The sequence below is a fragment of the Bos indicus genome, chromosome 4, assembly GCF_029378745.1.
Source record: "Bos indicus isolate NIAB-ARS_2022 breed Sahiwal x Tharparkar chromosome 4, NIAB-ARS_B.indTharparkar_mat_pri_1.0, whole genome shotgun sequence".
Classification (NCBI taxonomy): domain Eukaryota; kingdom Metazoa; phylum Chordata; class Mammalia; order Artiodactyla; family Bovidae; genus Bos; species Bos indicus.
In genome coordinates this window covers 36010563-37163995 of record NC_091763.1, presented here as the reverse complement: position 1 = coordinate 37163995, position 1153433 = coordinate 36010563, and the positions used below count along the sequence as shown (strand labels likewise).

The window sequence follows — 1153433 nt, the reverse complement described above, 5'->3', positions numbered from 1 at the left end:
GCCTATTCTTAAACATTTGCCAACTTTTATACACAAAAGCTGGGATTCCTGATTTAGCCAGAATATCTGACAATTTCAATACTGAATAGCTGTGGCTTCTTTAGGTAAACAGGGCGTGATCCAGTTTACTCAAGTACCCGCATAACTTTTGGTTAGATATCTATCCCCTGTAGAAAATCATGTTTGCTGCTCTGACTTAAGTAAAACTTTTCCTGCCAATCCAACCATGCTGCATATGATGTGATTTAAAATGGATGCATATATTGTTAAAGTAATCAAACAAGGAGGCCATGAGACTGAAGTTTCCCTAATATCTTGGTAGCCCATGCAAGCAAACTGAAACCTAAGCCAAAGTCAATTCCTGCAAATGCCTCAAGGTTAGGAAGAGCAAACACTGAATTAGGCCTTCCCAAATAATCCAATTGCTTAAGCTGCAGCCGATCAACTAAATTCTTTGCTTTCGTTTCATGTCTTCCCTATAAACACCTTGCTCCTAGCTCTTGTCACTGGAATATTCCTAACCACGTTCTCTTTGGCATTGCCTGACTGGAATTAATGTTTGTTCATATAAACTTTTAAAAATTGTAATATGCATTGATTTAACTTTTAACAATATATAAATCATATGTGTACATATACACCTACAGTCATCACAACATTATCGGAGAGTCTTAGAGTATTTCCATTAATTTCAGAAGTAAAACAGGTATATTATTACCAGCAATATATAACATCTTATCAGAAATATTAGCCAATTCACTAAGGGAAAAAAGTTATCTATACTGGAAAAGATGAGGCAAATGATTAAGGCTTACAGATGTACTACCAATTTACTCACTACCAATTTACCCCAATCAATGAAGTTAATTATTAAGACTAATATATTATTAATATACCTTATAAAAAGATATGCCAGAACCCATAGTTTTCTAATATATTCACAATACATAGTAATATATTATAAAGGAAAAAATTAATTTATAAGATTAAACACTATAGAGTTCCGTGGGGAAAAATTAAAAGAAAATATGTCTCTTTGGGAAATACTGCAAAATATAACTGAGGAAATTTAAATAAAACCTGAGATATGCTATACTCTTAAGTAGAAAAGTTTAATGTTATAAAAATGGAAATTACTATCAATTAATTTGCATATTTAATACAATTTAAATCAAAATACAAATATTAATATAAGGAACATGGTAAAATGATTCTTAAATTTTATTCAGACACTATAAGAACAGTATGAAAAATTATTGAGGGACAAAATGTTTAAGACATGTTGAAAGATAATGTGATCAAAATCAGTATGGTACTATTTTAAAAGATAAGTAAAGCAATGAAACAAAGATAGACCAGCAAAAATATGGGAATTCACTGTGTATTGCAGGTGAGAATTAAAATTTTAAAAATAGGTGAAATAAGTAGGTGTATTATGATTTTATAAACATGTAGTCAAGCCAGGAAGAAAGTAAAGGTTAAACTTAACTGAGTAAAAATGTAAGAAAGTAAGATCATTAAAACTCTGTTAAAAAGCACCATGCTGCTGCTAAGTCACTTCAGTCGTGTCCAACTCTGTGCAACCCCATAAAAGGCAGCCCAACAGGCTCCCCCATCCCTGGGATTCTCCAGGCAAGAACACTGGAGTGGGTTGCCATTTCCTTCTCCAATGCATGAAAGTGAAAAGTGAAAGGGAAGTCGCTCAGTCGTGTCCGACTCCTAGCGACCCCATGGACTGCAGCCCACCAGGCTCCTCCCTCCATGGGATTTTCCAGGCAAGAGTACTGGAATGGGGTGCCATCACCTTCTCCAAAAAAGCACCATAAACATGATTAAAAGTAAAGATAATTCTTACCAATTAATAAAAAATATACTCTAAAAGAAAAAGGGACAAATAACATGAATTTCTATCAGTCAAGAATCTTTCAGTATTGATATTAGAAGCCCAAAACAAATGGCTTGAAAAGAAAACAGTGTATATCTGTTCATTTAGCTGGAAAACGTTTGTAAAGCTAGATTCAACTGTTTAAGCCAAGGCATCTGAACTTTCCCCAACTGAGTTTTGTTCTATCTGTTGGCTTCAGCTTCACATAAGCCCTTTTTCTTCTGATGGCAAGGAGACCTTGAGCAGTTTCAGGGTTACATCCTACTTTTTCAGCTACCCCAAACAAGAAAGGCTTCCCTCCAGCAAAATTTAAGTTAAACTCAAATTTGCTCTTACTGGGACATGTCCTCATTCTGGACCAATCAGGAAGTCAGAGATAAGTTCTGCGATTGATCAGTTTTGGTCACACGACTCATTTTATATGGGATCAGCTCACCCAGCTAAGTAGAATATAGCAGGGAGATAATTTCTCATAGAAAATAAGTTTTGTTCCTGAAAAGTGATGGGTAGGCCAGCCTACAAAGAACTGATTCAAGTTCGAATATGGACAAGAGTGACAACTGAGTTGAAATTTTCTTCACTTTGATTTATAACAAAACTAGGGTAAAAATTCTCAAAGGATGAAAGAAACTCCCTAATGCCTCCTGAGTTCCTTGCTCAGGCATGACTGAAGGCATGCCTGTATATAATGCTACAAGTATGGCAACCTGCCAGAGTGACTGTGAGTTTCAAGTGCACTGCCAAAATTATCTCATTATCCTGGTGCAGGAGACACGTCAACACTCTTAGGTTTACCTACTACCGTGTAAGGGAATTACTGCTTCACTAGGTTGAACACTCTGTGTTCTAGGGCTTGTGTCCTTGGTTTACTCTAAAGGTGGACAGGATGTTGGGCCTTAGATGTATATCATTTAATATACATTCAAAGAGAGAAGTCACAAAAGAGAAAGAGAAAAATAACCATAAATAGATAAAAGACAGTAATATGCACTAGTAATGACATCATTGTAAACTAATGAAATATTGAAGGTGTCCTCTATCTACCAAATCAGCAATGTATTTTTTGGTTTGTTTGTTTTTACTTACTTATTTATTTGCTGCACCGCTCTGCTTGCAGGACCTCAGTTCCCGGCCAGGGATTGAACCCAGGCCATGGCAGTGAAAGCCCAAAATCCTAACCACTAGAATACCAGGGAACTACCAGCAATTATTTTAAAAATCTATACTGTTATTATTGGAAGAGAACATGAAGAAATAGGCACTTTAATACATTGCTCAATATATTTTAAGTTGGTGATATTTCTAATAGGCTATCTGGCATCAATTTTTCAACATCTGAAAGTCCTTTCTTAAAATATTAATACTTATTTCACTATTCTTTGCTTTCAGAAAGAGTTAAAGAAATATATACATATATGAACATACATATGCTTTAAATATAAATATATTCTGATGGCTCAGACAGTAAAGAATCTGCCTGCAATGTGGGAGACCTGGGTTTGATCTGTGGGTCAGGAAGATGCCTCAGGAAAGGGAATGGCAACCCACTCCAGTATTCTTGCCTGGAGAATTCCATGGACAGAGAAGCCCAGAGAGCTACAGTCCATGGGGTTGCAAAGAGTCAGACATGACTGAGCAACTAATACACACGCATGCATGTATTATATCAATAATGAATAAGAAAATTAAATATAAATATAATAAATACTTGATTGAGCTACATATTTCCTTGGCAGAGATGCTATTCTTTTTTTAATATTGAATCTGAGTATTTCAAATTTTGATCATGAATATGTAGAGTTCATTTTAGAGAATGAGTTTTATCAATAATCATATATGGATTTTCCCAAAAATGTATTCTAAAAGGGCCTTAATTTTGTTAAACTAAAAAATATGCACATTATTAATCAATTATCCTCAGTGTACTTTGAGGACCACTACATTGTCAAAATTTTAAATATATATATACTAAAAGAAGTGTATTGTTAGTGAATTTCTACATTCTGAAAAAGAGAGCATCTGGGTATATACTATGCTCTTGTTTATAAATTTATGAGGTGATATTGAAAATATAATTCATGTTCTGGCCCACAAAATACTGAAATCACATGTATTTTAATGAAACACATATATTATGTAATGTAGTCCAATATATATCATTTGGTCACTGCATAGTAAGCCCAAGTCACCAATATTTTTTTCAATATATTAAAAGGTAAATATAAATTACAGTAATAGCTATTATGGAAATACTAACTCATGAACCCATACAATTATGTAAATACTAACCTAACAGTTTGTGTCACATAAAAAAAATGATGATTAAATACAGATGACAGTTTAATCACAGGGTAATCAATTAACTGAGACAAAAGACTGAAAAATTAATAGTCATAAAGTACTCTTCTAGCAGATATTTAAAATGGAAAATTTGCAAGTTTGAGGTGAAAGATTTTATTTAAATTTCAGTTTAGGTCCACTAAAAATTTTGAGACATCTGTTTTACACAAAAAATTATCCACAATTATGAAGATTCAAAATAATTAAAAGTGTTCTTGACTTCCAGATACCTTACATCTAGAGCTGTGGTTCTCAACTACAGTTAGTCTAATAGTGAAGAATAACTCTGACTCCCAGGTTGGATCTGTTTCTTTTACTTTAACTTTTGTGCAGTGCTGCCTGTGCTTAGTCATGCTGGCTCTGTACTTATCGTAAAAGAATATTGCCTATAATCTGAAATAGATAGGACAACCCATTCTCAGAACTCTGACCTTTATAGATATAACACTCTTTAATACAAATAGAGTTAAAATGTTGCAGAATGAAGAATCACATTTGTCTTATTGGAGGTTTACTGAAACATCATGACCTAAGCTATGTGGGCAGATGCAAGAACAAAGAATTCTAACAATAAATTTGCAACAACCAACCACAGTCCGGTCCCTCAGCTTTTAGTGTAAAAGAAGCCTGAATTCTAAATCAGGTAAGATGGTTCTCTAGGACATTTGTCTGCATTTTTCTGGGTCTGCTGACTTTTGGAATAAAGTCATTATTCCTTGCCCTGACAAAGCATCTCCCAATTCACTGGACTGTCCTGTGGTGGGAATGAGTTTGGACCAGGTAACATTATCGCTTCAGTGTTCCCCCCATAGGTGATAGACATCCGTGCTTACCAAGGCAGCCATGCCCTGCTGACAAGGGCATTTCAGAATTGCCAGGATTACCGGAGGAATGAAACAGAGCGTATCTGCTTTCCTACCAATTTTCCCGTTTGAAAGAGGCACAAACCATCTAACAATTATAACATTTATCATTGTATCATTGAATACTTATCATTCTCTGGTATTTGTTAGGTACTTTGTAAAGATTGTGTCTTTTAAAAAGCACAACACACACAAAATAATTTCTGAATTTAGATATTAAAGTAAAATCAGCTTTTTAACTTATCAGATGTACAGATGATATCACTCTAATGGCAGAAAGTGAAGAGGAACTAAAGAACCTCTTGATAAGGGTGAAGGAGAAGAGTGAAAAAGCTGGCTTAAAACTCAATATTTAAAAAAAAAAAAACACTAAAATCATGGCATCTGGTCCCATCACTTCATGGTAAATAGAAGGGGAAAAGGTGGAAGCAGTGACAGATTTCCTCTTCTTGGGCTCTAAAATCACTGTGGATGGTGACTGCAGCCATGAAATTAGAAAATGATTGGTTCTTGGCAGGAAAGCATAAACATAGACAGTGCTAAAAAGCAAAAACATCATTTTGCCAACCAAGGTCAGCATAGTCAAGGCTATAATGTTTATAGTAGTCACGTACAGTTGTCAGAGCTGGACCGTAAAGAAGACAGAGTGCCAAAGAATTGATGCTTTCAAATTGTGGTGCTGAAGGAGACTTTTGAGAGCCCCTTGGACACCAAGGGGATCAAACCAGTCATTCCTAAATGAAATCAACCCTGAATATTCACTGTAGGGACTAAGACTGAAGTTGAAGCTCCAGTGTATTGGCCACCTGTTGTGAACAGCTGATTCACTGAAAAAGACCTTGATGCTAGGAAAGATTGAAGGCAGAAGGAGAAGAGGGCAACAGAGGATGAGATGCTTGGATGGCATCACTGACGAAATGGACATGGACCTGGGCAAACTCCAGGAAATGGTGGGGGACAGAAAAGCCTGGAGTGCTGCAGTCCATGGGGCTGCAAAGAGTTGGACATGACTTGGTGACTGAACAACAAATAAAATCAGGTTTTCTAGAAAACTGAGTCTTAACAAAGTTAATAGGTGTTGCCTGCTACATTTCCCAAGATTTTGCTCAGTCCTCACAAGATTTAGTCTCTTATAGATAATACTTCTATCATTTCAATATAGTCATAGGCCCTGGAGAATTTGAAAGTAGACTCGGGACCCCTAAGTAGATGGAAAGAAAAGCCTATTGCCAACTTCCCCACTCGAGTAATACTAGAGAATTCTGTTCAATATTTCTCCCTGAACCAAGAAAATGGAGAGGCACTCCTGTATTGAACTCAAACAGTAATGGATCTGTAAAAAGAGAAAGGCATATTTCTAATCTATGTTCCTATATTCTACCTTGTATAGATTCAATGACAACCAATTGATACAATACATATAAAAATACATACTTTACTGTAATAAGTGAAGTAGACCAGAAAGAGACAGACACATACCATATGGTATCATTTATATGTGATTGTTCAGTAAAACTTATTTCTGAAACTGAAACAGACTCACAGACATAGAAAAGAAATTATGAGCGGAGGGGGATAAATAAGGAGTTTTGAATTAGCAGATACAAACTACTATAAATAAACTAGATAAACAATAGATCCTCACTGTATAGCATAGGAAACTATGCTCAATAACCTGTAATAAACCATAATGGAAAATAATATGAAAAGTAATATGTATATATCTATGTATAACTGAATCCCTTTGCTGTATACCCAGAAACAAATGCAACACTGTCAATCAACTATAATTTAATTTTTAAAAAGATACTTTAAATAATTATAGAAACACATATTTTTGTTTTTATTATTCATTTATCACCTCGAATGCATTGGCTTATTTTGTTACTTTTGCTCTAACTAAACACAAAAGTCCCAGGACAGTAGTTGGTTTGTGAATTGTGTGCACTGTAGCTCTTTGCCTTCTGTGAGCTTTTAGCATAGTGCTTATATCATAGGTCCACAGCTTTCATTTGCTGACTTATCATAGGAAGCTGTAAATGTATTTGGTGGCAAAATATATTGGACCATAAATAAAAAGAGGGAATGTGAAAGAAAACTTTGACTTCAACTGTCACTGCTATGAATACTGGGTCATACACAAAAATGTTCAAGGTAAGTCTCTGACACTGACAAGGAAGTAAATATAGTGTTAAAAAACTTGAGTTCTAAGAAAGTGAGCTTTTTAAAATTTTTTTTCTTGATAATGTCTAACAGATATCACTTGCTGGCAAAGTAGTAGTTTATAAATGATTTAATCTCATCTCATTGCATAATGACAATGAGTTGGAAGTTAATTTTTATCAAATTAATTTTTATAGAATAATTATAAAGTGTAAATGCCTTAATTTTTATAGTGTAATTCAAGGCATTTAATAATGTACTCAGAAGTCAAATTTCAGTAAGAAAAAGGAAAAATAGACATAGGTTTATAATTCTAAGCCCGATGTCTTCTATAAAATTAATTATGTGATTTGATTGATGTCGAGTGCAGTTTAGACTACCAATTTAGCTTTGTATTAATAGTCTACATTAAAGACTCATTCTAGTTTTGTCTGAGAGAGAAGGATGAAATAACTGGTATTTTTCCCTTTCAGAGTGATAGCTTCTCAGACTGTTTTAAATACAATTAATAAAACTACCATGAAGAAAGTATAATAAAATAGAGTACAGAAGTTTTGTGCTGAATAGTTTTTAGGTGGGAAGTGCAACAATAATGAATAAGAAGTTAGGAAAATATAAGATAGGTAAATACATGATAGAAGAAATTCCCTAAGTATGTTCTTCAACTAAAATCTACCTTTGTTAGTGAACGGGCTGAATAAACTGGCCTGCACGAATAACCTTTCTATTGGTACTTCTACATGTATTATATTTATTATTTAAGTAAGACTTTAATATATGCTAGGAATTATACTGCAAAAGGGTAATATGAAGGTAAATTGACTTTTTTTCAGGAGATACCCACAATTAAAGACAGACATAGCAAATATTTATGATAAAAGTTATATGTAACATGCACTGAGGAATGGAGGCAGGGCAGAAAAAACAACCAACACCCCAACATGACTGGCAAATCTTCACTTATGAGAAGCCTTGAGAAATGAATAGAAAATTTCCACAGAAATGAAATTAGCAAGTGATTCAAAGACATTAGAAAAATATGAGTCAATAAAAGGCAGTTTGAATCCTTATATTCTATGTAACTAATTGGAAGATGATGTCACAGTCAGTGAAAATTTATAGAATATTTATAAACAAAGAAATCCAATTGTACCTATAATATTACTTTGTGATTTGTGTGGATAATGTTTTCGAATGAAGAGATTATGCAGACTGAATGGAATAGTAACGATGGAGGAAATTTGGATCAGTAGTATATTTCTTAGAATGCTAGGTACTATGACCCATATATTCAATGGTGATTGATTTCTCATGGCTTCCTCTTGCGGCTTCCCAACAAGAGGGGATATGGAGATGCTTCCATTTCTGCTACCTCTGTCTTAAATGTAATCAGACTGATTATATTCTTGTAGCCAAAGATGGAGAAGATCTATACAGTCAGCAAAAACAAGATCAGGAGCTGACTGTGGCTCAAATCATGAAATCCTTATTGCCAAATTCAGACTTACATTGAACAAAATAGGGAAAACCACCAGACTATTCAGATATGACCTAAATCAAACCCCTTATGTTTATACAGTAGAAGTAAGAAATAGATTTAAGGGCCTAGATCTGATAGAGTGCCTGATGAACTATGAACAGAGGTTTGTGACATTGTATAGGAAACAGGGATGAAGATCATCTCCAAAAAGAAATGAAAAAAAAAGTTAAATGATTGTCTGAGGAGGTCTTACAAATAGCTATGAAAAGAAGAGAACAAAAAGCAATCAAGAAAAGGAAATATATACCCATTTGAATGCAGAGTTCCAAAGAATAGCAAGGAGAGATAAGAAAGCTTTCCTCCATGATCAGTGCAAAGAAATAGATGAAACAATAGAATGGGAGAAACTAGAGATCTCTTCAACAAAATTAGAGATACCAAGGGAACATTTCATGCAAAGATGGGCTCAATAAAGGACAGAAATGGCGTGGACCTAACAGAAGCAGAAGATATTAAGAAGAGGTGGCAAGAATACACAAAATAGCTATACAAAAAAAGATCTTCATGACCCAGATAATCACAATGGTGTGACCACTCACCTAGAGCCAGACATCCTGGAATGTGAAGTCAAGTGGGACTTAGGAAGCATCACTATGAACAAAGCTAGGGGAGGTGATGGAATTCCAGTTGAGCTATTTCAAATCCTGGAAGATGATGCTGTGAAAGTGCTGCATTCAATATGCCAGCAAATTTGGAATACTCAGCAGTGGCCATAGGACTGGAAAAGATCAGTTTTCATTCCAATCCCAAAGAAAGGCAATGCCAAAGAATGCTCAAACTACCGCACAATTGCACTCATCTCACATGCTGGTAATGGCAACCCACTCCAGTGTTCTTGCCTGGAGAATCCCAGGGACAGCGGAGCCTGGTGGGCTTCCATCTATGGGATCACACAGAGTCGGACACGACTGAAGCAACTTAGCATTAACATTAGCACACGCTGGTAAAGTAATGCTCAAAATTCTCCAAGCCAGGCTTCAACAGTACATGAGCCATGAACCTCCAGATGTTCAAGCTGGTTTTAGAAAAGGCAGAGGAACCAGAGATCAAATTGCCAACATCTGTTGGATCATTGAAAAAGCAAGAGAGTTCTAGAAAAACATCTATTTCTCTTTATTGACTATGTCAAAGCCTTTGACTGTGGGGATCACAACAAACCTTGGACAATTCTGAAAGAGATGGGAATACCAGACTACCTGACCTGCCTCCTGAGAACTCTGTATGCAGGTCAGGAGACAACAGTTAGAACTGGACATGGAACAATAGACTGGTTCCAAATCGGGAAAGGAGTATATCAGGGCTGTACCTTGTCACCCTGCTTACTTAACTCATATACAGAGTACATCATGAGAAATGCCGGGCTGGATGAAGCACAAGCTGGAATTAAGATTGCTGGGAGAAATATCAATAACCTCAAATATGCAGATGACACCACCCTTATGGGAGAAAGTGAAGAAGAACTAAAGAGCCTCTTGATCAAAGTTAAAGAGGAGAGTGAAATGTTGGCTTAAAGCTCAACATTCAGAAAACCAAGATCATGGCATCTGATCCCATCACTTTATGGCAAATAGATGGAGAAACAGTGGAAACAGTGACAGATTTCATTTTGTGGGGCTTCAAAATCTCTGCAGATGGTGACGGCAGCCATGAAATTAAAGGAAGCTTGCTCCTTGGAAGAATAGCTATGACCTATTAAAAAACAGAGACATTACTTTGCCAACAAAGATCCGTCTAGTCAAGGCTATGGTTTTTCCAGTAGTCATGTATGGATGTGAGAGATGGACTACAAAGAAAGCTGAGCACCGAAGTATTGATGAGTTTGAACTGTGGTGCTGGAGAAGACTCTTGGGAGTTCCTTGGATGTCAAGGAGTTTCAACCAGTTCATCCTAAATGAAATCGGTCCTGAATATTCATTGGAAAGACTGATGTTGAAGCTGAAACTCCAATACTTTGGCCACCTGATGCGAAGAACTGACTCATCGGAAAAGACCCCAACACTGGGAAAGATTGAAGGCGGGAGGATGAGGGGATGACAGAGGATGAGATGGTTGGATGGCATCACCGACTTTATGGACATGAGTTTGAGTAAACTGTGGGAGTTGGTGATGGACAGCGAGACCTGGTGTTCTGCAGTCCATGGGGTCGCAAAGAGTCGGACATAACTGGGCAACCGAACTGAATTTTGAAAACATCACCACAGATCACAGCCAAAAGACAAAGGAGAACTACATGATACTCTCAGAAGAAATATTAACAGTCAAGTGTTCATCATTTTCTCATTTTATCCCACTTTCCATTTAAGAAAACTGTTCATGTGAAAGTTAATTGCAAAGGCTTGCAGATACAAGTGTCCTCTGTGCCAAGGAAGATGAAACAGGTTTGATGAATATCTATTTCTAACACAGCCTAGTCTTTTGATCATTGAATACCAAATATACTTGTCTCTTTTCATATGAAATCCTCCCCATAGGGGAAAAATCAAGTTTTTTCCAGTGACTGCATTAAACTTAAAGTGCTGTACATTTGAGTGAGATGTAGTCCTCTCCAGTAGTCCACAGATGGTTTGTTTTGTATCAGAACCTAGGAATCAAAGAAAAGTTCCTTAGCTACCTTTTTTCTCTCTCTTTCTGTCTGCCTGTCTCTCTTTCTCTCTCTCTCTCTCTCACACACTCCCTGTACCCAATGGTGGAACATAGAATGGAATTTCTTAGTTAGAAAGGGGAAGAACAGAAGACAGTGGGCTTGCCCATTGCCATTCTGAAATCCTGCTGGGAATATTTTGTGAAGGTCCCTACCTTTAGCATGAGGTTGAGGAAAGAATTATAAAAGTGAAAGTCGCTCAGTTATATCCGACTCTGTGAACCCATGGGCTATACAGTCCATGGAATTCTCCAGGCCAGAATACTGGAGTGGGTAGACTTTTCCTTCTCCAGGAGATCTTCCCAACCCAGGGATCAAACCCACGTCTCCCACATTGCAGGCAGATTCTTGACCAGCTGAGCCACAAGGGAAGCCCAAGAATACTGGAATGGGTAGCCTATCCCTTCTCCAGTGGATCATCCCAACCCAGGAATCAAACCAAGGTCTCCGGCACTGCAGGTGGATTCTTTACCAACTGAGATATCAGGGAAGCCACTGAAGTTGAGAGAGTACCTGGATTAATTTCTAATTCATTTCTCTAGAAGGAATTATTTCATCTATTTTCCCTAGGCCCCTTGGTCCTCCCATTTGGAAACTCCTCTCAATCCATTAACTCTCCATGACTGTGTTGGAAGTGAGTGATAGGATACCTTTGGGGCTATACAGCCTTCAAAGTTTGCCTGATTCTGGTGGAAAATTGGGAGTTCAAGGTTTTATTATTGTTACTTATTTGTTTAAATTGGAAACAGTCAAACACTTCCTTAGTTCAAATTTGTGATTTTTGGCGATGAAATTCTCTCAAACGAATAGACTGCTGATATGTTTTTTTAAATAATTTTACACATACCCAAAGTTTGTTTCCAGATGTAGTTCTCAAATATCTTTATTTTGTTGCTTTTTACTAACTTGTTTCTTTCTTAATTTGGACCACCTATTTAGGGTGGGAAGCCTGTACATACACTTTATTGATTTTAACCTTGGTTTATTTTATTCATTTGACACATTTGACTGGATATTTTGTTCAATCCTTTAAAAATACCATCATCAACTGCTCACAGTAGCTAGGCATAGAATTTCAGGACTCTGTATTCACTTTTATTTCTGCCTGCAAAACAGTCAATAAAATTCTGAGTTCCTCTCTTTATTGTTAATATCTTGTTGAAAGTAGTCAATTATGTTCAAAATATACTATTTTCTGTGATTTTTTCCCTTCTAATCACATCCTCTAGAGTTTCTGACTGAGTAGGCACACAGTCTAGTCTGCCTTTCAAGTTACTGCACACAACAGTTTTACCAAAGGTTTACCTCTACATAACAGGGATCATCATGTTTCTAAATTTCAATGTCATTTCCCCTGATCTCTAAATCTTTTAACAAATATTTTAGGTTTTTATTATGGCAGGAATCTGGTTCCAAATCAGGAACTACAGTCTGTGGGGTCTCAAAGAGTTGGACATGACTGAGTGACTGAACTGAACTTATGATACACAAAGTGCGCAGAATGTATCTCTCAGATAAACATGAAGAACATCTAAAGTGCCTTTGTTCTGAAATTGAACATTTTATGCTTTTTTGGACTAAAAGTGGAAGCATGGCTTTTAATTATAAGCTTAAAGTCATGGGGGAAATATAATATGCTCCCTCTCAGAGTCTTGAAAAATTTGCTCTGCCAATCGGAATCGTAAAATAACATTTTCCACATTTTTTTGTCTGCTTCACATTTGTGAGATTTGTATAGAACTTTTAACATAATGTGCTTCTAGAATCTAGTTTATAATGGAGTTCATCGATAATCCCATATGACTCATAAGAAATAGGAAACAAGAAATAGTGTCACCACGTGCTTTGTTTTGATCATGTTAACTAAACATTACAAGAGCAGATTAGAAAAGCATTCCCTTTATTTAGTTGAGTAATTGCCCACTTGAATCCCTAAAGATCAGTTATTGTAACATGAACTATAAGATTTCCACTAAGAGTCTTAAATGAGTCAATAAAAGGTCATGTTTATATACGTTAAAAACACTTGAAAGAATAATATTATCGTTGATTCTTAGGCCATGCCTACACTTGCCCAGTGAAAGGTATTTCTCTAAGAAATAAGCTGCTTTCAACATCAATATTCTTCTAAATGTACAGCCATGTGACCATTGAAAATAATTTTCAGTATCTTTTCATTTACTTTTCAATTTAAATAATTTCGATTTACTTTTCTCTGTAGTAATATAGAGAACTCAGTATTAAGTTCATTGGTATGGAAAGAAGTCTTGTTTAATGCCATGTCGTTGATTATGGCCATTCAATTCATAGATGCAGAAAGCCTCAGAATTGTATGACTAATGTGCTATTTCAGCACTGTTGGTTTTAATCTAGCAAAGTGGATATTAACAACAGGAGGTTTCTCACTATTTTTTTCACTCCAGTATTAACAGACACATTAATACATGTGGTGGAATTTAAAAAGTCACTATGCACTTTGCTATTAAAAAAGATTATGGATTCTTCTTTCCTATGTAAGATTTGAGATCTCTAAGAATATTGTGTTCTCTAATAAAACTTGGTTTAAACGTTTTCATAGTCTCAGAATACATTTGTCAGTTACCTATACTATAAAATGATGTAATGAAATATGTCACATGAGTTGAGTTGCAAAAGTCAGACGTGAAAACATAAAAGAAAATCAAAACCCTCTACTTTAAAATTAAAAAATAAAAACCTGATGACTTTTCATTTTTGATGAACACCTAATCATATACCCAAATATTCAATGTAGTCTCTTAGACCCAAGTAGTATGGCCTTTTATTTTATTTATTTAAAAACAGAAAAATTAGTAAAAAATTTTACTGTTTCAAATTACTTATTTGTTAGAATATTTCTTTGTCATATTGAAGAACTTGATCTCAGAGATCTTTGGTTTATAACTTATATTTTGGGAGTTTACCATTTAGAATTTAGGGCCTAGGATTAAAATCATAATCTTAGACTTAAACTGAGAGTATACTTTTACTACAGTTTCTAATCTTTTGGCGAGATAGGGAATCTGTTGGAAAAAAATATATCACTCATTAACAAATAATAATAAGTCATCACAACTCTTGGACTAGCACAAGAAAGCCAAAGAGACTCTGTGTGGATGACACCTAAATTGAAGTTTCCAATCTGGTGAAAATGGAATGTTTGAGAACAGTTTACATATCAACACACACACAGAGAGAAGTCGCTCAGTCATGTCCGACTCTTTGCGACCCCATGGATTGTAGCCCACCAGGCTCCTCGGTCCATGGGATTTTCCAGGCATAAATACTGGATTGGGTTGCCATTTCCTTCTCCATTGTATATCAAAGCACTTCAAAATTAAGGGTCCATTAGTTCAAAGTTTTCTAAAAACACTGTAAAACCAAACTTTGGATTTTTTTGTACACATCTCCAGAAATTCAGTTTCTTACAAAATCAAGTCCTTTGGGGTGGGGCTAAAGGGAAGACTTTAAGGGCAACTACATTTGGGCAGGTGCAAATCTCTGCACTGTGCCACCAGAAGAAATTAAATCCCTGGGTCTGGGACTGTGCCTGGGATCTTGCAAGTAAACAGGATTTGCAACTGCAGGTGCAGAATAAAATAAAATCTGCCACTCTTTCCCCATTTGCCATGAAGTGATGGGACCAGATGCCATGATCTTGGTTTTCTAAATGTTGAGTTTTAAGCCAACATTTTCACACTCCTCTTTCACTTTGATCAAGAGGCTCTTTAGTTCTTCTTCACTTTCTGCCATAAGGGTGGTATCATCTGCATATCTGAGGTTATTGATATTTCTCCCAGCAAACTTGATTCCAGCTTGTGTTTCATCCTGCCCAGCATTTCTCATGATGTACTCTGCATATAAGTTAAATAAGCAAGGTGACAATATATAGCCTTCACATACTCCTTTCCCGATTTGGATCCAGTCTGTTTCAAGTCCAGTTCTAACTGTTGCTTCCTGACCTGCATACAGAGTTCTCAGGAGGCGGGTCAGGTGATCTGGTCTTCCCATCTTTTGAAGAATTTTCCACAGTTTGTTGTGATCCACACCGTCAAAGGCTTTGGCATAGTCAATAAAGCAGAAATAGATGTTTTTCTGGAACTCTCTTGCTATTTCAATGATCCAACGAATTTTGGCAATTTGATCTGTGGTTCCTCTGCCTTTTCTAAAATCAGCTTGAACATCTGGAAGTTCACAGTTCATGTACTGTTGAAGCCTGACCTGGGGAATTTTGAGCATTACTTTGCTAGCATGTGAGATGAGTGCAATTGTGCAGTAGTTTGAACATTCTTGGCATAGCCTTTCCTTTGGATTGGGAATGAATGATCATGTATCATACTGAGTATGAATTGTTTTTGTAATGAATATTGTGAGAATATAACTATCACTGATTATCCAATATCAAAGTAGTGATATGAGTTTGGTGAGAGGCTGGGAGGTTTGGGTTGTGATTGAAGAGTAGAACACTATAAGAGTTTATGATCATTTTCTAACACTTGTTCAGAGGCACATACAAAAAAATAATTTCCTTTGGTAAACTCCAGACAGATGGTGACCAAAAGGTAACATCAAAGTAGCAAGGGCAAATGAATGAATGTAAGCAGCTTGAGACTGGGTATTCACTCAGGATTATTCCGCAAAGTGTGCAAAGTGATTAGTGTATTCTCTCTCAGTAATACAGAGCCAGGCACGTTCCCTGGGCTACAGCATCCTTCCCTTTTGTACGCACTCTGGTGAGAACTAAGATTCATTGTGGTTTTCACGACTGTTTGCAAACTGAAGACTTTTGATCCTTTCTTCCAAGATTGAGCATTTCTTGAACTTCAGGTGAGGCTTTTTCTTTGGTGTCTCATCATACTTCAACATTAATATGCCCCAAACTGAATTCTTTATGCCCACCTCTGCTTCTCACCAAACCTAATACTTCACACCATTCATGTTCCTGCTCCTCCTATAAGCTCCAGCCCTGAGGGCAGCAGAGCCATCTACACAGTCACTTAAGACCTAGAACTCGTTCAGTGGGGAAAATAGTCCAAGGTTATAGACATAAAAAAAAAGTGATTATTGGTATGGATAATAGAGATGCATTGTATTTATATGTAAAGTGTTTAAAACTTATGGACAGAGCAGATATTCTAAACATATAACAAAGTATTGCTGTTGTTGTTTTTTAGTTGCTAAGTTGTGTCTGCCTCTTTGCAACCCCATAGACTCTAGCCTGCCAGGTTCTTCTCACCATGACATTCTTCAGGCAAGAATACTGGAGTGGGTTGCCATTTCCTTCTCCAGGGGATCTTCCCAAACGAGGGATTGAAACTTTGTCTCATACTGGCAGGCAGATTCTTTACTAATATAGTAATTCTAACTGGCAAATGATTCTAAAGCTGACAAATATCAAGCAAATACATTTTAATTCCCACCCAAAATCTGTTTTTGCAAATCCTCACTCCAATAAATACTCTAATATTTGCCTTCACAGGGCAGGGTCTGATGGGCACTTGACCTTTTGGGCTCAACAAAAGGTCTTCAAGCAAGGCTTCTATCTTCTGAGAGAATTTTCTAAATCTTTCTTCTCTTTCAGCATTTCCAGAACTACGCCTGAAGGGCTCAGCTCAAAACAGTCTTTCACATTATGGAAAAGAAACAACTGAGTCTGAGGCGTTCTGTTCTATCCTGAAAAATAGTCACGGAAATTGGGGAGGAAAATAGGAGTGAGAGAGACAAAGGGAGTTCCCTACTCAGTGTTCAGAGTTCAGAATTCTCAGAGATATTCAGTGTCCAAATCCATGTAGCCAAATTTTATTCTCTGGACTTTCAGAAGAATGTGGCATAAAGCCTAAAATTTAGGTACAATATTATGTTTGCCTTGATATCTGGGGAAAACTGAGAGGGACTTCAATGGCCTAACCACAAGTTCCTCTCCCTACTCTGCTCCTGTGAATAAGAGCCACTAGCCAAACAACCTCCTTATCAGAGTGACCAGATCAAGTTTATACTTACCTCTGAGTAGTGGGCTTCAATTCCTTGTAAACTGCTGGAATTATTCAAACAAACCAACCATTCTTCTGTGGGGAATGGGGTATCATATCGTAATATTTAAAAATGAAGATCAGGGCATCTGGTCCCATCACTTCATGTCAAATAGATGGGGAAACAATGGAAACAGATAAAGACTTTTTTTGGTCACTGCAGATGGCAACTGCAGCCATGAAATTAAAAGCTGCTTGCTCCTTGGAAGTGTCAGGTAGTTAGAATAGGAAAAAGGAGTCCAAAATGGTGGTGGCTAAAAGACAAAGAAGGGAAAAGCCCATGAAAATAGAACAAAGGAAGGTCCAAGGACTGGAGTGAGGACCTCAGGTAAAACAAACAGCCCTCCTGGTTAGCCCAATTTACATAGGGCAGGCTCGGAGGGGAGGAGACAAATGTATGAAAGAGGAAGCCTAGAAGGATTGGGGCTTCTCTTCTCTTTGTGTCTTTTGGGTCAGCCTGCCCTCACACCTCGAGAATGTATTTTCCTTTGCTTGCCATTAAAACTGAGCTAAAACACTGCTGCGGTGATACAGAACTGAGGATATTACAAACTTCCCTGACAGAAGAAAAGCTGTGACCAACCTAGATAGTATATTAAAAAGCAGAGACATTACTTTGCCAACAAAAGTCCATCTAGTCAAAGCTATCATTTTTCCAGTAGTCATGTATGGATGTGAGGGTTGGACTACAAAGAAAGCTGAGCACTGAAGAATTGATGCTTTTGAACTGTGGTGTTGGAAAAGACTCTTGAGAGTCCCCTGGACTGAAAGGAGATCAAATCAGTCCATCCTAAAGGAAATCAGTCCTGAATATTCATTGGAAGGACTGATGCTGAAGCTGAAATTCCAATAATTTAGCCACCTCATGTGAAGAGCTGACTCCTTGGAAAAGACCCTGATGCTGGGAAAGATTGAAGGCAGGAGGAGAAGGGGACAAAAGGAGGAAGAGATGGTTAGATAGCATCACCAACTTGATGGACATGAGTCTGAGCAAGCTCAGGGAGTTGGTGAAGGACAGGGAAGCCTGGTTTGCTGCAGTCCATGCGGTCGCAAATAGTTGGACACAACTGAGTGACTGAACTGAACTGATCCTAATACTCTTAATATAAACCTACCTCCCATGGTACAAGGTACAAACCCACTTGGCCCTGAGTGGTGTGACACAATCTCTCCCAGGCTATGAGTACATGGGGCTAATCAACCGTTGCCCATTTCATCTGCCCAGTGGTGGGTGTCCTGTGTTCAGTCATCCCCATGGCCTGAGGAAGAGAATCCCTTCCTTACCAACTGGATGAAGAGGAGACAATTAAAATAGGGAAGTATTTTAAATATGCCTGGGGATTTACAGGAATACAAGTTTCTGCTCTTTTTTCATTCAGGGCTTTGGACAGTCATGCATGTGCAAAGAATGAACAAAAGTGTAAGCAGATAGGGTCCCCAGAGAATCAGGCCTGACTTTATTGACATATGAGAAGTCATTTTTGGCCTAAGCCATGCTTGTCTTTGAACAAGTCTCCGTAACTAACTAATGATCTTGGGGAATGAAAAAACACATGAATAAAGGACTTTTATCAGTCAAAAGAAGTAACAATAGCAAAGAAAAGTAGATCAGTTGTAAAGACTCCCAGTTTTGTTTCAAGGGTAAAGATTAGCCTGAAGCACTCAACCACTAATTCAACTGGAACCTAAGGGATAATGATGTTGATTTTTTCTGACCCTTGTGACTTCAATCAATCACAGCTTGGACTCTGTAGACCTTTGCCCCAATTCTATGATGATTTCTCCTCTACTCAAGCCCCTTCATGAATATGCATATACCACTCAAACCATCTTATGAATATGCATGTACCCTTAGTTTAAAACCTCCCTCCCTAATTGTGCTGTTGGGGGAGACATAGCTTTTGGGAGGATCCTTGGTGTTCTCCTTACTTGCTGCAAGTAATAAATCCTCCCTTCTCCCTTTCTTTGGCTTGGTTGTGTCTTTTTGCTCTACACTTACCAAGAGGCAAATCTAGTTTTTCAGGTAACAAAAGTACATCTGAGTGGGCTTGGTGGCAGAGTGGGTTAAAATTAGAGAAACTAATATTTCTTATTTAGGCTGAATTTCTGGGTGGCATGCAAGGAACAAAACCCTTCTGCTCCTCTCTCTCAAATCTCTTTGCTCCCAGTCCAGCTTCCTTGATCAAAGCGTGCCACACTGATCTTATCATTTGCAGTGTGTACCTTGACAAGAAAATTTGGGGTAGTCCTGATTAGAGTGGACAGCATTTTAAAATGTTAGTTATTGATTGTCAATATTATTATGTTTTTCTGTCATTTTTTTTTTTTCTCTAAACTGCCTCTTTCTTGGACATTCATGACACTACAACTGCAGCATTTGTCCTACTTTTAAAAATTCTCATTTCTCTACTGATCTTTATAAATCAAAATAACCACTTTGTCAAATACTCTTCTCATATTTGCAAAAACTGCAAAAGTTTTTGACCATTGCAAAATAAAATTCTCATTTTCTGGCATTTCCTCTTACATGTAATCCTTGTATAGAAGAGCTCATCATGAATCTTATTCTCTTTTCTATTCTTCCACATGCTTTCCTTTGACAATCTTATTCATTCTCATGGCTTCAACTGTCGCTGTATGTTTCTCTCAAAGGAATATCTCTCTGACCCATATCTCCTGAGCTTCAGCCCATCAATCCACTGCCCATTGAACATATTCAGTTAGACATTTCACAGGCATGTCAAATTGAATATTCCCATCTCTAAGTAACCCTGGACTTCCCTCTTCTGATCTCATCTAATCAGATCCTAAATATATCTCTTATCTCTTCTCTGGTTTGCAGCTATACTATCACAATCCTTGCTGAAAGCTCTAACGTCTTCATAAATGGCTATATTAGTCACCTAAATGGTTTCTCTGAATATACCTCCACTTGGTTCTCACATGGTTTCCAGAATTTTTTGTTAAATATGCATATCTGACTATATTGTTTCCCATGTTAAAACACCGGGATGATTGCTTGCTGATGCTTTTCAGCTGGATTCTTGGCAAAACTTACAAGGTCCTCCATTTCCTGTCTCCTTCTCTCCCCTTCCTTATTTCAAGCTGTCTACTTGCTTGTTCTCTTACTAACAGTTTTGTTTAATTTGTTGAACATACTGTTTTCTCCCCTTCTAAACCGTTGGATACAATCTCCTCTCTTCTTCCCCATCATGAATAACTCAATTAACAGGCACTTCTCATTTAGGACGCAGATTAACTATCAATACTTAGAGAAGTCTTATTTTGATGCATCAGAATAAGTCAGGCTGCTCTGTGAAGCATACCAGAACTACTATGCTACCTTTGTGAGGCCATCCATTATCTTTGATATTATTTATTTTAGGGCTGTGTTCTCCCCCTCACAAGTTGTAAAATCACAAATCACAGGGCAGAGACTATGTCTGTTTTATATGTTTTGATGCCTTGCCCACAGTAAGTTTTTGGTATTTATTAATTAGTGAGTTATAATTGAAAGGCTATGATGTGCTCTATATAGAAGCAGATTTAGGAGTTCAGGGAAAAGAGCAGAATGAAATACCTGATTACACCAGCAAAGAACCACTAGGAAGTGAGTGTCATAGAGGGTGATGGCAGAGTCACATCGGAATCCATTTCTCTTTCTGCTCAATCCAAATATTTTTAACTCATACTTATTCTGCAATCTCAATTTCTTTTCTCTTTCTGATATTTTCCTCAGGAACATAAATTTTGCAGGAGAAAAGGATGTAAAATATCCCTTTTACCATGTATCTCTGTTTTTCCTTATCTTTGGTAAGGTTTCCCTTTCACCTCTTCTCCCCTCCCTTCAGCCGTGTAAGGCCATTGAGTTAAGTTGTTCTCTGTTTTTGGTTTACATATTTACTTTACAGAATTTATTGGAAAAAAAGAAATGTTTTTGAGGTAAAGATGCCAGTTTTAGGTTATGATGTGTACACTATTATACATTATCCATATTAAATACAATTGGATGGAATATGTATTCACACTGAAAAGTGGAGATTTAAAAAAAATTCAGTTCTACCTTTGCTAACTTTTTTGATATACTGTTTTCTTAATTCTGGCTTCCCAGGTGGCGCAGCAGTAAAGAATCTGCCCGCTAAAGCAGGAGCTGCAAGAGACAAGTGTTCGACCCCTGAGTCGGGAAGATCCCCTGGAGTAGGAAATGACAACCCACTCCAGTATTCTTGCTTTCTTAATTCTAGAGGTGTTGCTATATAATGATACTTAATAAAATTTTTTAAATTGCTATTCATCAAATGTTTAAGCTTTATAATTTAAACTATATGTTTTTTTTTTCAATTTTCATATTCTTTCAAAAATTAGGTCTTCATAAAAATCAGATGGGGTAAATAAGGCAAGAACTTAATAGCTATAGCAATATTTGCACAATCCAGTCTATATAATTTTCTAGACCACACATGGATGTGAAAAGGATATTTGGATTTTCTAACTTAGACAGAGGGAAGAAAGTCTTTGAGCACAATAAACCCTCACTCATATAAAAACACACCATACCAAGGCTCTCCTGCTTATGAAGTAGATAATAATTCTTTATCTTGTAACAAATTCCCAACTGATTTTGTTTGGGAATTTCTTGCCTGAAGTGTACCTTGGACAAACGAGACTAGTGGTCTAGAGTCCATGGGGTCACAAAGAGTCAGACACAATTGAGAGAATAACATGTTCACTTTTCAAAGAATTTTGTGCTTTTTGGAAATCTGGGGTGATATATATATTTTTTTCACATATTGTAAAATAAATTTAACTAAAATTATCTGTTTTTTTCCATCAAGAATTGCTAAAATTATCTTTTCTCTTTGAGTAACTGAAAACAAATGATCAGGGATTCTATGCCACAGCCATCCAGGACTCTTCTTGAGCATATAGTGTTTATCCCTTGAGATCCATAAGTCTCTACAAACTGTGTTTCATGTGCATAAGTGCATTCTGAAAGAAAGGGGCATTTAAAAAATTCATGGAGTAGGTAAGTGCATTCCATGCTGAATAATCATGTTAGTATAGTGTGCACATTTTAAAGCACCTGGGCAAAAAGATTAGGCTTTAAGATTCTTGCTATATGTAGAGCCATTTCCACTTAGAAGCTGAGCATGTAGAACAATAAGCATTGTCTTTTTAATTTGTCAGTATCACATTATTAAGAAACTAAAGAACACAGTGTATTACACATACCACAATAATAGACCCAAGTTTTCAGTTTTCCTTATATTCCCTTTAAAGATCTTGCCCAAACTTTCATCAGTTGAAATGAAAACTGGATATTGCATTTAGTTTCTTTGATAAAAAGAGGATGATAACAGAATGGAAGAATAGAAGGAAAAGGAAAAAAATCTACTGAGTCAGATTAAAAATTGATGCAACTGTATTCATACTCAGAGCCCCTGACCTGGCTTTAGTAATGCTATTACAACTCTTGAATGGTTATTTTTTCTATTATAGTTAATTTAGTATCTGTCTGATTCTTCTTTAGAAGCTGGGGATCTGTTGTATTTATTCTTAGGCATTTGTGTTATATATCACTGAGAAGCAGACAGATGCTTCTCAATAAGTATTTTTACTGAACTTCGTTTATGACCATTACAAGCTTGAAATTGTGACATTCACAATTTTCTCTCATATGGTGAGAGAAATAGAATGGGACCCCCCCCCCCAATTCATCCTTTTAATCAAGGGATAATGCCTGCTGGTAAAAAAGAACCAACTCCACAGAGTGCTGGTTTAACTTAAAAATGGGAACCAAATATCTGGGGGGATTTTACCTTATAGTTAACAAAGGAACATAAGTAGAAGGCTACTTGGTTGTGTTCTTTCTAGATAATATAAAAAGTACAACACTGTTTTCTCTGAGTGATTAATATTAAAATACATTATGAATTATGTCATTTTTAAATTGAAGTGACAGTTTAGTCAGACTTGAAATTATGTTATATGATTTATTTTATATTAGTAGAAAAATAGAGCTTCGATAAAGACTACAGTTTATATTTAAAGGGATTTCATTATTTGCTAAATGCTTAATTTGTCAGTTTTATAAATATTTTAAATTTGTTATAGTAATATTTTTAACATGTCATAAAACTTGGATTTTTAAAAAATCTTAAAACTCACATTGTTATCACTAGAGGAAACTGAACTTTTGGTTTTAATTTTAAATCTAGTGCATTTTAAAACATACAATTATTTTTGCTACTCTTTTTAACTTCAATTTTTAGCAAATACGATATACTTAAATTATATTCAAATAAGGCCATGAAATACATCAAGGTATGGATGGATTAAACTGGAAGACTTTAGGATACTAAATTAGTTGCATATTTATAATATCAAATGTTTGTTAAAAATATTTGTACGTGTTATAAAATATGCAACAAATATTTATAATATCATTGCTAGGGCATAAAGAATATCATGAAAACCCTCTTCAAAGTAGACCAGAATGATTCATGACTCTCATAGGAAAGTGCTCCTGAAAATAGTGATTCCCTTCTGGAAAGAATGAAAATGAAGCAGGGTGGAGGGGGGAGAGACATTTTTCCCTGTCTTTTTCATAGCTTTTCATCCCTTTTTAAGACATAGCTATAAAAGAGTGAGTGAGTCAAGAAAATGAGTTAATTTTTAGAAGGAAAAAGGGGGACATAAGCTGAAGTAATTTTCAAGTTTCTAATTTACATTCTTTTTCCTTATTTGGTGACCTTCAAATTTAACTTTTAGGGCAAAATCTTGCACAGAAGGGAAAGTAGTAACTGTAAATTATTACTAAAACCCTTTAAAAAGCAATAGGATTATATCTTTCTGCAAGTAGCAATACTGATTTTTGTATAGCATTTTCTGTTGTGTCTGTATTTTCCTTCTTCTTCTTCCTTTCTTTCCTCTCTCCCTCCACCAGTCTTTTCTTTCATACTCATGAGCAATGCAGCATCTGACAGTTTCCACTCCACCTGTCTGGCTTCCTGTGGTGATACTGTCCTCAGAGGCTGCAGTTGTCCCCACCGATCGTGCTTGGACTGCAGGGACACACCTCAGACTGTAAATGCCACATTCCACCCGCAGTGAAACCATCAGAGATTTATACCACCACCTCATCCCAGGAGAGTCACTCAGAGAATAAAGTACAAAAATGCTGCCAGTTGTTTTTCTCTGTTCTGTTATCTTACCCATGTTTAGCTATCCTTCAGGAATATACCATGAAGATGAGACAAGAAGAAATTTTGAGCAACAGACATAATTCTCTCACCCACACCATCCCCATGTCCATGACTCTTTACTGAGGGTAGGAATCTTCCCTCCTCTGCTTCATAGGAAGTCCCACATTCCTTCATGCCAACTGAATTCTAGCAGACCTCAAGATAATCCTTTTGAGGCCCACGGTGATCTCTGGCACCTGTGATCATTTAGTTTTGTCTTTCAAGCCTGGACTCCTGCTGCTGCTGCTGCCACTAAGTCGCTTCTGTCGTGTCTGACTCTGTGCGACACCAGAAGACAGCAGCCCACCAGGCTCCCCCCGTCCCTGGGATTCCCCAGGCAAGAACACTGGAGTGCGTTGCCATTTCCTTCTCCAATGCATGAAAGTGAAGAGTGAAAGTGAAGTTGCTCAGTTGTGTCCGATTCGTAGCAATCCCATGGACTGCAGCCTACCAGGCTCCTCCATCCATGGGATTTTCCAGGCAAGAGTACTGGAGTGGGGTGCCATTGCCTTCTCCGGGACTCCTACTACAAATTAAATAATTAAACCTCTGTAGCTGAAGGACCAGGATGTTTGAATATGATATAAATAATCATAGAATTAATGAGAGTTTGTCTCAATTTTGCCAACTACCCTCTCCTTGTAAAATGATATCCTCTTCCTACCTCTGGTTCATGATATTTCAGTAAGTACACAGTAGTAGATGGAGAGGAAATGGCAACCCACTCCAGTATTCTTCCTGGAGAATCCCAGGGATGGGGGAGCCTGGTGGGCTGCCATCTATGAGGTCACACAGAGTCGGACACGACTGAAGCGACTTAGCAGCAGCAGTAGAACAAGCCTTCAGAAAAGAGAAAAATGCAAGACAGCTTCATATAGCTCTAGACAGTTTGGTTTTAGAAACTGGTTACTAGCATTGACATTTTTCAGACTATATTGGAAACAGAAAACCTCAGATCTGTGTAAGCAAATGCAAAGATTACTAGAATAATAAAAATCCAGGTGATGGAAACTTACAAATTAAATCTGAACTGATTGTGTTTGTGGCTGAGTGGGAGGGTGTTGGGGTATGGAGTGGTGTGTGTAGAGAATGACTGAGGGTTTTTTTTACAGCTGGTTTTAAATGTTTCAGTACTAAATAGCTTACCATTTCATTAAGACCAAAAAAAAAAAAAAGGCAAAATGAAAAAAGATAATTATTTTCTTTATATTCACCTAGTTAAGTATTCAGAATTTTCACTATTTCCTGAATTGGGAAGCATCGAAAACTTATGTGAGAATGACTTTATTATTTTTTTCTAGTTTATCTTATCTATGGGCTTCCTGGATGGCTCAGTGGGTAAGGAATCCACCTGCAATGCAGAAGACACAGGTTTAATTCCTGGGCTGGGAAGATCCCCTGAAGGAGGTATGGCTACCCACTGCAATGTTCTTGCCTAGAGGATCCCGTGGACAAAGGGCCCTGCAAAGCTACAGTTCATATAGTCACCAAGAGTCGGATGTAACTGAAGTGACTCAGCAGACAAACACATTATCTATATCTCTATCTACATGAAAACCCCACCAAATACAATTGTCCAAATGCTGCTGCTGCTGCTGCTGCTAAGTCGCTTCAGTCGTGTCCGACTCTGTGCGACCCCACAGACGGCAGCCCACCAGGCTCCCCCGTCCCTGGGATTCTCCAGGCAAGAAACACTGGAGTGGGTTATACCTGTAATCTTGTTTTCATTTTTGTAAAGTTTTCATTAAAGGAAACCTGTTCATGTATTTTTACCTATTATACCCAAATACTGAAGTTAACTGCAGATTATAGTCATGACTTTTATGCACTAAGTAGCCTGAACAGGCGTATAAGAGCACTTTCAGTGTTCTATGCTAAGTTGCTAGACCGTATATACTGAACACACACTTGCTAATGTATTCATATATTTAATGTCTTTTCAATGGTATCAAATTACTGGATGGTGAAATATATTTGTGAAAATAAATCATATATCACATTAATGGTAGTACACATTGCCTGAATTATCAAAAAAAATCTTATTTATAATTTCTAACTCACATTTCTGGAATACTGGATACCAATTTATAGAAGGTCTTTTATTTACAGAGAGGAAGCAAATTTGGTGTTTAGAGTAAACATACTTTCAGGTACAAAATTAAGTAAAAGTGAGAGGATCCAAGTTTGGAGAAGCTGAGACAAAGCTAAGGTCTGTGTGAGAAGCGGAGTGATGGAAAGAGGTCATTGGTGTGGGATGCAATTTTGGACAACGTAGGGTAAAGCAAGTGAGCCTAGTAAGGACCAAACAGGACGAAACAGTGGGGGTGAAACAGGAAGGAAGGGGGCAAGGAACAACTTATGAGAGAATAACATAGCCCAAGGATACAACATGAACTGATTGGGTCCAGGATGGCACTAGACCTTGATCCTCAATCAGCAAGCCATCATGACAGTTCCAATGCACAGTCAAAAGACCAAAAAGTGGGTGGTGGCTCCACCCTTTCTCCAATATAGTTGGAATAATCCTCCCACACCTTAGGTCTATGAAATTTCATAGACCCCAGCCCATAAAAACTAACCATGCCACATTTCGCGACTGCCGCACTCACCCTCTGCAATGGCCCATACTCTGTCTGTGGAGTGTGTTTCTATGTAAATAAATCCACTTCTTACCTATCACTTTATCTCTCACTGAATTCTTTCTGCAATGAAACATCAAGATTCTGAGGTTCATTAGGTCCTGAAACCAGGTCTGAGATCTCAGTTGGAAGACCATGTGTTTTGGCTAGGTTTGAGTCCCAGCCCCATGGGTTAAGTCCCCATCTGAGGTCAGCTGTTTTAGGGACACTCGAAGCTGCAAGAGAAGAGCCCAAAAAAAGAAGTAAGAGAGGTGTTTGAAGGAGATGTGTGTACGATGTGTGCACATGATGCAAAGATTGTGTGATGTGAGTTTTCCCTCATGTCAGACATAAGGGTAATAATCACTTCTACAGCACTAATTATGTGCCAAGCTCTGTCCAGAGACTTCACATCTATTTAGTTATTTGTTGCAATAAACCTATGAAATCAGTAAATTATTTCTGTTTTACAGGTGAAGAAGCTGAGGATCAAGAGTTTAAATGATTTGCCTGATGTCATTCAGCAAGTAAATTGCAAAGCTAGGATCCCAACCCAGGTTCTGGAATTAGTGGTTCTGACCTCGATGCTGTACTGCATTTTCCTTTGGGGAAAGAGGAATACCATGCTGCTACAAGGTTGGCACAAGATAGAATTAGAGGCCGGTCTCCAGTCCCAAGATTATCTTGGGTTAAGTACATAATAATATAAAGGAAAGATTTATAGGTGAGTTCTTTGTGTTTCACTTGTTTAAGAAGGTTAATTCTGTGCCAAAAGATTTGCTGTAACCTCAAAAACAATCAAAGCATTGTTTTTTCTAAACAGCTATAAACTTGCTTTTGGTTTCATTATGGTATGCCTTTGAAAAACTCATAGGGTATCTGAAATATGCATGCATCTGAGTAGACACAACTTTTAAGACTGCCAACTTAGAGTTGGAAACTGATCATTCTTATTGTATTCTATTGTATTATTAAACAAGCTTATAGTTGGTTATAAATGAATTGGGAACTAATTGTATTTGGTGCAGGCTCAGTTGCTACAATCTTTATTTATAAATTGTGGCTTTACTGATTTTAATCCTTACAATAGATGAACATCTGAGCTTATTTCTTTTCTTTTATGAAACCATAATTAGCTCATTGAGTCTGGCACACAAATTTGTTTTCGCTCACACTTACCTTTTTACTTTCTCTAGAGGTAATACAATGAAAGAAATTACATTCAGTTCCCTGAAATCTTCTCTTACAAATAAACATCATAACTTCAAGTTCATGCTCACAGATATTTTGCTGAAAGATTGCCCTCTTAAAAAAAAAAAAGAAAGAACACTATTGGATTTCACAAGTGGATATGAAATCCAAAGTGTTAAGATTCTGCAGTAGGGTTTGTGTGTGTGGTTTTTGTTTTTTTTTCTCTCTTTTATCACTCCTTTATCCCTATGTCACTCCCTTTTCTATTAGCTACCTGGCTAAATATGATTCAGCAAAGTGAATTTATTCATTATAATTATCTTGGGAGACAGACTCTTTCAGTACTTATCCGAGGAGCAGTGTCAGTTAATACTGACTTGCCCAAGAGAAGGAAATCCAGAGGACATCGTTTATGAGATGTTGGCTGCTGAATGGAGCCTATGTGAGCAGATGGCAGATGTTGTGAGTAAATCACTGAGAAGTCTACCATCAGCCACCTGAGTATTTCTCAGTTCCCACTGAATAGCCATAAATCAGGAGAAGTGCTGAAAAGTCTGTCGACAATGTCACATGCCTGGAATGACCAGGCTTTCATCTTTTCCTGGAAAAACAAAACAAGGATCAACCTTAAAATGATTAATAGGTTGAAGGGGCTACTTTATTTCTCAACTAGGAAAGTCAATTGAGGCTGCCCTTATTAAAGCTTTATGATTAAAAGATCCTATGTTCCATAAAACTTGTTACATATCTGTCTCTTATTCAAAATAATATTTAAATAACTAAGATTTACAGAATGAAATATCTTAAAACATCAGATTAGTTGCTCAAACTAAAGACATGTAATATAGAAGAAAACAACATATACCCATAAAACTTAAGCTCTACTTAGCAAATAAATAGCACAATCCAGTTTGTCAATTTTGCTGCCTCATTTCTATTCTAAGGGTTTCCAGGCCTTAGGCACATTTCCATTATTTGACAGGGAAAAAACAAACAAAAAAAACAAAAATGCATTCTTCCACCCCCTTATGCCTATTAGGAGGTTGTTTTCCTTTTTTATAGTTCAAGACACACCTGTGCTGCTACTCATGTAAGTAAATTTAATATATTACAGTCATAAAATACCTCTGATGGTTGGAATTTGGTCCCAAGACATTACCTAAATACCAAGTTTCAGAATTTGTTTATCAGAAATTGCTGCCGCTACTATACCCCCTCTCCATGTGTCTTCTGCTCATAGCTCCTGAACTTGTTCTAGTGGGATTAGCCTCAAAGGCCCAATAATGACTAAATGATAAGCCTGGGAGCAGAAAACTGTTTCATCCCTCAAATTCATTTAATATTGCCTTGCTTCTGTTTAATGTTAAGCTGCTCTTGAGGGCTGCCCTACAAATGAACAGTTCCCCCAGAGTCAGGAAGAAATGTCTGCTCTTTGGTTAACAAAATTTGCTATATTATTTTGTCAATCTAGTTTCTATTCTGGTGACTTATTTGGCATTGACCTTTCTTTCAACTCCCCACAGCACTTTACATATGCCTCTGTTACAGCACTTACCTTATTTTGCCTTCAGTTATAGCTATATTTTTACTTATTTTATCATTAAGTATTATGATCATAAAAGGAACACAGCATCTTTTCTTCTCTATAACTATCCCACAGTATGAACTAAATGTCTGTCACTTTCAATTAACTCTTGCTCTGGTGATGAGCCTAATTTGGGGAATTTCAGTTTTGGTAATTCACCCCTCTCCTCCTTTTTTTTTTTTTTTGTTGGTTCTAAATGGATAGTTTCTTTTCTTTTGCCATATAATTACCTAATTCTCTAATAATTTTAAACCTAATACATTGTTAAGCACCTTGATCCAAGTGCACCCCAAAGTTTACATACCAACTATAACTTTCTATTCCCAAACGTGGTAGTGATCTATCATTCTGTTCCTACTGTAGGTTGTTCTAATGTTCATCCCAATAGTTTGTTACTCAAACAGGTTTTTTTTTTTTTTTTTTTTTTGCTTGATAAACAGCAAGCCAAAACTCTGAGATGCCAAAATTTTAGATGAAAAGGAGATGGGAAGATAAGTCTCAGGTCAGCCATTCTAAAGACAAGGGGCTCAGGGAATTTATGGGATAAAGAATAAAGGATAAGGGTGATCTGAGGCATGAGGAATGTGGGGAAAACGACAAAGGTACAGTGATTGCAGGCATTATTAAGCTACAGGTCTCTGCACATTAAAACTTGGAGACATTTAGCAGCAGCAGAGCATGGAGTTCTTGGCCCTCTGATGTTAAAAGGTCACTGAGTAAACACCTGCACACCCCATTGGGTGTGCTGTTGCTGCTGCTGCTAAGTCGCTTCAGTCATGTCCGACTCTGTGTGACCCCATAGAAGGCAGGCCATCAGGTTCCCCCGTCCCTGGGATTCTCCAGGCAAGAACACTGGAGTGGGTTGTCATTTCCTTCTCCAATGGGTGCAGTGTACTGTCCTTTAAATTATAAATTTGGTCCTCTACTGTCCTACCTCAGCTTAAACTACATACAACTGACTCCAAGCTCCTGGAAAACAACTTGGGCAAACGTCTTGTCTTATTGTAACAACAAGCTGCTTGGAGGATATACAAGTCTTTTGCAGCAGCAAAGAAAACAATCTTGATTAGTAAAGGCAGGTGAAATGGATTTGGCTATTGATTACCCGCAGTTTTAAGGTTTTTGATAACCATGGCTATGTGTCATTGGACAAAGCAAGGAAAATACCACAGACTCAAGAAGGCAGCAGAATCTTGATGCTTCACAGATCAGTGACAAGTTGCTCCTCAGTTATAAGAGCGGAGGACAGCTGCAGAATTAGCCTGAGGGAGAGGCATCATGATTTTATAGAAAATTAAGAGAGCACTGGGATCTAGTTTGGCTGTCACTAACTACAGTATAATAAGATTAAATATTTGCTCCTTTTCATCTATAAAATGAAGATAATAAAACATACCTCAAAAATTGCTCTAAGTAGTAAATCAGATAGCAGTCATTCAACCCATTTACTGAGGTTCAGTTACATGGCAGACTCTGGTCAAACCGTTTCTGTACCGTCATAGTAAGTTTTGGGTTAAATCTGGATAGGTCCAGACGGGGCAGTTGAAGAGGGTAACCATAGCAGAAGACCTATAGATTAGAGAACTGGAAATGTTAATCTTGTTAAAATAAATTGAGTAAAAGGATATGGTAGCTGTCACTTGGCTAGTTTCCAATTTTGGAAGCTAGTTTGCAATACCTTTATGATAAAGAAGTCATTCATGCTGAGAAATACCTTTATAATAATTGAGAAATCTCCAAATAAAGCTCTGTGGTTGTGTGCTTAGTCACTCAGTCGTGTCCAATTCTTTGTGACCCCATGGACCATAGCCCACCAGGCTCCTCTGTCTATGGGATTCTCCAGGCAAGGATACTGGAGTGGGTTGCTATGCGCTCCTCCAGGGGATCTTCCCAACCCAGGGATCTCCCACATTGCAGGCAGATTCTTTACCATCTGACAGGGAAATTTATCTTTTGTTGATACTGTAGAAAATGTTAAAAAGAATAGAATGTTAAAAAATGATTCCTAAATATTTTTCAAGTACAATTTTATATGTGTGTATATATATGTATGTATATATGTATACACATATAGACACACACACACTCTGCAGTGCGTTTCATCATCAACAACCAATTCTCCAATTCTTCACACAAGAACTGAGTGTCCAACAATTTGATTCAGTTCTGACACTAACTACCCAGAGTTTGTACAGACCCCATAATTAAGGGCTCGGTCCCACAAGGCTGCTACTGACTTCGGCCACCATTCATAAGATCTGGAACTTCTGTACTTCTAATCAACTGGCTACAAATGGATAATTCCATGACCCCTTCTCCAGTGCAAAAATTTTCTAGAATGGCTCACAGAGCTTAGGAAGTCACTTTAGATTTTATTATTGGTTTATTATAAAGGATACAACTCAGGAACAGTGAATAAAGAGATTCATAGAGCAAGGTATGGGTAAGGGGTGTGGTTCTTCATGCTCTTCCTAGGATTCTACTCTCTCAGCATCTCTGCAAGTTCACCAATCCAGAGGGTCTCCAAACTCCATTGTTCAGGGTTTTGTTTTTTGCTTTACAGAGGTTTCATTATGCAGGCATGATTAATTATTAACTCAATCTTTTGCCGTCTTGGGAAGATGGGGCTGAAAATTCTAGACTTCTAATCAAGGTTTGGTCTTTCTAGTGACCAACCCTCATCTTGAAGCTGTCTGTTTAGAAGTCTGCAAAGAGTCTCCTCATTAGAACAAAAGATGCTCTTCTCACTCAGGAAATTCCACGGGACTAGAAGTTCTGTGTCAGGAACTAGAGATACAGACTATATATATATATGCCATACCTATACAAACATGGTCTTCCCTGATGGCTCAGCAGTGAAGACTCTGCCTGCAATGCAGGAGACATGGGTTTGATCCTTGGGCTGGAAAGATGCCTTGGAGGAGGACATGGCAATCCATTCCAGTATCCTTGCTGGGAAAATTTCCATGGATAGAGGAGCCTGGTGGGCTACAATCCACGTGTCACAAAGAGTTGGACATGACTATGTGACTGAGCTTACACACACATTGTTAAACAAGTATATATGTTGTAGTTGTTAGAACAGGTCTAACCACATGTCTAATATTATGCATGTCACCTTGAACTACAGAAAATAAGAACACCAGGCTGGATTCATCAGTATATAGGCAGAGAACAAGGAAAATCTTGATAATACCCACACAGGCAAATGTGTTGACTGTATTTTCTAACTGATACAACTGTGATTTTCATCTCATCTGCTTTTCTTACAATGTAACTTTGATAACTTCTTCCATGAAGAAATGGGTTTGCATTCCCTCCTTTTAAGTGTGGTAGGAGTTTTAAAACTGTTCAACCAAGATAGTTAGTGGAAGTGACATTGTGTGAGTTTTGAGGTTAGGTCTTAAAAAGGATATGGATTCTACCTTCCTTGCTCTTTTTGGCATACATCATCTGGGGTAGCCAGCCACTCCACTGTGAGGGAGCTCAACCTATCTTTTCTGGGAAAACCACAAGAAGAGAGCCATATATTGAGGACCTAAGTCTCCCCATTTGTTGATTAGCATCAATAAATTTGCAGATATTTCTAGTATATAACCTTCAGGACTTCCATTTGAAGCCTCAGACATTTTGGAGTACAGATAAGTTATCTTTGCTATACATTGTCTAAATTTTGAATCCATCGAGTCATTAGGTGTAATAAATGGTTATTTTACAATACTCTTGGGGATAATTTTTTTTTAATCTAGTTATATGTATTAGTCAGGATTCTCAAGAGAAACAGGGCCAAAAGGATATACATGAACCCTCTATGGAACAACTGATTAGTTCAAGATCGAGAAAGGAGAATGACAAGGTTGTCTGCTGTCACCTGTATGTTTAGCCTATATGCTGAGCACATCATGAGAAATGCAGGCCTGGATGAGTTACAGGCCGGACTCAAGATAGGCGGGAGAAACATCAACAACCTCAGATATGCAGATGATACCACTCTAATGACAGAAAGCAAAGAGGAACTTAAGAACCTCTTGATGAGGGTGAAGGAGGAGAGTGAAAAAGCCAGCTTAAGACCAAATATTTAAAAAACTAAGATCATGGCATCTGGCCCCATTGCTAAGTTAGCAATGGGGCTGCATGGCAAATAGAAGGGGGAAAGGTGGAAGTAGTGACAGATTTTCTCTTCTTGGGCTCCAAAATCACTGTGGATGGTGACAGCAGACATGAAATCAGAAGATGATTGCTTCTTGGCAGGAAAACAATGACAAGCCTAGGCAATGTGTTGAAAAGCAGCGACATTACTCTGCCGACAAAGGCCTATATAGTCTAGGCTATGGTCTTCCCAGTGGTCATGTATGGTTGTGAGAGCTGGACCGTAAAGAAGGCAGAGCACAAAAGAATTGATGCCTTTGAACTATGGTACTGGAGAAGACTCCTGCAAGTCCATTGGATGGCCAAGAGATCAAACCACTCAATGTTAAGGGAGACCAACCCTGAATATTTCACTGGAAGGACTGATGCTGAAGCTCCAATATTTAGGTCATCTGATATGAAGAGATGACTCATTGGAAAAGTCCGTGATGCTGGGAAAGATCGAGGGCAGAGAGAAGAGGGCATCAGAGGATGGATGCCATCACTGATGCAATGAATATGAACTTGAGCAAACTCTGGGAGATGGTGAGGGTCAGAGAGGCCTGGCATGCTGCAGTCCATAGGGCTGCAAAGAGTCAGACAGGACTGGGCAACTGAACAACAACAGCAATGTATATGCAACAACAACAATATAAACATAAAATATTTATATAAAATATAAAATATTTATATATAGTATAGTATATTTACAGTATAAATAATAAACCTTCCTTATCCATATACAGATTTATCTATCTGTCTATCTGAGAGAAGGAGAAAGAGATATGGACAGATAAAGATTTATTTTAGAATTGATTCACACAGTTACGGAAGCTAAGAAGTTCCAGACTCTGTCATCTGCAAGCTGGAGAACCGAGAAAGATGGTGATAAAACTTAGTTCAAGTTCAATATTCTAAGGAAAAAGTAAGGACAGCTGGTATAAGTTCTGGAGTCCAAAAGTATTTAATACAGGAACCAGGAGCTCTGATGTCCAAGGGCAGAAGGAAACAGACATCACAGCTCAAGAAGGATAATTTACCCTTCCTCCACTCTTTTGTTTTTATTTTAGGCCTTCAGTGGATTGAATAATGCCTGCTCACGTCAGTGAGTGGATCTCCTTTACTATATTCACTGATTCAAATGCTCTCTTTCAGAAATACAGACACGCAGATAAATAATATTTTATGGGCCGTCTGGTCATCCCTCGGTCAACACATACAATCACAAGTCCATCCCTGTCAGCATATTGCCTATATGCACCTCCTTAAACCATGCATGCTCCTGAAATAAAGACATTAACAAAGTCATAATTCCATCTAACATGATACAACTATCCTGCTTACAACTGAAAATGCACTAATCCCTTCCCTAGAAGGGGACATAAAGTCCTTGAATAAGGTTTACTCATATCTTGATATTGCATAGTTTGAAGTCTGATGTAAGATTAACAATAATCAATACACGTGATTTAGGAGTAAAAGAGGAAAAGAAACAAAGATATTTGCTTAATATTTGTATATATATTTACACACTAATACATTCATAAAAAAGGAAATACTCGTGAAAATTACAGTCCTTCATTTTGGGTCACATCCTTTGTGGATGGAAAGCATTAAGAGTATAGAAATGAAGAAAATTCATCCTGAAAGATGAAGATAAACTACCCACGGTAATCGAAGAAAGGCAAAATACAGGGATACACATGTAGTAAAGGGCTAGATTTGGGAGTAAAAAACAAAGAAATTTCCCTCTTGAATTTCAACATTCTTAGTAGAAAGCAAGATCATCATCAGAGGATCCTAAATGAAAAGGAAGTGTAAGTTGTAACAGAATAGATAATGTAACGAAATGGGAAAAAAAAAAAAAAAAGTGGAATTAACAGGCAGGAAAAAGGCCTTCTCCAGGATAATGGTCATCAATTTAAAATGAGATGATTTATCATTAGTTGTGTTTTTTTTTACAGGCATATTTAGCTCTGCTAGTACAAGCATAGAGAAAGAAGAAAGTTATCTTTAACCAGGCTTGTACTTTTCCTTGTTAATAGGGATGGTAGGACCTATTGATCTGAAAAAAACAGACTTCCAGTTATTTTTCCAGTGAAGATAATTTTTTTAGAATCAATAGGAAATTGCAATACAGGGTCTGCAGCCACAGGGAGGCACAGTAAGTCTGCCCACAGCAAGGGAAGGAGAATACTTTTATAAATAAGAAAGCAAACAAAGAGTTCATGGTTTTCCACAAAGTTCTTGCTAAGAAACTTTCCCCTTCCTGTTGGGCTCTGCTATCTCACAGGGCATGAGAGCTCCCCCTTCTGGTCTCCCAACTCTATTTTAATGAGGTTTTTGTTTGTCTTTTACAAACATGAGATGAGGAGTTAAAAATTTTCTGCCAGGAAAATATGACAATGATTGCTATGGAATATAAATTGGATTAGAAGGCCAGAGAAGGCATGGAGAGGGGTGAGGGAAAGTGAAACGGTAAGAGTATCAGTGAGATGGAGATCTCAGTATTTTTGCAGTCAGGATATCAGAAGAGAAATGGAAAGAGGAGATGGTCAGAAACTGAAAATACTTGGAATTAAAACTATAGAAAGGATACAGCTACTGGTAATTACAAGCCCAGTTTATGACTGTTGAAGTAAGTGACTGAAGTTGCTTGAGAAAGATTATCTGGAGAGGAAAAGATGACGGGACTCAAAATCTGAAGAAATAAAAGCATAACCTATATGGATATTGAAGTCACCTAGAAATGTTACAGAAGTCATTTTGGAACAAGTGATGATGTATTAGAGTCCTCAAAAGAAACAAACTGGTAGGATATACATATTAATGTGGTTTGCTGTCCACTAAACTCTGTGATCTTGTCTATTATGACCAGCTTTGGACTAAAATCTACCAGACTCACAAATGCTTGTGCATATTAAAAATATGTTCATACTATTTTGCAGAATCTTGTGAGGCAGCTCTATCCACATTTTGGTTGATATAGGAGTGAACAGTGACTAAGAGAAGCAACAACGAAGGAGGTAGAGGTAACCAAGAGAATATATGCCTTCTATAACTCTGAAAGATTCGGCAGTGTTTGGAGATATCAGGTTGGGAATTTGGTGAGCTGTGAGTTCAGGGTAGTCAAGTTTCCTTTTCAAAAGGCTGGGAGCTGACAGGTCCAGCCCTTTCAGTCTTTATCTTCATACATACATGGTACAATTTACTTAGAGCAACATTTCTTAACTGATTTTTTTTTAAACAATCACTTCTCTAAGGAACATTTGTAGCCTACTTTTTCCTAATTGCTCCCCCTACCACCATGAAATTGTAATACTACAGATAATACTGTATAAGTCTGTTCATTTACTATGGTCCTTTGGAGGGCCACGAACCACTACAGTTTCTAAATTTTTTTCACTTTCCCCAAGAATCAACTGCTCCCGCTCCTACACCAGGGGTGATATCACCCTTACGGAGCTTGCATGATTTAGAGATACAAGTTTTCACATGCTGAATTTCTCTGTCTAGTGTTCTTTTTACTATAATCATGTTTTCTTGCTCTAGGTAAACTTACTGCTTTCTAAAATATTTCTTCAGGAAAAATGATCTGTCGTGTGTCCTTGTTAAAAATGTCATTCTGCCATGTGGTTTTTTTCCTTATAACTATCCCCAGTGAGGATTTCCAAGTAGATTTTCCGAAGCAATTTAATTCCTTATTAGAGTGGTTGATTCATGATCATTTAAGCTAGTTTCCACTTTCCTTGAGGATCCAGTGACTTGTTAAATGGCTTTGTATCATCATGGTCTAATCCTAAATAATAAAACATGATCCAGGAACAGCTGGTTAAATGACTTGGCCTCCTGGTAGACCTCTCAGTTTTTCTAGGACCATAAATCTGTGATCATTTGTAGCAAACATTCTCTCCATTCACAACAGATGTGGCTGAAGAACATGATGTGGATGAAGGAAGATAAGGAAAATAATTGTATAATGTTGGCCTCTTTCACGGCATGAACATCCAAATTCTATGTACAATGTATCTTAACATTTTCTTGATGTTATGGGTTAGGGTACAAATTTCCACCTGAATATCACACTGTACCTTTTAACAAATATGGTTAGATGGTTTTATGTAACCTTACACACTTCTGAGTTTTTATATAAATATAAAACATATTAGCTTGATCTTATACTTTGCAGTCTCCAGAATGGTGACAAAATAAATTTCTTTAGGCCACCTTGGTATTTCATTAAGGCAATCCTAGCAGATGTATGGAGAAGGCAATGGCACCCCACTCCAGTACTCTTGCCTGGAAAATCCCATGGTCGGAGGATCCTGGTAGGCTGCAGTCCATGGGGTCGTGAAGAGTCGGACACGACTGAGTGACCTCACTTTCACTTTTCACTTTCCTGCATTGGAGAAGGAAATGGCAACCCACTCCAGTGTTCTTGCCTGGAGAATCCCAGGGGCAGGGGAGCCTTGTGGGCTGCCATCTATGGGGTCGCACAGAGTCAGACACGACTGAAGCGACTTAGCAGCAGCAGCAGCAGATGTATATGTGTGTGTGTGTGTGTGTGTAACAATTGTATATTGTATAATAACATATGTAACAGGTTTTATTATATAGTATATTATATATGTCTACATGTCTGTTAGGGCTGCCATAACAAAATCCCACAGAGTGGGTGGCTTAAATAACAGATATTAATTTTCTCACTGTTTTGAAGGCTAAAAGTCTAAGATCCAGGTGTTGGAAGGTTTAATTTCTCTGGAGGTCTCTCTCCTTGGCTTCTTCTTTTGTCCTCATATGGCCTTTGTTCTGTTTATGTACATCCCTGCTGTCTCTTTCTTTCTCTTCTTATAAAGTCATGAGTTATACTGGATTTCAGCCTAACCTTATGACCTCATTTAACCTTAATGACTTCCTTAAAGGCTCTGTCTCCATATACAGTCATATTAGGGGCTCAGGCCTTCAATACATGGATTTTGAGGGGAACAGTCAGTCCATTTCATTTATTTGAAAAATAGCATATATAGTTACCATGAATTTGCTTATGAATATATCCCATTTAATGACTCTAGAAATGATAAAAAGATAACTTCACAAACAGGAATCATACTATCAATTTGTCTCTGGACTGTACATCAAATTCTCTCTTATTTCACTGCTTCCTTTCTGATCAGAGATATTGGTGAATGGAAGTATATTAATTTTTCTGGATATTAGCAGGGGAGTTGAAATTTAGGAAGTACTTCTAGTCACCTATTACTTGTTTTAGAACTTGAACTTTCCTCTTTAAAATCAGTAAACTCAAAGTGAATAATGTACTCCTGTGTTTCTTCTGTCTGAAACATTAAATACTTAAACAAAATGTCTGTGTGACAGCAATAAAGAGTGTTAAACCAAGCCAGATGTTTAGGTATTTTTATATGTGATTTGACTTAAAACTTAGATAGCATAAATTTGTTCTTAAATTGTAGCTATACACACCATTACATATTGCCACTGCCTGCTGCAACCCCACCTTGTTCTTAGAAAAAGGCATCTAACAAGACACATGAAAACACAATTTGCACTTTTCTCCTCTAAACATCTTGTAATTACTTGCTTTTCAGGTCAGTATCTACAGATCTAACTCATGTTTTTAAAAGTGCAATAGATATTAAATAATTTACTCAGTTTGTATAATAATGATCAATACTGTTTCACTCTAAATACTGATGTAATAAATACTATTATAATATAGTCTTATTTACTGTTGCATTTGTTTCAGAAAGGGAATATCAAGTAGGATTGCTTTGTCAAATGGGTGCATATTTCACATTTTACCAGAGCTACCAAATATCTTTATAAAAGTATATATTAGCAAACTTTCGGAGAAGGCGATGGCCCCCCACTCCAGTACTCTTCCCTGGAAAATCCCATGGTCGGAGGAGCCTGGTAGGCTGCAGTCCATGGGGTCACGAAGAGTCAGACACGACTGAGCGACTTCACTTTCACTTTCCACTTTCATGCGTTGGAGAAAGAAATGGCAACCCACTCCAGTGTTCTTGCCTAGAGAATCCCAGGGACGGGGTGCCTGGTGGGCTGCCATCTATGCGGTTGCACAGAGTCGGACACAACTGAAGCGACTTAGCAGCAGCAGCAGCATAGTAGTCATGTAGCAAGGTTAAATGATTATGATTCAATGCTTATAACAAAACAGGTTTCCATTGCCAAAATTAAGTGAAATGAAGTAATTATCTTATCTGGATGATTTATGAAAAAAATGTTTATATCGTAGCCTTAATTCTCCAGGTAATGACTTTGCTGTCCTAGGTCTTCAAAATCTGGTGGTATACTCAAGATAAATGGGGAACACCTTTCCTTCAATATTTAATATGATGACACGGTATAAACTGTCACATTGCCACAATTGATTTTTCAAATACAGTTTTGTCAAATGCAATTTGAAGTAGGCTCATTTAGCTAAAAAAAAAAAAATCCTTTTATAACACAGAATACATTTCTGCTTTAAAATTTAACTAAAGTTGTGTGATACACAAATATGCATAACAAAATAAACTTGGAAAGCCAAAAGATCCATTTCAGCTTGACAGAGAAAGGAACTTGCTTCCTTTCCTGTATAGAGCAGCTGTCATGTCAGAGGCACCTTGTCCTGGTAGGGAATTTGATGATGGCTCTAAAAACCTTGAAGCTTCCGAAGCAATTTAAATATGATCTTTAATGACTTTGGAGTGGATTAGCCCTTGACCTTTCTGTTCCCATGGCATTTTTTCCATCCAGCTCTGACATATGTAACAGAAAATTGTGTTCTTCAGATCACTTTGAAACTTCCAATTATGTCAAGAGGCTTAAGTTGATTTTTGATTGACTTATAATGACAAGAGCTGATCTTTAAAGGGGGTAAAGATGCAAATCAGTGTTCATTGGGACTCTATTTTATTAGCTGTAATTCTGTTAATACTAAAAGGAGACATTTAGAATAATAAAGTTGTGATTTATATTTATGTGATTTGAAAAATTGTAATTGATTTTCAAAGGAGTCCACATTATATTATTTGATACAATATTTGTTTCTACATTGCTCTTCATCATTGCCTCTTTACTTTTAAAATTTATACCAGAAGTCTAAAAAATACAGTGTATCGTAACTTCAATAGATAAAAATTTTATGTACCATAATTTGGGAGAATGTAGTTAGATAACACACTATAAAATGAATAATAAGAAAGCCTATTGAAATAATGAAAAGGAGTAACTGACATATAAAGCTCTTGAAAAACGAAGTTTCAAATGCAAATAGAAGAGGAAGGAAGCAAATACGAAAAATAAGCTGAGACATGAAAAAGAAACAGCAAATTCTAGCATGGTAAATAGAAACAACCAAAATGATCACTAAAGTACTTTGTGCTTTAAAAGGATAATGTCAGTTTTATACAAACATTGTTGAAGAGGGGAAAGGAAACTTTATATATATACAAAATTGAACTTTAGAAAATAATTTTACAATTATTTGTGTAGATCTACACAGGATGAAAATATAAACTATGAAAACTGGATAATTCATATTATGAATGTGTAACTTAAAGGTACTGATAATAGTATATTTTCATTCAAGTTTATAACTCTGGAATATATTTCTGAATAAAACATCTTAAATGAAACAAACCAGAGGGAAGACTTGCAGTTTTTCCTGTAAATGAGGAATTTAGATTTTTAAAAAATCTTCCAAGTATAAATCTGTTAGGTCATGATGTTGTTTTGAATGTCATTCTTGTGTCCTAGCAATGTAAGCCCTAACCTCATTTATGGGATTTACAGTGAACGTGTTAGACAAATGTATGACAATTTCTCCTAGTTTAAATTATACATTTATTTAATTTCTCTACATAGTCTTGTAAGTGAAGATAATGAAAATATGGGTTGAGTTATGTACTGCAAAAATTTAGATACTGAAATCCTCAGAAGTACTGCCGAATGTGACCTTATTTGGAAATAGGTTTTTATAGATATAATCATTTAAACTAGAATGAAGTCATATTGGAGCAGGGTGTCCCCGAATCCAGTGTGACTGGTATCCTTATAAAAGAATGCCATGTAAAGAGACAGATATACACACAAGGAGATGAAGGTGGAGATTTGAGTGATGCTTCTACAAGCCAAGGGCCGTAACGATTTTCATCAAACCACCAGAAGCTGGATGAAGAAGCATGCGACTTACTCCTTTTCATAGCTCTCTGAAGGAACTAAGCCTGTCAACATCTTGATCTTAGCCTCCAGAACTGCTAGATAATATGGTTCTGATGTTTAAGCCATGCAATTTGTGGTACTTTGCTATAGAAGCCCCAGCAAACTAATATAAATAAGCATCCTTTAATCCCATTTTTTCTATAATGCAGTTAAAACCAATAGAAACACATAGTACAGAGTAAATCAGTAAGTTTAGAGCAGAGAAAGTATGAGTTATAGGGCCAAGAAGTAGAAGAGTACAATTTAAACAATTCAAGTGGATATAAACCAAAACATAAATTAATGACATGAATAAGGCCCAATGCTGAGGTAAGAATTCTTTTTTCCTGCATAATAGGAAGGACAGATCAGACTCCATATTATATCTGTTCTGCTGCCTGTGTTCAGTCGTGTTTTGTAAAAGAATGCCTGCAGTCTGACAGATACAGAATAGCTTTTCTCAGGACTCTGACTTTTAAGAGTCATGACCAACCTAGATAGCATATTGAAAAGCAGAGACATTACTTTGCCAACAAAGGTACGTCTAGTCAAGGCTATGGTTTTTCCTGTGGTCTTGTATGGATGTGAGAGTTGGACTGTAAAGAAGGCTGAACACTGAAGAATTGATGCTTTTGAACTATGGTGTTGGAGAAGACTCTTGAGAGTCCCTTGGACTGCAAGGAGATCCAACCAGTCCCTTCTGAAGGAGATCAGCCCTGGGATGATGCTAAAGCTGAAACTCAAGTACTTTGGCCACCTCATGAGAAGAGTTGACTCATTGGAAAAGACTCTGATGCTGGGAGGGACTGGGGGCAGGAGGAGAAGGGGACGACACAGGATGAGATGGCTGGATGGCATCACTGACTCGATAGACAAGAGTCTGAATAAACTCTGGGAGTTGGTGATGGACAGGGAGGCCTGGTGTGCTGCGATTCATGGGGTCGCAAAGAGTCGGACATGACTGAGCGACTGAACTGAACTGAATATAGAGATAAAAATTTGCAGAACAGAGAATAACATTTGTCTCACTGGAGTTACAGAAATATCACTGTATATCAACTATATCTCAATAAAACTAGCTGAAACAAAAGCCTCATGTCTAACTTTAGTGTACAATGAGCTTTGCAGGATGGAGTTTCTTCACATGGTCCCTTCTTTTTGTTCCAACAATTTACTGGAAGAAAGGGTCTTTAGGTAAGATGAGAATGGAGAAAGAGACTAGTGATATCATGATCCAGTTAAATTCCAAAAAATCTACTGTAATTTACCTCATCTTATTCAACTCATGAAATTGACTGACAGTCTGCAGGGTCTATTTTTTCACTGAGGTTTACAATATGCTGAATGGTCTAGGGTATTAGGCTGTTCATTAAAGAATCTGACCATTTCTTCTCACTTGCAGAGCTATATTCATACTGAAAGTCAGGTATTAACTTCTCAAGGTTGTTTGTGCTAATTTTACTTGTTAACATAATAACAGAATTCAACTAATATGCAGAGAAATGAAATATGAATGCAAATAGAACAGAAATAAAAGATATACTTTTCACTAATGGAACGCTTTGGAAAATCTTGATAAAGACAAGCCAATCAAAAAATTGCTGTCAAATTTAGTACTGTTGAAACGACTATTAAAAATTGGGAGAAAAAGTTTCAAAATCTAGAAATACTATTCACTCAAACAGCTATGTAAATATTTTTAAGTTCTTAGTCTCTTTAACAAATTTTGAAGTGAAAATCATAGATGATTATGAGTGTACTTTATATTAAATACTATGAAAAACTTCATTTAATGAACATATTTTCAAAAAATAGATCTGGTTATACATCATAAAATTTGTAAATGAATACATATAAATAAGATGCATATATTTTTTATACATTTGTTTTAAAATTCCATACTTGAAATATGTTAATTAACCAAGCAAACTACTAGTTCTATTCAGAGAGAAGGATGTCATAGATTTTGTTTTCAGTCTGAAATGATCTGCTATCCCCCTCTTTATGTTCACAGAAAACTGCATGGAACCAAATGATCAAGGATCTGCATATGGTTGGGAAGACTGAGAGATAAATTGATGGAAATAAACACAAGTGGAGAAAGAATAGGATAGGAATTGTACAAAAGAAAATCTCTGCCTGGACTGGACTGTAAAATTACTGAAAGGCAAAAGAAAAAACAAGCATTTTGCATTTCTTTTGGACTTTAGGTGTATTCATAGTGTTAGTCACTCAGTTCTGTCTGACTTTATGCGACCCCATGGACCATAGTCCACCAGGCTCCTCTGTCTGTGGAATTCTCCAGGCAAGAATACTGGAATGAGTTGCCATTCTATTTTCCAGAGGAATCTTCCTGACCCAGGTATTGAACCCATGTCTCCTGCGTTGTGGGCAGATTCTTTATCATCTAAGCCACCATAGTGAGATTTCTGAAATGTACATTTTTATTTCTTTTATCTCTGTTCACCTAAAGTTAAGTGTTAAGGGCATAATTAGTTGGCTATAAGGTAATATTTATCTTATTCAGTGGACAGACTAAAGTGGACTGACCTTGAAGTGGAGCACAGAGCAGTATGTGATGGTTCTGCATGAGGACAGGGATCAGAGCCCAAGTTCTCAACTACTGCTATGCTTCCTCAACAACAATTGCTTTTAGGAAAATGACACAATATTTAAATTGGCTAAACTGTTTCACACTTGATCATAAAGTATTTTTATATCCACAATGTAAATTTTTTCTTTCCATTTTGGAGGCTATGAAAGGACTTGAAGTTATAGTACTCCGTTCATAAGAAGGAGGAAGGAAGGAAAGAAGGAAGTGAATTGAGGCTCTTTGTAAAAGAACTGTAATTTGATGTGAAACATTTGGCGAGAGAAATAAAATGAAAAATCATATCCCTAATACATCCTACTTTTAAATAAAGCTGTATTTTGAATATTTTATGTGCTTTGGCCAGCTACATTCGGAAACCAAGAAACAGGTCTAAAGATTTTCTTCAATTTTCCCAGACCTGAGTGGAGGAGTCAAAAAAAAAAAGTCTGGAGAGATTAAGTGTTACATAATTAAAGAGTTTATTTATATTGCATTTGTATATTATTAATACTGCTAGAAAAATGGGGCCTCCCAATTTGTTCCATAGGTCACTAAATGCTACATGTATCTTTCACAGATTAATTTATATTCTGAAATATTAAACTTACATCTTGTTGCAACATGACCTATACCTTAAGGTTCTTAGATACACAGGAAGGTATGAACTATAAAGGACAAATAGTTTTCCTCAGATAAGCCTGTCTTATGGAAAATCACTATAAATGTATTGTTTAGAAATACATTTTTAATATTTCCCAAACTGAGGACAAAGAGATACACAAAAACAGCAAGAATACTGTGGTCTCATTCTATCTAAATTAGAATAGGCTAATACTATGTTGACCTTGAAACTCTTGAATACACTACAGAATCAAATTAAATGAGGCACATGAATTGAAAGCAAAGCTCCATTTTTGTGAAATTAAATTTTTTTTTCCTTGTAAAAAGAGAACTGAATCAACACAGGTTGACCAGTGAGAAAACTACCAAAAATGAGATTGTAGTAATCCTGGAAAGAAACAATGGTAATCCGGAACTCAGTTTCTTTAGAAGGAAGATCTATTTTGAAAGAGTTCCTAACTAATTATTTGTAGAATCTGAGAGAAAGCAGATAAAGAAAACCCTATAATTTTTAGTAACCAGAAGTATGAAACTTGGGGGAAGAGAATGTATTTAGTTTTGGACAGGATGTTTGAGATGTTGCAATTAGATATCTAAATAGAGACATCAAATAAGCATTTGAATATATGAATCTGGAGTTTGAGAGAGGGAGAAAAACACATATGGGTAGGGATACAAATTAGAAAATTCCTAGAGTAAATATGGTATTTAAACCAGGAGATCTGATAGTATCACTAAAGAAATATACCCAGAAAAGAAAGGAAGAGTATGCCTTAGACCGGTCCACACCAACATTAAGAGATCAGGATTGAGGAGAGGAGAATTGACAAGGCTGTTAAGGGAGACTGGAAAAAAAGAGAGGTGTTTTGTAAACCAAATGAAAAAGAGTTCAAAGGAAACATTGTGCAACAGTGTCAAATACTTCTCATATATTAAATGTGGCTCAGCTCAGTTCAGTCCCTCAGTAGTGTCCAACCAGTTGCAACTCCGTGGGCTGCAGCACACCAGGCTTCCCTGTTGATAACCAACTGCTGAGCTTACTCAAACTAGTGTCCATCAAAATGGTGAGGCCATCCATCCATCTCATCCCCTGTCATCCCCTTCTTCTGCCTTAGATCTTTCCCAACATCAGGGTCTTTTTCAGTGAGTCAGTTCTTCACATCATGTGGTCAAAGTATTGGAATTTCAGCTTCAGCATCAGTCCTTCTAACAAATATTCAGGACTGATTCCCTTTAGGATTGATGGGTTGGATCTCCTTGCAGTCCAAGGGACTCTCAAGAGTCTTCTTCAACACCACAGTTCAAAAGCATCAATTCTTCAGCATTCAGCTTTTTTTATAGTTCAACTCTCACATCCATACATGACTATTGGAAAAACCATAGCTTGACTAGCAGGACTTTGTTGCCAAAGTAATGCCTCTGTTTTTTAATATGCTGTCTAGGTTGGTCAGAATGTTTCTTCCAAGGAGCAAGCATCTTTTAATTTCATGGCTGCAGTCACCATCTGCAGTGATTTTGGAGCCCAAAAATATAAAGTCTCTCACTGTTTCCCCATCTATTTGCCATGAAGTGATGGGACCAGATGGCATGATCTTAGTTTTCTGAATGTTGAGTTTTAAGCCAACTTTTTCACTCTCCACTTTCACTTTCATCAAGAGGCTCTATAGTTCTTTGCTTTCTGCCATAATGTTGGTGTCATCTGTGTATCTGAGGTTATTGATATTTCTCCCAGCAATCTTGATTCCAGTTTGTGCTTCATCCAGCCCTGCATTTCACATGATGTAATATGCATATAAGTTGAATAAGTAGAGTGACAATATACTGCCTTGACATTCTCCTTTCATGATTTGGAACCAGTCTGTTCCATGTCCAGTTCTAACTGTTTCTTCTTGACCTTCATACAGATTTCTCAAGAGGCAGGTCAGGAGGTCTGGTATTCCCATCTCTTTAAGAATTTCCCATAGTTTATTGTGATCCACACAGTCAAAGACTTTGGTGTACTTAATAAAGCAGAAGTAGATGTTTTGGGGGAACTCTCTTCCTCTTTCAATGATCCAATGGATGTTGGCAATTTGATCTCTGGTTCCTCTGCTTTTTCTAAAACCAGTTTGAACATCTGGAAGTTCACAGTTCACATATGGTTGAAGCCTGGCTTGGAGAATTCTGAGCATTACTTTACTAGCGTGTGAGATGAGTTCAATTGTGTGGTAGTTTGAACTTCATTGCCTTTCTTTGATATTGAAATCAAATGGACCTTTTCTGGTCCTGTGGCCACTGATGAGTTTTCCAAATTTGCTGGCATATTGAGTGCAGCACTTTCACAGCATCATATCCTTGACTTCACATTCCAGGATGCCTGGTTCTAGGTGAGTGATCACACTCTCATGGTTATCTGGGTCATGAAGATCTTTTTTTATATAGTTCTTCTGTGTATATTGCAACCTCTTCTTAATATATTCTGTTTCTGTTAGGTCAATGCCATTTCTTTCCTTTATTGTCCCCATCTTTACATGAAATATTCCCTTGGTATCACTAATTTTTTTTGAAGAGATCTCTAGTTTTTCCCATTCTATTGTTTTCCTCTATTTCTTTGCATTGATCACTGAGGAAGGCTTTCTTATCTCTCCTTGCTATTCTTTGGAACTCTGCTTTCAAATGGGTGTGTCTTTTCTTTTCTCCTTTGCCTTTTGCTTCTCTTCTTTTGTCAGCTATTTGTAAGTCCTCCTCAGACAGCCATTCTTCCTTTTTGCATTTCTTTTTCTTGGGGATTGTCTTGATCCCTGCTTCCTGTGCAATGTCATGAACCTCTGTCCATAGTTCTTTAGGCCCTGTCTATCAGACCTAATCCCTTGAATCTATTTCTCACTTCCACTGTATAATCATAAGGGATTTGATTTAGGTCATACCTGAATGGTCTAGTGCTTTTCCCTATTTTCTTCAATTTAAGTCTAAATTTGGCAATAAGGAGCTCATAATCTGAGCCACAGTCAGCTCCCAGTCTTGTTTTTGCTGACTTAATAGAGCTTCTCCATCTTTGGCTGCAAAGAATATAATCAGTCTGATTTCGATATTGTCCATCTGGTGATGTCCATGTGTAGAGTCTTCTGTTGTGTTGTTGGAAGAGGGTGTTTGCTATGACCAGTGTGTTCTCTTGGCAAAACTCTGTTAGCCTCTGCCCTGCTTCATTCTGTACTCCAAGGCCAAGTTTGCCTGTTACTCCAGGTATCTCTTGACTTCTTATTTTTGCATTCTAGTCCCCTATAATGAAAAGGACATCTTTTTTTAGGTGTTGGTTCTAGAAGATCTTGTAGGTCTTCATAGAACTGTTCAACTTCAGCTTCTTCAGCATTACCAAGAATGCTGAAGAAGCTGAAGTTGGGACATAGACTTGGATTACTGTGATATTGAATGGTTTGCCTTGGAAACAAACAGAGATCATTTTTTTTTTTTTTGATGGGTGGGGGCCATGCTCAGTAAATCTTTAATCCTATTTTCTGTCAATGGGCTGAGCTGTATTCCCTCCCTGTTGTTTGTCCTGAGACCAAACTGTGGTCTGGTCGTGGAGGTCATGACGATAATGACGACCTCCTTCTAAAGGCCCTGTGCACACACTGTCGCATCCATTGCTGCTGACCCTGCAGCAGGCCACTGCCGACCCATGCCTCTGCTCTTGGAAACTCACAGGCAAGTCTGGGTCAGTCTCTTGTGGGGTCGCTGCTCCTTTCTCCAGGGTCCTGGTGTGCACAAGGTTTTGTGTTAAGTGTGGTATGTGCTGAGAATTGGCTACTGGACTTTGCAGAATGGAAGTCATTGGTGATTTTAACTAGTTTCTATGGACCAAGGAGAACAAAACTCTCACTGAAGTGAGTTTAAGAGAATGGGAAGATTGGACAACTCTTCTAAAAACAAAGAAATTGAATGATAGATGGTAATAAAGAATTGGAACAAGAAAAGATTTTAAATTTTGTTTTATTACATTTTCAGATAGTAGTGATCACAATATATTGGAATGTTGATGAAAAGGGTTCAGTAGATTAGAAGGCATTGATGATTTAGGAGAAAAATCCTGGATTGCTCTTCTTGAGCAGAATAGTGATAACACCCAATCCATGTGGGGAAGGATTAGCTTTAGACAGGAGCAAGAACAATTCATTCAAGGCTTTCAACTCCTGAAATTTCTAAAGTACAAATCAATATAAACTATTTGCTTCTTTGCAGACTTTTGTTCATATTTGAGTTCCTTCTTTAGTTGATTTTAAGGATTTTCACTCAATGATTTGTTTTAATATTACAGACTTCATTGGTATCTGTCATTATCTCTCTCTCCAATTACTCTTCTGGTTAATTTTTAATTTACTATCATTTTTTTCTGTAAGATTTACAGAGAGAGAGACAATACAAGTTTTTAAAAAGCATTCGTATCAAAGGATCTTTTAATTTGCTATTTCAGACTGTCATAAGACTGCTTATATTTTAAATGAGAGAGGGTAGATGGATTCCTATTTCATTTTTTCAGTGTCTATCATATTTTAGGTAGTGCATGGATAATATTTTCAATTTTCATATTTACTACCTTATTTTAATGGATTTTAATCTTTATCTACTATTTTGCAAATGACTGATTTTCATTTACCACTGTGATATATGTTTCCTATACTAAATAAATTTATTAAAGTCAAATAATGAGTTGGCTTAAAATTTAAAAGGTAACTAAATAATAGTACATGTGATTTGCTGATATGGGAAAACTCATGACTACAAATTATATTAGTTTTGAAAACATGATGGCATTTTATGTGTCAACTTGATTGGACCTAGGAGAGTTCAGATAACTGGTAAAACATTATTTCTGGGTGTATCTGTGAGGGTCTTTCTGGAAAAGATCAGCACTTGAATCAATAGAGTGAGTGAAGAAGATCTACCCTTACCAGTGTGGGCAGGCATCATACAATCTGTTGAAGGCCCAAATAGAGCAAAAGGATGGAGGAAGCATGCATTTAATATCTCTTCTTAAACTGGGTTGTCTATCATCTCCTGTCCTTTAACATTAGAGCTCCTAGCCTCTGAACCTGGACTTCAGGCGATCTTCCTGACCCAGGGATCAAACCTGTGTCTGTCTCTTGCATTGGCAGACAGGTTCTTTACCTCTAATGCCATTTAGGAAGCCCATATACACATTTTTGTATGTATGTATGTGTGTGTGTGTGTGTGTGTGTGTGTGTGTATAAAATTTTGGTTCTGATTCTCCAGAGGACCCTGACTAAAACAGTCTGCTTAGACTATAAAGATTTCCCATTCCCTGAGAACAGTAGCTTTTCCATGGACATCTCTCTGTTCCCTGGACACTAATAATAAGGTATACACAAAATGAAAGAAACAAATATTTGCTTCTTATGTTGTACAGCATCATCATTTTCAAGCTACAATATATAGTTGTTAATACTGATGGTAGCTATTAAGCTATAAGTATTCACCAAGCAACTAACATTTTGGTGTAAATAAGATTACCTATCCCTTTTCAATTTGATTACCAACTAAAAGGAGGACATGTGAAAAATCAAACAGACTATTAGACACTTTACATGAAGGAAGGTTCTACAGAGTTAGGGAAATATTAAGAACAGATGAACTGAAAGGAGTGTAGAAGGCAAAAGTGTTTTGCAGTAGCTATAAAGGTTGGTAGTAGGAAAAGGGTTGATAGGGAGTAAAGATGACAAGAGGAATAGCTAAAGAAGACATGAATAACTTGGTTTGTTTCAACATTTTTGTCAATGTCAGTCTGCAAGTAAATATTAACAACAATTCATAAATCTTTTGAACATGAATTCTGTATGTTATTCTATAGTCTAATTATTTTATATAGGTTAATGAGGGTAGCAATTATTGGAAGTTATTTGTGCTTGCTTACCAGCTTTGTGTAGCTCTCAGATAATTTTTTAAGCACACATATTTCTATAAAAATCTTCAATTGTAAAACATGAATTTATAAAATTATTTTTAAATCAAGTATATGATTTTTTTGGACTCTCTTATGATATTTCACTACTTACTTAGTAATAACTGAATTGTGCAGCAGCACCAACTCATGTGGTGATTGTTTAAAGACATAAGTAATTTAAATAAAAGTAACAAAAATAAAGAGCTAAAGAAAATACTAATCAGGGAAAATGCATACCTACAATTAATGGCTATCTTTCCATTCTTCATCATCTAAATTAACTACAGTGCCTGAAATTTATGGAACATATTTCTTTGGCCCTTGGAAATACCTTATTTAGTTATCATGTATCATTCAGATTTTACACTGTATCAAAATTAGTTTATATGTTTAAATATTTATAAGAAATAACCCAAACAACTAAAATGTCTTTTCAATTAAAATCTATTAAACTTGCAATGTTGTCATTGGAAATTTAACTTATTAAATATTCATACTAGTATTAAACATTTATTGTACAAAAGTTGAAACAATATTAGATGAACAGTATATGACACATTTGTTTCTTATTGAAGTATTTGATTGAACAACAATGTTTAAACAAATTGAAATACTCAAAAATACTCAAAAGGAATCTTAGATTTATAACACCATGGTTGTGAAATCATGTGTTTTTATTCCAAGAGGTTAAATTAATAATCACATTTCTCTTCAGATCATACAAAGCTTTTTGTCTTTTACAAAATGGCTTACTCATTACTCACTACTCACTGCTATTCTTTCCCAGTTCCCACTTTTTTCTCTAAATTTCTTCATAAAATGAACTTATTCCAAAACTGTAAATTAATGACCAAAATCTATATTTTTAAGTGACAAAATTAAGATAAATAATAATAAAACAAAATATCAAATATCTGTGTTTTATTTTAGACTAGAAAAGGATGGTTTATGTTTTTACATTTTTTACTCCCTAATGTCCGATTTTAGGTAGAGGATGCTGAGGATGTGAAAAACCACACAAAACTTATGGTTAATTTATGAGAAAATTTCTTATTACCTAGTTTTTACAGGATAGTTTCAACATCACCACTTCAACAAGGCAGGTAAAAAAGAATTAAAAAAAAAAAATACTTGAAGGGAATTATGAGGAGGGGGAGCTCCAGATCAGTAGTTGTGAATCTAAGAGAGTTAACTTTCTTGCATTAGGAAAGTATTCAGAGTGATGTAAGTTGCAATATTGCTATTAGAATCGCTCAAGTTTATCACCCTAGGTCAAGAGGGAACCTATGTATAACATCTTGCTTTCCTATTCTGTTTTAAACCTACTCTAATCAAGTTTTCATCATCATCATGACACTGAAACTTCTCTTTTAAAGGAAACCAGTGATCTTCATGTTATTAATCCAATTGTCAATTCTCAATCTTCATCTGTCAGCCACAATTAACATTCAGTCTCTCTGAAAGTTAAAATGTTAGTCGCTCAGTCATGTCTGGCTCTTTATGACCCCATAGACTGTACCCTGCCAGTGATTCTTCTACCTCATGCAGATAGTTGGTGTGCTCATTCGCTCAGTCATGTCTGACTCCTTTGCAATCTCATGGACTGCAGAACTCTGTCCATGGGATTCTCTGGGCAAGAATTCTGGAGTAGCTTATCATGACCTCTGTGGCCATGAATTCCTTAACACAGCGTTGGTACCTTCTTTTTACTATAATATCCTCACATTGCTTCCAAGACAGCAACATCTTCTTGGTCTTCCTACCACCTCACTGACAGTCTATTCTTTTTTTGTTGGTCATTCCTTGGCTAGTTCACTGATTCTCTAACATTCTTATACTTGGACTCAGTTTTTGGCTCTCTTCCCTTTGTATCTTATTCCACCTTTTAGATAATCTAACATAGTCTGATAATTTTAAATGTCATCCACATGCTAAGGAGTAGAAAGAACATGGGACAAGACTCTGCGTGGTAGAGCCTTGATTTAAGTTCGAATGGTCTGAATGTAAAGTGCCTGCTCTTAACAACTAGGCCATAATGTCTCTCTGAAAAATGATGATAAATGACAAAAAGAAATCAGAGAATGGTAATGCAGTGCTGGGCAAGTGAGAGGCCATTTTAAATAGAATGGGGGAGAAGGAAATGGCAACCCACTCCAGTATTCTTGTCTAGAGAATCCCAGGGATGGGGGAGCCTGGTAGGCTGCCATCTATGGGGTTGCACAGAGTCGGACACGACTGAAGCGACTTAGCAGCAGAATCACTGAGAAGATGACACTAAAAGACTGGAAAGAAGTCATTCTTAAACCCCATGCAGATAGTTGGTGTGCTCATTTGCTCAGTCATGTCTGACTGCTTTGCAACCTCATGGACTGCAGTCCACCAGGCTTCTCAGTCCATGGGGTTTCCTAGGCAAGAACACTGGAGTGGGTTGCCATTTCCTACTCCAGAGTATCTTCCTGATGCAGGGATCCAACCTATGTCTCTTGTGTCTCCTGCATTGGTAGGCAGATTCTTTACCATTGCACCACCCAGAAGAATAGTATTTAAGACTAAATGGAAAATCAAGTGCAAAGATTCAAGACTCTGTGTTTAAGGAGCAGTGAGAGGTTGTGCAAACTGGACAGGAGTGAGTGAGGAGTAGACCAGCAGGACTTTGGTCAGAGAGGTGACTGGTCTCACAACTTGGAGGGCCCCATAGGGCAGTGGAAGGAACTTAGATATTGTTCTAACTGGAAAGATACTGGGAGGTTTTGACAAAATTTTTTGACAGTTTGTCTTATGTTCCACCAGCGATGCTAATGACCTTAACTCTGAAGTTTTCTAGATTTGAGTGTAAAAATATCACTTAAAATTATGTTAAATATGAGGCAGTGTCATAGCACATGCTACAAAATTTCAAAATCATTTTTATTTATTTATTTATGAGTTATTTTTAAACAAAAATCCCTTGAAGTATGCAAATACTACCACAGAGTCAAAAAACAAGGAACTATTGAATTAGACTGAGAAGAAAGATGTGCAGCATTTTTCACAAGAATATGTTAAAAACCAGCTTTTCAATAGGTACAGTCTTCCAGGGATAAGATAAATAAAAACTGGGGATATGATGTACCACATGACTGTAATTTACACAGCTATATGAGAGTACATCCTAAGAGTTTTTATCACAAAGGAAAATAGAAAAGTTTTTATCTTTTTAGCTGTATGAGAGCTACATGGATGTAATCAAACTTACTGTAGTCATCATTTCACAATATACATAAGCCACAACATTATGCTCTAAGCCTTAAAATTATACAGTTCTATATATCAATTATATTATATCTCAATACAGCTAGCATAAAGAAAAGACTTGTATCTAATTGTCTACTCAAGCTTCTTTCCACATCTCCTGTAGACAAATCAAACTGAACAGTTTCAAAACTTAACTACTGACCTTTCCTCGAAATTCTGCTTCCTGCCAGTATTTCAGTGACCAGAGGAAAACCATATAACTTATCATTCAAACTAATTACTTTCAGAGTAAAAGCTGTACTATATTGGATTACAGGCACAAATTGAGATGGAAGAATCTGGAATGTGGAGCCACCCAAGAAATACTCAGGTTAAAATAAACAAGCACACAAACCAACAGAGAAACCGCCTTGGAGTCACCTCTGACTCCTTTCTTTCTCTTAAACAGCCACCATTCAATTCTTCTCCAATTCTCACTCTTCTGTGCCAATTGTCTCCCTATTTCATTCAAAGTCAAAGCCAAAATCTTTAACACGACTTATACAACATATATTCAGGCTTCCTTCACGTTTCTACTGTGTTTCTTACCTTTCTTTTGCCCACTCAGATTGCCCCAGCTGCCGTGATTTCCTTGCCTTAGCATCTTTGCTCCATTGTCTACCATATTGTCTAGATCTTTTTGGTTTGCTCTCTCAACAAGAGAAAGGTTTACTGAATGAGTTCTTGTTGCCCCATTGATATCCTCTCAAGGAGAACAACAACCCCTTAAAAAAAAAAAAAAAACTACAATATTGTAATTAGTCTCCAATTAAAATAAATTAATTAATTAAAAAATTGCATGTGATCCCTCAACATTCCTCCTGACATTCCTCAAAACTTTTTAATATGCCATATAATTTACTCATAGATGTTTTATTTTATTATCAGTTACCCCCTGATTGATAAATGCAAGTTCTATATGTTTGGCAATATATTTCAAGCATCCAATGTGACCTCTTATGTAGAGTAGATGTTGCTGCTGCTGCTGCTGCTGCTAAGTCGCTTCAGTCATGTCCGACTCTGTGCAACCCCACGGACGGCAGCCCACCAGGCTCCCCCGTTCCTGGGATTTTCCAGGCAAGAACACTGGAGTGGGTTGCCATTTCCTTCTCCAATGCATGAAAGTGAAAAGTGAAAGTGAAGTTGCTCAGTCAAAGAATTAACGAGTGGTATTTGTAGATTGTACATAGGCCATAAGAATTGCATTGATCAAATCTAGGTATACTGACTAAAAGATTTTTGAAATTATATAAAGATTCTTTAATTTTTGAGCAAATACTTGTTGGGTGTTTCACTCCTATAGTTAATGTTTCAATATGTGAATGCTATTTACATTTTATGCAACATTTGTATTTTCTTTACATTTTAAGCAACATATGTATTTTCTTTAAGAAAGCTTTCTGATGTTTGTTTTTGTCACATACTTGTTCTCTGTGCCTGAAATTATTAGCAATTCTTAGAGAAAAGTGAAAGATGCATGCAATCTGTTACATGCTGCTTCCAGCTTGACAATTCTGTCAGCCCTGTGATTTGCAGTCCTGTATATGTTTTGATTTCTTGAAATCACATGTCAAACCATTTTTGCCTTTACCACTTGGTATAAAATTAAAAATAATTGTCTCAAACATACATTAGTTTTAAAAACATAAAACTGCTATATCTTTAAATAGAACCTTATGACTTCTTTTGTGGTTGTAAATAAATATTGTCCTAACCTCTCTCAGTGTGATGAGGCTGTGATATGCCCTTATCATAGCAACTGCGGTTACTTTGTAACAGATTGACTACCATGGAAATTAATTTCTTAGTCATCATTTTAAATATAATCTTTTCTGAAAATATTTCTTGGCTCTGATTAAAATGTACTAGAGTCAGGTATTTACCCTGTGGAAGGAAAACTAATTACTCATTTTATAAAAAAGTGAAAATGATGTAGGATTTACAACTGCTTTTTTTTAATCCTTTAAAAATTTACCTAAAAATAACGATGTTCTTAAAATTTAGTTTTTGGTGAAGTGTGTCTTGAAAAGATTACTAAAGAAATTATTAAAACTAATGAAGAAACAAAGAATGTGTTTATATATTTTTATTATGTTACCCTTAATCAATGTTATTAAGAAATAGAACAATTCATTATTTACACTTTACAACAGAGGTAGTCAGCTATGATCCTTTAGGTTAATTATGTATTTTTGGCTCTGATAGCAGTTTGTGTTTAACTTTATCAAACTGAATGGGCATTCTGATTATCAGAGTTTTTTTCCAACTAAACGGCGAACTCCCAAACACATAACCATTGAATACATTTAGAAAGTAAGATCCTTATTTATCTACTGTAGATGCTCAAAATTACTAGGTAAGTCAATGCATGGTATTTTTATAATGTGTATATTGGGAATCATGAAAATATACTTATCAAATGCCAAAACCCAGCAGAAAATATGTACATCCACAAATACATGCACAAAAATTTCCCAAGAAATTTGAGTGATAGAGGCCTTAGACAAAAGAGCATTAACTGTTACGATGGTCACAAAATTTATTTTTTGGTGAAGCGTGGCTTGAAAATGTTACTAAAGATGATATTAAAACTAATGAAGAAACAAATAATGTGTATATATATTATTCTTATGTTACCCTTAACCAATGTTATTAAAAGATAAAAAAAATTATTATTTACAAGACTTGAGTTATTTAAACTTAAGTGATATAAAATATAAGCTTGCTTAAAACTCAACATTCAGAAAACTAAGATCATGTCACCTGGTTCAAAAACTTCATGGCAAATAGACGGGGAAAAATGGAAACAATGATAGGCTTTTTTTTCTTGGGCTCATAAATCACTGCAGACAGTGACTACAGCCATTAAATTAGACACTTGATTCTTGGAAGGTAGGCTATGACAATCAAAGACAGTGTATTAAAAAGCAGAGACATCACTTTGCTGACAAAGGTCCATATAGTCAAAGTTATGATTTCTCCAGTAATCATGTATAGATGTTAAAATTGAACCATAAAGAAGGCTGAGTGCCAAAGAATTGATGCTTTCAAACTGCAGTGTTGGAGAAGACTCTTGAGAGCCCCTTGGACAGTAAGAAGATCAAAGTAGTCAATCCTAAGGGAGATCAGCCCTGACAGTTCATTGGAAGGACTAATGCTGAAGCTCTAACACTTTGGCCATCTGATGCGAAGAGCTGATTCATTGGAAAAGATCCTGATGCTGGGAAAGATTGAAGGCAGAAGAAAGAAGGGGCTCACAGACGGTGAGATGTCTGGATGGCATCATCAACTCAATGGACATGAGTTTGAGCAAACCCCGGGAGACAGTGAAGGACAAGGACGTGGTGTGTTGCTGTCCATGGGGTTGCAAAGAGCCGGACATGACTGAGCAACTGAACAACAACAACTCTAACAATATTTTTTATTTATATAAATGCTTATAAATTTTCACAATAAACAAATAATCCTGGAAAAATGTGTATATTAATTTTTAAACTGTTTCTTCAAGGATTTTTAATGAAATTATACTTTCCTTGATTTAAATAAATGAAAAATAATTAGATATTAATGCTATCACAGATGTGACAGAATTCTATGAAGACTAGAATCTGATTATATAATTTCAGTGTTAGTTATGTTTTATAAGCATCTCAGTCTTTATTTGTTAATAAAATTGACTTGAGTTCTCAGATATAATAAAAGTAATCATATTTTCTTGCCCAAGAATTACTATGTAAGAAAAAAAAATATATTTCCTATTTTAAAAACACTGTTATTTTTAGGTTCTCTATCCCAGATAACTGCTATTTGTATACATTCATAAAATTATAATATCTTGACCGTGTTTTATATAATTCATGATTTTCATTTAAATATTTAGCTTAAAATTGAATTCTCTTGAATCTCAGCAAAACATTGGCATACCATCTATGCAAATAGAAAATACTAATTATGAATTTGTTCTAACAGTTTTGACTTGGTGCATTGGTCTCTGATCAGAAAGAATGCAGTGTACTAAGTTATTACCTTGGTAGCAGTTTGTTAAAAGGGCATATGAAGCAGAGCAATTGAACAACCAATCATTTGCTCTTAGAGTGAAAGGCAAACAAATGTCAGTAAACTAATGGCAGAGTTAAGAAAGATGATGTAATAGTTAATTTTATGTATCCACTTGATGAGGGCATGATGCCCGCTTGTTTAGTCATATATCAGTCTAGATGTTGCTGTGAGGGTATTTTTAGGTGTAATTAATACTTAAATCAGTATGCAAATGAACTTATAGAATGAGCTTATTGTTACTGGGTGGTGGAGGAAAGGTATGTAAAGGGAGAAGGGTATGTAAAGGGTGTTGGGCGTTTGGGATCCGTATGTACACTTTGCTATGTTTAAAATAGATAACTAACAAGGGCCTACTGTATAGCACAGGGAATCTTGCTCAATACACTGTGATAATCTAAATGGGAAAATAATTTGAAAAACAATAGATACACGTGTATATATAACCGAATCATTTTGCTGTATGCTGCTGCTAAGTCGCTTCAGTTGTGTCCGACTCTGTGCGACCCTATAGATGGCAGCCCACCAGGCTCCCCCGTCCCTGAGATTCTCCAGGCAAGAACACTGGAGTGGGTTGCCATTTCCTTCTCCAATGCATGAAAGGAAAAGTGAAAGTGAAGACGCTCAGTCGTGTCCGACTCTTAGTGACCCCATGGACTGTAGCCTACCAGGCTCCTCCATCCATGGGATTTTCCAGGCAATAGTACTGGAGTGGGTTGCCATTGCCTTCTCCGCTGTATACCTGAAACTAATACATTGTTAATCAACTCTACTTCAAAAAAAAAAAAATGTTTCACTCATTTTCAAAAAACAGTTTTTAAAAATCAGTAGACCTTGAGTAAAGCAGATTATACTCCCTAATGTGTGAGTATAACCCTCATCCAATCAGTTGAAGACTTTAAGATAAGAGATTGCCCTCCTGAGAAGGAAGTAATTCCGCCCTTAGTCTCAACTTCAACACTTCTTTGGAACTTTGATTTTGCCAGCTCAACTCTGAGGGCCAATTCCCCCAAATAAATCTTTCTTTCCCTCTCTATGTATACATCTTAGTGGTTATATTTCTCTGGAGATTTCTAATACAGATGATGAGGATCCAAAAACAGACAAAACAAAAATCCGTGACATAGGCAGCAATCTATGTAATTACTCAATGTCCATTTTTTGCACAAACCTTACTTAACTCTAACAGTGAATGTGTAAATATTCTACTATAAGGCAAAGTTATTAAAAAATTATATACAGTGCAAGAACAATACAGATTAGTCTGTAAATACACCTTTTGAACTGGAGATATGATAATTAAACTTAGAATGTTCAAAAGGAATACTTTTTACATTCACATTGACTTGTAATCCAGCAATATAAAGAGGATAGACCGTCACAGTCAGCTTGGGCTGCTATAACAGAGTACCATAGACTAGGTGGCTTAAACAATCAACACTTACTTCTCACAGTTTTGGGGGCTGGGAAGTCCAAAATCAAGCACCAGCCAGCATTGTCAAGTTCTGGTGACAAACCTTTCTGGGTTACAGACTGGCTACATCTATTTTTATTCTCACATGGTGGGAAGAGCAGAGAGAAAGCAAGCTCTCTGGTGAGTCTAATAAGGGCATTTATGAGGGCTCCCATTTATGAGGGCTCCACACTTATTATCTCATATAATCCTAATTACCTCACAAAGACCTCACCTCCTAATATATTACACTGAGGGGGGATAAATTTTAGCAGACACAAATGTTCAGTCCAAAACATAGACTAAACAATGAGATGAGAAGCTTTATTTAAGAAAACATTAATAGTTTTTGTAAGTCCATTAACTTTTGTTTGGGACTTACATGAAAATTCTATTTCAATTTGTGTATATGGATAAGGTAATTCATATTTAAGCAAAACACTCAGATATAATCAATAATAAATCATCCATTCAATAACTCAATTGGAATTACTGTCAACTATTGCCTCTTCTAATATTCAAATTTATGAACCAAAATGTTCCACCAATTTTATCCCATAAATATTTTTTGAATATTTTCCCTCATTCTTTTCTTTATTATTACAACTTATTTAGACTTCCATCAGCTTCCACCTAGGTTATTTTAGTGGTCATTCTTTCTCGGCCTTTATTCTGGGCTTACATCTGGGCAAGTTTCGTAATTTCTCTAGGTCTCAGTTTCCTCATCTCTAAAACACATAATAAAAGACCCTACTTCATGCTGTTGAGAAGACTGCAAAAGGTAATGAAGTAATGAGTGAAGGAGCTCACAAGTAAGCATTCAATAAATTCTAAGTGTTGTTATTTGAGAATATGAAAAATGATTTGTTTTCATAGATTATTTCAATTTTCAAAAATTATACTTTAACCAATTTAAATTTGCTCTTACCAGAAATAATGTCTTGAAGAATGGACCTATGAGAATGCAATTATTCATTCTTACAAACAATACTTCATTTCTATGTCATAGTCTAATGTTTGTTTTCCTCAGATTCTTTCCTTGCAGCATATTTATTTATTTATTTTTATCATTGGGAATTTTTAGTTGTATTCAGTTTTTTTTCTATGAAAGTGTTATTCACATTCAGAATTTACCTTGATACATTCTTTATGGATTCATCACTCTGCCTAAAGACATTGATATTTTAAAAAATATTTAAAGCTGAATGCACTTTACTTTTTCATTTTAACGTTTAATGTAGAAAATTTTAAACATTCAGAAAAATGCAGACAGTGGTGTAAAAACCCTCCTGTAGCTCTCATCCTGCTTTGACATCAACATTTTGCCAATGTTGTGCCAAATATCTAGCATTCCTTTTTTCCTGGAATAATTTAAAGAAAGTTTTAGACATTGTGTATGTATTGTGTTATATAAACTATGCAATCATTTATTTCAAATGTAAATATTTATTATACTCTCAAATTTATGAAGAAATTTTTTAAAATTTTATTTTATTTAACTTTACAATATTGTATTGGTTCTGCCACACATCAAAATGAATCTGCCACAGGTACACATGTGTTCCCCATCCTGAACCCTCCTCCCTCCTCCCTCCCCATACCATCCCTCTGGGTCGTCCCTGTGCACCAGCCCCAAGCATCCAGAATTGTGCATCGAACCTGGACTGGCAACTCGTTCCATATATGATATTATACGTATTTCAATGCCATTCTCCCAAATCATCCCACCCTCTCCCTCTCCCACAGAGTCCAAAAGACTGTTCTATACATCAGTGTCTCTTTTGCTGTCTCATATACAGGGTTATTGTTACCATCTTTCTAAATTCCATATATATGCGTTAGTATACTGTATTGGTGTTTTTCTTTCTGGCTTACTTCACTCTGTATAATAGGCTCCAGTTTCATCCACCTCATTAGAACTGATTCAAATGTATTCTTTTTAATGGCTGAGTAATACTCCATTGTGTATATGTACCACTGCTTTCTTATCCATTCATCTGCTGATGGACATCTAGGTTGCTTCCATGTCTTGGCTATTATAAACAGTGCTCAATGAACATTGGGGTACACGTGTCTCTTTCAATTCTGGTTTCCTCAGTGTGTATGCCCAGCAGTGGGATTGCTGGATCATAAGGCAGTTCTATTTCCAGTTTTTTAAGGAATCTGAACACTGTTCTCCATAGTGGCTGTACTAGTTTGCATTCCCACCAACAGTGTAAGAGGGTTCCCTTTTCTCCACACCCTCTCCAGCATTTATTGCTTGTAGACTTTTGGATCGCAGCTATTCTGACTGGTGTAAAATGGTACCTCATAGTGGTTTTGATTTGCATTTCTCTGATAATGAGTGATGTTGAGCATCTTTTTATGTGTTTGTTAGCCCTTTGTATGTCTTCTTTGGAGAAATGTCTATTTAGTTCTTTGGCCCATTTTTTGATTGGGTCATTTATTTTTCTGGAATTGAGCTCCTTGCAGCATATTTAGATAAACAAATCTCTGAAAACTTTTCCCTCAAAATTAATTTTAAAATGATTTTAACTCACTTCTATAATTCTTACTATCAACAATAAACCTTGAAATATGAAAATACATAGTAAATAGCTACATTCTACTTCTAGTAAAATCATCCAGCAAAATACTAGGTGATTTTACTTCACTATGATGGCTTAATAATCAGAAAATATGTTTTTGACTTCTGGTTATTGTTATACTTAATGAGTATGAAGTTTTATGTAGTTTTTTGAGGATAACCTATAAATTTCCAAAAGATAACATTGTACCTTCTCCTCAGGTGGAAAGTTCATTTGAGTATATGATATATACATAGTTACACAGTTACAAAAGAGTGCTAACGAACAATTTTGAAAGAAATGATGACAATAAAAAGGACAATATTTTCTTCAGCTGTATTTATTCAGTGATATCAAAATTAAACTTAATATTAGGCAATGTTTTTGGCTAAGAAAAATAATTACACTAAAAATGGGCAAAACTAAGTTATTAAGTTTGAAACACTTATTTAGCATCTAAAAATGCCTTTATGTTTTGAATTTTGTTACTTGGTACAAAACATTTTAAAAATTTGACAATGGTGCGACAACTTAATAATGTGAGAAATGGTGAATTTGATAAAGTAAAATATAACTTATTCTATAATTTAAACTTTGCGAAATAATACTTGTAAGTTTAAGAAAATTACACTATGTTTTTTAAAGTTTGGTTGTTAAAAGCAGTGTTTCATTAAATTATATAGTTTTTCAGTTAGTATTTAAAATAAATGAAGCTTAATTCGTGATCAAACTTTATTTCAATTTTAATTATTAATAAGAAATTAAAATACGTTTTAATGTTATATAATATAGTTATTTAACTTATGCTAATAAAAGTTGTTAAAAAATGGTGATATAAATCTTGTCTCTGAATTATCCCAGACTATTTTATCCAGTAACCAATTCTGATCTCATAAAAGTTTGCCAACTCTAAATTTCCTAGATGCATTATTCTATTACATGGCTATCATTTTGGTCTTTCATAAGAAATAGTTCCATGTTCTTTATAGCATCCAAATTTCAACAGGTTAACTATATGTACCACAGGAGAGTAGAGTCTACAATTTGATGAAGAATATGTCTCACTTGGGAACAAAAACAATGAGCAGTATACATAGTAATGTTAATCCAGAACCATTCAGTAAGAGAAATTTTTTGTTAAATTTCATATGTAGAATAGAGAAGTATCTCAGAATGATTTATCAAAGCTAACAGCATCCAAGCTACTTGTAATGTTTATTATATTTATACTATGCCAGATGTTTTACTAGAAGAAAGATCATTTGGTTGATCAATCATTTTTATTCCCTTGAAGAATAAAATCAGTTCAGTTCTGCATATAAATTTTTAGTATGGAAAATTGCCAAATTATGAGTTATGAATTCCTGTGCTATGAAAAATCTGTGAACTTTGAAAAAAAATCTTTCAGCTAGTTAAATACTACATTTTTCTATGGGAATATAAACATGATGAGTAAATATTATTATTTTTAAAAATATATAATTCTTTTGCAATGTTTTATAGAATATACTACAATGACACGCTTCAAATTCGTTTTCTTAATGATAATCAGACAGTGAGCTGGATTCAAGCAAAATACATTTTGATAATCAACGAATTTCAAATAGCCAGGAATATAGACATCTATATGAATTCAAAACATGGGGTTTGAAGTCAGAGTAAACTGGCTTCCTTCAATTACTATGTAATCTCAGACAAATTTCCTAATATCTTGGAGCCCAATCTTCCTTATTCATAAAGTAGTCATAGGCATAACTCATCATAATGTTTTTGCAATTAAATAAGGGATCAGTCCAAAGCCCAACATAGTCAACTAACTTAGTAAATTTCTTCTCCCTGTAATTTGACTAGCAAGTAAAAAAAAAAAAAAAAAAAGCAGTAGGAAAACAAGCCTCTGAGTATAAATAATTTTATTGTATCATTCAGCATTACTCAGAATCGGGCATTTTTCCCCTTGTGCCGTCAAATTTTAATTGGGTTCCCTACTGGGAGCAAGAAAATTCCACTCACTTTAAATAATGCACTTGTTCAAAACCAATTCAAATAAGCACTTAAGCTAATTATTTTGCTGGAGTGGAGAATGGTAAACCACTCCAGTAATCTTGCCGTGAGAATTGTATGAAAAGGCAAAAAGATATGATACTGGAAGATGAGCCTGCCAGATTGGAAGATGTCCCATAAGCTACTGGGGATGAACAGAAGGCAATTACTGATAGCTCCAGAAAGAATAAAGCAGCTGGACCAAAGCAGAAACCACGCTCAGCTGTGGATGTGTCTGGTGGTGAAAGTAAAGTCCAGTGCTGTAGAGAACAATACTGCATAGGAACTTGGAAGTTTAGGTCCATGAAACAGGGTAAATTGGATGTGGTCAAACAGGAGATGCCAAGAGTGAACATAGACATCCTAGGAATCAGTGACATAAAATGGACAGGAATGGGCAAATTTAATTCAGATGACCATTATATCTATTACTGTGGGAACAAATCCCTTAGAAGAAATGGAGTAGCCCTTATAGTCAACAAAAGAGCCTGAAATGCAGCACTTGGGTGCAATCTCAAAAATGACAGAATGATCTTGTTTCATTTTCAAGGCAAACCATTCACATCACAGTAATCCAAGTCTATGTCTCAATTACTGATGCCAAAGAAGCTGAAGTCAAATGGTTCCATGAAGACCTACAAAACCTTCTAGACCTAACACTAAAAAAGATGTCCTTTTCATTATAGCGGATTGGAATGCAAAAGTAGGAAGTCAAGAGATACCTTGAGTAGCAGGCAAGTTTGGCCTTGGAGTACAAAGTGAAGCAGGGAAAAGGCTAATGGAGTTTTGTCAAGAGAATGCACTGGTCATAGCAAACACCATTTTCCAACAACACAAAAGACAACTCTATACATGGACATCACCAGATGGTAAATATCAAAATCATTTTGATTATATTCTTTGCAGCCAAAAATGAAAAAGCTCTATAACATCAACAAGACCTGGTGCTGACTGTGGCTCAGATCATGCTAAGTTACTTCAGTCAGGCCTGACTCTGCAATCCTATGAACCATATCCTGACAGATTCCTCTGTCCATGGGATTATCCTCTGCTTATTGTGAAATTGAGACTTAAACTGAAGAAAGTAGGGGAAACAACTAGGCCATTCAGGTATGACCTGATCATATCCCTTATGATTATAGAGTGGAGGGGATGAATAGGTTTAAGGGATTAGGTCTGATAGAGAGAGTGCCTGAAGAAATATGGACAGAGGTTTGTACCATTGTACAGGAGGCAATGACCAAAGCAATCCCATGAAAAAGAAATGCAAGAAGGCAAAGTGATTGTCTGAGGAGGCCTTACAAATAACTGAGAAAAGAAGAGAAGCAAAAGGCAAGGAGAAATACTCAACTGAATGCAGAGTTCCAAGAAGACCAAATAGAGATAAGAAGGACTTCTTCAATGAACAATGCAAAAAAGTAGAGGAAAACAATAGAATGGGAAAGACTAGAGATCTTTTCAAGAAAATTGGAGCGATCAAGGGAACATTACATGCAAGGATGGGCACAATAAAGGACAGAAACAGTAAGGACATAACAGAAGCAGAAGAGATTAAGAAGAGGTTGCAAGAATACACAGAACTATACAAAAAAGTCTTAATGACCCAGATAGCCACAATGGTGTGGTCACTCACCTAGAGTCAAATATCTGGAGTGTGAAGTCAAGTAGGCCTTAGGAAGCATTACTGCAAACAAAGCTAGTAGCTAGTGAAGGTGATGGAATTCCAGCTGATCTATTTCAAATTCTAAAAGATGATGCTGTTAAAGTGCTGCCTCAATATGTCAGCAAATTTGGAAAACTCAGCAGTGGACACAGGACTGGAAAAGGTCAGTTTTCATTCCAATCCCAAAGAAAGGCAGTGACAAAGAATGTTCCAACTACCATACAATTACACTCATTTCACATGTTAGCAAGATTATCCTAAAAATCCTTCAAGCTAGTCTTCAGCATTATGTGAACTGAAAACTTACAGATGTACAAGCTGGGTTTAGAAAAGGCAGAGGAAAGATCAAATTGCCAATTTTCGCTGGATCATAGAGAATGCAAAGGAATTTCAGAAAAAACATCTATTACACTTCTGCTTCATTGACTAGGTGAAAACCTTTGACTGTGTGGATCACAAACAACTGTGGAAAATTCTTAAAGAGATGAGAATACCAGACTACCTTAACTGTTCCCTGAGAAACCTGTATCCAGGTCAAGAAACAGCAGTGAGAACATTATATGGAACAACTGACTGGTTCAAAATTCGGAAAGGAATGTGACAAGGCTGTATATTGTCAGCCTGCTTATTTAATTTATATGCAGGGTACATGATGCAAAATGCCGGGCTGAAATTTCAGCACAAGCTGAAATCAAGAAACATCAACAACCTCAGATAAGTAGATGATACCACTCTACTGGCAGAAAGTGAAGAGGAATTAAAAAGACTCTTTATGAGGTCAGTGAAAGAGGAGAGTGAAAAAACATGCTTAAAATGCAACATTCAAATAACTAAGATCATGGAATTAAGTTCCATCACTTAATGGCAAATAGAAGGGGGAAAAGTGGAAGCAGTGACAGATTTTATTTTCTTGGTCTCTAAAATCACAGAGGACTGTGACAGCAGCCATGAAATTAAAAGATACTTGCTTCTCAGAAGGAAAGCTATGACAAACCTAGAAAATATATTGAAAGCAAATATATCATTTTGCTGACAAAGGTCTGTATAGTCTAAGCTATGGTTTTTCTAGTAGTCATGTATGGATGTGAGAGTCAGACCATAAAGAAGGCTGAGCGCCGAAGAACTAATGCTTTCAAAATGTGGTGCTGGGAAAGACTCTTGAAGGTCCCTTGGACAGCAAGGAGATCTTCCTAAGGAAGATCCATCTTGAATATTCATTGGAAGGACTGATGCTGAAGCTGAAGTCCTAATACTTTGGCCAGAGTGGACTCATTGGAAAGGACCCTGATGCTGGGAAAGATTGAAAGCAAGGAGAAGATGGTGGCAGAGGACGAGATGGTTAGATAACATCATTGACTCTCACTCCGGGAGATTGTGAAGGATAGGGAAGCTTGGTGTGCTGCAGTTCATGGGGTCACAAAGAGTCAGACATGACTTAGCAACTGAACAGGGTATAGGTAGCAAGTCTCATTATAGAGTTTGTGTCTACAGTTCACTCTTTCTAGAAACCATACATCCTCACAACTTGGACATGGTCATGTAAGTCATGAATTACATAGGATGATCTATTCTTTAGAATTTCTACACTATATTACATGGGAGTAGAGCTCAGATCTAGCATTATTAATTAGCATTTATGTCCTTAGTGCTTCGGAGAGACTGAAAACTCTTGAGAGACTCTGAGGTAAGTATTAACACAGTTCTGTGCTTTTTACGAAAAAATAAAATGAAAAGGATATAATTCATATCCTTAAGGAACAAATTATCTTTTACTCGTCTTTTTTTTTTTTTTTTCCCTCAACTGAATTGGATAGCATTTCCTATGATTCAGGATATATTGCCAAATTTTCATTACAACTTTCCCTGTTATGCATTTTATTACCAAGATTTCAAGTATTTTATTAAGAAAGTTGAAATAGAAAATGCAAGATTTGGTTTAAAAAGAACAGAATATACACAGTCAACAGTAGGAGACTAGATGCCTAACTGGAAAAACTGATGTCAGATTTTTCAGTGATTGAACTCCCAGTTGCCTAAGATCAAGAAACATTTTGTACTTTTATCACAGTTTCATTATTTCATACAAATTTAGCTTCTGTCTTTCCTAAAAATTTTTAAATATGGGGAGAGGCTTGGGGAGTCTCTTCCCTCAGGTTGAAAAGTTGCAAAAATCTCCCTTCTCACATCCACATTATCACCTCACTTCCTTTTAGGAGGCAATATGTCTTCAGAAACATCACATGGTTGGAGTCAGTCAAATGTGGTTATACTCTCTGTATCTTAATTTCACTGTCTACAGAGTGTGGTGAGTAATGCAAGCATTAAGGATTGTATTGAATATTCACTGCGGATTAGACAAATAGTAGTATATAAAAAGACACTTCCCAGGTGGCTCAGTGGTAAAGAATCCACCTGCCAACGAAGGGGACGTGAGTTCAATCCTTGGGTCAGAAAGATCCCCAGGAGGAAGAATGGGCATCCCACTCCAGTATTCTCTGTTGGAAAAATCCCATGGACAGAGAAGCCTGGTGGGCTAGAGTCCATAGCATTGCAGAGTCAGAAACGACTGAGCAACTGAGTACACACACACACACAGTGTGCAATGATGGAAAATATCACAGGTTCACAATTTCAAAATCAAAAATACTTTGAACACTTTCAAAGTTTTTGTTGACTTTTGGAATTCATTTTACAACAATATTTAACCTGATTTGACATAAGGCTGCTTACAGAATGAATAATTTATTTTTCATTGTAGGCATTTTGATTAATTACATATTGTAGGCCCAGAGTCTCGGAGAAGGCAATGTCACCCCACTCCAGTACTCTTGCCTGGAAAATCCCATGGACGGAGGAGCCTGGTAGGCTGCAGTCCATGGGGTCGCTAAGAGTCGGACACAGTTGAATGACTTCACTTTCACTTTTCACGTTCATGCATTGGAGAAGGAAATGGCAACCCACTCCAGTGTTCTTGCCTGGAGAATCCCAGGGACAGGGGAGCCTGGTGGGCTGCCGTCTATGGGGTCGCACAGTGTCAGACATGACTGAAGTGACTTAGCAGCAGCAGCAGCAGCAGCCTGAGTCTAGAGGATACGTGGCACAAGATACAGTATATGTGCCACTTAACTTTTTAAAATTTTCAAACCCTGAATTCCAAAAAACTAAAGTTTTTAAAAAATTATATGGACATATAACTATTGTTATTAAATACAATTTAATTCTAGACTAAAATTTCTATATAAAATATGAAATATATAGAGGCAATAATACTATTAAGCTTTATATTGAACTTTCAAGATTTATATCAAAACACTTTTGACTTCATGTGACAAAATGATCCTTTTAAGTGGCAATTGGTAAAATTAGTATGACCTTTTCAAAGCTAAAGAAATTGAATTACAGAATGCTATATTTAATTTAAGCAAAATTATGATAAAAATTAAGATCGCAGTTGGGATCAGGAATACTTTATTTACTTCCTTTGTGTTGAGCTCCTTGATTAGACCTCTTCCATTTTCAGCTCAAATACTTCTGGAAAAGATGTTTTACAAAAGAATCTCATTGGCAACAAAAAAAATAGCAGACTATCTTTTCAACTTTTATATTTTTTCAGATTAAGGCACACAGCCTAAAATTTAAAATGTTTTAACTTATCTATCCTATTTGCAATTTTTCATACAAATATGCTGTAGCACATAGTTTGGAAAATATATGCATATGCATGTAAACAAACATACATATATAAATCTATACAACAATGCTTGTTAGCCATCTAGTGGCTTCAAAATAAAATTCATGGCAAAAGTAGAAATTACTATCTTAACTACCACTCCAGAATACTTATTGTTTATATTACATAGCATTTTAAAAACACTTATATAAAACCATTTAGATACATTTTAAAGTCAAGCCTCATTTAGCAAATTTTGCTTTCAATTTTTTATGAACTCTAGCTACTCATTTTACTCTTATTAACAAAATTTGAGCTACTTGCTATTTTAACTTAGTTTTACGCCTTACTGAAGTCTATGACAGTGGTAAAACAAAATTTTGCTCCATTTTCTTATGCTAAAAACCTTGCCTTTCTGCCACAGTACTGCTGTAGAATTGAAGAACCTTATAGGCTATGTTTTGTGTATGTATAAGAGGACAGTAAAATGGAGTCATAATTTGGAATTTATATACTTTCTCATAATCAAACTTCTTATCTTTGTGTATGTGTGATCAGTCGCTAAGTTGCATCTGACTCTTTGCAGCCCCAGACTTCCAGGTCCTTCATGGAGTATTATTTACTGTGAAGTTTTATTTATTTTATAACATCAAACCTCAAAAGACATATTGAAATATCAAATATGTTGATCTGATATCTTGAAATGTATTGGCATTATTTTCCATTTTGGAGCCTTTATCCTATTTAAGAGTTCTTGGATTTGCCTAAAGTTTTTTTAGTCTCATTTATCCCTTATTTTACATTTTGTTAGATTTTGTGAATGTGTATATGCGTACTTTAAAACTTGGCAGGCTTATGTATTCACACGGAAGAATTAAATTGCTGTACATTCTATTTTATTTTCCTTAAAGGTTCGCCATCCTTTACTCTTATATAATAGCTATCTTAATGCATAAAGGAAAATCTTATTATTAATAATGTCACACGTATCTGGATAATACATCCTTCATTAATTGATGACATCAACTTATTTTTTAAATTTAATGGAGCAGAAAAGAAATTCCATAGCAAAAATCTTCATATTTATTAATTTAAGCCAATCTAGTAAAAGCTATTTTTTATTCATTGCCAATTAGCTTTATAAAACATAACTGAAAAATGTTGATTTATAAGTTCACTTATTTCTTAGCCACTATTCTTGCAGATTCAAGGACTAGTAGGTCTATGTGCAAATCAAAAATAGTTGCCCCATCCCCTGGAGGCCTCTGGGTTCTATTCCTTTGGAGTTACACTGGTGTGACTAGCTCTATTTGCTCAGTCACTGAACTTCTTCATCTTAAAAAGGGAACACAGACTCAGCTCCACTGCAAACATTTAGATTCCAGATAAAAAATAACTAAGATCATACTTATATTTTCTCCCACCAAGTACCTATGTATAGAGTGATCATTTATCTTATTGGTCATTTTATACCTTATTATCTTTACCCATTGACATTTGACACCATCTCAGGATGGTAATCTTACTAAGAATCAGAACTGAACACTTTTTATACCAATTTAAAATTTTTCAGCTGAGTTGGAAAGTGCTTCATTCTTGTAAGTTTTCCAAATTTGTATTAATCTATGTGAAGGGCTTTTTTATTCTCTAGAAATTTTGAGTTACAATGCATCTATTCTCTTATGGTAACAACTTGTTATAGAAGGATGTTCATTGGTGACTTTTCCAGAATGTAAAGAAATGTGTCTGACATCTTGAGGTTGTTTTTCTATTATTTTCGGGGATGTCATTAGATTATCAATACTCACTGAAAAACAGAAGTTAAATGATACTTCCTTTAAGCAAGTCTTTCTTTAGTGTCCTTGTGGATATGATTCTTATCTTTCCTTAATGGGAATTTTCATCTTCATATCTCAGTTTAAAGTAAATTTAAACACATAATTAAAAAAAAAACTTTTAAAAGTTAAAAATCTTAATTACCTATATTGGGGATTTTTACATTTAAATTACTTAAATCTTTTTTATAAAGAACTTACATGTCATTTTTTGAAAGAATACTGCCAGTGAGCTAATTACATGAATCAGATATTTATACTTATGGTTTCCTGGCATCCAAATGAATAATTGGTGGAAATTATTTTGAGGATTCAGGAAATAGGAAATAAATTTAAAATTTAATGCCTCCTTCAGATAGAGCAGAATCTGGCAAGTGTTTACAGTCGCAGATGAACAAAAGGATTTAGGAAATCAGATCCCTATCTAGGAGAAATAAATACAAACTTAGAAAGTAATCTTTCCCTGCTTCTGCCAAAAAAGTGAGGCTCTTTAATCACAGAAACAGAAAGAATAAAAAAGAGAATTTGCAGTGTATTCAGAATACTGTGGCAAGAAAAAAATAAGCATTGAAAAAAGTTGGGACATAATTTACTCACTAATTATAGCTAGCTAATATTGGTGACATACTGATTGACAGAAGGCACAGATACAAGGTGTTCGATACAATGTATTCCCACTGAGCTAATTAATGCACCTCCAGGCTTTAGTTATGGGCTCCATTTTCAACAGAAGGAAAGATCCAGGCCTTCATACTCTTTGATTTGTCCGTGCTCAAACATGTGAGTGCAAAGATGAGCATTATGACTGGACAGAGTTGGCAGCACCTGTTACATATTCTCACATCCTCTAACATTAAATATAATAGTTTTAGAAACTCCCAAGTGTTAGAGTGACAGTTGGTAACAAACCATCAGTGCTGTCATTTGGGCATTAAAATAATCAACTGCTTTTTCTACTTTAATTAGTTTGCTTTCCCTATTCTAATATCAAGTGATATTTGGAATTTAAGAGAAATAATAACGAGCCATGTTAGCATCCGTCTGTTTTTCTCCTTGGTGAACTGAGCTGTTGGAAGCAGTTTCATTATTATTAATACAGCATAACTTTTTTTTTGCATGGAAAGTATGCATGTGTCATCTGAAATAATTATATTGGTGATGCCGGAAGATAGGAACTTTGATGTGGTAGGTGACATCCTGAGTGGATTCATGTGGAAGTCTAAATATAATCTTTTAACATTCGATTTATACAGTGTTTGCTATTTCTAAGAAGGATGTAATATTTGGGTAGATGAGATAGAGAGGTGTCCACTGAGATCATTTTAGCATTAGCAGACTTCAGTTTTAGATTCGTTTCTCCACTCCCCAGGCAAGCAAATTAATGTCTCATTTTCCTTCTTTGTAAAAGGGGAATGATAAATCAGAGGTTGTTTTGAGGATTCAATTAGCTGCTGTGCAGTGCTTAACCCTTTTACACAGTTCATGAGATTCTCATGGCAAGTACACTGGGGTGGTTTACCATTCTCTCCTCCAGTGGAATGTCAGAGTATTGGCAGAATGCCAAAGAACTGATGCCTTTGAACTGTGATGCTGGAGAAGACTCCTGCAAGTCCCTTGGATGGCAAGAAGATCAAACCAGTCAATCTTAAAGGAGATCAACCCTGATTATTCACTGGAAGGACTGAAGCTAAAGCTGAAGCTTCAGTATTTTTGTCCTCTCATGCGAATAGATGACTCATGGGAAAAGTCCCAGATGCTGGGAAAGATTGAGGACAGAAGGATAAGAGAGCATCAGAGGATGAGATGGCTGGATGGCTTCACTGAGGCAAAGAACATGAACTTGGCAAACTCTGGGAGTGGTGAGGGACAGGGAAGCCTGGCGTGCTGCAGTCCATGGGGTCACAAAGACTTGGACAGGACTGGGCAACTGAACAATAACAACAACGGTGCTTAACCCAAAGGTTAGCAAGTAACAAGTACTCAATAGGGTTTTTAATGCAATATATTAATGTGATGATATTAAAAGTATTTTAAATAAATAATGCACTCATGATTAGCTATAATTAGTACAATTACATAACAAAATAGAGTACATATTAATTAATATTTTTATTTTATATTGAATGTCACAATATTCCTTTAAAATGTATTAACTATAATGTGTATTTCATACTACAACATAATAAATATGTAAAAAGTAAGTTATCTGACTATTAAAAAGAAATGCTTCAATATTAGGATATTTTTTTTAACTCTAGAGATAAAAAAACTAAATAAAGTCTAAAACAGAGAAAAGATGCAAGAAGTTTAATACACGAAAAATAGATTTATAGTTTTATTTTCCAAAAATTAAATCATCCACTTATAATTTTAAAGAGATCACTTATTGATGACAATCTTTTAATAAGATGAATTTGTCATAAAATAAAACTAAGGCAAAATACACTGTAACTTAAAATTTAACATTCATTAAAATACAAAAAATGAGACCCTTATAGATTTTAGGTCACAGGCACAGGTTAGTTAGAATGTTTTCTTTCTTTTCTTGATTGTGATGTGACTGGGAAATGCCAACACTGATAAGTTATGATAAGTTAGGAAGATGCCTATGTGGAGAAGGGTGAATTGCATCATAACTTGAAAACATTATGCTTAAGACCCTTTTATTTTGACCTACTATCACAAGATAACATGTTACTCTCTCACATAAGCATTCCTATTGAGAGGAGATCAGCTAATCAAACAACATAAAGATTTTAGGCTGACTGACAATGTAAATAAATATCATCATAATAAAACCCTTTCAGGATTTGATTGCCACGAGCTCCAAATAATAAATAAAGTACACATACATGAGCACGCACACACACACACACACACACACACACACTATTAGGAAACTTTCAAATAAGAAGGCAAAATCTACATGACCAAAGGAAAACATTCTACTTTTAGAGCAAAATATCATTTTTATCATGGAATTCTAAAACAAAAAATAACTAATCAACATATGGGCTAAGTATATTTCAGGACATAGTCACAACAAAATGAATAGAACTAGAACATAATTGATAGATCTAAAAATTATAGCAAACAACCAGTCTTCTACTTATGAAAATCCATAATTAAATGTCTTATTTTCTAACATTGTGATGTTAATTTTAATATATTTATTATACCATACTGTATGATTCAGAGAAGGCAATGGCACCCCACTCCAGTACTCTTGCTTGGAAAATCCCATGGATGGAGGAGCCTGTTAGGCTGCAATCCATGGGGTCGCTAAGAGTCGGACACAACTGAGCGACTTCACTTTCACTTTTCACTTTCATGCATTGGAGAAGGAAATGGCAACCCACTCCAGTGTTCTTGCCTGGAGAATCCCAGGGACAGGGGAGCCTGGTGGGCTGCCGTCTATGGGGTCGCACAGAGTCGGACACGACTGAAGTGACTTAGCATAGCATAGCACAGCACTGTATGATTATATTATGCCTCTTATTTCATTTTTCTTGCTTCTTCAGTTAAAATTTTAATTGCTGGATCACAGGAATCATTTGTGTATTCGTTTGTATTATTCACATGAGCTAAACATCAGCTGTACATCTAGTATCAAATACATATTTATTGAATGAAATATGTACATAATATTTCATCAGGCTATATACTGCATAGGAAATAAAACAAGTATATTGTACAAATATGGTGCATCATTTGTTTTAGTAACCAGAAGAGTGTCATGTAAACAGGCAGCTTAAAAAACTAGTGATATTTATATAGCAACAGGTTAGAATTCTTACTTCTAAATAAATGTTATAGCAGGAAACATCTATTTAAACCATAGATAATAATCCTTGTTCTATATGTTGTGAATTATAATAAATACATTGTATCAATAAAGTTTTCCAAATATGTAGCAGCATCAAATTGTAATGGTAATAAAAATGTTTTTCAAAGCTCTTTTGAAAGTATGCATGGCTCATTATATTCATTGAGAATTGTTAACTGATATGAGTCATTATGAAAATTTGATAGATGGAAAAATAAAAGACTCAGAGATAGTCATTCCTGATGTCACTCTACAGACACTGAAAATATAGATCACTTATTAGTGCATTACAGACTGTTTACTATACATACAGACCTCATAGATTTTTGACCAACTTCTCCCAGACTACTCTAATTTTTAAAAAGTTATGTTTCCTGGTTTATAGTCTATGGGAACTTGAATAGAATTTGTATCCTGCTGTTGTGTGAAATAGTATAAATCTCAATTATGTTGAATTGGTTCACAGTGCTTTTCAGGTCTACTATATCCTTCTAACTTTCTGTCTATTCATTCCATTAATTTTTGAGAGTTTGATATTGAAACTCCAACTAAAAATCTTAATTTATCTACTTAAAAATAATTGCAATATATAGTAGAACTATATTTATCTTTGTCCTGTATTTTCTAAGTCCCCTGTAAATGTGTTAGCATACTTTCATAATTTAAAAAATAAAAAAGAAAGAACTCCCCCAAAATGAAGTGTATTTTTTAAAAAAGTTGGGTATTCATGATATTGTATAGTGGTAATCATGATATTTGTATTTATTTTCATAACTCTTCTTGAGGATCAAATATTTTGGTTTCCATAGAGGTTTGAGTATTTCAGGATCCATCACTTTTCTAAAGCTGTATGTTAGGACTTAGAAGCAGAGACAATGTCTGTTGTTCACTGTTGGATTCCCATCAGTTAGGATTGAAGCCAGGACACTGCAAACACTTGACCAGTAGTTATGAATGCATGCATGTTGTCCTCTGCCACTGACTTTAACTTTCAAGAATACTACTTTTTAATATTAGCACTTTTTTATAGCAGTAATACCTATCTACATCATTTTGTTTAGAGGACTGCCATGTTTTGTGGTTGGCATGGTTTTGCCAAGCCGTCTCCCCCTCTGATTAAATAAGCTTTAGCTATTAAATGCGTAATAAAAGATAGGAGTAAAACTAAATAAAATATTACCTTCAAAGTAATTAATATGTCTGCCTTTTTCTTAGCTTAAGTAACACTTTAGTAAAGGGGAGTTTGTCTTTTATAAACTTATTTTATTCTGTTGCTAGAGTTGTTTAAAGATTATCTATAATTAATTATTAATTCAACTATGTTTATAAGCAAAATGCTGTCTTCTAAATCTATTCTCACTGGTATTGAAAAGGATTTGGTAAAGTTAATGTAACGTCACCTCTTGTCTTGACAAAGAAATGTCACTCCTACCCTAGAGATATTTAAATGTACCCTGAATAAAAAGTCTCTTCAGTGTTTCCATGTTATCATCACAAATAACTAGTTCAGCATTTACAGTTATCAGCATTATGGAAATAGTCGAGGGCTAATTAGCTTATTTGGAAAATGTAAATTCAGAAAGATTGATAAGCTCCTTTGTAAACTAAATTTTAGTCATCATTACAAGTGATGAGGCTCAAAAATGTATTGAACATTTGCCAGGCCACATCTGTCAATTATCTATATATTTTATGTCCTTAAGTTTTATTGAGTTGTATCACAAGCCTTTTGAGTAGGATTTCTGTCTTAGTAATTAGCATGGACTACCTGGTTTAAAATCCACTACCTGCAATATTTAGAGAAAACTATAAGAGTAGCAACTTCAAATAAGAAGAGCAGTATAATTCACTGAGTGGACTCCGAAGCTGGACTCAATGTGCATAATGCACTTCAGGAAGATAATTTCTCCCACACTTTGGCCTTTCAGTTTGCTGAATTCTTTTTCTGCAGTAATCTTATCTTCCAACCTGTTTCAGCTGTACATTATCACAGTGATACTGCAGTGTTCAACATGGTAGACACATGGATATTCATTTTTAATTAAAATTGAATACAATGTACCATTAAAATTTCATTCCTCAGTTGCACTAAACACATTTCAAGGGTTCAATATCTATGTGTGCCTAATGGCCATCACATTGTACAGTTCACATATAGAACATTTCTATCATCACAGAAAATTCCACTGGCTAGTACTGCTATAGACATTGCATTCAAACTATAATCTTGCCCCATGCTCAACTGCATGCGTTGTACTTTTATCAACACTGCCTGTATTTTCAGCTCACTCTTTGTTTTATTATGACTTCAAAAATATTTGAACTCAAAATGGATTAAAGACCTAAACGTAAGACCAGAAACTATAAAACTCCTAGAGGAGAACATAGGCAAAACACTCTCTGACATACATCACAGCAGGATCCTCTATGACCCACCTCCCAGAATATTGGAAATAAAAGCAAAAATAAACAAATGGGACCTAATTAACCTTAAAAGCTTCTGCACATCAAAGGAAACTATTAGCAAGGTGAAAAGACAGCCTTCAGAATGGGAGAAAATAATAGCAAATGAAGCAACTGACAAACAACTAATCTCAAAAATATACAAGCAACTCCTACAGCTCAACTCCAGAAAAATAAACGACCCAATCAAAAAATGGGCCAAAGAACTAAATAGACATTCTCCAAAGAAGACATACAGATGGCTAACAAACACATGAAAAGATGCTCAACATCACTCATTATCAGAGAAATGCAAATCAAAACCACTATGAGGTAACATTTCACGCCAGTCAGAATGGCTGCGATCCAAAAGTCTACAAATAATAAATGCTGGAGAGGGTGTGGAGAAAAGGGAACCCTCTTACACTGTTGGTGGGAATGCAAACTAGTACAGCCACTATGGAGAACAGTGTGGAGATTCCTTAAAAAACTGGAAATAGAACTGCCTTATGATCCAGCAATCCCACTGCTGGGCATACACACTGAGGAAACCAGAAGGGAAAGAGACACGTGTATCCCAATGTTCATCGCAGCACTGTTTATAATAGCCAGGACATGGAAGCAACCTAGATGTCCATCAGCAGATGAATGGATAAGAAAGCAGTGGTACATATACACAATGGAGTATTACTCAGCCATTAAAAAGAATACATTTGAATCAGTTCTAATGAGGTGGATGAAACTGGAGCCTATTATACAGAGTGAAGTAAGCCAAAAGGAAAAACATAAATACAGCATATATATGGAATTTAGGAAGATGGTAACAATAACCCGGTGTACGAGACAGCAAAAGAGACACTGATGTATAGAACAGTCTTATGGACTCTGTGGGAGAGGGAGAGGGTGGGAAGATTTGGGAGAATGACATTGAAACATGTAAAATATCATGTAAGAAACGAGTTGCCAGTCCAGGTTCGATACACGATACTGGATGCTTGGGGCTAGTGCACTGGGATGACCAAGAGGGATGATATGGGGAGGGAGGAGGGAGGAGGGTTCAGGATGGGGAACACATGTATACCTGTGGCGGATTCATTTTGATATTTGGCAAAACTAATACAATTATATAAAGTTTAAAAATAAAATAAAATTTAAAAAATTAAAAAAGAATATTTTAATTCTATCAGTTACTCTAATTCATTAATTTCCAAACTTTTAAATCTCAGGAACATTTTATACTTTAAAAACATTTCTGAGGGTGCCAGAAAGCTTTTCTTTATGTTGCTGTCTACTGTTTTTTGTTGTAGCATAAGTAAAAAATTCCAAGAAGGCAATGGCACCCCACTCCAGTACTCTTGCCTGGAAAATCCCATGGACAGAGGATCCTGGTAGGCTCCAGTCCATGGGGTCGCTAAGAGTTGGGCACGACTGAGCGACTTCACTTTCACTTTTCACTTTCATGCATTGGAGAAGGAAATGGCAACCCACTCCAGTATTCTTGCCTGGAGAATCCCAGGGACAGAGGAGCCTAGTGGGCTGCCATCTACGGGGTCGCACAGAGTTGGACACAACTGAAGCAACTTAGCAGCAGCAAGTAAAAAATTAAAATAATTTAAATGTTTAACAATGTAAATATAACTTTTAACATCATGGGAAAATTGTTGTATTTCCCAAGCAAAAATAAACTATAAGAGAAAAGTAACACAGTTTTATATTTTGAAAATCTCTTTAAAAGAATGCAGATGGATTCTCCTATGTTTCTGTCGTTAGGTTTTGACGTATACATCAGGAACTTCTATAAAACTCTACTGTAGATTTATGAGAACATAAGAGTGAAAAGGCAAGTAGCATGTTAGTAGTATAATGAAAAGAGTTGGGATTCCTTGAAAAGATCTTGGTACCTCCAGGGGTGTCCAAACCACACACTGAGAACTACCATTCGAGATGCTACCATCTTTTCCTTGTTCCTTACTGCATGAGGTCCTCTATCCCTTTTTAGCCAGTTTAATACTCCTTTATATCATGCATCGAACCTGGACTGGCAACTCATTTCTTACATGACATTTTACATGGTATGGGGAGGGAGGAGGGAGGAGGGTTCATGATAGGGAACACATGTATACCTGTGGCAGATTCATTTTGATATTTGGCAAAACTAATACAATTATGTAAAGTTTAAAAATAAAATAAAATTAAAAAAAAATGAAAGGCTTGAAGTTGAACAAAATATTTTCTTAAAAAACAATTAGCAAGTGTATTTCTAAGGATAGACATAATTTTATCTGCATATACCTGGCTTTATATTACATAGTATATTTCATATTTCTAAATTTGCAAGTGGTTCTATTAGCTTTTCCTAGGAATATTCTGGAATAATAATTCCTAAGTACTAATAAATATTTGAAAAAGAAAAAAAAATACTCCTTTATATACAAAAATAATTTTATTACCTAGATTTCTTTATCACACTGGTTTTAGCCACAACCGTGGTTAAATACTTTTCTGCCCTATTCCACAGCTGCTTCTGTGGAGATTAAAGCTGGGGAGAATATACTTGATCATGTGGACTGATCTCATTCCATGCCCTTTAATCTCAAAAGGACTGTCAGTATTGCCAGATACTAATACTATGCAACATAAACTCTTAAATGTCTATTTGCTAGTTTCTCCTTTAACCCTTCAGTTCAGTTCAGTCACTCAGTTGTGTCCAACTCTTTGCGAACCCATGGAATGGAGCAGGCCAGGCTTCCCTGCCCATCACAAACTCCCCGAGCTTACTCAAACTCGTGTCCATTGAGTTGGTGATGCCCTTTAATCATCTCATCCTCTGTTGTCCCCTTATTCTCCTGCCTTCAATCTTTCCCAACATCAGGGTCTTTTCCAATGAGTCTGTTTTCCACATCGTGTGGCCAAAGCATTGGAGTTTCAGCTTCAGCATGAGTCCTTCCAATGAATATTCAGGACTGATTTCCTTTAGGATTGACTGGCTGGATCTCCTTGCAGTCCAAGAGACTCTCAAGAGTCTTCTCCAACACCACAGTTTAACCCTTAACTCTCCAAATTTCTTCCCTTATGTGCACTCCCAATCAACAACCTCCAACCTCATTGAGGAAGGCAAGCATTCAGGGAATGTCCACAGACTCACACCAGCTACTGTACCTCCCTCAGCATTTATCTATTCATATGTAATCTCTGCTGCTATCGAAGACTATGGAAGGGCACTCCACAAGCCTGTCTAAAGTCAATGGTTCTGTGGGAGCACAGATACTATCCTCTCTCCTCTACACCAATAATTCTTCCCTTTCCCTTTGACATCATCAATATTCTTCTTTATTGGCTCATTCTCATCACCATCAACACAAGCTGTTAAGTTCTTTCTGTTGATCCCATTTACATGTAGCTACTTATGTAGTAAAAATGTTCAAAAAGTCACATATAAGCCCTTTTTCCAAATTCACTTTTCAATTCATTCTTAAACATACTCTAATCAAGCTTTTCCCCCTATCATCTCAGAAACTGCTTCTGTCAGTTGCCAAAACCAATAGTTAGTTTCCAGTTCTCCCTGCTGTTGACTTATCAAAGTATTTGACACAATCGATTACCTTTTCCCTTTGGATGTGTCAAGGGACTGTGTAATTTCCTCAGTTCTGTCTCGTCACAACAAAAATTTGAAGTGATGGATCAGCGTTCCAGCTCATGGACAGACCAGTGTCACAGCTCTCAGATGGACCAGTGTTAGAGCTCCGTGTTACAGCTCAGTTTTATTTAGAAAATAAAGGAAAATACATCCTTGAGGCATGAGGGCATGACGACTCAAAAGACACAAAGAGAAGAAAGAGAGACCCCGGACCTTTGACTCCTCTTTTTATATGTTTTTTCTCCTCCCACTGGGCCTGCGCCATGTAAACTGGGCTAGTCAGGAGTGCTGTTTGTTCTACCTGAGGTCCTCACTCTGGTCCTCAGACCTTCCTTTGTTCTATTTTCGCAGGTTTTCCCTTCCTTGTCTTTTAGCCACCACCATTCTGGAATCCTTTTTCCTATTCTAACTACCTAACAGATGCATACCTTTCTTGGCTTCCAGGACACTGCTTTCCTACGCTGTTTCCTCAGCTTCTACCGGATCTCTTAATTTTAGAGTATATAAATCCCATGGTCCTTCATCTTCTCCTCTCTATTTATACTTGCTATTTTGGTGATCTTATGCAGATTTTAACATCACCTCTATGCTGTGACCTGAATGGTCTAGTGGTTTTCCCTACTTTCTTCAATTTCAGTCTGAATTTGCAATAAAGAGTTCATGATCTGAGCCACAGTCAGCTCCTGTTCTTGTTTTTGTTGACTGTATAGAGCTTCTCCATCTTTGGCTGGACATGGAACAACAGACTGGTTCCAAATAGGAAAAGGAGTACGTCAAGGCTGTATATTGTTACCTTGCTTATTTAACTTCTATGCAGAGGACATCATGAGAAACGCTGGGCTGGAAGAAGCACAAGCTGGAATCAAGATTGCCGGGAGAAAAATCAATTACCTCAGATATGCAAATGACATCACTCTTATGGCAGAAAGTGAAGAGGAACTCAAAAGCCTCTTGATGAAGGTGAAAGAGGAGAGTGAAAAAGTTGGCTTAAAACTCAACACTCAGAAAAAGAAGATCATGGCATCTGGTCCCATCACTTCATGGCAAATAGATGGGGAAACAGTGGAAACAGTGTCAGACTTTATTTTTTGGGGTTCTAAAATCACTGCAGATGGTGACTGCAGCCATGAAATTAAAAGATGCTTACTCCTTGGAAGGAAAGTTATGACCAACCTAGATAGCATATTGAAAACCAGAGACATTACTTTGCCAACAAAGGTCCATCTAGTTAAAGCTATGGTTTTTCCTGTGGTCATGTATGGATGTGAGAGTTGGACTCTGAAGAAGGCTGAGCACCGAAGAATTGATGCTTTTGAACTGTGGTGTTGGAGAAGACTCTTGAGAGTCCCTTGGACTGCAAGGAGATCCAACAAGTCCATTCTGAAGGAGATCAGCCCTGGGATTTTTTTGGAAGGAATGATGCTAAAGCTGAAACTCCAGTACTTTGGCCACCTCATGCGAAGAGTTGACTCATTGGAAAAGACTCTGATGCTGGAAGGGATTGGGGGCAGGAAGAGAAGGGGAAGACACAGAAGAGATGGCTGGATGGCATCACTGACTCGATGGATGTGAGTCTGAGTGAACTCCGGAGTTGGTGATGGACAGGGAGGCCTGGCATGCTGCGATTCATGGGGTCTCAAAGAGTCGGACATGACTGAGCAACTGAACTGAACTGAACTACGCTGTTAATTTCCAAATTAAAATCTTCAAGCCAAATCTCTCTGTTGAACACTAGATTTGTATAGCCAAACACACACTCTCTTAACATCTCCACTTTAGAGGTCAGATAGATAAGTTACATTAATTTTCAATTATGATCTCTATCTACAGAATTTCTCCTCTCAGTAGTTAGCAAGTTTTTCCCTAGCAGTGCTCAGGGAAAAGACAGGATCCTCATCGATGACTTCCTTTGTCTTCATCCCTTATTCAGTCCATCATCAAACCCTGCATGTTACCTCTGCTAAAATTGGCTAAGAAACTGAACATTAATGAGTGAGAAACTTAGTTAAGAAACTGAACTTTAAATGTTACTTAATTTTAATGGGCTGTAGCCTACCAGGCTCCTCTGTCCATGGGATTTTCCAGGCAGTTGTCCTGGAGAGGATTGCCATTTCCTTGTCCAGGGGATCTTCAACCCAGGGATCGAACCTGGGTTGCCTGCATTGTAGACAGACACTTTACTGTCTGAGCCACCAGGGAAGTAAATTAAATTAATAGTCACCTATGACTGATAACTGCCATATCACCACAGATCTAGACTAACTACTAAAATTATAAACTTTAAGTATTGGGGGAAAATAACTAATAATAATAGCAAATATATATAAAAGAAAGTAAGACAGGGAAGAAGAAAGAATATAAACCTGTCAAGATGAAGAGAATGCAAAAGGATCCTTGAGTTCTAGGCTTATGTATATGTTGCACATGCTTGGCACAGAATAAGTACTAAGTATATACTGAGTGAATATTGCCATTAATGGTTTTATATGTTATGCCTTCAATTAGTAGACCATTAGACACGTTAAGATTGTGTATGCTTTTTGTATTTGTGTGTGTGTGTGTGGTTTCTCTTTTGTTTCTACTATTTTCAAATCCAAAGAATTAATGTTTTATGTCACAACTTAGAAAAATACCATCATTCTTTATCATTGTTCACAAAAATGGTTTAGGTGGTTTTATGTTCCTTATTATTTTCTTAACATGCAACCCTTTGCTTACAAAGTAAGATGTGGTTTATGTGATAAAGTTATTTGCTGCTGACTTTTGGGATTGAAATTATCCACAATCAGACAGAGAATTTGTTCTCAATCACTGGAGAGGGACCAAGTTTATTTATATATTATTTAGATGATCGTAAGTCTCAGACATATTACAGATTAAATGCATTTTATCTAACAAAAATATTGCTGTCAATGGAACTTATTACTTCCTGTGGCTATGCCAATATATTAATTTCTAGTACTTAGAAGGATCTAAGTTTCCTAAAGTTTTCTGTTGGTTAAGTATGATACATTTTACTTTAAGGGATATCTGCCAGAATAAAAGCCATATATAAAAAAGTACTTGTATTGTCTTTAAAACTTTGCTTGTTGACTGCCTAAAAGAAAAGCAAATAGTAAATACGTAAGGAAGATTCTGTTATTTCATTCACTGATATAGTTAATTCATGGAAAAACTCTTTTCTCTGTGTGATAGCATTAAGAACTGTTTTAGGGATACACTTACAAATCTCAGAATTATTAGGTCACAAAATGTGTACCTTTTACCAAAATAAGAACTTTTCAATAATGGTCTGTAATGATCTATGCTATAGAATAATGCATATTAGTTTTTATAGTGTGTTTTTTCTTCTTTATTGATTTTTATCAAGTTCAGTTGCCTCCTATACTTCTCTGCTTAAATTTGGATGTTTAAAAATCAGAATTGTATGGTGAAAAAAGCTTAAAATAAATGTTTAAAATTCAAAAAATTTTGGAGAAAATAGTCTAAAATTTTTTATTTTACTTTTAGGCAAGCTTGTCCTTTTGGTTCTCTGGAAAAGTGAGGATTCTGCTTTTTACATTATTTATCTATTAATCACATCTACCTAATGTGTGTGTGTGTGTGTGTGTGTGTGTGTGTGTGTATTTATATCTCCTTATATATGGTACTTTCCAAAGCAAAAAAAAAAAAAAAAAAAATCAATCCAGACTGTACTCTTTAACTATATTCAATATCATATCAGAGGGAAGCAAAATGTGGATTATTCTCTCTTGGAAAATAAACAGAAACCACTTCTCTTAACATAAATAAAATAAAATAAAATAAAAACATCCTAAACATAAAATTTTAAGCTTCCTAAAAGTTTCTGCATGGACTATATCTTCTGGAATAAATTACCTTCTGGGGTAAATTATCTCTAATAAAATGGAGTTAACTTGTATTAAGACCAAACCATGTTTTACTTTATAACATGCTAAACTTATCCCTCCTATGAGCTAGCAGTATCCTCTTTATTCTTGCTCCTTTATGACTCTTTAAAAATTATTTTTAAAGTTCTAATATATACAGGCTAATAGAATATTTTCACCTTTTCAATCTCATCACATTAGTTAAAAACAAATTTGATGTCAGTCTGTAACCCACAGTAAATAACCTCATTACCTTTCTAGAAAAAACTGATCACAACCTAAGAGTATGATCACAGCGTGACTGTGATCAGTGGATGTATTCCTAGCATTGAAGTTGATGTGATCATGCTGCTAGGCTGACATAACCTTTACGAAACTAGGAGTCTTTCTTTGCTTTGGTGCATCATCTCTGCAGGTGTAACTCTGCTCACACCCACACATGCTTATCTACTCACTTGCAAGAAACGTAGTCACTCTGGCTTAGTTTAGATTTGTCTGCAGAAGTTTCAAAAATAAATTGCAGTGCTTCAATATAACTTAAATGTTTGTAGAAAAAATGCATAAGGTTTTTATTTAAAAACATTTGCTTGCAAATCTAAATAGGAATTTACCAGAACGAACCTTATAGATTATCTAAATTACCTAAACTATTAAAAATTTATAACCGTGAATTAAGGAAACTTAGACACAAAGTACATGCTATCTTTTAAACAAAGCTGATCAAGGCAGATGAAAATAAAACTAGGAGTGTTGGTTAGAGTACATCTAGAATTTCACATTCAGTGTTAGATGCTCCTTTTAAAGCCATGTTTATAAGCTAGAAAGCATTAGACAACAGTGACAGGGAAAATGAGGACTCCAAATCAAATTAATTTGTATATTAATTTCTTTATATACTTTCCCCTTGTTGTGGGCTTCCCCAGTGGCTGGGTAGATAAAGAATCTGCCTGCAATGCAGGAGACGCATGAGACTAACGTTCAATCCCTGGGTCAGGAAGATCCCCTGGAGAAGGATATGGCAACTACTCCAGTATTCTTGCTGGGATAATCCCCGGCAGGCTACAGCCCATGTGATCACAAAGAGTTGGACACGACGGAGTGGCTAAGCACACACACCCTTGTTTTATTCCACAATTGTTTTGAGGTAGATATATGTAGGTACAAATTAAAAAAGAATGAATTGTCAAGAGCAAGAGAAAAATTAAAACATGCAATGATTACATAGGAATGTAAGTTTTAATAACCATGTAGGATGTTGTGGACACATGGCCTCCTTTAGAGTTCTAGAGTTTCCTAAAATTCACTTAAGAAATATGGTTATTAATCTGACTCACATTGTTTCAAAAGGGGAAAAAACGCATGTGTATTACTCAGGTTCTTCCTGGCACTAGGCCTGAGAAAAATGACTCATGTGGTTCTTTATACTGGGAACACTGAGTAATGTCAAAGGCAATGTCCTCAACAACATTTCTCCAATAAGTAAAGTAACAGGTTCCATATGGCACTTACAGTATCCCATAGTGTAAGCCCAGGACGGAATACGGTGGAGAGCATTCCTTCAAGCAGCCAAGACCGTGTTACATACACAGAATTTTCTACACATTAATTTGATTCAGAGATAAAACATAACTATCAAAATATGGATGACTTCAGACCAAGACACTGGGCATGTTGAGGACATTTTGGTGGTGGGGAAGGAGAGTGGAGGAAGTTGTGTGAGCTGTACAACTGAGTATTTGTTATCTGTTTCCCCCAGTATTTGTGCCTGGGGCCAGGCTGCTTGCATTTAATTCTACCTGTGCTACTTATTACCTGTATAACTTGAACAAACAAAGCCCCCTGTACTCCTTGGGGGATCATGATATTTCTACTTCGTAAACCTGTTGTGAGACTAGAAGGAGTAAACACAAGTTAAGTCCTGTGAAAGGAGCCTGGCATCCATCAGAGAATGCATAACTGTTACTTTATCCTCAAAGCTGAGAAGGGCTAATACAAGAAATGAAAAGCTTGTTCTGTTTGAGAGGTGGAATTAGGATAAATTCTGTCAATCCTCAGTGTTTAAGAGCTTGGTATTTGCTAATTTGCCCACTCACTAAAATTTATTTGTAAACTCAAAATTAATACTAGGGTGAGCCTCTTAATACAGGCAGACATGCTCTGAGTGGCAAAATACGTGTCACCCATTGTGCATATTCCCCACTGAGGCTAAACAAGGCAAAGCTCTGCCTTGTTTCAGCTTTTATACTATCAAAAAATGTCCTTTTCACTGTCCAGTTACTACCTTCTCTCCCCCCACCACACCCACATTTTTGTGCTTTTTTTTTTTAGCTTTGCTGTTTAAAATTTGCAGCAACATGGATTGGCTTGGAGATTATCATACTAAGTGAAGTAAGTGAGACAAAGACAAATATCATATAAAACTGCACTACTGCACAATTGCACTCATCTCACATGCTAGTAAAGTAATGGTCAAAATTCTCCAAGCCAGGCTTCAGCAATATGTGAACCGTGAACTTCCAGATGTTCAAGCTGGTTTTAGAAAAGGCAGAGGAACGAGAGATCAAATTGCCAACATCCGCTGGATCATGGAAAAAACAAGAGAGTACCAGAAGAACATCTATTTCTGCTTTATTGACTATGCCAAAGCCTTTGACTGTGTGGATCACAATAAACTGTGGAACATTCTGAAAGAGATGGGAATACCAGACCACCTGACCTGCCTCTTGAGGAATCTGTATGCAGATCAGGAAGGAACAGTTAGAACTGAACACGGAACAACAGACTGGTTCCAAATACAAAAAGGAGTATGTCAAGACTGTATATTGTCACCCGCTTATTTAACTTTTATGCAGAGTACATCATGAGAAACGCTGGGCTGGAAGAAGCACAAGCTGGAATCAAGATTGCCTGGAGGAATATCAATAACCTCAGATATGCAGATGACACCACCCTTATGGCAGAAAGTGAAGAGGAACTCAAAAGCCTCTTGATGAAACTGAAAGAAGAGAGTAAAAAGTTGGCTTAAAGCTCAATGTTCAGAAAATGAAGATCATGGCATCTGGTCCCATCACTTCATGGAAAATAGATGGGAAAACAGTGGAAACAGTGTCAGACTTTATTTTTGGGGGCTCCAAAATCACTGCAGATGGTGACTGCAGCCATGAAATTAAAAGGCGCTTACTCCTTGGAAGGAAAGTTATGACCAACCTAGATAGCATATTCAAAAGCAGAGACATTACTTTGCCAAAAAAGGTCCATCTAGTCAAGGCTATGGTTTTTCCTGTGGTCATGTATGGATGTGAGCGTTGGACTGTGAAGAAAGCTGAGCACTGAAGAATTGAGGCTTTTGAACTGTGGTGTTGGAGAAGACTCTTGAGAGTCCCTTGGACTGCAAGGAGATCCAACAAGTCCATTCTAAAGGAGATCAGCCCTGGGATTTCTTTGGAAGGAATGATGCTAAAGCTGAAACTCCAGTACTTTGGCCACCTCATGCGAAGAGTTGACTCATTGGAAAAGACTCTGATGCTGGAAGGGGTTGGGGGCAGGAGGAGAAGGGGATGACAGAGGATGAAATGGCTGGATGGTATCACCGACTCGATGGACATGAGTTTGGGTGAACTCTGGGAGTTGATGATGGACAGGGAGACCTGGTGTGCTGCAGTTCATGGGGTTGCAAAGAGTCGGACATGACTGAGCGACTGAAATGAACTGAAGTGAAACTTGATAAACAATAGATAAACTGATGAACAACTGAATCACTTTGCTGTGCACCTGACACTAACACAACATTGTTAATCAACCATGCTGCAATGTAAAATAAAATTTTAATTAAATAAATTTATGTATTTATAAAATTGTCCCCAAGCATGGTTTGAATGTGCTATCCAGTGTTTCTAAGGCAAGACAGCTGTGTTTTTGGAATGAAATTTGGCAAGGACAAAAGAACAAAAGGGCAGTGACAAGAGTCTGGAGTCTGAGCTGCTTTAGGAGTCAGTGTGGTCTTAGTTGTAACGTTGAAATATTAAATGACCATTAACCTCAATCATAGAGAAAGCAAACAGGTTTCACATTTCTGTTAGATTCAGGCATGAATCTAATAGCTATGAGGAAAAATTAAGACACGTAGAAAACAAGTATTTTTTCTTTAAAAATATTTTGGAATGATAAAATATTTAAGAATTTTGCTTTTTATAAGAATTTATAGTTTGCACAAAACTACTGTTTTTTTTTGGTTGTTTTATTTTGCTTTTTTATAGCTGTTAGTGCTTAACTGACTTTTCAGATATTTGCATTTATAACTGCATCAGGGCAAGTTGAGTTTGCCTGATTTATATATAATGTCTATGATGTGGCATATTCTAAATTAATAAGATAAGCTCAATCAGTTCTTATTTTACTTAAGTAATCTATTGTACTTGCTGTACTAATACTACTTTATTATATATCTATCACTGGGCTCTGTTGAAAAGGAAGAATTATCTGAGCATGTAAACATTATAGCCCCACACTTGGTTACAGACCAATTTCCTTGTCTATAGCTTAAACATTGTGTGTTCACATGCCCACAGATGAGGAGGAGGGTGGTTCAACCTACTGCTGTGACATTCTCTACACTTCTGGTTAGGTGGCTTTTGTAGAAAACGCTTATTTTTATAACTGAGAATTCCTCCTATGGAGTTGCAAGATTGCCCATTCTAAATAGCAGGAACTTTCCCTGAAATGAAGTGTTATAAAAGGAGTAATTTAGGCTATAGTCATAGAGGTACTTTTTCTCTCTGTAAGTAAGGATTACATTTCCTATAATTCAAAGGAAATGTTGACATTATTTAAAGCTATCTCAAAATGGATTTATTTTTTATTTTTTCCTGCTGGCTTTGTAAAAACACATATTCCAAATGTGCGATGTGTATGTGCGTGCTTGGTTGTGTCTGATTCAAACGCAAGGACTGAAGTTTGTGAGGTTCCTCTGTCCATGGGATTATCCAGTCAAGAATACTGGAGTGGCCATTTCCATCTCCAGAGGATTTTCCTAACCCAAAGACTGAACCCACATCTCCTGTGTCTCCTGAATTAGCAGCTGTATTCTTTCACTGAGCCACTGGTGAAAACTAGCTCAGCTTTGAATCATTTACTTTATTTTTAATAAATGATAAAAAGTATTCCTGTGTCTTGGAAAAATGGTCTAGTATATAGATGTACATATAGAGTAGTTATATGTTAAACCCCCACCTCAGTTGACTTAGACCAAACTGTCTGAGCTTCAATTCCTAGCACAATGAGGGAGTTTCCAAAACAGCAATTTTATAATTGGCAGTATTCTCTGGGAAGACCTAGCCAGAGCAGGGCTGGCATGACAGTTATGACTGTCTTCCAAAGTCTATTTTTCTCATAAATCAGTAGAATGTAGTTGGATCTTCCAGCTTTTATCATAACTGGGCCAGAGAACCAGAAGACTCCAAGACTGCACAAGTCATCTACCCATGACAGAGTAGATACAAGTCTATGATAAAATCAACTAGAATCATATGCATTGACTCACATCATTGGAATGAAATGGATCAAAGTTTGCATTAAGGCCTAAAGGTGAGATCCCACTGCTCTGTTGTACGTTTGAACAGAGCTGCTGATAATTATTATGTATTTATCTAGAAAGGTTAAAGTTGAGAATCAATCCTGATTTTTATTTCTATATTTGGGTAGAATAAGCTTTAGAGTTGAATTTTGTTCACTGTGACTTAATCTTTTGAAAAATAAATTATTTGCTTGGCTACAATTGTCTTTGTCATCTTTAGAAGAGGTAAAACTGCAAGGTGACTAATGTGTTCTCTGAATCTGCCATTCCCTTAAATTTTATAAATACTTGCTATGTTTTACTGATAACCCCTGAAATAAATGGAAATTGTGAAAATGTATCCACACTAAGTGTAATCCCTCAAGAAAAAAAAATGTAGTATTCACAGAAGTTAGGAAACGGAATAACAAAGTACACATCTTTTACTGTCACTACCCAACTTTGGATCTAGGTTACTGACAGTACCTGAAGTCCACCTGTGTATGCTTCTCAACCCATCTCATTGTCTCACCTGCAAACTCCACCCTGATTTTGAATTTTGGGCTGGCCATTTATTTTCCTTTTGTTCTGTTTAAATTATCTTATCATTTTATGTATGTATGTGCATAAATGCTAAGTCACTTCAGTCATGTCTGACTCTTTGAGACCCTATGACTGTTGCCTTCCAGGCTTCTCAGTCCATGGGACTCTCCAGGCAAGAATACTGGACTGGGTAGCTATTCCCTTCTCCAAGGGATCTTCCTAACCCAGGGATCAAAACCATGCCTCTTCCTCTCTTGCATTGGCAGAGGGTTCTTTACTACTAGCACCACCCCAGAAGCCCTTATAGACAACTTACACATTGTTAGATTTTGTTTACTTTTAAGTTCAATAAAAATGTTATCTTACCACTGTAATTAATGTTTCCTCAAATATTTATCTCTAATGTTATTCTATTGCTGCATATATATTTCATTTTTTCATTAATCATTTCAATAATGGCTATATAATGCTTCATTTTTTTATATACTATCATCTGCTTCTATATTGTTTTCTCCAAGGACATGTGAGTTGTTTCCAGTTTTATCTATTGCAGTATCTAAGTACCTGTATCCTGGCACATCTTGCAAGAGTAGAACACAGGGTTGTGGAAAATGCATATGCTTATCTCCACAGGGCAACAGTAAACTATCCTTCAAAGTGGTTGTGCAACAAATATACCTCCAACTGTACAAAAGAGTCCCATTGGTTCCCATGCACAACAGCCCTCAGCATCATCAGATATCTTAATTTTTTCTAATTTGGAGAAATAAATGTACATAAATGAATATGAACATTCCTTATCATTATCAGTTTTCCTATAGTTAAGATCTTTAATGTTTCCTTCTCAGTGAAATGCTTGTTCGTGATTTTTTAAAACAGACTATTTTTTAGAGCATCTTCAGGTTCACAGCAAAACTCAGAAGGTACAAAGATTTTTTATATACTCTGTGCCCCCACAAATGGGCAGACTCTCCCACTATCAACACCTTGATTTTCATGAATTCAGTGTACTTGTCTCCTGATTGGTATGGGTTTTTTCTGAACAGTCATATTTCAGAGTGTCTGGCTTGTCTTTTCACTATTTTATGGTGTCTTTTGAAGAACCAAAGTTCTTAATTTAATTTTGTAGCTTATCAATCTTTCTTTTATGGTTATCATTTTTTCTGTTTGTTTGAAAAATCTTATTCTATCCCAAGGCCATGAAAGTATCTTTCTACATATGTTTACCAAAGTTTTTGTTTTTGCCTTTCACATTTAAAGCTTTAATCTACCTGGACTGGATTATTATATATATATATATATATATTATATTCAAGACTCCACTATAATGCTTTTGGATAGCAATAATATAATCCAAGTTTAATGAGTATTTTAAATCCTATCATTTGAAATAGAAGGGCTTTAGTAAACTTTAATGGAGGTAGAAAGAATAAATGCACTGTCCTAACTGGGTCAGTAGGGGAATCAAGCAATCAATATAAGTAAAATTTGGACACATAACCACAGTCACAGAGATATCAAAATAAGGGCCCTAAGTGTTAAATCATGTGAAAACCATGGAAAAATGAGAGTGTGTGCTTACAAGGACTCATGCAAACTTCTGCTTCACAGATAGGTAATGTGCTTTGGCTGTCTTTTATGTTTGTGGATTCTTTCATCTTTGGCCTTCAAAATTCTAAGACTTTATCTTAAGAGTGGTAAGTATCTTTTACATAATATACTCAGTAAATGTTTATGTAACTGAATTGAATCACATACTATAATATAATGAAATGAAGAATTTATGCTATAGATCAATAGATGATTGACAGGAAGGAAAGAAGGGAGAGATGGAAGAAAGGGGAGGGGAATGAATGAAAGAATAAAAGGCTTTCTAAGTCCAGTGTTACCATAGCATTCAAAAACTTTTTTTTTTTTTAATTTTTCTTAAATTTGTGAATAAGAAGCCTTTCGGTGGAAAAGGAAAGGAAAGAAACAAATGACAAGAATTATTTGCAACCTTCAACTAGGATAGATCTATATAACGAAGGGTGAGTGTGTAGCAGGAGCAGGGTAATGTAGGCACCAGAGAGGTAAAGGCATGTCTCATAAAATGCTGTCAGCTATTCTTCCTTCCCTTTTCTTTCCGTTGGTCTTTCTTTTTCTCTTTTGTCACAAGAAAGCTGCTTTAAACAATTTCTGATTATTTTGGTGCTCCTTTCCTCCCATGCTCTCAAGGGCTGTGAGACAACATCCTCTTGTTGCCAGTCTACCATTACCCATAATGTTTTTTTAATGGCCTTTTTCTATCTTCTGAAAATGGAAATGGCTTGACAGTGAATGTTCCATGACTTCTAATGGGTTCCTTCTTCCTTAGTACTAAAATAAAGTTACTTGGTAAAGGAAACGCACTTACCCTAAGCAATTTTGTTTTAAAATGATGCTCATTTGAATTTCTTACATAGCATGCACTCATGCACTAAGACGCATGTACCATTCGAGTGCAATAGGGCTAATGATGTCATTGACCTAAAGTAATAGTAGTTGTTAGTGGCATTACCCATTCTTTGTGACACAAACCATAATTAGATGTAGCTTTACACAAATTCACTTAAAATTTTTCAGACAAATATTTTCACCGATGTGTAAAGAAAATATATTTATTTCTGGTTATTTCATTGATTAATGCAAGCTTAAAGACTTACTTCAGAGAAGGCAATGTCAACCCACTCAAGTACTCTGGAAAATCCCATGGATGGAGAAGCCTGGTAGGCTGCAGTCCATGGGGTCGCTAAGAGTTGGACACAGCTGAGAGACTTCACTTTCACTTTTCCCTTTCATGCATTGGAGGAGGAAATGGCAACCCACTCCAGTGTTCTTGCCTGGAGAATCCCAGGGACAGGGGAATCTGGTGGGCTGCCATCTCTGGGGTCACACAGAGTCGGACACGACTGAAGCGACTTAGCAGCAGCAGCACTTACTTACTTAGAACTGTAGAGCCCAAACAGAATGAATACAATATTTTCCTAATGTATCTAACTGAAGTGGATGAGTGATATTTAAGGAGAAGGCAGTACTCTTGCTTGGAAAATCCTATGGATGGAGGAGCCTGGTAGGCTGCAGTCCATGGGGTCGCTAGGAGTCAGACACGACTGAACGACTTCATTTTCACTTTTCACTTTCATGCATTGGAGAAGGAAATGGCAACCCACTCCCGTGTCTTGCCTGGAGAATCCAGGACAGGGGAGCCTAGTCTGGCTGGACAGGGCTGCCGTCTTTGGGGTCGCACAGAGTTGGACATGACTGAAGCGACTTAACAGCAGCAGTGATATTTTTTTAAAAAATTGAGAAAGCCTATCATTCTTATTGGTTAAATGAAACAAAGCTTTGTCCTGTTAAGGTTCTCTGCCAATCATACTCACACTGCTGCTTTGTACATGGAAGTGAAAAACATTCCATGAAAACACACTCCTTAGATATATTTGAGGGTATTTCAGAATGTGTGAAGACATTGGTTAAATGCCCATGAATCCTGATAGTCACTTAAAATTGGATACATTTTCAAAAGTTCTATATGTTTATCTTTAAAATATAGACAACATTGAAAGAAAAGGCAATAAATCAAAATGTAATAACATATTGAATAATAATCTGTGTTCCTTAGTTTTGGTATGATCTTAAAAATGATAAAGTGTTTGGGATACAATTAAATAGGATAGAAAATATGACTATATAATAGCCTTCAAATAAAAGGGAGATAAGTGAAATATGACCAATTTATTCTTCATTATTATTAAGAATAGGACAAGAAAAACATGAGTTGGGTTATCCTGAGAAATGCTGGGCTGGATGAAGCACAAGCTGGAATCAAGATTTCTGGGAGAAATATCAATAACCTCAGATATGCAGATGACACCACCCTTATGGCAAAAAGTGAAGAAGAACTAAAGAGCCTCTTGATGAAAGTGAAAGAGAAGAGTGAAAAAGTTGGCTTAAAGCTCAACATTCAGAAAACTAAGATGATAGCATCCGGTCCCATCACTTCATGGCAAATAGATGGGGAAACGGTGGCTGACTTTATTTTTGGGGGGCTCCAAAATCACTGCAGATGGTGACTGCAGCCACAAAATTAAAAGATGCTTATTCCTTGGAAGAAAAGTTATGACCAACCTGGACAGCATATTGAAAAGCAGAGATGTTGCTTTGCCAACAAAGGTCCATCTAGTCAAGGCTATGGTTTTTCCAGTAGTCACGTATGGATGTGAGAGTTGGACCATAAAGAAACCTGAGTGCCCAAGAATTGATGCTTTTAAACTGTGGTGTTGGAGAAGACTCTTGAGAGTCCCTTGGACTTCAAGGAGATCCAACCAGTTCATCCTAAATGAAATCAGTCCTGATTATTCATCGGAAGGACTGATGTTGAAGCTGAAACTCCAAATCTTTGGCCACCTGATGTGAAGAGCTGACTCATTTGAAAAGACCTTGATGCTGGGAAAGATTGAAGGCAGGAGGAGAAGGGGAAAACAGAGGGTGAGATGGTTGGATGGCATCACTGACTCAATTGAGATGAGTTTGAGTATACTCTGGGAGTTGGTGATGGACAGGGAGGCCTGGAGTGCTGCAGTCCATGGGGTAGCAAAGAGTTGGAAATGACTGAGTGACTGAACTGAACTGAACTGAACTGAACAGTAAAGTGGGGGATACAAGTAAAACATGGGGAAAGTCTGAGAAAACTAAGTTTAACTATTTTCCTCCATTTGGCTTGTAAAACCAGCATTAGTTTATATGTGCAGAAAGTTGAACTGGTTGGGCAACTGGAATGAAATGATGATAAAGTTGTGCAATCTGGGGTTCTTGTTATAGCAGAAGAGACATTATGCTTATCATGAAACATGAACAAAGAGCTCAATAAAATGAGAATATTTGGGTTAAAGCTGGAAGCTTGTTTTGAATATGATTTTTAATACATTCCTTCTGGAGTTCTACAGCTTTGCACAAAATTCATTTTGTGAAGCTCATTCTGGGATGAACCACTGTGAGGGTCCAAGAAGATGAAACAAGATGAACCCAGAGAGAGTAAGAGAATAATGATCAGTCTGTAAGTTGTGAGACTAATAAAATTACTTTAAAAATATTGTATATCAAAGCATTCTTGAAAGGAAGCTGAAATAACTTAAAAAAGCATATAGGATGTGTATGAGTGCAAGCCTTAACTGTAAAAAAAGTTCTATATGAAACAAATAGGAAAATTATGTAATATATACACACATATGTATATGTGTGTATTTATATGTAGATATATATATATACACATATTATATATGTATATTTATGTTTATGTATTGTGCTGCATATAGTCGCTCAGTCATGTCTGAGTTTTTGGAACCCCATGAAGTATAGCCCACCAGGCTCCTCTGTCCATGGGGATTCTCCAAACGAGAATACTGGAGAGGTTGTCATGTGCTTCTCCAGGGGATCTTCCCAAACCAGGGATCAAACCCAGTTCTCCCCCACTGCAAGCAGATTCTTTACCGTCTGAGCCACCAGGGAGTCCCTTATATTTATACAGCTATCTATAGTTCTATCTGTGAATCACCGTTGTTGAGCAAAATTGTAGGCACACTGGATGGATGTAAGAAATACATTCTTAGACAAATGTTACACATTATATGCAGCAGAAGAATTGAGACTTTCCTCCACAACCCCAAAACCATTCAGTGCCTCAAGAGCCATGTTAGAGGAAAAACACTTTCTAAACTGGGCCATTTTTTGCTTGGTAGAATAGGATAACAGAAAAATAAGAAACTGAGGTGGGAGAGAAAGGGAATTTGCTGGGAGGAGCCTAAGAAGGAGAACAAGATAGGTAACATCTGCCTTAGGGACAAGAACTTGTAAGAAGCAGGGATGCTCAAGGTGGGTTTGGGAGAAGTTTCATTTGTGATATGCGATGCCAAACCTGCATACTCCCATGACTCATTCAGAGAAATCAACCATACCTTTTAAGGCTTTGGGTGCTGAATGTGTGATTTTCTTTTTCTCAGACATAACCATAAGTTGCTTAAAAGATTACAAGTGGCTTTTACTATGCCTCATTCTTCCTCTTCGCCTCACAGCATGTCTTACATCTTAAATTGCCTCCTTGAGACAATGAATAATTTGTTTCCCTAAGGTAGAGGAAATCAACTAAATTAGCTACATAATTTTATATACTTCTGTTTCTCCTAAAGATGCAATATGGATTTCACAGAGATTAAAGCATCTATGTATAAAAAGATATATATATATATATATATATCATTATAATCAACAGAGTGACATATTTTGAATGATCAATATAGAATTTAATATTTAACAAATAATATATTTTATTAAATTCTACTTTAAATATTTCATGTAATTTGGGAAAATGAGACCCTCAATATTTGTGAAATTTCAAAATTTTTTAGATGCCATTTCCATTGAGAATATAATAGTTTCAAATTTGACTTAGAATTTAGAAGGTTTTAGAAAAATTTCTCTCAAACTTTAGTTGTATGAAAATAAATTTATATGAGAAGTATGATTTCACCATATATGAAGTGGCAAAATGAAGGAATCAATATGTCCTTAGCACTCACAATTTTAATATGTGTATGCATATATATATATATATATATATATTTACACATATATATTTGGATATAGGTTGACAGAATTTTCCAGTTTCAGACTTAGATTACTGATTTCATTGCAAATGAATATTTTTAGTACAGAAAATTAGAGCTAGAGAAGTAATTCATAATCTAGCAAATTAATCATTTTAATCAGTTGTCTGTTGATTACAGTTGATTCAGGCATTCCTAAAACAGAAATCTTTACTTAAGTTTCTCTTTGTATTCTACAGTTAATTTGTATGCTACATACAAATACTTTAACAATGTGTCAGTTGGTAATATCACTTGATTTAGAGAAAAACAAAATTGTTGAAATTTTTTTTTCTATAGAATTGAAAGCCTAAAAAATTTGGTTAGAGTTTAAATCTATTGAGTCTATAAGGCAGCAGTAATTTTTCAAGTGTTTCATAGGATCATAGATGAACTTCCATAAGTTAATTGCTAGCTATTGAGTAGCTCGGGAGAGACCACCAAAGTTATTTTGACTTGACTAAATTTTGTAGGGGTCTAAATGATAAAAAGGTGCTGACATCTGAAATAGATAAAATCAGCAAAGATGTAAAATTCGGTGTTATCATTGTTCACTGAAAAGCTATTTTCTTGAATTCCACATTCATTTGGTAAATTATATTAGCATTTGTTATACTCACAAACTATATTTGATGGTGAGATTAAAACCATATGTTTTTAAATCACACAAGTAAGGAACGTTGGTGCTAAAGCAAAGCAATGCCTATTTGTAGAAAATTGCAATATTTGCTCCTTCTAATCCTCTCTCCCCCTCCCTTTCTTCTATATTTCCACTTTTGACTTGTGGAGAATAATTACAAATATAATTTAAAGTTGCTCTATTGATTAGCATTTGATCTGTTTGTTTTCTGAGAAACTTCAGGTATCAGAATGCTTACAGACATAAATAAGAAGACCCAATTTAAAGTGGCTAGAAGATAGAGATATCCTTTACTTCTAACACAAAATCTGAGAGCAAGGCATTTTTTGGCTTCTTCCCTGAGGTCCAAGATGGTTACCACAGTCAAAGGTGTCATTTGGAAAGGAGAATATTTACCATCTGTGAGCTTCATTCTTTTAGAAAGGAAAAACAAAACAAAACAAAGCAAAAACAAATCCCAAATATTCTCTCAGGTTCTCTTTGTCTCTACTAGCTTGTATGCTCATGCTTTAACTACACGTTGCTGGGAAAGCAAGTAGCCAATATTCAGCTATTACAGTGGAAGACAGGCTCGGCTGGGAAAAAAGAAGTAGGGGAGGATGATGCTATATCTTTGGCAGACAGCTCATACTTCTGCCAGCTATGCATAACAGTGTCTATTTCCAGAGAGCCTCATCAATACTATGAATTGCTTAAATTTTCCTTGACTGATAAATGAAAAATGGGATCATTTTAACTTGAAGCTTTTTTACAATAAAAGGTTGAACAAACATATTACTTCAATGCTCCTGCAATAATGGGAAAACTATTTAATTGGATTTCATTATATGTGAGTACTATTGTAATTTATCTGATATTTAAAACATAATTTTCTGAATAGGTGATGAATTAACATGGTTGCAAATTCAAAATGTATAAAAAGATATGTAGTAAATATTTTTCACTTAAAGAGATCTTTTCATATAATATTTTTACATTGTTCTACATAGTTTAATATAGAACAAATACATAAAATATTTTTTCATTGTTTATTTTACTAGCCCTTTGTTGATAGATTTTGAATTTTTTTCAATAATTTGTTATTATAAAAAATGAGGTACTATAATAACAAAACACATTCATTAAACATACATGTAAATAAATTTGAATGAAATGCAGAATCAAATTTATATACATTTGTATTTTTTAGAAGCATTGTTTAATTTTCCATGGAGTTTGTTAAAACAAAAAAACCTACACTTCCACCCATAATATATGATAGTCTGTAATTCTCCATAGACTCGTAAACATATCATGTAGTTAGATGACTTTGACATAAGAATAAAATTTATATAATAAGGCTGGTAAATTATCCAATGTTCTTTTCTATAACTAATCTTGAATCATATTTCTTTGAGTTGTATATCTTTATTCCTTCTGATTTTTCATGAGTTCTTTATATATTGAGAAGATTAATTTTTTTCTGTAAAACACATTGCAAAACCTTTTCTTTTTGCAAAAAAGTATTGTTTCTACTTTGTTAATGATATAATTACAGAAGTGATAATTATATATAGTCAAATTAAATAAGCATTTATAGCCTTTTGTCTTTATTATGTTCTTTGCTATGAAGAAGTTTATGCAAAAAAAAAGTGATAAAAACTGAACTTGTTCCCAAGTCTGTATTCTGCATCACAGAGAAAATTCAGTCGCTGTAGGCTAACTCAGTCAAGTCAGGATACCTCAGTTAACTCAGGCAATTTCTTCTCCCTCAAGTCCCTAGTTTTAGGTTTAAGTTCAAGGGCTAATTTATTCAAAAGCAGAGACATTACTTTGCCAACAAAGGTCTGTCTAGTCAAGGCTATGGTTTTTCCATTGGTCATGTATGGATGTGAGAATTGGACTGTGAAGAAAGCTGAGCGCCAAAGAATTGATGCTTTTGAACTGTGGTGTTGGAGAAGACTCTTGAGAGTCCCTTGGACCACAAGGAGATCCAACCAGTCCATTCTAAAGGAGATCAGTCCTGGGTGTTCTTTGGAAGGACTGATGCTAAAGCTGAAAATCCAGTACTTTGGCTACCTCATGCGAAGAGTTGACTCATTGGAAAAGACTCTGATGCTGGGAGGGATTGGGGGCAGGAGGAGAAGGGGACGACAAAGGATGAGATGGCTGGATGGCATCAGCAACTCGATGGATGTGAGTTTGAGTGAACTCCGGGAGTTGGTGATGGACAGGGAGGCCTGGTGTGCTGCAATTCATGGGGTCGCAAAGAGTCAGACACAACTGAGCGACTGAACTGAACTGAACTGAATATACTGCTACATCTTTGTGGGCCTATATTTGATTCGTATGTACACATTAGTTCAGTTCAGTTCAGTTACTCAGTCATGTCCAACTCTGCAAACCCAAGGACTGCAGCATGCCAAGCCTCCCTGTCCATCACCAACTCCCGGAGTATACTCAAACTCATGCCTATTGAGTTGGTAATGCCATGTAACCATCTCATCCTCTGTTGTCCACTTTTCCCCCTGCCTTCAATCTTTCCCAGCATCAGGGTCTTTTCAAATGAGTCTGTTCTTTGCATCAGGTGGCCAAAGTATTGGAGTTTCAGCTTCAACATTAGTCCTTCCAATGAATATTCAGGATTGATTTCAATTAGGATGAACTGGTTGAATCTCCTTGCTGTCCAAGGGACTCCCAAGAGTCTTCCCCAAGACCACAGTCCAAAAGCATCAATTCTTCGGCAATCAGCTTTATTTATAGTTCAACTCTCACATCCATATACGTCTACTGGAAAAACCATAGCTTTGACTAGATGGACCTTTGTTGGCAAAGTAATGTCTCTGCTTTTTAATATGCTGTCTAGATTGGTCATAACTTTCCTTCCAAGGAGTAAGCATCTTTTAATTTCATGGCTGCAGTCACCATCTGCTTGATTTTGGAGCCCCCTCAAAAATAAAGTCAGCCACTGTTTCCCCATCTATTTGCCATGAAGTGATGGGACTGGATGCCATGATCTTCGCTTTCTGAATGTTGAGCTTTAAGCCAACTTTTTCACTCTCTTCTTTCACTTTCATCAAGAGGCTCTTTAGTTCTTCACTTTCTGCCATAAGGGGGTGTCATCTGCATATCTGAGGTTATTGATATTTCTCCCGGCAATCTTGATCCCAGCTTGTGCTTCATTCAGCCCAGCATTTCTCATGATGTACTCTGCATAAAAGTTAAATAAGCAGGGTGACAGTATACATCCTTGACGTACTCCTTTTCCTATTTGAAACCAGTCTGTTCCATGTCCAGTTCTAACTGTTGCTTCCTGACCTGCATATAGGTTTCTCAAGAGGCAGGTCAGGTGGTCTGGTATTCCCATCTCTTGAAGAATTTTCCACAGTTTATTGTGATCCACACAGTCAAAGGCTTTGGCATAATCAATATAGCAGAAATAGATGTTTTTCTGGAGCTCTCTTCCTTTTTCCATGATCTAGCCGATGTTAGCAATTTGATCTCTGGTTCCTCTGCCTTTTCTAAAATCAGCTTGAATATCTCGAAGTTCATGGTTCACATATTGTTGAAGCCTGGCTTGGAGAATTTTGAGCATTACTTTGCTAGGGTGTAAGATGAGTGCAATTGTGTGGTAGTTTGAGCATTCTTTGGCATTGCCTTTCTTTGGAATTCAAATGAAAACTGACCTTTTCCAGTCCTGTGGCCACTGCTGAGTTTTCCAAATTTGCTGGCATATTGAGTGCAGCACTTTCACAGCATCATCTTTCAGAATTTGAGATAGCTCAACTGTAATTCCATCATTTCCACTAGCTTTGTTCATAGTGATGCTTCCTAAGGCCCACTTGACTTCACATTCCAGGATGTCTGGCTCTAGGTGAGTGATCACACCATTGTGATTATCTGGGTCGTGAAGATCTTTTTTGTATATCTCTTCTGTGTATTCTTGCCACCTCTTCTTAATATCTTCTGTTTCTGTTAGCTCCATGCCATTTCTGTCCGTTATTGAGCCCATCTTTGCATGAAATGATCCCTTGGTATCTCTAATTTTGTTGAAGAGATCTCTAGTCTTTCCCATTCTATTGTTATCCTCTATTTCTTTGCACTGATTACTGAGGAAGGCTTTCTTATCTCTCCTTTCTATTCTGTGGAACTCAGCATTCAAATGGGTATATCTTTCCTTTTTTCCTTTGCTTTTTGCTTCTCTTCTTTTCATTACATGCATATATACATAAAATCAATGGATTTCCCAATATTTGGAATTTTTTTACTACTTTACTTATTTTTATATATAACAGGCTTTTATTTGATATAGACATTTTTAAAACTTCTTAAAAGGACAAAGGACAAATAATACCTTGCTGAGTTGTAGCTGACACAGATTAAAGTCACAGAAATGAAAACTTCACATAGAATTTTTGTGCCACATAAAATAAGCCATGTATGTGTATGTATTTGATCTTATACAAACATTATTTCATGGATATTCTGTACCACATACCTTTTTTTAAATGTTACTCTAATTTATTTAGCTGCTCATTGCCCCAGATCTTTTTTGACTGAGTTAGTTTATTAATATTTTATGTTAAGAGATGTGTGTGCTAGCATGCTAAGTCACTTCAGTAATGTCTGACTCTGTGCGACCTTACGGATTGCATTCTGCCAGACTCCTCTGTCCATGGGGATTCTCCAGGCAAGCATCCTGGAGTGGTTTGCTCTGCCCTCCTTCAGGGGATCTTTCCCATGTTAAGGGATAGCTTTTTCTAAGAGAAATTATTGAAGGGATAATTGCTCACAGGTAATAAAATAAATGTTACATCGTCAATAAATAGTTTATTATAGCAGTACCTCTTTATTGAATGCAATTATATGTACCAGGCACTATAAAACTTTTGTATTTCTTAAATCTTACAAGAATCTTCATAGCTGAAGAAATTAGAGACAGAGAGAGTATATGTTTCAAATATTTATTGCAAGCAAATGGAGGAACTGAGACTTGAACTCAAGAGGACCTGTTCCAGATTCTATGTTCTTAACCACTATAAAATCCCATACTAACTCAAGAGTAACTTCCTCGATCCCTGTTGACTTTCCAGCAAACATTTCTTATCCTAAGACAGCCCAGCTGTGCTTATTTGTTTTGGGTTTCAGGAGATACCCCACATGACCTTGCAGAAAATCCTGTTGAGACCTGCTCCAGCAGGTTTCAGTTACTTGATATCAAACATACTTTGATAATGATGGCAAAAAAGAGTATGTACCAAGGTCTGCTTGTCTCATTTATTCTGCTTTCTTTAAAACTCAGTGCAATAAACAGGTACTCAAACTGAGTTGAAAGGCTTCCTTTGGGAAGAGAATATTTCACTCAGAACTTAGAGGTCATGAATACCTCTTTCACTTCCAAATACCAGCATCAGTCAACAATGAGTGATGCCTTCTGGGAAACAATATACATAGAATGAAGCTTCTTTTTTCAAAACTTCATGTTTTTTCATTGTTGAGAATCGTGAGACCCATAGGGCCTCAACTGACATGAGAATACTGCTATTTGTGGTTAAAATAGAGGCTTTGTGCTTGGGTCTAAATTGGATATGTCAATCCTTCCCAGTGAGATCAGAATCTGGGTCAAGTTTCAAGCCTTAGAAATCAGTTAGGTTTGGCCCTGGTAACAAGTTTATTTGATGTGTTTGAAGAAAGAAGTATCATTGTTTGCCTGTGCTTTTCTGAAAAAGAAGACAAAGTTGATGGTTGCGAATTGACTCTGAGTTCCTAAAAGACAGACCTGTTCCCCTGTCAGGGGAACCCATTTATCAAAAACTATGACTATAAACTCATTTTAGAACACTTAGTCTTGGGAAATGTATCTTATTTAGACAAATGTAGGAGAAATAGGAAACTGGTTGTACTGAAATTGAAATGTCAAAACCAAATATGCTTTCTCAATTTAATTGATTTATACTTAGTTATAATAAAAAGATATTTATGATGTCTGTAAAAACTGAGGTATTGAATTTTGAGTTGAGGTACCAAGGCTTCCCTGGTGGCTCAGATGGTAAGGAATCTGCCTATAATACAGGAGACCCAAGTTTGATCTCTGAGTTGGGAAGATCCCCTGTAGAAGGGATAGGCTACCCATTTCAGTATTCTTTCCTGGAGAATCCCATGGACAGAGGAGACTGGCGGGCTACAGTCCACAGGGTCACAAAGAGTCAGACACACCCGAGTAACTAAGCATGTACACGCATGCATCAAGAGCCAAGCAGTGCGTTCAAAAAAGAATTAAGGCAATGGTTATAAGAAATAGCTTGTGAATATGATTCCGGATGAGAGAAAAAGCAGAGTCCACAAAACAGTCCTGGAAACCTGTATCAATAACCTTCACCAATAACCCAGAAGAAAACCCTGGCTGGGAAGGAAGTGCAGATAAACATATATAATAATTTTGGCCACATGTCTATGGGGGCCTCATTTCTCTAAGTTTATCTGCGACATGGTTCCTGCTGCTTAGAAACTTCTTCACATTGTATTTTGTCTCCTATCTCAATTTGAAGACCGTAAAATGGCTCGGGTGCAAAAAAATACAACTGATTCTGTTTCTTTTCAAGATTCAGTGCTTCATTAGATGACTCTTAAAAAGAGAGTCCTCAGTCATTCCCTTTGTAGGGACTATTTGCTTGCAGCACCAGAAAATAGCCAGCATTCAATGAAGTGGACTGAATTGATTTGATTAGCACACCATGTACTTAGAATGTCCCTCCAAACTCTAGCTTTACAAGCCACTATCATGTCATCATTTAAAAATAAATCTCACAGATTTCTCTTTCAGATGTGACAGGACCTCTCTCTCATTACAGATTTTAACTTGGTGTGTCTAGGACTCTTCTCCAGTCATGTATGCAGTCTTGAGAAGAAAAAACACACTTTGTGGTACATTGTACAAGCTGTGAATACTATCAACATTCTTTATAATGTCTATGAGTTATTATCAACTCCCAGAAAGGAGAAACTGGATCTGGGTAGCATTTTATGGTACACTGTCATGTACCGTCAGTAACCAGCTTTTGTTACCCTGAGGATTTGTTTAAAGGTAAAGTTTTATTTTTTTAATTCTAATCTAGCAAATAAATGTTTTGCTGCTTCGGATATATTTAAACTAGTTATAGACACATTATGGCATTATTGACAACTCAAAATAGATTATGAAGAAATCTATAACTTATTTTTTTGTGTATGTTTTCCCTTAATTTATAAATTTATGTATAATTTAAAGGAAAGTAACCCACATGGTTTCATTTATTCATATTTAAATTGTGAAAATGTTCATTTAAGAGCTCTTTGAAGTTCAAGGAGATTTTTAATAGCCCAGTGAATTCTTTTTACTGCTAAACTAGGATTGCATTTTGCCATGAATAAACAAAGACAAACACCTAATGGTTAGGTTTCCAGTTAGAAATTTCAAATTCTCATATTTCCCCCCTTGTGTTCTTAAAAGTTTAAAACAAAATCTATTTTCTCCAGTTCCAACTGGAGAAATGAGCAATTGGACAAAGAGCAACTGGAATGGGGAAACTGTTCTTTTTCCTTGACTCTATTCATCCAGAGCTAAAGACCATATTAACTTATTTATCATCAGTATTTTATAGGCAATAATGCTTTATACTACTGGAATAAAAAGATTTATTTTGGATACTATCTTAATTGAAAAGAATATTTAATGCTATAATTTTGTTTATTTTAATACAGTTCAAAGCCATTATTTTTATCCTGTGTTCTATTCCCATAGAACTAAATGCCAAGTATAAAGAGGGAAATACAGTTTAGCAGGGAAACAGTCAACAAAAAGAAAGTCATAAAGATCCAACAGAGATGAAGTACGCTGTGCCATTAGATAAAGCAGGACATGTTACAATCATAGATACTTGACTAATTAATTACAAAACATAAATCAAGATGTACTGCAGGATACAATATATGCATTCACTTTTCCTTTGCTTGTATTTAATCCATTACTCATATTCCATCCCTGTAGCTCACCAAGTTATTCATTATTTTTCTCTATAAATTAGTCCAAGAAAGGGTAATTGCAGGAAGAGAGCTTGCATGGATATTGCTCTTGATTAATAGATATATGCAATATTGTAGGATGCACCGGTATATAGGCATACCTGCAACATGTCAAAATGTCAATAGTATGACAGCCACTTCAACTAAATGGGTATGGGGTTAGGATGTAAATAAAATTATCTAGTTAAATTGCATTGTTTTGTTTATGTCTATGGTCATTGCAAACAATTAAGTTATAAAATACACTCAAGGTAAGTGCATCTGATAAAAAAATAGAATGAAATATTAATAGGAAAACTAATCACTTTTTATTTAAGTAATGGTAGGTTTGCAACATTAAATAATAGGCATCTAATTATGTAATGGATAGAGAGTATCAATCAAACCCCCCTATGTATCATATCCAAAATTTATTCAGTAATAAGTTTTTATTCTTATTAATGCAGTATTCCTGAGGTTTAGAATGAAATTTGGCAACATTTAACTACGAATACGTGTGTCCTTAATCTCTCACTTGTGTCCAACTCTTTGGGAACCCATGGACTGACTGTAGCCAGCCCTCTAGGATCCTCTGTCCATGCGGATTCTCCAGGCTACAATACTGGAATGGGTTGCCATGCCCTCCTCTGGGGATCTTCCCAACCCAGGGATTGAACCCAGGTCTCTGGCATTGCAGGCAGATTCTTTACTATCTGAGCCACCAGTGAAGCCCAAGAATACTGGAGTGGGTAGCCTATCCCTTCTCCAGGGGAACTTCCCAACCCAGGAATCAAACCAGGGTCTCCTACTTTGCAGGAGGATTCTTTACCAGCTGAGCTAACCTGGAAGCCCAACTATGAATATAAGTGAGAAATATTTTAAGTGAATATTAAAGAACTCTTATGTGATATTTTATAATCTACATTTTTCTTAAGTGATTTTGACATAGTCCATTTCAAAAGATATGCAAACTTTCAAAGTCTGTAACCATTTGGAGTGCTACTAATAACAGTGCTGTTTCTAGTTATTCCCTCCTTTATAACTGTGCCAAAAATGACATCCTTTTTAAAATAAAGTTTATCTTCTAACATATAAAATAATTATGCTTTTCATGTAAAATATATATCTTACTATATAAATTCACATATATGTTTATTTCATCTATCAGAAAATGGTAAATCATATTGCAGTTTACATTGGGTTCTGCTATTAAGAAAAACAATTGAAAATCACTCAGTTGAGCCATCTTTCTTCCTTTCCCTTATTTATTTTCCTTCCAAATATTTTCAATTTGGATCAGTCACTCAGTCATGTCTGACTCTTTGCGACCCCATGTATCGCAGCACGCCAGGCCTCCCTGTCCATCACCAACTCCCAGAGTTCACTCAAACCCACGTCCATCAAGTCGGTGATGCCATCTAGCCATCTCTTCCTCTGTCATCCCCTTCTCCTCCTGCCTTCAATCTTTCCCAGCATCAGGGTCTTTTCAAATGAGTCAGTTCTTCGCATCAGGTCACCAAAGTATTAGAATTTCAGCTTCAGCATCAGTCTCAATATTTAAAATTTTTAAAATTTCCTCTGCAGGGTGTCTTTTTTTTTTTTCCCCCCAAGATGACACACCACAGCCTGACTCTGACAGAAAGCAGACTTGTCTGTACTTAGGAAGTTCAGTCCACTATGGGCTTAACCATGAGGCTGAAATGGTTCTCTCATGTGCATTAGAAGAACAGCCATATTTTCCCCTATTTTTTCATCATATGTTTCTACTCTATTTATACAAAGAGATTTGCAGTAGGGCAAGCATTCTGCTGTCTGTGAGCCTATTTTTGGAACTCACCTGTTAATAAGTGTCTAGGACATGTTGGCATTTTCTCAACTACTAACTACCCAGCAACTTTATGATTAGAGAAGAAAGAGTTTCTAAGGAGTTTTGAACTGAAGGTCCCAAAGTAGACTGATTCTTTGCTTTAAATAAAAATTTGTGATCCATCTCAAAAAAAAATGTCTAACAATTATTACAATGAAATCTTCTCATCTCAGCTTAAGTGAGGCATTCAGACTAGAGATTGTACATCCCAATGTAAGAAAATGATACAAAAGCATCAAATATCATGGGTGAAAACTTGCTTAACAACTCAAACTTATTTTTAGTGTATCAAACATTAGGAGTGGAAGATCAGGAAGAGTATTGAAAAAAATTTTTAATTAATTTTTATTGGAGTATAGTTCTCTACAATGCTGTGCTGCTTTCTACTGTTAAGTAAAGTGAATCAGCTATATGTATAAATATATCCCCTCTTTTTTGGATTTCTTTCCCATCTAAGTCAAAAGCATCGAGTAGAGTTCCCTGAGCTATACAGTATGTTCTCATTAGTTATCTGTTTTATACATAATACTGACGGTATACATATACCAATCCCAATGTTCCATTTCATCGCACCCGCTACAGAAAAGAATTTTTAAAGAAAGCTGTCGGTGTGCTATGAACCCCATCACTCTCTTCACCTCACAAAGACTAGTGACAATGGCTGAATGAAACTGCTTGCAGAGTCAGGTACGGACCCAATCAAGTTAGGAACACAGTGCTGGACCAAAGTCTGACATCCATCAGAAAGGTGTAAATGAGGCAGAGCTGCAGGCTGGTTAAGTGCTACTGGATTAGGAGGTATGTATATGATGAAGGTCACTGATTGCTTTTTCAAAGTGGTTTTAGTGTAGTATGGGGACAAAATCCAGATAAAATTATGCTGACGTGGTATGGATTGGTGAGAATATGTAGACAGATAGTATAGACCAATGTCCATAAGGGGTGCAGAGAAAATGGTGGTGGGGGATGAAATTTTTATTTTTTAATATGTGATCTCTCATGTTACATTCACATTTTTGTAGAAATGATCCAGTTGTTGTTTAGTTACTAAGTCGTGACCAACTCTTTCGTGACCCCATGGACTGAAGACCACCAGGCTCCTCTGTCCATGGGATTTCCCAGACAAGAATACTGGAGTGGGTTGCCATTTCCTTCTCCAAGGGATCTTCCTAAACCAGGGATTGAACCCACATTTCCTGCACTGGCAGGTGGATTCTTTACCACTCAGTCACCAGGGAAGCCCATGACTCAGTAGGGAAAACAAAAAAAATAATTCAGGAGAGAGAGTGTTGACTGCAAGAACAAAGTCTTTGAAATGCTAGATGCTAGGCTTTTGATAACTGCAGGGAGAATCCAGCCTTTGTAGGAGGAAAGAAGGTATAGCTCTTAGGATCAAGTCAAAATTCTGAAGTCAATTAGAAGACCTCAAATTATTTTGCCATTATCACTATCTTTATTATCCTATTTTTTCTTTGAGTGTCTCCTCTGCAAAAGTGCAGACTTGTTTAAATTTCTTCTATAGTCCCTCAGACAGATGTATAGGCTTCTAAAGTTTACAGACAGGCTGTTATTCCCTCTACCTCAACCACTCTGTCATCCAAAAATACCTCTCTCCAACATTATTACTCTTAAGCTAATTATAATTTGTGTTTTAAGACTATACTTATAGGAAAAGGAGTACGTCAAGGCTGTATATTGTCACCCTGCTTATTTAACTTATATGCAGAGTACATCATGAGAAACGCTGGACTGGAAGAAACACAAGCTGGAATCAAGATTGCCGGGATAAATATCAATAACCTCAGATATGCAGATGACACCACCCTTATGGCAGAAAGTGGAGAGGAACTAAAAGCCTCTTGATGAAAGTGAAAGTGGAGAGTGAAAAAGTTGGCTTAAAGCTCAACATTCAGAAAACGAAGATCATGGCATCCGGTCCCACCACTTCATGGCAAAGAGATGGGGAAACAGTGGAAACAGTGTCAGACTTTATTTTTGGGGGCTCCAAAATCACTGCAGATGGTGAATGCAGCCATGAAATTAAAAGATGCTTACTCCTTGGAAGGAAAGTTATGACCAACCTAGAGAGCATATTCAAAAGCAGAGACATTACTTTGCCAACAAAGGTCCGTCTAGTCAAGGCTATGGTTTTTCCTGTGGTCATGTATGGATGTGAGAGTTGGACTGTGAAGAAGGCTGAGCACTGAAGAATTGATGCCTTTGAACTGTGGTGTTGAAGACTCTTGAGAGTCCCTTGGACTGCAAGGAGATCCAACCAGTCCATTCTGAAGGAGATCAGCCCTGGGATTGCTTTGGAAGGAATGATGCTAAAGCTGAAACTCCAGTACTTTGGCCGCCTCATGTGAAGAGTTGACTCATTGGAAAAGACTCTGATGCTGGGAGGGATTGGAGGCAGGAGGAGAAGGGGATGACAGAGGATGAGATGGCTGGATGGCATCACTGACTCGATGGACATGAGTCTGGGTGAACTCCGGGAGTTGGTGATGGACAGGGAGGCCTGGCGTGCTGCGATTCATGGGGTCGCAAAGAGTCGGACACGACTGAGCGACTGAACTGAAACATCCCTTTTAAAACAATACTTCTATTCCTACAAATAGGCTGTAAACTCTATTGCAAACACAAAGCATTATTCTATAACTTGTATCTCATCTACACTCACATTTGCCTTCCTTACTTCATTGTGAATTACAGGTGGATAGTGATTAAGGCTTTACTTTGACAATGCTGTACCCTATGATGGCTGACATAGAGAAGACACTGAATTTGATGACTGACCATACAAGATGGTCAGTCTAAGAGAAACCCAACCCTTAGTTTATCTTGAATTGAGCATCTAAATCCAGAAAGCTGTATGCAACATGCATTTAATATAAGGGAAAATATTATACTAACATTTATCAACACAAAATTTGAGGTGAGTAAGCAACTACTTTGCAAAGAATAGAGCAAGACAGTAATGATGCCAGGGATAGATAAAACTGAATGGGGACAGAGGTACTGATAAAGATCTGAAACATCAGCTAAGTTTTGGCACAAAATTGGCTTAATGGAGGGAATAAAGGCAGCCGGTTCTCCAAGGGGAAAACACAAATTTCCCCACACTCTGTTTTCAATTCAGTCAAAATAACACTGGTCTTTTCTTTTTGGTTAACTTAATCATGCTTCAGACTTCTGCTCAAATTAAAGAGCTTGATTACTCTTCAATATGACTTGGCAATAGCATTTTCCATCTTGCTCCTATTAACTGAGTATCTGCTTCATATTATTTTTTTTTCCAGAATTGTTTTTAGAAGTTGAATGCCAACCAATTTTGCAATGTAAATATTAAGTTTTTGTTTCCCTTCTGTATTTCTGACACAGCTACCTTTTTCAAATTGTCCTTGAGGAGTCATTATGTGTTCAATTTATATTTTGTATATGTGATATTTATCGAGAACTTAACACACAAGGCATTGTTCTTGGTATAGAGGAGAGTACAAGGCCTTCACTTCCTACACAGTGACACAAATAGGTACATAACTAATTATCAAACACAGTGGAGGGTAATTAGAACTATTGGAAGATTGTAAGTGGTGTGCCTTTGAAACACAGATGAAGGAATAATAAATTGTCTCCAGATAACTCAATAGGCTTCACAGAGAAGTTTTAAATGGGGCCTAGGCCAAGAGTAGTTACTCAAGAGGGCATCCAAGCACCAAGAAAGGCATGATTACCAGCACAGAGGTATCAGAACGTCTTTGAATAAATAACTTCGCTGGTGTGACAGGACCAGTGTGTGTGTACATGAGAAAGAGTGGGGATGAGAGGCAGGAAAAGGAAGTGAGGGCCATAGTACACAGGACAGCAAATGCCTCCTTAACAAGAACAAATGTACTCTGTATATGATATAGTATAATTCAAATTTAGACTGAAATAGAACTAATCTGCAGTACTGATTAAAATACTAGGAAAAGCTTGCATCAAGTTACGAGGTTTGTAAATGGCAAAACCAGGATGTGAACTCAAAAAGCACAGCTCCTGGACTCTCCTTCCTTGAAAAACTGCAGCTTTACTGCGTGATAAAGAGAAGGTTAACATACTGGGCATCAGGATGCAGCATTATATGGGTTCAGCGTGTACATGCTGGAGACATTTTGAGTGACTATAGAACAAGTGGAGAGAGCAACAGTGAACCAGGTATGGTTTCTTTAAATTGATTTTTACTTTTGCTATAAATTTGAAAAATAAAATTTAAAAATATCTAACTTTATAATTTACCCTTCCACTAGCATGTGCAATGGTTAGGAGTATGGACTCCAGAGAGAGAATTCCTGAATTAAATTCTAGTCTTAGCAATTACTAGCTGTGTGACCTGCAGAAAATTATTTAACCGCTCTGTGCCTGTGTCCTTCTCTGTAATTTACGGGTATCACATAGTGCCTATTTTAGTGTGCTGTGCTGTGCTGAGTCACTCAGTCGTGTCTGACTCTCTGGGACCCCATGGACTGTGGCCCGCCAGGCTCCTCTGTCCATGGGGATTCTCCAGGCAAGAATAATGGAGTGGGTTGCCACGTTCTCCTCCAGGGCATCTTCCCAACCTGGGGATCAAACCCAGGTCTCCCACATTGCAAATGGATTCTTTACCATCTGAGCCACCAGAGAAGCCCAAGAACACTGGAGTGGGTAACCTATCCCTTATCCAAGGGATCTTCCCAATGCAGGATTTGAACCAGGGTCTCCTGCATTATAGGGGGATTCTTTACCAGCTGAGCTACCAGGGATGCCTCTATTTTAGTGTACTGAGGATTAAATTACATAATATTAATAAAGCACTTAGAACAGTACCTTGATTATATCATATTAGCACTGTATGTGTTTGTGAAAGAAAATGACAATATGTATCAACTAAAAATCTCAGTTATAGCAATGTTTCATTAAATAAAATCTTAATATAGAACAAAAGAAAAATATTTCTATGTATAGACTTCACTAATGTATGCTAGGGGAGAGGATGTAATTTATATCTTAGTAAAGAAAGGGGGCATTCAAACAGAATTTCTGTTTTTTATTCTGAATTGACTTTCCCTCTTCCTTAGAGGGCCTAGCACTAGTCTTCCTCCTTGTGTAAGAAGTTTAAAAAGTAAACATGATATAGAAATGCCTACGCTTGTAAATATTAACAGACTTCTGATGAATTTCCTTAAACACCTTTCTAAGACTCAGTCTGAACTGCTCATTGTTACTTATTGAATTTGAGATTATAGATAAGTAAATGTATCATTTTCTTCCTCCAACTATAGCTACATAGAGTCAGACTACTTTGCTTAAAATGGAAAATCTAGTAATTGTCATTTTATAAAATTCTTGAGCTTATCCCAATTTCAGCACCTTTGGAAAAATAATCATATACATGAAATACCTGACAGGATTTGAGTGGAAATTTTGTTCCAGAGTGTTTATCTTTAGACTTTGATTCAACCCAATATGCATCATAATCTCTAAGGTGTTTAGAGCTCATATCTAAATAATCAAGATTGTTGTAATGAATGCTTCCATTATTTTTAAGCGGTATATTTTCATAATCTATTGCTAGAATTAGTGCAAATGCAGTATATCAAGTATGGGGCAATACTTGTTTTGTGTGGAATGATGGTGCAATTCACTAGGGAAAGTTTGTACATAGGCTTAATTTTCAAATTATTTGGAATGGTCCTCCATACTATAGACATTTTACCCCTTTCTTCTCAATGTATTTCCATTAAGAAAGAGACCTGCCTTTGGATCAGTAAATAAATAATAAAAGAAAACCTTGGGTGAGTCCAGCAAGGTGCTAAAGCGGCTTACCAGAGAGCCTGGAAGGATGAGAAAAAGGACGCTGAAAACATCCCCAGGGGATTTCTGATAAGAAGCCTACACTTGGGCTTCCCAGGACACCTGGCTGATTTTCTCAAATTAGTGTCTGGTATCACAACCTTATTTAATGTAAGTGGTATATCTTTAGCAATGTTTAGCAATGTCTGATTTTCTCTCCTAGCATAAAAAATTCTATCCGAATTTACCTGCTAAGGGAGGAAAAGGAACACACTCCAAAGATCTAGAATCTAAGTAACATACAGACCAGAGAAAGATAAGAGAACATCTATGGCTACAGAATCAATGAGAGAGGCATAAAGTTGGATAATGTTCTGCAAGAATGTAACATTTGGTATTTTGACAGGGACCCCATGTAACAGTTCTAACAGACTATTAGGATAGCCTTGGACTTTTGGAGAAAGTGGTGATTTATACTACATGCTAGAGAAAGGGCTTAGTTTGCTAGGGCTGCTATTAGAAAACATCACAGGCTGAGTGAATCAACAAACTTTTCTCACCGTTTCAGAAGGTGGAAAATCCAGTATCAAGGTGAAGGCAGATTGATTTTTGCTGAAGCGCTCTTGCTGGTTTGCAGATGGCAGCCTTCCTGCCTGTATCCTCACAGGGCAGAGGGAGGAAGCTGTAACATCTCTTCCTCTTCTTGTAAGGACATTAATCCCATTTTGAGGACTCAACCCTCATACCCTCACCTAAACTTAATCACCTCCTAGAGGCCCCGCCTCCATATAACATCACATTGAGAATTAAAGTCTTGATCATATAAATTTCTAGAGGACACAAACATTTGTTCCATATCAGTCTCCAAACACTCACAGGTGTGTACAATGCCATGGCTAAAATAGGTAAGGCTGAAAAACACACCAGCAAGTATGTTGAATGCGAGTGCCAAAAAATAACTCTATCAAAGCAGATAGGAGTTTATTAGTGAGTCAGAAACATTGAGAAGCTCCCTGGTGTTTGTCCTTCATAGGCTAGGCTCCTGTAGAAAATGCTGATTCAGAACAGAGGTCCCTGAAAGTAATAAATATCCTGAAATAATAGAGTCCATCTGGTAGCACTTAACTATCAGCATTCAAGAATTCAGGTGGGAGCAATTACCATGATGAGTAGCAAGGTCTGAGTGGCAGCTATGATCTGGACCTAGAGAGCTATTGAAAAAATAGAACACAATGTTCTGAGGCACAGGATAACAGGTAAGCCAACAAGCACATTGCTTAAACTATACAATCAAAAAAAAAATTGAAGATGGATGATAAGGAATCTAAGGGCAGACCCCCACCCCTGAATAAAATGTCACATTCTCAGGTCCCATTTCTAGACATGAACCAGCTCTACAACTGGGATAGAGGGAGAGGCACCACATGCCCACCATAAAGAAGAATTCTACAGTTACCAAGTTTGTATGGCAATGGCATCTTCAGTGCTTTTCTAAAGAAACTCATGACCATCTACTTGGAAACTATGAACTGGGAGAGAGGAGTAGGGATTTTAGACCTAGGACACAGGGTCTGAATTGATAACCCAGGTCCCAAAATGTCATCATGGTGCCACTGTTAGACAGGTGTATCAGGACTTGGTATTAAATGAAGTCTGTGCCAAGATCTTGCTCACAGTGTGTCTACAAGGTCCCTAGAACCACCGTGTGAATTCTCCCACTGGTCCCTGCACTGCCGTGAGGCTCTGTATTCAGAAATAGAGTGAAGGGTGGTTTTCTTAAGGTTCAGCTGCAAGGCCAATTTAGAGACATTACGCTGTGCCACTCTCTATGAGGACACAGTATATACCTTAAATTAATGAATTTTATTTTCTACTAAAATGGTAGGGTGCATGGCTACTGGAACCAAGTTACAACCAAGTGTTGTCACTCCCAGTAAGGCAGCTGGGCAATTTGTATTCCTCATTCCCTCAGATTTAGGCTCTGAGGGCCTAGAACAATTGGAGATGATTTTGTTGTCTCTTCTGGGATGGGCCGGTGGTGCATTTGGCAATGTCTACAAATATTTTCGGTTTTCATAACTGGAAAATGCTACTGGTGACTAGAGGTTAGAGAATAGGGATGCTGCTTAATCTCCTGCATTGTACCAGAAAGTCCCCCAGAACACAGTATCTGGCCCAAATGTGAATAGTATCAAGGTTGAGGAATGCTGATCCACACGTCCTGGCTCCCAGAGAAGAAAATGCTCCCGACATGAGACAGAGGAAGAGTTCTCTTGAACATTAAGCTGTGGGTGCCACCCAACCTCCTCAGGATCCCTTGCTGAAAGTAAAGCATACAGAGAAAGAAGACTAGAATAGGTTACTGGGTCAAGAAGAGGCTGCTGCTCTATCACAGAACAGGGAGGCACTCAGTTGGCACTTTCGGTTTTCTGCTGACCAAGTATAGTGACAAACGAAAAAATATACAGTAGCCATGGCCCCATAAGGACATGGTAACTGGGGGGGTTAGGTCTGGGTCACTTTCCCAGGTATGCCTCTGAGAGCGGCACAGGTGCTGTCCATAAGAATGGGGAATCTAAAGGAAGGGGATGATGAGGTTTTAGGTCAGTTGCAGCAATAAAGATTGTTATCCATTTTACTAATCTTCAACTTTTAAGTTTCCCCAGAAAATGAGACAAACCAGAATCCTCAGAAAGTTGTCCCAGGAAGACTGAAATTACAAAAAGAAGCAACTGGATCCGAGTGGACAGTAGAGATATTCCGATGCACTATCCTTAAGGTGTAAGACGCTTAATCTCCCAGCTGATAGGTCTTCAGCTGCTGAGTTCTCAAAGCTCCATCCACTCCCTGAATAGCTCTTTCTTACTAGTGCAGGGGTGGGTATACAGGACCTGGCACCCTTGCCTCCACACCAGACTACTCTCAAGGTAAACTGTGGCACAGCTGAAGTCACTTTTGCAACTACACTGTAACATTTTTTACCCCTGCCCAATTCTGCTTTCTTCACATCTCAGAAGTGGTGTTCCTAAGAGTGCTCTTCAATGAAACTCAATGAAAAGTCCCATCTCAGACTCCATTTGCAGGAACCCAATCCAAGTCAGAATCAATGAAAAGGTTCTGCAAATTAAGATGAGAAAAGCATTGCCCTAAAAATGCACATTTAAGAGGAACATGTAAAAATAATGTAGTAGATAAAACAAAAATTTTTAAATCTCATTTTCACTGTCAGTAAAATTAAAAAAAAATACATAGTCTTGATACCAAATATCACAATAAGCTGAACAAAGGGATGACTGACATAAGAAAAAAATGCAGTCATGCATTAATGACTGCATGCGGTAACAGTAACACTATTACTAAACAGTAATAGCAGAATTAACAATACCATTAATACTGAAAGCAAAATTCAACTGCTTTATGCTTAATTGGTGATAGTAATAATATCAAAAAGTTTTGAAAGAAAACAGGGTAGAAGAAGGGAGATAAAAGTTATGTGAGAAGATTAAAAATGTGTCAACCAAATACAGTCACCAAGTTACAAAAAAAAAGTAATCAAAGGGAAACCATAAATTTTAAAAAATTATTAAAAAACTGGGATTAGAGTTTAAAGAAAGGTGTATCAGACAAAAACTAAAATGTGGCTTCAGAGCCAAAAAACATGTCATAGAATGTGCAAGTAAGTCAACTTAGAAAAAGGGAGACATGGTATAACACAAAGCTGAAGACCTGAACCAGGGCAAGAATCTACAGGGCATATGAGCTTAATTAACTTGTTTAAAGTTTGAGAGAAATGGAACTACAAAAGAATATGAGAAAGGAAAAAATATGACTGGATCTTCCTTCAGAAAGATTTCTCTGGCTGTATAGGTACAGTGTGAGCTAAGTTTTTTTTTTTACATTTTATTGAAGAAAAATTTAAACATGTACAAAGGTAGATAGAAAAATATAATGACACCTCACATGTCCTTTATATATCTTCAATAGTTCTTAATTCATGGCCAATCTTGTTTCATTTCTATTCCTACTGTTCAATTTCCCATATTTTTAGATAAGTTCCAGATATAATCCCATTTATATTTCAGTATGTATTTCTAAAATGAAAGGACTCTATTAAAAATATAACCATAATACTATTTATGCTTGCTCCTTGGAAGAAAAGTTATGACCAACCTAGACAGCATATTAAAAAGCAGAGACATTGCTTTGCCAACAAAGGTCTGTCTAGCCAAAGTTATGGTTTTTCCAGTAGTCATGTATGGATGAGAGTTGGACTATAAAGAAAGCTGAGCACCAAAGAATTGATGCTTTTGAACTGTGGTGTTGGAGAAGACTCTTGAGAGTCCCTTGGACTGCAAGGAGATCCAACCAGTCCATCCTAAAGTAGATCAGTCCTGGGTGTTCCTTGTTAGGACTGATGTTGAAGCTGAAACTCCAGTACTTTGGCCACCTGATGCGAAGAGCTGACTCATTTGAGAAGACCCTGATGGGAAAGATTGAAGGCAGGAGGAGAAGGGGACGACAGAGGATGAGATAGTTGGTTGGCATCACCAACTCTATGGACATGAGTTTGAGTGAACTCGGGGAGTTCGCAATGGACAGGAAGGCCTGGGATACAACTGAGTGACTGAACTGAACTAAATACTCTCGTCATATCTAAAATTTTAAACTAATTACTTAAGATACTATCAAAATTTTATTTTAAGATATATTTACATATTAAATAATAAAAGAATACCTAGAAAAGTATTTATTTGGGCCATAGGATTATGTCTTTATTTCTCTATTTACACTGTTTTTGAGTAAAATGATATGGCATAATATTGAAACTAAACTGTAAGATTTTTCGAATTCAAATAGTACTTTGAACATAGATTAATATCTTACATTAAGAAATATGGTACACGATAGAGTTAGTTGCCCTGGGAATTCAGCCTCAGACCCAAGGCTTCTCTGAACTGCTGTGAGAAGAAAAATGGATAGGGAGTCGGGAAGAGCATTTTCAGAGTCTTCTGGCATCACAGTATCCATGTGCTTCCAGAGCCTTGTTCTGAGCAGTTCTCTACCTCGGATCTGGGGTACAGTTTAGAAATTAAGGTGTTTCCTGACTGAGCACTGCATTCCCAAGCAGCCTTTGATTTTAAAAGCCTAATTCTCAGGAGTGCTTATTTTGATGAACTTCCACCAAGGTTTAAGAGGAAATTAGATATTAGAGAAATAAATTAGGAATTACATGCTGACTTTTCCCATTGAGTTCTTTACATTGGGTCTCATGGTTTGCAGTCTATAACATAGGGACTTGTCAGAATTAATAGAGGAATTAAGGAAGAATCAGATTTCTGTGGAAATTCTGATTTACAAAGTGAGGTACAGAGCCCAAAAATCTGGGTGTGAAGTCAGTTCCCTAGTTCCATTCTATTCAAAGTGTGGTTCTTCGACAAGCAACATGAGTATCACTGGAGAGCTTTGAAACATGCTCAGCATCTCAGTCCCACTCTAAACCTTCTGAATCAGAATCTGAATTTTAGTAATATTCCCAGGCATTTTATGGACACATTACAATTCAGATACACTGGTCTACATTGCCTAGTAAATACCCAACTTTGTTAACCTACTGATGGAAATTTCAGGGAAGGCTTGACATCATTTTTTGTTTTGATTTGGTTCATGTGCCTTAAACATATTTAGTTTATAAATTGTTTTATCAAGATAACCATGCATAGTTAAGTTTTGGGAACTGTTTACCAATAAAAAAGTCTTAGCCCTAGAATGAACCTATGTCATAACCTCAGAAGCAATAACTATTGTACACAATTCTTTACAGAATATTTACAACTGTGTAAATATGGAACACATCAAGAAGGCCACAGCACTGCTTGACTGAACTAATGTGGTGAAGCTAAGTTACAACATGAGCAAAAATTGCTAGGACATAACTCAGCAACATGTCAGCTCTGCTATATCTGGCAGTGGTAGCAGCAACAAAATCAAGCTGGCTGGAGGTTCTTTATAGGTTGGAGGTTCTTTGTAGGTTTTTACCCTACAAATGTAAAAATAAATAAAGAAAGAAAGAAGCAAAAAGCAACAGACTTTGTTCAGCAACAACCCATGTATGGTCTATTCATGCTTATACATACCACCCCATTTAAATACATGTTTGTCATGAATCCCAAAATAGTATCAACACAATTAACTGCATTTTCTAATACAATAAATAAAAAAAAATAGTAAGTTATAGAGACAGTATGATGAAACAAATTTCTAAAAATCCTTTTAATAGAAGTAAAATATTGTTTCTGCGTGATTAAATCCTGGTATCTTTTAGGGGAATAATTAGCACCATCAGTCCAGATCTGATAATAACACCATAAAATCTGACAAATCACAGCTGGAATCCTGGTGGAAGGATGAAGAGAAGGCTTAGGATCAAACTGCTTAAAGGTTTTGTTTGTATCATCAAAGAGTTTAAAGATGTTTGTCAGCTGATCTGGAAGTAAATCTTGGTCTTTTCATATAGCAGGCCATGTTCTTACACTTAAGCTTCCTAATTATTGGTGTCACATGGTTTATTTACACAGAGGTAATTTAGTTTTGATTTGCTTCTCTACTTTACACCAAGGAATCTACATTTTTCCAAGGGCAGAGGAAATAAGTGAGCTGTGTGGCCCATTCCCTTATTGTTTAATGAGACCTGATTTCTTTCAAGCTCCTGAAGAAGCTGCTTCCTGATGTTTGGCTGGGCTTGTAGCCATTACTGTGAGAGCTAGGAGAGACTAAAAGGGTCATCATGCCAGCACTTTGGCAGAAGACAGAGAAACATGGAAACTATTTTTTGAGACGTCTCTCTGAACTTTAAGGTTCTTAGTCGCTCAATCATGTCTGACTCTTTGTGATGCCATGGACTGTAGCCTGCCAGGCTTCTCTGTCCATGGGGATTCTTCAGGCAAGAATACTGAAGTGGGTTGCAATTTCCTTCTCCAGGGTGTCTTCCCAATCCAGGGATCAAACCCAGGTCTCCTGCATTGCAGGCGGATTCTTTACTATCTGAGCCACCAGGGAAGCCCTTATACTCTAGAAAAAGAGACAAATAGAGACATAGCAGTGTTGGTTAACGGATGGTGTTAGTAATACTTGTGTACACTGTTTTTACACATCTATTAATCACAGGCAAGAATGAGGCTTTCAATAGATAAGTACTATAGCAAATAATGTTTGCTTGATAAGAAATAGTAACATCAACATCTAATAATTGAATGGGAAACAGTTATAATAACAAAAACAATTTCATGTTATTTGAAGAGTAAGTCCGACTTTTGAGAAGTGATGCTATTTTTTTTAATAGGAAAATAAATCAACTGATCATGGATTTAATGCAGAGATAATAACTTCTAGTCAGAAACTAGGCCTTCCCAGGTGACACAGTAGTAATGAATCTGCCTCCCAATGCAGGGGATGCAATAGAGGAGGGCTCAATCCCTGGGTCAGGAAGATCTCCTACAGAAGGAAATGACAACCCACTCTGGTATATTTGCCTGGAAAATCCTATGAACAGAGGAGCCTGGTGGGCTACAGTCAATGGGGTCTCAAAGAGCTGGACACAACTGAATGACTGAGTGCACATGCAGTTATAAACTAACGCTGGCATTTTTTTTTTTTTTTATTACTGTAGAGTTTATGTAGCTTCAGGTAGATTCTTCTCTGAAGTAACATCAAATATGATGTTAATTATACCAAATTACCACATCTTGCAGAAGAGCTTGGATGTATTTAGTAAAGGAAAATCCTACAAAATATCCTACAGCATCATTTAGATACAGATACACATACATACACACCTCTGTGGTGCATACAGATATACATGGAGACACATGTTCTGGAGTATACACTTGCCCAGGAAAATACCCAGGACAACACAAGACAGATTTGAAGCTACTGCAGTGGTTTTCAGTCTTGGACGCACATTCAGATCACCTGGATTGCCCTTAAAATTATCGATGCTTGTGCCCCACCCATCCCAGGCATGCTGATTTCTCTAATTTGCAGTTCAGCACTGAGATTTTTTTCAGTTTCACAGGTGATTCAAACATACACCTAAAAATGAGCAACTACTGAGCTAATATGATTACCTAATGTTTTGATTTTGAACAAACACACCAGCTGGCCTCTGTTCCTCAGTTTGTATCCCTCCTTCCAAAACAAGAGCTACTAACCCCCTCATAAAGACGTATTTTCCTCTGAGACTGTCTTGATGGCAGTTTGAATGAGGAAAGTGGGGATGAAAAACACTATGGAATGTAGGAGCACGAGTAACGGTGCTCCGTCTTGGTGATCACTGCACCTACAATGTCTTCAGGTACCTAACGTATCAGCCACTTAATAAGCCTGCCGTGCTGCGGCTCATGGGACCGCAAAGACACGACTGAGCGACTGAACCCAACTGAACTGAAATATACTTTGAACTGAAATATATCTTGGATAGATAAATGAATGCACGTAGCTACTATGGTTACTTTGGCTCCAATCTTGTGTCCCGAGAATCTCTTATTTGTGGCCAGAGTTACAAGATTTTCATCTCTTTATTCTTATCATGTCTTTTGCTATGTGCCTCAGTCTTTTGTCATTGTAACTAAAGAAGAGATTTTTGCAGTGGCTGCCTTGATAAAAATTTTCTCCCACATCAGTTGGAAAAAACCAAAATGCACGGGACCAGAGCTCTGCCTCATGACTTCTGCTGGAGGAGGGAACAACTGGTCCAGTAGAGCCAAATGAATTCCTCTAATATTTTGTTCATATTATCTGGTAGTGCAAGTTTCATTTGGCAGTAATGTCTCTTAACTGCGGATAGCGCATGGTTTTCAGAGTTTTTGGTTGCATACAGGAGACAAAAGATTGCCTGTGGTCGTATAGCTGACTTATGCCAAGTAAATGATTCAAAATGAACTCTTAACTCACTTAGCATCACTTAGCAGTCACTCCTGGAGAAGGCAATGGCAACCCACTCCAGTACTCTTGCCTGGAGAATCCCATGGACAGAAGAGCCTGGTGGGCTGCAGTCCATGGGGTCGCTGAGGGTTGGACACGACTGAGCGACTTCACTTTCACTTTTCACTTTCATGCATTGGAGAAGGAAATGGCAACCCACTGCAGTGTTCTTGCCTGGAGAATCCCAGGGATGGCAGAGCCTGGTGGGCTGCCGTCTATGGAGTCCCACAGAGTCAGACACGACTGAAGCGACTTAGTAGCAATAGCAGCAGCAGCAGTCACTCCTAGCACCAATCTCTTGGTGACCTGGAGGTTGCCAAAGCCTTTTGAAATTCCACAGTCCTCAGCTCCAGTGTAACCATCACTTAAAGAAGACAGTGACAAAAAATAGCAAATCAACAATCTTTGCAGTTTTTAATTAATCCCTAACATTCATGGTCTTAGATGTGATAATACACATATGTTACTTTGGAAAAAAGCACATATATTTAATGTTTAAATACTTACTGAATTCACTTTCACAGTGTAAAAGATGTTTTATCAGTGCAGTAATTCTGAAAGGCTGCTTTAAACATTATACGCTTTTCATAAGTCAGATTATGTCTCAAATAGACTCTGTTGAGTCTGTTTATAATACCAAAGGCTTATCATCATACTCAGAATATAATCTAGTGTTAACTGTATCAGGTCACCTATGATTCCTTAATCATCCCAAGCAGGGTCTATGCTCAAGGTATTTATACTTGCTGTTTATAGTTCTTAGAACTTTGTTCTCTTGAATAGCAAATGCTTACTCCACTTCACTCTCTTCAATGTGACCTCATCATAGGGTCCTTTTCTGCCCACGTGTGTGAATTAGTGCCTGTATCTGATACTCTCTACCCCCTTCTTTTCTTACTTGTAACAATTTGATGTCTAACATATTCACTACTGACTTGTGCTCCAACACACAAGCACACACCCACAGGATTGTAAACTCTAAGGACCTTTTATTTTCACTGTGGTATCCCATGTACTTATAAAATTACTACAGTATATATTTAATAAATACTGATTAGAAGCACAAGCGGTATGGCAATAAAAAATCACTAGAAATGACTTTTTAAGGTGTAAAACTTGAGATCTTCTGGAATTCATTTTTCTGGGCATTCTGAATACATTCTTTTATTTAGTTGAAGAATTTGAATAATTGGATCAGTGATATTATGCACCTGGCAGACTGAATGCCAAGTAGGTTTCCAGGTAGGTTTTTCATCTGCTGCTGCTGCTAAGTCACTTCAGTCGTGTCCAACTCTGTGCAACCCCATAGACAGGAGCCCACCAGGCTCCCCCGTCCCTGGGATTCTCCAGGCAAGAACACTGGAGTGGGTTGACATTTCCTTCTCCAATGCATGAAAGTGAAAAGTGAAAGTGAAGTCGCTCAGTCGTGTCCAACCCTCAGCGACCCCATGGACTGCAGCCCACCAGGCTCCTCCGTCCATGGAATTTGCCAGGCAAGAGTACTGGAGTGGGGTGCCATCGCCTTCTCCAGGTTTTTCATCTAGATGATGAATAATATTTTATGTACATGTAGTGTCCTTATTTGGATAAATTACATATAAATATGCAAATAATTGACCTTCATCTCTAATGTTTGTGGTATTTGACTTGTAAGATCATGAAAGATGTGGGAAATTTTCAGTTGTATTGAGTATCGTATTTGCACTATCAGAATACGTCACAAGTTAAAATATAAAGCAAGATATTTACAGAGGAAAAAAAAATCATGTGATGTGCTGAGGAAATTTATGCTGCAGAACTTTACCAAGAGTTAATGAATGAAAGACTCTTGAAGAACTGGTGAATACAAAAAGATATGGGAGATAATACATGCAGAGGCTGAGAAAATTACAGTGCAAGGTAGAAAGTGACAAATTAATAGTAGAGAAAGCAAGTTAAACTCTGATCAGAGAAGACAGATTGCAGTCAGAAAAGGCTTCATTGAGGGGGGAGGATAGTGTCTATGTTGGAAATGAAATAGAAACATTCTCCTCAATTATCCAAAATTAAAGCCAACTTAAGAAATTAATAGCATTTTAACTATACAAGGCTGAAATAATTAGAAAAAAGAATGAATATTTATGAATAAACCTTTCTACCCTAGTCAGGTCTTATGTAAAACTCCAGGTGATTAATCGACTACCACAAAGGCATAATAAATTCCTACTTACTCTAGACATAAAAAGTTACTGCTTGCACAGCTTTTCTTTTGAAGAGGAACACATACCTTTAATGTTTTAAATGCCTGCTGAGTCGACTATAACTCACAGGTATAAACCATGTTTATCTTTCTAATGAACCCCCAAAAGTGATGACATATTGGAATAATGTGAACAAGAAGTCCTTTTAATGCTTACAATAGTGAATGGGTCTGAGCAATTTGCAACCCAGATCAAACTAGAAAGGAAACTAATCAAAAGCTGCAGGGATCAGTGACATCAATATAACTTTGAATTTGATCCTTATTATTCAAAGGATCTGAAAGTTCCTTAGTCTCAGGCTGTATTATGTTGCCATCTTTTTTATTAAATCTCATGGATTACATAAACAGGACAGTTCTCATTAGGAACTGCTTATTGTATGTTCCACCCAAATCTATTTGCTGGGTGATTTCTACACTACACCGTCTTTTTCACCTAATTTATGTCTTTTCTTTCTTCCTCTCTGTTCTGGCCTCCATTCAGTCTCAACTACATGTCCATACATATACACACGCCGTTGTACATCACAGCAACAGATGAACAAATAAAATACTATCATTTTCCTTTTAATAGGAATTAATATCAATTTCCTTTTAATAGCCTAAGGTAAGCCTCAGGTTCCCATCAACCAGTGAGAATCACTTCAGATATTGAACATAATGCTTCTCATGGAAGTATGAACAAAAAGACACTAAGTCATAAGGTGAAATGATCTCTGTTCAGTTCCCTTCAAGTTTCAAAAAGTATTTGCCCACAGCTGACTCCAAATGAATGATTTTTACACTAAATTCATATAACTTTTTTTCTCTTTTCCTTCTATGCCATGCATAGAATTTTTAACAAATCTGCCTGATATCCCAAACCACAGAGAATTAGAGACAAGTCTAACAAAAAAATATGAGATTAAATCAAATGAAAATTCTCTAGTGACAAGAGGCGGCTCTGGTTTAATTTCTCTAAAATAAAACCCAAAGGCTGGAAGCATGACAAGTTCAAACTGGGCAAACAAGAAACATTATGTTGAAGCATGTAGGAGAGGCTGGGACACAGTCTCCCCGAAATCCCCATTCCTGGGGTATGTAGCAACTCAAGACGGTACTCAAACAGGGAATTTCGTCCCTAAGGAGCAAAGGATTTGAACCCCACACTGGGCACCTTCGCTTTTAAGACCGGCACCTGAGAGGCAACCCCCGCCCCAAACCTCTAGCTTTGAAAATCCATGGGGTTTGTGTCCAAGACATCCCCCAGGCAGTAACAGGCTGAGAAGGGACTCGCAAACTGCCCACAGGCTCAGATTCACCCGCCTCATGTCCAGCACAGTTGTAGCGGCTCATGCAACCAGGCATCAGGAGAAAAGAGACTCATTTACTTATATATAAGCAGCCTGAGGGGCAGGTGTCAACTTAACACGTACTTCTAAGAGCTTCTGGATGCCCACCAGAGAGGACACCGGGGCGCCATCTTTGGTGTCTCCCTCTTCCTGCTCTAGCTCTGGAGTGCCATCGTTTTCTCTGTTTTTGTTTTGTTTTATTTTCTCTCCTCCCCACAGGTGTCTTAAATTTGTAAAATATTTGATTAATTTATTTAATAAATTCCAGGCCTGAGACTTCCCTGGTAGTCCAGTGGCCAAGACTCAGAGCTCCCAACGCAGGGAGCCCTGTCTGATCCCTGGTGGGGGAACTAGGTCCCACACATGGCAACTAAGAGTTCACAAGTCGCAAGTAAAGATCACGAAGTCGCAAGTAAAGATCCTGCGTGGGGCAAGGAAGATCCAGATCTCATGAGCCTCAAAGACCTCGTGTAACCAAATAAATAAATCCAGTCCCGTTTCTCTTTTTCTTTTTTCCTTCACCTCCACATCACCTGCAGGTACTTTTTTTTTTCCTTTTTTTCCCCAAGGACACATCTTCCTCTACTCCCACCCAGTCATGGGCATCGTAAAAGTTTTTGTTTGTTTTTAGGTCTGTCTTTTCTTCTTTTCCTGGTCACCTTCCTGTAAGCACCATCCTCCCACTCCCCCTGTGCCTTGCTCCAGAGGTCCTGTATTTCCTAGAAGGGAGCTTTTATACATGTCTGGTCCCTAGGTTCTGCAGCTGCTGCCCAGGGGACACTCCTCAACGGCCTGGCCCTGGTGACCAGCGAGTTTGTGCTCCTGGGTCCCAAGGAACTATAACAATGGGAAAATTTGCTCTTAGCAGGCTACCTACCACCTCCAGGACACTGTACAGGTGGCCAACTGAAACAGCCCAGTCTTTCTGTGCAAAAAGCCTATTTGCTTATCTAGGCTTTGGCCTGAGGGGCAGGGTTCTGGTTTGGCATACACATAGGGGCCTATAGAATGGCTCTCTAGAAACAAGGCTGATGGACACCATTTTTGTGCTCTCCTTCAATCTCATTCCAGCTTGCTAGTGTCTCCTAGAAAGTAGTTTATACCCTTGTCTGGTGCCCCAATTTTTGTGGCTGCTGCCAGGCGACACCTTACCATGGCCTGGCTTTGGTGGTAAAATTTCAGATTTGGGGGCGCACTAGCAAGGCTTTATATACGTACTCCAATTAGGACATTCAGATGTTACAAAATTATGGTATTTAATGTGTTAGGCCATTTTATTCCGGAGTTTCTAAACTGTCCTCCCACATCCTAAAACTTGTCTCAAAGATGTTTCAGGAGTTTCCACTGCAGGCAAAGAAGGGGTGAAAGTGACAGGGCTTAAGGAACTCTCTGGACCCCGACTTTTGCCTCAAAAGAAAAGACCCATTTTATGACTTCCGACATTGAGCTTTCCTGTTGAATTTCATCCAAAGAAATAATGTGTGTCAGTTTTGGATCTCTAGAAAGAATATACCAGTACGGAAATAAGAGTGTAAAATACTGATTAGGCAGAACACCTGTAAAAGATAAATGTGGGAGAAGCAGGAATAGATGGCATGAGGTCTCTGAATCCTCAGAGAAGCAGATGCCAAGGTTGAGTTTAAAATATCAGGATTTTACAGTGGAAATTGTGGCCTGAAAGAAAATGGGCAAGGATCTAGATAGGGCTGGAAGAGCCTTCAGACCATAATGAAAGTTCTATCTTAAGGGAAGGAGGGGCTTCCCAAATAGCACTAGTGGTAAAGAACCTGCCTGCCAATGCAAGAGATGCAGGAGGTGCAGGTTCGATCCCTGGGTTGGGAAGATCCCCTGGAGAAGGGAAAGGCTACTCACTCCAGTATTCTGGCCTGGAGAATCCCATGGGCAGAGGAGCCTGGTGGGCTATAGCCCATAGGGTAACAAAGAGTTGGACACAAATGAAGTGACTGAGCACAGCACATACAGCAAGGGAAAGTGAGAGGGAAAGTTGAGTGGAGGCATCTCAGACAGATGTGCAACCATTAAGAGAAGGTTGACAAGGTCTTCATGGAGTCTGCAAGCTAAAGCTGGCCTTCAGAGACATCCTGTGGCTTCCAGGAACGGGCGTGCCTTAACATCTGTCAGTCATTAGCAGGAAACATCCCACAGCCTTGCAAACTTGGCAATGGATGTCAGAGCACAGCAGATGGAGCCCTTGGTCCATTATTCTCCCTGCAGTTGGAAGTGTGTGAAGGTCATTCTCACAGCTGCCACACGGGAGAGCTCCAGACCACCAGACCACGATGTTGACTTGATACCTGTGAAGAAAGAGAAGGAAGGTGGTAGGATTGAGTGGTTAACAGCCTCAGACTACAGTACAGCTCTAAGAAACTCCCACCAGCCTGATGGAGAGACTCTGAGTAAAGACTTCATGATAGAAGAAATTACCTTCATAAAGGCACAAATGACAGTTCTTAAGTCATATCCTTCTCAGTCCCTAGGAGCCCAGGAAGAAAGTGGCCTTGGCATAAACAGTGCACCAGATTTTAAAGACACAGCAGTTGGGGCTTGTCAGCTAATTACATTGGAGAAAGTTCTTTTGAAGAAAGATCTGGGTGGTGCATCTTCATGGCTGCAGAGAATTTCATGTGAAAAAACTGTTTGCAAATAATATATCTAGTAACTACTTCATTTTATAGACTATGAAATTTAATAACTGAATGAAATAGCATTCCAAAGTCATTTAGTTAGCTGTTTTACAACCAAGACTAAAACCAAAATATCTATTTTCTACCTAGAATTGTTTGCATCATATCTTCATGTATTTCCAGAATTCAGTTCTACAATACAGCAAATTATGTTTCTTTTACTTTCACCACAAAAACCTTCAGATAATGACAGGATGAAGAGGAATCACAATTTGACTTGCACCCTTTCATTTCTTTACAAATTTTAAAATTGTTAATAAAATTCTCAGTCAGAAAGGACCTTGAGGTCAATAACAAAGAATGATTTATTTGGGTTTTGGCTTTTCTTTTTTAAATGAAATTCTGTTGATTTATAAATGAATAAATAAAGTCATTGTTGGAATTAAATTGTCTGACTTGGTCTGAATAGTGAATCAATGTCTAATTGAATGAATATCAAAGACACTGCTCACTTCTTTGGATGCGTTCATTTTCACATACTTGAAAATGCTTCTGTTGATGAGATTTCTTGTTATCTGTTAACAAAAAGAGAGTCATAAAAATCACTCATCAAGAGTCCATTAACCCATGTGACTCTTCAAGCCTGCTTCTGAAATACTGAAATCGAAATTTTATGAAAATACAGAATTTTATTTTTTCTATCACTTAAGATAAGTAAGTACACAGTACGCCAAACTTTCCACAAAGCATATCCAAGAGATAAAATTAAGTTAAAATGGTGAATTTTGGTGCTTTTATATCTGTGATATTGAATCTAAGAAGTTATAAAACTATGGTCTCTGTCCATATTTTCATCTTTCTACTAAATTTTTTAGTTGCTGAATATTATAAATGCTATATGTTTATTAAATTGGCTTTCTTTTTGTATTTCCTAGGGAAATGTTTATAATTTATTGCCAAAACATATAATATCTCTCCTCTCCTATGAGAGAGATGCTGATTTACTGATTGCACACTTGTTGATGTCTTCTTACTTTTTTCAGAAGAAAACAGAATGAAAGAAGTCAGTAACATAAGCTAAAACTAAGAATAGCTATATCAAAAGTCAATGTTATTAGAGGATAATATAACATTTTTTTTCTGGTGTCAATAGCCTCAGAGTTATGGCTTAATACTCAATATCATCAAATGTTAAATACTGGGTCCTGTGCTACATACTATGGTTTTCAGAAGAAATGTAAGACTTTTTTTTTTTTAAGCTCACTAAAGGTTTTGGAGAAGGAAATGGCAATCCACTCCAGTATTCTTACCTGGAGAATCCCATGGACTGAGGAGCCTGGCAGGCCAAAGTCCATGGGGTCACAAAGACTCGGACCCAACTGAGCGACTAACACTAACACTACTAAAGGCTTAATCACCAGTATCTCAGATCTAAAGTGAGCTTAGAGATCATCCAGTTTAATTTTTTTCCCGTGCATCCCTCTAGAAAACAGCTTGGGTCAGGAATAACTCTAATTGTTAGAGAACATCTTCATTGTATAGGCTATGTCCATCTCACCCACTGGTTTAATTTATACTCTGAGAAGTAGCTCCAAACTGTTTCAATCCTTTTTTCCATGTGGTAGCACTTTAATATTAAAGACAACTCTCATGCCTCTTGTCCTCATGTCTTAGCCACATAATTGTATTTAAATGTATACTAATATAACTTTCTTTTAAAATTAAATATCTCGCTACTGTGGCTTTCAATGCAGGCTGGGTTTCATTAAGTCTTGCCTAAAGGAAGAATGTTTGGAGAGCAGGCAGGAGTTTTTATTTCCTTGACTGTTTTAAAAAACAAGACTTTTTATGAGAATCAAAGAAGAAGGAGGGGTTTAGCTTCTTCAAATTCTTTTGGATTCCAGGGTGAAATCCCTGAGGAAATTGCAAGAAAAAAGGCGAGATGGATGAGCTTTAAAAATAATGGAATCAGATAATTAGATTTAATTAGGTCACCTCCTTACCATCATCATAACCTAATCTTTCATTTAGTGTTCTTATAGATACCAGGTGAAACAATGAACTCACTTTTGTAGTGAACAAACTGGAAGTCTGTAAAATAATAAAACAAACTTTAAAAGAAGAAAAGTTGTTATTGCAGTTACTTTAAAAATCAGTTTACATTTTTGCTTTCATGCATCCTGGTTTCCATTATGTAAAAGTTAGAATGTATTATGTAAAACCTAGGCTATGGTGAATGGGATTTTACAATTCTAAAACTAAAACTATGATTTATGCTTTTAAATCTGCTTTATTTTAGAGTCAGGTCTAAGTTCTATAGGAATTAAATTTGTATCGGCATATATCTAAAATATTCTAAAAGCCAAGATTCACTTTCAGTCATGTTGGAATAGTATCCCTTCGCAAAATGACTATTCAAAATTAGCTTGTAGGAAGTTGAATTTTCTTCCAGATACACAGGAACTTGTGATAAAATTGGATATCATTTGCAAGTGTCTTTATGTAGAAAGGAACAATATATTTTGCCATAGTGTATTTTATACAAACAGCTCTAGATTTTGACTTTTTATTGTGTGTTGCCTTGTGGCAATGTTATTTAAACCAGTTTTTGTGATAATATTATTATTTAGAACTTCAACCTAGTTAACTCAAAGTTTATTAAAGTGCACAACAAAAGTGAGATTTGCTTTGTTATTCTAGAGTTATTATGATTGTATATAAATTTGCCAAATCTCACTAGAATAGCAAAAAAAGAATAAATGCTCAAATGAAGCAAAATTATTTTCTACATTATTATTCTAGCTTTCTACTCCATAAAATGCAAAATTATTCTATTAAAATAGCAATGTTTGCACAAAATAAAAAAAAATATTAAGCTAGAGACTGAAAATTTTAAATACATTCACTCCTATAGCTGTGTATAACATCTCCTATTTTTATTTTGCTAGACTTCCCCTTCATCATTCCTCTGGAAATAACACCCAGACTCAAAATAAGAGAATTGGCCTCCTCCATCCATGTGGCTGTAATGGGATCCAAAGTGCTGAATTCTGTTTTAAAATTTAAAGTGAGAATTTAACTCAAGCTCAGCCAGTAAAATTACCTTATTCTTCAAGCCATAATTACTGGCACAAGAACTTGATAAAATCTTCAGTTTTTAACACAAACTATTTTGAAAGAGACAATCTTTCTTTCCTCCAGGATGACTACCTGAACTGATGCAAACCTGGATTTTTTGGAGGCCATGGACTCCCAGGGTATGAAGTAAGTCTTTCTGCAGAAGCGGGAGAAATGAAGGCAATTTACAGGGAGAAGTCCAGGAGAGAGACAGATGGCTGGGGACCTGAGAACACCATTAAAACTTGGGATTCTTTGATAAAAAGCACCAATAAATCTCTTTTTTCTTGCGTAGGTCAGGTTGATTTGATTTCTCTATTTTGCAACTGAAGAATCCTCAAAAATATCAGGTGAAGGAAAGAAATATCTTGCAGAGATACAGCAATGGCTGGTGACTCAGTCTGTTGGAAAGTATATAGTAAGACTTCAGTGAGTAAAACAGGAAATATGATGTTGGGGGGAGAGAACTAACAAGCCAAACCAATGAACAGATGATATCTTGTGAAAGGATGTGTGTGTGTGTGTGTGTATGTTTGCATGTATATCAGAGAGAGAAAGAGACAGTGAAGGCAAAAGTGGAAGTCACCATATATGAATAGAAAATCAGTTGAATATTTAGTTTCCTAAAACTTCTTGTTAAAAATTTATTATCCTAAGAAACCATACCACTATTGCTGCTATTAATGCTATGGCTATTACTACTATTGCTACTACTACTAGCTAATATTTATTGAATTTTTTATATTCTAAAACCTGTATGTGCTAGGTCACTGATTTCTTAGGACAATTCTATCAAGGAGGTACAATTGTTATCAAACCCATTTTCCAGATAAGAAAACAGGGATAAATAACTTACTTCACGTGACATACATAGACTAAATGTTGGAGTTATGATCTGGATGAAACTAGTCATGCTCTTAATGAATAAATATTACCCAAGAAGATACCAGAAGCACCTACACATTCTGGTGAATGCGAGGTAGAGGAACATTACATTTTGATGTTGTCAAACATACCTTATTCATAGTAGCCAACTCTCTCTTTTCCTAATACACCTGCATCAAGCAGCTATTCATCTGGTAAGCTGTCTACAGTTTCCTTATTATTGCTTCTTGACAAGGTTGAAAAGTATTTAATACAATAATTCCAATGCTAAATGTTTGATGGGCCTTATGCAATCAAAATGTATGCATAAATATATTTCAATTTGACATACACAAGCACACATATATTCTATTAAATAAATGTGTTTATGGCAAAAGAAAATGTTAAATTCACAGTAATTTCCCATGCAAATAATGTGATTTGAATGTGACAGATTAATAATGAATGCCATTTTCTTCACAAATATTAGTTCTGATGATTCAGGCTTCTGTAGCTAGAGCCGACCGACCATGCCATCTGGTGTACAGAGTGGGTGCTGCCATGAACAGTGAGACAACAGACTCATGAACCAGAAATCCAGTCTCAGAATTCAAATAATTTTACTTATTACATTCATTAGATGAGATTGAATGTTATGAAAGGATAAGTGTATTTCTTTTTCAGATAAGGAATGGAAGGTTTTAGCTGTTTTTAACAATAAAGGCATTGGCAATTACCTGTATTCATGATTTTATGTGTTAAGCCCTGATTTCCTTCATCCATTCTCCCCATCTTGCATCACACACATGCTTTTGTGGTATCACCTCAAAACCTTGTCCACTGATGAGGCATTATCTGTTCAAGTGATCATCCAGAAACATACCATATGAAAAGCAAAAACAGTAGGAAAAAAGTGAACCAAAAGAACATTTGATCTTCTTAGGAAGAAAACTATAGAGGCAACTAAACATTAAGGAAGCAGACACATTACTGAAAACTTCTTGTAAGCAGACTGAAAAAGCTCAAATAAATATACAAATATCTAATGACAATGTCATTAGTATGTGTAACAGATAAAATATTACAGAATATTAAAAACATATTAAATATAATTACATTAACACTCTCAGCGTAAATTCAAGTCTACTCATTACTTGTTATCCGCCTCAAAAATCCATAACAGTTCACTGTTAAAATGAAGTTTATTGTAGCACTCATCTCAAAGAATAATAGACTTAAACTGGATAAGAAACATAAAACAAAAGGACAGTTCTTAACACACAGTAAAGACTCACATATTTGTATTGAAAAAGTATCAGAAAGGGATATGCTGGACTAGAATGACAGCTCCAACCAATTCTCTTTGACTCAATCCTCCACCATTCATAGGGTCTAATTTGTTGGCTAGAATTAGTCCCATAGTCACACCAAGCTTCAAGGAAAGCTGTGAACTGAAATCAAGCTTTTTGTTACAAAAAGGAAGAGAAGAATATATATTGGAATATCAAACAATTGGTCACAGAGATAAAAGTACTGTTATTTGAGTCTAATTTTGAACTGTACCTAGTTTTTTAAAAAATATTTATTTTTAACTGACTGATGATTGGTTTACAATATTGGTTTGATTTCCATCATACATCAACATGAATTAACCATAGGTGTACACATGTCCCCTCTCTCTTGAATTTCCCTCCCACTTCCAGCCCATTCCCACCCCTCTAGGTTATTACAGGGCCCCTGTTTGAGTTCTGTGAGTTATACAGCAAATTCCCATTGGCTCTCTATTCACATATGTTAGTGTGTATGCATCCATGCTACTCTCTCCATTCATCTCACCCTGTCCCTCTTCTCCCACACCCTTGTCCATAAGTCTTGAACTGAACCTAGTTTTCATTCACAATCAGATCAGATCAGATCAGTAGCTCAGTTGTGTCCGACTCTTTGCGACCCCATGAATCACAGCACACCAGGCCTCCCTGTCCATCACCAACTCCCGAAGCTCACTCAGACTCACGTCCATCGAGTCAGTGATGCCATCCAGCCATTTCAACCTCTGTCGTCCCCTTCTCCTCTTGCCCCCAATCCCTCCCAGCATCAGAGTCTTTTCCAATGAGTCAACTCTTCGCATGAGATGGCCAAAGTACTGGACTTTCAGCTTTAGCATCATTCCCTCCAAACAAATCCCAGGGCTGATCTCCTTCAGAATGGACTGCTTAGATCTCCTTGCAGTCCAAGGGACTCTCAAGAGTCTTCTTCAACACCACAGTTCAAAACCATCAATTCTTTGGCACTCAGCCTTCTTCACAGTCCAATTCTCACATCCATACATGACCACTGGAAAAACCATAGCCTTGAAGAGACGAACCTTTGTTGGCAAAGTAATGTCTCTGCTTTTGAATATGCTATCTAGGTTGGTCATAACTTTCCTTCCAAGGAGTAAGCATCTTTTAATTTCATGACTGCAGTCACCATCTGCAGTGATTTTGGAGCCCAGAAAAATAAAGTCTGACACTGTTTCCACTGTTTCCCCATCTATTTCCCATGAAGTGGTGGAACCGGATGCCATGATCTTCGTTTTCTGAATGTTGAGCTTCAAGCCAACTTTTTCACTCTCCACTTTCACTTTCATCAAGAGGCTTTTGAGTTCCTCTTCACTTTCTGCCATAAGGGTGGTGTCATCTGCATATCTGAGGTTATTGATATTTCTCCCGGCAATCTTGATTCCAGCTTGTGTTTCTTCCAGTCCAGCGTTTCTCATGATGTACTCTGCATAGAAGTTAAATAAGCAGGGTGACAATATACAGCCTTGACGAACTGCTTTTCCTATTTGGAACCAATATGTTGTTCCATGTCCAGTTCTAACTGTTGCTTCCTGATCTGCATACAAATTTCTCAAGAGGCAGATCAGGTGGTCTGGTATTCCCATCTCTTTCAGAATTGTCCACAGTTTATTGTGATCCACACAGTCAAAGGCTTTGGCATAGTCAATAAAGCAGAAATAGATGCTTTTCTGGAACTCTCTTGCCTCTTCCATGATCCAGTGGATGTTGGCAATTTGATCTCTGGTTCCTCTGCCTTTTCTAAAACCAGCTTGAACATCAGAAAGTTCATGGTTCACATATTGCTGAAGCCTGGCTTGGAGAATTTTGAGCATTCCTTTACTAGCATGTGAGATGAGTACAATTGTGTGGTAGTTTGAGCATTCTTTGGCATTGCCTTTCTTTGAGATTGGAATGAAAACTGACCTTTTCCAGTCCTGTGGCCACTGCTGAGTTTTCCAAATTTGCTGGCATTTTGAGTGCAGCACTTTCACAGCATCATCTTTCACGATTTGGAATAGCTCCACTGGAATTCCATCACCTCCACTAGCTTTGTTCGTAGTGCTGCTTCCTAAGGCCCACTTGACTTAACATTCCAGGATGTCTGGCTCTAGGTCAGTGATCACACCATTGTGATTATCTGGGTTGTGATGATCTTTTTTGCACAGTTCTTCTGTGTATTCTTGCCATCTCTTCTTAATATCTTCTGCTTCTGTTAGGTCCATACCATTTCTGTCCTTTATCAAACCCACCTTTGCATGAAATGTTTCTTTGGTATATCTGATTTTCTTGAAGAGATCCCTAGTCTTTCTCATTCTGTTGTTTTCCTCTATTTCTTTGCAATGATTGCTGAAGAAGGCTCTCTTATCTTCTTGCTATTCTTTGGAACTCTGCATTCAGATGTTTATATCTTTCCTTTTCTCCTTTGCTTTTCACTTCTCTTCTTTTCATGGCTATTTGTAAGGCCTCCCCAGACAGCCATTTTGCTTTTTTGCATTTCTTTTCCATGGGAATGGTCTTGATCCCTGTCTCCTGTACAATGTCATGAACCTCATTCCATAGTTCATCAGGCACTCTATCTATCAGATCCAGGCCCTTAAATCTATTTCTCACTTCCACTGCATAATCATAAGGGATTTGATTTAAGTTGTACCTGAATGGTCTAGTGGTTTTCCCTACTTTCTTCAATTTAAGTCTGAATTTGGCAATAAGGAGTTCATGGTTTGAGCCACAGTCAGCTCCTGGTCTTTTTTTTTGCTGACTGTATTGAGCTTCTCCATCTTTGGCTGCAAAGAATATAATCAATCTGATTTCAGTGTTGACCATCTGATGTCCACGTATAGAGTCTTCTCTTGTGTTGTTGGAAGAGGGTGTTTGTTATGACCAGTGCATTTTCTTGGCAAAATTCTAGTAGTCTTTGCCCTGCTTCATTCCGTATTCCAAGACCAAATTTGCCTGTTACTCCAGGTGTTTCTTGACTTCCTACTTTTGCATTCCAGTCCCCTATAATGAAAAGGACATCTTTTTTGGGTGTTAGTTCTAAAAGGTCTTGTAGGTCTTCCTAGAACTGTTCAACTTCAGCTTCTTCAGTGTTACTGGTTGGGGCATAGACTTGGATTACTGTGATATTGAATGGTTTGCCTTGGAAATGAACAGAGATCATTCTGTCGTTTTTGAGATTGCATCCAAGTACTGCATTTCGGACTCTTTTGTTGACCATGATGGCCACTCCATTTCTTCTGAGGGATTCCTGCCTGCAGTAGTAGATATAATGGTCATCTGAGTTAAATTCACCCATTCCAGTCCATTTGAGTACGCTGATTCCTAGAATGTCGACATTCACTCTTGCCATCTCTTGTTTGACCACTTCCAATTTGCCTTGATTCATGGACCTGACATTCCAGGTTCCTATGCAATATTGCTCTTTACAGCATCGGACCTTGCTTCTATCACCAGTCACATCCACAGCTGGGTATTGTTTTTGCTTTGGCTCCATCCCTTCATTCTTTCTGGAGTTATTTCTCCACTGATCTCCAGTAGCATATTGGGCACCTACTGACCTGGGGAGTTTCTCTTTCAGTATCCTATCATTTTGCCTTTTCATCCTGTTCATGGGGTTCTCAAGGCAAGAATACTGAAGTGGTTTGCCATTCCCTTCTCCAGTGGACCACATTCTGTCAGATCTCTCCACCATGACCCACCTGTCTTGGGTTGCCCCACGGGCATGGCTTAGTTTCATTGAGTTAGACAAGGCTGTGGTCCTAGTGTGATTAGATTTGACTAGTTTTCTGTGAGTATGGTTTCAGTGTGTTTGCCCTCTGATGCCCTCTTGCAACACCTACCGTCTTACTTGGGTTTCTCTTACCTTGGGCATGGGCTATCTCTTCACGGCTGCTCCAGCAAAGCGCAGCCATTGTTCCTTACCTTGGATGAGGGGTATCTCCTCACCGCCGCTCTTCCTGACCTTCAACGTGGGATAGCTCCTCTAAGCCCTCCTGCGCCCACGCAGCCACGGCTCCTTGGACGTGGGGTTGGTCCTCCCGGCCACCGCCCTTGGCCTCGGGCTTGGGGGCATGGGGTAGCTCCTCCCGGCCGCTGCCCCTGACCTCGGACATGGGGTAACTCCTCTCGTCGTCGCTCCTCTCGGCTGCCCCACCTTACCTCAGACGCGGGGTAGTTCCTCTCTGCCGTTCCTGCACCGTCGCACTCTGGTACTCTCAGCCGCTGCCCCTGACCTCGGATGTGGGGTAACTCCTCTTGGCCGCCGCCCTTCGGGTATGGGGTCCTCCCGGCTTCTGCCCCTGACCTCGGACGTGGAGTGGCTCCTCTCGGCTGCGCCTAATGATATATTTTAATTTATTTATTTTAATTGAGGCTAATTACAATATTGTAGTGGGTTTTGCCATACACTGACATGAATCAGCCATGGGTGTACATGTGTTCCCATCCTGAACACCCCTCCCACCTCCCTCCCCATCCCACCCCTCAGTATCATGAAATATTCTCCTAAACGTTTTTCTCTCAAGTCTGGATCAATGCAGACACTTGTCTATTCCCTATCCTTCCCCCAATTTTCACCTCAGAATACATAGTCTGCCACAAACTGTGTAGTCACTTATTTTCCTGGAAAATAAAACAAGGTTTAACAGGAGTACTGGTACATTCACTTTCTAAATACAGAAAATCTCTGAGGTTTTTCTGTACTCTATACGTCTCATGTATCATTCTTTCAGAATAGCTGTTTCCTTTCAATTGCAGCTAGTGTGTCAGTCTCTAGAAAGTCCTCTATGAAAATACTGGGTTAGGGGAAATTTTAAAACTTAATGAAGTACCTAAGTTCTGCTGATAGGATGACAGCAACTGTTGGTAAGAAAGAACAGGGCACAAAATAAGAGTGGGGATAAAAGGTAGAGCATATAGAAAAGGAAGAAAGGAAGTAATGTTAAAATGCTGGAACAATTCTCCCATTTCTCAAGTTTGCCTCGGTATAGCTGACAATGTGGCACCCTAGTTTAAGGCAGCTGCCCCACACTCTGCCTTGGGTAATGAAGTTGAGCCACACTTAGAGTATTTGTTCTAAGAGTTTCTGAGGCTCTTGCTGTGTTTTTTCTTTTCCCATGTAAAAACACCTTTATCTATGTTCTCTATGTGGTAAATTCTTACCAATCCTTTGAGTCACAGCTCAGGTTTGGGAGTTGTGCCACTCCTATCTGATGCTGTAAAGCATATGCATGTAACTGGTCCTCATACCAGTTATAGCTGCATTACCTGTGAACTTGTTAGAATATAAATGATTCAGATATACTAAATTAAAGTCACATTGGACAAGATTTCCAGATTATATGTACATTATAGTTTAAGAAACATTTTGTATTATATTTAAAAAATTTATGTACACAGAATCCCTTCAATTTTATTGTGAACAGCTTTGAGTAAAATATTGTGATTAAATTTGAATCAACATCTCTCAGCATTATACTTGTTCAATAAATATTTTATAAATAAAACAATATGAATAGCATGTAGCATAGAAAAATTACTCCCAAGAATTGTAAATTTCAAATGCTGATCAAGAATTATTACCAACAGGTACTGAATGAGTGTATCTTTTACTTATATTTTTCAAAACAACTAGTAGTAACATCATTTTTCTAACATTGCTAAAATCAACTAAGAATTATATCAATCTTGATATATTTAACTGGGAAAATAAAACTATTCCTTTGAATTTTCCAGGATAGAAATTTTAACAAATGAAGACTCAGTTAAAACGACAGTTTAGTCATAATTAGGATGACTTTCTCAAAGTCTTTCTCTTTATACTCAGCGGACATCACTAAGAGAAGCTCGCTTCCACAACCATCTACTATCTTGTTTTCTTGAGTCTGAGAAAGCACAGTAAGCTCAGTTCTGAAAAATAAATAACTAACTTTACTGGTAAAGAAGCAGAGGGTAAATAATGAAAATGTTAGGAAATCTATTTTCTTCCTTCTCATGTATTAAAATTATATTATACCTAAAAAGTAGTATTTTTTTTTTGTCTTGGAAAAGATGTATATGCATTTGTGTATTGCATATGTGTGTTTGGTCCAAAAACTAGGCTCTGGATAGTCAGAATAATAAACAGATGTGCTTACACCTCCCAGTGAAAGGAAAATATTTAAATAAACCTCCTTCAATCAAGAGCTATAAGCCCTTACTGGGCTTCATGGGGAAACTAACAGCAGCCACATGCCCTACACTTAGACATTCCATGTTTCTAACAATATTATGCATGTTTTTCTGCAAACCAGCTCTGGTGTTACTTTTAAAGGAATGTCTCAGAAATGAGGAAATGCACTGCTGACAAAATGAAGTACAAAAGGACAGGCATAGGGTAAGACATTCCTTCAGACAGAAGGGTTTTAAACAACGTGTGGAGAGCAGAATGCTAGGGGTTAGGAAAATGAAGTTCACTTCTTTAAAAACTGAATGACTAGAAAATCTAGAAGTTGTAGTTTATATCATGTTTTGTAATCACACATCAATTTTTTGTGGCCCATAAAATAAAGATATGGGATATATTTGATCTATATATAAAATTTACTTCTGAAAGAGAATACAATTTTGTAAAAAAATTAATTCATAAAAGCAAGGTTAAGTTATCTCTAAATATTGATTCACATATCTCGTGATAATAAATATTAAAAGAATTCCCAGAAATAAGTGGGCCAAGGTCTGTAATTTACTGTGTTCATTGATACAGCATAACTGATGGATTTGATATAATATATTACATTTTATGGGCTTCTCTGGTGGCTCAGATGGTAAAGAATCTGCCTGCAATGCAGCAGACGTGGGTTTGATCCCTGGATTGGGAAGATCCCCTGAAGGAGGGCATGGCAACCCACTCCAGTATTCTTGCCTGGAGAATCCGCACTGTCAGAGGAGCCTGGTGGGCTACAGTCCATGGGGTTGCAAAGAGTCGGACACAACTGAAGTGACTAAGCACAGTGCACATAAAATTTTATATAATAAATAACATTTTAGCTTACTTGTGTGATCTCTGGTCTCCTGATATCTAGCATCCTCACCATCACCTTGTAGTTTAAAATTTTTCAGTCCTTCTTCACAGTAGTCAAATCTTCTGCTGAGTGAAACAACATCAATTAATTCCCTATATGCTCCATTAGTTTCTGCCATTTTCACTTTTAAATTTGAAGAAACAAGTGTGCAGGTGTAAAAGCAGACTCACAAAATTTCTAATAACCACTGCCATGTAATTAAATGGATCAAATGTTAATGCCTGAGATTGTTGCTAAGTAAATTCAAATACTATTTCTGTTAAAAACAAATGTTGGAAAAGTAGCATTTTGAGATAGAGCAAATAGAAAAATATTTCAAATACCTGAAATATGGCCTTATTAAGATAATATTTAGTCAGCATCACTAACTATTAGAGAAATACAAATCAAAACAACAATGTGGTATCACCTCACGCTGGTCAGAATGGCCATTTTATATACACACACACATATATATATATATATATAAAATATATAACTCTACAAACAATAAATGCTGGTGAGGATGTGGAGAAAAGGGAATCCTCCTACCCACTTGGTGATAATGTAAACTGCTATAGCCACCATGGACAACAGTACGAAAGTTCCTTAAAAAAATAAATGCAGAACTATCATATGATCCAGTAATCTCACTCCTGGGCATATATTCAGGGAAAATCACACTTTGAAAAGATACATGCACCTCAATATTCATTGCAGCACTATTTACAATAGCCAAGATATGGAACTTAAGTGTCCATCAGCAGATGAATGGATAAAGAAAATATACCACATCTTATCTATCCATTCATCTGTTGATGGACATTTAAGTTACTTCCATGTCTTGGTTATTGCAAATAGTGCTACAATAAATACAAGGGCTTCCCAGGTGGCTCAGTGGTTAAGAATCCACCTGCCAATGCAGGAGATGCAGGAGACATAGCTTTGATCCCTGGGTCAGGAAGACCCCATGGAGTAGGAAATTGCAACCCACTCCAATATTATTGCTCAGAAAATTCCATGGACAGAGGAGCCTGGTGGGCTACAGTTTATGGTGTCGCAAAGGGTCAAAGACGACTTAGCAACTGAGCATGCAGGCACACACACACACAAAGAAACATTACTCAGCCATAAAAAGAATGAAATATTGCCATTTGCAGCAACATGAATAGATCCACAAATTATCATATTAAAGAAATAAGTCAGATAAAAACCCTTCAGAAAGCAGGAATAGAAGGAACATACCTCAACATAATAAAAGCTATATATGACAAACCCACAGCAAACATTATCCTCAATGGTGAAACATTGAAAGCATTTCCCCTAAAGTCAGGAACAAGACAAGGGTGCCTACTCTCACCACTACTATTCAACATAGTTTTGGAAGTTTTAGCCACAGGAATTAGAGCAGAAAAAGAAATAAAAGAAATCCAGGTTGGAAAAGAAGAAGTAAAACCCTCACTGTTTGCAGATGACATGATCCTCTACATAGAAAACCCTAAAGACTCCATCAGAAAATTACTAGAGCTAATTAATGAATATAGTAAAGTTGCAGGATATAAAATTAACACACAGAAATCCCTTGCATTCCTATACACTAACAATGAGAAAACAGAAAGAGAAATTAAGGAAACAATTCCATTCACCATTGCAACAAAAAGAATAAAATACTTAGGAATATATCTACCTAAAGAAACAAAAGACCTACATATAGAAAACTATAAAACAATGATGAAAGAAATCAAAGAGGACACAAATAGATGGAGAAATATACCATGTTCATGGATTGGAAGAATCAATATAGTGAAAAAGAGTATACTACTCAAAGCAATCTATAGATTAATGCAATCCCTATCAAGCTACCAACGGTATTTTTCAGGGAACTAGAACAAATAATTTCACAATTTGTATGGAAATACAAAAAAACTCAAATAGCCGAAGCAATCTTGAGAAAGAAGAATGGAACTGGAGGAATCAACCTGCCTGACTTCAGGCTATACTACAAAGCTACAGTCATAAAGACAGTATGGTACTGGCACAAAGACAGAAATATAGATCAATGGTCAAAATAGAAAGCCCAGAGATAAATCATGCACCTATGGACACCTTATCTTTGACAAATGAGGCAAGAATATACAATGGAGAAAAGAAAATCTCTTTAACAAGTGGTGCTGGGAAAACTGGTCAACCTTGTAAAAGAATAAAACTAGAACACTTTCTAACACCATACACAAAAATAAACTCAAAATGGATTAAAGATCTAAACATAAGACCAGAAACTATCAAACTCCTAGAGGAAAACATAGGCAAAACACTTTCTGACATAAGTCACAGCAGGATCCTCTATGACCCACCTCCCAGAGTAATGGAAATAAATCAAAAATAAACAAATGGGACATAATTAAACTTAAAAGCTTTTGCACAATGAAGGAAACTATAAGCAAGGTGAAAAGACAGCCTTCAGGACGGGAGAATATAGTAGCAAACTAAGCAACTGACAAAGAATTAAGCTCAAAAATATACAAGCAACTCCTGCAGCTCAATTCCAGGAAATCAAACAACCCAATCAAAAAAATGGGCCAGTCAGAATGGCTGCAATCCAAAAGTCTACAAGCAATAAATGCTGGAGAGGGTGTGGAGAAAAGGGAACTCTCTTACACTGTTGGTGGGAATGTACACTAGTACAGCCACTATGGAGAACAGTGTGGAGATTCCTTAAAAAACTGGAAATAGAACTGCCTTATGATCCAGCAATCCCACTGCTGGGCATACACACTGAGGAAACCAGAAGGGAAAGAGACACGTGTACCCCAATGTTCATCGCAGCACTGTTTATAATAGCCAGGACATGGAAGCAACCTAGATGTCCATCAGCAGATGAATGGATAAGAAAGCAGTGGTACATATACACAATGGAGTATTACTCAGCCATTAAAAAGAATACATTTGAATCAGTTCTAATGAGGTGGATGAAACTGGAGCCTATTATACAGAGTGGAGTAAGCCAGAAAGAAAAACACCAATACAGTATACTAACGCATATATATGGAATTTAGAAAGATGGTAACAATAACCCTGTATATGAGACAGCAAAAGAGACACTGATGTATAGAACAGTCTTTTGGACTCTGTGGGAGAGGGAGAGGGTGGGATGATTTGGGGGAATGGCATTGAAATACGTATAATATCATATATGGAACGAGTCGCCAGTCCAGGTTCGATGCACGATACTGGATGCTTGGGCCTGGTGCACTGGGACGACCCAGAGGGATGGTATGGGGAGGGAGGAGGGAGGAGGGTTCAGGATGGGGAACACATGTGTACCTGTGGTGGATTCATTTTGATATTTGGCAAAACCAATACAATATTGTAAAGTTTCAAAATACAATAAAATTTTTTAAAAAATGGGCCAAAGAACTAAATAGACATTTCTCCAAAGAAGACATAAAATGGCTAACAAACACATGAAAAGATGCTCAACATCACTCATTATCAGAGAAATGTAAATCAAAACCACAATGAGATATCATCTCACGTCAGTCAGAATGGCTGCTATCCAAAAGTCTACAAGCAATAAATGCTGGAGAGGGTGTGGAGAAATGGGAACCCTCTTACACTGTTGGTGGGAATGCAAACTAGTACAGCCACTATGGAGAACAGTGTGGAGATTCCTTAAAAAACTGGAAATAGAACTGCCTTATGATCCAGCAACCCCACTGCTGGGCATACACACCGAGGAAACTAGAATTGAACGAGACACGTGTACCCCAATGTTCATTGCAGCACTGTTTGTAATAGCCTGGACATGGAAGCAACTTAGATGTCCATCACCAGACGAATGGATAAGAAAGCAGTGGTACATATACACAATGGAGTATTACTCAGCCATTAAAAAGAATACATTTGAATCAGTTCTCATGAGGTGGATGAAACTGGAGCCTATTTTACAGAGTGAAGTAAGCCAGAAAGAAAAACACCAATACAGTATACTAATGCATATATTTGGAATTTAGAAAGATGGTAACAATAACCCTGTATGCGAGACAGCGAAAGAGACACAGCTGTTAAGAACAGTCTTTTGGACATGTGGGAGAAGGTGAGGGTGGGATGATTTGAGAGAATAGCATTGAAACATGTATATTATCATATGTGTAACAGATTGCCAGTCCAGGTTTGATGCATGAGACAGGGTGTTCAGGGCTGGTGCCCTGGGATGACCCTGAAGGATGGGATGGGGAGGGAGGTGGGAGGGGGTTCAGGATGGGGAACATATATACACCCATGGCTGATTCATGTCAATGTATGGCAAAAACCACTACAATATTGTAAAGTAATTAGCCTCCAATTAAAATAAATAAATTAAAAAAAAATCCAGGCTGGGCTAGGACAGGACAGAATCCAACAACTATCCCTAGTTCTCACTGGCCCAACACCAAGGGAGATCGCCGACTGCATCTTCATGTCATCAAATCCTGCCTGTATCCCTGGGCTCACATCATATTCCTCCCCTCCCAGGTAGCTCTCCCCCTCTCACCAGTGAGCTGTGCTTCCCTGACCACCCTCCCCTTGTGTGCAGGGAAGGTAGTGTCCAACCCCAGGGAGACAGACAGTCACAAAGACCCCAGTGGCACTGTCTCCATCTCCCTAGACTTTAGGCAGGGTGGGACTACAATACTTGAGATTTCTCAGATATAGCAGTAGATTCATTTTTTTTTTTTATCTGGCCGGAAGAATTGTGAAGTTTACATCATCACAAAATAAACTGAACTGTGACTTCTGTTTCACGAAAAAAAAAAAAAAGAAGTCAGACAGATAAAAACAAAGATCATATGATATCACTTACATGGGGAACCTAAGAAATGATGTAAATGAACTTATTTACAAAACAGAAAGAGACTCACAGACTCAGAGAACAAATTTAAATTTACCAAAGGGGAAAGGTGGTGGAGAGGTAAATCAGGAGGTTGGAATTAACATATACACACTGCTATAAAACAGCAAAAATACTGGAGTGAGTAGCTTTTCCCTTCTCCAGGGGATCTTCCCAAATCTGGGATCGAACCCAGGTCTCCCACATTGCGGGCAGATTCTGTACCAGTTCAGCCACAGGGACTCCCAGATAAACAACTAGGGGAACTCTACTGAATACAATAACCTAAATGGAAAGGCTTTCCTGGTGGTTTGGTGGTAAAGAATCTGCTTGCCAATGCAGGAGACAGACTCAGTCCCTTATCTGGGAAGATCCCATATGCCGTGGAGCAATGAAGCCCATGGGTCAGAACTATCAAGCCTGCGCTCTAGAGCCCTGGGGCCACAATTACTGAAGCCTGTGCACCCTAGAGCCCATGCTCTGCAACAGGAGAAACCACAGCAATGACAAGACTGGGCACTGCAACTAGAGAGTAGCCCCACTTGCTGCAACCACAGAAAAAACCTGTACAGCAACAAAGACCCAGAACAGCCAATAAATATATATATATAATAAAGAAATTGATCAAATAACCTATATGGGAAAAGAATAGATATATGTATAGGAATAACTAAATCACTTTGATGTACACCTGAAACTAACATAATATTGTAAATCAACTATACTCCAATATAAAACAAATTTAAAAAATAAAATAATATTTGGATCAAATTTTGCCAGAAGCAATATTGGGGATCAAATCATCTGAGATTTAGGGTGAAAATGAATAAACTTTGAATTGAAACTTTTATATTATTTCATTCCATTTTTAACTCACCTCTTCTATATAAATCACATACATAGCATGATTCAAAAAATTTTTTTATCATATAGAATCAGTGTGAGTATGTGTGTGTGTGTGTACGTGGGCACCAAGGTTAGGCATACAAATGCAATCAGTGTTTATTGCAGGCTAACAGGATATTTAAGGGCTACCACTTCATACACGTTAAAGGCTGAGTGCCGAAAAATTGGTATTTTTGAACTATGGTGCTGGAGAAGACTTTTGTGAGTCCTGTGAACTTCAAGGAAATCAACCCTGAATATTCATTGGAACACTGATACTGAAGCTGAAGCTCTAATACTTTGGCCAGCTAAAGCGAAGAGCTGACTCACTAGAAAAGACCCTGACGCTGGGAAAAATTGAGGGCAAGAGGAGAAGGGGTCGCAGAGGATGAGATGTTAGATAGCATCATTGACTCAGTAGGAATGAATTTGAGGAAACTCCAGGAGATAGTGAAGGAAAGGAAAGCCTGGTGTGCTGCAGTCCATGTGGTCACAAAGAGTCAGATGCAACTTAGCAAGTGAACAAAAACCAAAACTCTGTACATTCTACATTCCCCATGTTCTCTATATTATGGTGTTAAACTGCATTTTTTAAAATGTGCAATTTTTATATTAACAGTGAAAGGTGAAATGTGTTCTTCTGAACTGTGATGTTTAAGATATCCAAATTTAAGAAAAAGACTCATTATTCCTGGTGAACAATTCAAATGTAGATACTTACAGCTGGACTGTAGAATAATTTGATATATAAGGACACTGAATATTGTTTTACTTGTTTCCTTGTTTTGCATGTTATTGGCTTCCCAAGTGTAGTTTTTGGTTGTGGCATCCTATATAAGAGATGTTCTCGGAGAAGGCAATGGCACCCCACTCCAATACTCTTGCCTGGCAAATCCCATAGACGGAGGAGCCTGGTGGGCTGCAATCCATGGGGTCGCTAAGAGTCGGACATGACTGAGTGACTTCACTTTGAGTTTTCACTTTCATGCATTGGAGAAGGAAATGGCAACCCACTCCAGTATCCTTGCCTGGAGAATCCCAGGGACGGGGGAGCCTGTTGGGCTGCTGTCTATGGGGTTGCACAGAGTCGGCCACGACTGAAGCGACTTAGCAGCAGCAGCATAAGATATGTTCTACCTACCACAAGGCCATGAAGATGTTTTCTTCAAGAAGATATATTCACTTTTTTTTCACATTCGAAACATGGCATGCAGAAAGTCAAGTTTTTTTCTTATTTTTTTAAATGGATAAGAAATGTTCTAGCATGATATTGAAAAGCTCACCTTTCCCCCTAAATTGAAGAGTGCTGATGTCATAAATCCAGAGCTTATCCTTGCATGAACATTCAACTGTCTTCATTACTGCAGCTTTCATGTAAGTGTGAAATCTGGTTGTATATATCCTCCAATTTTTTTTTAAAAGCTTGTATTGTGCCAATATAAACCCTTTGTATTTCCATATGGTTTTTAAAAGTTTCTCTATTACTGGAAAAAAATAAAGCATTCAGAGATTTGGATTGTTATTTCATTAAAACTGTAGATCAAACTGGGAGAACAATATTGAGTTTCCAGTCCATGAGCAGGAAAAGCACATTATTTATTTAGATTTTTAAAAAATCCTCTCAGCAAAGATCTGATACATTTTTTTTTTTTTTTGGAAAAGCCCTAACACATTTGGTTTTAATAATATTGTAAATAATATTCAAAAATTTTTCCAGTTGTTTGTTTCTAGTAGATAGAAACATATTGATCATGTATTGAATGCTTTCTAAATTTACTTATTAATATCTATATTATATAGATTCTTTTGAATTTTCTAAACATACTTCTGCCATCTGTGAAAAAATAATTTTATCTCTTTTCTCTAATATTTATAAGTTTAATTACCTTCTCTTCTCCTTGGCAAGTACTTTCAGTACAAAATTGAAAAGAAGTAGGGAGACTGAACATCCTTATCCTTTTTCCATTTAAATAAGAAAGCATTGTAACCTACCTTTTAGAATGATACCTATAAATTTCTTGGTAGGTATCCTTTATGAGATTAACAAAGGTCCCTTCAATTTCCAGTTCTAGGAGAATGTTTATCATTAATAAACATTGACTTTTTAAATGAATTGATTATTTTAAATGCTTATTTAAATGCATTATTGAATGGTTATTGAATACTTTAAATGCTTTTTCTGGATATGGTCATATATTATTAATATAATACATTTTATCAATTGCTTGGGACATAATTTCAAATTTACAAAGTAATTGCTACCTAAAATATGGTGCTGCCCATATATATAGGTATCTATCTATCTATCTATATGTATGTATATAGGATTGTAAAAATTTTGTATGTGGTTTTACACATGAGAAATGTTACAATTTTCCATTCTTGCAATGGTCACACCACACATTGGTATAGTGATTATGCTGGTTTCAAAAACTTATCTGGAAGTAGTTCCTCCTTTTCTATTCTCTAGAATAGTTGGTATAAATATTGTATCACTTATTCCTTTAATGTTCTTAAAAGTTTAGTAGTGAGGACATCTTGGCCTGAAGTTCTCTTTTTTGGAAGGTTTCAAGTTATGATTTCAATTGGTTTTAAATTATTTTCTAGATTGAAAGTTTTACATTTTATCCTCAAACCCAACGAAAGTTAAGAATGCAAAGGACATGTGAGAACTGTATCACTTCATATACAAGTTCAAGTTACTGATGTTAGAAAATATGGAAGTATGATATGGGGATATTTATGTTCTATTTGCAGTGAACATTAATTATATTTATGAGCTTCAAAACAGTACATTTTATTAAGACACATAAAATGTTATGAAATGGCAATGAACTTTACAAAATTTGAGGAAATTATCAGTAGACTTTGTCAGTTTAGTTTTATGTTTAAGTGTAATGAATTAAATTCACCTGTGTGAAATACTATCCATTATCTATATGCTTTCCTCTCTCTGCTGCTGCTGCTGCTGCTAAGTTACTTCAGTCGTGTCCGACTCTGTACGACCCCAATAGACAGCAGCCCACCAGGCTCCCCCGTCCCTGGGATTCTCCAGGCAAGAACACTGGAGTGGGTTGCCATTTCCTTCTCCAATGCATGAAAGTGAAAAGTGAAAGTGAAGTCACTCAGTCATGTCCAACTCTTAGCGACCCCATGGGCTGCAGCCTTCCAGGCTCCTCCGTATATGGGATTTTCCAGGCAAGAGTACTGGAGTGGGGTTCCTCTCTCTGCTCACACACATAAACAACCTACATATTTCAGAAAGTATAATGAATTTCTTTGCAGTTAGCTTTAATTACGTCCCCTGATTGTCTCCTCCATGTCTGAAAATTAAGGATTTCCCTTTTGAAATAACTTAAACTATTTGTTTGTTATTAAGTACATCTACATAAGTTTGCTTGATTTTCCTTTGCAAAATACTCATGTCTTTCTATTTTGAATTGGGTTGAGAGAGAGAGAAAGGCATATTTATTCTTTATTTACTGAGTCTAAAAGTTTTACCAGGGTCATCCATGAAACAGTTTCATATGCTACAACACCAAATTATATATTTATATTAAATTACCTAGCTTCCTTGTAGTTGGAGATATATTAACTATTACTTTCCTAAAGCAAAATAAGAAAGTAGAAAATTTAAAATAGAATATTTATGTTGCTATACCTTTTCCAAATATGTAATTAACCCCTAAGAAACTTTCTTTTTTTCAATTTGTGTATTATTTAGCATACAGTATAGATTAAAATGCTTCTTGTCTTATTCACTTATTCAACATTTTTTCTATTAAGCACCTATTATATGTAACATGGTGAGTTTAGGAATGCAGTGAGGATTGGTAAATGTCTAATTACTCTTCTGTGTTAAAATAATGCTAGGTGTTTATTTTTATGCAATATAGTTTGACATACAATTCATTAGTTTTAAGCAAAGAATCTTAAAGTTTGTATTTTACAAGTTAATCTATAAGAAGCCTTGGAGAATAATGTGCTAAACCTTATTTTTGTCAGAAAATTTTTATGACATAATTGAATTTCATTAAGTGCTTGATTAAATCATTAGGCAGGTTTGTTTTCAATTTAATGTTCTTTGGATAGTATATTTCACAAAGAAATTTTTAATAAAAATAGATTCATTTCAGTTGAGCAGATGACATTTTTCATTTTGTGTAAAACTCTTAATCTTAGGAAATATTGATAAGTTATTATCAAGTTTTAAAATATCATTTAAAAGTTTAATATCTTTTTCATACTTCAGAATCAGTGTTCTCCCCACTAAACTGTAAGCTACTTTTACACTGAGAATATAACTTATTTTGCTTTGAAATCCTGGCACCAAGCAAAAGTTAGACATTTAATAAATACTAATTGTATGAGTAAAAAAATGTAATATAATTTCTTTCTGGAAATTAATGACAAGAATATTATTGTTTGTAATATCAGTCAGTTGGCAAGTTCAGTCGCTCAGTCGTGTCTGACTCTTTGCAACCTCATGAACCACTGCACGCCAGGCCTCCTTGTCCATCACCAACTCCCAGAGTTCACCCACACCCATGTCCATTGAGTTGGTGATGCCATCCAACCATCTCACCCTCTATTGTCCCCTTCTCCTCCTGCCCTCAACCTTTCCTAGCATCCAGGTCTTTTCAAATGAGTCAGCTGTTTGCATCAAGTGGCCAAAGTACTGGAGTTTCAGCTTCAACATCAGTCCTTCCAATGAACACCCAGGACTGATTCCTTTAGGATGGACTGGTTGGATCTCCTTGCAGTCCAAGGGACTCTCAAGAGTCTTCTCCAACACCACAGTTCAAAAGCATCAATTCTTCGGCACTCAGCCTTCTTCACAGTTCAACTCTCACACCCAACATGACCACTGGAAAAACCATAGCCTTGACTAGACAAACTTTTGTTGGCAAAGTAATGTCTCTGCTTTTGAATATGCTATCTAGGTTGGTCATAATTTTCCTTCCAAGGAGTAAGCGTCTTTTAATTTCATGGCTGCAGTCACCATCTGCAGTGATTTTGGAGCCCAGAAAAATAAAGTCAGCCACTGTTTCTACTGTTTCCCCATCTATATGTCATGAAGTGATGGGACTGGATGCCATGATCTTCGTTTTCTGAATGTTGAGCTTTAAGTCAACTTTTTCAGTTTCCTCTTACATTTTCATCAAGAGGCTTTTGAGTTCCTCTTCACTTTCTGCCATAAGGGTGGTGTCATCTGCATATCTGAAGTTATTGATATTTCTCCCGGCAATCTTGATTCCAGCTTGTGCTTCTTCCAGTCCAGCATTTCTCATGATGTACTCTGCATATAAGTTAAATAAGCAGGGTGACAATATACAGCCTTGACGTACTCCTTTTCCTATTTGGAACCAGTCTGTTGTTCCATGTCCAGTTCTAACTGTTGCTTCCTAACCTGCATAAAAATTTCTCAAGAGGCAGGTCAGGTGGTCTGGTATTCCCATCTCTTTCAGAATTGTCCACAGTTTATTGTGATCCACACAGTCAAAGGCTTTAGTATAGTCAATAAAGCAGAAATAGGTGTTTTTCTGGAACTCTTTGCTTTTTCAATGACCCAGAAGATGTTGGAAATTTGATTTCTGGTTCCTCTGCCCTTTCTAAAACCAGCTTGAACATCAGGAAGTTCATGGTTCACATATTGCTGAAGCCTGGCTTGGAGAATTTTAAGCATTATTTTACTAGGGTGTGAGATGAGTGCAATTATGCGATAGTTTGAGCATTCTCTGGCATTGCCTTTCTTTGGGATTGGAATGAAACTGACCTTTTTCAGTCCTGTGGCCACTGCTGAGTTTTCCACATTTGCTGGCATATTGAGTGAAGCACTTTCACAGCATCATCTTTCAGAATTTGAAATATCTCAACTAGAATTCCATCACCTCCACTAGCTTTGTTCATAGTGATGCTTTCTAAGGCCCACTTGACTTCACATTCCAGGATGTCTGGCTCTAGGTGAGTGATCACACCATCATGATTATCTGGGTTGTGAAGATCTTTTTTGTACAGTTCTTCTGTGTATTCTTGCCACCTCTTCATAATATCTTCTGCTTCTGTTAGGTCCATACCATTTCTGTCTTTTATCGAGCCCATCTTTGCATGAAATGTTCCCTTAGTATTTCTAGTTTTCTTGAAGAGATCTCTAGTCTTTCCCATTCTATTGTTTTCCTCTATTTCTTGAAACTATTTCAGTGAAACTAAGCCATGCTGGGTGGGGCAACCCAAGATGGACAGGTCATGGTAGAGAGGTCTTACAGAATGTGGTCCACTGGGAAGGGAATGGCAAACCCTTCAGTATTCTTGCCTTGAAACCCCATGAACAGTATGAAAAGGCAAAAAGATAAGATATTGAAAGGTGGACTCTCCAGGTCAGTAGATGCCCAATATGCTAGTGGAGATCGGTGCAGAAATAACTCCAGAAAGAATGATGGAATGGCACCAAAGCAAAAATAGCACCCAGTTGTGGATGGGGCTGGTGATAGAAGCAAGGTCCAATGCTGTAAAGAGCAATATTGCATAGGAACCTGGAATGTCAGGTCCATGAATCAAGGCAAATTGGAAGTGGTCAAACAGGAGATGACAAGAATGAAAACTGACATTCTAAGAATCAGTGAACTAAAACACACTGGAATAGGTGAATTTAACTCAGATGACCATTATATCTACTACTGTGGGCAGGAATCCCTCAGAAGAAATGGAGTAGCCATTATAGTCAACAAAAGAGTCTGAAATTCAGTACTTGGATGCAATCTCAAAAATGACAGAATAATCTCTGTTCGTTTCCAAGGCAAACCATTCAATATCACAGTAATCCAAGTCTATGCCCCAACCAGTAATGCTGAAGAACCTGAAGTTGAACAGTTCTGTGAACACCTACAAGACCTTTTAGAACTAACACCCAAAAAAGATGTCCTTTTCATTATAAAGGACTGGAATACAGTTGTAGGAAGTCAAGAAACATCTGGAATATCAGGAAAATTTGACCTTGGAGTACAGAATGAAGCAGGGCAAAGGTTAATGGAGCTCTGCCAAGAGAACACACTGGTCATAGCAAACACCCTTTTCCAACAACACAAGAGAAGACTCTACACATGGACATCACCAGATGGTTGACATCGAAATCAGGTTGATTATATTCTTTGCAACCAAAGATGGAGAAGCTCTATACAGTCAGCGAAAACAAGACCAGGAGCTGATGGTGGCTCAGATCATGAACTCCTTATTGCCAAATTCAGACTGAAATGGAAGAAAGTGGAGAAAACCACTAGACCATTCAGGTTTGTAATATCACCAATCTAAAATTTTTTCAATGATGGAAATTAAAAACCTTGAATGGGGCATTATTTAAATAAACCAAATAACCTGGATGCATGTATTTAATTTCAGTGTAAGCTTTCCTTATTGTGAATACTGAAAATCTCTCCATTACCTCATCTTCCAACCCAGGTTTGATTCCTGGGACGCGAAGATCCACTGGAGAAGTGATAGGCTACCCACTCCAGTATTCTTGGGCTTCCCTGGTGGCTCATCTGGTCAAGAATCCGACTGCAATGTGGGAGACCTGGGTTCAATCCCTGGGTTGAGAAGATCCCCTGGAGAAGGGAAAGGCTATCCACTCCAGTACTCTGGCCTAGAGAATTCCATGGACTGTACAATCCATGGGGTTGCAAAGAGTCGGACACGATAAGTTACTTTCACCTCATCTTCTGTCCAGTTGTTCTTTTTATTATAAGCTGAGACTCCTTCTAGGTTTTTGCTACTGAGCAAGGGACCTGGTTTAGGGACTATCACATCAGAAAGTTAGCTCCATGGAGTCAAGTGAAGTGAAAGTTGTGCAGTCATGTCCCAATCTTTGTGACCCCCATGGACTGCAGCCCACCAGGCTCCTCTGACCATGGGGATTCCCTGGGCAAGGATACTGGAGTAGGTTACCATACCCTCCTCCAGGGGATCTTCCTAAATCAGATCTGAACCCAGGTCTCCCTCAGTGTAGGCAGATTCTTTACCAACTGAGCCACGAGGGAAGCCCATGAATACTGGAGTGGGTTGTTTTGCCTGTCCCTTCTTTAGGGTATCTTCCCAACCCATGAATTGAACCAGCATCTCCCGCATTGCAGGTGGATTCTTTACCAACTGAGCTCCTGGGAAAGCACTCTCCCCTAAATCTGTCCATTCATAACAGAATGATTTCCATAAAGCAAGATTTTTCCATTTCTTACATCTCTTTGCTGTTGCTGCTGCTGCTGCTGCTGCTGCTAAGTCGTTTCAGTCGTGTCTGACTCTGTGAGACCCCACAGACAGCAGCCCACCAGACTCCCCCGTCCCTGGGATTCTCCAGGCAAGAATACTGAGGTGGGTTGCCATTTCCTTCTCCAATGCATGAAAGTGAAAAGTCAAAGTGAAGTCGCTCAGTTGTGTCTGACTCTTAGCAACCTCATGGACTACAGCCTACTAGGCTCCTCCGTCCATGGGATTTTCCAGGCAAGAGTACTGGAGTGGGTTGCCATTGCCTTCCCCAAACACACACTGGTCAAATACCAACTATTACTACTACCATTAGTACTAGTACTCATTACTACTATAACTGTTAATACAACTACTACTATTTGTAGAAGTAAATTATCTTTCAAGTTTATTAGTTCCTTAGATTTTTCAAATTAAACAAACATATTCAATCACACTTTTGAGACTCTTCTACAAAGAAGAACATATAAAATTGTAACTAAACCTTGTCAATAGCTTTCTGTTAATTTTATCTTTACTGAATACTTGTACACTGGGAAAATTCTGTTAAACTGAAATATCCTCAAGAGTTTTTGCTCTGTGCATCACATGAAATTTATCATTTGGGGGGCTATATCATTGAATTTACCCTCTAAATATTCCCTTCTAATGCTTCATTATAATATTGATTGATATTTTAGAATACATCTAGACTTTTAAGGGAGGAGATTAAATTATCTGTATTTTTTTACAACTTTCATTTTTACTTAAATTATACTTTTTTCAACTATCTTACATAAGAAGACTATTAAGCAATTGAAGAGATAACATTCAACTTGAGTGAAAATTGTGTGCTTTTATTAATTAAATATTTTACTGTAGTCTAGGAAACGAAGCTTTTTGGGTGGGTAAACTTTCAACATGAATTCTGCTATCCTAGGTCCATGTGTATTACAGGTTCTACATTTCTGATCGCATTATTTGTATTCTAGTAGAAAGAAAGTACGAATGAAGGGGGGATACTGGACAATGTTTAAAAGAAAGCACACATCAATTTCTCTTAAAACCTGAGTGGTCTATTTCATTAGAACAGTAGACGTGAGAAAAACATGAATCAATCATACACATAAATCATAAATGTAATCTTTTCCACTGAGATAATTCATATTGTGGCAACCTTTGATTTGCCTAAATTCTTGGTTTTATGTAAATGTTTATATCACAAATGCAAATCAAGGGAAAGATCTTTTTTTAGATTAGAGTTAAATTTGAGGATACATAACAGTTCAATTGCTGCAAAAGAACACTTTTCTGGTGCCTCCAGTCTTACTTCCAAGAATGGCATTCTTTATGCCTATTCACTAGACTTTTTCGAGGAAGGGCTCTTTGAGCATGGCAGCTGGTGTAGAGCCTTCACAACATTTAAATTCTCTAGCTAGTCATCCTGGGAGGAGGATTATGAAACAGATGTACAGGAAATCCTATATTTATATGTGATGTTAGTAATTCATGTGGAGACGGTAGAGATTAGACCTTTGTTTCACCTTTATGAAAGCCTAAGTTATGTAACTGAGACAACTGTACATTGCTTGAAATCAATAAAATAAAATCCACCAATTAAAAATATTTGGATATTTCAAAATAATTGAAAATGAATAACTTTTTTCTTTTATTCCAGATAAATTATTTTTATCTCTTGTTTTACTTCTCTGGTCAATGAGGCTTATATCATGAATTAAGTGTCTTTGACCAAAAAAAAAAAAAGCCATCCCGAAATCCAACTGTGTTTTTGCTATTGTTTATGTTTTCACACTGGAAACAATTTCATTTTTTTGCAAGTGAGTGATTTCTAAAACTAAGCAATTGATTGTCTTGATACCTCATGTTCATTGTAAATTTGATACTTCTGACAGAGTGTACTCTTTGTAGTAATTTAAAGAAAAATGAGAGCTTAATAAAAGTAGAATTACATAGAATATAATGAATGCCACTTACATGGTACTCAACTTATTTACCAAAAAAGGAGAATATCATATTTGCATTTGTCTTGCCACACCTGACAGAAAGCATATTTCAGACACATTTTTCTGATGTGGGATTTTTCTGGGATGATAAGTCCCAGAGCCTGTAATATTGGTTAGGAGCTGGCTTTTAATCTGAGGCTCAGAGGACAAGAAATTATGGCTAAGAGAAAGGCTTATAAGGGGTATTTTCAGAAAATAGGAATCAAGTTATCAACTTACTGATTTATTCATTCAATGTCTTTGCAAAACACCATGTTTATGTCTTATCTGACATAGCGGGAGTGAAAATAGCAAGTAAAAGGTACACCTCCCTTTAAGTCATTTGAATTACAGAGGAGAGAACACTTATTTGCATGATTAGTATAAAGGACTAGACAGAGATGAGTTGTGAGAAACATTCTGAGCAATGAGCTATGCTGAAACAGGCAGCCTGGGAGTATCACATTGTTGCTATAGTATGAGCTTCCCTGAAGTCTTATGTCAAAAGCAAGGCAAGAAAGACTGCCAGATGGTGCAGTGACTTTTAAATTCTATCCCTGGGTCAAAGTAGATGACCAGAGGGAACAGATCCAAAAGAAGGTGGGTAAGTCAGATGTAAAGGGATTTTTAAACATATACACACAAACACACTTTTATTCTTTGTGTTTTAGAAAGGCTAGAATTCTGGTGTGTCTTTACTAAGCCATGATGGTTGTGTCTACTTTCCAAGTAGAATCTTTAAAAGTTAAAAGGGTTAGTTTCAAAGGGCTACTAGTTGTAGACTTTAATTTACCAAAGTTATAGAACTCCATTTATTTTAAAAAATTGTAACATACTAGCTTGATTATTCATCAAGTTATAGTGACAGTCTTGATGTGTCAGTATCAGTGACCTTGAATCAAATTCCTTATTATAGCATAAAAACATTCACAAGATTTTCCTCCCAATTCCCCACCTCCATTGAGGCACTTACTCCTTGTCTTGCTCTGTCTCCTGTGGGGACTTCCCCTTCTAGGTCTCATTTCAGGGCTATAAACAGTCTTCTCCCATTTCTCCTACCAGTCATCCAAATCAAAACATTCTGTGATATCCTTCCTCTGCAGCACATGGTATGAATATCTGAATAGGCCTCTGGAAACAAAACAATGAGACTTAAAATCAGGGAAAACACATACTTTTAATTCATTACTGGGCTAATAAGAAAACTCAAGAAATTTTTAGTGACAAATAAATCAAAACAGTCAACAGAAACAAAAACAATGAAAAGAAAAAGAAAACAGAAACCAAATTGAATAAATTTCAAATTAAAAAATTTACATTCACAGACCCGCAGAAAAGGAATTTCTATCAGATACACTTAAGGAAGAGGGAAAAGGAACTGAGCTGTAGGAATAATGGGTAAGGAAACAAGTAAATACATAAGTAAACTGAAATAGATATTGTCTAAATAACAATAGTGGAGTCTAATTATATGTTTAACAATAAATACAAATAATATTCTATTCAATGTGAAACAGTAACTTATAAATCAGGAAAGGAGATCTCAGAATTAAAGTGTTATATTATTTGGTAGGTGATTGAGATATTGAACAGAAAACTGTTAAACTAAATATATATGTGATAAAATTTCAAAGTATTTCCAGTTTTAAAAGGAAGAAACAATCAGTATGCCAAAAAAGTAAAATATAAGAAATATGGGAACAGACAAATGACACACTAAGAATAGTAAACAATGGTGATAGAAATAAAATTAAAATGGCATAAATGAGTCCATAATGTACAGTAATCACAGTAGATAGATATAACAGACTAAGCTTGAAAAATAGAAGCTATCAGACAGAAAAATGATAAAACCCATCTATGTGTATAACACCTGTATAAGAACAGTATTGGAGATACAGAAACATTTTCAATGGCAAAACTAAGAATTAAGTAGTCAATGTCAGAGTAGTGGAGATTCCAAGGACAACTGTCCACAAGTCAATGCTGTCAAAATAGTAGTGAAGTTGGAGTGGAAAAGATCAAAGTGTGAATAAAATCTATTTGTGTATATCCTCTGAGATGTATGACTAAACTCAATAACTGTATTTTGTTTCAATCATGACTTAGATGAATCAACTGTAAAGAGACACTATTTTAGGAAATAAGGGGAAATTTGAACAGGAGAATAAGAGTGAAGTTGGTTTGAATTTGACAAGTTAAAATTTGAAACTTGGGTTTTCAGAAGATTTGGGGGATGACTCAGAAATGGAGTTTATGCATTTAGGGTACAAGTTACAGTCTGCATCTTCAATGAGAGGCAAAGGGATAATAACCCAAGAGGTTAACTCTTTCATATAACTGGTATGTACAATTGAAACATTTTTATGCTTCTTTGACCCTATTTGATTTGTCATTTCTCAATGAGACAATAAGTAGATTATATATTTTTCTACATTATGAGCCCTCCCACAGAGGGAGCTCTAGAGCCACACCTAATAAATTTTATCAGATTCTGATGATCAATAATTCTTTTTAAAAATCAAGGTTTAATTGTATATGGGCTCTGAATCTATATAATATAGTAACTTCATTATTAAAATGAGAAAGTATAATCTAATTTGCATGCTGGCTTCCACTTGTGTGCATGCTAAGTCACTTCAGTCATGTCAGACTCCAATTTACTATTACCTAAAAATCAAAGCAGAGACATTAGTCAACAAAAGTCCGTCTAGTCAAGGCTATGGTTTTTCCAGTAGTCATGTATGGATGTGAGAGTTGGACTATAAAGAAAGCTGGGCACCGAAGAATTGATGGTTTTGAACTGTGGTGTTGGAGAAGATACTCTTGAGAGTCCCTTGGACTCCAAGGAGATCCACCCAGTCCATCCTAAAGGAGATCAGTCCTGGGTGTTCATTGGAAGGACGGATCTTGAAGCTGAAACTCCAATACTTTGGCCACCTGATGTGAAGTGCTGACTCACTTGAAAAGACCCTCATGTTGGGAAAGATTGAAGGTAGGAGGAGAAGGGGATGACAGAGGATGAGATGGTTGGATGGCATCATTGACTCAATGGACATGAGTTTGGGTATACTCTGGGAGTTGGTGATAGACAGGGAGGCCTGGCATGCTCTGATTCATGGGGTCGCAAAGAGTCAGACACGGCTGAGTGATTGAACTGAACTGAACTGAAAAATCAACTGGCCCAATATATTTCCTCCAGTATAGAGTTATTTTTTGATGTCATAAAATACAAACAAAAAGCCTTGATTTTATAGAACTCCACCATCAGCACACTGTGTCCTTACAGGCTCCCTCCTTACTTACACCAACATTCATTACAACTTTCCTCCCATCCCTTGTTCTGAGTGTATTTCTAGGCTGGATTCCAGGATCCAGCACACTCCTCCTATCTATCACTAAACCTTAAATTTACTTCCTGCCTTTTCCTTTGGGTTTAACATTTAACATTTTGAAAACTCATTTATGTCTCTGCATGAGACTCCATCTTTATTTTACTCTTTGCATTTGCCTCATGTAAAACTCAACCCCAGTTATAGCCACCATAAAGCTCTGGTCTAAGGTTTCTGGATCAGATGAAGACCCAGATGTTTATCAGTCCCGTGGAAGAGATTGTGCATCTATTTTGGAAGAATGAAAATCTAAGTCTATTCTTTACTATGCTAGGTCCTTCTGGCCAGATTATTACAGTGCTCATATATCGTGCCTAGATGGTCACATTCATGCAATGTGTGATTAAGCAAAGTTGATGTTGATCATGCAAGGGAACATACAGATGAATAATAGGTGTTTTCCACATCCGTGACATGAACCAAGTTTATCTTTCTGAGTCTCTCTCTTTCTTTTTTTTTAACTTATAAAGTTAATTTATTCTTGACTTTTCCTAAGATTTCTGCTTATTAAATTTTATCTAGACTCTGTATCTTTCTTCATGATGAATTCTATGTCTGGAAGCTTTTCCTGAGTGCTTTGGACTGTCACTGACAATCACATTTGTGTTCCTATAGCACCTGTTATGAATCTCTTACAATGTCTACTGTGTTGTCATTGTTTTGTCTCTTGCTGAACTGAAAGCCTCTGATTCATCTTTCTCTGTGCTCATCATGGCATCAGCTTCTAATGTGCATTCATCAAATACTTATTGCAAGTATGAATGAATAAGTAAATGCCTGAAAAAATTATAAATAATATTTTGAGTTTGCATCACTTTATATATGTGTGTGTATGTGTGTGTGTATAAGTAATTGTACTATCTTAACACAGTTTTGAAGTCCTGACTTGAGGTTGATCAGTTTTTTTCTTGAGTAGCTAATTAAGTTCATATCCAATAGATGACTTACCTTACTGGGCTCTCATTCTAAGCAACAATGTATCAACCTTAATGATCCCAAAGCCAGGGAAGAGACTAGAGACAGCCTCAGGCTAAAGATCTGCTAAACTGAATGATTGTGTAGGATCCTAGGCTTCAGGGAACCCATGCTGCTTGCCATACCTAAGCTGCCTCTTACTACTACAGTTTGCTTTAATTCTGCCCCTGGGTGCAACCTCTTTGCCCTTGCCTGACAGCCTTTTCTAGTTTGGAGCTGTAAATAACAAAAAATTCTGCCTTTCATCTATCCAAGTGTAGTGTGTTATGATACCCTACCATTAGAAGAATTTTTAAGTCTTATAAAGGACATGAAAACCCTTACCTAAAAATCAATGTGCATCAATATAAAAACAATTCAATACATCATAGCAGGATCCTCTATGACCCACCTCCCAGAATATTGGAAATAAAAGCAAAAATAAACAAATGGGACCTCATTAACCTTAAAAGCTTCTGCACATCAAAGGAAACTATAAGCAAGGTGAAAAGACAGCCTTCAGAATGGAAGAAAATAATAGCAAATGAAGCAACAGACAAACAACTAATCTCAAAAATATACAAGAAACTCCTATAGCTCAATTCCAGAAAAATAAATGACCCAATCAAAAAATGGGCCAAAGAACTAAATAGACATTTCTCCAAAGAAGACATACAGATGGCTAACAAACACATGAAAAGATGCTCAACATCACTCATTATCAGAGAAATGCAAATCAAAACCACTATGAGGTACCATTTCATGCCAGTCAGAATGGCTGCGATCCAGAAGTCTACAAGCAATAAATGCTGGAGAGGGTGTGGAGAAAAGGGAACCCTCTTACACTGTTGGTGGGAATGCAAACTAGTACAGCCACTATGGAGAACAGTGTGGAGATTCCTTAAAAAACTGGAAATAGAACTGCCTTATGATCCAGCAATCCCACTGCTGGGCATACACACTGAGGAAACCAGAATTGAAAGAGACACGTGTACCCCAATGTTCATTGAGCACTGTTTATAATAGCCAGGACATGGAAGCAACCTAGATGTCCATCAGCAGATGAATGGATAAGAAAGCTGTGGTGCATATACACAATGGAGTATTACTCAGCCATTAAAAAGAATACATTTGAATCAGTTCTAATGAGGTGGATGAAACTGGAGCCTATTATACAGAGTGGAGTAAGCCAGAAAGAAAAACACCAATACAGTATACTAACGCATATATATGGAATTTAGAAAGTGGTAACAATAACCCTGTATACGAGACAGCAAAAGAGACACTGATGTATAGAACAGTCTTTTGGACTCTGTGGAAGAGGGAGAGGGTGGGATGATTTGGGAGAATGACATTGAAACATGTATAATATCATATATGAAATGAGTCGCCAGTCCAGGTTCAATGCACGATACTGGATGCTTGGGGCTGGTGCACTGGGATGACCCAGAGGGATGGTATGGGGAGGGAGGAGGGAGGAGGGTTCAGGATAGGGAACACATGTATACCTGTGGCAGATTCATTTTGATATATGGCAAAACCAATACAATATTGTAAAGTTAAATAAAATAAAATTAAAAAAAATAAAAATAAAAATGAAATAAGCTACAAGATATATTGTACATCACAGGGAATATAGCCAATATTTTATAAGTGGAATACAATCTTTAAAATTGTGAAGCACTATGTTGTACACCTAGAACTTACAATATTGTACATCCATTATACCTCAATAAAAAATTGTCATTTTGAAGCAAAAAACAACAACAATTCAATTAACAGTTTTATTTAGGACTCCAGATGAGAAGTGTTCCTTAAAATTTGAGAACAAAAAAAATTATAATCAAAAACCTTGAAATAACTGCCCTAACATGGACAAAGAAAATGTTGACAACTATCATTTTTGCTAGCTTTTAAACCCATGAAAAGAAGCAGTTTTGCCTTATTCCCTGCATATACACCTTACATGTAAAGACGATTACCAACAGACTGAGTTCTTTTTTGGGTTGGCTTTTCTAAGGAAATAATTCTTCATCTTTTATTTTTTCTGTGTGAACAATAAAGGACAATCTAATTACATTAATTTAAGGTGGTCTTAATAGACAATAAAATAAATAAAATAGGTCAAGTAATATGGAATATAATTGCAATCAAATTCAGACATAAATAGCACATTATTTTAAACTAAGCTGGCTGCAACTAATGTTCTTTTCTTTTTTTGCAGTTTCCAGCATCTGCTGGATTTACTGTATAGGTTGTATTGTCCTTACATTTTGGCAGAAACATAAGAGAGAACATATTTTCCTCACTGCCCCTCACACCCTTGATTGGAAGGTTCCACTATTCTATTTGGACATTTTCCATTATACTTCTTATAGCATCCATATGCTAGCTTTTTATGCCTATTAATGCTTTCTTTATTCTGGGCACCCTTCCAAACACACTACTTTGAAATATGGAACTCCTTATTTAGTTATATAGCCAATATCTAAAAATCTCAACTAAGAAAAGATTTCCACCAGAATTTCTGCAGGTACTGTTAGGTTCAGTCAAAGCAGCCACTCAATGAGTGTGGAAAAGAATCTCATAACAGCTCAGGAAATCACCTCATAAAGCCTCTACCAAGGAGAACATATCAGAAGACAGAGACTACAAACCACCAGAAAGGAAAACTGTAGCCAAATTCAGCAGCAGCAGATGGAGAAGAAATGCACTTATTGACTAACTTCCTTGCAAGGCTGTATTTATGTTTCTACTTATTGGGTGCCGATTATATTTTCCTGCCAACAGTAAATGCTATTGATTTAATGCATGTGACAGCTCTACACTGCACTACAGCCCTCTGAAATAGAGAGATGGGATATAAACAGAGACTTCTTTCTCTAAATTATGGAAGATAACTCATATATTATTCAGGTACTTGTGTTCAAGGAAGGCTCATGGCTAAGAGGAACTTGTATTATAAGCTTTTGGGAAAAGTATAGACATGAAGTAAAAATACATTTTGGATGGTGATACGTGATGCTGCTTCTTTTCCAGATGTCTGCATATTTTCCTTGCCAGAGATTTCAAAGATTTGTATAAAATTTTCCCTAAAGTGCTTACCAATGCTCTGCAAAAGAAAAAGCAAGGCACATAATGACTTCATCATCTCAGAGTGAATCATAATGACCAAGGTACTGCATCATTATTGAGGAAATATGAGTCTAGAGAAAGCAGAAACCAGGGCTCAAATCCACTGGCAAAGCCATGATCAGAGGCTTTCGATCTGATTGTAAATTTGCTTCTTTGTAATGATGGCATTCCATCTCCAGCATGCAGGAGGTAAACATTTTAAAGTAACTGTTTATGTCACTTGAAAATCAGATCCCAGAGATGCTGGCTGGAAGCCAGAGAGTTACTTCCAAATGCATCACAAAGTGGCTGCAGCATAGAATTAGGTTAATGCTGGGCTAGACCCTGCTTTTGATGAGTTGGCAACTCCAGTGACTGCTGTGCTTTAAAGTGGGTTGTTACCTGGGAAGAAAATATACCAGTTTAGTTCAGTCGCTCAGTCATATCTGACTGTTTGCAACCACATGGACTGCAGCACGCTAGGCCTCCCTGTCCATCACCAACTCCCAGAGCTTATTCAAACTCTTGTCCAACCATCTCATCCTATGTCGTTCCCTTTTTTGTCCACCTTCAATTTTTCCCAGCATCAGTGTCTTTTCAAATGAGTCAGTTCTTCACATTAGGTGGCCAAAGTATTGGAGTTTCAGCTTCAGGATCAGTCCTTCTGATGAATATTCAGGACTGATTTCCTTTAGGATAGACTGGTTGGATCTCCTTGCTGTCCAAAGGACTCTCAAGTGTCTTCTCAACACCACAGTTCAAAAGCATCAATTCTTCGGCACCCAGCTTTCTTTATAGTCCAACTCTCACATCCATACATGACTACTGGAAAAACCAATGCTTTGACTTGATGGACCGTTGTTGGCAAAGTAATGCCTCTGCTTTGTAATAAGCTGCCTAGGTTGGTCATAGGTTTTCTTCCAATGAGCAAGTGTGTTTTAATTTCATGGCCGCAGTCACCATCTACAGTGATTTTGGAGCCCCTAAAGTCTGTCACTGTTTCCATTGTTTCCCCATCTATCTGCCATGAAGTGATGGTACCAAATGCCATAATCTTAGTTTTCTGAATGTTGAGTTTTGAGCCAACTTTTTCTCTTTCCTCTTTCACTTTCACCAAGAGGCTCTTTAGTTCTTCCTTGCTTTCTGCCATAAGGGTGGTATCATATTCATATCTGAGGTTATTGATATTTCTCCCAGAAATCTTAATTCCAGCTTGTGCTTCATCCAGTCCAGAATTTTTCATGATGTACTCTGCATATAAGTTAAATAAGCAGGGTGACAACAACAGCCTTGATGTACTCCTTTAACGATTTGGAAATAGTCTGTTGTTCCATGTCCAGTTCCAACTGTTGCTTCCTGACCTGCATACAGATTTCTCAGGAGGCAGGTCAGGTGGTCTGGTACTCCCATCTCTGTAAGAATTTTCCAGTTTGTTGTGATCCACACAGTCAAATGGTTTGGCATAGTCAATTAAACAGAAGTACATGTTTTTCTGAAACTGTGTCAGTTTTTCAATGATCCAGCAGATGTCGGCAATTTGATCTTTGATTCCTTTGTGGGATTCAATAGGAGACAAGTCCCAGAAAGCAACTGAAGGGCTGAGATTTCTCAAACCTTTCAAATAATGGAATCATAGGAAAAAAAAAAGTTTGTGTGTTTGGGTTCCTGACACTACATGGGTTTTAAGTCTGAAAGATAAAATCCAGTCAACCTTTTCATTTAGATCTCCAAAAAGGAGGTTCTACCTTTTTGGAATTGATGCTTTTGAACTGTGGTGTTGGAGAAGACTCTTGAGAGTCCCTTGGACTGCAAGGAGATCCAACCAGTCCATCCAAAAGGAGATCAGTCTTGGGTGTTCATTGGAAGGACTGATGGTGAAGCTGAAACTCCAATACTTTGGCCACCTGATGTGAAGAGCTGACTCATTGGAAAAGACCCTGATGCTGGGAAAGATTGAAGGTAGGAGGAGAAGGGGACAACAGAGGATAAGATGGTTGGATACCATCACCGACTCAATGGACATGGGTTTGGGTGGACTCCCTGATTTGGTGATAGACAGGGAGGCCTGGCATGCTGCGGTTCATGGGGTCACAAAGAGTTGGACACGACTGAGCGACTGAACTGAACCATCTTCTTTGGTGAAGGTTTTAAGGTATAATATTTCAAGACGTTTTTCCATATGACTACTCAAAGTCTCTTTGTTGTAGTTAAGCCCCAGTTAATTTTTTTTCATAATGTCCTTTAATATACACATGTGTGTGTGATTCCTACATATTAACTCAAAGTATCAGTATGCTTTTTATTAGAATAACTTTCCATGTCTGAAGCTGTTAATTACTTTTCAGTGGTTCAAAACTGGTCATAATTCCAATAAACTCCCAATTCTGATAACATGGAAAGTACTACACTCTTGTTCTTGGATTTCCTGTTTAAGTTCTGGCCACATGCAATAAACAGCATATTCTGGTTTATATGACACTTTTGTAAATTGAAAGATACTCTGAAGGGCACAAACACACACAGATTACTCAATGTTAAATGATTAAGTTACTTAAAATCACATTTGGCTGAAAGTGGGAATAAAAAAATTCAACTTACAAAATGAGTTTCTGCTATATAAAAAGAAATTCTGCTTTTTATGTAAAGGAATATAATACTTATTAAATTTTATTATTAAATATATAGAAACATATTTTATAAAGTTTTCCAGTATACTTCAGGAACATAAAGTTTTGCAAAAATTTTAACTCCTATAAAATGCCTGAGTCATGTGCTAATACAAAAATGTGAAACAGGCAATCACTTTCAAACAGTACATTTAATAATACCACTAAGATTTTTTTACACTGTAGAATGTAATTCAGGAAAATGTTTTTCAGAGCATATTTTCCAGAGGAATCTTAAACCAAGGAGTCAGACTTGAGAAAATCTCAAGAACACATACTTGAAATGCTGAAAATGGTTGGGCAGACTATAGTAATAATTTGACCAGTTTTTGTTTAATATGTTAGCCATCACAGACAGTAAAGTATAAGGAATTTTCCTCTTAAATATTTCTTGTAGTTGTTAATATATCATTCTGAAATTTTATGAGAAAAGAACAAAACATGCTTATGCATGCTTATCTCTTGCATTTCTTTGTTTCTTCACACATTATATTATTTATCATGTTGAGACTCAAGTTGATTTCTCAAAGATTTCATGGATATGACTCTGGATTTTTTTCCTTCCTACTGAATTTTTATGTCTATATTGGCAACTATATTGGTTTACAGTTTTTTTCTTGAAACGATCATGTGAAAGTGAAAGTGTTAGTCATTCAGTCGTGTCCGACTCTTTGCGACCATGCACAGTACCCTGCCAATTTCCTCTGTCTATGGAATTCTCCAGGCAAGAATACTGGGGTGGGTAGCCAGTCCCTTGTCCAGGGCATCTTCTCAACCCAAGAACTGAATCTAGGTCTCGTGCATTAGAGCAATATCTTTACCAACTGAACTACCAGGGAAGCCCTGAAATGACCATGGCCTAAATTAAATAAAGTAATAATGTTATAAATTTCAAAATATAATTCTATAATGATTAAAACAACTATATAATTAATTTCTATAATTTTGTCTTTATATTATTTATTTTGTCATGAAAATCTATTAAAGTATATAATATTTTTCCTAAAATGACCTAGTTACCACATTCAGTCTTTAAATATTTCTGTTATTTCTAATCTTTTTGAAACTTTTATTACTTTTATTTATGTGAATATCTTTCACAATCATCATTAACTGTTGTAGCCCCTTTTACTTAAAGATAATGCATGCTCATATGTGCGTGTGTATTCAGAAAAATACTGATATCTTGAAATGTGGTATTCTTAGATAAATTCCAGCCCCATTTTAATGGACCAACCATGGGCTACACATTTGGTTTGTACCAGATTTCACTCTTCTTCAGTAGTGGTCTAAGCACCCCAGCTATGTCTGCCTGGTTTGATTTTCTCCCTTTCCTTCCTTCCTCTCTCCCTCCCTCCATTCCTTCCTGTGTCCCCTTTCTTCCCTTGGTCCCTGTTCCAGGAGACAGGGAGGAAGAGTTATAGTCTGTCAAACACTTCTCAGATTTGATCCAGTTTACAGATTCAGAACCTCTGGAGTGAAAGGGAGGCCAGGTCACCTTGAGGAAGAATGAGGCTACACTGCCAACATTTAAACTCTCCATCTTTCACTCAATCTTCCAAAATGGGAACTGCAGAATTTTCCACCTTGAAAGCACTGGTGAAACAGAAATTAGCAGATTTAGGGGGATTTCTATACACTTTCTCTGAATTGACAATAACCCCAGGGAACCCCAAATGTCACTGTGTTCCACCAATAGAGGTAGAGGCTTCTGGAGGTCAGGCGATCAATGGAGTTGTTGCTCAGGTCTGTCTCTAAGTGGTTCCATTGGGTCTGCGAATCCACTGTCTTGTCATTTCTCCAGTTCTGGAATAGACATACATAAAAACTAACAGAATCCCCACACTGGTTCCCTGGTCTGTGGAATAAGGACTATTATGGTAGGGGAGGCTAGGTGGAAACCACTTGAATTGCATTATCTAAGAAGCCAAAAGTTACACCACATTCATAGAGGGACTGCAGAGAATACTGCCATCATCAGGGACTTGATGGAAGCACAGGTGGTGATTCCTACCACATCCTCATTCAACTCATCTATTTGGCTTTTGCAGAAAATGTATCTTGGAGAATGACCATGGAGTATTGTAAGTTTCATCAGGCGGTATGCAGTTGTTGACTGAGCACACACTGTTTTCTCTATGTCTACTAGTACAGATCACCAGAACCATTTGCTTTCAGCTGGCAAGGCCAGAAAAATACCCTCACAGTCCTATGTCAGGAGTATCCCAACTCTTCAGGTCTGTGTTACAATTTAGTTCACACTGGGGATCTTGATTGCCTTCCCTTCCCCAAGAGACTACAATAATTACACTGATGATACTATGCTGATTGGACATAGTGAACAAGAAATAGCAACTGCTTTAGGCTCATTGGTAAGACATTTATGTGTCAAAGGGTGAAAAACAAATTAAACAAAAATATCAGTGGCCTCTACCTCAGCAAAATTTCTGGGGGTTCAGGCATGTCATGATATCCCCTCTGAGTTAAAGGACAAATCGCGGCATTTGAATCATCCTGTAACCAACTAAGAGGCATAATGCCTAGTGGGCCTCTTTAGATTTGGAGGCAATATGCTCCTCATTTACATGTACTACTCTAACCCACCGAGTAACAGCAAAGGTGCTAGTTTTGAGTAGAGCCCAGTATAAGAGAGAAGCTCTGTAACAAGTCCAGGCTGTTATACAGCTGTTCTGCTCTTTGGACCAGATCCAGTGGTGCCTGAAGTGTCAGAGATAGACCAGGATGCTGTCTGGAATCTTTAACAGGGCTCTGTAGGTGATCACATCAAAGACTCTGATGATTCTGGAGCAATGCCCTGACAGTCTTGTAGACAACTATTCTCCTTTCAGAAACTCCTTCAGGCACACCATTAGGCCTTAGAAAAGATCAAGTTACTATGTGACCTGAGTTGCCCCTTATGAACAGGGCGTGGCTGACTCATCAAGCTATAAGGGTGGGTGTGCACAACAGCAACTTTCCATTATCAAATGGAAATGTATCAGATTTGGCTGTGAAGATACAACTTGGTTACAGAAGAAAGAGGCCCAGTTGCCTATTGTCCCCACTCCTGTCATACTTCTTTTTCTCTTCCAGTCTGTGTCAATGTCATAACAGGGAGTCCCCTACAATCCCTGGACTAAGGAAGAAAAACCTCAGTCTTGGTTTGCATCTTGTACTGAGAGATATGCAGACACCACCCCAGGCTGGACATCTTTAGCAGTACAGTCCCTCCTGGGTCATCCCTGAAGGGCAATGGTAAAAGGAAACTCACACAGTGAGCAGAACTTTAAGCAGTGCTCTTGCTTGCTTATTTTGTCTGGAAGGAGAAATGGCCAGATGTGTGACTGTATACCAGTTCTTAACTGTGGCCAGAGAGCTGGCTAAATGGTCAGGGACATGGGGGTAGTATGACTAGAAAAGTAGTGAAGAAGCCTGAGGAAAAGGTCTGGGGACAGATCTTTCTGAAAGGACAGACAAAATGAAGATATTTGAGTCCCATGTAAGGAAGAGTTTAATGATCAAAAGGATAGGATGACCTATTTTGTGAATATTAGTCAGTCTCCTGCCTAAGTCACTCTTGTCATGCTCCAATGGGCTCATGAACAAAGTGGTGATGGTGGCAGGACAGAGGTTATACATGGGTCAAAAGCATGGGCTTCTACTCACCAAGGCCAATCTGACTATAGCCACTGCAATCATGACGGACTGCTAAGATCCCAGAGCCTCCAGGAATAAATGTTTGGGTCATCACACTAGACCAAAAAAACAAAAACCAATCAGTTTAGGTATTTGCTTGGGATAAAAAGAACACAGAATAGAAGAAGACAGTTAAAACTACTAGCTATAATGTCTCCATAGTTTTGCTGTTTTTTCCATAATGTTTACCGTTGAAACCACACAGCATATAGTCTCTTTTCAAATTGGCTTCTCTCACTTAGTAATATGCATTTAACATTTTACCATGTCTTTTCATGGCTTGATAGCTCATTAGTTCATTTCTTTTTATCCTGAATAACATTCCTTTGTCTGGATGTACCACAGTTGATTTATCCATCACCTACTGAAAGACATCCTGATTGCTTCAAAGTTTTAGCAATTATGAATAAAGTGGCTAAAACAGTCATGAGTAGGCGTTTTGTGTGAATATAGTTCTCAGCACCTTTGGGTAAATATCAAGAAACAGGATTGCTTAGCTTTATGGTGAGATTTACCTAAAAGTAAATCTCAGTATTATGGGGGGTCCTTTACGGTTAGGTCTCCCCACATTTCTAACTCTCAGATGTGTCTACATGAGCCTTCACCAATTCATCAATTAGAGTTCAGGTTCTATACCCTGGCACTGGTTTCTGCTGCAGTTCCCATTTCGAGTCTCTGCTCTAGTGATGAGCTGTGACTTTGTATTTGCCTGTCTCTCCAGTCTTGGAGGCAACAGTTTATCCTGTGTGCCACTTCTCTTCCCAAATAAAGCTGGTGATTTTTCAGTCTGTTCAGCTTTTTACTTGTTAGGATAAAGTGGTGACTTTCAAGTTCCTTACATTCAGATAAGAAACCTTTGTGTGTGTGTTTTTTTTTTATAGGTGAAAAAAGAGTTTTGGTTACATATTTTTTAGGCAAAATGTATTTGCCTTCAGTAGTCAAGATGAAAAGTGATGTTTTACAAAAAATAAAACTTTATATGAATGAGTGAATTAAAAACTAATATTGAATTAGTGCTGAATATGATTTATCTTTGTATGAGTACTTGGAAAATATTTTAAAAACCAGAAATCACGAGAAAGATTATATATAATAATGGCTTAAATAAACAACCCCAAAACAATTATCACTCATAGCTGTAGAGTTTCCATCATGTAATAAATACTAATCATTACCAATTATTGAGTCCTACTGCCTCAAGAGAAAATCTTCTGCATGATTTTTTAAACCATTTTATCACCAGAAAACCAGCATGATTGTAACCTACTTTTGAATAATATTCATAGTCTGTTATTTGACAACGTTACTTTTAAAAGCTGTAAGCATTCCATAAAAACATCACTAAGTACATAGACAAAGTGCCATAAACAGCTCCTAACCTTGATGTCATTAAACAAAAAAGCTACGGCCATGGTACCAAAACTACTGCTTTGGGATTTTTCCACAATTAATTTCCACAAAGTTTTCTCTTTAGTTTGTCTTAAACACATTTGACAACTTAGATTTTTCTCTAAAGGGAAAGTCTGCTCCTTATTATAAAGTTATAAATGTATTTTTGAATATTTGAAAGTGAAACCCAAACACAAATGAATGCAGAAAAAAATGTATTTAAAAGTTGAAAAGCTTAAATGGTTTTAATTGCAATTTGAAAAATGGTTTGGAATGCTTGATTAAGTCAGAAAGAAATTATAGATTCTTGACTTGGACACATTTGAAGTGTACCTTCTTTTGTCACTTTAAAATATATTTATTAAAACCCAAGGGAAAATTTGAGGAGGACACGGCAACTCACTCAGCATTCTTGCCTAGAAAATCCCGTGGACAGAGGAACCTGGGAGGCTATGGTCCATAGGGTTTCAAAGAGTCAGACATGACTGAAACAACTTGACATGCACACACACAAGAGAAAATTCATATACAAATGAAATAGAAAATAAAATTTTAGAAATGTACAACATCAGCATAAGTCATTCTGCTATTTAGAAGTGAACTGTAGCAAAAATTTTTAGGTCAATAGTAAAATCAGTCATTTAAGACAAAGAGTGTAAATAATGAATAGGGTCTTTGATTATATGATAATCAAGTTGTTGAAAAGAAATGAATCGTATGAATACAGCTGAAAATACCTTTAATGAAACTAATATAAAACCTATAATATACTACTATGATAATAGACTCCTACAATACTATGGCTTATGTGGGAAGAGACTTGATACATTTTCCCCAATTTGACATCAATTCTAAAAACATACATGATATTAAGTGATAACAATTACGAGCCTGAAATATTTCCAACAAAAGTGTATTTTCTATTACCTTTATAATAAGTTATAGTAGATATTATTGGAGAAGGACCTGGCAACCCACTCCAGTATTCTTGCCTAGAGAATCCTGTGGACAGAGGAGCCTGGTAGGATGCTGTCTATAGGGTTGCACAGAGTCGGACACGACTGAAGCAACTTAGCATACATGCACGCATGTATTGGAGAAGGAAACGGCAACCCACTCCAGTATTCTTGCCTGGAGAATCCCAGGGACAGAGGAGCCTTGTGGGCTGCCATCTATGGGGTCGCACAGAGTTGTACACAACTGAAGTGACTTAGCAGCAGCAGCAGCAGTAGATATTATTGTAAATTTAAGAGGCAATCAAAATATATGCAACCAAAACTATAAGAAAAAGGTGTTATTAGATATATGTCAGACCATTAACACCTGTACAACAAAACTTTCTAGACTTTTTTGCTAAGGTGGATTTCAACAACATCATTGCTTTAGATAACTTATTGACTGACCAATAAGGAATGTCTCCATAGCATAAATCTTGCTGTACCTGGCTGAAAACCTCTGGTATTGTAGCAAATACAAGAAGTTAACAAACAAAAGGCACTTGGCTAAACAGTTTAATCCCCCTTGCTTTGAATTCTTTGATACTGACTGATTTGGTTTATGGGCGCTTACTTCAATCTCTTGGTGATATCCTCCTAATGGTCATCATTGCAGTCTCCTTGTTGTGCTGTGTTTGCTCGAAGGTCTCAAGTGCCTGTTCACAGCCACCGGTAGAAATAGAAATAGCCACCAACAGAAATCAACAGTACTTCAGATGGTCTCACTGTTCTTAGAGAAAAAGAAGTAAGATGAAATACAGACAGCAAATATAATGCCTCCAGTAATCTGACCTCATAATCTGAGAGTTCCACACTGAGACAAGAACAACTTAACTCTAATGGTGACTGAGAGTGGGGTTGATACCAAATTTGTTGGTTAATCTCTCATGTATGTTCAAAAGGTAAAGAATCTGCCTGCAATGCAGGTGATCCAGGTTCAGTTCCTGGGTTGGGAAGATCCCCTGGAGAAGGGAATGGATACTCACTCCAGTATGCTTGCCTGGAGAATTTCAGGGACAGAGGAACCAGGCAGGCTACAGTCCATAGGATTATAAAGAATCAGATAAGACTGAGAGAATAACTGTCACTTTCACACTTTCTCTCATGTATGAAAGGATGAACAAGAGGGGGAATTGTTAAATTAACTAAACAAGGAGACTGCCAGACTGAGGTGATGGCTTAATCACCTCAGTGATAGCCCTAATTCTGTGATGACTTATGTAATCAAACCAAAATCTAAGCCTGTAAATGACCATCATCTTTCTATCTCCAATGCCAAAAATGTTATTTATAAAATATAAATCTATATAACTGCACATATTTTACCAAAGAGCATATGCTTTCTTTACCTAGAATAATAGAAATTTTTTACTTCCAAATGTCTCACTACTACTCTTGTAAATATTTGTGGAATATTTATTTTTTATAAATAAAAATATGGGACTACTTATCTCCCATATTAGTTTCATATTGTCACTGTAGCAAATTACCAAAAGTTAGTGGCTTAAAATAAAACCCATATAATCTCTCTCAATTTCAGTGTGTTGGAAGCCCAGGCACCATATAGCTCAGCTGCTTCTTTATCCTGGGATTCACAAGGACAACATCAATGTGTCAGCAAGACTGTTTTCCTTCATGGAGGGTCAAGTAATGAGTCCACATGCAAACTTATTCAGGTTTGCAGATTTAATAATATTTGTGTTGTTTTAGATTTTATCAAATTTCTGAAATGTCTAACAGTAGAAAATGGCTAGATTCTCCTATCTGCCTCTAAAAAAGTCCACTATACACGTATGAACTACCTCGAATGAAAGGCAAATAACACATTATTATTTTCATCTTGTGGATCTCTTGAATGGGGCTCGGGTTCCCCGGGAGTTCACAGTTAAACACTTTGGGAACCACTGTTCTAGTAAACAACCAAAAAGATTATGTAACAGAGTGACAAGTATGGAAGAGAGTGATAGAAAATGTTCATTTGTAATTAAGTAGCCATATGGACGTGAGTCTGAGTAAACTCCAGAGTTGGTGATGGACAGGGAGGCCTGGCATGCTGCGATTCATGGGGTTGCAAAGAGTCGGACACGACTGAGTGACTGAACTGAACTGAACTGAACTGACTGAGCCAGATTATTACTTTATGGAGGCCATCATTCTCAATGTTAAGCTATCCTTCCCAGTTCTGGACATGAGAGGAAAGAATAATAAACTCAAGCATGTTAATTTACTGTAGAGTAAGTGTAATAGATTCTAATATTTTAACAAGTTGTTGTGTGAGCAGCAGCAGCAGCAGCAGCAGCAGCAGTTGTGTGAGGAAATGCATCAAGATTTCATTCCCTTGGTTTTTAGCAATTTATTGTTTAGGTTTCTAACCTGTAGTCTGGAGATATTGATGTTTTAGGTTCTCAAGCTTGTTTAAAAATTTGTTTCTCACAAAATTCATAATAACAGGTTTTCCCATTAATGACTGGTTCAAGCTGCCATCTACCTTCTACTTTTAAAGTTTTTCATCAATTTTGTCTTAAAAAATTAGGGTCATTTCCTTTTTTCTCTGCATAAACAAAGGACATATACTGGGTGACTAGACATGATATTTCAGTGAGTGTGTATGTTAATTTTCTTCATAATCACTGACAAAATGGTCTCTGCCCTAAGCTCTGTTAGTCAGAATCCAGTTGTTCAGTTTGAGTATTTAGTTCCTGCATATGATTACTCTAAATTCTAAGAGGAAAAATTTGATTTTAAAAACGTGCTTCCCTATACATTTGTACAAAAATATGTTTATTTTATTAAATAAATGAAATATCTGCTGTAAAAAAATGTGATTCCCATATGCGTTTTATTCCAATGCTTTTGTACTCATATTATTTTGCCATGTCTTGTACTTCACAATTTTATCTTCAGCTATAAAAAATTGTGTTGTGAGTTATTTATTTACCTGAGCTAACACCAGAATTCTGTGTTTAATTGAATGCTTTATATACTGGAAAATTTGAAGTTTCCTGGCATCTTTTTCTAAATCATTACAAAAAAAAAACACACACTGATGCTCTCACTGAGAGCAGATGGAAAAAGAGCAGCACTTATGAAGAAATGTGCACAGATACAGCACATGAGGTTGGACAAAATGTGTTCTAAAAATAAAGGATATTGATTACTCTTTCAGTGCTATAAGAAACTCCTTCCCCCATTCATTTTCACTGAGTCATCGTCCTTTACTTATTTATTAATCGCGTTCAGTTCTGCATCAGGCACTGAGCATAGCACTAGCACTGAGATTACATTTGTGAGAAGACATACAATTAGGTTGTGCTAACTGCAACCTGATGAAAGAAGGTTAGTATTCAACGTAAATCGAAAGACATTCTAAAACAGATTGCTTTGTTTTTATTAGTTTTTAAAAATATTTTACTTTTCCAGATTAGTTTTAACAGCAATATTGAGTATGTATATTGTATGTATACATGTATACATGTATACATCCCATATATCCCTGGCCCAAAACACGTGGAGCCCCCAGTGGTACACTTACTGTACTGATGTATGTATACTAATACATCATTATCACCTGAGGTCCAAAGTTTACACTAGAATTCACTCATGGGGCTATATCTATGTGCTATGCTTAACTGCTCAGTCATGTCTGACTCTTTGTGACCCTGTGGACTGTAGTCTGCCAGGCTCCTTTGTCCATGGGGATTCTCCAGGCAAGAATACCAGAGTGGGTTGCCATGCCCTCCTCCGGAGGATCTTCTGTAGCTTTGGGGGAAATGTGTAATTTCATATGTTCACAGGAATCACATAGCATAGTTTCAATGCCCTAAAAATACTGTGTGCTCCATTTTGCATCTCTCCTCTCCAACCCTCAACCCCTGGAAACTAATGTTCTTTTACCATCACAATAGTTTTGCCCTTTCTAGAATGTCATATATTTGGAATTACACAGTATGTAGCTTTTTCAGATTGGCTTCTTTCACAAATCTATGGCTTTTTTCACAGATCTGTTGGAAACTACAGATTAAATTGAAGAACTGACATCCTGTGAATACTGATTCTTGCCTCTCCAGTTTTTTCTTTTTTTTTTTAAGTACGTGTAGGTAGGCATGTTCTTTCTGGTACCTAAAGTGTGTTCTCTGGACCAGCAACGCTGGCATCAGCTAGGTACTTGTTAGTAATGCAGAAGCTAATAGCACACATCACAGTGGAAGTGTGGTTGGGGAGACTGAAACTGTCAGGGAGCAATTCATGAGCAGCGTGTTGGGTCTAATTCTAAACAAACTTTGAAAGAGACCAGGGAACATCAATAATTCTGAAGGCATTGGATCTTGTAGGATTTCAAGAAGTTCATTTTTCTTTTGCGCAATGCTCATATAACTGATATAATTATAATGATTTCCTTAAGTTATTTCTTTATATCAATGAGATTATATACTTGTAGTGAGAAGAAGGTGCTGAATTATCATATATTTGTGAAACCCTTCTACGGGAAATAAAATGGGTTTCCTCGTCATTGTTATTCTGCAAACCAGCTAAAATTGCTACATAACATTTTAGATGTTGTATATATGAATTAGTAGTTCAGGGTGTCTCTAGACAACCAATTTAGCTCTGGGTTCGCTTTCCAATTTGAGATTCTAGCTTCAAACACTCTTACACCTCAAATATATAAAACAAAGCAAAGACAACCATCCTTACTCCAAAATATAAATGAGAGGATTGTAGCTTCCTAGAAATGAAGGAGTAAGTAGTATTTGACAATAAAGCAAGTTTCCCCTTAACTGTTCTCTATCTCAAAATCCTATGTTCCCTTTATCATGTTCATTAAATATGCAGTTATTTTACTTTGTTGTAAAATTTGTCTTTCTTGCTAGAATGTACATTAGAAGAGGTTTTGTACTCTTTCTACTTTTTTCATAATTATATCCTGGGCTTTGCTCACAGTAGACCCTTAACTATGCGATAAACAAGGCACTGAGCTCAACGCTTTAAAGAGAAAGTTTATGAGTATTTTCCACTAGAGGGCATTTTCCTTCCATTTTAAAATACTTATTCTACTCCTTGATTTTTTTTTTAATCCAAGGTATTTAGCATGCTTTATTAATTTGTAAAGATAAAATATTTCAGGTCAATCTATCATCTCAAATTACGAAGTCTTTATGGCACGTATTATGTTAAGATACATTTGAAGCATCCACCATCTAGAGTTAAATTAGCTAGAATTTAAAACATTAATCCAATAAACTGTTCAGGAGCTTAAATTTAGGTCAATATTACCAATACACACATATACATACACAATACACATATAGGATTATGTAAAATATTTTAGTTATATAAAATAAATAAAATGGCCAAAACTCATGCATCTCAAGTATTTGATAAGATTTGATTAAAAAAAATTAAGGTAAATATAACATCTTTCTTCATGTGACTTGTGTATGTTTGAACTGAGTCATGTCCAACTCTTGGTGGCCCTATGGACTGTAGCCCGTCAGGCTCCTCGACCTGTGGGATTCTCCAAGCAAGAATACTGGAGTGGATTGCCATTTCCTCCTCCAGGGGATCTTCCCCACCCAGGGACCAAACCCACATCTCCTACATCTCCTGTATTGACAGGCATGTTCTTTAACACTGTACCATCTAGAGAGAATTCTCCTGGAAGCAGACACTGAGATGGAGTAAGCCTGCAAAGAAATTGCTCATTAGGGAATGCCACTGGGATGAGCACTTGTGAAAGGAAGGTTAAGGAAGCAGGGCTGGGAAGAGGCTGAATTCTGAATTCATACTGGAAGTTTGATAGATGTCAACATTACAAGTTGCTCTGGGGCCAAGGTGGTCCATTAGAATGATCCAAAGTTAGGCCAAAATGGCAGGCCTTGATATTCTTGTATTCACCTGTCATTGGATATTGGCCACCAGGGACCTGAAGCCATCAGAAGAGTAAGTAGGTGCAACTGAGGAAGCTCTAAAGAGGCTGGAAGCTAAAATCTGGGATAACAAGCCCTCTTTGAAATGCAATCTGGGAGGTGCTTGGTTATGTCTAGTGTGCGTGTGATCAATCATGTCTGACTCTTTATGACCCCATGGACTGCAGCCCAACAGGCTCCTCTGTCTATAGGATTTTCCAGGCAAGAATACTGAAGTGGGTTGCCATTTCTTCTCCAGGGGATTTTTATTGACCCCAGGACTGAACTGGAATCTCTTATGTCTTCTGATTTTGCAGGCTAGGTTTTTTGTTTGCTTTTGTTTTTAACCACTGGGACTACCTGGGAATGTCTATCACAGCTTAAATTTAAGGAAAATTCATGTAAACTGCTAGTTAAGTAAGGACTCTAGAACTGTTAAATGTAGTGAGTAACAAAGTACATTTTATGGGCCAAATATTGTTTCAGTGTAATGATTCAAACAAAGATTAATATATGGATGTTTATAGCACAGGGTTTAAAATAGGTCAGAAATTGAGAGAAAATCATTAATTTACCTCACATAAGTGAGGGAGGTTTTAATTGGAACATAAAAACTATTGTAATAATTTAACATTAATAAAGTTATTATGCTTTGTTGTTATTTGATACATGCTTGTTCTAATTCTAAATATTGATAGTAATGTCTTGAGCAGAGATAATTATGTTTTAACTCTCAGGAATTTCCAAATTATATAATAGCTAATTTACCTGAAGGTATTTATAAGAAAAAAATAACTTCTTAGGGGAAGGAGGATGACTCTCAACCCTAAACCTAGAACTTGTCTCTCAATGTCCTCTGACAAAAGATAGCTTTTTAATTTTTTCCTCCTCCTTCCCACTTTACTTTTTAGAGTATATTTTTACTTAGTTTTATGCAACTGAGCGTGGAATAAAATCTTGAGGAGGAAATGGTATGTTCAACACTTTGGTAATTCAGCTTCAAAGAAATGAAAATTCTTTGTTTAATAACTTTCTCTCAAACAAGTCGCAGAAAAACCTTTCCTGCGTTGTCTATGTCATGTACCAGAAGATGGCTCTCTTGCTCCTCAGTGGTGACCGAGAGGCTTCCGACTGCTTCAGGAGCCCCAGTCACAGATTTGCCCCAGAAAGCAGTGTAATAAAGCAGGCGCCTCCTGCCTGTTTATCTGAACTGACTGAGATTCTTTACGCGCAGGTGCAACTAATCCTTTCAAGATGTAATGAAGCTCAATAAATCCCCTTTTGCAATATCTTCCCTGGTCTTTAGGCCGATTTTGCTTTTTGTGAGGAGGAACGTGCAGAACGGCTCTGCACAATGCTGTATGTTTAAGCAATAAGGAGACTGCCCCGTTGTCTCACGTCAGGCTGCCTGGGATGCAATTTCCTTTTTCCTGTTCTCAAAATTAGCTGATGAGAGCAAGTTCCCCAGATTTTTTGCCCTTTTTTTTTTTTTTTTCTTTTGTGCTGAAGTAGGTGACCGAAGAACTATGCCATTGCTAGCTGTTATTCTAAACTTTATGTACTGGGAAATTCACTGGGGCACATCTTATTATCTGTCTGAATCTCTACCCTGCTTCTTATTAGTAGAACAAAGTATTACCTGCTATTCATCTCCCTTTTAGTGACTGTATAAATACCAAAACTATATGCTGGAAACTTCCAGAATTATTTATAAATATTAGAATCCCTAGCATATACATGTATTCTAAGGAGAGTTAATGAAAAGCAAATGCAGAAGAGGCCTGCTACTCCTGACAATTATTCAGTGTTGTGATCTTTCTCATTTAATCTTCAGCTTTCCTACTTCCATTTTGTTGATACTCAAACATCTACTAGTGACTGGATAACGAGCTAGATCTAGAAAAGATACATTGTCCATATCCCAAGGTATCCCTCACTAGGACCACATGCTTGCTGTTGAAGAGTTAACTGAACAAAACACATTCTCTCCAAAGCAATCAAAAGGATGTTTTAAAACCCTGCATCATATTGAGTCCATTTTCTGCTTATTTTAAGATTTTCCAACATTTTCATATTGCACTTAAAGTTAAAAATCTATATAAATCTTTATGCTGCATGCTTTTTGAATTCCTAGTCTCTAACCTGATCTCCCACTTTTCTGCCCTCAGCCCATTCAACTCTAGCTGCACTGGTCTGATTTTGGTTTCTGGAATGTAGCATGCTTTTTACAGCCTTAGAATATTGGTTGTAGCCATTTTTTCTACTTTGAGCACTATTACTGCCATTTGTTGGTGGCTTGTTCTTTATTCTCATTTAAATCACAGAATCAGTGTCATTCACTGACTTTCTATCACATGAGGAAGTGCTTTCAGTAATTATAGCTGAGACCCTCAGACATTTTAGACATATGACTAATTCCTTTTCTGAAACCATGCTAAATAAAAGTGTTCCTCTGTATGCTTTTCTATCTCATTCACAGCTATTAATATATTTCTTGTTGTAAATTAATAGATTGTCCATGTTCCTTCTGAGTTGTATTTTGTAGTCTGGAGTCAACAGCCCTGAACATACTGGGTCTTGAAACCTGGCAGATCAGGTTTCTGAACATGGAAGGAGCAGACATTGGACCTTATTGAATACAAGGAGGTAAATTCTACTTTATGTGGCCTTTGTTTGGTTAATCTCTAGGAAATCCCTTGGAGATGCCCTAAGTCAACACGGCATCTCTTTATTCAACTCTCCCTCTCCCCCAGTAGTAGTCAGTGGTAACAGAGGAAAACAAGCAGAGGTTAAAGATAATATCATAAATCCTAAAAGGATCTTTAAATATAATAGACATCATAAATTCAATTTCTCCTTTAACTCTATGAGGGTGATATGTGTTTTAAATTCCTGTATTTGATGCCCCATGACAAACGACCTCATCCTTAGCTGCACACTGATACCACTTGGGGGACTTTTAAAAAAACCTAACCCTTAGGTAACACTCTGGATCAAGCACACCACAATATCTGACCATCAGATATTTAGGTCTCAACACTTTTTAAAGAGATTCCAGTGCAGCAGTGGTAGAAAATCCCTGCTCTGATTCCTTTCCCTCTGGTTTAAGTTCTCCTAATTGTTGTTTCTCTTTCCTGGGGCTGGTTCTTCTAAGCTGTCTTGTGATCTCTGAAAATGTTCTTATCTGTAGCTCAGTTTCCCTTTCAGATGTGTGACTCTCTCACTTTATGAAGTCTATCTGAGGGTAGAGCACAAACTACAGCTGGCTCTTTCACTACTCAGTTTTCAGTGACTGTGGTACAAGGGTAAGATTAGCCTTAGAGATGTTTCTGTCCTTCTGTTTGGTGCCTTCCCCTCCAATTTTTCTCTAGCATTGCCAGATACCTAGAGCATTGTCCTTTGTACCCAACCTGCAAGTCTACTTTGAGATAAACATTAATGCCACAGGTTATCTTGGTGGAGAGGAGCATGCTGTGTGCAAAGGCAAAGGAAGGAAATGTGTTGGCAGACAACTATTACCTTGGAGTTACCCTAATTTCTCTGCTACAGTTGTTTCAGCTCCCTCCTGCTTCAGGCATCCACCATGGAATTTCTGTGGCTTTGCTACTATCAAGTTTGAAAAATCATACTCTTTCAAAAGTTTATTGAGCTCACATTCTTCTCTCTGTTCAAAATTTGTGTTCTTTCGATCTCTCAGGAATAACTCAGTTTTGATCTTCTGAAACTTCCTTATTTCTGAGTATAGCTCTACATTTGTGCAATTAAAAAATATATATATACACATATAAAAGCAGTTCTAAGGTGCACTGTGAGATAAAAAGACTATAATGTGTATTCAGTATGCCTTTCTATCCAATGCTATGGTATATTGTTACATACACTTGATGCTATATCTATACAAACACATACCACGTTTCTCATTCAGATTCAAAGATGGCACTGCTTTGTTTTTCAGCAGCTAACTCATGTCTGACTCTTTGCAACCCCATGGACTACAGCACACCAGACTCCTCCGTCCTCCACTATCTCCCCAAGTTTGCTCAAATCCACGTCCACTGAGTCAGTGATGCTATCTAACAACCTCATCTTCTACTTTCCTCTTCTCCTATTTCATTCCATCTTTCCCAGCATCAGGGTCTTTTCCCGTAAGTCGGATCTTTGCACTGGATGACCAAAGTGTTGGAGCTTCACCAACAGGCCTTCCAATAAACAATCAGGGTTGATTTCCTTTAGGATTAACTGGCTTGATCTCCTTCTAATAGTACATTGATTACAAATCAATTAAACATCTATTGAGTACTTAGCATTATATGTTTGGAACTAAGCTAGAAACTGCGGATATAAAGATACATAGGACACGATTTTTTCCTTTCAAAAAGCTCAACATCTGGCTAAGATGTCATTCAAATAAAAATATAGACTATCTCTCTCTCTATATATAATATAATGAGTGCTAGAATAAAAGCACATCAGAAAGTTTCTTGAGGATTAAAAATGATTAAAAATAGGTAATATGACCTATGCCTTTGAAGAATCAAGATTCAATAGCTGCCTCTGCTTTTTTTGCCTTTTGTTCACTGTCTGTTCTTTATCTGAGTTCAAGGACTCTTACTGGGAGGACAGTGTTGCTTTGGTTAAGGCTTCATGTCTGAGTCTCCTGGCTTCCTATGGTTATGGTTATCTGAGCATACAAGGCCTCTATGCTGTTTTTTCATTCTTTGTACAACTGCTATTGACTTCATCTCTTTGTCTTGTGATCTGTGTGAAGTCTTGCTTAAAAAATATCACTCTATCTTAGCTCAGTGTCAGACTACCCTGTCTGTTGCCTTTGTTTTGCTGGAGACAAATCTATGTGGCAGGTGCATTTCTGCAACAACTTTATCATATTCTTTTCTGCCTGGGTTCACTATATTTGATTTTAGAAACTGTCCTGCTACTGGTATTCTTCACAAACACTTGGCCCAAAATAACCTAAGCAAGAATTCTAATTAGATAGAGCTAAAATGGGTTTTATTCAGCCAGACCTTATTGAAGACAATTGTTTCTGTTTTCTCATATATGGCATAGATTTATCATGCTTCTGCTTTTTTTTAAGAGAAGAAAAATAAATTTTAAAAGATTCATACAATTTAATTATATAAAACAGTAAGTTGAAGTTTCCTTTTTTATCTATTGGATAATTTAGGGTATTCATTAGCTAGCAACTTTTAGAAAAATGGAAATCATTCTATATAACATCACTGTAGATTAATATGTTTCTTGACATTTTACATCTTTCTAAAAATTCTATTTGCTAATCTATAATACTTGAGATTATTTTCTGCATACTTTTGCACAAATATTTTAATATTCCTCCATTTTCCTGTTATTTCATATTTGCATTCAATATGCTACAAATGTGATCAAAGTAATAAAAAAATATTGAATTAAGTAGAAAGTACTGATAAAACTGAGAGATAGTTGAAGTACTGTGAATTGAAATTTATCCACATAGTTCAATTCCAGGTTCAGCTTTTGCTCAAGTGTTTCAGATAGTCAATATTTTTATTATGTAGCTGACTCCAGATATAAAGCTGGGTAGCTTTCAGAGCTGAATTACTTAGCAATGAATATGAAGTCAATGTTTTTTAAATAAAATAAGTCTGAAATACTTTGGAGAAAAATTTGTTGTATTTAAAACTTAATTTTGTTGCATTCAAAGGGGAAGGTCTTTTTTAAAAAGTTTAATTTTACTCTTTTGAAGTTACTCCCCAGTTTTAAAATCCTAGGTGCTACAATAATATGTACTTAAGATTAAGAGTCTTCTCATTTTAAAAATATAGGAATTAAAAGTTCTTTTATAAATGTACTTCTCATTTGAAACCACAGTCATTTGGAGAATTCATACAATATCAGCTTTCTCAATTAAAAAGAATTTGGAGAATCAATCCAAATAAGAAAATATAATATTTAAATCCATTGGGATTTCAGAGTTAAGAGATAGTGGCAGAAAAGAGCTGTTGTTAAGAAAATATTCCTGAATAAAAACACTGTCCACATTTCTCCATGTTAATCTATTCCATGTATTCATTGGATTTTACATTACTTCTTTCCCCTTTTCCAATCAGGTTTTATTCTCTATAGCTTATGAGAAAGTTTAGAAAGAAAAGCATACTATCTCATGGTATGGTTTCTAACAAGAAAGACTTGGAGGCTAAAGAAAGAATGCTGGCATGCAGGTTTAATTATTCACTGTTTGCAAATATCCACTTGTTTATTTTGGTTCTCCATCAGTGAAGGATTATAATTTTGTGATTTATGGCACCTTCTTACCTTTTAATAAAAATGGATGAATTTACTGCACCAACTAAGTTTGTGTTTGGAATCTACACGTGTCCAACACTTGGACTCCATTCATGCAATTGGAACTTCAAAATACTAACTGGTATTGATTGAAACTATCATAGATTTATAATGTGTCATCCCTCCTAACTCCAGAGTTTTTTAATTTGAAGGACAGATGTTGAGATTCAAACTGAGTGGTGCCAGTCCTCCTTTAAGTGATTCCCTCTGAATTTCATGTTCATGGCACAAAATGTGCAAGTGAAAGCTCTTACATGGTTGGACAACAGGAATGAATTTAAGTGGAAGGATTTTAAGGGTCAGTTAGCTGAGAATTTATATTATGATAATCATATGGAGAAGTTTGTTTAATATTAAAGGATTTCTGTGTGATACTCTAGTTTAAAATAAAAATATGGGATATTTATTGAATTAATAAACTGTGGTATATATTAATATTATAATAAATATTAATTATTAATAATGATAAAATTTAATTGTTAATACTGATAAAAGGGAAGGGACATCATGTAAATAGTACATTATTAAATATTATAATTATCACTTGTTAGTACTTGTAATACATTTTATTCTCCAAGTTGATACATCTGTCATTCTGAGTACTTTCGCCACTTCAGTTTATATATTAAAGCCACATAATAATCTATGTTAGTCATTCACTCATGTCTGACTCTTTGTGACCTCTTGGACTGTAGCCAACCAGGCTTCTCTGTCCATGGAATTCTTGAGGCAAGAATACTGCAAAGGGTTGCCATGCTCTTCTTCAGGAGATCTTCTCGACCTAGGGATTTAACCTGGGTCTCCTGCTTTGCAGGCAGATTCTTTACCAATTGAGCCACCAGGGAAGCCCCTAAGTAGATAATCTATCTGTAAAGTCACATGGAAAAGACTAATTTTCAGCCACAGCTGTGGAACTCCCTGGTTAACAATTACGGTCTTCACATAAATACCGACCGATTTCTCATTTAACAATGCTATTGCCATCACTAGTCAGGCTGATATAAATTATTAATTGAAATCTCTTTTATTCCTTTATATCTTTTTTTCAGTTATAAATTATCAGGTACCATTCTTGAAGGGGAAGAAGGAATAGCATGATAGCATGTCTTTATTTCCATTCTTTATGATATATTCACATCCAGCAAACCTCACTTATCTAACTACCTACCAGAATATCACTAACTCCTTATCTTCAACTTCCATAATGTTTCTAATATATTGTGCATAATTTTGTGAACTGATACTTTCCACCATTTGCTATATGCAAGGCACCATGACCCACATATTAAATAACTATATTATTTAATCTTTACAGAAACCCAGAAGATACCTGTTCTCATTTAGCAAGGATAAGTAGCTTGCCAGTAAGTAACAAAGCCAGGTTATATCTTTCACTTAGGAAATACTTACTAAATCCTTATTTTATACAAAATACTTTGCTTGGTGCTAAAAAAATTTGTTCGCTACTACGTACTAAAGTTCTACCTGATTAATGTTTTATTGTTTCACAGACTGAAATGTTAAGAGCCTTTAGGAATTTTGTCTTTTTTAACCACTAAATATTCAGTGCATAGGACCATGCCTTAAGTGAACAACAGAAAGTGAACACTGCAAAGAAATAGAGGAAAGCAATAGAGAGGGAAAGACTACAGATGTCTTCAAGAAAATTGGATATGTCAAGGGAACATTTCATGCAAGGATGGGCATGATAAAGGACAGAAATGGTAAGGACCTAAGAGAAGCAGAAGAGATCAAGAAAAGGTGGAAAGAATACACAGAAGAACTATACAACAAAAGGTCTTAATGACATAGATAACCACAATGGTGTGGTCACTCACCTAGAGCTAGACATCCTGGAGTATGAAGTCAAGTAGGCCTCAGGAAGCATTTCTATGAACAAAGCTGATGCAGGTGATGGAATTCCAGCTGAGCTATTTCAAATTCTGAAAGATGATGCTTCAAAGTGCTGTACTCAACTCAGCAGTGGCCACAGGACTGGAAAAGGTCAGTTTTTATTCCAATCCCAAAGAAGGCCAATACCAAAGAATGTTCAAAGTACCACACAATTGCTCTCATTTCACATGCTTGAAGGTCAAAATACTTAGAGTTAAACTTAGAAGTACATGAACTGAGAACTTCCAGATGTACAAGCTGGATTTATAAAAGGCAGAGGAACCAGAGATCAAATTGCCAACATCCAATGGATCATAGAGAAAGCAAGGGAATTCCAGAAAAACATCTACTTCTGCTTCAGCTACTACTACTCTACAGCCTTTGACTGTGTGGATCACAACAAACTGTGGAAAATTCTTAAAGAGATGGGAATACCAGACCATCTTACCTGTCTCCTAAGAAATCTGTGTGCGGATCAAGAAGCAACAGTTAGAATAGGATATGGGACAAAAGACTGGTTCATAATTGGGAAAGGAGTGCAACAAGGCTATATATTGTCATGCTGCTTATTTAATTTATATGCAGAGTACATCATGAGAAATGCCGGACTAGATGAAGCACAAACTGGAATCAAGACTGCCAGGAGAAATATCAATAACCTCAGATATGCAGATGATACCACTCCAGTGGCAGAAAGTGAAGAGGAACTAAAAAGCCTCTTGATGAGGATGAAAGAGGAGAGTGAAAAAGCAGGCTTAAAACTCAACATTCAAAAAATGAAGATCATGGCATCCAGTCCCATCACTTCATGGCAAATAGAAGGGGGAAAAGTAGAAGCTTGACAGATTTTATTTTCTTGGGCTCCAAAATCACTGTGGACAGTGACTACAGCCATATAATTAAAAGATGCTTGCTCCTTGGAAGCAAAGCTATCCCAAACCTAGACAGCATATTAAAAAGCAGAGACATCACTTTGCCAACAAAAATCCTGATATTCAAAGCTATGGTTTTCCCTGTAGTCCTGTGCAGATGTGAAATTTGAACCATAAAGAAGGCTGAGCGCCTTGATGCTTTTAAACTGTGGTGCTAAAGACTCTTGAGAGTCCCTTGGACAGCAAAGAGATCAAACCAGTCAATCCTAAAGGACTCTGAATCCTAATCAATCCTGTCAATCCAGTCAACCCTAATCAACCCTGAATAGTCATTGGAAGGACTGATGCTACAGCTGAAGCTCCAATACCTTACCACCTGATGTGAAGAGCCAACTCACTGGAAAAGACCCTGATGCTGGGGGACATTGAGGCAGGATTAGAAGGGGCAGCAGAGGATGAGATGGTTGGGTAGGATCACCAATTCAATGGACATGAATTTGAGAAAACTCCAGAAAGCAGTGATGGACAGAGAAGCCTTGTGTGCTGCAGTCCATGGGGTCTCAAAGAATTGGACACGATTAGTTACTGAACAACAACAAGAACAATGCCTGGCATTCATTAGCATTCATCAAATAGTTACAGAATGAATGAAAGAATGAATGAATGAATAAAAGCAGAAAAGTGTTCTCTTGGAATGGTTATAAATGAACCAGGGGTAAGAAAGAAACATCATGTGTTGAAACAATTCTTTACCCAGAACGCCAGCCCAATCCAAAAAGTAGAAATAATAATTACTTTATAATCTCCTCTCTATCTCATTATGTAATTTTATCACTTTGGCTTTCAGAAAGATTAGATTAACTTGAGATTCCTTCAAATTTTTCCAAAATGCTATAGATGGAAGGCAAAAATCACATAATGAGAGGGCTTTACAATTCCACAGCATTTGTGAATTACTGAAGTGTGATCTGTAAAGTGCTTTTACTTCATGTAAGGAAACCACACAGGACTGGGTCTCCAGGGAAGGTGGCAGGTGCAGGTTGGCTAAAATCATGGAACTTTTGTTAAGTTTCTATACTTATCTGGAAACAGCTCATATTACATTGTTAAAGATAATGACACATTGAAATGTCTTTGAAATGAAAAATAAAATATCAAAAACAAATGTTGCCAAGAAATTTAGACTGAGACACTTTATGATGTGAAAATAGGCTTTGCAAAATCCCTAGATACTCACTCATGTTCTGACTGGTCTTTGCTTGAAAAGCTGACAGCCTGATGGTTCTTTCCCTTAGCATAAACCCATTCTCAAGACTGAACTCTTTCACCACATTTTTAAAAGTGAGCACACACACACACACACACACACACATATATAAATTGTGCATAAATCAGAGTTATGTGAAATGAGTAATCTAAACTCCTAGGGTCTTTCTTCATTAAAAACAAAACAATTATCAAGGAGAGATTACTAGGTATGAAGTCATAGAGGCTACCAGTAGGCAAATTGATAAAGCAGAAAGTTACCACACTGAAATATTTATTCCTCAAATTTCAAACATATTTATACAAAACATTTTATCTGCATGAATTCAGATAAATATTTCAGTTACCACATAGAAATGTTTATGTCAACTTTGTATCTCACAGAAAACAGTGATAATCAGTATGAAAGCAATATATAGAGAGGCATAAACTTTAGCATCAAAGCCTTCCACTATTTGTCCATCTATCTGTTTAATGGGGTTAAGAATGTTGAATCTCCCTGAGAGAGGGAAGTTGTTCCAGAAATACATCTGAGATTCTTTTTTTTTAATATAATAATCTATGAATTGCAGTAGTAGGTAAATCTCTTATTTTCCTTAATATGTTTGTTGCTTTCTACTATATATATCAGTGTTAACGCTCAACTTATAGGTTGTAACCTCACAGAAGTCAGATTTATATATCTTATGTCTGTCACATAGTAAAGACCTGATAAATATTTATAAGAGAATAAGTAAGATATATCAATCTTTTCTTGTCTTCCTGAGCCCAGTGTTGACTCTTTTATAATGTAATTTTAGTATGAATTTTTATGTGTCCTAAGCTTGTGATAGATGTTTGTCATATGCATTTGTTTATAATTAATAGAACTCAAGGTTAACATAGTCAGAGTATGGTCATAGAATAATATATTATAGAAAATGGGATGATTTTTTTAAGTAGGCTCAGATTATACCCATAATACAAGAGCCTCAGTATCCACAATTATGAGCAAAACTGAAGAGGTCTCTCATGGACAGAGAAACTGGAAGTGAACTTAGCAGCCAGGCAGGCAGAAGAGGAATAATCTGGATGAGATTCAGGGCAGAGCCTTGTTGGCCCCCAAATGCTTCCCTTTCAATATTTAATATTGTCACTTAGATTGTTGAACTTCCCTCACTTATAGCAGTTTTATTATGTTACTAAGTACAATCTGGGAGGTTGATAGAGTCATATTTTCAAATCTTTCTGGAACGGGCTTACAATATTTGTAGCATATCCTAAGGGACTTAATTGGTTTACCTTCTTTCTACTGTAATCAATGGAGGAAGCTTGATGAAAGATTTTCAGGCCTCCTTTTACCTTCTCCTTTAAAAACTACACTTCTAGAAGTGAAGAATAGTTACATTTGAGTATTCTCATGTGAGGCAGAAGAAAGTCTTAGTCATAAGCCTGCATCTTGCCATCATCTTAACACTTTTAAAAGAGATTATGGAGGAAATTTAAAAAATCTGTGTAGATGTACTTCTTCTATTGCTCAATTCTATAGAAAATGATAGGAACCAGTTTATGTCAGGTGTAGCAAGACAGGGGTAGTAAAGGATTTGGGATGGCATCAGTAACTGGCACCAGGGGCTGCTGTGGTTTTTGAGAGTGTCTGGTGCTGGATGTGTGAGTATCCACAGAGATGTGCTCAAAGGAGATCAGATAATAGTGTCATGGTGGGATTGGGCTGAGTGTAGACATGAAGACTAGAAGGCAAAGAGTTGGGGTGGATGTAGAAGAGCAGTGGGCACTGAAGGTGGGTTGCAGCGGGGGCAACAGACAAGAGTTTGTAGGGAGAGTTTTATAGGAGGAACCCACAACTGTGATTTGCTGTATCTCATTTTATTTTCCAAATGAGTTGCCTATGGCTTTGGAGATAAGGTGGGGCCACTGAATTTCTCCTCACTGAAATGTACATCTCTAGAGAAAGAGAAGCTATAATCTATTCTACTAGCTAATGGTATTTAGAAAGCACAGATGGGGAAAGTAGTGGGTGCTTGAGATCTAAACACTGTAGATTCCCAACAAGCAATTTTAGCCGTGAGAATAAGGGTTCTACAAGTTACCAGCTTTAAAATTTGAATACAAAGAGGGTTATTAGTTTATATATGCCTGAACTGACACACACACAACCAATCACAAGAACATAAGCACATACACACAGCTCTTTAGAACTTAGATGAAACACCCAAGACTTGAGTATTTCCAGCTAAATAAGCAACTCCCAGAATCAATCTTTTTAATCATGTCCTTTTACAGATGAACCCAAATTCTAAAATTATCTTCCTTATTTTTCTTTCCTTTTGAAAAGTCATGTTTCCTAAGGGAAGGAAGGTTAAGTTGTAGTTTCCTGTTACCTTTTACTCACTTCATTTTCTTCCACTTTCTAGTATCTCCTGTGACCTCTCACCCACAGGTACTTCTTTTGCTTTGGCTTCAGAAGATATCCTTTTTCTCTGAAAGTGGTCAGAGTCCTGTCCCCTTGTCCTGTGTGGTCCTCTATTCAGCCTCAAGGTGTAAAGGATAACAGGGATCCTGTAAAGTGGAGTTCTTCTGATTTGCAAACATTCCTGATTGATTAAAACCTTGACCACTCTGTATAACATTTATATGTCATAAGCTAGTGGCCACTATCCTATGGTGATCAGCACAGGAACTGACCAGTAAAAAATATGGATTGTTCACTGTACTTGGCCATGGAAACAACTTCTAAATGCTCAAAGAAACTGTCACAATTTGCCAAAGTGATCTAAGACTAGAGTGGGTTATTTGTTATAAATGTAGATTTGGGGTTTTAAATTCTTTAGTATTGGGTTTTGACTAATGACATAGCTGTTGATGCTACATGAGATTTTATCCAAGGTTACCCTTTTATGCTAAAAATATAAAATACAATCCGCTTTAAGTCATATCTAAAAGCTGATACTCAGTGGTACAACATGAAATGTTTATGCTTCATGACTGTGGGACAGGAAACCAGAACCTCTTTGGTAGTGACTTTATTTTGTCCTTGAAGTGAATTGTTAGTTGCTCAGTCATATTCTACTCTTTGCAACTCCATGGACTGTAGCCTGCCAGGCTCTTCTGTCCATGGAATTCTCTAGGCAAGAATATTGGAGTGGGCTTCCCTTCCCGACCCAGGGATCGGATCCTGGTCTCCTGCATTGCAGGCAGATTCTTTACCATCTGAGCCACCAATGACACCTCATTTTGTCCTCACAACTATTCAAAAACTGCTTCGGAAATTTCCTGTAACTCAATTGCCCCCAGGCTCCCATTCCCATTGATCTCAATTTATCCTTTTTCTTCAACAAAAAATCTAGAGGTCTGTGTTACACATTAGCAAATCAGCAGTATTTTAAGATGATTTACAGAGAGATTAAAAGAAAACTGCACTTTTTAAACTCCATGACTGGAAACCCTCTTGAGCTTAAATTTAAAGTCCCCACTTCCTGAAATCTCATTGACATAAAACATCCAATACTTCAGTAGTAACTGGGTTTTTTTTGGAAGTGATTTTAATAGGCTCACATATTTCTGCTAATCAGAAAACCATTTTCATAGAAAAAAATAGCATAGAGACTTTCTCTTAAGGACAGATATTCTTTCCTCAAGAAGGTATAGATCTGTGACAATGGGGAGTCCAACAAGAAGTTCAAGGGCTGCTTTGAACAGACAGTATCTGTTGCTTTGACATGCAACAGTGACTGCAACATAAATAGTACCATTCCTTTACAGTTCTACTAGAATTTTCCAGGAAAGATTATCAGGGTAAATTCAATCTTACAAAAACATTTGTGATTGTACAACTAATGGCAGACATTGGTAATTTTTGCTGGTAGTGAACTGACAAAGTTGCTGAAACCTTTGTAAATATCATCTGGTACTTAAACAACACACACATGGATTTTATTTATGATGCTTTTCAATAACCCTGAACTTTGGGATCAGTTGGTTGTAGTGTAAAAGGCAGTAGTAGAGACCACCCAGGAAGAAGTGAAAAATAAATTTTAGAAATATATGCCATGTATACATGCATACACTGTTAAAGCTGCTCATGCTTTTAAGTATTAGCTTTACACATTATTGAGATTTAATGGCACCAAAATATTCTAAAGAAATAGACTTTGATTATTGTTTTGCTAAATTGCATATTTAATTTTTAAAAGACTTTCTGGTGGAAATTCAAGTAGTTCTATTTATAGGAAGTATTTAAATTACTATATTTTATTCACAGAATTTAAATGTTATAAAATTACTGGAAAAAAAATGGTTGAGAAATGCACTCATTCATACTGCTGCTAAATTTTAGGAAGCCTAATGCTGAGATCCTCCAGGAAAATCTGTAATTTCATTATCCCAGGAAATCTAAGGAAACGAGATGACAATATTGTTGATAAAATATATTCTCTTATTGTGCTATGCTCCCTCTCATAAGAATATTATTCAAAAACTAAATTAATCTACTTATACAGCTGAACTTTTCTGTATTTTTTTATACAGAAACACCCCAAAACTAAACACAGGAAACGAAACTTTAAAACACCTGAATAGTAGAATTATCTTCTTAGAGTCTCCCACCTTCAGTTTAGCCTATTATCATTGATGAGCAAACATTACTTGAAACACAACTTTCTGTCAATTTCCATCACAATCATTCTTGAAATATACAACAGTTTCTCTAAACAAATGGGATAAGTAATTTTTACCTGACATCCAAGCGCCCAGACATCTTAGTGACTGGTCTCAGGCCTCTAAGTGCCTGTAGATCCTGGAAGCAGATTAGCCTTCATAGGACAAACAGGCAAGAGCCTGTATGGAGCCATGGGGGGCCAGTGAAATCCTGAGAAAACCAGGAAGGGCTGGCTAAACGTGTGTGCCTGCAAGAGAACGAGATTCAAATCTATAGGAATGAGTCAGAGAACTGCTGCTCAAACATTATCAGGGGATTGAGCTAAAATGCTTTTTAGTTCTGATTTAGTAGATCTAGGGAGGGTCTTGGGTAGCTGTCATGTTCAGTTCAGTCTCTCAGTCGTGTCCAACTCTTTGCAACCCCATGAATTGCAGCATGCCAGGCCTCCCTGTCTATCACCAACTCCCGGAGTTCACTCAAGAGGCAGGTCAGGTGGTCTGGTATTCCCATCTCTTTCAGAATTTTCCACAGTTTACTGTGATCTACACAAAGTCTGTGGCCTCTGGTTCCTCTGCCTTTTCTAAATCCAGCTGAACATCTGGAAGTTCATGGTTCACATACTGCTGAAGCCTGGCTTGGAGAATTTTGAGCATTACTTTACTAGCGTATGAGATGAGTACAATTATGCAGTAGTTTGAACATTCTTTGGCATTGCCTTTCTTTGGGATTGGAATGAAAACTGACCTTTTCCAGTCCTGTGGCCACAGCTGAGTTTTCCAAATTGGCTGGCATATTGAGTGCAGCACTTTCACAGTATCATCTTTCAGGATTTGAAATAGCTCAACTAGAATTCCATCACCTCCACTAGCTTTGTTCGTAGTGATGCTTTCTAAGGCCCACTTGACTTCACATTCCAGGATGCCTGGCTCTAGGTGAGTGATTGCACCATCATGATTATCTGGGTCATGAAGCTCTTTTTTGTACAGTTATTCTGTGTATTCTTGCCATCTCTTCTTAATATCTTCTGCTTCTGTTAGGTCCATATCATTTCTGTCCTTTATCGAGCCCATCTTTGCACGAAATGTTCCGTTGGTATCTCTCATTTTCTTGAAGAGATCTCTAGTCTTTTCCATTCTGTTGTTTTCCTCTATTTCTTTGTATTGAACACTGAGGAAGGCTTTCTTATCTCTTCTTGATATTCTTTGGAACTCTGCATTCAGATGCTTATATCTTTCCTTTTCTCCTTTGCTTTTCGCTTCTCTTCTTTTCACAGCTATTTGTAAGGCCTCCCCGGACAGCCATTTTGGTTTTTTGCATTTCTTTTCCATGGGGATCGTCTTGATCTTTGTCTCCTGTACAATGTCACGGACCTCAGTCCATAGTTCATCAGGTACTCTATCTATCAGATCTAGTCCCTTAAATCTATTTCTCACTTCTACTGTATAATCATAAGGGATTTGATTTAGGTCATACTGAATGGCCTAGTGGTTTTTCCTACTTTCTTCAATTTAAGTCTGAATTTGGCAATAAGGAGTTCATGATCTGAGGCACAGTCAGCTCCTGGTCTTGTTTTTGCTGACTGTGTAGAGCTTCTCCATCTTTGGCTGCAAAGAATATAATCAATCTGATTCGGTGTTGACCATCTGGTGATGTCCATGGGTAGCTGTAATTCTCATAAACTCCCAGGTGATACCAATACTGATAGTCCACAGTTGACTACATGTTCTGAGTAATTGGACTTAGTAAATTAAATAGTTGACCAAAGTAGACAAGTTAAAGATAGATCAATAGTATGTAAGACAGGGATCTCCATAAGGATAAAGAGGAAGTACATAGGAACCCAAGCACTTAAACTGTTAATAAAAGAGATGATAGCTGTGTTCCTTTAGGATTTACTTCCTTTAAAGATCAATGCACTTTCTTCCCTTGCCTTCCCAGCTTCCATTCTTTCTTCATGCTCTTACAATGTCTGTTTTTTCCTGATTCTATTCTCTTAAAACAAGTTCTTTTTGAGCAGTATCTTCCCATCCCTTAATGTTGTGTTAAATATGTTATATCATCTGGTCAATAAAAGAAAGCTGAACATAAAAGGTGAGTTATGTTGTATTCAGTAAAAGACATTTAAACATAGCAAGACTGATCAGAAACACTGAGGAACACAGAGTCTGCAGATGTATCCAGAGAATAGACCTAGACTCAAGGTACGAAAGAAACTCTAGTTCAGTTTTCTCTGAAAATCATCTTCAGTACTACCATGAACATATATACTGCCCATGAGTTTTGAACTTAATGCTCTTTATACTTAGGGACAGTATAAAATACTTTTTGTACAGTCTTATTCTTTTTCCCCTTCTAGCTTGTCTATTATATACAGTAGTCTTTTCTAGACACCAGCTCAAATGGTATCGTGAAGTTCATATAAATAGAATAATTCTACTTCAAGCCTGCAATCATTATTTTATCTCTTATGCTTCATTTTATCAGTTACCAAGATACAGCTGAAAGATGGTAATACTTCAAACAAAAAGCAATTATTTAAAAAAGAATTACCAAGTAATTGAAGCCGATCATTATTCACACTTTTGAAAATTTTATCCCTTCCAACCAGACCTTGATGTCTGTCAGATTTTGCTGAGACCTTCATACTAGTGAACATCTGGATCATGTCATAGTTTGATCTTATGTTTGCCTAACAGTTTCTTTGTGATTTGCCTCCCACAACACATATGGTTTATTTCTTGTGTTTATCCTTATTTTGGCAGGGTTTTGAGGTGTCATGTCTCTTTTCATCTCTACTTTTTAAAGGGAGTGATTTTGCATAAATTATTATCTTTCTAGGTGTGAATTATGGTAGTGGTCTTTTTCATGTGTTCTTTAGAGACTATGAGTAAATGCATGTTCTTATATTTTATGCCTGTAAATTATATCTTACTACAAGAAATATAATTTTTTATTTTTTTCAACCCTGATTCTATTTTTGAAAGTTCTTTACCAGAATTTGCAATTGCTCAGACTGTCTCAAGATTTCATATGCAAAAGCACACAATGCAATGTGATTTATTTGAGACTGTATAAAAAAGGATTATTTTGTTTTCTGGAAGATAGAAATAATGTATAGAGAAATGTCTTCTTTCCAGGCTTGAAAATGTTAACTGTGGAAACTCTATACACATGCAAGTGATTACTTAGTACAGAACAACTGGGTGAGTCACTTTTAGAACACATCCTTTGGGATGATGATGGCAGACAGACAGTAGCCCTAAAAATTACAAACTGACCTAGATGGAAATTAAGAAAAATCTGCTGGTATCTTCATTTAATGAGGTTTTACAAGAGGATAAATGTCAAACACTTATTTATCTTTTATTGGGAATATTTATAATTTCTTTTGAGAATTCTTATGGGAAAAGACAAGTAGAAAAGTATTCAGATGAATAATATAAATGAAGGATATTATTTTTGTTATACTTATTGCTTTAGAATGGTAGAGAGAGGAATTGTAGATACATGAGACTGAGAAGACATGGAGGAGGGATGAATGACTAAAGAGGGTGGCAATAAACATAATTAAGAACCTTTTGTTTATTCATTTTTTAAAAAGGGAAAACATTTTTTCACCATTATCAGAAAAAATAGAGAAGAAAGCCCTTTGATTGTCTACCTTGCTTTATGAAAAAGGTGTTCTCTGCTTCCTTAGTTGATCCGGATCCTGTCCTCTCCTTCATTTTCTAAAATTTCTTGACATACTTTTTCTTTCTTTTCTGTACAGCATTTTTTAAAATAATATTTACAATAACTACTTATTTTTCGAGAAACATAATCAGGAATTTTATTTAATTAGTTATTTAACCACTGTGTGCCAGTTTTTTTATTGATTAAATAGGTACTAAATAACAAGGTTTGTGGAGCTGTTGTATTAATTAAATAAAGCAATTCAAATAAAGTACTTCGTTAAAACAAACAGCATGTTATAAGCAGTATCACTACTATCAGTGCTACTATAACTATGATGATTTAATACTAGTGTACCACATATATGCTATTTGACATGTTCTCTTCTGGTGTTTGGCATTTGATTGTGTGTGTTTCTCAAAATAAGAGACACATTTTTCCTCTTCCTTGACACCCACATGTAGCATGTTGTGCCTGTTACTTAGGGTGCACTCAGCACATGCAAAATAAATGGCCTGAGGCCTAGATCTTCCTTTTCTGGAAACTGTGCTCTACTTCCCTTGCTCTAACCACAGCTCACGTCCTTATTCTCATTTTTGTTTTACATGCCATTGAAGTCTTCCTGGTTTCTTGTTGATGACTGAAGGTGGACTGGAGAAATAGGTCAATTAACTGTGCAAAGATGTTAGATGGATCATCAGTGAGGGTACTGACTTTTTTTTTTTTTTAATTTTCAATTGGGGTATAGTTGCTTTACAGTGTTGTATTCGTTTCTGCTATAGAGCAAAGGGAAACAGCTGTATGTATATATACATCTCTTCTTTTTTTTTTTTTTAATTTCCTTCCCATTTAGGTCACCACAGAGCATCAAGTAGAGTTCCCTGTGGTATACAGCAGGTTCTCATTAGTTATTATTTCACACATATTAGTGTATGTATGTCAATCACAGTCTCACAATTCATACCCCCTTCCCCTGTTTGGTGTCCACATATTTGTTTTCTATATCTGTGTCTCTATTTCTGCCTTGTAAACAGGTTCATCTGTACCAGTTTTCCTGGTTCCAGTTATATGTGGTAGTATGTTTTTCTCTGACTTATTTTACTCTGTGTCACAGTGGTCCATCCATGTCTCTACAAATGACCCAGTTTTGTCTGTTTTATGGCTGAATAATATTCCATTTTTCATATATACCACATTCTTTAGAGGATACTGAATTTTTTAAGCTGGATTGCTAACTGGTAGGAAAGATGTGCCAGAAACTGCAGAAGATGGAAGAGAATCAGGGAAATTAGTATTTAATTTTTAAAGGGTTAAACAAACAATGAGAAGATGGCAAGATCTTCAAAACACAATGAGGTTTTGCTTTGTTTTGAAGTTTTGATTTCAGCATAAATTTTGGAAGTGTATGAGGCAATAAGAATGCTTTTATTCACTGAAGGATAATTTTTCCTGAGAACACAGGCTTATAATAATATAGAAATACTGTTTTAAAACATTACTATATTGACCCAGTTTTCAAAACACTCAACTGTGAGATACCATATGGTACAACAGAAGTAACACAATAATGCAAGTGGAGATGAAAGACATCCACCTGGAATTGACAAGTCTAATCTACATTTAATACTGAATCTTGGATTTTGAAATAATCTTCAAATGGTTCAGACAACCTAGTGAATACTAAGAACAAATCTGACATTCTGGGGTACCATATTTAATTGGAAGTTAACATATCTTGACGCATATTTCCTAAGGAAGTTGGTGTCTGCTAGAGTTCATTTCCATTGAGACACTCATTTAATGGGTGGGACTGGAGAATTTTAAAACCAAGTGACATATTGAAGAATTTAGGATTTCAACAAAATTTATCATTCATACAATTTAGGATTCTTGCAATTGTCTATCATACTTCTTTAATATTTTAAAGTTATATTATCTAGGCATATATATCAAGTAAAAACATAATTTATTTCAAAAATGATAGATATTTAAGTTGAATGTATGTACATAGAACGTTTATAATTACTACTGTTGAAGAATGGGAATATGTATAGAATTTCTTTTGGCATTTATTGACATAAGGCACTGATAATTATGACATATTTGAAAGTAGCAATTCAATAAGAAGTATAAAGTTTTCTCGCTATGTATTTTTATGAAAATACTGTATATTTTTAAAGTTTGCTTATGGAATGGTGTCCTTGATATGTTAAATTGTGTAAGGATATTATTCCACACAAAAGTATACACTTCAAATTGTTATTAAAAATTAAGGTATTTTCTAACAAAATAATTTTCATCTATAAACACAGACTTTAAGAATGCATTTATTATTCCAAAATATTTTTATTATTTCTGTCACATAGTTAAATATGTGAAAAAAGCTCACTTAATATAAAAGTTTTCTTTTTTTGCTTCAATTGCTTAAGAACAAGTCATGAAGTAACCAATATTTTTTCTTCAAATTTTTTTCTTTGAGAAAGTATAGACATTAAGTATTTTATAACTGAAGACTGATGAAATTTTCATTGGACCTTTCATCTTTCATATTAATATCTTATCAAGTACCCAAGTCAATAAGTTGTTTCCTGGAATGTACATTATTTTTAGATGACCGAAACAAAAATAACACCTTTGCAGTGGCAATTTATTAAAAGTTTAATAGAGTTTTTTTTTTTTTACTATATGATGAAATGTGATAAAAGTTTCTGTTCAAATTAGATAAAATAACAAGATTGTAATCTGGGGTTTAAAAGGTTAATGTTATTGATTAATAATGTAGGTTATTAATAATAAATTATTATTAATTATTATTAATCAACTATAATAATATAATTATATTATTATAAGTATATAATATATATATAAATATAAATATATATAATAAAATATATAATAATAATAATTATTAATTAATAATAATAAGATCTAAGACAAATCACTTATTACTGTTCTTTCCTACAAAGTTACGATAATAAGACTGCCCTACTTCATATAAAGAGGATCAAATGAGATCAGAAAAATACCTGGATTATTATAAAGTGATACAAAAAATGTAATATTGTTATTGTCAAGAAGTAGCTTTAGTAAGGCTTTATTATTGCTTTTATACTTTGCATATATTGATTTTATTTAATATTATAATATTAAATACAACATAATGCAATAAAATTTCTTCTTAGATTTAGTATGTACTGATATCAGTCAGATAATTTTATAAAAATATATAAATATTTCCTTTAAAGAAGTTCAAGCATATTACTTCTCAATAGTGAATAGAGAGCCACCTGATATTACAGAATTTTAATAAACACTGTCTAATATCTAAGAGGAGCTTAGAAAGAGACCAATATAGGAATAATTCCAAGTTATATTCCAATCTCCAAAGGGAATATAATATCTTATTTTTATGAATGATTATGGATTTTGTAATCTAGAGTATGTGATTCTGTTTTTTTTTTTAATTTTAAACTTATGAAGAAATTAAAGGAGAAGTCTTAATAATGGCATGTTTCTAAAGTTAGTGACTAGACGATAGATTCAGTCAAAATATAATAATCTTGGGATAAGAATTTACTTATGCTTTTCTGAGTGAACAGACTTAATAATGTTAAGAATTTAATATACTTTTTAACAGTACACTTTTTCATATGGATGCCAGATTTTATTTATCATGCTGTATACTATTCACTAGGTAATAAATTTAAACTGCTTCTTGAACCAAATATAGTAAAAGTTAATTTCAATAAATATATACTGAGAATCAAAAGTAATACAAAGAAGAAAAGCAACATTTTTTTCTGAAATTGGTACATGCCAATAATACAGTATAGATGAATCATTTTTAGTCAGTATCTAAATTCAAGTAGAATTTATTAAATGGTACATGGAGATATGTATTAATTTCTTGATATTTACCAGCAATTTAATTCAAATAAGAATATTTGAGGACTAACAAAATTCATTCTTTATTTTGAAATTCAAAGGTGCAAACCCACTAAAAACTGAAGTGCAGTAAATAAATTGTAAAGTGGAAAAGCTATTTGATTTTCAGACACAAAACTTTGCTGAAAAAGTTTAAGCCTCTCTGGACTTAGTTATCAACCAAACAATTGAAACTTTAAGAATTGGGCTACACAAATAACATGGATTTTTTTTTTAAATGTGTTTACTTGAGATCTAATGCTTCAATGAGGTTTACAGAGAAAATGGAAGTTAAAACTTCAAAATCACCCAAACTGTAATGATTTGAACACATTTATGAAAACTTTTGCTTAGGTACTGTATAAGTAAATACTGCAGATACAAGTATAATGTTTAGGTTAAGAGAAATAAAATATATATTTTTTTGTTATAGGAGAGAAAATTTGACATAATGGTGATATGGAGTTGACAGACTCAAGATATGGCTCTCACTTAAAAAAAAAAAAGTTTTTCAGTTAAGAACAGAAAATAGGAATCTTTGCCTGTCAACTGTGCTTGCTAACTTCACTTGTGTTATTGTTTAGCTGTGAAGGACTCCGTCTAGGGCATCCACTCAATAAACATGCTGCTTATTTCAATGCTATCTTCCGCGTGCTGCGGTTCATGGGGCCGCAAGGAGTCGGACACGACTGAGCGACTGATCTGATCTGATCTCTGATCTAATTTTTGGTGAAGTCTTGTTTGTGGGTCACCTTGCTAGGCAATGTTGGAACCCATGACATGGCTGCCTAGTACTAGATGGGTGAGATAATGCTGAAGGTACGTAAAATACAAGAGGAGTGGGGCTAACCTGAAGAAGCCATCTTCTCTCAGCTATTCTTCTGTGGAATTCCAAATTCCAGCTGACCTGTGGTCACTTGAACTAGCAAAGAGATTATGGCATTGAGATTATTTTGAAAGTGATCGTGGGAATACTGCCCAGTGCTGTGACTCCAGCTGAGTAAATATCAAAGATGTTAAGATTCAGAGGAAAGACAGGGAGAGCAAAGGGTGCAAAGGATATAAAGGAGCAGAATGAATGATGTTATGTACCAGTGATGAGAATATGGGCTGCAAATAGAGTGTAATAAATCAAAATACAGTAAAAACCAAACAAATGCACCATTTTGACTCATAAGATAGGGGACATTTAACTTTTCATTATGAAGTCCATGCTCTTCTCATTTGGGATGCTTGTTCTTAAAAGTATTTTCATACCTTTCTTTCTCCTTATTCTGTCTTCCCAGAATGCCTTCTTTTACTTCATTTGGACAAATCTGTCATATTTCATTACATAGTGTATGGGTCACTTCTTTTTTAAAGCTTTCTATGATATCTCCCACCACATTCTTGATTCCTCTTTGATTTCATAGCATTTTTTTTAAATTGAAGTATCGTTGATTTACAATATTGTCTTAGTTTTCAGATACACAGTAAAGTGATTCAGTTTTATATATTTCAGATTCTCTTCCATTGTACATTATTAAAATAGTTTTCAGTGCTATACAGTAAATCCTTGTTGCTTTTCTATTTTTGTATAGTGTGTATCTGTTAATCCCATACTCCAAATTTATCTTTCTGTCTCTCTCCCTTTACCCTTTAGCAACCGTAAGTTTGTTTTCTATGTCTGTGAATCTGTTTCTGGTTTGTAAATAAATTCATTTGTATTATGAGATTCCACATGTAAGTGATACAACATTTCTCTTTCTCTGATTTACTTTACTTAGTGTGATAATCTCTAGGTCCATCCCGGTTACTGTAAATGGTATTATTTTTTCTCTTTTTATGGCTGAGTAATATTGCATTATGTATATATATGCTGTATCTTCTTAAACCAATCCTCTGTTGATAGGCACTTGGGCTGGTTCCATGTCCTTGCTATTGCAGATAGTGCTGTTATGAACACTGAGGTGCATGGATCTTTTTGAATTAGAGTTTTCATCTTTTTTGGATATATGACAAGGAGTTGAATTGCTGCATCCTATGGTAATACTATTTTTAGTTTCCTTAAGGAATTTTCATACGTTCTCCACAGTGGCTGTAGCAATTTTCATTTGCATCAACAGTGTAGGAGGGTTCTCTTTCCCCCACACGGTCTCTAGTATTTATTATCTGTAGACTTTTTGATGATAGCCATTCAGACCAGTATGAGGTGGTACCTCATTGTGGTTTTGATTTGTATTTCTCTAATAATTAGTGATATTGAGCATCTTTTCATGTAACTGTTGGCTATCTGTATCCTTCTTTCAGGTAATGTCTATTTAGAACTTCTGCCTATTGACTGGGTTGTTTTGTTCTTTAAATATTGAGTTGTATGAGCTATATTCATATTTTCCCTTCTTAGTTATACTGCTCACAAACATTTTCTTCCATCCTATACAATTTTTTTTTCATTTTGCTGATAGTCTTCTTTGCTGTGCAAAAATATTAAATTTGATTAGGTCCCATTTGTTTATTTTTGCTTTTAATTCTTTTGAATTAATCTAAGCATATATTGCTATGATATATGTCACAAAATGTTCTGCCTATGTTCTCTGCTTCTGCAGTTTTTTGGTGTCATGTCTTATACTTAGGCCTTCACATTCTGAGTTTATTTTTGGATATGTTATGAGGGAGTGTTCTAGAAAAACAAATAAAAGGCATCCAAATTGGAAAGGAAGAGGTTCAAGTTTTCATTATATGCAGTTGAATGGCACACTATATAGTAAATCCTAAAGACTATGCAAAAACTTAGAAATAATAAATGAATTTAGCAAGGCAGTAGGATACAAGATTAATATACAGAAATCTGCTGCATTTTTTTACACTTACAATTAAATATCAGAAAGAAAAAGTAAAACAATCTCATTTAAAATTCAGGTCAAAAATAAATAAATAAAATACCTAGGAATAAACCTAAACCAAGTAGGTGAAAGACCCATATGTTGAGAACTCTAAAAACACTCATAAAAGAAACTGAAACAAACAAATGGTGATTCAAACAAGTGGAAAGATATCCCATGCTCTTGGAAGAATTCATATTGTTAAAATGAGCATACTACCCAAAGCAATCTACAGATTTAATGCAATCCCTATCAATTATCCATGATATATTTTAGAGAACTACAACAAATAATCGTTAAGACTTATATAGAACCATAAAAGACCTAGAATTGCAAAAGCATTCCTGAGGGGGATTAAAAAAAAAAAAGCTGGAGGCATAACTGTCCCAGACTTCAGACAATACTACAAAGCTACAGTAATCAAAACAGCATGATATTGGCACAACAACTGATATATATATATCAATGGAACAGAATAGAAAGTCCGGTAATAAACCTATACACCTATGGTCAAGTAATCTTTGACAAAGGAGGCAAGAATATACAAAGGAGAAAAAAAATCCTCTTCAGCAAGTGATGCTGGGAAAACTGGACAGCCTGGACATCCCCATAGCACTTTTATTTTCAGTTTGCTCTTGGCACTCATCACAGTGTAACCTGGTTCTTTCCTGCAACAATTTAAAGAGCTCCTTTCTTGTGCCAGTCATCAGGCTAGGACAGAAATAAAATAAATACAAACCTTGCCCTCAAGGAGCTCACTCACAGTCTAGAAAAGGAGACTGGGCTGTAAACAAAGCAATTACACTTTTGTGATAAGTGTGATAGTGAAATTACATACAAGGCACAGATTTAGGGCAGCGAAAATGGTTAGTACAATCTAGGGATGGGAGGATCAGGAAAAATTGGCCAGATAAGATGATGCCAAGTCATATTACAATCTTTTTTCTTTATTTCATTGTGAGCTCTTGAGTCTATACCTCATTTATGTTAGTATCCTCATTATCTACCAGTGCCTAGAACATTGCACATAGTAAGACTTACAAGCAGAATTTAATACAGTGGGTAGGAATCTGGTTCTAAAGAACAAAATGTCTAAAAGCCTGATTTGTTTATATTCAAAATTATTATTGTTATTGGTTTAATTTGATTTGGTACCTCTGCCTCTGTCTATGTATGCTTGCATGTTTGAAATGAAAACCAAGCTGTCTTCTTTGGTCAGGTTGACTGTGAAAATGACCATATTATATGAGGCAACATCTCCATGGGTTCATTCTCTCTTTCATCTATAGGTCCTCTTACTATTTTAATTTTAAAAAGTATGTTTCTTTAATTAATTAGTATATAAACTGTTAGAAGTAAAACTTAGAGGTTCTGCAGAGTTTTGAAAAATGCTTTCTTATTGATGGACATATGTATTTTGCAAACATTAACATTGACTTTATAGTTATTACAAAGTTAAAATACAAAGCATGGATGTCTTTGGCATTAGGCTCATTTATCTCTATACACTGTTACATTAATGTTGAATCCTATTTGTTAAGTGTGAATTTGAAGCCATGAAACTCAACAGATTTCCATTAAAGTGAAAGAAAGTTGTGTTTAAAAATGAATTCTTAGAACAAAGATTTCAAAATGTTGTACTAATCACTCCATATTAATAAATTAATAAAATGCTTGCTTATGACCTTCAGGATAGGCAATTTCAATAACAATTTTCAGGCATCTTTGTAGATCCTGAATGAAACTGACTATGATAATGACACACTATAGAATTTCCTCCCCATATTTGCTTTGTAAGTATGGCATAAAATAACAATATTTAATTTAAAGGTGTAGCATTCACATTTATCACCAGAAGTATAGAGCTCAGCTTACAGATGACTACAATGAATAAATATGCTAGCAACTTGACTCTGGTTCTCAACCTTTTCTACTCTTACATTCCTTGACACTATATGCTACATGGAATAGTAAAGACATCTGAATTCAAATATTTTGAAGAAATGTGTATTTAGCAACTGAATACATGCTAACAGGAGTAATTTACAGCAGCAGTTTCATTACATTTTTCTCTCCAGTTTTCTAGTTCCCATCTGAAATCCAATGATAAATACAGATATGGAACATATTTACTACCTGGCAAAAAACATGCTTATTGAATGGGCACACAGCTTCTTCCCTTAGATAGCACATGAGCCACTTTGTCACCTATGTGGGAAAATCTTGCATTTTAGGATGATGTTGAACACACTGTAATGGGGTACCTACAAAAAGTTGCATTTTACACTGTCCTTCCTCTTCTTTCCAAAATTATTTACATCTCTTTTCCCTAATGTGTAGGTAGCAAAAATATTAAACACATACCATTGAAACTCACTAAATAATACATAAAAAGTAGCATTAAGTGTGCATTTACATGCATTTACACTTTACATTTGACTTCAAGTGGGTCATAATTTCTCTTCTGTTACGTACTTTTTCCTATTTTAAGATTGTTGTCATAATCTGTTCAAGGTCACATGAGTCTGTTAAAAAACTTTCAACTCTGATGATACAAGCATGAGCCAAAGTCTATTAAAACTGAATAAATGGGATATTAATTATTTTTTGTGCAAATTGCCCCGTTCACACTGACAGAAGATTAAGACTGGAATAAGTTATTTATGTGTAAGTTACATCTATAATTTTCTTCAAAAATGTAGACCTGATGATTTATTAAGACATGCTGGTGGATTTGTTGGTTTTGTTTAACTGAAATCTAGACTTTCTTTCTATGGGTATTTCATAGTGCTGAACAAAATGCATTCAGATATTAGATGGCATCCCTAAAGTTACATAATCTCTATCCTTTCAAATCCTTTATTTTTGAGGACTAATAAGAAATAAGATACTTTTGCTATTTTCAATAAATGTGTTTCAGCTGCAAATTTAGAATAAAATGCAATACTGAATTGCAGTACAGTTAAGATACTCTATGAAAACATTTTAAAATGACCTATTTTTGAAGCACTTTTTGTTCTTTGATTTATATCTCAAACACTTCTTCTCTATAGGAGTCTGTTCTTCAAATAATTTAAAATTCAGCTGCCATTTGAGGATGTACTTCTAAGAGTAACACTGTATTAATCAATGGAGCCTAAAATTGAATATAGGGTACTTCTAGGCTCCCATTTGAAACAAACATCAAAAAATTATTTATTCAACGTAATCATTAAAGTTGAAACATGAGCTTTCATCTGTGAAATATTTCAGCTGATAAAGAGGATTTTTTGAAAATTCACTATAGTCTGAGGTGAGAAATTAATTCTGAGTTATTTAGAATCCCAATACAGCTATAGTCAGAATTTCAATGCTGCTTTCATTAATTAGCAATAATATGTTTCCTTTGCATTTTTGTGCATGATGAAGGACCCAGAGAGGAATTCTTGGAAAGATGAATGCAGCACAAAAGAAACTGCATCTCAATGCTGAAGGTTTTTTACATCTTGAAGTCAATTATTCTTAAGGAATCATCTTAGGACAATGAAGCAGACAAGCCCTTAATTAATAATTATCTTATTTTATAAGTTGTTGCAGAAGACAACGAGCTTTACATGTTTTAAGGCTGGGTTGTGTCCTGGAAAATAGTTTGTATAAAAGTCACTCCCACTGACTTGAAAGGAATCATGAGTTCTTTAGACAGATAATTGTCTTAAGGTGAGATAAGAAATAGCTGGTAAAAATGTGAACAGAGCTGGGAAATTTGCTTTTAGGATGCTGTTCTGAATATCCTCGATCTCCCTCTTCTCAAAAATATTAAGTGACACAGATAAAAATCCTAATGGAGTCAAGAGAGAGTTTTTATATCTCAAATATCAGACAGGGATTCAAGTGAAGAGTTAAGACATTTTCTATTAACATTAAATTAAACCAATGCTTACTATTTTTATGAAATATACAATCCTTTTTCTCTTTGTTGATTCATTAGGTACAACAAAATGCATTTGCAAATTGATTTCTATCTTTGTTTTTCTTTCCAGATAAATGCTCTGTTTTTATAAGAATATTTATGCAGTTTCTAATTAATTTAGGTAATATTTGAAGAAAGGGAGGTGTTATTTTCTTAATTCCTCAGAGAAATAAAGCATACTTTATATCCAGACTTTAGGAATTAGTTGTTAATGATGTATATATGCTTTAGGACAATATTGGTTATTCTTGCAAAACTGAAAATGTTTTAAAAAAGCAGCACACAACTGGAGTTTTTTAAAAACAAAAACTATATACCACAATAACTGTAAGACAAAAACTTACTCTAACTTAGAAAAGAGCTAGTTTTTTCTGCATATTTGTCATGGTACATTTAAATTATAGTTTTAATAAAATACATCTTTAGATCAAAGCTGGAAGAAAGACATCAGTAGTAGATCAGTGTATTCCATTTTTCTTCTGGATGATGAATGGTTTATGTTTGTTTGTTTGTTTTTTAATTTCCACAGACCATTTCATTCAGTATCATTTTACTCCTCCAGTACACATAAACATGAGTGTTGGTAGCCAAAAGATATCCTTGAATCAACAATGTTTTGGGATATTCATCAGCTTAGTAAATCCATGCAGTTTATCTTAAATTTCTAGTTCAAGAAAATGGCTTTGCTGATGCCATTTTTATTCTTTAGATGGCACTATGGCAAATGACATTTTTATTTCTCAGGCAAAGAAGAAAGTGAAACCTGTATAGTGAAATCTCATAGGAAACATTAAGTCACTAGTGTGAACATCTGTGTTCATCTGACCTCTATTAATAGGTGTTGGTATTCAGAAGAATGCCTGTTAGTAATATTACTCATGGACTTAATTTATAGTTGGTGGAACTCAGTTGCATTTCCCACCATTGTAAACATCCACATAATGCCATGAAAAAGTTCATGTATATTGCATTTTTTCCAGTTATTGTCTAGGCAAGTTTCTACTTGTTTGAGGTTTCTAGAGGTAATGCAGCTCAGACACTCCTGGGTGCCCTCTCAAATTCGTGGGTCCTCCTGTTTCTGCCTTTCTTATTTTCCTGTAAGTGCTTCCATTTGTTACTGTTCCCTTGGGTATGTCCTGGCCTTTGCCTACGCTGTTTTCGGTCCCTTTTCCAAACTTGTTCACAGAACTCATCCATTGTGTTCAGGTTGGGATGGTTGATGAGCTGCATGAAGTCTCTGTACCAGACCTTCTGGCTAGGCGTCATGCTGTTGGACGTTTCTTTGGTCTTAGACCCATCTCCATCATCATCTTTATGAAGAAGTTCTTCCAAATGCTCTGTGTCAATGACTTCTAGGGTCACTTTAAGAAGAGTTTGCATGAATCCGTGTTCCACTGCATGACAGAGGTAATTGCCTGAATCCTTCCGCTGCAGACTACGCAGTAGAAGGCCTTGTTCTGTTCTGATGATATGATCATCCACTCTGATCTAGCAAAAGAAAATAAGCAGTGAAATCATATATATTTACAAGAAATATAAGCTCCAAAACTCTGTCTCAGTAAAAATTTGTATTGTATACTGAGGTACATTTTAACAGTAAAATTTCTAGTTTAAGAGAAATGATATAATTTTCCCATCAGAAAAAAGAGTTATAAACTTCTCCTGTCTTTAAGACATATTGCAAAATACTGGTTGTCTATTGTTTTAATAAAATTTCTCATAATAATTTAAAATAATTAAGAGGATGAAAGGACAAAGATATATTCTATTTTAAAACTTTGAAATAAAGTGTATAAATATAGGCGAAAGTGAGTATTGGAATTGGAATACAGAAACATAATACTAGAAAACAGTGCAGCATTAGAATGAATTTATAATAAGGTTTGAAAAAATGAAATAAATTCAGTAGTTGAGCAAAAGCAGAAAAATTATGGGATTACATGCTTACTTATTTATTCAATTTCCTGTCTTAGATGCGACATGAACACATGTCATTTAATATATCTAACTGCACTTTTACTCTGAATGAAGTTTACAAAAGAGATCTCTGGAAGCCTAAGCTGGTAACATATAAAATCAACCTTAACATGTATATGACATGATTACATGTTTAAAGACTGCTTCAACTGTCAAAAGAGATAATGGGGTACTTTCACTTCTACATTCAGATTTTGTAAAATTGTCTGCAAAATGTGCATTCATAAATCACGTACATTGTATGGTTACCCTTATTTAAAGCTTTAAAAAATGTTTAAAAGTCAGAGTATTCACTGAGATTTTCTGTGTATAATTTTTTAATTTTACAGAGGAATTAATGGATTCATTGAGGAGGAATATTTGTATGAAACTACATGCATACTTCACATCAGAGTTCAGTACTGGGACCTAAGATCTTTCCTCCTGAATCTACTACTCCTTTCTCTTAACTGCCTCTTCCCATTTGAGGAAGAAGTTAATGAAGAAAGGGAAACTTGTTTGGATAGCAGAATCAATTGAACAAAAGTTAAAATTAGTTAGGAGGATTTTTCTTTTTCTTGTATACAAATGAATATAACATAATAGATAACTCCAGGCCAAAAAAAAAAAATAATCTCTAAAATGTACCGCTGGCCCTGGCCCCCCAAACCCTTGCCACAAACAGCTTCTAGGACAAAATTCTTACAGTTCAACTTTGTTTCTTTAATTCCTAGCACAAAGCCTGCCATAAAATCATCTTCAGTTAATACTTTTTTAATGAACAGGTACTGGTAGATTAAGAAAAGAATAAATATCCACAGTACTTCTTCCCCCTAAGTCAACCACGCTGGGGTCACTTAACAGCATATGTTAGGTAGAGTGAGTCCAGTTTCTTTCCTATACCTCTTCTTTTGGCTCTTCATTTCGCCTCTGGAACTGCCAATAGACCAGAGCTCGCTGTGATTTCGGACTGCATTCCAGGAACGTGCTACTATTTTCTACTCCATAGATGATTCTTTCTTCAAAGCTGTGGCCATGGTGATTATCTGGCCGGTGATGAGGAAATGAAATGAGAAAATGTTAGAGAAGTAAACTCAACTTTCCAGAGTATTTATTTGGAAATTCAGGAGATGGACTTGTTGCCGAGTTGGAAATCTTTTCCAATTTTATTGAGGATGGCAGAAATGTCAATGTTTCAGAACTCAAGTGTCTACCTAAACAGACTAGTTATTTTGTTATGGGTTATATAAGGCATATACAGAGATTTGTCTACCAGAAAATAGCATTACATTAACAAAATTAGTCATACATGCAGTGTAACTATACATCTTTATATGCCATGATAATACTTTCCAAGAAATTCTTTTCATTGTAAAACTGGTCTAATTGTGCCAGTTTATATTGCACTATTTTCCAGCAGAAAAAGTAATTCGATTGTGTTTTTGAAAACACAAGTTTTTCTTTGAGAACTTAATATTGCCTCTTTGTTTTTCATCTTTAAAATTAAATTCACCAACCAATAATATTTGTCTAGTATTTTACAGAAGTTATGAGTTCAGGAAGTTTATATTCCCTACCAATAACCCTTAAATAATCCACAAGTTTGTTCTGAAGATCAATTGATGTGAAATGTTTGGGATGGCTCAGAAGAAAGATGCACAAGTATAATGCAATGTGGTTTCAATTGTCTTTATTTTAAAATGACACATCTTTTATTATTTTCAAGAATTAGGCTAAAGAATATGGCAAGAGTATATAATAAAATACAGCAATAAGAAAGCCTGTTTCCTGATTAAGTTTCTATTATTTTACCCTTTATGTAACCTCCTTCAATGTGGTAAATGAAACACAGTTAAGATCAAAACTACGACACAGGGAGTCTAGGTAAAACTCATTTAGAGAAAAAAAACTCCTTATTATCTTGTATAATCCTATTTCCATTATGACATCCTGTACAATCTGGAACTTATTAAATTCATTTAGAAAATAATAAATATATTTTCACATGCACAGAGGGCTGACAGTGTAGACATGAACAATTTTTGCTTATTCTTTCAAACTCAGCTAGATTTTTAATTTAAAAAATGTTTGACCCTTTTTTGCATTACTTTGACAGTTTTACTCTCATTATAACTATCTGAGTACTTTTGTCTGTCGTAGACAGTGTGATCTGCTCTAAGTTTAAAGCTTTCAAAAATCCTGCTTCCGCCAATCCCTGTACACAGCCTATGGCCATCATCTCCTGTTCTCACCCTGCCTATGGTCAACCTTCTGTCTGCATTTGCTGTCTCCAGGGATGTCTATCCCAGTGTCCTTTCCTTTATTGTTTCAGGTATGAAACAAAACTCTTCTAATATTGGGAAGTATCTGTCCCTTCTTATTTAAAAGATCAAGTCCCTGGAAATAATAATTAAAAAAAAAAACATGAAATAACTGAAATGTAAAGAAATAATGTTTAACTGATTTCAAGTCACATTTCATTTCATGTTGGAGATAAGTGTATCTATCAATGTATACTTTGACTATGGCAGTGTTGTTTTTTTCCCCCTGAAATTATTAGTATATTTTTATTGAAAAAACATGATACATGTTGCTGTGCTAGTTTGCAAGACACCTACTTCTTTGGATAGAGATAAATTGAATCTCTTGTTCAACATGAGGTGGATGATCTGTGATTCAGGAGCTACCATGAATAATTAGAATGCTTTGTCACAGAGGTCATGAGAGTTTACCCAGAATGCATTTTTTCCTGCTAACTGTTGTACAGTTTAAATTTTTTTGATATTTAAATTATTTTCCTTATACTATGCTTATTTATAAATTACTTATAATATTATAAGAAAGGTAGATATCTGCAACATGCAACAACATGAATGAAACATGAGAACATGCTAAAAAAATGTCAGTCACAGAAAAACATAAACTGCATGATGTCATTTAGATGAGGTATGTAAAGTAGTAAAATATTCTAGAAGCAGATAGTAGAATGATGGTTGCCAGGGATTGGGGGAAAAGGAAATGAGGAATTGCTAGACAACGGGTATAAAATGTTATGCCAAATAAATGAGATCTGCTGTATAACAGTATGCCTATACTGAACAATACTGTATTGTACACTTTAAATTTGTGTATCTCATTTGATCTCATGTTTAGTGTTCTTACTCCAGTGAAACTAAAAAAAAAAAAAATCAAAAAGATTTTTTTTTAATTAAAAAAAGAAATCCTTTTACTTTTAGGAAGACACTTTTCATTCAATCTCTAAACATTAATGAATCATAAGATATACAAGAGCATGATAAAACAGAAAAAAAAATAAGTTGGATTTAAAAACAAACAACATGGTGATCCACCAGTATCTTCTCTCTTACCAGCCATGCTTACTAGGTCTTTTTCTTGAAGAAATTTATAATACTTGACTTGTCTCTCATCTAATCTGTCTAAATTAATGTAGATAACTATAGAAATCTAAGGTATAAATAAATTATTGCCCTCAAACATAGAAATCTGTTTAAATCCTTCAGTACATTAGTGGACATTCAGCTAAGAAAATCAATGTAACTTGTGCAATAAGAAATAATAGAGCTTAATATAAGTGAAACATCTATTAGGCACATTATCAAAAAGTCAGTTTGTCTTCTGAATTAATTTAATCATTCTTACTGATCCATGAAGTGAAGTGAAGTCGCTCAGTCGTGTCCAACTCTTTGCGACCCCATGGATTGTAGCTTACCAGGCTTCTCAGTCCATGAGATTTTCCAGGCAAGAGTACTGGAGTGGGTTGCCATTTCCTTCTACCAGGGCATCTTCCTGACCCAGGGATCGAACCCAGGTCTCCCACATTGTAGGCAGACGCTTTACCCACTGAACCACCGGGGAACCCCATGTTCTGTTAACTTTACTTAGTCCTAGAAAACCTACTTAGTCTTTATGTTCTCTCCAAAATCTCTTCTGGTGACAGCAAATATTTCCCAATGTACAGTAAAGAAAAGAATTCTCTTAAAAGTTTCCTGATTAAAAAAAAAAAATTCACCTGTTACTTGTCTACGAAAAGAAAGTGAAAGTGTAGTCACTCAGTCCTGTCCGACTCTGCAACCCCATGAACTACAGCCCTCCAGGCTCCTTTGTCGGTGGAAGTCTCTAGGCAAGAGGACTGGAGTGGATTGCGATTCCGTTCTCCAGGGGAATTTCCTGACTCAGGGATCAAACCCGGGTCTCCCTTATGGCAGGCAGATTCCTTACCATCTGAGCCACAAGGGAAGTCTGTTATTTGTCCATAGTAGAATCTAATATGTTATTTGATTTAGCCAAGGATTTATACCAAGTGATTTATGGTTTAATATAGGAATAGACCATGGGTTTCTTCAAAAAATATAATGACCTTCAGGCACTTTCCCACCTGAATAAGCTAAGAACCACAACTGGTGAAACCGGTTCATTGGCTTGAGGCCTTTAATAACTACTCTTGCCAATACCTTAAGGTTTCATTTCCCTCTAAGTTGGCTCTTTCTTTTTCTCCTCTGTCAAAATTAAAAGCAAAAGAAAATCTAGTTAGTAAGCAGTAAAGCTAAAAGTCCTGTCATATTAACTATCAGTCACAGTCATATTCAAAGGCGCTACTGAGTCTGTAGATGACAGTAGTACCTCCTATTCTCGGTTTTTTGAAGTTCTGTTGCCAATCGCCAAACACTAAACAGACAAAATTTCCACTGAATACATTTGTTTCTTTTAATTCCTCTGCAACAGAATGTTTCTGTCACCTGCAACTTTTAATTGTGGATCACAACTTTCATTTAAAGTGGCCTCAGATAAGTTCTTATATTTGGGTATTTACATGTCACAACCCATAAACATTCTTTTCTGTTAAATTCGCCACACCTGACACCTTACAAATAGATACTCAATAAATATGTTTTTTTAAGTTTTAACTTATTTTTTATATAATGTTACAAGTCACACTCCATTAACGATTATTACCAAACATTGGCTATGTTCCCCATGTTGTTCAATATATCCTTGTAGCTGAACTTACACCAAATAGACTACTGGAAGGCACTCAGTAAATAGCCACTCCCTTTTCTGACCCTTCTACCGCAACTACTTGAGTAAATTTTGTACAACACAGGAAACATCAGGGGTCTAATAACTATACGATTTTCTCTCTCTCATTTTTCCCTCCTTTCTTCCCTTTACCCTTATTGCTGTCTCTCTTTCCCTCTCCTTCTCTCCAAGAGTAATTACAAACAGGAACAACATTTTGATTCTTGACTTCTAAAATTGAACTAACTGTTCAATATTTTAGATGCCAGAACTCAAAATACTTTATTGAGAATCTATAATAAGACAAATTAAGAACTCCTTCCCAACATCAATCCTGCTCTCTCATCCCCATTAAAGAAGGTATTTCCTCATTTATGCTTTCAAAAATCCTCTTTTTACATGTACTTTTAGATCACATGTAGTCTTAATTGCTACAATTATTTATCAGTCTAGTTATATCCTTCCATTTTTTTGTTTTCCACAATTCTGGCACAAGGGTGTCATAAACCTTTAAATGATGTTTGCTAAAAGGGAAAACGAGGTAATGATTTACTCTGCATTTAAAAGCTGAAATCTCATGTAACTTTGACATCCTCAAGACACAGAGTTATCATAATTACATAGATCATTAAGAGTTCAATCAATTAAAATGGCATAGGGTGTATACCCTCAACATGACAGAACAAATGATTGAACTGAAAACATTTCAAGTCTTCTAAATTTGTTAAGTTTTATAATGTTACATGAGTTGATTTGAGATATGGTAGGAGAAGATGATGATTAGTCAAGTGTATTCCAAAATCAAAAATCAAAATATGGGATATTAACAGAGATTTCACAAATTATATGCATAAATCCTCACATCTCTAGGGTCACCTCTATCTCTAAAGGATGTCCATGCCAATGAGTAATCTTTCCAGAAAGAAAGCAATCTCATTTTAATCCATTAAAAAAAAACTTTTCACACTGAGCAACTGTTTTGAATACAAACTTTTGTCATGAATATTAGCAGTAGATAAGAAGGGTGTAGTTGTTAAATTGGCACAAAAATTCTTGTGGGTTGAAGCAACAAACATTAAATTTATTTTAGATGCATTGGTGTGTTTAAATAGCACATATTACAATATGCTGCAGCTGTTAATGACAAGAAATAATGTTTTTAAGGAAGCAATCTTCAATTAATCATTTCCTCTTTTAGCTGGATAATTTATGGAAATGAAATGAGGCTAATAAACCAAAAAGAATGGGAGGAAAGAAAGAAGTTAAATAAATTGCTTCCTGTTGTAACAACAAAAAGTCGTGATATCCATCATTTGTCCAGAAACATGATGTTGCTAAAGGCCTTATTTAGTATTTGATTGTCTTCCAATATTGCAGAAACAGAAGGCATCACATTTCAGCTTTCCATTTATTTCACTTTCCATTTTAACCCCATACATGTCTCCCATGATTGAAATGCTAATAATATAAGAATCTTAGGAAATTTGATTTCATGTATAAAAGACAGATATAGGTTAGGTAGTGAACTATATATGCTCTCTGCTGTCATTTTTTTATGTTCTCCCTTTTAGGTTATTAAAAAGTTGAATTTCATAAATAAGGAGTATAAAAATAAAATAATTTGCCAGAGGGAAATTGGTTGCAAGCTATTTAAAATATTTAGCAAATTCAGTTAGTTGCCAAACTATGCAAAGAGAAATATAATTCTACTTGTATTCATTACATTATAATTTTAATATTTTACACTGTCAATCTCTCCACAATATTATTCAATGTAGGGGCTTTCCTGGTGGCTCAGATGGTAAAGAATTCACCTGAAATGCAGGAGACCTGGGTTCAATCTCTGGTTTGGGAAGATCCCCTAGAGGAGGGCATGGCAACCCACTTTAGTATTCCTGCCTGGAGAAAACCCACTGACAGAGGAACCTGATGGCCTGCAGTCCACGGGGTTGCCAAGAGTCAGGCGCAAGTGAGCAACTCAACATATTCAATGTAAAGGTCAAGCAAGCAGAAAAGGAAATGTTGTCCCCCAATTCCCGGTGACACAGCTATGCACTTCTTATGTAAAAACAACATTACTTAGATTTTTCTTACTGGATTCTAGATTATTTTCTCCAGAAAATACAACCAGCACTTTATCAACAGAAAAGACTATTAATTCGACTCCAAGCAGATGAATAATATTTTCTAAAGTAGCAGTAGCAGAAAAGGCATTTCATGGATGAATCAGTAACTCTTGGAAAGGCATTAAATATTTTAAAATAAAAGACAAAAATGTATTCATCCTTAACATTTGTGTATATTTTGGACCTAACAATATTAAGATGGTTAACAACTGATTCAATAATTTCATATACTGCAGTGCTCTTAACACAAATTTATAGTATATACAAGCTATGTAACAAGGGTACTATTCATTTGTTTATAAAGATAACGCTTAGTATAATGTTTCTCCACTCCACTCTAATCTTGTATGATGAGAAACTAGTTTCTTAGTAAATGTTTGTAGCATGCAAACATGCACCTCGAAGTGTGTGCATATATATAAAGGTTCATGCACTTAATATATGTATTTCTTAAGTACAAAAAAGATTTAATTAATGGAACCCTAGAGAAAATTTAAACTTCTAATTTATCAAATGCTAAAATAAATTTAAACGGTAAATTGTTTTATGCCCTAATTACTATCTGTCGCTGATGCTGGAAAATAATTATCTACCAGAATACAACACTTAAAACTTTACAGTTCAACTTTTACAGTTTTCTTTTAATTTCACAGATACCTGTGGATTTGTGTTTGAACGCTCTTGTGAGTGTATCGATAGGTAGATAGATAAACAGAGACATGACTAGGGTATTTTAGTTTTATTATTCATGGAAAATTATTGTATTAAAGAGTTGCCAGTGTCTCATTTTTAAGATATTTATTACTTTAAAATATAAAAGTGAAATTGAAATGCTCTGAAGTTAACTATGAAGTCATTTTAATAATGTGCTTAATAATCTTGTGACATCAGAGGATTCAATGCTTCTTAGTGTAAGGAGGGGGCTGAAACTCAATTATTTATAAAGCATCACCAATATGAAGCTATCTACTGGAATATTTAGTCTATATCGAATTTCTGATATGTTTTATTTTTCATGATTATATAGTAAATTCTTTACCAAGAAAGCACATGTAATTTATATGCCATAAAATTATGACAGGAATTTATATATTTAGAAATCCAGAGACCTGAATTTTAAATTAATTTACAGTTTTCAAAGAGATATGATAGAAGATGATGAAAAATCCATCTGCTGAAGCAGATCAGATCAGTCACTCAGTCATGTCCAACTCTTTGCGACCCCATGTATCGCAGCACGCCAGGCCTCCCTGTCCATCACCAACTCCCGGAGTTCACTAAGACTCACATCCATCGAGTCAGTGATGCCATCCAGCCATCTCATCCTCTGTCATCCCCTACTCCTCCTGCCCCCAGTCCCTCCCAGCATCAGGGTCTTTTCCAATGAATCAACTATTCACATGAGGTGGCCACTACTGGAGTTTCAGCTTTAGCATCATTCCTTCCAAAGAAATCCCAGGGCTGATCTCCTTCAGAATGAACTGGTTGGATCTCCTTGCAGTCCAAGGGACTCTCAAGAGTCTTCTCCAACACCACAGTTCAAAAGCATCAGTTCTTCGGCACTCAACTTTCTTCACAGTCCAACTCTCACATCCATACATGACCACAGGAAAAACCATAGCCTTGACTAGACGAACCTTTGTTGGCAAAGTAATGTCTCTGCTTTTGAATATGCTATCTCGGTTGGTCATAACTTTCCTTCCAAGGAGTAAACGTCTTTTAATTTCATGGCTGCAGTCACCATCTGCAGTGATTTTGGAGCCCCCCAAAATAAAGTCTGACACTGTTTCCACTGTTTCCCCATCTATTTCCCATGAAGTGGTGGGACCGGATGCCGTGATCTTCATTTTCTGAATGTTGAGCTTTAAGCCAATTTTTTCACTCTCCATTTTCACTTTCTTTTTTTTTTTTTTAATTAATTTTATTTTATTTTTAAACTTTACAATATTGTATTAGTTTTGCCAAATATCGAAATGAATCCGCCACAGGTATACCCGCGTTCCCCATCCTGAACCCTCCTCCCTCCTCCCTCCCCTACCCTCCATCTGGGTCGTCCCAGTGCACCAGCCCCAAGCATCCAGTACCGTGCATCGAACCTGGACTGGCGACTCGTTTCATACATGATATTATACATGTTTCAATGCCATTCTCCCAAATCTCCCCACCCTCTCCCTCTCCCACAGAGTCCATAAGACTGATCTATACATCGGTGTCTCTTTTGCTGTCACGTACACAGGGTTATTGTTACCATCTTTCTAAATTCCATATACAAGCAACTCCTACAGCTCAACTCCAGAAAAATAAATGGCCCAATCAAAAAATGGGCCAAAGAACTAAATAGACATTTCTCCAAAGAAGACATACAGATGGCTAACAAACACATGAAAAGATGCTCAACATCACTCATTATCAGAGAAATGCAAATCAAAACCACTATGAGGTACCATTTCACGCCAGTCAGAATGGCTGCTATCCAAAAGTCTACAAGCAATAAATGCTGGAGAGGGTGTGGAGAAAAGGGAACTCTCTTACACTGTTGGTGGGAATGCAAACTAGTGCAGCCACTATGGAGAACAGTGTGGAGATTCCTTAAAAAGCTGGAAATAGAACTGCCTTATGATCCAGCAATCCCACTGCTGGGCATACACACTGAGGAAACCAGAAGGGAAAGAGACACGTGTACCCCAGTGTTCATCGCAGCACTTTTTATAATAGCCAGGACATGGAAGCAACCTAGATGTCCATCAGCAGATGAATGGATAAGAAAGCTGTGGTACATATACACAATGGAGTATTACTCAGCCATTAAAACGAATACATTTGAATCAGTTCTAATGAGAAGGATGAAACTGGAACCTATTATACAGAGTGAAGTAAGCCAGAAAGAAAAACTCCATTTTCACTTTCATCAAGAGGCTTTTGAGTTCCTCTTCACTTTCTGCCATAAGGGTGGTGTCATCTGCATATCTGAGGTTAATGATATTTCTCCCGGCAATCTTGATTCCAGCTTGTGTTTTTTCCAGTCCAGCGTTTCTCATGATGTACTCTGCATAGAAGTTAAATAAACAGGGTGACAATATACATCCTTGACGAACTCCTTTTCCTGTTTGGAACCAATATGTTGTTCCATGTCCAGTTCTAACTGTTGCTTCCTGACCTGCATACAAATTTCTCAAGAGGCAGATCAGGTGGTCTGGTATTCCCATCTCTTTCAGAATTTTCCACAGTTTATTGTGATCCACACAGTCAAAGGCTTTGGCATAGTCAATAAAGCAGAAATAGATATTTTTCTGGAATTCTCTTGCTTTTTCTATAATCCAGCGGATGTTGGCAATTTGATCTCTGGTTCCTCTGCCTTTTCTAAACAGCTTGAACATCAGGAAGTTCATGGTTCACATATTGCTGAAGCCTGGCTTGGAGAATTTTGAGCATTACTTTACTAGCGTGTGAGATGAGCGCAATTGTGTGGTAGTTTGAGCATTCTTTGGCATTGCCTTTCTTTGGGATTGGAATGAAAACTGACCTTTTCCAGTCCTGTGGCCACTGCTGAGTTTTCCTAATTTGTTGGCATATTGAGCGCAGCACTTTCACAGCATCATCTTACAGGATTTGGAATAGCTTAACTGGAATTCCATCACCTCCACTAGATTTGTTTGTAGTGATGCTTTCTAAGGCCCACTTGACTTCACATTCCAGGATGTCTGGCGCTAGGTCAGTGATCACACCATCGTGATTATCTGGGTCGTGAAGATCTTTTTTGTACAGTTCTTCTGTGTATTCTTGCCATCTCTTCTTAATATCTTCTGCTTCTGTTAGGTCCATACCATTTCTATCCTTTATCGAGCTCATCTTTGCATGAAATGTTCCTTTGGTATCTCTGATTTTCTTGAAGATATCCCTAGTCTTTCCCATTCTGTTGCTTTCCTCTATTCTTTGCATTGATCGCTGAAGAAGGCTTTCTTATCTCTTCTTGCTATTCTTTGGAACTCTGCATTCAGATGTTTATATCTTTCCTTTTCTCCTTTGCTTTTCACTTCTCTTCTTTTCACAGATATTTGTAAGGCCTCCCCAGACAGCCATTTTGCTTTTTTGCATTTCTTTTCTATGGGAATGGTCTTGATCCCTGTCTCCTGTACAATGTCACAAACCTCATTCCATAGTTCATCAGGCACTCTATCTATCAGATCTAGGCCCTTAAATCTATTTCTCACTTCCACTGTATAATCATAAGGGATTTGATTTAGGTCATACCTGAATGGCCTAGTGGTTTTCCCTACTTTCTTCAATTTAAGTCTGAATTTGGCAATAAGGAGTTCATGGTCTGAGCCACAGTCAGCTCCTGGTCTTGTTTTTGCTGACTGTATAGAGCTTCTCCATCTTTGACTGCAAAGAATATAATCAATCTGATTTCGGTGTGACAATCTGGTGATGTCCATGTATAGAGTCTTCTATTGTGTTGTTGGAAGAGGGTGTTTGTTATGACCAGTGCATTTTCTTGGCATGAACAGAACAGTATGAAAAGGCTGAAACAGAAACCTTCCACAAATAATCATTAGAATACTACTTTGTATTTTAATTAATATTTTTTGCTTATAACATTTGGAATTTAAAAAATACTGCGTGTTTAACAACTTTTTGTTTACAATCTAAATGCAGAGTTCCAAAGAGTAGCAAGGTGAGATAAGAAAGCCTTCTTAAGTGAACAATGCAAAAAAATAGAGGAAAACAATAGAATGGAAAGACTAGAGCTCTCCTCTAGAAAATTAGAGATACCAAGGGAATATTTCATGCAAAAATGGGCACAATAAAGTACAGAAGCAGTATGGATCTAACAGAAGCAGAAGATATTAAGAAGAGGTGGCAAGAATATAGAGAGCTGTACAGAAAAATGTCTTAATGATCTGGATAACCACAATGATGTGATCACTGACCTACAGCCAGACATCCTGGAAGGTGAAGTCAAGTGGGCCTTAGGAAGCATTACTATAAAAAAAGCTATTGGAGGTGATGGAATTCCAGCTGAGCTATTTCAAATCTTAAAGGACAATGCTGTTAAAGTGCTGCACTCAATATGCCAACAAATATGGAAAATTCAGCAGTGGCCACAGGACTGGAAAATGTCCTTTTTCGTTCCAATCCCAAAGAAGGGCAATGGCAAAGAATGTCCAAACTACAGCACAATTGCTCTCAATTCACATGCTAGCAAGGTAACGCTCAAAATCCTTAAAGTGAGGCTTCAACAGTTCATGAACCAAGAATTTCCAGATGTACAGCTAGATTTATTAAGGGCAGAGGAGCCAGAGATCAAACTGCTAACATCTGCTGGATCAGAGATAAAGCAAGGGAATTATAGCAAAACATCTACTTCTACCTCATTGACTAGGCTAAAGCTTTTGACTGTGGATCACAACAAACTGTGGAAAATTCTTCAAGAGATGGGAATACCAGGCCACCATACCTGCCTCCTAAGAAACATGTTTGCAGTTCAAGAAGCAACAGTTAGAACCAGACATGGAACAACAGACTGGCTCAAAATTTGGAAAGGAGTATGACAAGGTTGTATATACTGTCACCCTAATTAATTAACTAATATGCAGAATACATGATGCAAAATGCCAGGCTGGATGAAGCACAAGCTAAATTCAATTTTGCTGGTAGAAATATCAATAACCTCAGATATGCAGATGATACAACCCTAATGGGAGAAAGTGAAGAGGAACTACAGAGCCTCTTGATGAGGGTGAAAGAGGAGACTGAAAAAGATGGCTTAAAATTCAACATTCAAAAAACTAAGATCATGGCATACAGTTCCATCAGTTCATGGCAAATAGATGGGGAAACAATGTAAAGTGACAGACTATTTCTTGGGCCCCAAATCACTGACAGTGACTGCAGCCATGAATTAAAAGATGCTTGCTCCTTGGAAGAAAAGCTATGACAAACCTAGACAGTGTATTAAGAAGCAGAGATGTCACATTTCCAGAAAAGGTCTGTCTAGTCAAAGTTATGGTTTTTCCAGTAGTCATGTATGGATGTGAGAGTTGGACCATAAAGAAGGCCGAGGAATTGATGCTTTTGAACTGTGTTGCTGGAGAAGCTCTTGAGAGTTCCTTGGACAGCAAAGAGATCAAACCAGTCAATCCTATGGGAAATCAACCCTGAATATTCATTGAAAGGACTGATGCTGAAGCTTCAAAACTTTGGCCACCTGATGTGAAATGCCAACTCATTGGAAAAGACCCTGATGCTGGGAAAGATTGAGCACAGGGAGACAAGGATGAGATGGTTGGGTGGCATCATTAACTCAATGGACTTGAGTCTGAGCAAACTCCAGAAGATGGTGAAGGATAGGGAAGCCTGGCTTGCCACAGTTCATTCGGTCATGACTGAGAGACTGAACAACAACAACAAATTTAAATTATAGGTGTGTAAACAATCACTGCAGACCATGGGGTCATGAAGAGTCGGACACAACTGAGCGACTTCACTTTCACTTTTCCCTTTCATGCATTGGAGAAGGAAATGGCAACCCACTCCAGTGTTCTTGCCTGGAGAATCCCAGGGATGGGGGAGCCTGGTGGGCTGCCATCTATCGGGTCGCACAGAGTCAGACACGACTGAAGCGACTTAGCAGCAGCAGCAGCAAACAATCACTAGTAAAGTAGTACTCAACTTGGAGGCTTCAACAACACGTGAACCGTGAACTTCCAGATGTTCAAGCTAGATTTAAAAAGGGAAGAAGAACCAGAGATCAAATTGCCAATATCCACTGGATCACTGAAAAAGTGAGAAAGTTCCAGAAAAACATCTATTTCTGCTTTATTGACTATGCCAAAGCCTTTGACTGTGTGGATTACAATAAACTGTGGAAAATTCTGAGAGAGATGGGAATACCAGACCACCTGACCTGCCTCTTGAGAAATCTGTTTACAGATCAGGAAGCAACAGTTAGAACTGGACATGGAACAACACACTGGTTCCAAATAGGAAAAGGAGTATGTCAAGGCTGTATATTGTCACCTTGTTTATTTAACTTATATGCAGAGTACATCACAAGAAACACTGGGCTGGATGAAGCACAAGCTGGAATCAAGACTGCTGGGAGAACTATCAATAACCTCAGATATGCAGATGACACCACTCTTATGGCAGAAAGTGAGGAAGAACTGAAGAACCTCTTGATGAAAGTGAAAGAGGAGAGTGAAAAAGTTGGCTTAAAGCTCAACATTCAGAAAACTAAGATCATGGCATCTGGTCCCATCACTTCATGACAAATAGATGGGGAAACAGTGGAAACAGTGTCAGACTTTATTTTTTGGGGCTCCAAAATCACTGCAGATGGTGACTGCAGCCATAAAATTAAAAGACACTTACTCCTTGGAAGGAAAGTTATGACCAACCTAGATAGCATATTAAAAAGCAGAGACATTTCTTTGCCAACAAAGGTCCATCTAGTCAAAGCTATGGTTTTTCTAGTATTCATGCATGGATGTGAGAGTTGGACTGTGAAGAAGGCTGAGCGCCGAAGAATTGATGCTTTTGCACTGTGGTGTTGGAGAAGACTCTTGAGAGTCCCTTGGACTGCAAAGAGATTCAACCAGTCCATTCTGAAGGAGATCAGTCCTGAGTGTTCATTGGAAGGACTGAGGTTGAAAGTGAAACTCCAATACTTTTGCCACCTGATGCAAAGAGCTGACTCATTTGAAAAGACTCTGATGCTGGGAAAGATTGAAGGTGGGAGGAGAAGGGGACGACAGAGGAAGAGATGGTTGGATGGCCTCACCAACTCAATGACCATGAGTTTGAGTAAACTCCAGGAGTTGGTGATGGACAGGGAGGCCTTGCGTGCTGCGGTTCATGGGGTCGCAAAGAGTTGGACATGACTTAACTGAACTGAAACAATTGGGTGACCTCATGACATATTTAAAGACTTTAATAAGGAACATTGATAGCACAAAATATTTCAAATCTCTTCTTATTCAGGTTGTGTGTGTAGGCCTTGCATACATATACTATGAATAGTTGGATTATTTGCCTAATGTAATATCAGAAGATGGCTGTGTTAATGGTTTTTTCCAGTGAAAAGTTTCAAAAAGGGTTTACAAAGTTATAGAAGGTGACACTATAATAATTTTATTCTAGGATGCATACTTCTTTATATTTTAACGTCTTGACATCAGAATGTTTTACGATTGCTCTCTGAGTTGAAGTTGCTTTCTTTCGGAAAGAATTTGTTCTTAACCTCTGCCAGACACATGAGTCCCTGCTAAGCTGATACCTCCTCAAAGTTCTGTCTGAAGCTTTGGTCCACCTTGATGCTGTGAATTCAGAAAGTAAACCTTCAGGAGGATCAACTTTGTGACTCAAGGAGTAAAACAGGGACGTTTCTTTGCTATTTTCTGGTTTGGAATTTATTTGTCCTTTGTGCCCACACTGAAAAGTTCTGGTTTGATGCTGGGACCCTATATTATTGTTCATTTTGGGCAGTTTTTCTGAGCAGTACATAACAGAACGGTGCCTTCTATAGTCTGTGACATCTTAGGCTTGATACAATTTGATAATTTACCAAGGTTAGGGATATTTTTTTTTTTTTTTTAGGACTGACATCAGCTCATTTATCAAATCTTAAGGTTTCTTTTTGGGCCAAATGTTCAGATTCATAGTTGGATTTTCTATATGTTTAAAAGAAGCTAAAGCATAGACCAGATTAGCAGTGCTATAAAATACTAAATTTACAGCTTTACAGACCATAAAGATGACACTGCCAAAGATATTTTATGAAATTTTAGAACCATTTTGAATCCAACTAAGACGTAAATTGATATGAAGTAGCTGTAGAAATAATGAAGAAGATTGGACTCAAAGAACATTCTACTGTGGGTTATTGGAATGGAAATGCATGTACGTAGAACAGGCAAGAGAACTAATTCAATGATGGCATTATATAGAAGTTAGAACATAAAGTATTTCGAAGATTCAAAAATTTAAGATGATGTTAATTTTTAAAATTGTTACTGCTGGTATAACTTTTCCCTTTCTGGACATGTAGATCATAGTATAGCTTGTTTAATAAAGAAGGAAGAATGAGAGGTACCTTAAAAGTAAATTGACTCAACCACTCATGTTCTTGAATACAAAATCAAACTCCAATTTTGTGCACAATAGTTATTTTAGGGAAGGGAACATATTGGAGGTTTCTCGTTAGCATTGTGTATGAGGTGCGAGTGGGAAGACAAGAAGATCTGCCAGCACAGCTATATTTAGGGTTTTGTACTGAAATTTCCCTAGGCGAAAGGTCACCGCTGATGGGGGAAGAGTGTGCTAGACCAAAGGGAAGTGGAGCTGGATTATTCTTTCATCCAGGCCAGCTCATTGTTAGTGCTTCTTTACAAGAGAGGAAACAGAGCACTGAGTGTCAAAGGTTTCATCAAGAGTGAAATTTCTTCCACCTTAATTCTGAGCTGTTTTATATAGTCTCTCTATGAAAATCTCCAGGATATGTAAAATATAGAGTGTTACAGAATATGTTTACCATTACAGCTGGAACTAATCGTCCTGAAGTGTATAATTTGGCTTCAGGTCACTTAGCAGTTTTCTTGAAAAGATATATCATATCTTTATATGTTTCCACATGACCACATATATTTTACTCAATGTGAGATGTGACATTAGCAAGACAACATACATGATTTAACAGGGCTGAGCTCTGGATTTCTGCCCATTTTACTTTCAAAGATTGACATCACCTATTCTAAGATAATTAACTGATTCCTAACCATAAGACCCAATCTGACCATATGGGAATGTCTGACTTAAGTTTCCAAACATTTGAAATTCACTGTAATCTGTGGTGTATATTTTTTATGTTTGGTCAATTAGTAAGAGAAGCAGACAAGGAATAAAGAGGCCTTCAAAAAAGGAATGTTTTTACTGCTGTAGAGCTTCTTAAACTATTTTGCCATTTCCTCCCATATATCACAAGCATCTACTTGGGGTTGTTCTTATACACACACACACACACACACACATCCCAGGTAACACTGAAACTCAGCAATTATGTTTCTTTCCCTATAGTATGCATTTCAACTGAAGAATCAGGAGAAAAAATTATTCACATTCATTTTAACTTTCTATAGCTAAGCAATTTCATATTGCCAAAGTTTATAGGCTGCCACTCCAATTTCATGAAAACGTAATCTTAAAATCTGAAGCACTTTCCAAAGTCCATACACTCAACAACAACAATATTTATTTTGCATTGCCTCACTTAAATAAATATGACTTTGGTCAGCTTTTCCTTGTATATATGTACATTCGTAATTCCAGAATACATAACATTTTGAAAAAAAACACTTAACTGAGTCTATGAAGGGATTGAATTGCTAAACAAATGAATATATTGGTAAGATATATGTGTGCGTGTATTTATATATATATACGCATATATATATTTTTTTTCTCTAACAATCTTCAAACATAGCCTGGTATCCTATGTAAAGTGGTTTGTAATTATAATTTATTAGTTAATTGTTTGGTTTACAATATTTCTTAAGAAAGATTCTACTTCTGAATACAATGCTGTTACTAACAATGTATTACAAATCATTTTCACAATAAATAACAAATGCTGTTTAGATCAAATCTCTACTGATTAACAAAATAATACTATTCTATAGCTTGAAATGTTTAGATCATTCACTCAACAAATATTTGTTCAATGAATATCTACAACAGTCACAATATTGCATCTGTTATAGCTAGAGATAAAAAACTGAGCAAAATAGCAAGTTCATATTGCCATGGAGACTAAAACTGATAGGAAATGAGCTCTAGTTATATCATCTTGTTTTGTTCACTTCTAGTTAGTATCATTAGTCTTTCCATATTTAAGAAAAGTGAAAAAGTGAAAGCGTTAGTCCCTTAGTCATTCGGTAGTGTCCAACTCTTTGCAACCCCCAGGACTGTGAAACACAAGGCTCCTTTGTCCGTGGAATTCTTCAGGCAAGAACACTGGAGTGGGTTGCCATTCCCTTTCTCCAGGGGATCTTCCCAACCCAGGGATCGAACCTGGGTCTCCTACATTGCTGGTAGGTTCTTTACTGTGTGAATAACGAGGGAAGCCCATATCTAAGCAAATAAACTCTTTAATATAAGGAATTAATATTTCATAATACTGCATTGCAGAAAAGCTGATTATCATGATTCAGTATTTCTATGTGAAATAGATAAATGGTAGATGAGGGAATATTTTGTTGTCCAACTGAAATATGCCATCTGAAAAATTTAATGAGGGTGTGCCAACAATGTACTAAATCCATATAAAGACAAAAACTTGTTAGGTAGGATGAGCAACAAGGGGAGGCCTGGCTGAAAACTGACCTCTAAACTCCATCCCAGACTCACCCAGGAGAGCTCACAGCCTACAAGATAATTACAGAGACTTTTCAACTCCTGAACAGGTGCCTTAGGCACACAGTGGATACAAAATAATCAAAGGAGCTTAAGTAACCTTAAAGAAGGCAGTTTGGAGCCCATAATGGGCTTATGAATATTTTACATCTAATTATAACAGACTGAACTATGTGAAGACATATGGGAAGACATAAACAACACAGCCTGCTGTGTTGTAACTTGGAATTGTCAATTGGCCCTGAGCATATGCCCTCTGCATTCCCTTTCATTGACTGGTGGTGAGTATAAGCCCTACTTTGCACTGGGCATAACCAAAAGGAGCAGACTGGATGTACAAAAGGGGGAAGCCGAGAGGAATGGACAGGAAGGATGAAGAGAGCTCCTTTTGGGGTAAGCCTGCTCACATGCCTTAGGAGTGTCTGTCTAATAAAGTGTCTGTCTGCTTGAGCTGACTGAGCTCTAACTGGTCAGTTGTTTTTAACCCTTTAGTCCAATGCTCAAAATTTTTGTTGTGATGAAACACAGCAAAGAACTGAGAAGAGAAGAACCAAGGAAGAGAAATGAACTGACCTGACATTCTGAACAATTAGAATGTGCATCAACAATGTACAAAATCTGTATAAACACAAAAGTTCTTGCTCTTATCTAGTGGCATTTTTTATTCCTAATGAGAACAGTAACAGACAGAAAAGCAAATGAATAGAGAAGAAAATTTTATAAGCAAAATGGATGCAAAATATAGGTTCAATATGAGGCTACCTATCTCCTAGTATTGGCATCGCCAAATGACCTTGTAGGCATTTGCAAATCACACAGCAACACACGTAGGATACACAACAAGGACCTTCAGAAAGGCAACCAGGCTTTTGAATGTTGCTGGGTGCTCTTTGTACAACGTGTTTTCTTTCTTAACAATTATGACCCATGAATGGACCCAGAGACCCCATAGAGACTGTGACAGAACTGTGAGTGTTTCCTGTGGAGGAAGGGTCAGCAGAGGACTGCTGCAGGGGCAGGGAAATGGAGCAGCAGACTTGGGTATGGCATGGGCCCTCTTGGAGAAGGTCACCATTAACCCCACCATAGAGCTGCCAGAACTTAAACAGGACTGGGAATTAGACTCTTAGAGGGCACAAACAGAACCTTGCATGCACCAGGACCCAGGAAAAAGGAGCAGTGACCCCATAAGAGACTGAACCAGACTTTCCCAGGAGTGTCCAGAAGTCTCCAGCAGAAGCATGCGTTGGTGGTGGCCTACCACAGGGTTGGGGGCACTGAGTGTAGCAGTGCATGCATGGGACCTTTGAAGGAGGTCGCCATTATCTTCATTACCTCCACCAAAGTTTGGCCCCAGGTAAATAACAGGGAGGGAACACAGCTCCACCCATCAACAGAAAATTGGATTAAAGATTTACTGAGCATGGCCCTGCCCATCAGAACAAGACCCAGTTTGCCCCTTAGTCTCCCCCATCAGGAAGCTTCCCCGATGGCCCAGAGGTTAAAGCGTCTGCCTCCAATGTGGGAGACCCAGGTTTGATCCCTGGGTCAGGAAGATCCCCTGGAGAAGGCAACAGTAACCCACTCCAGTATTCTTTCCTGGAGAATCCCATGGACGGAGAAGCCTGGTACTGAGCTTGGCCCTGCGCATCAAAACAAGACCCAGTTTTCCCCTCAGTCTCTCCCATCAGGAAGCTTCTATAAGCGTCTTATTCTTCTCCATCAGAGGGCGGACAGACTGAAAACCACAATCACAGAAAACTAACCAATCTGATCACACAGACCACAGCGTTGTCTACCTCGATGAAACTAAGAGCCACGCAGCGTAGGGCCGCTCAAGACGAACTGGTCATGGTGGAGAGTTCTGACAGAACAGGTCCACTGGAGAAGGGACTGGCAAAGCACTTCAGGAGTCTTGCCTTGAGAACACCACGAAAAGGCAAAAAGATAGGACACTGAAAGAGGAACTCCCCAGGTCAGTGGGTGCCCAATATGCTACTGGAGATCCGTGAAGAAATAACTCCAGAAAGAATGAAGGGATGGAGTCATATCAAAAACAACACCCAGTTGTGGATGTGACTGGTGATAGAAGCAAAGTCCGATGCTGTAAAGAGCAATATTGCATAGGAACCTGGAATGTTAGGTCCATGAATCAAGGCAAATTGGAAGTGGTCAAACAGGAGATGGCAAGAGTGAATGTCGATGTTCTAGGAATCAGAGAACTAAAATGGACTGGAATGGATGAATTTAACTCAGATGACCATTATATCTACTACTGTGAATCCCTAAGAAGAAATGGAGTAGTCATCATAGTCAACAAGAGTCCAAAATGCAGTACTTGGATGCAGTCTCAAAAATGACAGAAAGATATCTGTTTGTTTACAAGGCAAACCACTCAATATCACAGTTATTCCAAGTCTATGCCTTGACCAGTAATGCTGAAGAAGCTGAAGTTGAACGATTTCATGAAGACCTACAAGAATTTCTAGAACTAACACCTAAAAAATATGTCCTTTTCATTATAGGAGACTGGAATGCAAAAGTAGGAAATCAAGAAATACCTGGAGTAACAGGCAAATTTGGCCTTGGAGTAAAGAATGAAGCAGGGCAAAGGCTAACAGAGTCATGGCAAACACCCTCTTCCAACAACACAATAGAAGACTCCACACATGGACATCACCAGATGGTCAACAGTGAAATCAGATTAATTATATTCCCTGCAGCCAAAGATGGAAAAGCTCTATACATTCAGCAAAAACAAGACTGGGAGCTGACTGTGGCTCAGATCATGAACTCCTTATTGCCAAATTCAGACTTAAATTGAAGAAAGTAGGGAAAACCACTAGACCATTCAGGTATGACCTAAATCAAATCCCTTACAATTATACAGTGGAAGTGAGAAATAGATTCAAAGGATTAGATCTGATAGAGTGCCTGAAGAACTATGGACGGAGGTTCGTGACATTGTACAGGAGACCGGGATCAAGACCATTCCCAAGAAAAAGAAATGGAAAAAGCAAAATGGCTGTCTGGGGAGGCCTTACAAATAGCTGTGAAAAGAAGAGAAGCAAAAAGCAAAGGAAAAAAGGAAAGATACATGCATCTGAATGCAGAGTTCCAAAGAATAGCAAGGAGAGATAAGAAATCCTTCCTTGGTGATCAGTGCAAAGAAATGGAGGAAAACAATAGAATGGGAAAGACTAGAGATCTCTTCAAGAAAATTAGAGATGCCAAGGGAACATTTCATGCAAAGATGGGCTCAATAAAGGATGGAAATGATATGGACCTAACAGAAGCAGAAGATATTAAGAAGAGGTGACAAGAATATACAGAAGACTATACAAAAAAGATCTTCATGACCCAGATAATCATGATGGTTTGATCACTCACCTAGAGCCAGACATCCTGGAATGTGAAGTCAAGTGGGCCTTAGAAAGCATCACTACTTAGGAAACTAGTGGAGGTGATGCAATTCCAGTTGAGCTATTTCAAATCCTAAAAGATGATGCTGTGAAAGGGCTGCACTCAACATGCCAGCAAATTTGGAAAACTCAGCAGTGGCCACAGGACTGGAAAAGGTCAGTGTTCATTCCAATCCCAAAGAAAGGCAATGCCAAAGAATGCTCAAACTACCACACAAGTGTACTCATCTCACATGCTAGCAAAGTAATGATCAAAGTTCTTCCAGCCAGGCTTCAAGACTATGCGAACCGTGAACTTCCAGACATTCAAGCTGGATTTAGAAAAGGCAGAGGAACCGGAGATCAAATTGCCAACATCCGCTGGATCATCAAAAAAGCAAGAGAGTTCCAAAAAAACATCTATTTCTGCTTTATTGACTATGCCAAAGTGTTTGACTGTGTGGATCACAGTAAGCTGTGGAAAATTCTTTAAGAGATGGGAATACTAGACCACCTGACCTGCCTCTTGAGAAATGTGTATACAGGTCAGGAAGGAACAGTTAGAACTGGACATGGCACAATAGACTAGTTCCAAAAATGTCAAGGCTGGTTATTGTCACCCTGCTTATTTAACTTATATGCAGAGTATATCCGACAGTGTACATGAGAAATGCTGGCCTGGTTGAAGCAGAAGCTGGAATCCAGATTGCTGGAAGAAATATCAATAACCTCAGATATGCAGATGACACCACTCTCACTGCAGAAAGCAAAAAAGAACTAAAGAACCTCTTGATCAAAATGAAAGAGGAGTGTGAAAAAGTTGGCTTAAAACTCAACATTCAGAAAACTAAGATTATGGCATCTGGTCCCATCACTTCATAACAAATAGATGGGGGACTCAGTGGAAACAGGGACAAACTATTTTTCGGGCTCTAAAATCACTGCAGATGGTGACTGCAGCCATGAAATTAAAAGATGCTTGCTCCTTGGAAGAAAAGTTATGACCAACCTAGACAGCATATTAAAAAGCAGAGACATTACTCTGCCAACAAGGTCTGTCTAGTCAAGGCTATGGTTTTTCCAGTAGTCATATATGGATGTGAGAGTTGGACTATAAAGAAAGCTGAGGGCTGAAGAATTGATAGTTTTGAACTGTGGTGTTCTGGAAAAGACTAAGGAGATCCAACCAGTTCATCCTAAAGGAAATCAGTCCTGAGTATTCATTGGAAGGACTGATGTTGAAGCTTAAACTCCAATACTTTTGCCACCCTATGTGAAGAGCTGACTCATTTGAAAAGACCCTGTTGCTGGGAAAGATTGAAGGCAGGAGGAGAATGGGACAACAGAGGATGAGATGGTTGGATGGCATCACCGACTCAGTGGGCATGAGTTTGTGTTAGCTCTGGGAGTTGGTGATGGACAGGGAGTCCTGGCGTGCTGCAGTCCATGGGGTCACAATGAGTCAGACACGACTGAGTAACTGAACTGAACTGAACTGAATTACCCATGAATATTCTTTACACAGAATTAGTAGATCAAGTTCAAGTAATTGATAAAAACAGTATACCTTCTTTTAAGATTAACGTAAAAGATATCAAAAAAGTCAATAGGAAAATTATGGATTATAGGATATTAATCAGTGGCACCCCACTCCAGTACTCTTGCCTGGAAAATCCCATGGACGGAGAAGCCTGGTGGGCTGCAGTCCGTGGGGTCGCTAGGAGTTGGACACAACTGAGAAACTTCACTTTCATTTTTCACTTTCATGCATTGGAGAAGGAAACGGCAACCCACTCCAGTGTTCTTGTCTGGAGAATCCCAGGGATGGGGGAGCCTGGTGGGCTGCCGTCTCTGCGGTCACACAGAGTCGGACACGACTGAAGCGACTTAGCAGCAGCAGCACACATAATATGTTTACAGTTGATATTTTAGCCATTTTTAACTGAGCTGTTCATAAGCAGTGATGTCATTGCTCAGTTTTCCCAGCAGAGGGAAGCATGGCCTCAGTAATTTTGTTTTCTGTAAAGGGTTGAAGTGGGAGGAATGGGATATACTACAATTTTACTTCATTTTAAATAAAGATTGGTTGATATTTCATCATTAAATAAGCAACTTGACATCTTTTAGAAAGCAAAAAATGAACTTGATCTAAAATCCCCCGATTCAGGGGAATATCCTACTGGTAAATCAGTGTGAAGAAATCCAAACTAACTTTTACTTGAGTAGGATACTCAGTAATAATGTACTGGGTCTATACTATCAGCATATAAATGAAAAATTTGTATGGCTTAGTTTAAGACTGCACTTTCTTCTTGGATATATTTAAATGAATATATTTGCTGCCTACTACTCAGCTTGCAACTATATATAAAAGCATATACTTAAACCTGACTTCTTTTGGTTAACATTTGAAAATTGAGCATAAAGTCTCGTAAGGGTCTAATATCTTGAACTTATCATGCCTACAATAATAAAACATAATTCAGTGCTTTGTGCTCATTATAATTTTCTTCCACAAGATGTTCTTTCTCTTCAGTTGCACTTCTCTGAGTATTTTGGCAGAGGTGTATAACTTGTAAGCATATGTATTACTGCTTTTGGTTTTATCCTAGTACTAGCAGGTTGAAAGAGTAAAAATGTAACTTACCATGGTGTTGTAAGTCTGAACAGTGGGTCAGTGGATCTCCATTTCTTATATCTTGTCGTCTCGTGCGTCTAAAACAATTATATTTAAAAGGTATTACTGTATCTCTGTTCCATCTTGGGGATTTGTTGTAAGAATCAAGAAGAATCGAAATCAAAGATCCCAGGAGTTTATTAGAAGAGATGAATCTATATATGACTAAAAGAGTTTTTAAAGCAGTTCATTATACCTCTAAGAGAAGTCTCCAAGATGATCAAAATGGAAAATAGCATATAAATGCAGTAAATAAAAAACAAAGCATTAAAAGTCTTTCAAGGTATTGATAACAGGAAATTCATGGGTTCTTTTGCTAGTGAATGTCAATCAATAAGAACCTAACATCTAAAAAATTCAAAATTCTTAATACCTTAAATTCTGAGGAAAAAACACAAAATATAGAATAGCAACCCATTTATTCAACAAATAGAATTAAACATTTTTTCCCCTAATCACTAATGAAGGAGTAAGATTGAAAATTAAAAATCATGAATTTTTGTCTTAATATTTATACACAATTCCTTAAATTAATTTTTGTTAAACTATAGGTATTAAGACAAAGAATTATATTGTAATTTAGTCTGTAATTTTTATTTTTTGTTGCTATATTAACCTTTTTTAATAAAACATTTCTTTTATGACTACATAGTTAAAATGATTGCAAACCAATTTACTTATGAATTGAATAAAAGGACAAAACAACAACAAATATTAAGGAGCAAGTCTCCTTTTATAAGAGGAAGGTGAGAAAGAAGGCGAACTTACCCCTAAAAGAAAAGCAAATTTGCTATAAAACTGAAATTAAATTCTCCTGCATTCTACTGCTCAGATAATGTTTGTTATAGTACATTCTGGGCACCTTCTCTCTACAGTTTGCTAAAGGTTAACTGGGAATAAGGAGGTTGTCTCCAGCCATTGTGGTGCAAACAAGGCGTGTAGTTCAAATAAAAGGCTAAAAATGGAGACTGCTTATGTGTAACTGGGGAAGAGACGGGGGACACTTGCCCAACTGTATACTGCATCTGTTTTAATGGGTATTGTCTTGCTGCAAGTTAGTTACCAACACTGAAGAAAGTTCTAACAAAGGCCACTGAGAACTGCAAACATGGAATTGGTTACTGTATTCATAAATTTAGAAGTCCCAAGTATTTATGAATTTCTATTTGTAGTATTGGTGACACTATCAAACAGATGGTGCACATTTCAAAATTGTGCCAACAAAAGAACTTGTGAAACACGAACCACAAAGCATTTGGGACGGAGTGTTTTTTACTGCCATTTAAGCTTTTGAAAAATGCCATCACAAAGAATATATAAATTGTAAGGCCTCTAAACATCCTTTCCAAAGACACATGAAATTGGATTAGGTAAAATCTGCAAGGCACAACAAAAATGTGTTAATTGTAATTCCTTCAATCTTGGATTCTAGGTATGCAGTAAACATTCCAAATATATAATAATATCCAGGTTTTAACGTATTACAGATTTAGTTATGATGTTATTTTTATATTATTTTTCATTAAGAAAAGCTTAAAATTCAAATGAATTATTACTAAATTAGGCAATGTTATACATTTCACATGGAATGAAATTAATACACATTTTTAGTTCAAACATGAATTCCACACTTTCAAGCAACACTTAGTCTGTATACAAAGCCCTCTAGAGCTAAATGATTTAAGAAGCATAAAACCTTTATCTTAATTAATTTTATTGCTGTAACAAGATCATATTGCTATTTATTAGTATATTCAGGGTTTCTTTATCAGTAACACATTATCTCCAAACTAAGTTTTTGTTTTAAATTTAAACTTCCAACAAAGTCTATAGATACATGAAAGTAATACAAATACGTTGTTTCAATTCTGAATACTGAAGGCTCAAGAAAATTGAGTATTTAGTAAATGGAATAGGTTAATACATTTATATTTAATATTATTATTAACAAGGTAACTGTGTTTTAACCTATATGGACTGAATATATGAAAGTTTTAAGTTGTAGATAATACTACAGTCAATAATATCTAATGTGTAATCAAAATATTTAATTAGATATTTGGGTTATTTCTTTTCTCTAGTATTTTCTAAAACATTTTAAATGATCCAAATGTTGTAGAACACATCTCATTAGCAATGAAAAATGTCATGTTCACAGCTTCTTGTAAAACATTAGCTACAATAAAAAACAAAGCAAAGTTTACTGCCCCTGTAATGAATGCATCAGTGTAATAATACTAATTTCTATTAAATTTTTCAATAGGTTGTGTGCATACCATTAATCTTTAGGTTTATATTAGTAAGTATTGTATATTACTTTTATCTATTATTGCTTATTTCTTAAATACTGGTGAATATCAAGGGGAATAGGTAGCATTGAGTGAGTAGTAAAGAATACATTGAAATGATTATTTTGCCAAATTAAGATGGTGTTTTTGTTTTCTAAAACAAAAGTAAAGCAAGTTTGTGTAGAAGTTTAGGATATATCTAAGAGTTCCCTGAATTGTAACACCTTGCTTTATACACAGAAATAAAGAGATGATGTACTTATATGAAGAAGCTGTTTCAAAAATGAAATCCGATAAGATAAATGTCAAACAGTGTATTTATTTCTAATAGTCCTCCTACCTCTTTGCAGTAGGAAAATAGCGAGAGCATGAGGAGCCATCCCAGGCACAGTAAGGGTCTCGGGCAAGGCAGCATTCTGCACAGGCTTTCCCGTAAATATCACATCTGTGTAAAGGGAGTTGTGTGACCCCCGTGGTAGAGCCAATATATAGTTGTTGCTGTGGAAAGAGTTTACTGTTATGACAAAAATTACCTTGTTTTTAAAATATCTTTTTCCTTAAGAAAAAAAAAAGAAAATGTTATACTTTAGCAAGCATACATTTATCTTTGTGGGTTTAAAATATTTCATTTCTGGTAATTTTTTCGAAGGCCTGGCAGAAAATGTGACCATCTAAAATACATCAAGGTCGAAATCCATATATTTGACTGAAACAGGTATATTTTATAAGGGAAGATGAAGGAAGACAGTAGTAGTTACATGTCAATTAAATCTCATGAAAATAAAAAAATTTTTAAATGACATTACTGAGCAATGGACAGTCCAAACCTTCAGTTTGCTCTTAGCTTGCATTTTAAAATTCTGCTGTTTATAATTTTGATTAACCAGATTACCTACCCTGCCATGTATTCTGATTGGTTTTGAGGCAGGGATCTTTTGCTTTTGACTCTTGGGGACTTCCACGTTAGGTTTGCCCTCCTATAAGCAGGGAAAGGGTGAAGTTTTGGTGCTTGTATTGGTAAGAAGCTTTGCTCAATTTTAATCATCTTGCCTTTGTACTACCTCCAGAAGACTACTTTAAACAAAAGTACTCAATTAACTTCTCACTCAAAGATCATCATTTAGGGGAATCGAGGACACACTGCTTGGTGCCATGGGCTTGAACAAAAAGCTCAAATGTCAAAAAGGTGGGATATTGGGCATCAACATATCTGGATTCTAGGTCTTGCCTGACATTAACTCTCTGTTGATCTTGGGCCATTCACATAATTTTCCTAAGACTTAACTTCCTTATTCATAAAATAAGCATGTTTAACTAGAGCTTCAAAGTATGCATCCAAATAAAACATCTATGCTGGAGTTATTCTCAATGAATTTGAAGTTATCAAAGGAGCCAGAATTGGAGGGAAAAAAGCTTTCATATCAGTGATTAATTTAGGTTTTTGATACAAGTTAAAAAATACCTTTAACAAAGTTGCCCAATGTAGCATATCAGTTGCAACTTTATGTAAACACAAAATTAAATACAAATAAAACTGTTTTGTGATTGTTCTACATTTTACTATCAATATATAGTAAACTATATACTATACTAGCTCCCTTTCTTGTACTAGATGATTGAATAATTATAATAAATATTAAATGTGAAAAATTTTATGTACTTAAACATGATAGTACATATAAAAAAGACCCCAGAAGTGTATTTTAATTTCTCCACTATAGAAAAGAATAGTTACAGAAAAGCCCGACTTGGAACTATGGCGTGCTCTTTTAGTATTACAAGTTGCCTATTAGTAAGCAATGGATATAATTAAAATCACATTTCTAGTTGGCTTTCAAAGATGGACTACATATAGCAGATATGTTTGAATGAAGAAAAAGTATCTATTAGAATCTAAGAAATTATTGACGGTAAGGAGCATTATATAGAAAATAATTATATGCTTAAAGCTAACCAACTTACTTATATGTTAACACAAAACAGGGAAAAGAAAGGGGGAAGAAATAATACAATAAAAACTAAACTATTATGGAGGTAGTAATCCTGATAAATATTACTTATTCCATTTCAGTAAAGTGAAGAATATTTATTTTAAATAGTATTCCAGTATAGTATATGGAATATGGTATACATTACAGATGTTCAATTTCTCAGTATATTCACCTTGTATTTTTATGTTGAAAGATGCTACAAACCACAGCAAATTAAGAAATGATAGTTAAAGTCTCTGGGAGTAAAAGATGAAATATTATTAAGCCTTTTTGTTGAGAGAAAATGAGACTGATTTGTACCCCTCTTATAGCATCTACAGAACCTGCATGTGATAATATTTCTCAAATTATGATTAACTGTTAACAGAGATCTTAACTAATGCAAAGAACTTTTTTCCCTCCTATTATTTCTCTCTTCCAAAAGCACCTTTAAAAAATGAACTTAGATTGTATAGGGAGGAGGGAGAGGGTGAGATGTATGGAGAGAATAACATGGGAACTTGCAATATCATATGTAAAATAGACAGCCACTGGGAACTTGCTATATGCCTCAGGGAACTCAAACAGGGGCTCTATGACAATCTAGAAGGGTGGGATGGGGAGGGAGACGGGAGGGAGGTTCAGGAGGGAGTGGACATGGTAGACCTATGGCTGATTCTTGTTGATGTTTGACAGAAAACCAAAAAATTCTGTAAAGCAATTATCCTTCAGTTAAAAAAAAAAAATTAAGTGGCAAAAAAAAAAGAAGGCAAGAAATCATAATGTGATTTAAAAAAAATGAAACAACCATAATATTTAAATGATAGATTAGTTAAAATGAGGTAGCAGTATTTAGAGGCATGTCTGGCATTGGTGAATATAAGATATACCAAACCATATACTGTGGACATAATTATTTAAAAAGCTATTGAACAAGTTGGTCATACATAAGAAAAAGATTTCTATGTTTGACCAATAACTTTTAAGAAGCATGAGAAAACTTCATACTTATAGATTTCTAAGAATATGGCATTGAGTAATAAAGGAGTTGTTATCCAAATAATAAATTCTATATCTGTCAGATCCCTTTGGCAGAAATTCGGAGAAATAATACCTGAGAAAAATATGAAATGAAAAATATGGCAACTGAAATCATTGTAATGAAAACCTAAAGTGTGATAAAATGGAAAAAAATTAATACAATCAATGTAGTTTTCATTTTACAATTACTCTGCTGTACTATTAATGATTTGCAAATAAATTATGCCATCTAAATGAAATGTAGGGGAGGCTTGCAGGCACCATTGAGCATAATCCAGTCACCAGCAAATAACCTGATGTGCTTTTTCTGCCCAATTTAACATCACCACAGGCTTTCTCACTATCCTTCTTAATAAGTTGCAGGTCATAAGCAGGATATGAGTCCATTTATCCAGAAAATTAGTTGCAACACGTTTGTCCCTCTTGATACTACTGCCTCACTTTTAAAATTTCCACGAGCATAAATGAAATTGACTCACATCTGAATGAAGTCAAACTCCGGTAACGGAAAATGAAGGCTAGGGTTACTTTCTTCTAACCTAGTATTTTAGGTTGATAAATTGTTTTTGTTTTTTGGTAAAATGTGTTGCGTTTAATGGGCCATTCTTAAGGTAGGTTTAAAAATGTTAAAACAGACAGAGATAGTTTACAAAACTGAATGCAATGTAATTAAGACTGACGAAGTCCAGCAGAGAATAAATAAATAGTTTTAAAAATCATTATAGGAAAGAATATCCCAGTCTAGCTACCATCCTGGAACTCCCCGGATTTCCTTGCCAACATTTGACAATTTTTAGATTACAAGAACAGGTGAACACATACTTATAAAGTATAAGATGACAGTATCAGGTCAATAATATCTGCACTCTGGATTTCTCTAAATATCTTGGAGATTATCAATGTATTTTGATACAAATGTGTTGAAAAGGTATCTACTAAGTTTTACCAGCACAGTATTTTGGCATCTTGTATGACAAAAAATGGCATGGTTAGAGATAAAACATGTAAGTAAGATCTGCCATCAGAAATAAGATCTGCCAAATCAGTCTCATATTAAACAATTTTGTATGTAAGTTTTCACTTCAGAGAGCGAGAAGTCAAAAAGTGACTACTTTTTGACTATTTCTCCTAGGTTATTTAATAATTAATTTCAACTCAGGATACAAGTCATTTTTTAAAATTTAAATTTGATATATTCATAGAAAGGCTAGGTAACATTTTTGCAGAAAAGATAATTCATTAGAAGTTAAAATCATATTTGCTTTGCCATTATCATTGAGCATTTCATTAAGAGTCCTGCCAAAGCATTCATTCAACAGGAATGAGAAGACTATTAACATGCTGTCCTCAAGCTTTGAATTCAAAGAGTTTAATAATTTATCATTTGCAGGGACTGTTTTGCTGTTTCCCTTTTTATTTAGCCAAACTAAATGTTTTCTCTAGTACATGATACTACTGAAAACTTAAAATTAACTAAGTCAAAATTCTCCAAAAATATACTGTCCAGTGCATGATTTTAGTAGCCTGTATAATACAGTTTGTTTGTACATGTAAATTAAATTATACATTTATTTATATTCCAAAACATTCACCCATGTTATTTCAGAGGATATATAGATGCAAATATGAGTTATTACTGAGGAAATTATGTTACAATGGCCAAGAAGGAAATACTATAAATGAAAATCTACAACAAACAGTGATCTAAGAGGGCTTCCCTGGTGGCTCAGCGCTAAAGACTCCGTCGGCAATGCAGGAGCCTCAGGAGATCTAGATTCAATCCCTGGATTGGGAATATTCCCTGGAGAAGGAAATGACAACCTACCCTAGTATTCTTGCCTGGAAAATCCCACAGGCAGAGGAGTCTGGTGGGCTCTAGTACATAGGGTCGCAAAGAGTCGGAGACAACTGAAGCGACATTGCATGCGTATGACCTAATAAATATATTTATAGGACATATATGTGTGCAAGGGTACTAAGTTGCTTCAGTCGTGCCCAACTCTCTGCGACCCTATGGACCATAGCCTGCCAATCTACTCAGTCCATGAATTCTCCAGGCAAGAATACTGGAGTGGGTTGCCATGCCCTCCTCCAGAGGATCTTCCTGACCTAAGGATCCACCCTGCCTCTCTTATGGCTCCTGCATTGGTAGGCAGGTTCTTTACCACTCACACCACCTGGGAAGCCCATAGGACATATGAGACTGGTCAAAAGCATGAGGGCAATGAAATTATCTTTAGTTTTCATTCTGCTATTTATAGTAAGAATGTTTTTTTCCTCTTGTGTTTTGAACAACTGTTAATAAACCTATAAAATTTGATGGAACATAAATATATTTATCTATTTGAAACAAAGTTAACAAAATATAGATTACCAATTGTAATGTATAATGTTATTACCTGCTTAGTGGAAAGCTCCATTGCTGAAATAGTAGTTGGTTCCTAAAGAAGAAAAAGAAAATGTGAAATGTTCAGTCAATTAGAAAAGTTACAAAATGCCAGCATAAACTTTCAGAAAGATAACTTCAGTGCCTACAAGCAGCAATATAACTGGGGGGGAAAAAAAAACATGTGAAAGAAATTGCATAGACAAGTGTTCTATGTGTGGAGCAGACAATAAGTGCATCTTCCAGTTAAAGACCATCAAGAACATACCTGTGGATCAAGTTGGGGGCACTGCTCACTATGATAAAGGAGACTGGGGGGACTCAGTAAGAGTGAGATGGAAAGGACTTAATATGTTTTGGACTTGTGTTTAGGTGATTTGAGGGAGTTCCAGGAAGCAGGATTTCGCTTTATATTGGATGCTGTCACAAAGCAAAGGTAATTCTATGATTAGGTATCTTCATAAGTTTCATTTAGAAGGAGGAAAAAACAGAGTGAACCTAGAGCAGTTATTGGGAAAGTAGCAATCACTCACTAGGGCAGATAGGGAGATTGTTCATTTTTATGGTTTGGACAATGTTTATGTTCTCTTCTGTGTCAGACATGATTACAGAATGGACTTGTTACTGTTCTGGTTTACCGTGGTCTGACAATAGCCCCGTCTGATGCTGGGGCTCTGTGAAAATTTGTATGTTCAACTGGAGAACACTGTGGCTGAGGTGAGAATGTCAGACCAGCTCCTAATAGCACCAAGAATGGGCTGAGGGTATAGAGCTGGTGTCCAGCTGGCAAGAACTGTAAGAGCTTGGTTGAGACGATATTACTTCATTATCATTAAAATGACTATTTAAGGTGCAAAGGTCTACATTCGGGGCTCTGCTGAAGAACATAATCTCTTTAATTTCTGTCAACCGACTAATTTAGAGAAGTCATGACTAGAGAAGAAATAATCACCAGCACCCTTATTAAAGTATTCTGTTAAAGCCTACTATAAGCATATGTAGGCTACATAAATAAATGCTGTTCTCTAATGAACTCAGACCACCAAATTACTATTTACCTAAACACATTTGAGTATGTTCTCTCAGATTCACTTTCACTGAACTCCAATCCATCCTGTTTCATCAGTGACAATTACAACACTAACAAGAGATAGCTTGGGGGGGTTTATAGAAAGGTAATGAGAAGGAGGCTTAGACGGGATGAACAAAATCCTGAAAGTTCTCTCTGAAGTCATGCCTTGAAGAAAGTGTAAAGAGTTGGACTCAGGGGTTAAACTGTATGAATTCAAATGGTAGTAACACAAGTCTTGTCAGAAGGTTGATATTAGGTGTGGTATAGAAACTATTTCTAATTTCTCATCTGAAAAATACATACAATGGTATCTTCTGCATAGGATTGCTATAATGATCAAATTAATTAATAAATGTAAAATACTTCACAAACATGTTTGTCACATACTGTTTATTCAGATCTCTCCTGTCTCTCACATGCACATACATACACTCAACACACACTCACATACACATTCATATCCTTCCTTGGCTTCAGGTTTTCTCTTCAGTGCTTATCACTATCTAGAAATACATAGATATGACATTTGTGGTATGTATATGATTTATAGGTGATATTTATCTTGGGTCGTACACGTTTCTTCCTATACCTCAAAGTTCTTATCTGAAGGTAGAGAGGACTGAGAGGAAGGAGGAAAAGCCAATAAAAAGGCAGGTCATGTAAGTCAACACTGAGAGAAAATCTGAGGATAGTAGACAATGACTCTCTCAAAGCTATCCACTGAGGTTAGTACCAAGAAAAGTTACTCATTGCATGCCCACAGGGCTGTTAAATCTCCCAGACTCCTAGCTGTGACTCTTGCTTGCCCTTTTGCCTGTCAGAGAAGTATGGGGGGAAAAAGTGAAAGATACCCAGTGGGAATTCGAGGTTAGGCTGACAGGATGTGAGGACAGCGGAAGAGGCATGTCACATTTTCTTAACTGTCTATGTTCCTTGCCCCAAGCCTTCCCCAATCGCCTACCACCCAACGCTAATTCAGCACAGGCATTTTTGGCTGTTTAGTTCACTGCCATATACTTGGGATTGCTTATCCTACAGTTGTCCCTTGAATAAAGGGGTTTGAACTGTGTGGGTCCACAAAGACATGGATTTTTTCAATAGTTAACACTGCAGTATTACACCAGCAACAGTTGGATGAATCCACGCATGCAAAACCAGAGATATGGAGGGCCAGCTGCAAAATTACACTCAGATATTCCCCTGCACAGCAGGTGGGGGCCTCTAACCCCCAAAGTTGTTCACAGGTCAACTACATTTACATGTTTTTGGTAATTATTTATTAAATAATGGAATAAGCAAATGCATTCCCTACAAATTTCCCCCTTTCTCTCATATCTCTTTTACTCTCTCCATTATACTCTGTTCCTTCCACTGAATTTGTACGACACACAGGGAGCCATCTTTTTAAAAAAGTTTTTCCTCAACGCTTCAAGCTTATCTGTATTTTATTTGAAAATAATCTGATTATTCTATACTCTCCATCTTTACTCGTTCATATCTCATTTGGTGCCATGTATCCCTCAGCCCACTGACTCTAGGCCTTACTCTGGAGAGAAGGCCTATGATTTTCAGGAGGGATGGCTGATAACCTGTAGTGCTGAGTGGAAGCTTCAGTCTATTGTGATTACTGGACTTCCTGTTTGATATAGCACTAGTGACCACTCAATTCTTGACTGCTTCCTCTATTTAGATTTCATTATGCCTTAGAACTCTTTATTAACTATTCTTAATTTTTTCGAGTTTTTTCTATTTCTAGTCATTCTTCATATGTTTGCCTTTCCTTACTGAGTCCTATCCACTCCTCCTTGGATGCTCCATTCTTTTCCTGTTGGGCTTGTGGTTTTAATTACCTCCTATGTGCTATAGAATTGCAGATTTCCACTTTGAACCCTGATATCTAAGCTGAGCACAGAATTTTCTTAACAGATTTAAGACTATCTGCCTGAGACATAAATGAGACAAATGATTTAGGATGTAAATTAATTTGATAGGATAATTTAGAATTGCCCCACAGTTACCCATTTTCATAGCTTAATGATATTAAAGATAACAATTTTCTATAGGAACTATCAATCATAAAGACAACGATGATGAAAGGAATATCTATCAATTTTCTCTATATAGAAATAAGATTTTTGAAATTTATTCCATCAAATCACAAAAATCAAGGGACCAAGTCATCATAGATTTTTTGTTTTAAAAGACAAAACTGATTGTTATATTTAGGTTTATATAATATTGGAATCAGTGAATCCAAACAAAGAATTTAAAGCAGAAAAATATTCCACAGCAGCTTCTTCCATTCCAACAGTTTCACAGGGAAAATGGTTATGTTGTTATGTATATAAGCAGCTAACTTCATGGAGACTTTCGTGAAATAAATTTTATAGCCAAGGTGCAAGGAAAGCATTTCTTAGCGAATTAACAGGTAGTATAATTAAAATGAAAGTTAGCTATGTCTAGGCTCTTTTCAAACAACTTCAGTGAAACTATCTATAAATGAAGCTGGTGAATTTTCACACATTTCACATACACTGACAATACAAAATTAAAATGTCTGTAAGGCAGACTGAAATGATCACTTTATATATAAATTGTAAAACAAAACAAACCTCAATATACAAGAAACTCCACTGTGCCATATAATGATTTCAAAGTTCTTAAATTAAGATCGTAGACTCTCTCTATTAAAAGCAGCTTACTTATATTTTAGATCATGAAACAGTTTGGAATAGGATGTGCTACATGCTGCCTGTGGTTGAATTTTAGCAGACAATATATTGAGATGACATCCATTTAAATAAGCTATGTTTTTTTCTGAGCCTAGTTGGTAATGAATATGACTTCCATTTAAAACAGATGTAGCTTTATAAGCATTTTTTCATGAAACTGGTTTTAATTGCAAATTTAACTGGAGTTTGAGTAAAAATGAAATTAAAAACTTAGCATCTTTTCAAGATTTTCTATGACTCTAATTTGCTATATATATTTTTTTCAGATATTTTAAATCTAGCCCTTATTAAACTTTCACACTTGCAGAGCTTTTCAACCTGCTGATCCCAGGAGAATCAGACAGCGTTCCCTGGATGCTAAGCATGCTGAAGCTCCATTAGAATGAGTTAACCGACTAGGTTTTGGAAAGCATCAATTATGTTTTACATTTGAATAAAAATTAAACTCTTTCATTTGTTTGCTCAGCTGTTCATGGAATACTGCATAAATTGGGTTTAAAATGAATGTATTATCTATGTAAATGCCTTGCAATCCTTTGCAGTCAATAGCAGTATAAATAAAATCCACTGTACTAAATGCATTGCAACTTGATATAACCAGCCACTGTATCAAAAGTAAAACCCTCCTTGGACTGGAAAAAAAAAATCTCAAGTGCATAAAGTAAAAGTCAGCATACTTCTAGTTTTCACAGCTTTTGAATATTTTTAACAAGGTATAGATTTAGAATTTTCAAGCAGTTATTTTAAATGAGATTGTCATTTATTTAACTAGTTAATAACAGCTACAATTGACTAGTAACCTTAATTAGAAAAACAAAAAAAACTGATGAAGAAGTTGAGGCTCAACTGACTTTAACCAATTTGTTTGGAATATCACAGTAATTGTGATTCAAACACGAGTTTATGTTACAAGTAATATTTGAAATAGGTTTTTGTCTTAGTACTTTAATACCATTTTGAATATATGATAGCTATTTAAAGTAATTTCTAGAGTCCTATGAAAATGAAAGTGTTAACTGCTCAATTGTGTCTGACTCTTTGTCCATGAAATTCTCCGGGCAAGAATACTGAAGTGGATAGCCACTGGGGAATCTTCCCAATCCAGGGATCAAACCTGCAACTCCTGCATTGCAGGCAGATTCCTTACTGTCTGAGCCACCTGGGAAGCCAATTTATTTCATCTCTTATTTCCCAATAAAATTTTACTCTAAAATGGAAATTTCATCACTGAGGAATATTCTTCTTACTATACTCTGATTGGGATTTGATTTCACCCAGAATAGAAGTATCTTAGATGTAACTAGAACCACTGGAATGTCCTGTGATTAACCAGGGTGTTTTCTTAAAACCAACCTCAAAATGGCAATGGACACAGTACTGGCTTTAATTAGAATTTTATATGAGGTTGGTTATTCAGTCTAGCAAAGATACATAATGAATATGGTCTCCTGGAGATGATATTATGGTAATATAACTGTTTGGTTGACATTAATGTCTTTCTTTTTAAAATCCAAGAGTATCAGATACCACCAGGACCCTAAATCTGTTCCTTGTCTATTCACCTTGTCAAATCAACACAGTGTTTCAGTTAACCCTTTTTAAATTTTATGTTAAATGCAAGGCTCAAATAAAAATAAGGAAACTATAACATTTCTCTGCTAGTATCAGTGTATATAGAAATTGCTTTAATGTGTTGTGTTTTTTGCCCTACTTCTGCAAAATTAAACAAAGTTTGACAGTGAAATATTCCAATTGCTAGACCACAATATATGTATGAACTTTGCCTGATAGAATAGAATGTTGAAAGTAAATATTTCTTTAAACTCTGCCCGAATACATTTTGTCTACTTGAGTGCCAAAGAAATAATAATGACAACAATGCATGGCAGACAATATGGGAGAGAAATGGAATATTTATCTGAGGAAGATGCGTCCCTATGTTGCAAACAATCTTTTCATAAAATCATAAACTCATAAACAATTATTTCCATGAAAGCATATTATTACTTATTTATACCTAATTGTTAAAAACTGATAAAGAACCTCTCTCATGACATCTTAAACCATGCAGAAATCATTCAGTAATTATTACGGGTATAATTAGATTGTGTAATCCTTTGGAAATTGCAAAATACTAATAAAATCTAGTAGACACTAAATACTTGTGCTTGCAAGATTGCTGGCTTCCCATCTCTGAAGATTTTGCTGAAAGTCATTTAACAGTTTGAAGTAGCATTTTTAAACTAAAACTTGTTTTGATTTACTAAAACAAATCTAGATAAGATTTGAAATATAAACTTAAAATCCCAGAGATACAAGGAATGAAAATTAGCTAGAATACAGCATTATTTCAAAATTGTATATATTCCGATTAAATGATAGAAAAAAGAACCTTATTTAATGGCATGGCATAGCAATATAATTCTACAAGATAAAACTTAATTGTACTAATAATAAATCAAGTACTTGAAACTATGAGGGAAGACATGTTAGAAAGAGTCTCTAAGCTGGGTAAGGTCAGAGCCCATGTTTATAGTGTCCATCCCTGATTCATTAGAACTTAGCCCTGTGCCAGAACAATGGTGGACATGTTTGTTTAGAGCTGAATTAGTAAATGAAACTTGTTATAATAACATACAGTAACTAAAAGGGAATATGTAGAGGAACCACGACAAATCCAAAAGTAAAAGATTATGGAAATAATTAAGAAATTCTAGAGTTAACATAATATTTTAGTAGCTCCTATAACTTCATTGGCATGGTGGTGGCAATATAAATTTCTAAAAAAAAATAATTGGTAAATTTTTTTTTTCTACTAGAAAATAATATGGGATATAATCAAGCAGGATAACTTGTTGCTGTTCTTGGTTTATCTTCCTTATACTCTGGCACCTCACTTTAAGGAGGGTCTCCATAGACAAGACTTTAAACTCCTTAATTTTTCATATTTCATTTTTTGCATAAATACTGATTTCTTTATTCATTTAACAAATGCTGGTTGAAAACATATTTTAGGCTCTGGAGACACAATAATGGATATAAGACAGAAATTTATATATCTGCCTCTTAGTGCCTATAATTTGTTTGCTAAATCTAAATGGACCCTATACGACTGACACAGTCCATTTGGAAAACTGTATTTTACTCCTTGGAAGAAAAATTATGACCAACCTAGATAGCATATTCAAAAGCAAAGACATTAGTTTGCCAACAAAGGTCCATCTAGTCAAGGCTATGGTTTTTCCAGTGGTCATGTATGGATGTGAGAGTTGGACTATGAAGAAAGCTGAGTGCCAAAGAATTGATGCTTTTGAACTGTGGTGTTGGAGAAGACTCTTGAGAGTCCCTTGGACTGCAAGGAGATCCAACCAGTCCATTCTAAAGGATATCAGTACTGGGTGTTCTTTGGAAGGAATGATGCTAAAGCTGAAACTCCAGTACTTTGGCCACCTCATGTGAAGAGTTGACTCATTGGAAAAGACTCTGATGCTGGAAGGGATTGGGGGCAGGAGGAAAAGGGGATGACAGAGGATGAGATGGCTGGATGGCATCACCGACTTGATGGATGTGAGTCTGGGTGAACTCCGGGAGATGGTGATGGACAGGGAGGCCTGGTGTGCTGCGATTCACGGGGTCGCAAAGAGTCAGACACGACTGAGTGACTGAACTGAACTGAACTGGACTGATTTTTGAATTTGTAGGCTAAAGTATCAATGTGTAAATTCTGAAATGGGAGGCAGTGGAAGATAGGAATTAGTCATCATTCTATAACAGACAAAATAAGGTCCAAGTGCTTAAATTTTAAAAATCATAGTAGAATTATAATGATTGTGTGATTTTAAGACTTAAACCAAGGATTAGCAGAGAAAGCTACTGTAAATGCAGCTTATATTCACTGTAGACAAACTAAAACAAGTAAAATTATATTGATGATAAGATTCTAAGCACAGTAACTAGCACTGTCCTGGATATTCCACAGATAGTGTCTCTAATTCTTCTAGCTTCCTTGTGAGATAGGTATTATTTTCCCTGTCTATACTGATGGGAAAGCTCAGATGAACTCTTTGTTGTCCAAACAGAACTATTATGTAGGTATGATTCAAGAACCTAAGACCTTCCCAGTAGAACATTTCTTAGTTACTACTAGGTGTCTGTGTCATGATTTATCAGTTACATATTTCAAAGCTAATTACAATTTTACCTGAAACAATATCAATTAGGAACTTGCCATATTTTACTTTATTTTCTCTTCAAACAATTACTGAAATAGGGAGCAAGAGCCCTATTGAGTTAATAAGTACAGGGTTAAAAGAAGTCTTGGGAAGATTTTGCTTACAATCAAAATATTAAATCAACTGAAAACTTCAATACAGGCACTTCACTTTATAGATAAAGTGTCTGAAATTCCTGGAGACTAAATGAGGTAATTTTTAGTTATGAGACTAGATCCGACATTTCTCATTTTCTGCCACTAAATAATTCAATTTATTTTTAGTAAATAAATGTTTGTTTTTACCTTCTTCTATCAAAAACTGAAATAACACCTTTGATAGGCATCATTTCTCTGTTATGTTTCATAAATAATTCATATCAAGGTATGTCAATTCAAACTTCCTCCTAGCTGATTTTCTAAAAGGAAAAATAGACTGTGGTATATGTTAAATTACTTTAGTTTTCTACTCTCACCGCAACACATAAACTGCTGCCTCTATCCCCAATCTTGTATAAACTTAGCTGAGCCATAAGTGATTGATTCATGACAAAGGGACAACTACCAGTACCTTTCTTACTTGTGCTGCTGCTGCTGCTAAGTCGCTTCAGTCGTGTCCGACTCTCTGTGACCCCATAGACAGCAGCCCACCAGGCTCCCCCGTCCCTGGGATTCTCCAGGCAAGAACACTGGAGTGGGTTGCCATTTCCTCCTCCAATGCATGAAAGGGAAAAGTGAAAGTGAAGTCGCTCGGTCGTGTCCGACTCCTAGCGACCCCATGGACTGTAGCCCACCAGGCTCCTCCCGTCCATGGGATTTTCCAGGCAAGAGTACTGGAGTAGGGTGCCATTTGTAAAGACTAGGAATTCGTAACAAATTTTCCACCAGTGATATAAAAATCGTGAACATTTTCTTTCGCTAACAAATGATTTCTTTAGAAAAATGTGATAAAACAACTCACAAATAAGATTTTAAAAATTTTAAAAATTACTGAAATGTCTTCATTTCTTTATTCTGAATGTATTTCTTTAATACATTCACGGAAGTCATCTGTCACCCCAATTATACCATAAAGTGTGAAAGAAGGGATTTGGGAGGCCGGAGGCACACAGAGTTTGTTCAGTGAGGTAACTTACATTAATAGTATAAAATGTAAATCATATAATTTATCACTGAGAAAACAAAATATGAGCCAAGGATATATTTCTTTACATTTTTAGATTTAACTAGCATTGAAAGTTTCAAGGTTTATTTTGACTAGTGTCTGGCTTTTTAATTGACAAGCTAATTAGAAGAGTATGCCAGACTACTTGTCCATACCAAGATCAGTGTGCAGCTGTCCTAGGGGAAGGACATACAAGTGAACTTGTCGACACTTGAAATTAAGCAGCACTCACCCGAAAAACTGTCATTTCTTCAAGCAGAACTTCTTCTAAATCATGCCAGGTCTCCTTAGGAATTGAAACTACTTTAAGAACAGTTCCAACATCTTTGAAAGAAAGTAGAGAACACCACAATTTAAACAGATCTGAAGAGAGTTTAGTGTTAATAAATTATATCAGTAATTGAATAGAAAGAATGGCATTTTGATGTCAGCCTTTTAAAATTTATTTTATTGTTATAGCATTAGTAATATATATTCAAATGCATTTCATGAAACTAGATAAAATATAAATGTAGCTATGGAATAAAAATAATTGAATTTTTTAGAAATATATGAAGCCTTGAAGGTGGTTTTATTCTAAACCTGTGTAATTAAAAAATGTATATATATAAAATAATCATTAAGTTGGATTATTTTTATTTTTAATCTCAATTATCAGGTGTCTCAAAAAAAAAACTAAATTAAAAACAGTATCAGTTTGACAGTATGGGGGCTTCTCAAAAAACTAAAATCAGAACAACCATACTGCTGGGTACATATCAGAAAAGAATCAAGAACACTAGCTTAAAAAGATACACGCGCTCCCATATTCACAGCACTATTATTTACAACTACCAAGGTATGCACATAACCTAGGTGTCTGTCAACAGATGAATGGATAAAGAAGATGTTCGTGTATACACAATGGAATACTACTCAGCCATAAAAAGAAAGAAATTTTGCATTTATAGCAATATTGATGGACTTGGAGGGCATTATGCTAAGTAAAATGAGTCAGACAAACTCCATCTATCTTATATGTGGAATCTAAAAAATACAACAAACTAGAATATAACAAAAGAATAAGCAGACTCACAGACATAGAGAACAAAATGAGTGGTTAACAGTGGGAAGAGAGAATGGGGGAGGGACAATATAGGGGTGAGCAAAAAAGGATTATTAAGGGGTTATATGGAACCATGTGTGAAACTTTGGAAAATATTAAAGCACTATAGAATTGAAGAATCTTTCATCCAATAAGAAATAAAAAAGAAGAAAAATCACACTTTGACATGACAAGTTTTTCTCGTTCTTGTCATGAAATCAGGAACTACTATCAATATTTAATATTCAAGCAAAATGGAAGCAATGTTGCCAAGCAACAAAAGTCGTTGAACTTCAGAGCCCGACTGCTCATCATCTTCCCATGAGGAAGCCTTTAGTGCTTAGAGGTCCCTAAAAAGACAGCTCAATGACCATTTAGTGCTAAATGAAAATAATCTGACTTCTCATAATAAATACTAGATTACTTATTAGAGTGGTTTTTCAATAATTGGCCTAATCAATTTTGGCTTTGGTTTAATTAACAGAGTGCTAAAAATTTTTAAATTCATCATTATAAATAATAAAATAACTGTTAAAGTGAATACATTTTAATAGAGATTTCAAGTATTGCTTATTCATTGCTAAAAGATACAAAGTGTTTTAATGCTAAGAGTTGCCAGTTTTACTCTAAGTTGGGTTAAGAAGCTACTTGTGTACATGCTCAGTTGTGTCTGACTCTTGCAACCCCCACCAGCATTTCTGTCCATGGAAGTTTCCAGGCACAAATACTGGAGTGGGTTACCGTTTCCGACTCCAGGGTCTCTTCCCAACCCAGGGATCTAACCCACATATCTTGGATCTCCTGCATTGGCACGCATATTCTTTACCAACCTTACCAACTACACCACCTGGGAAGCCTACTAATTTTCCAGTATTTAGAGATATGTTTCTATTCTTGATAGAAGAAAGAACAGGGGTTTATGAAATTCAAAAATTTGACTCTTTGACATTCCATTTCATCAGATGATCAATTATTTTTAGCTATGCATGGCTCATTTTAATCAAATTTAACAGACAAATTATTTGAGAAGAAAAATCTTGTCTGTAAAAAATGTTACACCATAAAAATAATTCAAACTATTCATACCACAGATAACCATTTTCAGGAGATCAATATGATGTGGTATGTGAGCTCAAGAAAGGCTGCTAGTGTATCCCTTGTAAAGTTTTTTTTTAAAGCCCTCTTTTAAGAGGGTCTTTCTATGTTTACAGGACCTTAGACTACTCATAACACCAAAGATTAAAGGTAAATTAGGTTAATCTACTCTGTGCCTCTGATCGGTCTCCAGTATCCAAACATAACCTTATCTGTGTTCCAGATCAAGTTTTACTGAGTAGTATTTCAAACAATTTCACACAAATTGAATCAGATTACTCAACCAGGATCAATGTGCAACTTAGTTAAAAGGTAAAATTACTGTAATCAATTTACTTTGCTGACAGATGACCCTGCTCTGTGCTGACCAATAGCCATCCACAACATCAGATGTTCAACATGCTCATAAAATTGGTTCCTTTAAAGACAGCTCGCGTCCCAAGAAGAATTGAAAACTCAAGCTTGGATTTCTTTGGTCAAACTGCCAGAAGCAAGCTTTTGTTGCAGTGACAATGAGTGGGGGACTTTTCAACATTAAAGGCCAGAGGTGAAGAAAAAGGCAAGTGTGAGTTTATCGAACAAGCTTAACTACTCTGTAGAGAGATCTAATTATAATTTGACATTAAATGACAAACTAATATTTATTGAAGAGAAATCCTATCATCTTATAATTTCTCAAGATATTTATAACCAGAAGTTGATACTTGCAATTCATTGACTTTTACTGAACTCCAAGTCTCACTGGGATTCTTTAATTTGATAGAGAAACTTTCTCCCCCATAAAAGGATACTATAACGTATTGCTCAGAACCTGACACTGTTACACCTGATAACATTAAGTATTTCACAATTTTGTTATAAAACTTTAAGTCTTCAAAGCACTTACTGCGCAGATGCCATTCCTCTATAGTTAATGCAATTTTTTTCTCTGTTTCTCACCAAGGGAAAATAAATGTTATTACACAAGGTTTCAGTGGAGCACTCACTCTGTTTTCCCACTGATTTATGTCAGTTAACGTTAATGGAGACCAGGAATTTATTACCTTGGAATCTGACCCTAAGTAGCAAGTTTCAGATTTGTAACTGGTGCTTTCAAAATAGTATTATTAAAGAGAGTAGGGGGGAGATAGAGTAATATGTTATAACAGTAATGGAATTCATTCTGAAAATATACCTACCTACAAAATTCTTATTTCTAGCCACATAATTGGTAAGATATACTGTTAAATTTATATAGCAATGAATCTAAAATGTATATGCTGATTCCTTATGCCCACTTTGTTGCTTTTCTGATGAAGTTTGGTTTGCTTCGTTTTGTTTCTCATTGTATGGTAAACACACTTAACAAATTGTGTTGCCAGAATTTATTTTCTGGAAGTTTTTTGCACTCTACAATAATTTTAAAGTTCAGATAGTTTTGCATTAATATATTATAGAACATCTATTGACTGTCTTGGGAATTTTATGCATGGTTTGAGCAATATCTTTGTCCTGAAAAACCACTGGTCAAAAAAGAGTTATGACTCAATTATAGACACCTAATCATTATCTTTACCTGATTAAACTTATCAACTTTTGATTGAAAAGGAGATTTAAGTTAATAATGTCAACTTGTCTAAAATCATGACACATTAGAATGGGACAATGTTCAGGATTTTTATAGTTATTTATCAGAGGTTAACTATACCTTGAGCCCCAGTTCGATTCCTGGGTTGGGAAGATCCCCTGGAAAAAGGATAATCTACCCACTCCAGTATTCTGGGCTTCCCTGGTGGCTCAGATGGTAAAGAATCCGCCTGCAATGCGGGAGACCTGGGTTGGATCCCTGTTTGGCAAGATCCCATGGAAGAGGGCATGGCAACCCACTCCCGTATTGTTGCTGAGAGAATCCCCATGGACAGAGGAGCTTGACAGGCTACAGTCCATGGGGTCGCAAAGAGTCAGACATGAGTGAGTGACTAAGCACAGCACAGCATACCTTGACAGTGACTATAAAACATTCCCTCAGTTTTTAGTATACTTAATTAGTTAAATGCAATGTTCTGGAAGAACATTTAGAGCTGAAGTTAAAACATTTACCTGTTCCAATAAACATGACATCATACTGCCCATCTTCTGCATCCACTCGATCTACCACAATTTGTGTAAACTGATAATTTACATCTGTTTTGATCATTATCGGCCGGTTATTGATAGGAAATACTGGATTGTACATGGCTGGATGACTTCTTGCAAATGTTATAACGTCATCAGGAAGGTCTTTTGTAGAGTCAAATCCACCAAATGTTTTACTGGGACACTATTAAAATAAAGAGAATAATATCTTTTGATTACAATATAATGAATAGGACTATAATTTATATATTATATGGCCTCAATTGTCTAGAATTTAAATCTGCAATTTTTTTAAAATTTAAGTAACTGTTAAACTCAAAAATAAAAAAAATGTTGCTTAAATTAGTAGATATAATATGTGGTATATATTTTCTAAATATATTCTAAGTCTCAATGGGATGTCATCATTTCTCACCAGGAACTATAAATGTATCTAATGAACTCAGGGTACAGAAGTCTGATGCCTTTTATTAATGACAATACCATCTACATTACGTTATCAATGAAGAATTTGAAATAACGAATGAAATATGTTATCACTGCATGCAATTAATCATTAGTTTAGAAAAAGTCAATAATTTTCTTGAATACACTCATATTTTCCTATGATATCATGATAAACATAAACATGTTCCTTTCAAATTAAGAAAATATAAACTATTTTTTATTGCTTTATTTTAATATAACCCTGAAAAAATACTACAAAAGTACCAAAAATATTATTAATAATTACAGTAACTTTGGGGAAAAGAAGATGTGTTATTCAAAGTGTTTACCAACTTGTATGGCACAGAAACTGACCAAACACACTGGACCAAGCAGAAAAGATGATAGCCATAGAAAGCCAGACAGAATGCAGTGTTGTATACTGCCATAACATCGCCTCTGATTTAAATGCTCCATTTAAGGCAATAAAACAAAAACAAGAAAATTCCGATTTTAGTCTTTTCATTGCATTTAGTTATATGGTAAAAGCTTTTAGAGTACAATATCATCGTTTCTTGCTTTTTTGCCTTACACTTAGGTAATTTCTGCCATTTAGTTTAAGAGTTTGAAAGCTGAAATGTAATTAAGTGGTTCCTGATCTTGCAAGAGGCTTAGAAGGAGAAATCAATTGTCTTTGTCATTACCTTGATACAGATCATTAATAATTCATGAGAAATAAAATAAATAAAACTTGTTTTTAAATGGGAAGACTGTCTATCTATGAATATATATGTATATAGTAACCAGATACACACACAATAACACATTAATATATCAGTTAAGGGATTTAGGGAATTATTTCTGTTTTAGTAAATTAAAAAAAAATATTTATTTAATGAAATATCAAGTAGCTGTATAGCTGTATAAACTCCTGCTCCTGCTAAGTTGCTTCAGTCGTGTCCAACTCTGTGTGACTCCATAGACGGCAGCCCACTAGGCTCCTCTGTCCCTGGGATTCTCCAGGCAAGAATACTGGAGTGGGTTGCCATTTCCTTCTCCAATGCATGAAAGTGAAAAGTGAAAGTGAAGTCACTCAGTCATGCCTAACTCTTAGCGACCCCATGGACTGCAGCCTCCTAGGCTCCTCCATCCATGGGATTTTCCAGGCAAGAGTACTGGAGTGGGTTGCCATTGCCTTCTCCAGTATAAACTCCTAAAAGAAACAATAAAACATATTTTATGACATTAATTTTTTTTTTGCTTTTCTACCACCATTTAGAAATAACCTGCAAAAATTTAGAAATGTAAGATTGCATATTAAGAGATTTATTTATTTTAGATTTTTATCTTATAATTTGTCTCATTTTCTTGCCTAGCTTTTATCATTGTATTTAGTACTACTTAAGCTGTAGGTTTTTGTTTGAAAATGCCATTCTATTGACACACTGTTTGAAGGCCACTTACTGTGTTTTTCTCCGGGAGAAAGCAATGGCACCCCACTCCAGCATTCTTGCCTGGAAAATTCCATGGATGGAGGAGACTGGTGGGCTACAATCCATGGGGTCGCTAAGAGTCAGACACGACTGAGTGACTTCACTTTCACTTTTCACTTTCATGCATTGGAGAAGGAAATGGCAACCCACTCCAATGTTCTTGCCTGGAGAATCCCAGGGACGGTGAGCCTGGTGGGCTGCCGTATATGGAGTTGCACAGAGTCAGACACGACTGACGTGACTCAGCAGCAGCAGCAGCAGTGTTTTTCTCCAGTAGTGTAGATGGAATGACATATTCTGAGAAGCCCACTTTTGAAATTAATGGATTCATCTAAGTGAATTTTATTCACAGGGCATGGTGCTATCTCCTCTTGGAAGCCCTTCTCTAACTCCTGGCTTAGAGAAGGAATTAAGGCCTTCTGCCTTCTGCCTCCAGCACTTGGTGCAAATTGCTACCATGATTCCCCATGCTATAACAACTATCTGTGAATAATGGGTGAGAATTCAGGCTCTAGAACAAAACTGCCAGAATTAGTCCTGGCTCCTTTCTTTGCCTCAGAGTCTTGATCTGTAAGATGGGGACAATAATTGGGCTACTGAATATAATATGCATATACATATAAATAGGCCTGACAAAAATAAAATTTTAATTGCTATTAATTCTAAACACACTGTAGACATCTTCAGATCAAATACTTTGTAGCTCCAAATAACAGCACAATATCTAATGAAAGACTTCCACCAAGTTTGTTGAAGTAAGCCCAGAGCAAGTTTATAATTAGAATACACTGACATTAATTAGTCATAGAGATTAAAAACAGCCATAAGTTATAAAACTGTCCATCAACAAAGTAAAACAGTTGATCATTAAGAAATGGAGTAAATATCATATACATTTTTATAAAACCATTTGGCTTCTTACAATCAATGGATATTCTATCTTGTTCATTTATTCTTCAGAAAGTCTATTTAATTTTTTATTTACAAAATCCATCAACTAGAAGTAATCTTTATGAAATCCTAAGTAAGTTTAGTAATACAGAAAACAAGATTAAAAGCATTCTATGTCCAATAAAATCATATAAAAACAGCATTTGAATTAAACAATAAAACTCATGTACAATTAAACAAATTTAAAGAACAAGTTTTGTCATCATATGAAATTATTTCCTTAAAGATTTTTAGGGTTAGAAAATGTTGCAGTGGATGAATCCATCCACATATTTTAGAACTTCTGACATCATATTGATGACTTTGCTTGCTGCTGCTGCTAAGTCGCTGAAGTCGTGTCGGACTCTGTGTGACCCCATAGACAGCAGCCCACCAGGCTCCCCCGTCTCTGGGATTCTCCAGGCAAGACTTTTGACCATATTGATCTTTTCTTTTTTTTCTCCCTACTTTAAACTGTGGGCTTAAAGCTGGTTTTATTATGAGCTCTGTCCAATTTTTTTGAGCTGGAGTGTGCCTAGGATTGCTAGAGGAGAGGGGCCAGTGAGAGTAGACAGCATCTGTTAAAATATGGGGGCCCTGTTCCATGAGGTAATTTTATTTCTTGCATATCTTCTTTAACTATTTGAGGGATTTTCACAGGAAGAAAATACTGGTCAAAAACGTTTTCCTCCTATTTAATAGCAGTTCTTGAGCCTTCACCATGATCAAAGAGAATAAGTCCAGGTGTATCTTAACTGTCTCAGCTCTCCATGAAACCCATTTTTACTATATCCCTTTCAGAAAAGAAAATAAATAAAGCTATCTTTTCAGTTTCTATTTTTTAGAAATTATGGGCAATAACTACTGGTAGGCACTGAACTTAAACACTGATGTCTCTGAAGAACATGTTGTTAAATGTGGAATTTCAAGGTATCAGACAAAATCCTCATCTTGCTTTCATTTATAGTCTTGGAATCATTCTTTTACATAATCTGCATTAAATATGTGCATAGCTGCTTTTTTGTTGAGTCTTCAGCATAAATGTACTCATTTCCTATCTTGAACACCTAGGTCACTTACAGTTCCTGGTCGTGGGTAGGGAACTCTTCCTTGATAAGGCACCCACTGGTAGTTGGGACCATCCCTGTGAGCATATGGTCCAAGGAATACCCTTCTCACATCACTCATGCTATACATGCACACGGCTGACCCCTTGAAGATGTTACTAAAAAAGAGAGAACAAAAACAGAATTTCATTTTTATACAGTGACAGAGCTATTTACGCTGATGTCTTAAATTTCAGATAGCAATTATCAATACCTGAGCATAAATCTTCAAATAGTGTTTAGTATTTTTAAAGCTGCGTGTATATATATTTTAATAAGACATAAGAGAACAAATTATCATTGCTCAAAATTAGAAGGCATGGATGAAACCATCTTTAGTACTAATGTGTGCATGCTAAGTTGCTTCAGTCGTGTCTGACTCTGTGTGACACTATGGACTGTAATCTTCCAGGTTCCTCTGTCCATGGGATTCTCCAGGCCAAATACTGGAGTGGGTTGCCATGTCGTCCTCCAGGGGATCTTCCCGACAGAGGGATCCAACTTGCATCTCTTACATCTCCTGCACTGGCAGGCAGGTTCTTTACCACCAGCGCCACCTGGGAAGCCCCTAAGTACTCATAGAATAATGTATTCATATCATAAATAGAAAATATATGACACAAATATATACACTCATATCATGTTACTTTAAAAAATTAAGTGAATATGTCCAGTCGAATTTTAATGGCTTTAATACTTATAGAATAAATCAGTATTGGACATGATAGTTTAATCTTTCTTTATGCTATCACAGTCCTTTGCAGCAGTTTTCCTGACTTTTGATTTTAAATTATTTCCCTTTTAAACATTTATACATATCCAAATACATAACACTATTTATATGCATGTAAATATATATTTGGAGAAGGCAATGGCACCCCACTCCAGTACTCTTGCCTGGAAAATCCCATGGATGGAGGAGCCTGGTAGGCTGCAGTCCATGGGGTCGCTAAGAGTTGGGAACCACTGAGCGACTTCACTTTCACTTTTCACTTTCATGCACTGGAGAAGGAAATGGAAACCCACTCCAGTATTCTTGCCTGGAGAATTCCATGGACAGGGGAGCCTAGTGGGCTGCGTCTATGGGGTTGCACAGAGTCGAACACGACTGAGCGACTTCCCTTTCACTTTTCACTTTCATGCCTTGGAGAAGGAAATGGAAACCCACTCCAGTATTCTTGCCTGGAGAATCCCAGGGACAGGGGAGCCTAGTGGGCTGCGTCTATGGGGTTGCACAGAGTCGGACATGACTAAAGCAACTTAGCGCAGCAGCAAATATATATTTAATTCAGCAACTCCAGGTAATGTAAACTTTATGCTGAATAGAACAGTCAGAAAATACGCTGTTTGACTGACAGTAAGAGCTTTGAGGGAGATGAAAATGAGGAAAGGAGGAGGGGAAGAGAGGGGGAGGTGAAGAAGGATGGAGACGGAGGAGGTGAGGGAGAAGGAGGGTAAGGACAAGAGAGAAGAGAAAGGAGAGAAGAGGAAAAAAAGATTTTTCACCTTTAGTTTATATTACTATAAACTGTTAACAAAACACAGATTTCTATAATATTTTATATTTCATTCAAATTTTTCAAGTCAAAGCTATACATAGGGCATAGAATGCATTTCATTGTTAAATTTATAGTAATGAACTTCTTTGCTAAAATTTATGTATAAAATGATTTACATCATCACTTGTTTCAAGCACCCAAGAATGCACAAGAGCTCAAAGGTTAAGCCAACATTGTTCTTTCAAAAACATATTTTCACAAATATGGACACTTAAAACAGTGTCTAAAGGACATGGATTTTCTATGATAATAAGAGAGTAAAATGCTATTTACCTGGAAGTTGTAAACACTCCATATACAACTGGATTTTTAGGATCTTTAGAATTCATCAGGAATACATCCTCTGTTTAAAAATAAAATTAGGGAAATTTGCATTTCTGAAGGTTATGGCAAAGCCTGAACAAGTATACTCTGTGCAACACCAACATCATTAGCTACTTACGCAATTCATCAAAATGAGTGTCGATGCCATTTGGGCCTGGCACTGAGCAAATGAGACGAGCTTTGAGGAATGTTGTCCATTTATTCACCAGACTTCTGTGGCCCCCAAAGTCATTCTGAATGGAGGGAATAATGGTTTTAAAAACTGTGCATGCAAATGATAATTTAAAATATTAGTTTTATCGTTTCTTATCTTTTGTATATGAAACATACACAAAACGCAATTCCTCATTTTTCAAATTGATAAATGAATTTTAAATGACTAGATATAAGTAACTGCATTCTTATCCTACTGTTGGTACAATCTAGTCATTCAAACCTGATTCAAGGAGTGACTTATAATAAATATCCCTTAGCATTAAACAGTCACTGTACTTTTTCCATTCTGTTACCACTTAGCAATGGACAATATTACTCTTGTGTCTGTTTTGTCTGCTTTAAGTCTCTCTCTCTTATGTAGTAAGATTTTACCCATCTAAGTAAGCTGGTTCATGGAAATAAGCACATTTGCACATAGTAGCACTTAATGAGTATTTATTGAATGAAAGAATAACTGCATGCCTCATAACCCATACTCAAAATACAACACAAAAGCATGCTAAGCATTAAGTATTTTTATAAGTTCAAACAGGTGAAACAATTCTGACTTTACAAATAGCATGTTGAAAAAAATATCAGAAAAATTTTAGTAAAGAACTCATTCCAGAGTAACATATTGAAAAAGTAACTGCTCATTGAAAATGAAAATTAACTGTAACCCAATGTAGCAATAAATTCTATTATGATGATATGCTTTTACTGGCAACTTCTAGACTTAAAATAGCATTTATGTGCATATTTTTGAAGAAATATAACTTTTCCTCAAAATTATAACACTGATTTATATTTTGTTTATATGATTTTATTAGTATAAAGATTTTTTTTAACCCTTGTAAGTAATCCTTTTAATGATGCTCTGTATTTTATGGAGAAAAGATTCTCATATATTCATATATCATTTGTATGTTTCCAGATCATTAAAACTTATAATTTTCCAGTAATTTAACATACTACAGATAAATAATTAAATCATGATTGGGGAAGAAAAGAGGTTACGCCCCTCTTCTAAGAGAGTGATTTGTAAAATTTCATTATTTTTTAAAAAATAATTTCATTTGAAGACAATAAGTGACTTTTGTCCTTATTATTTTCTTGAGATGAAAGGTGCTTTAATAATACAATAACAGTTGGCTTTAATCATATTGCATATATACTATATTTTACAGTACAGAGGGTAAGAACAGAACTGTTATCATATGTTCACACTATTTAGCCCTAAGTATTTACTGACCAATTTTTTATTCTATCTAACAGTATAATGCATCTCACATCCAATTTTGTGCCACGCAGTATATGAAAGCTCACAGCTTCAAAATTATGTATGTGTGCTTTGTACGTGCACACTGAAGGCAATAAACTTATAAAAATAAGCTATAATGTCTTTTCTTTTATATTCATACTTTAGTTATTTCCAACAAAATATATTCATTGAAAACCTACACACTGTAGGAAACTTTACTAAGTCTGAGAATACAAAAACTATTTTCCAAGGTAATATAAAAAATTGTTTCTCTTGAATTTCAAACTAGTATTATTTAATGTACTTGTGAACTAGTATGTGACAACCTCCACCAGCATGTTTGACTATGAGGTTATACATAAGCAACTGTAATATGTTTTCAATAGTTTTTGCCATTTAAATATTTACAATGATCAGGCAGGCTTTTTAGCCATATTTTTATTGTATTTGTACAAAGACGGGAAAGGAGAAAAAAACTGTGATTAGACAATGATACTCTCATTTTTTTCTTTACCTCACCTTGCATATCTGACCTATTCTAGCGTGAGTGGCTTTTCCAGTGTGTTCTCCATCTATTGCATTTTCACGGAAGAAAAAGTACACTTTGTCATCTTCAGGGTTGTCACTCTCTGGGATGAGGTGGGCACTAATGAACCTTGGATCTGAGAGACAAATTATAGCATATATATTAATTAACAATTGGGTAAATGAGATCATTCATTATAGTCTATTTTCAATTTTCTTTTAACTCCTATTTGACATATTTCACGAGCTAATTTTCTGGGTTCACTCCTTTTCAGCAGATGCAAACTGCTCTTTATGCATTTTAAAGTATGTTACAAATCACTTATGTTTCAAAAAGTTATTTTTTTCCAATAAAAATCAGGAATAGATACAGACATCCTCGGTGTGACCAGATAATGCAGATGCATTATTGGATATTAAAATATTTTGTAAACTGTAAGAGCTATCAAGCATTACTTATTGCCATCATCATTATTCTTTTTTTCAAGCATATAATAGTTTAAATCACACTACCAATTGGTCTATTCCACTTTCCAGTAAAAACTGGGTGGGAAGGGAGAGGTGAGATTCCTATAAAACAAAGCAAAACAAGTTCTCTCAAGTTGTACCCCATCTCATTAAATGGGAACGCCATTTACTAGATACTCAAGCTCCAAACCCTGATGTCACTCTTGAGTTCGCTGTATCTCCACCGAATAGGTCAGGGTGTACCTCTGATACATCACTACTTCTCTAAACCCTCCTATATCTTTTCGAATCACTGGCAGTAAAACACAAACTCCTTACAGTAACGAAGCCATCTATGACTGGTCCCTCTATGACATGGAGCTACTCTTCATGCCTTCTCTTCTACCTACCCTTCCTTCCATACCTTACTCCTAGCCAAGTATACCAATCCCTTCCTGGTTCTCAAATAGGTTCAGTTCAGTTCAGTTGCTCAGTCATGTCCAACTCTTTGCAGCCCCATGGACTGCAGTATGCCAGGCTTCCCTGTCCATCACCAACTCCTAGAGCTTGCTCAAACTCATGTCCATCAAGTTGGTGATGCTATCCAACTATCTCATCTTCTGTTGTCCGCTTCTCCTCCTGCCTTCAAACTTTCCCAGCATCAGGGTCTTTTCCAACGAGTCAAAGTACTGGAGCTTCAGTTTCAGCATCAGTGCTTCCAATGAATATTCAGGACTGATTTCCTTTAGGATTGACTGGTTTGATCTTCTTGCAGTCCAGGGGGCTCCCAAGAGTCTTCAATACCACAGTTCAAAAGCATCAGTTCTTTGGTGCTCTGCTGCTGCTGCTGCTAAGTCGCTTCAGTCGTGTCCGACTCTGTGTGACCCTGTAGATGGCAGCCCACTAGGCTCCCCCTGTCCCTGGGATTCTCCAGGCAAGAACACTGGAGTGGGTTGCCATTGCCTTCTCCAACGCATGAAACTGAAAAGTGAAAGTGAAGCCACTCAGTCATGTCTGACTCCTAGCGACCCCATGGACTGCAGCCTACCAGGCTCCTCCATCCATGGGATTTTCCAGGCAAGAGTACTGGAGTGGGGTGCCATTGCCTTCTCCTTTGGTGCTCAGCTTTCTTTAATGTCAAAATCTCACACCCATATATGACTATGGGAAAAAACCACAGCTTCGACTATATGGACCTTTGTTAGCAAAGTAACGTTTCTGCTTTTTAATATACTGTCTAGGTTTGTCATAGATTTTCTTCCAGAAAGTTATAATCAAGCAAAAGTGATGATAGAAGAATAAATAAAAACAAAGCAAACAGTATTTTATACTTATAGATATTCTCTTAGGTTGGTATTTGGGCATGAAAGAAGGGCTTATCAGGCATCTCAGGGTGCTCAACCTGGTGCTCTGTGACAACCTAGAAGGGTGGGGTGGGGTGGGGTGGGGGTGGGAGGGAGGCTCCATGTTGAATCGTGTTGACATATGGCAGAAAGCAGTGTAATAGTATAAAGCAATTATCCTCCAGCTCAAAATAAAGAAGACTAAATAAAAAAGAAGACTTTATCAAGCATCATGGTCTGTCTCTAAAATATGTAAGGATAATTATCATCTTACACAAGTGGATTCTAGTGGGAAATCAAGCAAGTTATCATGTATAACATTGTTAAAAGATCTTCAATCCCAGTATCTCTTTGGTACCTGACACCATACGCACAGAGGATTTGGTAGCCAAATTAAATCTGACATAACTTCAGATATGACAAAAACGTGCCATTATGCACAGAAAATAAACATATTAAAGTAGAAAAAGAGGATATCAAAGAAAAACAAAGTCAATTTAATGTGACCTGGCTATAATAACTTTAGATAATTATCTTAAACAAAATATTCACTCTAATTTCAAAATAAATCAGGCCTTTAGTTGATGTTTTCCAAAAATTTAAAAGAAGCCATTCTTTTAATATATTGAATTTAGAAAATCTTATATATATTTACTTTTTGGCCCAAACCTTTGCTCACTATTCATTTTCTATTTCTCAGGAGCCCAAAATTTGCCTTTCTCTTCCTTGCCCCTCTCTGTCATTCTCTCAGTCTATTTCTCTCCTCTCTGGTGAATCCTCCTCTTTATCTAATCCAGTCATTCTAATTGTCTTCCTTATCATCCTAGAACTTTTTGGCCTCCTAAACCTCCAGTTACCTGCCTATACAACCCCAGAACTTTCCTCTGTCTTCATATCTAAGCAAGGTTGAAGAAAATCATATAGTCTTTGTAAATGGATGTACATACATTCAAACTATTTATCCTAAATGCTAATGTCGCTAAGGAATTATTTTATTTACTTTTAGTGACTCACTTTAGACTTATCTGCTGCTGTTTAAAATCATTCTCACTGTCTTCAAAATAACTAATGGATCATCTCTCAATTTATCCTCCAAAGATGGATTATTTATCTGCTATACCACTGAGACCAAAGCCATTTAGTAAGAACTCCCTTCTTTTGCTTCCTTCCCCACCCAATCTTTCTTTACTTCCATTCTGTGGAAGAATTATTTCTCTTCCTTTATATGTCTAAGGCCTCTCTCTATTTGCTCTCAATCCAGTAATCTACAGACTGTTGGTTGCTCCAATAAACAATCCCCCTTCTTCATACAATCTCTCACCATTTGTATTTTATTTATCAAATATTTCCTAAGCACTTGCTCTGTGCTCTGAATTGTGGAGGATCAGGGGAAATGTTTTCTGCCTACATGGTGCTTACTGTCTGTGAGAGAATACCAACAATTAAACACAGAAATTATTAAATTGCACATAATTTGGAAAAATAGAGAGTTTGAAATGATTGTAATGAAAAATGAAGGGAAAACTGATCTTGCTTTGATGGAATTAGGGAAAGTTTTTCTCAGAAGAAATGACATACAATTCAAGACCTGAAGAATATCTAGGAGTTTCCCAGGTAGAAGGAACACAGGTGTGAGGTTACAGAAACCACAGAGAATTTTACGCAACAGAGGAGGGAGGTGGTCAGAGATGATGACAAAAAGTTAAACCAGGCCACAGTAAGAAGGAAGTTTATTGTTCAGTAGTTTATTTTCCTAATGGCTAAAAGGGAAACCAGTAAAGTATTTTAAACCTAGTAATGACATTATCAGGTTTCTGTTTTTAGAAGATCACTGGCTTCTGTAGGAAAAAATACATATATACTCAGGCAAGAATGAAGGCAAGAAGATTACTTTGAAGGCTGGTGAGAAATTATGGTGATGTGGACTTGTATCACAGAGGAGACAAATGTAGAGACTCTGTGAAAGTAGAAAAAATGGATTACATTCGCTGATAAGACATTGGATATGAGAAGTAGTAAGAAAAATCATGGACAAATTAAAGAAACAGTTGATTTAAACATCTGGTTGGATAAGGATCATTTACTGAGATGGACGGACAAGGCAATGGAACCCCACTCCAGTACTCTCGCCTGGAAAATCACATGGATGGAGGTGCCAGGTGGGCTGCAGTCCATGGGATCGCTAAGAGTCAGACACGACTGAGCGACTTCACTTTCACTTTTCACTTTCATGCATTGGAGAAGGAAATGGCAACCCACTCCAGTGTTCTTGCCTGGAGAATCCCAGGGACGGGGCAGCCTGGTGGGCTGCCGTCTATAGGGTCACACAGAGTCGGACACGACTGAAGTGACTTAGCAGCACTGAGATGGAACAACTGAGGAAGAACAGATTTGAGAGTGGAGAAGGAAGACTAGCCCAGTTTAGTGCATCTTTGGCGGGAGATGCTTTGGAAGTTATCCCTTAGACCAGGAGATACAAGAGTTCTTTCCCCATTGGTAGTGTTCTTAGTGTGAGTCAACAGGAACCACCTCATCAGCCAACTGATTCCCCATCCTCCTTTGGTTGTCATCAGCCATTGGCACAATAAAGCAGTCACATCTTTCCAACAATTTTTATTGCTTCTCTGGCTTGTGCCTTTTATTTTTTTGGACTTTGAACCTCAATTGTTAATGATCTAATCTTCACAATTTCCTTTGGCACTATTTTTCTGAAAACCCTAAATATATATGTTCCTTAAATTTCTTTTCAGACACTTCTTATTTCCTTCTATTCCTATAATTAAAGCCTCTCCTAGTATTTCTTCTACTATTTTAATATTCTTAATTTTATTATATTTTTAAAGTTTTTTCCTTTGGGAATTTATTCACTTTTGTAGCTTGCAGTATCACCAGACTACATCAGCCTTTCTTTTCTTCCTATATTCATTTCTGCATTTCAAAATTTTGGCTACAATAGTCTACTTAGATATCTTATTGCAACTTAAATTCATTATGCCCAGCAAAGAACTCGTCAACTTTTCTTTATAAACTGCTTCTGCTCGTACTTTTCCATTTTGGTTAATGTGAAGATCAGTACCTAGATCTAAATGCTAGTTTACCTTAAATTGCCTCCATCTCCTGCAGGACTTCTGTTTTGTAGTCTAAATTTATTTTCAAACGTATTCTTGCTATAATTTCCACTTCTTTTCTCTGTTTTATAGCATTAACTTTGCCAGCAAAATTCAGTCTTTTCACTTTAGAATTATATTTTTGGAATAATCTAACTTATACATGTATTATCTATTTCTTCTAAGGCATCTATCCATACAGTGCTACAGAAATAAGTACAAATGTATTTATACCATGTATTTTTCCATCAGATCAGATCAGATCAGTCGCTCAGTCGTGTCCGACTCTTTGCAACCCCATGAATTGCATCACGCCAGGCCTCCCTGTCCATCACCAACTCCCGGAGTTCACTCAGACTCATGTCCATCGAGTCAGCGATGCCATCCAGCCATCTCATCCTCTGTCATCCCCTTCTCCTCGTGCCCCCAATCCCTCCCAGCATCAGAGTCTTTTCCAATGAGTCAACTCTTCACATGAGGTGGCCAAAGTACTGGAGTTTCAGCTTTAGCATCATTCCCTCCAAAGAAATACCAGGGCTGATCTCCTTTAGAATGGACTGGTTGGATCTCCCTGCAGTCCAAGGGACTCTCAAGAGTCTTCTCCAACACCACAGTTCAAAAGCATCACTTCTTCGGCGCTCAGCCTTCTTCACAGTCCAACTCTCACATCCATACATGACCACAAGAAAAACCATAGCCTTGACTAGATGAACCTTTGTTGGCAAAGTAATGTCTCTGCTTTTGAATATGCTATCTAGGTTGGTCGTAACTTTCCTTCCAAGCAGAAAGCGTCTTTTAATTTCATGGCTGCAGTCACCATCTGTAGTGATTTTGGAGCTCGGAAAAATAAAGTCTGACACTGTTTCCACTGTTTCCCCATCTATTTCCCGTGAAGTGATGGGACCGGATGCCATGATCTTCATTTTCTGAATGTTGAGCTTTAAGCCAACTTTCTCACTCTCCACTTTCACCTTCATCAAGAGGCTTTTTAGTTCCTCTTCACTATCTGCCATAAGGGTGGTGTCATCTGCATATCTGAGGTTATTGACATTTCTCCCGGCAATCAGGATTCCAGCTTGTGTTTCTTCCAGTCCAGCGTTTCTCATGATGTCCTCTGCATAGAAGTTAAATAAACAGGGTGACAATATACAGCCTTGACGTACTCCCTTTCCTATTTGGAACCAGTCTGTTGTTCCATGTTCAGTTCTAACTGTTGCTTCCTGACCTGCATACAAATTTCTCATGAGGCAGATCAGGTGGTCTAGTATTCCCATCTTTTTCAGAATTTTCCACAGTTTATCGTGATCCACACAGTCAAATGCTTTGGCATAGTCAATAAAGCAGAAATAGATGTTTTTCTGGAACTCTCTTGCTTTTTCCATGATCCAGCGGATGCTGGCAATTTGATCTCTGGTTCCTCTGCCTTTTCTAAAACCAGCTTGAACATCAGGAAGTTCACGGTTCACATATTGCTGAAGCCTGGCTTGGAGAATTTTAAGCATTACCTTACTAGCGTGTGAGATGAGTACAATTGTGTGGTAGTTTGAGCATTTTTTGGCATTGCCTTTCTTTGGGATTGGAATGAAAATCGACCTTTTCCAGTCCCGTGGCCACTGCTGAGTTTTCCAAATTTGCTGGCATATTGAGTGCAGCACTTTCACAGCATCATCTTTCAGGACCTGGAACAGCTCAACTGGAATTCCATCACCTCCACTAGCTTTGTTCATAGTGATGCTTTCTAAGGCCCACTTGATTTCACATTCCAGGATGTCTGGCTCTAGGTGAGTGATCACACCATCGTGATTATCTGGGTTGTGAAGATCTTTTTTGTACAGTTCTTCTGTGTATTCTTGCCATCTCTTCTTAATATCTTCTGCTTCTGTTAGGTCCATACCATTTCTGTCCTTTATCGAGCCCATCTTTGCATGAAATGTTCCTTTGGTATCTCTGATTTTCTTGAAGAGATCCCTAGTCTTTCCCATTCTGTTGTTTTCCTCTATTTCTTTGCATTGATCGCTGAGGAAGGCCTTCTTGTCTCTCCTTGCTATTCTTTGGAACTCTGCATTCAGATGCTTATATCTTTCCTTTTCTCCTTTGCTTTTCACTTTTCTTCTTTTCACAGCTATTTGTAAGGCCTCCCCAGACAGCAATTTTGCTTTTTTTGCATTTCTTTTCCATGGGGATGGGCTTGATGCCTGTCTCCTGTACAATGTCATGAACCTCAGTCCATAGCTCATCAGGCACTCTATCTATCAGATCTAGGCCCTTAAATCTATTTCTCACTTCCACTGCTATTTCTCACTTCCACTGTATAATCTATGTATATCATAGACCTTATGGTCTAGTGGTTTTCCCTACTTTCTTCAATTTAAGTCTGAGTTTGGCAATAAGGAGTTCATGGTCTGAGCCAGTCAGCTCCTGGTCTTGTTTTTCTTGACTGTATAGGCTTCTCCATCTTTGGCTGCAAAGAATACAATCAATCTGATTTTGGTGTTGACCATCTGGTGATGTCCATGTGTAGAGTCTGCTCTTGTGTTGTTGGAAGAGGGTGTTTGTTATGACCAGTGCACTTTCTTGGCAAAACTCTATTAGTCTTTGCCCTGCTTCATTCCATATTCCAAGGCCAAATTTGCCTGTTACTCCAGGTGCTTCTTGACTTCCTACTTTTGCATTCCAGTCCCCTATAGGATATGACCACCATAAATCAAGTTGTCGCAACCAGAAAGGTCTATAGGGCTGATACTATTCCAGGTCAGTAAAAGGGTTCAAAGTAGAGACTACATTTATCAATACATATGCTCAAGATGGACCATGATTTTGGCTCAGAGCTTTCTAGCAGTAAGAGGAAGTGGGAAACCTTGTCAGTTGCTATTCACAGTCTCTAATATAGATGATAAACTAAAGGCAAGCCACACCATCCATGGACTAAAACCTCTGACTTATTTTTCAGTAGAACCAACCACAGTTTCCCTTTATTAACTCCTTAGCAAACCCACATATCATTCCAGAAAACACCACATCTACCATCTTCACAGTCATTTAGTTCACATAACATGGAGGAAAATTTGCTTCTATCTCTTCTAAATCATTTAATTCTTTTTTTTTTTTTTTTATGATGCTCACCTTCATTTTTTATGACAATCGTTTGTCCATTATTTCTCCCTCTCTTACCTTCAGCTTCTAATAGACCAAAAATTCCCCTAAGCATATTGTGAATCTATCTCACTGCAGCTACCTAAATGTATGCCCTTATCTTTTCTGCCCTGGCACCCACACTCATGTTTTCCCTGCTTGTGGCCTTACCTTCTTCAATCCACCTTGTATATTCTACCTCCTTTTAACATATAAACTCTTTCCTCGCACCTGGTGCATATTCCTCAATCAGATGGGGAACACATGTATACCTGTGGCAGATTCATTTTGATATTTGGCAAAACTAATACAATTATGTAAAGTTTAAAAAAAAAAAAAAACTCTATTTAATGATGTATTTTCTTTCCTCTTTATTCTTGTAAGCTGATCTCCCTATTTTTTCCCTATTTCTTCCAGGCTAAGCATAATTTCTCAAACAGAACATTGCTCCTGAATGAATAAATGAAGAAATAGATGAATGAGTTTGCTGAACTAAAATGTGCAGGTTTTTTTTTTTTTTTTTTAAAGATATATCACATTTTATTGCTTTTGGAAGTAGTTTGTTAAAGCTTGGGAATGAACAGAACTCATCATAGCTTTGACAATGTTTAAGTTCTTGGTTAAAGAAATGTTTAGATGTGTTTATTTAAACTGCAACTATTTCTAAGAGTTATTATACCATAGTGGTTTTTCAAAAGGTTCTACTGAAATGTTATAAATGTTCTTTTAATTGAGAAGAAGCTTTTTGTTTTTGATTGCATCCCTTTGTATTAGGCAACTAATGTAGTAAAATAGATTATCTGTTTGCAATTTTTCAAAATTAGATTTCATCAGTAGGATTAAAATATCAGAAAGCATGCCTCTTCATTTTATGAAGCTAAGAATAATGCATATATTAGAAGTCAGAGATTACCACTGTCCTGTGAAACCTCAAGTATTCAATAACTTGCCCTGTCATCAAAAACACTGCATGGAAAAGTTTTACCAAAATTCATTTAGATTGACCTATTTTATTAGTTCTCTTTAGGAATCTAAGAAAATTCCTGGCATTTACAGAGGAAGTTATTCTACTTCCAGTTACTCCCAGCAAACGGCAAGCAGAAATGAAAAACCCAAACCCACTAGTTACTTTTTCTTCTAAAATTTGTGTTCTGTAACCCATTAAATCAGTGATTGCCTATTTCCAGATACAAATTCCTGATTTTAATATGTTCAAGTCCATTGAAAATAACAGACATGCACATACAGGATTTTTAATAATGTAAACAGTTACAATGCCCCTAGATACTTTTCCACATTGCAACTCTGTAAATTGCTCTACTCTGTAAAGTTCACAAAATCCCAAGTGAGAATGATTTAACAAAACCTTTGAGCTTGTACAATTTGAAAATATTTCTTGCCATGTAAAGCAGGAAGTTCATGTGGATATATAGTAAAAGCTGAACATCAAACGAAAGGGGCAAAATCCATTTAAGCAAGATCAAAGTGCATTAATCTTGCCAGCATACAACTGCAATGTAAACACTATGAAGGGTAAATAGAGTTGGAAAGATTCTCTCATCTGAATAGCTTATAAATGGTATGCCTTTGGGGAAGAAACTTTGCCTTTACAGGTACTGTGCTACCTTTGCGATGCCCCTGAGCTTGGGATAGAAGCTGAACAAATAGTCACATTTAGTAATCTTGGGCCAATGCTATCATGTGAAGCATGGAGTCTTTAATCATGATAATAGCAATAAATGCTGAGTAAATACACTTCTCTTCTCTTTTCCCCTTTATCTCCTTTAGCACCCCTTGACATTCTTCCACACCTCATCCCACACATGGCATTTCTTGCAAACTTCACGTTTGGGCACCACCTGCCACTTATAACAGTACCACTCTGTCAAAATATTTTTAGCAGCTGCAAATTAAACTGTCCTTCAGGTGCAATCTCACACTTAATGGAAATGACACCTTGTTATAGGACATGCGGCTCCCTTTATGATTCATTTGGCATCTTGAGTTTACTTAAATTATGAACACATTTTGCTGCACTCAGGATTAGGATCAGTCTGATTTGCTAGGATGGGCACATTTTGACCAGCATTTGGCTGGACTTCTCCCTTGTACCCACAAGTCCCCAAAGAACAAGAACATTCAAGCAAAACCATAGAAATATTTTTTTCTGAAAATGAATCAAACCTACTGGATGATTTAAGGTTTTGGAGTATCTATACTCCAAATGGTATAACATACATTGATTTTCTAGGACATAAATTACAGACAGTTCATTGGGATAGAGGATGGAATTAATGATTATAAACTCTCTTATGCAACTTTAAGAGGAATAGTTTCACACCATGAAACAGATGATCCTTTTGTAAAGTATGTTAGAGGGTTCTAGAGCAGAACAGAAGGAACAAAAGCCCACTGTAGAAAAACAGTGCCAATTACCTAACTCTCTGAATCCGTCCTAACACCATTATGACAGGGCAGGAAGGCTTGAAAATTCACCTAGTTCACAAATAAACATAGACTCTTGTTTTCTTCACATTTGAAATGTGACTTCACTGACATTATGATTTATGTATGAAGGAAAATCCTTACTAAATATATACCTTGAATTAACAACATAAAAATAAATTCTTACCTCACTGTACATATATAAAAACTCTCCTGATAGGAGTCAAATAAAAACTGGGTAAAATGAGGCTTTTCCCACTCACTGGACTTGTAACATCAAAAAATTAATAAATGTCAACTAGTCTCAACTTTCTTATCTGTCAGAGGCACATGTCTTTGAGGGGTGATGAAAGAATTACATTAGAATATATACATATATACATCTACATCTATATCTATATATATATATGTCTATATATATATATATATGTCTCTGTGTGTGTATCTATCTATCTACTTACCTACCTAACCTATTTATATTGCTGTATCACAGGCCTTCAAAAACTGCTAGCTTGTATAATTATAGAACATAAAAGTTTAGAAATATACTGTGTAAATATATGTTTAAAAGTTAATGGTAACAAAAACTCAGATTGCTAATGAAAGCAAACAGAAACAGAAGCTGGATGATAAGGTAGCTATAAACCTGTTATAGACAACTAAGAAGAACAAAGAGCAGGTGTAAATTATGTAAATTTTTAAATTTTTACAATTAAGAAAAAATATTTCTAATGTCACAGCCTTAGACTTCAAAATACTTACAAGCTAACTAGCAGGGAAGTTGCTGACAGAGAAAAACTCTCACCAGATGAAGGCCAGCACACCAGGATGGCACCCAAAGTGACTGGTTTCTTTCCCTTTCAGCTCTGATACAGCCTGGGGCAGGGGGGAGGCCCCCAAAGAATCAGAAGACCGTGAATGGGAATGTCTAGCACATTGAGAATGCAGGGAATGCAGCATAAGGTCATCTCACATTCTTAGCTAACAGCCTAAGCAGAATGGATATATCATTTTTGGCTATGGAATAGAAAAACCTCTGGCTGCCAAGAAATAGGCCTGGAAAAACTTTTGATGCTTAGTTGGCTGCAAAAATATGAACAGCCCTTGGGATAGTTTAACCCAAAGAAAGGTTCAAAATGAGTCATGCTAGGAAACCGAGAAGAGCTGATTCGGATGGGAAGATGAGCACAAACAGTAAGTGAAAACAAAAGATACTAGTTACTTTGATCCTTCCTTGTCCTTTTTATACATTGTTCTAAGCCACACTCATCCCAGAAAGAAGTCTGACATTAAGACCCAACAAGTGTTCAAAATGCAGACTAGAAACTGGCAAAGCTAGGATGTGAACAAGACCCGAGTTTTTACTGTCCCAAGCAGCATCAAATATTTATACCAATGTATTTTGTAATATGTATCTAGGTTGTCTATGCGCATACACGATTTGGTTACTGTTTACTATTTTAATAAAGAGATCAGCTTTGTTAATTAAAAATTGGTGTAAAAGCTTGATGCTTTCTACTACTTCAGACTCCATAAAGACATTCAAGGTCCTCACTATTCAGTCCCCTTGCTATATAATTCATGGCTCACCTCACATTGCATTTTCATCTGTATCCTCCTGTTATCATTCTGCATTCTTGAAACTTTCACTCTTAAAGGACTGTATTTATGCAAATTCTATATGAAGAATCATGCCAATTTTTCAAGATCTTTTCCTAATATTTTCCAAAAGTACTTTCTTTAAATTCTTCAAGTGGAAATTTGTCTTCTGGGCTCTCACAATATTTTGCTTAGATTTCAGTTAAAATTGTTAAACCATCTCACCTGCCCTAGATATTCTTTACAATTTCTTCCTAAAGTTTTTTAAAGGCAGGGCTCTGTCATTTATCTTCAAATCCTAATTCTTAAGATAGTATATATTACCATTTAAACCCTTGCTAATTTGAACTCAGCTGAACACTATTCTATTTTTATAACCGTTTTACAGTTTGTAAACTGCCTTCACACAGGTGATTGCAGAATAACTGCATGAGGATACAGTAAGGAGCTGTCACATTTGGCTAAGCTTTACCACTAACTGTGTGACCCTTCAAACATTATTTCACATATCTGTTTCAAGTTCTCATCATAAGGTGAGAATATGGTGAGGCTATAAAGCTCAAATGACCTAATGGCATTAAAACGCATGGACATAGAACAACATGCCATGTGAAATAAGAGCTATCATTGTTTTCCAAGTATTGGTTACCCCTGCTTCCAAGTTAGCCATGTGCTGTTCTCCAGAAATCATTTAAGAAGAGCACCATTGAAGTGAAAAAAAAAAAGCATCTTAAAAAAATACAAAAGTGGAAAATAAAGGGCACCAAGGGCAAATCAACAGCTCCTCCCCTCCCCCCCACATCACTTGGTCATAATGAAAGAGACAAAATGAGTCAGACACTAAAATATCAGCAGCCACATGTTTCTCCATACAAACTTAGATAAAGACACATGAATCCAAAGAATTCAAAAGGAGGTTTGATTCTCAATGTTGAGACTTAAACAGCTATATTCCCCATCAAACAAAACTGGATGTGCTGCAACATTTTTAGGTTCTCCCTTGTACTTTCTGTCAATAAATTTATACCATGAGTGTACTCATCACCTTTGCAATTACTGAATGATTAGCATTTTTAATCACATTATATATAGGTAAGATTACAGGTGTGTATAATCATTATGAGGTAATTAAAACTTTTTCTGCTAAAAGAATTTTTTTAAGTGGAGTAAGGAAATATTCAGAAACGTATCACTCCCATAGTTGCTGCCTTTCACTTTCATTCATATATATATATATCTATATATATATATATATATATATATCCATCTTAATCAGTTTGATTCCCCAATTATCAGGATATTCTTTTGTGCCTGAGCAGCACTTCTGGGCTGACTTTTGACCATGTTTATTAGTATTGCACATTCAGCTTCTCAGAATAACTCACTATCTCCATCATGTCCACACTTGTTCCAACTGGAAGCTCATCTTTCTCAATGCCACCCCATTTCTTTCTCCTTACTCTTTATCAATATTTAGTCAGTCATCAGGTTTTATTTCCATCTCTCTCCTAAATATTTTTATATCTCTCTTTATTCTTCATGTCTTAATCTAGGTCCTTAAAGTTTTCCCACCCTTTAATAGCCTTCTGAGTTTCTGGTTATCAGGCTTACCTTGCTACATTTTTTTCTTCTACACAACGCCAAGCGGCTTCATCAACATTCAGTTTGTTTTTGTCAATCCATTGTTTGACATTCTCCTTGATACAGTTTTGGTTGGAATATAAATTGTTCTGGCCATTTTTTATAAAGCCACACATATACCTACCCTATGACTTCCCAGCTGGCTCAGTGGTAAAGAATCTACCTGCCAAAGCAAGAGACACAGGAGATGTGGGTTCAGTCTCTGGGTCAGGAAGATCCCCTGAAGGAGGAAATGGCAACCCACACCAGTATTCTTGCCTGGAAAATTCCATGGACAGAGGAGCTTGGCGGGCTACAGTCCAGGTGATCACAAAGATTCAGACATGACTGAACGACTGAGCACACAGGCTTACCTACCCCATGATCCAGTCATTGCTTTTTAACTGAGAGAAATGAAAACTTTTATGCCCGCAACTGGACTTGAACAAGAATGGTTATGGCAGTGTCATTAAGCTGAGGTGTCTATCAGTAGAACAGATAACAGGATGTGGTATAGCCCAAACAGGTAAATTTTCCCAGAATCATTTGAAAAGACCCTGATGCTGGGAAATATTGAATGTGGGAAGAGAAGGGGATGACAGAGGATAAGATGATTGGATGGCATCACCCACTCAATGGACATGAGTTTGAGTAAACTCCGGGATTTGGTGATGGACAGGGAGGCCTGGTGTGCTGCAATCCATGGGGTCACAGAGTTGGACGTGACTGAACTGAACTGAATTTCCCAGAAATAATAAGAAACAAAATACTGATATATGTAATGATATGGATGAATTTCAAAAATATTAAAACAAAGGAGCATGTATTGTGTAATTCCATTTATGAGTTTCTCAACTAGGCAAGAATAATTATTGTAAAAAATTCAGAATAGTGGATTCCTCTGGGGACAAGGAGAAGGCAATGACACCCCACTCCAGGACTCTTGCCTGGAAAATCGCATGGAGGGAGGAGCCTGGTGGGCTGCAGTCCATGGGATAGCTAAGAGTTGGACACAACTGAGCAACTTCCCTTTCACTTTTCACTTTCATGCATTGGAGAAGGAAATGGCAACCCACTCCAGTGTTCTTGCCTGGAGATTCCCAGGGACGGGGGAGCCTGGTGGGCTGCTGTCTATGGGGTCGCACAGAGTCGGGACACGACTGAAGCGACTTCGCAGCAGCTTCACAGCTGGGGACAAAGGTATGGAGATTGATTAGGAAAGGGCAAGAGAAAACTTTCTGGGGTGTTTCTAACCTTAGTTGGCACTTAGGGTACAGAAGTATTTCATGTGTCACAACTCATTGTATACTACACTTGTTATTAGTGTGTTTCATTCTATATAAGTTTCACCTCAATAGAAAAAATAAACAATATTGAACTTGAATCACTGTTAATCATTTGAGAATTGTGTGCTGATGTCTGACATCTATTTTGAATTGACAGAAAAAAGATGGTTGATGAAGAAAAATGGATAGATAGATATGTGATAAATTACAGAAAACTGTAAATTTGTAGAATACAGGTTGAGAACAAATGTGCATCACTATCAAATTCTTTCAAATTTCCTGTATATGAAAATTTTTCTTAGAAAAATAATTTAAAATTACTTCTATGTCTCTGAAACAAAATGTAATATGTTTATATTAACTTTCTGTTAAGGTGTGCTAAGACACATATAAGGAGTAAGATAAATTAAGAAAACATAGCCTGTAAATAATTATCATTATGGGTGGTAAGAAAATCACTTACTTTCTTTTCTTTACTGATACTTATCTTTATAACTTAGTCTTAAATTCAAACTGCAGGAAAATCAAGAAATTCAAGCCGTATAACTGAGCCTGCATTGAAAACATTACTTAGATTTTCACAGAGATGAAAATTTGTCTGATAAAATCTTCAGTGTATGGTTGATTTTTCTATATCTAGATAGAATGTATGTTGTTTTTACTTAAATATTGTGATTTTTAACATTTTACATTCAAATAGGAATATTTTCATATTGTAATTGCCTATATGCTGTAGAAATGTTTGAAAAGTGGTAATATATGTTTAGTTTCTGTGTTTTTTCTTTTTTTTTTTTAAGAAATAACATGTTGCTGTATTTTTTCATCTCTCTGTCCTGCTGGTTGATTTTTTTTTTTTAATTTTATTTCATTTTTAAACTTTACAATATTGTATTAGTTTTGCCAAATATCGAAATGAATCCACCACAGGTATACCTGTGTTCCCCATCCTGAACCCTCCTCCCTCCTCCCTCCCCTACCCTCCCTCTGGGTCGTCCCAGTGCACCAGCCCCAAGCATCCAGTACCGTGCATCGAACCTGGACTGGTGACTCGTTTCATACATGATATTATACATGTTTCAATGCTATTCTCCCAAATCTCCCCACCCTCTCCCTCTCCCACAGAGTCCATAAGACTGATCTATACATCAGTGTCTCTTTTGCTGTCTCATACACAGGGTTATTGTTACCATCTTTCTAAATTCCATATATATGTGTTAGTATACTGTATTGGTGTTTTTCTTTCTGGCTTACATCACTCTGTATAATAGGTTCCAGTTTTATCCATCTCATTAGAACTGGTTGATTTATTTTTATCATGTATATTATACAATCGTTTCTCTATTTTATTGAATTTCTCAAATTACAGTTATACAGTATTGAGTACATAGCAGATTTTAAGATGAGTGATTGGAATATTAATCTAAGTTAAATTAAATGGATCTATCAGTTCATAGGATTACGTCTCACTTCTTATGATCTGATACTTATCTAATAAATGTGGTCTGGTTTCACCCTTTTACCTTGTAAGCATGTTGTCTTTTTTATTGATTGTTGTAAAAGAAGCAATTCTTCAATATTTAAATATGGGAATGATATAATTATATACCTTATTCTTTATAAGTTAAGAGTGATTTTTCTCCATTGCAGAATTCAGGAGTTGCATAATGATGTTCTTTTTATTTATAGGCACATTATGAATAATGACCTGTAGGTCTGTTTTATATCATGATAGATATGGATTTTGAAACAGTTCATGTCTTTAGATTTAATACAGTTACCTCAACTATAATATTTTTAGGCATTTCTATAATTTTGGAATATTTGTTCCTTCTTAAATACAGAAAGTTGTAATATCTATAAATTATGTCTTGGACTAGGTCCTAAATAAATAAATTCATTTCTAGGCATCATCATAAAGTGTCCTTTACATTATGTTTTTGAATTATGTCCCAGGTGGCACTAGTGGTAAAGAATCTGCCTGCCAATTTATAACATGTAAGAGACTTGGGTTCAATCTCTGGGTCATAAAGATCCCCTGGAGTAGGAAACAGCAACCTGCTCCAGTATTCTTGGGTGGAAAATTCCATGGACAGAGGAGCCAGTGGGCTACAGTCTACAGGATCACAAGGAGGCAGATACAACTGAGCATAAAAGAGTTGGCCATGGCTGAGCACAAGTTTAGATTAGATGATTTGTTACTTGAGAAGATCAGAGAAATTTCATGGAAGAATTTTCATTATCTAATAATGGTTACAAATGGATACACATACATATATAATGTACACATTCTTGAGATAAAAATAAGTCAGATATTTATTTTGATTATATTTAAACCTCAAGGACTTAATATAGACTTTTTCCCCCAATGGATTTCTACAAAATTGAAAAGGTTTGGGAAAAAGGCAATTTTTAAAAATATTTTATCATTACAGATATTAACATTAAATGGAATATGTATAATGTAAACCCCACTCTCTAAAAACATAATCAAGCTATCAATGGATTCCATGTTCATTAAGTAATTACAATATTTTGCATATAATATAAATTAAAAATAAATTTTGAGCTTGGATGAAGGGCCAAGGCAGCAAACTTTCATTGTCTACATCCAAAGAAAATAGAACTTGTTTTGTTTAGAAAAGCCACTGCTCCATGATAACAAATAATTTATATGCTCTTACTTAATCGATGACTTCACACTAAAACTTTCCCTTAGAGAGAAAATTGGTAGAGGTTCAAGAATCATGTTATTTCCTAACTTACCTCATTTTAAATTAGAGCACGTTTTCCTTCCCTTTGCCAGAAAGTTCATCAAATTTTTTTATACAATGTGCTTACTCTGCTTTATTAAACAAGATGAAAAAGTACATTTCAGTGAACGTGATTTATTTTTTAAAAGTTTCAGTGTTTAAGCAAAGAGCTAAAAAAAGAAAACACAGCAAAGAGATATAGTACAGGAGTGATTTAAATCTCTCGGAGAAGGAAGAAAAACATAGCAGTAACTCTTTTCAACTCTTTCTCCAATCTGTAGTCATATCTCATTCACTTGGTAACATTTAAAATAAAAGGAAAGATGTAAGTTTAAGATACACTTCATAGAAATAAATACATCTTTTGAAAAACAATTATATAAAGGGAATGAGAACACAAGTCTCAGACTATGAGGAACTATCTGCAAAAGACACATCTAATAAAAAAAAGAACTCTTAAAACTCGATTAGAAAATAAACAATCAGATTAAAAAAATGGGCCAAAGACTTTGACATCTCACTAAAGAAGATACGAAGACGGCAGATAAACACAGAAAAAGATGTTCCATATCTTTAGGAAAATGCAAATTAAAACAACAAGATACCATGGCACATCTATTAGAATGGCCAAAATCCAGAACACAAAATGCTGGCAAAGATTTGAAGCAATAGGAACTCTCATTTATTGCAGGGAATTTCAAATGATACAGCCACCGTAGAAGACAGTTGGTGGTTTTTACAAAACTAAACATACCCTTACCACATGGCCCCAAAATCATGCTCCCTGCTATACACTCAAAGGAGTTAAAAAGTTATATCCACACAAAAACCTGCACATTATGTTTATAGAAGCTTTATTCAAAATTGCCAAAACCTGCAAGTAACCAAGACGTGCTTCAGTAGGTGAATCTAGACAACGGAATATTATTTGGAGCGAAAAAGAAATGGACTATCAAGCCAGAAAAAGACATAGGGGAAACAAATGTATATTAGTAAGTGAAGGATGCCAATCTGCAAAAGGTTACATACCATATGGTATGATTTCATAACACGACATTCTGGAAAAGATAAAAATATACAGACAGTAAAAAGATCAGGGGTTGCTGGGATTAAGAGAAAGCAAAGAATGAAGAGGTTGAACACAGGGGCTTTTTGGGTCAGTGGTTTCACAGTGCTAGACTGACATACTTTGTACAATTACTGTAAGCGCAGATATACATCATTATACATTGGTTCAAATACCAAGAGGGAACCCTAATATGAATATAAGACTTTGGGTGATAATGTGTGTGTCAGTATAGGTATTAATACATCAACTGTAACAGATGTACACTCTGGTAGGGGATGTTGATAATGCGGAGGCGAAGCATATGGGGAGTAGAATTCTGTGGAAAATCTCTGTCCCCTTCATTCAATTTTACTGTTAATTTTACAAAAAGTGCTCTAAAATACAATGTCTATTATTTTAAAATAATTAATAATAACATATACATTATTGGTATGCTTCTGGGCAGTAAGAACTTTAATTGTAGTTCAATTCTTTCTTATCACATTAAGGACATATTCTTCTACTCTTAGCTAACAAATTTTAATCAGAAAATCTGATTAATTTTTCAACATTAAAAAGGTAACAGATTTTATTTTTAAAATATAAAGGTAATGAACTGAGAGGTTTATACTTACTGAATCATTCTTGTAACACTAGAATTGACTTTATGCATTTATTTAGAATATCTGGATACTCATAAATACATGTTTCTAGTTTACCTTTTCGTCTGATATTGATATTGGTGATACTATAGCTCTAGCTGACTTGAATGGCCTGAAAGCCTATTTATTCTTGTCTATTCTCTCAGATATTTCTTAGAGATCTCATTCAATTATCTCATTCACATATTTTACATGACTGGAAGTTAAATTGATACATTGAAACTTTGTCAAGAAAAGAACAGAACCACTTAAGTAACACAAAATTTATACTACCAATTTATTTCTTTGGAATGTTCTTAAAATCCAGGTGTATACACAATTTCCGCTTACTTTTTTTTTTTTTTTCTCTCTGAAAAGTAGCTCAGAATCTACATAGCAAAACTGGTATTTGTGAATTTTAGTAATAGTTGTTTTAAAAAACAAGCCAGTTTTATCATAAAAATTTACTTTGCCAAAACATTTCTGAATATGTAATCAAACAAAAAAATTTTCCTCTGTGAAATAAAAAGTTAATTTTGCAAGGGAAATGGAAAAAGTTTCTTCTCTCTAATCTGCCCATTTCCTAGGACTTGGTAAAAGCTCAAGCCCTTTTTCAAGGACTGCATCCATAGGGGCTTACCTCTGAGTTCCCTCTCATTGCTGCTGCTAAGTCGCTTCAGTCGTGTCCGACTCCGTGCGACCCCATAGATGGCAGCCCAACAGGCTCCCCCGTCCATGGGATTTTCCAGGCAAGAGTCCTGGAGTGGGGTGCCATTGCCTTCTCCATTAGGCCCCTGAATTCCAGGGAAAGGAAATATCTATTTCCACATTGTAGACTGATTCTTAAAATAATGATTTAGGAACCAGGGAGGATTTAGGTCAATTTTTATTTGACACAGACCTTGGAAACTTTTTAATAACAGAGTTTATAGGAAGAAACTAATTATCTTGATTGCAAAATCAGCAAAGTTAGAATTAACTCTATCACATTCTGATCAGAATGTGTTCTCAAAATGCTGAAAATTCAGGACCTCTTCAAAGAAAAACATGTTCAACTGTGATATAATTAGCAGTTTCCATGGCTTTTGTTCTTTAGAGACAATAATAGTTTTGATTCTTGAAAATGTCTAATTATGTGGAGAAGGAAATTCAAAGCACTAAAGAAGATAATTTATAGAATAGTTTTCAAAGTGATTAGAATTTGCAGAAAACAATTCTTACTACATACTCTGTTTAATCTTCAAGATTTTATTATCCCTTAAGAACTAATAATTCAAATTTAACATTAGCCACCTTTTTTGTACTTTGGCTTAATCTCAATATATTGGAAACGAACAATTACTGTTACTTTAACAAAACAACTTGCACTTATTTTAAGGTTTTTTTTTTTACATCTAAGGATTACATCTATGTACACTGGATACTAGAGATTTTTAATATCTGACATGCTGTATTATATATATAAATTATATCACATCCCTAATACTTAAAATTTAATGTCACAATACAAATTTTAAAGTTGAAACATAAAATGTGTAATTTTCGGTTTTATGTTTGAATTTTATCTGTATATTTGCACTAAAAGTCTAGTTTTTCTTTTTTAACCTGGATACTTTTGACAAAAGGGTATTTGGATTAGTCACTCAGTTGTGTCCAACTCTGTGATCTCAAGGACTGTAGCCCACCAGAGTCCTCTCTGTCCATGGAATTCTCCAGGCAAGAATACTAGAGTGGGTTGCCATTCCCTTCTCCAGGGGATCTTCCCGACCCAGGGATCAAACCTAGGTGCCTTGCCTTGCAGGCAGAATCTTAACTGACTGAGCCATCAGGGAAGTTTACAGGCAAATAATTAGTTATCACATATTTTAAATACTATGTTGCTGTTTTATCATCCAGTTTATTATTTAAAATAAAACATTATTAGTCCTAGTTTAGTTCAAGTGTAAAGAAGTTAATTCATATAAACCTATACTAAAAACAACTCTTTAAAAACTATCTGAGGCTTTTCTGAACCTAGAAGTCACCATCTCTACCACTACTTTTAAAAAAAATCCCTAACATTTAGCAGGAAATGTAGTTGTGGGGGATTTTATGGGTTAGCATAAAGGTGCTTTGTTGTTACTGCTTAGTCCCTAAGTCATGTCTGACACTGTAGTGACCCCACGGACTGTAGCCCACCAGGCTTCTCTGTCCATGGGATTCTCCAGGCAAGAATACTAGAGTGGGTTGCCATTTCCTCCTCCAGGGAATCTTCCTGGCCCACGGACACAGTTGTATTCACCAACACTGTCTTGCTAGATGATTCAAGCAGGGTAGGGTGGGTCTTACTCAGTTCAGTTCAGTCGATCAGTCATGTCCGACTTTCACGACCCCATGGACTGTAGCACACCAGGCCTCCCTGTCCATCACCAACTCCCAGAGTTTATTCAAACTCATGTCCATTGAGTCGGTGATACAATCCAACCATCTCATTTTCTGTCGTCCCCTTTTCCTCCTGCCTTCAATCTTTCCCAGCATCAGGGTCTTTTCAAACGAGTCAGTTCTTCACATCAGGTGACCAAAGTATTGGAGTTTCAGCTTCAGCACCAGTCCTTTCAATGAATTTTTAGGACTGATTTTCTTTAGGATGGACTGGTTGCATCTCCTTGCTGTCCAAGGGACTCTCAAGAATTTTCTCCAACACCACAGTTCAAAAGCATCAATTCTTCAACACTCAGCTTTCTTTATGGTCCAACTCTCACATCCATACATGACTACTGGAAAAACCATAGCTTTGACTAGACGGACCTTTAATGTCTCTGCTTTTTAATGTGCTGTCTACATTGGGTCTTACTAGACTTACACAAAGGTCTTACCAGTGATTGTTGCTTAAAATTCCAATCAACCCATTCAAAGGATATACTTACTAGGTATTTATAATTCTCCAATTGAAACAGAACCAAAATCTACTAATTTAATAAGGCTAAGGCTTCCCTCGTGGCTCAGTGGCAAAGAATCAACCTACCATTGCAGCAGACACGGGTTTATTCCCTCATCCTGGAAGATCCCACATGCCACACAGCATCTAAGCCAGTGTGCCGCAACTATTACGCCTGTGCTCTAGAGGCCAGAACTGCAACTTCTGTGCCTAAGCACCCTAGATTCTTCAGTCCACAATGAGAAGCCACTGCAATGAGAAGCCCATACACTGCAACTGGATAGTAAGCCCCAGTACTTACTAGAGAAAAGTCCAAGTAGCACAGAATAAATATAGTTATTTTTTTAAAAGCCAATATTAATGACAAAGTTTAGATTAGACCACATCACAGTAGAGTCTAAACACCAAACACATACACACGTATCATACAAACATTCTTATATGCCAATGTCAATTTAGTTGAGGTATAGGATTGTTCACTCGTAGAATGTAACAAAACTGTTCTGTTTCTTCTTAAATGTTCAAAGGTGTGGTATATTTTGATAGTTTGGTCCTCAGGTCTAATGTAGGACTTTGACAGAGAGAAGATTCTGATTAAGTAGGTGTGAGTGGGCTCTGAGATTTTTGTTTTCTAACAAATTCCCAGGGAAATGCATATGTTACTACTCCCAGGGCCAAACTCCTGGAAATAAGGATTTATATCAGCTAAGTTTTCAATGATTTGAGCTATGTATAAATGACATAATTATGTGAACCACTGGTGGATAGACTCCTTTAAGTGTGGCAAATATTGGCTTTTTAAAAAGTATACAACTGTAATAATAAAATGAACATGTTAGAAAGACAACAGAGTTCAGAAGGTATATTTCGGCCCTAGATCTGCTCTGTTATGCAGGCTCAGCATTTGCCTCTGTTTTTGCAAGATGAGCCTTTACTGAAATATACAACCCCAGTTAACTTTAGTTTCTGTTTTGCTTCAAAGGCCAAATACAAATACTGACAAGCACTGTGGTGTTTCTTGCTGAGGGGAGGCCCTGTTTTTTCCTGAAAGGCCCCCTTTTAATAAAATGAAAAAAAAAAAAAGAAGTATATTTCATCTTGTTTTCAGTTGATACAAGATTATTACTCACCTTTTGTAGGTTACTTAAATTTTATTACTTACAGTTTTCTATCTCACAAGGTTTTTGGGAAGATGAAGTGATTTTACAGGAAGCACTTTGAATAATATAAAACACTATATGATCACAGGATTTCAGTTGATAATGATTTCAATTATGTCTTTATGTAAAAACATCAATTTTACAAATTAATACTTTCATTATTAAAACTTTCAAATATTCAGGGTAATAACACTTAACGTCATGCCTTTGCAGTACAATGGATGCAATTTAGAATCGGTGCTGTTTAAGTCAATTTGTGTTTTTGTTCAGTGCAAGCATTCCATTTCCTATTTTTTTCCTTGCAACTCTTCCCCATTGCTTCTGCTTTAATACAGATTCTATAAGATCTTGAGTACTAATATGGAATAGCTTCCACCTATACTCCACCTTTCAGACACCTAGTCAGGACTAATAAAGGTATTTTCTAAACCATTTTGATACTTTCAATTTTGTTTTTAATAAGTACAGGGCTTGCTTCTCTTTATTTTAGTAACACAAAGAAATATTTTCTAACTTTAATATAGATTAAATTCATTTTATTTTCTAGTGGACCTACGATTTCTGTATTTTTCCATGGAATAAAAATTATAATATACATACAACCATTACCTGGGCAATGTTCTGAGCCTTATATAACTACATGTTGGAATAAATTTCTTAGACCATATAACAAGACATGCTTATGTATATTAATTAGTTTAAAACACTGAGTAAAAGTAGATTTCCTCATCTTTCAAAATATTATCCTTCAATTTGTTACTGTGCCCCCTCAAATATTTATAGAGAAGCTATAAAAGGTGTTAAAATATGGCAACAATATAATTTATAGATTAATATAGTAAAATCCAAAGAAATAGGGAGATTATTTAACCACTGCTTTAAATAATCAAATGAGAAATTAAAAATTTTAAACAAATGAAATGTTTTTACTCTGAGAGAATGGGTCAAGAATCATGCTTATTGTTAATGATGAATTCATTATTTTTACATATTTCTTTTAAATCTCAGAGACTAGTTGAAGTGATCTTATTTACTTACTTTCTGGAAAGCAGCCCAGAACTTCTAGATTATCTATCTAAAAGCGTTTAGAATTTCTGCTTAATTGCTTTATATAAAATAATATTGTTTCTGGTTTTTCTCTACTCCTTAACGAATTCTCTCTAACCATTATCTCTTTTTGTCTCATTATTTTTGGGATGACTTTACTTAAAAACTTATGTATAATTAGGGACATATTCCACTAAAATCGTATCTCCTAAAAATTGAAAGTCATATTATGTACAGTTTTTTTTTTATTCCAACTGATTCCCATCTTTTTTCCACAAAACTTAAAAAAGGGGTTGCCAATTTCCTGGATTTTGAACTCTCTTAAACACATATTTTATAAGAGACCACTGTAGATATAAGGACAAAAAGCAGCCTCCCTCATAAGTTGTCAAATCTTGAAATCATTTTATAAGTAAAAGGCTCAGACACTGTGGTTCTGATACTGAGTTAAACAAAGCGTGGAAATCAACTGAATCAAAAAGTTCATGTTTCACTGAAAGAAAAATGGATATACTTGTTCATTTACTTTATGGGTTAAACAATGGATTTAAGATATTAAGACTCCTTGGACATATAGGCATGTAATCCCATAGACATGCTAAAACCTCCAGAGTTTTCCATTTGATAAAGAATTCTATTAGTATTATCCTGGAGGGCAGAGATCTCTCTTACTCAGCTGTTTCTTATAATAGTTCTTGGTACCAAGAGAGTGCTTAATGTGCACCCAAAAAATGGAAGTTGGCCAGAATAATACATTATAGCTAGCAAATGTAGCTAGGTATTCACTGTACTATTATCAGTGATCTAGGAGCACGCTCAATAGAAGTGCTGGGTACAGATGAAAGAGTAGAAATCTACTTTAGTAATTGTGCCGACTGATAAACTAAAATTCTATACAAAGACAGACAGTGTTGAATGAGATGGGAAAGGACTAGACTTGGGGAAAGTAAAGACATTTGTTGGAAAGCAGAATGTAAGCACACTGTAGATAGTAATTAAATATGACAGTTTAGTTTACCTAAAAGTGATTTATTCTTAATGTCTCATTAACAACATCTATTTTACCTCTATCATGTCATATTATATAGTATTTGTTTTGTATGATAAGATGTAAAATGGCTCATGAATTAACATATGTCCCAATAATATTTTCTACTGTTCCAAGACTGAAAAATTATTTAATATGTATCACTTCTAATTTACATGATAAACTTCAGGGTTAGACTTTTAGATAGGAGACTCAAGAGCATAGTTTAAGAATCTTAATTTCAACAAGTTATATTATAAATTTTATTATAGTGACAGATATTATTACTGTGGTTAAGTGATAATAACAATCTATTTAGGAAGCTACTATTAACCATTAGGAATTAATCTGTTCTTTATTTCTCTATAATTTTCATCTTTCTTTTCTGACTACATCCAAACAGTGGATAGGTTAAGTTTTCTGAAAACTTTTCTCCCTCTTAATGATTTTAATCTCCTATGTTTTCTCATCCTAGAAAATATGTTGTACTTCCAAGTAATCCGTCTAATAGCAATGACATATTCAGCTTCCTTAGTTGCACTACAGTGTATTAAAGGGAGCATCATTTTGCTACTAATATCAAAATATTCTGTACTAAATATTTGTGACATAATCTACTAACAAAGTATGATCTTTTCAAAGATGAAAAGTTTGGGAATTCATGAGTAGCTTACAGACAGAATTGATAAATGGAATTGCAGCACATTTATACAAAATCAAAACTATTAAACTATCAAAACTATTAAACTGAGTAGAGATTTGGCATATCTTTATGACATGGCTACCCTCTTTTCTGTTGCTGCCTCAGCTCTATCACTACCAAATGATTTCAACACTGTAGGCCATTAAAACTGGATCCTCTGACTCTCTGCCATTCCTGTTCTCTTTCCTGCCACCATAGCCCTATCTCCAGCCAGTCTTTTCAATTCCATTCTGCAAGTTGCTCTTACTCAGGAATTTGAAATGGACAAGAAAGGAAGTAAGAGTAGTTCTGGCTAAGGAAAAAAAAAAGTGTAAAACCAGTTTACATTTTAAGATTCATTAACATACAGTATCTTAAGGTCTCTCAAATCCAATTACAGTATATTTTCTCCATTAGGACACTGATTGCTTGATCAGAGTTGACTATATTACTTTAATATTTATAAAGAATGTGATTTTTTCCCCTTTAATTTATTTAAAATAAATCATCAGAAGTACAATAGTCATTAGCTTTCTTATGGGGAATAGCAATATCCCACAACTTCAATAATTTCTCTTCAAATATTTAATATGATTATTGAAAATATAAGAAAATCTCTGATCAAAGATATTTTATAACTTACCATTTCACCCTAGTATTATAAGCCAAAATTTTATAATTTTAATTATTAATATGACTAGATGTCTCTTTAATTCATCCAAATATGAGTAAGGCTTAGTGGTAATTTCTGTGTTTTGTTTTCTTTTTTCAGAATATTGTCATTTTTGTTTGACTTAGAGGATTGTCTTCTAGTCCTGCAAAGCATGGGTAAAATGTGTTTATTTATTCTAATATGTGTTGATGAACTCTATAGGTGTTAAGTAGTTAGTGGCAATCATCATTTGATATCAGTCTTGGCAATATTAGTTTTCAGGATCACTGAGATTCAAGCTTACTAATTGTAAATGGGTCAAAATACAACATACACACCCCCCAATACAACTCTGTACTGACTGCCACTGAAATCCTGCTGTATGTATGCCAAACAGGAAAAGGCAATGGAGGTTTCAAAGGAAAAATAAATCTACCAACTTCACATAGGATTTTATAAATGTATAAAAGGGATGACTCTCTCTGACATTGAAACCCTGACATTTTTTAAACTCTGTATTAAGCGAATGGAAGAGATTATTTGTAGTTATAGAAATGCAAAACACCAATACAGTATAATAACACATACATATGGAATTTAGAAAGATGGTAACAATAACCCTGTGTACGAGACAGCAAAAGAGACACTGATGTATAGAACAGTCTTATGGACTCTATGGGAGAGGGAGAGGGTGGGGAGATTTGGGAGAATGGCATTGAAACATGTAAAATATCATGTATGAAACGAGATGCCAGTCCAGGTTCGATGCATGATACTGGATGCTTGGGGCTAGTGCACTGGGACGACCCAGAGGGATGGTATGGGGAGGGAGGATGGAGGAGGGTTCAGGATGGGGAACACATGTATACCTGTGGCGGATTCATTTTGATATTTGGCAAAACTAATACAATTATGTAAAGTTTAAAAATAAAATAAAATTTAAAAAAAAGAAATGCAAAGAAATACAGGGAAACAATAGAATGGAAAGACTATAGACCCTGATGCTGGGAAAGATTTAAAGCAGGAGGAGAAGGGAATGACAGAGGATGAGATGGTTGGATGGCATCACCAACGCAATGGACATGAGTTTGAGTAAGCTCCAGGAGTTGGTGATGGACAAGGAAGCCTGGCATGCTGCAGTCCATGGGGTTGCAAAGAGTCAGACACCACTGAGCAAATGAACTGAACTGACATATCTCTTCAGGAAAATTAGAGATACCAAGGGAACATTCCATGCAAAGTTGGGCTCAATAAAGGACAGAAGTGGTATGGACCTAACAGAAGCAGAAGATATAAAGAAGAGGTGGCAAGAATACACAGAAGAACTATACAAAAAAGATCTTGATACCCATATAAGCACGATGGTGTGATCACTAACTTAGAGCCAGACATCTTGGAGTGTGACGTCAAGTGGGCCTTAGGGAGCATCACTACGAACAAAGCTAGTGGAGATGATAGAATTCCAGCTGAGCTATTTCAATACTAAAAGATGATGCTGTGAAAGTGCTATACTCAAAATGTCAACAAATTTGGAAAACTCAGCAGTGGCCTCAGGACTGGAAAAGGCCAATTTCATTCCAATCCCAAAGAAGGGCAATGTCAAAGAATATTCAAACCACTACACAATTGCACTTATTTCACATGCTAGCAAGGTAATGCTCAAAATTCTCCCAGTTAGGCTTTAACAGTATGTGAACCGAGAAGTTCCAGATGTTTAAGCTGGATTTAGAAAAGGCAGAAGAACCAGAGATCAAATTGCCAACAACCATTGGATCATTGGTCAAAGTAAGAGAATTCTGGAAAAACATCTGCTTCATTGATGACACTAAAGCTGTTGACTGTATGGATCACAACAAACTGTGGGCAATTCTTAAAGAGATGGGAATACCAGACCACCTTCCCTGTCTCCTGAGAAACCTGTATGCAGGTCAAGAAGTAACAGAACTGGACAGGGAACAACGGACTGGTTCCAGATTGGGAAAGCAGTACGTCAAGGTTGTATAATGTCACCCTGCTCATTTAACTTATATGCAGTATCAGATCAGATCAGTCGCTCAGTCGTGTCCGACTCTTTGCGACCCCATAAATTGCAGCACACCAGGCCTCCCTGTCCATCACCAACTCCCGGAGTTCACTGAGACTCATCATGAGAAATCCTTGACTGAATGAAGCACAAGCTAGAATCAAAAGTGCCAGGAGAAATATCAATAACCTCAGATATGCAGATGACACCACCCTTATGGCAGAAAGTGAAGAGGAACTAAAGAGCCTCTTGATGAAGGTGAAAGAGGAGAGGGAAAAAGCTGGCTTAAAACTCAACACTCAAAAAAGCAAAGATCACGGCATCTGGTCCCATCACTTCATGGCAAACGATGGAGAAACAAGGGAAGCAGTGACAAACTTTATTTTCTTGGGCTCTAATATCACTGCAGATGCCTACTACAATCATGAAATTAAAAGACACCTACTCCTTGGAGGAAATGCTCTGATAACCTAGACAGCATATGAATATCAGACACATTACTTTGCAGACAAAGGTCCATATAGTCAAAGCTATGAGTTTTCCAGTAGTCATGTATGGAGGTAAGAGTTGGACCATATAGGCTGAGTGCCAAAGAATTGATGCTTTTCAACTGTGGTGTTTGAGAAGACTCTTGAGAGTCCGTTGTACTGCAAGGAGATCAAACCATTCAATTTGAAATGACAACAATCCTGAATATTCATTGAAAGAACTGATGCTACAACTGAGGCTCCAATAGTTTGGCCCCCTGATGTGAAGAGCAGACTCATTAGAAAGACCCTGATGCTGGGAAAGATTGAAGGCAGGGGGAGAAGGGGACGACAGAAGATGAGATGGTTGGATGGCCTTATCGACTCAATGGACATGAGGTTGAGCAAACTCCAGGAGATGGTGAAGGACAGGGAATCCCTGCATACTGCAGTCTACGGGTCACAGAGTTTGACATGACTGAACGACTGAATAACAAAAAGAAGAGAGATTTATAAATATACTGAAGAGGTACATTTTGATGCATCTTTTATGCTAACAGCCTACATTAAATGCCAAAATAGTTATGATTTAGTAAATCATCATAAAATAATAAAATTATACTTCTATAATGAATAAAATACTTAATTTATGAAAATTACTAATAATAAATTATAGTTTTCAAATGCATATCTTTATTTTTGAATCAGTATATTTTAACATAATAATAGTACCATATGTAAAATGTCATAGAGAATTCATGTGTTGATCCAAAATTACCACAGGAAATTGACAGATTGCTGAAGGAAGTTGTGGGAGGCTGGAGTGGGAATGAAGGGATATGATTTTCTCTTGTCTAGTTTACCTAAATCATATAATGACAGAAACATTTCTGTTGAAAATATTTCTTCTAAGGGCATGTAAACACACTTAAATCTTCCTTACTAACATTACCAGGAAAATATTTTAAATACTTTTCTCTTACATAATGTTTTGTGATTTATGTTTGGTTGACTATATGAAGCTTACAGCATTTCAGTGTCATTTTGGGGGTTTCCCTGGTGGCTCATCAGTAAAGAATTCCCCTGTATTGCAGGAGACATAGATTTGATCTCTGGTTTCGGAAGGTCCTCTGGAGAAGGAAATGGCAACCCACTTCAGTATTCTTGCCTGGAGAATTTCGTGGACAGAGGAGCCTGGTGGGCTGCAGTCTATGGCGTCACAAAGAGTTGGACACAAATGAGCTTAAGATTAATTTCTCTGGTAGAACCTTTGGTTCTCTGATGTGTTTGAATGTGCCAGGCTTTGGGAAACTTTCAAGGCAATGCCAAATAGCTACACAGACAGAATCACTGAGTTGGATACAGCTTAGCAACTAAACCACCACCACCACCAATGTTATATGTAAGTAACTTAGTAATAAGTATATAACTAAGCTTAGAAAAACTCCTCCTCTTTATTAAAGCAAAAGAGTAGCATATCTATTTTTATCAAAATGTACTGACCACAAGAAATTCTCTATGCATAGACTTAACCTAAGGAAAGGGCATAGATCACTATTCATCTTGCTTGGTTTTCCTTTTAAGTCATTTTCATTGCTTTCTCAGAAATGCATGGCTGTTTAGTTTAGTAAGACTGTGTATGCATTCTACTACATCTTTAGTGATTTGACATAGGTATTTTTATTTTTCTATTATTTAAATTTCTTACATAATGCTATGAAACCAATTAACATCAATAGTTGTTCTGTTTGCTTGTTAGGTTTGTTTTTGGTAAAAGTAGCCTACTTTCCAAGGGCTTTATATAAATTTACTTATGCATGATCCTCATGACAATCCAATAAGGAAGGAACTATTATTATTTCCTCTTGAAAAAAGGGATGTTGAGTACAGAGAGCTCACGTTAGCTGTCTGTAGCTGCTTAGCTACTGTACAATTCAAGCAGTCAAGTTCCACAGACTCCACGCTTTTAACTCTCACCCCAAACGTTATAGACGATGTCTTCACAAGAAAAATAAAATTAAAAGTTAAGCTGTGATATGGCAAGATAAAGAAATATCCTAGATTCAATTCAGTCAATGTTTTTTAAAAAAGTATGTTGGAAAAACTAAAATATTCACCTAACGATTTCAGTGGTAAGTATTGCACTCAATAGAGCTAAATTAATACTTAGAAAAATACATTTTATTAACATTTACGCTTGGTTCATCATTTGTTTCATCTGCTAGTTTTGTTAAGCCCAATTTTATTACAATGTTTATATATTATTTTAATACTAAAGACAAATATTTTTGATATATTAACTGCCCATACATACATTGACAACAATCAATTAAATTAATAAAAAGTAACCTGAGAACAGATTAAGAAAGGCAAAAAATCTGCAGACTGGCTAACTGTATTAATTTGCAAAATGTGCACTATATTCTAGATATAGAGCTGGTATGCAAATAACAGCAGCAGCAACCACAGTCATAATGAGCATTGACCATATTATCAGACACTGTTCTTATTACCTTATAAGGGCTGTCTCATGCATCTTCAGAAAAATAATATATTAGTATTACTTATATTTTACAAATCATAAATGGATGATAAAAATAAGTAAGGTAAATTAACACCAAAGTCACAAGGGATAATGGACCTGGGATACAAACCCAGACAATCTGACTACAGAGCCTGCAAAGTAGATTCACTGAATTGTTTTTTATTTGGTATATCCTAAACTGTAAGGCAAAGTGGTAGGCTCTGTGCTAAATCCAAACATGCATTTATGTGGTCTGGGATTCCAAGGTAGGAAAGATTAAAATCCTTTTAGAGAATGCTATGGCTAAATGAAAATAATAGTAAGTTTTTGGACACAATTTAATTTCAGTTTGTTAGTGCTTAATATTGGAGAGGTCATTTAGGATTGGATGACAAAGAACTTAACAGGCAGCGAAATCTGGATTCAATTCACTTGTAAATTGAAAGATATAAATGATTTTTAAATGGGAAAGTATCATGATAGCCCTCAGAGCTATATTTAAGGAGACATCTGCCAGTGGTATCTAAGAAGGAAGAGTATATACGGCTTATTATGTCAAGTAATTTTTAAAAAGTAAGCATAAACAATAATCTATTGACTAATTTTAACCATCAAAAACTGTATGCAGAATTTTTTTTGTCCTAAGCTTCTGACACATCATTCTCTGGCACAGTTAACCTAATTTGATACTTGCAAAAATAGATAGCAAAATATTCAATCTCATGAGTCAAGATCTCTCTTTGACTCATGATTACTTACATTCAGCACATGAGGATTGCATCTTAGAAAACAGTTGGGGTAAATACATCAACAAAATTTTATCAATATAAAAAGACAGGTTACTTCATAACAGTTTTTCATTTAGATATCATCGTATCAGCCTTTGATACAAATTTAATGAAAACTTCCCCATCGGAAAGTTTCTGAAAATTTCTACTATGAAAGTATTTGTGTCAAGCCTATATTTAATAATAATGTGAACTTATTCTACTCAGTCATTAGAACCTAACCGGTTGCCACCCTCCCATCAAAACTGTCCATGCTATTAAAATTCAACGGCATTGCTTGCCATCATTCAGCTTTATCTGACTAAAATCCTTTAATTTCCCCACTCCTGCTGTTGGGAGCTCTAGGCTCATCACACTTAACCTCTGCCTAGGCTTCTCAGAAAAGAATTTGTTTCAGTCCATTCATGGTTTCAATAGTTGAGCAAGCCACACGCAACTGCACACTGGTCTTTTACCCTGAGCACACTAATCTGATTGTTTTTCCACTCTACAAACTCTGGGTCAACAATCAAGCTGCCGCCAGAAACTAATTAATTTGCAAACAGGCTTCTGTTTTCACAGAGGGAAAGCTTTTGAGAGCCGTGTCAGAGAGGCCAGTCACACCATGGTTACACGCATTGTCATGGTATCCACTTCTCAGGGTAAGTCTCTTGCTAGATGTCACTGCACACATGAACCCAGATTACTCAGTCAGCAGTAAATCCCTATTGAGACCCACCAAGCTCTGAATGTAGTGACTCTGGAAGAGGAAATTGGTATAGACAGGCTCTGTATTCATTAAGTCGATGGTGAGATGAGAGAAAAATCATGTTAAGAACCAAGAGAAAAAGGGAACCGCCTTTAACTTATAGAATTTTCTAAGATTTTGCTTTACTTTTATACATTTTCTTAAATTTTAATTTTTAAAAAGTAGAATTTTTTTTCAGTTAATGTAATCATACAGCAAAATGTTATTTTCTACTCTCACCATTCAACTACTGAAATAAGTGGTTCAAGCTTTGTGATTAATGTGCCATACTTCAGGGTTGTACTTTTTAGTCCATTATTAAAAAATGGTAAAATAGCAAATTCTAACAATTTTCTTAAGCTACATTTTCTCAGTGGCCTGAAAACAAATGACTTTCCAAACATTATTTCTGAGTTAATTTTTCTTCCGAAGTTTTATTCAATTTCTTTTCATTAGTATAGGTAATTAAAAAAAAAGTTAAAAGTGATTATGGTTCTTAGATAAAATGTAACACAAAAAATCAGTCCTCAAGAAAGACAATCAAGATATATTTTACTAACTTTTGCTCTTTATGAAAAATGGAGTATATTAAAAGTGAGTATATTAAATTTATCATCATTTAGAGAGAAGAATAATTTCAGAAAAATTTTATATATATTTATTTTTTGGAAAAATTGCATTTCTGGCAGGTGTACATCCTTTATTAGGATGAAATTTTTTTCTGGTAATATTCATGAGGAAAAAAACAGACCTACCAGACTGTGTTTAGATCTAGATATGAATATTTATTTTAAAATATTATATATCCATGTTTCAGCATAATTTCACCAAAATTATTAACACTTTTGTGATTCTATGCATTGATACTTCATAACTGTTGACTAATGAATACAGAATATAATTCATAGAATATATAATTCAAAAGTTAAAAGAGACTATCTTTGTTGCTTCTTTCATAGAGGATGTTTAGTTGTTGTTCTTATTGCTTTACCTGAACGGTCAGTACACATCTATAATACCATGCGCTCACATAACCATAAAATAAGGCTTCCAGTGGACTTCCTCTCCCAAGTCAGCAAAATATTATTACTTTCATCTGAGAAATACTTCAAAATGGCATCATTAATAAGTCTGACATTATGCCAAACTAGCTGATTAATTTTATTTATTAGAAAATCCAGTTGGATAACGCTGTTAAGTTCATGCCTTTAAAGATGGTAGAATTAAAATAGTGTATCAAAAGAGCTGTACAAGTGATCTGAGATTAGGTATCTGGTACCATGAAGTATTAATTTGTGCCCTCAGATATTTGTGGTTATATTTCTTGGTTCCATTTTCAAAAAATAAATATATCTGGTAGAGAAATTTGAATCATTAGAGAACATGAAATATCCTAGTGCATGACCACAGAGGAAGCCATGCTGATTCAAATAAGTGTAGGCTACCCTGGTCTGACTATGTTACAAGTGAGAGGAAGTAGAATGATGACTCACATACCATTTCAATTACAGAAAAGGAAAAAAAAAGCAAACGAGTTGCTTTATCTACAGGCACAATCCTTTTAGGAAATTCCACTAAAAGAAAACAGGTCTTCCTGAAGTAAGTGGGAAAGCCTCACACTCTGGGCACCGCATTTAGGTCTGTTTGGGTGTACTAGGCCTTGGCTCTCTCAAGGATCCATGTGGTTTCATACATTAAACCCAACTCTGACTGTCCTGACTCAGATGTTATACTCAGAGAATGAGTCTAAAAATGCTTACTAAGCATGTTCTACCCAATGGATTTGGGATAAAGCACAGAGAAAACCTTAAATTTATTAAGTGCTTACTGCATGCCAATCCGGAGAAGGCAATGGTACCCCACTCCAGTACCCTTGCCTGGAAAATCCCATGGACGGAGGAGCCTGCAGTCCATGGGGTCGTGAAGAGTGGGACATGACTGAGCGACTTCTCTTTCACTTTTCACTTTCCTGCATTGGAGAAGGAAATGGAAACCCACTCCAGTGTTCTTGCCTGGAGAATCCCAGGGACGGGGGAGCCTGGTGGGCTGCCATCTATAGGGTCGCACAGAATCGGACACGACTGAAGCGACTTAGCAGCAGCAGCAGCAGCATCATGCCAATCACTTGCTTAGTACTTTATACAACATTATCATGTAGTCCTTTTTCTTTCTTTTTTTTTTTAAACTATAAGAAGATAATAGTATTTTCTTCTATCATATAGTATTCCAACCTTAGTTCAAGACATAAACAATATTAGCAATCAAATATTAGCCCAGCGACTGATCTGATCTGATCTGATTAGCCCATTAAATAGAAAAATAAATGTGGGTTAGCTATCCATCTGCTCCATCTTCTTGTTCATGGCTAAAAAGAACAAGAATACTAGGTGATAATATTTACATAATAAATATTAAAAATAATTATTATTACAGCATGGTGAACTTTTTTCTTTTTACTATTAAAGCTTTTATTCTTCTTACTATGAAGAGGGCAATTTTACCTAATTTTCACACTGTTAGTAAACCAAAATTAGAATTGAAGTTTAAATCTGTATAATATAAAATTTATAAAGCAAAAAAAAAAAAATAGTGAATTTTGGTACATCAGGTCAAACTCATACCAGTACATTTTCTGAAATCAAATGTTATCCTAATATCTAGCAATCTTAAACTAGAGGCTAGAATAAATGATTTTTTTAAGTTATGTAAAAAATCAATAGATTCCATCTCTCTCATGTTTTGCCATCAAAGTGATTTATTTCCTGGGAAAGTGAAACTGAATTTAAGCCATTATTTCTCCTATTACAAAATGGAAACTTTAATGAGTTTTAATTATGAAAATAGTGAAATTCCATAAAAACTGAGACATTTCAAGATCTAATTCTAGACAGCAGTTTTTCTTTCTAATTTCAGTTTAGCAAAAAACACAAATTAAAAGTCATCTAAAGTAGGCCAACTAATTCTTCCAAAATAATTGAATTGGTTTGAATTTATTTGATAAAAGTAAAGTAATTCCTGTACCAAAATTAATTTGAATAGCCTGGAAGACCATTCAAAAAGTACCTTGCAGGGTAATTTATTACTTCTGGCAGCACAACTGATTGTGTAGTCTATGCTGAAGTCTCAAAACTCATTTATTTTATGCATGTATGTATAAACATTATGTTTCTAATTTTGTCCTTCAGTGGTATTTAATTTCATGAGGTTGTGATCACACAGCCCCTTGGTTCTAAGTCAGATAGGTCTGCATCCTCCATCTTGCAGCAGTTCTGGTTTTTGCACCCTGTCAAATGTAACCTTTGTGCTAATTTGGCAAAATCAGTTCTCACATTTAGTGCTGAGAGACTGATAACTGAATTCTCAAATGAACTGCACATTTGCAGAGATGAAGTACAGAACTGTGGACTGTTTTCCCACAGTTTAAATTCTTCAGACTCAGCTGTCAACATGTGAGTTTGTAGCACAAAAGCAGTTTTAACTTGATGACTTTTTTCCACCAAAGCCATAAAAATGAAATGTATACTACACTTTCCTTTATGTTATTCCATCTTCTAATGAGATTTTCTTTCTCATGGACAGTGAAAGCCTGTATGCCCTTTAGAGTTCTTAGTAGATCAAAGTCTCCTTGCTGAATTAAAAAAAAAAAAAATTCTCCTACTACATAAATATTTCACTTTGAGAACTGACTAGATAGCCATGTTTAAAGAAGTTTGTTCCTACTAATTTTGAGTCCCTACAGAAAGAGGAGAGGGAAAAGTTGTCTTAAAGCTCAACATTCAGAAAATGAGGATCATGGCATCTGGTCCCATCACTTCATGGCAAATAGATGGGAAACAGTGGAAACAGTGTCAGACTTTATTTTTCTGGGCTCCAAAATCACTGCAGATGGTGACTGCAGCCGTGAAATTAAAAGACGCTTACTCCTTGGAAGAAAAGTTATGACCAACCTAGATAGCATATTGAAAAGCAGAGACATTACTTTGCCAACAAAGGTCCGTCTAGTCAAGGCTATGGTTTTTCCTGTGGTCATGTATGTATGTGAGAGTTGGACTGTGAAGAAAGCTGAGCGCCAAAGACTTGATGCTTTTGAACTGTGGTGTTGGAGAAGACTCTTGAGAGTCCCTTGGACTGCAAGGAGATCCAACCAGTCCATTCTGAAGGAGATCAGCTCTGGGATTTCTTTGGAAGGAATGATGCTAAAGCTGAAACTCCAATAGTTTGGCCACCTCATGTGAAGCACTGACTCATTGGAAAAGACTCTGATACTGGGAGGGATTGGGGGCGGGAGGAGAAGGGGATGACAGAGGATGAGATGACTGGATGGCATCATCGACTCGATGGACATGAGTTTGGGTGAACTTCAGGAGATGGTGATGGACCAGGAGGCCTGGCGTGCTGCGATTCATGGGGTCGCAAAGAGTCTGACATGACTGAGCGACTGAGCTGACTGACAGAGCAGAGGTTAAATAATTGACGGTGGATATTCCAAAACTGTCCTGGGATTTTAGACTTTGGGTCTTTTATGACTTTACACAGAGAGTTTTATCACGATCTCAGCATCTTTTCTGTTCCTTGGTGAGGCTTCTAATTTCTCAGATGATCACCTGGTACCATTCTACCTCCTCTATTCCCAGACAGCGGGTATCTAGCTATATGCCCAGTCCCTTTTGATTACCACTGTGTTTGTACTGAATCATGAATTATCTTAGGGAGGCATCATATTAATTTAAAGGACAGCAACTGGCAAGTAATATCATATTTATTGTATACTTGGAGAGCAGGAAATACAGGAAACATAGAAGAGACTCTTTTAAAGAGAAAAGGCTAGTGGCAAACACTGTGGGAGAGACAGTTGAAATGGAGATTTATTTAAAAAAAAAATCACAGAAAGTCATTAGTGGAAAAGCAGTTTCATGGGATCAAAGTCAGGATGAAAACAGCTAAATTAGTGAAAATGTTGAGTAAACAAGTTCCTTAACCAGACTATGGACTTAAGACATCTAGGGACCTTGTGGTTCACCATCATTAAATGGAGAATTTAGGTAGGGTACATGAGTACGTTTTCAGGTCAGGGAAGAAATCAGAGGTGAAGAACCAATAAAGTCAGCAAAAAAAAGTAAACTGGGTAAATTTATGAAAAAAAAATCAATGCAATTAAGAGCAAAGACAGTAGGGTCAAAGGTGGAAGGTAAGAGGCACGTCATTTTCATTAATACATGAAAAATAACAGGACGATCAGAAACGTTGCTATAGGAGAAATGAATGCTGACTGAGGTAATTTGAGGTATATTTTATGGTTTAAATAGTCATTTTAGAGTTGGGATACAGAGAACAATGGAGAAGGAAATGGCAATCCACTCCAATATTCCTGTCTGGAAAATCCCATGAACAGGGGAGCCTGGTGGGCTACAGTTCATGGGGTCACAAAGAGTCAGACACGACTGAGCAACTGAGCATGAACACAGAGAACAAAAACCCACAACTCGTGGTCTCCTGAAATTTCAGAGGTTCAGAAGCAGATTTTGATTTTTCTCTAACAAACAAGACAGAGATGAAATTAATTTGAAGTAACCCTAGAAGAGCAGGAGAAACAAGTGTGGCAGAAGTTCAAATACTGAGATAATCAAGTACCTTACTGAGTACATAGATGGATTGTAAGCTATGAAGTTCATCTTTCTTAATAAGGTATGTGAAACCAAAGGAGAATTCATGAAAATGAGATTAGGGACTGGGAATCTTTATTTTATAGGATTGAGGGCAGATATAAACGGAGATACTTATTTAATAATAAAAACATCTATGAACATATTTGAGTGACCAGTATAAAAATCACTGATGAATGCCTAATTAAAAAAAAAAGCTCTACATAGAAGACTTACATAAGGATTATTTGGTTTAAAATTTGAGTGAAAGTAGTGTTTACTTATTTTAGGCATACAAATTTTATCATTTTCAATTGTAAATTTATTTATATATTAAAAAGAAAAAGAATTTTAAAAGTATCTGCTTTGCAAACCAGCACATAGTGAATGGATAGACAACAAAGAACTACTCTGTAGAACACAGAACTACATTCAATATTTTGTGATAAACCATAATGGAAAATAATAATATGAAAAAGAATATATTTCTATATGTATAACCGAATTGCTTTGGTGTACAGCAGAAATTACCACAATACTGTAAGTCAACTACACTTCAAAAAATAAAGTTTTTTAAAAAGTATCTGCTTGATCCAGGAGTGACACCAGCACCTGAAGTTCAAAAAACTAGGTTCTTTTCCAAAATCTATCTACTGGGTAGATGTAATCTTAGATTCACATATTAGTCTTAATTTCCCAACCTGTAAAGTGGAAAAAAGAATTTTAGAAAGATTAAAGGAGAATCAAACAATATGATACCAATGTTTCAAAAATATTTTCAGTGTAATGTGTTTAGCACAATGTAATGTGTTTAGCACAATTTAATAATTTATATGATGCTCTAAAGGCAACATGAGAGGTGTGGAGAAAAAAAGTACTACATGAGATTTGTGGTGGTGTCTCTGGAAGACAAGATTGGTAAGGCATCTTATCTTTTTCCACTGTCTCCCTTCCGTAGCTCCAGCCCAAATCTATTTTTTTCCATTGTTAACTACTGAGAAACTTTACTTTTGGCACAAAGCAAATACTTTCCAGAATTTTTAATCTCTGTTCTCTTTTTGCCCCACTTTCTCACACCCACAGCCATGAAGTCATCACTATGAATTTAACGGCACACTGAATCTCAAGCTCGTATTGCCTGCACAACAGGAGGAAGCCTCTCCGCTGACTTTCTACAGACGCCATGTTACGTGCTTGTGCTCTTACAAGCAGTAGCACTTACCGTTGAGCCACCTGGAATCGTGCTGCTCCGTCCTGATTGGATGATGGTGCCCAAGAGTTCGGAAGATAGCAAAGTCTCGCCCCATAAAATCAGCTGCTGTTCCAGAGTATAATTCTCCATCTGCGTCGTGATAAAATAAAATCACATACACGTACTTTAATTAAGGCAACTTAATCCAAAACTACAAGTTTCATGTTAAGACCAGCCTAACACCCTCTGCATCATTATGCAAAGCTACTGATATTTATCCTATATCTTTTGTAGAAGGGACTATCTCGCTACTCATTTAGCACTAACTTTGAAAAATTGAGTAAAATATGATTCAGTGGACATTATGAATGGAAACAAAAATTATATGTACCACATTGTCTGCTTTTATATGTTTAAAGCTACTATGATTCTAATATCTTTATTTTTTACAGTCTCGTAAAATATTACTTACACTTTTGGCTTTAATCAAAAAATTAAATTTCTAATATATTTCCTTTTTAGTGGGACTTAATTAATTAATGAAATTTTGCTATAATTGACAAAAGACTAATACTTTCTTGCCTTCCATTTTTTAATATCTCAAGTGGGAACAGTATTCTAATTTGGTATGAGCTGTCATATAATCATAAAACAAGTCCACCACGGAGTCTCAAATATAACAGAAATGTGTTTGAAGAGGGGGATTTTGATAAACACAGGCCATAATCACTATAGCTCAAGATTCTGTTGTGCCTTGATTCATTTCTACTTAAATTGAATTAACTCTAGGACAGAATTTAATGATGGAAGAATCATAATCAGCAGGTTAGAACAGAAAGGGAAAAGAAACAAGGAGAAAGACAACTTAATATTTACTGCATACCATTTGTGCTTGTGGGGCAGTCAGGTTCTGGCTTGACACTTCCAAATTATCTCATTTACTTCTGTCAACAACCCCATGATGTACATGTTATCCTTATTTTACACTTCACCTCAAGGTGAAAGTTCAAACTCAAGTCTGTTTAACCCCAAGTTTCCTATACTAAATATATATCATATCACCTTTTAATAAACTAAAGTTTGTAAAATTGGCATTTTCTTTCCTTTAAACAAAAAATGCCTCATATTATTCCACCCAGAAAATGCATTATTGCCTGCTTGCTTATGTAAATTATCAACAGAAAAACAATAAATATTTTCTCCAAATAATCTACCATAATGACAGTAAAAACTAATATTATCTTGTTGATTATTTGGACAGGTTAATGTTTCTAAATCACTGACTTGAGAAATACTCAGAAAACAAAGTCAGTTCAGTTCACTTCAGTCGCTCAGTCGTGTCCGACTCTTTGCAACCCCATGAATCGCAGCACGCCAGGCCTCCCGGTCCATCACCAACTCCCGGAGTTCATTCAGACTCACATCCATCGAGTCAGTGATGCCATCCAGCCATCTCACCTCTGTCGTCCCCTTCTCCTCCTGCCCCCAATCCCTCCCAGCATCAGAGTCTTTTCCAATGAGTCAACTCTTCGTATGAGGTGGCCAAAGTACTGGAGTTTCAGCTTTAGCATCACTCCTTCCAAAGAACACCCAGGGCTGCTCTCCTTTAGAATGGACTGGTTGGATCTCCTTGCAGTCCAAGGGACTCTCAAGAGTCTTCTCCAACACCACAGTTCAAAAGCATCAATTCTTCGGCGCTCAGCTTTCTTCACAGTCCAACTCTCACATCCATACACGACTACTGGAAAAACCATAACCTTGACTAGACGGACCTTTGTTGGCAAAGTAATGTCTCTGCTTTTCAATATGCTATCTAGGTTGGTCATAACTTTTCTTCCAAGGAGTAAGCGTCTTTTAATTTCACGGCTGCAGTCACCATCTGCAGTGATTTTGGAGCCCAAAAAGATAAAGTCTGACACTGTTTCCACTGTTTCCCATCTATTTGACATGAAGTGATGGGACCGGATGCCATGATCTTAGTTTTCTAAATGTTGAGCTTTAAGCCAACTTTTTCACTCTCCTCTTTCACTTTCATCAAGAGGCTTTTGAGTTCCTCTTCACTTTCTGCCATAAGAGTGGTGTCATCTGCATATCTGAGGTTATTGATATTTCTCCCAGCAATCTTGATTCCAGCTTGTGCTTCTTCCAGCCCAGAATTTCTCATGATGTACTCTGCATATAAGTTAAATAAGCAGGGTGACAATATATAGCCTTGATGTACTCCTTTTCCTATTTGGAACCAGTCTGTTGTTCCATGTCCAGTTCTAACTGTTGCTTCCTGACCTGCATATAGGTTTCTCAAGAGGCAGGTCAGGTGGTCTGGTATTTCCATCTCTTTCAGAATTTTCCACAGTGTATTGTGATCCACACAGTCAAATGCTTTGGCATAGTCAGGAAAGCAGAAATAGATGTTTTTCTGGAACTCTCTTGCTTTTTCATGATCCAGAGGACGTTGGAAATTTGATCTCTGGTTCCTCTGCCTTTTTAAAGCCAGCTTGAACATTTGGAAGTTCACGGTTCATGTATTGCTGAAGCCTGGCTTGGAGAATTTTGAGCATTACTTTACTAGCATGTAAGATAAGTGCAATTGTGTGTAGGCATACACAAATTATAAGTTAAACATTGGTATACCACTAATTTCCAAAGGACTTTTGTATATATCAATCAGAAACTTTCTGTACATCTTCAGTTATCAATACCTTTTGCAAAGTCTTATTATCTAAACTTTTATGTGATATCCTTAGTTCACACCTAGAATTATCACTTGAAAATAAATGTCTTTGAAACGAAAATGGACATTTTCAGGGGTCCACACTAAATTTGGCTTCCCTGGTGGCTCAGACAGTGAAGAATCTGCCAGCAATTCAGAAGACCCGGGTTCTACCCTGGATTGGGAAGATCAGCTGGAAATAGGAATGGCAACCTACTCCAGTATTCTCGCATGGAGAATTTCATGGACAGATGAGCCTGGTGGGCTATAGACCATGGGATCACAAAGAGTTGGACATGACTGAGCTTAAAGTAAATTAATTCCTCTGGTAGAACCTCTGGTTCTTTGATGTGTTTGAATGCACCAGGCTTTGGAAAATGTCCAAAGCAGTACAGGACAGCTACACGGACAGAATCACTGAGTAACTGTAAGTTATGACTTTAAATATTAACAAAGAGATAGTTCCTCTTAGAGACTGAGTTTTTAAAAATTTATCACTTATTCTGAACTGTTGTGAATCAAGTCAAAGTGATGGTCTGACAATATATTAAGTAAAATTCACTAACTCTATGAACAGTACTCATGGGACATCATAAATTGACATATTGCATATTGTGGTATCTTTGGGATTCAAAAACATCTTGTCTTCTCTTTACTTAATTAAATGAAGTTCAAAACTGACTTGCTCTCAAAATAATATGCTGCAATAATTTTTTATCTGCCCATAAAGAAATAATCCTTTTTGAAAAGTACAGAAACACTATTAACAAGCTATTTACAAGTTTCAAACGTACTGTGCAATATTTTAATGTAGATGGTCTACTTAATATAACCTATATGCAGTAAGTTTAACACTTTAGTTAAGGTTGACACTTAATCTTTTTACAAATAACTGACTGACAGATGTGATGAATTTTTAAACTTCAGGTGATTTTTTATCTATATGAATAAAAGAATGTTAATTTAAAATGTATTGTGAAAGCAACCTCAAATGTTCAAGTCAATTTCAAACATTTTCATGTTGGAACACCTTTCACATGAAGATCTGTGTCCTCTTTACCTTAAAAAATCAAAAGCATTAAATCGTTTGTTGAACCTCATTGCCCTCTCAACCGTATGTGAGGTAATGAAAATAAGGAAAGGTGAAAATAGAACAACCAAAAGGTGAAAACTGAGTGATTATATGTCAGAGATTTGTCAGACCATGCCTAATAAGAGGTGTAATCAGAAATGGAAGAGTAAAGAATATCATGAGTTAATCTTTTTTTTCATTTAGCTTTTTCAATGTGAGTAAAATTCATAATTATGATTGCTATTATATGTAAACTCTATTCCAGAGAGATGAAATAACAAAAACTACAACCAAATATATATTATTTGAATATGACAGGTGTTTGTTTCTCATATTCATTTCTTTAGCTTTGTTAACAATCATGATTATCTTTTCATCTATTCCCACATAAGGAAGGCAAAAAATATGAGTGCAAAGGCAGAAAGACTGATTTTATTTCTCTTTTGACAAGAGATAAGTAGGCTCCTTAGAGAATGTAGAGGGTTCATCAGTAGAAGAGCTCAATTTATTATCAAGAATATAATTTATGAAAAGTTGACTTAGAAACCAAAAAAAGGTTGCAGCTAAAGCACCAGTTGCCTCCAGTCATAGGAAGTTACCTCCTACTCAAACACTATTTTTGAGTCAGCGTAATATGCTAGAGCTGGAGGTCACCAGATGATTAGGTGGCCATGAGGGCACATTCTAATACTGTCAGTGCTTAGTGTCAGTAACTATTCCTTAACACCAGGCCTTAGATCAGATTTTCTGCTCAGAGGTCTATAGGATTCTTATCAATGTGGATTCTTCATCCTTGGGGAACAAAGGGGAACAAATCCCCCTTTGTTATTTGGCCCAAGTGTATAGGTGGTGGCATATCATACTCTTGCATTCTCTTTAAGAAGATATATTACCACCTTATATCAAAGACATTATACTCCCCAGCTATCTGAAATGATCTAACAAAATATCTGAGTTGAATAAATCTACTATACCTTAGCTGGCTTATATTTGGAAAACAATATGTTTGTTTTTCTTTTTAATTTAAAAAGCCCATTTGCCAAGATTTTTTTCTATGTTTGATGTCATCTATTAAGTTATCAAAATATATGTGTAATTTTTCAATTTTATGACCTTAAATATAAGTTAGCCTACAATGGTTCAAATTGCATTATGGCTAAGACACATACTTTTGGGTTTTCCAAATATACTAAATTACTACTGAAAGAAAATATATTTGTCCAATTTTATTAAATTGATGGTAGAATAATACATGCAAGGAATTTTGATACACATTACAAAAGTGGTTGTGGATACTCTGTCCAAAAAAAATTTTTAAGTTTTTCTACAAAAATACCATATAGACAATTAGATATCTCAAAAAATATATCAGACTAAGATAAATTACTGCTTATGGATATAAATAACTTGCTAGAAATTTTCAAATATGAAAGTTGCTATTTGAGTATATGCCATTCTTTCTGAACTGTAAGCTTTCTTACCTATCTCTAAATAAAGCATTCTTTCTGAGATGAACAAAAAGTTTAGTGAACTGTATTCCCACCATGGCAGCGTTACCTGAGAAGCAGTGTTAAAAAACAAAAGTTCATGTGTACTCTGTATTTTGTGTTCACAGCTCAAAATGAAGTAAAAATGTGGCTTAGATCAGGTAATGTATTGGATTACAATTCCTAAGAAGGGTGTGGTGAGAAGAAACAGAAGGTGGAAAAAAAAAATTTTCCTGATGAAATAACAGCATTACTAACACAGGTGTAAAGTGTGACATGGATGTGAGCAAAAATCAAACAAAACTAAAGACCAAGTCATTATGTTGTTAACACCTTAAGCAAATTCTACTTACAGAATAGCAGAGTAATTAGAAACAGAGGCAGGAAAAAATGTCTGTCTCTCTTCTTACACACACACTCACACACACACATACACACCCATACCACATGGCATGGATGAAATCTACTTCTTGAAAGTGAAAGGGTATGGGAATACTTTTACATTTTCACATTTATTAAGCACCTTTTCTATACCAATGAATATACTGGCTTTGTTACTCATATTGTCCTTTAAAAATTAACATCATTCTTTAAATAGTTATTAATGTAAATGCTATAAACTTAAAAATATAAAATCTATCCCAACAGGCAACCACTATTACTAGTTCTGTTTTTTTTTAGTTTCTACCTACATTTATATGCCAGAAATATGTACATACCCAAATGTAGTATGCTATTACATTGTCTTATTTAAATCTTACAACAAACTAGTGGAACTTGCATGGCCATGCCATTTTATACAAAGAAACAGAGACTTCAAATAATTTTCTCAATTTTAGTTAATTAATTTGGGGAGTACCTCGTTTACTCTAATACCAAGTGAGAGAATAGTCTAATGTCAAATTATGTTTTTTCCTGAGGCATGGCAGAATGCTAGCTTAGGGAAATAAACCATTCGTAAAAGTCCCAAACACTTGAAGCTGGTCCTCATAATATCTGTTAATGATGGAATGACTGATGAAGATTTCCGAAACATAAAACTGCTTTCAAGTTGACTATTCCTTTCATATCTTGAAAGTGTGTGTGTGTGTGTGCATCTATGTATTTTAGCTGTTCAGTCATGTTCTACTCTTTCAGACCCCATGGATTGTAGCCTACCAGGCTCCTCTGTCCTGGAACTCTCAAGGCAAGAATAATGGAGTACGTAGCCATTCCCTTTTCCAGGAGATCTTCCCAACCCAGGGATCGAACCCACATCTCCTGCATTGGAAGGAGGATTCATTACCACTGAGTCACCTGGAGAACCCTTTGTTAAAGTAGATTTGAAAAATTTACTTTTCTAAAGTGATCTGAAAACTTTGGGATATATTATAGGACCGGGGTAGCTTTGTATGGGTAACTATGCATTGCTCAGGAAAAATTCATATTTTCTATAGTTATCAGCTTAAAACGCAAGGCAGTTTGGAAAAAGGTTATATTAAACTCTTACAGATTTCATAAACCAAAGTTTTTAAGTAGTCATCTGGTTCTAAAGCTTACAACAGGTTAAAACTGCTTAAAAGAAGGATTGGGGATATAAAAATATCTGCTATTAAGATCCATCTAGCCAGTTTATAAGTGTTTTGAGCTAAATGTACAATTTTTCTTCCCAGTATTGGGGAAAGAAGCATCCTGGAACCACCTCAAAAATTTCTTCCGTGTGCAAAAATGAGAAGAGCATATTTAAAATCTTTTGGCTGCAAAGCTTTCCCCCAAACCATTTTTTAAATGTACATTGTACAATCTGTATATTTCAATGACTTTTATGTAAAAGTTTGGGAAGTGTTGTAGAAAATATTTATGTTAAAACAACTCCATTAAATTACTAAACAATATTTTAAAGCAGCAAAATAAAAATGCCAAGAGGAACCCAACAAGGAGAATTAAATTTACTGTGAGAGGAAAAATTTATAGCATAGTTTTAAAAGAAGCAAATAACCTCAATAAAGGAAATCACAGCTTTTGAATTAACATGGTGCTGCAAATATTTTGAGGGATTTTACTATGTATCATATGCCCTGCTCATTTTTCTGCATCCTGCTATTCAACTGATTCAGAAATTAACTTACATTGGCTTGAATCATCTTCTTTGTCAATAGGCAGTAAATATCTCCGAAAATTATTCAGTCACTGTACAGCACTGGCTAGGTCAGATCTGGGCTTCCGTTTAAAAGCTGCTTCTCTTTTTAGTCATACCTGCTCTTCATGATTCATGCAACTTCTATCACTCTCTCTTCTTTTTCACAAACCCATTCAACTTTTTCAAAGAAGTTCTAATATAACACCAAAACTGTGGCGTTTCACATTCTTCGTGGACATTGTGTGGTTGCCTACCATATGAACTATGTAATACTTACTTGTCATCATCCTTACTCAGTGGAATAGTAAAATAAATAATCAAGAAGATCCCTACTGAGAAACATGCCACAAATTAAAGCTGTTCTAGGTACAATTTTATATACTGCTTTCTGAGAAATTTCTCTCTTTCTTTGCTTTCAGTGTGCAATTTAAACAAGTATAGGCTACAAGTTCAAACAAAATAGGATGCCTCTCCTTTGTTTAAGACACTTTTCAAATTTCTGTGTGTGTACTTAAGGAAGTTATTCACACATAATCACTAGGCCATCTGTGAAAAGGAAATTATGAGTGTGTTACATCTGCTGCATTCCTTCAGGTCTTAAACTTCTGTTAAAGTGCTCCATAAATGGAGCAAATGGACTGAAATTGTCTGCATTTCGAAAGCAGTAGAAGAGATAACTCTACTGTAAGGGTTTTATTCTTAATAAAAAAGGGATCAGTGAAAGGATGATAAACACTAGAGAATACTGAAAAAATATATTTTCATAGTTAATGCTGTAGACGGTATGACCAGAGTCTTATTTTGTTGAACAGAGGAAAAAGGTTATCTTTTAAAAGAAAAAGAGGGAAAATTTTATGGACCTACTAACTCCGGGAGTTGGTGATGGACAGGGAGGCCTGGTGTGCTGCGATTCATGGGGTTGCAAAGAGTCGGACACGACTGAGCTACTGATCTGATCTGATCTGATACAACAAATAATATCCTAAATTTACCTTTTAAAAATTTAGATGTATTATTCAAAATTCAAATAGAAAGTTTATACCTGAAAAGTTTTACTATTATTGTTGTTGTGTTATCAAATAATTTCTATATTTCATAAAAAAAAGAAAAGGAAACAAAAAGTTACATAATTTCTACATGATTATTTAAAAACATAATCTTCTGTGTTTCAGGTTGCTGGCATACTCAACAATTAAAAGAGAAAAAAAGAAAAAAATTGTTTAATGATGATACACTTTTTGTGTATTATTTAATCCCAGTACAGAGTGGTAAAAAGAATGTGGAAAAATTCTCTTTCAATACAAACTAAAACTTTTTCCTTTTTCTACTTCTATCTTTCTAATTCTATCCTTTTGAACTATGGCTAAACATTCACCACTTATCTGCAATATTTAAGGAAAAAAGAAAAGAATAAAATTAGAAAGGAAGAGGTCAAAGAAAAGTATACAGGAAATACATACAATGTTTTGATTTAAGAAAAAGGAAGAGAGAAAAGCCCTAAAATCAAAAAAGATGAACACACAAGAACTTAGTCAAATCAAAGTAACATAAGGGGGAATCTATCAATTGTATTACCATTTAGTTGTATTGTGCTGATTAAGTTATCCAAGTGTTAAAAGTGCTACAAATCTTGGGACTACAATTAACAATAGAGAATGAATCTCAATCTTTCTTTCTGACTTGTCAAAATTCCCCCTTTGAAACATCTCTTTCAAATAAAGAAAATCAAAACCATATTTTTACAACACAAAATCTGTAAATGTCTAGTGGAGATACGGGGCTTCCCTGGTGGCTCAGCACTAAAGAATTGGCCTGCCAATGCAGGAGACACAGGTTCAGTCCCCGGATCCGGAAGATCCTCTGGAGAAAGAAATGGCAACCACTGCAGTATTCTTGCCAGGGAAATCCCATGAACAGAGGAGCCTGCTGGGCTACGGTCCAAAGGGTCGCAAAGAGTCAAACGCGACTTAGTAACTAAACAACAATCGTGGGGATACATGTGATTGAGCAGTCAGTTTTAAAGATACTATTAAATCATTTTGATTAAAAAGAATCATAGACTAGATAGTACAAAAATCAAAGCAGCGTTTAGTATTTCTTATTCATTTTCAAAATATGTAAAAATATCTCAACTGACATACTCTGAATATTTTATGATTAATAAAGGAAAATGTTGATATATAAGAAGGAACATGAAATCTGACCATTATCTACAGAAAATTTACTGTTTAATTGATTGCTGATTAAGTACCTATTAAAAGAGATGCTGTCAGCAGTTTAGGGTCATATGGGCTCTTCCCACGGCCATTTTCAAAATGTGAGTCTTGCAGCTTAAAAATGTTGTCCTGTAGAAAAGAAAAAGAATTCAGTTTATTTATAATAAAATCATTTTAACATGCCAGTTAATCATAGAGAGTTTGAGCATTCTTCTGCACTATCAAGGTATATTATTATTTGTGTAATCTTTAGAGATGGCAAAATAACTTAAGTGGGGTAAAAACTAGATATTATTAGACAAATGTCTATTTAGCTTGGTGATTTTTAGTGGCATTTACCATGTTGCAAGTAAGTATATCATCAATCCTAAAGGACAAAGCATGATGTGACAAGAGTAGAGTGATCATTTTATCACATAAGTATGCCAAGAGCTACCCTAATGGCTCTTGAAAGAATGTTAAATTTAGACAAAATGACTCCTTTACTTCCTTCACATAGAGGAAACACAGCAACTCACTATATTAGATGTCTGTAACAAGATACACTATCTCACATTTCTGTATGTACTTTCCAGAAGGAAGTAGTCATAGCAGCCACATTCTCCACTCTGTCATTCCTAAAACTTTATGCTTACAAGCTTCTCAAGCATTTTTAAATTAGTCACCTTGGAAGGTAGAAGGTACCTGAAACTATCCTTATCAATTTCTCTAAGTCAGAAATATAAAATTATTTATTAAGACAGGTATGCCTGGAGATAGTGTCCTTAGGACAATAAGCACAAGGTGACAGATTTTATCACAAGGAAGTCTGCTCAGTTGAGGCTCACGCACCCAGAAATTGAAGCGAACATTTGACTATGGTAGGAAGTATGCCAGAAAGCACTACAACAAAAGCCTTAATAATGAGGTAACAAACTAACTTAGGCCTAAGACCCTGTCCTCAGAATGTGAGACTTCTGTATGACAGTGGAATTAATTGGGGGGCTTTCTGAGCACTCTTTTCAGAAGCAAATAAATGCTCTGGAAATTAATTAGGTCAGAATATGTATGCATTTTCCAGTAGCACATTAACTTGTCTACAGACTGAAATAAGATAGCTTTTTTGGCAATTTCTCTACTGTTCACATAAAAGCATTTTCTATATTCTTAGAATAATAAATGGTGTTCGTTTTATAGCCAATACACATCACTTTATTTAACATTTAATATTTCTGATGGAGCTAATGGCAGAGTTTCAAATTATGACTCTTAAAACTCATTTGAATTAGGGAAGAAGAGTGAAAAAGGAAGTAAGCCAAAAGTATTCTCCATTTTTATTACTCTAAGTGTGAGAATTACCATATCTATGCATTCCTTACACTGTACTTGATAAATAGCTATCCCCTAGCAATGACTGTTCCGTGTTGTTTAGTCACTAAGTCCCATCTGACTCTTCTGCAGCCCCATGGACTGTAGTCTGCCAGTTTCCTCTGTACATTGGTTCCCCCAGCCAAGAATAGGTTGCCATTTTCTTCTCCAGGGGATCTTCCTGACCCAGGAATTGAACTCGTCTCCTGTATTGGCAGGTGGATTCTACATCACTGAGCCACCAGGGAAGCCCACTGGTTGGTTCTTTAGCTGAGTTCTAAAATTTACAATGTGAAAATTTTATGGGATTTCTCAGAACTGCTTTAAGTTGTGGAAGGAAATGGCAACCCACTCCAGTATTCTTGCCTGAGAAATCCCATACACAGAGGAGCCTGCCAGGCTATATACAGTCCATGGGGTCACAAAGAGTCAGATACAACTGAGCAACTGAGTATGCATGCGTACACACAGTAGGAATGGCAGTGAGTTAGGAGACAGGCCCAGTTGGGCCAGCGAGGTGAGCTCTTGTTCTTTGATGGTCAACCAATATCTCTGAACCTTAGGTTTCTAAAAGTTAATGTTGATAAGGATATTTAATCTCAAATGCTTATTGTGATGATTAAAGAACTGGAATAAAACATTTTTAAAGCAGCAAAATAAAAAGGCACAATTTATTCTTATTCTATTAATATTGCTCATATTAAAACAACAAAAATATGAAAATTTAATACAAGTTTTTACCATTGTGGGCAACCTTTCCTAGCAGAACTTAAAAGAAATATTATCTAAAATGTTATATAAGTCACCAAATTATAAACTTATTTACAAAAACACATTTGTCACAGGCACTTGAATATTAAAATTATGGTATGAAATTTCTTGCAATACACTAAGAAAAAACATAGAAGTTTAACAAATATTTAGATTCATTTTAATAAAAATTAGGAAACAATACAAAAGAAATATACTCAGTAACTGATATATACTCTACTGCCACAATGATAGAAAATATTAAAATCTGTCTGTTAGTAATCCTCAAAGGTTAGAGGAAGCAGCAGGTGGAAGTGACAGTGTGACTAAAAATATTGTTATAAATATACATATAAATTTCTTATCCTCATAAGACATTTTATTTTACTGACTATGATAGAGGAGCTATCCCTCAAAATATGAGACACCTGATGACTGGGGTCATGTGTCCAAGACAATAGGACAATGCCAAGGTATGTGAGAAGTACTTGCAGCCTCGTGTTTAACATTTGATTTACAAGCTAAAGGATTAGAGTTCATAGGGAGAAGGGTTAAGTATGTCAGTTATGGTTAAAGAGAGGAAAAACTATACTTTGCCATGGTATCAGGTAATGTGTTCAAAGCCAGCTCCCTTTTCCTTTCCTTCCTTCTTCCTTTAAATGGAACTCTTCCCCAAATTTCTGTGTTTCTATCATGTAATTATTCTATATTTTTATATGATTCTACTGAAGGGTAACACTGAATTTCTTTTCTAGCCTAGTGATATGGAGGCTTGGAATAATTATAATTTGATTTCTGAGTAGTAAAGTAAAATATATTTCTTATATACAAATATTTGTAGTGTAAAATCCATACCTGTTACACATAATAGTGAAGTCTGCATAGTCACTCAGTAGTGTGCGACTCTTTGCGACCCCATGGACTGTAGCCTGCCGGCCACCTCTGTTCATGGGGATTCTCCAGGCAAGAATACTGGAGTGGGTTGCCATTTCCTTTTCCAAGTAATGAAGTCTAAAGCTGTTGAAATCAGATATTATCCCTGGCCATGCCTTTTATTATCTGGGTCTCAGGGAATCCCTAAACCATTCTGAAATTCAGATTCCTTTTATAAGGAGAATAGTAAAATCTCATAGGGTTGATTATGAATATTTATTGTAACAATGTATATAAAACACTTAGAATGCCCGAAAAATATTTATTAATTTATTTTTTTCATTGTTTGTAGTTACCAAAATAAAATCATTCTTTCCTATAGTGATTAATATTTTTCATGCTATAGTGGAAATGTCTGCCTATATTTTAATCAGTGGAAATTAAGACCTGTGTTTAAAAATATGTTAATACTTTGGACTCCCAAAATGCACTGAAAATTATTTTTTCCTATAGCTAGACCAGAGTCCATTCAAAGCTTTTTGACAAACAAAGCATTAAATATAATATGTACGAAATTTCTCAATTTAAAAAAAGACTAGTCTTTTAATATATCTGATAAACTTAATGTGATTCATGTTGAGAGACACCAATACTGCTGTTTCTGTTATCTTATGAGGAGACCTAGTAAATGTGTGACTCCTTGGAAAAGAAGCCTTTGTTAATATAATTGTACATTCTATGTTGTCATATGTAGCAAAACACACAGACAACTGTCTGGCTGTACTTGGCAGGCTTTTTGAAACCTGATTGCTATTCAATGATTCTCTGTTTTAAAGAGTGTTAAATAGATCACATATGAAAGTAATAAGACCAGAAATATTAGGACCAATATACAATTAAAACTGAATAGCTTATATGTCTAACTTGGGCTGAAATAGTTTTCATTTTTAGGAATACACGAACAGAAATCTAGCTGCATGGATTCTAATTGCTTTAGCAGATACTATGAATATATCATATGTTACTGTACCATATTTTATTACATGATTGCATCAGTTTTCAGCAACTATTTTTAGCTTTCAAGTCCACTCTTTCCCCTTTGTCTTTTGGATTTCCTGAATGTTATTAAGACTGTGGTGAGGTAAGGCATTAGAGGAAATAATAACTGTGCTAATGTCTAATGCAAAGTTTTATAAATTATAAACCATTGGTGACATCATGGCAATAAATTTCTGAAGTCCCAATCTTGTCCAAGTAATAAATTTAAGTAACAAAGCTGCAATTTTAGTTGCTTTAGTTAATGATTAAAACATAAATGATGCTTGTAAAAAGGAAAAGAAATGAAAGAAAGTAATAGTATATGTGATAGAATAACCATGTTGGGTATGAAGCTATCTAAATTTAAACCCAATATTTGGGCATCCATTTTAACATCATTTTAAAACATCAACTATTCTATTTTTTCAAAATGCTCAATTGCCTTTCCTGCTTTTTACAAAGATACTTTGTTTGCCAGTTATAATGAATTATCAGGTATTCCCTGGTTGTACCAGTTTTTTCTTATTTCTGTCTAAACTACTCCCAGCTCATCATCAGCATAAACTTGATGCATAAACCTCAAAATCAGCATAAACTTCCTTTCCGTTAAGACTAAATTCAAAAGTTACTTTCTGGGAGAAGTCTTCAGAGCTTCCTGGAGATGTAATTTGTTAGTTTTCTTTGTGTATATCCTAATTAACAATAATACACAGGCAATAACAATACTGGGTAAAACTACTGGCTTCAGCAATGAAGGGACATAAGAGGATTTCACAAGAAACATTGTGGCATACTATATTTTACCGAAGGAGATCCATTTGTGGCTAAAATTCATTTGGAATTTACTTCTCTTAAAGAGGTGACTCTAGGTCCTTGTTGTGCAATTCTAATAGCCATGAGCTCTATTGTAGCAATTTAATTTAATGAAAATTAATAAGCCTATTCCTCAATTGCACTAGCTACAGTTTAAGTGTTCAATAGTCACATGAGACTTGTGAATACAATACTGCAGATCCAAACATTTCCACTGTCATAGAAGTTCTACTGGACAACATCCTATTAGCAGCAAAGAGCAGAACTGAAAATTAGAGGGTCTCCAGAAAAAGAAAAGTTGTCTTCAAATCACAATTGTAGTTGAAAAAGTCCATGAAATCTACAAGGAAAGATTATACTAAAAATATTAATTTTGATTTTTATTAGCAAGGGGTTGCCCTAAGTAACATTAAATGGTAGAGCAGATAAACAAATACATGCCCTGTATTTTTTCATATGCCATCCTTCTTCCATTTAAATTCAGTTCAGTTCAGTTGCTCAGTTGTGTCCGACTCCCTGCAACCCCATGAACCGCAGCATGCCAGGCCTCCCTGTCCGCCACCAACTCCCAGAGTCCACCCAAACTCATGTCCATTGAGTCGGTGATGCCATCCAACCATCTCATCCTCTGTCGTCCCCTTCTCCTTCTGTCCTCAACGTTTCCCAACATCAGGGTCTTTTCAAATGAGTCAGATCTTCGCATCGGGTGGCCAAAATATTGGAGTTGCAGCTTCAACATCAGTCCTTCCAATGAACACCCAGGAATGATCTCCTTTAGGATGGACTGGTTGGATGTCCTTGCAACTCTAAGGGACTCTCAAGAGTCTTCTCCAACACCACAGTTCAAAAGCATCAATTCTTCGGCACTCAGCTTTCTTTATAATCCAACTCTCACATCCATACATGACTACTGGAAAAACCATAGCCCATAGCCTTGACTAGATTGACCTTTGTTGGCAAAGTAATGTCTCTGCTTTTGAATATGCTGTCTAGGTTGGTCATAACTTTCCTTCCAAGGAGTAAGAGTCTTTTAATTTCATGGCTGCAGTCACCATCTGTAGTGATTTTGGAGCCTCCCCCAAAATAAAGTCTGTTTCCACTGTTTCCCCATCTATTTCCCATGAAGTGATGGGACCAGATGCCATGATCTTCGTTTTCTGAATGTTGAGCTTTAAGCCAACTTTTTCACTCTCCTCTTTCACTTTCATCAAGAGGCTTTTTAGTTCCTCTTCACTTTCTGCCATAAGGGTGGTGTCATCTGCATATCTGATGTTATTGATATTTCTCCTGGCAATCTTGATTCCAGCTTGTGCTTCTTCCAGCCCAGCATTTCTTATGATTTACTCTGCATATAAGTTAAATAGGCAGGGTGACAATATACAGCCTTGACATATTCCTTTTCCTATTTGGAACCAGTCTGTTGTTCCATGTCCAGTTCTAACTGTTGCTTCCTGACCTGCATACAGGTTTCTCAAGAGGCAGGTCAAGTGGTCTGGTATTCCCATCGCTTGAAGAATTTTCCACAGTTTATTGTGATCCAGTAACAAAACTTACTATTATTTAAAGTTTAAATCATAATACCAGTCCATTAAATTTTCATTAATTTTACCCAGCAGAAAAAAATATTTTCTCCCTGGAACTTGTATAAGAATCTATTCATCGTCTTTTCGTGCCATTTCTTACCTTCAACTGTGCTGTTCAATAATGCATTTGATTCTTTTCTTCTTAATACTTATGAGGTGAAGGAAAAATTTTACTATGTTTCTCCAAAATACTAAGATAGAACTTTTCACTGAGTTAAAGCTCAATGAAATAATGAATAAATAAGTGACCATGTGACTGAGTAGAAGAGGTGCTACAGAAAAACTACATCCAAGGTACACCAGGAACATAGCCCTGACCTCTAAGAGCTAATGTTTTAAGGATATGACTCAGATATGGAAACAACTGTGCAGCAGAGGCCAAACTACAGAATTCAAATATTAAACCTGGTTTTAAAGTGAGTTTTAAGAAAGGTAATAGTCTTTAACTGTTTTGTGTATATATATCACTATTAACAGAGTTTGATATTTGTTACATACTTCAAATGAGTTTATTCTTACTGCAAAAGCATAAAAATAAAATTTAATGAAAAAGAGTATAACCTTACAGTCCTTTTGCTTTTAAAACTGTTTCTGTTTCATTTTCATTGGGCTTTGTGATTCTTCAGTTATTATTATTATTAAGCTTGTTAATAAATAGTTACTCCTCTCAGTAGAACCAGCTTCAGGTGAAAAGTCATCAAATATTTCTTTGCAGAACTTCAAAAATCGTTCTTATTAATGTAATACCTCCATAATTTCAGGGTAACTGTTTTATCTGATTTTTTTTTTTAATTAACAGAAATTACTCCAAGTATCTCTGAGATGCTGGAAAGTAGAACATCAAACAAAAGAAGCTGTTTGGGCTTTTGCTAAATATAATTTTATACTTATAAAAATAAATAATTTCTTAGGATTTACACTTTTATATTTATTTTCAAAACTTTATAATGTATATGCTTCCTAAAACATATAACATTAATATGTGCAAAAAATATAAACTGAACTGTGACTATGTAAGAATTATGTTTGGAATATGAAGGTGAAAGGTTTAATTATTTAACTCAATTAGCATACAAGAAATTACAACAACAATGACATAACAATAAAAAATTACATATATATGATACTACAGTGTTTGTAAGTATTGGGTAGCTATTTCACTTAACATGGAAAAACATACTAAGTGTTCATAATATCCTATACTTCATCTATATTTTTTCACTTAATCTTAAAACAACCCTACTATTATCGTGCCAGTTTTACAGATGAGAAACAGGGGTGTTTTCTTATAATACTCAAAGTTATAGAGATGGATTGAAATTTGATAAAAGAACTGTCTCTTTCCAAGTCCTTGTTTTTAACCGCTATTTAAAAATTGGGCTTCAGGAAAGTATTATGCAAAAAAATATCTGAGACGTACCCTAAGATAGTAGAAACTGGAAACCACAGGAGTTCAAAATGGGATAGGTAATTTTATGTTCCAGTATAGAAAGAAAAATTTTAATTGGGTCCTTTAGAAATGTATTTTGGTGGGAGGTAAATGCGTCTGAGAGTATGCATTTGTGTGTTTGTATGTTTATTGGTTATTAGTGCAGAGGGCAAAATGAACTTATAGAGAGAGGGCAGGGTAAAGTGCAGGTGCAAGTTAGTCCATCTACACATAACAGCATGAACAAAATTCCCTCAAAATAGACAAAATTTGTATGATAAGTAACATAAAGTTGAGTTTATATAATGAAGACTGTATACATATATTCAAAGATAAGGTAGATATATAAAGTTGGAATCAAACTGTGGAAAGTTTTCTGTGCCAGAATAAGCAATTTGCTCTATATCAAGTTACACAGTGATAATTTTAGTTGGAGAACAATAGCATCAAAGTGGTGCAATATTATGATGAATCTGACAGTGATGTGTAAGACGATTTAAGATATATGAGCCTGGTGACAGAAGAAGAACCTGTCCTCATAACCTGTAACTCTTCTTACACATCACAGTAGTTTAAAGGAATTTTTTTTTTAATGTTGTGTGTTGTTATGTGAAGTCACCTGGAGAAGGCAATGGCACCCCACTCTGGTACTCTTGCCTGGAAAATCCCATGGATGTAGGAAGGCTGCAGTCCATGGGGTCACTGAAGGTCAGATATGACTGAGCGTCTTCACTTTCACTTTTCACTTTCATGGATTGGAGAAGGGAATGGCAATCCACTCCAGTGTTCTTACCTGGAGAATCCTAGGGACGGGGGAGCCTGGTGGGCTGTCGTCTATGGGGTCACACAGAATCGGACACGACTGAAATGACTTAGCAGCAGCAGCATGTGAAGTCACCTAGCTCCTTCGTAGTTCATGTTTCTTAAGTTATGTTGCATCAAAATTCCCTTTGATATTCTAGCAAAGTTATGGATTCTTTGCTCCAGAAAACTGAAGCTAAGCATACATATATTTTGTAAGCAATCTTTAGGGTTTACTGACCTTAGTAGTCATGGTAGGAGCTTCCAAATCAGCTATTCATCAAAGACCTTTCTGTTTCTAACTTGGTGTGATTCTTTCATCCTATCCCTCTGACCTTGGACATCTGCTTCTGTTGTTTTTTGGCCCTGTCCTTGAACATAATACAGGGATTATCCAGACTTTTAAAAACTGATTTTCTTTTTCATTTTCTATATACTGTTACTTGGTATTCATTTATTTTTATAAATTCAGCTATTGAACGTCAGCCCCAATCCCTCTGCTATTCTAATCATTCAAACTTGGTTTCCTGGCCTGTATGAAATCTCCTATTTTCCATGGTTATTTCAAAATGGAGAGCTATTAAGAGTCCTTGGCTCTTCAAAAGAATATAAGAGCAATTATGAATAATAAACTTCATAAGAATTAGCCTGTCAGAAAGAGTTATTTAACAATATACATTGTGGGAAGATACAAAAGAAATGTAACACTGGTATCTGTCACTGAGTGCTGGGAAATTTTAAAGTAATGCTATGTGAATAAAGCAAGTATAATTTTCTGCCCTGATTGTACTAGTTCTGCCTTTGATTTCACTATGATTTCAGCCATATATGTTAGAATTTTATTTTTCTCTACAATTAAATAAAGAAAACATTGTTGCATGTAAATGACTATTATTGAAAAACGAAGCTCAGTAAAAGATAAGTTTAAGAAAAAGCTTTATATCTGTAAGGATTTTTAGAAATGAATATACTAATACTTTTTAATATTAATTTTTGGAGTAGTTTTAGATGTATAATATCTACAAGATTTGGTTCTGAATACAAAATTCAGTCATTTGATGCTAAAATATTTAGAGTCAATAACTGTAATTATTGAATAATTTCTAATACTTTTTCAAATATACATCTTGGATAGTAAAGTTTTTCTTAGCAAGGAAAGCCATAGAGCCAGTTTATGATAATTGTTTTGACAAAAAGTATTCTATTTATCAAATTAAATAATAAAAATATTCCACTTATATAAATATAGTTCAGCTTATGTGATCAATCTCTAGTTACACCTATACGGACTTTTTACTGAATTTAATTTCTGACCCTGAGGAATTCTTAGGATCCAAACAGAGGGAAGGATAGTATCATCAGGGTACATAACATCTACTAAGTTCATCTCTAGACTGAATATAAGTAGGAATGTTTTAAAATCATTGATTTCTATTTCTACAGTCAGTTCAAGCAATGCTTTAGTAAAGTGGAAATTTTACCTCTAAAATTAGTCTCCAGAGATTATATGGTCTTTCTGCAACCCACATTTTATTCTGCAATTTGACTTTGACGGTGTATGTGGTAAAAATCTAGATTCTCTAATACATTGTGCTAAATGTTGATTGCAAGCTCAAAAATAAGTTTTTTTAAATCACTTGTAATGTGTCAACATTTTTCTATGAAATGGAAATACTACACATAATTGCCTCAAGGATCCAATGAGATATAATGTGTATTTTATACAGGGAAGCATGCATAAACCATATCAAAATTTAGTTATTTATAATTTTAATTATTCTAAATTCACTATTAATGGTACATCTTTACTATGACAGCATGTTGATAACTCACTATCTGTGATAATGTAATAGCTAAAATGTATTAAGCAAATATTAGCCAAGTGCACTCTCTCAAGTGCTTGTAGGTATTTACTTTTTTAACATTAGAGTATCCCTTAAAGTACACAGTGTAATAACATTAATTCTGTAAATGAAATAACAAAGAGAAATAAAAGACTTGTCTTAGGTCACATAGTATACAGAAGAGCCAACTAAAGAATTTCTGGAACCAGTAATAAATGGAGGGATTATAAAAATATTTTTTGTATTTGATTCACACACCATGTTACTTTATGAATACATATCATATATAAAGTGAAGTGAAAGTGAAGTCGCTCAGTCGTGTCTGACTCTTAGCAACCCCATGGACTACAGCCCACCAGGCCCCTCCGTCCACGGGATTTTCCAGGGAAGAGTACTGGAGTGGGGTGCCATTGCCTTCTCTGATCATATAAAGTACTGTTATAATAATATTCCTTAATTCAATTGTGTATTCCTAGTAATTCAAGTATAGTTAGGTCCTGAATTAATCTTAAATGATTGACTATGACATATAACACTGTATTTAATATAGACCCACATTATACTCCAAAACAGTAAAGACAAGTAGAGAAAACTAACATAATTCTAGCTTTGCAGAAAAATATGTGAAATTACTTTGTTTCATGGTTGTGAAAAATTCAGTTCAGTTCAGTAGCTCAGTTGTGTCCAACTCTTTGCAACCCCCTGAATCACAGCACGCCAGGCCTCCCTGTCCATCACCAACTCCCGGAGTTCACCCAAACTCATGTCCATTGAGTCAGTGATGCCATCCAACCATCTCATCCGCTGTCGTCCCCTTCTCCTCCTACCCTTAATCCCTCCCATCATCAGGGTCTTTTCCAATGAGTCAACTCTTTGCATGAGGTGGCCAAACTACTGGAGTTTCAGCTTCAGCATCAGTCCTTCCAGTAAACACCCAGGACTGATCTCCTCTAGGATGGACTGGTTGGATCTCCTTGCAGTTCAAGGGACTCTCAAGAGTCTTCTCCAACACCACAGTTCAAAAGCATCAATTCTTCGGTGCTCAGCTTACTTTATAGTCCAATTCTCACATCCATACATGACCACTGGAAAAAACCATAGCCTTGACTAGATAGACCTTTGTTGGCAAAGTAATGTCTCTGCTTTCGAAAATGCTGTCTAGGTTGGTCATAACTTTTCTTCCAAGGAGTAAGTGTCTTTCAATTTCATGGCTGCAATCACCATCTGTAGTGATTTTGGAGCCCAGAAAAATAAAGTCTGACACTGTTTCCACTGTTTCCCCATCTATTTCCCATGAAGTGATGGGACCAGATGCCATGATCTTAGTTTTCTGAGTGTTGAGCTTTCAGCCAACTTTTTCACTCTCCTCTTTCACTTTCAAGAGGCTTTTTAGTTCCTCTTCACTTTCTGCCATAAGAGTGGTGTCATCTGCATTTCTGAGGTTATTGATATTTCTCCCGGCAATCTTGATTCCAGCTTGTGCTTCTTCCAGCCCAGCATTTCTCATGATGTACTCTGCATATAAGTTAAATAAGCAGGGTGACAATATACAGCCTTGACGTACTCCTTTTCCTATTTGGAACCAGTCTGCTGTTCCATGTCCAGTTCTAACTGTTGCTTCCTGACCTACATACAGGTTTCTCAAGAGGCAGGTCAGGTGGTCTAGTATTCCCATCTCTTTCAGAATTTTCCACAGTTTATTGTGATCCACACAGTCAAAGGCTTTGGCATAGTCAATAAAGCAGAAGTAGATGTTTTTCTGGAACTTTCTTGCTTTTTCAATGATCCAGTGGACGTTGGCAATTTGATCTCTGGTTCCTCTGCCTTTTCTAAAACCTTAGCATTACTTTATTCATTGTCTGCCCAGTAACAACATATACCTCTTACAGCTGGATTAAATAGGATTTGCTCTTTAAATTTAAGGGATATGAATTTGTCTGGGTTCCTCATACAAGCAGCAATGACATAATTCATCTGTTTTTTGTCATCTTTAAAATTAATGGTATAAACCAAAGAAAACAGAAAGCATATGCATTCATACTTCATGCAGATTATGTTTTTAATAGGAGCTTAATTTGAGTTTATGCAGATATCTCATACCTGTCATGGTATAATTATTCAGCTATGAATGCCTATTAACTCCCAAGGTATATAACAATGAAAGGGTAAATTTTATCTTGGCTAGAATGAGAAATTCCAGAACATGAACAATTTACTCTAAAATGCTTTGCCCCAGTGAGACCTGGTAAAGTGGGCTCAGTCAAAGAGCAAATCAATAGTTCACAAAAATATGAAATAATGGAACAATTAACTTGATCTTTCTATGTGCATTTTAAGTTCTATGTCCAAAATACAGCTATTTTGCATTTGTCATCTTATAATTTCACAAACCATCAGTGTTTTTATCCTAAATTGTGAAAGTACAGCTATTATTTTTCACCACTCTTTTTTGTAAATGTTTTTCTCACATCCATGATTAGACACCAGAGGGGAATTTTATCAACCTAAATGTAAATATGTCAATAGAAGCAGCATATGTACTGTTAAGAAGTATTGGAATCTATTCATATGATTTCTTTACATTTCAAGAGTTTTTCGTAGATACCATCTGGGAAGTACTAATGCCAAAAGAAATAACATTTTATTTATACCAAGTTTTGTTTTAGCAAAGCCTTATCATTCAAGTGTTGTTATAATCATATGACATAAATAAATGATTTTCTTTTAGCAAATTAACAAAGTTTACCAAAATAGTATATATTTTTGGCAAAAGTATTTTAGGAAGGAGATAAGCCTGGCAATTCTTGGGGAGATCATAAATTTTAGAGAATTGTTTGGCAATTAGAAAGCTCTTTTAAAATGTCTATATACATTAACTTGATTATTTTACTTTTCAAAAAGTACACAGGTAGAAAAACATTAAAAACTTAAGCGAGAAGAGTTTCAACATGGTATTTAGAAGATTGAAAAACAAATAAAAGCCAGTAGGAGGATAGTAAATGTTAAAACAAATGTTTATATTAAATTTGTTGTAATACCTAGAATCAATAGCTCTGTTAAGTCATTGTGGAAGCATTATATGGTAACACAACAACTATTCAAGATACATGGAGAGAAATGAAGGAAATGCATTAAGATATTATCTAGTTTTTGTTATTTAGATATTAATTTTTTTCCTATTTCTACTGTTTTTATCTACCTTTAACATTATATACAATTATCATGCACCCCATGTATTAAAAACAAACACTCCCCTCCCAAAAAACCAGGCTCACTATATCATAAATAAACTTTTAAACTGACAATGCATGAACTGAATCTGGCCCAGACACACACTTTATTTAGATGATATGGTCTTCTGAAATCTTGAATTTGAAAGCCTTTTCATGGGTTTAGCGCTTTTCATTGGACAATTCAATGTTTGCATTGCTCCACATTCTTTTGTTTCCATTTTCATCGTTTTATGTCACCTGCAAGGTACTTTAGGTATTTATGTTTGCAACTCCTATACAGCATTGTGACTTATTTACCAAAAACTACATTGCATCACCATCTAATTGTCTCCGTCTTTCAGATTTACTAAAGGTTTAGCAATTAACCATGGCTATACATAAGAATTAGTGGGAACTTCAAAGTGATCTGAAATTCTGTCATGTATCGTAATTCTCCAAAGCTCTTTGCTAATTCTCTTTAGATAAATAATTCTATACATGCACTGCTGTTTAACAGCGTGTCTTTTATTTTGATAATAATAAGTATTTAAAATATTTATATCTCAATCAATTAGCCAGAATACGTAAGACTTAATCTTTAAGGCTATGTGGTTAATCACTGCAAAACACAGGCAGAGCAATCCCGAGGAATATTCAGATATTGGCTAGCTTCTTTTGATTTCAAATTAATGACTATGAAGGCATTCTATGTCACATGTTAAGCTGAATTCTGCATCATTATTGCTAATCTAGTACAGTGTACACTTGTAGTATTTATAAATATATCTCTCTCACTGGCAGAATTCACTATCTATAAAACAAGACTTTTTATTATCAAATAAATAACTGCAATTACATATTTATTTGATTAACTAAAATGTTTGCTGTTGAAAATTATACCAAAATTACCATTTGCATGGATGAGACATTTATATCATTCTAAATGGCATTTTCAATTACAGAGAACATAATAAATCTTCATTATAAATTAAATTAAGAGCATTTGAAAGCTCAAATAGTATCTTACTCAGCTTGCTGATATCCATGTATTACTCTTAAAAAAATATATTTTAGTCCCTGTCATTACGAGTTGCAAAATGTTAGATGTGGAGAGACTATTAACTCATAAAGACTCATAAAGACTGAAGGTAGTATAAAAATTGAATACTGAAAGTTTTGACATACATTCCCACATAGTTTGTAGTATGCAAATTCAAAATGAATTAATAAGTTAAAGAAAGCACATAATATATTACACCACTTATATGCTATGCTAAGTTGCATCAGTTGTGTCTGACTCTTTGCGACCCTACACTGTAGTCAATCAGACTCCTCTGTCCATGGGATTGTCCAAGTAAGAACAGAGTGGATTGACAAGCCCTCCTTCAGGGGATCTTTCAGACCCAGGGATCAAACTCAGGTCCCTTATGTCTCCTGTATTGGCAGGCGGGTTCTTTACCACTAGCTCCAACAGAATGAAGCAATGAGAGCAATGAACTGATATGGGAAAAACAGGAAAGAAAAATTTATCAAAATTATATTTTCTAGGTGTCAAATTTTTAAAAAACTGTCAATATTTTTCAAATCTATATTTGATCAGTGTTGACAGGTAATATACAACATTATAATTAGAAAGCCCTTCAGCAATACGTGAACCATGAACTTCCTGATGTTCAAGCTGGCTTTAGAAAAGGCAGAGGAACCAGAGACCAAATTGCCAACATCCGCTGGATCATGGAAAAAGCAAGAGAGTTCCAGAAAAACATCTATTTCTGCTTTATTGACTACGCCAAAGCCTTTGACTGTGTGGATCACAATAAACTGTGGAAAATTCTGAAAGAGATGGGAATACCAGACACCTGATTTGCCTCTTGAGAAATCTATATGCAGGTCAGGAAGCAATAGTTAGAACTGGACATGGAACAACAGACTTTCAAATAGGAAAAGGAGTACATCAAGGCTGTATATTGTCACCCTGCTTATTTAACTTATATGCAGACTACATCATGAGAAACGCTGGACTGGAAGAAACACAAGCTGGAATCAAGATTGCCAGGAAAAATATCAATAACCTCAGATATGCAGATGACACCACCCTTATGGCAGAAAGTGAAGAGGAACTTAAAAAACCTCTTGATAAAAGTGAAAGTGGAGAGTGAAAAAGTTGGCTTAAAGCTCAACATTCAGAAAACAAAGATTATGGCATCCGGTCCCATCACTTCATGGGAAATAGATGGAGAAACAGTGAAAACAGTGTCAGACTTTATTTTTTTGGGCTCCAAAATCACTGCAGATGGTGATTGCAGCCATGAAATTAAAAGACGCTTACTCCTTGGAAGAAAAGTTATGACCAACCTAGATAGCACATTCAAAAGCAGAGACATTACTTCGCCAACAAAGGTCCATCTAGTCAAGGCTATGGTTTTTCCTGTGGTCATGTATGGATGTGAGAGTTGGACTTTGAAGAAGGCTGAGCGCCGAAGAATTGATGCTTTTGAACTGTGGTGTTGGAGAAGACTCTTGAGAGTCCCTTGAACTGCAAGGAGATCCAATCAGTCCATTCTGAAGATCAGCCCTGGGATTTCTTTGGATGGAATGATGCTGAAGCTGAAACTCCAATACTTTGGCTACCTCATGCGAAGAGCTGACTCATTGGAAAAGACTCTGATGCTGGGAGGGATTGGGGGCAGGAGGAGAAGGGGACGACAGAGGATGAGATGGCTGGATGGCATCACTGACTCGATGGACGTGGGTCTGAGTGAACTCCGGGAGTTGGTGATGGACAGGGCGGGCCTGGCGTGCTGCGATTCATGGGGTCGCAAAGAGTCGGACATGACTGAGCGACTGAACTGAACTGAAACATATACATATTGGAGAAGGCAATGGCCCCCACTCCAGTACTCGTGCCTGGAAAATACCATGGATGGAGGAGCCTGGTGGGCTGCCGTCTATGGGGTCGCTAAGAGTCAGACATGACAGCGACTTCACTTTCACTTTTCTCTTTCATGCATTGGAGAAGGAAATGGCAACCCACTCCAGTGTTCTTGCCTGGAGAATCCCAGGGACAGGGGAGCCTGGTGGGCTTCTGTCTATGGTGTCGCACAGAGTCGGACACAACTGAAGTGACTTAGCAGCAAACATATACATATACCAATGTTCATACATATGTTTACATGTACCTATGGAAAAATTGGAAATATGCAAATAGCATAAAATGTTATCTATATGCATATATAGTTTTAAATATGAGTGCATATATATGCATTTGTATATGTTTATAATAATATTACATATATTTTAAAATACATCCTAACCATGATATCAGGTTTATATTATTTAAACATATACATGCACACAAACTCTACTATATATTTTAAAGGTCAAGAAAACAAAACACTTTTTAAATTTTTGATTATGAGATTGACTAAAGATTATCTGTTTTAATTTTTGTCCTCTTATTTTTTTTCTAACACTGAGAACAAGGTTGAGGATGGCTTTCCCCATAGTGGTAGAATAAAAACACTGAAAAAAGGATTCTGTCTTTTCAGTTTGGGTAGCTTTTCAGTTTGCCTTGTAGTTTTGGTTTAACACTGTTTCCTTAAAATTGTTTTATCATCATCTCATTATCCATGTTACTGTTGTATGGCAGTACACACAGAGGCAAGAAGCATACACTCTTGAAAGACTAGAATATATTATATATATTTCACTCATTTTCAAATTGTGAATTATTGATTTGGGCTGCATTCTAGATACAAAGCTAAATAACAAGGATAAGCAGCAGGAAGGGAAAAGCGGAAGGAACTCAAGGTGGTAACACAAGAGTGGAAACATAATGAAAGAGGCAGTTGGTACACAGTGGAGTAGTTAAGTCCTGAGAAATTTAGTAATCCCTAATATTATTGTCATCATTGAAGAAACCTGTATCATTAAGTACATAAAAGACTATTTGAAAACAAACTATTTTAAGTCATCTTTAGTTTTAATCTTGCATACAAATGGTGTTTCTTAATTTTAAAAGAAAAAGTTATACTATATTAAATCTTGAGAGAATTCAGTTCTGAGGTCCTTTTTAAGAGATGACCAAGGGAAATTTAGGAGCATCCAGAATATAAAAAATTCTTTGGGCAAAGACCTGAGCTCAAAGTTTAACAAGAAATTCAAGCCATCCAAAATCTGCATGTGGACAGAAAAACTAAATTTTGGCTGTACTAAAACATCATTGGAAATACAGTCTTAGAGTACTCATCTATACCTAAAAACGTACATAGTCATATCATGTCTGAATTTTATAGGATCAGTTAAATAATATACAATGCCTATTACTGGTGGCATTCATTACTGTGTGATTACAGTTATAATACAAAAGAGAGGTTTCATCCTTAATATTTGATGATAGAATTTAATCAGAATATGATTTCACAGAAACATAGAAAAACATTCTTAAAAGAATGTCAAAATGCAAACAAGGTCCAAATATGATTGGAATCTAATCAATTTAAAATATTTTGGTAAATAAACCAACTATTGATAATATTTTTATCTTTAAATTTATATTAAAGGACATTAGATTATGATGACCTTAAAAGTGATGGTTCTTCATCTATATTTACTATATGTATGTTTTTACTGATATTTACTAATATACTCAACTAAATACAAATTAATTAAATGAAAAATAATTGAAACATTTATTTAAAAATACATACTTTTTTAATATTGTATGTCATAACTATAAATAAAACCCAAATGATTATCAGCTGAAATAACCATGGATAACCATGGCTTCTAATTAGTTTAGATTTATTAATATTACTATTTATGACTGAGTAGTCAATATCTCAGTTTTAGAATCTCTTCCACCAAATAAATAGCTCTTTCCACAGCTATCTTTGTGGTTACTGTTACATTTATTTTTAAATTAATAGTTAACTCTGTAAAAGACATCACTCTGTATACAATATAAGCTACATTTCAAGTGTCATTACTAATTGCCTTATGTTTATTTTTGCTGCCCTGTTTCAAATTCTGATTTCTGCTTTGTTGAACATCAGTGATCATACAAGTGGTGGGTATATAGTAGGCTAAGAACCACCAACCAACCAAGCATTTCAATGAAATTCTAGCTGACTATACGTTTAATAGCTTGATTTTAGAGTCAGTTTAATTTTATAGAATCATTCATAGTTTTGCTACAGTTCTTATATCTTTCAAGTCCATAAGGGTTATTTATTTATTTTCATAATAATACTTTAAAAAACTAATCATAAAGGCCAAGAAAATGACGACCTGGTTATTATTTCAGAATAGTTTTTGAAATTACTGTACATTTCTGAATAAATGATCAAGTAGCTACATGATAAGTGATATTCATACTCTGAAAATAATTATAAAATTTGGTTAGATAATAATACAGTAGGAAGATTCTTTCCAACTAATGAATTGTAATTCTGTACCTGTTTCTTTATAAACTGTCACTCATAAAATCTGAACCATAAAGGAGTTCTCTGCATAGTTGGATTAGGACAGTGAGTTGAGAATAAACATAAAAACTCAGATGAAATTGCTTATGGCATGATCTGGTTATCCCAAGTTTCTACATATCATAAAATAATCCTCTAAACCCATTTTGCTTAGAATGCCTCATAGCTAATTTAGAGTATCAAGGATACAGGGTCAAAATTCATTTAGTATCTTAAATAGCAGTACAAATGCTCCTGCTCTACATGGTACTATAAAAAGTCCTCCCAAAAGAGGCAAAATACTTTTTTTAGAGAGTTGTTTTATTTTGTAGTTTTTAAACATTTCTGGAATCTGAGCATAATCTCCTATCACTTATACTCCCAGATATGTCCTTATTAGAAATATAGATCCTCATTTGAAGACACTCAAATTTTGCTAATGCCAAGGCAGTACACGTAAGGAAAATAAAGCAGCTTCCCAGTTTGTTAATAAAAAGTCACGACACTCATTTGCCTCACATAACCCAAATCTTAAGTCAAAATTTCTGAATGTGAGCAAAATAAAGGAGGAATCTGTCCTCAACAGTAGTGAATTAGTTTTGACTTTATAGATTTAGACTGTTCTTAATTCCGAAAATCTACTTGTGAGCCAATTATTTCCTGATGTCATTCATTGTCAAAGATAATGCCATTAGGAAAAATTAAGTTACAGTATTTTAAAAATCTAAAAATGCCTATATAATGTGATACCTAACCATGTGGGTCTCTCAAGGGATGTTAAGAATAAAGGATACAAATATGTCATTATTAGTGAGGAAGGATGTTACATTTGTAATGATTTTGGTGGGGGGGTGGGTACTGCACAAATGAACTGTATTGAAGCTTAGGAGAAGCAAAGGGTGGTGTCTAGGAAATGAGAGCATAAATGTAGGAAGATAGCATATTACACAGAGCTTTGGAACTGATTGTAAAATCTTAAGACACTATTCTGGAGGAAAAAAGTAACTGGTGGGCTGAGATGAGGACAGTGAGTGAACGCATATGGAAATGGAAAACTGCTCCAAGATCAGGAAAGGATAAAATATAATAGGAACTAAGTTGAGGAATATCCTTAATCGTGTGCTCACAACTGGAAAATTTGCAATTTGATAGTTTTTGCAGATAAAAATCCAGTAACATTTACTAGAGAAAAAGCAATTAGAAAACAATATAAATTTGTTGAGTTTATACCATGAAAAGTGAGAATGAAAACTGCATTCAGCTGTATTGTCCATGAAATTCTCCATGCCAGAATACTGGAGTAGGTAGCCTATCCCTCCTCCAGTGGATCTTCCCAACCCAGGAACTGAAGTGGGGTCTACTGCATTGCAAGTGGATTCTTTACCAGCTGAGCCATCAGGGAAGGCCTGAGTTTATACCATAAAATTAATTTCATCTGAAGTGTCTCCTTAAATGGGCTTCCCTGGTGGCTCAGTGATAAAGAATTTGCCTGCCAAGAAGGCGACAGGTTCATTCCCTGGGTTGTGAAGATCTCCTGGAGAAGGGAAAGGCAACCTACTCCAGTATTTTTGCCTGGAGAATCCCATGGACCAAGGCATCTAGTGGCTACAGTCCTATGGGGTTACAAAAGAGGAGGACAGGACTTAGCAACTACAACAATCCCCTTATTATTACTCTAATTTTTATATCTTCTTTAACCTTTTAAAAGTAAATGAAGCCATCAGCCTTCTCTATTCTGCATTCCTCTTGCACTTTTATTGCTAAAAATAACCAGGCAAAATGGAAAAAAAAATGCATATGAATGGATTATCATGAAGACATGGCTGTTTGAGTCAGAAGTTTTGACAAAGAACTTTGTTCTTTGAAGAGGGGAAGTACAATGTGTTAAGTCACTTCAGTCATGTCCGACTCTTTGCAACCTCAACGACAATAACTTGACAGTCTCCTCTGTCCATAGGATTCTCCAGGCAAGAATACTGGAGTGGGTTGCCATTTGCTCCTCCAGGGGATCATCCTGACTCAGGAATCACTGAACCTTAAATGTATAATCAAGCCAGACTGCTCACCTTCCACTAATTTTTTGGTTTTATTTTTCTCATCTTGTCATTGTTTGGTACTTTATAATTGCTTCAATGTCCAAACATAGGCTGCCACACAGAATCAGGAGAGAGGCCAATGCAGTATTTTTTTCCTGTTTTCCTACCCCTATGGCTTTATAAATGGTAGGTACTTTGTGTGATCACTTTGCAGAACCACAAGACATAAAGCCTGCTGCTACTGATGCGGCTACTATAATCACTATTACCACTGTCCACTTTGCCCACCCTCTCTCTGAGCCACCATTAATTTACAGAAGCACAAGTTGAGAACACAGATATTAGTCCTATGTTGGCCACTTTCACAGTCTCTGGAATCAGAGCACCAGAGTTTGAACTCAGGTTCTGGTGCTTTGTAGTTGCGTGACTCTGACTTTCATCTCAGGCTTTTTTCTCCTTGTGATCAAAACATATAAACTCTTTGCAATTGATTCTATTATTGCTATTTTCAATTCAGTTCAGTTCAGTCACACAGTCATGTCCAACTCTTTGCGACCCCATGGAATGTAGCACGCCACACTTCCCTGTCCATCATCAACTCCCAGAGCCTACTCAAACTCATGTCCATCACGTTGATGATGCCATCCAACCATCTTATCCTCTGTTATCCTCTTCTCCTCCCCCCTTCAATCTTTCCCAGCATCAGGGTCTTTTCCAATGAGTCAGTTCTTTGCATTACGTGCCCCAAGTATTGGAGTTTCAGTTTCAGCATCAGTCCTTCCAATGAATATTCAGAACTGATTTCCTTTAGGAAGGACTGATTGGATCTCCTTGCAGTCCAAGGGACTGTCAAGAGTTTTCTCCAACACCACAGTTCAAAAGCATCAGTTCTTCGGTGCTCAGCTTTCTTTATAGTCCAACTCTGGAAAAACAATAGCTTGACTAGACAGACATTTGTTGCCAAGGTAATGTCTCTGCTTTATATATGCTATCTAGGTTGGTCATAACTTTTCTTCAAAGGAGCAAGTGTCTTTTAATTTCATGGCTGCAATCACCATCTGCAGTGATTTTGGAGCCCAAAAAATAAAGTCTCTCACCATTTCCATTGTTTCCCCATCTATTTCCCATGAAGTGATGGGACCAGATGCCATTAACTTCGTTTTCTGAATGTTGAATTTTTAAGCCAACTTTTTCACTCTCCTCTTTCACTTTCATCAAGAGGCTCTTTAGTTCTTCACTTTCTGCCATCAGGGTGGTGTTATCTGCATATCTGAGGTTATTGATATTTCTCCCGGCAATCTTGATTCCAGCTTGTGCTTCATCCAACCCAGCATTTTGAATGATGTACTCTGCTGCTGGTGCTGCTGCTAAGTCGCTTCAGTCGTGTTCGACTCTTAGCGACTCCACGGACTGCTGCCTACCAGGCTCCTCCATCCATGGGATTTTCCAGGCAAGAGTACTGGAGTGGGGTGCCATTGCCTTCTCCTGCTGTACTCTGCATATAAGTTAAATAAGCAGAGTGACAACATACAGCCTTGATGCACTCCTTTCCTGATTTGGAACTAGTCTGTTGTTCTATGTCCAGTTCTAACTGTTGCTTCTTGACCTGCATACAGATTTCTCAGGAGGCAGGTCAGGTGGTCTGGTATTCCCATCTCTTTCAGAATTTTTCAGTTTGTTGTGATCCACACAGTCAAAGGCTTTTGTGTAGTCAATAAAGCAAAAGTAGATGTTTTTCTGGAACTCTCTTGTTTTTTTGATGATCCTGTGGATGCTGGCAATTTCATCTCTGGTTTCTCTGCCTTTTCTAAATCCAGCCTGAACATCTGCAAGTTCACGGTTCATGTACTGTCAAATTATATTTAAAATATATTCCCCACAAATGTGCTAGGAGGTAGATATTATTTTATTCATTTGACAGTTAAGGAGACTGTCTATGCTCCAGGGGGTACAACTAATAATTAACAGAGCTGGAATTCACAATAATTTTTGTGCATGGCCAAGATATTATAATAGAAGAGAGTAGGCTTCAGGCTGTACTACATAAAACGTGTGATATAAAAATTCATACCCAAAATGTTGTGGTTTGTGTACTAATACAAGTTTCTGGGAACAAGGAACTATTATTTCTAATCTTGTTTTACCACAAGTTGTCTTAACTTGTTTCTTCACATGCTCAAAATGATAACAAGAGGCCTGTTTAACACACGACAGACCTGAGAACCGAGATAAGTTGTGTGTGTGTGTGTGTGTTTTTTCCCCCAAAGATTAACTGGGAAATATATTTTAGACACATAAAGATAAATGTGGCTACCTGAACACTTTGTTTTTCTTATTGACTGACACTCCTTAAATTTGATTGCTTTCAGATTATTCCAAATCTCATATATAAATTGTTTTATTCCTTTTACTTGTCCTCAATGATCCCTTCCGCATTAACATTTTATTCTGAATTCCATTCCCACCCTTCTACTTACAGGGCCATAAACAGTGACTTTCTTGTTCCAACTCCACTGGAGTTTTCCTAAGGCTTTTTGTTGTTCGTATTCCTTGGCATTTTTATTGACTATGGAAATTCTGAATGCCTATTTTTAACACAAGGCAAGATTTTCTGTTTCAACTCTATTCTGTGTTTATTCTGTGTTCTCAGTCACTTCAGTCATCTTTGCAACCCCATGGATTATAGCCCACCAGGCTCTTCTGTCCATGGGATTCTCTAGGTAAGAATACTAGAAAGGGTTGCCATGCCCTCCTCCAGGGGATCTTTCAGACCCGGGGATCGACCCCACATTTCCTGCATTGCAGGCAGATTTTTTTACCCACTGAGCCACCTGGGAAGCCCTTGTTTGTTCTACGCCTGTCTAATTCCTCTTTCTCCATCATTTCTTACCTAGCTCCACCAGAAGTATTTCTGCTCAGGTTTATTAATCTTTATTTATTTATTTTTTTAATATTTCGTTTTCCCCTAATTATCACTCAGAACTTCACAGTCAGGACTCCTTTATCTACATTTCTACCCCCTTTTTTCCCCTTCAGCTTAACATTTGCCTAAGTGATATACTGCTTGGATATGTCATCCCAATCATAACCTCAGAGAGTTGAGACCAATCCTCTGAACACCAGGATCCTATAATCAAGTCAATCCTCTTGATGATGCTCCAAATCTTACAAACGAAATAAACCATCATTATGGTACATGTTCAGAGCTCAGAACATCCCTTTGGTTTATCAGTTTCATTTATGATTCATTAACTATCAACTACTGATTTTTTTAACCAACAAAGTTCTATGTTTTTTTCTTCTGCCTTTACCAGTCAAGTGTTAATGGCTCAGTCCTGTACGACTCTTTGCAACCCCATGGACTGTAGCCCTGCCAGATTTCTCTGTCCATGGAATTCTTCAGGCAAGAATACTGGAGTGGGTATATGTGTGTGTGTTAGTCACTCAGTCATGTCCAACTCTTTGCAACCCCATGGACAGTGGCCCACAAAGCTCCTCTTTCCATGGCATTCTCTAGACCAGAATACTGGAGTGGGTTGCCATTCTCTTCCCCAGGGGATGTTCCCAACTCAGGGATCGAACTCAGATCTCCCACATTGCCGGCAGATTCTTTACCATCTGAGCCATGAGGGAAATTTTGGTCATATCAAGACTAGATTTCTACTTAGCTTCCTAGATCTCTTTGATGCTCTACCTTGATTTATCCTGCTCGATACATTTATCCCATCTCTTAAACAGGCCATTATCAGAATTCACTTTCAATTAACTTAACCTAGTTACTGTACTAAGAGGTTAGTAGTAATAAAGACTTTGGCTCAAAATGTGACTCTGGAATTCCCTAATCAATGAACCACTCTAATTCTCATTTTTCTCATTATAAAATGCAAAAATTTTTCTATCTATTTAAAATAGTGAAGTGATGAACCAAGATAACTACTTGGCATAGTGCTTAGACATGCAATCATTAATGATCTCACCTCATGCCAGGGGTGGGATTGCAAAGCCAGATAAGACAAGACACGATCGGTATTCTGGCATTGACAGGGTTATAGAGAATACAGACATTCAACAAATAAGTGTCTATATACAGATATAGGGCATACACATACATATATAGATATAGATATATACAAGGGCTTCTCCAGTGGCTCAGATGGTAAGGAATCCACCTGCAATGCAGGAGACCCGAGTTTGATCCCTGGGTTGGGAACATCCCTTGGAGAAAGGAATGGACAGTATTCTCCAGTATTCTTGCCTGGAGAATTCCATGGACCAAGGTGCCTGGCAGGCTATAATCCACAGGGTTGCAGAGAGTTTGACATGACTGAGAGGCTAACACACACACATACAATATATATGCAATTTTAATGTATGTTTCTAAAGGACAATATCATATTCAAAATACAATGGTGACTTGACTTAGGTGGGAGCTAGGAATGAAATAGTCAGCAAAGGCTTTCCTTACAGAGGGGCATCTCAGTGGAAATATGAGAGATAAACAGAAGTCATATCTAAAAGTGTTTAGGAGTATCTCAAAAATAGCAGTTTATTATTATTGTTTTAATGTTACTGCTGTTGTTACTATCCTCTTGCCATGAATACTTCATTCTCACTGACATGCATTCTCTGAAAATCTATTGCATTGTATTACATTCCTTGATCAGCATCATGCTTCCTCTATGCTTCTGCATTTTGTTTCACTCTTGTTCCTCTGCGCCTTGCAATTTCTCCCCATTTTCTGAAATGACCCTATTCTGTTTTTACCTGCTTGGAACTAGCTTAAATACTCTTAGGCAAAACTGGATACTCCAATATCAGGGATTCTCTGGCACTGTATACATACCATATTATAACTGTCCACTGCTTTATGTTACAAGTGATTTCTATTTTTTTTTTAATTTCTTTCTCAAATGCCCATGCAGTCTTTTGGGCAGAAAACATGTTAAATATATCTTTCAACTTAAATCCATAAAGTTGGTATCATCATAAAAAGAGTACCCAAAACTGTTTGTTGAAAATAATGTTGTGACTTTGACAGTTTTATGTCATGTCTCTAAGTAAATTCTAAGTTAGTTAAGGCAGGATTCCTGTCTTAGTTCAATTTTATTTACCACTATCATAATATAGCACAAATGGTATTCTATGTGAGTTTTATGCTGACTGATTATGAAGATATTTTTCATATCTATTTAAAGAAAACAGAATATTTTATTAGTCTTTGACTATGAAATTTGATATACTTAGAAAAATGACATAAAATGCGTTATCCTATTCATTTTTCTGAACTTCCTGTCCAACAAGGTGAAAACCACTAGAATATAAAATGTTAGCTTGAGATGAAAAATAAATAAAATTTTTCTTGTTTTATTTGAGAAACCTTTCATGCTACTCTAAATGTTATTTTTTTTCAGGATTTGAAACAAAGGAAAGGTTGTTTTGAAAGTTGTTTAAAGTTATTTGCCTAAGTTATTTGAGCTTGACAAAGAGTAAAAAAAGACACTGAAGTAATAATTCTCCTAAGACATGATGATGAGTCAATTTAGAGCTGTTAGGGGAAGAAAATGCCATTTGGTTAAAAATTATACATAAACATTCATCTCAAGCACCACTTTGTAGCATGTTTTATGAGTAGTGTAAAATACTTCCCCTTATATAGGAAGAAAAATGTTAAGATCTCACTCAGTTCAGCTATCAGTTTGGTTCTCCACTGGCATAAGAATATATGTTACACATGTAGATATCAGCATGATATAAATTTTTCCATTTTAAAAATAAATGAAATCTTTATTGATTATAAGTTCTTCAACAAGAATATTTTTAACTTTATAGATAAAATCTACAAACACTGATCAACTATTAATATTTTGACATAAATCAGACTGCAAATATTACTTCACAGATAAAATAGAGAAGGTTAAAATTATTGGTTCAGTGCAACTGTAGTTTTGAATATAAACACTTAACAGTCTGTAACCTTTAATGAGGGCTCCCAGGAGGTTCAGTGGTAAAGAATCTGCCTACCAAGTAAGAGACATGAGTTTGATCCCTGAGTTGGGAAGATCCTCTGGAGAAGTAAAATGGCAACCCACTATAGTATTCTTGCCTGGAAAATCCCATGAACAGAAGGGCCTGGTGGGTTACTGTCCATGGGATCGCAAAGAGTCAAGACACAACTTAGTGAATAAACACCAGCAACAAACCTGTAATCACTTGACAGAAATAATTCATATCTAAATTGCATAAAGTTATAATTTTGAATTACCTAGAAATCACATGAAATATAGTCATTCCTTCAGAGTAGTTATTAACATTTCTTATGGTTAAATTCATTACAGGGCTCATTTTACAAATGAATGCTTTAAAAAAAAATAATTATGCAGCTTCTAAAGAGTGTACATATATTTATATATACATAAAACTATTATATACAAACAACTTATAGTTTAATTATACTGAGTATTATTTTAAATACTAGATTTATGAACTAGAAAGGAAACCTGTGCTATCAAACTAAGTTTAAAGATTATGAAACATACTGATGATGCAAAATTGCTGTATAAATGAGAAATATTTAACAGATATATAAGACTAAATAAATAAGACATTTAAAACATTCATTCTTAGGACAATTTATCTGTAAAACTCATTATCTTTAAGAAGGCTTTAAAGTTAGATCTGTCCTATTATAAGAAATAAACTAGTAGAGAATTAGGTTTGTGAATATCTGTAAGATTTTTGAAGTTTGATCCCATACATTCTCTGAGTAATAATACAAATATTGTAAAAGAATGTTATTACTTTTTAGATTACAGTAGAGATCTGAGTACATACAATTCTTAAAGTCTGATTTGGAAAGATCTTGGTAAGAAAAACCTTATAAGTAAAACCATGGAAGTTCAGGGAATAAGCAGACTATCTCATAGGAAAAAAAATCTACATATTTGTTTAATAAGAATTTAGAACAATCAGAGTACTAACGGCTGTTAAATCATGAGGTACCCTCCACTCCACTCCTGAAACATGTATTCTTTATTATTCGCTCTTTAAACAATGGACAGGGAACATGATGTCTGCAGACGGTTTACCTAAATTTGTGCAGATATAGCCTACAGCATGGCAATAATGTGTTTTCTCTGCAAGGAGGAAAGATATAACCCAAGTGCAAAGAAAGGTAAACATACAGCGTGGAATTGAACAAATAAATGCAAAATGGAATTTAAGCTTACACCTAGAAGCCAAGAAAATAAGTCAAAGTGGAAACGAATGTATGATATTATTTTCCTATAAAAATAGGAAACGATTAAATATTCCCATTAAATATAAAAATAAGAATCTTTAAACTTAATACTTTTAAAATCATAATAATTATGCTACTAGTGGTTATTCATTTACTTAACAAATATTATCAACTGTCTAAAATGTGTCACGCCATGTGCTAAAGGAAACTGTGTAGAATGAAAAAAAGAGTATGCTTTCATATAATATATTTATATTGAACGACTAATCTGGATAAAAAAATCTCCAAACTGAAAGCACAATCTTATCATTTGAGTGTGGCTTCAGGGAAATGGGAGGAGAATTAGAGTAAGCTGTATTTAGTGTTACAATTCAGAATCTTTTAAACAGAACAACTTCCTAGGTAAAACACATTTGATCACAATACCCCTTTGAGGTAAAATGATAAAAATCAAACCTCAATCTAGGTAACACTATTATTAATTCAAAGTGGTTTTTAAAAACTCAAACAGGATTAGGGAAAACTTTTTTTTTTTTTTTTTAATTTGACTCCATGTTTTGGGCAATATCTTTATACTTTCCTCACAATGAATATCCAGAAATTTATTGATCTATTAATAACTCATAAGAAAAGAGTTTAATTAAGTCAGTTTTGGTTTGTCAAAAATAGGCAGGGATTTTTATTATAATGCTCTTTTTTCTAACCTTCCAAGCACTGTAGAATTCTGAGATGATTTCTCTAGAATTTAAACAAATACATTATGAACACAGTTAAATGCCATAATATCACAGTGTCTCATTTTTCCCAATAGAGAGACATGCAGGCTGCATAATTTCACAACTTTGTACAGTCTGCTAAATTCTAACGTTGGAATTCTAGTCAACCCATAGTCTACTCTCTACGAATATTAGTGAAATAATGTTTTACACATGTCAAATACATGCTGTTCACAAAGAGGGAAAAAAGCATTTAAGGAGAGTCAAGGGAATCTTGCTCCCTGTCAAACCGCAAACCTCTGAAATACCCGATTGTTAAGCAAGTTGTGTCATCTCTTGCCAATGACATCCTAACAGGGGAAGATGAAAGGCAGTTCCTTGACCAAAACAGAATTTGCCTTCATCCTCAGTGAGCTTTAATTCGAAACTCAAACAATGGAGTATAGTTTTCCGGTAATACTGCCTCCAGGATTTTTACCTTTTTTAATGTTAGTGTGGACATATTTCTGCCTTTGCCCTCCCCTTGTCTCCTGGATCCTCTCTCTTTAAAACTCCCACTTACCTACACCATCAGCAAAAGCTGCTGCTGAACATTACATTACTAATTATTTTTATTGCTTCCTCTGTGTTAGTCTTCTGTTAGGAGAAATGTATATGTCAACATCAATGTTATGTTATGAGTTGACAGCACTCACAGAATCTTAAGTGTCATACTGGATTTACTCTGCAAAGAATTTCTGTTCAACTTTAATAAAGGGCTACAAAGAAAAATTAATAGATACATTATTATTATTATAGTTTCTATTTTAAATGGATTTGAGGCATATTACTTCATTCCTTTCTTCTCTTAGCCCCTCTCCCTTCCTTCCTTTAGGTTTAGTCATGTATATTCTTCAACTATTTTTCTGACTTGCTACATAAGGGCCTTGAGAGCAGAATAACTTTCAATTGTAGATCAAATGTTATAATGAAAATTCTACTGTTCTCTACTTAGGGCCATATGCATATGAGGGATAAAACAATTATATCAACAATAACATAAAAAAAATTAGAAGTGCTAAAATTTAAGCATAGTTTTATGTTAATCAATATGGATTATTCCTGACATGAAAATGGGGATATAAATCAAATTTATAAAATGGATTATATTAAAATATGGAGCATCCATTAAAAGAGAATACTTGGTGTTATTCAAGGAATCTTTATTTCAAGTCCTCATTCTGATTTGCATGATGTGGCTTTTTACACAGAAGAAATACAAGAATAATTAACCCTTGAGATATGAAGAAATGATGCTTAACAGTTCAGAGTTTATAATGTGAATTCTTCTTGCAAATATATATTCTATTTCAGATAAATTTCTCTAATCATAAGACTCATCACAATATATGCATCTATTTATTTGTCTGCCTTTTCACCTATGTTGCTTTGAGAGTATACACAAGAGTAGTATTAATCTACAATACAAGAGGAGACAAGGAACTTGCTCTAAGGAAGTAATGATTGAATTGAGATTAGAGGGATGAGATGGATAGGGTTCAGGATGGGGAACACATGTACACCCATGGCTGATTCATGCCAATGTATGGCAAAAACCACTACTAATATTGTAAAGTAATCAGCCTCCAATTAAAATAAATTAATTTAAAAAAATCCAAAGGAAGATCCATCCAAGAAACAGGCAGATGCTGAAAAGAAAAATGGAAGGCCTAAAAGAAGAGAGATGGGGAATGTAAAGGCAACAGAAGAAGAAAAAGGAGCTCCAGGGTGCTAGGACAAAGTAAGGGGAGTGTGGCCCAAAAAAGGATGCTAAGATAGGAAGGACTGAGATCAAAAAGTAGACTTCCCTAGTTGCTGAGGTTAAAAGGAAGCAAAGCAATATCTTTAAACAGAAGAGACAGGCTACCATTTGCTCTCAGAGAAGACTGCTTTGGCTTCAATGTGATAACCTGACTGGTCAGGCCAAGTGGTGCTGGTCAGCAGTAAGGACAGAGCAGGATCTGAGTTAGTATTATTCCATTAAATGGAACCAGAGGTTATGGGTGACCTTTACACAGCTTGTCTGGCATCGAGCAGAAGAGTCTACTTAGTCTATTACATATAGGAATGATCTTAGAGGCAAATATCTTTCCTTTTGTATTTCCTAAATACTTTCTCACTAATCTTAAATCATGGCTTCTTGCCATTTTTGACCATGATTCACTTTTTCTGACCTCAAACATGGTTTGCGTCCTTGAACTTATATATGTATATATTTAACAGTTTTCTTTTTACTTTATTTTAAAGAAACTAGGGCAAATTCAAGGTTAATACTCTTATGTCATTATTTTTTCAAATTTCAGGCTCTAAAGTCATTCTTTTACCCACTCATATTTCAAATATTCTTACGTATATATAATGGGTGTGCCTAGGAGAGAATGTCACATATGTAGATGTCACCCACCAGACATAAAGCTGGAAAGAGCTATTGTTAATGGTCAGAGTCCTAGAAAAGACTAAATCATATGACAGCAGAATCTATACGTACAATAGATATGATACAAATAATAAAAAAGAAAAGTCACCATCACCACCCTTTAGGATACAAAAACTCACAAAACCTTAAAGTTACCCAAATGTATAAAGTACAGATAAAATATTTTTGCTTTGGATACTTGCAATAGCTGAATGATGGACAATGCCCAGGCAATATCTACCCCTATATAGAACTGATCCATTTCAAAACAATCACTTTTCCCACAGCTTCCCTAAGATACATGGAAAGTAGATTAAAATCTATATTTACAAATATATATTCAGGCAATCTAAACTGACATATGTTCCTTATATTACACCTTCACTATTTGTCTAAGATGTTGCTATCACTATGGACATAAGCACATACATATATATAATATGCAAAAAGTTATATAGATATATACTGCATATATACATATATATTTTTCCTGTTGAAAACATTTGTAGAGAACTCACTGCAGGAATTATAAATAATTTAAATATAAATCAAATTGTAATAATTTTAATATCCTTTTTCTAAATCAGACTTTCTTAGGACATGTTGAGGTCTATGACTATAAATAAATTTGTTCCTGCATTCTTTTTCTTTTCTCATGCTCTGTGTTAACACTCAACTGGGTCCCCACCCTGTTCATTAAACCCTTTTTCTAACAGATGTTGCTTTTTTCCCTTTTACTCTTTCATGTTATCCAAGAGAGATCAAAGAGTTTAGTCATTCTTGTCCATTGTATGCAGAGGTGTGTGGGTGAAATTCTGTATGATTCTGATGTTCACAGTGTTCAGGTTGCCTTCCTAATGTTTCAGTTACTTTCGGTGATAATATCTGATATGTGTTGACTGCTGCAACTAATAGAAATCATCTTTAATCTAGCTAGTTTCATGAGAATAAAGGAAAATAGTGTAAAGTATTGAAACAATATTCAAATTTTATCTATTTTTAAGAGACGATTGACTTATTTTGGAAAAGGAAATAGTACTTTTGTAAAAGAAATCACACAATTTTTCCCTGACAACATAGTTTATAATCAGACTATGAATGCATGGAGGAAGTACAAGAAAAGAACTTTTCAAAAGTAATTATTTAATATTACTTATACATTTTATTCTTAAAAACTTATATAAATAACTTGATACAAATGAAAAATTGTGCCTTTCACGTCCTTTTCCATGTGTGATAGTGAGAATGAGGCCATATAGTATAATGGAAAGAACTCTTAATTAGCTGTCAGGAGAGCTGAGTTTAAGTTCAACTTTTAACCACAAAGTAGCCAGAGGATTTGAAGATACTATTTAAGAAATTTGAGTTTAAATTTTCTATATTATGAAACGGAGGATAGGAATTAGAGGCGTTATGCAGTAACTATAAGCTATAGTATTATAAACAAGCACTTTTGTGCAAAAATTTATGGAAATTGTGATCACAGTTTAACTCTGGACACATCATTTTTTAAAAGTAAGATATCAGATATTGCTGAGCTTTGTGCTTAGGATGTTGCTAGGCTTCAGTAGTCTTGTGTATATCAAATTTTGCAACTGAATATTTTGTAGTAAAAATTTCAGGTCAAAATATTTTTCTTAGTCACATAGTTGAAAAATACTTTTCATTTATTTCTTAGAAGCTTATTACATTTTTCAGACTTTTTTTAGTATAAGGTAGAAAAGTGAATGGATTAAATTTTTTTGTCCTCCCTGTGGCAAACACATCATTTGGTTTTGTCATATCATTTCCCCTGAAGTTGATTTTAATCAAGAGACTGAAAACAACTGACTGCCTTATGCATTTTACGAACAAAGGGATGTTAGTTCACTTCTATCTTTATGGATATTTACATTGTTAAAATGGAAATATTTTGCTTATCAATGGCATGATATTTTCCTATTCCTCTCTCAGATAAGTCATTGCATTTTATTCTAGAAAAAAATTACATGTGTCTAAGAGATTGTGCAATCATAGCCATGATTTTAAAAATTCCAAACTGTTAGGAAAAATTTGCAAAAATTTGACAGTGTCAAGGTAGTAGCTAGGTCTGCTCTCTAGCATGATATAATACAAAGAATAGGTTTCCCTTCCTACAAATCTTCCATTTGCATCCAAGATTTAGGCCAGCAAAGGGCAAGTCGATGTGGGATACTAAACATCCATCCTTTCCAGGTTGAGTAATTTAAATATGAGGTAAGACAGCTATTAAATGCCAACAAAATATAAATCAAAAGAAGAAAAGTTTGCCAGGATAAAAGCACTTAAGAGGCGCTTGAACTCTGGCGTGTATACAAAACCCCATTTGCAACATTAGAAAGATCCAGACTTTCAGCCTCTGTATAAAGCTTTGTGATAATCTCAAGTGAGGTAACTTAAAATAGAAGCTAGTCTTGAAGTTCTTAATCATCAAGCTACTTTTTAAAGTATATATCCATAAGGCATATTCGATAGGTATTTATTTATTATAAGAGAAATTCTGATGTATAAAATTGTTGAGGAGACCAGTTTAATGTAATTTCAGTGGCAGCAAAAGTCACACAATGAATCAGTGACAGACCTGTGAATTGATTTTTAGATCCCATTAGACTCCCTTTTTAACTGCTCAGCAATTCCTGAGATTGCTTTCAGTGGCCAGAGATGCACAATCAAATTAAAACAGCAGACTGGAAAATAAAAATAAAATAAAATGGAAAGTAGTTGTTCCATGCGGATTGATTTCCGACATATAAATATACAAATCTCAAGCTGTATTCAGGCATTAATATCAAATTTTCTATCATTTATATAGAAATGGATTTAAATTACTGAAATATATGAGTAAAATAGGCAAAAATAGAAATAACAGTATTAAGTGGAAGATGAAAGCCTACACAATTCAATTTCTGAGGCAGTGATTAAAAAATGTCTATTCACGTGAATATATATTTATCAAGATACGTTTGTTCTAGCTGGAAATTCTAAAGATTCATAAGTACAAAATTAATTTTGAGTAAAATTATTTCTGCTTTCAGATATGCTAATACTTTCATCAGCAGAGATAGCTTGATAAGGCCCATTTACATTAAGGAAAATGAAATAAAGACAATGTCAATTTTCTGTTATTTGATAGTCTGTGTGCCATATAAAATTACATATTTTCTGTTTATTAGAGAATCTAAAATTCTATATAAAATAATATCCAGACTTTGTGTTCTTGAATTATGACATGATCAAAATACCAAGAAATAGTAAGATACATTTCATTGCTAAACTTACTTTGAATAAGAAGTGGGAAACTCATTAATTTTTAAAATATTTTAAGAAATCTATCTCAATTATATGTCTATTAATGCTACAGAATCTGATTTTTCCTTTTGCATTAAAAAAAAAAATTACAACTCTCTCTGATTGTAGTCAATCCCTGGGTCGGGAAGATCCCCTGGAGAAGGAAATGGCAACCTACTCCAATATTCTTGCCTGGAGAAGCCCATGGACAGAGAAGCCTGTTGGGCTACAGTCCATGGGGTTGCAGAGAGTCAGACATGACTGAGTGTAAAACATATTAGCATTCTTTTGTGTGTCTAAGTGGAAGTACCACAGGCACGTTTTATTTTTGCTCAACACCTTTATTACATAGAGAGGGAATTAACAGTGTCTAAAGGATATTATGCTAGGTAAAATAAGCCAGGAGCAGAAGGGCAAATGCTGCATGATTTTAGTTATGTGAGATATCTAAAACAGCTAAACTCATAGATTGAGAGAACAGAATGAGAGAATAGAGCAGTGGTTGTCAGGGGCTGCAGGTAGAAAAATGGGGAGTTGCTGCTCAATGGGTATAAAGTTTCAGTTACACAAGATGGGTAAGTCCTAGAGAGCAGCTGCACAGCATGGTGCCTATAGTTAACAATAGTGAATCATGCACTTATAAAGTTGTTAAGAGAGTAGATTTATGTTAAGCATTCTTACTACACCAAAAATATGTATAATTAAAAAAACACACATAGGATAGCATCCTACCAGTGGGGATGGTACAACATCAGTACAGTATGAGACATAATATTGACGTCACTAGAAAAGTCATGACGACAAACTGACTAGCTGTATGATGATAGGGAGGCTGCTGAATTTTTCTGAGACTTAGTTTCCGAAAGTGAAAAGTGCAGATAGCATTTCAATCACTGGGTAATGAATATAAAATGCTATAATATTCATAAAACCATCAAATATGCCAGCAATGACAGCCATTAGTAGTAATAAAATTAATTTAAAAACCACAGAGAGTAGTTATAGCAGGAGGAAAACTGGGCAGAAAAACAAGGGATAAACTGGATATACTAGTCTCACAAAAATCTCACAAAATCAGTATAAGCTAAAATATAATAATGAAATTAAAATTAAAGCATGGTTTTCATTTAAAAATAGCTATTTCTAAGTACAATGCATCTTGTTTCTTTTTGTTATTTTTTTTTAAAACAAAGTGTGTTTGAATTACTTTCACAGATGCATTACACAAAACAGCATTCTCTAGATTTACAAGTGTGGAGAAACCATGTTTTTGTTATACGCCATGGGTGAGAAATTCACATAACTTTGCATATGGTAGCTTAATGTTTTATGCACAACATAAAGTCAGCTTATTTGTAGACTCAGCAGCGAAGTAAGCCACAATATGCTATAAAGCATGTTTTATCTAATTGTCACAAAAGAATTGGGAAACCATTTTTTCACTGGAGAGTTTAAAGAGTATCATCATGTCAATATACATCATGATTTATGATATTTAGATGCTATTTTATTATTGTTTGTTGTGAGAATTTTAAACATTACTCAGTATCTTTTTCCTCAGTATCAGTCCAAGTTCTCATTATGTGACATTTCTGAACTTTTGCCAAAGTCTCAAAATGGATATTCCTATATGTCCATCCCCTACCATGCACACACTGATACTAAAAATATGTTTCAGAACCAACCATAGCAATACTAGTAGTAACCTTCTATGGCTTTGTATAGCTCTTGACTAGATTTCCAAAATCAATTTGATTCTAATTTTCCAGCTCCTTTTGAAAATCACTGTACTCTATGCACGCTGATATGTGCCACTTACCAACGCCTTTCATGTCTCTGTCCTTCTATTCTATCCTTCTAGTCTTACTAAAGGATCCTCCACATCCATCAGTATTTGATCCCGTTTTCAAAGCCCAGCTTAAACATGATGGCTTCTGTTCACTTCATCAAGCTATTCCTTAATTACAGTTATCACTTTGTTCAGACTAGGCATACATTAAGAAGTTCTGAAATATAAAATATAAATACATGACAAAATCTTTAATAATTTAAATAAGAATTAATGATTTTAATCCTCCTCTCCCCCTGCACCAACCGGTACTTTCTTTTAAAGGAGCAGATTCTTGACTCAGACATAAAGCACTGAATAGCATGATTGCTTCAGGCCCATTACAAAATACCCATGGAAACCTTAATTTTCTCATCAATAAAATGAGGATGTGAAGAGTAGGTATTTCATCAGATTTTGTGAAGACTAAGGTAACATACTCAATGCTGCCATTACAGAGTATAATTATTGCTAGTAAATACTAGTAGTTGGGATTATCATTATCATTGCTCATGTTTTCACCAATGTTGAAGTTATATATCTATGTATGTGTTCAGTCTTTGAGGGCAGACGTTCATCTTTATATTCCTCATCTTTATATTCCTCACCATTATTATTAGAACCTTACTTAGGAAAAATGTTTCCTATGTTTTTATTAATGTCAATTTTATCTTAATGACTATAAATTGCTTTGGAATACAAATTGCTTCCAATAATACAAAGGCATTGATTGTAGCAGCAGAACAGAATTGTAGCTACAAATCTGAAGAACCCTAGATTATAAATGCTAAGCCTCTATTATCTTCTAGTATTGCCAACAAAGGTCCATCTAGTCAAGGCTATGGTTTTTCTGGTGGTCATGTACGGATGTGAAAGTTGGATTGTGAAGAAAGCTGAGCGCCGAAGAATTCATGCTTTTAAAATGTGGTGTTGGAGAAGACTCTTGAGAGTTTCTTGGACAGCAAGGAGATCCAACCAGTCCATTCTAAAGGAGAGCAGTCCTGGGTGTTCTTTGGAAGGACTGATGCTAAAGCTGAAACTCCAATACTTTGGCCACCTCATGCTAAGAGCTGACTTATTGGAAAAGACTCTGATACTGGGAGGGATTGGGGGCAGGAGGAAAAGGGGACGACAGAGGATGAGATGGCTGGATGGCATCACCGACTCGATGGACATGAGTTTGGGTGAACTCCAGGAGCTGGTGATGGACAGGGAGGCCTGGCATGCTGCGGTTCATGGGGTCGCAAAGAGTCGGACATGACTGAGCCACTGAATTGAACTGATTCTCTCAAATCTATTTAATAAAACTTTTTATACCAAAACTTCTGGTTTTCGCATTATACCTTTCCTTTTCACCTCAATGCTATTCATATTACCTCACACTGATTCTCAGCATCAGTCTTTGCTATTTCTATTTCCTCAGATCCTCCAACTTCCAAACAGACCGCATGTAGAAAGACTGGAGCAACTGAGAACCACAAGGAGCCTAGAAGAGAAGTCAACACACTAGAGCAAGGGGAGTGTCCTCAGATGTGAACACAGGGAACACAGGACACTGTCTGCTTAAAAGGTAGCTCCTTAGTGGGCTTCCGGTTACCTTACATTGTATATTTTCTAATAGTAACTACATTTATAAGATTCTAAAGCTAAGTATAGGTTCTTCATGGTTAAAATTAAGTACTGACTAGAGAACAAATACAATTGAAATCAGCATTAGCAAACAATGTGACAACAATATCTTTGTAAATCTTGAAAAGTAAATACCTTCTTACACTATGAAGGTGATTCTAGTGACCAGGAGTTACAGTCAGAACTCTCCTTTGTGCTCTGGGGTAATTTACTTTCCTCTGAAGCACAGCAAGATCTTTCATACGGCCCATTCTGACCTCCCCTTGGCCCTCACTTGGCAGGAAGACAGTGTTTGCCTATCAAGTCAACTCTTGTTTCCTTCTCTTTAGCCCAAGATATTACAGGTATATCCTTGGCACTCACATGTTTATAAGCCTTAAGCGAACAAGGGCACTAAAATCTTAAGATTTTACATGATTATGAGGTAGTTATCCAACTAGTTTAGAATGGACTTATATAATTTTCCTCAGGTTATCATCAAAGTGAACCATTATAATTTAAAACAAATCTACAAGATAACTTGCTGAGGTCTATTTGGAACACACACCAAGAGGAGGTGAATGTATTCTGATTTGTGGAAATTCAGTTTAAATTTTTTTTGCTGTGTTTCCAAAGTTTCAAATATATGAAACTAATACCTTCCTTCTCACACATATATCCAAGTTGTATTTTCACAACCTTAACCTTTGGTTCCAAATGAAGTACTTTAGGCAAGAAGACAAAGAGATAAATGAGGAAAAACAGAATGTGAGTCCAAGGGTAAAGAAAAGGTCCTGAAGAGGAAGGAGAGGAAAACAGCCTAAACAGGTGAGCAGGTGCTGGGGCTTCGCACCACTCTATTTTTTGTTTGTTTGTTTTGGGAAAAATATAATATTGATAAGAAGAGTTTTTATGAACAGAAATCTCCTCTCAAAACACATTATATATGGAATGAGTGCAAAGCAACCAGTCAAGAGGGCACAGTAGAAGAGAATTAAGTTGGAGTTCACATTATCAGTGACAAATTAGCTCCAGGAAATCAAAGGTCTTTGTTCCAAACCAGCATTCGTAGTTCATGAGGAAAAGAAAAAATACATTGGTTAAAGTACTGCTTATCTTTTAGTCCTCATGTCTGGGTTGACTGTGAATAAAGATGCATTTAGGAATTGAGTACTACAGATAATAAAGTCTTTTAATAAGTAATTGATAATGACATCATGCACCAATATGGCCTTAAGAAAACTTTTTAATTTTGTCCAAATTATTTTTCTGGTACTATGTGAACTAGATCTGACAAAACATGGAATGAAATACCCAGCAAGTTAAGAACTGAATGTTAACATTTCTATTTTTTCTGTCATTGTTTTTAGGAATAACAGGTGACAAAACATCGTGTAGGGGGAAAAAAAAAGAAACCCAAACACTTCACCATTAAACCAAATAAGTATAGAGAGTAAAAGTGTATTTATCTCATTAACTATGGTGTTTTCATATCAAATATTTAGAGCAAACAAGTCAAAATATAAAATGGTCATTTGAAACATTTTAAATACAGTAAAAGGGATGTTGCTTTGGACTTTCGGTTCTCTTTCTCTCTTTTACCATTTTTTTTCCCTTAAACTTGTTTCTAATAATTTAGGTCTTCCTACTACCTCACTTGGCCACTAGTTCTTTTAATTTTGAGAAACAGACTTCTTGATAATATCTAGAGTTTAGAATGTTAATAGCTCATAGAAAATACACTGTTGAATTGCTAAAGTCACAGAATTTATGAACTGTGATTTTTTTCCTCAAATACAAACAGCAGAGCATTTTAAAATTTAATTTGCAATATAAATGGTGGTACTGTTTATTCAGCATTGTAATTTGTATGGTTTCCTGTCCAACACAATTCAAGTATTGAAAGATTAGGGGGGGAAAAAAACCCCCTAGAAACCATAATGGTCTTACTCCAACCACATTTGGCTCAGGTTCGCAGTGCAAATGAGGGATGCACTGCCTCTGGTGGAAATAATGAAGCCGAGAAGAAATCACCAAGAATCCTGACTTCTGTTAGTCTACTAACCTACTAATTTATGTTATTCTGCTAACGTAAGTGGGAAAAGTCAGACTCCAACGCATGATCTAAGAAAGATGGAAAGATACAACCACCCTAAAAGAATGCTTCATTGTTTTACCAAGATATCTAAATTCCTTAACTTGGGCATCTCTTCTTGTACTCTTTCTACAGTACAAGAAATAAAATTTTATTCTATTGGACTCAATGACAAAATAAATTGAGAGAGATAACTCAATTAGAAAAAGTTAATTAGATGTATAAATTAGTCAACTGAGCTCCAGGTACCACTTAAGTAGAATTTTGGCCCTGGAGACTGTTATAAAGAGCATTTGATTCAAAGTTTTACATAGAAGCAAACTCTTATTCTTGGTGGAAGAGAAAAAACAGACAAAACATTTTATTTTATATCTTGATATATTAGTTGTCATCGTAGAAATGACCTTAGAGATAGCCATTAAGCTTTACTGCATTTCTTAATGTCCCTTTGGTTCTATCATAAATTGAGATCATGGCATTATGAGAGTATTTATAGAGTTAATATTTTCCAGCTCTCATCTGGGTTCATCTTTCTTTAGATTTCCTCCCAGTACACAGAGGAGGCCGTTTTGGAATTTGAGAAAACAACCAGAGACTTCTTCGGCTATACCCCTCCTAAATTCATACATTTTTTATTAACAAATGTAAATTTGAGAGGGAAATACCATATAATAAAAGTCTTTGGGGAATATTCTGTTGCGTAAGAATGGCTTACACTTTTCATTTGAATGGCATGATATTGAGAGCTTAAACTCAAAAATCATCTGTACTCTAGCTCTGAATCATTCCTCCTGCGAACTCTGCATGAATTTTTATAATAAACACACACATGTGTATGAAGCATGTGACTTCATAGGCAGTTATCTTCAGGGTCAAGTACTATTGGAGGATAACCAAGAATTGACTGACACATATCTTACAGAACTGGAGTTAATTAATAGGTCTACCAATTCCCAACTGCACTACAGGAAACACAAAATCTGCTTAATACAGCAATCAATGACATATCTGTATGGTCATAAGGCATTCACTATACAGCAAGAGGAGATTTCAGATATAGTATTCAGGAGTTTAAATATTGCTATTAAAATGCAGGAAGAGTAAAGTAAGATTATTCACAATCAGAAGACTGAACAAGGATTTCTTTGCAAACTGCTTATTATTATTTAAAAGGAGTTTTTAATTTCTTCATATTAGATCTGAAGCTATTAAATGATGAAGGTAGCTTTGCTTTGTTTCAAAAGTGATATCTTTATTTCTGTGGCATCCAGCCATCTTGAAAGGGTTAAATCTATAATTTCTAACAATGGATTTTAACAATCTTTGGGACTCAATACAAGACAGTTATTTTAAAGACACTGCAAAGAAAAAACTGCATGTTAAAAACTCCATGAAGTCATGATAAAAGCAAAATGTCTTTTTTTGTGTCATAAAATTATTTATAATATGTAAAGTCTGGACAGTACTTTAAAAAAGAAACTATTTCATTGTTTTATGTAATGAGGACAGGAAACAGCAGCATATACATGTTATTTTTTCAACCAGAATATAGGAAAAGGTTTGTCTTAGTTCTGTCTGAAAGCCCATCCCTGTAAATAAAAGTTACTAAATTCAAACTTCAGGAGATCTTATGAACTCTAATTCAACAAGCCTGGCCTCAGTCCTGCTTGCTGTTTTATTTCTTATTCTGCCAATCCTTCCATTACCATCATGACTCTCCTAACTTCATGAAACACATATTGTCTCATTGTCTCAAATTCAAAAACAGTATAACTGTTTAAATACAAGTGTAGTATTTTAAGTACCAATAGAGATCAATTTAAGGCAGATTCTCTTTTAAGGCAGTTTAGGATTGAAAATTGAATTTTATGTTGTCTAGACAAGCCATCTTGATAATATCTTTTCCAGAATTTCCTAGATTGACTGTCTAGACCGCTCCCAATTCCCCCAGATAATTGCATAATCATCTTCCCTCTGACCCCTAAATAGTCTGGAACAGCATCTCCTCATAACACAGTTGGCATGCAATTCAAGACCACTGAGCTTCTGAGGGAGGACTTTTCTCAAAGGTTCTGAGTTTTAGAATTTCAATAAAACACTTTTTCATCAATATCCTACCATAAGGTGATTGGATGGGAAGCTTTATTTATTTATTTCAGTGGAGGAAAAGGCCTCCTCCATTTTGCTGGGTAAATGGCCTGGCTCCTGTACCTCTGCATCCTCCCATCCACTCTTAAACCAGCAATGAGTAGTTGATGAGTTGAGAAAGAGGGAAATCTGCTAAAGAACAACTTCAGAAAGAAAAAGAAAAATTTATATTTGGGGAAAATTGTAAAAATACAGAAACCATATGTGATATTTTAATTTAAATGGCCATCAAGATCATCTAAGCTTCAAAATTAAAAGTAGAGGAATTAAGCTAAGTACAAAATGACCTGGCAAGAATGAGAGCCCAGTGCAGTAACTTATAAACTCTGATGAATGAGGTACATTTAATAGCAAAGTGACAGTTATTACCATAAAAGCTGCAATGGCTTTCATCCTGCGATACACATTCATATTTAAAAAATTACAATCTGCATTTTTTTAAGAACCTACTACCCATTAAGCAATGTCAAACTCTTATAACTGCATGAGGTAGAGACCATTCTTATCACCACTTTCTAGACTAGAAACAAAGACACAAAGGAAATTAGTAGCTTACTGCAGATTAAGTATCAAGTACTGAACTAAGGTTGGACAAAAGCTCTCCAGTGAAAGGCTAGAGGACATGAGTTTAATAATGAAGGGATTACAACTCCTTGAGTTTCTATAGCAAAAAAATGTCAGTGGGCCATGCCGTGGTTAGACAATTGGGAGACAGTTGGAGATAGTAAGTTGATTTCTCACTTAAATATAAGGACACGAGGGTCATAGAGGTTTGCTTTGTTTTTACATATTATGAGACAGAATCTGAGAGGTTAAGCAATTTTCCTGGACTCCACAGACAGTAAGTTGTAGAACATGATTAGAAGCCAGAAATGACCCTAAAGCCCACCTATTTTCCACTAACCCTGTGTTTGGAGCTCAGCTCTCCGGGTCCCACTGTCCCATATAGTATGATGCCAGACAGATGTGAAAAGTCCAAGACAATATGCAGAATGTTCTCCAGAGATATCTCCAATAAACATAAAAGTGGGACCCAAGTTTTAGGGTGCCTGACTATTGAAAATAGCCTAGAAGCAGGTGAAGAAGGAAAGATTTATCCAGAAGTTGCTAAAAAGTTAATTATGCAAAATCTGCAGGACTGTATGCAAGAAATTATTCCTAATTTCATCAATAAAAAACAAGTAACTTAAGTAGAACTGCCTTTCCTTAATTTAATTTACTTAAAACTCCTGGGTATGTCATCAGGTACAGAATGCAAGCTGGTAAAGAAAAAAGGAGGAGGATGCACTGGGGGAAGAGGTTTATGAGGGCAAATGTCTAAACTCGTGAGAACTTGGGAAAGGGTTTTAATCTTCCCAGGATCATCAGGAAAGTCATAATAATCATGTTTAGTCTAGAAACCACATAGCCTCAAAGGTGTCTTCTTATACAAAGAAGGTACAACACAAAAATGTTTCGATTATTCAGCGTTTGGGTTGTAAGATCATATTTGTATCACTTTTGGATTCCATAAGAAAATATAGAGAAAAGATTTAAAGTTATAAAGAAGTGGCTAACATGTAAATTATATTTAACATTTAGGATTCCAGAAACATTCTGGGAACAAACCTTTTATCTGATGAGTAATTCTGGGTTCCAATTGGAAGAAAATCCTGTCACAAGATTTTTTCACCACATGAACACTTTTGTTTTTCATAGGATTTTGTGCCAAAAATTATAAAGGGCTTATAATTAAATGCTATTGATAAATCCAACCCATGGAATTGCTTTCAAACTAGAAACTTTTCCTTTAAATACATCCCTAATTTCAAGTTTTGCTTAAATTTACCCAACTTAATTTTCTCACTAAAACATCTTTTAGGAGCAAGAGACAAATAAACATTTTTTATCTTTTTTATCCTGACAAAATTATAGTCCAAAATATAAATATAAAGCCTAGCTAAGCAAGAACACAACTGTGAGCAATTTAGGTCAAACATATGATCAGAGCATTGAGCACATGTATGGCATCCTTTCTTAATCCCTGGGCAGAAGAAAACAACTGTGGTGGCAGACACTTCTGGCTGAGGAGGGAAATGGTGGGGAAAGCTGGCAATATACAAATGAAGGAGAAAACAGTACACATTCAGCCTGCTGACATCTGCTGCACATGCAAAATGGATTGGACTCTGTAATAGAGAGGAAAAGCAAATGCTTTCTTCCTTCCTTCTCCCTGTTTCAGTTATTGTTGAGTGATGGTCTCAATTCTTTTTGCATTCACAGATTAAAATTAATAATAACATCTGAATCCCAAGTAGGAGCTATCTAACAGCAAACTAATTTCTTCAATGAAGTGAGGAAAGTAGTAATAAAGTATTTGAAAAGGAAGGGGTCATGGACAAACACCATTTTTAAAAAGCGAGCTTTACCTCAGGATGATGTCCAATTTCAATGTAGGTGCAAACTGGATGAAAAGCCCCCGTTCCACAGGCATACAAATGAGTCTGATTATAAGCCTTAAGCACCTTGATGAAATTAGCACATTCTTTCTGTAAAACAAAAGGAAAACCAGTGAGTTCTAGCAGTGAGCATGGCTGAGGTATCCTTTAGTGTGCTAGGCATGTTTGAGCAGATTTCTTTTGTGTCCTTTCACCTTAGTTTTTATAGCTTATTATTCTATTGTTTGTTCACATTACTACATGAGACACAGATGGGGTTTGCTCTCATTGTTACATGAAACAAAGAAGTTCTTATTTTGGGGGGTAAAAAATAATATTCCCTTTAATGTTTTTATTAAAACTATAATTTATTTATTAAAAAGTGGAATAAAGTTATAGATGACCAATTATAATAGGTGACTTTTCTGGAAATGAAGGAAACAGAAAATTTTTTAGTCAATTAGTTAAATCGTAATAATGATGAAAATTTATTTGCAAAAGTCAGCTTTAAATTTGGAAAAGTAAATAAAAAATAAAAAGTAATAAAACCTTCTACTAAACATAAATTTGAAACATCATCAGTAACTCATAATGATTGGCAACTAACTTTGAACTTTAGCAGTGCTACTTATTACTGGGCTGCCCTGGTGGCTCAGATGGTATAGAATCCAACTGTGATGCAGGAGACCCAGGTTTGATCACTGGATTGGGAAGATCCCCTGGAGAAGGGAATGGCAACCCACTCCAGTATTCTTGCCTGGAGAATTCCATAGACAAAGAGTCGAACATGACTGAGTGACTAACATACACACACACACACACATACACACACACTGATGCTTACTAGTGAGCTTTACAGACTTAAGAAGATAAAACCACCTCCTCTTGAAAAAAGTCACTGAAACTTCAAAGATGGTTTGTGTATAAGATGAGACAGAGAAGATATTAGAGTTTAGAAAGTCTGTAAACTGAGGGTCTTTATTAGAGTGGCTATATTTAATAAATATCTTCATGAGTACATGTACATCTTAAACCGATACATGGATACCCTTACCAATGAGTCATGGATCCTCCAGGTAAAGAACAGCTACTTTATAAGAGGGGATTATAGTCATATCTTATTATGTATAGAAGTTTAGACATTCCTTCCATTTCATTATCCAAATGTCACCTAATAAGTATGATAGAGCTATTTATATTTTTCCATATATTCTATCTGTAGACCCTATGAAAGAAAATGTGTTTCTACAAACAAATAGGAATCTTAGCCTTCTGTTCCTGTTAAGGGGAAGATTCAGGGGAAAAAAAATCAGATGAAGTATAAACTGGATAATTTTATTGCCAAATTAACCCTGAGTTGAAAAGATATACTTTTCGCAAAATATTTTTAAATAAATGAGTTGCTATCAATACTATAAAAAGAAAACAGTGAAAAGAGAAATTCAAACTTGGTGCTCTGTGACAACCTAGAGGGGTGGGATGGGGTGGGAGGTGGGAGGTAAACTCAAGAGGTAGGGGACATAAGTATACCTATGGCTGATTCGTGTTGATATATGGCAGAAATAGCACAATATTGTAAAGCAATTATCCTCCAACTGAAAATAAATAAATTTATTTTTAAAAATCTTCAAATAAATGCTATGGTCTATTAACCATATAAAATCTTAAAATTAAATACATATAAGTAGAAAATATGAATTTGTCATGGGACATACATTATTTTTAAATACCCAACTGAATATTAATAATTGCACTGACATTTTATGGTTTCATAACATAAAATTCTCACCACTACTATTTAATACAGTTTTGGAAGTTTTGGCCACAACAATCAGAGAATAAAAAGAAATAAAAGGAATTCAGATTGGAAAAGAAGAAGTAAAACTCTCACTGTTTGCAGATGACATGGTCCTCTACATAGAAAACCCTAAAGACTCCACCAGAAAATTACTAGAGTTAATTAATGAATATAGTAAAGTTGCAGGATATAAAATCAACTCACAGAAGTCCCTTACATTCCTATACACTAACAATGACAAAACAGAAAGAGAAATTAAGGAAACAATTCCATTTACCATTGCAATGAAAAGAATAAAATACTGAGGAATATATCTACCTAAAGAAACAACGATTATGCTGTGAAAGTGCTGCACTCAATATGCCAGCATATTTGGAAAACTCAGCAGTGGCCACAGCACTGGAAAAAGTCAGTTATCATTCCAATCCCAAAGAAAGGCAATGCCAAAGAATGCTCAAACTACTGCACAATTGCACTCATCTCACATGCTAGTAAAGTAATGCTCAAAATTCTCCAAGCCACACTTCAGTACTATGTGAATCGTGAACTTCCAGATATTCAAGCTGGTTTTAGAAAGGCAGTGGAAGCAGAGGTCAAATTGCCAACATCCGCTGGATCATGGAAAAAGCAAGAGAGTTCCAGAAAAACATCTATTTCTGCTTTATTGACTATGCCAAAGCCTTTGACTGTGTGGATCACAATAAACTGTGGAAAATTCTGAAAGAGATGGGAATACCAGACTACCTGACCTGCCTCTTGAGAAATCTGTACGCAGGTCAGGAAGCAACAGTTAGAACTGGACATGGAACAACAGACTGGTTCCAAATAGGAAAAGGAGTACGTCAAGGCTATATATTGTCACCCTGTTTATTTAACTTATATGCAGAGTACATCATGAGAAACGCTGGGCTGGAAGAAGCACAAGCTGGAATCAAGATTGCTGGGAGAAATGTCAATAACCTCAGAAATTCAGATGACACCACTCTTATGGCAGAAAGTGAAGAGGAACTAAAAAGCCTTTGATGAAAGTGAGAGAGGAGAGTGAAAAAGTTGGCTTAAAGCTCAACATTCAGAAAAATAAGATCATGGCATCTGGTCCCATCACTTCATGGGAAATAGATGGGGAAACAGTGTCATACTTTATCTTTTTGGGCTCCAAAGTCACTGCAGATGGTGACTGCAGCCATGAAATTAAAAGATGCTTATTCCTTGGAAGGAAAGTTATGACCAACCTAGATCGCATATTGAAAAGCAGAGACATTACTTTGCCAAAAAAGGTCCGTCTAGTTAAGGCTATGGTTTTTCCAGTGGTTATGTACGGATGTTAAAGTTGGACTATGGAGAAAGCTGAGCGCCAAAGAACTGATGCTTTTGAACTGTGGTGTTGTTGGAGAAGACTCTTGAGAGTCCCTTGGACTACAAGGAGATCCAACCAGTCCATTCTAAAAGAGATCAGTCCTGCGTGTTCTTTGGAAGGACTGATGCTAAAGCTGAAACTCCAATCTTTTGGCCACCTCATGTGAAGAGTTGACTCATTGGAAAAGACTCTAATGCTGGGAGGGATTGGGGCAGGAGGAGAAGGGGACGACAGAGGATGAGATGGCTGGACGGCATCACCAACTCGATGGACATGAGTTTGAGTGAACTCTGGGGGTTGGTGAGGCACAGGGAGGCCTGGCACGCTGCAATTTATGGGGTCGCAAGGAGTCGGACACAACTGAGTGACTGAACTGAACTGAAAGAAACAAAAGACCTATATATAGAAAACTATACAACACTGGTGAAAGAAATCAAAGAGGACAAATAGACGGAGAAATATACTGTGTTCATGGATCAGAAGAATCAGTATAGTGAAAATGAGTATACTACCCAAAGCAATCTATAGATTCAGTGCAATCCCTATCAAGCTACCAAGGATATTTTTCACAGAACTAGATCAAATAATTTCACAATTTGTATGGAAATACAAAAAACCTCGAATAGCCAAAGCAATCTTGAGAAAGAAGAATGGAACTGGAGGAATCAACCTGCCTGACTTCAGGCTCTACTACAAAGCCACAGTCATCAAGACAGTATGGTACTGGCACAAAGACAGAAATATAGATCAATGGAATGAAATAGAAGGCCCAGAGATAAATCCACACACCTATGGTCACCTTATCTTCAACAAATAAGGCAAGAATATACAATGGAGAAAGGACAATCTCTTTAACAAGTGGTGCTGGGAAAACTGGTCAACCACTTGTAAAAAAATTAAACTAGAACACTTTCTAATATCATACACAAAAATAAACTCAAAATTGATTAAAGATCTAAACCTAAGACCAGAAACTATAAAACTCCTAGAGGAAGACATAGGTAAAACACTCTCCGACATAAATCACAGCAAGATCCTCTATGACCCACCTCCCAGAACATTGGAAATAAAAGCAAAAATAAACAAATGAGACCTAATTAAAATTAAAGGCTTCTGCATAACAAAGGAAACTATAAGCAAGGTGAAAAGAGAGCCTTCAGAATGGGAGAAAACAATAGCAAACAAAGCAACTGACAAAGAATTAATCTCAAAAATATACAAGCAACTCCTACAGCTGAATTCCAGGAAAATGAACAACCCAATCAAAAAATGGGCCAAAGAACTAAACAGACATTTCTCCAAAGAAGACATACAGATGGCTAACAAACATATGAAAAGATGGTTAACATCACTCATTATTAGAGAAATGCAAATCAAAACCACAATGAGGTACCATTTCACGCCAGTCAGAATGGCTGCAATCCAGAAGTCTACAAGCAATAAATGCTGGAGAGGGTGTGGAGAAAAGGGATCCCTCTTACACTGTTGGTGGGAATGCAAACTAGTACAGCCACTATGGAGAATAATGTGGAGATTCCTTAAAAAACTGGAAATAGAACTGCCATACGACCCAGCAATCCCACTGCTGGGCATACACACAGAGGAAACCAGAATTGAAAGAGACACATGTACCCCAATGTTCATCGCAGCACTGTTTATAATAGCCAGGACATGGAAGCAACCTAGACATCCGTCAGCAGATGAATGGATAAGAAAGCTGTGGTGCATATACACAATGGAGTATTACTCAGCCATTAAAAAGAATACATTTGAATCAGTTCTAATGAGGTGGATGAAACTGGAGCCTATTATGCAGAGTGAAGTAAGCCAGAAAGAAAAACACCAATACAGTATACTAATGCATATATATGCAATTTAGAAAGATGGTAATGATAACCCTGTATGCAAGACAGCAAAAGAGACACAGATGTATAGAAGAGTCTTTTGGACTCCATGGGAGAGGGCAAGGGTGGGATGGTTTGGGAGAATGGCATTTAAACATGTACATTATCATATGTGAAATGGATAGTCAGTCCAGGTTTGATACATGATACAGGGTGCTCGGGGCTGGTGCACTGGGACGATCCAGAGGGATGGAATGGGGAGGGAGGTGGGAGGGGGGTTCAGGATGGGGAATACATGTACACCCGTGGCAGATTCATGTCAATGTATGGCAAAACCAATATAATATTATAAAGTAATTAGCTTCCAAAAAATAAATAAATTAATTTATTAAAAAAAAAAAAAAAAAAAGGATGCTATGGTACCCTTAGGATCCATGTGTAGTGTGGATTTGATCCCTGGGTTGGGAAGTTCCCCTGGAGAAGGGAATGGCTACCTACTCCAGTATCCTGGCCTGGAGAATTCCATGGACTACAGTCCATGGGGTAAAAAAAAAAAAAAAAACTTCAAATAAAAACTATGGTCTATTAACCATATAAAAATCTTAAAATTAAATACATATAAGTAGAAAATATGAATTTGTCATAGGACATACATTATCTGTTTTTAAATATCCAACTGAATATTAATAACTGCACTGAAACTTTATGTTATTGACCATAGACTTTTTTATACACATAGTTTTGTGTTTTTGCCCATAAATGTGGAAATAAAAACCAAATATATAACTAAAAGTGCCAGTAAAGATCAAATGCAGACTATAGTGCAAGCCCTTGGCAAATGTAACAGAGAATTGGGTTGGTCCTGACACCTGTAACTTCGTAACACTCCCTTAGATCATTCTCTATAACATGTGACTCTTCAAGTGAAAGCTCAGAATGTGTTTGGACTTTATGTAGTTAGTTGGAATTTATAACTGAGATGTTAGAATAATTTAAGTACATTCCCAAGTGACATTTATATTCTGTGTTTGTAACTGATGATTTTGGTTTTAACTTTAATGCCTCCATAAAATAAAGAGCAGACTAAACCTGAGCAGAATAATTGTTATTTAAATTCAAATACTTGCTTTCCATCATCACTGATTTATCCAGGATGAAATCCGAGGATGTCCTATAAACATATCATCCCAAAAGTAAGTTATACCTCTATAAGGGAAAATATGAAACTTGACTGTTAGGACTCATCACTCCTTCTTATCAAATGCTGAGCAGTTTCAGAAAGTAGCTGAAATACACATCTGATTTGTCTCACTGTTTTGTTACTTACATCCTGAGTCTTTCCTTTGTCTGGAAAGGCATTATAAAAAGAAAATTAAGCACTGAAATCAACTAACTTTGAAACTAATTTTGCAAGTTTCTATAAAGAAAATTTTCCTAGCTTAAAGAGTATATGCATCTTATCCATGTACCACTTTGAACATGACACATCTTAGACAAAAGCTTAAATAAGCTTAGACATAACCCAACTTTCAAGGCTCTTAGCCACAAACTCCCCATTCTATAACAGTTTCTCCTCTTTGAGAAAGAGGATAGGGCATGAATTCTTGGCCAGAGGAAAGAGGCTGTGGACAGGGAAACATCTGATAAACTCATTTACAAATAAGACATTCATGAGTCTTACCCAAAGGATTTACTTGTACTCTTAAGAAAATGCAGTCATTTGAAAATGAATTATTTTCAGGAAAATGTTTTATGAAACATGTAGGTGGCCACATACTCTGATTTTACATAAAGACAGCCAACCCTGATTGTGGACTCAATATTATAGCATTCAAGATTATAAACAACCATTTCCAGCACCATATGTTGAAATTAAGAAACTGGCTGTGTACACACATATTGGTAAGCAAACGGATATTCTAATAAATAGCAGTGGCAGACCCAGATGGATGTCTTACTCATTCTAGAAAAGAACAGGGTTTTACTTTGCCCACCAGGCCTATAAAGATATACATGCAATTTTAAATACAAATCAAAGTCTTTAATTCCAGCAGTGACACATAAGGGCATTATAGAAGTTTGAGAGGAGACCCTAGATCTCCATGATAAAGAAAGGAAGGAAAATTTTATAAGTATAGATACCTGTGCATACAAGTGAAGGCTATGTCACTTTTGCAATTGTTATAAATTCTAAGGTCACAGAATCTGTGGGCTCTTATCTATTAATCAGTTAGGTAACTGATTAGCAATAATTATTGACTGAAAAATTCTCAAGGTTCTTGAGAACTATGTAACTGAGCTACCCTGAATATCCTAATTTTTTTTTTTGTTCTCTGTGTGCTGTGTTGTACTGTGATAAGTTGCTTCAGTCCTGTCTGACTCTGTGCAATCCTATGGACTGAGCTTGAAAGTTCAGTTCCTCTGTCCATGGGATTCTCCAGGCAAGAATGCTGGAGCATTCTTTTGGAGCATTTCCTCCTCCAATTTTGTTGTTGTTGTTATGGCTGTTGTTCTCTATTAACTGTCAAAGAAGCACCACTATAATATGACAACTATTCTTCTACAGAGCTGCTAGAAAAAAATCACAGGACTGAAGCTGTGAAACCTGGCAAAGGGTTCTACTGAGGATGCTGATAATGGATTTTATCTGTACTACAAAGCATCTAGACCCACCCTATTGGCCTGAGGCCTGAATGATTTACCCAGTGAACTCTCCCAGTTGGCAGAAGGCTGTATTGTACCATGCCTGGGGGCTAACTCAATATTATTTTGATGTGAAGGTTAATGCAAATAGAATGGAGAGAAATTTCTTGGATTTATATAGTGTGTTAAGACACTTGAACGGAAACAAAGAAATTGAATGAAATACTTTCAAAATTGGTTTAAATTAGTTGCAAGAAAACTCGTCAATAACAATATACAAGGAAACAGTGAATTAAAAGAACTGGACAGAGAAGAAACCAAAACTTGAAAGAGACATAGTGAAGTAAGGATTTTTCTTTAAACAGAAAACCAACACAAAAGAGTATCAATCCTGTCATTCATTTGTCTTCATTCTCCTGCTTGTTGTTGCCAAGGCTTTTGAGTGTTCCAAAACAGGATATTCATTTTATTTGGAAGCAGCCTGGACATTCCTCTAAAAAAGAAGGAAGCGTGGCAGAAAAAGGAAACACACTTCACACATTTCTGCTCTAGGGAGACAGAAGAAGAGTGTTTCTGACCTTTTCTTGAACCATGACGATTCTTAAAACTCAGAATGTAATGTACTTTTTGGCATTCAACTACTGTGCTGCTTTGCTCAGCACTGGTGGATTTACAACGTAATAAAGAGAATGTAATCAGTTCAAAATGAATTCATTTTTCAAACCTGGATCTTTTTGGAATTTAAGCTGATACACAGACAAGTTAGCAACAAGCTGGCTTCCCGAGAGTCAGGCAACCATACTGACCTCTTATTTCACTGAAATGTACTCCAGAACAAGAGTATTATAAATTGTTAACTTAGCCTCATGGTAAAAGTAAAGGCAGTCATAAACCAGTAAAGCCCAAGGCCACACCTGAGGAGCAATGATTCATCATCCTTAGTGACAAACCATTTACACTTATTTTTTTAAGAATTTCTAGTGTCTTAAGGTCAAATGTAAAGAGGAATTACACACAGAGATATTAGCCTGGAAAAATAAATTAGAAAGAAAATGTCTACCCTCAGAAAAAGATATAGAAGCCAAATGCACAGTGATTCAAAAACAAACATTACAAATATGTAGCACTGATTAGACTGTGTTAAGCAGACTTTTCCCGGACGGTTACAAAAATAAAGTCCATCCATCTGTCAAAACAACTGCTCCATGCATGAAAATTAAAACAGAATAGAGGTGTTTTTAACTAACTTCTGATAATTACACTTTCTACAAAAGAATGTAATTTACCACCAATCTCAATTACCTCCTTACATGTTCTTAAAGGATTGAGCAGTGAAATTTAACTCTAAATAAAAGAGAAGGCTGTGAACATGAACAATCTACATTTAAATATATTTAGTTTATGATTAAATCAAACAACTTATTCAGGTTCAAATATAAATCAGCTCAACATGAATGAATATAGTACAACATTGGCTCAGGTCAGTGAACATTCATTTAAAAAGCAAAAAAAAGTCTCTATCCCATCAACAATTTATGTTGAAATATTTTAATGTATAACACAGCAGCTGGGAAAGCAAAGGAAGCCCTTTCCTATCATGGTGGGTGGATACATCTCTGCATGAAAATCCATTAATAAGCTTAATTCCTGAAGTTAATCTGTTGACTTTCTTTTTCTCTGGTCAATTTATTTGGCAAGCTGGCCGAACACTAGAATCTTCATGCCAAAGCAGTAATCCATGAGATTGTTCCTGTCACTCACTCATCCCTTTCTCTATTTAAGATGTTCCATACTTACCTACCAATAATTTTCTTTTTCTTTTTTTCTTTTAATTCTATTACAGCTGTGATCAGATCATCCATAAGCATGTCTTCTTAATACCTCAGCATTCATTAAAGGATGTTAGAAACCTCTTCTTCAAAGAGGAATATCAAACAGAACTAAGACTTAACTGTGTTCTGTTTATAATATTAGCAATTGAATGCTGACTTTGTGACTTGGAATTTTTTAGCATCCACCTGATAAAATGGTGAGTAGCCTGTTCTGTCTATTTTGGGAGACATTTTTACTTTCCCTAACTAAGAAGCATCATGTATAATAAAACCAATGGACCTTTCCATTTTAATGTTTTGTTTTGTTTCAGAAAAAAATTTTGTTCTGAAGTTCTAGAAATACTGATCTAAGATTCCATAAATATTTTTATTTCAAATTACTCAAAAGCTTCAAAATTGGTCAAAAATATACGTATAGTCATTATAGACAAAGGCAGGAACAAAAGTCAGCCAATGTGATTCTCTTCTACTTAAAGGAGTTTTGAGCAATTTCACTTTGAAATGTCATGTGGACTAGAGAAGCTGATTAATACATACTTATGGCTTACATTGCATTTTACACTGTAATAGCGATCCAATTATTTACATTTGTACCACTCATTGGAGATATGATTATGGGTGGTCTATATAATATGTATTTAGCATAACCGTTTGCCATCTCATATGCAAATGAATTCACACAATGAATGTGAAACTGACTCAACTATGTTTTCCTGCCAAACCAGGAGAAATATTTAGTCAAAAACCTTACTCTGATTTCAATAATGATATTCTGTTTTTTCCAATTTTATGCAAGGTTCTTGTATACTTAGTGCTCATGCCTTAAAGGAATTAAGTCAATGATTTACACCAAGCAGGTAGAGTTACAATCCAAAGAGATTTACTGTAGATACAATTAGTTGGCATATTAATTCTAACACATATGCATTTATCATGAATTTAACACTCAAATAAAGGAGATTTGATTCTTTAATATATATGAGATGTAGCTTTAAGGAAGGAGATACAAAATGAAATTCAGACTATAAAGGAATGCTTTTTTATAATTCATATATATACCCCTTTTCTACCCTCTGTCTTATCTAATATCAAAAGTTAAAATATTCAGTTGGAGTCTTTAATATGCAAAATATTAAATGCTATTATATAATTAATAATATAAAATATTATCTTAATTTATATTCTAACAAATGGAACCTCTTTAACCACTCATAACTCTTTATCCATTTATAACATATCCATGTTTATAATAAATGGACATACATATATAGGCATATATATTATGTACATACATATATTAATTTCAGAAATTATTTCTGAATACAATTAAATGTTTTAAACTTTAGAATTTAAAATCTGCTTATATTTATTATTTAATGAAAATGGTTATTTATTCTTGAGCATGTATTTACATTTGAAGGTATTCTTGAAGAATTTAAGAGAAACATATAGAATAAAACTAATTAACATCAAAATGATGAAAGAGAAACACCATGAAAGTAGTTACCTATACTCATCTGATGCTTTATCAGACGGGTTAGAATTAATAAAGCATCATATTCTCTGTGTGATTATAAGAGAGTTATTTGGGATTTCTGAGCTTCAGTTTCCCCAAGTCAAAATGCTATTAATAACATATCTGTGCAAAGTACATAGTACGATGTCTGTTGTTACCGTAGTTCAGTCGCTAAGTCATGTCCAACTCCATGAAACCCCAGGGACTGTAGCAAGCCAGGCTACGTATTATCCTCCACTATCTCCCGGAGTTGACTCTAACTCATCTCCATTGAGTCAGTAATGCCATCCAGCCATCTCATCCTCTGTCATCCCCATCTCTTCCTGCCTTCAATACTTCCAAGCATCAGGGTCATTTCCAGTAAGCTGAATCAATGAAAATTCAGAGTTGTTTTTTTCTTTAGGATTGACTGGTTTGATCTCCTCCCAGTCCAAGAGATTCTCAAGAATATTCTCCAGTACCACAGTTTGAAAGCATCACTTCTTCAGTGCTCAGCCTTCTTTATGGTCCAACTCACATCTGCACATGACTACCAGAAAAAAACATAGATTTAACTATATTGACCTTTGTCAGCAAACTGATGTCTCTGCTTTTGGATACACTGCCTAGGTTTGTCATAGCTCTCCTTGAAGGAGCAAGTGTCTTTTAATTTCATGGCTGCACTAATCATCTGCACTGATTTTGGAGCCCAAGAAAATAAAATCTGTCATTGATTCCACTTTTTCCCCTTCTACTTGCCATGAAGTGATGGGACTGGAGCTATGGTCATAGTTTTTCGAATGTGGATTTATAGGCCAGCTTTTTCACTTTCAGCCAGCTTTCTCCTCTTTCACTTTCATCAAGAAGCTCTTAAGTTCCTCTTTACTCTCTGCCATTAGCGTAGTATTACTGGAGCCATGAAATTAAAAGACACTTGCTCCTTGAAAGAAAAGCTATGACCAACCTAGACAGCATAGTAAAAACCAGAGACATTACTTTGCCGACAAATGTCTGGCTAGTCAAAGCTATGGTTTTTCCAGTAGTCAGGTATGGATATGAGAGTTGGATTATAAAGAAGGCTGAGCACTGAAGAATTCATGCTTTTGAACTGTGGTGTTGGAGAAGACTCTTGAGAGTCTCTTGGACTGCAAAGAGATCCAACCAGTCCATCCTAAATGAAATCAGTCCTGAATATTCATTGGAAGGACTGATGCTGAAGCTGAAACTCCAATAGTTTGGCCACCTGATGCAAAGTATTGAAAAAGACCCTGATTCTGGGAAAGATTTAAGGCAGGAGAAGGGGATGACAGAGGATGAGGTGGTTGCATGGCATCACTGACTCGATGGACATGAGTTTGAGCAAGCTCTGGGAGTTGGTGAAGGACAGGGAAGCCTGGCATGCTGTAGTCCATGGGGTTGCAAAGAGTCAGACACCACTGAGCGGCTGATCTGAACTGAACCGCTTGCATATAATTTTCCTGACAATCTTGATTCCAGCTTGTGAATCATCTAGCCTGACATTTTGCAGGATGTACACTGCATATGAATTAAATAAGCAGGGTGACAATATACAGCCTTGTTGTATTCCTTTCCAATTTGGAACTAATCCATTGTTCCATGTCCATTTCTAATTGTTTCTTGATTGGTGTACAGATTTCTCAACAGACAGTTAAGGTGGTCTAGTGGTGGTCACACCTCTTTAAGAATTTTCCACATTTTGTTGTGATCCACAAAGTCAAAGGCTTTAGCGTAGTCAACAAAGCAGAAGCAGATGTTTTCCTGGAATCTCTTTGCTTTTTCTATGATCCAATGAATGATGGTATATTGATCTCTGGTCCTATGCCTTTTCTAAATCCAGCTTGTACATCTGGAAGTTCTTAGTTCACATATTACTGAAGCTTAGCTTGAAGGATTTTGAGCATTACCTGGCTAGCATGTGAAATGCACACAATTGTGCAGGAGTTTGAACATTCTTTGGCATTGCCCTTCTTTAGGACTGGAATGAAAATTGACCTTTGTCAATCCTGTGGCCACTGCTGAGTTTTCCAAATTTGCTGACACACTCAGTGCAGCACTTTAACAGCATCATCTTTTAGGATCTGAAATAGCTCAGCTGAAATTCCATTACCTCCTCTAGCTTTATTTGCAATAATGCTTCCTCAGGCCCACTTGACTTAACACTCCAGCATTTCTGGCTCTGGGTGAGTGACCACACCATCATGGTTATATGCAGGTCTTTAAGATCATTTTTTGTATAGTTCTTTTGTGTATTCTTGCCTAGCACTTATTAACTGAAGGGAAACTCATCTTATTATTAAATTAGTCAACCATCTATTTATTACTTATAATATTTTCATATAATATTTTCTGCTTAAAACTCTCAGGACATTCCACACATGGTGACATGATGCAGGCAAGAAGGCTATAATGAATTGTTCATTTCTTATAAGTAGAGTTAAAAACGATTACGACCATAGTCAGCACAAATGAAAAGTAGACTTAATAAAATTTGTTTTGAATATTAATCTGAGTCCAGTCTTGTTAAAAAGATGATGTAAGGTTATTCATTAGAATTTTCATGAAATTCCAGTTCTCCAAGAGTAAGGATGATAAATTATAAATTTATAAACATTTTATCAAAGAGGTAGATGGTATGAACCAGTGTCACAGTGAAACAGCAAATATAGCAACTGTTTGTGAATAGTTGTGGCAGAATTGTGCTGTATCTACTTAGGTAAACCAGAACTACATTTTTTGAAAGGAAATGTTTATCTTATAACCAAATATGAGTTACATAAATGAGTTAATAAAATAAATGTATACAGAACAATCCCTAGTATATATAGTAAGCTACAATTGATGTTAGCTATCATTATTACCACTATTCTTTGAATATAGAATTTGAACTATCAGTTTACCTGATATTCACCTCCAAACAGAAATAAATGTACACACAATGCATGCACATGAAAATCTATGCTTATTTCTGTGGCATTTAATAAAAAGTTTTTCATTTGCTTTCATAAGCAATCAGTTGTCTGTATACCTCATCTGTCATCAAATTTCATTATGGAATCATATCTAAAACTAATAAACTGATCAGAGTCTTTCATGTGAGGTCATCTAGGGTGCCCACAAAAATTTATAATCAATAATATCAAGAATAGTAAAGGGTCTATGATTCCACTCTACTGAAAAGATAACAAGCTGCCATGGCCGTTTTACAAATGCTGACAAAAGTTATACAGCTCCTGAATCAGAGATGAAAAACTTTATTATTCACAGGCATAGCAGTAGTCAGAGTCAGCATTTCTCATGTCCGTTCCCCAAGCTCCAGTTTCCACTGTGCAGTGAGAAGAGGGCCAAGTGACGCCTGCACACGCAGTGAGGTGCATCACAGCAGAAGTCCTGGTTGAGGTAAGCTCAACATTTTATAGCAGGCATAAGCATGCTGGTCATTACATTTTGAGAAAGAGGTTATGTTCACTGTACTTGCAGATAAGCATAACTGCCCTTTGCTCTAAGAGATACAATATCTCTACTTCAAGATTATATGAAAACTAGCCTTTTGCTTAAGAATTCCTTCATTCTTTCTATGTTCAGAAGTGTGAGAGATCCACGAAAAATGATCTCCAATTATACATCAGGGTTTTGAGACTTAGTGAAACATTATGATTTTTACAGAATTAGAAGGTAATTCTAACTATCCATTTAACGTTTTAACATACCTTGAAGTCCCTAAAATAAAATTTTAAAAATGAAGTTAATGTCAGCTTTGACCTTGGAAAAAGTAAGCGAAATTCAAGGACTAACTCGCATTTAGATTGTACAAAACTTAAGATGAATGTGTAGCTTCAAATTCTCAGTTGCATGCACTTGGCAAAAAGTGTTGTTGAGGTCCTGCAATTTGAGTCATGATAAATTTGATAGACAAGCTATAATATAGCATATGTTAAAAATGAATAACCACTAAGGACAAGAACAGAAAAATAAGTCTCTCAAGAGTTTCAAAAATCTCCCCAAATTCAGGTGCATGATACTGAACTTTGAAATGTATCCAAAAACAGTGATGTTAGGAGAATCTGTTATTTTTTTGTTCATCTCAGATGGCTGAAATTTTGGTTTCCAATGATGTTCAAAATATTTCCAATAGTCATAAGGTTGCCATTTGGTTTTACTGAAGCTTAGTACAAAGAGAGATGTTTAGTAGGATAAACAAAGAAGATTCAGAGAGCTATTGATTCGAAACAGATTCTTTTTCCAGCTTAGCATGTATTCCTTTTTCATTTGCAAAACAGGGTCAAGGAAGTTAATCCCTCAATAGAAATGTTATTGTGAATACAAAGTGGATTTTAAGCACCAGGAAAATATCTAAAATAATAGTAAAGGTGGCTAATAGAAGTGACAATAGAGATATCTGGATTGCATTTACGTCCTTATTGAGGGTATCTGTACAGTAATATTACATATATGTATTTTTTTTCAAATTACAGCTCTCAAGTGACAATAATAGAAAAGGTTCATGAACATTTCACTCCTCTAGTGCAGATATACAATAACAGTGTAAATATTTATAACTGACAACACCAAGAAAAGAAGGTATAGTAGTATATATATATACTGCATATTCACTTCTGGAAAAAATATATTTAAATTAATGTTATTGTTAGAAATGCAATTATCAGCAGCCTACGGCATGTTTATATTTCCTCCTTCTCTCTTTATCTATGTATACCTGGAGAAAGAGAGAGACTGTAACTGTCTTAGGCTAGAGATTCCCTCTTAGCACAAAGTTTGTTTTTTGTGAATTAGCTGCTCAAATCCCAACTACTGACTTAATATATACATTGCATTGCAAAATTGAGCCGTGAGAAACAATGGTTTGTATCTTTCCAGCTTCCCAGGAGAATGGAGAAAGGTTTCAACTTTCTATACAGTGCTACACTCACTGACACAGGAACCATGTAGGTTTAATCAAGTGGCATATCCTGATTTCCCAGCTGGTTGTGCCATGTAAACCACCTTAAACAGACTTAAGAATGACCTCCTTTCAAAATACATAAAATTAACCAGTATCTTTGTCTTGCTTTTCCTACTGTAGTCTTGCATCTGAATCTAATACTAAGAAGATAGCATTTCCTCCAGGATGGTTTGTTTAAAGCAGCTTTATTTCCAGAGGACTTTTAGAGAAAATACTAAAACCAGTGGGAAAAGGGTAAACTTAGGTTCAAGAAACCATGGAGAGCACTCAAGAAGGTGGTTAGTTTATCTTTGTATAAATGTTCAGGTCAATTCCTATTTTGGTTACAATTGTATCTTGGAATCCTAATGGCTGCAAAAATCACTCAAGCCTCCTTCATGTGGTTTCAGAATTACAAGAGGTCTTTAAAAGGAATTATTGTCCGTCAGTCATAGCTGACTATTATTTACTCAAGATAGAGCCTAGAATTTCCTTCAAACTGTCTGTGTATCACTGCACAGCTATGGCCCTGAATGAAATTTTTTTAAAAAAGAAAAAACAATGTAAGTGGCTGAGAAAATTTTGGTAAAGATACTGATGCTATTTTTTTATGCTTATCAAGGAAGAAATGCTACAATACCAATAAGTCAACTATTTGCTATTTTCTAAAATGATACTTAAGACAGAAATGAAAAAAGAATGCACCTGCATATTAAAGTCCCAAAATGATAAATGCCATGTATCTTATTTAAATAGTTATGTAATTGAGGTACATAAATGAGGTCACCTGAGAAGTAAAATTAATTTTAATAAAATTCATTCCAAATGTCCAAAATGTATTTTTAATAATAGGTCAATTAAAAACAATACTAAAGTAATGAGATAGGTTATGAGAAAAATAGTATGAAATATATTTCATTATTTAAATATACTGTAGTGATTGGTTAAGAGCTAAAGGAAAAAATACATTTTTCCTTAAACTAAAATACATGAAAATTGCTTTGTTCTCCTTTAATTAAGTGTTAAAAAAGAAAAAGAAAAATCCACAATGCCTGAACTGATTTGATGCAGAATGTAGAGGAAAAACAAAAGCATGTGCATTTTACCAGGTTATATCAATTATATGACTTAAGATTTGTATGACTAATACTGCCATACCAATAAACTTTCAAATGTTTATATCTCTCAGTGAATTCATAATTACCTATTTCTACCATAATGTATGAGACATAATTTACAAGTTTTCAGAATCCTTATTACAAAGTGTTACAAAAAAATCAGGTGCCATTAATACCCTGTATCAGACTTCACAGACACCATATGGTTTAGCTCCTTTTAATTTACTTCTATCAAGACCATAAGCATATTCAGCAAGCCTGGAAAATATAATAAAGTTGCTTGTCTTGGAGAGGAAACCGCTGAGGTCATCATTAAGGTTATTCCTTGGAACTCTGGGGATCCTGACTTTACTGCAACTGCTGATCTAACTGTATCTAGGCTAACACCAGAATCCCTCAGTGTTTGGTACTGATTGAGGAGTAGGAGTGGGAGAGGAGGGAAGAAGATGAGAGGTTAGGGGAGGGGAGATGAGGCAAGGCCAGAGGCATGAAAGATAAGGGAAAGAGACTGAGATGAATTTTGGAAACCATAGACAAAAAAGAATATCTGCTATCTTAGCAACTGAATGAGCTAATTTAATCATTGGACCAGATACGGTCAGTACTTGGGCTTAATGCTTTTTATAAAATCCAGATAATCTGTCAGTTAAGTATGGTTATTATCTTCAATTTGCAAATGTTACTGAATTCAGAGCAGTGCCACACTACAGTGATCATGATCATTAGGAAGGACCAAAACATATTTCGTTAACAATGTTTTCACTTAGAAATTGTCTAAGCAACTCTATTACATACACTATGGTTTTTCCACCTGTCATGTATGAATGTGAGAGTTGGACTGTGAAGAAGGCTGAGCGCTGAAGAATTGATGCTTTTGAACTGTGGTGTTGGAGAAGACTCTTCAGAGTCCCTTGGACTGCAAGGAGATCCAAACAGCCCATCCTAAAGGAGATCTGCCCTGGGATTGCTTTGGAAGGAATGATGCTAAAGCTGAAACTCCAGTACTTTGGTCACCTCATGCGAAGAGTTGACTCACTGGAAAAGACTCTGATGCTGGGAGGGAGTGGGGGCAGGAGGAGAAGGGGACGACAGAGGATGAGATGGCTGGTTGGCATCACTGACTCGATGGACGTGAGTCTGAGTGAACTCTGGGAGTTGGTGATGGACAGGGAGGCCTGGCGTGCTGTGATTCATGGGGTCCTGAAGAGTTAGACACGACTGAGCGACTGAACTGAACTGAACCGAATAATAGTTAATATTTGTATCATGCATTACAGACTAGGTAATAATTTCATTTGTGATTGAGTCTTACAAAAATGTTATGAGTGGGTTATTATTATGTCCACACCAAGATCCCCTAGAGGAGAAAACGGCAACCCACTCCAGTATTCTTTGCCAGAAAAATCCTATGGACAGAGTCTCTGGGCAGGCTGCAGTCCTTGGGGTCACAAAATTGGACATGACTGAGTGACTGAGCACACACACAAAGACACCCTTAAAAAGACCGGAACATGTAAGATATTTCTTTCAATTTCTAATGTTCATTATCTGTGTGTTAATGCAGAACTTCAAATCCATATATGCCACACAACACCAAAAACATCAGCAGAGACACAAAATTTTTTATCTCAGCTTTGAGTAGTGTACTCAAAATGTTTCAAAATTTTTGAATGAGAACATTTTGAATGAATACTCTGAATCATTATATTTCCTGATTAAGAAAATGGTGCTAATGATAGCCATTTGGTAAATTTATTATTAAAAAACTACATATAAAATACTATTTAAATTATCATAGTGCTTGGCAAAGGAGGGATTCTCAATAATTTTAAGTGCCTATGTCTTTGCCTGTTATATTTTAATAGAAAGAGAAAAAAATGTGTTTTTAAAAGTGACAACTGTATACAGGTAAAGCCTCCATTTCTCTCCATTCTTAGTTATTATTACATTGCAATCTTTCAAATTTGTTAGTGTTAAATATAGCATTTTGATAAATATTTACTTATTCAGTCATATATTTTGCCCACACTTATGCAGTAGTATAAATAATTTTCACAAAAACCATTTAACTCATAATTGCAAAATATGTACTGTCCCATTTAACGGATAAAATACTATAAATCCACTCCACCAGTTAAGGTGCTTGCTCAAGTAAAATTAATGAGTCAGTGGGAATCAACGTAAAATTCTCGGCTTTTTTGAAGTCTTATTTAATTTTTCAACTTACTCCTTTTCAATCACCCTAAACTATGTATTAATTTAGGATAGTATAAAGTTTGATAGAACAGAATTTTTGTCTACTTTCACGTAATCGGAAAAATGTTTATGCTTCTGAAGGTGTAATATGAGTTACAATCTTTATATTTAAAATGAATTTTTTTTTTTTGGAGGTGGGTAAAGTAGAAAAGGATAGTTTTATTGCTTTGCCAGGCAAAGAAGGACACAGTGCGCACCTGTCTCAAAAAACTATGTGTCCCTAAACTTAAATTTTTAAGGATAAATTTCCCATGTTTGCTCATATGTCTTAATCATAGGCAGAAGATGCCTGTGCTCTGTGCACCTCCATCTGTTTTCACTGGTAGCAACACTGCTGCCATCCTTTCCCATGAACTCAGATTTCACTTCAAATCATTCTAAATACATACATCGTAGGCAGCTGCTACCAATCAATCAGATTGTCCCTCGAAAATATCTATCTACCTATCTATCTACATACATACATATATACATACATACATACAAGTTGATTTATGACTTAATGCACTTAGGATAAATTTCTTCTAAATGCTAATCCAGAGACAAAACATTTAAACTTATTTCCTTTTGTTTTGGATCCAAAAATACCTGATAAAACATAAAAAAAAAATCATATTTAAAATTCTGAATTTATTTTAAAGCATTGATTTAAATGATTATAACTGCCTTTCATGATCTGTGCAGATACATGGCTATGCTTCAAACCTGTGACTCGCTGACAAAGCTTACCTCAGGAAAAATGGCCTCTACCTATTGCTACTAAGTCGCTGCAGTCGTGTCCGACTCTGTGCGACCCCATAGACAGCAGCCCACCAGGCTCCCCCGTCCCTGGGATTCTCCAGGCAAGAACACTGGAGTGGGTTGCCATTTCCTTCTCCAATGCGTGAAAGTGAAGTCGCTCAGCCGTGTCCAACTCTTAGCGACCTCATGGACTGTAGCCCACCAGGCTCCTCCATCCCCGGGATTTTCCAGGCAAGAGTACTGGAGTGGGGTGCCATTGCCTTCTCCACCTATTAATCATTGTAGGGATTGCTTACCGTTCATTTCATCTTTTGTCCGGAGTACCAAAGACAATGTCTATTACATAGTCATTTCTCAATTCATATTTCCTTAAGGAATGAGTACATGAAATATAGGAAGTAAGGAGGAAAGGAAAGATGAAAGTTCATAGGGAGAAAGGAGAAGAGAAGCATAAGGCAGAAAGGAAAGCAGGGGAGAGAAAAGAAAGAAAAGAAATAGAATGAAATGGAAAGAAGGTGTAATTTAATCACAGTGACTCAGAAGAAGAAAAATTTCAATTATTCAAAAGGAATTAAGAAGAATTAACATCGAAAACCAATCTGTACAAATAAGTTGTTTCACTGGCTATAAGTATATATGCTAAAAAATGCATTTTGTTAATTACCTTTTGCATATATAAATCATCAAAAGGAACACATTTTTGCTTTATTAGATATATTGTCAATTTTACCCACTTGCTTTGCATTAAACTTTCAATGTTTTACATAAAAATGTCAAAATATTCAAAATTATGTATCATTAATTTGTTTTGAAAGAGTGATTAAGTCCACAAAGCATGATGTTTCATATAAAAATGAGCAAAAATGATGCTAGAATAATAAATTCCTTATGCAATTACTAAAATAACTTACTAGATTGATACTTACCAGAATATCTTTTCCAGCCCACTTGCATTCATCTCTTCTGGTGTAAGATACTGGCCACACAATCTAAGGGCAGAAAAGAAACATTATTTTCTGCCAATTAAGTTTTCTAAGAGATCCAACATTACAGTCTGTTAGATCAAGTAGGGCAACTGAGACAAAGAAAGTTCCAGAAAGCATTATTGGCAAGAGACTTTGAGTGTAGACTTTAAAGTGGCATTAGATAATTAGCATGAACTTGAGTCATATACTCTCTACCTGTTAGGTTTTGCTGTATAAACAAAATTTGAGCAACACAGAAATTTATGTAGTCAATAGATCTAAACAGTGTGTGATGGAAAGAACTGTAAGATAGTTTGGGAGTGGAAGATCTTCTTGAGACCACATGAGAATCTAGTGAAGAGAGACAGAAACAGGCACAGAATGCAGCTTGCATTCTTTTCAATGAATCAGTTTTTATCATAAAATAGTGATATTGATTTTGAAATTTAAACATCAGGTGCTCTGGATCCATTTCCATAAGTCAGATCTCAGCATGACATTCTTGAATGAGCAACTGATAGGGTTAGAGAAATCCACTTTAGAAAGGAATCTTTCTTCTCTTTTTTTTTGAAAGGAAAATGGGTGAACAGTAGCACTGCATACGTTCAAGAGATAAAGGAGGAAATGAGGAAACAGATACTCTTAAAAAAAAAAAAAAATCACCCACCTCACTGTGGGTAAAACTCAGATTGAGTAATAACTTTGCATTTTCATCCCTAATATTTGGTCATCATCTTTCCAAAGTTTCCTGTATGATTTGAATACAGGGACACTGGTAGGTAAATCAATTCAACTCTTGGCTTAAAGGATTGTAGATGCATTTCCCTCAATAATATTAATTAAAATATCCTCATCTAAAGTTTAACATAAACTTTTTCAGTTCCCCTGAACAATTTCAATGACTCCTATCTTTTTGGGCATAGCAATTTTAATTTTTTTAAACTCCTCTTTCTTGTCTGGTAACAACAGTTAATTTCAGGGGGAAAAAAGTCATATGTAAAAGAAAATTTCAGAGATGATGGCAGTTAGTCATTCATGTATGCTAGAAAGCTTTTAGTCTCAAAATGAATGATTATCATTCATTTGGGAACCTCTAGATAATTCAATATAAATGGTCATAAACTTAAGCAAAGGCTGTGATAATCTAGGGAATAAAGGCAAAGTGCAATGCATTTATAAATAAGAATTTAGGACTTATTGAAATAAATTATGTTGACATGGCAAGTGGATTTCAGGTCCATGTCACAATGAAAAACTCTAAAGATTTTTTTATATGTATTTATTTTTTACCATTTAAAGCACTTAATTTATGTAATCCTTTCATTTTGATATACTTTTCATGTATGTCTGTGTATGTAAAATACTATAATATAATTTGCATCATAAGTTTTATTTTTCACAAAGGAATTTCATAAATTTTTTACAAAGGAAGAATACAGTCACCATGATTTTAATTAACAAGCCTTACATTCTTACAATTAACATTACTCTGATTCTTGAATAAGGGCTTGCACCTCCAGTCAACAGGCTCCACAGCCCTGTCTTCTCACTGAATATGGAAAAGCCAAGTGAGCTATTCTTCCTTAAAAGTTAACAATGGAGGAAGATCAAATACAAATTTTCTCTGGAACACAGAGATAATAAATAGCAGAGCTAAGATTTGACTTTCATATTCAGCTTTTCAGACAGATTGTGCAAAAATCATGTATTATTAAAATAGATACCTTTTTTAATTCAAAAAGGCAGGTTGTTTTCTTGCAGTTTCCTGGTTTTTCATAGATGTCATTGACACAACATAGGACTCGTTTTTAGATTTCTCTCTTACGTCATTATTAACAAAAAAGTAATCATGCTAACATTCATGCTAAATTTTCTTATAATTTAGAGGGGTGTATTCAGTTCAGTTCAGTTCAGTCACTAAGTCATGTCCGACTCTTTGCAACCCCATGGACTGCAGCATGCCAGGCTTCTCTGTACATCACCAACTCCTGGAGCTTGCTCAAATTCATGTCCATCGAGACGGTGATGCCATCCAACCATCTCATCCTCTGTCATCCCATTCTCCTCCTGCTTTCAATCTCTCCCAGCATCAGAGTCTTTTCCAATGAGTCAGTGCTTCACATCAGGTGGCCAAAGTATTGGAATTTCAGCTTCAGCATCAGTCCTTCCAATGAATATTCAGGATGGATTTCCTTTAGGACTGACTGGTTGGATCTCCTTACAGTCCAAGGGACTCTCAAGAGTCTTTTCCAACAGCATATTTCAAAAGCATCAATTCTTCCGCACTCAGCTTTCTTTATGGTTCAATTCTCACATCCATACATGACTACTGGAAAATCCATAGCTTTGACTAGACATACATTTGTTGGAAAAGTAAGGTCTCTGCTTTTTAATATGCTGTCTAGGTTGGTCAAAGCTTTTCTTCCAAGGAGTAAGTGTCTTTTAATGTCATGGCTGCGGTTACCATCTGCAGTGATTTTGGAAACCAGAAAAATAAAGTCAGCCACTGTTTCCCCATCTATTTGCCATGAAGTGATGGTATCGTTTGCCATGATCTTAGTTTTTTTAATTTTGAGTTTTAAGCCAGCTTTTTCACTCTCCTCTTTTACTTTCTTCAAGAGGCTCTTTAGTTCTTCATCCCTTTCTGCATAAGGGTGGTGTCATCAGCATTCAGAGGTTATTGATATTTCTCCCAGCAATCTTGATTCCAGCTTGTGCTGTATACAGCCTGGCATTTCACATGATGCACTCTGCGTATATGTTAAATAAGCAGGGTGACAATATGATGCAGCCTTGACATACTCCTCTCCCAATTTGGAACCAGTTTGTTTTTCCATGTCTGGTTCTAACTATTGTTTCTTGACCTGCATACAGATTTCTCAGGAGGCAGGTCAGGTGGTCTGGTATTCCCATCTCTTGAATAATTTTTTCACAGTTTTTGTGATTCACACAGTCAAAGGCTTTGGGATAGTCAGTAAAGTAGTAGATGTTTTTCTGGAACTCTTGTGCTTTTTCTATGATCCAACAGATGTTACCAATTTGATCTCTGGTTCCTGTGTCTTTTCTAAATCCACCTTCAACATCTGGAATTTCACAGTTCACATACTGTTCAAGCCTGGCTTGGAGAATTTTGAGCAGTACTTTGCTAGCATGTGAGATGAGTGCAATTGTGTGGTAGTTTGAGCATTCTTTGGCATTGCCTTTCTTTGGGTTTGGAATGAAAACTGACCTTTTCCAGTCCTATGGCCACTGCTGAGTTTTCCAAATTTGCTGGCATATTGAGTGCAGCACTTTCACAGCATCATCTTTCAGGATTTGAAATAGCTCAACTGGAATTCCATCACCTCCACTAGCTTTGTTTGTAGTGATGCTTTCTAAGGCCCACTTGACGTTACATTCCAGGTTGTCTGGCTCTAGGTGAGTGATCATACCATCATGGTTATCTGGGTCATTAAGATCTTTTTTGCCTATTTCTTCTGGGTATTCATGCCTCCTCTTCTTAATCTCTTCTGTTTCTGTTAGGTGCTTACTGTTTCTGTACTTTATTGTGCCCATCTTTGCATGACACGTTCCCCTGTTATCTCTAGTTTTTTTGAAGGGATCTCTAGTCTTTCATATTCTATTGCTTTCCTATATTTCTTTCCTTTAATCACTGAGGAAGGCTTTCTTATCTCTCCTTGCTATTCTTTGGAACTCTGCATTCAGATGGGTATATCTTTCCTTTTCTTGTTTGCCTTTAGCTTCTCCTCTTTTCTCAGTTATTTGTAAGGCCTTCTCAGAAAGCCATTTTAACTTTCTGCATTTCTTTTTCTTGAGGATGGTCTTGTCACTGCCTCCTGTACAATGTCATGAACCTCTGTCCATTGTTCTTTAGACACTCTATCAGACCTAATCCCTTGAATCTATTTGTTACTTCCACTGTATAATCACAAGAGATTTGATTTAGCTCAAATGAAACATTTGCTTTTCCTGTGCTTTTCACTTTTTCATCAATTTAAGCCCAGATTTTGCAATAAGGAGTTCATGGTCTGAGCCACAGTCAGCTTCTAGTCTTGTTTTTGCTGACTGTATTGAGCTTCTCTAATTTAGCTGCAAAGAATATAATCTGATTTTGGTATTGACAATCTGGTGATGTCCATTTGTAGAGTCGTCCCTTGTGTGGTTGGAAGAGGGTGTTTGTTATGAGCAGTGCATGCTCTTGACAAAACTCTGTTAGCCTTTTCCCTGCCTCATTTTGTACTCCAACACCAATTTGCCTGTTACTCCAGGTATCTCTTGACTTCCTACTTTTGCATTCCCGAGGGGTGTGTAGTCTCAACTTATTACAGACCAGGGTGAACAAAAATGGCTTAAATATCTAACATGAAAAATAAATAAATAAATTCTGGTGTAGAAAGTGCTCTTTTGGAAAGCAATATAATGAGAATAACTATAAGTTAATAGAGCAAATATATAAATTGTCTTTTTAATAGCATTTATTTCCATGAAGGATAATTCCTAACTTTTGGTTAGATTTATTAACCTGTTGATATTTTCTTTTCCTTGCTCTACAATTTCTCATTAATTTAATTGTTGTTTAGTCTCTAAGTCATGCCCAGGTCTTTTCGTGAACTAATGGATAGTATCCCAGGAGGCTCCTCTGCCCTTGGAATATCCCAGGCAAGAATTATAGAGTTGACATTTCCTTCTCCTGGGGGTGTTCCCAACTCAGGGATTGATCCTGTGTCTTCTGTGTTGGCAGGTAGTTTCTTTTCCACTGAGCCACCAGGGAAGCCCATTAATTAATCTCATTAATAGTGCTTATATTTCTTACCCTCATATTCAAAGTGCTTCATGATCATATTTGACTTTCCCTTCTTTATGTTTCTACACATTTATCCATGGTAGCTCCTCTTACTCATTATTGAATAAGCATTTTCACCTTAAAGAGATGTAAGCCTTTATCAAGGCCAAATACGTTTTTTATGGTCCATCTAAACCTGAGTGCAGATGGTGATTGCAGCCATGAATTAAAAGACGCTTATTTCTTGGAAGGAAAGTTATGACCAACCTAGACAGCATATTCAAAAGCAGAGACATTACTTTGCCAACAAAGGTCCGTCTAGTCAAGGCTATGGTTTTTCCTGTGGTCATGTATGGATGTGAGAGTTGGACTGTGAAGAAGGCTGAGCGCCGAAGAATTGATGCTTTTGAACTGTGGTGTTGGAGAAGACTCCTGAGAGTCCCTTGGACTGAAAGGAGATCCAACCAGTCCATCCTAATGGAAATCAGTCCTGGGTGTTCTTTGGAAGGAATGATGCTAAAGCTGAAACTCCAATTTTTTGGCCACCTCATGTGAAGAACTGACTCATTGGAAAAGACTCTGATGCTGGGAGGGATTGGGGGCAGGAGGAGAAGGGGACGATAGAGGATGAGATGACTGGATGGCATCACCGACTCGATGGACGTGAGTTTGAGTGAACTCCGGGAGTTGGTGATGAACAGGGAGGCATGGAGTGCTGCAGTTCATGGGGTCACAAAGAGTCGGACATGACTGAGCGACTGAACTAAACTGAAACCTGAGACTGTGTTTTTCTCTCTAACAAGGGTTGGCCTAATATTCACCTTAAATTCATACATCTCAAGTTTAATATTATCTTGTAAGTGCCTCAAGAATTATTTGTACCCCCTACAGATTTTATACTGAGTTTATTTTATACAGATTTTATTCCTAAGTAGAGGTTTAGGAAAAAAGTTATTGAATAACATTATACATAGGTTAAAAGAGCATTAATAGACAAATATAAACAAGCAAAAGTAAATCCTTAAGAAAACTGTATTTATCTTATAAACAGTGTGACAATTAAATATTTTTGAAACTGATGTTTAAAATTAGAAATATGTCTCATATTACAGAATAATGATTTGAATCAAGAGTAGGAGCTATAGTAAGAAGACTATGATATTGGGCAAGTCACCGAACTTTTACTGAATCCATTTTTCAGCAAATATTTGCTATAAATGATATATCCCAGGCATAAAAATGTCTCCAGGATTTTTCTCAATTGTAGAATAGTAAATTGTTTTACATGACAATTTAGTGCTTTTCAATATTAGAACTTAATGTATATATATATCAAATTAAGAATATTCCTTCAGAAGAAACACAATCAATACATTAAACATATTTTGAAGTGACACCTGCTCATATATTGTCTATGTAGATATATATCACATATATTTATATTGATATATATGGATTTTATAGAATTATGAAAATTCTATAAACATTTAAAATGTGAACTGTATAGTCTCTTATTACTAAAATATGTAGTCTTCGTAATCATCTTAGATTTTCCTTCATTTTATAAAGAGTGGTTTTCTTTCACTAAAGCAACAAAAACCTGCTTATTTTGTGACCTTTACAAAAGATGTAAAGTATTTTTATCATTTCAGAAAAACAAATGGATAACTCATTTCTTTAGATAATAGATAACTTTAGGGATATTGCTATCATCTGAGGAGGCTTCAAAATCAAATAGACTGATATATATATATATATATAATATATATATAAATATATATATATAAAGGAAATAGACTGAAGAAATCAAGGTGATTATTAAATGCCATATTTTAATTTCAAAATATATCAGTAAGGGCACTGCTGTTTTATGACTGTATGTCAAAAATCAAATTTCTTAATTCACAGTCAGAATTTTAGGGTTTGGGTAACAGAATAAAAGTTATAGGTTTACTGGTATACTCTATTAGAAATAAATCAGCCCTGAAATTAAATCTTTAGTGTATCGTAGGCAACATTCTGCAAACAGAACAAAAGCTTTTTACAATTCTGTTATTTTTAAAAACTTATTGTCCAGTTCATTACAGTTTATAAGAAGTTGAGACACACCACTTTAAAACCCTCAGTATTAAGAAGTAAAACTATGTATGATACTTAGGTGTATAAATACATGTATAAGTGCTGAAGTGTATGTACCCTAAAGGGGCTTCGCTGGTGGCTCACCAGTGAATAATCCACCTGCCAATGCAGGAGATGTGGGTTGGATCCTTCGGTCAGGAAGATATCCTGACCCAGAAAGAAATGACAACCCACTCTAATATTCTTGTCTGGAAAAATCCCATGAACAGAGCAGCCTGGTGGGCTATAGTCCATGGGGTCACAAAAGAGTAGGATAGGACTTAGCCACTAAAGAACAACAGCAATGCACCCTAAAAGGCCTTCCTAGGTGGGTTAGTGGCAAAGACTCCACCTGCCAAAACAGGAGACTCAGGAGATAAGAGGTTGATTGCTGGGTCAGGTCAGGAAGATGCCCTGGAGTAGAAAATGACAACTCACTCCAATATTCTTGCCTGGAAAATTCCATGGACAGAGGAGCCTGGCGGGCTGCAGTCCATGGGGTCACAAAGAGTCAGACGCGACTGAGTGACTAAGCATACATGCACGCATGCATCCTAAAAAGCATGTCACATTTGCACTCTTGGGAAAGCTTGGAAAAAGATCTCTGTTTCTCAGAAAATTTAGACTGGAAATACTAACTGAAAAAATAAATGTTTGACTCAGAATACAGCATATAGACTCAGTAGCACAATTTCCATTAATTTGTCATCCCATGTTTATTTTCCAACCTATATAGTGTATTAGTTAAATAAGTAATAAATACCAAAATATTAATAATACTTTTTATAATGTGTATTAAAAACTGATAAAGACTAGCATCTAAATGACCACATTTGCAAAAATTGAACACTGAAAACCAATCTCCCAGATCAAGGTTTGGCAAACTTTTTGTTTAAAGGGCCAGATAGTAAATATTCCAGGCTTTCTGATCCAGATGATTTCTATCACAGCTACTCAGCTCTGACATTGTAGAATAAAAGCAGACAGGGACAATATGTAAATGAATTAAGAGTAACTGTGTTCCATTAATAATAAACTTTACAAACATGAGTGACACATCAGATGTATATAATGATTGATGAAGTTTGCATTTTTTGGCAATATAGACAGATGCATAAATTATATATAAATATATATACACATATACCTAGTATATGAAATCAATTATTATACATTTCTAAAATGGTTTAGGTATTTAATTGTATGCAGGAAAAATGATACCACTGTAGAAAAATAAGCTAAAGTTAGCATTTCTTATAATGATCACCGAAAATACTACAATTTCCTTCTCGATGATTTTTATGGTTTACTATATATATTGATTTATAAAAGTCAAATCAGTGCTTTAATTTTATGTGTCTGAAAAGACAAAATATTAATTTGAATAAGTTTTTCAGTTGTCACATAATTAAATAGCTAGAAAATTCTGTATAACTTAAATTGTTTCACTAAAATTATAGTCCATATATCAGAATAAAGGTACCTTTTGAAAATCCTTGATATTAACCAGGTTGAATGAAAATATATGATCCTTTGCTCCAACATACAGTCTACTCCGTTCCTCATCCAAAAGGAAGGTATGGTAACTGGAGCTGTTGGCCAACCCATTGAAAGTAATCACATTGTTGGATTCCAACATTTCTGCAAGGTAACAAAGCAAGACATTGAGCGTTAATGTGAGGTTCGGTATGAGTACAGACGATTGGCATATGGTAATCTGGCTACTGCCTGCTGTGTTATCAATCAGTGGTTATTCTTTGTGATAGTAAAACTTCACAGGACTCTTTACCTTTCAATGAAATGGAAGTTGTGCTCCCATTAGTGTGCTGATTTCATGTTCAAGATAACATACTCCTACAGAACAAGGGAGAGAAATACCTTGTCCAAATGATTGGTCTGGTGGAATCTCCTTGCATGTGGCAATAAATTAGAATGGTCAGTTTGTATTAAAACATCTTTAACTCTATTAAAATTTGTTTAAGTGGTTTTCATCTGCTCCAAGTCATTGCTAGAAGGATAAGCTTAAGGGCCAACAGAGCAGAGGTACTGTGGGGAAAACAATCTCGTAGACCATTAAAGGTCTCTCTTTAATAAAGAATTTCAGTATGCCTTTTTGATAATTAAATCACTAATTTTCTAATATTTTGTAACTGGCATGTGGATGAGTTTATTTTTTTATGAAAACATTGAGTTAAATTAATTTGCTATGTGATCCCAATTTTTCAGTTTATTGATTTCCAATTTACTTTTGCTGTGAACAGGCAAATACTGAACCTTCAGATACCTTAAGAAAAATATTTTCAAATAGAAAGAACAGTAAATTGTCTTTGCACTAGAAAGGTAATTGCTGATCATCACCAAAGAGGTTTCCTTTATCTGTTTCAACTGAAATTTTATATATAGTGTTTATATAAATACACCCACCACCACCACTCCTGCTGCCACCACCACCACCACAGTCCCCAAATACAAATGTTGGGGACTCTTCGAAATGTGTTCTGAATCAGTGATTCTGCTTTTTACCACGCATGCATAGTAGAAATTTTCATCAGCACCCATAAAATGTAGAATGTGCCTTCCAAGGAATGAAAGCAGAAATGAAGACCTTTCCTCTGTCCCAGACCTACCCCAGGACACTAGTCACTCAATAATCTGCCTTGTTTTATCTTTTTACTTCCTTTTCCATCTCATCAAAAGAATATTTTAATAGAGAACAAAGTTCAAAATTCTTAACTTGGCATCAAAATTCAGATAAACACCATTTGAGTTTAAACCCCACCTCAGTACTCTTTCTCATGCCCACCACAGGGCAGGAAAACACACTCCATAGTCATCCACTTATTAGCCTTTCCTGACATTGTTCCTGACACCTACAACTATATGCTACCTAGAGAAAAGAGCATCACTCTTCCAAGCTAGTTCAGATGAAACCCCTAACAGATTCACACAGAATTAATTTCTTTGTAATATTTTCCTTTAATTACTTATAGCCTGCATCACAGTGTCAATTATTACCATCATTCATATAAATGAATTACATACCAGAATTAATAAGAAAACATATAGTTAATAGCTTATTATCCACAAATCACATGGTTTCTTTTATATAGTACTGGGTCAATACATATTAAATGGAATGTCTATCTATATCTACCTACCTAACTACCCATCTTGCATGCAAAACTGTAATAATTGTTAATAAATTGTTAAAAGATGCTTTTCAAATTTCTTCATGAGAAACAGTACACTACTGGTTTATCTTATTTCGTCCTCAACTTATGACCAAAAAAAAAAAAAAAGGAAGGAAAGAAGAATAGAAGGCAGGAGGAAAAGAAGAAACAGATCAAGGGAAAGAGACTCATTCATGTGAGGCATATCTGAAATAAATGAGTGCTATTAGTCTCCAAAGAGAAAGAACAAAGAATCCACCACGCAGTACATGAATGTAAATATAAGTCAGTATAAGACAGAAATTTCAGGCACTCCGAGCTGTGTGAGGATGGAAAGACCTATACCAGAGACATGGCTGTATCACTGGATATGCTCATGTACTAATTGACTATATACAGAGCTCTGTTTATCAAACAGAATAGATGACCTTCACTCTTCTTTCCAATTCTAATCTCTAATTCTATCCTAACACCAGAGAGACCAAACTACAGGTAGCTAGGCAAACTGAAAAAAGTTTGAAAAGCCTGCTGAGTCTAAATCAAGACAATTACATAGATATTAATCATCAAGAGGGTCATTTAAGAGATGGATTGATTTTAATTGGACACGCATAGAAACCATGTAAGAGACCTCTAAACATGAAGTGGAAAAGCAGTGGGAAGACAACTAATATAGCTATAGAATATGGAGTCATAGCTATAGGTGAAAACATAAGCACGGCCACAGTACTTACAGGGTGTGTAAACTTAGATGAGTTCTTTTCATTACTTAGGCCTCAGGGTTTAGAAAAAAGGGGTTAATAATAAATCTTCCAAGAGTTATTACAAAGGTGAAATTAAATAATTCTTCTTGACTACAAGTAGGAAATCAGGGAAGATGGAGCTGACTGAAAGAAGTACTTTTCCACTATCTCATCAAGTGTACTAATTTGTTAGTGTCAGTAATTGTGTATGGTTAAGGAATAAAAAAGAAGAGCAGTAACTCCTTGGTTTACTTTGGTTTTTGTTTGCCAATTTCTGTATGTTGGCTGCACTTTATTTATTTTTTTTTTGATTTTTTTTCTAATTTTATTTTATTTTTAAACTTTACATAATTGTATTAGTTTTGCCAAATATCAAAATGAATCCACCACAGGTATACATGGGATGGGGCACACATGTATACCTGTGGCTGCACTTTAAATAATAAAAATAATGACTTTCTATATCATTTATTGTTGTTGTTCAGTCACTCTGTCATGTCTGAATCTTTGTGACCCCATGGACTCCCACACGGCAGGCTTCCCTGTCCTTCACCAGCTCCCAGAGATTGTTCAAACTTAAGTCTATTGAGGCGGTGATGCCATCCAATCATCTCATTCTCTGTTGTCCCCTTCTCTTCCTGCCTTCGATCTTTCCCAGCATCAGGGTCTTTTCTAATGAGTCAGCTCTTCACACCAGCTGACTGGAAAGTACTGGATTACTAGAGCTACAACTTCAGCATCAGTCCTTCCAATGAATACTCAGGATTGATTTCCTTTACGATTGACTGGTTTGATCTTCTTGCAGTCCAAGGGACTCTCAAGAGTCTTGTCAAACACCACAGTTCAAAAGCATCAATTCTCCGGCGCTCAGCCTTCTTTATGGTCCAATTCTCACATCCATACGTGACTACTGGAAAAACCATAGCTTTGACTATATGGACTTTTGTTGGCAAAGTAATATCTCTGCTTTTTAACATGCTATCTAGCTTTCTCATAGATTTTCTTCCAAGGAGCAAGTATCTTTTAATTTCATGACTGTAGTCACCATCTGCAGTGATTTTAGAGCCCAAGAAAATACAAGCTCTCACTCTTTGCCTTGTTTTCCCATCTATTTGAGATGAAATGAGGGACCAGAAGCCATGATTGTAGTTTTTTGAATGTTGAGTTTTAAGCCAACTTTTTCACTCTCTTCTCTCACTTTCTTCAAGAGGTTCTTTAATTCTTCTTTGCTTTCTGCCATAAGGACAGTGTCATTTGCATTTCTGAGGTTATTGATATTTCTCCCAGCAATCTTGATTGCAGCTTGTGCTTCATGCAGCCCAGCATTTCACATGATGTACTCTGCATATAAGTTAAATAAGCAAGATGACAATATACAGCCTTGAAGTACTCCTTTCCCATGTTGGAACCAGTTGATTGTTTCATGACTGGTTCTAACTGTTGCTTCTTGACTTGCATACAGGTTTCTCTGGAGTCAGATAAAGTGGTCTGGTATTCCCATGTCTTGAAGAATTTTCCACTGTTTGTTGTGATCCACAGTTAAAGGATTTGTATAGTCCATGTAGCAGATGTTTTTATGGAAATCTCTTGGTTTTTCTATAATCCAGTCAATGTTGGCAATTTGACCTCTGGTTCCTCTGCCTTTTCTAAATCCAGCTTGAACATCTGGGAGTTCTCAGTTCATGTACTGTTGAAGCCTGGCTTGAAGAATCTTGAGAATCACTTTGCCAGTGTATGAAATGAGTGCAATTGTGTGGTAGTTTAAACATTCTTTGGCATTGCCTTTCTTTGAGATTGGAATGAAAACTGACCTTTTCCAGTCCTCAGGCCACTGCTAGTTTTCAGTATTTGCTGGCATATTGAATGCAGCACTTTCACAGCATCATCTTTTAGGATTTGAAATAGTTCAGCTGGAATTCCATCATCTCCACTAGCTTTGCTCATAGTGATGCTTCTTAAGGCCCATTTGACTTTACAATCCAGGATGTTGGCTCTAGGTGACTGATCACACCATCATGGTTATCTGCATCATTAAGGGTTTTTTTTTTTTTGGTATAGTTCTGTATATTCTTGCCACCTCTTCTTAATATCTTCTGCTTCTGTTAGGTTTATACTTTTTTTTGTCCTTCATTTTTCCCATCTTTGTATGAAATGTTCCCTCAGTATTTCTAATTTTCTGGAAGAGATCTCTAGTCTTTCACATCCTGTTCTTTTCCTATATTTCTTTGCATTGTTGACTTAGCAAGGCTTTCTTATCTCTCCTTGCTATTCTTTTGAACTCTCCATTCAGATGGGTATATCTTTCCTTTTCTCCTTTACCTTTAGTTTTGCTTCTTTTCTCAGCTATTTGTAAGGCCTCCTCAGACAACCATTTTGCCGTCTTACATTTCTTTTCCTTGGGAGTAGTTTTGATCATTGCCTCCTGTACAATGTTATGAACTCCATTCACAGTTCTTCAGGTACTCTGTCTATCAGATCTAAGCCCTTGAATCTATTTGTCTCTTCTACTATATTATCGTAAGGAATTGGATTTAGGTAATACCTGAATGGCGTAGTGTTTTTCCCTACTTTCTTCAATTTAAGTCTGAATTTGGCAATACCATAATTCCAAATAATGAAAATATTCATACAACTGAAAAATGTTACATGTTGAATTTTATAAATTAAGCTTAGGGAGAATTAGTGGTTTCTATGCACTGACAACTTAAGAGAAAAGACTTTAGTCATTTATGTGTGAAATCACTCTGTAAACAAACTACACTTAAAAAATGTTTCTGCTGGATCATTTCATTAAACAAAAAGACAATATTCTCCTGGAGTACAGGTTGGCAGCTGTTTTACATTCTTTGAAGGTACTTAATTTTGCCTCATCATTTCTTTTGCTGCTAATTCCTTACACGTTCCTGTGTATCAGGGATTTTATCCATCACTTCATAACAGAGAAGAATCTTTCTGAGACCTTCTTGGCATTGAGCCAGGGCAAATTCTGGATTGCTTAGATTATCTCACCTCTTCTCAGGGTAAAAAAAATCTAGGTTAAAATTAGAGACTCTTTCCTTAAGTCTATATTTCACATTTTAAAACAGTCTGTTCTCATTTATGGTTTTTAAATTATAAGCTTATGATTTTATTTTTTATATATGTTGACATATTAAGTTGCAGTTGATTTTAACTTCAATTTTGACTTTACTCTTTTAGAATCAAAGAACTTTAGATGTTTCTTTTCAGCCACTTTAATGTACATTTTACCATTATACAAACTAGCTTTGAAATTAATATACAGTAATATGAGACATTTAATACCCTACTATGTTCTTACATCTTGCCTATGTTCACATTTCGTCAACAACAGCTATTCATTATAGAAAAACATAAATTTCTATAGAATCAACTTGACTTCGGTGAATCCTAGTAGACAAAGCATATAAAGGCACTAATTCATCTTGGGTACAATTCAATTTTTCCCTCATTTAAACATTATTTTACCTTCTACGTGCCATGTCGACCATAAAGAAAAGCAAATGCAGGACTGTAATCAAAAGTGCTATTTCAGACAAGCACTTTTAATAAACTATGTATTCTTATATTTTTAAGATAATTAAGAAAACATTCTGTTTATTCCAGATTCAACAAATGACTTAGTGTTTATATGCTTTGTTTAACGACAAATGAAAGGTAAACTGGTCATAAAACTATAAGCAAATAGTTTGTGTTCAATAATTGCTACCTAAGACATGCTATATATAAGGCAATATAGACAATAAGTGTAAGTTTACACATGTTCTGGAAGGAGAACTGATTCATATAACTTCAAGCAGCATGATTTTCAATTATAAATAGATTGCATTCTCTGTGATGTATTACTAAAAATCTTATGGATCTTCTGAAATTCAAGACACAAAGTCCACGTGATAAGATTTTTAAAAATCTAACATTATGCAGCAAAAGGAGAGAAGAAATTTTTCTTGTTCTGTCCTTCAGTCAGAATATCCTATCAAAATAGTCATGGGTGAAGACCCATGATTTTTTTCCTAATGAGTAAATTCTCATTTTCATTCAACTTATTTATTTATAAATTTTTAGATTTGCCTTTTCCCCTTGAATCCATCAGGATATCTAATGCAACTCTGAATAGAGAAAAAACAAATTTAGATGTCACTATCAGTACATTATTTAAAATACTAAAAAATTATTTTATAAGTTAGTGCTCTTCTTGTGTATGTAACATATGAAAAGAAAAAAGGTGAGAAAATTTACATCAAAATCACATCTGTCGATTCAGCTCTACATAATAAAGTTGTATAGTTCCTGTGCTGTCCTGATTATCTTTAGGGTAAGCACCGATTTACATAGATGACTGCATTACAATGACCAGATCAAATTTCAAAAACACAGTGAAATGAATACTGATTTCCTAATGCAAGATTATCCAGAACTAGAGTTTTTATAACTGGAAAGAGAACTGCTGTACACTTGAACTTCATATCGAAACAACAGTCATCCTGTTCTCTATACTTCTGACTTCTATGACATTTCTATTTCTATTTCTCTCCTCCTCCCTTTCTTCCTTCCTTCCAAAACCCACCCTTCTCTTAATTTTATAGCATGAAAGGTAATGGGACCCCACCAGTTGCTGTTCTCTAATGAATTGCCTGTATTCACTGAAGGCTTTAGGCTTATGTCCTTTTTCCATGGCTTGAACTTTGTCCTTTGCACAGAACAAAGATCCTATTTAATGCAGTCAAAATTTGGGTCTGTACAATGCCAAAATATTTTGACTAAATGGTGGCACATTCAGATATTTGTAAATATGGGAAAGTTCATTGAGGTCCCAAATTTGAGAGTATTTCGGTGCTTCCTAGAGTATTTAAATTTCCAAAAGAGAAATGAGGGCTGAAATGAAAGATGACAACTTTTTGTTGCCCTATAAAAACAGAACAATAGAATAAGTGCTATTTACTATTATTTTCATTTATACAAAGAAGATAAGGAATTTTATTTAACTAACAAAAAGTTTAGGAAGGACCAAAAATACACAATAAATTTTAGAGATTAATAAAGTTATATTGTAGAAAAAGTCATCTTTTTTTTTTACTTTGTTTCATCGAGGACTGGTTTTTAGAACTTAATGTGGAGAAGGGTGGTAGCTTTCTCCAGACTTCTATTTGGGAAGTGCTGAAGGCAATGGCACCCCACTCCAGTACTCTTGCCTGGAGAATCCCATGGACGGAGGAGCCTGGAAGGCTGCAGTCCATGGGGTCGCTGAGGGTCAGACACGACTGAGCGACTTCACTTTCACTTTTCACTTTCATGCATTGGAGAAGGAAATGGCAACCCACTCCAGTGTTCTTGCCTAGAGAATCCCAGGGACGGGGGAGCCTGGTGGGCTGCCATCTGTGGGGTCGTGCAGAGTCGGACACGACTGAAGCGACTTAGCAGCAGCAGCAGCTCTAAGATAAACTGTAGAGAATGAACTCTACTCGGAGCATTTCTGGCCACTGCATCTTGTCATTGAACCAACAAACCCCAATGTTAGTGAGCTCTACATGCTATTATTTATTTGATGGTGCTGAGAATATTTTCTCAATTTACCAAGTTTGGTCCAATGTATTGTTTGAATATACTTAGAAAAAAAATCTATCTTAGATAACAGGTAGACTCAAAATGTACATCCAGTTTAAACATACTGGTCTGAAGGTCACTTTTACCCTAATGAATTTGCTACTTTCTCTAGCTTGTGCCAGAGGCCACAACACTTTATAAAACACAACCTCATGACCTTTGCCTAGAATATTTCTTCAAGTTCTCCTTTCAATGCATTTCTTTGTATTTGCCAACAGTCTGATCTCTGATATTAGTCGCCATCACACTGACATGATACCAAGACTGTCTTCTGCCAGATATTTCTTATTTATAGTTGACTTGAATACATCAACCTTTTTTGACTTAGATAGACCCCTTGATCAAGGTTCTGGGTACTCACACGAGCTTTGGACAAGTAAAGGTTCATGATCAGCCCAAACCCAGATTCTATGCTTCTAGACCCATAATTCACAAGTGCCCTGAACCACATTGTCAGGGAGGGACAAGAGATTTTCCCTTCAATACACTATAAAATATCAAGAGCAGGCCTCTCTGTGATAGAAATCTACTCCCACTTTTTCTCATGTGAGAAATATTTGTGGAAAGTAAGTTTTTCACAATCTACTCTGATGATTCACATTTTTTATTTGAATCATTCAACTACTAATTCAACAAGCATCCATCTAGTGCTTATTATGTGTAACACGTAGACACTGACTATGAAGTATGAAGACTAATAAAACTTTGATTGAAAGTAGACAAATGCCCTCAGGGAAGCAAAAACTAAATGAACAACAATCACAGAGAGAATAGTAAGAGCTGAGGAAGTTTATAGAAAGGATAAATTAATGCTACCAGAAGAAGTGGGTAATACTTAGAGAAAGTTTGGCAATTAAGCCTGGCCTTAAAAATGTACAGGGCAGTATAAAGGGGTAAAATGGAACATTTCATTCAGAGGACATGAAAAACAGCCAGGAGAAAGAAGAGAAAATACAAAAGAAATAAATTTTCAGTGTCTATTATGTGCCAAAAAGCTGTTGAATGATTTATTAATATACTAATTCAAGCCCTGAAACATTTTAAGGTGGAAACTTTTATTTCCATTTTTTCTCATGGAGAAATTGATTCAGATACATATTGGGAATATCTTAGGTCATAGAGTTCATGAGATGGAATCAAGATTTCAGTTCCCAACACCAGAGGCCAGACTGTCTTACTCTGCACCACCTCTAAGAAGGAGGAATTTTTGAGAATACTAAGAACTGATCATTAAAAAGAAAAGAGAGAAATATAAGAATATACTTTGGAAAATACTTAGACTGATTGTTGAGAAGTTTGGTTACCTCTCACTATCACATAATTCACCTTAGTTAATAGTTTCTTAAATATTTACATTATTTTATTTACTCTGTACTTGGTCTTTTTATACAATAATAACTCTGTTTATAATCTTATCTACAAGTATAGCTTTCATCACAAGCAGTATTTTGATATGTCTCATATGTATATCTTCCAAGACAGATTTCCCCCCAAAAGCCAAACAAAGGTTTACTGCTGCTGCTGCTGCTAAGTTGCTTCAGTCGTGTCCGACTCTGTGTGACCCCATAGACGGTAGCCCACCAGGCTCCCCGTCCCTGGGATCCTCCAGGCACGAACACTGAAGTGGGTTGCCATTTCCTTCTCCAATGCATGAAAGTGAAAAAGAAAAGTGAAGTCGCTCAGTCGTGTCTGACCCTTCGTGACCCCATGGACTGCAGCCTACCACACTCCTCCGCCCATGGGATTTTCCAGGCAAGAGTACTGGAATGGGGTGCCATTGCCTTCTCCAAAGGTTTACTGCTGCTGCTGCTGCTGTTGCTTCAGTCGTGTCCAACTCTGTGCGACCCCATAGACGGCAGCCCACCAGGCCCCGCCGTCCCTGGGATTCTCTAGGCAAGAACACTGGAGTGGGTTGCCATTTCCTCCTCCAATGCATGAAAGTGAAAAGTGAAAGTGAAGTCGCTCAGTCGTGTCTGACTCTTAGCGACCCCATGGACTGCAGCCTACCAGGCTCCTCCATCCATGGGATTTTCCAGGCAAGAGTACTGGAGTGGGGTGCCATTGCCTTCTCCCTCAAAAGTTTACTAGTAACCTCTATTTAGTTATTGCACAAATATCTCAGAGTTTGCATGACTTGGTTAGAACTCACTCCTTTTTCTTTTTTCCATTGGTATCATCACTTTTTGGTTCATTTTAAAACTGGATACAAGTGTCACTCATCCAAACAATCGTACAAACCAGAGCCTCTTCATCATCCACAGACCGTTTCCATCACTTCAGTTTGGTTCAGTGCTATAATATCTCCTATAGTTTCCTCTGCTTATATCCTCACTGCCACAGTTTAATTCCTTATAATTTCATCTTTTGATTACACTAATTATCTTCTAACAGAACTTCCTTTGTAAGGTTACAACATTCATGTTATGCATTGCCTCTAGAATAATCTTTATACAAAATAAATACGACACACTCCTGGTAAAGTTGAGAAAAAGTCACTCTTAACTTTATCCCCTTCCCTTGAATCTCACTTTACAAAAAGAAGAAAATAGAGGGGAAAATATTCAGAGGAAATGCACTCATAGAATATCAAACCATGAGTAGTTAAGAGAATACATCCAAAATAGTGGAGCATGAAATATTTTGAGATAAAATGCTGAACTACAGCAATAACTACACATAATTAGTAACCAAAGTATTAACAAATCACAAACCTTCTAGCCATAAATGCTTTATTATATAAACAAGTTGTAGGGGTATATATGACTATAAAATTATTGGAAAATATCCATAAAAATTGAAAGTACCACTAACACACAAAATATCATCTTAACTAACATTTGTATGCCAAGTACTGTTCTAATAACACACTGTACACAGTACTTATTGTGTGTGTATTACCCTCCCACTCAAGGAAATCACTGTGGATAAACCACAGTGAAGGTAGGCGTGGAAAGTGTGAACACTAGACTACTCCCCAGTGTCTTTGATGGGGTTTCATAAGACACACACCAACTGCAAAATATGAAAGAGTAAAGAATATATTTTCCTAGAAGAAAATGTATTTAAAAATTTGAAGCTTGTTTTCAAGTAAAAATAACAATTGTATACTGTGAACTCCTCGAGCTCACTCTCACTGTTATAAAGAGATAGAAAGTTGACCAAAATGCAACCAAAAAACATAGAAAAGAGGAATTGACATGGAAAAGGGAGTTAGACTGTTTTGTTGCCAAAGCTCCACAGTAATAACAAAATCAAATTTTCATTAAAAGAGGCAAAATTTATTAATGAGAAGATAATAAGAATGGATGATAGGAAATAAAACCTTAAAATCCTAAAAATAAACATATCTGCAGACTGAAATGTTACCATTTTCCAGGAAAATCTAATCTATTAGAGGATCAATTATGGAACTTACTAAACAAAGGAAGAATATATGTGAAATCCATGAATAAAACTCAGTCATCTATTGAAGTTATCAAGTAGGCTGTATCCTTATTCAAAACAACATTGTTTGCCAGAAATCAAAAAAAGGAATTTGTGCAAATATCCAATTGAAAACATACTTGACTCAATAAGTTTATACCCAGTAAGAAAGACAGTATCAGACATTCTCAAACATGCAAGATTTAAGGAGACAGACCATCCACTCACTCAAGAGACTACAGCAACAAGAGTTTCTTAGTAATATATTCATTCAAACAAGGAATGAATCAAATTTAAAAGCACAGATATTAGATCATTTATCTCTTTAAAACCTGTTTAGAAATTTCCAACACATGATTTGAGCTCTTAGCATTTTCCACATATTTTGGGGCTCATTTACCAATAGATTGTGGGTAAGTGTATGTATCCTATATTTTACACACATACATGCATATGTATTAACAGAATGGCTACCAGTCACCCCAGTGGCCTACTCTCTATAGTCACCACTGCTTAGAATGTCTTCTGTTTCCCAATGGTTGCCATCTTCCACCCGAACTTACCATGTGAATCTACTCAGATTCCAGGATCTAGGTTAATTCTCTCCTATGAATTCTCCAACCTTCTAAGGGACAGTATACCATGCCTTCCTTTGTGAAAGAGTATCATGTAATAATGTAAGTTAATCACTGCTTTATCTTTTTAGCTCCATTTCTAGAGTTAAAACATTCTGCTTTTTCTTATCTTTGTGTTCCTAGTCCTAGAATCTTTCCCTGGTATATAACTAGTGTTGGCACATAGAAATATTTGTCTCAGTAAATAGTATTTGCAACAGCTTTTACAAAATATAGCAAAAACACAGAAAGAGTAAATGTAATAACAAACTTCTAGGAATAAGCAGTATATATTTTATGTCAGAGTATACACTGGCTTTTCTAATTACATTCAAATAACCAATAAAATCATGCCATCTAAACCCTGAATTATTTATAACATGGCTATAAAATGGCTATTTTTTAAAATTCTATGTGTCAGGCACTGTTATGGTCATTTGACATATAAAAATCATGACTACAGTTTGATTTTGGAGTTGTATTTAATCAGTAATATTAAACACAGTAACTATTACAATAGCAATAGTTTATTGCTACAGTTTATGCCAATAATTTAACTGATCCTGTTTCTTAAACTTCTCATTTTAATATAGTCTTCAAGGCATCATTATAAAATTGACCAGAGCCAATTTCAAAAATATTTCTTTTTTTTTAAAGTACCTACACCCACCACCATTACCTTTGCCCTGTCTCCCTAATAAAAGTCACAGTTCCTAATGTTCCTTTGCAACCTTGTTTTAAGCCACAATTCTATCAGAAATGGCCAATTTACTCTTCTCTAAATCTAGGCTGCCCTCTCCTTTTTCTAGTTTACCTTTCAGGTTCTTATGCTTCAAGGTACAGTTAGTAGCCATCTCTCCCATAAAGGCCTTGAGACTTAGCAGGTATTACTCCTCCTCTGATGCTCCATACATTTTAAGCATAATACATAGTAATGCATTAATTGTGTGCCACGTGTATGGATGGGGAGTAGAATATGTTTTTAGTTCTTTTAGATGTCAAGTTAGCATGGTGGCATATGTGTCTAATTATCTGAATAGTTAGTGAGTTAGATATTTAGAAGGATCTTTTGATTATAGTCTGATTGCCTCCATTTACAAAAAGTCATGAGTGATTTTACCATTAACAGTTGCAGAGGCCAAGTTTAAATTCAGATCTCCAAGCTCTCAGTTCAATGCTCTTTTTAAATAAATTTCTAGAAAAACTGTGACTTCAGTTGTTTTGCTTTATTTTTGCTGCCTGATCCCTGATGTCAGTAAATTTTGGGCACAATGATATGCTTAAAAAAATGTTGCAAATAATTTACAAAATAACTAATGCATAATTTTAACTTTTAATTCTCCTTGGAAAAATGAAAAAAAGTTTAAATGTTATTATTACATTAACTAAATGTCTCAATGTGGACAAAAAAAATTTAATACAAAGATACATAATAATTGATCACTCATTTCTGTGCAAGATCATTAGAAAAGATTTAGAACTGAAAAGCAGATACTTCTTTTACAACTCACATCAGTGTAACTTGGTGCTCTTGAGTGATGGGCTAGTAATCGAGGAATATAATTTTTGTTCTCTAATCTGTCTTTTGTCTTATTTGTAAGGCTCCTCTACAGGCATGTTTCCATTATTAATCAGCTCACCAGAAAGTGTTCCTTAAATGCCTATGAGTAAGCAATGCAACACTAGCAAAGTTAAAAAACAGGAGGTTTAATTTGATAAATATCATCAAAAGTTTGGTTTTTCAGGCTGTCTTATTTAGGTATACCACAACATATGTATCAGTGTGTTCTTCAAGTAATTAGCATTTCCCTACAAGACTATATGAAAGCAAACTTAGATTCTGACACTTAAACATTAAATATTTCATTTTCCTGTAAGAAAATTGTGTAATATAGTCACATATGGAGTATTAAATACTTATAAATTGCTTAGCCACCTATTATTTGATGTGTATGCACACTCTAAGAATTTTTTTAAACTGTTTAATAATAATTTGAATTACCTTAACACAGAGCAAATGAGTTTTTAAGAAATAAATTGAGTAATTAGTATTTTCCATTATTTCCATCCCAAGACACATTTATGACAACAAAAAAATTTTCCTTACTCACTGATAAAAATTGGTACGGCTAAGTGTGAACTTATTGGAGAATATATGTAATTCAATGTTTGTGGGTGACCCTTTGAAGCTGAGACAAAACTTTATTTAATTCCCAGAGTTTGGAGGAAAAGAGAAAGTCATAAGGAAGACCAGGAGATGATGTGAATTTTATCAAGGGTCAATAAAATGAATAAATCAGAGAAGCAGTTGTGTGTGGCTGTGAGCTGCTGCTGCTGCTAAGTCACTTCAGTCGTATCCAACTCTGTGCGACCCCATAGACGGCAGCCCACCAGGCTCCCCGTCCCTGGGATTCTCCAGGCAAGAACACTGGAGTGGGTTGCCATTTCCTTCTCCAATGCATGAAAGTTAAAAGTGAAAGTGAAGTCGCTCAGTCGTATTCGACTCCCAGCGACCCCATGGACTGCAGCCTACCAGGCCCCTCCATCCATGGGATTTTCCAGGCAAGAGTACTGGAGTGGGGTGCCTTGCCTTCTCCAGTGGCTGTGAGCAGGAATTACCTAAACCCTAGATGTGGCTAACAGAAGTGTTTGCTATGCTTATCAAATGAATGATGGATTTCTGATTAGGTGGATAAAATAAATATGTTCATCATGTGTAATAGTGCATGTGAGTCAAATAACTCATAATTTATCCTGTTATCCTTACTATTTCTAGTTTTTTCTATCTCTAAACTACATAGTATCTGAGTACCACAAACAAATGCAATGTAAGTTTGTCAGCTGAAAAGTAGAAATTGTTCACCTGAGATGCTTTTTTTGGTTTTTTTTGGGGGGGGGGGGATGGGAGAGGAGGGAAGGTGTTCGTATGACATTTTGCTGCTATTGTTCAGTCATTAAGTTGTGTCCAACTCTGTGGCTCCATGGACTGTATGTAGCCTGCCAGGCTCCTCTATTCATGGGATTTCCCAGGCAAGAATATTGCAGGGGGTTGCTGTTTCCTTCTCAAGGAGATCTCCCTGACCCAGGGAAGGAAATTGCGTCTCCTGTATTGGCAGGTGGATTGTTCACAATTGAGTCTCCTCAGAAGCCCTCAAATGACATATCCCACTTCTATAACTAGGATAAATATAGATTCTGATTATGAAGGCTTATGGATTCCTTAAAACAGGATTTTGTTTGAATCAGATTTCCCTGCAGAAGGGTAGGAGGGAGAGGTGAGAGGATGGTGTTGAAAACCAGTGAACTCAGAGTCTTTAGATGAAGCCATACAATGCATTCTGGGGACTTCCTTATCATAGTGACAATAACGTACTATTTATGATGGAACGCCACAAGTATTTTTCCCCTAATGATGTATTTAGTTTTGGAGTTAACACATTTCAAAACTAATTAAGCAATGGAAGTCAGATGCCCTAATCAAGTTGGTTCATAATAATTCATTGACATTTTATAATCTCTCTACATACACAAATAAAAAGGAGATAAATTGATCAGTTTAAATTATTCTACTCTCTTTTCCAAACACACCCTGCTGTAAATATACTCTAAGATTGGGTCATGGTTATAACTAGTCTAGGATTAAAATTAAATATAATGTGAGACAGGTTTGGTTTAAGAGCTAAAAGGACAACTAAGTGGTTCCCTAGGATGAAGCTAAAACTCCAATTTGTTTATGGAAAATTCTTGCTCTCCCAGGGCCCATTAAATCAAGATCATCTCTGGGCTGGACAGGACAGCACACACTAAAGATTATCTAGACCAACACAGGACACACAGATATTTATCCCCACAAAGACAAACAACTAATTCAGAACCAGATTTGCTTCTTTTTTTAAGAGTAGGCAAACAAAAAAAGTAGCTTATGTCTTCTTTAAACTTCCTTCTATACTTGCCCAAAAACTGCAGCTGTTTTTCTCTTTAAAAATAAGAAAAGAAAAAACAAAACAAGGCACTAATATCAATGTTACAATGATAAGTTATAAACACTGTTTAGAGTGAAACTCGATATCCCTTTAATCCACACTGACCACAACACACATGCAAAATGAGACTCAAAATGAGTCTGAATGCAGAGAATAGCAGGAGTAAAATTTGCCTTTAGACCTGCAATGAGACAAAGTGTGTGTGAGAGCTGTTCAGTCCTAATATAACCCTAGGGGTAGATCAATGTGAGCAATGAAAAGATCCCTGATATCTTGATTCTTTCATTTTCCTGATACTTGTTTATTTTGCATGTAAATAGTTAATAGACGATTTTCTTTGTCGATCATGTCTTTATAATAATACTGTTATTACTAAACTTTTAGTAATAAAAGTCATGTCCAACTCCTTGTGACTCCATGGACTGTATAGTCCATGGAATTCTCTAGGCCAGAACACTGGAGTGGGTAGCCTTTCCCTTCTCCAGGCGCTCTTCCCAACCCAGGGATCAAACCCAGGTCTCCCACATTGCAGGCAGATTCTTTACCAGCTGGGCCACAAGGTAAACCCAAGAATACTGGAGTGGGTAGCCTACCCTTCTCCAACAGATCTTCCCAAATGAGGAATTGAACCAGGGTCCCCTGCATTGCAGGTGGATTCTTTACCAACTGAGCTATCAGGGAAGACTATGTCTTTACAACAATACTGTTATTACTAATTCTTTTTTTCCCAAATGAGGAATTGAACCAGGGTCTCCTGCATTGCAGGTGGATTCTTTACCAACTGAGCTATCAGAGAAGGCCATGTCTTTACAACAATACTGTTATTACTAAATTTTTGATTAAATGATAGAAATAATTTTATAAACTAAAATTGGAGCATGTTTATTCCTTAAAAATATTATATTTTTTCTATTCAAATTAATAAATTGTTATGAAAATAACAACCTATGTACCTACACCTCACAAACCTAGCTTTAAAGGATTATGTATTTTATTGTGTCTCTAAGCAGCAATGTATTTTCAACAAGGCTTCCAAGATTTTTTAAATTTAATTTTATATTAATCTTGTAATGACCTTATGTAAAATAGGCACTTGTTTTTTATTAGGCTAAATGCCACTACTGATAAAACTCAAAAAGTAATAGAAACCAGTATAATTACAAAATTGAGAGAGATTTTCTAGCTTTTCCCAAAAATAGCTGTTGCTTTATCATTTCTAAGCGCTCAGTGAGAAGAAATTACTTCTTTAAAAAAATCAAGAAATCAGTTTAAAAGTTCATAGTTGAGTTTGTTTGATGAACATAATGACTTCCACCTCATTTAGAAAATCAGAATCTAAAAAAATGCTACACTCAGCCCTCTTGATAGGCTCTGGAGTTTATCAGCCCTGCTCTGCCACTTCATTAGCTGTCAAGAACCAGTAAGTGATATTGCTATGAAAGTCTTGATTCAGGTAGTTGAAAATGCTCTTATTGCAAAAGCAGCAATTATCAACAGACTTTAAGTTAAAAGAGGGTCTATCAGGAAAAGCACATCATCTATATCTATACAGTTGGTTATCATCTTTGTTGACATCAAAGAAAGAAAGAGCATTTGAACTATCAGTAGTCAACTTGTAACATTCCGCAAAAGTGCACACATTGATTTAATATACACTGCAGCAGAGTTATCATCAACCTTAGAACTCTTACCTTCTATTCACTTGAGGGAAAAATGTGGGGAAAAAAGCTAAACAAAGAAGGACTAAACAAAATAAAATAAAATTGTGCATGCTTTAATCTCTGCTTAATAGTAGTCTTAGATTTGGCCTTATACTGTTATTGCAGCCAATCTTATCTTAGATGTATTCTTTTCATTAAAAAATTTTATCACAAACTTTCCCTTTAAACACTCCAGTTAAGGTTAAATACATCACTTTAGTGATATTTAACTTTAATCATAAAGTCTCAGTTTCTTTCTACCTTCGACTATATTTTTTATGGCTAGTAAACAGAAAACTAAACAGGAAAAACACGTGGGTGTAAAATCTTAAATATTCCAAACAAGTTAGAAAATATTTTCTGTGACATTTACATAACATTATCTACATGTTAAAAGCTGTTGACGGACTTCCCTGATGGTCCAGTGGCTAAGATTCCATGCTCCCAACACAAGGGACCCAGGTTCGATCCCTGCTTAGGGAACTAGATCCCGCATACCACAACTAAGGGTTCACACGGCACAAATAAAAGATTTCATATGCCTTAACAAAGATCCCCTGTGCCATAACTAAGACCTAGCATAGCCAAATAAATAATTTTTTAAAAACTGCTGATCCTGTCTCTTTGCCTAATAAAATGCACATACTGATGAATGAACAATCCTACACTGATATATTCTATAAAGTATACAGAATATATCAGTTTATTCTGATGTTTCATGGGATGAAGGACCCCATGAAAAAAAAGAGACTGACAGAATACTACACATATCATTATGCTAGTGCTGCTGCTGCTAAGTCGCTTCAGTCATGTCTGACTCTGTGCAACCCCATAGACAGCAGCCCATCAGGCTCCTCTGTCCCTGGGATTCTCCAGGCGAGAATACTGGAGTGGGTGGCCATTTCCTTCTCCAACGCATGTGTGCATTCAAAGTTGCTTCAGTCGTGTTCGACTCTTTGAGACCCCCACGGACAGCAGCCCACTAGTCTCCTCCATCCACGGGACTCCCCAGGCAAGAATACTGAAGTGGGTTGCCATTTCCTTCTCCAACATATCATTATATTATACTTCAAATTAAGACATCAGAGACTTTTTGAAGTAAGGAAATTTGCTTAAAGAAAATCTTTAAACCCAATGTTTATCAACCTTGTATGACATCGAATCTTCTCTCTCTTTTTTTTTTAATATAAAATAACTCATTGTCAAAAATATTCTGGGAGATGCTACTATTAATGGAAGACCTTGATTATTAAAATATAGTTTATAAATAATAGGATGTTAAAATATTTGCAAAAAATTTTGGTGGCAATTATTTTGAAATCAGACATTATCCATCTAGGGGAATTATTCTGAAAAACTGAATACAGATAGATTTCTTTCTTTGTGAGTAGTCTTGTCTTCAATTTCTTTAATTACTGGCAGGTAACAGTATTATAATAACAATGCACATGTTTTTGGTAGATCCCCTAAGAGAATTTAACTTTTTTAGGAAAAAAAATGCCTTTCCAAATTAAAGGAAAATGATCAATTTACTTTGCCAACAAAGGTCCGTCTAGTCAAGGCTATGGTTTTTCCAGTGGTCATGTATGGATGTGAGATTTGGATTGTGAAGAAAGCTGACCGCCGAAGAATTGATGCTTTTGAACTGTGGTGTTGGAGAAGACACTTGCAAGTAAGTCCCTTGGACTGCAAGGAAATCCAACCAGTCCATCCTAAAGGAGATCAGTCCTGGGTGTTCATTGGCAGGACTGATGCTGAAGCTGAAACTCCAATACTTTGGCCACCTTATGCGAAGAGTTGACTCATTGGAAAAGACCCTGATGCTGGGAGGGATTGGGGGCAGGAGGAGAAGGGCACGACAGAGGATGAGATGGCTGGATGGCATCACTCACTCGATGGACATCAATTTGAGTGAACTCCGGGAGTTGGTGATGCACAGGGAGGCCTGGTGTGCTGCGATTCATGGTGTTGCAAAGAGTCAGACATGACTGTGTGACTAAACTGAAGGTAAACCTTAGAAATCCTTGGAAAGAATTATAAAAATCATAATTCTATATATACAAGAAGATTTATAAAATATATTTAGAAATATAAGAATCCTTAGAAAGGTTATAAAATTGGTATAAAAATATTTAATATCAGATTCAGCTAAAAATGTTAAGCATTCATTGCCCAAATAAAACATCTCAGTGATTTCCTAGAATTCAGCTAAAAATGATAAGCATCCATTGTACAAATAAAACATTTCAGTGATTTCCTAGAATTTCAGTCATATGTCTAGAATTGACATAAGAGTCACTGTATGTTTTCTGTAAGTTGCAAGTGATAATTTTTTGCTTTTGTTTTTAAATATATATCTGTACATATTAGCCAACCTTTTTTTTGTATAAAATGGGAGTATTTTGTATAACCATTAGATCAAATCAGTCAATCCTAAAGGAAATCAATCCTGATTATTCACTGAAAGGACTAACGCTGAAGCTGAAACTCTACTACTCTGGCCACCTGATGTAAAGAGCAACTCGTGGGAAAAACTCTGGTTCTGGGAAAGATTGAGAGTAGGATGAGTGGGGACCACAGAGGAAGAGATGGTTGTATGGCATCACCAACTCAACAGGCATGAGTCTGAGCAAACTCCGGGAAGGACAGGGCCAGGGAAGGACAGGGAAACCTGGCAACGCTGCAGTCCACAGGGCCGCAAAGAGTTGGACAGGACAGAGCAACTGAACTGATACTGTAACATATATCAGATATATACATGTACATGTGTCAGTACTCATATACAGGCCTTAGGGCAGGGATGGTGTCCATCTATCCTGGTGGGGGTGTGAGACTTTCTGGAGGTGGCCCAGTGTATGAGTATACCTGCTCTTGTGCACTGAGGCCAGCTGGGTCTTCATGGCACCTCTGTCCTATGAAGCTTTCTTGGGTGGGCAGAATCTCTGGAGACCTTGACCAGGTACTTAGATGAGTGATGATAAATTATTGGCACACATGCAACCTTTCCACACTCTTGCATCCATGGACAATGGGGCTAGCTGATCACAGCATTCAGAATACTCCTGTCAGGCAGGCCTTTCTTGAAGGATTATCATCAGATAGGCCACCCAGGGGGGGGAAGGGAGCCGCGGGCAGCACGGACTGATAGCCAGCTGCCCCACTCCCCACACCCCCACCCCAAGCTAAGAGGGCTATGCCTGGGTTGCAAAGGCAGGCAGTTGTCCAGGAAGCCCTAGAACTCATATTTGGGTGCTGCTTCCTGCCCAGCTTCTGCTTTCGGCCCCTTGAAACCAAGACCAAGTCCGGGACCCCTAGTCTTAACTATAGGGTTGCTAGCTGGTCCATCATATACTCTTTATTTAAATAGTGTTGCCCCTGGCATGAAAAGGATTTACTGTACACAACCTCCAGTGAGCTTTGCTTGGGGCGAAGCTCCCAAGGCCCTAGGCACATTGTGAGCACCTGCTGTATACTCGAGCTGGCATCACCACAGCCTAGCTTCAGGGCAACTTATCCGTTTCACTTCCATGCAGCCTGTGCAGTGGTTTGGCCAATCCTGGGAGTCAGGGGTCCCCGCCAGGCCAGGCCCTAGAGCCGTGGGTGCAGACGGTGCACAGCCCGCATGCGTCCAGCAGGGGGGGCTGACTTAGCCACCAGGAAATTGTCCGCGGCTCTCGGAGTGCGTCCTCTCTTCCGAGATAAAGACCATCCCTGTACCGAGACTAACCTTTCTTTGCCTCAGGCCACCATCGGACAGTCTATTCCTGAGGCTGTGCCAGTTTAACAGAAGCTACCCATGCCAGAACCAAAGCTGCAGAACCACCAGCAGACAGAAAGGACCAAATGGCGACAGCCAATGGCCCTGAACCGGTTCCAGCCAGACCGTGAGGGCAGTGCCAGCACAGACAAAACCCAAAGGATTTGCCAGTTTCATTTGCCTCCTTCGCAGGCTGAGATCCCTGCCCAAACCAGGACCTGCACTTTGCTAGGCACAATTAGTGTCTGCTGAGCGCAAAGGACTGCACCTTCTCCAGCTGTTTCTGGACATCGCTGTCCCCTTTCCCCAATTTTGATGGAACATGCTAAGTCGCTTCAGTCCTGTCCGACTCTTTGTGGCCCTGTGGACTGCAGCCGTCCAGGCTCCTCTCTGTCCATGGAATTTTTCAGGCAAGAATACTGCAGTAAGTTGCCATGCCCTCCTCCAGGAGATCTTCCCAACCCAGGGATGGAATCCACTTCTCTTATGTCTCCTGCAATTGCTTGCGGGTTTTTTACCTCTAGGGCCACCTGGGAAGCCCTCTGATACCGCATCCACCCCTTAAATGTTTCTCACCTCTATCCCCTGGATTGAAGGGAGTCTTTCCAGCACTAGCTTTTCCTCCCTATGCCTTCATCAATAAAGTTATTGCTCTGTTTGCCAAACCAGTCTCCTTCAATTGACGTGAGTGGCACCAGACAAGGAAAGGACCCAGCTGGGCTCCATGCAGTTCCAGGGGGTTGGTATATGGTCAACCACACAAGAAAACTCTTCTATTCCTCTCTCTCCCTTTTAAATATTTATTGTATTTATTTGGCTGCACCAGGTCTTAGCTGTGGCATGTTGCAGCATGTGGGATCTTTGATCTTCTTTGCTGCTTGCGGAATGTCTTTTTCAGTTGCTGCAGGCAGGCTCCTTAGTTAAGCCATGAAAACTCTTAGTTGCAGCATGTGATATCTAGTGCCCTGACCAGGAATTGAACCTGGACCCTCTGCATTGGAAGCATAGAGTCTTAGCCACTGGATCTCCAGGGGAAGTCCCAAGATGACTATTCTCTCCCTCTTTGTACGTCCCTTCTTTATGGTCCCTGCTTCATCTACTGATCTATGGTCCCTACTCCTATGAATGTGCCTGCCAGTGCCCTTTAGGCCCGACTGGCTCCACCTGCTAGTTTGTTGAAGGAAAACATCTGCCCTGGTGATGGTCATTAACCTAAAGGGCTGTGCCTGACGTGCCCCAGCTCCTGATTTTCCAGGTAACTGATGAGCCAACCTGACGTCACTTCTCCCTGTAAATGGTAGCCTCCTTCTCCCCCTGTCAGAGAAGATTGTTCACATGTTCTTCCTGCCATCTGCCATAAATGGTGGCGTGATCCTCCAGGACTTTTTTGCTTAAAATTCCCCCCTTAATAAACCATTGCTGTCTCTGTCAGTGTCTCCAGGATCCTTCTTTGATCTGGAGGCTGGGCAGCTACAAGGCTTGCAGGCCTGTGGGATGCAGCCCAGCAGTCAGTAACAATGTGGCTACAAAACACAACTTTTAAGGATCTAAAATTGGGAAAAGAGTAATGTTTTCATGTTTAAATACTACTTTTTGATAAAATTATAATCTATCCTTGTAAAAATGTTAAAACAATAATACAGATTGGTATTAAAAAAAAAAAAAAAAAGGAGGGGAAGGGTGAGCCTGTGTTGGGTGTGCTGAGGTTTAGAGAACAGCAGAATCAAGCCCAACTCCCCTGCAATCAGGACCACACTTCCCAGCGGAAGCTAGATCTGATCTTGGAGGCTCTTAGGAGTTCTCTTGGCAGGGGTGAAAAAATCTACTTTTTGAAAAAATAAATGGATATGATAATAGTAAATGTTTAATCACCTAATAAGAAGGATTCAAAAACCCAAAGCAAAAATTGACAGAACTACACAAAGAAACATTTTTGTATTCAGAAATGTCAACAATCCTTTTCAAATAATTGATGGAACATATATATACACATATATGTATATATATACACATACATATATATGATGCTGAAAATTTAGGTAACATTATCAACCATTTTGACCTAGTTGACATTTGCAGAACCCTCCACCAAACATGAATACAATATACATTCTTTTCCAGTAAACTCAAGATAACCCATATTCTGGGCCATAAAGCATGTCTCAGTAAATGTAAATAATTCAAGTCATAAAGTATACACTCTGACTGAAATGTATTTTTTTCTGTTATTGATTTATTGCAAGGAAAATTATACTTTCATGCTGAAGCAGCAAATCTGAAAGGCTTGAGTCCAAATGTCCACCTCTCTCGGAGAGATGTGGAATCCGTAAAATGACAGTAGCTAGTTTAATTCCACTTGTGTGAAAGACATTACATTTTACAAAAGCAGCTGTTTTTCATGGAATATGTCCAGGTTTTCTCCTCAGGATATAAACCAGTGACCTCATACTTCCAACTCAAGACCTATCTATCAACACTCTTCCCATGCAAGATTTTCGTTATGCAGGATTTTTCCTATGATTAGATCAGCATACCCAAGACTACATAAAATAGTGTCTCTTTTAATTAGACTCAAATGTGCTCAATTCCCATTAGATTTTCAGAGCTGGTTTGTGTGTGTGTGTGTGTGTGTGTGTGTTTTAAGTTACTCCAAAGTTTCTGGGAGGGGAGAATTTGGAAATATTTTAGCTTTCATCAGGTCTGTGCCTTCCCAGCACAGAGCTCCTAGCTTTTAAGAAGTTTATGTGCTTTGGGCAGGTGTGCCTTGCTCTTCCTAAACAATTTGACAAAAACACTGGGCCTCAAGTAGGCCATCTTTTCCATTTGGGGAATTTCTCTGAGATAGGGGATTGAAAATTGTGTCAACTTGTATCAAATACTGCCTAGAGGGGTTACCAAATGCAGACTTCTTGGCTTCAATACTTGCTTCTTCTTTATACTCATTAGCTTATTTTAATTATGTAACGGAGAATGAGGAAGGAAAGGCAAAATCAAAATGTTTTAAATGTTTCTATTTCTACTACAACTTATCTAATAAAACAGTTTTTAAAGTATGTATTCTATGATAAGATCTGTTGAGATTTAGGTAAAGTTATATTAATAACATTGTTCTTATCTTTAAGCAACATAATATTATACTTACTTTCAAATATATCTAAATGAACTGTACAGTTAAGGAGTATCCGGAAATCTTAGAGTTGTTTTTGGAATACTGTATTTAATGCTACATCTGATTTATGACGGAACTCGTGGAAAGATCCTTTGCCTCTGTTAGACCATATGTAAAATACCTGTCCCTAAATATTTCTCAGGAAAACATAGAAAGTAAAAGAATGATGTAATGTCTGAATATCTTTAATGCTTTCTCTTTCTGAAGATGTTATAGTGATTCCAGTTTTTAAAGATATTTTTAAATATAATTCTTCCCAATTGGAATTTTGTAAATAATAAGTAAAATTTTTATTGTTTTATCTTATTATTTTTTATCATCCTTTGGAATCAAAGGCCACTAATATTTATATAATGTACCAGGAAGAAAAAAGAAATGGTGAAATTTATACTTTCTGACTTCCAAGGGTAAATAAACCATTTTTGCTCATGCTAGAACTGCTTAGTTATTTATATTTAGTCCATGCTTGAAGTCTCCACCTGACAGCAGAAAAGTAGTAATGACAAGTAATCATAAACCCTTGAAAATGTGACAAAATAAAATGCTATTGGGAGAACTATAAAGCATTCATTCTTGGGTCATTCTATGACTTGAAAGCACCTTCAAAATAATCTAATAAAAAAAGATTTAGATTAATGTTGCATAATTGAGTGAGCCACAGGAAATGATAGTTTTATCACTTAGTATTTATTGCCTGGATTGTCTGTGGAGGAATTATTTGTAAAATACACATTCCAGTTCTATGTATGTGGCAAGTTTCTGTGGGAAAGTTTGTATGTATATAAGTCTGTATACAGTGAAGATACACATGTCAAAAAGAGATGAAATGTATGTGGGAATATTATGTTTTTCGCCAGCTGTGTTTTCCATCCATATGATTTTCCCCCCTATATATTTATTTGAATGAAAGTCATAGTCCTCCATCCTGACTCATAAAATATTAATCCTTTGAAGAATGTCTCTATTTATTTTGTTAAAAGAACTCTATATAACATTATCAAGCCCAAATTTTTAACTAAACTTTCCACCAAAAGGTGGACAGGTGGACTTGAAATGTCTGTTAGGAATGCTAGCACTTATTTAAAATACTTGTAAAGAATGCTTTTAGTTTTCTTTAAATTCCTGAATAATTTTCAATCGACACTGTAATTTTCAAGATTAGTACATTTTGAGCAAGTGATTGGAGGCTCTATCAATTTCTCAAAATTGATAAAAGTTTACTCTTTTGAATGGTATTAGAAGGGAAGTTGACCTTTGAGATTCATTTCAGTATTAAAATTCTCTATTTTTCCCTCACACTGATACCTCTAATTCTCCAAAATCCTTGTAAAATTTCACATTATATATGTTTACTTACAAAAATGCAGGAATAACCATTAGTTGTTAATTGTTTTCCATACTGCTAAATACCTACATCAGTTAAAATAACATACTTCATTACTAAAAGATGAACAACATCTGAGGGGATCTCAAAAGTCTTGTGTTTAAGATCTATGGATGATAATTTGGGGCTTCCCTGGTGGCTCAGACAGTAAAGAATCTGCCTGCAATGTGGGCGACCAGGGTTCCATTCCTGGGTCAGGAAGATCCCTAGAGAAGGAAATGGCAGCCCATTCCAATATTTTTGCCTGGAAAAATCCCATGAACAGTGGAGCCTGGCAGGCTATAGTCCATGGAGTCACAAAGAGTGGGACATGACTGAGTGACTAACACTTTCACTTTTCATGATAATCTGAGAACTCACACATAATACTTTGTTGATAACCACACACTGACTGATATCTAACAAGGTTAAGGGGATTTTAGAGGGCAGATCTGCTAGGAAAAAGTTAAAAGGTGGATTTTGCATTCTTACATACTTTAATCAAGTGTGTGTGTGTGCGAGAGAAAATAGCACTAACAGTCCTTTCTGAGGATCTGTGGCTTATAGTCTGTTCAAGCAATTTATGTTGTAACTAAGACATATTCACAATTTTAACTACTAGGGAAATTGATACAAAAATACATAGTTGTTCCAATTACCCAAACTGAGAAAGTCAAAGTCAAGTCTGCCCTTAAATACATCTCAAACAGCCACACACCTTTCAATGGCAACCACTACCAATCTAGTTGAATATATTCTTCTCTCTGGACTAATGCAACAGAATTCTAAAAAAGTTTGACTCTACTATTCAATGCATTGGACACAGAATAGTCAGGAGAATCTTCTGAAAATAGAGGACTGTATCATTCAACTCCTTTGCTCAAGCCCCTGCCACAACAGTCCCAATAACTTATTCCTCCCTTACCACACTGACTAGTATAGTGCTCTTTTGTCTGAGGTCTTTAGCAGATATTATCACTTGGTTTGTAATTATCTAATCCCTTCTTGCCTTCCACTTGGTAAACCTGAATCTCACCAGTTCAGCTGCTCAGTCCTGTATGACTCTTTGCGACCCCATGAACTGCAGCACACCAGGCCTCCCCGTCCACCATGAAGTGACAGAGTGTTCATTTCAGTTCAGTTCAGTCACTCAGTTGTGTCCAACTCTTTGCTAACCCATGAACCACAGCACATCAGGCCTCCCTGTCTATCATCAACTCCCAGAGTCCACCCAAACTCATGTCCATCAAGTTGGTGATGCCATCCAACCACCTCATCCTCTGTCGTCCCCTTCTCCTCCTGCCCTCAATCTTTCCCAGCATCAGGGTCTTTTCAAATGAGTCAGCTCGTCACATCAGGTGGCCAAAGTATTGGAGTCTCATCTTCAACATCAGTCCTTCCAATGAACACCCAGGACTGATCTCCTTTAGGAAGGACTGGTTGGATCTCCTTGCAGTCCAAGGGACTTACTTGCAAGTGTCTTCTCCAACACCACAGTTCAAAAGCATCAATTCTTCGGTGCTCAGCTTTCTTCACAATCCAAATCTCACATCCATACATGACCACTGGAAAAACCATAGCCTTGACTAGACAGATCTTTGTTGACAAAGTAATGTCTCTGGCTTTTTAATATGCTGTCTAGGTTGGTCATAACTTTCCTTCCAAGGAGTAAGTGTCTTTTAATTTCATGGCTGCAATCACCACATGCAGTGATTTTGGAGCCCAGAAAAATAAAGTCAGCCACTGTTTCCACTGTTCCCTCATCTATTTCCCATGAAGTGACAGGACCAGATGCCATGATCTTCGTTTTCTGAATGTTGAGCTTTAAGCCAACTTTTTCACTCTCCTTTTTCATTTTCATCAAGAGACTCTTTAGTTCCTCTTCACTTTCTTCCATAAAAGTGGTGTCATCTGCATATCTGAGGTTATTGATAGTTCTCCTGGCAATCAGGATTCCAGCTTGTGCTTCCTCCAGCCCAGCATTTCTCATGATGTACTCTGCATATAAGTTAAATAAGCAGGGTGACAATACACAGCCTTGACATACTCCTTTTCCTATTTGGAACCAGTCTGTTGTTCCATGTCCAGTTCTAACTGTTGCTTCCTGACCTGCATACAAGTTTCTCAAGAGGCAGGTCAGGTGGTCTGGTATTCCCATCTCTTGAAGAATTTTCCATAGTTTATTGTGATCCACACAGTCAAAGGCTTTGGCATAGTCAATAAAGCAGAAATAGATGTTTTTCTGGAACTCTCTTGCTTTTCTGATGAATCTTATATTTCAACTTAAATGTCTTCTTTAATGTGAGAATCTATGATTTAAATGTCTTTCTTGATGTGAAAACCTACTATAGATCTCACTATTAAATTGTTCATAATATTCTGTTTGCTTCATGGCATTTGTCATGGGATAAAACTATATACATTTACTTTTACCATACTCTAGTTTACTATGGGGAGAAGGCAATGGCACCCCACTCCAGTACTCTTGCCTGGAAAATCCCATGGATGGAGGAGCCTGGTAGGCTATAGTCCATGGGGTCCCTAAGAGTCGGACACGACTGAGCGACTTCACTTTCACTTTTCACTTTCATGCATTGGAGAAGGAAATGGCAACCCACTCCAGTGTTCTTGCCTGGAGAATCCCAGGGACGGGGGAGCCTGGTGGGCTGCCGTCTATGAGGTCGCATAGAGTCGGACACGACTGAAGCGACTTAGCAGCAGTAGCAGCAGCAGTTTACTATGGAGAAGGCAATGGCACCCCACTCCAGTGTTCTTGCCTGGAGAATCCCAGGCACAGGGGAGCCTGGTGGGCTGCCGTCTATGGCGTCCCACAGAGTCGGACACAACTGAAGCGACTTAGCAGCAGCAGCAGTTTACTATACCTCCCCAGCTAGACAGTGCCATTCGGGGTAGCACCACATATGTTTGTGTTTCTTTGTAACCTCTCTACAAACAGAACAGGCTTCCCTGGTAGCTCAGCAGTAGAAAATCTGCCTACAAATACAGGAGATGCAGGCTTGATACCTGGGTCAGGGAGATCCCCTGTAGATGGAAATGGAAACCCACTCCAGTATTCTTGCCTGAGAATTCTCATGGATAGAGGAGCCTGGTGGGCTGTAATCCATGGGGTTAGAAAAAAGTCAGACATGACTTAGTGACTAAACAAACATAATACAAAATGTGTAGTACAGAGTAGGTACTTGAAAACACTGACTGAATAAATTATGAATAAAAATTATATACAATTCCCTTGATAGTCTTTCCTCCATTGATTATTTGCATATTGTTGTGATGTTCTGAATTTCATGTGCTTTTTCTAGAGTTTTTAGTTTTATGGTCTCTACAGAATATAGTAATTGTATAAGATAACAGTAAAGTAGGAAATCATAGTTACTCATTTCTGTAGATGACAAGTGATTCCAAAATTTATATAAGAGGTCACGTGCTAAGTCGCTTCAGTCATGTCAGACTTTGCAACCTCATGGACTGTAGCCCATGAGGCTCCTTTGTCTATGGGATTCTACAGGCAAGAATACTGGAGTGGGTTGTCATGCCCTCCTCCAGGGGATCTTCCCATATATATGAGAGGTCACAGTTCAATCTTAAACTAAATTTTATGAACTAATTTTTAAAGCAAGCTTTAAAATTTAGTAACTTTTAAAATTTTTTAAAAAAAAGCAACAATTCTGTAAGAGGTTGCCATTTTAAAAACAATCTTCATTTGACTTGGACCTGGTAAGCAATGACTCTTTATATTATGAAGAACTTAAAATATTTTACTTTTTCAGCTTTTCTTTCCAAAGAAAGAGACTATATCTTTTGCCTGCCTTCCCCTCTTATAGAAACCCATTAGTATAATGTCAGACAACTCAAGTATTTACCAAGGTTTCAAGAGTACAATATTCATAAAATTCTAATTTATATTTTATTGTTTGATACAGTTATGATAATATTAAAGGAATGTTTCTACACCCACAATTGTAGTCAATCCATTCACTGTTTCTGCATCTTACACTAGGAGCAAATTTGAAAATAAAAATGTCTTTTATAGTACCTTTACACTAATTTAAAAGAAATAGGGTAAAGTTTTTTGGAAGCACTTATCTTTACAAATTTTTTTTTCCCTAGCAAATATTACACCATTTAGATTCTGTTAAATAGTAAAACACTAGATGCAAAACTCCTACACAAAGCTCTATCAGTCTACCTTTGGTATATTTCCCAGGGAGTTGACATAGTAATTGTGGGGGAAATAAAATTAGAATACCACCTCTTCACACCAGTTAGAGAAAAGCATTCCAACATTAAGGCAATTTGCAGCTTGAAAAGTGTGTTACCTAGCGATACTGTAATACAATCACAGAATAAACTGTCAAAAATATGGTTAGGCTATTTTAGCTCTTGATGTAATCTGAGCATTAATGCTTCTAGTAATTTGAGGGCTGGAAAGGCCCAATTTTATCATTATCTATAGATAATGACAATGTGCAAGCTGGGTGTGGACAATTGTTCCTAATGGGTTTAATATTGGGAGTTCCATAATTTGGGCATTTTGCTGTTTGAAAGCCAGAAAAGAAACACTGAAACCATAAAAACAAGAGTCCCATAATAGAGACCATCAATTTTCACACATGAAAGAATAAAAATAAGCATGAAATTATTGTTGATTCTTAAAATATATTGATTCATGATACAATTTTATTTTGCAATATTTATGAGTTTTTAAAACCTCAGGAGACCGCTATGAGGGGTCTTAATAAAATCTGAGGTACTGTAAACTTAGATTAAAAATACAATCTTAAGGAATAGTGATCCTATTCATTCTCATTAACAAAACTGCACACAATATTGGTACTGAAGTATTTTTAAGCACTGAACATTTTGTGGAGTAAAAAGGTTAATATTTATTTAATTATAGCCTGTGTAAGTTACTCTCACACATTTACATACATTATCATTTTAATAAATTCATGAGGTAGGCACTGTTATTTCAGTTTTACATTTGAGAACACTACTGTTCAAAGAAGTAAAGAAAGGCAGCTGAGACCTTGCAGCTAGCAAGTGCCAAGGCTATCTGAATTTAAAGTCCCCACAGGCCCCTTATCATGATTCTTCTTTCTGCTTAATGCAACAGAATTACCTACCAGAATTAGGACAAAAGATTGTTCTTTGGTATGAGTAGAAGAAGAAAAAGCTTTTCTTAAAGTATTTTTTAATTCAATCCAGAAATAAAAATGTGGAACACACGCTCTTTGCACTACAAACACGGCGTACAGAACACATCATACCGAGCATACTCATGGGACTCTGAGAGTCCCAGGTCCAATACACAGGGAAAGCCAATCACTGAAGGTTTTTACTCCACGAAACTATAAAAAGTAGTTGGCAAGCTCATGAAATAGGTGGTTTGAAGTGATGTGTGAAATGATTTCACTGTATAGTATATAACTTTCCCTGCTTCGGAGGTTGCAGAAATATCTTGATTTATGGAGAGAATGGCTAGATCTCCATGGTTTAATTTTGGAACTGGTACAGAGCAGATGCAGGACAGGCAGGCTCATTCACATATGAAATACTTTTGCATATTGACTTAAGATCAAAAACGAATAGATATTTAGCATGTTGACAAGCCAACTGTCAAAAAAGAGAATATGAAGAGCATATTCTATTTTTAAATACTATAGAAGAATTAATATTTAAATTCACTTAATGCTACTAATGCTTCATTTTTCTAGCACATTTATATAAAATATATAAATATATAAATATAAGATATATAAGCTTATCATTAAAAATGGCAACAATATACTCACAAAACTGCTTGGCTCAGTACTCATTTTAATCCCGACCCTAATTCTGGTCCTAAAACTTTAGCCTGCTTAAGTATACAGCATTTAACATATGGTCTTATTGGATTTACTCAGAATAAAATGTTTATATTTTGAGGTTCATGTTACTGACAGAACAAGAATATTCAGCTTCATATAATGCATACCAGACACTAAACATATAATAGCTTAATAACTGATTCTGTAGTAGTGTGTAGAAGCTCCTGCATACATGGAATTTACTCCAAAATGTCATTTCTTCAGTTCATTTTTCCCTAATAAGAGTCATTATCGGAACATTTAGATGCTACTAGTATCTGTGATGGCTAGTAGAGTTAAAGCTATATGTATATTCTAGTAGGATTTCATAAATGTAGGTGTGAGGTGGTGGGAAGGCATGTGGGGTAAAGCAGAGCACGCCATTGGAGCTTAGCTTCTTCTGTAGCAGAATGTTAGAAGGGGAGGGGGACAATCACATTCAGTGTACCTACAAACAGACAAAGAGCCTGGGCACCTCAAGGTCTTAGAGATAAGACCTTGCTAAGGAGTTTAAATGGAGAAGGAAATGGCAACTCACTCCAGTATTCTTGCCTGGAGAATCCCATGGACAGAGGAGCCTGGCGGGTTGCAGTCCATGGAGTCGCAAGAGCTGGACATGAGTGAATGACTGAACCACCACCATCAAGGAGTTTTAAAAACATGGTCTCAGTACTTGGTAGTTTAGCAAAGTTGTAGCTATGTCTACCACAAGTCACAAGGACCAAAGAGAACAGAGCTGCAGAGCTAAGTAATAGCATTTCTTGGTTGATAGTTCAAGCTAGCTGGGTTAGATTTGTTACTGAAACGCAATGTGACAGCCTCTAAGAACTCCTGATAATACTTAGGGAGAGAGTGGCTACACAGAGGCTGAGATCTTGAAGTTGAAATTATACACCAAGTCAAAGAACTACAAGTGATTAATTAATGTAACTGCTGGTACACTCTTTAGAAACTCAGGTTCCGAGTACTTGGCAAGATAAGGACCATTAAACTTTACTAAATCGGCAAGCAAAGAGAGGTTATTAATGATAAAGTAACTTGGCAAAAACCACACAAGTTGTTCGAGCTGTGTTTTTACCTAAAGTTATTGATTCCAAAATCCAGGTTCTTCTGTATTCATATGCTTGTATAGAATTCTATTAAATCCTATAAATTATACTTGGAGATATAAATGTATGGATTTATATATATATATGCATGTACTGTGCATATACCTGTATGTTCATATATATGTATTTATGTTATATACATATACCTTTTAAAGCATACTTAAAGAAGTAATGTAGTGAGTACATGGTGAAAGAACATATATACCAAAAGGCCAAAAAAATTAACTGCCCTTATTTTATATGAGCATTTTTTGATTGGCCTTATAATTTTCACAGAAAGGAAAGTTAAAACGCTGAACTTGGTGACTTCAAATTCAGCTTAAATAATGTTGAGCATGCTGATACCAAAAATACATGAAAATACTTCAAGCAAAATATTTTCATAAAGTGAGATTGAAAAACAGCATAATCCCTCAATATATTTCTCAGGTAATTTTAAAGAAATGACACAATTAATAAAATCAATAGCATAAATATATTTAGAAATCCTTAAATTTTTAAAATTCCTCTTGACCAGTATTTGAAAGAAACTTTATCATAAAATTTAACTGTTTGTCTGATCACCTTCTAATTGAATCACCTTTCCCAACAGCCTATCTTTATGCTTTTTGAAAAAAAAAATATTTTATATGGAAAAATGGCAATTTTATATAATGCTACTTTAACAGAATCTTAAATCAGAAAAGCAAGAGTAAATACATACAAAAGATACTTGAATGAAGCTTGGGAAATATTTCTAGTAATTCTGCTTATATCCTAATTCATTGATAAATCCATTGTCATGATTTAATCTGAATTGCTATTAAAATTGGAGAAGGCAATGGCACCCCACTCCAGTACTCTTGCCTGGAAAATCCCATGGATGGAGGAGCCTGGAGGGCTGCAGTGCATGAGGTCACTGAGGGTCGGACACGACTGAGCAACTTCACTTCTACTTTTCACTTTCATGCATTGGAGAAGGAAATGGCAACCCACTCCAATGTTCTTGCCTGGAGAATCCCAGGGACAGGGGAGCCTGGTGGGCTGCCATCTATGGGGTCGCACAGAGTCGGACACGACTGAAGTGACTTAGCAGCAGCAGCTATTAAAATAGAAAGATTTTGCAATAAAATTCCTAGAATGTATTTGATATTTTTATCCTAAAAAATTTTCACACAATTGTGAAATTTAGAATTGTATTTAGAATACTGTACTATATTCAATGGCTAAGTAAATATTCCTCTTTGGTGCTTTGGGCTTCTACCTATATTGAAGAAAGGTTAATTTTCTATATTTGCTCACAATATCTGATAACTACAGCTGCTTCAATTTGTATCATTTTTATATAGACCAGGTACTCACATATTAGCACATTCAGTCCTTCCTAGCAATGACCCAAAGAGGCAGATTCTATTATTATGTCTAATTTATCATGAGAAAACTCATAAATAACTTATCTATAGTAAATAACTTGAAAACAGAATATGGACAGCTTGGCTTAACAATCTTTGCACTTGTTCATTATCCTGCACTGTCTTCATGCCTTGAAACAATAAATCAAAAAACAAAGTTCTTAATTCTGAAGACATTCCTTTTTCCAATGGTTTTTAGCCCAGGTGGCATAGAATTTTCATTTTATTATATTTTAAATGCATATTCATATCAAGATCCTCCAGCTTAGTCTATACTTCTAGTAAACAAGAGTATATGTGATTTGTGGTTATATGAAATATGGAAAATAAAAAGTTAGGACAACAAAGATAAGGTTGAGTTAACGAACAGACAATGTATTCTGTTAACATTTTTGGTCTAGTTTGTTTATTACTGTGAATAGTCCTGTCACACAGTAGGTGCCCCATAAATTTTGCTGAGTGAAAAAACACTGCAAAAGCAAATCAGATTTTCTGGATCATGGGGATGATTTTGATTATGAAAAAACAGGCAGATTTGAAAACATAATACATCTTGTAAGACACGGTAAGAAATAAAGAATTTATCTGGATGATGAAAGGGAATCATCAAAGAGGAAACAGAAGGCCAATGATCCAATCAGGATTGAACTGTGGAAAGGACATAGGTAGCAAATTTGGTCCTCAAGCTACCTATCCAACATGTGCTTGGGTGTCCAGATAGCACCTGAATATGGATTGAAGTAATTAAAACTGAGTGTCCACCACACCCAAAGCCTCCCTTTGAAAAACAGGAACAGTAGTTTGCTCTCATGGTTTACATCATGCAACCACAATTTAACGGATTAAAGATCTCTGCCTGTATCAAAGAGTGCATATCAGAGGGTGCTTTTGATATACCTGGCACAATAACTCTTTCCAGTAATAAATGTTCCAGTAGGAACATTTTGTTATGGAATCCTAACCAAAAAGATTAAAATGTACTTTCTTTAGAAGTTCGAATATTAGAGACATGGAGAACTGAGTATGGCAAATACTCAGACACAGAGAGAAAAGGTTGTAAGAAGAACTCATAAAACGATAAAAGACACTGAACACATGTATACCTGTGGCGGATTCATTTTGATATTTGGCAAAACTAATACAATTATGTAAAGTTTAAAAATAAAATAAAATTAGAAAAAAAAAAGAAAAAAAAATACATGAGATGGTAAAAAGGAAAAAAAAAAAAAAAGACACTGAACAGCAAAACTATAAGGTGGAAAGTAGAGTAGAGAAGAATTTGTAGGTGGTGTTAATAGAACAAAACAGAGAGAATGACAATCATCTGGTATAAATTTTTCTGTTATTTAATATATAGTTTGAGAATTTCCAATGTCTTCATTACTTAGTTCAAGTTTAACATCACTCCAAGAGGGTAAAAATAAAAGTTAACATAATATCCCTTCTCAAATACCATAATATCCTTCTCAAATACAAGTGGAAGAAACAAATGAAAACAGTCCTTGAAAGAGAACTATACAAATTGAGATTATTTGCTGAAATGCCTTAATTTTGCATTACAATGACGACTGCAATATTTTGAAGCTGAATGAAATAGAAAAGTAGGTCATAGGGTAAACCAGCAACTAGTGGCTCTGAGTTACTAGAGGAAATAGGTCACAGAGTTCAGTTGTATTTGTTTAACTACATTTACTATTTTCATTGAAGAGGGCAAAGCAACTCACTCCAGTGTTCTTGCCTGCAGAATCCTCATGAACAGAGGATCCTGGCGGGCTATAGTCCATAGGGTAGCAAAGAGTTGGACATGACTGAGCGACTAAGCAAAGCACAGCACAACACTATTTTTATTCCCACAGATTATACAATCATACCTCACTCAATAAGTAAGTTATTACTTAATAACAAATAAAATCACCATGGTTTAAGGTCAAGGATAATTCACATGTAAGTGCAATAAAATTTGGGAATTCCATGTTTCTGACTGATACTCAGTTAGAAAACACTGCTTTTGAAAAAGGACAATGAAGAATAAATCAAGAGATAGTAAGACAAAATATCCCGGGTTGTTTTTCCCTCCATTCAAATGACTTCTACAAAAATCAAACTAAGTTGATGTGTATATTCACTCCCTTCACTCAGTGTATAGTGTATTTACAAACTCTTTTGTTCTGTTTGCAGCTCACATGCTGATAGAACAATTTATATTCTGTTGTCTTCATTTCTAACACAAAACAGTTAAGTTTCTGTAGTGTCGTAAGATAACTTATAAAGATAACACTATTACAAATACATGTGCGTTTTCAAAGGAAAGAAGTGACGTTCTACAAACAACTGACAGAAGAAATAAATGTATGCTGAAGCAAATAAGAGTATCACATTGTGGTATATATAGAGGGAAATAAATTATGGCTCTGGTTATGCAAATCATATCCTCTATTAAACTAATCATTTCATAAGCAAATTAGATGATTTACAAAATGGATGATATTTCAGAATATAAAGAGAACCAATTAGGATATCTAACATAATATCTACTTGTTCACAACATATATGAGCTTTTCTACCATGAGTTAATCTTTTAATACACATTTTAAAGATTATCTTCATTATCTAAATTTGTCAGAGAATGGTTTAAACTTCTTTTCTACTTGGCTTACTGTATGTGTGTGTGTGCTCAGTTGCTCAGTCATGTCCAGTTCTTTGGTTGGCTATATTATTCAACTTTAATTTCTTGAAGGTCAAATTTATATTGAACTATATGCAGCTACGGAGAAGGCGATGGCACCCCACTGCAGTACTCTTGCCTGGAAAATCCCATGGATGGAGGAGCCTGGTAGGCTGCAGTCCATGGGGCCGCAAAGAGTCGGACATGACTGAGCGACTTCACGTTCACTTTTCATTTTCCTGCATTGGAGAAGGAAATGACAACCCACTCCAGTGTTCTTGCCTGGAGAATCCAAGGGACAGGAGAGCCTGGTGGGCTGCCGTCTCTGGGGTCTCACAGAGTCGGACACGACTGAAGCAACCTAGCAGCAGCAGCAGCATATAGAGCTAAACCAGTGATCTCAAATCTGACCATGCATTGATATCACCTGAAATGCTTAAAAAATACTGAGACAGTTATTATTGATCCTGTGTTGAGGTCAGATGTCATTAATTTATTTTTAATAAATCTCACCAGGTGATTCTAATGTGTAATCAACACTTTGAAAGCCAAACTGTCCTCAAATACTTTAAGTATTGCAATAAAAATTGTTAATAAATTAACAATCATGGTTATTACTTTAAGTATTGCAATAAAAATTGTTAATAAATTAACAATTATGGTAAATTGTAAATTACATTCCTATTAAATAAAAACATTTCTGAGTATGGAGAAGAGCATAGGGGTATTAAGTTTTCCAGCTAATTACATTATCTGTGAAACTAATGAACTATCATAAAATGTTCAAAAAACTTTATGTAGATACAAGCCATAGACCCTAGTCCTCTTTCTGCCACAAATCTTCAAGAACATAATCCAATGAATTATTTTAGGATTCAATTGTATAATTAATAAAATTAACAAGTTGGCCTATGGATATCTGGTATCATTGGATTACTATTATAAAGTTTGGGCATTGCAGATACTCATTATTGTTGATATATCTATTAAATGCTCTTGACTGTAATCTTTGTTTACTGCAGCAAAATATAAGTGGTTGTGAAGATTTTCTAAGTTAATTATAATTAGTTTATTGCTCTTATAGAAATAGAAATTATTGTAATTTCTATTCTTCAGATATTGGAACTAAGATTCATAAATATTAAGAAAGAAGATAGGTTCCAGAATTTTCTTCTTTGCTTTAAAAAAAGTCATCTTTTGCAAAAAGAATGACACTTTCTTAAGAGGTAACATTAAATAATGCCAACACAAAGTACAATGTTATTAATAATACACATAATAAAGAGGAAATCAATCTTAAAATTAAGAGACTATTAAAAATTCCTCTGTATGAATATTAAAAGCTTTTCTATAGAGAAGATATCATTCATCTCATGAAACAGCTTCACATTTAACAGCTATTAAGGCCTAAAGCTCTGTTTTTCTTGCAGGCTACTTTGTAAGTACCTGTAACTAATGAAAGTTCCAGCAAGAAGAACTAAAAAAAAAAAAAGTTAAAGAGAAAAATGAAAAGAAAGAAAATGACAAATGTCAACAAGCACAATGCAATTTCAGTTTTCAGGTTGCAAAGATGAATGAGATATCAGAGGAAAACAGCTCTGTTAGACAACCCTGACATAAGTTTCGGAAGGCGGACACATCTTTTTACTCTCAGTTACTATGAGTCACTGCCTTACAAGTCATAAAACGTTTTTATATATGCATTGTTTGACATCTTCCTACTTATAAAAACATTTCATTTAAAAATTAAAATGACTTTTTTGTAATATATAAAGTACGTACAATTAAAGTCTATAAAGATTGCAACTTTTTGCAATTTCTCAAGGTGCTTAGCATTGCAGTGGCTTCTAAATGGAATTTATGAGTCTTTTGCTGTGATGTTTTTTATGCTAATAAGCTGCACAACAGCAAATGCTGTGACAATTTTGGATTATTAGAAAATGTCATCAGATGTTTTTCCTGCTCTTTGCTGTATTTATATTTGTGATAATCATATGAGATGAATTTGATACGTATGCATAAAACTTTATATGGTATTTTCAAATGGAATAGAACAGCCGGAAATTATTCTATGATTTTGAGTATTATGATAGATATCTTTGGCAACATACTCATATATATGTTAAAATCTCTGATAATAGTTTCATGGTTCTTTGCATTTAAAATTTTCATTATCTAATCTCCTTGAATGTGTGCATTTGATCCTCATGAAAAGCTCTTGCTGCATGGATTTCCAAGCTGAAAACAGACAGTGTGTGGCTTTATGTTTGCCAAGTGTTGCCAACTTAAAATCTTGACTGTTGAAACAATAACATTTTGGCTGCTTTTATAACACTCATTTAATGTTTACAGTTTAGTAAATATGCATTTTTATAAACAGAGGGCTTACCTAATTAAACTGGACCAGTGTAAGAACTAGGTCAATGTATTGTGAACAAAATAATCCCAATATGGTTGGGTTATGGAACAGCTCAATTTTGCTCATGGAGTTCTATCGATTTTTGGCAGAGAGAATAGAAAGAAAGAACAGATGGTGAAAGAAAGAAATTGAGCTGCCGGGTGATGGAATACACTCTCACACTGAATTATAAAGAATGGTGCTTCAATCTCCTGAATACTTATTTCAATTAGAGTACAAAATCAACACATACTGCCTATTTCTGAAGCAAGAAAAAATTTTCAACAAAAGTGATCATAGAGTTCAGTTTCAATTATGATGATGCAGTGTGAAAATATGACATCACAAGAAGGAGAAAGTTTTCTTCTGCAGTTGGTTTAATGAAACATAAATTACATTTTCTTGTTTCAGCTGGAGAGTGGGGAGACATTTGCACTTAATTCATTGACAATTTGAGTGTGCAGATCTGAGGGATTTATACTACTTTCAAATAGGTGCAGCTTTTTAACATATGTAAATTGCATGTAAAATGTAAATTAACATTTTGCCAAAGATTAGAAACAGTTCTAACTTTACACAAAAATCACAAGAAAATTCATTCTTTTCAAAATAATAATATAGAGATATCAACTTGTCATTAATTATCTTTAATGGCTAATTAATATTGATATTGGTATACCCTTTATTGTTCTCTATTTTTATCATATAAATCTATATAAATAATATCTTAAATAACTAAACAGTGCCAACACGTAAGGTTTGTAGAAAACAAAATGAAACAAAAGTAAACAAAAATACTAATAAAAATGTAATTATTATACTTCACTTTGATAAGAAAAAATTATTATAAGAGAGAACCAAATTAGTTTAATACTAAACACTTTAAATGTTTTTAACCAAATAATATATTTATCTCATTTACATGGAAACATGATTGTTTTTACTTTTCTGCATTTGTTGCACCAAGAGGATAATAATGTAAGCCATGAGGCTGCTTCAAACAAGAATCAAAAATTAAAAAGTAGATATTAAATAACATGTTCAGTGTTAGTGGAATGAAAATAATCAAAATCAAGATTTCACTGCACTTTTTTTCAAATCTTAAACAAATTTTATAAAGTTTTGAATCAGAATGTATCTATATTTTGGGAGTTTAACAACCAATATATTCACTTTGGACATCTCCATTTTGATAGGATACCTGGCCTATTTTTGTCATACCATCTTTCAAGGTATCACTACCAATCATAAAAAAAGGGAGAAACTTCTATTGAACCATCTGATCTAGCTTTTAAAACTCTTGCAAAATTGCTATTTACTTATTGGAAATATGTAATAAAATCCATTTACTATCATCAAGAAACCCAGAATAATCCAAGTTTTCAACTCAGCTGAACAGATAATGGTGCCATACCCTGAGAGTGGAGGATAAGAGGAGGAGTCTGAGAAGAAGGGGACCCGATGAACACAAGTTGACATGAAGTTAGATTGGGACATCCGGGAAGGTCAGACCCAAGATCCAGAGATAGTTGAATTTGAAATTCACAAGCACAAATATGAACAAGAAATCAAATTCCAAGGTGCAGAAATCCTGAGATAATGCATAAATGGTCCCTTTACTAATCCTTTGTAAATTTCCAGGTTCATGACAGTCAAGACAAGTGCTTTAATGTTTATAATTAAGCATTCCAATTGTTCACCTGAAAAACACTGGCAATAGTTTTCAAATGAAAGAGCTAAATTAAAAATAAAAACATATATTTCAATGATACATTGCCATGTATAAAAGAGTGAGAAGTTGCTGTATTAGGCAGGGAGCTCAGCCTGGTGCTCTGTGATGACCTAGAGGGATGAGAGCCAAAGAATTGATACTTTTGAACTGTGCTGTTGGAGTAGACTCTTGAGAGTCCCTTGGACTGCAAGGAGGTCCAACCAGTCCATCCTAAAAGAAATCAGTCCTGAATATTCATGGGTAGAACTGAAGCTGAAACTCCAATACTTTGGCCACGTGATGCAAAGAACTGACTCATTTGAAAAGACCCTGATGCTGGGCAAGATTGAAGGCAGAAGGAAAAAGGGACAACAGAGGATGAGATGGTTGGATGGCATCACCAACTCAATGGACATGAGTTTGAGTAAACTCCAGGAGTTGGTGATGGACAGGGAAGCCTGGCATGCTGCAATCCACGGGGTCGCAAAGAGTCGGACACGACTGAGCGACCGAACTGATCTGAACTGAACTGAGAGGGATGAGATGGCAGGGTGGAGGGAGGCTCAACAGGGAAAGGATAACTGATTCATGTTGTTGTATGCAGAAACCACCACAACTCTGTAAAGCAGTTATCCTCCAATTAGAAATAAAATTTTTAAAAAATTAAACCAAGAAAAATAAACCATGGTGTTCATAGTTGTCACTGTTGTTATTAACTCTAAACAGAAGAACGCAGTACTTACTATAAAACTAAAGCAGCCACATTATTTAAACACTGTTCTCTTTCTTCTTAAAAGACTGATGACCTTCTCAACATTTCATAAATCTTCCTGCTTCATTAATTCTGAGAAGTAATGCTTCCAATAAAGCATCCACAATAGAACGTGACAATTGACTTTAGTCTCTGATTTCACTCATTTGTCAAAAAGTTTGGCAAAAGTTAAGAACCTTTATATGAACCAGGTTCAACATGCCAGCAATGCTAGGGTAATATTTGGATGTTAGAATGGGATTTATGGTTTAGAGAGTAAATCCTGTGGAACGCAGTTTTGCATTATTTCAGCCTCAACCAGGCATGTTATAGAAGTTTCACTTGAGTTTTGCTTAAACTTTTCTTGAAATCTGTAATAATGGTTTGTATGCTGAAACATCTTAAGCATCAATGAAAGAGGCTAGAACTGTTTGCTATTCCAAAAGCTACTTTATATATAATCTTTTTTTTTTCCAGTAAACTTAATTACATAATGGTATATGATTAGCTATGCATTACTGGAAAACTATACATTATGATTCACTTCTAAAAAATGAAAGATTATATGGAAATATGTATTATTTTCCAAATAAAGATGTAGAATGAATGAATATCTAAGACTGGAATAATTCTTCTTATAGAATGAAGTGTTCAGTAACCCATATGTTTAGAGAAAAAAATTTCATTTTTCTCCCAAAGATTTTAGGTAGTAGTATATATTTTAAGTTAGAAAAAGATAAACAATCTCTAGTTAACTTCTTGGAAATGTAATAGTCTCTGAAATGTTTTGCCCTCAAACTAGCAGCAATAATTTATATCACAAATTTTAAAACTCTGTGATTTTGACATTATTTCTAGACCATAATGATCATGTAAAATATCACACTTGTAGCCTCTGAACAGTGGTTTTTTTCCAATCACCTAGAATCAGATCTTCTTCGATGGAGAGCCAAAGATTAAAAATAATGATTCCATTTATACAAAATATCTAAAACAGTCAAATTCATAGAATCAAAAAGTGGAGTGGTGGTTACTAGAGTTAGGGAGTGGGAGAAATGAAAGGTAACAAATCAACTGGCATAAAGTTTCAATTAAGCAAGATTAATGTGCTCTAGAGATCTGCAGCACAACATTATATCTGTAATTAACAAAAATGTATTGTACCTGTAAAAATTTATTAAGAGGGCAGCTTTCATGTTAGAAATAAAACATAAATGTAAAACAAAATAAAAATACCAAATACTTATAAAAATTTTTTAAATGTAAAGGCTTTGGTATCAGACAGACATCAAAATACTTTTGACCCTACTACTTGTACTTTGGGCCTTGGTTTCCTCATCCATAAAAGGATGTAAAATGTCCACTGACTAGAATGGCTGTAATGATTACACAATATGATTTACACAAAAATCTTAGCACTGTTTCTAATCAATAATAAATATTCATTAAGTAGTGATTTTTGATATTAATTTTATCATCACCACAGCATTATTTACTTCTAACATGGTTTTTCAAGTACATTTTTTTAAATTGTTACTTTTTAAATTGGAGGATAATTGCTTTATTGTTGTGTTTGTTTCTACCATACAACGCAAATCAGTCATAACTATATATATAGATATAAGTATATCTATATCTCTATCTATACATATATCTTCTCCTTCCTGAGCCTCCATCCCACAGCTCTAGGTTGTCACAGAGTGTCAGGCAGGGCTTCCTGTGCTGTATAGCAGCTTCCCTCTAAGCTATCTATTTTATACTTGTGTGTTCAGTCGCTCAGTCATGTCTGACTCTTTGCGACCCCTATGTACTGTAGCTTGCCGGGCTCCACTGTTCACGGAATTTTACAGGCAAGAATACTGGGGTGGGTTGCCATTTCCTCCTCCAGGGATCCTCCTGACTCAGGATCAAGTCCATGTCTCCCTCATGTGCCTCCTGCATTGCAGGCAGATTCTTTATCACTGAGCCACCGGGGAAGCCATGGTAGTGTATATATGTCAATACTGCATTCTCAATTTATCCCACTTCTTCCCCTGCTATATTTTAAGTAACTTTAAAAAACAACTGTTTTGTAGCTAATCTTATTTCAAACATCAGGGAATGCCTATCATCCTCAGTAAAAAGAAAGAGAAAGACTGATATCAAACCAACACCTCACTGTATTACCTATGCTAACTGAGTATCCCATGTATCAGCTTCTCCTTGGTTAGAATTATGAGGGTTCATCACTTGGAGGTATACAGGCAAGCCTGGTAATCCACGTTCTGTATTATTTGGGACACTGCTGCTAGGGCTGTAAACTAGAATTTTCTTGAGCTCTAATTCCAGTCCCCGTTTCAGAGTCATCTGGATGACTTAAGGGCAAAGCATGAAACAGATCGATAAATGGTTTTGGTTATTTAAATGATAGTTAACAAATGTTTTAATTACAAACCTACATCAGTCTTTTTTACTTTTCCCTTGTTATTACATGCATTATTTTGAATAAAACAATATGATAAACATTCCATCAAGTAGATGCACATACTATTAGAAGCTTGATATGTGAATCCTAAATGTCTGGAAATGGGCCTAGGAGCAGACTCCACATGAACCTTGCCTGCCCCACAAAAGAATGCTCTGAAGTTTTATAGCAGTTTTTATTTACGGTCACAGTGATTCACCAATACTAACAAGCATTAAAATTTCACAACACTCCTATCACTTTATTTGGTATGGAAAATGGTAAATCTGTGACAGTCTAAAATGAAATTATGAATTAAAAGTTGGTATTTTTTTCTAAGAATGATTATTTCTATTTTATTGCTCCCTTTTTAATACATACAATATCTTACTTCATTGAATTTATAAATCATTTACAACGCAGTTCTTATATTTCAGTAGATACAAATCTTGTTACTAAATGCACATTAAGAGGTTATTCTGTGGTGTGTTGCAGATTGCTGAAGCCGTTTAAATAAAGGTCCCAATTAGTATGAATAATAAGAACTTTGAAAAAAAAGAGCAGACAAATCAAAAAATTATTATCCAGACTGGAATAAAGATCAGAGGGGTGTAAATATGTTTCCTATTGGAATTTCTACCACAAATGGTTCTCACTTCCTGTGTTTAATAGAAAACATACCATGAGTTTGATGTATACCTATTAAAAAGAAAAAGTCATCTATTATCTTCTAAGATATATGAGCTTATTTATTTATGAAAGGTGGCATGGGAAACCACTAGGATGCCAGATTACTGTCCAAAAGAGTCTGGAACAATGTCTTAAAATGAACTCTTTTTCCTCAAAGACAATGATAGAAAAATCAGTATTTGTAGACCAAGCAAACAGCTGGTCTTCCTATTGCTTAATCTAAGACTTAAGAGCAGTGTTTAAGAATGCTTGTTTAAGAATGCTTAAATATTTCTTTAAGCATTTAAAAGACATTTTCAACCTGATAGAGAGCAATAATAGTATCTCCTATTTACTTGCATTTCCTAGTCTCTCTGACAATGTTTATGAAATGAAAGCAATGATTTAGATTTACTTTAGCAAATTATTCAGATAATTCAGTCTGGAGTCATATTTCCCAGTAGCAGGCATTAAGTTTAGAGTGTGCAACATTCAGTTCCCATAGTGAAGATAACTGACTGTGGAAAATGGCACCACCTAAGCCTTCTTCATTGTTGCATAATAATGTCTAGCCTTGAGTCATAATACTGGACAACTTCAGTAATACGATCAAGTTTCTTGAAGATATTTTTGGAATTGTATTTCTATTATTAGGAACACCCAGGGGAAAAGTTAAGAAAATGCTGCTTCAAAAAGTTAAAAGAACATGATGAAACATGTACATTCAAATAAAACTCATTCTTCTGTAAGAGTTATTTAAGAGAAAATAGTTAAAAGAATAGAGCTGTAATCCAGTGGAATGCCATTACAATTGAGATAGCAGAACTAAAGGGCACACAACAGTCTTTCCTGTGTGTAACTGTCATGCTTTATAAAGCATATTTTGATCCGTATCCTACTGGAAGACACGTCATATATATACTAAACAATCTACTTGTAGGTTACCTGTCTTTAGTTCCCCTTGATAGGCCATACATTTTATTCTTTTAAATGATTATGATCTAATGTCAGTTATTTCGCCATGGCACCTGCCCATTATTGTCACATAAGGTAAAACTTTCTGTTATTTTCCTGAACTAAAAGGAATCACAGACTGTTAGACACAAGTTTAATAACAAAGTAAATTTAATGAGATTATGAAAATAAGCTATTGTTTAGTAACAACAAATTTTATAAATTTTGTTTCATGTATCATACATATTATGTTCATTTTTTTATAAATTACCTTCAGAAGTCTCTATGTAGTTATTATGGTTAAACAATTCAATATTGTTTACAATAGTTTGAATACTTTTGTTAGTTATAGTTGTTTCCTGTCTCGAATGAGAGATGTAAAAATATAAAGCATCAACTAATATAATTTTAAGTAAGTTTCCTCTTCCCCAAATTCACCTCACAGAATCTATTTCCTCTTTTGGATTCCACTCATGTTATTTACGTCTAAACCTTTAACTGTCTTGATAAACTTTTGGCTAGATCATTGTATCAAACAACTCTTGAGAGCTACGAATATTGAGATGTTGACTCATCTTGCTCTTTCAATTCTTTTCTCTTTTATACATCTTGACTGAGTCATTGCTTATCAATCTTTTCAGAAGACAGAGATAATAACAGAAAATCAATCACAATAATTAGCATCTACATCACGAAGGGTACTACATTGATTGAAACAGCTTATTTAAACCAATGTTTAATACAATAGAGGGAAAAGTCAAACAAATTGCCTTTCTTTCCCCAAACACAGCTTATGTTTTACCTAATTGCTTATAGCACTATCTCCACTCCTGACTTATCTTATTTATACCTTTCCTTGACTCCTCAGTCCTCATCTCACTTTGTAAGGAATGTCTCCTCTGTTCTCCACCACACTTATTTTTTATATACTTTTATCACTTGACCTGATAACTCCTTTTGTGAGCCATTCCTATATTTTCTATTAAAATGCAAAACCACTGGGCACTTACCATGCCAATCACTTTGCTAGTGTTCCATGTATCAGATGTTAGCCCCAATTTCCTCATTACTAATACCACATTCTTAACTACTGTGTTCTACCAAATCTAACTAGATTATGGTTCTGGGCTTGGTGCCATGCACCTATAATGTACTAACATATGAATTAAAAATAATGATGGTAATTTATACTGGATATTTAAACATTTCCATTGGAAACTGAAGGATAAAAGATGGAACAGTTCCTGAATAATTCTTTTGTGTCATGTGTTGTATGATCAGAAAAATCAAGTTAGCGGCCCATGATTATTCAATTAGTACCTGGAACCTAGAAAAGATTAGAAAAGACCTTGATGCTGGGAAAGGTTGAAGACAGGAGGAGAAGGGGATGACAGAGGATGAGATGGTTGGATGGCATCACCTATTCAATGGATATGAGTCTGAGCAAGCTCTGGGAGATGGTGAAGGACAGGGAAGCCTGGCTTGCTGTAGTCCATGGAGTCACAAAGAGTTGGACACGACTGAGTAACTGAGCAACGACAACCTGAACATATCTCATATGATTTTTTAAAATTATACTTCGGATGTATTCTCAGTTGTGTCCAACTCTTTGTGACCCTATGGACTGTAGCCCACCTCAACCCAAGGCTCCTCAACCCAAAGAATTTCCCAGACAAGAATACTGCAGTGGGTTGCCATTTCCTCTTCCACAGTAAATTCTTGACCCAGGGATTGAAACTTCATCTCCCGCAGCTCCTGAATGCAGGCGGATTCTTTACCACTGAGCCACCAGGGAAGCCCAAAATATATGCTTAAGCAAACTAAAATAATATACAGATCATGACCTACCCCGGACACTTCCTCTCCTATTCATTATTTATTGACGTCCATCGCTTAGAATGTTTTCTATTAAAGGTTCTTTGAGGTCTACCTCAAATGCTTGTTTTCACATGAGGACTTTTCAGATCCTTTGCCTCTTTGATACCTTAAATTTTTGAATTCTCACAGTTCTTTGCTGGGATATATTACTTTTTGCATATCTGCCTCATAATATGTGTTTCGACCAACTTGCCTACCTTCTCCATGAAATGAGACTCTGTAGGCAGAACGCATGTCATCTTTGTGCATGTCCCAGAGTGTGATTCATTGCATACCATATTAATACTTATTCGATAAATGATCAAAGGTTATATAGCATCATTGATAACTTACATAAGCAGAAATTCAGAATTATCCCTCATTGCCTCACTACCCCGCTACTCCTTTCCATAAAGATTAAATTAATTTTGAATTTATTTTGTGGCTTCTTAGATAAACTATACACATTAATGCCTTATATCTCCAAATTGCACTTCTAACAGAAAGGCCTTCCTCATTCTTTCTTACAAAATTTTTCTTCATCCTTACAAGTATAGCTTAATTTTAACTCCCTGTGGAATAATATTTTCTCCATGCTCAGTAGCAAGTGTGTGTGTGTCCAACTCTTTGTGACCCCCATGGACTGTAGCCTGAAGTCCATGGAATTTTCCAGGGAAGAATACTGGAGGAGATTGCCATTTCCTACTCTAGGGAATCTTTCCAACCCATGGATTGAACTTGCATCTCTTGTATCTCCTGCATTGGCAGGCGGATTCTTTACCACTGTGTCACCTGGGAAACCCTAATCAATACTATACCATAGATAATCAAGAAACCACTGTCCCCCCTAAACTTCATAGCATTTGACTTATATTTAGATGATGGACTAATTGCCTGAACATTGCTTGGTATACTAGTGAGCACTATATTGTCAGGTTCTTGAGAATCAGGGTTAACTTTCTATGTTTTTCTTTACATAGTAGTCATTATAGTGATTGGTGCATACTTACACTTACAAATTCTTGATAATCTGAAATGAGTTTGTTTTGAAAGAACATTCTTTAGATGAGAAAAAGAATACTATTTAAAGAAACAAGAGCATAATAACATGGAAATATGTACTGAGTAATCAGAGTTACAGTAAAAACCCTAGACCAAACTGCAACAACTACAGCACACATGCACATGCATCTGAGTTAAGGAATTTGTCTTTTTTTTTTAGAATTTTCACATCCAGCATCTTAGTTAATGCTTCTCTATCCCTAGTCATTCCTCCTCTCCTCATATTACTATTCCACTAGGAAATAAACTTCAACTAGCAACTGGCATTTGCCATGTACTCTGTGGAATCGATTCTGTTTTGTAAAATTTCCACATTTTTTTTTAATTAGCTCAATGATATAGTAAACTCTAAGTAATCTGTGTTGATACAGAAGGGTAGGATCCTTCTGCATGGAAGTGTGTCTTTTATCTCTTTCCTAGTTTGTCAGAGAACCTGGCTCAGAACATGCATGCTTGCTGAATGAAGGATGACATATAAAGCCAAGGTTTGGAGACTGTTTCTTGCTTACATCAGTGAATTATATTTAAATATTTTGTATAATGACTGTTTCTTGGTCCACTCAAGGAACTGTGTTAGGATGAGTTTTGTTTGCTTTACTATGAGTAAATTAGGAGCATATCAACCTGATTTCAGTCTAATAAAATATGATCTTGTGGTTTTTTTCATTGAAAAAATGATAATGTTTAATACTGATCTTTATTTTATTTTACTTTATTTTATTTCCCTCTACTCGTTGTATATGTGTGTCTAGTAACCCTACTTTGAATTCCTGTTATTTTAATATCCAGCTTTATATAGAGCAGATGGTAAAAATATTTTTAAAGAGGCACAGTACCATCATATTGAAACTAAGAGTTTCATTGTTTTGAATTCAAAGAAAGGGAAACATTTATTTTAATGATATCTATTTCCTTTGCAACAAGATTTGATTCAGGTTTATATGTTCAAAATTTATAAAATGTTATGAAGCATATGAATATATATATAAAGTATATTATAGGCAAAAAACAAATTGATATCATGTTAACATAAAAGGGGGGGATTAATATTAATAAAGGACAACTGCAGTTAATCTAAATGTAAACCTTAGCAAAAAGTAGTTTTTCAGGGATAGATGTAATTATGTCTAATTACAGCTACTTACATTTTAACAATTACTTAAGGTAAAAAATATTTGCCTTTAAATGTTGTGTCCTAAAAATAATGTAACAGCACAAAGTAGCACTGTATTTTACATTTATTGTACTTAACTAAGAAAACACAAGCAGTTTTAAGAATTTATCACTGATTATTTTTACATTTAAGTTACCATTAAAAGGTAAGTAGCTCCTTGTGATGTGATTATAATTTATGACCACAGACAGTCTAAGTTTTTAAGCTAAAACTGTACCTCACCTTCACATATCATTTACATATACTGATTGCTTCCACATGTCTGGCATGAGGTAAAATAGTTTATGAGCATTGTAATATGGCTAAAGCCACAAAGAAATAAAATTCATCTTTGTCTAGAGTAACTCAGAAATTTATTCATGTTGGGACATAAAATGTTTTCCAAAGGAATTCTGCCTTCCAGAAAAATCCTTTAAAAGCCAACTGTGGTTAGTGTCACCTCCCCTTCTAATAACGTCTATATTTCCCAGTCTGGCTTCCCAGTGTCTTCTGTTAGACAAAAGCCCCTTTAAGTTACTCTCAACATGTTCTTCATTCTGTTTACTAGCTTCAGACTGCAAGTTTATTTTCTTGAGTGACTGCATATCCTCTTTCCAAATAAATGGGTTATTTGCCATCACAGGTGGTTCACAGAATTGGTCCAAAAGACTTTATATCTACAATGCTTCATTCAGACTCAGGGACATATTAAATGGAAATATTGTGTTAATTCCTATGTGGATTCAATACTTTTTAAGTTGTCATGAAAGATGTTGTGTCTTCATGGTCTAAGTCATAACAAAATAATATTCAAGACAAGCATTACGCCATTTGAGAGGATATGCTGTAAGTACAAGAGCTAATAAAACTAGTCATTTCCTGGTTATTTTACTGAATATTAAATGAATGATTTAATATTGGTTCATGTTGGTTCATGTTGAAAACAGAAATTGGAACTTATAGTCTGTGAGATGCAGACAACTCCTTACTTTAGAAACAGGTGCTTCCTTGCTCAGCATGGCTCACTAAGTACTCAGAGCCAGAAGATCTAAAAATCAGGTCTACCTTCATCCCCATCATTAGTGTTATGTATAACTTCAGAGAGAGTCCACATTTAAAACTGTGACAAGCGATAGATCAACACCAATATATTTAGCGTCACCTATGTAAGACTGAAAGGCCTAACGTTAAACATCACTTTTTACAATTTATTTTTACAATTGTTTACTTGCAACAGTAGCTTTTCACACAACCTTCCCCTACACTGACCAGCCAGTTGACATTGCGAAACTTCACATTTTTCAAAATTCACACTATTAATGCTACATGTCTTTGAAAGATGCATATTACAAATACAATTGTGATTTTCTTTGTGTCATTATCATACACAAATTTTACTCACAAACTGTGTAATAGCTAGAGAATACATGCATGTACACCTACTCTGAATGAGCAAAACACTGTAATCTAGAACCTATGCAATTATTAATCTGCCTCAAGGAATTAGTTGTTCATGAATATCTTCTATGTACCTAGCACTGACTGAACACCTTACACATGTATTGTCAATATACCAGTAACAGCTACTGTAAAGCAGATATTCTCTCCAAGCTAGAAAAGAGCAAGCTGAGGCTAAAAAGCATGCCAGAGTCCTCATCTAGAAAATGCCAGAGTCAATTCACTCCTTTCTTTGCTATGCTCTGATTCTTCTTGTACTGGTGAAATTTTTATTCTAGCAGCTAAATCTGAAAAGACTGTTAATTTTCAAAAGGCCAACAAACAGTTGCCTGAACTCTTTAAACATAGCATGACTTGCTATTCAGTAATACTAAATAATGACAACATATATGGTCAAATGTATGGAATTTTTAATTGAATATGTGCTGTCATTTTGTATCTTCCAAGAATGTGAAATTTTATTCTTTAGGAAATATGAAAATGCAATAAATTTGCTATTAGCTCTATAAAGAAAACTAAATTGTAAGAAAAAGATGATGTAATATGTACAATGGAGAATCCATTCAGGAGACTATGACCCTTAGTATATGTTACTTATGGTACATTTCAATATTATAGACTGAGATCTGTAATACAGAAGCAAATTGCTATACCATCACTCATTTCATTCCCTTATATGGCATCTGCTTAGAACAGACTAAACAGATTCTTTCAGAACTAGTGTGCAATGTTCATATAGATGTGAACAGAGGTACTGTCATAGAGTAGACAGTTTTCTCATTTGACAGCTAAAGAACAAAGCCAATCAGATAAGTATTAATCTCATTTTTGATGAAACAGTGGGCACACGGGACATTGACTCTGTCTTGTAAAGAGATTTCACGTGCACCAGAAAGAAACTGTTTGAGTCACTGAGTCTCATTTGTTATTATGCTAGAAATCTTTCTCAAGAAGCTGTCTGGATTATAGGGTTGAATAGTAGAAAGAGAACATCTGTTCTGTTAGAGTGAGCAAAGGGGACCTTAATTCTGTTCTGAATAGGTGCCTCAGGAATAAAAAGAAGGCTGAGACTCTCTTGACCATGGGGAACACGGAGTGCAGGTAAGCAAACCCCATGGCTCCAGGTCAGTGTGTGAGAGCCTAATGGGGAATTTGAGTCTCAGGAGTACTTGCTCTGTTACAGCACAGCTTCTAATTTCATCTAGTTAGAATCAAATGCAAAGATGGTGAACCTCTGCTTGCCAGTCCAGGACAAAAGAGAAAAAGTGATCAAAAGAATGATAAACTCACATAATATAGTGATCTGGAATAAAAAAAATCACCTTTGATATCTTGCTTTGCCTAAATAGTGACATCATGACAGAGTAAAACGCATGCATCATTCATTGTCAGAAGTTCTAAATGTACACTTTGCCAAAAACCTAAGAGAGTTTGAAGGAATTAGTATGTAACATAGAATATTTTTAATGTAATTTAAAATTTTACATGAAATCATAAATATCTGAATTTTCCTTAAATAAAACTTGCATTTATACTGGACATGTGAAACTATATTGCTCTATGTAAATAAGTTGAGCTACATCCCCACATATGAAGTCTTCAACAGGAAAACAAGGCTGTGAAGCCCAATCTGAGCTATAGTCACATTACAGAATCTTATTTCCACTTCTCAGATGATGACTCCATAATTATGAACTGAAGGCCAACTCTCAGGTTTCAGGAAAGCTAAAGTGATGTCTTGCACATGCCATTCATTTATAAACTCTAAATAATTTCATCACTTGTTATACAAATCTAAAGTTTAAATTCTGTAAACTCTTGTTTCAAAATTCCCTACTATTTATCAGTATTTGGACTGATTCTTCAGCCTTAAATGCTTTTGCTTCCAATCAAGTATTTTACTACTCAATTTTACAGCCCTTTAACTTAAACTGGGCTACATTTTGTTCTCAAATCCACTGTTTGTGTGATCTCACCTCTGCTCCTTGGCTCTCTCACCTGGAATGATCACCAGCCACCTCCTCATGTATTCATTCAACCACCTCATTCCAGGAGTACTTAGTGGGGAGTAGTCATGTACAAGACTCTGTACTTGACTGGCAGTACAAGATGGATAGACAGCAGGTGAGATCCTACAAAGATGGAAGTCTGTGTCCTTTCCCCTTCTGAAAGTGAAGTTTCTTCAGGACAGGGGCCATACTGTGTTTCCTACTTCTCTGCCTCTTCAAAAGCCTTGACAAAGGCGATGTTTGTTTGAGAGGGCAGGGTCAGTAAACAGTTTAGAGGGTGGGAGGATGTCCACCAGAAAGGTCACAGGTGTGACGTGGAGGAGGGAGTAGTATACTGGGGCATTATTGGGCTGCAAGGTGAAGACAATTTCACTTTCCAGATACTATCAATTGTTGTACCACACTGCTAGCTGCTGGAATTTAAAATGTACTGTTCTCAAATTCTCCAGATTCTCCTACATACAACCAATCACCAAACCCAATCTTTCTATGTGTTTAGTGTGTCTCATCTCCAGCCTTTCTTTTTCATTTTCATTATCATGATTGTTATTATAGCATGAATTTATTTCTTCATGTGTGAATCATTGCAGTAACTCCAAATAGCTCCCTCTATGCCCTAGACTACTTTAGGTTAATCATTCTTATAGGTCAAACTAGGAAATATGGGCTTTAATCAGAAGGAACTTTTAAAAATGGAATGGGGTAATTAGATTTGAATTTCAGAAATAATTGTACTCAGTAGCGAAAGAAAGAAGAGACGAGTCGGACACGACTGAAGCGACTTAGCAGCAGCAGCAGCAGCAGTTGCCAAAATAGGGCAAGTAATAAGAGCCTGACCTAACCTGGAGGAGAGAATAGGAAAGACCGGAGGGATGAACTAAAGAGGGAGACTCCGTAAAACACTGAAGCTGGTAGATATGAGGAGAATCAGCAAGGGAAAAGCGAAGATGATAATGGTACAGATAACTAGGACAAAATGACAACATTCCCTGAAACTGAGAACAAGTAACTTTGCAGGGAGGACAGTGAGTTGGAGTTCTCTGTGAGAGGTCCTAGTGCAGATATTCTATGGCATTTGCTATGTGGAAGGGGTACATGCAAAAGCCCCAAGCTGGCTCAGCAACTGGTTCCCTGAACTCACAGCATCTGGGAAAGTAATTTTCCCAGGCAGGTGGTTGGGCAGCCTTGGGAAGAGCTCCCTGTGCAACACTGGCTCCTGTTCTCCAGTTGACAGCTTTCTGCTGGGCTTCCCCTCCCAGTCATCACTTGGAAGACACTTCTACAGCTCAAGGGTCAAGAAAATTAATTTGTCCTTAAATCAGCATATTTTATTGATGGAAAGTTGAGACATTTTGACTAAAATATATGAGATCCACACTCTCTGTTTAAGCACAATGTCTAGATTCAGGTGTGTGTGTCTGTTGAGGAGAGGGCTTCCCAGGTGGCTCAGTGGGAAAGCTGCCTGCTATTGCAGGAGATGTGGGTTTGATCCCTGCATTAGGAAAATCCCTTGGAGAAGGAAAGGGCCACCCATTCCACTATTCTTGCCTGAGAAATCCAATTCACAGAGGAGCCTGGCAGGCTGTAGCCCACGGGGTCACAGAGAATTGGACACGACTTAACAACTGACCAACAGCAATGTGTACAGGAGTGAAATATTCAAGTGACAAGATTAGTTAACTAAGAAATTGTCATTTAATTTCTGTAGATTAGCCTGCTAAAATGAAAAATTCCTACCCTCTTCCCAAGAGAGATACAAAGGTTTTTAATTTTTGAGGCTTAAAAACTTTCTCTATACTCCCAGGGGAAAATTAACAGATTTTGTTTTCAAAATGATATATGAGATTTACTTAGATAGGATAAAAAAGTTGTGAAGACTTTGTACTTCCAGAGAAAAAGGGTAGAGTGAGGCGGCCAGAATCAGTTTAAAAGATGATTTCAGATCTGGAAAGATGAAAGACTATTTTACTAGCAGGATGTGTGCTCTGCTTACACTGAACTCTGGAGGTAGAAGGACCTGAGAGTGAAAACACTCTGTGCCTGCTTTTACAGCAAAGACACTACATGACCTGGAGCCAAGATGCTGAGAAGCCTCAATGGAAGGACTATTGAAAGGGGCACCTTGGTGACTTCCCAATGTACTAGTGCCTAAGAGAGAACAGAGAACAGCAGCACTGCACAGCAGAAGACGCTCAGGTAAGGTCAACTATGAAAGGACAGAAGATCATGGCCAGGTGGAGGGAAGAGAGAGTGAGGGAGTTTGGGACTGGCATGTACACACTGTTGTATTTAAAATGAATAACCAACAAGGACCTACTGTACAGCACAGAGAACTCTGTTCAATGTTATTTAACAACCTAAGGGGAAAAGAAATTTGAAGAAGAATAGATACAGGTATACATATAACTGACTCACTTTGGTGTCCACCTGGAACTATCACAACATTGTTAATCAACTCTACTCTGATATAAAATAAAAACTTAAAGAAAAAAAAGAAGATCATGGCCAATTCTGAACCACTCAAGACCAGCCACTGAGCAAAGGGAGAGGGTCTCCCATGCCTTTTGTCTCAATCTGTGTTCTAGTGATTGGCATTTCATTTTTCATAATTCTCAACCATGATGTTGAGAATTTCTAAACCATTATATAGAAAAATAATCATTTGGTTTAACTTTTCTTGTATTTGTTATGGATACACATACATATGGACTGTATATAAACGCAGTGATTTGTGTAGCACTTCATCAATACATAATTCCGCAAGTACAAGGGATTATTCTATTATGACTAAAATTCCATAATAACACTTTCTGCATTTTCTGTTGCAAAATACCACAAATCTACAACTTTTCTCTAATATATTATGAATGGTGCCAAGATTTTACTAGCCTGTTTTGTTTTGAAACTAAGTTTTTTTCTTAAATGAGTCAGAGATACATCCTGAACAATAAAAGGACTAAGCAAATTAAAATGTATGTGGTGGATTCATTTTGATATTTGGCAAAACTAATACAATTACATAAAGTTTAAAAATTAAATAAAATTAAAAAAAATAAAATAAAATGTATGCAGTATATGACTTGAGATTTAAAGTTATATGGCACATAATAGGAATACATAGTAAAGGGAACAATTTAATACCTGAGGTTCATCATATAGAGGATATGGATGTCTTGATATTAAAAACAAATATGATTTATAGGATAGCAATTGCTCTTTTCAAAGGCTTCCCAGGTGGCACTAGTGGTAAATAATCTTCCTGTCAGTACAGGAGACAAAAGATATGGGTTCAATCCCTACGTTAGGAAGATCCCCTGGAGGAGGGCATGGTATTCACTTCAGTATTCTTGCCTGGAGAATCCCATGGACAGAGGAGCCTGGCAGGCTACAGTCCATAGTGTCTCAAAGAGCTGGACACAACTTAACAACTGAACAAAAACGTGACTGAAGTGACTTAGCACCCATGCTCTTTTCAAAACTTGTTGGTGGATTGATTATACAAATAATAGAGCAAAACAGAAAAAAAAATAGGAATTAACTAGGAGAACAAGAAGAAACCTGCCTCCTAACCCAGTATATTTTATAATTTCAAGAAACTATAGTCATGGTGTTTTCTATACTGTGTTTTCAAACACAACATTTTTTTACCCCACTGGCTAAAGACAAGTTTATCTCATATACTTTATAGACAAATCTCAAAGGAGAGATGGATAGGCCCAAATGACCACTGTGACCACCACGGAAAAGTCTTTCAAGGATGTGCACTTGTCCGTCTTGCTATCATTTTCAGTCAAACATTGGCAAACACCTGTTAACTCCTTGACATTCCTGGCTTGACATGCTGCAGCTTTAAGTTCCCCTTGTTAAAGGACAAACTTGTTTCCATATCACATTTGAATTAATATGTATAAAACTGTATTATTACATACTATATAAAATATATTGCTTTCCTAAAAAACAACACCCCCAAATACTTTTAGATAGTGGTAATTATCACTTTTCTCTACCTCTGTGTTCTCAAAAACTTCTTGATTTTTAAGGTCCACCTTCCTTATGCCTTATTTTACAAAACTCCCTGAAGCTTTTAGCTAGGTGTGATACCACCTTTCTCTGAAGTCCCATTATACTCACTTTAATCCAAGAATCTAGTTATTCATGAAGAAATCTGTTCCATGCCTCACATGGTTTTCTGTGTTTGTCTTACATAAAAAATACAAGTAAGAAATGTTTATTATTTATATTAACATTTTGGTAAATAATTGAAGTTTTCACAGTTAATAAAAACCTGCTGCTGCTAAGTCGCTTCAGTCGTGTCTGACTCTGTGTGACCCCATAGATGGCAGCCCACCAGGCTCCCCCGTCCCTGGGATTCTCCAGGCAAGAACACTGGAGTGGGTTGCCATTTCCTTCTCCAATGCAGGAAAGTGAAAAGTGAAAGTGAAGTCACTCAATCATGTACAATTCTTCAGGACCCCATGGACTGCAGCCCACCAGGGTCCTCTGTCCATGGGATTTTCCAGGCAAGAGTATTGGAGTGGGTTGCCATGAAAACTTACATTCATTTAAACTGATTCTTAAAGGATGATTACAACAGAGCAGAGTTCATTCTCTTGACATTTCAAGTTTGAAGATAGAAATTTAAATTTCTGCACATATTATAAAGACTCATAAGTGCTTGTAAAGTTTTGATTTGATGTCAGGCATAAAGAACTTTGTTTTGGCTTTCCCCAAATATAGTCCTGAAGGATCTGGACTAGGACTCAATCATTTTTAAACATGAATAATTATGATTGTATGTAACAGCACTCTGGGTAGTCATATTATTTCCTTTCCTATTGATATGTCTACCTTGTCACAAGACTAACATATTTTTAAGACTGTAAAGTCAAGCACTGTACATTATTGTATACTCTAGGTCTCAATTATAGACGTTCAAGTGGACTAAGGAAGTTCAGTTCAGTTCAGTTGCTCAGTCATGTCCGATTCTTTGCGACACCATGAATCACAGCACGCCAGGCCTCCCTGTCCATCACCAACTCCCGGAGTTCACTCAAACTCATGTCCATTGAGTCAGTGATGCCATCCAGCCATCTCATCCTCTGTCGTCCCCTTCTCCTCCTGCCCCCAATCCCTCCCAGCATCAGAGTCTTTTCCAATGAGTCAAATCTTCGCATGAGGTGGCCAAAGTATTGGAATTTCAGCTTCAGCATTAGTCCTTCCAATGAACACCCAGGACTGATCTCCTTTAGGATGGACTGGTTGGATCTCCTTGCAGTCCAAGGGACTCTCGAGAGTCTTCTCCAACACCACAGTTCAAAAGCATCAATTCTTTGGCTCTCAGCTTTCTTCACAGTCCAACTTTCACATCCATACGTGACCACTGGAAAAACCATAGCCTTGACTAGATGGACCTTTTTTGGCAAAATAATATCTCTGCTTTTCAATAGGCTGTCTAGGTTGGTCATAACTTTCCTTCCAAGGAGTAAGCATCTTTTAATTTCAGCTGCAATCACCATCTGCAGTGATTTTGGAGCCCCCCAAAATAAAGTCTGACACTGTTTCCACTGTTTCCCTATCTATCTGCCATGAAGTGATGGGACCAGATGCCATGATCTTCATTTTCTGAATGTTGAGCTTTAAGCCAACTTTTTCACTCTCCTCTTTCACTTTCATCAACAGGCTTTTCAGTTCCTCTTCATTTTCTGCCATAAAGGTGGTGTCATCTGCATATCTGAGGTTATTGATATTTCTCCCGGCAATCTTGGTTCCAGCTTGTGCTTCTTCCAGCCCAGCGTTTCTTATGATGTACTCTGCATATAAGTTAAATAAGCAGGGTGGCAATATACAGCCTTGACATACTCCTTTTCCTATTTGGAACCAGTCTGTTGTTCCATGTCCAGTTCTAACTGTTGACTAAGGAAAGTAGCCTACTATTCTCTCTCATGCTGTCAATTATATAAGATTGGGATCTTAAACAATTGACTCAACATACATTTTGTACATTCACACTTCAACAAAGACTCCTGTGGCTCTTTCCTTTCATGTCTACTCTTGTGGGCAGGAGGTGCTTGGGAGCAAGGGCTGGGGGTGGAAGTTGGCAGTGGTCTCAGGCTACAGAACACAAAGCCAGAGGCTGAGTTGGAGATGAAAAGCAAGGGGCAATGAGTAACTGCAGCTCTGGCTGAGTGGAATCAAGGATAAGAGGACACTTATAAGGAAGACTCTGCAACACTAATCTTAGCAAACTGTCAAGAGCAAAGCCAGGATTGTCCCAAAAGTATGGATGGTGAAATATAGTCAGTTTAAACTTTTAAATGATTATATTTTCAACTTTGTTTGGTAGGACTGGTTTGTTCTACACAAAGTTTCAGACACAGTGAGAGTTATAATGAGACATTTTATCTTTGACCACTTTTGGTTTTAGAATCACCTCACTCACTTTGTTTACTAGCTGTGTATACTGAGAAACAATAATAAGGAAAAAGACGTATTTGTTGAAACAAATGAAATAATTTTCCTCCTAGAATGGTCAAAGATGCATGTATTATTAAATACTATCTATCTCCTACTTGCAGGAAAACAAAGATTGCCCTAGACACTTTCTGATTTAGTGCTGAAATAAGCTTGGCTAATTGTGCTCAGTTGCTACGGTTGTGTCTGACTCTACAACCCTATGGACTGTAGCCTGCCAGCCTCCTCTGTCTATAGGATTCTCCAGGCAAGAATACTGGAGGAGGTTCCCATGCACTTCTCCAGCAGTCTTCCTGATGCTTGGCTCAGGGGAGACGTTGTTTATGGAGATACCACTGTTCTTTGTTGGAGAAGACAATGGCAACCCACTCCAGTATTCTTGCCTGGAAAATCCTATGGACAGAGGAACCTGGTGGGCTGTAGTCCATGGGGTCGCAAAGAGTCAGACATGACTGAGCGACTTCACTTTCACTTTTCACTTTCATCCATTGGAGAAGGAAATGGCAACCCACTCCAGTGTTCTTGCCTGGAGAATCCCAGGGACAGCGGAGCCTGGTGGGCTGCTGTCCATGGGGTCGCAGAGTCGGACAGGACTGAAGCAACTTAGCAGCAGCAGCAGCAGCAGCAGCAACAGCAGCAGCTGCTCTTTGTGCACATCTGAATGCCTCCTCTGATATCCTCCTATTCTAGTATCTGGCACTGAATTTACTTTCTCTACCATGTTACAATTACAATTCACTTATAATGAATTATGTATTAAAATTCTTAAATTTTGTACTCATTTATAAACAGGTATATTTTGTGTTTAGAAACAAGGTATACATGATGAAGAACAAGTTCATTCAATGAGTGACTGTGCCAGTGTTTGAGACTATAATGATAAACAATCTGCCTGTGAGAAATTCTCAAACTGACACGACAAAGATGATCCACATAAGTAGTTTTACGGACTAAAGAACTCACTGGACATTTTCAATAGAACTAAGCTTCATTTAGCTTGCTGATGAAGACTCAAGGGGGTGATGTTATATTTTATCCAAAGACATGTTTATGATTGTGGCGACAAATTAAGTTACTGTAAAGGTTTGGTCAACATTGTTTGTCATGCCATATCTCTTCAAGCAAAGGAAACCTGGAAATGTAGGTTTAATGACTCATTCAGGGGATGACAAAACTCCCTAAATTTGTGGTTCCTTTCAGTTTTACTCTAAGCTTGTGTTAAATACTAAGACCAATTCATTCTTCATATGTATCAACAGAATTTTATTTTTGCTTATCTTCATTCCCTAATTCAAGTATAAATTGTATATCCTCTTATCCTTGGTTTGACAGAGTCCAGCTTTGTTACTGTTTGGAAATAGTGGGCAATTTCTCTATTTATACTGATGTTTATGTCTTGGCAATAGAAGAGATAGTAACTGGAGACATTTAGACTTATTTGGGTCAGAGAGAATTTATTGATTCTTTGGTATGTTTAATTATGATAATAATTTAAAACAACCTACAAATCTAGAGGAGTCATTCTTTTAAAATATACTGATTATAATTTTCTAAACATTATTTTACTTTCTCAACTAGCTACTCTCCAATTGTAAATGATGGCAATAGTGGGCCACAGGCAGGCAGGCTCATTGCTGATAAGCCCATTTTATAATTCCGGCTTAAAATAATTATATATATGTATACACACATATACACACACACACATATATTATGTATATCCACAGGACACTGCCCTTTCATTATTCTGATTGTTCATACCACTACTTCACTTATGATTGTTTATACTTTACAGATCAATTTCACATGTAAATTCTCATTTAAGTTATATTACATTATTTATTTATTTATTGGTTATAAAAATTTACTTTTTGAGGGTTAGAATGGCTCAGCTGGTAAAGAATCTGCCTGCAATGTGGGAGACCTGGGTTTGATCCCTGGGTTGGGAAGATCTCCTGGAGAAGGGAAAGGCTACCCACTACAGTATTCTGGCCTGGAGAATTCCATGGACTGTATAGTCCATGGAGTCACAAAGAGTCGGACACAACTGAGTGGCTTTCAGTTACTCACTCACTCATGTACCAACAAATGCAAACAGCACATCAAACTCTGTAGCAAATCCTGTTTTAACTAATGCTTCTACTTTGTGCATGCTTGACTCTTACTCCAGTTTTTCCAAGTTTGGCTTCCCCACATTACTCTGTGTGTACTAGTCTCAGCAGCCTGCCCATTCTCCAAACTAAATGAAAGAACTGTCACAAATTGCTAGTGCCACCTATTAGCAGAAGCACAGAACTGCAAAGCATGGTAATTCCTTTAAATAGCACCTTAGAAGTCTTGATGGGTAAAATTCATCCCAAGACTCACTGATTCTAATTTATGTTTACAACTGCTGGCCTTTTTAAAATAAGCTTTCATGGCATGAATTAAACTTAGATATGTCATATATTTTGGAGATTTTACTTACATCTTTGCATTAATGGATCATTTTATCATAGTTTTTTTTTTTTTAATGATGAAGTACAATGTCTTCGTCAATTAATATGTCTCTGTGATATAATATCATGGCTTTACAAATGAACATTGCTAGATAAATATTAATTAAAATTTTACTTCATTACTGGAAGACTGGAACATGCTCAAATATAAATTTCATTTAAAATAGCCTGATTTTAGATCTTACAACTCATCAAAAAGATATAAAGGTGTGTATGATATTATGATTTTGGTAACTCTGATACATAGGTGTGTAGCTGAAGTTTAAATGAGAATAATCAGGATAAGAAATTAAGCCACAAAATTTTTTACAGCTGACTTTAATTTTTTGATAACTTTATGTTATCAAAGATCACATCTGAAATACAATTATATACTCACACTAAACATAAATGGATTATGCTCTGTAACCAACAGTTTAACTTTTATTTTGTTACTGGGAACATATGCAATTGTATGAATTGATTCAAATTAAATTTATTCCTGACAAATCTTTCAGTAGCATTCATTCTTAAATATAGAATTTAAATATAATTGACTGAAAATCACAACATATTTTTAAATCATGTGTGACTGATGTATGTTAATTAAAAATAAGAGAAAAATCAGTTATAGTTATATCTATACTTCTATCTAGTTACCTAAATATTTAGGTACTTCATATCACTGACAATAATTGAGTTTAGGAAATATAGTTTATATAAAAAGAAACAACCTAAAAGAGTTAGAATTGGAGAATTCATCTCTTCAGTATTCAGGTTTCCTTAAGTTATTAAAGACTGCCTCTCATCATCAGAAGTTGGTGGGTTAGTCTTACATGGGATGGATTTGTGGGCTCATTCATTTTCTTACTTGCTAAAGTTACACTGAATCTGGTTGGTGCTATAAACAGGGAAGCCTCAACTTGAGACTTTCACTAGCTCTCATATGACCTGATCAACACTGAATCACAAGATGTGAGACTGAGCATGTTATTTTGATTTTTTATCATTCTGCATGGATATACTTGTTGAGTAGATAAATAAAAAGTTCAACTTTTCCATGTGCTTACATTGAAGATGTCAGAATCAAAAGATGATTTGTACAGATAATAGAATTTGAGAAGAAAAGACCATGCTAAATGAGAATCAGCAAAAAAGAAACCTGATGCCAAATATGCAGTGACTATTGGAGAAAAGGTATTGCAAAGAATTTATAACATCTTTGCTCTGTGAAAATATTTATATATTACCCTTACTTTTCATAGACACATTCCATTTTATCTCTGAGGAGATTTCCAATACAAGGCAAATTCCATCTTATATTATTATTCGAATACTTGAGATCTTTCTGAAAGGTTTTCCTGAAACTCAAAATGTTCATGCCCACTAAAATACATATACATTTAATTTAATGTGTGACTGTCTTTTAAACCAATATAAATTTTATTTATAAAGCATTTTATTACAACTTACCAAGATTGCTTTTATTAACACTAAAATATTAATATAAATTTTGCCCTGAATATCTATTTATCTATTTGCCCTGAATATATATATATATATATATCTATGCATATATGTTTGTGCTTTGTTAGTAGTAATCAAAATCTCTGAAAAGTCAACAAGTTTAATTAGTAAATCATTATTCATACTAACTAAATTTTGAAGTGGTCATAATGTATTGAATAATGGCAAATAAAAAATGCTTTGCAAATTGATTCATAATGTTTAGTTTAACATCATCATATATCTGAAATATATGTTTGAGAATTTTGACTTATCTAATAACCCCTTTCTTACAATAATTATACAATTTGACTGTGAAAAGAAACTTTTACAAAATATGAGAAGAAAGTCTCTGAAAAATCTACTATTTATTTAAGTACTATTTATTAAGTCTTTTATTGAAGGTAAAGTTAAAGAAACTGATTTAATCTTTGGAGTCACATGATCACCATCATATTCAGACTGGCATATGTCTTTGATTTCTACTAAAACTCAAGCACACAATGTCCTGGAAAAGCTCATTGCATTGAGTGATGGAACATTTGTCATTTGTTTAAAACCCCAAACCTAATTTCTTTGCGTATGATTTCCATAGGTTTTTCTGAAGTCTTCATTGTACCACACACTCCAAAAGGAAAAGTTTATGATATTCTGGTATTTCATGGGAAAAGTGAAATTTCAGTAGTTTTGTAGGGGAAATAAACAGTTATGCATTGATTTTAAAAATAAAAGTTTTAACATTTAGCTATGTTCTATGAATTTAAGGAAGGGAAAACTATCTCTGATCGAGTGTTTCTTGAGGATAATTTGTATGTGACTGCTGAGATTTATAGAGTTCTCACATTTGCTTCCCCCACAAGGATTCTAAATCAGATTGGTTCAGAGGAAAAGTGAGCATACCCCATTTTTCTAATATTATCACTTCTCCACATGGTCCTGAAAACATCTATTCTATTACTTTTCCCTAGAAAATAAAGAGGTACCTTATTAGATATGTGTATACGTCTACTACAAAGTCTACTTCTTGTTTTTTACTTCTTTTTCTCTCTCACTTAACATATCAAATCTCTTTTATCTCCTATCAGACAAGATGACAAGTAGAAAGTAAGCACAGTGATTGCCTGAAACTTTTTGTCTTGGCAACCTGAGCAGTGAGAGAGTTAACTTAATGGTGGATCTTTGAAAACAAGTGACCATGGGAAATTAGAGTTGGCAGGGATTTAACTCTTCATGAATCATGCTAGAATATTTTTAAGGGCAAAGCAGTGAATGTTTTAACCATGTTTGACATCTAATTAAGGAGGAAAAAGAAGGAACTAAAAAAAAAAAATTTCTATTATAGTTTAGTAACAAAGTACTGACAATTGGTTACCAGACAGTTGCTTTGACAAAACAAGTCTACATATAGAGAAAAAAGGTAATGATGTATCAATAAAATGATAGAAGAAAATTGCTTGGGCAATCCCTTTTATTCTTTTTGCTGTTCACTTCACAGCTTGTTTTACCAAATTGTCAAGCTCTAGGTACATCAATAGATTGTTATATAGTTGTAAGGCAGCTTTTGGTTTAAAGGCAAGCAGAATAAGTCTAATGGATACCATTACTAAGAAGAGCTCATAAACACAGTGTCAGATGTACACGTCTTGTCAATATATACAGTTCACTTCATTTAGACAAGTTTAAAGCATTTGTGTATAACAAAAGACTATTGTAATGAAATGCTATCTTCTAATATGTGGAAAAACTGGTGCCTCTTCCATTAATGGAGAGTAATCCATTAACATGGAAATAAAATTATTGCAAAATAAATAAACATAATTCTCAATTTTATAATTTATTTAGCACTTAGACAAGTATCTTAAAGTACAGTAGATTTTAAAAAGGCATGTCATATCTAAAACTTATTCCAAAATTATAGCATATACTTATTTACACCTTCAGGAACTAAACTTGTATGTAAAACTCACTCATAAGAAATATAAACTTGGAGAAACTGGACCACCAACCTAAGAATTACTGGATGGACTACTCTCAGAGGATAAAAATAGAAAGCAAAAACTGACAAAAACAGAGATTTCATAATATCATATACTAGGTAAATAATTTAAAGACAGCTACTATATAAAGATATACCTGGGATTTAATTAAATATTTAATGCTTACTATTTGGTTATTTTTAAAAATCTTATATAAATACAATTGCAATTTTGCTTGCTAATGTTCAAAATTCATTCTCATTTTAAAAACCAAAAAATTATACCAAAATATAGTCTCCAATTCAATGTATTTTATTTATGTAATAAATCTAAATAAACACATTAATAGGTGTTTAATTTTCTAATCCAAAAGTGTGAAAATTACATCTGTCTTTCTTATTTGTGGTCCTCACTCACCCTAGAGTATTCAGAAAGAGATGTTCCCCATCATGTGAAAATTAAAGAATATATTTTCTGGCATCAGGTAATGTACAGCAGACAAACATCTCTACAGAGAGGTTCAATAATTTTCTTTCATATTACAGGCTAAAAACAGAATATAATTGAAGCTTCTCACTGCCCCACCCCCAATTGTAGAAATTTGAGAATCATAAGAAAGCAACACCTTAGGGAGTAAAACTGCTTGAGTTAAAACAGTTTAATCTTCAATTCCATTTTAATAATATCTCACTATATAAATATTTTCTTCCATTAAATTTATATACATCATGTTAGAATTTACATTAGCATGATTTTACACATCTGTCTATAAAATCTATCTAAACAACTGTAGAACAAATATTTTCTTTAAAATCCTCATTAAAAAACAAGCATATACATTAAAATGTAGCCAGACCAACCATGTGATAAGGCTTTTTATTCCCCCTCTTAAATTTAGACTTTGTTTTGAAAAGAAGTTCACACAACTAGCTGTACGACTAGAAAGTAGTATCTCTTCAGTTCTCACTCAAGTACATGAGTCAAATAACATTATATTTCAAAGGTTTTAGCTCTACACCAATTAGCCAAATACACAGTCTTTTGTACAATCATAACACTGTAGAAAAACTAGTCTGTTCTTTCCAGTTTATATTCTCTTGGCAAACCATGATCTACTGCTTATGTTAAGCATCTGATTGTCAGATTTGAACAAACTGAATATTCATGACAACAATTAACCATTTACTGTCTAAAACTAAGAAAATATAATTTATCATAACAATTATTGTATGTGAGGCATTCACATCTACAAAGAGACCATTGTTGCAACAGTGGTTTTAAAAAATACTTTAACAGGAGTAGAGTGAGAAAAATTAACAGGATATATGATCACATATACAGATCTGTATTTACCAGGCATTCAGCTCTTTTCTGCAAATGTGATTAAATGCTCTTTGTTTGCATTTAAATTGTCATATATCCAACAGAAGGCATGATTTTATAAAGAAAAAAAAGTGTTTCAATCATCTCCAAAAGACCCACACAATCACAAAGGTTTCTCAGGTTAAACTCAAGGTTTTAAGGTTTAGGTTGGGAGGGAGTTCAAGGAATAAAAAGGCAGGGGGCAGCGGGGCATTAGAAAGCTAGCCAAATAAAAGGAAAAGAAAAACTTACCTTTGTAGGATAATTTCAGTCTTGGCACATTGTTTTTCCCATTTTGATAGTTTGCTCTTGCTGTAAGTAATACTCCCCAGAAAAGACAGACAATCCTAGCGAACCAGCCCATGCTGCAGACGCTGTGGGTCCTATGCTGCTTCAGTCTCCCGTCCTGTATTGTGCGGCCAGAGAAGTTCAAACAATCTGGAAACTGGAGGTAACAGGTGATTTAGGTCAGTTTCATTCATAAATGCAGACAATCAAGACCTCCAGGCAACACGAACACCTCTTCTTCTGTAACAGTCACTGAAGCACAGAAACTTCAAACCCTCAAAAAAAAAAAAAAATCGAGCCAGGCACCGGATAATGAGGCACAACTGTTGTGTGGAAAAAAAAAAAAAAAAAACAAGGGCTGCTGCAGTGGTGCTTAAGAAGCAGTTCCTTTTATCTAGGTTCTTCTGATAGCTGGCGGACTCTAATCCTGTTCCCTGCTTCATTCGGCTCCGGCTCCGGGGAAGCAGAATGAAAGGGAAACAGAGAGAGAGAGAGAGAAAGAGAGAGAGAGAGAGAGGAACCGTGAGCAGCGCGGAGTTTTCCTGTACACATGTAGGGAGAGATGACACAAGATCCCACAGACAGGTTTTCCCAACACTCACTAGACTGGCTGACAATGGGAGAACAGGCAAGCTCAACCCACTCCCCTTCCCTCGTGTCACACAACACATGCAAAAAACATCTCGTAGAGATTAGAGCCGGGAGCAGAACCCTCCGGCGTGCCTGTGAAAGGCATGTAGCTATAAATTTACTTCCCAAGGCAATCGTTGTTTTATAGCCATTTTTAGGTGCAATTTTGAGAAAACAATCTGAATTCTGCTACCTACATAATTTACAACTCACGCTCATTATATAATTCTGCTTGAACTTGTGTGGTGTATGTGTATATGTATGTTTATGCCTGTATACATATGTAGATATGCATATATATGTCTGTCCTTTTCATCAGTATAACTTTAACCACTGAAGGTTTTAAAGCCTTGTTAGCGATTGTTCCCTTCTCCCAACAAACCCCCTTGGATCAACCACCCCCTCCCCCGCCCCACTGCAATTTCAGGGAAGAAATTCCTAGTAAAGCCCATTTCAACAATCAGTTCGAGACAAATATAGGTCCACTGAGAATTATAAATTACAACAAGGGATTCTCAAAAGGATACTCAGAATTTAAAAACATCTACGGTTTTTCAGCTTCTGGAATGCTCTGGCTAACGTTTTTAATGCATCACATCTCATTAATTAAAGCCACTTCCCTAGTTTTGGTTTAAAGATCAGAGGAGGATGACAAAAGTTCACAAAAGTCCCTGCTGAGTGTCAAGGACCAACATAAAGAGTATCTCTGTGTCTTCATGAGCTGGTGAAGGGTTACTAAATTTCCTGTGGACACGCATGTATTTCTGCAGTCCTACAAATACCACTAATTCTTTCCTAAATGGGCATGTCTGAGGTGTTTAAATTTCCTTTTCTATTTTTCTTTCAGTTTTTCTCAGAGCTGATATCTATATAGGATTGTGTGTGTGTGTGTGTAGGAAGGATGCATAAAAATCAAAGAATTTTCCCTTTATATTCCCCAACTCTCTCTACTTTGCACCCTCCCCCCACCCCAGGTACAACACACAGGTTAGAAATACAGAGGAGAGGACGGTTCCAATAATATGGAAATTACTTGGCTGAAAGGAGAAGGTGAGTTTGCAATTAAAAACATGAACACTCATTGAAAGTGGTTTAGTATTCATATGTTAAAAAAAAAAAAATGACCTGAGCATTGCCACTACAGCTTTCATTACTTAATGTCTACAGACCAATAGAGAAAGAGCAGCTCTCTCTCTGTGCGCAAGTGTGTGTGGGTGTGTGTCTGTGTGTGTGTGTCTGTGTTTGCCTGAGAGTAGGCGGCGGAGGAGGAGGAGAATGAAAAGGATTTAAAGGGGGGAGAATGGGTGAAGGGGAGGAGGAATTCCGTGTCTACTCCATTAGATTGATTCATCAAATAGACCGTATTGTATTTGTCACTTCCCACAAGCCTATTGATCAGTCAGTATTGTTAAGAAAATAAAATCCAAAAATAATGTTGATTTTACTGATTCCCACACTTGTTATCCTGAGCACTTTTCATGCTCCAGGCAATGGATTAAGGCTACAAATGACAAGAGGCTTGTCTGTCTTCCATGGATTACTCTCTATAGACATTCATTCTGTGGAGGAATTCATGTCACTTTGGGATTATTTAGGAGATTGGACTAATGGATTATTCTATCGAAATATCACATATGATTATTTTAAATACTTTAAATAGTTGTGCCGTTTTCACTAATATGTATTTCAAATATTTATTTTTCTCCTGCTCTTGTTACCTCAAGTAGGAGAGCAAGTTTATATTTGTCAAAACTAAACAGGATAAGCAAATTTAGAAATGTATCCATTTCACTTGTGTAATGTCTAATCCTGAAACATTTTGATGTGTTCCAGGAAAAATAAAAGATTGTAGGTAAAATTCAGATAAAAGAGGGTGAGAATTGACTCCACGGAGAAGAAAGACAATCTATATTTTGGACCACAAAATCAGGACAGAATTATTTCATTTTCTAAAATAAATAATTTAAAATTGAAGTCAGAATTGGGTACCATAGACACCCCCATGTTTATATCCAAACACAGGTTTCTTTTTTTAAAAAACTCTAATGTATTTATTTGCATTTGATATTTTTCTTACTCTGAAATTTTTATGATCTTTAGGTCTTTTCAAATGTTTGAAAGTTTAATGAATTCACATTTACTTCTCTGTAGATTTTTTAATTCAAAACATGTAGAATAGGAAGTTCTTTATGTAAGTATAACTGTTCTAGACTGATTACATTATAAAAATAGAAAAGTGTGACCACAGATAGACTTTTTTTTTTAATGTAGAAAGAAAGAAAGAAAAGGAGGGCAGGGAGGAAGGAAGGAATGTACTACGTGCCTGAAAAATATTTACCAAAGTATTTGTTATATTATATTTCTACTGATTTCTCAATTGACATTGGGGATAAATAAAGTTGTTTTCCATGTTTTCCTTATACACCAAACATGTGAGGGATAATCAAGGTTAAACCTATTTCCCAGTTGTACACAGGGTGTGTAAATGCTCAGTCGTGTCTGACTCTGTCACCCTATGGACTGTAGCCCCCAGTCCCAAGACTGTCCTTGGGATTCTCCAGATAAGAATACTGGAGAAGGTTGCCATTTTTGTCTCCAGGGGATCTTCCTGATCTAGGGATTGAACCCTCATCTCCTGCGTTGGCAGGTGTATTCTTTACCACTGTGCCACCTATTTCTCAGTTGAAGTAGGTGCAAAGTTGAGGTGGACTTGGGTGGGTGTTTATCAGAATCTATCAACATCTGCATGCTTGAAATGCGGACTTTGATTCACCTCCTAAGAAACATCACTCCCTACTCTGAGAATATGTGAACTCAGCCCTGACACAGTCAAGCCTGCTGTATTTACCACATTAACCATTGATCTTACTGCATTACTTAAATTTTTAAAAGTCAGAAATAATATATTGACCTTTTAACACTGTATTTTTAAGGTACAAGTGAAAAATCTTATTTTGTTTCTCTTAAAGCAATATCTCTATTTTCAATTATTTTCTAACCCACAATCTACATCATATGCTATAATTAACTCTACTTGCAACTGAGCTCCTAATATCTTCTTAAATTTCAAGTTTTCAGATGTGACTAAGTTCTGCTACAGAGTCAAATTTGAGCAGGTGTTTAATATGGTGATCATGCTGTTGTATACATTTCTGTCAAATAAATCTGTAGTTTTTAATCTCGCCTCACTCCATATTGAGATGGATTACAGAGACTTCCAAGTATAAAACTCTGACAGGCAGTTTTCTGGGTGGTGAGCTTGATTTTCTAGAGAAGCAACTCTTCCAACTTCACTACAGGTTGGTTAACTCTTCTTTCTCAATTAAGATTGGTATAGTCGTAGAAAATACATGTTAAAGCAATTTCCCATAGGAAATGTATTTTTGATCTTTTCGTTTATTAGCTAAAAGCAATGTGTACATTTTAAATGTCTACTTCATATAGTTTATTATTTATTATAAAACACACTGAGATGGTAATAAACATTGTGATTTAATAGCAGAAATTGTTCTAATTTGTGAGATGGTATTTCAAGTGCTTCTCCAGTTTATAGACACCCTGATACTTTCTGTGAGTGGTAGGCAAAAATACTTGCTATATTTGTACATAAAAGAATATAAGGAGAAACATTGTTCAGATATAATTAAAAGATTGAGTGGAGTAAATGTACTAGAAGTTACAGTGTACATCATTAAACACACCTGTCTCTCCCTGCAATCCCACTCCACCACGGTTAGATCTAGAAACACCCTCAAAATGTGTGCCACCCACAGAACTAGATGCCTCTTTAAGAGAAACTACTGAGTTAAGAATTTCAAAACGCGTTGGATAACCAGCTCTCCTACAAAACAACACCAAGAAGGAAAACAAATACTAAAAAACAAATAAAAATTTCCATAGTCTTCCCAAGATGCTATTCAATTGAGTCAAGGGAAAAAAAAAAACCAACAAACTGTATTAGTTTCTATTCAACATCTGCTATTTCCTTTTTTTTGTCTTCAAAGGAATGCTTCATTAGTATATGAGAAAGGCCTATGATCAACAGAATTATAGCAAATGTCAGAGTACAACATTTGCCCTTGCTCTGACATCTCATGCTGGAAATTCATTTTTAATGAGGGTTTTTCTGGTAAGGGAATTTGAATCTCTCTCTCTCTTTTTTTTCTAAAAAAGAAATGTGTGGGTGAAAACATTCTTTAGAAGATCAGAAGACATCTTATTAATTGGGGAAACTAAATAGTTGATGTATTATTCATTCTAGCCAAAAAAAAAAAAAATGATAGTTATTTAAGGACTACTGTGGTAGTCGCTGAGAACTGGGGGTGGCAGGTTAAAAGCAATATTTAAGAAATTAAATTAAACTTTTTATAATCTGACCCTTATGAATGCTTTTAGTATAAGCCACATGTGAAAGCATGAGTTGAGAAGAGAGACTGGTAAGAACCAAAGGGAATTCAATCTCAAGGGAAGCATTAACTCCTCCCTTCCCCTCCTACACACCCATGAACACAGATCTCAGTAAAAGAATCGAGTAGTTCCTCCAAACTGAATTTTCAACAGTGTAAGCAAAAAACAGTTTTATGTTTTTTCTTGTGACATCAACGTTAATTATATTTAAGGTAAATAGGGACTTGAGATAAAGGCCCTTTTGTTTTTCCAATGAATTTACATGATAGATGTTAAATCAACTCAGGAGTTCAGAAACTGGCCAGTCACATTATTTGTGACTTTAGGTTTAAAAAAAGTTTAAACAATTAAGGGGTATCAGAAATTGCAGGAGGAGGCTCTTTAGTGTTCAGGTAAAACGATAGCTTCTCTTTCCTTGAGGATTTGAATCACAGGGCTAGCAGGCAAGTTTTATTTCACTTGTGTGGGGAACAGAAGAGAGTGACCAAAAAAAAAAAAATGATGTATAAAATTTTGTTTATGTTTAGTGTCTATGCAGCCAAAAGTGGCTAAAATCTAGTTACAGGAATGGGATTTATCATTTCCACAGTCTCTCTTTTCTTTCAATTTCTTAAATCAATCATATTTTTCAACATTTCAAAATGTTTTGCACATGGGATTTTTCCTTTTTCACCTAGTTAAGGAGCAGAATCACTACAGCTTCTTTATTCGATTATCTGATAAGTGAACGCAGTTTTCCTGAATATTAATATATTGAAATAATACGACACGGAAATACCTGTGTAGGTTTTTGCTATTGTGGTTGTTGTTTTGTTTTGTTTTTAAGTCAGAGTGTCTCCACCTCAACTCAAATGGAACAAGAAAGTTTTCAAGTGAGACAAAAATCCCATTGTTAATACTGATCAGTACAGGGTAGGCAGTGAGGAGGAAAAAATGAGGCGTCCGTGGAATACAAATGAAATGAGCAGGTTGGCTGTTGAGTGTTGCAGGATATGAAGTTATTAGTTATTTGCTTTCAGCAAAAGCATAGCACACAGCTTCTCACTGAATAAATAAATAAGCAGATCTGTACTAAGCAAACAAAGTGAAGAAACTGCGCAGTATTGTTTAAAGGATTACTTTACATCTGACTCAGGCAAAGTAAATGCATAGTTTCTCTTTGTTACCACTGAAAAGAATGTGGCACCTCAGATTAACTTTACTAAAATCTGTATGTTCTAGGAAGGGAACATTTTTTTCCCTTCCTTTTATTTAAAAAAAAAATGCTTTTAAAGAGTTTGAAACTGATAAGGATAGGGAAGAGAAATGCTGAAGCCTAGAATTAAAGCTCCTTAAAAGGGTTTATTATAAAGGCAAAACCAAGTGTTTGGAGGATGGTGACTCAAAAACTACAGAGCATTCTGCTTTTCAAGGCACAGATTTCTTCAAATTGCAAGAGTTAGGAAAGACTTCAATTGTTTTCTTCCCTATCTGCATTGTTTCAAGTGTTAAGTATCGTTTGGTCTAGTCTATGCCCTCCATTTTCTTCTTTTGTGATGTGGGGGTGGTGTCAGAATTATATGCCCGGTTTCATTTCACTGTCTTGGATACAGAAGCAGCTGTCACCTTATGGGAGAGATTAGGAAATGCCTTGTTTATTAGTTACCCATTATTATTATTATCTATAAGTTATTTATATAGAACATTCAAGTCTTCCCCATTTTCCTCTGGAAGTATTCAAAGAATAAGTCTCCTTGAAAATCAATTGACAAAAATTCATTTTCTCATTTCTACCACACCAATGAAAAGGGAAAATAACATCAATACGTCCAGCCTTGAATCTTTTTAAGTTACAGATCCAAATTGAAAATGGTTTGACTAGCGGACTTAAATGGCAAATGTGATTACACTCTTGCTTGTTTTTTCAAAGTTGATGTATAACTTTAGTAACTTAAAGCACTTAAATGTCCCTCAAATACCTCAAATATCTAATAGAATATTATAAGACACTCTTTGCAGCATAAAAATAATGTTCACTACACAAAATTTTAACTCTCTTATCTTAAAGTTTAGCAATTAACAGTAATAATTTGCTGATGATACATAAGAAAAAAACCCACTAGTTAATTTTTAAACTTAAAAACTTAACTTAAATTTTTAAACAAGGGTAATTCTCATTGTGTAACTTTGTAGAAATAGCATTTGATGGTTTTTGATAGAATCACATAGTTTGGTAGTCTTGCTTTGACATATTAAATAGTTACTGCCAATTTAATAATGCTGTGAAACCTATTTAAATTTCCTTAAACTAAAATAAAAACACTAAAGAGAAATAATAAAACTAAATTTGAGTGAATCAAGCTAAATGTGGTAATCTATTTCTTAGACTGACAACATGAGTTGTAGGTGTTGCCACTGTGTGTAACCCAGCACAGCTAAATTGGTTTTAGAGACACAATTTTAGATACAGATATATATATTCTTTCTTTACTCTCAAATCCAGTCACTTTTGAAACAATTTCAGGTCTCATATTTCTTGCATTGTTTCTTTTATATTTACCCATTTATTCAACAAGATTTTGAGAATTGCCTAGGTGTCAATCATTTTGTCTTGTAAAACAAATTACATATTTTTTGAGAATTAGTGATATGCATTTCTGATAACTAATGCCTATTTATCTTTGTAAAAAACTTCTCTACCATAAATATAAAAAAATCTACAAAGCTTTCTGTACTTCTCTGGGGCTGGAGAGAGATTTATTTATTTACTTATAATACTTTTCTACTGCTATTTTCTTTTCATCAAATCCTGTGTCCGTTTTCATTCCTTCTAGAAATATTTCTCTATTATTGTGGAAGATGCTACCTGATGACAGAATGTCTGCACATTTTGCTGGATTAATTCTGATCAGAGGCTACTGTAGTCTCCTAAAATTAATATGCTTATATTAGGATTTCACAGTAGGAACTCAGGGCACAGGTTGCTTTAAGAAAAAAAGACTTGCATAAATTTTCACAATGCTTTGTGACTGTTCTGGAAGCTTTCTCCCCTATGATTCTATGGTGCTAGGTGCATACATCTATTTTAGTTCTTATTACTTTGTATTATAATAAATTTCCTCAACAGACTCTAATCGCAAAGAGAACAGAAACTTTTTCTCATTATTTTATTTTCATTGCTCAGCATAACTTCTGGCACAGAGTAAAAAATCTATTAATTAACAGATTAATTAATTAATTAAAGAGTCAGGGGAAATATATGCTAGGTAGGCCCAGGAATCTCACAATTTTAATAAATAGTTTGGTAGAAATGGTTTCTTTGCAGATACAATTATACTAGTTTTCCACGTTCCTATATTAAACATGGATTGGAGTGCAGACATTGAGAGATTTCTAAATTGTTCATTTAAAATGCTGCTGAAGAAACCATATTATAGTCTATAAAGTATCTTTTGGTCTTTTCTTCAAAGCATGGAAAATTTTGCTACTTTGTTATTATTATTTTTATTCAATATATATTTCTTCTCATAATTAAGACCTCTCTTCAGATTCCCTATAGCCCAAAAACTATTAAAGTATGTTGCTAGTATGAACATTAATCAAAATGAAAATTCTACAGAGTTAGCAAATATATAGTGTTTTCAAATGGCAGTAAGTTCTCACTTTTTTTTTTTATTTTCAAAATTTAGAGATGTTTATAAAACTCCCAGAAAGAAAGTCACCAAAATTGTGAAAGCCACCATAATACATATGAGATAGGACATCTGGATTTAAATCACAAGATCACAATTTGTAGCAATATGATTGAAATTTTAGTTTCTTTAGCTAGAAAAGATATTGGTCATCCCCTGCTACCTAATGGCATTCAAGGTAGAGTTCCCACCATAACAGAGCACGTCTTCAGACTCTGCAATCACAGATTTTGACCAAAACCTCTGAGCATGAGAAGTGAATACGGACGGCCAAGGTGACAAGTAAATATTGTTGGTAAAATACAGCAATTCTAAAATGCCCTTTGGAGAAAGAAAAGACAATTCTTTGAGAATCATTGCAAAAGCTAGATGGAAAAAGAAGAAAGGCGCATATAGACTGTTATTACTTTGGGGTGTTGAAACATTGTACATTAAATATTACATGCTAGATTTTAAATGCACCAAATTTACATTTCAAGAATAAGATAGCTAAATTAAAATATGAAGACTAGAGAAGGCAGCAGCAAGTAGAGAACCTCTGCCTTAGATTAACAAGCATGTGGTTGCCTTCGCTAATCAGCCTTCCACCCATAGGCAGCTGCAAATTGAAGGAGAGCAGCATTTCACATCTTAATAAATCACTGGTGACTCACTTGGCCAGATGTGGGTTTGAGATCCTCCACCTTTCACAGCTTATACAGTACAGAAAGAATTGTATCTTTTATGGTAACTCAAGCTTTAAATTAGTAAAAGACCCATTACTAGCACTAAATCCTCAATATGCAAGGTTGTTTTTTTTTTTCATAATCTAAGTTGCAAACTTCATGAATCCGTATTTACATTTCAGAGCAAATTATTTTCCCAGAGAAGTGTCATGCTTAACTTTGGAAGCAGAGAAGTTTAGGTCAACAGGTGAAACACCTGTACAACTATTACGGGAATATTTCCTGCTACTCTTTATATTTTAAGACATTACATCTTATAGGTCATCAGCACTCTTTAGTATTTTAACTGTTCAAATTTTGTTTCATGCTGTTTTCAGAACACTAGGGAATCTTGATTGGCTGGTAAATAAGTTAATTTTCCATTCTAGTGGAATGTTTTACTATAATAGTTTCAACAGGAACATTTTCCCTTTTATCTTTATCATTACTGTTAAAACACAATGGCAAAAACAGGACAATGATTGATATTATACAATTATCTTTGAACAGTTTCTCGAATTAACAAATGGATACCCACAATATATCACTTAGATTCACAAAATAAATTGTTATGTATATATTACATTATAAAATAAGTCCATTTTGTATTTATTTTTCACTCTAATTGCCAGATATTAAAACATTAATAAATATGAAAATACAATTATCAAAATCTGAATAGAATTACAATTTTTATTTTTGTATAAGGATCAGTCCATTGCAAAGCTTTCTAGATTTATTAGCCATAAGTAGTGGGATTGTTAAGCAGATTTTAAAGAGAGACTCATGTTTTATAAACCTCTATGGAATTTAAAAAATCTGTCCAGTTGTATTCCCTCAAAAAATGTTGTGTTTCAAATGTATTTAGCAGCATTTTCAAATGTGAATTCAATAAATGTCGAAAGCCACTTAGACTCCTACTAAATTGAGTCTATCAGAAAGTGGTTCAAATATCACTAATTGTTTTATAAGAATAATCATATTGTAGCTTTAAACAAACTTAAGCTTCAGTCTACTTTAAGACTGGAGTGCCAGGATGAAAGTAAAGACCCTTCGGCTGAAATAGAGACTATTGAGTTACATTTAACAAGATGCAGGATGTGGCACTTGAGGGATCTAACACTGGCGGGCTGTGTGCCACCCCAGCAGCTAGATCAGGTTTCCTTTGCCTCAAATGATTTCAGAATAATTTCATAAAAATTACATGACTGACACTATAGCTTTCTTCCCATTCCTATGTATTTAAATGTCAATGTCTTCATAATGCATTGGAATCCTTTAAAAATACCAGAAAAGAAAGCAGTTTCACTTAGGTGAATTTTGTTATACAAATTCAGATGACCTTTTATTTACTCTAAAGGTTTTCCCAAATTGCTCTTACTTTTCTTTCTTTCTATTTATTTTATATGTTTTTTTTTTTTTTTGGTGTGTGTTTTCATTAAATGCATTTTGGGATACTTTCCACAGTCCTTTCTGTCAGCTGTAAATATGAGTGGCTGGGTACTGTAAAAAAATATGAGTAAGGTATCTTTTTCTATATACATTATCATTATAGTAAGTGTCCCCTTCCCTAGTTCATTCTATCTCTAATTTGGTTATTCTCCTCTTTAAATTCAATTCTCTAGAAAATCTTGCAAAATAAATTATTTTAACTCTAGTCATTCCAACACTCATTATGCATTATGAGCTAAATCTCTATACATATGTATTGTTTTGGGGCATGTTTTTATGTATTCATTCTGTCAGTATAGTGCACATATCATGAATATATTTGTCTTCAATAGCACTTTAATTATAGGACATCTTCAATGGTGATGGTCATATGGATTACTTCCTGTGAAGTTCCTAGGGCAATTTCTTTCCCACAATGGGTCCTCAATAAATGTAAGTGAATGACTTCCTGACTATTGTTATGGATCCTGGGAGATGCAGGATGGGGTTGGCAGCAAGAGACAAAGCTGGCTGTCAAAACTGTTATATTCAGATGAACAGCAAAATGTTGAAAGAGATCTTAAAGTTTTCAGAAGCACTCTGCCTATTCTGTCAAAAACTGATTGAAAGAATTGTATGTATCCTGAACTCAGGAAGATTGGTTTGAAAAACAAATCCCAGATTTCAAGAAACTGGTCAATGACTAATTTACTTCAATAATAAAGAAAAAAAAAAAGAGTAAAAACTCTGATGGTTTAAAATTACATTTAACTGAAGAGATTTACTATGTCTTAGTGTGGGATATGCAGAAATGTATCTTGTAGTTGAGTGATGAAATACTTTAAATAATAGAATTTCATTAGGTATGGGTTTGACACAAATGGCTTTCGTCTTGCCCAGCTCTCCCCATAAACTAAATATCATGTGCTATAACATTTAAAAAGTAAGTATTCTTCCGGTGCAAATAGATGTGGGAAAAACGTGTCACCCTTTTCCTGGGAGATCGGTGGTGCTGCTGGTGAGGCACACAGGTTTCCTTTCAACTGTTCTATGCTACAGAAGTAGCACTATCAAAGAATAAGGCTATATATGTAAGGAGGGTCATAAAACAGTGAGATGGTGAGGAGTTTGAAGTTAAGTGAACATGTTTTCCACCAAGATTTTAAAGCATTTTAGTCTAATGTTTTTTATATGTGCATGTATGCAAGTATGTATGTAAACCCATCTATATGTGTTTATATATGATTATATGTATATATCTATATATATACACACACACACACATATATATATATATACACATATACATGCTGAATATAATTCAACAAGAATTGATTGAATTTCTGTGTCAGTCATTCTGTGCTAAAATTGTAAAAATTCAAAGACAAATGAATACAACCCTACCATGATGGATTCACAACTGAGCTGGAGAGGCAATGTAAGACCAGCCTCTTAGAAATACATACCAACAATCTCCTAGATGCCATTCAGTTATAAATGTTAAGCCATATACAAAAGATAATTAATCTCATTTTTAAAAAGTATTTATGTACTTCTAAAAAAAGTGCTTAGGTACTTTAAAAAGAGTACTTAGGTATTTTTAGGAAGTGAGGTATTTTTTCAATAATGTGTAATAAAATATTTTTCTTTTTTCTTGAATGATACAAATCCATGTGTGATTTCTGCATTTTAAGTACAAGTAAAACAGTTGTCTTTGACATATATCCTTATCCTGAAAAATTACTGCTCTCAGATTTTAATCTTGGAAAAAGCGATAAAGGGTATTTTCAGAAATCAGATTCAGGATGCAGAAAACTTCAGGTTTCTGATTAGTGCATTTTAAATGGGTCTAAAGGTAAATACCATCATGGACTGTAGCCTACCAAGCTCCTCAGTCCATGGAATTTTCCAGGCAAGAGTACTGGAGTGGGTTGCCATTTCCTTCTCAAGGGCGTCTTCCCAACCCAGGGATCGGACCCAGGTCTCCCGCACTGTGGGCAGACTCTTTACCATCTGAGCCACCAGGGAAGCCCATGTATATTTAATGTTCTAAAAATAATGTTCAAGTTCTAAACAGTATGCTTGATAAAACTAATGGGATAGTGGCTTATACACCTTCATTCAATTTTAAATATAAAAAATTATTTTCTTGGTGACTAATACTTGCATTCTAAAATTGTTTCTGTTTTGCTTCTGAGTGTTTTATTTAGTATTTACTGGAGATGAAAAACCACTTTTCAGACTTACGTTTTGTTATATATACCTGGAAAGAATCTAGAATGAACTGAAAAACAGAGATGAATTCTATAACACCTTCTCATTGATCCTGTTAATTTTTGAAATGAGTCTTCCACATTGCTCAGTGGTTCCAGTAGAAATGACAACAAAAGACTCCATTATTTAACCATTTCATGTAATGGGGTGTGTGTGTGTGTGTGTGTGTGTGTGTGTGTGTGTGTGTGTAGTAGGGGAGCTGTATGTAAGCTCAAGTTTGACACAAGTACCTGAATTGTTTTTTTTTAAATAGCAAATAAGGAGGCAGTACAGTGTGATGAAAGAAACCTGGCCTGAGTCCCATTATCAGCTTGGGCACTAATGAGTTATGTGTTATTAGATAATGAACTTCTTGGGGCCTCAATGCCTTCTCTATAAATGAGTTAACCAAATGAGATATATTCCACTTTTGATTCCAGCTAGTGCTGAAAATACTATATTCTGTAGTATATTTCCAAGCCATAGTCTGAAGTGTATCACTTAACATTTTAGCAATGTTTAGTGATTTTAGTTAGGAGTAAAATTTGATAATTCATATTATTCCATGCATAACTGTAATATCAGTTGGGGAATAGTAAATCTAATATATTATACTGTGTCATGAAAATACTTATGATAGTTCCAATGTCAAATTATTACTTTATTAAATAAAACTTAGTTATAAAAATATCTTCTATACTAGTTTCTGAAGTAGGTATTTGGGATGAAAGTCATTTGTGTCGGTCTGATGTTAAATGTAGTTGGCATGATGCAGAACAATTTAGCTGAGGTTGAACTGAACTGAAAGGAGACCAGTCCTGGGTGTTCATTGGAAGGACTGATGCTGAGGCTGAAACTCCAATACTTTGTCCACCTCATGCAAAGAGCTGACTCATTGGAAAAGACCCTGATGCTGGGAGGGATTGGGGGCAGGAGGAGAAGGGGACGACAGAGGATGAGATGGCTGGAGGGCATCACCAACTCGATGTACATGAGTTTGGGTGAACTCTGGGAGTTGGTGATGGACAGGGAGGCCTGGCATGCTGCGATTCATGGGGTTGCAAAGAGTCGGGCACGACTGAGCAACTAAACTGAACTGAACTGAAGGTTTCTGGAGAGTGTTTACTGTTTTATCATTTGGGTAGGAAAAGTTAAATATCTTCTTCAGAATGGGTTAAAAGAGATTGTAGTGCACAAATTCAATTTATATTTCTCTCATTTGGTTATATTAAGATATGCATTTCATAGAAGGGAAAACACAAATAATGATAATAATTTTAATTCCACTTATTTTAATGGCTATCTATCAATCATTTACAGATACTGAAATAGTTGCTATGGGGAAGAAAGGAAATGAATTAGATGTGATTCCTGCCCTTGAGGAGGTCACAGTCTAGTAGGGACAGTTACAACAAAAGAAGATAGAAACACAAAATGCGAATTCCTCAGATGGAGCAGATGACAGGCATTTAGCCCAGCTGGGATTTTATAGAGGCTTCCTGTGGGAGATTGTGCCTGAACCAAGTCTTAAATGATGAGTAAGAGCAGGTGAAGAAAGATGAGGTGGTCCTGCTAGGACTTCAATCAAAGCACAAAGCCACAAAATAGGAGAACATGTGTGAGTGCAGGAAATGGGAGCAATTTTGCCATTAACAGGGTATAAATCGCAAAGAGAAGAGAAAGGAGAAATCAGCAGGGGCCAACCAAAGAAGTGTCTATATAGCCATGCTTATAACTCTAATATAGGTGATGAAAAGACACAGAAGACATCCTAGAGGAGAAAGCCATTGAGAAAATATTTTCTTTTTAGATAAATGAGCCTGGTTGCAGTGTGAATACTGTAATAACTAGCAACAAGCCTGAAGGTAAGAAGGCCAAGTAGGTTTCTCTTGTAACAGTCTAGAGCAAAGGTAACAAGGCGAGGTGACAAGGCATCGAATCATGGCAGTAGAATATGCAAAGGAGAGAGAAATCAAATAGAAATACGAAGGAAGCATGCTAGTCCTGATGAAATATTTGATAGAGAGGATGGCAAAGTGGAATTTTAAATTTCTTATGCTGTTATTACAATATTGTAAATGTCGTACACAATGCAGTTATTTCCAGTAATTCTCATGCTTTTGGCAAGGATGAATAGTTATTAATTGAAATCAGTAAGAAAAGAAGGTGAGCAGATATGCTTGAGCAAAGAGAACAGAGTTCAATTGTGAACTTACTGGTTTTAAGAAGATTACTAAGTATATATTTTAGGTTCATATAAGCAGTTTAGTAAATTAGTCGAAAGCTCAAATGTCAAAGATTGGAGTCTATCTAGGGATTACGGTCAATACAGAGAGAAAAAGTGGGCTGAGGACAGGACTCTGGATGACCTTAAGGAACAGGCACAAGAAGGGAGCCCCAAACAGGGGATATGACAACTTAAGCATGGAAGGATAGGAAAAGCAACATCATGGATATCTAGTCAGAAACGTAAGTAAGTCAGCCAAATGTGGGAGAGGGATGTGGAAGCCGTCCTATGCAAATTCTGTTTGAAAAGGTGGTTTGAAAATCATTCTTAGTCCCTACAAGAACTGAGTCAGAGGTGGGAACAGAAGCCAGATTGCAGTGGGTTTTATGAAAATCAACTACAAGAGAATTAATAGTTATCTGATTTTGTTTAATCAGCTTTCTGCCTTTCTCAAATATAAAATGACACATAAAAATTCTTTACCTTCCTAGTATCTTGAATTCACAATGAGATTTGAAACATCTACTCTGAAAATGGAAACAATTTAAAACACATAAAAGTTTTCATTTATCATCACTGCCCTGGGGAATTTGATTATCTTTTTTCCAAATGACTTGATTTAATTTATCTTTTAAAAAAATTTTTCCCCAAGTGTTATTACAGGCTCCTCATAGAAGTTGATTCACTGATTACAGTATAATATTATGCCCTTAGTTTTTATGGTAGGATGATATAACAAATGATCTCAGGAGGAATACTCTTCCAATGTCTGCAAAACCACTATTCATTATACCAGTCAACATCTCAAATAATGATACACATGATAAATTCCTCCAAGAATTTAATGCCAGGAAGCTTTTCTCTGATGAAGCACTGATATATTACTTTTTGATCAGTCAATGAGAACTTATTTCTTTTTAACCTTGGTTGATAGGAAATTCAAAATGAAATTTAATGCTCACAGGTAAAAACCAAGTTTTTCCAGTTTCCTAGTTAATTCCTGGAGAGCACCTTTTCTTTTTGAGTTTTCTTATTCTGTACTATTTTAGTCATATATATATATATATATGTCTATTTACTGAAGTCCTCTTCAAATGTGATTAAAAAAGATTAATTAGCAACAATAAAATAATGGTAATAAGGAATTTGATCAACATTTTATTTCATTTTCTATTCTTTTCTTTTGAAATTTCTTTTCCCTGCCACATAAGCACATGATAGAAGAAAAGTATATTTTGGGTATTATGTTATTAAAGCTAAATTTCTTGAGTATATAAAGTCAACCATTTCCTTCTTTTTTCATATACTTAATTTCAAGGAAAGCAGTACAACAAAACTCAATTCTAGCTTGAGGAACATTGCCTATTAATTTACTATGCTTATCATTTTTAATTATATAATCCTTAGCCTAGAACAAATATCAGTGGTGATTTTTCTTATAAGACATTTAGCTGCATTTAGAAATACTTGAGATTGTAATTATTTCAAACTAATTTTCAAAATAGTATTCTCTTTTAATAGAATACTTTCAGTGTGTTGCCCTTATGCTTCATTGTCCCTAAACAGCATTTTCTAAGAACAGTATGAAGACTGGTACGTGCAAATAATGAATATAAATTATGAAATAAGGAATACCAGCTATGGACTTTTACAGTTTGAGTGTAGGCAGGAGAATTGTAGAAGTGGAATTGATATTAAAACTAGCAAAATCTCCTTCTTTTTATAAGAAGTCCCCAAATATTCTTTACAAGATAAATCCCTCCCCATCTTTATGACACATCTCAAATGTCACTTTATCTCAGCCCTTGCCTAAAATTCTACACAGTTATCAGTGCCCATTTTTGGATTCCTGACATTCTGTTCTTAACAATTATAATGGAATCTCAAAAGACAACTGTAATGATTTGTTTAAAGTTCAGCTTCCTTCCTCTCTTCACAGAGAGGAATTATACCTTCTTTGCCATATAACCTAGGCAGTGAGTAAAGGGTACTTAGGAAAGCCTGGTTTTGAAACCTAAAATATATGAATGAAGGATGGAGGGAGGAGGCAGACATAAGAGTGAAAACTGGAGAATAATGAGGCATTGCTCTAGAATTTAAATGTCACTTTCTAGATAGTCAAGATGATTATAGAAATGGTGACATTTCTACTGATGACATAAGGTAGCAAGAATAAGAGTCCTAGTAAGAATTTGAAAATGTTGGAAAATAAAACTGTCTCTATGAAGTCACAGTTAAATCAACACAGTGACCTGGAGTTGCAACGCAAAATTACTGCTAAGACATCACCTGACTCTCAGAACAAAAAAAGCTTGAATTGAACATGCCCGACAGTATGAGCACAGTGGAGCATAGAAAGGTACACATCACAAGGAAGTCGAATAGCCATGAAGGCACGGAGGAAAAAGACTCCAAGCCAGCTCGTGGCAGTGTTCAGCACTCAGACTGTACACTGGACTTCCATTATTTGAAAAGGGGAGATCGTCCCAACACTGTCATGAAAACGCATGCATCCACCTACGCTCTCAACATGATGTGCTTCAACAACAGTCCTTCCTTTCTCTGGTTTCAAGCAGCATGCTTATAAGGAGAGAATGTGATTGGCATGATAATATGAGCATTATGGGTGTTGTGAGACTTAAGTTTCTTTTTGTAACTTGACAATAAATATTCTGATTGATTACACAGTAATAACATGCATTTGGTTTTTGATTGTGCACAATAAGCCAGATGCCCTTATCACCACCTGACATAGTATACATTTTAATTACAAGGATTTTGATTGTCTTCCTCCTTTTAGAGGATAATCTCCAGGTCTAGTATGCTTTATTCTCTAACGTCAGGAATAGTACCTGGTACACGGTAAGTGTTATTAATTGTTTATTAAATGAATGAATTTATAACACACCCAGAAGTAGAGCTTGAAAAACTAATGCTCAGAAACAAATATATATTTTTCAGGACCATATAGAAAACATTCAATGTTTTATAATAGGGCTGACAAGATCGTGGTGTCAGTTTTTTTAAGTATACTATTATTACTACTACTTTACACCTACAGATGAACTATTAAACATTAATATTCACTGAGCAAATACTTACTGATGATCCTTTTTGCCTTTTATTTAAAAATGATGCAGGTAGTAAACGATAATCTACCTTTAGATTTTCTAATAGATATAAGAGCAGTTGGAAAAGTAGCTCTCTCTATTAAGAATATAAGAATCTATAGAAATATATTATATGGACAATTTTTTGTGAGAAGAAAATAGCACAACAGAAGACTAAATTCAAGTTATGCCACTGAGAATAAGAAATTGTGTAAGAGCCATTGCCTCTGAGTCATGTTAGGCAGAATGACAAATGGACGATAATACACATAATGACATAGCAGTCTTCGGCTTTGCACAGAGGCCCATAAATATTTTGCGCATGCTTGGAATACATGGATGTCCAGTTGACAGACTCTCCAAGAAAATTCTAAAATTAGATACCAGATCTAAATTGGTATCAGGAATTTAATAAAAAGGGATGTCCTCAGAGGCTTTTAGGTCATCACACAAAGTGGTCTTCATTGTGTTTTATTTGGAAAAACAGAGTACAAAGAACTGAACGTTAAGGCTTCCCCCCCATATTGCAATCAGTTTGAATAGCAGCGGATATGTGATTCATGTTAATTGTGCCAAAACAGCAGCAGCATGAATACTAAATTATTCACCATGTTCACAAACTGTCAAATGGGGCAAATAGCCAACTATTCAAAATAATTGCAAAAAGATTGGCACAGCTGTAATGTGTTTTCAATGTGTATTCTCTGTCCTCCTGAAACCAATATTCAATGTAGTGAAACGAATACAGCTCTTTGATAGAGGAGAATTTAGATTTCATTCATAAGTACTTTAAGCAAAAATTAATTATTTGTACTATAATTCTCTCCTCTCTAATAACTTAAAAACACCAAAATATGTCCAGATAAGAAGTTAGCAATAAAAAGACAACACTCAAATATATGTTGATCATGTGTTGAGATGTGCTTTGTCTCCTATCATTAAAAGGGAACAAAGTTATTTCTAAATTTCAGGCATATTTTTATGGTAATAAACACACATAAAAATGTATGTAAGAAATTTAGCTTCCATTTAAAATTTTGTTATAATAATAGTGCTTGCTAGCTCTACCATGTTCTACAGTGTTTAAATACAATTCTTTTTTAAAAGATAAGGGAGAGAACGAGGGGGAGCCAAGGAGGGGAAGAGAAGGGAAGGAGAGAGGGAAGAATGAAGAAATCAAACAAAGCAAGGTTTAAAATCTTTCCTTTTAAATATCTTCCTCTGGATGCTTAGATCAATCCTTTAACTTTTTCAAGCACTCATTCTTCTGCCAGTAAGAATAGATTTATGAATAAATTCACACCTAATTGTACTATTTTGAATAAAGCTTCTAATTTGCTTACCTACTCGTCATCAGTTACTATTATTTAATAGAAATAACATATTTCCCATTCATATGGGCTATACAAATAGTTTAACATTAAAATACTAAACTATTTAAAAATTATTTTTATAAAGAACTTTTGAAATATGCTGAAGATTTTATAGCCCCATTCTGGTTAATAATGAAGAAATATTTGGTGATGAGTATTTATTTATGATGGAAAATGAAGAAAGAGGGATTATTACACAGTACATTTTCTTGATAGAGCTCAAAAGGAATTTAAATTTAATCTTAGAGAAATGTTAATAATGAAAAATATTATTTTCTACAAACTAATATAATTATAGTTTTAACTCTAAAATAAAAAAAATGACACAGGCAAATTTATCCCAATACCAAATCTGAGATTTAAATATATAAAATACTGATATATTTTTATTAAAGTTGTCTCTATTTATGCATATTATTATTAAGGATGTTTGTGCCATGCTATATTAGTAATTGTACCTTTCAGAAGAGCATTGTATTTCCACTTTATCTCAGTGTGAATAAATTGAGATAAAGGTAATTCGTTAAGCTCAGATACTTGTACATTTATTTATGAAGTTGCAAAATATAATACAGATATTTTTCCTATATCAGGTTAGGGAAAAGCATTTATCTCATACAATGTTAATTTACTGCATTTATATTTATATCAAAATATCCAGTTGTCATTTAATTTATAATTTTTACTTAAATTTTCTTCTGAAATGTATTTTTAAAACAGAGACATGGATAAACTGTGTATTTCAGAATACCAACAGGAAAAATATTTTCAAAAAGAAAACTGAAATATGATTTCTAATTATTAGCTACCTCTTTCTTTGGAAAGATTGGACTTGACCTTAAGCTTAGTCATATGATTTGTTTTGACAGTGAAAAATGAACAATGCTGCTGTAACCTCTGAACAGAACTTTTAGAACCATCTTATAGTTCTCCCATGTTTCTTTCTATTTTGTTTCAGAGGAGGTTACTCCTTCAACTTGTAGCCCAAGTGAAGACTTGGATCAGAGACAGAGAAAACTTGCAAAAAGGTATTTAGTGAGCAAGGAATAAATTTTGAGATTTGGTGCTGTGTCTACAGAAGCATTCTTAAGCCTAAGATAACTGACATATTGTTGCTTGCCATCCTACCCTGAGGATCATCTTATTGTTCTTAATTCCTATTCTTATTTCCATTCAAAATCCCCATAATTTGAAACATTTGTGGTATGATTCCTAGATCTGCAGATTTAAGATCTTTGCTCGTCACTGAGAAGATTTTCTAATATTGAGTAGAAAATGTAAGTTGCTTCATCAGGGAAGAAGAGTTGTGCCAACAACTAAGTTATATCTATTACTTCAATCTATGATGCTAAATAGAATTAGTATTCTTAGATCTGGTAAAAATTTGTATGGGATTATATGATCATGCCTTCTGCATTCAAATGGGTTAAGGATTATTATTAATAATCAATAGTTCTCTTGCTTCCCAATTCAAACTGATGTATACCAGAGATAAAATAGTCTAGGAAAAATTGCTTAACTTTAAGGAGAGGAAGTCATTTAACTTTTTATAAATTTCAGACTATATAATTTGTAGATATTTTTAGAAATATCCAGTTGATACTGAAAACTCCAAATCTACTAATTATTTTGTGGCCTTAATGAAATCATTCAATTTGAATTTATAGTCATCACTTGAAAGTGAAAGTGATTCAGTCATGTCCAACGCTTTGGGACTGTAGCCTGCCAGGCTCCTCTGACCATGGAATTCCTCCGGCAAGAACACTGGAGTGTGTAGCTGTTCCTTTCTCCAGGTGATCTTTCCAACCCAGAGGGTGAACCCAGGTCTCCTGCATTGAAGGCATATTCTTTACCATCTGAGCCACCAGGGAAGCCCAAAACTAATCAGTTGGCCTTCATTAAATCATGGAGATGAATTTAATTTAATTTCTTAAACAGAAATAAGATAAAAATAAATGAAGCATTAGTGTGTTTACAGATTCAAATAGCATATAGTAATATAGCATATAGTATATAGTAATATAATTGCCACATTTAGTATGATCTCAATTTCCTGTAAGTTAGTCCTTTTTCATAATTTAGAAGAACCAACTTTAAGAGATGAAGAAATACGACATTTTATATTTGCTATTCACCCACCTATTTTCACTTTTGTCATGCCTCCTTTTCCTACGATCCCAACAATTAATGTCCTAATCAAAATAAGATACATATTTTGATCTTTTCCTTACAAAAGAACCATTTTTTAAAAATGTTGATATAGAGGACCCACAAAGCACTCAATGTTCCACTCAAAAAGACTGACTCTACATAATCAGTTCCCTTTGGGTTCTACTAGTGGCTCCACACTAAGAGAAAACCGACAAGCCGCAGAGGGTGATATTTGATTATCTTCAATGGAAACGAAAAGAACCGTTGCTAAAGATATTTATTTCTTGCCTCTAAGAATCCTATATTCTCATCTACTTCCTAATAAAATGAATTAATTATGTAGGGCCTGGCAAGAGATAATAAGTCTTTTCTGACGTCTGTTGAAGGTCCCTAAAACAAATCATCAGTGTGGTTTAAAGAGCGTGAATTTTGTGAATATATGTTGAATATGTATAGAGATACTATGAAAGTTCAAAGCACAATAACCATATTTCCCACAGAAGCATACAAAGAACAAGTCACAGAACTTCCTTCATCATACATGTCCATACTATAAAACTTTGCCATGATGATATGATTTTCTTCAGTGTTACTTACTAATACAATCTAGTCATTTCTGTCAAAATTCATTTTTATATTACTGAGAACCTTTTCAAGATAATAAGATACATGTCAAAAAAGAACTGTAGGCTATTGATTCTGATACTTAAGTCCTATATAGTTCAATGATAAAGTGATCAAAAAATTAAACTGAGATATGTAAGGGAGTTAGACTTCAAGTCTTGTACCTGTGACACTGGATATAACCTCCAAACTATGACTATCACATCGTATTTCCATATATTCTTATAGATCAAGTAGAAGGACATATCACCAATAATAAATAATACAATGCAAATTAGGTTACCAAGACTTCTCTTATACACATTGAAGTAAAATATTGGATGTCTAGACATATAAGAATAGATCCAAGTAGGACAATGATTCAGTTATAATATAATAAGTGGATGGGATAGGATGTCAGGAAAAAAATTAAAGTCTCATATTGCCTTTGGCAATTTCGCATAACTGAAAGGGTTGGGAATGACAATTGCTGACAAAGCAACATAAAAGTAATTAGTTTTACTTTTATTTCAAATTTTAATATGAACTGTGAGCACAGAATAGATTTTTCCAAAGAATAATGTAAAAATTTTATATAACAGCCATTTTTGATAAATTGCATTACATTCAGTATAGAGAGGTTTATTGGCTCTAAATTAATATTTTCAGCCTTATTCATTTATCCATTAAATCCTTCTTTAACTACAAAATACCTACCATGTGTGACACCTGTGCTAGGGTCATGATTTTCAAATTGGCTGTGTACTGGCATCAGTGGAGAAAATTGTTCAACATATAAATATGTAGAAATTACTCCAAACTTTCTGATTTGGGATTCAAAGGAGTAGAACATAATCATCTCTGCATTCAACACAGTTTTAAGATGATTCTTATGCCAGAAATAATCATTAAATTAATTGAAAATGTTTCTGAAAACAAGATACTGTCATAACAAAATCTTTACACACTATGAAATAAATATTTCAGAACAGACTCACCAGGGCAATCTAGGAAGCAGATGTATTGTGGTAAGAGATTTGCACCTTCATTAAGGTGGAGATGTAAAGACAGGGGAGGGAAAATGGAATGCTAACAATAAGAAAACTGTCATACTCATAGCAAATAGGAAAAGGAGTACCTCAAGGCTATATATTGTCACCCTGCTTATTTAACTTTTATGCAGAGTACACCATGAGAAACGCTGGGCTGGAGGAAGCACAAGCTGGAATCAAGATTGCCGGGAGAAATATCAATAACTTCAGATATGCAGATGACACCACGCTCATGGCAGAAAGTGAAGAAGAACTAAAGGGCCTCTTGATGAAAGTGAAAGAGGAGAGTGAAAAAGTTGGCTTAAAACTCAACATTCAGAAAACGAAGATCATGGCATCTGGTCCAATCACTTCATGGCTAATAGATGGGGAAACAGTGGAAACAGTGGCTGACTTTATTTTTCTGGACTCCAAAATCACTGCAGATGGTGACTGCAGCCAAGAAATTAAAAAGCGTTTACTCCTTGGAAGGAAAGTTATGACCAACCTAGATAGCATATTCAAAAGCAGAGTCATTACTTTGTCTACAAAGGTCCGTCTAGTCAAGGCTATGGTTTTTCCAGTAGTCATGTATGGATGTGAGAGTTGGACTAAAAAGAAAACTAAGCACTGAAGAACTGATGCTTTTGAACTGTGGTGTTGGAGAAGACTTTGAGAGTCCCTTGGTCTGCAAGGAGATCCAACCAGTCCATCCTAAAAGAGATCAGTCCTGGGTGTTCATTGGAAGGACTGATGCTGAAGCTGAAACTCCAATACTTTGGCCACCTGATGCGAAGAGCTGACTCACTTGAAAAGACCCTGATGCTGGGAAAGACTGAGGGCAGGAGGAGAAGGGGACAACAAAGGATAAGATGGTTGGATGCCATCACCGACTCAATGGACATTGGTTTGGGTGGACTCGAGGAGTTGGTGATGGACAGACTGGCGTGCTGTGGTTCATGGGGTCGCAAAGAGTCAGACACAACTTAGCGACTGAACTGAACTGATGGCAAACAATATTTTTGGAACTAGTGTAGGAAGAGAAACCATTAGAGTATTGAAGAAAACTGGTTTGTCATTTTTATATACATAGGGAAATGTGTGTGTCTGTGTCTGTACACACTTGTCCAGGTAACACTGATCTGTAAACCGTTCCCTCTATTGACTGATATAGAGGTTAATCCACTGATGGAGTTCATATCTTACTACCAATCTATTTCCAAATATCAAAGTATCTTCATATTTTCAAGAAAAATAAACTCATTTGATGGGATTACATATAACTGTATAACAAAACCAAAAATTTTAGTTATTTAGGTTTCAAAATTTAAACATATATTGTTTTTAAATATGTAAGAGTAAGCCAATTAGAATATGGATTTTAAAAACCACATAGCCCAGACTCTGAAGGGGAACACTCTATACCTATGAGAAAACTTAAGGTTTTGCCATATGAAACCAATAGGGGGCAAAGATAATAAAATTAACATCTAGAGAATTTCAGACCTCCTGAACTTTAGGGAAGATAAGTTGATATCATAGTTTAGAAATAAAGTAAAAATCTTATCTTAACTGGACCCGGTAGTACAATTTACCAGTAGAAAATTTTGAGACTTGCATTGCATTTTTCTGTTGAAATAAATGGCCAGGTATAGATAAAACTAATTATAAGAATGAACTCTTGTCAAAATAAGGATCAATATGTGAATAAAAGTACACAGCAAAGAAATATCTTAAAAAGTTTAAATAGAAATATATAAAAAGTAAAAGCATATATGCTAACAATAGAAAAGTTTACCACAACTATACATATGTTCAGATGTTAATCATAAACAGAATGGATTCTAATTTTCTTCTGTACTTCTCCCCATTTTTAACACAATCACTCATTTGAAGATAACGTTTACCTTCTATTCTTCATGTTCTATTTAGCATTAAATTAAAGGTAACTAATACCAAAGGATAGAGGAGAACATAAATGTGACCTTTGTAAGAAGTAATACCTCTGAATCAATTATTGTTGATTTTTCTGTCTTAAGGTTTAACTCGAAATACATGAGCTCTGTATACTGATACTGTGCTACCTTGTAAATTGTAGAAAAATTTTAAAATTTCAGTATTGTAGTACTAACTATATTCTTTTTATGACTGAAAGGAATTTTAGCTGATTTTTACAACCCCTCAAATTCTCCAGGTTTAATTATTTATACAAAAAAAATTGTCTGATAAATATACCAAAGACCAAAAGGTCACTTAATCTTTTGGTCTATTTAGGTTTTAAAAAACAAGTAACATCATGATGAATGAGCATTGACACAGAACTAAAACATTCCCATGAAAACATACATTATGAACTATATACAATCCATTAAATAAGACGAAGTCCATTCCATTCTAGTCCCTTCTTAGGCAGCTGCAAGTATTGAGAAAAAGATTTAGGATACCTTGAGTCCCCTTTCAAGTACCACTAATAAAATAAATAATATTTGGTGTCACATCACTCACAGGGTGGTGGATATGACTTCATGCTTATTCATTTGTCACTCTCCAATTGAATGATGCCTTTCTTAGCACATAGACCTTTTCCCAACAATTGGTAACTACTCAACTAGAAGTTAATTGAGTCATTGGTTTCTCTTTAAATGTGTGAATGTTTGGGGATTGTGAGCCATTAATACTGCATAAGGTAAGAGTCCAATTCCTATAATGAAAATTAGATGAGCTTGCTTTCTATTCTACTCAGGTATATGAAACGGAACTATAAGTCATTAGAAGGAAGAAATTTTGGGAAGAAAATGATCAGGAAGTTTAGAATGAGAATGAGTGTATTTGGGGCTTAAAAGGTAATATTTAAAAATAGTATTTATTGTGCTTCATGGAAAAGTTCCAATTATTTTTTTTCTGATTTATAGTCACTGATTGAACTGCTAATTTTATACTTTATCATTCTCAGATTCAGATTTAATATAATTTGTGAAAAACATCATCTCTCTGTAAGGAGAGATAAGCCATGAGATCTGGGTTTGTGTTCATAGTTCTATATGATATGAACACATAAGTAAATAATTAAACACTTTTTCATATTTAACTCTGTACTTGATCTTGATATGATGTAGGCTTTACTTCTGGAAAACAAGAAGAATACATTGAGAGTGGTAGTAAAAAATTAAAAATCTCCAAACAACCTTATCTGTTTGAAAAGAACAAGTTTACTTTTGAATGACCGGTAAGAAAGCAATGAAGCCATTCTTTAAGGACTGCTGTTCTACTTTTAATGAAACAACCCTTTCACAACAAGCTGAATACAGAAGAGGTGTCAGGGCTTCGCTTAAGAGGAACAAGGCCCTATTTACAAACTAGAGAGATGATTTTCAGTGACACATAGATCATGCAATTTATTCTGTGTGTTTGCCTGTACCAATCATGTGCCTTACCGTCTAAATAGAACCATAGGGGCCTGGTGTGAACTTCCTGGATCATCTCACGGAAGGGAGGACAGACATTCTCACACCATGAGTGCTTTGGTCTGCAGAGAAACACTAGAGGAAACTGTCTCCAATGACGTGGGCACAACAGTGTAGATATCTAGGCAGCTGGAGTGGGATAACAGAGGAAAGTGTGAAGAATAAGATAACTTGCTGTCTCTTTTACAAGCAGCCACATGAAGATTAATGGGCTAATTTCTGAGAAGCACTTAAACAGTCATGGATGCCAAGTTTAAACAATATTATTTATTAGTTGGCTATGTGGTAAATTTCCCCTGAGAGCACAACTGAAAGCCATATAAAAATGTATCTTCTTATTCAACTTCAATATACATATTGTATATAAGGTAGATTTTAATTGCACAAGAGCATTTAGAAAGATAGTAAATCACCTTGAGTAAGTCTAAGGGTGAAACGATGTCTTTCCAAATATTTAAGAATGTTCAGTATCCCAGGGGTAGCAAATTAGAAATTAACTCTTAAATGATATATTCTGTTGTCTCTATCCCTAGAGAACAGGATTCAGGACAGGGAACATAAATTCAGAATGGTGCTGTTGGGAACAGGAAAGGTGTCAGAAATCACACATTTTGCCATGGACTCCCCTATAAGCAAGTCTTTAAGGAAAATGTCTTTAAATGGACAAGCTGAGCTCATAAAGCTTTACAGAAAACAGGGGCTGGGAGAACTCAGACTTGAAAATGTTCCATATAATTTTTGAAGCACTTAAAAAAAAATTTGTCTATAATAAAGTTCTAAGGCATAGCTCACAAGGATAAAACTTCATATAGTAAATAGCACATCAAGAAATGTTTCAGGGTAGCTTGTTGCTCATTAAAGTAACCAAGATTATTATTTAAAATAAGTGTGACTTTTAAAGTGCCACCCAAGAATTGAGCTAAGATTTACAGTCAATATCATGGTGGTGATATCATTTTCCAATTAAAAAGCAAAGATTCATACCCTCAGAATCATTCTGCATAGTATATTTATAACTATGTTCATAATAAATATCTGATACTCTCTCCACAACAACCAAAATTTGAAGCTAAAAAAAAAAAAAGCAAGGTGATTTTGGCATAAGGTTCTTAAAAGCATCTAGTACAAATTACATATCATTCTATCCATAATGACTGTGGCATTTGGGAAATTAAGATTTATTGTCAGTTATCAATGCCTATAATTATAGAGATGTTATTAAAAACCCTCCCTGAATTAAATATGCCTCACAGATTCAACTCATTATTTGTTAATGCTTGAGGTTTATACTTCCTAGGACAGAAAGGCAATGGAAATGAGAGCAGCTATCCTGTACAAGGTTAATTTGTGAATGATAAATGAATGCTTTACAATGAACTACATAGGTTACAATTTAGACAGGACTTGGTAGAAAATCAGTTTTCTCTGTTCAGTTGGGGTTTTATTTCTTTAAAGAGAAGATTCAATAGTACAGAAGAAAATATAAATGATTGCTGTGCCAAGTCTTTCTCGAGAGAGATTAAAGAGTTCATCAAGGTATTTTCAATCTCCAAGCAAGCAAATTTTGTTATTCTAACTTGGACATTCCATCATTTATTTGCTACCTCCTTTACTGAAACAACAGCAAAACTAAAAAATATATTTTTGCTTTCAATAAGTATATCTCTTTGGCGGCTGAAAAAACAAAATTCATTTTAATGAAACAGCTGAATGGAAAAGTCATTGTATCTATCCCCTCAATTTCTTCAATTAAACTCTGTTAAATCAAAGCCATTTTATTATTAAATTAATTTTACATTGAAAACAGGACTCTATAGTCATAACTGTTTTTCCAATAACTCTGAGTAAGCATACTCACATGCATTCTATTTAAAGGTATTTAAAGCCCTAGTACCTAGGGGAGTGGGTTATTTCTTTAATGAGTAGGACCACCTGTGTGGTATAATTTGAATGGAATGGAAAGACCCTGCTTCTGCAAAGTAATTCTATCACCAGACTGCAATAGAAATTTGCCCTTCTTCTCGGTTTGAAATTCTCATCACTGAGTAATTTCCTCTTCCTTAGCTATTGGGGGCTAGTAGGTGATGTTTAGGAGGGATGGCAGTTGAAAGCTCATCTGGAATTTGTACAAAAAGAGAACAGATAATGAGACACAGAGGAAAAAAATCAATTAAATGTCACTTTAATACTTTGAGAAGACCTTCTGCTCTACCTATGTGGAGGACAACGTACAGCTGAGGTTGTTGGAATGCAGAGAGATGGGAGCATAGAGGTGTTCTATAACAGGGTGATGAAGACACCAGCGTACAATGGGCTTGCATCTGAGTACAAGGACCTGGCTGTTCAGTTCAGTTCAATTCAGTTGCTCAGCGGTGTCTGACTCTGCGACCCCATGGGCTGCACACCCAGGAATAAACAGAGGCCCAGGTGATGGGTAGGTTGTAAACTGTAAAGTGAAACATCTTCCTACTGAGAAAATGGAAATTATTTTAACTGATGCTGGACCAAGATTTGGAGACCACAAGCAGCCTATAAGTATCATACTCCATGGACCTGATAAACTGTATTTATTTAGCATTTATTGATTGGGAGTGATAAGAAACTGACTTTCTTTAATAAAATCCTACATCATTACTCATACTAAATATAAATTATAAAGGTGTGCTAGATATCTACTGCTGCTACTGCTAAGTCACTTCAGTCGTGTCCAACTCTGTGCAACCCCACAGATGGCAGCCTACCAGGCTCCTCCATCCCTGGGAATCTCCAGGCAAGAACACTGGAATGGGTTGCCATTTCTTCCTCCAATGTATGAAAGTGAAAAGTGAAAGTGAAGTCGCTCAGTCGTGTCTGACTCTTAGCCACCCCATGGACTGCAGCACACCAGGCTCCTCCGTCCATGGGATTTTCCAGGCAAGAGTACTGGAGTGGGGTGCCATTGCCATCTCCACTAGACATCTACATGCTCCTCCAAATCTTCTTTCAATTTATCCTCTCTTCTTTGTGCCCGAGGAGCTTAAGCAATAGAGGCATAAAGTCAATCAAATGACTCTTGTGTCCTCTGGCTTCTACTTTGGTTTGCAAATAGGAATTACCAGCATGAGAACAGAATGGGTGGGAAAAGGGATTAAGGAAACAAAAGTCCCATGTTTATTTCCCTGACTTTCTCCCTGAAGGATTTCCCAGGGTGGCTGCATATTTCCTGTCTCTTTTCCAACCTTCCTCCCTCCTTTTAGTCCTTTTGTTGTAACAATTAAAGGCCTGGAATAAGAGCATTATCCTTTATAGTTTCCCTATACCCTGCCCACATCTTTGTAAATTGCCCCTTTATTAAACTTTCTTCTATTTACTCACTTTAAGTGTGCCAGTTGTTTCGTCTAGTACCCTGACTCTTAATATAGTAGATGTGCTCTACATAACTTAGTTCTGACACTTTTGGAATTGTCTTTTATATCACATTTTGGTTTTTGTCATTTGTAACTAACAGGATAGGGATAACCCTAAAGATGGCTGGTGCAACCCATGTTTACCAAGTCACAAAGTTACTTTAAAATAGTGGATTAAATTTGACCAAAAAAGGGTATTGTATTTTTCTAAAGTGCAAAGCAGTTTCACTTAATAATAAGCCCAAATAATTCAGACATTTATTGGTCATAGACAACTGCAAAACATTTTTAAAATTTTAATACTACTAAAATCACAAATGTAATTCACAAAAGTACTCTCTATTAGTAATTTTCTTTTATACATATGAAACAAGTTACTAGAGTACCATACATATAATGTATTCTTTTTCTTTCTAGTTTTGTTATCAATCCAACTTATTCTTGGATTGCTGATTAAGTACAACATGTTATTCAGTAGAATATGGTTTCCCAGACAAAGCCTTAAAAAATATTTTTTACTTTCTGGTTAATTCAATATAACCAATATATCACCAAGTTTTGTGGCAATTATAATTTTTCAATATCTTCAAGTCCTATATTTCTAGGATCATATCAATGTTAGGCCTTAATTGAAGGTTACTTGTAACATGGAAACAAAATAATAAATTTTTATCTTGAATTTTGCAGTATAACATTACTAGTCTCTAGCCCCTAAAGTATACCTTTAGAATAAAGTCATATTTCTGTTATTTCTTTTCTTTTCAGTCAAGAAACATGCTCAATTTCCTCATATTATGGGAAGAATAAATAAATAAATAAAGGCCATGAAGAACAACTTCCCCAATTTAAAATGCCCCCCTTTTGCTATGAAGCAATTTCCATTTCCCTTCTCTTCTTACAAGAGAAGTCAACTGGGACTGTCTCCAGTCTCACCCTCACTCATTACTCAGCTCTCCATAGTGAACAGAATTCTCTAAGTAGGTCACTAACCGTCTCCTAATTATCCAGTTACCGTCTTATTTCAAATCTCTAGCATTTAATACTCTTGATCAATTGAAATTTGTTTGAGATACCTCCTTTGCTTTTCATCACAGAGCCCTCTGAACTCTCCTAATTCATAGGTCTATTACCCACCCCTCACCCCCAACCCATCGTCTTCACTGACTCAGTCACCTCCTCATATCCTCATTCTTTCTCAGAGTTTTATCCCTGTCTCTCTTATCTTTTTAGCCTAACCACTTTTTAAATGATATCTTACTTAATTACTTCATTAATGATAAGCTATAATTATCATAGCTTTAGCAATTATGTATATTTTGATATTTTCCAAATCAATGTCTCTAACCTAAGACTGTCTTCAAACCCCCAAACTCAAATTTCTGTCTGATTTGGAGACATAGCCACATGGATATACTCTGTTGAACTCAACTTCAGAAGGAACAAAGTTGAAAATCACTCCTTTTTGTGACCCTATGGACCCCATGGACCACTCATGCTGCAGTCCATGGGATCACAAAAAGTCAGACATGACTTAATGACTGAACAACAACAAATAATGCATATAATAATCCAGAAATCTCAAAGTCAACCAGGTCTTTTCAGTTACCTTAGCTCTTGCATCTTTCAATATTTTTTATCTAATTAATCACCATATTCTTCTAATTTCACTGTTCAACATTACCTCTTCTGGTTCTGCTCTTATACCCGCTATCATTGCCTGGTTTGAGGCCTAAATATCTTTTGATAATACTTTTATAAAATTTCAAAAGTTATAGCCTTAATTATACAGTTACCTAATTAAAAAAGAAAACTCTTAGTATTATGCTCTTATACAAGATCTTTCAATGCCTTCTCTTTCCTTAGCATTCTAAAAAAGGCTTTTAATAATCTAGCTCCTTGTCAGTATTTCTGATGTTATCTTCTATCATCTCTCTGTTAGTCATCTGTTCCAGTTATTTTGATGTATTTACAAATTACCCAAAATCACAGAGTATCACAGTGAAGTATACATATGTACAACCTAATCATTGGACAAGATTGCCTTGATGCTTCTTTTCTGACTGAGGAGTCCTAATTATGGTTTAAAAATCTCTTTATCCAGTTCTTCTTCTCTGAGGCCATTCCTGAATCCTACAGACATACTGAATCACACGAAGCCTGGTGCATACAACACATATTTATTTGTACATATCTCACTGTACTGAAATGGTTCATTATTATTTGGCCTTTGTGCCTACAGGAAATGTATCTTAGTTGTCTTAATATCTCAGGTGTAATCACAGGGTCTAGATAATAGTAAGTAGCCAATAAATGTGTGTCTATCCATAGGGCATGAGTATAGGAGAAAGGAGATACATTATAATCTCATAAACCAGGAGTAACAATCTGTACAAAAGACCATGAGTTACCATCAAAAAGAAGACAATAAGAAGGAGGACAAACTTTCATATAATCATTTTTCTGGGAGTAGAGATCATAAACAAGATGATTCTAGCATCTTAAAACTCTAAGATAGGATGAGATTGCATTTTCCCCAATTAGTTTTTAAAAAGAGCCCTAATACACTGTTTAAATGCTAGTTGGCATGGCATATCCGATATCTACAGGAAAGTTTCCAGTATTACATAACTATAAAAAAAAAAAATGTCCTGGGAAGAATGAGAAAACATCCGAGTCCAGAAAGGACTGGAAAATCTGAATCTTATTAGATAAGTTAGCATCCTGAAGACATCAGCCTATCCTTACTAAGCAGGAGCATGAATTTTAATGGGGGAGTGTGGGGGCCCAGAGACAAAAACAAAGCCAAATTGGGTAGGAAGTCTTCTCAGAGTCTAAAAAGTGACCCCATCACTTTGGAAAATAGAAAAGTACCCCTGCTCCAGGAGATACAGTGGTACAATGGAATTTGTAACCTTGCTTCTTACTATATATATATATATGTATATATATATATAAAGATATCATTAAATATTGATTAAAAGAAAGCTGGTATAGCTTTGTTATAATATCTCACAAAACACAGTAATAAAAATCACTACTTAAATAAAGAGGTTCCATGAATATGAGAAAATAGTTCAATAAATATAATATTTTTAAAGCGGCCTACAACTAAAAGCAAGTTTCAAAACACAGAAAGCAAAATTATCCATTTTCCGAACAAATATAGAAATTTGTAGCCAGAGTAGCATATTTGAACATATCACTCAGTGATATTTTTCATTCAGAAACATACACACACACACACACACACGAACACACGAATCAGTAAAGACATAGATTTGAACAACGAAATTAATAAACTTGTGCAGACCAATGATCCAAAGGGATATTGCATGTTAAGAGCAATGCCACACCTTCTTTTTTAACTGCCCTTCTTTTGACGTGTTCTCTCCTTTTTGACCCTAGCATCTAGGGAAACTACATTCAATAGAACATAACTTGACTAAGAGACAAATTTCCCTTCCAATCTTTCCCTTCTAATTGTCTTTCAAAACTCAGTTGATGTTTGTATTTTCATCCATTTCCTTGAAATGCCTCCAAGTTCTGTTTGAACGCAAAAGAATGCTTTATACAAACACAGATTCATATTTCACAAACATTTAGTCATCTTTTCTGTTCTAGGTGCTTTCCTTTCCTAGTACCACCCCACATTCTTTCCACAAGTCCGAACCAAGGGTCAGGCTTTTCCTTAGGACAGCCATGAGGTCTTCAGTATTGTCAAGTCCCTTCCTAGTATGCACTGAGCAACAAATAATTAATTTAATGAAGAATATTATTTTAGATTTAGGAAAATGATAGGCGATTAAGGTGGAATTACTTTTGGAGTTATTCTATTTTTTTTTTTTTCCAGGTTATCTCAGTAACTTTGTAGACTTTCTGTATCTCATTTGTAGACCTAAAGATTTGGTCTGATCAAAGATAATAGTTGGGGCAACATGGAATTTCTCAATCATATATAATGTGATTTTAATTAATTGATGCTTTTTTATTATTGTTACATTTACTGGTCAAAAACAAATGCTTCTTGCATACATTTATTCTCTGTGTAAGAGTCATTTCTGGTGAATACTCTTACAAATCAGAAATGCTCTTAAACATGTTTTAAACCCCAAACCAACCTGATTTTATGTATTTTATTTTTGCTTCTTACTTAACCTCTCTGTATTCATTTTCTCATTTAAAAAACAGAAGGAAAATAATAATTGCTTCATAGGGTGGCATAGTCTGTGTGATAAAAATTCACAGACAAACTCATTAGTGTGAATTTTTTTGCACATGACAAAAAATGAAAATTACCTTTTTGTCAATGAATATGATTTAAATTAATGAGGGAGTTTTCACATAAATGATCATTTAAAAGTAAGCCAAGAACATCTAAAATCCTTGACAAATATTTCAATCATAGAATGATGTATTCAATAATATCATAATACTGTCTCATTCCCTGAATAATTATAGTAAGCAGAATAGATTTTTCTATTTTCTCATAGATTTACTTACATTACACTAAATCAAGAAGTAAAACATTTTTTAAAAAATCATATATTTTGCTGCATTTTCTAAGTCACCTGATGGTCTGTCTGGGATATTCTGCCGTGCAGGGACACAACAGTGCATGTAGTGAAGCTTGGCCCTGGTAGGAACTTAACATTGTGTGCATATGCATGAGATATTTAAATAATAAATATGAAATATTGTGGTATCAAGTACTCTGTATTAAAAGTCTTGTTTTTATAAAACATTTAAAACATTATAGAGCCATAATCTTTCATCTTGCTTGTTCATTTATTTTAATGATGACCTTATTGCTATAATGCCACATAAGAAATTAATAAAAAGCTGAACAAAAAGCAAATACACTGACTTGGGGAAGGCTGTGGTGATAAATCATATTGTTTCTGTTCTCTGGACACTAGTAAACTGGATTTGCTTTCTAGATCTTTTATAAAATTAAAAAAACAAAAACAAAACCCCTAACATCTAAACTTTTTCTTTTTTTTTCCAATTTAACAATCTCTGAGTTTTAATTACATTGTTTAGAGAATTTACATTTAATGTGATTATCAACATGTTTGGATTTAAGTCTAGTTTTACTATTTATTTTCTATGTGTTTGAAGGTAGACTGTGATAGTATTTATTATGAATTCTAGAGAAAACTGAAAATATAGAGAGGAAGAATCAACTAAGCTAACAGTGGAGATGAAATAAGAAATGATAGTCAATTCAAAGGAAGGCAGGGAAATAGTAAAACAAAGAAAGAACAGAAAAGGCACATAAACTTTTTCTAGAACAGTGTGTCCATTTCCTCACCTGAACTGAAACTGAGCCTAACCCTGATAATGCTACCTACCCCGGAAACCTCACCCAACTCACACCCATGATGAACAAGGAGGGCCCAGTGTTCTCCTTACTCCTCACTGCTGTATTGGTATTATTGCCCTGTCATCATCATTCAGTAACTGCTCTGCTTTTGATGCCTGTGCCACTCACTTGTGATATATACCTCAAACTTCATTAGGCTCTTTTCTTTTCACCACTGACTTAAACTTACTTTGTTCATTATGTTATTTGACTACTCTTCTCTGGTCTGGTTCTTAACATTCAAGTTAATGAGCCTTTTAACTATACTCACATAATCCTAGATTTCTTCAACTCCAAACAATCTCTGTTTTCATTAGACACATGCATTTCTTTATCCAAACATGTCTTCGTCTTGTGAACTTTATCCCTTCCACTTCACCCCCAGCCCTCACTGCATCCTTACCCACTTTACACAGAACTGCTAGCAGTTCCATTATTACTTTCACGTATCTGTAGATTTGCGCCTTACTCTTTCTGATTTTCTGCCTTTCCTGTGTGCCATTTCAGTTTTCAGATCTAGGATAATCTTCTTCATTTTTGTTCCTGACTTTTAAGTGATGCTTAAAAAGGTCAAGTAACAAAAGTAGTTGTTTTATGTTACAGACAAATACCAGTTAACATCTCTGATTTGCCATCATTTTTGTCTACATAAGGTAAATGGGAAAACTATTAATACTTCAACTTACTGAGAATGGAATATGATGAAAATATTCTGGAGAAGCATTTAATAATCTATATGAAGGTGATTTAAAATTGTATAATCCTCAAAACAGGAATGCCATTATTACCATTTATTCTAAGGTGATTATTAGACAAGAGCAAACAAATATATGTTATTGTCTGTATATAATGAGTTGGTTAAGTAACTTATTTTATAAAAGTATAGTGGACTAGCATACATCCATTAAATGTATTTTACATTAATACGGCAATGTATATGGGTGTTAGTCGCTCATTCGTGTCTGACTCTTTATGAGTCCATGGACCGTAACACAGCAGGTTCCTCTGTCCATGGAATTACTGTAGTGGGTTGCCATTCCCTTCTCCAGTGGATCTTTATGACTCAGGGATTGAACCTAAGCCTCCCACATTGCAGACAGATTCTTTACCATCTTAGCTACCAGGTGATGCCCAACATGGCAAAATTTTTACTCTATTATGGAATGGATTAAATATTATAAAATGGGTAATTACATTCAATCATGTATATATGAGTATATATCTAATATTACATGCAACCATATATGTATGTCTTGTGCTGTATGTAACTACTCACAAGTTTGAATAAATGTTTGCTGAATTATCAATGGTTGATTTTTTGAAATTTTTCATGACTTTGACACCTTTATTTCCATCTTCAAGCTTTTCACTATTACTTGAAATTCCTACATGAATCTATGTTACTGTAGTAAGAAAAATAACACAATTAAGCTATATTAATTTGAGGAAAATAGTAGTTAGATATAATTGTTTAATTCTGCATCTCCCTTTTATTTCTAAACAAAATGGAATCCAGTTTCTTGACCCCAACTATTTTAATAAAATGATTCTTACAAAGATTAGCCACCAATGAACTAATCATCAAATCTACTGATCCTTATTCTTGAACAACAATCTGAGGCATATGACATAGTTAAGTATGCTATCTTTATTAACAGCATGGCTACTTTAAATCACATTTTATACTACTTCATCTTAAGATCTTTTATCAGCTTATTCAAAGTCCTCTAAAGCCATTTTCTAGATTCCAAGTTCAAAGTGCATTCCTTTTCACTATACATATTCTTCATTAATTGACTTCCCTCCCACAGCTTCAAATATCAGTGTTACTGGATGAATCTCAAATTATCTAAACATCAAAGCCACACATCTAACAGCCTTCTGTTTACTACGCAAAACAAGCCTGAAGTTACCTTGAACTTCGTTTGAGTAGATGAGAATTTATTAACTTCCTTCTAAATTTTCATGCTCTTATGCCTTCAATTTTTTTTTTTTTTTTGCCTTCAATTTTAAATGCATCACTATTCTTTCCTTTGCTTGGACTTAAAACTCCAGACTTCCTAAACTTTCTCTCCCTTGTGCCTTGTAGCTATTCACTGTATCTGTATTGATTATGCACTTACTACATATTTGTCAGTGGGCAAAAGAAATAACATTTTGGATGAGGTGCTATCTAGTTTTTGTTTCCTTCAGTCATGTAATCATTAACAGCAAGCTGCTGCAATTCTGATGGCTCTTTTTGCAATCACAAATTATAATCTGCTACGCACAAATGAATAGCCATGTTCTTCTAAAATACATGAATTTCTCCATCTATGACATTAATTTGATGGAGAAAAGGAGTTTGGCATTCACCTGGAATACAGCTAATTATTAATTTTTTCCACAATTCCCTTGATTATCATTTTCCAAAGTCTGTGCCTTTAGTCATTATGGTGTACTGTAATTAAAATAACAGCAATGAGATGCACATACACTCAATTCAAAGAAACATGTTTCAGAGAATTAAAAAAAAAAACACCACAACTCTATGACAATGCAGAGGAGAGGGGGAATTATTGCTGATTGAAGTGCTATCAGAAAGCTCATCTATTAAAAAAAAAGACAGTAGTATCATGGGCTACTTGATGGACTAATAGCAAGGCTATATGGCAAATACTGAGGGAGCCAGATTTGGTGGCATATTGGTTATTTTGTGGGGAATAGTAGATGAAGAATGCCTCAGAGGGATGTTGATTGCATTTTCAGTTGAACCTGACTACAAGACGGTAGTGGGCACAGTGAACATCTCCACCACAGAGACAGATAAGAACAGGAACAAGAGTTCTAGAAGCAGTAAGGAGGAAATGATTTGCCAGATATCAGTGAGCATGTTTCTCTGAAAGCTGATTACTGAGAAAAGGAACAATGATTTTACAGACAACTACATTATAATTTAAATTATATACAGTGTGTGTGTTCAGTTGTGTCTGATTGTTTTGTGACAATGGACTGTAGCCTGCCAGGCTCTTCTATCCATGGGATTTCCCAGGCAAGAATACTGGAATGGGTTCCCATTTCCATCTCCAGAGAATCTTCCTGACCCAGGGATTGAAGTTGTGTCTCCTGATTGGCAGGCAGATTCTTTAACAGAGTCCATGCCCATAATTATTAAAATCTCAATTTTTATGTTATTTATATATTTATGTTATTATATATATATAGATATATATTTATATATCTACATTATATATCTACATCACTTCATGGGAGATAGATGGGGAAACAATGGAAACAGTGTCAGACTTTATTTTTTGGGGCTCCAAAATCACTGCAGATGGTGATTGCAGCCATGAAATTAAAAAGATGCTTACTCCTTGGAAGGAAAGTTATGACCAACCTAGATAGCATATTCAAAAGCAGAGACATTACTTTGTCCACAAAGGTCCATCTAGTCAAGGCTATGGTTTTTCCAGTAGTAATGTATGGATGTGAGAGTTGGACTGTGAAGAAGGCTGAGCGCCAAAGAATTGATGGTTTTGAACTGTGGTGTTGGAGAAGACTCTTGAGAGTCCCTTGGACTGCAAGGAGATCCAACCAGTCCATTCTGAAGGAGATCAGCCCTGGGATTTCTTTGGAAGGAATGATGCTAAAGCTGAAACTCCAGTACTTTGGCCACCTCATGCAAAGAGTTGACTCATTGGAAAAGACTCTGATGGTGGGAGGAATTGGGGGCCGGAGGAGAAGGGGACAACAAAGGATGAGATGGCTGGATGGCTTCACTGACTCGATGGACCTGAGTCTGAGTGAACCCCAGGAGTTGGTGATGGACAGGGAGGCCTGGCGTGCTGCGATTCATGGGGTCTCAAAGAGTCAGACACAACTGAGCAACTGAACTAAACTGAACATTGTGATTGAGGAAAATGAAATAATGGCTAAAAATAAGCATAGCCCAAATTGAGGGTCTTCAGTTCAGTTCAGTTGCTCAGTCGTGTTCGACTTTTTGTGACCCCATGAACAGTAGCACACCAGGCCTCCCTGTCCATCACCAACTCTTGGAGTCCACTCAAACCTATGTCCATACACAACACCAGTAGTGTTGGTGATGCCATCCAACCATCTCCTGCCCTCAATTTTTCCAAGCATCAGGGTCTTTTCAAATGAGTCAGTTCTTTGCATCAGGTGGCCAAAGTATTGGAGTTTCAGCTTCAAAATCAATCCTTCCAATGAACACCTAGGACTGATCTCTTTTAGGATGGACTGGTTGGACCTCCTTGCAGTTCAAGGGACCCTCAAGAGTCTTCTCCAATGCCATAGTTCAAAAGCATCAATTCTTCGGCGCTCAGCTTTCTTTATAGTCCAACTCTCACATCCATACATGACTACTGGAAAAATCATAGCCTTGAATAGATGGACCTTTTCTGAAAAAGTAATGTCTCTGCTTTTTAATATGCTGTCTAGGTTGGTCATAACTTTCCTTCCAAGGAGTAAGCTTGAGGGCCTTATGTCTTCAAATTGCATATTCAAATATGGTTCAAGAAATGTTAGTACAATACCTCCAGAGTTGGAAGATCTTAAAGCTTGATGCTTTCTGGCAATCAGATTTTCAACAAATACTAGTAACAAGGCTATATCAGAGACTAAGTAGTATGGTTTTCAAATCAACTGACAAGAGTTTAAAACTGGGCCATTACTTACTATATGTGTGACCTAAAAGACAAGAGATCCGGGTTCCAGCTTTTCATAACTCTTAACTGGCTATGTGATAAATGATGAGTCAATTATCATCTTTTTATTTTGGAGGAAGGTTTCATTAGTTTAACAGGTGTAGCCTGTTAAACTCTACTCTGGAGAATAAGCAAGCATCGTTTTCCTCTTTGATGGAAAAATAAGATATCCAAAATAATGTTATTCATATTGGAAAAAAATGAAATACTGGAACAATGTACTACTTCAATAATAAGAACTTGTTAAAAGTAAGAGGGAATGCTCAGTGAAGTAAATGTTTTAATGGAGCAATAACTGAGTTGAAAATAAACCTAATAGAGAGATCAGCCAAGATGGCAGAGTAGAAAGAGCCTGAGTTCACCTTCTTTCTTGGAGGGGAGATTCAAATTATAACTATTTACAGAATATCTATGGATGAAAAAGACTGAAGCTTACCAGAGAAGATCTTACACAACTAATGATTTTAAAAAAGGACCCGTATCTCCCAGGTAGGTGATCCCCAAACAGGAGAATAATTACAACTGAAGAGTTTTCTCCCCAAGGAGTAGAGCAACTGTGTAAGCCTCACATAAGACTTCCCAGCCTGGCGGTCTTCCTCTGGGAAGACAAACCCTTAGAATATTTGGCTTTGAAGGCCAATAAGTCTTACTTTCAGGAGGGCTGTGGGAAATAGAGACTCCACTCCTAAAACACACAGAAAAATTCCCACGCTCTAGGACAAAAGGTAGAAGTACTTTCTTTCTCCAAAAAAGACATACAGATGATCAAAAGGCACAAGAAAAGATGATCAACATTGATAATTATTAGAAAAGTTCAGATAAAAACTACTACACATACAACAGATAAGCAATAAGGATTTACCACACAACACTATATTCAATATCTTATAAAAACCTATAATGGCAAATGCTCTAACATATTCCATGGCATTTTCCAGGCAAGAATACTAGAGTGGGTTGCCATTTCCTTCCCCAGGGGATCTTTCTGACTCAGGGATGGAACCCACATCTGCACTGGAGGTGACTCTTTACCCCAAGCCACCTGGGAAGCCCATGTAAGATTATATATACACACACACACTATGTGTGTGTGTGTGTGTATATATATATATAAAACTGAATTTGTCTGCTGTATAGCTAAAACTAACATAGTGTTGTAACTCAACTATGTTTCAAGAGAAAGAAAGGAACACAATTAACAAATATTGCCTAGGATGTATATAAAATGGAACCCTTGTATAGTGTTTGTGGGAATGAATATTGATCTAACCACTGTGGAAATTAGCACAGATGTTTCAAAAAAACTAAAAAATAAAACTGTCTTAAGATTTTGTAATTTTACTCCTGGGTATGTATATCTGAAGAAAACAGAAACACCAGTTCAAAAAGATACATGCATTTCAATGTTCATAGCAACATTGTTTACAATTGTCAAGATATGGAAGAAACCTGAGTCTCCATCAATAGACAAATGGATAAAGAAGATGTGATATATTTATACAACAGAAAACGACTCAGCCATAATAAGGATTGGTATTTTACCATTTTCAGCAACATGATGGATGTAGGGAGTAAGTCATATAGAGAAAGAGAAATACTGTATGTTATCATTTATACGTGGAATCTAATAAATAAAAGAAAGTACTGAATATAACCAAAAAGACTTATACTTACAGATATAAAGAACATACCAGTGAGGAAAGGGAAGGTAGGAGGGGCAAGATAAGGGTAAAAGCTTAAGAGGTACAAACTATTGTCTATTAAACAAACATGCTACAAGGACATATTGCACAGTACGGGGAATAGAGCCAATATTTTACAATAAATGTACGTGAACTATAATCTATAAAATTTTTTAATTACTATGCTGTATGCCTGAAACTAATATTATATTTAATGTAATAGTTTAAATCAACTATATGTCAATAAATATAAATAAATAAAACAGAAAATAGACCTTATATCTTTACTTTATATTAATAGTATCCTGATAAGGGAAGATGTTTCCAATGTGTAACATTCTAATATATTTAAAATTATTATTAGAAATCTGAACACTATAAATGCTTTAAAGTACATTTTAAAAGAGCATTTGAAATGCAATAGCTACTTCTGTAGGAAAAATTTGTAAAAGTCAACTATTCATATTACACTGAGTAACATTAACAACTCTATGAATTATGCTTGGTTAAAAATATGCTATCAGATTGGACAACAGCAGTAACATACATATCATTTTGGCTTATACAATAGTAGTTATTGATATATATCAATATACCTATTTTTAGATATATAGATCTTTTTATTTCCATGTATAATTTATCTATTTGCCAGTCTGTGTAAGTATATCAGTAGTTATTAATATAGTAGTCAACCTTAGCATCTTGAGATTTTTAAACTGGTTGGCTTTGTAATAATACCTCCATTTCACATTTCTGATAAACTGTCATAATCAGCATACTATTCAAAGAAAGTAACTGTAGGATCAAATGCATATACGTAAACACTTCAAACTTAAACACTTTGAACTCTGTCCTCCATTTAATTTGTATCTATGTATCTCAGTCAGCTGCCTCAACTCCCTTCACTTGGAGAAAGGGGGAATGGTAGCTTATGAATAGGTTACTCATAACCACTCACACATAATATTAAAAGCATAATTTTTTACAAGTAAAATAGAACTGTAAAGTTTTTCTATGTTAATTTTTTCCTAGAAAAATTTAAGTGTTTCACTCCATATATTATGAAAGTGCACATATTGTCATTTCCTAGTTTGACTGTATCTGTGAAAACCACAATGATTTAAAGCCATTTCAAATTCAAAAACATTAAGAATGTTTTCTAAGACTATAAGAAAAGTGTACTATAATAGTAATACTAAAATATGATTTTTTTTATTTTAATGAAAGATTTTAGAATAGTTTGCAAGATTCCGAGAACTGTGAAGCTAAGCATAAATGCTATAGAGAAAACAAAAAATATATTAACAGTTTATTAGGGATATACATAATCAAAAATCGAATTACCCTATAAATTATTTTTCAATTTTTAAAATAGTAGACATTTTATCTAAAATATTTGAGCAAAAATTTTTTGTGGGTAAACTAACTTGTTTGTCCACAGGCATTTGCACCCACTAAACACTTTATTTATTTATTTTTTATTTTATTTTTAAACTTTACATAATTGTATTAGTTTTGCCAAATATCAAAATGAATCCGCCACAGGTATACATGTGTTCCCCATCCTGAACCCTCCTCCCTCCTCCCTCCCCATACCATCCCTCTGGGTCGTCCCAGTGCACTAGCCCCAAGCATCCAGTATCATGCATCGAACCTGGACTGGCATCCACTAAACACTTTATAAGTAATCCTCTTTGTGTAGCCATATGGCATATTCATTTTATACTCAAATATCAAAGAAAAATGGAAGATATAATACAAGTAATATTTTAGAAAAATATCTGAACTGTTATTTGATGAAGTAATTACTCACAGAACGTTTTTAAAATCTTGTATAATGAATTCATTTTTTTAAAGCATCTGGTTATCTCTCTGACTAAAAATGCAATGCCAATTATATTTTATAGGTAGCAATTTCTTTTTACAGTCTAAAAATTGGATCATAAAAGGAAAACAACTGTGGTTAGAATATATTTTGCATATTTTGAGAAACGTAATGAGATCCGAGGCACTAAATCTGAGGAGTTCAACTTAAAATCAAAATCACATTACTGAGTTTAATTATTTTTGGAGGCCGTCTTTGGATGAAATTGCTTCCACAAACGACAGAGTTTTATACACAATCACTACCTTTAGTCTACGTAAAAACTATTGTGTTTTTTAAAAAAATAGCAGTCATTAAAAAAATATTGTTTAGTTTCTAAGTCATATCTGACTCTTTTGAGGCCCCATGGACTGTGGCCCAGCAGGTTCCACTGATTATGGATTTTCCAGGCAAGAATACTGGAGTTTACATCTCTAATAAAAAGCTACCATCACCAACTAAATTTTAAGATATGATATAATGTAGTAGGATAGTTATTTTTTCCATTATTTTATAGGGAGAACCCATGTTTTCTTCCAGCATCATCAGTCTAAATAATGAGTGCTTTAATCAAAATCAGTAAATATAGAGTACAATTTTAAAATATCATACATATATAGTCTCAAGTGCTTTAAATCACCATTTTCCACCTAAATGAACTAGATATTCAGCATCCTAAAATAAAGAGTATTATTTGTTGCAAATATTATCAGAAAAACACCAAGGCTAGTCTAGACATATCAGATCCAAATGTGGAGCAAGAGACAGAGAATTATAAGAGGACTGAAAAAAAGTAGAAGTGAACATGTAACTTACTATAAATGTTTTTAAATAGAATTGCAGTGGAACAAGTAATGGCCATCAAAACATGACAGGTCCCAGTCTATGGAACCCGTATATGTTACCTTAAGTGTAAAAATTTTGCAGATGTGATTAAGCTAAGGCCCTTGAAGTAAGATTTCCTGCGTCACTCCAGGCAGGCCCTAAATTTCATCACAAGGGTCCCTTTAAGAGAGAGATAGAGAGAGATGGGACAAAGGGCCATGAGCCAAGGCAGACAGCTCCAGAAATGGAAAAAGGCAAGGAATGGATTCTCTCCTAGAGCCTCTAGAAGAAGGATGGGACTGTTGACCTTGATTTCAGCCCAGTGACTTGATGATATAAAATTTTAAACTATTTATGCCAAAACAAAATACAAACTGTTGCTATTGTTTGTCACAGATATAACATAGGATTAGTAATATAAATATATATATAATAACAACTAATAAATTACTAACATCCTAAGTTATAGAAAAGCTATCTCTAAAATGAGAAATTCAAAGGACTATTATGTACATATATATTTAATACTCAAATTGAAAAGCATCAAAGTGAGCTAATATATTTTCTCCTAACTTGACAAAAATGCAAGATTTTGTTTATATTTTTCAGGTTAAAGGTGTGATAAATTAAGCACTAGCATACTCTTCCTAAAAAAGAAACAATACTATCCTAGATAAAGGCTTGATGTGTATATATGTATAAGAACTGTAACTGTGTATTGTATTTGACACTGTAATTTAAGTATTAAAAATTAGTTTTAAGGAAGTCATCAAAATGAGTTACTTATAAAAGTGCTATTTCAGCAGAAAATAGTTGAAAACAATAAAAATGTTTAATAACTGGAGAAGACATTACTGTAAAATGATATAGTACAATATGATGATACGATTGTATACCATGATTCTTAAATATAATTATTGACATTGGAAATGCTTTTAGTTGTAAAAATTGGTGAAATATGAATGCCGAAGAGAAAAACTAAAATATCAAGCTGTAAAATGTATGAAAAAAAATTTGCAGAAAGTAAAACAAACCAAGAAAATAGTATGAGAACATTTATTTAAAAAGTAAACCTAGAAAGACTTATTCTCAAGTTTTGAAATAATTAATCCTGAGTGTAGCAATAGAAATGAATTAACTGTCTTAGTTTTAATCTCTAGTGGTTCCACATTGAGGTTTTGGGTAGCTTTAAAAATTTTTAAATATAAGTATTTCAACTTTTCAGAAAAATGTCATATAGTATTCACTCTGATATCCACCATCACTGTTAAACCAACATTCACATATTGATATATTTGTTCCTTATCTCTCTATTGTATTTTATATTTTAGGAAGTGAAAAAAGCAGCAATATAAAAAAATAGCAAACTATCTCTCTCTCCTTCTGTTTTTAGAGTTAACTGATATCCCAAAGTTGGTGTCTTTTCCAACATTTGCATTCGGAAAAAGTTATCCAATTTTTAACCAAAATAAATTTCAATAACAAAACCCTTCAGTTAAGAAGAGGTAAGTAAATAAAGAGTGATAAAATTTCCAAAATACAACAAAACATTTTGACTGGCCCATAAAAAGAGGAAGAATAAAGGGGAAATATCTGCAAGATATCAGCTATTCTGCCTCCAAAATACTTTGAATAAATTCAAGGAGCAACCACACTCTTGATCACTTCAACCACCACCACCAAAACTACTCCCACCAGCTAGCTGTTCAGAAGAGAGTGCTGCTGCTCAGACAGCATGAGGCTTAGAGACCTTAAGAACTACAGCTATTGATCCATGCAGCGCTTAGAAGGTAAAATACATGTTGAGCTTAAATTATTTCTTCAAAAGCTTTTAGGTGAGATTTATGTTCTGGATTACGTTAGGACAAACTGACTAGGGTCTTTTATAGTTGAAAAAAAGAAAACCACTGAACTACTTTCTGCTTTGTGTTAGGCAGAATAAAGCAGTCATTCTCTTGTCACACACCATCCCATAGCTGATAGGTAGATAACCATACATACAACCTGCCTTTATCACTTCAAGATAGAAACTGGAATTTGTGGTTTCTTTTCTGGTAATGACAGACGAAACTAACACTTAAGATATACAATAAATCTTAGTTTTCTTTTCATGTACAAATTTTTTCCCTCACCAATCCTCTGCTTTCTCTTCAAATCCTAACTTGTTCCTTAAAGGCTGCTAATACTTTACCTGAGAGAAAATTACCAAAAGAAAATTAAAAAGTACTTCAAGTTCTTGACAACACCATCCTGACACATAATCACGATGCTTTGTGTATCATTCATGCCGGCGTGTGGCATGCTCTAGCAAGTAAACACTCCATGACAGCAAAAGGGAACCATGAACAGTATAACTTTTTGCTGGGAAGTTGTAACATATGGTTAAGAAAATATTTTACTGTATACTGAATACTTGTCTTTCTTGGGAATCAGCAGATATACACTGAGATTCCTCTAGAATTTGTCTCTACTTATTCTGCCAAAAGGTAAAAACTGCATCCTTTCACCCAGTTATCTATGAAGAGTTAACATATTTTTTCAGAAACATGATTCAATAAACAGCATATCAATGATTGTTTTTAGTGCTAAAAGGTTTTCTCTATGCATAGCACCTAAAAAAGTTCCACTTTTTTTTTTTTTTTTTTAAATTACACTCTGTGTGTTGGGAGGGACTCCATCTAAGAGACACAACAAAAAGTTTTTTTAAGCCTTTTAATAGTTCAAGGTTCCCACTACAAGGGAGTGTAGGGCTTCAAGGAACAAAGAAAGAACTGCTCCTCAGTGTGACTGGTTTCTCTGGTGGCATGATCTGGGTCAGAGCAAGGCCACATTTGGCTGGACATCTGTGATCCAAGCTCTAACCTCATGTGGAACAGGAAACCTGGGTGTGTCTATACTTGGCAAACCAGTGCAATATTTCATGCAGCTCAGTTTCTTCCCTTGCCTGTTTCTGAGGAATAAAGTGCTTCTCTATACCTTGTTGGATACCAGGCCTCTCGTTCCTAAGAGGATCATGTTCTGCCCCAACCCTACGGCTTCTGTACCTAAAGATTGCCCAGGATCTAGAGAATCTCTGAAAGGGCCATTCTTCAATTCCACCCTTCCTCTTTTATTAACCCTGCTACTGAAACTCTTTTTGACTAAATTATGGCAGGGGAGTGTTTGTTCTCAGCATAGCAATTAAGACCAAGCTGGAAAAGATTTTCGTAAGAAAAGGACATGTGTTGGTCACAGTCCAAATTGTTTTTAACTTCTTTTTGCTGACATATGCAGATACAGTCAACACATTCAGGTCTCCTATTCCCCACGGTAGTGGGTTAAGATATTTTTTCAGACATATAGATTCAGTAAATAGTATGTCAACTATTATTTACAGTGCTAAAACGATATTCTTTAAGAATACCACCAAAATATTGTTTTTAATTAGAAATAAACAAAATACTTCACTATACTTAGAGAGACATGATTCCAACTAGATGTAATGTAACATACAGAATTAGTGCTGAATTAGTGTCTAGCTCCAGAGAAGGCAATGGAACCCCACTCCAGTACTCTTGCCTGGAAAATCCCATGGACAGGGGAGCCTGGTAGGCTGCAGTCCATGGGTCGCTGGGAGTCAGACACGACTGAGCGACTTCACTTTCACTTTTCACGTTCATGCATTGGAGAAGGAAATGGCAACCCACTCCAGTGTTCTTGCCTGGACCCACTCCAGTGTTCTTGCCTGGAGAATCCCAGGGACGGGGGAGCCTGGTGGGCTGCCGTCTATGTGATTGCACAGAGTCGGACACGACTGAAGCGACTTAGCAGCAGCAGCAGTGTCTAGCCCCAACTCTTACTAAACGTGATCTTAGGCAAGTCACATACATAATGAGTTTTATTTTTATTGATTTTTAAAAATTTGTCAAATGTCCTTCTATTTTATAAAGCTATTTTAGAATTCAAGTGAGCTACTAAATATATAAATGTTTTGTAAAAGATAAAGTAGGTTATGCTTGCATAATGCTCTCAGGAAAGAAAAACAGCTACATCCAGGTCTTTAGACTCTGTGACCAGTTTTCTTTCTAATTGACCATACTCAAACAAAAATATTATCCCATTTCAAGAAGCTTGATTTTTTCCTGCCTAGTCAAAATTTATAAACTTTAAAAGTCCTTGTACATCCTCTTGCAAAAGGAGATATCTTATAATGAGTTACTGGTTGGATTTATAATACTATTCTGGTGTGATGTTTTTAGAGGAAAAATACCACGTGAAAGCATATAATTAAGTATAAAAGGCAATTTCTTATATATAATTTTTGTTACTTAAAAATATATAAAAATTTACATTTTTATACATTTTGGGGTCTCTGGGTTAAAAACAAACAGAATAAAGCAACATTATTTAACTGTTTAATTGCTTCCATTTTGTTTGGGAAACTTAACCTTAATTTAACCTCTGTGGCTACCGTGCAAGTCAAAGTCAAATGACTTTGACGATCCTAGCACCAGAATAATAAACTCTTTGGGGGCTTTAAGCCTCTTTACCTTTAACAGGGGAAACTGAGCAGTCTTCAACTTGTTTGTGTTCGTTGATTGATAATGAGCAGTTTCTCTGTCTACATCTGTGTGGGACTTATGTGAGGTCTGCTTTAGCCTGCTGGGAGTTGAGAGGAGGGAGAAGCAATCACAGTGGGTTTAAAAAATCGTTCTAAAGATGACATTTGGGAGGCAAATATTTTGGCCATATGCCAGTGTGTTGTTTTTTTTTTTTTCTTAACCCTAAAACAAGCTTGGCACTTTACATTTTCATTTTAATCTGTTTTCACAATTCAATGTAACTTGACAGTCCAGTATTTCTTAAGTAGTGGAAACTTTCTTCAGGTGGCCGCCTTTATCAATACGTTATCTAAAAAAGTAAATGATGAAGGAAAAACTCCAGACTTACAGTATTCTGATTTCCCCATTTCCTACAAAACCTATTAAGAATAAACTCTTGTCAATTATGGAATATTTAATTTTTACTTTTGTTTTCCATTCAATTCGGCAAAAATGTCCATGTCCAGCAAGTACGTAACCTCCTGAAGAGTTAATTATTTTGTATTAAATGGGGATGAGACAGTAGTGATAAAATTCATAAAATGTACTCTTCCTATAAGACTTTTCTTACCATAAAAATTTCAGGTTTAAATATAATCCATGCCTTTTAAATACTTTATGCAACAAGAAAAGTGTTTTTCAAAACTCAGCAAAGTATAGCCTTAATAACACTATTAGTTTCTTTATTCTGTGCAATTGGCTGCCCTTAATTCTATCAGTGTTGCAGTGCTTTGAGTTTTCAGGAACATTGGTTAAAATGAAAAGTATCATTTGCTAATCTAAGGTGCTATGCTTTGGTAAATGATCAGGAGACCATCTGCGTTGGAATTTCTGACTGAGAAACAGCAGGTTAGAAGCCAGGAGGACTGATTTACATGAGTGGGAGCGAAGAATCTGCTTCCAAGTGGACAGGAGGACTTGAAGCCAGTGCACATGGTCAGAAGAACTGCCTCCAGGATAAGCAGCGTATTCTCATTTATCCTGTAGTGATGACATCTATGCTTAAGTGAAGACAGGCAGACTATTTTTGAGCAAGAGGGCTGACTCAAGTAAACTATATGTCTTTACAGCTTGAAAGGCTACCCAAGGAGCAGAGGTCCTGTAGAAACCACGCTACATGTCTAGTGACTGACCTGGTACTCTTTACACAGAACATATTATTACATGACTCATCCTGCCTCACCACATCCCCTGAGCAACAAAAGTAGTTTCATCTTCAGATCAACTGTTACAATTTCCTGGTCACTAAATCTACAGGATTCTCACGAGTATTAGGACGTCTCTTCAGACTAACCTGGAACAACGAGAGAACACAGACCTTTTTTCACCCATCTAAGCAGCTGCTCTACTTTGATAAGGGGGTTAGTAAAACCAAGCATGTGATTCCAGGTCCACAAAAACCAAACACACCAGTTGCAGAGAACTTCTCATATGCCTATTCCTGGTATGGAAGACTAGAGAAATTTACTTTTAGGGTCCTGAGAAATTTGATATCACACATTCTTACAATAAATACAACTACAAGAATAATATGGTTTTTAAAAATAATATTCTACAATTCAAGAAAAATGAATCAGAGACAAAATGATATACAATTTTTTGAATATGCAGATCAATCAAAAAATATTCAAGTATGCACTAGACTGAATGGAAAGCAAATGCTCCAAACAGTCCCTTTCCCTGTATGTTATTTTTCTCTGGAGGGATGTTGGTAGGTGTTGAGAAAGAACAAGATCAGTCTTAGACCACTTGACTGGTGCCAGGTAGGCAGTGATTCTGAGAAGCTGTTAAAATGTAGTATCACATAATTTAATAGCCATGCAGAATAGGGTTGATAATCATTTATGAAAGATTAAAGATGGAAAAGCCATTCATACTCAAATAGAAAAATACTAATTTCCTAAAAAGGCAAACCACAACATAACACAGGAAGAATGAGATTTTCTTTCCAGATGTGATATTGAATCTGCTGCAGCATATACAACAAAATGGACTATACATGTAAGATCTGTTGTTGAAAGTCTCTTCGTAAGTTACGAACCTGTCAGAACTATTACTGCTTACTAAGGCATTTCTGTAATCCTCAAAGAATAGTTACCATCTATGAAAACCAAACTTCCATGTACACATAAATTAGAAAAACAAGTTCTCACCTATAGAGTAATTCAGGATTACATACAAAAATTGAGTCTCTGTTCTACAGTGAAGAATCAAGATACATTGAATGATATAATATAAAATACATTATTTTACTCTCCTATTCATGAACAGAAATTGCATTCTATAAACTCATCAATTTAAAATGTTAAAAGTGTGAACTTAAATAAAGTTGAATAAGAGAGCCCAACTCTGAAAGCTTTAGAAAGCATTTCCTTTGTGCTTAAGTAACAAAATCATTCTTTCTACAGAGGTCAACGTTTTGCTGAATGCAAGTTCTGATTAAAAAAATATTATATGACTTTTGATAATATTAATTAAATCACACAGCAAATATTTCCTGGGAGTTGTGTGGAGAACTTGCTAAAAGTTTAGCAAGACAGATTTAGCCCCAGAACTGCCCCCCCGCCCCCCCGCCCCCACCATGAGTTTCTAATCTAGTGGAAAGTCCAAAAGACAAAATCTGTGATAATATTTTCAAAGTGCCTGTTTGATTAAGTGAAAGTCATCACTTATTTTCAACTTTAATGAGATCAGTTTGGTAGCGATTAAATGTATGTAGAATAGATATAGATATACAATCTATGTGTTATATATGCATGTATGTATATTATACACTATAGTTACATATAGGTATGTAATGTATTGTTATACATGTACATATTATATGTGTTTTACATATTAATACATGTATATATCTACATAGATCTGGATATTTATCTGTGAAAGAAAGAAAAGAAAACAGAGAGTAGCAGCTAGAGAGGGGTGTGGGAAGAGAGAAGCTGTAGGTGAAAGACATCTTATTGTCAAATCATGATAAGAATTATCCAGTAAAGAATTGTCTAATAAAGAAGCAAAAGTTGAAGTTTCTGGATTGAAGCAATATAAGATAGAGTGAAAACTCCAAGAAGGAAATAGAGAATGAAATCCAGGACACAAATTGAATAGAAGGAAGGAAACATCCACTGTATTGAGAGGATATAAGAAAATTATAAGCAATGAGACAGCTACATTTATCAGCTAGCAAAAGTTGGGATAGTTCTCATTTGATGGTTATTTTCTCCATTACAGTTTTGGTGGCTAAGTTATCTCTCAGAGGATGGGATGGAGGAAGGGAAAGGCTATATGTGAGGAAGATAAATAAATCTTGACATGATTTCTGTGGAAAGCTGTGGAGAGTTGATGAGGAAAACTAAGAAACACTGGGCAACATTAGGGCCTGGTTGACGCTTGTCATCATGAATGTGTACTGTTACTAAACTTCACTGTTTTATTTTTCTCTAGCAGTTCTGGTGGAAGTATGAAGATGACAGGTTATTCAAATGATTCAACACTGGGGTTTAGCAGAAAGGTGCAAAGAAGTTAAACTGGCCTGGAGAAGTGAGATATTATCCTGATAGTGAAATATAATCTAAACTTGTAAGATTATAAAGAAATGAAAAATAGTAACAGTTGAGAAAATAGAAACATCAGGCTATTGGATGTTTGGATGAGATGAAGTACTGATCTCCTTTACTGGGAAAGAGAGTGCCAAAGAAAGGAGGCTGAAGACTGAGTTGTCTCAGTCTTTTATTCCAAACCCCTCAAGGTGATGACAAGTTGCAGATGTGACTATCAGATTTAGTCACTGAAGTTGAGTTAAATGGAGATGAGACCAAGGAAATGAAATGGCAAATTGTCAGCTGAGCAAAAACTGAAGACGCTGAATTTGCCTAGAAAGTGAAAGTGAAGGTCACTCAGTCATGTCTGTGCATTGCTGCTGCTGCTGCTAAGTCACTTCAGTTGTGTCCGACTCTGTGCGACCCCATAGATGGCAGCCCACCATGCTCCTCTGTCCCTGGGATTCTCCAGGCAAGAACACTGGAGTGGGTTGCCATTTCCTTCTCCAAGGCATGAAAGTGAAAAGTGAAAGTGAAGTCGCTCAGTCATGTCCGACTCTTCACGACCCCATGGACTGCAGCCTACCAGGTTGCTCCATCCATGGGATTTTCCAGGCAAGAGTACTGGAGTGGGGTGCCATTGCCTTCTCCAGACTCTGTGTGTAAGGAAGCAATAATACATGGTTGGGGAAAAATCACTTGAGTCAGGTACTGAAGTTCAGCAAAAAACAAGAAATGTGTTGGAGGTCAGTGAAACTAAGTAGGAAGAAAAATGAAGGGAGACAGAGTTGAATACATAGTCTAAAATTAGAAGGGCTTTTACCTAAGAGTTGAGGTGTTATGATTTGAATACTTCTTTGAGAATGAAATCAGAGGACGATGAACCATAACACTCCAATATAAATTTTAAATAACATGAAATTCATGAAAATCATTACTTTTAGTATCTTTTCTTTGGACATTTTCCCTCATTTTCCTTTTTTTTTTTAAATTTTAAATTGAAGGATAATTACTTTACAGAATTTTGTGGTTTTCTGTCATATACCAACAAGAATAAGCCACAGGTACACCCATGTTCCCTCCCTCTGGACCTCCCTCCCATTTCACTCCCCATCCCACCCTTCAGCCTGTCACAGAGCTCCTGTTTGAGTTCCCTGAGTCATACAGTATATTTCTGTTGGCTATCTGTTTTGCACATGGTATTGTAAATTTCTGGGTTACTCTCTCCATACATCTCCCTTTCTCCCTCCTCTCCTCCCCTTGTGTCCATAGGTCTGTTCTCTATGTCTGTTCCTCCTTTGTTGCCCTGAAAATAAATTCATCAGTGCCATCTCTTTAGATTCCATATATGTGTGTCAGTATACGACTGGGGGCAGGAGGAGAAGGGGACGACAGAGGATGAGATGGCTGGATGGCATCACTGACTCGATGGACATGAGTTTGAGTGAACTCTGGGAGTTGGTGATGGACAGGGAGGCCTGGCGTGCTGCGATTCATGGGATCGCAAAGAGTTGGACATGACTGAGCGACTGAACTGAACTATTACAATATTTATCTTTCTCTTTCCAACTTACTTCACTGTGTATAATAGGCTCTAGGTTCGTCCAGCTTATTAGAACGGATTCAAAAGTGTTCTTTTTTATGGCTGAGTAGTATTCCATTGTCAGAGAAGGCAATGGCACCCCGCTCCAGCACTCTTGCCTGGAAAATCCCATGGACAGAGGAGCCTGGTAGGCTGCAGTCCATGAGGTCGCTAAGCGTCGGACACGACTGAGCGACGTCACTTTCACTTTTCACTTTCATGCATTGGAGAAGGCAATGGCAACCCACTCCAGTGTTCTTGCCTGGAGAATCCCAGGGACGGGGGAGCCTGGTGGGCTGCTGTCTATGGGGTCACACAGAGTCGGACATGACTGAAATGAGTTAGCAGCAGCAGCAGCAGAAGCAGCAGTATTCCATTGTATATATGTACTACAGCTTCTTTATCCATTCATCTATAGATGGGCATCTAGGTTTCTTCTATGTTCTAGCTATTGTAAATAGTGCTGCAATGAACATTGGGGTACATGTGTCTTTTTTAATGTTGCTTTCCTTAGAGTATGTGCCTAGGAGTGGGATTGCTGGGTCATATGGTGCTTTTATTCCTAGCTTTTTAAGGAATCGCCATACCATCATCCATAGGGGCTGTGTCAGTTTACATTCCCACCAGAAATGTAAGAGTTTTCCCTTTTCTCCACACCCTCTCCAGCATGTATTGTTTGTAGACTTTTTGATGATGGTCCTTCTGAGTGGTGTGAGGTGGTATCTCATTGTAGTTTTGATTTGCATTTCTCTAATAATGAGCAATGTTGAGCATATTTTCATGTGCTTGTTAGCCATCTGTATGTCTTCTTTGGAGAAATGCCTCTTCAGGTCCCTTTCCCACTTTTTAATTGGGTTGTTTGCTTTTATGGTATTGAGTTGTATGAGCTGCTTGTATATTTTGAGAATTGTCAGTTGTTTGATTTGCTATTATTGTCTCACCTTCTGAGGGTTGTCTTTTCACCTTGTTTGTAGTTTCCTTTTCTGTGCAAAAGCTTTAATTTTAATTAGATCCCACTTGTTTATTTTTGTTATTTCTGTTACTCTAGGAGGTGGGTCATAGAAGATCTTGCTTTGATTTATGTCATCAAGTGTTCTGCCTGTGTTTTCCTCTAAGAGTTTAATAGTTTCTGGTCTTACATTTAGGTCTTTAATCCATTTTGATTTTATATTTGTGTATGGCATTAGGTCGTGTCCTAATTTCATTCTTTTGCATGTAGCTGTCATTTTTATTTTACTTTGACTATTGCAAAGTGCACACATTTTAAGTACCAGGTGATTAACCTTTACGTACCATGTAATTATCACCCCATGATCACCACTATCCCAGAAATTCACCTTCTGCTCCCTCCCCATCACTACCCACGCATCTCAACATGCAATTACTTAATTAGGCTTTTATCATCATGAATCAGTTTTATCTGTTTTGCATGTTACTATCAACAGTTTTGTATGTCTGTGGGCCTACATATGTATACCAAAGACATTTATAAGAGGTTCGTGATAGCACTATTCCTAATCACCTTCTTCAAATTTTAGTGGAGTAAAAATTGGTGAGTACTAGAAGCAGGAGGAGAAGGGGATGACAGAGGATGAGATGGCTGGATGGTATCACTGACTCAATGGACGTGAGTCTGAGTGAACTCCAGGAGTTGGTGATGGACAGGGAGGCCTGGCGTGCTGCAATTCATGGGGTCGCAAAGAGTCGGACACGACTGAGTGACTGAACTGAACTGAACTGAGAAGCTTGTGTGTCTTGTCAAGCTCCATTTTTGACTGCTGGAGACAAAGTCTGAGTGAAAGACAGAATTAAGATGAGGATTCAAAACTTAACTTGAAAGCAGATAACCATAATGGAGTGAAGTACCCAGGAACATTAAGAATCTGGCCTGAGCAGGCCTTGGCTCAAAGTTGAAAAACAATATAACAAATAGAAATAACAATGAAGATTTTTGAACAGTGATCATAATAAAGATATTCTTCTAATAGCTGCAGAAACATTATCTTGTCACAAACATTTTGTATGGTTGCTATTCTTACCTGCTGGTTATAGGTGACTAAACTGAGGTATAAAGAAGTGAGATTTTGCTAAGTTTATTCCCGTCTCCACCTAGGTTTTCCATTCAGGCTACCTGCAATCAAAGGCAACATACTCTCAAGGCCAGGCTCTTTCCACACTGAGCCTTGACCCTCTTACAAGGATTGTAGAATTCCATCTAGAAATATATGGGAACACATCTGCTACACCACAGCAACTCTGCTGAAACTGAAAACCTGAAGAAATATTCAAATTTGTAGTCTTTGGTGAATAACTCTGGAGTCTACATTCTCCCTTCTCTTTGGTCTAACCTAGAAAACTTCAGAGGTTTATCTCTCCTGTGTCCTTGTATGATTTCCATTGTTTAGCAAACTTCTATGGTTTTATTCTGAGATCACGTTCATCATCAGTCTCATTAGGAGAACTGTTACTGATAATGAGAAAAATAAAGATGGCATAGAGGTTAGCAGCTAAAGCAAAATCACTTTCCAAAATAAGAACAGAAAAATTCTGCAACACTGTACTGATGTTTTCTGATCCTTTAAACAATCGCCACCTAGGCAAGACTTCAAATTGTAACGTCTTCTTTCACTGTGATGACAGATGAACCCATTCTGTTTCTGTCACTTTTTATTCAACTTTACTGAGTATCTAGAGATTTATAATATTTTCCCAAAGCAAAAGAATAAAATTCACTGTGCAATTAGCATTTGGAGTTTTTAGAACATAATATGGGTGAAGGGGGTGAGAAAGATGATGTGATGAAGGCGACATCACATCCAGACTTGAGTCTCTGTATAGTTGCTTTTGCACAAGGGCAGTCCCTTTATTTGTATAAATACATGTACATAAACGGGCTTCCCTGGTAGCTCACCTGGTAAAGAATCAGCCTACAGTGCAAGAGACCTCAGTTTGATTCCTGGGTAGGAAAGATCCCCTGAAGAAGGGATAGGCCATTCACCCCAGTATTTTTGGGCTTCCCTGGTGCTCAGCTGGTAAAGAATCTGCCTGCAATGTGGGAGACATGGGTTTGAGCCCTAGGTTGGGAAGATCCCTGGAGGAGGGCTTGGAGAACCCCGTGGACAAAGGAACCTGACGGACTACAGTTCATGGGCTCACAGAGAGGCAGACACGACTGAGCGACTAAGTGTAGCACATGTACATATATATACACAATGTAGAGAAAAAACTACAAAACTGACTTTCTTTTACAAGAAGTGACATGTTAAGGTTAACTTGAAGGATATTGCTTTGTCATATTTAGGACTCATTAAATTTCAACCCACTCCAGTTTTCTTACCTGGAGAATCCCTAAAACAGAGGAGCCTGACAGGCTATAGTCTATAGGGTTGCAAAGAGTCGGACACAACTGAAGCAACTTAGTACTCACACATGCCTGGAAATAGTACATGGATTTGTGAAATGAAGTTATTTCATGTGGCTATATTTAGGTCATATTAAACAATACTAAAAGTTATTATCAGTATCTACAAGTGATTATTTTTCTTTAACTCTTGTAGTATTGAATGATGAAATATATTCTTAAAATCCTGTTAACATTCATTATAAGAGGTCACTGCTCTGAGGCCAAGGGATTCTTTGGATATTTTTTTAACCTATGATCTTACATTATGATTTTATCTAAAAGTATTTTTTAAGGCAAATAAGGAAAACAAAAGCCTAGTGAATGTAAGCATCTGTTTGGAAGTCCTCTAGTTAACTACAGTAATAAAAATGATGAGAAGAGGTACTGGGTTTGCTGAACAAAGGAGCTTACCAAACATTGGAGAGTAGCACTGAAGGGGTTACTGTTTAGCATATCGTACAATGGAATGGAAAATGCACACTGGCTTCAAGTTCAAAGGGCTGGGGGAAACTTTGGTAACTTTATCCCCTTTAGTCCCAAACTGTGAAACAGCATATGGTTAACATCCTTTTTTGGTGTTATTTTTAAACTTCTTTATGAGATATAAATAAAAATATTCTGAACCCTATAATGACTTTTCTCCCTGAATGGAAACTCCTCGAGTTGTAATGGGCAAGGCAGTACCTCTCCCAGTCTGCCTAGCGGACAACCTTTCTCTTCACTGGAGAAGCACGAATAGATGATGGAGAAATTGAAATTGAAACAGCCGATATAGTTATATTCCTGCCCTTTTATATCCCCCTCTGAGCTTTCCCATGGCATAGGTATTCTAGACATAGAACACTAAGATAGATAAAGGGATATTTAAAAAACTTCAAAAATCATTTGGGAGAAGAGAGTGTCTCCACAGTTTTCAATGAGTCACATGAAAATAAGGGAATATCCTTTTCTGACTAACAATTTCTGACTCTATGGCAGCTAGTGGATTGGTCCTCCTAAATCACACAAGATTTTTTAAGGAAAAAAAGCCAAAGGAAGTAATAAATGTCAGACATTCATCAAAAGCAGATTGGGCACTTTAATTTTTTTTAAATTTTATTTTAGCCTCTACCGGAGTTCTTTGAAGTTGTAACAAGTAACCCATAAGCAGTTCAAATCTACTGTAAACAGGTTGGCCACGCTACCTGTTTTAAAACTTAACGTCCTTACCCCCAGGACATTAGGAAAATGGGCCCTGCTATAATATATTCTGAAATAGAGACCTCAATTCTCTTTAATTTTCCTCAGTATATGTTTAGAATTTCACTCAGTATAATCAGGTAACATTTAAAGTATTAAGATGTATACACATGTGGGCACTGGCATAACACTCAAGTCGTTTGTTTAGGGCAAGAATGTGTGCCTATTCTGAAACAGAAATCCTCACAGGGACTGCCTAAGGCCTCCCAATAGAAATTAGATAGGGCCTGCTGTGATTTTCCCTGATCTGATTCATCAGCAGTGTGTGCACTGTCTCTCCATAAATGAAAATGAAAAGCAAAAAAGACTTGAAACAAAATTTTATAAAGACCCTAATTTTTGCCAGTGCTTAATTGTGGCAAAATTGGTGTGTTTACATTCATAAATGTAAGGAGTATGGTTTGGATAGAATAAATGTCATGAGTCAAATAACTTAATAAACCAGTGAAAGAAAAGCATGTGGACCAAAATCAGAAAAAAAGATGATGAAAATTTCTTGTCCTGTTTTAGACATATTAAATAGAATGGTATTTCACGTCTTGTGTTCATACCTTTCCTGTGATAATTAAAAACCTATTGCAAAGACTCATACTTTTTCTACTATAAGAGAGAACCACATCTCACTTTGAAGTGCTGAAATCAACTCTTTGTGTTCAAAGCCTCATCTTCTGCCTTTCATCTGACAGCACTTTCTTCTGTGGCATCAGAGTTTGGTGGGTTCCACCTCCTTCATCATGTAGACTTATATCCAGCACTTCATTTACTTAGTTTGTTCCTTCCTGGGGGGGGTCAGTGAATGGATGAGAACTTCAGGTTTACTTAAGAACTAGTAGTCTAGTTATAAGCTCCTATTTCCAAAGCTCAGATGTTGCCCTTGCTTAGTTGGGAGTCATTTATCAAATTCACTTCACTTCCTATGACAATGTACATTCATAGATGGATGTGAGATCTCCACTGAACTCTTGAGGAACTCTTTTTCACTGTGTAAGAGTTCAGAGGAAAGAGAAAATGTGACATTGAAATCTAAAAATATTCTGTATTTTGAGAAGATAATTCTACCCTTTTCAATATAATTCAAAACAACAACAATCTACTCAGTTTCTGTAGGAATTTACATATTTTGAGACTGGTAAAAATAATCTCTCCTGCTTCATTTTTCTTACCACCTGATATTTAAATAATACTATTTTTAATACTTCTGGTGACAATGAATATTTGCCTTGTGTGGTTTCACAGAGCCCTAGAAACAGTCTGTCAATATTTATTTATTAATCATTGCTACTTTACTGCTCCAAGAGACAATGAATAAATGGTGCAACCAAAATTACAAACTAGGATTCCTCACTTGCAGCCATAATTCCAACCACAAAACCTCATTCTTCTCTTTAAGGTATTGCTACAGGAAACTAGACTTACTCCAAAGGCAAAACTCTGGGGATTATCTGAACTAGAAGGGATGATTTTTTTTTCTTCTTTTCTGAGCTGTGGCTTTGCCATCTGTTATATTTCCCTTGTTGCACAAAATTGGTTTTTATGACCAAGAAAATAAAATTCTGGCAAAGAAACAGGCTATCTTATGATGATCTGCTATTTTAGAGACCAGTATGTGTAAATAACTTCAATATCATATTTGAATTCTACATATTTCATATAAATTAGTTTCTCTAAGAAGATTAAAATAAAGCATTTGAACACTTAAAAATCTATATTGTATTTTTAACTAATCAGTGATGATTATCAACAACTTTTTGTACTCAGTTTATACCGCAGAAGATAAGTTGTACAGAATGCTATTTTCCAATTAATTCTATGTAACTTGTACAATTTTTTGAGTCAGCTTATTTCTTATCTCCTTCATCTGGCTACCAACATCAGGATAAATTACCACCAAGGAGAGGAGTAAATTTTCTACACTACCTCATTCATTCTGAGAACAGAAATTGGTTCTCTAAAGCCTTTCAAGACTGATGTTTCAGGTGAAATATATTTAAGTTTTATATATATACATATATATATATATATATATATATATATATATATATATCTATCTATCTGTGTATGTATGTTGTTGGAATGGGTGGGGAAGTATCTGGTGTAAGATCTGGGGAAAGTATGACCTGAATATGCTGTTGAGAAAAAAGAGAATGGGAATGGACTATTATTTAATTATCCTACAATAAATCCTAGGTACTTATTTTAGAAAAGAAAACAGGAATATTTATGGTACTGAGACAGAAGTAGAATCTTTCCTTGCTAAGATCAAATGTTACCCAGGAGGGATGCAGATGCTATAAATTAGTTAGTTTAGTTAGGAGAAGACATTAGTTAGGATAAGACATTAAAAAAAGATGTAAGCCCAAGAACTGGGAGATTAGCCCAGTAAAATAGGAAGCCGAACGGTTAGAAGTATACTGTGCCATAAATCTAGGGCAAGGCCTCCTGCTGTTTCTGGTGGAAAGGCAGTGATCTAGGGCAGGGGCCACTGAGGATACCAATAACAGCAAGAGTCATGTTCTTTATCTCAACATATTTACTAGTAGGATGGGGCCTAACATTTAGTTGTTAGTCAATAAATACATGTTGAGTTAACAAGTTTATGAATAAATGAATGAATGAATAAAATGATATGAGAATGACTGAAAGTTATAAATCAGTATATCTTTGAGAACTTTATGGGAGAACAATATAAATAAAATATAACTCTCTCCACCATAATAATACTCACATTTGCTTAATAAATAATCTGTACTAGACACTGTAGGTTTGTAGTAAAGATCCTGCTTGCCAATGCAGAAGACATAAGAGACACAGTTTCAATCCCTGGATTGGGACCATCCCATGGAGAAGGACACGACAACCCACTCCAGTAGTTTTGCCTGGGAATCCCATGGACAGAGGAGTCTGGAGGGCTACAGTCCACAGGATTGCAATGACTTGAACATGACTTAGTGACTGAGCATGCATGCACACTGTAATGGGTACAGTGATAAAGCACTGACACTACTTATAACTCTCACAGTCACTCATTAAACTGAATATTGTTATCTCATTTAACAGGAAAGATCTTATTTACACAGATATCCAGAGTCCTTTGAACTAACAATGTCTATAAAAGCAAGATTATATGTTTTGGGCCTTGTCTGTGAGGACTTTGCACACTAACATCTCTAGCTTTAATGCTACTCTGAGCACACTGCTGCTTTATATCAACCAAGAAACCATAGCAATTATGCCTTTTACATAATGGCCATCTCACCTCTCAGGATTGCTGTATTGTTCAATACATAATCATACTAATGTATGTATTCAATAAAATACAGTCAACTTTTTTAAAAGATGGTAACTCTTCTGCATTAAATTATTTCCCATAAGAGGAAGAGTTAAAATCTATATCCATACTCATGACTATAGCTAAATCTATAAATTTATCTACAAGTATATGGGTGGTAAAATGACTTTTTAAAAAATGTAACCACAATAAACATTTACATTTAAACAAAATTTTAATTCACTAGTACTAGCCCAGTGTATAACAAACATTTAATGCTTATTTTTCCTGTTTATGTTCTGTCAGCCTTACAGGTCAGATAAGTATTTCACAAAGTGTAGACTAAGAGCTTGTGAAAACTCTGCCAGGGTTTATTCAGAGTGTCAAGCACAAGATTACAGAGAGAGTAGCTATCTCAAGGATGATCTACGGGAAGAAGAAAACGTGTTTTATTTGTGGAGGAAGTGGAAGGGGTTTTCTTTAAGAAGCTATAATGTTGGGTATAAATTATAAATTTATAGGTCTTTTAAAATTTGGCATAATTAAAAATAAATTATGTCAATCACACACTTTAACGAATGGAAAGTTTTCATTTATTTATGGTATCTTTCCTTTTTCTTAGCACTTCTGCAGTATATTTTCCTGTTGATTAAATTTTTATAAATCTTCAAATTCTAAAACATATTTCTTTATATAGTTCTGGGTTGGCGTTTGTGCTCCTGTCTAATTTTACAGATCAAACTAGGCATGTGCAGGCAGAAACACTCACGATCTGGAAGTCCTAGTCACTCTCACTTGGAAAATACTGTAGGCAATGCAGAGTTCAAGGTCAGTGATGCTTGCCTCAGAACTAGAAAATCCCCATCTTCTAGAACTTTTATACATTTTTTATAATTTTAATGTTGGCAACAGGACATATGGTCTTTTTCTTAGCTTGTCTTTACATGCTTTTCTGGTTTCCTCGTTGGGATATGTTATACTATATGTCTGTCCCTCTGTGTATATAAGTGAAGTCGCTCAGTCATGTCTGACTCTTAGTGACCCATGGACTGCAGCCTACCAGACTCCTCTGTCCATGGGATTTTCCAGGCAAGAGTACTGGAGTGGGGTACTATTTCCTTGGGTTTACTAGAAGTATGTAACATGTAGTTTGTTATAGTAGTAAATTACTATTAAATTATACATATACATGAAGCACTTGTGCATGTCTAGCACACTGTCAATGCTATTGATATATAAGTGTTGTTATCATTCTTTCTCACCCACACACAGATGTACACGCACACAATGTCTTTAATAGCTATCTCTAGAAACGATGTTCCATACACATCATTTGCTGCATCAAGTTTGTACAGCATTTGAAAGCGGGAGATTAATCTTACATCTCTCCAGTTTTTATTAAAAAGAAAGTGCATATTAGATATAGCAAAAGCTTCAGATATGTAGATGATACCACCTTAAAGGCAAAAAGCAAAGAGGAACTAAAGAGCCTCTTGATGAATGTGAAAGAGGAGAGGGAAAAAGCTGGCTTAACACTCAACGTTCAGAAAACTAAGATCAGAGAACACGATGGCAGAGGAGTAGGTGGACATGGAGTACATCTCTCTCTACATATGCATCAGGAATACAACTTTCAGACACAGAAAATCCTGCAGAACATGAGCTGAGAGTGGGCAGGAGTACCTGACCACCAGAAAAGAACATATAGAACCATTCAAAACTTGGCAGGACAAAGCAAGTAGGTGGGGAAAGAGGACAGTGAGCAGGACTGGACTTGTATCTGGAGGGTGAGGGAACTGAAGCAGGGGTCAAATCCCCACATTGGGGCAACTGTTTGGGACAGAGAAGCATTTGAGGCTGTTGAAGAGTGAAGCAGCTGACCTGTGACACTCTGAATGGGATGAGAATCACACAGACAATCATTGCCATAGCCATATGTACCACGGACAGGGACATAAGTCCTCTAGAAAGCACAGTGGCTGGGAGCTGGAACTTAGGGATGGAGAACAATCCCAGGGTGAGGTCTGCTGTTGACTGCAGGGGAGATGACCAAGGGAACATGAGGGAGGAGACTGTGGCAGGAAATGCCTGTGGAGGAAAACTAGGCAGCCGTGGAGGCAAGGCAATACTGCTCAGTCTAGCACAGGGGGTGGGAACATCACTGTAGCCTCTCTCTTTCCCCACACACCAGCTGAACAATAAAGACTCCAGAGACAGTGGCCACTTAAGTGCCTGACACACTGAGCAAGTGCCAGCCAGGCACTTCTAAAACTTTTGCAAAAATTCCAAGAAAGGAACACTTGAAAACTCATTTTATGAGGCCACCATCATCACCCTGATACCAAAACCAGACAAAGACAATACAAAAGAGGAAAATTAAGGTCAATATCACTAAATAAACATAGATACAAAAATAATTAACAAAATTCTAGCAAACAGAATTAAACACTACATGAAAAAGATCATACACCATGATCAATTTGGGTTTATCTCAAGGATGCATAAATTTTTCAATGTAAGCAAATCAATCAATGTGATACACCTTATTAACAAATTCAAACAAAAAAAAGACATGATAATCTCAATAGATGCAGAAAAAGCTTTTGACAAAATTCAGCATACATTTAAGATAAAAACTCTTCAAAAAAATGGGCACAGAAGGAAACTACTCAACATCATAAAAGGACTATACGATAATACCACAGCAAATATGATTCCTATTGGTGAAAAACTGAAAGCATTCCAAGACAGGAACAAGACAAGTATGCCCACTCTCACCACTATAATTCAATTTAAATTTGGAAGTTCTAGCTATGGCAATCAGAGAAGTAAAAGAAATAAAAGTAATCCAGATTGGAAAAGAAGTAAAACTCTCACTGATTGCAGATGAAATGATACCATACATTTGTTCTTGTTCAGTCACTCAGTCATGTCTGAGTCTTTGCAATCCCATGGACTGCAGCATGCCAGGCTTTACTGTCCTGTACCATCTCCTGGAGCTTGCTCAAACTTATGTCCTGTGAGTTGGTGATGCCATCCAATCATCTTGTCCTCTGCCATCCCCTTCTCCTGCCTTCAATCTTTCCAAGCATCAGGGTCTTTACCAATGATTCTGTTCTTCGCATCAGGTAGCCAAAGTATTGGAATTTCAGCTTCAGCATCAGTTCTTCCAATGAATATTCAGGGCTGATTTCTTTTAGGATTAACTGGTTTTATCTCCTTGCAGTCCAAAGGATTCTCAAGAGTCTTCTTCAACATCACAGTTTAAGGGCATCAATTCTTCGGCCCTTAGCCTTCTTTATGGTCCAACTCTTATATCCATATATGCCAAGTGGAAAAACCATAGCTTTCACTATACAGACCACTGTTGGCCAAGTAATGTCCTGGCTTTCTAATATGTTGTTTAGGTTGGTCATAGCTTTTCTTCCAAGGAGCAAATGTCTTTTACTTTCATGGTGGCAGTTACCATCTGCAGTGATTTTGGAGCCCCCCAAAATAAAGTCTGCCACTGTTCCCATTGTTTTCCCAAGTATTTGCATGAAGTGATGGGACAGGATGTCATTATCTTCATTTTTTGAATGCTGAGTTTTACATCTCCTCCTTCACCTATATTCAGAGGCTCTTTAGTTCCTCTTTGCTTTCTGCCATAAGACTGGTTGTCATCTGCATATCTGCATATCTGAGATGACTGATTTTTCTCCCAGCAATCTTAATTTCAGCTTGTGCGTCATCCAGCCTGGCATTTCTCATGATGTACACTGCATGGCATTTAAATTAGCAGGGTGATAATAAACGGCCTTGATGTACTCCTTTTCCAATTTGGAAACAGTCCATTGTTCCATGTCTGGTTCTAACTGCTGCTTCTTGACCTGGATACAGAAAGTTTCTCAGGAGGCAAGTAAAGTGCTCAGGCATTGCCATCTCTTTAAGAATTTTACCAATTTGTTGTGATCCACCCAGTCAAAGGCTTTAGCATAGTCAATGAAGCAGAAGTTTTTCTGGAATTCTCTAGCTTTTTCTGTGATCCAACAAATGTTGGCAATTTGATCCCTGGTTCCTCTGCTTTTTCTAATCCAGCTTGAACATCTGGATGTTCTTGGTTCACACACTGTTGAAGACTAGCTTGGAGAATTTTGAGCTTTACTTTGCTAGCATGTGAGATGAGTGCAATTGTCTGGTAGTTTGTACATTCTTTGGCACTGCCCAACACTCTTCGGGACTGGAATGAAAACTGACTTTTCCAGTCTTGTGGCCACCGCTGAGTTTTCCAAATTTGCTGGCATTCTGAGTGCAGCACTTCCACAGAATCTTCTTTTTGTATCTATAATAGTTCAGCTGGAATTCCATCACCTCCACTAGCTTTGTTCCTAGTGACGCTTCTTAAAGCTCACTTGACTTTGCACTCCAAGATGTCTAGTTCTAGGTGAATGATCACACCGTCATGGTTATCTGGGTCATTAAGTTTCTTTTGTATAGTTCTTCTGTATATTCTTGCCACCTCTTCTTAATATATTCTGCTTCTGTTAGGTCTATACCATTTCTGTCCTTTATCATGCCCATCTTTGCTTGAAATGTTGCCTTAAGTTCAGTTCAGTTCAGCCCAGCCGCTCAGTCGTGTCTGACTCTTTGTGACCTCATGAACCACAGCATGCCAGGCCTTCCTGTCCATCACCAACTCATAGAGTTTACCCAAATTCATGTCCATTGAGTCAGTGATGCCATCCAACCATCTCGTCATCCGTCATCCCTTCTCCTGCCCTCAATCTTTCCCAGCATCAAGGTCTTTTCAAATGAGTCAGCTCTTCGCATCAGGTGGCCAAAGTATTGGAGTTTCAGCTTCAACATCAGTCCTTCCAACGAACACCCAGGTCTGATCTCCTTTAGGATTGACTGGTTGGATCTCCTTGCAGTCCAAGGGACTCTCAAGAGTCTTCTCCAACACCACAGTTCAAAAGCATCAGTTCTTCTGTGCTCAGCTTTCTGTATAGTCCAACTCTCACATCCCTTGGCATCTTTAATTTTCTTGAAGATATCTCTAGTCTTTCCCATTCTATTGTTTTCCTCTATTTCTTTGCACTGATCACTGAGGAAGGCTTTCTTATCTCTCCTTCCAAATAACTGAATTTAGATGGGTATATCTTTCTTTTTCTCCTTTGCCTTTTGCTTCTCTTCTTTCTCAGCTATTTGTAAGGCCTCCTCAGATAACCATTTTGCCTTTTAAATTTCTTTTTCTTGGGGATGGTTTTGATTACTGCCTCCTGTATAGTGTTACAAACCTCCATTCATAGTTCTTCAAGGCATTCTATCAGATCTAATCCCTTGAATGTATTTGTCACTTTCATTGTACAATTGTAAGGGATTTGACTTAGGTCATACCTGAATGATCTAATGTTTTCCCCTACTTTCTTCAATTTACGTCTGAATTTTGTAATAAGGAGTTGTGTTCTGAGCCACACTCAGCTCCCGGTCTTGTTTTTGCTGACTATAGAGCTCTCCATCTTTTGAAAATCTATACATAGAATACATACTATATATAGTAAACTCTAAAGATGCTGTCAGAATATTAATAGAGCTAATCAGTGAATTTAGCAAATTTGCAGGATACAAAATCAATACACAAAGTCACATATACATAAGTATATGTATTCTCACATACTAACAATAAAAAATCAAAATGAATAATTTGGAATCAATCCGATTCACCATTGCAACACAATAATAAAATATCTAGAAACAAATCTATGTAAGGAGACAAAAGAGTTGTATAAGAAAACTGTAAGACATTGACGAAAGAAATTATAGATAACATATACAGATGGAGAGAATTCCGTGTTCCTGGGTTGGAAAAATCAATGTTATGGAAATGACTATACTACCAAATGCAATCTGCAGATACAACATGATCCCAAACAAATTACCAATGGCATTTTTCACCAAACTACAAGAAAAAATATCACAATTCATAGGTAAATACAAAATACCCTGAATAGCCAAAGCAATCTTGAGAAGAAAGAATGGAGCTGGAGTAATCAATCTTCCTGACTTCAGACTATGCTACAAACCGAGAGTTATCAAGACAGTATGGTACTGGCACAGAAACAGAAATGTGGACCAAGGGAGTAAGATATAAGGCCCAGAAATATACCCACACACCTATACATTACACATTATTTTTTGAAATAATGTATATATTTTGTATATATGTATATATGTACATATTATGTACAATGTATATATGTACATATGTAAATATACATGTATATATACATATATATATGTATATATTTTGAAATAATGTATATAATGTATGCATACAATATATACATTATTTTTGAAAAAGCAGGCAAGAATATACAATGGTACTAAGAAAGTCTCTTCAATAAGCGCTGCTGGGAAAACTGGGCCACTATGTATACAAGAATGAAATTAGAACACTTCCTAATGCCATGCACAAAGGTAAACTCAAAATGGATTAAAGACCAAAATGTAAGACCAGAAAGTATAAAACTCTTAAAGGAAAACATAAACAGAACACTCTATGACAGAAATCACAGCAAGATCTCTATGACCCACCTCCTAGAGTAACGGAAATAAAAACAAAAATTAACAAGTGGGACCTAATTAAACTTTAAAGCTTTTGCACAGTAAAGGAAACTATAAACATGGTGAAAAGATAATCCTCAAAATGGGAGTAAATAATATCAAATGAAACAACTGACAAAGGATTAACTTCCAAAATATATAAGCAGCTCATACAAGTCAATACCAAAAACAAAAACAAAAAACCCACAGAACAAACAACCCAGTCAAAATGTGGGAAAAAGACCTAAACAGACATTTCTCCAAAGAGGACATAGAGATGGCTAACAAACACATGAAAAGATGCTCAACATCGCTCATTAGAGAAATGCAAATCAAAACTGCAATGAGATATCATCTCATACCAGTCAGAATGGCCATATCATCAAAAAATCTACAGATAATAAATGCTGGCAAGGATGTGGAGAAAAGGATATCCTCTTACACTGTTAGTGGGAAGGTAATTGTTAGTGGGAATGTAAATTGATACAGCCACTATGGAAGACAGTAGGGATATTCCTTAAAAAAAACTAGGAATAAAACCACTATATGACCCAGCAATATCATTTCTAGGCATATACCCTGAGGAAACCAAAATTGAAAAAGACAAACACACCCAATGTTCACTGCAACATTATTTACAATAGCTAGGACATAGAAGCAACCTAGATGTTGATCAATAGATGAATGGAAAAAGCCTCTGTGGCATGCATATAAAATGGAATATTACTCAGCCATAAAAAGGAACACATTTAAATCAGTTCTAATGAAGTGGATGAACCTAGAGCCTATTATACAGAGTGAAGTAAATCAGAAAAAGAAAAACAAATATCATATATTATCACATATACATGAAATCCAGAAAGATGGTATTGATGAAATTATTTGTAGGGCAGCAATGGAGGCACAGACATAGAGAACAGACTTATGGACATAGGGGCTGGGGAGGAAACAGATGGTGGGATGTATGGAAAGAGTAACTTGGAAACATACATTACCATATATAAAATAGATAGCCAATGGTAATTTGCTGTATGACTCAAGGAAATCAAACTTGGGCTTCAGCAGAGGGGTGGGAGGTAGGAGGGAGATTCAAGTGAGAGGGCACATGTGTATACCTATGGCTGATTCATGCTAATGTATGGCAGAAACCAACACAATATTGTAAGCAATTATACTTCAATTAAAAATAAATTTGAAAAATCGTAATATCATGGCATCTGGTCCTATCATCCATGGCAAATAAATGGGGAAGAAATGGAAACAGTGGAAGATTTTATTTTCTTGGGCTACGGAAAGTGACTGAAGCCACAGAATTAAAAGACACTTGTTCCTTAGAAGAAAAGCTGTGACAACCTGCTGCTGCTACTAAGTCGCTTCAGTCATGTCCGACTCTGTGCGACCCCAGAGACGGCAGCCCACCAGGCTCCCCCGTCCCTGGGATTCTCCAGGTAAGAACACTGGAGTGGGTTGCCATTTCCTTCTCCAATGCATGAAAGTGAAAATGGAAAGTGAAGTCGCTCAGTCGTGTCCGACTCTTAGGGACCCCATGGACTGCAGCCTACCAGGCTCCTCCATCCATGGGATTTTCCAAGCAAAAGTACTGGAGTGGGGTGCCATTGCCTTCTCCTAGACAGTATATTAAAAAGCAGAGATACCACTTTACTGACAAAGATCCATATAGTCAAAGGCACATTTTTTCCAGTAGTTTTGTACGGAGTGAGAGTTGGACCATAAGGAAAACTGACTATGGAAGAATTGATGCTTTCGAACTATGATGTTGAAGGCTCATCAGAGTCCTTGGATAGCAAGGAGGTCAAACCTGTCATTCCTAAAGGAAATCAACCCTGAATGTTCACTGGAAGGGCTGATGCTGAAACTGAAGGACTAATGCTGAAACTGAAGCTCCAATACTTTGGCCACCTGGTGGGAAGAGATGGCTCATCAGAAAGACCCTGATGCTGGGAAAGATTGAGGGCAGGAGGAGAAGGCAGTGACAGAGGATGAGATGGTTGGATGGCATCACCAGCTCAATGGACTTGAGTATGAACAAATTCTGGGAGATAGTGAAGGTCAAGGAAGCCAGGCAAGCTGCAGTTCATGCAGTCACAAACGGTTGGACATGACCTAGCAGCTGAACAACAACAAATTAGATATACATGACATTTGGTCCCAAATGGAAATAATATATTTCAATACGAACTGTACTAATGATTAGTGAAACTTTTCTTTAGAGTATTAGAATTGACAGTTAAATAATGGGGAAAATTGTATTCTGGCATACATGAAACTGTTAAGTGTACAACATAGCATAAACTAATTTCTTTTTAAATGAAATTTGCAAACAAATTATGAATGAGTTAGCATTGCCACTGCTTCCATCAAAGAGAGACATATGATTACTGTTTATGATATTATGTTATTTTTCCTTTTCCTTGTATTTAGTCTTTATTTTTATCAGATAATGAATATTTTATATGTTCATCAGTCTGTCTTCCTGCTAATACAAGTTTACAGATATGGTCTCAGCTCTTTACAAAATGGAATATTTTAGACAATTCAATGTGATGATTCCAGAATGTGTTAGGAGAGAATGTAAATATTTGAGGAAAATAAATAGTAACCTGAAGCTGACTACTTGGGGGGCCTACAGTAATGTGGGTAATTCTTTCCCCTGGTTCTTTTTACTTTTCCAGAATATTTATGCATTTTGTTTCTGGCTAAGCATGGCAGTAGAAGAGCCAAAATTCAATAAGAAAATTTTTTCCTCGGTTTTTTCTTTTTTTGGCTTCTGTAACAGCAATAAATTCAGAGATACCAGATATATTAAGATAACATATTTTCATTAGATTTCTAACCCAATTGTATATCCATGTGGTTCAGGTAAACCAATTTCATATATACAGATCTGAGATGCTTGTCATAACCAAACAGATCTCTAGCGCATTGGAGCATTATTCATCCTTAGAATGAGCCACATCCATACCTAAAAAAAACAAACTTCAGCTTTTAATTTGGAGTGAGGAGAGTTTGGGAGCTCTTTTTCAGTCTGTTTAAAGCTTACTTGAGCTAGGACACATTTCTTCTTCTAGATCTTTCCTTGGCACTGCAGTAAAAAGTAAGAGGCCAAGTCATTGTCTCTGGTAAGTTGTCCTGGGTTACGGTATTTCAATATCGACTAGTTCTTTTCCAGGTTCTTGTAAGAATTGAAGATTTCCAAGCTTCTCGCCCAATTTTCTGAACCAGGTTTCTTGCCGGGTTTCTGAGTTCCTATCCCAGTGGTCATCTTATGTGCCCCTTTCCCTAGAAACCTAAGGTTCACCACCCATTTCCAATGTATACCTGTGGCGGATTCATTTTGATATTTGGCAAAACCAATACAATATTGTAAAGTTTAAAAATTAAAAAAAAATTTTAAAAAAAGACTTCTTAAAAAAAAAGTAAAAGGACACTGAAGTACAAAAAAGAACGACTTCTACTTCAGTTTTGTTTTGAAGTTTTCAAAACTGTAACTAGGGCTTAGAAAGTTAGTGAACTACCTCAGGAATGAGGGCCAATAAATGGTAAGGCTGATTTTATAGTTACATATAATCATATTCTTTTGATTCCAAAGCTCATAAGCATATTCTCTAAGCTGCTGTATTTGCTTGAGCTCGTTTATCTTTTTTCTGTAAATACAAGGAAATAGTCCTCTGAACCTAATTCCAGAATGGAAACTTGCAAGTAATGGCCCTTTCAGTTCAGTTCAGTTCAGTCTCTCAGTCGTGTCCGACTCTCTGCGACCCCATGTGTCGCAGCACACCAGGCCTCCCTGTCCATCACCAACTCCCGGAGTTCACCCAGACTCATGTCCATCGAGTCAGTGCTGCCACCCAGCCATCTCATCCTCTGTCGTCCCCTTCTCCTCTTGCCCCCCAATCCCTCCCAGAATCAGAGTCTTTTCCAATGAGTCAACTCTTTGCATGAGGTGGCCAAAGTACTGGAGTTTCAGCTTTAGCATCATTCCTTCCAAAGAAATCCCAGGGCTGATCTTCAGAGTGGACTGGTTGGATCTCCTTGCAGTCCAAGGGACTCTCAAGAGTCTTCTCCAACACCACAGTTCAAAAGCATCAATTCTTCGGCGCTCAGCCTTCTTCACAGTCCAACTCTCACATCCATACATGACCACAGGAAAAACCATAGCCTTGACTAGACGAACCTTTGTTGGCAAAGTAATGTCTCTGCTTTTGAATATGCTATCTAGGCTGCTCATAACTTTCCTTCCAAGGAGTAAGTGTCATGGCCCTTTAGACACTGTCTAATGCTCACCAAAGAAGCAGTACTTAGCATGAACCTATTGCCACTCTGTTCTGCTCTTCTCTTTAGGTATTCAGAGGGCTAGAATACTCAGTTAAGAAATAATTTGAATGAACTAGAACTAAATACTTATGTTCTGCTATGTCCATCATGCCCGTCTATTTGAAAAATCTCCCTTTACATACCTCTGTCTGCTCTACTCAGTTCAGCCTAGTAGAAAAAATGAATAATAGATCTCATTCTGGCCACCTCCCCTAGAACCTCAACACTTTGCCTCCTGTAAACAAGCATCTTGCTTAGAGGAAGCCCAAAATATGTTTTAGAGCACATGTGATATAATTGATATATGGGCTACGTAAAATAAACAGTAAAAACACTGGTATACAATTAGCATCACAGCCTGAATGATATCTCTTCATTGCTAGCCTAAGAATTTCAACATACTTTAGTACGAAATGAGGGTCGACTCATTTTTGGATAGGTCAAAGTGGTGTTTTAGAGAACGTTTTTTAACAGTATCAAAGTAGCAGAAAAGACAAGTGGCCACTTCAACCTTAGACAGTATAAGTGGGAATGGATACAAGAAAATAACTTTGAAAATTAAACAGCTTTGGTGTGAGTCTGTAACTGTAGAATATGAATTTATTATCCTTTGGCAAATTTAGGGAACTTACATTTTTAAGAATTAAAAAGAAAAAATGACTTATGAGTCATCTAGTGAGAAAAGGTACTACCTAAAATTGCAATAAAAGTGGAGGCCAAGTACAACTCAAAAAAATTAAAAACATAATTGAAAAGAAACTCGAAGTGCCAACTGGAACACAAATGGGAGGAAATTGCTCAAGTTGGTGAGTGAGAAAATAGGGATGATGAATTAGCTGAGGTTTGGTCACCACAGGACTTGCTAGAACATTTCAAGAATGCTGTGAATATTAATACAAGAGCTTATTAAGAATATTTACAACCTTACATGTAAGCATTACCTAGTCATTGATGCATCTATCAAATCACAGTTACAGATTGTTTACCATGCACACTGATATAATAGAGATTAGAAATAAAATATAGACAAATTTATGAACGTCATTTCATATTACTCAATTTAATTTTCGGTATTTTGGGTAAGAATACCTGTCATGTGAATTTCATCAATCTTAGAGAAGATATGACATCTTTTAAAATATCTACACATCTAAGTATACTATTTAAAAATATGTTCTTGAGACATTTGTCTCTATGTAACTACCCTACAAATGTGCATGCATCTCATTCTCATGGTAGGAATCATTAATTTTAATTCTAAGAATCTAGTTATTTTGCCTAGCACTGGGTACATTTGTCAGAAAATAGTAATAAACTACATCTGTTGCGTGCGTGCATGCTAAGTCACTTCAGTTGTGTCAGACTCTGCAGGACACTCTGGACTGTAGCCCATCAGGCTCTTCTGCCCATGGGATTTTCCAAGCAAGCATACAGGAATGGGCTGCCAAACCCTCCTCCAGGGGATCTTTCTGACTCAGGCACCAAATGCAAGTCTCTTTATCTCCTGCATTGGCAGGCAGGTTCACTACTACTCATACCACCTGGGAAGCCCCAAACTACATCCCTTACCTTATCCCCCAAATGCATAAATACTTTTTAAAGCAACAGTTCTTGGGTCTTTAAAAATGAAACATTTTCCTCTAAGTATCTCCATGTAGAAAGACTTATCCTTTTACTTGCTAAGTCCTTAATAAAATATGAAGACATTATAATGTTCCAGATAACAAGATGATCTTTATTTTTTATTGAAGTATAAATAATTTACAGGTATATAACAAAGTCATGCCATTTGTTTGCAGACTGTACTCCATCATAGCTTGTAATTCCTGTGCTATATAGGTTCAGTTCAGTTGCTCAGTTGTGTCCAACTCTTTGCAACCCCATGGACTACAGCACACCAGGCTTCCCTGTCCATCACCAACTCCCTGAGCTTGCTCAGACTCATGTCCATTGAGTCGGTGATGTCATCCAACCATCTCATCCTCTGTCGTCCCCATTTTCTCCTGGCTTCAATCTTTCCCAGCATCAGGGTATTTTCCAAGGAGTCAGCTCTTCGCATCAGGTGGCCAAAGTATTGGAATTTCAGCTTCAGCATCAGTCCTTCCAATGAATATTCAGGACTGATTTCCTTTGGGATGGACTGGTTGGATCTCCTTGCTGTCCAAGGGACTCTCAGGAGTCTTCTCCAACACCATAGTTCAAAAGCATCAATTCTTCGACATTCAGCTTTCTTTATAGTCCAATTCTCACATCCATACATGTGAATACTGGAAAAACCATAGCTTTGACTAGACAGACCTTTATGAGCAAAGTAATGTCTCTGCTTTTGAATATGCTGTCTAGGTTGGTCATAACCTTCCTTCCAAGGAGTAAGTGTCTTTTAATTTCATGGCTAAAGTCACCATCTGCTTTGATTTTGGAGCCCCTAAAAATAAAGTCAGCCATTGTTTCCACTGTTTCCCCATCTATTTGCCATGATCAAATGGGACCAGATGCCATGATCTTAGTTTCCTGAACATTGAGCTTTAAGCCAACTTTTTCACTCTCTTCTTTCACTTTCATCAAGAGGCTCTTTAGTTCTTCTTCACTTTCTGCCATAAGGATGGTATCATCTGCATATCTGAGGTTATTGATATTTATCCCACGCTGTATGATTTATTCTTGTTGCTTAAAGAAGATTACCTTCAGCTTTGTAACTATGTACCAAACAATTTGAAAACCAAAGCTAAAAGTGATTCTGCAGTCATTTAGTTATCTAAAATATTAACCAAAATTACCAAATATTCTTCAACATACACACATACAAACATACAGGTAGACTATCCAAATTAAATCAGTATTTGCTTAAGTCATAGCTATGAAGTGCTGATTGGTGTATTAATTTGTATTTTTGTTTGTAAAGAGTCTGATTCTTTTATAGCAATATATATGCAAACTATATTTGAATTGTATGGGGGCAGCTATAAAAATGGGATGGTGACTATGTAACTCTATTTCTACTTTCTAACCATTATTGAAGGTAATAATACAACTAATTAAACATAAAAAACTTCTATGTATTCAACTCAGCAGAGAACCAGTGCTTTTGGACACTCCTTCCTTTATTAGTATTCTGTTTACTTATTTTTCTTTTTACTTAATTTTTTTTATTGAAGGATAATTGCTTTACAGAATTTTGTTGTTTTCTGTCAAATACGAACATGAATAAGCCATAGGTATACACATATACCGGGGAAGGCAATGGCAACCCACTCCAGTATTCTTGCCTGGAAAATCCCATGGACAGAGGAGCCTGGTGGGTTGCAGTCCGTGGGGTCACGAAGAGTTGGACACGACTGAGTGACTTCACTTTCCCTTTTCACTTTCATGCATTGGAGAAGGCAATGGCAACCCACTCCAGTGTTCTTGCCTGGAGATTCCCGGGGATGGTGGAGCCTAGTGGACTGCCATCTACAAGGTCGCACAGAGTCGGACACGACTGAAGTGACTTAGCAGCATACACAAATATCCCCTCCCTTCTGAACCTCCCTCCCATCTCCCACCCCATACCACCCCTCTACATTGATACAGAGTCCTGTTTGAGTTTCCTGAATCATACAGCAAATTCCCATTGGCTGTCTATTTTACACATGGCAATGTAAGTTTCCATGTTACTCTTTCCATATATCTCACCCTCTCCTCCCCTCTCCCCATGTCCATAAGTCTATTCTCTATGTCTCTTTCTCCATTGCTGCCCTGTAAATAAATTCTTCAGCACCATTTTCTAGATTCCATACACATGTGTTAGAATATGATACTTATCTTTCTCTTTCTGACTCACTTCACTCTATAAAATAGGTTCTAGGTTCATCCACCTCATCAGAACTGACTCAAATGTGTTCCTTTTTATGGCTGAGTAATACTCCATTGTGTATAGGTACCACAATTGTTTATCCATTCATCTGTTGATGGACATCGAGGTTGCTTCCAAGTTCTAGCTATTGTAATTAGTGCTGCAGTGAACAATGGGATACATGTGTCTTTTTCAATTTTGCTTTTCTCAGGGTATATGCCTAGGAGTGGGATTGCTGGGTCATATGGTGGTTTTATTCCTAGTTTTTTAAGGAATTCCTATGCTGTCTTCCATAGTGGCTGTATCAATTTACATTCCCACCAAGAGTGCAAAAATGTTCCCTTTTCTCCACATCCTCGCTAGCATTTATTGTTTGTAGACTTTTTGATGATGGCCATTCTGACTGGTGTGAAGTGATATCTCATTGTAGTTTTGATTGGCATTTCTCTAATAATGAGCGATGTTGAGCATCGTTTCATGTGCTTGTTAGCCATCTGTATGTCTTCTTTGGAGAAATGTCTGTTTAGGTCTTTTTCCCACTTTTTGATTGGGTTGTTTGTTTTTCTGACATTGAGTTGTATAAGCTGCTTGTATATATTGGAAATTAATCCTTTGTCAGTTGTTTCATTTGCTATTATTTTCTTCCATTCTGAGGTTGTCTTTTCACCTTTCTTATAGTTTCCTTTGCTATGCAAAAGCTCTGAAGTTTAATCAAGTCCCACTTGTTTACTTTGGTTTTTATTTCTGCTACTCCAAGATGTGGGTCATAGAGGATCTTGCTTTGATTTATGTAATTGAGTGTTCTGCTTATGTTTTTCTCTAAGAGTTTATAGTTTCTAGGCTTACATTTAGGTCTTTCATCTATTTTGAGTTTATCTTTGTGTATGGTGTTAGGAAGTATTCTAATTTCATTATTTTATATGTAGCTGTCCAATTTTCCCAGCACCATTTATTGAAGAGGCTGTCTTTGCCCCATTGTATATTCTTGCCTCTTTTGTCAAAAATAAGGTACCCAAAGGTGGATGTGTTTATTTATGGGGTTTCTATCTTGTTCCATTGGTCTATATTTCTGTTTTTGTGCCAGGACCATAGGATCTTGATGACTGTAGTTTGTAGTTTAATCTGAACTCAGGAAAATTGATTCCTCCAACTCCATTCTTCGTTTTCAATAATGCTTTGGCTATTCAGGGTCTTTTATGTTTCCATATGAATTGTGAAATTTTTTTGTTCTAGTTCTCTGAAAAATGTCATTGGTAATTTGATAGGGATCACATTGAATCTGTAGATTGCATTTGGTAGTATAGTCATTTTCACAATATTGATTCTTCCTACCCAGGAACATGGACTATCTCTCAATCTGTTTACGTCATCTTTAATTTCGTTCATTAGAGTCTTATAATTTTCTGTGTGTAGTTCTTTCATCTCCTTCGGTAAGTTTATTCCTAGATATTTAATTCTTGTTGTTTCAATGGTGAATGGGATTGACTCCTTAAGTTCTCTTTCTGGTTTTTCATTGTTAGTATATAGAAATGCAAGTGATTTCTGTGTATTGATTTTGTATCCTGCAGCTTTGCTAAATTCACTGATTAGCTCTAGTAATTTTCTGATACTATCTTTAGGGTTTTCTATGTACAGTATCATGTCATCTACAAATAATGAGAGCTTTACTTCTTCTTTTCTGATCTGGATTACTTTTATGTCTTTTCCTTCTCTTATTGCTATAGCTAGGACTTTCAGAACTATGTTGAATAATAGTGGGGAAAGTGGGCACCCTTATCTGGCTCAGGATCTTAGGGGGAATACTTTCAGGCCTTTACTATGTTGAGGTAGGTTTCTTCTATGCCCATTTTTTGAAGAGTTCTAATCATAAATGGGTGCTGAATTTTGCCAAAGGCTGCTTATGCATCTATTGAGAATATAGTATGGTTTTTATCTTTCCATTTGTTAATATGGTATATCACATTGATTTCCATGTATTGAAGAATACTTGCATCCCTGGAATAAACCCAACTTGATCATGGAGTATGAGCTTTTTGATGTGTTGCTAAATTCTGCTTGCTAAAATTTTGTTGAGGATTTTTGCATCTATGTTCATCAGTTATATTGGCCTGTAGTTTCTTTTTTTTGTGTTGTCTTTGTCTGGTTTTGGTATCAGGGTGATGGTGGCCTTGTAGAATTTGGAAGTGTTCTTTCCTCTGCAATATTTTGAAAGAGTTTTAGAAGGAGAGGCATTAGCTCTTTTCTAAATGTTTGATAGAATTCTCCTGTGAAGCCATCTGGTACTGGGCATTTGTTTTTGGGGAGAATTTTGATCACAGCTTCAATTTCAGTGCTCGTAATTGGGTGTTCAAAATTTCTATTTCTTCCTGGTCAGTCTTGGAAGGTTGAACTTTTCTAAGATTCTGTCCGTTACTTCCAGGTTATCCATTTTATTGCCATATAGTTGTTCATAATAGTCTCTTATAATCCTTTGTATTTCTGCATTGTCTGTTGTAACCTCTCCTTTTTCACTTCTAATTTTGTTGATTTGATTCTTCTCTTTTTTCCTTGATGAATCTGGCTAAAGGCTTGTCAATTTGTTTTATCTTCTCAAAGAATCTGCTTTTAGTTTTATTAATCTTTACTATTGTTTCTTTCATTTCTTTATTATTTACTTCTGCTCATATCATTATGATTTCTTTCCTTCTACTAACTTTGGGGGTTTTGTTCTTCTTTTTCCAGTTGTTTTAGGTGTAAAGTTACATTTTCTATTTGATGTTTTTCTTGTTTCTTGAGATAGGATTGTATTGCTATAAACTTCCCTCTTAGAACTGCTTTTGCTGTATCCCATAGGTTTTGAATTGTCATGTTTTCATTGTCATTATTTTTTTAGAAATATTTTTATTTTCTGTTTAATTACTTCAGTAACATGTTGGTTTTCTTAGAAATGCATTGTTTAATCTCCATGCGTTTGTGTTTCTTACAGTTTTTTCCCTTGTAATTGATATGTAGTCTTAGAGTGTTGTGGTCAGAGAAGATGCTTGATATGATTTAAATTTTTTGTTAGTTTACTGAGGTTTGGTTTGTGATCCCAGATGTGATCTATCCTGGACAATGTTCCATATGCACTTGAGAAGAAGGTGTATTTTTCTACATTTCGATGGTAAGTCCTGAAGATATCCATAAGATTCATCTTATCTAATGTATCATTTAAGACTTGTGTTTCCTTATTAATTTTCTGTTTTGATGATCTGTCCATTGGTGTGAGTGGGATGTTAAAGTCTCATATTATTATTGTGCTACTTTCAATTTCTCCTTTTATGTCTGTGAGGGTTTGTCTTATGTATTGAGGTGCCCCTATGTTGGGCTCATTGATATTTACAATTGTTATGTCTTCCTCTTGGATTGATCCCTTGATCATTATGTAGTGTTCTTCCTTATCTTATAATTTTTATTTTAAGGTCTATTTTGTCTGATATGAGGATTGTTACTCCAGCTTTATTTTGCTTCCCGTTTTTATGGAATATATTTTTCCATCCTCTCACTTTCAGTCTATATGTGTCTCAAAGTCTGAAGTGGGTTTCTCTTAGACAGCATATATATGGGTCTTGGTCTTGTATCCATTCAGCCAGTCTGTGTCTTTTGGTTAGAGCATTTAATCCATTTACATTTCAAGTAATTATTGATATATATGTTCCTTTTGCCATTTTCTTAATTGCTTGGGGTTGATTTTGTAGATCTTTTTTTCTTCTCTTGTATTTCTTGACTATATAAGTCCCTTTAACTGTTGTTGTAAAGCTGGTTTGGTGGTACTGAATTCTTTTAACTTTGCCTTTCTGAAAAGCTTGTTATCTCTCCATTAATTTTGAATGAGATCCTTGCTGGGTACAGAAATCTTGGTTGTAGGTTTTTCCCTTTCAGTACTTTAAATATATCCTGCCATTCCCTTTTGACCTGCAGAGTTTCTCCTGAAAGATAGCTGATAAGCATATGGGGTTTCCCTTGTATGTTACTTTTTGCTTCTCCCTTGCTGCTTTTAATATTCTTTCTTTGTGTTTAGACTTCATTAGTTTGATAGTATGTGTCTTGGAGTGTTTCTCCTTGGATTTATCCTGCATGGGACTCTATGTGCCTTGTGGACTTGATTGACTATTTCCTTTTCCATGTTGGGGAAATTTTCAACTATAATCTCTTAAAAAGTTTCTCATACCCTTTCTTTTTCTTTTCTTCTTCTGAGATCCCTATAATTCAAATGCTGGTGCATTTGATATTGTCCTAGAGGTATCTGAGACTATCCTCAGTTCTTTTCGTTCTTTTTACTTTATTCTGCTCTTCAAAAGTTATTTCCACCATTTTATCTTCCAGGTCATTAATTTGTTCCTCTGCTTCAGATATTCTGCTATTGATTCCTTCTAGAGTATTTTTAATTTCAATAACTGTGTTGTCTCTGTATGTTTATTCTTTAATTCTTCTAGGTCTTTGTTAATTGATTCTTGAATTTTCTCCATTTTGTTTTCAAGCCTTTTGATCATATTGACTATCATTATTCTGAATTCTTTTTCAGGTAGTTTGCCTATTTTGTCTTCATATATTTGGACTACAGTGTTTCTAGTTTGTTCCTTCATTTATGTAGTATTTCTCTGCCTTTTCATTATTTTTTTTTAACTTATTGTGTTTGAGGTTTCCTTTTTCCAGGCTTCAAGGTTGAATTTTTTTTTTTTTTCCTTTTGGTTTCTGCCCTCCTAAGTTTGGTCCAGTGGTTTGTGTAGGGTGAGATTTGTGCACAGTTTTTGTTTGTGTGCTTGTTTTTCCTCTGATGGGCAAGGCTGAGTGTGGTGGTGATCCTGTCTGCTGAAGATTGGGTTTGTATTTTTGTTTTGTTTGTTGTTTAGATGAGGCATCCTGCACAAGGTGCTACTGGTGGTTGGGTGATGCTGGGTCTTGTATCAAGTGGTTTCCTTTTTGTGAGTTCTCACTATTTAATTCTCCTTAGGGTTAGTTCTCTGGTAGTCTAGGGACTTGGAGTCAGTACTCCCATTCCAAAGGCTCAGGGCTTGACCTCTGGTCAGGAACGAAGATTCCACAAGTGGTTTGTTATGGCATGAAGTGGAATTAAAACAAATATCAAAAAATGAGAAACCAAAGATGAATGCCAGACAAATGGCAATTACAAAATCAGACAAATAATAATTAAAATAATGCAATATATACATATACACTCATGAGAAAAGTCAAAACAGTCTACCAAAAATAAAGTACAATAGATTGACCCAGTAAACAAAGGAAACCAAAAATCATATCTACCAGAACAAAACTAACTAAAGCACAAACTGGAAAATAAAACTAAAGCAAGGCACCAAGTGGGGAATAAAGCAATGAAAATAAAACTAACAAAATGTTGAAAAGAAAGGAAAGAAAAAAAAGAAAGAAAGAATATATATGCAAAGTTAAACAGAGGTAGATGAAAAAGATTTGTATGTTAAAGATTAACTGCAAGGGGAAAAGAACAGTAGGAAATGCAAATAAAGGAATAAATGTAGAAAAATAATAATAGGTTTTAAAATATATAATTTAAAAAAAGATTAAAAAAAAAAAGGAAAACTCCACAGAACTGCAAAATCCCAATGTAGAGGCAGAGGTTTATAATAACAATAAAAAATGTGACTGAGGGAAAAAAAAACAGGCTCAAAGGCTTAATTAGATAGATGGGGAAACAGTGGAAACAGTGTCAGACTTTATTTTTGGGGGCTCCAAAATCACTGCAGATGGTGATTGCAGCCATGAAATTAAAAGATGCTTACTCCTTGGGAGGAAAGTTATGACCAACCTAGACAGCATATTAAAAAGCAGAGACATTACTTTGCCAACAAAGGTCTGTCTAGTCAAGGCTATGGTTTTTCCAGTGGTCATGTATGGATGTGAGAGTTGGACTGAGAAGAAAACTGAGCACTGAAGAATTGATGCTTTTGAGCTGTGTGTTGGAGAAGACTCTTGAGAGTCCCTTGGACTGCAAGGAGATCAACCAGTCCATCCTAAAGGAGATCAGTCCTGAGTGTTCATTGGAAGGACTGATGCTAAAGCTGAAACTCCAATACTTTGGCCACCTCATGCAAAGAGTTGACTCATTGGAAAAGATTCTGATGCTGGGAGGGATTGGGGGCAGGAGGAAAAGGGGACGACAGAGGATGAGATGGCTGGAGGGCATCACCAACTCGATGGACATGAGTTTGGGTGAACTCCGGGAGTTGGTGATGGACAGGGAGGCCTGGCGTGCTGCGATTCATGGAGTTGCAAAGAGTCGGACTCGACTGACCGACTGAACTGAACTGAGTGCCAATAAAATAGACAACTAAAACAGGAGGAAAAATAAGAAAAGAAAAAATCCAAAAGAATCTATAGAACAAGTCAGAACATAAGAATAATAAATGTTTTTCTTGAGTGACTGCTGTCAGAGTCCTTTCCCTCGCTGGGAGTTACAGTCCACCTTACCTCCCTAGGATGCCTTCCAACTGTGCTGATCTCTGGACCTTCTGTGGGGGCAGCTCAGATTCTAACCTGGTCCTACTCCTGTGTGTTTTTTCCTCCAATGTCCACAGCTATCATAACTAGTGTATTTTCTTTTGTGGGAGCTCTCAGTGACCTTTTATATATTCCAGAGACACAGAATCTGACTTGGTGATCATGTGGAATTTAATCTGCAGCTTGTACAGCTGGTGGGAAGGTTTTAGGTCTTCTTCCTTCGCCACACTGCCCCTGGGTTTCGATTGTGGTTTTATGTCCACCTCTGCATGTGGGTCATCCAGTGGAGTTTGCTCCCAAGGCTGCCCTGGAGGACTTGGGTTGCTCCTGTGAGGGCCAGGTACGGAGGTGGTGCAGCTGCTTGGATTGCAGGGGTTTTGGCAGCACCAGGTACTCAGGGGAGTTGGCAGCTAGGGCAGCAGGAAGTACAGCGCTCTAGAAGGGTATGGCAACCAGTATTGGCCAATATGCTCCAGTATTCTTGCCTGAAGAACTCCCCCTCCCTGACAGAGAAGTCTGACAGGCCACAGTCTACAGGGTCACAAAGAGTCGGACACTACTGAGTGACCCTGCATGCATAGACGCAAGACTTGTTTGGCCTCTGGTAGCTCTGCCCCACTCCAGTACTCTTGCCTGGAATATTCCATGGGCAGAGGAGCCTGGTAGGCTGTAGTCCATGGGGTCGTGAAGAGTTGAACATGACTGAGAGACTTCACTTTCACTTTTCACTTTCATCCATTGGAGAAGAAAATGGCAACCCACTCCAGTGTGCTTGCCTGGAGAATTCCAGGGATGGGGGAGCCTGGTGGGCTGCCATCTGTGGGGTCTCACAGAGTCAGACAAGACTGAAGTGACTTAGCAGCAGCAGCAGCTCTGCTCCAGTGAGAGTTGAGTGTGATGATGCTGCACCTGCTTGGCTTGTGAAGACCCCGGCGGCACCAAATGTGCAGGGACATGGACTGCCTCCACTGCAGGAGTTACGGCCTATGAGAATCTTTTTTCCAGCCTCTTGTAACTGGCGATCAGAAGGCCTCTTTGGCAGTCTTTCTCCACAGTTCTGTCTCTTCAGGCACTTAGAGGGCTCCCTTGCCTCGGGTCCTTCTCTGTTGTTCAGTACATCAGGCACATAGAGAGGCTCCCCTGGCTGGGGTCCTACTCTAGATCTGCATGTCAGTCACTTAAAGGAACACCTTGGGTGGGTTACTGCTCTGTAGATCAGTTCATCAGGCACTTGATGGGCCAGCCTCTCTATTTTTCAGCTGCCGATGCTGACCTGTGGGGAGAGAGAGCCTATGGTAATGGCTCCACCCACTATGTGTGACTTAGTGGCATTGCCTTGCTTCCATGGCTGCCTGGCTTTCCTTCACAGGTATTTTGCACCACAGTCTTCTCCCTCACATCCCCTTGATCAGTCTCTCCACAGTCAACAGCAGCCCTCGCTGTGGGATTGCGCCACGATCCCGAAACTCCAGCTTGCAGCCGCTTCGCCTTCCAGAAGACCTGTAGCCCTGTCCGGGGTATGTATGGCTGTGGCAAGAACTGTCTGATTCTCATTCTATTTAGGCTGCCACACACCAGGTGTTTCACTCTCAGCCTTAAATGTTTCTCCTCTGACTCAGACAATTGCCACGATGTGGGCATCAGACCCCGGCTTCAGTTCCCCCACCTGCCGAGGGCAGGTTCAGTCCTACTAACTTTCCTGTTTCCCCCCTAGTTACTTCATCCTACCAAGTTTTGCGTGCTTCTGTATATTGTTTTCCTCTGGTCAGGTACTCCTGTTTGCTCTCAGCTGGTTTTCAACATGCACTTCTGTGTCTGAAGATGTATTCCTGATGTATCCGTGAAGAGAGATGTACTCCACATCCACCTACTCCTCAACCATCTTGTTCTCCCCCTCTGTTTATTTTTAGTGGGGAGGCTGTGTATCACTGTAATGTGGTCCTCTGGATACAGGGCCTTTCCTTTACAGACATGGTGATTTGTCTGTATGGCAGAAGTATTGCTAAATTACCCAACTGAGTGGAACAGATTTTTTCCCCCTGAGATATATGTATCCCTCTCTACCTTATTTGTCCATCTGTCTATTAAGTGCTCAGGATGTATTCATGCTCAGTATGTATGCTTGTATGTATGCTTAGACACAAAACTCTGCTTTCCCTTTGGAATCTAAGCTAGGATGAGGCTGATTGCAAGGTTTGCCCTCACACCTCCAACTTGGTGGAATACATGATCTTTAACAAAGAAGTGAAACCAAGATGGGCCTAGGTGAAAATGAGAAAGAAAGGCTCAGCATCTGACTGCCTGCTTCATTAAATCTGAGGCAAACCTCTAACTCTGTCCTTTCCAATATTTTACCTCAATTTTTAGGCTAAGTCAAATTCAGTTTGTGTAACTTTCATCCAAAAAGTTTCCTTGACTCGCTCAGCTTGAGAGGCACTCACTATCAGAGTTATAAACAATTTACAGCCCTCTATTACTCTACCCTTTTTCTCTCCTCTAGATAGGATGTCAGAATAGAAGCAAAGGGGTTATTATTATAGGCTTAACCTAAATGTGTTCTGATTTACTCTAAAGAAAATCATTTGCAAAGTTTGCTCCTTTAACAAATATCAAATTACTTGAAATTCACTTCCAGCTAATCATGACCCATCAGTGTATCCATACCCCTCTTGAGAATTGCAACTCCAACTCAAGGAAAACGAATGGTTCTAATTTGCTACTAACACATATGGCTGATCAATGAGCATCCTCATAATGACTCCTCTTGCTAATAAAATAAACCTCACTGTACAACTAGTAGAAGACTTTCTTGCACTTACTACCACTTCTGTGCTTCCTTCCATTCTTTTTTCCTCCCTCCCTCCCTCCTGTCCTTCCTTATGCTAACTCCGGATAATTTTTCTTCTTTCTCTGGCATTCTAAAGAAATTAATAGCCTTAAATTATCAAGTGCCTTAAAAAAGCACACACACACAGAGGATTGTTTAGCAGTCCTTATAATCCTACAGAACTAGAAGATGCTTTCTAATATATATAATTTGGCTTAATTGTTGGAATCAAAATGCTAATTACTTGGTACATATATTTTAAAGCATATTTTAAGATACCCTAACAAGTGTAACATAACTTTGAAGTAGTTTATCCTTGGACACCATACGCATGTCATTAGTTCATACAAACTCTGATCAAAACTGGGCCAGACAGATGCATCTAGACTGATGAAAGTGCAAATTATATTATATTGGCCTTTTAGCATCATAGAGATTTTAGAGCTTCCAGGGACTTAGGAGATAATACAGTCAGATTCTCCAATTTTAAGGATAATTGAATTTAACCAAGAGAGGTTAAGGGAATTATATAAAATAAAACAGCTAATTGATGACAGAGCACAGATTAAAATCGGGGTCACCTATCTCACAAGTCAAGCATTTTTCCTCTGTAACACATTCTATGTTAGTCTAAAATAATGTTAAGGAGATAAGCATTATATTGTTATTATTAATTGAGGTTTGCACAAGCAACTATTCATGTAGCATTTTACTTTCTTAAAAAACACTTGGTCTCTGCTATTTCATTGCTCTTCAACTCCATGGCTGAAATTAATTTTGGCTAAGATATTTACTTTGGTGTTTCAGATATATGCATGCTTTTCTTTATGAGTATATAAACACATTATAGTAATCATTTTATAATAAAAATGAACTTAAAATGCATAATTTAATTTCTGAAAATAAGAATAAAGCATTTTCTTTTTAATGAAGTCATATTGTTCAAAAACAAAAGCATTTTTCTCCCCTACAAAACCTGTTGAGCAAGTGTGGTTTACAGCAGAAACATTTAGATGGAGAATATGATTCGGTATCCCCTGAGGTGGGATCAATTTTCAAAGGATTAAGCTTGAAATCTCAAGTGATTTACCTGCTTGTCTGACTGACCATGAGAATTGAGATGGCACTAAGTCTTATTTTACTCGTCAGCCTGGGTGGGCTTAACTCTGGGAACCAGGTAGAGAAACCTTTGTAAATTATTTTCTTTTAAAAATTTGCTCTTGGCACGGTGGAAAATAAAGACTTAAATGTCTTTGTGCTCAATGCAAACACCTATGTGCTTTGCAGAATCTCTGCAGTATTTGTGTGTATGTGCGCTCAACTGTGTCTGACTCTGCAACCCCATAGACTGTAGCGTGCCAGGCTCTTCTGTCCATGGGATTTTCTGGCAAGAACACTGGAGTGGGTTGCCATTTCCTATTTCAGGGGAACTTCCCGACCCAGGGATCAATCCTGCATCTCCTATTTCTCCTGCACTGGCAAGTGACTTCTTTACCACTGTGTTACTTGGGAAGCCCTCTGCAGCGTCTTTTATTTGACCTGCTATGAGAAAGGCTACAAGTGAAGGGGATGAGCTAAGGGAAGATGAGAAAATTGAGAAATAAATCTCCTTCCCCTGTTTACTCCCAGCAAGTCTGAATTGCTCTGACTATTCTTTAGGATCTAGTTTGACGTTTATTGGCATTGTGCCAAAGGCTTTCTTTTTTTTTCTATTCTTATACACATTCATCTTTTACTGGTTTGTCTTGGTTTCTTGTTTGGTAACTCTCAGGAATATATTAGGATTGTGTTAGTTTTTAGAGGAATAATAAATAGTTTCAAATATTAAATTTTAATACAGTCTCTAATAGGAAACTTTAAAATAAATAGAAACACAGTTTGTAGACAGAAATTGTGTTTCATGAGTCTTATCAATAGGGCAGTCTCTAGAAAATGGAAATTTTCAGGTAGATTATTTCTCTAAATCTCTGGGGCTGTCTGGTTTACCTGGTGACTATGTTGGGATCTGTCATAAGTATTACCCAATTTCATTCATCTTTCTGAAGCAATTTCCTATTGGACAAATTTAAGGATCACTAACTTTTTCTAGGAAACACATATTGCAAATAATATCATCTTTTTCCTAACCTAATTCTGAGTTCCTTTTTCCTCTTTCTCTTTCTCTCTCTAGTTGTAGTTACCTTCTATGAAATATACTAATTTCAAAGATACAAATATCCATCCATATAAACTACTGAGATAATGGACCCACAAAATAAAAGTAGCTCATCAGTTTTTAACTTTAGTCAGAATTGCTTCTCTTAACTCAGAATTGCAACTTCTGGAAATCATGTTCACTAAATTGTTTACAGAAACAATAATGTGAATAAAGGAAAAACAAGATGAATAGCCTTATAAAAACATTTTATCTAGTTCTGAGTACTATTAAACTCCTTGTGTCCAGGTATTTCTGATACTTGAATGAAAAGTGAAGTGAAGTGAAAGTCGTTCAGTTGTGTCTGACTCTTTGCAACCCCATGGACTATACAGTCCATAGAATTCTCCAGGCCAGAATACTCAAGTGAGTAGCCTTTCCCTTCTCCAGCAGATCTTCCCAACCCAGGAATCGAACCAGGGTCTCCTGCATTGCAGGTGGATCCTTTACCAACTGAGCTATCAGGGAAGCCCAATGGATACCTGAATGGATACTAACAAACTTCGAAATGGAATGGAAACTAACAATCACAAGCAAATTTAACAAGCTACCAATTGTCCTTTATTTTATAACCAAGACCTGCACCTTTAACCTTAACCATGAAAGATACAGGAGGGCCTGGTAGAGTCGGCACAAATCTGTCAATGATCTACAAAGGTCGCATCCCACTGAAATTCAGTCAGAAAATCATCCTCAGAAATTCAGAAAAACACACTACCAAAATGCAAATATAATTATCATAACATGCTCCTCATAATTCAACCTTTGTCCTTGATGCAAGATAACATGTCATACCTCACTGCACTCCTTTCAATTACTAAATGCAATTACTTAGCCTGTTTACTTGTCATTGTCTTTCTCACCAGTTTATAAGCTTATTTAAGATATGTACCATGTCTGTCCTGCTATAGATACATCCAGAGTGTCTAGCACCTTGGCTGTCACGTTTGAATACTTGATGGAAGGAATGAACAAGAAAACTAAAACAAAACATTCTATTAGATTGGTAAAAGTAATAGCGTAGTTTATATCAATAGGACCATTACAGTTAATTATAGAACAAGCCTTAAAATCATAGAAAATACAGAACCTGTGAAAAGAATGAAAATGTGAAGTAATTTCACATGCACCTGTTGCAGATTTTTATAAAATTTGGAATTTTTTTTTTGGTGACAATTAAGAACATTATGTTTCTCAGAGCTTGTCTCACTACTAATTTGTTAATTCAATTATTTTTAACTGTTTATTATCAGGTAATAGGTCATTTATATTTGTTACAATCATTGATTAATACTAGATTCAGCTGAAAAACAGCAGTTTTGAAATAAATATATTTGTTTCTCAGTTCAAATATATTAAATAATTTTGGCTAAAAGAACTTGGGTCTGATGAACTAGGCAACAAAATAAAGTCTATATTGGTAATGACATCTTGGGACATTTTAAAATATCACAATTTTCCCTAATAATATTGGCATTATTCTTTAAGCTGAATCATGTATATTAATTATAAATGAGATTAGATTACAAAGTCCAGTGCTGAAAGATATTTCCCCACACTTCCACCAAGGTAACCATTGTATAGGCTGGTCAGGTTACACCATTATCTCTTGAGCATCTGGAAAACTTATACTATTTGGTCTCTAGGTACCAACAATAAATTCTTTAGGGAATTTTCTGTTTTTCTAGCTCAGATTCTTTTTCACCTAAGAAATATATAACATGAGCTGAAGTTTAAATACAATAATTTTCTAATAGTATGTTATATCATCCAAACAGCAACAATGATGATTTTCTACATTGTACCTCTGGGGGTATGTCTACCTCATTTCAGAAATATGAAGTTTGGTTAAAACAAATAATTAGATACACACATGCATGCATACCTATATTTTTCACTAGATTCATATATATACATATATATATATATATATATATATATACATACACATACACACACACACACAAACCCTAACATTTATAAAATCACATTTCACATTTGAGAATAGTTTAATATTATTTATCAGGTTCCCTATTAACTGGGTCTTTACTGATACATTAATAAAGCAGTGAAATAGCACTGCAATTTCAGACACACAAGAAATCTCAAATAACTGAGCAATAGAAATGTAAATTCAACTAAAATATTTTGAAATGCTTTTCTAATACTATATTTGATTGTTTTAAAACTTAGATATCCATATCAAGGTCAACAGCATGCTAGTAATAGTAGTACACCAGCAACATTCCTCCAGCCCAGAAATTCCAAAAATGTTTTCTGTAGGACACTAGTTTCTGAAATTTAAGATGCATAGGTAATGTGGAATGAACAAAGTTGAACAACTAATTTAGCCCCTGCAAGACCGTTAAGACTATTAACTCTAACACTATTAAGTACGTGAATGTGCAATGTGACAGTAATAGAATGTGAAAGTTTTCCTACATTTACTTAAATATTGTACCGTTTCCTTAAGGCACATTCAAAAAACTAGTGCTCCAAGGAACACACTTGAGAAAAGTTGCCCCATCTAAACCTTCATTATGTGAAAAATACCAAAATCTGTTGTAGTGCCAGAAATGCTAGAAAGCAGTTGTATATGATTGGATATTCTCTAAGTAGAATACGTGCTAAGTTGCTTGAGTCATGTCCAGCTCTGTGTGATCCAATGAACTGTAGCCTGCCAGGCTCCTCTATCCATGGGATTCTCCAAGCAAGAATACTGGAGTACGTTGCCATGCCTTCCTCCAGGGGATCTTTCCAGCCCAGGGATCAAACCCATGTCTCTTACACCTCCTGCATTGGCAGGAGGGTTCTTTACCACTAACGCCACCTGGGAAGAGCGTGGGTCTGCTATAGCAGAACACACTTACCTATAATTTAAGGGTTTGATGGCATTCCCTGCCAAATTTCTCCTGTGCTTTTTGGGCTTTGTGTCTTGCTCCAATTTCTTCATTATGAAGAGTCATGTTTAACAAGTAACTTTATGTTTCTTTGATTTCCACAATTTGTGAACATTTCACTCATTTAATTGCTGGTTCAGTTGACCTCTCCCCAAATGCCTTGCTGGTTTTATTATATGGGCCACTCAAATAGTATCTCTCATTTTCCAAAATCATCTCATTCATTTTAGCTTATATAAAAAACAATAATATATTAACGTATAATGGAACACTACAGATATATAAGTCTTATTTTCTTAATATATACTCATAGAGCACCAAAAGATTTTCAGAGATTATATAGTAGCTTGCATGCTCAGTGGTGGCCAACTTGTTGGGACCCTGTGGACTATAGCACACCAGGCTCCTCTGTCCATGGAAATTCACAACCAAGAATACTGGAATGGGTTGCCATTTCCTCCTCTAGGAGATCTTCCCAACCCAGGAATAGAACCATGTCTCTTGCAGTTCCTGCATTGGCAGACAAATTCTTTACCAGTGAGCCAGTTGGGAAGCCCACAGATTATATAAACATCCATTTATTTAGACACGATCCATTTTTAACCATTTAAATTTTATCTTTTACTTTTTCTGCTTAAATATAAAATTTTCCATATCCAAGTTATTTTTTAAATCTTATCCCAGATTTTTAACTTATCCCATGGAAACTATGTGTGGATGAGGGATTCCCTTTACAGTCTGCAAATGTGTCTTCAAAGCTTCACAGGGCATCACCCAACTTGCTTAAGCTGCTGCCTCCTGTTGACTCTGCCTTTTCTTGGGTCATTAAACAACTGGCTATGCAGGAAAGACCTCTGAAATGCCTAATAATTATTTCTCTCTCTTTCTACAATTAGGGAGGAGCTAGAAGAAAGAGAGGAGAGAAAAATACACAATTCTGCTTAAACTGTCACTTTGCATCAGTGTGAGTGGGAACACATATATCTGGCCTGAAAGGGGCTGCCGAGAACAATTAAGCATGGGGGTTAGGAGTGAACCTGGGAAACAGTCCAGCTTCTTGCAAGTCAGGTCTTCACTCTGTGATCGTCAATGTAACAAAAATGAACAAACAGATTTCTACCAGGATATACGATCAGTCATCCTAAAATTGTGTACATGTATTATGTACTGTATTTACACATTGCATACTTTATAAGACACTCAAAGACAAATTTTAAGTGCCTGCAATAAACAGGGTGACCAAATGCCTTTGTTTCCAAACAGAACCTCTTTTGAGATCAAAAGATAGCACTACTTATATTGAGACAACTGTTGTGAATTGGAACCCTCCTAGGCAAAGCTGGATATAGAACATGCCTAACAAAGATTAAACTAAAGGCATTTTTCAAATGTCTTACTAATTATTATGGCTTCTTACTACCACCAGGTAATATCACAAAGTACAATATACACCGGGGGCTAAGTTCACCACTAAATGTAGGGGTTTTAATCTATATTCCAAGTAGATATTTTGATAACTTTAGAGGTTTCATCTCATTGCTTAGTGAGTCTGTTTATATCATCGTCATTTTTTTTCTACTTATAATTGAGACTAAAGAAGACTTCCTCTGAGAATGAGAACAGTTAGTTCTGCCACTTTTCTGTTTTGTTTCCTTATATTTGCAAAAATGTATTTACAAAAATATTTTACAGTTTCCACTTCATTAGTTTAATTAGTATCTAGAAACATAATCGACAATAAAATTTACAAATCCATTTAAAAGTAAAGATGACAGACACAATAGCTGTTCCCTTGGTTTAACTTCAACTATTAGCTCAGTTTGTAGTGAAGTGAAGTGAAATGAAGTGACGTCGCTCAGTCATGTCTGACTCTTTGTGACCCCGTGAACTGTAGCCTGCCAGGCTCCTCTGTCCATGGGATTCTCCAGGCAAGAGTACTGGAGTGGGTTGCTATTTCCTTCTCCAGGGGATTTTCCCAACCCAGGGATTGAACCCAGGTCTCCTGCATTGCAGGCAGACACTTTATCCTCTGAGCCACCAGGGATTACTCAGTTTACTAGCTCAGTTTACCAGACATTAATGGTAAGAAACAATGTCATCTGACATTTGGATAAAATAAAGTTATCAGTTTGAATACAATATTATATATATATATGTGAAGCTTAATTTGGACTTTTAAAACAACATTAATATAAATAATAAATCTACTAGATCTAAACTTTCTAAACTCCAATAGCATGTATCTGCTATACTCCTTGGGATGTACACACTTCACTTTAGAGCTGGTTATCTAGACTAGTGTTTTTCCAACTGTGATGCACATAAAACTCTCTGAAGTTCTTGAGAAAAATTCACATTCTAATTTAGTTGGTCTATAGAGCAGCCCAGGAATCTGCATTTCTACCAACTTTTTAAGTGTTGCTCATCTAAGGACCACACTATAAGTAGCAAAAACCCTAGACCTGTTCTGCTTAGTACACTAACCACTGCCACATGTGGCTACTGAGCAGTTAACATGTGGTTAATCCAAGCTGAGACTTACTGTAAATGTAAAATACTCATCAAATTTCAAAAAAGTACAAAAAAGAATATAAAATAGTTCATTAATAATTTTAACACTGATGATATGTCAGAATAATATGGATCCTTATGATATATAAATTTCAGTTAATACAGAGTATGAATGCAATAATAACTTTTAATGTGACTACCAGAAAATTTAGAATTATTGTCGTGGCTCACATTATATTTACTTTGGATGCTGCTGCATGAGATCACAGAACAATAAACATCCTGATTATGAAAAGTGGCAGTGAAAATATTCACTATGTGCCTCAATTAATATTTCCAAATTTGCCTTCTGCCATCCCCTAAGTTTCAGCTATATAATGCTATTTGATATTCACTCAATATTTATGCTTTTGTTTATTTATTTATTCAATAAGTATTTATTGTCTACACTGAATCACATAACATTAGTAGGTAATGGGAGTGTTAAAAAAGATAGATGGGGTCCAGTTTCACTAAACGTATCTCTGATTAGCTCTTCTCATTTCATAAAAAGAAAAAATTATATTATTCCTTACATCCCTCTTTTTTTAAAAGTACTTACTGTCTCCTTAATCTGTACTTCTATAGCATTTTTTATATATTTCACAAAAAAAGCATTCCTTTTTTATGCTTAATATAGATTTGACTCATATTTCCACATATGTGTTGTCAAGACTTTGATGGTATGATTTAATCACTATTTAATTGTCCACTAAAAGTATGATGTCCAGCACGTAGTAGGTGCTATCTAAAGCAGTTTTTGAGTAGACTAATTATTTCACAAATAAGATGGTAAAAGTAAACATCAATCACTTCCACAATTGAATTTCATTTGAAATCAATGATTATTTTAATTTGACTGTCATTTGGCATGGTTCACTATAGCCCTCTTTCTGTTTTTACAAACATCTTATTCAGTAATGTACTATCAAGCTCAGCAGATTTAGAATCAATTCAGCAAAATTTGAGCCATACTTGATGATCTTATTTGACTTTAAGCAATTCATTAAGTCATCCTAAATGAGTCTCCACATTAGTAAAGTGGATTTTTAATTACTATTGCATGTTTTTGTTGAAAAGATTGAAAGATTCAATTTATTAAACAGTACCTGATTTATAGAAGTCCCTCAATAAATATGAAATCTAACTAGGTAAGTCTTAGTCATCTTATTTTCTTTTCAGTAACAAGATATAAAATAACATTTGGTGGGTAAGACATTAAATCACTTACATGTTCTAGGTAAAATGTGTAACTTTACATTTATCTAAATGTACTGCTTTAACAAGGAGTCCCATTTCCCTCTCGATCTTTTTAGTATAAATGAGGGGATGAGACCAAAAAAAAAAAAAAAATCCTTCTATTGTTCCAAAATCAATGACTCTTAGGAAATGACAATGAAGCCTTAAAAAACAATCAGCAAAAACAAAGCCTTTTTAATTCTTTTTTTTTCTTCCCTCAATCTGATTTCTGTCTAAAAGTCATTGCACAGTCATGACTAATAAGTTAAATTTCAATCCATTTTGTAGATCCTATGGATACTAAAAATAATAATAAAAGAATACTATTTGAAAAACTCTGTGCCCACAAATTTTGTAATCTAGATGAGAAGAAACAGACAATATGAATAGGTTCATATTAAAGAAATTTAAATCTTCCAAAATAGAAAGCACCAGACCAAGATGGATTCAATTATGAATTCTCCTAAACAGTTAAAAGAGAATTATGCTGATTCTCTATAATCTCTTTCAATGGATAAAAGCCAGGGAAATATTTCTTAAGTCATTCTATGAGGTCAACATTTCCCTAATAATGCAACCAAAGACATTAGAAGAAATAAAAACTACAGACCAATAGCTCTCATAAAAGCAGATGTGAAATTCCTGAACAAAGTATTAGAAAACCAAATCCAATAATGTATAAACTGAATTATATACCACAGTCAAGTGAGATTTATCCCAGGTATGCAAGGCTGCATCAACATTTGAAAATCAAGTAATGTAATCAATCATATCAACAGGCTAAAGAATAAAAAATAACATAATCATGTCAACATAAGCAGAAAAAACATCTGACAAAAATCCAACATTCATGATAAGAAAGACTTAGTAAATTAGGAATAGAGAAGATCTTCTTAAACTTGATAATATCTCCAGTAAAATCTAACTTTATGGTTAATAGTGAAAAACTCAAAACCTTGTCTATGCAAAAAATTTGGGTTTCCTAGGTAGTGCTAGTGATAAAGAATCTGCCTACCAGGGCAGGAATACACGAGACGCAGGTTTGATTCCAGGTTGGGAAGATCCCATGGAGGAGGGGAATGCAACCCACTCCAGTTGCCTAGAGAATCCCATGGATAGAGGAACCCAGTGGGCTACAGTCCATGGGGCCACAAAGAGTCAGACACAAACGAACAACTGAGCACATGTAAAAAAAAAAAAAAATCAAAAGGAAAAACAGAAAAAAAAAAAAAAAGCCTACTGGAACTGATTGCAGCAATGTTGCAGAATACAATGTTAAAACACAAAAGTCAGTTGCTTTCTTTTATAGCAGTGATCATGTGGAATTTGAAATTAAACGCAATGCCATTCATATTAGCATCACAAAAATAAAGTACTTAGATATAAGTAACAAAATATGCATAAGAGCTATATGAGGAAAGCTACAAAACTTTGGTGAACAAAATAAAAAATAAATGGAGAAACAGTCTGTGTTTATAGCTAGGCAGACTCAAATTTGGTGCTTCACAGGTGGTGCTAGTGATAAAAAATCCATCTGCCAATACAGGAGACAGGACATTCAGCTTTGATCCCTGGATTGGGAAAGCCACAGGGGCTTCCCTGGTGGCTCAGCAGTTAAAGCGTCTGCCTGGAATGCAGGAGACCCGGGTTCGATCCTTGGGTCGGGAAGATCCCCTGGAGAAGGAAATGGCAACCCACTCCAGTATTCTTGCCTGGAGAATCCCATGGATGGAGGAGCCTGGTAGGCTACAGTCCATGGGGTCGCAAAGAGTTGGACACGACTGAGTGACTTCACTTTGGGAAAGATCCCCTGGAATAGAAATGACCACCCACTCCGGTATTCTTGCTTGGAGAATCACATGGACAGAGGAACCTGGTGGACTACAGTACATGGGGTCGCAGAGAGGCAAACATGAATGAGTATCTGAGCACAGCGCAGCACAGACTCAATATTGTCAAGATATCAGTTGATCTGTAGAGTCAATGCAATCTTAGTCAAAGTCCCAGCAAGTTATTTTACTGATAGTGACAAAGTGGTTCTACAGTTTATATAGAGATTCACAATAGCCAATGCAATGTTGTTATCATTGTTTAGTCACTAAGTTATGTCTGATTCTTTGCCACCCCATGGACTATAGCCAGCCAGGATCCTCTGTCCATAGCATTCTCCAGGCAAAAATAGTGGAGATGGTTGCCATTTCCTTCTCCAGGATGTCTTCCTGATCTAAGGACTGAACCCACGTTTCCTACATTGCCAGGCAGATTCTTAATGATTGAGCCACCAGGGAAGCTCAGCCAATATAATATTGAAGGGTAATCACAAAATTGGAGGTCTGATACCATCTGACTTCAAGATTACAATCTCAAAGATACAGTAATCAGAACAGAGTGCTATTGATGGAAAAAAGACAAATAGAACAATGGTCAGAATAAAAAGCCCAGAAATAGAATCCCACCTCATAGATATAGTCAACTGCTTTTTGATAAATGGTGAAAAGCAATGAAATGGAGAAAAGGTAGTTTTTTAAAGAAATGGTACTAGAACAATTGAACTGAACATCCCCATACAAAGAAAAACTGAATCTAGACATGAATATTGTACCCTTCATAAAAATTAACTCAAAATGGATTAGAGATGCAATGTGAAACTCCTTAAAAACTAACATAGGAGAGAATCAGGATGATTTTCTTGATTACGGTAATGACCGTTTAGATAAAACACTAAGGTCAAGAACCCTATGAGTAAATGATGGACTCTGGGTAATTATGTTGTGTCAATACAGGTTCATCAATTGTAACAAATGTTCCATTCTGGTGGGGGAATGTTGATAATGGGAAAGGATATGCATATATAAGAGTAGTGGGTACATGGGAAATCTCTGTACCTTATAGTAAATTTTTTATGAATCTAAAATTCTCTAAAAAATTAAGATCTTAAAAATTTGGATCATAGAAAAAGCAAGAGAGTTCCAGAAAAACATCTACTTCTGGCCCACCTTACCTGCCTCCTGAGAATTTGGTATGCAGGTCAATAAGCAACAGTTAGAACTGAACATGAATCAACTGGTTCCAAATTGGGAAAGGAGTACTTCAAGGCTGTATATTGTCACCCTGCTTATTTAACTTATATGCAGAGTATATGGGAAATGCCAGGCTGGATGAAGCACAAGCGGAAATCAAGACTGTCAGGAGAAATATCAGTAACCTCAGATACGCAGATGACACCACCCTTATGGCAGAAAGTGAAGAAGAACTAAAGAGCCTCCTGATGAAAGTGAAAGAGGAGAGTGAAAAAGTTGGATTAAACCTCAACATTCAGAAAACTAAGATCATGGCATCCGGTCCCATCACTTCATGGCAAATAGATGGGGAAACAGTGGCAGACTTTATTTTTTGGGGCTCCAAAATCACTGCAGATTGTGACTGCAGCCATGAAATTAAAAATGCTGGCTCCTTAGAAGAAAAGCTATGAACAATCTAGACAGCATATTACAAAGCAGAGACGTTACTCTGCCAACAAATGTCTGTCTAGTCAAAGCCATGGTTTTTCCAGTAGTCATGTATGGATGTTAGAGTTGGACTATAAAGAAAGCTGAGCACTGAAGAATTGATGCTTTTGAACTGTGGTTTTGGAAAAAAGTCCAAGTCCCTTGGACTGCAAGGAGATCAAACCAGTGAATCCTAAAGGAAATGAGTTCTTAATATTCATTGGAAGGACTGATGCTAAAGCTGAAATTCCAATACTTTGGCCACCTGATGCAAAGAACAGAATCATTGGAAATGTCCCTGATGCTGGGAAAGATTGAAGGCAGGAGAAGGGGATGGCAGAGGATGAGACTGTTGGATGGCTATCACCAACTTGATGGACATGAGTTTGAGCAAGCTTCCGGAGTTGGTGATGGACAGGGAAGCCTGGCGTGCTGCAGTCCATGGAGTTGCAAAGAGTAGGACGTGACTGAGCCATTGAACTGACTGTATCACTGCAATGCTTGGCAGAGCTAAAGCTACATTATGTCTATTTTATGAATCATGTATTTTCTAATCAGTGTAACTCTTTGTCCCATTTAATCTTTTTTTGTTGAAATGCCTATATAGAAATATTAAAATTGCAATATCACTTTTCTTCTCATTTTAATGACCTGATAGACTTTCACCCAGTGTTTGGATTTTCATTGTTTTTTGTTAAAATTTAAGAAATCTTCATGATACCAAATTTTAGGCATTCAATCTTTCAAATAGTACATCATTGAAAGTTGGTTTTCCCCTTAAATGAGAGAATGTATCTTTTAAGACAGAATTTTCTAAATTTTCCTAATTTACTACTATAACGAATGTACTTCTTCTTTCTTTCTGTTTTTTTTTTTTTTTAATCTCATGTGTCCTTGACATCTCCTAGATTTTGGCTACATGGACCACATGCAATTTGATTTTAAATTCACTGCTATTAAAGAGGATGTATATCATGCTTAAAATTTCCCAGTGATTGCTCTTAAATTTTTCAAAAGCATTTTAGACACCACTAGCATTTTCTCTTCTATGGATTATTGCTATACCAATCTTGGAGAAAGAAATGGCAACCATTCCAGTGTTCTTGCCTGGAGAATCCCAGGGACGGGGAGCCTGGTGGGCTGCCATCTATGGGGTCGCACAGAGTCGGACACGACTGAAGCGACTTAGCAGCAGCAGCAGCAGCAGCAGCATTTTCTCTAATTGTTGAGATCAAAGCTTTCTTTCTTGGAAAACTTAATTTTGATATAAGGATTATATTCTCTTTGCCTCCTTACTTCTCCACTACTGTAAGAGTTGGACTGAGGAGGGTAAGATTGGTATAGCAATAATCCATAGAAGAAGTCTGTGGTGCTCCTAGGGTGACCACTTGAAAACAGGGCACCAGGGCAGACTTCTGAACATGATCCAGCATGATTCTCAGGGCTTCACATGGCAGCTGGGTGGCAGTTAGCCCATATCTGAAGTTAGTGCATTGATAAACTATGGGCTTCCCTGGTGGCTCAGATGTTAAAGAATCCACCTGCAATGTGGGAGACCTGGGTTCGATCCCTGGTTTGGGAAGATCCCCTGGAGCAGGGAACAGCTGCCCACTCCAGTATTCTGGCCTGGAGAATTCCATGGACTGTATAGTCCAGGGGGCCGCAAAGAGTCAGGCATGACTGATTTTCACTTTCACTATGTAATAATTTCTATATATTTTATATAGTAATAATATATTATTTATAATTATGTTGTATTATACATGTATATACTATATTAATATATATGTTTATATTTAATATAATTTTCACTTTCACTATATAATTATTTCACTGTATAGTTACACTATACTTAGATAGGATTAGAGAGGGATGACCTACTTCTTTCTCCAAGTAAAAAGGGGAAACAATTTAGGTCATTAACAGAAGATTGGGTTTCTCTCATTCAAATATTATTCTCACCTTGTTGCAACTTAAAATCATTATCATTTTTTTACAGGTTTTGAAATTAAACAATATTAAGTTATGTATAAAAGAACAGACTTTGTTGCCACATTCACTAGGTTCAAATCTGACTCTTGTCCACTAGCTATGCAAACCTATTTGCCAAGATAAACTGAATCATTATATATGACTATGCTGGGTTGAAACAGTAAGAATTCAATATATTCAGTTATTATTATAATGCTTTTTGATAGTACTGAGGTATTTTCTCCATCTTTCATATCTTTATGTATGTTTAAGAGCACAAAGAAGGTAGCCATTTGTCTGCCATCCAGAAGTTAGGCTGAAATGGAATGTATTGATTATCCATTTTAAATGATTTCTTCCATAACATTCAAAATCATCTGAGGCCTTGAGGCACCAAACTTGCATTGCCAAAGGTGACGCACGGAGATACCTGTTCATAACTATACCAACTCATTACCCTCAACTGGAATAAATCTACCACTTTCAATTAGCTCCATGGAATTTCAGATTTTTAAACTACTGTTGGACTCTGAAAGCTGCTTTACAATACTTTTATTTACCCTCAATTTCCAACTGAATTTTTTTTTTTTTTTTTGCTTTTTTCTGTTGTCACTGTTTTTAAAGTTTGGACACCTCTTCTCTCATTCCTTTAAGCAGACTTCTCTACTCGTTGAATAATGTAAATCAGAATTCTCTAAGGGAAAAATGTTTATATTTCTATATAATACAAGTTGTGTTCTCTCTCTTAAGAAATGAAAAAGAAACTATTAATATCACAATGAAATACATTTTGGAAATGGGAGTAAAATTATATAAATAACAGCAAAATTATGTAAATTATTTACTAGGTTAACTTGGATGTTAATCTTCAAAAACTGTGTGTGTATGTTTGTGTGTGTAAGTATCATTGGTTATAATGAGTATTGGCTTGAAAACGTATTTAATATTTCAAACCTTGAATTCTCGTTCTCAGAACACCCATATTTTACCATTTTAGAATCAGTATTTCAAAACACACATGCAGACTTTTTCCATGATACATGCAAATACAGATATGTGCATGCATTAAAGTGTTTTTTGGTAATTCGGATTGACTGTATCAAGCTGAATCTAGTCAAAACTAAGCTCATCTTTCTCTTATACTTTTCTATTTTAACTATTACTTTAAATGTCACATTCTCAGGCTTAAAATTCCAGAAAATACTCAAAATAATATGTAATTCCTTCCTAGTGCTCTACCTTACTAACTGAAAGGTCAAAAAGGTCCAAAGAAAGGCAATATCAGTGAAAATAAAACAATAGAAAAATATAATATTTTAGAGAAGAATACATAAAATTTGATAACTGACTGAATATGGTAAAAAAAAAAATCACTATTTTAGATCAGGAGAGGAAACTAATGCTGAAGTACATACAAAATATTTAATTGAGAGTGTTATGATTAATACCACTTGCAAAAATGAGCCTTATTTTCTTTTAAAAATTTTAGATAGTTGCATTATACAAGGAAATCAGATTGCTATTTTATAATAAAGTCTAAATTGACGAGAAATTGAGTACCTACACTCTCTTCTAAAGTAAATGCTATGGGTACCTGTCTCTGAGAAGACCTTTTCTCCAAGAGCCAGTTGACACTGACTTGCAGGAAGAGCAAAGGGACTATCTATTAAGGAAATATTTAGCCTGGCTCTTCTGTTGTCAAAGTCTAGCTTCTCTTATCATTCTCTAAGTTTTGTATTCTCCTTTCTTTCAAGTATTATGACTCAGGAAGTAAGTGAAAATGACACTATGAGAAATTGAAATATAAAACAGCAGATGCAGCCCTAAATTTATCCTAGTTGACAATTTATCACCACCTAAGATCATTAGACTTTACTTACAAAATTTCAGAGGGAGAGAGAGAAGGCTAGGTAGATGGTCAACTGTAGGATGTAAAAATCTGCTTCATTTCCTCACATTTACCAAAAAACAAAAACAACTTTTGACCTTCAACTTGAGTATCCTATCCTATAAAGAGTATTGAGTAATTCAAACAGAAGGTTGGACCTCTTTAGTAAGTCCAACTGTGTGCTATGATTGGAATGACTTTCCATAGTTATTAATAGCAAACGTTATGAGGAAAGAGAATGTGCTTATTTTTTAATCTCACTATCAAAACACTTCCTGTTTTCTTGATGATGTTTCTCTTTTGACTGACGGGCCTGTTAAGTTTCTGGGAATAAAAGCCTAACAAACATATCATACACAGGTTTTCTTTAGGCACTCAAATTCAAGTCCTATTTAACACAGTGGGGTCACCAACCATCCAGTAAAGCTATTGCCAATGTTTGTTTTCTTGCAATTAGATGAAAATCAAAGCCATGTGGGTACCCACAGGGAAAACAGCAGGTCTCAATGTGTACTTGGTGGGGCACATTCTGCTATTTATTCTCTTGTACTCTTTAATGTTTGACAATGTAACCACAACTTCATTGTATTTTATTATTTGTGCTGTAATTGTGGTGATCCTAAAACGTTTCTCCCACCTTACATATACTATTTACTGACGCCCACCAGGTGGTTTCAGAGAAGAAAATCAAACTCCCTTCTATAATGAGTCTACTTCCTTTAGTTTAAATAAGAAGACAATGTAGCAGGTGCCTGACAACCTCAGTGAAGACAATAAGCAAAAGGGAAATCCAAAGAATTTTGACATTATGCTCTACTAAAGGTCTTTCCAGGAAATGAAAGCAATATGGATATAACAAAGGTATTTAAGAAAGAAAATATGTATGTTCATATGCATGCACACAAACATCCACACATGTGATGAAATTCCTAAAACATGTGATTATGACAAGAGGAAGTAATAAACCCAAATCATTTAAGAGTAAAGTTATATTTCTTTTCAACTAAATATTAGACACAAAGGCTAGTGATGCCAGATATTTAACTAATATAAAGGCTAGCATAAAAAACTAAATTATTTTTATTTTCTGAGAATTTCATTGAATATTTTGTTCATTTTGTCTTTAACTAGGAAGATGGTTCTCAGAAAAGAAGCTGCACATAAAGCAATGTTTTCTTTGGTAACAGACAACTTATTGGGAAAGAAAAAAAGTAGCTGTTTACATTAGCCAAAAAATAGGCCTCAGTAAATATGCATAAATTATAATGATTCAAATTCTGTTGAAGTCTTGACGTGTTCAGTTTTGTTAAAAACATTTTCGTTCACCTCCTCCCCCAGGCAGTGCATTTTTTACTTCAAGAGAAGAAAAAGGAAATAAATATGAGGAACCTCAATGCAACAGTGGTAGCTTTGGTTTGAAACTAATCCAATTCAAACTCTTTCATTCACATCTTGAAGACTCATTGAATTCAGTGACAGTGAAGGAACGTAGAACAGGTAGAAAGTAAAGCAGACAAGGGAAGGAGTGAGTTTAGAATTTCATTCTGATGTATGTATGTATGTATGTTATTACCTTTCTTTTAAAAAATTACCCAAAGACTACTGAAAGAGTTTTAACTAAAATAACAGACCCTGGTTAACCAAAGAATTAATAACAAATATGACTGTCTAGTAAAGAAAAAGAAAACAGCATTTAAAGCTCTCCATTTCCTACCTTAGTTTAACAGGATTGTTATATTATTAAATAATGATAGCTGGGAGGGCTGGGGGCAGGAGGAAAAGGGGATGACAGAGGACGAGATGGCTGGATGGCATCACCGACTCGATGGACGTGAGTTTGAGTGAACTCTGGGAGAGGGTGATGAACAGGGAGGCCTGGTGTGCTGTGATTCATGGGGTCGCAAAGAGTCGGACACGACTGAGCAACTGAACTGAACTGACTGAACGATAGCTAACATTTCTTGGGGGGGGGGCCTGTCACTACTTCATTTCCTCAGAACAGTTCTAAGATGTAGGAACTATGGTTTCTTCCCATTCTATACAAACAAGTCTTAGAGAATTTGAAAAAAAGTTAATAAAAATCACAGACAGAATTCAAAGAAACAGCCCAGCACCAAAAAGTAGGCAAATTGTGAATCCTACTTCTACCCTCTCTCTGTGCCAAAGACTGATTTGTTAATGCTATGCTCTGTTGTTTTAGGATCTTGACTATGTTTTACATGTTTCAATTTTCTAAATACAAGGATTTACATTTGCACCACTTAAGAAGGTGATAATAATGTATTCCCAAGGATCCTAATGTTTGATGCAATTCATATTATCAATAGGAGAAGGCACTGGCAACCCACTCCAGTACTCTTGCCTGGAAAATCCCATGGATGGAGGAACCTGGTAGGCTGCAGTCCATGGGGTCGCAAAGAGTTGGACACGACTGAACGACTTCACTTTCACTTTTCACGTTCGTGCATTGGAGAAGGAAATGGCAACCCACCCCAGTGTTCTTGCCTGGAGAATTCCAGGGTCGGCAGAGCCTGGTGGGCTGCTGTCTATGGGGTCGCACAGAGTCGGACACGACTGAAGTGACTTAGCAGTAGCAGTATATTATCAATATTCATATTTAATATTTAAAGTAAATAATTTACATATTGTATCTATACTTAAACAATTTTTAGAAAACACATGTATTTTCTCTAAGACACACAAACATAGAGCAAAGAAGTTCCCTAAGTATTTAATTTAGGATCTATTGAAATTAGTGGGATAATTCAATTAAAAAATGACTCTCCCTGACTACATACCAGCACCATCCTAGCTTTGCTCTGTCTATGTTATACCAGAGTTAACTTATTTTCATCTCTCAATGAATAGAAAAACTCAATAAAGTTTGCATTATCTTACTTTGTTATGAATAAACTTGCTATATTCTTTTTTCTTGCCAAACCATCTAAAACCTAGCATTTTGAAAGCTGAAAAGGATCATCTACTTTTGGTTTTCCAATGTATCATCATCTCCCTTTTTCTTTTACCATTCTCTTAATCCAAACTCTACTCAGAAGATGTATTTTTAGATTCATTCTGCCAAAAATATCATGGGAAAAGTGTTCCTCTTCTACCAGGTCTGATTCCTTTCTGTTCTTCACTTACTCCCCCAACCTATTTCTGAAAACCCATAGCCTGCTGTATCTGTTGCTATTAGTAGTAATAGTATTTGCTCTCTTTTAAGGTGCTATTCCACTTTATTTCTTTCCCATTTTTCAATAACTATAAAATGTTGTTGAGAAGTCTACTTGAATCAGTTTGCTAAGAATGAACTATGAGGAACTGTTAGTTACCATTCTGACAGAGGCTCCTACTTACTGTAGTCTCAAATAATGCAAAGCTTTAACTTCTTTGCTAAATTTCTGCAACAATTTCTTCAATGCATTTATTTTAATCCTTCTCTATGTATTTCTTTACCTTGAAAAGTATGCCAAACCAGTGATTTTCATATTTATCATTATGTGTATTAAATGGAGGCAAGTTTGGAAAACTTGTACTTCTATATTTGGTCCAGTGTGCCATCGTGTAAAGCAGTTACACCAAGACACTTCGAATGCTCTTTAGCGATTTTAGATGTTAAAGGTTTGCCACAATATCTGCGGGCTTAGCATGTGCCTCTGCAGTCTGCCTTGCATAGAAAGTTATGATAGGATGGTGAGAGTGAGTATTTAACAAATGTAGATTAATTTTATTAAACTCATAACATACAAAAACAATAAAAAGAATCAATGCTGGTTTTAGAAAAATGGGAAGGAAAGAAAAATTTACTTTCTATATTCCAATATTTGTCTTTTAGAATCATCACTCCCTCCATAGATAAACACAATGTGGAGTCTCATTTTCCTATACTTCAGGCAATGGGTGGTTCCATCTTGATCATTTCAAAAATGTAATACACAAAGTATTTATTTATCTATCTATTCGTTGATAAACTTTAGATAAATTTCAGATAAATTTTACTCAAAAATTATTAATTTTTGAAGTATAGTTGATTTACAATGTTGTGTGAGCCCCAGGTGTACAACGAAGTGAACAGATTATATAAATATTCTTTTTTAGATTCTCTTCTTTAAAGTTCATTTCAAAATATTAAGTATAACTCCCTCTGCTATAGAGGATGCTCTTGTTATCTGTTTTATATATGTGTGTGCTAAGTCACTCAGTAGTGTCCGACTCTTTGTAACTCTATGGACTGTAGCCCACCAGGCTCCTCTCTCCATGGGATTCTCCAGAAGAATACTGGAGTTGCCATGGAGGGTTGCTATGCCTCCTCCAGAGGGTCTTCCCAAACGAGGGATTGAACCCATGTCTCCTGCATCTCCTGCATTGGCAAGTGGGCTCTTTACCACTAGAACCACCTTGGAAGCCCATTTTATAGATAGTAGTGTGTATATATTAATCCTAAATTTAGGTCAACTAAATAAGTGGCACCTATGAGATAACCTCTATTAAGATAGGGTTAACCCATTTATTTTATGAATTAATAATGTCACAAAATATTAAAGAAATATGCTTGTATCCATGGCTAATTTAGAACCCAAAGCGTTTGTCTCTGAACTCAGTACCCTTGGTGGAGGATTACCTTTTGTAAATAATTTCAATATAGCTCATTCCACTCATTATAGCTTTCAGATTGCTCTATAAGCTGAATTTTTATTCTTTCTATTTATCTTTTATGTCTAAAGAGCCATGAAGTGTTCTAAGTACTCCTTGGTGGATTCACACAGATGAAGCTTCATCTTCCTTTCACAAGATAGCCTTCAAAATGCCTGTTTTCACCCATTTTCCCAATGAGTTTTGTTTTGTTTTGTTTTGTTTTCCAAATGGCATGGTGAGTCCCCTAACCACAGCAACAGTTCTCTTCTGAATTCCTTTTTCAAAATTAATTATCCACTTAAAGTTTGAACATAATTCCTTGAAACTATTAAATAGACTGTCACCTTTCCTGTTATATGAACTAAACTATTTCAAGGTAGTATGTTCCCTCTTTGAGGAATACTTAATTTAGAGATTAATATTTAACTGTGGATTAGATGAATGTTCTTTTCTGAAAGGATTTTCCATGAGTAGACTGAGTAATAATTTGGATGAGAAACGCTTTTGTTTGCCCCTAAAATCTTAATGGTTATTGTTTGGTTAATCAAATTTTATTTATTTCCCCTAGAACAGTTCAGTCAGTAGAATGAAATCTGATGTTGTTGATAAATTTGGCTATTAACTATAAACACATCAACTACCTTATATAAAAGAAGAAGAAAAAAGGACATGAAAGGGTTCAGAACATATACCAGATATTATTCTGACAAGTGCCAAGAAATTAATCACAATTTATTCTCAGTAAATTTCTTTCTGTGTGATGCATTACCCTGGAATTCTGTTCATACCATTTCATTACATGTTATATCAAATTTAAAGCAATATAAAATAGAAAGTTTCATATAAGTACTATTATTGATACTCCTTTGTTTAAAGTATAAAGCAGAATTTATTCATTTATACTAAATAGATGGACATTTTGAGTTATTTTACCTGCCTTTAATATTTTATCCATTGTTCCTACCCATAATATTTGCAGGCAACAATGAAGAAATCTATGGAGCGTAAGAATCTAAGCATTATTAGCAAAGGATCTCATATTCAAATTTTGTTATAAGTCCATTTGACTGAATTCCTTTCATTCTTCATTGCCAGGTAGTTTTACATGGCGTGTAAGAAAAGCTAAACAACTTAAATATGTGATAATGCTCTTACATTTGTTTAGCTTTTTTTATAGGCCATGTAAACTAGCTGGCAATGAAGAATGAAAAGGAATTCAGTCAAATGAACTTATAACAAAATTTGAATATGAGATCCTTTGCTAATAATCCTGAGATTCTTACGTTCCATAGATTTCTTCATTGTTGCTTGCAAATATTATGGGTAGGAACAAGGATAAAATATTAAAGGCAGGTAAAATAACTCAAAATGTCCACCTATTTATGAAACTATAATCTTTATAACAGTAAACATTTCCAACTTGGAATTTGTACTACCAAGTTCTTCCAAGCCACACCGTCAGGTAGTCTTATGCAATACAATTTTAAACATAAGGAAGTGTCATGCACACATATAATAGAGGATGATTTCCTTCTCATAAGTTGTTTAGTCATTATTCGATACTGTGCTGACATTACTGACATCTGACACTGTTCATTCTTCAGTTTAAAAGTGAAAAGCTTCTTAGGAAGAAAAGCCTCTCTTGTCCACTTTAATTCCCTAAAGAGTTTATTCCTTTGGGCAAAATAATCGTGTGGAGCACCTGTGGTGCAAGTGCTAAAGAATATCAAGCAAAACCCAGCCACAGCTGTGCTGTAATCACTGAAGTGTGCCCAGTGCATAATGGCACATTAGGTAGGCATTGATCTCTGCCAGTTTATGAGGTCTCTTACAGAATTAGGCAGACTTTTTCACTGAAACCCATGGAGCAGAAATTGCTACTTCTAAACTAATCCATTTTCAAATTACCATCCAATTGTGACTGATGACCTCACTACAAATCCGCTTATCTACCTCCAACCACTCAACAAGCAAAGGAGAATCAATCCTATTTTCCTTTATTTTCTACTCTTTACAAAAAAACTCTTCTGCCATTCTTAGTCACCTTTAGAGCCACTGCAGCTGTGAAGATAAGCATGACAAATGTTAAATGCTGCCTAATAGTCAGTGCTAATTTGGAAGGTAAAATGGGAAAGTAGAATATGTGCATATTATGATATACAGTTTAAGATTTGATACAGAAATTGCTGATGTAAATTATAGCTAATTTCATGAGTGTATTTAAATAATTAATTTAGATTGCCATATATTGATGCTTGATTTAAAAAAAAAAGTCTATCACTATGATATGCAGCATTTTTTTTAGTGAAAACCATGGGTCCAGTATAATCACCTGAGTAGATAAAACTCTGAATATTTGGTATCCTTTATTCTGAAAATGAAGCCAATGCACAATAATTTATTTAGTTGAAGGTAATACCATATAAAAATGTGTAGGAAGCAAAAACCACACAAATTAAAAATATTCCTAATTTCTTCTCATCAAACTTTATCACGGTAGGGAGCATTAGTCACTTTATGATCCCCAAAGTTGGTAGTGGCAAAATATATAAATAAAGAATGCATAAAAGTCACAAGACTGAGGTAGGGTATTAAGAGGTACAAACTACTATGTATAAGACAAGAAAACTACACAGATATATAGTTTGAGTAAATTCCGGGAGTTGGCAATGGATAGGGAGGCCTGGCATGCTGCAGTCCATGGGGTCGCAGAGTTGGACACGACTGAGCGACTGAATTGAACTGACACAGATATATTGTATAGCATAGGGAGAATAGCCAATACTTTACAATAACTATAAATGGAGCATTACCTTTAAAATGGTGAACCATTATGTTGTATACCTGAAACTTATGTGTATCTTGAGATGGCTGGATGGCATCACTGACTCGATGGACATGAGTCTCAGTGAGCTCCGGGAGTTGGTGATGGACAAGGGAGGCCTGGCGTGCTGCGATTCATGGGGTTGCAAACAGTCGGACACGACTGAGCGACTGATCCGATCTGATCTGATCTGATACATCAATCAATAAATAAAATTTTAAAAAGAATGTTTAAGTGATAGGAATGTGTATCTCTGTCTATTAGAAAATTGGAATTAGCCATTAACAAAGACATTTGGATGTATATTAAAAGTCAAAGCTTAGAGTGTTGGTTATTTTAGTATGAAAAATGTCTTCCTGGTTCTTTGAAAACTTTTCACATGGACCAGCTAGTAGAGAAATAATCAGTGAATATATTAATGTATGTACGGGAGTATTTATTTACATATTTCTTGAGGCAAATCGTCTACAAGTAGCAATTTAAAAACAGTTCTAGCAGAATTGTGGAATGTCTATTTACAAATGCACTGGACAAAGCAGCAGTTACAAAAATCTCTGCCTTGGCAGGGTGATGGATGAGGCAGAGAAATAATTATTTCCATGTCTATAATTAAAGCACATATCTGTAATGTTTCCATCTTAAACATAATCAAAATTCAAACATCTGGACCAATCACTGCTGTGAAGCATCATTGTCATGGTTTTACCTACAGTTCCCATCAGGCACTGAGGGAATATCTTCTCAAAGGAGCTGGAGTTACTGTCTCACAATTGCATACTGATTTATGTAGATTTTTCAGGGCCTCTTTCTGAACATTATTCAATGCTTTTTTCTTACATTTGGTGTATAGACTAGAGAAAGTCATTTGTAAAGTGTTACAATACTACCTACTCCAAAATACTTACTAGGAGGTGGGATGAAAGAAAACTATTTCACAAATTAATGCAAAAACCCCTAACAATTCTATTTTGGTTTACAATATCTTAATTTTAGGAGTAATATTATCAAATTCTTGATTACCTGTACAGATGGATGGGGAAAAACCACACGTCTATAAATTTGGGTCTCCCACATTGGAGGCAGACACTTTAACCTCTGAGCCACCAGGGAAGCCCCAAATTATAATTAGTAATCCAAAAACTTTTCAAGTGCATTCATCTGAATGTTTTCCAAAATATCCATGTTTTGTTATACAATAAATATTTTCAAACAAAATCAACATGTATTCACTTCACCTAGTGGAAATATAAGAAGTTATGTAGGAGGAAAAATTTAAATTAAATTGCCTATATCACCTCCTTCCTTCAGGTTGCCAAGATCAGCAGTAGCCTCTTCCATATCTTTCTTTCTACTGATGAATACATATATGCCTATATATCATACAGATTCAGTTTTATGTGATCAGTTTAACAAAAACAGCATCATAACGTAAACACTGTTTAGCAAAATTGTTTTATCGTGAGCAATAAATCATGAATAGGCCTCTAGTCAAATGCATGTATCTCAACCGTGCTGTTAATCAGTGTGTTGTATCAATAGTACAGATTAAAACCACATGACCTAACTAGTCCCCAGTAGTAAACATCTGGATACTCTTGGACAAGGTTTTACCTGTTGTCCTTGTGGATTTGCCCTACCTGTTAGCTATTACTTTATTAAAATAGATGCATTTTCACTTTAGTAGCTATTTTTTGATCAGTTTTCATGAATTCATGTCCATTTGGATTCCCTCCAGCAATGAGTAGACCCACTTCCTGGCACCCTAGAATCATTGACTAGATTTCCTCTTTTTAATTTTCATCAACTTGATGGGAGAAAAATGGCATCTCATTACTGCTATACAGTTGGCAGGTTCTACTAGTAAGCTTTAGCATCCTTTTCTATGTTTGCTGCACATTATAGCCTGGTCTGCTCTAATTTCCTATTTGTATATTTTGGCCAGTTTTATATTAGGTTATTTGTCTATATTTATCACCATAATTAAATAAATTAGATCCCTATATTCTTCTCATGGGAGGTATACGAAGGCTAAGTGAAGACGGAGAAGTGGGCACTGTGCCATCTTAGCACTTACCATATTTTATTGAAAGTTTTACTATATTGGGCCATGATGACACTGCTTTGATTGTAGGCACTTATTTTTATTTCTCTTGTACCAATAATTTATTATAATATCTGGAATACTCTAAATATTCCGTAAATGAATGTTGAACGTAAAATGGTGAGAAAAGTACATCTTCAATTAAATTGCCAGATAGTTAAGGGAAAGAATCACATCTTGTATTTATATGTCCCCAGCAGAAATCTGTTCAAATAATGACTATATCAACTGGTAACTCAGTCTTTATTTTCCAGTTTTATTTGATATAACTGACATATAACATTGTGTATGTTTGAGGTTTGCAACATGATGGTTTGATACACATATGTATTGTGAAATGATTATCACAATAAAACTAGTTAACACAGCTCTAACCTTACATGCCATCATGGACTCAATGGACATGAGTTTGAGCAAGCTCCAGGAGTTGGTGATGGACAGGGAAGCCTGGAGTGCTGCTGCAGTCCACAGAGTCACAAAGAGTTCGACACAACTGAGCGACTGAACTGAACCTCTCATTATAACTGTGTGTGTGTGTGTGTGTGTGTGTGCATGTGTGTATGGTGAGAACATATACTTTTAACAACTTTCAGGTACACAGCACAGTATCATTAACCGCACTGCACATTAGGTCTTTAGAACTTATTCATCTTGTAACTGGAAGTTTGTATCCTTTAACCAAATTCTTCTATTTCCCCTGCTCCCAATCCCTGCTGCTGCTGCTGCTAAGTCGCTTCAGTTGTGTCCGGCTCTGTGCGACCCCAGAATATGGCAGCCCATCAGGCTCCCCCATCCCTGAGATTCTCCAGGCAAGAATACTGGAGTGGGTTGCCATTTCCTCCTCCAATGCATGAAAGTGAAAAGGGAAAGTGAAGTCGCTCAGTCGTGTCCGACTCTTAATGACTCCATGGACTTCAGCCTACCAGGCTCCTCCATCCATGGGATTTTCCAGGCAAGAGTACTTGAGTGGGGTGCCATTGTCTTCTCCGCTCTCCCAATCCCTAGCAACTACCAATCTACTGTTTCAGCTTTCCACATATAAGTGAGATAACACAGCATTTGTTTTTCCTGTCTTGACTTATTTCACTTTTGGTTGCTCAATCTTGCAACTTTTTTCCCCACCTTCACAATTTTCGGATGGAGGAGCCTGGTAGGCTTCAGTCCAGGGGGTCTCTGAGAGTCGGACATGACTGAGCGACTTCACTTTCACTTTTCACTTTCATGCACTGGAGAAGGAAATGGCAACCCACTCCAGTGTTCTTGCCTGGAGAATCCCAGGGACGGGGGAACTTGGTGGGCTGCCAGATGTCTATGGGGTCTCACAGAGTCGGACATGAATGAAGCGACTTAGCAGCAGCAGCAGCAGCACAATTTTCTCTTGGAATTAAAGACAGTTCAACTTCAAGTTTAAATCTGGAATGGAGAATGCTAGAGGCCCTTCTCTTCCCACTGCAGTATGTTGGACCATTGTATAATATTCATTTTTAATGTTATTATTCTTTTAGTTTCCTTACTTTTAGTATTATGTTCATTCCATGCAAACTTGGCAACTGAGGATTGTGTGGAATTTCAACTAACACATCTCAGATGTGCATGATCTCAGCCTGTGGGATATGAAAGGATTTAATTTAGAAGGCACCACCATCCAACTTCAGAGTCTAGACTGGCAACTGCTCTAGAATTTATCTATAAGACAATGGTCTCTTGATTCAAAATAGATGACAGTATCATTTAATCAAAATGCTGACAGTATCATTTTGCTACATGAGTGGCATTAAGTTTGCTATTTTTGTTGGATATTCTTACATTAAGTGACTCAGCTGTAGAGGTAAGGATTTTACTTCATTCACAAAACATGAATGCTATCATTCATTTTTTCCTTGAGGCACAACTTTTGTAAAGAATACAGTTTCTAAGAAGAGAAATAACTGAAATGAAGTCCACATGTTTGCAGTAGAAAAAATATCTTTATAGCTTCCAAAACTTTGATTTCTATATCTATGCTTTCTATTGACTATCCTTATATGGGACAAATCATTTTGCTTTTCTCTCATTTTTTTCATTCTTATACCTAAAAAATTTGTGCAGAATAATTTTAAAAACTTTTCCTGTTCTAACTTTGCTTTCTTTGGTAAAACAAAGAAACTAAGGAAGTAAAATAAGGAAATTACACTGTCTGATACTCAAAGTATTACATATTATTTATTTTTTTTTTTTTAATTTTATTTTATTTTTAAACTTTACATAATTGTATTACTCCTTACTCCTCTTTGGTTGCATTTAACTCAATTATAATCAAGGATTTTTATTATGATTCTGAAAATAAGTCAATAATACATTAAAGATAGCTTTGTAAAAGCTTGTGATAAAATAGTCATTATCATGGTTGGCTTTGATAATTCAAACATGATCATAAATGCACAAGTCAAAGCCACTTTCACAGGTATTCTCATATTTTACTGAAAGCAGCAAGAAATCATGAGAGTAACTAAACAAAATATATAATATTTAAATATAAGCTCAACTAATCAAATGATAAACATATTAATTGAGCAACTTCTGGTGAATAAAATAGTAAATAGAGAATCACAATCTCCAACTTAATTGAAAATATAATTAATAGAAGTAGCCACTGAATAAGAAGTTTTAAGTGTGATGATACTGTAAAACATGAAGGTTTTTTTGTGGAAGTAATACTGAGCTGAGACATGAAAGGTTATATGGAATTAGTTAGATAAAGGGATGAGATTGAAATTAAGCATTTTGGCAGAGCAATTGATAAAAACATTTCATGTAGTTTCTTCAAAATAGCCACTTTAATATGTGTAACTTCTTTTTAATTATGAATTTGAGCATCATATTCACCAACTAGTATAAAAGTTGGATGAGATCCATGGCAAAGGATGGATAAGTTTTGCATACTATCTGGTAATAACAATGTGTTTCAGTAGATTTGATCCATCGTTTCCTTACCAGCTGAATCTATGGCAGTAAGGCAGTCTACGTAGCAGCTACAGTTGTCAAAGTACAGAGTGACTTCTTGACTGTTGTTCTTAATTACAGAACTGCAACTGATTTTTCTATTGGTGTGACTGATCTTAGATATCCTGGAAATACTCTGTGATTAAACATGCCTTTATTTTTTTCATTTTGTATTTCCATATTCCTTTTGTGGTTGAAGGAAGAACTGAAGAACCTCTGTCCGTCCTATGGATGGAGGTTAATGACATTGTACAGGAGACAGGGATCAAGACCATCCTCAAGGTAAAGAAATGCAAAAAGGCAAAATGTCTGAGGAGGCCTTACAAATAGCTGTGAATAGAAGAGGAGCGAAAGGCAAAGGAGAAAAGGAAAGATATACCCATTTGATTGTAGAGTTCCAAAGAATAGAAAGGAGAGATAAGAAAGCCTTTCTCAGTGATTAGTGCAAATAAATAGAGGAAAACAATAGAATGGGAAAGACTAGAGATCTCTTCCAGAAAATTAGAGATACCAAGGGAATTTTCATGCAAAGATGGGCACAATAAAGGACAGAAATGGTATGGATCTAACAGAAGCAGAAAATATTAAGAAGAGGTGGCCAGAATACACAGAAGAATCATACAAAAAAGATCTTCATGACCCAGATAATCATGATGATGTGATCACTCACCTAGAGCAAGACATCCTGGAATGTCAAGTCAAGTGGGCCTTAGGAAGCATCACTATGAACAAAGCTAGTGGAGGTGATGAAATTCCAACTGAGCTATTTTCAAATCCTAAAGTATGCTGCTGTTACAGTGCAGCACTTAATATGTCAGCAAATTTGGAAACCTCAGCAGTGGCCACAGGACTGGAAAAGGTCAGTTTTCATTCCAATCCCCAAAAAAGATAATGCCAAAGAATGCTCAGACTACCACATAATTGCACTCATCTCACATGCTAGCAAGGTAATGCTTAAAATTCTCCAAGCCAGGCTTCAACAGTACATGAACCGTGAACTTCCAGATGTTAAAGCTCATTTTAGAAAAGGCAGAGGAACCAGAGATCAAATTGCCCACATCTGTTGGATCATCACAAAAACAAGAGAGTTCCAGAAAAATATATACTTCTGCTTTATTGACTATGCCAACACCTTTCACAGTGTCGATCACAACAAACTCTGAAAAATTCTTCAAGAGATGGGAATACCTGACCACCTGACCTGCCTCTTGAGAAACCTGTATGCAGATCAGGAAGCAACAGTTAGAACTGGATATGGAACAACAGATTGGTTCCAAATTGGGAAAGGAGTACATCAAGGCTGTATATCATCACTCTACTTATTTAACTTACATGCAGACAACATCATGAGAAACCCTGGGCTGGGTAAGCACAGGCTGGAATCAAGATTGCCAGTAGAAATATCAATAACCTCAGATATGCAGATGTCACCACCCTTATGGCAGAAAATGAAGAACTAAAGAGCCTCTTGATGAAAGTGAAAGAGGAGATTGAAAAAGTTGGCTTAAAACTCAAAATTCAGAAAACTAATATCATGGCATCTGGTCCCATTACTTCATGGGAAATAGATGGGGAAACAGTGGAAACAGTGTCAGACTTTATTTTTCTGGGCTCCAAAATCACTGCAGATTGTGACTGCAGCCATGAAATTAAAAGACGCTTGCTCCTTGGAAGGAAAGTTATGACCAACCTAGACAGCATATTAAACAGCAGAGACACTGCTTTGCCAACAAAGTCCATCTAGTCAAAACTATGGTTTTTCCAGTAGTCAAGTATGGATGTGAGAATTGGACTATAAAGAAAGTTGAGCACCAAAGAATTGATGCTTTTGAACTGTGGTGTTGGAGAAGACTCTTGAGAGTCCCTTGGACTGCAAGGAGATTCAACCAGTCCATCCTAAATGAAATCAGTCCTGAATATTCATTGAAAGGACTGATGCTGAAGCTGAAACTCCAATACTTTGGCCACGTAATGTGAAGAACTGACTCATTAGAAAAGATCCTGATGCTGGATACGATTGTAGGCAGGAGGAGAAGGTGATGACAGAGGATGAGATGGTTGGATGGCATCACTGACTCAATGGACGTGAGTTTGAATAAATTCTGGAAGTTGGCAATGAAAGGGAGGCCTGGCATGCTGCAGTCCATGGGGTTGCAAAGTCGGACACGACTGCGGGACTGCACTGAACTCCTTTTATAGCTTTTAATCACTGTACAAGGAGAATTTAGAATCATGAGTATTGTTAGGTTAAAAATCTTTTAAATGCCATCATTTAAAAGAATATATTTTCACTACAAAACTCCTAAGTACTCCTCCTCATAAAGCATCCACAACTTGGCAATTTGAGTGTATTTACAGCTTTAACACCACTTGAAATCATGCCATTTTTGTCACATTATTCAGTGAATTGGCTTTCTGAATAACATTTGATACATTTTTTGATATTTTTAATAATATTGAGGAAAACATTACTTAAAATACAAACTGTTAAATAATTTCATCTGAACTGCTGTACTTTTTTGATTAAAAATTAATTCTATGTTTCAGTCTGAATTTTTTAGCTTCACTTTTAGAAATAAAACATAGCTGTCCTTAACAAAGAAAGTTCAAAGGAATTTGCGACCACATATTTGGAATGATGTGGACCTAAATTCCTCGAAAACGTGAGGATCTGATCCTAATGTTTATAGTGTAGATTAAAATTAATTTTTCCAGAAACTCCACTCATAAGAACTAATCTATATGGATGTATGTACAACAGTCTACAAATTCAACTAATGTTAATACCCACATCATTCTGCTTTTTTCTCCATTTCTTATTTTCAGTTTTGGCTAACAGCTATTGGTTAAGGTTTCACTAAAAAGGGTGGAGTGCGATAGTTTCCACAGCAACTGTCTCAGACCTCAGGCAAATCTCTGATGACTATGGGTAGCACTTCCAGACATCAGTTGTTTCAAAGTCCACTTTTCTCCCAACAGGGATACAGTTTTGATTAAACCCAGATGAACTATAACTGTATTTTCGTCAATACTCGCATTTAAGCTATAGACAATTATCTATGGTAATAGGAGACCAGAAATAACATAAATAATGAAATCTGCAGGTAATCTCAAAGCATCACTTTAGTCAATAATTTTGAATCCCTTATCTATCAAATCTCTTAGTAAAATGTCTTAGAATGTATTATAATGGACCGATGTGAAGTGCTTTTTTTTTCCTCTTCATATACTAAAGGTGACAATAAGTTATAAAGTGATTCTCAAGATATGGCCACAAGGGAGGAAAGCATAATCAATCATTGGTGCAGATATTTCTTCCTGAGAAACTTAAGAAATTCTTTCTCCTGCCTATCAAACCTCTGGAAAAACATAATCATCGCTCATAATTATATGTAAGTTAAATAAATCTATTTAAACAAATCTGATTATTTGTTAAGAGGATTAAACATACAAACCCACCTCTTCATTCTTCCTTAGCCTGAGTAGAGGTATAAGAGAACTAACAAACAAAAACAAATATATTCAACCACTAGGATAAAAAGAATGATAACAGTGATCACATCAATATAAGACTTTAAGGAAATTTGGTAATAAGGAATTCACATAAATTTGACAAAGGGGAGCTAGAAGACCTCTGAAGAAAAGCAAATCCACTTACTCTAAAGAAAAGGGAAGATGATCAATGATCAGTGGGATACCTTACCAGGATAAAAATCAGGAGTTCAACATTTCCCCCATTTTTCTCCCAAAATATCGGCAATCAGTGTTAGTAATTTTTCCTGCTAAGCCGCACTAGAGAGAGCATCCCGTATATATCATCATTTGGTGGTCCACTGTGAAAAGACTGATTTGCTTACTGGCCAATACAAAGTGCAATCTAATGATACACAGAATACCCTCTAATCTCTCCCACCCAAATCCCACCCATACAATGCTTTTAAAAATGGTTTGACGTCTTATTGATGGACAATTCAGAATTGCCTGACTCAAGACGAAAACTGACAACATGAGTGGAGAACAAAAATTTCCAAAATAGCAACTGAAGGAATTTGAAAAAAAGACAATGAAAGACACGAACATCTCAAAACTATAATGAACCTTTTCCAGAAATAAGAAATTATACTTAACCTATTCAAAATAAATAAACAAACAAGACTGTAAGAAAAAAGGAATTGAGAACCAGAAAGAGTTGTTAGCACTTAAAATTATGACAACCAGAAAAAGAAATGGAAAACGAGAAGTAAAAGAAAATGAATGGATCAATTAAAGCAGTCAAATACCAGATTTTTAGGACTAATAGAATGGAAAGACAGAAAATTCAGGGAAGAAACATACACATTTGCAATATATACAACATATAATTTCTTATATATATATTTTACAAACCTATCTATATATATATCTTGATAATTATATATATATATATCAATCTCCATCTACTAATATCTCTCTATATGCAGAGAGAGATATAAACTATGTGTGCTAAGTCACTTCAGTCCTCTCTGACTGTGATTCTATGGAGTGTATTCCACCAGGCTCCTCTGTTCATGGGATTCTCCAGGTATGAATGCTAGAGTGGGTTGCCATGCCCTCCTCTACGGGATCTTCCCGACCCAGGGATCAAACCCATGTCTTCCACGTCTCCTGCATTGGCAGGTGGGTTGTTTACCACTAGCACCACCTGGGAATTCCCATATTAAGGTATAAAAATCTTTATATATATTTCCCATAACTGAAGGACATGGATTTCATATTAAAAGGGTCTGTTTACTACTAACGGCAAAGATCACAAAATAAAACAAATCCTGAAAAGCATAACTACATGCCAGATTACCAGGGACATGTATCATATCCTAAAAGCCTTCCCATTTTTTTGGCAGAAAATAGAGGGATGTATGTGATAAAAGAACAGAAATCAGAATGCATTAAATGTTCAATTTCAGCATTAAATTGATGACTTGAAAATAAACAGATGCAAGTATGAAGCATAAGAATGCTGTGCTGATTATGAGAATATCATCTAAAATAGACATTAAGGCATAAGCATTACCAAAGATAAGAAGAAACAGTACATAATGATTAAAGGATCAATTCAGCAGGAAGATATACTGAGCATAAACGTGTATGAACTTATAAAGGATCCACAAAGTATGAGAAACAATAATTGACAGAACTAAAGTAAGAATATTAAAATTGCCTAATCACAGTAAGAGATTTTATTAGAATAACTAGACAGAAATAAATCAGTAAACACACAGGGCATATAAAGTGCAGTACCTATGGTGGGACTTAAAAAAACTCTCAGTAGATTTTAAATGATTGATATCAGAGTGTGTTCTCTGGCCACAAAGGAATTATACGTAAGTAATGAAATGTCTAAAGAAATATAAGTTGATTTATAAATTCAACAAAATCATAATTAAAATTTCATGAAGCCTTTCTTTGAGGGGGAGGGAAGTTTTATGGGAAAGCAATCTAGAAGAATCAAATAAAATTTAAAATTTAAAATGTAGCTGAGTTCATCACCTTATACAATTTAATTTCAAGGCTACAAAAATCAAGTCACTGTGTTATTGGCAAAGAGTAGACACATAGTTCAATGGAGAAAATTAGATAGTTGAGAAATAGCTATTGATTTTTCATGAAGTTCTTAAGGTAAGTCGATGGAGAAAAACATGTCTTCAACAAATGATGCTAGAACAACTAGACATTGACATGGAATAAAAGATTAATCTTGACGCTTACTTACCCTACATGTAAAAATCAACTCAAAATGTGTCATAGTACTTCAAAACTAAAACAATAAAACTTAGAAGAAATAAATATTGGAGAAAAAATGTAATCTTGGGATAAGCATGATTTCTTAGTATCCAACAATCATAAAAGAAGAAAAAACATGAAATATTGCACTTGCTCCCCATTAAAATTTTTACTATACAAAAGAAACTTAAAAAAATGAAATTTCTTAAGTGGAGGAAAATATTCACAAAACATATTTATCTACAAAAAGACTTGTATCTAGACAGTAAAAATGCTCTTGAAAATCAAAATTAATAAGACTTACAACAAATTAAAATTTTATTTTTTTGTGTGTTTTTTAAATATAAATTTATTTATTTTAATTGGAGGTTAATTACTTCACAACATTGTATTGGTTTTGCCATAATAGACATGAATCTGCCACAGGTATACACGTGTTTCCAATCTGAACCCCCCTCCCACCTCCCTCCCCATACCATCCCTCTGGGTCGTCCCGGTCCACCAGCCCCGAGCACCCTGTATCATGCATCGAACCTGGACTGGCGATTCATTTCATATATGATATTATACATGTTTCAATGCCATTCTCCCTAATCATCCCACCCTCTCCCTCTCCCACAGGGTCCAAAAGACTTTTCTATACATCTGTGTCTCTTTTGCTGTCTCGCTTACAGGGTTATTGTTACCATCTTTCTAAATTCCATATATATGTGTTAGTATACTGCATTGGTGTTTTTCTTTCTGGCTTACTTCACTCTGTATAATAGGCTACAGTTTCAACCACCTCATTAGAACTGATTCAAATGTATTCTTTTTAATGGCTGAGTAATACTCCATTGTGTATATGTACCACGGCTTTCTTATCCATTCATCTGCTGATGGACATCTAGGTTGCTTCCATGTCCTGGCTGTTATAAACAGTGCTGCGATGAACATTGGGGTACACGTGTCTCTTTCAATTCTGGTTTCCTCTGTGTGTATGCCCAGCAGTGGGATTGCTGGGTCATAAGGCAGTTCTATTTCCAGTTTTTTAAGGAATCTCCACACTGTTCTCCATAGTGGCTGTACTACTTTGCATTCCCACCAACAGTGTAAGAGGGTTCCCTTTTCTCCACACCCTCTCCAGCATTTATTGCTTGTAGACTTTTGGATCGCAGCCATTCTGACTGGTGTGAAATGGTACCTCATACTGGTTTTGATTTGCATTTCTCTGATAATGAGTGATGTTGAGCATCTTTTCATGTGTTTGTTAGCCATCTGTATGTCTTATTTGGAGAAATGTCTATTTAGTTCTTTGGCCCATTTTTTGATTGGGTCGTTTATTTTTCTGGAATTGAGCTGCACGAGTTGCTTGTATATTTTTGAGATTAGTTGTTTGTCAGTTGCTTCATTTGCTATTATTTTCTCCCATTCTGAAGGCTGTCTTTTCACCTTGATTTTAGAAAATATTTCTACCTGATGCAAAGAGCTGGCTCATTGGAAAAGACCCTGGTACTCAGAAAGATTGAAGGCCAAAGAGTAGGCGGCGGCAGAGCATGAGATGATTACTTTGCATCGCCGACTCAGTGGACATGAGTTTGAGCAAACTCTGGGAGATACTGGAAGACATAGGAGCCTGGTGTGCTATAGTCCATGAGGTCAGACACAACTTAGTGACTGAACACCAACATTAGAAGAGAAGGCATACAAATGGCAAATAAATGAAACAACATGTAATGTCATTATTTATCAGGGAAATGCAAATTAAAGCCCCACTGAAATATCACCATATACACATGAAAATGGCTAAAATTAAAAAGACTGAAAACATGAAGGTGTGCAAGGATACAGAGCAGGGATTAGCAAACTTTTTGTTTAAAGGACCAGATAGTATTTTCATCTTTGGTGGCTATATGGTTTTTGTCACAATTAGTTAATTCTGCATTCGTACCATGAAAGCAGCTCATTCATAAACTAATGAGTGTGCCTATGTTCTAATACAACTTTATTATAAGTATAGCTGAATTTGGTTCAAGAGTGATAGTTTACAGACTCTGGACACAGAAACTCTCATACACTGCTCAGGCTAATGACAAATGATACAACCACTTTGGAAAACTGTCATTTCTAAAAAAAAAAAAAAAATGAATATACACCTACCAACCAACTGTAATATCTAATCTTCTGTATTTTTCTGGGAGAAATGAAAACATATGTCCATAAAAAGGCTTGCACACAAATGCTGAGAAAATTAATTCAGAAAAGTCAAAAGATAGAGATGATATATCCACAACCCAGTGAATGATAAACAAATGTATATCTAATCAATGGAATACTGTTTTGCAATAAAAAATGAATGAACTCCTGATACAAACCAGTAAATCGTTAAATTATTATGCTAAGTAATGATTAGCGTCACACACACACACACAAACATGTATACTTATTTCATTTGTATAAAATGCAAACTGATGCATAATACAAAAAGAGTAAAAAGTCAGGAGGAATCTTATCAGGGTAAAGAAATGCTCTGAATCTTGCTTTTAGGGGTGGTTTAATGTATGTACAGTACTGTCAAAACTCATAGAATTGGATCTCTACAAAGATGCAATTCTGATTACCTAAATTATCAATAATGTTAGTAAGGGAAAATAAATAGAAAGCCTTCACCCAAAGAAGTTGTACACATATCAGAGAGTTTAACAAAGGCAAAGTTCCATGCAGCACTTTGCCATATATATATATATATACACAACATTTATAGTTGTTTACATTTATATGTATGTATGTGTGTGTGTATATATATATATATTATATATATATATATATAATATATGGGCTTCCGGGGGAGCTCAAATGGTAAAGAACCTGCCTGCAATGCAGGAGACCCAGGTTTGATTCCTGAGTCAGTAAGATCCCCTGAAGAAGGGTATGACAACCCACTCCAGTATTATTGCCTAGAGAATTTGGAGAATTCCATGGACAGAGGAGCCTGGTGGGCTATACTACATGGGGTCCCAGAGAGTTGGACATGACTGAGGGAGTAACCTACACACACATTCCACACACACACACACACACACACACACACACACACACACATATATATATATATATCTGTATATATACAGATATGTATATAAAACAAATATTTAGCCAGTCATAAAACGCCATTCCCCAAAAAGGTTTGTTCCTTGACTGTGTGGATCACAATAAACTGTGGAAAATTCTGAAAGAGATGGGAATACCAGACCACCTGCCCTGCCTCTTGAGAAACCTGTATACAGGTTAGGAAGCAACAGTTAGAACTGGACATGGAACAACAAATGGGAAAAGAAGTATGTCAAGGCTGTATATTGTCACCCTGCTTATTTAACTTATATGCAGAGTACATCATGAAAAACGCTGGACTGGAAGAAGCACAAACCGGAGTCAAGATTGCCGGGAGAAATATCAATAACCTCAGATATGCAGATGACACCACCCTTATAGCAGAAAGTGAAGAAGAACTAAAGAGCCTCTTGAAGAAAGTGAGAGGAGAGTGAAAAAGTTGGCTTAAAGCTCAACATTCAAAAAAACTAAGATCATGGCATCCAGTTCCATCACTTCATGCCAAATAGATGGGAAAACAGTAGAAACAGGGGCTGACTTTACTTTGGAGGGCTCCAAAATCACTCCACATGGTGATTGCAGCCATGAAATTAAAAGACGCTTACTCCTTGCAAGGAAAGTTATGACCAACCTAGACAGCATATTAAAAAGCATAGACATTACTTTGCCAACAAAGGTCTGTCTAGTCAAGGCTCTGGTTTTTCCAGTAGTCATGTATGGATGTGAGAGTTGGACTATAAACAAAGCTGAGTGCAGAACTGATGCTTTTGAACTGTGGTGTTGGAGAAGACTCTTGAGAGTCCCTTGGACTGCAAGGAGATTCAACCAGTCCATCCTAAAGGAGCTCAGTCCTGGGTGTTCATTGGAGGGACTGATGTTGAAGCTGAAACTCCCATACTTTGGCCACTTGATGCAGAGAGCTGACTCATTTGAAAAGGCCCTGATGCTGGGAAAGATTGAGTGCAGGAGAAGAAGGGGACGGCAGAGGATGGCATCACCGACACAATGGATATGGGTTTGGGTGGACTCCAGGAGTTGGTGATGGACAATAGGCCTGGCATGCTGCAGTTCATGGGGTCGCAAAGTGTCAGACACGGCTGAGTGACTGAACTGAATTGAACTGAACTTGAGGTAGCATAGTACGTATGTGCTTATCTTATTATCCAACCTTTTCTGTTCAATTATTTCTATCCACTGACAGACTTCTGTCTGTGAATGATGAAACTGTCATCTCTTTATTTTGCTCACACAGATACAAAGCATAGTTGAAAACAATGCTGATAAATAATGGAAATTATCAACAGATACTCCTAAAATGAAAGAGGAAAAAAATCCAGCAAAGTAGTATTTTGAAAGCAAGATATGATGATACAAAGGAAATGAAAGGAGAATGAAAGTTTAAAATTTAGGTTCTTACTGTCTGTAACTTATATTATATTTTTATTGGCCTTAGTTTCCTTATGTAAACAATGAAATGATCTCTTAAATCCCTGCTGGCTCAGAAATTCTGTGGACCTAAAATCATTTAGCATAGATTAACAAGGATAGAAGAAAAAAATAAGTTTAGGGAAAGAAGGAATTATTAGCCCAGAAAAAGTAATAAGTCAGTCTGAATTTGAAGTAGAGTCTGTGCAAACATTACAGACAATTAAGTTTTTCTAAGAGGTAGGAAACATTCTTCTTCTACTCATGGCCATTCCAATCCTACCCTCAGTACAGAGGAAGGTAGGCATGTACTAGAATGTCTCAGGAGAAAAGCTATGCTCTAAGTATTCCTACTGATCCTGTGGAAAATAATATGTAGCCAGGATGATAAGGTAAGTGCTTGCCTAGCTGCCCAGGTCACCAAGGTTCTTGTCACTATAGCTACGTAGGAGCTCAGTTCAGCATGAATGTCTTAGCTCAACTTCTCCCTTTATGAAAAAAAAAAAAGGAAAAAATGTCTATGGATTTCTCTGATCAGGAAAAGATATTCTAACTTCTGGAAAAATCTTAGAAATGGCTATTAAATATTGAAACATTAATATGCTAAAAAGCTGAAGATAATTTATTTTAAAATCAAAATTAAATAACAGCTAAATTAATAGGTGACTATTTTGAGTCAAAAGGATTCATCATTTTTTAAAAAAAAGTCTTTAATAAATACTGACATCCTTTAAAGAATTGAAATGCTATAAATGGTTCTGTTTTGACTCAAATCACCAGCAACTTATATATATATAAATGTTCTTACTCTTTCCTCTAGTCACTCACTAAATATTGTCTGTTCCTTAAATTGGCAGGTGGGGGAGGCATATAGAATAAAGAATATTTTTCAAGTAAAAAAAATTACATACTTAAACATCCATGAAAAGAGTAAAACTCTTTTGAAAGATAAGGTAAGTAAAAAAGTAATTTGTAAAGTAGTCACAGAAAGGGAATTCTATACTGTACATTATAAAATTCAAGGTTTAAAGTAAGTCATGAAGTATTTCAAAATATGTAAAATATGTAAAAAAAAAAGCAAAATAAAAAAATATTGTTAGTCCCACATAAATGAGAAAATTTGGTAAAAGTAAAATAATTTTCTCAAGGTCACACAATAATTCACCTTAAAATCCAGACTATGTGAGTCTGAAGTATAATTTCATTCTATCTTATAAAACAGGCCAAAGTTATTCAACAGTCATAAGAGAATGAACTTCAAATGAAATAATAAATTGTATATACTACTCTTAATTTTTTTTTTAGCATTCTGATTGTATCTCCTTTCTTACCCACACATTTTTAACTTTTTTAGTTAATGTGGAATTTTATCTCATATTCGTCTCTTCCAAAATCAGTATATCATTTTCCTAACTACAATCTCTTTTAATTGTCTTCTACTTTTTTATGAATGCTTAAAATTTATGTCATGAGCTTCTTAGTAAAGTATTCATATATATTCAACCTAGAATTTGTTTAGAATCAAACTCATATGAAGCCATGAGGAGGAAACAGTCAATATTTGCAGAACTGTTCTCAGATTCAGGAAAGGAGAAAGTGTTATGGATCTTGGAATTCCCTAAGCAAATAAGTCATTAAATAATAGATTTAGCAAGACAAGCAAAATTTTGATTGTCTACTCTTTAAAATAATTATTTATATTAAATATTTTAATACATTTACATGCAAAAATTCTCCTTCAGGTTTCTTCTATTAAAAAAGAAAGAAATAATGAATAAATAAAGGACAAAGTAGCACTGTCACGAAAACGGACATTGATAAAAAAAAATTTCTTGAGGCTCCCACTTTGAAATAGACAGATAGCATTTTCAAATAAACTGATATTTATCTACCCCAGTTTGTATACGTATCACTCAAAGCCTAGAATCTTAAGTTCAATTCTGCAAATAGTTCTATTAGATCTAATACTTGGAAGTAAATTTGATCAGGTGCTAGCTGGATGTACTATTCTGACTTTTATAAATTCTCCATGAGTTGACTACCAGTTCCTGTCTCACTTCAGTGCAATGTGTAAGTGTAAAGTTAATTGTTTCCAGTGATTTAAGACTCTTCTGCATGGACTGCTGATGTTTTTATAAATTAAATTTGGAAAACTGACTTGACTTTCAAGTATATCTTTAAGACAATGATGGCAATGACATTGAAATCAAGTCTGTGTATGATTCCTGGATAGGGAAGATCCCCTGGAGAAGGAAATGGCAACCCAGTCCAGTATTTTTGCCTGGAGAATCCCATGGACAGAGGAGCCTGGCAGGCTACACTCCATGGGGCCATAAGAGTCGGACACGACTTAGCAACTAAACAACCACCACTATGTATGACTTTGATCTTCATAAATTTGGAACAGATTTCAATTAGGACCCAGAGAATTCACTTTGTGAACCATGCCTCCTTTATTGGTGCCTTATGAGACGATTGTAATGGGAAAATCATTGTTCTTGTTTGTTGAAAAAGACAGCAAATATTTACTGTCTATGTATATGATGCACTAATAAAAAATATAATCCAAGAAATTAGTTTTGTGAAATGCTAAGAATTAACCTAGCCCCAAATGCATATATATATATATGTATGTATGTATACAGATGCTGATATGTATGTATATAAGTAAATGCATGTGCTAGAGAACTGGCAAAGTGTATATTGCCCTGCCAATACTAAAGATATGAGATTTTTTCCTGTATAAAAAAAAAAACATACTGACTTGATACTAACTTTAACAATTCCAATGTATATCTCAAGTCAGTGAATTTTTACCTTACACGGTACATGTTTTTCATGTATAAGGGAAGCTTCCATATATCAATTATAATGTAGTTTTCATAAGAATCTTATTTTTCTTGATACTAAATATGAAAAATCTGGAAAAAAAAGGAGTTGTTCATATTACGTAGAAATAATCATCTAGTTAGAGTTGGTGATGGACAGGGAGGCCTGGCGTGCTGCGATTCATGGGGTCGCAAAGAGTTGGACACGACTGAGTGACTGAACTGAACTGAACTGAAATTTAAAGGGATCCAATAAAATTGGAAAACCTTTAGTTTTACTAAAATAAAAGTCAAACTAAAATTGATAAGCCACACATTTTATTCTACTCAAAGATCCATAAGGAAAAAAATGAATAATTTTTATTAATTTATTAAATTATTATATAATTATATATAATATAGTATATAATATAAATTATTATATTATAATTTTTAAAATATTCAATTTTTCCTACTAATCTCATACTACTACTCATAGATCTTTAAGTATATGTTTTCCCTCCTTTTTCATTCCTTCTAATAGCAATATATGTAATGCAGTGGGAATGATAAGTCTAATGTTGATAAATTTTCTTTTTTCTTGATACAATGAAATGAGTTTGAGCAACAATTAGAGTTAAAGAGGGTTAAAAAAAGTCAATATAAATACATTCAGATTTCCTAACCATATTTTATTTTAAAGGTCATATTTTAATCTCACATTTTAGGTCAAAATTAAGATAGCATAACACATTAAAAACTGACTCCTCCCTCCGGTTTTGGCTCTTAAACCTGAGAATGCATTCTAGTTGATAGTAACCATATGTGGTCGAGGAAATGTAAAAGGGTAGGCTAGCCAAAGGATCTTTCTGGATGGTAATCTGTCCACAATCCCAGCTATCTCTGCTCTGTGGCTCCAGAGGAACATGGCAAACCCAGTCTAATCCTAAGTATAACAATTAAAAAAAAAAAACAAAAATAAAAGAAAGAAAGAAAAGTAAACGATTAGCAATCCAGATCTTGACATTTTAAAGTGGCAATGTGCTTCCCTACATGGAGGAGGAAACGGCAGCCCGCTCCAGTATTCTTGCCCGGGAAATCCCTTGGAGACAGGATCCTGGTGGGCTACAGTGCCTGGGGTGGGACATAACTGAGTGAGTAAGCAGGTCAGGGCAGGCTTCCCTAAAAACTGTTTTTTTCTTTTTTTGGTTTTGGTTTTGGTTTTGTCTGACATGTTGGAGCCCTCTCATATAACCAAATCATTCCACAGAATAGAAATTATACAAATGAAAATAGAAAGTGCCTTAGTTTTTAAAAATTACATTCTAAATTACATGCCAAAGAAATGTACTGCTGCTGCTAAGTCGCTTCAGTCGTGTCCGACTCTGTGCGACCCCATAGACGGCAGCCCACCAGGCTCCGCCGTCCCTGGGATTCTCCAGGCAAGAACACTGGAGTGGGTTGCCATTTCCTTCTCCAATGCATGAAAGTGAAAAGTGAAAGTGAAGTCAGTCGTGCCCGACTCTTAGCAACCCCATGGACTGTAACCTACTAGGCTCCTCCATCCATTGGATTTTCCAGGCAAGAGTACTGGAGTGGGGTGCCATTGCCTTATCCAAAGAAATGTAGTAAATCTAAAATTTTCACTAAAACTTATTAACATACAAACATGCATATTTTCTTACCTCTTTCCAGGAAGAATTAATTCCTGAGGTACATTTGTTCAATCCAACTGTTTAAGTATCTGGGCATATTAAGTACTCTATAAAAATAAATAAGCTCAGTTTTAGTGTTCAATTTAAATCAAACAATTAGCTATTAATTAATAGGTGCTTAAAAGTCAGTATAAATTTCTTCAAACAATCTTAATTCCTTGCATTGGAAAATGTAATTTAAGAATGAAAAAGGTATTCTAGGAGGCAGACACTGAATCTGACAGCCATTTCACTCTGGTTCCTCTAAACAAATTACAATTTGTAATTATAATTGGATTTGAGGTACTTTGAAATAATTCATTATTTAGTCTCTGACCCTGCTAAAGAATAACTGATTTATTTGAGAATTAGTTGAAGCTCTAACACACTCTATTGATTTGTCCATAATGCTATGATGTCATTAACTTTTTTCACAATTGATGATGGAAGGCTGAAACTGACAACATAGCTAAGAAGTAATTTCACGGCGCTGCCAGCAAGTAACTGGATTACATTTTAACAAAAGCTTTTTTCCCCCCTGAATAAAGAAAATATACTATATATATAAAATAAATAGAAATTTTAAAATAACTGAATATTTTAAGAATGAAATTTAAAGTACACTTTGAATAGTTTTACTTTACTAAAATAGATGCTTTTCACAACATTAATCACACACTATTTTATATTTGAATAAATAAAACAAAGATGTAGAAAACAAAATAAAGACAATTCACACCTGGGCCCTAAACTGAACAGTACAGAGTCTCATTTTGTCAAATCAACAAAGAGTGTATAAATATTCATTAGCTTGGTATGTCTTATTAAACATTATTTATTAATAAAAACTATGGTAATACAGAAGTAGCATTTTTTCACAGTTATTTCTAATCCTGTTTCTTTGACTATACATTTTTGAGAAATATAAATTTATTTCTATATTACTATATTTTTGAGAAATACAGAATATATTATCCTACATGCTTCTCTGGATGCTTTACCAAGGTGATAAGATTAGAGATAACTTAAAAAGTTCATGTAAGCAAAGAATTTATGTTAGGTGTATAGATAGAAGGCGATGGCACCCTACTCCCGTACTCTTGCCTGGAAAATCCCATGGGCGGAGGAGCCTGGTAGGCTGCCGTCCATGGGGTTGCCAAGAGTTGGACACGATTGAGGGACTTCACTTTCCATTTTCACTTTCATGCATTGGAGAAGGAAATGGCAACCCACTCCAGTGTTCTTGCCTGGAGAATCCCAGGGACGGCGGAGCCTGGTGGGCTGCCATCTATGGGGTCGCACAGAGTCGGACATGACTGAAACAACTTAGCAGCAGCAGCAGTATAGATAGAAAACAGAAAATTTATTAACCTAAAGATATATACAGACATCAAAACTCAAATGTCAATACCATATTAAATATTTCCAGTTCACATACATCACAAGATAATGAAATTATTTCATGGTGGAAAATGAGATCTTTGCAGGAGAGGAGTCAAATAACTGAGCAAATAGTTTTTGAAGACATTTCTATGGATGTTCAAATTACCATACTATATGTCAAGAATGGAGTTGGAAAGAGTGACAGTAAGATAAATCTAAAATCTTGAAAGAAGAGAGGAAGTGACCAGAGGTTGGTGGAATACTTATGTAAAGAGGAGTAGCAGGTGGTATCTACCAGTGTCATGAGATCACAGCTAGGGAATTTAGGGAGGAGGGAGACTGCTCTAGAAGTGACATTGAGAAACAACAGAACATTACCCCACCTCAATCCCAGTAATTTAAGTGATGTGACAGGAATATAGCCATCTCTCGAAAGCTGGCATGAAAAGCAGGGTTATAAGGGAAGAACTAGGCTTCATTTAATGAGAAGAAGAAATTACAAATAAGCAGTTGAAAATAAAGAGACATGGTTGGTGAGTTAAACAGAGCATAGAGAAAGAATACAATTAAACAGAATTTGAGGATGAGGATTAGAGTCTTGAGAATCACCAATGACATGGAAGTTCTGGTCACTACATAAAAGGAGAAAAATAGGCATGATAAATCAAATCCTCATTTTTCCAAATTAGGCCACGGAGATGAGGCTGTGTATGTCAATGAGGGCAGAAGAATTGTTGTGAGGTCTTGTCAGGTGTGTTCAAGGCTTTAGGGTGTCCACTTGACTCTTGATAATAGTGCTCTCTGATCCAGCAAATCATGTGTGAATTTCTCTTGATTTCAGATGGACACTGTTAGACTAACATGGGGGCTATATTTCTTCCTTGACCTCTATCAGTAATGGCCTGTAGGTGAGGAATGTATACCACATGTAGGCTTCCTTCTGATTTGTGCAAAAGAAATCCCAGTGGCCAGTCTAGAGATCAGCTTACGTTTAGGGCACAGCCAATCTCTTGAGCCCTGCTTGTGATGGCCATACCTACCATATGGTTGAATCTTCTGCATATGAAGACTAAAGGCCTGCTGAAGGGCGGGTCAGAATATTTCAGCATTCTGATTTCTGAATTTTACTGAAGGAAGCCTCGTTTTGTTCCAAATATAAAGGCTTTGCTTTTTCTATCTTTGAATTTTCTCTTGTCCTGATGTTATGAATGTTTTAACTATTTCATGAACAGCTACATAAACTACAGCTCCATAAACTGTAACTGGACTGTTCATAACTCTTATAGATATTATTAATTCAATAAACATTTATTGAGTATTTACTATGCATGCATGTGCGTGCTCAGTTGTGTCTGATTTTTTGTGATCCCATAGACTGTAGCCTGCCAGGCTTCTCTGTCCACGGAATTTTCCATGCAAGAATACTGGAGCAGGTTGCCATTTCCTACAACTGGGGATCTTTCCAACCCAGGGATTGAATCCGCATCTCTTGAGTCTCCTGCATTGGCAGGCAGATTCTTCACCACTGCGCGACTTGGGAAGCCCATTTACTATGTGCCAGTTACTATTTTAGACAGTAGTGATAAATAATTAAAGTGTCTGGCCTTATAAAAATAATAAAAAATAACATGTGAACTTATAATGCAATGTCAGGCAATATGGGTTATAAAGCAAGACTATAGAAGGTAGATGGGTATTAGTTTGCTTCAGATGGTTAGGGAAGTCCTCTCTAAGATGGCGATGTTTTACCTTAGGTCTGAAGGAAAAAACCATGTGCCGATCTTGGAAAAGAGTATTTACAACCAAAGAAGAAATAAATACAAAAGTCCTGAGGCAATATTGTATATGGTCCAGAAAAACCAATAAAGTCAGAGTTAAGAGTGATGGAAGAATGACTTAAATGTGGAGAGGCAAAATATAAGTTTGAACTGGTTAAAAAAAAAAAAGGTGAAATCTATGTCATGAACACAATTTTCTAGATAATAACAATCCATTGCTCAAATCAAAATATTGTAAAACAAAACAAGCAACCAAAGAAAAAACAAGCCCCAACTATGGATAACATAATTAAAATTTTTTATTTATACAATGGAAGTTTTAGTACTTCATTTCTCTTTTTTATCAAATTGACTACAATGGAACCATCATGTTGGTTGAAAAAATTTTACATTTTGTTTAAACTATGTTGTTTAAAAATAATTAATATATTTTAAAGTATGATTAAAATACACTTGTTTGGCAGAATGAAAATATGCCTCTTTCTGATAAGGCAGAAAATCTTCCAGCATATTGAGTCTTTCCAACTCTCTTTGGGAAGATTATATGAGCCAAGTAGGTACCTGCAGATACAGAATATCTGATCTAACCTGACAGTTCTTTTATTTTTATTTTTTCACTCACATCATGTAATTTTTCAACAAAATATCTGTCAGAAGAGTTTCCATTAGTGTCAGGTAAAGATTACTAGCCAGCATACTTTCAACTTGCTCTAAAATGATAGTAATAAGTAAAACTTAAATGGGAAACTCCTATTGCAGAGAAATTGTTACTCTTTATCTTATCTACTTCTTTGCTTTGATCCTGGTGTTCTCCTGGAAACTCTAAAGAAGTTGTGACAGTGATAAATCTGATGTCTGCTAGTTTCTACAGGGATGTACTAAGAGCAACTACAACATTCTACTTTCTGCTGTACTTGTTTTCATTGAGGCAATGATTTAGTGGGAGTCAGGTGAATTGAAACATGCATTGGTCATTTTCTTTAAAAATAGCATAGCAAATTTATTGCAAAGACTTAAAATTATCTTTAATATTTCTAGAAAAGTTCATTCCAAATTTGATCTCTCTTTTTTTTTTCCGCATTTCCTCCCTCCAATTCTCTTTCTCTCTCAAGGGTGGATGAAACAATTAGGTAATTTGGAAAAAAGATATGAAAACATTGAAAACTAATCATTTGAGGTTTAATTTCATTTATGATACAGAATTCAAAGTGATTCTGATTAGAATTGGTAGATATATTTTAAATAGCTTAAAGATATGTGTTTGTTCTGAACACTTAAATTGGTCTAGAATGTGTACATTTAAGTATATTCAAAGATTATCATGTTTAATTATACAGTCTCCACATTTTATTTATTTGTTAACACATTTTAAATACTCATTAAACATGAAATTTGTCAAAGTTTTAGGTGTAAAATTAAGTTAGGCATGCAAGCTAAAATATAACTTCTGGGGAAGGACTTGCTTTTAATTTGCCACTAAATCCTCAGTGAACCGAACAATGTCTGGTAGAAAGGAACATTCAAATATATATATATATATATTTGTACATACACATAAAGTAAATATGTATTTTAAGTGAATGTAAATATTTGAATGAATGTATATGTTTGAGTCAATGAAAGACTATATGTTCCTATCGCCCTTCTTTTATTTTACTACAAAATTCAGACAGCTAAATTAGTGATGTAGTTCAGTATGAAAAATATAATGATGGTCACATGTGTTTAGGAAACACAGAGATAAGAATCTAAGTCAGACTACACGAGTGTTCAGAGCTCCAAGCCTATGAACAGAGGATTAAAAACATATTCAAGACTTAGAATATACACATCTGGGGAGAATATATCATTAGAAAATATAGCAAACTGTTCAGGGAAGACACATACATTTTTCAAGTTCCCAGATTAAGTTGCAAAAATATAATGGCTTTTATAACATGAAAAAAGATGCAAATCAGAAATTAAAAATATTTAAGTAGATTTCTGTTAAATTTAACCTTCAGTTCAGTCACTCAGTCGTGTCTGACTCTTTGCAACCCCATGAACCGCACCACACAAGGCCTCCCTGTCCATCTAACTCCCAGAGTCCACCCAAACCCATGTCCATTGAGTTGGTGATGCTATCCAACCTCTGTCATCCCCTTCTCCTCCTGCCCTCAATCTTTCCCAGCATCAGGGTCTTTTCTATTGAGTCAGCTCTTTGTATCAGGTGGCCAAAGTATTGGAGTTTCAGCTTCAATGTCAGTCCTTCCTATGAACACCCAGGACTGATCTTTAGGATGAACTGGTTGGATTTCCTTACAGTCGAAGGGACTCTCAAGAGTCTTCTCCAACACCACAGTTCAAAAGCATCAATTCTTAAAGCCTTATTAATTGTTAAATTGAAAAATTTAAAAATATTTAAGATTCTTTTACTCTGCTAGTACCTCTAAATATGCATAATGGTTGTTGGAAAAAAATCACAGAAAATGATAATGAAATGAAAGGGCACATTTATAAAGACTCCTCAAATTCTTAAATTAAAAAGCAGATGCTGAATGTGGAACAAAGGTAGAATTAATATATTTGAAATTCTATGGAGTGAAGTAACCAAACCAAAGAAATGACATGTAGGGCTACAGTGGACCTAAAATAGGCCCGTATTATCTAGTCTTACACTGGCTGAATATATATATATACACACACATATATATATATATATATATATATATATATATATATATAATTTGATCAAAACAATCACATGCCATGTATCCTCTAACTAAGCAAATTCTAAACCCCAAAGTGTCATTGATTATCTTGCATTTAGAATTGAAACCTGAAGCTTAAAATTTTATCATTTTTAAAACATTTTTTCAATGAGATTACCAAGTATAGAAAATTAGAGCATCTGTCCTTATCCTTGGTTTAATACCCTTCAGAATAATTGTTTCTTTAAATAAACTTCTTTTTGTCTTTTCAGGAGACTTTAAATTGGCCTGGACAAATTTCTTGGGGCAGTTTTAGGTCATTAAAAGGTCATGAAGAGAGCCCCAGTGGTAACAGATAATTCTTAAAGGTGTTTAAAAAATTACACTGGAAACTATTTTCCCCTAGTAAAGTAAACAGAAATTCTATGAACTATTATAAAACTAATTGCCTGCAGCTTAAATGCCTTAGTTTACTCATGTTAATAATTCTGTCTTGTAAACGTTTATTCATATATATCTCTCCTAATATATATATATAATTTATATTAATATATACTTTATAAAATAAACATTATTATATATAACACATATGTCCAACACATGGGCTTCTTAAGTGGTGCTAGTGGTAAAGAAGCTGCCTGCCAATGCAGGAGACATAAGAGATGTTGTTTCAATCCCTGGGTTGGGAAGACTGCCTGGAGGAGAGCACAGTAACCCCCTCCAGTATTCTTGCCTGAAGAATCTCATGGACAGAAGAGCCTGGTGGGTTGTGGTCCATAGGGTTGCAAAGAGTCAGATGTGACTGAAGCAACTTAGCATGCAAAACACATATGCATAGGCAAGCACGTGCATTTACTCCCATACATACACATACTTTCCATGGAGAATCCTTAGCTGATTTGTACATATTTTGAAATGTTTTCATTAAACTTTAAATAATCCAAGTGCTTAGTACCACCAAAATTTTTGGAATTCATATCTCCATCTGACTATATGTGATCACCTAGTCTAAATATAAAATTATTTATTCTGAATATATATGATTCCTAGAAAACTTTTGGAGAAGGCAATGGCACCGCACTCCAGTACTCTTGCCTGGAAAATCCCATGGACAATGGAGCCTGGTAGGCTGCAGTCCATTGGGTCGCACAGAGTTGGACATGACTGAAGTGACTTAGCAGCAGCAGCAGCAGAAAACTTTTAATCTTTCTATTATTTCTTAAACATAGCTACAAAAATTATGGGTACAAACTTTTTTTGAAGTGACTACAACCGGTCACCACCTCTAATTAAGACAGGTATTGTTATTTATTATAACAGCCAGTAATACTTTCCTCAGGATAGAATGATTCAGAGAAAACAGAATAAAAAAGGATACAAGTCTTCTATAAGCCCAGTAAGCTCAAGGAACCAGAGTTTAGATGGAATATCATGTGGGTAGCTATTCATACATGATTGTGAATAAAATAAAATTCTATAAGTAAAAAGCCTGCTGTGTTTTGAGAAAGTTATACTGCGAACAGAACCATCAACCTGGAATAAAAGAGACTGTGAGTATTCAAGATTTAAAATAAACTTTAGGCCTACCAAATTCCTACTGGCAGAAAAACCAGACCAAGAAGGAGCTTGGCCTGCAAGGTGGGTATTCCACAATACCCTCCTCAGAAAATGCTGAGCAGGCAGAGAAATGGAAAAGATCTGCCAGAGGCAGAGCTAAGAGCTGTGGAGATAACAGGGTAGACAACCTCAAGGAGGCATCAAAGCTGCAGGCCCTCAGGGAGCATCCCCCATCACCAGGAAAGGGGCGTTTCCACTCTCATTTCAGACTTGCCTAATCTACTTGTGACTGCTTTGTGTCTTACTTCTTCCCTTTTCTGTTTAAGTGTTCTGCTGTTCCACCATAGTATATTAGAAATGTATGTGTGTGTGCGTGTGTGTGTGTGTGTGGTAGTGGGTGAACGGGGAGGGATTGAGTATATAATTGATCCTTTTTAGTTAGAATTTCAGAATTAGGATTCTCCAGATTAAGATCCTCATCTGTGCTATCATGTGGTTCCAGACTTTGACACTGTGACTAGATAGGCCTTTTGTGCATGTAAGAGAGTAACATTAATATATGTGAACAGACTCTGGTAGGTTGTGTTACTGTCACTATATGCTGCTCTCAGCTGGGCCAGTCCCTGTAGGAGGATTAGACTTCAAGGACCATTGACTTTATATGTGGTCAAGTAACTTGCTTTGTACAATGACATGTGACTATAAGTAATATGTGCCACACTTGTGCAATAGCTTTAAAACACAGCTCATGGTTCTGCCCTTGTCCTTTTCCTTCTGCTATGAGATGAGTATGTCTCAGACAGGGCAGGCTTCCTTATTTCAGAATAATGAAGCCGAGTTTAAACTGTCCCATGATGGGCATATGACAGGTAGTAATGTGCAAACTATTTTTTTTTTTTTAATTATATAGCCACCTAGATGTTGAGATCATCTGTTACCAGAGCACAATTCAGGGTTGCCTCACTGACTGAACAATACAACAGAAAGTGCTCAGAATCAAAAGGTGTAGAGAAAACATGGCAGAGACAATAGTTAGTTTTGCTCAGCCACACAACGCCTGCTTCAGAAAGAATTCACTTTATGCCCTGTCTGCCTTAGGACAGCAGGAATTCCAGCGGACTAGAAGATGAGACTTGGTCAGAGAGCCATTGTTCAGAGTAAAAGCTGATTTTCCCTGAGTATAAAAAGAAGAAATGAATGTTCTAACAGTAAAAGAGAAAGTAGCTTGATTTGTTTTAATCTCATAATAAATCGTTCACAGTGCTGTAGAATTATGGACAATAAGCAAATAATAAACTAACTGAAAATAATTATCTGGAGAAGTTTTGGTTTGTTGTGAATAATTTTCTAGTAATTGTTCTAGCTGGTGGTATTGGATTGGTAAACCATGCATGATTCCCAAATGGGGAATCAACTTTACCAAAATTAAACTTCAGAAGACTTAAAAGCTTTGTATCAAGTTGAAATTTTAAAATATATCACTTTAATCAGTCAATTTGTCAGCTCAGTAAACAGGTAAAAATGCAAATGTAGCCTGTTAGGCTGAAAAGAGCAGGAAGTATTCTCCACTAGATATTTTTAACTTTTGAGGAACTTGTTATACTAATGATGCCACACTGGACACCGCCCTGGTAAAGAAAGACCTCAAGAAATGAAAGTGTAGATACTTTCTACTCTTCTTCAATGACTGACACAATAATAATAGATACAGTTTTGACCTCTATTTTTAAAATACCAGTTATGGTTATTGTCATCAAATCACAGAATGGAAATAAACAATAAGTATTCAACTAAACTGCCTCTGTTAAAACCAGTCTTGTCACAGTTTATCTTCTTAAACAATTAAGTAAGCCATCTTTGGTGACTAAGGTTTTTCTCAAATTTCATCCTTAATATAAACCAATAATACTTAAAACAACCAAACAACAACGAAAAAAAAAAAAAAAAACCACTACATATTCTTATCATCAATAATATATTTAACTAATATTTCAGGTTTAGGGTTAAGAATTCTTTCAAAAATTTTATATAAAACTTACTTTAAATACATTCAAATAGCTTACTTTGATACTTATATCTTATGACATCGAGCCATTTTGAAGCCAGTGATTTTTGACTATGAATTTACTCAATATTCTGATTATTCGAGTTTAAATAGATTTATTGGTTAAAACTGTTGGGGTTATTCTGTTTTAGCTATTTTTGTGTTACTAATTTTTTTATTTTCATTTTTGTAATTGGAGGTCCTTTTCCTTTAACTTTATATATTTTCTTTTGTAATTTGTTTTAAAAGCATTCCCTGTTTTCATACAAATCATTTTTAAGCCATTTTCTTGCATATTTTTTCACTTCCATTTGAAAGAAATTAACTAAGATAAAATTATTTGAACTAAAAAGACTACACTCCCTTAAGTTCTATGTACTATTCTTAACTTTCAGTATCAATGTAATGAAATTAAAACCAAAATTACCACTGATGCAAAGAAACGTGTAGGTAGCAAGTCAGTTAATAATTTCAAATTAAAATAATTTAAGTCAAACAAGGAAAAAGACTTATTTAGTAACATAAAGAATACAGGTACACAAACTAAAAAATCTACTAACTACCTTACATACAAAAAACTCCTTTGTGTTTGCATCACACAGAGTATATTACAGTTGTATCATCTTTGTCCTTAATAAGATAAAAAAGCTGTTCTAAGTCTATAAATTAAAAACTATATTTGGAAACATTGAGAGACAGAGAGAAAATAAGTTACCATTTCGGAGCTCCTGTGAATCTTCTTTTCCTATTGTTTGCTGATGATTTTTGATAAAGCAATTTTTTGTTTTGCTTTGTTTTCAGGAATCACATTCTTTTACTTTCTTTTAAAACTATAATCCAGTAGCAGGAAAATTTTCCCAAACTGCCAGTGGTCAAATAAAAGAAGGGACAAGGAGAGGCACGCGGTGCCTACAATCAAGCTGATTAAACTCTGCAGGATCTGCAGTTTGTCAAAAACCATTTTGCTGCCTCACATTTTCTAAAAATGGAAAAGGTGAAGCTTTCACAAGTAACGGGCTCCAAATAAACCAGTACACCCAGCACAAAGCTCATGATACCAGCAAAAAAAATTTTTTTTCACACATTAGGAAGTTATACTATTAGCAGGAACCCATCATCCTAATAAGACACTTCTCCATATTAATGTGAGAGTCAGCTTCTGGACCCTAAAAACTCTTTCCATCCCTCGGGCTACATTTGTCCCAAAGAAGCATTAGTCACATGTAGCCTTGAGGGACTTTTATACAAAACTTGTGGAAGTAATGTATAGATACTTTCCCTGGAAGGGAAAAAGACAAAACAAAACTGGGTCACTGATGGTGATTGTTAAAACAGTAAACTTAAGAATGCACTACTGCTTCTTTCTCTTCATTTAACTTCCTTAGTTTTATCATGATTTTCTCGAGATAAGATTGCTGTGTATAGAAAATTAAATATGGGCCACATGATACTTAGCCATGGTATTATATATTCACTGACACATACTGTTAACACAATTCATTTATTTTTGCTTCTCACCCTATCTGGATGTTAAAGGTAATAGACCAATACTTTTTTTTTTTTTTTTTTGGGGGGGGTGGTGGTCATAGAGCTTATGTTTTGCTCTTTTAGTTTTAACTTATATTTTAAGAAAATTTGTCTTTATCTAAATATCACTACTTCTTCAGTTTAAAAATATAAAGGCAAACAGAACCTTACTATTTTATAGGTATTATTCTTCATTTTTCGTGGCATATGCTCTTCCTATTCTAAAATTCGCAGTACATTTCACATTCACTATACTTGACTACTCCTTGTCTCAACATATTTCATCAGTTATTATGGTCGCTGAGCTGCCAATAAATTATTTAACTGAAATATCTTTACTCTGGTGGACAGCATTTCTTGGGACAAACTTCATGGAAATGCAACTACTTCGGGAAGTCCTGAAACTGTAGAATTGTATTAGAAATGTCTACTTTCTAAATAAGCTTCAAAACAAGCATCATTTTAAAAGATATATTTGTTTCTTAAAATTCAATTATCTAGAGATATTCACTACATTTTTATGCAGTAAAATATGCAAAGCATGAATGACAAAGTATGCAAAACCATTCATCAAATGACTTTTAGGTCATATATGAGCTTTCTTTTCCCATTCATTAGAATAGATAGGTAATTTTGGGGCATTTAGTTTGAAATTGATAGGTTTTTAAGCATTGACAGCTTTAAAAATAGAAATATGGATTTAAAAAATATTTAGTCCTAGTCTTTCTTTAGCTATGAGATATTTAAACCAAAGTGATAACAACTTATGGTTAAGAAATAAATGACATCTCAATTTTGAAACATAGTTTAAATAAGGAAATTGTTCAAAGCTCTGTCCTCAGCATTTATTGTGTGAATAAGTGATTTCTTTATTTTGTATCCAATAAGATACATAAAAGAGTAGAAGTTGGTCAGCTGGCATAAAATAATTTCTATGTACCACTGCATTATTCAATAACATCTTTTATATAGCTATTTTATCATACCATGTGTGAATGACAGGATATATTTCCATCAGACTTGCTTGAAATGTAGCCACACAGAAATTACTATACTTTTAGGCATCGTCTTGGGAATGCATTTCTTTAAATATATTATGTAAAAGATTATTACAGATGTTACACACCAGATAATGCAAATAAACAAGGTTGAATAAAACATGAACCCTAATTTGAAGGGATTTCAAGTCTCCTCATCTACCACCTAGATTCTAATTAGTATTGCAATTTATTACACATCAGAGGTCAGGATAACAGTAGCTCCTATTACTGGGAATTTAGTATAAGACAAATTCTGTTCAAAGGACTTTGGGACAATTAGCTAGCTATTTTAATTCTGTCAACACTTGGGTCAGATATTTTTTTTAAATTATATTTTATTTTTATTTTATTTATTTATTTATTTTTCTTTCTTTTTTTTTAAATTTTATTTTATTTTTAAACTTTACATAATTGTATTAGTTTTGCCAAATATCAAAATGAATCCGCCACAGGTATACCTGTGTTCCCCATCCTGAACCCTCCTCCCTCCTCCCTCCCCATACCATCCCTCTGGGTCGTCCCAGTGCACCAGCCCCAAGCATCCAGTATCGTGCATCGAACCTGGACTGGCGACACGTTTCATACATGATATTATATGTATTTCAATGCCATTCTCCCAAATCATCCCACCCTCTCCCTCTCCCACAGAGTCCAAAAGACTGTTCTATACATCAGTATCTCTTTTGCTGTCTCGTATACAGGGTTATTGTTACCATCTTTCTAAATTCCATATATATGTGTTAGTATACTGCATTGGTGTTTTTCTTTCTGGTTTACTTCACTCTGTATAATAGGCTCCAGTTTCAATATTTTAAATTCATTTTATAGGAATAAAACTTGAAAGAGAGAAAGCTCAATGAACATGGATAATCAGTGACATAATTGATATTAGACTATAAAATTGAGTACAAAGACTCAGTTCTTTGGTTTTGTGGCTTTTAGCATCAATATTTCAGCTGGGACATTTTGTGGGAAAGGGGGAGATGGAAGGCTAGATAAAATGCAGAATGTTCAGCTCATGTGATGTTAGACCCTGGTGATGTGTCTGGCAATTTTTGTAAAAAAACAAAAACAAAAACAAAACAACCCATCTAATAGTTGTTTTGAGTATAAATAAGCAGGGGCACAATGAGCTGGAAGGGGATAGCAAATAAATAAGCAGATGGTGTCAAAGACATACTTCACTGACATAACCATTTCTTTAACCTCATGAAAAGAGATTACTAAGAACCCCAAATTTTCTTAACCAAGGACTCAAACACCACCTAGAATCTGGTATAAAATTCAGATGATTAGTGAACTTGGATTGGAAAAAAATGTTTTCATTTCAGTTCAGTTCAGTTCAGTCGCTTAGTTGTGTCTGACTCTTTGCGACCCCATGAATCGCAGCACACCAGGCCTACCTGTCCATCACCAACTCCTGGAGTTCACTCAGACTCACGTCCATTGAGTTGGTGATGCCATCCAGCCATCTCATCCTCTGTCGTCCCCTTCTCCTCCTGCCCCCAATCCCTCCCAGCATCAGAGTCTTTTCCAATGAGTCAACTCTTCGCATGAGGTGGCCAAAGTACTGGAGTTTCAGCTTTAGCATCATTCCTTTCAAAGAACACCCAGGGCTGATCTCCTTCAGAATGGACTGGTTGGATCTCCTTGCAGTCCAGGGGACTCTCAAGAGTTTTCTTTCTCCAACATCACAGTTCAAAAGCATCAATTCTTCGGCGCTCAGCCTTCTTCACAGTCCAACTCTCACATCCATACATGACCACAGGAAAAACCATAGCCTTAACTAGACAGACCTCTGTTGGCAAAGTAATGTCTCTGCTTTTGAATATGCTATCTAGGTTGGTCATAACTTTTCTTCCAAGGAACTTGGATTGGAAAAAAATGTTTTACTAATTTTTAACTGATATTTAGCTTTTTCTTCATTTTTTTGAAGGTACATAATAAAGCACAGTGGTCTCACTGATAATAAGTAAAGTGAAAGTGTTTGTCTCTCAGCCATATCCTACTCTTTGTGATCCCATGAACTGTAGCCTGCCAGGCTCCTCTGTCCATGGGATTCTTCAGGCAAGAATACTGGAGTGGGTTGCCATTTTCTTCTCTAGGGAATCTTCCTGACCCAGGAATCAAACCCAGGTTGCCTGTGTTGCAGGTAGATACTTTACTATCTGAGCGGCCAGGGGCTCACCATAAAAATGGATCAGATATTTTCAAATCACATTTCTTCCAGAAACCTTACAGTGTCACTTATACTGATCATCTCTTTCAAATTGTGGTGGTGTTCAAAAATTGCACTATATTCTCTTCTTTAACACTTAAATTTAAATTGGCAAGCATTACTAAATTAGAGTTCCAAAGAATAGCAAGGAGAGATAAGAAAGCCTTCCTCAGTGATCAGTGCAAAGAAATAGAGGAAAACAACACAATGGGAAAGACTACAGATCTCTTCAAGAAAATTAGAGATACCAAGGCAACATTTCATGGAAAGATGGACACAATAAAGGACAGAAATGGTATGGACCTAACAGAAGCAGAAGATATTAAGAAGAGGTGGCAAGAATACACAGAAGAACTGTACAAAAAAGATCTTCATGACCCAGATAATCACGATGGTGTGATCATCAACCTAGAGCCAGACATCCTGGAATGCAAAGTCAGGTGAGCCTTAGGAAGCATCACTATGAACAAAGCTAGTGGAGGTGATGGAATTCCAGTTAAGCTATTTCAAATCCTGAAAGATGATGCTGTGAAAGTGCTGCACTCAATATGCCAGCAAATCTGGAAATCTCAGCAGTGGCCACAGGACTTGAAAAGGTCAATTTTCATTCCAATCCCAAAGAAAGGCAATGAATGCCAAAGAATGCTCAAACTACCGCACAATTGCTCTCATCTCACATGCTGCTAGCAAGGTAATGCTCAAAATGTTCCAAGCCAGTTTTCAACAGTACATGAACTGTGAACTTCCAGATGTTCAAGCTGGATTTAGAAAAGGAAGAGGAACCAGAGATTAAATTGCCAACATCCAATGGATTATTGAAAAGGCAAGCAAATTCCAAAAAACATATATTTCTGCTTCACTGACTATGCCAAAGCCTTTACCTGTGTGGATCCCACAAACTGTGGAAAATTCTTAGAGAGATGGGAAAACCAGACCACCTGACCTGCCTCTTGAGAAATCTGTATGCAGGTCAGGAAGCAGAAGTTAAAACTGGACATGGAAAAACAGACTGGTTCCAAATTGGGAAGGGAGTATGTCAAGGCTGTATATTGTCACCCAGCTTATTTAACGTACATGCAGAGTACATCATGAGAAATGCTGGGCTAGAGGAAGCACAAGCTGGAATCAAGATTGCCAGGAGAAATATCAATAACCTCAGATATGCAGATGACACCACCCTTATGGCAGAAAGTGAAGAACTAAAGAGCCTCTTAATGAAAGGGAAAGAGGAGAGTGAAAAAGTTGGCTTAAAGCTCAACCTTCAGGAAACTAAGATCATGGCATCTGGTCCCATCAATTCATGGCAAACAGAGGGGTAACAGTGGAAACAGTGACAGACTTTATTTTTGGGGTTCCAAAAGCACTGCAGATGGTGACTGCAGCCATGAAATTAAAAGACACTTACTCCTTGGAAGTAAAGTTATGACTCAACCTAGACAGCATATTAGAAAGCAGAGACATTGCTTTGCCAACAAAGGTCCGTCTAGTCAAGGCTATGGTTTTTCCAGTGGTCATGTATGAATGTGAGAGTTGGACTGTGAAGAAAGCTGAGTGCCGAAGAATTTATGCTTTTAAACTGTGGTGTTGGAGAAGACTCTTGAGTGTCCCTTGGATGACAAGGAGATCCAACCAGTCCATCCTAAAGAAAATCAGTTCTGAAAATTCATTGGAAGGACTGATGCTGAAGCTAAAACTCCAATACTTTGGCCACCTGATGCGAAGAACCGACTCTTTTAAAAAGACCCTGATGCTGGGAAAGATTGAAGGCAGGAGGAGAAGGGGACAACAGAGGATTAGATGGTTGGATGGTATCACCTACTCAGTGGATGTGAGTTTGAGTAAACTCTAGAAGTTGGTGATGAACAGGGAGGCCTGGCATGCTGTAGTCCATGGGGCTGCAAAGAGTCAGACAGGACTGAGTGACTGAACTGAACTAAATTAAAAAATTGTTCTTTTTAATAGTCTTACAAGTTTCTCTATATAATTGTCTTTCCTTGTAATGCTATATACTTTATTTTCTGCACTAAAAACATCACTACTTGAAGCAGTTCATGTAGTCCAAGCGGCTTGCCAGAGAAATGAAAATAGTAAATCTCTCCTGTACGTGAAGCCAAATTAAGAGCCCAGTTGGCAGCAAAGAGCTCAACTGAACAACTTCTCTGTTACTATGTCTGACATCATTCCCATTTCTATTCTCTTTCTTCTTTACTGAACTCATACTATTATATTGATGATAGAATCACTAATACCCTAACCCCATCATGACCACTTGGTAGTGGTTATTATACCATTAGTCCTAACCATATTTAATAGGAGACATACATTTCAATTCTCTTGCTCCTATCAGAAAATGATTAATTGTCTCTAAGAATTATGATGTATTACTGCTTTGTCTGCTATCTATAGAGTTTGTAATTTGTCTGTGTATAGTAAAAATAATATTCTCCTTTCCATATACTAAAAAAAGTTCCTAAGTTTTAGCAGGAATTTCTCCCAAGAAGAATTGCTGTAAGTATATTAAAGCAATCAAGTTTATTTCCTATTGATAGCACAATTACAAATTTCATATTGGTAGCATCAGCTACTTATTTTATTAAATGCATGTAGTTGGATATACCACATTATTTATTAAAAATTTAAAGGAAATATGTTTTAATTGCAGCAATAATCAGTTTAGGGGCTTTATTAAGTCACTTTCTTCAAAAAAAGGAAGCTCATAATAGTATTTTTTGTATGTGGCTCAGTGGTAAAGAATCCACTACCAATGCAAGCAGGAGTTGAGGGTTTGATCCTTGTGTTGGGAAGATCCCCTGGAGGAGGAAATGGCACCCACTCCTGTATTCTTGCCTGGGAAATCCCATGGACAGAGGAGCCTGGCAGGCTACAGTCCATGGGGTCTCCAAAGAGACGGACAAGACTTAGCAACCTAACAACAACAATACTTTATTATTATTATTTTCTATAACTTAAGATGTTTTGACATTTCTTGAGAGTGTTATAGACCCAGAGAGAGACTGATCTCCCAGAACTAGCTAATTCCTGGGAATGGTAGACAGAAGCCTGGAACACACTTTTCATGCTCAGAGCAGTAGATCTAAGGCCACACTCCCATTTACCTTCTTAATTCTTTTTAAAGAGTGTTTCCCTGCTCTAAATGACCCCAGGGCTTCCCTAGTGGGTCAGCTGGTAAAGAATCTGCTTGCAATGCGGGAGACCTGGGTTCGATCCCTGGGTTGGGAAGATCCCTTAGAGAAGACAATTAATGGCTACCCATTCCAGTATTCTGGCCTAGAGAATTCCATGGTCTCTATAGTCCATGGGGTCTCAAAGAATCAGACACGACTGAGTGACTTTCACTCAAATGAACCCAAAGCCAGCAGCCAGTTACCAGACAACTTGCAACTATCCTGAAAGCCCAAAGTCATTACAAATTATGCAAACTAGCCAATTCTAAATGGCTTACTCTTAAATAATGCCTTTCCTGTAAAAACTCCATTAAAGGCTGCCTCCCTCACTTTTATAAACTAAGACCTGAGCACAAAACAATTGTATTTCATAGTAAAAAGCTAAACCATGTATAATTGCTTAACTGTGAGTAATATTTGATTTAGGTCATACCTAAATGGTCTAGTGGTTTTCCCTACTTTCTTCAATTTAAGTCTGAATTTGGCAATAAGGAGTTCATGATCTGAGCCACAGTCAGCTCCTGGTCTTGTTTTTGCTGACTGTATAAAGCTTCTCCATCTTTGGCTGCAAAGAATATAATCAATCTGATTTCAGTGTTGACCATCTGGTGATGTCCATGTATAGAGTCTTCTCTTGTGTTGTTGGAAGAGGGTGTTTGTTATGACCAGTGCATTTTCTTGGCAAAACTCTATTAGTCTTTGCCCTGCTTCATTCTGTATTCCAAGGCCAAATTTGCCTTACTCCAGGTGTTTCTTGACTTCCTACTTTTGCATTCCAGTCTCCTATAATGAAAAGGACATCTTTTCTGGGTGTTAGTTCTAAAAGGTCTTGTAGGTCTTCATAGAACCGTTCAACTTCAGCTTCTTCTGAGGTTCGTGACATTGTACAGGAGACAAGGATCAAGATCATCCCCATGGAAAAGAAATGCAAAAAAGCAAAATGGCTGTCTGGGGAGGCCTTACAAATAGCTGTGAAAAGAAGAGAAGCAAAAAGCAAAGGAGAAAAGGAAAGATAAAGGATCTGAATGCAGAGTTCCAAAGAATAGCAAGAGATAAGAAAGCCTTCTTCAGCAATCAATGCAAAGAAATAGAGGAAAACAACAGAATGGGAAAGACTAGAGATCTCTTCAAGAAAATTAGAGATACCAAGGGAACATTTCATGCAAAGATGGGCTCGATAAAGGACAGAAATCGTATGAACCTAACAGAAGCAGAAGATATTAAGAAGAGGTGGCAAGAATACACAGAAGAACTGTACAAAAAAGATCTTCTCAACCCAGATAATCACAATGGTGTGATCACTGACCTAGACCCAGACATCTTGGAATGTGAAGTCAAGTGGAAAGCATCACTATAAACAAAGCTAGTGGAGGTGATGGAATTCCAGTTGAGCTATTTCAAATCCTGAAAGATGATGCTGTGAAAGTGCTGCACTCAATATGCCAGCAAATTTGGAAAACTCAGTAGTGGCCACAGGACTGGAAAAGGTCAGTTTTCATTCCAATCCCAAAGAAAGGCAATGGCAAAGAATGCTCAAACTACCGCACGATTGCACTCATCTCACATGTTAGTAAAGTAATGCTCAAAATTCTCCAAGCCAGGCTTCAGCAACATGTGAACCGTGAACTTCCTGATGTTCAAGCCGGTTTTAGAAAAGGCAGAGGAACCAGAGATCAAATTGCCAACATCCGCTGGATCATGGAAAAAGCAAGAGAGTTCCAGAAAAACATCTATTTCTGCTTTATTGACTATGTCAAAGCCTTTGACTGTGTGGATCACAATAAACTGTGGAAAATTCTGAAAGAGATGGGAATACCAGACCACCTGATCTGCCTCTTGAGAAATTTGTATGCAGGTCAGGAAGCAACAGTCAGAACTGGACATGGAACAACAGACTGGTTGCAAATAGGAAAAGGAGTACGTCACCCTGCCTATTTAACTTATATGCAGAGTACATCATGAGAAATGCTGGACTGGAAGAAACACAAGCTGGAATCAAGATTGCCGGGAGAAATATCAGTCACCTCAGATATGCAGATGACACCACCCTTATTGCAGAAAGTGAAGAGGAACTAAAAAGTCTCTTGATGAAAGTGAAAGTGGAGAGTGAAAAAGTTGGCTTAAAGCTCAACATTCAGAAAACGAAGATCATGGCATCCAGTCCCATCACTTCATGGGAAATAGATGGGGAAACAGTGGAAACAGTGTCAGACTTTATTTTTCTGGGCTCCAAAATCACTGCAGATGGTGACTGCAGCCATGAAATTAAAAGACGCTTACTCCTTGGAAGGAAAGTTATGACCAACCTAGATAGCATATTCAAAAGCAGAGACATTAGTTTGCCAACAAAGGTTCATCTAGTCAAGGCTATGGTTTTTCCTGTGGTCATGTATGGATGTGAGAGTTGGACTGTGAAGAAGGCTGAGCGCTGAAGAATTGATGCTTTTGAACTGTGGTGTTGGAGAAGACTCTTGAGAGTCCCTTGGACTGCAAGGAGATCCAACCAGTCCATTCTGAAGGAGATCAGCCCTGGGATTTCTTTGGAAGGAATGATGCTAAAGCTGAAACTCCAGTACTTTGGCCACCTCATGCGAAGAGTTGACTCATTGGAAAAGACTCTGATGCTGGGAGGGATTGAGGGCAGGAGGAGAAGGGGACGACAGAGGATGAGATGGCTGGATGGCATCACCAACTCAATGGACGTGAGTCTGAGTGAACTCCAGGAGTTGGTGATGGACAGGTAGGCCTGGTGTGCTGCGATTCATGGGGTCGCCAAGAGTCGGACACAACTGAGCGACTAACTGAACTGAACTGAACTGTGAGTATTATTACAAAAGTTGAAACAATGTAATAATAAAGTAGGAGATTTGAAATGAGATAGACTTCTCTAGTTTACTTGCTGTGCTCCCCTAGTGCAGTTTACTTGTTTATTTATGCCTCTATTTTCTTCTTCCACAAAATGAGTACAACTATGACTGTCATTCAAGATTATTGTGAATATTAAAAGATAAGACATATGAAAATACCAGCACCACAAATGTGCTAAATACATAGTGGCCACTAATACTGGTGAATTACCTAACATTAGTAAAATATGTATTTAGCTAAATTTTATTCTTCATTGTTGACTTTAGAAAATAGGACTTTTAGTGCAATAACAATTGTGATTACTATCATTTTCCTAAATTCCAGTTTATTTAGATTAAACCAAGTGGTTTGGTTATAATCAATGGAGGAAAACAGTTTTTAAAGCTGATTCTAATTAATAAAACTAGTTTTATCTCATAATCTTTATTTTTATGTTATGGTTATATTAATCAATCATATTATTACATATTTAATTCAATAAATATCTATTCATTGATTAGTAAATGTGCTCTTTATTGTATCTTTTTGCTAATTATTTTTTCCTGAGTTACATTTATATGATTTCTGAAACAAGATGGGATATAATTATCACTAAAATTAAAATATCAGGATACTACTTTATAAAAGTGTTCTAGAATATAAGTAAAGCACCATCTTTCTTCACAATATAATCCAGCAATAACATAATCACTTTTAAGATACATGATCTGGGAATCAGACTGCCTGTGTTCAAATTATTGCTCTGTAAGTAACTAAATGTGTGACCTTTGTTTGTTCACATGTAAAATGTGAACAGTAATACTTCCTAGTAGTGTTGTGATGATCAGTGAGTTAGTATTCGTAAAGCAAATGACTATCAGAAATAAACCACTGTCATTATCATTTGTATTTCAATTATATTCAAGAAAAATATACACACTGATGTGGAAACTTGAAGCCAACACTTTACTCACTGCATAACCTCAGGCAAGTGACGACAACTCTAGCCTCATTTTCCTAATCCATAAAGTGAAGGAAATAATAGTACACTTCTTATTGGCTTGTAATAAAGATTAAATGAGTCTTTAAACAAATGCATCAAATATTGAATATAATTAAATGCATGAGAAATACTTAATAAGTATTAACAACAAGGCTAAGACTCTTCATAATTTCTGAAGATCAGCTACCAACAGAGTGACATTAAATTAACTGTGCATTTTTCTCTATACTGTAATATTTATGTCAATCAAAGGCATGAATTTTGAAGGGAGGATGATTCCCTCTTCAGAAGATACAATTCACTGTGGTATGGTTGGAAAGTTTGCTAAGATTCATTTTCGTGAGGCTCTTAATCTATATGCTCTTTTGGCACTAATCACTACATAATCAAACATGCCAAGTATGACAGACAGACCACCTCCTGCTAAAGCAGAACATAAGTACTATTCACTTCTTAAAAAGAAAACAATTCTCTGATGAGAAGAAATTATGTCATTTCCTGAGTGGAAGTTCACAATGGGGTACTTGCAGTATGCAATGAGTGAAAAAAGAGTAAATTTAAAGGAAAAATATGAAAAGAAACTTACAGAAAGAATATAAATGAAAAAAACTTCCATGCTAAACATGATCCTTCCTAACAATGAACTATAGTCCCTTAAAAAGTGGAGAGCTTATTTTCTGATTATATTCTGTCATAAATCATATAGACAGATGTGTGCCTTAGTCACGCATCATGGTCAATTACCATCATTCAAGGTTTATGCAACACAGGCTAACAATTTTATTCTTTAATTCAACATTTAATTTCTTTGGTATTATTACAGACAAAAAAGCAATATCCTATGCATTTTTCTTTGTTATAACACAACATCTGCACAATAAAAATATTTATGTCAAATATTTCTATTTTAAATGTGTCTTTAAAATCATGCATAAGTCTGTTTATTCTCTTTCCAGAGAGTAAGTACATTTTAGCTATTAAAAGTGCAGTTAAAAGTAAATTGTTTTAAAGTCTTAAATTATGTATTACCTTTTCTAACTATTGTGCAAACAGATAAATCAAAGCAATGTCAAAATGTGTAAATAAATAAAAAATTATCTGAAGAACTGGTATTTACCAGTGGGGTAGTTGAACCCACTTACATTCCTGGCACCATGAGTCAAGGATTTCTTTAATTAGAGGGTGTATGAAGAACTTTTTAAATACTGTTGAACACAGCAGCCAGACTTAGGTGGGTGGGATAAATCCATAGGGTGGTTTCTTAAAAAGTAAACTCTGTAGGATGATAGTAATCTACTAGGGTTTCCAATCAAACTTTGTTCATTAGTGCTAGTTAGAGCTGGTACCCAGAGAAGATTAACATGAGATTACTCAATATTTCTATTAGATAGAGTTCAGATTTGACATTGGTCACGGATATAAAGTTAATGCTGAATTGACTTTGGAATTCAAACCCTTATAGCTATCTGCCAGCTCCAATGAATGAACAAAAACAGGATTGTTGTACAGCAAAAAGAAAAGAACATATGGTTGAAACAAAGCAAATGCTGTTTTTGGCTGATAGATAAATAGCAAAATGATGATTATATATATGTATTTCCATCATATTGATATTTTACCAAATAAGAATTTTAAATAACACATATGTAATTTTAAAAAATCTTTAACAAAAATTTCAAAATAGCTTCTGAATTCATTTTTTCAAAGTGACTGAAATTTATTATGAAGTGTTTGTTTTAAAAACATCCTCTATTCTTATAAAAAATGAAATGCAGTAGTTCCCCTTTATTTTCAGGGGATATACTCCAAGACCCCTAGGGGATGCTTGAAGGAGTGGATAGTAGTGAAACTTATATATCCTATGTATTTTCCTATACATGCATATGATAAGCTTTAATTTATAAATTAGGTACAGTGAGATATTAAGATTATAATAAAATAGAACAATTAGAGCAATAAACTGAAATAAAAGTTATTTGAATATGTTCTTTCTCTCTCTTAAACTTTCTTGTACAAATTTAATTCCTTTTTCATCTAACCTAAGCACTTATCATGTACTGTGGACATGATTTTTGCAGTTTGAGTTGGGACAGAAAAATTAGCACAATTTTTTTTTTCCTTCTTCACAATTTCATAGAAAACTCATTCTTACTGTAGATCTTATCAAGTTTGGCATATGATTTTATTTCTTTCATCTAAAGTTGAGAAGTTTCACCTTTTCATCAAAAGGAAACACTTGAAAGCTTCCCTTTGGTATATCTGAATTGCCAGCATCACTATCCTTGTGCTTTGGGGACATTATTAAGTAAAATAAGGGTTACTTGAACACAAGCACTCTCATATCTCAGCAGTGAATGGAGGGGGCTACTTAGTGACCCAAGGACAGGATATGATGAACACAGGGATGCAGCAGGACAGCACAAGATTTCATCATGCTTCTCAGAATGGCAGGTAGTTTAAAACTAATGAATTGTCTAATTCTGATATTTTTCATTTAACATTTTTGGGCAGCAGTGGACTGTGGATGCTGAAAATGTGGAAAGGGAAACCACAGAGAATGGGGGACAGCTCTACACATCAAAATCATGTCTTGCTAAATAGACTGCAACATCAGTGAACATGGTAAGAAGAGTCACAACACCCCTGCGTACATTACAATCATAAACTACACATCTAAATATGACACAAATGAGCCTATCTACAAAACAGAAACAGACTCACAGACATAGAGCACGGACTTGAGGTTGCCAAGGTAAGGGGATATGAGGGAGAGAGGAACGGGGAGTTCGGGATTAGCAGATGTAAACTATTATATATAGAAAGGATAAACAACAAGATCCTACTGTATAGCGCAAGGAGCCAAATTCAATATCCTGTGATAAACCAAAATTGAAAAGAATATGAAAAAGAATATATATATATAATATAACTGATCACTCTGTTGTACAGCAGAAATAAACACAGCACTATGAATCAACTCTACTTCAATAAAGTAAACAAATAATTCTCAGCCACAAAAATAATTTTAAAATAATGGTTTAACATTAAATAGACAATTATTTTTTGATAAAATGCATAAGGTATGTACTGAGTTTTGTGGGTAACACCAACAGTAAGTAGATATAACCAACCTTTCATTCAAAGAGTGTATTTGAGTAGAAAAGAAAAAGATATTCACTGTGTAATACAGAGAATGAAAGAGGTATCGTAGCTAATATAATAAGTGGTTTATATGCAATCATTTATATTTCTCTTTATTTTCATAATAGGCCTACACAGCTACAACAAAGAATACACAAGTGTATATAGATAGATATATATCATATAGTATGCATATATTATATACATTTTTTAAAACAAATATTTTATGTCAACTATGGGGCAGGCACAGTACTAGACTTTGGAGTCAAAGCAATGGACAAGGAAAGTCCTTGCCCTAATGGAACATGAATTCTAGGGAAAGGAGAGAGATAAATGAATAAATAAATTAAGTAATATTTAAAAACTACAAACTACCAAAATGGAGCAAAAGAGAGAAAGGGTGGTGAGAGGTGCTATTTTAGGTGGAAAATTTCTCTAATGAGGTCACATTTGCATAGAGATCTGAATTAAGGGAAAAAGTCAGCCAAGGATATCTAAGAGAAGAATCTAAGATTTCGAGATTCAAAGTATATAGGCAAAGTATTTAGAAACAGCAGGGAGACCTGTGTGGCTGCAGTGGCCTGAGAGGGACATGGTGGAAGGTGAAATCAGAAAGGTATGAGGGAGCTTGAACATAAAGAGCCTTGTTAACTTTGAAGGACTCAACAGGCCATGGGAGCTTTGCCAGTAATTGGAAGATTTTGAGCAAAGCAGTGATATGACCTGTCATGTCTTAAGAGGACTCTGGCACTTTCGAGGAGGTTTGAGAGGAGAGATGTTGATTACCTATGTAAGGGCATTCATAGAGGTAATGGCTAAACAAAACTTTATGGCTAAATTCAAAATTGGCCAATTTTATAATTTAAAAATATATTATAAGTTAAAGTGTTTTAAAACCATAAAGAAATAAAATGTTCTTAATTATTTTACTTTGGACTTATTTCAGGTTGGGATATATAGGTAAAACTGATAATCACACTATGGTTGATATAAATATGGAGTAATTAATTTTTACTGTGTAAAAGTTGTGAAAAAAAAGTATTTATCAATGATATGTGTCTGTTAAATGTTTTATGTTTGTTCTTAAAATACTTTTGGAGGCTGTGATAGGCCCACTTAAGTACGATAATCTGAAATGTGCAAGATCTGCCAACCAAATGACCCCTGATCAATTTACATTATTTCCAGGGAGGTGAAAATTTATATATAAGAGACTTTGCAAAGATCTTTCAAGATAAAATTCATAACATAACTTAATTCTAATCCAGTAGGTATGTTCAATGGCAGTTAGGAAGCAAGTGGTCAGTTTTAACTGGAACAATCAGGGAAGACTTCCTTTAAAGGTAGTGGTTGTGATGAGTAGGAGGAGAAAAGGAGAGTGAAAGAGAAGGAGGGAGAAAGAAACGCAGGCAGGCAAAAGGAGCAGGGAAATACTGAACTCTCAAATATGCCAAGACTTATACTAGGATTGTTCACATATACTCAATGTAGTATCAAAGACCATGTGTAATTCCTAACAGTGATAGCATGAGAGTATATAAAAGTATTATTGAATCCTGTAAGTTTAGAATAATTCTATAAAGAGACGTTTAAAAAAATCTATGAAATTACTATTTGTACCTTAGAACTATCATTGTATAGATATGAGTTTATTTTTTCAAAGCAGCAGTGTTTTGAACTAGTCCCAGTTTTGTAATTTTCACTCTGCTAGCTAATGTAAGAATGTAGCATTTAATCACAAATTTCAAGCCTAAAAGCATGCACATACAGCAAACTCCAATACAGAAAAGCAGCTATGGTATAAGATCTTTTTGATGAATGGATAGTGCTCATGGCTGTTTTCCTTTTTGCAAGGTCCTTTAGCCTGCAATAAAATTCAATATTAGATTAATGGCAACCACATAATATTTGTATGCATTTGCTACAAAATAAAGCACAAAGGTTATTTATAGTATTTTCTAATTTGTTGGGATGATGGTTGACAGATGAAAGTTTTGAGTTTTATGAATTAAATCTTTAATTTATGGGTGGTTCTATTTATGTTTAAATAGAACATAAATAGAACTCTTTTGGATTGCCTCTTTTGGATTGCATATAATTCCCTTTGTACAAATAAGTGTTTTTTTTTAATTATAAAGAAATATAAGGGCCAATATAATCTTTAGGAAAATTACTCAGAAAATCAGAAAAGAGTCAAATGCATAAGGACTGGAAATAATAGAAGCCAGTTATTTTTTATGGCAGTCTATGTGGAAAATATTTTAGGGTCCCCATCTTTACACTTCAAAAACTCATTTACACTGTCACAAGAGAGTTGGGTAACCATAAATAAACATTAATGACCCCTTTAACACCATGTTCTAAAGACATTTCTGGTATATAATAAATGTTCAGCTCTTGGGAAAAAGAGAGAGAAAGGAGAAATCATAGTGGGAAAGAAGGAGAGAGAGAGGAAATGGATGGCAATTATCAGAATAAGAAGCTTTTATACATGGAAAGTTTCTGTCTTTGTAAAAGATGAAACATTACTTGCTCTACATAAAATCTTTGAAGGTTTCTTTTTTTTTCCCCCCTAATGAGATATACCTTCATCCACACTGAATCAATTGATTATAGCTAATCTATTTCAACAAGCTATGGCAAGTTTATATGCAGTAAAAACACCCTTTAGTGAACAGACTTTTCTTCATTTTGACCCATTCACTTTTTTTGTTCATAAAAAGAAATTTACTAAGCATGTAGGCACTGTACTAGACACAGGATACCCAAGAGTATATAGCATGTGATTTCTACCCTAAAGAAATTCAAAATTCCATAGGAGGGAAAATGTAAATTCATTAGAGAGAAGAGTAGGAAAAAAAAAAACAATACTAAAGGAAAGATACAGAGGTAGTATAGGGTGAATAATTCCAACCCAGGCTCACAGATTACCTGATTTAAAAGGAAGTAATTTTAACCTGGAATTTTTCAATCAGATTGTGCCAGACACAGGGGGATGTAGCTACGCAGGGTCAGACTCAAGGAGGACATCCCAGGCAGAGGTTATAATAAATATACAGGCATGGAGGCATAAAAGATGGAATGTTCAAGGAATTACATCTAGCTTTGTGCCTCAGAAGACATTTTAATGATATAAGTAGGCAAAATATGAAGTTTGAGGGGTTTCCATGGCAAAGAGTTGAGAAAGCTATATGTAGCAGAATTTTACTAGGCATATTCTCTTAGAAACCAAGGAAAGAAGCTGCCATCAGGTCAGTCAACTATTGTAACAGTTCAAGTGAACAACAATGAAAATCTGAAATAACATGGGACCATGATTTTGTTTACCAAAACCTATAAAATATACTGTCACCCTAAATTTATCTAAAAACAATCATTAATATCAATGAGACATAATATGTTTTAGTGAAAAATAAGAGAATACAGTTTACAATTCCAAAAGTTATGTTATTTCATGTATTTGTGTTTCTCTGTTTATGCCTTCACATGAGTCCTCTGTGACCCTTAAATGAATTACTGACCTACACTAATAAAATGACTTTATGGTATTATTGTTCTGGCAAATTTAGGGCTTGTACTTATTTAATTGATGGGCCCCCAAATATGATTTATTCAGATATTTTGAACCAATCATAATGATTAAGAAATGTATGAAATTCAAAGATGCTTTCTCCTTGGAAGAAAAACCAGGATAAACCTAGACAATATATTAAAAAACCAAGACATCACTCTGCCAACAAATGTCCATATAGTCAAAGCTATGGCTTTTCCAGTAGTCGTGTATAGATGTCAGAGCTGGACCATAAAGAAGGCTAAGTACTGAAGAATAGATGCCTTTGAATTGTGGTGCTGAAGAAGACTCTTGAGACTCCCTTGGACAACAAGGAGATCAAACCAGTCAATCCTAAAGGAAATCAACCTGAGTACTCATTGGGAGAACTGATGGTTAAGCTCCAATACTTTGGTGACTTCCAAAGAGTCAGCTCATTGGAAAAGACCCTGATACTGGGAAATATTGAGAATAGGAGGAGAAGGGGGTGACAGAAGATGAGATGCTTTGATGGTATCACTGACTCAATGGACATGAGTTTGAGCAAACTCCAGGAGATGGTGAAGGACAGGGAGGCCTGGCATGCTGCAGTCCATGAGGTCACATTTGGTGACTGAACAATGAACAAAGATATGATATATGGGTGAAAAAAGAGTCTCATAAGAAGTCAAGTAAAAGAAACATTAGGTCAGTTATATTCAATTTTATGGCAAATGTAGCTACTAATAAGCAGAAGTAAATATTTTATGCCTTAGATATGTGTTCCATAGTCCAATTTTGTGTTAACTGGAAATTCAAAATGAGTCTGAAAAAAACCTCTATGATATAATCTAGGTAATTTCTTAGATATTTTATAGCATAATCCATGAAATGAGGATGACAATAACCTCTATCTCAACAATAAAAAAAATGGATTAGATAAATGACATTTTAAATGTGTCTATTGAACAATGAGGGAACCCAAAGTCAAAATTTTGAAATAATAAAAAAAAAATGAAGACAATATATAACAAAACATTAAATAATAAGATCTACTTATTTTTAAATGTTTCCAGTGAATATCATCTGTTTAGGTAAGTACCATATGTAGATCTTTTAAAGACAGTGTCAAAGTTTGTAAGGAGATAAAAGGAGAAAAGTATGTCCTTTTACATATGTTTTACCATTGAAAGGATATTACAAAATTTATTTTTCCTTTACCACCCAAAATAGTCATCTGCCATTGATTGTACTACTTATTTTCTGCAACTTATTCCCGCCTATGGTACATGGTAGGGGAAATTCAATTTATTCATTGCACACTTAAATGATTAGGTATTTTAGAATTTTATAAGCACAGCTTTTCAGCCAACTCTTCTATGAGCTCATGCTAACAACGACAATGATTCTGTTTTTATACTCTGAAGTAAGAATGGTTTGGATTTTATTAAATCAGAGAATCAATAAGTATAGGAATGGACTTTGTCTTATATCTACCTCTTTGACATCATACCTGAAGGTAGTTAACCAAAGCATTGAAAACATAATCCGTGTCCCTACCATGGAAAGAGAGGCCAGCCTCACATACTGCTAGGTTTTATACAGCAAAGTCTCTATCTCAGGTTTTACACATGAATGAAGTTTCAAGCAGTCAATACCTATGACTGACTTGGTTTTCTGTTTGTAACTATTGATTGCTTTTCTGAATAACTTCCAAATCCTACTTTGCAGTCATTTAGCTTGGAGTTGAAAAAGACAGACATTAGGAGCCTTCGGGTATCAAAAAAGCAGAAGTAACAAGATGATTAAGAAATCTGCCAGGGGTATTTGGAAGAATTTTTTGGCTTCCTTCCCAGGTTCTTCTAGTTTCAAGTCAAAGTTTGATATTTTATGTGAGTCTTCTCCCTTAAACAAAAGGTGCATTTCTGCTTTTAATCCAAGCTAACAATTTCATAATAACGTTTGAAAATAAATGATTCAGGTGACTCTAGCTTTCATTAACTATTTTAAATTCACTTAACTTTAAGTGGAGTTTTCATTACCCAGTATCTACAATGCATTGAACATGTTCTTTATTACTAGCTGTTTGTGGTTTTATATGCTTCTAACTAATCATTGTTCATTATACCAAGAGAATCAGATTTCCAACCATGGTTTGATGTCATTGTGTATGTACAGGACGTCCACAGGTGCCTGGAAGGCCAAAAAGGAGAAGAAGGAAACCAGCCAAGATTAAAGCTGCATAGATCCAGATGTTGCTGCTGCCGCTGTTTGAAAAAACACATTTTAGAGTTTGGCATTTCAGTCTTACAGCTGGCAAGTAATAAGAGAGTGTGAAGTCTGTGTGCGTGCATGCATGCTCCTTTAGTGGCAGAACGAGGAGAAATGGAAAGAAGGGGAGTCCAATCTGCTGACATAAAATAGGAATGTGGAAAAGAGCCTATTCAAACCTGCTGGCAATGAGGTATTTCCCTGTTATTAACAAAACGTTTTGGCACATTAGGAAGAATACAATTTGCCTGAGTGAAGTATAGAACCAAAAATAAAATCTCTGACTCCTGCTAGTACCTTTACAGCTCATTCACAAAACTGTCATAAGCAGGATTCAGTTGCCTTCCTTTTTCACTCAGTAATGTGTTTTTACCATTACTCATTACTCCTTAACTGGTACTCTTTCAGAGGGAGTTCTAACAAAGGAGCCAAAGACTACATAGGTTACTGAATCACACAACATGCTAATATAAGTACTGGCATGGCATTATGAGTTTTACAAGTGGCTCATTCCAGATGTTTTTATCAGGATATTACAAACAAGTCCAACACTCCAAATTCTAATGACTCATTTCCCCCTACCAAAAAAAAAAATTATATTCAGTGCACATTAAAATGTGATCAACATGGTTGTAAATAATTACAAATTCCTATTCAGGGAAATATAATTGCCTCTTCTTATTTTTTTCATAGAACCCATATTAGTGGCTCAGTGAGTAAAGAATCTACCTGCCATGTAGACCACAGGAGAAGAAGACACAGGAGACTTGGGTTCGACCCCTGGGTCAGAAACATTCTCTGGAGGAGGAAATGGTAACCCACTCCAGTATTCTTACCTGGAAAACCCCATGGAGAGAGGAGCCTGGTGGCTACAGTCTGTGGGGTCACAAAGGGTTGGACACGACTGAGCGACTAAGCAGTCACCTATCTTAGATGCACTGCCTGTGGAGAGATGTACATAATTCTGGTCTAGTCTCTCTTGGACAGTGATCTGTAGAAGTGTAAATGTCTAAGTAAAAGTCTATGAATGAACTCCAGTATATTAGGTCCTGGGCCAAACCTGGAGTCAGCACTCAAAGTAAGTGCCAAAATTAAGACAAGATTAACTGACATTTCTTCATAAGAAGAAATTAATCTTTTGGGTTTTTGGTGATGATTCAGTCTAGTCAAAAGAATATAAACTTAACACATGGCTTACCATATAATCTAAGGCACTGATAAACTAGAATATTTATCTATTTTCATATGGCCTACTAATGAAATAGGTGTTAATGTGCCTTGAGATACAGATAGATAGATAGACAGGTATCTAGGGAGATCTTTGTCATAGAAAAAAATTGTAGAAAGAAAAAAAAAACATTTAAAATGATCACTGCACATTAGCTTTTACTCCAGAATAAATATTCATATTTCTTGAGCATATTTAAAGATGGAATAGTAAGTTTGTTACACCCAAAAAAACTATTTTCAAGTCTCTACTCACAGCAAGCATGTTATTGATACAACATTTGGCAAAACTAATACAATATTGTAAAGTTTAAAAATAAAATAAAATTAAAAAAAATAAAAATGTAGTTAAAAGCTAAAAATAAAATAAAATAAACATCATAGGGTTATGAATCATTGTATTAAGAAAGAGAAATAATGCCTTTTTTTTAAAGTCATGATTCAACCTAAGACTACTGCCTTGGAGACTGTTTCAGGCTTGCTTAGGGGGTCCATTAATTAGTTCTTTAGTTACCTTCATTAATACTATTTTTGAGACAAAAATCCAGCTTTGATGGTTTCTTATGTATAACGGAATATGACAATAGTACCTACATACTGTATGTGAGTGTCAATTTAGAAATATGTGGGTAAAATCACAATCTTCCAAAATCCTCAGCTGAAGCTATAATCAAGGACCTCATCACAAATTCATTCAGAGTCTCCCTTCATTGCCCATACTTTAGTGTTCAAACTTCCACCAGATTGTAGAAATGCAACACAAGAAAATGACTCTCTATTGGCTATATGTAACCCTCAAAACACTGCACCTTGAAATGGTGATGCTTCAGAATTCTATACTCTTATATTCATTTATACTCTCGTGTACTCTTATACTCATTTGCCTTTTATCAAAATCCTCAGAACTCATAGAATAAATTAACAAAGAAATCCCTCCCCACAAAAAAACTGAAAAAAAAAATCTAAGGAAAGTAGTTGCTTCTAATTAATAGAAGGAAACCAAAATATTCTTATTATCATTTCAAAATTTCACAATCTTTCTGCTTGCCATGAAAAACCCACACTTCAAAACAAACAAAAAATTCAGATGAAAAAATATAGCTCCAAGGCTAGAAAGTCAGAAGATACAGTTTGTTACAAGTGCTAATTTGAAATGTTTTAGAGAAAGGAAATTTTCAAAGGCATAATGCCTATGAACAGTGACATTTTTCTCTTTTGTTTTCAGTTTGAAACTTTTATCCAAGACATATGCTATACATACAGAGACTAAGTATCTGTTAGAATTTAAATGAATTCTAAGCCTTGGGGCATCAAGGAAGTTATTTTTAAAACTTAAAGGGAAACAACTTTAAAATTTCCCATTTACATTGTGTACCACTGCCAGAAATTTGAACTATGTATTGAAGAGAAGTAATTTTCAGATTCTGATGAGATCAGGCACGTTCAAAGTTATATAGCTTTTAGACAATTTTCATATTCTAGACTGTGTACTGTCCTGTATTTAACAGATTTTGGTATATAACTAAAGCCCACCAAGTTTAACAGACAAAAAAAGTAACTAATCATGCCTGCCTTTTCTTACAATTGACTAAATGCCAAAAAACAATCATTAGTTCTTAAAAGTGAACTAAAAGGTAGCAATGGCACCCCACTCCAGTACTCTTGCCTGGAAAATCCCATGGACAGAGGAGCCTGGAAGGCTGCAGTCCATGGGGTCGCTAAGAGTCGGACACAACTGAGCGACTTCACTTTGACTTTTCACTTTCGTGCATTGGAGGAGGAAATGGCAACCCACTCCAGTGTTCTTGCCTGGAGAATCCCACGGACAGAGGAGCTTGGTGGGCTGCCGTCTATGGGGTCACACAGAGTCGGACACGACTGAAGCGACGCAGCAGCAGCAGCAGGTAATCAAAGACTTCCCCAGTTTCTCAGCAGTAAAGAATCTGCCTGCAATGCAGGAGACACAGGAGACAGTGGTTCAATTCCTGGGTCAGAAAGAGCCTCTGGAGGAGGGCATGGCAACGCACCCCAGTATTCAGGCATGGAGAATCCCTGTGGACAGAGGAACATAGTGGGTTATAGTCCATAGGGTAACAAAGAGTCAGACACGACTGAAGTGACTAGCACAGTCAAAGACTAAATTTACTATTTTAAATTCTGTCTGCTGCTGCTGCTGCTAAGTTGCTTCAGTCGTGTCCGACTCTGTGCGACCCCATAGACGGAAGCCCACCAGGCTGCCCCATCCCTGGAATTCTCCAGGCAAGAACACCGGAGTGGGTTGCCATTTCCTTCTCCAATGCATGAAAGTGAAAAGTGAAAGTGAAGTCGCTCAGTCGTGTCCGACTCTTGGCGACCCCATGGACTGCAGCCTACCAGGCTCCTCCGCCCATGGGATTTTCCAGAGTACTGGAGTACATGATTGCAAATGTATGGATTGGTCTTTCCTAGAAGTAAATATTTTGGAATTGCAAATTTGTCTGCCAATTTTACATTTACTGTATAAAGTTTATTTTTATAAATTTATTTATATATATGAAATAGATTTCAAAGTAATGTCAAAAGTATTTTACAAATAATTCTAGAGAAAATCTAGAAAAATTAAAATTCTTTTAAAACCTGAGATCATGCTTTGTGGGTGAAAAAAATTTCCAGAAAATGAAAGCTTATTTATAATTTATAATAAAATAAGAACTAAAACTAAATAAGAAACATTTAAATAAATGGTTTAAAATAACATTAAATTTATTTTATTTTGTCTTTTGGGGGGTTAAATTATTTCTAAAATGTATTGCCAATTTCCAGTGTTGGGTATATAATTCCTATTTTAAGTAATTTGAAATGTCCTTACTGACTCAGATTCGCCTGTATAAACTTCAATTACAGTACTTGAAATAATCTGGGTCTATTCTATGAGACAGGGAGGATAAATTCTCTAAATTCCTATGATTTCCTTGTAATTCTTTTCTCCCTATTATAAACTTATCATTAATGTTGGTTGCATGTAGAACCTAAAATAATAGGCTTGTAAAATGTACATACTTATATTTTTATACACATTTAATTCTTTTTGATATGATGGCCCACTCCCTTTTCATAATAAAATACAAGAATTTTATGTCTTTATTCCTCAGGACTTTTGCATGTATATTTTGACTATGAAGCTTTACTCCCACTAGAAGATATTTTTATATTGGCATATATAAGACATGTTTGTGGAAGATAATAATTTATTAGTTTAATTGACAAACTGTATATCTGTCTATCTATCTATAATATTATCTATCAATCATATAGTCATACACACACACACACTGTTTATTACCTGCTAGAAAGTAAAGATGATGTGATTCACATTGTCTTAGGATATTCAAACATATTATCTTTAAATGACAGATATTTATGAATTGTAGAGACATGCATTTAAGAAAGTAATTACTACAGACTACAGTAAAAATTCAACATGAGCCCAAATAATGAATATACTAATTATTGTTATCTGTTTGTTTGCTTCCTAACATCTCAACTCTCAGAAGTGGTTGAAACAGAAAGTCTAATAGAAGTATTTACAATCTGAGTCATTATTTAATTTTAAACCTCCTAGCAATCACTAAAAATGTAAAAAAAGAAAAAATAAGTGAAATTAATTTAATAATACTTTATCTAGTATAACAAAAATATTATTTCATGCAATCAATATATAATCAATATAAGATTATTGAGCTATTTTATCTTCTTTCTTTCCTATTAGGGCTTCAAAATCTGCAAAACTCTACTCAGACTAGCACAACTGAAGAACTCAGTTATCAAACAAGACTGCTGGCTATCCATCCTATTGAACAACATGGGTCTACAGTGTGGTTAAGTCTACTAACAAAGTAACAGAATGATCTTCAAGAAATATCAGAACTTTTTCCTCCTAGATACCATATTTGGAAGAATATAAGCAAGCAACTGTCACATTTAAATATCACAATGACTATAGAAACAAACCCTATATAAGTGCAATTAAGGGGAAACTTTTCAAAACAGAGGGAGTAATTAAGTAGAAAATGTGTAGCTAAATCCACACAAAAAAGTTGGATGGAAAGATCCTTTTCCAAACAGAAGAACACCAAACATAAAAGGAAAGGGGAGGGGAGGAAACTTAACATAGGCAAAAATTACCATATTTACTGAATAGATGGCCGGTTAGGCTCTGGAAAACTTTCTCTTTTTTCCTCCCAGAGAGAATGGCCACACGCCAACAGATACAGGCTTAAAATAGAGTATATACCATGGTAACCATAGTAATGAGTAGATGGAACTAAAAAAAGCTGGTCTTGGGTGAGCAGATGTTCAGTCAAAGCAAGAATGAAAACATGAACTGCATTTCACAACCTCCATTTTACCTCCATACAGTAGGACAGTGTTCTATGCGCCTGTGGGAGAAAAGCATTTGAGAAGGAGGGACCAGCCGCCAAGCAGGCCTTGCCATCCACACCGCACACAAACTGGGTTCCATACTAGGGAGGAACATCTCCAGGCAGGTCTATCTAAGGATGACAAATGTTACCATTATATATGTGCACACACATACACAGACACACACAAAGTAGTGTTTTACAGTCATTTAAAGTAGCCTGCCCAAGTTAAATTATGGAGAAAAAAAGTGCAACCATTTACAACCTCAACTTGTCTTAGGAAGCCCAGCCTAAATACAATTTTTCTAAGAATAGCATGGTCATTATCTCTATTATGCCAACACCTTCTCTAGACTTAAAGTTATCTTTGCGATAGAAGCGGGTCAGTGTTGTGGTTAGGAAAAAGATGTGTTATACAGACAGCCTGTGTTTGAATTCTGGCTCATCAGGTGACTTGGGAAAAGTAACTTACACTTCTTAAACTTCAGTTCACTCACTTTGAAGAGGGGATAAGATTGTGCCACTTTCTAGACTGCTCTGTGGGTTAGGAAATTAAAGATCACTGGCACATAGTTAGGATGGATACATTGTAGTTACACTATTGTTCCTCGATTCAATGAACTATTTTTATGCAATATCTGATTTAATTCCAAAATAGCGGTTAAGAAAAATACTGAAACTGTTTTATGGCCTAGCACATTTTTGTTGATATATGTGATCACAAACACAAAACATACACAGACCTCTGACTGCTTCTTTATTTATGTATTTCATCTCTTAAAACATGCATTTTAAAGAGAAAAAAAAAGACATACTCAAAGAAGACAGGGAGTGCTCATCTTACTTCCTCAGATGCCATTGCGCCAGTACTCCATGTGTGAAACATTTTGCTGCATTCATGGGCACTGCATTAAAAGCATATCCTACACCACAGAAGACTATTGAGACTGAGGAGCATTGAGTCATGATTAGCTCAAGATGAAAGTTCACTGAGGAATGGATTCAAATTCTATTTAATATAAAAAAGATTTAGAGAGAGGAATTGTGTGGAGATCTGAATGAAACAAGCTTGCATTCTTAATCATTGGAAACTCCTTGATAAATCTCCCTAGATCTTTAAATGCCTTGTGCAGCTGGAGTTTGATGTCATACTTCTCACTACATTTAATGTGGGGAAGGAGGGCTGGCACATTTTCCTTCTGATCTACATGTTGCACCCAAAGCAGTCACAAAGAGAGAAAGAATTTAAAAAAAAAACAAAAAAACGTAGCATATTTTCCAATGATGAATTTCAGGAAGCAATGAGATCTCTGAGAGAACATTTCAAGCAGAAGTTGAAGAAGAATTTCATTGTGCCAGAAACACTGTACCTCACCAAAACTTTTTTACAAAGATTTTCATCACAATGTTATGTATATATGTATAGGAAATGGCAACCCACTCCAGTATTCTTGCCTGGAAAATTCTATGGACAGAGCAACTCTGAGGGCTACAGTCCATGGGGCCTCAAAGAGTCAGATGTGACTGAGTACAAGTGTGTAATATATATAAACACATATACACATATGAGATTCCCAGGTGGCGCTAGTGGTAAAGAACTTGTCAATGAAGGAGACCTAACAGACTTGGGTTTGATCCCCGGGTCAGGAAGAATCCCAGGAAGAGGGCACGGCCACCCACTCCAGTGTTCTTCCCTGGAGAATCCCATGGAGAGAGGAGCCTGGCGGTCTACCGTCCATGGGGTCCCAAAGAGTCAGGCACAACTGAAGCAACTTAGCATACATGTGCACTTGCTCATGCACACACACACACACACACATACACACACACACATGGTAAATTGATTGAGTTACATCTGCCTCTTTACAGCACAATAGACCTAGCCTGCCAGGCTCCTCTGTCCATGGGATTCTCCAGGCAAGAATACTGGAGTGGGTTGCCATTACCTTATCTCTCTCTCTCTCTATATATATATATAAATGAAAAGTAAATAAATGTATATATATATATACAAAAAGTAAATACTTACAAAATAGAACAAAATAAAAGATAGCCATTAAAAAAGCTATAGTACGACCCAGAGGGATGGTACGAGGAGGAAGGGGGGAGGAGGGTTCAGGATGGGGAACACGTATATACCTGTGGTGGATTCATGTTGATATATGGCAAAACCAATACAATATTGTAAAGTTTAAAAAAAAAGCTACAGTAACACAAATCTGTTCATTTAGACTTTAACTAAAGTTCATGTAGGGATTTTCAGGTGGCTCAGTGGTAAAGAATCCACCTGCCAATGCAGGAGCTGCAGGAAACACAGGACTGATCCCTGGGTCAGGAAGTTCTCCTGGAGAAGGAAATGACAACTCACTCTAGGATTCTTGTCTGGGAAATCCCATGGATAGAGGAGCGTGGAGTGCTACAGTCCACAGGGTCTCAAAGAGTTGAACAGGTTAAGCACGCAGGCAAAATTTAGGTGGAGAAGGAAGTTAAACCCTAAATTAAGTAACTGTTTAGAATTATTTTCCCCTCCCAAATTTTAACATTGTGCCTGTGCCTTGCATTAGAATAGGCAGAAAGAGTTGACCATTACAATGTTGATGTCTTTTGTATTTTATAAGTTGAAACACATGATGCCTAAGAGTTTAAAGAAACATTAGTCTGAGCTCACATTTAAATTATTCTTAGACTTCACTTATTTCTAACTTCAGAAATATACCTTTGCCTCTAAGGATGAATATTTGAAGAAATGGGAAGTTTAAATACAGAGATTGGACATAATATAATAGGCTTAAAATGGCAGCTATGGGGATTCAGCTTGCCCGTGTCCACAAGAAAAAAATGTTTAAATGCCAGTTTCTGTCTTCACATGGACCTACCTAATAGTGTTCATTCAACTGAATAAAGGCAGTTAGAAACTGAAAGAATAGAAGAGTAATTCACAAGTGTTCAGTTTTCTATCATCATTAAAAAGCAAAGGGAAAAAATAAAGTATTAACTGAACTTATTTTGATCTTTGTTGGAAACAAGAGAAATGCAAGGCAAATCTATTTTTTAAAAGTTTGGAAGAAAAACACATTTTTAAGTTATTTCCATCAGGTCTGGGGTTTTACTTGAATGTTCTCTTTGTTTTTATATGGTATAGCTCAGATGTCTGTGGTAGGTTCCATTCTCCATGTTGGAGTGTGTGTGTGTGTGTTCACGTATGTATGTGTATGTGTGTATGTGTATGTAAATATATATACACATATCACATGTATGAGTCCCTGGTAATAATTTGGTATGAGGGATTGTTTAGACTTTGCAAGAATTAACTGTCCAAATGGTGCTCCCTTGGAAAATTACAAATCAGAGATCGTGCACTAACTGAACCAATGTAATTACACTGTATTTAGTGTGGGTTTGTGTGTTGAAAAGATATATAATCCTAACAAAAGTAGATGATTTGGGGACTAATGAAGGCACAATAAAAGATATTAGACTCTTCCTGCAAGGTCAATTACAGCCTGCTTGTGTAATTTCCCTCTTGCCTAATGGCCTTAATATAACCACATATTCTTATTATTGCTTTAAAATTATTGAACATATGTAATCTGTGTATCTGCCTTTGTGGGTTCTTTCAATAGCTCTACTCAAGGCAGCTGCACTTGCAGCTTAAGGGTTTGCAGCTGTTAGAAGCTATATGAGGAACGTGAGGTTTTGGCACTCGTTTTCACAGTTCCTACTGTGTAGAAGTTGGCAAGAACTGTGGAAAGGGTATGGTGACTTAAAAATGTTTGTAAAACTTTTCCCCATAGTTGTGGCCTGAGCACATGAGGTATGGAGTCAAAGAATATAATGGTGGTTATTTTGATTGGGGCATTTGGGTCCCATTCATACCATGAGGACAAAATATTCTGAGATGCTGCTTAAATTTTGTTTTTTCTTTGATAAATAGAGCCAAGAGAAAATGTGATGTTAAATCCAAAGAATGTTTCCTTTTCTCAATTTCAACAACAGTTTTCAAAACCTTTACATGATAATTTACACTAATAGCATCTTTAAAGAATGTATTGATGGTGGTATTCCTGAAAAAAGCTTTAACATTCATAGACAAAGTATTTTACTGACAAGAATTAGTTTTGGGGAAAGAATAATTCTAATACTCAAATCATCAATTAGGATAATTATTCAACATTTTAGAGAGAAAAAAAAGCAGGAAGGAATTTTTAAATTCAGTGATTTTAACTTTATATCAGAAACATATTTTCAAAAACAACCATGATATGATATAATAAAATTTATTTTTGAATTTATTTAAATCTTATAGAAATAAATAAATATTTAATATAGTTCTATAATTCCTATACAGGAGATTATTAAAGTGATTTATCTAGATGTCTATTTAATTGAATATTTATATGAATGTAATTATAAGCTATGAATTCTCAATGCTCTTAAGAGGCAATTTGAAAAAGTGGTATTTTTTAGGTAAATTTAAGATAATATATTAAAATTTATTAATAATTCAATCAAATTCTATTCCTTGAATTATAACAACACTTGTGATTAAAGAATATTTTTTAGGTCTAGCAATTTTATTGAGGGCAGGAGACGGGGCAACAAAGGATGAGATGGTTGGATGGCATCACCAACTCAATGGACATGAGTCTGAGCAAACTCTGGGATATAGTGAAGGACAGGGAAGCCTGGCGTGCTACAGCCCATGGAGTGGCAAAGAGTCAGATATGACTTAGTGACTGAACAACAAGAACAACAAGCGATTTTATATCCTAGTTAGGACATTCAGTCATAGGATTATACTAAGTTCAAGATAGTTTTATGCAGATATACTTAAAAGGTATATATGCATCAGAAATATTTGTGTCAGGTCAACTATAATACTAATACATTTATAACCACCTTGGCATTTCTAGTGAAAATGTGTAGTCTTTTGGGAGAAAATATTAAATTTTTATTCACAGTTGAATGTATAAAAACAAAATAGTAAAATTGTTTTTAAAATATTTTCCATAAAAATTGAAGTTATAAAAGGGAAATTAGAATTCTAAAAGTCAAAGCTTCTTAACCTTTACAGTGGTTATATCTCCATGTACAAAGTAAAATAGAGAAATGAGGCAATTTCAAAAGAATAAAAGGGTCACTTGAAAAAATATGAACCTATTAGAATAATCTGATCAGTAATGTCTCCATTTAACTTTGTATAGACACAAATTACCACAATATCACTCATATGATAAACACATACTCTCTGCTCTCCCTGCAGTTAATATGATCATGTGTTTACTATGATATATTCAGCCAACACCCATTTATTAAGTAATTTCTAAATGTGTGTTATAAAGATTTAATTATTGCTTTCAAATAGTGGTCTGTATGTTTATCAATCTTCAAATGCTATTTCAAGGTAGGATTATATCTTCTACTTTTTTAGAAAACACCATTTAAATTCCAAATCATCCAAGATAATTTCTTTGGAATTAAAAAGGATAAAACATGAACAAGTTGCTTACAACTTATAATTCTCAGATTAGTTCATGAATGTAGGTGCTTGAAACCTAGAAGTCATTCTTTATTCTTTCTCACCCCACATTCATCTCATCAGCAGATCCTGCAGATAGTACCTTCTGAAAATGTTTTTATTATCTCTAACTTTCTCCATCTTCACTGATAGCTTTCATCCAAGCCCTGATCATCTCAAACCTAAATGACTGAAACAGCCTCCTTATTCTCCCATTCACTCTATCTGCTCTGCAATGTACAGTGTTTTCCACAAAACTTATTTTTTAAATTATTATTCTGGACACACTACCTACACAATCCACTTCCTCTTCCCTTCAAATATTTGAAAATAGCAGTATAACTCTAGAAACCGTTCTTTTAATGAAAAATTTCTATTGCCATTTTGGAAGTTTATGTTCCCTCACACTTTAGAATCTCTGTCTACTATACATTTCCTACTTTCACACTCCCAAACAAATGAACTTTTACTCATTCTTTACATGTCATCTTATGATTCACCATCTCAAAGAAACCTTTCCTTAACTCTCAAGTCATTTGTTCTTTGCTGTCTTAGAAACATTTTTTACTTCTCTTTGGAATTCTTATCAAAGGTTGTAAATGCATTTTTGTGATAATTTATTTAACATCCAAACTGTGATTGCTATGAACACAAGAATATTGGTGTATCTCTGAACAAGTACAGAAAATTAAGAAAAAAGAAATTTAATTTATAAAGAGTACAGGCCTTCAAATTCTATTTCTTAAACTAAATAAACATTTAGGGAAAATAAGAGAGCTTTAAATGCAGGGAAAAAGAGACTTTTAGAAATGGTATGGACCTAACAGAAGCAGAAGATATTAAGAAGAGGTGGCAAGAATACACAGAAGAACTGTACAAAAAAGATCTTCATGACCAAGATAATCACGATGGTGTGATCACTGACCTAGAGCCAGACATCCTGGAATGTGAAGTCAAGTGGGCCTTAGAAAGCATCACTATGAACAAAGCTAGTGGAGGTGATGGAATTCCAGTGGAGCTATTTCAAATCCTGAAAGATGATGCTGTGAAAGTGCTGCACTCAATATGCCAGCAAATTTGGAAAACTCAGCAGTGGCCACAGGACTGGAAAAGGTCAGTTTTCATTCCAATCCCAAAGAAAGGCAATGCCAAAGAATGCTCAAACTACTGCACAATTGCACTCATCTCACACGCTATAAAGTAATGCCCAAAATTCTCCAAGCCAGGCTTCAGCAATACGTGAACTGTGAACTTCCAGATGTTCAAGCTGGATTTAGAAAAGGCAGAGGAAACAGAGATCAGATTGCCAACATCCAATGGATCATTGAAAAAGCAAGAGAGTTCCAGAAAAACATCTATTTCTGCTTTATTGCCTATGCCAAAGCCTTTGACTGTGGATCACAATAAACTGTGGAAAATTCTGAAAGAGGTGGGAATACCAGACCACCTGACCAGTCTCTTGAGAAACCTATATGCAGGTCAGGAAGCAACAGTTAGAACTGGACATGGAACAACATGTACTCCAAATAGGAAAAGGAGTACATCAAGGCTGTATATTGTCACCCTGCTTATTTAACTTATATGCAAAGTACATCATGAGAAACGCTGGACTGGAAGAAGCACAAGCTAGAATCAAGATTGCCGGGAGAAATACCAATAACCTCAGATATGCAGATGACACCACCCTTATGGCAGAAAGTGAAGAGGAACTAAAAAGCCTGTTGATGAAAGTGAAAGTGGAGAGTGAAAAAGTTGGCTTAAAGCTCAACATCCAGAAAACGAAGATCATGGCATCTGGTCCCATCACTTCATGGGAAATAGATGGGGAAACAGTGGAAACAGTGTCAGACTTTATTTTTCTGGGCTCCAAAATCACTGCAGATGGTGACTGCAGCCATGAAATTAAAAGACGCTTACTCCTTGGAAGGAAAGTTATGACCAACCTAAATAGCATATTCAAAAGCAGAGACATTACTTTGCCAACAAAGGTCCACCTAGTCAAGGCTATGGTTTTTCCTGTGGTCATGTATGGATGTGAGAGCTGGACTGTAAAGAAAGCTAAGTGCCGAAGAATTTATGCTTTTGAACTGTGGTGTTGGAGAAGACTCTTGAGAGTCCCCTGGACTGCAAGGAGATCCAATCAGTCCATTCTGAAGGAGATCAGCCCTGGGATTGCTTTAGAAGGAATGATGCTAAAGCTGAAACTCCAGTACTTTGGCCACCTCATGCGAAGAGTTGACTCACTGGAAAAGACTCTGATGCTGGGAGGCATCTGAGAATCTGACTGGGGGCAGGAGGAGAAGGGGACGACAGGATGAGATGGCTGGATGGCATCACCAACTCGATGGACGTGAGTTTGAGTGAACTCCGGGAGTTGGTGATGGACAGGGAGGGCTGGCATACTGCAATTCATAGGGTCGCAAGGAGTCAGACACGACTTAGCGACTGAACTGAACTGAACTGGTATGTATATACATGATGTACCTGGTGGCTCATATGGTAAAGAATCTGCCTCCTGAGTTTGATCCCTGGGTCAGAAAGATCCCCTGGAGAATGGAATGTATTCTCCAGTATTCTTGCCTGGAGAATTCCATGGACAAGAGAGTCTGGTGGGCTACAGTGCATTGGGTTGCAATATTTGTCAGTAGAATTACTTTAATTTAAAATTTTCCACATCAATTGAATAAACACACAATCTGATAAGATTAGTAAAAATGGTTATAAATAGTTACCAATATAATTCTTATAATTGGGAATGAATAATACAAATAAAATGTATGTGGTGAGCATTTCCCAAATGCCAGACATCACATTATGTATTTTGAGAAGTATATTCTCATTCACAAGCATGTGAAGCAGGAACTACTGATACTACCTCAATTCATTTACAATCAGTACTCTAAATTTAGAATTAGAGCATTTTGGTAAATTTTGCATGAATGTATGGTAAGGAATTAAAACATGAACTCTGGAGCCCACAGATTTAACCACCAGATTATACTATTCTTGAGGAGAGTGAGGTAGAGAGAGATGAAGCTGAAAACTTGAGTCACATTTGTGAAGAAGGTTGGATACTGTGTTTAACAGTTTCAGCTTTGTCCTTCAGGCAATGGAAAACATTGGAAGGTCTGTAAGGAGGGGGATTACAGGATCCATGGTAATTTTTAGAAAGATTTCTATGGTGGAACATATGGAAAATTAATGAAGGTGGATTGATTCAATTGCCTATGACTGTGTTAAATTGCCTATAACTGAGATAGGATAGGATACTTAAAAGTAATTTGATTCAGTATTACTCAAACTAAATCCTCTAGAGTGATTATTGAGTCCTACCTCATCATCTGCCAAATACCAATTCTCTAAGGAAACACTTGTCCATTTAGGATAATCTAGTATTGAGAGGTAGCTGATGTGCTTATGGAACAGCCAAGTGGAGATGTCAAAACAAGTTAACAATATTCATCAGGAAAGGAAGAGTCACTCAAGATACAAAAAGACAATTATAAGTCTAAACATACAAATTATTTAAAGAAACAATCTGGCTATATGATTTTTTAACACTTTTGCATTATACTTTTGCAAAGGATTTATTAAAATCTATTTGAATATGGATATTCCTTACAATAAAATTTATTCAAATGGAAATGTTTGGCAATCTACTCAATATGGACTTTTTACAATATTACCAACATTATGGAAGATAAAGACTAACATTTCTGGCCAATGTGTAATAAAAGGGACCAGACTGACCCTTCTGCCTTAAACAACTAGGTAAAGAAAACACAAAATCAGAGAACAATGGTTTGAAAACATTGAACAAAAGGTGGTGCAAGACTGTGGTCGCTCAGAGAAGGAAAATTAATAAAATGAACCCTATAGTTACATCACCATATTGCTCGGAATCAGTATCCTGACTTCAGTGCAGAAAATTTAGAAAGACTCAAGCATAAAACAAAGTTCTTGTTGAGTTGAGGATACAGAGAACCAAGTTCTGAAAAACTGAGAAAGTTAGACTTTGTGGACCAGAGTTCTGGAAAAGAAAATTCTCCACAGTAGAAGAGATAGACCTCTGTGTATCAGCAGAGGTATCTCTTCAGTATTTGGAGAACTACTGATCTCTTCATGTATGAGAGTAGACTACTCTAGGAACTAGAAGGAATCATTTTATAAAGAGTAGGCAGAAAAATAATCTGGAGCTAAAGGATCATAGTTCATGATTTTATTCTCCATCATTGAAAGATCTAGCAGGATATAAACCATCAGTTAATACCCTTAGACTTACTCAAAATTGAAGGCAAGACTAAACTAAAACAGTGGGAGAAAGTATTTTCAAAACATGTCTGAAAAAGAACTTGCATCTTGAATGTAAAAAGAATTTCTCCAATTCAATAATATTAATATAACTCTAACAATATATACAATATGTGCACAGATCATTTTACTAAAGAATAAATACAAGTAGCAAATAAGCACAAGAGGCTTAGCACATGGGGCTTCCCTGGTTGCTCAGCTGGTAAAGAATCCACTTGCAATGTAGGAGACCTGGGTTCGATCCCTGGGTAGGGAGGATCCCCTGGAGAAGGGAAAGGCTACCCACTCCAGTAATTCTGGCCAGGAGAATTCTATGGACTATACACAGTTGGTCTCAAAGAGTCAGATAGGACTGAGCAACTTTCACCATTAGTCATTAGGAGAAAAACAAAATATCAACACAATGGGCTACCTCTACACACTATTTTTTGTCTATCACTAAAATTGATGCTTTTGAATTGTAGTGTTGGAGAAGACTCCTGAGAGTCCCTTGGACTGCAAGGAGATCCAACCAGTCCATCCTAAAGGAGATCAGTCCTGGGTGTTCATTGGAAGGACTGATGCTGAAGCTGAAACTCCAATACTTTTGCCACCTCATGTGAAGAGTTGACTCATTGGAAAAGACCCTGATGCTGGGAGGGATTGGGGGCAGGAGGAGAAGGGGACAACAGAGGATGAGATGGCTGGATGGCATCACCGACTCAATGGACATGAGTTTGGGTAAACTCCGGGAGTTGGTGATGGACAGGGAGGCCTGGCATGCTGCAATTCATGGGGTCACAAAGAGTCGGACAAGACTGAGCAACTGAACTGAACTGAGCTGAAAAATGCTGATAACACCAAGTACAGATAGGATGTGGAATTTGCATATGTTAATTGTGAGAATGCAACATCATTGTATAGCTACTTAGCAAAGAAATACAATCAGCAGTTTCTTATAAGTTTATACACATCACATACCATATAATCCAGCAGTCTAAGTGCTAGGTAATTTTTCCAAAGAAATGAAAACATACTTACTCAAAGATGTGGATTCAAAACTCATTGTAGCTTTATTATTAATAACATTATATTATTATATTAAAACTAAAAAACAACAAATTTCCATCAACAAGTGACTAGATAAATTATGGTTTATCCATACAATGAAAAACTACTTAAGAATCAAATGGAGCAGACTACATGCAACAAAAATGAGTCTTAAAAAAATTCCCAAGTAGAGAAAATGAGCCACAACAGGATATATCCACTACGATGATACTATTTTGAATCCTAGAAAACGTAGAGCTTCAGATTCATAAAATCTCAATCATAAGTGACTGCCAATGGCCAGAGGTGAAATGAGGTAAATGACTGCCCAAGGGCATAAGGAACTTAGAGGTGGTGACAATGTTCCCCCCACGACTGTGACGGTGGCTAGGTGACTGTATACATTTGTCAAAACTTAGCAAATTTACAATTAAAAATGGTAAATTTTATTATATGTACATTATAATCCAGTGAAAGTGATTTTAAAATTAAATGTAAATGCTGCCAGCAGGGGAGGCTTAACATGTGAGGGAAAGCACAAATATGGGAATTCTGTACATTTCAGTTAATTATTCTGTGAACCTAAAACTTCTCTATAAAACTAAAATCTATTTTTACAAAGTCAACAACAAATATTAATGAAAGGTAAATTTCATCATAAAAAATTAATGTGGCTTATCTCATATAAGAGAAGTAGATAAAATTTACATGATTATTAAGATTATTGTTTTTGTAGGACTATTATATCGGAGAAGGCAATGGCACCCCACTCCAGTACTCTTGCCTGGAAAATCCCATGGATGGAGGAGCCTGGTGGGCTGTAGTCCATGGGGTCACTAAGAGTCGGACACGACTGAACGACTTCACTTTCACTTTTCACTTTCATGCATTGGAGAAGGAAATGGCAACCCACTCCAGTGTTCTTGCCTGGAGAATCCCAGGGATGGGGGAGCCTGGTGGGCTGACGTCTATGGGGTCACACAGAGTCGGATACGACTGAAGTGACTTAGCAGCAGCAGCAGGACTATTATATATGAGAGAAAATACTAAATATTTTTGAATATATATTCAGCAAAAAATTAGTTTTTTTTACATAGATTACAAAATGTAAATTCACTCAAAATTATCTGGGTTTTCTGTTCTCGTCTTTGCCTGAGAAATTATATCTCTAAAAATATAATTTAAAATTTCTGAAGTCATGATTTGAGATTTTAGTGGATTACTTTCTACAGAAAAATAATGATCAAAACATCAAAATGAATCTCGTAATGTTGAGTGAAAGCCAGACTCCACATGTAAATATGTATGTTCCCGTTTATATAAATTTCAATTAAAGGAAAAACTAATATATAGTGATAAAAGTCAGAATGCTAGCTTTAATTGAGGGAATGTTTTCTGGAAACTGACATGAAAGAATCCCATAAATTTATCTCAGTAGTAGTCACATGAGTTTGTGTATATCAACTTATATAATTTATCAAATTGTGTAACTGAACTGTTTCCTTGATCCATGTAGTTTATACTTACATTCTGAGATAGTTTTTTCCTGTTTTGAAGTTATATAATCTACTCATTATTTTTCTGAAAGTCTATAAATTCTCCCTGGCTTCTTGTTCTTCATTTATTCCCTTCCCTAGTGAATAAAACTTTTTGGTTTTAACTCTGTCTTTCCTTTTCCCTTCCTTCAGCATCTTCATTTTTCCTTCCTGTATCTCCTCTTTTTCTCAACAAATATTTTAAAATGCTTACAATGTCCAAAAATGGGCTAGGTGCTAGGGGAATAAATGAACTGTAAAAATAGAATACTGAAGTGGTTTGCCATTCCCTTCTCCAGTGGACCATGTTTTGTCAGAAATCTAAGATCAACATTCAGAAAACTAAGATCATAGCAACCGGTCCCATCACTTCATGCCTAACAGATGGGGAAACAGTGACAGACTTTATTTTTGGGGGGCTCCAAAATCACTGCAGATAGTGACTGCAGCCATGAAATTAAAAGAAACTTGCTCCTTTGAAGAAAAGCTATGACCAACCTAGACAGCATGTTAAAAAGCAAAGACATTACTTTACCAACAAAGGTCTGTCTAGTCAAAGCTATGATTTTTCTAGTAGTCATGTATCAGTGTGAGAGTTGGACTATAAAAAAAGCTGAGGGATGAGGAATTGATGTTTTTGAACTGTGGTGTTAGAGAAGTCTCTTGAGAGTCCCTTGGACATCAAGGAGATCCAACCAGTCCACCCTAAAGGAAATCAGTCCTAAATATTCATTGGAAGGACTGATGCTGAAGCTGAAACTTCAATACTTTGGCTACCTGATGTGAAGAACTAACTCATTTGAAAAGACGCTGATACTGGGAAAGACTGAAGGCGGGAGGAGAAGGGGACAACAGATGATGAGATGGTTGGATGGCATTACCAACTTGATGGACATGAGTTTGAGTAAGGTCCGGGATTTGGTGATGGACAGGGAAGCCTGGTGTGCTGCAGTTCATGGGGTCGCAAAGAGTTGGACACGACTGAATGACAGAACTAAACTGAAAAATAGACATTGTCCTACTCTCATGAAGATTAAATTCTAAGAAAGGAGACTAATATCAGTTTTAAAAAACACTCAGATAAGTGGGAGAATAGTAAATAGCTCTGAAAAGCATATAATCAACTGCTTTGAACTAGGCTGTAAGGTCAGAAAGGTTTTAGTGAAAAAGTGAGTGTAGGAAGATGAAGAGAGGAGGAAGATATTGGCTGCATAATACAGAACATCTGGACAGACACTGTGGCTGGAGGAAAATCATCAATATGAAGAAATGAGCTTCCCTCCACTTCAGTCTGGATCTACCAGAACTGAATGTCCTTTGTTTACCCATGGTCTTTATGTTAATAATCTCAACAGTATATTTTCAAGCCTAAATTTATCTAATATCTTAAGAGCATTAGACTTTATTGATATTTTCTCCTAGAATTTTTTTACAAGTTCTCCTTTATTTTTCTACTATAATCTCCAGATATTCTCACATGCATCTATGATTTCAATGAGAAACTTTAAAGATTTTTTAACAATGTGATCTATAGGCCAGGCTGCTTCTAAGCTCCAGGTTTATATCTCTCTCTGCCTTCTTGATATCTCCACCATATATCAGATCAGATTAGATCAGTCACTCAGTGGTGTCCAACTCTTTGCGACCCCATGAATCGCAGCACGCCAGGCCTCCCTGTCCAGCACCAACTCCCTGTCCATTGGAGATAACATTCTTGCTGCCCAGAGTCACCCCAAATTGACCTGACTACTAGTGTTCCCTATTTTAGCATTATATCTGCTCTGTCACAAAAGCTGGACACTTAGAATTTAACATTAACATTTGTTTCTTCTTTATGTTCCACATTAATATACTTCTATGATCTTTCAGTTAATCTAGGTCAATCTCTATTGCACTGATCACTGGAATGTCCCTCAGATCAATGTGAGTTTCTTTTTTCATTTTCTTAATCTTTGTTCATATCATGTCATCCCTTCACTGTGCTCTGACATACTTGTCTGTAGCTTCTCATCACTCATTACAGAACCCGATCCAATGCTTTGTGGAACAGGGAATGGGGTGAGGGGGTGGGGGGTGATATAGTATTTCTTTTTCATCATACATAAAGCAGTAAATTTTCACTGAAAACAATTAATACACATATTTTTAACACAATAGAGTTTTATGTATTAACAGGTATGTTTTATGTTTTAACACAATACACTTTTTTAAAGCTGGAAAAATATTTTCTTTGTAATTAAACATGTATCCTGTGAGAGTAATATATCAGTGGTCCAAATTATACTTACATTGCTACTGGGTTATTTATATTCATTTCCCCTATATTGAACATGTTTACTAGTAACAATGGATATACTCACTTTTATTTTCCATTCATCTTGTTTAAAAATACAGTGTATTCTATACCATTATTAAATCTAAATTTAGAATTCTCAGAAAGCACCATTAATAAGGCTACTTTGTAACCAAAGAATGATGCAGAGCACAATCATGCCAAAAATACATAAATCCTCAATTACCATGAAACTGAAAGTTGCTCAGTTATGTCTGACTCTTTGAAAATCCCGTAGTCTGTAGCCTGCCAGGATCCTCTGTCCATTGAATTCTCCAGGCCAGAATACTGGAGTGGGTAGCTGTCCCCTTCTCCAGGTGACCTTCTCAACCCAGGGCTCTAATCCAGGTCTCCCACACTGCAGGCAGATTCTTTACCATCTGAGCCACCAGGGAAGCCTGAAGTGAAAGTCGAAGTCACTCAGTCCTTTCCAACTCTTTGCATCCCCATGGACTGTAGCCTGCCAGGCTCCTCTGTCCATTGAATTCTCCAGGTCAGAATACTGGAGTGTATAGCCATTCCCTTCTTCAGGGGATCTTCTCAACCCAGGGACTGAACCCAAGCCTCCACGTTGCAAGCATATTTTTTACCATTTGAGCCACCAGGAAAGCCCAAGAATACTGGAGTGGGTGGCCTATCCCTTCTCCAGGGGACCTTCCCAACCCAGGAATTGAACCAGGGTCTCCTGCATTGCTGCTGGATTCTTTACCAGCTGAGCTACTAGGGAAGCCCCTTAATTACCATGGTTGTTATTTTATTTTCATCACTTGCATTTCCTAACTGCTCTTATCTATCAATTATTGTTTCCAAAAAAATCAAATAACCTTTGAAATGTAGTCATCTTGATCTGTCATGACCCTTGGCATTCTTTGAGAATTAGTAGTGATTGAACAGAGTGAAGATAAGATGAGGTGTGCATATCTGTGATCCTTCTTGGAAACCAGGCCAAAATTTTCCACTATAAATACAAAGTTGTACAAAAGCATGTGTGCAAGTGTGTGCACACACACAAAGGTATGTCTTAAAGCAATGCATTAGAAAGCATTTTTGGATAGTCAGGTATTGGAAGTTTGCAGAGGGTAAATATTTATTCACAATACTTATATAAAGACAGTGTCAACATTCTTAATGATTTAGATGGCCTTCAAAACTCTTTCCCATTCTTCTCATACGTAAGACCTATATCCTTATTTACACATGGACTGATCTTGCTTGCTTTCCTCCAGTGGTATCATATCTTGGATAAGCCTTTGAAAGATAGCTCCCCAGATTCACAATTCATTTTTCCAAGTACTTTATTAGGAATTGAGAGTTTTCTGATCTTTAGGAGAACCCAGCATGATAACTTTCACCTCTCTAGTTCAGAAGATACAAATAGAACTTCAAAAATTCAAGCAGATTTTAAAAGTTTATCCCTTCCTATAATAAGGCAAGAAACTGTCTGGTCATGTTGACAGTATACTAAGGGCCAAGACTGAGCATAGATTGTAGAATGTCTCAGGAACATGTTTAGGTAACATGGCTAGAGGTTTGGAGAAAAAGGAGGATGCATTTCTGATGGTGTTGTTATTTTTCTGTTGCTAGGTCATGTCTGACTCTTAGCGACCCCATCAACTGCAGCACACCAGGCTTCCCTGTCCCTCACTATCTCCCAGAGTTTGCTCAAATTCATGTCCATTGAGCCGGTGATACCATCCAACCATCTCATCCTCTGTCGCCTCCTTCTCCCCCTGCCCTTAATCTTTCCCAACATCAGGGTCTTTTCCGATGAGTTGGCTCTTCCCATCAGGTGGCCAAAGTATTAGAGCATCAGTTTTATCATCAGTTCTTCCAGTGAATATTCAGGGTTGATCGATTTCCTGTAAGATTGACTGGTTTGATTTCCTCGCTGTCCAAGGGACTCTCAAGAGTCTTCTTCAGCACCACAGATTGAAAGCATAAATTCTTTGGCATTCAGCCTTTATCATCCAACTCTCACATCCATACATGACTACTAGAAAAACCATAGCTTTGACTATATGGACCTTTGTTGGCCAAGTGATGTCTCTGCTTTTTAATACACTGTCTAGGTTTGTCACAGCTATTCTTCCAAGGCACAAGTGTCTTCTAATTTTGTGGCTGCAGTCACCATCCGCAGTGATGTTGGATTCCTGTAACAATATGCTATTGCATCCTGAAACACGTTTGAAACTATTAGAAAGCAAGCAAATCAGAGTCATATTGCTACATTCTTTTAGATTCATTATAACCAAAGAATTGATGTTTTCAAACTGTGGTGCTGGAGAAGACTATTTAGAGTCTCTTGGACAGTAAGGAAATCAAAACTGTCAACTCAAAAGGAAATCACCCTGAATATTCATTAAAGGACTGATGCTCAAGCTGAAGCTCCAATACTCTGGCCACCAAATGGGAAGAGCCAACTCACCAGAAAAGACCCTGATGCTGGGAATAATTACATCCTACACACAACATATTTTATAAATACAGAAATGCACATACAAATACATAAACATATAGCCTCCTTTCTAGAATAAAATAAAAGGATTTGGAAAACATGTTCATCAACTGTACTGGTTCTCAGAATATCTTGAAACAAAAAAAGACAAGTTATCAAAAAATAAGAAGTTTCAACACAAGAGAGCCTTTTCTATGAGATAAATTATTTCTTTCTATATCTTCCAGATGCCTAATATATTTTCATGATCCTACATAACATATATAGTGGATATAAAGATACAGATGGGTAAAGTGTAATTCAACATAGATGAATGAATTAATATGAAATATGGAAGAAAAGTGTTTCATTTTTGTTGTCATATTAGAGTAGAAACTGACATGCTATGCTATTTATAGAACTGAAATAAACTTTTGAAATGTTACTTTTTTCTTCCTTTGTATATTTTTCAGAAAGCATAAGTAAAGTCTCGATGAGCACAACATTAAAGTGTCATAAAACATGGAATCTAACCGAAGAAGTAGTTTTGTCTGTGAGCTTTTAAGTCCACATTGTTTATTGATTTTATCCTCTTTTCAAACCATATGTTAAGTTACAAATACTGAAATTGCTTCATTAAATCACATTTTTTCTTCTTTTATGTGTCAGTTACCTATTAAGAACATATGTTATCTCGACACACTAATGTTACTCCCAAGTCATTTATTATAAGCTTAATGCTCTGAAAAAAATAGAGAAATAAAAATGTCACCGTGTTCTAGATGAAAATAAAATTTCATCAAAATGACACTATGAACATTTAAAATTTAAAGCAAAGCTTATAATGATGTAATAACACATTCATAGAGTTCTTGGACATAAAGGGATATGTTAAAGAGCATTGGCAATGTATCTCCCTCCATGTGAAGTCACTGCTTAATCTTTACTTGATCTACACAGCTAAGAAAACTTCAACCAAAGATTTGTGTTCATCGGAACTGATGCTAGTTCCTTAAGTGGTATGATGGCTCAGAACTCATTTCCTTAATAAACAAACCATTTTTCATTTCCTTTTTTAATACAAGAGAAATGTAGCATTTAAAAATAGATTTTATTTTTAACTATATGAAGGTATATATCTGTACCATTATCCTACTCATTCAATTTCCACTTCCTTCCTATTCATATTTGTTTCCCTACATCTCACATTAAGATGCCAGCATTTTGAATAGACTTTCTCTTAAGAGATTTTTCTAATACAGTATATGCATTTCCAACAGCAAATGAATGTTGAATCATATGCACAATAGGGTTTATCTTGCCAAACCTAGAGAGAGACAAAGCAATACTGTTGAAATTTTTCTGCCTTTGGGGCAGGGTGAGGTGGGAGGAACTACTCTTCAATTATACCACTTTTTAAAAGAATGTTTCTCTAAAAAAAGAATTTGGTGCTAGTCCTTTTAGATATGATTCTTTACATATGCCGTATTTTCTGAGTTCATGTGCTGTGTATGCACCACCACGAGAAACAAATAGATACATAGTTAGTATTTGGTAGGAAAATGCAGAAGGTGTAAATAATTTAGAATCACTAAATTCAAGTCATTCCTCCAAAAATGATGTGAAAAATATGGCATTATTCTTTATATCATAGGAAATTTTAGTCTTCCAACCAAATCACGAAATCAATTTATCTACTACCATAACTTCATGAGAATGAAATATAGCATCTGCACACCAGACCTTCATGACCAACTGAGGATAACAGATCATTTCCAGTTAAGATTCTCAGGGAAATTAAGTATACCGAGTGGAATTCCCTAAATTAGAATGTGCACATTATGAAGGCAGAAACAATTGTTTTGACCAGAAACAAAGGCTCCAGTGTTTCACAAGTTCAGTATAACAAAAACAAAGCTGCTTTTGAAGTCCTTTGCTCTGCTCAATATCTCAGCTGTTTTATAGGAAATAAAAATTTCATTCCTTCAATAAACTAAAATTTAACCTGTATTCAAGTATAGATACATACCACACTTATATAAGTTGATGCTGTAGTAATTGGATAATCTGAATCTACATAAATGCTTTTTAAAAAGTGTGAATTTACTAAGTCAACAACTAACTTTTAAATAATTTCTCATTATGATTTATTTTTTGGTATGTTTTATTTGATCAAGGGTATGATTATATTTTTTCTACTTGAAAAGTTTGTCTGTTGAATCCAGATAATCAAAACTAAGGAGGTTTTTGAAGAAAGCTTAAAAATATATGAGCTCAAGTTAAAGTGTCCTTTATTCCTAAAACCAGGAATAAAGGACAAATTGGTAAGCTCTTGAGAATGTAATTTCTTAATGTGTATTCCCTGATCAATAAAATGTGAATGAAAAACCTGTTTTGTCTCAAGTGACATGGCTCTTCATAATGGTATAAATGGAAATATTCTAGAATGAAATGAAATAGTTAAGAAAAAGTCTCCAAAAATGGTTTTAACAAGAAATGGCAACGCCATACAAATTTTTTCTACATTTCTGATTCATGCATTGTTTTACAGAACTTATTTAATTACTGTGTACATTAAATGATGTATCTATGAATATTAAAATATTATATATTTCTTTTTAAATTAATCTTTTAAAAGTACATAAGGATTTGAGTCTTACTGATGTTATAGTGTATGTAATGTAATAAGTTTAATTTGTCCTTTTAAAAAGATAATTTAGAGGTAAGATAGCAATTTATTTATCATACCTCAATGCTAATTAACTTTACTTCTAATATATTCTTATGATCAAATTCAAAATCAGATCTTATTCACTTGAATTTGTTCTAATTCCAAAAATATAAACAGCACTCTATTCTCAACCTATTCCATATTATAAGAAAATAGCCTGGACCTTTTAGGTTAATCTGAAATATATCTTTAAACATAACAGTTTCAGAAATGTGTTTTTTAATTATAACCAGTGATTTACTAGAAGCCTATTAAATGAATGTAAATTGAATTGTATAAAGTAAAACTAAATCACTATGAAATCAGAACCTTTACAACATGCATTTTAATGAGAAAAATATGCAGTTTGGAAAGTCTGCATTTTTTTTCATATAAAGTAATTTTTGCACCTGCAGGTAAGTCTAAGTATAAAAAGATTTCATTTGGGTCATTTTGTCTAACTTCTGTATATGTTTCAGTTTTTGAAATGTCTTCAATTTAAGTAAATACAAATAGAATTGTTTATTATGAAACACAATTTTAATACAATTAAACATTTAGTTGTGATAATTCTGCAGATTGATATTTAAGTTTTTATTGATGTTGGAAAACGATAGATTCTAAAATTCCAGGTATGGATGCTGTGCTCCAGGTTAAGAAAAAAGTTACTATGAAAACTTTAATGATCACAAAGAAGCTTAGTTTTGATTGTCTATCTGAAAACCACATAAGAACATTATGACACCTTTTTCTCTATTTAATGTTGACAAATTAATTCCTAAACAGACTAATGACTTCAGAATCCTTGCAGTGATATATTTGGAGGTGTTACATTGAAATACATTATAATTGCAAAGGTATTAGCATATATTTCACTTGTCTAAATTTGCTATAGCATCAGAATGGAATCCAGAACATATAGTTTACTAGTATGGTTTTGCTAATGTGTATAGAATTTAAAGAGGAATAGAGTAATCACACTTTTGAATCAGCAGCTCTTATCTACAGCCCTTGAGCGGGGGGTGGAATACAAGTTTAAATAACTCTTTAAAAATTCTGCTACCAAGAACTAAAACCTAACTTGAATTTTAAGAATGTACAGCTGTAATATCATTACTATATTATCAGGAATTAAAAGTTTACCATTTGTTTTTCTATATTTTTTCTCACTTGAATTCTTGAAAATGTCTTTTAACTTCACATGCTTATTACAAATTTTATTGTGAGAGATGTTTTCAGCAGGCCTTATTAACCTGTACAAGTATTCTTAACTTTTGCTATAAAACTATGACAAGTCAAAAGGGAAACAATATAGGAGTGAAGCAAAACAGGGTATTCTAGATTGCTTGTCATCTACTAGTAGTAATGGAATAAAATTAAATTGTTCAAAACAAAATTAGAACTGGGTTGTCTTCATTCTTTCCCACATCAAATGTAATTGACAATAAATTCTGAGACATGAGGACACATGGTAAACAAATGTGCAGTCTACCAAAGGAAGAAAGAAAAGAAGGATGAAAAGGAGGGAAATCAACAGAAGAGTTGTAACTATACATAACAATGTCAAGAAGGGTAAAAAAGATTTTTGTGATACTATTTCAGTGAATATGCTATTAGCCACATACAGAGGCAATAGGAAAGACATGTAACTTTAGGAAACAGGAAACTTTTTCACAAGCAGTATAAGAAATTAACCAGGAAGTTAATTAGGAAGAAATTTATTTAATCATCTCAGAGAGCATGGGTAGTTTTAAAAGGAGAAAATTAAATGTAATTTCCTTTCTTGGCAGGGTGGCCAAGCCACAAAGGCAGAAAGAAAATACAAGATCTCAAATCTCCTACAGAATACTTAGATTTGGTAGGAACCAAGATTATTTTTTTTCCATAGAAAGTGGGTTTAATTGATTTTGTATAATTCTTAAAGATCTTGTGTTCTGATTTTTGGGTGGTTTACAACTAATTGATTTTCAAAGGCTGGTGTTAATTACTGTTAATTGGTTCCTGGTGGATCTCAGAAACTAGTTAAAAAAAAAAAAAATAAAAAATAAACAGGAGTTCTTGGAACATGGAATGACTAGATCTTGGGGGGAAAATTACACCATTTTTTTGAATATTTGAAGTAATCACCAAGGAAAACCATCAGTCAGTCAGTCAGTTCAGTCGCTCAGTCGTGTCCGACTCTTTGCGACCCCATGAATTACAGCACGCCAGGCCTCCCGGTCCATCACCAACTCCCGGAGTTCACTCAAACTCACACCCATCGAGTCGGTGATGCCATCCAGCCATCTCATCCTCTGTCGTCCCCTTCTCCTCCTGCCCCCAATCCCTCCCAGCATCAGAGTCTTTTCCAATGTGTCAACCCTTTGCATGAGGTGGCCAAAGTGCTGGAGTTTCAGCTTTAGCATCATAGTGGCTCATAGTTCTATGGGAGATTATGATCCAATAGCGAGATGACTAAATTAGGAGCACATTCTTGTGAAGTGCTGTGGGAGTTTGTTTTGAAGGTGTATAGCTAGGTGGACTTGAGAAACTTACGATTTGAAAGAAAGAATATTTATAATGAATCGCAGAAATTATACATAATTAAAATTAGTGGTTATAATATTCCTAAATGGTAGACAGGAACAGATGAAAATAACAAAATAGAAAAGTAAAAATTGAGAGCTATCACACAATAGAGGAGACTGTACAACTAGAGCAATGGATTTATGCATGTATTCAAATAAATACATTTATTTTTACTAAGCACCGGAGTTAGCTCTTTTATACGTGAAGAAATTGTCAATATTCAAAGACGGTAAGTGGACATCATCGGGAGGAAGGACTAAGGTAAAGCAGGAGAGTTGAAGAAAAACTTCTGACTACTTATGATGCCCTGATAATGAATTTCATGACATGCACTGAACAGCATGGAAAATTCCCAGAAAACATCCTATTGCTAAATCACATGGATACAAATGACATGGTCTTGGGAGCCAGAGAAGAATCTTTAGGGTTAGGCCTGGGAGGTTTACTGAAGACTTGGGAGAACATACTGCATTTTCATTCCTTCATTCCTACAAGTGAATTTGAAGGTGAATGTGATTCTAGGCCATCCCTTCCTCTACCCTTATGATAGTTTTTTAAGTTCTTGAAAATAGTTTGTCTGTTGTTTTTTAATGATGCTCATGTAGGTTTGGATGGTTTATTCACTGGTTAAGAATTGGAGGCCTGAAGACATCTTTGAGATAAACATGTTTCCTTCATCACTAAATACCTGGATGACATTGGATAAGTTACTTAATTTCCCCAAACTCAGTTACCATATTTATAATATGGCAATAAAAATAGTAGGCTTCCCTGGTGGCTCAAACAATAAAGAATCTGCCCGCAATGCAGGAGACCCAGGTTTGATTCCTGTGTTGGCAAGGTCCCCTGGAAAAGGGAATAGCTACCCACTCCAGTATTCTTGACTGGAAAACTCCATGGACAGAGGAGCCTGGTGGGTTACAGTTCATGGGGTGGCAAGATTTGGACATGACTGAATGACTAACACTTTCAGATTTTTTTCTTTTCACAATGAGAAGAATTAAATGAGAGAATTAAAGCAGAGAATTCTCATTTCCCACCACACAATAAATGCTTTAAAAGATTAATTTTATTATGATTATTCCAGGATTTTATAGGTCCATCTATAATGTTATAAGTCATATTTGAGCAACCGTTCTGAATATATCAGAAGATCCAGGAACTATTTGACAGAATTGTTTAACAATGAATATGATGGTGGCCAAGGGCAAATATATCACTGAGAGCTCATCCTTATCATACTTTCTAATCTCACCTTTCAGTCATGGCTTTTTGAAAATTTACAGCCTTGAAGTTTCACATAGACAAACACATACGGAATCTCCTTCTACACTACATTTTTAATAGAATTATGTTAACTATTAGTATTCACATACTTACATAGAACTATAAAATTTTCCCTGGTAATTTTACATTTCCATCAACCAGCTTTGATATATTTATCTATTTTTTTTTTACATTAATGATGCACATCACAATGTGACACAATAACGATAAAAACATAATTCAAACAACAAACATAAAGTAATTGCTCATGTACATGAAAATGGGTTAATGAAATAAACTATACCATAAATGAATGTTAGCTGAGACAAAGCAACCAATTCAATATGTTCAATATCTGAACATATTTTAAGAATGTAACAACTAAGACTATTATGAGAGTTCTGTGAAAAATTAAATTTCCACATTGTTTTTGTATATTACACATTCACAAATTTGCTTCACATGTGTTTTCTGAGAAGCAATCAATCTGTCTACAGACTCTGCAATGGTAACCAAGTATTGGAGGAGCACTCTTTGAAAACTTTGAGCTAGTCCAGGGAATGAGCAGAGAGAGACACACACACTGTGCCTGCATGAAAGAGACATCCATTCATTAATCTAGGTAGGGAAACATGCTGCAGATCAAATGGATGAGGAAAAGATGGGAAAATTACAAATTAAACAGCAGTGTGGGAGGGGACCATGGAGCAACAGCCGGAGGAAGGAAATGGATGACGTGTCCTGACACAGATCACCAAGCTGCCTCACAGGCCAAACACAGTAGCAATGGGAGAGTCAGGCTATAGACATCTGCTGAAATTCTCTTTCAGCAAAGTTACGTCATCTGACAAGTTCCTGACACACCTTATTGAAAATTCCATTCATCAAAGATAAAGGAAATGAATTATTTGGAAAATGACAACTTTGGGTCTAATTCTAACCAATCAAAGAACTGATTCATTAGGTGAGAGAAATGGGAATCTAAAAGAAAACAGTTCAGTGGCCTAAAATTCCATGAGAGCCCAGGAGAAGGAGACTGGATTCTCACTCTTTTCACCATTGGACGTTGGGAAATACACATCTATGTCTCAAAGGCATCACTGACAGAGTATTTGCTTCTGTTTTTTTCCCCCACTCCATTAAAAAAAGGTTTTTTAAAAAATAGCTTTATTTAGATCTAACTTCCAGTCATTTTAAAAACAGGAATATCTATAGATACTTTAATTGGCCACCTTAAAACGTTTAATTTCACATCCTTTTGCATTCAACTTTATAATATAAATGTTTCCATTTAATCAATGAGACTAACCTAGTTTGAATGGTTACATAATACTAAACCATGCAGTTTAGAGAACTTGGTGACTTACTTTCCCACCTCTTATAGTCCTGCTTAATTATGTAGTAACAATGCTGCTTTTGTGACACTGCTATTCATCCCTCCTTGTATGGATCTGATTGATTTAGGACAATGGTTCTCAGAATGTGAGCTAGAGAATCCCAAGTTTCCTCAATAAGTTTTCAGGGGCTTTGTAAATTCATAATTACTTTCAAAATAATATGAAGATCTAATCTACCTCTTTTGCTCTCATTTTCTGGTAAGCGTACAGTGCAGTTTTCCAGAGGTTATAGATAGGGCTGTCACCACAGATTGAATACAGATGCTGATATAAGAACCAACCTATTAAGCCAGATATTAAGGAAATGTGTAAGAATGTAAAACAATGCTACATTCTCACTAGTTGATTTTGGAGATTCATTTTCATTCAAATAGGTATTTGTGTTAACAAGTGATGAGTTTCTTACAATTTTAAATAAAGTAATAAATATGTATTTTTAAATGTCTCTATTTTAATTTCTATTATAGCACATATTTATAGATGTAAACAAAACCTCTTAGGATTTTCAATAATTAAATATATATATATATGTATAATATATAAATATAATATATATATAAAGAGGTCCTGAAACCAATACTTTTATATGGTAACATAATCCTTTGTCATAATCCTTAAAAACTTGTTGTCTTAATGATTAGTTTGCACATGAATATTGGTTAAATAAATATTGAATATTGGAAAATATTGGAAATTGGAATATGAATATTGGAAAATATAGACACATAAATACAATTTTTTTCAAATGAAAGTTTAATTTTGTGTTATCAAATGTTTATTCATTGCCTTACAATGTATTTTTGTCATTTAGGATTAGAAATCCATAATTTATTTTTGTCATTTAGGATTAGAAATCCATGATCTTTTTGGATTTAAGCTATGTTCATTTATTTTTCTAACATTCTAATTGAATTTTTTGTATTTATTTTAGCCACAAAAGAAGAACACTGTTTTATGGAATAAGAAACAAAGTATTTTATAACCCAAGATGTTTTTAATTGTGTGATACAAGAATCTAAATATTTACATTTTCTTAACAGCAAAACCAATATTCTATTAACATTACTGTGCTGTTGGGTTTTGTTGTTGTTGTTAATTAATAATTACAGATGAGAGGTAAAATTCCTTCTCTAAGAAGGAGAAAAGAAAGAACCAAGAGTAATTTCTGTGAGCAAAAGAAGTTAGTAAATCCTAAAAAGACCTTTCCGGTCAGGCAGGCCCTGAGGACAGAGACCTTGAAAAGGGAGAGGGAAAAAAAAAACAACCGGACAAGAGGAGGAAAAAAGAGGTGGAACTGTAGAATTGTTTGCATTCTTTTAACCACAAGAATGAGGGCAGTTATAAACACAGAAGCCTTCAACCAAAGAGAGTTACAATCCCTGATCAAAGCTGAGCTGTGCAGTAAGTCAGCAGCAGCATGCTGCTTCACCATTACTTTCTGATTATGACACTACAAAGAGAATAAAAATATATGACAATTATATTATAATAATAATTTAGGATTAGAAATGGAGGTGAGAGTCAGTTCAACCCCTCAGAGAGAACTGAGGGATGCTTGGGTGGAGTTTGTGCCACAGGAAAATAAACAATATGACAAGGAGGAATTATACTCATATTCCCTTTAGCCTGCATGCTGGAGAGAACACCGTCTTACCCAGGCTACTGAAATATTCGTGATTGGAAGGGAACCTGCACATATTTAGAGTTTGGAACTAAAGAACGATTACTCTTTTGGTGTCTTCATGGTTAGAATAGTCTAGTATGAGAGCACTTATTTTGTGTTCTTTGCACTAACTATAGGTATGCCCATTTTATACTTGAAAAAGAGACAAGATTAACTTGCTCCAAGGCACACAGCTCTTTTGGGGTGAATCTACGCTTCAAGCTCTTATCTCTTAGTCTCCAAAAAGTATTTTCCAGATCAGTCCTTCACATTTGGAAGACTCTTTCTTCCCAAACTAAGTTGTATCTGATACTCTATTATTGTCATTTTTTCCATTGATATGCTCATTTTTTTTGGTAACCACACTTTTATTGTGGTGACTTCTAGTTACCCCTTACCACTCACCAAATCCACATTTTGTTATGTCCTTATATTTGGAAACAACTTCAGAATAACTGTAAGATATTCCTAAATGAATTATACGTTTAACATATTTACTTCTATAAGCAGAACCAGAACTACTCTATGATACTAAGATTCATACAACCATTATAAGATAATATTTCTCTAAGAGTTTTATAAGTAATTCTAAGAGATTGTGAATAGATAATATACCTGTGATCAGAAATATGAATTTTAGCTCATATTTGAAATATTTTATCTTGAAAGAGATAAAATGTAATATTAGAATTATATTTGAGTAATTATGATTAGAAAATTTAAACTAACAGAATTGGATCCATTACTGTTCATCTAAATCATCTGAATATTATATTTACGAGGAAAAATGAAGGTTCTCCACTGCTTTTGAAAGCTCACATTGAAGCCACCACAGACAAATTTGTTCAAAAAAACAAAAAAATAATTATAATTATTTTTTCATGATGTGGTTGAGAAAACAGAAGAGAGATATTCTGGTCCTTGGTTTATAATATCCCTCATGCCCCCATGTCCAGATGGAGAAGGAAGCCAACTACTTTCTTTTTCTTTAATTATTGATTTTACTCTAGCTGATTATCTAATTTGATCAATTAGCCAGAGGAATACATTACAGAGCCATAAGAATGAAATTTGCATCATCATATATTTATTAAGAAAGAATAGTAGGTGCCACAAACCCATATGTAGGCCCATATTTAGTTTTGAGTAAAGCAAAATTCTTTTATTCTCTTATAAATTTGACTGTCTAGTGGAGAAAGGAGAAGGCAGTACTCTTGCCTGGAGAATCCCATGGACGGAGGAGCCTGGTAGGCTGCAGTCCATGGGGTCGCTAGGAGTCGGAAATGACTGAGCGACTTCATTTTCACTTTTCACTTTCATGCATTGGAGGAGGAAATGGCAACCCACTCCAGTATTCTTGCCTGGAGAATCCCAGGGACTGGGGAGCCTGGTGGGCTGCCGACTATGGGGTTGCACATAGTTGGAAATGACTGAAGTGACTTAGCAGCAGCAGTGGTGGAGAAATAGAGGCATTAAACAATTACTAGTGAAAGAAAGTATACAAAAATGTGTTATTAACACGTCAACTATGATGACATGCTCAATATTCATTGTGTAATACAGTAAAATACTCATTTTTAAATATAACCAATTGTTTCCGAGCAAACCACCATAGTAGAAAATGTATCTTTGTTGTCCAATTCTTACTCGGGCTTGTATGACTTTGTAGGTCACAACTGTACTTCACGCCCAATCAAGCAAGAACATGGAATACACATTTTTTCTGCCTTAATAGATGAGTATTCCAAGGCAGAATGACTTCAGGCTCCCTCAAGAGATTTACTTGGTTTGTCATAAACAACAACTGAAAAGGCTTTTATGTTCAGTCAAAATCTACCTGTCATTTTCTAGGTTTTGTAAGACGACAGGCATACTGGCAGGTATTTTTCCAAAGCTAACCATATTAAAAAGGTGATTACAATTTATTTTCTTGGTTATATAGGATTCCTCATTGTGGCCTCATTTAATGATGGCAGAAACTTACTAAAGGTTTGTTAAGCAGGTCAATGTTCTAAATAATTTACATATAACTCATTCAATTTACAAAAGATGACACAAAAGAAAAATTACAGGGGAGACTCATCTCATCCCAAGTTTAGTTTTCATACAAAATGAAGTCCTGAGAATTTAAGTAACTTTTTACTTGAAAATGTTATTTGCTGCTGTTCAGTGGCTAAGTTGTATCCAACTCTGTGTGACTTCATGGACTGTAACATGCCAGGCTTTCCTATCCTTCACTATCTCCTAGAGTTTTAAATGCATCTGTGAATGTACTAATCCTACTGTCCTCTCTCCTAGACAGGAAAAATGGAGTGCCTTTTCATACAGGTGAGAAGGGAAGGGTTACATTTGGAATAATGAGTAGACCCATACACATACAGGTAGAGAGAGATCAGGCTGGAAAAGCAGGCTGAAATCCAAGTATGAAATACAAAGGTTAGTTTAGAGATTGGTCTTGATTCTTTGAGAGCCATATGATTTTCCTTAGCCAAATCTACAATCTTGTTTTTTTTTTAAATGGTCTATAAGAAGTCTTAGGTTTATAAAATATTAGACCTTCTTAGTAACATGACAACAAATGCATAGTAATTGTACACATACTCTGTAGAAAGTACTACAAATACAAACATGACTAAGGCAGAGTAAATGCTCCCAAGGATATTATGGTTTTAATGAGTAAACATGGAATCATGATGTAATGCCATAGGTGCTGTGAAAAATGTAACACAGAGTATTTAAGCTTATAAGTAATACAATATACTACTTTAAAAATATAATAGGAACTTCAAAAAGTCTGTTTTTTTTTTGTTACAATAATAGAATGAAAATTAATTTAAAGTACTTTTACTGAATCTTGCTCACCAAATAGATTGGAATTTCTGACTAGGAGCCAGTAATTTCTCATTGTATATAATCTTTTTTTTTTTTCCTTTTGCAATTGAGAAGAGGTGACTTGTACATCAAACTCACTTCTCGAGTTAAACCATTGTTTTCTCTAGATGAATTGTAATTAAAAGCAAGTTATTTATCTTTGTGATAAGGATTGAAAGGATAAAGATCATTTTAAAACCAATGCAGTTATTTTGTACGTCATTTACATGTTATATTGCTGTGCCAAAATTTTGATTTATTAGTTTCATCTTTTGCTGATTTGGTCAAAATCACATCATACTTTCACAATTTTGTTACAAAATGAAAAGCCAGATATTTTATATTTGAAGGTTTTATTCCTCAAAACACTGAATTTAATCTTATCTCAGAGATGTATAGCCAGATGATAACAGTGATTTTTCTAGTGAAAAATGTGTTAATTAAAACATTTTTGAGAATATTATGTTAAACATTTAGGTAAGGCATTTATTTTTGTTCAAGTTTACTTTTGCTTTCCTTTATATCGATCTTTCTGTCTGGCCTCTGATGGATGAATGTATGAGGCAGGTAGAAACTTCCTGGCGGGAGAGACTAGCAGTGAGTAAAACTGGGTATGCCTAATTCAATGCAACTATGAGCCATGCCATGTAGGGCCACCAAAGATAGATGGGTCATGGTGGAGAGTTATGACAAAATGTGGTCCACTGGAGAAGGGAATGGCAAACCACTTCAGCATGGCTGCTTTGAGAACGCCATGAACAGCATGAAAAGGCAAAAAGATATGACATTGAAAGATGAACTCCCAAGGTTGGCAGGTGCCCAATATGCTACTGGAGAAGAGTGGAAAGATAGCTCCAGAAGGAATGAAGAGGCTGAGTCAAAGCGGAAACAATGCTCAGTGATGCATATGTCTGGTGGTGAAAGTAAACTCTGATGCTGTAAAGAACAATATTGCATAGGAACCAGGAGTATTAGGTTCATGAATCAGTGTAAATTGCAAGTGGTCAAGCAGGAGGTGTCGAGAGTGAACACTGACATTTTAGGAATCAGTGAACTAAAATGGACTGGAATGGATGAATTTAATTCAGATGACCATTATATCTACTACCATGGGCAAGAAGAAATGGAGTAGCCCTCAAAGTCAACAAAAGAATTTTAAATACAGTACTTGAGTGTAATCTCAAAAAAGACAGAATGATGTTAGTTTGTTTCCAGGGCAAATCATTTGGTATCACAGTAACCCAAGTTTATGCCCCAACCACTAATGCTGAAGAAGCTGAACTGAACAGTTCTGTGAAGATCTGTAAGACTTTTTAGAACTAACACCCAAAAAAGATGTCCAGAGTTTTGCCAAGAGAATTCACTGGTCATAGCAAACATGCACTTCCAACAACACAAGAGATGACTCTACACGTGGACATCATCAGATGGTCAATACTGAAATCAGATTGATTATATTCTTTGCAGCCAAAGATGGAGAAATTCTATACAGTCAGCAAAAACAAGAGTGGGAGCTGACTGTACCTCAGATCATGGCTCCTTGATATGATCTATGGCTCCTTATTGCCAAACTCAGACTTGAAGAAAGTAGGGAAAACCACTAGACCATTTAGGTATGACCTAAATCAAATCCTTTAGGATTATACAGTCGAAGTGAAAAATAGATTCAAGGGATTAGATCTGATAGACAGAGTGCCTGAAGAACTATGGACGGAGGTTCATGACATTGCACAGGAGGCAGTGATTAAAACCATTTCCAAGAAAAAGAAATGCAAAAAGGCAAAATGGCTCTCTGAGGAGGCCTTACAAATAGCTGAGAAAAGAAGAGGAGTGAAAGGCAAAGAAGAAAGATATAGCCATCTGAATGTAAAGTTCTAAAGAACAGCAAGGAAAGATAAGAAAGCATTCCTAAATGAACAATGTGAAAATATTGAGGAAAACAAACAATAGAATGGAAAAGACTACAGATCTGTGCAAGAAAATCAGAGATACCAAGGGAAAATTTCATAAAAAGATGGGCTCAATAAAAGACAGAAATGGTATCGACCTAATATAAGTAGAAAACATTAAGAAGAGGTGGCAAGAATACACAGAACTGTACAAGAAAGATCTTAATGACCCAGATAACCATGATGGTGTGATCATTCACCTAAAGCCAGACATGCTGGAGTGCAAAGTCAAGTGGGCCTTAGGAAGCATCACTCCGAAAAAGCCAGTGGAGGTGATGGAATTCCAGCTGAGCTATTTCAAATCCTAAAAGATGATGCTCTGAAAGTGCTGCATTAATATGCCAGCAAATTTGGAACTCAACATTGGCCACAGGATGGGAAAAGGTCAGTATTCATTCCAATCCCAAAGAAGGTCAATGACGAAAAATATACAAACTACCACACAATTGCACTCATTTCATATGCTAACAAAGTAATTCTCATAAGTCTGCAAGCTAGACTTCAACAGTATGTAAATCAAGAACTTCCATATGTTCAAGCTGGACTTAGAAAATGCAGAGGAACCAGAGATCAAATTGCCAGTATCCGTTGGATCATAGAGAAGGCAAGAGAGTTCCAGAAAAAACATCTACTACTGCTTTATCGATTATGCTACAGCCTTTGACTGTGTGAATCACAACAAACTGTGGAAAATTTTTTAAGAGATAGGTATATCAATTTCTGTCCAGCAAAACATGTACGAAGGTCAAGAAGCAATACTTAGAACCAGACGTGGAACAACAGACTGATTCAAAAATTGGAAAGGAGTACATCCAGGCTGTATATTGTCACACTGCTTATTTAACTTACATGCAGAGTACATCATGAGAAATGTCAGGCTAGATGAAGCACAATCTGGAATAAAGATTGCCAGGAGAAATACCAGTAATCTCAGATATGCAGATAACACCACCCTTATGGTAGAAACTGAAGAAGAACTAAAGAGCCTCTTGATGAAAGTGAAAGAGGAGAATGAAAAAGCTGACTTACAATTCAACATTCAAAAACTAAAATCATAGCATCTGGTCCCATCACTTCATGGTAAATAGATGGCGAAACAATAGAAACAGTAACAGACTTTATTTTTGGGGCTCAAAATCACTGCAATGGTGATGACAGTCATGAAACTAAAAGATGCATGCTCCTTGGAATAAAAGCTAAGACAAACCTAGACAGTTTCAAAGGTCCATCTAGTCAAAACTATGGTTTTACCAGCAGTCATGTTTAGATGTGAGTGTTGACCCTAAAGAAAGTTGAAAACCAAAGAATTGATGCTTTTGAACTGTGATGTTGGAGAAGACTCTTGAGAGTCCCTTGGACTGTAAGGAGATCAAATAAGTCAATGCTAAAGGAAATCAATCCTGAAGGACTGATGCTGAAGCTGAAGCTCCAATACTTTGGCCACTTCATGAGAAGAGCTGACTCATTAGAAAATACCCTGATGCTGGGAAAGATTGAAGGGATGAGGGGAAAGGGATGACAGAAAATGAGATAGTTGGATGTCATCACTGACCCAATGGACATGATTTTAAGCAAGCTCCAGAAGATGGTAAAGGACAGGGAAGTGTGGCATGCTGCAGTCCATGGGTTGCAGAAGATCAGATATGACTGAGCAAATGAACAACAATTTATTGCTTTTATCTTATTATATCATATGTATATGACATTATATATACATATATACATATATATACATATGTATATATATGTATACATACACACACATATATATATATACACGTTATCTCTTCATCTCTCTTGGTATTTGTGTGTACAAAGTGACTAGATTTTATCTTGATGATGTATCTTTAGTTAAGCTATTCTTTCAAATGTACATCCTGCCTTGAAACTGAAGTTATCACTAGAGTACAATATTAATCCATCTCATTTAGAATTATTGTTTTTCTGCCTGAAAACAATAAGCCCACTTTGCCAAAATTGCATCCTAATAGAAATCAATAATTATAGAGATGAACATATAAAACACACAAACATATCTGGAGTCCAAGTAAAACCTCAAACCAGCTTGGAGCCAGACATTTTACAGTTTAATATGTCTGGAAAGTTCTTTTAAAAAAATGTATTTTAATATCCTGTATCTGTATGGACTTAGTTCTAGGGGATTTTTACCAAATGTGCATTATCATCTTTTTTGGGAATCAAATAGAAGAATTATATTCAGTCATGTGCAGGAATTAATAATAATGTTCTGTTGAAAATGTCTTTTGGTTTAAAATACTTTATTCATCAATTTCAGGATACCAAGAAGAAAAGTAATATTCATCATTGTTTCATGAAGAGAAACTGAGTGTTTATGTTATCTACAATAAGCTGCAGACCTGGGAAAAAAGAAAAGCTTCATCTTTGGATACTTAGACCAGGACATCTTTTTAAGAAATATCACATTAAATGATATTTTATTATGATTAAAAAATTCTATTAAACCCTAATTTTGCAAACTAGAAAGGACAAATGGATGTCTCTAGGTATTTGAAAATATTCATTTATTCAAAATTAATTAATTGAAGATATAGTATATGCCAAAGGTAACCAGGGTGTTGTGACTAAAGTGACAAAACAAAGATACAACATGCACAGATATTTCGGTTTTTTTAATGTGGTGACAGAGAATATAAAATATAATGTCAGGTAGTAATCAGTGTCATAATTACAAATAAAACAGTGTGACTGGATACTCAATGATAGGGATATGTATTTTGAGACTGGGTGGGGAAGGCTTCTCTAATGTGTGGTGAAAGCTGAGGGATGAGCAGTGCTCATATCTGTGAGGCAACACTGCTTTGTCATCGTCAAGGGGCAGCAAAGAGGCCAGCCTTGTTCAAGTGGAAAGAAAAGCAGGAGATACGGTGAGGGGAAGTCTGAGTCAAAGCATGGAAGTCATTAAGTATACGCCTGGATTGTACTTTAAACTGCAAAAGGGCTTCATTGGCATGTTTGGACGATGACATTTTCATATGGACATTTAAAATCCTAATTCTAGCTGCTGTGGGGAGACTGCAGGGTCGAGGCAAAAGTGAAAGCGTGAGTCCGCCTGAGGTGAGAGACCATGGCTTCTGCACAGAAGACTGAGAGGAGTATTGAGAAATGAAACACTTAATTTGTATAGAAAAGCTATACAGTTAAAAGTCATTTCCAACTATTAGCATTTCGAAAGCAAATAGCTATTTCCTGAGTTTCTGCTGTTTAGAGGATATGATATGGCACTTGTGGTTATAAGAAATGATAATACTTCCTTCTCTCAAGTAATAAATAGTATTTTACTAGTCGTCTGACACTGCTTTTCATTTTCCATAAGTTGGGAAGATATATATGTGTGGAAAAAGAATAACAATATAACTCAGAGAATACCTTATTACTTTATAAAAATTTGCAATGCATAGCCTAGCAATCCCTTTTATAACACTCATTATATTAGTCAATAAACTTTATCTTTATTAGCAGAAAACACATCATATTTTATTACTAATTAGTAAATTCTTAATTTTCTACTAATGAAAATTAGTAATATATATATATCACTTTTTCTGATGACAGTGTGATGGTCATCGGCTAGGACAATGCAGAAATGCCAGTAGGTAGAGGTTAGACGTATCAGTCAACAGATGTATGATGAATAGTCTCTGGTCAAGACATGTAGCATCTAGGTGAGAATGAAAGCTATGAAAATAAAAATGAGAATGCTGTCTGTCTGCCGGTGGCATGAACAGGCTTATCTGACTAAAGTAGAGACTCTTATTGACAGAAGTAGAGGATAACACCTCAGAAAGATAGGTGGTAGCCAGATTCATCAGAGAAGGCAATGGCACCCCACTCCAGTACTCTTGCCTGGAAAGTCCCATGGACAGAGGAGCCTGGAAGGCTGCAGTCCATGGGGTCGCTGAGAGTCGGACACGACTGAGCGACTTCACTTTCCCTTTTCACTTTCCTGCATTGGAGAACACTCCAGTGTTCTCGCCTGAAGAATCCCAGGGACAGGGGAGCCTGGTAGGCTTCTGTACATGGGGTTGCACAGAGTTGGACACGACTGAAGTGACTTAGCAGCAGCAGCAGCAGCCAGATTCTTAGTGAGATGGAAATTTGAGGAACAAGTTAGTAACTTACTTTGCAGGTAATGGAAGGCATTGCAGGTTTTGAATATAAGTATGAAATGATGAAAGATGTGTTTAAAACCATTAGAAGATTTACCGTGATAACATACACAAACTACAGTTCATATTCTTCAGCCCTACACTGTGGTATTCCTGCTCCATAGCTCCAGAGCCTCATTAGGAAATAAGGAATGTGCACATAAGCCAACACTTTATATTATCAATGTATAGGTTCTCTCCATAACTATATATTATAGTTTAACAGACACCTTCTTAAATAAAATATGGAATATATGGAAATCATAGGTAAGTTATAATTTCTAGCAAAACAAAATATCATAGACTTTTTTAAAAAACATTATCCTATTGACATAAAGGTTTAAATTCTCATGTGACTTTGGATAAGTTATTTAGGTCTTTACTGTTGAGATCATAGTGTCAAACTATATAAGAAAATATTAAAACAAGTTAATTAAATATGTTTATTTCTTATATCAAGACAGGCCCTGTCACTCTCAGAAATTGAAAACTGATACTCTGTAAATTTGAATTTGGAAAAATGAGAAGACACTTAACTGGATTTTTCACTTTGCTTTTAGATCAACTGAAGACTTTGGCTTTATATTCTGTATAATATATAGACTATATAGACTTTTTAGTCTATATAATATATAGACTTTATATTCTTTGGTAAGAATGTAAAGATACTAATAATTTCCTGAGGGCTGTTTTAGGGTCCACCTAGAGTCAAACACGTGGAGAAGGCAATGGCACCCCACTCCAGTACTCTTGCCTGGAAAATCCCATGGACAGAGGAGCCTGGTAGGCTGCAGTCCATGGGGTCGCTGAGAGTCGGACATGAGTAAGCGACTTCACGTTCACTTTTCACTTTCCTGCATTGGAGAAGGAAATGGAAACCCACTCCAGTGTTCTTGCCTGGAGAATCCCAGGGACAGCGGAGCCTGATGGGCTGGTGTCTACGGGGTCACACAGAGCCGGACACGACTGAAGCGACTTAGCAGCAGCAGCGGTAGAGTCAAACACGAAGAGTCCTAGAGCTCTTAGAAAGTGCCTGCTAACATGCCTCTTCTGGATGAATTCTTTCCTTTGTTACCTCAAAGACTGTTCCATTGATGTATTTTTAAAATATTCTGAAAACCCAAGCAGGCAAACAAGCAAAAGTCTTTCATATTTGAACTTCTACCAAAACTTGAACTTTCTTAGTGGGCTGGTTTTAAAAAAAAAGAAAAGACAAAAGAGAATACTTCTTTCCTACTGCCAGTGAACTACTGTATACCTTGGAATCATTGCTGATCTCTCTCAGGCATCACTAACCTCTTTGTTCTCTCATCAGTAGCCACTCAGAGCACTGTTACTTCCTTACCTCTTCCCAAACTGGATGCTGTAAGATTATTTCCACTGTTTGTGTGTGTAAATCTGGCTCATGACTTTTCACTCTTTCTTCAGCTGCCTTATCTTTTTCAGACAAAATGTGTTCACCCCTTCAGCTGCTTTAGACATTTCCGGCTCTCTATCTTCAGTGATACTCCCGGGTTATGATTCCCTCCTCCAATTTCCTCTTAACTCACTGGGAGTGAGTAATAGTCACCTTAGGATCAGGTTCCCCAGCAATCAAGCTATTTTGCTTACAGACAACTACCCTCAAATGCTCCTTTCAAACTTTCAGGCTTTATTTTTTGGCACCAGTTGAATTCCAGATTCTATAGTTTTCATGCTATGTGACACAGCAGCCGCAGATTTGGAGGCTGTAGTATGAGGTTGAGGGGGTGGATATAGTGGTCACTCGTTCAATGAGTCATGCTGAGAGGTTTTAGCACTGAAAACTGAACCCGGAGAGACACGCAAGAGGTTCTTAAAGAACATGAGCAATATCATTTCGTAAAAAGAAAACACCTGACCAAAACCCAAGACGTCTTCACCGTCTCCTCTTTCCCTCAGGAAATCAGAAAGCTCCATTGTATCCCATGATGAAGTGGTTAAGAATATAAGTTAAAAAATTAATTTAGTTAGAAACTACAACACATTTTTAAATAATATGCAATTGTTTTGGTGGTAGGTTGCATTAGCGTCCCCAGTCTTCCCTCCCTCCTTATCATCATGCTCTTTTCCACATGACTTTGCAGCTTTTTCCTCCACAAAGTGGGGTGATTGTATTTCTATCCCTTGGCTATGAGTTTGGTTATAAGACTTGGTTATGAGACTTGCTTCGGCCAGTAGAACAGCGTGAAGGCAATAGTGTGCCATTTCTAAGCCTAGGAAACGTTACGTGCTTTCACCTCCTCTCTTGTTCATGCCACTGGTATAAGAAGGGTATACCTGGGCTAACTCACTGGTCCCAGAAGGGTAATAAGAAACATGTGGAACAGAGCTGTCCTGATAGGCTGCCCAGACTAGATCAATGACCTGAGCCAACCTGAAGAAACTAGTAGGAACTTACATTAGATAAACTCCAGCTGTCTGAACAGACGGTTGTTTAAGGCACTGAATATACAGTGCTTGTTCCACCATAACAGTTATTCAGTACAAACTGAATAGTCTGTCAGATAAGTACAGAATTACTTACAAGCTCGCCTAAATTCCTAAGTTTATCATAATTATGTGAATTTATTTTAACTAGGTATCTCTTAGAAAATATATGCAATTATAATAAGAAAATATATAAGCAATAACCTTTTATAATAAAATCCAATACCAGATATGTGCACATTTTCTCAAATAATAATATCAGCCTAGATTTATCCTGATCTAAATGTACATTTTTCATCACATACTAATTTATAAGTCAAATTAGTTTCTAGAATCTTGCCTTTGAAGATCTTGCAAAACCCTAATTTGTTTCTGCATCACCAAATACTGGCAATATATCATGGTAGTTAAGAACAGAATTGGTCATAAAGTCAAATACTGGAATGCTGGCTTCCAGGGACTGAGGGGAGAGGGAAAAATGGACTTATTAATTAACAGGCATAAAGTTTCTGTTAAGGTAAGATGAATAAGCTCTACAGATTTGTTTTATAACACTGAACCTATGGTTAACAATAAAGTATTGTACATTTCAGCTGTGCTAAGAGGAGAATGCAATGGCATCCCACTCCAGTACTCTTGCCTGGAGAATCCCATGGATGGAGGAGCCTGGTAGGCTGCAGTCCATGGGGTCGCTAGGAGTCGTACACAACTGAGTGACTTCACTTTCACTTTTCACTTTCATGAATTGGAGAAGGAAATGGCAACCCACTCCAGTGTTCTTGCCTGGAGAATCCCAGGGACGGGGGAGCCTGGTGGGCTGCCGTCTATGGGGTCACGACTGAAGTGACTTAGCAGTAGCAGCAGCATGCTACTCATGGGTTATTTGTACCTGGAAAGTAATAAAGATTTTCCAAACTTCAGTTTTTTATTGCAAAGGGAAACATTAATAATAGTACTTAATGATTTATATAATGCATATACAACATTTAGCTTACTATCGGCAAATTAAAATGAGCATTATTATTTTCAAAGAAAGTTTAAATTGTATTCATTAATATTGTGCATGCATACCCAGTCATGTCGAAGTCTTTGCGACCCTTTGGACTGTAGCTCACCAGGCTCCTCTGTCCATTGGATTTTTCAGGCAAGAATACTGGAGTAGGTTGCCATTTCCTCCTCCAGGGGATCTTCCTGACCCAGGGATCAAACCTGAGTCTCCTCTGTCACTTGCATTGTGGCAGACTATTTACCTGCTGAGTCATTGGGGAAGCCCAAATATTTATCCTTATTTTCTCTTATCTATTTTAAAAAGTAGTCGTCGAAAATATGCCTGGAAGTGAGATTGGCTTAAGAGGTGGAGAAGGTCAGCAAGAGAGTCCTCAGTGTTGAAGAAAGGACCCAGCTAAGAGTTACTGGGAAAGCAACATTGAGGAAGACCTGGCAGGAGATCAGGAAAAGAGTAAAGGATCTCAGGCAGCATCTCATGGGCAGTAGCCTGAAGGAGAAAATCAGTGGGGGCAGAGAATGAAATCCATACGAACTTTAGGATACTACCTTGGCAATGGTGGCAAAAAATCGGTAACAGATTTGCCAAAGGCAATGTGCACCAAAAATGTTAATGTGTATAACTGTTGCCCAACAATTTCATCGTAAAGAATTCATCCAAAGACTAGCAATAAATAGGTAGACGAAGACATTCATATAAGGATGTGTACTGTGGCACTGCTAATAATAGTGGAAATGGAAAACACACACCTTTATCAAAAAAGTAATATTTAAGTAAGTTGCAGAATATGAATACTACGCATCTATAATGATGCATACATATTAACAACATATATAATTAATGAATGTATGTGTATATATGTGTATTATTAGTGTACATATGCACACATTATATATGTACATATTACACACATATACAATAACAACATGTACATTTCACATAATATGTTGTTAAGGAAAAATTAAAAAACAGTATACGATTTTTATGTTTTATGTAATATGACCTCAGTTGTGGAACATGGTATGCACAAAGTGTGTGTATGTGTGTATATACATCTGAACAACGTTTAAAGTTTAAAAGGACAATTAATCTGTTTAAAAATATCTCTGGCTTATAAGCATTCAGCTTATTCTATCATTTTTATATTTATCTCTGTTTACAATTAGGCCAAAATAATCTTCCAGAATTATTATTACCAGAAAAAAATCATAATTAAATAATTAAAAAATATATTTTAGAGAATTAGAATTATACATAAATTATGAAAAACCAAGCATCCAATAATAATTGGCCTAATGGACTGCTAACAGGTATTTATCTAGACATGCAATACTTGATATATTTGAATCAGAGAGCCTTACTTATGTTGATGAGATGGATAAATTGGACCAACCATTCCATCATATCATCTACATATGACAGAATTGTGTGTGCAATGGCTTTGTTTACAAGCTTAAGGAGAGATGTGGATGCTTGAAACATGGCCTGGCACTTTAAAAGAGGCACTTTCAAGAGAAAAGTAATACTTTTGAGGACATTAAGTGTGAAAAGTACCAAGTTCTATTGTGTACTTAAGATAAATTGCTCATCCTACTAATAACCTTATATGATGACAGCTTCCATGCAGGAGGTGTAGGAGACTGGGGTTTCATCCCTGGATGGGGAAGATCCTCTGGAGGAGGGCATGGCAACCCATTCCAGGATTCTTGCCTGGAGAATCACATGGACAGAGGAGCCTGGTGAGCCATAGTCCATGAGATCGCAAAGGGTCGGACATGACTGAAGAGACGTCTTTCATGTCTTTCCATTGATTGAAAATTTCTTCTTTATCAGAGTTGTATAGAGTGCTGCGGGGGTGTTACTTCACATAATCCACATTCCAACCCAGTGTGGTAGATATTCTTATTCCAGGTCTACACTACCCAAACTCAGAACTTTCTGACATGCAAAACATCTCAGGGCAATAGGAAGAGGTTCCCATCCAAAATAGGGCCCTAATTAAACTCCAGATGTGATTCACCAAGTGACCTCCTCTAGGATGGCAGAGACTCATATTCTTATTGGTGAATCTCTTCCAACTATCACTGATCAAAAGGCATTTACATGAACATAGCCATGTTTCCAGTTACAGGTGGTAATTTCTTAGGGAATAGAATTATACAAATCCCCTCAGGCTCATCTGACCACACACCCCAAAGCCGTTTCCCATGGTCCAGAAGGTTCCCCGGGAACATCCCATGAATGGCAATTTCATTATCACACAATGGCAAGAGTAGATGATACAACATTTCATCATAGGCAAAAATAAAATCTCATTTTCCAATATTTTCTGGGCAAATGGAGTTGTCCATAATATCAATTCCCCTCAGTCTGTATTTTCAACATTCATAGCAATCTGAAGTTCCTTATTTTTACAAAGAAACTAAACAATGCATACTCAATCAATTTATTTATTTTTTTAAATTTAAATGTATTTCTTTTAATTGGAGGCTAATTATCTTACAATATTGTATTGGTTCTGCCACACATCAACATGAATCTGCCACAGGTGTACACGTGTTCCCCATCCTGAATCCCCCTCCCACATCCCTCCCCGTACCATCCCTCTGGGGCATCCCAGTGCACCAGCCCCAAGGATCCTGTATAGAACCTGGACTGGCGATTCATTTCTTATATGATATTATATATGTTTCCATGACATTCCCCCAAATCATCCCACCCTCTCCCTCTCCCACAGAATCCAAAAGACTGTTCTATACATCTGTGTCTCTTTTGCTATCTTGCATATAGGGTTATTGTTACCATCTTTCTAAATTCCATATATATGTGTTAGTATACTGTATTGGTGTTTTTCTTTCTGGCTTACTTCACTCTGTATAATAGGTTCCAGTTTCATCCACCTCATTAGAACTGATTCAAATGTATTCTTTTTAATGGCTGAGCTACAAAGATCATGGCATCTGGTCCCATCATTTCATGGGAAATAGATGGGGAAACAGTGGAAACAGTGTCAGACTTTATTTTTGGGGGCTCCAAAATCACTGCAGATGGTGACTGCAGCCATGAAATTAAAAGACGCTTACTCCTTGGAAGGAAAGTTATGTCCAACCTAGATAGCATATTCAAAAGCAGAGACATCACTTTGCCAACAAAGGTCTGTCTAGTCAAGGCTATGGTTTTTCCTGTGATCATGTACGGATGTGAGAGTTGGACTGTGAAGAAGGCTGAGCACCGAAGAATTGATGCTTTTGAGCTGTGGTGTTGGAGAAGACTCTTGAGAGTCCCTTGGACTGCAAGGAGATTCAACCAGTCCATTCTGAAGGAGATCAGCCCTGGGATTTCTTTGGAAGGAATGATGCTAGAGCTGAAACTCCAGTACTTTGGCCACCTCATGCAGAGTTGACTCATTGGAAAAGACTCTGATGCTGGGAGGGATTGGGGGCAGGGAGAAGAGGACGACAGAGGATGAGATGGCTGGATGGCATCACTGACTCGATGGACATGAGTCTGAGTGAACTCCAGGAGCTGGTGATGGACAGGGAGGCCTGGCGTGCTGCGATTCATGGGGTGGCAAAGAGTCGGACACGACTGAGTGACTGAACTGAACTGAACTGAACTGAAATACTCCATTGTGTATATGTACCACAGCTTTCTTATCCATTCATCTGCTGATGGACATCTAGGTTGCTTCCATGTCCTGGCTATTATAAACAGTGCTGCGATGAACATTGGGGTACACGTGTCTCTTTCAATTCTGGTTTCCTCGGTGTGTATTCCCAGTAGTGGGATTGCTGGGTCATAAGGCAATTCTATTTCCAGTTTTTTAAGGAATCTCCACACTATTCTCCATGCTGCTGCTGCTGCTAAGTCGCTTCAGTCGTGTCTGACTCTGTGTGACCCCATAGACGGTGGCCCACCAGGCTCCCCCGTCCCTGGGATTCTCCAGGCAAGAACACTGGAGTGGGTTGCCATTTCCTTCTCCAATGCATGAAAGGGAAAAGTGAAAGTGAAGTCGCTCAGTCGTGTCTGACTCTTCACGACCCCATGGTCTGCAGCCTACCAGGCTCCTCTGTCCGTGGGATTTTCCAGGCAAGACTACTGGAGTGGATAGTGGCTGTACAAAATACTTTTATATAATTTACAGTGAAAAGTGAAAGTGTTAGTCAGTCAGTTGTGTCTAACTCTTTGTGACCCCATGGATTGTAGCCCACCAGGCTCTTCAGTTCATGGAATTCTCCAGGCAAGAATACTAGAGTGGGTACTCATTGCCTTCTCCAGGGGATCTTCCTGATCCAGGGATCAAACCCAGGTCTCCTGCATGCAGGGAGAGTCTTTACCATCTGAAACACCAGGGAATTTACAGTGTACTTATTTAAAAGCTAAAAATTGGAAAAATTATAAATGAATATTTTTATTTGTTCTTATGAATGTGAAAATTAAAACTGATTACCATATTTTCATGCATTTGTACCAAGTTTTAATAAATTGGAAGAAACATTAAGGTTTGTAGTAATTAAGAATTCATTTATTAGTTCATGCAGGTAATTTATAACTCTATGGTTAACGTCCACAGAGCTTGTATAAAACAGTTAAGTATATACATAGAAGATGAAGTATATGTTCATGGAAAAAAATATTGTTTTCATTAAAAATTATTTTTCAGATTGAATTGCCTCTTCTGATCACATTCAAGAGTGAAATTCCAAAGAATTGAGGAAACTACTCATGAGAAATTCTGTTCAACAACTCATACTATTGAATTCATCTACAAACATATGAACATAATTGTATCTATTTATAAGAACAAAGCTTCTATTTGAGGAAATAGTTTGGTCTTGAAAAATTTCCTGCAAATTCCACACCACCAGCTTATTCCATAACTAAAATGAGCTGACAACTCTGAAGCAGGAAAAAACAATAAACTTAGCTCCATGCTCATCAAAATTATTATGGGAAGACTCATCCCATTTTTGTAACCAATAAACTTCAAAGTACTGATGGCTTTTCTTTTCATATTTTACTGCTCAGTACTTTCCAATTAGGGGCAATTTGTAACAAGACAAAAACACTGGCAGCGTGACTCATACACAATTGCTAAAAACATAAATTAGATTTGCTTGGCAGCTAATTTGTCAAATGCTAAAAAATGTAAGTGAAAATTATGATTTCAGAATGAGGCTGAGTTTGGTATACTAGACTTTGGAAAAACTGTTTCAATGAATTATTAGGCAATACGAGAAATTCCATGGCAAGTTTTGCATGAATTCAGAATATTGAGTGTAGCATATATTTATCAAAGAAATGAGATTGATCTTTTGAACTCCTGCAGCTTAATTCCAGAAAAATAAACGACCCAATCAAAAAATGGGCCAAAGAACTAAATAGACATTTCTCCAAAGAAGACATACAGATGGCTAACAAATACATGAAAAGATGCTCAACATCATTCATTATCAGAGAAATGCAAATCAAAACCACAATGAGGTACCATTTCACACCAAGTCAGAATGGGTGGGATCCAAAAGTCTACAAGCAATAAATGCCGGAGGGCATGTGGAGAAAAGGGAACCCTCTTACACTGTTGGTGGGAATGCAAAGTAGTATAGCCACTATGGAGAACAGTGTGGACATTCCTTAAAAAACTGGAAATAGAACTCCCATACGACCCAGCAATCCCACTGCTGAGCATACACACCGAGGAAACCAGAACTGAGAAACACATGTACACCAATGTTCATTGCAGCACTGTTTATAATAGCCAGGACATGGAAGCAACCTAGATGTCCATCAGCAGATGAACGGATAAAAAAGCTGTGGTACATTTACACAATGGAGTATTTCAGTTCAGTTCAGTTCAGTTCAGTCACTCAGTCGTGTCCGACTCTTTGCCACCCCATGAATCGCAGCACGCCAGGCCTCCCTGTCCATCACCAGCTCCTGGAGTTCACTCAGACTCATGTCCATCGAGTCAGTGATGCCATCCAGCCATCTCATCCTCTGTCATCCCCTTCTCCTCCTGCCCCCAATCCCTCCCAGCATCAGAGTCTTTTCCAATGAGTCAACCCTTCACATGAGGTGGCCAAAGTACTGGAGTTTCAGCTCTAGCATCATTCCTTCTAAAGAAATCCCAGGGCTGATCTCCTTCAGAATGGACTGGTTGGATCTCCTTGCAGTCCAAGGCACTCTCAAGAGTCTTCTCTAACATCACAGCTCAAAAGCATCAATTCTTCGGTGCTCAGCCTTCTTCACAGTCCAACTCTCACATCCATACATGATCACAGGAAAAACCATAGCCTTGACTAGATGGACCTTTGTTGGCAAAGTGATGTCTCTGCTTTTGAATATGCTATCTAGGTTGGACATAACTTTCCTTCCAAGGAGTAAGCGTCTTTTAATTTCATGGCTGCAGTCACCATCTGCAGTGATTTTGGAGCCCCCAAAAATAAAGTCTGACACTGTTTCCACTGTTTCCCCATCTATTTCCCATGAAGTGATGGGACCAGATGCCATGATCCTGGTTTTCTGAATGTTGAGCATTAAGCCAACCTTTTCACTCTCCACTTTCACTTTCATCAAGGGGCTTTTTAGTTCCTCTTCACTTTCTGCCATAAGGGTGGTGTCATCTGCATGTTACTCAGCCATTAAAAAGAATACATTTGAATCAGTTCTAACGATATGGATGAAACTGGAGCCTATTATACAGAGTGAAGTAAGTCAGAAAGAAAAACACCAATACAGTATACTAACACATATATATGGAGTTTAGAAAGATGGTAATGACAACCCTGTATGCAAGACAGCAAAAGATACACAGATGTATAGAACAGTCTTTTGGACTCCTTGGGAGAGGGAGAGGAGGGATGATTTGGGAGAATGGCATTAAAACATGTATAATATCATATAAGAAATGAATCGCCAGTCCAGGTTTGATGCAGGATACAGGAAGCTTGGGGCTGGTGCACTGGGATGACCCAGAGGGATGGTATGGGGAGGGAGGTGGGAGGGGGGTTCAGGATGGGGAACACGTGTACACCCATGGCATATGCATGTTGATGTATGGCAAAACCAATAACAATATTGTAAAGTAAAATAATAATAATAATAATACTAAAATAAAATAAATAAAAAGAGAAAAAAATTTTAAAAATGAAATTTATTTCAAATATTTACTTTATCACACAATACCACAAAAGATAGGACATTAGATGAAAATAAAGGGATATATCCCTGGATTAGAAAAAGATTAAATGATTAATTTTATTACTATTAATGATTTTGAGCAATAAAATACATTGTTCCAGGTGCACTGGAAGACACAAAACAAAAAGTTAAATTATATCTGTGATATGTTTATAGTCTAGTCGGCAGTAAAAGCAAAATGGACAAAATGTTCAGATGGCAGTCCAGAGTTCTATTGGATGCTATGGGCTACAGGTACCACTGCTCAAGAGTGGAAATTAGAGTGAGTGGAGTAACAGAGGCCAAACTTTGAACATGTCTGCACTTTGGATAGGCAATGAAAGCATGAGACTGCTATGGCAGAGGTCATGAACAAATTCAGAAAAACGAAATGGATTTGGCATAAGCTTAGTTTTCTATTGCTGCTGAGGAAAATTAATTTAAAAAGTTGTAGCTGAAAACAGCACACATTTATTATCTTCTATAGTTTTATAGGTCAGACGTTTGGTAACATGCGTTAAAATCTAGGTGTATGCCTGGCTAAAACTCCTTCCTGGATGCCCCATGGAAGAATTCTTTCTCTTAATTTTTCCAGCTTCTAAAAGTCTCTCTCTGGTTCTTGCTTAAAGACCACTACATTTCAGAATGAGCAACAGGAACTGAATCCTTCTCATATGGCCATCTCTCTCGGACCACAGATAGGAAAGGTCTCTGCTTTAAGAACACAGATGATTAGATTAGATTAGATTCAGGATAATCTCCTTATTACAAAGTCCATGCAGTCAGTGTCTGACTCTTTGCTACCTCATGGACTGTAGCCTGCCAGGCAACTCTGTCCATGAACTTCTCCAGGCAAAAATACTGGAGTGAGTAGCCATTCTTTTTGCCAGGGTATCTTCCTGACCCAGGGATTGAACCCAGGTCTCCTGCATTGCAGGCAGATTCTTTACCATCTGGGCCACCAGAGAAGCCCTTATTTTTACTCAAATCAGCAAAGTCTTCTTGACAAGTAAGGTAATATACTCACTGGAACTGAAGATTAGATTGTGGACATCTTTGAGAATCATTATTTTCCTAGCATACCATAGGCATGAGATGGGATCATTTCCCTTTTTCTTGAAGTTTTCTAACTTTTACTCTGTTGTTTATTGAACTTTATATTAGACTAAGCTTCACCCAATAAACATAGGCTGATTCTAGTTTGAGTATAGAGGTTGGGACATAGTCAAGGTGCAGAGGGGAAAAAAAAAGGACCTCAATTTTAATAATTTTTGTATTTTGCTTCATGTTAGTCATGATGTGCACCTAGAGAACTTAAGCCCATTATCGTAAGAATATTCCATCTAGGAGCCCCCACTTCATCCACATAATAGTATAGTATACAGTGACCTTGGTGATAGTTGTTTACAGATAGGACAAGAAGTGGACTGCTCTTGTGTTGTCTTGCTTATCAAGATTCCCTCAAGAACATGTGTGGATATCTTTTGCAAAAAAGTCAAATTCAGATAGGTCCCTCTGGCACTCATTTAGACCTCAAACACACAGAGACTTAAATGCTCAAAAAATTGCTAAAAGCATTAGATTTCTGCCTACCACTCTCTCCTATTCTCCTGGCCCCACCTGTCTTGCAAAATTCCCCAATTTGATCTTTCATTTGCTAACCTACCTTTGGGTATTTGGCTTCATACTCATAAATGCTGTGATCTATACTACCTGCCCTGCTCAGAATGGCCCCTCTTTTCTTGTCCAAGCTCGAATTTTCACAAAAGAAAGTAAGAAGATATCCCTAACAACAAAAGTTAAACTTGACTCTTAATAGGAAATACAATTGATTATTTTGAAGTTATTTGATGAAGGGTTATATATGTTAGAGAGAGAATTTTGTCTTGATGAGATAGTCCAACATGAATAAGGAAGTTTCAGTGATTAAAAGATATTTTAGGAAGATTGTATATATATATCTGCTGAAAGCAAAGCAAAAACAAGAAAAGGGAGATGCAGATTAGAGACCAGGTATGTGATTTATTAGGTGAGGAAATCAAAATTGTATAAACTGAAAGAAACATTGGCTTGATTCAGAAATTTACAAAAAAATTCAAGGTAGTATTTCTCTTTTCAAAATTCATATACAGGTTTTAATTAAACAATAGACTAGGTTCTGGTTTTGATGTATGTGTACATGTATAATGGAAATAGTCTTAAAAAAACTCAGAGAGATGAATGAGCAATAATTTTACCATTTTAGATATTGTTTGTTATTCAAGTTAGTCACAGTTTAATTGTGCACAAATATCTTATATCATAAAATTTAACTATTTTAAGAAAATGCATTCTTGATTACAGTGAAATCATTTTCCTTATAATCGAGGAAATGCATGTAAAGTGAACCAGAATAATTTCCTACAACATCTATATTAAACACTTCTGTCATATACTTTTAAAAAAGAATTCTCTCTAAATTTTTAGTGTAAGAATACATAAAGAGCAATAGTTTAAAAATCCTTGTTCTACACAGAAAGCTGTTAACTTGAATAATAAACTGTAAAAATTTAAGTTACATTTATAATACATATTTAACAAAAACAAAAAATAGAAGTACATTAGGCCAATTTACTTTTCTGTTAGAGAATATTAAATAAATGCTATAAGATACAATTGAATATTCCCACTACACAATAACTAATTTTTATACTTTACTAGATGGAAAATTCAAAAAGGAGTACAGGTTATACAGATAAAATATAGAATTCTTAACTCATTTTTAACCAGAAAGAAACTTCCAAAGTTTAGTTAATTTGGAAAAAAATTTCTTGGTTCACTTGCAACAATACACTGCTATATTAACGTTTTCTTACAATCACCCTTAACAGTTAACTCCACACTTAACATCTATAGCCACCTTACACTAGGGAAAGGGAGAACTGAACCACTGATGTATGTAATTCCAGTCCTTAGGTCCTACTGTTTAATACAAGTAGGGGTCTAATTATAATTTATTCAAATGAGCCATATGTTATGATCAAACATATCAAATTGCCATTCAAACTTCTGTGATATAGATGGAATTCTAACTAGTTCAAAGAACAAAAGGGCAGAAAAACTTTCTAGTAAATTATTATGTGCAATTCAATGCATTCGTGGAAAGTTTATTACTAATGAGTGAAGTTAAAAGATTTGTATATTTAAACCTGCTTTACCTGTGATCAAGTTAGAGAAAAACTTTGATAAATGTACCTCCTTACTGACCTAGTTTATGGAGCTCTTTAAAGTTTAGGAAAAATAATTACATGTTTGAATGCTTAATATGAGGCACCATCATGAATTATTTGAGATAAGTCTTCCCTCTTACCTGGATCTCACAGAGATTTGGCTAAAGAACGAGATCACTCCCTTCTAAGTCAGTCAATTTACAACGTTTGAAAACCTCATTAATCATTTCTTGGAGGGTACTTCTAGGACACAACAGTCTCAGTTACAAATAGGGTCATGTGAAAGTTAATGAGTCCTTTAAATAACTCATTGGTTCCTTGTTCCATTTATTTTCACTAAGATGTTAGGGCAGAGATCACTTTGCTATGACATTGAGAGAATGAAAATAATTATCATCTGTAGGTTTCATGCTATTTTTGATTTGTTATTATGGGTTAAGTTTTATTTTAGGCCTATGTATTACAGAACTCTAAAAATACAAAATAATTTCAACATTTTGAATTCAGAAGACAGACTGATTTCATAACTATTATGATATGTAAGAGTGAAAATGAACAAACATTAATCTGTTAAGAATGTTACTCAAACATTATTTCAGTTTGAAACCAGAAAGCAGTATGTCTCTCCAAAATTTACATTAAATGTTGTAGTAGCAGTATTTAGATTAGAAAGGTGAGGTTACGTACAAGTTCAAAAAACCTCAGAGACCTGACACAGCAAAAGTTTATTTCTCTTTCCCACAAATGCACTATGGGAATGCATAGCATCCCAAGACCATATTCTCTCTATAGCAAGCAACTCAGTGACCCAGGCTGCTTCAACCACATGACCATTATCTCAACACAAGTATTTACTGTTGCCTAGCAAGGGAGAGAGACTGGAAAATGAAATATGAGCCAAACTCTCTTGGACTGAATTTTTATGTGTCAATTCTGTTCACCTTTCATTGACCATATCAGCTTTCATAATTCTTGGCTCCACCTAACCTCTGGAGCAAGGGGATATAGAAAACTAATGGAATATGTGGGGATTATTATTTGAGGACTGTTTCCATCACCCAATATCCCTTTTCCCCCCATTAATGTGCACAGAAACATTACTCTCCAAGTGAGATAACTCAAAGGTCCAATCCAGTTTCTGCTTGTGGAACACTCTGGCTGATATGCAAGTCTCTATATCAGTTTCAGATGTCAGTGCTTTCAAGTGATACATATGAACTAAAAAGACAAGCTAAGGGAGCCTCCCCATACACATACATGAACATTCAATAATAAATGCCAATAAAAAACACTACTAATAATGGTGGAACAGAAACAGAACAGATACTACTTAGAAAGGAGAAGACTCAATCCGTCCCCACTCCTCCTCTCTCCTGTGTCCACAAGTTTATTCTCTCTGTCTTTGCCTCTATCCCTGCCCTGAATATAGAGCAGAAATAGGTTCATTAATACCATTTTTCTAGATTCCATATACATGTGCTAATACACAACATTTGTTTTTCTCTTCTGACTTACTTCAGTCTGTATGACAGGCTCTAGGTAAATACTACTGTGGGTAAAACAGATAGCTAGAAGGAAGTTGCTGCATAGCACAGGAAGCTCGGCTTGGTGCTCTGTGATGATCTAGAGTGGTGGAATGGGATGGTAGGAGGGAGACTCAGGAGGGGGTGGATATATGTATTACACACAGTTGGCTCATGATGCTGTACAGCAGAAACTAACCCAACATTGTAAAGCAATCATATTCCAAAAAAAGAAAAGAAAGGAAAAGACAGACACGCCTTAGTCACTGATACATAGATATCTCACTCCCCATGAGCAAACATTTGTACCTGTTCAGTCACACAGTCATTTCCTATGGAATGACTTTTCCATAGGAAAAGTGACTATGGACTACGTGACTAAATGACGACTAAGTGACTAAAGGACTACACTTTATGACCCTATGAACTATAGAGCCTACCAGGCTTCTCTGTCCATGGGATTTTGTAGGCAAGAATACTGGAGTGGGTTGCCATTCTTCCTCCAGGGGATCTTCCAGACCCAGGGATCAAACTTGTGTCTCCTTCATCGGCAGGTGATTTCTATATCACTGTGCCACCTGGGAAGCAGGCATTGGTGAGAGGTCCCAAACTGGGGTTGGAGAATGTTCCTCCAAGGTCTAGACTCTTTTGGGAACCTCTACAAAGTCCATTGTTCTCTGTACCTCATGGCTGCTTCTTTAAGGATGCTTTTTCTTTCCCATTAGCCTTGTTCTGATTCGATGTGGGTTTGGGGGAATATACCCTAATTGCAATCTGAGGAGTTTGCTCAGCCAGCTTTCTTCTCACAGAAAGTTTGGTAATTTAGAGTTATTTAAAGCCTGTAAAGTTGTTTTTTTGGGGGTGGGGGTGGGGGAGGGGGTTCCAAACTCAGTTTCTTTACCAGAAGAACTTAAAAAAAATCCAGTAAGCTTTCATTCCAATTTTATCCATGCACACAGAAAATGCCCTGCTCTTTTTTATTTTGTACCTATCTACTCTTTCGTTCCATTATTCATTCTCTCTATATAACAGGGTTACACAGAAGCTGTTTGAATTTCCGGGCAAAGCCACACTGTTAATCTGATCTTTGCCCTGAATCATTTTACCAAATTATTGAGTGCACATTCTTAACCTGTTCTTTGCTTTGAGGCAATTTAATCAGTTGGAACTATATTGCCAGACATTTATCTGTAAAGGCTTTTGTACCCTTATCATTTATCAGGGTTATGAAGTGATTGTTTTACCAACACTGAAAGACTTTGTATTGACTTTCTCTACTCATTTCACCTTTGCTTACAAAGTAGCCAATTCTATTCTGAACTCATTTATTACTTAATATACCTTGCTGAATACAGTTAATAGCAAATCATACACATTATTAACATCCTGCTTCACACCAGGATCCCAAGTTTGTTAGGCACATGATCTGCTGCTCACATTATTCTAATGCTTTGCTACTGTATAAAATAAATCTCCATCTTTCTAAAGCTTCTAATAACAGTTCTCTCTCTGCTCATTCACTACTGGATCACTAGGTCAATGCCAAATAGATGAGGTTTTTAAAGACATCCTCTCACTTCTATTGCCAACTTCTACAATAACCAGGATAGGCTAGCTAAAACAGACAACTAGGTAGGATAGATTAGATAGAAAGAAACAATGCCACATCACAATGCTCAATACAACAAAGGCTTACTTCAGGTTCATTCTGAATTCAATGCATATTTGAGCAATTCTTTGAGCACTGTTCACCTTGCAGTAACTCGGTGATCCATTCTGTTTTTATGTTTTGGGTTCACAACACAAGGCCTTAGGTACATAGTAGAGCAAAAGAGAAAATGAAGAATGGTGCCCGAGATATCCACTGTCTTAGCCTAGAAATGTCACATGACACTTTTCCTCACTTTATTCTCCGAAAATATTCCTGTGGTTCAAAATAATTGTAATAGAGCATAGGAATATAATGAATAAAATAGAATATTTGGTGATTCTTACTGTCAGCCACAAGAGAGAAAATCTCCTATATTTTGTAGAGATAAAATTGTCATATGTTGACCTATTTTAAAAAAAAGCTTCTGTAACTAACACTGTCTCAAGTGAAAACTTAAACAAGTAGTATATTTTAATGGCTAAGAGTGTAGTTTCTCTTTTTATTTTTTGTTTTTTAGATAATCCTGGTTAATTAGCTCTGTAATTTTGGATCCAGTGAGGTTAAATGAGATAATTTATATAAAACGCCAGACATCTATGAAGTATATTATGGTTATTAACTTTAACTGGAGACTTCATTCTATGTATATTTTCTCATACTAATAATATAGATATTTAATTCACAATTTCCTGCTAAATTTTAAAATATCATATTAGTGAACCTGCCAGAGAAATCTAATTATGTTGTTATTGGAAAAAATAAAGCCAAATTGTCGCTTGAGAACATAAAATTGAACTGACTTTCCTGGAATTAATTTTAAATAGTCTGAAAATTAGAACATGTAGTGTGACACTATTCTAAGTAAATTAATAAATTAGAGGAAGAGGGATGATGGCAGAGAGGTGAAAGGATTAGGAAAAGGACAGATTTGACTTAATAACTAAAAATATTTAATTTTGTGTTGGGCAAAACCTAACACTAATTAAGGTTAATTAACAGGCCCACATGCCTCTACCATCTTAATTTAATACCTGCAATATTATTCTGTTTGATCTCTTTTCTTTGAAAACTGTTGGCTAAATGATACAGATACAGAGAATTCTGCCCTAATCAGAGAAAATAAGTTTTGACTTTGAATCTGATCTGTAGTCTGGCTCTTTTATAGCTGTCCTGACTTCTAAAGAAACAGATCTCTTTAAAAACAGAACCTGTTAGAATGTAGACATGTTTGACGTATTAAAACTCTACTTTGTTTGATCTTACCAAACAATTGAATGTATTTCAACAGAAAGAATGCTCACATCTGCCACAACAGGCATGTTTACAATCATTTTAATGATACCATTAGATGTTCCTCTTTGGAGCTTGCTATTCTAGGCTGTTGTATAAAAACCACATGAGGTAAATTTACTACCTGTGTGCAATGGAAATGACCTATTTAAAGGAAACATGAAAAATACAGATAGAAGATAGAACTCAATTTATTTCTTATGTTGAAATATGACCCTGAAAAGAAAGGATGTTTTGTGGTAGAGTGCATCTTTACTCTAAACCGGAAAAACGAACCAAAAAAGGACTTTTCCTAATCTCAAAACATTTGAGTTTCAGTGTCTCTGGAAAAATCTGTTAGTTGAGAGGTAGGTTCTTAGGTCATATAAGAAACCTGAGTTTAAAAAGCTTTTCTAAAACATTTACTTGAAACCATCTTGGATATAAATGCTTTTTGGGAAGTTGGTAGTTAAATAACTATAACTTCATTGCTTCTATACTTATCTCCACAAGGGGTGAAAATTATGTGCTTTTTGAAGACTGAAAGAGTTACAGGATATTTTCTCTTGAATTCATATTCTTTTAAAGCACATTTTTTTTTTCATTTGGGGTGGAGGAACAGTAATTCAGAGTACTGTTAAACCAGTAGACTGGTTTATAGACTGGATCCCAGAATTTTTTTTGTTTAATTTTCAATGTCAATTTTATCCACCTCTTTATAGTCCCAGATGACCGGACTATAACTATCACCAGGATTGTTAGTAATTCTTCTTACAACTTTATATAACAATGTGAAATACAAAGGGAAACTTAATACTCTTTATTAAAGAATTTCTGTGGGTCTAAAACTGTACTAAGACCTAGAATGAAAGCAAACATTATAGAAAAATAAATATGTTGTTAGTAGCTAGTAAGTTATCAGAGTGCTACTGGATGTGAAGAGCTTTTAGTTTCTGATAACAGTCTCAGAAGCGCTTTCCCTGAAGTTCTGTTGTATGATCGAAGGAAAATTTCCTGATTGTGTAGCTTTCCCCAAAGGCTGTGTAGTAACAAATTTCATTAATATGATTAGGAAAATAGAAGTATGAAAGTTAGTTGGAGTATTTACTTACTGTTATGATAATAGGTAGCAATCTAGGGTGTCAAAATTGCTTTTTGTAATTACAAAGGAACAAATTACAAGGAACAATTTATGAAAAGGAAATATTATGAGGGGGAAGGAAAAAGATAAAGGACACTTTTCTACGTCTCAGATCATGAGGATTAGAAATGTTGGTAGTAAAATTCTCTGCAGAGAAAGCTTCTTTCTGTCAGGTACCAATCAAGTGAAGAAAAAATGAATAGTAGATATTTTCTTGATTAGATAAAATAGAATCAGAGTTTGTGTTGGCTTTGACATCCAGGTATATTGGAATTGCTCCTTTTAGGAAGAAAATTGCTAGAGTGAATCTAATCTCCTGTATCTCTCCCCACTTGTCAATAGGATGCACTCTCTGATTTCCCTATCCACTATTTGTAGGAGGAAGGCCTATTTTCTGAGTCTGAAGTATGTAATGATGCACGCTGAGTGTGCGTTTGGCTTTCCTGTCTACTTGGCTTTTATGGTTTCATTTCCCCCTTTTGATTTTCGAGTATGTAATTGTGTAACTCAATGGTACACACCTGGCTTCTGAGTAGTCTAGCCGAGGCTGGTAGGAAAACAAGTCACAAATCTCTAAAGTCCTGGCAACATTAATATGTCAAATTTAATAAAACTGTACAGAGATCCTAAACATAATCTGCTGAATACTGATTGGAGATATCCTTCCTATACATAACATAAGATCCATTGTTTAGCTAAGGAATTCTATTTAGAAACGTTAAAGTAGTCATCATGGTAAAGAATGAAATTGCACATTTGAATTAAAATGTACTGCACCTATTTTTTTGCCACCATATACTGGCAGTTACTTTATAAAACTTATGAGTAAACGTACACAGAATGAGGATAAATAAATGTTTACACATGAAACATAACATATAAAATTACAGACATGTAAAACAAAAGAGAGAGAAGAGAAAGAGAAATTATAGACTGTAAAATATGTAGAATACATTCAAGGGCACTCAGACACTTATATAATTTAACTTTGCCTATGCAAGTTGAGATGAAAAGAATACAGGTAATTTCCTAATCCTTTTGTCCATCTCATTCTGTATGTTGACATATTAAACTCAGTTTGGCATGATTATTTTGTATCAAAGTAAAAGGCACAGGTATCCTCTGCTTAAAATAAAAAATAAACAAACATAACAATAAAATAGATGATTGCATTTCAGATACACTTTTGTGTTTATAAAGCAAGTGCAACCACTGGCTGTTTTTTAAGCTCTCTTGAGACTTGTAAACTTCCTTTCAATCCATTGCCAGTGGGGTAGGAAACCACCTGCTTATCTGCTAGTACAAGATTATTTTTATTTCTACTTCTAATTTTTTGTTATTGTTCAGTTGCTCAGCTGTGTCTGACTCTTTGGGATCCCATGGACTGCAGCCCACCAGGCTTCCCTGTCCTTCACCATCTCCTGGAGTTTGCTCAAACTCATGTCCATTGAGTTGATGATGCTATCCAACCATCTTGTTCTCTGCTGTCCCTTTCTCCTCCTGCCTTCAATCTTTCCCAGCATCATGGTCTTTTCCAATGAATCAGTTGTTCCCATCAGGTGGCCAAAGTACTGGAGCTTCAGCTTTAGCATCAGTCCCTCCAATGAATATTCAGAATTGATTTCCTTTAGGATTGACTGGTTTGATATCATAAAGTCCAAGGGACTCTCAAAACCACAGTTCAAAAGCATCAATTATTCAGTGCTCAACCTTCTTTTTGGTCCAACTCTCACATCCATACATGACTACTAGAAGATAGAACCATAGATATGACTATACTATACAAACCTTTGTTGGTAAAGCGATGTCTCTGCTTTTGAATATGCTATCTAGGTTTGTCATAACTTTCCTCCCAAGGAGCAAGCATCTTTTAATTTCATGGCTGCAGTCACCATCTGCAGTGATTTCGGAGCCCAGGAAAATAAAGCCTGTCACTGTTTTCATTGTTTCCCCATGAATTTGCCAAGAATTGATGGAACTGGATGCCATGGTCTTTGATTTTTGAATGTTGAGTTTTAAGTCAGCTTTTTCACTCTCTTCTTTCACCTTCATCAAGAGGCTCTTTAGATCCTCTTCGGTTTCAGCCATAAGGGTGGTGTCATCTCCATATCTGAGGTTACTGATATTTCTCCAGGAAATCTTGATTCCAGCTTGTGCTTCATCCATCCCAGCATTTTGCATGATGTACTCTGCAAATAAGTTAAATAAGCAGGGTGACAATAGACAGCCTTGATGTACCCCTTTCCCAATTTTAAACCAGTCCATTGTTCCATGTCTGGTTCTAACTGTTGCTTCTTGACCTGCACACAGATTTCTCAGGAGGTAGGTAATGTGGTCTGGTATTCCCATCCCTTGAAGAATTTTCCACAGTTTGTTGCGATCCACACAGTCAAAGACTTTCTTGTAGTCAATGAAGCAGAAGTAGATGCTTTTCTGGAATTCTCTTGCTTTTTCTATGATCATTGTATGTTGGCAATTTGAGCTCTGCTATCTCTGCCTTTTTTGAATCCAGCTTGAACATCTGGAATTTGTTGCTTCATGTACTGTTGAAGCCTAGCTTGGAGAATTTTGAGAGTTACTTTCTTAGCGTGTGAAATAAGTGCAACTGTGCAGTAGTTTGCTTTTTCTTTGGCATTGCCCTTCTTTGGGATTGGAATGAAAACTGACCTTTTCTAGTCCTGTGGCCATGATGAGTTTTCCAAATTTGCTGGCATATTGAGTGCAGCACTTTCACAGCATCATCTTTTAGGATTTGAAATAGCTCAGCTGGAATTCCATCAGCTCCACTAGCTTTGTTTGTAGTGAATATATTGAACTAACTAAAAAAAAAAAAGTTGGAGATATCCAAGAATAATTATCATTTTAACAGCTGGGATCCAATTGCTAGGTCAATTTTAATGATATTGAGAGTATTAACTCTTCTAATACTAGTAATAAGAAATCATCCTTTTGGTCACAAATACAGTCTGTGAGCACACTATCCAGTTTTCCTGTTGTTTTTTGTATCATTTCTCCCTGAAGTGCTACTTTGTTTAGCACACTTAGCAATTAGACTTACACTTAACTATAAACATTCTAATGCAGATGCATCAAATCATCAGTAAGATTTCCAAGTCTTCAGTGAGTGCCAGTATATACACTCAAGAGAGTAGGAGAACTGGGTTGACAGTTTAGACTGTTTAGAACTGCCTCTAAATGTGCTATGGCTTGATAATAGGATGAAGAAGAGCTAGAAATCACCAATTTCTGCTTTTTAGGGACATTTGTTAAGATGTGATGAAACAATTCCTCAAACTGTTACATAACTACTTTGGGATCTAGACAACACAGTAGCAGAAGTTGAACTGCAGGTGAATGAAGAGTTGAAACTCAGAATGGTAGCCTGCATTTAGTTGTTCTTTGAGGCCAGACATTCTCTGCCTATGGTTTGTAATCCAGGCTGACTGAGAGTTCATCTCATAATTCAGCACTTCGAACGATACGGAAAAGCAACTTCTGTTTGCCAGCTTGAAGCTAGTATAAGTGCCAGCATTGAAACATCAGTCTCATTAGGAGGTTTGATAAGGAGGTGCCTCAGACTCTCCCCAACACCTTTCTTCAAGGGGTCACACCCTCTTGACCAATGCAGGTTATGGTCTACCTAGTCTAGATTCAATGCTTTGTTTAAGCCATTTTGACCATAGACATAGGAGCATGGAATTGATTAAAAGTAAATAAATTTGAACATACTAAAATTTCAGGGAAATATACTAGCAATAAAATAGGAAATCTGGCTAGGAAACATCTGTGAAAATCCCTGGGCTGCTGAGGTGGCATCAAAGAGAGATTCTACAAGCAGTGGATCCTCCGGAAGGAGCAGCCAATTCAGATATGAATGGGAAGGAAGACAAAAAGGAAAATTGTTCTCTCCTGGCGATAGAACTAAAGATTTTAGAACAGAATTGGAGACAGAATGAAGTGGAAATCAGGAAAATTACTGCATTGCCAGGATAGGATTTCCTGCCATTACTAAATAGCAGGGTAAGATATATGCTTTCTATAACAATTATTGTGCTTCAAATTGTTCACAGTTAAAATGAAAAACTAAGTTATAGTGAAGAAGAACTGAAGAGCTTCTTGATGAAAGTGAAAGAGGAGAGTGAAAAAGTTGGCTTAGAGCTCAACATACAGAAAATTAATATCATGGCATCTGGTCCCATCACTTCATGGCAAATAGATGGGGAAACAGTGGCTGACTTTATTTTTGGGGCCTCCAAAGTCACTGCAGATGGTGATTGCAGCCATGAAATTAAAAGACGCTTACTCCTTGGAAGGAAAGTTATGACCAACCTAGACAGCATATTAAAAAGCAGAGACATTACTTTGCCCACAAAGGTACATCTAGTCAGTTCAGTTCAGTTCATCGCTCAGTCGTGTCCAACTCTTTGCGACCCCATGAATTGCAGCACGCCAGGCCTCCCTGTCCATCACCAACTCCCGGAGTTCATTCAGACTCACGTCCATTGAGTCCGTGATGCCATCCAGCCATCTCATCCTCTGTTGTCCCCTTCTCCTCCTACCCCCAATCCCTCCCAGCATCAGGGTCTTTTCCAATGAGTCAACTCTTCACATGGTGGCCAGAATATTGGAGTTTCAGCTTTACCATCAGTCCTTTCAAAGAACACCCAGGACTGATCTCCTTTATAATGGACTGGTTGGATCTCCTTGCAGTCCAAGGGACTCTCAGGAGTCTTCTCCAACCCCACAGTTCAAAAGCATCAATTCTTCAGTGCTCAGCTTTCTTCACAGTCCAACTTTCACATCCATAAATGACCACTGGAAAAACCATAGCCTTGACTAGACGGACCTTTGTTGGCAAAGTAATGTCTCTGCTTTTGAATATGCTATCTAGGTTGGACATAACTTTCCTTCCAAGGAGTAAGCGTCTTTTAATTTCATGGCTGCAGTCACCATCTGCAGTGATTTTGGAGTCCAAAAAAATAAAGTCAGCGACTGTTTCCACTGTTTCCCCATCTATTTCCCATTAAGTGTTTGGACCAGATGCCATGATCTTAGTTTTCTGAATGTTGGGCTTTAAGCCAACTTTTTCACTCTCCTCTTTCATTTTCATCAAGAGGCTTTTTAGTTCCTCTTCACTTTCTGCTATAAGGCTGGTGTCATCTGAACATCTGAGGTTATTGATGGTTTTTCCAGTAGTCATGTATGGATATGAGAGTTGGACTATAAAGAAAGCTGAGCACCAAAGAATTTATGCTTTTGAACTGTGGTGTTGGAGAAGACTCTTGAGAGTCCCTTGGACTGTAAAGAGATCCAACCAGTCCATCCTAAGGGAAATCAGCCCTGAATATTCATTGGAAGGACTGACGTTCAAGCTGAAACTCCAATACTTTGGCCACCTGACGTGAAGAACTGACTCATTGGAAAATGTCCTGATGATGGGAAAGACTGAAAGCAGGAGAAGGGGACAACAGAGGATGAGATGGTTGGATGCTTCACTGACTCAATGGACATGAGTTTGAGTAAACTCTGGGAGTTAATGAGGGACAGGGAGTCCTGGCATACTACAATCCACGGGGTCACAAAGAGTTGGACACGACTGAGCGACTAAACTAAACTGAAGTTATAGCATTTCTTCTTCTTGTATATTGCGCATGTTAAAGGTAATTATGTTCTGTTTCAACTCAGTTTCTGGATCATGAGTCGTAGCATCTAAGCTGTCAGAGATTAGGCATATCACCAACATATTTTAGGAAAGGAGCCATATGCAATAAATAGTAATTGGATCAACCTTTGGGGTGGTTTCTCTTGTGGAAGAGGAGGATCTTTCATGAACAATGAGTATGCATGCTGAATAGCAGGGGTGGAATTATATCAGATTCCATTAGTTTGCCTCCAGCAATCCATTCCCAGTGTCCTTCCCCTTATGGATTCACCAAAGATCCTCATTTCTCTAGTCTTTCTTGAAGCAAGAACTAATCATGAGGCTCAGTTATAATCACAGTAACCTAAGAAGAATTTTACTGGGATCATGTTCAAAAGATAATTTAATGCAAAGAAATAAAATAGCCTGCTGGTATCCTTCCATCCTCTTTGTTTCTGCCTTGCTAATGTGATTCTTAGAGCTATGGAAACCATCTTTATAGCCAAGATGCAAGAATGATTAAGACAAATAATCAGCATGCTAAGAAAGCAAGAAAATAGGTCAGGTGTTGCTATTCTTTAATCACTGAATCATTTATGAAACAATCTACCTCTAGACAGTTTCTAAACAAACAATAAATGATATTATATTGTGAGGCCACTGTTGGTCAGGTATTTTGTTACTCACAGTTTAACTGATAAATACTGACAGATCATTAAATCAAATTCATCCCAGTGTGTACCATGTGATTTAAGAAAATTAAGAATTTATAAACTGTCATTTAAAGAAAGATTTTCATATAAAATCAATAGGTAATGGCATTCTGTATATTGTTTGCTAATCTTCGAAGGATAGTTAAGTTAAAACTGGGATGTTATTTCTGAGGTATAATTCATAGGATTCTCATTCTCTAGAGGCTGATTTCTTACATATGGTATATCAACATTCATTTGTCTTTTGTATCACTTCTAACAAAGAACCCAGTGTTAGTAAGATTCATAGTTGACAGCTGATTGAAACAACAAACAAAAATTCTAAAAACTAAAATATACAACTTTAACATATAATAATAATAAGAGGCATATATAATTCAAGTTTTAAAAATAGGATTTTCAATGAAACATGTAGATAAAACTTAACAGACATCCCAATAAGAATATGTAAGAGAATATGTTTCTTTTTATTTGATTTTACATTTTACAAATAAAATGCAGCAGGCATCTTTTTGATGCCTTCCTGTAATGATAATAAATTTTAAAAGCCATAGAGGCTAAAAACAGTGAGAATAAAAGCCTAGGAATTAGGTGTGCTTAAAAGCTAGTTTTTACTTTACATTGATGAACCAAACCCATGGGACTTTAATTTTCTGTTTTGATGGCTGTTCTGGGTATGCAAGACAAGAGATAAAGTCCCAGGTACGATTAAAGTAGAGAAAATGACAGGAGATTGCTCTATAAAGCTGAATTCCCAAAGGATTACACCTGCAGTAAACCCACAGCAGAAGGGACAATAAATAAACTTCCTTATGTCACTGGTATTGTGTGAGGGGAAAATAATATCCTTTTAGAATTCATAACCATAACTTGGTCTTCATGCAGATTATTTTCTCAACTTTATACAACTTAGCTGGTGGCAGGGGGCACCCCCAAGCAACCAAAACAAGAAAATGCAGAATCTACACTAGTAAATCTTACCTTCAATTTGAAACTCTCATACACAGACAAAACCCAAGAAACACATGGTGGAAAATGTAAAACTAGCAGAAGTAAATGTGCAAAGATATCATATATTAGATGCATAAGACAATAATTTAAATATTCATGTTTCACCTATTTCAAAAATTAGAAACAAGCATGAAAATCTGAATGAACATCAAGGGACTCTAAAGTTTCTGTAGAGACTTAAAAAGGAATCTTAAAGTTTTAGAAATGGAGAAAGTAAAGTAAAAACTTCAGTGCATCAAAGTGGAAGCAAGAGCTGGAAGATAGACTAAAGAAAATATTCATGAGGCAATCCACAAAGAGAAGTTAAAATATCAAATAGTGGTATGAGACACAGAAAGTAGGCTAATATAAGTCTCCTCTTCATGGAATCCAGCCTCATCGCTTCAGGGCAAATAGAAGGGGAAAAGGTGGAAGCAGTGACAGATTTCCTCTTCTCGGGCTCTAAAATCACTGCTGATGGTGACTGTGTCCAGGAAATCAGAAGATGATTGCTTCATAGCAGGAAAGCTATGACAAACCTAGACAGTGTGTTGAAAATCAAAGACATCTCTTTCCCAGCAAAGGTCTGTTTAGTCATGGCTATGGTCTTTCCAGTAGTCACCTATGGTTGTGAGTGCTGGACCATTAAGAAGGTAGAGCACTGAAGAATTGATGCCTTTGAACTGTGGTGTTGAAGAAGACTCTTGAAGAGTTCCTTGGACAACAAGGAGATCAAACCAGTCACTCTTAAAGGAAATCAACCCTGAATATTCACTGGAAGGACTGATGCTGACGCTGAAGCTCCAATATTTTGCTCACCTGATATGAACACCTGACTCATTGGAAAAGACTCTGATGATGGGAAGGATTGAGGGTAGAAGGACAAGATGGCATGAGAGGAGGAGATGGCTGGATGGCATTACCAATGCACTGGACATAAAATTGGGCAAACTCTGGGAGATGGTGAGAGATAGGAAGGCCTGGTGTGATACAGTCCATGGGATTGTAAGAGTCGGACATGACTGAGTGACTTCACTTTCTTTCTTAGCGTCTACTGGAGATTCACAGCTGAAGATTGCTGACTTTCTTGAAATTCATTTACTTATTCATTAATAGAAAAAAACTTACTTTTAAATTATTCTTGAGTTAAAAAACAAAATCTACCTTATTTGTGATTGTTTTAATTGTTTCCAAATTAGAAGAGAAAGCTAATGTGTTTTCTCAATCACTGACGTTTTTGGACCAAGTAAGTTAGGTAAGAAAAACTGTGCTATGATAGCACATGATTTGTGAAAACAGGTATCTTTTAAAATAAATTAGATAGAACCTCTAAAAATTGTGTCCTAATTTCATTTCTCAGGAATTGTGCAGTGATTTCCAAGTTTCTTCTTTTATGAGGTATAAAATTCAAGAGTGTTAATACATTAAAGAAATAGAAATATTGATACTTATCTATTTATCAAAAGTTTTCAATTTTTCTGCTTGGAAAGAACGATTAATATAGATCACATTATGAAGTAGCAGTTGTTATACGATAACTGATCTTCAAGACAATTTTTCTACTGAGGAAGACAAAGTAAATGACTACCAGAAGATGGTATTTCTGTAGTCCTGTGCAAGAATAAACAAAAGTAAATAAATGTTATCTTCTTGTATTATATGATCAATTATTCACTATTTATAGGAAAACATAAATTCACATGAATCATTGTGTTTTTATATACCAATATACACACATATAATTCATATATATATATATATGTGTGTGTGTATAAACCATACACAACATATTTTTTCTTTTACAAGTAGTGATTGTGGTTATTCATCAGAGGGCATCTTTTTTTTCTATAATTTTAAAGATAAAAGGTATTCTTTTAATGTTCACCCGTGCCTATATGCTTATGCATTATACTATTAAGCAAACCTGGATTTAATTCCCAGCCCAGATTGCACACTCCCCAGGCTATTTTGTTCAACACCTTTAAAGAAGAAAATTACTAATGCTACATGAAAGCATTCATTTTAGTTTTAAGGAAAGGTGCTAGCTTCCAATAAAGAAAAAAGTGTTATTTTGCTTTGTTTTCTGTTGGAAATATAGCAGTTGTGGCCTTTCAGCAAGAGATATAAAACCACCCCACAAAGGGTTTCTGTCCCAGTGGATCCATTTCTCTGTGTACTACCACATGTTTTTCTCATAAAAAAAAGAAAAATGCAGGTATTAGAGATTCTAATTATATGTTTCTACAAACTGAATTAACACGGAAATAGCAAATTGCTTGGGGGAGCATTTAACCCTGTGCCTTTGAAGCATTCAAAATATTTATATTTCTCCACACTTGGACTCTTAAAAGCCATTTGACTATTTTCCCAGGATATCTGCATCTACAAGACTAGCTCTATATTGACACAGTGGCACCTATTAGCTACAACTTCTCCCAGATTTTCTTGAGGGGATGTAACTTTTCATTGTCCCCAAACCTTAATTAAGGTTTAAGAAGAATATGTATTGCAGTAAGTCAGTGTATTCAAAATATTTGAATGCATGTGCATTTGTGTGCCTGTGTGTGGGTGTGTGTTTAGGAGAAAAAGCTAACTGTATTTCAGAACCATCAACAAAGATGGAGAGACAGGCTTCTTCCCTAAGCTATACTTGATTTCTAGAAGACGAGAAAAATAGTAGCAGATTACTTGGAGTCTGTTTTATAATGTTGTAAGAAACTGTGACTTTGAATTTCTATTTTAACAACTAAACATATTTAAGAGACAAAGTAGAAAACATAGTCACTGGAGGAGAAGCTTGAGTGGGACATATTAAGACATTTTATTGTCAGGAATAACTGATCTTGGAGAGACACTAGAATGCTATCCTTGCTTGCCACCTAATTATGATGAATGTACTGTGACTTCCATTATGGCGTTTCCAAAATACCCATCAAATCAATCTTTTATATTAAACCCACTTGAAATAATAGACTACTAACATATGTACATCCATGTCTTAAAATTTTGATATTTGGGTATGATGTTATAAAGTGGCATGGGCTCAAATTCATCAAAGTTTTAAAAATTAAGAATATGTAAAAATACCATTGAAAATCATAATTTTCTCCTAAAACGTTGATCATTTTCCTCATTTTTTTTCCTGTCCTGTCAACATGAAACAGCTGGATTAAGAAAGATAGTATTGTAGATCAGGCTTATTTTCTTTCTCCTTTCTTTAACCAAGAGGTCATGGACCACCTGTAAACTTGATGGATTAAATAAAACTTGTGAAATTGAATCCTGGTAACAGATTGGATTCTATAAAGTAGGCACCATGTATCTCTCTCCCCATTATTCCATTCTTTTGTAATTCCTTCCTAATTCCAATGTGCATTTATTTAATATACATGATTTCTACAACATTTTTCACTTTCTTTCCTAAGAAACCCATTGTGACTTTTCTTACTGTGCTGAGCAAACTTTGAAGCACTAGATGCTGTTTATGACAGCTCAAAATGAATGCCTTGATAAGGCTACAAAGCAAAGTAATGGCTAGAAAAGCCTACTGATGAAAAGGCTGTTAGGCAGGCAGTGCTAACCACATACATGGATCATGCAAGAGGCTACAGGAGGTCACAGGTTTTTAAGGAGTGAGGATCAAGCAGGGTCAAAATTGGTTACACTCAATTGCATGGCTGTATTCTTCTCCAGTCAACCCCAGCTGAATCTCTAATTATGACCTACACAATCAGTGCCAAAGCATTAAAGAGTGTAACTGTATTGTTCCATGGTGAGTGCTTAGCAAAAAAGCTGGAATTTGATACTTAGTCACAGTTTGCAAACAATGTGGTTGAACCACCTGAGGGGTCACATTTTTACATTCTGAGGCAATTTATTAGTAATGGTACCTGTCAGTCAGAAATCCCCCCAAAGCTCTTTCATTACTAGACATGACTTTGATATAGAAATGGTTCAAAGTAAGAGGCAAATAAAATAAGAGCTAGATCATTTACAAAGAAACATCACTAGATTCCTTTTATCCTTTCCTGATGAGCAATCTTTGTAGTTGTGCTCTAAGTGGTGTAAAGATTAGGCTGAATGGGTTATTTTAAAAGCAAGCCCATTTATTTGTCTATGAGGAATTTGGAAAGTTTCTAAACTTGCACCACAACTTCTTCCACTTTAACTAAAAATATACGAAAGCAAACACTATGGTTGACACTTTCCTAGTCAATCATACTCCAGATAGGAATGATTCAAAGTTTAGAAAGCCTGTCTAAATTAAAAAAAAAAAAAAAAAAAACTGTCCTGCATAAGGATAGCACACAGCTTTCACCCAACACACACACATGCACTCACATACACCCATGTAAGTGCACCTGCATTTCTAATGCAGAAAACAAACTTCCATTTCTGATTATCAAATGTTACTTTTCTATCTTTGGAAAGAAATACCACTTTTTACAAATAGATTAACTATTTTAATGGTTTTCATTTAATTAATTTGTCAAACATGATCCTGGAACTACTACTCTTTTTTATATTCCTTTCTTTCTACAGAAGACTTCCATTTAGGAACTTACTGTTTAAAACTTTTATGACATCACAGAATGTATTACCACATGTGTACAATAATGTTATTATTGCCACCTCCTATCTAAATGTCTTTAACAATGAATGTCACATTTTTCAAAGATTATATGTGGGCCATTTCAAAACAATGATCAAAGGATTTAAGGTAAGAAACAGAGCATACAGGAGAAAGCAAATCCATCAAATGAAACTGCATATGTAGAGAGAAAAAACCTGAAGCAGCCTAGATTTTATTCCCTCTATTCATTTGTATCCTACAGTAATTTTTAAAAATTAAAAATTTTGAGTTACATGATGGGTAGGACAATGTAACACAGAAGAAATAACTAAGATTTAAAAACCATTATCACATTCTAGAATATATGATCTGTGCTTTACATCTAGTATCACAATTAATCCTCAATACAACCCTATGAAGTAGATATTATTATTCCAAACTTAGCAGATAAGCAAACTAGGCTCATACTGCTTCAGTAGGAATTCCTGATCCCTGACTGCTCTTTATTGAGTCTTAAAATGTATTTATGGCTTAACCCCTGCATTGTTAACCTGAGTAACTTCTTTGACACCATTTTAAAAAGTAAGTAAAATGGATACTTGTTTATTTGTTTTCTATTTTTTAAAATATTTTATACTCATGTGTTAACCACTTTTGAAATCTGGAAGCTATGCACCTGTGTATGTATATCTATGATTCCAGTCTTGAGCTCCTTTAACCATTCTAGCACTCATAAAAATATTGACATTTTACTGCTTCCTTGGTGGCTCAGTGATAAAGAATCCACCTGCCAATGCAAGACACACGGGTTTGATCCCTGATCCACATGCTGCAGAGCAACTAAGCCCATGTGCCACAACTACTGAGCCTGAGTTCTAGATCCTGGGAGCCGCAGCTACTGTGCCCGTGTGCCACAACTGCGAGGCCCTGCACCCCAGAGCCTGTGTTCAGCAACAAGAGAAGCCACTGCAACGAGAAGCCGGAGCAGCACAACTAGACAGTGGAGCCCGCTCGCCACAGCTAGAGAAAGCCCTCAAGGCAGTGAAGACCAGCACAGCCAAAGATAAATACATTTTTAAAAATACTGACATTTTAAAAATAAAGAATTAGTTTGGTGAATATCAGTGTAATATTGGCCCAAGCAACAATCATCTCAACAGGTTAAGTCACTGGTTACAATGTTTTTGGAGAATTTGATCTTTACAGTCTCAGAGTAATAATACCTCAGATAATTTGATAAATATGTGCAATTAAATGGAATTCTATAATGCAGAAATCTCAACAGAAATCACCTTAACCACCATGTGAACAAACTTAGCACCTTGAAAAAAGAGACAAACTCTCATTAAGCGAATCTGACATTACAGTAAGTACACAAGATCACTTGTAGTATTCTTGTCAAAGTAGGTTAGACTTAATTTTATAACAGCTAAACAGACAAATCCAGATGGTGGAATATCCTGTAAAATAGGCAGAATTCTTTAAAAAAAAATCAATATCGTGAGAAACAAAACCAGCAGGATGAAATGGAAGGACTATTCTTCCATATTAAAGGAAATTAGGACATGAAACTAGCCAGGTACAGATGTGAGAGCTGGACTGTAAAGAAAGCAGAGCACCAAAGAATTGATGCTTTTGAACTGTGGTGTTGGAAAAGACTCTTGAGAGTCCCTTGGACTGCAAGGAGATCCAACCAGTCCATCCTAAAGGAGATCAGACCTGGGTTTCATTGGAAGGACTGATGCTGAGGCTGAAACTGCAATACTTCGGCCACATGATGCAAAGAGCTGACTCACTTGAAAAGACCTTGATGCCGGGAAAGATTGAAGGCAGGAGGAAAAGGGGACAACAGAGGATGAGATGGTTGGATGGCATCACTGACTCCATGAGTCTGAGTAAACTTGGGGAGTTGGTGATGAACAGGGAGGCCTGGTGTACTGCAGTCCATGGGGTCGCAGAGTCGGACATGATTGATCAACTGAACTGAACTGAATTAAATTGCTGTACTCAATATACCAGCAAATTTAGAAAACTCAGCAGTGGCCACAGGATGGAAAAAAGTCTGTGTTTTTAATTTCAAGGCTGGACTCACTGTCTGCAGTGATTTTTGGATCCCAAAGAGGAGCAATGAAAAAGAATGTTTATATTACTGAACAATTATGCTCATTTCACATGCTAGCAAGATTATGCTCAAAAGCCTTCATGCTAGGCTTTAGCAGTATGTGAATCCAGAACTTCCAGTTGTACAACCGGGGTTTAGAAAAGGCAGAGGAACCAGAGATCAAATTGCCAACATCTGTTGGACCATGGAGAAAGCAAGAGAATTCTGGAAAAAAATCTACTTCTGCTTCATTAATTATGGTAGAATCTTTGACTGTATAGATCACAACAAACAGTGGAAAATGCTTAAGAAATGGGGGACCAGACCACCTTACCTGTCTCCTGAGAAACCTGTATGCTGGTCAGGAAGCAGCAGTTAGAATTTTATATGGAAAAACTGACTGGTTCAAAATTGGGAAAGGAGTATGTCAAACCTCCCTGTTACCCTGCTTATTTAATTAATAAGCAGAATACATCATGTGAAATGTCAAGATGAATCAAAAACTGGAATCAAGACTGCTGGGAGAAATATCATCAACCTCAGATACGCATATGATACCATGGTAAAAACTGAAGAGGAACTAAACAGCCTCTTGATGAGGATGAAATCAGTTCACTTCAGTTCCATCACTCAGTTGTGTCCAGCTCTTTGTGATTCCATGGACTTCAGCACACCAGGCTTCCCTCTCCATCACCAAATCCCACACCTTACTCAAACTCATGTCCACTGAGTCAGTGATGCCATCCAATCATCTCATCCTCTGGTGTCCCCTTCTCCTCCTGCCTTCAATCTTTCCCAGCATCAGGGTCTTTTCCAATGAGTCAGTTATTTATATCAGGTGGCCAAAGTATTGCAGATTCAACTTAAGCATCAGTCCTTCCAATTAATATTCAGAGACTGATTTTCTTTAGGATGGACTGGTTGGATCTCCTTGCAGTCCAAGGGACTCTCAAGAGTCTTCTCCAACACCACAGTTCAAAAGCATCAATTCTTCTGCGCTCACGTTTCTTTACAGTCCAACTCTCATTTCCATACATGACTACTGGAAAATCCATAGCCTTGACTAGATGGACGTTTGTTGGCAAAATAATGTCTTTGCTTTTTAATATGCTGTCTAGGTTGGTCATAACTTTTCTTACAAGAGCCAGTATCTTTTAATTTCATGGCTGCAGTCACAATTAGCAGTGATTTTGGAGTCCAGAAAAATAAAGTCTGTCACTGTTTCCATTGTTTCCCCATCTATTTGCCATGAAGTGATGGGACCAGATGCCATGATCTTAGTTTTCTGAAGGTTGAGCTTTAAGCCAACTTTTTCACTCTTCTCTTTCACTTTCATCAAGAGGCTCTTTAGTTCTTCTTCACTTTCTGCCATAAAGGTGGTGTCATTTGCATAGCTGAGGTTACTGATATTTCACCTAGCAATCTTGATTCCAGCTTGTGCTTCATCTAGTCCAGCATTTCTCATGATGTACTCTGCATATAAATTAAATAAGCAGGGTGACAATATACAGCCTTGATGTACTCCTTTCCTGATTTGGAACAGTCTGTTGTTCCATGTCCAGTTCTAACTGTTGCTTCTTGACCTGCATATAGATTTCTCAGGTCAGGTGGTCTGGTATTCCCATCTCTTTCAGAATTTTCCACAGTTTATTGTGTTTCACACAGTCAAAGGCTTTGGCACAGTAAATAAAGTAGAATTAGATGTTTTTTCTGGAACTCTCTCGCTTTTTTGATGATCCAACGTATGTTGGCAATTTGATCTTGGTTCCTCTGCATTTCTAGATCCAGTTTGAATATCTGGATGTTCACGGTTCACATACTGTTGAAGGCTTGACTTGAAGAATTTTGAGCATTACTTTGCTAGCATGTGAGATGAGTACAACTGTATGGTAGTTTGAACATTCTTTGGCATTCCCTTTATTTGGGATTGGAATGAAAACTGACCTTTTCCAGTCCTGTGCCACTGCTGAGGTTTCCAAATTTGCTGGCATATTGAGTGCAGAACTTTCACAACATCTTTTAGGATTTGAAATAGCTCAACTGGAATTCCACCACCTCCTCTAGCTTTGTTTGTAGTGATGTTTCCTAAGACCCACTTGACTTTTCATTCCAGGATGTCTCTTCTAGGTGACATACCATCATGGTTATCTGGGCCAAGAAGATCTTTTTTGTACAGTTTTTCTGTGTATTCTTGCCACCTCTTCTTAATATCTTCTGCTTCTGTTAGATCCATGCCATTTCAGTCCTTTATTGAGCCCATCTTTGCATGAAATGTTCCCTTTGTATCTCTAATTTTCTTGAAGAGATCTCTAGTCTTTCCCCTTCTATTGTTTACTCTATTTCTCTGCATTGATCACTGAGGAAAGCTTTCTTGTCTCTCCTTGCTTTCTTTGGGTATATCTTTCATTTTCTCCTTTGCTTTTTTGTCTTTTCTTTTCTCAGCTATTTATAAGGCCTCTTTGGACAATCATTTTGCCTTTTTGCATTTATTTTTCTTGGGGATAGTCTTGATCCCTGCTTCCTTTGCAATGTCATGAACCTCTGTCCATAGTTCTTCAGGCACTCTGTCTATTAGATCTAATCCCTTGAATCTATTTGTCATTTCCACTGTATAATCATAAGGGATTTGATTTAGGTCACACCTGAACGTTCTAGTGGTTTTTCATACTTTCTTCAATTCAAGTCTGAATTTGGCAATAAGGAGTTCATGATCTGGCTACAGATATTTCCTGGTCTTGTTTTTGTTGACTGTATAGAGTTTTTCCACCTTTGGTTGCAAAGAACACAGCCAATCTGATTTCGGTATTGACCATCTGGTAATGTCCATATGTAGAGTCTTCTCTTGTGCTGTTGGCAGAGGGTGTTTGCTATGACCAGTGCATTCTCTTGGCAAAACTCTGTTAGCCTCTGACCTGCTTTGATTTGTAATGTAATGACAATATTGCCTGTTACACTGGGTCATCAAAAAAGCAAGAGAGTTGCAGAAAAACATCTATTTCTGCTTTATTGACTTTATTTCTGCCAAAGCAAGAGAGCTGCAAAAAAACATCTATTTCTGCTTTAATGACTTTATTTCTGCTAAAGTCTTTGACTGTGTCAATCACAATGAACTGTGAAAAATTCTGAGAGATGGGAATACCAGATCACCTGACCTGCCTCTTGAGAAACCTGTATGTAGGTCAGGAAACAACAGTTAGAACTGGACATGGAACAACAGACTGGTTCCAAATAGGAATAGGAGTATGTCAAGGCTATATATTGTCACCCTGTTGATTTAACTTATATGCAGGGTACAGAATGAGAAACACTGGGCTGGAGGAAGCACAAGCTGGAATCAAGATTGCCAGGAGAAATATTAATAACCTCAGATATGCAGATGACACCACTCTTATGGCAGAAAGTGAAGAAAAACTAAAAAGCCTCTTGATGAAAGTGAAAGAGGAGAGTGAAAAAGTTGGCTTAAACTCAACATTCAGGAAACTAAGATCTGGTCCCATCACTTCATGGGAAATAGATGGGGAAACAGTGGAAACAGTGGCTGACTTTATTTTTCTGGGTTCCAAAATCACTGCAGATGGTGACTGCAGCCATGAAATTAAAAGACGCTTACTCCTTGGAAGGAAAGTTATGACCAACCTAGATAGCATATTCAAAAGCAGAGACATTACTTTGCCAACAAAGTTCTGCCTAGTCAAGGCTATGGTATTTCCAGTGGTCATATATGGATGTGAGAGTTGGACTGTGAAGAAAGCTGAGCACTAAAGAATTGATGCTTTTGAAGTGTGGTGTTGGAGAAGACTCTTGAGAGTCCCATGGACTGCAAGGAGATCCAACCAGTCCATCCTAAGGGAGATCAGTCCTGGGTGTTCATTGGAAGGACTAATGTTGAAGCTGAAACTCCAATACTTTGGCCACCTGATGCCAACAGCCTACTCATTGGAAAATACCCTGATGCTAGCAAAGACTGAAGGCATAAGGAGAAGAGAGTGACACTGGATGAGATATTTTGATGCCGTCATCAACTCAATGCACATGACTTTGGGCAAAGTTTGGGAGATGTGGAGGGCCTTGGAGCCTGTTGTGCTATAATCCATTGGGGTAGAAGAGTCAGACATGACTTAGCAACTGAACAGCAACAAAATTATACATATATATTTTCCAAACAATATAGGTAATTAAAATACTTTCCAAGCAGTGAGACATTTTGCATAGGAACTATGACATTCCTATAATGCTAAAGAACAGATAGTAACTTTTTCTAGGTAAAAACTGTTGTTAAAGAATTAGAATAGGTAAATCTTTTATATAATGGACAACAATTAAAATTATTACAATTCCAATTATTATCATAAGTATATAAAAAAGATTATGCATGTCCTTTTCAAATTACTTGGACTATTATTTAATCAGATCAGTGTGGAAATTTGTAATTCTAACTTTTCATATATAAAATAGCAATCAGATTTCTTATTTGGTGATTTACTAAATAAAAAGGGTTTATAGGATGTATACTTGGGAAATAGATTGGCGAGGAGGGCCAGGTATTGGTGGATCACTCTGGTTGAAGGTACAGATCATTTGTCTCAAAATTTTCCATATTTCTCATACATGCATACAGACTCTGTATGTGTGTGTGTTTTACTGTGTGTTTAAGTCAACATTTCATTTTCGCACACTGTATAATATTTTCAAGATACTTACGGAGGGGAAAGTTCTAAAGGCCTACATATTTAGCTTGGTACTTCAATATGAGTTTCCAAAGAGTCAGATGATATAATGGAATTTAGCATTCATAGCTACTTTGATGCAGCTATTTAGAGAATTAATTTCTCCTAAAAATCTGGCTGTCATATATCTTACACAATGGGCAGTCAGCCCTAATTAGATGATATTGGGGAAAAAATTTTTTTGAAATTGTATTTAAATTTTGTGTGTAGAAGAAAACTAAATGCATTTAAGCTTGCCTTTTCTGCCCATGAGCACCTGAGGGGAAATTGAGTTCCCATAATTATGATTCCCTGACAGCTAATTCATCAGATAATGTTTTATGTGCTATTTAATGTTCACTAAGTCTTAGGAGTCTATTCACCTTTTAAAGTTTTTCTTTTCTGAACCAATAGCATATTTTGCCAAGCTTAGAATCTAACTAATTTTCAGAAAGCTTACACTCATTTGACAATCAGAATTCACTGAATTTGAGTTGAATTCAATGAAAGTATTTTGTTATCATTTACTTAGTCTAGTACATAGAAAATATGGAGTGTATTCCAACAAATTTACAAAAAGCTAAAAATCAGTTTGAATAGCAATGCTACCTAAATTTGGTGGTAAGATTGGGTTTATCATTTTTCTACAAATTTAATCTAAGCAGTACAGAGTAATACCTGAGGCCAACTTCAGGAATTATTAGCAGAAGGGAAGGTGGTAAATTCCATTAATTTAACAAGCATTCATTGATATTTACATTACAAAGATTCAAAGATTTATGTGTATCCTGCCTTCAAAGCACTTACAGTTGAGTAGCAGAGCAATATACGTAAGCAAATACTTAGGTTTTCCAGGGGGCACTAGTGGAAAAGAACTTGCCTGCAAATACAGGAGGCATGAGACCCAGATTGGATCCCTGGGTTGGGAGGATCCCCTGGAGAAGGGCATGGCAATCCACTCCGGTATTCCTGCCTGAAGAATCTCATGGACAGAGGAGCATGGCAGGCTACAGTCCATGGGGTCACAGAGATTTGGACACGACTGAAATGACTTAGCATGCATATACACAAAATAGATTTTAAGTAAACTGGACTACATGCAGAGAGCAACACAGGAGGAAGTGACTGCCTCTTTTAGAGTCAGCAGATTATACAAGACAAAGTGTAGTTGTAATTGTCTATTAAACAGTGAATAGAAGTTTTCAAGTAGGAAAAGGAAGACTACAGATTAATTACACCCAAAAAAATGCCATCAGCAGGTGCTGTCAGTGACGAAGAGAGTGCTATTAATAGATACGAAAATATACTCTATATATCAGTGGTGGATTTTAGTAGAGAGGAAACAGAAGCCAGATCCCTAGATGTCATGTAAGTAAGTCTGGATACAGCTTAATAATAGTGGGAGCCTGAATGTCTTAACACAGAGTCACATGACAAAATACTCATTTTAGTCAATCAGAAGGTAAATTATTTCTGAATGCTTCTCTTATGCAAATTGGGAAAATATTAACACATTTACAATTTATTGTGACTGAATTTAAGCCACAGTTTCCAACATCTACTTATTCCATTTCTCTGAGGAGCTAAATATGAAATTGTATGTGGAAACAAAGAAAAAATTACTTTTTCTGAAACTGATATTGTTTGTCCAAAAGTGATTCAGCTTCCCCAAATAGTTTTAAACTGCATTTAAGTTCCAGTAATTCAATTCCAGGACAGGAACATAGACAAAGCAGAATCCCAGGGACTGTCATCTAAAACTGCTTCTCAGCTCGATATACTTTTATGAATTATTCTTCAAAATAAAAGATCACAAGGAGTTTTACAACAGACTCTCTGGAAGGTTGAGATGATTCCCAAAGGGGTAAAATGAAGAATATTACATGGTAAGCAAATACACGCAAGATTCAGTGGCTAATTTTCCCTGGAAGACCAGCTCCAACAAAAATAAGATGAACTGAAATAGAAATGGAAGGTGAGATTTTGTGATATTTGTGCTAATAGTTAGCTTTTGTCTCTAGTATTCAAAGTAACTCCATACTTTGGCCATTCTTCTTGGCATCTTTCTGTCCAGTTAAAAGTCTAGCTTAAACATAGCCTACTTAAATTGGTATTGCTATTAAGATAGTTTTATGCAATATGTTTGTAGGATTGGATACAATTTTCACTTTTCTTTTAGTAAAACATATTCAATTATTTTAATTTATAAATTTAACTTCAGAATTAACTGATGCTCTTATAGCATTAAATCTCTATATCTAGCTCAGTTTTCTTTTAATAAATGAGGAGAGTTGCTTAAAAAAGTTGAAAATATTTTTTAAGCTGGATATTGCATTATGATACGTGAAAACAGAATATGTCAGATAGAATTTTTAAACAGAAAATGCCAAGAAAGTATCTTAAAATATGCAGTAATCAGATTGACAGAATAAAAGCAATAGAACATTAAAAGAGTAAAATGTGTGAATCTACCAAAATATTTGGCATAATCAATAAATCTCAAGATGCTACTTTTCAAATTAATTTCTCTAATTATATACCAGTCCAGTATTGATATTTCCACAGGCCAATGTGGCATCAACAGCTTCGCTACTAAACTCAGCTGATTAAAAAAAAAATATATATATATATATATATATATATATAAAATGAAAGTTGACTTTTAACAGATGAATAATGGAAGAAAATCTTTGGGAACCAAGTAATCTATATAAATGCTTCAAATTTTCAGGGCCTTCTAGAAACCACAGAGTATGGAGGCTGCTTTGTTAATCAAAAGGAGGTTAAGTGCTACTCTTACAGAAGTCAACAAATATGTATTGGCCTTCTATCTATTGTGGACATAAAATAGGATGACTAAAATGAAGTGGATACAAATACTGCACTCAAAAAGCTTATAGTATGTTAGAGATGACTCTGGGATAATGTGTGTGTGGTATGAAACGAGATAAAAACAGAACAATATGCATTGTATGTTAGTCTGACCAAGTCAATTAGTTTTTCCAACTTTAAGGCATCAGGCTAATGTGTTACTGACACAACGGAATCCATAGAAGATCAAGCCTATAATTATAGTAGGTCAGCCATGGTAAATATGGCTACCATATAGTTAAAATTTCTTCAGTCCATGGAATTGTAATGGGTCAAATAAATTTTCCCTACACAGAATTTTGGGGCCAGGCTGAAGTACGGGCTATTTCATTATATGTATCATCAGCCAGCATGCCATGGGAAAGCATGCCTTTCACACTAAAAACTGAGTAACAAGTACATTTTACCAAGTCTGAGTAAGGACAAAGAACATATTCCTGAATACTGCTTCTGTACAGCAAGTATTAAGATGGTTGTTGTTGTTCAGTCATTAAGTCATGTCCAACTCTTTGTGACCCCATAGACCACAGCATGCCAGGCTTCCCTGTCCTTCACTATCTCCTGAAGTTTGCTAAAACTCAAGTCCACTGAGTCAGTGTTGCTATCCAAGCATCACATCCTGGCATCTGGGCCTTCAGTGAAACTCTTTATTGTCTCTGTTTAATAAGATGGCACCCATCAGAGACAGTCAAAAGTCTGAGAAACCAAAGATTGTCATCAAGGTAATGACCTATACCTTGGGGTTTCATGGTCCTTGAAGGCCTGTAATCTTTATATTGTTAAATTTGGTTAAAATTTAACTTTGGTGAAAGTTTATTTTTTTATCATTGTATTTATTTTATTTTTGGCTGTGCCAGGTCTTCATTGCTTCACAGACTCTTCTCCAGTTGTGGCGCCCCGGGGCCTTCTCATTGCGGTCGCTTTTCTTGTTGTGGAGCGCAGGCTCCAGTGTATGTGGGCTTCAGTAGTTGTGGCACGTGGGCTCCACAGTCATGCCCCTCTAGAGCACAGGCTCGATAGTTTTGGTCTGTGGGCTGAGTTGCTCCTTGGCATGTGTGGTATTTCTGGATCAGATATCAAATCTGTGTCTCCTGAATTGGAAGGTTTATTCTTTACCACTGAACCACCAGGGAAGCCCCTCAAGTTTATTTACTTTTTTTTAATTCAGATTGTAACACAGTCATTGAAGTTTCTCCCTTACTATCATTTATGCTTTTTAAATATGCAATAAAGCAACACTTTGTAAGTATCAATATATCTCAATTGTGCAAAGGAAACTAAAGAAAGGGGTTTTTCTCCAGAGACTGTTGTATCAGAAGGACACAAACAGGATGGTGCTCTGGTAACCAAGTTGAAAGACTTCAATGATAAGGTGAAAACTAGGAAGATAGGGATGGGAACACACTTGTTCAGGTCCCTCTTATCATTGGTAATTTTCCTTCTACAGGTCCCTACTAAAAAGCTTCAAAACGACAATGATAAGAAAAATGCTTAGTTTTAATAAGGATGAGGAAACTAAATACTTAGCATCAAAAACTTAAACAACTTCTACATTTAATAACTTACCTGCTGACTCTAGGATGGACTTGGAATAATGAACATTAACTACCTGTATCTTAGTTGTGACTTAAAGACTTCAAGGGGAATTACAAACGGTTTTTCTTCTTCCTGTTTGTCCTTAAATGGTCAGAAATTAGAGACGGTATAATACATACATAAATTCTCCTTTTCCATTCCCCTCTTTCCTTCTAAAACCAAGAATACTACATATCAGTGAAAAGGATACAGGAAGCATGTGCGCGCACACACACACACACACACAAAACAGGAAAGGTTTTGGCAAGGGAAAATTCATGTGGCAACTTGGATGAAATTTGTCTTATTTTCATGCCTCTCTTAACTTTAGATTGTATTTCAAGAAGTAAAACTCTTTTGTTAATTTAGATTTCTGAGTGCTATGCTGGTTTTATTTAGTGTTTCTCTTGAGCATACATAAGACAGTGGTCTTAATTACTTTATTTTGACAACAAATACAACAAAGATGAAAATTTCTGGATTATGTCTGTATATAGATGACTTATAATTTAAAAAAATAAAGCAGAGCCATGAAAATAGATATTTGTGATGAAACTTTTCAAACAGTGATTGCCAAAGGTTAGCCATCTACAAAGAAGATTTAGATTAAGACTATATAAAGCTTGCTTGTGGAATTACCAACTGTTACAAAGTATAAAAGGGATTAAATCTGTCAATACAAAGAGGGTTGAGATGGCAAAACATGTGAATATTTAAAAGTTGAAAAACTGCAAGTAGAAAACACAAATTAGGAAATTTGTAATATATGACACAAAATTAAAAAATGTATTTATATATACAAATATTTAGGAGCGCCTACCATGTGCTTGATTCCCTGGCGGGCCAAAGGTTAAAGCATCTGTCTACAATGTGGGAGACCTGGGTTCAATCCCTGGGTCGGGTAGTATGTGCTTAGTAAGGGGATAAGGAAGTTAACATTTGGAGCAGACATGAAAATGTTGATGTAACAGGTTGTATTTTCCAAACCCTGCTACAATATTTCACCTGGCATTCTCTTCCTAAAACATGACTTTTTTTCTTTCAGAAATATGACTGTTTCTGTCATCAAAGGTGAAGTCTAGTCTCCCATTCATTGAATTTCAGGAGGCTTGTAACTACAGCTGAAGTAACACTACGTGATATCCAAGGTGAGGTCATTAAGGCTAAGTGCTATGGCTTCTACCTGGTGTGCTTAGGACACTTGTCTTTGGTGTTCTGAGCCATTACATAAACAGAAGGCATCTCTTAAAGTTGTCACATTGTGAGCAATTCTAAACTATGGTGGGGAAACCACATGCAGAGACTCTGAGACGGCAAAGAGAGAGAAGAGGGAGAGAGTCAGCTTTAGCATTTCACTATCCTAGCTTCTGCTACCTTCTAACTGCATAAAAGATCTCATCCAGAAGTGCCCAGCCAAGTATTCCCCAAATTCCTCAATCAGGGAATCAAGACAATATACCAAGATGTGTGAAATAGATCTCAAGCAGGACTTTGAATGAACTTTATAGATAAGAAAAAAGGTATGAAATCACTTTCTTAGGTGAAATCAATTTATCTAAGCTGTCATCTTAGAAGGCTACAGAAAGAAGAGTAAATTACATCCAAAATAAGTAGAAGAAAGAAGAGGAAAAAGTTCAGTGAAGCAAAATCTGACAAATTAAGAAGTCTAAAGTTAATACAATTAATAAATTAATGAGTAGTTACTAAAGTTGTTAAAATTCTAAGCTAGACTGATCAGAAATAGTCACAAATTCATAAACAACAGGACTGAAAGAAGACACATCGCTATGGATCACACATTAAAAAGGGGGGTATTGTAAGAAGATTTAGTGAAGAGGGTTATACTAACACGTTTGCAACTTAGATGAAATAGGTGAATTCGTATAAAGCATAATCTACCAAAACTGACAAAAGAAGAAAAGAAGAAAGCTGAATAGCCCAATTCAACTAAAGTAATTGACTTCATTATAAAAGCCTTCACACAAAGAAAATTCCAGGCCCAGATGGATACACCAGTGAGTATTTTCAAACCAAGGAAGAAATGATATCTATAGAAACTCTTTCATAAAATAGGAAACAGACCACAATCAAATTTATTTTATGAGGTCAACATACCAGATATTAAAACCTGACAAGGACAGAAAGAAAAATATTGCCTATAGACTGATACCATGAACATAGAAAACACCCAAGAAAGGCATTAACAAACCTAAGGTAACAACGTGTAAAATGGTATATGCAATCCAACAAACTCTATTATGCAAAACTGTAAAACATTCAAAAATCAATTATTGCAATTCACCAATTATAATAATAGAAGAAAATTTTATGATCATACCTATAGAGACTTAAAAAGCTTTTGATAAAATGCAATACTCTCACTGATCAAAACTCTCAAATTATGCTGAGAAGCAATGTTTGTTAATATTATAAAGCCCGCTTGTGAAAATCCTATAATCCGCATTAAAATACCAGTGAAGTACTGAATATTTATCCTCTGTGATTAGGAACAATAAAAAGATGTCCACTCTTTCCAAATACATTCATCATGATCATGATCATTATCATCATCAACCATTCACCAACATTACATTGAAATTTTAAGCCAAAGAAAAAACAGTATTTATGACAGTAAAAAAAATGGAAAAAAACTAGGAATACCATTTTATTTGCAGGAAATGGGATTGTGTAGTTAGGAAGCTTTAAGAAAGCTTTAAAAGAGGACAGCTAGACCACCACATAAACTTAGCGTAAGTGGCAGGATTCAAATTCAACATATAAAAATCAACTAAACTCTGCATACTAGCAAAAACTAATTTAAAAATACATTTTTAAAATTACAACATTAATCATAAAACTATTTAGCAGTTAATTAAAGCTGTCAAGTCCTCTTCACTGAAAACTACCAAGGATTGCTGAAAAAAAAATTAAAGGATATCTAAATGAACTGAAATTCAGTGTTGTTAAAATATCCAATCTCATCAAACTGACCTACAGATTAACTGTTGTTGCTGTTCAGTCATTCAGTCATACCCAACTCTTTGCGACACCACAGACTGCAACATGTCAGGCTTCCTTGTTCTCCAAATCAAAATCTTAGCAAGCTTTTTTGAAGAAATAGGCATTTATACAGAAATAAAAGAAACAAAATGAGACTCTAAAAGAGAAGAACACTTTGAAGTACCTAAACTATCTGATTAAAAGGCTTATGTAAAGTTGTGCTCATCAGTGCAGTGTGGTAAGGGTGGAAGGTTATGAACACACACAACACAGATGCATATTTGTCAGAGAAAAGAGTTCCAGCTAAGGAACTGTGTGTGTTCAAATGTCCACTAAGGCGTCAGGAGAGCTCAGTGTTAAAATCAAAGTCTATTTAATATACTGTGTTAAAACAGGTGAGTTTATACTGAAAAAATGAACCATGACCCTTACTTCTGAATATACAAAATAAATAATTTGAGATATAAGATACAACTAAATGTAAAAGCTAGAAAATATAGGAAGATATTTGCAAATCTGAGACACAAATATTTTTAGAGAAAATAAATAAATGAATCATAAAAAATTAATTACATGCACTTGATTAAATTTTAAATTTCTGTTCATCCAAAATACACCACTTAAAATTAAAAAAATAAAAATAAAAAAAATAAAAAGTTGGAAAAAAACAAAACAAAACAAAACAAAATACACCACTTAAAATTAAGGACTAAGCAAGCCACACACTGGAAGGAAAATATTTACAAACATCTGACAAAACAGTATTATCCAATATACATATGTATATTTACGTATACATATACATAGTAAGTTCTAAGGAATAAACTAAAGACAACTTAATAAAAATGAGAAAATGACTTGAAGTTCCACTTAGTGAAACAAAATGTATGGTTAACCAATGCATATTTGAAGTGATGTTTAACATTGAAAATTATCAAGAAAATGCAATTTAAAAACACAATGACATACTGCTATACATCCACCAAAAAGGTTAATTTTTAAAAGACTGGTGATATTAAATATAGACACAAATATTCTCAAGAAAATATTAGCAAACAGAATCTAACAATGCATTCAGTTCACATTAAAAGGATCATAAACCATGACAAAGTGGGATTTATCCCAGGAATGCAAGGATCCTTTGGTATATGCAAATCAATCAATGTGGTACACCATATCAACAAATTAAAGAGTAAAAACCAATTGATTTTCTCAATAGATGCAGAAAAAACTTGACAAAATTTAACATCTGTTTAGAAATTTGTATGCAGGTCAGGAAGCAACAGTTAGAACTGGACATGGAACAACAGACTGGTTCCAAATAGGAAAAGGAGTACGTCAAGGCTGTATATTGTCACTCTTATTCATATTTAACTTATATGCAGAGTACATCATGAGAAACGCTGGACTGGAAAAAACACAAGCTGGAATCAAAATTGCTGGGAGAAATATCAATAACCTCAGATATGCACATGACACCACCCTTGTGGCAGAAAGTGAAGAGGAACTAAAAATCCTCTTGATGAAAGTGAAAGAGGAGAGTGAAAAAGTTGGCTTAAAGCTCAACATTCAGAAAACAAAGATCATGGCATCCGGTCCCATCACTTCATGGGAAACAGATGGGGAAACAGTGGAAACAGTGTCAGACTTTATTTTTGGGGGCTCCAAAATCACTGCAGATGGTGACTGCAGCCATGAAATTAAAAGACGCTGACTCCTTGGAAGGGAAGTTATGACCAACCTAGATAGCATATTAAAAAGCAGAGACATTACTTTGCCAACAAAGGTCCGTCTAGTCAAGGCTATGGTTTTTCCTGTGGTCATGTATGGATGTGAGAGTTGGACTGTGAAGAAAGCTGAGTACTAAAGAATTTATGCCTTTGAACTGTGGTGTTGGAGAAGACTCTTGAGAGTCCCTTGGACTGCAAGGAGATCCAACCAGTCCATTCTGAAGGAGATCAGTCCTGGGATTTCTTTGGAAGGAATGATGCTAAAGCTGAAACTCCAGTACTTTGGCCACCTCATGCGAAGAGTTGACTCATTGGAAAAGACGCTGATGCTGGGAGGGATTGGGGGCAGGAGGAGAAGGGGATGACAGAGGATGAGATGGCTGGATGGCATCACCGACTCGATGGACGTGAGTCTGAGTGAACTTCAGGAGTTGGTGATGGACAGGGAGGCCTGGTGTGCTGCGATTCATGGGGTTGCAAAGAGTCGGACATGACTGAGCAACTGATCTGATCTGATCTGATGATAAACAAAAACAAAAACAAAAACAACTCCAGAAAGTGGGCATAGAGGAAACTACCTCAAAATAATAAAGGTCATAGATGACAAATCCACAGCAAATATCCTCAGTGGTGAAAAACTGAAAGCATTTCCTTTAAGATCAGGAAAATGAGAAGGATGCCCACTTTCACCACTATTATTCAACATAGTTTTGGAAGTCCTAACCATAGCAATCAGGGGAGAAAAAGAAATAAAAGAAATCCAAATTGGAAAAGAAGTAAAACTGTCACTGTTTGCAGATACTATACACAGAAAATACTAAAGATGCTATCAGAAAATTATTAGAGCTCATTAATAGATTTGGTTAAGTTGCAGGATACAAAACTAATACATAAAAATCTCTTGCATTCCTATACACTAACAACAAAAGATTCAGAAACAGAAATTAAGGGAACAATCCATTTACCATTGCACCAAAATGAATAAAACACCTGGGAATAAATCTATCTAAGGAGGCAAAGTGAAAGAGGAGAGTGAAAAAGTTGGCTTAAAGCTCAACATTCAGAAAACTAAGATCATAGCATCTGGTCCCATCACTTCATGGCAAATAGATGGGGAAACAGTGGAAACAGTGTCAGACTTTATTTTTTGGGGCTCCAAAATCACTGCAGATGGTGATTGCAGCCATGAAATTAAAAGACGCTTACTCCTTGGAAGGAAAGTTATGACCAACCTAGATAGCATATTCAAAAGCAGAGACAGTACTTTGCCAACAAAGGTCCATCTAGTCAAGGCTATGGTTTTTCCAGTAGTCATGTATGGATGTGAGAGTTGGGCTGTGAAGAAAGCTGAGCGCTGAAGAATTGATGCTTTTGAACTGTGGTGTTGGAGAAGACTCTTGAGAGTCCCTTGGACTGCAAGGAGATCCAACCAGTCCGTTCTAAAGGAGATCAGCCCTGGGATTTCTTTGGAAGGAATGATGCTAAAGCTGAAACTCCAATATTTTGGCTACCTCATGCAAAGAGTTGACTCATTGGAAAAGACTCATGCTGGGAGGCATTGGGGGCAGGAGGAGAAGGGGACGACAGAGGATGAGATGGCTGGATGGCATCACTGACTCAATGGACATGAATTTGCGTGAACTCTGGGAGTCGGTGGTGGCCAGGGAGGCCTGGCATGCTACAGTTCATGGGATTGGAAAGAGTCGGACACGACTGAGCGACTGAACTGAAGGAGGCAAAAGACCTGTACTCAGAAAACTAGAAGATACTGATGAAATAAATAATAAATGGCACAAACCATTTATTGTGGAGAGGCATACCATATTCTTGAATTGGAAGAATCAATATTGTCAAAATGACTATACTACCTGAAGCAATCTATAGACTCAATGAATCTCTATCAAATTACCAATGACACTTTTCACAGAATTAGAACAAAAAAAATTGCCTTTCCATACAAATTGTAAAAAGACCCATATGGGCAAAGCAATCTTGAGTAAGTAGAAAAGCTGGAAGGCTCAGGTTACCTGACTTCAGACTACAACACAAAGCTACAGTAATCAAAACAGTATGGTCCTGGCACAAAAACAGAAATATTAATCAATGGAATAGGATAGAAAGCCTAGAAAGAAACTCATATGCCTATAGTTACCCAATTTATGACAAAGCAGGCAAGAATATACAATGGAGGAAATACAGCCTCTTCAGTAAGCAGCACTGGGAAAACTGGACAGCTACATGTAAAAGAATGAAATTAGAAAATTCCCTAGTACCATATACAAAAATGAACTCAAAACAGATTAAAGACCTAAATATAAGGCCAGACACTATAAACCACAAAGGAAAACATAGGTAGAAGACTGTTTGTCATAAATAGTAGCAAGATGTTTCTTGATACACCTTCTAGAGTAATGAAAACAAAAACAAAAATAAACAAATGAGATCTAATTAAGCTTAAAGCTTTGGCACAGAAAGGAAACCATAAACAAAATGGAAAGACAACCAAAAGAATGGGAAAAATATATTTGCAAATGAAGCCATTGAAAAGGGATTAATCTCCAAAATATATAAATATATATCTCAGGCAGATATAAGTATATATCTCATGCAGCTCTATGTCCCCCGAAAAAGACCTAGTCAAAATGGACAGAAGATCTAAATAAGCATCTCTTTAAAGAAGACATACAGATGGCCTACAAGCACATGAAAAAATGCTCCACATAACTAACGTGGAAGCAACCTCAATGTCCATCAACAGAGGAATAAAGATGTGGTACACGTATACAGTGGAATAATATTCAGCCACAAAAAAGAACAAAATAATGCCATTTGCAGCAACATGGATGGACCTAGAGGTTGTCATACTGAGTAAAGTCAAACATTGAAAGACAAATATCATATGATGTCACTTAGATGTGGACTCTAAGGAAAAGAGTTCAAATAAACGTAGAATGAGGATGTTACTTATGTTACTAGGGGATAAGGGAGAGAGGGATTAATTGAGAGATTGGAATTGACATATACATACTTCAATATATAAAATAGATAACTAACAAGAACCTATTGTAAAACACAGTACAGGGTACTATAACTACATTCTATAATGAGCTATATGAGGAAAAGACTAAAAAAAAATAGAGTGGGTATATATATGTGTGTGTGTGTGTGTGTGTGTGTGTATATATAACAGATTCAGTTTGCTGTACACCTGAAACTAATGCAACATTGAAAATCAACTATATTTCAATAAAAATTTTTAAAAAAGTTAAAGAGAGACCAGTCAACATGAGTGCAGCCTTCTCTACTTCTGTTAAGCTGAGTGGGTTCAGGGATGGAGTAGATGGAAAATCTGTTTTAGACATGAGTGTTGTTCAGTTGCAAAGTCATGTCTGACTCTTTTGTGACCCCATGGACTGTAGACTGCTGGGCTCTTCTATTCATGGGATTTTCCAGGCAAGAGTACCGGAGTGGGTTGCCATTTCCTTCTCCAGGGGATCTTCCTGACCCAGGGATCGAACCCGCATTCCATTTCCTGCATTGGTAGGTAGGTTCTTTACCACTGAGCCATCAGGGAAGCCCCTTAAGCATGAATACCCTGGTACATATATTTTTGCTAATTGATTAGAGTATACACTTAAATTATCAGAAACAAAATTACTGGGTTAAAAATATGTACAACACAAATAACATTTCTCCTAGACCAATGCAGAAACTATTTTGCTAATTCCTCTCAAAGCCAAATATATCCTTTGGGTGATATTTAAAATCAGGTCCATGGGTAATCAAAGTCATGAAGAAAAGCCTCTGTCATCAATTCTGAATCATTCTGGAACAAATTTGCCCAGCTATCACAAATAACTCTTAAATTGACTACAGATGTTTAGAGCCATAAATTATTGTTGAATAGATGAAACTAAAACATTAACCTGAAATTCAGACTACTTTTCAATGGTAGTAGTGATTTTTGTAGAGTATATACATTATAAAATAGATAAAAATGTGCTTCATATGTAATTATTTAATGCAGAAGTACCTAAGATCTTCTGTTTAAGTCTCCACAGTCTCTGAAATTCAGTACTGTTTTAAAAGTGACATGGTTTGAAGATTTAAAGCAAATTCATCAGAGCACATTTGCCTTGGCAAAATTCATGTTTAAATATCATTGATGATCCAGTCGTATGCTGAGTTCATATTTCAATAAATAGCTCATTGGAAATAGAAACAAGTATACAGTTTTAATGTGCACTGTCCCTCTAACTTCTCCTCTTCCAAGTTAGGCAATATTAAGAAGTTGGAAATCTTGGGGGTTTTCCCCTACTTTTTGGTTTACATAACTATATTCAGTGGGCTTCCCTGGTGACTCAGTGGTAATGAATCTGCCTGCAATGCAGGAGACATGGGTTCAGTCCCTGGGTTGGGAAGATCCTTGGAGAAGGAAATGGCAACCTACTCCAGTATTCTTGTCTGGGAAATCTCATAGACAGAGGAGCCTGGTAGACTACAGTCCATGGGGACAACAAGAGTTGGACACAACTTAGTGACTAAACAACCAACAATACAACTGTATTCAGTACCATTATATTTTTCTAAAATAAAGAAGCAGTTACAGCAGTACTTACATGAAATTTGTAATTTCTGTTCCTCTTCTTAATATTCCTAATTTCTAAATAAATTTAGAATTTAACTTGACATTTGCAATTTATCTAAAATTTTCTACTTTTTATCTTTACAGTTTTAAACCTACTTTTAACCTTTTATTTTATTTATTTATTTATTTATTTTACTGTCTGGCTTGAGTCTGAATAAAGAGATTCATATTAGGACCACACTTATGTTCCTTCCCTTTGTAAAGCTTACAAGTTCAATGTTTGGCAAAACAGAACAAGGACTTACTACGTCAACATAAGATTGTTATTTTAAGGCCAGATTTTAAGAAATAGACAGTAACTGAAAAAATTGTCTAACACAAATTCACTAGGATATATGTTACTCTGTGTTAGTGAGCTGTCATAATACTTATTTTGTAAAACAATGAAAGAGAAATTCATGAGAATCATTACAGAGAAATGAATTCTATTCTTTGAGAGTTGATGATGTCTACAATCCAACTAGGTGTCATGCACTTTGTGAATATGTTGTAGCCATCTGAAAGTATTCATGTGTTATTCCCAGAAGCATTCATAAAGGTATTTTGTGGTGGCATATTTAATAATATTAATCTGGTGTTCTGGCCCAGGTAAATTTCACGATACTCTCTATCCCGTTACTTGCTTCCTTTTTGTTGGGTTGGCCAAAAAGTTTGTTCAGGTTTTTCCATATGACATTGTATGGAAAAAAACAAAGAACCCTTTGGTTAACTCAATAATTGACCCTCAGCATGAAACATAAATAATGCTAGGTAACTATTCATTAAGAATTAGTTTAAAAAGTCTTTAAAAGCCAAAGTTCATAGTAGGACACTCACAGGGCAACTATGCATTTTGCCCCGGCACTGCTTCATGGAGTACTGCTGATGAAAGACTTGTAGACAACAGCAATTCACCTACCTGTTTTCCCTACAGCAGCATGATGGATGCAAAGTTCATCTGTCACTGACACAGCTGTCATTTTTCTTTTTCATTTGCAACCTGCCTGAACTAGGTATTCTAGGTCACATGTCACTCTCTGTGACCATTTGTACAAGAAAACAGGGGTCTTTTTTTCAGAAGTAATCTATATAAACTGTTGAAATCACTTCAATCTCTTAACAATCTCTTGTTAATTTTGGAAGTTTGCATGGTAACATCCTTAAAATTTGTAGCAGATCGTTTTATGAGTGATAGCTTAAAATCTTTATGTTAACCTTCTCCCAAACTCCCCAATTTTTGCCTTATCTTTATAAAAGACAAGCAAATCTGGGGAGAAAATAAAAAAAATGTCCCTTTATACACACTGAAGACCTGCTGTTATACAAATTAAACAGTGAGAACCCTGGAAGAAAGAGAGCCTCTAGATCTGGTTTCAGAGGATATTAGGGTTGGTGAGACTGTTACAGTTTGAATGACAGGTGGACCTCATTCTAATCCACACTGCAATGCTACAATCTTCTGTGCAAGGTCAGGAACTGGCATACAATGGAGCCACCTCAAAGAAACATTCATCTTTCCCTAAAGGCCACAGTCTCTGTATTAAATAGTCTTCCATTGTTAACATTATCACAGTAAGGAGTAATCTATAATTTATCAAGAATAGCTGTTTGCCTTTCTGTGCAAAGAAAAAACATGTGTAATAGTGGATTTGCTAATATGCCAAAGAAAGGAATGAATTAAACTTGACCTGATTAGAGGACTCAATTCCAGTTACAATTTTTCTTTTAGAAGACAGAGGGCTGCCCTGGTGACTCAGTGGTAAAGAACCCACCTGCCACTGCAGGAAACACGGGTTCGATTCTTGATCCAGGAAGATCCCACATGCTGCAGAGCAACTCAGCCCATGGGCCACAACTATTGACCCTGTGGTCCAGAGCCTGGGAGCTGCAACTACTGAGCTGTGTGCTGCAGCTACTGAAGCCTGCACGCCCTACAGCCTGTGCTCTGCACCAAGAGAAGCCACTGCAATGAGAGGCCTGGGCATTGCAACTAGAGAGTAGCTCCTGCTCTCCACAACTAGAGAAAGCCCGTGCAGCAGCAAAGACCCAGTACACTCAAATAATTAAAACAAAATTATTAAAAAAAAAAATAAGAGGGAGAAAACAATACTTGTCCTTCTTGATATTACAATGACACTGTAAAGCAAGATAAAGAAAACAACCATAACAAAAGTGAAGCAGATGTATTGAAGCAATTGTTATGATCATTAGAGCAATGAAAAATGTATCCACAACACATGTGCACCAGTTATTTGACTTAATTCTTTCTAAAGTTTACCTCAATTCTCTCCACATATATTTAAGGTGAAGACGATCTTGAACTTTTTCTGAAAAACTACAAGCAAAAAAAGCATACTTGTATAAAGCATAAAGGGAACTGTGGAGACTTACTGCAGTTTGGGGAACACATTCTTTTTCTGCCTTTATTCTGTGTTATAATTAAGTTAGGTTTTATTTACAGAAGATGTCAAGTGCCATTACACTAAGACTTGAAAGTGTTTACTCTGTGAAATAGTCAGACATATATCAGCCATAGATAAGTTTCTATTTGGCCTTGACCTGAAAGATACTAACTTTCAGGTGAGAGTTTAGCTTTCTTTATCATCATCTGTTTGTTGAGTATTCATTAATTATAAGCTTCATTATCATATCATTCTTTAAAGATGTATGCATAAAGGAACTAAGAGCCAGTTGTTTTACTTTGGGGATTCTAGGGCCTGACAGCTTCAGCTATTATAGCAAACTGAATGTTCCTAAAATAATAACAGTAATTGTAATTTTTAAACTCATCATATCAATGATAGCATGATTATATTAAAAATTATTTATAGCATGATTGCATTGAAAAAACAGAAAACTTTTCACCAGTAATTGTCAGGTATCATATTTATTCACATTGTACTTAAGATGTCTTAGGTTTCGTACAAAACATCAATAATAGAAAATACTCACATTGAAAAAAAAAATCATTTACTCACACTGTAACAGAATTATTTGACTCTGATTTTTCCTGCCATCTGGTGGCAAGATCAAAACTCAAACAGTATATATTCACCATATAAACAATGAACTCTTACTTTAAATCTTTTACCACTGTCAGAGTATGCTCAAGTTAATTTTATATGATCCCAGTAATGGATTCAATACTGAGTAATTATATGTATAAACCAAATAAAAAGTGATTTTAATTATATTAACAAATAGCACATGATATTTGAAACTATTACAATAAAGTTAATAAGACTTTCTTAATAATTAACAATCTATCTGGCATCATATTCATATGTTGATAATACTTTTCATTTTATCACACTGAATATTCACCACAAAGTTAGTGGACAGTATGATATTATATTAATTCCTTTTGATGGAGAATTAAATTTGATTAAAAAATGAAAGATATTTTAAATGTAAGAGTATGCTAGAAACGTAGAACTTTTATTCTTAATTTCTTAAATGTATATGGTGGGTTGGGACAAATATCTTTTCCTGAAGATATTTAAAAATTCCAACAGGAAGTTCAAGATAAAAATAAATATAATTTTATATAAACATTGGCTACAATAATTACTTTGAATGTAATCCTTTCAAAGAAGAGTACAAAATGTATCTTAAAATAACCATTTCATTTAATATTTTACATCTTATTGAACAAATATATTTGAAATAACAGATTCTTATAACCTTACAGAAACTTAAAGGTATAAGAGATGGTGTCATACTCTAAATGTTGAGTTCAGTTAGGCAATCTGAGTTAATGATAGCAACAGAAAATCAGTTCCCCACTTGAGGACAGTTTCCCCACAGGAGGACAGTTTTGGTTTTGTTTTTGTTTTTTTAAAGATATAATCTCTGAACTTGCACGGTGAGCATTTTTCTTTGCAAATTGGTCTGAGGCTTCTTATCAGTATATTTGTATATAATTTAAAAGAACAATCTTAAGTTTACTACTTAGAGTTTAGAACTAAATTTTGAGAATCTGCTTTTAAAAATGATAACGATAAACAACTTTAAAATGTTATGTTGTACTTTTATGAATTCCAAGACCAAACCTTCTCTTTTGTATATAGGAGAAGGAAGGATTAGAAAAAGATTTGCACCATTGTTATAACCAAAATATACTCCAACTTTCATTCTAATGAGTATGCTTTCTTACCTAATTGGCAATGGGCAATGGCTGAAATAGACTGTGAGACAGCTGAATGCGGATTCATGCAGGTCATCTGGATACATGTTCTGTCTATACAGCATAAACTGAAGTGGAAATTTGGCAGCTACCCAATTTATGTGATCCTTGACAATTCAGGTCTTAAAGTAGATTTAACACTTGTGAATGAGATGCTTAAATGTAAGGATGTTTGAGATGATATTCTAAAATTATTTCATGTACTTCACAACTTGTTAAGTTCTCCTATGGGGGGAAAAGTACTTTAAAAAGCAGAAAATATCTCCTTTTCTTATTTTTAATCACCTATGCTTATAAAAGTCTCCCAGGTGGCTCATACAGTAAAGCGTCTGCCTGCAATGTGGGAGACCTGGGTTCGATCCCTGGGTCAGGAAGATCCCCTGGAGAAGGAAATGGCAACCCACTCTAGTACTCTTGCCTGGAAAATTCCATGGATGGAGGAAACTGGTAGGGTACAGTCCATGGGATCGCAAAGAATCAGACACGACTGAGCAACTTCATTTACTTACTTATGCTTATAAATATATGTCTATGAAAGTAAATTAGATACTCAGACATCTAGGATTTTTGAGTCAAGTCAACTTGGGATCAGGAACATGGGTGAACTCTCAATATGGTACATATCTATCATACTACACCATTTTGAAGGCCCAAAGAGATGTTCTATATTAATACAGAAGGCATTCATCAACTTTTTTGAGTATTTATGTGCCATACACTGTGATTAAAAAATGACTAAGGAAGAACTATCAACTCTTAATCATTTTAACTTTGATTTCAGTTTAGTTCAGATGCTCAGACGTCTCCGACTCTTTGTGACCCCATGGACTGCAGCATGCCAGGCCTCCCTGTCCATCATCGACTCCCGGAGTTTACTCAAACTCATGTCCATTGAGTCGGAGACACCATCCAACCATCTCATCCTCTGTCATCCCCTTGTTGTCCTGCCTTCAATCTTTTCCATCATCGGGGTCTTTTCAGATGAGTCAGTTCTTCCCATCAGGTGGCCAGAGTATTGCAGTTTCAACTTCAGCATCAGTCCTTCCAATGAATATTCAGGACTGATTTTCTTTAGGATGGACTTGTTTGAGCTCCTTGCAGTACAAGGGACTCTCAAGAGTCTTCTCCAACACCACAGTTCAAAAGCATCAATTCTTCGGTGCTCAGCTTACTTTATAGTCCAATTCTCACATCCATACATGACCACTGGAAAAACCATAGCCTTGACTAGATGGACCTTTGTTGGCAAAGTAATGTCTCTGCTTTTTAATATGCTGTCTAGGTTGGTCATAACTTTTCTTCCAAGGAGCAAGAGTCCTTTAATCTCATGGCTTCGGTCACCATCTGCAGTGATTTTGGAGCCCCCCAAAATAAAGTCTGCCACTGTTTCCATTGTTTCCCCATCTATTTGCCATGAAGTAATGGGACCAGATGCCATGACCTTAGTTTTCTAAATGTTGAGCTTTAAGCCAACTTTTTCACTTTCCTTAGTCACTTTCATTAAGAGGCTCTTTAGTTCTTCTTCACTTTCTGCCATAAGGGTGGTGTCATCTGCATATCTGAGGTTATTGATATATTTCCCAGCAATCTTGATTCCCACTTTTGCTTCATCTAGCCAAGCATCTCTCATGATGTACTCTGCATATAAGTTAAATAAGCAGGGTGACAATATACAGCCTTGAGATACTCCTTTCCCGATTTGGAAGCAGTCCATTGTTCCATATCCAGTTCTAACTGTTGCTTCCTGACCTGCATACAGATTTCTCAAGAGGAAAGGTCAGGTGGTCTGGTATTCCCATCTCTTTCAGAATTTTCCACAGTTTATTGCGATCCACACAGTCAAAAGCTTTGGCATAGTCAATAAAGTAGAAGCAGATGTTTTTCTGGAAGTCTCTTGCTTTTTTGATGATTCAATGGATGTTGGCAATTTGAATTCTGGTTCTTCTGCCTTTTGTAAAGCCAGCTTGAACAGCTGGAAGTTCATGGTTCACATACTGTTGAAGCCTGGTTTGGAGAATTTTGAGCATCACTTTGCAAGCCTGTGAGATGAGTGCAATTGTGTGGTTGTTTGAGCAATCTTTGGCATTGCCTATCTCTGGGACTTGAATGAAAGCTGACCTTTTCCAGTCCTGTGGCCACTGCTGAGTTTTCCACATTTGCTGGTATATTGAGTGCCACACTTTCACCTCATCATCTTTTAGAATTTGAAATAGCTCAACTGGAATTCCATCACCTCCACTAGCTTTGCTCCTAGTGATGCTTCCTAAGGTCCACCTGACTTCACATTCCAGGATGTCTGGCTCTAAGTGAGTGATCACACCATCGTGATTATCTGGGTCATGAAGATCTTTTTTTGTACAATTCTTCTGTGTATTCTTGCCACTTCTTAATATCTTCTGCTTCTGTTAGGTCCCTACCTTTTCTATGCTTTATTGTGCCTATCTTTGCATGAAATGTCCCTTTAGTATCCCTAATTTTCTTGAAGAGATCTCTATTCTTTCCCATTCTATTGTTTTCCTATATTTATTGGCACTGATCACTGAAAAAGCCCTCTTATCTCAACTTGCTATTCTTTGGAACTCTGTATTCAGATGCTTGTATCTTTCCTTTTCTCCTTTGCTTTTTGCTTCTCTTCTTTTCACAGCTATTTGTAAGGCCTCCCCAGACAGCCATTTTACTTATTTGCATTTCTTTTTCTTGGGCACAGTCTTGATCCCTGTCTCCTGTACAATGTCATGAACCTCCGTCCATAGTTTATCAGGCACTCTATCAGATCTAGTCCCTTAAATCTATTTCTCACTTCCACTGTATAATCGTTAGGGATTTAATTTATGTCACACCTTAATTGTCTAGTGTTTTCCCTACTTTCTTCAATTTAAGTCTGAATTTGGCAATACAGAGTTCATGATCTGAGCCATAGTCAGCTCCTGGTCTTGTTTTTGCTGACTGTATAGAGCTTCTCCATCTTTGGCTGCAAAGAATATAGTCAATCTGATTTCGGTGTTGACCATCTGGTGATGTCCATGTGTAGAGTCTTCTCTTGTGTTTTTGGAAGAGGGTGTTTGTTATGACCAGTGCATTCTCTTGGCAAAATTCTATTAGCCTTTGCTCTGCTTCATTCTGTACTCCAAGGCCAAATTTGCCTGTTCCTCCAGGTGTTTCTGACTTCCTGCTTTTGCATTCCAGTCCCCTATAAAGAAAAAGACATCTTTTTTGGGTGTTAATTCTAGAAGGCCTTGTAGGTCTTCATAGAACCATTCAGCTTCTTCAGCATTACTGGTCAGGGCATAGACTTGGATTATGATGATGTTGAATGATTTGCCTTGGATATGAAGAGAGATCATTCTGTCGTTTTTGAGACAGCATCCAAGTATTGCATTTTGGACTCTTTTGTTTACTATGATGGCTAACTTTGATTTGGCTGGATATAAAAATAATAAAAATTGTACCATGGAAAACTAAGAACCTAATGACAACCAAGTAGAAAGATTTAAATTTTCCAAATATTTAGTGTTTAATAAATACTAGTATGTATATGTGTGTGTGTGTATGTGTGTATCTATACCCTGCATAATTGTTTTTTATAGTAAAGCTTTTAAAAATCACTTCATGAAATCAAATTCAGTTAAAAACAAAAAATTTGTTTTCTCGTACAACTTATACAAATAACCATGATGTATTTGGCTTTACTTACATTTGATATCTATATTGTCACTTTAGTGCTTTGTAGAGGTATCAAACAAACAATCCCCATTTATACAGTATGTTGCTGTTGCTGCTGCTGCTGCTAAGTTGCTTCAGTCGTGTCCAACTCTGTGTGACCCCATAGACGGCAGCCCACCAGGCTCTCCAGTCCCTGGGATTCTCCAGGCAAGAACACCGGAGTGGGTTGCCATTTCCTTCTCCAATGCATGAAAGGGAAAAGTGAAAGTGAAGTCGCTCAGTCGTGTCTGACTCTTAACGTCCCCATGGTCTGCAGCCTACCAGGCTCCTCTGTCCATGGGATTTTCCAGGCAAGAGTACTTGAGTGGGGTGCCATTGCCTTCTCCATACAGTATGTTAGAAAGACTTATTTCCTACCCACTATGATGATAAAAATCTGAGGCTAATGAACCTAAGTGACTTGTCTAATGCCAGCTCTAAGGAGTAAAACTGGGACAATCAAAATCAGGCCTCCAGATACCAGTTATACCGATCTGTGCATCTTATGTAATTAGGCATAATTTTGGTATAAAAATTTGAATTTTGGTATAAAAACAAGTGGGCTCTAATCTCAATTTCACAAATGAACTCCTAGTATCATTAAATAAATATGATGAACAAATGCCAACTCCACTGTGGAATGAAATATTAGAAAGCCAGGAGAATAGAAAAGTGGCAATTTTTCATCTTTTCTTGAATCATTTATTCTTTAAGTACAGAATAATATTCTTTTTCCATTACATGCAAATACATTCCATATCCATACATAAGAATGTATGGCAATGTGTTAATTTCAGGTCTGCAGCTTTTCTGTTCTATCATGGGTGATCAAAATTTGAGAATAGGGCAAAGTCTAGGCACATGCTGATACTAGTTCATGGGCCTCAGAGATCACGAAATACTTAATAGAGAAGGATATTTGTTTTAGTAACTATGAAAAATCAAAAGTAGTGTTTACTTTACAAAATTTCAAGTAATTTAAATATGCACATGCGGGTGTACACACACACATATTCAAATAACTTGAAATTTTGTAGGTAAATGCTACTTTTGATTTTTCATAATTACTGAAAAAAATTCTAATTGAATGTTTTTGCAACAATCTTTAAAAATAAAGGTAGAATATAGTTTGCTTGAATGAGTCATTTCTTCTAAATAAAGCAATAATCTCAAGTGTTCCTATTTGAATGGCTGATTGATATAAATGTTAGTTAACATCATAAACTGCTGAAGGTCCATTTGAGGTGTTCCAACTTGAGAATACCAAGATATTTGATTATAAATATGAAAAAACATGTTTCCAGCTAGTTCTCAATTTCTTCTCAAATATGTTAGCGAATCATTGGGGAAAAACACAATTATTGAGTCAATAATCCACTTATGTTCTATATTGATAGAAAATAAATAGATTTATACATACAAAGGAATGTAAATGCAATGAGGGGAATCATCTTGGTGAGTGGTGTAGGCCTAAAGGCACTTGACTTTTAGTCCTAATTCTTCCATTGACTAATGTTGGAAGATAACAATTTAAATTATATGAATAACTATTCATCTTCTCAACATAGAAGCATTACACTCCCAGGAAGATTCTGAGTCTCTGAAATGAGAAGGCAGTACCTTGCATTTATACCAAGAGAGTGATTTTTCCTCTACAGCATTTTTGATAAAAGAAACTTGTCTTACTTGTTCATTTAACATACAAAGTGGTTTTTATTTTGTATTCTTGGGCTTCTCTTGTGGCTCAGCTGGTAAAAAATCCAACTGAAATGCAGGAGACCTGGTGTTCGATCCCTGGGTTGGGAAGATCCCCTGGAGAAGAGAAAGGCTACCCACTTCAGTATTCTGGCCTGGAGGATTCCACGGAGTCCAAAGGGGTCTCAAAGAGTCAGACACGACTGAGTGATTTTCACTTTCATATTTCAAGGAGAAGAAATTAATATTTAAAGAAACATTTTACTTAATTACTATTTAACATATTGATGCCATTATTTCAGAGAAAATAGTTATTAGTCAAGCTCTTTGTTGCTATGCAAATCATGGAAACAAATGGGATAAACATTTTACTTGTTCATTTTGATTACATTCTTTAAAATATTCTAACAAAATTATTCATTTTTTTGATTTGTGATTGCCCACATGAAAGCACAGAATTTTTGCTCTTTGCCTAGAATTTTCTTGAGGAAAGAGCCTATCCTGTGGGCTTTGTGGTTACAGAAGCCCTCCCACCTCTCTGCTGGCTGTCCCTCAGATCTCACATTTTCACTTGACATCTCCTAGCTCTTAAAAAAAATTCTTGGAGTGTGTAGCACTAACACCATCATCCTCCCAGCACTTACTTTTTAAATTTTACACATACATATATATATACAATTTCATCTTTGCTCTCTATAAAAATCCTCTAAAGACCCATTATATTTCTAACATGTGACTCACTGTCATGTTGTAGAAAGTTGTGGTTTCAGGGAAAAAAAGGTCATGTAAGATGTAAAATTAGTTGCAGTTAAAAATACATATTCATATTTCTAAACACCCTCTGTCAAGTATTGAAAAAGAGAGTGTAGCTACTGAACCATAAGACCAAGAATTCACTCTGGATCTTAATACAAAAAAAAGTCTCTGCAGAATGCTGATCATTACACTTCATTTGTGCTTTATTTCTTTATGATAAAACAGCATAGTAATGATGAGTTGCAATGTCTTAAAACTCTTTCTAAAAATTCAAGTAGTTTTTCAAACAAATAAAAATAACTTCAGTGACCTTGTAGCAGGTGGAAAGTAAATATTATCAGGTCTAGACAAGATGAAAGTAGATATAATTCAAGACAATGGTGTGAGGATATTCATGACAATGCCAGCAGAGGAATACAAAGAAAGCTAGGGTCTGAATTAGGAAATTTCTAAAGATTCTCTTGACACTCTGAAAAACAATCTTTGCATTAAATATCAGGTTTCTAATTTCCTCATATAACTTCAATAAATCTTAAGGAAAAAAAAAATCTTCTCCAAATTAATTTAATAAAATTTAATTCATTGTTACATGTAACTTTTTAGAGGCATCAAAGAGGGTTTTCATCAACTCAACAATGCTAGGAATTCTCATTTTCAAAATGTTAAGAATTCTTGGCATTAGAGATTTTACAATTAATTTAAAGAAATGTATGATAATCACAAATGCAGATTAAAAGGCCATAAGGTAATGGAATAGAAGTTTGGCTTTGTTTCCTTAACTCAGCAGGTACAGAAGTTAGTAATACAGTGCTATTTTTGTGTCAAAACTTAAGTTTTGGGAAACTTTTTCAAAAATACAATGAAGCACAGGAAACTGTAATTTTTTTTTTTTTTTTTAAAGGAGCAAGCAGGTTGGCATCACATAGGCCAGTGGGGCCCCAGGTTCATCCTGCACATTTTTAGAGATGGGTCACTATGGCCTAAGTGGGAGAGGCAACTTGACAAGGCTACAGCCGGAAAGGTGTTATGGGCTGAACCACATCCCCCCACAGTCTGCATGTGCGCTCAGTCACATCCAACTCTTTGAGATCCCGTGGGCTGTAGCCCGCCAGGCTCCTCTGTCCACAGAATTTTCCAGGCAGGAATACTGGAGTGGGTTGCCATTTCCTTCTCCAGGGGATCTTCCCAACCCAGGGATTGAACTCGCATTTCTTATGTCTCCTGCACTGGCAGGCAGGTTCTTTAACCACTGCCTTAAATGGTAAATGGGTGGGCTCTATCCAATATTGCTGCTGCTGCTAAGTCGCTTCAGTCATGTCTGACTCTGTGCGACCCCAGAGACGGCAGCCCACCAGGCTCCCCCGTCCCTGGGATTCTCCAGGCAAGAACATTGGAGTGGGTTGCCATTTCCTTCTCCAATGCATGAAAGTGAAAGTGAAGTCGCTCAGTCGTGTCCGACTCCTAGCGACCCCATGGACTGCAGCCCACCAGGCTCCTCCGTCCTTGGGATTTTCCAGGCGAGAGGACTGGAGTGGGGTGCCACTGCCTTCTCCAAGGAAACTGTAATTTTTAATCAATTATCAGAAAAAATTAACATGAGGAGGATGAATAACAACAGTACTAATCATTTGGGATGAATGTTATGCAACTTGCAAAAGTTGCATTAAAAAAAAAAAAAAAACTTCCAGCCTCTATTGCTCTTTCATCTAGCTATGAAGCAAAGAATATAAATGCATTTACCCTCAAATCTTGGAGAAGGAAATGACAACCCACTCCAGTATTCTTGTCTGGAAAATCTTATGGATAGAGGAGCATGGTGGGCTACAGTCCATGGAGTCGCAGGAGTCCAACAAGACCGAGAGACTAAACCACCACCACCCTCAAATCTAGCCATTCAGTACCATCTAAAGGTCTCATAGCTCAGTTCACAAAGAATCCACCTGACATGCAGGAGACCCCAGTTTGATTCCTGGGTTGGGAAGATCTCCCGAAGAAGGGATAGGTTACCCACTTCAATATTCTTGGGCTTCCCTGTGGCTCAGCTGGTAAAGAATCCGTCTGCAGTGTGGGAGATCTGGGTTTGATCCCTGGGTTGGGAAGATCCCCTGGAGAAGGGAAGGCTACCCAGTCCAGTATTCTGGCCTGGAGAATTTCATGGGGTCACAGAGTCGGACATGACTGAATGACTTTCACTTTCTAAAGGTCTCATAGCCTTTACACTTTTCCCAGTTTGTTGTTTTGAATACCAGCAACTTGAATTATAATATGCTGTCCCATTTGATTAGTGTTTTACAGTTTACTCAAAACTTTATTGTATGCTATCTAATTTAAGACACACTAAACTCTATGACTAGATATGGATCAATTTTCCCCTCAAGAATAAGAAAGCAAAAAGGAAGTACATGTAGGAAGTGGAGAAGCCAGGGCTTTAGACTCCTGGTTTCAGGTGTTGTTTGTGACTCTGCAACTGAAACCCAAATATTCCAAAGTACAAAACTGAGTCACATCAGCTTCATTGCAGGGCCTACATGCACACATGCAAATCGCCTTACATTTCAAAGTAAGAATTCCCAAGACAGCAATTGAAAAGCAAACTTATTTATTCCTTTACTTTCAAAATAACTTTCTTTTTGTAAGATTATTTTCACATTCTAAATAGAACCTGAAAATTCACAGGGTATATGTCACTTTTTTTTTAAGAACGCATAATGTGTTTTAAGTATATTCCATTATAAATGACATGTAATAGACATGATGTTCTATACATAGGATGTGAAATGAATTGCAGATTAAATATGTTGATAAATGTTCTTAGTGAGCAGTCTGAAGCGACCTTATGTTTCAGTCATTTATATCCTTAGAATTTGGTTCTTAAGTTCAATATGTTTAAACATTCAAACAGAGCAAAATTTCAAGTATTGCCACTGAATGCCCTGCTGTGTCATACCAGGAGTGACACAAATAAAGAGTTATGAAGAGACAGAATTTAACTTTCGCTAAATTATAATATTTCCCCTTGCAAAGAACACATTTTGGGTGGGTAATTTTCCATCATGAATATGTATTTTTGATGCACAAATACTTGGAAAGCTCTTTTTTTTACAGCTGTCTTCATGTCTTTTAAATAAGGCAAACTTTGGATGCATAATTTAGGGCAATTGTGCATGAAGAGAAAATATTTGGTGTATTATAATCAAGCAGAGGCCATGGACAAATAGCGGAGATATGTACCTTCTCCATCGTCCCGTAAATTTTGTGTAGACCTTTTGGGACCAAAACAAACAGACATTCTGAGAAGGGTTAAATCCAGTTTAGACTACCTAACTGTTAATGCTTAGCTCATTTGACTGTCTTTAGGGTGGAATCAATTTAAATGGAAGAAAACCAAACCACATAAATTAAATGAACTTGTTTCATGCTTATAAAAAACAAATTTATGATTAATTTTACTTTTCTTATTCTAATTTCTCATTTAATTCTGTGTTGTTCAATTCTTTCATATTTATGCATTTACAGTCTCACAGACACAATTGCTTCAATGGCAGGATTTAGCGGTTTGAACATTCTATTACCTTAGCAATACTGTTAAAATTTTGTGATGTTCAGTCATTTGGATTTCTTTTGATGCTAAGTTGTCTTTAAGTGAGCTTTTATTTTTTTAAAGTACTGGTGATATATCTGAACTATGCCTATCTCTCCATTAGTATATAATGCCTCTTATATGATGACTAGCACCTTAGAACTTATAAGCCAATTTCCCATGTAGCATTAAGCATTGACATGTTACATACTGAATAATTCTTTTTTTCTCACAAAAATATACCTTATTACTGAAGCATTCTGAGGAATTAACAAAAGATGTATAGCCTGATTTTTGGCTTGTATTACATTTTCAGGATACCACTGCTGCAATATTTTATAGTGCAACATATAATGCAGGGGTTCGTATTAATCAGGCAAGAGGAAATGACAAAATTTTACATATAGCAACTGTGACTTCTGGAGTCTTCCCAAGGAATTTTATGTAAAGAAGCCAAAGCATCCCTGAAAGAATGTGAGGAACTAATTTTCCATGATCATTGATACTGACACTAGGTCCATAGGATCATTAAAGACTCTTATTGTTGAAGTTAGAATAGCTATGGTCCATTTTTTTGTCTGGCTGGCTTCCTTTAAGTCACATTTATTCTTCCTCACAGTCTGGCATTCTTGATTTTTCATGTTACTCAGATCTTTATTTTGAATAGGTTTGTATTAATAATGGCCTCTTCTAATGCAGAAGCAAGTTACCACGTGTAGACACCTACTCCACTTCAGTAGAAGAGTTTGTTCATAGCACACAATCGGAGTGGACCCAAGGAAAAAGGACAGGAGGGCTCCAGAGAAAAGACAACTGAGAATCTTCCTTGTATGTTTCCATAAGAGCTATTCAATCCATAACCTCCCAAATTAAAATTGGCATCTTCCTTTCTTTCCAGACACAAAAGAAGTGTCTCTGAGCTCATCTACCTAGGTTATTAACCATGTTGCTTTTATTTTCAAATGTCCTCTCTATACTAACTTTTCTTCTTCCCTTATAGTTTGAACTTCCTCCATTTTAAAGACATTTTCCATCAATATTCCAATTCCTACAACTGTCATTCAACCTCTCCTTTGGATAGATAAACCTTTTTGAAACAGTAGTTTAACCTTTTGTTTTCCATTTTAAACTTCATTCATTCCTCAACACACAGAATCTGCATTTTGCCTGCACTAGTGTAAGGCAATCATTCTTGAAAAATTTACCAGTGATCTCCACATATTCAAATTTTATAACTACTTCAAAAATTTTAAACTGTTTAACCACAGAAGCATTAGACTTCATTTGACTTCATTGATTCCTATTCCTTAAAACTTCATTAGACTTCATTAGAAGACTAGGACTTCTAAGACTAAGAAGATTAAGACTAACACTAAGACCTCTTCAGACTTAATTGACTCCTATTCCTTAAAACTATTCCTAAAAAAAATTCCTTCTGAACCTTCTCACTGCATTCTCCTCAGGGTTAGAACTGGCTGAGATTCTACCCATGATTTTCTGCTTGGAATGATGTTTCCTCTGTGCTGAACACCTCTTCAGTATCTGAGAATCAAATCAAACCAAACCTTTATATAAATCCTTCTCTTCCTCACTCTATGTTTTGATTAAATATTGCACTTGTCTATACTACAGTATCAATATATTACAACATAACTGCATACCTACTTCTTTTACAGAGTATGTGTGTTTCTGTTTTACAGGAACTAAATTCAGTAACTCCAGTACTCTTGCCTGGAAAATCCCGTGGACAGAGGAGCCTGGAAGGCGGCAGTCCATGGGGTTGCTAAGAGTCGGACACGACTGAGCTACTTCACTTTCACTTTTCCCTTTCATGCATTGGAGAAAGAAATGGCAACCCACTCCGGTGTTCTTCCCTGGAGAATCCCAGGGACAGGGGAGCCTGGTGGGCTGCCGTCTATGAGGTCACACAGAGTTGGACACGACTGAAGCGACTTAGCAGCAGCAGCAGCAGCAAAGTCAGTAAATATTAGTAAGTATTAATGGATAATTTATAGTAAATATTAATGGATAATTAATTAATTAATGCCAAGTCCTGGGCATGGCTGGTAAGCTAAAAAGTTTAATCTCCTTTTAATATCATTTTCCATTGAGATATTCATATTCCTAGTTTTTCTTATTTTAAACTCTAATAAAAAAATTCAACTTAAATTCTTTTCTAGTTAAAAGAGACAGTGAAAGTGAAGTCATTCAGTCGTGTCCGACTCTTTGTGACCCCGTGGACTGTAGCCTACCAGGCTCCTCCCTCCATGGGATTCTCCAGGCAAGAGTACTGCAGTGGGTTTGCCATTTCCTTCTCCAGGGGATCTTCCTGATCCAGGGATCAAACCCAGGTCTCCTGCATTCCAGGCAGACACTTTAACCTCTGAGCCACCAGGGAAACCTAAGAGAGACAGAGATTAACATAAATAAGAGTTTCAACTTATTGAATTCTTAATCTCACAACAACTCTGACAATAATACCAATGATATCCCTATTTTTAATCTTTAAAAAGGACCAGGAAAGTCATGGGCCTGAGGAAATGAGTGGTGTAAGAGTTCAGAGCAGAACTCAAATCTCTCTCTCCAAAGTTGTGTACTAAAGTTACAATGGAGGGAAGACAGAAAAACAAACAAACAAACAAAAACTGTGCTCTGAAGAGTGAACATTTAAGCTGATTTCTGAAGGATCTTTATCTTCTCAGATAGGGGCAAGAACATTTAGAAAGAAGGTAGTATCACTACAATGTCTTAAGCCAAAACAGTATTTTTGATAGGGTTAATAAAAGTAGTGAATTATCTCTTAAAGTGAGATAATGACAAAGACGTAGACAGATAAAAGCCATTTAGGGCCTTAAGAGTCAGGGTAAAAATTTGCTTCTGCCTCATTGTAATAGGAATTCATTATAATGGACTGGTGGTATGGAGTGATGATATGATCTTTCATTTTGAAAAAAGTCACTGTAATTGATGCATAAAGATTAGAATATAAAAAAGATAGCAAAAATTGGGAAAGTTACAAAAGAATGATACTGAAGAGAGCCTCATTTCGTTGCCTTTGATGCACAGAGTAGGGAAAGACTTATTATATAAATCTATCTTTAAATTCTGAAGTCAGAGAAAGACAAATATAAGATATCACTTATATGTAGAATCTTAAAAAGGTACAAATGAACTTATTTACAAAACAAAAATAGAGTCACATATGTAGAAAACAAATGTATAGCTACCAAGGGGGAAAGGAAGAGGAGGAATAAATTAGAAGATTGGGATTGACATATACACGCTACTATAAATATATTCCCAGGTGGCCCAGTGGTAAAGAATTCACCTGCCAAGGCAGGAGACTCAAGAGATGTGAGTTCAATCCCTGGGTCGGGAAAATCATCTGGAGTAGGAAATGATAACTCAACCCAGGATTCTTGCCTGGAAAATTCCACGAACAGAGGAGCCTGGCAGGCTACAGTCCATGGGGTCACAAAGAATCAGACATGACTGAGCGGCTGAACACACACACATATGTAAAATGCATAACTAATAAGAACCTGTTATAAACCTGTCAATAATCTATAATGATCTATTTGAGAAAAGAACCTTAAAAAGAGTGGATATATGTATATGTATAACTGATTCACTTTGTTGTAAAGCAGAAACTAATGCCACATTGTAAATCAACTATACTCCAATAAAAATCCATTAAAATTTTCTGAAGCAGGAGCATGCATTACTATTAGCAAAATAAAGAGAGGATTGAAGTAGGAAGAGCTCTTTCGAAGCCACCTGATTATACAGACATTTCCCCTTAAATTTTAACATGGAACTGAGCTATTTGAGGAGTAAACACAGAGACTCACAGAGTGTCTTATGGTTCTGAGAGATAGAGACTTAAGTTTTGACCCTACCATTACTGAATTCTATAACACATATAAATGCATCCGGATTATGTCCAACTTTAAATCACCTAGTTTAGTTTATGATCAGTTCCTTGTATATTACATGGAAAGATGATGAGGCAAGGGAAGGGAAAACGCATAGCTTGTATTCAATGGGTGTAATGTTGGGTTGTGAAAGATGAATAAGTTCAAGAAATCTACTGTGCAACATAGTGTCTATAGTTAACAATTCAGTACTATAGACATAAATATTTGTTAAGAGGCTAGATCTCATGTTAAGTGCTCTTACCATAAAATAAACATTAAAAAAAAAGAACCAAAAAGGCAGAAGAAAACTTTTGAAATTGGTAAGTATTTTTCTTACCTTGACTGTTGTAATGGTTTAATAGGTGTTGTATGCATATTCCCAACTCATCATATTGTACACATTAAATGTGCCAAGTTTTTTGGGGGGGTTAATATCAATTATAGCACAAAATTATGAGAAGATTATTGGAGACCAGTGATTTTCAAGTTGTTCCTGTTAGCCCTGACTGATCCTGAAGGAATGGAGGGGTCTTCTAAATGGGTGAAGACTGACTGTACAGGTAAGGTCCTCCCCATGGCTCCCTCCTCAATTAACTGGCTTCATATTTTTGGTTTTATATGTTAGATTTGTACTGTTTAACTTGAATAAAGCTAAAGCATATTGCAAATCATTGTTAAATTATCTCTGAGGTTTCTTTCAGATACAATATCATATGATCTACCACTGACTTTCTTTTCTCCTTTGATAGATATTATTCATAGGTGTTCTCATGCATGCTATTGCTATATAGATAAGTATACTTTTTATTTTTTATTTCTAATACAGCCTTGACTCATGGTCATGGATGATTTCCAACTATATGTTTATCTGAATCTCTCAGAAAGATGCCAAACTTAAGAAACTAAAAATAAAATACCAATTCCTCTTCATTTATGTCTTATCACTCAAGTCAGAAAACCAGAAGTCATTGATTCCTCATTTTTCACATTCCATTATATGTTCTTGAGTCCTATATCCTACCTCTTAAATATCTACCAAATCTACTCCATCCACTTTGGCTACAGCTTTCATTGTAAGCATTAACATTTCTTTTGGAAGATTTTAGTTTCTTAAATGACCTCTTCTAATTCCTTCCTCCTCCCCCAACACACTTGTTCAAACCTCAGCTCAAAACTATCTCAAAACTTTCCAATCATATTTCTCTCCTTATAATGGCTTTCCAGTTTATCCAGGACATACTTCATAGCTTGGCATAGCTGCTAACACACAAAACTTAGTCACTATGTGCCAATCACTCATTTTGGTGCCTTAATGTTAAACTGGTAAGTAGAACAAGTTCATTTATGATATCAAAATGAAACTTCATTTTTGTCTCCCTTTCAAAAACACTGTTAAGGAAGGTTTTATTTTCCTGTGAAAATAAACCATTAAGTAAAACTCTGACAAGCTCACAAATTCTCTGCCCTTAAAAGATAACTATTTGATCACCTTAAGTCAGCCTCCTTATAGTATTAGAACATGCATATCCAACTGAGATGAACCTGACTCAGCAATAGATCTTCCAACTACCTGCTCAGGTCAGCCTCAGGCTGGAGGGCTGGTGGTACTTTGGATCTGGAAGGTGGTAGAAGGTGACCACCTTTACTGAAGCAGTGATTGGGAGTGATTCAGATGTTCACAGCTGGGACCCTCCCACCTCCAGCTCCATCTCTAGGTCTGAAGTGATGCAGGTGGTACCACATCATCCCTTATTTCATGAGAATGGATGCCCACAGGTTCAATTCAGTCCTGTTCAGACACTCAGTCGTGTCTGACTCTTTGCGACCCCACTGAAGCACACCCAGGCTTCCCTGTCCATCACCAATTGCTGGAGCTTGCTTAAACTTATGTCCATTGAGTCGGTGATGACATCGAACTATTTCATCCTCTGTCGTCCCCTTCTCCTGCCTTCAATTTTCCCAGCATCAGGGTATTTTCCAATGAGTCATTTCTCCACATCGGGTGGCCAAAGTATTGCAGTTTCAGCTTTTGCAGCTATTTCAGCCCTTCCAATGAATATTCATGACTGATTTCCTTTAGGATTGACTGGTTGGATCTCCTTGCAGTCTAAGGGACTCTCAAGAGTCTTCTCCAACACCACAGTTCAAAAGCATCAATTCTTTGGCACTCAGCTTTCTTTACAGTTCAACTCTCACATCCTTGCATGACTACTGGAAAAAACCATAGTTTGACTAGATGGACCTCTGTTGGCAAAGTAATGTCTCTGCTTTTTAATATGCTAATAGGTTGGTCACAACTTTTCTTCCAAGGAGCAAGCATCTTTTAATTTCATGACTGCAGTCACCATCTACAGTGATTTTGAAGCCCCGCCCAAAAAAACAAAGTCTGTCATTGTTTCCATTGTGTCCCCATCTATTTGCCATGAAGTGATGGGACTGGATGCCATGATCTTAGTTCTCCGAATCTTGAGTTTTAAACCAGCTTTTTCACTCTCCTCTTTCACTTTCATCAAGAGGCCCTTTAGTTCTTCTTCCCTTTCTGCCATAAGGTTGATGTCATCTGCATATGTGAGGTTATTGATATTTCTCCTGGCAATCTTGATTCCAGCTTGTGCTTCTTCCAGCCCAGCGTTTCTCATGATGTACTCTGCACATAAATTAAATAAGCAGGGTGACAATATACAGCCTTGACGTACTCCTTTTCCTATTTGGAACCAGTCTGTTGTTCCATGTCCAGTTCTAACTGTTGCTTTGTGACCTGCACACAGATTTCTCAGGAGGCAGGTCAGGTGGTCTGGAATTCCCATCTCTTTAAGAATTTTCCAGTTTGTTGTGATCATAATTTCTTCATGAACCCTTCACCTCTCTCTTTTTATTCAGCCAATAAACAGTTTGAAAGTGAAAGGTGTTTCAAAGAATGATCAGTGCTCAAGAATTCCCTTTAAAAATCTACATGTTGTGATTTGGTGTCTCAATGAGCAATTTTGCATGTTTCAGTTTTTGTTGTGTACTTCGAGTTTCAGGTTTAGTATGAGTTAATTTATTCCTTAGCATAATTCAATAAGAGAGAAATCTAATCACATGTTCACATGTGGGAACTGAGGTTAAGAGGTGTTAAATACATTTTTGTAACATGTAGACCACATAATGACTAAGTCAGAAATCCATTCCAGGCACTGGACTCGGGGTCCATGACCCTAAGCACTGAACCACACAAAATTTTCATGACATTCCTTTTATGATCTGGCCTCTATCTATTTTTAAAGCCACTTTCACATTTCTAGTGCATTCCAACTACATTGACCTTCTAAGAATTATTTTTCATTTCTCAACCTTTCACCATCTGCCTTTCACGTAGACCATTTCTCTTCCAGAAATGGCATTCCCTCTTTCCTTGATAGTGATTACACACCGCACTCTTATTCAAGACAGCTGCTTTCTTGAGCTCAAAAGACGAGTTACATGCTTCCTTTAACATAACTGCAAGTAACAATATTATAGTACCATTTTCTATACTTTAATAATCTGTTTACATTTCTGTTTCTCCTGCTTAAAGTCTAAGCCTGAAGCAGATAGAAACCATAATTCATCAAGCCATATACGAAATGTTTGTTGAATGAACAAATGACAGACCCAGTGTAAGCCACATGACTGCATGCATGCTTAGTCATGTCCAGCTCATTGTGACCCCATGGACTGTAGCCCACCAGGCTCCATCTCCATCTGTCCATGGAGTTTTACCAGCAAGAACACTTGAGTGAGTTGCCTTTTCCTGCTCCAAGGGATCTTTCAAACCTAGGGATTGAACATGAGTCTCTTAACTCTTGGGCATTCGCAGGCAGATTCTTTACCACTGTGCTACCTGGGAAGCTCCAAATCACCACAAGTGAAATGAAATTCTTGCTAAGAACTCTGAGAGAAGAGCATATCCTTGGAAATGATCTATCACAACAAACTCACTTAAGAGAAAAGTTTAGGGCCAGAAAGGAAAAGTCACCCATTGCAGGCACCCAATACAGCATTTTTAATTTGGAACTCTCTCTTCCATATAATGGGAACTTTTGCTTTTCTTGCTTGCCCAAAACTTTCAGCAAGGTCATATGTCACAAAGCCAGCATGCAGAACCCTCACCCTCATCTTTTTAAGACTTAGCAGATGTGACCAGGCTGTGCCAGGACCACCTGAGAGTCATTCCGAAGTGGCAAAGCTATCGCACTTATGTAAAGGTTATAACTACAATCCACAGCAGGTGCTCGGTGTACTGCATTTAGGGTCATTACAAAAGCACTTTGCTAGGTTCTTATATGCAATGAAACTCGGATCTTTATTTTATGCTCATATCAATGTAACAGTGTTAACCAGAATTGCTCCCTCTCTTTGTTTTCTTTTTTTTTATCAACTATTTAAGTCAAAGCCTTTTGTTATCTACAACTATTAAGTCCTTTCCAGGGATAAGCTATAAATTATGAATGAGTAAATGAATGAACAAAGGCATGCTACCAGTTAAGAAGAATGAATTAAAAACAAAAATTAGTGAAAGAAGTAGAGACACTGCTCACTATCATTTTCAGTAAAAGTTGGTGCTAGATTAAATAATCTGGTTCTGAAGTTTTTCTAATGAAGACTTATGACAGGGAGCCCATTCTGGTGTTGTGTGATGACTTAGAGGGCTAGGATGAGGGAGGGAAAGGCAGGCTCAAGAGGGTGAAAATACATGCATAATTATCACTGATTCACACTGTTGTATATTAGAAACCAACACAACATTGTAAAGCAGTTTTCCTCCAACTAAAAAAGTTTTTTAAAAGGTGATTGTGGCGGATTCATTTTGATATTTGGCAAAACTAATACAATTATGTAAAGTTTAAAAATAAAATAAAATTTAAAAAAATAAATAAAAAAAAATAAAAGGTGATTATTAGATTCATATCAAGTATTTTTTGTTTTCTTTTTACTAAAGCTGTCTTTCTGTAGTAAAATATTTTTGAAAAAGCTAGGTCAGTCTTAGTGTTAAATTTTGCTTGTTTTTCAAATTTTGAGTATGACTTTCTATATATATATATGTGCTAGTGTGCATGTGCAAAGAGAGAGTGGTGATTTTTTCTTTTTTTTTTTTATTTGAATTCAGTAAAAACAAATAAATGGTCAAAATTGAAGAAATATTTATGAAAAAGCTTTAACCTGGACAGGTTAGAAGTAATTATTATAAAATTTCAAATACAAATAGGCTGAGCTGAAAAGCACGGCACATGTGTCTAAAAGTAATTACGTGGTTTATGTATTGATATTTTGAAAAGTAAACTTTCTATCCCCTCTAGGAAAAGGAAAATGTGGATGTGTATCTGAATGATGTAATATTACTTCCTGTCTTTGGGAGACCTTTGCTCTTGTTAGTGCTGCTATCCCATTCTGCTACATCCCTGTAATCTTTAAAGAATGTTTTTGGTCATGGGCCTTCACCTTCCAGTGATTTCATCCAGATACAGTTTCCATAGGATTTACTGGTTTAAACAGAAGAAAAGAGTAGACCATCTGAACAAAATAAAATGTCACCATTAAATTGGTTTTTGTAGCTTAAGGTACAGGGTAATGACATTTCTCCAGCAGCTGCTTTCAGTTGGATTTAAAGTTTAGAAAAAGCTTTGTATCTGATACAAACTAATAAAGCACAGGTTACCTTACTTCCTTCTTTTGTGTCCCCAAACGTAAGGAAGGCTTTTGTGCTTTTACATGGTAACTGGTGATTATTAGGAATAATAATATTTTGTTGTTGTTAACCTAAATGATTGCCCACATGTGCTAAATGGGATATGTGTGAAAAGTGCTTTTAAAAGATGTAAAAGCATTGTTCTAATAAATATGGCTGTAACTTGGTTCAGTTTGTATGACTTCCCACATTGCTTTTATATGGTAGTTTAACTACTTATGTAAAATGAGATGTCTTAGTGATAAATCTGTTGTTATTACCAAGAGGCAAGTTCTTCATATAATCACAGTAACTAATTTTATTTCCCAACCATGCTGATATGTGTTCTATTCATAAAGAATATAGGCTAAAGAAAAATATGAACTTAAAAATAATTGGAAATAACAGTTATCTGTGCTATTACTCTTTTCAAATTGTTAATGAAATAAAGAGTAAAATGAAACAAAAACATTAATAGTTTAAACAAAAAGCATAAAATCTTTCATTATGTTTTAGACTAGTGCAATGACCAAATATTCACCAATTACTAAATTTACTGCTAGATAATCTAATAAAGAATGGGAAGAAGAGAAAAAAATCATTCAGAGATTCCTTAAGTGCTTCGGATTCCTGTATGGTTATAACTCATAAAGAGGTCATAAATCCTCTGTTGTTTCTGTTGTCAGAAGTTTCAAGGTCTAAATTAACTAAGGAGAATTGCTTTACTTATAAACAAGGTCCTTAATAATCCTCATTTTTATTTTTCTTTAATTTGCTAAACTTGTGTTCCTAATCAAAACTACATTTTATTTTATATTATAACTAGGCTATGTGACAAAGTATTTGAGGAGAAATAAATGATCTTGTAGTCAATAGAAGATAGCAAGAATTATGAAATATTGCTAGAAAATAAAATAATAATAAAAAAAATTAAAAAAACAAACACTAAAGAAGGTGAGAACATGGAAGAATACATACTAGGCCTTGCTGGATGGTCCTCACCCTGCGCTGAGACAGTGAGTTAACTTAAGGAAAAAGTATAATGAATTTAGAAATGAGACCGTCAGTTATTGCTAAAAACCTGAGGCTTCCATACAGCTAAGAGTTAACAGTTACTTATGTATAGTACAGAGCCAAGTTTATATACAAATCCCAGAACTTCTCCTCCAATTATCTTTTAATTTTTTGATGTTTCTTAGCAATATTCCTTAGCAGAAACTCTACAAAGAGTCCAAGGGGATAAAAGTAGGCCTGTCCCAATCTTGCCCCCATTCAACCATTTGGCTGCCTGAGTGAGATTTGAATTGTTTCTCCTTCAAGACGGTACTTGATATCTTTTTTTAAATAATTGGATTTCATATATAAAATTATTTGGGTCAGTGGGAAAAATAGATTATGATTCTCTACTGGCTAGCAAACAGTAAAGACAGAACACTTAGAGCAGACAGAGGAAGAAAAAAAAAAAAATGAGAGAGAGAAATCTCTTGTTTACCAGGCCTTTCAACAAGTAAGTAGAGACACTAAAATGGGGAATTATGATATGTTAGTCATGTTTTCCAGCAAAAACTCTGAAGTTCAAAACCAGCAATAGACACACACACAAAAAGCTTCCTTAAGCTCAACAGACACTGGGATGAAACCATTTTCTCTATCTTTTGTGATGTTTCTTTTCTGTCCCGAGCCATGAGCCATAAAATGTTAACACTTGTGAGTGGCCTTGCAAGCAAAATGATATTAAACTGTATGGGTGCATGTTTTTTCCCAGAAATATTTTTTTTTTTAGAAATCAGAGTGACTTCTTGACCCAATATCATTTTAAAATAATAACATTTTTCTGACTCAACATATTTATATCTCTTTTATTAAGCAGATATATAACGTTTTAAAGGAGTGCAAGGAAATCCCCAAAGGAGGATCTTTAGGTGTCTTTTTCTGTATGAGATTTTTAATAAAATGTTGGAATAGTTGCTCTATATCTCATTTTTCCACGGCACAAAGGAATAAATAGATGCAGAAAGAATCAAAAGACCTTGACATCTACGGTAATGTTAAAAAAGCAAAGCTTAGATTTGTAGGACAATAATTCCAGTCTTTCGAGGGATAAAAATAGATTGTGTTAGCAACCTACCCCAAAGGCTTTATATCCTCATGGGAAAGAGAGAATGAAAGTGTTATGAAACCTAGACCTGGAATTGCTAGAGTGCAACAAAATCCCCAATTCCCGCAGCCAAAAAGAGATAGTCTAAACCATCCATATTTCCGAACATTTTTTTTTCCACCCTGGTTTCTAGGGAAACATGCGTTTATACCTACAGCTGACTTGGGAAATCCTTTTTTTAGATCTCTGGTTCCAATAAAAATGTGCTGCTTCTAATTGTGAACAACACATTAGGAATACTGGTCCTTCAAATCATCTGACTCACAAATTTTTGTTCCCTCAGTAGCTTAGGTTAATGCCCAGGATCATTATTAATTGTACTGACTTGACACTGATCTCTAACTAAATTTAATAGAGTTTTAAGAGACTAACTCAATGAACAGTAGTAGATGGCTCTGGGGATTACTTCACTTCAAATTGAGTGCCCAGTCTATAAAAAAAAAAAAATTAATATTTATGGCTGCACTAGAAAAAAGGCATATGTGAATATATATGTGTGCTTATATATCTATGGAAGTAAAATCAAGAGAAATGGAACATATTTCAAAATTGAAGAAACAATAGCTGAGAGTCAAAAATCAGTTACAAAGAAAAACACAAGTTTTACTGTCCTATTACCCTATACAAACATGTTTCAGGAACAGGCAGAAATTTGAGGAAGACTTTGGACTTAGATGCGATTTGAATCTGGGATAAGGAGGAGTTAAAGTAAACATCTACACACTAAAGGCGAGGAAATCTTAGGAAACATCTTAATTATTTGAGAAATAGGTTCAAACTCTTTGCATTTTTACTGGTCATTAACCACTGGTGTTTGTTATTTTAACCTATATTTTGCTTGTCTTTTATCCCATCAAATTCTCATCTTTTTCAGATAAAACTACCCCTATCCCTCCATTTTTACCAGATAAGACATTCAATGTTTGTCAAACAAAATAACTTTAAATTCTTTAGAGCTAAACAAAAATCTTTCAAAAACAAATCCATGTGCCAAAACAGATCACATAATATAGTAAGGGGTAAAGCAGTATTCTGCTCTTAAACTTTTACCACAATGTACTTTACCACATTATGTCAGGGGAATATCAGCACACTAAACCAAGGCTACAGATAAAGTCATATCAGTAGGTTTTAAGACTGGAAAAGGGAAATCTCAAACACAGTAAAACATGGACATTCACAAAGTAAAGTAGTACTCCAACCCTAAATGGCAGATAACATAATTAGCAACAGCTTTTAAAATTGCTTAAGTTCAGAGTGACGCACATATCCTTGGTAACACATCCAGGGACGGTGAGAGTGGCAGTAAGAAGGATATTGTATATGGTATATCAGTGCTACAAAACTGGCCTTTGGAGTTAGGCAGGTCTGGGTTTGAATCTCAGCTCTACCACTAACTCTAGACACCAACCTAAATAATTTACTTAGTCTCTTTGAATCATCACGTATGTTTTCTTCATGAAGATACTGCTTGGGTTTAAAACAAAAACAACAACAAAAAAGAAACTATGCAGATACACACAAAGATTACATTAACAAACTATATACAGAGTTAAACAGAGTACCCAATACTTATTAAATATGTTTCCTCCCTCTTACTCCCTTTGAAAGTTTTAATATTTCTATGTGTAATCACTTTATTTTCCATAATATTAACTTACAAAGGAATAAGATTATAGGAACAAAAGAAATGGAAAACATTAAAATGCCATCCATGAATAAATCTTAGTATTATATATTTGTCAAATGGAATACATGTTGTAATTACCATGAAAATGGATGGATAAAAATATCCAATCATTCAGTCAGTGAAGACACTAAGGAAAGCATTTAAATTAATAAATGTGAGCCCTAATACTATGAGAATTATCTTAAAACACTCGTTCTAAGGGGAAATTTTTACATTAAAAAAAGTTAAAAAGAAAAATATAATTAAAAACACTATGTAGGAAACGAGTTGCCAGTCCAGGTTCGATGCATGATGCTGGATGCTGGGGGCTGGTGCACTGGGACGGCCCAGAGGGATGGTATGGGGAGGGAGGAGGGAGGAGGGTTCGGGATGGGGAGCACATGTATACCTGTGGCGGATTCATTTTGATATTTGGCAAAACTAATACAATTATGTAAAGTTTAAAAATAAAATAAAATTAGAGAAAAAAATAAATAAATAAAAACACTATACTAAGGCACGAATGAATCCTACTTCTGTTTTCCATACCTATATTGAAGGAAGAATCCAGATGCCTGAGACTCACAGTTCCTGATCTTATTGAAGACCTGGTACAGTTCAACACCAGACAAAGCTGTGTATGTTACATCATTGCAACAACGGCACTCAGTCTCATCTGTTAGCAAGTGGGCAAGTCCTAACTCTCTTTCTTTACCTCTTGGCTTCCTTGGAAAAAAGTTTCTTTCAGATTTCTCTGACTATAACATAATATTAAAAATGATATAATTAGAAAAAAGCAAATGAGCTAAACCTGAACTTTCCTTGCTAATAGAATCAGCCTTCCCATATTTTAAATGAAAAAAATAGATGAAAGATATAAATTGTGCATATGCCAAAAATAGCACCATGCAGAAACTGCACCAAGAGGGCCTTTCTGTATGGTGAAGGCGATCACTGAGACAAGTGAACCTAAAGCTGTTTCAGTCACTCAGTTGTGTCCTACTCTCTGCGACCCCATGGACTACAGCACACCAGACTTCCCTGTCGATCACCAATTCCTGGAGCCTACTCAAATTCATCTCCATCGCATCAGTGATACCATTCAACCGTCTCATCTTCTGACATCCCTTTCTCCTCCCACCTTCAATCTTTCCCAGCATCAGGGTCTTTTCTAACGAGTCGGTTCTTCAAATCAGGTGACCAAAGTCTTGGAGTTTCAGCTTCAGCATCAGTCCTTCCAATGAATATTCAGAACTGATTTCCTTTAGGATTGACTGGTTAAATCTCCTTGCAGTCCAAGGGACTCTCAAGAGTCTTCTCCAACACCACAGTTCAAAAGCATCAATTCTTCAGCGCTCAGCTTTCTTTATAGTCCAACTCTCACATCCATACATGACTACTGGAAAAACCATAGCTTTGACTAGATGAACTTTTGTTGGTAAAGCAATGTCTCTGCTTTTTAATATGCTGTCTAGGTTGGTCATAGCTTTTCTTCCAAGGATCAAGCGTCTTTTAATTTCATGGGTGCAGTCACAATCTGCAGTGATTTTGGAGCCAAATAAATAAATAAATAAAGTCTTTCACTGTTTCCAGTGTCTCCCCATCTATTTGCCATGAAATGATGGGACTGGATGCCATGATTTTGTTTTCTGAATGTTGATCTTAGATTTCTGACAAAATGTGGTCCACTGTAGAAGGGAATGGCAAACCACTTCAGTATTCTTGCCTTGAGAACCTCATGAACAGTATGAAAAGGCCACAAGATAGGACACTGAATGATGAACTCTCCAGGTTGGTAGGCGCCCAATATGTTCCTGGAAGAGTGGAGATTTAACTCCAGAAAGAATGAAGAGATGGGGCCAAAGCAAAAAAAAACCACCCAGTTGTGGTTGTGACGGGTGATGGAAGCAAGGTCTGATGGTGTAAAGAGCAATATTGCATAGGAACCTGGAATGTTAGGTCCATGAATCAAGGCAAATTGGAAGTAGTCAAAGAGGAGATGGCATTTTAGGAATCAGTGAACTAAAATGGACAATGCATGACTTTAACTCAGATGACCATTATATCTACTACTGTGGGCAAGAATCCCTTAGAAGAAATGGAGTAGCCATCTTAGTCAACAAAAGAGTTCAAAATGCAGTACTTGGATGCAATCTCAAAAATGACAGAATGGTCTCTGTTCATTTCCAAGGCAAACCATTCAATATCACCATAATCCAAGTCTATGCCCCAACCAGTAATGCTGAAGAAGCTGAAGTTGAATGGTTCTATGAAGACCTACAAGACTTTCTAGAACTAACACGCAAAAAAATGTCTTCTTCATTATAGAGGACTGGAATGCAAAAGTAGGAAGCCAAGAGCTACCTGGAATAAAAGGTAAATTTGGCTTTGGAGTACAAAGCAAAGCAGGTCAAAGTTAGCAGAGTTCTGCCAAGAGAACACACTGGTCATAGCAAACACCCTCTTCCAAAAACACAAGAGAAGACTCTACACATGGACATCACCAGATGGTCAATACCGAAATCAGACTGATTATATTCCTTGCAGCCAAAGATGGAGAAGCTCTATACAGTCAACCAAAACAAGACTGGGAGCTGACTGTGGCCCAGATCATGAACTCCTTATTGCCAAATTCAGACTTAAATTGAAGAAAGTAGGGAAAACCACTGGGCCATTCAGGTATGACCTAAATCAAATCAGGTATGACCCTTACCATCATACAGTGGAAGTGGCAAATAGATTCAAGGAATTAGATCTGATAGACAGAGTGCCTGAAGAACTATGGATGGAGGTTAAGAACATTATACAGGAGGCAGTGATCAAGACCATCCCCAAGAAAAAGAAATGCAAAAAGGCAAAATGTTGTCTGACTAGACCTTACAAATAGCTGAGAAAAGAAGAGAAGCTAAAGGCAAAGGAGAAAGGGAAAGAGATTGACCCATGTGAATGCAGAGTTCCAAAGAATAGCAAGGAGAGTTAAGAAAGTCTTTCTCAGTGATCAACGCAAAGAAATAGAGGAAAACAATAGAATGGGAAAGACTAGAGATCTATTCAAGAAAATTAGAGACAACAGGAAACATTTCATGCAAAGATGAGCACAATAAAGGATAGAAATGATTTCCCAGATTGTGAAAGGACTACAGGAAGCACAGGTGAGAAATTCTGCTCCCTGCTCAGACTGCATAGAATTCTGGGCCTGGTGGGGTGGGTGGGTGGTGTACTTTCCTCCTCTAACAGTTATGCCGACTGCTCTTTTTTTCCAGAGAAGTATTAAAAATCATTTTGAAATGAGTACAACTATTCCTCTTTGTAGCAGCTTTTACACTTGATAGTGTTATCTTGTAGGTAGGTATAATAAGGTATACGACCTTTTTCCTCCTCAGGAGGGTGAGAACTGGTGCATACAGAACCCGAAGGAGAGAAGAGAGCTGAATTATTACTATTTGGCACTTACATAGTTTCCTCTGAAGGGTGCAAAGCACATCATAAAATGCTAATTAATAGCCAGTGTTTTTCAGCAAATCCCTAGGTAGGGCAAGTACAGGTGATGATCCCTACACCTGCACGTTTACCCTGGGGGGAAAAGCCCCGTCCATGGCAAAAAATTGAGAAAAAAGTACAAAGGACCAGTGGGAATGAATGTTTATACTGGGTCAGGAGAACTGTCCCTCTGTTTAAAGGAATCAGAGAGCATTGGAGAAATGTGAGAAGTTTAAAAAAATGAGAAGAGACTGGAAAGAGAGGCAAAATCTTTAACAGCACAAGAGAATGAAATAAAGAGGAGGAGGAAAAAACAGTGAAACATCTGTGACATCATTTTTCTTTCAGAAGGCCTCAGATGGGCTCAAGGCGCCAGAGTTCTCACCCCCACCCCCAGGAGTGCTGCGTCCCAGGAGTGTTGCGGGGGCCGGGCAGCGAGGTATAGCCCCTTTCACACTCCCTGGTTAAAGTGTATTTTGATAATACACATTCAATTGGAGATTTATTTTGCAACGAGTTGTTAGAGAGGCAGAAATTGTTTTTGCAGTTGGTTTGCTTTTTATATCTGCTGTGTGTTTGTTTGTTCATTTGGTGCAAGGGTGTCTGTGCATGTGATGAGTTGTTATACTGTTTCTTGTCATTGGTTTTAGAGTGATGGTTGGTGTGTTGACTTCTTGTCTTAAGGTTGAAAAACCCATATGAAACAGATGCCATTTTCTTAAATTCTTTCCTACTTAATGTTTAAAAAAATATCAAGTGAGAAAATGCAGTCACATAGATGTTGAAACAGACTTCACTGGGCTGGGCAGGGCACTCTGACCTAACTCTTTTACAGATAAAATCAAATGAATTTCAAGTACAGTTTTAAGGAAGAAAATTCACATGACATGCAACCTGGTGGTTTAGTTGGGAAGTAGGAAGGAAAGATCCCTATTTATTTTCTTTTCCTCAGTATTTGATAAGTAATTAGAGTTGAACAAATATTTTGTTAGCTGATGGGTGATATGCACAGAAATATGGATTTACTTACACAACTCCTGATTACCTGGGCACTCATTCCTGTTCTCACTTGAAACACAAGGGTCAAAGCAAAACAGCTCTCCTCCCTCTTCCTCCTTATAGAATAGCCTCTACCTTTGTAGTTTTCTCTAAAATGCTTCAGCATTAATCTTATCAGCTGCTTTGCTCTCCTGATAAGAATATCTCCAGTTTTAATACAAATCTAGGTTAAAATTCATTTTGGAAGAGCATGAAAATAAAGTCAATCTCACGGAAAATTTAAGAATCTTTTCAAAAATAAGAAAAAAAGAAAAGTGAGTTACAAAAATAATGTTTTAAATATGTTGCAGCTACTCAAATGTAGAGCTAACATTTAGAGCTAATAATCAGTAGAGTGATAAACTTTGAAGTTAAGCTTTATTAAATTAGTCAGTGTTTAATCAGAATAATTAATTTATTCAACAAATAATATGAATGTCTAATATATGCAAGGCATTGAGGTGCCCAAGTTAAAAGATAAACATAACAAATATCATCTACTAAATTATTACAATCTTGTGTTTCTCATGCAAACTAACAAATACCCCAAAAAGTGATACATTAAAAGCATAGAAAATAATTTACATTTGTTATAATCCAGACTTTAAACTGCTCCTGAGAACCCAGTGTAAGACATTAACATCTTGATGTCCAGATAGTTTAATTTGCACTTAATAGTGTTATCATAAACTTAACTATTTCTTATAACGTAGGGACATGGCTACCATTACTACTTATTCCTAACCAAGTTCTATAGGAAGAAAAATTAGGAACATTTTAGTCAGTTTTCCAGTATCCAGCCTCTATGACAGCATTTAATATTCAATTCATCTTAAAGAAACTTGTATTATTCCTAGTTGTCCCTCTGCAAGCAAAAAGCATTATAGAACAGTAACTGCAACATGTTTGTAAAAATAAAATAACTAAAAAATACATCCCACATATGTTTACAATACTGATTCAATAACAGAAATGACAAAAAATGCACTTGAAGTAACAAGGTTCCTCAAGCAATGTTACTAAAAGAATAAATGTATGCATTGGAAAGGTCTACAAAGATGGACAGAAATTTACTTCCAGTTATTTGCTCAAGGTCAGAGCTAAATCTGCATATATTTTTCATTACATTGTGTCAAAACAATGTTAATGTATACAGATATGTCTAAGCTATATATAGTGACATGGGAATATGAAAGCTATTAAATATAAAACAAAACAGCTTATTGCTACAGCCTTAGGATCTTATACCTGTAAGAGCATCCTCTGGGTCATGAATGAACAAATGACAAAAATGCTTAGAGTGAAGTAAACATATGGAGAGTAATGTCTATGAAAGCTATTGATTAATTCTCAAAACGCATGGTCAGTATTGGATTGGGTTTGCCTTTGTGGAGCTCCTTCAGACTCTCCGGCCAAGTCTCCCTCTCACTATCACCTTCTTTCTCAGGTAACTGTAAATTCCAAGGGAACTGCTAACCAGTTGATGTTGAGGTAACATCCTTCTAGAGTTGAAGTCATAGTGTTACACTGGCTTGTTTTTCCAATGAGATTTCACATTCATAAAATGTGCCTTGAAATGCAGTTGTAAAGGAGACCCTACTCTGCCCTCAGTTGCTCACACATCCTAGTATCAGTTCCCTCTGGGACTTGCAGCAAAACTGAGCACTTTTGCAAATCTAAAAATAATCAGTCCATTAGTATCAAGTTGCTTTCCTGAATACAGCAAGGTGCTCTTTGTGCCTCCTTCAGCCCCAGCCACCATCCTAAAATGTATTATGTTCAGAATACAATGAGAACTTCTCTGACTTATTGTTTTCCTTTTAAGACTGAAGCTGTAAAACAAAACTGCATATAAAATTACATACAAAACTTTTTGCAAATTTGTAACATTATTTTACTACATTTATAAGGGTTGTGAATGTATATCTTGGCAAAAATAAAGCCACAATATAAAACAAACACAATGAATTGGAATACATTAATTAACACAACATTTTCTTTCCGATAACAATTATTGCTATTATACATACTTCTCCTGAGACACCCAAAAGAGAAAATATAAATTTTGCAGACTACAAAGGATTGTGAAAATGGGTGCTATTATTTCAACAGTATTGGTTATATCTATAAACAAGAAAACTTCCAAGAACAAATTTAAAGCATTGTTTTTAAAGAAAAAATTCCATTTAGCCTTCTCTTGGTTATTATCTGAAATTGGATAGAATATATTTCAGGCAGTCATTATTCTTGAAATAACTGGTTATTTTTCTATGTCTGGAGTTAATACTAAATAAGATTTTAGCAAGAACTATAGGAAAAGTTTATTTATTTTTTCATAAATTTATAGGTTTTTAGAAAGTGATATGACACTGCAGTGATTATAAACCTTATAAGTGGTTCATTTAAAAAAAGCATTGTTTTGTCTTTTTCTCAAATATATACTAACAAGCTCCTCAAAATAATTTTCCAATTTTGAATCTTTGAACACCTGGAAAATAAATTACTATCTAGGCAAAGAAATGGAGTCAAATGTTCTCTTTCAAATATGTTTTTATAGCCACTCACAGAACAATAAAAGCATTCTACTAAGATTCTTTTCCATGCTACAAAAATGCATTCAGGGGGTCTGCTTTGGGGGATTGTAAAGGGAGAAACCTGGGGTGCTTTAAGGTTAATGGACAGTGATTAAGGTTAATGGCTGAGTGCTTAAGGTTAAGTGCTATATTTACATAGCTGCCAATTCTCTTAAAAAAAGTCTTCATGTCTATCAATCAGTTCCAGCTAATAGCCAATTAAACAGAAAATGAAGCATAGAGAATGAAGGTAAAGACCCTTCAATCTACATTTACGGAGCAGAATTGCCCATTCTCTATCAAGAATTTAGTGAACACCTACTTTGTCATGACAGTGTAGCACATAGAAGCCATGGCCTGTGTCCATGAAGTTTATCCTCTAGCAGGGAATGGAACCAGATATGGAAATATGAAGTTCTCAGTACAAAGAGCTATAAAGTAAATGACACAGGTAATACATGTTATGGCCTTCCCTGGTGGCACAGTGGTAAAAAACCCATCAGCCAATGTGGGAGATGCAAGTTCATTCCCTGGGTTGGGAATTCCATGGACAGAGGAGCCTGGTGGGCTACAGTCCATGGGACTGCAAAAGAATCAGACATGAATTATCAACTAAACAACAACAACAACAATGAAGATACATGTTACAAAATTCAAAGCAGGAAGGTATACTACCGAGCAGAAGATAAAGAGTGCATGAACAATTTAGCACTAATATTAATAAGTAAAGTTCAATAGATAAAAATACTCCTTTTGAGTGGGGCCCTCCTGAGTACAAATGCCTTTCCTTGTTCACTGTTTCTTATTTGTAGGAAAAAGGTTTCCGCCCCCTAGACCATCCCTGAGTTTCACCAAGGGACCAACTCAAACAGTTTCTAAGAAGTAAGGGAAGGCAAAAACAAAAGAGAAGCAATCAAGAAACAGTGCAAAGAAGAAAACAGGATCCTGGTTCCTCCTCAAGGAATATATGTAACAATGAGTTTCACTGAGGAAGTAAGGCCACCTCTTCACTCTACAAACTACACAAGAGACAACTCTACATATGGACATCACCAGATGGTCAATATCGAAATCAGACTGATTATACTCTTTACAGCCAAAGATAGAGAAGCTCTATACAGGCAGCAAAAATAAGACTGAGGGCTGACTGTGGCTCAGATCATGAACTCCTCATTGCAAAATTCAGTTAAACTGAAGAAAGTAAGGAAAAACACTAGGCCATTCAATATGATCCAAGTCAAATCCCTTATGATTATACAATGGAAGTGACAAGAAGAGGTGGCAAGATACACAGAACTATACAAAAAGAGATTAATAACCCAGATAACCACGATGGTGTGATCACTCCCCTAGGACCAGATATCCTGGAGTGCAAATTCAAGTGGTAATTAGAAAGCATCAGTACAAACAAAGCTAGTGGAGGTGATGGGATTCCAGCTGAACTATTTCAAATCCTAAAAGATGATGTTGTTAAAGTGCTGCACTACATGTGCTAGCAAAATTGGAAAACTCAGCAGTGGCCATAGAACTGGGAAAGGTCAATTTTCATTTCAATCCTGAAGACTAGGAATGCCTAAGAATGCTCCAGCTGTTGCACAATTGTACTCATTTTACATGGTAGCAAGGTAATGCTCAAAATTCTTCAAGCTATACTTAAATAGTGTGTCAACTGAGAACTTCCAGATGTTCAAGGTGGATTTAGAAAAGGCAGAGGAACCAGAGATCAAATTGCCAACATCCTTTGGATTGTAGAAAAAGCAAGAGAATTCCAGAAAAGCATCTACTTCTGCTTCATTGACTATGCTAAAGCCTTTGACTGTGTGGATCACAACAAACCATGGAAAATTCTTCAAGAGATAGGAATATGAGACCACCTGACCTGCCTCCTGAGAAATCTGTGTGCAGGTCAAGAAGCAACAGTTAGAACTGGACATGGAGCAATGGACTGGTTCAAAATTGGGAAAGGATGTCAAGATTGGATATTGTCACCCTGCTTATTTAACTTCTATGCAGAGTACATCATGAGAAATGCTGGGCTGGAAGAAGCACAAGCTGGAATCAAGATTGCTGGGAGAAATATCAATAACTTAAGATATACAGATGATACCACCCTAATGGCAGTAAGTAAAGAGGACCAGAAAGCCTCTTGATGAAGGCAAAAGAGGAGAGTAAGAAAGCTGGCTTAAAACTCAGCATTCAAAAAACAAAGATCTTGGCATCCGGTCCCATCATTCACAGCAAATTTTCGGGGAAACAATGGAAATAGTGACAGACTTTATTTTCTTAGGCTCCAAAATCACTGTGGATGATAACTGTAGCCATGGAATTAAAAGACGCTTACTCCTTGGAAGAAAAGCTATGACAAACCTAGACAGCATATTAAAGAGCCGAGACACTGCTTTGCCGACAAAAGTCCATATAGTCAAAGCTATGGTTTTTTCAGTTGTCATGTATTTATGTGAGAGTTGAAAGAAGGCTGAGTATGGAAGAATTGATGCTTTTGAACTGTGGTCTCTGAGAAAACCCTTGAAAGTCCTTTGGACAGAAAAGAGTCAAACCAGTCAATCCTAAAGAAGATCAATCCTAAAAAAAAGTACTGATGCTGAAGCTGAAGTTCCAATACTTCAGCTTCAGCCACCTGATGTGAAGAGTTGAGTCATTAGAATAGACTCTGATCTGTAAAAGACTGAAGGCAGTGGGAGAAGGGGATGACAAAGATAGTTGGATGGCAACACCGACACTATGGACAGGAGTTTGAGCAAATTCCAGGAGATAGTGAAGGACTGGGAAGCCTGGTGTGCTGCAGTCCATGGGGTTGCAAAGAATCAAACATGACTGAATGACTGAATAACAACAAAAGTCCCTACCCAGGTGGGGATGGTAACTTCAGACTCAGCTCATGTTTCCTGGAACATGGCCCTGTTACCCTCACCACCAACCAATCAGAAGAATGTCACAGACTCTGCAGCCCTCAGCCCAAATTTTGTATGTTAAAAAATGCTTCCCTAAAAACCATCAGAGATTTTGTGTCTTTTGAGCTTAGCTACCCAATCCCCTTGCTTGGCCCTACAATAAGCCTCGGCTCCTAACTTCAACTTTTGGTTTATTTCATTTCACTGTGCATCAGGCACACAGACTTGTATTTGGCAAAGCTTTGCAGTTCTTTTTACATGGAAACTCTCAAGATCAGTTTAAAGCAAGACAGCAATAACAACAAAAATGACTAGAGACAATAACTTCAGCACACTAACTTCGATTTCTATTTAAACTTACTTAGATGAGGCACAACTGAAAAGTTTAGGCTAGTGTAAGGCTCTGAAGTATCCGGCAGTTATCCAAGGCAAACTCCATCACTAACCTCTGAATGACAACATGATTAATTACATAAATGAAGTTTACTAAAACAAGATTAATGTTCATCTCCGCAGTAGCCACTGGCAACATTGAGCAGCCTCACTTTCACTCAATTAGCAACATTCAGACAGAGTATATTGTATTTTTTAAATTTTTTTTCACTCCCCCTGTATTTCCAACTGATTTTGAAATATATGCTAGGGATGGAGAATGTGGGGGTTAGGGGCTAAGGAGGAACCCTTGGAATGGTACAGAAGGTGAAAAATAGACTCTTACATACGCATAGTCATTAAAAGTAAATTTGAAGATTTCTCTTAAAGAATATTTTCATTCAATAAGTTTCTTCCCCCTTGGTTAACTTCAGAATTTTAGAAAGTGTTAGTCACTCTGTCATCTCCAACTCTTTGTGACCCCATGGATTATAGCCTGCCAGACTCCTCCGTCCATGGAATTCTCCAGGCAAGAATACTGGAGTGGGTAGCCATTCTCTTCTCCAGGGGATTTTCCCAATCCAGAGATTGAACCTGGGTCTCCTGCATTGCAGGCAGATTCTCTACCGACTCAGCCACTAGGGAAGCCCCAAAATGTTTAGGGCGTGAACTTAAATCAGACAAAAGTAAAGGAGAACCAAAAACTGACACTGAATTATAGCAGATCTTGATCTCCTGATAGTGGGGGTTTTGGTCAGGAAACAGCTTCCTGGGTCAGGGCCTGCCTGAGGCAGAAGGTCACTCAGAGGTGGAATGGAAGGGTGCTCAGCCCTGTTTCTGAAATTCAAGAATTTGTGAATTTTTCTGAAGCTAAAACATTAGAGACCCTTTTTGAATTAGAGCCAAGCTTTTAATAAAATGTAAACACCTCGGAAAGGGTGAAATTTTATTAATTAGAGGTATCCAAACTGTACTTTCAATCTGCTGTGTCTGTGTAAATTGGCTAGCTGTCATTACTACACCAGTGGAATGAGTGCTTTGATTTAGGAGTTACCAGGAGGAGGACAATGAATAACGATAGCTAGCCGAAGAATAAAGGCTATTTTGGAGCATAGAGATCGTTGAACTGAAAACTGTGCTTTGGGCACAAGTTCAGGTTCTGCAGAAACTGGAAATCTGAAGATTTTGAAGCCCCAAATTAAGAGAGTTGATATTAAAACTTAATATTTCAAATAAAAAACGCAATGAATAGAAAAAACATGTAACAGAAATTCTGTACACATCTGAGAAATTTTCTAAAGATTTATAATTTTGATTTCAAAAAGGAATATGAAATAATAATACATTTTCATATTTCTTTAAGAAATAGCATCCTTAATATGGTTTCATGTTTTTTTTCTTATTATACATAATTAAAGATAAATTATGTTAACTATTTTCAGCTAATTACATTGTACCACCTCCATTTGATTATGATGTCTACGGCTTGACAGAATAAAAAATTATCTTTAATAGAAAAAAGCCAAATTATCATCTATTTAAAGTCTAAGAAATGCATTTGAATTCCTTAATTCATGTTAAGCACTTAACAGAAGCTAGCTACCAAAATTAACTGAATCAATGCCCTCATTTTTTAACATTCAAGTAACTTGAGGATATTTAATTACTCAAGACTTTATTAATTCAGTCAAGATTGACCAAGTCCTTTAAAATGTATCATAAAAATAAACTTTAAAAATCAACATATATGTTTGTAAGAGTAATTTTTTCACAAAAAGTTTACTGTTAAATTATGTTTTATGTACTACTATTGATTAATGTTAAATATCATAAATGAAGTAATATATATGAAAATTTTAAAAAATTAGTCATAAAAGGAACTATATACATCATCTATTTCAAACTTTTTGTTTTATGGTTGAAAATATTGAGGTAGTGTAATTAAAGACATGACCATGGTCATACTGTTAATTTGAACTTATGGCAAGTAAAACCTATGAACTTTTGGTAAATTATCTACACATTATAAGACAATGTACACACATTTTATAATAACTGTATAGTTAATATCTGTTCCTAAACAGTAAACTAATGGATTCAACCTGAATGCATATAGTTTCTTAGCATTCATTTACTTAAGTATCACTATTTAAACTTCTTAGTAATACTTTTAAAATCCAGTAATTAACACTGACAACCACAGTAATAAAAGTACTCAAGATGCTCTAAAACTGTCCAACCCATAGTCCTTTCAGATAAAAATAGCTGGAGTTAATTCTTAAATGCTAATGATTATGTTATAGGAACTCAAAAGATATCATCTGCTCGTTACACTGCTTCCTTCCTGCCACTTCACATCCTTCCCCAAAGGCATGTTTACCTCATGTGTGGTCACATATAACGTTACCACTGTGGCCACAGCTGATGTGCCATGATGGGCCCTATTAGCCTCTTCCCATGTCAAAAGTGTTTCTCCAGAACTATTATAGTATACTGAGCTCTGGAAGCAATTCTATGCCTATCTCATATAAAGCCTTGTTTATATTAAGCAGCTATATAATTGACTCTGAGTTTTAGTCCGTCAAAGTGTAGTCTTTACCTTTCTAATTTAGTCAAATATAAAGGACACAAAAATTCCTCAGATATTTTAATTAATGAATCTAGACATTTTTCAACCCTTCAAAATTGGTTGGTGTGTATGTGTGTATAGTGTTTAAAGTTTACAGAGAAGGCAGAAATGCTTAAAATGTTTTAGAAACAAAACCAAAACAACAAATGACATCAGGTCTCTGCAATAACTGGAACCATAAAGTGAGGTATGCTTTTGTAGACAGGATAGACATATGCAATACTACTCCTTAAACTGGGGACTTCCCAGGCGGCAAAGTGATAAAGAATCCACCTGCCAATGCAGGAAGATACAAGAGACCCAGGGTCTATTCCTTTTTGGGAAGATACCTTGGAGTGGGAAATGTCAAACAGCTCCACTATTCTCGCCTGGAAAATTCCGTAAACAGAGGAGTCTGGTGAGTTACAGTTCATGGGGTCACAAAGAGTTGGAAATGACTGAGCAACTGAGCACACATACGATCCTTAAATTAATCTTCTCAAACTTCACATTATCTACCTGTGGATAAAGGACTAACAACATGCTTTCCCCTTTTTCATGACAATTTGATCTTTTATGAACTGTTTAGCTCTATTCTTCTGATAAAAATTATAATCACTAGAAAAATTTTACCCATGGTAAAAATGAGCCATCTTCAATTGTAAACACTTTTTTCAATTATCTACTTTCTTTCATTACTTATTCAAAATTGGGCAAGGAAGGGACACATTAAGAAATGACAATAATCGAATATGAATTCTTCATTAAATTTACAATTTGGAAAAAGGTTTGAGAATGCTTGTTGTTTGGCCCAGGAAATAATTATTTATTTAAACTTACTGTTAAGTGTAACTCAGATTCAGATACAAGTTTTCTGATTAAACATCATTGAAATATATTTTAATCAAAGGGAGAAGATAAATATTAAGCTTTCTGTGATATAAAAATTACATCAAACACATAGTGCTGCACTACATACAAAATCCTTTTAAAAGCCTGGTAGTCTTGTGAGAAGCCTCATATATATGATTTGTGCCTTTTCATATGTTTTTGTCATATGATAAAATTTCAAAATTCTTCCTGGAAACTTTACAAAGAACTTTGCAAAATTCTTCCACATGTAAATCACCAAAATGTCACATCATGCACATTCTCCACATTTGGAAAATGAACTACAAATTGTCAAAAACAGTATCTCACCCCAGTGTTTTACTTCACATTCAGTGACCCACTTATGCAGAATTTTAGATTTATAATTGAGTCAAGTGTAATTAAAATGCTAAAATGTATACACACAATTAATAGCATAGGTTTAGTCTAGGGAGAATAAACTCTAGAATGATTGAAAATACTATTTATTGGGAAAATGATTATCTAGCATGTAAAATTTAAGCATATCAGCACATCTGGCCAGAAACAGAGTCAAAAACCTCAAACTTCTAATAGTAATACCAATAGAAAACTAATCATCTCTTTCTGCTATTCATCCAGATTTGAATGTACAATATTAAGGAATAAAACAAAATGAAGTTGTCTGCTAATTAGATGTCTCTGAATTCTTGAGTTAGTCACACCTGCAACTTTTACTTTAAACATAAGCCTATCAGGAAGCCTACAGACAGAGCTTTAACATATTTAAAATATTTTAACAAAACATACTTTAAACATAGAGCTATGATAAATAGTACTTTATTACAAAATGAAAACTTCATGTCCTGCTCAAAATAGGTTACAGGTTTCAATGGGCCTAAAATGAAGAGAATATGTATTGCTAAGCAGGAACAGAAACCAAGAACTCTTGGATATTGGCTACAGAAATAGAAACAAGGTGGCCAGGAGTCTGACAGGTGTAGGAAAACTGGGAATGAGAACCCTTCATAGAAAAGGAAGGATCATGAGTTGAGTTGTAGTTGATTGCTGTCTTGGGATTCAGGATGTATGAAGCTGGGGAAGTGAGTAGAGATGGCCAACCACCACCTAAAGGAAATCAATCCTAAACATTTATTGGAGGGACTGATTCTGAGGCTGAAGTTCCAAAACTTTGGCCACCTGATGCGAAGAGCCAACTCATTGGAAAAGACCCTGATGCTGGGAAAGATTGAAGGAGGGAGGAGAAGGGGACAAAAGGGGATGAGATGGCTTGATGGCATCACCAACTCAATGGACGTGAATTTGAGCAAACTCCAGGGGATGGTGAAGGACAGGGAAACCTAGCACGCTGCAGTCCACAGGGTCACAAACTATTGGACATGACTGAGTAACTGAACAATAGCCAACCACCAGATATAGGTGGAACTGTCCACCAGCACAAAGTATGACCTAAGTATTTCTAATATTTCCCAGAACATGAACCAGTAATACTCAGCATCAGAAATAATTGTGAACTGGTGCCCTGGAGTAAGGTTGGGAATGGGTCAAGTAAAGAGTTGGGATAGGGGATAGGAAGGCTCTCCCACTCAAGCTGAGTCTACAAATAAAAGCAGCTTCTGGATAATTCAAAAAGGATTTATGAGGATCAGATTAACTTCAAGGACCTAGGCTGTTGATTTCTTTGAGTAATGATAATGACAGAAAAAGTCTTTGACTGCTGTTTTTTAAGTAATCATTAATCCTCAAGGTATTTAGAACTTTCAGATCTTGTCACCGTGGATTAATTTTTCTAAGATCTTAAGATTAATTTGAAAAAAAAATGATGTTTTTCTTTTTCTTTTGTATAATAGTTTATGGTTTTATATATGCCAATCGTATTTAAGAATCTTTTTCAAATACCTTTTATCAAAACCAAAAGGATATGTGAGAATTATAGTAACATATCTACCTACTTTTTCAGAAAAAAATGGGCAGAGGTTGTTAACATTTTAAAGGCATTTCCTCATGTTCATTTCATTTGCCTTGCCTAAATCTACTTGTGTTTATAAAAGAAACTAATGTTTGGCTTAAAAATTTAATAATACGGACTTGAAAAAATCTTTTTAAACTGAATATTCTGATTTTATCAGGGGGTGAATACATGTCTATAACGATACAAGTTTTGTTATAAAATAGAGCATTTTTATAAAAAATATTTTGGTTTTGGTGTCTCTACTCTCAATACTCTCAAGAAATACTCTCAATCATATTGATGAATGTCTGTCTTAGGGAGAAAGTGTTTTGCTGATAGAGAAACCACAGATGCAGGCCCTTGGAAAATCTGTATATGAAGTGAAAATTTTCAGATATGTGCTTTCCAAGCTGTGTTCTCATGACAAATATATATATATATATATATACACACACACATATATATATCCACAGATAAGGAAAAATCCAATTAGCATTTTATCTTTAAAAAGAAAAATAAATATCCAGGTGTTCCTATTGAATAACTGAGGCCTAAAAATCTCTGAGGGTAAGTAACTTAGAGCTGTTATTTTTCAGTGTCTTGGAGGGGGGAATGTGTTTTGGTGACTCTCTTTGGAGGTCACTGTGATTAGAGTCACCTCTGAAAGTCAACAGTGGTTGGAAACAGTGGTCAACAGTGGTTGGAGATACCCTCTGGAAACAAACTCTTCTCAGAGACTCAGTATTAATAGCAATGGAAATTTGGCAACTGAGTAAGAGTGAATGGATCAGTTCTTCCCCAAATGTCTAGGGTGTAAATGCAACTCCTTCTTTACCTATAATAAAAAACTATGACAAGTAGTAGCATCTATAAGTGCTGAATGAGTGATGTAACTTGAAGTGAGGTCATGCTTATTGGCATTTAATTATTTAAATTGTTTGATTGGATGTTATTTCCATTTATAAATCCCTTTCATTGAGCAGTCCTTTTAAAGTGATCATAGATGAAATTAGCTGTACTGAAAATGAAGTCACTTTTTAGAGAAGTAAAGTCCAGTGGTTGGAGGAAACATTTGTCCTTGGAGGAAGTTAATTTGAGCCCAAGTTCCACTACCTACTAGCTGTGTGACACTGGCCAAGTCCTTAAACCACTCTATTTTTATATTTATAAACATGAATAGAAACTACCTGGTTTGGTATGCTCTAAGAACTAAATAAATAATGTGCACAAAATGCTCAGAACAGTGTCTGGTTCCTTGAGGAATTCCCAACTCATGTTATTCATTAGTACCCTATCTGGAAGTAGGTGGCTTCCAATTCAGAGCAAAAAATAGAACCCTGAATAGAACAGTATGTGGAAGATACAGCTGCGATCATTGATAAGGCAGGAGGACATCTAGGATGTACTGTGTCCATTATAAAGTCAACTACGCTGTTTCCTCCTTGATTGATCATTGAAATTGGATTGTATTTTTTCCTACAATTTCTGCCTTGATATGTAATATAGTTCCTTTATTATGAGTGAAAATAGAGTTATTAAATCCTGTAATTGCTGATTTAAGGTTAAAAAAAGTTATTTAAAGCAGAATATTCCTTAGAATAAGTTGATATATTCCTGTGATTGCTAAAAAATTTCCTCCAAGCATATAGAATTTTCACATCTAATATATATCTATATATACTCACATTATTTGTATTACTTAATTAGTCATTACAATCTTGAAAACACACACAGATAAAGCCACAGGGACACAAAACACATAGTTAAATGAAAAGAAATGGTCCTTATTTAAGGACCATCTAATTTGTGAATTCACAAGTTTTAACATGGTATTTATTAGCAAAATACAGTTCCCTTTAAAAGCATTTTTTTAAAATTGGACTTTACCATAATGCTTTCTAGCAGAAATCTTAATTGGAATAGTTATAACTAAGCCACCATTATAAGCTTTAGATGACTAAAGTACTTCTCTGAGGAGGTCACCACGTTTATACTGTCTTCAATTCCATTTAGCTATAGTCTTCAGTAAATTTCACTATTGCTGACATAAAATTATCAGCAGAAGTGACGCATTTATATTCACTTTCTAACATATAGTTAGCACTGAAACATAATAAATCTTAGGTAAAAATATCAAACTCTTCCTCTGTCACTCCATCTTCACCCCCAGAGTGCCTCTTAAAGTTTATTAAATTAACTGAAATTGAAGCAAAGGTTATATATATTCTATTTAATGAATAAAATTCTCATTCATCATCCTATGCCCTCAATAATTGGTTTGACTTTTTCATTTAATTATTATTTTTTATATGAACTAAAGATACTAACCAATGTGTTGCTATCATATAATATCAACTATGAAGGCTTCCCTGGTGGCTCAGAGGTTAAAGCATCTGCCTGCAATGCGGGAGACCTGGGTTCAATCCCTGGGTCAGGAAGATCCCCTGGAGAAGGAAATGGCAACCCACTCCAGTATTCTTGCCTGGAGAATCCCATGGAAGGAGGAGCCTGGTGGGCTACAGTCCACAGGGTTGCAAAGAGTCGGACACGACTGAGCGACTTCACTTTCACTTTCATGAAGTTTTTTTAAAAAGTGTGGTATAGTTCCACTTGATTTTTATTACACTTTGAAAGGCAAATGAAGTAAATCAAGAAGAAACAAATCTAAATGCAGTGCTGAAGTGAGATCCAGCCATTCAAACTGGCTTCCTATTAATCACATAGCTGACCTTTCATTAAGGGGCACTTGTTGGAGTCATTGACACGGTTACAGCATTCACATGTGCGAACTGTACTCTGTGGTATTCATGTTCTGGCGAAGGCACAGTGAAATTAGATTCTCTCCCTGTAGGGGGTAGACATTGACCGCTATTCAATGCCAACAATTGTCGGTTAAAGTATTTCATGAAGGATGACTTTTAAACTGCGTTTACTCCACCATCAGTAATGTCAAATGCAATTGTTAAAGAAATATATTTAACTATTGGTAATTAATTAAACCTTTCATAGCAGCAACTTTATCCAAGGTAAATCATTTCTGAAAATACACAAAGGAGTCATCAGGATTCTACCGTCATGGCTTTTAAACCATCAATTTTATGATGTCCATCTATAATAGTTAGAAAACAAAAACAAAACAGCAGCCAGTGGGGAATTATTTAAACAATGCAACAATGTTTTATCTAGTTTCACTTGTCTATGTACCTTATGCATGTGAAATGTCTTTTGGGATGACAATGCATTCCAGACAAATTTTTTAAATAAAAAAAATGCCTAAATTAAGAAAATAAGATAAAACCTCAAAAGGCTACAAATAGATACGATGTGCTGAGAGTTTTTATTGTATCCTCTTTTAACATGATCATCTTTGTGCAGTATTTGATGGACTGCATTTGGGAATCATAACTGGAATCTTTGTCAGGGCGTATGTCCCATGTGCTTATTTCCTACATGGAACATCATACATGTAAACAGCAAACACATTCTTTCACATTGGTTGACATTCCACCTGAAAAGTCCACCACAGTTAGCCTGTTAACACAATTCAGGATATATGGTATAATAGTAAAAAGACTCCCCATAGCCAAGTAAAACTTGGAGTAGGGGGCTCAAGGAACGGGGCTGTGCTTAGATCAAATCTGAATTTCAAGTTCAAACATAGTTTAATGGTGAATCTAAAGTTGTAAATGCAAAGTAAGCGCAATGTGAAGGCTGCTTGAAACCAAGCACGAAAGACGAAAAAGTCAAAGTTGAGATTTGCCACATCTGGTTTTAATATCTTTTCTTATGCTATTAGACAAATGACCTTTTGTTTTGTTTTGTTTTAAAAATTCATTATCATTGTCATGGCTGCTACAGCTTAATACTGTTTTTAGAATTTTTAAGATGACTTCTTTGGTAAGGGACCAAGCTATAGAATGCATTTAAGAAAAATTACAAGCATATTTCTCCCATTAATGTTTGATTAGTGATGTAACCAAATAGCTATGTGTAAAAGTTGAAATCCATCTTCAAGAAGAGTATGTGCCTTCTTAAATAATTATTTTCCTATTCTTAGAACTATGACAAAACACTTGCCCATCATCATTTGACAGCAATAAAGGACATTTCATCCAGAAACAGAGGGTAGTATGCTAGGTTACAGGATTGAATTAGCAATATGATTAGCACCACATTTCAGTTCCAAGACTTTCTGAATGAGGAAGTTACTTGCGGAGTCTAAGCTTCAGTGACAGTGCCAAGGCACTGTTGCAAAATGAAACCGGAGGAAATCCACAGGGTTATCAACACAGGTTTTTTTGCTAGTTCACTTTTGCACAGTCTTCAGAGGATTCCCTGAGAGTAAACATCCCTAATTAATTCCCAAATAAAAGAAGGAAAGATAAATTTTCCACTTACTTCATTTGCTGTCCTTTGTCCGCACGCTGAAATGAAAGGGTGGTTCTGCCGATCCTTACCTAGCTCCAGGTTGCCCTCCGGATTAGGCATAAACGTGAGCGGTGAGAAGCACGTTGACTTTGTAACTGTACAAGGAGCAGCCCATCGCGCTGCTGCCTGAGAGCCGGTCAGGACAAAGTGCTAAACTTCAGCCCGAGAGCACAGCATCTATTACCCCTGAGGCTCTACCATTTCACCTACACCTGGGCGGATCTATCAAGCTTCATCTCTATTAGAGCTATTTGACTCTGTGGTTTAAGAGGCAGAAGGAAAAAAAAAAAAAAAAAAAGAGGCTTGCCGTTGTCACACTTGTTTCCTATTAAAGAGCCTTACGGTGGATTGAGTAATTGTGTACGAAGGTAGTCTGGCTGGCAGATGTGTGCAGCCCCAGCGGAGCACTAGATTCAAGGCAGATGGGTTGTACCAGGGCGCAAACAACATTGAAAGAGAGAGAGGCGTGATTAAAACAGCAGGCCTCTGTTTTATAGTGCTGGAAGTGGGGTAGCCTTAAAGCTCCTGGGAACTGGAGTTCCCCAAATGGCAGTGCTCTATAGCATGGAAAACAATAAATCCAATAAAAAAGAAAGATATTTGAGCAACGAAAGTTATAAAGATATTTATAATATTCACTTTAACTATTAATGAAGAATTAAATGAAGGACCCCTCCCCCACACACTCTAACTGAACTTAATTAAAACTACTCAATCATGGGTCATAGTGGGTTACTGATAATGTTAATGTGATGGATTTGAAACAGATCCCTCATTCTGCTGTATAAGCCCTGGTTATCTTTTTAAATCTGAATTAAATTGCTTTAAGGAGATTTACACTGTCAAACAGATTGACATTCTGCAATTGGGCATTTTTTAAAGATGTAACTGAAGCCAATTGCTAGGAAAATATCCTCTTGCAGGTGTGTCTCATACCATATATTATCTCAAGCAATTTAACCCATGGAAACTTTAGGGCTGTCTGTGTCATACTCTTTGAGCATCAAAAGTGTGTAAGTAATCAAACTGAGGGTGTGTATGTACGTGTGAGGGTTTTGATATCTTAAAGACATTACAAGCATACATGAATATTCAAGTAACAAAATATATACTACTGATAAAGTACAGAAACACCTACAGAAATAGTGCATTGGAGAGCAATTCATATTATTTAAAAAAACAAACAAACTGTATTTCAGTAAGCCAGATTAAAGTTTACCTGTGACTACCTGAAGTTTCTTTCATGAAATTCAGCCAAAAATTAAGATTTTCAGATTTCAAAATTTTTCATTGGAAAAACAAATAAAACTTCTATATTTTCATGGTTTCACATACAATGCTATGAATACTTTCACAGTGAATTTTTTTCTATCTTGACTAAAAATGGGATATACTGGAAATGTCCCAAGAAACAATGTTCTTAAGAGTTTCCAGTCCAACTTATCCACCAAAGTTTGAGTTTGATTTGGAGAAGCATACAGACTTTATTTCCAGCTTTTTTTTTTTAAACAACCCATCACATATGCCTATTCTCAAGAGAGTCCTTTATACCAAATGTTGAGTCCTTTATACCAAATGTTATCTAATTTATGAACAAATGATCCAATGCTTGCTGTTTGCTTTTTTCTTTTTTTAAGAAGGTAAGAAACCAGAATTTTCCCATCACCAAACTCTCTCATCGCTTATCCCCACCACTTCCATTGGGTTTATCACTGTCCCTTCTACACACAATCCTCGCTTCAGTTACCTCTCTGATAGTTACTATGGTTACATTATCTGTGAATTTGTTATTAATAAGATTGTTATATTAATTATATAAGATTAATAATAAATTCCAAAAGTGATCTTCCATTTCCAACTCAGTAACAAAATATTTTGTTAAAAATTGTGTATGCATTTTCCTATTTGATATATTCAACTACTTAAAATATTTGAACTGAACTGTCATTGAAACCAATTCATGGCATTTTAAATTATCTGATTCAAAATTTAATTCTATTTTTAAACATATGTCTCAGCCGGGTCAAGATTTTAAAGCCCAAATGGTAAATAATTTTAATTTCAAGCTATTTATTTCTGAGTTTAAGTTAATAATAATAATAATAAACCCTTGTGCTGATCCCTAGCAGCTGGTCAGAATTCTGTAAAACTATATCAATGTTTAAATGTAAATACACTTTAAATGAATATCTTTTAAAATATTTCATATACTTGAATTTTTCTACTCCATGATTTCAATATTGGGCCTTGTTAACCTAAGAAGATAAAACACAAGGAGCTCATTAAATTATGTGGTTTAGGTGGGTGCAATTATATATAAGGTAAAGATGGGACAGAAAATTTGATGTTTTTGCTAATGAATCAGCTCTTGAAGATGAGAAAGGTGGCTTTCTCTCTCTCTCTCTGTTTGATTTTTGTTGATTTATCAACAATATCATCTATTAGGAAAAGAAATGTATGTCTCAAACTGTAAGTATTCTATTACTGACTTTATACTATTATTAAAACGGTATAGAAAAAATATCACTAGACTAGGATGCATAAAATTAGAGCAGAGGAAATACTTCTATGAGCAGATTTGAATAAATATACAGAGGTTTGTAAACTGGGTGTGTAATCAAGAATTCAACAAGTAATTAGGAGCAACTCCTTTTATGAGATGAGGCATGGGAAACAATTTCCAACACCGCTCATCTTCTTCCTCTTAGATCTTAAAATATCGTCCTTAAAAGATGCTTCTGATCAAGGTCAAAAACATCCTCACCAAAAACTTTATTTTCATAAAAATGCTGGTGATTTGCTGCTGCTGCTGCTGCTGCTGCTGCTGCTGCTGCTCAGTCGCTTTAGTTGTGTCCAACTTTGTGCGACCCTATGGACTGCAGCCAGCCAGGCTCTTCTGTCCATGGGATTCTCTAGGCAAGAATACTGGAGTGGGTTACCCTGTCCTCCTCCAGGGTATCTTCCCAATCCAAGGATGGAACCCAGGTCTCCCGTGTTGCAGGCAGATTCTTTATTGCTGAGCCACCAGGGAAGCCCTGCTGGTGATTTAGGGGGAAGGTAAATATTACTACCTAGGGCATTTTCTTGATTTGTTCTCTATCTGCCGGATTACTTTAGGATGTTAACTAGTTGACCCTGTCGGCCTGGTATATAGTACATCCTTCAAAGGACAAAAGAGTTTTCTTGGGGAATATAAATTGTTGTGTTAAAAAAGGTACAGGAGTCATCAAAAAGGCTCCAGATTGGCTGAGGTCCTATACTATAAATCCCCCTAAGGAGCCGAAACAAGGAGAGTTATTTTGGAAAAAAAAAAAAAAAAACATGTATGGGCAAGGGCAAAGTTAGTCTAAGTTTGGAAGTAAGGAACAGAGGGGTGGGGAAATTTACATTAAAGGAAAGAGATCTAAAAAAGTAGTTCTACTAACCCTATAATTTTACTTAGGGCAATACTAGAAAATGTGCAAGTTTATTGCAAAATATTTGTGAGTGGATTAATCCAAACACTAAAAATCTAGAACAAAAATGATTAGGTTTATCATTCTTCAAAATGTGTCAGGCAGTTTTTATTTCAGCTAAACAAATAATAGATGCTTCTTATAAGCTATCACTGATGTAGACTTCATAGAGAAGCAAAGCAAGACCCAACAACTGACCTCAAGACATTTTACAAACTACTTGAGATGAAAATATATATACACAATAAATTAAATGAGGGTTTATGATTGGAAAGAATGATACAGACAATAAATTTAATGAAAGGTCAGAAAAGTAAGAGAACAGTGTGGGCTGCATGGATTCTGAGGTAGATAAGGATACTGTGCAGTTCAGAAATGATGACAAAAACAGTCTGTCAAATAGAGGGTTTGAATTGGGGAATCAAGGAGAATGTCTGGGAGGGGTAAGATTGTGTAGAACAAAGAAACATTGTTGGAAGTTTTCTGGTAAGCGCCTGGCATGATAAATATGTTTTGGAAAGATCAATTGGAAGGGATTAGAAAAAGGCAAGGCAGCCTTGGAGTCTGCTGCAATAACTCAGGCACTGACCTATATTTCTCACTAGATCATCATTTTTCCCTCTGAGTAGGACTATCCCTGCTACTGAAATACTCTAGTCCTCCTTACATTCCACTCCCATTTCTATTCCTATGTTCATGCCATGTGCTTGTGCTTCAGTGGAAACTGCTGAATTTTAAAAGCTTTTCAATGTAAATAACTATTCTATTCAGTTCAGTTCAGTCACTCAGTCGTGTCCAACTCTTTGCAACCCCATGAATCACAGCACGCCAGGCCTCCCTGTCCATCACCAACTCCCGGAGTTCACCCAGACTCACGTTCATTGAGTCAGTGATGCCATCCATCCATCTCATCCTCTGTCGTCCCCTTCTCCTCCTGCCCCCAGTCCTTTCCAGCATCAGAGTCTTTTCCAATGAGTCAACTCTTCGCATGAGGTGGCCAAAATACTGGAGTTTCAGCTTTAGCATCATCCCTTCCAAAGCAATCCCAGGGCTGATCTCCTTCAGAATGGACTGGTTGGATCTCCTTGCAGTCCAAAGGACTCTCAAGAGTCCTCCACCACCACAGTTCAAAAGCATCAATTCTTGGGCGCTCAGCCTTCTTCACAGTCCAACTCTCACATCTATACATGACCACAGGAAAAACCATAGCCTTGACTAGACGGACCTTTGTTGGCAAAGTAATGTCTCTGCTCTTGAATGTGCTATCTAGGTTGGTCATAACTTTCCAAGGAGTAAGCATCTTTCAATTTCATGACTGCAGTCACCATCTGCAGTGATTTTGGAGCCCAGAAAAATAAAGTCTGACACTGTTTCCCATCTATTTCCCATGAAGTGATGGGACCAGGTGCCATGACCTTTTCTGCTTGTTGAGCTTTAAGCCAACTTTTTCACTCTCCACTTTCACTTTCATCAAGAGGCTTTTTAGTTCCTCTTCACTTTCTGCCATAAGGGTGGTGCCATCTGCATATCTGAGGTATTGATATTTCTCCCAGAAATCTTGATTCCAGGTTGTGCTTCTTCCAGCCCAGCGTTTCTCATGATGTACTCTGCATATAAGTTAAATAAGCAGGGTGACAATATACAGCCTTGACATACTCCTTTTCCTATTTGGAACCAGTCTATTGTTCCATGTCCAGTTCTAACTGTTGCTTCCTGACCTGCATACAGATTTCTCAAGAGGCAGGTCAGGTGGTGTGGTATTCCCATCTCTTTCAGAATTGTCCACAGTTTATTGTGACCCACACAGTCAAAGGCTTTGGCATAGTCAATAAAGCAGAAATAGATGTTTTTCTGGAACTCTCTTGCTTTTTCCATGATCCAGCGGATGCTGGCAATTTGATCTCTGGTTCCTCTGCTTTTTCTAAAACCAGCTTGAACATCAGGAAGTTCACGGTTCACGTATTGCTGCGTAATAGCAAATTAACTGCCCCCAAAATCATTTTTAAAAAATGGCTTTCCAATCCCTGTTTGTAAAATTTAAATGTGATGAGATCACTAACTAGAGCTTAATACAAGGGATGAGTATAAGCTTAAGATAAATATTCAATGCCTTTCTCTGTATCTTTAATTACTGATATATTAACTCAGTTTACTACAATGTCATAAATATTTTTCAAACTTCAGTTCAATTCAGTTGCCCAGTCATGTTTGACTCCTGCAACCCCATGGACTCCAGCACACCAGGCTTTGCTGTCCATCACCATCTCCCAGAGCTTGCTCAAACTCATGTCCTTTGAGTTGGTGATGCAATCCAACCACCTCATCTTCTGTCCTCCACTTCTTCTCATGCCTTCAATCTTTCCCAGCATCATGGTCTTTTCCACTGAGTCAGTTCTTTGCATCAGTGGCCAAAGTACTAGAGTTTCAGCTTCAGCATCAGTCCTTCCAATGAATATTCAGGACTGATTTCCTTTAGGATTGACTGGTTTGATCTCCTTGAAGTCCAAGGGACTCTCAAGAGTCTTCTCTAACACCACAGTTCAAAAGCATCAATTATTCAGTGCTCAGCTTTCTTTATGGTCCAACTCTCATATCCATACATTACTACAGGAAAAACCATAGTTTTGACTAGATGGACCTTTGTTGGCAAAGTAATGTCTCTGCTTTTTAATATGCTATCTAGGTTGGTCATAGGTATTCTTTCAAGGAGCAAGCGTCTTTTAATTTCATGGCTGCAGTCACCATCTGCAGTGATTTTGGCAGCCAAGAAAATAAAGTATGTCACTATCTCCATTGTTTCCCAATCTATTTCCCATGAAATGATTGGAATGGATGCCATGATCTTAATTTTTGAATGTAGAGTTTTTGCCAGCTTTTCACTCTCTTCTTTCACTTTCATCAAGAGGCTCTTTAGTTCCCATTCATTTTCTGCCATAAGGATGGTGTCATCTGCATATCTGTTGCTATTGATATTTCTCCCAGCAATCTTGATTGCAGCTTACACTTCATCCAGCTGGCAATAAGCAAGGTGACATGACAATGTACAGCTTTGACTTACTCCTTTCCCAATTTGGAACCAGTCCATTGTTCCATGTCTGGTTCTAACTGTTGCTTCTTGACCTGCATACTGGTATTCCCATCTGTGTAAGAATTGTCCACAGCTTGTTGTGATCCACACAGTCAACAGCTTTGGCATAATCAATGAAGCAGAAGTAGATGTTTTTCTGGAATTCTCTTGCTTTTTCTATGATCCAATGGATTTGGCAATTTGACCTCTGGTTCCTCTGCTTTTTCTAAATTCAACTTGAACATCTGGGAGTTTTCAGTTCATGTATGGTTGATGCCTACCTTGAAGAATTTTGAGCATGACTTTGCTAGCGTGAGATGAATGCAATAGTGTGGTAGTTTGAACATTATTTGGCATTACCTATCTTTGGGATTGGCATGAAAACTGACCTTTTCCAGTTCTGTAGCCACTGCTGAGTTTTCCAAATTTGCTGGCATATTCAGTGTAGCACTTTTACAGCATCATCTTTTAGGATTTGAATTAGCTCAGCTGGAATTCCATCACTTCCACCAGCTCTGTTCATAGCAATGCTTCCTAAGTCCCACTTGACTTTGCCCTCCAGGAAGTCTGGCTCTAGGTGAGTTCTCATGCCATTCTGGTTATCTGGGTCATTAAGATCTTTTTGTATAGTTTTTTTTTTTTTTTTTGTATAGTCTTGCCACTTCTTCTTAATATTTTCTGCTCAAGTTATGTCCACACCATTTCTGTCCTTAATTGTGCCCATCTCTGCATGAAGTGTTCCCTTGGTATCTCTAATTTTCTTGAGATCTCTAGTCTTTCCCATTTTTGTTTTCCTCTCTTTCCTTGCATTGATCACTTAGGAGGGCTTCCTTGTCTCTATGAAATTGTGACAGTGTCACAAATATGTTATCAAACTTTGTATTTCTCAAAGTATTTCTCAAAAACACACTCAAAAACACAAAAAACTACTTATTTTTTTAGGACTAGTAAATGTACTTGGTAGTGACAATAGTGTTAAATACTAAAAAGAACAAAAATCACTTGAATTCAAAAGAAATTTCAAAGCTAGAAGCAATGAAACTTCATAACTGAAGGAAAATATTGAGTGAAAATTAACTCTACAAGTAACAGAAAATCATAGTGGATTTAACTAAATCAATATTTATTCAATATTTCTTCTTTGTACAAAAATAAGAGAAATCCAGAAATAGCATTCCAAGTTATATGGCATCATTTTTCAAGCAATTAGACAACCAAGAATCTTTCTTTTTGCTCTGTTATTCTTGGATAATAGATGTCATTTTCAAAGTCCCAAAGTAGCTGCTGGAATTCTTGTCATTGTTTTTTTTGTGGTGACCTGAAGGAACGTTGGAAGGGGGAAAAAAGGGCCCATAGTTTCCCCAACACCATTTGTTGAAAAGACTATCCTTTCCCCAATGAATGATCTTGACACTCATGTTGAAACTCATTTGATGATATATGTGAGGATTTATTTCTGACCTCACCATTGGTCTATGTCTGTTTTTAAACCAGTATACACTTGTTTTGACTATTGTAACTTTGTAAAAGGTTTTAAAAGTAGGAAATGTGAGACCACCAGCACTGTTCTTTTGAACAATTGTTTTGCTTATCTAAAGCCCCTTGAAATTAACAAGAATTTACGACTGATGTTTCTATTCCTGCAAAAAACATCATTGGAATCTTGACAGAGACTGCTTGGAATCTTGACAGAGACTGCTTGAGATCTGTCAACTGGTTTGGGAATTTCAGTTCGTTCAGTTCAGTCGCTCAGTCATGTCCTACTACTCTTTGCAACCCCATGGACTGCAGCACGCCAGGTCTCCCTGTCCATCACCGACTCCTGAAGTTTACTCAAACTCATGTCCATTGAGTTGGTGATGCCATCTAACCATCTCATCCTCTGTCGTCCCCTTCTCTTCCTGCCTTCAATCTTTTCCAGCATCAGGGTCTTTTCCAATGAGTCAGTTCTTCACATCAGTTGGCTAAAGTATTGCAGTTTCAGCTTCAGCATAAATTCTTCCAATGAATATTCAGGACTAATTTTCTTTAGGATGGACTGGTTGAATCTCTTTGCTGTCTTTTCTCCAATACCACAATACAAAAGCATCAATTCTTTGGTGCTCAGCTTTCTTTATAGTCCAACTCTCACATCCATGCATGACCACTGGAAAAACCAGAGCTTTGACTAGATGGACCTTTGTTGACAAAGTAATGTCCCTGCTTTTTAATATGCTGTCTAGGTTGGTCATAACTTTCCTTCCAAGGAGTAAGTGTCTTTTAATTTAATGGCTGCAATCACTATCTGCAGTGGCTTGGGAGTCCAAAAAAATAAAGTCTGTCACTGTTGCTACTGTTTCCCCATCTATTTGCCATGAAGTAATGGGACCAGATGCCATGATTGTGGTTTTCTGAATGTTGAGTTTTAAGCCAACATTTTCACGCTCCTCTTTCATTTTGATCAAGAGGTTCTTTAGTTCTTCTTTGCTTTCTGCCATAAGGGTGGTTTCATCTGCATATCTGAGGTTATTGATATTTCTCCCGACAATCTTGATTCTAGCTTGTGCTTCCTCCAGCCCAGCATTTCTCATGATGAATTCTGCATATAAGTTAAATGAGCAGGGTGACATATACAGTCTTGACGTACTCCTTTTCCTATTTGGAACCAGTTTGTCATTCCATGTCTTGTTGTAACTGTTGCTTCTTGACCTGCATACAGATTTCTCATTCTCAACCAAGAATGATTGCTAAATCTCTACCTCCTGCCTTATACATATTAGAAAATTATTGTTAACTGTATTCCCATACTTTAAGAATGTTTCATTAAGCTTTTATAAAAAACTTTTTTTCTATCAAGATACAAAGCTCATCGCATGACTTGTGAAAGTTTACTACAGCACATTTTGATTATACATATTTAGACATTGCTTTTTAAAGGGGACTTAAGGAATCTGAAAAACACTAAAGCAAATGCTACAAGTATTTTAGACAGGAAGTATCAGAGGAGTGAAAGCTGGTTTTCATTGTTCAAATAATCATTGTACAATACTTTAACATTCCCAGTGACATGTTACATGTGTCGTTATATTTATGTGATGGAAAAGTACAAAGCAGTACAACCTATTTAGTAAATCCAGATTTTCATAGAGCAATGATAAAGAACTAAACCTTTATTATAATATATGTATTTTTATCCAGTTATAAACTTTTTCTAATAACTTTGTAGGAAATGCATCCAAGTTTCCTCCTATCTTTATTTTGTTCATAAAAAGTGAATTGTCAATATCTTAGATTACCCATAAATATGAGCCTTTCCCTCTATCTTCTTTTTCAGTTTCTTTTGCAGAGAGCCTGTCCTGATAAATCAAGTTCTTACAATGTTTAGCACTTTTAAACACTGAATATTTAGTATGTGCTATTTTAGCACCAATGCCCATGTAAATTTTATCTTGTACTCTTTTGTTGTTTAGGAAATGAAAGTAATTTTTTCCATCAAAGTGGTTCTTTAACTGTAGAAGTCATTATGAAACTTTTACATATCCTTCTACTTTCCCTTATTAGTGAATCTCAAAATGACCATTACACTGTCAGAGCGCGGTGTTTAATGGGTGCTATGTAAACAGCATTTCTGTAAGTTTTCCTTGTTCTCTATCCTCTCAGCTCCCCAAATACATTTCTAATATATGAAGATGGAGTTAGAAATGTATACCTTTATATACTTACACTTTCAAATAATTCTCCAGCACATCTTTTTTTACTGAGAATCTACTATATGCAATCTATTAAGGGCAGTGTGGTGACTATAAGTTGAAACATTAGTAATGTTTAACATTAGTAAATACTTAAAGTTAGTATCATTTAAAATTGACATTACTAATTTTATTCATAAAATTTAAATTGCACTTAAATTATTAGTATTTAAAAAAATTTTCCTTTTTCATGTTGGGTTTCTGAATTTTTAAACACATAAATATCTTTAAGTATCTCTTTTTTCTTTTCAGTGTTGTTGATTATCAGTTCAGTTCAGTCACTCAGTCGTGTCCGACTCTTTGCAACCCCATGAATTGCAGCACACCAGGCCTCCCAGTCCATCACCAACTCCCGGAGTTCACTCAGACTCACATCCATGGAGTCAGTGATGCCATCCAGCCATCTCATCCTCTGTTGTCCCCTTCTCCTTCTGCCCCCAATCCCTCCCAGCATCAGAGTCTTTTCCAATGAGTCAACTCTTCGCATGAGGTGGCCAAAGTAGTGGAGTTTCAGCTTTAGCATCATTCCTTCCAAAGAAATTCCAGGGCTGATCTCCTTCAGAATGGACTGGTTGGATCTCCTTGCAGTCCAAAGGACTCTCAAGAGTCTTCTCCAACACCACCATTCAAAAGCATCAATTCTTTGGCGCTCAGCCTTCTTCACAGTCCAACTCTTACACCCATACATGACCACAGGAAAAACCATAGCCTTGACTAGATGGATTATCATTAGTTATTTTTTTTCCAGTAAGTTAGCTAGAGGTGGTGATGGCTTGACCTGAGGCTATAACAGCAGAACAAAAGAAAATTTCAAGAAGTGTATGATGAACATGATGAACAAGACTTGGTAATTATTAAAATACAGGAGACAGAGGATACAGTTACAAAAACGACTTGAATATATATGAGCCTGTTCTTGAGAAAACAAGAATGATCAGCTAATCACAGTGTTTATGAAAGCCCACACTGCAGAGTTGCACAAAAAATATAATTCTGCATAGACAAAAGAGATTCAGTTTCTAAACAGTCATCCACATTTCCACATTATTTTAGGGAAGCAGAAGGTAAAATAATTTTTCTAAACACTTTTTTCTGCTGTTACTTCGAGCAAGCAATACTCAGTGGATTCAATGGCTGTCTTTACCCAGAGAGAGATTACTGATGAGTAAGAGTCAGCCTGGGGAAACATGAAGAGGTCACCTTGGGTTCCAGGGCTGCTTTAAGTGTTTCTTCAATGACCTGGAAAATGAAATAGTGAATAGGCTCATCAAATTTGTAGATGAGTTCAATCTTCTGAAGAGAATAAAGACAGGGCTGCTCATGAAAGACGGATTCAGTGTTCAAAATGAACTTTGCAAATTAGAAAAGCAGTGAGAAATGAACTGAATGAAGTTCAGATGGGTCAAATTCAAGGTGGTGCAATGCAAGACAGAGAGCCAGCCTAAAAGGATTCACAATGGTGAAATATTTATAATAATGAGAGGAAAGGTGATTTCAATTAGTACCGGAAACACTCTCTATAGTAACCCTTTACCAAAAAGAGTGGGGAATGATACCTGTATGCCAGCAGGACACAGGAGAAACAAACTCACATCTCTTGAATCTAGGGCTCCAAAATATTCACATAAAACTTTTCTATGTAGCACTTCATCAATAGCTAGTATTATACTAGATAGAATAGAAAAGGCCAGGTAGCAATAGATATCAGAGAACCTACTGTGTACTGGGTGGGTCTGTTCTTTTTCCTAAAAGTGAAAAAGTCACGACTCCAGGGTAATACACTCCATAACCTCAGATATGCAGATGACACCACCCTTATGGCATAAAGTGAAGAGGAACTAAAGAGCCTCTTGATGAAAATCAAAGAAGAGAGTGAAAAAGCTGGCTTAAAATTCAAGTTTCAAAGGAGACACTGATGTATAGATTAGTCTTATGGACTCTGTGGGAGAGGGAGAGAGTGGGGAGATTTGGGAGAATGGCATTGAAACATGTATAATATCATGTATGAAACGAGTCGCCAGTCCAGGTTCGATGCATGATACTGGATGCTTGGGGCTGGTGCACTGGGACGACCCAGAGGGAGGGTATGGGGAGGGAGGAGGGAGGAGGTTTCAGGATGGGGAACACAGGTATACCTGTGGCGGATTCATTTCGATATTTGGCAAAACTAATACAATATTGTAAAGTTTAAAAATAAAATAAAATTAAAAAAAAAAAAGAACAAAAAAAATATTACAAGCATATAGTGACACAAAGATTTCAGATAGTAAGAAATGCTATGAAGAAAATAGAACACATTGATATGATAGTATGACTTGGAGGGAATAGAGTCATGGAAGGAGTCAGTTAGTGTGTGGCATTTGATCTAAATGTAATGAAGATAGTCTTGAAAATATCAGAAGAGAATTCCAATCTGAGGAAAGAGCAAACGCCAAGTCTCAGAGTTGGAGTAAGGCTGGCAGGATGTAAAGCCAGAAAACGGCTGGAGCGGTCTGAGTGCCTCACGGATGCTGAAGGCATTTACTGTGAAAGGCAAGAGTAAGGAAGGAGCAGACTGGGAAGAAATGTCACGAGCTCTGTTTGCTTTAAGTGTCAGTTGCTTCTCAGGCATCTGAACCAGGATTTCCAGTATGGAGTTGAATACATTAGACTGTGGCTTAGAGTTTAGTAAGAGGGAAGGAAAGAGAGATTTGGGAGGGAATCATAGAAAATCACTGTGCTTGGATATAGTGGGAAATTTGAAAAGTAGATAGAGTATAGTGATGCATGTCCTTACCGGCCACGTTAAATGGGCTGTATTGCTGCAAATATATTATAAAGCAATTGCAAGATACTGTCCCCTGTCCCCCTCCCACCCCCTAGCCCCAACACTCAGGGCCTGACTCATTTTATTCTACTTTCTAATGCAAAGTTCCTTAAACACACACACATGATTTTTAAGCAAGGGAAAGTGCCAAAATTCAAATTACAGTTGAGCCTTATTATTTGTAGACCCTCATTGTTCATGGTTCTGTCTTTTCTACTCACTAAAATATATTTGTAACTCCCAAGTCAAAATTGTGGGACTTTCCTGGTCATTTGCAGATGTGCACAAAACTGAAAATTTGAGCCTCCAGATGTGCACTTGCTCTGCTCTTGAACATGATGGTTTGTCTACTTATTTCAGATCTTGTACTGTAAATAAGTGTGCCCTTCTTGTGGTACATTCAGTGCCACACTTTTCACATTTTCAAGCTTTATGTTGCTGATTTTGCTGTTCAAAATGGACCCCAAGCATAGTGCCAAGGTGCTGGCTAGTGTTTCCAAGCTCAAAAAGGTTGAGATGTGCCTTAAGGGGAAAATGTATGTGTTAGATAAGCTCCGTTTGTCATGAGTAATAATGTTGTCTGTGAGTTCAATGTTTATGGCTTCCCAGTCTATATTATATAACATGTCTTTAAGAGAAATACACCTAAGACAAGATTATGTATTGTTCATGTGATGACAATTTTGTGACCAGAAGTTCATAGGAACCCAAGCCTGTACTTCCCCTAGGAGCAGTGGTTCAGTATTCATTAATTCAATATTTGCAATGACTTTACAGAAAATAACTATCATGAATAACAAGAATTGACTGTAGGTCTCATAAAATGCTGCTGCTGCCGCTGCTAAGTCACTTTAGTCGTGTCCGACTCTGTGCGACCCCATAGACGCAGCCCACCAGGCTCCCCCATCCCTGGGATTCTCCAGGCAAGAACACTGGAGTGGGTTGCCATTTCCTTCTCCAATGCATGAAAGTGAAAAGTGAAAGTGAAGTAGCTCAGTCGTGTCTAACTCTTAGCAACCCCGTGGTCTGCAGCCTACCAGGCTCCTCCGTCCATGGGATTTTCCAGGCAAGAGTACTGGAGTGGGGTGCCATATTATGAGACAGTTGCATTTATTATAAGGAAACTTTTCCTGTAGTTGTATAAAAGATTGACAGAACTTCTCTGACAAAAGGAAAAAGGTAATTCCTTTTTCAAATTATATGTATGTATGTATATATATATATATATATATATATATATATATAAAACAATTCAACTGGAAATTGAGAAATTTTAGCCCTTAGATTATATATAGCAGTTATTTTATTTTATTTGTCATTAGATAAATGTAAAGTGAAGTTTCAGTTGCCTTTTTCTCCCTGCCCTTGAAACCAGTTGATACGATTATGTGCATATCTGAGAGTAAAGCTAAATGCTTAGCAGTGTGTGACTGACACTCCTTGCTTCAGTAAGTGTTGGCTGCTGCTGCTACTCTTGCTGCTGCTGTTCCTAATGCCCTGGGTGAAAACATTCTATTTAAACCCTGAGACAATATTCTCAAGAGACTAAGGTGACAACACTAAAACATATTAAACAGGATATATTCCCTAAAGGTAGGTGTGACCAGAACAGTCTCTGTCTGTTGCTCCAGACAGTTTCCTCTTCTGTTGGTTGCCCCAGGTGGCTCAATAAATAATATGGTCATGCTGCCCAGAGAATATTTTGTAAATATAGGACATGGATTTAGTGGTGAAGCAGTCACCACTTAGCCTTGGAAGCAGAGTTAGGTGAAAGGCCAGGAACTGGGCAATGTTCTAAGCTAGTGTGTTCTAAGCAGGAACCAAGCAGTTGGTTGAAATAAGGGTCAAAGAGATGTTGGAACTAAAAGTCAGGTAGAGCTAGAAGTTGTTAAAGCTTTTAGATTAGGGTATTTGTAGTGATGGAAAATAGCACCTCCGTTTATTGTGGCTCCGTGGGAAAAAGGAAATAATGAGAAGACTGCGTAAAGACAGGTTTAGAGAAAGTTAGCAAATCACAAAATGTTAAAAAAAGTAAATTTTTAAAAAATGTAAAAATAAAAAGGCAAGATTATGGAGATACAATGGAAACAGAAGAGAACTAAGTAAACACAAGCATCTACTGTTGGTTTCATTCTTTACCTCCATTTCCTGCTGCCCCTTACTTTTCCTTCATGACCTTCATTATTTCAGGAAACTAGTTTTCAGAACTTGAGCTTAGAATTATCTGTCCCATTGCCCTTTCTGGAACTGAGGTTTTCTTCTGATTCCAAAAGCAAATGCTTTTAATCAATGTAGTATTCTGTTACCATTTTTATATACATTATTCTAAAAAAAAATGAATCAATAATTGAGTTATAAATTGTCACAAAACACATTCAAATTCAAGCAACTCCTTTTGAATTTTCATTTTAACTGGTAAGATTTATATTGCATGTAGCACTTTAGCACTGCATTTACCAATATTATTCAAAAAGTGCTGTTACTCTACTACAAATTCCATTGTTTATATAATGATGGAATATGGGAAAGAAAAGCAATCTTTCCTCATCTTTCAAGAATGATGGGATAAGTTTCAAAAAACAATGGTGAATTTTGTTTATGGCAGCATGCAGTTCTCCAGGGACTTGACTCTTTTCAGTGTATCTTAGATTCAGCAAAGGTAGAATAGAATCACATTTCCAGGAGGTTGCCTAATATTGTAAAAGGCTCTAGCTAAATCTCAAGTGAACTGCAGTAACGTTTTACTGCCCTGTTGCTATAGGTTTCCACATGTAAGCGTATACCAGCTGTTTGAAAGTTGAAGTGAACTTCAACTACATCATCGCTGTATCTGTCCCATTAAAAGAAAAAAAAAATAATATATTTTTCCAGTGAGTCTCAAAATCATAACCTAGATTTTAGTTCTTTTATTTTAAAAGGAAATTTATTGCAAGTGGTGATAAATTAATCTGAGAGACTTTAAAAATTTAATTTAAAATATCAAACATTACCTATCTAAAATAAGTAAAATATCACTTAAGGGGTTGTTAAGTGAAAAGTTGGAAAGGAATACCAGGAATCCTAGGAAATAGTCAGAATCTGGAAACTCACAAAAATTATATAGCTTATCTAGCATATTCATGTGTTTCTACATTTAATATATGTGCTTCTAAAAAGAAAAATAGTCAACAAGAATGGGGAAAAATACTTTCTGGAAACATTAAAGGTTTATTATTCAGAGTCTCAAAAACACTACCACAAATACAAGCTGACCTTCAACTAAGACCTTAGCCTGTGTGAAATATTCTATATCATGGCCAGTGACATAGTGCAGTTTTTTAGCCCTTCCTCTCCCTTAGGGCTTCCCTTGTGGCTCAGCTGGTAAAGAATCTGCCTGCAATGTGGGAGACCTAGATTCGATCCCTGGGTTGGGAAGATCCGCTGGAGAAGGGAAAGGCTACTCACTCCAGTATTCTGACTTGGAGAATTCCATGGACTCTGTAGTCCATGGGGTTGCAAAAAGTCAGACACAACTGAGCGACTTGCACTTTACTTCCTCTCACTTAGAACATGTTAGGCAGTAGTCAGACACAAGTTTCGGCGGAATAATGTTCAGTGTTAAAGGACTATTTTCAATGTCTTTTCTGTTTCCTGCTGAAGCATATAATAGAAACTGTAAATAAAACCCAGATTATATAAATTCCTTCCTAGCAGACATCATTTTCTCCTTACAGCACACTGAATCTTGATAACACAACAGCTAATCAATTCTGGCAATTCAGTCATCAGATATACTAATAAGTAAACTAATCCAGATGTTTTTCATTAAATGATGATACATCCAAATAGCTAATTGTACTGTAAATTAAATTTATATTTTCTGTGAACATACTTCCAAATGTATTTAAAGTTTATGAGGGGGTCATTTAGAATTTGGGAGTTTATCTATTTTCCCTATCAAAAAATAAAACAAATGAAATATGAAGTGGAAATTCACCTAGAAGCATATTGCTTCAAGAAATTCCTTGAGTCATAGCTGTAGCCTTGAGGAGCCTTTCCCTGTTGCCTATAGAGTTTCTCCCAATTAAATACTGCCTCAGTGCTATGGGCACACCAGCATTTTTATGGTTTCTGATATCTGGGATCTGGGATCTGCTTGTGTCACAGTTCTATTTATTTCTTTGCTATGTCTTGCAACTTAGGAAGAAATTCTGTTTCATGAAAAATACTTGTCCTACCATTGGGAGCCCCAGAGAAAGAAGCAAGAGGTTGAAATGGATGTAGTATATTATTTATGGTGGTATCCCACAAGCAAGATTTTGTATGACTACATATGGTGCAAGTCTTGTTTTAATTCAACCCTTGGGACATAGATCCAATAATGTTGCCAAAATATACTTTTCAAAGTTCAGTGATAATAGAGTCTGAGGATAAGTTTTCAACTTATAGGTGGCATACTTTTTCTTCATATTTTACACACATGCCAGTTTAAATATATGTCATAGAATTTGTGACTATTTTATGATTAAGTCTTAACTCTGATAAGTAACTATTTACTTTTTAGAAATAGTATTAAATTATGTCTTTTTTAGGTTGGGATATTTTCCCTTTGTTTACAGTGCATCCAAATATACATGACATCTGTTCTTCTATTTAGGTGTTTAAAATTTTTCAAGCACAGGTACACATTTTATTTTTTTTTTTGGTAAGTTGAACGCTTCTTATTCTCAGTGAAATATGAAATGTTCAAACATATTGCAATCTCCCATCAGAACTATTGCTTTCTCTGGATCTGTTTCAGGGATTTTTGGCCCAAGCATAGAGAGGTGTCCGCTGATTTTACAAGCCAAGCCTGACATATGTTTTTTTCAGAACTCTACAATGGAATAAAGACATTTTTTTAAATATTCAGGTCAAAGTAATGCTCAGGGGAAGAGCAAGTGTTTTCACTAAATCTGCATTTCACCTGAGGCTGGAGGGTCTATACCAAGGTTTTATTTTGTGTTTTTCTCAGAGTGTTATATATTACTATAAGTGAATCACATATTCACCTTTCTCTTTTTATGTTGAATGACTGTAAACAGAAGAGTGGCCTAGGTCAAGGCACTTCTCATTAAAAGCCAAACAGTGTACACACTTCTTGTTTTTGTTTTCTTTCTCTTTCACAGCCCTCTACTCAAAAGGAAGTGACATAAGAACAATGAAAAATGACTTTTGGGCATGTAAATAATCATTTCCCAGACTTGTCACTTCTTATTAAAAACCTAAAGAAACTAGACACAGAAACTTTTCTTATAACTCACATAGCTTCTCAGTTTAAATCTAGTACCAGTATCTTTAAATCTGGTACCACTATCTTTAAAATTCAAATAATGTGGATGTAATTTGATTACAAGCTTATCAGAATTCATTCACACGACTATTCATGTGGACAAAATATATGGTATTTAAACAGAGCCATGTCTGCAGACAGAATAATGGAAAATTTAATATTCTTTGTCTCACTAACAATTATAGCCTAAAATAGGTTACCTAGGCACTCTCCACCAGTGCCAGCAATTCATTTCTGAAAATCAAAAGTTCTGTGTGAAAATGATTCCTGAAAGCCCATTCCCTACTGTTTCAATGGGAGAAATTATATTACTCAATAATCTCAAAACTTCAACAATTTTCTAAAATGACTGTAGACTATAAATGACAAACTACCATGAAAGGATGTAATATGTTTTGAAACATTAGTTTCTGATCAACAAAAGAATGTTTAGTTCAGTTCAGTCACTCAGTCGTGTCTCTTTGTGACCCCATGAATCGCAGCACGCCAGGCCTCCCTGTCCATCACCAACTCCCAGAGTTCACTCAGACTCACATCCATCGAGTCAGTGATGCCATCCAGCCATCTCATCCTCTGTCGTCCCCTTCTCCTCCTAACCCCCAATCCCTCCCAGCATCAGGGTCTTTTCCAATGAGTCAACTCTTTGCATGAGGTGGCCAAAGTATTGGAGTTTCAGCCTCAGCATCAGTCCTTCCAATGAACACCCAGGACTGGTCTCCATTAAGATAGACTGGTTGGATCTCCTTGCAGTCCAAGGGACCCTGAGGAGTCTTCTCCAACACCACAGTTCAAAAACATCAGTTCTTCAGTGCTTAGCCCTACTTATAGTTCAACTCTCACATCCATACATGACCACTGGAGAAACCATAGCCTTGAACTAGACAGACCTTTGTTGGTAAAATAATTATCTCTGCTTTTTAATATGCTGTCTAGGTTGGTTATAACTTTCCTTCCAAGGAGTAAGTGTCTTAATTTCATGGCTGCAATCACCATCTGCAGTGATTCTGGAGCCCAAAAAAAATAAAGTCTGACACTGTTTCCACTGTTTCCCCATCTATTTCCCATGAACTGATGGGACCAGAAATGTTATGACTTGTTTAAAAATAAGAACTAAATGTAGTATGCTGGACTGGTTCCAAATAGGAAAAGGAGTATGTCAAGGCTGTATATTGTCACCCTGCTTATTTAACATATATGCAGAGTACATCATGAGAAACGCTGAGCTGGAAGAAGCACAAGCTGGAATCAAGATTGCCAGGAGAAATATCAATAACCACAGATATGCAGATGACACCACTCTTATGGCAGAAAGTGAAGAGGAACTAAAAAGCCTCTTGATGAAAGTGAAAGAGGAGAGTGAAAAAGTTGGCTTAAAGCTCAACATTCAGAAAACTAAGATCATGGCATCTGGTCCCATCATTTCATGGGAAATAGATGGGGAAACAGTGGCAGACTTTGATTTTTTGGGCTCTAAAATTCCTGTAGATGGTGACTGCAGCCATGAAATTAAAGGACACTTACTCCTTGGAAGGAAAGTTATGACCAACCTAGATAGCACATTGAAAAGCAGAGACATTACTTTGCCAAAAAAGGTCCGTCTAGTCAAGGCTCGGAGAAGGCGATGGCACCGTACTCTGGTACTCTTGCCTGGAAAATCCTATGGACAGGGAAGCCTGGTAGGCTGCAGTCCATGGGGTTGCTAAGAGTTGGATATGACTGAGCGACTTCACTTTCACTTTTCACTTTCCACTTTCATGCATTGGAGAAGGAAATGGAAACCCACTCCAGTGTTCTTGCTTGGAGAGTCCCAGGGATGGGGGAGCCTGGTGGGCTTCTGTCAGTGGGGTCACACAGAGTCAGACACGACTGAAGTGACTTAGCAGCAGCAGCAGCAGTCAAGGCTATGGTTTTTCCAGTGGTCATGTATGGATGTGAGAGTTTGACTGAAGAAAGCTGAGTGCCAAAAAATTGATGCTTTTAAACTGTGGTGTTGGAGAAGACTCTTGAGAGTCCCTTGGACTACAAGGAGATCCAACCAGTCCATTCTAAAGGAAATCAGTCCTGGGTGTTCTTTGGAAGGACTGATGCTAAAGCTGAAACTCCAATACTTTGGCCACCTCTTGCGAAGAGTTGACTGATTGGAAAAGACCCTGATGCTGGGAGGGATTGGGGTCAGGAAGAGAAGGGGATGAAGAGAAGAGGATGAGATGGCTGGATGGCATCACCGACTTGATGGACATGAGTTTGAGTAAACTCTGGGAGTTGGTGATGGACAAGGAGGCCTGGCATGCTGCGATTCATGGGGTCGCAAAGAGTTGGACACGGCTGAGCGACTGAACTGAACTGTACTGCTTGCAAGCAACCTAAAACAAACATTCATTTATGATACATGTCAAATACAATGTAATGAATATATTTTAGAAAAAATGCAGACAATGATGTACAACTATTGATCAAAAGATACTACATGATTATTCTGGCTATCTCTTTTCCCTAAGAAGTGGCTTAAAACCATAATACTATCTTTTATAATCCCAGTAGTTAGTTGATTGTGCTCACCTGAGCGTTATAGCTTAGTTTCCCATGTGATTGCAGTTAGATGGCAGCTTCATTGTAGTTATTGAAAGATTCCAAGATGGTTCATGCACATAGCTGGCGGATGATCTGTCTATTGGCCAGGAGCTGAATGGAACTGTCTCCTGGAGCACCTACACCTGGTCTCTCCAATGGACTTCTCACAACATACTGGCTCACTTCAGGTAGGAAACACTGTAAGAACAAGCACTGTAAGAGGTCCCGGCAGAATTTGTAATTTAGCCCTGAGAAACCTCAAAACGTTATTTCTGTTGTATTCTCTTAGTTATACATGATTCACCAAAGCCAGCTCAAAATAAAGGAGAGGGGGAGTAGATGTTTCCTCTTGGTATCAGGGGCAGTATGCACATGCAGGAAGTGAAGTAATTGACCATATTTGAACATTATCTATCACGAAATTTGGCAAACTACAAGCTCCCAGATAATATCAACCATGCCACCTGAGTTGGGCAGTATTAGGTAATTGTGACAGGGATTATATCTACTATCTCAATATATTTATGATCAGAAAAAAAGTCTTCTATCTTATGCAGAAATATCCAGCAATAAACTTGCTAGCTGAAGTGGGGCCTTGAAACTTGGGGAAAAGTTCAGAAATAAGGTGGGAAAGGATGGCAGCAGAAATTGTGACTTGATGTGAAAGACAACGAGTTGGGTGAAAGAGGGATATTTTAGGTAAACAATTTTAGGTAAACTATTAGACTCAGGAGATCTAACTGAGATTTTTCCATTATTTTTATGTTTTTTTTAGCCTTACTGAACAAGGTTTTAAAATATTTACGAGATTTAAGAAAGGCTTTTTAATTTTAAAATTAATACAAAATGGAGCTTTGCTTACACTCCTATTTTTGTTTTTTGCTTCATTTTTCTCTAATAATGGTATTATATCATCTCTGAATGGTGTTATAAGACACATCTGACCATTTTCAAAGAAAGGCTATCCTGGTACAATCAAAGATGATGTTTTTTTGTCACATAATCCATACTTCTTTAAATTGATTTCCAGTGTTTTCATTTACTGCTCTTTCATGATTTTACCATTGTGGTCTTCTTCTGACTACTATTTCTGTTTCTCTGGATGAAATCTAAAAGCTCTTATCATTTTCTTTGATCACCTCCAAGTTAGTTATGGTTGCAAATGCAACAATTTCCCCATTGGCATCAACCACATTTTCAAAGCTTTTTAAATTGGCCACAAATGAAGGAATTCATTTGGTCCATGTAAAGTTTATCATTTGTTGAAAACTCTCTTCCATGACTCATCAGAGAACTCTAATACTTTCTTTTTATTGTAAAAGGTTTTTTTTCAAAGGTCTTTCAGTGAAGTTTCTTGGTTGGCATCCATACCCTACTTAAACTACATATCGCCCAGGAAAATGAATATAATAGGTCATAAGGGATGTAATACTCATCTATTCCACGGGATGAAAAAGTGGGCTGTGAAAGGAAGAAAGCCACACGAAAAGATGCTCAACATCACTAATTCTCAGGGAAATGCAAATCAAAACCACAATGAGATATCATCTCACACCTGTTGGAATGGTTTTTTATTAAATACAGCCAATTTTTAAAAATTATTATAAACATTTCCTATAGTTTTTGTTTCAAAATGGAAATATTTGTTGGATTCACTAAGTGTATAAAATCTTCATATAAAGTCACCAGGTTTAAGATGTTTTATTTCAAGTTTACCTGGTCCAAAAAAAAAATCTCAAAAATAAATATTATAGAAATGCAAAAAAAAAAAAAAAGCCACTTGAATGTTGTCACCATGTTACAACACTCCACGAATATCCAGGAACATTATTGATGTTGTGAAAAGCCTTCTTTGTGAGATTTTTTGTGTATATTCTCCTTGGTGTGCACCAATTAGCATTGAATACAAGTCACAAAAACTGTCTCATCAACAAGTATTGATGTTGACGTTCTAGACAGCTGATGATGTTCTGAGCATTTCTTGAGGGAAGAGAGTCTTACAGAATGATCACTAGAAAGGGTTTGAACTTAACCCCCAGCCATTAAATCAATCTCACCTAGAGGCTTTGTGATCAGATATTTTCTCTTCTTGCTGTAAGATAAATGTTGAAAAAGGCATGCATTCTAAAACAAAACTTGTTGTTTTTTTTTTTTTTAAACACAGAATAATTACTCAGCGGTATAGAGCCTTCTTCATCAATAATTTTTCTTTTATTGTAAATGAAACAGGAATATGACATTCACCTCACTGTTAAGGGCAGCTGCTTTCAACCATTTTAATAATAAGGAATAGGGCTTGAAGAGGTAGCAAAATTCAGGACTTACTCCTTTAATAGTTTATCCTTGACCACCTTTAGCTTTTCAAATACGTTATTCACTTCTTGATCAACACAGTACAGGATCAAGTCTTGATCACTGGGGCTTAACATTCACTTTTTTAGGTTTACCCAAATCTTTTCTAACATAAAATGTTAGTATTTCTGTCCCACTACACATTTTACTCCCCAAATGCTTTATGACCTTTTGCTTATTTTTTCCCACTACTTGTTATTAGCATATGTAAGGTGGTAACTGAAATAATAACTGTGTACTTGAAGTCTTTGGTGGCTCTACATTGTCAAACAATATTACATTCATTTTTTCCATCTATTGTAGGCACTCTTAACACATACTTTACTTACTCCCCCACATTTTTCTTCAAAGCTCTCTCAAACTTTTGAAGACAATTTATAACATGAGCCAAAAACATGGGCTAAGTAAAAGTAGGCATTATTAAAACTAGTTCAGGATATCTGTACAAGGAGAGAAAATAATAACACTAAGTGTGACTCCATGATGACCTTTCTAGTGGTAGCAACATTTGGTGGTCACATCCCCTGTATCAGCACTCAGAATACTTTTTAAAACATCTACCTGCGATTTTGCTAATCTACAGTTATATTTGGGATATAACATGAAACTTCCCCTCCCTATAATTTTGTAAGATTTTTACATTTGAAGATAGATACAATTTTTTCCTCAACAAGTATCAGTAGAAAGCTACATCAAAGATATATTTATGTTCTAAGGAATTTTGATACTAAAAACTAGGTAGTGTTCCACCAAGGAAGTTTACTGAAGACAGGATTTATAGTATATGACTATATAGAGTTTTAATTTAAAAAGTGTTTATGAAAAATTAATTCAGATAATAACTTACAAACCATATATAACTCTTTATTCACTTATTAAATAAATAGCACTTGCTACACTCACCAAAATGGTCTTAATATGAGAGATGCAGTTTGGTTATAGACAGAATGAACAGTATATGCAGAATATGGGCCTAACTGTGTCAGTGATATCTGAGACTGAAAGTCAAGAAAATCAGAATAATCTCTTGTTTTTATCAATCAAGTATTTTAATAAAAGCCGTGGCAAATACCACTAGCTGTCCACCAAATTGCATTTTTCTCTTCCGTGGTAACAGATAGCACAAGACTCGACTACCTTCCCCAATCTCCTTGAAGGTGGATGTGGCCTAACTGCTAAGTTCCTTCAATAGCGCAAAAGTCTGGGCTTATAAAAGTCTATATGTGTCTCCTTCACCCTGACTCACCCTTTCTTCTGACTGGAGGTGGCAGGTGAAATGGTTTTAGGAAAAGGCAGATCCTGAGGGTTGTTGCATCACATGAAAGGGAGCTGCCTTCCAACCACGAATGTCAACTTTACATCATTATGTGAACAGGAAATAAACTGCTTGGTTGTTATGGCAGTTTAGCCTACTCTAACTATTATAAAAGCAAGTTAATATATTGACATTTTGTGCAGAAATTTCAGCTTGTAAATGTTTGGCTTTTCCATTGAGAAAGTCAGAATTAAATTCAGTCATGTAAAAAATTAGGAATGCAGAATTTTCAACTTGTGTCTAACCTCCAAATATGCTAATTGTTTTTATAATTTTGTTTGTGTTTCTTTCCTGAGAATCTTTAACATACGGTATGATTGCTAAATTTTGTCATTACTTTTTATTGTACTTTACACTTGGTTTGTGTGAAGTTCTTCCTTACACAGAAACTATAAAACTATGAAAACAAGGCCATATCATATATGTTGTGTATTGGTCCATTCGCCTGACGTCTTCTAGACATATGGTGAGTTCATAACAGATGTCTGTTAGGTGGAATTGAGAACTTGTCTTTTCTACCATGATGCCTTCACAGTGTAATTACTACTCTTTGCCCATAAAGTGATAACATATGAAAAAAATCACATCCATCTAGGCATCAAGGTGTATAATTTTCATGTTTTTCCTTTTTTACCTTGGAAATGAAGATACTATTAATTTTTAAAAGAACTCATCATGACACTAATTTATCTTGGAGTCACTTTGAGATATTTAAGGTTGTTTTTTTTTCTTTTTTTGTTTGGTAGTTAAAGTTACCAAGTGTGATTTCCAATCATCATTGCATATTATGTTATTTTAAATTACTTTATAATGATTCATCATCATAAAATTGAAACAAAATTAATTGTGAAAACTATTGTATCAGTACAATAAATTACCAAATTCTTATTTTCTCAACACAATACTTTAAGCTACTTTTAGAATATCAGTTACAAATAAATAGAAACCAAGTAAATTCTATTTGGGCAACAGTTTTCATTCTAAACTTAAATATATTATAGACAAACACAGACTTTGATGGCATATATGATATATAATGAAAATATATTTGTAAATAACCCTGCAAAGCAACATCATTTAAAATAATATTTCATGAACCATTGAGGGTGCAGTGAAAAAAAATCAATAATGTTCTTAGTTCCCTTTTTATTATATATTGTAAAATGTACTTTTCCATAGGTATCAGTAATTATTACCCAGCCAGAACAAGAACAACTTGCTGTTAATTTTTATGTGGTTAAACCACTAATTGAATAAGCACATTTTGAAAACTAAACTGAAAAACGTGTGTTTGTCCCCAAAGTAGTAATTTCATTAGTGGTTTACATCTTTTTCTGTTTTTTACTTATTTTAAGGCTACAATTAGAAGCATGCTCGTATAATCAAACACTGCCTAGAGTACTGTATGACTATAAATAAATAATAATTCTTAGGAGATCTTTGCCTATGTCATCGTGCACTTCATTTGAAGTTACTAATAGTATCAATGGCTTATAAGAGCATAATAATTTAGAGCAAACTTGCATTTTGCTGAGTCATTTTTATGTAGGTTTTGGCATTTTTGATTCAAATGGCAGAACGTGCACAGTGATGTCTTAAAAACTCATCAACAAAATTAAAAAACAAAGAAATAGACAAGAAAGAACTAGACAGCTTGCCAAACATTCAGATGTCAAGAATTCTTTCCAGCAATCAATTTCCCTCCTTTGCTAGAAAAAAAGTGTATCCAGAAAGAGGGACATGAGGTTTTTGAAGACTTTTCAACACCTGAAGTTATGCTAACAATTCTTGGTAAAGTTAACGGAAAATCTATTATTTTCCCTAGGGCAATCTTATTCTGTCCTTGGATCTGTCTCCATGACAATTAAGGCCAATAAGGCTACAGAGATGGTTGAATGGCATTCTCTTTCATGTTGTTTGTGTGGGATTTGAGATGATAATTCCTCATTTACATGTAAGGGATGCAAAGCAATGCCTATATTACCAAAGAACTAGGAACTATGGGATTCTTGCCATTTATCTTACACAGCATCCATGTCCTATTTCCCTCTCTGAGTCATGAATAATATTGTGGAATTTAAGTAATATGCCATATATAGGGTCTAAGTACTGTTTATGTTCTGTTACTATTCAATCTCTATAGCCATAAGAAAACTTCATAGTAGAATTGTTGGCTTTGGCATCGTTGTCCAATGTTTAGGACACTCACTGTGCAGGATCTTTCTTATTCATAGAGAAGGAGTATTCACCAATTTACATGCCCTTATGTTTACTCCAACACAACTTGCAGGTATGATTTTTGTGTTGAGTGGGGAAGATAGTGTTTCCACCTTAATTTATTCACTCAAAAATTATTTTAACATACAATGGGAGCAAAGGAAAAATGTTGATGGCATGTTAATCTCTCTGTTTTTTTTTTTCCTACAGAATAGTTGACTGTAAAAACTGATCAGGATTCCCTTGCACCACTTTTGAGGTATTGCCTTATATTAGAACTGTTAAGTTCCCAGGAATTAATCATATATGCTATGTATTAACCCTGTTAAAGAAGCATCACAGTTTTTTGAAGGATCTACAATTAGGGTAGACTTTGCAGACTTTGTGGAGATTAAGATGTGGAAATTCAGTCTGAGTGATAAAGTCCTTGAGGTGACTTTCATACAGATGTCTAAAAAGGCAGCAGATGACTTCTTCTCAAAGGATTGTCTGTCTTCCATATTTAATTTGTTTCAATTCCACAAATTTATTTTATTGTCTTCTAAGTGAAATCTTATGATATTGCCTGAGCAAAATTGAGAAGGAAAATAGAGACAGAAAGAGATACTAAATACCTTTATTGTATAAAAATTAATTGTAGACTTAATCCAAGATGAGCAGCTATTATATTTTTAAAAATTTATCATTTGTAGATTTTAAATGGTCTTCTAGTCTTTTCCGACATTTATGAACATCGATCAACAAATTGAGTCAAACTGTTTATACACAAGTAACTCAGTAAACCAGTTATAGAAGACATTGACAAAATATATATTTCCCTTTGACCGCACTATATTCACACCTAAGAATGAATACAAAGGAACTGAATGAAGTAAGCACTGTAGATTCTAAGTAATAGCTATAAAGATTTTATCATGTTACTATTTATGATAGGAAAAAGCTGCCAACAGCCTAACTGTGGAATAATGGATAAATAATAAAGAAAGCATTAATTGATCCCTACAATGATGTTGTACATATTTCTTTACCTAGAAAGACGTTCTTATAATTTGTTGTTGTTGTTCAGTTATGTCTGACTCTTTCCAACTACATGGATTGTAGCGTGCCAGGCTCCTCTGTCTGTGGGATTTTCCAGGCAAGAATATTGGAGTGCGTTGCCATTTCCTCCTCTAGGGGATCTTCCTGACCCAGGGGTTGAACCCATGTCTCCTTCATTGGCAAGTGATTCTTTAACACTGAGCCACCATTCTTATAATATCAACCAAATAAAATGTTATAAAATAGTATGTGAAGTATAATCTTACTTTTAATGAAATATACATGAATTCAAATGTTTCTAGAAAAACATAAAAAATTTTAATTTAAAAAACAATAGTCCGACATCTAACACTAGAGATAACAACTCTGATAAAACTTGATTGTCAGATATTGTATACTTGCATTGTATTGTATACCCTTTTTATACATTCTATTTTTGGAGGAGAAATACTTGGTAGTTAAATGCAAAGTGCTTTAATTTCTATGGGGTGTTAACGTTGAATTAACAAAATATTTATACATGTTCATGAGCCATAGCCTTTATCACTTTACTAACGGAAAAGATTGCATGACGCCAGTAGAAAGATTGCAGATAAATGTGGTTTTAAGTAAGCAGTTCTTGGCATGAAAAGAGTAACAAATAAAATCAGGAACTCAACAAAGAGGTCATCCACAGCACTGAAAACTTCTTCAGAATAAACATCTACTTATATGGGCCGTTTTACTACATTCTGGATTTGTTCATTTGATTAGAAAACTCTTTGCCAAGGTTTATTAAAAAAAAAGAAAAAAACTTTGAAAAGAATGTTGAAACTATGTTTAGCTCAAAAAATACCTCTTTCTCAGTTTTGCTTCATTAACCATGGTTTCCTTATTAAACATAGGAAGTTGTGTTTGGAGTTGCCTTAAATTTTGTCATGCCAATCAACTTGAGTTTTGGAGGAAAATGGTTTTGAAAGATTTTAAAAATTGGACATGAACCCTTGAAGATTCTTCTTTTTTGTTGGAGTCAGGAGTAGTTGGGCCCCAAGATCTGAGGAGGCAGGTGGGCCAGGCAGGCCCTAGAAAAGACAACGACACTCAGTGCCCCCGACACTATGCCATCCTGGAGAAAGTGCTGAGCTGTCATGCTTCTCAAGCCCCTCTTTTGACCCCTCTCATTAACACAGATATTCCCTTCCCATCTAAGATGCTCCTTTTCCTTCTCTTTCCCAGCCCCTGCCCAGGGGTACCTGGTCTTCTCACATCTTCCCACCCTAGTGTCAGGCAGCTGGCTGGTTTTGTGTAGTACTCATGGGCAGACAGTGATTTTTTTTTTTTTTTTTTTTTTTGGTTAAGTTAAACAGGCCCAACTTTGTTCGCTTTACTTAATAGACACAAGATAGTGTTATAAAGGTTATTGTGTCATTCAGTCTTGTCAGTCGTGTCCGACTCTTTGTGAACCCACGGACTGTACAGGCCATGGAATTCTCCAGGCCAGATAATTGAACTGGGTAGCCTTTCCCTTCTCCAGGGGATCTTTCCAACCCAGGGATAAAACCCAGGTATCTTGCAATGCAGGTGGATTCTTTTCCAGCTGAGCCACAAGAGAAGCCCTAGAATACTGGAGTGGATAGCTTTTCCCTTCTCCAGGGGATCTTCCCAACCCAGGTATCGAACACAGGTCATCTGCATTGCTGGCAAATTCTTCATCAACTGAACTATCAGGGAAGCCCACGAGATAATGTTATAAATTTTAAGTGATTAAATGTATAGACTATGAACAGAGGAAAAGAAGGTAATCTTGCCATTTGTGACAACATGGATGGCCTTTGAGGGCATTATACTGAGGGAAATAAGTTAGAAAAAGGCAAATACCATACGATCTCACTTACATGTGGAATCTTAAAGACAAAATGAAACAAAGCAAAACAACAACAATAAAAACAACCTCAAAGATACAGAGAACATGTTAGTGACTGCCAAAGGCAGGGGGTTGGGGATAGCATGAAATGGGTGACAGTGGTCAAAATATATAAACCTCCAGTTATAAAACAAATGTCACGGGATGTAACATATAGTCTGGTGACTAGTTAATAATACTGTATTGTATATTTGAAAGTTGTTAACAGAATAAATCTTAAAAGCTCTCATCACAAGAAAAATAACAAAGCCTATGTGGGGTGATGACTGTTAGCTAGAATTATTGCTGTAATCATTTCACAATATGTACAGATATTGAATTATAATATTGTGTACCTTAATACACATAATGTTATATGCTAGTAATTAAAAAAAAAAAGAAGGCAGGAGACAAGATTGTTGTTCTCATGATGGGACAACAGAACTTATGCCATATTTCACATATTTATTCCAGAGATATTTCCAGCTTACTGTGTATTAATGCTGAATTCTCAACTATTAGAGTCTGAATACAAAAATAAACTTTGGAAGTCTGGTGAACCATTTTAGCCTGTATGAAAACATTTGTAGCTGAAATCAAAGTAATATGGTCTAAAATATTAAACTCATATTAAAGAAGTTTTTTAGTTTAAACATTCTTTTGGCATTTTGTATATCACACATCATAACTGTTGCCTACTTGCTTGTAGGTAGGAAGTGAATAGCCTAGGGTATTAGTACAGAAAACAATAATTGTGATAAACATATATGAGAAGCATGGTTGTTTTTTCCATTTGAGAAGCTGTCATTATTTCAAAGCATAGAATTAAGTATTTCCTTGGATTAAGAAATATGGAAAGAGTGTTAAAAATTGCTGTGAAGGCAATTTTGGAGACCAAACACCTTATTGTTAAGTATAAAGCATGACAAAGTAATGAGCAAAATGTGTATGTGAGCCTGATGGATATAATTTTTATTTTATCCTCACACCTGTATAAAACATTGCTATAGTTAAAGATATTGGTGTGAATATTCAAGTCTTACTCAAGCCAACAGGGAATGTTAAGATTAATAATGCATGTCAAATGAGAGTAGCAAACAGTATGGATCCAGGTGTGAATATGTTTGTCTTGTTTCTAGCTTTAGTTCAGTATTTTTCCTCTCTCTGTCAATTAAATTTTTCTTACAGGAAGTAATCTTTTATTACATTGATGAGATGAGTTTATAAGATTTTACTCCAAGCAGAATACTGTCATTAAGAAAATTCCAATTTGTGTGTGTGTGTGTGTGTGTGTTTTGGGGGGGGAATGTATTAATTTACAAAAATAGAAAAGCCTTATGTTTAATGTGCTACCCTTGACCTGAGATAAAAATCTTGGATTTGTCTTTAATGGAGGGATTTTGCTCTGCCCTGCAGTGTTTATGACCAAAGAATATATTTGCTTCCTCCATCACTGCTGTGGGGTTATCACATGCAACTGGCTTAAGCAAATGGAAAGTACATTACTATTACACACCCATCTCTGAGTCCAGATGAGAAACAAAACAATTGGACCATAAATGTCATCATTAGCTTGATTTTATATATATGCACATAAATTAAATGTGTGTTTAGTGTACATATTTGGCAATAAGTCAAAAAATAATCTCATAGCATCTTTAATAACTCTTATTTAAGCAAAATATGGCATGAAGAAGTAATGTGATCCAGAACTCTGAGTAATCCCAGCCACAGTTCACTAGGATTTTCAGTAGTTATTGAAGCCTATGAATGTTTCTAGCTTTTCTTTCAGTCTCTCTGAAAACAGGTCTGTCCTTGAGGTGTCAGATTAACACTCCACTCGGAAGACAAATTGTCCGTGGGCACGGTGGACATATGAGAGCCATTAGATAGTGTGCTCTGCATTCTTGAAAAATGAAAAATTCTCAGCAACACTACATTTTATAAATGCAAGATGTTTATTATTACAGTACCAGCAATAACTGTTTAGAAACTAGAGAGGGTTCACAATGGTTCTGACTAGGAACATATGCCTATCAAGTTCATTGGAAGCGGAGCCATTGATTTTTGGCATTAAACAAAGGGTCTGGAAGCTATTATGCATTTGGGCTTCTATGAGTATTTAATTATATCAATAGGAGAACACAATTTCTGTTGTGTGCCTAGTGATGAATGTCTCCATTTATTCATGTTACTGTGCATGATAGATGAGTTTAAACCAGATGCTGTAACTTTCTTGCAATTTGAGCAAATTATTTAAATCATTTTCTTGAAAATTTAGAGGATGCCTTCACAGACAGCATTGAAGAAACCTTGCTCATGGAATCTCTTTACAGATTTCCCCCAGGACTATATGCAAATTCACACACACACACACACAAACCTGCACATAAACATTTCCATGTCTCGATGTAAACTGGTAAAGGCTACTCTACTGCTCTTACCCGTATGCACTTTCCCAGCTCTGCCGTATTTCTGCCTTAAAATGATGCCTGCTTGGATATGTGATTACTACTGTTTATTTTATACTCACCACTGCATAATCAGACATAATTTAATGATACAATCCAAAGCCTGTTGTCTGGCTGCTTTCTTCCAATGTAACTGCAGTTAAGATACTGACTCAAGCCCTATTCTTTTGTATAACATGATTTTACATACAGAGTGAAAATCTTTTAAAGAAATTCATTGTTTGTGAAAATAAGATAAATAGATTTTATATTTAAACCAACACTTTGCCCAGCACCTAGAACATGAGAATAGTAAATGGCTTGTATGTCATAAAGGTATAGTAAATATATATCTAAGGAAGGAATAAATGAGGTTATGAAAGGCTCCAAACAAATGGGAAAAGGAAAACAGTTGAAAATGGTACAATTTTCAAAGGCGAAATGAAATTCTATTTACCTATTTATCATTTAAAATTCCAGAATGATTGCTATATAAATGTTTATAAGAAGTCTTCAGAAAACGGAGGAACTTTTCAGAAGCTACCTATCTGTTGGGACCTATGGTCAAGGAGCCTTAGTGTATTTCAACTATACCAAGTTCAACGTCTTTTCATTAAGGTCAGAAGCTAAGTTTCAAATCACTAGGTAGTTTTACTGTCTCATGATAACCAAATGCATGCAAGTCTGATTCATTCAAAAAAACATACTTTTAAGATTAACTAAAGTGAGAATTTGGTGGCAAGTTGGTCATTCAGGATTTCTAATTTTTCTATCATATTCTTAAAGAGATTTAGTTAATGGCTTATTTTTACACAAAACCAAGTTTATCAAGAAAGACCTAACATATAATTTGAGTTTGGGTTGCCATAAATAATACAATTTAAAAAAATGATTAAAAGATCCAAGTACACAGAACAGTTGAGATCAGCCCAACCATACTTTAGTGTTTTCAGAGAGTTTATCACATCTGTACACAGAAGCCTCTGAATGTTACGTGAAATCAAACATCAGTGACAACAGTGTGAAAGATTTATTTTTTAAATGTTCAAATGCTTATTACAAATGTGGACACAAAATGTCACTAATCTTAAATCCTATTTGGAATAATTGTATTGATAGTTCAAAGAACAGCTTATAGTAGAGTTAAACCCACGAAAGATGAAGTAGTATCTTTTCAGAACAGTTTCACCTTATCTACTAAGATATTGTTGTAATATTAATAAAACATTTATTGAAACTCAAATAATTATTAAAATATGGCTTTAACATACAACAAAAGTAAAATATATGATCTTAAAAGATATTTTAAATCTGTGAGTATATATTTATGAGGTGCCATCACAATTACAAACAACACATATGTTTTGTTGTTGTTATTTAATCGATAAGTCATACTGGGCCCTTTTGTGACCCTATGGACTGCAGCCTACCAGGCTCCTTTGGCAAAAATAAAAGATTGCCTCTCCCATGAAGTTTAAAAAATCTGCTTGCAATGCTGGAGATCTGGGTTTGATCCCTGGCTTGGCAACCTACAGATCCCTTGTAGGAGGGCTTGGCAACCTACTCCAGTATTCTTGCCTGGAGAATTCCATGAACAGAGGAGCCTGGCAGGCTACTGTCCATGGGGTCTCAAAGAATTGGACATGACTGAATGGAGAAGCACGGCACAGCCTTCCAGGTTCAGTTCAGTTCAGTTGCTCAGTTGTGTCTGACTCTTTGCAACTCCATGGACTGCGATACAACAGGCCTCCCTGTCCATCACCATCTCCCAGAGTTTACTCAAACTAATGTCCATTGAGTTGGTGATTTCATCCAACTATCTCATCCTCTGTCGTCCCCTTCTCTTCCCTCCTTCAATCTTTCCCAGCATCAGGGTCTTTTCAAATGAGTCAGCTCTCTGCATCATGTGGCCAAAGTATTGGAGTTTCAGCTTCAACATCAGTCCTTCCAATGAACATTCAGGATTGATTTCCTTTAGGATGGACTGGTTGGATCTCCTTGCTGTTCAAAGGACTCTCAAGAGTCTTCTCCAACACCACAATTCAAAAGCATCAATTCTTCAGCGCTCAGCTTTCTTTATAGTCCAACTCTCACATCCATACATGACCACTGGAAAAACCATCGCCTTGACTAGACAGACTTTTGTTGGCAAAGGAATGTCTCTGCTTTCTTTTTTTTTAATATATTTTATTTTTTAACTTTATAATATTGTATTGGTTTTGCCATATATCAACATGAATCCGCCACAGGTATTCACATGTTCCCCATCCTGAACCCTCCTCCCTCCCCCCTCCCCGTACCATCCCTCTGGGTCATCCCAGTGCACCAGCCCCAAGTATCCAGTATCGTGTTGGTCATAACTTTCCTTCCAAAGAGTAAGCGTCTTTTAATTTCATGGCTGAAATCACCATCTGCTGTGATTTTGGAGCCCCCCCAAAATAAGGTCTGCCATTGTTTCCACTGTTTCCCCATCTATTTTCCATAAAGTGATGGGACTGCATGTCATGATCTTGGCTTTCTGAATGTTGAGCTTTTTTTTTTTTTCTTAATTTTATTTTTTTTTAAACTGTACATAATTGTATTAGTTTTGCCAAGTATCAAACTTTTTCACTCTCCTCTTTCACTTTCATCAAGAGGCTCTTTAGTTCTTCACTTTCTGCCATAAGGGAAGTAGCCTTCCAGGTAAACTTCTCAATAGATAATACTAGTCATTATCCATTTCATTTTTTGTTGTACCCATATATTCCTTCTTTTTTTGTGGCTTTTGACACATGATTTATTTGTTCTATTTGCACTTCTTTATTCCTGCCTCCATGATAGGGAATAGTTTGGTGGAATGAAACTAAAACAGACTCTGAATTTAGATTTAGCAAAAGAATTGGAATGCTCATTTCTAAAATAATCATAACTATATAATTTAGAGAATTACTTTAAAATGAAAAAATAATGTATATTAGATCCCTCCTCCATTGTGTAGGCTCTCAGAAAATCTATTCTAGAAGCAATTATTATCCAGGCCCTTAAGTGGGTAGAATTTTTTTGTGATCTCACATAATATTTCTTACCATTAGGAAAATGGTTAAAGAAACCACAAGTCTGGATCACTTCAAATGGCAGGGTAGCCAGCAAAACTGAAATTCAAATGAATCTTAAAAGTTACATCGATTTAAAAAATCAAATTACATTTGTGTATTCATTCTTATTTTTTTTCCCTATTTAATGACTTAAGTAAAAGTTAAATACTGAATCTAGTATGAGGGAATCAATGATGAATTTACATGTTCAAGTCAGAAGCAGTTGAGAGAATTTGGAAAAGTTTTTAAAGTTCAGCAAAAAATAGGATATCTTCAAAAAATTAAATACTGTGACTTTGTCCTGAATGTCAGAACATAGTAGGTATCAGTATTCAAGTTCAGAAATATTTTCCACTTAGCTGGTACAAAAACTGAAAAGAAGATACCTTGCTAGTGCTATAAGCATAATCCCATGTGATAAAAAGTGAAGGAAACAGAAGGGCAAAAGGGAGTATCAAAACTAGGTCATTACTAATGGGTTAGAAACCAGATGATGGATACTCCCATATACTGCATAATTATTAATTGAAGCCATCAAATGGTCTAATTACTTTAATATGTTTTTGCATCTATTTTCTCCCTTGATACATTTTCTTGCTCTTAATGACTGTACTTGGAACAAGATTAAAGATTTTTTTAAGTCAAAAGCAAATGAAATGATACTTTTCTTTCTTTTGTAATAATTGCTTCCATGGTATTCTAGGAGTTTCAGATCAGATCAGATCAGTTGCTCAGTCGTGTCCGACTCTTTGCGATCCCATGAACTGCAGCATGCCAGGACTCCCTGGCATCACCAACTCCCAGAGTTCACTGAGACTCACGTCCATCGAGTCAGTGATGCCATCCAGCCATCTCATCCTCTGTCGTCCCCTTCTCCTCTTGCCCCCAATACCTCCCAGCATCAGAGTCTTTTCCAATGAGTCAGCTCTTCACATGAGGTGGCCAAAATACTGGAGTTTCAGCTTTAGCATCATTCCTTCCAAAGAAATCCCAGGGCTGATCTCCTTCAGAATGGACTGGTTGGATCTCCTTGCAGTCCAAGGGACTCTCAAGAGTCTTCTCCAACACCACAGTTCAAAAGCATCAATTCTTCAGCACTCAGCCTTCTTCACAGTCCAACTCTCACATCCATACATGACCACAGGAAAAACCATAGCCTTGACTAGACAGACCTTTGTTGGCAAAGTAATGTCTCTGCTCTTGATTGTGCTATCTAGGTTGGTCATAACTTTCCTTCCAAGGAGTAAGCGTCTTTTAATTTCATGGCTGCAGTCACCATCTATAGTGATTTTGGAGACCAGAAAAATAAAGTCTGACACTGTTTCCACGGTTTCCCCATATATTTCCCATGAAGTGACAGGACCAGATGCCATGATCTTCGTTTTCTGAATGTTGAGCTTTAAGCCAACTTTTTCACTCTCCACTTTCACTTTCATCAAGAGGCTTTTTAGTTCCTCTTCACTTTCTGCCATAATGGTGGTGTCATCTGCATATCTGAGGTTATTGATATTTCTCCCGGCAATCTTGATTTCAGCTTGTGTTTCTTCCAGTCCAGCGTTTCTCATGATGTACTCTGCCTATAAGTTAAATAAACAGGGTGACAATATACAGCCTTGATGAACTCCTTTTCCTATTTGGAACCAGTCTGTTGTTCCATGTCCAGTTCTAACTGTTGCTTCCTGACCTGCATACAAATTTCTCAAGAGGCAGATCAGGTGGTCTGGTATTCCCATCTCTTTCAGAATTGTCCACAGTTTATTGTGATCCACACAATCAAAGGCTTTGGCATAGTCAATAAAGCAGAAATAGATGTTTTTCTGGAACTCTCTTGCTTTTTCCATGATCCAGCGGATGTTGGCAATTTGATCTCTGGTTCCTCTGCCTTTTCTAAAACCAGCTTGAACATCAGGAAGTTCACGGTTCACGTATTGCTGAAGTTTAGATAACTCATTTAACAACTATCAAGTATCTAGTATGACTCAGGAAGGACAATTGCTTCTTTTTTAGGTATTTATGGTAGAAGAATATCAAGAATGGTTTTCAACAGACTCCTTAATAATACTGTTTTTTATGTACTAGTGCTAGCGTCTCAAAAGTTTAAATTTGACAGCTCCATTACTGCAATCTCAATTTCAGGTTAAGAATTTTGTCATTTAAATTATTTGTTTATGGTATAATTAAGTCTTAGCACTTTTAAAGAGCTCTAACATCTTATTTCTGATAAAACAAATATTCCTTCAGATTGCTTGGCTTGCCTTAATTGGGTTCCCTTTTGCACCTAATTCCATTATTTCAATAAGTGCATTTAATAGTAAACACCTTGAGAATATAAAATGTTTGATATAGTAATAGAAGGAGGAAGATGAGAAAAAGTAGTAGCAGCAGTAGCAGACAGTGTTTGTTTGCAGTATTCTATAATCCATCCTATCTATTTCAAGGGCATCATCTAATCCTATGAGTAAATGCTTATTTCAAAGATGAAGTAACTGAAGCTTAGAAAGATTATATAATGTACACGGTGTCACCTAGCAGGTAAGTGGTAATGTCAATTTGGATAGTAATACTATTACTCACTTAAATATACAAACCAATTTTTACTCTTTTTTAATCTATTAGTTTAGGAAATCATTCACTCTATTCCCCTCTTTGGGGGAACTATTTTAAATATTTTTATTCCTGTTAATGTATGGTCCATTTATTGTGACCCTCACTAGACCATGATCATGAAAACAAATCACCCCTTTTCATCTATAGTATTTCAGTGTAGAATTCCTATTTGAGGGGAGTTTAGCTCTGCTCTCCTGTCTCCAAAACATTGACATTGACTTTCTTTGCCACTTCCCAATGGCAGAGTAGAACAGAGTTTTCTACAGCTAGTGCATTACATGCTGACTACTTGAGGAATGGGCTGCCTGTGCATACTGCTGCGCTGCCCTGCTGATGCCACAGCAGCATCAGTGCTAAGGTGACTGCCTTCTCAGGTCCACGGGGAAAGCCATACCACAGTTTGTGAGAATAGGATTTTCCTAGTGTTTATAATCCTGGGAAGAGGTTAATTACAGTCCAGGATACTGTAGGTTTCTGATTTGAGGCAAAGAGGGGTCCACTCTATCTGGATGCAATATGAGACTGGGCCGACATTTTGAGGGTGGAGCGTTCTGGATCTATTCCAATAATGAGGGTGGGCCACCATAATGAGACAGAAACAAATAAACCCAGAGTGGTGACAAAAGTGAGTGGCGATACTCAGAGTCATATTTAACCACAGGTGACAGCTCAGTAAATCAATAATACTTGGGACAATTTACCAAAGAGATTACTGAGTATCCTTTTCATGAAGTATTGGGTGTTATCGGATTGACCCTCAGAGTGTATCTGATTCTGTGGGTGTGCGTGACTATTGTCTAGGCTGTTTTATAGCTCTGTGGGGTGAGATTAACTGGTAGAAAACTGATAACAGTGTAAATGATTCTCACCTTTAATCAATGCAAAGAATTCCTGTCTACAGCAGCGCAAATTAATTTTGTTTGATTGAGATACAATGGACCTGCACTAGGTGGAAAAGATAACTCCAAATGTAGCAATTGTTCTGTGAGGAATCAGCAGAGTGAGAGGAGCCACTAGCAGAAGTCACATATATGGACAAGCCAAAACGGGGTTGAAAGACAACATATTCCAACCCAGTGTGACCGAAGAAGGTCCCAAGTTGGCCATGGGGTAATGGGGAAGACAGTGATACTCAAGGAATATCTTTGATATGCACTGATTTTATATTTGCATGAAAGTCGTGTCTTTAACATTTTGGAAATTATACTTGGGCAACACATTACAGCAAGATGGGACAATTCCTCATCATAAATGCTTTTTTTGTCACAAAATAATCAAACTTTAGGTGACTTATTGTCAAGTCATAGATAATTTTTGACTAGATTTCTTTCTATATATCCTAAAGCTCTGGGCTTCAATATGTAACACCCTCTACCTCCAGCCAGGTAGTTTAAGTGGTAGATGGCAGTGGGTTAGGAACAAAATCAGAGGCCTGGAGAAACACAAGGTCAAAGGTTTAAACAAATGGTCACAACAGGAGAAAGTTGTATCGGTTCATTTTTGAATGCGGAGTAAGCAACTATGGCTAAATTTAATCACAGTATAGGGTACATAAAAGGTATATATGCTACAAAAGGAGGCTTTTATCCAAGAAGCTGGGGAATACATATATCACATCACTTACTTGACATCAGAAATCCATTTCTGAAAATTCAGATTCTTTATGAAAATGCTAACTGTGGACTTGTATTATTTTCATGTAGCCATTGGGACAAGTTATCACAAACTGGGTGGCATAAAACAACAGAAATTTCTTCTCACGGCTCCGGAGACCAGAAATCTGAAATCAGTATTACTGGTCCACAAACAAGGTGTTGGTAGAGTTGCACTCCCTCCAGAGGCTCTAGGGGAGAATCTACTTCTTGCTTCTTTCATTAATGTAATTATATTCGCAAAGACCTCTTTCACATATAAGGTAACATTTACAGGTTCCATCTATTAGAAACATATACTCTGGAAGATGTTATTCAGCCTACTAGAGAATTCATTTTTTATCAAGTTGGAAAAACGAAAATGAGCTACATGTTAAACCAAAATCTCATCCAATATTTTTTAACTACAACACAGTAAAGCATGTTTGTGTAAGAAATATACTACCAATGTGGATCTAAAGTACATAAAACATTATTTTCTAATCACTAAACAATGAATAATATAAAAATAGTTGGTTTATATTTCATGACATGCACATTTTGGTTCCAGCAGCATTTCCTTTACTGATTCTCAGAGCATCCTTCAAGATATCTACATGAGATTCTGAGTTCTACCCACTGTATTTGGGATGTAACACTAGGCTTTTTTGAATATATTTTTGGTGTTTACTATGTTTTATTTTATTGAGGAGATGAAATTTATTTTTTCCTAATATCATTTTCAGCTAAAATATTAAGAAGCATTCTACTAGGCTATATTCACCAGGAATATGTCCATAATGAAAATGGTGTATTCTCAGAATTGGACTTTGAGTCATAATGGATCATATCGTAAGTGGGTTAGAAAAGAGAAACAAGTTCTATTTAAAGAGAAAGAAGAATTCTCAAAAAAGAGAAGACTATTGTGACCAGACTGTATATTTTAAATCCACCAAATTGGACTTGTCAATTTTTAAACCATTTAAGAAAAGATGTAAAGCACAACAATGTCAGAGTCTATACAAGTACTGATCTACCTTCCATTCAACCCAATTATTGTTTGCTTCCCAAGTTTTTTGTTTTTGTTTTCATACAAAGACAGACTATTTTGACAGCTATCTTCCTTCTTAAAAAGGTAGCATTCTAATTTTATATATCAGTCTCTCGTGATGTAAGTAAGCAGATATAATCAACTTTGGATGTTAGCAATTTAGAATTTTTGGTTCTGGAAAGATATTTTCTCCAAAATGTAGCTAGAATTTAATTTTCTTCATTTCACGTACTACCACGTTGGTTCAAACTGTCTTTTTTTTTTTTTTGGCCTAATTTGCTGTTAGTCTTCTATCTAGACTTGGATTTTACCCATGTTCCTCTGCAATATACTTTTCACACAATGATCAGTTAAACATGCAAATCATATCATGCTGATTTACAATTTCAAATTCTCTAATTTCTGGCTACAACTCAAATTTTACCTTGACTCTAGGGGATGTGCCCCTAGCTATTTTTCTCATCTCATCTTTTTTCTCTCATTCTCCATCTCATTACCTGCTGGCCACATTAACCTTCTTTCTGTTCATCAAATATGTGGCGCTTACCCCCCACCTAGTATCTGCTGTGCCCTGAGCTGGATTGCAATTCTCCAGATAGAAGCATAGGTTCTCTGTAGCGCACAGGGCTCAGCAGACCTTAAGGCAAGCTTGTTGCAATGGTTCAGTCGGAAGCAGCCTCCCAACCTCCATCGCCTCTGAATGCCTCTGCTTTATTTTATTCCAAGAGTTTTCATTCTCAGAAATTATTTTATTTATTCACTTGATTATAGACTGTCAGTACCACAAAAGCAACTGCTGCTTTTATTCACAGAATTGATGATAATTTAACTTATATTAATACATTAATAATTTAACTCAAAAATCTATAACTTAGCTTTATAAAAGGACCTTATTTCTGTCTTAATTTTAAGCAGCATCTCATCAATGTGTCTCTGAGGCTGGGTAAAGGCACAAACAGAGGTATCCAAGGCCGCCCTATAGGTAGATAGGTTTCTCTAGGATATGGAATCCTAAAATGTGTCCACGTTGAGAGTCTACTGAAACTGCTCCAGGAAGCCTATCCTCTTTCTCAACTGGCACACCAAAAATGGTACTCTGGTACCCATACGCAGAAACACAGAGACGTACACACAGACACACACACACACATTCATCCTTTAGGTTCAGGAACTGCTGGGTAGTGCCTAAAATATCTAAGAAGGATGTCTACAGTCATGACAACATTATTCTGTTTATTCCACTGCAATACAAACAACAAACATCATTTTATATGCACCCTAATATTTAAAGAGTATTGAGAAGAACAGCACAGACTTGCTCTCCATCCCTGATACAGAAGACACATTCCAATGTTTACCTGACTTCAAAACCCTGAACTGTCTTGTTTTATCAATGTCCCCTAATTTACCACATAGATTCTCATTCTTCTTGGTAAACCTCTTTCTTTATATATTTAGCTTATTCCTTGCTTAGTTCATCTATGGACAAGATTCCTTTATGAAATTCTAAGTGATTAGTAAAATGTAAGAAGTGTGAAAGTGTTAGTCATTCAGTTGTGTCCAGCTCTTTGCAACTCCACATACTGTAGCCCTCCGACTCCTTTGTCCATGGGATTCTCCAGGCAAGAATACTGGAGTGGGTTGCCATTCCTTTTCCAGGGGATCCTCCCAACCCAAGAATTGAACCCAGGTCTCCTGCATTGTAGGTGGATTCTTTACATCTGAGCTATCAGAGAAGCCCTAATACAATATTGTAAAGTTTAAAAATAAAATAAAATAAAATAAAAAAAAGAAAAGTGAAAGTGAAAAAATAAATAAATAAATAAAATGTAAGAAGGCCTTATCATTTCAGAGCTGGCCTATCACAGATAAGATCACTTTCAAAGAAAGAAGAAACCACTCTGTTGCTTTCAGCCTCTGTACATGACAAGTGTTCCAGGACTTAGACACAAATTTTTAAAAAAGAAAACGCATCCAAGCAAGTTGAAAGAAAGGATTTGGTCACTGGGGAGGACTTGAGCCTGGAGTTAGGTAGGAAGAAGATACCAAAAATCTAAGAGGACCAGTGAAAGGTCTCACTTAGAGTTTAACGTGTTACTCTAACCCCAAAAACAAAGATTTGGCAGCTTCAGAGCCATCTCTTTGAATTCATAATATTCCAGACACCTGAGTATTTCTTAGCAGAAAATTTACTATCTCTTTCTTTTCTCTTTTTCACCTTTGGCCAGTCTCTGTATTCTAGGCAAATACACGAATGCTGTCTTTTCACATATTAAACAGCCCCTCTGGGTAATTTGCAAACAAGTGAGTAACCTTTTCAGAGAAATCCTTCAATAAACTCTTAAAATAATATTTTTTTCTGTCCTACTTCTCTCTTTTAAAATTTTGAAATTATTTACTATATTTGAGAGAAGCTCTTTTAAAAGCTATAATAATACCTGAATCTTCATAATATAAAGTCAGTCTTTTTTTTTTTTTTTTAATTCTCCTAAGTCATTAGGAAAAAAGCATTAGGTCAGAATTTAGTAACCATATCCTAGTTCACCTTCTGAACTTAGAGGCTTTGCTTCTATCTTGGCAGAAAGCAAGTCAAACAAAGAGCCCAGAGGAACTACAAGGGGCCAGTTTCTTCTTTCCCAAATGAGATGAGACATAGGAAAAATCGACGGTAATTGTAATCAAGGGCCAAATTAGGCAGAATGAGTTAGAGAAACTCAGTCTGACTCAGCCAACACTTGAATTGATAAATGTTCATATTGAGCTACACTGTTTTTAAAGAACTTGCACTCTCTATGAAGACATTCTGGTGGTATTATGGGGTAGATCTTACCCTAAAGGGCAACAGCACAGAAGACTTAACAAGGAACCCAAATATCAAATGAGAGAACCTTTCAGAGAGTGAGGATTTACTGAGGAGCTTTCCAGGCTGAGGCAATAGTGCTCTTAAATGCATTTCCTTTACTACTCCTGAGTGTCTCAGGGCTGAGCTGTTCAATGTTTCATGCTCTGTATTTCACGTTTAGTCTACCAATCTCAAACAGGTATGTTAGCTATGCCAGAACAGGAGAGTCACGTTGGTTAAAGCCCTTCTATATGAGTAAATTGCCGTTTCACTTGTCAGTATAATTTCAAAAATAACTATTAATCTATACACAGTTACTGACTTTTGTATTCTGGATAAATAAGAAGTTACAAGTAAGAATAAAAAAAAACAGCAATATGAACTCTAAGCATAATCACAAAGGACAGTGCATTTTAATAACAAAAAATGTAGAAAGTCTCCTGAAGCAAAGAATAAAAATGTCATTAAAATAAACTGAGCTTTATAAGTTTTCTTATATCATCTTTTAGCCTACATTTGGTCCATATTTCTTCACAGACTGACTCCAAAGTACAGAGTGCTTGGTAATACTGAAGTAGGCTTTCTCTAACTTGCCAGCTTCATTCTGACCATTTTTCTCACTATAGTTACCTGGTAAAAATTTAAATCTTCACGCACATAGGTCTGCATAACTTTCAAGTCTCCTTCTGGTTTTCATTTTCTTATAACCTGAAACTACTACCGACTTTAAAGTGTTCAGCATAAAACCCAAATTGTGCTTTTATTCATTTACAACAGATGGGGTCACCGTGAAAAGAGGGAGCAGATTATAGCTTCCCTTTTCTGTAGCTCCTTTATTAAAATCACTTGCATCATTTTTATAAGACTCACACTTTCTTCTAAGATGTGATTCTTACAAAGGATACACACTTTATTTTAGAACAGTTTAGTAAGCAGTAAACCTGGGCCCTCAAAGTCTTTATAAAAAATTTATGGCCAAAATGACATTCATCTTAATCACAATACCCAAACCAAATAGTTGTCCAACCATGCAGGAACCCTAAGCAGAAAGAAATTCCAATAACATATGCTGAAGTTACAACTACTGACAACAAATGTTGCCAGTCCTAAAAGAACCAAGAGCTATTGCTTACCAGTGAGAAATGGAATGAGCATGATATATTACTCTTTTTAACTTTCAATATCTTGTCAGTCTGCCAAAGGACTGGTGCTTAAAATTCATTTTAAAATTGTGCTTCTGGGAATTTTAGTACTATCGCTTATAATAAATATATCTTTTTTTTTCTCTTCCAATTTTGACTATAATATGAAGGAAAGACTTGAGAAAAAGGCTATGAAACAGAGATGTAAAAAATAAATAGGTACAAAACAAATTAAAATTTTCTTTGACTTATGATGGAATTGCACCCCAATAAACCCACTATAAGTTGAAAATAGTCTTAAGTTGAAAATTTGTTTAATACACCTAACCTACCAAACATCATAGCTTAGTCTAGCCTATCTTAAATGTGTTCAGAATACATATATTAGTCTATAGTTGGGCAAAATGATCTGTCACAAGGCCTATTTTACAATCAAGGGTTGACTAGATATCATGTCATTGATTAAATACTGTACTGACAGTGAAAAACAGAAAAGATGCCCCAGTACAGAATGGCTGTAAGCGGATCAGTTGTTTGCTCTCACTACCACATGGTTGACTGGGAGCAGCTCACTTCTACCAAATACTACAACCGCGGGCAAAGATAAAAATTCAAAGTATGTTGTGTACTGAATGCACAGCATTCTTGCAACATCGAAGTGGAAAAATAGTAAGTTAAACTATCATTACGTCTGGAAACATCTATAGTAAATAATGATATTAATAAAGGAAAATTATTGCAAGAAGGAATTGCAGAAAAGGGATTCATATCTTTCTTTCCTCCAAAAGAAAACAAACAAACATTTTTGGGAGCACTTATGTCACTGGACTATGAAAAATTCTCATCAACTAGTTTCAAACTTTGTCATTTAACATACACTGTTGGCCAGGGATCATATCTAATTTCAACAGCCTAAGACTTCATTACTTGGAGAAGGAAATGGCAACTCACTCCAGTACTCTTGCTTGGAGAATCCCCATGAACAGAGGTGCCTGGCAAGCTACAGTCCGTGGGGTCACAAACAGTTGGACACGACTGAGTGACTATGCAGAGCAGCTACAGCACATATTGTGGTAACATACTATACTGCTCTAAAAAGTTAATGTGTGGTCTGTATCACTGAATATGTGTTCATAATGATAACTGGTTTAATATATTTTAAAAATCAATTAGCAGTGATGGTGATTTTTTTCACCACTTACATAAAAAGGTAAAAACGTATTTTTATCTTTTGTAAAGAAAAGTACAGGTAGAAATAAAGTCCCATTTTCATCACTAGTTTTGTACCATAGCGACAATCATAAAACTAAAAGATTTTAAATGATAAGTAGTAGAAATAAACTAATTCAGGAAAACTAGTCTTTAAATAGTGATTTGAGAAATTTTAGATATTTAAAATTATAAAAGAATACGTGGTAAAGACTTTAATTTCGGTGCAATTAGATTTATATTATTGCTTCCAAATGACCTTTTGAAAAAAATAGGTTATTAACATTCTCAAATATAACAAGAGAAATAGGGAATGATTTTAAAGATTATAACTATATTTTACATTAAGATGTAAGAGAAATATCACTGGCTTTAGGGTTAAAAACAATTTGTGCTATATTTATAAAATAAAATAACTATTTATGTTGAGCCTGTATTCATTGTAGAAAATTAGAAAGTAAATGCAACAGCAAAATTAATATTCTCCCAATCCAAAGCACAGTAGAATACTGATTTCCAGATCTTGAGATCTTACTATAGATACTTTTTTGTGGTTTCTTTTTACCATCATTTATCTCCATTTCTCCATTCCTGTACTATATATTTATTTCCATGTTTTCCCTCTGTTGTACTTTCTATTTCTTTAGTATACAGATTATATTTAAATTATCTCAATTTAAATCAATACCTCAGTTCAGTTCAGTTCAGTTCAGTCACTCAGTCGTGTCCAACTCTTCGCGACCCCATGAATTGCAGCACTCCAGGCCTCCCTGTCTATCACCAACTCCCGGAGTACACTCGAACTCACATCCATCAAGTTGGTGATGCCATCCAGCCATCTCATCTTTTGTCGTCCCCTTCTCCTCCTGTCCCCAATCCCTCCCAGCATCAGTCTTTTCCAATGAATTGACTCTTCACATGAGGTGGCCAAAGTATTGGAGTTTCAGCTTTAGCATCATTCCTTCCAAAGAAATCCCAGAGCTGATCTTCAGAATGGACTGGTTGGATCTCCTTGCAGTCGAAGGGACTCTCAAGAGTCTTCTCCAACACCACAGTTCAAAAGCATCAATTCTTTGGCACTCAGCCTTCTTCACAGTCCAACTCTCACATCCATACATGACCACTGGAAAAACCATAGCCTTGACTAGATGAACCTTTGTTGGCAAAGTAATGTCTCTGCTTTTCAATATGCTATCTAGGTTGGTCATAACTTTCCTTCCAAGGAGTAAGTGTCTTTTAATTTCATGGCTGCAATCACCATCTGCAGTGATTTCAGAGCCCCCCAAAATAAAGTCTGACACTGTTTCCACTGTTTCCCCATCTATTTGCCATGAAGTGATGGGACCAGATGCCATGATCTTTGTTTTCTGAATGTTGAGCTTTAAGCCAACTTTTTCACTCTCCTCTTTCACTTTCATAGGAACCTGGAATGTTAGGTCCATGAATCAAGGCAAATTGGAAGTGGTCAAACAGGAGATGGCAAGAGTGAATGTCGACATTCTAGGAATTAGTGAACTAAAAAGGACTGCAATTGGTGAATTTAACTCAGATGACCATTATATCTACTACTGCGAGCAGTAATCCCTTAGAAGAAATGGAGTAGCCATCATGGTCAACAAAAGAGTCCGAAATGCAGTACTTGCGTGCAATCTCAAAAACGACAGAATGATCTCTGTTCGTTTCCAAGGCAAACCATTCAACATCACAGTAATCCAAGTCTATGCCCAGACCAGTAACACCGAAGAAGCTGAAATTGAACAGTTCTATGAAGACCTACAATACCTTTTAGAACACCAAAAAAGATGTCCTTTTCATTATAGGGGACTGGAATGCAAAAGTAGGAAGTCAAGAAACACCTGGAGTAACAGGCAAATTTGGCCTTGGAATACGGAATGAAGCAGGGCAAAGGCTAATAGAGTTTTGCCAAGAGAATGGACTGGTCATAGCAAACACCCTTTTCCAACAACACAAGAGAAGATTTCTACACATGGACATCACCAGATGGTCAACACCAAAATCAGATTGATTATGTTCTTTACAGCCAAAGATGGAGAAGCTCTATACAGTCAGCAAAAACAAGACCAAGAGTTGACTGTGCCTCAGATCATGAACTCCTTATTGCCAAATTCAGACTTAAATTGAAGAAAGAAGGGAAAACCACTAGACCATTCAGGTATGACCTAAATAAAATCCCTTATGATTATACAGTGAAAGTGAGAAATAGATTTAAGGGACTAGATCTGATAGATAGAGTGCCTGATGAACTATGGAATGAGGTTTGTGACATGGTAGAGGAGACAGGGATCAAGACCATCCCCATGGAAAAGAAGTGCAAACAAGCAAAATGGCTGTCTGGGGAGGCCTTACAAATAGCTGTGAAAAGAACAGAAGTGAAAAGCAAAGGAGAAAAGGAAAGATATAAGCATCTGAATGCAGAGTTCCAAAGAATAGCAAGAAGAGATAAGGAAGCCTTCCTCAAGTATCAATGCAAAGAAATAGAGGAAAATCAGTACCTAATTCCAGATAAAGCATTGTTTCTGGTTTTGTTGTCTTTAACATCTCCTTTCATTTTTATTTGATGTTTTCTTAAACTTATTTTAATCTATCGGGTTTGCCTACCTCTCCACTTTTTAAAACCTTTGTATAACTGAAAATTTCTAGCATTTATAAAATAGGAAGATAGGGTAACTCTCCATGTACTCATCAACTAACTTCAATAATTAACTCAGGCCAATTCTGTTGTAGCTGTATCCACAAAGACATACTGTGTGCTTAGTTGCTCAGTGGTGTCTGAATCTTTTGCAACCCATGGACTATAACCACCAGAGTCCTCTATCCATGGAATCCTCCAGGGAAGAATTTACTAGAGTGGATAGTTATTCTCTTATTCAGGGGATCTTCCTGACCCAAGGATAGTACCCGGATCTCTGGCATTGTAGACATTCTTTACCGTCTGAGCCATAAGGCAAGCTCAAAAAGACATACTGGCTCTGCCCAACAGAACTGAATTATTTCTGTGACATAATTTCATGCACAAAAATACTTCCAACATAGTTTTGGAAGTCCTAGACATAGAAATCAGGGAAAGAAATAAAAGGAATCCAAATTGGAAAAGAAGTAAAACTATTACTGCTTATAGATGACATGATATTATATATATGATATCCTAGAGACACTACTGGAAAACTGCTAAAACTCATCAATAAATTAGGTAAAGTTGCAAGATACAAAATTAATGTACAGAAATCTGTTGCATTTCTATATACTAACAATGAAACATCCGAAAGAAAAATTAAGGAAAACAAACGCATTCACCATCATATCAAAAAGAATAAAACACCTAGGAATAAACCTACCAAATGAGACAAAAGACCTGTACTCCAAAACTGTAAGACGTTGATGAAAGAACTGAAGATCATACAAACAAATGGAAAGATATATTGTGTTCTTGGTTTGGAAGAATCAATATTGTAAAAATGATGATACTACCCAAGGCAATCTATAGATTCAATGCAATCGCTCAAACTATCAATGGCTTTTTTCATAGAACTAGAACAAAAAAAATTTTAATTGAGAGGGCACTTGGAATAATTCCACCCTTTATCACTGCACCATCAATTTAGTACATAGTTTTGTTTCTTTCAATTTGCTTTCAGTTTTTAGGAATTGTTATTTTTCCAATTTTGACTAAATTTTGATGTACAATTACTCAGAATATTTACATGGTTCTAGAAAAAACCTACAAAACAAAACATATTCAGAGATTTCAGTTCTAACCTTTTCATTATCTTCTCTCTTATTCCTCTACGTATCCATGTCTTTTAATTTTAAAATTATTTTTCCAACTTTTAACCCAAGTTATATACATATGTATATGCTAAGAGTCAATGTATGTTGATTGTATTTTAACATATTGCTATTTTTGTACTTAACATTTTGCATTATACTGTCCCCTTCTTAGGTAAACAATAGCACAATATACCCACTTTTCTTCACCTAGTCTTATTTAACAAAAAAGACTGGAGAAAAATCCATAATTGTTTATAAACATATTTCTTTTGTCATGCTAGTATTACCTATAACTCTATTGTGCTGCTTTATTGCATGTATTCAAAAATTCATGTTCCATATTGATGCATATTTGTTTTTTTCCCAGACTTTATTATTTAGATATTGCTGCCATACATAGACTTGTAGAAAACATTTTATTTTTCATATTTTATCAGTGTATCTTTGAGAATGTTCCTAGAGGTAGGATTATGGGGTCACAGGATAAATGTATAGATATTGATAGACATTGTTAAATTTCTTTCCAAAGTGGTTTTAACATTTTGCATTTCCATTACCAACATAGGAGAATGTTTTATTCATCTTTACCCACAGAGGATACTGCCAAATTTTTGGATTTTAGCCAATTCAATATGTGAGAAATGGGATCTCAGGGTAGTTTTAATTTGCAGTTTTTTTTATTATGAACAAAGCAGAACATCTTTTTGTATTTTAAGGACATGTATATTTCTATTCTCTTTGAGCTGTCTGTATATTTTGTCCATTTTTCTATAGTGCTGAGGCTTTTCTTTTAGATACTAATATATTTATTATACTACCCTTTATAGTATATATTACATTTATTTCAGTTTCTTATTTGTCTTTGGTAATGCTGAAAGCATTGGCCTTTTGTTTTTTGTATTTTTTGTTCACTTTTCTTTGCGTTTGTATGTAGACAAACCTATGAATTTATCCATATTTTCCATTATTCTGTCCATAGATCAAATCTAAGTTTGGACAGTTTTCTCCACTTTAGATTTGATGCAAAATTCACCTAGGTTTTCTTCTAGCACTGGTATATCCAATTTAAAAAAAATTTTAAAACTCTAACCTACTTAGAAGTTACCCCAGCACATGATGTGAGGACTGGATCCAAATTTACTATTTTTCTACATTGCTTTTATTATAAAATCTCACTTATTAAAAAGCTGTATCTTTTCCTCACTGATTTGAGATGCCATTTTTATCTTTTGTCAATATTGTATTCTCAATTTGGACCATTTCCAGAGTCTTGTTACGAGGTATGTTTTTAATTGACGCTGACTTGTTGATGTGAAATAGGCCAGCTGTCCAAAAGGATACTCTGCCTTCTGATTTTGCCTGCATGCTGCCCTTTCATGTCCTTTAGTTTATTCTCTTTTAAATGTGAAAGTTTGAGGCATCAAATGGGACATTTTTTGACTAGAATTATCATTGGTGGAATCACGTATTTCATGTTACATTACAGCAGAAGTTACGCAGTATCAGGGTTACCTAGTCTTAATGATGCTACAATCACCTACTACATTTGTTAACATAGACAATCTCTCTCTGTGTCATGCATTTTTCCCTTGAGATTTTTTTATATAACAAAAATTAGGGACTAATTTCTTTATAATAGTTTGATATATTTGATAAAAAATAATACATTGACTAGAGGATTGAAACAATAGAAAAAGTATTTGTCAAGGTAGCTAGAATTGCAGGTATTTTCTTCTAAAAATTACCTTTAATTTGGCATTTTTCTTCTAATTTTATTTTTTAAAACTTACTTACATCACTGTTAAAGTAGGATCTAACCTATCCAACCTAAATAATGCAAAACCATATGATCAGACATTTTAAGGACACATGTATCACTCTACTCTTTTAACTTGTTCCCTTATTACAGAGAAGCAAAGAAAACCCAACTAGAACTATATTCAATAAAAATGTGTATGTAATCTGAAAAAATTAATGATTTTGAGCTCTGATTTTAAAAGATTTTCTATATTAAGTTGTATTAGTATTATTATTAGTATACAATTAATTAATATAACTAAGTTTTTAACTGTTTTAATCAAACTTAATGGTTTAAGAGTATAATGATAAGGTTTTTATTTTTAATAAAATTTTTCTTTTATTGAAATATGGTTGCTGTACAGTATACTGATTCACAATTTTAAAGGTTATACTCCATTTATAATTAATATCATAAAACATTGCCTATATTTCCCATGTTTTACAATAACCAAGTTTTGATAAATAATTATAAAATAAAAGTTTTATCATTTTTAGTGAGATGCATGTGTTTTTCATCTAATTATTCTAAGCAGACACTGATTAGTATAATTCGTTTTCAGAATCACCCAGAACAGCCTCAATCTTGCTCCTCTTTTTTATTTTTAAAGATGTTTGAGTAAGCAACATATTTCACATTTCAAAAATAACTAAGTGGGAATGAACTTGTTATTGTATAGAGAGATCACTCAACTATTTAAACTCATTCTGTGTTGTATGCCAAAATTATTTCTTTTACCAAAGTTACTTTTAATGATTTATTAGCTGACATCTCAATTAAGTCCTTCTTCAATTTTGTCAAAAGCAAACACTGGAAACTGCTTGAATTATAAAAGCATTTGTTACCCAGTTATGAAAGTCATGGGTTTTCCTTGGGGCTCAGCTGGTAAAGAATCCACCTGCAATGTGGGAGACCTGGTTTCTATCCCTGGGTTGAGAAGATCCCCTGGAGAAGGGAAAGGCTACCCACTCCAGTATTCTGGCCTGGAGAATTCCATGCACTGTATAGTCCATGGGGTCACGGACACCACTGAGCAAGTTTCACTTCACAAATGAAAGTCATGCATATCTTCAACTTTTGAAAAGTCTAAAAATAGGTTTGCAAGGAGATCCAACCAGTCCATTCTAAAGGAGATCAGCCCTGGGTGTTCTTTGGAAGGAATAATGCTAAAGCTGAAACTCCAGTACTTTGGTCACCTCATGCGAAGAGTTGATTCATTGGAAAAGACTCTGACGCTGGGAGGGATTGGGGGCAGGAGGAGAAGGGGACGACAGAGGATGAGATGGCTGGATGGCATCACCAACTCGATAGACAGGAGTCTGAGTGAACTCTGGGAGTTGGTGATGGACAGGGAGGCCTGGCGTGCTGTGATTCATGGGGTCGCAGAGTCGGACACAACTGAGCAACTGAACTGAACTGAACTGAATTGAGTTTCATAGTTTTTGTACAAGTGTTTGATAATAAAAAAGGTTACTCAGGCAATGGTCTGTTTTGGTGTCTTTGTATGGTTCACATGGATTTTTTAACACATGGGTTCAAATATACCATACCAAGATTCAAGATGTGCGAGAGTAAGTAGGGGATGGTGATGGGGGAGGTGGTCAGAAAAGGGAAATGGCACAACATCTTGACTGCATGTGTGTCCTCAGGTAAATACATTTTAGCAAGGAGTATTTATGAAAAATGAGAATTGGAGCTGGAAAGTGATTTCCTTAACACCACTCATGCCTGTCTCTCCCTTGGAAACTCTGTTTTCTAGGGAAAATGTGTCTCAATTTGAAAGATTCCACAGATCAAAACAAAGTCATGTACTGTGTCTCACAGAGTTTAAAGAAAATATTGACAGAAGAGATGCTGAAACATTTTAAGAAATTAACTTAGCAGCTAACACTTCAACTGGTATATCACTATTCTCCTGAATCTTATAGAAGACTTTAAGCTTTCTTTCCTGAAAAGACTCTAAAATTATTTGGTTGGAACCTACTGTTCCTTAGATGAACATAGTTTGATCCATATAGCAGGCCTTGCACATGAAAAGATTTTCAAGTTTAAGGTTCATTGCCTACACTGACACTTGATCATTATTAGCTTATTCCAGTTATAACAATTAGACCTCACAAAGCACAAGACAAAGAAATAAATTTTAATAAATATTGTATTCAGTATTAATAGGTATTAGTGCAAAGAAATAGAGGAAAACAATAGAATGGGAAGACTAGAGATCTCTTCAAGAAAATTAGAGATACCAAGGGAACATTTCATGCAAAGATGGGCACAATAAAGGACAGAAATGGTATGGACCTAACAGAAGCAGAAGATATTAAGAAGAGGTGGCAAAAATACACAGAAAAACTATACGAAAAAGGATCTTCATGACCCGGATAATCACAACGATGTGATCACTCACCTAGAGCCAGACGCCCTGGAATGTGAAGTCAAGTGGGGCTTAGAAAGCATCACTATGAACAAAGCTAGTGGAGGTGATGGAATTCCTTGTTGAGCTATTTCAAATCCTAAAAGATGATGTTGTAAAAGTGCTGCACTCAATATTCTAGCAAATTTGGAAAACTCAGCAGTGGCCACAGGACTGGAAAAGGTCAGTTTTCATACCAATCCCAAAGAAAGGCGATGCCAAAGAATGTTCAAACTACTACACAATTGCATTCATTTCACATGCTAGTAAAGTAATGCTCAAAATTCTCCAATCAAGGCTTCAGTAATATGTGAACTGTGACCTTCCAGATGTTCAAACTAGTTGTAGAAATGGCAGAGGAACCAGAGATCAAATTGCCAACATCTGCTGGATCACGGAAAAAGCAAGAGAGTTCCAGAAAAAACATCTATTTCTGCTTTATTGACTACAACAAAGCCTTTGACTGTGTGGATCACAATAAACTGTGGGAAATTCTGAAAGAGATGGGAATACCAGACCACCTGACCTGCCTCTTGAGAAACCTGTATGCAGGTCAGGAAGCAACAGCTAGAACTGGACGTGGAACAACAGACTGGTTCCAAATAGGAAAAGGAGTATGTCAAGGCTGTATAACATCACCATGCTTATTTAACTTATATGCAGAGTACATCATGAGAAATGCTGGGCTGGATGAAGCACAAGCTGGGATCAAGATTGTTGGGAGAAATATCAATAACCTCAGATGTGCAGATGACATCACCCTTATGGCAGAAAGTGAAGAAGAACTAAACAGCCTCTTGATGAAAGTGAAAGAGAAGAGTGAAAAAGTTGGCTTAAAGCTCCACATTCAGAAAACTAAGATCATGGCATCCAGTCCCATCACTTCATGGGAAATAGATGGGTAAACAGTGGAAACAGAGGCTGACTTTATTTTTTTTATGGCTCCAAAGGGCTCCAAAATCACTGCAGATGGTTATTGCAGCCATGAAATTAAAAGATGCTTGTTCCTTGGAAGAAAAGTTATGACCAACGTAGACAGCATATTAAAAACAGAGACATACTTTGTCAACGAAGGTCCATTTAGTCAAGGCTATGGTTTTTCTGGTAGTCATGTATGAATGTGAGAGTTGGACTATAAAGAAAGCTGAGTGCCAAAGAATTGAAGCTTTTGAACTGTGGTGTTGGAGAAGACTCTCGAGAGTCCCTTGGACTGCAAGGAGATCCAACCAGTCCATTCTAAAGGAGATCAGCTCTGCGTGCTCATTGGAAGGACTGATGTTGAAGCTGAGACTCCAATACTTAGGCCACCTGATATGAAGAGCTGACTTATTTGAAAAGACCCTGATGCTGGGAAAGATTGAGGGCAGGAGGAGAAGAGGATGACAGAGGATGAGATGGTTGGATGGCATCACCAACTCGATGGACATGAGTTTGGATGATGGACAGAGCGGCCTGGCATACTGCAGTTCATGGGGACCCAAAGAGTCGGACACAACTGAGCGAATGAACTGAACTGATTAGTGTCTTTATATACTAAGTATTGATTCTTCAATATGGGCTTCCCAGGTGATGATAGTGGTAAAGAATCCTCCTGCCAATGCAGGAGTCACAAGAGACTTGAGTTTCACCCCTGGGTCAGGAAGATCCCCTAGAGAATGGCATGGCAACCACTCTTGTATTCTTGCTTGGAGAATTCCATGGACAGAGGAGCCTGGAGGGCCACAGTCCACGAGGTTGCAAAGAGTCGGACATGACTGAAGCAACTTAGCAAGAAATGCTTTAATACAGTGCTTTAAATACCATAGTATGTTTATGTATACTTGCTCATTACTATTTGTTGTTGTTGTTTAGTCACTTAGTCATGTTGACTCTTTTGTGACCCCATGGACTGTAGCCTGCCAGGTTCCTCTATCCATGGGATTTCCCAGGCAAGAATACTGAAGTGAGTTGCTATTTCCTTCTTCAGGGGATCTTTCTGACCCAGGGATTGAACCCACATCTCCTGCATTGGCAGGTAGATTCTTTACCACTGAGCCACCAGGGAAGCCCTATACTTTACTATACACATTTAATAAATTACTTTATATAATATACATTAGTGCCTAAGGGACACTATATACAATTCTACCTAATTTTTTGTTTTGGGGGTTTTTATGGCAGGCTGAACTATGACCTTCTCTTTGAACTGTTTCTATTACTTCCAACTCAGACTATTTAAAAGGCAACCAGAAAAACACTGGTAATAAAATGACATACTGTCAAAGTACTTAAAATATCATGGTGTTAGATGAGATTTGATGAATTAGACAGAGATGGCAAAATGAATAGAAACTATGTGGATGGTAAGTATGACAAGAATGTAGTTTACTCAACTCCAGGATTTAAAAATATTTTGATTTAAGGTTAGAAAAAAATTCAAATATTTTAAATTTGAGGTTCATTGGCAAATCTGAATTCTTTATGACTGTTCATTTATCTCCTAAAAGTAAGTTGTGACTCATCATAGTGTATTCAAGGGACCATTATCACATTTAATAGCTCTGTACAATCAGAAACATTCAGATCATTTACTTGAAATTACATATGGGTGCAAATGTTAATGGAAAATGTGCTTGGCAAGGTAATTTTGGAGTCTCCAAAACTCCAGATATCTTAGACGTGTAGACGATGTTATAATGAACAAAACATACAACCAATTCCTTGAACCTTAAAGTTATATGTCAGGAAAGTAGACAAAATACCAAATATGTTTTCACCCTTTCACTAAACCAAAGCCAATCTCATGTATTTGATTTTAGACTTCTCCCATGTTAAGTTAAGCTATGAGATGCATTACTCTGACTAAGAAAATGCCTGGTCCAATAGAATTTATTATCAATAGCTTAATCTTGTAAATAGAATTGTGCATGCATTTAAAAAAAAATATTTCTATTAAAGGACATGACAGCACTTGATGAGTTGTCTAAACTGTATAATGGGGGATGAATTTCCTACACGTGAGTAATGGACATTTTTGAATTAAAAAGAAATTAGTAGAAACACATCACATACTTTATTTGCAGAAACTCCTCACGCCTTATGTCCTCTATAGGAGGCCACACCACCACCCTACTTTCACGTAGTTCTCTGCTATTCACGATGCTAAACGTGAACAAATGAGCAACAGCTCCTCTTCTACCTGAATTAGCAGTAACGGTAGTAGTGCTGTTTGCTCAGTTGCGTCTGGCTCTTAGTGACTCCATCAACCAGAGGCCCGCAAAATTCCTCTGTCCACGGAATTCTCCTGGCAAGAGTACTAGAGGTGAAAGCAATTCCCTTCTCCAGGGGATCCTCCCCACCCAAGGATCAAACGCAGGTCTCCTGTATTGCAGGCAGAATCTTTACTGTCTGAGCCACCGGGGAAGCCCTCTATCTGACCTAACACTATATTTGCTTTCTCCTTCAATTTATTCCCTAAAGCCTATACCTTTGATAATCTATCTTCTCAATGAATTAAGATTAGACATATATTTTATCCTGTACACCAAGCCCAGTATAGCTTATTGTATGAGAAATTTTACTTCTAACTTGAAAACAGTTAGGAGAGAAGTGAATGTATAAATGTACAAAATGTAAAATGTATGAAAACTACTTGAAGAATACTTTGTTTTTTGTCTGCTTAAATTTGAGACTCTAAGCTAAGATAATAGGAACTCTTTCTTGAGGTTCATTCTGGGGAATTAGTGAAAGAATTTGGCATGCAGATAAGAGGACAAAGTAAAAAAGTGGTATAAAGGTAGTAGAAATCAGTGCATTCTGATTTAGAAATACCAAAAAGGCTACAAGTGGAAAAGCCATTGGAATTCCATGAGTGGAAATGTTTTAAGAAGACAAGGATTCTAATTAGCCTGGATGGGAAACTCAGCATGAGGCTAAATAGTTGTTTTGATGTTTAGAGTCATTATACTGGACCGTGTCAGTAGGATCACACAACACTATTGTGATAACACAAATGTTAAACAAATCACCTATCTCAGAATTTCCTAAACAGTGCTTTACAGCTTTTGGAGACATTTTTTTTTTTTCTCCAATATCATAGTGTTTGTCTTTGTTGGATTCCCTAATGAATTTAGCAGTCTTTATACTTAGCAGGAAATCTGGACTGATCATTTGAGGCCTGTTTTCCTTATCCATTGTGGAGTATGGGTTTACTTTTGGACACCTAATAAATCATGATTTAACTTCTAAGAAACAGACTTATTGCCACATTGCTAAATCAAGGAAAGAAGAAAACAGTATAAAGGGTTAGTTTGTCTTTCACGTACAGACAGTAATGAAGCAAGAAGTGATATTCTCTAGTAATGATACACGAGACTCTAATAATGATATGTTAGTGCCCCAGCCTTATTATGTGGGGTTAGTAATGGTTTTGTATTTGAAAATGTTAAGCCCTGCCTTGTTTGTAGCCCACCAAGGAATACGACCATATGCGATGCTTTTCTATTTCAGGCAATGCCCCCACTGCTGGATAGATTGCTGTTGACAGCTTTTGACCAGAGGGAGCCATTAGATTTTGCTGGCTAGCAAACAATTACAGCTTTGATATGAGCTACAAGGTAAAGATGAAAAGGAAAACTAATGTAGAAAAATATGCTAGCTCTGTGTGGTCGCCAGACCCTTCTTATGTAAATGAAAAATTATTTAGATGTAAACAATAACAAAAGAAAAAAAAATCCCAACTTTTCCAAGATTAGATAGGTAAAATGAGCCTTGAAAGAGACCTGGAAGAAACATAGTTGAAATTTCATGCCACTGAAAAATAATTCAAAGGAGTAATTTGAAGATGGCAAATAATTTTCAACTGATGCTATTGGAGAGAGGTTCAAAAATAGTTTCTGTATTTGGAAATACCTTGATTTTGTTCCTAATAATGTCATTTTAGGACAACAGTTGTATCTTACATCTATCTGCTGCTGCTGCTGCTGCTAAGTCACTTCAGTCGTGTCTGACTCTGTGCGACCCCATAGACGGCAGCCCACCAGGCTCCTCTGTCCCTGGGATTCTCCAGGCAACAACACTGGAGTGGGTTGCCATTTCCTTCTCCAATGCATGAAAGTGAAGAGTGAAAGTGAAGTCGCTCAGTAGTGTCCGACTTGCAGCGACCCCATGGACTGCAGCCTACGAGGTTCCTCCATCCATGGGATTTTCTAGGCAAGAGTACTGGAGTGGGGTGCCATTGCCTTATCCGGTATCTTATATCTACTAATGTAATAATACATTTAAACTGGCAAAACTTCTGGGTCAATGAATGCTGTCAAAGAACAAGACAACAAGAAATATTTTTACTATTTATGTTTTGCTGAACATAACTAAATCAGTAGTTTGTTAGTTTGAAAACATTGGTTGGACTGAAAAAAGAGACAGACTATGGTAAATTTAGGTTTCCATCATACCCGTAATCATTTTTTTTAAAGCAAACTTAAAAGCCTATGTGGATAAACACACCTTCCTTGTATTTAGATTATCAAGTGAATTTTATATAGGAAAGATGAAAGTGCTGACCTGTATTACTGCCTTGTATACCTAACTTTCCATGAATTGACAGTAAATAGTTTTAAACTTTGGTTTAAACTGTGGTTCAACTTTGAAATACAAAGGTTTTGATATCCAAAACTGAAATCTTACATTCCTTTACTGGGTTAAGTGATGCAGTATTCATCAGTAAAAGTACTCGGAAGTAGAGTTGGTAATTTGTCAGAATACTGATACATCATTTATTTAAACTTTGTTTTTAACTATATGAATAGAATCGCCATTTTTTTTCCTCTGGATATTTTTGTCAATATCCATCTAATATGGGTAGAGTAGAAACCAATTTATTAAACAGAATATATATTTTGGCTGCCTGATGCAAAGAACTGGCTCATTGGGAAAGACTCTGATGCTGGGAAAGATTGAAGGCAGGAAGAGAAGGAGATGACAGAGGATGAGATGATTGGATGGCATCACCGACTCAATGGACATGAGTTTGATAAAGCTCTGGGAATTGGTGATGGACAGGGAAGCCTGGCATGCTGTAGTCCATGGGATTGCAAAGAGTTGGACACAACTGACCGACTGAACCGACTGACTGATTACCTAAAGATGTATAAGTATACAATTTTATACTACTTTCAAAGGTGTGCATCTTCTATAAATACACATCTACTTTCTTTTAGACAAACACGTTAAATATTCCCTCCCACACACATATTTCTCATATAAGATTTCTGAAACATTAGGCTTTTACTGTGTTTCCTACCCTCTTTAGGTAAAACCAATAGGTTGGTTTTGAAAATAAAAATATAATTGTCATGATGATACCTAAAATAGACTTTCATCCTTGGATCTAAGGACACTATTCAATAATCTCAAAACTGAGAGAATGCAATTTCCTTTGTAACAATGTGGAGCCAGATAGTAAACACTTCTTTATTCAAGTCTGGAAGCCAGTATCAGCTGACACCCTTCCACCAAATTTGAGGTTTGTGAAAGGTCTGGCTGTCCAGTACATAGAACTATAAGCAGATGATTTAATTCTAACAGAAATATTTAGTTTTAGATTTTTTTCAGTATCTTATTTTTTCTACTTTGCTTCTATTTTCCCATCTGCCAAAAGAGAATAATAATACTTAACATATGGATTATCAGGAGAATTATAAATTGCTTTTTACAATGTTAGGCAGATGGTATGTCCTCAAGAAATGTTAGCTAATTTTATGATTGCTATTGTTTTTTAATCTATTTTTAGGGTTCAGAGTTCTTATAGTATTAAAAAATCAAATTATTGAATTTAAAATCACTTAATCTTCAGTAGAATCTTATGGAAAATATGTGATTAAATGTCTTTAAACACCATGATTTTTTCTTCTTGGCTGCCAGGTATCTACTTGTAACTCTTTGACTTTTCTCTAAATAAAAACATAAAATGTCAAAGGCTTAATAAGATATATTTATCATAAAGAGTGAATTATTAATATTCTCCAAAAGAAACTATAAAATTCACAATCGCTTACAGGGTATCCAATCAGTAACATGAATATTGTTAGAAATTTGACAAGTGGATTTTAAAAATTACAACTAAAGACAAAGCAAAACTATGTAAAAGTCAATACATAAAAGAACTGAAAAATTATAAGATTGATTTTAAAAAGTAAGAAGTGAACATTCCCATTTTAAAGAATACTGAAAGAAATAAGCAATACATCTTATAAGATGAACAAATATGTTGGTCATTACTTGGTTTTATATTTATTTGGGAATTTAAAAATCTTTCTTTACTTTGGTGTCAAAAATCTTGATCTCTAGCCAATCTGAGAGCCCTACTTCAAAAACTTCCTCTCCTTCACTTTCTACATGCTGTCTATCATAAAGTCCTGATGATTCTGCTTCATATTTTTCTTAAATTGGTTAATTTCTCTCTGTCTACATCATCATCATCTCTTGTCTTGACAAAGGTAACTATCTTCAATTTACTGTCTCCTGGTCTCTTCTTGACCTTTTTAATCTAGTCTTCTCATAAGAGAACAAAATTATAAAACACAAACCTGATTTCAATATGTCCCTGCTTAAATCATTCAGTTTCCTATTTCTCTTAAATAAAATAAATGCCCTTTCCATAGTCACCTTCACTCAGATCCTTTTAATCTTTCATTCCACTCAAGCCAAGCTGGCCTCCTTTCTCTGCCTAGAAATGTCCCAACTATTTCTTTTCTCAGAGCTTTATTATCCGCCTTTTGTTTGGTCTGAAAAACTCTTTTGCCAACTATGCCTCTGGAAATTTCTATTTAAATAATTAAAGTCTCAGCTTAAAAGTTAGGGCCTTAGAGAGGATTGTCCTAGCCAAACAACATAAATTATATCCCTTCTGTTATTCAGTTTTGTAGATTCAATTTATTATTTTCTTTTTCTTACCACTTAGTTACTTTGTTTTTCTTGTCTTATTCATTTTACAGTGAAATTGGTCAAACAAACAGAATATTAGGGGAATAATTAAGTACACAATATTGTACCAACAACTGATATCATGTCTTGCATATTCTTCCCAATTTTCTCAAATATGACATAATAGGAAAAAAGGGAATTATCAAATCAGCACTCCTTGTAACATACTTGTTTTCATCCCCTCTAGCAGTATTTAGGGGTATATCATCCTCCTAATCCTTGCTAATACTGGGCAGTCCATTAAGTGAAAAATTGTCTCCTACTGGTAATCTGCTTCTCACTGCCAATTTCTTAGGGAAAATTTCCCCATTTTTACCACCCCCAAAGATACTCTTTTGTGACTTGCCTTCATAACCTTCATTTTCTTTTGGAGAGCTAGATTTGGCATGGACACAAGTCACTGTTTTCTCAGGATGTGTTGGCAGCTACCACTTTGGTAGTAGGTGGAACTCGAAACAGAGGGGATATCACAGTGCGTGATGTGAGGAAGAATTTCCTCTCTGATCAGTGACTATCACCACTCCGTCAAGGGTGGAGTCTGATCTCAAGTTCCTGGAGCAAAAGCACCGAGTGTCAGCCCTGAGTTGGTTCTATTTCCTTTGAGTGTGTGGTTTCCCCTCTTCCCACACCAGGAGCTTTGCCCTATAGGAGGGAGGTACTGATGTAAGAGGAACCTGTGTGCAGTCAGAGGTCCAATTCATTGTCTGGGTAGGTAGGTACCTACGGCTCCACTCAGACAAAGCCTTGGGTGCAGGTCCCCCTTGTCTCTCACAGCTGCTCATTGCCCCCAGCCTCTGCCACCCCAGTTTTACTTGTGGAAGCACTCCACAAAGTTGGTGGGATCCTGCATAGATTCTTGATATCCACTGGACGTGAGCTTCTGAGGCACCACTTGAGTAAGCTCCAGTAATGATCACCGCCACCCCTGTCCAGGTTCTGCCCCAGGACTGGGTCACCTCGGTGTCCTTGGGATAAGCCTTTTTCCTAGTCATGGGTGACCCAGATTCAGTGCCACACTATGGCATGGAGTGAGTGGGACTGCAGCATTCACATAGCTCGGGCTGGGGCAGGTGGGGAGGAGGTGATAGAAACACAGCAGTCTTGAGAGCAGACTTGTCTGTGTCTTGCTTCTGAGGTTATTTACTGTGTGCCTTCCTCATGAGCTGTATCCAGGCCCCCCTCCCCAGCCCTTCTATTTGTCCTAGAGGCCCTCCAACAAACCAGGGGGCTTGTGTCCTCCAAATAGGAGCCCAGGACCAGGAAGCCCAATCTCTGGCTCAGATCATGCTCACTCCCCAGGGAGTCTGTGTACTTTCTCCCTTCCTCTGAGAACACTCCCAAGGACACAGGTCTGAACCTGATCACTATTCCTCCCTTCCTACTCTATCAGGTATGTATTTTTCTTGCAACCTTGATTGTACAGGAGTCCTTCTGCCAGCTGCCAGTTAGTTTTCAGTGAGAATTGTTCCACATATAGTTTTATTTTTGATGTATTTGGTGGGAGACGTAAGCTCCTCAATTTTCTCACCTCACGTCTTGACCCTTCCTCCCTTGTACAGCCTTCATAAATGCCTTATAAAATGTCTTTTCATGTCTTTCATATAAAAATGTGAAAAAATCCAAATGTCCATAATGATGAAAAGATAAACACAATGTAGTATATCCATACAATTAAATACCATTCAGCCATGAAAAGAAATGAAGTTTTGATAAATGCTACATGAATGAACCCTCAAAACATTGCGCTATGTGAAAGAAGTCAGGCAAAAACAACCGTATGTTACATGATTATATTTAAACAAAATTTTGGGGATATATTTCATTCTCCTATTGTTTGGAACTGTTTGTAAAAATCATTATTTCTTGAAGATTTATTTTTAAAATACCCTTTAAAATCAACAATGCCTAAAATATTCGTAGACATTTACTTAGAACTTCCTGGGTGTTGCAGTGGTCAAGAATCCGCCTACCAATGCAGGAGACACGGTTCAATCCCTGGATTGGGAAGATCCCCTGGAGATGAATTTCCAGTATTCTTCCCTGGAAAATCACATGCACAGAGGAGCCTAGGGCTACAGTCCATCGGGTCGCAAAGAGTCGGACACAACCGGGCACACACAGCAGCAGCAGCAGACATTTACTTACTTATTCCAGTTTTCAAATGCTCACTAGACGACACAAGTTTTGTTTTCACCTTGAGACAATTTTGATAGTAAGTATATATTTTAGAACACTGTTTGGTACAAATTTTTAAATGTATTGGATTTGTTCACCGTATTATGTTAGTACATAATATATTATACGTAATATTTGTATTATATTTTACTGGGTTCTGTTGTCCTTGCATCAAATCATTCAGTTATTTTATTCAAATCCTCTAATTCCCTGATGATTCTTTTGTGTTTTATACATTAGTTCCTATTTCATACAATCTGTTACCCTTCTATAATTTATATCTCCAACTATGACTGTGACTTTTAAAAATTCTCTTTAGATTACTGTCAAATGTTCATTGTGTATTCCAAAATAATTTTATTTAAAGCATGGACAGTAATGAAATATATTTATATTATGTTTTGCTATAATTACTATGCAATTCTAAGCTCTATTCCAAGTGATGCTTTTCACTTTTTAAAATCTGTATAGGATATATTATAGAAGCTGTTTTTATGTATTTGTTTCCTATATGAAATATGGAAATTGCCTTCAATGAAACTTTATATTTCACTTTATATGAAAATTAACTTCAATCTTTCTAGATGGCTATGCATGTCTATTTACATTGGTTATAGCTTTTACATTGCATAAAGTATTATATAATCTGATGTTCTGTCATTTAATTCATGAACTTAATCCTCCTATTATTGACACATTTAGATTTGTTAGATGTTATTTTATGTTCTCTAATATTTTTTTATTTCTACCTAATCTTCCCTATCTTTACATTTGTTAAAATAGTAAAGGTATTGATGCTCCCTCGCATCCTCTTTGTGGCTATTGATTTACTAGCTATAAATAGTGTATCTATTATTTCAACTATTATCTCTGATGGTTTTAGCCATGCATATTTTGTTTTGGGGAAAATAATGCCAACCCAAATAAGAACAAAGTGAGGCTATTTATTCAGAGCTTGTTATAGCAAGATTGGACATCATTACTTGATTTTAGCAGAGATTTAAAGTCAACCAGGGGAGAGAAAAAGGTCTTTAATGAAAGCAGGGAAGGCTTCAGGTGTGCTGTGATTAGACGTTGTTAGCCCATGAAGCTGCTGCTGCTGAAGCTAAGTCACTTCAGTCATGTCCAACTCTGTGTGACCCCATAGACGGCAGCCCACCAGGCTCCCCCGTCCCTGGGATTCTCCAGGCAAGAACACTGGAGTAGGTTGCCATTTCCTTCTCCAATGCATAAAATGAAAAGTGAAAGTGAAGTCGCTAAGTCGTGTCCAACTTTTAGCGACCCCATGGACTGCAGCCCACCAGGCTCCTCCGTCCATGGGATTTTCCAGGCAAGAGTACTGGAGTGGGGTGCCATTGCCTTCTCCGAGCCCATGAAGCTAGAGACAAGTAAAACTAGAGTAAGACATCCTATGTGAGTGGTTTGAGAAGCAGGTTTGACTTATGTTGGTAGATAATGAGTCAATAGGGAAAATGAAGGAAACTGAGAGTCACTGAAGTCAGGACCATTCTGGGACAGTTGCTGCAAGGACTGTGCATTGGCTTCTCAGGCTGGTTGCCACTGAGGTTGTGGGTCTGAATTCTTTTGTCACTCAGATAAAATGTCATTGTGTGTTTATGTATTTACTATCTCAATATAAATTCTTCTTAAACTCTTAAACTATTCAGTATCTTTATCAACCTTTTCATACAAAATAAAGCTTCAGTTCAGTTCAGTTCGACTCTCAGTTGTGTTCGACTCTCTGTGACCCCAATGACTACAGCACGCCAGGCCTCCCCATCCATCACCAACTCCTGGAGTATACTCAAACTAATGCCCATTAAGTCCATGATGCCATCCAACCATCTCATCCTCTGTCATCCCCTTCTCCTCCTGCCTTCAACCTTTCCCAGCATCAAGGTCTTTTCAAAGGAGTCAGTTCTTCACATCAGGTGGTCAAAGTATTGAACTTTCAGCTTCAACATCAGTCCTTCCAATGAATATTCAGGACTGATTTCCCTAAGGATCTGGACTGGTTGGTTCTCCTTGCAGTACAAGGGACTCTCAAGAGTCTTCTCCAATATCACAGTTCAAAAGCATCAATTCTTCGGTGCTCAACTTTCTTTATTGTCCTACTCTCACATCCATACAAGACTACAGGAAAAACCATAGCTTTGACTAAATGGACCTTTGTTGACAAAGTAATATCTCTATTTTTAATATGCAGTCTAGGTTGGTCATAACTTTTCTTCCAAGGAGCAAGCATCTTTTTATTTCATGGCTGCAGTCACCATCTGCAGTGATTTTGGAGCCCAGATAAATAAAGTCTGCCAGTGTTTCCACTGTTTCTCCATCTATTTGCCATGAAGTGAAGGGACCAAATGCCATGATCTTAGTTTTCTGAATGTGGAGATGTAAGCCAAGTTTTTCACTCTCCTCTTTCACTTTCATCAAGAGGCTCTTTAGTTCTTTGCTTTCTGCCATAAGTGTGGTGTCATCTGTGTATCTGAGGTTATTGATATTTCTCCCAGCAATCTTGATTCCAGTTTGTGCTGCATCCAGCCCAGCGTTTCTCATGATGTACTCTGCATATAAGTTAAATAAGCAGGGTGACAATATACAGCCTTGACATACCCCTTTCCTGATTTGGAACTAGTCTGTTGTACCATGTCCAGTTCTAACTGTTGCTTCCTGATCTGCACACAGATTTCTCAAGAGGCAGGTCAGGTGGTCTGCTATTCCTAACTCTTTCAGAATTTTCCACAGTTTATTGTGATCCACACAGTCAAAGGCTTTGGCATAGTCAAGAAAGCAGAAATAGATGTTTTTCTGGAACTCTCTTGCTTTTTTGATGATCCATCGGATGTTGGCAATTTGATCTCTGGTTCTTCTACCTTTTCTAAAACCAGCTTGAACATCTGGAAGTTCATGGTTCATGTACTGTTGAAGCCTGGCTTGAAGAATTTTGAGCATTACTTATTAGTGCGTGAGATTAGTGCAATTGTGCAGTGGTTTGGGCATTATTTGGCATAGTCTTTCTCTGGGATTTGAAAGAAAACTGACCTTTTCCAGTCCTGTGGCCACTGCTGAGGTTTCCAAATTTGCTGACATATTGAGTGCAGCACTTTCACAGCATCATCTTTTAGGATTTGAAATAGCTCAACTGGAATTCCATCACCTCCATTTGTTTTATTCATAGTGATGCTTCCTAAGGCCCACTTGACTTCACATTCCAGGATGTCTGGCTCTAGGTGAGTGATCACACCACTGTGATTATCCGGGTCCTGAAGATCTTTTTTTGTACAGTTCTTCTGTGTATTCTTGCCGCCTCTTCTTAATATGTTCTGTTTCTGTTAGGTCCATATCATCTCTGTCCTTTATTCTGCCCATCTTTGCATGAAATGTTCCCTTGATATCTAATTTTCTTGAAGAGATCTCTAGTCTTTCCCTTTCTACTGTTTTCCTCTATTTCTTTGCACTGATCGCTGAGGAAGGCTTTATTATCTCTCCTTGCTATTTTTTGGAACTCTGCCTTCAAATGGGTATATATTTCCTTTTCTCCTTTGCTTTTTGCTTCTTTTCTTTTCACTGCTATTTGTAGAGCCTCCTCAGACAGCCATTTTGCTTTATTGCATTTTTTTTGGGGGGGGATGGTCTTGCTCCCTGTCTTTTTACAATGTCATGAACTTCATCCATAATTCATCAGGCCCTCTGTCTATCAGATCTAGTTTCTTAAATCTATTTCTCATTTCCACTGTATAATCGTTAGGGGTTTGATTTAGGACATGCCTGAATCGTCTAGTGATTTTTCCTACTTTCTTCACTTTAAGTCAGAATTTGTCAATAAGGAGTTCATATGAGCCACAGTCAGCTCCCAGTCTTGTTTTTCCTGACTGTATAGAGTTCTCCATCTTTGGATGCAAAGAATATAATCAATCTGATTTCAGTATTGACTATCTGGTGATGTCCATGTATACAGTCCTCTCTGGTGTTGTTGCAAGTGAGTGTTTGCTGGAATGTGAAGTCAAGAGACCCGCAGTGAAGCATCACTACAAACAAAGCTAGTGAAGGTGATGGAATTCCAGTTGAGCTATTTCAAATCCTGAAAGATGATGCTGTGAAAGTGCTGCACTCAATATGCTTGCAAATTTGGAAACCTCAGCAGTGGCCACAGGACTGGAAAAGGTCAGTTTTCATTCAAATCCCAGAGAAAGGCAATGCCAAAGAATGCTCAAACTACTGCACAATTGCTCGCATCTCACACACTAGTAAAGTAATGCTCAAAATTCTCCAAGACAGGCTTCAACTGTACACGAACCATGAACTTCCAGATGTTCAAGCTGGTTTTAGAAAAGGCAGAGGAACCAGAGATCAAATTGCCAACATCTGCTGGATCATCAAAAAAGCAAGAGAGTCCAGAAAAACATCTATTACTGCTTTCTTGACTATGCCAAAGCCTTTGACTGTGTGGATCACAATAACAATGGGAAATTCTGAAAGAGATGGGAATACCAGACCACCTGACCTGCCTCTTGAGAAGTCTGTATGCAAGTCAGGAAGCAACAGTTAGAACTGGACATGGAGCAACAGACTAGTTCAAAATTGGGAAAGGAGTATGTCAAGGCTGTGTTGTCACCCTGCTTATTTAACTTATATGCAGAGTATATCTGACAGTGTACATGAGAAATGCTGGGCTTGATGAAGCACAGGCTGGAATCAAGATTGCTGGGGAAATATCAATAACCTCAGATATACAGATGACACCACCCTTATGGCAGAAAGTGAGGAAGAACTAAAGAGCCTCTGATGAAAATGAGAGGAGAGTGAAAAACTTGGCTTACATCTCCACATTCAGAAAACTAAGATCATGGCATCTGGTCCCATCCCTTCATGGGAAATAGATGGAGAAACAGTGGAAACACTGGCAGACTTTATTTTTGGGGGCTCCAAAATCGCTGCAGATGGTGACTGCAGCCATGAAATAAAAAGACACTTGCTCCTTGGGAGAAAAGTTATGACCAACCTAGACTGCATATTAAAAACAGACACATTACTTTTTCAGCAAAGGTCCATCTAGTCAAGGCTGTGTTTTTTCCAGTTCACATATGGATGTGAGAGTTGGACTATAAAGAAAGCTGAGCGCTGAAGAATTGATGCTTTTGAACTGTGATGTTGGAGAAGACTCTTGAGAGTCCCTTGGACTGCAAGGAGATCCAATCAGTCCATCCTAAAGGAAATTAGTCCTGAATATTCATTGGAAGGACTGATGTTGAAACTGAAACTCCAATACTTTGACCACCTGATGTGAAGAGGTGACTCCTTTGAAAAGACCCTGAACTGGGAAAGATTGAAGGCAGGAGGAGAACGGGAGGACAGAGGATGAAATTGTTGGTTGGCATCACTGAGTCAATGAACATTAGTTTGAATAAACTCTGGAAGTTGGTGACGGACAGGGAGGCCTGGCCTGCTGAAGTCCATGGGATTGCAAAGAGTCGAACACAACTGAGTGACTGAACTGAACTGAATGGTGGTGTTATTGGCGACCTCCTCCAAGAGGGCTTATGCCATACCCAATTCTGCTGTATCCAGAGCCCCTGTCCATGCGGCAAAGCACCACCAACCGGTACCTCCATGGGACACACACATGCAGTTTTGTCTGTCTCTGTGGGGTCCCTGGGTCCTTGTGTGCACAAGAGTTGTCTGAGTCCTCTGAGCATCTCTGGGGAGAATGGGGTTTGATTCTAAATGGGAGTTCACCCCTTTTACTGTCTTGCTGGGGCTTCTCCTTTGCCCTTGGACATGGGGTATCTCCTACAGCCACTCCAGCCCCTACCATCTTACTGGGGTTTCTTTGACCTTGGACGTGGGGTATCTCCACATGGCTGGTCCAGTGAAGTAATATTAAAAATCCAACAAACTTTCTTTCTTTCACCTTCTCTTATATCATTCTCTAGAATTTAGTATTATATTTTTAGAAACCAAAATTAGTGTTTAGTTTGTTTATAGAAATAGTTAATGAAATAGATAAATACATATTAAAATATCTGGGACTTACCACTAATTTTTCATTCCACTGAAAACTTCATATTTTATTTTTCTTCTTGAATCATATCCTATGTTCTGAAAACAATACAGTATTTTACTCCTTACCTGTCTAAAAATGCCTTTGTTATGCTTTTGCATTTGGACAATTGTTCAGCTGAATATAAAATTTTTCTTTTACAGTTATCTTTCTCTTAGGATTTTAACTTTATACCCCATTGTGTCAGGCATCTATTGTTGAGAAAAAAATCTGTTATAAGACAATGGAAGAAAATTTGTTTTTTATTCATGTCACAACTTAAGATTTCATATCTTTTATCATTGATGTTTTTAGCTTTTCTAATAATTTGTTTTTATTTATTTTTATCAATGCTTGGCATTATCTGCAGTTTTAAAAACTTTCCAGCCATTAACTCATTAAATATTTGTTCTCTATCATTTATCACATTCAATCTTCTCAAACTGCTCTTAAATTTACATTGAGTCAACTTAACCTATCTTTGTTTCTATGGCTTTTTAATATATTCTTACCCCTGTGTTTTTCCATTTCATTTTGTGCTAATTCCTCTGCAAGTTTATTTACAGTTTACTACTTTTAATCAATCTAGATTTTTTATATATATTATGATATTTGTCTTCCAAAATCTAATATATTTATTTCTAAAATTTCCAAGTTATTTTTACTTATTTATATTTAATTTTTATTCATTTTGTTTCATATGTATTTTTTAAACTAACACTTTTCCCTCCGTTATATTTTTGAGGATTCCAAGAACAGTAATGTTATGTAAGTTTAGATCATCCTGTTTTTTTTTTTTTTAACTTTTATTGGAGTATAGTTGCTTTACAATCTTGTGCTTGTTGCTTTTCTTAGACTTTTTTTTTTTAGCAGTAAAAGATTTATTCATGTGTTTGGTATTTTGAGTTCCAGACACATGCTCAGTGCTGTTTCTCTACCTCTTATTCTCTAGTGGGGTTACATCTACCCAGTCCCAGGGATCCCAGTCCATAATCAAGTATTATTTTGGAAGTTTAAGGAATTTACACCATGGGAATAGTTCAAAGATCCAAGAATCCAACCATGGAAAATTTGTCTCAGTTTCTGCTCAGGAGGTTGGCCCTGTTTCCTCCTGCTTCCCCAAGCAAATTGCTTCATACTAGGCAGAGGCCCCAGACAAGCAGTATTTTTCCCTCTTTATGTGCAGGGTAGAAAGCCCATTCCAGCCACTGGTTTCCAGCAGTGAGTTTGGCTGTTTTCCCAGTATTCACCCAGAACACACTTAGCCTCTTCTACTCTACAGAAGTTGAACTCCTAGCAACTTCCAACTGCTTCCAGATCTAGAATTTAACAGGCCATCAAACTCAAATTTATTTCACTCTACTTCTTTTCAAATGCTTGAACATAGAGATATTTATCTCTTTTTCATCATTATTCAGGAGTGGCTTTCTTTAACATTCACTTTTTTTAATATTTTATTCATCATGGTTATGTGTTTGATGTGGGGCAGGGTGAGTTTGAAAGTATATAGTTGCAATATCATTTTTCCCAACGTTTCATTTTATTTTTCTTTCAAGTATTTCACTTTGACTAAACTATAAACTCAGTGAACGTAGTGGCCTTATCTTCTTTGGTCATTTTATGAATAAAAACAGAGAGTGAAAATAGTTTTCAGTGTTGGTTCTGCAGTGAGCCATTATATAGGCATCATGTACCCTGAGCAGTGAGAGAGGTACCCCAAGCTCCTTCCACAAAACTACGCTCAGCATCTCAGCATTAAACCACCATTGCTTTGAATTGTGTCTATAAGCACCTGTGCTCTATCTTGACTTCTTTTGTGCATCCATTAGGAAGATGTGTCCTAAGATAATTGCTTCTTACTTTCCACCATTTCAGCTTACAAAGGAATGCTCTGCTTTCAGGTAGTGGGGGAACCTATAACATGAATTATTTAATTCACTATCAGCTGACCTAGGAATAATTTGACAATAATAGTGTAGTGCTTGTGAGGCTTCAGAAAACAAAACATAAGAAAGTAATGCAACTTAACGTTATTTGGAAGTTATTCCACTTAGGTAAGTTCATCACAGAGTTTTATTGAAATTGAGTAATACCAAGAGCAATATCTCAAATAAATAGCCATGCTTTTCTGAACATACAAAGAAAGTGTCTGTATTTCAGTAGCATGCAGTAAAATGAATGTGCAAGTTAAGTATTGAGATAAACAAAGAAAAAGAGGAACAGTAGATAACTATTAAAGGACATCACCACTGGACATCAGGAACTAGGCTTTCTAGTTATGCAAAATCTTAAGAAACCCTTGTGGTCATGATTCATTGGTGGATATTAAATAATTCTAGCACTCTGGTCTATTATGTGACCAGTCATCTTTTAGGCTACAAATAATTATTTAAATACCAAAGCAACTTTTTGACATCAGTGTCATTCTAAGTATACAGATCACTAAAAGGAAACTAAGGGTCAAAGTGATCTGTTCATAATCACCCAAATCTAATGCAGAGCAATATTTGAATCTACATTTACCTTCAAAAGTCATGCGTCTGATCACCAAGAATTAAAAATCTAAAAGGCAGATTCTTTGTATGCTAAAAGTTTCCTACCTAGGAAAAATCAAGACAATGTTCCCATGATTCACTCATTTGTTCATTCATTCAACAACCAGTTGTTGGTTTCTTCCCTGCTCTGTGTCATATGTTGTGACAGATGCTGGTGATAAGAGTGAGCCATAGAAATATAGTATTTTCTCTCACACAGATGTGGAGAAAATTCAAAAACTATTATATTGCTTCACATAGGTTATTAAATTTTTTTAAAAAATATGGTACATTATGGTAAAGAGTCTGCTTGCAATGTGAGAGACTAGGGTTCCATCCTGAGTCAGGAAGATCCCCTGGAGAAGGAAATGGCAACCCACTCCAGTATTCTTGCCTGGAAAACCCCTTGGATGGAGGAGCCTCGCAGGCAACAGTATATGGGGTTGCAAAGAGTTGGACATGACTGAGTGACTAACGCTTTACTTTTCAATAATACAAGGTAAATTTTGGGAATTTAACTAACCAGGCTCTGAAACTTATTATTTTACCAAAAATGCTTTCATTTGAGCTAGTGGATATTTATTAATTTTTACAAACTGATAGGCTAACACCACTTTTCTCTGTTGAAAATAATATTAAAGGAAATGCTTTATTTTTCTGAGAAATTAATCAAAACTATGGTAAAATAAGAACATTATGATCAAAATAAGAAAAGTTAACCATTTTCAGATACATTTAAAATTGAAAATTTACTAATTTCATATCAAGCATTTATGACTGTCTCCTTTTCAAGGATCAATTTCTTCCAGCTACTTCATTTCCTTCGTGTTTGCTCTACTGAAAGCTCTCATGTGTGCTTGCCTCTGGTTCTGGCAGGACCCCTCGTGGCTTGCCTTGCTGCTGGTTTCTATTGCAGTCCCTTCACGGCTCTTCTAGACTCATGTCATGAGTGGTTAGTACATGATGGGTCAGAACACACTTCTTATTACCTTGACCGTTTACTCTCCACATCACCTCTCAGGTCCACAGGAGTAGCTCAGACTTTAGGTAAGTCAAGGGAATAATAACTTAGGAAGGTAAAATGTGAAATATTTGTTCATATAGCTCAAGTGGGAATACACCTAGTAATTATAGCCACAGAGAAAAACCTGGTCTCTTATGATTACATAACATGTTCTAATCTAGCTCCCTCTGCCCTGATCTTAACTTTGTGTATTCCACCATGAAAGATGCCTCCTCCTTAATATTTCAATCCTTTTTAATAGAAATTGATTTCAATTCATGACCTTTGTGCTGCCTCCACTAGTGTATATCCCCTTATTTGAATTATTAAGTTTAGGCCAGAGGTCAGAAAATGCCAGTGTGTGGACTAGATACAACTTGCAACTAAGTTTTGGGGGCAAGTACAAGGGTCAAAAATGTTTTTTAATTCACTTCCAAATAATTAAATTTTGGAGATTTTATATAAAAGGTGGGATTCTTGACTATTTATGATACAGTGAAAAATTCAGAAACCCAATCTTCCTATTGCAGCATAGAAACAACTAGCATATATTGTGAAGAGGCTGCACTCCTCGGATAAAAAGCACGGTCTTTGGTTTGCCATGGAACTGATGTTTTCTATTTGCTATCTTCTACCTATTTTATTTATTTCTTGCCGGGGACCTGCCCCGGCTGATCCAGGGTATTCGAAGCGGGGACGGCGTCGGCGGCCTATTTACTTAAATATTTTATCAAAGATATAAAGAGTAATAGGATGAGGATAGCTCAGTAGGAAAATTCAGTGGAGAAAAGAGGCTGAGTAGCTTGGTTTACGCGGGAGACCAATAAAACTTCAAGACAAGAAGTTTGCACCACTTACGTAGGCCGCAGGCGTCCTTCCGTTCTCCCGAAGGAGAGGAGACACTGAGGCCTCCCCGGTCGGATCTTAGAAGCCCAGGCATAATTAGTAAGCATGGTGGGTTCCGCGCTCCAGATGGAGACTCAGCCAGAGTGGGAGAGAGAGCGACATGGGGAGACCAGTATTTCGAGAAACTGATCCCAATTCTTTATTTTCCAGAGTCTGTTTTTATACACTAAGATGTTATACAAAAGTCACGTGGGGACAGCAGTCCTGACTTTTATTAAAGTCAGGTGCTTCACACAAATGTATACAGAGGTCTTAGGGGTGTTACATCATCTTCTGGCCAGGGGGGCCTGCTGACAATTTACGACCCTCTCCTTGTGACAGCGGTCAGTCAGTCAGGACACTTATTTCTCCAGGGCTGATTATTCTCAAAACAGACGCCACCCAAGTAAAGTTACATTCCTACAGGGTGAGGGTGTAGTGGGTTTTAGTTAAGGAAAGAATTTACTTAGCCTAAGGTCTAACGTGATTAATATCAAAGGTTAATACTTATTTCTTCTATATATTCATTAATGTGTGTAAGGGCAGGGGATGTGGAGACTTAGCAACAAACATTGGCTCAACAAATGAAAAACCCTTCACCAACACAATTTCTAATTAGCCCACTATACTTATAGTTTTCTAACTTCTCTAAAGAACCTGTTTTTAGAGGGTTTAAAGCATCTCGTGCCTCTCACGGTTGGGAGGCTGTGAGCAATCACATGTGGCCGGACGAGCCTGTCAGGCAGGCTAGAGAACCTTCAGAGGAGTTTGTAGGTTAAAACACTCTTATCACGCCCAGGAATTATTATAAACTGGAGCTCTAAGTTAACTCCTTCTCCAAAAGAGGTGGTGGGGGACAGCCCCCCGTAAAGTCAGAGGTGTAGGTGAGCACAAAGTAGTAAAGTAGGCAGGCTCTGGTTATGGGGGTAGATGCTCGAGGAGTTCCAGGGGGACTCCTGAGGCTCGATCCCGCCTTTGCGTATGTCGAGCCTCCTTCCTCATGACCTTTGCCATGGGCGGAGTACCTCACTCTGGCCCCCAACATCTCCCCCTTTTTTATTTCTTAAAACAACCAGATGCAGCTCAGTCGCGAGCCTCCGAATGCTCTGCCAGAGAATCCTGACAATACAAGGAAGAATGATTATGAGAAGTAGGATTAGAGACTAGGGATATTAGACAGAATATTTTTTCCAGAAATAAAGTTAGAGATGGTGTGAAAAAAGTCATTAGCTGCTCCAGCGGCGGTAAAATCCAGTTGAGAGTGTTCCAAGGTCTGTATTTGATTATGAAGTTTCCCTAAGTCCAGGCCAATATCAGAACTGTTACAAACACCTGAGATATGATTTTTAATCTTTTCCCATTCATAATCTGTCTCGTTTACCTTCAAAGATGTCATGCATATCCATCTGTAATCAGCGTGGCACGTCAAAGCCATCTTCACCTTTAAAGCCTGTAACTCAATCCCAATATGCATAATTGCTTCTTCTAAGGCGTCTACTCTCATCTCTAATAATTTTTAAAATTTACATTTTAACAACATAAATTTTGGGATATGTTAATTTAGGTGTAATGTTTAGTTTAGGTCTCTGTATAAATTTAAATAATAAATGCATAACCTCCTTATCTCATTTTGGTATACAGATATATCTAAATGCAAAATGTATTTATATATGTATTTATACATGGCAACAAGTATAAACTTATTGACATAATCAATATACTTGAATTAATCTTTATAATTAATATGTTAATTAATATATATTACAGCAATACAACACGTACACAGCTAATACCAGCCAACACAAACCAATGTACTGCAATAATACATGTCACACATATATAATTATACAGTATATAGAACATATATCATCACAGCACATCAAACCATACCAATTAATATCAGCCACACACATTATATTACTGCAATATATATTTGATTATACAGTATATATATAATATGCATATACAGTATACATACTAATTTATATACAGATTAATTAAGTATAGATCCATAAATAGAATTAGGTATACCTCTATTATATTTTATTTATACCCATACCTAATTAGGCGAACTGCAATTAGGCAAATATATTTATATTATGTATTTATAATAATATATATAGTATTATTAATTGTACCACCTGTTGATCACTAAGAAATTGAGAAAACCCTTCTCTGAGTATCTCCTATTTGAGACAGCACGTCCCTCCCCCATAGGGTAAAGGGGAGCGTAGGAACTACATAGGGTTGGAAAGTTCCACAGGTATCTTCAAACTGCCAATCTAACATTTTTGAACTTTTAACTACTGTGGGGGCTTGAGGGCAAATGAAACAAAATTTGACCCCTGAAATCTATCAGGGCAACTTGCCAATCATCACTATTTTGTAAAAGACTTGCAGTTGATCCTTATTGAATGGAATTACTATATTTGCTACTTCTTTTCTAAAAAGTTCCACACTTCTTTTTTCCTCCTTTTATAATTAATTGTGCCACCAAGCTGGGATAAGATAAAACTATTTTTCTTGGGGTCACTGGTAGATGGAACCAATGGGCCTTTTTGTCACAAGCACCCTGTAGGTGTATGTTTTGTGGGAAGAATGATTTAATCTCATCTTTTGGTAATATTAATCCTAATTAACTGATCATTTAAAGTCTCATACACTTCAACAAGAGCTAACTCTGTCTCATTAGTCAACTTTCTCTTAGAACTGGAATTAGGATCAATTTTTAAGCAATCAAATAAAGGCTTTAAATCTGCAGTAGTCAGTTTTAAATGTGGGCATATCCAATTAATGTACCCTAATAATTTTTGTAAATCATTTAAAGTTAGTAAACAATCTCTCCACAGCTTCAAAGGGGCATTATCAGTTTTCAAAACTTTTGGCACCTAAATATGAGAAGCAAGTAAAGAGGTGTTGCACAACATCTTTATAAGCTTCTCCAGTTTTTGTTTTGTAACCTAAATCTGGTCTATAGCTTTTTAGATGACAAGCAACCATCTAATCTTTGCTTGAATACTTCCAGCAACAGGGAACTCACTACTCTTCAAGGTTTTAAACTCTCCCTCACCTTTTTTTTTTCTACAGCATTCTCACCCCGCATATCACTTTCTCTAATCCCACCAACTCATTTTCAGTATTATACGTGGGCCAGGAACTAGGCCAGTCTTTCCCAGCAATGTTAAGAGACGTCTGTTCCTGTGTCTAATAGCCCTGACATTTTATTTTCTTGAATTAAAAGATCTTTTAAAGGCCTTGGAGCTGTAATTCCCTGCACCCAAAAAGCTAGATCACTAAATCTAAATGCTCTGTGGCTCCTAGCTTGAGAAGTCAAGGTTTTTCTTGTCTGATAATAAGGTAAAAAGCAAAAGCTGTGTTACTCTTTGACCTTTATTAATTTGCACAGTTTTAGTAGGCGGTGAGAACAAAACTTTAATTTCTCAATATAATCAGAATCTACTACACCATGCACCACCGAAATTTTCTTTTTCTTTTTATTTATTTATTTATTCTTTTTCTTTCTTTCTTTCTTTCTTTTTTTTTTTTTTTTTTTTTAAGAAAGCGAGCTACGCCCTAGCACAAGTCCTACAATGCCCTCAGGTAGGGGGCCAGCCACTCCCGTTGGAATTGGAGTAACCGGCTTGTCAGGGGTTAATATTGTTGCTAAATCCCCTTACCATTTTGTTTTTCTCTTAGCCTGGGTGAGACCCCCCTGAGGGGTTTTTCTCCAAGGAGCACGCTCTGCATATTGTGCATGCAGTCTGTTTTAAAAGCTCCACTGTTTAAAAAACTTTTTATCTTTTTCAGGCTTAGGCAACACTTTGAGAGGCTTTGGGGGCAAAGTGGGGAACTCTTGGGCCCTGGAAGGCGCAAACGGAGGCGGCGGCTATCGCCCCAAATCAGAAAGTGGTGGATAAGTTTTTTAAAAGTTTGCGCAGAGGGGGAGGTAGCTCGCCAGGGCGTCTGGCCACAGTGTCCTGTAAGTCCTCTCCTCTGCTGATTTTTTCTTCCTTCTTCTCTTTAAATCTTTCTCAAGTTTTCTTTCCCTCACTCTCTTTTTTCCTTCCTTTTCTCTTTTCTTTTACTTTCTATCATTTCCTTTTTGTTTCCCTCTTTCATTCTCCCTTCTTCCTTCTTACTACCTTCTCTTTCTTTAGTTTCGTTTCCTTTACCCTCTTTCTCTCTAACTTTTTCTTTCCTCCTCCCTCTCTTTCTCTCTGTATCTCTTTTTCTAACTTCCTTTTTTCCTTTTTCTATCTTGCTGCATTCCCTGATTCCTTCCTCCTCCGTTCCTCTCTCCTTTTCACTCTTTAGTTCTTTTTCTATCTTTAGATCTTTCTCTATTTTCTTTCCTTTTTTCTTTTTCACTTTTTTTTTTTCTCTCTTTTTTTGCTTGGGTGAGGCCCCCCCAGAGGGGGTTTTCTGCAAGGAGCAGGCTCTGTATATTGTGTATTTTTTAAAAGCTCCTTTGTTTAAAAGAAAACTTTTTTATCTTTTTCAACCTTAGGCAATGCTCTGGGAGGCTTTGGATGTAAACTGGGGAATTTTTAGGCCCTGGGAGGTGCAAGCGGAGGTGGAGTAGTCGCCTTAAATCAGAAATTGTTGGATAAATTTTTAAAGGTTTGTGTAGAGGGAGAGGGGGCTCGCCAGGGCGCCCGGCCGCAGCGTCCTGTAAGCCCTCTCACTCCTCGGGAGGTAGAGCACAGTGTCCCTCCTCTTCCTTGTCAATGGCAGAAAATATGATCTGCGCAGAAGGTGGAGACCCACTACCATCCACCGCTATAGCCTCTCCCATAGGTCATCCCACAGCCTCATGACGAGGGTCCAGAACATTTTTAATCATATTTATAGGATAAGTGTTTAGTTGTTTTTTTCACCTTCACCCAAGTATCTAAATTAACAGTAGCTTTAACAGTTTCAAGATTACTTGTATAAAGAGTTGCCATTCTTAGTTTCAGTGTTATCCATGTCAGAAAGTTAAACATAATAGAAGATAAAGCTTTTAGCTTTCAAAAGATCAGGCTTTTCTTTGGCCTTTTAACTTCAGAAACCATTTTTTCTCTCTAACTCTAACTCTTTAACACTTTCAACACTTCCCACTCCTACTCGCCCTGTCTATCCTACAGGGGGGTCCGCGGCACCCTGAGTGGGGTCCTATCCGTCCCTAAAATTCAACACTGGGGAAAGGGTTGGGGACCTACCTTCGAATGGTCCCTGTATCGGGCGCCACCTGCCGGGGTCCTGCCCCGGCTGATCCAGGGTATTCGAAGCGGGGACGGCGTCGGCGACCTATTTATTTAAATATTTTATCAAAGATATAAAGAGTAATAGGATGAGGATAGCTCAGTAGGAAAATTCAGTGGAGAAAAGAGGCTGAGTAGCTTGGTTTACGCGGGAGACCAATAAAACTTCAAGACAAGAAGTTTGCACCACTTACGTAGGCCGCAGGCGTCCTTCCGTTCTCCCGAAGGAGAGGAGACACTGAGGCCTCCCCGGTCGGATCTTAGAAGCCCAGGCATAATTAGTAAGCATGGTGGGTTCTGCGCTCCAGATGGAGACTCAGCCAGAGTGGGAGAGAGAGCGACATGGGGAGACCAGTATTTCGAGAAACTGATCCCAATTCTTTATTTTCCAGAGTCTGTTTTTATACACTAAGATGTTATACAAAAGTCACGTGGGGACAGCAGTCCTGACTTTTATTAAAGTCAGGTGCTTCACACAAATGTATACAGAGGTCTTAGGGGTGTTACATCATCTTCTGGCCAGGGGGGCCTGCTGACAATTTACGACCCTCTCCTTGTGACAGCGGTCAGTCAGTCAGGACACTTATTTCTCCAGGGCTGATTATTCTCAAAACAGACGCCACCCAAGTAAAGTTACATTCCTACAGGGTGAGGGTGTAGTGGGTTTTAGTTAAGGAAAGAATTTACTTAGCCTAAGGTCTAACGTGATTAATATCAAAGGTTAATACTTATTTCTTCTATATATTCATTAATGTGTGTAAGGGCAGGGGATGTGGAGACTTAGCAACAAACATTGGCTCAACAAATGAAAAACCCTTCACCAACACAATTTCTAATTAGCCCACTATACTTATAGTTTTCTAACTTCTCTAAAGAACCTGTTTTTAGAGGGTTTAAAGCATCTCGTGCCTCTCACGGTTGGGAGGCTGTGAGCAATCACATGTGGCCGGACGAGCCTGTCAGGCAGGCTAGAGAACCTTCAGAGGAGTTTGTAGGTTAAAACACTCTTATCACGCCCAGGAATTATTATAAACTGGAGCTCTAAGTTAACTCCTTCTCCAAAAGAGGTGGTGGGGGACAGCCCCCCGTAAAGTCAGAGGTGTAGGTGAGCACAAAGTAGTAAAGTAGGCAGGCTCTGGTTATGGGGGTAGATGCTCGAGGAGTTCCAGGGGGACTCCTGAGGCTCGATCCCGCCTTTGCGTATGTCGAGCCTCCTTCCTCATGACCTTTGCCATGGGCGGAGTACCTCACTCTGGCCCCCAACAATTTCTGCCACCTGCAGCCCCCTAAAAACATTTGAATTTTTGTCCTTTAGTTAGAGAAATGTTCCAGGTGTCATTAGACGGTTAATGAAGATCCCAGCTAGCCCATGACTTTGATGGATTCTTTAAGTACAATACACATTGAAATCTACCCACAAGCAAAGTAGTACATTTGTCTGTTTATTTTTCTTATTTCAAAAGTGTCGTGAATGCTAGTAAAACATGTGCCACCATTGTCATTTTTGATACATCCATGTAGCATCCATAGATTTTCTTTTTACTTAAGTAATGAATAGTCAGAATATTTTCAGGATAATCAAGGTCATTTCTAGCATTTTGAGAGGAAGAAGTCTTAAGGAGCCAAAATTGAGACTGGAGTCCAGTGAAAAGGACAGGAGGAATGAAATTCAGGAAGATGCCTTTCAAGAAATTTGGGAGTAAAGAGTCTGAGGAAGTTGGAATCAATGGCTGATCTACCCACAGTTAGGGATTCTCAGAAAACCTTGACAAATTCTCAGGCTGCTATAAACTTATTCCTATGGCTTGGCCTACAGATGTTGTCAGAAGTCATTGTTTTTGCCTTCTTTGCCTTCTAAATTTTGCATGAGTTTTTCCTATGGTTGGATCTGAATCAGAAACCTGTAGGCAAGGGAGTCAGGGAAATGTGGTTACCCAGATTTCCTCCTATGTGCTACAGAGAAGAGCTTAGAAGGGCAGTGATAGAACTGACCATTCTTCACAAAGCTGGCTGCTTTTAAAATAAATCTAATGATTGTGGGACACAAACTAAGAAAACAGAAAACTCCAAGATAAAAATATCAGAACCATTAGTAGCTGGTGAAGACTGATGTTCTTAGCATGTCTGGGTCTGGTACCCCATGTTGCAGGAGTCTGACAAGAACAGTGGAGGGATCTGGATGTCTGTCATCCTGCCTTTGAAAAGGGACTCCATCACTGGGTGGGAGACGGGACCACACTTTGGGGCACAGAAGGATGAAAAATTAGAGTTAGACCATTAAGGACTGAACAAAGAATATGAGGGTGAGGGATTGTGGTGAGGGAGGGTCACAACACAGGAAGGATTCATGAGGCTTAAACAAAGAAAAAGCTATAGAAGGAAGAAGACGCATACAGGTTAAGAGTGTATGGCAGTCAGGCAAGTCACAGGACTGGGGCTTTCTTAACGTTGCTGCAGTTTAGGGAAGGGATTCAAAGGCAGTACAGGGAGGTCATTGACATCTGTAGGGGAGTGCAGAAGTATTAAGTGAGGATTTCTAAGGGTTAATCCAGAGTTAGGAACTGGGGATAGGTTAGAGGAACAGTCTAATAATGTGAGCTCAAGATCTCCAAATGAGCAGAAAGAAAGGGGTAAATAGCAGAGAAAAGTGTTTGTTGCGTGAGTCTCCATCAGACCATTCTATGCATGTTGCTTCTTGAGACTCTGTGGTCAATATCATCAGCTCAGTGTACCATGAATGTGCCTAGACCTGAAGTTCCTGCCATACCTAAGAACTTTTGTACACCTTAGGTAATACATTTCGTGTACTCAGGGAGAGACTTGCCTAAGGAGTAATGGTAGAACCAAATATACACAGACACACACACACACATATTCATATTCCACCCAAAGATAAGCATCCATTCTCTGAGATACTATGATTTGAATCCAGAAAGAATATGAAAAATATTTTCTTAATGGTCTGACAATGTGTAAGGTTCCTCTCTCTGGGGCAATGCTTCATTTTGGCAGTTAGTTCAGAAGAGTGTCAGTTCTTTTTCTTTATGAGTCCAGAGTGAATATTTCAGGCCTGTCTGAATATAAAAGGAGTTGAAAACTGAGAGGTTGTTTATCTACTCTTTCAGTTACAAAAAGATGGGGCCAGAATTTTGACATGATTCTCTATACAGGATAAACTGAAATCATGGCTCAGGTTTACCATTTTCCTCACTTCCTGATCCAGGAGAAGGGGAGGAAGGAGGGAAAGGGTATTTTTAATCTACTTATTTTGGGGTTACATTAAGTTAGAGCAATAATTCAATGGCCTGTCATATTACTAGGACAGCGTAAACATATACATGTGGTCTACCTGATAGTTGATTTCTACTTTACATGCATCAAGCAATTGGTAGTGTTCTATATGTTACTGCAAATAAATTACCTCACATAGTCTATGCATTTTCTTTTCAACAAGCAGTGACTGAATGCACTATGTTCCAGGAATGTGTTAGGGTCTGAGGTTACAAAAATATGTCAGATGTAGCATATGCCCTCAAGGAATATTCTAATAAGTGATATAGGCATGTTACTAATGATTACAGTGTTGTAAGTGCCAAGATTGTAGTATGAAACCAAAGATATCCAATTACAAAGAAGTATCTGAATGAGATGAAAGATTAAAGGAAATTTTCCTGAAGAGATGAAATATTTCAGTTATACAAAATAAATGAAGGTAATAATAAGAAAGGCACATTACAAAAGTTCACAAAGTTATTAAGTCATTAGAGGGATTAATGACTGTTGGAGAAACTGAAAACTGTTCTTATTTATCACTAAATCATTAAGGAACTGCATTTTATTTTATATGAAATTAATTCATCTTGATTACTTGAAAAATATATTCAGTTTTTAGTGGCAAGAGTGCTAATTGTCTCTAAATGTACCTTGTCTTTTTCTGTAGTAATGGAACTCCTATTTTTAGTTGGGCACAAGGCACCTAACATAAAGTTTTCAGCTAAGATTGGCCTGTGATTAAGTCTTGGACCACAGATAAAAGCAGGAAGATGGCCTTCTCCATCCCTTCCTTATTCCAAGTGACAGAAAAAGAGCCATGATGGCTGGAGCTGGAGTAACTTTCTTGGACAACACAATGAAAAATAAAAGCTGAGGATAGCAAAGAAAAACAGGAACCCAGGTCCTGACCATATAGAGACCCCTTTACCCTTGGTTCTACCTCCTTAATTAGATATAGATTTAGAAGAAAGACATTCTTTTTCCCTAAAAATCATAAAACTCAAATTACAAACTTGAATAATTTAGTTTCAAAGATATATTTTCTATATTTGCCATTAAATTTACAAAAATTAATATATTTTTAAAACTAAAAAATGCATATGAATATATATAGTAATTATGTATTTGAAATAAAAATATAAATAGAAAAAATCTAACAGCAGATATAAATAGAAATAAACTTGTGAAAACATAAATTAAATGATAATTTTAAAGATTTTTAAAAAAATAGCTAGTTGTTCAATTCTATACAGTTCTACTCTCAACTGACCTAAGACTTCTCTTATTATTGAGTTAGCACATAAAAGAATAGCAACTTTTTCTTAAAAATTGTTAAGTACTTATATAATTTCCTGATATTAAACCTCATCTAATCTATTTAGTTTATTGATAAATTATTGCTCAGAGAAAGTTAGTAAGTGAATTACAGTTAAGAATTGGAGTTCGTTTTCTTAATGATCAACGTAGTCATAGTTCCACTACATCTCATGCGTGAAGAACATCTTCTACTTCCATTTGATAGAAAAGGAGGCAACATGTTTAAGTGTGGCTTGGTAACATTCCTGAAGCTCAGTCAAGGACAAAGAGTCACTGTGCTGAATGAGGGTTCCAACTCACAGTCTATTGCGATCAATATGTTACCCAGTCCAGCATCCTTAATCTGGAGATGGATATTTCAAGTTTATGAACCACCTGGAATTGCTTTGCTAAATGTTTACATGTTCATTTTCTGATAAATGAGTTCATAGTTAGATTTTCATACTGGTCAGTGATCTACAAAGACTGACACACAACGCCCTTTTCAAATATCCTGACTGTTCTCTGAAGCAATGCTCCTTCTCACCACCTAACACAATCTTCTGCCCTCAGAGAGTTTTTTTCTTCTGGAGGATAGATATGTATTTTAAGAAATCATGTTATAAGTTGGAAAGAGGGACATGATTCAAGAGAAGGCAAATAAGAATATCCATAATTACCCTGGGACAATTGGCCAACTCATTAAGTAAAAAAGAAAAAAAAGATGTTTTAGGATGGATTGGATAAAGCTGCTGAGATGAGGAGGCAGTAGCTATGAAGACACCATGCAGTCCTGGGCTTATAATTTCCAAGAATGGGCCAGTCATAGGAGGACACCTTGAATCTCTTCCCACCTTGAAAGTGAAAGTGAAAGTCGTCAGTCCTGTCTGACTCTTTGTGATCCCATGGACTGTAGCCTGCCAGGCTCCTCTGTTCATGGAATTCTCCAGGCAAGAATACTGGAGTGGGTAATGAGTTCTCTTCTCCAGGGGATCTTCCCAACCCAGGGATGAAACCCAGGTCTGCAGCATTCCAGGCAGATTCTTTACTGTCTGAGCCACCAGGGAAGCCTCTTAACTTTTAACAAAATGAAGCTAAATATCACTCTTTAAAGAAAATTCATTAAGAAGTTCATCCAATTCCACCATGAACTTCTTCTCTGGGTATGATGACTTTGGTGCTGGCTAAAATTTACAAATGAAATAATTGTTCCTGAGACTGTGAAAAACACCAGCCACACCACACATCTCAGACTCTTAACTAAGAACAATTCAGCACAGTTAGGGGCCTTCAGCTAAAAAGAGTTTCAGTATAAAGTAAACATGGCCAATGAATTCCCCTCCTTCCCTTGGAGAGGTCACATTCAAGGTTCATTGCCAGTGCAAGATGGGAAGGCCTGGTTTGTGCCCACCTGCTAAGAATTAAACAGTATAGCTGTAGTCTCTTGTGCAGTCAGTGACTGGTCTTTAATGGGATGCCCTGAATTCAACTCCAGAAAATGATATGCTCAAAAGCCTTTTATTAATTTATGTTAACCTGAGCATCATGGAATTACTCTAACTTAAAAATAACCACGCTCAGTAAATGTGAGAAAATTCTCTGACAACCGGACGCATGCATTGCTTTTGGTAATCAAGTTTATGTAGCAGGTTTTATTGTGTTCTTCTCAGCATGGTGCTTAGTATCTAACCTACCACATGTTGTAATAATAAGGTTATTGCTTACTGACCAAAATCGACAACCAGCAAATGCTGCCATGAGTTATTTCAGATGGATTACAATCCTCTCACTGGTAACTCATTAGTGTGTATCTGGTAAATAGTGTTCAATAATGTGCAGGATAGCAAACTCATGAAGAAACACACTCAGAAATCAACAACCACCAAGCACAAAACAAAACAAAAACAGGGAAGAAAGCCTATGTGTAGAGAAATACACCGAAAAAAAATAATAAAATAAATTGTGAAAGTGCAGATTTTTCCACAAGGGGAAAATACTTACACTCTTTTTTTAAGGCATGAATAATTCTAGACAACACCATGTTTTTTATTAAAACCTCACCTTAGAAGTAACACTGGACTATTCTTAGGGATGGATGGGCATTCATCACCCTCCTCTTTGATGGAAGGTGTTGATACATTTTTGGTGGTAGCTTAGCTACATCCTTCTTTAAAGGCTTCAGAAGTTTTAGTGAACACTATTTGAACTTAGTGATTTATTGCCACTTAATTTCTCATATTTTTTCAATCAGGTCTTTGTTTTGATTTCTCTGACAGTTCTTTACCTTCCTTCTCTGTACAAAGTAACTCCAGGGTAGACACTTCTTCAATCTGGAGAGAAGGCCAGGCACAAAATGACCATTCAATTCCTTTGCATTATTTGCAGTCTCTTCGGAACGCTCTGTTCCCAACATAGTAGTGTAATAGACCAAGTCAATCTCCGGTGGATTTTGCATTTCTGGTATACTTATCTCCGGGGGATTTTTTCCTTTTGTATTTGGGAATGACTTTGTTTTTTTTTTTTTGGTTTGACATTATCCCTAAAAGTCAGTATTGTAGGCTTTATCACCTAACTTTCATCCTTACCAACCCCCTCATATCTTTCCTTATTTTATTTTGCTTTTGTCAGAGTTCATGAGTCTCTAATAGTGTATCTTTAAGCAGATTCTATGCTGTTTCTATGGATTGTAATTATCTACCCTTTTCCTTTGGATCCTTCTGACTAATCTCTTTTTTCTCTTAAATTTTTCTTTGAAAATTTGAGTATCCACATGTGTTCTTTTGATATAATGTTTTCTATGAAAATGTCAAATTTGATTATGTCATTGCTACTTCTAATTTCTAATCTTTCTCTCAGGCCAATGACTCAGAAGTGACAGAAGTTCTCTAAGTACCCAAATATTGCTCTTATTTAAAAAAAAAACACTTTTCTATCCAATCATGACACAAGTGTCATGATTCAAATTTTTAACAATGTGCAAATCTCAGTATTGGTTATGTCACCTCTTAAAACTTGCCGCTTGTGTCAGAGTAGCAAGAATAACACATTTCTCTGTCTAACAAGTCTATCAACCTGCTCCCCCACCCACGTTCTGTGCGAAAGGCCTCTGCTGTAATACAAAGCTTATGTCCTACATTTCAATATGATAAACCAATCACAATGCAACATAGGGTTCCTATTAACATATGCCAATCACTCTTTGGTAATCTACCAACACTTACGTATAGAAAGCATAGTTTACCCTTCTTTATATAAATAAAACAGTGTGTCTCTCTCACTTTCCTAACCATTTCAATATAACACCTAGTGGCAGACAAACCATACTGAGTTGTGGTGAAAATATTTGTATTCCTTTCAGATTGAATGCATCTAGCTGAATAGCTTTGTATTACCACAGATTCTTTTTTGCAAGAAACTATGGGAGAGATGCTGAATTCCTAGTATAACTGAAAAACTTAACAAATCTTTCAGCAAAACCTAAAAGGAACTTTGTAAAAATAAATTATAAATCCAATACATACTTTACCATTACTAGGGAAATTTTCTCTAAATATGGATCTCAAAACACCTATAATCATTTATTTTCCTTACACAAACCATTCAAATTTCCAGATCCACTGCAGATCTTATTATCAAAATTTCTCAAACACTCTCAGTAGACAGAATGCATACCTCCATCTATATTCATCTGGTAAAATTAGAAACTAAATTCAGATTCAGAGTATCCCACTCCCAAAGGGAACTTAGGCCTCTTATCAAATAAATAAGACTTTAAAAAATGTTGTAGATTGCATTTCAACACCCTCTTCCAAATATATAAGTAGAAGACCTAATGCCTACTACCTCAAAATATAGCTTTATTTGGAAATAGAATTGTTGCAGATGTAGTTAATTAAGATGAGGTCATACTAAAGTAGAGTGGACCCCTAATGAAATAAAACTGGGTTCTCAGTTGTGTCCAACTCTTTGTGACGCTATGGAGTGTAGCCTGCAAGGCTCCTCTGTCCATGGACTTTTCCAAGCAAGGATACCGGAGTGGATTGCCATTTCCTTCTCTAGAGGATCTTTCAGACCCTGGGGTCAAACCCCATCTCTTGCGTCTCTTGCATTGGCAGGCAGATTCTTTGCCACTGCATCAGTTGGGAAGTCCTGCAATAAGACTGATATAGAGGGAAAATTTGGACACAGAGTCATGCATACAGAGAGAGTGTCAGGTGAAGACTGGAGTTATGCTGTCACAAGCCAAGGAACTACTATAAGCTGGGATGGGGTCTGGAACAGATCTTTCTCTAGTGTTTTCAGATGGAACATGGCCTTGCTGACAACTTGATCTCACATTTCTAGCCTCCAGATCTATGAGACAATAAAAATAAATTTCTGTGTTCTTTAAGCCCCTAAGCTTATGATACTGTATTATGGCCTTCCCAGAAAATTAAGGTAATAAAATTCAGTTTCATGCATTAATATCAAATAATGATTAGATAAATGTGCTTGGTGGGCAAATAAAAGAGAAATGTATAGAAGATTTTGAAGGTTTATTATTTTTATATTGGAGTGTGAAATTTTCCCTAATTTTTAGGTAAATATCAGCTTATTCTTCAGTATTTCCCTAGCATTTGTCACATAGCTATGTTAATAACGCTTCATCACATCTTTATAATCATTTGTCCACAGATCTGTCTCTTGAAACTGAGACATGAGAAGGTGAGGACCATGTATTTATTCTTTATCTCAGAATCCAATAATGATACATGACACATAGTGCATGTTTAGAAAATGTTTTCAAAGAATGGTGAAACTAGATTTGCCACAGTTTTTATAATTTTAACCAGATTGTTCCATCAAAGTTTTCACTCAAAACAGTTATTGGTCCTTAACCAAGACACGTGAAACAGTTCAACAGACTGGAATCTGACCATATCTTTTCTCAACACCATAACTAAAGAGGAGATGCGCTGTCTTTTAAAGAGTCCTTGGAGACCAAATATACGGATGATAAACCGGACTAAAAAGAGGAGAGAGACAGAAAACAGTCTCTGGCCTCTGAACTAGATTTCTATTTGTAGATTTTTGTCTGTTTCTCAGAACCTAGTATTAAGAGAAGTATAAAAATATAGCCATGTGGTAACCTCTGTTCTAGGCCCAGATTGTCCTGTCTGGCTAAGGATGGAAGTGTGCAAGCAGAAACACACATCTTAATGTGAACCAGACTTGGTGGGGGATTCACCACTGTATCCTGCCAGGTATGCAAGGCTTCCAGATACTCTGCTGTCTCTTGATGATCTGCCTATAAATTTTTCAGTCTCTGAGATGGAGCCCCAGTTTCTCCTCCTCCTCCTCCTGCCTCTAACCTCCACTGTGTCTCATCTGCATTGTGCAATCTGACACAAGCTACTATGGCTCAAGCTCACTTGCATTTTGCTGCATTTATTTCACCATATAACCCCGATTTCTGTGTTTCCAAGCACAACCTAATAACTTGACTCCTGTTCCTGAGAGATAATTCAGTTTTATTTTTCTGACTCCAGATCTTAATCTACCTCCAATTATCTAAGACACAGCAGTTTACTGTCAGTGTGGAAACACAAATTCCTGATTTCTATCCCCAGGCTCTGCTTTTCTTCAGGAAGATGTTTTCCCCCAGGTAACTGTTCTATCAACATGAACTAATATTGGCAGGCTACTGTATATCAAGTGAAAAGGAATTAAGCATTTATAAACATAGTTTTCTCAATCATATTAGTTTATAATGTATATTGGAAATGTTCTTAAAGTAGAGCTGAATACAGAAATTTCTTCTTTGTAGAGAAATTATTTTTGTAGATTCTTAGTGATTTTCAACAATTTTCCATAGGATTGGTTATTTAGAAAAATCTGCATATTTTGCTTTCACTCTTATTATCTCCATCACCCCCAAAATATTTTATATAGTTACAACGGAGATGGAAAATTAGACTCCAGCTTAAGTGAAATTTAGAGTTCTATCTTGTTGAACTGAAAAATGTCAACAAAATGTCAAGTTTTTAAAATATATTTATTGTTAAGATGTAAAGTCAGTATGTTTTCTACCCTCAAATCCCAAATAAAATAAAAACAACTAAAATACCATGAATTTCCAACAGACCTTGAAAAAAACACAAACAAATATCCTGGCCACATTATGTTTATGTTCTCAAATAAATTGAGCCCTTGTATGATTTCTTTAGTTTGCTACATTCCTCACTACTCCCTATTATCCTACCAAGCTCATTTCACTTATCAGAGATTGCTACTTGTTCTTACATGAATTAACCCGTAATAAGCAAGATATCGGAGAAGGCAATGGCAACCCACTCTAGTACTCTTGCCTGGAAAATCCCATGGATGGAGGGGCCTGGTGGGCTGCAGTACATGGGGTCCCTAGGAGTCGGACACGACTGAGCGACTTCACTTTCAATTTTCACTTTCATGCATTGGAGAAGGAAATGGCAACCCACTCCAGTGTTCTTGCCTGGAGAATCCCAGGGACAGAGGAGCATGGTGGGCTGCCGTCTATGGGGTCGCACAGAGTTGGACACGACGTAAGCAACTTAGCAGCAGCAGCAGCAAGCATGATATATTTTGATGTATCATGCAAATGATTTTATGTCCTAAATCCTTTATTCTACTTAAATAAAATCAATGACAGAATTGTGCTTGTTATCAAGTACAACTTCCATGGGACCTGACCTACTCAGTATAGTTACATATGTCCCAGGTTGTAGGCTTTCCTAAAGTGCAGAACTTTGACCCTATGGATTCAGGCTTTTTGTTCAATAAAGAAAACCATCAATAACATTATATCAAAAGTGCTTTGATCTTGTAAGGGTATTTATTACAAAAGAAAGTAGAATGAGAGTCTTTTGACAGACATAAAGCTTTGTGTAAAAACTTCAAGCGTCTCATTGGCTTACTTGGCATCAAACTGTTGGTATAAAATGTCTCAGATCTGATCTACTTTACCTTTCTGGATTTGAGTTTTAGTTTTTTCATTTACTAGCTGTGTATGTGAGGACAAATCTCTATCTGTGCACTTCAATTTCTTAATTTGTCACATGTTGACTCTCAAATTTTCACATATGATCTCTAAAGACCAATTGAGGTCTTCAGAAAACTTCAGTCTTCGTAATTAGCACATTAGAAATTCTTGGCCATTTTGTAAAATAATTGAAAAGGATTGAATATATTATTGGTTTATAGGTAGAAAACTTATGTTTTAAAATAACTACACATTCACCAGAAATATGCTCAATTTGACTTGGAATTTCACCTTAGAATCCTTATCACATGCTCAGTCACTCAGTCATGTCCAACACTTTGTGATCCTTTGAACTTTGGCCAGCCAGGCTCTTCTGTCCATGGGATTTTTCAGGTAGGAATACTGGAGTGGGTTTTATTTCCTACTCTAGAGAATATTCCTGATCCAGGGATCAAACCTGGGCCTCAGAATCCATAATACAATTATCTAAAGTTTTAAATTTATTAAAATGCAATACAGCTGTCTGAGACCTCACTTATATGTGAATCCAAAAGTAAAAAAAAATATATGAAATCATGGAAATATTAATATTCAAAGGTAGAAAAGGAATTGCTAGGGGCAAAGCCTGGGGAAAATAGGCAGAGTTTGGTAGAATAGTGTAAACTTTCAGTTATAAGATGAATAATGTCTAAGGATATAATGTATAACATGATGACTAAGTTGATAGCACTGATTGCAAAATGGAAAGAGAATAGAACATAAATGCTCTCACCAAAAAAAAAAGAGACAAGCATTTGAGTTAATGGATATGCTAATGAAGCCAATGGGAGGAACAATGTATATGTATATCAAGTGATCACATTGTACTGTAAATATGTTACCATTTTATCAGTCAATTATACCTCAATAAAGCTGAAAAAAAGCTGCCTCACCTCCAGCATAAAGAATGAAAGTCTGAAAGAAAAACTAACCTCCACCAAGATGGACAATCTCCACTTCCTCCAGAGAACCTATCTTAGCTTCTTGCATCACATCCTCTCAGTATGTTGAACTAGCTTCAAAGACTTGGTTTAGCTTCTTCTCCCCCTGTGACACTGAGACACCCAACCAGTCATGTGATTTGTAAATTACTCATTCGCAGTTCTTCCCAACCTGCAGTCTCCAAACAGTCACATATCCAGGTCTTGTTGCTTAAAACTCTATCACATTGACTTCAGAGCAGTATTTCTGCAACATGTGTTTCATTACTTCTTGTTCTTCATAAAACACTGTTCTTTTCAGCAATGTGAAGACAGTAAATGTATCATCATGGTTAAAAGCGTTAAGACTTGGGGAAGGTGGCAAGCCAGGGCTTTTATTACAGCTCTATTAAATGTTAGCTACTTAGTCTTAGGCAGTAACTGAATAAGCATGAAAGGTAGGGTCTGTTTGAAACATCACTGAGGAAAAGACTACGTACTTTTTAAATATCACCACAGAAGGCAAAATTAGGACCTACTGATAGATATGATTGGGATATACATATTTTAATCCAATACACTGAACAGTCTTCACTCAAGCAACCTCAGAATGGAACTTAATGTTCTATGAAAAATTATTTCTCCACTTCTAAATGTATTGAAGTAGAGGAAAAAAAGGACCACAAATTAAAGGTATTTAAATATTAGGTCGGAAAGAAGTGAAGTTGCATAAAGAAGTATTGAAGGCTATTTACAGTCTGAGATTTTCAAATTCTGTGGTTTGAGCTTAACTGAATTGACTTAAATGCTAGTTCAAGTACACTTTATGCTTAAATTTCAGGAACATTTTCATGTATAGAACCAAAGGTTAGTTTACCAAATGCTATTTTTTTTTAATCATACAGGTCTACACTATAAAATAGTTCTCTTGGACTTAAAATTATTATACTTAGAGATAAATGTGTATGTTTAACTCTATACTAATTGTTTTCAGAAAATTTAAATATACATTGTGGGAATCCATTCATAGATGGTCATGCATACATATAAGAGATTCTGTGATAATTTTGCCCAAATATGTATTGTTCTTGTTTTCTCTTATTGTCCCCAAATACTGACAAATTCAAAGGATCATTTTCCTCTTGGAAATTGATAGGTTATTCACCAAAAAATGAAGTATTAATCTTAGAGTTTCTATGGTTCAGATATCATTTATAAAAAAAGTTTTGATTTTTTTTTCTGAATCTATCTAAATCAATTCCTTTCTTACCTTTGAGAGATTTTTTACAAGTAATTTCTTTGTTTCTTTTAAGCCTGGATGAAAAGAGATAAATCGCTGCAAACTCTGATGGCCTTAATGACGGGAATGCCGTCTATGGGATAAAGTGGAGACCACCAACCAGTTTCCTAGCAGCCATCAAGCAACCTCATGTGTTAACAATTTTCAGTCTCTTTTTATCTGGTTTGGATTCAAAATGGCAACCTAAAGGTGAAAGGTCTGATTTAGAAAAACAACTCCCCTGAGCCATCCAACCTGCATAATTTTCTGAATTTAATTATATCATTTGAGTTTAATGGAATTATCAACATGTTCAGCTTCATTTCAAAATAACACTTTCCCTGTTCATATTAGAATCAATCTTTTAATGTTTACCTTGTTTATAAAGATGTCTAAAGAGGACTAAGTGTTCTACATAATGTATTTTATTATTTGATTGGAAATGAAATTACATTTCAGGATTTAATGAGGCTAATATTTTCAATACTTGCTTTTTCAGGGTTAAAAAAGCACACATTCTTGTGTTTTATTAGACTTTCTACATGAAATTTGCTCACTGGTTAAATATTTCATTGCAGCATTACTTTTTGATCTAAGCTTTATTAATTTTTATTTCAGCAACATTTACAAAATGAAAGGAAATTTTAACAATAAATAATTGATTACATAGAGTATTAATCTTCTAATCCAAACAAATATACAGTGGATCAAAATGAATAGTTTTTTATTATAAACCTTCCTAAATGAGTAACTTTTGAATTTAGATTCTAAAAAGTGAAGATAAATTTATGACTATTATTTGTTTTATACTCACATATTACTAGAATTTTGGTTAATGCTTAATACTCCAATTTAACTTTATGCTGTAGTCAATTTTCATTTCACTTTTTATAGGTTGCCTTTTGTCATTTTAAAATTTATTTATTTAACAACTAAAAAAATTTGATGAAATATTATAGAATATGAAATAAGAGAGAAAATGTTGAAAGATAATATAATTTTAATATTTCTTTTCCAGATGTCAGATATAATGATTTATTAAGAAAGCATATACTTCAAAAGGAAGAAATAAATAGACTACTTGATTTTAATAATCTAATTAATGAAGAAGAGTGAAATACATGAACATATCTGAAAAATATTTTTATTGGGAATTAGATACAAAGTATACTGGTGAAGATATTAATAAACCATCTCTAAACAAGGAAATTCATGACTATCTTATCATTGAATAAAAGTATTGTGAACTGAATAAACATTCGTAATTTAATAATAAAAAACTATAGTCAACCATGATCAATTGTAATCACTCTTTTCTAGTAATATGAAGGTGATCTTTATAAATCTGAAGCTTTTAAATATTTAGGTTTTGTTCTATTTTTGTTGTGTTATTCAAAATATTCTTTAAAACTCAATGTTGTATTTATAATTTTATCTTTTTATTTCATTTTTTTACTTAAAAGAGTTCTCAAGACTTTTTAGGCTTTGCAAAACTAGGATCCCCTCCCTTGTTCAAAGTAAAACTATTGAAGAAAATATTTAAAATCCAGTCAGATGTGCTAGGTATTTCTACAGGCACAAATGTCTTCCACTCTGTCTCTAAGCCAGATGTCTCTCGAGATTCAGCTTTATACTCTGACCTCATATCTTTGTAGATGTTTCTAGTTAAATCATTGTGTGCTGCTCAGTTGCTCCAGTTGTTTACAATTCTTTGTGACCCTATGGACTATAGCCTGCCAGGCTCCTCTGTCCATGAGATTCTCCAGGCAAGAATACTGGACTGGGTTGTCATGCCCTCCTCCAGGGGATCTTCCTGACCCAGGGGCCGAATCCCCATGTCTCCTGTGTCTCCTGCATTGCAGGTGGGGTGTGGAGGCGTGGGGGGTGGGGTTCTTTGTCACTAAGCCACTAGGGAAGCCCTGGGCACTACATTAGAAAGTTAACGTCAACTGGCATACTTTGTCCTACTTGATCAATTTTTAAAAATTGGTATATTCACTGTAGAGAAACTTCCAAACTGCAAATAAATAGAAATATGGGAATGTGTAGATATTAAGTTATTCTCTGTGGAAACATTATTTTAAATAGAATGGAATGTTTTTTGAATGATTTCAAATGCATTGAAGATGCTTACTCCCTTAGTATTTTTAGCATCCTATGCTCATTTTGTGTTCTAACTTTACTAAACCATCCATCTAATTTTCATATTAAGTTGGTGATTTAATTTTCTCTTATGCATGTTTTGATTTGCTTTTATTTTTTCTTAAATAATAACCATATTACTTATGTCTAATTCAAATATGAAAAATAATTATAACACCAAAATTTTCATTGTATATAGTATGTAATCCTCAATTCTCAGCTTGTAACATGTTTTAGTACTTTAAGAACACTATTATTTAAGTACCAAATTATGATCACTTTACAGTTGAAAAGAATAAGACCTGCTGATAGTCATGTAACCAGTAAGCTTTAGAGCAAAGAATTTTTACACAGGCAATATAATTCTGGAATTTATGCCCTTAGCCAACTTAATATACTTCAAAAGTACTTCTTTTTCAAGAAAGCTTCATTGCAAATTATATACACATGTACATATATAAAATAAAGCATAATATATGTGTGTATATATATATTTGCAAAATATCATTTTTTAAAACTTTGACTCTTGATAAATACCAAGAAAACATTAAATGTATTAGTGATAGAGTGAAATTCCAATATGGAAAAAGTCCATTCCAAATACCGTGAGCACCTTCATTCTTTTCTCCTCAAATGCTAAAATGCACACTTCTATATACTTTTTTCTAGCAGTTAGAAAATAAATGAACCCAAAGACAAACAAAAAATCACAAGGTAAGACAGATTTAATAGCCGGTAGATTTTAAGATTGATTCATGAATCTTGACAGTAATCAAAGCACAAAAGTTTGACAAGTACCAAGAACTTGAGCAGAATATGCTTCCCGGTGTGCTTGTTGATTTCCCAACATCTATACCTCAAGCTCCCCTGAGGTTTGAGAAATGAAAGCATGGTGACAGTCATAGTGACAGATGAATGGAATGTCCGTGCAGTATAAACTACAGTGTAGTTGTGACTACCTTTTCTCAGTTCTTCACCTTTAAAGTGGATAACCAGTAATTTGAAAGTACCCTTGTCATTTCTAGTCTCTATACAGAATCTCGTTTCACTGGGAAATGAATGGACTATGGATGTCATTCCACAGTCATTATACAATCCTTTGCTATATTTTTAATTGTCCTCCTTCATCAGTGTAATTTAAGAAGTGATGTTGATGGTTCTTCTTTTTTCTTTCCCTCCATAAGACTAAACTTAGGGGCCAAATCTAACAGAGAACAGGAGTCTCAATGCAAATGTACTCTTACAACTAATGAGGAAGCAATTATTTCACATTCTCTGCAGTCTAGCCTCTTACAACTAATGAGGAAGTGATTTCTTCACATTTTCTGAAATCTAGCTAAAAAATAAAATAAGAAACTAGATTTTTAATAAGGAAATATAAAAATTAGATGAATCAAAGGTAAGACAAGTAATAAAGGAAAAATAATTAGTTAACGAACTGAGGGAGAGGGAAACCACCAAAGATACTGAAAGTTTCAGATCAGTTCAGTTCTTTTAGTAAGTTGTGTACGACTCTTTGCAACCCCATGGACTGCAGCACCCCAGCCTTCCCTGTCCATCACCAAAGCTTGCTCAAACTCATGTCCATCAAGTCGGTGATGCCATCCAACCATTTCATCCTCTGTCCTCCCCTTCTCCTCCTGCCTTCAATCTTTCCCAGCATCAGGGTCTTTTGCAGTGAGTGAGTTCTTCACCTCAGGTGGCCAAAGTACTGCAGTTTCAGCTTCAGCATCAGTCCTTCCAATGAATATTCAAGACTGACTTCCTTTAGGATGAACTGGTTGGATCTCCTTGCAGTCCAAGGGCCTCTCAAGAGTCTTCTGCAACACCACAGTTCAAAAGCATAATTATTTGGTATTCCGCTTTCTTTATAGTCTAACTTGCACATCCACACATGACTGCTGGAAAAACCAGTAGTAGACAAACACATCTTTGTTGGCAAAGTAATGTCTCTGCTTTTTAATACACTGTCTAGGTAGGTACAACATGAGAAACGCTGGGCTGGAAGAAGCACAAGCTGGAATCAAGATTGCAGGGAGAAATATCAGTAACCTCAGATATGCAGATGACACCACCCTTATGGCAGAAAGTGAAGAGGAACTAAAAAGCCTCCTGATGAAAGTGAAAGTAGAGAGTGAAAAAGTTAGCTTAAAGCTCAACATTCAGAAAACGAAGATCATGGCATCTGGTCCCATCACTTCATGGGAAATAAATGGAGAAACAGTGGAAACAGTGTCAGACTTTATTTTTGGGGGGCTCCAAAATCACTGCAGATGGTGACTGCAGCCATGAAATTAAAAGACACTGACTCCTTGGAAGAAAAGATATGACCAACCTAGATAGCATATTGAAAAGCAGAGACAGTACTTTGCCAACAAAGGTCCGTCTAGTTAAGGCTATGGTTTTTCCAGTGGTCACGTATGGATGTGAGAGTTGGACTGTGAAGAAAGCTGAGTGTGGAAGAATTGATGCTTTTGAACTGTGGTGTTGGATAAAACTCTTTGGAGTCCCTTGGACTGCAGGGAGATCCAACCAGTCCATTCTGAAGGAGATCAGCCCTGGGATTGCTTTGGAAGGAATGATGCTAAAGCTGAAACTCCAGTACTTTGGCCACCTCATGCGAAGAGTTGACTCATTGGAAAAGACTCTGATGCTGGGAGGGATTGGGAGCAGGAGGAGAAGGGGATGACAGAGGATGAGACGGCTGGATGACATCACTGACTCGATGGACGTGAGTCTGAGTGAACTCTGGGAGTTGGTGATGGACAGGGAGGCCTGGCATGCTGCAATTCATGGAGTTGCAAAGAGTCAGACACAACTGAGCGACTGAACTGAACTGAGGTTGGTCATAGCTTTTCTTCCAAGGAGCAAGCATCTTTTAATTTCATGGCTGCAGTCACCATCTGCAATGATCTTGGACCCCCCAGAATAGTCTCTCACTGTTTCCATTGTTTCCCCATCTATTTCCATGAAGTGATGGAAGATGCCATGATCCTAGTTTCCTGAATGTTGAGTTTTAAGCCTACTTTTTCACTCTCCTCTTTCACTTTGATCAAAAGGCTCTTCACTTCTTTGCTTTCTGCCATAAGCGTTGTGTCATCTGTGTATTTGAAGTTATTGATATTTCTCCTGGCAGTCTTGATACCAGCTTGTGTTTCATCTAGCCCAGCATTTTGCATGATGTACTCTGCATATAAGTTAAATAAGCAGGGTGACAATATACAGCCTTGAAGTACTCCTTTCCCAATTTGGAACCAGTCTGTTGTTCCATGTCCAGTTCTAACTGTTGCTTCTTGACCTGCATACAGATTTCTCAGGAGGCAGGTAACATGGTCTGGTATTCCCATCTCTTTAAACATTCTCCACAATTTGTTGTGATCCACATAGTCGAAGGCTTTGGCATAGTCAATAAAGCAGAAGTAGATTTTTGGGGGAACTCTTGCTTTTTTGATGATCCAGTGGATGTTGGCAATCTGATCTCTGGTTCCTCTGCCTTTTCTAAAACCAGCTTGAACACCTGGAATTTCACAGTTCATGTATTGCTGAAGCCTGCCTGGAGAATTTTGTGCATTACTTTACTAGCGTGTGAGATGAGTGCAATTATAGTTTGAACATTCTTTGGCATTGTATTTCTCTGGGATTGGAATGAAAACTGATCTTTTCCAGTCCTGTGGCCACTGCTGAGATTTCCAAATTTGCTGGCATATTCCATGCAGCACGTTCACAGCATCAGCTTTCAGGATTTGAAATAGCTCAACTGGAATTCGATCACCTCCACTAGACTTGCCTGTGAGTTTCCAGGAGTCTCTGGTGGAGGTGTGGGTTGTTGGTGGCCTGCTGCATGGTTGGGGACACTGAGCGTGATAGTGCGTGCCTGGGACCTTTTGATGGAGGTCGCCATTATCTTCATTACCTCCACCATAGTTTAGTCTCAGGTCACACAACAGGGAGGGAACACAGCCCCTCCCATCAACAGAAAATTGTATTAAATATTTGTGGAGCATAGTTCCACCCATTAGAACAAGATCCAGTTTCCCCCAGTCAGTCTCTATCAGGAAGCTTCCATAAGCCACTTATTTTTATCCTTCAGAGGTCAGACAGAAGGAAAACCACAGTCACAGAAAACTAATCAAACTGATCACATGGACCACAGCCTTGTCTAACTCAATGAAAGTTTCAGATAGACTCAAGGAAAAGAAAACGGTAAGGCAAATTATTATGTTTATATCATGTTCATATTAAATGGAAAAAGAATGACCTCAATAATATAGTTGAAATTGGGGAAGACACAGATAACTTTAATGATTAATAATGAAAAATATAACATCTTAGTGAGCTATAGAGAAAGAAATTATAATTTTATGCTTAGTATTTCTTTGAAAAAAAAAGAAAACTGTGGTAGTCTTAACTATCTTCCACATGGTGTTTTTGACTCCAGGAATAAAATATCATAAAAGTGCATAAAACAAAGTCTGATTATGGGCGATCATATTTTAGTAGTAAGAGAGGAAATAAACAAATACACAAATAGAAAATAAAATTTCAGTTAATGATTAGTACTTGGAGGGAAACAAACAGGGTAAGAAGGCACAGAGTGATGTGCTGAGGATTTAAGACAGAGTGTTGGCAGCTATTTTGTTATTATAGTCTAAAAAGGTCTTCAGAAGATGTGACATTTCAGAAGAGAGTAAAATGATGACAAGGAGACGATCTTGGGGAGGAAATTTCCATCACAGGAATGTCTCAATTTGTACTCAGTTTTGAAATGTGAAATTCAATAATACTCAAACCATTATAGAGGTTTATTACAGATATCATAATTCAGAGGATTAAACATTAACATTACAAAGGCACAGAATCAGAGGAACAAAGTCACATAGCCACTGGGGGAAGAATATATTTTAAATGGCTGGCAATAAAGAAGCAAACTCTTTAACCCTCGATATAATGCTGGGATTCAAAGAGAAATTGATAATTTAGATAAGTCTTCTAGATTTTTCAGGCTTCCCTTGTGCTCAGATGGTTAAAAATCCTCTTGCAATGCAGGAGACGTGGGTTCAATGCCTGGGTTGGGAAGATCCCCTGGAGAAGGGAAAGGCTACCCACTCCAGTATTCTGGCCTGGAGAATTCCACGGAATCTATAGTCCTGGGGTTCCAAAGAGTCAGATACAATTGAGTGACTTTTACTTTCACTTTTCTAGATTTTTCTTTGGTCAGAAGACAGATAGCCATATCTTTAAAAAAAAATTGAAATAAAACCTGGTAAATACTATTCTCCATATTTTAAAAAGATTCAAGATCTTCCTACCTCTTCCATACTGTAATAATACTAAAATAAATTGAGCCTTGGCTAGAAGAATAGACAACATACAAGTACTTTGATATTTCCTAAATGAATGATGGCTATGGCTCAGATCATGAACTCCCTATTGCAAAATTCAGACTTCAATTTAAGAAAGTAAAGAAAACCAATAGGCCATTCTGTTATGATCTAAATCAAATCCCTTACAATTATATAGTGGAAGTGATAAATAGATTCAAGGGATTAGATCTGATAGAGTGCCTGAGGAACTATGGACTATGTTATGAACCTGTTCATAACACTGTACTGGAGAAAGTGATCAAGACCATTCCCAAAAAAAAGAAGTCAAAAAGGCAAGATGGTTGTCTGAGGAGGCCTTATGAGCAGCTGAGAAAAGAAGAGAAGAGAAAGACAAAAGGAAACATGGAAAGATATACCCATCTGAATGCAGGGTTCCAAACAATAGCAAGGAGAGATAAGAAAGCCTTCCTAAGTGAATAATACAAAGAAAAGAGGAGAACAATAGAATGGAAAAGATTAGAGATCTCTTCAAGAAAATTAGAGATACCAAGGGAACATTTCATGCATAGATGGGCACATAAAGGACAGAAAAAATATGAACCTAACAGAAGCTGAAGATATTATGAAGAAGTGGCAAGAATATACAGAACAATGCAAAAGACATCTTAATTACCCAGATAATCATGTTGGTGTGATCATTCACCTAGAGCCAGATATCCTGGAGTGCTAAGTCAAGTGGGCCTTAGGACATGACTATGTGACTTCATAGCATGACTATGAAGAAAACTAGTGGAGGTGATGGAATTCCAGCTGAGTTATGTCAAATCCTAAAGGATGAAGCTGTGAAAGTGTTGTATGCAATATGCCAGCAAATTTGAAAAAACTCAGCAGTGGCCACAGTACTGGAAAATGTCAGTTTTCGTTTCAATCCCAAAGGAAGGCAATGCCAAGGATTGTTTAAACTAATGCATAATTGCACTCATTTCACACACTAGCAAAGCAATGCTCAAAATTCTCCAAGTGAAGCTTGAATAGAACGTGAACTGAGAACTCCTAGATGTTCAAGCTGGATTCAGAAAAGGCAGAGGAATCAGAGATCAAATTGCCAACATCCGTTGGATCATAGAAAAAAATGAGAATTCCAGAAAAAAAAAATTTAATTCTGTTTCATTGACTATACTAAAGTCTTTGACTGTATGGATCACAAACTGGAAAATTCTTCAAGAGATGGGAATACCAGACCACCTTGCCTGCCTCCTGAGAAACCTGTATGCAGGTTAAGAACCATTAGTTCTTAGAACTAGAACCAGACATGGAGAAATGGACTCGTTCCAAATTGGGAAAGGAGTTTGTCAAGGCTGTATATTGTCACCCTGCTTATTTAATTTCTTATTCACTGTCATGTGAAATGCCAGGCTGGATGAAGCACAAGTTGGAATCAAGATTGCTGGGAGAAATATCATAACCTCAGATATGCCTCAGATGACACTTCCCTATGACAGAAAGCAAATAAGAACTAAAGAGCCTCTTGATGAAGAGAAGAGTGAAAAAGCTCACTTAAAACTTAACATTCAAAAAATGTTTGAATATAAGAGCATGGCATCCAGTTCCATCACTTCATGGCAAATTGATGGAGAAACAATGGAAGCAGTGTCAGACTTTATTTTCTTGGGGTCCAAAATCACTGCAGATGGTGACTGCAACCATGAAATTAAAAGACGCTTGCTCCTTGAAAGAAAACCTATCACAAACCTAGACAGTGTGTTAAAAAGCAGAGACATTACTTTGTTGACAAAAGTTTGTCTAGTCAAAGCTATGGTTTTTCCAGTAGTCATGTATGGATGGAAGAGTTGGATCATAAAGAAGGCTGAACACCAAAGAATTGATGCTTTTGAACTGTGGTGTTGGAGAAGACTCTTGAGAGTCCCTTGGACTGCAAGGAGATCCAACCAGTCCATCCTAAAGGAAATAAATCCTGAATATTCATTGGAAGGAGTGATGCTGAAGATGAAACCCCAATACTTTGGTCACCTATGTGAAGAACTGACACATTAGAAAAGACCCTGATGCTGGGAAAAATCGAAGGCAAGAAAAGAAGGGGACAACAGTAGATGAGATGGTTGGGTTACGTCACCAACTCAATGGGCATGAATTTGAGAAAGCTCTGGGAGATGGTGAAGGACATGGAATCCTGGCATGCTGCAGTCCATGGGGTCACAAAGGGTTGAACACGACTGAATGACTGAACAACAACAAGTGCAATGATACCAAATACATAGATGGAGAAGCACACAATAGGGGTTCTGTAAACTTTTCCAAAAAAAGCTCTGTTAAAGACATCAGTAGGAAAGTACTATTTGACCAATGAAGGTTTGCTGCAATTTTCTGGCAAAATATAGGAAGGATAATTTTTATCATCTGTCAGGCTTGGAGAAAAGGACAAATCTATGATGACTAGCAGAATTTGAGTACAGTGGCCATTAATTTAGATGGTCTCTTCAGGACTAGAAGAACATTGAAGAAAGAAGATGGGAAATAAGTTGGACATGCCATCCAAGGTCTGTTCATTTAATGTTAGATTTAATTATTCTGCATTAAGCAGGTCAGCAAGGGACCCAGGGAAGAAGGAGTTAATTTACCTGACCAATGTCTTCTAAGTTGCATTTAGCTGCATTGTTTTGCACACTAATGTGTTTTAAAGCTGCTACTTCCCCATATTTCCTATCTCTTGATATTTACCCGGTTATTAATTATGATTTCACATGAGAATAAGAAATAATGGAATAAAATTATACCTTATTTTGTAAGAAAATATATCTAGCTTGCAGCATTTGAATACAGAAACCTGAAAATCAGAGACAAATTTGGGAATCATCACCATATTTGTCAGGGGTGAAATCATATATGTGGATGACATAACCTAAAGAGAGCATAATGAGTAAGGAAAGCAGTTATCTTAGAGAAAGTTAGCCACAAAGAAGACTAAAAGCAACAGGGACAGAAAGGTAAATAAAATCATATGCATTCAATAATCCAATCAATTATATAATTCTACAGTTTCTAGGTAGCAAGTCAGCATCAGCAATGTCAGAATTATATTTAAGTCAGGTACAATTAGTTAAAATTTTTAGATATATTTGTCATTTCAAGTATAACCCAAATGGTCTTAATGGTAATATTTTCTGTTTCTAGTAATACTTGAGTATCATGAAAATTATTTTAATATGTTTTAAACACAAATTATTAAAAAAGAAAACAATTATATAAATATTTACTTAGAAATCATATCAGTACTTGTGTTTGCAGGGACAGTTCTGGTTATGAGACAAAAAGTCAATAAATACTAGAATATTGGCTCAGACACATAAAAATCCAGGGATCGTTTAGGCATAGCTGAATCTAGGAATGCAGTATAATCAAATATGCCCTCTTTCTGCTCAGTTATATTTTATGATGGCTTCATCCCCGAGAAGTTTGCCTTTTTGCCATCATCAGACAGAGTCTGGATTATTCTTATACCTCACAATGCATAGTATCCCTTCCCAAGATTCATATCAATAATTTAAAATAATTTAAATTAGATCTTTAATTTCATATGCACTATGAAATTGATGCGGGGAAGCCAGGTGATTATAGGCTCCACCAGGCAGGAGAAGGGGTTGCTCCTCTTAGAGAAAAGGATGCAAAGAGAAGAATGCCAGGAAGATAAAAATAACAGATATCCACTACACTGTGGTACCATATTCTAGGCAAATGCTCAAACGTCAATATTTGAAAGATTTTGTCACCCATCAAACTATGCTTTTTCACATAATAAAGTATGGTGTCCTTTTAGTCCTTACTATTGCTTAGTTCAAATCAAAATAATTAACTACTACTATATGCCTCATCACCAGACATACACAGAACTGAAAAGTTCTAATGAAGGACTGGAATTGCTCTGTTTTGAATTTGTTAACTATTTGTTTAACCTGTGCTGTCAGAAGTACTATAAATCCATCTTGGATAATTGTGTGTGCCTTTTTCTTTTGCTAGATACCCTTGAATGTCTCTAGGGACTATATTTCTTTACAAATGGCTAATTTTTCTTAAATTATACATTTAGATGGAAAGATGTGGAAATGGCATAAAATATCAGGAAATTCACCTAGGAAGAAAAGCCAGAAATAACACACCTGTAAAAGTAAAGAATATAACCACTATGTTAGTTTGCCAGTGGAATGTCAATTTAAAACATAGGTAATTATAGCCCTCATTGACTATTTTAAAGCATTTTAACTTAAGTATATGAAAGCAATGCTAAATCTCATTCTTTTTTTCTGAAAGCTACCTCTGGTTTGAGAAAAGATTTGCATATTTCACATAAAAGCAATTTTACTGCTGTATTCATTCAGCATTCAATAGATATCTGATGAGTACTTATGTGTGCCAGCTATTAATATTATACTTCATTTTGAAGATATGAAACCAAGTTCCTCTAAAACTAAGTTCCTCTGTTGAGTTTAAGATCAACCTCTTTATCCAAAATGTTATTCCCTTTCTTGTCCAACATCTGTTCCTCTGAAGATTGAGGAGTATCAAAGAAAAGGGGTCATTGAGACTGCATACAAGCCTCTGTGTCCCTGTCCTTCGAAGTAAAAGGCTTTTGCTTTGGTCTCCCAGACCACCCCTCTGCCTCAGAAGGCTGACTCAAAAGGTAATGATTAGAAAATATGAAGATGCAGAAACAAAGAATAGATGTTGGATCAGGAAACTTGTAATGATTTAGACTATAAACCCACCATATAGCAGTCATTGAATTCCCAAAAGGGTCTGGCACAAATTCCTATCATTTTTACAGGAAGCAAGAAGCAGGTTCCAACCAGATGAAAGCTGCTGAGCATAAGCACATAGAACTTAGACTAGTTAAAGCCACAAGATTGGTGATGCTTGAAACTTCGCCTTGATGCCAACCAATCTGAGAATTGTACAATAGCTGATAATACACTCTGCAGCCCATTCCCTCATAGTGCTTTCAAAACCTTTGTTTTTGGACTTCCGTGGTGGTCCAGTGGTTAAGAATCTGCTTTCCAATGCTGTGGATGCAGGTTCGACCCTTGGTCAGGGAACCAACATCCCGCATGCCATGGGGCAACTAAGCCTGAATGCTACAAGTAGAGAAAAGCCCATACACTGCAGTGAAAGATCCCGCATGCTACAACAAAGATTGGAATATCCTGTGTGCTGCAACTAAGGCCCAAGGCAGCCAAAACAAATAAATAAAACATATTTTAAAAACAAAGAATAACAAAAAGCCCTTTGTTTCCTAACTGGCAACTTGAAGACTGTATTAAGATACTAGTTTACTATCTTCCCAGATTGCTGATATCCCAAATAAAGAGCTTTTCTTTTTCCACCAATACTTGTGTCTGGATTATTGGCCTTTCAGGTGGCAAGCAGCTGAACTTGAGTTTGGTACTGGTCTCATACCTGTAGAGATAGACAAAGTACTTATCTCATTGACTGCAAAACAAAGAGTTAAACAAATGGTGGTTTGGGCATAGTATATGAAGAAAAGAGAGTGTGGTAATGACTTCTAGGCTTTTAACCAAACACACTGAGTGAATGATGGTGCCATTCACTGAGATAAGGAAGAAAAGCAGACTAAGGTGGTATGTGGAGGGATGGGGAGTTCTACTTTGGACAATGTGACATGTGTGTTACATAGCCAAATGGAAACATCACATAGTCACTTGCATGCAGAGACTTGAGATAAAGAAGTTAAGGCTGGAGAAGCACATTTGGTAGTCAAAGATAGACTAAGTAGTGAAACTGGATGAGGTTCTGTAGGGAGTGTATGGAGATAGAAAGAAGAAATGGCCAAGAATGAGCCTTGAGGCACCTGATATTTTAGAGATATGGAAGAGAAGAAGAAAAGGTTACAGAAATGATGAAAACATAAGCTATGAGGTAGAAACATAATTTAGGGTCAAAAGGTGAAAAATTTAAAGGTAGATGCAAGTAAGTTAATTGTTGCTGAAAAGTCATGTAAGATGAAGACTGAGAGATTATGGCGATTTGATAACTATTAGTAACGGCAGCCAGGTAAACTTCTGTACAACTATTAAGGAAAAGAAAGAATGAAAGCTGAGGATATAGACAAAAAGAGAACCGATCATTGCTTCAAAGAGTGTTGCTATAAAGAGAAGTAGAGTAAAAGGGTAGTATATAGAGAATGTGAGTTCCAGAGGAAACTTTATAAATTATAGTTGCACACTGAGGGGGATAAACCAGTAAAAAGTGAAAGTTTGATTATGAGGAATAAAATGGAGACTTTAGAAGACAAAGCCTTGGGAAAGTGAGGATATCTAGCAAAGCATAGTAGGGATTAGCCTTCCTCTATTTCATACCTTTTCACGCATTGGAGAAGGAAAGGGCAACCCACTCCAGTGTTCTTGCCTTGAGAATCCCAGGGACGGGGGAGCCTGGTGGGCTGCCGTCTATGGGGTCGCACAGAGTCGGACGCGATTGAAGTGACTTAGCAGCAGCAGCAGCAGCAGCAGGAACAGGAAGAAAAACCTGATATGTAACTATAGACACAAGTGGTTTTATAGATTTTCTTATTTTTCATCAGTAATATTATAAGGAAGTAGAAAGTTTTTGACAATTCAAAGGGAAAGAAAGTGTGAAGAAATTTAGGAGACTGACACGGTAATGCTGGGGACCAGGCAGAAAGAAAGAGCTTCAAAGGCAGTGCAAAGAAGATGAGTAAGTGAATTCACAATATGTTCAAACAACAACCTTAAGGCATGGTCCTGATTCTGTTGAATAAACACCTGAGATATGGGTGCAGTGCAGACTATGACCTAGACCGGGGTGCACATTCTTGATTCAGTAGCAAAGTTGAGGTAGAAAGTCCCACTAGTCATAGCAAAGATTTGTATAGTGAGAGTACAGTTAACAACTCATCTCCATATTTTTCACCAGAGCAGTGTTTGTAATAATGCAACACTGGAAGAAGAATAAATGATGTCAATAAGCATACAGTTTTTTTTTTTTTTTTAATGTAGCAAAGTAATATGCTGAAATGAAAGAACTGGAACTACAAAGATGGAAAGTCATTTGATCTTACTGATAAATGAGGAAATGAAAATTAAACAATAAGAAGATTCCATTTCATACCTTGAAATTTATTAAAAATAAAACTGCCACAATATTAACTTCTGTAAGGATTTGGGAAAACTCCCTTTATCTACTAGTAGAAATATAAGTGAGCACAATCGCTTTGGAGACCATTTTGGCAATATAAAGTAAACCTGAAAGTGTCCAAATCCTATAATACAGAAATATCACTTCTAGGAATGTACCTTAGAAAAACTCTTGTCAGCTTCACTACATGTTCACGTGCGCGTGTGTGTGATAAGTCTCTTCAGTCGTATCTGACTCTTTGTGACTCCATGAATTGTAGTCCACCAGGCTCCTCTGCCCATGGGTTCTCCAGGCAAGAATATTGGAATGGGTTGCCGTGTCCTCTTCCAGGAGATCTTCTCAACCCAGGGATCAAATCCAAGTCTCACAGGTCTCCTGCACAGGTAGGCAGGTTCTTTACCACTAGTGCCACCTAGGAAGCCCCTACATGTTCACAGCTAAATACCAAAAAAAAAAAAAAAAATCAAATGTATATTAGTGGGAAAATAGATATATTGTGATGCTGTCCTAAATTAGAGTGCTCTGAAGAGATTGAAGTAAATGAACAAGCTATATGGGCAACAGGGAGTATAACAAGAGGGAAGATAAAAATTTGAGTGCAGAAGGAAATTTGGTTTGTAGATTTGATAGTGGGAACATGATGATCTTTTTATTTTCTTTCCTTAGTGAATTAAAAGGTGGGGTCAGAAGATGAACTAGGTTGGAGGAAGGAAGAGGAATTTGGAGCTTTGAAAAAGAGGAAAGGTTTATAGTAGTCTTCAGAAAAGGAAATGAAATTCACTAGAGAAACAGTACTAACAATCAGTTATAATCATTACATGCTTTCATCATTTCTGCACAAATAAGTGATATAATTGAAAGTGACATATACTTACAAATGTACATAGACAGATATGATTTTTTTCAGAATTACTAGGAGTGATTAGCCAAAATAAAATGTAGTTATCCAAAGTTATTAAAAAAAAAAAAGCTCCTAAATACTATAGCCAAATTTGCTCAATAATTACATGTAACTTGTAGGTACCTTTCTGAACAGCACAGATACAGCATGCGCATCACCAAAGTACACTCCAATGGACAGCCTTAGTCTAGATTAGGAATGGCAAACTTTTTCTTAATAGACCCGAGACTAAATATTTCAGTCACTGAAGACCATATAGTTCCTGTACCATCTGCTCAACTCTGTTGTAGTGTGAAAGCAGTTATAGACAATTGATAAATGAATGGGCATGACTGGGGGTGTGACTGTGTTCCAAAAAAACTTTATCTACAAAAACAGTCAGCAGGGCAATATTTGGCATGATGTGAGGGCTATAGTCTGCTTACTTCTCATCTGGATCATTTTTCTATAAATAAGATCCATTTACTCAAAGGCAAGCAATACTGAGAAATGTTTGGTATACGTAGCAAGAGAGAAGAAGACTTTTCCAAGAAAAAGATTAATCGTTACTGATGTAATAGAATAAACTGTATTGACACGAAGGTAACTGTTTTGCACATGACCTAGAGCACTGAAATCAATATGCAGCTGCAACAAGCCATGCTTTCTTTGTGTTTACTTCTATTAAACTTTCTTTCTAAAGTATCCAACTTTATTTTAAATGCAGTCTGTGTGTATCAGATATATATACTTTTAGTTGCCTGTAAGAAAGTAACATAGTATATGTTAAAATCAACATCATTGTATTTCAGTATTGCCTTATTATTGTCAAATTTAAACAAAGAAGCATCTGCCTAACTCCTAAAGACAGGAGTTTAAGAATAAAATGTTACTGTAAGTAGAGGGCTCCTTAACCACTAATTTAATGGAACTGTCATTCTGCCAGAATGTTTCGTTGGTGTCTATTAAAACTCCACTACACAGAACACTGGGCCCCTCCAAAGCCCTGTAATTTTCAGGGCTTTGCAGGGGTTTTGTGGTGTGTGTTTACAGGGTGAGACTTTCTCCCTGGGTCAGCTATGTTTTCTCTCATCTCCCTGCATCTCTAAAAATAGAGGCAAACCTTGTTTGAAGTGCTAACTTATGTCTTCTTTCACTTTCATGTTTCTGAATTTTTAAGACAGTGAAATGGATGATGATATAATTCTATGGTTTCACATTGTCTAGTTTTATATATTATCTCTGTATAGCTCATTCTACTTTGTTCTCATATGGAACTATATATATATGTATATAGCATTTTTGTTAACTATTATGTTTATTATTCAAATAAACAAGAAAACTTCAATGCCAAATTTGATTTCCTTTATTAATCTTTGTGAGTTAACTTTTGATCTATGAAATCCTATAATCTTTCATAACTGAAGTCATATTACTAGTGACAGTTTTACTTAGATAATTTTTTCTAGGTTACATGTAATAGCTTAATGGCTAAAGTGAAAAACTACAGAAAAATATAATCTATGAATAGTCATTAGAGAATGATTTCTGAAACACAGCTTCCCTGTCCATGTTCTAATATTTATATTAACCCAGATACTATTGATCATCTGTATGCAATAAACATGAAAAATATGTAATTTAGTCTCACTGAAGAAATCTAAAAGTATAAATTTTATAACAAGAATATGAATTTTCCAATGCTCACAGAAGTTATCTTTTATTGACTTGCTTTTATTATTTTAATAAAAGATTGTTTAACTTGATAGCATATCAGAAGGCTTAAAATACATATAATTATTTTATGAGATTTAAGGACTCCTTTGATGGCAGAGCACAATACAGTGACACTCAAAAAGATGAAAGGCAGAGCTCTTTGTTACCTGATAGCTTCAAACAAGAGAAGGCTGCGCACAGGGCCCCAAAGTAGGCTGTACCTGGAGCCAGTGTAGCGGCACATTGCAACTCTAGAGGCAGCTTGTATGTGGCAAGTGAAGGATTACGTTACCCATGTTTTATGAGTTCTCTATGGATTGGCTGATTTGAATAATTTCACAAGCTCTGGGGAATAGGATCTCTATCTGGCTACCTGGTACCTGCATACTGGTCTATGAGGGTGAGTGTATAGTGGGCCAAAAGAATGACAGCCCACGAAGGGAAGTGTTTGAGGTGTGGACTCATCAGCTGCTCAAGAAGAGAAATTGACCCAGTCGCTAGCTAAGCTTTCAAAAACAAGACAAAATAAAATGATATTCCAATTGACTCATGATGTCGACATCAGTACTCAATTATTTGGGTTATTTAGCTCACATAGTAGAGGAGACTTCCAGACAGTAGCCTAAGTTGCCCTATATTCTTTAGCAACTATTTTATTATGAGAGGAAAAAGGAAGAAAACAAGTGTAAACTGGCCTTAACCAAGTTTCCTATTTGTATATCATTTATATGGCATTAACCAAGAAAATGGATTTGAAATGTCTGAGGTTTCTAATAAAGTCTCAGTAAAGCTAAAGTTTTGTTAAAAGTATAAGTTTTATTTTCATGAGAATAATATCCTGGTGTATTCCTTGAGCATGGGCAGCAGTCTCAGCAGTTATGTTGTTGAAGAGTATGAACTGATAGTTCATAAGTGAAGTGAAGTGAAGTCGCTCAGTCGTGTCCGACTCTTTGCGACCCCATGGACTGTAGCCTATCAGGCTCCTCCCTCCATGGGATTCTCCAGGCAAGAGTATTGGAGTGGGTTGCCATTTCCTTCTCCAAGGTACATGTAAATATTAGGTGCAACCTAGGAGAAAGAGAGTTGTGGTGGTCATGGTCAGAGACACAGTTCAAGAAGCTGTGGTGGAAAGCTGGACTAGGGGAATGAGAGAAGGCTCTGGGAAGTGACGAGTTTCCATGGGGTCAAGGGGTGAACCCATATGATGCATATTGGTTTCTGGGGAAATCAGTAATTTTCATTAATTTTTAAAATGGCATAGATAATAGTGACCTTTATAAGACTTCCTCTTAGGCTTGGGAGTGTAGAACAGTATGTTTTGACACAGCAGATAACATGGGTTATGGAAACTGAGTTCAGGAAATATAATAAAATCTCTAATAACAAAGGAAGAAAAGTGATATATGCTCTATGTTCAATATTTTAGTGTCTTAGGAAAAGCGGTTTGTGAGCATCACTGAGGCAGTGGTCTCAGCGTCTATGGTGAAGTCATCTGAAGTGAGTTCCTGGCCAGAGAGATATTATCTAAGCTGCAGAACTAGGAGATCCTTCCCAAGTAGATATGCACTTGGAGTGATATGGTCATGTTTTCATGGTCCTAGAGTAAAGCTAGTCTGGGCCACTTAAAGAGTGTATATATTATATATAATGTATATATATATTTATATATATGTATATTTATATAATTTATATAATTCCTTTTTGGGGGGAGGCACTGGATATATTTAGGGGGGTTATTTTTACATTGATTATATTTATAAATGTCTTCCAGCATTATCAGGGTTAAGAACCTCATCTATGGCAATGGTTGTTGTTTTAAGGACTCCAGACATGACTTAAGTTGGGTTTGAATTACCTCTTTTTCTGGGCCACAGGGGTACCATGTGCATCTTCCCTTATAACCCTGAAAATTATGCTTTCTGCTGCTCAGAGCCACGAGCACCAGAACAGTGCAGCAGCATAGCACCAGGCCCACAACTCAGAGTTGGCCGGATAGAAACCACCATCTGAAAGAGCTCTGAATTTCCCTCTGCTATGACACTGCCTTTTCCTGTCAACTCTACCAAACTCTTCCTAACACATCCCCCCTCCCCAATCCCAACACACACAGAAACAAGCTCAGTCTTTTTTGGGGTGATGTCACCTATAATTCTTACTTTTCTTCCCCTTCCTATAACTCATACAACTGCCATTCAGGTGGGTTCAATGAAACAGGGCTGGGAGTCTCAGTGGCCTGTCAGCCATCTCTCCTCCCAGGTGTTCCCAGTCCATCTTGGAGGCATCCAGGTTTGCATTTAAGAGACACAGCAGCCTGTTTTTGGATCTGTTAGCCCCTTTGAGTAACTAGGTCTCTTGGCTGATGTTTGGGAGGCTCATGGGTAAGGTATTCATTCCCTTACTCATTTGAATTAAACATTGGACCACTGGTCTTCATGAGTGTAATCCATGTTACTCTTGAGGATCTAGGGAATGTAAAGTATTCCAGTGCCAGCAGCAAGGTATGTGGCAGCAAGTACTAATGGGTCAGCTATCCCCACGTAAGTAATACTGGCATCAAGACGGGAGTGCCATTGTAATAATTAGTTTACTGTTATAATTAGTGTTTCCCAAGTGATGCACTGGTAAAGAATCTGCTTGCCAATGCAGGAGATGCAAGAGATGAGGATTCAATCCCTGGGTCCGGAAGATACCCAGGAGTAGCAAATGGCAACCTGTTCCAGTATTCTTGCCTGGAAAATTCCATGGAGAGAGGATCCTGGGAGGCTACAGTCCATGGAATCACAAAGAGTTATACACAACTGTGTGACTGAGTACACACACACACACACACATTATAATTTTTATAGCACAATAACCCATTATTATATAATGATATTATTATTATTAATTGATTACAAGTATGATGATGGTTGGGCTTCTCTGGTAGCTCAGCTGGTAAAGAATCTGCTTGCAATGCAGGAAATCCTGGTTTGATTATTGGGTCAGGAAGATCATCTGGAGAAGGGACAGGCTACCCATTCCAGTATTCTTGGGCTTCCCTCATGGCTCATAATGTAAAGAATCCGCCTGCAATGCTGGAGACCTGGGTACAATCCCTGGGTTGGGAAGATTCCCTGGAGGAGGGCATAGCAAACCCACTCCAGTATTCTTGCCTGGAGAATCCCCACAGACAGAGGGGCCTGTGGGCTGCAGTCCATGGGGTTTCAAAGAACTGGACACGACTGAGTGACCAAGCAGAGCACAGCACAGCACAGCATGGTGATGGTTACATACTCTGTGACTATGAGAAAAACTATTATATTGTATAATTTTAAGAAAAGCAAAAGCAGCATATTACTATTCGATAAAGTATGCTTAAGAGTAAGGAAAATTGCCAGAGATAGTAAGGTATACTGCATAATGATAAAAGGACCAATCCATTGAAAGTCATAATGATTCTAAAGATGTATGTATCAAACAACAAAAGTGCAAAATAGGTGAAGCAAACTGACAGAAGTGTGAAGCGAAATTGACAAATCCACAAATCCTGTTGGAGACTTCAACACCTTTTTCTCAGTAGTTGATGAAATAGCTAACCAGATCAGCAAGGATATGAAAAACTCAACAATACCATTTATCAACAGGATCTAATCAACTTTCACAGAACAATTCACCTGAAAACAGCAGAAAACCCATTATTTTCAATTACCCACAAAATGTATGTCAATATAGACCATATGCTGGACTATAAAACCTATTTCACTTACAGTTTAAAGGACTAAAATCACAGTGTATTTTCTGACCACAGCAGAATTAAAGGGGAAATCAATAACAGTTCATTTCCACTGATGTGTAAATATCCACAAAGTACTACATAAATAAATGGAAATCTTGTTTGATATTTTAAGTATTTGAATACATAATTATTTTATATAAATACAATGTAAAAGAGTAGAAATAACAATCAAATCAACAAAAGTCTTTTCATCCTGTTACTAGGTGTTCATCTTCAAAATGAGTAGTATGCTTCTCTAGATAAGACAATAGTGTAGTGAAAACTACAGACTTGGAGACGTCACTCAGGCTTTTAGAAGTTGTGTGATATTGGATATGTTAATCTCTCTCACACTTAGGTTCTTTTGATATAAAAATGAAGAAAATAACTACATTCCAACACTGTGCAAAATCAATGAACTAATGTATGTAAACTCATCATAATGTGCATTTATCCTGTCAAGCAATGTAAGAGACATTGTTCCTTTTTCATTCTATAGCTATAGTTTCTTGGGAACCACAAGCACAATGCCAAGAAACAATGTTTTCAAATAAATATTACCTAGGAAAATATTGGGTTGGCCAAAATATTCCTTTGTGTTTTTCTGTAACTGTGCTATGCTTAGTCCCTCAGTAGTATCTGACTCTTTGCGACTCCATGGACAGTAACCCGTCAGGGTCTTCTGTCCATGAGGATTGTCCAGGCAAGGATATTGCATTGCAGGTAGATGCTTCACTGCTGAACTACGAGAGAAGCCCTTTTCTGTAATGTCTAATCGTAAAACCCAAACTAACATTTTTGGCCAACCCAATACTTTGTAGGTCTCATGTACTGTTTCCAATTAAATTTATAATGTATAATATTGAAAAATGGAAAAATTATCTGAGGTTATAAGCTAAATATTTAGTTTCTTTACATTAGAATAAAATAATTAAGGTTTTCAGGTACTGCATTTTAAACAAGCTGTGTTAACATTGTGTTACATAGAATTTTGAAATTTGGGGAAACTGGAATATGGTTATCAGACATTTCCCATCAGTTTAATACTCACATGCCTCTCCCTCCCACATCTTTAGAGATTTATTATCTAGGAAACATTTACTAAGCCAAATGAAGTTATATATTGATACTAGAATTATTTATTATAATAATTGTATGGGTAGTCATAGAACAAAGTTCAGGATCCACTACATGTATGCATATACACATCTATGCATAACAAGAGTAAAAAAAAATCTTGAAAAATGATTGTGGAGCTAAGTTTTCTTGAAATTCAAGAGAGAGAGAGTGAACTTATATCTAAATATGTGTAGTTAAAAACAAACAAAAAAAACTACATACAGATGACTAATAAACACATGAAAATATTCTTAACATTGCTCATTATTAGAGAAATGCAAATCAAAACTACAATGAGGTATCACTTCACTTAAGTCAGAATGATCATCATCAAAAAATATACAAACAATAAATGCAGCAGAGGTTGTGGAGAAAAAGGAACCCTCCTGCACTGTTGGTGGAAATGTAAATTGATATGGCCACTGTGGAGAGCAGTATGGAGATCCCTTAAAAGACACGGAATAAAAATACCATGTGAACCAACAATCCCATTACTGGGCATATGCCCTGAGAAAAACACAACTGAAAAAGACACATGTACCCAAATATCCATTGCAGCATTATTTACAATAGCTAGGACATGGAAGCACCTAGATGTCCATGGACAGATGAATGGATAGAGGTTGTGATACATATATACAATGGATTATTACTCAGCCATAGAAAGGAACATGTTTGAGTTAGCTGGAGTGAAGCGAATGAACCAAGAGCCTATTAAACAGAGTGAAGCAAGTCAGAAAGAGAAAAACAAATATCGTATATCAATGAATATATATGGAATCTAGAAGGATGGTACTGACGAGCCTATTTGCAGAGCAGCAATGAAGATATAGACACAGAAAACAGACTTGGGGACACAGCTGGGAAAGAAGAGGGTGGGATGAATTGGGAGGGCAGCATTGGAACAAAAAACTTTACCATATATAAAATGGACAGCGAGTGGAAATTTGCTGTATGACACAGGGAGCTCAAATCTGGTGCTCTATGACAACTTTCAGGGGTGGGATGGGGTGGAAGGTGGTAGGGAGGCTCAAGAGGAGGAGGTATGTGTATACCTATGGCTGATTCATGTTGCTGTATGGCAAAACCCATAAATATTGTAAAGCAACCATCCTTCAATTAAAAAATAAACTTCATAATATGAGTTCCAATTCAAATAATTTTTAAAATAATAAATAAAAACTTGGACAGAGATGGAGAGCACATTCTAGATGATATAAATATTATAAGCAAAGACAAATTTCAGAATGTATTTCCTGAGATGATAAATAGGCTAGCTTGACAGATTAGAAGTTATTGGTGTGGAAACAGTGAATGATATACTGAAGATGTGGGTATTATGCAAATTTAGCAGCCTAACATGTGCAATTACACTCCCCAGGCATGGCAACCTACTCCAGTGTTCTTGCCTGGAAAATTCCATGGGCAGGGGAGCCTGGAGGGCTACAGTCCATGGGGTTGCAAAGAGTCAGGCATAACTGAGCCACTTTCATTAACTAACTAACTCCCCTTAAAAAGTCTGTTTTCACAGTATGCTTAGTAATACAAACTTGAGGCATGATGAATCTTACTTGAGGAGATGAGCCTATAACACTATAAAGTGATCTGAGGGGTTAGAATGCAAGTGTAAAATTATAGATGGCATCAACTATAACTTTAATAAATTGTTATACATGGAACTTCCCTGGCAGTCCAGTGGTTAAGGAGATGCACGTGCACTGCAGGGGTGCTGCTACAATCCCTGGTCATCTGGGATCAGACCCCACATGATATGGGAAAGTGAAAGTCGCTTGGTAGTGTCCGACTCTTTATGACCCCATGGACTATACAGTCCATGGAATTCTCCAGGCCAGAATACTGGAGTGGGTAGCCTTTCCCTCCTCCAGAGGATCTTCCCAACCCAGGGATTGAACCCAGGTCTCCCGCACTGCAGGCTGATTCTTTACCAGCTGAGCCACAAGGGAAGCCCACACTAAGAGAAAAAAGTGTGGTAGGCCAAAAAAACAAAATAGTTGTATGTATCAATGGAAGAGACAGAGAAAATGCAGACTTTAGTAGATTACAAGTATGGAATTTAGCAACTGATTATTAGGAGGTAAAGCTAAAGGAAAATTCAAAGTATTAGTGTTTGGGAAATGATAATGTAAACTGATAAATGCTGGGGGTGACATTATGAATTGCTGCTGCTGCTGCTAAGTCGCGTCAGTCATGTCCGACTCTGTGCGACCCCACAGATGGCAGCCCACCAGGCTCCCCCGTCCCTGGGATTCTCCAGGCAAGAACACTGGAGTGGGTTGCCATTTCCTTCGCCAATGCATGAAAGTGAAAAGTGAAAGTGAAGTCGCTCAGTCGTGTCCGACTCCTAGCGACCCCATGGACTGCAGCCCACCAGGCTCCTCCATCCATGGGATTTCCCAGGCAAGAGTACTGGAGTGGGGTGCCATTGCCTTCTCCGAGACCCATAATGGGTGAAAGTGTTAAGTAAGCACTTAAAACTTAGAAAGTAGAATTTAGCATCAAACTCCAGACTAGAGAGGATGAAGATGTGGTCATTGAGGAGAGATTTCAATTGTAGCAAGAAAGAGATACAGAATAATCTTTTATGAAAAAGCTCCAGAGGGAGGAAGAGAGAAAGCAGAACAATAAAAGAGAATCACCAATGAAATGCTAAGTAAGTGAGGGAAGTGATAACAATACATATGTGGAGGGGGTGAGGTCAAAGAAGAAAGTTTCACCTACTGGGGATGGAAGAAGAAAAAGAATAAGAGAAAAAAGTAAGATGTAACCAAATATTGCTGTAAATGATACGGATTTGCCACAAGTTTTTCAAGTGTTCTTAACAAAGGATGAAATTGCTTTGTATTTCTTTTTGTCCAAAGAACTGTGATTCTAGAATGTCTATCACTTTACGATTAGGCCATTTTAATCTCTTTTCTGTATCAAGTGTAAAAACAAAATGTTAACAAGAAGATAGAGTGCAGAGAGCTTGGCATCAAGAAACTGAAGCATTGATAAAAAGTACTTTGATGAAAAGAGTATGTTATGATTGAAGTGTCATGTATGGGACAGTTCCAGAAAGTCAATCATTTGTACTCTAGGAAATTTTGGATGCTGACAAGGAGGGAAGTAAGAATGAACAGTGACTGTTCAGATCGTTACAACTCAAATGCAGCTATTTTGCAAACTTGCTTATCTTCTCACAATGCTTGCCTATGGGCAATTTTAGTGTTATGCCAAATAATTTATGTATTAATATAATACACATTACAACTAAAATTTATTTAAAAAAAGTTAACTAGTTCTCTGGTTTTCACACAGTTTTCAACATAACATTTGATAATTTCCATGGGCAATTTTAGTCATTTTACAGAAGAAAAATGTGGAAAAGCAAAATTATTTATTTTTCACTTTTATCATTTAGGTAGGCATAGGTTTCTAAGTTATGAAAAACAATAGGGAAGTGTTTACAACAACCTAGAAACATTTAGAAAGGCATATTTGTTTATATATATATAATACATGTATGTATATACACACATATATAAACCACACATATCTATTTAATGAATAAAGAATAACAATGGATTTTAGTTAAACAGAAAGGTTATATAATATATATAACAAATGTATATGTATATAAGTGTACTTAAAAACTAATATTTGGGCCACTTCTCTAAAAATCTATAAATACGACTTATCAATTCAGTTCAGTCGGTCAGTCATGTCTGACTGTTTGTGACCCCATGAACCAGGCATGCCAGGCCTCCCTGTCCATCACCAACTCCCAGAGTCCACCCAAACCCATGTACATTGAGTTGGTGATGCCATTCAACCATCTCATTCACTGTCATCCCCTTCTCCTCCTGCCCTCAATCTTTCCCAGCATCAGAGTCTTTTCAAATAAGTCAGCTCTTCGCATCAGGTAGCCAAAGTATTGGGGTTTCAGCTTCAACATCAGTCCTTCCAGTGAATACCCAGGACTGATCTCATTTAGGATGAACTGGTTGGATCTCCTTGCAGTCCAAAGGACTCTCAAGAGTCTTCTTCAACACCACAGTTCAAAAGCATCAATTCTTCAGCGCTCTGCTTTCTTCATAGTCCAACTCTCACATCCATACACGACCACTGGAAAAACCATAGCATTGACCAGATAAACCTTGTTGACGAAGTAATGTCTCTGCTTTTTAATATGCTATCTAGATTGGTCATAACTTTCCTTCCAAGGAGTAAGCGTCTTTTAATTTCATGGCTGCAGTCACCATCTGCAGTGATTTTGGAGCCCCAAAAAATAAAGTCTGACACTGTTTCCACTGTTTCCCCATCTATTTTCCATGAAGTGATGGGACCAGATGCCATGATCTTCATCTTCTGAATGTTGAGCTTTAAGCCAACTTTTTCACTCTCCACTTTCACTTTCATCAAGAGGCTTTTGAGTTCCTCTTCACTTTCTGCCATAAGGGTAATGTCATCTGCATATGTGAGGTTATTGATATTTCTCCTGGCAATCTTGATTCCAGCTTGTGCTTCCTCCATCCCAGCGTTTCTCATGATGTACTCTGCATATAAGTTAAATTAGCAGAATGCCAATATACAGCCTTGATGTATTCCTTTATTTGGAATATGTTTACTGGCAGATGAATTTCAGGATTTCTAGCTAGGTTTTGGTCATTAATTCCTCCTTTAGGAATGGTTTATGGAACGATAAATAGGTAGTGGGAGATTAGTTTTTCCAACACACTAAGAATCTTTTCAATTAAGCTGTTTGCAAAATCAGAATGGAATGGCATTCATTTCCCATAGTAAAGGTTTTATTCTCCTGGAGGCTGCCAATCACTTTATTCGCATTCCACTGCTGCTGGCTTAATGTTTCCCTCACTATCACACTCTAATATGAGCTGGCTTGACTCCTGGTTGGTAACAAGAGTGACTGAGAATCAGGACTAAAAAACTATTTATATGTATATTTAAAGATTCTCTCCTGCCTGTCTCTTCTGGTTATTATTCTACTTACTGTTCAGGCAAATGTAAAGTTAAATACCTTGAATTGGAACAAAATGTTTTATTATGAAAGCTGCCTGTTAAACAAAATTTCCCAAATTAATACTATTCACATTGTATAGATTGTTTCAGATTAAACAAAATTTATAAAATCTTAGGAAAATAAGATATCTAAAAATATTTAGAAGAATGTGTAAAGTGAAACACTCTTCTACAAAAATTTGATATATGGCTAAGTGGAAGAAGTAGACAGTTTTGTCGACTATAAAAAGTGAACTATCAAAAAATTACTTCCAAGATTATTTATATGTAAAAAAAGAAATGTTTATAATTCTCATTCTCTATTCTTTAGATAACCAAGAACAACCAATGGGAGTGCTATTGGTTTTCTATATATTGCTACTGGCATATTCTATTTTTAATTTCCCCCTTATTGTCTAGCCCTGTTAACTAACAGCTTCATCTTTGATTACTTTTTCAATCTTCTCAACAAGTCTCATCTATTTTGTATTAAATCATCAGAAAGATATTTAAATACACAATGATAGCTTAATTTATTAATAACATAAAACCTTAGAATGTTACTTAAACAAAATTTGCTAGTGAGCGAAATTCAGTACAAAACAAAATCAACATCTGATTCTCTCAATAAACATTTATTAAATATATTCTATAGACCAAGACTGTGTTTAAATCTAGGGATAAAATGTAAACAAGAGGCATTTCCTAAAGGCCACATGCACAAGTATATACAAGGAGTGTTTAAAAAAAAAAAAAAAAGCCCATTTTGTCTTTATTCAGAGTGATTACTTTATTCAAATCTCAAACACAGATAATTAGAGTAGGGGTAGACCTTTGACCTAAGATGAACCAAGTAGACTTTCCTAGAAGCTTGAAATGAGTGGGTAGAATATGTTGATTTGGGAGCGTTAACAACCATTTTGAGTGATTATTAGGTAATGTCATGTGTCATATGCAAAAAATTAATAAAGTGTATATTAAAAGAAAAGTGGAAGTCAAAGTCACTAAGGGAAGAAAGAAAGAAAAAACACATTGCTTTCTGTTTTCTTGTTCTTCTTATATGACCCAGGTAATTCTAGCTATAATTGAGTTTTGTGAGATTCCATTCTAGCTTTATTTAACAGGGAGAAAGTGATATGGAGAAGAAAGGGAAGGATGAGGAGAAAACAATAACAAAAAAATGTTTGTATAAACACAGAGCCTTCCAAGAAGGGTAAACAATCACAAAAATAACAATCGTAACAATTGACATATATTAAGTCTCTAACTCTGCCAGAAAAAGTGTGCCACTCACTCAGTTGTGTCCAACTCTTTGGACTGTAGCCCACCAGGCTCCTCTGTCCATGGGATTTCCCAGGCAAGAATCCTGGAGTGGGCTGCCATTTCCTACTCCAGGGGGTCACCATCCAGGGATAGAACCCACATCTCTTGCATCCCCTGCACTGGCAGGTGGATTCTTTACCACTAGCACCACCTGGGAAGCCTCTGCCAGGGTTTATTCAAATTTACATGTGTTAAGTAACTTAATCATCAGCATAAACAAGCAAGGTAATTACTACTATCCTCTTTATACAGATGAGGAAACTAAGGTACAGAAAATTTAAGTAACTTGCCCAAAATTATTCTCTAGAGAGAGTAATATTCAAGAAGATGTAAGATGCAGTGAGTGAGTGGCACACTTTTTCTGGCAGAATTAGAGACTTAATAAATGTCAATTGTTATGATTGTTATTTTTGTGATTGTTTACCCTTCTTGGAAAAGTTTTGAACTGATATCTGGCTAGATACATGTTGACATGATACCTAATGAGCAAGAAGTGAGTAAAGAAAGAAGCAAGTGAGAAGTGAAAAACCATAGCAAAGCAAAAAGGGTCAAGAAAAGATATCCCTACTGGAAGAGAAGTTAAAGAGATTTTCAATAATAGAAAATTTAAAGTTGTCTTGTGCAATATAAACTATCCCCTGCCACTTCCATACTATCTATCAGACTCTTGAAGTTTTGTGTAAGACAAATCACGTATCTATTTGTGTGTGTGTGTGTGTGAGAGAGAGAGAGAGCGAGCGAGCGAGCGAGCCTGAGATGAGGGCAACAGAGAAGAGACAGGATTTCAAGTTTTCAGCTCTGGGGTAACCTCCTACTGCTATTCAGTCTCTTCTCCATCTTGCCACTCAAAGGACTCTTTTGAAATCTTGGAGGACAGCTTGGACTTCTTGTCTTGAAAGTGAGAAGATTAATGTAAATTTTCTTAAATTTAAAGATGTAAGATTCCTGAGTTTTTAATCCATGTTTCATTAATATAAAGCTTTTTATTTTCCTGCCTGAATGAGTTCTATTCTTTTGCACCAGACAAGCACACTTCATTGGACACTATGAGCAATTACCTACAATTGTAACAGATGTTAGTTCTGATTTTAAGCAGATAATCATTAGTGCAGAGTTGAGTTGAGTGTGTTAGTCACTTAATTCTGTCTAGTTTTTTGCAACCCCACGGACTGTGGCCCACCAGGCTCTTCTGTCCATGGAATTCTCCAGGCAAGAATACTGGAGTGGATAGCCACTTCTTTTTCCAGGGGGTCTTCCCAACACAGAGATTGAACCAGGTCTACTTCATTGCAAGCAGATTCTTTACCATCTGAGCCACCAGGGGAAGCTCTAATCATGAGTGCAAAGGATCCATTGATTCAGATTAAGGATTATGACATAATATGAAAAATGAAATAATAGACATATACATACAATACTATGATGGTAAAGAGGAGATACAACTAAGTCATTTTGATGAGTCAGAGTCAGGAAGTGCTTTTATGAAAAGGTGACCCACTGTATCGGACTAGGTACCTTTTAAATTGGCCAATTAACTGGCCAAAAAAAAAAAAAGTGTTTAAAGCCACACAAATGTAAAAGAGTTTAAAATATTTGAGAGATTTCTAATGACTAGGTGTGTAGGTTTAACAGCAGGTTTCTTAGTGAATATCTGGAAATTAGCTTGGAAATTATTTTATTAGCTTAAATGAGGAGTATTCTACACACAAGAGGAAACAACTGAACTATTAAAATCCTATGAAAAACAAACTCATGATTAGGAAATACGCTCTGGTGGCAGAACACAGTATTGATCATCATGGGCAATACTATGAGAAAAGGAGACAAATTAGGGACTGTAATAGAAGAAAGGATACGCTTTATAATTAATAATTAAAATTTACATTATTATATGGGATGATTAATTAAGATTAATACAACTTAATGAATATTGGTTCAGAATATATGACTTCAGGCATAACTGGCAAATGACAGAATGGAGTGAGACTACGGGATGAAGCTCCTAGGCTTCTGGCTTGGGTGACTTGCCTCTCGGTATTCTAGTGAAGTAAGATGGAAGGCAAATGAGTTTGTTGAAGGTAGGCGAATGCTGAAATCCATTTAAAAATATTCAAACAAGGTAGTCAATAGGCAACAGAGAATGATTCTGATGACAGAAGAGCTAAAAACAGATATCTGTGAGCCATAAGCACATGAGCAATAGTTAAAATTATAAACAAGAATCAGAATTGTCAGAGTGCATAGTTGGAGGAGAAACCAGGGGTTGCCAGAAAGCTAATGTTTTGTGAAAGAGAGGGAAACTTAAGGAGCCAGAATAACAATACAGAGCCAGAGAGAAGAAACTGCTACAGAAACCTAAGAAGGAAAAGGGTGATAAAGAGGAAGGGCTGTAGCAAATTAAAAGTTGAAAAGTGTTAAATTGAACTATTATTATTATATTTGTATTAACTATTTTTATTATTTAACAATTAACTATTAGGTTGACAAATGGCTTTTTAGAACTTGCCATGTGCCTGGATTAATACAAACCTCTTGGGACAGAGTGGTAGATCAGAGGCATGTTCCTTGTATTTGTGGATTTTATTGTTCAGTGGAAAAGAAGAATAATAAATCAACAGACAAAGATGATAATTAAGGTGGTAGGAGTTGGTCTCTTTGGTGTAATATTTTAGCTTAGAAATGAAAGATGATAAGGAACTAACCAGGGAAGAAATACATTCCAGGAAGAGTAAATGGCATGGTTGAAAGACTTCAGACAAAAAAGAAGTTGGCATGTTTTCAGAAACATGAAAAACAATTCACGTAGCTGTAGCGATAATGTTGGAGGAGTTAGCAAGGCCAAGTCTTGTTTAAGAAGAGTCAATCTTGTGACATTTCATTAAAAATCAAGATATAAGTCTGTTAAAATTTAAAGATTCTGAAAGAAATTGGGGGAAATGAATACATTTTATTAAAAGTACAGACAGTGAAATGATTAATTACTTGAACTTAGGGTATGCATTATCTGCTGTCTACTTTAACATCCCTTCCTACTTTTCCCCTGTGAAATGTTTCTTCAAAGAATGTGATTCTTATATGACTTTCATTGTAACCTGCCTACCTGCCAAAAGACAGGTTCACGGTCTAAGATAAGTAAACTGAAGTGCTTTCTTGATTATTTTTCATCTGAGTCTGTACACAAGTTTATAAGCAAACCACACCTTTATAGCTAACCGCTGAAGAGATTGCTTATCTCATGGAGAAGCTTTCAGAAGGATGAAATTGACACAGTGCAGCAGAGTTGGAAAAGAGATGAAGGGGGTCCTTAAGATGTTCAAACCCTTCAAGCCAATCATTAATGAGGCCTCTGCTCAACTCAGAGTTTGCCTATTTGACCCAATCAATTCATCTTTTGATTTGTTTAAATATTTTTGAGTTTTGGTCTTGGAAACTCCACCGTACTGATTCAAATGATGACCACATTTTTCTAGCATGATTTGGAAATAAAAATGAAAAACTTAGTTGGGAACAGTTACACAAAGCTTTGAATCATCAAGTATGATGGGAATAATGTCATTTTAGTTGCATAATTTGCTTTGGAGAACAATAGAGAATAAAGAAGTCTGCAGTTGGCTTTGACATTCAGAATCAGACTAGTCAGCAGAGAGGAACACAGAATCAGCCAGAGAGCTTCCTTTCCTTGGAATTATAAGGAGTGGAAACCTCCATAGGGCCATGCAGGGAAGGGGAGAAACAACACCTCAGGAACTGGAACTTTACATTTCCTGACAGCTTAACTGAGAGTGACTAAGTTATTCTTATCAACAAGTTTACAGATGTCCATTAACCAAAAAGTGGATGGTTTGTGAGAAAGATTGTAATATAGAAAGCGATGTTTAAAAATACATCCTTTCTGTCCATGTGAGTGCAAACGTGTGACCCTTCCACACTAACAATAAAAGAAAAAAAGATAGCTTTATTAAAGAATCACCAATGAGGTGCTCAAGTTAATATATATTTAATAAAATCCAGCTGTTAACCATATGCCCCCACCACTATTGCCCATCTGCTGGCAGAAGTTTTTATTATTTTTAATTACGTCTCATTTTTTTCATCTCTACTTCTGAAATAAACATGCCATCACATGACAATTCATTTTATCAAACATTTATAACATTCATAAATGGATATGCTTTGATTTGGCAAGTCTCCTATCTCTAGTAAAATCTCACATTCATTTTTATTAAGTACCCTTGTGACATAGTTTTTTATTAATGGTATGAGATAAAAATCTGAGCATCATTTGGACTCAGTGTCATTGCTGTAAGAGAGATAAATTGCAAGACTTGACAAGTTTTTAAAATTATAAGAGGAATTAATAGTATCAAGGGATCATTAAGGCTTCTATGATTGTGCAAAGACTATAAAGTTTCCATAACTAATTTTCTCAGTTTTTTGCTCTTTTTTTTTGTCTCCTAAAAATATGCCAAAAAGATGGCCATTTAGGTTATTAGCTGTACGTATTCCCACTGAAGAAGCATTGTTTTCTCTTACATGAACTGTCATTATTTGGAGAGAAAGTTTAATCATTTACTATTTTTTAGCAAAAATAAACTGTCATTCAATGGAAACATTTCATGGACATTGGTTTTATGAGCTATGTTTCATGTTCTAGATGAGGTCAGTTGAAGACTTGTGTTTCTGTGCTTTTTAAAATTTGTACTACTAGCATTTCTTGGTGTAACTGGAAAATTTTCAAGGTTAAGTGCTCCAGAAAGAGGAGCGGAATAAAATAGTAGTGCTGAAAATGGCATGCTGAGGAGGAAGGTCTTCCCTGGTGGCTAAGACAGTAAAGAATCTGCCTGTAATGCAGGGGATCCAAGTTAGATTCCTGGGTCGGGAAGATCTCCTGTAGAAGGGAATGGTAACCAACTCCAGTATTCTTGCCTGGAGAATGCCACGGACAGAGGAGCCTGGCAGGCTGCATGCAGTCCATGGGGGCTGAAAATGGCATGGAAGGGAGAAAGCGTTCCTCACTTACCTAAATAAAAGTTAAATAACATTGAGAAGGGAAATTCTCGACAATACAGAAGCATAATAATTCATTGCTATGTTTTGCTAAGGACAACTTGAAAATTCCAATTTTTTAAATTTTTTCTTCTTTTTTGGTCACACTTAAATTCAAAAGATAAAAATCACTACAATAATTCACTGTTAAATTTGAGTTCAGAGTTTAAAATGTACCTTAAGACCACCCAAGATGAAAAGTAACTTGCAAATTGTGTGCTAATAACTACAGCTTTATTGTTACATTTGCTGTATTATAGAATTTGGTCACCAAAGAAGTAATTTTTAATAGTTAAATATTCATTGTTATTTACAAAAACATTTAAAAGAGGTATAACAATAATCTTTATTTGCGCGTACTTATTGGCTAAACAATATAAGCCTGAGCAACATTTTCTGGTGGAGTTGCCTAAAAAAGTGAAGAAATAATAAATCATTTTAAATACTAGAATTCATTAAGTCTGCAATCTTACCTAAGTCTGTTTTTTGAAACTGAAATTCCTGAGTGGGAATGAGTTAGCAGTGACTTGCATTGAAATATAGTATTTTACTTTTCTTCATGGCATGGTAAACATTTTTTCAGAACATTTAGAATCACTTGAAAATTTTTCAAATACTTTACACATTTTTTTTGTATTATTGAAAAAAAATTACTTAAAAGAATACTGCCCCTTCCCCAGGAAATGGATTTCTGGAGCCCTAAATTAATACTGTAAGTAAAAGTAAACTAAGAATATATTCCATGTAAATCTATCTGCCTTTATGATTGCTATTAATACATAGATAGTAATGTTCCTAATGATTAAAGACTAATGCCCTGAGTGTAATTCATGGTTAAAATGCTGTGATTGGCAAAGAGTTTAATTAGCCAATGCACAGCTCTAATATTTAGGCCTCTTTTCTGAACATGTTCTACATATGAAATATATTAAAAATTGAGCTGCTGTCAGTCCTGTTTCCGGATTGGCCAGGACCATTAATGCAGTCCATCAACTCACCAGCAGACCATTACTTTCTCAGCAGCGTTCCCTGTGGACTTGCATTGCTCACTTTGAACATATTGCTTTAATAAGAGAATTACTTCAGAAAGCTTGAGTTATCTCAGGCCTGGGAAGAAGCACTTCAAAACCTGACAAAGTGCTTTTTATAGTAGATGGTTTTGAAGATTACAGAGTGAAATGTATATTTGGCCTCATTTGCATAAAAACATCCAGCACAGTTTTTCACAAATTAACACAAATTTGATAGAATATTGAATGATATATGACTAAATTCTTCCATTTCTAGGATTCCAGATGTGTTTTTTATGTTGGTTGATACACTTTTGATTAGTTGTTAGAACTTAAAGACATCTGTTGCCATTGTGCGGTGTAGAATACTTTAATGGTATTACTAAATGCCATGTGTCTATCAGTGCCTAATCATGTGTCTAGACCTAAAGCAACTCCCTGGGTAGGCTTTTCTACACAGATGTGGAACACTAGACTGCTGATCATGAAATTCTGCAAAAGTAGCATTTATGAAAAGCAACTTCTTATTGTTTGAATTTAGGTAGAAAACAAAGTGATAAAACCATAGAGAAAACAGTTCAGAGTTTCATGATTTTGATTCTTTATTACAGCAGCTGTGAGTATACATGTTTTTGGTAATCACACTGTATGTTTAAGAAACTTAATTTCACTATTATTGATTACACCAGATTGTTTTCTCTGAAGTTCAGGGAAGTAAGTCATAGTATGCCTGGTGTCTCATAATAAATCAAGTTGGAACTGATGCAAATCAGACTCCAATTAGAAAGATAATCATATAGCTATTCCTGAATAAACTGTGCATACTCTTCCTTATTATTACATTAATTATTTAATTTATATGGAATGCATATCTGTTGAGGGAATGTAGAGTATTTACTACCAATCCAGGGTCAATTCTCTTTAACTACTGATCAGAAAGTCTATAAGAAGATGAGGTGATAACAGGATGAACAACCAGTGACTTGGTAAATTTCAGATATTAAAATACTACAGTTCAAATGAAATATTGCATGACGATTTTATTTTAAATATGTTGAACTCACATTGTACACAGTCCCTTCTACTTCTTTTTTTTTCCCCCCTTCTACTTCTTGAGGTGATAAATATTATTACTGAAAAGAAAGAAACTGAAGTCGCTCAGTCGTGTCCGACTCTACCAGGCTCCCCTGTCTATGGGATTTTCCAGGCAATAGTATTGGAGTGTATTGCCATTTCCTTCTCCAGTGGATCTTCCCTACCCAGAGATCAAACCCAGGTCTCTCGCATTGTAGACAGACGCTTTACCGTCTATTACTGAGCACACTGATATTGAGAGGAGGCCAAAAGTCTTCCCTCTGGTCTATGGCCCTCAGTTAGACCTAGATCTAGTACCTACTGGTAAAATGCTATAGGAATGAATGAAAGTTAAGATTCTTTTGCTAAATTCTCTTTGGTTTAGACTATATACAGAAAATTTGACATTATTTTTGATGAATGGAAGAATATTCTCTTATCAAAGGAATGGAAACAGGAGAAAAGCATAGAGATTCACACCTTTAGCAAATTTTGAAGTCAGAAAGAATTTTGACTAAATTCTGGCTTTACCACTTCTTAGTTGTATAATCTTTGATGGTTTAGCAGATTTGTGTCTCTGCTTTTCAATTAAATGTAAAAATAAAGATGACTACTTTATAGCAGCTGGTGTAAGAATTAAATGATATGATAAGCTTAAATGTGTTCACCCTAGCATTCACATATATCAGGCACACAGCAAACTATAGATATTACTATTATTGGTGGTGGTGGCTTATGTTGTTGTTATTAGTATTACTAATATTATTATCATTATTTATCCTCATCTCTGTAGACTTTCATTATGAACCAAATATACTTACAAAGCAACTAAAGCAGAGCATATTTTCTATGCAAAAAATATCTCAAGATTAACAGTGAGATCCTTATTGTTGTCATTATAGCTTTTTAATGTAAAGTATTTAAAAATCCATCTAAGTGTTCATCTTATTATGTCACATGGGATATATGGAATATACTTCATGTTTAATCCTGGTGTATCCAACAGGAAACAGATGATTGTAGTCTAAGAGAAGTATGAATTTTGGAGCTATCATTAAATTGAATTAGAATGCAGAATGAAAATAGGTGTATTAAATTCTAAAAATAATTTTCAAAGTAAATAAAATAAGGTGTTTACTCAATCCCCAGCCAACTTATGTGAGTTTTGTATAGAAATAAGAAGGAAACAGAAAAATATAGTTTAGGGCATGTTCCTACTGAGTCTGAACCCTCCTTAAGAAGCTCATAGCAAGTTCCTACAACTATTCTCAGACATAGTATTTGAACCAGACTGCATCACGCATATACTTTATCTTCAAGAGAAGCCTGGATGCATAGGCTTTTTTTGCTGTTTTGTTCAATTCTTTGTTTTTTAACTAGGTGCTGTGCTACTCCCAACAAAATCAAAGTTCAGTTTTTAAGGAAAAAAGATAGAATGAATATTTGGTAGGCAGCAGAAGTCTGCCAGAGTGTGGAAAGCAATAATTAGTAAAAATGTGATTAATGTAAATACCCCTCCTATAAAATAGTACAACTCAAGAAGGAAAGAGGCAAAAGGTAAAAATCTGTACGCTGACAATTTTCAACTCTAGTTGTGAACAAAGTAATGCTGAAAGTAACACAGAACTTCATAAATAATTGATTCATATAGTTTATCAATACTCATCAGTTGTATTGGGTATAATATAGTTCTCATTGTAAAGTCCTTTAAAAATGGTAAAATAATACATCCCAGATCATTGAATAATCCAGGAAAGACCACAGTGAAATATCTGGAGCTATCATTAAAATGAATTAGAATGCAAAATGAAAATAGGTGTATTCATGAAAAGAAAAATACATATATAACCTCAGTACAAGAAGATAATCAATATTAAGATTTTGTGTATAGCCTTTTACTTATTTTTCAAGTTTACATGCATGTGCATGTGCATAAACACAGTTCATAAATACAACCTTCAATTAACTCTTTTATTACTTAAAAAATGCAAAAAAATTCCACATTACTGGTTTTTTTCTGCATGATTTTAATGCTACAGCATATGCAACTTAAAGTGGTAGAAGACATTACCAATTTATGAGAGGATGGAATTTCTTATAAAAAGCTCTACTGTAAAGAACATAATCAACCAAGTACTTTATGACATTATAGTTGAAGAACTTCAATGGAGATTTTCATTTAAACAGAGATTCCGAATTTTATTTTTTCCAACAGTATTTATAATCACTAGACTTACAAAACAGACACAGACACACATGTACACACTTCTAGTAAGGGAAAACAAATTATCGAAACTTCATTTTTTAAATTCCTTTCCAAATGATGTTTAACCTTTCCTCTGTACCCTATTTATGTCAACAGAACCACAATATTTCCAGGAACTGAAGTTCACGTCACAGCCTGTGAAGAGAACTATATCAAAGTAGTGTGTACTCTAGCAGCTAGATTCTAACAAACTTCATCATGACTATGTCACACATATGAACCTTGGGTTATCTGCTGTGCTGTTTTCTAATCTGTAAATGAAGATATAAGTCTTAACTTCATTGATACTTTGTAGGAGTGAATGAGATGACAAGGAAAAAATTAGAACATTGTCCTTTATTACTAGTCTTTTTTAGTCATGTATAAGCAATAACAAATTCCCTTGTGCAATATCAGTTTTACCTGTCACTCTTTCCCTATGTCACTGTCACTACAGCTAACAAAGTCCACATCTTTATTATCTTGCCTCTCAACCAGCCTCACAACTTCGAATTTTCCCTTTTGTAGAGCAATTAATGTTCTTAAAGAAGACCTCTGATAAACTTAGTTTCTTGCTCAAAATCAGTAGCTCAAACAAAATATGTACAAGATCTAAATGAGGAAGACTACAAAATTCTGATGAAAAAAACTTTTTAAATAACTAAATATAGACATGTTTCATGTTTATTAATAGGAAAAAATTCAGTTGTGTCAAGAGGTCAGTTCTTATCAACTTGATTTGCAGAGTTAATGCAATTCCAATCTAATTCATGTATATCAGTAAGCTAATTCTAAAGCTTATATGGACAGACAAAAGACTCATAATAGACAACATCATATTGAAGCTAAAGAAAAAAGCTGAGGGCTGATACAGCTCACTGCAAGTGTGGCATTGGTGAAAAAATAGCGAGTAGATCAATGGACTATAAGAGACAGACAGAAGTCCCATATAAATAGCCGACTGATCTTTGCAAAGGAGCTAAGACAACACAATGGAACAAAGATAGTTTCCGCTACAAATGATGCTGGAACAACTGAATATTCACATGAAAAAAAAAGGAAAGAATCTAGCTAAGACCTTACACCTTCACAAAATTAAATCAAAATTAATCACATGCTTATACATAAAACACAAAACTATAAGATCAGAAGATACTATAGGAGAAAATCTAGATGACCTTGAGTATGGTGATGCCTTTTTACATAAAGTATCAAAGGCACAATCCATGAAAAAAGGAAGGCCTAAGTAAGAATTTATTAAAATTAATAACTTCTGCTCTCCAAAAGTCAGAGTTGAAGAATCAGAAGATAAGCAACAAGCTGGGAAAAAATATTCGTAAGAGACATATCTGTTAACAGTTATACAAAAACATATAAAAAACTCTTAAAACTCTACAATAACTAAACAACCCAATTAAAAAAAGAATCTGAAGACCTTAACACACATCTTACCCAAAGAAGATACAGATGGCAAATAAGTACACAAAAGAGTGCGCCACGTATCATCTGCTGCTAAGTCGCTTCAGTCGTGTCTGACTCTGTGCAACTCCATAGACGGCAGCCCACCAGGCTTCCCCGTCCCTGGGATTCTCCAGAAATGCAAATTAAAATAATAATCATTACACACCTACTAGAAGGGCCAAAATCTGTAACACTGATAAGACCAGATGCTGGTAAGAATGTGGAGCAATAGGAATTGTCATTGCTGGTGGGAATGGCAAAATGGTACAGCCACTCTGGAAGACAGTTTGGTGGTCTTTTATAAAATTAAACATATTCTTAACATATAATCCAGCAGTTGCACTTCTTAGCATTTACCCAAAAGAGGTGGAAACTTACATCCACCCATAAACCTGTACATGAATGTTAATAACCAAATGTTTATAGCCAAACTTTTACTTGACAAAATTTGGGAGAAACTAAGATGCTCTTCAGTGGGTGAATGGGTATATAAACTATGGCACATACAGACAATGGACTATTATTCAGAACTAAACTGAAATGGGAAATAGATGGGGAAACAGTGGAAACAGTGTCAGACTTTATTTTTTGGGGGCTCCAAAATCACTGCAGATGGTGACTGCAGCCATGAAATTAAAAGACGCTTACTCCTTGGAAGGAAAGTTATGACCAACCTAGATAGCATATTCAAAAGCAGAGACATTACTTTGCCAACAAAGGTCCGTCTAGTCAAGGCTATGGTTTTTCCTGTGGTCATGTATGGATGTGAGAGTTGGAGTGTAAAGAAGGCTCAGCACCGAAGAATTGATGCTTTTGAACTGTGGTGTTGGAGAAGACTCTTGAGAGTCCCTTGGACTGCAAGGAGATCCAACTAGTCTATTCTGAAGGAGACCAGCCCTGGGATTTCTTTGGAAGGAATGATGCTAAAGCTGAAACTCCAGTACTTTGGCCACCTCATGTGAAGAGTTGACTCATTGGAAAAGACTCTGATGCTGGGAGGGATTGGGGGCAAGAGGAGAAGGGGACAACAGAGGATGAGATGGCTGGATGGCATCACTGACTCAATGGACGTGAGTCTGAGTGAACTCTGGGAGTTGGTGATGGACAGGGAGGCCTGGCATGCTGCGATTCATGGGGTCGCAAAGAGTCAGACACGACTGAGCGACTGATCTGATCTGATCTGAAACTGAAATGAGATACTAAGCCATAAAAGGACATGGAGAAATCTTAAATGGATAATATTAGGTGAAAGAAACCAATCTGTAAAACTACATAGTATATGGTTTCAAATATATGATGCTTTGAAAAAGGCAAAACTATTTTAAAAAATCAGTGATTGCCAAAGGTTGAATGGGAACAGAAATGAATTGGTGGAGCACAGAGGATTTGGGGGACAGTGAAACTATTCTGTATTCTGCACAATACCATAAGGATGAATACATTTGTAGAAGTCCATAGAATGTACAACACTAAGAGTGAACTTAAATGTAAACTATGGTCTTTGAGTGATTACAATATATCAATATAGATTCATCCTTTCTTAAAAAAATAGTACCATTCTGGTGAGTGATATTGACAATGGGGAAGGCTATTAACGTGTTGGGTGAGGAAGTATATGGAAAATGTGAGTACTTTCCTCTCGATTTTGCTGTGAATCTTAAAGTATTCTAAAAAATAGTCATTTAAAAAAATTGGTAAGAATTACCCATCAACAATTAATGAAAGGTCATGACATTCAAAATCTTCCACAATATGGCTCAAACTTACTTATACAACTTTGTATTTTTTATTTCACTTTTTTATTCCTGTGTAGAGAAACTAATATTTACTCTCAACTATTCTATCTTTACTCATGTACTTTTTCCCCATTGGATACAACTTATTCCCATTTTCACATATTTGAGTCCTAATTAACCTTCAAGGTTCAACTCAAATGGTATTTCCTTCATAAAACTTTTCTTAGCCTTCAGTCATAAGCAGTCTCTTCTGGCCCTGAAACCTACTATTTTATTTGTACCTCTTACATGAATCATTGCTTTTTACACCCTTCTGCAAGTTGTATCATCCCATTCCTGATGTCTACCTATTTTGAGAATAAAATAATTTTTGAGTTGGGATTACATATTTAGTTTTTTAGATAGCATCCATAATATATAAATACAGTAGTTAATAAAATGTAACTAACCCAATGAATTAAAAATTATATACCCAAGTACATCTTAAAATCACAATACTGCTAAAGAGAGAAAAACAATTATGTGGTAAATATTACTTTAGAATTTAACAGCCCATTGATGATTTTATGGATGCTTCCTATAATTTTTAAGAAATGAGTAGATTTATGGAATTTAACAGCTAATTAGAGAGTTTAGGAATCATCTACTCCAACTTACTCCCCAAGGAAAAGAAATGCAAAAAGGCAAAACGGTTGTCTGAGGAGGCCTTACAAATAGGTGTGAATAGAAGAAAAGTGAAAGGCAAAGGAGAGATATATACCCATTTTAATGCAGAGTTCCAAAAAAAAATAGCCAGAAGATAAGAGAGCCTTCCTCAGGGATCAATGCAAAGAAATAGAGGAAAACAAAAGAACAGGAAAGACTAGACATCTCTTCAAGAAAATTAGAGATACCAAGGGAACATATCATGCAAAGATGGGCACAACAAAGGACAGAAATGGTATGCACCTAACAGAAGCTGAAGATGTTAACAACAGGTGGCAAGAATACACAGAAGAACTATACAAAAAAACTTCACAACCCAGATAATCACAATGGTATGATCACTCACCTAGAGCCAGACATCCTTGAATGTGAAGTCAGGTGGGCCTTTGAATTTCATGATTGCAGTCACCATCCGCAGTGATTTTGGAGCCAAAGAAAATAAAATCTGCCAGTTTTCATTGTTTCCCCATCTATTTGCCATGAAGTGATGGGGCCAGATGTCATGATCTTAGCTTTCTGAATGTTGAGTTTTAAACCTACTTTTCCACTCTCCTCTTTCACTTTCATCAGGAGGTTCTTTACTTCTCTTTCTGCCATAAGGGTGGTATCATCTGCATATCTGAGCTTATTGATATTTCTCCTGGAAATTTTTATTCCAGCTTGTGCTTCATCCAGCTTGGCATTTTGCACGATGTACTCTGCATATAAGTTAAGTAAGCAGGGTAACAATATACAACTTAGATGTACTTCTTTTCGGATTTGGAAGTAGTCTGTTATTTCATGTCCAGTTGTAACTGTTGCTTCTTGACCTGCACACAGATTTCTAAGGAGGAAGGTCAGGTGGTCTGATATTCCCATCTCTTTCAGAATTCTCCAGTTTATTGTGATCCACACAGTCAAAGGCTTTGGCATAGTCAATGAAGCAGAAGTAGATGTTTTTCTGGAACTCTCTTCCTTTTTCGATGATCCAATGGATGTTGGCAATTTGATCTCTGGTTCCTCTGCCTTATCTAAATCCAGTTTGAATATCTGGAAGTTCACGGTTCACATACTGTGAAGCCTGGCTTGGAGAATTTTGAGCATCACTTTGCTGGTGTGTTAGTTGAGTGCAATTGGGCAGTAGTTTGAACATTCTTTGGCATTGCCTTTCTTTGGGTTAAGAATGGGAAACTGACCTTCTTCTGACCTGTGGAGACCAGTGGGATTTGATTACAGAACTTACACAGGACTGGGGAAACAGACTCTTGGAGGGCAGAAACAGAACCTTGTGTGCACCAGGACCCAGGAGAAAGGAGCAGTGATCCCACAAGAGACTGATCCAGACTTGCCTGTAAGTGTCCAGGAGTCTCTGGTGGAGGTGTGGGTCAGCAGTGTCCTGCTAAAGGGTCAGGGGCACTGAGTGCGATAGTACCTCCACATGACCTTCTGAACGTGGTCGCCATTTTCTTCATCACCTCCACTGTAGTTTGGGCTCAGGTCAAAAAACAGGGAAAGACCACAGCCCTACTCATCTACAGAAAATTAGATTAAAGAGTTACTGAGCATGGCCCTGCCCATCAGAACAAGACCCAGTTTGCCCTTCAGTCTGTCTCTCCGATCAGGAAGCTTCCATAAACCTCTTATCCTTCAGAGGGCAGACAGAATGAAAACCACAGTCACAGAAGACTAATCAAACTGATCACATGGACCACAGACCTGTCTAACTCAATCAAACTATGAGCCATGCTGTGTAGGGCCACCCAAGATGGACGACGGGTCATGGTGGAGAATTCTGACAAAACATGGCCCACTGGAGAAGGGAATGGAAACTACTGCATCATTCTTGCTTTGAGAACCCCATGAATAGAATGAAAAGGCAAAAAGATTGAAACTGAAAGATAGACTCCCTAAGTCTGTAGGTGCCCAATATGCTGCTGGAGATTAGTGGAGAAATAGCTCCAAAAAGAATGGAGATGGAGCCAAAGCAAAAACTATGTCCAGTTGTGGATGTGACTGGTGATGGAAGTAAAGTCTGATGCTATAAATAACAATATTGTATAGGAACCTGGAATATTAGGTCCTCAAATCAAAGTGAATTAGAAGTGGTCAAATAGGAGATGGCAAGAATGAACATCAACATTTTAGGAATCAGTGACTAAAATGGACTGAAACGGGCAAATTTAATTCAGATGACCATTATACCTACTACTGTGGGCAAGAATCCCATAGAAGAAATGGAGTAGCCCTCACAGTCAACAAGGGTCTGAAATGCAATACTTGGGTGCAACCTCAAAAATGACAGAATGATCTGTTTGTTTCCAAGGCAAACCATTCACTATTACAGTAATCCAAGTCTATGCTCCAATCAGTTATGCTAAAGAAGATGAAGTTGAATGGTTCTATGAAAACCTACAAGACCTTCTAGAATTAACACCCCCCAAAATGTGTCCTTTTCATTATAGGGGATTTGAATGCAAAAATTGGAAGTCAAGAGATACCAAGGCAAATTTAGCCTTGGAGTACAAAATTAAGTAGGGCAAAGGCTAACAGAGTTTTGCTAAGAGAACACACTGGTCATATCAAACACCCTCTTCCAACAACACAAGAGAAGACTCTTCACACGGACATCACTAGATGGTCAATTGTGCGGTAGTTTGAACATTGGCTTGCCCTTCTTTGGGATTGAAATGAAAACTGACCTTTGCCAGACCTGTGGCCACTGCCAAGTTTTCCAAATTTGCTAGCATATTGAGTACAGTACTTTCACAGCATTCTCTTTAAGGATTTGAAGTAGTTCAGCTGGAAATGATGAAATAGTTCATCACCTCCACTAGCTTTCTTCATAGGCATGCTTCCTAAGGCCCACTTGACTTTGCACCCCAAGATGTGTGGCTCTAGGTGAGTGAGCACACCGTTTTGGTTATCTGGGTCATTCAGATCTCTTTTGTATAGTTCTGTGTATTCTTGCCACCTCTTCTTCATATCTTCTGCTTCTGTTATGTCCACACCATTTCTGTCCTTAATTGTGGCCATCTTTGCATGAAATGTTCCCTTGGTATCTAATTTTCTTGAAGAGATCTCTAGTCTTTCCCATTCTATTATTTTCCTCTATTTCTTTGCACTGATCCCTGAGAAAGGCTTTCTTATCTCTCCTTGGTATTCTTTGGAACTCTGCATTCAGTTGGGTATATCTTTCCTTTTCTCTTTTGACTTTCACTTCTCTTCTTTTCTCAGCTATTTTTAAGGCCTTCTCAGACAACAATTTGCCTTCCAATATGAATTTAAATGCCTTTGGGGAATCTCACACTATATTCTGTATTAGTTCAAGACTACTACCATCAGTGAGCTAGCCAAAAAAAAAAAAGAACATTAATTTTATCTCTCTCTAACTGTCTCAAGTCCCAACTCCTTACTTGTGAACTCTCTCCAACTCTTCAGGTATACTAAATCTCATCTTTGATCAACTAAATCTTCCACTTGTTTTTTTTTTTGTCATCTCCTGTCTCATTAATTCCCTCAAACACCTTCTAACTACATTGTGGCTTTTCTGCTTGCCTGTGTCAATATCCTTGAACCTATTTCTAAGATTAGCTTATTCTTCCTCTGGATTTTAATTATTTTAGACCCTCTGGTTCATCCTTTTTAATATTTAAAATTCTGACTTATTGGAAAAAGTCTCTACTAAAGTTGACTGGAATCACTGCAAAATCACATTTCTTATTTGTCTAATTTTCTTTCCTTCTGAATTGAAGCTGAATTTGTGATTTTCTTTTGCCTATAGGATACAGCAGAATTAACACTGTTGTAATTTTAGATCTTAGAACTTAAGAGATGTTATGGATTCCACTCTTGCTCTTTTGGGATCCTGAGTTTACCATGCTGTTAAAAAGTGCAGATTGCTGGAGGATACAAAGATATGAATGAGAACTGAGGCAACCGATTTGAACATGAAACAGAAAATACTAGCATAGAGAGCAGGACCCAGAGGGATGGTATGGGGGAGGAGGGAGGAGGGTTCAGGATGGGGAACACATGTATACCTGTGGTGGATTCATTTTGATATATGGCAAAACCAATACAATATTGTAAAGTTAAAAAATAAAATAAAATATATTTAAATTAAAAAAAAACTCTCCAACATAATAATCACAGTTACAGATAAATAGAGCTGCATGACTGATCCTACTTGACATCAACAGAAGAAATGCCCAGAATGCCAATTCACAACTTTTTCAGCAATGATAAGGCTATAGTTGTTTTACATCACTAAGAGTTGAGGTAGTTTCTTATGCAGTAGATAACTGATATATTAACAATCAAGTTATTCATCCACCACCCTTCTCCGATTCATCATAATGGCTTTCATTGACACCTTTATACAATCTCTTAAAGCCAACAGATATTTCTTTTTCTGTGAAACTCTTCTTTGACTTAAAGCAATTTTAAGAGCTCTTCTTCTGAGTGATGAGTAAGTCCTATTAAATTTTAAACATAACTTCCTTTATTTAGACATTTGTTCTAGCAATTTAGAGTCATCCACATCCTTTCCTGATCTAGCTACAAGAACTAATAGATGCTTCTTATTTGCTATTTCTCTGCTTTGTGTATGCTTCCCTCTTTGAAGAGACAATCTCTCTCCAATGTAACTTTAGAAATTTGCTTGTGTATCTCTATTTTCTGACTATGCACTTCTTGTGGTCAGAGAGTGTGTCTTGATATAAGTATCCTAAGTAATCAGATTCTATGCTTGTTCATGCTTAGTCACTCAGCCAAGTCTGACTCTTTACTACCCCATGGACTGAAGCCTGCCAGGGTCCTCTGATCATGGGATTTTCCTGACAAGAATACTGGACTGGGTTGCCATTTCCTTCTCCAGGGGATCTTCCTGACCCAGGGATCCAATCCTCATCTCCTGCATTAGCAGGTGGCTTCTTTTACCACTGAGTCACCTGGAAATCCTGGCACAAATCCAGAACCCAGTAAGTGTTTAATAAATTAATGAATTTTTAAAAATAAATGACATACTAATGTGGTTAGTGATAAATGAAGGAAAGGAATACCTGAGTCTTTTATTTTAAAGTATCTCTGTTAGCTCTCTTCCATTTATATTCAAAACATATCCAAAGAGATATAAACTAAGAGATGTGCCATCATTTATAAAGCATTTTTGTGTGTGTTTCTTTTTTCACCAGTTAGATTGTAATCTCCTTGGCTGTGGAAACATAACTAATACTATAAGTGATTAAGACAAGTGATTTCTACTATGACTCCCTGCTTCCATATATTTTATTGCTTCAATTTTAATTTCTCTACCTGATACTCATTAAGTATGTGAAATTTTAAATCCTCTTGGTTAATTATTGTTGGTTTTGAAAATTTTCTGATACATGGCATTACTGAAAATGTCATAACTTGTTAAAGAAAGAAGCTGGAAATTTCAGGAAAAAGTAGTAATAACATTCTTGTTGGTTAAGACATCTAAATTAAAATCTTGATTGTGACAAGTCCCCAGTCCATTAGTTCTAGTGAAGTTTTAACTTTAAAATAAGACTACTAAATGCCAAAATTTTACATCTTGTTTCCGTTATTCAGTTAACTCAGTTGTTAAAAACATGGCTGTTATTTCTGGTCCAAGGATGTTTTATTCTGGCCAGGAAAATATGTTTCTTTTGCAAAGGGATTCATTGCTTGTATTAGAAAAACAATTTAGAGCATGTCTTCATGGCCATGGGTCAAGAACCTCAATGTCACATAGGAACAATGGCAAACTTTATTTTGTTTAGATTTTTTTCTAGATTAAGATATATATTCATTTTTTCAAACTAAGCTCTCTATACTACTAACTTGGCATTGTGTAGTATGGGGGGCTTTTTGTATAACATGTTGAGATATATTTATGTCTTTCTGGGGGAGAGTATTGCCTGTGACTGTTTAGTGTACAATTCTAATAAAACCCTTCAAGACTTTCCATTTTTAACCTAATCACTTAATATCATATAATTTCTATGTTATGAAAGTATGCTTATGATTAGTTCCATAATTAGTTCCATAATTAACAACTCCATTTATTGTACTTGTGACTGCTGTCTTATTGCTCCAGTAGAGACAAACAGTGATTAGAACAATTGCAGCATTAATTACATGCAGTCTCTCAAGATTTACTATATAGTCTCCAAAAATATGAGAAACTAAAAGTGTTTTATTTTTTGTATAACTACCAAAAAAAATCCTGTTATGTAATTTTCATTGTTTTGAGAAATTCTCTATGCAACCGTTTGATAAAGAAGTAGACTTGCCAAAGTTTACAATCTACTTTCCTGGCTAGAGAATGAAATCCTGCTGACTTTAATATCTTTAAAAAAGTGTACTCTTAAAATGAACTAAAGACCTAAATGTAAGACCAGAAACTATAAAACTCTTAGAGGAAAACATAGGCAGAACATTCTCTGACATAAGATCCTGACATAAGATCTCTGACAGCAAGATCCTCTATGACACAACTCCTAGAGTAATGGAAATAAAAACAAAAATAAACAAACGGGCCCTAATTAAACTTAAAGTCTTTAGCACAATGAAGGAAACTATAAGCAAGGTGAAAAGATAACCCTCAAAATGGGATAAAATAATAGCAAACAAAACAACAGACAAATAATTAATCTCCAAAGTATACAAGCAGCTCAAGCAGCTCAATACCAGAAAAACAAACCACCCGATCGAAAAGTGGGCAGAAGACTTAAACAGAAATTTCTCCAGAGAGGACATACAAATGGCTAATAAACACATTAAAAGATGATCAACATCACTCATTATTAGAGAAATTCAAATCAAAAATCACAATGAGGTATCATTTCACACTGGTCAGAAAGGCCATCATCGGAAAGTCTACAGATAATAAATGCTGGAGAGGGTGTGGAGAAAAGGGAACCCTCTTACACTGTTGGTGAGAATGCAAATTGATACAACCAGTATGTAGAACAATATGGAGATTCCTCAAAAAAAAAAAAAAAAAAAAAAAACAGGGAAAAGCAAAAAAAAACAAAAAAAACTACCATATGACTGAGTAATCCCACTACTGGTCATATACCCTAAGGAAACCAGAACTGAAAAAGACACATGTACTTCAATGTTCATTGAAGCACTAATTACAATAGTTAGGACATGGAAGCAACCTAGATGTCCATTGGTAGGTGAATGGATAAGGAAGTTGTGGTACCTATACACAAAGGAATATTACTCAACTACAAAAAAGAACATAGTTGAGTCAGTTCTATTGAGGTGGATGAACCTAGAACCTATTATAGAGTGATGTCAGAGAGAGAAAAACAAATATTGTATATTAATGCATATATATGGAATCTAGAAAGATGGTATCATTGACCCTATGTGACAGCAGGAGACACAGATGTAAAGAACAGACTCAGTGGGACACAGATGTAAAGAATAGACTCAGTGGGAAAAGGAGAGCATGGGATGATTTGAGTGAATAGCATTGAAACATATATATTACCATATGTAAAATAGATAGCCATTGGAAATTTGATGTGAGATGCAGGGCACCCAAAGTCAGTGCTTTGTGACAACCAGAAGGGATGGGGTGGGGAGGGAGATGGGAGGGGGATGAGAGGATGTAGGTGACACTTGGATCTCTATGGCCGATTCATACTAATGTGTAGCAAACCTATCAAGATATTATAAAGCAATTATCCTTCAATTAAAATAAATCAATTTTTAAAAGTACACTTATAAATGTGATTTTATATTAAAAAATGATACATTGTCATCTCATTCCTATGTAAAATTGTGAGTGTGTATGTGTGTTGAAGAATGAGTGTTGGCTTTTACAAAAAGTGGGTGAAAACCCATAGGGACTTTTGCTGAAAGATTAAGAAATTTCTTCTGAGTTCTCCAAACGCTATCTCTCTACCCATTCAGCTTTTGTTATCTTTCTATAACCACTGACTGTCCCTTTAGATAAGAAATATTTGGCTGGATTCACAAAAGCTTTAGTGAGTCACAGAGACATCAGAAATACTTGCAACTTGTAAAAATCATCTGATTCAAAGCAACTGCATCTTTGTAGTCAATGCGCAAACTGGACCCCATTCAACTCACTGTATCTCTGTGTATTTAGCCAGATGTCCTGTAATGGGATTCAGTATTCAAGCAAAATTAAAGAGTGCACACAAAGGAATCTGTCTGAACATTATTTAAATATATGAACAAGTAAATTGTAACAATGTTTAACCAGCAAAGGATATATTAGATTTAAACAAATGACATGTCTCCAGGAATCTTTTTCCTATCCTTTTTTTTTTTTTAAGATTTTTTGATGTGGGCCATTTTTAGTCTTTACTGAATCTGTTACAATATTGCTTCTGTCTTATGTTTTGAGTTTTTTGGCCACAGGACATGTGGGAACCAAGTTCCTAGACCATGGATGGAATCCAGCCCCCCATATTGGAAGTGCAGTCTTTACCACTGGACTGCTAGGGAAATCCCAGGAATCTTTCTTTAAAAAAAAAAGAAAAATGTTGACTCACAAAGATAAGAAAGTCTGTGTTAACTGAATGCTCAAATAATTATTTGAAATTTCCCAGCATTATAAAGATAATAAAACTACAGAATTTCTTACATTTCATGGACAATTAACTTTATGGGAAACTCTGTACTAGACTAACCTGTCTTCTAAGAATTCAGAAGGAATGTATACTCTCTTCTTTGCAGTTAACTCTAATATGAATCAAATCACTATGAGACTGGTAGTCACTCCTACTTTTGAATCACTATGGGATTGGTAGTCACTCCTACTTTTGATTCTTAGTTTACTAAGCCAGGCTGCTCTCCCTGAACAGATATTCAGTCCTCTGAAATCCTTCTCTGCATGGGTCAGACTCATTGAGTCCAAGTAGTAAACGTAGAAATGCTAGGAAAAGAAACTGAAATCCATTGTTAGAATCATTGTAGAGTGAAATACTATATTTAGAGCTCCTGCCAGTTTCAATACATGTGTATCTACTGTTTGGGGTGCTCCAGAAATTATGGTAGTTAAGATGTCTTAGTTGGTCCCAAGAAGGAAAAGAATAAACAGATTTGCTGACTTTACAACTCCTGTTCTAATGCTCTCTATTCTCTCCCTAGATATTAAGTACACATTTTTCTTATTAAAGATGTTTTGGGTGGGTAGGTCATCATATTCCTGTCAAGATCATCCCTTGTCATGAGTCAGAATCATCCAGCTAATCTCTAGTGATTTCCTTCAAGCACACTATTTCATGAGATTTTTACATTAATTTTAACCCCAATGTTTCTTCTCTGAACAGAAAATATTTGAGAAACACTAAAAATGAGTACGTTCTGGTGATGTGGAATGAATTAGAAATTAAAGACAGAAGTTTTCTTATGATGTGTTCTTTCTTCAGTCCAAAGTGGCATTCAAAATATTCATATTTCACTGCCAACTTTAATATTAAATGCTAAAACCGTGAAATTTTCAAGGGACTTAACCTGATTCTGTGTCTGTATAGACATAAGGCAGATTAAAAAGCTATTAGTCATTAACAATCTACTGTGATGATTAGGTACTTGTAACATAAATTCAGAGTAAAATCATCCTACTTAGTTCATACCCTGTTTCCCAGACAAGGAAGTGAAAGAGCACATATACATACTCTGTAACCCAATATGTGAAACAGGGGGTTTTCAGAAATTCCTTTATTCCCCAAGTGTGTTCTCTTATTTTATATGTCTGAAAAGGATTGCAAGACCAAGAGTTGTGTTGAAAGCATCCAAGATTTCTGAGGAAAAATATCAACATAAGAGAGAAAAAAGTAACATACAATGTTCTATGTAAAATGCCAACTTTCAGGAAAATGATCTAAAATCTGATGCTTCCTATATTTTAAGCTATTATTATATTTTCCTTATTATTAGAAATTAGAAAAGCATCTAAAATAACTCTAATCATCATGGAATTAAAAACTAAAGCTTTTATACATTGTCTATAACTGCACATTTTTACACTATTTTAATATTTTTTTATTATTGCGGAATTAGAATACTGCTTTTTAAAATTTTTGTAAAATTATTTTCATTTGTGGTCATAACTTTTTAACATTTTGATTAACTACTTGATCCAGATCAAATCAAATCTTTATGTGTTTATAATTCATAAATAGCTATTATGTAGAAAGTTTTAGAGAATAATTTCCCTTTAACATATTTTTAAAAAATTCTGATAACCTTCCAAATAACATCTATTGCATAAATTATTCTTTAGCTTCTTAACATGATATTCTCAGTGCCTGACACAGGACCTGTCACATAATTGTGGCTCTCTAAGTATTTGATGAATGAATAATTGATTACTATCTTCAAACTCAGCTATGTCAATCTTTTGAAGGTTCAAACTCTTCTGTAATGGTATATTTAGTTTCACTTCAAACACCTTGCTATATTTTAATCTAAAGAAAAACAGCACCATAGGAATTCTAGGTCAGAGGAAAAAACCACGAGAGAACAGGATTTTTTTTTTGGTAGGTGGCATAAAATTATGTATTAAATTTAAGAGACAGAGGTATTTATAGTTTACAAAAGGATCAGAGATATCAGTTGAATAATAAACTGTGTAAGTGATGTCAGAGTCCCAAGAAACAAAACAAGTGAGCCAAAAATCTTATATTAAATCTAAAGAAGTTCATAAAATAGAGTCTGATAAGTCAGACATGACTTCATGACTAAACAACAATAAAATTCTTAGGTATTAGACAGATTCATTCTAGCATGTCTTTACTTTTCCCAGATTCCTTGATCTCTGACTCTCATTTTAATTATGACAGTTCTTTTATTTTATAACACCTTTTTACATTTTACTAATTTTTGTGCACATAAGTATGATTTTCAAAGAGACATTCTGTTTTGTAAGTAATCCCTTAAATAATGTTAATCAATTTTGTGTTACAACTTCAAAAGAAATAAAAATATTTTATTCTTATTTTATGTTTAGGTAGGATTGTATTACTAGCACTATTTTAAAATGATGTTTACAAGAAATACATAATACATTAAAAGAAATTTTAAAGCAATCAAATGAAATATTTAGGAAGTTAATTCCCAATGTACTTTTCATTATATCATGACAAATTTTTTAGTGGTTTTTTCTCAGCAGCTGATTAATATTGATTGACTAAATTCTCATGTTGTATTAAGTTAAAAAACAAATCTTACAATATATACTCATCTTTCTATAAACCTATATTTTTAAGGAGATGTTAGCATATATTGTCTGTAACATACAGAATCCTAAATCTTTTAATGACATTGAATAAACAGAATACAACCTTTTCACATAATGTGGCTCCAAAATATCTGTTCCATCATGATAGACTTAACATAAGAAATCAAAAATGCCTCAGAATTAAAATAATCATTTTCCTTCCATCAAAAAAATACTTCTGATTTTCCTTTGAAAACATAAACAGCTATAAAATTTTATCTTAGCAAAATATATTCTAATTTATTTATATTTGTAAATATATTTTAAAATATTTATATGACCACAACTCTAAGTAATGATAAAATTAGATTTAATGATCAATAACCCCAACATAGCACTAAAGTGTAGAGAAAACAACTGCTCCTTAACCACAAAATTTAATAAATGCTAACAACAAATATACATAAATAAAACGCCATTCAAACCTTAAGCATAAAGACTTAAGCAGTGTCATCACAGAATTACCTATCTAGTGCCTTTCTCTCTTCATAAGGTTAATATTTATAAATGTCAGAGGCAAAAATTGAACATGTAGAAAAGTAGTAAAATGGGTCATAGTAACTTCGACATTTCAGTGCACAAATTTCTCTGCATATTAGGTACATTAGAGGCTGTATCATTTTTAGTTTATTCCAAGTCAGAGAGACCTTATCTGCCCATTCTAAAATTTTGAATTCATAGTAGCCCACCCAAATATTATACGGATCCTTGATTTTTATGGGTGGGCTCTTTGCACTTACTATAATTTTTCTGTACAATAATGCTATAGCTTCCTAGCAGACAGTGTTATTAACCCTTGGAGCTCACTGTGCTACAATTGGGAAGCCTTTTCCTGTCTCATCAGAGCCATAATCCTATCTGTGCACAAAAGTAATTTGCAGCTCTATGGATCTGCTGAGAGGGGTCCCTAGGATGTCACAGATACTTCCCTTGAATAATATTAAATATCTCAAAATGCACACAAATAAAGTTCTAGAGTATGAATTTTATCCAACCATTACATGCAGTGTTTTATCTCACCCATTATCCTAAGAGTTACAGTTCATGATCATCTCTGCCTTGCCTATGAAAAAAACTGAAGTTCAGAGAGAATAATTACATCTGTCTTGAAAGGTGATGCTGAGATTCAAAGAAAGTGAAGTCACTCAGTCGTGTCCGACTCTTTGCGACCCCATGGACTATAGCCTACCAGGCTCCTCAATCCATGGGATTTTCCAGGCAAGAATACTGGAGTGGATTGCCATTTCCTTCTCCAGGAGATCTTTCTGACTCAGGGGTTAAACCCAGGTCTCCTGCATTATAGGCAGATGCTTTACCATCTGAGCCACCAGGGAGGTATCTGAATGAAGACAACAATCAAAAAAGTACATTTTGATGTGTTTTGATGAGTGTATATACCTATATAACCACTATCATAAATCAAGATTCAAAATATTTCCATCATTTCATGAAATTGTCTTGTACAATCTTCCAATTGTCCCCCTGTGTTTAGCCCCAAAGAAACACTGACCTTTCCATCACTATAGTTTTAAGTATTATGTGTGCTTAATCACTCAGTCATGACTGACCCTTTGTGACCTCACGACTGTAGCCTGTCAGGCTCCTCTGTTTGTGAGATTCTCCAGGCAAGAATACTGGCATGGGCAGCCATTCCTTCTCCAGGGGATCTTCCCAACCTAGGGATCAAACCCAGGTCTCTTGCATTGCAGGTAAATTCTTACCATCTAAGCCACCAGGAAGCCCCTTTATATTTTATGATTTAATATAAATATTGTTGTTGTTTTGATGCTAAGTTGTATCTGACTCTTCTGCAACCCCATGGACTGTATGTAGCCCACCAGGTTCCTCTCTCCATGGGATTCCCCAGGCAAGGATACTGGAGTCAGTTGCCATTTCCTTCTCCAGGGGAATTTTCCCAACCCAGGAATAGAGCCCTTGTCTCCTGCATTTGCCAGCAGAATATTTACTATGGAGCCACCTGGGAAGCCTTTAATATAAATAGAATCCCACATTATAAACTTTTCTGTGTCTTGTCTATCTTTCAGCATAATATTTTTATTATTCACCTACACTATTACGTATGTCAGTGTATCATCTACATAAGCTGTTTAATAAAACAGTATGACTTATTTTTATTGCTGAGTAGTTCTCATTGAAATTATATATCAAAATTTTATTTGTCATTCAACTGTTGACAAAACTTGGGTTATTTCCAGGTTTTGACTCTTATTAATAAAGTTGTTATGAATATTAATACCAAGTCTGTCTGTCTATATATATATATGCATATAAGTTTTTCTTAGTAAATACCTTGTAGAATTTTTTGTGATATAATAATTGTATTTTTAACTTTATCAGATCAGATCAGATGAGTCACTCAGTTGTGTCCAACTCTTTGCGACCCCATGAATCGCAGCACGCCAGGCCTCCCTGTCCATCACCAACTCCCGGAGTTCACTGAGACTCATGTCCATCGAGTCAGTGATGCCATCCAGCCATCTCATCCTCTGTCATCCCCTTCACCTCCTGCCCCCAATCCCTCCCAGCATCAGAGTCTTTTCCAATGAGTCAGCTCTTCGCATGAGGTGGCCAAAGTACTGGAGTTTCAGCGTTAGCATCATTCCTGCCAAAGAAACCCCAGGGCTGATCTCCTTTAGAATGGGCTGGTTGGATCTCCTTGCAGTCCAAGGGACTCTCAAGAGTCTTCTCCAACACCACAGTTCAAAGGCATCAATTCTTCGGCGCTCAGCCTTCTTCACAGTCCAACTCTCACATCCATACATGACCACAGGAAAAACCATAGCCTTGACTAGACGGACCTTTGTTGGCAAAGTAATGTCTCTGCTTTTGAATATGCTATCTAGGTTGGTCATAACTTTCCTTCCAAGGAGTAAGCATCTTTTAATTTCATGGCTGCAGTCACAATCTGCAGTGATTTTGGAGCCCAGAAAAATAAAGTCTGACACTACAAATGACTTTAATTCTCATTTCCCTAATGATCAATGGTACATCATTCATTCTCATTTTGTTCATGCTGTCCTTTAAATACTTGTATATTAAAATGCATATTGTATATTTAAATACTTGTATAAAATGTACAAGTATTAATGTACAAGTATTAATTGTATATTAAGTGTACAAGTATTAATTGTATATTAAAATACTTGTATATTTAAAATGACTATTTACCATTTTAAAAATTATTCTATCATTACCTTTTGGCCTGTTTTAATATAAATCACTTTCTCATGTCTTTTCAAAATTCTAGTAACTTTGGGTAGTGTGTTAGACATTGTTTTATAATGTCAATTGTCTGGATTTTATTGTCCTTTTTAAGAGAAATGTACGTACGTTGTTTTGGCAGATATCTAAGTTATTTTCTATTCGATTTTTTGAGGACCTGTTTTTAAGCTTTTTTAGAAAAAGTTTAGTGTAACATTCATTTTACAGATAACACATCTCAACTACTAAGATGTGATTTTTCAGGGTCTTCACTGAGTACTGAGTAGTCTCTGAGGGTTCTCAAGTATCTCAAGAAGAATCAAACGTCTTCCCAATTTTTGTGAGCACTGAACATTTTTCTGGTACAAATCTCCTGTCATATTTTGTCTTGGCTTATGGAATTTCAGTGCTTAAACGAGGAGGTGAGTAGCAAAGACTCAAAGGGATATAAGAGTAGATTTCAAAAGCTCTTCTTTATGAATACATCCATTCTTTCTGAAAATCTACTTTGCAATTTACAGTCAGATAAGACTCACCAAACTATAATCTTTACCTTCTGCACTGTTTAAATTCTTCCATTCTGCACCTATAATTCAGGAGTTGGTCCTAGTAGGAAAGTCAGGGAGATTGTAGGGCTCATTTATTTTGTTTTCTCACAAAGATCAGATTTTTGCTGTCTCTTGTCCAAAGTCTTAACAGAGTTGTCTTATATAGCTTCTCACATGTTCTAGTTGCTTATAGCAAGGGGTGAATTTATATCTTATTACTCTATCATGCCTAGAAGTGAAAGTCTGACACTTTACTCATTTTTTTCTGGAACCTAGAATGTTAACCCTCTCTTTGCTGCTTTTGCTGCCATTTGATTTCCCTGTAGGTGCACCATGAGTATATGACAAAGTGAAATCTCAAGTCTTTTTCATGTGAAATCAACACAAATCAAATTTTCAACTTGTGTTGTATACAATAGAATATACATGTAATTCAATTCCAATATGGTCCTTTGCATTCCCTGCTGCTGAGTATACACTTTCCCCATTTTGATTTTACTATCCATTATACAAACTGTTGCTATCATTGTTTTTCATTTGCAAATGCAATTTGAATCACTATTTTCTTATTTTTCTTATTGGTAAAAATATTGAATCATACTCGAATCTAAACACATCAGTTTCACTAAAAAACATCATCCAGTTTGGAATCCAAGCATATACATTCTCCCTGTTATTCAATCATTATCTCTTCCAAAATCCAGACACATTTATCTCCCTTATCCATAAGGATGTCACGAGAGATTTTTTGACAACTACTGTTGCCTATGTATCGAGCAATCATTTGACCTAGTACTCTAATAATACAGTCAAAAAAGGAAATGAAGCTTGTTTGACATGGCTTGTTCCTAGTGAATTCATGCTGGCTTCTAGCATACTCAACATTCTTGAGACCACATAAACCACATGCTTAAGAACCTAATAAAGAATTCTAAGATAGCTTAGGCATTTTTGAATTTATGTTTCTAGTTTGAAACCTGAGGTAATTTACTACTTCTGCTTATTTTCCATTTATCTTAAATTCTGAGAAAAAAAACAGGAGTGATATAATATAACCATAATTAATTTTGGCCTACGATATGATTTTTCTGGACCTAGAAAATTTGAATTTTTTAATTAAAGGGACCGTGATAGCTTTTTCTGCCTGTTCTATAGATTGTGAGGTTTTTTCCTAATTTATAAAGTTTAACTGAATGATTTCTTACATTAGGATTTAAGAAGCAAAATCAGATTGTCTTTACCCTCATGAAACTCACAGTTAAAAGGAACACATACAGAAAATATTCAGATAAGATGTGTAAAATAAGAAATGTGATAAGTCTTAAGAAAAATAGTCATACAGTGTTGTAAGACCAGGAGAACCTGAGTATATTTTTGGATATTAAAAAGGGCTTCCCTAAGCAGTATTTTAATAATCAGTAGCAATTAATAAGCAGGCTAGCCAGTGATGATAAAGAGGCAGAATCTAAGCAAAGAAAACAGCTTAAGCAAGAAGCTGTAACAATAAACAAACAAAACAAAAACAGGCTCATTTGCTTTATTTTACAGCCCTTTATATCAAGGCTATGGTTTTTCCAGTGGCCATGTATGGATGTGAGAGTTGGACTGTGAAGAAAGCTGCGCACTGAAGAATTGATGCTTTTGAACTGTGGTGTTGGAGAAGACTCTTGAGAGTCCCTTGGACTGCAAGGAGATCCAACCAGTCCATTCTAAAGGAGATCAGCCCTGGGTGTTCTTTGGAAGGAATGACACTAAAGCTGAAATTCCAGTACTTTGGCCACCTTATGCGAAGAGTTGACTCATTGGAAAAGACTCTGATGCTGGGAGGTATTGGGGGCAAGAGGAGAAGGGGACGACAGAGGATGAGATGGCTGGATGGCATCACCGACTCGATGGATGTGAGTTTGAGTGAACTTTGGGAGTTGGTGATGAACAGGGAGGCCTGGCGTGCTGTGATTCATGGGGTCGCAAAAAGTTGGACACGACTGAGCAACTGAGCTGAGCTGAACTGAACTGATATCTAGCAGTATTTCTCAGTAGCTGCCATTTTCTCTCCACTCCTCATTTATGCTACAATGGGAGTTTGTTTTTCCTGCTGAGTAACTAGTCTTTGGAGCAATATCTGGTATTGTAGTCACTCAACAAATATTTGTGGGTTGACTGAATGAATCAAAGAATGAAGAAAGAATGATTAAAACAAAATTATTACCCACTTTCAGATATTTACCAAATGTATTCTTACTTTGATTTGCTATTCATGTTGCTTACCCTGTGGAATTTTACCTTTTATTCATAACCAACATCTTATTTACATGTTACAAGTCAAACATTCATGCACAAATCTCTTTATTTTACTCTATTCTTGGTTAGTCTTTCCTCCTGTGAACTCCTACTGCATCATAGTATATGTAATGTTATTTATTACGTCATGATAGGTGGCCTTTACCAATATCTATTTGTTTGATGTCTATCTATCCACTTATCTTTGTTCCTTAAAATGTTTCACCTAAAGTTTTACCTAAAACATGTTCACAAACAGTTTCATATCATAACGTTCTAGTTCTTGAAACAATGAGTGCTACATATGTGACTCAATCTTCTTTCTTGTGTCATCAAGAAATGTGCTTAATGTACTGATATATCTTAAAATATTATTCATGGTTAACTTATTGATGTTGTATGCTTAACTCATATATAAGTGTCTGTACTGAGAAACTATATTCAAGGTAAAAATAAGAACAGTGAAGATTAAGGAAATCCATGTTCTAGGAACAAAGATATATATATCATCACATACAAAGCAGCCAGATTGAACTTTAAGCCAGTGGGGTAGAAACTGCATAAGAACTCAGAACAAAAAATGAGACACAGCACTGTGTAAAAGATATTTGATTTCTTCTCCCACATCTGATGAGACATTCCTAATGAGATTGAGGGAGCAGTCAAGAAAATGAATTAATTCCATGTGTACCAAGTGTCAGTTATTGTATATAATGCATCTCATTCAGTTCTCACAAACTGAATGAATATTAATTTATACTAAATATGTATATTAAATATTTAATTAAATATTAAATATTTATTAAAATATTAAATATTTTCATTTTTATTTTATAAATAAATGTGCTTACAGACTATTGTTATATTTGTATATATTATGTATATTGTCCAAAAGAAAAGACTTCAACACAACTAACAATCCTTGGTATAAGTCTTCAATAGTGTTTATATCAAGCAGCCAACATAGCCAGGAAAAGTTGCTGCTTTGTTTCTGTTTTTATTGTCTGGTGGTATCTCTTGAAATATATGAGATATTGACTTGCTAAACATTTAGACATTTTATGGGGCTTCCCTGGTGGCTCAGGTTGTAAAGAATCCACCTGCAATGCAGGAGACTTGAGTAGACATTTTATGTACGCAATACATTTGTATGCATGTTAAGATATTAGTAATAAATGCTCTGAAAATGTTCCATGATAGTGTTAATTCAGCCAAACACTGTGAGAAAATTTCAAGACTACTATTATTCATTTATTCAATGGTATCCTTGAACTCTTTGTGGAGAAAGACTTTGGCAAAAACCGATAAAGCCCTACTTCAACTGCCTTTTCTTTTCCAGCTGAGTGTTGCTTTGACACATTAATTTCCTTTCTTTTTTTTTTTTTTTTGACACCTTAATTTTCTTAAAGGAGCTATGTCAACCTTACCAGCAGATCAGGAATATGCCCTAGGTTTGCAACATATAATATTTATTCTCTAGGTTTTCACTAATAAATATAACCTGAAACTTTCTGATACCAAACCATTACCAAACCATATTTGTAGCAACTGACATTAATGCGGACTATGGAACCTATTCATAAATGTAGGAAAAATTTTCTTATAAATATAACCTAGCAATATCAGTTCTATTTCTGTGTGTGCATATACACACATATGTATATATATTATATTAATTTATATCTAATCATGTACAAATATATTTATATATTAAAATTTATAAATTATACGTTATATCTAAAATTAAGGTATTTCAAACTAAAGTTTAAAGCATCTCTGAAAAAAATAAAATCTGGATACCTGGTATGCACATCTACACACAGCAACATCCAGATTGAGTAAAGTTTATATACAGAAGCAAGAGACACAGAATAGACAAAATAATATTGAAGAAGAACAAATGTGGAGGACTGAAGATACCCAAATTAAAGACTTTAAATAATCTTTAAGACTTTAAATAATTTAAAGACAATAATAAAGAATGGTTTTGGGGAACAGGAGTGGGGAAAGATAGAGCACAGATTTTTAGAGCATAAGAATACTCTGTATATTATAATGATGGGTATATGTCATTACACATTTGTTCAAACCCAATGACTGTTCAACACCAAAGGTGATCCTCAGAAGAATACGGACTTTGAATTATTATCATGTGTCATTGTAGATTAATTATTGATGAAAATAAAAAAAGTACAGTTCTGGTGAATGATGTTGATATTGGAGGAGGCTATTGTCGCACAGAGTCGGACACAACTGAAGCAACTTAGCAGCAGCAGCAGCAGCAGCAGCATGCATTTGTTGGGGCAGGGTATATATGGAAAACCTTTGTTCCTCTCTCTCAGTTTTGTTGTGAAGCTAAAACTTTTTTAAAAATATAGAGTCTTAAAAAAACAACATCCTCCCAAGATTCAACAATTTAATTTTCTAACTATAGAATACTCCCTTTAGCTTTAAGGACACACATAAGGTGAAACAGAAAGGATGGAAAAATTATATTCCATGCAAATGATAACCAAAAGAGAATAGGCTATCTCTACTTATATCAGAAAAAATATATTTTCATTCAAAATCAGTAACAAGAGCCAAAAATTCACTATAATAGTGATTAATGAGTGAATTCATCAAGAGAATGTAATAGTTAAAAAAAATATGTGTCCAACACTAGCACACCAAAGTACGTAAAGCAAAAATTATCAGAACTAAAAGGAGAAATAGATAGTAATATAAAAATAACAGGAGACTTCATTTTCAACATTGGGTAAATCACCCGGAGGAAAAAATCAATAACGAAACATCAACTTAAATTAGACAGTAGATCAAATGAACCTAACAGTCATATATGGAACATTTTATCAACTGGCACTAGAACGCATATTCTTTTCAAGCACACATGGAACAGCCTCCAAGAAAGGTCACATGTTGTACCCTAAATCAAGTTTTAACAAAGTTAAGAATACTGAAATTATATAAGGTATCTTTTCCAACCACAATGGTATGAAACTAGAAATCAGTAAGAGAAGGAAAATCGGGAAATTCACAAGTAAACAGAAATTGAGCAACAAACTCCTGGCCAACCAAAGGGTTAATAAGGAAATCAAAAGGGAAATGAAAAATAATTGTGGAAAAAAAATGGAAACATACCTAAACTTGTGGAATGAACAAAAGCAGTTATAAGAGGAAAGTTCAGAACAATAAATGTTTGCAATAAGAAAAAGATTTCAAATAAACAACCTAACTACTTCAAGGAACTAAGAAAATAATAAACCAGCTGAAGTTTAGCAAAAGAAGAAAAGAAGTTTAGAGCCAGAATAAACGAAATAGAGCCTAGAAATACAATTTAGAAACTCAAGATAAACAAAATTAACAAATTTTAAGAAGATCAATCAAAAAATACAGAGGACTCAAACAGAATTATAAATAAAAACATAGATATTACAACTGACACCACAGAAATACCTATGCAGAGGATCATAAAAGACCACTATAAACAATTATACAAAATCAAATTAGATAACATACTTGTTTGTCTCTTTCTGACTTACTTCACTCTGTATAAGAGGTTCTAGCTTCATTCACTTCACTACACCTCACTCAAGTCCATTTCTTTTTATGGATGAATAATATTCCAGTGTAAAATGTACCATGACTTCTTTATCAATTCATCTGTCAACAGACATCTAGATTGCTTCCATGTCCTATTGTTAATATTGCTGCAGTGAACATTGGCGTACATGTGTCTTTTAAAATTATGGTTTTCTCAGGGTATATTTCTAGTAGTAGGATTGCTAGGTCATATGGTAAATTTATTCCTAGTTTTTTTAAGGAAACTCCATACTATTTTCCATAATGGCTGTATCAGTTTACATTTCCACCAACAGTGCAGGAGGATTCTCTTTTTTCCACATCCTCTCTAACATTTATTGTTTGTAGATCTTTTGATGATGGCCACCAATTCATATATTAACACACATATGTATATGGAATCTGAATATTCATTGGAAGGACTGATGCTGAAGATGAAGCTCCAATACTTTGGCCACCTGATGCAAAAAACTGACTCATTGGAAAAGACCCTGATGCTGGGAATGGTAGAAGGCAGGAGGAGAAGGTGATGACAGAGGACGAGATGGTTGGATGGCATCTCTGACTTAGAAGATGTGGGTTTGAGGTGTGCTGCAGTCCATGCAATTGCAAAGAGTCAGACACAACTGAACGACTGAACCACAACAATATGGAATCTAGGAAAAAAAGGGACTAATGAACCTAGTAAAGAAGGGGCTTGTGGACACAGTAGAGGAAGGTAAGGGTGGGATGAATTGAAAAAGTAGCACTGGCTCATATACACTATCATGTATAAAACAGTGGGACGTTGCTAAATAACACAGGAAACCCAGCCTGGCACTCTGTGATGACCTAGGTGGGTAGGATGAGGGGAAGGAAGGGAGGGGAGGGAGGGAACAGATGTGCATATACTTATAACTGATTCCTGTTGTTGTACAGCAGAAACCAACACAAAGTTGTAAAGCAATTTTCTGCTAATTAAAAAATAAATTAAAATATTTTTATTTTATTTTTTTCCAACTACAATTTTATTTTATTTTTAAACTTTACAAAGTTGTATTAGTTTTGCCAACTAAAGAACTAAAACAATTAGATAATCTATAAATAATGAATATATTCCTAGAAACACATAATTGACCAAGACTGAGTCACAAAGAAACAAAAATCTGAAGAAACCAATAGCAGTGAAAACTCCTAGTGAAAATTAATCATTAATCAAAAACCTTCCAACAAAGAAAAATCCAGGATCAGATGCCTTTATTAGCTGGTGAATTTTATTAAAGATCTAAAGAAAGATTAATGTCAACCCTCCTCAAACTCTTACAAAATTAGTAGAGAAGGGATAAAACTCCTAGAAGAAAAAATTTTCTTGACATCAGTCTTATCAATAATTTCTTTCCATATGACACCAAAAGCATAGGAAACAAAATACAAAACAAAAGCAAAAATACACAGGTGGGATGGTATTAAACTTAAAAACTTTTGCAAATCAAAGGAAACAATCAACAAAAAGAATATGAAAACTACGGGTTAGGATAAAATATTTGAAAATCATATTTCTGATAAGGGACTAATATCCAAAACGTATAAAGAACTCATACAATACCAAAAACAAAAACAGCAATACACACACAAACATACATGTATGGTCTTCCCAGATGTCTCAGTGGTAAGGAATCTGCCTGCAATATAGGATACAGGGGCTCAATCCCTGAGTCAGGAAGATCCCCTGGAGAAGGAAATGGCAACCCACTCCAGTATTCCTCCCTGGGAAATCCCATGGACAGAGGAGCCTGATGGGCTACAGTCCATGGGGTCGCAAAAGAGTTGGAATTACTTAGCGACTAAAGAACAACATATACATACATACATCTATATACATATATATATCACAAAGAGAAATAAAATTCAGTTATAAAAACAGAAATCCTGCCATTTGGGACAATACAAATGAATTTGGAGTATATTAAGCTAAGAGGAATGAAATAGACAGAGAAAACAAATATTCTGTATCTCACTTATATGTGGAAACTAAAAAAGTTTAACTCATAGAATCAGAGAGTAGAACAGTAGTTACCAGGGGCTGGGGGGTTGGAAATGGAGAGAGGCTGGACAATGGTTACAATCTGTTAGAAGTAACTTCTGGAGATTTAATGGATAGAGTGGTGACTATGGTTAATAACCCGAGAAGGAAATGGCACCCACTCCAGTAGTATTGCTTGGAAAATCCCGTGGGCGGAGGAGCCTGGCAGGCTGCAGTCCATGGGGTCGCAAAGAGTCAGACACAACTGAGCGACTTCACTCACCCATGGTTAATAACACTCTATTAATATTAGAAATGTGCTAATAGAGTATATCTTAAATGTTCTTAACAAACTTCCCAAAGTTAAAAAAAAAAAAATCAAAGCAAAACTGTGTGAGATGATGTTTGTGTTAATAAACTTGACTGTGATAATCACTTCACCACTTATATATGTATAAGCCCATCAGACTATGGGCTTCCCTTGTGGCTCAGCTAGTAAAGAATCTGCCTGCAATGTGACAAACCTGGGTTCAACCCATGAGTTGGGAAGATCCCCTGGAGAAGGGAAAGGCTACCCACTCCAATATTCTTGCCCAGAGAATTCCATGGACTGTATAGTCCATAGAGTTGCAGAGAACTAGACATGACCAAGCAACTTTCACTTCACTTCATGCATCACATTATACACCTTCCATTCAATTCGTTCAGTTGCTCAGTAATGTCCAACTCTTTGCAACCCCATGGACTGCAGCATGCCAGGTCTCCCTGTCCATCACCAACTCCTGGAGTTTACTCAAATTCCTATCTATCAAGTTAGTGATACCATTCAACCATTTTATCCACTGTCATCCCCTGCACTTCTGGCCTTCAATCTTTCCCAGCATCAGGGTCTTTTCCAGAAAGTCAGCTCTTTGCATCAGGTGGCCCAAGTATTGGAACTTTAGCTTCAGCATCAGTCCTTCCAGTGAATATTCAGGACGATTTCCTTTAGGGTGGACTGGTCGGATCTCCTAACTGTCTAAGGGACTCTCAAGAGTCTTCTCCAACACCACAGTTCAAAAGCATCAATTTTTTGGTGCTCAGCTTTCTTTATAGTCCAACTCTCACATCCATACATGACTACTGGAAAAACCAGAGCTCTGACTAGAGAGACCTTTGTTGGCAAAGTAATGTCTCTGCTTTATAATAAGCTGTCTAGGTTGGTCATATGTGTCTTCCAAAAATCAAGCGTCTTTTAATTTCATGGCTTCAGTCACCACCTGCAGTGTTTTTGAAGCCCAAAAAAATGAAGTCTGTCACTGTTTACACTGTTTCCCCTTCTATTTGCCATGAAGTGATGGGACCTGATGTCATGATCTCAGTTTTCTGAACACTGAGTTTTAAGCCAACATTTTCACTCTCCTCTTTCACTTTTATCAGAGGCTGTTTAGTTCTTCGCTTTCTGCCATAAGGGTGGTATCATCTGCATATCTAAGGTTACTGATATTTCTCCTGGCAATCTTGATTCTAGCTCATGCTTCATCCAGTCCAGCATTTCTCATGCTGCCTATAAGTTAAAGAAGCAGGATGACAATAAGTATTCCTTTCCTTATTTGGAACCAGTCTGTTGTTCCATGCCCAGTTCTTACTGTTGCTTCTTGACCTCCATCCAGATTTCTCAGGAGGCAGATAAGATGGTCTGGTATTCCCATCTCTTGAAGAATTTTCTACAGTTTGTTGTGATCTACACAATCAAAGGCTTTGGCGTAGTCAATAAAGCAAAAGTAGATGTTTTTCTGGGACTTTCACATTTTTGATAATCCAACACATGTTAGCAATTTGATCTCTGGTTCCTCTGCCTTTCTTTTTTTTTTTTAATTTTATTTTTTAACTCCTCTGCCTTTTCTAAATCCTGCTTGAACATTTGGAAGTTCACAGTTAATGTACTGTTGAAGCCTGGCTTGGAGAATTTTGAGCAGTACTTTGCTAGGATGTGAGATGAGTAAAATTGTGTGGTAATTTGAGCATTGTTGGTATTGCCTTTCTTTGGGATTGGAATGAAACTGACCTTTTTCACTGCTGAGTTTTCCAAATTTGCTGGCATATTGAGTGTAGCACTTTCACAGCATCATCTTTCAGGATTTGAAATAGCTCAATGGGAATTCCATCACCTCCACTAGCTTTCTTCATAGTCATGCTTCCTAAGGCCTAGTTGACATCATATTCCTGGATGTCTGGCTCTAGGTGAGTGAGCACACCATCGTGATTATCTGGGTCATGAAGATCTTTTCTGTGTAGTTCTTCTGTGTATTCTTGCCACCTCTTCTTAATATCTTCTGCTTCTGTTAGATTCATACCATTTTTGTCCTTTTTTGTGCCCATCTTTTGAAATGTTCCCTTGGTATCTCTAATTTTATTGAAGAAATCCTTTGTCTTTCTTATTCTATAGTTTTCCTCTATTTATTTGGATTGATCATTGAGGAAGGCTTTCTTATCTCTCCTTGCTATTCTTTGGAACTCTCCATTCAAATGGATATATCTTTCCTTTTCTCCTTTGTCTTTTGCTTCTCTTCTGTTCACAGCTATATGTAAGGCCTCCTCAGACAACCATTTTGCATTTTTGCATTTCTTTTTCTTAAGGATGGTCTTGATCACTGCCTCCTGTACAACGTCACCACCTCTGTCCATAGTTCTTCAGGATCTCTTTCTATTAGATCTAATCCCTTGAATCAATTTGTCACTTCCACTGTATAATCATAAGGGATTTTATTTAGGTCACCTGAATGGTCTAGACCTTAAATATATACATTTTTTACTTGTCAATTATATGTCAATAAAACTTGAATAATAAGGGTGTAGCCAATAACAGGATAAGGCAATGGAAACCCACTCCAGTACTCTTGCCTGGCAAATCCCATGGACGGAGGAACCTGGTAGGCTGCAGTCCATGAGGTCATTAAGAGTCGGGCATGACTGAGTGACTTCGGTTTCACTTTTCACTTTCATGCATTGGAGAAGGAAATAGCAACCCACTCCAATGTTCTTGCCTGGAGAATCCCAGGGATGGGGGAGCCTGGTGGGCTGCCATCTATGGGGTCACACAGAGTCAGACACAACTGAAGCGATTTAGCAGCAGCAGCAGGAGCAGCCAATAACAATGGTTTACATTATAAAGTATTTTTAAGAAGTAGGTAAATTAATACATGAAAATGAATGAACACAGGAAACATAGGGCTTAATAAATGTTAGCTAAACTAGCCAATCTGATCACTTGGATCACAGCCTTGTCTAACTCAATGAAACTAAGCCATGCCATGTGGGGCCACCCAAGACGGGAGGGTCATGGTGGAGAAGTCTGATAGAATGTGGTCCACTGGAGAAGGAAATGGCAAACCACTTTAGTATTCTTGCCTTGAGAACCCAATGAACAGTTAAAAAAGGCAAAATGATAGGATACTGAAAGGGGAACTCCCTGGGTCGGTAGGTGCCCAATATGCTACTGGAGATCAGTGGAAAATAACTCCAGAAAGAATGAAGGAATGGAGCCAAAGCAAAAACAATACCCAGTTGTGGATGTTACTGGTGATAGAAGCAAGGTCCGATGCTGAAAAGAGCAATACTGCATAGGAACCTGGAATGTCAGGTCCATGAATCAACGCAAAATTGGAAGTGGTCAAACAGGAGATGGCAAGAGTGAATGTCAACATTCTAGGAATCAGTGAACTGAAATGGACTGGAATGGGTGAATTTAACTCAGATGACCATTATATCTACTACTGTGGGCAGGAATCCCTTAGAAGAAATGGAGTAGCCATCATGGTCAACAAAAGAGTTCAAAATGCAGTACTTGGATGCAGTCTCAAAAACGACAGAATGACCTCTGTTCGTTTCCAAGGCAAACCATTCAATATCATGGTAATCCAAGCCTATGCCCCAACCAGTAACACTGAAGAAGCTGAAGTTGAACGGTTCTATGAAGACCTACAAGACCTTTTAGAACTAACACCCCCAAAAGATGTCCTTTTCATCATAGGGGACTGGAATGCAAAAGTAGGAAGTCAAGAAACACCAGGAGGAACAGGCAAATTCGGGCCTGGAGTACAGAATGAAGCAGGGCAAAGGCTAATAGAGTTTTGACAAGAGAACTCACTGGTCATAACAAATACTCTCTTCCAACAACACAAAAGAAGATTCTACACGTGGACATTACCAGATGGTCAACACCAAAATCATATTGATTATATTCTTTGCAGCCAAAGATGGAGAAGCTCTATACAGTCAGCAAAAACAAGACCAGGAGCTGACTGTGCCTCAGACCATGAACTCCTTATTGACAAATTTAGACTTAAATGGAAGAAAGTGGAGAAAACCATTAGACCATTCAGGTATGACCTAAATCAAATTCCTTATGATTATACAGTGGAAGTGAGAAATAGATTTAAGGGACTAGATCTGATAGACAGAGTGCCTGATGAACTATGAAATGAAGTTTGTTACATTGTACAGGAGACAGGGATCAAGATCATCCCCATGGAAAAGAAATGCAAAAAATAAAATGGCTGTTGGAGAGGCCTTACAAATAGCTGTGAAAGAAGAGAAGTGAAAAGCAAAGGAGAAACAGAGATATAATCATATGAATGCAGAGTTCCAAAGAATAGCAAAGAGATAAGAAAGCCTTCCTCAGAGATCAATGTAAAGAAATAGAGGAAAACAACCAAATGGGAAAGACTAGAGATCTCTTCAAGAAAATTAGAGATACCAAGGGAACATTTCATGCAAAGATGGGCTTGATAAAGGACAGAAATGGTATGGACCTAACAGAAGCAGAAGATATTAAGAAGAGGTGGCAAGAATACACAGAAGAACTATACAAAAAAAAAGCATCATGACACAGATAATCACGATGCTGTGATCACTCATCTAGAGCCAGACATCCTGGAATGTGAAGTCAAGTGGGCCTTAGGAAGCATCACTACAAACAATGCTAGTGGAGGTGATGGAATTCCAGTTGAGCTATTTCAAATCCTGAAGGATGATGCTGTGAAAGTGCTGTACTCAATATGCCAGCAAATTTGGAAAACTCAGCAGTGGCCACAGGACCTGAAAAGGCCAGTTTTCATTCCAATCCCAAAGAAAGGCAATGCCAAAGAATGCTCAAACTACCGCACAATTGCACTCATCTCACATGCTAGTAAAGTAATGCTGAAAATTCTCCAAACCAGGTATGTGAACCATTCAGGTATGACTTAAATCAAATCCCTTATGATTAAGGGATTTTAGAAAAGGTTCAAGCTGGTTTTAGAAAAGGCAGAGGAACCATAGTTAAATTGCCAACATCTGCTGGATCACTGAAAAAACAAGAGAGTTCCAGAAAAACATGTATTTATGCTTTATTGACAATGCCAAAGCCTTGACTGTGTTGATCACAATAAACTGTGGAAAATTCTAAATGAGTTGAGAATACCAGACCACCTGACCTGCCTCTTGAGAAACCTATATGCAGGTCAGGATGTAACAGTTAGAACTGGACATGGAACAACAGACTGTTTCCAAATAGGAAAAGGAGTATGTCAAGGCTGTATATTGTCACCCTGCTTATTTAACTTCTATGCAGAGTACATCATGAGAAACGCTGGACTGGAAGAAACACAAGCTGGAATCAAGATTACCAGGAGAAATATCAATAACCTCAGATATGCAGATGACACCACCCTTATGGCAGAAAGTGAAGAAGAACTAAAAAGCCTCCTGATGAAAGTGAAAGAGGAGAGTGAAAAAGTTGGCTTAAAGCTCAACATTCAGAAAACGAAGATCATGGCATCTGGTCCCATCACTTCATGGGAAATAGATGGGGAAACAATGGAAACAGTGGCAGACTTTATTTTTCTGGGTCCAAAATCACAGCAGATGGTGATTGCAGCCATGAAATTAAAAGACACTTACTCCTTGGAAGGAAAGTTATGACCAACCTAGATAACATATTGAAAAGCAGAGATATTATTTTGCCAACAAAGTTCTGTCTAGTCAAGGCTATGGTTTTTCCTGTGGTCATGTATGGATGTGAGAGTTGGACTGTGAAGAAAGCTGAGCACTGAAGAATTGGTGCTTTTGAACTGTGGTGTTGGAGAAGACTCTTGAGAGTCCCTTGGACTGCAAGGAGATCCAACCAGCCCATTCTAAAGAGATCAGCCATGGGATTTCTTTGGAAGGACTGATGCTGAAGCTGAAACTCCAGTACTTTGGCCACCTCCTGCAAAGAGTTGACTCGTTGGGAAAGACTCTGATGCTGGGAGGGATTGGGGGCAGGAGAAGAAGGGGATGACAGAGGATGAGATGGCTGGATGACATCACTGACTCGATGGATGTGAGTCTGAGTGAACTCTGGGAGTTGGTGATGGACAGGGAGGCCTGGCGTGCTGCGATTCATGGGGTCACAAAGAGTTGGACACTACTGAGCGACTGAACTGATTTGATTATTCTAATAACTAACATCACAAAAAAAAATTAACAAAGCTGAAATAAAGCCAAAACATGACCTATATATTCTTTCAATGCTAAATGGTATTGATATGACCCAAAATTGTCCTAGGGAAATTTTCTTAGTTAAAATCTTGGCTTGAAATTGATTAAAGATTGATTTTTAGTTTTTGTCTAGTACAGATATGAATTGTTTCTGTCAAATGTCCCAGGTAAGTCCAAAGGTTATAGTTTATTGCAGTATAAGACATTAATCAGTTTTGCTTCCTATCCTGAAGTCTAACATTTAATATTTGTATAATTATATGAGTTGTATAATTTATAGTATAAAACATGTTTAATTATATCATGTACAGTTTTCAAATGTACTTTGGCTATTTGAGCTGATTTTATTATTACACTGTTTTACTCTTGTAGTGAGCTGGATAAAATGTTTAACATGTGTTCATTTTATATTTACATTATATCACCATTTTCCCTCTTAAAATTTACTTTAATGACAATGATACTCCCTTCTTGGTTTTATCTCCTGGGAAACTCCATACCAAATTTATGACTCATCGTATTTACCACTTTCTTCCTGGCTTCAATGTATTGTTATGTCCTTATTTTCCACAACTAAACTTTGGCTATATCACTGGTATCACTATATATTTGTAATAATTACTTACATCTATTTTAGGGAGTCAGACTAAATATACTATCATCAGTCAAACCAGCACAGTATTTTGCACTAATTTCTTATCTACATTACATTTTGTAATCCCCTCTGTTGCAATTGTCCTGAAACTTAGAACCACGTCTTACTTTACTTATTTTCATTTCTTCCTCCTAGTGAACAGAATAGTAAATATTCGAATGGCCAAAATATTTAGAAACACACATTGAACATAAAGGGAACAAGAAGATAAATATTTGAATGCTGTGTTTAATGCAGCGCTAAGAAAATACCTCAAAACCATGGAAGTCTTCATTTCCCTGAGGAAGCGCTTTTTACGGAGAGAGGTACCTTTACATGTAACAAATCAATTGAATAATATTTTACACAGATGTATTACATTTCCCAGAGAACAAATCAATACCAATATCTATGTTACAACACTGGATCCTTAAACCCAAAGTTTTGTGACACACCCTAACTCACCCAGCAGGCATTCTGCAAATCTGGCAACATAATTCATTTTGAAATTAAAATGTTAAAGCATTGTTCATATCTAAACAACCAGACTGGATGGTTTTCAAGGATTAGAATACTATCCATCTATGGGGAATATGGAAGAAGATAATGGTGATGAAAACTTGACAACGACATGACACATGAAAGGAAATTCCCGCTATGATGGGAGAGGTGAAAGCCACATCTGTTATTAACATTAAACAGGAATAAGGCCATACAATAAAAAGTGGCCCAAGGAAATGCAAAGTGAACTATTATTTGATGTTCTTTTTTTATTTATCAGCAATTACTATGCACAAATATAGTAAACATAAGAATATTAGCAGTTTTACAGATAGAGTTCTGAATAAAACAGCTAGTAAGGATCAATACATATTAGTTCTTCAAAACTATAAAAAGATAACTTTCATACTTAATGATATATTCCATATTAATTTTAGAATTATGAAGAGTTTAGATTTTTAAGGGATGTACATTTATAATTATTCTATCAGATTTTTTCCCCATTTCTGTGTGCACTGTATGTCGCAAAACAGTGGTGACTGGACAGAATATGTGGGTTTTGTCAGTTTGCTGTGGTTACAGTTTGGATAGAGAACTCCAGCTGGAGAAAGAAATTATCCTTCGGAGATTCGGGGTTGAATTCTAACTCAATCATGGTCATTTCAATGGCTTTTAAAAATTTGCAATTTCTTGGAATGTTCACTAACCATTTCCCAGAATTTTTGTTACTAAGGGTATACAGACCACATATATTTGAAATTGCCTATCAAATTGCATCTTCTCCAGAACAATTCTTTACCACATTTACTCTTTCTCTGCCTTCTATACAAACTTTTATGCTGAGCATGTTTGAATGTATACATTAAGTCAGACAGAATTATTTCCTGTACTTGCCTTGGGGAGGCATGTACTGCCACATTAAAAAAAAAAAAAAAAGTCTGTGTGTGTGGGTGTGTATGCTTAGTCGCTCAGTCTTGTCTGACTGTCACCCCATGATCTGTAGCCTCCAGGTTCCTCTGTCCATGGGGATTCTTCAGGCAAGAACACTGGAGTGGGTTGCCATGCCCTCCTCCAGGGGATCTTCCCAACCCTGGACTGAACCCAGTTCTCCAGCATTGCAGGCAGATTCTTTACAATCTCAGCCACCAGGGAAGCCCCCAAAATTTAGTGACCTGTTTGCAGGAGACTGAGTCCATCCACCTTTCACTAAACAGCTAATTATGCATGGTGTTAGAATGATTATGAGGATGCAGTTTTAAAGAGTGGAACATATGTTTCCTAACAACACAGAAACTGTTAGCAAATGCTAATTGATTAATCGATTGAAAGACTCACAAATTTTGTTTAGAACATGAGAACTTCAGATTTTTTGAGAAAATGTTTTTTTTTTTTCTTTCCTGTTTGGCCATCATCCATCCCTTACAGCATGCTAATAATTTGATTTCATATACTCTTTATTCCCTGATTAAGTTGTGGCTTTTCTGAAATAGAATGGAAGTGAAAAATGAGGGCAATGACTTTACTTCTTCAGTTTTGTAGTAGATAGGACAACTACTTCATAAAGTAGCTTTAAGCTAAGATTAAATGGGATTTTAATTTTTGTTTTAGAATTTAGAGATGATAACCACAGTTAGACTTTAATCAGTGAAGAAACCTTGATCCATGTGTACCTGAGGTACTCACTCAAGATCAAAATTTATAATGCTTGAGAATATGGAAACTGTTAAACAACAGAAAATGCTCAAAGGAAGAACATTTCTTCTATAATACCAAAATTAGGGAATGGGAGATCAACTATAGACATTTTAACTAATTTTCAGCTTTTCTTTAATATAGACTATCATATTTTCATCTCAGCCATCTATTTGTCTTTTTGATTGTTCATTGTGAAGGGCAAAAGAAGTGTGTGGATTTTAACAATAATATAAGTTTAGGTAACCCCTTAATGAAGTTTAGAATAATTAAAATGAAACTGAGTGTGGAATAAGTGAGAAATATATTGGAATGAGTATTATTTGGCACCACATAGATTTTTACTTAAATTGCTGCTGCTTTATCAAAATCTCATTATGTGAGTAAGGGGAAAAATCAATATTTCTAATTTTAAATTTCTTTATCTATAAAATAAAAATAATAATGCCAATATCACTGAGTTGTTGGGAGAATTTGATGATATAAAATATGTAAAGGTTATAATACATAAGAAGTACCTAGTAAAAAGTAGGTATTATGGTAGCAGTAATGTTAGTATATGTATGTTTGAAACAACACAAGGTATATGTGATCGAAAAATTATGTAAACATTAATTCCAGATGACTAGACATAAACTCAGAAAATTATGAACGGAATTAAAACTGAGTTAGGATTAAAGAAAAAATTGTTAACTGATAAAACTTGATTAGATCATTATCTATATTACAGTTCTGAAAACAAAGTCTTTGTCTAATGGAGAGGATATCTTGACCCATGAACCTCAGATATAGTCTGTATCACAGAAATATTTCTATAGTGTTGACAATCACATTTGGCTATCATAACATGTAACACACATATATATATAGTATATATGTATATAAATAACTTTTCAGTCAATAATGTAACTTGCTATGCTTTAATTCCATGTTCATTAAGTAATATACTTAGGTCAGTATTAATTTTTAACCAATGTTATGCCTGTCTATTGGACACACTGGAGCAGTGATTGTTTATGATTATAAAACACATAAAATTCTCACTAATACCTAGCCTTTATGAAAAAAATAGAGCTCTGTTAATTTTTTTGGCAAAAGCTCACATAATTAATAACTGTATTTTTAGTCTTCACTGATTTAAAAATAATGTTGATAACAAGTAATTAAGAATTTAAACTCTAATTAGTAACCTTGGTAGTTATCAGGGCTACTAAGAAATATTTTATCTTCCTTCTTAACATATGGTAGGATGCTTCTCCATTCCTTTTGAAATTAAGCCTGACAATGTGACTTACTTTAACCAATTAAAAAACAAGTATAAGCAACATTTTACTTCTAGGCAGAAGTTTTCAGAACATGTACGTGAATTGCTACCTTCCCTTTACCTGATCTGATATGCATGTGTCAAATGGAGCATTCATCACTCTGAGTTCTTTAATGATTACCGTGAGCCTCTATACCACCCTCTCTCCCTGCTGTCACTACTTTGTCATATTACATGGGCAATCAATTTGAATTAAAACCTTAATATTTGGGATTACTTGTTACTGTCATATAACCTAGCCCATTTTGGGTTACATGACAACTAACTGTACACTTTGGAGAAATAATATTTTATAAGTCAAGATATATTTTTCAAACTATAAATATTCAGTGTTTTATCATTGTATCAATTCTTAGCCTCCTTATTATCATTATTCTGAAGTACTGGGAGTCCATAAATAATTTAAGTACTGCTTTGTTTCACTAAACACCCCAAGCCATAATTGCCAATATTTTGAAATCTCATATAGTGGAAATATATATTCCTATACCTAATACTCAAGTATTTTGAGGGATATGTTACTATTGATATAAAGAAGATGAAATCTTACTCTTTAGAAAGATTCTCAACAAATGGACATTCCTAGCCTTGTCCCTAGTTCTTGTTTAATCTAACAGTTAAACTAATTATCGAGTCCAGTTCCCATTCATTCAGCACATGATATTCATTGCATTACACTTACTGTTTTATGCATTAATCTAGTTAATCATCACTACAGCTCTATAAGGTTGTGCAGAGAAGAAATTGAGATATACAAAGTTCAAAATGTATCCCTAGGTAAACAAATAAAAGATGACTGAGCAGCTGCCACTTAGCAATTCTGCATTATCAAAAACATTTGTTCAGCTCATTCTGGTTGATATCTCAGTATAATCATTAACTGATCACAAATTCAACGTATTTTAATATTCGACTTAGTCTAAGTGTTATCTTATAAATTGGCAATTAAAATATCAAACATCTCATGGTGCATCATAGAGAATATGGGGACAGACAATTACTGACTTACTGTGGTGATCATTTCATAATACATTTAAACATTGAATCACTATGCTGTATTCCTAAAATGAACATAATATTGCATATCAACTATATTTCAATTAAAAAATATCAAACATCTCAAAATGACAAAATCTGCTAACTTTTTAATGTTTAACTTTGATTAATTTTATTTGAATAAGTTTATTACATTTCAACACATACAGATGTACCACAAGGATATAAAAGTATAGAAGAGAGAGCAATGTGCTTAGTGTTTCTGAGTGTGTCTTAATAGGGCTCCAAAACTGAGTTTGACAGCACAACCTAGTCCATAAGCTCAAAAGCTTGTAGAAGAGAAATGTCAGCTACTGTGCTGTCTCCCAGTCTGTGCATTGCAACAAAGCTGCTGATATGATGATTTATTAAATAGCACGATGCCATTCACTAGAGACAATACCTATGGGTTCAAAGGGCGGGTCATTTAAAAACAAGCTTTATCCATTTTTCCAGCTGGAAATCAGCATAAAGCATACCTGTCTATTGTCATGCTCCTTAAAAGAAAATTAAACTTATCAAGAGTTGAAAAGAAGTAGTTGAAAACAAGCAGAAATAAACATTAACTATTTTCTTCATGTATGACATGTAAATAGATTAATATATTCACAGATAATAATCATACAAAAAATTTTAGTATTGTTCAAAGAAAATAGCTGAAAAAAGTTTTCATAGACAGTAAAATAAAACTCTATTTTATTTATTTTATTAATAAAATAAAACTCAATAAAACTCCATTGAATAAGAATGCATATTTGAATTGATACACTTGATATTGCTAGCAATTTGAAACAAGTTGTAATAAGCTTTTTGTTTGAACCATTTCAAAGTTTTTCTCTGCCTTTTTATTTTCAACTAAAATATAGTTAACTATTGGCCAAATGTAGTGCATAGTAGATTGTACAATATTGTCTATGCTATGCATCCAGTTGGGAAATTGTCTATATACCTGTGTGTGTATATATATTTATTTATATATAATTATGTAGATATATATATTTCACTTTAATTTTCTTAGAATAAGACAACATAATAAAAAGAAAAATAGAACCATACTGGGTTTGGTAGTCATGAATTTTAAAAGGCTTAAATACCTTTAAGACATTTCCTTCTTAATCAAAGAAATATGTGACTGTATTAATAGATTATTTCTTATAATGAAGACCTTTTAACTAATAAAAGTATAGCAAGCCATTGAAGCAACAATACAAAGCCTCTTACTCTAAATGATTCAGAATACAAGAAGTAAAAATTAAGAGAACCACATGAGTGAAACACAATATTTGAATTTCCAGAATGATTCACTTAGGACAATAACAGGCTATCAATAAAAAGCTATGAACTCTCAACCATATGCAAAAAATAAATAAAATGCTGCACACACAGCTAAATCTCATGTTGGAAATTCTTTTTATATCCATGTTTAAATATTAAGTTCTAAAAAGAATACCCAAGAGAACTGTGGATAAGGAGTGGTGAACTAAGGACGAAGAAATGTATGGAATGCTGGAAAGAGCTTATTTTATTAAGCTCTGAAATAACTAAAGATGGCAGGAGAATGGTTAGAGTCCTCTAATTTCTGGACCCCAAGCCTGTTCTGCAGGAGCAGCCTGTGTGCATTTGTTTATTCTAAAATGCCAAAATTTCTGACTTAAATCCTATATAATGAATCTGACTCTGGAAATTGCTCAGGGAACTGCAAGGATCAAGCATTGTGAGGAGAAAGCTAAGATGAATGGGAAATTATATCTAAAGCATCTGTTCTTTGTGTCGTTCTGATTGGTCACAAAGGCATGAGCAAGTCTTGCAAGTACTCTCAATTCTCATGGAAAATCATGTAAGTAGGGTACATTTTTGTCCCCCTGAAAGTAGTACACTAAATTTTTAAATGGTCAATAAATTAAAGAGAATTTTATAGATGGTGTGATGCAAAAACATCTGTTCATTCTGGGTTTTATATCCTGTACACATTCAGTTTTAAACAGGCTGATCACAGTAGGTGAATCATTTAGCTATTGCCACAAGGGTGTTAAATAATCACAAAAAATATCACTGACATACATAAACATTTTTTAGCTCACAAATCTGGTGGCCAGCTATAAGATGAAGCTCTAGGCTGGACTAGGTGGGATAATTTGGCTCCACTCTGAGTGTTTGTCATTCTCCTCCAGGGGCCAATGGGCCAGCCTGGACATATCTTTTTCATCTGCATAGCAGGAGTAATAAAGGAAAGATCTGGCATTGCAAGTGTTTTTCAAGCAGGAACAGTTTTGTAATATTCCATTGACAATTTATATGGCAAAAGCCAAAAGTCAAGGAGGAGGGGCAGGAAATATACATCTCTTGTAGAGATGAGATGGGGAGAAGAAGCAAATATTTCTAATCTATAATCTATCATAGGAAATCTCCCTGAAAATATCTAATTTAAACAAAGACCTGATGGAACTAAGAAAACAAGTTATGCTTATTGTGGGGGAAGAACATTTTCTGTCAGTAGTAACAACACGCAAACAAAGAATTAGAGCACAACATCTAAAGAGTCAAAAACTAAAACAAGGTGATTGTGAAGCAGAATACAGGAGAAGGGGTGAGAAAGGTAAAAAAAAAAAAAACTAGACTGTATCTCACATTTTGCTGATTTTGCAGAGCTTGGCACTTACCCCAAGATGAAAAGTTACTGGAGGCTTTTAGACAGAAGAATGACAGGATCCAAAAACACTTCCAAAGGATCGCCATAATATATATAGTGGGAATATGTGAAAGCAGTGAGGCAGGTATGAGACCAATACACTACCCTGACCAAAATCATAACAGTGGAGGATTGACCAGAGTTGGTTTTAGTATATTCCGTCATTCAACCTGTCTACAGACATTTATTGATTGCCTGCTGCATGTCAGGCACTATACGTAGCTTATCTCTAGTAGATATATTAAAAAGGTGGATCCTATAGAATTTGCTTGTGAATCTATAACAAATTCCATTTTCATTAAAACAAAATATAGACCTTGAAGATTCAGAAGAGGAAAAGGTACCTCCAGATTTGGTGAGGCAGCAGATCAAGCAGCTTCAATATGTTCAGCTACCTGATCAGCTGCCTCACCAAATCTGGAAACCTCTCTCTCTTTTAAATCTTGAAGTTTTAGAAAACTATAAAACACTGGTGAAAGAAACAAAGAGGATACTAATAGATGGAGAAATATACCATGTTCATGGATTGGAAGAATCAATATAGTGAAAATGAGTATACTACCCAAAGCAATTTATAGATTCAATGCAATCCCTATCAAGCTACCAACGGTATTCTTCACAGAGGTAGAACAAATAATTTCACAATTTGTATGGAAATACAAAAAACCTCGAATAGCCAAAGTAATCTTCAGAAAGAAAAATGGAACTGGAGGAATCAACCTGCCTGACTTCAGGCTCTACTACAAAGCCACAGTCATCAAGACAGTTTGGTACTGGCACAAAGACAGAAATATAGATCAATGGAACAAAATAGAAAGCCCAGAGATAAATCCACGCACATATGGACACCTTATCTTTGACAAAGGAGGCAAGAATATACAATGGATTAAAGACAATCTCTTTAACAAGTGGTGCTGGAAAAACTGGTCAATAACTTGTAGAAGAATGAAACTAGAACACTTTCTAACACCATACACAAAAATAAACTCAAAAAGGATTAAAGATCTAAACGTAAGACCAGAAACTATAAAACTCCTAGAGGAGAACATAGGCAAAACACTCTCTGACATACATCACAGCAAGATCCTCTATTACACACCTCTCAGCATATTGGAAATAAAAGCAAAAATAAACAAATGGGACCTAATTAAACTTAAAAGCTTCTGCACAACAAAGGAAATTATAAGCAAGGTGAAAAGACAGGCTTCAGAATGGGAGAAAATAATAGCAAATGAAGCAACTGACAAACGACTAATCTCAAAAATATACAAGCAATTCCTACAGCTCAATTCCAGAAAAATAAATGACTCAATCAAAAAATGGGCCAAAGAACTAAATAGACATTTCTCCAAAGAAGACATACAGATGGCTAACAAACACATGAAAAGATGCTCAACATCACTCATTATCAGAGAAATGCAAATCAAAACCACTATGAGGTACCATTTCACGCCAGTCAGAATGGCTGCTATCGAAAAGTCTACAAGCAATAAATGCTGGAGAGGGTGTGGAGAAAAGGGAACTCTCTTACACTGTTGGTGGGAATGCAAAGTAATACAGCCACTATGGAAATCAGTGTGGGGATTCCTTAAAAAACTGGAAATAGAACTGCCTTATGATCCAGCAATCCCACTGCTGGGCATACACACTGAGGAAACCAGAAGGGAAAGAGACACGTGTACCCCAATGTCCATTGCAGCACTGTTTATAATAGCCAGGACATGGAAGCAACCTAGATGTCCATCAGCAGATGAATGGATAAGAAAGCTGTGGCACATATACACAATGGAGTATTACTCAGCCATTAAAAAGAATACATTTGAATCAGTTCTAATGAGGTGGATGAAACTGGAGCCTATTATACAGAGTGAAGTAAGCCAGAATGAAAAACACCAATACAGTATATTAATGCATATATATGGAATTTAGAAAGATGGTAACAATAACCCTGTATACGAGACAGCAAAAGAGACACTGATGTATAGAACAGTCTTTTGGACTCTGTGGGAGAGGGAGAGGGTGGGATGATTTGGGAGAATGTCATTGAAACATGTGTAATATCATATATGAAATGAGTCGCCAGTCCAGGTTCGATGTATGATACTGGATGCTTGGGGCTGGTGCACTGGAACGCCCCAGAGGGATGGTACGGGGAGGGATGAGGGAGGAGGGTTCAGGATGGGGAACACATGTATACCTGTGGTGGATTCATTTTGATATATGGCAAAACCAATACAATATTGTAAAGTTAAAAAAAAAAAAGAAAGCTGTGGTACATGTACATAATGGAGCATTACTCATCCATTAAAAAGAATAAATTTGAATCAGTTCCAATGAGGTGGATAAAACTGGAGCCTATTATACAGAGTGAGGTAAGCCAGAATCAAAAACACCAATACAGTATACTAATGCATATATATGGAATTTAGAAAGATGGTAATGATAACCCTGTATGCCAGACAGCAAAAGAGACACAGATGTATAGAACAGTCTTTTGGACACTGTGGGAGAGGGCTAGGGTGGGATGATTTGGGAGAATGGCATTGAAACATGTATAATATATCATATGTAAAATGAATCGCCAGTCCAGGTTCGATGCATGATACAGGATGCTCAGGGCTGGTGCACTGGGATGACCCAGAGGGATGGTATGGGCAGGGAGGTGGGAGGAGGGTTCAGGATGGGGAACACGTGTACACTGGTGGTGGATTCATGTTGATGTATGGCAAAACCAATACAATATTGTAAAGTAATTAGCCTCTAATTAAAATAAATAGATTTATATTTAAAAAAAAATCTTGAAGTTTCTTTGTTTTAAGAACAAAAAACTTTATTCTCCCTAAAACATGGGAAAATGAGAACAATAATGACCTAGGGAATATTCTATTTAACTTGTACTTTCTTTAGCTGAGAGTAAAATGTAAATATTGAGCAAAAGAAGAGAAATAGGAAGATGATAGAGAACTGCATTAACTCTCCTATGTATTTAATTCAATTTTAAAGCTCCACTTGCTTTCTACTGCATATAAGACAGCAGAAAAAGGAGAGAGGTGCTGATAGCTAGTCAACCAAAGAACACAGGACATATTCACAATAGAACACATCCCTCCAAATGCCCCATAAGAGTTAGAAATGGACCATATACACACAGAGTATGTTAAGGCAGTAGCCTCAGAGAAGGTTTACTGTAGGCATGTTACAGAAAAGAAGAGAGTTGAAATTGAAACAAGCTCTTTGAGGCGGAAATTTTTGAACCTCTCCAATACATCCCTGTCTTATGTTACACAGTACTCATGAGGTGGTCATTTCATACAGTGGACAAGTCTAGGGATAATAAGTGGAGATGAGCTGGAACTGAAGTCTGTGACACGTCTTCCAGCACAGAGTGCCAAAACACACATGGGGAATCCAACCAGAGTAGCTGAAAAGAACAGACCCCATATATGGAATTATACTTGCTCTACAAACCCTCCAAATCCCACTAACAACACTTAAGTCATGGAGAATTATTCTGTTTATTAACACTACTTCTGCCTTCATCTGATAGCTTCCACTAAATACATTAAAGATACATATGTTAAACATTTTATTGTTGCCAGAAAGTATTAGTAATATTGCCTTTAATGAAACTTCAGTATCAGTGAGATTATTTTCTTTCTCTGTACTCTACTGGGCAGTAATTATTTTCTTGGTTGATATTTTCTAGAAAGACATGAAAATATATATGACTTCCTATTATAAAAATAAGTACTACTTTAAGGAAACTTCTTTAAGATAGAGGAAAATTTAAAGAAGATAAATTTGAATACAGTTATTCTGAAGTCTAGCAATTTCACATCCTATTTCTCTTAAAAACTCTAAACTTGGATAGTCTAGATGTATTTTTACTCTCATCAACTACTCAAATAGCTATTTACAGTAAGTAGCTCAGAAATGTGAAAGCTGTGTGTTGCAGAAGATTTTATAAATAGCTTTTTGAGGAAACAAGTTTACAGTTGGTAAATATGAGCTAAAGTTATTATTGTTATTTACTGATGCTTAAAATATTTTGAGAAATTTTGTGTATTTTTAAAATTAATGTCTTAAATTTGCTCTCTTATTCCATTCCCACAGCATTTAGAGAGAGACAGAGGTAGAGAAGATTATATTTCTTTCATTATATAGTCAAGAAAATAAGGAAAGGAAGAGTTTCCGTGACTTACCCCAAATTACCCAGAGTCCTGATTTCTGTGATGTCAAACTGTGTATGAAAATTAGATCACTGATTCAACTTTGCCTGGTATGGCTGAAAACAAACTTAATCTTTTACCTATCTTTTGATAGTGGAACTTAAATTTTTCAAATCTTGTTTGAGCTCTGAAGCCCTCCAATGTTAATATACAAATGAAGAAAATGAGAACCTGATCAGTGTGAAACATTTTGAAGTGTAAAATAGTTTCTGTTTCCTGCAACATGAAAGATTATGTGTTAAGAGAAATCAGTCCATGCACAGCATACTCAACACACCAGATTTCCACTCAGTTTCTAAAACAAAAGTTGTCATCCATAAACAAAAGCATGTGATGTGTCCCCCAAACAGCTCATTCAACATTCTAATTACAATTCTACTCACTTAGCTTATATTCAGTTCAATAAACATTTGAGTGACTATTTTATGCCAGGCATCAGAAACACTTTCAATGGACTTAGAGTCTAGTGAGGGAGACTGACAACAAAATAGAAATTTTCTATACTGAGATGTGCCAAATTAGAAGTTTGCATTGGTAGCTAGCTCTAGGTTAATACTCAGAAGATGGACAATTAGCCTCTGGCTTATGTAGAGGATAAATTCCTTTCTAAATCGGTACACTCTGGAATTTGAACTACCAGTAAAACAAAGTAAGATAATTTATGGGCTATATTCACTTATCCATTTCCAAGATAAAGAAAATGTCAAAAAATCTTTGAATTTTCTTCACACAAAGGTGACAATTTTCTAAACATATGAACTGTGTTCTCATCTATTTTTGTGACTGTTTTCACTTCCATATACAAATGTATTAAAATTAATATATTATGCAATAAGTGCTTATAAAAGGTTGAATTGAAAGTAAAAAATAAGTAATATTTACATACAATAGAAGAAAAGAGTACAGGAATAGGAAAATTTTTTCCTTATAGCTTTAATGAGTCATCTTTATTTCAATTAAAAATTCTGATGGTGTATTAATGGGTAAGAAAGCATAAGATAATGTAATACAGTATATCTTCACTGATATCACTTTTTTAATATGAAAAAGTGATAGATATGGAAAGATGATAGTGTACACAACATTGCTTGGATTCTCTTAATCATTTATACATTAAGTGGAATAGAACCAGTCAATCCTAAAGGAAATCAGTCCTGAATATTCATTGGAAGGACTGATGCTGAAGCTGAAGTTCCAATACTTTGACCACCTGATGCAAGAGCCAACTCATTAGAAAAGACTGTGATCTGGGAAAGATTGAAGGCATGAGGAGAAGGGGATGACAAAGGATGAAATGGTTGGATGGCATTACCGACTCGATGGACATGAATTTGAGCAAGATTCGGGAGTTGGTGATGGACAGGGAAGCCTAGGGTACTGCAGTCCATAGAGTCACAAAGATTCAGACATGACTGAGCGACTGAACTGAACTGCAGTGAGAATCAGTTCAGTTCAGTCGCTCAGTCATGTCTGACTCTGCAACCCCATGAATCGCAGCACGCCAGGCCTCCCTGTCCATCACCATCTCCCGGAGTTCACTCAAACTCATGTCCATCCAGACGGTGATGCCATCCAGCTGGTGATGCCATCCAGCCATCTCATCCTCTGTCATCCCGTTTTCCTCCTGCCCCCAATCCCTCCCAGCATCAGAGAGTCTTTTCCAATGAGGCAACTCTTTGCATGATGTGTCCAAAGTACTGGAGTTTCAGCTTTAGCGTCATTCCTTCCAAAGAACACCCAGGACTGATCTCCTTTAGAATGGACTGGTTGGATCTCCTTGCAGTGAGAATAGATTATATCAAATGCAATTTAAGACAGAAAATTATTTTATGAACACTGGAGAGAAAAAACCTAAACATCAGGTTAAAAAAAAAAAGAAATGTTTTTCTTTCAATAAAAGATTTAAGAATGAAAGTTTTGGAGGATTTTTTAAGAAAATATGACCCATAATGTTTGAAGTTGAGATAAGGCTTTTCAATAAATGAGCCAGAATATTAACTCTTCACTCCACTAAATGTATCCCTTTCCTTATCAAATAATTAGGGATATTTAATGTCAACATACATTTCTACTCCTGTATTTAGATTATTTTAGAGTTATTCTCAAAAATACTTAAACAACTGTTAACACAAAAACCATAAGCTAAAAATGGAAATGGGCTAAAAGGCATTATTTTTTGGACATGAAATATCTTGATTATTCACTGTTTTGTAGTCTTCCAAGCTATATAACTTATATGGATAGGTTGTAAGTATCTTCATAGGACTGATTTTATTACAAGATATCTAGAAATAAATATTAGTTAATTATCCCTTTTCCCATATTACCTGCTTGATTTTTAATAGATTGCAAAATTACTTTTCAAGAACTGTATATCAATCAAATATATTTTTTTTAATGTGGCACTTTTATGGATATAAATTACTGCCTTACTCCTTAGAATTGCTCAGTATTTTATTTTCCTAATCAAATTTCACTGGACAAACTCATTGCTTTTTTGGTACTAATTGTCAATGATTGTGTCTTCCAAGAAAGAGTAAGAAGGTATAAACAATCCATTTGCATTACTTAGCATGATAATATGTTTAAATTGTCAGATTTCATAACATCTTAGCACTTGGGAAATTGTTGAGATATTACTGCACTTAATTGAAAAATATGACATTATTAATTGTTAAGTTTATTATTTTTGATGTACTACTAAGAAAAAAAGATATTGCCAATTAAACCATATTAAAAATCTGTAATATTTTAAATGTTAAGATGCATCTTGATTCCAAAGTAGGTAAAAAAAAAGGGGGGGGGAATGTAAATTCTGGACTTGAAATACAGTAATAATAAAATACTATGGCAGAGACTGCTTCTTCCTGGGTTACATTTTCTTGTCTTCCTTGTAATTAGTTATAGTCATGTGACTGAGTCTAAAAGCAAGCAGCAGTGGCATTGTATTTCAGGTCCTAGCTTCAAAAACGTTGCTGTGAAATCATTCATATTCTCCCCTCACCTGCCTATAGGATGTGGATACCCAGGCAAGTTGGAAGTCCTGTGTGGAAGACTAGTAAACTGCGACTCAGCATGTCAGCATGAAACACATCGTTTCTCCAGCCAAACAGGAAGACCAGTACAAAGTGATGCTTGAGAACACAATGTTTATTGGATTAAGTCACTGGATTTGAAGGTCTATCTGTTAAACAGGTATCAGACAAAAATATTACAGTTATTCCATATATTTATACTGCAAAGCCTTAAAGTACCTTAATCCCCTATCAAGATTCAATTTTAAGAGTCTTAAAAGCAGGAACCATTTAACTTCTCTCAAAGTGCTCACTAACAAATAATAGAATTGGAAAAAGTTCAACAAATATATATTAATGCCTATGGCATGCAAAATATAGAACTGGGTGTTGCAAGAGTGCACAACAACATCTATGAAAATGGAAAGTTCAGTTGCAATCATAATGTAGCCTACTTATGAGTGTTAATGAAATGATTAAAATAATAACAACAGACTCTCAAGTATTACAGCCAGAGAGAATAGCTGATAGTGTTACATGAAGATATGGAATAATTTTTATTAAAGTCTATAGATTTGGGGAGAGAAGGGAGGAGAGAAGAGAGAAGTTAAGTTGGGGATTGGGGAGAGGAGGAGAAGAGATATAGTTTTCCACTTGACCCTTTTGGAGATACAGATTTCACACAATCAAATGCTTCAGTTCAGTTCATTTCAGTTGCTCAGTTGTGTCAGAATTGCTCAGACGCTCAGTTGCGACCCCATGGACTGCGACACGCCAGACCTCACTGTCCATCAAGAACCCCCAGAGTTTACTCAAACACATGTCCATTGAGTCTGTGATGCCATCCAACCATCTCATTCTCTGTCATCCCCTTCTCCTCCTGCCTTCAATCTTTCCCAGCATCAGGGTCTTTTCAAATTAGTCAGTTCTTTGCATCAGGAGGCCAAAGTAGTGGTGTATCAGCTTCAGCATCAGTCCTTCCAATGAATATTCAAGACTGATTTTCTTTAGGATGGACTGGTTGGATCTCCTTGCTGTCCAAGAGACTCTCAAGAGTCTTCTCCAAACCATAGTTCAAAAGCATCAATTATTCAGTGCTCAGCTGTCTTTATAGTCCAAATCTCACATCCATACATGACTACTGGAAAAACCATAACTTTGACTAGATGGACCTTTGTTGGCAAAGTAATGTCTCTGCTTTTTAATATGCTGTCTAGGTTGGTCATAACTTTTCTTTCAAGGAGCAAGTGTCTTAATTTCATGGCTTCAGTCAGCATCTGCAGTGATTTTGGAGTCCAAAAAAATGAAGTCTGTATCAAATGCTTAGCTTTACATATTAAAAACATGTTCCAATTTGCTTATCCAAATTTATATGTTCATGAAACTCTTCAGTGTGGGGTATACTGTTAATATAAAACATCTATGCTGTACTGACCACTTTACTGCCATAGAAAAAAATATTAAAATCTTTTTTAACAATAGGGGTAGCATTTGAAATCTATTTTAGCTTTCTCATACTACAAAAGGCAGGAGTGGCTTTCCCAAATAATTTGCTAATCAGTTTTGTACAGTTTGATGTGAGAGTGAGTGCCCTTAGCTTATTTTACGTAAGGACTTGTGAACTAATGAACAGGAAGAAAGACATCATTAACAAAGTACTTTAACTTTGAAACTATGAACACTGCAGAAAGAAATTGAGAAGCCCTATAATTAGTCCTTCAAACAATAATCTGAAGTGATCTAGGATATACCTATATAATAAATATATCATACCAGTCAGAATATTCCTAGTTATGCTACAGTAACAAATAACTCTTACATTTCAAAGGTTTAAAACAACAAACATAGATTTCGGGCACACACTATGTCTCCCTCCTGCTACCCCACTCTCACCATCACCGTAAGCAAGAAAAAGTCACTCTCGGAAATAACGGCAGAAAGAGAGTGTGGTAAAATAGAGTGTGGCAAAACGAGTTCTTAAAGGTTCACCTGAAAATGATATATATAATTTTTGTTCATATTTCATCAGCTAGGACCACTTACAGATTTTAAATTCTATTACTTATTAGCTATCTGATCTAGGAAAAGATGCTTAAACCTCCCTGTGGTTAAAGATTATAACAGTACCGGTAACCCTCCTTACAGAGCTGTGATGAGGATTAAATAAACTAAGCCACATAAAGTGTTTAGTACAGTATATGGCATAATATAAAATTGTAATGATAACAATGAGAGCAACAAGAATAACTGAATTTTGGAATATGATGTTACCTCTTCAGACCATATATCTTCTTACTTGCAGTTACACCTTGTTGAATATTTCATTTAGTCTCCAAAAACAATCAAGGTAGGAAGTGTTCAAGGTTGGTGAAAAGCTAGAGAAAACAAGATCTTATGTGTAGATTAGCTTGAAAAGCCCCCTTAGGAACCTAAGTCTTCTTGATCCTAAATGGCATGGCTTTCCTCGACAGCCCTTTTCCTTTTTGAATAAAGAAAATTTCCCCAGTCTCACTTGCAAATTCAGCACATAATCACCTTAGAATTGAGCCACTTGAACTTTTTTTTTTTTCCATTGTAGACCTTATATCTTCCCAGAATGCATCTATCCCATTCTGCTTGTTGTCTAGACTGCCTAATTAATAGTTTGAGTTTCATAAGCTATCCCAGCTCTTCTCAAATTTGTCTTCTTTGCTTCCATTATTACCAGTCTAATGGCACATCCAGAAAATAAGTTATCACAAAGAAAAGTTTGCGGACAAAAGATCAGAAAGAGAAATCAAGGAAACCATCCTATTCACCATGGCATCAAAAAGAATAAAATACCTAGGAATAAATGCATCTAAGGAGACAAAAGACCTCTACTCTGAAAACTTAAAGACAATGATGAAAGAAATGAAGATGATTAAAAACTAAAAAGTAGAATATCATATGATCCTACAATCCCACTCCTGGGCATATAACTGGACAAAGCTAAAATTTGAGAAGATACATGCATCTCTATGTTCACAGCAGCAGCCCTATTTACAATAGCCAAGACATAGAAGTAACCTAAATGTCCATCAACAGATGAATGGATAAAGAAGATGTGGTATATATATACAATGAAATTATCATACTAAGTGAAGTCAGACAGAAGAAGACAAAAACCATATGATATCACTTACATGTGGAGTCTAAAAGAAATGATACAAATGAACTCATGTACAAAAGAGAAACAGACTCACAGATATAGAAAGCAAACTTATGGTTGCTGGGTTGGGCAGGGTTGCAGAAATGGGAGTAGGGATGAACTGGGAGGTTGGGATTGGCATATGCACACTACTATATATAAAACAGATGACTAATAAGGATCTACTGTGTAACGCAGGGCACTCTATTCAGTATCTATATGGGAAAATAATCTTAAAAAAAAGTGGATATATGTGTATGTATAACTGAATCATTTTGCTCTATAGCAGAAATTAACACAGCGTCTTAAATCAACTATACTCCAATAATTTTTTTTTCAAGTCTTGTGGTGTGGTAGTAGAGTATGAACTGGGTGCAAAAGGATATCTGAAATCTCATGTTTTAGCACATAAATCCATTCTTGAGAAGCAAAAACAACAGTGATTCACTTTGGAAGTACCACAGTTTGAGAAAAATAAGGTATTTCTCCACCCCCTTCAGTTACTCATATCCTAAATTCCACTGGTTTCTGCACTCCAAGGAAAGCAAGAGATAAATGCATACTTTGGGTAATATGAAACTCCCTCCTTCCCCCTGCTTCCTGTCATGTCCTCATAATCTCCAACACTTGTTGGCTCACCACAAATTTGAACTTTACTCTGAATAGAGCAATACTTCTGCTCATCAGTCTTTTAATGTAACCTTTATTGATTCACTCCCCCACCTCAAGCCACTTTGGAACTTCCTTTTTAAAATGCTGGTTTTCTATGCCCTTATTCTCATCGTCACAGCAGACAACACTGTCCTGTATTTTTCTGAGACTGTTTCAACTTGTCCATGTAGATCTTACCCAGATGAGAAATGTGTTTTTCAAGCTACAATGTGGTTTACACACATACTTGTTGTTTTTATGAACATTCTCCCTTAATTATGATGACACTTTCATACATTTCAGTTTTATTTTCATTCTTTAAAGAAAACCAGAAATTTAGATATTTCTGTGTCAGAAAACAAAGTATGATCACATGTTCTTTAGAACACAAGGAAAAATATTACGTAGTCTGCCTATAAACTATGTTCTTTTAAAAAACATCTTATTAAAGCATCATTTTTAAAAATAATTTAAGAATAAAGACAACTTGCATAAAAACTGTTTTGTGCTGTACTTTTCACCTTTAAATAGAAACCCCATTTGAATGGCATATCTGTAGAGGAAATATTTTGATTTAACTTCATATATTTTCTATATTCTCTACATTTGAGCAGTTACACTTAAGAATGAAAGAATGCAGTTACATGAGTGTGTCATAGTAGCAATTTGGGATCTTGCAAATTAGACTTGCTCTTACTACTTGTGATGGAGGTACCTCAATATTTCTTTTAGTAAAACTTTTTTAAAAAGATATTTTCTTATCCTCTGTTTCATGTCTAAATTAAATTAATTAGCAGCTGTCAACCCCCAAGGAAAAATGTCAACACTAATCAAGACAACATCTGAAGGTGTCGGCTTTCCTTCATTTATCTCCTGTCCCCAGAAGGTACAGAACCATCAAGTGAAAAATTCCAGGTAATGACTGCTTTTGTCATCTGTTAAATGTGATTAGAATGCAGTTGCACAGACATGAATGTTGTTTCAAGCTGCCAAAGACACCTGTCTTTATTTTTTTAAGAATTAAATAATAAATATTACAAGCCTCATATTTACTGTAGATCTGTACATGACAGTTCGCGTAGTGTACCTCTACATACAGCACAGTGATATTTTAAATATTTGATTCATTGAATCTGTCATATTGGGCATGTTCCATTGTTACGGATATCTCTTCTGCAGCCTTTCCAATTCACAAACTAGGGCCTTTAAATATTCAATCATTTTTATTTCACTTTCTTCATCTTACAATATAAGGGAAGAATGTGTGAAGGCAATAAATACCTTTCTATATAAATGTATTCATCTGTGAGAATGAGAATTTTGCTCAGCCTTGAAGTTTTATTAGAGAAATGTCTTACTGTTATAACTGAAGTAACATCTTTAAGAATAGAGAATTCAGGAATTTTTCTAACTGAATTAATCATGTTACAAAAACACCAAGGTGACATTATTATATAGTTATAAGGAGGTTATTAATTTATTCTTCCAAGAAAATTTCAATAGAAAGGAAAATTAAATCAATGGAATGGCTTTAAATATAATTCCCTAGATTAATCTTTTCTTTTGAAGCAGAGAATAATACTGTATATATTATATATAAATGAAATTGGCAATGATATAAAGGCTGAGAGAGGGTTAATACATAATACTTATTAAGATGCACTTAACATTCATTTACTAAGTCCCTATAATGATAACATATTGTCTGAATTTCAGAACAAGGACAGTATTTGAGATCACATTGTTTATTACCCTCATTTTAGGATTATGCTCAGTCCTGGAAAGGTTAAACCATTTGCTTCAAATTCATCAACTAATTTTAAGAGACTTACATAATATTCAGCCTTTCTTGCATGTAGGTTAGTATTATTCCCAATTATTTTATTATACTTTTTATTTCTATTATCATTATTTGTAGTAGAAGTAGCTAATGCTTACTGAGTGTAAGCAATATTCCAGACTCCCAATATGCTCAGTTCTTTATGTGGATCAAACTCTGAAAAATACCTACTGTTACTCTCATGATCAGATTAGTTAGCAGAGGCATGAATTTATTCAGTGACTTGTACAAAGTCATTTGAATAAGTGGCAGAGTGTTCTTACAAGTTTTGAAATTGCTTTCCCATGGTATCTGATTTTATTCTTATAGCAATTTTATTGCAAAAATGGAGCTGGAATGACAATATCAAACTTTACAAATGGGGAAGTCAAGTTTCCAAGAAGCTAACTTACTTACCTAAGGTCACACATCTAGTAAGTGGCAAATATATGAGTTGAACCAAAGTCTCCAGCACTTGATCTCTTGCTCTTTACATTATATAACATAATAGTGTTTTAGGCATGTAGATATTATAAGAATTATTGTCACCTTCTTATTGTTAGAGTGTTAATGCTATGGCATGTCACTAAATTAGGTTTTAGATTTCAATTAATTCTTTGTCAAACTAATGTAAGGAGCAATTAAAAGTAAATGCCTATTCAAAATAAAAACGAAGTATAAACAAAAGTTTATATTCCCTAGAGTATGCTATAAGTCTGTTTAACACCTATTTATATATCAAAATCTCAGCAGACTTTTCTTCTGGGCATATACTGATCCTAAAATGTATATAGAAATTCACAGGGCCTAGAATAGCCAAAGTCACATTAAAAATGGAAAAAAAAAAAGTTGGAGGACTTAGATTATCTGATTTCAAAACTTAGTATAAAACTACAAAAATCAAGACAACATGGTAAGGAGATCTTAGTGCTTTGTACATAATAGATACCTCATAGATTTTTGTCAAATATGTACATAAATTTAAAAAAATGAATGTCATTGATTAAATGCTATGTGACTAAATCCAAACATGATCTGCTTGTTCTTGATTACTAAATTGTAAATGAAATTCTCTACAGGAAATCGATGTAATTGACTAATATTTCTCTTAAATTGTAATAAGAGAATATACAATCATTTTCTCTCTAAAATCCAGAACACATCTTGTTTTCTTTAAAATAGTTTGTACTTAAAAAAATAAAAAAGGTAATGGGGGTATTGGCCACGGGGTATTTGAATCAATGAAACAGAATTGGGAGTTTAAAAATAAATCCTTACATGTTTGGTTATTTATTTCTGATAAAGGTGCCAAGGCTACACAGTGGGGGAAAGGTTGTCTCTTATACCAAATGCTGTTTGGACAGTTGGATATCTGCATACAAAAAATGGACTTAGATCTTTGAACAGCACTTGAACAACACAATGAACAACACTTTTCAAAATGAAGTTAAAATGGATCCTAGACCTAAATTTAAGAGCTAAAACTATAAAACTTCTAGAAGAAAAATATATGAAACATTTTCGTGACTGTCTGGGTTAGGCAAATAATTCTTAGATACAACAATAAAGGCACAACCTATAGAAGAAAATAACAAGATTTCAACAAAAATAAAAACTTTATGTGTAAAAGACTCCATTAAAAATAGACTAATCACAAAGAGAAAATGTTTTCAAATTATGTATTTGATTAAAACTTGCAAACAGGATGTATTCAAAACAAAACAAAATGAAAAGCCTCTTACAGCTAACTGATAAGAAGACAAATAACTAAATCTTTAAAAATTAATAAAGGACTTGAACAGACATTCCACCAAAGAAGATATATGAATGGCTAATAAGCACATGAAAAGATGCATAAAATCATTAATCATTAGTAAAACGAAAGTTAAAACCACTACATACCAATTTGTGTGGCTATAATTAAAGGCCAACAATGGCAAGCGTGAGGATGTGGTGAAATGGTAGAGCTAACATGGAAGAACTGTTTGGTAGTTTCTTTAAGAGTTAAATATAAATTTATATATGATCCACCAGCTCCACTCCTAGGAATGTACCAAGAAAAATGTGATGTACCTGGAGGTTGGATATAGGGAAAAGGATTAATAGCAAAAAGGCTTAAAGGAATCTTTAATGTTTTATGATTGCTTATTGTGATTCACAATTCTATATATTATTTGAAAATTACTGAATTGTAAAGTTGTAATGCATAGATTTTATAATACACAAATTATACCTCAAAGAAGTTGTAAAAGAGTCACATACCTGTGGCGGATTCATTTCGATATTTGGCAAAACCAATACAATAATGTAAAGTTTAAAAATAAAATAAAATTTAAAAAAAAGAGTCACATAATTTTTAATTACAATAACCTAAAAAAGAACATTATGTAAATAAGAATTATATTTATTCCAAAGTAGATAATTTATGGCTTTGGGAAGGAGGGGCAGGGACATGATGTTTCTATGGGGGACAGCAGAAGGGAATATTTTCAGAAGATACCACGAGATTGTGGTGAATTACAGAATCCTTTTTCATCCTTCCCTTCTTCCAGCTGACCTCCTTTTTCTGTTGCTATCTTTCACACATTCTTGTTATACAAGAAGCCAAGAGCAGGTCAAAGGATGTCACTTTATATTTTTAAACAGAGAAGCCCAACAGGTTAACCTTTTCATTGGCATATGAACTTATTCCTGAAAAATACATCAATCAAGATGAGAAAGTTATGGGAGCAGATGTGTATCAGCATTTAAAACAAAAAACAAAAAAACTTGTTATGGCATACTGATCAATATTTTTTCAAATGTTACTGACATATAAAGGTTTATTCTTGTTTAACATTTCTGTAACTCTGTAATGACTTACAGAATATTTGAGATAAACGTTATTAACTTCATAAATTAAATAAAAGATGATTTGAAATATCTTAGACACAAGGCTTAAACCTTTAAATATTAGATATCATATTCCATATTAAAAGATAGAAAATAATAGTTGCTTTGTCTCTTAACAGTAATAAAATACTTTCAAGTTTCATTACTAGAAACTAGGAAAGGGAATTTAAAAAGTTGAACTTTAAAATTAATGAAATCAAAATAGAATATTAAAGTTTAAAAGCTTATTCTTTAAAAATACCAGTAAGACAAATGCAGGTAATTCTTTTAAAATTCTAATAAAGATAAAGGAGAGAGAAAATATATACAATTTAAAAAAATACCTAAACATAAAGAAATGACTTTTTAAAAAATTGAGATCATTACATGTTACTAGGTAATGAATATGATATACAGGGAAAACATATGACTTGTACAAAGTAGAAATAGTCCAAAATTTGCCCTAGAAGAAATAAAAAACTTTAATATAGTAAGTATGAAAGAAGAAATGAAGTATAATTAAAAGCACTATCATCAAAAAGAGTCACTTAATCTTCAAAAAACAGATAATTCCCATGTTACTGAAGTTTTCCCAGGTGTACAAAGTTTCTCACTTTATTTTATAACATGTGCATGACTTTTATAACAAAAAACCAAAAGAACAATCTTCCTAATGATTATGTATACAAAATTCTTTGACATTTGTTAACCAAGTTTAAGGTTGTGAAGCAACAAAACTCCACATCAAAAGAAGCCTTATGTAAAGACAGAAAAGACATAATCTAATCCGTCCTGGGATAAACCCTTCAAAAGACAGGGTATGTATCAGTTCAGTTCAGTTCAGTTCAGTCGCTCAATCGTGTCCGACTCTGTGCGATCCCATGAACCACAGCACGCCAAGCTTCCCTGTCCATCACCAACTCCCAGAGTTCACTCAGACTCACATCCATCGAGTTGGTGATGCCATCCAACCATCTCATCCTCTGTTGTCCCCTTCTCCTCCTGCCCTCAATCTTTCCCAGCATCAGGGTCTTTTCAAATCATCAGCTCCGTTAATCATGTGGCCAAAGTATTGGAGTTTCAGCTTCAACATCAGTCCTTCCAATGAACAGTCAGGACTGATTTCCTTTAGGATGGATTGGGTGGATCTCCTTGAAGTCCAATGGACTCACAAGAGTCTTCTCCAACACCACAGTTCAAAAGCATCAAATTTTGGTGCTCAGCTTTGTTTATATCCAACTCTCACATCCATATATGACTACTGGAAAGACCATAGCCTTGAATAGATGGACCTTTGTTGGCAAAGTAATGTCTCTTTTTTTTAATATACTGTCTAGTTTGGTCATAACTTTTCTTCCAGGGAGTAAGCACCTTTTTATTTCATGGCCGCAGTAGCCATCTACAGTGATTTTGGAGCCCAAATAAATAAAGTCTACCTCTGTTTCCATTGTTTATCCATCTATTTGCCAGGAAGTGATGGGGCCAGATGACATGATCTTTGTTTTCTGAATGTGGAGCTTAAAGCCAACTTTTTCACTCTCCTCTTTCACTTTCATCAAGAGGCTCTTTAGTTCTTCTTCACTTGTTGCCATAAGGGTGGTGTCATCTGCATATCTGAGGTTATTGATATTTCTCCTGGTAATCTTGATTCCAGCTTGTGCTTCATCCAGCCCACTATATCTTGTGATGTACTCTGCATATAAGTTAAATAAGCAGGGTGACAATATAAAGCCTTGATGTATTACATTTCCTATTTGCAATCAGTCTGTTGTTTCCATATCCAGTTCCAACTGTTGTTTGCTGACCTGCATACAGATTTCTCAAGAGGCAGGTCAGGTGGTCTGCTATTCCCATCTTTTTCAGAATTTTTCACAGTTTATTGTGATCCACACAGTCAAAGGCTTTGGCATAGTCAATAAAGCAGAAATAGATGTTTTTCTGGAACTCTCTTGCTTTTTCCATGATCCAGCGGATGTTGGCAATTTGATCTCTGGTTCCTCTGCCTTTTCCAAAACCAGCTTGAACATCTGGAAGTTCACAGTTCACTTATTGCTGAAGCCTAGCTTGGAGAATTTTGAGCATTACTTTACTAGCGTGTGACATGAGTGCAGTTGTGCGGTAGTTTGAGCATTCTTTGGCATTGCCTTTCTTTGGGATTGGAGTGAAAACTGGCCTTTTCCAGTCCTGTGGCCACTGCTGAGTTTTCCAGATTTGCTGGCATATTGAGTGCAGCACTTTCACAGCATCATCTTTTAGGATTTGAAATAGCTCAACTGGAATTTCATCACCTCCACTAGATTTTCTCATAGTGATGCTTCCTAAGGCCCACTTGACTTCACATTCAAGGAGGTCTGACTCTAGGTGAATGATCACAGCATCGTGATTATATGGATCGTGAAGATCTTTTTCGTACAGTTCTTCGGTGTATTCTTGCCACCTCTTCCTAATATCTTCTGCTTCTGTTAAGTCCATACCACATCTATTCTTAATTGAGCCCATCTTTGCATGAAATGTTCCCTTGGTATATCTAATTTTATTGAAGAGATCGCTAGTTTTTCCCATTCAATTGTTTTCCTCTATTTCTTTGCATTGATCACTGAGGAAGGCTTTCTTATCTCTTCTTGCTATTCTTTGGAACTCTGCATTCAGATGCTTATATCTTTCCTTTTCTCCTTTGCTTTTTGCTTCTCTTCTTTTTACAGCTATTTGTAAGGCCTCCTCAGACAGCCATTTTGCTTTTTTGCATTTCTCTTTCTTGGGGATGGTCTTGCTCCCTGTCTCCTGTCCAATGTCACAAACCTTCATCCATAGTTCATCAGGCACTATCTATCATATCTAGCCCTTTAAACCTATTTGTCACATCCACTATATAATAGTTAGGGATTTGATTTAGGTCATACTTGAATGGTCTAGTGGTTTTCCCTACTTTCTTCAATTTAAGTCTGAATTTGCCAATAAGGAGTTCATGATCTGAGCCACAGTCAGCTCCTGGTTTTGTTTTTGCTGACTATATAGAGCTTCTCCTTCTTTGGCTGAAAGGAATATAATCAATCTGATTTCAGTGTTGACCATCTGGTGATGCCCATGTGTAGAGTCTTCTCTTGTGTTGTTGGAAGAGGGTGTTTGCTGTGACCAGTCCATTCTCTTGGCAGAACTCTATAAGCCTTTGCTCTACTTCATTCTGTACTCCAAGGCCAAATTTGCCTGTTACTCCAGGTGTTTTGGCACCCCACTCCAGTATTCTTGCCTGGAAAATCCCATGGACAGAGGAGCCTGGTAGGCTGCAGTCCATGGGGTCGCTGAGGGTCAGACATGACTGAGCGACTTCACTTTCACTTTTCACTTTCATGCACTGGAGAAGGAAATGGCAACCCACTCCAGTGTTCTTGCCTGGAGAATCCCAGGGATGGGGGAGCCTGGTGGGCTGCCGTCTATGGGGTCGCACAGAGTCGGACACGACTGAAGTGACTTAGCAGCAGCCAGGTGTTTTTTGACTTCTTACTTTTGCATTCCTGTCCCCTATAATGAAAAGGACATCTTTTTTGGATGTTAATTCTAGAAGGTCTTGTAGGTCTTCATAGAGCCATTCAACTTCACCTTCTTCACCCTTACTGTTCGGGGCATAGACTTGGATAACTGGGATATTGAATGATTTGCCTTGGAAACAGACAGAGATCATTCTGTTGGTTTTGCGACTGCATCCAAGTACTGCACTTCGGACTCTTTTGTTGACTATGATGGCTACTCAATTTCTTCTAAGAGATTCTTGCCTGCAGTAGTGGATATAATGGTCATCTGGGTTAAATTCATTCATTCCAGTCCATTTTAGTTCGTTGATTCCTAAAATTTCGATGTTCACTCTTGCTATCTCCTGTTTGATCACTTTCAATTTGCCTTGGTTCATAGACCTAATATTCCAGGTTCCTATGCAGTATTGCTCTTCACAGCATTGGACCTTCCTTCCATCACCAGTCACATCCGCAACTGAGTGTTGTTTTTGCTTTGGCTCTGTCTCTTCATTCTTTTTGGAGTTATTTCTCCACTGATCTCCAGTAGCATATTGAGCACCTACCGACCTAGGGAGTTCATCTTTCAGTGTCCTATCTTTTCATACTGTTCATGGAGTTCTCAAGGCAAGAGTACTGAAGTGGTTTACCATTCCTTCTCCAGTGGACCACGTTTTGTCAGAACTCTCCACCATGTCCTGTCTGTCTTGGGTGGCCCTACGTGGCACGGCTCATAGTTTCATTGAGTTAGACAAGGCTGTGGTCCATGTGATTAATTTGGTTAGTTTTCTGTAATTGTGTATTTCAGTCTCTCTGCCATCTGACAGAGAAAGATAAAAGGCTTATGAACATTCCCTGATGGGCTAGACTGAATGAGGGGGAAAATGGGTCTTGTTCTGATAGGTAGGTTCATGCTCAGTAAATCATTAATCCAATTTTCTGTTGATGGGTGGAGCTGTGTTCCCTCCCTGTTATTTACCTGGGCCCAAACTATGGTGGAGGTTATGAAGATAATGGTTACCTCCCTCAAAAGATCCCATGCATGGACTGCTGCAGCCCATGCCTCCAACCTTGTAGCAGGCCATCGCCAATCCACATCTTTTTGGAGACTCCCGGACACCCACAGGCAAGTACGGGACAGTCTCCTATATGGTCACTGTTCCTTCCTCCTGGGTCCTGGTGCACAAGGTTCTGTTGTGCACTCTTGGAGGGGACAACAGGGTATGTATAAATGTGCATTAATTTGTACTTTAGGGTTTCAAATTAAAGGAAATGAACTGTAACCATGGGATAAATAAGATTACAGAAAATGAGAAAAATATCAGTGGCATTTTAACAATGTAATCCATCTTAGATATCTTTCTCTAGATCTCAGGAACTGTGGTACTAAAAACTACTAAAACATAAGAGGTATCTCTCACCATAGTGAGATGTATCCTTACTCAGCTAAGAACAAACATGTTAGGCAAAGAATCCCTGAACCACCCTGACTGCTTCTATGTGGAAATATGTTCTTCATTTGAACACTTACAATCTTCTTTAACCTAATCTTTCCTGTCAACCTTTGAACATATAACACTACCAATTTGTTATTCACTGACTATATGTGTAGTAACTAGTACCTGGCATTTAAACAAAGATATTTGCATTTTCATCTTTTGTATCTTGAACATCTCTTTAATGGGGTAAAATGAACAACTATATTTATTGCTATAGAAACATGTTCAAATACCAGGAAATGAGTAGGGAGAGATTGTCTGTGGGAAGCTTCTCATTTTTTTTTCTTAAAAAAAATCCTCCAAATTACGTGGCATAATTAAGATCAAACTTGTAGTTACAAGTTCTTTAGCTCTTTTTATGTGGTTTAGTGTTTTGTGTATAGGAGAATAGAGGGGAAGACAATGAAAATGAAAATTGATTTTAATCTCCCTCTACTTCTCTAAAGAGAAAAAAACTAGCTAAACCTGTTTTGGAATGCAGAGGCTCTATCTCAATAAAGACTAAGAAAAACTACAGCCTTAACACTGATCCTCAGTGTAACCATTTTCCATGTGAAATAGGCATGGGGAAGACAAGCAACATACTGGCTCTGCAGTGCTGGAATTCACAGTTTAGTGAAGGAAGTATACAGAAGTGGTCAGTGTTTCCAAAGAAGTGTATACTCGAAAATGCAATTAGAAGACAAAAGAAAGGTGCTTAATGCTACCTTGGGACGTGTTTCTGGAAAGGAAAGGTTTCCTAGAGGAGAAGATGGTTGAGTTGAACCTTGATGGAAGGAGAGGACTGGAGCCGCTGGAAAGCATGCGTTGCAACATGTACAAATGCCAAGCGGAAGTAAAAAATCATCTACCTATTTACAGACAGACTCTGCCTTTTTCTTCTTTGCCTTGTGTAGCCTACTGTTAAATACATAGAAACCTTCCTTTAGAAGAATGTGGTCCCACATCGTGTGGTTTTAATTCATTAGAATAAAATTCAGGCCAGGATGGGGATAGTGTGTACATGGCGGTGTCTGTTCACGTAAAGACGCCTTCTGCTTTAAAGAGTATGTGCTTTTAAAAGCACTTGGAAATAGTCCAATCTTTTTTTGCTGACTCTGTTGTCTGCATAGCGAATTAGGAAAGACAGTGTTGGTCCTGCTAGATTTTATCTTAATCTTCACATGGATTCTTTTATTACTTAATGTTCTTTAGGAATGGGCCAGAAAGGGATACCAGAGTGTGTTTTTTCCTCTCTTTTCTTTTATTGGACTACGCATATATACAATACACTTACAAACAGCAGGTTTCAATCTATCTCTTTGAAAGAGTGACTGTGCTTTTACATTAGATGCTCTGCTTGTAAGAGGGACCTAGTATTTATATGCGTGTGTGTGTGTATGTGTGTGTAATCTCCTAGCTCCTGCAGGTGAAATGCTGCAGGAGAGTTCTATCGGACTAAAGGTTAGGTTTTAAATATTAGTCAAATATGAAGTTGTATTTTAGGGATTTAAAAAAAAAAAAAACTGTGCAGTTGCAAATATCGGTCAAAAAATTGTTGCCAGAAACTGAACCACCAAATTTAAATTCATATAGATTTCTGATGATTTCACAAGCAACTTAACTACGTAGAGTAATAATAATATGCTAACATTTTCCAAAAATGACAGGTAAATGTTTGCACCTGGTTGTCTTTCTTCCCCCCAAAGGATGATATATTCTTACAAAATGTTTCCTGATTTGAAAATGCCTGCACAAATCTAAAGGATAGATTGTGGTCCTTTAGTAACAGAATGAATTCTTTAGGATTTGCTTCATATAATCTCATCTTTTTCCTTTTGTACTCTGCATACTTAACACTCACATGCTAATATTAGCACTAATGCCTCAGGCCTAAATAGCAATAATTACTGGATGACATACTGGCTTCTATTTAAGTTGACAACTCAATAACTTGACATATGCATTACATCTCTATTACACTGGAATCTAAATGGCACTTTATAAAGCATTCCTTTTATATTTAGTTCACTGACTGATCAGACTGGAGCTTATGCTCATCATGTGTCTGTTAAATACTAGTGGATGTGTCATTATTTCTAAGACCTTGCCAGTGGTGGATAATGGAATCATGGAAAGCTGTGTTTACAGAGAAATGCTGGGATTTTGATAATATGTGTTTCTTGAACAAGAAAAGTCAAAGACATTTTTATAATTTTTTTAACATTTGTAGAAAATGCCATAAGTAGAAAATGACATACCTAAGAAATTCAGTCTGGAATATAAGACATATAATTTTTTCTCCCCTCACAGTTGTTCAACAAATAAATCTACTTTAGAAAATTATTTTTATGTTTTAGAAAGTTTTGTTTTAGCAACATTTCAATTATCAATATGAAGAGCATAATAATTATAAAATATGTATATCTGTTTTTGTTATCTAAACCTCACACAGCTTGGAATATTTCAGTCTATTCTACAATATAAGCGAAGTTTAGCATACGAACATTCTTTCCCTGCTTCACTCTTCTCCTGCCTTTAATCCTCTCTTTACCTTAACCCTTCTCCTTTATCCTCTTTTGTTTCCAAAAGACATCAGGCTGGGGTAGTAGTGACGGCAGGCACAGGCTTCATGTGGACTGAGCTCGTTAGTGTGGGCAGATGTGGTCAGGACAGCCCATGCAGAGGTTGTGTGTCAGACTGAAGTAGTAAGGGCAGCCTTCAAGTTTTGGGAGATTAGTCACACACAGGGAATTTATCAAAAAACTAAATACATTGAGGATATTGGAAACTAAGTTTCTCAATGATAGAGAATGAAGGCACACATATTAGAAGATTTTTGACATTGGAGCAGCACATTAATAATGAGCTTACCAACTTCTAAGTACCACCTCTCCACTAAAAAGCACCATAGACTACTAGAGAAACAGGTGATTTTAGTACTGCCAGAAATATCTTGTTGGGACAGTAAGGAACAACTCAAAGAAAAACAGGAGTATAATAAAAGGATTCATAAGTCAGTTTTAAGGGGCTCATATTGGCCAAAGAAAGGTCAATCTAACCATTTATTTCTATAATGATACTAACAGACAATAAAAAAGAAATCAATGAAAACACACTGTTATAAATAAGCAAATCTATAAATAAATGGGAAAAAGTACAAGTAGACGTTAACGACAACTATCATGATTTGACACTATCCTAGCCACAATTTATTCAAGCAAGAAACATCAATGACTGCTAAAAATAGATGACAGTGGGATGAGGAAATGGGTATTTATATAGTTTCAAATTACTTCTACACAGAATTCTTAATTAGGAAGCAAAGAGTGGAGAAAGCTAATACATCTTAATTATGAGAACAAAGTTAACACAACACAAAGACAGAAACAAAGACATTAAGACAGAAACAATTATGTGCTACGTGATAAGATGCATAAAAACGAAAGCATAGTATTGTTTGCCTGATATATCTCTCAGTTCAGTTCAGTCTCTCAGCTGTGTCCAACTCTTTGCGACCCCATGAATCGCAGCACTCCAGGCCTCCCTGTCCATCACCAACTCCCGGAGTTCACTCAGACTCACATCCATCGAGTCAGTGATGCCATCCAGCCATCTCATCCTCTGTCGTCCCCTTCTCCTCCTGCCCCCAATCCCTCCCAGCATCAGAGTCTTTTCCAATGAGTCAACTCTTCGCATGAGGTGGCCAAAGTACTGGAGTTTCAGCTTTAGCATCAGTCCTTCCAATGAACATCCAGGGCTGATCTCCTTCAGAATGGACTGGCTGGATCTCCTTGCAGTCCAAGGGACTCTCAAGAGTCTTCTCCAACACCACAGTTCAAAAGCATTAATTCTTCAGTGCTCAGCTTTCTTCACAGTCCAACTCTCACATCCATACATGACCAACTCTCACATCCATACATGACCACTGGAAAAACTATAGTCTTGACTAGACGGACCTTTGTTGGCAAAGTAATGTCTCTAAAAAATGTCTCTAAAAAATAATCTGACTCTCTTTATGAGAAAACATCAAGCCAACCTAAATTAAGAATATTTCACAAAATGATAGCCTGAAATCTTGAAAAACATGAAGGCTATGAAATCAAAGGACCATTGAAGAAGGTTCCTAGATGAAGCAGATTAGAAAGATATGACAACTGGGTATATGTATGATCCTGGATTGGATGCTTTCAATATAAAGGGCACAACTGAAATTTTAAAAGGTTCTGTGAGTAAATGGTATGCAGTTGTTTGCATTCTTCTTGCTACTTTTCAGGAAGTATGAAGTTATTTGAAAATAAAATCAATATTTTGAATATGAAAAAAATATTTTATATTTCTTTCTAAATGCGTTTTAAAGAAAGCTATGGTACATATACACAATGGAGTATTACTCAGCCATTAAAAAGAAAACATTTGAAACAGTTCTAATGAGGTGGATGAAACTGGAGCCTATTATACAGAGTGAAGTAAGCCAGAAGGAAAAACACCAATACAGTATACTATCGCATATATATGGAATTTAGAAAGATGGTAACAATAACCCTGTGTACGAGACAACAAAAGAGACACTGATGTATAGAACAGTCTTATGGACTCTGTGGGAGAGGGAGAGGGTGGGAAGATTTGGGAGAATGGCATTGAAACATGTAAAATATCATGTATGAAACGAGATGCCAGTCCAGGTTCGATGTACGATACTGGATGCTTGGGGCTGGTGCACTGGGACGACCCAGAGGGATGGTATGGGGAGGGAGGAGGGAGGAGGGTTCAGGATGGGGAACACATATATACCTGTGGCAGATTCATTTTGATATTTGGCAAAACTAATACAATTATGTAAAGTTTAAAAATAAAATAAAATTAAAAAAATGTAAATAAAAGGGCTTTGTGTTGAAAACAGCAATTTCAATAAAAAAAAAATTAACTTTATAGAAGTAGAACTGATATACAAAAATGCTGCACATATTTATTGTATTCCATTTGGTGAATATGGACATATTACATATACCCCTGGAGCTACTATCACAATCAAGGTAGTAAATATATCATCACTTCCAAAAGTTTACTCTTGCTCCAATTTTGTGTATATGTGTGTGTAAAAAGGATACTTAATATGAAATATATCCACTTAACAAATATTTAAATGAACATTATAATATTAAGTATAAATGAATTTTTAAGAGACATTTTTAACTTGCTTCATTTGCGCGAAATGCAATTTAAGTTTTGCCTAATTTCCAGCAATATGCTCACATAGAAACTCCCCATGACATACTAATAGAGATATAAAATCAGCAACTATGGGAGGAGTGCTTTTGAACTTCCCTTTTATTTCCTTTGACCTGGACACCTGCATCCTGGATGGTATCTTTCTAAGTTCGTCATGACAGTGCAATAGGAAATGGCCATCTTATCAAACTTCCTGGAAATCCTTCTTTCCCAAAGAAAACAAGGACAAAACTCACATAAGCAAATGTTCCCTTCACAGTGCTTCTCTCAGCGTCCTCCAATATTGAATTCGTTAACAGATACCCTGAAGGGATGGTAGTTTTGTGGGGAAAGACGACACTATATCCATATTTATTAACAGCCCTTCAAACAGAATAGCAATTTCCCTTGAGATTGTGCCCTTACAAACAACATAATATAGTGTCCAATGCTTCACATAAGACATGTCATTAACTGCAGAACTATCTATCATGTGGTCTGTCTCATGTTTCTTTCTTTTTTTTTTGCTGATGCCAAGTGATCACAAAATTTCCCAGAAGCAAATGAACACCACAAAAAATGAGTACAGAAGACAGTTCATGTACTTCTTAGAAAGGAAGAAGGAAGCAGGATGAGTTCAAGGAGAAAAACAGGACTTAAGGGCAATGGCACCCCACTCCAGTACTCTTGCCTGGAAAATCCCACGGATGGAGGAGCCTGGTAGGCTGCAGTCCATAGGGTCGCGAAGAGTTGGACACGACTAAGCGACTTCACTTTCACTTTTCACTTTCTTGCATTGGAGAAGGAAATGGCAACCCACTCCAGTGTTCTTGCCTGGAGAATCCTAGGGACTGCGGAGCCTGGTGGGCTGCCGTCCATGGGGTCACACAGAGTTGGACACAACTGAAGCGACTTAGCAGCAGCAAGGGCACAGAGGGTCAAAATGATGCAGAGAGACTCAAGAGCCTTTGGAGGTATCTATGAGTCAATCTTGTAGCTTAGTCAGTAAAGAATCTACCTCCAATGCAGGAGACTGAGGTTCGATTCCTGGGTTGGGAAGATCCCTGGTGAAGGAAATTGCAATGCAGTCCAGCATTCTTGCCTGGAGAATCCCACGGACAGAGGTATCTGGCAGGCAACAGTCCACAGGGTCGCAAGAGTCAGACACAATTTAGTGACTAAACCACCACCAGCATGAAACAATCACCAAAGCAGATCAGGTACTATAGTCGTCTGTTCTGATAGTCTTTACTGAAGAGTGATGCAGCCAAAGAATATTTTGAAAATTATCAAAATATATCTAAATGACAGATGCCAAAAGATCATCCATTTCCCCAAAAATCTCTATGGGAATATTGTTTCATTAATTTAGTTGTGTGTGTGTGTGTGTGTGTGCATGCATGCATGTGCTCAGTCGTGTCTGACTCTTTGTGACCCCATGGACTGTAGCCTGCCAGGCTACCACTCTCTGGAGTGGTTGCTATTTCCTTCTCCAGGGGATCATCTTGACTCAGGGGTTGAACCTGTATCTCTTGCATCTCCTGCATTGGCATATGGGTTGTTTACCACTGTGCCCTCTGGGAAGTCCAATTCATATTAATTCCACATATCCATCTTTGCCTACTATTCCCAAAACACTTTTAGAAATAGTGAAGAGTATACAAAGATAAATATGGTATAATCTCATATCTGAAAGCTGAGTCTGTGAGATGGCATTACTCTAGTACAAGACAAAAGATGATACATTCCTTTGGGTTTTGGTTGTTGCTCTTTGGAATCAAATGTTTCCTAGAAAATAAAACAGAAAAGACTTGAGCAAATCTGTACATGTTTGCAAAAAAAAAAAAGAACCAGAGATGGTTACAGATACATTTGCATGGGGACTACAGAGGATCTCCATGGCAGGGTCAAAAATGTTTCTTTGTGTGGTAGACACACAGGATTATAAAGGTCAAGATTCACAATCAGAAGGTCCCAAGAAGTCTGAAAGCACCTGTGGAGTTATGGTTTGTAAGGAGAATGGGAATGGGAGAGAAACAGTACACGGAATAGAAAGTGGGCAGGATGCAGGGGGAAAACAAATCTGGCCTTCTTCAGTGTTTGCCCAAGGCCAGTCTTGTTATCTCAATTGCTACATCCACACTTAAAGAGTTAATAATGCAGGAAATATAGACTTCCTTTTCACCCGTCACACTCCTTGCTCACATGCAGCCCTCACACCATTAGTGCCTTAACAAGCCTCCGCTGTTCATGCCAGGATTTCCTTTCCTTTTTTATGTTTTTATTATTGTTATTATTACTTGGATTTATAAGTGTCACTTGCTGTGTACTCAACAGTGTAAGTTGGTATTCGGATTTCATGTGTTTTTAGAGAGCACTTGCTCAGCACAAAAGAAAGGGGGAAGAAAAGCTGTTACATGTTTTTTGCCAAAAAGCCTCTCTACTCAAAGTTTAGATTCACCTGGAAGGAGATCTGCTGACAAAAAAAATACATAGAATTTCCAGTATTATAATTCACACAGTCTGTGTTAAAATAAAAAATAACAACCTAGAGCAGGAAATATATTTTCCTTGATATTTGCAGTGATTGTTTTATGGTTTGCTCTGGGCATTTGGTTTATTAACGATAACTCTTAAACACAGAGATCATTTCTTTTCCTCTGTTTTTATCTGTTAAACACAGAGATCATTTGACCACTTTTTCCCTCTGTTTTCATCTGTTCTTTTCTTATGGAACTATTACTATTTGGATGCTGCACTCTTTTGAATGCTCCTCTTATTCTCTTTTGTTATCTGAATATCCCTTTTATATACCAAACTATATTTAATTCATATTCCTGTATATCTGTTGGGAAAGGTAATTTTGAGCACTCAGTCTTTTGACCTCCATTTGGCCATGTAAGAATGGACTTTGGGCCTGGAACCCTTCCTTACCAAGTGATATTAATAAAAGATCTTCCCAGTCTAGCTGAGCTTACCGCATGTGTGAATATCATTCCCTGTTTCAGATTTAAGGTATTACCCCTCTTTTTCTGGTTAAGTACAGTCTGAATCTGTGTTTCAGACTTACAGAGGAGAGAATGAAGTCCTTCTACTACAGCACAAAGATTGTATACAGCTCTACAACCACATGGGCTGCAGAGTAGATCTGAGGTCCACAGGGCACTGACACAGTGCAAAAAGCTTGAGCCTGTGCCCTTTCCCGGTACCACTCAAGCCTAGTGTGCATGCAATCTGTTCTTAGCGACCTCAAATCATGCTCTAGTCTCTCCTCTTTGCAGCACTTAACTCCCTTTTAAACTGGAAGGCACACTTTGGACACTCAGTAAATGAGCTTACAAAGTCTTTCTAAGGATACTAATGATTTACTTTTTGAAGTTTGCTTTTCCCTATATACTTTTTTCCCCTCTGTTAGATTATTCACTAAATTCCATATTGAAGAATTTTCTCGGATATCTGTTCATCATTAGTTTGCTACTTATATTCAAGAGTAGGGGATTAAAATGCTGTTTGGAAGTTCTGAGCATGTGGGTGTGGGTGGTCAACTGTGGGTTTCATTGAAAAATGATCCGACTGGGCCATTTTCATTGGAAAATCCCTATGTCAGGATCTTAATGTTTTGTCTTTTGGTGTGGTTAGATTCTGCAGACTCTTTAGTCTTCTGCCTGGAACCAATGTTTTGAGAGCTAAGAGAAAGAAGATGGATGGGCAGAGGGGATGTCTCAGCCCTTCCTTTAAATATACATACTTTAGTTAATGCTTCACACTCAACTGTACAGAGTATGCAACAGTTCACAGATCTTCTGCTTTATTCTCTCCAGAAAACAAGCCTCCAGTCTCCTGTCAGCATGGGACTATAAATTAGCTACTTATAGTAGGGTAAAAAATTGGAACAATTACATGTTTTATAAACAGGCTTTTAACCAATCTTCTGTTAACAGACTTTTCTCTCTAGTCAACTGACAAGTGACCTAGGGACACCAATTCCTAAAGTCTGGGGGATGTGCAGTACAAACGGTTTGGCCTCCTATTTCTCACTGCTGCTTTAAGTTTCAGATTTTTTGAATCTGTTGTGTCAGATTCTCAATTTTTCTCTCATATTCATTCTATTCTTGTGAATCTAGATCTTTATTGTCATGTTAGTCTGCTTTTGTGAGGGAGTGATATTAATATGTGTTCAATTCACCACTACCTGAAATTTTACAGCTATCCATTTTGTGATCAACATTTCAGAGTCAAATTAATATTCTACAGTATTTTTAATTGAGTGTCAAAATCATAATAACATTGACAATACATTTATTAACTTTGGAAAGAATTTTTTGGTCCATCTTTGATTGGAGGTTACTAGCAGATGTGTCCACCCTCTGAATGTACCATCAACACATACATGACACAATGAACTCTGTAGAGCTGCTGCTAAGCCTCTTCAGTCATGTCCGACTCTGTGCGACTGCATGGACTGCAGCCCACCAGGCTCCCCCGTCCCTGGGATTCTCCCTGGGCAAGAACACTGGAGTGGGTTGCCATTTCCTTCTCCAATGCAGGAAAGTGAAAAGTGAAAGGGAAGTCGCTCAGTCGTGTCCGACTCTTCATGACCCCATGGACTGCAGCCCACCAGGCTCCTCCGTCCATGGAATTTTCCAGGCAAGAGTGCTGGTTTGGTGTGCCATTGCCTTCTCCGACTCTGTAGAGGGAGTGGCCTAAAATAGAGCAGAAGCATGAATCTATTTGAAAATAGAGTAGCAATGCCAGTGGGCTTTACATTAATTTGGATTCAGTCAAGAAAACATTGCTACCTTTAAGATCTGGAGAACAAAGGATATAACATAGGAATTAGGGCTCCAAGAAATGTTAGAAGAATTGGAGAGCAAAATTTAAGGAACAGCAGCTGGAACATCAGTGAAGAAGCTACTGAAGATCTGAGCTTGAGGCACAAAACTGGGTAGCTCTTAAAAGTATAAAGAATAACTACTGCAATTCTCAAGAAAAACTGTAAAGCACCTATGAATTCTCTCTTGTGCCATAGTCAGGTGAGTGACTCTCAAATATAGCCGGAGAACCTTCTGTGGCTATGCAGTCACTTCCAAAATACAGCTGTCCACTATATTTCTTCTATTCTGTCTTTCAAATTGCACTGTGTTCCTTTCACTGGCCAACTACAGAGAACCACAGACAGAAGGGATTCTTGTCTGAGTTCAAAGGGAAACTTGTAAGGGCTGTTAGTAAAGCTGAATTAGCAACAGATAATCCACCTACAACATAAAAAAAATATTGTATCTATTCAGTCTAGTCCTGTGGCTATGGACTAATTTGCAATGGTACTGACAGGAATGCAAAATGACTGAGAAAAGCTGAGTGAAGGTGAAGATATAAACTAAAATATTTCTCTTTTATATCAGGTTCCATGTAACAAATAAAGTATACCTACTTTTAAATGTCAGTTTTGAGAGTGTAGTAAAACAAAACCAACTACTACCAGTAATTTGAAGAGAAGTACAAAAAAATGTCAAACTCCTAAGAAAAGAGAATAAGAAAAAAAAAAAAGAAAATCAGCCATTTTACCTTCAGATCCTGGCCTAATGCTTTCCACTAAGCCATGTAGTTCTCCCATTGACCAAAAACAGTCTCACAGAATACCAACCTCAAACAAGATTACTTTGAGTCCAAGACAAAGTGAAACAAAACAAGGCCAGGCCACTTATTGTGCCAAAGTCCAGGCTAAAACAAGTCACCACAAAATAACAGACATTCGCCTTGCCTCTTTTGGCTAAAATGAGTAACTTTTCACTCTTTATCAATCATGGGTTTATCCTCATCCTAGCCTCTTCTTCCTACAAATAAGATGTATTGAAATACCAATCATAAAATTGTCCCACTTTCTCTAAGCATCCAGTTTACAGCACCAGGCTGACCACTGTGGCCTCCTTAAGCCTTCCCCCAAATCACCTACAAAAGCCCTCCAATTTCTGTAACAGATTCTTTCTAATACTCTCTTATTGTGACACTACATGGTTACTCATTGTGACAGGTAACGTTAACTTGTTAACTGGCTTGGTGTCCAGTTGTTTGGCCACGTACCATCTACAGATATTACTCTGAAGATATTTAAAATATTACTGACATTTAACAGGTAGACTTTGAGTAAGCAGATTACCTTCTATAACGTGTGTGGGCCTTGTTCCATGACGTTCCCTCTGCTGTATTAAACTCAATGTGTTTAGTTATAAAGATGTATTCCTGGTAGTATTTCTCTGAAGGGTGTTGACCTTATCCTGTCCTGCATTATTTCTCTCACAGAGCCAAAAGAAAAAAGGGAAGCGTCTCTATATAAGGAAATAAACTGGAAAATCAGGGAGATTTTTTTTCTCTTAGTTTTTTTTTTTTTTTAATTTTCTTTTTCATAAAAGGAGCTGGCTATTTGAAGACTATACCCAATCTGTATGTTTTACACAATCAGTAAAGACTTTTGAATACATTTCAAGTATTAAATCTATTTAAATGTATCATTTTAAAGAAGGTCGTGGCAAATAGTTTCACTTAATAAAATGCTTGGTTTTACTTAATAGAATGCACACTAGTTTTCTGCATCTTTTCAAGGCTAATGAAAATATTGCTAAATGGATAAACAGTGATGCTAAAGTACCATCCACAGAATTACAGATTTCTCTGCAAAGAACAGATTTTTATTTTCTCTGAAAAGAAAAGAAAAATCTGTGCTTCTTTCTCTCAAAATATCAGCATTACAGAAATAGCACCACTTACCAAAGTCTGTTTAATATATTTCCTATGACCAGAACATCATTTGTTTTCCTTTACCAGAATTTGGTCAGTTTGTCAGTTTCCACTCTTTCACAGAACATAAAAAAAAAAAAAAAAATTATGAGGATCTTGAGTGTTAAAGCTTGTGACGAAAATCAATCCTAATGGGAAATTGGTGAGTTCATTTACAACCAGGAAACCATTAAGGAAATTCTGTTTCAAGAAATCCTAATTGGTCATATGTTAGTGACCAGTCCAGTGATTAAATCATCCTTTATGTAATTATTAGGGAAAAAAACAAACATACTTTTATATATTCATGGCCCAGAGCCACTACACCCCAGCTTGATCTTATCAGCCTTTGCAAACAGATCAAGGAGAGATATGATCTACATTTGGATGGAAACATTCCAAGAAAAACCCAGGTGCTGCAGGAAGTGTTATGGGTGATACAGTAGGTGGTGATCTTTCCTCTGAGTCAGTTCTGCACCAATTACCCAGCATGGGGCAAGGGAGCAGCAGTGTTGTGTGATGACCTGTCACAAAATTTCTCTGTGGTGTACAGTTTCTCATAGGTGAATGAAACTTTTTTAAAATGCCAATTTATTTTGTCTCCCAGGCAAAATTTTATGTAAATTATGTCTTATGCCTTTGCTTATTCCCTCTGTAACTAATAAAAATTTTAAAACTTGTCAATTTAAAGAATTTTAGCTCTGAGTACTACTGAAGATCTCAAAGGATTATTAGGGATCATTTGACCCAAGCCTAAATTTTATAATTAAAAATAGATTATTTACATGAGTTGCAGAATTGGGATTTGGACCAGGTTCTCTGATACCTAATTTTACTAATCTGACTCTCAATGTTTCTCTCTTTTTTTAACACTCTCTCCAGTGATCTTAACAATATGTTTTTAGTGCATAACAAATGTTTTATAGTCAATGAATAAAGAAAAATACATTGCTAACATAAGAACTGCTAGATATTGATATTTTTTCTTTTTGTTCCTTTTTTTAAAATGTAGTACATACATTGCAACTATATCCTAAGATTTTTTGTGAACTTCAGATTGTAATAGTGTCACCAATGATTTCTAAATATTTATTGAATTCATAAAAAAACTATTTTCATGTACTTTGGTAACCATATTTATGAAACATTAGTTTTATTCTTTTGACATTGAGATTTCTACTAAGGAATAATAAAGATGTCTAAGAAGAGATAACTAATCATGTGTTGGCTTTATATACAAAATTGTGGCGTTGTAATAAATATTAGGACAAGTTGGAAAATAATGCCAATATTTAGTTGCTATTGGTTGGACAAAAAAATTGCAAGAAAAGAAAGTACTTCATCATTTAAGCTATGGAGAGATGCTACATTCAATTAAACTTAAAAATCAATCCTGTCATTGTGTATACAATTGTTAGAAAAGAGGACAAAGTGATGAAATTTCCTATTATTAAAAAGTGAAGATGTGCTTTTATTTCAATATGATGGAAGTAAGTGAATGGTACACTGACTAGAGATAAAAGTATTTTTAATCTATTCCAAACTTTGAGACAGTCTGACACATCCATATACCTTATCTACTAAAGCAAACAATCAAATGGATCACTTGTAATAATTCTTTTATAAATTACCTAGTTTCTTTATAAGTCACTCTTACCTCTTGGTGTTTATGTCATTTCCTAGTTTGTTCCAACTCAAATCAGAGTTCCTGTATATTTACAAGCACCCAACTCGGCAACCTATAGCTCCGGGTCCTTGATTTCATCTCTGACCAATACTGTACTGTTGCTATTTTTGCACCTCACATGCTAGGTGCAGTGAGGGCTTCTCAGGTGGTGCTAGTGGTAAAGAACCCACTTGGCAATGCAGGTAGACGTAAGAGACACAAGTTTGATCCCTGGGTTGGGAAGATCCCCTGGAGGAGGGCATGGCAACCCACTCCAGTATTCTTGCCTGGAGAATCCCATGGACAGAGGAGCCTGGCAGCCTTCAGTCAATGGGATCACAGAGAATCAGACACAGGCACATGTTCAGTGATCTCTGGTTTGATTTTAGGCTCCCAGAAAATATCAGTTACTATACTCTGGCCTTGCCAACCTCAATCCCTCAGCCAAGTCAACCAGTTAGTACACAGCCCACCTCAAAATGTGCCTGAACTTGGCTTTGTGTATTTGGCCTCTTGATAACCACTCTGCAAAACTGGTCTTATTTCTACAGGGCAAACAGCAATATGGCAGAAAAGTAGATGCATGGGATTTTTAAAAGTACTTTAAAATAAGTGACTTAGTTACTGATAACTACTAGATAATAAGGAAAAGAATCCAGAGATTTGGATTTGGGATTGATACCTATGTTAGGTACCATCTTACCTTGAAACGGTATTTCACACTATGCCAGAAACACCTTAAGTTAGGTGGCTAAATTCTACTTAATAAGCCTACTTTTGAGGATAGTTTTCTTGAGATATTATTTGATTTTAATCAAAGTAACTTGAACATTTCCTTACCATTGTGGAGTGTCCATAAGAATTTCATATTAGAAAAGAATTAGAAGCAATTTATACTTAATATATTCATTTAAGATCTGGATTAAACAATGTATGAGGAATGCTAGAAAAACCATGTTGAACAGACAAGTTGGTAATACTGAAACCTGTAAGGAAGGTAGGTGTTTGCGAAAGTAATGAGAGATGGTAAAAGGGAATAAGTGTGAGCCTTAAAAAGGCACAATTCTGAGGCTCTCCATTGTCTTATCTTACAAATAGTGAGAGGTAGGATTGCATGGTAGTTACATTCATGATCTCTAGACTTGGGACGGTAATTTCTCATATGTTAGCTCTCTTAAATGTTCATGGGAAAGTAGTACTGATGTCACGGAGATCTTATGAGAATAAAAAATAAATACAGAATAAGAACCCAGTAAGCATTAATAATCATGACAATGATTACTGTCAGTAGTTAGCATCCGTTACAATAACATTATGTATAACAGCATGTTTTGACACTGATGATCTTGCCATACTTTTTGTGGCCATATTTCTATAAGGCTTCAGACCAGAACAAGTTAATCAGTACTGTTGGAGGCATTCAGATTTAGAGAATGAATCTATGGACACAGTGGGGGAAGGAAAGAGTGGGGTGAACTGAGAAAGCAGCATCATGCTATATTAACAGATAGCTGGTGAGACGTTGCTGTATAGCTCACGAAGTCCAGCCTTTGTGCTCTGTGATGTCCTGGAGGCATGGAATGGGGTGCATAGGAGGCTCACGAAGGAGGTGAGATACATACAGTGATGGCTGATTTGCATTGTCAAACAGCTGAAACCAACATAACATTGTAAAGCAATTTTCCTCCAATTAAAAAATAAAAAAAACAGAACAAGTAATAGGTTCTCATTATAAAAAGAAATAAACCTTACAGTCTATAGATCTAAGCACACTAATTTCATTACTCATGAATCTTATGAACTTATGACACAAACTAGCATTAACATTTCAAAATGCCCTAATTATTATTACTTGTAAGAATTAAGTATACTTAATTATAATGAAAAACAAAGGTATATTTATAGTTTCTCTAACTACTCCTACTTTCACATCTCCAGAGTCATATTCCTTCTTTACACAGTAATTATAAAGGGATCAAATTTTAAATATTTTATATTTACTATATATTCTATGAAAATGGAGAAATAATACAAAAAAATTAGGTGATTAAGTTGCCAGTGAATATTTAGTCCTGATTACATATAAGTAGAATCTTTTGCCATGACCCACTGGAGTTTGGAATACTTTTTTATAGCTGCATCTGTACCAAATCATGAATAAATATTACAGAGACATTTGCTCTCTTGATGAACAGTCATAACTCCCATTTAAAGGAGTGGAAAATGAATCTGCAAATCTGTCCTCTTTACCAGATCTCAGTGCCAAAGAACTAGATGTGTTCTGGTGATAAAGTTCCACATGGAAGAAAAAGTAAGCCTCATATCTGGAAATTGATTACAAAAAAGTATCATTGCTTTATATTTTTATAAATATACAAATGTTGAGACTACATTTAAAAAATCTTTTTAAGTACCTCAAGATATATGTTCCTATGAAACAGGGAGTTTACTGTAGCTATTTTTCCCTAATAATTCTAAATAAAGTCATAATTAATTTCAGAAGAAGCAGGCTTCCTCAAGAAAGTGAAATGGTGAAATGTTAATTGTAGATCTTGTGTATATTTAGAAAATTTCCTCTAGGAATATTTTATATATCATTAAGTGGTTGTATTACTTATTATATTTTTCATCTGAGCTTAGAGGATTATATTGGTCTTGAATGTATACATAATTACTTGTTATATATATAATTATGGCATATTACCTTATGCAGAAGGGACTTTATACATATGAAGCTACTGTGATTCAGAAAGTTTAAGTGACAGAAAGTTTATCTGGCCAAAGTGACAGAATCAAGAAAGGATCCAAATTTTTCTGTTTATTTGTAAATATAAAAAAACTATTAAAAACCAACTCTGAATAGCAGAGCATCTTCTTATGTTTTAATATGCAGTGAAATAAGTTTGAGTAATATTTCCTATAGCAAGCTCCAGAAGTGGCAATGAAGTTCAGTTCAGTCACTCAGTCGTGTCCAACTCTTTGCCATGCCATGAATCACAGCACGCCAGGCCTCCCTGTCAATTACCAACTCCTGGAGTTCACTCAGACTCACGTCCATCGAGTCAGTGATGCCATCCAGCCATCTCATCCTCTGTCGTCCCTTTCTCCTCCTACCCCCAACCCCTCCCAGCATCAGAGTCTTTTCCAATGAGTCAACTCTTCGCATGAGGTGGCCAAAGTACTGGAATTTCAGCTTTAGCATCAGTCCTTCCAATGAACACCCAGGACTGATCTCCTTTAGGATGGACTGGTTGGATCTCCTTGCAGTCCAACGGACTCTCAAGAGTCTTCTCCGACATCACAGTTCAAAAGCATCAATTCTTCAGCACTCAGCTTTCTTCATAGTTCAACTCTCACATCGATATATGACCACTGGAAAAACCACAGCCTTGACTAGACAGACCTTTGTTGGCAAAATAATATCTCTACTTTTTAATATGCTATTTAGGTTGGTCATAACTTTCCTTCCAAGGAGTAAGCGTCTTTTAATTTCATGGCTGCAGTCACCATCTGCAGTGATTTTGGAGCCCAGAAAAATAAAGTCTGACACTGTTTCCATTGTTTCCCCATATACTTCCCATGAAGTGATGGGACCAGATGCCATGATCTTCGTTTTATGAATGTTGAGCTTTAAGCCAACTTTTCCACTCTCCTCTTTCACTTTCAACAAGAGGCTTTTTAGTTTCTCTTCACTTTCTGCCATAAGGGTGGTGTCATCTGCAGATCTGAGGTTTTTGATATTTCTCCCAGCAATCTTGATTCCAGCCTGTGCTTCTTCCAGCCCAGCGTTTCTCATGATGTCCTCTGCATAGAAGTTAAATAAGCAGGGTGACAATATACAGCCTTAACGTACTCCTTTTCCTATTTGGAATCAGTCTGTTGTTCCATGTCCATTTTTAACTGTTGCTTCCTGACCTGCATACAGGTTATCAAGAGTCAGGTCAGGTGGTCTGGTATTCCCATCTCTTTCAGAATTTTCCACAGTTTATTGTGATCCACACAATCAAAGGCTTTGGCATAGTCAATAAAGCATAAGTAGATGTTTTTCTGGAACTCTCTTGCTTTTTCCATGATCCAGTGGATGTTGGCAATTTGATCTCTGGTTCCTCTGCCTTTTCTAAAACCAGCTTGAACATCTGAAAGTTCACCGTTCACGTATTGCTGAAGCCTGGCTTGGAGAATTTTGAGCATTACTTTACTAATGTGTGAGATGAGTGCAATTGTGTGGTAGTTTGAGCATTCTTTGGCATTGCTTTCTTTGGGTTTAGAATGAAAACTGACCTTTTCCAGTCCTGTGGGCACTGCTGAGTTTTCCAGATTTTCTGGCATATTGAGTGCAGCACTTTCACAGCATCATCTTTCAGGATTTGAAATAGCTCAACTGGAATTCCATCACCTCCACTAGCTTTTTTCATAGTGATGCTGTCTAAGGCCCACTTGACTTCACATTCCAGGATATCTGGCTCTAGGTGAATGATCATGCCATCATGGTTATCTGGGTCATGAAGTTCTTTTTTGTATAGTTCTTCTGTTTATTCTTGCCACCTCTTCTTAGTATCTTCTGCTTCTGTTAGGTCCATACCATTTCTGTCCTTTACCGAGCCCATTTTTGCATGAAATGTTCCCTTGGTATCTCTAATTTTCTTGAAGAGATCTCTAGTCTTTTCCATTCTGTTGTTTTCCTCTATTTCTTTGCATTGATTGCTGAGGAAGGCTTTCTTATCTCTCCTGCTATTCTTTGGAACTCTGCATTCAGATGCTTATATCTTTCCTTTTCTCCTTTGCTTTTTGCTTCTCTTCTTTTCACAGCTATTTGTAAGGCCTCCTCAGACAGCCATTTAGTTTTTTTGCATTTCTTTTCCATGGGAATGGTCTTGATCTCTGTCTCCTGTACAATGTCACGAACCTCATTCTATAGTTCATCAGGTGCTCTATCTATCAGATCTAGTCCCTTAAATCTATTTCTCACTTCCACTGTATAATCATTAGGGATTTGATTTAGGTCATATTTGAATGGTCTAGTGGTTTTCCCTACTTTCTTCAATTTAAGTCTGAATTTGGCAATAAGGAGTTCATGATCTGAGCCACAGTCAGCTCCCAGTCTTGTTTTTGCTGACTGTAGAGCTTCTCCAATCTTTGGCTGCAAAGAATATAATCAATCTGATTTCAATGTTGACCATCTGGTGATGTCCATGGGTAGAGTCTTCTCTTGTGTTGTTGGAAGAGGGTGTTTGCTATGACCAGTGAGTTCTCTTGGCAAAACTCTATTAGCCTTTGCCCTGCTTCATTCCATATTCCAAGGCCAAATTTGCCTGTTACTCCAGGTGTTTTTGACTTTCTACTTTTGCATTCCGGTCCCCTATAATGAAAAGGATATCTTTTTTGGGTGTTAGTTCTAAAAGGTCTTGTAGGCAATGAAGTAGGGAATCTCAGTTGGGTCTTCAATGCTGACCTGCCATATTTCTGTTTCATTAATCAATTCAGATTAAAAACCAACAAAAGTTAAAAAAAAAAAAAGTTTTTCAGCTTCATATTCTCCCTCATTGTCTTGTTTCTTACCTCCTTTTCACAACCACCTTTTGTCTCTATTGTCTTGCCTTCCACTCATTTGTTATCTTCAAAACCAAAATTTTCACTGGCCCCATCACTCGAGTCAATGTTTTTTTTTAACAATATTGATATTGCTATACCAATTGAACTTCTAACAACATTCTGATTGTACTTGAGCACACAACATCGTTTGACATGTTTGATCATCTCCTAACTCTCTTACCTGACATCTGTTATAGCACGCTACTGATTTTCCTTTAGTTATTCAGGTTTCCTTTTCACCTGTCTTTCTTTTGAAGGCTGGTACCCATCAGTGTGCTCCCTTGTACTATGCTCACTGAACAGTCTCATGCATTGTATGATTGCAATTTTCACCTATATTCAAAACAATGTTAAAAGCCCAGTATGTCCCCAAATCCAAAATACTCTTAGATATTCCATAAGTCAGCATCTCCAAATATGAACATTGTCCTCAGTCAGAAAACTACCCTTCCTTTTATTTGATTATTCTGTGATTCTCTCCATCTATCCAATTGTTAAGCCAAGCTCTTCATCCTTTATGAATTAGTAAACACATGTGAATCTCCTACTAGTCTCTTCAGTCCTTAGCTCCACCCCAATGCCAGTAACCTATTTCACGTATTCTCACACCAAGATTATTTCTAAATTCCTCAGTTTTTAATTTTTTTTTCCTTCACAGTATTTTGTACACAACAATAGGAATTATTTTTCACAAACTCAAACTTAATTATACCATTCTTCTTCATTGGATACTCCATTGGCTTCCCATTATTCAAAACATAAAATCCAAATTATTCAATAATAGGTGATACCCAACACTGGATGATCTTGCTCCCATGATCTCTCCAGCTCCATCTTCTTCGCTATCCTGCAAACCGACCTCCTACTTTAACTTTTATACATATTAAATAACTATCCTTAATCCAGAGACTAGGTTTTTGTTCACCTTTGCACATATTTTCTTATCCTAGAATGTTTTTTTCCATTGTCACTGCCCTCCTCTCCCAGTCATTCCTCATATGACTAACTCCTACTCATTTTAACCATTCTCTTTCTGGTTTCAGCTTACATATTCCTTTTTCTGGAAAGCTCCTCTAATCAATCCCAAATCCACAAGTCTAAATTTAAAAGTCCTCTCATGTGTCCCCATAGCACCCTCTGATCCAGCTTCCCAAAATTGTACCTCAACATAGAATATATAATAATTTCTTAATTACTTGTCTTTATTCCTCAGTAGAGCATAAGCTCCAAGAAAGTAGACATTTTCTGTTCCTTTCACTGTTGTATCTCCAGTGTGCTGCAAAGAGCCAAGGGCAAAGAAGCCATCAATAAATGTTCATTTTATGAATACATGAAACTGACAAAGCATATAACCATGCTTCACTAATTATAAATCAGTTCCTATCTACCATAATCTTGATAGATAAAAGACTGAATAATTTATTCTATTTAAACATTATTTTATGTCTATAAATTAAAAATGTATCATTGTGGAAGAAGAAATGGATTATAATTAAAAAAAAGTGTGGTGACACCCCCTTTATTTATCAAAAATATAATCTAAAAAATGAAGTCACTTGAGAATCTAAGCATAAATTCAGTTACCAATCAGGAAGTAAAAGCATAATTTGTAAATAATTCTGCAGTGCTTGTAAACATCTTTCATTGCTGATTCTTTAACTAATTTTATAGTTCAAACATGGCAAGTTTTTGGAAAATATTTGGATTCTCTGCTCTAATTGATTCTGGAAAGAGGGATTTGGGGTTACTGCAACAGTTGATATATTATCAAATATTGAATTTACAATTTGTTTTGCATATCATTTAGTATGTTCTCAAGTAACTCAATCCAAAATAAATAGTAAGCATGCAAATTGTAAAGATGTAAGATTTTTGTTACTAAAAATAAGACCCAATGTCAGGAAGAGATTTTGCCAGGAGGCATTACACCATTTATTATATGTTATTTAGATTGTATTGAGTAGTATAAAAGAAAATAAACTTCATTCCACAGTTACCAGTAGAATCAAAGAGATTTTCAATGTAGCAATGAAGATGAGCTTACAAAGAATGAAATACTGAAGATTCAAAGGAAGAACAAATAATGTTATGATATTATTTTACCAAAATAGATTATCAGAATTCATACCTTAACATGTTCTTAGTTATTGGCAGTGATTATTGAAATTTTCATCCAGAGAATTATACTAGCATCATAATCTGAAATATTAATCTTTGGAATGTCAATTACATCATTTGTAAGACCTAAAATGATTAGAATTACATTCTAATAGAATCTGTGGCAAGGTCAGTCCAAGTGCTTTCTCTGTAGTTTAAATCAATTTAGATTGTTATGGTCAATTGTGCTAAAAAAATTCAAAATGTGTTTAAAATTATAAGAAGGAAATGAAGTATTAGCTGAGGAGTAAAAATAACAGTATATTCTTACATTTTATTCACTCATTCCACAGGTGCTTATTTAGCACCTACAAATCAAAGTATATTTCTCAGAGTAGAAAAGACTAAGACAAATAAGAAAGAGCACTTGACTTTAAGAAACTCAAAGCCTATTTGGAGGGGGAAGATATCAGGTAGGTAAGAAGACAAATTGATGTATATATGCCTTCATTTTTTGTTTGTATAACTGATATATCTAAAATGTTAACAGGTTTGTGCAAAATTCCTCAAAAATTGACATTTTAAGTCATTTTTCTTCAAAGGGAAATAACTTCACATGATCCTATATGATTTAGTTCAATAAAAGCTATTAACATATTTTTTTAAATTCAGTCACCTCAATTTTAAATGTGGTGCAATTAGAAAGCCAGAGCAGGATTATTAATTCTATGATAGCTCCTGTCAAATTTCCTCCTATAATATTTTGTCATCTTTAAAGTTAGATGAAAAACAGTTTAGGAAATAAACCCTATTCAAACTGGTTGTATAGGCTTAAAATTAATTTGATCTGTTGTTTGAGTTTGGAAAACTTTTAGGGATTCATTGGGTCTAGCTAAGAAAGCTTTCCCTTCATGTGATTCTCTTACATGTGGATTGGAAGAGAATCGTTATTCTTTTTTTTTTATTTTTTTTTATTTTTAAACTTTGCAATATCATGTCAAACTCTCTGTGTAAGTGGAAATGGTGATAGAATAGGGAGAACTATTTATCCAAACTCAGAAATACGGATTATTGATTTGAGAGAGTGACAGATGTTACTGTATGATAAGTTTCAATCTGAATAAAGTAAAAATTATAAGAGCCTGTGTCTGTAACCAGAGAAGGCAATGGCATCCCACTCCAGTACTCTTGCCTGGAAAATCCCATGGACGGAGGAGCCTGGTAGGCTGCAGTCCATGGGGTCGCTAAGAGTCGGACATGACTGAGCGACTTCCCTTTCACTTTTCATTTTCATGCACTGGAGAAGGAAATGGCAACTCACTCCAGTGTTCTTGCCTGGAGAATCCCAGGGACAGGGGAGCCTGGTGGGCTTCCGTCTATGGGGTCGCACAGAGTTGGACACGACTGAAGCGACTTAGCAGCAGCAGCAGTGTCTGTAACACTTGAACTTATATGTCTTACTTAATTATTCTGTGATACCTTTAATTATTTCCCTAAGGTAGAGATCCACAATTTTGTTTCCTTTATTTTACAGGTGGAGGAACAGACCCAGAGTTTAAGTAATTTGATCAAGGTCATAATGAATGTTTGTATTAAACTTATTAATTCAGGTGCAGAGTTTTCCTTAGAAAATTTGCATGTCTCAATTCAACCTTCACATTCAATTAATGAATGACCTTATAGATTGAATTTACCTCTTCTTTTCATTAATTGTGTTAAATATTCAGTGAGAACTCTTCAATTTAACTCTTGGCATTCAGAAGTAGGAACTTTTCCCTTAACTTTCTCTCCAGCCTCTCTCTTCTCTTTATAATGTCACATTACTAGAATAACCAGATACTTCTCTTTATCATTTTTAAATGATATCTGTTAAATTCTCTTACTGATTTTTCCACTTTTTCTCTCTTTCTTCATTGCAATTTTTAAATTTCCAAAGACTCACTTTTGTTCTCTGGATAACCCACTACCATACTGTTCTTGCTTCGTGTCTTTCTGAGGGTATTCCTTCTCTGTAACCTTTTTTTGTTTGTTTGTTTTCTACAGTTTCCTTGTTTCCCTTTTAGTTTATTATCCTTTATCTCTTATTTTCACCTTCAGTTCAGTTCAGTCTTTCAGTTGTGTTGACTCTTTGGCCCCATAGACCGCAGCACGCCAGGCTTCCCTGTCCATCACCAACACCCAGAGCTTGCTCAAACTCATGTCCATCAAGTCAGTGATGCCATCCAACAATCTCATCCTCTGCCGTCCCTTCTCTTCCTGCCTTCAATCTTTCCCATCATCAGGGTCTTTTCCAGTGAGTCAGTTCTTTGCATCAGGTGGCCAAAGTTTTGGAGCTTCAACTTCAGCATCAGTTATCCCAGTGAATATCCAAGACTGATTTCCTTCGGGATTGACTGGTTTGAGCTTCTTGCAGTCCAAGGGACTCCCAAGAGTCTTCTCTAACACCACAGTTTAAAAGCATCAGTTCTTTGGAGATCAGCCTTCTTTGTGGTCCAACTCTCACATCCATACATGACTACTGGAAAAACCATAGCTTTGACTATATGGACCTTTGTCAATAAAATAATGTCTGTGCTTTTTAATATGCTGTCTAGATTGGTCATAGCTTTTCTTCCAAGGAGCAAGTGTCTTTTAATTTCATGGCTGCATTCACCATCTGCAGTGATGTTGGAGCCCCCAAAAATAAAGTCTGTCACTCTTTCCATTGTTTCCCCATCTATTTGCCATGAAGTGATGGGACCAGGTGCCATGATCTTAGCTTTCTGAATGTTGAGTTTTAAGCCAGCTTTTTCACTCTCCTCTTTCACTTTTATCAAGAGGCTCTTTAGTTCCTCTTTGATTTCTGCCATTAGGATGGTGTCATTTGCATATCTGAGGTTACTGATATTTCTCCCAGAAATCTTGATTCCAGCTTCTGCTTCAACCAGTCTGGTTTTTGCATGATGTACTCTACATATAAGTTAAATAAGCAGGATGACAATATACAGCCTTGATGTACTCCTTTTCTAATTTGGAGCCAATCTGTTATTCCATGTCTGGTTCTAACTATTGCTTCTTGACTTTCATACAGATTTCTCAGGAGACAGGTAACGTGGTATGGTATTTCCATCTCTTTAAGAATTTTCCACATTTTTGTTGTGATCCACACAGTCAATGGCTTTAGCACAGTTAATGAAGCAAAAGTAGATGTTTTCTGGAATTCTCTTGCTTTTTCTATGATCCCACAAATGTTGGCAATTTGATCTCTGGTTCCTCTGCCTTTTCTAAATCCAGCTTGAACATGTCTAAGTTCTCAGTTGACCTTAGATTTTCACCTTAGCTGCATCTATAAAATTTCCCGTGACCCATCATTGTCTTTAGTGAGGCAGCACAAATCGAGTTGACCAAATTTTATTTGCCCTATAGGGCTTGTTACCAGACACTTGTTAAGCTGACCAAGGTAGCAGATGAGATTTGAGTATCCATCTAAATCCTCATTATATAAATTTTCAACCAATATACCCTTCTTAGATTTATGGCAATCCATCTTCAAAAAACCTCTGTTTTCAATGCCTAAGCCAGGCAGAGTTTTGAAGCAAAATCAGAGAGCTTTTGATAACTAATCTCTCCCTCTGTTAACTGAAGGAGGATTTGATAGTTTCATCAAAACATTACGGTTAATATATAAGAGAGATAAGCCTGAAAGCAAGGCTTCTAAAACCCAGCAGGCACTTTACCCACCCCTATGTCAAGACAGCCAGCTTCTTCAGTAGGATTTGCCTAACAAATAGACCAATTCTAAACCACACAACACTAGATTCGGGTTATCATGAGTTATTCTCTGTCAACTAAGTGCTTTTTCTCTGGAGTGCCACCTTTCAGAAAAACGTAAAACCTGTATCATTACCAGTATTACTTACTAAACATTCAGTTACTGACTATGATAAGTGGAAAGCATGTGAAACATACAGATACAAAGCAAATTAAGTATCTGCCTTAATTTGGTTTCTGCTTTCCAGAAACTAAACCTAAAATATACCAAACCCTATCATATACACACTTTCTAAAGCCCCAGAAAAGTAAAATAAAAATCTATGTTTAAAAAACTATAGACATTTTTGTAGTGGGTACTAAGTAGTTGGAGGAAAGTTAGCATTTAAATCCTAATAGTAATTAGTTGGTTTCCCAAGTGGCTCAGGTGGTAAAGCATCTGTCTTCAATGCAGAAGACCTAGTTTGATCCCTGGGTCAGGAAGATCCCCTGGAGAAGGAAATGGCAACCCACTTCAATATTCTTGCCTGGAGAATCCCATGGACAGAGGAGTATGGTGGGCTACAGTCCGTGGTGTCACAAAGAGTTGGACACGACTGAGTGATGGCTGGATGGCATTACCGACTCGATGGACCTGAGTTTGAGTGAACTCCAGGAGTTGGTGATGGACAGGGAGGCCTGGCATGCTGCAATTAATGGGGTTGCAAAGAGTAGGACACGACTGAGTGACTGAACTGAACTGAACTGAGTGACTAACACTTTCAATAATTGTTTGAGTCAGCATCATATAACATGTTTCAGCTTTGGAATCGAACAGATCATAGTCAAAATTGAAATTATGCCACTCTTTTTTGAAACTGTAAAATGAAGCTGATAAGGACATCCATAGTTGTGAGAATTATGAAAACAAATGTGCTGTGCCTAATGTTTTCTGGTATATAGCAGATGTTTTGTTAATGCAAGGTGGTATTATTTAATTCATTCAACAATAGCCCTTCTGCAACTGTTATTTTTCAGGCTATGTGTTATATGCTAGGGGAAAGCAGCTAGGATCTATGTTTAATCAGATTTCTAGCAGAAGATTGACTATCACTGATCATTAATTTATCATTTTATTTTGTGCTTTTTGCTGGCAATATGGTGCCGGATAAGAGAAACTGGTTTTTCCCCCCTACTGGAGATGTATCAAACATGAAATTATAGAACTATGATAGGAAATTCAAATATAAACCCAGTGTTTAAAAGTTGGATTTGGTATTAGAATCTAGGAAAGAATTCATTACGAAATGACGTTTATACTGGGTAATATGAAAAAGATAATAGGCATTAGGTAACTGAAGGCAATGGCAACGCAGTTCTAGAAGAATACAGACAACTCAAATAAAGTTGTACTGAGAGAAGATGCATTGTGCTTCAAAGAAAGCACTGGCATTTCTGGAGTCATGGGATTATATAGAGTGGCTTAAGACAGAGATGCAGCAAGAGCCAGATCAGGAAGAAAAATGTACACCAAGTTAAGCACTTTGGATTGTGTTCTAAAAATAATGCATAGTCCTTGAAAGATGTTCCAAGAGGACTGACATGATTTGATTTGCACTTTAGATTATTCTGTCTGCTGAGGGGGAAAAAATAGAAGAAACAAAACAAAGATGCAGGGAGACATGTGGAGAGGTAACTTCAGTGTCTCAGACAAAGTAGGTATCCTGGATGGGTAATGGCACTTATAAGTTCTATGAGTTTGCAAACGAACTGTATGTTGGCACAAAGGAAAGTTATTTTACAGTGACTTAAAATAATGAAGACTTCTGACTGAATTTGGGTTTGAAAGGACTATTTCTAACAGTGGGTTCTATCTAGGTTCTACTTAATATCATGTGGTACAGATTAGTTTGAATGTCATACTCCTTTTCCTTTTAAGACCACCCCTTTAATATTCTTTGGGGAAATTGTCTCACTCTAATTTTGTGAAATCATTGGATTTCAGGCAACATGCTGTGCCTTTGCTGACCAAGGTTAGGAGAACTGGACTATTTCCTTGGATTCTGACTCATTTTAGAATACTTAACAAAAGTAGAGAAAGTTCAGCTACTGATTTTTCTCAGCGGTAACTGCCTGATAAGACTACAAGTTAGCTTCCTCCACTTGTAGCCTTAAGATTGCCCTGGTTCCAGCTCTTTCTAAATTTGATTCCTCATTATTACTTTAAGTTTTCAGAGCTCTTTTGTGCATTTACATTAAGTTCTCATTTTGCTAAAGCCAGCCTGAAGCTCTCTCTGTTGATTGCAATTGAAGTGACTCAGCAGATATGTACTGATGAATAAATATCTTGTAGACTAAACTCAAGGACTTGCAGATAGAAATGCTGAAGATCTTGCTATAGTGCAAGTGACTTTTAACTTTCTGCAGATGTAAATGGCCATGATCTTCTTCCTATAAAAATTCATTTATGCACAAACAAATGATATTTTGCATAAAATTTCAGGGAGTTCATGAACCTCCTGAATCCCTTCCCTGGAACCCCTAGGTGTCAATGGAGTCCAAATTAAGAACACCTGTCCAAATATACAATTTTCTCCTCAAAGTAGTAAAAGACTAAGATATGTTTCACATTTATTTAATTTTGAATCCGCTTTCACAAAGTAGGTGATGTAGAATGTGAATGAAACCATAAAACAGCAATTGACCTAAAGCACGAGAGTTTTAGGAGCAATTTTCATTTCAAAGGAGAATTTTTAAAACAATTATTAGTAACATCTTTCTCCTTCTCCTTGAAAAATATTTGAGGTGCTTGGATTTATTTTACATGATGTGCATATAAACTTCACCTGAAGGAGAAATTATTCACACTGCCTAGTAGTATATCAAGGTCTTAACAGCAAGATGTTGAATACACTTAGAAACCACATGTAAAAGAGTGAGTGTGTGTAGAAACCTCTGTAAACATTATCTTCCAAATTGAGAATTTAAGTATAACTGTATTTTTAGCACTTCTGTATCAAAGAAGAGAAAATTTCAATTCTAATTTTCCTGTGCAGTTTAGGAGTTTTGCTAATCTCAAAATTGGCACTTAGAAATCTATTAGTTATCAATGGAGAAATTTCTGACATTGTGCTGTAGTAGCACTATTATCATTGCTATAATCTTTGAGACATCACATGCTGCATTAAAATATTTAAAAGATGGGCATTTATGAATTTGATAAATGACATTAATTTGGAGACTTGGAGGAAAATGGGGAGAGGCTTTTCAGTTTTACGAAAAACTGGAGAAAACTTTGTAGCAAAATATAGGTGGAAATTATTGTGTTCCTGATTTAATTTAGAGAAAGCTTTATCAACCAATCTGTCTGTCATAGACAAATCCAAATTGATAATTAACTGTGATCCACCTGCAGAATTTCAGTGACACTTCACTGTCATATTCACAAAATTGCTATGAACAAGATGAAATAAATATCCAAGTATCTCAAAACTATACTTGTTGTTAAATATCAAATGCATTTGATATTTATATAAATGTATAGATACACAAATAAAATCTATGTAATTATGTGTTCATATTTGCAGAATTAAATATATTAAATTTAAGCATTTCTATCACAAAGAGAGGCATTGCCATATGTTTAAAATGCATCCCATTTTTTGAAGATCATGAAAGTTGTCAGTGTTGTAATTCTATCACATACTTAAAATAAATATGTGAAATGCATTTCATTAGACATGCAACATATGCAGCCAATGGAAAATAAAGATTGTTTCCGTATGGGACTTCGTATTCTGACTGCCTTCAAACAGATAACTCAAATGAAATAGATTAGGATCATTTTACAGCCTGGATGGTAGCATTTGGATTTGAAACAGAAAAAAAATTGCTTATTGAAATGACTACATTACTGCCACTGTAGTTTGCACAAGAGATCTGAATGCTTTGATGCTTAAGATTCTATACCTATTGCTTGAAAAACTGAAAATCAGGTTAATTATCTCCCTGACTGCGTAGTTCAGAAGCATTTGGTTTTTCCACAAGAAAAAGATGTACTTATCAGGATGATGATTTACAGGTTATCAGAAAACATCTAAGATTCATTCCAAAAATTCGAGATCTTGAAAATTAGCCCCTCCAGAGTCTGGGAAAAGCTTATAAAGTTTTTTTAATTTTTTCTCTTCACCTCTTTGAATTGAGAATGAGAAGCAAGTGTGAAAGTGCTTTAATATTTCAAATGTGAAAATCAGGACTTTGATCAAAAAGAAAATCTAATCAAGATACACAGAACTGAAACATGGTTAAAGGTATAACATTTTATTTGGAGCAAGTCTTGGACTAAAAATAAAGTCTTACATACAATCTAAGAACATGAAAAACTATGAAAAGTAAGATATTTAATCTCTAGGCAAGCAGGCATTCTTAAATTTAATAGTTCTCTAAGAATTCTTTATTCTGTTGTTCTAAGGAAACAATCGTTTCCTATCGTTTTTGCAATAGATATATTCCATATTTCATGAATATGTTTCCATTGTGCTGTCTTTAATCATGGGTCTGGTCTCGGCTTTAGTCTGGGATTTCAGGAAATTGCACAAGTAATTGTCATCACAGACACAGCTTAATTTCTAGTGTAGTGATGACACAACAATTTGCCCAAGGCCAAACTGAAACAGAAAAGTCTTTTATAAAATGATGGGTGGTTTGTTCTACAGCTTGATAGTTCACTATAGTAAGATTAGAGAATGTAAAAAAGGGAAATTTAAGTTTATGTTGAGCTTCAAAATCTTAATGAAATTGATTGCTTGAGAATGATTTAACATTATTATGATAAAATAAACCTATATTCCACCCTTCCTTACACATATGAGCTTTATTTTTTGAAAAAAAGTAGATATAGGCAAAAATAAAGGAGAAAAGTATACATAAAAACAAGGCAATGAAAATTAAAATCTAGGGACTCACATACAATTTTATTCACATTTGGAAGTCAGAAGCACTTGTTTCAAATACTGCTTTGCCACTATTTAGCTGTAAACTACTGATAAATGTATGAACTTCGTGTTCTCAATATCAATCCTGCAAGGTTCTCGTTATTAAAAATGAGATTAAAAAAAAGGAAAAAATAGGTTTGTAAGATATTTAGTATAATACCAGTCACCTATTAAGGACACAGTAAATGACAGTTATTAAATGTTTATCAGAAAGTGCTTCAAGTAGGTTTTTGAGCTATACTTAGCAGAATTTAGAGCCCTGAGACCATTAAAATTGCAAGTGATCCAATATCAACTTTTCAGGAAAAAATACTTAATTTTATACATAATCAAAAATCTAATATATTTTAAGGATAATGACAGGAGGAGAGATGAGGAGACTAAGTGTAAATGTATGTGTACATATAAATCTACTGCTACAGGAAAAGTTTTAGGAAGGAAGGAAGGCAAAGTAGAAGATACTTAATAAAGATAACAGAAAGGAACCTGGGAAGGGATGTGGTCCCAAGGGGACCTGGAAAAATGGCCTATGACAAAAGGAGCAATATTTCCTCCATGATTTAATATTAGCAACTGAGAATGCGAGAGGTAGATGGATCACCTTAGAAATTGGAAGATAGAAGTAGCTAGAAAAATATTAATTAAGATGTCTTCTAAGTGATGAGGAACTTGTTACAATTAGGTATTCTGATGGCTAACCAGTTTTCCCCAGCTGTTTTCTGATGGCATGTAGATAGGAAATGTTTTGATTTAAAATTTTATGAACTAGGATTTAATCATGCTAAGTTAGGTTATTTGTATACAGTGAATCCCAGCTTGAAATCGAAGATGATGTAGCAAGAGCACAATGGATAGGGAGAAACTGAACAGGTCAAGGGAACATAAGTATCAGTGAGATGAAATATCATTAACAGTGAAAGATGATACTGTTAATAATGAACAGTGAAAGTTTATGGTCAGAGAGTGCATTTATATGTACACATACATTTACATAATTGAGATACAGCTTAATATACGGCTTGTACCTTGTCACTAAAAATTCTTTGAACATATTTTAATGGCTGAAATATCTACCATGTTGATATATTCAACCATTTCCCCTTTGTGGTTTTCCCCATTTTTGAAATTCTAAGAAATGCTGTGGTGAAAATTCTTGTACATAAGTTTAAGAGCCGTTAAAGCAAAAAGGCAATTGTTTTTGTTCTCAATAACTCAATGCTTTGCTTTTCAGTATCCAAAACCCCAGGAAAAGGAAAGTAAGGAAAATGCAATAGAATCAACATCAAACTCCAGTAGATCTTCATCTTAAATATTAATTTTTGTAATGCTGACATTTTTAGTGTGGTAGTGAATAAGATTTACATATAGATTATTCCTAATTACATGATATTTGGTAGTGAATAAGATTAACATGTAGATTATTCTTGATTACATAATATGTTTGGTCTGATCACTACCTTTGGCCTGATTATGTATGTGCATGCAGCAAGAACATTGCTTCCCTAGCGACTCAGACAGTAAGGAATCTGCCTGCAATGCAGGAGACCTGGGTTCCATCCCTGAGTCGGGACGATCCCTTGGAGAAGAAAATGGCAACCTACCCCAGTATTCTTGCCTGGAGAATTCCATGGACAGAGGAGCCTGGCAGGGTACAGCCCATTGGGTCACAAAGAGTTGGACACGATTGAGAGAATAACACTTTAACTTTCAGCAAGAACATTAATTTATGAAACAGTTCTGCAGTTTACTTCACAAATCTAGAGTTATACAATACTTAAAATTGCTGAGGTCACAGGATGAATGCTGTCTTGATAATTCATAATAAAAAAAATCAGATTAGACTTTTAAAAGTCTCTAAATTACTATGCAAAGTCTAAGAAAACAAAATCCACAAATTTGCTCCAACTTGCTTTCACCTGTTATACTCATATATTAAGGCAAATCCTTCTCTCCACAAGGCTCCCCAAATTTAGTAGGTTCCTGGAATACCAGCCAGTGACCTTTGTTACTACCTATAAAGATGAGACCCAGCAAAGCCTGATAACAGACCAGATTTCCTGGTAGGACTTTGTAAGCATTGACTATATAACTAAAAACACCTTTGTTCCATAAAAAGTGGTTTGTCAAACCTTTTTAAATGAGCATTGTTCTCAAATGGACACTCCCACAAATTTGCTCGAAAACATCCTGGTTAAAAGGAAGACAGATTCTTATTAACCTATGTAAATAACAATTTTGCCCTGAAAGTGACTTAGTAAGAGTTTTTGAACTCTGAGGGAATCAGTGAGTATCTGATAGTTTAAAATGTTTTGTTTTATTTCACAAAAGCAGAGCTTATGAATTAGTAAGAAAAGTGGAAGAAAAGAAGCCTTTTCATAGAAGCAGAAGATATAACATTAAGACAATGTTAAAACTATTCAAAAAAATCAATAAATTTCACTATCAATTAACTATCATATAATAATTCTTGTGCATTTTGGTTCAACAGTATTTTTTTGTGAAGCTGTTTGATTCTAGATAAAAATGGTACTGGAAATCCTACCTCAGTCGATTGGTAGAAGTCTGAAAGCTGTCTAAGAGACACATGTTCAGAAACCTATACCCATGGAGTTTCATGGAAGCCTGTATCCAAGAGTCTGTTCTGTGAAGTGTTAATCATTTAGAGCTCCTTTCACAGTCCTTTTCCACAAGACTCAGAGACTACCTTTATTTCTGTGGAAGACGCAAATTCTGTCATGTTGCACATGACAGAGCTTTCAGATAAGTATAAGAATAGAACTCATTCTACAGTCTCTACTGTCTGTAGATGACAAAGATGTAATGGCTACTGTAATTTACTACTGGTAAATTTTCAATATGAATGGTCTGATGAGGAATTATGATAAGAATAATGCAATAAGACATTTTGATTAGAATAACAACAGAGATCAGGGATTGTAATAAGAATTAAAATGATTAGCTCTGAAAATTGTTGGGTGAATGAAAAATTATCGTTGTAATTATTAATATGAACTAATTCAATAAAATGACTATTTTGCATAGCTATTGATAATTTTTATTTATATATGAATATATTTATTTATTAAATAATTGTTTATTTTTTATGTTTAGGTAAAAGAAAAGAAGCAATCCAAGTCATGATTTCTGGTATTGTATCATTTGGTTTATCTCCTTCTGAGGTTGCCAACTCCATAAAGTCTTAGCTATTACTTTAATGAACACCATCACATATATGACAATGTTCTAAGAGATATGCTAAAATTCTACTTATTTTAAAGATTCAGTTCATTAAAGAGGGAAAAAAAGATGTAATTTCAACTAATCTTCCCTAAACCAGCCCAACACAGTGACTTATATTACAGTCACTATGTCTGACATTGTTAAAATCAATGAACAGAAAAGATAAAGAAGATTTTGAACTTCATTTTCATTCAGTTAAGTTTAGTTCAGTCACTCAGTCGTGTCCAACTCTTTGTGGCCCCATGGAGTGCAGCACGCCGGGCCTCCCTGTCCATTTCCCGGAGTTTACTCAAACTCATGTCCATTAAGTAGGTGATGCCATCCAACCATCTCATCTTCTGTTGTCCCCTTCTCCTTCTACCTTCAGTCTTTCCTAGCATCAGGGTCTTTTCCAACGAGTCAGTTCTTTGCATCAGGTGGCCAAAGGATTGGAGTTTCAGCTTCAGCATCAGTCCTTCCAATGACTATTCAGGACTCATTCATTAGTTAACTTCTAATTAGAGCAACATAACACTTGATTTTTTCTAATTATTGATTAAATTAAATACATTATTAAGACTTCATTTTCTAAGAGCAGATTTGGGTTCACAGCAAAATTGAGGGGAGGAAACAGAGAGGATACTCTTATATTTCCTTCTCCTACATGTGCATCGCCTGCCCCATCATCAACCTTACTCAACAGAATAGTACACTTTTCACCAAGGATGAACCTACACTGACTCAGCGAATCACCCAAAGCCCATAGATTATGTTATAGTTCACTCTTGATGTTGCACAGCCTATGAATATGGATAAACATATAAAGACATATATCTATCATTATAATTTGTACATAGAATTTTTACTGTCCTAAAATGTCTCTCTTCTCTTTTTATTCTTCACTTTCTCCCTCAACCCTCTGCCAAATAGCATAAAGTCATGTGTATTCATTATTTCCAAATTATCATTATTCATTTATTCTCTACTATTGAAATAGCAATGTTTACCTTCAGTCTTATTGATCTTTTCCATATTCAATTGTAATAGCATTTTATATAAAATTCATTGATTAGAAAGGCAAGTATTTCAAATAATCGAGAGAGAGTAATATAACTTCTTTCCCAATGGTTGTTATACACAGTTATGATTAAATATCAGTGAGCATTTGAAACTTTAGCTTTATAGGAAAAGAGAACTAAGAATTTCCATTAATGGGGTTCACTAAATTCCACAGATATTTTCACCACATTCAAAGTAATGGTGGAGAGATAAACCAACCCTCTTCATTGCTGGTAGATAATTCAAGTAATTGTCAACTGATTGTTGTGTGGCAAGCCCACAATATGTTTGGCCAACTGTTTAGTTTCCTCCTCTATTTATGGCTATAAACAGTATGAGGAAATTTAATCTGTATGTTTCTGATTCATTTACATTTGACTTATATTGTTTTAAAGAAACACAAATTCAAGTAGGCCTTTTAAGTCTTTTAGTTTATTTTTGAGAACTAGAAATCAGTCTATCTGTATTCTCTCAGCTATAAATTAATTTAAGAAAAATGTAAATATTTTAGACTTGACATAAGACCTTTTCTATCCTTGGAAGTCCCAATAATTAGATAGTTTGCTTTTTCTTCTGTTCCTGAAAGCCAACCTACTGAGTTCTCTCTGGAGTTTGTGCTGCTGCTCCATAAACAGACATTATTTCTGGAAGGATTTCAGACTATCTAAAGCAGGTAGAAATTTTAAAGTGAAAGAATTAAGTTTTATGAGCAAAATGAGAAAATACTACTTGAAATTTTAAAGTGAAAGAATTAAGTTTTATGAGCAAAATGAGAAAATACTACCTTTTTTTTACAAATTTAAATAATTTATTTTTATCTACATAGAAAGTATGTTTTATCAGTGTGAATAAGTAATCGAATTCACAGTCCTTACACCATAACTTATCTGGCCTTTTCATCCTACATCTTCTGATGCCAAAGGAGAGGAATTATGAAGACTATTCTGTAAAAAGAGGTTAAAGAAAGAACTCTAAGTAGCAAACACAGCTTAAAAATATCTACAGGTGATACTCACCCTGTAAACACTTGAATTAAGTAATTATAAAGAGTGAATTATAAAATGGAAAACTCAGTAGAGATAAGCATTTAAAAGTCTCATATATATGTGGACAAAGTAGTCTAGTTATTACTGTGTTGTGATATGTGACATTTTTTTAAAAATGACAATCATAAATCCTAATTCATTTTTTCATGTGTTCTTTAAATGCACACTTTAAAATGCCAATTATTTTAAAACATATATTCACTAAAAAATGAGTATTATACTATTCTTGTCTGTAAGGAAAACATGCACTGGCAGTAATAAAAACAAAAAATCCAATTTTTTAATACTTTTGCTGCTAAGTCACTTCAGTTGTGTCCGACTCTGTGCTACCCCATAGACGGAAGCCCACCAGGCTCCCCTGTCCCTGGGATTCTCCAGGCAAGAACACTGGAGTGGGTTGCCATTTCCTTCTCCAATGCGTGAAAGTGAAAAGTGAAAGGGAAGTTGCTCAGTCATGTCCAATTCTTAGCGACCCCATGGACTGCAGACTACCAGGCTCCTCCGTCCATGGGATTTTCCAGGCAAGAGTACTAGAGTGGGGTGCCATTGCTTTCTCCATAATACTTTTGAGTATATAATAAAAATAGTAATAGTAAAATAACCCTTGTGGCTAAAATGAATAATTTTCTCTCAAATAATTAATTTTAATTTCAATATTTCTCTGCTGAACTTGCCAAAAAATGACGCCAATTGGTATTTTATATATGAATAGAAGTTTAGGTGTAAGCATTTATCTGGTAGGAAATAATCAGTTTCACTTGACTTTCTAAGTAGTCTTCAGTGACCTCTAGTTATCCAGATGGAATTGAGTGCCAAGATGCTTTTCTATTTCATGGGATAATGAGCAGTTAGTTAAATGAGCTGTAAAGTACATAGTAATTATGCCAGAACAAGTTTTATTCTTTAATGGCTTTTGATATAGCAAAATTATTCATCATTTCTCCTCTTATCCCACTCAATTTAAGACTTTGTTAGTTCAAGAGATTTAACACTGATGTGAAAAAAAGATTACTTGTTTCTCTTTTTTTTTTTTTTCAGTTTGTCAACATTACTGCAATGAACCCTTCAAGAAACTGAAAAGTACCGTATTTCACAGTAATGTCCCTGTAACTTTATGCAAAGTTGAGAGACCTGCAGTGTCCAGCATGGCAACCACTAACCATATGTGGTTTAGGATCAGAGTTTTCAAATTTCCTATGTTGCTACTTCCACCTAAAAACATATTCAAATTTTTAATCCTATGACTCACTTTGGTTGAATTAGTCTCCCCAAAAAGAAATGTTGAAGTCTTCAACTCCAGTACTTCTGAATGTGATCTTATTTGGAAACAACATTCTTTGCAGGTATAATCAGTTAAGCTGAGGTCTTCGTCAGTTGAAGTAGGCCCTATGTCCTCTATGCTTGATATCCTTTTAAAAGGAGGGTAACTCTGGACACAAACAGATGTGTTTCAAGCAGAAACACAGAATGAAGATGGCTGTGTGAAACAAAGGCTGAGATGTGGATTTTCTGCCACCAGCTAAGGAATTTCAACGATTGCTGGCCATCAACAGAATCTAGAAGTAACATGGAAGGATTCTTCCTTAGAGCCTTATTGGTTTTCAATTTCTACCTTCCAGAACTATGAGAGAATAAATGTCTGTTCCTATAAACAATAGATTTGTGGTAATTTATAAATGGCAGCCCTATGAAACTAACAGAGAACTCTGATAGTTTATAAAGACTGATTCATTGAGAATCAACTCTGAAAGTCACAAGGTTTGCCCCCATAAAGGCTTACTATTGATAGAACATCCTTAACTGAAGAATTTTCTTCACCAGCCCTAGAAGCTCTTCTGTCCTTAGAAATGATGTAAGGTGGTAAAGCATGACTTTATTTCTACTCATGGTCATCAATGTAATAAATTCAGTGAATATTTAAAATCTTAATTAAATTAACTGAATCTGATACTACTTTAATGTCTTTATTATTTCCATTTCTATGGTGTTTCACAGATTTGGAAGCACTTTAATATACATGTTCATTTGATCTTCACAAGAACCATATGAAGCAGACTAGACAGAACTCATTAAAAAATAATAAATGTTCATTCCTTAAGGACAGTGCTTTATAGTTCTCTGTTTTCAGTGAAAGGCATTAAAAGTACTAAGAAAATGTTTTCTTTTGCTTTGAATGAGTCTCCATTTCTGAAATAGAGAACTAGGCATTGAGAAGCTAAGTTTATAATAGAAGACATGAAATTCGGACTCTGTCTGTCTGACTCTATTTTATTTGTTTGTTTATTTTTATCTTCCTGGATTCATCTGGGAGTAAAAGTGGTAATCTCTCACTAGGATTAGGCCATTTCTGCCATGAATTCATGGGTATCAAAAACACCTTAGCTTCTTCCTCAGTTGTTTCCAAAACTTCTTTTAAATTTATTGATGCAATATAAGGTTAAAGGTTCACTAATTTTAATAAATCAAGAATGCTTTTCAAGCACAATATCTCCAACTCTCCTTTATTTATAAAAGACTAGATTTTAACTTTGGTTTACTTTTATAAAGCTCTAGAATAGAGATTACTAATTCTGGTGTTGGGCCCTAAGGAATTTCAAAACTAAGCAAAATAAAGTTTCCTTAAATGTTTAAGACAATCCCATGCAGTATTATTTAGGTAATAAAAAGGGTTATTTGTAAGTACAACAAAGAATTTATTCAATAAGGACAATAATTATTATTCTGGGCATCTCTACAATCTAGTGTTCATCAGGATACGATCAAATAAACCATATTTTGTTTATTTGCCTGAGACAGCTTTCCTACCCTAACAGCAATCGTATAAAGGGCCTAAAGTGCATATTCTGTGCAATATAATTTCACACAAAACTAAAGCACAGCGGTCTTATTACAGCAGTGCATGGCAAATGGTAGGCTTTCTCTAGACATAAAGTAAATAGAAGTAGAAATAGATGAGAAACAGCTGGAGTTCAGCATTATATGGAGTCTATATTTCCATGCACCTTTAGGTGTGATGTTATTTTGAGTAGATCTTAGTATCCTCCAGGAACTTTCAGGTGCTTTGGCAAATAAGTAGCTACAGAACCATCATAAAACAATGCACCAAGAAAGAAAATGCTCAGACCCAAAACTAAGTGCCCCAAATTCAAACAGTTTATTATGCCAGAATGACTAACAAATAAAACATAAGTTTAATTTTATAAGGCAACATAAAAGATGTTACTTAAGAGGCAAACTCATCTAGAAAGCTTTATTGCCCCCATAATTTATTATGGAATTAATCCATTGCGTGTTTGCATCGGGTCTGTTCACGGAAGGGAATCTGCATGTTATCCAAATCAGATTGAGAGGTATAAATCGAGACTCCCAAATGGAGTACTAAGCACACTTCAAAAAGCCAACCGTATGGATTGTGTTTCTGAATGTTTTTACTTGAGTCATAACATTAGCCAAAGGGGGAAAAATCAACCAGGGCTATTTTCTGACTAGTCTGTGCATAATCTAGAAAGAAAAGATTGTTTTTGTTAAAATACAAAAATAAGTGCTTTTGTTTCAAAATAAAGAACTCTTCAGGAAGAGCTCTTGCTCTCTTTCTCTTGCTGTTCCTCATAAAATATGTTTGGATAAAAATGTCAGAGAAAACATGCTAAGATATGATTCTTAGATATCTGGAAAGCTTTGTTTATTCTTGAGATATTATAGATCTGTTGATCAATTCTTACTGACTGCAAATCTAAGAATGTATTATCTATATGATTGAAAATGTAAAAGCTACTTTTTTGGACACATAAGTTCTCATTATAAAGAGGAAAAGATTAGGTTAAATAGTCAGAAAAACTGAATTTGGATACTTTCTCTATCTTTTGTTAATCATATAAATAACCAAAAAATTCATCATCATCAACTCTGAATTAGGGAATATGATGACCATAAGCAAAGTGAAGGTTAAATATTATTGAAAGAATCAAATGAGATGATGTTTGTGAAAAATATTTACATATCTAAATTGCATTAATATTAGAAATTTGTATTAATAGATATATTTAATTATAAATTATTTATGCAGAAATGTTAAATAGCATTTTCAGCTTTCTGAGAAAATATAGATTTCTAGTTAACAGTGGTATCTTGTGATTCAATAATACCTCAGTATATCATGAGTATGTTAATAATACATAACATTAATAATTGTATTATCATTATTAATTCTAATTAATATCATGCAACAAATTAATACAATATCTAATTTAGGTGATTGAAATATTTAAATGTACACTTTACATACATGACATTAATACACATCATTAATACATAACAAATATTTCCCCATTCATGTATACATATATATAGATTCACATATTCATATCTACAAATAAACACATTTCCATGTATACATGTTCATTTTAATTAAGAGACCCAAGGAGGATCAAGAGGTCACATCTTTATGATAAAAAATCCATTTTTATAAGAAATTTATGTAGATGATAAACAGATCTTCCCTATAAAATTTCATCCTAAAAGTGAGTGTCAAATAATGTATTTCCTCTTAATACATTTATCTTAAATGTTTAATTTTCTTTTGAATTACTTGAACATATCATGAATGAGAAAACAGGATGATAATATTAAATTAATATTCTCCAGGGTATTAAGATAAAGAGGGGGATGTGTTTCTCTCTCTCTTAAGTCCACATCCTGCTTTATCTTTCATGTGCCTTTTATACCCACCTCTCTGTTATTTATCTTCTTTTGCGATTATTTTATTGACAAGAAATTTTGGGAGTTTTAACTTCCCTTTAACAATATTTCTTACTTATGTTAACTTATAGAGCATAGCTTTCAATCACACCATGAAGTATTTTATATCTATGCGCACTTGAAAGTCCAGTAATTTATTTTCCTCTGTCTGCTATGTGCTACTGCAAGCCTGGAATTTGACCCATAACTTCAACTCAAGACCCCACTCACCTATCGCTTTTCGAAATGTTTAACCAAACACTCTTAACTATTCACAAGTCAGATATAGGAGAGCCTCCTACTGGGCATCCTCAGTGCTGTGTGGCTCATTGACAGCTGGCGAGAAGGCCTCTAGTTAAGCATATCTGATTTGCCCTGGTTTATGTCTCCGCTGTTTTACTGGAAAAGCCGTCAGCAGGTCACTGGCTGTGCCTTCACAGCTGAGCACTAAAGATACGAAGTGTAAACGATGATTAAGTGCCTGCACAATTCTCAGATTTCCAGAGTTCTAGCCTCACAGGTGTTCATATTGCAGCTGGAAATAAGGTCTTATTTTTATCAAAAGTTAGGTGTCTATTTTAATTATGAAAAGGAGAAGGTATTGATTGAAGTACACTGCTTTTGCTGACTGGTGCTCATGTAAAGAAAGCTAGTACATTTATCGAAATATGTTATAGACCATCTTCTGGACCAAGGTGAAATGTAAAGAAAAAAGCAGATTGTCTTACAGATTAATAGCACTGATTACCTATGTCATGCTGTAGCATGCTGAGCAGTGTAAAGAATGGTGAGGGGTATGACCACTTTGTTCAGTGACTTAGACAACTGAAGATGCTTCATGTAGAATAGACATTTGATGGTCATTTTCGTCTTTGAAGAGCTGTCTGTGGAACAGATACATTTTTTCTTGTGTAATTCCAGAGGGCAGTGTCTTAGGTAGAGAGAGAAGGTTACAGGGCAGCAGATTTCAACTCAAAATAACAAATTTCCTAGCCACTGGAATATATAAAAATTTAAATTAGAGTTGATAAAGTCTTCTTTCCTGGAAATGTTCAAGGAGCAGTGAACATTTTTTATAGTGGTTGCAGTAGTTATTCCCACATAGAATACAATTTTGGATTAAATGAGATGTATGAGATTTCTGATGCTTTGATTTAATGATTTTAGCATCAAATGAGGTTTGATCATACCAAAGGAATGCATCTTAAGCCAAACGTAACTGTCTTTGGTTTGATAAACTAGAAAGAGTGCAGGTTTTGAAGTTCAAAAACCAGGACTTAAATTCTAGTTATCTATTTACAGGTTATTAGCAAATCATTTAAGTGCCCTTACAGCTTCCCCATCTTTAAAAAGGATTATGCAAAATTATTATCAGGATTGAATTATTAGAAAGTCCCAAAGTCAGTGTCTGGCATTTACAAATATATTCAACATATATTTGATGCTAACTACCATTATTACTAGCATCACTTAAGTTTAGACATTTGATATGACCTTCAATGCATCACTACACACGAAATGCATCTTAAGCAGCTGGTGTGCCTGTGTATGTGTGTAATATTCACTGTTTCTGCCTATCTTTCTCTTACCTCCACCATTAAATCCAAGCTCTGTCTAGGATATGCTGGCAATATTGTAACAGTTTAATTTTCTAGACTCTACCTTTTCACTCCAAGCTTGTTTTTAATCTTTCAGCCAAAGTGCCATAATTTATTTTTCAAATCTTCACAGTTGATTCATACTTTGAACATAGAAAAACTACTACTACATTGATAATAGATAACTGTATTACTTGAAGATTAAATCCAACTGCTTAAACGCACACATGGATCCTTGTTATGGTAATCCTTAACAAGGAATCTCTTCTGCAGCTACACTTGCTGTTTTTTTTTTCCCCCCAATTACATTGAGTATGCATGTTTGCTTTCCCTTCATTAGTCCTCTGTTTGCAGTCCTGAAGTTTTTGTTACAGTATTTAGTTACCATGAGGACTACCTTCTTTTATTCACTCAGCCAAATCCTCTTATTCCATCAATACTTTCTTTCTCCAAAGAAAATATTTTCCAAGGAGACTTTCTAGATGAATACCAAACCTCAGGACCACCTTGCTCATGAGTTGATGTATATCTTGTTTTATTGAATTTATGTCTATTGCTTGATATCTGCATAATTTTCCCTAGAAATTTAATTTATGCTCTATATTCCAAGTAATTCCTTTGAAATTATTGGAGTATGCATGCAATAAACACTGAACACATACCTGAATCCAAGTCTTTTAAACATTTAATAAATTTTTGTTTGTGAGAAACTAGTTTTACAATTCACTAAATGATTAGAAAATTTGAATCTATTTTAAAAAGCAATTATGGATAAATGAAGTTGCTAGTGAAAATTTATTAACTGGGAATATAACAAAAAATGAATTTACAAATGTATGTATGTATATGTGTATCTAAAAAAAGAGTGATCATTCATATTGTATAGAAAGAACATATATGCCCCATAAACATTAGCTTTTAGGTCTTTCTTAGATAAAAGGCAAAGCTTATATGTAACAGATGATATTTGATGATAAAATGAAAACTCCTGCCAAGGAAAACAAATAGATATCTTTCTTATCTTACACTAAATTTGGCACCCAGTTAACTGGAAGTCTAGGGAAAATTAATTGTTTAGATACATTTCAAGTCAGAAAACTTTGATACGAGTATATGACATTGCCCATAGAATTACAATAACTAGTAAAAAGTATTTGTACAAGAAGAACTACTGTATTAGGCAGACAGCTACTCTGAAGATGTCTATAACCTAATCTTATGAACCTGTACATATGTTAGTTTATATTTAAGGGGAACTTTGCTCATATGACCTTAAGATGGGTAAAGTAGCCTGTATTATCCAGGTGGCCCAAACTAAACTACAAAGTTCTTAAAAGAGTAGGATATGTGATGATGAAGCAGACTACCAGAGTAGTGATGCTAGGCTATTGACTCTAAAGATGGAGAAAGGACTCATGAGGGAGCGGCTGGGAGCTAGAAAAGGCAAAGAAAGAGGTTCTCCCCTAGAGCTCTATTGACACCTTGATTCCCAGTTAAACCTGTTTCATATTTGTGATCTATAGAATAGTAAGATAACAAATTCACGTTATCTTAAGTCACTGTCATGTATTATAGAAGCAATAAGAAACTAGTACAAACACTAATTAACGATTTTCTTCCAATCATTAGCTCCTGCACATTAGGAAAGTGTATAAACAAAGCAACCTACAGTTCTGTTTCTGTGAAGAGATTTGCCCATGTAGAAATTGTCAGAAATTTAGAAGAAAAAGATGAAGCCGGAAATGTGTGCACCTCCTTTTGACAGCTGTAGCAGGGTATGGCTTCATAAGCATGTGACCTGCAGCATAATACAGGACCCCATGTTTAGAAAGGCCCCATTCTTGTTTTAATACTCTGCTGTCACATCTCAAAACCTTTAACAAATTTTTAATAAAATTTTCATTTTGCACTGAGCCCTACAAATTATATTATGTAGCCTTACTGCTTAGAGTTATTTCAATACTCTATTCACTCAGAAAGACGAAAGTGACAACAAATAAATAAAATGAGGAGGAGGAGGAAGAAGAGGAGGGTAGGAAGAGGTGACCGAGGCATCAGGGTGAAGAAGAAAAGTAAAACTATTCTATATCCCTCCTAATTTTTCTGCCTATGTAATCCTCCCTTCTCTTCCAAATCTTTATGTCAGAGTTTATATAATTCATGAATCACGGTTACTTTCTATTTACTGGAGTTAAGAAAGTGAAAGGTATTTAATATTCTCCCCCTTCAATACCATATATGTTTATTAGACTACAGAATTATGTGAGACAGTCAAAAAGCTCCAAAAAGAACCTTGAGAACTATTGGGTAGCAAGTAGAATTATACACTTACAGTTACAAACTGCCATCCTAGGAAAATAATTAGAAAATTTGAATTAAAGAAAAAATCTATAAAAATGAATCAATACAATTATATAAAATCAGTAGAAAAAAATTAAACTTGATATCTCTATAACTATACATTACAAAACCACATATCATCATCAAAAATTTTCATAGCCAACTCCACCCTGTTATTTCATAAAACATTCTTGATTTCTAAAATCGTAAGCCACATTGATCCTTTCTATTAGCAAAGTCTAAATCTCATTAGTCTTTTGATGGAATCCATTATTCAAATGGAATTAATATTCCATTGTTGACTTTAATAAGTCAGCAATGACTTTAATAAGTCAACTAGTCAAGAAAAAGTTCTACAAAAGTTGAATATATGTGTATATATTAAAAAATCATGCATGTATCCATTAAGAGACATTTATTATATTTGTTATTTGTTAATTTTAAATTTGTCAGTAAAGAAAACATTCATTTAGAATAACTTCTCAAAGGTCATGTAATCGTTGCTTTATTTTAGAGAAGAAGGTGTGCAACAGAAACCACAAAATTACAGGCCGCTAATATTTGTAATTAGCTTCACTGATATTACTTATAAGCCAGTTTTTAAATCAAACAATAATTAAAGGGAAATATTGTATTTGGCTTGCTGTTGTTCAGTGGCCCAGTTGGGTCCAACTCTGCGAGCCCATGGATGTGGCTTAGCCTCATACAAAGCTGATATTTCAAAGTTGCCTTTGAAAACATGCTATAACTGAAAAATCATTTAATTTAGGTAAAAAAAAAAAAGATCTGGGTTTGACAGTCAGATTTTTTTCCTGTGTGGCTTTGGGCAAGTTACTTTATATTTCTGGCTCTTAATCTGTTTTCATCCAAACAAAAAGCCGGGATCAAATCATTTCCAAGGTGGGTGCCTCCCAACTCATTTCAATGTTGCTTCTAAAGGAATTTTCCAGAGAGGAAGTTGTTGCTGCCAATTGGTTTAAGATTAAATATTAATTTATTAATAATATTAATACATTTATGTGTTGTTGTTAAATTGCTAAGTCGTGTCAGACTCTTTGTGACCCCATGAACTGTAGCCCAGCAGTCTCCTCTGTCCATGGGATTTCACGGGCAAGAACATTGGAGTGGGTTACCATTTCCTTCTCCAAAATTTCCATGGCTCTGTGGTAAAGAATCTGCCTGCCAGTGCGGAAGCCGCTGAAGATGTGGGTTTGATCCTCAGGCCAGAGAGATCCCTGGGAGAAGGAAATGGCAACCCACTCCAGTGTTCTTGCTCGAAGAATCCCATGGACAAAGCAACCTGGCAGGCTACAGTCCATGGGGTTGCAAAGGGTTGGACACGACTGAGCAACTGTGCACACCCATGCAATTACTCATGAAACTGAGATCTTTGGTGGTTTTTGAATTCTATTACCTTTAGAATGCAAATAAATGTTAACATTTCTCAAGTTCTGAAATTATCTAAAGGAAATGCTCTAAAATTTAAGATCCATAGAGACACTTGTGATGACTCAAATTTGCACAAATCAAATTATCTTTTAAATGCACTAATAAGTAAAAAGTTTCTATTCTATTAAAAATAATTCCCCATTAAACTCTGAGAATAGTTAAGTCATTTGCCTTTTCATATTAATACAGCCTTATTCTAAATATCATCATCACTATGTTGTCAGAAATCTAGTGTCAAATTGACTGTCATTTATTTTTCTAACCACAGGCAGGAAGGATATTTCTAAATGAATTATATACAACCTCATCTTAAATAAAAAGTCTTTTTTTATGACTATTTAAAACAATTCTTACAAAAATGTTTATTTGACTTTAAGAGGTAGTTTACAATCTCCCACTAAATAAAGTGCATACATTTTAACCTATCACTCAAGAGACTACACAACCTGGCGCCAATCTAATCTTTTTTTCTTTCAACCTAATCTTTAGAGCTTTATCTCCTCTGACCTAGTTTGACACATCCCAAACTGCTAAGCTATTTCTTTTCCTAAATATATTTTGTATTTTTCTGCTTACCTATCTTTGCTCAAGCTCTCCATTCTGCTTTGAATGCCTTCCAAGTTGTCTTTGTATTTCCAAAGACTATCCTACCTCAAGGCTCAAATCCAGTACTGGTTCATTAATAGAAACACTCATATCCTTGTCTCTCCTATATCCCCATCTTGCCTTGCCACATCAGTGTCCAATTAGCTCACTTCCTTCTGCAATTCTTAAACCAACTCTTTTTTTTTATAGTCCTTAGAGTATTAAGCATATCCAAATATATACTAAGGAAATTTGTATACATTTAGTTCCTTTATAAGATTGAAAGACTCTTGAGACCAGAAATCATCTTGTTTAGCTGTTTGTAATCTCCACATCATCAAGCATGTCGTAGTTTGAGAACGTGCACACACGCAAAATAATACCTGAAGGAGTATATAATTAATAAAAAGGCAAGGGAGGGTGTCCTATTATTTTAATTATAACAGTATTATAGCCTAACATGGACAGTCTTTTAACATCATGGATCAATTATAATTATTTATACAGTCTTAAATTATCCAATAACTGCTTTTAGGCTGTCCTGAGAAGATTTTATATAATGGTAAGAAACCGTCAGTTAAAAAACTCCGCTCTTTGAAATCTTTACAATCCTGGAGGACAAGTCATCACTCTTTAACTCCTGCCTCCTCTAACTTATCCCAAGACTGTAATAATGTTTTATTATTTATATAGAGATTTATATTTTCAAAGCACTTCACAGCCATTAATTTGTTAGGCCAAACAATATACAGTAGAACAAGGTGAGTGTGATTAAATGCATGTGACACATAAGAAAACAGCAATAACATGAAACTAGTCTTTTCCCAGCCAGTGGCAGCCTGGAGTTTCTTTCAGTGCTAGAACTGTAACTTTCTGATGATGAAAAGCAACCAAACAATGGACCTATCATTATTTACTTCATTTTCAATTACTCTTCATTTCTAGAGCAAAATGGTGTTAAAAGCAAATCTTATGTTAATGATCTTTAGCTCAAATATATGACTAATTGTAAAATGAAGTTTTAAAATTTCACTGTTTCAATTATTGAGGGAAAAGTACTATTGTCTCTGTTTAGTTTGAATCTGGAAATACTTATCAATGATCAAGCATAATAATTCCTTAAATACCACTGAGAAGTAAGAGTACCTGGATAAATAAAATGAGATCTACCATTTTATGATGTTTTTCATTTGTAATGGGTTGAAAACAATCTTTCCAAAAGATTTCAGGTTTCTTTTTGTTAACTCTAAAATTATGAGAAAATCATATACATGTATGATAAAAATACTACCTCTACAATATAAATGCATTTGTCTTCAGAGATATAAATCTTACCACAGATAACTTTTCCCACCAAAGTTTTAGTTCCCTAAGTGTCAATGCAAAATTGATTTGAAAGTAGATTTTCTTCTTTTATGCTCAAGGTTATGATTTGGGGATATATGATAATAAATTATTTGAAGTTATTTTCTCTCTGCTCCTGGACCAAGCAAATCTCCAAAGAAATTGTCTGTCTCCAGTCAGTATTTCAGGAATGTAATGTTATTTTATCCCAGTGGGGATGAGGGCTTTTCACCTTTATTTATGGCTGGCATTTTTATGCCTTTGACTCACGCAACCACTTTCTCACTGTGGAGCCATTCATATTTCATGAGAAAGGTTAAGATAATTTACTATTGTTGAATATATTTTTCGCTCACACTGATGCAAAGAATTAAACATGTGACTCCTGTTAGGGTCATTCCTAGTGATCTATATGCAAAAATCAGGACTTTGTATAAAAAGTATCAACTTGCTTTGATTCAAAACCTTAAAAGTGTTTGCATATGCCCATGTACTCAGGCATACATGCACTACAAGTGGAAATTCAGACCTTGGGCAGAAGAGAGAACCAATTATGTAATTTCAATACCAAGTGCTCACCTGGATGAATGACGGATCTTGATTAGCTGTTGAGCCCACATATTTGAAACCTTCTGTTAAATCTTACTTTCACTTTATTATGTAGGCCTAACAAAAACCCTGAGGGTTTAAAATAAATTAGCAATTAGAATATATAGATTTGATCATTTAAACCAATTTCTTTTTTGCATTTCTGTTCATCATTTTCCTGTTAGCATAAGTTTAGTCATTTTTACATAGTCATAAAAGAAGTTACCAACACTTGGAACACTACCACTGACCTCAAGTGTCTAAGGAACAACTTCTCTGAATTGAGTAGTACAGGCCCCTCTGGGTTAGAAAAAAAAAAAGCTCATCCTCTAAAGCAACCAACACAGGTTAAACTTTTAAATGTCTTCAATTCACTCTCCTTTCAAGTATCTGGAGGGAAGTTAGGAGTGCAAGGGTCAAACCTACATCTGAGTTTAATTACAAGACACTGTATTGGAATACCATTTGAGACCTTTTTCCTTCAAGTTACAGCATATGTTGTGCTCAAAGGTGGAAAGGCTATTTTCTACCTTCACATCACTGAAAATCCAGGCCTCTCGCCTCATTTAGGTACTTTGATGTTTTCACTGGGCTTGGGGCTACTAGAGGAATTGATTTAAGACAGCCTTCTGTTTTAACATCATGATTTCTTTAAATGGAAAAATAATTGACAAATGGCTGGCTTAAATGAAGTTTTTTAAAAGAGGCTTAAAACAATGCCAATTTTTTCAATCATTAAAAAGACAGTGCAATTCTTTATAATTATGTGTTTAAAATGTTTACAGAAAGTAAAGTTAAATTAATGGACACATATACAAATCCACTGTTTACATACAACATAAGCAAACATATACATACATGTGTGTGTATGTATATATACATTGTACATATATGTGTATAAATGCTAAATAAATACAAAGTACATAAACTGTGCAAGTCTCCTGAAACTGCTTATACTTCATGACTTTAGTGTTCAACAGCTGCTTTCATTACATAGTAAAATCCATGAGGCACTAATCACTAAAGATTACCTCTAGGTAAAGTAATAATAACGCTCTGACCTATGTAGTTAGCCTTTCCACTCACTTGTACCATACAGTCATTGTTTTTTAATGCAAGGTGAAAATGAAACTCAGCATCTGGGGAGCATGCCTGCCCCACCCTAATCAGACTTTCCTTCCACTCTCTATGCAGCAAAGCACGTTGAATTGAGGTTTAAATGTACCAGCATCTCCCTTGTTCTTCACTATCTATAGTGGGGAAGTAAAGGTCACTGATTCCTTGCCAAATAAATTCTCAGCTGTATAAGAATTGACTTCAAACAAAATAAGCTACTAAAAAAAGACACTCTTTCCTATCCACTCCCTGCAATGGGTAAAGAGGTTCACTTAATCTCAGAGAAGCAGTCACAAACATAATCAAGTGTATATACATGGAATTTAATTTAATGTACTAGATTTTTTGTTTCTTTTATTTTTAATAAATATTTTATTTTAGAATATATTTAGATCTACAGAAAAATTTACAAAGATGATAGAATTCTTATATATTCCACAGGTACTTTATCCAGTTACATCTTAAATTGGCATAGAATATACATTACAATTAATGACCCAATACTGATACACTATTATTAACTAAAGTTCACACTCTATCCAGATATCTTAGTTTTTTTTAAAACCTAAACGCTTGTTTTCTATTTCAGGATTTTGTCTGTAATATCATATTGGGTTTAGTTATTGTGTCTTTTTAAGCTTTTTTGGCTGTAACCTTTTCTCAAACTATGGTATTTTCAAGGAATATGGCTTAGATGTTTTATGGAATATACCTCAGGTGGGATTTGGGATTGAAGATCAGAGGGGTCACTATTTTCATCAAATCATATTAAAGGTATATACTATCAACATGATTTATCACTGGCTTTGACTTTGATCACCTGAGAGAGGGAGCTTTTGTTAAGTTTCTGTTGTATAAGTTACTCTTTTTCCCCTTTCCACATTGTACTCTTTAGAGATAGTCACTATTGACTATGTACAGTCCACATGTAAGGAGTAGGAAGTTATGCTCCACCTCCCTGAGGACAGAGTATCTACATACATTTTTTGAAATTTTTCTTCATGAAATATGTTATACTCTCTAATTTATTTATTCAATCATTCATTTATACTGTATGAACATATGTATGTTAATTCTGTATTTTGGATTATAAGCTGGTACAACTTTATTTTGTTGCTAAAATTCTTCCAGCTTTAGCCATTTAAAATTCTTTTAGATAGCTTCTGTGACCTATTGACATATATACATATATATATATGTGTAATGTATATATGTATACATATGTACATATGTATGTATATGTATATATCTATGTATATATCTATGCAAATTAGCATGCTCTTAAGACCATTTTAATCTTTAATCATGATTTTTGTCTTCCTTTCTTATCATCATGGAAATGAAACTACTTAATGGAACCTCCTGATTTATGTGTGGGGAAGCAAAAATTAATTTTTTTGAATGCTGCATGAGTGATGATTCTAAATTGAAAATACTTTGAAATTCTCAATAATCAGGCAACCATTAAGGAACTGCAAATCATTTTAGGGTATGTTATAAACAACTTAAAGTTGCCATTTTCATATCTATATTTTTAAAGAGATAAATTACCACCACCAGCACCATGATTATCAATTCTACAGAGAAACTGAATTACTTTAAAAACATTCTGTTTACTCTTGAACACAGCAGGAAGGCAGGGAAAGAATAATAAACAAAGATGAACTTATCTTTTTCAACAAAGTCTTCTCCACTGGCAACCTGTTTCCTATCCTCATCCCAGTTCTTTCCTAACCTCTTTTTCAAATCCCTCTTTCACATAGAAATGCAAGTGGTACACCAACATAATACTGCCTAGAGTTGATGTAATGTGTGATTTGCACTCAAGTAGAAACAGTGTCAGACTTTATTTTGGGGGGCTCCAAAATCACTGCAGATGGTGACTGCAGCCATGAAATTAAAAAACGCTTACTCCTTGGAAGAAAAGTTATGACCAACCTAGATAGCATATTCAAAAGCAGAGACATTACTTTGCCAACAAAATTCTGCCTAGTCAAGGCTATGGTTTTTCCAGTGATCATGTATGGATGTGAGAGTTGGACTGTGCAGAAAGCTGAGCGCCAAAGAATTGATGCTTTTGAACTGTGGTGTTGGAGAAGACTCTTGAGAGTCCCTTCGACTGCAAGGAGATCCAACCAGTCCTTTCTGAAGGAGATCAGTCCTGGGTGTTCTTTGGAAGGAGTGATGCTAAAGCTGAAACTCCAGTACTTCGGCCACCTCATGCGAAGAGTTGACTCATTGGAAAAGACTCTGATGCTGGGAGGGATTGGGGGCAGGAGGAGAAGGGGACGACAGAGGATGAGATGGCTGGATGGCATCACTGACACGATGGACTTGAGTCTGAGTGAACTCTGGGAGTTGGTGATGGACAGGGAGGCCTGGCGTGCTGTGATTCATGGGGTCGCAAAGAGTTAGACACGACTGAGCTACAGAACTGAACTGAGAAAACCTTCTAAGTGACATAACATTTTTTTTCTCCAGCCCTAATTTTGTTACTGTTGAGTGTTGGGAAACATTTCAAAATAACTCAAAAATATATATTTTATTTGGACCTTTTCTATTAGTCTTATTATTTAATCTTAGAATCTTTGAGATTATTTAATTTTTTATAGAGGTCCTTTGTCCATATGAAGAAACGAAAGATCAGAGCTACAGAGTAATTTCTTTAGAACTTTAAATAGTATTAATGATGATTTTAAAGGTGTGTTCTCTTCTAGGGTGAGAGGGAAATGATGACATATAAAGAACAGGAAATATTGCAATTCTTGGGCATAAGAAAGAAGGAGGAACTTCCTCTGCTCTTAGAGTTGATCCAAGAAAAAGGAAGAGGTGGCTAAATCTGGGACAGCTGAAATCTGAGACTGGAAAATAATCAAGACTTACCCAGACAAGTTGGGGAAGAGAGGTACTAGTGTAAGTGGAGGTACACTAGTGTAAGTGGAGAAAATGGAGTGTGCATGGTAAACCAAAAAGTTTTCCCATACTAAAGTTGCTTTGAAATTGGAAATCTAGGGCATTGATGTGTCAACTATAAGTTGACACTTGTCATCTGCCTCTACAAGGATTAAATCATGTGCTACTGCAGCTGCTAACCTTCAACACCCACTGGAAGGAGTTAAGGGTGGAGAGGAGCAATGAGGCACTCTATGCTCAGGGGAAAAGTGGCAGGAAAGGTCTTCAGATAGTTAGGGTATTTTCAGGAGCCAATTTTATGAGCCCAATTCTTACATCTCCCATTTCTAGAAAAACACTAAAATCCTTCATAGTGATGACTGTTACTTGTGACTAGGAAAAGGTTCAAGAGACTAGTAGAAACCTGAAAAAATATATGCTTGATTGTGTGTGTTCCTCCATCAAGATCACATATACACTGACCTTTACCCCCCTGCTTCTTTGGAGCAGTTTCTCACAGCTATCTGAGGTGCGGTCTTCCAGGCTGCAGTCCTCATTTTGCCCCAAATAAAACTTAACTTACAATCCTCATGTTGTGCATTTTTTAAGTCAACAGATGAATGAAGTATTAGCCTTACATATTCTTTCCTCCATGTGAAAAACCACAACCTAATCACTTACACCAGTTCACCAAAACGTTTTTGTTCTATGAACAGGACCCCTGAAGCACCAGATCACCAGCCATTAGTGATGGCTCATGTTTTGATCCACATTATCCAACATGTGACAAGAATCATACAGGCAAAACTATATCACCTATATTACTATATATATATATATATATATATATATATATATATATATATATGTACTATATATACAGATAACACAAATTTTCATTTGTTTAAAGAATGCCTGTGCAACCAAATTAATATGTCAATTTACATCTCAGAAGTACAATAAAGTTTCCTGTTAGGCATATATATTATGGTTAAATTTTATCCTTGAGGTTAATATTAATTAAAAGAGAAATAAAGCAGATACTGGTAAGTAAAAACTTCATATATCTAGAATAGACCATAGTCTGTATAGACAGAGAGAAACAGATTTGTTAATTCAGTCTGAGGTTTATAGTCTAATTGCCCCACTAAAAACACATATATTCTACACTATATCACAATTTTAATTTTATCAACAGCTATACCTTCCCAGGTGAATGAATTTCAGTTTAATCAAGTTTTTCAGATTCACATAAGTATTCTAATGTCCTTGCTACCATTATTATTCTTTCTATCAAAAGAATAACATTAGTATTAGTTCAACACTAAAAAAAGTCATTTTAACTGTTTTATTAGAGAAGAAAATGATTAGTTTTTCTTCTCATTAATCAACATATGAAAAGTGAAATGTTGGAGATGATATAAAGAAAAGGGGACACTCGTTGTTGTGAACGTAAATTAGTGTTCATTGCAGCACTATTTACAATAGCCAAAATGTGAAACAACTTAAGGCTCCATCGACGGATGAATGGATAAGGAAGATATGCACACACACACATGCACACACACACACACACACACACACACGGAATACTACTCAGCCATACAAAAGAGTGAAATCTTGCCATTTGCAACAACCTGGATGGACCTTCAGGCTATTATGCTAAGTGAAATAAGCCAGACAGAAAAGAACAAATACTATATGATTTCACTTATATGTGGAATCTAAAACAAACAAACAAAATAAAACAAAAATACATACGGAGAGCAAACCAGTGGTTATCAGAGGGGAGGAGGCTTGGTAGCAAAATGGGTGAAGAGGGTTAAATATACAGTGAAGGATGGCAACTAGGCTTGTAGTGGTGATCACTCTGTAGTGTATAGAGATCCTGAGATCTAACATTGTACAACTGAAGCATAATAAAAAATATATGAAAGCTTATTTTTTTCCTGTTGTAGCAGTGTAATTTTTATTGGCAAATTTAAAACTGGCTTTCCTAAAACTATTAGTTTTTATTTGCAAAGTCTCTCAACAAAAAATATATTGAATCAAATCTCTCTCTCTCTCTAAATATATATATATATATATATATATACATAAAATGTCATATTAAGCACTGCCAGAAACATAGAGATAACTGGGGCAACACTACTACTCACAAGGAGATTGAGACTAATGGAATTTGATAATGCAAAAACCTCAATCCCAAGAGTGAATGTAGGTATAATCAGAGAAGAACTTGAAGGAAAATCTCGGGATTTGGAGCCAGACCAATGTGAAGTCCAGTCCCACAAATCACTAGCTTTGTGATCATGCAATCATTAAGAGTCTTTGAATTTCAGTTGACTGAGTTGTCTTATAAAATGGGACTTTTTATGAGGAATCAAGAGAATCCTTTTTATATAGCCCAACATAAATTGCAAAATGCTGCAGAAATGCAAGTTAATAGGGTTTCAAAAAATGGACAAAATGACTGTATTCATTTCTTACAGTCAGAAATATAGTGTCTCTTCACAGATGTTTACCAGTTTGCTAAGGAAGTGATACAGGAGATTGGATGAATTGCACCTCCACAAAATAAAAATGGCATTTCCAAAGAAAGAAACAGCATGGGAAAGGCATAAAGATTGTTAAATTCAGGTTGTGTTTGACAAATTTGGAGGGATTGTATTTGTCTACAGAATGTGGATCATGGATACAGGATTAGTGGGAAATCAGGGTGAAACATAGGGTAGGGTATTAATGCCAGAAGATGAAAGGTGTGGTGATGTGAATGCCATTTTAAATATAATAGACAACAGGAAAATGATATTTGAAATAGTGACACGATTAGTTCAGAATGAACAGAAGACACATCTCATGGCAGCACAAAGGGTGAACTGGAATTTAGAGCAGTTAGAGAGTGGAAGTGGAATCTGGGTGAGTTTGAACGAGTGTAGGAATAGTACGGATAGAACAGAGTAAGAGACCCTGAAGATGATGAAATCCAAATCATTAGCTAAGGCCTCACTCCGGACCTCAAGTATCTGTGTTTAGTTATCAAATAAAATTTCCAACTCATAATCCTAAAGGCATATCAAAATCCAGTACTTTGCCAAGTCTGGTCAATTCCTCCTTGTCTTTGCCATCTGTCCCTCTTCTCCCTTTTAGGCCACAATCTTCAATTTAGACCTTCATCTCTTTCCTACATTATTACACGTATTTTCTTGCCATCATTTCTTCATCAAAAACTCCTTTGTAAATAACTGCCTTTTAAATGTCTATACTTACTGTAGAATCAGCTTGTTAATTTATGTAAAATATCCTTCTGGGCTTTTTAATAGAACTGTATTGTATCTATAGATTAATTTGGAAGATAGTTGATATGATGCAATATTGAGTTTCCCAATATTTACATGGATTTTCACCTTTTCTTTAAACTTTCTTGAAATTCTCTCAGTGATTCCTAGTTTCTATTGTAGAGGTTTTTTACATACTTTGTTAGGTATTCCTACAATGAGCTGTTTTTTATATTATTGTGAATTTTATTGTCTATTCATTTTCTATTATGTATATTAATATTGAATCTATGACTTTGATAAATGACATAAAGAACAGTAGATTACAGCAACAGGAGTAATTTTCTACATGTACTTGTGACTCTTGGATGAGTCTCAAAAATGCATTTTGAATAAAATAAGGCAGACAAAGCAAGGCTAATAACATGATTTAATTTATTTGAAGTACAAAGACAAATGACACAAATCTCTGTTGTTGAATGTCAAGATTATGTTTACTATTGGGTAGATAATCACTGGAAGAGTTTACAAAAAGACTTATGAACAACTGATACTGTCCTGTTTCTTCATTTGGATGCTGGTTACATGGATGTGGGCAGTAAGTTAAGAGTCAGAGACTTGTGCTTTTATGTACAGTTTTTTTTTTTTTTTTAAATATATATATATATTAGATTTTTGAAGAAATAGAGATGAGTTTTACTTCCAGTTTACTTTTACTATTTACTATACTTCATGATTTCGGAGAAGGCAATGGCACCCCACTCCAGTACTCTTGCCTGAAAAATCCCATGGACGGAGAAGCCTGGTAGGCTGCAGTCCATGGGGTCGCTAAGAGTCGGGCACAACTGAGCGACTTCACTTTCACTTTTCACTTTCATGCATTGGAGAAGGAAATGGCAACCCACTCCAGTGTTCTTGCCTGGAGAATCCCAGGGACGGAGGATCCTAGTGGGCTGCCGTCTCTGGGGTCGCACAGAGTCGGACAGGACTGAAGCGACTTAGCAGCAGCAGAAGCAGCAGTAGCATACTTCTTGGTTTAAGCCTTATACACAATATATATAGGGAGTGAAAATGGGAGAAAATAATGATGTTGTACAGAGAAGTACAAACTCTGAGAGCATTTTTGCATGACTTGTACATTATTCCTTAAAAATGCTCCACCTATGACATCTTTTCATGTTTCATTGCTGCAACAACTTGGCTGTAGTTGAGTTCTTTCTGAATTCTAAATACTTTTTGACTGCTAATTCCCTGGGGAGAAGATAGGATGAAGCTGCACTAAAAACCTATTTGCTTTCAAAGTGACAGTCTCACAAACCCAGATTAGAAATGGGAGACAAGGTATTCCTTACTGGTGCTGTGCTATGCTATGCTAAGTCACTTCAGTCATGTTCGACTCTGTGCGACCCCAGAGACGGCAACCCAACAGGCTCCGCCGTCCCTGGGATTCTCCAGGCAAGAACACTGGAGTGGGTTGCCATTTCCTTCTCCAAAGCATGAAAGTGAAAAGTGAAAGTGAAGTCGCTCAGTCGTGTCTGACTCCTAGCGACCCCAGGGACTGCAGCCTACCAGGCTCCTCCGTCCCTGGGATCTGCCAGGCAAGAGTACTGGAGCGGGGTGCCATTGTCTTCTCTGTCCTTACTGGTGGCACACTGCTAAATAGAGGTAACACTACATGAAAACAGGTCATAATTAATGTGTCAAAAATATTAGCATATTTAATCCCAGTGTAACTTAGGCACTGAGATGCCTTGTACTCTGAAAGTGTGATATTTACCTCCTATTAACTGCCATCAAAGCATGCTAAGTAGCCATGAGATACACACTAAGAATCCCATGTTTCAGAATTTCACTTTTTATCCTAAAACATGGCACAAGATTATACAAATGTATTTTTGTTCTATATATTTATTTTTGGTCTTCACTTAGTAAATATACCTATGTAATGTATAATGAAATGCTTAGGTGTTTAATAATGAAAAATGCCTTCCAGCAATGTCTCAATGATTTCAATTTATTACAAGAATGCTTTTCAGCATCTTCATGTTTTATCCATATATATTTAGTAAGGCTATAGAATTCATCTAAACTATACCACAGTACATGTCTCGTCAATTTTAGTTTAGCTTTTAATGGATTTCCAGACTCATTAAAAAATCTTAACAAAATTATGCCCCCCCAAAATAAATACACTTTCTTGCTCCAATTACAGCCTTAACAGTTTATGTTAACTCTAAATAAAAATATACTGATGTCTAACTTACACCATTCCAAATTAAATAGAAATTCCTAGCAGGAAAAATAAACATCCCAAATAATTCAATTTTATTTAACATCTGTGATTGAGAGCAATATACGTTGTGAACTTGCATATTCTTAGAAATTTACAGTTGAGATTTTTAAATGTAAATTAACTGCAAAGAACCATGCAAACAAGACTGAAAGCTGTCCCTGAGCTCAGTATAATCATTTTATACCTTAGCTAAGTCCTTATGCTATGGAGGCCCTTTAGAAATATTGAGGTATTTAATTTATTTTCAATTATTTACAACTCCATAAAATAATAAAGTAGATATGAAATGGCTATATATTAAGTACTATGTGATGAGAATGCAAAAATATGAAATCTCTCTATTTTAAAGTATTGAAACTCTGTGAAAAATAAAATGGTAAATCAATATAAATACTGGTGAGTCTTCTAGAGAACAAACATGAACACAAATAAGAAGACATACACCAGGCTTTCCTTTTTTATTTTTTTGACTATTGGAAGTAAAACAGTATCTTATCAGTTTGGCAAGTAATGATGACAATAAAGAATAGGATATCTGTTTCAAGATTTAGCATTTTCAGTAAGGTTGTAATATCTTAATAGCTGTAAAATGTCTGCTATTAAAATTATCTGGCATATCTACTCAGAAAACAATCTTTTAAGCAAGTTAAATCAAGTAAAACAGAGTGAATCAAATTGTTACTACTTTTAGCTTTAAAGAGAAATGAAACATATTTTCCTTTAGTGAGAATTGTCCCTGGTTAATCAAGAAATTTAAATTGTCAAAAATTATTTTCAAGTAGATCTCTGCAGGTTAAGGTAAAACTAAAATGTTCTTTTTTTTTTTAATTTTATTTTATTTTTAAACTTTACAATATTGTATTAGTTTTGCCAAATATCGAAATGAAAGACCAAGCCTTTTACTTTTAGCAGTTCTTACTATGTGGAAATCGTTGCATATCATCTTATCTATCAATAAAGGAGCTCAACAAAAAGGAGCTAGGTCAGGGTGAAATCCAACCCATTTCAAGAAAGGCGACTCACAAAATGTACATGCAAACTCAGACAAAAGCAGAATAAGTACAAAATAGATTCTGTGTGGGTTTGAAAGAATTAACTTGTCCTGTCTGGCAGTAATCAATGTTTCATTTGAAAAATCAACTTCCTGTTTGATGGGCTGACTAACGAAGTGGACAAAAATTAAAACTAATATTTTCATAAAAAGCATGATATCCTTATCCTGCCCTGTCTCATCTAGCTCCCTTTTATCCTCCGTTTCTACTCTCCCACATATAGGAAATTACTCACTCTCACTGGGACACATTAAAGTTCATCTTAGAAAAAAAAAAAGAAAGAAATCTACAAACCAACACAAGACCATTAAGGATATAAAATAAATTTACTGTTGCTTATAAACACCCTAAGTTATAAGAAAATGAAGAAATGAAATGGACTGAGCACCACTAATCATCCTTAACCTATTTTGATAAATTTTTCTCTTAAATTCAACAGTCATCTAGTAATTCATTTATAATTTGCACATAATTAAAAGCTGTGGTCAGTTATTTCTAAGATTTAAATTTCATTAAGGAATGTGCCCTCTAATTTTTAAAATTTAATCAACATTTTACAAAATTTAAGTTTTATTTATAATCAGATACATTATTATTTGCTATATACATATAGTTTATATTGAAGGATACAAATTTATCTTTTTGTATATTTTTATTTTATTGAGTCTGTTAATTATTCAGTGTTGTTGTCACAAAATAATTTTAGGGAATAACTTCTAAAAATGTGAGCCAGTACACAATATAACAAATATGTCACCTTAAAGACCTAAATTTTTTACTAAATAATATTTATATACCTAAGTTATGAGTTACTCAAGGGAGCTACATAAAGTCCTTAAGGACATATTCCCTTCACTAGTAAAACTGAACTCAGTCTCAGTTAAATTATTAATAGGTACACTTTTGAATTAAATCACTATGTCTATCATCAAATCTCTATGAAATCAAATTGTACTGATGTTTTTACTACAGTATTCATTGAAACACATGTTTTAGTAATGTATTTATCTGATCCAAGGTCTGGTTTTAGTAATCTTCATATGCTGCATTTAACTGAGCTATATTTTCAGTGTAAGGTTATTATATTAAAGTTATATGGGACAAAAACTATATATTCACATTTTCCTAGAGAGTAACACACAGTTATAAGTACTTCAATAATTGTTTGACCTGGAAATGGCAATGTAATACTAGAATGTAGAGTGATCTTTACTGAAACCTGTAAAGATCAGTCCCAGAAACAGAGAAGAGCATGCAAAGAACAAGAAATTGGTCTGAAGGGTGTACAGGTTTAACTCTTTGATTCAATGATTGAGCAACATGATCTGTGTTGTCTTGTTGATTGCCATTTCTTATGGCTACTGAGCTCCCTTAGCAATCTCTTTCTTTCCTTATTGTCTTATTCTTGTTTTAGAGTTCCATTACAAATGTTTAAAGATAAAGTCATTTTTGTTCCAAAGGTGTGGCAGCAGGTTGCCTAGCAGTCTACTGCAGAAGTGTTAAGAAGCCTTTGGGCCCCTTCTATCATTATCCTTTTCCAGTTCTCAGGAGTAGAAGATGGTCTACCCACCAGTAAGATACTCTTTATCTTTCTTGGTACCAGAGGCCCTTCTTTGTCACAGAGACTAATGTGGACCTTTCCCATTGGCATCCATGAACCTGTCACTCTCATTTCAGGGCTTACAGTACAGTGATGAAACTCCTGACCAGCCTACCAGTAAAACCCAAGAAATCCAAAGGCTTCATTCCCATTCAATTGCCTGATAGGCCAAGGAACAGCTTGTTTCTAGAGAAGTGGATAGATTGGAGTTTGGGGTAGAAAAAAAGCAACAGCTATTCCAAAAGAAATCTTTCATTAATTTTAGAACAATTTTTCTAACAAAACTGATGTACAATAAATCTAGTTTTGTGGTCCATAATGCTTACTGACTTACTACAAATAAATTTCAGGCTACAAGTCATACTCATCAAAGAACTCTTGAAATAGATTTCCTGATTTTTTAGTTAGACATCAGGCTATCCAATGAGCTTAAAGCAAGTACTTATAAAGCAATTTAAATTTTCTATATGGAAAAAACTAACAACTGAAAAGAGTTGGATTTTTTTGAGTACAAGGGAAGGTTTTATTACTTATTTTCAAAGTAAAACCACTCCTTAAGGGATATAGGGCATGAAGAAATCAAAGACATCATTTTGTTTAACCCTGATAGATGATTTTAGCAGGTGCAGGCAAGTTGAGAGCACAGAATACCAGACGTTGACCTTGAACAAAACTTAGCATGTGTGCGCCAGCAATAGGCTGCCTCACACCCCGAGAGACCACAAGCAGATGCAGCCGAGTCAGGGATTCAATTATACGGAAAAAAGGATCGATCTGTAAAGGCCTTTTAGGTGTTAGCAAGCAAAGCATTATTTGTTGCTTTTAAATTTGCAGATAATTGAGTTCAGTATCCATTCAGAGCATTAAGGAGGGTCTATATTTAAATTCTTCGTGACAAAGGGGAAATGGTAATTAAGACAGTTTGAAAATTTTGGAAGTAGACAGAATAATTAGAAATAAGACCCTCTGACTGTGGCTGCCACTAAAGTAAATTGCTAAACTGCCTAAGAAAACAACAAATGCTATTCTCTGAGAGCTGACCGTTTACATACACATAAATGGCTATTTTCCCCAGACATGGGAAATGAATAGCGCCAACTTTTTCTCAACTCAACCTTGGTTCTCATTTAGTGGATTCTGGGCAACTGTCATAAACAACCAAGCATCCTGCTGAGACTAAACACAAGAATATATTTTGTATTTGCATTTCTCCATTCAGAGAGCATGTAACTCTTACTATGGTCTTTGTTAACTGTAATGGGAACAGAACATGATTGTGCTAGGTACAACTGCTATTCAGAGCAAGATTAGCTTGTTTTCTAAATTTGGTAGTGGTTGGGCCAGTGCTGTGTTAATCACGTGGTGGTGGCTGTTTAGTCGCTAAGTCATGTCCGACGCCTGCGACTCCATGGACTATAGCCCTCTAGGCTCCTCTGTCCATGGGATTCTACAGGCAAGAATACTGGAGTGGGTGGCCATTTCCTTCTATTCCCTATCAAATATGTGACTCTTTCAAAATAAAGCTCAAAAGAAACTTATAATTGAACAAACATAACTTCTGAATATTTTAAGAAGCTATATTTGTTTGAGTTAGAGACAGGCCAAGTTGCTGCTAAAGGAATTCCAGTATAGGTGAATTGAGACCCTGATTAGTGAATTACAGTTGGTTAGGGCTCCCTGGTGGCTAAAATGCTAAAGAATAATCCACCTGCATTGTGAGAGACCTGGGTTTGATCCCTGAGTCAGGAAGATCCCCTGGAGAAGGGAATGGCTACCTATGCCAGTATTCTTGCCTGGAGAATTCCAGGGACAGAGGATAGACCCAGTGGACTAACATTTCCACTTTTCATTGACCAAATTGTGCCTCCCCTGACCCCAATTTGTGCATTGAAGTCCCAACCCTAGCACCACAGAAAAATACCACACAGGGTCTTTACAAGGGTGGGTAAGTTAAAATTCAATCATTAAAGTGGGATTAAATCAATATAGCAATGGCAACCCGCTCCATTACTCTTGCCTGGCAGATCCCAGGGACGGAGGAGCCTGGTAGGCTGCAGTCCATGGGGTTACTAGGAGTTGGACAAACTGAGCGACTTCACTTTCACTTTTCACTTTCATGCATTGGAGAAGGAAACAGCAACCCACTTCAGTGTTCTTGCCTGGAGAATCCCAGGGACGAGGGAGCCTGGTGGGCTGCCGTCTCTGGGGTCACATAGAGTCAGACACGACTGAAGCAACTTAGCAGCAGCAGCAAATCAATATAACTGATGTCCTTATAAGAGGAAATTTGGACACATACATGTATTGAGGGAAGATGACTTGAAGACACAGGAGAAAATCACCATCTACAAGTCAAGTGGAGAACCCTGGAGATTCTTTTTTCATAGCCCTTAGAAGGAATCAATTCTACTAACACTCTGATTTCAAACTTCTAGCCTCCAGATCTGCAAAAAAAAAAAAAAAAAATCTGCTGTTTGAGTCAGCCACTCTGTGGTACCTTTTTATGGTAACCTTAGCAAACTAATATATCGGCATTCATCTAGTTCCCTTTTAGTTGAAAACAATATATCGAAAATTCTGTACGAAGTATATTTGGCCTCTTCCACTTGACCAGTCAGAGGCAGCGTTTAATTTTTTTTCCCAGAAAACTCAAAGTTCCCAAATTAGTTGTTTTGTGTCCTCTGGAAGCAGGCCTATTTTTCTCTAATTTCAGACGTATTTTCCCAACAATATTAGTGTTATTATAGTTCTTCACTTCTTGATTCTTTTGTTATTTTTTCAATTGTTTCAGAAATTAGGTGAGGAAGGGAGGTACTTTGTACTGGCCCCTACAACGGCTCTAAAAGTTTGCCTTGATGATAATGAAAGTTTGTGTGATGATCACAAATTCTTTTATTTTTTTCAAATTTACAGAACCTATTCTTTCACTACCTTGTTCACTTCCCTGAGACAATGCCCTGTCCTAGTTGAAGAGGCTGTGATAAACTGCAGATTTAGGGATATCACCCTGATTAACCATGCCCTAGAGTTGTTTTTGTTTCCAAGACTTTCTTTTGATGTCTATTGTACCAAGAACAGATGAATAAGCCACACATTTGGAATTGTTAAACTATTTCTCAAAATATTTTTCAAAATTTTAAAAAGCAAAATGCATTCTCATAAACACTTTTCCCATTAAAGCAGTGCATGTTGTAACACAAACTCTCTCCATATGGTTCTGATTCATTTACACTTAACTCATCAAAAAGTTGTTGGGGGAAAAAATACTTGATTGCCCAGTAAATTGTTTTGATCATTTTATTTTAAAAACAGGACATGTTATCCAAAGTAAACAAAAGTCAAAGTGGACAGTTGATGTCTAATTCTATCCTGTTGTTCTGAGATTCAGTGTTTTATACTCAAACATTCACATGGTCATTTTTAAGCCAAACAATCACCAAAATATTTACAAATACATATGGTTCTCTAGAAAAATGTGAAAATGTTGTCCTATATAACTTTGATATAATAATTCCATGCTGAAATTGTAGCTCAATTAAAATACAGCATTATGAAGGCCTTGGGTCAGATAAACACACTGCTAAAACATATGTCATTGAATATTGGAATACAAACACTGGTTGTACTAGATTCTACAGAGATTTAGAATAGTAATTTAGAATAGTAATTTATAGTCCAAAATTGTGCTTAGTTTGTACTGGAGACTGAGCTCAGGTTTTTAGTGGGTAGAATATTCCACAATGACTTTATTTAACTTTTTTTTTTTTAATTTTATTTTTAAACTTTACAATATTGTATTAGTTTTGCCAAATATCGAAATGAATCCACCACAGGTATACATGTGTTCCCCATCCTGAACCCTCCTCCCTCCTCCCTCCCCATACCATCCCTCTGGGTCGTCCCAGTGCACCAGCCCCAAGCATCCAGTATTGTGCATCGAACCTGGACTGGCAACTCATTTCATACATGATATTATACATGTTTCAATGCCATTCTCCCAAATCTTCCCACCCTCTCCCTCTCCCACAGAGTCCATAAGACTGTTCTATACATCAGTGTCTCTTTTGCTGTCTTGTACACAGGGTTATTGTTACCATCTTTCTAAATTCCATATATATGCGTTAGTATACTGTATTGGTGTTTTTCTTTCTGGCTTACTTCACTCTGTATTTAACTTCTTTGAATAACTCATAACTTAGAAAAGTAATTGTTACTGAATTACAAATGTATATTAAAAAATTTGAAAGATAATCAAAACTGGATATTAAGTTATACATCCAGAAATAATTATGATTTTAATACATTTCTGAACTTTGATATATCTAACCAAAGAGGCCTCATTAACTTTGTAAGTTTTCACCTTGTCATTGCTATAATATTTCATAGAAGACTAAAATTACAGTGAGTTGTTCTAATAATTTTTAATATTTAATCATAATTAAATAAAGCCTATGAGCACCCCACTCCAGTACTCTAGCCTGGAAAATCTCATGGACAGAGGAGCCTGATAGACTGCAGTCCATGGGGTCGCTAAGAGTCAGACATGACTGAGCGACTTCACTTTCACTTTTCACTTTTCACTTTCATGCATTGGAAACCCACTCCAGTGTTCTTGCCTGGAGAATCCCAGGGACGGTGGAGCCTATGGGGTGTGCGTCTATGGCGTCGCACAGAGTGCGACCATAGACGGTGTGCGTCTCTGGGGTCACACAGAGTCGGACACGACTGAAGCGACTTAGCAGCAGCAGCAGCAGCATGAGTATATAACCATAAACTTCTATTTTTAAAATGAATCAATTTTTATATCAATTATGTATGTTGAAAAAAATTTGTCATATTGAGATGATTACCATGTACAGGCATATTGCTAGTGGATTTTCAAATTTTTTAATATTCAGGTTTTTAAACATTATATTCCTCCAGGTTGTTTTTAGCTATAAAGTAAGAACACCCCAAAAAATGGAAGAAAAGCAGATGAATAAAACTTAGATCCTCAGCTAACAATGAATCAGTGATATTCCATAAAATATGCTATAAAATACTTGCTTTTGAACAGAATTTTGCAATAAAATAATTCTAAGATAATTATTATGATAGCTATGAACTACTGAATGACTTTACATATATTATTTTCAATCCCCACAATTATCTTAAAATTTTTAAATGTTTTCTCCATAGTTTAGGTAAGGAAACAGAGAATTAGAAAAGCAGCATAACTTTTAAAACTAGTAAGAAACCAGGTCAAATTTAAACCAAACCTGATTTGTTCTAATAAATTAGTTTTTTCCACTGCAATCTTCATTCTCACAAATTTCTTAATAAGAGTCTGTAATAATGTTTTGTCTGGCAGAAACTGCTGCAAACTTTAAAAACTAATGTATGATGAAAATTTAGTAACATAAAAGTCTCTGTAAATACTGAATCAAAAATCTGATTTTTTTTCTGTAAAAGTCTAGTTCTATATTTATTTATTATTAATATATAATATATATATTATAAGAATGGACAAATTACAGTTTATGGCAAATCCAGTCTTTGTTTTTGCACAGTCAGTGAGCTATATTAAAATGACTGAATGACTGAAAAAATGATATTTCATGACATATGAAACTTATATGAAATTCAAATTTCAGAGTCCATAAATAACATTTGATTAGAACATAGTGACATATATTTGTTCATTGTCTATGTCAGCAACAAAGACTGTATGACATGCAAAATCTGAAATATTTACTATCTGGTTCTTTACAGAAAGATTTGCTGATCCATGATATATACTAATAAATAAGAGCTTTGAATCACAGTTTAAATAATATGAATTAAGGCATTTTCTTATTATATATGGTAAAAATAAAGTTGCAGAGGATGGATTATAGTTGTCCCTAGGTATTTTCAGGGAATGATTTTAGTATGCAATCTATGGTTGGTTGAATCCACAGATGTGGGCCCTGTGGATGTTGACAGCCAATGGTAATTGGAAGAAAATGGTAATTAAGCCAAAACATAATGATACAGGTCTCTAAGGCAACATATTATATATTATTTAAATTAGTTGCATTGCATACTGCTTTACAATATTAAAACTATTGATTGCCAAATATTACTGTGACATCATTGGTAGAGTGGGTAGTTTCCCAAAGAAAACTACCAATTTGGAGACCCAAAAAAATGAAAATAACTTAGGTTTTCTATAGGAAAAATGCCTTGTACCCACATAAGGGAGTTGTAAGAAAAGAAAGTTGTCCTTAAAAAGATTTATGATGTCTGACATGAATTAGGTTGTGCAGATAAAGTTATATGTGACAAATTAACTAGAAATCAAATATGTGAAATTCATGGAAAAAACATAAGAGAATTGCATAGCAAATATTTCAGTTAGAAAATAAACACTGTAGCCTTATGTTGCTCTTTTATTGTGCAGAATATGAGTTATGGCAGTAGGTCATCTTGCAAAAATGAAAATAATTTATTTTAATAGAAAGTATTTTTGGTCAAAACCATATGCATACCAGCTTCCACAGCTCCTTTTGATTACAATGATATACTGCCATACAAATAATGGATACCATATAATACTTAGCATGAAAATGTCAACTTTTATCCTTTAACTTTTATTTAGAAACCACAAACATTTAGAGTCAAAATGTATGAACTGATATAAAATCTGCTGTTGTGATTTATCTAAAAGTATGGGATAAGGCAAACATACAAAGCTAATGGTATCAAAGTACAACAGAATACCTTAACTATATTTCATAGGGCTACCTGTGTCTAACACAGGAATTTGTAGGGAAAGGAAGTACGTATATTTCAATTAATTAATGCATTAAGACCATTTATATTTAAAAGAACACCCATTTGTACCATTGCCACTTGAAAAAGAAGCTCAGTTTAAAAAGAAAAAAACCACAAAAATGGGAACATATACCATACTTATGGACTGGAAGAAAAAAATATAGTTAAAATGACCATACTACTAAGGGCAATTTATAGATAATGCAATCCTTATTAAAATACCAATGACATTTTTCACAGAATAAATGTTCTGAAGTATATGAAAATTGTTAATAAGTAAGTTCTAAGAGTTTTCATCATAAGAAAAAAATTTTTCTTTTTCTTTTGTTTTGTATTATAGCAGATGATGGATGCTCATTAAACTTGGTAATCATTTCATGATGTGTGTAAAGTCAAATTATTATGCTGTGCACCTTCAACCTATACATGCTACATGTCAATTATATCTCAATAAAATTGGAAGAAAAATAAAGTATTATTGATACAGTTGAATTAGCACTTACCATGTTTGCAGCTATTTCTACTCATTTTTTTTTATTGTTTTCTTGTTTGCTTACTTTTCCAGTTTTTTGGGTTTAATTGACTAATTTACTTGGCTGCATTTTGCTTGTTCTCTTAGCAGAACATCTTATAACAATGACATTATTCTAGCATCCATATTTTATAAAAACATTCTATATTAATTTTTATAAGTATAGATTAATGGTAAAAATAAAAAATATTAGGTTTTACCTTAATTTAGTCCTTCTTTGACATTCTCCCTTTCATGGTAGATCTGACCAATATAATGTTCCTTCTCCCTGAAGAACTTCTTTTCATGTTTCTCAGATGGGAGTCTGCTAAGGATATATTCCCTCAGTTTTTGTCTGAAAAAGTTTTTATTTCTCCTTCACTTTCAAATTGTTACTTTTTCTGGGTATGAAATTCTAGGTTGGTGGAGATTTTCCCTTTCAACACAGAATTTAAGGGGATATATACATATATATATCAGAGAAGGCAATGGCACCCCACTCCAGTACTCTTGCCTGGAAAATCCCATGGATGGAGGAGCCTGATTGGCTGCAGTCCTACGAGGACTGCACTAAGCGACTTCACTTTCACTTTTCACTTTCACGCATTGGAGAAGGAAATGGCAACCCGCTCCAGTGTTCTTGCCTGGAGAATCCCAGGGATGGGGGAGCCTGGTGGGCTGCTGCCTATGGGGTTACACAGAGTCGGATATGACTGAAGCGACTTAGCAGCAGCAGCAGCAGCATACATATATATATGTGTGTGTGTGTGTATATATATATATATATATATATATATATCATTGCACTCTTTTGCTCGCATGGTTTCTGAAGTACAGTTCATTTTAATTTTTATTATTTGTTTATTTAGACTTCTTTCAAGATTCTGTTTTTGGTTTTGGTTTTCTGCTGTTTGAAAATAATATGTCTAGGTGTAGTGTCTTTTGTTTGTTTGTTTTGATATTTATCCTGTTTTGTGTCCTCTGGGGTTCCAGGATCTGGAGTTTTTTATATCATTAAATTTAGAAATTTTCTGTTTTTTTCTTTAAATATTTCTGCTGTGTCTTTCTCTCTTCTGATATTCAAATTATCCTTACATTGCACCTTTTGAAACTGCCAATGTTCTTTGATGTTCTGTAGTTTTTGTCTTCTTTTTTGGTCCTTCTCTCTTTTTATTATTATTACTATTATTTTTGCATTTCATTTTGGGAAGTTTCCACTGATCTAACTTCAAATTCACTAACATTTTCTGAGTGTTGAGTCTACTGATGGGCCAATCAAAGGCATTCTTCATTTCTATTTGTGTGTTTCTGATTTCTAGAACTTCTTTTTGATTCTTTCTAAGGGTATCATTTTCTGTGTTATTGCATGTGGTATATTTTTCCCATGAGAGCCCTAATGTATTAAGTGGCTTCAAATTTCCGTAATGTACTTTCTTGTCTCTTCTGTTGCCTTTTGGCTTCTCTAAGCACTCTTCCTTCTCATAAACCATCTACTTCTTGCAGTTCTTTTATTTGTGGCCCTCTGGTGTTATACTAGAGTCACGTTGGTGTGAGGCATGAAGGAGGTTAAGTGTTCTAGAATCTTATGATTAAATCTCAGTCATTTAGTGGACTTGTGTCCCTGTATTGTGACAGTCAAAGAGTTTCCAAACTTTCTCTTTCTCTGTAGTTGAGACAGGAAGGCTGTGAAATTAGGGGAATGTTCTTCTATCAGCAGTAAAGGATAAAGCACTGGCAAAGTCATCTGCAGAGTCCAGTTTTTATTTTTGCTTTTAGTAGAGAGAACGTATTCTGGGTATATTTCACAACAATTATTCTTCCCCTTCTCTTGGCAGAGCCAAGAGAGGAGAGACAAATGCATAAAAGTGTGCTCCCCATCACCACAAACTCAGACTACAGGACATTTCCCAGTCCTGGCATTTTTTTAAATCTCTCAGATTTTAAGAAATCAGAAAAATTAAAATTTAAATATTCCTATCAGTTGGCGTTTCCAGAAGCTTCTACTCCAAGTAAGCAGATCCCAGTTGTGACACTCTGTATTCAAATGTCTCTTCAGATTTGAGTGTGGCAATTTGCCAAGCCAATGTAGTTCCCTGACAGGTTCCAGAAAAGTCACTGAATTTCAATTTGTTGAGAATTTTCTTGTTTTAGGGATGACCATTCCAAGCCTTCTTCATTTTGAAGCTGAAACCAGAACTGCTTTATTTGTTAATATATATGTTTTATTGAGGTATAGTTGACTTGCAATGATGCAGGTGCACAGCAAGGTGGTTTAGTTATTTATATACATGTATATTATTTTTGAAATTATTTCCCAATATAAATTATTACAAGATATTTTCTATATTTCCCTGTGCTAAACAGTAAACCTTTGTTGCTTGCTGCATGTCTATTTTTTTTTAATTAGAAATCTAGCATTCTATTCATACTGAGTCAAACAAGTGGAATCAAAATGTCATAATTTTAAGGCAAAATTCAAATATTTTCTAAAATATATATATATTACATATTTATGTCTATATATATATAGAAAGAGACACTTATGTCTATATATGTACACATACATATATGTATATAAAAGCTTTTCTATTATACATGATAAAGGTTTAAGAAAGAACATAAAAAAAAAAGAGACAGCAATTGAGAAATTGGAAAGCACAAACTAAATGAAATGGAAGCACTGAATATGAAAAAGTAAAACAAACTAGATAAAAGCAAAAATATCATCATATAGTCCAGATGTTTTTAACCATGACTGCTCATTAAAAACATATCTGGGGATCTGGAGATAAAAAAGCAATACCTGGGCATTTATATTTTTCAAAAACTTTCAAGATAATTCTGATATGCATCTGCATTTTTAAAAGTGATTACAAGTTTTTCTATTAAATCATGATATAGAATTCTATTATTTTTCTTTTGACCAATCATGACATAATGGTATTAAGTGAGTGTGCTGTGTGTGCTTAGTCACTTAGTCATGTCTGACTCTTTGCAACCCTGTGGACTGTAGCCTGCCAGGTTCCTCTGTCCATGGAGATTCTCCAGGCAAGATTGCTGGAGTGGGTTGCCATGCCTTCCTCCAGGGGATCTTCCCTACCCAGGGATTGAATCCAGGTCACCCACATTGCAGGTGGATTCTTTACTGTCTGAGCCATTAGGGAAGCCCAGGTGAGTTATAGTTACATAATCACAATAGTGACACATGTTTATCAGTTTCCATTGACCAAAAAAAAAAAAAAGATAATTATAATTGCAAGCCATAAAGTGAACCTGAATAAACTTAACAATATAACTACATACAACTTGAGCGGGGGGTCAAGCAGAGTGATGTGGTAAGTGGAAGTGCATACATGCATATGTTTTCATCTGCCCAGCCAGTCTATGTCTTTTCATTGGTAAATTTAATCCATTTGCATTTAAGGGAATTTAGGTTCAGGTTTCTTTTCTGTAGGTATTTTCCTTCTCTTGTGTTTCCTCTCTAGAGAAGTTCCTTTAGCATTTTTTGTAAAGCTGGTTTGGTGGTGCTGAATTCTCTTAACTTTTGCTTGTCTGGAAAGCTTTTGATTTCTCCATCAAATTTGAATGAGAGTCTTGCTGGGTAAAGTATTCTTGGTTGTAGGTTCATTCTTTCATCATTTTAAATATATCTTGCCATTCCCTTCTGGCTTGTACAGTTTCTGTTGAGAAATCAGCTGAGAGCTGATGGGAGTCTCCTTGTATGTTATTCATCATATTTCCCTTGTTGCTTTAATATTTTGTCTTAGGTTTTGTCAGTTTGATTACCATGTGTCTTGGTGTATTCCTCTTTGGGTTTATATCCTGCTTGAGACTCTCCGTGCATCCCTTGTGCAGACTTGATTGACTGTTTCCTTTCCCATATTAGGGAAGATTTCAGCTATTAATACTTCAAATATTTTTTCAGGTCCTTTCTCTCTCTCTTCTCCTTCTGGGACCCCTAAATGTGAATCTTGGTACATGTAAGGTTGTCCCTTTGTTCTGCCACAGTGATTTCCACCATTCTATCCTCCAGGTCATTTATCTGTTCTTCTGCCACAGTTATTCTGCTATTGATTTCTTCTATTGTATTAGTCATCTCTGTTTGTTCTTTGGTTCTTGTAAGGTCTTTGGTAAATATTTCTTAGATCTTCTCCATTGTTTTCTTGAGATCTTGAATCATCTTCACTTTCATTATTCTGAATTCCATTGCTGGAAGGTTGCTTATTTCCACTGCATTTAGTTGTTAAGCTGGAATCAAGATTGCCGGGAGAACTATCAGTAACCTGAGATATGCAGATGACATTACCTGCCGGGGTCCAGCCCTGGCTGATCCAGGGTATTCGAAGGAGAGACGGCATGGTTGACCTATTTATTTAAATACTCATCAAAGATATAAAGAGTAATAGAATGAGGATAGCTCAGTGAGGAAATTCAGTGGAGAAAAGAGGCCGAATAATTTAGCAAGAAGGTAAGAGAAAGAACGACATGGGGAGACCAAGTTTTGGTGAACAAGGCCCGCACTTGATTTTTCAAAGTAGTTTTTATACCTTAAGTTATGCATAGAGGATAATGGGGGAAGGGGTAGAGTCATGCAGCAAGCCAGGCTTTCTTCCTGCAAACTTATCATATGCAAAAGTTTAGGTGATTTGCATCATCTTCTGGCCCGGAGGCCTGTTAACATTTTAAGACCCTTTCTTCAGAAAACTTATTTTTCTCTAAAGGTGATTAGGCAGGCGCCACCCTCCAAAAGCATTAAAGTTGCATTCCTACAGGGCAAAGGTGTGGTGGGCTACAACAAAAAAGAATTAACTCAAGGATCCAAGGTTACAAACATTAAAGCTACTACTTACACCAATTATATTAATCAATACACTGCCAAGGACACAGTAGGTAAGAGATATGGAGACTTAGCAGCAAACATTGGGCCAATAAGTGAAAAACCCTTCACCAATACAATTTCTAATCAATCTTTTAACTACTCAAAGGAATCTGTGTTTAGACAGTTTAGAACATCTCCTGCCTCTCACAATTGGGAGGCTCTGAACAATCACATGTGGCCGGAAAAACCTATTCAGGCAGGCTAGAGGATTTCCAAAAGAGTTTGTAGGTTGAAACACTGTCACACCCAGGAATTATTAACTGGAGCTGTAAGCTAACTCTTTTTTCAGAGAGAGGTAGTGGGGGACAGCCCCCTATAAAGTCAGAGGTGTAGGTGAGAGCACAAAGCAGAAAGTAGGCAGACTCTGGTTTGGGGGGTAGATGCTCGAGAATTTCCAGGGGGGACTCCTGAGGCTCGATCCTGCCTTTGCTTATGCCGAGCCTCCTTCCTCATGACCTTTGCCACAGGCAGAGTTGCTCATGCTGGCTCCCGGCAGTGATAGAATTCCAGTTGAGCTATTCCAGATCCTGAAAGATGATGCTGTGGAAAGTGCTGCACTCAATATGCAATATGCACTCAATATGCAATATGCCGGCTCCCGGCAATTACCATTATGGCAGAAAGTGAAGAGAAACTGAAGAGCCTCGATAAAAGTGAAAGAGGAGAGTGAAAAATCTGGCTTAAAACTCAACATTCTAAAATCTAAAATCATGGCACCTAGTCCCATCACTTCATGGCAAATAGATGGGAAACAATGGAAACAGTGAAAGATTATATTTTGGGGGCTTCCAAAATCACTACAGATGGTGACTGCAGCCATGGAATTAAAAGACACGTGCTCCTTGGAAGAAAGGCTAAGACAAACCTAGACAGCATTTTAAAAAGTAGAGACATTGCTCTGCCTACAAAGATCTGTCTTGCCAAAGCTATGGTTTTTCCAGTAAACACATGTGGATGTAAGAGTTGGATTATAAAGAAAACAGCACTGAAGAATTGATGCTTTTGAACTGTGGTGTTGGAGATGACTCTTGGACTGCCATTCGACTGCAAGGAGACTGAACCAGTCCCTCCTAAAGGAAATCAGTCCTGAATATTCATTGGAAGGACTGATGCTGAAATTGAAACTCCAATACTTTGGCTACTGAATGCGAAGAATTGACTCATTTGAAAAGACCCTGCTGCTGGGAAAGATTGAAGGCAGGGGAAGAAGGGGATGACAGAGGATAAGATGGTTGGATGGCATCACTGACTCGACAGACGTGAGTTTGAGCAACCCCCGGGAGTTGGTGACAGACAGGGAGGCCTGGCGTGCTGCAGTCCATGGGGTCGCAAAGAGTTCGACACAACTGAGCAACTGAACTGAACTGAACTGGGGTTTTATCTTGTCCCTTCATCTGCAATATAACTTTCTGCTCTTTCATCATGATTAACTTTCTGTAAAATGGTTTTTGTTTTAGCCACTGTGGGACTGTGGTTCTTCTTGCTTCTTCTGTCTGCCCTCTGATGGATGAAGTTCAGAGGCTTGTGTAAGCTTCCACATAGGATGAACTGGTAATGGGAAAAACTGGGTTTTACCCTGGTGGGTAGGGCAAATTTATAAAATTTATGAATACATATTTTAGAAACCCATTTACTTTTACTCTTTATGTTTTACCCTATATATAATAAGACTATGTGTGCTGTGATGTGCTTAGTTGTTCAGTCGTGTCTGACTCTTTGTGACTGCATGGACTGCAGCCCCACCAGGCTCTTCTGTTCATGGGGATGGATTCTCCAGGCAAGAATATTGGAGTGGATTGCCATGTCCTCCTCAGGGGATCTTCCAGGGATTGAACCCAGGTCTCCCACATTGCAGGTGGATTCTTTACTGACTGAGCCATCAGGAAAGCCCAAGAGTACGTGTAGTGTCTGCAAAATATATAGAGAGAAGAAATTAACTCCTTCTATCACTGTGACCAATAAATAGCCCACCTTGAGTTTACAATTAAATTATACTTTCTGATAAGTAATCAATGGCAGAGAGTATGTTTCTCATTACTAAATGAAAGGAAGCATCTTTGTCATGAATTTAACACATTTATTTAATGTATTAAATTATTAGTTTAATAAAATTCATTTAGGATGTGGAATGTCATTAAAGGGACAGTGTGTAACATAAGTGTTTGTTTACATACCTTGTCTCCTCTCCTTCCTCCCTTCCCCAAATTCTTTGGCTATAAATACCTTGAAGATAATGATTTAGATTTAATCTACTTTGTATCATTTGTGCCTAAGTATTATTTGTTTCTTGCTAGACATCCAGTAATTGTTAGTTTAAATAAATCTTAGAATGTTTTTAAAGAAGATACAAAATATTTTTGTGTGACTATTTTCTAGACTGACTTACAATTAAACCTGAGAATACAACATTATAATATGGAGTGTTGAAGATGTTTTATGTTGCAAGAGGAGTTAATGACTTCCAAGTGCATGGTTTTTGGTCACATAACTTGAGAAATAGAATTCAGAATACCTAGACAAGTGATATAATAGAGTGTTCTTAGCTAATATTTTTTGATATAAATTCTTTAAATTAGTGTTTTAACAGAGTCTTGACAGCAAGATGTACAAGTTCTACTTGGTGATAAAAACATGAAGTGATTATTATTGGCTGTAAAGCTTGGAGATAATCCATATGTCTTAGACATGAGAAGAGGAAAACAAAGCTAAGTGTTGATAAAGAAAGGTAAAGAACCCAAAATGATTATGAACGTTTTTGAGTAGAAGCAAAATTTGTATAAGGATTTCAAACTTACTCCTAGAAATAAAGGAATTTTGCCTATGCCTGTGGAGTTCAACAAAATGGGCAGTGTAGAAGTAGTTACTGTCAAATTAAGATGGTATTTCTGAACTTAGACTTGTCTATTGGGAGGTGGATCAAAATAAATATGCAGAAAGCTGGCAAGATGCTTAGAGGCATTTCTATTTCTTTAGAAAGGAACTGACCAGACTCAAGAAGGGCACCAAAGATTCCAACACTGGTTGGTTGTCAGGGCATAATTATAGGTCTACAGTAAAAGGAGTACCCGTGTGGTACTATAGAGAGAAAATGTAAGCAGAAACTCAACCCTGGGGAGTGGGCAAAAATGTGGAGTGTATTCAAGGTCAATTTGAGGGCTATGTAGTTCACAACTCACTGAACCTCAAGGAGAATTGGCATGGAGATGGGGAAGGAGATGTATGCCAATAAGTCAGAGGCAATTGTCATACATTTGCTTCTGTTGGAGACTATAGGAGAAATTTGAAGAACCTTGAGCCTATTTTTTGGAGACACCAAAGGATATAGGTCTCAGATGCCAGAACAAAAGATACAACATAAATAGAAACTACATTGTAAGTTTTATATTGAAAAATGCAAGAAAGATTCCTCTCTTGTACCATTTATTTGTGAGAAAACATTTTGCAGTTTCTGTGGATTTAGTTGAGCTACATTCTTCCTGACAGGACTCTCAGAATGAGGTTCCTGAAATACAACCCTTGTTACTAGGTGAATTGACTTATTCCATGGTCTATTTTAGTATTTTCAGTTCAGTTCATTCACTCAGTCATGTCTGACTCTTTGTGGCCCCATGGATTGCAGCATGCCAGGCTTCCCTGTCCATCACCAATTCCCGGCGCTTCCTCGAACTCATGTCCATTGAGTCAGTGATGCCATACAACCACCATCTCATCCTCTGTCATCCCCTTCTCCTCCTGCCTTCAATCTTTCCCAGCATCAGGGTCTTTTCCAGTGAGTCAGTTCTTTGCATCAGGTGGCCAAAGAATTGCAGTTTCAACTTCAGCATCAGTCCTTCCAATGAATATTCAAGACTGATTTCCTTTAGGACGGACTGGTTGTATCTTCTTGCAGTCCAAGGGACTCTCAAGAGTCTTGTTTAACACCGCAGTTCAAAAGCATCAATTCTTCAGCCCTTCAGCCCTCAGCTTTCTTTATGGTCCAACTCTCTTTACATGACTACCGGAAAAATCAAAGCTTGACTAGACAGACTTTGTCAGCAGAGTAATGTCTCTACTTTTTAATATGCTGTCTAAGTTGGTCATAGCTTTTCTTCCAAGGAGCAAGTGTCTTTTAATTTCATGGCTGCAGTCACCATCTGCAGTGATTCTAGAGCCAAAAAAAAAAAAAAAGTCTGTCACTGTTTCCATTGTTTCTGATCTATTTGCCATGAAGTGATGGGACCAGATGCCATGATTTTAGTTTTCTGAATGTGGAGTTTTAAGCCAACTTTTTCACTCTTCTCTTTCACTTTCATCAAGAGGCTCTTTAGTTCTTTGCTTTCTGCCATAAGGACAATGTCATCTGCATATCTAAGGTTATTGTTATTTCTCCCAGCAATCTTGATTCCAGCTTGTGCTTCATCCAGCCAGGCATTTCACATGATGTACTCTGCATATAAGTTAAATAAGCAGGGTGACAGTATACAGCCTTGACGTACCTCTTCCCGATTTGGAACCAGTCTGTTTTTCCATATCCAGTTCTAACTGTTGCTTCTTGACCTGCATACAGATTTTTCAGGAGGCATATAAGATGGTCTGGTAAACCCATATCTTAAAGAATTTTTCATAGTTTGTTGTGGTCCACACAGTCAAAGGCTTTGGCATAGTCAATAAAGCAGAAGTAGATGTTTTTCTGGAACGCTCTTGATTTTTCGATGATCCAATGGATTTTGGCAATTTGATCTCTGGTTTTTTTGCCTTTTCTAAGTCCAGCTTGAACATCTGGAAGTTCACAGTTCATGTACTATTGAAGCCTGGCTTGGAGAATTTTGAGCATTACTTGTGCCTCAGCTGGTAGAGAATCTGCCTGCAATGCAGGAGACCTGGGTTTGATCCCTGGGTTGGGAAGATCCCCTGGAGAAGGGAAAGGCTACCCACTTTAGTATTCTGGCCTGGAAAATTTCATGGACTGCATACTGCATGGGCTTGCAAAGAGTCGGACATTATTGAATGACTTTCACTCACTCACTCACTCACTCACTGCTAGGGTGTGAGTTGAGTGCAATTGTGTGGTAGTTGGAACATTTTTGGCATTGCCTTTCTTTGGTATTGGAATGAAAACTGACCTTTTCCAGTCCTGTGGCCACTGCTCAGTTTTCCAAATTTGCTGGCATATTGAGTGCAGCACTTTCACAGCACTTTTAGGATTTGAAATAGCTCAACTGGAATTCCATTACCTCCACTAACTTTGTTCGTAGTGATGCTTCCTAAGGCTCACTTGACTTCGCATTCCAGGATGTCTGGCTCAAGGTTAGTGATCACACCATCTTGGTTATCTGGGTAATAAAGATCTTTTTTGTATAGTTCTGTGTCTTCTTGCACCTCTTCTTAATAGCTTCTGCTTCTGTTAGGTCCATAACATTTTCAGTTTGAACTTTAATTTTTATGAACTTACAATATTGTTACTAGAATATTATTTGCATGCATGTTCAGTCATTTAGTTGTGTCTGACTTTTCGTGACCCCATTTACTGTAACCTGCCAGGCTCCTCTGTCCATGGGATTCTCCAGGCAAGTATACTGGAGTGGGTTGCCACTCCCTCCTGCAGGGGATCTTCCTGACCCAGGGATGGAACATGAGTCTCCTATGATTCCTGCATTGCAGATTCTTTACCACTGAACCTCCAGGGAAGCCCATTTTAACATAAGTGCAAGTTGAAAAATGGGTTTTATATATATATATCAACTGCTTATATATGCTATGGAGAAGGCAAAGGCAACCCACTCCAGTGTTCTTGCCTGGAGAATCCCAGAGATGGTGGAGCCTGGTGGGCTGCCATCTATGGGGTCACACATTATAGTAAACAAAATATAAATTGTGTGTGTGTATATATAAATATATATAAATCACATATAAAATGGGTTTATATACATGTATAAATGACACACAATTTGTATATCAGACTAAATATAGCAAATTTTTGATAAATCATTTTACTTTAAAATTAATCAAACTCATTATTCAATATTAATTTAAAGTGGTATGTCTCAACCTTGTTTCATAACTTTTATTCATTTAGGAAATTTTCCAATTAAAAGTACTTTGTAAACTAACTTCATAGTTAGATGTTCAAGATATCACAAATATCTTATTATTATAGTTTCAGTTTTCCAAATCATTGTAATCATTATACTTATTTCCAACTTATATAATCAACAGTCATCCAGGAAAATTGCAAAAAAAAAAACCAAAACACATTGGAACCAACTTGAACACTTACTTCACCTATTTTTTTTCTTTTTTTGAGACAGAACTTAAGTTCTGCCTGTTTAGAATATTTTAACCTTATAATGCTTATAGTAGTAGTCACCATATTATACATTAGATCTTTAGACTTCATGCATCTTATAACTCAAAGTATTGATTCACCATCCTCTCCCTATATCCCCTATCCCCAGGCCCTGGCAACCACCATTCTACTGTTTCTATATGTTTGAACTTTTATTTTTAGGTCCCACATAAAAGTGATATCAGGTAGTATTTGTCTGTCTTGTTTATTTCATTTAGCATAATGCCCTCTAGGTTTATCTACATTGTCAAAAATATCAGAATTCAGAATTTCCTTCTTAAGGCTCCATATTTTCTATATATATGGGGTCACTAAGAGTCAGACACGACTGAGCAACTTCACTTTCACTTTTCACTTTCATGTATTGGAGTAGGAAATGGCAACCCACTCCAGTGTTCTTGCCTGGAGAATCCCAGGGATGGGGGAGCCTGGTGGGCTGCCGTCTATGGGGTCGCATAGTCGGACACGACTGAAGCGACTTAGCAGCAGCAGCATACATACATATATATATATATATATATATATATATATATGTATATACAACTTCTCACACATATAACTTCTCTTCACATCTTCTCTAGCCATTCAACTGTCATTGGACACTTTCACTGTTTACATATCTTGAATATTTTGAAGAACATCGCCTTGAACATAGAAATGAAAGTATCTCTTTGAGAAACTGATTTCATTTCCTCTGGATACATATCCAGAAGTGGGACTGCTGGGGTCATAAATAGCTCTATTTTTAGTTTTTGAGGCGTCTCCACACTGTTTTCCCTAGATGCTGCACTAATTTACATTCCCACCAACTGTGCAAGGGTCCCTTTTCTCTGCAACATCTCTGACATTTGCTTATCTCTCATCTTTTTGATAAAAGACATCCTAGCAGGTTGTCTGAAAAATTAATATCCCGTTGCACTTTTGATTTTCATTTGCCTAATGAGTAGTGATGTTGAGTGTATTTCCATGTACCTAGTGGCCATTTGTTTGTCTTGAAAAAAAAGTCTTCAGGGTCTTTGCCCATTTTTTAATTGAGTTATTTGGCTTTTTGTTAGTGAGAAATATGAGTTTCTTGTATATTTTGGATATTAACCCTTTATCATATTTGTAGCTTGCAAATATTTTCTCTCATTACATAAGTTGTGTTTTTGTTTTGTGGATAGTTTGCTGTGCAGAAATAAAATTTGACTCATGACATTTTTAATTTTGTCAGTTATCAAATATCTACTTGATAGTTAGATATTCTGTTTATTCATTTAAAGTGGGAATTATGTAGATACTATAAATATATTAATAAATATAAAGTTATAATAAGAAAGGTAAGCATAATATTGAAAAAGAAAAGTGATGAGAAAAAAAATTACTTTTGTTCTCAATTTTCAAACCTTTTACTTTGTGAGTAAAAAATACTGTTGCCCCACTAGCCCCTCCTAACAGAATAAGAAAGAAGCAATTTACAGTTCCCTTAAATAAAGAGTAATGAATAATCAATAATGAATAATGAATAATAATAAATAATCAATATTTAAAGGTTTGGGATTTATTTAATAATGTATTTCCTTTGCATTTTAACATATTTAAAAACCACAAAAAGAATATTTGGTTTATTTTATCTAAAAAAATTAAAATACTATCAAGCTCTACTTAAGACAGAAAACTGTATGAGCTTTAAAGAAAACAGATAATTTATAATCGCATTGATTCATTCTATTATATGATTGTTGTTGTTCAGTCTCCCAATCTTATCCAACTTTTTGCAATCCCATGGACTGCAGCACTCCTGGCCTCCCTGTCCCTTACCATCTCCCAGAGTTTGCCCAATTTCATGTCCGTTGCATCAGTGATGCTATCCAGCCATCTCATCCTCTGACACCCTCTTCTTTTGCCCTCCATATTTCCCAGCATCAGGGTCTTTTCCAATGAGTCCTCTGTTCTCATCAGGTGACCAAAATACTGGAACTTCAACTTCAGCATCAGTCCTTCCAATGAGTATTCAGGGTTGGTTTCTTTTAAGATTGACTGCTTTGGTCTCCCCACTGCCCAAGGGATTCTCAGAAGTCTTCTCCAGCACCACAGTTCAAAGGCATCAATTCTTCGGTGCTCTGCCTTCTTTATAGTCCAGCTCTCACAACTATACACATCCACTGGGAAGACAAAAGCCTTGACTATACAGACCTTTGTCGGCAGGGTGATGTCTCTGCTTTTCAACACACTATCTAGGTTTATCATAACTTTCCTGTCAAGAGGCAAATGTCTTCTGATTTCATGGCTGCTGTCACCATCCACAGTGATTTTAGAACCAAATAAGAGGAAATCTGTCACTTCTTCCACCTTTTCCCTTCTATTTGCCATGAAGTAATGGGGCTGGATGCCATGATCTTAGTTGTTTTTTTTTTTAATATTTAGTTTTAAGCTGGCATTTTCACTCCCCTCCTTCACCCTCATCAAGAGGTTCTTTAGTTCCTCTTCGCTTTCTGCCATTAGAATGGTATCATCTGCATATCTGAGGTTGTTGATGCTTCCTCTGCCTATCTTTATTCCAGCTTGTAACTCATCCAGCCCAGCATTTCTAATGATGTGCTCAAGGGTTAGCTGCTCAGTTGTGTCTGACTCTTTGCAACCCACAGACTGTAGCCTGCCAGGTTACTTTGTCCATGGAATTATCCAGACAAAAGTACTGGAGTGGGTTGCCCTTTTCTAGAAGATCTTCCTGACCCAGGGATCAAATCTGAGTCCCCCACATTGCAGATAGATTCTTTACGATCTGAGCCACCAGGGAAGCATGGTGAAAACAGAAAACCCTGAGGTACTCCTTTCTCAATACTGAATCAATCAGTTGTCCCATACAGGGTTCTAACTTTTGCTTCTTGACCCACATACAGGTTTCTCAGGAGACAAGTAAAATGGTCAGCTATTCCCATATCCTTAAGAGCTTTCTACAGTTTCTTATGATGCACACAGTCAAAGGCTTTAGCATAGTCAATGAAATAGAGGTAGATGCATTTCTGGAACTCTCTTGCTTTCTCTATGATCCAGTTAATGTTAGCAATTTGATTTCTGATTCCTCTGCCTTTTCTAAACCCATATTGGATGTCTGGAAGTTCTTGATTTGTGTAATGCTGAAGCCTAGCATGCAAGATTTTAAGCATGACCTTGTTAGCATGGGAGATGAGTGCAATTGTCTGATGATTTGAACAATCTTCAAATTGTTCTGTACTGTTCAAACTGTTCAAGTACTGCCCTTCTTGGGAATTGGGATGAGAATTGATCTCTTCCAGTCGTGTGGCCACTGCTCAATCTTCCAGATTTGCTGACATATTGAGTCCAACACTTTGATAGCATTATCTTTTAGGGTTTGAATAGCTCAACTGGAATTCCATTGCATCCACTAGCTTTATTGATAGCAGTGCTTCCTAAGTTCCACCAGATTTCATACTCCAGAATGTCTGGCTCTGGGTGACTGACCACACCATCATAGTTATCTGGTTCATTAAGGTCATTTTTGTACATTTCTTCCACATATTCTATCTCTTCTTGACCTCTTCAGCTTCTACTAGGTCTTTGTCATTTCTGTTCTTCATTGTGCCCATTTGGGCAAAATTTTCCCTTGATATTTCCAATTTTCCTGAAGAGATCTCTAGTCTTTCCCCTTCTATTGTTTTCTTCTATTTCTTTACATTATTCATTGAATAAGGCCTTCTTGTCTCTCTTGGCTATTCTCTGGAACTTTGAATTTATTTGGTTCTACCTTTCCCTTTCTCTCTTGTTTTTGCTTCCCATCTTTCTTCAGCTATTTGTAAGGCCTCCTCAGATAAGCACTTTGCCTTCTTGATTTTCTTTTTCTTTGTGATGGTTTTGTTCACTGCCTCCTTTACAATATTATTGACCTCCATCCATAGTTCTTCTAGCACACTGTTAACTAGATCTAATTCCTTGAATCTCTTTGTTACTTCCACAGCATATTCATAGGGGATTTGAATTAAGTCATATCTGGCTGGTCTAGTGGTTTTCCTCACTTTGTTTAGTTTAAACCTGAATTTTTATATGAGAAGCTGATGATCTGAGCCACAGTCAGCTCCAGGTCTTATTTTTGCTGACTATATACATTTTCTCCTTATTTGGCTACAAAGAATGTAATCAATTTGATTTTGATATTGACCATTTCAGTTCAGTTCAGTTGCTCAGTTGTGTCCGACTCTTTGCGACCCCATGAATAGCAGCACGCCAGGCATCTCTGTCCATCGCCAACTCCCAGAGTTCACTCAGATTCACATCTATTGAGTCAGTGATGCCATCCAGCCATCTCATCCTCTGTCGTCCCCTTCTCCTCCTGCCCCCAATCCCTCCCAGCGTCAGAGATTTTCCAGTGAGCAAACTCTTTGCATGAGGTGGCCAAAGTACTGGAGTTTCAGCTTCAGCATCATTCCCTCCAAAGAAATCCCAGGGCTGATCTCCTTCAGAATGGACTGGTTGGATCTCCTTGCAGTCCAAGGGACTCTCAAGAGTCTTCTCCAATACCACAGTTCAAAAGCATCAATTCTTTGGTGCTCAGCCTTCTTCACAGTCCAACTCTCACATCCATACATGACCACTGGAAAAACCATAGCCTTGACTAGAAGGACCTTTGTTGGCAAAGTAATGTCTCTGCTTTTGAATATGCTATCTATTGACCATTTAGTGATGTCCATATGAAAAGTTGTCCCTTGGGTTGTTGAAAAGGGTGTTTCCTGTGACCAGTGCATTCTCTTGGCAGAATTCTATTAGCCTTTGCCCAGCTTCATTTTGTACTCCAGGCACCAAACTTACCTGTTACTCCAGCTATCTCTTGACTTTCAACTTTCACATTCTAATCCCCAGTGATGAATAGAACATCTTTCTTTGATGTTAATTCTAAGAGGTCTTCTAGGTCTTCATAGAACTGATCAATTTCAGCTTCTTCAGCATCAGTGCTAAGGGCATAGACTTGAATTACTGTGATGAATGGCTTACCTTGGAAACAAACCAAGATCATTCTGTCATTTTTGAGCTTGCACCCAAGTACTGTGTTTCAGATGGTTTTGTTGATTATGAAGGCTATTTCATTTCTTTAGGATTCCTCTAGCTTCAGGAGAGAAAGTATGGTTATGTGGTGATCCTAAGGCCTACAGATTAATTTATCAACAATAGGAAACAAATTAAATAAAGTATTACATATACACTGGAAATCTATATAGCAATTAAAGACCATGTTATATATGAGCATACTAATTGACATTAGGCTTTCCTGGTGTTTCAGCTGTTAAAGAATCTACCTGCAATGCAAGAGACTGCTTGCAGTCTCCCAGGTTTGATCCCTGGGTTGGGAAGATATCCTGGTGGAGGAAATGGCAACCCATTCCAGCATTTTTGCCTGGAAAATCCCATGGACAAAGGAGACTTACAGACTATTGTCCATGGGGTCACAAGATTCAGACATGACTTAGCGAATAAATCACCACCACCACTAAATGGCATTATGTTATATAAATTTTATAACTGGCATTGAAAATACCACAATGCATAATAAAATGATGAAAGCAGATTACATAACATATACATATGAAATTTTTATTTATTTACATAAAGAACATATATGAATAAACCCAAGGTAGTGAGGCCTTCAGAAACATTCATAGAATCATGTGCCATTCTGATTTAAACTGTAGGCCTGAACCCTGACTCACACTTGCTAAACAATTATCTTAGGGCTGAATCCCAGTAAACTTCATATTAAGTTTTTTCTATATTTTATACCCATGATACTCTAATTTAGGAAAGGAAGAAATAGATTTGAAGATAGTATATATATTTTGTTGTTCTGATTAAACAAATGTGTGTCAGTGACAATATCAGGGCTTCTCTGATACCAGGGCTCAGACAGTAAAGAATCCGCTTGCAATAACCTGGGTTAAGTCCCTGGGTTGGGAAGATTCCCTGGAGGAGGGCATGGCAGCCCACTCTAGTGTTCTTGCCTGGAGAATCTCCATGGACAGAGGAGCCTGGGGGCAACAGTCCTTGGGGTCGCAAAGAGTCGGACACGACTGAGCAACTAAACACGGCACGGCACAGTGACAATACCAAGTACCTGAATGCTTAAGCCAATTTTTAAAGTTAGGGTAAGGCTTTCTTTCTAATTCATCTGTTTGTAAGAAGTCTAGAGATGCACTAATATATTTTTAAAGTAAAAATAAAGTTTTTATGAAAAAAAGGGTAAAACACATAGAAATATGATAACCTACCAGTGAAGCCAATCTAACAACATTGTATCAACTCAGCCTGATTTTACCATAAAATATTTTTTACAAGCTATATTTCAGCTACCCATTAACATGCAAACATATACAATACACACAGGGCTATTTTTTGCTTTCATAGTTGTATGTCATAATATCAATTTTACATGGAGTAAGACTGATAACTTTATACCAGCTTCCTTGCCTGTATGAAACCAGTGAATTAAGCAAGGTTTTTAATTGTTCAAAAAAAAAACCTCTTAAATCACAACTTAATAGCCATTTTCCCTAACAACAAGTATAAATTACCTCCTAGCTTAATGAAAATTAATTGTTTTTCTGCCTTGACAATTATGCTGTGATTGATCAAGTTTAAAGGACCTGCAAGGTTCATTTGCTGTAATTCTATTGTAACCCATTAAATCTGCAGTGGAAGATGACTTTTAACTTATCCACATATTAAGGAATTCTAATAGCAGCTCTGTATGTCACTGTTTACACAAAAGTGATATATCAAATTGCCTCTTTCTCTTAGCTCAATTACTGTTGTTTGTCTTTACTGATATGAGACATTCATATCAGTATGAGTTCTACTGTGGTGCCTTCATAACTAAAGCATTTATATCACATTTTTAATTTAAGCAACAAAGATTAAAGAAAAGTAATGAATGTTTGTTGTCTAGCAGTAGCAAATAAATGAAATAGCTTAATGTAACAAAACTTTTCCATAATAAAAATTTATGTATCTCTTCAAACAAATTCTGTTTCAAAAAAAAAGACATAAATTTATACCTGTTACAAAGACAAAAATTTAAAAGGTGGGTAATATTAGAAAGAACAAACAGAGATGGGAACTGTAGTGTACTATGGGTGGGAATCTCAACCTTAGAGTCCATGTAGAAAGTGGTATATTTCCAGAAAATCTAGATGAAATTAAATATGGGTATCATATCCCAGAAAATCCATAAAGTGAAAAGTATAGAAATGATTGCTGAGCTACTATTTGTATCATTAGGAAGTCGGGGGGCGATATCATGGTTCATCACTAAAGTAATGGATAAGTAAAGGATTAAAGAGAAAGACTAAAGTACAAGACTTTAGATTGTGAAATATGAGACTGTATTTTCAGTAATATTCAGGCATAATAGTATCTATCATTTATGTATTATTACAAAATATATTATAAATGCTAATGTTTTGAACTGTGGTGTTGGAGAAGACACTTGAGAATCCCTTGGACTGCAAAGAGATCCATCCAGTCCATCCTACGGGAAATCAGTCCTGCATGTTCATTGGAAGGACTGATGCTGAAGCTGAAGCTCCAATAGTTTGATCACCTGATGCAAAGAACTGACTCATTGGAAAAGACCCTGATGCTGGAGAAGATTGAAGGCAGAAGGGGATGACAGAGGATGAGATGTTTGGATGGTATCTTCAACATTATTTTCAGTCCAATTATTATTTTCATTATTATTTTCAGTCCAGTTATTTGGACTGAATTATTTTTAGTCCAATTCAGATCTAATGGATAATAGCTGAGTCAATACATTGAAGTTCTAAATAACACTATCCATAAAGAAACAAACTTTAAAACTTGATCATAAAAGATAAACTTTATTCTCAACATGAAACATTAAAAAAAACTGACCATATATTAGAAAAGTTGAAAAATTCTATGAGGCAAAACTAATAAAAACAAGATTTCTGATTATAATACAGTAGATATATATACATGCATATATATATATTTATATATATACATGACCTGACACAAAATACCAAACCACCTCACCTGCCTCCTGAGAAAACTGCATGCAGGTCAAGAAGCAGCATTTAGAGCCAGACATAAGTTTAAGAATACTCTGGAGATGGTGAAGGACGGGGAAGCCTGGCATGCTACTATCCATGGGGTCACAAAGAGCTGGAAATGAGCAACATGAAAACTACAAACATCTCAGGAAAAATTAAAGATGGCCTAAATAACTGAAGAGCTATTTAATGGTTCAAAGATTGGAAGAGAAAATACTATTAGGGTATCAATCTTTCCCAACTTGATTTATAGAATCTTCATGATGCCAAACATAATCTCTATAAGTACATGTACAGAAATTGATAAGATAAATCTAAAATTTATATGGAAAAATAAAGGATGCCAAAACAACTTAGAAAAAAGAATACTTGGAGGACTATCTAATTTCAGGATTTACTATAAAATGACAGTAATCAAGACAACATGGTACTGGCATAAAGATAAAACTACAGATAAATGAAAAAAAAAAAAAATAGAAAGTCCAAAAATAAACTTACACATATGTGGCCAGCTGGTTTTTGGCAAAGATGCCAAGGTAATCAATTAGGTGAACAGCATTTTTTAATCAAAAAATGGTACTAAAACCAGTGGATATCCATATAGAAGAATTAATGTACCCTTGTCTGATGACACCACAAAAATTAACTTGAAGTACACATGTGGATCTAACTGTAGGCAAGTGTGTATGTGTGTGCGCATTCGTGTGTGTGTGAGTGTATATAATAAGATAAAGCAAATGTAGCAAAATGTTAAAATGAGTGACTCCAGATGAAGATATAAGGGGTAGGCACTCTATAGTTTTTCAACTTCTCTGTAGCTTTGAAATTTTCAAACCAAAATTTTTGAGAAAAGTTCTGAGTCAAATATGAAAAATATTAATATTAAAAATAAAATAATTAATAGAAATATTTAATAACGTAGCTAATTCTATTAGATTTAACATTTAAATGCTGCATTCATGAAGAATCTAATTGGCTTAATCAGTACCTAATACTCAAATTGTTGCTCACATAAGCTACCTTTGTTCTTTACTATGGGGATATATAACTTGTTTATATACAACTTCATAAATAGGTCACACTCTATAAACTTCAAACAGGCTTAAGTGGCCGTAAATTCTTATCTCATCAAAACCATGAATGTGCTAAGAAGAAAACTTCAATAGGCTTGAAATTAAGACAGTGCTTGATCCCCATTCAGATTCTGAGATTAGTATATCAGACTAAATCCCATGACATTCTAGAACAACATTCTATTGCAGTCTTGCCAGAGATAAATCCATTTATTACTCAGTAAAAATGTATCTGTTTTCATTTTAATCAGAAAGCAATACCCTTTTTTCTGTTATTGTCTTTCATCTTTGAAACACAAAATGTTTTAAGAAGTATTATCCATTATAAAGAAAAGAGAAAGGAGCTAGAGATGGGCTGACTTTATTTCAGTGTCTCCCCCAAGGCCTGAAACAAAGGCTAGAGAATTCAACAATCTCAGCTTCTTAGAAGTAGTGCAAGGTTACACTCACTGGAATTCAATGCCCTTTGGGTTAATATTCATGTTTCAGTAATGTTTCTCTTAAGTTTATTTTTCTGTAAAGCCAAACACAAATCTGCCTTTATAAGGGCATTATGCTTTTCAAAAGTGAGCTTTTAAACATTGATATGAGAACTGTGATAGTGGTGTTAAGGTACACATTAAGGGGAAATGTACGTGGGAAAAAATAGAAGGGGAAAAAAAAGCAGGTAATAATGTGCCCAGTAATCTCAAAATCAAAGTTGTCCACTTAGAAATGCTCATTCTGTTTCACGAATTGATGATGAAGAGAAAACTCCAAAGTGGATGTAAATTGTATGCAGCCATTTGAAACCTTTGAAACATAGCTCATCTGCGATTATAAAGGGGTATGTTTCTAAAATTTCTTTGTAAATCATTTGTTTAGAACTCAGAAAGAATTTCCCCACTGAAACTATATTGTTCATGATGTTTTGTAGGTTAGGTTTCAGAGCAAAACCACAAAAATCTGCTGTATCCCAAACGGACCTAAAATGTGGTAAAACGGACTACCTTTTCCTCTACAGCACATTCAGTCCCTCTGAGGCTTCTTATACAGTTACTGCAGGAAACAGTGGAAAGCCATGCCTGAAAAAGAATACCATGCCCTACAAACTGGTCACCAGGGTCAAAACAGGACTTTACAACAAGAATATCTGCTGTGAATTGAGAAGGTAAATATCCCAGACCCAGTTCCCACACAACCATGTTTTCTGAGTTATGATTCTCACTCAAAATGTAGGAAAATCCAGCCTGAGGAGAGTCAAGGCATGTGCCCAGAAAGAAACCATGCATGTGGTATTAGTTCCATATTATCCCTCCTCCCAAATGTTTGTAATATTGTATAACCCACTGGAGCTTTTTTTCTAAGTGGCCTTATCTTTGATAATTACTAATTATCAACTAAAATTACAAATTATCATAATATACAAATGATTAACAGCAATGAATAATATTCTAAATCATTAATTATGACAGTTATTAATAATACACAAACATCTATTAACACTAGTAACCTTTTAATGAACACCTACACACAACAAACACTTAATTTGTTGACTTTTCATCCTCATAACAACTCTGAAAAGGAGAATTTATCACAGCAAAGTACAGAAGAGAAAAGAGATGTTCACAGAGATTACTAAAAACTTAGTTTTTTATCTCTAAACTGGTAAAGCTAAGATTGCAATTTAATTCCTCTGATCTTAACCATCATTCCTTAATTAATTGAGCAATTCATTCAGCAATTGTTTATTGAGGGCCTACTATGTGGCATGCATGGTTCAGAGAGAGGTTTAACTTTAAGAGGCAAATGTGCTTTAGGGGATTTAGTATAGCCAGAAGTAGAGGGAAGGAAACCAAGGGGAGAAACAGGAATAATAGGGAAATGTTGTAATTTAGAGAAATCAAACAAGAGAGGCAATTATAAGTTTATTATTGGGTACCAATACAGTTATATATCATTTATAGTTTATATACTACATATGATATATATTTATTATAGTCATTTTCATCTCCTGATAAATCCCATAACTGATATTATATATTTTTACAGTTGAGCTCCACTTGCTTTGAATAATAAACTCACTTCTCCAACAGAGCATCAACCAGGAAAAAATGATAGTGTATATGTTCCACTATTTCATCTTTTCTGAAGATGTGAAAAATAGGCTGCTAGTCATGTAAATATAGAGTGCTATAAAAATAATAACTTTATATGAAAGAAGAGGCTGAACTTCTGACTAAAAATGGGAAATAAAGGAAAATATTAAGTACGGAATTTTTGATTATATTATAATGGTGGTATATAAATGGAAATTTAATGAATAAGGAAAATATTTCTGCCAATATACGATTAAAGTTGAGTATGATCTGTATCGGAGACATGCATTGCTTTGGAGAAGACAGAGATATAGGCTACTATTACAAGTTAGGAGGGTACACAGAAAACAAAACTGTAACAATGGCCATGGAACTAGGTATGGGAATATTTTCTTTCCACTTATGTACATGTTATTAAAAACAATCTGCTGAATATTCATAGAAAATTAGGGATACCTAAGTCACAATATGAATACCACATTGCTAATATTTTCTGGTGGCATGATATTTCTACAAACCTTGTTTTAAGAGTTCTTAGGTACAAAGTGGTCATATTTCTCTAGGTGTGATAGGAGCTCCATCCAAGTGAATGGTAATTGCAATACTTGCATGCCTTCCACAACTATCTAAGCCATTTGTGTCAGTGATATTTCCAATATTAAAGTTATTTACATACCAGATGGTTATGGTTATAGAATGTCCTTTATTAATTGAAGTATAGTTGATTTATAATATTTTATTATAAATGCTCTACATTTTCATGTGTACAGCATAGTGATTCAGTTATTTATTGTGATTATATTCCATTATAGGTTATTAGAAGACATTAAATATAATTCCATGTAATATACAGTAAATGCTGTTGCTTATGTATTTTATACATAGTAGTTTGTATCCTTTAATCCCATACTCTTAATTTGCCCCTCCTCCATTTCCTCTCCCCTTTGGTAACTATAATTTTGTTTTCAATATCTGTGAGTCTGTTCCTATTAAGTGTGTAGATTCATTGAATTACATTTTTAGATTCCACATGCAAGTGATCTCATTTATTATATAATATTTGCCTTTTTCTGTCTGATTTACTTCACTAAGCATAATATTCTCTGAGTACATGTTGCTGCAAATGCTGAAATTTCATTCTTTTTTGGTAATATTCCATTATATATATAATACAAATTATATATGTGTAATATATATATTATGTCTTCTTAAACCAATCATCTGTGGATGGGCACTTGGATTGTTTCCATGTCTATGTCCTACTGTAATCAATGCTGTTATGAACACTGGGGGTATATCAGTTCCGTTCAGTTCAGGGCAGTCGCTCAGTCCTGTCTGACTCTGCGACCCCATGAATCGCAGCACGCCAGGCCTCCCTGTCCATCACCATCTCCCGGAGTTCACTCAAACTCACGTCCATCGAGTCGGTGATGCCATCCAGCCATCTCATCCTCTGTCGTCCCCTTCTCCTTCCCCCAATCCCTCCCAGCATCAGAGACTTTTCCAATGAGTCAACTCTTCGCATAAGGTGGCCAATGTACTGGAGTTTCAGCTTTAGCATCATTCCTTCCAAAGAACACCCAGGACTGATCTCCTTCAGAATGGACTGGTTGGATCTCCTTGCAGTCCAAGGGACTCTCAAGAGTCTTCTCCAACACCACAGTTCAAAAGCATCAATTCCTTGGTACTCAGCTTTCTTCATAGTCCAACTCTCACATCGATATATGACCACTGGAAAAACCATAGCCTTGACTAGACGAACCTTTGTTGGCAAAGTAATGTCTCTGCTTTTCAATATGCTATCTAGGTTGGTCATAACTTTTCTTCCAAGGAGTAAGTGTCTTTTAATTTCATGGCTGCAGTCACCATCTTCAGTGATTTTGGAACCCCCAAAAATAAAGTCTGACACTCTTTCCAATGTTTCTCCATCTATTTCCCATGAAGTGATGGGACCAAATGCCATGATCTTCATTTTCTGAATGTTGATCTTTAAGCCACCTTTTTCACTCTCCTCTTTCACTTTCATTAAGATGCTTTTTAGCTCCTCTTCACTTTCTGCCATAAGGGTGGTGTCTTCTGCCTATCGGTGGTTATTGATATTTCTCCCAGCAATCTTGACTCCAGCTTGTGCTTCTTCCAACTCAGTGTTTCTCATGATGTACTCGGCATATAAGTTAAATAAGCAGGGTGACAGTATACAGCCTTGACGTACTCCTTTTCCTATTTGGAACCAGTCTGTTGTTCCATGTCCAGTTCTAACTGTTGTTTCCTGACCTGCATATAGGTTTCTCAAGAGGCAGGTCAGGTGATCTGGTATTCCCATCTCTTTCAGAATTTTCCACAGTTTATTGTGATCCACACAGTCAAAGTCTTTGGCATAGTCAATAAAGCAGAAATAGATGTTTTTCTGGAACTCTTGCTTTTTCCATGATCCAGCGGATATTGGCAATTTGATCTCTGGTTTCTCTGCCTTTTCTAAAACCATCTTGAACATATGGAAGTTCACAGTTCACATATTGCTGAAGCCTGGCTTGGCGAATTTTGAGCATTACTTTACCAGCGTGTGAGATGAGTGCAATTGTGTGGTAGTTTGAGCATTCTTTGGCATTGCCTTTCTTTGGGATCAGAATGAAAACTGACCTTTTCCAGTCCTGTGGCCACTGCTGAGCTTTCCAGATTTGCTGGTTACATTATTTGCAAATATTTTCTCCCATTCCATAGGCTCCTTTTTCCTTTTGTGGATTGTTTCCTGTACTGTGAAAAAGTTTATAAGTTTGATTGCACCACATTTGTTTATTTTTGCTTTTGCTTCTTTTGTCTTAGCAGACTGACCTAAGAAAATATTGCTACATTTTATGTCAGAGAATGTTTTGTCTATGTTCTCTTCTGGGAGTTTAGTGTGTCAAGTCTTATATATAGGTATTTAAACCATTCTCAGCTTATTTTCATGTATGGTATCAGGGAGTGTTTGGATTTCATTGATTTTTCGTGTAGCTGTCCAGCTCCCCCAACACCACTTGCTGAAGAGACTGTCTTTTCCATTGTATATTCTTGCCTACTTTGTCAAAGATTGACAGTAGGGACACACGTTTACTCCTGGGCTCTCTATTCTGTTCCACTGATTTAAATGCCTTTTTGTGCCAATACCATGCTGCATTGATTACTGTGAAAGTGAAAGTGAAGTCGCTCAGTTGTGTCAGACTCTTTGCAACCCCATAGACTGCAGCCTACCAGGCTCCTCTGTCCATGGGATTTTCCAGGCAAGAGTACTGGAGTGCGGTGTCATTGCCTTCTCCAAAATACATTATTAATTTATCTTGAAAGTGAAAGTGAAGTTGCTCAGTCATGTCCAACTCTTAGCGACCCCATGGACTGCGGCCCACCAGGCTCCTCCATCCATGGGATTTTCCAGGCAAGAGTGCTGGAGTGGGGTGCCATTGCCCTCTCCGATTGATTGCTGTAGCCTTTAGTAAAATTTGAAGTCTGGAAGGGTTATACTCCTAGTAGTAGTGTTAGTCCATCTCCTCTGTCCATGGGATTCTCCAGTCAAGAATACTGGAGTGGGTTGCCATTCCCTTCTCCAGAAGATCTTCCCAACCTGGGGACTGAACCTGGATCTCCTGCACTGAAGGTAGATTCTTTACTGTCTGATCTACAGGGAAGCCATTAAATGCCTTGCTTTGTTCTTTTTGCCCAGGAATGCTCTGTTAATTCTGGGTCTTCTGTGATTTCATATAAATTTTAGGATTATTTCTTCCACTTCTGTGAAAAATGTCATGGGCAGTTTGATAGGGTTCACATTAAATCTGTAGATTTCTTTGTGTAGCGTGGCCATTTTAACAATATTAATTCTTCAAATTCAAGAACATGGGATAGCTTTCCACTTCTTTGAGTCATTTTCAATTCACTTTATGAATGTTTTATATTTCTTGGAGATTAAGTCTTTTACTTCCTTAGTCAGGTGCAGACCTAGGTACTTTAATTTTTTGGACACATTTTAAAAGGAATGATTTCCTTTCTTTCTCTTTTTGATATTTCATTGTTACTGTAAAGAAACACAACATATTTCTGTATATTAATCTTTTATTCTGCTACTTTGTCACATCTACTTATTAGCTCTAATAGTTTTTGTTTGCAGTCTTTAAAGTTTTCTATGTGAAGTATCAAGAGCTTCACTGGTGGCTCAGATGGTAAAGAATCTGCCTGCAATACAAGAGCCTTGGGTTCAATCCCTGGTTAGGGAAGATTCTCTGGAGAAGGAAATGGCTACCCACTACAGTATTTTTGCCTGGAGAATTCCATGGACGGAGGAACCTGGCAGGCTACAGCCCAGGAGATCACAAAGACAGACATGGCTGACTGACACACACACGCATACACACACATATAGAATACCATGTCATTTGCATGTAATGACAATTTCACATCTCCCCTTCCAATATGGGAGCCTTTTATTTATTTTTCTTGTGTGACTGCTGTGACAAGGACTTCCAATGATGTTGAACAGAAGTGGTGAGAATAAGCATTCTTGTCTTTTTCCAGATTTTAGCAGGAAAGTCTTCAGCTTTTCACTGTTGAGTATTATGTTGGCTGTGGGTTTATCATAAGTAGCTTTTATTATGTTGATATATGGTCCCTCTATATCCATTTTGCTAAGAGTTTTCAATCATGAATGGGTACTGAATTTATCAAATGAATTTTCTGCATCTATTGAGATAATATTGTGGTTTTTATTTTTTATTTTGTTGATGTGATATGTTGTACCACATCAACTTATTTGCATATGTTGAATCATCCTTGTGACACTAGGATGAACTGAACTTCATCATAGTATACAACCCCTTTTAATGTGATATTGGGATCAACTTGCTAATATTTTATTATTTTTCCATCTATATTAATCAAAGTGGGAAGAATGATAGGTTTGATTTTCTTGGGCACCAAAATCACTGTGGACAGTGACTGCAGCCACAAAATGAAAAGACATTTGTTCCTTGGAAGAAAAGCTATGACAAACCTATACAGCCTATTAAAAAGCAGAGACATCACTTTGCTGACAAAGGTCCGTCTAGTCAAAGCTATGATTTTCCCAGTAGTCATGTATGGATGTGAGAGTTGGATCATAAAGAAGGCTGAGTGCTGAAGAATTGATGCTTTTGAAATGTGGTGTTGGAGAAGACTCTTGAGAGTCCCTTGGAAAGCAAGGAGATCAAACCAGTCAGTCCTAAAGGAAATCTACCCTGAAGATTCTTTGGAATGACTGATGCTGATGCTGATGCTGATGCTGATGCTGATGCTGAAGCTGAATCTCCAATACTATGGCCACCTGATGCGAACAGCCAACTTATCGGAAAAGATCCTGATGCTGGGAAAGACTGAGGGAAGGAGCAGAAGGGGGCAATAGAGAGTAAGATTGTTGGGTGGCATCATTGACTCGATGGACATGAATTTTAGCAAATTCTGGGAGGTAATGAAGGAGCCTGGCATGCTGCAGTCCATGCAGTCACAGAGTTGAACACAACTGACTGAACAATAATACTATTCCTCAAAGATACTGGCCTATAATGTTTTGTATGGTTTCTGTTTGGCTTTGGTATCAGGGTGATGATGGCTTCATAGAATGTCTTTGGGAGTGTTCTCTCCTCTTCAATCTTTTGGCAGAGTTTGAGAAGAATCAGTACAAATTCTTCTCTGAAGGTTTGGTAGAATTCCCCAATGAAACCATTTGGTCCTGCACTTTTGTTAGCTGGATGTTTTTAAATTATTATTAGAGATTCTTTTTCACTTCCAGTGATCAGTCTGATTAAATGATCTTTTTCTTCTTAATTCAGTTTTGGTGGGCTGTATGTTTCTAAAAAAACTTATCCATTTCTTATTTGTCCAGTTTGTTAGCATATAACTGTTCACAGTATTCTCTCTTTTTAAAAAAATTTCTGTATTATTGGTTGTTTTTTCTCCTCTTTCATTTATTATTTTATTTGGTTTCTCTCATTTTTCTTCTTGATGCTTATTTGCACTCTTCTTGATCAGAGGTATATAGATTTTGTTTATCCCTTCAAAAAAAAACCCAACCCTTGGTTTTATGATTTTTCCTATTTTCTTTTTAATCTCAACTGTATTTACTTCCTTTCTGAACTTTATTTCCTTCCTTCTGTTGACTTTATGTTTTGTTTGTTATTCTTTTCCTAATTCCTTTAGTTGGTAGATTAAGTTGTTTATTTGAGAGTTTTCTTATTTTTGAGCAAGGCTTCTTCTCTATGAACTTCTCTCTTAGGACCGCTTTTGCTGTATCCTATAGGTTTTGTATGGTTGTGTTTTCATTGTCAACTGGCTCAAGGCATTTTTAGTTTCCTCTGTGATTTAATTATTGACCCATTGTTCTTTTAGTAGCATGTTGTTTAGTATCCATTCACCTTCCTGCCCCATTCTCTTTCTGTGCTGTTGTGGTTGGAAAAAATGCTTGAAATAATTTCTATCCTCTTAAAAATGTCTGAGCCTTGATTTGTGTCCTACTATGTGGTCTATCCTAGGGGATGCTCCATGTGCTCTTTGAAAAGAATTTGTATTTTGGTTTTTTCAAATGTCATGTCTTGAAAATACCAAATACGTCTAACTGATTTATTATATCATTTAGGAGCTCTGTTGCCTTATTGATTTTTTATCTGAAAGAGCTGTCCATTGATGTCAGTGCAGTGTTAAAGTATCCTACTATTACTGTATTCTCATCAATTTATCTCTTTATTTAGGTTGGGATTTGGTTTATATCAGAGAAGATAATGGCACCTCACTCCAGTACTCTTGCCTGGAAAATCCCATGGACAGAGGAGCCTGGGGCTGCAGTCCATGGGGTTGCTGAGGGTCGGACACGACTGAGCGACTTCACTTTCACTTTCACTTTTCACTTTCCTGCATTGGAGAAGGAAATGGCAACCCACTCCAGTGTTCTTGCCTGGAGGATCCCAGGGACAGGGGAGCCTGGTGGGCTACCATCCATGGGGTCACACAGAGTCGGACATGACTGAAGTGACTTAGCATAGCGTAGCATAGCATTGGTTTATATATTTAGGTGCTCCTATATTGAGTGAAAATAAGCTAGCAAGTGTAATATTATCTTCTTGTATTGATCCCATCATCATTGTATAGAACACTTCTTTCTTTCTGAACTTTGTTTTAATGTCTATTTTGTCTAATATGAGTATTGTCATATCTGCTTTCTTGTCTTTTCCATTAGTATGAAATATCTTTTACCATCTTTTCACTCTCAATCTATGTGTGTCCTTCACCTTAAAGTGGGTTTCTTATAGGCAGCATATTATAGGTTCTTGTTTTATTATCCAACCTGCCACTCCTTTCCTCTTGATCAGAACATTTAGCCCATTGCCTTTAAAGTAGGTATTGATAGCTTTTATTTATTTGCCATTTTAAACCTTGTTTTTCTGTTGATTTTATATTTCTTCTTTGTTGCCTTCTCTTTCTTTTTCCTTTTATGGTACAATGGTTTTCTTTTGTACTGTGCTTTAACTCTCTTTTTGGTTCTTTCACTCTTTTACATGTTTTAGATTTATGGTTACTCTGGTTTTTAGGTATGTTAACCCATTAATATATCTACTTGTTTTCAACTGGTGTTCTCATATGTTTAAATACATTTTTTTAATCTATTTTTTTTCTTACTCCCTCACTCACGTTTGATTTTGATGTCCTATTTTACATCTTCATGTAAACATCCTTTTGATGTTCATTATAGTTAAAATTGTTTTCACAAGTTTTTTTTTTAAATCTGTGTACTGACTTACTTAAGTGATCTTTAATCTTTTTATAAATTTTCTTTTCCTATTCTGATTTTCCCTTTCCAACTTATTTCTTTTCTATTTATAAAAGACCTTTTAATACTGCTTTTAGGGTAGGCTTACTATCACTGTATTAGTTTAGGTTTTGCTTGTCTGAGAAATTATTTATCTCTCCTTGTATTCAAATGATAATCTTGCTGGATAGAGTATCTTAGGTTGCAGGTTTTTCACTTTCAGGACTCCAAATATATCTTGCCATTCCCTGCTGGGCTGCAACATTTCTGCAAAGAAATCATCTACTGGCTTTATGGGGGTTCCCTCGCAATCAATTTTTATTTTCTCTTGTTGCCTTTAGAATCTTCTCTTTAACTTTTACCATTTCAATGATATTACGTTTTGGTGTGGGTCTGGTTTCATATCATTCAGGGCCCTCTGTGCTCTCTGTACTTGGGTACTGTTTCTATCTTTTGGTTTAGAAAGTTCAGTTTTCAGCCATAATTCCTTCAAATACCTTTCAATCTTCCTGTCTCTTTTCTCCTTCTGTAAAGGCTATTATGTGTAGGTTGGCAGGCTTTACACTGTCCCATAGATCTCATATGTTGCTTTCATTATTTTCATTTGCCTTTCTGTCTGCTTTCTGATTGGGTAATTTCATTATTCTATTTTCCAAATCACATGGTTCTTGAATGTCATTCAGTATGATATTCATTGCTTCTACATTGATTTTTATCTCCACAATTGATTTGCCTTTTTTTGATTGGTTCATCTTTACAGTTTCTAGTTCTTTTTTTGTGGTGATCTGCTTTTCTATCAATAATCTTTCTTAATTCATTTAGCATTTTTACTATCTCCTTTTTCAAGTCAAGGTCTATTATAATGGTGAAATCTGCTTAATTATCTGTCCTTTCAGGGTATTTTTCTTGTTCTTGTCATTGGGGGTGGTTACTCTGCCTTCTTTTTTACTTAACTTTGTCTCTATGAATTTAGGAGGAACAGTTCTTTATCACAGTCTTGAAGGAATGTAGTTATGTGGGAACATTCCTGTGGAGACTATGTGTCTAATAATTTTGGTGCAAGGGCTGAGTTTTGTATGGATAGCATACATGTCTTTCTTCAGAGTGTGTTGGTCATTTTGCCCTTCTTAAAGGGTGTGGTTAGTTTTGTATTGCCTAGATCCTGTGCTGGATGTGAGGTCGAGATTTCTTTCTACTCTGTGGCTATCTCTGCCCTATTGGGTAAGGTCTGCTCTCCAGTTATTGCAGTAAAAACCCTGAGGTTTGAGTTTGATCAAGTTCCTATGCTCTTGAGTGTGCTCCTTGACCCAGAGGTGCTGGGCTCAAGCAAGTGAGTCCTGTGCCTTCAAAACAGGCCTTTGCACTGCCTGTGTAGGCATCTAGGGTTCCGTTCAGAAGCAGCCCAAAGTTGTATCTAATTTCTCTTGTGTCTTGTATATGTCCCAGATTTAGTACAAGGCTGTGTTGTGGAACAGGCTAAGGCTGGGTATCAAGGCACTGTGACTATAGGAATTGAGGTGGCTGCAGGGCCATCTAAGGTCTGGGCTGCTTCCGTGGTAGACTTTTTTCAGTATTTGTCTGCCGAGATCAAGCACTAAGCTGTGGTGTGGAGCATGCGGAACCAAGGCACTCTCACTGGGAAATGAACTGCTATGTATTCCTGCCCAGGGCTTGTCTACCCAAGATTCAGTGCTGAGTCTCTCTGTGTTCTCATGGCATCATCCAGTGTGCTGTGACAGTGGTCTCCATGACTCCACCCAGGTCTCATCCCAGGAATCCTAGTCTGTCTCTACATAGCTAGACCAAATATTTGCCTTGATCTTCTACTAGGCTGTAGTATGGAATGAGCAGGACCCCGTTAGACTGGGAAATGTGGAGGAGAGGTAGCAGTCACCAGTTCAAGGCTCTTGCCTTTCTGATTGTTAGCAAACCAGCATGCACATACTCTGAGGGGTTGAACTTTTAACACCTACTTTTTCCTGCCTGAATTCTGAACCAAGTAATGTAGATGAATCACAAGAAGAGAAATAAAAATGTCAGCTTTATTACTGATGGAGCAGATATAGATCATTGCTTATGTATGCAGAATTCTAGTTCTTAGGTGAAGGTCTCATCTGCACCCCAAAAATGGACAAACTTATCAGTACAGTTTAGGCAGAGCAGCAAAACCACAGGTCTTGCCTTGAAGCCTTTACCTCCAAGCTTAACAACTGTCCAGAACTTGGCTACCTGCTCTACCTACACTGAAAGGTGTATGCCAAAGAGCAGTGAGTAAGAAAAGGACTGGCAAAGCAAGCTCAGGTCCTACTCCCAAAGCCACCTGTCAGTTAAGTTATTCCTTCACTCTTGGGAAGGCACAAATGATAACAGAGAAAGAGATGGGGGAGAGTTGCCCTATGGATATTCCTTTAAATAAAAGGAATCATCAGGAATAGGATTACTGTCCTCTAAAAAGAAGGCAACGTTGAGTAGGAGTCAATCTTGGACATAGTGATTTATCATCAATGAATGAAAAGTGCTAAGATTTCTACTCATTAATAAAATATTTATGGAATATCTGCTTTCTGTTAGCACTGTGCTAGCATCTGAAATATAAAGCATATAAAATATGGTTTCTAATCTCAAGAAGTTTACATTCTATAACTATGCAATATATTCAAAAGAGAACCTCAGAAATAATTTGAGGTATTCAACATAAATTAGAGATTTACACTATAATGTTAGAATCTTTTCTTTAAATAATGAAATCACTGAGATAAAAATCTATATCAAATTTTATTTAAAAAATACAGTCTTGAAAGAGAATAAGCTACCTTAAATTCAGCCAATTTCAATCTTTCAGTTCTTATCAGATGTTTTACATCCACAATTTCTCAAGAACAAACCTTCCAACTTTTTGTATTTATAAAATCTGGTTATTTTGTTTGCCGCCCAGACATACGATGCCTCCATATCAGTGCTTACACGTCATTTATTCAACATAAATACTTTATGAGTTCTATAAAAGTGAAGAAGAATCATGTTTTGTTCCATTATTCTCTCAAAGATGGACTTCATTAAAACATGATTCTTTGGGTCTTTGCCAGGCAACTAGATAAAGTAGTATAACAAGAACCTTCTGGTTGTTTCAGTAACAAGCACCAATCAATAGGATTATACTAAATTTCATGCTATGGCAGGTCATATTTTACCAAGGTTCCACTGCATTTACAATGAACAATAGTTACTCTGTAGATCTCTTTATTAACTCTCATAGTAGTTCTTTAGGTCTGGAGACTTTCCACCACCAAACTTTTAATGTCAATATTGAAAAATCAATATTTTAGAAAAATAAAATAAGATTATTTTCATTTAACTTCTAAAATATGTTGAAATTACATATTCTCAAATAGAAAAAATGTTATTGTTATATAAATAAATATTTCTACATAATAGAAATAAAAATAGCTAGTATTTATTCAGTGCTAGCAGTCACTAGTTGTAGGGCCTTGCATATATTATCCCCAATATGTTAACTTCATGATGGCCCTTTGAAATAGATACTATTATCTCTGTTTGATGCTCCTAGAAATTAATATAAAGGAAACAAAATTTAGCCAAAACTGAAACATTTAAGTAATTGCTCAAAATCACATCTAATAAATATGAGCAATGCTGGATATGAACTAGAGTCTGAAAGATTCCAGGCTCAGATGCAGAGGATTCTGCCTCCAATAATGCAGCCGAATGAGAGTATCTATTTATACAAAGTTTCTCTTGTGTTTTAAAATGCCAAAATAAATAAATAAATAATATGTTTATATAACATACATTATATTTTCTATATAACAAGACTATATAAATTATAGATACTTACCTTATTTTAGACGTACTTGTATATGAACATGGATTTGAAATTATGCATCTCTCTATAGAGTTTTAGATACTCAGATTATACCAGATGACTACTTATTCCAATCCAAGCAACCATACAGCTATAAGTTAAAAACTTAATACCTCAAATATTTATACTAGCAAACCAAAAACATACTTCAGAGATATATCATAATACATATATACATACATGTCTTCTATATTAACATGACTAATGAATTAAATAAGTAGATCAGACCTTAACATGAAGTTGATCCTGTAGAAACTGGTATGTATTGTGAAGATATAAATTATATATTCCTTTAACATACAAATTATAAAATAAATATGTAGTATAGATTTTTTAAAATTCCCAATGGAAAAGAAAAGAGTATAAATCCCTATTCCTGAGTTATTTTGGCTTTAATAGCTCACAAACAGAATCATCCAGAGAGCTTGTTAAACTGCAGATCACTGGATTCCATTTTTTGTGTTTTTGAGAATTTGCATGTTTAGCCCATTCCCAGGAGATACTAATGGTGCTGGTTCAGAGACCACATTTTAGGAAATATTCTTAAGAACATAAAGGTATAAAGTAAATTTTAACCCCTCTGCTTATCCTCATCCTACAGGTCAAATCTTGGGCAACAACTGCTTTTTGAAGATGTGGACAAGCAAGTGACAAGTCCACCAGCAAGTAATTTAAGTTTTTCCCAAGAATCCCAGTATATTTGAATCACAGGAGGAATTTCTAAAAATTCCACTGTTCGGGCCCCATCCAAAACTAATTAAATTGGAGCCTCTTGATGAAAGTGAAAGAGGAGAGTGGAAAGGTTGGCTTAAAGCTCAATATTCAGAAAACTAAGATCATGGCATCCAGTCCCATCACTTCATGGCAAATTGATGGGGAAACAATGGAAACAGTGAGAGACTATTTTCTTGGGCTCCAAAATCACTGCAGATGGTGACTGCAGCCATGAAATTAAAAGACTCTGGCTCCTTGGAAGAAAAGCTATGACTAACCTAAATAGCATATTAAAAAGCAGAGACATTACTTTGTCAACAAAGGTCCGTCTAGTCAAAACTATGGTTTTTCCAGTAGTCTTGTATGGATGTGAGAGTTGGACTATAAAGAAAGCTGAGTGTGGAAGAATTGATGAGTCCAAGAGTTGACTCATTGGAAAAGACTCTGATGCTGGGAGGGATTGGGGGCAGGAGGAGAAGGGGGCAACAGAGGATGAGATAGTTGGATGGTATCACCGACTGGATGGACGTGAGTTTGAGTAAGCTCTGGGTATTGGTGATGAACAGGGAAGCCTGACATGCTGTAATCCATGGGGTCACAAACAGTTGGACACAACTGAGTGACTGAACTATACTGAACTGATATGAGTGTGGAATTCAGGCAATGCTAAAACACCCCACTCTTTCCAATAGGCAGCCAAGGTTGAGAATAAGAAAAATGTAGCAATACTTATACCCAGTGGTGTTAAAGAGCTACCTCCATATTACAGATCTCAAGGACAAGAAGACTGTCAATCACTATGTATGTTTTTCAGTCAAATATGTAGATTTAGATAGTTATTCATAACAATATAATCAATACTGAAGTGGTCAAACTTAATAAATACAGAAGGTATTTTTAACACAATTTTAGTTTAATAATTACAGTCAAAAACTTATGTTTCTGCCTTTAATAGAAATTAAGTGGATATGGCAATTAAAATGGGGATGATTCTGATTAAAAGAGACTTGAGTCAATCTATAAAGGGAATTCGGTCACAGATTTAGTGAGAAGTTTCCTGAAGAGGATGTAAGAAAATCTATGAAATAAGTTCTCCATCTACTCCCGTTCTTATTAATATACATGTTTTAATATATTAATTTGTTGTTTTCATGCTTCTTTTCTTTGGGCTAGAAATCAATAAATTTAAACATGCATATTCTGATAGATTCCCTGCTAAATTTTTTTCAAATTTATATTCGTTATTGCTATTTTCAGCTTTCTAATTAAGTGAACATTCCTTACACATCAAAAGCGGAATTAGTTTTGGCCAATAAAACCTTAACTGGTTATTTATTTATAACTTGGCTGGCCTCACTGAAAAACTTCTATATCCTCAAGTAGGTTATTCACAAGACCTTTTCAACGTTCTATGTAATTTCACTCGGAGTTGAGAAAATACTTTTAAAATGTTCAGAAATCATCTCTTAAAAATAATTTTCCTCATCTAGGGTAATATTAATGATGATATATTTTATTTATTTAAAGCCTTTAATACAAGTATTAAAGGCATTATCTCTCCAAAGATTGTCCTTTTGTAGTAATGCTATATTTTTACCTTAGAAACATAAAACAAAATGAAATTAACAGAACACTAAATTGAATAACACCAGTATTCAACATATTTTGTTGAATTACTATTATGAACAAGTTGTTGTAAAAGCAGCGAGTAACTATGGTGAGATAACCTAAAAAACATGAGTTGGCAAACTGTAAGGGCAAGATACTAAACATTTTAGGACTTGTAATGCCACTTGCAGTCTCTGTTATATTCTTCTCCTTTTTCTTCAATAACCACTTACAAACATAAAAACTTTTTTTTGGCTTAGAAACTATAACAAAACAGACTACGAGCTGGATTTTGGCTAATGGCCTATAGGTTGTTGATCTGTGACCTAAAATGTTTTTAGAGTATATTATCGTTATTACGATTGTGGTTTTTGAACCAAAATTTGAGTAATACCATCTGCAAATTTGCAACCACATTTAGAGAACATTCATGAAAATGACCAAGAATCAAAAATGATTACAAATCTGCATAATTAATCTCAAGTTGTGGAAGACGAATGATTCAGAAACACTGAGTTATACAATAGTAATACTACTAGAATAAGCATAGAGGACACCTACAATAGGGACAGCTGTGCATGATTTACTTTAGTTTTAGTCATAAAATTCAATACCATGTGCCAAGAATCTGAATTATGAGGCAAAGAATAAAAAGGCACAGACTTCTAGTAATGAAGTGTCACCCACAGAAGAGGAAAATAAATACAGTATCCCATGTACTTGAATAAGGACAATATTTAGTAACAGAGGATACAATTATTTTTCCATGAATCTACATCCAAAAGCATACGCACAGTTTTATTTTGAAAATCATATATAATGATTTCATTTTTATGTTGGAACTACTCCTCATACCCTCAAAATATACATCCTGAAAATATGGTTTCATTATTTGAGATAGATTAAATTATACTACATTTATACAACATAGACATAGTTTCTGTATTTGATAGTATTTCAAGAATAATGTTCTGACTAGGCTGTTCTAAAAATGGCTTAGCTACTTTAAAAAAAAATTGCTGTTGCTATTCGCGGGAAGACTTTTGAGAAAGCGATCATATGACACACACACACATATATATACACACACATATATAAACTGATTCTTAAAATATATGAATGGATGACATATACATATGTGTGTGTATATATATACATGTCATCCATTCATATATTTTAAGAAGCATTAAGTTTAAAATAGAATATTTTTCTTAAAAGACTGTTTTCACTTTTGCTTGGAAGCTTTAGAAGTCATTATTAGTCTTCTATCCCAGGGAGAGAAAAAAATTGAACCAGAAGAACCGTTTCAAGACCAATTGACTTTAATGCCTATGTACCAATTCAGCAGAGTTGCTTGGGAAATGAGGGAGAAGGAAGCTGTTGAAAAAGCACAGTAGGAATCCATCTAGGAAAAAAAAATTAATGTGAACTAAATCACATCATCTCAGTATGTTACAGAAGGCTGTGGAAACATATGAAAGAGTGACTATGCCTCAACTGAAAAAAGTCAGGAAGTACATATTTGCTATTTATAAGAGACAATTTATATTATATACAAGTAAATAACATATGATATGTTATCTTATTATGAAGTTTATTAATATATAAGTAGAAAATTTTAATGTACACTAAAATATTTACATGTATAAATGTTGCTATTTTTTGCCTTTGTAACATTTCCTAATCATTTTAGCTCTGTTCTTCAGGTTGTCTAATTGGAGAAATTTATCTTGTTGCTGGTTAAACATGACCAGTAACAATGGTTTAGTGTTGGGAACTCACTGGACTAGTGCCTTAATGAAACTCCAGGGGGTAGCCATTGAGAATCAGTTTGAGCATCACTAAAGAAGAAGAGAACAAATCCGTGACCACAAAATATTCTGCAACTAAGAGCAGTTCGTTTACAGAAAGATTAACTAGAGTGGTGTTGAGTCACTAGAGCAGCATAGGTGATGAAGAGAAAAAAATGCAGTTGTGCATATAAGCACTGAATTCCTAACACTTGCTATGCATGGTCTGTCAGCCCATGCTCCCCACAGGTTTACTTTCAGAAAACATATACCTAAATGGCAAAATAACATATTTAAAATGCCAATGTTAATTATTTTCTTTACCTGTTATTGTCCAATACATATTACCCAACACCCTCACTGAAGTAATACTGGGTCAGTTTCCAGACTTCCATGGCAATGGGGTCACAGAACTTCAACAACAGTCCTTGTTTGGTGAAGGTGCTACTTTCACTAACCATTTCCATTGCGCTGTCGTTTGTAAATATTTGAACAGACACTTACATGCCTGCTATTTTGTTTGCTAGAATCTGTGAAGAACTTTTTAAATGTTTTCCTGTTCTCAAGGTTTGGGGAAAAAGACATGTAAAGCACAAAGGTAAGGGTTGCTATAATAGAATAATGCAAAATGGGCTTTGAAGGCATAGTGTACTAGTAAATTTTACCCACACAAAGTAGTATAAATTTCAGTGAGAAGATAATGCTTCAGAATAATCTTTAAAAATTATTTTAAAGAATACAACATTGTAAATCAACTATACTTCAATAAAAATATTTTGAAGGTATAATAACACATTAAAAACACAGAATGGAAGTTTAAAAGTATCAGATGATTAATATTTGATTATAAAGAAACATTAGATTATATGAAGATTTTTTCACCTATTCTGATATTTTGCTTTTCTCATAAGGAAAGGACAAAATTCCTTTCCAGTAAATACAATTAGTATTAGGAAATCAGCACAGAAATCTAAAAATTAAAAAAAAAAACTATCATTAAAGTTTACTTACCAGAGAACCACAATAAATACACTGAATTACTAATTTCTAAATCAGTCTGCTGAAACAAAATTTATTTTTATATAGAACATTAACATGAAATGCAGCAAAACTTAGAGGTGCTTGCATGATGCATTTGCACTCTAAAATATTTATCAGTATTGGATAAATTGTTTCATGCAAGAACAGAAAAATAATTTGTCAAGTTTATATTAAGAGACATACAAAACAATCATATGAAAAAGTTATCCTACTCCCAAGACAAAAATCCTCTTAACCTACAAAAAGTGACAATGGGACAAATTTAGTGACAAATCAACTATTTAACAAAAATTTACATTTTTTGAAATAAACTTTTTTTCACTGCTCATTCTCTACTCAGGTGAAGTGGTGACTAAAATCTATTCAGCTTGCAGTAGAAGGGAAGTTAAGTCTGACACATGTTTTATATGCACCAATCATACTGGAAAAACTAAAGATTCTATTATGAAAATGGATTTTTGACTCATATTTTTTACTTGCAGATTAAAAAATTACCCTTAATGTTTAAGTATTATTCCACATAGCACATAACCACCACTGAAAGGAATGCTATGAGTGTAATCTTTCTTGAATTAATTCTTTAAAATACCAAACTCTCAAATTTTGCTCTATTTTAAATAGAACAAAAATGTTCTGTTCAATATCAGCATCCCAGACTTAAATAGCAAGCTTCCAGAAACATCCTACTGTATTCAATATCTGTCTTCATAGAAATACAGGGTGAAATTAATGTGATAAATTAAGGTGGCAACTGAGAATGAGACATGTTTCAAGAATTGTGTTGGATACAAAGGTTAACACTGGCTTTATCTTTAAATGTCCCCTTTTTAATATGAGGAATCAGCCAGGAATTAGTTATATATATGTATATGTCATCAAAATATTTTTCTCCTCTCTCAAAAACTGTTGCCTAGAATCTTTCCAAGAATGCAATAAACAAAATGAAAAACAACGTGTTTTTAAGTTTCGTAGAAGAAAAACACATTAAGAAACATTACTGCAAATAGTTCTTCATGTACTATGCTAAGGTTTATTTTTCAAATATATACGGATTTATTAATGAGTATACCTTTAAGTATACTATTAGAAATACAAACAATGATAAGAAGATACTTCCCTCTTTGTATTTTAGTAGAAGTTCTTTCATGTTTTTATAAAATTCATTTTAAAATAACAGCATATGCCTGGGAGTGAAATACTATGAGTTTGTTTCTGAGTGAGATTCCATTAATGAGTCTACTTTTTTCAGAGTAAAGAACTGCTATATGAAAACAAAAGCAATAGGTTTGAAAGGAACTGATCCACTTTGCTGTCTCCTGAAAGCCTCCATGAGTTTTTGGAATGTGCACACTGATGCGATAAACTCTTTTTTGTTAATTTCCAGAATTCATATCCTCTTACATTTTTCTACTGAAATATCATAATTTTGTGATTTTATACAATGTTTGCTATAACTTTTTTCTCTCAGAGATAAAAATATATTAAACTAAGTAAAAAATGACACATTCTTAGTGGTGCATCATAAAGTCAACACTTTATTTAAATACATTTGGAATTCTGGCCTTTTCTTCCAAACCATAAATTACAACTTCATGAAACTTAGCTATATTAGTTGTTATAAATATAATGTTTTCTCTAAAATGCTCAAAATCAATAATTACTTTTCAAACTCAAGTGTACAATGAAGTAATTTAAATATTAAGTATCTTACTGATTTTTGAAAAGTAATGGCTTTATATTTGGAAACAAGTTTAAAAATCAATTAAATCAAGAATAAACAGGTAGCACCAGAAGTATTTGTCAATAATTATTAGTGGAAAATCCCACAATAAAAGTCTTCCAAAATTGTTGTAAATACATTTTCTATGTAAAATTATATAATCATCAGGCTTTGCTTTTTGTTGCCCAGTCCTACTTTTTCCGGATCTTTCAGTATAAAGTCACAAATAGAAAATCACTGACTCTGAAGGCCCAACTCAAAAACAAACAAACAAACAAACAAAAAAACCTATATGCTCTAAAGCAATCTTGTAGAGACTATTTAAGTCAAATGGTTCCCGAAATATTGTCATTTTAAGTTCCTCCTTAATTGTATAATTAAAGATTGCTGCCTTGTATTACCAGAATTAAAGATGAGCTCAGAAAAATTTGCTATTCTGCCTAAATTTATAGCTATTGCTCTAATAGTACTATATAATAAACCACTTGCAAAACTCAGTGACTTAAGAGCATTTATTCTCCTAGTCTGAGAATCTATAGGATGAGGTCTGCCTGAACTTGAGTACAGAATCTCTACTTCAGGTTGCAGTAATGAGAGAGCTCTTCTTCTCACTGCATATTTTTTATTTGGCTCTGCCCCACATGGCTCTCATCCTGTTTCCTCATAGAGTTAAGTAACCAGACTCCTCTGTCCAAGACTACTTGAGTGGGTTGCCATGCCCTCCTCCAGGGGATCTTCCCATCCCCGGGATTGAACCCAGGGCTCCCATATTGCAGGTGGATTCTTTACCATCTGAGCTACCAGGGAAGCCCAAGAATGTTGGAGTGGGTAGCTTATCACTTCTGTGGGGGAACTTTCTGACCCAGGAATTGAACTGGCGTCTCCTTCATTGCAGGTGGATTCTTTACCAGCTGAGCTAACCAGGAAGGCTTGTATCCTGACTACTCTCATCCTACTAGTTAAAGAAACACACATGGCTAAGCCTAGTGCCAAGGGGCAGAAAAAGATACTGTGCTCTTGGTAAGAGGATTGGGAAGTTATGCAACAAACTGCATGGATACACACATAGAGAATTTTGTCAATAGTATAATCCTACCAACACAGTATTGGAGGACATTACCTCAACCTATATTTAAATTCAGCTATAATTCTGAAGATACTTCTTCTTGATCATAAAGACATAGAAGTTTATCAAAATATACAGGTACTCCATATAAAAATATTTACCTATTTTAAAATAAAGTCATTGCAAAAGTAAAAGGATTTGAGCATATTTGGTATTACAGATAATTTCAAACTAATTAGAACAAAGATACATATTTCATTTTAATCATTTTGCATATATATCTTTTCAGAAGTCTACCTGGAAAACTACTGCCCCAATGAAGACTAAATATTTATTATTTAACTAGGCAAAAAAAAAAAAAAAAAAAAACTAATTTATTGTCTCTGAAACTACTTGATATTATTGTATTTATTTTTTCTTTTCTCAAGTCTTACCTTCAATTTCTCTCTTTTCCTGGATTCATTGATCTGTGAGTTCTACTTAAATCAGTGGTTCTGAAACAAAAGTATATATTAGAATCACCTGAGAACTTTTAAGAATTTTTTTTTTTAATAAAAACACTTGTGTGCCCAAGACACAACCCCAGAAATTTTGGTTTATTGGGGTTGGCAGGGGCTTGGTATTTTTTTTCTTTAAAAATCTCCTGGGTAATTCTAATAAATTGCCAGGACTCAAATCCCTTATGATTATTCAGTGGAAGTGAAAAATAGATTCAAGTGATTAGATCTGGTAGATAGAGGGCCTGAAGAACTATGGACAGAGGTTGGTAACATTGTACAGGAGGTGATGATCAAAACCATCCTTGAGAAAAAGAAATGCGAAAAGGCAAAACGGTTGTCTGAGGAGGCATTACAAATAGGTGAGAAAAGAGATGTGAAAGGCAAAGGAGAAAAAGAAAGATAATCCATCTGAATGCAGAGTTCCAAAGAATAGCAAGAAAAGATAAGAAAGTCTTCCTAACTGACCAATGCAAAGAAATAGAAGGAAAAAATAGAATGGGAAAGACTAAAGGTCTCCTCAAAAAAATTAGAGTTACCAACAGACATATCATGCAAAGATGGGAACAATAAAGGACAAAAATAGTATGGACCTAATGGAAGCTGAAAATATTAAGAAGAGGTGCGAAAATACACAGAAGAACTATACAAAAAAGATTTTCATGACCCAGATAACCATGATGGTGTGATCACTCATGTAGAGCCAGATATTGGTAGTGAAAAGTTAAATGAGCCTTAGGAAGCAATACTACAAAAAAAAAAAAAAAAAAAAAAACTAGTGGAGGTGATGAAAAGCCAGCGGAGTTATTTCAAATCCTAAAAGATGATCCTCTGAAAGTGCTGCATTCAATACACCAGCAAGTTTGGAAAACTCAGCAGTGGCCACAGGAATGGAAAAGGTCACTTTTCATTCCAATCTGAAAAAAGGGCAATGCCAAAGAATGTTCAATCTACCACACAACTGCACTCATCTCACACGCTAGTAAAGTAATGCTCAAAATTCTCCAAGCCAGGCTTCAGCAATACATGAACTGTGAACTTCTAGATGTTCAAGCTGGATTTAGAAAAGGCAGAGGAACCAGAAATCAAATTGCTAACATCCACTGGATTATCAAAAGAACAAGACAGTTCCAGAAAAACATCTATTTCTGACTTATTGACTATGACAAAGCCTTTGACTGTGTGGATGACAATAAAATGTGGAAAGTTCTGAAAGAGATGGGAACACCGGACCACCTGATCTGCCTTTTGAGACACCTGTATGCAGGTCAGGAAGCAACAGTTAGAACTGGACATGGCACAACAGACTAGTTCCAAATAGGAAAAGGAGTATGGCAAGACTGTATACTGTCACCCTGCTTATTTAACTTCTATGCAGAGGACATCATGAGAAAGGCTCAGCTGGATGAAGCACAAGCTGGAATCAAGATTGCTGGGAGATATATCAATAACCTCAGATGTATAGATGACACCACCCTTATGGCAGAAAGTGAAGAAGAACCAAAGAGCCTCTTGATGAAAGTGAAAGAGGAGAGTGAAAAAGTTGGCTTAAAGCTCAACATTCAGAAAACTAAGATCATGGCATCTGATCCCATCACTTCGTGGCAAATAGATGGGGAAACAATGAGAGACTTTATTTTGGGGGGCTCCAAAATCACTGAAGTTGTTACCTGCAGCCATGAAATTAAAAGACACTTACTCCTTGGAAGAAAAGCTATGAACAACCAAGACAGCATATTAAAAAGCAGAGACATTATTTTGCCAACAAAAGTCCTTCTAGTCAAGGCTATGGTTTTTCTAGTAGTCATGTATGGATGTGAGAGTTGAACTATAAAGAAAGCTGAGCATCGAAGAATTTATGCTTTTGAACTGTGGTGTTGGAGATGACTCTTGAGATTCCCTTGGACTGCAAGGAGATCCAACCAGTCCATCCTAAAGGAGATCAGTCCTGAGTGTTCATTGGAAGGACTGATGATGAACCTGAAACTCCAATACTTTGGCCACCTCATGCGAAGAGCTGACCCATTTGAAAAAATCCTGATGCTGGGAAAGATTGAAGACAGGAGGAGAAGAGGACGGCAGAGGATGAGATGGTTTGATGGCATCACTGACTCAATGGATATAAGTTTGTGTAAACTCCAGGAGTTGGTGATGGACAGGGAGGCCTGGCATTCTGCAGTCCATGGAGTCGCAAAGAGTCAGACACGACTAAGTGACTGAACTAAACTGAACTGAATGGTCTTGTGGTTTTCCCTACTTTCTTCAATTTAAGTCTGAAATTTGCAATAAGAGTTCATGATGAGCCACCATCAGCTCCTGGTCTTGTTTTTGCTGACAGTATAGAGCTTCTCCATCATTGGCTGCAAAGAATATAATCAATCTGATTTCAGTATTGACCGTCTGGTGATGTCCATGTAGAGTCTTCTCTTGTGTTGTTGGAAGAGGGTGTTTTCTATGACCAGTGCCTTCTCTTGGCAAAACTGTATTAGCCTGTGCCCTGCTTCATTCTGTACTCCAAGGCTGAATTTGCCTGTGACTCTAGGTATTTCTTGACCTCCTTCTTTTGCATTTCAGTCCCCTATAATGAAAAGGACATCTTTTTTTGGTGTTAGTTCTAGAAGGTCTTGTAGGTCTTCATAGAACCATTCAACTTCAGCTTCTTCAGCTTTACTGGTTGGGCCACAGACCTGGATTACTGTGATACTGAATGATTTGCCTTGGAAACAAACAGAGATCATTCTGTCATTTTTGAGATTGCATCCAAGTACTGCATTTCAGACTCTTTTGTTGACTATGATGGCTACTCCATTTCTTCTAAGGGATTCTTGCCCACAGTAGTAGATATAATGGTCATCTGAGGTACATTCACCCATTCCAGTCCATTTTAGTTTGCTGATTCCTAAAATGTTGATGTTCACTCTTGCCATCTCCTGTTTGACCACTTCTTATTTGCCTTGATTCACGGACCTAACATTCCAGGTTCCTGTGCAATATTGCTCTTTAGAGCATTGGACTTTATTTCTGTCACCAGTCACATCCACTACTGGGTATTCTTTTTGCTTGGCTCTGACTCTTCATTCTTTTTGAATTATTTCTCCACTGATCTCCAGTAGCATATTGGGCACCTACTTATCTGTGGAGTTCATCTTTCAGTTTCCTATCTCTTTGCCTTTTCATACTGTTCATGGGGTTCTCAAGGCAAGAATACTGAAGTGTTTGCCATTCCCTTCTCCAGTGGACCACGTTTTGTCAGAACTCTCCACCATGACCCATCTGTCTTGGGTGGCTCAACACGGCATGGCTCATAGTTTCATTGTGTTAGATAAGGCTGTGGTCCATGTGATCAGATTGGTTAGTTTTCTGTGATTGTGGTTTTCAGTCTGTCTGCCCTCTGATGGAGAAGGATAAGAGGCTTATGGAAGCTTCCTGATGGGAGAGACTGACTGAGGGGGAAATGGGTCTTGTTCTGATAGTCAGGGCCATGCTCAGTAAATCTTTAATTCAATTTTCTGTTGATGGGTTGGGTGTTCCCTCCTTGTTATTTACCTGGGGCCAGACTATGGTGGAGGTAATGAAGATAATGGCGACCTCCTTCAAAGGTCCCATGCATGCTCTGCTACACTCAGTCCCCCAACCCTGCGGCAGCCCACCGCTGACCCACGCCTCTGCTGGAGACTTGGACACTCACAGGCAAGTCTGGGTCAGTCTCTTGCGGGGTCACTGCTCCTTTCTCCTGGGTCCTGGTGCATACAAAGTTTTGTTTGTGCCATCCAAGAGTGTTTCCCCTGTCTTGGGTAAGTTCTGGCAGCTCTGTGGTGGAGTTAATGGCGACCTCTTCCAAGAGAGCTTATGCCATACCCAGGTCTGCTGCACCCAGAGCCCCTGAATCTGCAGCAGTCCATTCCTGGACCATACCTCCACAGGAAACACTCAAACACAGTTCTGTCTCAATCAATACAGAAAAACAAGAAGGACCCACTGTTTGGTACAAAGAACTATATTAAATATCTTATAATAATCTACAATGGAAAATAATCTGAAAAGGAATATATTAACAGCTTGATTTTTTTTTAATTGAAGTACAGTTGAGTACAATGTTGTATTGACTTCAGCTGTACAACAAAGTGATTCAGATATATATATATTCAGATATATAACTTTCAGATATATACTTTCAAATAACTGAAAGTATCTGAAAACCTATGAGACCTAATAGACGGAAAGAGATTCTAGACTTTTTCTGTGGGGAAACAGTGAGAGGAAAAGAAAAAGAAACATTTCTTAATTATACTCTCTCAAGTTCAAACATTTTTATAATGGATATACATATGAGTCTTTATATGTAAATAAATAGTCTTTACCTCCCCATTAAATCAATCAGTACTTAATTTAAAGTACCATGCTGGGTACAAACTAAGTAATTTTAGATTGCTTCCTCTCATGACCGTGCTCTCTCTCCATCCCTTTCTATCTCACACTGATACTAAAAAGAGGCAGATCTCTTAGTTCACAGAAGAAAGTCCATCAGTGGAGAACCTCCCTCCACAGAAAGGAAGTACACATTTCCCCATGCCCCAAACTGCTCCAAACTCACACTATTTACGTTTAGCGTAAATTGAAATATATGCTGAAAATCCAAAAATTGCCCTGGGGGAAACTATGAATACAACTGAAAAAGGAAGAAATTAAGTATTTTTTCCCCCTTCAAAACTGCAGCAATGAATCTCAGAGAGTAATTTTTCCCGAGTTGGGGAAGGCCTGAATCCTTACAGTGGAAAAAGAGATCTGCAGATCAAACATGTTCCTGGGTGAAAGAGAGCATGGAAAGAATCTACTGCAACATACAAAAAAACAGTGGAAAAAAAAAAAAAAAAAGGTATCTTGATGTAGCAGAAGTTAGCAATCAACATAAGCTTCAGTGATGATTTGTGTGATTTGGGGATTGCAGCTGCCCATCCTGCCAACAAACCCAGGAAAGGTAGCCCAGCTGTTACCAGCAAAGAACTGCAACAATGGGAATTCTGTTCTCTGGGAGACATGAGGATTAACTGCCAATGATCCCAGTTGTGCGTAGGACCACACACAACTTAATTCAAACAGAAACCTGAAGTACAGTATTTGCGTGTCTTGATATTTGTAAAAATCTGAACTAATCCCTGAATATAACACACCACTAACAAAATAATTACAGAGAAACACTACTATAGAGTCTTTTTAGAAAGATGACTTCAAAAATGTTCACTGGCTTCTAATCTAAGTTGTTTAGATAGATGCCAATTTCATTATTTATACTGATTATAAAATATTTTGCATTATTTTCCCTGAAGATATGCTTAGAAGTAAAAATATAGAAACAATGACTACTATGATTAATGGGAGTCCACATGTGTGCCCGTCTCATTCTTTATTTTATACTCAGCCTTTTTTTGAATAGTCGCTTTTTCTCTCTCATTTCTTTAGAAAAAAAATAAAATGTGATCTTTGGATCAATAGTGTACCTCTGTAAAGAAGAAAATGGAAAAAATAAACTTTTGGGGGAAAAAAAAAAAAACAAGTGATTCAATAGAAAATGGAAAATTAACAATGCTAAAAAGGGAACAGGGCTGATCTTTGACTTATTATGTATAGTGTTTCTCTGGTTTTCCATGATCCATGGAAGAAAGTTCAAACTTTTTCAAGGCATAAATGTTCCCATGCCCACATCTCTCCTTTAGTCACATCTTCAGCTGCTGCCTGCTCTGCCCCTTATAATCTGACTGAAAAAGTAACTTTTCACTTTTCCAAAATTGTTATTTTTTTTCATTTCTCTGTCTTATGAGATGCAATGTCATTTGCCAGTAATAAATCTAACTAGCAAATCTCTACAATTTTTTTTTAAGATCCAGCTCAATTTTCACTTTAAGTAAGTCTTTCTTGAGCAATTTCATGGAGACATCCAGTGCCATTCCTTGTGTTTTTATCAATACATGCTTTTATAATGGCCTTATCACACTGTATTACAACAAATTATATAGAAGAGTGTGTCTTTTCAGTGGAGTATGAATTCTTTTAAGATCAGGGTTTGTCATATTAATACCTATATTCCTTAGGATTGTTTGTTTGCTATGTAATAGACATGAAGTAACTATTTCTTGTATTTAAGAAAAAATTAATACGCCAGTGAGTCCTTTTTTGTTTTGGCACTAACCATAAGCTGCAAACTCTGTGCCTAAGACTGCACCAATACTGCCCTTCTTATAAAGGTTGAAACAGAAGATAGTCATGCCATTTGACAGACTTAGTCCCTAATCAAGTGTGAAAAGTTATAAGCTAAGATCAACTGTTACAGGGCATCTCAGTGTTCACTGTCCTCATGTACCTGTAACAATGTCCTACCAAAAAACCAAAGTAAATCATTATTCAAAACTCAAACCCATGTGAAAGAAAAAGAGAATCTTTTTTTTTTTTTTGTAGAGTCTACTATAAAATATGGATAAACAGTCTAAAAGTATATTATTACTGGCCCTTTTTTTCAAGGTCTTACTCCTTTTATGCAAATGTTACATTTTAATTGTATTAGTCAAAATAGTATGGAAATATGTACAGAAAAAAGTCCCCCCATACACATTTAATTCTACCTTCTAAAGTAACCAGGGTTATATAAACACACGTGTGTGTGTGTGTGTGTGTGTGTGTGGTGAGTGTGTGTGCATGTGTGCCTGCTTGCAATGCACTTTTTAAAAAAAAATATTGAGATCAAATATTACTATACACCCTTCTTTTTGTATTTAACTTTCTCTTCCTTTTCCATTTTTTTTGCCAAAGCTTGAAACATGTCAGGACTAGAAATCCTTGAGGATAATGTTTAAGGACTTTTCTTCCTCCTTTACTAAATACTGAATGTGACATTTTGCCCCATGTTATAGTCTTTCAGTCAACTAAGGTTTCAAATAGGATTATAATTTCTGTGCTTCAAAGGATGCATTTTTACACAATAACCACTTACAACACCCAGACAAGTCTGATTAGGTTCTCTCTCTTCACCCAAGCCCCACCCCCATCCCTCTTCCTGTCCCTTGGTCTCCTTCATTTTCCTTCTCTCTTCTTTTTCTCCTCTCCCACACATGCAAAACTCACACATGTCCACAGAGAGGTGGAAGAATGCCTCTATTCTGGTTATCACTCCGTAGCTATCTTCAAATTTTTTCGAACAGTTCTAGCACAGTTACCCTTAACAAGTGATATTTTATACACTGTAAATGCCAAATAAACATTTTTGGAATGAATGAATGGATGGATGGATGAATTTCACACTACATCCAACCTGTTTCACCTTTCTTTACAGATTCTGAAGTCCATGGAATTCAGATATATCTGTATTTTCTTCCTTTGATGACAGTCCATGCTTAAAATACTTCTACTCAAATTCCCTATGAATGCCATCTGAAACCATATAATGTACAATAGACCTTTAAATTTTACCCAAGGAACTCTCAAGAGTCTTCTGTAGCACCACAATTCAAAAGTATTAATTCTGTGGTGCTCAGCCTTTTCAGCAGTGACAGAATTAATTTTCTTGGGCTCCAAAATCACCATGATGGTGACTGCAGCCCTGAAATGAAAAGATGCTTGCACCTTGGAAGGAAAGTTATGCCAAACCTTGACAGCATATTACAAAACAGAGACATTACTTTTCTGACAAAAGTCCATATAGTCAAAGCTATGGTTTCTCCAGTAGTCATGTCCGGATGTAAGAGTTGGACTATAAAGATGGCTGAGAGACAAAGAATTGATGCTTTTGAATTGTGGCACTGGAGAAGACTCTTGAGAGTCCTTTGGAAAGCAAGGAGATCAAACCAGTCAATCCTAAAGGAAATCAACCCTGAATATTCATTGGAAGGCCTGATGTAGAAGCTGCAACACTTTGGCCACCTGATCCAAAGAGACAATTCATTAGAAAAGACCCTGATGCTGGGAAAGATAGAAGGCAGAAGGAGAAGGGGATGACAGAGAATGAGATGTTTGGATGGCATCACAGACTCAATGGACATGAATTTGAGCAAACTCTGGGAGATCGTGAGGGGTAGGGAGACCTGGCATGCTACAGTCCATGGGGTTGCAAAGAGTCAGACACAACTTAGTGACTGAACATCAACAGCCTTCTTTATGGTCCAACTCTCACATCCATACATGACTACTGGAAAAACCATAGCTTTGACTATATAGACCTTTGTTGGCAAAGTGATGTCTCTGCTTTTTAATATGCTGTCTAGGTTTGTCATAGCTTTCCTTCCAAGGAGCAAGTGTCTTTTCATTTCATGGCTGCAGTGACCATCCACAGTAATCCTGGAGCCCAGAAAATAAAACCCGTCATTGCTTCCACTTTATTTACCCTTCCATTTGCCATGAAGTGATGGGACCAGATACCACAATCTTAGTTTTTTAAACACTAGGTTTCAAGCCAGCTTTTTCACTCTCCTCTTTCATCCTGTCAAGAGGTTCTTTAGTCCCTCTTCACTTTCTGCCATTAAAGTGGTATCATTTGCATATATTTAAAATGCTCTATTATGCTTTAACAACCATCCTGCTTTCAACTGATTTTATTCTTCCTCAAATATATACAGGATTTTAAAAAATAATAGTAAGTTAAACCATTACCTAATACCCATTTTGTAACATAATATACATGACTATCATTTTTTCTTTTTTAAATGTGCATCTACATCCTTGTAATCCAATTAGAGGTGGTAGTAGAGAACAAAAGAGATTTCAGTTCAGTTCAGTTCAGTTCAGTCACTCAGTTGTGTCTGACTTTTTGTGACCCCATGAATCACAGCACGCCAGGCATTCCTGTCCATCACCAACTCCCGGAGCTAACCCAAATGCATGTCCATCGAGTCGGCGATGCCATCCAGCCATCTCATTCTCTGTCATCCTCTTCTCCTCCTGCCCCCAATTCCCTCCCAGCATCAGAGTCTTTTCCAAGGAGTCAGCTCTTTGCATGAGGTGGCCAAAGTATTGGAATTTCAGCTTTAGCATCAGTCCTTCCAAAGAACATCCAGGACTGATCTCCTCTAGAATGATTTACTCCTTTTTATAAAATTTTATTGTATAAGTAAGGAAACTGAGACCCCCAAAAGCTAAATATCTTAAGGACAGTTACATAGCTAGTCTGACCAGCTTCTGACCTAGAGACATATCTACTGTACTGACATTCAGCCTGTGTTCTTTCTACTACACTTCATTATCTTTCAAATAAAACCAGTATTTTTCCAGGACCGCTTAATTTGGTGCCATGGTTTAGTTTGGTATTAAGTTAATATTAAATATTTATTATAAAAAGAAAATAAATGAATACCATTTTATTAAAAGCAGAATGCAAGGTAATAGTTCCACCCTGTGCATGTTTAATAAGAAAAAAATATAATCTATGATACTGATAGCTTTATATTTTTCAAAGTAATAAATGCAATATTAAATAACTTCAATTAATATTTTTCAACTGAAAGACTAACATGTTTCTCATTGAGTTTCAAAATTTTGCCCACAAAATAATGAGTTCCCATTAAACATGAAGGAAAGTAATAGGATACTTTAAACATGTCCTTATAACCTACAATGGAAAGAACCACACACATACACTAACATTTTGAAATTAATTCACAGAGGTGCACTAAAAGTATTTTTACTATATAAAGATTCCAAACATTGGCATAAAAAAGAAATCAACTATAAAAATAGATAAAGTTTGTTATAGTTACCACTGGCAGTTTTGGTATTGACTAAATATTCTAAATAATCTAAAATAAATGACTTATTTTATCTTCTACTGTACTGACAATTATGCTGGTGAGTCTACTGTAAATAATTTTTCCAATAGTATGACTTATCCTGTATAAACACAACTATTTGCTTGTATGACCTCTCCTGCAAAACAATCTAGATTTACTGGAATATTTAGCAGAGCTGTTGGCATCTTAGGAAAAGAGAAAATGTCAGCAGAGAATTATTTAGAATTATAAGAATTAATAAATAAATCAGTTGTAAACGTTCAATAAACTTGATTCCCACTTTAAACTCTAAGAAATAGAATCAAACTCTTATTGAGATTTTACACATACACATATGTGTATTAATGTGGATGTGCACATGTGAATATGTGTGTCTAAATGACATTGGTGCAGCAGCCCCCAATAGCCCTATAGCTTTAACCTCAAGCCACCACTCTGCTTGACTGTGCTCTGCTTTTTTTGTAACATCCTCAATGTTTTACACTTTCTCTGTAACTGTTTTGACCTTGCTCTTTACCTTTTATATCATAGCATGCACACAAAAACCAGTAAGAACTACCAAAACCCAGAATTTGTTTTATCATGCTTTAAAAATGAAAGTCACTTACACTATATACAAGTAAAATATAGCTTTGCTTCCCAGGTGGCACTATTGGTAAAGAACCTGCCTGCCAGCGCAGGAGACATAAGAGGTATGGGTTCAATCCCTGGGTGGGGAAGAGCCCCTAGAGGAGGGCATGGTAGCCCACTCCGGTATTCTTGCCTGGAGAATCCCATGGACAGAGGAGCCTGGTGGGCTACAGTACACAGCATTACAAAGAATCAGACATGACTGAAGTGACTTAGCACACACACAGAGTATAGGTTTACTGTACAGATACTTGATATTAATGAGTTCACAGAGAACTGTGCCAAGAAATATTTGTCAGAATGAGGAAATATAGGAAGGCATAAATTAAATATATATCACAATCTCCGGCAGACACTCCACTGTCTTTTTCTGATTTAACAGTAATAAAATCTCTTCTACTAGCCTATAAAGTATTTTGATAGAAATTTCTTGCAATTTACTAATTTATATATTTTATGATAGGTTCAAGAAAGTTCATTGCTGTATACATTTATTTGAGCATTTTAAAATATGGAGTACAAATATTTATTATAGATATTCAGTAACCCCTTTAGAATTAATAAAAATAGCATGGCAGTTTTTATGCACTGTAGTATAGAAATTAACTTACATGTAAAGCAAATGTATCTGAAAACAATTTTTTTTTAAGGTATGATAGTTCAGGCAAATTAAGTTTCTGCATTAAGTTATTCAGGAGAGGCACCTCAATAATTTGACAGACTAGCAAAATCAAAGTTCAATGTTCTTCAAAGTGTGTTTACATCCTATGAGAATGGGACATGGTGCTTGTTTCCTGGAAAGCTTCTAAGTTTTGGTTTGAGGTGAAAGTAGGAGAAATGTTCATTGGTTTGAGTGTATTCTCAAATCTGATGACACATATCACATACCATCTCCAATTCATAGTGCTACTAGTAATAACTACCACTTTTACATACTGATCGCCATGTTAACTGCCCCTGGGGGATTATCCCATTCAGTTTGCACAACTTTCAACAGTAAGTTTTACAAAGAAAAATCTATTTCACATATGAGAAAACTAAGACTCAGAATATGTATCCCAATGTCACATCTTGAATGATAAAAAAGAAATGTAATGACAGTGCTCATAAACTCCTAATAGTATTTATTAAGGGAAAAATATGGAGGGGAGCACTAAAACCACTAAAATATAAACTGAACTGAAAAAGAAGGCTAAAATATGTGATTCTCTTAGAGCATGTGAAGAATAAAAATAATTGAATCAATTAAATCAATTAATTTCTATTATTAATGAGGGAAGATGGCGAAGTTCCCTTTCCAAGTGTTTATCTTGCTGTTTTGTGACCTGCTAAAGATTTTGGCTTCTCACAGTGAGAACTATCTTTTCATATTGCAGTTTCTATTCATATGAAGTTGCAATTATTAGTTAAATGACAGATATTCAGAGGGTGAATTCTTCTGATTAAAGATCTAAAACAGTCAATCTATATATGAATTTTTGAACTTATAATAATAAAATCTATCATTATCCTTTTGCATAGAAAATTACAAATAATTTTCAGGTCCATTAAATGCAGAATCATAATTACTAAAATAATTATTCTTTAAGTTCAAAGGTATGATCATCATTTATTTATATAGAAAGTATCATACAACTTTTCAGATGCAAAGTTCAGATACATACTGTTTGTATTCCACTGTATAATATATGGATTTCTACGTTACTCTCAGAGATTCTATATGTGCCTTAGAGGATGGAAAAAGGAAACTGAAAATATTCATCTTATTTCATCATTATTACTCTTATTTCCCAAATAAAAACTAGTATAAATTCTTAAATACCTAGAGTCTTGTAATGAAACAACCACTGTTTTGAGAAGGTAGCTGTATTAGTAGAACAGCTCATTTTCTCCCCAGTTCTAGACAACAGTAAATACTAAATCATGCAGAAGCTATTGGAAATGGTATACAATGATAAGTACATACATATCCTTTCCTTTAATTATCTATAACCAATTTACTTTACTCTATTATGGATCACTTTCTAAACTTCTCAGACCACCAAAATAATTTCACATATATTTCACTCAACAGTGGTTTTCCAACAGTGACTAGATGGTATGTATTGTGCTTGGTTAAGCATTCCCTTCTGTTTCTATTTTTCAAATTTGGCAACTAAGCTTTATTAGTTGACATATGGAATTTACAGTTAAACCTACGTCAACTGAGCTCTTTCAGTAAACATCAGTGAAGAATAATGAAATTCAAGAGGTACAAAAACAATTGAGACTCTTTATTTTCTTTTTCAGAAAATGAACAAAATACCAGCATTTAACGTGATTAAATTCTTATACTACCATAATTGAAATTAATTTACAGACAATAACAATTTCCAGACAGAAACATCAGGGCTGAAAGAAATATTAACACTGACATACAGTGGTTTCCATACTGGGTGGTAAGGCAGTTAAAACCACTGCTACCATGTTAGTGCCTGCATTCCAGTTTTGTGCAACGGGGGATCTGTTACTCATTTAGAATTTGACTGATGATATAATCTTTTTGTTTTTCCTGAATACCCATAGCATAAAGACCAATGAATTGAGCGATTTTTTTAAATCAGGCAAGTGAACGCCTTCAGAGTACAGGTAAAATACACACATGTACACAGACGTTCACTTACACTTATGAAACTGTTCTATTGAGAAAGAGACATACACACAAACAGAGAGAGAGGAAGCAAGCTATGTGTTTAGCTGCTTATATTTGGGAACACTATGCATTAGAATAGAGTAACAACCTCAGATCTATGCATTTTTTTTAACACATTTACCTCATTTTATTTGGAAAAAAATTGAGCGATAGTAGAAAGATTAATTTCTTCAATATGAGAGTCACACATAAAAACAAGCCACATACTGAGAGGAAATATTTGGAAAACACACTTTCTGATAGAGAACTAGTATTCACTCTATGCAAGGGAAACTTAAAATTTAACAATAAGAAACCTAGCAAACCAATTAAAACATGGACAAAAAATCTAAGTATTAACAATGACACACAGAAGGCATGTAAGTATATGCAAAGATGTTCAATATGGTTTTTCATTAGGGAATTGCAAATTAAAACAACGAGATACATCTACACACCATTAAAGTTGTTAAAATCTAAGAAAATGGCAATTTCAAATGTTGGCGAGGACACAGAGCAACAAGAACTCTCATCCAGTACTGGTGAGAATGAAAAATGGCACAATCCCCTTTGGAAAATAGTTTGGCCATTTCCTACAAAGCTAAATATAGTCTTATCATATGATTTCATAATTGTGCTTCTAAGTATTTAACCAAGTCGCTTGAAAACTTGTATCTACACCAAAACCTGTACATGAACATGTATAACAATCGTATTTATAATTTCCCAAAACTGGAAGCATCAAAGATCTACCTCAATATACGAACAGATAAACTATGCTACATTTATAAAATGGGATATTATTTACCAATAGAAGTAACTGAGTTATCAAGTAATGAACACAATACAGATGAACCTTACATTCCTATTGCTAATTGAAAGAAGTCAGACAAAAAAAACCTACATACTCTGTGGTTCCAATTCTATGAATTTCTGAAAAGGGAAACACTTAAGACTCTAAAAGCATCAGTAGATGCCAAGGATTCTGGAGAAGAGGGGGCACTTGCTAGGTGAAACACAAGGGACTTTTGTTTCAAATGGTGAAACTATTTTCTGTAACACTGTACCTGTGTAATTGTGGATATGACACTGCATTTGTCAAAATCAAATGAACAAGAAGTAAACTTTAATGTATACAAATTTTAAAAAGACAGGAGACTGAGTGCATCTCAGGATGAAATGCAGACTGTGACAAAACCATCTAATTGTCTTACAAACAACCTTGCTGAAGGAATGTGAAAGACAGCTGCTGACCTAAGAAAACTTGGAAATGAGTAGAGTCTTTAAGACTGAAAAAAAAAAAAAAGCACTGTATTCTAATTGATAATCATGTTTACCACAAGAGCATAGATTAGAAACGTTTATACTGTTTTATACATATATATAAATTTTATATATATAATATTTTATTATTTTATATTATATCTATCATATACATTATATTACATTATCAATTCCATTTGAAAAAATGTAATAGATTCTAGAGTCTGCATAATAAAATAATCACAATATCTGAGATATAATCTAATATTACCCAACGTATGAAGAACCAAAAAGATGCATCCCAGTATCAGGAGGTTCAGATGCTAGAATTAGTAAAAATTAGTTAACTTTAAAGGAGTTATTTTAATTGTGCTCAGTGAAGTAAAGAAAATCATGCTTCTATGAATAAAAAAAAAATGAAGTCTCAGCAGAGAAATGGAAACTATAAAAAAAGAACCAATGGAAATTCTAGAACTAAAAAGTAAAATATAAAAGATCAGTGAGGGCATAGATTATGTGAACAACTGTATCAATTAATTTCCTCTACTATTTGTAGGGAAAGCACACTCAACAACTGTAGAATATACCTTATTTTCCAGTGAACATAATTAATTCATCAAAATTGATCATACCTTGGGTCATAAAACAATTTTCAATATATTTAAGAGAACTGCAGGACTTCCCAGGTGGCACTAGTGGTAAAGTACCCACTTGCCAGTGTAGAAGACAAGAGATGTGAGTTTGATCCCTGAGTTGGGAAGATCCCCCGGAGGAGAGCACTGCAACTCACTCCAGTATTATTGCTTGGAGAATCCCATGGACAGAGGAGCCTGGTGGGCTACAGCCCACAGAGTCACAGAGTTGGAGATGACTGAAGTGACTAAGGATGGCAAGAAAAGTGCAATTTAAAGGATTATGTAGTTATAATCAAATTAAGTTAGAAATCAGTCACACAAAGATATCTAGAAGGTATCAAATTTATAAAACTAAATAATACTCTTCTAATTAATTCATGTGTCAAAAATACCACTAAAGCAATTAGAAAATACTATGAGTTGAACAATAGTAAAAATTAACATATCAAAATTTGTGGGATATAATTAAATAATATTTAGAGGGAAACATTGTTTTAAAGAAAGCTGTGGTACATATACACAATGGAGTATTACTCAGCCATTAAAAAGGATACATTTGAATCAGTTCTAATGAGGTGGATGAAACTGGAGCCTATTATACAGAGTGAAGTAAGCCGGAAGGAAAAACACCAATACAGTATACTAACGCATATATATGGAATTTAGAAAGATGGTAACAATAACCCTGTATACGAGACAGCAAAAGAGACACTGATGTATAGAACAGTCTTTTGGACTCTGTGGGAAAGGGTGGGATGATTTGGGAGAATGGCATTGAAACATGTATAATATCATATATGTAAGGAGTCGCCAGTCCAGGTTCAATGCACGATACTGGATGCTTGGGGCTCATGCACTGGGACGACCCAGAGGGATGGTACGGGGAGGGAGGAGGGTTCAGGATGGGGAACACGTGTATACCTGTGGCAGATTCATGTTGATATATGGCAAAACAAATACAATATTGTAAAGTTTAAAAATAAAATAAATAAATAAATAAAATGAGATTTAAAAAAAAAAAAGAAATTTTGCTCAGACTATACAATAAAACCTTACTTTTCATTTTTTAAAAGACAACAACCTAGTAACAAAAAAAAAAAAATAAAGAAACATAGTCTGAAAATACATAGAATGTGTGGGTAAGGAGACCAATTAGAAGACTGAAATCATCTAGGTTAGATGTTGCTGGTCTGGGAGAGAAATATAATTATAGAAGTAGCTAAGAGTTGAATCAGAATCTAAAGATACATGTTGAAGGCAGACCTGATGTAATTGATTTGGGAATTTGATGTGGAATGTGAGATAAAGTGATGAGCAGGGGTGACTCCAGGGGTTTTGCTCACCCATATAAATGTGATACAATGTGTATCCTCAACTAAATATATAGAAAGAGACATGTCTTAAAAATTATTGAACATATGGCTAATGGCACACTGAAATAACTAAAAATAAAATATATTAAAAGGTTAGAGTTGCCATTAGCCAACATAGAGAGGACTGAGGCTGGAGCAAGTTTGAGGGGAAAGTAGTTGCTCACTTGGAAAGGTTGAGTTGTAGATGCCAATTTAAGATCAAAGCGGAGATATCATATATTCAATCTGGAAATAATAGAAGTACTAACTCAGGTTGCCCACTTCAGAATTTTTAGCACACACATTGTAGTTTCAGGTAAGAGACTAAATAAAGTCACCAAGTTAGGAATAAAGATGGGGTGGCAGGGGAGACCAAAGACTGGGACTGAGTCCTCCAATGTTTAGAGAATGAGGGAGAAAAGGAAGAACCAGAAAAGGAGAGTGAGAAGGAGCAGCAAGAATGTGGGAGGAAAGCCAAAAGAATTATGGCATCTTGAAAATTGAGTGAATACTTTCAAGGAGGAGAGTGTGATCAACATTCTCAAATTTATTTATTTGAAGTTGGGGTTTTAGGTGGTAAGAAATATGGCTAAATGAGAATAAATGGAAGTAAAAGTAAGCAGCAGATATATATAAATTTTAATAGTACACAGCTACAGAGCTCCAAAGTTAACAGTTTCGTTGAATTTGGATCAAAAATTCAGTTGTTACAACTAATGGAAATAAGCTTTCATATGTTAAAAATTTTAACTTTCCATTTGAAAATAATTATGAGGAACATCATATATCAGTTACTTAGATTTGCCTACTTTTAACACTTCATTCCATTTTACGTTTTGCTGTGTACATACATATATAAATAAATTCAGAGAATATGAATAAAACTATATCCCTTTGTTTTTGGTTAAATAACTGAACAAAAGTCTCAATAATTAAATTTTAATGATTTTAAACTCTGATCTCACATTTTTGGCATACATTTTAGTTGACATGTTCTAAGATTTGATATAGCTGAGCATCAAATGGAAATTGTTTTATAGAATTTCTTTTAACTTAAAAAAAAAGCTCAATTTCTAGTTATGGGGCGACTTTGCACCATGAAATTGGGGTGACCTGATTTTGCTAGGAAAATGAAAACAGAACTTTTTCTACCACAGCACTTTTTTTCCACGAATGTCTTTTTTTAGCAAAGTGTGAAAAAAAAAGGGTAGTAAGGTGTTAAATGGCCTAAAAAGTATGTTATTTTCTAGGGATTTATGAGCCAACTTTATGATTAAAAATCTAGAACTTTATATAATACATTTTTAAATAGAATAGGTTTTAATAAATTAGTGAAAAGTCATTTCACATTTTTGCATTTTATGTTGGCATACAAAAGACTGAAACTAATCTTGGAAAATATATTTATATGTTTATAAATTCATATTTTAATAACAATTTTGGTTACATCATATTCTACAACAAAATACAAGGCTAAACATATCATTCATTATGTTTTGAAACAAACACATAGCCACAATTTTACTATTCTGACCAATTTTTTTCACACTGAATTTATTTTAAAATTCTTAAATGATTATTTGATTTTGGGTGTCTATGTATACATACGTGTATCTGTGACACATACAACATTATCTGAGGAACTGGAATTAATCAAATATTATAGATAACTTTTATAAACATCTTAATTTCCTAAAAGACTGTTTCAAATCTTCCTTTTGAACATAGCCTAAGACTCAGTGCTTTCATTTAAGAAGAAAGTGTCATGTTAGATTGTATTATAAAATAAAAATTTACAAATTCTATCAGTAATTCCAAGTTTTATCCAATTTCCGTCCCACACAGCTGCAGCCCCACAAGAAAGTCATACAATTATTTAAAACAAATTGTAATTCAAGAAGAGTAAATTATTCAAATAGATTAGAAGTTTTCTAGAATCTTGTGGAATAATAGGGTTAGCTACATAGGTCATGTATCTGTATTTAGCTTAGTTTAAATTTTAAACAATATTAACAATAGCTTTATTTTAAAATTTTTAACAAATTTTAATATTCAAAAAATTTTTTTAAAGTTTAACAATTTTAAAATAACACAGAATTTATAGTGATAGAAGTACTAAGAATTGCAGGCAAAGGTTAATCCTAGTTGCTCTGTCTAAACTGTGTTTTGGACTCTTTCCTTTTTAGCATTTTTAAATAAGCAAGATTTATCACCTCTGGTCCAAATCTTATTTTCAGGGTGAATCCCTGCCAGCTATCTAAACATTTCTAAATGGTTTTCATTTTCATTTGCATTAACTCATTTAGAAACAGAAGTATGAGAACTATTATTTTGTTTACAATATAAAGTCTAATTATATGATTCAATGATTATACTCTACAAAAAATTTTAAAACCCTAAATATAAAAAACCTGTACTTGGAAATTCAACTTCAGTAAGCATGTTTCTATTGCATATACAAAATAATCTTTTAAGAAAGGCAGCAGCATAGCAGCATAACTGTGGATGCCATGGAATTTTATTGCCATCTTTAAGATAAAATAGTGACCTAAAAGATCAGATTTCTATAAAATCTAGTGCTACAGAAACACTAGTCTGGAAGAATAGGCTTTATTCTTCAATTTATATACTAGATTATGTTTCTCCAAGGACAAAATGTCACATTGCTATAAGTTTACAAACTTTTGAATTATTGAAATACATTTTAATAGTTGGTTCAAGGGCAAAAAGGAAATCTTCTGGCCTTACTACAAAAATGGAGGAAGGATCACTGCTTTTCCAATCAAAGTAAATGGCACAGCAGGGAAAATATTTCAGGCAAGAGAGTCTATCTGAAGAAACAGCTCCTTGATTAGAAGCAGTAGTGATAAATCAGTCACACAGTGTTCTACGGTGCAGCTCCCTGGTTTAGTCACTCAAACAAATGGAAAGCCCATTAGACTTGAAGTAGTAGCAAATGTTACAGTGAAAAGGAATTGTGTAATCCACAGAGGTTAGGGTATATGTGATTACTTTATTTCTTTTTTCTAAAGCTTTTTGAGAAATAATTTCTTCCCAGAGAAGTTTTCAACAAAGGACTTGTACTTCATTCAAACACACCTCAATATTTGATTTTAAATATTTGTAAATTTATTGTTTTTAATATAAGTGATTGGCAGCACAAATCCTCATCCTTTGAACAGTTTTTCCAACAGTACCCAAATGATCTTCTGAGAGGAAACATAAAGTTTACCACAGAAAAACTTTTGGCTGAGCTTTAAAAAATCAGGCCATGTCTACATATACAAATAGAAATTGAAATTCAGGAAATTATCCAGTCAATTCATATGTCATCCTCTGGGAGAAACATTTTTTTAATTGCCTAGCAAATTGCTTATTTTATTTTGTGAATATATGGGCAAGGAAGAAAAAAAGAAAAGAAAACACTGTTCATCAATTTGAGGTGTTTTTTTTTGTATTTTTTTGAGAAATTAGAGCTAAACTTAGAGCTATTTCTCATTATGAAATAAAGGTTAAAAGGCATTCCTTGATTTTGGTATTATAATAAAATCCTTAGTATTAGAAATTGAGAGTTATCATTTCCCCATGTTTTAACTTCTCACTTATTTATAGCTATTCATTAACAAGTCTGAAATTGTTGCCTGCAGAGAGAAAAGTCAACTTATTGAATGTAGTGTTGTAGATTTTTGGTTACAGTATTTACATATTAGAAAGTAAAGCTTTAAAAGCTGTAGAAGTAAGCTAGGATTGGAAAAAGAGAAATAAAAGGGGAAATGAGCTCACAGGCAGCTCTGGCTTATCAAATACAGAAAAGGAAAATCAGGCACTGAAGCTTAAAGTGGTAGGATTATTAAAGAAAGGAGAATATTCACATTGAGATAAACTTTTCTTCTTCACAATGGCTGGAGTCTGTATTTTACTGTATGAAGTAAGTGAATTCATGACTGAGTAGAGTTGATGGATGTTGGTTGCAAAGAATCGGATACAATAGGGCAAATGAACAACAAAGAGTTGACGGATGGCTGTCTGCTACTAGAAGGAAATAATTGTTACTTAGTACAGACTATGGGCCTCCCTGGTGGCTCAGGGGTAAAGAAGCCACCTGCAATGCAGAAAAATCAGGAGACAAAGGTTCTATCCCTGGGTCAGGAAGATCCCCTGGAGGAGGAAGGGGCAACTCACTCCAGTATTCTTGCCAGGAAAATCCCATGGACAGAGTAGCCTGGCAGGCTACAGTCCATCCATAGGGTCGCAGAGTCGTACATAACTGAGCGAATAAGCACACACAGCACGCCGAGTTTGCTCCCCCAGGCTGGACTGGCTTCAGCATTGTGCAATTTAAAATAAGTAACTGAAGTATCTTCAGTTCAGTTCAGTCGCTCAGTCGTGTCTGACTCTTTGTGACCCCATGAATTCCAGCACACCAGGCCTCCCTGTCCATCACCAACTCCCAGAGTTCACTCAGACTCATGTCCATTGAGTCAGTGATGCCATCCAGCCATCTCATCCTCTGTCGTCCCCTTCTCCTCCTGCTCCCAATCCCTCCCAGCATCAGAGTCTTTTCCAATGAGTCAACTCTTCACATGAGGTGGCCAAAGTACTGGAGTTTCAGCTTTAGCATCATTCTTTACAAAGAACACCCGGGACTTTAGGACGGACTGGTTGCATCTCCTTGCAGTCCAAGGGACTCTCAAGAGTCTTCTCCTACACCACAGTTCAAAAGCATCAATTCTTTGGTGTTCAGCTTTCTTCACAGTCCAACTCTCACATCTATACATGACCACTGGAAAAACCACAGCCTTGACTAGATAGACCTTTGTTGGCAAAATAATGTCTCTGCTTTTCAATACGCTATGTAGCTTGGTCATAACTTTCCTTCCAAGGAGTAAGTGTCTTTTAATTTCATGGCTTCAATCATCATCTGCAGTGATTTTGGAGCCCAAAAAATTGAAGTCTGACATTGTTTCCACTGTTTCCCCGTCTATTTCCACTGTTTCCCATCTGGCGATGGGACCAGATGCCATGATCTTAGTTTTCTGAATGTTGAGCTTTAAGCCAACTTTTTCACTCTCCTCTTTCACTTTCATCAAGAGGCTTTTTAGTTCCTCTTCACTTTCTGCCATAAGGGTGGTGTCATCTGCATATCTGAGGTTATTGATATTTCTCCCGGCAATCTTGATTCCAGTTTCCATCCCAACGTTTCTCATGATGTACTCTGCATATAAGTTAAATAAGCAGGATGACAGTATGCAGCCTTGACGTACTCCTTTTCCTATTTGGAACCAGTCTGTTGTTCCATGTCCAGTTCAAACTGTTGCTTCCTGATCTGCATATAGGTTTCTCAAGAGGCAGATCAGGTGGTCTGGTAACTTAAGCTTATACAAATCTGGAACTGTATTTAAAAAGTTATCATTCCTAATTATTTTGTCTTCTCTTCCCTGTAAAAAGTTTATCCATTTCCACAAATGTGATGTACCTATGCTGCCTTCTCTTGGAAGGAGTTTCCTTTTTAGCACCATGGAAAGGCAATGAATGACACTTGCTTTGGTCAATAAAATGAAAGTCTATTAATAACATATTCCTGGTTTGAGGAAAAGTTTTAAGAACCATTGACTGGTCTTTCTACTAGATCTCTCTTTTTCCTTTCTTTTTCTCTGTTTTGAGAATCAGATCAGATCAAATCAGATCAGTCGCTCAGTCGTGTCCGACTCTTTGCCACCCCATGAATCACAGCACACCAGGCCTCCCTGTCCAACACCAACTCCCTGAGTTCACTGAGACTAACGTCCATCAAGTCAGTGATGCCATCCAGCCATCTCATCCTCTGTCGTCCCCTTTTCCTCCTGCCCCCAATTCCTCCCAGCATCAGAGTCTTTTCCAATAATAGAAGCTGGATCTCTCAGCTTAGATTCTGAAATGAAGCCACAAGGAATAGAACCTCACACAACACCCTAAGCCTGCAGTCAAATATGACTTAAGTGTTGTACGCTTCAAAAATTTGGGGATTGCTTGTCACCACCATATAACCAAGCAAAAACTTCTAATGCAGAACAGACTTATCTGTTGGGTAAGAGGTTGGATTAATTGACCTTTATGATTTCACTTCTACAAATCTATTATTCTAACATCTTTACATGGAAAAAAGCAATACAGAGGATTTCACAAATAATAGGTTATCATTTTTAACAAAACTGCCAGTGGTATTTTATGTTTAGGAATAAAATAATTCTTTATGATAAAGTAAAAAATGGTCTCTGCTCATTTTTGGCAGTAGTATTTATATAAATCATAAGATAATAAGCACATACAATATAAGTACACTCTCAGCTTTCAAAAAATTATTTTTATAGCTAGTCCAATCTTGTGAATGCCTTATGAATTGTGTTCCATTATTCATATAAATGAATAGACTTTATTTTCCCTTGTTCTTCCTTGAAGGAATTTCCTGGAATTAGGAGGGATTAGAAGGCATGGGAATAACATTTTTAGCTGCCAGTTTTATTACTACAGATTGTCACTATAATTATATCACCAATAAAGATCAAATAAAGACATTTTAGTTGTATTTATATACATAACATAATGGGGTTTTTGACAAGGATTTTTAAAGTGTTTCCATCAACTTCCCGAATGGTCTTTTTTCTAGGTTTTATAGGCCAGTTCTCAAACTTTAATGATATCCTCGACCACGCTCTGAGTAGCAAGGTTATAGGTAACAGATTAGAAAAGGCATATTAATTCAGTTAAAGTTATGTAGCACTCTGAGAAATAATTTATTCAATTTCACCTTGCAATTGGAATCAAGGAGTAGACAACATAAATTTGAAAATAGTAACAATAAACAAAAACTGTAAATTTTTCCTTCTTTTATTGGAAAAAATAGTACATCTACATACTTTACTATGTCACTTCAAAGGCAAATCCCAAAGCTCATTTAAATGTTTCATATTTCTAAATAAATTGTAAAAGGACCTATTCTTCATAAACACATATAATTAATATTTAATAAAATACACATGAATAAATGGTTTCTTTTTATTCTCTTAAATGTACTTGTATAATATAACATTGAGAGTGAAATAAAATTTATACACAGGTCACAACAAAATAAAAATCCAACAAACTCCTTTCTCCCTCATCAGTTATCTGGATGTTCTAGGTAGAATTGGCTCATGACTCAAATCACTCAGGTAATTCCTCACATTTACGTTTGATTCAGTAAGTCCCCTTAACTACTAAAGACCAATTGCTTAGCCATGCCTTCAACCCTTACGTGATCTGGTTCCATACACTTCCAGCATAAGTGGGGTTCCCATGAAGTGAATGAAGCTTGGTTTCAGGGCTCCTATGGAATGTGTTCTGTCTTTGACCTTAGGGGGAACACTAGTTTTGTGTCCACATGGTTATACATTATTTGAAAATTTGCAAAATTAGATATTTTAATGACAATTGGTTAAGACAGTTGTGCTTGTTTTTGATCAGATTGAATGGTAGTTGAGTAGCTAAAGGCATTTTCTTTTTGTGATATTCTATTCTTCATTTAAAAAGTGTTCCCCACAGTCTTAAGGCCCCAATTTAAAATAAATGTGTATTTCTTAGAATAATCTCCATAGTTGTTCATTTATTGATTTTATCTAACCGACAATATTATACTTTCTCTAAAGAAAATATCTCAACTTAATTAAAGTTTTAATTATTTGTAGCACATAGTACAGCAACTTCACATTGTAAGATACTTGATAAGTATTTGCTTTAAAAAAAAAAAAAGGAAAAAAAATATATGATCATAGTTTTGATTCTGCCAGCAACCTGAATTAACTTGGAAGAGCATTCCCTAGTTGAGTCTTCAGATGAGGGTGAACCAGCTTACACCTTGATTTAAGCCCTGGGAGATCCTGAACAGAGAACCCAGTTAAAACATACCGAACTTCTGACCATGGAAAACTCTAAAATAGCAAGTTATCTCACAACTAAGTTTGCAGTGCTTTGTTAGGTATAATAGAAAAGTAATAGAAAATGTAATCTTATTTCACAGAGCTGCCAAATTGATTATTTCCTCATCCACAGTAAACTTTTTCTTATTTAACTTAGCTTCTATGTCACCAAACTCCCTGTTTTCTTTGTAAGAAAGGAAGTAATTCCTTAGCTATTTTTTCTCAATCTTCCTTTTCATTCATGACTTTTAATATTGGGGTATCCCAGGCACAATACTGGGATACCCCAATATTATCACGCTCAGTCTCATATTATTGTGATGGCCAAGTGTTTAGTCGCTGGCTCTCCCTGACTTAGTTGTACACATTCCCCCTAAAGTGCAGGACTGTATCCTAACACTTTTGTAAAGAGATGTTTACAGAGTTGCTGAATAGAATATTTGGTTTGAAGTATGTAAAATAAAACCTGGGATATAATAAAAAATGTCAGAACTTTAGTCACACACACACACACACACAAAACCTCTATGTATAGCCATGGCTCCAATAATTTTATCTCTGCTCTGCCCCTGTTCCCTCCATAGCTATTTTCAAAACAACACCTATAGGAATTCTTTTAAAAAGACATTTGGATTATGCTACTCCTATACTCAAAACTTTAAATAGTTTCCAATTTCATCCAAAACCAAAGTTGTTACAGTGACACATAGTATTGTCTATGATGTGTTCCTATGATAGTTTCCAAGTCTTCTACTTGCGCACTTTACCTGGCCACAAAGCTCCTTTCTATCACTCAAAGATGTCAGGTACACTCTTATGATCCTGTCATTGACTGATTCTTCAGGTTGAAAGACTCTTCTACCAGAGAGACACATGGCAAATTCCCATATCTCAATTCAGTTTGTGCTCAGAGATGACTTTCTCTATATACCTAACTAGATCACCATATTTAAATACAGCAAGGCTGCTTGTATCCTCTGGCACTGTCCAATCTCCCTTAACCTACTCTGTTTTGTTAACCCATATCAGATATTACCTGATCGCATGCATACTTATTTATACTGTTTACTGCTTATTGTCTATCTTCTCTCATTTGAATGTGAGTTCTGTATGGCAGAGAGTCATACTACATTTACTTACTAGTTTTCAGGATTTCCAGACACAGAGTAGATACTCAATAAATATTTGTGGGATAATCATCTATTTAGCAAAACTTAAAGTTAAGTAGGTCTCATCACAGATATAAAGAAGAAACTGCTGCTGCTGCTGCTAAGTCACTTCAGTTGCGTCCAACTCTGTGAGACCCTATAGACAGCAGCCCACCAGGCTCCCCTGTCCCTGGGATTCTCCAGGCAAGAATACTAGAGTGGGTTCCATGTCCTCCTCCAGGGGATCTTCCCATTCCAGTGATCGAACCCATGTCTCTTGTATCTTCTGCATTGGCAGATGGGTTCTTTACTACTAGTGCCACCTGGGAAGGCTACACTGTACACCTAAAACTAATGCAATATTATAAATCAACTACACTGCAAGGCAGCAGACTTGGGTTCAATCCCTGGGGTGGGATTACCTGGAGAAGGGAATGCCAAAGCCTTTGACTGTGTGGATCACAATAAACTGTGGAAAATTCTGAAAGAGATGGGAATACCAGACCACCTGACCTGCCTCTTGAGAAGCCTATATGCAGGTCAGGAAGCAACAGTTAGAACTGGACATGGAACAACAGACTGGTTCCAAATAGGAAAAGGAGTACGTCAAGGCTGTATACTGTCATCCTGCTTATTTAACTTATATGCAAAGTACATCATGAGAAATGCTGGGCTGGAAGAAGCACAGGCTGGAATCAAGATTGCTGGGAGAAATATCAATAACCTCAGATATGCAGACGACACCACTCTTATGGTATAAAGAGAAGAGGAACTAAAAAGCCTCTTAATGAAAGTGAAAGTAGAGAGTGAAAAAGTTGGCTGAAAGCTCAACATTCAGAAAACTAAAATCATGGCATCTGGTCCCATCACTTCATGGGAAATAAATGGGGAAACAGTGGAAACAGTGTCAGACTTTATTTTTCTGGGCTTCAAAATCACTGCAGATGGTGAATGTAGCCATGAAATTAAAAGATGCTTACTCCTTGGAAGAAAAGTTATGACCAACCTGGATAGCATATTGAAAAGCAGAGACATTACTTTGCCAACAAAGGTTCATCTAGTCAAGGCTATGGTTTTTCCAGTGGTCACATATGGATGTGAGAGTTGGACTGTAAAGAAAGCTGGGCGCCGAAGAATTGATGCTTTTGAACTGTGGTGTTGGAGAAGACTCTTGAGAGTCCCTTGGACTGCAAGGAGATCCAACCAGTCCATTCTGAAGGAGATCAGCCCTGGGATTTCTTTGGAAGGAATGATGCTAAATCTGAAACTCCAGTACTTTGGCCACCTCATGCGAAGAGTTGACTCATTGGAGAAGACTCTGATGCTGGAAGGGATTGGGGGCAAGAGGAGAAGGGGACGACAGAGGATGAGATGGCTGGATGGCATCACTGACTCGATGGACGTGAGTTTGAGTGAGAGGCCCAGTGTGCTGCAATTCATGGGGTCTCAAAGAGTCGGGCATGACTGAGTGACTGAACTGAACTGACTGGAGAAGGGAATGGCTACCCATTCCTATAGGGAATATGCTATGCACAGGCCTGTACTATAACAGGGCTTCTTTGAAAAATAAGAATGATCTTCTCTTCACTCCCAGGCAAAGGGCTGGGAGCAGTAAAAAGTACATCCTGGAAAAATATCTTGAAAACAAGATGTTGAAGTAGTGATGTGACTGATGGAAAACCATTAGTGACTGTTCCCGTAACCAGAGCCTTGAGGGAGTTGCTGGGAAAGGTTGTCACTAGCTGAAGGGCTAAACAGAATCATGAAAGGCCTGAAGGTTTGACATTGAGAAGTATGCATTGTATATCTTTATCCCCGATCTGAGATTGTAAAAAACAGATATATCTAGAGCGTGTACAAGGAAGTAGATGTTAGCAATAAAAAGCACGCAAGGATTAGGATCTGGGCTTTTGCCTGTGAGCGGCATCAGCCTCCTGATCCCCACCTTATTCCTGAGTCTTATTTTTCTTTATTCTTCTGCAGCACCGCTCCCTCAGGTCAGTTCGTTGTTGGGCTGGTCCCAGCAACCCTAGTATTCTGGCCTGGAGAATTCCATGCACTGCATAGTCCATGGGGTTGCAGAGTAGGACATGACAGCAACTTTCACTTTCACTTTCATACTTCAACCCCCAAAAAAAGAAGAAATGAGAAAAGCATGGGAAAGAAAGAAAATAGGCATTTTAGGCAAAATAAATAATTTGTACACATGAAAACATATTGAGGTAAAAAAAGAAAGTTGTATTAAGCAAATCACAAGCTTTGTGTGACCAGAATGTCAGGATGTGAGACTAGAAAATTACACTGTATTATTGGACTTCCCTGGTGACTCAGATGGTAAAGAGTCTGCCTACAGTGTGGGAGACCTGGGTTTGATCCCAGGATCAGGAAGATCCCCTGGAGAAGGACATGGCAACCCACTCCAGTACTCTTGCCTGGAGAATCCCATGGATGGAGGAGCCTGTTGGGCTAAAGTCCATGGGGTCGCAGAGTCGGACACCACTGAACGACTTCACATGTTATCTGAAGGGCTCTAAAGAATTTGGACTCTATTCTAGGACAGAATTGAAAGACCAATGGGTTCATCTATTGGATGACATAGCAGTTTTCCCTGGGACTGCTGGCTCCCTCTTCTCAGGGTAGAAGCTACTCATTTCTCAATTTATCTTAAAATCTATTGATCCAACACAGGCTTCCAGAAACAAGATACTTGCTTTAAATCCCCTAAACAGTTGCTCTCCAAGTTCAGACAATTTTATCTTTCACTCTCATACCTTGTTCACACCAAGTCAGAATCTGAGAGCGTAGACAGGGTTCAATTTTGAATTTGCTGATTCGTGTCTGATAAGATATTCCTAATCAGTATGTGTTTAATAAATTATTCCATGAAATTCTGTTTGAATATCAGGTTGTAAATGTCTAATAAATGAGTACATAATACTGGAGCTCTGAAGTAGAATATAAACTTAGCATCTTTTTGATTCTATGGATGTAAAAAATATTTTTCCAGTTCTGAGGTATGAGTAAAAAATAAAAATTGTGTAATATTTAGATTGTAGAATATGATGAGTTTTTTAAATTTTTAGATGTATACCATGATGATCTGATATCCATATACAATGTGAAAAAAATATCACCACCACGTTCACTGACACATCCATCACCTCTTACATAGTTGTCTCTTATACCTTGTGGTAAGAACACTTAAAGTCTCCTCTCTTAGCAAATGGTAAGTGTGTAATACAGTGCCATTACCTATGGTCATCATGAATAAGTTCTGGAAATCTGATGTACAACATGGTTAAAGACATTTTTAGGGAGAGTTGGGTGGAAAGACAAGGAAGAATAGAGTAATATCAAGACTGAGGGAATGAATGGAGGCAAAGAATCTTCAAAAGGACACTGAGAATGCTGTGGCGCAACTAAGCCTGTGCACCACAACTATTCAACCTGTGCTCTAGAGCCCGTGCTCCACGAGAAGAGGAGCCACTGCAAGAGAAGCCCATGCACCGCAACTAGAGAGTAGCCCCTGCTCGCTGCAACTGGAGAAAAACCTTTGCAGCAACACAGACCCAGCACAGACAAAAATAGACAAATAAATAAAATTATTAAACAAGAAACAAAAGAACATTGAGAAAGTGAAGTTAAGAGATGAGAGAAAGACCAGGCGAAAATGCAAGAAAGGTGTGCTGGAAACTAATAGAGAATGTTTCAAAAAGTAGAGAATGGTGGTTGTATAACAACACTATTACAGCAGTTGAATGAAATGTTGAAAATTATATTACCTTTGTCATTGAGGATGCCACTGGTAATTATCATAGTGTAGATTCCCCAGGAATCAGAAATCAAAAGTCTGAGATCTGCTTGTAAAAGGATTATTGGACCATACTATGGAAAAAGTACCTATGAAGGGTGAGGGAATCAGTATTGAACAAAGGGAGACAATGAACTGTAATGTGATTACAGTTGGAATTTGAGGAAATGCTGACAATGGGATAACATTTCACAGTTGCCCACCTTGAAGCAAGGGAGCCTTGTCTTTAATACCATCACCTCCACCTATTGTTATATAAGACAGGAGGCTTCTGAGGGGAAGATATATTGTTGGGACAAGAAGGCTCTGAGCTCTCTTTGAGGGAGGGCAATTTCTCTTAGTGAAGGTGGCTTACTCAAGAGTTCCCTGCTGCCAAAAGAGTATCTCTGCTCCTAGAAGGTGGGAGAATGAATGCCTCAGACCTGAAGGGGAGATCCGGGTGATGCACTAGAGCATCCTACGCTGAAGTGTTTTTGCATAATTTGCCTCACATCAGACTCACTTGGAGTACTTTCTAAAACAAAAATTCCTTGGCCCATTCTGATTCAGAATCAGTTCTTGGGTAGGGCCTGCAAGTTTTTTTTCACAGTGTCCCAGGTGATGCTGATATATAGCTGATTTAAGAACTACACATTGAGAATCAATGAACTATAGCAATAATTGCAAGCATACTAGTGAGGTAGTGGAATCAGAGTACAAAATTTAAGAGGTTGTCAAGTGAGTGAGAGATCTAAATCTATATTTATATATTTTTTTATAAAATAACTATATCTGTATCAATAGAAACATAATCTTTTTTCAAGAAAAGATATAGTAGAAAAATAAGAGAAGCAGGAAGATTGAGGCAGATTTTTATGCTGTTTTACTTTAATGTTGTTAAAAAGATTTAGCATTTAATATGATGAAGTCATGTCACAAAAGGACTCTTTAGTCCTCACCCCAATATCAAATCTGTTCTTACTTAGGCTCCTCTTTCAGTAAATGATAACACTCAACTGCTCAAATGGTAACTATTGGCCATCTTTGATTATTCTCTTTCCAGTTCCTTCTATTAATAGTTATCCCACCATTTAATTATATAGGATATATTTCAAAACATATTTCAAATCAACTGATTTCTCTCCTTCTGGGCAGCTACTACCATCATGATATAGTAACCACTATTCTTGCATAAGTTTTCTAACAATTCCTTAGCTTCTTGTCCTTACAACTCATTCTCCCCCTGAAATCAGAATAATCTTTTAAGAATAAAAACCAAAACATATGATTCCCCTACTTGAAATGCATCATTGTCTTACCCTTGGTAATTAGACTAAAGTTTGAACTCCATCATGGTTTGCAGGGCTATATTGTCTTTGATCTTTTCTGCAACTATAATTTCTTTCTTGCTACAAAGCATTGAAACATTGATTCTTGCTTTTTCTTGTGTTGATAATTTCTTTATGCCTATACTGAGTTGTACTGGGAATTTACTAGTGCAACTCTGATTTAACTATAAGATCTACGTGCTAACACCACAATAAAAGCAGATACAAATGATCAAAACCTGGCAAGCAGTAACAATTGATGATCTCACAAAATGAAACATATGCTAAACAGGACTTCAAATCTATTTTATTTTTGCTCTTTGTAGATTTAAATATTTTTCTTCACCCACAGGATGACTCAAACATCCAGACATAACAGTGAAAAGGGAGGACATATGGGAGGAAAAGGAAAGAGTAAAGGAATAGGTAAGCAGGTTTGAAGGAGCACTTTTGGATCAGCCTAATGTTCAGTGGCTAGCACAACATCTGCTTTTAAGAGAACTTAAGTGGGCCCATCGAAAGCTGAGAAATTACGATGGTATTTTTACTTGCATATCAGAGTCTAGGATAATATGATTTTATCATTAAAATGTGCCTTATCAGGGCCAGACTTTGGAAAAGAAAAGGTTGTTTCACTCTACTTCATGGTCATGTGAACTATTTCTGAAGGGCCTGACCACCAGCACATCTGTCCTCTTGCTGGCTTTTAGATCAGTTGACCAGAATGTGATAAATCCTTCAAGACTAAAGTATTCTGGGTTAATCTATGGTAATACAGTGTGTCACCATAGAATATAAGTTTACTAACATATTATAGGCCTCTTCTGAGGTTAAGAAAAAACTAGATTCCTTCAAGTCATCATCCAGAGATTTATTCTTGGTACAGTGAAACTTACATGTCTACACTTCTCTTAGCCATAATCATAAACATTCAAGTTTACTTTTATAATGTTTTTTATATCTCCCAGTTTTGAAAAGCTTACATGATGATGGGCAGGTAATTTAATTTTTTATCTTCTATACATGCTGGGAGAAAAATAAGTTTCTAAGGTAACTTCTTGAAAAGCAGAACACTTATTTCAAAGATGAGAAGTAAATAATAAAATCATTGACCCTTGTTTTATGAGTATATGGTAATGATAAATTTTGATACTGTAAATGAGCCACATGTTAAGATCCAATAGTTTTAGTCAGAAATTTATTTTCTTTCAGACTAGGATTAGATATAGTCTATATATATTAGACATTTTGATGATGTTGATTATTAAAAACAAAGCTGGTAATAACTTAACTGTATAATAATAGTAATATTTTATTTTGGTAACACTGTAGTAACAATTTTCTGTAGTATGTAAGAGGTAGATAGAAAATTTCACTATAGGTTATTTGATATAAATTAAATATAAATTAAAATTGAATTTTCTGTACTACTTTTATTTTTTAGATTGCCAGGGCAAACTGGAAAATGGCCCCATTAGAGCATAAAGAGGAAATATACTCTAAATCTTTTCCAAAGATATTTGTATAAAAATTACTTATTCTGTATTAATAAGAAATTACATGAAAGGTCTAATCACACTATTTAGTAGTTTAGCATTCACTGAACAAGTGAACTTTTATGTCAGCAAAATTTAAACTGAAAAATTCAAGATAAACAACAAAAAGAAATACACAACTTCCCAAGTTTGGAGAACATTACCCAGAGAAACTTTGAGCAGTGTGAGAAGCTCCCCTAGTGATTCTGGGGCAATGCTTATACTACAGTGGCAATTTACAAGTACTTTTTTCCTCTTTAATTTTTTGAGATCTGTCTTCATAAAAAAAAAATAAAGATGCACATATAAAGTTCAAATAACATTAACAAACACATCTCTTCAAGAGTTTCAGAAAAAAAAAAAAAATCGCAATGATATAAAACCCTAGGTAGACCCTCCTAAATGCATCTCCCACTGTCTCCCAGTCCCTACGCTGACTTTGCCTTCTTCATCAGTCTCTTTCTTTTCTTTATCCCCAACAGTCTTAGCAATTTTTAACGTGAAATGTTTCATGTTAAAGAGCATATACAGTATATATGTTATAATTTATATGTATATGTGTGTATACTGTAAGCACGATATAAATGCTATTTACATAAACACAAAGTAATACATATATACATAGTAACAATCGCTGACAAGTGTTAGAATTAGTTAGAAATAAGACTATAAACTAGAGAAGCTCAGTAAATTAGCCTAATTTTATTTATCTAAAATTAAAAGAGGACTTGAATCCAAATTTTTAATACTAGATCTACAGCTCTTTCCAAAAATGCTAAGATATGTATAAGGGTTATCTTTAGTAAATAAATACTTGATAAAATATTACAAAAAATTCAGTTACGTTCTTAAGTAAACTTTTACATCATGAAACACAATTTATTGTCACATATCTGTGCTAAATATTTTATTTATTCAGACTATGAGGAATGCTTGGTATATACCTGAAATTAGGTATCTGTTCCCATAAATCCAAAACTCTCCACCCTCAGTTTGGGAACACAACTCTAGTATAATCACTTACTTTTGAATTATTCTGGTATTACAGTGCAGTAGTTATTTTGCTCTGTTTATAAAAGGAATCAATCCTCTGAGAAGACAGTCTCTTTATAGTAAAACTGAAAGTGGGATGTCAGATTCTGATTCATATGGGAAATGCATTTTACAAAACACTGTATGTGTGCATAAATCAGACTAGCCCACAGCTAAGCTGAAAATAGATTAAAGTCAAAGTCCTACTTAGTGCTTTTAGAGTTTTTAATCTGCCTTTCGGAAAACAACACGAAGTCACTCTACTCTCGGCAACTTTCTGTAGTGGAATTTTCTCTTATAAGGGGCCATCACAGGTTATAGAAAAAATAAAGTGCTTGAACAATGAATTTCATAGTAATCCTTTGCTGACCAGAGCTAGAAAAAGTGGGTAGACAATATTTATAAAGAAAAATTCCTCTATAAGTTAACAACTAATATGTAATAAACTTGTTACATAAAATATATGTATGCATGTAAAATCTAGAATTATGCAAATTTCCCCTCATATTTTACCAAGCCAATTATTATCAGAAAAACTTTGGTTTATAATCTAGTGGTGAATTCTGCATGAATTTGTCTAAAGCTTCATGTTTTAATTTCATAGCTACAGGTTAACTTGGAAGAAGCAGACCACATTGATGCTTTAACTCTTAACTTCTTGGCCCGTCAGGTTCACCTACAGCCACTGCAGATGGTTTCCAGTAAGCTGAGTTTCCCTGTTAAGTACCTATGTCTCTCTTTTCTCTGCATCAGGGACCTTTGAGAACAACACCAGAGGCAACCTTAAACTAATGGTCATGACGTCAGTGAATAAATGCCCAGTTTTCTTTCTTCTTCCCTTCCCTCCCCTTTCCACAATCCAGTGGGATGATTCTAAGGCATGTTCTACATAGCTTCTTACAGAGTCCCCAGTAGGAATGGGCTCCAACTGCCCCTACTAATAACCTATTTATAATGCACTCTTTATTATCTTATCTCTCTCATAGGTCTTACTTTTCCCTATTCCATTGTAATCATTCACAGGATCACCCTCTTCCCAATAACTAAGTCCCTGTCTTGATGTCTACTTTTTGAATTACTCAAACTAAGACATCATTCTAGTTGGTTTTCATCACCACCACCAGTTCCACCATCATTATCATCATCATGATCATCATCATAGGTAATATGAAGCTCTTCCTAAGGATCAAACATGATTCTAAATACTTGATATTTATTAATACATTTAGTGCTCTCTTAAAACTCCTGACAGTTATTTTTTATCATTCTTAGTTTAAAACTGAGAAAGACCAAAGCACACAGCAATTAATTACCTAGTTTAAGTTCTGACACCAGAATTTGCACTGAACTAGTACAGTATACCTGGAGAAGGCAATGGCACCCCACTCCAGTACTCCTGCCTGGAAAATCCATGGATGGAGGAGGCTGGTGGGCTGCAGTCCATGGGGTTGCTGAGGGTTGGACACAAGTGAGCGACTTCACTTTCACTTTTCACTTTCATGCATTGGAGAAGGAACTGGCAACCCGCTCCAGTGTTCTTGCCTGGAGAATCCCAGGGACGGGGGAGCCTGGTGGGCTGCCGTCTCAGGGATCGCACAGAGTCAGACATGACTGAAGGGACTTAGCAGCAGCAGCAGCAGTACAGTATACCAATTTAAGCTTTTCTTTCTTTGTGAGTATATATGTGTAGTTTTTCAAACCATCGTTTTTTCCTTACGTGACACTAGGTATACACATTTTCTTCAATCTTCACAGCAAGACCCACTCTGATATTCACTCAAAAACCCAAAGAAGTATTTCTAACATACATTTGCAGCACCCCAAGTTCATGTGTGCATAAGTCCTGTAAGATGTGGGGATGACAGGCGATTCCTGAAATGACCAGTCACACTTTCTACATTGGTCTCATAAGCAGATCGCCCAAGAGAGGAAATACAACTTAAATGTCCTTATAAGATTCTAGATTTCGAAAATTTATAAGACACCTAGTAGGCCTTTTTCATAGGTCACGTATGCTTCTCATTTGGTAAATTTATTAAGATAGCCTTTATTTTAAAGTAATGGCTTGGCAGAAAAGGAGATTCTTTTCTAAAACAAATGTTTAATTTCTAGAGCAGCATCAAGGATAAAGTATACCATCAATAAGTAATATTAGCAATAACTCCATATCCATGTATTTAGTACTATTAAAATATTATGTCAACATTTATCATAATATATATAAAATCTACATGTATATATAAGCAGGTACATGAATTATAATCTTAAGAATACATTTTAAACTATTAATACAAAATGCTACTGCTGTCTTTTTCCCTTTTATCCCTCCCTTCAAATGACAGTCTTTGATACATTTGAAGAGCCATTGTTAAATATGTTTTTAAAATGCTATGATGAAAACTAGCTTTATTGACAGTGCACATATTCTGTTACTGTTCAGAGTACATATAATGTTTTAAAATGAAGGCAAGCTAAAGCAGCAAAACATTTGTCATGGTTTGAGGTATTAGGTCATGAAGTTTGCATGTATATTTGGTGGTTTATATCATGCCAAAATAGATGTTCCCCGTCGGGAAGATTCTTAAGTGCTAAAATTTGGCCTTACTGTTCTGTAAAAATTGTAACTCTTTCAGAGGGGAAAAATGTGTTAAAGTATATATTTTCACATCTCTGAATTGATATATTTTTTAACTACCAAATATTTTAAAAACTTATATGTATCACAAAGATATAAAGTGACTTAAAGGTGCTAAAGAAATAGCTAATTTATTCCACATATTCTGAATCTTCCAACAGATGGCATATTTTCAGCAAATAACACCTAAATTATTATCTCTCAGATGATCAACACCTGATAATTGGTGGCTAGACACATTTCTATTTAAAACATGGAATTCTACATCTAGATAATGCAATATCTTTAAACATTCACAAATTTCCTTTTTATAACTTTATTATAATAAATATTTAATTTATACATTTTACAAATTATCCCTATGAATGTGATATACCTTCATTTGTATAGTTATATTCAATGAATTTAATCTCTAGACAAAATACTTCCCATTACTCTCTTCTAACACCATCATTTGCTTTGACTTAAATGATAAACATGATAGAGATTGAATTTAATTTCCTTAATAAGTAAAGTTTATCTAACTTATTGAATATTTATATTTTAATCTTGAATTGATCAACATTGATCAACATGTCTTGGATTTCTTCCCAATGCTGTTATGACAGTTTTTTTTTTCTCCTGATGTAGCAATCTATACCCAAAACTTACTATGATATAAAATGAATATTTAAAAGTTATCTTCTACATGAATGCATAATAGAATCAAAGACTTATAGCATGTGAAATACCGTATTACATAATATCAAATTTAATTTTGATGTTGAAATTACAGAACTATATAGTTCATCTCACTGTTAGTAAGAAGAATTAGGTCCTATTTTGGGTTTGGGGACAAAATTTCAAGCCTGTGAAAGGTGTGTGTGTGTGTGCGTGCATGTGTGGGGGGTGGAGGGGTTCCTGCATGTACCCAAGCAAGTTCTACACCAGTTCCAACACTATATTCTAGGAGATAACATCAAATTCCATAGGTTGAGACCTCAGTCCTATAGGACTGTGTGCCCCTCTCCCATCCCCACCAGAGGTCAGAAGCAAGCCCAGGTTGTTATCTGTACTTTTGCCTGACTGGTTATAAATCAGAGTTTCCCACAACCCTCTCCTTGGTTTAGACTAATTTGCTAGAGTGGCTCACAGAACTCAGAGAAGCATTTTACTTACTGGATTACTGGTTTATTATAAAAGGAACAGCCAGATGGAGGACATGCATAGGGCAAGGTATGAGGAAAGGGCACAGAGCCTCCATGCTCTTCCCAAGTATGCCCCTCTTTCTAAAGCCCCAGATGTTTACCAACCCTGAAGCTCTCCAAACCCTGTCCATTTGGGGTTTTGTGGAGGCTTCATTCCATAGGCATGATTAATTAACTCATTTTTCATCAATGACTGATTCAACCTCTACCCTCTCTCCCTTAAACATTTCTATCCTCCAATCACTTGGTCGGTTCTCCTGGCAACCAGCCCCCAACCTTAGCTGCAATCCGCAATCCGAAGTAACCTTTTGAACAAAACCAAAGACATCTTTGTGACTCTCATCACTTAGCAAATTCTAAGGGTTTTAGGAACTTTGTGCCAGAAATAGAGACAGACAAAATAAACATTTTTTATTATGAATCATGATATCAGTTTCCATGCAGTTAAGAAACTAATTTTAAAGCAAAAATATTAGATAAGATACCTTAGCAATAGTGGTAGTTACTGTTATTATGGTTATTTAGTTGCCAAGTCTTGTCTGACTCTTTGTGACCCCATGGACTGCAGCACACTAGGCTTCCCTGTCCCTCATCATCTTCCAGAGTTTGCCCAAGTTCATGTCCATTGAATTGATGATGCCATCCACCATCTCATCCTCTGTCACCCTCTTCTCCTTCTGCCTTCAATCTTTCCTAACATCAGGGTTTTTTCCAATGAGTCAGTTCTTCCCATCAGGTGGCCAAAGTATTGGAGCTTCAGCTTCAGGATCAGCCCTTCCAATGAGTATTCAGGGTTGCTTTCCTTTAAGATTGACTGATTTGGTCTCCCTGCTATCCAAGGGGCTCTCAAGAGTCTTCTCCAGCACCACAGTTTGAAAGCACCAATTCTTCTGTGCCCTGTCTTCTTTATGGTTCAGTTCTCACATTCATACATGACTACTGGAAAGACCACAGCTTTGACTCTACAGACCTTTGTCAACTGTAACCCACCAGGTTCCTCTGTCCATGGAATTCTCCAGACAAGAATACTGGAACGGGTTACCGTTCCCTTCTCCCAGCCCAACTGAACCTGTTTCCTGCATTGCAGGCAGATTCTTTATCATCTGAGCCACCAGAGAAGCCCCATAGTGGCAATATCTATACTTTATTTCTTTCACTTCTTCTACAAAGGACTAAAGTTTGAAATAAAACCAACTTTTTTTCCATAAAATGTTTGTACATTTAAAAATGTACTTGTTTTGTAATGTGTGCATGTATTTTTGATTATAGCTAAAAATATAGCTTTGTGTTTAGAACTAAAGGAAACATGATAAGTTAACATTTTTTAAGGCAAAAGACATTAGGTAACTAACATCAATTTGAGAATGATTATTGCTTTCTGAAATGTGGGTTTTGTTTTGTTGTGAATAGGGAGGAGATATTTCTACCAGTAACACCTAAAACTGGCCCTTGTCATTTTAGGCTCTTCAGGACAACAGAGCAGTAATGGAAGGGGTGTTGGATCTTGATTATCATGAGAAAGTAGTGCTCACAAATCCAGACAATGTGTTTATTATTGAAATGTTATTAACCACAATAGAAAAGTCCATTATATGTCTATATATGATTTGTGTACTTGTCTAACTCCCTCAATTTATCTGTGGCTACCAACATATCCATCTATAATCATTAAAGTGGTAAAGTTCCTACAAGATCTTCTGCTTCTCTGATTTGAGTCTTGTTTTGTGCAAGTCAAGTACAGAATAATGTCAGAAATACCAAAAATACAGTTTAATTTTCATCTAAAGTTACAAGTTGTAGAATGCAAAACTCAGGCTGAAGTCCTTGATTTCTTTGATTAATAAAGTACTATTTATGCTAGATTCAATTACAGAATAATTCAATATACTGTGATTTAAACAGTCCTCTGCTAATCCATAATCAGTGGTTTTAGATTTAAAAGTAAGCATGCTTTTGCTTTGAGAGCTTATACTTTTAAAAAAATGTTTGGAATATCTAAAGAGAATTTTTGCTTAAATTGTTATTTATGCCCTTCCCACTGCTCCCTTGTTTTAAATACAGGGAAAAATTATATAACCTCTACCCAACAGAAATAATATTTATGGCTTTAGTTATAATTATGTCATCTACACTATATTTTTTGGATAGCATCCATCAAATATTGACCATTTTGAGACTGCTGAAAAATAACACTTAGAAACTGATGAATGTTTCATTTAATATTTCTATTCATTTGCTTATTGTCTGCTTGCAAACTGTTTGATCCATACTTATAAGCTTGCAAAGAGATACTATAAATAGAAGTTTTATGTGTTTATTTGTTTTTTTCAAAAAATATAGGTCTATACAATATGAAACAATTAGGCTGAAAGGATATAGTGCTGACCTAGTACTTTTAGTCACAAAGAAATATCTTGTGGGAGAAACTAATATTTACAGACTATAATGCAGTATGAAAAATGCTGTAACACCAATGACGAATATCTGTTTCATAAAATGAATATTAAATGAGTCTTTCTTGAAACCATAAAAGTATGTAGGAAGAGAAGTATACAGAAACTTTCAGAAAATTATATATATATATATATATATATATATATATATATACATACATATAACATGAAACTTACATAAATTATTTACACATTCAATACATCTTTAGTTAGGGTATATATTTGTTCATTTGTTACCTACCAGACTCTCTAGAAAACTTCTATGCCAACCACATTATTTCTGAAGTTAATTTCCAAATTTAACTGAAGCTTGTTATGTCTTCTTTTTTGCAATCTCCAAGGCAAGAACCATATAAACTTTTCAAGCAGGGTTTATATATATGATTTTTATTTAAATTTCTATTTTTTGAGAAAGCTTTGCTTTGAAGAAGTCATCTGTTCCTATTGTTTATTTGTCATATGAGTTCTTAATCCTTTGTAAGAATTGTCTGCACTGGCAATAATTAGGCTATATCAAATGGGGAGATGAAAGACAGAAGAACTTAGCAGTGTGCTAAGTGCTTCAAAATGCCACAAGTTGTTTTTAAATGCTTTGCATATAGAAATATTTTCAACACGACTTATAAACAATTTTTCTCTAAGCTATGCCCACTGCAATATGCAGGAAAAAAAGAGGTCTAGTAAATATGAGCATGAAATACAAATTTAAAAAGCTGGATAGGAAATCTGGTGTAAGTAACAAGGCTTGGAATTCCATAACTGTCTATAAATTCACTGCATGGATCATCTTGAAGGGTAATTTCTGGGTATTTGATCTTCAACCTCTCTGTGGCTACTGAACACTATCAAGGAATTCACAAGCTGAAAAGAAACATGATGTTCATGCAGCATTTGCTATGTCTATATTTTTTCAATGCCATTGACTTGATTCTTTTGTATGGTTTTCTTTCCACCAACTTATCTGATTTCATAATCAGTACAGAAATGTTAATATACCTTTCCTAGTTCAGTTTAATTCACATTTACTAAACACTGCTCACACCATACAATCTGCCAGAATTTGGAGCATAAGAAGTCACCACTACATGTACATACTGCTATTTTAAAAACAAATAACCAACGAGGACCTACTGTATATTTCAGGGAATCTCTGCTCAATACTCTGTAATGGTCTAAATGGGAAAACAATTTGAAAAATAATAGATGCCTATGTATGTGTAACTGAATCACTCTGCTGTACAACTGAACTTAACACAATATTGTTAGTTGATTATAAGATATAAAATAAAAAAATAAAGTATTTAGGCTGTGAAAACAAGAAGAAAATCAATGCTATTACTGTGAAAAGAGACAATGATAGACATTCAATTTTTTGTGGCCATTTCTATGACAAAGTTGTACAGAGAATGATAAGATTGTTCTGGGGGAATCAATGAGTTGAATATTGAAGCATATGTAAATGTTAGCAGGATAAGAAAGAACTGCAACATGACAATTTTGACCAGAGGAAACATTTGTGAAGGTATAGAGCTAGGAAACATCATCTAATAAAACAAATGCATGATTATTAAGGGATGAGCCAGGGGGACAGGCATTTCTTGTTGACTTGTGTTATATCCGTATGTGATGGGAACACAACGGATATTTTAAGCAGGCCAGTGACAGGATTCATATTGCATTAAAATAATCCTTTGGCCCCAGTGTAGAAGACTGGCTTGATTTAGGTAGGACTACAGGCAAGGAGACAAGTTGAGTGATTACTGAAAGGGACAAGGCATGAAATGAAAAGGGGTTAAATCCGGCCCTTGGATAAAAGACAGGTAGGTAATGAGAGTTACTGGAGAAATACCAAGACCATAACTGATTAGAGGTGAATGTGAGAAAGAAATTTTGAAATAAAAGCTCAAGTTTTGAAATTCTGTTAGTGAATATTACATAAACTGAGATTAGAAATATTGATGGGAAAGATTATGAAGAAAGATTAATATTTTAAGCTTCATCTTTCTTCATAACCTTTCCCATCAATATTTGAACATGGCTTATAGCACGTTCAATTAGAGATACCAAGAAACATCATCATGATTCAGAAACTCTATAGTCATGCTTATGTGGAATCAAATGTATAAATGAGACAGAGGGCCAGAAGAATAAAAGAAAAAGAATAGATACACGTGAAACTTTTTCTTACATAGGAAAAAGAAAATTGAAGAAGGAATTTTGAAGAGACTTGAGTTGCTCCATCATTTAATGTCTGGAGACTGAGGAAGAGATCAGAACAGGATTGGTCCACTGATTCTAGAGTAGTAAGTTTTAAAAAGGAGGAAGATGTCAACAGTGTTCAAAGCACCTGTGATATCCAGTAAGATAAGAATTAAAAAGTGTCAGTGGGATGTTGTTTCCGAGTTTGGGAGGCATTTCAGAGAAGAGTGGAAGCCAGATAAAGGTGAGCTGAAGTGTGAATGCAAGATGATAAGGGAAAGAGGATGAGTTTGGACTAAAACAAAACTTTACTGAAAGAGAAGAGTGACAATGAGAAGTAGCTCAAAACTTGAAATCCTTTGAGATGTTTTCTCTGCCTGTCTTCCCTCTTTATACCTTTTAACAAAAAATTTCTAATGCTCTGTTAATTACAAGCAATTTTCATTGCTTTCACTTTAAGAAAGTGAAACATTCTTAAAATGATTTATAGGTCTTGAACTACTCTAGGAAAAAATTACCCAATTTGTAATTTAAGTGAACTATTAACCAATAAAATCTAGAATTACTTTTTGTAACAGTGGGGTTTTGTTACACAGAAGACTTTAAAATGTTTAAGTTTTTCAACATGCCAGACTTTGCAAAATCTTCCCTTCTAGTTCCATTATTTTCATGATAAAAGTTTTTTTTCTTTTTTCTTTTTTTTTTGAGCATCATCTCAGGAAAAAGAAATCACAAGAGAATACCCAAATACAAACAAATACAAAAATGAATAAAACATGGAAATATATAGTCAACAAGCATTAATGGTACCTGCAATTCTATGAGACTATAAATATAAGAAAATATTTATGGTTTGATAACTCATCCAGTTGCATCATTTCCAGAAATGTACTCTCCACCTTATGGATGCATATAATTTAGTGGCATGAGCAACTTTTTATTTAGGCCAACTTTCAAATAGGAATTCAACTTGTTTGCCCTATTCATTGTGGTCTATGATTTCAAAAAGGCGTCCTCTTATTCCCCAGAGAAATAATCAGATGAAGGCACAAAGTAACCTTAGAAACTAGATAGTCATTTTATATTTCTTATGTCCTACAAAAACCAGTAAGAGTATGCCAAAATAAAATCATTATTGAGAAAATTTGGCAAAAAAAAACAAAAAAAAAATGCCATGAATATGAAATTTGACCCAGCAATTCCACTTTCTATTCACATATTTTTGCACTGGAAAATATACAGAGGTATCCATAACAAGGTTATTTATTTTAGCAGTATTTGTAAATGCTGCTTAAAAAAACAAGAAAGAAAAAAGAAACCCAAAGGTAGCTGTAATATAAACTATGGAAAATTCACACCGTAGAGTCTATCAAGTTATAAACAATGAAGAAAATCTTTATACACTGCCAGAGAGTGATCTTCAAAATATATTAAGTGAAAATAGCAAAGTAGAGAAAAGTTTATATGCTTTCCCCTGCTTATCAAAGAAAGGTGGAGGTTGATTTGAAAATATTTATGTACATCCACATACATACACACATATGCACGTAAATACATATACATAGATACACACTATGTCTATGAATATTTTTTCATATATGTAAAAGTGGAAGAAAATAAAAATTTTAAAATGCTTACCTATAGAAGGAGTTAAGCAGGTATACCATTAGAGATTATAACTAGATTTCTTGCCTATGTCATGTTTTATAATATGATTTTAGAACCATGTAAGTATTCTGCATGATTATAAAATAAAATATATTTTTCAATTCAGTTTAGTTCAGTTCAGTTGATCAGTCGTGTCTGACTCTTTGTGACCCCATGGACTGCAGCATGCCAGGCCTCCCTGTCCATCACCAACTCCAGGAGCTTATTCAAACTCATGTCCATTGAGTAGGTGATGCCATCCAACCATCTCATTCTCTGTCACGCCCTTCTCCTCCTGCCTTCAATCTTTCCCAGTATTGGGGTCTTTTCCAATGAGTCAGTTCTTCGCATCAGGTGGCCAAAGTATTGTAGTTTCAGCTTCAGCATCAGTCTTTCCAATGAATATTCAGGACTAATTCCCTTTAGGAAGGATTGGTTGTATCTCCTTGCAGTCCAAGGGACTCTCAACAGTCTTTTCCACCACCACAGTTCAAAAGCGTCAATTCTTTGGTGCTCATTTCTTTATAGTCCAACTCTCACAACCAAACATGACCACTGGAAAAAACATAGCTTTGACTAGACGGACTTTTGTTGGTAAAGTAATGTCTCTGCTTTTTAAGATGCTGTCTAGGTTGATCACAACTTTTACTTCCAAGGAGCAAGTGTCTATTCATTTCATGGCTGCAGTCACCATCTGCAGTGATTTGGGAACTTCCCCCCCAAAAAAATGTCTGTCACTGTTTCCATTGTTTCCCCATCAATTTGCCATGAAGTGATGGGACTGGATGCCATGATCTTAGTTTTCTGAATGTTGAGCTTTAAGCCAACTTTTTCACTCTCCTCTTTCACTTTCAAGAGGCTCTTTAGTTCTTCTTCACCTTCTGTCATAAGGGTGGTGTCATCTGCATATCTGAGGCTATTGATATTTTTCCTGGCAATCTTGACTCTAGCTTGTGCTTCATCCAGCCCGGCATTTCACATGATGTACTCTGCATAGAAGTTAAATAAGCAGGGTGACAATATATGGCCTTGACGTACTCCTTTCCTGATTTGGAACCAGTCTGTGGTTCCTAGTCCACTTCTAACTGTTGCTTCTTGACCTGCATACAGATTTCTCAGGAGGCAGGTCAGGTGCTCTGGTATTCCCATCTCTTTCAGAACTTTCCACAGTTTGTTGGGATCCACACAGTCAAAGGCTTTGGCATAGTCAACAAAGCAGAAATAGATGTTTTTCTGGAACTCTCATGCTTTTTCTATGATTCAACGGATGTTGGCTATTTGATCTCTGGTTCCTCTGACTTTTCTAAAACCAGCTTGAACATCTTGAAGTTCACGGTTCATGTACTGTTGAAGCCTGGCTTGGAAGATTCTGAGCATTCCTTTGTTAGCATGTGATATGAGTGCAATTATGCTGTAGTTTGAACATTCTTTGGTATTGCCTTTTTTTGGGATTGGAATGAACTGACCTTTCCAGGAGTTGGTGTTGGACAGGGAGGCCTGGCGTGCTGCGATTCATGGGGTCGCAAAGAGTCGGACACAACTGAGCAACTGATCTGATCTGATCTGATATGACCTTTTCCAGTCCTGTGGCCACTGCTGAGTTTTCCAAATTTTCTGGCATATTGAGTGCAGCACTTTCACAGCATCATCTTCCAGGATTTGAAATAGCTCACCTGGAATTTCATCACCTCCACTAGCTTTGTTCATTGTGATGCTTCCTAAGGCCCACTTGACTTTGCATTCCAGGATGTCTTGCTCATGGCTATCTGGGTCATGAAGATCTTTTTTGTATAGTTCTTCTGTGTATTCTTGCCACTCTTCTTAATATCTTCTGCTTCTGTTAGGTCCATACAATTTCTGTCCTTAATTGTGCCTATCTTTGCATGAAATGTTCCCTTGCTAACTCTAATTTTCTTGAAGAGATCTCTAGTCTTTCCCGTTCTATTGTTTTCCTCTGTTTCTTTGCATTGAACACAGAGGAAGGCTTTCTTATCTCTCCTTGCTGTTCTTTGGAACTCTGCATTCGAATGGGTATATCTTTCCTTTTCTCCTTTGCCTTTAGCTTCTCTCCTTTTCTCAGCTATTTGTAAGGCCTCCTCAGACTACCATTTTGCAAAAAGGCAATTCTTTTAAAAAAATAAATAAAAAGGAAAGAAAAGGACCTATTAAATTTTATCTTTCTCTCCACTATGCACCACAGTTAGAAATTAGGAAGAAATGACTTTGGTAAGAATTCTCACCTTTTGGTAACTTCTGCTTGTTTCTCAGGATCCAGTCTACCGGCACCAAGAGTAACTAGGGTTGAGCCAGCACTTCCTATCCTGGTCACTAGAAACCGTAGAAGATGAAAAATAATTTTCCCTTCATCCTTTCTAGTGAGTGCCGACAGGCTGTTTTTTTTTTTTTTTTTTCTTGAGGGCACCTCATAAACAATTCCCTTTATCTCGCTTAGCCTGTCCCCACTGTGGCCACGGGTAGTCAAGATTATCTTTAGTTACTGTTAACCTACTTGTACAGCCTTGAAACAAAATGTTACTCATTTGAGGCCTGACACGAGGCCCAGTTCAGTTTAAGCCGTATCCACTCATGTTCCAGACCCATCAGATTTCTGAGTCGGAACCAGTCCGTCCCCAAACCTGATCTTGCTTCTGAGTCGAAATCATTCCTACCCCGGAACCGGTCCAGCTTCGGAGTTAAAACTGATTCATCCCTGGGCCCAGCCGGGTTTTTGAGTCAGTCCTTGTTCAACTCTGGCTAGTTTTTCAACCCAGTTCAGAAAAAGAAGTGCTCAAATAAAGTCTGGAGGCTCTTAACACAAAAGCTGCAGAACTAAGATCCAGGGATGCGCCTGCCGCCTCCAGAGGCAGCGAGAAAGCAGCGACCTTGTGAGATTTAACAGATACCTAGGGCTGGTTGCTCAGTGCTCCAGGGGCCTGGGGTTTGGCCTGGGCTGGGTAGGGGTGGCAGGAGCCTCCTTCAGTTCCCTCTTCAGATACCAGGACTGTTAAAAGATAAATTGAGGGATATTAAAAAAGTTGTAAGTGTTTATTTGTACAAAAATGGATTCCAGTTGGACAGTATCCAGTCTGGCAGAAAGTAAACTGTTCTGAGGACCTGTACAAAATGAAAGGCTTGGCAGAAGGGAAAGGGAGCAAGAAAGTTATATTAAGCAAAAATAGCAGTTGGTTATTGGAAGTTAACTTTCCTTGAGGGAACTGCGTGAATTAGGCAGATTATTTAATTAATGCTGATCAGGGTGATTCCTACTTAACTGGTTTAAGATTCCTTATTGCTAAAGCTGAAACTAATAAACTTTCAGTGTTTGTGATGTGGCACTTAACACAGGAACTTCATTTGGGGCCTGTTTTGTTTTTAGCAGACATACAAGCTGAGACATTCAGGAAAAACTTTTGGATATTTGGTGACAGTGAAGGAATATCAGTATTCTTATTTTGGGTATGGCAACGGTCCTGTGATTTTATTTTAGAAAAGTAAGAGTCTGTCTTTTCAGATATTTATTGGAATTCATATAAATGATATTATGTCTGGGATTTAATAATATAATGAACAAGGAGTAATAGGTAGGGATTGATTTGACATGGTCTTGGTCATGAGTTAATAATTGTGTGATAAAATGTGTGATGGGTAAGTGAAAGTTTATTATACTGTCTTACCTGTTTTAACCTGCTTTTGAAATTTTCTAAAATGAAAAGTTAATTTTAAAATGATTGTTGAATGGAATATCAGCATTGAATGAACTTCAGTTGAATGTAACTTACTCGAATTAGAATCAATTGATATATGAATAAACATTACAGAAATAAGTTGGAAGAAACATTCAACTCTGACAGAAATGAAGAAAAATAAATACAAAGGAAATCTTACTTTGTTATAGTTAGCCTGAAATAATTTACCTCTAATTCAAATTTGTTTATTCCTAAAAAAATGTAAGTGATTTAATTTGAACAATAGCTTATTGACTGAATGTTCCTAAACTTTCCCTCAACTTAGAACAGTTCTTATTTAGATATATTTTTAATAATCTTAATTATCAACAGGGTAGAATGCATTTTTTTCAATTAATAAGGAAGTGTTACAATCCTTGTGATTACTTTCAGAATTAAAATGTTCAAAATATATGTTAAATGGAAAAATTACATGTTGATAAAAACAATGCATCTTTTATGTTCTAAAATTTATGGTGGGTTTTGTGTTTGTGTGTGTTTTGAAAGCTGTAGCTTAATTATAAATGATATGTATATTATATGGCAGTTTTATATCTCAGTCTCTAGAATGGTAAAAACATTAATTTTGACCAAATACAACATATGTAATTTAAAACATATTTACGTATTTTATAAATTTTCAAAATGGTTACAGTAGACAGCTATTGCTTCAGGCTAACATGAAAGGGTAATATTGTGATTACAAATAGTATCTATATGCTTCTGTATAACTAAACATAAGATGCTTAATTTGAATGATTACTTTTAAAGTTATGATTTTCATTTTTGATAAAAAGTGGACCAGTTCACTGCTTTCATTTGGTAAGTAGAAAGCTGGTAATATATATACATTATACGTATACATATATATATATGACTAATATTTGCTCTTCTACAAAATGACCTTATATTGCAGTTGAAGGGTTCAAAGTAACCAAAGGGTAGCTTTAGAGAATACACAGTTGTTATCTTTGAAAAATATGCCTTACCCCTAGGAAATGTGCCACCTAGATGGCATTTCCAAGTAGGGGGAACCAGTAATTTCTCTTGCATTGAGACATAGAATCCCCCAATTTTTCTTTGAAAGAATGTAGAAGGCATTTAAGTACATAAATTAAAAGTGGATACATTATTTGGTACCACTTTGGAATAAATATATTCCTATAAACATTGGTCTTGCTACTAATTTGGCTTAGTATAAGCTTTCCATTTATACACTTGGATTCTATATCTTTCTACTCCTATTGACAAATTTTCTAATTATTTCACATAAAAGTCTTAACTTGTCTTAGTTAACTTAAAAATGTCTTAAATAAGCACGTATTTTGTATTAAATACTAGATTTATAAACATTAATATTTAGCTGTGTATTGTATCAATGAGTTCAGTGTTATCAAATTAGCTTAAATTATCTTGAGAAATTAGCAGTTACCAGAAGAGTGAATTTTCACTGCCTTACTTACTGTATTGTACTTAAATCACTGGTAATTCTTATTTGCATTCTGTACCTTCTAAACATTTACCTAAAAATAACATCTATCACTTATCTGCATATAATCTTACTATTAAAAACATGAACTTAGAAATATGTCCCTCTCTCCTTGGGTTGCCACTTCAAAACAAACAAAAAAAGGCTTAGAGTTCATACATAAGAAAAGTATGTATTGACTACTCATGTGCCAGACATAATTAAGATTTTTGTTATAAAAAATGATGAAATGGATTGTTCTCAAGGAGCATACTCTCTGGTTAGCAAATAACAGACAAGTAAATATATTGTTTAGATAAGTTATAATTAATTCCAAGAAACCAGAAATCAAAGTCATAGAAGTAAAGTTCATGTGGGTCTTTGTGGAAGTACTAACCAGCCTGAGACTTAGATGATTAGTGGTAATTAACATCCATCAACTGTGTGTGCGCTAAGGGAGGCCTGGGGACATGGGTTTAGTTCGAACAGAGAGGTAGAGATGAGGTAAAAGAAAAGGCTGAGTGAAAAAGGCATACACAAGAGGACTTTTGGGTTCAGGGAAACACAAATTGTACCTGAGATTCTAAAACATGAAGTTCAAGAGGGAAAGCATAGCATACCTGCAATGGAAGGGAAGAAAGCTTCTATAGCAGCATCTTGATTTTAGGTCTCTTCAAGAAAATGATGAATTACTGAGTGGTTTTAAGGGAATGTGGTCATTTAGCTTGCATTGTTTATTTGTTAAAACCCAATCCAACTCTGTGAGTTTTTTTGTTTTTTTTTTAGAATGCGCTGTAATTATAAGAGTAAAAATTGGGCTGCAGCCAATGTAACAGAAAATTCAAGGGTTTCAAGTCTTTCTAAGACATCCACAGTCAGCTTAAAACCCTGTGATATTAACTGCAAAACACAGTGAGAAATGGGAAACTTGGGGCAAATAATCCAGTGTGCTGGGAACTTTATTAATACAATACCTCAGAAAGGAATAAATTACAGGAATAATCACTTAATTCACAGGTCAGTAAGGGTCTTTGAAGGAACCATATCTCTTATTCTTTACCTCCTTTTTTAGCATGAGCTTCCCACCCATGTCCATGGTTAATTTCATCTTCGTTCCTAATTTCACCTGTTCACAGTGTAGCATTTTTATGGCCTCTTCTTACTCCATTCCATCAACAAACATTTTTCCCTGTGTTATGAATAACAAAATGTATGTCCTCACATGCATGCATACACACAACATACAAATGAATAAAATCCCATAACACTCTGTTTCTTTTCACTTAATGCCAAATTTCTCATAGTGATGCCTTATACTTAATCTCTTACAGTCTGACTTTAACTGCAATTATTAAATGGCAGAAGACATAAAGAAAAACAATTTTGTAGGTGTATTCCTCCTTTACCTGTCTGTGGGAGGGATTGGGGGCAGGAGGAGAAGGGGACGACAGAGGATGAGATGGCTGGATGGATGGCATCACCGACTCGATGGACGTGAGTTAGAGTGAACTACAGGAGTTGGTGGACAGGGAGGCATGCTGCAATTCACGGGGTCACAAAGAGTCGGACATGACTAAACAACTGAACTGAACTGAACTGATTCGTCCTTTACCTGTCTGTCACATGTGACCCTCGTATTTGCACACTTGAAATCAGCTAGAACTTTTTCATTGACCTCATTTAATCTATCACATATGGAATATATCTTCAGAGCTAGTCTTTTATGACAGACTCTCACAGCTGTTGTCAGGAACTCGTCAAGGTCACCCCTCTAATTTGCTAGGCTGTCAAAGAGAAATAGTTGGTTGAGAATAGTTGGTTCCAGAAGAAAGGAATTTTCTAAGTGATTTCCTATTAGAGATCAGTGGAGCTACTTCTGGCATTTTAGTCAGAACTTTCAGTGATAGAATTAATTGCTGGATAGATAATCATTGAAATAGCTTTTTTAAGAAATAATTAAATGTGATTGTATGGCGCTCCTCTCTGGATCATAAAAGTGTGTGTGTGTGTGTGACGCGCGCATGTGCACGTAATCTCTTTTCACATTAAACATTCTTCCTTTCTTCTGCTCCTCATCATTCTCATAGCTTCTGAATTCTCTGGAGGATCTTTGTCTTTGAAGTAGGTCAATCCCCTTATATCATTATGTTTTTTTATTGTTTAAGTAAGATTTTCTTAGAGAGTAGAAAAAAGATTTTGGAGCTATGATAAGATTTTACCAGCTCCCCAAACTTCCTGAATCTTGCCCCGCAATTCATCCAAACTTCCCTAGGAAATAGGAGTGCAGAGCATATTCCGAATCAAGGTACTTCCTCATTAACAGAAGAATAACATCTCACATTCTGCAATACAGTGTACTCTGTCAAGGGATGAATTGTTGAAGCATTTGTTTTGGTTTAAGTAGAGACTCCAGCACTACCCTCCTTCCCCCTCAACATCACCAAACCCAAACCTCATATCAAGAAATTAACTGAAAAGATTAAATTTGCTTTTGTAACAAAACATGTTCTTAGCCTTGTGCTACCACTATTGTTGACCTTTCCCAAGTCTGTGTTTTATGAGAGTCAGTAAGAACACACGACCTCTGCCATATAGCCTCCTTCCTAAATGTTGCTGATTATAATTTCTGATAAAGCAACTTCCAATGTGGTGGTTTTATCAGAAATGGTACTGAAATCTCTAAGTGAAAACTAGAATAGGCATGTATGAAGAGGGATGATTCTGTCCTAAATTACCCTTCCCAGTAGTATTCTAAGGATAATTTTAATTTCAATGGCTTGGAAGAACTGACAAATATGGGCAGAAGCCTTGGCACTAGGTCCTGCTTTACTTGCTTACAGCGGAGAGTGGGCAGTGTACAGGTGTTAGCTTTGAGCCACAGTAAGAATGGTCCTTAGAGAAGAGCCATCACTATAATCAACCAATTTACCAACTCCTATTTGACTGGAGAATGATAGGGAAAAGTTTAGAAGCGTGGAGTAGTGACGTCTCCTACCTCTAGATATTTCACATGCTGTGTGTTATATGATATGGTATATATACTCAGGTTGATGATGAAATTTCTATTTGAGATAAAGGAACTAAAAAGCCTCTTGATGAAAGTGAAAGTGGAGAGTGAAAAAGTTGGCTTAAAGCTCAACATTCAGAAAACAAAGATCATGGCATCTGGTCCCATCACTTTATGGGAAATAGATGGGGAAACAGTGTCAGACTTTATTTTTGGGGGCTCCAAAATAACTGCAGATGGTGATTGCAGCCATGAAATTAAAAGATGCTTACTCCTTGGAAGAAAAGTTATGACCAACCTAGATAGCATATTCAAAAGCAGAGACATTACTTTGCCAACAAAGGCCTGTCTAGTCAAGGCTATGGTTTTTCCTATGGTCATTATGGATGTGAGAGTTGGACTGTGAAGAAGGCTGAGCGCCGAAGAATTGATGCTTTTGAACTATGGTGTTGGAGAAGGCTCTTGAGAGTCCCTTGGACTGCAAGGAGATCCAACCAGTCCATTCTGAAGGAGATCAGCCCTGGGATTTCTTTGGAAGGACTGATGCTAAAGCTGAAACTCCAGTACTTTGGCCACCTCATGCGAAGAGTTGACTCATTGGAAAAGACTCTGATGCTGGGGGGGGATTGGGGGCAGGAGGAGAAGGGGACGACAGAGGATGAGATGGCTGGATGGCATCACTGACTTGATGGACGTGAGTCTGAGTGAACTCTGGGAGTTGGTGATGGACAGGGAGGCCTGGCGTGCTGCAATTCATGGGGTCAGAAAGAGTCGGACATGACTGAGAGACTGAACTGAACTGAACTGAATATTAAATATTAGCATTTTCATGTGATTCAATTTCAAGTGATCACAGGTGGGTTCTGTTTATAGGAATGCTTAATGGAATGTGAGAATGAGTGTGAAACTCTCCAGAGAGACTCCAGCTGGTGGGGTATATAACCACCCAGTGTACCTAGAAACCAGGAATTTTTCCTGTAATCTTGATAGAAACCAGACAGTGGTGTGCTAGCTATATATTTTATAGAATTTTAAGATTATTTTGATGGAAGGACATAATACAGTGACACTGGGATAGATAAAAGACAGGACTCTTTGGTATTTGCAGCTCAAACAGAGAAGGCTATAGTTGTGGACTCACAAAGGGGATTGCACTGAGGACCCATAGCAACAAGCTGGAGCTGTGGGGTCTAGTTTAAGGATGGCAAGCAAGGTAGAATTAACTAGGTTTTGCGGAATCTCTGCAGCTTGGCCAGTTTGAATAATTTTGCACATTCAAGGGGGTTGTCTCTAGTCTCTGGTACCTGTTCCTGAGGTGGCCCAAAGTATAAGAGCCAGAAAGGGAAAGGTCTGCTGTGGTCCTAATTAACTGTCAAGAAAGGAAAAGGGCCTCTAGCCAGGGCCTTAAAATTGAGTCAAGACAGCATTCAAACAAAAACACACTGTCTTGCTCTATGGAAGCAGGCAAACACTTAGGAAGAACTAAGCTTCATACACAAGGTTCAATTTTGCCAAAATGTAACATGCTGTTGGAAAGTGAAGGTGCAGCACCCATCAGAACAAGTTACGGGTAGAGATAAGTGAAGCCTTGTTGGAAAAGTTCATTCTATTCTTGAGTCATGAAACATGAGAAATTGTTTGGATAGGAAAGAAAGTAGTGGGTGGGGAAACAGCAGTCCTGTCAAAGAGAACAGTATGAATTTAGACAAATAGCTGGAAAGAACAATTTGGTATTTGGGTATTTTTATTACAAAAAGTCAGATTCCAGTGGGATACATTTGAAACGCAGCAACAGTCTGCTACTGCTGCTGTTGCTGCTGCTAAGTCACTTCAGTCGTGTCCAACTCTGTGCAACCCCGTAGACGGTAGCCCACCAGGCTCCCCAATCCCTGGGATTCTCCAGGCAAGAACACTGGAGTGGGTTGCCATTTCCTTCTCCAATGCATGAAAGTGAAAAGTGAAAGTGAAGTCGCTCAGTCATGTCCGACTCTTCGCGACCCCATGGACTGCAGCCTACCAGGCTCCTCCATCCATGGGATTTTCCAGGCAAGAGTACTGGAGTGGGGTGCCATCGCCTTCTCCAACAGCAGCCTATACCTTCTTAATTCCCTTCTACTCCACAGTTCTTCCACAGAGGTTTGACTGGATAAATCTCTGTAACTTTGGATAAAGCAATGAGGGTTGCTTTGGCTTTTTTTTTTTAAGAGAAATTCAGCTTTATATCATTTTTTTTAATTTAAAAAAATATTATTTTTTTTTTTCTGCTCAATCTGCATGGCATATGGGATCTTAGTACCTCCACCAGGGGTTGATCTTGGGCTCCCTGCATTGGAAGCAAAGAATCTTAACCACTGGACTGCCAGGAAAATCCCTTCTTTGGCATTTTCTAGTGGGCTACATGCACCTATTGAGTTAAAATAGGGCAGTGGCTATAGCATTAAAAAATTCCATAAGGATGATGAAAATCAGGGAAACATCTCTTTTGGTAGATTTTTAAGACTTATAAGCCATGTTTGATTGAGGATTAGCAGTTGGTCCACCATCATTTATTCATCCTATGCATAGTTAACATATTTTCCCACTTACCTCCATTTTTCAAGGCCAATATAATAATAGTAGCAAGCACCAATATAATAATAATAGCAATAGCATGTACCCCTGTGAAGTGTTTACTCTAAGCCAAGCTCGAGGCTGTTTTATAATCCTTGCTGCTGCTGCTGCTGCTAAGTCGCTTCAGTTGTGTCCGACTCTGTGCAACCCCATAGACAGCAGCCCACCAGGCTCCTCCATCCATGGGATTTTCCAGGCAAAAGTACTGGAGTGGGGTGCCATTGCCTTCTCCGTTTATAATCCTTACCTCTGTTCTAATAAAATAACCACTGCCTCTCCCCCCACATCTAAGTCAATATACTCTTCAAATACATCACTTAAAATTGGCCTAACTCATACTAGATATGTTACCTGAATGTTTCTTAAGTTCAAGGACAATGAGGCTGGGCCCTGTATTCCCTTAGATTTTAGCACTAAAAGTCCATTTTTTTTTCTTCAGAACTTCATTTAGTGTTAGATTGCATTGTAGTCTGAAATCTCCAATAAAGTTTAATGGAGTAATGTAGTCAGGTTTAGACTTAAAGGTAAATCTTTTTGTAAAAAGCTTAAGTGTAGTTGGTCAGCCTCAATCTCAGACCAACTGCTGCCCATTATCCAGAAAGATAAAGTATACCTCTCCAACTTCTTTTTTTCATTTTTTTAAAAAATTGAAGTATAGTTAATTTGCAATGTTGTGCCAATCTCTGTTGTATAGCAAAATGACTCAGTTATATGCATATATGAATCCCTTTTTTATATTACTTTCCATTGTGGTTTATCACAGGATATTGAATATAGTTCCTCGTGCTACATGCATTAGGACCTTGCTATTTATCCATTCTAAATGTAATAGTTCACATGTACCAATACAAAACTCCTAGTCCGTCTGTCTATCCCCACCCCTGCCTTGGCAACCACAAGTCTATTCTCTATGTCTGTGAGTATTTCTGTTTTGTTGATAATTTGTTTGTGCCATATTTTATATTCCACATATGTGTGATATCACATGGTATTTGTTTCTTTCTGACATCACTTAGTATGATAATCTCCAGTTACATCCATGTTGCTGCAAATTGCCTTATTTCATTCTTTTTTATGGCTGAGTAGTATTCCACAGTATATATTTACCACATCTTTTCCCATTCATCTCTTTATGGACTTTTAGGTTGTCTCCATGTTTGGACTATTGTGAACAGTTGCTGCCATGAACATAGGGTGCACGTGTCTTTTTGAATTATAGTTTTGTCCAGTAATTTCCCAAGAGTAGGATTGCTGGATCACGCAGTTATTCAACTTTTAGTTTTCTGAGGAATCTCCATACTCTTTTCTATCATAGCTGCCCCCTTTCTGACTTCTTTTATGGCCTACCTTAAATGCCAGGGCTTCCCTCACAATTCTATCTAAAATAGCACCTTCCCTTTCTCCCCAACCATCTTTCACTCTTTACTGTCTTATCCTGCTCTATTTTTGGTTCAGACTGCCTTCATTACTTGACATATTTTATAATTACTTGTTTATTGTCTAACTTCCCTCTCAAGAATATTCCTAGGCTTAGAATGGTGGTATTATGCCATCGGTGCTCAGTGAATGTATGTTGAATATATCAACCAAAATAATATATTAGTTATTTGTAAAAAATATTGTTTTTAAGTATATGCAAAAACTGCTAATATACAAAACTTGAAGAAAATTTTAATAAACTACCAATTTTAGAACATTTTCTGTATTTCATAAGGTAAACAGTTTATAAGAAAATTATTTTTTATAACATGATTTTTCTTTTAATTGCTAAATAGCTTAGTAAAACTATTTCTGGTCATCTGAACTTCTTAAGTGTGAAAATTATGGAAAGAGCCTTAAATGCCTTTAATAAATTCTGAATGGTCTCCCCATTCAGTAGATGGCATAAATGAAATACACTGATAAGCAGAAATCTCTTTTTGAACTCAGCAATTATTATCTATAAATTAATTTTTTCTATAGCAGTTTATACAAAATTCTAGAATGATAACAACTACCTATAATGCAACTCCCAAATTTCATTTAATTGAATTTATCTCACTTGAGACACTGTGAAGGAAATTGAGTAATTAAGACTTTTAGGTTGCATTCTGCTTTGACAATATCAGGTCTCCCAAACCAAAAAGTTAGGTATATGTCAACCAAGCTTGCCTTTGTGAAAAATACTGATTTTTGAAACAGACTCACAGATAGAATAAACATAAAATAAAAATAGTTGTAAACATCCCAGGAGGTATGTTTTCTAACTGAAAAATCTTGATAAATTTCTAGATCATGTCATTATAGACTGTATTACAGACTAAAAATGTTTCTGTGGTATATCCTTTTCCCCTTGTTAAAAAAAATTGAATATTATGCATACAGGAGGATTTTTTTTAAGTCTGCATGAATGTTAAGACTGGTTACTGGTGGGAAAAGGGAAGGGAGGAGGAGCAAGACAGGGGTAGGGAATTAGGATGTACAGACTACTCTGTATAAGATAATTTGTTTAATCTTTGATTAAATGTAAAAAGAAAAAGTTATTCTTAATCAATCCCTTAATTGCTACACAGAAGCACCTTATAAATGTCACTGAGTATTTTTGTTAGATACATAGTAACAGTTTAAATGTTATGTAAGCCTCAAATAATCTAATGTTATCTCACTAATCATTATTCTACAGAATGATGGTAGTAAAAGTACAGTTTACAATAATATAAATGTGCAGAATAATTTTAATGTGAAGAAACTATTGTGTGTTGGCTCTGTAAATCTAGCTTTCGGCTCTTTGGCCATTTTAGTGCATGGAAGGGCAAGGAAGCTTTACCCAGAAGCATGAAATATGACAGAAAGAATGTCACTTGAAAAGATGAACTCTAAACTCAACTCATTAAATATAAGGCCAGAGATAACATTGGATGAACATAGAATTACTTACAAGAAAAACCTGACAGCAAATGGATTAAAAAATTAACTTTGCTAAAAAAAAAAAAAAAATTGTGCCAAATGAATTTTGTCAAAAATGTATATGGAGGGGAAAAAGGAGAGTTTTGGCAATAGCCATCTAACATTATGCAAGAAAGAGATTGCCCTGAACTAAAAATGTAACTCTTCTTATGGAATGAGAAAGCAAAATCTATTGAGAAAATGGATACATCTGTCTAATTTAACCTGTGGGCATTAAATATTCAGATCATATAACTATGCCTCCACCATACTGCCACCACCCAGACTCCAGTTCTGATCCTGTTGTCAGCTGGCCATCTTCTGATAATAGTCTCCTCATGTAGCTTGTGTGAAGGAAATGTGCTATGACAGCTATATTTCTATTGTAAAAAAATAAATTGGCATTGTAGCTTATATATGTCACTTTTGATTTTAATCAACATGAGTCAGCCTTCTCAAGTTTGATCAACTTGATACAGTGAACTGTACCAAGAATTTGTCCTTTTAATGCAGAAAACCAACTCACTATGTCCTACTCTATTATTCAATAAGTCTTGTAAATTCCCCTTAGCATGCAGTGTCTTTCTTAACAAGTTAGAGATCTCTCTTTTGCATCAAGATCAAATCTACAAATCCTTTGATACCATACTAAAAATAATTGTAAACTTCTAAAGAAGCACGTTTTCTAACTTTGAAAAATCTTGATACATTTCTCGATGACTACTTTATAGACTATACTGTATGCTCAAAATGTTTCTGTAGTGTATCTCTTTTTCCTTCTCTTATTTAAAAATTAAAAATTGTGCATACAGGGGTATTTTTTAAAAGTCTGTATATATGTTAAGATATTTATACATTTTTCTAATTCCTTCTTAACAGAACTCTGTTATTCTAAGGTATCTCTTGGGCATTCCATATCTATTATTTCTTTCAAGATTTTGCTTTAAGCACCTGTATCCCAGGAGGACACACACAGGGCCTTACATAATAGTCTCTGAATAACCCTTGAATTAGTTCTTAATCAAAAGCAGGAATCTTTCATGTAAAGGGTCAACTCTGTTAAATAAAGACTGAATTTTATAGTATCTTGACTCTAGCTAGTCATAGTGCACATGGTAATGTCTAGTTCTGCTCTTCACTAGTAATTTAAAATCCTTCAATCAAGAGCTAGCAAGATAAATGTTTAAATAAGCCTTTAATGCATTTAAGTTGGTATCTCTGGATTCATGAATCCTATTCCTACTCCACCTCCAACTAATCCAGTAACTAAATATATAATGAAAAAAAAAAATTTAGTAATGAAATAAACAGCTTACACATTTGGAGTGATGTAAGTCATGCGTTTATATGTTTATTCTACATGTACTATGTTTGACTGCTGGACATTGATAAATCAGAGTGCAAACTGGTAACAGGTAAAATATATTCACATAAAACTAGGCACATAGAAGTATTTGCCCACAGAGAGTAGTCTGACTTAAATTCAATAGAAACAATATTTAATTAAATATTTATTTCATGCCAAAAATATGCTCTCTTTGTACAGTTCTGTGTATTCTTATCACCTCTTTTTAATATCTTCTGCTTCTGTTAAGTCCATACAATTTCTGTCCTTTATTGAGCCCATCTTTGCATGAAATGTTCCCTTGATGTCTCTAATTTTCTTGAAGAGATCTCTAGTCTTTCCCATTCTGTTGTTTTCCTCTGTTTCTTAGCATTGATTGCTGAGGAAGGCTTTCTTATCTCTCCTTGCTATTCTTTGGAACTCTGCATTCAAATGGGTATATCTTTCCTTTTCTCCTTTGCTTTTGGCTTCTCTTCTTTTCACAGCTATTTGTAAGGCCTCCTCAGACAGCCATTTAGCTTTTTTGCATTTCTTTTTCTTGGGGATGGTCTTGCTCCCTATCTCCTGTACAATGTGGCAAGAATACACAGAGGAACTGAACAAAAAAGATCTTCATGACCCAGATAATCACGATGGTGTGATCACTCACCAAGAACCAGACATCCTGGAATGTAAAGTCAAGTGGGCCTAGGAACAAATGTGATGGAATTCCAGATGGCTGAGTGGTAATATCACTCAGCCTATCATGGTAATCCAAGCCTATGCCCCAACCAGTAAGGCTGAAAAAGCTGAAATTGAACGGTTCTATGAGTCCTACAAGACCTTTTAGAACTAACACCCAAAAAAGATGTCCTTTTCATTATAGGGGACTGGAATGCAAAAGTAGGAAGTCAAGAAACACCTGGAGTAACGGGCAAATTTGGCCTTGGAGTATGGAATGAAGCAGGGCAAAAACTAATAGAGTTTTGCCAAGAGAACGCACTGGTCATAGCAAACACCCTCTTCCAACAACACAAGAGAAGACTCTACACATGGACATCAGCAGATGATCAATACAGAAATCAGATTGATTATATTCTTTGCAGACAAAGATGAAGAAGCTCTATACAGTCAGCAAAAACAAGACTGGGAGCTGACTGTGGCTCAGATCATAAACTCCTTATGGTCAAATTCAGACTTAAATTGAAGAAAGTGGGGAAAACCACTAGACCATTCAGGTATGACCTAAATCAAATCCCTTATGATTATACAGTGGAAGTGAGAAATAGATTTAAGGGACTAGATCTGATAGATAGAGTGCCTGATGAACTATGGACAGAGGTTCATGACATTGTACAGGAGACAGGGATCAAGACCATCCCCATGGAAAAGAAATGCAAAAAAGCAAAATGGCTGTCTGAGGAGGCCTTACAAATAGCTGTGAAAAGAAGAGAAGTGAAAAGCAAAGGAGAAAAGGAAAGATATAAGCATCTGAATGCAGAGTTCCAAAGAATAGCAAAGAGAGATAAGAAAGCCTTCCTTGGTGATCAATGCAAAGAAATACAGGAAAACAAAAGAATAGGAAAGACTAGAGATCTCTTCAAGAAAATTAGAGATACCAAGGGAATATTTCATGCAAAGATGGGCTCGATAAAGGACAGAAATGGTATGGACCTAACAGAAACAGAAGATATTAAGAAGAGGTGGCAAGAATACACAGAACAGTACAAAAAAGATCTTCATGACCCAGATAATCACGATGGTGTGATCGCTCACCTAGAGCCAGACATCCTGGAATATGAAGTCAAGTGGGCCTTAGAAAGCATCACTATGAACAAAGCTAGTGGAGGTGATGGAATTCCAGGTGAGCTATTTCAAATCCTGAAGGATGATACTGTGAAAGTGCTGCACTCAATATGCCAGCACATTTGGAAAACTCAGCAGTGGCCACAGGACTGGAAAAGGTCAGTTTTCATTTCAATCCCAAAGAAAGGCAATGCCAAAGAATGCTCAAACTACCATACAATTGCATTCATCTCAGACACTAGTAAAGTAATGCTCAAAATTCTCCAAGCCAGGCTTCAGCAATACGTAAACCATGAATTTCCAGATGTTCAAGCTGGTTTAAGAAAAGGCAGAGGAAACAGAGCTCAAATTGCCAACATCTGCTGGATCATCAAAAAAGCAAGAGAGTTCCAGGAAAATATCTATTTCTGTTTTATTGACTATGGCAAAGCCTTTGACTGTGTGGATCACAATAAACTGTGGAAAATTCTGAAAGAAATGGGAATACCAGACCACCTGACCTGCCTCTTGAGAAATTTGTATGCAGGTCAGGAAGCAACAGTTAGAACTGGACATGGAACAACAGACTGGTTCCAAATAGGAAAAGGAGTATGTTAAGGCTGCATATTGTCACCCTGCTTATTCAACTTATATGCAGAGTACATCATGAGAAACACTGGGCTGGAAGAAGCACAGGCTGGAATCAAGATTGCCGGGAGAAATGTCAATAACCTCAGATATGCAGATGACATGACCCTTATGGCAGAAAGTGAAGAGGAACCAAAGAGCCTCTTGATGAAAGTGAAAGAGGAGAGTTAAAAAGTTAGCTTAAAGGTCAACATTCAGAAAACTAAGATCATGGCATTTGGTCTCATCACTTCATGGGAAATAGATGGGAAACAGTGGAAACAGTGTCAGACTTTTTTTTGGAGGCCCCAAAATCACTGCAGATGCCAACAAAGGTCCGTCTAGCCAAGGCTATGGTTTTTCCAGTGGTCATGTATGGATGTGAGAATTGGACTGTGAAGAAAGCTGACTGCTGAAGAATTGATGCTTTTGAACTGTGGTATTGGAGAAGACTCTTGAGAGTCCCTTGGACTGCAAGGAGGTCCAACCAGTCCATCCTAAAGGAGTTCAGTCCTGGGTGTTCATTGCAAGGACTGATGTTAAAGCTGAAACTCCAATACTTTGGCCACCTCATGGAAAGAGTTGACTCATTGGAAAAGACCCTGATGCTGGGAGGTATTGGGGGCAGGAGGAGAAGGGGACGACAGAGGATGAGATGGCTGGATGGCATCACCAACTTGATGGACATGAGAGTGAGTGAACTCTGGGAGTTGGTGATAGACAGGGAGGCCTGGCGTGCTGTGATTCATGGGGTCACAAAGAGTCGAACATGACTGAGCGATTGATCTGACTGAGTGGTAAAGAATGTACCTGCAATGCAGGAGACGCAGTTCAATTCCTGGGTCAGAAAGATTCCCTGCAGAAGGAAATAGAAACCCGCTCCAGTACTCTTGCCTGGAGAATCTCAGAGACAGAGAAGCCTGGTGGGCTACAGTCCATAGAGTCACAAAGAATGAAACACAACTGAGCAACTACATAACACAAGAGGGAAATATAGAGTTCAGCATGAGTTTTGGGTTTCTAATTTGGTGATTAGGTAGATGCCAACATTATTATATGGAAAAAAGCAACAATTTTTTTTAAATTCATTTTTTGGTAATATGAAAGCAACTAGAAAATAGAACAGTGTCTAAAAACAGACATTCTGGTTCAGTTTTTCAGTAGGTCTGTGACTTTGTTGCTATTCAGTCACTCTAAGTCATGTCTGGCTGTTTGTGGCCCCATGGACTGGGGCACACCAGGCTTCCTTGTCCTTCACTGTCTCCTGTACGTTGCTCAGATTCATGTTCATTGAATTGGTGATGCTATCTAATCATGTTATCCTCTGCCACCCCTTCTCGTTTTGCCTTCAGTCTTTCCCAGCATCAGGATCTTTTCCACTGAGTCAACTTTTCACATCAAGTGGCCAGAATACTGGAGCTTCAGCTTTAGTATCAGTCCTTCCAATGAATATTTAGAGTTTTTTTCCTTTAGAATTGATTTGTTTGATCTCCTTGCAGTCCAAAGGAATCTCAAGAGTCTTATCCAGCACCACAATTTAAAAGCATCAATTCTTCAGTGCTGAGACTTCTATTTAGTCCAGCTCAAACATCTCTGCATGACTACTGGAGACCCATAGCTTTGACTATCTAGACCTTTGCTGGCAAAGAAATGCCTCGCTTTTTAATATGCTATCTAGATTTATAATAACTTTCCTTCTAAGGAACAAGCGTCTTTTGATTTTATGGCTGCAATCACCATCTGCAGTGATTCTGGAGCCCAAGAAAATAAAATCTGTCACTGTTTATGCTTTTTCCCTTCTATTTGCCCTGAAGTGATGGAACCAGATGCCATAATCTAATTTTTTTGAACATTGAGTTTCAAACCAGTTTTTTCACTCTCCTCTTTCACCCTCATCAAGATGTTCTATAGTTCCTCTTCTCTTTCTGCTTTAGACTGGTATCATCTGCATTTCTGAGGTTGTTCATATGTCTCCCGGCAATCCTTATTCCAGCTTATGATTCATCCATCATGGCATTTAACATGATGTACTCTGCATATAAGTTAAATAAGCAGGGTGACAGTATACAGCCTACACGTACTCCTTTCCCAGGTTGGAACCAGTCTGTTGTTCCATGTCCAGTTCTAACTGTTGCTTCTTGACCTGTGTATTCAGGTTTCTCAGGAGATAGTAAGATGGTCTGATACTTGCATCTCTTTAAGAATTTTGCACAATTTATTGTGATCCGTACAGAAAAGGAGTACGTCAAGGCTGTATATTGTCACCCTGCTTATTTAACTTATATGCAGAGTACATCATGAGAAACGTTGGACTGGAAGAAACACAAACTGGAATCAAGATTGCCAGGAGAAATATCAATCACCTCAGATACGCAGATGACACCACCCTTATGCAAGTGAAGAGGAACTAAAAAGCCTCTTGATGAAAGTGAAAGAGGAGAGTGAAAAAGTTGGCTTAAAGCTCAACATTCAGAAAACTAATTTCATGGCATCTGATCCCATCACTTCATGGGAAATAGATGGGGAAACAGTGGAAACAGTGTCAGAGTTTATTTTTCTGGGCTCCAAAATCACTGCAGATGGTGATTGCAGCCATGAAATTAAAAGATGCTTACTCCTTGGAAGGAAAGTTATGACCAACCTAGATAGCATATTCAAAAGCAGAGATAGTACTTTGCCAACAAAGATTCATCTAGTCAAGGCCATGGTTTTTCCAGTGGTCATGTATGGATGTGAGAGTTGGACTGTGAAGAAAGCTGAGCACCAAAGAATTGATGCTTTTGAACTGTGGTGTTGAGAAGACTCTTGAGAGTCCCTTGGACTGCATGGAGATCCAACCAGTCCATTCTGAAGATCAGTCCTGGGTGTTCTTTGGAAGGGCTGATGCTAAAGCTAAACTCCATTACTTTGGCCACCTCATGCAAAGAGTTGACTCATTGGAAAAGACCCGGATGCTGGAAGGGATTTGGGGCAGGAGGAGAAGGGGACAACAGAGGGTGAAATGGCTGGATGGCATCACCTTGATGGCCATGAGTTTAAGTGAACTCCGGGAGTTGGTGATGGACAGGGAGGGTTGGCATGCTGCGATTCATAGGATCTCAAGGAGTCGGACACAACTGAGCGACTGAACTGAACTGAACTAAATACAGTCAAAGGCTTTAGTGTATTCAATGAAACACAGAGTGAAGTGAAAGTCGCTCAGTTGTGTCTGTCTCTTTGCGGCTCCATGGACTATACAGTCCAAGGAATTCTTCAGGCCAGAATACTGGAGTGGGTAGCAATTTCTTCTTCAGGGGATCTTCCCAACCCAGGGTATCCCCCTACATTGTGGGTTGATTCTTTACCAGCTGAGCCACCAGGGAAACCCTTTTATCTGAAATTTCCTTGCTTTGTCTCTGATCCAACAGATGTTGGCATTTTGATCGCTAGATCCTCTGCCATTTCTAAACCCAGCTTGTACATCTGAAGTTCTCAAATCGCATACTGCTAAAGCCTAGAGTGAATGATTTTGAGCATACCCTTGCCAGCATATGAAATTGGCACTACTGTATGGTAGTTTGAACACTGGCATTGCCCTTCTTTGGGATTCGAATGAAAACTGACCTTTTCTGGTCATGTGACCACTTGCTGACTTTTCCAAATTTGTTGACATATTGAATGAAGCACTTTAGCAGCAGCATCTTTTAGGGATTTAAAAAGCTCAGCTAGAATTCCATCACCTACACTAGCGTTGTTTGTCCTGATGCTTCCTAAGGCCCACTTGACTTCACACTCCAGGATGCCTGGTTCTAGGTTGAGTGATCACACCATCATGGTTATATTGAGGTCATTAAGACCTTTTTTATATAGTTCTTCTGTGTATTTTTGCCACCTCTTCTTAATCTCTTCTTCTTGTATATGTCCTTACCATTTCTTTCCTTTATTGTGCCCACATTTGCATGAAATATTGCCTTGATATTTCTAATTTTCTTGAAAAGATCTCTAGTCTTTCCATTCTATTGTTTTCCTCTGTATCTTTGCATTGTTCCTTTAAGAAGGTCTTCTTATCTATCCTTGCTATTCTCTGGAACTCGGCATTCACTTGGGTTTATCTTTCCCTTTCTCTCTTGCTTTTCACCTCTCTTCTTTTCTTAGTAGCCGGCAATGGCACCCCACTCCAGTACTCTTGCCTGGAAAATCTCATGGATGGAAGAGCCTGGTGGGCTGCAGTTCATGGGGTTGCTGAGCGACTGAGTGACTTTGCTTTCATTTTTCACTTTCATGGATTGGAGAAGGAAATGGCAATCCACTCCAGTGTTCTTGCCTAGAGAATCCCAGGGACAGGGGAGCCTGGTGGGCTGCCGTCTCAGGGGTCGCACAGAGTCGGACACGACTGAAGCGTGTTAAAGCCTTCTCAGACAATCACTTTTCCATCTTGCATTTGTTTTTCTCTGGAATGGTTTTGGTCCCCTGTACAGTGTTACAAACCTCTGTTTCTAGGTCTTTAGGCACTGTGTCTACCAAATTTAATCCCTTGAATCTATTCATAACCTCTACATATAATCATAAAGGATTTGATTTAGGTCATATCTGAATGGTCTAGTGGTTTTCCCTACGTTCTTCAGTTTAAGTCTGAAATGGCAATAGGGAATTCATGATCTGAGCCACAGTCAGCTCCACATCTTGTTTCTGCTGACTGTAAGAGCTTCCCATATTCTGCTGCAAAGGATACTATCAGTCTGATTTTGGTATTGACCATTTGGTGATGTCAATATGTAGAGTCATCTCTTATGTTGTTGGAAGAGGGTGTTTGCTATGACCAGTGTGTTCTCTTTGTAAAACTGTTAGCTCTGTGACTTAGTCAAGGTCTCCAGAGATGCAGACCACTGGGAGGGCTGCCTAAGTTGCAGAGCTGTTGAGAAGTACAGCTCAGATTGAAAGTCAAGCTGCCTAACTTCATAGGAGATTTAGTATGAGAAATTGACTCACACAGTTGTGGAATCTGAAAAGTCTTATGATCTGCTGTTTGCAAGCTGAAGATCCAAGAAAGCCAATGGTGTAATTCAATCTGAGTCCAAATATCTGAGAACTAGGTGAGCCAATGGTGTAAATCCCAACCCGAGGGCAGGAAAGAGCTGTGTCCCAGGTCAGGCAGGCAGGAAGGGGATGGATCTACTTTTCTTCCTCTCTTTGTTGTATTCAGGCCCCACTGATTTGATTGGGTAATACCCACAGATACTGGAAAGGGCAGTGTGCATGATGCCCACCAGCACTGAAGAGAACAGTCTACTGAGTCCACCAATTCAAATGTTAATCTTATCCAGAAAACCCATAGGCCTTCAGAAATAATGTTCAATCTGGACACCTTGTGGTTCAGTCAAGTTAATATAAAAAACTAGCCATCACACCTTATGTACCTCAAATCCATCATCTCTAAAATGGCAATAATAATTGTACCTACCTCAAAGCATCACTGTGGGAATTTAGTGATTTAATATTCTTAGAGCACTTAGTTCAGTGTTTGGTCCATACTGAAAGCACTATGTACCTTTTAGTTTTCTGTGAAACTCAAAAGTAAAGCTGAGGCTAACAAATACAGATTTTTGAAGTCATCTGCGTGTGTTTGGTGGTTAAAGCCATGGCAGTGTGGAAGGAATGGCTCAAGAAAAATGTCTGGCGTGGGATTACAAGCTGTCCACAGGTAATACCTGAATGCAAAGAATAGGTAATGAAGAGGCTTAATTTGAAGAATTCAGGTAAAAGATCCATAAAGAAGAGACTGGAGTCTCACAGGCCACCAAAGACAGGTGTTTCAAGAAGGAGGGTTTGAGCTTTAAATACTCAAAGAGTATTACCCTTATTATATATTTTGAGTATTTGACAGAGTAATTAAACTGAAATACGATCAATAAGGCTTTGGTTTCCAAAGACAAAAACCATTTATAAAAATAGGTCAAGGCTGTGGTTCTACCCCTCTCTTTCTCATGATCCTACCTTCTGTTGGCTTCATTATCAGGAAAGTAAAAAAGAAGCCAAGTCAGTGCTAAGAGTGCCATAAAGAAACAGCAACATCTGAAGATAAAAAAGGGCATTTTCTCTCTTTGAAATAAATAACTCCTTGCCCAGAAGAGTTCCTTCCAGTATATTTACCTCCTGACTTGTTGGCCTGTGGGTAAACAAATCATTTGCAAAAAGAATCAGGCACCCATAAGGTTAGATAAATGTGGCTTCTCCCCTCATGCAAAGGCAGTACTCATTTTCTCTGAATTAAATGGCTGTGATAACCTGAATACAACCAGGGTTATTTTAGGAAAGATGATATAGAACGGATGAACATTCAATAGACAGGTCTTCTGGATCACTGCATCTCACACTTTAATATGTACACCTGGAGATCTTGATAAAGTGCAAAGTTAGAATCCATAAAGGCTGTAGGGGAACTTTGAATTGTTGGCAGCTCTAACAAACTCCTCAGTTCAGTTCAGTTCAGTTGCTCAGTCATGTCCGACTCTTTGCGACCCCATGAATCGCAGCACGCCAGGCCTCCCTGTCCATCACCAACTCCCAGAGTTCACTCAAACTCATGTCCATCGAGTCAGTGATGCCATCCAGCTATCTCATCCTCTGTCGTTCCCTTCTCCTCCTGCCCCCAATCCCTCACAGCATCAGGGTCTTTTCCAATGAGTCGACTCTTTGCATGAGGTGGCCAAAGTACTGGAGTTTCAGCTTCAGCATCATTCCTTCCAAAGAAATCCCAGGGCTGATCTCCGTTAGGATGGACTGGTTGGACCTCCTTGCAGTCCAAGGGACTCTCAAGAGTCTTCTCCAACACCACAGTTCAAAAGCATCAATTCTTTGGCGTTCAGCTTTCTTCACAGTCCAACTCTCACAGCCTTGACTAGACGGACCTTTGTTGGCAAAGTAATGTCTCTGCTTTTGAATATGCTATCTAGGTTGGTCATAACTTTCCTTAGATGGTGCCAATAATGCTGCCCTGGGGCAATTTGACTAGAAAATTTTAAGGGTGGTGATTATACACTTGGGCTTCCCTGGTGGCTCAGAGCATAAAGAACCACCTACAGTGCGAATTAGATCCCTGTGTTGGGAAGATCCCCTGGAGGAGGGCACAGCAACCCACTCCAGTGTTCTTGCCTGAAGAATCCCCATGGACAGAGGAGCCTGGTGGGCTACAGTCCATGGGGTCATAAAGAGTCCAACACAACTGAGCAACTAAACACAATTATACACTTACTCTGAATTTGCCCTTCATTGGTACCTGAAATACAAAGTAAATTAGTCATAGTCTCTGTCCTCAAGGGGATCAAGACAAATGAAGATAAATAGTCTAGTGGTAGTGTACAATAAAAATAAAAACACGTAACGAAACCAAGACAATCCTGAAATTAGAAATATGATTACATGCCGGGAGCCGGCATATTGCATATTGAGTGCATATTGCATATTGAGTGCAGCACTTTCCACAGCATCATCTTTCAGGATCTGGAATAGCTCAACTGGAATTCTGTCACTGCTGGGAGCCAGTGTGAGGAACTCTGCCCATGACAAAGGTCATGAGGAAGGAGGCTCAGCATACGCAAAGGCGGGATCGAGCCTCAGGGGTCCCCCTGGAAATTCTCGAGCATTTACACCCAAAACCAGAGTCTGCCTACTTTCTGCTCTATGCTTTCACCTACTCCTCTGACTTTATGGGGGGCTGTCCCCCACTACCTCTCTCTGAAAAAAGAGTTAGCTTACAGCTCCAGTTAATAATTCCTGGGTGTGACAGTGTTTCAACCTACAAACTCCTTTGGAAGTTCTCTAGCCTGCCTGAATAGGTTTTTCCGGCCACATGTGATTGCTCAGAGCCTCCCAACTGTGAGAGGCAGGAGATGTTCTAAACTGTCTAAATACAGATTCCTTTGAGCAGTTAAAAGATTGATTAGAAATTGTATTGGTGAAGGATTTCCACTTTTTGGGCCAATGTTTGCTGCTAAGTCTCCATATCCCTTACCTGCTGTGTCCCTGGCAGTGTATTGATTAATATAATTGGTGTAAGTAGTAGCTTTAATGTTTGTAACCTGGGACCCTTGAGTTAATTCTTTTTCTTGTTATAGCCCGCCACACCTTTGCTCTGTAGGAATGCAACTTTATCTAATGCTTTTGGACGGTGGCGCTTGACTTATCACCTTTAGAGAAAAATAAGTTTTCTGAAGAAAGGGTCTTAAAATGTTAACAGGCCTCTGGGCCAGAAGATGATGCAAATCACCTAAGCTTTTGCATATGATAAGTTTGCAGGAAGAAAGCCTGGCTTGCTGCATGACTCTACCCCTTCCCCCATTATCCTCTATGCATAACTTAAGGTATAAAAACTACTTTGGAAAATAAAGTGCAGGCCTTGTTCACCGAAACTTGGTCTCCCCATGTCGTTCTTTCTCTTACCTTCTGGCTGAATTATTCAGCCTCTTTTCTCCACTGAATTTCCTCACTGAGCTATCCTTATTCTATTACTCTTTATATCCTTAATTAACATTTAATTAAGCAGTTGTTTCCTGATCTTCGCCAACGCCGTCCCCGCTTCGAATTCCCTGGATCCACCGGGGCTGGACCCCGGCAATTACACATACAATTCTCAATATAAAATAGCTAATGTTTAACTCTTATGGATTACATGCTAATGCCAATCACTTTGCAAAGGTCTTTTAAAGCATTAACTCACTTATTCCTCTTACTCCTATTGTTAAAATATGTAATATGGAGGTTAGCACTATATTTTATTTCTACATCTTCAGGTATGGAGGTATGGAAAGCATTTTTCTTTTCTTTTTTTATATATTTTATGTCTTGTTTATTCATCAAACTGAATTTACTTATGAAATTATTTCTGACTTCCTTGGATATTTTATAGTAAGTGTGGACCTCATTATAATAAAATAATAGATCTACATATTCACAGAGACTTCTTCAAGACTTCACAGTGTAAGAATAGGTTATTGTCTTACTCTAGGTCCTCTGAGCATAGCAGTACATGCATGAGATCTTTTGAGGGAGGTCACCATTATCTTCATTACCTCCATCATAGTTTGGCCCCAGGTAAATAACAGGGAGGGAACACAGTTCCACCCATTAACAGAAAATTGGATTAACTTTACTCATGGCCCTGCTATTCAGAATAAACCCAGTTTCCTCCTCAGTCAGTCTCTCCCATCAGAAAACTTTCCTAAGCCTTTTATTCTTCTCCATCAGAGGGCAGACAGACTAAAAACCACAGTCACAGAAAACTGACCAATCTGATCACATGGACCATAGCTTTGTCAAACTAAATGAAACTATGAGCCATGCTTGTAGGACCACCCAAGATCATGGTGGAGAGTTCTGACAAAACGTGGTTCACTGGAGAAGGGAATGGTAAACCCCTTCAGTATTCTTGCCTTGAGAACCCCATGAATGGTATGAAAAGGCAAAACAATAGAACACTGAAAGATGAACTCCCCAGGTCAGTAAGTGCCCAATATGCCACTGGAGATCAGTGGAGACCTAACTCCAGAAAGAATAAACAGATGAGGCCAAAAAAAAACAACACCCAGTTGTGGATGTTACTGGTGATGGAAACAAGGTCCAATGCTGTAAAGATTTATATTGCATAGTGTTAGGTAGGTAGAATAGGGAAAAGGAGTCCAAAATGGTGGTGGCTAAAAGACAAGGAAGGTCCGAGGACCAGAGTGAAGACTTCAGGCAGAACACACAGAACAAACAGTACTCCTGGCTAAGCCCAATTTGCATAGGGCAGGTCCAGGTGGAGGAAAAAACATATAAAAGGAGGAGAGAAAGCGCTTTCTCTCGGACTCTCTCTCCCGCGTGCATGCACGTGCTCTCTCTCTCTCTCTTTCTTTCTCTCTCTCTCTTTCTCCCTCCCCACGCACTTCTCCACTCTCTTCTCTTCGGGTCTTGGATTCTTCTCCTGTCTTTAAAATAAAATAGAGCTGTAACACTGATTTGCCTAAGAGCTGTAGCACGGTTTGTCCAAGACCTGAGAGCTGTGACGCGCCGAGTGCTTTAATGTCCGTTGCTCCAAATCTTTGTTGTGACGAGACGAAGAACCGAGGAACAGACACTTGCATGACAGAATGAAACAGTGCAAAGGCTAATAGAGTTTTGTCAAGAGAACGAACTGGTCATAGCAAACACCCTCTTCCAACAACACAAGAGAAGACTGTATACATGCACATCACCAGGCGGTCAATACCGAAATCAGATTGATTATACTCTGTGCTTCCAAAGATGGAGAAGTTCTATACAGTCAGCAAAAACAAGACTGGGAGCTGACTGTGGCTCAGATCATGAACTCCTTATTGCCAAATTCAGACTTAAATTGAAGAAAGTAGGGAAAACTACTAGACCATTCAGGTGTGACCTAAATCAAATCCCTAATGATTATACAGTGGAAGTGAGAAGTAGATTTAAGGGACTAGATCTGATAGACAGAGTGCCTGATGAACTATAGACGGAGGTTCATGACATTGTACAGGAGACAGGGATCAAGACTATCCCCAAGACAAAGAAATGCAAAAAAGCAAAATGGCTGTCTGAGGAGGCCTTACAAATTGCTGCTGAAAGAAGAGAAGCAAAAAGCAAAGGAGAAAAGGAAAGATATACCCATTTGAATGCAGAGTTCCAAAGCATAGCAAGGAATGATAAGAAAGCCTTCCTCAGTGATCAGTGTAAGGAAATAGAGAAAACAATAGAATGAGAAAGACTAGAAATCTCTTCAAGGAAATTAGAGATACCAAGGGAACATTTCATGCAAAGATGGGCTCGATAAAGGACAGAAATGGTATGGACCTAAGAGAAGCAGAAGATATTGAGAAGAGGTGGCAAGAATACACAGAAGAACTGTACAAAAAAGTTCATGACCCAGATAATCACAATGGTGTTATCACTCACTTAGAGCCAGATATCCCGGAATGTGAAGTCAAGTGGGCCTTAGGAAGCATCAGTATGAACAAAGCTAGTGGAAGTGATGGAATTCCAGTTGAGTTATTTCAAATCCTAAAAGATGATGCCATGAAAGTGCTGCACTCAATATGCCAGCAAATTTGGAAAACTCAAGTGGCCACAGGACTGGAAAAGGTCAGTTTTCATTCCAATCCCAAAGAAAGGCAATGCCAAAGAATGTTCAAAATACTGTACAATTGCACGCATCTCACATGCTAGTAGAGTAACTCAAAATTCTCCAAGCCAGGCTTCACCAATTGATCCATGATCTTGCAGATGTTCAAACTGGATTTAGAAAAGGCAGAGGAGTCAGAGATCAAATTGCAAATATCTGCTGGATCATAAAAAAAGCAAGAGAGTTCCAGAAAAAAATCTATTTCTGCTCTACTGATTATGCCAAAGCCTTTGACTGTGTGGATCACAATAAACTATGGAAAATTCTTCAGGAGATGGGAATACCAAACCGACTGACCTGCATCCTGAGAAATCTGTATGCAGGTTAGGAAGCAACAAATAGAACTGGACATGGAACAACAGACTGGTTACAAATTGGGAAAAGAGTATGTCAAGGCTGTATATAGTCACCATGTTTATTTAATTTATATGCAGAGTACATCATGAGTAATGCTGGGCTGGATGAAGCACAAACTGGAATCAAGATTGCTGGAAGAAATATCAATAACCTCAGATATGCAGATGACACCACACTTGTGGCAGAAAGTGAAGAACTAAAGAGCCTCTTGATGAAAATGAATTAAAAGTCAACATTCAGAAAACTAAGATTATGGCATCTGGTCCCATCATTTCATAACAAATAGATGGAGAAGCAGTGAAAACAGTGGCAGACTTTATGTTGGGTGGCTCCAAAATCACTGCAGATGGTGAATGCAGCCATGAAATTAAAAGACACTTACTCCTTGGGAGAAAAGTTATGACCAACCTAGACAGCATATTAAAAAGCAGAGACATGACTTTGTCAACAAAGGTCCATCTAGTTAAGGTTATGGTTTTTCCAGTAGTCATGTATGGATGTAAGAGTTGGACTATAAAGAATGCTGAGCGCCAAAGAATTGATGCTTTTGAACTATGGTGTTGGAGAAGACTCTTTTGAGTCCCTTGGACTGCAAGGAGATCCAACCAGTCCATCCTAAAGTAAATCAGTCCTGAGTATTCATTGGAAGGACTGATGTTGAAGCTGAAACTCCAATCCTTTGACCACCTGATACAAAAACTGATTCATTTGAAAAGACCCTGATGTTGGGAAAGATTGAAGGTGGAAGAGAAGGGAACAACAGAGGATAAGATGGTTGGATGGCATCAATGACTCAGTGGACATGAGTTTGAGTAAACTCTGTGAGTTGGTGATGGCCAGGGAGGCCTGGTACTCTGCAATCCGTGCAGTTGCAAAGAGTTGGACACAACTGAGCAACTGAACTGAACTGAACTGAACTGAAGTCATCTGAGATGCAGCCTCCAAAACAGTATTAAATTAGAAAGAAATATCAAAAGGTAAAAGCCTGTGAAAGGAACTGGGGATAAATCTGGGAGAGATTAGCCATGACCATGATGCAAGTCTAATTCCTAAAAAATAAAGCAGAAAAGAAGGTGAGTGAGCATGGCAGCATCTCAGACTACCATGTAGTCAGTTCTCAGAAAAGTTACACAAGGCAGCTCTTGAGTCCATAAGGCAAAATATTCATCAGCGGAGTCCTGTGTCTCCCAGGAACAAGCCTGTCTTGGTATTCCTCCCTTGCTCACTCACTGGCAAGGAACAGCCTGAGGGAAGCCCCTGGGCACAAGCAGCAATGTGAATTTCAAAGCATTCTGGGTCATCTGGCAAGTAAACTCCCTGTAGCTGAAGATTTGAGGAGCCATTGGGACAATTCTCATCGTCACCCTAGTTACATTGACTGTTCAGTGTCCTTTGCAGAGTGAGTCCAGCTGAGTCAAACTCTTAAACTTTAAATTTGTTCCTTTAAAAATAAACATAAAATGACCATTGATTCACAGGTGCTATCAACATCTGCTTCCTGTCATCCTGAACACAGTTCCAATTTGTCTTGTTAAGTGCATAAACTAAACAATTAGAATTAAGATCCTAGAATGTGTGAGGCTTCTGGAGGTCTTGCAGAATTCTTACAGTGCTTTGGATAGTTAAGACTGGACACTTTTCAGCATATTCCAGGAAACTCATGTGACTTGCACACGTCACTGCAGCTACTTCCCTCTGAATTCTTTACTTAATGAAGCACACTAAGAAAAATGTAAGAAAAAACTAAATGATGAAAATCACATGTAGCAAACACTCAAGGTGTTGCATGATGCACAAGCATAGATCAAGTACTGGGGACAATCTGAAAATTATAATATTCAATCATCTTTTATAGATGAAATCTTGAAATTTAAACATACCACAAATACTTTCTATATTTCATTGTCAGTTTCTCTAACAATACTACTACTTTCCTCTTACAGGAATTTTTATATTAAAAAGCCAATACAGGATCACCAAAAATTTTGTAGTCTTTTGAATTTCATTTCGTATTGTGATTTCAATCATGTGCTCATTTCAACAAAAGAGGGAGCAAAATGCTTGAAAGTTATGAAATGTCAATCTATACATGGAAGAAGAGAGTAATTTAGCAATGCATCAAGACTTGGCTTTAAACTGTTGCAACTGTCAAGTTTTGAGGAAAAAAAAAAAATAGCACCTGGTGCCTTACATTCAAGAATGGGTGTGTTCTGCAGTCAAGACTTCTAGCCAACGACAAGTCAGAAACAATTTTTCAAATAGTGATTAGTGATTAGTTCTGCAGTAGCAAATCAAGGAATGAATTTACTTGTGCATTAATATGAAACAAACTTCTAGTCTGTCATCATGCAAATCATATTACAAAACACAAAACTAATCAGTTCCACAAAAAATGGGGTATATGCTGATATAGTCAATTTCTTTCACAGCTGCATAGTATTTCTACAAAGGTATAGTACAATGAATCCAGATAAATAAATAAAATTTCAATATTTTTCTTGAAATAAAGGCTCATAAGTATGTAATAAAAGATACTTTTTACTGCTTGTAAAATATTTACATAGTACTTCCTGATGATTAATTATAGATTTTAATAAAGAGCTTTCATAACATGGGCTTCCCTAGTGGCTCAGATGGTAAAGAATCTGCCCACACCGGGTTCAGTCCCTGGGTCAGGAAGATCCCTTGGAGAAGGGAATGGCAACCCACTCTGGTATTCTTGCCTGCAGAATTCCATGGATAGAGGAGCCTGGTGGGCTACAGTCCATGGGTTCACAAAGAGTAGGACACGACTAATTGACTAACCCTTTGACTTTCATAGCATAGTTGAATAGAGCCAGTTTAAAAAGTTAATGGAAAAGATCCCAAGTCTTAATTTTTTAAAAAACAACCTAGCTTAAAAATTGAATTTGGTTTGTTAAAATTCCCCAAGCAAAACATTTAAATCTTTGCAAAATAAAAATATAGTTTAGAATTTAAAAGAATAAATTTATCCTTCCCAAACTGCAGTGCTATGGAAATCTACTATTAATAGCCACTCTATTACCCAAATTATTAACACAAATATACCAAAACATTGCAGTATATCAAAAGATTGCTCTTAGGAACTTGAAAACCTCTCATAATTTTTATTAAAAGGAAAATTGTGTGTGATAGAATATAATACTTTAGAAAAGTGCTTATAAATATTAAAAGAAGCCTACACAGTAAATTTCTTTGTCATAAATTAGAAGAGGCAGTCTCATATGCTTTTGAGTTTACCTTGGAGGAGGAAATGGCAACCTGCTCTGATATCCTTGCCTGGGAAATCCCATGGATAGAGGAACACGGCAGGCTACAGTCCATGGGGTCACAAAGTCACCACTGAGCGACTAACACTATGGCTTTTAAATTCAGAGCAAATTTTAAAAAGAAAAAAAAATGAAAACAAATGCTTAGGTTGAAAACTCTATGACAAAGGCGATTGAATTTTAAATTGGCTTATTTAGGTACAAGTGGCAGAAGGGATTTTTAATTAAAAACCTAAAACAAGGACTAATTTGAACCTTTTTAAAAAGTCTTTTAAAAGTTGGTAAGCAGAGGTAGTGCTAGCACAGAAGTATGAATGGGTCTCATACTTTCCCCTACCCTTCTAAGGAAAATATGAAACAGGTTTGCAGGAAAAAAAATAGCACATGGCTCCCTTGAAGGCAAATTTTCATTCCAATTTTACTAGATCTTAGTTACAGTCTGCAAAATCTACTTCTGATGTTTTCTGCTAAGCACATCTGTTGTTGGTAGCTAGAAGACAAGCATGCTCATTTTTTAGAAGTCTATATAAATGGAAAAAAGTGACATTATGCAAAGGCTTTTATAAGTATCACTCAGAATAAAATCAGTGCTATTTAGTCCACATAAGCATATTCAAGAAGAGTTTTTCTCCGATCCTCAAAACAGATTTCTACAAATTACTTCACACAACAAGATGTGAATCCCTCTTATGGATTAAAACAGAACACAGAAAGTTATTTTCCAAAAATCAGGTAGTTATACATTATAAGAAATATGTAAATTAGATCAACCAAAATAAATTCCTATTCTCAAATTTCATTACTTGTGATTATGTTTAACAAAGAGAAAGCATGAAATATAATTCTCCTCCCCTTCTCCTCCTGCCTTCAATCTTTCCCAGCCTCAGGGTCTTTTCCAATGAGTCAGCTCTTTGCATCAGGTCGCCAAAGTATTGAAGTTTCAGCATCAGTCCTTCTAATGAATATTCAGGATTGATTTCCTTTAGGATTGACTGGTTGGATCTCCTTGGGGTCCAAGGGACTCTTGAGTCTTCTTCAATACCACAGTTCAAAAGGTTTGTATTACCATTCAACATACTGTATTTGTCAGACCCAGGGCATTAGAGGAGGGCCAAGCAGGCTCTCCATACTCAACAGATGTCACTGTTTTAAGCCTTTTTAGAAAGTGCTGTTTAAATTTAGAACTAAAGAATGACAAACAGATAGATACACGAGAGGAATAAGGTATGTGGAGATAATTATTCCAGGCAGAGGACACAGAAAATTTTAAAAAGCCCAGAAACAGGAAAATGCACTTTCAGGTTTGAGGTAAGGAATGGCAATGTGGTTAAGCACTGACTTTCAAAATTCTTGACTCTGACACACAGCAAAGTTAATTAGTTTTATATTACCACCTAATATACACCCAGACACATACACATATGTATATTGAAAGAGCTTTATGAAGCATTTTTACTTACTACATGTTGTAATATGCTTTGATCTTTGCTTCAGTTTCCTCCTTCTCCCCCTCCTCCTCTTCTCTCTCTTTCTCTCTGTCTCTCTATATAGATGAGAACCATAAGTTGATTTCACTTTTTCCTAATTGCTCACCTTGCAGTTTGTAAAACAGGGTAGAGAAGAGTATGGTAGAAACTGATTAGGATGATAATGGTAGCCAAGATAAGCAGGTCCCAGAGAAGATGAGATGTGTAGGCCACTAAAAAGCCCTTGTTTTGTGAACTAAACTAGAGTGACTGATTTAGCAGATAAATATACACATTGGAATTTCAGATAAACAATAGCTTTTATTATAAAATGTTTCATCACTACTTATACTACAGTAATATGATATATAACACGTAACACATCCTATATTTTATCTGGCAACTCTAACAGTGAAAGAAAGCCATTAAAAATTGTAATCCAGAGTGATAAATAGAAAGATAAATGATCTGATTTCCTTTAATATTGCTCCAGTTGCCATGGAAAGAGAGGCAGAAAGATGACCCTAGAATTATGGATCCTAGAATATTGGTTTAATGTAATTTAATACAGGGAATTTCAGCAATATCCCAGATCTTGGAGCAAAAATTGAATTAATTGAACTAAGTTAGCCTATCATATGCTAACATACTAAATATCCTTTAAATTTTAATTTTATTTCTCAAAAAACATCATTTAAAATGCTGTGGCTTTTTAACTAGTAAGTGTGAATTTTTTGCAATTCTTCTACTTGAAGAGTGTTTTTGTAAAAAAAATTTTTTCACCATGCTTCCAAGTCCCTGGGGCTAGCAGTTTAGAGGTTTGAGTATGGTTTCAGTTCCAAAGGGAGGAAAAGGGACCCAGGCTAGTAATCCCCACTGGCCTCCATAGCACAGCCTGTGCTGTTGCCTTAGCGCATAGTCCCTGAGTTTTGAGGAGGAATTTCAGAATGGAATTTTTCATGTGGTGACATGTTTTCACAGATAAATCATATAGTGGTATCCTGAAAGTGCCTTTCTTTAAATTTTCTTGTAAAATATTCACAGAAGCTTATTTAGTGTAATGGCTCCTCAGAGAATAGAAAATTTAATATAGGTAGTCTGTCTGTACTTCATTAAGTTAAACAGTCACTTAAAAATATGTTACACTTTTTAATTTTTGATAATTATTTTTTAAGATGGTTTCTCAAAATCTTACTCCTAGAGCAGTGATAGACAGTATCTTTAATGACAGTATTTTAATTTAAAAATATCATGTTGTTTCAGTATCCCTTCAACTAGATTTTGGAAACCTAACTCACTCTAATTTAGAGAGACTTAGTTTCACTGCATAATTATCCATGAAATCACTAGGATTCCTCAGCATCCCTTAAAAGGAACTGGCTAAAGCGCTTTAAGCCCTATAAAATAAGTTAAACAGAGAAAATCTATTATTTGAAAGTTAAGCATAGCAGAAACAGCACAGGACAATCATGGGGGCCAACAAAGCAATATGGGGAGGAAAGCTTATTCAGATATCAAAATGAACTCTAATATCGGCCATTCTGAATAAGTTGTAATCTGAAAATATCCTGTCTATCTGCACTAAACGTAACAAAAGAGTCCCAAGTGACACACAGTAAATGACAGGATCCTCCTCCTATAATTGTAACAGTCCCTGGATTAGCCAATACCGCCGGCTTTTGATCTTGGCATTTTATAGGATCGCAATAAATGCATTATATATGGAAGTTCATTTGAGTCACAGGCTATTTCCATATGTCTATTATGCTTTAGTAGACACAGTTACAATAGGATTTTTCCACATTAAATTGAAGCCACCTTTCATTTCCCTAACCATTCAGAAGAATTTAGATTTCTTTAGAATTAGAGCAATTATAATCTATATACCTGGCCTCTGCCAGCAATTTTCTATTTAAAGTGAATCCAATTATACCTTTTTCTTGCCCTAATACTAATAAAACCTCATGTTAATCAATAAGAAGAGGGTTTATCATTATTCAGGGCTGTAGGAAATTGCCATAACTTGTAGTGAAGGTTATTTTTCCAATTATTTAAACCAATTCCTGTTTTTAAGTTCAGTGGTCTCTAAAGAATCATGTCAAATTAGATAACCTAAACTAAAAAATGCACAGGTAACACTCATCAAGTATCATTAAGAATCCTCCAAAGTGTGATGTAATTTGGTTTGCTCCAATATAAATGGTCTTATTTTCATAATATGAAGGTACCAGAATTATTTCAAGTATTGACATATTTAAAATTTGATTTAAGATCTTATTCTTTTTTTAACTCAATCCATAATCAGCATATGATTTTAGTTTTTTATTATAAAATAGCTGTAGTTTCAATAATGAGACCAACAGTAATGGTATAGTAATTCATAAAGGTAAAAAAGATTAAAAGATCTGCTTTTAGTGGATCATGGATTAACTCAACTATTTACCCACTCATTTACTAGGTTTTAATCCCAGTAGTCATTATGAGAAAGAGTGTTATTGTTAACCTACATGAGAAACACTGGGCTGGAAGAAGGACAAGCTGAAATCAAGATTGCCGGGAGAAATATCAATAACCTCTGATATGCAGATGACACCACCCTTATAGCAGAAAGTGAAGAAGAACTAAAGAGCCTCTTGATGAAAATGAAAGAGGAGTGTGAAAAAGTTGGCTTAAAACTCAATATTCAGATAACTAAGATAACAGGCATTCAGTACCATCAGTTCAGTTCAGTCGCTCAGTCGCGTCCAACTCTGTGACCCCGTGAACTGCAGCACGCCAGGCCTCCCTGTCCATCACCAACTCCCAGAGTTCACTCACACTCATGTCCATCGAGTCGGTGATGCCATCCGGCCATCTCATCCTCTGTCGTCACCTTCTCCTCCTGCCCCCAATCCCTCCCAGCATCAGAGTCCTTTCCAATGAGTCAACTCTTCGCATGAGGTGGCCAAAGTACCGGAGTTTCAGCTTTAGCATCAGTCCTTCCAATGAACACCCAGGACTGATCTCCTTTAGGATGGACTGGTTGGACCTCCTTGCAGTCCAAGGGACTCTCAAGAGTCTTCTCCAACACCACAGTTCAAAAGCATCAATTCTTCGGCACTCAGCTTTCTTTATAGTCCAACTCTCACATCCATACATGACCACTGGAAAAACCATAGCCTTGACTAGATGGACCTTTGTTGACAAAGTCATGTCTCTGCTTTTTAATATGCTGTCTAGGTTGGTCATAACTTTCCTTCCAAGGAGTAAGCATCTTTTAATTTCATGGCTGCAATCACCATTTGTGTTGACTTTGGAGCCCCCCAAAATAAAGTCAGCTGCTGTTTCCACTGTTTCCCCATCTATTTCCCATGAAGTGATGGGACCAGATGCCATGATCTTCGTTTTCTGAATGTTGAGCTTTAGCCAACTTTTTCACTCTCCTCTTTCACTTTCATCAAGAAGCTCTTTAGTTCTTCTTCACTTTCTGCTTAATATTTTAGACTGATTTTCAGAAAACTTAAATTGCAATTCTTTTTTTGAAATAAGGAGATAGATTTTCTGATTAAGTGACTTCACATTCCAAGAATTAGTTCTATACCTGAAAAATGAGAAATCTCACATATTTCTAAACTATTTGCTGTTTTTCTTCACTAAATTAAATTTTTCATATTAGTTTTAATGTACTGTTTACTATAATTGGTGGCTCAGCTTTTGTAGTTGTTCTTAGGTAGGTGATATATTTTTATTATTTTTATTTTTTGGCAGCTAGATTATTTCACATATAATCTTTTTTATTAATATGTTTACTTTCTTTTAGTGTACTATGTTTCATTTGGTATTGGTTCATTTTTTTAAAAAGAATGACATTTTTTAAAAAAACTGTCTAGGAAATGTAGACAATTCATGAATTACTTTAACTGTAAAGATGGGAACACTACCTCTGTCTAAAGTTTATTTCTGAACAGTATTTCTTTTCTTATATCACCTAAGAGGGATCAACATTAAATATTAAGAATATTAAATTTAATTTTAATATTTGTATTTTCCCTAAAGCCTTAAGATGGAATTGAATTTTACTGATATGACCATATTTTTACTTTATAATGCATTTGTTAATTTTTAGGAATAGCCCGAAATTCTCCAGAAACAACAGACAAAATAGGTGAGCATAGTTTACTTTCCACAGCATGTGTTAACTTTTAAAAAGTACTATATGCAGGCTTAATAATGTGTGGACATTTTTGCTTCAGAATAAAATCCTTTCATACCTTTTTTAAGATACTACATTCTGAAGTTAATCTATCACAGCTATATCTTAAGAACACCAAAATGGAGTTTATGTAACTTAAAATGTGGCTCAGCCTCATTTTAAAATAAAGACATCTTTAAAAAAAGAAGAAACACAGAGGGGAGTCAGCATAGGTAATGCTGGGAAGTCTCCCTTCAAACATAAAATTTAAAACAAATGCCAATAATATGTTAGGGTAAGTTATACATGAAAAAGAAAAGAGATAGCAGAAAATGAAGAAATTAAGACATTTCATAAAGGTATGCTAACCCATAGAAAAGAGGAGGAAGTATTGTCAGATTATATATATGTATATGCTTTCCAAATTGTAGGTTTGGGAGTAATAAAACATAAAATAGACATTAGTCCTTTTGAAAGAGTTGATTCTTAAATGAAGCAAACTTTAACATACTCCTCAAGGACACAGAAGTAAACTTGGGTATGAGGATCTGCCATGCCATTCAACAGGAAACCAACACCATACAGATTTCGATTATATTTGAAAATTTATGAATTAAAAATTAATTCCTACAAAATACAAACAGTTTTGATGGAAGCAGACAAATAGATTCTGATGCTCTTATGGGGAAAACATCAGCTAGAACAGCCGAGAGAAGTCTGAAAAGAAATAAGATAGGGCTAGCATTACCAGATGGGAGAAGGCAATGGCACCCCACTCCAGTACTTTTGCCTGGAAAATCCCATGGGCGGAGGAGCCTGGTAGGCTGCAGTCCATGGGGTCGCTAGAGTCGGACACGACTGAGCGACTTCACTTTCACTTTTCACTTTCATGCATTGGAGAAGGAAATGGCAACCCACTCCAGTGTTCTTGCCTGGAGAATCCCAGGGACAGGGAAGCCTGGTGGGCTGCCGTCTCTGGGGTCACGCAGAGTCAGACATGACTGAAGTGACTTAGCAGCAGCAGCAGCTGCATTACCAGATATTACATTATATCATAAAACCTAAAAAATTAGTAGTAGTGGCATATAAAAAGACAGGAAATGAAACAAAAAAGCCAGAAATACTACCACACACATTTGGAAATTGACAGCCCTTCAGTTTACTGAGTTAAAGATGGACTTCTTAATAAATGGTGTTGGGTCATGTAGGTACAATTTGTTTAAAAAAAAATTCAGGTTAGACTCTTTGCCTCACACCATACACTAGTATAAACTGCAAAAAGACTAGAGATCTAAATGCAAATCACTAAATTTTGTAGTAGGAAAAGCCTCTATAAAGCCAAAGGCATCCAAGATAGAAAACACTGTCATCAAGGTCAAAAGATAAGTGACAATTTAAAAACCATTTAGTCAGTCACTCAGTTGTGTCCCACTCTTTGTGATCCCATGAGATGCAGCATGCCAGGCTCCCCTGTCCATCACCAACTCTTGGAGATTTCTCAGACTCATGTCCATTGAGTCATTGAGGCCATCCAACCATCTCAACTCTGACATCGCTTTCTCCTCCTGACTTAAGTCTTTGCCAGCATCAGGGTCTTTTCCAATGAATCAGTTCTTCGCATCAGGTCGCCAAATGATTGGAGTTCTACCTTCAGCATCAGTACTTCCAATAATATTTAGGACTGATTTCCTTTAGGATTGACTGGTTTGATCTCCTTGCTTTCCAAGGGACTCTTAAGAGTCTACTCCAACACCACAGTTCAAAAGCATCAATTCTTTGGTGCTCAGCTTTCTTTGTGGTCCAACTCTCACATCCATACATGACTACTGGTAAAACCATAGCTATGAGTATACAGACCTTTGTCAGGAAAGCAGTATCTCTGCTTTTTAATATGCTGTCTAGGTTTGTCATAGCTTTTTTTCCATGGAGCAAGCATCTTTTCATTCCATGGCTGCAGTCACCATCTACGGTGATTTTGGAGCCAAAAAAATTAAAGTCTGTCACTGTTTCCATTATTTTCCCATCTATTTGCCATGAAGTGATAGGACTATAAGCCATGATCTTCATTTTCTGAACATTGAGTTTTAAGCCAGCATTTTCATTCTCCTCTTTCACTGTCATCAGGAGGCTCTTTAGTTCTTAACTTTCTGCCATAAGGGTGATGTCATCTGCATATCTGAGGTTATTGATGTTTCTCCCAGCAATCTTGATTCCAGCTTGTGCTTCATCCAGTCTGGCATTTCAAATGATGTAGTCTGCATATAAGTTAAATAAGCAAGGTGACAATATACATCCTTGATATACTCCTGTCCCAATTTTGGAATGGTTTAAAAACCATTAGGTGGACAATAAATGAGAAGATGGATATTTATGTAGTACCAAAATATCATTGCACATGTTACTTTCTTGTTGTACAAGGAAGCATAAGTGAGTGCTATGCAACCTTAGTGATGATTCAGCATCCGTAATGGTGGTTCAAGCATATATTTTGAGCCTCCTGGGCAGATAAAATATAAAGTGTACAACATCATCCTGAACATATTCTGGAAAGAAAAAATATCCAACCTTTCAGATCCACATTCACAGTCATAGAATTATGAGTAACTAGCCTCCAATTAAATAAATTAATTTAAAAAATAAATAAAGTTGCCTGAATTAAATTAAAAAAATATAATATATAGGGCATAGAGAAACAAGTTATAAGATACCTCAAGGAAGCAATCAGACAAATCAAAATAGATTATTCATCAGGAAAACCGGCCTAGTCTCTTTAATGAATCTTTGAAATGAAAACAAAACCAAACAGATGACAACAACAAAAAATCTGTTTTAGATTAAAGAAGAGAAGACTTAAGGGATGCGGCAGGTAAATGCAGTAAATGAGTCTGGATTGAATTGTGGTTTAGCCAAACCAGCTACAAAAGATAGTAGAGGTATAGTTGGAGAATTCCAAATCTACTGATAAGATGAATTCTGTACATAAACATGCAAAAATAACAATGAAAATTAGCACATGGCAGTCTGATATTTTATGTGTGCATACGTGCTAAGTTATGTCAGTAATGTCTGACTCGTTGTAACACTATGGACAATAGCCCGCCAGGCTCCTCTGTCCATAAATTCTTTAGGCATGAATAATGGAGTGGGTAGCCAGTCATTTCTCCAGGGGATCTTCCTGACCCAGGGATCAAACCCCTGTCTCTTATGTCTCCTATGTTGGTAGGCATTTCTTTACCACTAGCGCCCTGGGGAAGACCCAGTATTTTATGTACATGTAGTATATATGCATGAACAGTATGGGAAGGCAAAAAGATAGGACACTGAAAGATGAACTCCCCAGGTCGGTAGGTGCTCAAATGCTACTGGAGATCAATGGAGAACTAACTCCAAAAAGAATGAAGAGATAGAGCCAAAACAAAAACAACACCCAGTTGTGGATATGACTGGTGGTGGAAATAAAGTTCGAGGCTGTAAAGAGCAATACTACATAGGAACCTGGAATGTTAGGTCCATGAATCACGGCAAATTGGAAATGATCAAGCAGGAGATGGCAAGAGTGAACATCAATATTTTAGGCATCAGTGAACTAAAATGAACTGGAATGGGTGAATTTAACTCAGATGACCATTATATCTACTACTGTGGGCAAGAATCCCTTAGAAGACATGGAGTAGCCATCATAGTCAACAAAAGAGTCTGAAATGCAGTACTTGGATGCAATCTCAAATATGACAAATTGATCTCTGTTCATTTCCAAGACAAACCATTCAATATCACTGTAATCCAAGTCCATGCCCCGACCAGTAATGCTGAAGAAGCTGAAGTTGAACGGTTCTATGAAGACCTACAAGACCTGCTAGAACTAACACCCAAAAAAGGTGTCCTTTTCATTATAGGGGACTGAAATGCAAAAGTAGGAAGTCAAGAAATACCTGGAGTAACAGGCAAATTTGGCTTTGGAGTACAGAATGAAGCAGGTCAATTGCAAACAGAGTTCGTTCTGCCAAGGGAATGCACTGGTCGTAACAAACACCCTCTTCCAACAGCACAAGAGAAGACTCTACATATGGACATCACCAGATGGTCAATACTGAAATCAGATTGATTATATTCTTTGCTTCCAAAGATGGAGAAGTTTGTTACAGTCAGCAAAAACAAGACCGGGAGCTGACTGTGGCTCAGATCATGAACTCCTTACTGTCAAATTCAGACTTAAATTGAAAAAGTAGGGAAAACCACTAGACCATTCAGTTATGACCTAAATCAAATCCCTTATAACTATACAGTGTAAGTGACAAATAGATTCAAAGGATTAGATCTGATAGACAGAGTGCCTAAAGAATTATGGACAGAGGGTCATGACGTTGTAGAGGAGAAAGGGATTAACCATTTCAAAGAAAAGAAATGCAAAAAGGCAAAATGGCTGTCTGAGGAGGCTTTACAAAAGGTATGAAAAGAAGAGAAGTGAAAGGCAAGGGGGAAAAGGAAGGATATACCCATTTGAATGCAGAGTTCCAAAGAATAGCAAGGAGCGATAAGAAAGCCTTCCTCAGTGATCAGTGCAAAGAAATAGAGGAAAACAATAGAATGGGAAAGACTAGAGATCTCTTCAAGAAATTAGAGATACCAAAGGAACTTTTCATGCAAAGATGGGCACAATAAAGGACAGAAAAGGTATAGACCTAACAGAAACAGAAGCTATTAAGAAGAGGTGGCAAGAATACAGAGAAAAAAACTATCCAAAAATATTTTCATGATTCAGATAATCACAATGGTGTGATCACCAACCTAGAGCCAGACATCCTGGAATATGAAGTCAAATGGGCTTTAGGAAGCACCACTATGAACAAAGTTAGTGGAGGTGAAGGAATTCCAGGTGAGCTATTTCAAATCCTAAAAGATGATGCTGTGAAAGTGTTGCACTCAATATGCCAGCAAATGTGGAAAACTCAGCAATGGCCACAATACTGGAAAAGGTCAGTTTTCATTCCAATCCCAAAGAAAGGCAATGCCAAAAAATGCTCAAACTATGGCACAATTGTACTCATCTCACATGCTAGCAAAGGAATGTTCAAAATTCTCCAAGCCAGGCTTCAACAGTACATGAACCATGAACTTTCAGATGTTCAAGCTGGATTTAGAAAAGGCAGAGGAACCAGAGATCAAATTGCTAACATCCACTGGATCATAGAAAAATGCTAGAAAGTTCCAAAAAAAAAAAAAATCTACTTCTGCTTTATTGACTATGCCAAAGCCTTTGACTGTGTGGATCACAACAAACTCTGGGAAATTCTTCAAGAGATGGGAATACCTGATCACCTGACCTGCCTCCTGGAAAATCTGTATGCAAGTCAAGAAGCAACAGTTAGAACTGGACATGGAACAACAGGCTGGTTCCAAATTGAGAAAGGAGTACATCAAGGCTGTATATTGTCACCCTGCTTGTTTAACTTACATGCAGAGTATATCATGAGAAATGCTGGATGAAACACAAGCTGGAATCAAGATTGCCAGGAGAAATATCAATAACCTCAGATATGCAGATGACACCACCCTTATGGCAGAAAGTGAAGAAGAACTAAAGAGCCTCTTGATGAAAGTGAAAGAGGAGAGTGAAAAAGTTGGCTTAAAGCTCAACATTCAGAAAACGAAGATTATGGCATCTGGTCCCATCACTTCATGGGAAATAGATGGGGAAACAGTGGAACAATGACAGACTCTTTTGAGGGGCTCCAAAATCACTGCAGATGGTGACTGCAGCCATGAAATTAAAAGATGCCTGCTCCTTGGAAGAAAAGTTATGGCCAAACTGGACAGATTATTAAAAAGCAGACATTATTTGGCCAACACAGGTCCATCTAGTCAAAACTATGGTTTTTCCATTAGTCATGTATGGATGTGAGAGTTGGACTATAAAGAAATCTGAGTGCCAGAGAATTGATGCTTTTCCACTGTGGTGTTGGAGAAGACTCTTGAGAGTCCCTTGGACAGCAAGGACATCCAACCAGTTCATCCTAAAGGAAATCAGTCCTGAATATTCATTGGCAGGGCTGATGCTGAAGCTGAAACTCCAATTCTTTGGCCACCTCATGCAAAGAACTGATTCATCTGAAAAGACCCTGATGCCGGGAAAGATTGAGGGAGGGAGGAGAAAGGAATGACAGAGAATGAGATGGTTGGATGGCATCACCGACTCAATGGACATGAGTCTGAGTAAACTCTGGGAGTTATGATGGACAGAGAGTCCTGGCGTGCTGCAATCCATGGAGTCTCAAAGAATAAGACATGCCTGAGCAACTATTCTGAGTATATATGCATGAAGGTAGAAGATTAAATATGTATAAAATTGTTTAAGGATATCAGTAGGCTTTTAAAAGTGGAAATATCTGTGTGGTCATAATACAGAGTTTACATTTTACTACTGCTTGTTCATTTTCTGTCACCCCTTTTAAACACAGTGTTATCTTTCTTTGTCATCCACCTGAAGAAATATTTGGGTATGTTTAACATATGATTCTCTAAATTCTCCTTATTTCATGTTATATATTTTTTAATTTAGTTTTTATTTTATATTGAAGTATAGTTGATTTACTGAATATGTTGTGTTAGTTTCATGTATACAGTTAAGTGATTAAGTTATATTGATTTATATATATACCTTTCTTTTGCAGATTCTTTCCCATGTAATTTTTTGCAGAATATTGAGTAAAGTTCCCTCTGCTATGTAGTAGGTTCTTGTCGATTATCTATTTTATGTACAGTAGTGTGTATGTGTTAATCCCAAACTCTTAGCTTATCCCCCACAGTGTTTCTCTTTTGGTAATCATACATTTGTTTTTGTATTCTGTGTGTCTCTTAAGTATCATTTTTTTAGATTCCACGTATAGGTGATATCATATGACATTTGTGTTTGACTTACTTCACTTAGGATAATCTCTTAGGTCCATGAATATTGGTGAAGATTATATTATTTCACTTTTATGGCTGAGTAATATTCCATTGTGCATATGTCCCATATCATATTTACCCATTCCTCTTTCAATGGACATTTAGGTTGCTTCCATGTCTTGGCTATTGTAAATGGTACTGCAGTGAACATTGGTGTGTATATCTTTTTGAATTGTGGTTTTTTTCTGGCTTTATGCCCAAGTGTATGCTTTTTACAAGTTCTTAAAATCTGAGGAAGAGAAAATATAAAAGTAAGTTGAAAATTCTAGGCATATTTTATGTGAGAAGGGACTTCCATCTGCATAGTGACAATAATTTCAACAGGGCTACTCAAGCTTTTTTTTATTACATTCTCCTATTGATTATTCCTCTCCTGGGTTGTCTCTCAGACTTTAATATTTTAGGGTGAAAATTATTATTTTATACTCCTTTGAGGTGCTTTGTTCTGCTTTCTTGGGCTTCTTGACTTTGTGAGCAATTTTATTTTCTTCCAGGACTTGAGTCATATAGTTTGCCCTCATAAATATTTAAATAGTTATTATCAATATTATTAACATATTTTTAATAACAGCACTTCAGAAAAGTGGAGCTGCTGCTGCCTATGAAAGCTAGTTGACACCTTTTGATGGGTATGGCTTTGAGAGGAGCTGTAAAGAGCAGGGGAGGAGCTTGACAGCTGTGGTAAAGAGAACATGACTCCGACCCAGGGAAGGCAAGTGTTTGCAACTGGAGTGACAGTTTCCAGGTGGTTTCATTTATCTCTCTGATACCTTTCAAATACCTCTCTAGCAAAATGCCTTGAGCAAAACACACAGATTTCCAGGTGTAATCTTATTAAAAGAATACTGTAGAGGTGTATAGAACTCTTTTAGGGAATAGTTTCAAAAATTCATATTTGTAAGAAAGTAGTTTAATCATCTCCCTTCTAAAATTTACTTCCGACAGCTTCAGCTAATCTTGTGTGGTCTTGACCACTCACTATCTGTCAAACATTCAGGATCAAAAAGAAATTCTCTTTAGTCATGAATTCTGCTCCAAATAAGAATAAACAGATTACAAGACTCAATTTTAAACTTCTAGCCTAATGGAAATAAAATTTATAGGGCAGAAATACCAGGATTATTTTCATTTGTTAAATGTAATTTTGTTGAAACACAGATCTCCTTTTGAAGATATTTACAGGGCAGAATGGGTATTTCCTCATGCCCCCATGTAGTAAACACACCAGAGCAGTAACCAAGAATAAAAGATAAACTCACCAGGAAAAAAAAAAAAAAAAATGCACCTTCTCTCTTGAAAGAAAAAGATTCACAATCAGATCACATGATAATTGTCCACAGATATTACAAAGAACAGACATTGGAGACCACTCACTGAACCAAAGCTCTTCTAACTTCTCTCTTTTTCCCTATCTATTTAGTGTGTGTTTTGCAGCTGTAGCTGCAACAGTCTGGGGAAAACTGGAAGGAGATATTCAAGAACCCAAAGAAGAAAAGGAGAAGATGGATAGAGAAGGATTGTTTCTGCTTTAAATTAATAGAAAAACTAGCAGGGGACCATTTCCTCCACCTGTATCTGTATCAGTGCCCTTTATGCCAATATGGAAATGATTTGAACTGATGTACACAGAGGGAAAGAAGGAGAAGAAAATAAACTATGACCAGGCTATTAAAATAATCTATACAAGTTTACTCACTTAAAAATGTGAAAAACAAAACCATGTAACTAGAGCATCACTGCCACCCCTCTTCCCCTTATCTCATACTTCATTTACCATCTGTGCTACGTGTTTTGCCTCCTTTTTCCCCCTCTTAATTCATTATCTTATCTTCTTTTTTCCGGTTCCCTGACCCTGTGAACCAGTGGTCTATTTCATGTTCGTAGACACAATATTCCCTGCTAAATTTGATGGGCAACATAAGGTTTGTGTATTCAAATACCATTTCATGCTCTGTTCCACACTTTGCGTCCTTAGGATCATTAGTCACAGTATGTGTTCCATGCTGTGCCCATAATGTCTCATCTGATAATCACACACTCAAAGAATATTTTGAATCTCTATTTTACTAACCAAGTATCAGTGTCAAACACAATGTGTCCCTTGAGTTCCTACTCTTTCCAAAGCTATGTCTTAACATATAGACAATATTTATCTCTTTAGAATTCCCCAAATATGTTTTGGTCAACTGAGAACTTTTCAGGGTTAACAAATAGGAAAAGCTATTTTTTTTTTTTAAACTTGAGGTTAGCAAGGAAGCATCTTTAAATAGACTAGAATTTTTTAAGATAATTATTTCAAGCTGATTAAGTTTTAACCGTGAACATCATCCATGGACTGACATAAAAATTTGAAGAAAGAAGAAATTATCATAATTAAGGGATTGAATGAAAATTCTTTTAGTGGTACAAATCATTAATTTTTGTAATAATCAGGTAAGGTTGTAAGACAGCCTCAAAGGAAAAAAAAATCTAACATTATCTCAGTTTGATATGTACAGAAGTATACATATGATTGCCATATGTTTTTATGAAGGATTTGCAAAGATCCTAATAAGATGAATGTTGGTATGTTGAGATCTACATGAAAGAATATGAAAATTACCAGTAGTGGCAATAAATTAAAATTTATAAATTCTACCACGATTTTAAATTCTAGCTTACCAGAAATGATTAAAATTTTTTCTTTTAAACCTTTTTATTAGCATATCTATCAAAATAGACAATAATTCCTTAATATCACTTACTGTGCAGTCCATATTTGCATTTCTCCTGTTGTCTAAAAGCTTCTCATTACAGTTGTTTTGTTGAAATCAGTTGAAATATAGTATATACAATATTCCTTTTGTATACAATGTATGCACATTGTATTTGACTAGTACACTCTCTTAAATTACTTTTAAATTGTAAGAGTTCCCCTCTTATTGCCCCCACCCCGTTTTTTCATTTGCATTACACATTCTAGAATGGGTGATGACTTCCTTGTGGTGAGATTTAACTTACTCCCTTATTCTTATATTTTCTACACATTCAGTCCAAGATGGTTTACAGATGGTGCTATGTCTTCTTATTGCATCTCCTCTAGAGACATATGTCTAGTTGTCACTCTTTTTTTCTTATGGTGTAAAGGTAACTTTATTTTCAATTGTATTGAATAATGCAAAATTGTTTTTCAAAGTTTTTATACCAAGTTAAACAATCTTTAGCAATTCCATAATCTTTTATTGCCCCATAGCCTCACCAGTTCCCACCAATGCTCTCTGAGGGG

The 1153433-nt window shown here is 36.0% G+C and overlaps 1 protein-coding gene across 3 annotated transcripts; it reads right to left on the bottom strand.

Moving 5' to 3' along the window:
- Positions 1-203552: 203552 nt before the first annotated feature.
- On the bottom strand, positions 203553-759275 carry SEMA3A (semaphorin 3A). 3 transcript variants are annotated; one of them, XM_070787658.1, is made up of 19 exons: positions 758847-759275; positions 587724-587800; positions 457587-457779; positions 389985-390142; positions 381562-381624; positions 360583-360702; positions 315629-315722; positions 306020-306139; positions 265718-265860; positions 263861-263975; positions 263692-263761; positions 261834-261978; positions 257869-258088; positions 253843-253934; positions 244445-244486; positions 239375-239532; positions 236717-236784; positions 213000-213142; positions 203553-211628 (listed from the first exon to the last, which is right to left on the bottom strand). In XM_070787658.1, the coding sequence occupies exons 3-19, from the start codon at positions 457696-457698 to the stop codon at positions 211173-211175; spliced, it is 2319 nt and encodes a 772-aa protein (XP_070643759.1). In that variant the 5' UTR covers positions 457699-457779; positions 587724-587800; positions 758847-759275; the 3' UTR covers positions 203553-211172. The 3 variants fall into 3 exon arrangements, with proteins under 3 accessions (XP_070643759.1, XP_070643760.1, XP_070643758.1); XM_070787659.1 differs by lacking the exon at positions 758847-759275 and adding an exon at positions 597900-598060; XM_070787657.1 differs by lacking the exons at positions 587724-587800; positions 758847-759275 and having other exon boundaries at positions 457587-458241.
- Between the last annotated feature and the right edge of the window lie 394158 nt (positions 759276-1153433).

What these genes read in the sequence shown, in the direction of transcription:
- SEMA3A (XM_070787658.1), bottom strand. Translation starts at nt 457,698, where the DNA reads ATGGGCTGGTTCGCTAGGATTGTCTGTCTTTTCTGGGGAGTATTACTT. An exon ending in ATATCAAGGATTTTCAAAAG is followed by an intron (nt 381,625 to 389,984) that starts GTACCTTTATTC and finishes TTCTGCCCTTAG; the next exon opens with ATTGTGTGGCCAGTATCTTA. An exon ending in GAATAGGTCAGATATGCAAG is followed by an intron (nt 263,976 to 265,717) that starts GTGAGGTAAAGA and finishes CCCTCCATTCAG; the next exon opens with AATGACTTTGGGGGCCACAG.